At 42.8% G+C, this 1,059,900-nt stretch overlaps 7 protein-coding genes across 17 annotated transcripts in view; 3 read left to right on the top strand and 4 right to left on the bottom strand.

Moving 5' to 3' along the window:
* Positions 1-12,311, bottom strand: part of efcc1 (EF-hand and coiled-coil domain containing 1) — a 74,845-nt gene extending 62,534 nt beyond the window's left edge. The window contains exon 1 of the mRNA XM_078209684.1: positions 10,977-12,311. Within this exon, the coding sequence (XP_078065810.1) occupies positions 10,977-12,082 (1,106 nt within the window). The 5' untranslated portion in view covers positions 12,083-12,311. The remainder of the gene's footprint in view (positions 1-10,976) is intronic.
* A 9,481-nt stretch (positions 12,312-21,792) lies between these two features.
* Positions 21,793-49,999, top strand: LOC144491875 (uncharacterized). The gene is made up of 9 exons (XM_078210164.1): positions 21,793-22,022; positions 22,384-22,768; positions 24,126-24,304; positions 26,630-26,834; positions 27,452-27,571; positions 32,551-32,623; positions 38,357-38,475; positions 47,267-47,392; positions 49,944-49,999. Exons 1-9 carry the CDS (start codon positions 22,014-22,016, stop codon positions 49,997-49,999), a joined length of 1,272 nt encoding a protein of 423 aa, XP_078066290.1. The 5' UTR covers positions 21,793-22,013.
* Positions 50,000-87,179: 37,180 nt separating this feature from the next.
* On the top strand, positions 87,180-123,124 carry LOC144491874 (uncharacterized protein FLJ43738-like). The gene is made up of 10 exons (XM_078210163.1): positions 87,180-87,308; positions 90,657-91,561; positions 93,216-93,410; positions 98,065-98,335; positions 99,739-99,903; positions 102,815-103,027; positions 105,914-106,058; positions 114,341-114,540; positions 120,560-120,738; positions 122,737-123,124. Exons 1-10 carry the CDS (start codon positions 87,180-87,182, stop codon positions 122,849-122,851), a joined length of 2,517 nt encoding a protein of 838 aa, XP_078066289.1. The 3' UTR covers positions 122,852-123,124.
* Positions 123,039-178,518, bottom strand: acad9 (acyl-CoA dehydrogenase family, member 9). Of its 2 annotated transcripts, XM_078209682.1 has the most exons (18): positions 178,311-178,518; positions 171,264-171,357; positions 165,897-165,998; positions 165,624-165,730; positions 164,268-164,368; positions 155,466-155,544; positions 153,717-153,891; positions 150,846-150,919; positions 145,869-145,944; positions 144,057-144,127; positions 142,981-143,100; positions 141,788-141,916; positions 136,554-136,633; positions 134,922-135,048; positions 133,150-133,227; positions 127,910-128,038; positions 124,798-124,870; positions 123,039-123,326 (listed from the first exon to the last, which is right to left on the bottom strand). In XM_078209682.1, exons 1-18 carry the CDS (start codon positions 178,482-178,484, stop codon positions 123,226-123,228), a joined length of 1,890 nt encoding a protein of 629 aa, XP_078065808.1. In that variant the 5' UTR covers positions 178,485-178,518; the 3' UTR covers positions 123,039-123,225. The 2 variants fall into 2 exon arrangements, with proteins under 2 accessions (XP_078065808.1, XP_078065809.1); XM_078209683.1 differs by lacking the exons at positions 123,039-123,326; positions 124,798-124,870; positions 127,910-128,038 and adding an exon at positions 129,591-129,818.
* A 20,894-nt stretch (positions 178,519-199,412) lies between these two features.
* Positions 199,413-667,903, bottom strand: iqsec1a (IQ motif and Sec7 domain ArfGEF 1a). Of its 7 annotated transcripts, XM_078209674.1 has the most exons (15): positions 667,436-667,903; positions 548,411-548,440; positions 253,769-254,051; positions 242,515-243,797; positions 233,940-234,101; positions 230,179-230,301; positions 226,808-226,974; positions 221,865-222,004; positions 217,727-217,756; positions 214,910-215,035; positions 209,821-209,920; positions 209,509-209,670; positions 209,048-209,224; positions 206,867-206,916; positions 199,413-203,279 (listed from the first exon to the last, which is right to left on the bottom strand). In XM_078209674.1, the coding sequence occupies exons 1-15, from the start codon at positions 667,687-667,689 to the stop codon at positions 202,701-202,703; spliced, it is 3,666 nt and encodes a 1,221-aa protein (XP_078065800.1). In that variant the 5' UTR covers positions 667,690-667,903; the 3' UTR covers positions 199,413-202,700. The 7 variants fall into 7 exon arrangements, with proteins under 7 accessions (XP_078065800.1, XP_078065803.1, XP_078065801.1 ...); XM_078209677.1 differs by lacking the exons at positions 548,411-548,440; positions 667,436-667,903 and adding an exon at positions 351,085-351,169; XM_078209675.1 differs by lacking the exons at positions 548,411-548,440; positions 667,436-667,903 and adding an exon at positions 350,620-350,946.
* A 42,237-nt stretch (positions 667,904-710,140) lies between these two features.
* On the bottom strand, positions 710,141-846,777 carry nup210 (nucleoporin 210). The gene is made up of 40 exons (XM_078209673.1): positions 846,020-846,777; positions 830,176-830,312; positions 828,259-828,390; positions 814,829-814,925; positions 810,286-810,436; positions 803,263-803,395; positions 802,332-802,490; positions 796,560-796,628; positions 793,038-793,144; positions 790,201-790,341; positions 786,610-786,747; positions 784,287-784,442; positions 781,363-781,561; positions 774,575-774,720; positions 770,479-770,700; positions 766,226-766,399; positions 764,444-764,636; positions 764,247-764,353; positions 763,951-764,055; positions 763,755-763,856; positions 760,847-760,975; positions 758,215-758,342; positions 757,900-758,035; positions 757,628-757,690; positions 756,077-756,256; positions 749,410-749,490; positions 748,993-749,124; positions 748,569-748,727; positions 747,355-747,446; positions 737,605-737,779; positions 736,147-736,322; positions 733,056-733,276; positions 732,827-732,963; positions 725,842-725,968; positions 725,024-725,170; positions 724,513-724,763; positions 718,933-719,149; positions 713,248-713,367; positions 713,095-713,169; positions 710,141-711,750 (listed from the first exon to the last, which is right to left on the bottom strand). The coding sequence occupies exons 1-40, from the start codon at positions 846,175-846,177 to the stop codon at positions 711,629-711,631; spliced, it is 5,694 nt and encodes a 1,897-aa protein (XP_078065799.1). The 5' UTR covers positions 846,178-846,777; the 3' UTR covers positions 710,141-711,628.
* Positions 846,778-863,019: 16,242 nt separating this feature from the next.
* Positions 863,020-990,776, top strand: hdac11 (histone deacetylase 11). Of its 4 annotated transcripts, XM_078209669.1 has the most exons (12): positions 863,030-863,320; positions 878,653-878,721; positions 879,089-879,237; positions 879,861-879,961; positions 895,372-895,398; positions 901,410-901,526; positions 924,804-924,846; positions 927,816-927,892; positions 933,426-933,488; positions 963,243-963,339; positions 983,234-983,412; positions 984,713-990,776. In XM_078209669.1, the coding sequence occupies exons 2-12, from the start codon at positions 878,687-878,689 to the stop codon at positions 984,875-984,877; spliced, it is 1,053 nt and encodes a 350-aa protein (XP_078065795.1). In that variant the 5' UTR covers positions 863,030-863,320; positions 878,653-878,686; the 3' UTR covers positions 984,878-990,776. The 4 variants fall into 4 exon arrangements, with proteins under 4 accessions (XP_078065796.1, XP_078065795.1, XP_078065797.1 ...); XM_078209670.1 differs by lacking the exon at positions 895,372-895,398 and having other exon boundaries at positions 863,020-863,320; XM_078209671.1 differs by lacking the exon at positions 879,089-879,237 and having other exon boundaries at positions 863,038-863,320.
* The last annotated feature ends 69,124 nt before the right edge of the window (positions 990,777-1,059,900 follow it).

Genomic DNA, 1,059,900 nt, shown 5'->3' with positions numbered 1-1,059,900 from the left:
CCCCTTCATTCTGGCGGGGTCGCCTGCTAGTTCCCCGAATGTGGGGAGCTAGTCTGAACCCCGCCAGAATGAAGTACTCCTGGCTGGGTGGGAGATTCAATCGGGACCTGAAAGGTCCCGATAATTAACTAACATACAAATTTAAAACAGATTAAAAACAGATTTAAATAACTTACCTGCCTTCCCGCCGATTTCCAGCGTGGTCTGACAGGAAACTGTTTGCCGGCTCTGGGAGATGCACATGCGTTCCCAGCGCATGCGCAAATCCCTGTTCAAGGCCACAGATGCGCGTCTCCCACCGCAACCCGCCAGAAAAATTGCGGATCGCAATGGGAGAACCGCGGCCTATATTTCCCTAGCTTTCAGGAAGGCAATGGCCTTGTGGTAGTATCGCTGGACTATCAATTCAGAAACTCAACTAATGTTCTGGGGATCCTGGTTTGAATCCCTCCATGGCAGATGGTGGAATTTGAAGTCAATTTTTAAAAATCTGGATTTTAGAATCTACCAGTGACCATGAAACCATTGTCAATTGTTGGAAAAACCCATCTTGTTTACTCATGTCCTTTCGGGAAGGAAATATGCCATTCTTACCCGGTCTGGCCTACATGTGACTCCAGAGCCACAGCAATGTGGTTGACTCTCAACTGCCCTCCAAGGCAACTTAGGATGGACAACAAATGCTGGACAGCCAGCGACGCCCATGTCCCACAAATGAATGAAAAAAAATATTTCCTAACAATATTGCACAGTCACCAGTTTGATATCCTTTTTAAATCATCTGAATTAACAGTGCTGTTGAAGATTTTAAGTTAGATGCACAATTAGACTTTTTTACTCAATGTGATAAGAGAGTGGCTTATTAGATTTTATTACCATATACATTAACTATGTAGATACTGATCACTGATTATAGACAAGACAGTTTATAGCTAGTGTTCACAGCATTAAGAAAGGTAAAGTTGCTGAATTCATTAACCCCGTCAGTCAAGTTAAAATATTCACTTAAAAGATAGCTGCTACCTTTAGTTCCTACTAAAGTTCTGACCAGTCTGTTTCCTGAATGAGTCTGGTTCCCTCTTTGTGTCAAAGCTCGTTCGACTGCCCTGTTATTTTCTATGAAATGGTCATAGCAGTAAGATATTTGAAGCAACTTTCAATAAAAGTAAGCATTATAAGTGGTACAAAGCTATCATTATCCTTTAGTGCTGATGAATAACATGACATTGTTCCTTCACCCCAAGTTGAAGAACAGTTTGTTTTAATTAGTCATTGATGTGTAAAGATGTTGAGAATATCCTGACAGCATTGTGGACAGTAAATGACTGATGCCTTACAATAAGATACAAAACGGGCCATTTTAGGCAACAAAGAACAAAGCACCATGAAACATGCAATCAATCAGCAACCTAAAATATGAGTAAACATATTAAAATTTAAAAGTTTCCCACTGAGTGTCGCTGGATATCATCCATCTGGGAAAGAAGAACACCAAAAGACTGCAATATGGAAAAAAAAATTCAAAATGGAATAGGGGTAGGATCAGGCAAGTTGGTCCCTCAAGTCTACTCTGCCATTCAGATCAAGGCTGATCTGACTGTGGCCTCAACTTCATTTTCCTGTCTGTTCCACACTTCCCTCCTACCACCCCACACCCCCACCACACGCACACAAGCCCATAAACTATAAGATGTAGAAGCAGAAGTAGGCCATTTAGCCCATCAAGTCTTCTCCACCATTCAATGAGATCATGAATGTTCAGATATGACGATCCTCAATTCCATTTTCCCTCCCATCCCCATAACCCTTGATTTCCTTGTTGATTAAAAATCTATCTCAGCCTCGAACTTAACAGCCCAGCCTCTACAGTCCTCTGTGGTAAAGAATTCCTCATATTCACTACATTCTGAGAGAAGAAATTCCTCCTCATCTCTGTCCTAAATGGGTGACCCCTTACTCTGAGATCATGCCCTCTGGTCTTAGCCTTTCCCACAAAGAGAAATAACCTCTCAGCAGCTACCCTGTCAAGCCCTCGGAGAATCATATATGTCTCAATGAGATCACCTCTCATTCTTCTAAACTCCAATGAGTATAGGCCCAACCTACTCAACCTCTCCTTATAAGAAAATCCTTCCGTACTCAGGATCAACCTAGTGAACCTTCTCTGAACTGCCTCCAATGCCAGTATATCTTTCCTTCGATAAGGGAACCAAAACTGTTCACAGTATTCCAGGTGTGGTCTAACTTCACAGTAACTTCATTGCAGTGTTAATGTAAGCCTACTTGTGAGACTAATAAATAAACTTCAAACTTCAACTCATGCTTTGTATAGTCTTAGCAAGACTTCCCTATTTGATATTCCATTCCCTTTTGAAATAAAGGCCAGCATTCCATTTTCCTTCCCTATTATCTGTTGAATTTGCATACTAGCTTTTTGTGATTTATGCACGAGGACCCCCAAAATCCCTCTGTGCCGCAGCTTTCTGCATGCACTCTTTCTCAATTTAAATGATATTCAGCTCCTTTATTCTTCCTACCAAAGTGCTCAAACCTTGATTTTCTTGCAGAACACAAACTTGTCTAACTCTGCCTGGAATACATTCAATGACTTAGCCCTCACTGCTCTCTGGGGTAGAGAATTCTGAGAGATGAAATTCCCCTTCATCTCCATCTTGGAATGTTTAATCGGGCATGTGACATCGGACAGCATCCCTGACATCATGATGCCAATTTGGTCTAATACAGGAGGCAGGTGAGCTTAAAAGTCAGGCACGGTGGCACAGGGGTGGCACGGTAGCACAGTGGTTAGCACTGCTGCCTTACAACACTAGGGTCCCAGGTTTAGTTCCAGCCTCGGGTCACTGTCTGTGTGGAGTTTGTACATTCTCCCAGTGTTTGCGTGGGTTTCCTCCGGGTGCTCCGGTTTCCTCCCATAGTCTAAAGATGTGCGGGTTAGGTTGATTGGCCATGCTAAATTGGCCCTAGTGTCGGGGGATTAGCAGGGTAAATGCTTGGGGTTGCAGGAATAGGGCCTGGGTGGGATTGTGGTCGGCACAGACACGATGGGCCAAATGGCCTCCTTCTGTACTGTAGGGATTCTATGAACCCTGCCCATGTTGTGTAAACATCAATTAATAGTCTATTTAAGGTCATTAATGACCAATTGCCTGCTATAATATGGTGTGAACGCTATGATACATTTTCTGAGTCAAAATCCTCATTTGTGGTTTCTGTTTTTTTAAGGAGCAGTCTGATAGGGTGAGTTTAAAAGCTACAGCTGAACCCTCAGTTTAGCAGTTGGTAGATCTGTTACTGCTGGAAGTGCTTATTCAGATGACCAGCCAATACATTTTTAAGTCATATGAGTTAACGGCCTTTCCTCAGCGGCTGAATGCTGGATTTTGTTCCTGGCCATCTCGCAGGGCTGTAAAGTATCTAAGAGGGATGGGCACTGTGGTCTTGTTTCTCCCAAAAAGATATGTGAGGGTGCACTCTTTAGCAGTTTCAGATTATTTTATGCCACGCTGCCTACCCATTTTTAGCTAAATGCCTGGACCTTGTGGTCATCCGCCATATGCCCATTCTGCCAACCACCTGCCCTACAACTGGACGAAAACTTTAAATGCAAAATGAAATTGTTGAAGGCAGCTCTGTCCTTGTTGGATCATGCTGCCTTGGAGTCCAGCCCAACTTATTTTGCTTCTGAGAGCATGCCCTGTAAGTTTTAAGTTTATTCATTAGTGTCACAAGTAGGCTTATATTAACACTGCAATGAAGTTACTGTGAAAATCCCCTAGTCGCCACACTCCAGGGAGAATTTAGAATAGCCAATGCAACTAACCAACATGTCTTTCGGACTGCGGGAGGAAACCGGAGCACCCGGAGGAAACCCACGCAGACAGTGCAGACTCCGCACAAACTGTGACCCAAGCCGGGAATCGAACCTGGGTCCTTGGCGCTGTGAGGCAGCAGTGCTAACCACTGTGCCACTGTGTAGTACACTGGCACAAGAGTGCACATACTTAGGCCTTACTAGCCACTAGCCATTAGGTCATTGAGCCTTTTCTGGCATTGGGACCATTTCCTTCTGACCAGCAGAACACTGCTAACCTCCTCAGCCACCTCCTCCCAGGCTGCACAAGTCTGGTTTGGTTTAAAATGTGCACTGATTAACTGCGGGAGTTGCAATTTTTGATAGGTGCCCGGCGCACTGGGATATTTTCTTTCTTTAACCATGCACCTACACACATACCACCCTGACAAATTAGAATTCCTTCCACTAGTTCCACTGCATAACCCCGCCCCCACCCCTGCCCCCCAAAACTGTTTAAAATTCAACAATAACTTTGCAGCAACCAGACCTTAATGCTAATTAAAATCAGCATGGGAAATCAAATATAGAGGACCAATATATAAAATGCCTTTCTTAATGTTAGGTTGAGAATTGTTCAATGAGCAAAGCTTTTAGCGACATGAAGTAAATGGAAATATACAATGACTTATTTTGAATGCTTGTTGCTATGAGATAGCGGAGAAGTTCTTATCTGGTGGACACACCATATAATTACAGATAAAGGAATTGTCTGGTGATTGATGGCATTTCTTATTCTGTATAGAATCTTGTCTTCTGCACTGAATGGAAAGATCCTGCAATGTACCACAGCAATTGTGCTCCTGTGAATTTCCATGAACAAAGTGGATGCTTCCAAGCAAGACAATCATTTCAGAAGAATTTTAAGCCTTCCAAACACCAGAACCACTGAACTTAAAAAACAATCTCGATCTAAATACAATGTACAAAGAAGAAACGATCAAGCTTTGTCTGAATAATTATTTTCTGACGCATATCATGATTTTTAACAAATGTTTGTACATAAGCTACAGTGAACTGCCGATTTACAGCATATGCATGGAATAAGTAACAAAGCCACTCCTTAGAACTCAAACATATTAGGTGTTTTTCCATTCCTCACTGGTTTTTTTTATCCATACCACATATGTTTTTTAAGTTAATTAGATTACTTCATCTTTCTTGCTAAAATACAGCGTAATACTTCCTGTGGTACAGTGGATGCTGTCCTTTTTCCCAACCCTCAATGGCCAAACTACGTCATTGAAGACCTTGTGGTTTGCTTGCTTGCATTGTGGAAAGATGGTTTGGAAAGGGTACATGGAGAGCAGCCAAGTTTTAATAGATCAATTGTTACAGTTGTAAGTCTGTGATGGGATGCTTTCAACATATTTCACTGGTGTTGATGACCAAGATTATTTATGACACTTATGGTACACAAGAGTTAATGTTTAAATTTTTTTGTACTCTTTTGCACACAGGAGAGGAAATTACCTGGTGACATTGCTTTGTTGTGACATTAACAGTGGAAATATGTCTGTTGTATCCACTGGTGTTTCTTCACAAGTGAAACAGACTAAGGAAACTAAATTGATACTTCATGTTTCAAATCTCAATTTAGGACAAGTTATTAAAGCAGCTGTAAAGTATAGCTTGGCATATGTTTGGAGTTTGAGCACTACGTTCATGCAGCAACAGTGGCAGTCGAAATGGGAAGTAAGAGGACCAAGAATCAAATGGATTAAAAATGAACAGACTTCTCTTTAATTTAAAGGGTTGTCAAATCAATTTTACCGGGGTTTTGTAGACCTGTTACTAGAAGAAATTCATGAGCGCTACTAGATTGGCAGGAACTGGGTGCAGAGGAGTAATTTTAACTCTTATTGCCAGGCAAAAAGCAAATAATAGCAAACCTACATCCCATTTTACAGCTTGGCCAATGTACTTTTCCACAGAACCCTCACCACATATTAGCATATTCAAGGGGCCAAACTGTTTACACCCAAATAACGAAAGAGCCACCTTTACCAATATGGTGGCAGCCATTGCACAGATGCAGATTGGCCGCAGAATGTCGCAAGCTGTTTCTGTTCAGATACGCAGCTGGGAGTTGTTGGGACAGGACCCGATAATGATCCATTTATTCTACTGTATCTTGAAATCTCGGAAACCCTAACGTGCATTGAAAGTTCTGTCCCAGTTCAGCAGGTAACTCCAGTCCATAGAGGAAGTGAATAAGGTGCTGTGCCTTATATATACCACACCTGTCAGCTGCCTGGTCCATCTACGGAGTACAGAATGGCATTTTGGTAGATTTCCCCTACAGTGGCTTGATATAAAAAGTTAAAATATTACATAGGGGGAAGAACTATCAGGGCAGTAGAAGTTGTTTGTAGGAGTGATGGAGAGGATGATAGCATTCCCATACTGAAGCAGTGGCAGTGAAAACAAGTGTACTCCAACACACATTTAGGCATTTAATTGGCAGATGCCAACATAATGTATCAGGTGTAGCCGCATCTACATTTAATTTCAACTCAGAAATTAGCCTTCTGTTTTAAGGCTCAGACGCCTATGTGCAAGCTTGCATCAAATCCCATTCACCCATCACCAATTTGTGCAGCCAATTTGTTTCAGTGCCAGGCCATCTAATTCTTTTTGTACGTGGCAACTCCAAGATGCCAACGTCTGCACAGCTTTGGCTGGAACATTTGGGTTGTTGTGCGGCAGCACGACTTAGTGGGATGATTGCCCATCACCTCTGTGTTCATTGGCTCCCATTTAAGCAACAGATCTAGAATCATAGAATCCCTACAGTGCAGAAGGAGGCCATTCAGCCCATTGAGCCTGCACTGACCACAATCCCACCCAGCCCTATCCCCACGCATTTACCCTGCTAATCCCCCTAACCTACAAACCTTGGGACACTAAGGGGCAATTTAGCATGGCCAATCAACCTAACCCGCACATCTTTGGACCGTGGAAGGAAACCGGAGCACTCGGAGGAAACCCAGGCAGACATGGGCAGAATGTGCAAACTTCACACAGACAGTGACCTGAGGCTGGAATTGAACTTGGATCCCTGGCGCTGTGAGGCAGCAGCGCTAACCACTGTGCCGCCCCCAAATTTAAAATTCTCATTCTTGTTTCAAATTCCTCCAAGGTTTGCCCCTTCCTATCTCTGAAACTTCTTCCAGCCTCACAACCCTCAGAGATATCTGTGCTCCTTCAATTCTGGTCTCTTAAGCATAACCAATTTTAATTAGTGACAGCCATGCTCTCAGTTGCCCAGCACAGCTCTGGAATTAAAAGCAAATTACTGGAGGTCTGAAATAAAAGCAGAAAGTGCAGGAAAAACTCAGCCTGCCAGGCAGCATCTGTGGAGAGAGAAACAGAGGAGGAGCGGGGATGTGATGGGGTTTGTGCTGTTGGTAAAGGAGAGGGGCAGGTGTGACAAAAGTGAAGGTCAGGGAAAGGGCAGGGGAGATTCATTGACAAAGGTGTCGTGGAATGCTGGCACATGTTGGTGACAAGTGAATAGGATTTGAAGCGAGTTAGGACATGGACAGCTGAGTTTTATAAACGGAAAGCAAATTTATGAGTTGAAATCAAATACAGATGTGGCAAAACTTGATATGTTATGTTAACATCTGCCAATCATTGAACGGCCTGGTGTGTTGAAGGGCACTTGCCTTCACTGCCTCTGCTTCAGTATGGGAATGTAATCATCCTCACTCCTATAAACAACTTCTACTGCCATGACAGTTCTTCCTCTAGGTTATATTTTAACCATATATATATATATATATATATATATATATATATATATATATATATATGTGGAGCCTTGCAAGCCACTGCAGGAGAAAACTATTGAAACTGCCTTTCTGTCCTCCCTAGATTCAGGGCAAGGATAATATCAAAGACTCCAAGCATTGGTCCGGAAAAAACATTAACTCTATTTCTCTCTCCACAGATGCTGCCTGATTGCCTGAGTTTTCCAGCACTTTCTTTAAGCTCTGGGATTCCAACTCAAAAACTCTCTGCTCCTCTACCTTTTTCCCCTCCTTTGAGACAATCCTTAAGATCTACCTCTTTGACCAAGCTTTTGCTCATCTGCCTGAATATTCCTCATGTGACTTGATATCACATTTAGTTTGATAAATGCCTTGCAACGTTTTACAGTGTTAGAGGCACTATATAAAATACAAGTTGTTGTTATTATGCCCTGAGTGTTTTCCTTGCTGCCACTTCAACTGCAGCAACAATTAATATATTGAGACAAAAAGGTTATATGTAGAAACAATTCCCTCACAGCAACAGAAATCTCATGGGTGGAAAAAAATACGGTTAAACATCAATGCTTTTGATAAAATTTCACTGTGTAGAATTTTCACAGGTCTTGATCCAATCTCTCAGTGTAGTTTTGGTTAAAGGTTGATGGAAGTCCCTACGAAATTGCATAAAAACTGTTTACCAAAAGAGAAAATGCTGGAAAATCTCAGCAGGTCAGGCAGTATCTGTAAGGAGAGATAAGAGCCGAAGTTTTGAGTCCAGATAATGACCCTCTGTCTGACAACCTGGACTCAAAACGTCAGGTCTTTTCTCTCTTTACAGATGCTGCCAGACCTGCTGAGATTTTCCAGCATTTTCTCTTTTGGTTTCAGATTCCAGCATCCGCAGTAATTTGCTTTTATCCATTATTTAGAAAAACCATTTAGATCATTTTTCTTGGATTTTTACTGGCTTTCAGTCAAAGTCATGGCTAAAGGCCAGAAGAACTGCCACAGAAATTCTACTAATTGCATTTAAATAAAAAATAGGAGAGGGCCAAAGGTATGAGACTCCAGAGGTCACACCTGCAGAATAGGAAGAGAAGCCATTGCAGAAAATTCTCTGACGATAAGAGAATTTCATAGTCAGGGGCAGCATGGTGGTACAGTGGTTAGCACTGCTGCCTCACAGCTCCAGGGACCCGGGTTCAATTCCAGCCTTCGGTAACTGTCTGTGTGAAGTTTGCATATTCTCCCCGTGTCTGCATGGGTTTGCTCCGGTTTCTTCCCACAGTGCTAAGATGTGCAGGTTAGGAAGATTGGCCATGCTAAATTGCCCCTTAGTACCATGAGATGTGTGGGTTAAGGGGAATTAGTGGGGTAAAATATGCTGGGTTACAGGGATAGGGCCTGGGTGGGATGCTCTGTCAGAGAGTCGGTGCAGACTTGATGGGCTGAATGGCCTCTTTCTGCACTGTAGGAATTCTATGACTGAATAGATATTAGTGGGACCAGGCAAGCCCATCACAGGAGGATGGAATGATGAAATGCTGCAGAGAGGATGAAAAGGACCAGGAGGAAAAGTGCACCACAACCAATATCATATTGATTAGGGCCATTTCAGTGCTGTGGCAGGACAAAATTCTAATTGCAGGGGTTAAACATGAAGTTACAGAAAAGATGAGCTTGGACATATTGGTCAAAGGTATATATGAGGTGAGGTGAGGGGAGTGATGAAGACAGAGGAGGAAAGCAGTACCTGAGAAAATGTGCCCATGTGCACTACCAACCAGCGTGGGAGCCAGGAAGGTAGTTAATTACTCAACAATTTAGTGGGAACATCAAGTGATCAAGGGGTGAATGAGATTGAGCTCGGTGAGGGGAGTGAGGATAGAGAAAGATAAAAGCTCAGGGTTAAGGTTGGGGGAGGGGAGGGGGGGCATGCTTTGCTTGGTGGCCAATTGGATTGAGGAATGTAGCAGAGGCACCTGAATGCAGGTTTCAATATGAATACCAAACTGGCCCATGATCTCCTTACACTTGTTACTGGAAGTGGTGGTGAATGGGTTACGACAGCTTGAAGGGTAGTGGAAAAAATGATACAACTTACAGGATGTTTAATATTAAAGCATGTAAGCAATACAACCTGTGAGATGGCAGGTCTTAAAAAAGTACATTTTCCTGAGGAAGATGGCATTTGTTTTTTTTTTCATGAGATGTGAGCATCACTGACAAGGTCAGCATCTGTCGCCCACTCCGAATTTCCCTTGAACTGGGTGGCTTGCTGGGCCACTTCAGAGGGCAGTTAAAGGTCAAACCACACTGCTGTGGATCTGGAGTCACATGTAGGCCAGATAAAGAGGGCAGGTTTCCTTCCCTAAAGGGCATTCGTGAACCAGATGTTTCTTTTACAAAAATCGATGATAATTTCATGGTCACCATTACTGAGAGTAGCATTCAATACCAGCTGCCAGGGTGGGATTTGATATCCCGAAAGCATTAGCGTGGGCCTCTCGATTAATGGTCCAGTGATATTTTAAAATATACCACTGTTTCCCCGGAAAGTAGCTTCAAATATTTTGTTTTCAGTGTCTCAAAGTGTCAATGGGTTTGAACTTAAAATATAAATGAGAACATTTCAGAACTAATATTAATGCATTGTGGTACTAGCACATTTAGTATGAGAACGTTTAAACAATTTGTATAATCCATCGCTGGCATCTTACCCTTCCTTCAATTGCAGATTGGTTCAAATTGCTCACTAATGAATTTTAGACTGATTTGCGGTGGCACGGTGGTTAGCACCGCTGCCTCACAGCGGCAGGGACCCAGGTTCGATTCCTGGCTTGGGTCACTGCCTATGTGGAGTCTGCACATTCTCCCCCGCCCCATGTCTGCATGGATTTCTTCCAGGTGCTCCGGTTTCCTCCCACAGTCCGAAAGATGCGTTGATTAGGTGCTAAATTCTCCCTCAGTGTACCCGAAAAGGCGTCGGAGTGTGGCAGCTAGGGGACTTTCGCAGTAACTTCCTTGCAGTGTTGACGTGAGCCTACTTGCGACACTAACAAATAAACTTTTGAAACTTGTGTTGTAGAGGATAAATGAAAATGCCTTTGGGTTGTACAGGATAAATAAAAATGTCTTGTGTTGTACAGGATAAGTGAGAATGCCTTTACTTGTGTTGTACAGGATAAATGAGAATGCCTTGTGTTGTACAGGATAAGTGAGAATGTCTTGTGTTGTACAGGATAAGTGAGAATGCCTTTACTTGCGTTGTATAGGATACATGAAAATGCATTTCCTTGTGTTGTACAGGATAAGTGACAATGCCCAGTAGATGCTGTGTGTCCTACCTGTAGTATTGCAGCTCCGATTCCAGTTGTGCCACACTCCTCTGTAAGGAGGGCACTTGTTTAGCCCTGCTCTCCACTTCCTTGACTTTCTCCAGGCTGCCCACCAGTGCCCGGCGCGCCTCTTCCACTCTCTTGCTCATCCGCAATTGCTCCTTCTTCAGGCTCCGGTTGGAGTCCTCCAGCCTCAGCAGAGCCTCCTGCGCCCTGGCCAGCTCCCTCTCCCTCTCCTGGCTGAAGCGGATGGCCTCTTCCACCTGCCCGTCCCGGGAGCTGCGGAGTATCTCCACCTCCCGCAGGACGCTGCGGAGCCCCTGGCTCTGGCTGTGCTGTCCCGCGGCGCTGGCCAGCCGCCTCCCGGCCACGCAGCGCTGGGCTGCCCGGCTCTTCCGCAGCCCCACCTGCAGCGCCAGCGAGCGGGCGTCGCTGCTCTGCAGGGCGGCCCGCATGTCCTCCACCAGCTCCCGCAGGCTGCGGTTCTCCAGCTCCAGCTTGGCCAGCCTGTCCTCCGCCTCCTCCAACGCCACGATGTCCTCGTAGCACTCCCGGCTGCAGGGTGCCCGCTGCCGGCCGCTCGGCCCCTCCAGCGAGGATGGCCCCTTCTTCCTCCTCCTCTTCTCCCCTTCCTCCTCCTCCTCCCCGGGCAACGCTGCCACCCTCTCCCTCCGCTTCAGGGGGCTCCTCAGGCGGATCTGCGTCTCGATGTGCTCGCTCTCCCTGCCCACCAGCAGGCGGCCCGTCTCGTACCTGCAGCCGGCCCGGGTGCTGAAGTGCCCGCAGAGCTTGGCGTGAAACTGGCGGAAGCTCAACTCTTGGGGCAGCTGCTCCAGGATGCCCCCCTCTCCCTCCCCTTCCTCCTCCTGGCAGCCCCCATCCAGCCCCAGGATCTGGCACAGGGTCTGGAAGTCCTGCCCGGGGATCCTGCCTTCCCCCTGGCAGTCCAGGTGGTGGAAGATTTCCTGCAGGTACTGGTCCAGCCCGGTGGCCAGCACGATGATCTCGTTCTCCACCCCCCTGTCCAGCCCGTAGTGATAAGCCAGGGCGCTGACAATCCACTGGGTCCGGCGGGCTGGGCACCTGTACGGATCGCAGCTCTCTGACCCCTCCATCAGACAGCAGTCCTGACCACAGCTCCCGCTTCCCCCTCCAGATATCACTGCTGTAAACCGGAGCTGAGTTGCTGCATCAAAACCAGCCAGCTTCTCTCTCCCATGCTGGCTGGGCTTTTCTTTTCTCTGTGTGGGTGTGTGTTGCTGTTGCAAGTCTGGTGGGGTGCAGGGAAACTCACTGTAACTCGCTCCGCATCAATTCAGCCCGATGCTGTGAATTCTCTCTGCTGGAGTTAGAAGCGATTATCAAAATAAAAGTATGTGACGCCCCGGCAAGCAGGGGGAGGGCTGGGCTGGGGTGGTCCAAACGATTCAAGATGTCAGTTCGCCGTCACTTTCCTCCCCCCCCCCCCTCTTTAAAACAAAAAGGAAAGACTTTTCTTTGCCTTTCTTTGAAGCATCTCTTCTCACCTACTCGCAGTTTTATGTTAAAAAAAGAAAAATTCCAGTTAGGAACATAGGAATTAGGAACAGAAGCAGACAAATCCAGCCCTTTCAGCCTGCTCCGCCATTCAATCGGATCGTGGCTGATCTCTCCTTGGTCTCAAACTCACCTCCCCACTTGTTTTCCATGTCCCTTTATTCCTTTTTTAAATTTAGAAATATATCTATCTTCTTGAAACCATTTAATGATTCAGACTGCACCATGCTAAGGGACAGCAAGTTCCACAAATTCACCATACTCTGCGAGTAGTTCCTTCACATCTCAGTTTTAAATCTGCCGCCTTTTAACCTATACCTGTGACCTCTGGTTCAGTTGCTTTTTCAATGTCTGTGGAGTAGCACAGGTTGTAGATGCTTCTGAATCCAAACTGCCGCCTCTCTATTCCTCTGGACATTGTTTGATTTTGCTTTGATTTATTATTGTAAAATCATAGAAACTCTACAGTGCAGAAGGAGGCCATTCGGCCCATCGAGTCTGCACTGACAACAATCCCACCCCAAACCCTAACCCCACAACCCCACACATTTACCCCACTAATCCCGCTAACCTACACATCCCAGGACACTATGGGCAATTTAGCATGGCCAATCAACTTAATCCGCACATCTTTGGAGGTGTGGGAAGAAACCGGAGCACCCGGAGGAAACCCACACAGACACGGGGAGAACGAACAAACTCCACACAGTCACCCAAGCCAGGAATCGAACCCAGGTCCCTGGAGCTGTGAGGCAGCAGTGCTAACCACTGTACCACTGTGCATGTATTGGGACACATTGAAAAGTATTGTTTCTTACGCACTACACACGTACCATTCATAGAGTACACAGGAGAGAAGAAAAGGAGAGGGTGCAGAATGTAGTGTTACAGTCATAGCTAGGACATACTTTCTTTCACCTTCCATTGGGAAAAAGATACAAAAGTCTGAGGTCATGTACCAACCGACTCAAGAACAGCTTCTTCCCTCCTGCAATCAGACTTTTGAATGGACCTACTTTGCATTAAGTTAATCTTTCTCTGCACCCTACCTATGACTGCAACACTACATTCTGCACTCTCTCCTTTCCTTCTCTATGAATGGTATGCTTCGTCTGTATAGCACACAAGAAACAATACTTTTCACTGTATACTAAATACACGTGACAATAATAATAAATCAAATATAATCAAATTATGGTGTAGAGAAAGATCACCTTAATATAAGGTAGGTCCATTCCAAAAATCTGATGGCAGCAGGGAAGAAGCTGTTCTTGAGTCAGTTGGTACGTGTCCCTCAGACTTGTATTGTTTTCACGATGGAAGAAGGTGGAAGAGATTTTACACTTTTAGAATCGCAGAATGGTTACAGCACAGAATGAGACCACTCGGCCCGTCATGTCTGTGCTGGCCCTTTGTTAGCAGCAATTCATCTAGTGCCACTCGCCTGCCCCACCCCCACCCGAAGCCCTGCAATTTTTTCCCCTTTCAGATGATGATCCAATTCTCTTTTGAAAGCATCTCTTTGAGCCTGCCCCCACCACACTCTCAGGCAGTGCATTCCAGATCCTAAACCCTGGCTGTTTCTCATGACACCATTGCTTCTTTTGCCAATTATCTTAAATCTATGCCTCCTGGTTCTTGATCCTTCCACCACTGGGAATGATTTCTCCCTATCCAATATAGTAATTCCTCACTTAAAATTATGGTTGTGAAACTGCAACTTTAAATTAAACAACACTAAGTAAATCAGGTTGCCCCATTATAACCAAAGTAATAGCTGTACTTAGGTTCTATAGGACTGTTCCCATCAGAAACAAAATAAAAGATTATACCCTGTAAGTTGAAATAGTTTATATTGCTAAATGAATGTACTCATAAGCAAAATAACTTAATTTTAAAATATAAAATGATTGTGCCATATGCTTCTACTTAGCTCCTGCTTGCTTTCTCTTCTGCTTGCCTACTCTCCTGCTCCCTGATCCTTTAGTTAGCCACTGATCATGCTTCCTGACCCTCCCGCTGGCCAAATGCCCTACTCCCCAACCTGCCTGGTCGCCACAGAACCTCCCACTCGCCTTCGCTGTGAACAAGAGTTTGGAACTTGAGTGGTGAGAAGCAGTAAGCATCCTCCAGACTGAGAGCAGCTTCGAATTGCAGGGTCACAGAGGCAGAGCAGAAGCTGAGGATGTGTAAGATGAGAGGGCTGGCGAGCAGGAGAGGCCACTCCAAAATGGTGCCGATTGGGTCAAGCAAACCTACTCTGCGCGTAACAATGTTAAAACAAAACTCTCAATGCTAAATACAAGTACCTGTCCCAGGGCGGCACGGTGGCACAGTGGTTAAGCACTGCTGCCTCACAGCGCCAGGGACCCGGGTTCGATTTCCGGCTTGGGTCACTGACTGTGTGGAGTTTGCACGTTCTCCCTGTGCCCACGTGGGTTTCCTTCGGGTGCTCTGGTTTCCTCCCACAGTCCAAAGATGTGCGTGTTAGGTGGACTGGCCATGTTAAATTGCCCCTTAGAGTCAGGGAGATTAGCAAGGTAAATATATTGGGTTACGGGGATAGGGCCTGGGTGGGATTGTGGTCAGTGCAGACTCGATGGGCTGAATGGCCTCCTTCTGCACTGTTGGGATTCTATGATTCTATTCTATGATTAACTGACAAACATTTAGATCAAAATGACCTAAAATAGGGCTTTTTAAAGAGGGACTGGCAAGTAGTGGGAGGTTCAGTGAGAAAGTTGGCATTAAGAGGGAAGGTCTGCACTGAGAGGTAGGGTTGTCTGGGATCGGAAGGGTTGGTGAAAGGGAGGGTCAGGAAGCAGGATATGCAGTGAGTGGGAGGCTTGGTGAGAATGATCGGCAACAAACAAGACGGTTGGCAAACGAGACAGGGAACAAACTAGGGATTGGCGTACTGGAGAGACAGCAAGCAAAAATGGCAGTAAACCAGTTGAATGGAAAGTCAGTGAGCAAGAAAGGCAGCAAGACAGGGATTGGAGAGTTGGAGAGTCAGCGAACAGGAGTTAAGTCGAAAGAGTTAGAATATTTCTTTTATATTTTAAAATTTATTTTATATTAAATGTTACTTCATTTATAAATATAGGAATTTAACCTGTAAAGTGTTTCAACTTACAGTATAATTTAATGTCTTTTCTGACCAGAGAATCCTATAGAACATAGCTACATATTTTATTACTAGTGTCACAAGTAGACTTACATTAACACTGCAATGAAGTTACTGTGAAAAGCCCTTGTCATCACACTCGGGCGCCTGTCCAGGTACACTGAGGGAGAATTTAGCATGGCCAATGCACCTAACCAGCATGTCCTTTGGACTGTGGGAGGAAACCAGAGCACCCGGAGGAAACCCATACAGACAATGACCCAAACCGGCGCTATGAGGCAACAGTGCCACTGTGCCTGATTCTCTTAATGTTGTTTCATTTACAGTCATACTTTTCAGACAGCGAACTACAACATGAAGCAGGAATGACTTTTGCTTTAAATTGCCCAGTTTTAAGACATTTTGATTCAATGTTGGTTAATTTGAGTCATTTTTGGGAAGAGGGGGTCGATAGACGATGATTTACAATTATTAGAAACAGGCCTACTACAAGATTGACTTTGCACAGCAGTCTGACCCTCAGCCTGACAAAAATCAACCTTTTAACTTAGAAAGAGAGCCAATCACAAGTAGTAAGCAGTTTGTGAATCGCTGCTCTAACACACTGTCAGATATGTGTCCAATCAGTACTTCATGAATCAAATTGATTTTGGACTAGTCCAGACTGTTCTCATGATCTAATTTAAAATGTCCAAAATATCACACTTTACTGAATGTACAAATTGTGCCATATTTTTGAGGTTAGAGCTGTAACCTTATGTTAATAGTGTGAATTCTTTTCTATCAATATCCCATATTGCCACTTTTAAGTCAACCTACCAGAGATGTTCTGGAGTAAGGGGCAAGCAGTTAGATGCAGTCTGTTTGATAATCTCCCTGAAATTAAGTTATGAAACTAAGCAGCTTTGAAAAGTGTCAGACTGAATTTGTATTCCTTCTGAGCACATTCTTGTGCATCTATTATTTTATGAGTGAGGTTAGAACTATGAGTGTCTTTATTGTGTGCTTGTCAGTCCCACGGCTGGGGTTTGACAGGGGTGGAGGCAGGAGGGGCGAGGGGAGTGGTGTTGGTGGTGTGGTCCAGTGCCAATATCGTGGAGTATTTGAGTGGAATAAGAACTACTGTAAATGTCACCGAAAAGGAGCATTTGCTAAAGTAATGTGCTACACAGTTAAGAATTAACGCAACAGTGTCATTGTACTGTAGTTGTCAGATTACAGAATGTTCTAGAAACATCAGGATTTGTTGCAAAGTAGTCTTGCCATTTTTCAAGTTTATATTCCTAATTTCTTTTTTAAAAATTCATTTTGGGGATGTGGGCATTTCTAGCAAGACCAACAATTTTTGTCCATCAATAGTTGTCTTTTAGAAAATGACAGATCTTTGTCTTAAGTGTGCTCCCACAGCACTGTTAGGTAGGGAGTTACAGGATGTTTGTCCAGGAAGGATGATAAATGTGGTGATACGTGTATAAGGCAGAATGATGTGTGACTTGAAGAGAAACTTCAAGATGATAGTGTTGCCATACGTTTTGCCACTGTCTTTCCAGGTAGTGGATTTCACAGTCTTGGTGCAATCTGAGAAACCTTGGTGATTTGCTACACACTGCACACTCAGTACATTCTGCAGCAAAGGTGCGGGGGAGTGGATAGAATGTTGATCAATGGGCTGCTTTGTCCTGAATAGTGTTCCTGAGTGTTACAGGAGCTGCATCCATTCAGCCAAGTGGACCGTATTCTAGCACACTCGTAACTTGTGCCTTGTAGGTGGTGGAGAGGCTTTGTGGAGTGAGGAAGTGAGATAATGGCTGCAGGGTACTCAGCCTCTGGCCTACTCTAGCAGAAACAAAGGATGGCAAATAATGTAATTTTTCTTTGGAAATAAATTAAGATGAACAAACTGACCATTTAACCTAATGAATTTCATGTGAATTGGAATAACACAAGTAACTCCAACATCTGTTCATCTCTCAGTCTCTGCAAGTGTGGCAATTCTTCAATTTAAATGGAAAAACAATTGAAAGAAACGACAGCACCTGCCGCTGTACGAGCACATTGTGAAGGGCAGACTGGCCTCCCAAAGGTCGAGACAACATACAGCTCGACAGATTCATCTGTAAATGAATTTTTTTGGAAAACAGGCAACATTTAAAATGACAAGTAAATAAGGCCTAAAAGCCATAATGAAAGACCATACACACGCAGCTAAGCTCAGTGTGACCTGTAGCTTTCAAATTTTGCACTTATTGATTTTTTTTCTAGCAGTAATTGGAAGCTGTGCATTTGTCGATATGTCTCGTGATTAAACGTGGCTTGCGCTCCGATCCCCCTTTCCCCTTTGGCAGACATTGCAGCTTTTATTCATAAACTAGTTTTAAATGTGCAGGAAAACACTAAACACCTGCACAGAACGTTCAGCAGGCCCAGCGGCGTTTGAACTTTTTTAAAAAAATGGTCTTCTAGTAGATTCTGGGGATTCTAGTGGAGAATTCCTTTTGTAATTCATTCTGCTAATCAAAAAGCATATTTTAAAACAGTTTGTAAAAACCTATTTAGTGGAGCAGCTGGAGCACTAAGCTCCGACACTGGGTGAGAACCGCCCCCCCACCCTCCCACCTCACACCCATAGAGCAGGATGGAGCAGAGTTGTTCAGGCCCCTCTCTCACTTTGCCATAAACACGTCAGCATAAATTTCTCAGTAGCACCTGCAATTTCCACTGGAGTTGCATGGCAATAAAGCAGCAAGGCATTTAGAGAACATTTGGCCCTTTGTAGCTTTGTTTCACCAGCCATCTGTTTGTTTTTAAACATTGTTAAGTTCAATACATGGTGCAGTATATCCATCAGCTGGAATCACGATAAGACTTGAAGCCAATTTTGTGTATGTACAGCGCAACATGGAGCCTTAGGGGAAGAGAAATTGGCTGAGGCTGCTAGAGGTCTTATGGATTCAACAGGCTGACCATTCTGTGAACATTGACGGTCTTCTTGCTGCCACTTTAACAAGGGCTCATCACTAGTTGGTAAGCCCCATTAATATGCAAACCAGATCCTAGAATGTACATAAGACCCCTTTGCTATATAAGGTGGTTTGCCCTCTCTGACTAGTTTTACTAGCAAAAAAGATCACAAGGTTTCAATTATTTTGTGGGGAATGAGTGGCCTGCAAGCCAGGAAGTGGATAAGGAAAGCAATGAAGGGCAAGGCTGCGTTTGAGCTTTGCCGCAAATGACTCAAATGAGCATTTTTATGGGGCAACCTACAAGAGAACAGTGACAGGTATGCAAAGCGCGGTACTTGATGCAGTAGGAACTTACCAGAATGTTTGCATCAATGTTCACAGAGGAGAAAATACCAACTTGCCATTGGGCTGTGCACAAAGCTTGGATTCCATTAATTGCCATCACTGAATCCCCCACAATCAACATCCTGGGGGTTCCCATTGACCAGAAACTGAACTGGACTGGCCATATTAATACAGTGGCTACTAAAGCAGGTCAAAGGCTAAGAAGGTTACTCACCACCTGCCTCTCCAAAGCCTGTCCACAAGGCACAGGTCAGGAGTGTGATGGAGTATTCTCCACTTGACCTGGATGAGTGCAGCTCCAACAACACTCAGAAAGCTTGACATCATCCAGGACAAAGCAGCCTGCTTGATTGCTACCTCTTCCACAAACATTCAATCCCTTCACCTCTGACAAACAGTGGCAGCCGTGTGTACCATCGACAAGATGCACTGCAGGAACTCACTTAGGTTCCTTAGGCAGCACCTTCCAAACTCATGACCACTACCATCGAGAAGGACAAAAGCAGCAGATATCTGGGAACACCACCGTCTGGAGGTTGCCCTCCAAGTCACTCATCATCCTGACTTGGAAATATAATCGCTATTCTTTCACTGTCGCTGGGTCAAAATCCAGGAACTCCCTCCCTAGCAGCACTGTGGGTGTACCTGCACCTCAGGGATGGCAGCATTTCAAGAACGTGGCTCACCACCACCTTCTCAATGGCTGCCCTGCTAGATGGCAAGCTCTTAGAACCATATGGCAAGCTCTTAGAACCATATGGCAAGCTCTTAGAACCATATAGCACAGAAGAGGCCCCTCAGCCCATCGAGTCTGCACCATAGAGTCATAGAATCCCAAAAATGCATAAGAGGCTATACAGCCCATTGGGTCTGTGCTGACTCTCTGATAGTGTGTTACCCAGGCTCTCTCCCCAACCTATCCCTGTAATCCCACACATTTGCCATGGCCAATCCCACCTAACTTGCACATCTTTGGACTGTTGGAGGAAACCCATTCGGACACGGGGGGAACGTGCAAACTCCACACAGAAGGTCACCCAAGGCTGGAATCGAACCCAGGTCCCTGGAACTGTGAGGCAGCAATGCTAACTACTGTACCACCATGCCGCCCCCACCCTCACTCTTGCAACACCCAACTCTCCAAGGTACGGCAGGGCTCCACCAGAACAGTCAAGGTAGTGGAAGTGTATGCCGATGGTCTGGTCTGAGCTGTCACATTTCTTGTGGCAGCATGGCTTTCGCTGAATGCATTTTGTTCATGCGTGTGTGTGTGTGTGTGTGTGTGTGGGTGGCTTGTGCATCAGGGTTATCATCAGCCATGTGGTTAGTGACTAGCCCTTGCCTTTAAGAAGTTGATACTTTAATTGGGGTGTCTGTCCTATTGAACAGTGGCACTACAGACCTGAGTCTCATGCCAAAACTTTCAGGTTGATGGCGGGAGTGTAGAGTGAGTGTGATAGAGTGTGATAGTCTACAAAGGAGAAACAAGGGTAAGGGTGGGAGAAAAAATATAAAGAATGGCCTGTGACCAGGAGAGGGTGATACAGAGAATCATGGGTGGTACAGAGAATCATGGGTGGCACAGTGGTTAGCACTGCTGCTTCACAATGCCAGGGACCTGGGTTCAATTCCTGGCTTGGGTCACTGTCTGTGCGGAGTCTGCATGTTCTCCCCGTGTCTGTGTGGGTTTCCCCTGGGCGCACCAGTTTCCTCCCACCGTCCAAAAGGTGTGCTGGTTCATTGGCCATGCTAAATTCTTCCTCAGTGTACCCGAACAGGTGCTGGAGTGAGGTGACTAGGGGGTTTTCACAGAAACTTCATTGCAGTGTTAATGTAAGCCTACTTGTGACACTAATAAATAAACTTTAAACAATCTCCCTCCCCCCCCCGCCCCCCTCCCATCCAACTGCACAGACAGGCAAAATTTATAATGTAAATCTGAATGATAGCAGGAAGATATTTTACCAACACAGAGCTTATTGGACCAGTGAAACATTTAACAAAGTGACACAAAAGGGTCCAGAGGAGGTTCACAAGAATGATCCTGGAATGAAGAGCTTGTCATATGAGGAACGGTTGAAGATGCTGGGTCTGTACTCGTTGGAGTTTAGAAGGATGGGGGGGGGGGGTCTTATTGAAACATACAGGATACCGTGAGGCCTGGACAGAATGGACGTGGAGAGAATGTTTCCACAAGTAGGAAAAACTAGAACCAGAGGGCACAACATCAGGCTAAAGGGGCAATCCTTTAAAACAGAGATGAGGAGGAATTTCTTCAGCCAGGGAGTGGTGAATCTGTGGAAGTCTTTGCCGCAGAAAGCTGTGGAGGCCAGGTCATTGAGTGTCTTTAAGACAGAGATAGATAGGTTCTTGATTAATAAGGGGATCAGGGGTTATGGGGAAAAGGCAGGAGAATGGGGATGAGAAAAATATCAGCCATGATTGAATGGCAGAGCAGACTCGATGGGCCGAGTGGCCTAATTCTGCTCCTATGTCTAATGGTCTTGTGGTCTTAAAATGCTGGCAAATCTCAACAGGTCTGACGGCATCAGTGGAGAGAGAGAATGATGCTGTCAGACCTGCTGAGATTTTCCAGCATTTTCTGTTTCAGATTCCAGCATCCGCAGTATTTTTGCTTTGATTTAACAAAGGGGTGCATTCTGTCGCATCCTCCGAGTTGTAGAGTCTGGCCGCGCTCTACCACAGTAATAAGGGGACAGACGGTCTGTGTGTGGAGTTGGCAACGCGGAACTGTGAGTGATCTGCGGAGGGATACCCGGGTGCGCGGCGGCGCGGCGGAGGAGGGTGGTGCGGTCTGTTGCTATGCGACGGGAAGTTACAGTGACACTTTGGCAGGGAGAAGGTGGGAGAGACGTGGCCGCAGTGTCCGGAGCCCAAGGGGCAGCGCTGCCCAGGGGCAGTAACCATTAAGCTGCAGGGCCGAAATGCTGTCTGTGTTAGATTGACCTGTGTTGTTGTTCTTTGCAGTATTGGTTTATTTGACACCCCTTCCCCTGTGTCACCTTCATTTATTGACAAAACACAAAGGTCAATTATTTTTGTTCCATTTTCAGAATGGAAAGGGTGAGTCTGGATGGCGCACAGTGTGTAAACACTGAAAAAAAGTTTGTCTGAACTGAACTATTCTGCCTGTGACATTAATCATTGTAAAGAAAGTTTGAACTGAACTATTCTGCCTCTGACATTAACCATTGTAAAGAAAATTTGTCTGAACTGAACTAATCTGCCTCTGATATTAAGCTCTGTAAAGAAAGTTTGTCTGAACTACATTATTCTACCTGTGATATTAAGCATTGTAAAGAAAGTTTGCCTGAACTAAACTATTTTGCCTCTGATATTAAGCTCTGTAAAGAAAGTTTGTCTGAACTGCATCATTTTGCCTCCAGTGACAATTGCTATTTTCTCCCTGTTCTTCCTTCCCCAGGAGGATTCAACCCAAGGGGATGAGAGCGACGTCCCCGAAGACAAGGATGCAAGAGTCACTTTCGGTGACCTTGGGCAAAGGACACCGGAGCCGGGCGGTCAGACCGAAACGAGCGGCTCAGAGCTTAGCCAGTTCCCCCTGTCCAGCAGCTCGGTGTTCAGCCGGATTTCCCAGCCGGATGGCTCGACGCTCAGCTCGGGTTCTGTGACCAGGAACCCGAGCCTGAGCCTGAATGCACAGCCGAGGAGCCCGAGTCCCCAGTCCAGGAGCACAACTTCGAGTGTAGTCTTCCAGGACATCTCCGTCTCCTCTGACAAGAACCTCACTGCATCCCCTTCTCGCCAGGTCAAGTTCACTGTGACTCTAACACTGGCCATTCCGAACGGTATGTGATTAAAAGCATCCCTATCAGTTCCTGAAGAGGTTGAGTTTTCTGACTGCATTGTTCAAGGACTTCCCAGTTGCAATCTCTTGTGTCTCTTCACTTAAGGTTTATTTATTAGTCACAAGTAGGCTTACATTCACATTGCAATTAAGTTACTGTGAAAATCCTCTAGTTGCAACACTCAGGCACCTGTTCAGATACACTGAGGGAAAATTTAGCATGGCCAATTCACCCTACCTCCACATCTTTGGACTGTGGGAGGAAACCCACGCAGACACGGGGAGAATGTGCAAACTCCACACAGACAATGACCCAAGTCAGGAATCAAACCCAGGTTCCTGGCATGAGGCAGCAGTGCTAACCACTGTGCCAAACGTCCTTCTGGTTATCAGTTTCAGCCTTATTATGTCTTAAAGCAAATTATTCTAATAGTTTATTATTAAATTGCCTGGAAAGCCAATTATGGATCCTATTAATAGATATATGACACAATCACATAATTCATATAGAGTTGTTTTCTAAATGTTACTGCAAACACATCATGGCTAGCATATCATGTCACAGACCTTTCAAACATCTTCCTTTGTCAAAATGCCAGTTTCCTTGACCCAGTTGGATTTTTTAATCTTTAAGAGAGGCCACGTGGCTAATAATACAGGAATGATTAATAACATAAATTTGATATTAGCATAAAAAATATTTCACCCATTCATTTAAAAATCCTCTTTCTGCTATTTTAATGGAAGCATTAACACCACACGGTTAATTTGATGGAGGTTATTAATCCCACCTGGTTAATAATGGCAAACAAGATATTGCTAATAATATTGCCAACAATATTTTCCCTTGAGCACAAAATAAAGAGCAAATTAAAGGGATTCCAATTATATATAAAATATTATGGCCCAACTTATTGTGCAATAAACAGATGGGTTTTTGGTAACGCCAAGATTTGTAAAATTGAAAGGACCAAAAGTTCCACTGATTTAAGATGGCTCTTAAACTCGTGCAAGATTGGGGAGGGCGGGGGGAGGGGGGGAGATATTAGTCTTGGAAGTGGGATATTTCTCATGCACCTTTTAATTCCATTAATGATGATGTTCAAATTACAGTTTCTGTTCAGCCAATGACCTTTGTAAAAATATCCCCCAAAACTGAACACTTTTAAGTAGATTTGCTCCATAATCATGATCAGTGCATCTAAAGTTTCATGAATTAGCAGTTATATACATTGTTATGCTATATTGAGGTTTATCACTTGAGATGTATGTGGTGCAATGCATTTTGTGGTAGTATTTATTTTTGATAGAATAAGCACTTTATTTTATTAACTATGGAACATGCATTTATTTTTTAGGGCATGAAGGTGATAAAAGGAGACCTCTCAAGTCGAAATCAATTAGGACAATGGAAGCATCAAAACCCCAAAAGTATTATCACGTGGAATGGTCTCTTCTCCCAAATACTGAAACAACAAAACTTGATTTAGTGACCTTTGGATCAGCTGCTAAGACCTATATGGGAAATGACAGCCAGGTAGAATTTCTTTTTAGAAGTCATGCAACTATTATCAATTTGGGGATAAAGTAGGATACATATGAGTCAGTTAGCTCAGTTGGCTGGATGGCTAGTTTGTGACACAGAGTGATGCCAACAGTGCAGGTTCAATTCCTGTACTGCCTGGGGTTATTCATGAAGGCCCTGCTTTCTCAATTTTGCCCCTCGCCTGAGGTGATCCTTGGGTTGAATCACCACCAGTCAGCTCTCCCCCGCCTCAAAAGGGAGATCAGCCTATGGTCATCTGGGACTATGGCAACTTTATCTTTACGTACGAGTGAAAGATGGGATTTTGTGTTCATTTTATCTTCCTGAAGAAGATGTAAATGCATAGAAATAACCAAAACTCTATACAATTTGTAGCTGCTAGCTGCATGCTCATTGCCTCTGCCCCCCACTCCCAATATCGTTGTCTGAATCCGACCATTCGGTTCCTGCAGGCTGCTCCCAAATCAAAGGCTTTTCAATCTGTATCTCTGGCTCCTCAATCTCTTCTTTCCTACTATGTTGTCCTTGTTGGTGGTGCAGTCAATTCTCCCCTTTGCCGCTTGCCATTTGCCATCTTGTTATTGACTGCTCCAACTCTCGACACCAGCCGTTCAGTCCTTATCGGATTATATTTACAACTTTATAACCCTTCGGTAACAGCAGCCCAATTCCTATCAGTGTAGAAAGATACAGATACATTTGAATCCTAAGCCACTAAAAGTATTATTAAATGTTTCCAGCTAGGCCTCCCTTCCTTTGAACATTATTAATACAAGCCCCACTGAGTAGCATGTCCAGAATCCCTGTGCCTTTTTCTGTGTGCATACCTCTATGACTCTGATGATAATGACATACAATGTAACTATGCAAAGGGATATAGATAGTCTAAGTGAGTGGGTCTGGCAGATGGAGTACAATGTTGGTAAATGTGAGGTCATCCATTTTGGTAGGAATAACAGCAAAATGGACTATTATTTAAATGGTAAAAAATTACAGCATGCTGCTGTGCAGAGGGACCTGGGTGTCCTTGTGCAGAATCTCAAGGAGTTAGTTTGCAGATGCAGCAGGTAATTAAGAAGGCAAATGGAATTTTGTTCTTCATTGCCAGAGGGATGGAGTTTAAAAACAGCGAGGTTATGTTGCAGCTGTATAAGGTGCTGGTGAGGCCACACCTGGAGTACTGGGGCGGCATGGTGGCACAGTGGTTAGCACTGCTGCCTTACAGCACCACAGACCCGGGTTCGATTCCTGGCTTTGGGTCACTGTCTGTGTGGAGTTTGCACATTCTCCCCATGTCTGCGTGGGTTTTCTCCGAGTGCTCTGATTTCCGCCCACAGTCCAAAGGTGTGCAGGTTAGGTGAGTTAGCCGAACAGGCACCAGAATGTGGCGACTAGGAGATTTTCACAGTAACTTCATTGCAGTGTTAATGTAAGACTACTTGTGATAAAGACATAAAGGTGCTTCACAGAGGTGAAAAAAAATACAAAGACCAAGCCAAAGAAGACATTTTTGGAGGGAAAAGAGGTGGGTTTTAGGAAAGATTGTTAAGGAGGTAAGAGAGATGGAAAGGCAGAGGTTTAGGGAGGGAATCATGCGGTCTGGAGGCCTGGGTATCAATAATGGTGCAAAGGGAGGGGAAATGCACCAGAAACTGGAGTAACTTTTATGAGTAACATACAGGACTAGATGAAGTTACAGAGATAGCAAAGGACAAGGCTATGGTGTCACTTAATACAAGGAAGACGATTTTAATTTAGAGATGTTGAGGCACTGCGAGTCATTGTAGGCCAGTGATGATAGGAGTAAAAGGCAAATGAAAATTTGTATAGGATAGGACACAGCGTTTTGAATGAGCAGAAATTTCAAAGTTCAAAAATGGAAGCTCAGTCAGGAGAATACTAAAACAAACACGTGGAGCTGAAAAAGCCAAGAAGATGCCTTTTTAGCTCCGTCATCTTGCGAATCTCCCGAGATTCCATCCTCAACCACTCTCTGCGTAAAGAACCTAACTACATAATTGTAATAACACTGATTTAACACAACCTGTTGGAAGTATGTGCTCTATTGTGTACCCTCTTCACTATGTGGAGATGCTGGCATTGGACTGGGGGTGGGCGCAGTAAGAAGTCTCACAACACCAGGTTAAAGTCCAACAGGTTTATTTGGAATCGTGAGCTTTCGGAGTGCTGCTCCTTCATCAGGTGTGTTCCTTTGTCCTTAATTGTCATAAGAAAGTTATGAAAATGTACAGTTTTAATATGAGATAAATTTAAGGCATGTCTAAAATTATTTATTTTATTACATTACAATTGTAGATTCTAAGACCGTGGGATGATGGTGATCAGATGTGGTTGGTCTTCCGTCATAATGTGGATTTGCCTGTCACTAAAGAATTACTGTTAAAACTAGGCTCTCATCTAATGACACTTCAAATATGGGAGAGTAAGGACAAAGTGAGCTCCAAGGCTAAATTTGATCGGCCCAAGGGTTTGCGCCTTCTTGTGGAAAAGGAGAGTACAGGTGAGTAGGAGGCTGTTAAATCTTCTACTGTCTCAATAAATAATTTAGCAGCTTTTACAGAAGAGCACATTTGACAAGAAATTCAAGCCATTAAAGAAAATCATTTGTCATATGACATTAATAAAGCTACAATTGATATATATTGGAGACAGAAGCCTGTTTTAAGATCTAAGCACCTGAAGGCAAATTATGAAAATTAGATGGTTGGATTCAAGGAGAAGGAATCAACTGTATCTTAAAGCTATCAAAGATAAAATATATTACTTGTGACATATTGCTCCTTTGCTATTCATAAAATGCATGAAAAATGGCAGCATGGTGGGACAGTCGATTGATCTGGCAACACACTTTGCCTTAGAATCCAATATCCTTCTTAGCTGTGCATTCAAAGGTGAGATAAGCTAGATGACAAGGAACACACTGGAAAACAGATCAGTCAGATTTTCTTAATTTATTCTTTGAAAAAACCCTGCGTGACCTATAATTTAATAGTAAACTTGTCTGGAGAACTATTGTGTCTTTGGGAGCATTTTGTAAAGCAAACAAGGCATGTGTTATTGTCATTATTTTGACAGTGCACAAAGATCCATCTGACTGATTGACTTTCCTTTTGGCAGATGTGGAGAAGCTTTTGGTTCAGGAGCAGTTGAAACTGTTAGAAAACAGTCCCCTCGTGACAACCTATAAAGAACTTGATTATTTATACGTTGAAGATCTCTCAAACCTCCTTGGACACGGTAAGAATCTGAGGACACAAAATCTATTTGTCGTGCTTGACAGTATTTTTATTTAAGTGGTGCGTTAAGAAGAGATTTCTGAAAAGGAATTAGAAAGAAGTAGAGAAACTCAACATCTAGCAAGTTACTCCTTTATTCCGTGAACATCGCAACGCTTTTTTAAAAAAAATGATGTGCTTGGCAACCAATAGAATATTAAGCAGCATTTCATTTACTATTTCTGCATAAATAGATTTTCTTTTCAGAAAATATAATGGCTTGTGCCCTGAAAGTGAAGCAGCAGAACAATACATATGTGTTACATGGTATAAATGCTCCTGTTGCTAAAATGTAGCTTACAACCAATGAGCAATCTCGCTCTCTCTCCATGCTATCCTTATGGGCTAAGGCAAGGAGGTAGGGCCCAGGAACTACTTCAGCCACCACACGGATTGAACTCATGTTGCTGGTGTTATTCTGCAATACACTCTAGTCATCGAAATCAGGTGCTCCTGTTTTTGGGGGCATGGCGGGCACAGTGTTCGTGCTGGGGCCCAAGGTGCGCCTGATATCGAGCCTGTCACCTCTTTACACCCAGAATCAACTAGAGTTGGGAAGGAGACCAAGATCTGGCCATTGCTAGTAGAGAAAATGTTAGGAGGGCAATTTCAGCCAGCACAGGTAAGTCCATTGGGCAGGATAGGGGTTTAAGTGAGCAGAATGTGCAGGGGTCTGTGCTGGGACCTCAGATTTTTATAATTTACATCAATGACTTAGATGAGGAGAGCAAAGGCATGGTAACTAAATTTTCAGATGACACAAAGATAGATAGGAAAGTATGATGTGAAGCAGACATACGGACTTTGCAATGGATATAGATAAGTTGAGTGAGTGGGGGAAAATTGGCAGATTGATTATACTGTGGGAAAGTGTGGCATTGTTCACTTTGACAGGAAAAATAAAACAGAGTATTACTTAAATGGAGAACAACTGGGGAATGCTGAGGTGCAGAGGGATTTTGGTGTTTCTCATGCATGAGTCACGAAAAGTTTGTATGCCGGTGCAGCATGCAGTCAAGAAGGCTAATGGCATGCTATTCTTTATTGCAAGAGGAATTGAACATAAAAGTAAGGATGTTGTGCTTCAGTTATACAGGGCATTGGTGAGACTGCATTTCCAATACTGCGTGCAGTTTTGATCTCCTTATTTAAGGAAGGAGGTAAATGTATTGGAGGTGGTTCAGAGGAGGTTTACTAGATTGATACCTGGAATGAGTGGGTTGTCTTTTGAGGATAGGTTGGAAAGGCTGGGTTTGTTTGCACTGGAGTTTAGAAGAGTGAGGGGTGACTTGATTGAAATATATAAGATCCTGAATGGTCTTGACAAGATTGATGTTGAAAAGATGTTTTCCCTTGTGGGTGAGTCCAGAACTAGAGGGCATTGTTTTAAAAATAGGGGTCACCTTGTTGAACAGGGGTGAGGTGAAATGTTTTCTCTCAGAATGTTGTGCGGCTAGGAACTCTCTGGGTGAGGTTTTCTGTCTGCACTCGCCCCAAAACCGGAAAATTCTGCCCAAGATTAACGGACCTTTGCATGGTCCGCCCCCTGCCCGTTACGATTCCTGTGTCGGGTGGGACGGGAAAATTCCCCCCTCTGCCTCAGAAGGCGGTGGAAGCAGGATCACTGAAAATTTTAAGGCCGAGGTAAATAGGTTCTTGTTGGGCAAGGGAATTGAAGGTTATCGGAGGTGGATGGGGAGTGTGGGACTCAGCACAGGCAGATCTGCCGTGATCTTATTGAATGGTGGAGCAGTCTTGAGGGGCTGAATGGCCTACTTATGCTTCTATTTATATTGTAGGGCAGGGTGGGGAGAGTTATTGGGGGGAGCACATTTAGTGTGGGCTGCACCTGAAGCAGCTGGTAGCACATTGCATACCCCTAGGAGTGGGCAAGGTTTACACGGTGGAAACCAAATTCACGTGAGAGTTCTGAAAGGACTTCAAGCTGGTTCCTAATCACAACAGGAAGCTTGACTTTTTGACAATCAGGGTGGGATTTCTTGGGCTTTACCACACCAAGAACGTTAAGTGAATGAACTCTTATCAATGAGAGAAAAAAGATAAACCATTAAAATCACTTAAAATATTTGATGCGGTGGCTTGAGGTGGCACCTAATATTTTTCCATATGAAAATTTATTGGGAAAAACGTTTATAATACCAAGACTTATAATAAGTGTCTGAAGAAAAGACTTATTCATATTCATAGTTTTGCCTTTCTTGTGTTATAAATCACTGGAAAACATTTTCTTATCAAACTTTCTCTTGTAGGAGCTTTTGCCTCAGTTTAGAATACTTAACTTGAGATGTTATTCTAAACTTTCAACTTTGAACTTTTGCCTCAGTGAAAATGGGTTTTCAAGGTTCACCGCATTACTGTTGATATTATTTCCTCAACATTTGCTTTTATTGTCATAATGCAGACATTGTGCTCCTGTTGGGGCTTTCTGTGTCATTTGTCTGCCAACATTATTTCCACAGTGTTCCTGGTGTGGAGACAATTGCCGCTTTTATTCACAATGGATCTGCACTTAGTGTCTTTGGGTGCCCTTACTGAACTTTTAACTTCACTAGTACTCCCACATCCTAAGAACCCCCTACCAAACCCAGTGTTGTCAAATCCCAAAATCCCCTCAGTGGCGCTTTCCCAACAGCACAAAAATGCAGGACTCCCTGCGTTGCTTCCAATTTCCAGTTCCCCTTTGTTGCTAAACCTCAAGACTCCAACTTTTCTTCATCCTCTTTGAACATCCCTAAACCCTCAGCCATGCCCAAGTGCTTCCAAATGTCGGTAATTCCGAGTGCAACAGATCTATGCCCCTTGCAGAGAAGTGACAAACCCACATTACAGCTTCCTACAACTCCACCCATTAAGTGATACCAGACACGCGAGACCCAGCCTGACTGACTGCTCAACCTCAGACTTTTTCTTCCAAATTCCACCTTTAAGAGCATTCCCAGATGGCAGCTCTCTTTGCTAACTCCTGGTGTTCTGAAAGTACTGCCTCCCATCTGCCAACACCTCCATTCCCTGACTCACTGCTTGGCCTGTGTCCCCAGACCTAAATTGCCCTTTAGTGTCACAAGATATGTAGGTCAGGGGATTAGCAGGGTAAATGTGTGGAGTTATGGGGATTGGTTCTGGGTGGGATGCTCTATAAAGAGTCAGTGCAGACTTGATTGACCAAATGTCCTGCTTCTGCACTGTAGGGATTCTATGATTACACTTCGTCTGACCCTTCTTCGAAAGCCTGTCACTGGCTCGTACATACTGGTACCTTTTGCTTTGGACCCTGACCTTTAAACAAAGTAAGAGATAAAAATTGAATTTATATATAGCGGAATACATCTTAACAATCAAGGTTTGGATTTTCATAGAAAGATGCAGTTTGATCCCTTAAACATGAGTAAAGCCCCAGAACATTGTGTAATAAAAGTTGAATTAGTTAATATAGTCACTGGTAATACAGCATGCCTCACATGGCATAACACTTGCATGAGGAAATCTCACAGGTATATTTTGTAATATCGATCACTGCTTTCCTCCTTATACAATAAAATTGCATGATTACATCCTTTTTTATATTTACAGCACTTTTTAGGGACAATATTCTCACAGACCAGTGAGTACAGTTACATGGCTAGTAAGGACCAATGAATCATTGGTGTACAAATAGAAACTTGCAAAAGTTTTGACCATCCGTTGTGTTTTTATCATCAACATTGGCCAGAGTCATGCAAAATGTAGAACAAATAAATTAATCATATAATTAGCAGCACCCAATGAGATTGCTAGCAAGTGATATGAATACTATGGCTTGAATTTTACATTCTGGGGTTGCCCAACCTAAACTAACATAAAATTGCACCAAATGACGTCGGGCATGCATTCCAACGTTACCATGCAAGTGTGCAATATTGAGGTCGGCGAACTGGTGCATGTGTCAAATGTGCACCCAGCGACAAAGGCCATTAACGAGCCTATTGAACATTATGTTGTCCAAGCCATTTTACGCTCATTGAACGGACAAAACGGGTGGGCGGACAACATGCTTCCATGAGTTTGTCATCTAAGAGTAAGAAGTCTCACAACACCAGGTTAAAGTCCAACAGGTTTATTTGGTATCACGAGCTTTCGGAGCTCCTTCATCAGGTGAGTCATCTAAGAGTAGGATACGAGGCCCCTGGAGTAAAAGCGCATTCAGTTTCTTTGCGAGTTCTCTGCTGTCTCAGTTCAGACTTGTGCCAGATTGCCTTTTGATATCTGCAGCTTTTCAAGCCGGCCAGCTGTATTTAAGAGCCTCATTTTCCTTGGAAGGTTTGCTTGAGGATTGCAGCACAGTGTACCCTTAGTTGCAAGGCAGATGTCTTTGTGTGCCTCATCTAATGGGGATGGTTTGCTTAGCTGGTGGGGCCTTCTCTGAAGAGGGAGAGAGGGACCCGGTGGGAGAGGAGGCCAGGTGAGTCTGAGCAGGTCCTGGGAGAGACCTTTGAGAGGAGAGGCAAGGACTCAGTTGGTGCAGGGCCGGCAAGAGATCAAGGCGGTCAGTGGCACCAGTCTTTATGGTGGAAGATACTTCGAACATCCCATTAATAGTAAAGAATGGGGGGGAGGAATTACCATCACAATCACTAGAGAAGTAGTATTAGACAAACTAATAGGACTAAAGGGAGATAAGTGCGATAGCCCTGATGGCTTACATCATAGGATCCTAAAAAATGTAGCTTTGGAGATAGTGGATGTATTGGTTGCAATTTTCCAAAAGTCCTTGGAGTTTGGAAAAGTACTGGAGGATTGGAAAACTGCCAATGTGACAACCCTATTCAAAAATGGAAGGAGGCAAAACGCAGGTAACTATAGGGCGATTAGCCTAAGATCTATTGTTGGAAAAATGTTGGAATCGGTTATGAAGGCAATAATTCTTTCTGCAATGCTGCACAGGTGCCGTTCCCTCTTCAGACCAACCCAATCTTGGATGGACAGAAACTCTTGCAGATCTTCGGCAGCCACCGAGGTAAAATAGCCATTTATTCTTTGCAAAGAGCATTGTTGAAGCTGCACACGGCAATACAGTAAAAATACCAAAAGTAGATCTCCCTTATCACTGCAAAAAAATTAAGTGTTAAAATCTATGTTTGTCTTATAGGCAGTGTTGCACTAAGTGTTACACTCACAGGGGAGGCAGTGAAGTACTGGTATTGTCACTGGACTAGTACTCCAGAGACCCAGGGTAAGGCGCTAGTGACCTGGGTTTGGATCCCACCAGGGCAGATGGTGCTCTAATGTCTCTTTAGGGAAGGAAATCTGCCATCCTTACCTGAGCTGACCGACATGTGACCCCAGACTCACAGCAACCCTAAAGTGCCCTCTGAAATAGCCGAGCAAGCCACTCAGTTGCAGGGCAATCAGGGATGGGCAACAAATGCTGGCCCAGCCAGCGACACCCATATCCCATAAAATAAATAAATATATCGAGCTAACTTTAAGTGCATGTATACCCACAGGGTGGGATTTGATTGACCCAATGGGGGTTTTACACATGGGTCAGAAAACCAGTGAGGAACACCTCCCTGTCTTTTAGGCCCCTCCCCCCCCCCATTGGGCCTTTCCTGGGATTCAGCATCCTGGCAGCAGAAGTACTTCCTTCCCAGAGTGACCAATCAGAGGCTGACAGCTCCTTATTGACATCAGCGCCACCGGGAAGGGCAGCAGTTGCTGGAAATGCAGCCACCAGAAGCCCAGGATTGCTGAGAGGGACCCCAGGTGAAAGGTGAGTGAAGGTGGGATGAAGGTCACAGGGTGGGGTCGGGGGAGAGATGGTGACAGAGGGGTTGGAAACAAGGGCTCAAGGGGGGCTTTCAGCAGCCACCACCCCCCCCCCCCCCCCCCCCCCAACAGCCCATAATGCCAGGCCCCTCGATTGGACACAGAGTGCCTGATAATGAGTGATCCTGCCTGGAAGGCCACTGGCAAACCTTACAGGGTTTAGTAAGCGGCCAACAGGAGGCACGGTTCCCATTTAATCCCTACACCACTGCCTATCGGGAGTGGTTTTGCAGCCACTGGGTGACTGATGTAGGGCCTCTTCTGCGATTAAGTGGATCCAGATGAAAGGCTCCCACTTGCTGGACTAAATTTCAGTCACAAGAGTTAAGCAGTCAAAATGATTGGCTGAACAACTATTTATGACCAAGGAATATCACTTGTGAATTTAGGTCAGTGATCTTCCTGTTCATGAAGTAATATGATGAAACATTCAAACAGAGACAATTACTCAAAGTGACCCCAAAGCACAAACACTGCACATAAATTGTGACAGATGTGTCTCTGTACTGTAACTGGCATCTGGCTTAGTTAACACTTCCAGAGAACTGAAGGAAATATTTCCAAATTGATTGCATATTCGTTAGAATGATTATGACTTAATATGCCAAGCATGTTGCTTGAGAATATAATAAAGAACTTTTATGTCAAAGTTATATATATGATGCTAAGAGGTGTATACAGAAAAAATGTTTCTAACCCTCAATGAATTGGAAAATGAGCTTTGAAAAGACTATTTAACTGAGTATACCTCAGCAATCAAAGGCAACAGATCCCAAGGATACATATAAAGCATCCTACTTTACTTATTAATTTGGGGCGGCAACGGTAGCACAGTGGTTAGCACTGCTGCCTCACAGCGTCAGGGACCCAGGTTCAATTCCCGGCTTGGGTCACTGTCTGTGCGGAGTCTGCACGTTCTCCCTGTGTTTGCATGGGTTTCCTCCAGATGCTCTGGTTTTCTCCCACAGTCCAAAGAGTTAGGTTGATTGGACATGCTAAATTAACCCTTAGTGTCCCGGGATGTGATAGGTTAGAGGGATTAGCAGGGTAACTAAGCGGGGATAGGGCCTGGGTGGGATTGGTGTCGGTGCAGACTTGATGGGCTGAATGGCCTCCTTCTGCACTGTAGGGATTCTATGATTTAATTATTTGCTGATGTTACAAATGGGCAGAACGAACCGGTAAGATAGTGAGAGAGCCGAGAAATCAGGTTTGTGTGATTTCCCACCTCTCAATCTTACCGGCACCCATATGGTAAGATTCGACTTTTAAGCCTCCCAAAACTTGGCGCATATTTCTCCCATTTTCATTCTCGTTTGGCACTTAAGTTTTTTGGGGTGGACGGAACCATGCTGAAAATCAGCATTACCATGCATTTACATACCTTAGCATGTTATTAGCGGGTGTGCGACTAGAATCTCCGCCCCTGCTAGCATCTCTCCCCTCTCTGGCATGACATCTCTCTGGCATGACATCTCTCTGGCATGACATCACACTGGCGGGGTTTGCAACTGCTGTATAGAAGTCAGCAGTTGGCGCCGCAGCGTTGAACAGGAGTAAGGAGGAAAGTCTTATGAGGCTGCAGTGCCCGGAGTGCAGGGGAGGTTGGAGGCAGGGCCAGGGAACTTTCTGCCTGCTGTGCGGCACTTCCTGGAGAGCTGGAAGTGCTGTCCCCTGGCCCAGTGATGTTCCATGTCATCTCTGTGGGGGTGAGGTGTTGTCCTTCACTGACAGCTGTCTGCAGTCACTGGGCTGTTCCATTGGGGAGGGGCTGATTGGGGAGGGGGTCGCAGGGTTTGGAGGCAGTACTGGGGGAGGTGGGGGCATTGGTGGCTGCCCTTGAGGCGTTTGGGGATGTTTTGACATTGTAGGCACAGCACAAGTACAGGTTTTAGAATGGGATGCACATTCACCCTTGCAGCGCAAAGAAGGTTGTTCATTTTTTTGCGGGACTACCCTCCAGACCAAGAGGTCAGTGTCCTGGGGAGGCCAGGAGGCCAGCAATTATTTTGATGGTGGGAAGGGGATGAGCGGCCAGCAATGTCCGTGGGGGGAGTGAAAGGCCAGTGATGAGGGCAGCAATGTCTGTGGAGCATTGAGGCCAGCGATTTCAATGCTGGGAGGGTTTGTTTAGCAATCTCCCAGAGATGTGCCCCTGCGCAGGGGCCGCTAAATGTGCTGATTTCAGCCTCTTCAGCAGGAATGGGCCCTGCCCACAGCTGTCCAGAGGGATTCACGCCAGTGACCTCTGCAGTGCACAGAGTGTGAGCGATTCATTTTGAAAATCCTGCTGAAAAAAAACCCAGCGGTATTTACTCCAGTTTTCACGCGAATTCAACAATTAGAATTTTTTTAGGAGAATCGCCCGAAAGAGAGTTTACTTAAATGGTGAGAGGCTGGGAAGTGTTGAACTTCAAAGGGACTTGCGTGTCCTTGTTCATGAGTCACTGAAAGCTGACATTCAGTTACAGGAAACAAGAAGGCAAATGGTATGTTAGTCTATTTTACAAGAGGATTTTAGTGTAGGAGTAAAGATGTCTTTCTGCATTTCAATGGAGCCTTGATGAGACTGCATGTGCAGTATAGTGTGCAGTTTTGGTCTCTTTATCTAAGGAAAGATGTACTTGACATAGAGGGAGTGTGAAAAAGATTCACTAAATTAATTCCTGGGATTGTGCTTTGAGGAAAGATTAAATAGACTCAGCCTTTATTCTCTGGAGTTTTGGAAAATATCTCATTCAGATATATAAAATTATTACAGATCTCAGGAGGGTAGATGCAGGAAGGGTGTTTACCTTGGGTTGCGGGTGCAGAGGGATGCCAGGGTACACAGTCTCAGAGTAAGAGGTAGGCCATTTAGGACTGAGATTGAGATGAGGAGGAATTTCTTCATTCAAAGGGTGGTGGATCTTTGGAATTCTCTGTACCATGGGGCTGTGACTACTCAGTCTTTGAGTGCGTTCAAGACTGAGATTGATAGATTTCTGCATATTATAAACATAAAGGGCATGGTGCAGAAAAATGGTGTTGGTGTAGAAGATCGGCCATGATCTCATTGAATGGAGGAGCAGGCTTGAAGGGCTGAGTGGCCTACTCCTTTCTGATCCTATTTCTTATGTTATAATCCAGAACTCAACTTCCAGGAAATAATACCTACAGGAATCTCTCCTCGGATTTATAAATAGAACTTTGTCGGATGTGATTAGTTAAGAAAACAGCCTGAAAACCTTGACCTTTTAACAAAATTTGCATTGGTGTTACATGATACGAGGTGACGTCACTCCATCTGTGGATAATACTTCGTGTGCAGTTGGCCATTTTGACAGATTTATTTTGTAATAGAATGCAGCATCATAGGTTACAGCTGTCTTTGAGAAGGGACATGGGGAGGTCAGGTGTTAGCTGCATTTTGCACAGATAACATGAAACAGTTGTTGCCAATTCCTTCAAACAGAATACTGGCTTATTCCTTGAAATTTGGATTGATTGATTATCTGTCGGTGATAAAAATTAAACATTTAAAGATCAAGACATTGATGCTTTAAGTTTCTGAAATGAAGCAAATCATTGCTAATTTCACACTGCCCCTTTAATACGTTTATTGTGTTGCTGTATTTCTGAGAATTAATCTGCAATGTTATCCAGGTATTTCATGAGGCGAGGGCAGGCCAGGTTCCTAAAATAACATTTCACATCAGCTCTCATTATGTAGCAGCCCCTTGAATAAATGCACCACATGCATTTTTCCACTGCGATGCACACTATTTGGTTGCAAATACTAGATATGCACACGAGTTTAATTTTAATGTGGTTGTCACGGTTCCCTTTCAGCATTCATTCTACGAAGGAATTTGGATTCCAAAAACCAGTAACGCACACTATTTTGAGCATTTCAACGTTCAATAAATTGAGTCTTATCCCAGAAGAGTCCTGATATCCTCTATCCCGATGTCCTCTGGCTCCACCCATAAATTGTCCCCTTAGCCCCTAATGGACCCTAGCCTTTCCCTGGGTTATCCTCTTCCCATTGATATACTTGTAGAATATCATGGAATTTTCCCTACTTTTACCAGCCTGCACTTTCTCATTACCCCTCTTTGCTCTCCTAATTGCTAATTCACATTCTAATTCTAATTCTTGAAGAAACTAGTGTGATTATCAATGTTAGATATATGTGTAGATCTCATGGGGGATTGCTCACAATAAAATGTCCTATGACTGTTCGGTCATTTTTCTCTCTCTGTGTTGAAGACTGTCTCCTTTTTGTGCTTTGCTTTTTTATTTGCTCCCTGTGTATCTCATACATTTCTTTTATTATCTCTGTATGTGTTTCTTCTTGCACACTCAGGGTGGAACTTTATGGCCCCTCCCACCAACAGGATTCTCTGGTCCTGTTGAAGTCCATGGGCTTTTGAACGGCTCACCACATTTTCCAGCCCTACCCCCACTGCGACGGGGCCATAAAATCATGTCCTCGGTTTCTTCCTTTTGCTAATCAATCTTTTCCAGATTTTAGTAAAGTAAGGCAGGATCTGGCCAGGTTAAACTGGGAGCTGCTACTTCTGGGGCGTGTGTGAGTGCACGTGCATGTGTGTGCATGTGCGTGTGAGTGCGCGCGCGTGAGTGTGTGCACGCATGTGCGTACCGGTTGAAAGAAGAGTAGCTCCTTCTGTTAAAATCAATAAAAATTCCAATTAATTCCAGCCTTGATTTCTGATATTCTGGGATCGAGGTATGTCATCTTTGATATTTAACATAATTGTTTGTCACCAATTTGTTTCTACTTCCCACAGTGATGTGGAATAGTAAATTGTAGCCCGGACTATTTAACCAAAATGATATGCCTGCAAATGAACTTGCATTACTACCACATAGAGGAGTTCAGTAACTTTATCCGATTGTCATGTGATTGCTTATTCAGTGAGAATCAACTGTGTGCAGACCTTAACCAAAACAGACAAATGAAAGGACGCAAGAAAAAATTGGGTCCATCATCACGGACACGAATAAGGGAAGGTTCTCATAAAAAACTCAAAGAAGGTAAGTAAGTAAATGTAATTTCTTGTTACTTAAGTTAATAAGTGAAAGACTGGGGATAATTTTCACATCTCCCCGTAGGGAATGGGCAGGAGGTGATTGAGGTGACAGTGACGATTTCTCAGAGGAGTCACCAGAAGGCCAGTCTATGTTTCTGGGTCTCTCCACGTTTCCATGGTTCAGGCGAGCTACCAGCGTAAACTACGCTTCCTCTGTGCAGCTTGCCAATTAAGAGGTGGAAAACTTACACTGCAGTTGATTCCTTAGGGTCTGTAGCAGTTTAAAAATGAGTTTTGTTTTGTGGCTGAAGCAGGAAAGAAATACCATGGATCTGAAAGAAAAGGTCTCTGGTCAAATGTGTTTAAGGATGGCTCCAAGATTTTCAGATGCAGCCATGGGAACGGCAAGGTGGCACAGTGGTTAGCACTGCTGCCTCACAGCGCCAGGGACCCGGGTTCGATTCCTGGCTTAGGTCACTGTCTGTGCAGAGTCTGTGCGGGTTCTCCCTGTGTCTGCGTGGGTTTCCTCCACATGTTCTGGTTTCCTCCCACAGTCTGAAAGAGTTAGATGCATTGAACCCGAACAGGCGCTGGACTGTGGCGACTAGAGGAATTTCACAGTAACTTGATTGCATCGTTAATGTAAGCCTTACTTGTGACTAATAAATAAATTTAAATTTTAACTTTTGCTGACCAGAGACCTCTTCTTTCAGATCCACAGTATTGTTTATGAAGAAAGGCTAGCTTTGCACTCGTTGGAGTTTAAAAGAGTAGGAAGCAACTAGATTGAAATATATGAGATCCTGAGGGATCCTGACAGGGTGGAAGTGGAAAATCTGTTTCCTCTTGTAGGAGAATTTAGAACTAGGGATCACTGCTTAAAATACAGGGTTGCCCATTTAAGGCAGAGGTGAAGAAAAATTATTTCTCCCAAAGGGTTATGGGTCTTTGGAATTCTCTTCCTCAGAAGGGAGTGGAGGCAGAATCTTTGAATACTTTTAAGGCAGAGTTAGATAGAATCTTGTGATACCAAGATCTGCTGATCCTCTTAACTGCACCCTACTCCATATCCCTTTCCTTGTTTTCCAGGTCTTTTTTCTAGGGGCGGCATGGTGGCATAATGGTTAGCACTGCTGCCTCACAGCACCAGGGGCCCGGGTTCAATTCTGGCCTCGGGTCACTGTCTGTGTGGAGTTTGCACATTCTCCTCGTGTCTGTGTGGGTTTCCTCCAGGTGCTCCGGTTTCCTCCCATCTCATGGGCATGAGCCCCAGCGACTGCCCTCCTCCCATGTTGCTGCAACTGGAGGAGAATCTCTTTGAAGCACCAGCACTGAAATAGGTTAAAGAGCACTTGAATCAGGCTCTAGGGCCTTGCACTGAGATAAAGAATAGTTTCTACACATCAATTAAAGCAGGGATTGTGGTGCACAATTGACCCGCACTCATTCAAAGTGATACAGGCACCATGCAAATCCATGCTACCTGCATAGTATAACGATTGTGGCATGCAGCCCAGCACTAATTGCACAAGTAATTGAGTGGCTGCATGTCTTAGATGGGGCCCATTTGTGCAAAGTTAATATCACTTCGGGGTGTCCGCATTGAAAGCCAGACTGTACCTCTTAAAGGTGGTGTATTCTGGCTGTAGCAGGATCTGGAACTGGTTAAAGAAGCATTGAAGAACCTACAGAAATGGCACAACGAGCCAGAGTGCATTCTCCAAGGCCCTCTTGATGCAACATTGGAAGCTGTGGTGGCAGGAGGTGCACAGGCGAAGAACAGTGAATGCATCCTCACATGCATTTAGGTGCAATTAGCAGCATATCCTGCTAATTGTACCACTGGCCTCGCACAATGTCCCACACACCACAGCCCATTGACTCACTTCCTAACAACCTCTATCAACCGTGAAACCTCACATTCATGACCTAACCTCAATTTTATACACTTGACACTGCTGCAAGCGACACACCCACATCTCTCACATAATGCCAGCTATTCAACTGTAGCAGGCACATCACCCAAAAACATTGCACTCCACTCCCTTGCATGATGGTCCATAATAAACTGAAGAAGCAGCTGACTAGTCGGATTTTCAGACAGGATAGTAAAGTGGATCAAATAAAAAGGAGACAGTTTCAATATTAGTTAAATAAACAACCATAGTTGTGAGGAGGGATTTTGTGATTCTTCTGATAGCCAGTTGGTGAAGGAGGAAACTAGGGCCAGTCTTTAATTAGAATACATTTATTCAGAGTGAAAAATGACGGGTGCGATTCTCCCAAAAAAATTCGAAGTGTCGAATTTGCATACAAACTGGAGTAAATCATGCTGTTTTTTTCAGTGGGAGTTTCAAAATGAATCTCCCTCACTCTGTGCATTGCTGTGTACACTAGAGGGAATCAGTCCAAAAATCATTGGGCACGGCCTATTCCCGCTGGAGAGGTCGGCAGCATAGCGCTGAGTGGGCTACTGCGCATGTGTCGATCTGTCAGCGCCAAGATCAGCGCACGAGCAGTAGCCCCGCACTGTCGGCCTCCCGATCGCTGGCCAGTCCCACAACCCCGCATCACTGCCCGTCTGAACCCCCCAGGGCCTGGTCGCTGGCCCCCTGAATACACCCGGGCCAGTCTCGCCACCCCCCCCGCCCCTCCCGCCCCCTGCCCGTCTCGATTTCCACCCCCCTCTGCAGTTCCGGCACCCCCCCCCCCCCCCGGCAGCCCCAACATCCCAGCAGGCTGATCACTACCCCAGAATGGTCAGTCCTGATCACTGGCCTCCCTCACTCTGTCACCAAGCCCAAATGTAGAGTGGCAGTGAAGCCCCTCCCACCCCCACCGACTGCCCCCCCCCCCCCCCCCCCTCCGAGGCCCTGCCCCCATCAGGCTTGCCCGCCCATTAGGCCCCACCCCCTTGGTACTGCCTGATGCCCAGTGAGCACACCCAAGGTGTCATCTGCGCATTGGCACTTTGCCCCTTGGGCAGTGTCAGGGGACCCAGCGGGCACAGTCAAGATGGCAATGCCCAGGGGGCTCCCCCCACCATTGGCACCCAACCCTCTGAGGGGCCTTGATAGGCCCCCCCCTTCACTCCAGCTAGATTGGGTCGCCAGTTCCCCGCAAGTGGGGAACGATACTAAACCCCACTGGAGTGAACCACGTGAGCGGGCCCGGAGATTTCAGTCCCAGGCCCGCTAATGGGATTTAAATTGTATTCAAATTGTCTTTTGCGTGATTTATGCAGCTCTGCACCGAATTCTGGCATGGAACTGATGGCGCTGGAAATCCGGCGCTTGGAGACTTGCGGAGGCTATGGCGCCCAGCGGGAAGCTCCCGAAATAGCCTCTGCTCGAGTCTCCCGACCTGATGCACTACAAAAGCAGCGCAGCAGGATGTGAGAATCGCCCACAGCATCTCCTGACTCCATTCACTGGCTGTGTCAGTAAATGTGTTCGAATAACCATCAAATCAATGCCCTCCACCTGTAAATACTTAACTTAAATGATATTTAACAATTAACAGGGTGACTGCTGGAAGTAGCATCAATTGAGGTCATATGGGTTGAACTGAGGAACAAAAAAGGGGCAGTCATACTATTTTGAGCATATTACACCCCCCGAACACAAAGGGAGATAGAAGAGCAAATATATAGACAAATTGCAGAGAAATGCAGAAATGTTAGGGCAGTTCCAGTAGGGGATTTCTGCTACTGTAATATTAACTGGGATAAAACTCATGTAAAAGGTATAGAAGCTGCAGAATTCTTAAAATGTATTCAGGAGATTTTTTTAGCCAGGACAATACCGTGACACAGATGGTGATCCTTCAAGGCTACTGGCAAGTTGATGTACCAAATTATCTGTGTTTCCACAAGCTGTTGGCCATGGAGCCATCCATTTTAAAGGCAAGGAGCAAATGAGTGATAAAATACAGTATATTTATTAGGCACAAGTAGGCTTACATTATCACTGCAATGAAGTTACTGTGAAAATCCCCTGATCACCATGCTCCGATGCCTGTTAGGTACACTGAGGGAGAATTTAGTATGGCCAATGCACCTAACCAGCAGATCTTTTGGACTGTGGGGGGCAACAGGAGCACCTGAAGGAAACCCGCACAGATACAGGGAGAACATGCAGACTCCACACAGACAGTGAGCCAAGCCTGGAATCAAACCCAGGTCCCTGCTGCTGTGAGGCAGCAGCACTAACCACTGTGCCACGGTGCCACCCTTGGGCCAGACAGTCTTCTAAAGTCAATAGCATGAAGTACATTATAATAACGATATCCAAAGAATGACGGTAGAGTGAACTGCTGACTTTAAGGAGATGTTAATTGATTATCAAAATGCAAAGTAAAATGCAAGTTCCCAGTAAATGAATGTGAGGCAAGATTTTTTTTTAAATGCTTCAAAGGGAGGACATATTTCTTTCATTACTTTATTAAAATTTGGGATCCGAAAGGCTGGACGTTTTGCATTAGTTTGGATAAAGAAATCCCCACAGCGTTTGGGAATTGGCCGGCAGTAACAACTGAACTGTGCTGTTTAGCAGTGCACACATCCTCACTTTTATGTTAAACAAGCCACAGGACAATTGAAACATCCTGTTCAAAGGAGAAAAAAACAGTTGTTGTTGAAGCTTGGCTAATCCCCTGAAGGAAAGATTCCTCTTAGAAAACAACATGATCTCAACAAATGCAAAATACCCAATGAGACTCGATGTTGATCACAGTCTTTCTGCTTCTGAACGCAAAGTCATTCCCAGTTGTTTTTGTAAAGCTCGGCTTTAGCTGAAACTAAGTCTTTTTTTTGAAAAATGTAAATGGCTTTGACTAACAAATTTTACCGTGACAGGCAACAGTTTATCCAAAACTGCACTTCAAACTTAACAGATGCTAAAATAATTACCTTAGCGAGTTTAGACCTGTAGACAGTAAAGTGAATAACAGAGCAATTTTAAGTTAATAGAACAAGGGATTATAACGGTATTAACAATGACCATGGAACAACCAGTTTATGGAACAGTAAGAACACTAAGTTTGTGCTACGGCCCTCATCATACCTCCGGTGCACTTTGATATTTAAAAAAATATATACATTCAATTTCTTATCTTTAGATGCACAATATTTTTCAGGTTCATGTCTTTGCTTAAGATTTGATTTTGATTTATTATTGTCACATGTATTAACATACAGTGAAAAGTATTGTTTCTTGTGCGCTATACAGACAAAGCATACCGTTCATAGAGAAGGAAATGAGAGAGTGCAGAATGTAGTGTTACAGTCATAGCTAGGGTGTAGAGAAAGATCAACTTAATGCAAGGTAGGTCCATTCAAAAGTCTGACAGCAGCAGGGAAGAAGCTGTTCTTGAGTTGATGTGACCTCAGACTTTTGTATCTTTTTCCCGACGAAAGGAGGTGGAAGAGAGAATGTCGTGGGTCCTTAATTATGCTGGCTGCTTTGCCGAGGCAGCGGGAAGTGTAGACGGAGTCAATGGATGGGAGGTTGGTTTGCGTGATGGATTGGGCTACATTCACGACCTTTTGTAGTTCCTTGCGGCTATACCAAGCTGTGATACAACCAGAAAGAATGCTTTCTATGGTGCATCTGTAAAAGTTGATGAGAGTCGTAGCTGACATGCCAAATTTCCTTAGTCTTCTGAGAAAGTAGAGGCGTTGGTGGACTTTCTTAACTATAGTGTCGGCATGGGGGGGGGGGGACCAGGACAGTTTGTTGGTGATCTGGACACCTAACAACTTGAAGCTCTCGACCCTTTCTACTTCAGCCCCATTGATGTAGACAGGGGCATATTCCCCTTTACGCTTCCTAAAGTCAATGACAATTTCCTTCGTTTTGTTGACATTGAAGGAAAGATTATTGTTGCCGCACCAGTTAAGACTTCTTCCTTTGGCTGTATTCCATTCTGTAGCTGCTACAATTTTTGGTCTGACTTTATTTTTTTTTTACCTTGTGTATCTTTTGAACCTATTTACCCTTGTTGCTGTTCCCAAGGTAAGTGAAGAATAGTAAATTTAGCAAACTGAAGCTGGATTTTCAGCGCGAATCAGCAGTTGGGAGTTTTCTCGACATGGTGATCCCACCTCTGTCCTGGCAGTGCTGACTGGTGAGATGTTCATCTCCTGTAGGGCAGGATGGTCGAGAATTTGACCTGCCATCTCCCGCTACAGGAGTGCAGGATAAAAAGCTTGCCTCTGTTCACAGAGACATTGGCCCAGTTCTGCAGATCAAGAGCAAAGCCCCCCCCGCCCCCCCCGGCCCCCTTCATTCCCTCACCACCCCCTGTCACTGACCCCCTATCCCCACTGTCTTAGCTTATTATGGATTGTGAATTTTTTAATGTCCTTTGGATGAACAGTTGGAGGAAGAGGAGCGGCAGGTTGGGTTATTTGTAGAAGGCTTTACCCAGCCCATAAGACAAGAACAACTTTCTTGGGTACTTCTGTGGAGCAGTGCAGGAGAAGCTTGTGCTTCATCAGCCAGATGTTAAAATAATTACCTTTGCGCAGTGATACCTAAGCTAGTGAGTTTTTTTTAATTTTCATTCGTGGGACATGGGCATCGCTGGCTGGCCAGCATTTATTGCCCATCCCTAGTTGCCCTTGAGAAAGTGATGGTGAGCTACCTACACCAAATTTCCTACCTGCCTGTCTCGCTCGACTTTCCGACTCAGGTTGGGTGAAATCCAGGCAGTGCAGTTGTCTTGTCTAAAGCCCAGTGTCAAAGTCTAAGAGAGTCGGAGTAAAGGGAGAACATGACCCCTTCACTTGGGGGGAGGGGGCGGGTGGGGGGCAATGGTAATTGGAAGTCCAGGAAGGAGTGGGGAGGCTGAGATTCGGTGGGGGAGAGGAGAAATGGCTTTGGGGGGAGTGGGGATTGGGTCGGTTTGGAGGGGTCAGGTCGGGGATCAGGTTGTGTCATATCAGCGGGTGGAGCACAGCTGGGTCAAGGAGAAGTCCAGACAGGTCAGATTGGGGAGGAGGGCAGTTGAGTCCAGCCAGGGTTGAGAGCTGGGCCCACAGGTGGGAGGAGGTTGTCCTGTGTTGGGGGTTGGGGGGAGGGGGTTGAAGGTCAGGGTGTGGGGAAGTCCACTAGGGGGTCAAGGATGTGGGGGTAAGTCCTGTGAGGAGATCAATCTGGGTGTTTAAAATAGTTACCCAGAAGTTTCACGAGGTTTCAATTATTCTGATCCTTTAGGAGTAACTATTATTGCAACCCTGATTGAACCATCTAATATTAGCAATTTAGATTGCATCTTTAGATGGCTCACAGCATAGTGCAATTGTCCAGAGGAGTTTGGCCCTTCTGGCCAATTGCTGTGCAAATGTTTACCTGGGAAGCTCTGAGGGGGGAATTCCCTGGTGCACCTTTCAGCCGATGCTGGGGAGCCCAGAAGCTACAGCCATGGTGGTTTTCTTAAAAGGTTCATGAACTCACCTGCAAGTTGCTTCCCTGGCGCTTTTTGGCAGAGTTGGTGTTCTATTACCATTGTGGTGACCCTTACATTCTTCTAGCTGGGCCTTCAGAGGCTGCACATTGCAGCACCTCATTTGCTGCTGAGACAGTCTGACAAAGCTGGCTTTCTTACATCGTGTGGTATTGGTTGAGTCTGTGGTGAGGAAGTAGATGTGCTGCCCTCCTGATCGTGAGAGAGGGAAATGCACATGGTGTTCCCAACATCACTGTAGAGTGGGAATCGGCACTTTCAGACACTCACACTCTCCCTCCCTACAGGGAAGTACTTGGTAGTTTCCTCAGTTCTCAAACTTTTATGGAAATTCTGGAAAGAACCTTCCATTCTTATTACTTTATGGCACCGCAGCTTAGAGCGTTTATGCCAGTTTTTGCATTAATGGTTGAAGGATCATGCAGTTTCAAGGTAAAATAGTCCCAATATGATTTGGTGTAAAGTTGCTTAAAAAATACTTTCCTGGTGCTAAAGAGAAAGGTTTCTTTTCTCTTGTTCCTTTGTCGCTGGACTAGTAATCCAGAGACCCAGGATGATGCTCTGGGGACTTGGGTTCGAATCCCACCAAGGCAGATGGTGAAATTTCAATTCAGCAATAAAGAAATCTGGAATTAAAAGTCAAATGATGCCCACGAAACCATTGTCAATTGTCGTAAAACCCCACCTGGTTCACTCATGTCCTTTAGGGATGAAAATCTGCCGTCCTTATCCGGTCCGGCCTACACATGACTCCAGATCCACAGCAACTCTTAAATGCCCTCAGGGATGAGCAATAAATGCTGGCCCAGCCAGCGTCGCCCACATCCCATGAACAAATGAAAAAGAATATATTTTAAAACATTTGCCGGTGATCTGCCAGGTTGAGTCCAAAAGCTAAACAGCCCCTATCTGCTGCCATGTACCAGGTGCTCATAAGGATGTGGTTAAAATGGAGAGTGTCCTCAATAATACTATACGAGATTGGTGACAATTACATTGGTGGGACCAAGAAGCACCCTGACATTCAGCACTGTGCGAGCTGCTCAATAGGTCCCACCTCAGTTGAACAGCTTTTTCCTGCTTTGTAAGAAGCCAATGGGGCAGTTCCAGCAGGCTGCCGGTACAAAGATAAAACCAAGCCATTCACCGAGCAGGCAATCCTTTTTCTCCCCTGGTCTGTAAAGTGTTGGGGGATAGTTGGTATCAGAAGTATTGTTCCCTTTAATGCACAAATAAGGTTTAATTTCTGATTGTTCTTAAGTAGTATAGGTAAAGCGATGAATATTGTGACTCTAACTGAGTCTAACGATGCCCAGATTTCATTGCAGACAAAGCAACAGAAAAGGCCAAAGAGAAAACTCAACACAAAACAGAGCAGCAAAATCAGAAAAAGAAAGTGGTGGACAAATACATCTCAGGTGTGATAAAACTGGACACGAGGCTTCTTCTTGCAGGTGAGTGGATGCAGATGATCGTACAGTAATCTTAAATGGTACAGAATAGAATCATAGAACCCCTACAGTGCAGAAGGAGGCCATTTGGCCCATCGAGTCTGAACCGACAATAATCCCACCCAAGCCCTATCCTTGTAATCTCATATAAAGAACAAACAAAGAACAATACAGCACAGGAACAGGCCCTTCGGCCCTCCAAGCCCGCGCCGCTCCCCGGTCCAGGATTGAATCCTGAATCCAGGATCCCCGCCCAATTTTCCAGCCTATCTACATACCAATATCCTATCCACCGAGCTGTCCCTCACAGCTACGATGCTTTGTTCATTACAACCTATTAACTTACCCCCACCCCCCCATTCCAGACCATGTGTTCTCCAGGGAGAGGCGAAAACCCAGAGTGAAAAACCCCAGGGCCAATATGGGGAAAAAAAAATCTGGGAAATTCCTCTCCGACCCCCTGAGGCGATCGAAACGAGTCCTGGAGATCACAATGGCCCCGATCGGAAAATGCTTCCCAACCCTAGTCATTTCCACTTCCACGAACACCATATGAATCCCCTGCCCCCGAGACAGGTTCCCAACTATCCGCAGTGTACCCTGGTAATCCGCCTGACACTAAGGCACAATTTAGCATGGCCAATCAGCCTAACCTGCACATCTTTGGACTGTGGGAGGAAACCGGAACAACCGGAAGAAACCCACACAGACACGGAGAGAACATGCAAGCTCCACACAGTCTCTGGAATTGAACCTAGGTCCCTGGCACTGTGAGGCAGCAGTGCTAACCACTGTGCCACCGTGCTGCCCCGGGAAGAGGGAAGAGATGCAACATGTGTATTATTACAATTCCAGAATATGCTATATTCTATGTCTCCTTCATCCTCCTCTGCTTTATGTAATTGCTCTCCTTGTGAAGAAAAATATTTTATTTTAACGAACTGAAATGACTCTTAAAATACTTTTTAATGTGTTTATTTTTCCATGTGGGATTTGTGCACTAACTGGAATAATTCTTGTCTTTCTTCGTGGTTGATAGTCTGGTTATGATTTTGAGCTGAAGATGAGACAAATGAGATTGCAAAATTTTCCTTTGTTAGTTTTGGCACAATATTAATTCAGAGCTGTGTGACCTGTATTAATATAACGGCAAATTTAATTAAACCTTAGATCACTGACATCTTTAGGATAGTCCCTTGACTAGCCATTTTTGAAGAAATATGCTTTGATGCTGAAACAAATTGTAACATTGCAATAATATGCTACAAGTTGATAGGAGTAACTTTATTACTTTAATAAAAAATTAAGTAGGAATTACGGCTGTAATAACGCAACCTCGGTTCCGCTTTTTCAGTATTCACTCTGCTTTACTTGGACAGTTTCCTAGTTTCTCTATTTTATATTTGTTTTTTACTATATATTAATGTTCTCTATGTATCTTAATTTTTATTTTAACTTGTAATAGAAAGGGTTAAGACCATAAGAAGTAGGAGTAGGCAGTTCAGCCCCTCGAGCCTGCTCCGCCATTCAATAGGATCATGGCTGATTCGACCTTCCTCACATTCACTTTCCTGCCCTTTTCCCGTAACCCTTGTTTCCCTTACTGATCGAAAATCGATCCACCTCAGCCTTAAATATACACAAAACGCCCACAGCTCTCTGGCAAGGAGGTCCAAAGACTCAAAACCTTCAGAGATGAAATTCCTCCTCATCACAATCTTAAATTGATGCCCCTTTATTCTGAGACTCTACCCTCTGGTCCTAGACTCTCCCATGAGGGGAAACATTATCTCAGCATTTACCGTCTGATGTCCTTAAGAATTCTATATGTTTCAATACTCTCCTTAATTTCCTTCATTAGCCATGGTTGGTTCATTGCTCTCTTGGAATCTTTCTTCCTTACTGGGGTATCTTTTTGCTGAGAGTTATGAATTATTTCCTTAAATTTTTGCCACTACTTGCTTTACCATCTTTCCTGCTAATCTATCCGCCCAGTCCACTTTAGCTAACTCTATCCTTGTTTCATTGCAATTCCTTTTATTTAAGTTAAATACAATTCTTTCCAACCCAAGTTTCTCATGCTCCAACTGAATATTAATTCATGTTATGATCACTGCTTCCCAGGGGGTCTTTTACTCTGAGGTCATTTATTAAACCTGCCTCATTACCCATTACCAGATCCAGATGGCCTGTTTGCTGGCTGGCTCCATGACATATTGCTCCAGGAACCTATCCCTAGTGCACTCTATGAATTTGTTGTGGTTGCTACCCTTTCCAACTTGATTAACCCAATCAATATGAAGATTAAAGTCACCCATAATTATTGCTCTATTTTTTTACATGCTCCTATTATTTGCTGGTTTATACCTTTTCCAACTGTGTGGCCGCTGTTTGGGGGTCGATTCACTGCTCCTACCAACAGAAGGGATGTACTAATATATGATTCCAATGATGTTGTATCACCAACATCAATCAGTCATGTGCTAGACTTGATAGAGGAAGGTTGGAACACAGCTTGCTCAGGAGCAACATGACTATTCTGTTACCTGTTCAGGTGTAGTACTGATAAATAAGTGTTCAGCAAACACTGACTACGGTCTGTCCAGTTAACCAAGAACCACACCGAGAGTCCACAGATCAGAAGGACCATCTCAGAACAAACATTTCTTATTGTCTTAGTTTTAAGGCAATTCTGCCTCAATTCCTCAGCTGGAAAATTTGTTTGTAAAGCAACTAGATCAATCATCTCTTGCATTTTTGAGTGCAGCTTTGGCATTCCATTGAGATGATAAGATAACGCAAAAGAAGTTCATACAACAAATCCTGTTGAAATGAGTTATCTTGCAATTGCATCAATCAGAATCGGCAATGCTTATGTTAACTTAATAATATACCATTGATAACAACTTTAGACACAAAAACTAGTTTTGTATTTAAAATAATGGTCTCTTTAGCTTACATCTTAATGTGCTTTGATTATATAATGTAGTTCGCATAATTGTATGTATCACTGTTATGTTGCAGTTGATTTTGCCAAAATGAAATGCATTATATTTAAATATCTGTCATAGTGTCTGTGCTTCACTTTTTTAAGCATACATCGAAAATTGAGCAACTTTTACAGTTAGATTACAATTATTCAACTAAATACTAATGCACTGTATTTTCATCCTGGCATAGAAATTTTAGCAAAATTAGTAATGCAACTTTAAATTCTATAGCGGGGGAGCGAAAGACATTCTTTTTGTTCACTGGCATTAATTTCAGACGTATTAACGTCAAAATCCATCCTTTATAATCTGCTGGAGTTCTTCTCGTTGAACTGAAATAAAAATACAAACTTTTATCAAAGAGAATGCACAAGCATTATCCCACATCCTGCGACAAATTAGCAACACATGCCGCACTTCCTAAATTCTTCAGCCTTTCTTTAAAGATTTAATGATGCTTATTTTGAGGCTGTGTTTACTGCACGACTTTGAAGTCTTCTGCAGGAGGTAAGGTTGGAAAGTTTTAATAACTACTTGCAGACTGGTACCAGACCTGGCCCGTCTGCTTGACAGCTTTCTTTTGATGTGAACTTTTAGTTATTGCTAAAGCAGTTAACCTTGAGAAGAGTTCGCTTGTGAAAGCAATATTATATACCTAAAAGGAACCAGACTAATCTAAATGTGGTAACTATTTAACTGGCATAAAATAACTAGAAAGTATATCTAAGCAAGCATATATATATATATAAAATAGGGCTGAATTTTAGTCCCAGAGGGGAACACGGTAAAACATGTGGGCTGGGTAAGCAGATTTAGCTGATTTTAATGGCTGTATCTCATTAGTATACTGCTTCTGACTTTTGGACATATGGCTAGGCTGTCAGTGGCTGCCTGGCTGTTAACATCGGACAACATGAGCTTACCACTATGGACCCAACGTACTCTTAGCTGTGTAAGTGCTCTGGAATATGAATCCTAGGAGAGGGGCAAGAAGCTGGGGGCAGGTGAGCCCCAGTGTTTCCTTGTGGGGCCCAGGGGAGCTCAAAGATACTGCAACAAGAACATAAATACTTGTTTCACATTTCTCTTCTGACCATAGCTGCTGTTCTCATTGGGTTTTACCATCACTGCGCCTCTGTTCAAGCCTCTACTTAAAACAGCAGAGCATGACTTGATGACATAATTGGAGCTTCGTCCGCATATTTAAAAAGTAACCCGTCAGCTGGGGGTTGGTGTCCTTGTCACCTGTAATTTAAAATTGGAGTCGACCAGATCTGGGTAAACCCTCCACAAGCACTGTTCCCCAATTAACTAAAGATAGCAGGGTTTCTGCCACATAATCTTCTTGAGGTTTTAATAGATGGATGCCATGTGCTTGTGGTATAAGCTTAATAGTCTAACCCCTTCCACTGATTCCACCTTCTCCCAAAAAAAGATGCAATATCCATTCTAGTAAATTCAATACATCCTAGCTGAAAAGGTTGACTACCTTCTCCACCCGCATTGCCACTTACAGTGATCTGTGTACCTGTACACCCAGATCCCTTTGCTTATCAATACTCTTACGGGTTTTGCCATTTGCTGTATATTTCCTATCTGTATTAGACCTTCCAAAATGCATTACCTCACATTAGTCCGGATTAAACTTCATCTGCCATCTCTCTGCCCAAGTCTCCAACCGATCTATATCCGGCTGTATCCACTGATGGTCCTCATCGCTATCCGCAAATCCGCCAACCTTTGTGTCATCCGCAAACTTACTAATCAAACCAGTTACATTTTCCTCCAAATCATTTATATACATTACAAACAGCAAAGGTCCCAGCACTGATCCATACGGGATACAGTATGCTTGCCTTCATCGGCCAGGGCATTGAGTTTAAAAATTGGCAAGTCATGTTGCAGCTTTATAGAACCTTAGTTAGGCCGCACTTGGAATATAGTGTTCAATTCTGGTCGCCACACTACCAGAAGGATGTGGAGGCTCTGGAGAGGGTACAGAAAAGATTTACCAAAATGTTGCCTGATATGGAGGGCATTAACAATGAGGAGAGGTTGGAGAAACTTGATTTGTTCTCACTGGAACGACTGAGGTTGAGGGGCGACCTGATAGAAGTCTACAAGATTATGAGAGGCATGGGCAGAGTGGATAGTCAGAAGTTTTTTCCCAGGAAGAGTCAATTACCAGGGAGCATAGGTTCAAGGTTTGAACATAGAACATAGAACATTACAGCGCAGTACAGGCCCTTGCGCCGACCTGTGAAACCAATCTAAAGCCCATCTAACCTACACCATTCCAATATCATCCATATGTTTATCCAATGACCATTTAAATGCCCTTAATGTTGGCGAGTCCACTACTGTTGCAGGCAGGGCATTCCACGCCCTTACTACTCTCTGAGTAAAGAACCTACCTCTGACATCTGTCCTATATCTATCACCACACTTTGTACCTTGATGAGATGCATGAGGCAGATTTTTTACACAGAGGATGGTGGGTGCCTGGAACTCGTTGCCGGGGGAGGTAGTGGAAGCAGATGCGGTAGTGACTTTTAAGGGGCGTCTTGTCAAATACGTGAATAGGATGGGAGTAGAGGGATATGGTCCCCGGAAGGGTAAGGGGTTTTAGTTCGGTCGGGCAGCATGGTCGGTGCAGGCTTGGAGGGCCGAAGGGCCTGCTCCTGTGCTGTAATTTTCTTTGTTCTTTGTTCAATCTTGTTCTGTAAGGAGGTTAAAAATTGGTGAGATGGTAAAAACTTGAAGATTACAAACATTATCATTCAAATGCCCTACATCCAAATTAGCCTGTGAACCAATGACGTGGCCTTTCTTGTTCTCTTGCTGATGCTATTCCTCACGAATGCTTAGTGCTTATCCTGGGCATAACTTCTAAAACTTTCTGTTTGTTGCAAAGAATCCTACAGTGCAGAAGGAGGCCATTCAGCCCATTGAGTCTGCACCGACAACAATCTCATCCAGGCCCTATCCCCATAACCCCATGCATTTACCCTAGCTAGTCCCCTGACACTCAGGGGCCAATCCACCTAACCCGCACATCTTTGGACTGTGGGAGGAAACCGGAGCACCCGGAGGAAACTCACACAGACACGGGGAGAACATGCAAACTCCACACAGACAGTGACCCAAGCCGGGAATCGAACCCAGGTCCCTGGCGCTGTGAGGCAGCAGTGCTAACCACTGTGCCACCGTGCCACCCATCATGTTTCAGCATTAGCTAGAAAGTGTGTGCTGCATCAGCAAATATATACATAAAAGCGGTGAAAGGTTGCTTGTAGTTCATATGCATTCTTGGTCAAGTTGGATTGTACAAACATAATCAGTTTGTGACATGTACACTACGCGCATATACTAATGTCGGGAACTGATCGTTTTTCACCAGTTTTAAAAACTTCTGTATTTGCTTAATCAACTTTTGCACATGGGAGTTGGCATTTAGCCTTTCTGCTTACAGCCTTCCAAGTAGTGCAGGAAGCAACGAGTTGAGTAATGTGAGTTCTTGCCTTCCTTTACTCCACCTCCTCCAGAAGCAACTCCATGGCAGGTTCAGAACATTCCTTCTTCCATTTAGAATTTTAACTTTCCTCAATCATCCTACTCAGCTGGAACAAATGCCTTCTACAAAAATTTTAGGCTGTGGGAAATTCAGACAGTTTACCTTTTAAGCTTAATGGCAGGTTGTGCTCCCTGAAATCCTGTTCCCACCATCAGCAAACTTCCTCGTCAAGATCTAATTGGCTCTTGGAGCTATTGAAGAATTATTAAAATGAATTGACCATCGAAATTCTCACAAGTTGATCAATACATGCCTCTTACAAACTATTACCTATGGCTCAGTCAGACTTGTGAATGTGCTGTGGGTAGAAGCCATTGCTCCATTATAAATACACAGAATATTTCTGCCGATTTTTGACGCACCATTTATAACAATGGAACCATCTATACAAGTGACAGATAATTTCAATCATTGTCACTTCATTAACATCACAATCATTTCATTAAAACAGACTCTGGAAGGGTTGAAACCAGGATCATCGCTTCTCAGCCTTTTGGCTAAGTCAAGCGTCAGTCAGATGAAGCCCAAGATGGGGTGCAATGCCTTTTCTCATCAGCTTAGATGTTGTAGGGGACCAGGAATCGGATTCAATTTGAATTTGATTTTTGGAGCAAGTAAGAAGATGAATTCAGGTCTGCCCGATCCACTCTGCGCATTGGCTTTGTAACTTTAAGAAATGGAATAAGATTTTTTTTTAAATGCAGAGAGACTAGTAAGCATATGTAATTAATGAAACAACTATGTGCATGTTGACTTTCAACCATGACCTTTGCTTCTATGGTATTGCATTTGGTCCATACAGCTGGTTGTAGTACTTGTGTGGGAGGTTAATTCTCTGGAGATTTGGTAACCCATTGTTTATATCTCCAGTACTTCGAAAGATGCAACTGATTTTATTGCAATTACTTATCTAGTTGGTTAATTATTGTTGCCTCCAAATCCGGAAGAAAAGCCGATGATGCACCGAGTGGGGATTTAATTTTTAATCCATCATCTGTTAATTTAGTTGCCACTCAAGCTGATTTTTTTTTGTTTTACTTAATCTTTCCTCTCTCATCTGTGGAATCACATTTTTATTCCAAGGAGGCGACAGACAACCCCACGTTCTCTACAGTGCTGCACTCGAGCCAGTTATTGGAGTGTTGAAGCGTGACAACACATTGATGTTCCCTTCCTCCTTTGCCAAGGCATCTCATCTTCACTAAAGTGCTGCTTGACCCAACAGTAATTGGCAGACCTGCATCTAGGGAGGTCAGAGTACATATGCAAGCTATGAAAATTTGTTCCAATATTTTCACATATGGCTGCACTCTGTTCTGAAGAGTTACAAAACTGAACATGTTCTCTCTGAAAGCCCATTTAAATGAACCGACAAATGGATAATTTAATTTGGGTAAATGGGCAAAGAAGTAAAGGACCAAGTGCAAAATTTATAAACTTCGAGCAAGGTAAAAGGTTGGAAGTAATTGTTCTATCTACAACAGTAATGGATATCTGGGATACAACGCCAGTGCAATCAATTACTGCTCTATCTATTAAGCAGTTTAAAAGTTGGTTAAGTTTGTGGTCAGGAATGGCCTTGAGAACAAGAACACATAATGAGAGATAATCACAAAATCAACAGGAACAGACTGGTTCATGAAGTCAAAATGTTAACTCCCAGGCAGAAGACAGGTCGCCCCTCAATCTCCGTCGTTCCAAGTCTGGTCCATTTTAACAGCTGGGCCTCATTAACATTTTGACAGCCTGAAACTCAGCTAAAACCAGCATAAAGTGACAGATGACTGGCTGCAAACTGAATGTTGCATTTCCTACAACAGTGACTGCACTTAAAGTATTTCATTGGGTGTAAGGCACGTTGGGACATCCCTTAGTCGTGACAGGCATTACATAAATGCAAGTCTTTCTTGCTTGACCCAATCTGATTTGGTAGCTAGGAGATTTATTGAGTGTGCGCCATAGAAATTGATGTGTTGGTAGTGACCAAAGAAAGTGGCTTTGATTTTATTAGCATTGTGCTGGAACATATTTTTCCTCCAGGTTTTAATGGCAGCTGATAACCTTAGACTCTCGTTTGACAACGGAATCAATCTACCTCTGCCTTAAAAATATTCAGTGACCCCACTGTCTTCTGAGGCAGACAGTTCCAAAGTTGCACAACCCTCGGAGAGAAAAGGATGGGAAGGCATTGGAGAGAGTGCAGCAGAGGTTTACAGAAATGTTCCAGAGTTGAGAAACTTCAATTATGAAAATAGATTGGAGAAGTTGGGACTGTGCTCCTTGGAGAGGAGGAGGCTAAGAGGAGATTTGATAGAGATGTTCAAACTCATGAGGGGGCTGGACAGAGTATGGAGGGAGAAACTGTTACCACTTGTAAACGGATTGAGAAGAGAGGGCACAGATTTAAAGTGATTTGCAAAAGAAGCAAATGCAATGTGAGAAAAAACTTTTTCACACAGCGAACGGTTTGGATCTGGAATGTACTACGTGGAAGTGTTGTGGAGTTAGGTTTCATTGAGCCTTTCAAGATAATTATTTGAGTAGAAACAATGTGCAGGGTTAAGTGGAAAGGGTATGAGAATGGCATTAAGTCATTATGCTCATTTGGAGAGGTGAAACAATGGGTCAAATGGTTTCCTTCTGCACTGTAACAATTCTGTGATTCTCCTCATCTCTGTCCTATGAGGGTGACCCCTAATTTTAAAACAGTGCCCCCTAGTTCTGGTTTCACCCACAAGAGGAAACATCATTTCCACGTCCACCTTGTCAAGACCGTTCAGGGTCTTATATACTTCAATCAAGTCACCCCTCACTCTTCTAAACTCCAATGGAAACAAGCACAGCCTTTTAACCTATCCTCATAAGACAACCCACTCATTCCAGGTATCAAACTACTAAACCTCTTCTGAACTGTCTCCAACACATTTACATCCTTTCTTAAATAAGGAGACCAAAACTGCACACAATGTTCAAAATGCGGTCTCACCAATGCCCTGTATAACTGAAGCATAACATCATTACTTTTATGTTCAACTCCTCTCGTAATGGGAGATAGTATTCCACTAGCCTTCTTGATTACATGCTGTACCTGCATAATAACATTTTGTGATTCAGGCACAAGAATGTGCAGGTCCCTCTGCACCTCAGAATTCTGTTGCCATTCAGATTACCTTGAATTTTTCGAAATGCTGAGCTATAAATCTCCTTAATGATTGATTCTAACAACTTCCCCACAATGAACATCAAGATAACTGGCCTATAGCTTCCAGTTTTCTGCCTCCCTTCTTGAATAGAGGGGTTAAACTTGCTAGTTTCCAGTCTGATGGAACCTTTCCAGAATCTAGCAAATTTTGGAAAATTATCACCAGCACATCTACTATCTTGTTAGCCATCTCTTCTAAGACCCTAGGATGGAGTTCCTCAGGACCTGGTGCTCAGCACCACTTCCCTAGTCATTCACCAAGTTTCTCTCTCCCTGCTAAGTGATGTGTCAGAGGCAGAGCTGAGATTAAGTATAAATGGAAGACAATCCCCATATTTCCTGATTATTGTTGCAATGGCAAATAGATGGCAAAGAGGAGGGTGACTGTTCATGTTGAGTTGTTGTCCGTGGAGAGCTATCTGCAGATTTTTGTACATAACCAGGGAATGTTTATTGCTGACACCAAGTGGCAAGAAAAAAAAAAAATGCTTAAAAGCACTTGATGAGCAGAAAAATAATTCAGTTTACATAACAAAAGTCATACAATAATTTTGTATGTTTAAAAGTGATGGTTTTGTACTGTGTAAACAAGAAGAAATTGAGTAGAGATGCCTTTACAAAGAGTTATTGAAGTATTAAGATGAAAGCAAATTACTGCGGATGCTGGGATCTGAAACAAAAACAGAAAATGCTGGAAAATCTCAGCAGGTCTGACAGCGTCTGTAGAGAGAGAATAGAGCCAATGTTTTGAGTCTGGAGGACTCTTCATCAAAGCTCTGACATAAAATCACCCATACTTGAAACATTTGCTCTGTTCTTTCTCCACCGATGCTGTCAGACCTGCTGAAATTTTCCAGCATTTTCTGTTTTTGCTCTTGAAGTATGGTTTTGAGAATTCCAAGCATTCCAAAGATTAAATAAATCCTTAATATTTGAAGCAGATCAAGATACAGGATTATGAGAAGAAGTAAAAGCAATTACACGAGTCTTGGATTGCTCTAGCAAAGAATCAACCGAGATATAGGGCACTGGTGAGGCAAAACCTGGAGTATTTTATGCAGTTTTGGTGTCCTTACCTGAAGAAGGATGTCCTTGCTGTAAAGGGAGTACAGCAAAGGTTTACCAGGCTGATTCCTGGGATGGCAGATCTGTCATATGAGGAGAGAATAAGTCGGTTAGGATTGTACTCACTGTAGTTTAGAAGCGCGAGAGGAGATCTCGTAAAAACTTATAAAGTTTTAACAGGGTTAGACAGGGTAGATTCAGAAAGAATGTTCCCGATGATGGGCGAGTCCAGAACCAAGGGTCATAGTTTGAGGATGAGGGGTAAACCTTTAAGAACTGAGGTGAGGAGAAATTTCTTCACCCAGAGCGTGGTGAATGTGTGGAATTCGCTACCACAGAAAGTAGTTGAGGCCAAAACGTTGTCTGATTTCAAGAAGAAATTAGATATAGCTCTTGGGGCTAAAGGGATCACGGGATATGGGGGGAAGTGGGGATCAGGATATTGAATTCGATGATCAGCCATGATCATAATTAATTTGATGATCAGCCATGATAATAATGAATGGCGGAGCAGGCTCGAAAGGCCAAATGGCCTACTCCTGCTTCTAGTTTCTATATGATCGGTAAAAATGTCCTACTCCTATGCGGGAAGTGTCGATGATTTGCTCAAATAAAAGTATTTCTCACTATTCAGCAGTTCTATTGAAATTGCCAAGCTCTAAGTAACTCTGATTCACTGCTTATCCTTTTAGCTTACTTAATTTAAGTGGTTTTGGTAATGATTCTCTTCATTCCACCTCCAGGAGATAAATCAGTTACAAATAAAATGGATGACTCAGTCCCTGGAATATTGGATGCCATTTTCACTGTGTCAGTGGATAAATCACTCATGTCTGAGGAAATGGAGAGAGAATTGAATCCAATGGTCATTCGTATTATTTCAGCCAGTTCAATGCCATCAACACCTTTACCAATCCATGTGCTAGAGGTAAGCTTGACCCATTGAGATGGAAAACAATTTTGAAAAATAAATTTGAGCTACCAGTTAATAAGCTGAAAGAAAGACGCATCAGGGTTTCACATTTTAAGACCCTTACTGTAATAGATGACCAAAAACACTGGGCAGAATTTTTTCAAAAAAATTCTAAGTGTAAAATGGGTGAGAAAATGGGAGAACAACACTGAGCCTCTATGGTCAGGGTACAAGCCTCCTTGTAGGAGGCAGGTCACAGACAGATGAATGCAATAACATTTAATAGTGATTATCTACATTGCCAATTATTCTATCCCTAACTACAATGACTGTTTTCGCCTGCGGTCTCTTGCTGATCTACTTTTCAATCTTACGTTGCCTACTGCTATGTCTAGGTGACCCCCCAGGAGGCACATCACAGGTTGAGGTGGTCAGCTGTGTTCCACACCCCGTAGCCTGTGATGCCCTTGGTGGGCCGGGACCAGGGGTCCCCAGCAGGCTTTCGGGTGATATGGATGTAGCCATGCCACCCTATTCAGTCCGCTGCTACTGAGATGCACCAGTGTCAGGAAGGGAGATTTGGAAGGGCTGGAAACAGCCTGAATCTCCTGGTTGGAAGCCCCCAGCCTGGGCTCCAGCACTGCCTCCTCCCTCGGTGTTCGTTGGCCCCTGGGACACTCCATGGGAAAGAGCGGCAGCCGAGAAGCCCCTCCATCGCCTGGTCCAATAGTGTCTGCACCATGCTGTGCAAGTCCTCAACGATAGCCCTCTCAATCTTGACCGAGCTCTGGGGCCCCTCCGCAAATGCCTCCTAAGACTGGGCCATGCTCTTGAGACCCGCAGCCATGGTCCTCAGTGACTTAACCATATCTTGAACCCTTTGACCCATGACTACCATTTCCTGCCCCAGGCTTTCCACTGCGATCGCCATCCTTGCAGTGTTGGCCTGAGCGCCATCCAATGCCGGTACCACCACCTGCGATGGAAGGCTGTATAATTCTTCCAATGGCGTTGCAGTTCCTGGAATGTTGCTGACAGCCCCTCCTGCCATACCCCGCTCTGCTAATGCATATCCAGCAGCTTCTGGAGAATTGTCCTCAGCGGCCCGGCACCTGGCTGGGTGCCAGCTGTCTCTTTGGCTCCAGCAGACCTCCCCCTGCCCGATCCCTCGGACGCCTCCGCTTCTACCTGATGTGCAACAATAGCTGTGTGGTGCTCACCAGAAAGTGTCCCAGAAGCCTCACTGCTAACATAGCCCACCGAGCTGACTGTATCTACACTGGTGGATGGTGTGGGTGATGCCTCTGTCAAATAATCGATGCTTGGAGGTTTTCTCCGAGGTGTTGACGGGATTGCAGCAGGATGGACACTCATCCTTGCTGCCCGAACAAGGTCATTCATTTTCTTGTGGCACTGGCCACAGGTCCTCCGTGTCAGTGTGCGGGCACTGACTACCACAGCCACCGCTTCCCAGGCCACATTGCTATCCTGATTCCCGGCTCGTCTACCCTCTTGGGGGAACAAGATGACCTGCCTCTCCTCCACGGCATCCAGTAGCTGTCCTAACTCTCCCTCTGTAAAGTGTGGGGCTACTCTGCACACTGCCATCTTCCTGGTGTGACTGGCTGTGAGTATCTTGTTAGTGTTTAAGTGAAGCTCGCCCTGCTTAATGGTGCACAGCTATGGCCACTTGAGACAAGTCACATACCTGGAGCCTCCATAATGGCGTGTTCCAGTGACAGCTGTTTCAGTGCACTGAGTGTCGAAAGATCGCAATGCCAAACACGCCTGAGAGACCGGCGCAGAACACTCCATCATTCTCACAGTTTTGGCACTTTGGGCAGAATGTCTTACACAGATACATCACTAAATTAGTAGAGGAAGCATGACAGATCTCTTTAGCGTGGGCCTGTCTGACTATCAGCAGATAGGGATAACTCCGTGTCTTTATTATTTTGTTCATACAAGGTTGTAAGAGCAATTAGACTTTTACAATCTGTGATTGTTTAGGTGGATTCTCACGAAATGCTGCAGCTTACCCATCATGCCTGAATGTTGGCCACCTTTCCCATCTTGCCTGAAAGGCTTTCATAGCTGATTTCAAACTACATCTGCTCAAACTGAATTCGCCTATTTCCAATGCTGTAAAGTGCATATCTAAATATGAGTTTTAATATCAAATGGATTCACCCCACCCCCCTCCCCCCACCACATATCCGCTCACGAGGGTTTACTTCTGTTCTTTTCTCAGTCTGGTAACTTGCAATCTTAAAACTGTCTTTCAGAGTGAGGTTTGCTTCTTCTGGAGACTCTCCCTATAGCCCAAGCTAGATGATTCTTCCAGCATTGCCTCAACTCTCCACAAATTTTGTCTCTTCGATCCGACCATGAGCTTCCCACACATTTCTGCATCGCGAGTCATAGAGACTTTTTTTTGGCCTGTAGTTGCTCCCTCTCTCCTCAATCCAAACAGACTCAAAACACTGTCTGTGATATTCAGTGATAGTCTAGGGAAAGCCTGCAACCTGATCTCTCCAATGGCTTCCTCTGTGTTCTTCCCCATGGCAATGTGGGCCTTGTATCTAGGTAGAAATGATAACTAGCCATCCTCGAAAGCCCAACTCTCCTTCATCTTGGAACTAAGTGGACAGTTAAAAGTACAACTATTTACAATCAGTTATTCTTGATCCTTTTCTGGGACTTTGGAAACTCACAGCTTCCACTGTTAAGACACAGTGATTGCCATTATAAGCCTAAATACCTTGCACCTTCTTCCCAGTAAACCAATCGAAGCCTTCTTTTGATCTACAACAATAAACCACCAAGGCTTCCCGTCATGCAAACCTCAAAACATAACAATCTTATAAATCTCATAAATGTAATATTACATAACAAGCCAATTGAAAAATATCAAAAATTGATTTTAAAGATCTGAGTTGAAATCTAAGAATATATAACTTTGTAGTTAAAAATGAGATGGTTCAAATTGTATTAAATGTAGAATGGGTCGAATTTTCCTGCTGAAGCCCATTCATTTTCAAACAGTCTGAGTGCCAATGGGAAGGGAATGGTTCAGGAGGCCTATGATTGACTCGCTCCCTCAGAAAGTAGCAGGTAGATTGTCTTCTGACATCTGTCTCAGGCCTCCTCATTGGGAATGGCCTTATTTTTGCCACTGCATGAAAATAATGGCAGGTGAGGTTAACCACAGGGTGAATTCATAGATTGAAAAGTAAGGAAGTTCAATCGAATGTTTATGAAACTGTGGTTGGGGGTCAGCTGAAGCATTGTGTTCAATTCTGGGTGCCACACTTTAGAAAGGATGTGAAGGCTTAAGAGAGGGCGCAGAAAAGGTCTCCAAGAACAGTTACATGGATGGAGGACTTCAGACACATGGATTGATCGGGGAAATAAGGATTGTTCTCCTTGGGAAAGAGAAGATTGAGAGGAGATTTGTTAAAGATGTTCAAAATCCTGGGAAAAGCGAGACAGAGTAAATACTGTTCCCATTGGCAGAAGAGTGGAGATCGGAGGAGACTGATTTAAGGTGATTGGCAAAAGGAGCACCAGTAACATAAGGAAGAATAGCTTTGCACTGCGAATAGTTAGTCACTGGACAGCACCAAGAGGATGGCAGATTCAATCATTATTTTCAAAAGGGAATTGCATGAACACCTGAAGGGAAATACTTTACATTCCTACAGGGAAAGGGTGGGGGGGGGGAGTGGGACAAGCAGAGTTGTTGTTGCAGAGATGGCATAGACATGATGCGTACTTTGAATGGCCTCTTGCTGCGTTGTAACTCTTCTATGAATTAGCATTTGGATGAAGTGTTTGAACCAGTAGACGATGAAAGTTAATTTTAGAAATTCCACTGATAATTTGGGCATATGCTGGTTAAAGTGACATGCTTTGTTTGAGTTCAGGAAGGTTAGTTGCTAGAGCAGGTTGATGAGATTCCACTTCCTCAGGTCACAATTAACCAGAGAGGAAAACGCATATTCCGAAACACTCAGATGTGGAAATGGATGCCACCAGGTCAGGCTTTGGTCAGTCCATCCACACAGATTGTGGAGGGCAGTTACTAATTACTTTTTTTAAAGTCAGACTGCTTAAACCACCAATGGGGAAAGCTTAGAGTGTCAATTTGTATTATTACGGAAAGGTAAGTGATATGATTATAATTACTGCTTTATATGTACACTTGCTGTCTGTGAAGTAAAGCAGCTTAATGATTTGTACATGACTTGATTTGCTTGGCTAACTGTTGAAAGGATTGGAGGAGGACATAGTGAGGGCGTGTGCAGAAGATTAAGACCACAGAATTGGACAGGGCCCAAAAGCAGAGATGAGGACGTGAGATTATCCCACATCTATTGTTTCCGACATAGGCAACAAATAGGTTTGCAAGCTAATTTAAATGAATGTAGCATATAGCCTGTGCTAAGCTTACTGTTGAATAGCTGCACATCTAAGCAGGGGCTGCAAAATTGAGAGAGTTTAGCTTGAGTTCTAGCTAACTTGCCCTAGTTAAACCCAGTCTGTATCTCTTAAAGTATTATCACTGGGGCATGTGTTGAAAGTTGTTATAATGGTAATTTTGACACAGGAGACATAGGACACAACATACCAGGGAGTGGGCTCAAACATTTTCTAACAATGCATTGGAGGCCTCAATGCAGGAGATGGAACGGAGGAGAGACATTGGGAGGGACTCTCTGACCTCTCCGCGGTGTGTTTCTCGCAGTGGGAGGCGGCCCACCATTGACTCCACCTCATGCTGCTGGGAAACCCATGGCAGCGGTGCACCATCAACGGGACCAAAGGACCCCGCCGGCTTAAACAACTGGGAAGTTCTGGCCATCATCTATCTACATGAGGCCCTCCAGCCACACTTTGTGAAAGCAGTCAGTGCTAGGAGTCTAGCCCTGAGGACCTGGATGCAATGCTACAAACTGTTCAGTAACCTCTTGTGAGTGGTTCCGGCAGCAAATATGTCTTCACATGCCATATCCCACCAACCTCACCAGTAGCTTCACACACTGCTCAGTGCATTATTTCTCTATCACTATTTACCCAACAGTCTCTAACAATAAGGACTCATAATATTTATAGCTTCACCTCACCAGTACATAGTATAATTCTGAATTCACATTTTGCAGCTAGTACGCATTACCAGTTGGTCACGCATGACAACAAAATCACCCAACCATGTTGCATCACATTCACTGAAACACTTGCAAAGAGAAGCATGTAATCGGAGGCGGCAGCACCTTAACCATTGGAGAACCGTCACTGGAGCGGCCATATGTAAGGCTATGGCCAGTGACAGGTCTCTAACCATTGAGCCATCGAGGTGGTAGGCTTGTACCAGATCCTCATCCTCACATCCCACTTATTCCACAATCTCTTCTGGTTTACAAACTGCGGAAAGCGCACCTCTTGCTTTATCACCCTCACCACAACCCTACCACATGTCTTTTTCCTTTCAGATACCCAAGAACTGCCACCTGGCCAGGCAGCTGTGCCAGAGAAAGAAATGGAAGAGCATGTCATAGAACAATACAGCATGGAAAGAGGCCCAACTGGTCCATGCCAACCATGGAGCCCTCCCAGCTAGTCCCAATTGCCCACATTTGGCCCATATCCCTCTAATCCTTTTCCAGCCATGTACTTATCCAAATGCTTTTTAATATGTTGCTATTGAATCTGCCTCAACCATTTTCTCTGGCAGCTCATTCCATATGGCTCTGGGGGCTAAAGGGATCAAGGGATATGGGAGGGCAGGGGGGATTAGGAGAATGAATTCAATGATCAGCTATGATCAAAATGAATGGTTCAAAGGGCTGACTAGCCGGCTCCTACTTCTAGTTTCTATATTTCTAGCCCTCTGCATGAAGAATTTGCCCCTCAGGTCCCTTTTAAATCTTTCCCCTCTCACCTTAAACCTATTCCTTCTAGTTTTCAATTCTCCTACCCTGGGAAAAAGACGATGCGTGTTCATGCCCCTCATGATTTTATACATCTCAATAAGGTTACCTCTCATTCTCCTACGTTCCAAGGAATAAAGCCCTAGCCTGGCCAACCACTCCCTATAACTCAAGCCCACTAGCCCTGGCAACATCCTTGTAAATTTTCTCTGCACTCTTTACAGTTTATCAATGTCTCGACTGCAGTCATGCACAGTGAACTTGCTGCAATGCAAACTCAGACAGACAGCTAACGTCATGGCTTCAGATGCCAAAAGGGCTTTCAGGATATCACAGCAGCAGCACAGCAATCTGTCCTGCAATAGATTATCGGCATTGCTGATCGAGAGATTTATGTTGGAATGCATATTTGAAGGTCGTTTTTATTTTGCAAATGCAAATGAGCGGGTGCTGCAATGGTTAATAATAAAGGCGGTACGGTGGCACAGTGGTTAGCACTGATGCCTCACAGCACCAGGGAACCGGGTTCAATTCTGGTCTTTGGTAACTGTGTGAAGTTTGTATATTCTCCCCGTATCTGCATGGGTTTCCTCCAGGTGCTCCGGTTTCCTCCCACAGTCCAAAGATGTGCAGGTCAGGTGCTTTGGCCATGCAAAATTGTCTCTTTGTGTCTCAAGAAGTGTAGGTTAGATGGATTAGCTGTGGCAAATGTGTGGTGTTATGGTGATAGGGTGGGGGAGCGGGACTGGGTAATATGCCTGTCAGAGTTGGTGCAGACTCGATGGGCTGAATGGCCTTATACTGCACTGTAGGGATTCTATGAAGCTATAAAAGGGAAGGTAATGTGTGGCATTGTTAATAAAGAGGAAACAGCGTTGTGCACAGCTGTATCGTAGTTGGACAAGTTCTTCACAGACTGCCTGAACAGAAAGGGGTTGTGTTGGTTACCTCCATTTTTACTGTTTACTGAGCTAACTGACTCAGTTGGCAGGATGGCTGGTTCTTGATGCAGCGTGACACCAACAGCATGTGTTCAGTTTCCGTACCGGCTGAGGTTATTCATGCAAGGCCCTACTTCTCAACTTTGCCCCTTGTCTGAGGTGTGGTGATCCTCAGGTTAAATCACCGTCAGTCAGCCCTCCCCTTCAAGAGGCCTTATTTTCATCTGGGACTATGGCGACTTTACCTTGCCTCATGGAGTATAGACCCTCAATGACCTTCCTTATGCAACAGTGGGCAGCAAGCTGGGAGATGTTGCACATATCGCCTGCACCAGCCTGTGAGGAGCTGAATACCCAAAGGTTCATGGCCACAGGCACGTTCACAGACATTGTACGGTGTTACCAAGTTCTCTGAGGCTGCATTTTCAGGCAGTAGATTTCAGTGAGAATGCCCCGAAGGAAACTGAGGCATAATCCAGACTTTTCCTCACTGATGCTTAATTAGTAGAATTGCTCCCTGAATACACTACCATCCAGTGTTTATCAAACGTTTTTCCCAGGGATCCCATTTTTACCAAATGGCCGACCCAGACCATGTTCACTTACTTAATGTGACAGGTGAACCTGCTTGGTCCTCATGATCTCACTCCAATCAGGTCCACAGGATGAGAGGGCAACGCGCATATATCAGGTATAATAGAGTTCAGCCGGTTCCTTTGCACCGCCTTCACCTTTGTGTGAACGGTAAATTCCACCTCACACATGTAGGTCATGGTGAAGGCCAATAGCAACAAATGCTTGTTTTACTCAGCACTGGATACTCCCGGGAGATGCTAATCCAGAATGGTGATGACCTCATGGACTTGTGGTGTGTTTTTAACCCGCTGTCACAGGTCAGGGGCAGCAGCCCAGTCTCTTCCTTTGGAGTCAGCTGTAAGTTAATAACTGGCTCTGGGATCTCAAACTCAAAGGAATTTTTCACCCACCTCTTCTCTTTCACAATGTCAGACTTCCCCTCTGGAAAGTGCAAGGAAACTGTTGATCAGTGCAGCCAGATGAGACTGAAAAATTTTGTCCTTTTTAAAAATGTTTTACTCCGTTCTTAAAATTACAAAGCCAATGCTTCGAGTGGAAAGGGCAAACCCAAATCCATTCCTTGCTTGCTTCAAAAAACCAAATTCAAACTGAATCCAATTCAAAGTCTCCATAAGAGTGACAAATAAGATCCAAGCTGATAAGATAAGGCACTGGACCCCATCTTGAACTTGATCTGATGCTTGATCTTAGCCAGAAGCTCCATCCAAAAAACCCAATTCAAATTGAATCCAATTCATGGTCCCCACGAGAGGGACAAACAAGATCCAAGCTGACAAGATGAGGCATTGCACCCCATCTTGGGCTTGATCAAACAAGGCTTGTCAGTATATTGACAGTTTCCTTACTAACACTGTTTTTTTCTTATGTACCGTAGCAGTGTGCAGAACACATTGAGGCTTTTTACTCGCACTTGACAAACTTTCAATTACTTTTGGAAAGCATCTATTTGTTCCCAGTGCTGAGTGACTAGGCAGCTATAACCCCTCGCTGAATGCTCTACTCCTCTTCCAACTTCAAACAGCCTGTCCTACTCTTTGTCAAGTCTGTTCATTTCAGCGTATAGAGGATGCAAACTACTGCATCTATGGCCGGAATTCTCCCATGCCCCGCCACTGGGATTTTAGCAGGCAGGTTGCGGAGAATGTGTAACGCCATTGACGGTCGGGCAGGAATTTCCGGCTTTTAGACCAGTGCGGCTGGAGAATTCCGCCCTATGTCTTTGGGTAAGTGGTTTGTGCAAAAACTTTCAAGTAAGGACAGAGTGCTTCAGCACTTGCCATAGTACAGCCTGAGGACTTTCGGAACTTGAAATAACATTACAAACAACCAAACACTACAAATGCAGCAGCAGTCAATAGAAATCAATCAGCAATTAACCAGAAAGTAACTGATGGTAAATAGCGCTATGTGGGGTCCTTCCTACTGCTCAACACATGCATGAAAACACCCTCAGCAAAATGGTGTCTGGTGTCTCCCTAGAAGTTAGCACACACCATGGATGCTGGTTTGAAGGTGAAATGACCCTTGTAGCACTGAGAAACCAGGTGCGGTAAAGCCAAATTTCATGGCCCGAATATCTGTGTCAAAATGTTTGTATAGTTACAACTCCTGGCTTGTGATATCACATAGGTAGACAATGAGTAGTATGAGGCAACATTGGCAGGTAGGAAGTGTAAAGACTGGCTTACAGGAGCAACTTAATGCTATTGTCTGTGAATGTATCTATGACAGACTTCCATTCATAATGTAAGTATTGGGGCTTGTTTATGTAATAGCCACAAGGGACTACCTCTAAAGTGAGGAGCCACCAGAAACCAGAGTATCCTGCAAATGAATCTGTAGGTATTTATTTCACTGGAAATGTATTCAAAAGTTTTTAAAGCTTTTTAATTTAAGATTTATTTTATCTTGCATTTTTACATCATTCAAATATTTGTAAGTTTTATTATTTCTGACTGAGCCTGGGGAACCATTTAGTTACATCTCTGTGAGGAAAATGCAGCTTTTGAAAATATTACTGAGTGAATACATTGAAGTGGATATGGATGCCAGTGAGTAGGAGCCACAGGCTAACTACAGTGCTTCTCCAACTTGTGGTATCTCTGCATTGGTCCACCTAATCCTCCTCAGCCTCTTCAAAGTGCAGCTTCAGAGAGAAACACAAGAGAGGCTGGCTGATCCACTGGCTGCAGTTCTTTAAAACATTTGTGGTGATACTCACTTGTTTTGATTCACAAAACATATACTTATGTTAGTGTTTATTCCAGGAGACTGCGTCCCTCTGATAAAGTAGTGATTGAGTTGCGGCAACCGACAGACAGCAACGGGAGCAATCCTTCAGGGAGGTCTTCAGTTCAGTATGAACCGGGCACACTGCCAAATGAGCTTTGTCGGCCTGGTTCTCCACTGGTGATAAAGTCAATTCACTGTGAAGGACCAGAAGGAGGCCATTTCGCTCATTGTGTCTGCACTGGCTCTCCAAATGGGCATCGTGACTTACTGCCATTCCCCTGCCTTTTCCCCATACCCCTGCACATTGCTTCTATTCAAGTAATCATCCATTGCCCTCTTGAATGCCTTGATTGAACCTGCCTCCACCACACTTCCAGGTTGTGCATTCCAGACCCGAACCACCCGCTGTATGAAAAAGATTTTTAGTTTTTTAAACTCAGTCACTCACTAACATGTAGCGTCCATCTAGAGCTACTGTAGCCTCATTTGAAGGTGAAACAGGAGGGGGAGGCCATTTGAGCCTACATTTTTTGCATTTTCTTACATTGCTAAAATTATTAAGCTTCCCATTGGCAAAAGGAAAGTCACTGAAAACAAATGTCTTGCAGTTTAAAACCATTTTGCCTTCCCATTGCTGTGTGCTATTTTCAATCTTAGCCTCCAATTTCTCTTGTTGCAGCAGGGTTTTTTTGAAGTACCTGGTTGGTAATTTACTGCAGGCATCTTGAGGTGTGACCTGCTTGTTTTTGGTTGTGGTCCATTGCTCTTTGAGAAGAAAGTAAAGGGAATGAAGGCATACTGTGTGCCATCATATGGAAAGCAACCCATATTTTGGAAGACATTTTTTCATAGGAGTGAGAACAGGTGCTGGCAATGAAATACCTCCTTGAGCCTGCTGCTGCTTCTCAATTGCTTTGTTTTGAGTAAAGCAACACTTGGAGGGTGAAGAAACAAGTGCAGAAAACACTGGGGTCCCCTCCTTCATGTAAATGTTGCAGAACATGTCCACTGTAACAAAGGCAAAGTGCTACAACTGCAAAGCCTGCTTATTACAGTGTAGTTATCTCGTGTTGCTTTCACTGAATACTGGTCCCCTTACGTGCTGGTTTTGCCTGTCACTATCCATAACATATCTACGCAACATCACGGCGAACATTTTCTGGAATTGGTTTGGTTGTGTATTGGCTGCTGAAGGTGGCACTCGCTTCCAATTCCACCTCCTTCCACTGACCTTTTGTGAGCCTTCTTTCCCTTTTACATTCAGTAAAAGCGCAACTTGCAATTATCTGCGCAATTATATCTCTGAACCCACTTACTCTGGGATAAACATTTTAGTGTAATTACACTCAGATAACACAATTTACCTGGAAGCATATCCAAGTCATGTAGAATTGATCCATTTTCACAATAAACGTAGAGATCATTTATCTGCCCTTACAGTGAGTTGTTGAATATGAAGCCTGTAAACTATGAAAGGTGAAAGCTAGTTCATGGATGGAACACAGTTTTAAATTTCTGCAGCCAGGTTATAAGCACTGATACATTCAGATCTTATTAAAGTCAACTTTTATTGTCATTTACAAAAACCTGTAGAGTGAAAAAAATTACCAAGTACATTAATGCAATTATGCTCTCAAATAATAAGCCATTCATGAAAAGTATAAATAATAAGTGAAATATCTTGGAGAATCTGTATTGAAACGATTCATGTCTATTTGCAATGCAAAGAATGATCTTTTGGTGCCAAAAATCTCTGCAGTCCTGTTGTGGGTTCACTGAATAATGAAGATTATAGAAATGGAATTGGCTGAGATTTTCCAATCCCAACAGTGGTGGTTTAATGGCGGGGTGTCGGAGGGTGAGGTCAGTTCTGAGGAGGTGTTCAGGTGTGAATGGACTTGGGGGAGTCTACAGGTGTGAACAGGCCTGGGGGGTGTTCAGGAGAGAATGGGCTTGGGGGGAGTGTGCAGGCGTGAACAGGCTTGGGGGAGTCTACAGGTGTGAATGGGCTTGGGGAGTGTGCAGGTGTGAAGGGGCCTGTGGGAGTGTGCAGGTGTGAACGGGCCTGGGTGAGTGTGCATGTGTGAACGGGCCTGGGTGAGTGTGCATGTGTGAACAAACCGGGGGGTGGGGGAAGGAGGGAGGGGGGGTACAGATGTGAATGGGCCGGGAGGGATGTGCAGGTGTGAACAGGCCTGGGGGAGTATGCAAGTGTGAGCGGGCCTCGGGGGGACGTGTGCAGGTGTGAATGGGCCTGGGGGAGTGTGCAGGTATGAACGGGCCTGGGAGAGCGTGCAGGTATGAACGGGCCTGGGGATGTGTGCAGGTATGAACGGGCCTGGGAGAGTGTGCAGGTGTGAACGGGTCTTCAGGGAGTGTGCACGTATGAATGGGCCTGGGAGAGTGTGCAGGTGTGAGCAGGCCTGGGGGAGTGTGCAGGTGTGAGCAGGCCTGGGGGAGTGTGCAGGTGTGAACGGGCCTGGGAGTGTGTGCAGGTGTGAACAGGCCTGGGAGTGTGTGCAGGTGTGAACAGGCCTGGGAGTGTGTGCAGGTGTGAACGGGCCTGGGGGAGTGTGCAGAGGTGAGCCGGCCTCAGGAGGGAGTATGCAGGTGTGAACGGGCCTCAGGGAGTGTGCAGGTGTGAACGGGCCTCAGGGAGTGTACAGGTGTGAGCAGACAAGATTCTGCAGAGCCGCTACCTTGTATTGAGATTCTCGCGAGCGCTCACTAAGTTCTGTGCACCCCCTCTGAGTTCCCCTCGAGGTTCAGGCTGCCTGGTGCACACCTTTCAATGACATTTGTGAGTCACACCATTCTGCAGACAAGCCAATGTGGGAATTAAACTTGAGATGGGGGAATGATCCCAGTGTGTGGGTGCTCTAATGAGATGCAAATTTATACAATGATGTTCCCCACATTGGTCGTCAAGAAATGTGGCCCACCATTGATGGGGAGGGGAGGGATGATCATGCTCTGCATTTACGCCCCAGGGAAACATGTCTGGGGCCTTCTCGCAATGTTTTCTAATCATGCTGCCAAACTCTTCACTGCGAACTGGCGTGATAAATCCCGGTCCAGTAGGCCTTTGGTGTGTATGTGGAGTGATTCGTGATGTTTCTCATTGCTAAGAATATCCTCAAAGATCCTGATAATCTAGCTTCTCACCAGGTAGTGGGAAAATGAAAAAGGATAATATTGTTGACCAAAGCAGGCCTGGAAGTATCAGAAAAGCTCATGAATTTGCTCATCTCTACTAAGCCAAAAGACACACCCACTGTTGGACAATTTATGAAAGCTTGAGCAGCACAACAGTCCCAAGATTCAAGATTGCAGAAAGCAAGTGATTTTGAACAAGGAACCAGCTGCCTAGCAAGGACGTTGCAGAGTTTATCCTGGCTTTCAGAAAGCTGCCCATTGTAATTTTGGAGAAATTCCAGAGAGAGCTCTGTGGGACAGATTTGTGCGCATTTAAGAAAGTGAATGCGTTTGCAATAAGTGGCTGACATTGCCAAAGTTAACTTCCCACTTGCCAAAAGGCATAGTCCAAGGACATGGCAGAATGTGACTTGAGACAAGTCAATTAACAGCCACCCGTTGTCTGCTGAAAGTAAGCAGAGGGCCCTACGTCAGCAGTTACTAGTAGCAGTGGTAATACAAACTCCTGTTACTGGTACTTAGACCAATATTGATCACAGAATTGTCCATTTGTGAAGACAGAATGGCACAGCTTCAAGAAGAAAGGTCACCTTGCCCAAGGCACATTGAAAGAATGGAAACAGGGAAAACGCTGGCTGGAGGAAATATATAGTCAGTGCATACGGTTATCGAACAGCACCAGGTCACAGGGAGGTGGGGGGGGGGGGGGGGGGGGCGGCGGCGTCGGTTGAGACCCAAGGGATCCAAAGCACAAGGATGTCCAGTGGAAATTCACAGGGCATCGTAGTCCAATTAGCATTGGATGGAGCTCTGGTAAACATGGATGTCGACATGGGGGCATCAGGCAGTGATTCCTGAATCACTATATCCTGAAAAGTTGAGTCAACATCAACTGGAGAAATCACGTGTAGATTAGGAAGTCATGGAGGGGAGAAAATCCCCATGATGAGAAATGTGTCGGTTCCAGTTACATACAAGGAGCAGTGTGCAAAATTACCCATCATTGTCAAGAAGGGTGAAAAAACAGCCTTGTTAGAAAGGAACGACTTAATAGTGCTTAAATTAGACTGCATCAAACGTTTTTGCATAGAAGTAAAATTTATTTGGCCTCATCTTTACCAATCTGCCGGCTGCAGATGCATCTGTCCATGACAGTGTCGGTAAGAGTGACCACCGCACAATCCTTGTGGAGACGAATCCCGCCTTCACATTGAGAATAACCTCCATCGTGTTGTGTGGCACTATCACTGTGCTAAATGGGACAGACTTTGAACCGATCTAGCAACTCAAGACTGGGCATCTATGAGGTGCTGTGGGCCATCAACAGCAGCAGAATTGTACTCCAGCACAATCTGCTACCTCATGGCCTGGCAAATCCCCACTCAACCATTACCATCAAACGAGGGGATTAACCCTGGTTCAATGGAGAGTGCATGAGGGCATGCTAGGAGCAGCAACAGGCATACCTAAAAATGAGTCAACCTGGTGAAGCTACCAAACAGGACCACTTGCATGCCAAATATCACAAACAGTAAGTGATAGACAGAGCTAAGCGATCCCACAACCAACGGATCAGATCTAAGCTCTGCAGTCCTTCCCCATCCAGTCGTGAATGGTGGTGAACAATTAAACAACTCACTGGAGGAGGGGGCTCCACAAATATCCCCATCCTCAATGATGGAGGAGCCCAGCACATCATTGCAAAAGATAAGGCTGAAGCATTCGCAGCGATCTTCAATCAGAAGTGCTGAATTGGTGATCCATCTTGGCCTCTTCCAGTGGTCCCCAGCATCTCAGATGCCAGTTTTCAGTCAATTCGATTCAAATCCAATACCAGTGTCTTATGCTTAAACAAAGGAGACTACAATGGGATGAGGGAGGAGTTGGCTAAGGTAGACTGGGAGCAAAGACTTTATGGTGGGACAATTGAGGAACAGTGGAGGACTTTCAAAGCGATTTTTCACAGTGCTCAGTAGAAGTATATACCAGTTACATGGAGGGACTGTAGAAAAAGAGATAATCAGCCATGGATATCTAAGGAAATAAAGGAGGGTATCAAATTGAAAGAAAATTTTAAAAAGTGGCAAAGATTAGTGGGAAACTAGAGGATTGGGAAATCTTTAAAGGTCAACAGAAAGCCACAAAAAAAGCTATAAAGAAAAGTAAGATGGATTATGAGAGTAAACTAGCTCAGAATATAAAAACAGATAGTAAAAGTTTCTACAAATATATAAAATGAAAAAGAGTGGCTCAAATAAACATTGGTCCTTGGAGGATGAGAAGGGGGATGTAATAACTGGAAATGAGGAAATGGCTGAGACATTGAACAGGTATTTTGTGTCGGTCTTCACAGTGGAAGACACAAATAACATGCCAAAAACTGATGACAAGAAGGCTATGGCAGGTGAGAACCTAGAAACTATCATTATCACGAAAGAGGTAGTGTTGGGCAAGTTAATAGGGCTAAAGCTGGACAAGTCTCCTGGCCCTGATGGAATGCATCCCAGGGTACTAAAAGAGATGGCGTGGGAAATAGCAAATGCACTAGTGGTAATTTACCAAAATTCGCTGGACTCTGGGGTGGTTCCCACAGATTGGAAAACAGCAAATGTGACACCACTGTTTAAAAAGGGAGGTAGACAAAAGGCGGTTACCTATTGGCTGGTTAGCTTAACGTCTGTAATAGGGGAAATGCTTGAATCTATCATCAAGGAACAAATAGCGAAACATCTGGATATAAATTGTCCCATTGTTAAGACGCAGCGTGGGTTCATGAAGGGCAGGTCATGTTTGACTAATTTGGTGGAATTCTTTGAGAACATTACTTGCGCAGTGGACAATGGGGAACCTGTGGATGTGGTGTATCTGGATTTCTAGAAGGCATTTGACAAGGTGCCGCGCCAAAGACTGCTGCATAAGATAAATGTGCACAATGTTACGGGTAATGTATTAGCATGGATAGAGGATTGGCTAGCTAACAGAAAGCAAAGAATGGGGGTAAATGGGTGTTTTTCTGGTTGGCGATCAGTGACTAGTGGTGTGCCTCAGGGATCAGTGTTGGGACCGCAATGGTTTACGATTTACATAAATGATTTGGAGTTGGGGATCAAATGTAGCGTGTCAAAATGCGTAGGTGACACTAAGATGAGTGGCAGAGCAAAGTGTGCCGAGGACACTGAACGTCGGCAAAGGGATATAGATAGTCTAAGTGAGTGGGCCAGGGTCTGGCAGATGGAGTACAATGTTGGTGAATGTGAGGTCATCCATTTTGGTAGGAATAATAGCAAAATGGACTATTATTTAAATGGTAAAAAATTGCAGCATGCTGCTATGCAGAGGGACCTGGGTGTCCTTGTGCATGAATCACAAAAAGTTGGTTTGCAGGTGCAGCAGGTAATTAAGAAGGCAAATGGAATTTTGTCCTTCATTGCTCGAGGGATGGAGTTTAAAAACAGCGAGGTTATGTTGCAGCTGTATAAGGTGTTGGTGAGGCCACACCTGGACTACTGTGTACAGTTTTGGTCTCCTTACTTGAGAAAGGATATACTGGCACTGGAGGGGGTGCAGAGGAGATTCACTGGGTTGATTCCGGAGTTGAGAGAGTTGGCTTATGAGGAGAGACTGAGTAGACTGGGGCTATACTCATTGGAATTCAGAAGAATAAGGGAAGATCTTATAGAAACATATAAGATTATGAAGGGAATAGATACGATAGAAGCAGGGAAGTTGTTTCCACTGGCAGGTGAAACTAGAACTAGGGGGCATGGCCTCAAAATAAGGGGGAGCAGATTTAGGACTGAGTTGAGGAGAAACTTCTTCACACAAAGGGTTATGAATCTGTGGAATTCCCTGCCCAGTAAAGCAGTTGAGGCTACCTCATTGAATGTTTTTAAGGCAAGGATAGATAAATTTTTGAACAGTAAAGGAATTAAGGGTTATGGTGAGCGGGTGGGTAAGTGGAGCTGAATCCACGAAAAGATCAGCCATGATCTTATTGAATGGTGGAGCAGGCTCGAGAGGTCAGATGGCCAACTCCTGCTCCTAGTTCTTATGTTCTTACATCAAGAAACGGATGGAACAACTGGATACTGCAAAGGCAATGGGTTCTGATAACATTCCGGTAATAACACTGAAGACATGTGCTCTAGAACTTGCCACTCCCCTAGCCAAGCTCTTCCAGTACAGTTACAATACTGGCACCTACCTGACAATGTGGAAAATAGCCCAGGTATGTCCTGTACATAAAAAGCAGGACAAATCCAACCCGGCCAATTACCACCCAATCAGCCTACTTTCAATCATCAGTAAAGTGATGGAAGGGGTCATCAACAGTACTTTCAAGCAGCACCTGCTCAGCAATAACCTGCTCAGTGGCGCCCAGTTTGGGTTTCGCCAGGGTCACTCAGCTCCTGACCTCATTACAGCCTTGGTTCAAACATGGACAAAAGAGCTGAATTCCAGGGGTGAGGTGAGAGTGACAGCCCTTGACATCAAGGCTGCATTCGACCGAATGTGGCATCAAGGAACCCTAGCAAAACTGGAATGAATGGGTATCAGGGGGCAAACTCTCCGCTGGTTGGAGTCATACCTGGTACATAGGAAGATGGTTGTGGTTGTGGAAGACCAGTCATCTCAACTCCAGGACATCTCTGCAGGAGTCCCTCAGGGTAGTGTTCTAGGCCTAACCATTTTCAGCTGCTTCATCAATGACCTTCCCTCCATCATAAGGTCAGAAGTGGGAATTGCGCAATGTTCAGCACCATTCATGACCCCTCAGATACCGAAGCAGTCCATGTTCAAATGCAACAAGACCTGGACAATATCCAGTATTGGGCTGACAAGTGGCAAATAACATTTGCACCACACAAATGCCAGGCAATGACCATCACCAATAAGAGACACTCTAACTACAGCCTCTTGACATTCAACGGTGTAACCATCACTGAATCCCCCCACTGTCAACATCCTTGGAGCTACCACTGACACGAAACTCACCTGGACTCACCACATAAACACAGTGGCTACAAGAGCCGGTCAGAAGCTAGGAATACTGTGGCGAGTAACATCTCCTGACACCCCAAAATCTATCCAACATCTATAAGGCACAAGTTAGGAGGATGATGGAATACTCCCCACTGGATGGATGCCAATAACACGTAAGAAGCTTGACACCATCCAGGACAAAGCAGCCTGCTTGATTGGCACCACATCTATAAACACCCACCGATGCTCACAAGCAGCAGTGTGTACTATCTACAAGATGCACTGCAGCATTTCACCAAAGTTCCTTAGTCAGCACCTTCCAAACCCATGATCACTTCCATCTAGAAGGACAAGGGCAGCAGATACATGGGAACATCACCTCCTGCAAGTTCCCCTCCAAACCATTCCCCGTCCTACCTTGGAAATATATCGCCGTTCCTTCGCAGTCACTGGGTCAAATTCCTGGAATTCCCTCTCTAACGGCATTTTGGGTCAACCCACAGCACATGGACTGCAGTAATTCAAGAAAGCGGCTCACCACTACCTTCTCAAGGGTAATTAGGGTTGGACAATAAGTGCTGGCCAGCCAATGACGCCCATGTCCCACAAATGAATTTTTAAAAAATTTGCGACACAAGACATTGTGATCAGGAAGTACCCTCATTTTTTAAATGAAACTGGTGACCCAATTGAGGAATATAGGAGCAATGTAAGGATTCAGAGGAATGCAAGTTTATTACCGGTCATGTCCACTACCCTGAGCTTCAAGGAAGAAAGTCGAACAAGAACTGAAAAGACTCGAGACTGAGAACATTATCTCTAAAGTAGAAGAGAGTATTTGGTCTACTTCTATAGTGGTAGTACCAAAATCAAATGGTAATGTAAGAATATGTGGGCATTATAAGGTAAATTGGCTACTAGAATCTAATCCATTTTTCAAAATGTGTCAAATGTTGTCCAGATGTTTTTCAAAATTAGATTTGACAAATGCCTATTTGCATCAAAAACTTAGGTAATGGGTATAAATATATTTGATTATTAATACACGTCAATTTCATAGGCTGTCATTTGATATTCCTTTGGCCCTCAGAATTTTCCGAGGTGTAACGGAACAAATTTTGCAAGGAATTCAGGGAGTAGAGTGCTATTTGGATGAAGTAGTTATCACAGCTCCAAACAGCAGATCCATGATGACAGACTGAATAAGATGCTCCAACATTTTGGAAAAGCATGGAGTTCAGGAAAAGGCATATAAATGTTTCAAAACCCTTTCGAAAATTTAGGTCACAGGATAGACGAAGATGGGTTATGTCCTATCAAGAGTAAGGTTCAAGCAATAAGAAATGTACCGCACCCTGAGAATATCTCTGAACTGAGGTCATCTTTTGGCCTAGTTAATTACTGCGGCACATTCAAAACAAATTTGGCAACGTAATGCATCCATTGAATGAACTTTTGACAAAATGTGTTCTGTAGAATTGGACAAAGGAATGTGACAAAGCATTCCAATTGTGTAAAAAGTAAGTTTGTGGATGGTACAAAACTCTTACATTACAATGCATCCAAAAAGATTAAGCAAGCAGGTGATACCTCTCCATATGGAGTAGGTGCTCTGACCTCTCACATATTGATTAATGGTGAGCAGAGACTAGTTGCATTTGCCTCAATGCCAGTGAGTGAAATTATGCTCAGATAGAATGTGAAGCAATGTGAAAGTACGACCACTCATGAAATCTTCTTACTCCCGAAATCAAAGAAAATCAAAACTTATCATGAGCCACCACTGACTACTTTGCATCCAAAGTCTCCAATACCTACTTTAGCTACAGCCCAATTGGGGAGCTGGGCACTGATTTTATCCGCTTATCATTAAGTGCAGACGATCTGAAAATCATTGTATTGCCAATGTGTTGTCTAGATTAACATGCCCACCCAGGTAGAGCTCAACAAGGAAGATGTGTTTTCCTTCTCGCATAAGGATGAGTTGTCAATTACAGCTGATGACAATGGTAGAAGAAATCATTGGGACCCCTTATTGGCTAAGGGTATATGACTATATTGCAAATGAGTGGTTAACATCGGGTTTAGAAATCAAGCTATTTTTTATACATAAGAGTGAAGTGCCAGTTAAAGGTTGTTCCATAGAAACATAGAAGATAGGAGCAGGAGGAGGCCATTTGGCCCTTTGAGCCTGCTCCGCCATTCTTTACGATCATGGCTGATCGTCCAACTCAATAGCCTAATCCTGCTTTCTCCCCCATAACCTTTGATCCCATTTGCCCCAAGTGCTATATCCAGCTGCCTCTTGAATACATTCAATAGGTGGGGACTAGAATTGTAATTCCTGAAACATACAGATCGCAGTTGCTATGTGACCTTCATGATCAACACTTGGGGATGAGCTTGACAAAGAGTCTAAGGAGAAGTTATCTTGGTAGGCAGGGTTAGATAGAAACATAGAATGCATGGAGAAACAGTGTAGAGTATATTGTGATGATACTGTGCCTTTAAGAAATGTATTTGTCATGTTTCTTGGGCAGAATCTGTTTTAGCAGTTTTTTTATTAACAATGGTGCCACTGGGTCTATATCCGGCAACCCTGTATTGTTACTGCAGCAGCATAATTACTCTTAATTACGAATATGTTTGTTTTAATCTAGACTAATGCTGTTCTGCTGTTTTTAGTGTTTTCCCCTGGGGTTTGCAGAGTAGGGCTTGCTTAGATTGATTGACAGGTAATGTCATATGACTGGGTGGAGTAAGGCAGAAAATTCAAGTCAAATGCTGCTTGGAGTTGTTAGAGAGGAGTGCCTCTCTTTCCCCCTCTGATATTGGAGACTGGAATCTGCAGGAAATAAGTATTTTTCTTTGGGATTCTGCTGTTTGAAGTGGTTATTTCTCTGAGATTCTGCTGTATGAAGACAGACAGATGTCTGTCTGGAGCTCAGTCCAGAGGTATTAAAAGGCTGGAAATCTAGCATCCAAGCATCTAGCATCCAAGGGGGCGGCACGGTAGCACAGTGGTTAGCACTGCTGCTTCACAGCTCCAGCGACCTGGGTTCGATTCCCGGGTTGGGTCACTGTCTGTGTGGAGTTTGCACATTCTCCTCGTGTCTGCGTGGGTTTCCTCCGAGTGCTCCGGTTTCGTCCCACAGTCCAAAGATGTGCGGGTTAGGTTGATTGGCCATGCTAAAATTGCCCCTTAGTGTCCTGAGATGTGAAGGTTAGAGGGATTAGTGGGTAAAATATGTAGGGATATGGGGATAGGGCCTGGGTGGGATTGTGGTCGGTGCAGACTCGATGGGCTGAATGGCCTCTTTCTGTACTGTAGGGTTTCTATGATTCTATGAAGTTGCATACTTGTTTTTGGTGTTAACTGATTCTGAAGAAGGGATTTATATCTTTGGGATACTGCTAATTTAGAACAATAGAGATGTTAAGAATTATACGTTGTCATGTTTAAGTATTTTAATTGGTAAATGTTATGCTAATTCTTTTTGCTATATTCTAACTGTGTTCTGAAATATAGTTTGTTTTGATAAAAGCTTCCCGGTGGGTCATTGAATCATACCTGGAGTGAAATATCTTATGCTCACCCTAATGCCAAAATCAAAAGGAAAAGTTAGGGTATAGGCTAACTTCATAACATACCTTGGAGTTTCTGATCTTTGATTTGATTTATTATTGTCACATGTATTAGCATACAGTGAAAAGTATTGTTTCTTGCGCACTATACAGACAGATCGTACCGTTCATAAAGAAAACAAGAGAGCGCAGAATGTAGTGTTAAAGTCATAGCTAGGGTGTAGAGAAAGATCAATTTAATGCAAGGTGGTTCATTCAAAAGTCTGACAGCAGCAGGGAAGAAGCTGTTCTTCAGTCGGTTGGTACGTGACCTCAGACTTTTGTATCTTTTTCCCGACGGAAGAAAGTGGAAGAGAGAATGTCCGGGGTGTGTGGGGTCCTTAATTATGCTGGCTGCTTTGTCGAGGCAGCGGGAAGTGTAGACAGAGTCAGTGCTTGGGAGGCTGGTTTGCATAATGGATTGGGCTTCATTCACGACCTTTTGTAGTTCCTTGCAGTCTTGGGCACAACAGGAGCCATGCCAATCTGTGACGCAGCCAGAAAGAATGCATTCTGTGGTGCATCTGTAAACGTTGGTGAGAGTCGTAGCTGATATGCAAAATTTCCTTAGTCTTCTGAGAAAGTAGAGGAGTTGGTGGGCTTTCTTAACTATAGTGTCGGCATGGGGGGGACCAGGACAGATTGTTGGTGACCTGGACACCTAAAAACTTGAAGCTCTCGACCCTTTCCACTTCGTCCCTGTTGAGGTCGACGGGGCATGTTCTCCTTTACGCTTCCTGAAGTCGATGACAATTTCCTTCGTTTTGTTGACATTGAGGGAGAGATTATTGTTGCCGCACCAGTTCACCAGATTCTCTATCTCATTCCTGTAATCTGTCTCATCATTGTTTGAGATCCGACCCACTATGGTGGTGTCGTCAGCAAACTGGAAAATCGAATTGGAGAGGAATTTGGCCACACAATTATAGGTGTATAAGCAGTATAATAGGGGGCTGAGAACACAGCCTTGTGGGGCACCGGTGTTGAGGATGATTGTGGAGGAGGTGTTGTTGCCTATCCTTACTGATTGTGGTCTGTGAGTTAGGAAGTTCAGGATCCAGTCGCAGAGGGACGTATCAAGAAGTAGAAAAGAAGCCACCAACAATACTTTTGCAACCATGGAAATGGGCAGTGGAGAGTAGCAGAGGCTGCACATAGATTTTGTAGAATTTGTGAAAGCCGTTCAAAGCAGGTTGATGGGTTCCTGGGAAATCGAACAGTAACTAGCAAAACTCTCGATATTTTGAGTAGTTTTTCTTTTTGCTTACGGGTTCCTGGAGGAAATTATGTCTGACAGTAGACCTCAGTTTGGTTTAGAAGAATTTGTAAAATTCATGAGAATGAATGGGGGTGAAACAAATTAGAGTTCCGCCATATCCTCGTGCTTCAAATGGAGCAGCAATGCTCACAGTACAAATTGGTAAGTGTGTTCTTGTCAAACAAATGCTAGAAATAAGTGGGAGGAAATGTCATTGAATCACTTACTGGTGACAAATTTGTTTATTTATCATAACATACCTCGTACTGCTATTGGCAGAACGGCAGGCTAGAAGTTTCTCCGCCTGGAATGTGCTTTTCATTTCTGAAGCCACTTTTAATACGGTAGATAGAAATTAAGAAACCAGGCGGAAAGAATTGTAATTATAGATAGAAGCGTAGAATCCCTACAGTGCAGAAGGAGGCCATTCAGCCCATCAAGCCTGCACCGACCACAATCCCACCCAGGCCCTATCCCCGTAACCCCACGTATTTACCCTGCTAATTCCCCTGACACTAAGGGGCAATTTAGCGTGGCCAGTAAACCTAACCCGCACATCTTTGGACTGTCGGAGGAAACTGGAGCACCCGGAGGAAACCTACGCAGACAAGGGGAGAACGTGCAAACTCCACACAGAGAGTGACCCGAGGACGGAATTGAACCTGGGTCCCTGATGCTGTGAGGCAGCAGTGCTAACCACTGTGCCACCATGCTGCCCATATGTAACGAGTGAGAGAAAGAAGTCTGAAGTTGAATCAAAGGGTCAAGATGAAAGATCATCATTGTAAGTGATTGAAGTGGCTACCAGGAAAAGTGCTGAGAATACATGGCCCTCGCACATATTTAGTCAAGATCTTTGGTATGGAAGGGTGAAGTTTGTACATATAAATCACTTTTTAGCTTCAGTGGGTCACCAAGAAGCAGGGAGTTGGGAAGAATCAAGTGAGTTTGATGAATTGGACGGTTGGGGTATGCGTAGAGTACCAATAGTTATTCCAATGCATGCTGCTCCTGAGACCCGTTCTGAGCTGAGTCAGACAGACACATCGGATGAAGCGGAAAATTCAATTGAAGGTCAAGGACAAAATCAGTCTTTGTTGGAGAAAACCTCTCCACAGTTGGGTCAAGATCCTTCCCCAAGTTCTGACAGTTTGGGTCAAGGAAGCAGGTATTCACTTAGGGAATAGGAACCCAGTGGTTAAGTTGGATTTGTAAATAAATGAAAAACAAGGGGTGTGTATATCAGTTGCACGGAATATGAACTTTTTCATTAAGGAGGGAGGTGTGTAATAGCACCCTCTTGTGGCCATCTGGGTATGTCCCTGTAAGAAGTCTCACAACACCAGGTTAAAGTCCAACAGGTTTATTTGGTAGCACAAGCCACAAGCTTTCGGAGCGCTGTTCCTTCATCAGGTGAGTGGGAGTTGTGTTCACAAACAGGGCATATATAGATGCAAACTCAATTTACAAAATAATGGTTGGAATGCGAATCTTTACAGGTAACCAAGTCTTAAAGGTACAGACAATGTGAGTGGAGAGAGGGTTAAGCACAGGTTAAAGAGATGTGTATTGTCTCCAGCCAGGACAGTTAGTGAGATTTTGCAAGCCCAGGCAAGTCGTGGGGGTTACAGATAGTGTGATATGAACCCAAGATTCCAGTTGAGGCCGTCCTCATTTGTGCGGAACTTGGCTATCAGTTTCTGCTCAGCGACTCTGCGTTGTCGTGTGTTGTGAAGGCCGCCTTGGAGAATGCTTACCCGAAGATCAGAGGCTGAATGTCCGTGACTGCTGAAGTGTTCCCCAACAGGAAGAGGACACTCCTGCTTGGTGATTGTCGAGCGGTGTTCATTCATCCGTTGTCGCAGCGTCTGCATGGTCTCCCCAATGTACCATGCCTCGGGACATCCTTTCCTGCAGTGTATCAGGTAGACAACGTTGGTCGAATTGCAAGAGTATTTATCTCTTTAACCTGTGCTTAACCCTCTCTCCATTCACATTGTCTGTACCTTTAAGACTTGATTACCTGTAAAGACTCGCATTCCAACCGTTATTTTGTAAATTGAGTTTGTGTCTTTATATGTCCTGTTTGTGAACAGAACTCCCACTTACCCGATGAAGAAGCAGCGCTCTGAAAGCTTGTGGCTTGTGCTACCAAATAAACCTGTTGGATTTTAACCTGGTGTTGTGAGACTTCTTACTGTGCTTACCCCAATCCAACGCCCAATCATTCACGGTGCCAAGATAAAAACACTTGCACAGAAAGCATAAGAGAGCTTAAAATGACCGACCTGGCAGTTTATTGCACTCCTGCTTTCGTACTGCAAACATAGAAATGTGCAGGATCATAAAAGACTATGTAGAGATCCATATGGCCTGTGCCAATGTCTGGTATTATGTACGTGTGTGCATACATATATAAGCAGACTGGAGATCAATTAAACTGATATTAATAATGTTGATACAATATTACTGGTTGGCTTGGAACAGAAGCATGATTTTTAAATACATTTTAAACGTATTCTGATTAGAATTTTTGTATTACTTTATCATGGCTCTTTAGATTAACTCATGGGCACACATCTCAGTCATTTGGAAGGGCAAGATAGTTATTGCTCTAGACTTAGATATTTCCATGATCACTGCTAATCAGTAATGAGTCCTTCTAATCTTTTTACTCTTTCTCTTCTCCCCATTCCGCTAACCGGGCTGGTGCATTGCATATACTGTCCTATGAGATTCAGCATGTTTGGAATATCCGTCAAAAGCTGATGATTCCCTTAAAATTTTCAGCTGTGTATATTTTTTTCCTAAATCTTTGGAATTATGTTGATGTTTATATTGCTAGTAATTTACAGTGTTACGATAAACATCCCTCTTTACTCTTCCTCTGTACCTTCCTCCCTCTCGGTCATTAACAAACACACGTAGCCCACAGAAAATCTGTACGTTGAAATCGGAGATGGATGTTGCAACCAACAATCCATCTGAGAGATTAAAGGAAATGCTTCAATGCATACTCCATGTGATCCATGTTAAGTGCTAGAAGAAAGCATCCAAATCAAAAACCTCCCTAGTCAGGTTCCATAGATCACCAACACAACATGGCAAAAGATTATGTCATTCATGGTGCCAAGATAAAAACACTTGCACAGAAATCATAAGAGAGCTTAAAATGACCGACCTGGCAGTTTATTGCACTTCTGCTTTCGTACTGCAAACATAGAAATGTGCACGATCATAAAAGACCATGTAGAGATCCATATGGCCTGTGCCAATGTCTGGTAAATGTCACACCCCTTCTCAAACCCCTAATGTAAGCTTTTTTCAGGTACTTATCCAGTATTCTCTTGAAACGCCTGACCCCTCTTGTAATTCCATTCTAAACATTAACCACACTTCGCATGGGATAGTTTTAGTCTCAAAATAGTAAAAAAGCAATTTTGATCTCTATCCTCTCGTGATGAGTGTAATGTGATAAACATACTTATGTTTGTCTTGCCTGTGCCCTTTCAGACCTTGAAAACGCCAGCAAGATTACCCAAGGTCTTCTCTTCTCCAAAGTAAAACTTCCCAACTTCCGCAACCTCTCCTCATCAGTAATGTTTCTCAATTCAGCCGTCAATTTAGCTGTCCGCTCACAGTCATCCATGGCCAGAATTGACCCCAGGTTCCCGGCGCTGTGAGACAGCAGTACTAACCATTGTGCCACTGTAAACATAATAGTAATAATTCTATCCGAATTACTAATCTCTCCTCCCACAAACCATTTGGTATTGGTGCCATTATAATCATTACAGTGGACACTGTTCTGCTTCTTATCTTCCTCACAGGAAACCAATTCTTCAAACTAGTTAATGAAGGTGACCTATTTCAGGGTGTTCCTACTCTAGACCATCTTCCTTTTCACTTTTCTTAACAAGTGGCTGACTACCATATCTTCTCCACCTAGCTGCCAGCGTCCTACCTTCAGGTGGATGACAACCCACTGAAACTCTCAACCTCAGGAACCTCTTGTCATCCCCAGTGTTTCGGACTGTAGTGCCATCAACTCCACCTCAAATTCAGAGATATTGAGAAAACCATCCGAAGTGGAGACACTTTCTGCGATCAGCACGGTGACACAGTGGTTGGCACTGCTGCCTAACAGCGCCAGGGACCTGGGTACAATTCCGGCCTCGGGCCACTGTCTGTGTGGAGTTTGCACATTCTCCCTGTGTCATCGTGGGTTTCCTCTGGGCGCTCTGGTTTCCTCCCACAGTCCAAAGATATGCGGGTGAGGTTGATTGGCCATGCTAGATTGACCCTGGTGTCAGGGGATTAGCGGGGTAAATATGTGGGGTTACGGGAATAGGGCCTGGGTGGGATTGTTGTTGGTGTAGGCTTGATGGGCAGAGTCGATGGGCTGAATGGCCTCTTTCTGCACTGTATGGATTCAATGATTCTCAATTAACTTCTGCTGCTCCTCAGACATCCCATGTCCTACAGGAATCATGTATTACTGCCCATTTTTATTACCAGTTGCTTTGGTTAATCTGAATTCTCACTTGAGTCAAATTTCCACTTGTTAATGTTCTTTTCTCACCTCACTCCATTGGGCTGCCGGTCATTTTGTGCTTCCACCAAATTAGATCACAAACCAATTTCAGCTTCTTCATCAGTCCAGTTACATTGTAGTTGAGTTAACACCTAGTTAATGGACACCTGCTATCTGTTAATTACCAACTCACAAATTTAAATATAAAGGAATGGGAAAAAACACGCACAAAGGACAAGAGTACTGTGATTTCATCCTCTCTACCCACCATAAACTGGGTAGCTGACAATCTGCTGAAATCATTCACCTTGGAGTAAAAACATGTGATAAGGATTCCGATCCAAAGGTACCGTCTCCTTTATATACGTATGCCATGTCCTGGAGACTGAGTGCAATTATAATTCATTGGATTCAATTGGAAGCAGCAATAGATGGCGGGGTAGAAGCAGCCCAAGCATGCTTTTTTAAATAACTGTCATTGCAGAGCCAAAAGAAGCTTCGGCCTCCCATGCAGTGGACTTGCTCCACTTTAGCCTACAAGGTGGCCCCAGCTATTGATTTTGTTACTGCTCCTTTGTTGTCGGTTGCTTTCCTTACCTTGTGATTTTTCTGCCATTTTACGCCCCGAATGGGAGTGAAGTCAAGCTAACAGGATTTAAATGAGGTCCACTGGATCTCATTTCTGGCAGAATGGTTGAAGTTCTTACTCAGATGGTTATCCACCCACTCACAGGGAGTTAAAATTGTGTGTAGATTATTCGGTTCTTAACCCTACTCGCCATTGAATTCCCATGGCCAAACAGTTCCAGTACAATTACAACACTAGCATCTACTTGGCGATGTGGCAAATTGCTCAGGTACGCCCTGCCCACAAAAAACAGAATAAATCCAATACGACCATTGGTGAAGGAGTTCCTCAGGTAGTGTCCTAGACCCAACCTACTTCAGCTGCTTCATCAATGACCTTCCCTCCATCATAAGGTCAGAGGTGGGGATGTTTGCTGATGATTGCATAGTGTTCAGCATCATTTGCGACTCTTCGTGTTCTGAAGCAGTCCACGTCCATATGTAGCAAGACCTGGAAAAAATTCAGGCTTGGGTTGATAATGACTACTAACATTTCTGCCAGATAAGTGCCGCGCAGTGGCCATCTCTAACTAAGAGAAAATCTAACCCTATCCACTGAACATTCAATAGCATTCCCATTGCTGAACGACAAGGACAGCAGATATGCAAGGGAACAACACCACCTGCAAGTTCCTCTCTAAGCGACACACCACCCTGATTTGGAAATTTATTAACGTTCCTTCACTGTTGCTGGGTCAAAATCCTGGAACCCCCACCAGTCCTACCTACACTGCATGGACTACAGGAGTTTCAGAAAATGGCTCACCACCATCTTCTTAAGGACAATTAGGTCTGGGTAATAAATGCTGGCCGAGTCAGCAACACCCACATCCCATGAAAGAATGTATTAAGTTAATTTCAACATTATTTAGATAATATGCTGAAACTGAACACTCTGTGATCCAAATCAATGAACATCTTGGGCCCGATTTTACCATTTTGATTCTAAGTGCTGGATCAGATCCAACTTGGAAATCTGCTCTCAGGCGCCCCCATACGCACTTAGCGGGTCTGGACCGTACTGTGGATGGGGCGTATCACATCTGAAATGCTGCAGCTCCAATCGGAGCTTTGAACTGCACATGCACTGTGAGAAAAAAACTGAACAACGCGGCCCTGTCACATTGCTCCCGGGCCGCAAAAAGCGGATAAAACGGCTCGGGAGCAAAAACCGGGAGCGAAGATCCCCACAGACATCGCCCCCACCCCCACAACATAATTGTCCTCCTTATCCACCCACCCCGCCAATACCCAGATTGATTGCGACCCCTTGTCACCCTTCCCCCCCCCCCCCCCCCCCCACCGATCACCCACAGAGTGGCACAGACACACCCTGCCCCCGCAACCCCCACCAGGCAACGATCTGGCCCACCTCTCTTCTCCTCCTCCCCCCCCCCCTCCCCCCCACCAGAGAGCAATCTGGCCTCCTCCTCCCCGCCACCACCCCACCAGAGGACCATCTGGCCTCCCCCCCCCCCCCCCCCCCCCAAATCATCAGACAATGACCTGGCCCTCCTCCCCCCACCCACCAGAGAGCGATCAGGCCTCCCTCCTCCCTCCCTCTTCCCTCCCTCCCCACCAGAGAATGATCTGGCCTCCCTCCCCCCCCCTGCACCAGAGATACATCTGACCTGCCTCCTGTCCCCCTCTCCCCACACACCCCAACCACCGATCTGAGTTAGAGAGCCGCTGGAAGCTCTGAACTTACCTCTTCAGAAGCTGGAGCGCCCGAGACAGACCTTTGCCGAACATGTCTGTTTTGCGCCAAATCTGGATGGGCGAACACGATGGTAAAGTGGGAAATGCAGGTAAGATTGTGCGTCCAGCTCATTGAGTCAGGCGCGGTTTGGATCGCGGCCATTTTCGGCCCTTGGTAAAGTGGGCATCTGCGCGGATGTGGGCGCAGATCGCGCTGATCGCCTCGTGCCCGACTTTATCAAGTTTTCGCGCCCGTTAATGGGCACGACGCAATGGTAAAATCAGGCCCCATGTGTCAATTTGGTCGAAAAAAGCTGATCTCCAGGATGGTAAATTCCTGTCTCCTGTGTTCCATGTTACCATATGCGTAACAATGAGCTACAATTATTTTGTTTTGACTTCATAGCTCCTCCTCATTTGTGGAGAGGAAGGGAACTGAGTAGCTCCACTGAGAGTACAAAAATTGTTTGTCCTCTGAACTGTTTCTTTGGTCTGAAAGATTGACTAGCAGTACTTTCCATTGCGTTACAATGACTGCAATTTGTGACAGAGTTGTATGATTGGAGGATAAGTGCTGATCCAAAGCTCTTGCAGTTACATAGCTATTAATCCTTTTACTGAGTTTGCACAGCTCGGAATTTACCTGTTTACTGTATACAAAGTCCACTTTACGTCTTGGATGCTCTTCCAGCCACAAGCAATGAGCTTTTAAGAGAAGGGGACACGCTGTAAAAGGTCTGAGAAAACCTATACTTCTAACAATCCGATAAAATGCCAAAAACAGCAGTGTGTACTAAAACTTTACTGTATCTGAGGGAAATATGAATAATGGGCCTTGGACCATTTAAGAGCTTCACCACTTATGGGTATTCCCTCAGTCCCCATCTGGAAACATCAAGGCAATATGCAGTACAATTTTCTCCTACGCAGATGGAAAATTGTGCTCGGCTTTATGTTTAAGCATTTAAACTGTCTCATCTTCAGCGGGATCACTTACGGCCTGTTATGTAGCCTGCCAGAAGCCACGCAAGACTAGCTGTATTGGTCTGAGCCAGATCTTCTGTTTTCCTCACATCTGTTTTACTTCTGCCCACTGGCATTAATACAGGAAAATATACACTTTCAGCGGTTTAGCATGACCTTCCTCACCCCTTTGTATCATGTGCATTTGGGAGTGTTTCATTCTGATTTTCATTTTTGAACGCTACTCTCTAGATAGCAAGGATGGGGAAGACTAAATTCACGTAGATTGTGTACGCTTGTTTTATATATTGAGAACAAGTCAGATGGCTTGTAGAGGGTACACACTCTGAGAGGAACATAAACATTTGCAGACAGACAAGGATTTACAACTATAGACAAAATGGAAGCATCCCCAGAAGGCTAATACAACAGCATGAAATCAGATCATAAAGTCTGTATATAAAAGAAAATAAAAGCTATTCCTATGAGAAGGAGAGAGAAAAGTCAATACTCGCAATGTCCATTCATGCTAAATGGAATAGTCAAAGGTTGATTATTAAAAATCTAAAAGCAGATATTAGAATAGATTAATTTTAAAAATGGAAGGTTGCTAAGAATTTGAAAGGATATGATTTGGTATTTTTAATTTTTGTGATTAGACAGAATACCAGTTAGTTAAAACTCTTAAGGGCTTGCAACCCATTGCATCAAAATATATTGTAGTTAAAAAAAAATGTTTACAAAGCAAATTTTCCCAAATTAGCAAAGGCAAAGAAAATTTTTATTACACATTAAGTATATGCAATTTTTAAGGAATTATTTATGCTAACAATGCAGGTATTTTTAAAAAACCTATGTATATACCCTTAAGTACTTTATTGTACAGCATCTATATGTCTATAGTCGGGAGTTTTTAGTCTAACAATACGATGAGAAATAAAACGACTAACATTTTGTCCTAATTTTGTTTCTTCTCCAAGGAAAAATGTGGCCCTGTGTATTGTCAGTATCAGTTCTATAACCTGCCACATCATCAGACGAAAGGAAGAGGGCATGGGACAGAGATTACCTTCAGGGATGTGAATGTGATTCTAACAGGGACCTTCAATCCAGATAAACTCAGAGAGTATCTACTTGGGCCTCCACTAGAGATAGAGATTCATGACCGTGACAGGAAATTGGACGTCCAGCCCCAGCCGCCAGCATTGTTTGGTTCTGAGGCTGAAGATACTAAACTGAGCAACGTTAGCTATGCCAGTAATAAACGAACTATCCATGATCCCTTCACAAAAACAAAAAAATCTTGGGCTCCTTATGGCACTGCTAAGGTGGCTTTTTCTGACCTTCTATACGGTGAAAAGTGTTTGAATGTTTCTTTACCTATACAGAACAGCAGTTCACCAGATCCAACAGGTTGCCGAGTTGATGGCTTGGACAGACGTATTGTAGGTGTTTCAGGAGCTGTTGATGGTCCAGATGACCAGCCATTACCTGAAGGACATTACTTGGAATCAAATTCTGTGCTTAATATGAGAGTTGAATTGGCTTATCCTTTGACAATAAGCACAGATGTGACAGATGAAGTGCAGGAGTGCCAATTTGGTCGCATTATTTACATTTTTGACTATAAGAACAAAGACTTCCTTCAAGATTTGCTAGGAACAATTAGTTCAATTAATTATGCAGCATTTTGCCAGGAGTCTCTGTCAAATGATGAAAATGAAGCAGCTGATGCAGCCCTTATGATGGAAATTGAGCCACAGGATAGCTACAATATGAACATTTTGACAGGCTTTCACGTAATGGATGGAAAAATGCATCTCTTCATTTTGGAGGGAATGAAAAACGATGGGCTCAAGAAATTGTGGGAAAAGATGTCAGTCAGGTGAGATGATCAAATACAACGTACCACAAAACAATATTTGACAAAGTTACTCAAAATGTTTGCTTAAACTTTATATCCAGATAACAGAAAGGAAGGACTGCTGACAAAGAGGTAACCTGGCAGCACAATGGTTAGCACTGCTGCCCCGCAATGCCAGGGACCCGGGTTCAGTTCTGGCCTTGGGAGACTGTCTGTGTGGAGATTGCACATTCTCCCTCTGTCTGCATGGGTTTCCTTCGGGTGTTCCGGTTTCCTCCCACAGTCCAAAGATGTGCAGGTTTGGTGGATTACCCAAGGTAAATTGCCCTTTAGTGTCAGAGGATTAGCAGGATAAATACATGGGGTTATGGGAATAGGGCCTAGGTGGGAATGTTGTTGGTGAAGGCTCAATGGACCGAATGGCCTCCTTCTATAGGGATTCTATGATTCAAACTGAGAAAGACAAAAAGGATGAAATTAAGACATTTCATTATTGAGCGGCTTTTCAAAAAGTGACAAAATGCCCAAGTTAGTGGTACCCAGCAGGATGGACTTAAACAATAAATCAGCTGCAGAAGCTCGCACATGATCTGGCCCAACAAGCAATCTTCAACTTTCTATTGTTCATTGTCAGTGGACAACTAATGACCAGTAGGACATTTCACTCTGAAAGGATATTTTGCATGTTTCTATAGAAGGTCAAGCCATCATCCTTACCCATACCCAGAAGAGGAGGAAGGAGAGGTTGGCCACCTGCTTTGCATTTGGCTTATGGCCCAAGGAGATTGGCTGCTGGTGTAGAGAGGAAAAGGATACCTCACTAGATCCTCTGCATTTAGTCCCAGATAGAGATGGCCACAAACCAAGCTGTCCACAATCTTATCTTTTCACAATGTACACAAGAGTTTACTGTTTTCCCTGAGTGGGAAAATATATGATACCTGTAAAAGCAATAACACCTCGAATCTGACATTCAATTAAAGGAAATCTTCAACTATGAAAGTGAGCAAGTAAGGATGAATGAATATCAGAGAATTTAAAGAAATAGTTGCATTTTTACAAAACCCTTGGGATGCTAATTATTTGGATAAATTGGAGATAAAGTCTGCCTTTTCCAGTAGCACAATACATCCTCCTAGAAAATGAACATCCTGATTTATACCATGATTAATGGAAAAGAAAATGGGGCCCACTGTAAAACAGGATGCCAATTCATTCTTAGCACATTTTATCAGGATCATTTTCGCCCGTATTGTATTTTTACAACATATTAAATATTGTTTCATCGGAAATGATAGATTTATATATCAAATAAAATTCTGATAGTGCAAATGTTTTGGGTAGTGGGTGGTACAAAATTAAGATCATTCAGGGTTTGTATAAAATGAAATATTAAGAAATTTACATCAACACACATTTCCTGCCTGCAAAATATTATTTCCTGTTGTCACATTTTTGTCAACATTTTTTAATTGTATGACTAAATTTCCCATTGAATTTTCTACTATCATGGTTTTGTAAAGAACTAATCAAAATCATTCAAAATGCATTTTCAAAGAATTGATTTTCTTGTTCATTTTTCTCAGAAACTGTATGTTATACCAGTAAGAATTGGTTTGTGTTTGCCCTCTTCATAGGAATCCATTTGTTAAAAAAAACTTTATTTTTTTTTCAGTTCTGCGGTTCCTGAAGTCGAAAGGGTTAAGGTTCTGTACAATACTGATTTCAGTTTTCATAAGCGGTTGTATGCATACATGGATGATCTTCTTTACCATGTCCATCTCCGTGAGCCACTGCATAATATTGTAAAACAACCTTTGCTGTACGTCAGGGACATGACTCCACAGGACTGCTTTCAGGCATTATGTCGGTGAGATCTTCCTTTGCATGTATCATTAATTGAAATATTGCTGTTAGTGGGCAGTCTGACAGAGGTCATCAACAATTTCTCTCCTTCAGAAAAACCTTAATTTTTGTCCATTCTTAAAATAGTTCCATGCAAAGTAGCTGTTGCCATTCAGGAAGGAAATAAGTTATTGGAATTTTGTTACTTGACCCAGTTTGGATGGTGTGCAAGAATCAGCTAACTTTTACTCTCTTTGGAGGCGTGCCTCAGATAGTTAAAGCACAGACATTGCCATTTTGTTAAAGCATAGGTACAAATATGTACCAAATCCAATAGCTTGGGAAAGATAATTTATATAAATAATTAGATATATTCATTCTAATTGATACTCCAAATATAGAGTAGAAAATAATGTCAAAGAACAAAACTTCTAACAATTAAATTCATTTACAAAGCCAATCAACTGATTCACAGTATGTACATCGTGGGCAACTCTTCATATTACCTTAGCTGTCAGATGTATGTAAGATGTATGATAGAGGGTAAAGATACATTGAATATTAAATTGGGGTAAGGGGTTGCAATCAGAAGGAGGTGGGTACAAGTCACACTCCAGAGACCTGATTATAATTATATAATTATAATCCAGCCTGACACTTAATTCAATACAATACCAAGGGAGCTCTTACTAGAAGAGGTGACATCTTTTGGATGAGATGTTAGGTACAGACAATCTGCTATCATTTGGTGGATAAAGAAAATCTCAAGGGACTATTTGAGGAAGAGCAAGGAAACTCTCCAATATCCTATTCAACATTTATTCCTTGACCAAAATTGACTATCTGGTCACTTGTTTCATTGCTGTTTGTGGGATATTGCTGTGTTTGAACTTGATGTAGCATTTCCTCCAGGGAGCCCATTTCAGAAATTCTTCATTGTCTGTAAAGCAGTGTGGAACATCCTGAGTTTGTGAAAAGCACTACATAAATACAAGTTCTTGCATTCTATTGCCTCAAACCTTTAGATCCACACCATCCGGTTAAGAAGGAGAAAAAAATGTGAGCCATCCCAGTTTTTGAATAAACTCCAACGAAAAGGGGAAGGTGGTGGGGGTAGTGGTAATGCCATTTAACCCATAATCCAGAGTCTAGGCATAATGCGCTGCAGGCATAGGTTCAAATCCCATCACACCAGCTTGCGGAATTTCAACTCAATTATTAAAATCTGGGATAGAAAGCTAGTAATGGTGACAATGATAGTTATCACTGATTGTTGTAAAGACCTGTCATGTTCATTAATGGGTAGGATATGTGCCATGTGTCTGGTTTGGCCTATGTGTGACTCCAGGCCCACAGCAATCTGATCGAATCTTAATCACCCTCTGAAATGGCCCAGAAAGCCACTCTGTTCAAGGACAATTAGAGATGGGCAACACATGCTGGCTGATACCTATATCCCATGAAAGAATAAATAAAACTTCCTTGCCAAAATTTATGCACTTTTCTCAATATATTTATGAAACTTCTAACTAAGGAACATGCAGAAAGTCTGCCCGGATGATTTATTTCCATGAAACAGGCCATCAGGTCACACCTGAAGTTGTCCAGAATATGCTGTGTGCTTCCCCTTTATGACACAGCTGAGAGCAAAAAATTTGTCATGTAGAGAATTACAAGCTCACAAACAAAGAATGTGACATGCCTCATCACTAAAACTATTCAAAAGAAATGCTCATAAAATTTGGTGTTGTAGCTCCTGTATTTTTAGTGCAATGGGTGTAGTTTCAGGTCCAAATTGATGTTCGTGCCGCATGTAGATATTTCTGGGGGGTTGTGCAGGACACAGTTTAGGGTAGGTTGTTAATGTCAGTGTGGAAGTGTGCACTGGGAGTACACAAAATCGGTAGTTTGTGATGTCTGTCAGTGTGTAATATTGCTTTGATGACAGCAGTAGCAATGTCAATTCCAATCAATGCTCCAACTAATGCCCCCAATGTTGCCCAGCTGAGCATACATTCAGCAGCAGGAAAGACCCCCACTGGTGATATTTAAAGAGATCATTTATCTTCAGGGAACCTTCAGGTTAGTTGCTGTTTGCGTTTTACTGCCTTTTGACACATCTGTAGAAGTGCTATGTGTTTTCTCCTGTTACATGAAATTGCTGCAGTCTATATAGGGAGTGGCGTATGCTGAATGAAGACTTTTGCTCACTACAAAAGTTCTGCTCAGACTACTTGCTCCCAACCATGGTTGCTGTTGTTTCCATTCTCCTTGCCCTGTAGCATTATGGGGTGAATGAGTAGAGGTGACATGCAAGGAGCACCAGAGACTCAACTGCACATTCCTGTCTAACCCCAATAACCTTTCACCCCTTGTTTATCAAGATTCTATCTAGTTCTGCCTTAAAATATTGAAAGATTCTGCCTCCACTGCCTTCTGAGAAAGAATTCCAAAGACTTACAACCCTTAGAGAACATTTTTTTCTTCATCTCTGCTTTAAATGGGTGACCCTATATTTTTAATCAGTGACCTCGTGCTATATTCTCCCGCAACAGTAAACTTCCTCTCCACTTCCACCCTGTCAAGGCCCCTCAAGATCTTGTATATTTTAATCATGCCACCTTTGACTCTTCTAAACTCCAGCGAATACAAGCCTAATGTGATGATACTGTGCCTTTAAGAAATGTATTTATATCACGCTTCTTGTCAGGGATATGTTTAAAATTCAGCTCTGTTTTACATGGTGCTGATTTGTCTACAAAACAGGCAGCTCACATGCTGAGAATGCAGGCGAGTGATTGATTTTAGCTGGGGATGTGTTTGTTTTAATCTGAGTTGATGCACATGTGGTTTCAGAGTAGAATTTTGATTAGGTTGATTGACAAGAGTCATATGCTTAAGGGGAGGAGCTAAGCTTACAGGGAAAACCAAGCAGTTACAGCGGGTTCTGTGAGAAGCAAAAGATCTCTCTCACTCTTACTCTCTCTCTCCTCGCTCTCTGCAAAGGTATTCTGAGGACTGGAAGTCCAAGTACAAGCACGTAAGCCTGTGTGTTGTTAACTGATTTTGAAGAGGAGTTTAAGTCGATAAGAGGAATATTGCTTGAATTGGAACTAATAGTTATAGGTTAGAAGTTAAGCATTGTATCTTGTCATATTTAAGTAGTAAAATTGGTAAAAATTAAGCTAAATCACCTGCTATAGTTAAACTGTATTGTTAAATAATGTTAATTTTGATAAAAGCTTCCTAGTGTGACAAGAGACTCACACCTGGAATAAAACACCTTATCCAAATGGAAAAACTGTTGGGGTCTGGTCAGGCTTCGTAACATACTTTGGGGTTTGTGATGCATACTTAAAAAAATGGGGGCTCTTGCTGGATTAAAAGCTATAAGACAGTGGGTGTTGATGTCCGAATGTTTCTTTTTAAGTGTTGCATTTGGTTAGTTTAAATAGGGGGTGCCTTGTGGAATAATGACTCTTTCAGTGTGTACCAAGGCCCAAAATTGGCCGCGATCGGAACCGTGCCCAAATTGGGCGCGACGTCAATCTAAATGCATTTGCATGCATTTAAATTGACTTAATGAACTGGACGTCCAATCTTACCAGCATTTCCCCCTTTACCATTGCATTCGCCTGTCCAGATTCGGCGTGAAACAGACATGCTCGGTAAAGGTCTGTTCCGGGCGTTCCAGCTTCTGAAGAGGTAAGTTCAGAGCTTCCAATGGCTCTCTAACTCAGATCGGTGGTGGAGGGGGGGGGGGGGGCGGTGGTGGAGGGGGGGGTGGAAGGGGGGCGTTGGAGGCAGGCTAGATCATTCTCTGGTTGGGAGGGGGGAGGGAGGCCTGATTTTTCTCTGGTGGGGAGAGAGGAAGAGGCGGGTCAGATGTATCTCTGGTGGGGGGATGGGGGTGGGTGGGAGGGTGGCCTGATCATTCTCTGGTGGGGGGAAGAAGGGCAAAGGAGGGCCAGATCGCTCTCTGTAGGGGGGGGGGGGAAGAGGGAGGCCCGATTATTCTCTGGTGGGCAGAGGTGGGGAGGCCAGATGGTTCTCTGGTAGAGGGGGGAGGGGGAGGAGGAGAGCAGCAAGCCAGATGGATCTCGGTTGGGGTGGGGGGGGGAAGCTGGAGGGGCAGGGGGAGACCGCTGCCACTCTGCGGGCGATCGGTCTGGGTAGCGGGGCTGTGGGTGGATAAGAGGGACAGTTATGTTGTAGGGGGGGGGTGATATCTGTGGGGGCCATCACTCCCACTTTTTGCTCCCGGGCTGCTTTATCCGCTTTTTGCGGCCCGGGAGCGATGTGACAGGGGAGCGTTTTTCAATTTTTTTTTACTGTGCATGCGCAGTTGAAGGCTCCGATTGGAGCTGCAGCATTTCAGGCGCGATAAGCGCCCCCCGCAGCGCAATTCAGACTCGTGAATTTTTTTTCAGGCTGAGTGTGCATGGGGGCGCCTGAGAACAGGTTTCCAAGTCAGATCTGAATTGCGCCCAGATTCAGCACTTAGAATCAAAATGGTAAAATCGCCCCCAGAGAGTGCCACCCCGCATTCAAGAAAGCAGCAGAAAATTTTGATGCTCCCATGCAGAATGCAGGTTCATAAAAAGCCTCTAATGGGTTCCCTTGTGTGACGTACAGGCTGCACTGGGCAAGTTATCGTTAAACTTTTCTTTGTTTCGCAGACTTCAACACATACGCTCCACCACAAAGTTTAGAGAAGTAGTACAGTATGATCTCTTCCCATCAGCAGAAATGGCAAAGACCCTCAGTCGTGAGTTTGGAATCCCAGCCTCTGAAACCGGTCCACTTCACACCAAGAGCCTGGCACCCAGTACAGAGCAACCTGCTCCCCAACCTAAGCCACCAAAACGGATACATTATCCTGAACTGGACATTTTCAATGAAAGTTATATACGGAGGAAAACAAATCAAATCTTCACAGATCACGTTCAGGTATTGGTTAGTCAAAATCCAAAGTTTGCATAGTGGCTTAGATGAGTAGAATTATTCCAGAGGTAATTATTATTATTCCAGGGGGTGGTGGTGGTGTGGTGGCATCGTGGTAATGTCACTGGACAAGGAATCCAGAGGCCACGACTAATACTCTGGACTTTTTTTACATTTTCCATCATGGCAGCTGGTGAAATTTAAATCAAATGCATAAATTTGGAATTAAAAGCCAGTCTCGGTAATAGTGACCATGAAAACATTGTTGATTGTCATAAAAACCCATCTGTTTCACGGAGTCCTTTAAGGAAGAAAATCTGCCATCCTCATTTGGTCTGGCCTACATGTGACTCCAGAGCCACAACAATATGGTTGAATCTTAAATGCCCTCTGAAATGGTCTAGTAATTTCAGGGACGCAATGTCCTGGTGGTGCTATCACTGGACTATTAATCCAGAAACTCACCTAATGTTCTGGGGAACCAGGTTCGAATTCTGCCACGGCAGATGGTGGAATTTGAATTCAGTAAAAAGAAAATCTGAAATGAAGAATGCACTGCTGACCATGAAACCATTGTCAATTGTCGGAAAAACCCATCTGGTTCACTAATGTCCTTTAGGGAAGGAAATCTGCTGTCCTTACCCTGATCTGGCCGACATGTGACTCCAGAGCCACAGCATTGAGATTGACTCTCAACTGCTCTCCAAGGGCAACTAGGGATGGGCAATAAATGCTTACCAGCCAGCAACGCCCATGTTCCACGAATTAATTAAAAAATGTAAGCCACTCAGTTGTATGAAACCACTACAGAAGAGTCAGTAAGGAATGAAACCCAACAGACCACCCATCCCTTTGACTCTGCAATATCTTCCTTATTAATACCGGAGCGTTTGTGCCAAAATTGGGAACATTGTCTCAAAGACTAGTTCTAGTCAAGCAACATACTCATGCTCATGGAATTATACTTTCCAGACAACATCCCATACACCACCATCACCAACCATGGGTATGTTCCAAGGGCAAGGCAGACCCACCCATAGATGACAATGCAGTGGAATGCACTTCGAAGGGAATTGCCCTTGGAGTCCTCAACATTGACTCCAGACCCCATGAAATTTCATGGCATCAGGTAAAAATAGACAAGGAAATCTGCTGCTGATTACCACCTACACCACAGGGACTGCAGCAATTCTAGAGACGGTTCACCACCATCTTCTGAATCGCAATCAGGGATGATTTCAGGCTGAAGTAGCCTCAGAGGTCAGACATCATACGACATTCAGCTTCAGATGGGTCATAGGGTTAACATAGGAAGGTTAAATATTTTCAAATGCAAGTATTCCACCCTGGTGTCTTCCCCCTTTTTAAATGCAACAATCATTTGAGCACAAAATATTTTCATGTTTCAGGCTAATATTGACGCAGTTTACCAAGCTAACAAAAAACTGAAGAAAACCAAGCGAGGAACGATTGCAGCAGTGCCTCCTGAAGGAAAAGAAGTGTATATCTACTCCAATCAGACCTTAAACTCTGCTGAGCAAGCAAAGGAACTGCTGCGGCAGGAGATGGCTCTGGTAGGGACCAACTTATTAAACATATGTTTTACCCCGGTAATATTCTCATCCGTAAATTAACAATTCATTTCAGGCATGATGAATAATTTGTGACAACAAAGGAATTTGTATCAAAGATTGAAAACAAACAGCAATAAATGTTATCAATATCCTTAAACAAGGGAACAAGGCTAAAGGGACAAGCAATCAGGATGTATATCTCAAAACTATTTTTTGACCTCAATGACTCCATGGATGAATGCAACTTATGATGTGTGACAGAGCCACACAGACCAGGAAACGTTGGTCTAGGTTGATGCAGCAAGAGGGTGTTTCCTTAAATATTACTGCCCTTAATTGAGCAAGGATTCCTGATCACAGTTCCATGGACTTTGGAGCAAATTTAGCTGTGGTGACCCATACCGCACAAGAACTTGTCTCAGACATCTCAGACACTTTAATGAGTGCCAAAGGGCTGACAGAGGAATAATACAAAAATGCCTTATCGAGACTAAATGCTTTCTTCTGCATGTTCCAGACCTGAAATACTTCAGTCGATCCCACTTCTGCCCACGACAGGCACTGCACGTCTTTATCTTCAAGGTGTACAGCTGTGCTGTACTCTGAAGGTGGTCGACCACACGATGACCTAAAAGTCCCAAACAGGGCACATGCAAGTTGCCCTTTTAATTTATTGCTCATCTGTTGCCCCACACAAAACAAACAGGGACCAGACGCTTATATAAATTGTCTCTAGAGGGTACATTGTTGTACAGTACATTGAGGGACAGGAGATTGAACAAGGAGGAATTCCATAAGGTGCTGCAGTGGTCCCTTTTGCTACATCAGGCTGCAAGGGTACTGATTTTACCACCACCCAGTCCCAGCCTCACAGAAATCCTGGTGTCAATGACCTTATACCATTCTATTTGCCAACCGACCTTGATTGCATTAGCACTGCACACCAGTCACAGGGGAACATTCCAAGCATCAGAAAAAGAAAATCAGGTCGGGGAGCTTTATTGTGAATATATTTCAAGACCACTTTAAGTTTGAATGAGAGAGTGAGTTGAGTCGAATAAACTTTGTGCCAAGGTAAGAGGCTGGTGTTGTAAGCTCCATCACCCCAAAGAAAGAAGGAGCTCCTGCTATGTGCTGAACTTGAAGTTTTGGAAAACACTCCAAATATTCCATCTCTAGCTTACATCATAAAATATTTTCTTTGAAAGTCTTCATATAACTTCCCTAGCTTCTTTCACCGTAGAGTTTTTTTTCTGTAAAAACATTGATATTTATCTAACTCCCTGTGGAAAGAAATCTGATGGATTCCAAAGACTTGCAATTACATGCCAGGGCTCACCAGTATTGATTCAATAATCCAACCTAACTGAGTAAGAGTGTTAGATAAATATTACATCCAGTAGAAACAAATGCACACTATATTTATACTGTAAGTAATGGAGTTTTTCTTTCGTGTCTCTCCCTCCCAGAAAACATAAATTCCTGATTAACTGTATTCTGGCCACTATGTATGCCAGATAGTGGGAAATTGTGTATTGAACAATGTGTATTTTCCTGTGTGTACATTTTTCACTATTCTGTCACAGGTCACTTATTCTACGGCTCACTTGCATGCCCATATAGCAGAATTTGAAATGATTACAAAAGATGAATCAGTGGGGTGAGAAGCATGTTATGGTAATGTAGTTTATATTGTGGGTGATTTTCATCTTCCGGCCACCATACTTCAATGTAAATGTAGCAGTGGCAACTGAAATCATGTTAAAACAAACCTATCACTGACAACCAAGGTCTGCCCAATGCAATTTTTAAGTGGGCCTCAAATTATGTGACTAGCACTGCTGTCCAAAACAGGCAGAATCATTATAAAAGTTGATGCGCGATTAATTCACACGGGAGGCTAGAACGTACCCGGGAATAAAGGCTTTTATTCACGACAAATAGGAGCACACTACTTAACAATATTATCCCAGACTAAAGACTGCTAGGAAGTAGCAGTGACCTTTATACTCCTGTAAGAAGGCGGAGCCGAACGGAGTGTACCACATAAACAATAATAACAGGTGGAACACCCAAACCCTAACCCCAACAGTAACAAGAGTAACATATGTACAAGTACCCATAGTGGTAACCATCTATGGTTCACCACAAAGCTAATTAATTCATGGTCCAAATTCTGGTCTCATGCTGAGCCAACATTCACTATCCACATTCTGCATGGCCCTAAATGTTGAGCAGCCCAACCGGCAGTCATTGGAAAGGTTACTGGGGGGTCTCTCTGGCAAGATTGAGGTAAGGTTTTATAAATGACTTGAGTGCTGCTGCTGGGAATACAAAAATCTGTTCTAGGTCCCACAAAGAAAAATTATTTAGCCTGCGACCAGTTGCTCCTTTGCCAACTACTCACTACAGTTGCTTCCAGAGCAGTCATTGGATCTCCAAGCAATCAGTGATTGCTTAGCTTCCTGGTTTTATTTTTAAATGTCCTGATCATCAGCAACATGGGGTCATAGAGTTTTACAGCACAGAAAGAGGCCCTTTGGCCCATCAAGTCTGCATAGGCCAGCAAGCACCTATCTATTCCAATCCCATTTTCCAGCACTTGGTCCATGACATTGTATGCTACAGCCTTTCAAGTGCTCACCTAAATGCTTCTTAATGAGTGATGTGGTAGCCGTGCCCCCCACTTGTCCAATGTTCAGGCAAGACAGTTAAAATCACCCTCATTGTCTACAACCCTTCCATCAGGACAGACATCTACCAAAGCTGTAGAACATTTATACAGACATTAACAGCGTAAGAGTTAAACATTTCTATTTATTTACCATGTACAGACGTATATGAAAAATGCTTTTCAATATCCTGTACAAAATATTAATGTCCATTTGTGAATGGCCTTTCCCCCTCACAGAAGCCAAAGCGTTACTTCACATACAATCAGGATTTTTTGTCAGCAATGGTGGCTCCCGTGGATGTGGATAAAGAAAAAAAGAAAGTAAAGGAACGATCACGGGCAGCTTGGCTAACCTTTGAAGGATTCAGGTATCCAGGATTCAAGTCCAGCCTAGAGACCAATGAACATCCAAAAAAACCAGATGAAGCACGGATAAGCGAGCTTAAAAAGGTGCCACCCATGTCTCAAACTTTCAGTAAATGAATTCTCAGTTTCAGTGTTAAAGTAACTTGCTAATTGAAATGAACATTTACAAAGTATGAATTATCTATAATGTCAACTCCTAACATTTAGGAAAAGGTAGAACGAGTAATTTATATAGTTCTATAGGACACAGGAGAACAAAATCAACCAAGAACTAATTTATTGTTCGAAAGGTGAAGAGCATTAATGTTCAATGAATTAGAAAGATTTCTTTGAAATTTTGAGGAAAGCAATAAATCTGAACAAAACAGTTCATTTTCCCCTTGGTTTTCCATTATTTTAGCTAACATGCTTAACAGGAATTAAAGTAATTTATTTGGCCTTCAAAAGGATTTGATACATGACTATCATTTCAGAAGTAGGGAATATATAAGTTATTCCATAAAAGAGAAGTAAATTGTCATAGAATCCCTACAGTACAGAAGGAGGACACTTGGCTCATTGAGCCTGCATCAACAACAATCTGACCCAGGCCCTATCCCCTAAATTAAGGAGCAAAAGGAAACTGCGGAAAAAGTTAGGAGGGTGCATTCGGACATGACAGGTTAGAGGAATAGATAGACAACTGTCAGATGTAGATACAGACAAGAATACAGACCACTTATTGCATGAAAAAGATTTTCCTCATGTCACCAATGCTTCATTACCAATCACCTTAAATCTGTGCCTTCTGGTTCACGGTCCATTCACCAACAAGAACAATTTCTCCTTATCTATTCTGTCCAGACCCCTCATCTCTTACCAAATCTCTTCTTAACCTTCTTCAAGAACAGTCCCAACTTCTCCTTACTTTCCACATAACTGAAGTTCTTCATCCCGGGACCATTCTCTTCTGCAGCCTCTCCAGTGCTATCCCATTCTTGTTGAAGTGTGGTGCCCAGAACTGGACCCAGAACCAGGCGCTTATAAAGTTTTACATAATGTACAACAGCAAGAAAGTTGTGCCTATACATGGGAAAAGCCAAGGGAAGGAATATCAGATGGGAAGACATAATTATAATAAGGTGAAAAAACACCTTTTTTTCCCATTTAGATTAAGAGAAATCTAAAAGTAATATTTAGTGACTGAAGAGTTTAAGGGGATAAATATTGAAAGATTGTTTCCATTTGTTGGTAAACTAGTAATAAATCAAAGTCAGGATTAATAAAGGAATAAATTGGAATGCCATTTTTGAAGCTGGATTATTTTTAATGTGGGATATGTGATAACAAGTTATTGTTACAGTCTAGTCAATCATGGCACCTTGAGAAGAAATTAGGCAAACACCTGAAAAACAAAGACACTAAAGGTAGCAGTGATGGGGAGCTAACATAGGCACTACAGACCATTTGGCCTCCTGAAAAAAAATTGTCATTCTGTAACAAAGATTTAACTATGATATGCTGGCAATGCAAGCATACTGGAGTGCTATTAATAATACCAAAAAGGAAGTAACACACAGCAGTTGTTTAGACTGCTAAACACATTCATTTGACCCACACTAAATGTATACAACTGCCATTTAAATGAATAGAACACCATTTTCTCTTCAAGCTAAATAACCAGTACATCCACATGCACTCCCTCAGTGCATCCTCTTCAATCACCACATACAGTTAATGCTGCAGGTACTGTGTAGTTAAATATACTACAAAACAAGGTGGTGGAGATTTAAAAGGTATTCAAAATCATGCGGTATCTGGACAGGGTGGATAAGGGGAAACTGCTCCCATTGTTAGAAGGATTGAGAAGCAGAGGGCACAGATTTAAGGTAATTGGCAAAAGAAGCAATGGCAGCATAAGAAAACAACTGCTTTATGTCGCGAGTGGTTAGGATCTGGAATATACTGGGAGTGAGTGTGGTGGAGACAGGGTTAGACAAGGCTTTGAAAGGGAAATTGGATGATTATGTGAAAAGGAAAGATTTGCAGGGCTATGGAGAAGAGGCAGGCAAGTGGCACTAAGCAAATTGCTCCTCCTGAGTACCAGCACAGACACCATCTTAATGGCTAACAGGAGGTGCCCGATTAGTGCAGGTGTTTGAACATCAGTAAGTCTGTCAGCCCTTTTCTTTAGGTCATCCAGGCACATGCCTTGTTTCAATATTGTGCTCTTGCATTGTGCAAGCTCCCACTAGTCTTTTAAGCTCTACAGCAGCCTAATCTGTCTGGAGGCTGCCAAAGAATAAACATTTTTAAAAAACCTTCATGTGGAGCCACAAGGAAGAGAAGTGCTTCTTCTGCCCCCACATTAATACTGTAGGTTGCTGTCAGTCCACATTCATTCTCTACCCTGGACTTAACACGCAGGAAAGTTTGGCATCAGAAATGAAAATTGCCTGGACCATTGTGCTACTTCAGAATGTCTAATTTATGTCTGTAGCTCACTAAAGTTTTAAACTTCATTTTTTATTGTCACAAGGCTTAGGCTTACATTAACACTTCAATGGAGTTATGTGAGAATCCCCTAGTCGCCACATTCCAGCGCCAGTTCAGGTACACTGAAGGAGAATTTAGCACGGCCAATGCACCTAACCAGCACGTCTTTCGGACTGTGGTTGGAAACCAATGCACCCGGAGGAAACCCACGCAGACACCGGGAGAACATGCAGACTCCACACAGACAATGACCCAAGCCGGGATTCGATCCTGGGTCCCTGGTGCTGTGAGGCAGCAGTGCTAACCACTGTGCCACCAATGCCGCTCCTACTAGATTTACTCCAATGAAATCCAAAGATGACTTCAGGCTATCCTTGTTCATTTTTCTGGCAACAAATCATGTCCACCATGCATAACTCACTTGCACGTTGACTGCTTCGCTGTGTAGTCTTTTTGTTGCTGTTGATGGTGTGAATACTGTTTTTTTTTTCCTAGGCTTGGAAGGAACATATTTTGTATGGTAATCTATATGCACCAATCCTGCAACGTGGCAGATGGAAATGGAGTGAGAGGCATAAAGATTTTGACTTATACAAGAAGCTAACTTATTCATCGCCCCCAATCAGTGTTCATTTGGCAGGTATGTGCTTTAGTGATTAGTAATGTAAAAAAATACAGAACCTCATTGCAGAGGTTGCAAGGTGCGATACTGAATATTTACTAACTCTCAAGCAAAACAAAAGGAATATAGGAGAGAATAGTATTGCGGAGACCACGGGGGCGGTACACTCAAAAAAATTCTAAGTGTTGAATTTGCGTGAAAACTAGATTAAATCTTGCTGTTTTTTTTCAGTGGGAGTTCAGAGAAGATTTTCCCAAACTCTGTGCACTGCAGAGAGCCCAAGTGTGATTCATGTTGAAAAGCTGAGGGCAGGGTCTATTCCTGGCCGAGAGGCCAGCAGCAGAGCGCTAAGCGGGCCACTGCGCGTGCGCCGATCTGTCAGCATCAAGATCGCCCCGCATGCGCAGTGGCCCCTGTCTGCTGGCCTCTCGATCGCTGCCCCCCCCCCCCCCCCCCCAACTATATCCGGGCCCAGCCATGACTCCCCCACCAGGGAGGTTGTAGCATTAACTGTAGCATTACTCGCCCAGTAGGCTGCACCCCCCGCCCCCCCCCAATCGTTGGCCTGCCTCCCTCCCCTGCTGATCCCTATGCAGAGGGGCAGTGGGACCCCCCTATCGATTGCCCTGCCCCATTAGGCCCCACCTCCTTGGCAGTGCTAAGGTGCCCCCTGGGCATTGGCACTGTGCCAAGGCCCATTGCCCCCCCCCCCCCGTGCCCTACCCTCTGGGGGGGCCTCGATTGGCCCCCTCTTCACTCCAGCAGGGTCAGGCCGCTAGCTCCCCAAAAGTGGGGAGCTACTGTAAACCCCACTGGAGTGAAATACTTCTAGCGGGGTGGGAGGCTAGCAGGCCTGGAGACTTCCGTCCCAGGCCTGCTAATCATATTTAAATTATATTTAAATTGCCTTCTGCATATCCAGTACAGCTCCACGCCTATTTCCGGCACAGACCTGACGGTGTCGGAAATCCAACGCAGGGAGAGGCTGGACATTCACCATAGCTCGTGCTAATCCGATCCCTCTGAAATCTCCCGGAATGGGAGAATCACCCCCTCACATGCATGAAAATGTAATACTCATTTTTATTTTGAAATAGCCTTGAAATTGCTATGAAGGATTCCAGTGTACAAACGCTTAGTGCTTTACCCGAAATTCTCTCTCCACTAATTTGCTACAAATTAATCTATTTTAAATGTGTTAATGATTTTGCTACATTAGTCGTAATTGTTGACTGTCCCTCCATGCAATCAGGGTCATGAGATTTTAAAAATTGATTTGTGGGACATGGGCATCGCTGGCTGGCCAGCATTTATTGCCCATCCCTAGTTGCCCGAAGGCAGTTGAGAGTCAACCTCATTGCTGTGGCTCTGGAGTCACATGTAGACCAGACCAGGTAAGGACGGCAGATTTCCTTCCCTAAATGACTTTAGTGAATCAGATGGGTTTTTCTGACAATCGATAATGGTTTCATGGTCATCAGTAGATTCTTAATTTCAGATTTTTTTATTGAATTTAAATTCCATCAGCTGCCATGGTGGGACTTGAACCCAGTTCCCCAGAACATTAGCTGAGTTTCTGGATTAATAGTCTGGCGATAACATCACTAGGCCATCACCTCCCCTTAGGGTTTGTGGCATGGGGTCTTCATGTGAGTAAACTGCAGGTCTTGGAGCACTGATGGGGTAAAACATGGGCGGCACGTGGCATAGTGGTTAGCACTGCAGTCTCACAATGCCAGGGACCCGGGTTCGATTCCCAGCTTGGGTGACTGACTGTGTGGATTTTGCACGTTCTCCCTGTGTCTGCATGGGTTTCCTCCAGGTGCTCTGGTTTCTTCCCACAGTCCAAGGAAGTGCGGGTTAGGTGGATTGGCCATGTTAAATTGCCCCTCAGGTGGACTAGCAGGGTAAATACATGGTTTATGGGGAGGGGGCCTGGGTGGGATTGTTGTCAGTGCAGGCTTGATGGCTGAATGGCCTACTTCTGCACTGCAGGGATTCTATGATTCTCAGGAGATAGTGGGATCTAGAGTGCAGGATTTGCTTCCTTTCCTTCTCTGCTGCCGCTCTGCCTCATCAAGGCATGTGGACTCAAAAGTGTGACGTAGTTCGACGGACAAGTTGTCACCATTTTGAATGGCTGGTAGTAAACTGCTCCTACTCATTAATCTCAATGTTGCTTCACTTCTAGGGTCTTTGCAACATTTTCCTTGTCCTTCCCCGAGTCACTGGCCATTTGAAAGTTGAGAAAAAAGGACCTGGCAAGAAATGGTTTTCAGCTATCCAGGTTTCGTGTCTATCAAAGTTGATTTTGCAGGAATTTTGTCTGAATGTTTGTGCAGCTGGCTTCCAGAAAGACACCAAGGTTTGTTTGGTACGTCCATTGAATCTGGAGGATGCGGCAGAGACATTGCTGATGGAATTTCTTGAGCACCCTTATGGGCTGCCTATATACAATCCAAGTCTCATTGCAGTCCAGGAATCTGGTGATAACAACTGCTCTGTACACTTAGGACACTAGTTTGTTTATTTGTGGAAGTCTTTGTTGTCAAACGTTTACTGGCTCCGTTTGCAGAAGCTGATCTGGTGCTGGATCTCCTTGTCAATAGTGGCTCTTTGAGAGAAGTGGCTGCCAAGGTAAGGGCAGTAAGTCCATAAGAATTAGGAACAGGAATAGGCCGTTTGACCCCTTCACCATTGCTTCACCATTCAGTAGGATCATGGCTGATCCAAGATTCCTCATAGAACATTACAATACAGAAACAGGCCTTTTGGCCCTGCTTGGCTGTGCCGAACCATTTTTCTGTCTAGTCTCACTGACCTGCACCTGGACCATATCCCTCCACACCCCTCTCATCCATGTACCTGTCCAAGTTTTTCTTCATCTGGCAGCTCATTCCACACTCCCACCACTCTCTGTGTGAAGAAGCCTCCCCTAATATTCCCTTTAAACTTTTCCCCCTTCACCCTTAACCCATGTCCTCTAGTTTTTTTCTCCCCTAGCCTCAGTGGAAAAAGCCTGCTTGCATTCACTCTATCTATACCCATCATAATTTTATACACCTCTATCAAATCTCCCCTCATTCTTCGCTCCAGGGACTAAAGTCCTAACCTATTCAACCTTTCTCTGTAACTCAGTTTCTCAAGTCCCGGCAACATCCTTGTAAACCTTCTCTGCACTCTTTCAACCTTATTAATATCCTTCCTGTAATTAGATGACCAAAACTGCACACAATACTCTAAATTTGGCCTCACCAATGTCTTATACAACCTCACCATAACATTCCAGCTCTTATACTCAATACTTTGATTTATAAAGGCCAATGTACCAAAAGCACTCTTTACGACCCTATCTACCTGTGACGCCACTTTTAGGGAATTATGTATCTGTATTTCCAGATCCCTCTGTTCTACTACACTCTTCAGTGTCCTACCATTTACCTTGTATGTTCTACCTTGGTTTGTCCTTCCAAAGTGCAATACCTCACACTTGGCTGCATTAAATTCCATCTGCCATTTTTTAGCCCATTTTTCTAGCTGGTCCAAATCCCTCTGCAAGCTTTGAAAACCTTCCTCACTGTCCACTACACCTCCAATCTTTGTATCATCAGCAAATTTGCTGATCCAATTTACCACATTATCATCCAGATCATTGATATAGATGACAAACAACAATGGACCCAGCACTGGTCCCTGTGGCACACCACTAGTAAGGAGTCTAACAACACCAGGTTAAAGTCCAACAGGTTTATTTGGTAGCAAACGCCACTAGCTTTCGGAGCGCTGCTCCTTGGAACAGTGCTCCGAAAGCTAGTGGTGTTTGCTACCAAATAAATCTGTTGGACTTTAACCTGGTGTTGTTAGACTTCTTACTGTGTTTACCCCAGTCCAACGCCGGCATTTCCACATCATGCACACCACTAGTCACAGGCCTCCACTCAGAGAAGCAATCCTCCACTACCACTCTCTGGCTTCTTCCTTTGAGCCAATGTCTTATCCAATTTACTACCTCTCCATGTATACCTAGCGACTGAACCTTCCTAACTAACCTCCCATGCGGGACTTTGTCAAAGGCCTTACTGAAGTCCATGTAGACAACATCCACTGCCTTCCCTTCATCCACTTTCCTGGTAACCTCTTCGAAAAACTCTAACAGATTGGTTAAACATGACCTACCATGCACAAAGCCATGTTGACTCTCCCTAATAAGTCCCTGTCTAACTAAATATTTGTAGATCCTATCTCTTAGTACTCCTTCCAATAATTTACCTACTACTGACGTCAAACTTACCGGCCTATAATTTCCCGCATTACTTTTTGAGCCTTTTTTAAACAACGTAACAATGTGAGCTATCCTCCAATCATCCGGCACCTCACCCGTGGATACCGACATTTTAAATATATCTGCCAGGGCCCCTGCAATTTCAACACAAGTCTTCTTCAAGGTCCAAGGGAATAACCTGTCCAGTCCTGGGGATTTATCTCCTCTGATTTGCCTCAAGACAGCAAGCAGCTCCTCCCCTTTAACCTGTGTAGGTTCCATGACCTCCCTACTTGTTTGCCTTATTTCCATAGACTCCATGCCAGTTTCCTTAGTAAATATGGTTGCAAAAAACCCATTTAATATCTCCCCCATTTCTTTTGGTTCCATACATAGCCGACTACTCTGATCTTCAAGAGGACCAATTTTATCCCTTACTATCCTTTTGCTCTTAATATACCTGTAGAAGCTCTTAGGATTATCCTTCGCCTTGTCTGCCAAAGCAACCTTATGTCTTTTAGCCCTCCTGATTTCTTCCTCGAGTAGTTTCTTGCACTTTTTATACTCCTCAAGCATCTTATTTGCTCCCTGTTGCCTATACATGTCATGTATCTCATGTCCACTTTCCTGCCCTTTCCCATAACCCTTGATCAAGGGTCATGATCAAAACTGATCAAAAATCTATCTTAGCCTTGAATATACACAAGTACTCTGCCCCCAAAGCTTTGTGCCAAGGAGTTAGTTCCAAAGACTCCCAATCCTTTGAGAAAGGAAATCCCTCCTCATCTCAGTCTTAAATTGTTGCCCCTTTATTTCAATGCCTTTTGATCCTAGGCTCTGCTAGGAGGGGAAACATTCTCTCAGCTCCTTAAGAAAGCTCCTTAAGAATCCTATATGCAGTGTAAAGCTCCTTAAGAATCCTATATGCAGTGTCTCCTTCAGCATATCTATGAAGTGGAATAGAATCATAGAATCCTATAGTGCAGAAGGAGGCCATTTGGTTCATCAAGTCTGCATCGACCACAATCCCACCCAGGCCCTATCCCTACAATCCCATGCATTTACCCTAGCTAGTCCCCCTGACACTAGGGCAATTTAGCATGGCCAATCCACCTAACCCATACATCTTTGGACTGACCAGCTCTGGCTGAAAATATTTGACTGACCAGGTCTGGGTTGACCTATGAGTTTTGTTTTGGCAATGTTCAAGAACACGCCGAGTCCCTTGTATGCAGAATTGAAGATATCAAGAGTGGTTTGCAGATCTGATGCAAGAGGGGGCATCAAGACTGCAGTCATCCGCAAACTGTAGGCAATGGGTGGGATTTTACGGCCTCTTACAAAACCGTAAAATCCCGCTCAAGGTCAACGGACCTTCCTATGCTCTGCCCCTCGCCCACTCTGATCCCCTGGCGGGCAGGCCGGTAAAATTCTGGCTCATATTTTTTGGAACGGAGGTAACTGAGGTTAAAGGGTTTTCCATCTGGGCGACATTCATACTCGCACCAGAGGGAAGCTGATCTTTGATGAGGTGAATAGCCTCTATCAGGCAGATTGTAAATAATATGGGGACTGTCAAGACAGCCATGCTTGACACTGGTGGGAATTGAGAAAGGAGCTGCTTCAGATCTCCCATTCACGATAGTTAGAGCCATATGAGCATGAAGCAGTTGCAGAATTATAAAGAAGTTTCTTGGACATTTTTATCTAGACCCAACCATCCACAGCTGCCTCATCAATGACCTTCCATCATAAGTCAGAAGTGAGGAAGCAGTCCATGTCCAAATGCAGCAAGACCTGCACAATATTCAGGCTTGGGATGACTAGTGGCAAATAACATTTGAGTCACACAGATGCCATGCAATGATTATCTCCAATAGTAATCTAACCATAGCCCCTTGACATTCAATGGCATTACCTTTGCTGAATCCCCCTCTATCAACAACTTGGGCGTGTTACCATTGACCAGAAACTCATCTGGATTTGCCATATAAATACTGTGGCTTCAAGAGCAGGTCAGAGGCTAGAAATCCTGCAGCGAGCAACTCACCTCCCGACTCTCCAAAGCCTGTCCACGATCAACAAGGTACAAGTCAGGAGGATGATGGAATACTCTCCCCTTGCCTGGATGAGTGAAGCTCCAACAACACTCAAGAAGCTTGATGCAATCCAGGACTTAACAGCCCACTTGATTGGTATCCCTTCCACAAACATTCACTCCCTCCACCACTGATGCACAGTGGCACTAGTGTATACCATCTGCAAGATCTATTGAAGGAACTCACCAAGGCTCCTTAGACAGCACCTTCCAAACTAATGACACTACCATCTAGAAGGACAAGGGCAGCAGATACATCAGAAAAACACACCGGGATGTCCCCTTCCAAGCCACTCACTATCATAACCAGCAACCATATCACTGTTCCTTCAATGTTGCTGGGTCAAAATCCTGGAATTCCCTCCCAACCAGCACTGTGGGTGTACCTACACAACACGGACTGCAGCAGTTCAAGATCCGCCACCTTCTCAAGGACAGTTAGGGATGGGGAATAAATGTTGGCCTCGCCAGCAACGCCCACATCCCATAAATTAATTATTTTTTAAAAATCTCTGGAGCATACCTTTACTAAATTCGTGGAAGGGGAATTTTGGACAAATGCATTAAATGTTTATACACAACTGTTCCACAGCATTATTTCAAAGTTGAAACCAAAAGAGAAAATGCTGGAAAATCTCAGCAGGTCTGGCAGCATCTGTAAGGAGAGAAAAGAGCTGACGTTTGAGTCCAGAGGAACCTTTGTCACTTTCTTACAGATGCTGCCAGACCTGCGGAGATTTTCCAGCATTTTCTCTTTTGGTTTCAGATTCCAGCATCCGCAGTAATTTGCTTTTATCCATTATTTCAAAGTTAATGGGGTAGATTTTCAGTTTGCCACCTAGTGTTTGGGTTTGTGACTCGATGGACAAACCACGCACTTGTTATTCCCATTGATTATAGGAACAGGAGTGGGACATTCTGCTGCTAGAGTCTCTAATGTTAATCTGTATCGCTACTCCATCCGTCTGCCTTGATTCATATCCTTTACAAACCTTGTTTTTAAAAAAAACCTTGTTTTTAAAAAAACCTATCAGTTTCAGATTTAAGATTAATCGAGCATTTACTACTTTCTGCAGGAGAGACATCCACACTTACAGCATTGGTTGAACGATTCCCTAACTTTTCCCCTGAATGACCTGGCTCTGATCTTTCCCTGGACTTCTGGACAAGTACTTTGTTAATCATCTTTTTCCCTGTGCTATTGGCCAAATTTGACTCTAAAGTCTCCATGTTACTATCGCAAATGCTTGGGTTGCAGATTTTGACAATCATAACAAAAAATGGTACTTGGTATTTATTAAGATATGTGAATGCAGTTATAAAAATTTCACACACTAACAGCATTAAACTTTGCATTTGAGAATTAAAATTACTGGTATTTACAGAAAAATCGCTTTGACCCACCGGAACTTTAACTAATCTAACACTAATCCATTATATAGTTTTTGCAGCATAGTGTAGCTATGCCAATGTAAACCATTTAATGAATTATTGTTTAAGGAAAATTATAGCTGAAGAATGCCATAAAAGTAGTATACTGGAGTACACCAGAATCCTAATCAGTTCTCCATATGGGGTGTTCTCATATCAGATGGTACCGTAACTCTTGGGAAGAGTAATGCATTAAGCAGAATCATCTATGTGCAGTTTCTTTCACTGGATTGAATGGTTCTTTATTTTGGTATTCCTTTTAATGAGTTCTTGCCAATCTTGCAAATTTAACCATCTTCCATTCCACAATGTGTGAAAACTACAGTTTATTTTGCCTTTCCCAAGAGATGCCATGCATTCTCAGGGGACAGCAGTGTCCAATTGTGGAAGACATCATGATGATATGGGACAATCTGGATGGAATAGCAGTCTTTTCCTGTCTGAAATTTTCATATATAATGACAATTTAAAAAGAAAAATTAAAATATTGCATGGAATTTTGCATTTCAGGTGATACTTTAAGAGCGGAACAACTTGATGCTATTTACAAAGGTTATGAGGACTGGCGCTCAAAAATGATAGCAGACAATACCAAGGATAAATGTCCACGTAATGTAGCTTTTGAGTTACAGACAATGGAGCCGGAAGATTGCACACAGCTAGACAAGCCTGGGAGAGCCACACTCAAGCAGCCCTTCACTTTTCAAAAGGTACTGCATACACAGGTTATGTAGAAAACAATTTTTTGAAGGATCTGTAAGCTTGTTTCCTTTTAAGTCATTACAGAATACATGAACAGCAAAATCCACTTTGTATCTCACAACCTAGAGATGGTCAACTCAGAAAGGTCAACTAAAATCTTTCTCACGATGCTTTACTAAGTAAGCTGCAGTGACGTTGTATTGATTTTCAAGCTAACACCATACATGTTTTGCTCAACCTTTTTCCACAAAATGAAAAGCTCCCACCCACAGTTTTTGTAATTGCGAATCATCAAGTCACAGAGGAAGCAGATAATTCATCTGTGAATTGAAAGCTGCTGTAAATGTAATCCATAAATACGTGTGGATTTGGTAATGCACGCTCACAAACTCCAGTTCCTGAAATCGACCGTTGAGAAAATGTACATCAAATTGCAAACGTTTGCCACACAGAGGGGTCATTTTGGCTGTTTTTGCGAGATCAATCCAAAACTTAAACACATTGCCTGTGGCTATGCCATCTTCTGAAATATTTGTCCATATTTTTCCCTAAAAGGATGCAATGATCTCCATGTCAACCACTAATTAATTGTAGCTACTTAAAACAAATGAGTTGAGGAAAGAAAATGTCATCCGACAAAAATCTCAAAATAATCTTCAATTGGTGGAAAGTAGAGCTTGCTTTATTCTTAAACTTATTCAATTTAATATCAATGTGAGCAAGACAATCAGATAATTATAAATTGATTAGAGTGGTTCCTGGTGGAAAAGAAGAAATCGTACATGCGGCCAATGAAGATACCAGCCTTGGTTCAGTGGTAACGCTCTTGAATTTGGATTAGAAAATTGCAAATTCAAGCCCATCTCCAGGGCTTGAATCTAGGCTGACACTTCAATGCAGTACTGAAGGAGTGTTGCATTAACTGCATAGAATTGTAAAAGATTACAACAAAGGATGTAATTAATATTGCTCCACCTCCCCTCTCAGATGGGTGTAAAAAATTTCATGGCACTTTTTGAAGATCAGAGCAAAGCCCTCCTGCTGTTATCAACCATCTGCACCCCGAAACATGTAATGTAGTCAGTTTTTTGTGGACCTTGCTATTTGTAAATTGACCGGTGTTTCCCCACGTTATTGCAAGATCTTTCTTTTACACTTCTATCCAGATACTCTTAGAGATTGTTCACAAGATAAATGTAGATGATAGGTGCCTTTTGTCCCATATTTGGCCTGAGTTCACTCATTTAGAATGTATTCAATGTGCATCAAGTTGTTAGTTCTTTTTTTAAAAAAATCCTCAATTTGTTTCATGCTGATGTATTTGGGAATTTATTCCATGGATTATTTACTCTTTGTGCAAACAATGTTCTGACCTCAGTCCGAAATGTCTCTTTTACTAATTTGAACCTCTACCGCTTTTGTACTATTCTCATCGTTTTAAGCAATTTCCTGAATCTTTCTTTTCATAATATTTTCTCTCTGTCAATATGGTCAATTCCTTAAGTCTGGTATTACTCATCCCATAGCTTTTTATTCACTTCAGAATGTGGGCTTTACTGGCTAGGCCAGCATTTATTGCCCATCCTTAATTATCACTGAGGTGGTGGCGAGCTGCCGCCTTGAAACTCTGCAGTCCCAGTGGTATAGACACACCCACAGTGCTGTTGGAAAGGGTGTTCCGGGATTTTGATCCAGCAACAGCTGCTTTCAGTATGTTTATACTGAGGGTTTGCCTCAAGTTTGTTCTCTGAAATGCCTTCAGGGCTTAGACGTAGTCCTTGTCTCTCACAGTACTCAAAGTGTGGTCTGACGTGATACAATTTCCACCCGAGTTTTATATATATATTTCAATATTCCAATTACCCTGCTGATTTTGTATTCCTATGTGGACTTTACATTTGTTTGTTTTAGCCATTACTCCACTAATTCCACATAGTTTGCAAGCTGCCTCCTCAGAATCAATTGCCTCACTTAGATAGCAGAGTGCTTCTGAACCCAATTTGTTGATATAAATTTGTAACGTATGAAAACAATTCCTAAGACGCTCCATTAAACCAGAGCACAACTCTTCTAACAAATGTACCTTTGTCTTCTGCAAAATTCTAGTTCATTTGCAAATTGTAACTCTGAATCCTACCTCGAGTACATTACTCTCAGCCAAGTCTTTGTATAATATTTTGGTAGATTTTCTGTAGTCTTTTGGAGATTTTATTTCCTCAAAAGAAAGTCGACGCTGTTAAATCAATTCCTTAACTTTACCTAGCGTTGGTGGAAGATTAATGAATCTTTTTAGTTGCCTGTGTCTGCTTTGTCATCCTTTTTTTGGAAAATGTACAACACAGTCAGTTTCCAGTCTACCTGGAGCCTATCAGTGTTCATTCTGCCCTCTCATTATGACCACCACGATCTCATAAATCTCTTCTCATGTCTTCGTACTCTGGAATGAATAGCATCCATCCCTGGGGATCGATTAATATTGATCCCTCTTTGCCCAACTTCAATTCCAAATAATTTACATTGAAGCCATTAATTGCGGTTGGGTTAATGCAGTTTAGAATGTATGTTGCTCATGTCTTTGCTAGAAATATCCAGAGTAAATAATCATTTAGTTTAATAACTATCTTATGCTTATCCTTAGTTTCTGCTTCATGAGGACCTTTGAGAGTTTCTCAATTCTCCCCGACTGCAATTAGAGTTGAAAGCATTTCTTAGTTATATTTTACATTTGCAGCTGAGTTGTTTTCCAGACTTATTTGCCCATCTTAACAACCTGCTTCACATATTGTTGCTGATCCCTATATTCATCACAGTAACCTTTTTCACATTTCTGCATTCAGATTTATTTTGCTTATCCTCATTTTGCTTCTGAAAAACTTGGACAGTCCGTTGAGAATCAAATTCTTGGTTTGCCCTATTAATTGATCCTATCTATATGTATCTTGCAAGCTCAGCAATTATCCGGCATAAAATGTTAGAATCATAGAATCCCATCAGCACAAGAGGCCGCCATTTGGCCCATCGAGTCTACACCAACTCTCCGACTGAACATCTTATCCTGGCCCATTCTTGCCCTATCCCTGTAACTCCACATATTTACACCATTAATTCCCCTAACCTGCACATCTTGGCACGCTAAGGGGCAACTTAGCATGGCCAATCCACTTAACCTGTACATTTGTGGACAGTGGGAGGAAACTGGAGCACCCGGAGGAAACCCACGCAAACACGGGGAGAATGTGCAAACTCCACACATAGACAGTCACCCAAGGCCGAAATCGAACCCAGGTCCCTGGCACTGCGAGGCAGCAGTGCTAACCACTGTACTGAGCAAGTCCTTCCACCCAATTTATATAGTTTAATTCCTTAACGTTTTTTATATTTATATACACACACACAGACATATATACACACACACACTATATATATGTATGTGTTTTCCAATCTTCAGCATGTTAATTCCTAAGCTATTTAGAATGCGACCATTTTATGATCAATGACACTGATTGGTGCAATAATGTCTATCCGCTGTTTCCAAACTGAGTCATTCCTATTACCAAGCCAAGATGCATATCATCTCATGGCTTTTTAAATATACTTCACAAGACAGTTGTAATGCATTGCATTCAGCAAAGCAGACTCATTCGCTTGGGTGCTCCCATATATATTTAGTTATCACTTTAAAATATTGTTCTATTTACACAGCACATCTCATTTTTAATTGTTAAATATTTTCATGGGAGGCTGCAACATATTTCCAATGTAACCCGAACCCAATAAAATTGTCTAACCGCAGCAACTCATTTCCATCATCCACAGGATTAACTTCTTTCATTTTTAAGCGTGTTGGGTAATATAGGGCTGCAATTCCTCCTTCCCTGACTACGATCAGCTGAGGAATATTGTTTTCATTATCATTCTCTCCTCTCAGCTATATTATTTAGTGCCCTAAGCAGCCTCCATTTCAGCCATCTCATTCCTCCTACTTGATTCTCAACTGAGATTAGTTCAGATGTAAACATCAAAATAGCATATAATACATTGACAAAGGTATGTCTTTTTGCTGATTTTCTTTTTCAGCGCTTTTCAAAATGTTGTCTATTTAGAATATACAGTGCTTAAGTCAGTTCAATATAAGCTTCTGATGTAAGAATAAACCCATACAAATGTTTATTTTGAATCATCTAAGCCTTTTTGGGTACTTAAGAGTCACACAATCCACCCTGTGCTTGTGTCTAAATACCGTCTAAATCTACAATAGTCTTACCGCATCCATAATATACACTGGCTTAAGAACATCAGAAACTTGTCTACTTTTGCTTACCACAATGTATTTGAAAAAAAACCAGGATATAAAAAAGTTTTATTATGTGTTAATTGTAAACATGGTTCATAAACAGTAAACTTAATGACATTTTTGCAAACAGATGAAAAAAATATTTTCAATGAAAATTGAGTTATAATCACATTTCAAAACTTTTAAAAAGATCATAGCATTTGATTTTATGTATATATTATATATAGTTATTTATATTTTGGTGCACAACCTACACATGATTTTCAGAAGATCAGCAACCCAGTACTGACTGCATAGTAGGCAGTGTGCACAAAAGTGCAATAGGTGATGTTCTCTCTGACATTCTCTCTCCCTTTAGTAGTGCATGAGTTACCTCCTCAATTCAGAAATCTCTTGCACTGCATGTACTGACATTTAACTATTTGAAGTTGTCATAATACAAGACAGCAGCAGGCATTTTTTTTTCATTTGTATAGAGATGTGAAAAGCAGCTGCTAAATTCAGGCCAGTCTCAGTGACCTCTTTTTCTAAATTGCATAATAGCAACATGGACATTTTGTCATGCGATTGAGAATACTCTTCACCCTTCCCTGCCTTTTCCTTTGCCCATCAAACCAAACCATTCCCAGACTTCCCACACATCCCCCCATGCCCTAACCATGTACATGCATCTGTTTAGAGTATCTGTTGCCTCCCTTCATTCTCTCTCCAAGCTCATCTCATTCCTGGAGTCACTCCTTGCTCCCTAAATTCCATTTCCGTTAAACTGCTGACCAACTTTTCTTCCTGGCCTTCGATGTCAGCTGAAATTTTAAATGAATCCCCACTTCAAAGCCATCATCAATCTCCTGCAAAAAAAAAACTATTGATTCCTAATTCCATGCAAATTACAACCTCATCTCCAATCTCTCTTTGTTGTCCAAGATCTTGGAACATGGCGTGTACTCCCAAAAAAGGCACCCTCTTTCCATGCAGCACTCTTTGATTCTTTCCAATGAGATTCCTGCCACAGCGATAAAATGGCCCTAACCAAAGTCACAAATTATATTTTCTGTATCTGTGATGCATTAACATTCAATACGCTCTCTTTAACTTTGACAGTCCACTTCTCTATTGCTCACTTCTTTGCTAACCATTTTAATAAGATTGCCGTCACGTACCTATTCAATTGCACCCAGAGAATCTACAGCAACCTTTTCTCTTCCTACTCACAACTGGACCATCCCCAGCCCCAAGGATCGTTTCTTTCCTGCAAAGGCTGCTCCACGCTGTCGTCACTGCAAGCATCATCTGTTTCCAGATGTGAACTCACAACCCTGAACTCTATCTCTCCGCTGCAAGACTAATCCAACATCCAGTTTTAAGGCGAGTCACAATTTCCTCCAGATGAAACAGGAATTAGGCCGAAGATAGTTGGTGGAATTTAAGCCCCCCATTCCTGCCAAGAGAGAGTGTTTGTGGGACCTTTTTTCTTTGTTAAAGGTTATGCATAAAAGCAAGTTGTAGAGAGGTCCTCATTATTGTCAATAGTGAAGGGCTCAATCGTGACAAGTAATTATGTTGAATATAGAATTTGGAATGCGGAACACACACTTCCAGAAAAATCTCCCAATTTGCTCAAGGTTCCTCTTGTCTTAGAGCTGCTAGTAAATAGTATTTATTTTAGACAAGCTAAAGTCCTCAATTTTGTGATTAAACAGTTCAAAGTGAATGGTGTGTTATTTTTGCCTTAGCATACAACTTACTCAGATGCTGAAGATTTAAGATGCAAGTCCCCAGATCAGCGAGAAATCACCAAAGGATTTGCCCCAGGTTTAAATGATAAGCGTAGCTGGAAAATGAATTCTAACGTAATTCCTCGTTATAACATGGAGCACAAGAAGTTTGCTGATCTCAGAGGGAATGATTTCAAGTAAGAGAACCACTGATGTGTTGGTAAAATTGATTTGAAACGGTATTACTAAAAGTAATTGGTTCAGCCTTTTATTAATTTGTGCAACCTCTAACAGTACTGGTATTTAAAGACAAATTTATTAACTAAGTCAGTGAACCCACATTATGAAGGACGTAGACAGGACAGATAGGAAGGAACTTTTCCCCTCAGTAGAGGTCAATAACCAGTGGGCATAGATTTGAGGTAATGTGGAGATTTAGAGGGGATCTGAGGAAAAACCTTTTCACTCAGAGGGGTGGTGGGAATCTGGAACTCACTGCCTGAAAGGTTGGTAGATATGAGAACCCTCAACATTTAAGAACCATTTAGATGAGCACTTGAAACGCTTTGCCAAGTGCTGGAAAATGGGATAATAGATGAATGCTTGATGGCTGGCACAAACACCATGGGCTGAAGGGCCTTTTTCTGTGCTGCAAAACTCAATAACAATAATTATAATATTGCATTCTGATTTAAGTATTTTCACACAGCTTTCTTCAAGAATACAATGTCTATTTTTAAATTCATTCTTTCATGGATTGTAGCCAGCATTTTCTGCCAATCCTTTATTGCCCTCAAGAATGTGGTGGTGAGATGCCTTTTTAAGCCACTGCTGTCCACGTGCTGCAGGTACACTCAGTGCTAGAAGGAAGTTCCTGGTTTTTGACCCGACGACAGTGAAGAAACTTCACATTCTTCTAAACTGCATGGAATGAATTCTGGTGACAGTATTTTGCGTAGCAATCAAGTACATTATTTAGTTAACTAATCAAAGGATGCCACTAAATTGGTCTTAACACAAATACCAGCTGAGGCCAACAGTTTAAAATCACTGAACAAATCTTAAGATCTATACAACCAGAGTGCAGATAAATAAATGCATGTCAGACTAACAATGGTCTCAGATCAAGAGATACCATATTGTAGAAAATAGGAGGAGTAAACCATTTGGCTCTTTGAGCCTGTTCCACCATTCATTATGATCATGGCTGATCATCCAACTCGGTAACATGTTCCCGCTTTCCCCCCATATCCTTTGATCTCTTTAGGCCCAAGAGCTATATCAAACTTCTTGAAAACAAACAACGTTTTGACCTCAACTGCTCACCACTCTGGGTGAAGAAATTTCTCCTAATCTCAGTCTGAGGATACAGGGCAAACCATTTATGACTATGACCGTGGTTCGTATTTGCCCCGCCATTGGGAACATCCTTCCTGCATCGATCCTGTCTAGTCCTGTTAGAATTTCATAGGTTTCTAGGAGACCCCCCCCTTCCCCTCATTCTTTTAAACTCCAGCGGATATAATCCTAACACACTCAATCTCTCCTCATACATCAGTCCTGCCATATCAGGAATCAGTCTGGTAAACCTTTGTTGCACACCCTCCGTAGAAAGAACATCCTTCCTCAGATAAGGAGACAAAACTGCACACAGTATTTCAGGTATGGTCTAATCCAGGTCCTTAAACAGGTTATGCTACCTCATTTCCCATTCTCTTCCTACACCTAGTGGTGCACTAAGGAAGACTTTCATCCGTTTCCATATAGTAATTCCCAGAACAGGTGGTTAGTCTGTTGCCAGGCGCATGTAGCTTGAGGGGCATCACTCCACATCAAGTGTGGAGTCTCTCCCGCTCTTACCGCCAGCCATTTTTGGCTTGTTGGAAGGATTTTCAGGTTGACACACTCAACCCGTTTAACCTCATTATGAACATACCTTCCTTCGCCATCAGGTCCTGGGATGGGACTCAAACCCGGAGCTTCTGGCTCAGCTGCAGGGACACTGCCCACAGTGCCACATTAGTTCATATGCAGTTATTGTAGTTCAGCTTTCTACTATTCTATTATCCCAAGTCAGTGAACAATCTTAATCCTTAGGTCAAATCTGTAATGATTTCTCTTAACTTATATCAATACCGTGGCTTTATTCATTTTTATGAAATCCATATTAACTTATTTCCACACTTTTTCTTCAGCGTCTACTGCAATAAGCACTCACGTATTTACAATCGTAAACTCAATCCACTGAATGGGGAAATGGAGAAGAGCAACATCATAGAAACAACCAATCCTCTTACAGAAGTACTCTAATCAATACTGAAAACAGAAATGGACATACAATAACCTGATTGTTTGTGACTCGGTGCTTTTGTACATTGCGTTGATCAAACCGATATCTGATGCACTTGCACACTGGGCCATATGATGAGCTGAAGTAAATTAACTTCAGACAACAAAATTGCTCCAGACTTGCAAGCGGTGAATGGAGAGAGCCAAATGATGTTGTATTTCAAATACAAAACAGGCTTTATAAAATATTGCATAATGTTTTTACAATTAAATTCAGTAAATCAGCTTTAAATCATTATTCGAATCATACTTCTCAGTTTTATTGCCTGGTGTTAATATCCAGATTTAGATGCACACACTTCGAAAATTGTAGCCAGTTTATGGTCAAATATGCTCTAGAAAGTTCGGTCAAGTGGATGGGAGCAGATGTATGCTCTCTTTTCCAGCACCTGCTGCGCTATTTTCTTAATGTTGTCATCAAGGTTTTCAGAAGAATCTAAAGGACAAAAAGGAAAAATGTTTCAGAGAAAAACCCCCAGCTGATCCTGGCTTTTGACATAGTTGATTACAGCATTCTCTTCCAACAGCTCTCCACCATTCCACTTGACTGGTTCCTTCATTATCTAATTTTAGCCAGAAAATTGCCATAAATGGCTCATTCCCAATGACCACTGATGTCCCCCAACGATCTATCCTTGGACCCCTCCTATTTCTCAGCTACATCTTACCCCTTTGCCGCCATCATCTGAAAACATGTCGGTTTCCACATGTATACAGATGACACCCAGCTCTACCTCACCATCACCTCTCTCGACTCTTCCACTGTCCCTATACTGCCAAACTACTTGCGTGACATTCAGTGATGGATGTGCAGAACATTTCAATAATTAAATATTGGGAGGATTGAAATCATTCTCTTTGATCCACACCAGACACTCTGCGCCCTCGTCACCAATTCCATATCTCTCCCTAGCAACTGTTTGAGGTTGAACCAGACTGTTTGCAACCTGTGTCATAATAGAGGTCAAGATGAGTTTTCAACTACATATCTGCATCATGACTAAAGCCGCCTATTTTCAACTCCATACTATTGCCTTCCTCCACCCCTGCCTCAACTCTTCTACACTGAAATCTTCATTCATGCCATTCCTAACATCAGACCTGACTATTCTAATACACTCATGATGTACCCTCCTTAAATTGAGGTCATTCCAAACTCTGCTGCCCATGTCTTAACTCACACAAAGGGCGGGATTTTCCAGCCGCGCTCGCCCCAAAACCGGTAAATCACACCCAAGGTCAACGGTCCACGCCTCGCCCACTAATTTCTCCCCAAGTATTGTTCGCCAATCATTCTTCATTCATTCAGATATAATTCATCCAATGATGCCCAAAACAAGGACCAGTGTTGACTGGATGCACAACAGTACCCAGCTACATTTCCACAGTGCTGGTGTGTTTGAATTGGTATTTTTCTTCCATCTTGAATGAGGCTAGGCTCATAGTATTTTAGATCTTTGGTATAACATGCGACTATGAGAAGAAATAAGTCACTTAACACACACTCTACCCGGGGTAGTATTTAACTTTAATTAGGCAGAATAGGAAGGAAGGAAAAGAAGAGCAAGTAACTCTAACCTTTTCATCTTTATTCATAATGAAATAATTTGTTGAACCATTTTCCAGCTTATATAAGTAATGGGTACCAAGTAACTTACACTCGGATTCCCTGTCTCCTTGTAAACATTTAGTTCATTCATCTAGCACTGGGGACACGGGCACAAATCAGCCTATCAAAATTTATCGTATTTTTTGTTAAAAATAGATACAATTATTTACACTCTTTAGATTTTATTAAAAACTATCCCTCCCAAAATATATCACCAGAGATCACAGCAAAAGTAATACTTATGCATATAGCACTTAGTAACGACCGTTACTGTCACTGAATTCATGAAATAACTCACTTTTCTGTAGTTGAGCCAATAGGTAATTATTCTGGAAATAGGCCCCAGAGCAAAAGGTGTTGGCAAGTAAAACCTGGTGACAGAAATAGAGAACATCTGGAGAAGCTTTCAGGAAATCAAGTCAAACCAAAGAGGAAGCAGACGCGTCAGTCTGTCTCTCTTTTACTCTGGTAGAATGCATTAAATCATGCTTTAATAAATTAAAAAGTACACAGTTCAACAGAAATTCAGAATTTTACTCCTGGAGCCACGGCAAACTCAATTATAAACAACAGTCAAGAAATATTCTTATTGTGTTTAAATGTGTTACTGAAAAGTTTGTAACAATTTTGGAAAGAAGGTCAAAACACTTACTGGCTCTCAAATGAAACTGTGATAGATGGTCTGATGGTCTTAATGTTTATTCAAGAAAAATCCTGTTATGAAGATTACCTAATTTGTCTAAATTTACATAAACTTGTATTTCTTTGGAACAGAAAATATATTTATGACTGCTAAATTCATAAGTAATGAATGCAATTTTTTCCTTTAACTGATTCTTTAGAATTTTACACCCAGTTTCAATTTCCTGATAGCTAGGATGTGTTACTTTGGGGTTTCTGTCTTGCAACATACAGGTTTATTAAATAACATGCAAACAATGCCACATAACATGTAATTTTAGAAATGAGCATAGGCTTTAGTGAATTTGATTCACAAGTGCTGTCTGTAGGCATTGGAATGATAGATTAAATCATTATCTGGAACAGTCTTATCGTGAATTTTTATATGCACCATTCTTCAAATAGAGAAAGGGAACCAAGTATGATATCATTGATTCCTTTAGCTATCTGCTCGATAGGGAGCACTAGAACAAACTGGAAAAAAAAATTGCCCTCCATTTGGTTGACAGAAAACCAAACAAGTGGTTAAAACAATCTACCATTTTATAAAGGCAAAATGGGAACTTGGTGGTAGTAGCAAATATTCAAACGAGAACTTTGAAGGCCGAAGTGGAGAAGGGTTCCATGTGAACAGCAGTTGAACATGGGTCAGTCGGCCCTAAGAGTTAGGTGCCTCGTCCAGCCGCGGCACGTGCCCAGCCCCCTAAAGAGCTATCAATCTGTCAATCCTTTCCAGCAGATGCTGGAATCATAGAAACCCTACAGTACAGAAAGAGGCCATTCGGCCCATCGAGCCTGCACCGACCACAATCCCACCCAGGTCCTACCCCCATAGCCCTACATATTTTACCCACTAATCCCTCTAATCTATGCATCCCAGGACACTAAGGAGCAATTTTAGCATGGCCAATCAACCTAACCCGCACATCTTTGGACTGTGGGAGGAAACCGGAGCACCCAGAGGAAACCCACGCAGACACGAGGAGAATGTGCAAACTCCACACAGACAGTGACTCAAGCCAGGAATCAAACCCAGGTCCCTGGAGCTGTGAAGCAGCAGTGCTGACCACTGTGCTACCGTGCCGAATCTGAAACAGAAAGTGCTGGACAATCTCAGCAGGTCTGACAGCATCTGTGGAGAGAGAATAGAACCAACGTTTATGACGAAGGGTCAACTAGATTCAAAATATTGGCTCTATTCTCTCCCCACAGATGCTGACAGATCTGCTGAGATTTTCCAACATTTTCTGTTTTTGAATCTATCATTTTACTTCACGTAAGAATTACAAAATAATAGAGGGACATTATAAGCTCAACATAAAAATCATATATAATCAGCTCAATTATTTTAAGTAATTTTATGTACATGAAATGCACTTTCTGGTTTGTCTGTAACACTATTCTTTCGGAAGGCATCCATTTCTTCACTAAATATGACTTTGTAGTCCAATGGCATATGGCTATTATGTAAATTTGTATTAATGTATGCATTAAAGTCCATATCCTATTTATGAGCTGAACTTTGAAAAGCAACCTGCTGAACGACTACCAGTCTGGAGTTATCGTGGAATTGTTCTATCGCTGGCACATCGACCAGAAGACTCCTAATAATCAGCCATCTAAATCAATCACACATGATGCGATGTAGAGGAATCAAGTGGAAACTATCAGTTGCAAAACTGCAGAGGCTGCCAAGGTGGATAATAAAAGAGACTGCGATATAATAAACATTCCATTCCATAAAGGAAGAATTGTCAAATCATTACTGACTTATCAAGAAAAAATTCAAGATTGGACAAAGTAATAGTTTTCAAAAATGTGGAATGTTTTAAATCATATTTCATATGCAGCACACAGTTGAAGGAGATAATTGAAATAAGGTTGTCACGTGGAACATCATCAATTTTTCATCAGATTTATTTGGGTTACTGATCTAACACAAATATTGCAGCCGTGTTGGGATCCTGCTGTACTATGAAGTGTCAGGAAATTGTTTTGCATCTATAATTCCACCCCCACCACCACACAGAGCTGTAATCATTTGCTCATCCAGTTGGGGGGGGGGGGGAAGGCATTGAGCACACAAGGAAAGAATGAACAAATTATCCCAGGCGAGCTTCCTCGAGGCCATTTATAGAGCGAGGGAGACTTAAACAGCAGGAAATTCTTTGACAAGGGTTAACGCACAATCCAGTCAAATTAAGAATGGGTGAAAAGAAAATCAAATTGGGGCGACATAAAAAGGAAAACACTCTGAAGAATGACATTCATAAGCAACGCATTTCTCTTTAGCCAACAGATTCACACGGTCTCCCTTTTCTTCCTCTCCCTGATTGAATTCATTAATTTTCTTCCCTATTTTTAAATTAATTTTATGACCCATTCAATCTCAACCCCAGCCACAAAAAGATTTTTAACACCATCAGCAATGGTCAGATTCTATACAAGGTGTTTTGCTCCTTGAAAGATTTCATCTGGATTCATTAAGCCACTGTTAAAACAGAGAAAAGATTCATTTCTAACTCCAGCACTCAGAATTTATTTTCCTTTTGTTTTTGAAGACCCGTCTTGCAAAAGGTAAAACTCCCCATAATTAATTTCTATTGTAATTTTAAATATTTAACTCAATTATTGGAAATAAGGTTTTGGTCCTGAAATTTCAGAAGATCCAATACAATTGAGGTGGTCTAATTGAAGGTTTATGCATTGCATAGATAGTATCCACCTACCTCATGGTCATGATTGCGAAGACCAATGCTGATGGAGCGACTTGCTCTCGAGATAACTGCCGTCATGGCATATAGATTAATAAGAATGTCAGCCACTCTCTTCACTACCAGTTGCTCTTCTACTATTGTCTGAAGAGGAAAGTCACAATTATATTATAATAAGCTAAAAGTTTGATCATTTCAATATCTGACTCAGCCTAGTTAAAAGATTTCAAAAAATATGGTGGTGAATTTCTGTCTTGAAAAGCAAAGAATATCTTATTTTTCCCATTATTAATTACACATTATGCTTACGCGGTCTACATACATTCTGCGGGCGAGTGCATGTGGGATGCAGTTTCACTTCAGTGCTGATCAGGGAGCCCTTTGAAGATAGCGCCACCACCTCTGTGGAGCCGAGCTTGCCAGCTGCGTCAGGCCCTGCCCTGCCAGGGTGACGACATTAACCACGCCCAACTCTTTCTTTCAAACTCAGGTGCTCAAAATCTGGAGTGAAAACAGTTGGAGAGCAGCACACTGGTTTTCAGTCTGACACTAAATTAATAAGATTCCGCCCATTCTCTCTAACCCGTCTAATTAAATTTGTATACAGTCAAATTACTTTGTTAGTTTAAAAACCACAAACAAATTTCCTTGACAGCTACATTTCTGAGTAATGTGACCAAACTCTCGAAACCCACTGTGATACGAATCCAGTGATTCCCTTCTTAACCTTTTCTCATGCCTCTGTAATGCACACCATGTGAAGAGACCAAAACTCAACACAGTATTCTAGATAAGTACCATGCAAGCTAAGCAAAATCTTGGACAGGAACACTATTGTCTTCTTTGTGTCACATCAATCGGATCATCCTCGCTATGAAATCCAATCATCTATTTCCGCTATTGCTTTCTGGCAGTGTCGGTGAACCTGCAGCAACTTACGCAGTAAAACACTCATGATTCTTTCATGTTGAGAGTAATTAGTGCAGAGTTCTACACCATGCTAAACAACCAGGCATTAACCTCATTGCACTATAATATGTCCACTAAGAGTAATCTGTCAAAAGCAGGCCCATTCCTTCACCGCAACCTTGAGCTGATTTGTAGTATTTTTTTCTTCTCAGCCAAGGTATTTTTATAACACTAGGTACAAATTTTTATCATTCATAAATCTGCAGATGCCTGCCCTGATGCCAAGATCCAGATTATTACAGAGTGTAAAGATTGTTACCAGCCGTACTATGGTCTGTGACACACTGTTTCTAAAGAGTCTTGTTTATATAAACACATCTAGCCTCACTGTCAAATGCAGAAATGACGTATTGAAATATGAGCATTTCATAACATTATTTAATGCACAGCTAGTTTAATACACTGGCCAGGTTCATGTATCCCTGATTTATTGCCATCATTAAGTCCAATCTCTGCTCATTCTTTTTATGGTTGTGGCTCTCCTACTCGCTTTTGTTTCTCTCCTTGTCACTTACAAATAGACTGGTCTGAACTGGTCCCATTCAATTTTCCTATTCTTGCTGTCCTCTTCAGGATTCATTCTCCTAACAGAGATACAAGCAAACTAAGATTGAAGTCCCAATATTTCACTTGACTGAAATGGGCCTGATCCTTCATGCGCTGAAATCTGACCAGAAAATGCCAGTACTAAACAATGAAGCTCGGCATGCTGTAAAATCAAATGTACCTCAAAATAACAATTTTTTCTTCTGATTTATTGTCACATGTACTGGGATACAGTGAAAAGTATTGTTTACTGCGTGCTGTACAGACAAACACACAGTTCGAGTACAATTGTAAATGGTTTACAATTTGCATAGATGATTTGAAGTTGGGAACCAAGTGTAGTGTGTCAAAATTCGCAGATGGCACCAAGATGAGTGGTAGAGCAAAGTGTGCAGAGGACACTGAACGTCTGCAAAGGAATATAGATAGTTTAATAATTGAGCAAGTCTCTGGCAGATGGAGTACAATGTTGGTAAATGTGAGGGCATCCATTTTGGTAGGAATAACAGCAAAATGGACTGTTATTTAAATGGTTAACAAATTGCAGCATGCTGCTGTTTGGAGGGACCTGGGTGGCTTTATGCATTAATCACAAAATGTTGGTTTGCAGGTGCAGCAGGTTATTAAGAAGGCAAATGCAATTTTTTCCATCACTGCTAGAGGCGTGGAGTTTAAAAACACAGAAGATGCTGGTGAGGCCACACCTGGAGTACAGTGTACAGTTTTGGTCTCCTTACTTGAGAAAGGATATACTGGCACTGGAGGGGGTGCAGAGGAGATTCACTGGGTTGATTTCGGAGTTGTGAGGGTTGGCTAATGAGGAGAGACCAAGTAGACTGGGACTATCATCATTGGAATTTAGAAGAATGAGGGGAGATCTTATAGAAACATATAAAATTATGATGGGAATAGATAAGATAAAAGCAGGGAGGTTGTTTCCGCTGACGGGTGAAACCAGAACTTGGGGGCATGGCCTCAAAATAAGGGGAGCAGATTTAGGACTGAGATGAAGAGGAACTTCTTCACCCAGAGGGTTGTGAATCTGCGTAATTCCCTGTCCAGTGAAGCAGTTGAGGCTACCTCATTGAGTGTTTTTAAGGCAAGGATAGATACATTTTTGAACAGTAAAGGAATTAAGGGTTATGGTGAGCAGGCGGGTAAGTGGAGCTGAGTCCACAAAAAGATCAGCCACGATCTTATTGAATGGCTGAGCAGGCTCGAGGGGCCAAGTGGCCTACTCCTAGTTCTTATGAACAGGGGGGAGAAGGAAAGGAGAGAGTGCAGAATATTGTGTTGCAGTTACAGGTAGGGTGAAGAGAAAGATCCGCTTATCTATGGCAGGACCATTCAAAAGTCTGATAGTAAATAACTGACAAAGAGGCCCATTTCTCTTTTGCAATTCATTAATTAATTTCTAGGAGGCATGTTCTCCACTCTCTGTAAATGCATTTTCCCCTCGGTAGCATGTCCCTTTTACACTATTCCCAAAGCAAAAACACTTTATAAACATCCCACATGCATGCATCTCTATATCTTGGTAAGAAGTTTAACAACACCAGGTTAAAGTCCAACAGGTTTATTTGGTAGCAAAAGCCACACAAGCTTTCGAGGCTCTGAGCCCCTTCTTCAGGTGAGTGGGAATTCTGTTCACAAACAGAACTTATAAGACACAGACTCAATTTACATGAATAATGGTTGGAATGCGAATACTTACAACTAATCCAGTCTTTAAGAAACAAAACAATGGGAGTGGAGAGAGCATCAAGACAGGCTAAAAAGATGTGTATTGTCTCCAGACAAGACAGCCAGTGAAACTCTGCAGGTCCACGCAACTGTGGGAGTTACAAATAGTGTGACATAAATTCTGATTCTAGGATCGCATGATAAAGACTCAGGAGGAAAAAAGCAGAAATATTTATGTGAAATAGTGTGACATAAACCCAATATCCCGGTTGAGGCCGTCCTTGTGTGTGCGGAACCTGGCTATCAGTTTCTGCTCCAGAAACTGATAGCCAGGTTCCGCACACACAAGGACGGCCTCAACCGGGATATTGGGTTTATGTCACACTATTTCACATAAATATTTCTGCTTTTTTCCTCCTGAGTCTTTATCATGCGATCCTAGAATCAGAATTTATGTCACACTATTTGTAACTCCCACAGTTGCGTGGACCTGCAGAGTTTCACTGGCTGTCTTGTCTGGAGACAATACACATCTTTTTAGCCTGTCTTGATGCTCTCTCCACTCCCATTGTTTTGTTTCTTAAAGACTGGATTAGTTGTAAGTATTCGCATTCCAACCATTATTCATGTAAATTGAGTCTGTGTCTTATAAGTTCTGTTTGTGAACAGAATTCCCACTCACCTGAAGAAGGGGCTCAGAGCCTCGAAAGCTTGTGTGGCTTTTGCTACCAAATAAACCTGTTGGACTTTAACCTGGTGTTGTTAAACTTCTTACTGTGTTTACCCCAGTCCAACGCCGGCATCTCCACATCATCTCTATATCTTAACATTTTACATCCGAGTACACTTCCTGTCTATATAACCTTGGTTTACTTTCTTCATTATTGCACTCACGTTTTTTCAAATCAGCTCTATTATAAATTCTTACACCCATTTTTATGATGCATAATATGTAATTTTAGGCTATGGTCATTAGATGGCGCTGTATTACATACACTTGACAAATTGCTTTGAGACAGTTTATCTTCAGTTTTGTCCCACAACGACAAATTTCTAACGTCCAAGACAAACTTGTAAAATTTAAAACAGCAAAATTTTACTAATTTCACAATAAAGTGGTTACATTTATCCAACAAACTGTCTTTTGTCTCTTTTAGTAATGTTAACGTTAACCTTCACCTTCATTAACGTTTTACTCGATGGCCTCCCCCATAAGCCAAACATTGGTCTTAGTAGATTTCAACCTGTTAGTAGATTGTGAAGTCTGAGCACGTGCAGTGTACCTACCTCATTTCCCAGAAAGCCTATCTACCAGTGACCTGTGTTGATATGCTTTATTTGAAACTAGAAGCCAAATTTGAAAAGCTTTGTGCGGGTAATGTTTAAATGAAAGTTTTTTTAAAAAAAATACAAAACAGCTGCAAATGAATCATATGAGTGGGTCTTTTTCAGGGTAATTTAAATTGGCACTTTGTTGAAAAATTAATTGATTTTCAATCAACAAGGAACCTTTCTCATCATCCCACATGTTTGAAGACAGTAAATTAAACATTCTAATTGCTAACACTTTGAGATGGGGAGAGAAATGGTGCGTCTTTTCTTATTCTAATTTGATGTATTTTTAAACAAGAAAACAAGTCGTATTATGCAGCCAAGCTGAATTTCTGAGGGAGATGGACAAGGAGAAGAATATGAGGGGTAATGGAGAGGAGAGGAGGATAAGTGTGGATGGATAATCAAGAGTAAGAATAGTAACAGCAGAGTAATTGAAGTGGGGGGGGGGGGGGGGGGGGAACAGGGATTTTGTAGATAAAGGAAAAAAAAATAGGGGTTGAATGAGTAGTGATAGGAATAGGAGTACCAACGTATGGTGGAGAGAGAGAAAAACCCTGCCGCAGGTTACATTTATCCTGAAACACCCACCAAATATTTTCACTGCATCCTTTTCTCACTAGTCTGAAATTTACGTAATTAAGATGCTGCCAAAAGCAAACATCTGGCTTTTAAATACTCTCTTTCCACAAGTACATTCTTTGGAATAGCAATGTTCAAATTACCTTGCCATATCTGTATAGTATGTTTTCCACTGTGTTTCCCAAAAAATGCACGTTCTCCTCCATTTTCTTGGCACTCTCCTGTCGGAAACAAATTCACAGATTTCCTTTAATCAATGATTACTGCCTCTTTCCTATCATCCTTAATTACAAAAAGAAAGGACGTTAAGGCTAAACCTTTAGAAAGCACTAGTTAGGCCTCAGCTGGAGTAGTGTATTACATTCTGCACACCAGCACTCATTTGTTAAAGGCACATCACACTTGACTAACTTGAGCAAGCTCGTTGGTGGAGTAACGGTGCTGATTGAGAAGGGACGCGAGGTTGATGTTACATAAATAGACTTTCAAAAGGCATTTGACACATTATAGATTTCAGAAAAATTAAAGGGTATGGATTTAAAGAGACAATGTCAGCATGTGGATACTAAGTTGGCGAAGGGTCAGAAAGCAAGTGATGCATTGAATGTTTGTTTTCCACCTTGGAGGGAAATACACAGAGGTGCCCACAGAATTCAATAATACAGCGAGTGGTTAGGATCCGAGAGTGTGGGGGAGGCAGATCCAACCATGCCTTTCAAAATGGAATTGGATAAGCAACTGAACAGAAAAAAGTGGCATGGCAATGGGAAGAGGTTGGAGGAGTAGGATTAGCTGAATTGTTTTCATACAGAGCTGGCACAGCATGAAGGGCCGAAAGGTCTCCTTCTGTGCTATAACCATCCTGTGAAGTTCCAAGTCCAAGTTCAAATGACAGTCAGCTGAACATTAACTAGTTTATCTGCCTGTTCATATGAGAAATCTTTGACAGAGATCTGCCCTCTTCTCTCAGGATACTATATAGGAGTCAATATGGGCCAGAGTGCTTACTCCCTGCAAACATTTCTCCTTTTAATGACAATAATGACAATATTACTTCAAAATGCCTCCTTTATCGAACTCTGCTTCACCAGAAATCTACATTTAAATTTAATTGTCTAATGCCAGAAGAAAACAATAATTGTAATAAACCACGGATTTAAATTTTTAATGGAAAATGTATAAAATTGTAGACTTCAATCACCAATACATTGGTAACAAACCTAGAATACCACTCAATAGAACACAATTTGACCTACTCAGTATTCTAAATTAGCGAACCAAATACTGGGCTTGGCATTACATCTCACTCACTCCATAAATACACAAAGATATCTGCATACAAATTCTTTGGGCACAGAAACATTGAAGTCTTTAATTATGTAAAGTGGCTAATGACCTATTCTGCTTGTCCAATATTGGTTTCAGTAAATGATAATAAGGCTGGACAAACTAGGGTTGTTTTCTCTGGAACAGCAGAGGCGGAGGGGAGACCAGATAGAAGTCTATGAAATTATGAGGGGCATAGATAGGGTTGACAGTCAGAATCTTTTCCCCCACAGTTGAAATGTCTCATACTAGGGGGCATGCACTTATGGTGAGAGAGGGAAGATTCAAAGGAGATGTGAGGGGCACTTTTCTTTTTAAACAGAGTGTGGGGTAGGTGTCCGGAATGCGCTGTCAGGATGGTGGTGGAGGCAGATACGATAGGGGCATTTAAGGAACTTTTAGATGAGCACATGAATATGCAAGGAATAGAGGGATATGGAAGAAGGGATTAGTTTAATTTAGCATCCTATTTGGCACTACATTGCTGGAGGGCCTGTTCCTGTGCTGAACTGTTCTATGTCCCAAGTGCATCCCAAAAAAAATCCATCTTAAATAAAGACCAGAAATAGTGATTTATAGGAATAAGTACCTCCAAACTGGGGTGCGCAACACCACCTTTGCCTGTAAGGCCATAATCTACTCTTCTGTTAAAAGAATTTCCCAATCTTTTTCCTAAAATCTCCAACACAACTCCGATGTTTCCTTTCTTCATCTCTCTGAAAGCAAACAGAAAAACCTCATGATTTAAAAGTGAGGATCAGAAAGAAATTGCAAAGCCAAGAAATCGTAAAGGTATTGAATTTGACGTGTAGTTCCAGTGGTGACGTAACAGAGATTGTCAATAGTGCACAAGGACCCAGCAAACTGGAAATGAGATGGATGACCGGTAAATCCATTTTGTCTGGTGGCGCTGTTTGGGGAATAGTGTTAGCTAAGAGCACTCGTTTCTGCACAAAGTGCTTTTAAATTCTGCAGTATGGCTTCAACCAGAGCTTTCTGATTAGAAGCGAGGATGCTACCAAGTTACTGTGAATACCACTTGAAAAGCTGACAACTTTATTAAAAATTCTCAATGTGGTGTAGCAATTACTGGAATCCAAAGCCATTAACCAAGCAGGTCGGGGTATTAACCAACGGGAAAAAGTTGTGTGTATTATTTGGTTAAATTTTAGGTTTACGGTTTGCGTCTCATTTTAAGTTATCTAAAATAGAATATCAAGAGTTTCTATAATGAACCCACATGCCAGGAGAAAACTCATGAGAAGCAAACGTACCTAACCAGCAAAGCCTATATAAAACAGAAAAGGTCTCAAAATCAAGAAAATAGTTTTCACACTTCTCAGAAAAAAATCTTATTGAACATGTCCCGCTTTGCAGCCAGCATCTTCCTCCATCCCATTCCCCTGTGGCAGTGAGTCCAGTTTCAATAAAATTCAAGCACTTGGAAAAATTGGAATTTCTGAATTTATTCAAGCTGTGAATGTCCCAAAATTATCTGAATAACTCCAAGTATTTAATCTGTTTAGATGTCTCGAACTCTAAGAGGACTTCCTTACCATGTCCGCCTGATATTTTCATTTGATACAGCATTTCTTTCCCAACTTAGCTGGAAATATTGAACGATTGCTGAAAGAATTGCATCAAGCCTATTCAAACCCATTCTATTTAACTTTCGGCCTTTGTTACCCAATTATACCTCGCAACATAGTACTACAAAATCTCTATAGTTTTGTCGTCTATCCATGTTTCAGATTTTTGTCCTCACCTAAATGCTAACAGCTTTGTTTTATTAGTACAAATCCCAAATTGACTGTTCTCCAGGAGTTTTAATTTGTTCCACTACAAGGGTGGGCCCTCTGGATTTATACGACAGTTTTAGCTGTGCATCGATGTTGCAATTGTAGCACAATTACAGCCTTAAATCAGCTCCAATTTCCTTCAATTACAGAATATTGGGACAATTGATAAAACATTCAAGTTTAAAATGAGCATAATTAAGGCCACTAACTCTAGGGTCAGGGTTCAGTACTCTGATTACAATGAAACTGGAGTTAAAGTCTAAGTTACTTCATTCATGGTTGACTCAATAGAATAACAAACCAATTCTACACAGCTACCCCTCAGTAACTACACAAGCATGGATATTTTTTTTTGGGGGGGGGGATGTGGTTTGGAAGGAAGACCTTTCGAACAAAGTGAAAAATTGTTAGGACCTGCGTACTTTATTTTTCCGGTAAGGATTTTTCCTGCATGCTGCAAACCAGTCAAGGCCACGTACATCCGTAGAATTTCATTAGTCCCCTGCAAAACATGAAAAAAAATCAAATCAACAGATCAAAGCAATATGGAAGCAATCCAATAATTTTTATAAGTTGTAATTATGAGATACATTTGATATGTCAACTAGTAAAAAGACTTGATTCAAAATGTTATTTGTGTAGAACACACACCAAATTTCACAACCTATTACACTTGTTATTCGGTATAATCTCCCTCCGTCATACCCTGATAGGTCAGTATACAGCAATTTGATAGTGCTGCCAAACACCGCAGCCATACTATCGATCACACTGAGTGATGTTTATATTAATTTGTCGTGATTCATCGTGTACATCAGTGGCCATTCCAGAGATTTATGTTTTCATCAAGTCACTTCTTGAAATTGAGGTTTTGTAATCCACATTTAAAATATTAACCTCTCCTGACTGAACCAAAGCTGCAAAACTTGGCTCTGTCGTGCTACTGCCGCCAGTGCCATGGAAGTCCCAAAGTCTTTGACTGCAATGCGTTGCCGGCCATTGCCAATGAGGCCTGCGCAGTGCTCCAATGCTGAGCAGGGCACGAACACAGGTTGTCATGTCAGGAGTGGTCAGATCATGATGTCAAAAGGCCTTTCCAGTCAATTTGATGCACGTTGTGGAAATTTGGACCACAACAGGCCCAGTGTACGCATGTACTGATTCAGCACTCTCAGCTGAACATATGCACGAGGGACACCACACTAGTGCTATTCAGCCACTAAGGTTGCAATGAGATGCTTCGGACTTGCTTCTATTGGGGCAAAGTTTGTGCAAGTACTGTAGCTTGTTTGTAGAGGTCAATTCGTGAGTTAGTGCATCCATTCAGGGATGCTGATACTGGCAGTGCCATCCTGTGACTCAGCAGGTTGTGCCCGTCAGTACAAATGCCACTCCCCAGGGTGGCACCTCATCCAAGGAAAATGGAAGCTACCCAATAATTTTTTTAAAATTGTCATTGTGATATAAATTTGACATGCCAACTGGTACAAAACCCTAGTAATCTGCTGGAGCATAGATCTTTTAAAATTTCTTTATTCACAGGATGTGGGTGTCACTGGCTACACTAGTATCTATTGCCCATCCTGGATGCTACCTCCTTCAAAAGGACCTGCAGCCTCGCACCAGAGTGAGGATGGTACTGCCAGTGGCCATAAGGGTCACATTTACATTAAACCTTTATATGACTGGCTTATTCTCGGGTGGACGCGACGACAATGAGCATCTCTCAATTGAATGCGATATGGGAGGCTCTACATCTCTGGACGGGCAATAAATTGCCCATGAGAAGATAGTGAGCTGCATTCTTGAACTGCTGCAGTCCATGTGGTATAGGTACACCCACAGTTAAGTGCTGTTAAGAAGGGAGGTTCCAGGATTTTGATCCAGTGACAGTGAAGAAACGGCTACATAATTCCAAGTTATGCTGATGTGTAACTTGGAAGGAATCTTTCAGGTGCTGGTGTTCTCATGCGTCCGCTGCCTTTGTCCTTCCAAGTGGTAGAGGTCTCAGGTTTGGAAGGCGCTGTCGGAAAAGACTTGCTGAGTTTCTGCAGTGCATCATGTAGATGGCACACGCCGCTGCAACTTGTGAGTTGGTGATGGAGGGAATGAATGTTTAAGGTGGTGGATGGGATGCCAATCAAGTCAGCTGCTTTGTTCTGGTTGGTGTGAAGATTTTTGAGTTCTGTCGGAGCTGCACTTAGCCAAGCATGTGGCGAGTATGCCATCACACTCCTGACGTGTGACTTGTAAATAGTGAGTGGACAGGTTATGACGAGTCAGGAGGGCAGTTACTCGCCGCAGAATTCCCAGCCTCTGACCCGCTCTCAAGCCACAATAGTTACATGGCTGGTCCAATTCAGTTTCTCTGGCAACTCTCAGCATGTTCACAATGGAAGATTCAGCAATGGTAATGCTGTTGAATGTTAAGAGGAGATGGTTAGATTCTCTCTTGCTGGAGATGGTTATTGCCCGGCACTTGTGTGGCACGAATGTTATTTCTCAATTATCAGCTCAAGTCTGAATATTGTCTAGGTCTTGCTGCATACGGACAGGGACTGCCTCATTATCTGAGGAGTCACAAATGGTACTGAACATTGTGCAACAGCAAACATCTCCATTTCTGACCTAATGATAGAGGGAAGGTCGTGGATGAAGTAGCTGAAGGTGGTTGGGCCTTGGACATTACACAAGATGGTAATCAATAGGAGGTTTCCTTGTCCATGTTTGATCTGAGCATGTATAACTATATTAGGCTGTTGCTTGCCTGCTCTGTGGGACAGCATTCACAATCCAGATTGCTGAGCTGCTGTGGGAGTCTGCATGTCCCTTTAAACACAGAGACAGTGTCATAATGTCAGCAGTCGATGCCTGCATGGCAGGCTGTTTGCATCTCATGATCTCTGGTAGAGAGTTCACTGCAGCATTGAGATGTTGAGGGGCTTCCGCCTCTGCTGGAGTGAAAGCTGAGTCAATGACTAGGGCTGCAAGAGCTGCCTTGGAGGTGGCCTTCATTTCTACATTGGAAAGGATGAGCTCTTATTATTATGTGATGTTATGTGTCATGTTGAAACCAAACTCCTCCATGCTTCTCGACAGTGACACGAGGATGTCTTGGCAGGTCTGCCAGTGCACCAAGCATCCCGGTGTACCTCCTCCGATGTTCTTCTGTATGCCACTCCATCAAAATTCTTACTCAAGTTCCCCGTAGCAGAACTTGTCTGTTACCACAAACTCCAGGGAGTCATCTTGGCCTTGCTATAGTCTACTCATGTCCTGGTGACTCAAGGGTGCAGGTCCTGACTCTATATCATCCTCTAAGGTTTACACAATGCTAATATTTGAGTTCCAGGAATGTCAGATCAAGTGACTGTACATTTTCACCAGTAGTGTGGTGTTGTTCTCTCTCTGACTCCTGAGGCTATGGTTGGGCAGTTGGCAACACTAAAGTATCTGAAAGCAGAAAATCAGAAGGGAAGGGATGCATTGAGGGAAACACTGGGTGCGTACAGTAAAATGCAACAGGCCCATGGACACACCATATGCAGCTTGCACCCCATTTCAGATAGCAGGAAGACGGCAAGTTGGGAGCTGGCCCCATGATGTCCCCCACACAGAGTTTAGGTGCGCAGATGCACTGGTCCTCAATAGTTCTGCTCTGTTACCTTCGATTATGAGTCACTTTGCCTTACAACAGAAAAGGAAAAACGTCAGTGATCATGTTGCATTGTGTCTGGTGACGTGCCTGCTAAAGCTGCCTCACATCACCAGCGACCCAGGTTTGATACCCGGCTTGGGTCCCTGTCTGTGTGAAGTTTGCATATTCTCCCCATGTTTGTGTGGGTTCCTTCGGGTGCTCCAGTTTCTTCCCACAGTCCAAAGATGTGCGGGTTAGGTGGATTGGCCATGCTCAATTGCCCCTTCATGTCAGGGGGACTAGCTAGGGTGAATGCATGGTTATGGGGATAGGGCCTGGGTGGGATTGTGGTCGGTGCAGACTCGATGGGCCGAATGGCCTCCTTCGGCACTGTAGGATTCTATGATACTTGGAGGCAACAAGAGGAGGTGAGGCTGACATCATTGGAAGGTTTGAGAGTGTGAGACAGAGTATCTGAATGTCAGTGCTGACTGTTGGGGACAGCTGATGAGTGAGTGTTTAGAATGTGTCAAAGTGACCAGATTGTGGGTGGGAGGTGTCTTGTGAGCATACATTCAATGGCTGAGTCATTGAACAATTTGCAGCATTGCTGCCCGGGCCTGAAGGCCAGACTCCAGGAGTTAACCGCCTCATCTTTTCAGAAGGTGCTCTTTGATGGCCTCTTTCACTGAATTGTATACCTGAGCGCCTTCTCTCTGCCTAGTGCTCCAGTTTCTGTGTCTCAAATTGCAGACAGTTGCAATACTAGCAGTCAGCAACAGCTTCCTTTCAGCTTCCCTTTAAAATTCACTAATGTCCTTGAGGGAAAGAAATCTGCTGCCCTGGTCTGGCTAATGTGTGACTCTAGATCCACAACAACGTGGTTGACTCTTAACTGCCCTCTGAAATAACCCAGCAACTCACTCAGTTGTATTAAATCTCTGTAGAAAAACAATGAGGAATGAAACCAGACGGACCACCCAACATTGACCTAGGCACCAGATGCAATGGTACACCGAGCTCCGTGAGTGTAACTACAGCACATGGACTGCAAAAGTTCAAGAAAGTAGCTCACCACCACCTTGTCAAGGACAAATAGGGATGAGCAATAAATGCTAGGCTAGCCAGTGATGTCCACGTTCCATTAATGAATGAAAACAAAAGCTCAAGGCTAGCTCGAATGTGTTCTAGCCTTGGAGGCTGCATGTCTTCCTGCTGAACATTCAGCCATCCAGATACATGGGTTCTGCATGGCTGAATGTGACAATCAGACAGCATGATGCTTGCGTGCAGTTTGCCCGACAAAACTGCCCAAAACTGGGCAGACTGCAAATCATGACCTCGGTGTCTGAAAACAAGAGATGAAATTTTAGCCTTGTGTTTGCCTCTTGCCTGCTTGTTGCATTGATGCCATAACTCTTTCATCGCAGGTCAAAACTGTACAGCTCTACAGTACCCAAGTTTCTACCATCAGACTACAAGCCTGTTGAGTAAATGTTGGAAAAGTATTATGTTTCTCAGCAGGAGATATTTATTAATGACAATAGGGATCAATGACAGCAGGCTGCCCGTCCCTTTCAAAAACAAGTACAATTATGCTCGATCTTTGAGACAAGAGAAATTAGTTTTACATTTAAAAAAGCTGACAAAATGCAGGTTCTTTACTTAGTCGTTTAGCAGGTTCATCACAAGGCGGCTTTGGAAACATATCTTGAATCTATAAATCTAATTACTACTACATACTGTGATAAATTGATGTTAATATCTGAACAAACTGAAATTCATACTAAAAACCATTTTATTTAAAAATCTGAGGACGCACTCAAATCAGTGAATATGTTGGTAAAATCCACTAAAGTTACAACTCTTATTACCTTCTACTTGCTGAGAAGGTGTTTTTTTAAATTAGCTACACATAATCGCCTGGCTAAGTAACAGCTCTCCATTTTGCAACATATTCAACTGCCAATTATAATTACCATTAAATTTAGTGTCCAGATAACTGAGTTTTCAGCTTACCTCAAAAATCAGAAGTATTCTGCTGTCCCTGAGGAATCGTTCATAAGGATAATCTTTCATATAGCCAAGGCCTCCCAGGATCTGCAATGCTTCACTAATGCATACCCAGGCACCCTCAGAACTGTAAACCTGATCAAAAGGCCAAGTCAGTTAGTAATCACCAGGGTTGGCACACTGCACAAATAGAATCATCAGACGATCATAGAATCCCTACAGTGCAGGAGGAGGCCATTTTTTAAGTAAAGTTTATTTATTAGTCACAAATAAGGCTTACATTAACACTGCAATGAAGTTACCGTGAAATTCCCCAAGTCGCCACACTCCAGTACCTGTCCAGGCCAATCCACCTAACCAGTGCGTCTTTCAGACTGTGGGAGGAAAGCGGAGCACCCAGAGGAAACCCACGCAGACACGGGGAGAACATGCAAACTCCACACAAACAGTGACCCAAGACGGGAATCGAACCCAGGACCCTGGCACTGTGAGCCAGCAGTGCTAACCACTGTGCCACCCCTGCTAACGACTGTGCCACTGTGCCATAGAACGTATCCGTTACATAGAACAGCCAGGATATTTAAGAGCTTTTTTAAAAAAAAGTGATGATTGGAATTTAGTGGCATTTTGGAAAAATGGTGACTATAATAATTGAAGATTATAATCATAGTTCTTTATGACATTTGTTTTATTGAAAGAAAGATCGAATAGCAAGCCACTCTTAGCCCCATGTCACATACAGTAAGTAATACATACTCAATTGTGCAGGTACAAAGTTAGAGATGTGAACATTATAAAGCAGGAACACTGTAATTTAGTATTTAATTATCAATAGCTAAAAAAAGGTCACGTCCTGTCACCGGCTGCCAACAGGAAAATGGTAGGAAAACAATAACTCCCAACATTTGCTTGGGGCCTGGCGAGGAACTTTTTAATTAAACCCACAGTTGTTTAATCCAGTTATATAGTTCACATTTTGACACTACATAGGGTTGACATTTTACAAGTGTACACATTGTTTCTGGATATTGACGTGGTGAGTTTAATTACTCATGCTCACGCGTCTAAACTAATTCGCATGTAAAATGCAGCACATTTTTATATGAACACAGTTCCTCTTCCTGCTCAAATGTCACACATCACAAATGAAATCATCTTAACCAGTTTCATAAGAATAATTTTAAATTTCAGTTCACTACCTTCACCATGGCTGCTTCTACGGAACAATCTGGTTCTCCTGGCCGATCCATCATTCCTGCTGTCAAGTAAGCCATGCTCTCCATTACATATGCTTGCATTGCCATCAGCGTAAATTTCTCCTAGAAGAAACCTCAATGGTTAAGATACATGAAAATTGACCAGTAAATTAACTCCAATATTATCTTCAGGCACACCAAAACACTATTCCTACTGCTCACTGTTCGCAAAACAAGAACACTATATTCATTTTAAATAATGGGAGTCAAAAATTAGTTCCAAAATGATTCTGGGCTGACTGGCCCTGGCAGAACTCAAACTGAGAATCAGTGGGCAGGTTGTTGCTGAGCAGGTGCCATTTGGCAGCACTGTCAACAACACTTTCCTGATGATTGAGAGCAGGCTGGCGGGGCAGAAATCGGCCCGATTAGATTTGTCTTGCTTTCTGTGGGCAGAACATACCTAGACAATTTTCCACATTGTCGGGTAAATGCCAGTGTTACAGATTTTTCTGGAGCACAAGTCTTTACTGCTGCAGCTAAGATGCTGTCAGGGGGTCCACGATTTTTGCGGAGTTCACTACCAGCAACACCGTAAATCAGCAGATGCATCTGCAACAGGTAGATCGGTGAGGATGAAATCAAGCAGTTTTCCCTCTGCTTGGTGTTCTCGCCACCTGCTGCAAACCCAGCCGAGCAGTTGTGTTGTGCAGGGCTCCGCCAGCTCAGTCAATAATGGTATATCATCAATTTTCACTTTGCAAATTTGCAGAGCGAAAAACGAAGAAAGAAGCTCCTGTCTCTAGGACTTCAGCATATTGTCACTAAGGTTGACTATACAGGAAATATGCACCAATGTATCTCCACACATGAAAAGTTACTAAATAGTAAACAATGAAAGGAGAACACTTTCTGCAAATATTAAGAATTCACGGTTGCAAATGATAAGTAATGAAGATATTCAATTATCTCTATTCTGGGTACTAGTTTTAAAGGCCACTTCATTCTGTAATGACTCATTAAGCAGCTAATCATCAATAGCAATTATTCGCAAAAATAGTTCAAAAAAAAAGATGCACCTGAATCAGTCCAAACTCACTCAGCTTCCTGTCAAATTGTTTACGGGTACAAGCGTATTCTGCTGTCATCTCTACAAAAAGATAAAAGCAAAATGAAGATTTGAATTTTTAATCTCGCCTTATTCTAGCCCTCAGAAATATTGCCGTGTTTCACAATTAAATTAAGAATAGTTAGTGCCCTTTATGTACACAAGTGCATCTTGATCCCAATATTTTCAATGAGTCTGACTAGCTAATCTATTTTTGGGAAGAGTGCAGGCCAGGAAACTTGTTAAACTCACTACTCTTCTTTGGCTAGTACCAAGGGATTCCTAACATCTTCCCAAGCGATCAGAAAAGTGCTTCTAGTTTAATCCGGTTTTAGCTCAGAAGGGTTGCCTAGTTTTATGATAGGGTTAGATGGTCTTCTGTTTACACCATGAAACTAGAAATCTGAAGACTGCAAGTTCAATTTCTACCATGACAAATTATGAATTGTGGGCTGGGCATTAAAAGGCAGAATCGTAAAGATAATAATGTCTGGATTATTACCTGAGCCAAGTGCAAACTGACAGAGGGTACATAAAACTAGAGATGGCTCAAAGACTGGGATGGGAGAAGTGGGTTCCGGTTTGTGGGGCAGTGGCACCAATACTGGGCAAAGTGGGGGCTATTGTTGGGACAGTCTACCTGAACCATGCTAGGACTAGTGTTCCAGTGAACCACATAACTAGGAAAGTTAAGAGGGTTCAAAACAAAATAGTGGGGTAAGAGATCAAATTTGGGAAGATGTGGTAAATTAAAGAGTACAGAAAAAACAAGAGAGAAAGGTACTAATATGGGAAATGATAATCACACCATGGCAGAAAGGGACAGGATGTAGAGGGAGTAAAAATCTACGAGAAAATTAGCAGATAAGACGTTGCAAAAATAATCAAAGGATGAAACTAAAGGCTCTGTAGCTGAATGCACACAGAACTTGAAACAAAACAGATGAACTGAGAGCTCGATTAGAAATAAATATGACCTGATAGTCATTATAGAGACATGGCTGCAGGATGATAACAGATTGGGACCTGAATATTGACGGGTAGGTGACATTTAGAGTGGACACGAAGTTAGGAAAAGGTGAAGGGGAACCTCTGATAATTAATGGTGGTATTAGCACATTAGAAAGGGATGATCTAAGTTCAGGTAACCGGGATGTAGAAACGGTTTGGGTAGAGATGTGAAATAACGAAGGCAAGAAGTCAGTTGTGGGAATGGTGTATAAGCCCCCTAACAGTAGCAGTAGGAAAAGGTATAAAGGAAGAAATAATGGGAATTTATCAGAAGGTTATGGCGATAATTATGCAGATTTTAATCTGTATATACTGGGAAAATCAGATTAAATAAACATGGAACGTTTTCGGGATAATTTCTTGGAACAGCTTGTTCTGGCACCAACCACAGAGCTATATTAGACCTATAATTATGCAATAAGATGGAATTAATTATTGACCTCATAGTTAAGGCACTATGGTAGCAGCAATCATAAAATAACTGAATTTTCCATTCAGTAGAGGGAGAGGACAGTGGGCAGAGAAGGCTTGAGGGGCCAAATGGCTACTCCTGCTCCTAATTTACATGTTCACATGCACTAATCTTTCAGGTCAACTGGGGAAGGGCAATGTATGCAGTCTTGTTAAATCAGGCAGGTTTTTAAATATGATTTTCTTTTAACACTTCAACTGTGCAGTAGGACTGAGAGGTGAGAGCGTTACGTACAGGGTAAAGTTGATGTTTATTCAGTTTTTAGTTGGTCAGTGGAATATTCATTTTGTATAATCTCACCAATAAGCTTTTTGATCATTCCTGCAGATGCACTCCCCATGCTAAATCGTCCACTATTCAAGATCCTCATGGCCACCTGGAGGAGATAAGAAAGAATTAATATGATTTCTATCAAAATTACTATTGCATAAAAGCATAACACCTATCAGTCCAAAATTCAACACAAAAAAAACTTGATACAAAAATTGTTTTGGCGCAAACGAGGCAAGTTAAAGTGATCATGGTCCATATTATGTGCTGTTCCATGCCCCCTCTAAATAGCTGCATTTTAATGCAACAAATACAAGTTATTTTTCCCTTTTTCAGTACAAATCCTAACAGTACCACTTTTTAAACCATATATGATTCTCTCAACTAAGATACCCCTTATTATCAACCAGAAATAACAATTTTGGCAGGTCAAATGGGATGAAGGAGTATAATATCAAGGGTAAGACTCTTAGCAGTGTAGAGGATCAGAAGAACTTTGGGGTCCGGGTCCATAGGACTCTTAAATCGGCTTCGCAGGTAGAGGTGGTGGTTAAGAAGGTGTATGGTATGCTGGCCTTCATCAATCAAGGGATTGAGTTTAGGAGTCGGGAGATAATGATGCAGCTTTATAAGACCCTCGTCAGACCCCACTTAGAGTACTGTGCTCAGTTCTGGTCGCCTCATTACAGGAAGGATGTAGAAATTATTGAAAGGGTGCAGAGAAGATTTACAAGGATGATGCCAGGATTGGGTGGCATGCCTTATGAGGATAGGTTCTCCTATCTTTTCTCCTTGGAGAGACGAAGGATGAGAGGTGACCCGATAGAGGTGTACAAGATGTTGAGAGGTATAGATCGGTGGATTCTCAGAGGCTTTTTCCCAGGGCTGAAGTGGCTGCTACGAGAGGACACAGGTTTAAGGTGCTGGGGAGTAGGTACAGAGGACATGTCAGGGGTAAGTTTTTCACTCAGAGGGTGGTGGGTGAGTGGAATCGGCTGCCGTCAATGATGGTGGAGGCAAACTCGATCGGGTCTTTTAAGAGACTTCTGGATGAGTACATGGGACTTAATAGGATTGAGGGTTATAGCTAAGCCTATATATAGGCCTAGGTAGGTAGGGATATGACCGGCGCAACTTGTGGGCCGAAGGGCCTGTTTGTGCTGTAGTTTTCCTATGTTCTATGTTCTAACAAGTAGAGCAAGTGGACATTTACCAGAATGATACCAGGGATGAGGAGCTTAAGTTGTGAAGAGACTTCACAAGAAACATTACCAAACTCCCCCCATCCTTTTGACAGTAAAGAAGAAGAAATTTATTTCACTGGCAGGAAGGTCAGTAACCAGGAGGACATAGATTTAAGATCATTGGCAAAAGGATTCAGAATGTATAGCTTCAACTGCAACTTCCAAAAGGGAAGTGAAAAATTTGCTGGGTACTGGAGATTGGGCAGAGGTGTGGAACTAATTACACAGCTCTTTCAAAGAACAGGCCTGGGTATGATGGGTCAATTGGGCTTCTTCTATGCTGTATGATTTAATTAAATTAATTTTTCTACAGATAGCAGAAGCCCATAATAAAACAAACTCATTCATTCGTAACTAAGTTTTTAGGATAAGTGACGCTTTGTATCAGCAACAATGGTTATACCTGTAGGTATACTTGTGGAGTATCCAGTTCTCTAAATTGGTACCAACGCATGCACAGATACCTAGTTCTGTACATTTTCAGGCTGGCACAAGCTATAATCTTCTGTTCGGTTTGGCTGCACTTGTAGTGTGGTGCAGAGTCACATCACAACTGATCAGGCGCAGTACTATAATGGTGATTATTAATTACCATCCAATTAAGGCAATATTAGCATTTGTTTTAAGCAATTAATTCCTAATTGAACTCTATTATTTGGTTTGGGATGAATAATGTGCGCTGCGTAACCAACAGTTCCTAATATCCTGATATAAGTGGAGCCACCTGCGATCACACAAAGCACCACATATTCTATCATGGAGGCTGATATGACATTACCAATGAGAACAAAACTCCAGCAGTTTAATGTCAATTTAAGCTGAAAGTTTTTTTCCCAAATTGTCTTGTAATACACTATGGGGTCAAAATTCAATGACCTCCATTTTCAGACATGGGGCTGCGGTTTTCAGTATGCTCACACCTTTTTGCAAATACGGAGACTGAAAGAGAAAATTGATCTACTGACTTCATTCTCCATGATTGTGACGTGCATTTCTGTGCAAGTGTCTCCTATATAATTCAGGGGCCAAATACCATTTAGTACGTGCTCTAGCCAGCCTACCCTATTTAAAGACGCAGTCCCTATTAAAGGGATGTTGTAGCAATGCATTGGAAGCAGTTGCATATTTGTTACTGGCCATTTACAGCAAAGCCATGCCACAGCACGGGGAGCTTCCAGATTTAGCGACACACTCTGCTGGAAGTGCAAACCTGAAGGGCGGCCATGTTTCCAGCAAGAGTGCAAGAAGCCCACCAGAGCTACCTTGAAATGAGAGTACAGAATTGAACTAACTGGATTTCAATCTCATTAGTGAGTTTGCCCCCTCCCCTTGGAACGTTCCCTCTTCTCTGGGAGGAGGTCACATTGGTGCGAATCAGTACTAGTCTCCACTTGCGGTGATCCGGCATGATGGTCACGTCAGACAGGGGGGGGGGGATGCTTGGGGGCCACTGAAGCCCTGGGTGGTTGAGGGCATGCCCATGCAGTGCCCATCAGGCAGTGCCCACCTGGCACACCAGCAGTGGCCACTGGACATCGCAGCAACAGATGGATGCAAAATTGACTGAGTGACAGGAAGCAGAGAATAGTGGTTAATGGGTGTTTTTCAGACTGGAGGAAGGTTTGTAGTGGAGTTCTCCAGAAGTCAGTCTTGCTTTTCCTGATATGTATTAATGACCCAGAGCTTGGTGTAGAGAGCACAATTTCAAAATTTGCAGATGATACATAACTTGGAGGGACTGCAAACCATGCAGTGGATTGTGTAGAACTTCAAAAGCATGTAGACAAGTTGGAGGAATCAATGGACAGAAGCAGATGCAGTTCAATGCAGAGAAATGTGGTGTGATCCATCTTGGTAGGGAGAATGCAGAGACAATATAAGAAAAAGGGTACAGCTGGAGAAACGTGGGTGCATATGTGCATCAGTCATTTGAAGGTGGCAGGGCAGATTGAGAACCCTGGTTCTCAATCTGCCCTGTAAGTAAGTTCATTTATTAGTCACAAGTAAGCTTACATTAACACTGCAATGAAGTCACTGTGAAAATCCCCTAGTCACCGCACTCCGGTGCCTGTTCGGGTACAGAGGGAGATTTTAGCACGGCTAATCCACCTAATGTGCACATCTTTGGACTGTGGGAGGAAACCGAAGCACCCAGAGGAATCTCACACAGACATGGGGAGAATGTGCAGACTCCGCACAGACAGTGACCCAAGCCAGGAATTGGGTCCCTGGCGCTGTGTGGCAGCAGTGCTAACCACTGTGCCACCCACTAGTTCAGCCTCAGCTGGAGTACTGTGTTCTGGAATACTGCTTTTTAGGAATAATGTGAAGGCACTGGAGTGAATGCAGTAAAGATTCATGAGAATTGATTCTAGGTATGAGGAACTTCAGTTACAAAATTAGACTAGAGGAGCTGGGTCAGTTTCCTTCGGAGAAAAGAAAGCAGAGAGGAGACTTGATGGGGTAGGGTGTTAGCGTGGATTGGGGATTGGCTATCCGACAGGAAGCAGAGAGTCGGAATAAATGGGTGCTTTTCTGGTTGGCGGATGATAACTAGTGGCGTGCCGCAGGGATCGGTACTGGGGCCTCAACTATTTACCATTTATATAGACGATCTGGAGGAGGGGACTGAGTGTAGGGTAACAAAGTTTGCAGACGACACAAAGATAAGTGGAAAAGTGAATCGTGTGGAGGGCGTAGAAGGTCTGCAGAGAGATTTGGACAGGCTGAGTGAGTGGGCGAGGATCTGACAGATGGAGTATAACGTTGACAAAATGTGAGGTTATTCACTTTGGAAGAAATAATAGCAAATTGGATTATCTAAACTGAAAAAAATTACAACATGCTACTGTGCAGAGGGACCTGGGGGTCCTTGTGCATGAGATGCAAAAACCCAGTCTGCAGGTGCAACAGGTGATCAAGAAGGCAAATGGGATGTTGGCCTATATTGCGAGGGGGATAGAATATAAAAGCAGAGATGTCTTGCTGCATCTGTACAGGGCATTGGTGAGGCCGCAGCTGGAATACTGTGTGCAGTATTGGTCCCCTTATTTGCGGAAGGATATATTGGCCTTGGAGGGAGTGCAGAGAAGGTTCACCAGGTTGATACCAGAGATGAGGGGTGTTGATTATGAGGAGAGACTGAGCAGATTGGGTTTGTACTCGTTGGAATTTAGAAGGCTGAGGGGGAGATCTTGTAGAGACCTATAAGATAATGCGGGGGCTGGATAGGGTAGAGGTGGAGAGATTCTTTCCACTTAGAAAGGAAGCTAGAACTAGAGGGCACAGCCTCAAAATAAAGGGGGGTCAGTTTAGGAGAGTTGAGGAGGAACTTCTTCTCTCAGAGGGTGGTGAATCTCTGGAATTCTCTGCCCACTGAAGTGGTGGAGGCTACCTCGTTGAATATGTTTAAATCACGGATCGATGGATTCCTGATCGGTAAGGGAATTAGGGGTTATAGGGATCAGGCGGGTAAGTGGAACTGATCCACTTCAGATCAGCCATGATCTTATTGAATGGCGGGGCAGGCTCGAGAGGCTAGATGGCCGACTCCTGCTCCTATTTCTTATGTTCTTATTCAAAATTGAGGAGTCTGGGCGGAAAGAAAGGGAGAAGCAGTTCCCACTCATACAAGGATTGAGAACATGAGAGCACAGTTTTAAGGTAATTGGTAAAAGAAGCAAAAGTGACATGAGAAAAACTTATGTGGAGAGCGATTAAGGTCTGGAAAGCACTGCTTGCAACATGAATCCTTATTATTTACCTTAAATCCACCTCCTACTTCCCCTAGGACATTTGCTATTGGGACTTTGGTGTTTTCAAAATGAACTTCACATGCTGAAAAAAGAAAACCAACATTTTGCTGAGTACAGAACATAAATCTTAATATAACAAGCGGATTTCATCAAAATAACTACTAAAATTATCAAAGAACTTTTACCCATTTTTCCACCCTCAAAATCACAAATTGAGTATTGTCCTAAGCCCAACCATCTTCAGCAGTTTTATTGATGACCTTCTCTCCATCATTAGGTCAGGAGTGGGATGTTTACGGATCATTGTGCAATGTTCAGCACCAATCATGACTCCTCAGATACAGAACCTTCCATGTCCATACGCAATAAGACCTGGACAACACTTGGGCTTGGGTTGATAAGTGGCAAGTAACATTTGCCCTGCACAAGTGCTAAGCAATGACCATCTTCAACGGGAGAGAATCCAACCATCTCCCCTTAACATTCAAATGGTATTACTTTGCTGAATCCCCTACTGTCAACATTTTGGGAGCTTACTATTGACCACTTGCCTATAGCTCCAACAATTTTCATGAAAGTCAACACCATCCAGGACAAAGCAGCCTGCTTGATTGGCATTCCAACAACCACAATAAATATTCACTCCCTTCACCACTGATGCACAGTGGCAGCAGTTTGTACCATTTACATGATGCACTGCAGCAATGCACCAAAGCTCCTTCAAAAACATCTTTCACACCCACAACCTGCATCCAGGACAGGTGCAGCAGGTACCTGGGAACACCACCACCTGCAAGTTCCTTTCCAAGTCACACAACATCCAGACTTAGAACGACATCACCATTCTTTCACTGACGCTGGGCCACAATCCTGATACATCCTTCCTATCAGCACTGTGAGTGTACCTATGGCACATGGGTTGTCACGGGCATTCGGCTTCTGATATTCAGGCAAGTGTTCTCAAAGGCGGCCTTCACGACAGAGTCGCTGAGCAGAAACTGATAGCCAAGTTCCGCACACGAGGACGGCCTCAACTGGGATATTGGGTTCATGTCACACTATCTGTAATCCCCTCAGCTTGCCTGGACTTGCAGAATCTCACTGGCTGTCCTGTCTGGAGACAATACACATCTCTTTAACCTGTCTTAATGCTCTCTCCACTCACATTGTTTGTACCTTTAAGACTTGATTAGCTGTAAGTATTCGCATTCCAACCATTATTCTGTAAATTGAGTTTGTGTCTTTATATGCCCTGTTTGTGAACAGAATTCCCACTCACCTGAAGGAGGAGCTTAAGGCTCCGAAAGCTTGTGGCTTTTGCTACCAAATAAACCTGTTGGACTTTAACCTGGTGTTGTTAAACTTCTTACATGGGTTGAAGGCAGTGGCTCACCACCACCTTAAGTACAATTAGGGATGGCAATAAATGTTGGCCTAGCCAGCGACTCCCACTTCCTGTGAACAAGAAAGCGAAATGGCAACTTGCTCCTAATCTTTCTCCAGAATGCTTGAATGTTTGTTCTTATGTCTATGAGCTTGATGAGGAGCTATGGAATGTTCGAACCCAGAAAGCTAGTCGGTGAAGGATAATACCGGAGCCAATATTTACTCAGTCTTACATTTATTTACAGAGTGAAATATTAGAAGCTTACACCTTCTAACTCAACCACTCTACTGTTTAAATAAGTGTCTATGTTCAAGTGAAACCCTAAACTAACACCCACCCCTGCATGCAATTGAACAATTGTGACACACTTTTACAATTATGAAGTATCATTCCATTTGGTATTAATTATTGGTTGAGATTTAAAACAATTAAAACATTTCCTTTCTGTTTCCTTCCTCAGTCTAATTTTTATTTCCCTTTCTTTATTTCCCATTTCTGTACCCGATTTGACAGTGAATTCATCCACTTTAATTTCTACTTCCTGTTCAGTGTTGCACCGTTCAGTTCTCGATTCCTCAACTTAATTGGTTAAGGAGTTACCATGTTGATTGCCCTATTCACTCAGGTCCCAAGTGCATTGTTTTCTTGTTGCATTGCCATTAGCTCATACTTTCAGCAACTCACCGTAGGGAAATTGCAAAAATCCGACATATGCAGGACAAGTTTCACTAACAGATGTTGTAAGATGCCCTGCTGAAGCAATTTATGGCACATTGCAAGTACTGAACATTTTCTGCAGGTGGTTAAAATGCACATTCAGATATCTAAAGTGAATCCTTCTTTAGTTAAAAGTACATAAGCAGGTTAGACAAAACTTATTTCAAAGCAGAAATTATTTTAATGCACTACTTTTGCAGAAAAATTGTAGTAGTAAAATTAATCTGATACATCCGCAAGGATTAAAAATGGGAAATTGAGAGAAAATCTTCTGCTAAGTATATAATCTTTGCCAAAGCGCACCTTTTTAATTGCTGGATTTCTCTATCATGTTATTTTTAATTGTTAAATTTCTCTACCATGTGTTAAACATGTTTCCAGCTTTACACTTATAATTTCCCTGGGCAACTTGGGAGAGAAAAGGCTTTTCAACATTCATTCTCAGCATTCTGAACTACTCCTGTGGAAATAAAAGTTTTCAAAACGTACTGGTGAAGAAAAACTGGGTTAGAACAAATCAGTTTTAATAGCATTCTTATTCAAGCAATTTCCTCTCTGAAGATTAACAGCTGATAATCATTGCTCGAATTTATCAACTAAAGCAAATCTTCAACAATAAATGGGAAACGTGTTCTACAGGTATTATCAATTTAACTAAAGATAGCAGCATATTAATAAATTCTCAATAAATAGCAAGTCAAAACTCAAATTGACAAGTTCTTTATACAATAGCTAGAAAATTAATTTTTCGATGTCAGCATTACGAGCGTCTTACTATTGGATCCACGGATTCCCAGTTTGTCTTCTGGTTTTCCACTGGTTATGCCACCAAATTCTCTCTCCACCACAAAAGCCGTGATCTTGTCCTTGGTGTTACCGTCTTTGTCAACCACTTCCGTCCGTGCAAATACTGTAAAAATGTCTGCAATTCCACCATTTGATATCCAGATCTGCAGCAGGAAGCCAGTGGATAGCCATCAGGAACAAGAATAATGGTTGTTGCTTTCCCCGTTCCCCCCCGCCCATCCTCAGCTCAACTGATTCTACCAGCAGCAGATGTTACACTGCTAGCTTCGTTCGTTTAGTAGCACTCCTGTTTCGGGGTTGGGGTTTCTCCAGAAATTGAAAGCTGAACTCCAGCAATATAAAGTTTCAAGCTCTTTGGGTCAGGCATTATTTTAACTTCCCTTTTATATGCTGAATTCAGATATTATCCCCTGTGGCATCGCACTAAGACAGCAAATATTCTATTTGAACCAAGCCAGCATAGATTTTAATAATAAACAAACTTTAAACTTTTCTTCTTTTTTTCTTTCCTGCAGCCCAATACCTTCATTTCCAGGATACTTCTCCGATTCCACTCTTAGTTTCCCACTTCTGTGATTGCTTCTTGGATGTGTATCAATTTCCTGCCCTTCCATCTCTCAGACACTAATTAGAATTTTATAATTTTGTATTTTTTTAAATCTTGGGCAAGAATTCAAATTAGGAACTTTGTCTCAAAGACATAGGCAAATAGAAAGCTCATTTTCTACCAACAAACTACAATAATTAGAAGTTTATTAATTGTGTTTCTTTTTTTTATATAAAGAATCTCAAGTTTGAATGGAAATGGCTTATCATTCTCTCAGTTCCGTACACATTCTTAAATTTATACTACAAGTTCAAATTACAATTAATGTTGACAACTCTATCTTCACAGATTTACCCCTCAGAAGTTATTTTTGTTTCCACACATGCATCAATTGGAGCAACCTAGTGAGATCAGTTAAACCTGTACAGATCAGAGATCAAACCCAGGGACATCCATCTGGATGGTTCAGTTACTCATTGCTTAGAACTACTTGACTATCAGGAGGCTTTTTACCACTTATTCTTAGTGAAAATCAGTGCATTTAAAATTATGGTCAGACAGATAGAATGAAGGAGTCCACATTGTGCAATATTAGTACAAGTACACAAAATATAATGGATTAGCTAATGTGGTACAAAGGGCTATGTAGCAATAGGAATGGACTTTGTATATTAATTTTGAAGTAATGTGACTACAGAACATAGATCTGTACTTCAGTTCTTGATATTACTAAAGAATAACCATAATGGTGTAGAACACTATAGTACTTAGTATGCAATTAAGGGCAGTACAGTGGCGCTGCTGCCTCACTGCGCCAAGGGACCCGGGTTCGATTCCCGGCTTGGGTCACTGTCCGTGTGGAGTTTGCACATTCTCCCCATGTCTGCGTGGGTTTCCTCCGGGTGCTCCAGTTTCCTCCCACTGTCCAAAGATGTGCGGGTTAGGTGAACTGGCCATGCTAAATTGCCCCTTAGTGTCAGGAGGACTAGCAGGGTAAATGCATGGGGTTATGGGGGTAGGGTCTGAGTGGGATTGTGATCGGTGTAGGCTCGATTGGCCGAATGGCCTCCTTCTGCACTGTAGGATTCTATGATTATTCTTGAGTCCAAGAAAGAATGTTATAAACACAAACTTTTGGGATTATCAAAATTCTTTGCGCATTAAATTCACCTTTGAACCATTGAGTAAATAGTGCTGTCCGTCATCACTGAGAGTTGCCTTGGTTTGAATTGATGCTGCATCACTCCCACTGAAAACACATGAATGAACATTTGTGAGGGGGGTTCACAATTAGGCATCAACATTTTTTATGCAAAGGAAGTTTCAATCAGCAGGTGTATGCCTTTTCCAACTGCATGCATGAGTGTCACTGAAAAAAGGCACGTTGAAGCCTTTCATCTAACCCTAACCCATCAGAATATTCACAAGAATACTATTTGTAAATGGAACAACAATTTATACATGAGAAAAGAGTGCTGAATGGTTGCTAGGTTGTCTCTGATTGGTAGAAGTGCTGCCATGAAGAATTCACCAGTCAACTGGTGACTGACAGTTAACTATGAGTCCAACTGATAACTTGCTGTTACACACTGCTCCTCTGAGGTAGCAAAACAGTGTTAGTGTTTAAATTGGCTGTCTGCTTAATTCTTAGCACACTCAAGACTGTTCAGCAAATATTGTCCAATCGTGGAATTACATCTAATGCTGGACACTGTTTTGAGTTTTGCAAGCATGAGCTGATCAGATATGGTCAGTACCTTGCGTGCTGCGAACAGCTGAACGGACGTGCTGTTTGGTACAATCCGCCAGTCTTTGAGACATATGGCCTATGGCCTAGCATCACACCAGCACTGAAATTCATACATTACTCATTTGCGTGATACAGCTCCCTCTTAGCGGCGAACACTAACACTGTTTTGCTACCCACATAAGAACTGCGTGAAACAGCAAGTTCCACTCGTTGTTCAAAATTTTGAGATATTGCAATCTGGGGTAGAATGGATGGTTTTCAGAACCAAATGTGGCAGCCTTAAGCTCACTCATGAGTTTGACCGACACACTGGAGGCAATGATCTGATCAGGGTAGCCATTATCTCTCAGTATGGCTCTGATGCACCATATTTCATTAACAAGCTGCAATTCTTGCAAACGTCCTGCTGAGTGAAGACGAAAAATGTTCACAGCAATACTTAAGCTCTGTACTACCAAATAACTATATCGGAGTGAAGTGAGCAAGCCATACTTCTATAGCCGGGATATATACAGGAAGTACCAACGTGATACACCTGATTTCTGCATTTGGTGGATAGAAACCACATTGACAAACATTGTGAGCCTTTCACGCCACGTGCCCACTGCAGCAAGGTTGGAGAATTTGGCGGCCAGATAAATCTCCGTTAACTGCAGTGGGACGGGAAAATCCCGCTGGCGTGAGCAGTGATAAGGTTCCGGCCTTTGTCTCAAGGTGAAATTATTTAAACTTATTGAATGATGCAAAGTTTTACAAAGGCAAAATAAATCCAGATTAATGAGCAATCTAGTACTTTAATAAATAAAATATCACAAAACTAAATAAAACATTTGATTTTAATTTGATTTATTATTGTCACATATTAACATAGTGAAAAGTATTGTTCCTTGCGCAATATACAGACAAAACATACCGTTCATAGAGAAGTAGACGAGAGAGTACAGAATGTAGTGTTACAGTCACTGCTAGGGTGTAGAGAAAGATCAACTTAATGCAAGGTAAATCCATTCAAAAGTCTGCCAGCAGCAGGGAAGAAGCTATTCTTGAGACAGTTGGTACGTGACCTCAGACTTCTGTATCTTTTTCCCCGACGGAAGAAGGTGGAAGAGAGAATGTCCAGGGTGCGTGGGATCCTTAATTATGCTGGCTGCTTTGCCGAGGCAGCGGGAAGTGTAGGCAGAGCCAATGGATGGGAGGCTGGTTTGCGTGACGGATTGGGCTACATTCATGACCTTTTGTAGTTCCTGGCAGTCTTGGGCAGAGTAGGAGCCATACCAAGCTGTGATACAACCAGAAAGAATGCTTTCTATGGTGCATCTGTAAAAGTTGGAGAGTGTCGTGGCTGACATGCCAAATTTCCTTAGTCTTCTGAGAAAGTAGAGACATTGGTGGGCTTTCTTAACTATAGTGTCAGCATGGGAGGACCAGGACAGGTGTTGGTGATCCGGACACCTAAAAACTTGAATCTTTCAACCCTTTCTACTTCATCCCCATTGATGTAGTCAGGGGCATATTCTCCTTTACACTTCCTGAAGTCGATGACAACCTCCTTTGTTTTGTTGACATTGAGGGAGAGATTATTGTTGCCGCACCAGTTCACCAGATTCTCTATCTCATTCCTGTACTCTGTCTCGTCATTGTTTGAGATCCGACCCACTACGGTGGTGTCGTCAGCAAACTGGAGGGGAATCTGGCCACAAAGTCATAGGTTTCAAATAAACGTTTCAACATTTCAAATAAACAGAAAGATTACAAAGGTTTAAAAAAATGAAGGAAAATATATCAAGTCCCTCTAAAGGATGAAGAAAACTGTATTTCATACATAGCCTTTCATGTCCTTGGGATGTCTCAAAGAGCTTCATAGTCAATTAATATTGACATGTAGGAAAATATAGCAGCCAATGTGCTCTCAGCAAGATTCCCTAACAACAAATGAGGCAAGTGATCAGTTTGTAACTAGCTTTTAAGATGTCGATGGACAGTTGTAGGTCAGCCAGAACTGGAGAACTTCCTGCTTTTCTTTACGTAGTGGCAATTAATTTTGGTGTCTGAAGATGACTGCTCCACCAATGACATATTACTTCAGTACCACAGTGCAGTGCGGACCTTGGTTGTGTGCTCAAATTCTGCAGTGGAGCTCCTACTAAGCTATCACAAAAGGAACTAAAAAATCAGCTAACAAAGAACTCCAACAAAAAGACTACCTGAAAAATTAAGTGAGAGAGAATTATTTACCTCAAACGTGAACAAGTATGGCAGTGAAGTGGATATGTTAGTGCACCAATAATCCAGCAGGTTTGGACAAACCAATAACAGTTGGCAAGTTCACATGTTAGTTGAGAGTGGAAAATTTGGTTTTAATGAAACTGGCAATTAAATACTGAGTTTGACCATGACAGTGTCAGATTACCATATGTCCTTTAGGGAAGGGAACCTGCAACCCATGTTAGACTCCAGTCCTATAGCCAGCACAGTGGATTCTTGAACATTCTTTGAAATGGCCTTGCAAGCCACTCAGAAGCATCAACCTGCTCCAAAGATTACTGAACAAACTCCAACAAATGAAGACGCGACCCACCGCCAACTTTCCAATGACTGCTGCATCCAATGAATGTAAGAAATTGAAATTAAGGCTTACAATAAACATGACACCATCTCTCTCAATTTAGCTGCTTTAACATTCAGCCAACACCCTAACTTTTAATCTGAAACAAATACAGTATATATTTCAAATGCCAAATTCAAGGCTTCCATGAAACAGGACAATGCGTGCAATTTTGTAACATGGCATTCCACAGTGTGTCAATAAGCCAACAGACCTGGAGAGTCATACATCAAATCTTTGTTTTCTAACTTTATCAAAGTCTTTGCAGTAGGATCAAGATGGATAGGATCAATATTTAGGGTCAGAATGTCCTTCTAATTGCTATTCAGCAAATGTGCCAAATGCAGTTTTAGCAGCTCGTTTACAATACTGGCTGACCTCAGAATCAGCTTAGCTGTGAACATCCAATAGTAAACAGTTCCGACATACTATGAACAGCCATTTGGATTAAGCAGAAACTCAGGCACTATTGAAACTGCATCTTTACATCGCTGTTTTAGAGGAAAGCAGAAGAAAATGCTAACTTAACATAGTGATCATTAGCAGAAAGAATAATGATAGGTGGGAGCAAATGAGAAAGAAAATAACTTGCAATATTGAATATGATTGGGGATAAAAAAATTGTACAAATATAAAATTATACAAACATTATATTACAGTGGAAGTGATAAATTAGTGTTCATGAAGCTGTACATCTGATAAATAGCAAATAGAGAAAGTTCTGAAAGGATGTACATGCAGCTCTACAGAAATGTTTGTGACAGCAACCACTTTAGAGGAAAGATGCATCATAAAATGTGAAAAGAAAGATTCAGTCTATTATCCAATTAATACTGAAGTGTGTTGCTGCAAGCTGAAACCTAATGATACATATGCTGATGCTTTTAGAAAGTTCTGTTCAAGGAGGTTTTTGGGTATCAGCTAACAAAGCGATGAATAGAATGGTACGACTAAGTGGTCCAAATGTTGGTAAAGAGTGGCTTATAGCTGGATGATCATCACTGGTAGTGCACATGAATCATGTGGTTAAATAAGTACTGTTCAGTCAGAGCTGGGAAGACACCATAGATTGGTGCAGCACTGAAGAAATCGTCATGCCCTTGCCAGCTTTTGAAATAAATGTCCAATGAAGCCCACTCTCCTGTTCTTTTCCCACATCCTCATAAACCTTCTCCCTTCTAAGTATTTATCCAATTCCCTTTTGAAAGTTATTACCGAATCTGCTTCCATCACCCTTTCAGCCATTGCATTTTAAATCATAACTTATGAGAAAATTTCTTTCCGCATGTTGCCTCTGGTTCCTTTATCAATTAGAAGGCCAAAACAGAAGTGTCCAGTCCATGTGTGGAAATAGCTAGTTGGAGAAAGGTTGGCATGCTGTGGAAGCTGATACAACATTAGCCGGTGTGGTGCCTATCGCTGCCTGACTGTAACAACTGAGACACAATATAAAATCCTTCAATGATGGTCGTAATTTGCCCTTCTCCCTCTATTAAACAATGAAGTAAAATTCTTCTTGTTGGGCCCTGAAATTTATAAGGAGATCTAAAACTTCTTTACACCAGGCAGCGATAGGCACCACACCGGCTAATGTTGTATCAGCTTCCACAGCATGCCAACCTTTCTCCAACTAGCTGTTTCCACACCTAGACTGGACACTTCTGTTTTGGCCTTCTAATTGATAAAAGGAACCAGAGGCAACATGCGGAAAGAAATTTTCTCATAAGTTATGATTTAAAATGCAATGGCTGAAAGGGTGATGGAAGCAGATTCGGTAATAACTTTCAAAAGGGAATTGGATAAATACTTAGGAGGGAGAAGGTTTATGAGGATGTGGGAAAAGAACAGGAGTGTGGGCTTCATTGGACATTTATTTCAAAAGCTGGCAAGGGCATGACGATTTCTTCAGTGCTGCACCAATCTATGGTGTCTTCCCAGGGCAAGGCAATACAGCATGTCGGCAGCATGTAAGTGCAGACGCAATGGGCTGAATGACCTCCTTCTGCACTGTAGAGATTCTACGTTGGACTTTGTATTTGCACTTCATATATTCTTTAGAGAGAATGGGCATTACACTGCTGCAACAGCAATTCTCTAGATTTAACATGACCTGGAATTAGGGCATTCTCTGCTAGTTAATTGTATTTTTGCCTTGTGACAAACAATTAGCCTTTATGTAGGTTTGTCCAATTGTGGTTGAACAAAGGTTGAGGTGAATAGATGAATACATCAGAGCATGCAGCTGCTTTTAAACAATTACAACAAAAAAGTGCCCAAGTCTGAGCTTATGGAAACAGATACTAAAGGAGAAAAGGACTAATCTCAGCTGTAGGCTATCAGGACACAAATCTGATTATTGTAGCCATATTTCACAAAGCAGATTTTCAAACTGGGATTCCTTGACCACCCCCAAGGGGTCCACAAGGCCATCTCAGGGGCTCACTGAGGAACATCCGATTTCAGAATGTGCATTTCTTGTTATACAAACATACTGGGTTGAAATTTCATTTTCAGGGAGTGACCCCTGCGTTGGGCGCATTGCCAGGTTCTGACCCAGTTTCCCGTGCCTCACGCCCAATGCAATTTTCAGAATGGCCATTTCTTCTTCTTTGGCAGTGCCTCTGGGTTGAGGATGACTTGCTTCCACTCTGAGGAAATGGGTTCTGCGGTGGCTGTGTAGTCCAATCCTGGAGCCACAGACTCTGCCACAGGTTTGGCAGGTGGTGTTTGATGAGATGGGTGGGCTCTGGATTTAGAGCTCTCTTTCCGCTAGGCCTCCGCATGCTTCATTCGGTGATACTCGAGGTGATTGGCGCCTTCGCGTTTGCTTCTTCTCCAGTTGTGTGATCCAAGGCAAGTGATTCCACGTGTCAAGAATAAAATTAAAATAAAAGCAAATTACTGCAGACCTCACTCTTTCTCCCTCTTCCACGCTCACCATCCAAGGTCCAAAACACACATTCCAGGTTAAGCAGTGTTTCAATTGCACCTCTTTCAATTTGGTCTATTGCATTCGCTGCTCCCAATGTGGTCTCCTCCATATCAGAGAGACCAAGCGTAGACTGGGTGATCGCTTTGCTGAGCACCTTCGGTCCGTGCGCAATCAGGACCCTGACCTTCCCGTTGCTTGCCATTTTAACACACGATCCTGCTCCCATGCCCATGTTAGCTCTTGGCCTGCTGCAATGTTCCAGTGAAGCTCAACGCAAACTGGAGGAACAGCATCTCATCTTCCGGCTAGGCACTTTACAGCCTTACGGTCTCAACATCGAATTCAACAGCTTCAGATGATTATCTCTCGCCCATCTTGACCCCTTTGTTTTCATTTTATTTTACTGTTCTCTACCTTTTATTTCTTTATTGTCCTTCTTTATTTTTATTTCCCCCTATTTTATCCGGCCTTTTCTTACCTTTTCTCCCCCTTTGCTTCACTTTCCCCCCCTTTTCTCAACTACCTCTCTCCCACCCATCTCCCCCCACATCTTCCCCTCTGATTGCAGCATCTCTGCTGTTTGGCCATTTACACCTTTATTCTCTCTGTGGACTGCCATTAGCAGCTCTTAGCCTTTCCCCTTCTTTTTGTGGCTATGATTCATCTTTCATTCCCTCACCCTACAGTATAAATATCTCCCACTTTCTATCCCTTTTAGCTTTGACAAAGGGTCATCTGGACTCGGAATGTCAGCTCTTTTCTCTCCATACAGATGCTGCCAGACCTGAGATTTTCCAGCATTTGCTCTTTTGGTTTCAGATTCCATGTGTCGATGGGAATGGTCCATCGATTTAGGGGGGGGGGGGGCAGAATCTTGCGTCATGGTCTGCCTATCCTGCCAGTGGATTTGCAGGATTTTGACAGGCAACGTTGCTGATATTGAGGGATTTGAGGTGTCGGCTGCAAATTGTCCATGTTTCTGATGTATCCAGGAGTGTAGGGACCACGGCTATTCTGTAGACCATGAGCTTGGTGCTGAATTTGGGGTTTTGGGCTTTGAACACTTTGTCCCTCTGGTGCCAGGAGACTGCACTGGCACATTGGAGTCAATGCTGGATTTAATTGCCGATGTCTGCTCACCCCGAGGAGGCTCCAGAGGTATGGGAAATGATCCATCTTCTCCTGGGGCTCACCATGGATCTTGATGGTTGGGGGGCAATTGTGTGTGGCAGGAACAGGCTGGTTGGGAACCTTTGTTTTCCAGATGTCCCCAATTAGGCCCATTCTTTCATATGCCTCGGTGAATGCGTCGACGATGGGGTTGGTTTAGCTCAATTGGCCGGACAGCTGGTTCACGATGCACAGCAACGCCAACAGTGCAGTTCAATTCCTGTACAGACTGAGTATTTATGAAGGCCCTGCCTTTGCAACCTTGCCACTCGCCTGAGGTGTGATGATCCTCAGGTTAAATCACAACCAGTCAGTTCTTCCCCACAAAGCAGAGAGCAGCCAATGGTCATCTGGGATTGTTAACTTTACCTAAACTGGTCAATTAGTGGCCAGATGATTCATTCGCCTTCCAGTTGAGGATGCTGGGCCATCTCCTAAGCTTGGAGGACCAACAAGAGGCTCCCTGGCACTGAACGTTTGGTAGCCACACTGTCAGAGGTGGAGGCTGGACCTCCGGTATGTTTTCAACTTTATAAAAACAAGGAGGCCACAGCTGCCAGACTATTACTGTGGGAGGGGAGCCCCTCTACAGCATGACCACTGCAACTGCGAGTGAGGGGTGGTGCAAGCTTCAGTTTTAAGAGGGGGTTCTGGCCCTGAATCTGCGCCAGGGCTCCACCTCCCCAACAATAACCAGCCTCTTCCAAAAATGGCTAGAGGCTGGAACATGCCAATAAACCAGCAGGCCACTCTCTGACACCAAACTGCCTGCATGCCTTCCTCTGATCCCACCTCTTCACCCCAACAAAATTTGAGCTTTTTGTTTGTAACAATGCATATGAATCATAAAGCCTTCGCTTCTTTGGATGGCTGGCACTACATTGCAGAAGTTAGGATCAGATTCCTAACCCTTTGACTCTGTAAAGCATGCAAGGGTTCCCCCCATTTGGAAAAGTCTGTAAATCACTGTTTTACAAAACAATCTGGAAACAGGAAACAAAACTGTGACCATTAAAAATGCCACCTCGGTTTCCCTGCAAGCGGGAATAAATATGACATAGGTTGTCAATTTAAACAGTTGGCTGGAGAATAAAGACCTACCACAACAGCAGTGACAACTTCACACATCAATGTGTATCATGAAAAACCTGTAAAATGTATACCTTATTCTATGGTAACTATGCAGTGAAATTAAGTCTAATAAATATTGCCGCAGGTACTATTATTATATACACATTTTAAATCAAGCACTAGAAAGTTATTAAATTTGCATATTTAAAAATAAAAATTAATGTTTGTTACAAGGCACTGAGACATCTTTGGGGCTGAGATATTAACTAATTGATTTTAATTTTTCACAATTCATGTTATCGGAATTCTTCAAAATGTTACTTATTTTGTACAAAACTACAGATTACATATCTTAAATAGAAGATGGAAAAAATTGCTCTTTCCTTGGGGAGAATGAATCCAACTCATTTAATAATTAGTTGAATCAGTTAGTTCCCATCTTACCTTCCTGGTTCTGTGAGACAAAAAGCTGCAACATGTTCTCCTGTTGCCAGTTTAGGCAGATACTTGGCTTTCTGTTCATCAGTGCCAACAATTAGAATTCCCTAATCACACCCAAAATAAACAAGGATCAGTTTCTGATACATTTGTGCTGATTACTCAACTGCAACCACATTTGCTCAAAGGCTGCCCAGATTACTTATACAATTGTACGATGGCACACATCAGCTGTATCTCTGGGACAGAGCAATATTATTGTAAAGACAACAAATATACTTCCAAAATGGATCAGAGCGCAACAACACAAAGACACTAAAGCAAACTGGGCAATCAACAAACAAACATATAGTTCTGCCTTTCAAGTCTCTTCACTCCATCCCGTGGAGTTGCCAATTTCATTCATGACCACTCAGGAAAAAAAACATCTGTTTTACAAGTCTCATGCCATTTTAGCCCCTCCACCTATTTCAATTTCAGGTACGATATATAGCTATTTATTTTCAATAAGCAACCTTTATTCTCCAGAGACGCATGCACCCCCGCACAATCCAGGATCGTAGAATGTTATATAGAGAAAAACTCGATCAGTCTGCACGAGTACTCTCTCCATGAGCCAAGTTCAAAACCAACTGATCTGCTCATTGCCCACACTTTAAATAATCTGCTTTTTCTAAGTAATCTTTGATCCACTTTTTTCTCTAAACTCCTCCAAACATTGATCCATTCCTTCCCCTTTATTTGGACCAGTTGCAATTGTGATCTTGTCTGCTTCTGCTTTCCTGATATAGCAGCTGCCCAAGAATCTGTGCCTTTGCTCCTTTTCCTACTTCCTTCCAACCAAATGCAAAAACAAGACTGATAAGGGATCCCAAGAGAAAGTCGACTGGATTCTGCTGAGAAGCAGTCAGCTCAAGAAAAATTAGAAAGGGGACAAATTCCTGAGCCACTGCAAGCGCAAGACTTCCTTCTCCTGCATTACACAACCAAGGGCATGAAGGAAGCTGCCAGCAATATATATTGAAAAACATATCAGATTGGTCTCTGCTAACTACAATATTGGTGTATCACAGGAATAAATCAAGTTAAACTTATTAAGCAATGCCTAACTAGGGTTTCAAACACTGGCTGAAAGGAACTATTGAACCCAAGTGTGAAGGATCTGAATTAACCCTAATCTACACTATCAATTTCAATTTGCACATTAGTTCAACACCTGCAACAAGTCTAAACCAAAACGTCACAGGCACTTTAGAAGCTTTTCTTTCAGAGGAGGACAGTTATTGGTCTCTTTCTTCAATTCAAATCAAATCAACAGTTTGCAATCTACTTGGACAGAAGCATCACAAATATCTCAAATACCTTCAGTCCAATAGATTGATGAGCTGCCAGAGTAACAGCAATGGCTCCGTCCAATGAAGTGATCTCACCAATCCGTGCGTACATGGTGTTTGATAGGCCGAGGCCACCTGGAAAAAATATCCATAACACCATCACTGTATTCTGATACTAAAATTCAAACAAATCAGATAGTCTCAATAACTATGATGCTTTATTGCTATTTTGATGTAAAATGCTTGATACACACGGTTAGACATCAGCAGTAATTTTATTCTCCAATATTTACAAACTCACCATACTCGACAGGAACCTGCTGTCCAAACAGACCCAGCTCTTTGAGTCCTTTCATGGTTTCTGGTGGAATTTTTGCATCCAAATCAATCTTCCTTGAATCAACTGATTAAAAACAAACATTAGCTTAAAACACTCATCTAAATATCCACTAATGCACATAACATGCACGTGCCACTACTTATTAATCAGTTTTACCTCAAAATGAAAAGGTAAATGACAGATCATGTGATAGAGCTTCAATGCAGTCATGGAGATCTGCATTGCACTCTCTGGAGAAACCAGTGTTGTTCCCTGTAGGATTATACCATCTGGTACTCGGGCTCCTTTGTTCTGCAACCTTCTGGACTGACCCTGGGTGGCACAGTGGTTAGCACTGCTGCCTCTCAGTGCCAAGGACCTGGGTTCAATTCCCAACTTGAGCTACAGTCTGTGCGGAGTCTGCACATTCTCCCCCTGTCTGCGGGGGTTTCCTCCGGGTGCTCCGGTTTCCTCCCACAGTCAGAAAGATGTGCTGGTTAGGTGCATTGGCCATGCTAAATTCTCCCTCAGTGTGGCCAAAAAGGTGCCAGAGTGTGGAGACGAGGGTCTTTTCACAGTAACTTCATTGCAGTGTTAATGTAAGCCTACTTGTGACACTGATAAAATGAACGAACAAAAAATAAACTTTTAACGGCTGCAGTGGTTTCTTTTTGCAGTTGGTAAACCCACACAAAATATCGCAGAATTGAGAGCGCAAATTAAACCCAGTGCAAATCTACCTTGTGTTAGTTAAAAACAAACAGAAATCATGTTAAACTGTGGCCCAGTCCCAAGGGAAATGAATGCCCACTGGGGGTTTTCACAAATTGCATTTGTTTCCAGGCCTTCAGGGAAACTCTAAACATTTTGGCTGAAAGGACATTAATTTTTTTTTTTACAAGCCTTTGACTGCAATTTTGTATTTCATTTACTAATAAATTGACTCTTGTACCTGAACATAATCAGCAAATGTTTCAGTGTTATTAAAAAATCATTTTCAGTAATTTAAAACCAGGTTACACTCAGGTGATAGAATGACAGAGATTAAAGGTGCTTATTTTTGTGATAAGCTCATTTTTAGGTGTATTAATCAAATCATACCATTCATAAATAGATAAATAATATTCATAAATAGATCAAAGTATATATTTTAAAACAAGTTTTTTTAAAAACTGTATTTTAAGACACTGGTTCATGGCAGATTTTACATTTGGTGATATGAGCATAAGCTTGAGCAGGAATTTGAGAGAAAAAGAACTCTTCTCAAAACTGGTGCAATTAGCAACTTGTGCCCAACGCGGAAAGTCCACAACCAAACCTCAAATCTGACTTGTACATCACTGCTGCAATTTCTATGGATCAATCCAGAAGGTTGCGGAACAAAGGAGCCCGAGTACCAGATATTATAATTCTATAGGAAAAGTACTGGTTTCTCCTTTGTTTTACTGTTTTTGCTGACTTGTGGGCAATAGGACTATGTGACCTTGCTGCTGACTACAGCTGATCAGTATGTTTCAGCAGTCCTCACCTTCAATTTGTGTTTGCGCTCCTTAATTTTTAAGAAATACTGTTTTAACCAGTAATAAAGTTAAGCCTTTACAAGGTTCATATCATCAGCATTCTAATGAGATTCCTTTCTGGATATTGAGTGCTATCTGGCAACGCAGATCTCCATGACTACACACATTAAATGGTTTTACCTCTGCAGGATGGACCTGAAGGTCATTTAGAACAAGGAAATGGATTGATGTTGTAGGATATGATTTTACTACTGAAGGGGGCACTAAAACTTCTTATTCCAAGTATAACATGCATTTTTACAAACCAGAAATGGGAGGTGGAGATGATTGCATAATGCAACTGAACTAGTAATCCAGGGGCCCAGGCGAATGCTCTGGGGACAAGAGTTCAAATCCCACTACAGCAGCTGGTGGAATTTAAATGAAATGAATAAATCTGGAATTGGAAAGCTAGTCTCCGTGATGGTGGCCATGAAACCACTGTCGATTGTTGTAAAACCCTCGCTGCTTACGCTGACGTCTCTTGGGGAAGGAAATCTGCCCACCTTACTTGGTCTGACCTACATGTGACTCCAGACACACAGCAGTGTGGATGATGCTTAACTGTCTAGCAAGCCACTCTTGAAGCAATTAGGATGGGCAATAAATGCTGGCATTGCCAATGCTGCCCATATTCCATTAAAGAATATTTTTAAAAATACATAAAATTCCAGAGCCTTAGTTAGCACCTTAAAATTAACCTAGCTTAAGTGTGTGGTGAAGGTAGAGTCAACCGTGGCTTTCAAAAAGGGACTTGGATCATTAACTGAAGAGGAAAAATTTACAAGGCTACAGGGAAAAAGACAAGGGAATTTGTTACAATCAGGTTAGGGACCATTAATATTTAAATAGAAATCTGAACACTTCAACCAATAAAACTATGCCACAAGATTTCACTTTAAAGTTAAAGTTTATTTATTAGTCACAAGTAGGCTTACATTAACACTGCAATAAAGTTACTGTGAAAATCCCTTTTAAAACAAAACACAAACTTTTCTTGTCTATTAAACAAAACGAGCACCATCAACTCAACAACTTGGGTTATAACTATGTACTCAGGTTTGCTGCAAACTTCCCCAGGATTTCTCCTTTAGCACATATGAGGCGATTCTCCCAGCCTGCTACACTCCTTTTTGCAGCGCAGCAGGCCGCGAGACTCAAACGGAGGCTGTTTCACGGGCTCCCTGCTGGGTGCCACGGCCTCCTCGAGTCTCCAGAGTCGGATTTCCAGCGCTGTCAGCTACGTGCTGGAAATCAGCACGGAGCTGCATAATGTATGCAAATTCTAATTTAAATGTCTTTTAAAGATATCAAAGAGAATTACAGCGTGGAAACAGGCCTTTGGCCCAACCTGTCCATGTCACCCAGTTTTTAAACTGCTAAGCTAGTCCCAATTGCCCACATTAGCATTAGCGGACCCAGGACTGAAATCTCCGGGCCCACTATTCTCTCCCCACCCCGCAGGAGTGATTCACTCCAGCGAGGTTTAGTATTGCTCCCCACTTGCAGGGAGCTGGCGGCTCAACCCCACTTGAGTGTAGATGGGCCATTGAGGCCCTCCAAAGGGTAGGGGGCTGGGGGGGCTGCCCCCTGGGCATTGCCACCGTGGCAGTGCCAGCTTGCCCCCCTGGCAGTGCCCAAGGGACAAAGCCCAAGAGGGCACCTTCGCACTGCCCAATGGGCATCAGGCAGTATCAAAGGGGTGGGGCCATACGGAGGGGCCGGGTCTCTGGCAAGAGATCAATGGGGGCGAGGGGTCCCGTTGCCGCTCTGCATCAGAGCTGAGTGACAGAGGAAGGGGGACCAGCGAGGAATAGGCCCCATCCACTGATTTTCACCGTGATTCACGCTGAGGCACTCTGCAGTGCAGTGTGGGAGATTCATTTTAAAAAATCAGTAGGATTTACTCAGTTTTTACGTGAATTCGACACTTAGAATTTTTTTGGGAGACTCGCCCCCATAAATCTTAAAGTTATTTACTTCTGTAGGGGCCAGTCATAAAATGCCACAGTCCACTGCAGAATGCTCTCAGCCCAGCTATTCTTAGGAGCAAAGCTTTTCACTCTTGACTGTGGATGCCCAGGTCCCTTGTTCTGGTTACTTCTCCAATAATTATCAACTAATTCAACTAATTACTTTCTTTTACAGCAAGATGCTAAGAGACTCAATGTAGATTTTCCCATTAACTGTTAAACAAGGCAACCATCTGCATCCTGTTCTTTCCAACTTTAAACTGGGAATAAACCTCAACCACATTCTACACAATTATGATGTTACTCCTTACTCTGCTTAGTGCAGACCTTCTTTGATCTGAGGAAGTGAGTTTTTCCAATTTGTTAGTGTTTGCTGAGTGCTTTTAAGCTAATTTAGTTGTAACTCCCAAAACAAAAACATCTCTCTGGACTGCCATTACTGCAAGCTTTGCACGATATCACGGGGAGGGGGGAGGGGAATTTTCTTCTCCCACCTACCACGGGAATCATAGCTAGCGAGTGGCGGACCATGCAAAGGTCCATTGACCTCGAGCAGGATTTTTCAGTTTTGGGGCGAGCTCAGCCAAAACAACCCACCCCTTTAGCTAAGTAAGGCCATCTGCAGTTTTACAGTTTTATTTATCCTATTCTGACTTCAACTGCCATCTCAAGGTTTTCAGGTAACCTTTGAAACTGAGCATTTTAATACCCTTATCCTTACCTCTTAAGGCAACATGGCCCTCAACATTTTAAATGTAATATGCTCCAAGCTTGCTTGAGTTGCATTTATCCCAGATGTCTACAATTTAACTTTAATTCTTAAAACTACAAGTTATTTTCTAAAACTAAAAGGTATATTCTAAAACATATGACCATGCACTAGGTGAATTGCTCTTGCAGAGAGCTACCACACGCATACAAGAGGTTGAATGTCTTCCTTCTGTGCTGTAACCATACTATGAATCTAGTTTCCAATGCATGGATGATTATTTTCATTGCAATGCTAACTTTTCTCTCTCTAATTACAGATACTTTAGTCACTTAGTTTTTTCTTGTTTCACTACTACATGTTCAACTACTTGTGCCACCCGCATTAGGAGAATGTCTCCCACTTACAGGGAAAAGCATAACTTGCGTCAACTGGAATTTCTGGTTTAAAGCACCATTCCCCCTCCATGCATACAATACAATAATGCATTATCCTCATTTGCGTAAATGAAACTATTATAATTGGGGGAGATTTCAACAGAGACAGATGTGGTAACAGGTCACAGTGGTTTCCAAAGTGCTTGTATCCTTTTGGTCGGCTCCACAATCTTTACGACATTGCATTCTAAACCCCAAAATGTAATTATCAGACAAAAGAAATCCAAACAGTGTCCCTCTGACTGAGGCAGACTACACAATGGAAGTTATGACACAATTCCCTTCTGGAAAATCATAAAATTATACTGAATTGAAGGTGGCCATTTGGTCCATTCAGCCTGTGCCAACTCTTTGAAAAAGAGCTATCCAATTAGTCCCCATTGCCATGCAAATGTTTCCCAATTAAGTGTTTATCCAATTCCCTTTCAAAAGTTATTAATGAGTCTGTTTACACCAGCCTTTCAGGCAGCGTGTTCCAGATCATTACAATTCATTGTGTGAAGCCAAGTTTCCTCATTTCACCTCTGTTCTTTTGTCAGGGCCCAGACAATGCGATGTATATTAAATAGTTTTATCTCTATTGCATGTACTTGAAAGACACTTATCAATGGAATAAATGACAACCACATGGACAATTTACATAATCCACATGAGACAGAAAAAACACATACCATCTTCATTGAAAAATCTTTCCACAGGTGCAACAAGTTGACTAATCTCCTCCAACTCTCCTTTACTGATCTCTGGGTAGGGAAAAACTTCTTTCTAGAAAAGAAACAATATGAACTGAAATTGCTTACAACAGAAAATCATTTTATAACACAAACCTAGATCAGCCACTTCCCCCTGCTTAGTGGCAGCATTTTGTACCTCAGAGTCAGAAGGCAAGGCTCACTCCAAAGGATACATAATCCAGGCTGAGACTTCAGTGCAATGCTGTAATGGTCACAACCTCAGGGTTATATTTGATACCAAGATGCAGCCACATATCTAACCCACCAGGTGATTTCCACCTCCGCACTACTGTTCCTACCTCAGCTCATCCACTGCTGAAATTTTCCTCCATATCTTTGCTACCTCCAGACTTCAATATTCCAATGCACTCCTAGCTGGCCTCCCATCTTCCACCCTCCATACATTGAATCTCATCCAAACTGTATCATCCGTATCCTACTTCATATCACGTCCCCATTCACCCGTCACCTGTGCTCCATGACCTACACCGACTCCTGGAAAAGCAAAGCCTCAATTATAAAATTCTCATCCTTGTTTTCAAATCCCTCCATGATCTTACCCCATGCTATCTCTGTAATTTCCTCCAGCTTTCAATTCTGGCCTCTTGGAGACCTCAGATTTTAGTCTCAGCCTCAGTTGCCAAGTTCCCTCAGCGCAAGAAATTCACTCCATAGCCCTCCCTGACCTCCAACCTCTCTATCCTCCTTCAAGACATTCCTTAAACTACCTCATTGACCAAGCTTCTGACCAGATGCTCATTTATCTCATGTGGTTCAATGTCATATCTTGTCTGACAAAGCTTCTATGAAGCATTTTCAGGTGTTTTACTCTATTGAAAGTGCATATAAAGATGCAAGATCCCATGATACTAACTGAAGACCAGGAGAACTTTCCTGGTGTCCTGTCAATATTGCTCATATAATCAACATCACTGAAACAGATGATCTGGTCCTTATGTGAGTGATATTTGTAGGAGATTAATCTTGCAAATTGGCTGCCACATTTCTTACATCCCAAAAGTGACTGTTGCAAATCTACTTTATTGGCAGCAAAGAACTGAAGGTAAAAACTTTACAGGTATCGAAAGGCCATCTAGATTCCAGTAACTTCCTTGCATTAGGTTCTGGGGTTCTCTCCCCATCCCACCTCCTTAAATAATGGAGGGAAAATGATAATTATCCAATTCGAGCAGACAATTTGGAAATTAAGAGTTTTGGAAAAATATAACAAGTATCTGCATCATTCCCTCACTTCCTACCACCAGGTCCTGGAGATTTGCTCATCTTCCGTCTCATCACGATCTCCATTACCATTAACTTAAAACAAAAGAAACCAAAGGGAGGATCATACTAGATTTAAAGATAGGGATTCTCTGATCTGGTCTGTTTCCGCCCGCTGCCAGCGAGGATGGAGAATCTGGTTCTCAGCCAAAACTCCACGCACTGTAGCAGCACTGGAAAATCCTAACCGCAGATGAGGTCTTCGGCGAGTATGTTTCCTCCTCTCTCCTGCAGTTTGTTTACTTCGAAGCTCAAGTTCCACTCTGGGGTTTGAACACAAACAAAAACAAGGCTGCTACTCCAGTGCTGTACTGAGGAAACATTGAGCACTGCATTATCGGAAGTGTCAGCTTGCAGATAAGATGTTAAACTGAAGCCCCATCTGGCTGCTCAGGTGGATGGTAAAAATCCTATTGCATTATTCTGAAGAGCAGGGTAGTTATCCATGGTGTCCAGGCTAATATTTAATTCTCAACCAACATTACAAATAAAAACAGATTATCTGTGTTTTCTTTGTTAGGGAAGGCGAGGGCATAGTGATATTGTCACTGGACTAGTAATCCAGAGACCCAGGGTAATGCACTGGGGACCCGAGTTCAAATCCCACGACGGCAGATGGTGAAATTTGAATTCAATAAAAATCTGGAATTAAAAGTCTAACGATGACCATTGTTGATTGTTGTAAAAGCTCATCTGGTTCAGTAATGTCCTTCAGGGAAGGAAGTCTGTCATCCTTATCTGGTCTGGCCTACATGTGACTCTAGGTCCACAGCAATATGGTTGACTCTTAAACCCCATTGAAATGGTCTCACAAATCACTCAGTTCAAGAGCAATTAGACATGGGCAATAAATGCTGGTCCAGCCAGTATAGCACACAACAAACAATACCTTTCACTGTATACTAACACGTGACAATAATACATCAAATTCCCCATCACCACATCCTCTGAAGGAATAATTTTTTGAAAAAAATCATGATCACATTGCTGTTTGTGGGAATTTGATGTATACAAGTTAGCTGCCACGTTTTGTACACTTACAGCAGTAACTACTCTTCAAAAAAGGTAATTAATTAGCTCCAAACTGACATCTGATAGTCATGAGAAGCGCTATATAAATTTGTGTGAAGACCAATATAAAGCCATTATTTACTGGGACCGTCATTTCCTTATTTTCAAATACAGCTCACCTGCATCTGTCTTTAAGGGGCTCATGTTAACATTGGTCACTCTCCTCTGCCCACACTTCAAGCTTTCACACTTAACAGCTGTTATCTCATTGTAATTCAGATCATTTTTTGAGCCATTTGATTAACTGGTGTTTTAATCTTTCGTAGCAGTACAGAAAATAGCTTGCACAAGACAATAACAAAGACACATATGTCAGACTCCTATTTATTGACTACAGCTGAGCCTTCAACACCATTATCCCTATGAAACTTACTTCCAAACTCCATGGCCTGGAGCTCGGTTCGTCTCTCTGCAACTGGATCCTGAACTTCCTAACTCGCAGACCGCAATCAGCAAGGATATCTCCTCTACGATCATCCTCAACACCGGTGCCCCCCCAAGGTTCACTAATGTCCTTTAGGGAAGGAAATCTGCCGTCCTTAACCGGTCTGGCCTACATTTGACTCCAGAGCCATAGCAATGTGGTTGACTCTCAACTGCCCTCCAAGGGCAACTAGGGATGGGCAATAAATGCTGGCCAGCCAGCAACAGCCATGTCCCATGAATGAATTTTAAAAAGGCCGTGTCCTCAGGCCTACTATACTCCTTATACACTTATGACTATGTGGTCAAATTCACCTCCAACTCAATTTTCAAGTTTGCCAATGACACTACCGTCGTGGATCAGATCTCAAACAATGATGAGATGGAGTACAGGAAAGAGATAGAGAATCTGGTGAACTGATGCGGTGACAATAATCTCTCCCTCAACGTCAACAAAATGAAGGAGATAGTCATACTCTTCAGGAAGCGTAGTGGACAACATGTCCCTGTCTACATCAATGGGGACGAGGTAGAAATGGTCGAGAGTTTCAAGTTTTTAGGTGTCCAGATCACCAACAACCTGCCCTGGACCCCCCATGTCAACACTATAGTTAAGAAAGCCCACCAATGCCTCTATTTTCTCAGAAGACTAAAGACATTTGGTATATTTGCTCCAACTCTCACCAACCTTTAAACACACCATAGAAAGCATTCTTTCTGGTTGTATCACAGCTTGGTATGGCTCCTGCTCTGCCCAAGACTGCAAGGAACTACAAAGGGTCATGAATGAAGCCCAGTCCATCACGCAAACCAGCCTCCCATCCATTGGCTGTCTCCACTTCCTGCTGCCTTGGAAAAGCAGCCAGCATAATCAAGGATTCCACGTACCCCGGACATACTCTCTTCCACCTTCTTCCGTCGGGAAAAAGATACAAAAGTCTGAGGTCACGTATCAACCGACTCAAGAACAGCTTCTTCCCTGTTGCCAGCAGACTTTGGAAAGGACCTACCTAGCACTAAGTTGATCTTTCTCTACACCTTAGGTGTGACTGCAACACTACATTCCGCACTCTCTCCTTTCCTTCTCTATGAACAGTATGCCTTGTCTGTATAGCCTGTAAAAAACAATACTTTTCACTGTATACTAATACATGTGACAATAATAAATCAAATCAAAGAAAAAGCTCAACAGCTGACCATGACAAAGCATCTTTTATAATCTTGGTGTTGGCCACAAGTTATGTGTCTGATTCCATGTCCAAGCACTCACCCTTGGCATACAGGTGATAAAATATTACAACATGCATAATCTAACAATACGCAAGTACAATATTGACTCTCCCTGCTCCTACATTGTCCTCCCCTCTCTCCATTCCTCCAATGTTTAACAGACAGCAACAGTTCTTCTTACTTCATTTATTTTTAAGAATTGAAAATGTACAGTTTCTCAATGAAACACAGGCTCACTGATCAAGATTTACTGAAATTCACCAAAAAACATTTTCCACACATGGTGGACTTGTCAATGATGTGGAGATGCCGGCGTTGGACTGGGGTAAACACAGGAAGAGTTTTAACAACACCAGGTTAAAGTCCAACAGGTTTATTTAATGGCATTTGCTACCAAATAAACCTGTTGGACTTTAGCCTGGTGTTGTTAAAACTCTTACGGACTTGTCAATAGCATTGTTTAACAGACTGCCCAAATCGTTCCTAAAATATAAATTTGACCTCAAATGTCTAACATCCAATTAACGCACTGCAGCATCACACAACCTGAATTCAATGAAGAGTTAAGCTGCCCTTGAAATGCCACCATGTCATCTTTCTGAGCAAGCAGGCAGACAGGGCAGTTTAACATATCTCCAAAAGGATAGCACCTCAGTCACTGCAGCACTCACCCAAGTGTTATTAGGTTCTGTAGTAGAGCCCAAATCCACAACCTTCTGACCTGAGAGGTCAGAGTGCTACTAAATGAGCTAAGTCACATTTGAAAAATGTTACCAAGCACTATCCACTGGCAGTCAAAATTCTGCATAAAATGCATCCACATATGGAGTTTAATTATGCCTGACCAAGCAGCAATGTGGAGAATTACCATTTGCAGCAGGTACCTACAATACAACCAAGGGAGGAGGGTGGAATCCTCGTCCTCTCAAGTTCCATCAGATAACAAAGTGGTTTAATTTTGACAATTCTCAACCTCGAAGGTTGGAAATGGGGAATACGTGACAACTCTGACTCATCAGTTCAATGGAGCCACCTGACAGCGGCAAAACTGTTTCCCCCATCCCCGCAACCAGATCCAGATCAACAGCCTCTCCACTCCACCTCCACAACCTTCAACCACCACCATCCACCCCCTCCCAAGTGAACATCCACATTTCTCCCCACTTCACTACACACTAACACCCACTGTTCCCCATGACACCCACCTCATCCAGCACCCACTGTCCTTCCCCCACCCCCTTCACAACACCCACCTCACCCCACACCCCAACACCCACTGTTCCCCACGACACCCACCTCATCCAGCACCCACTGTCCTTCCCCCACCCCCTTCACAACACCCACACCCCAACAGCCACTGTCCCCCCCACCTCACCCACACTCCAACACCCACTGTCCCCCCCACCTCACCCACACTCCAACACCCATTGTCCCCTCCTCCTCACCCACACCCCAACACCCACTGTCCCCCCCTCCTCACCCACACCCTAACACCCACTGTCCCCCCCTCCTCACCCACACCCCAACACCCACTGCCCCCCCTCCTCACCCACACCCTAACACCCACTGTCCCCCCCCTCCTCACCCACACCCCAACACCCATTGCCCCCCCACCTCACCCACAACCCAACACCCACTGCCCCCTCTCCTCACCCACACCCCAACACCCACTGCCCCCCCTCCTCACCCACACCCCAACACCCACTGCCCCCCCTCCTCACCCACACCCCAACACCCACTGTCCCCCCCCTCCTCACCCACACCCCAACACCCACTGCCCCCCCCACCTCACCCACACCCCAACACCCACTGCCCCCCCTCCTCACCCACAACCCAACACCCACTGCCCCCCCTCCTCACCCACAACCCAACACCCACTGCCCCCCCTCCTCACCCACAACCCAACACCCACTGCCCCCCCTCCTCACCCACACCCCAGCACCCACTGCCCCCCTCCTCACCCTCACCCCAACACCCACTGCCCCCCCTCCTCACCCACACCCCAACACCCACTGCCCCCCCTCCTCACCCACACCCCAACACCCACTGCCCCCCCTCCTCACCCTCACACCCACTGCCCCCCCTCCTCACCCACACCCCAACACTCACTGCCCCCCCTCCTCACCCTCACCCTAACACCCACTGCCCCCCCTCCTCACCCACAACCCAACACCCACTGCCCCCCCTCCTCACCCACACCCCAACACCCACTGCCCCCCCTCCTCACCCTCACCCTAACACCCACTGCCCCCCTCCTCACCCACACCCCAACACCCACTGCCCCCCCTCCTCACCCTCACCCCAACACCCACTGCCCCCCCTCCTCACCCACACCCCAACACCCACTGCCCCCCCACCTCACCCACACCCCAACAGCCACTGCCCCCCCTCCTCACCCACAACCCAACACCCACTGCCCCCCCTCCTCACCCACAACCCAACACCCACTGCCCCCCTCCTCACCCACAACCCAACACCCACTGCCCCCCCTCCTCACCCACACCCCAGCACCCACTGCCCCCCTCCTCACCCTCACCCCAACACCCACTGCCCCCCTCCTCACCCACACCCCAACACCCACTGCCCCCCCTCCTCACCCACACCCCAACACCCACTGCCCCCCCTCCTCACCCTCACCCTAACACCCACTGCCCCCCCTCCTCACCCACACCCCAACACCCACTGCCCCCCCTCCTCACCCTCACCCTAACACCCACTGCCCCCCCTCCTCACCCACAACCCAACACCCACTGCCCCCCCTCCTCACCCACACCCCAACACCCACTGCCCCCCCTCCTCACCCACACCCTAACACCCACTGCCCCCCCTCCTCACCCTCACCCCAACACCCACTGCCCCCCTCCTCACCCACACCCCAACACCCACTGCCCCCCCTCCTCACCCACACCCCAACACCCACTGCCCCCCCTCCTCACCCTAACACTCACTGTCCCCCCACAACAATCCCACTCCACCCACCTGGTTAATTTTACCCAGCATCAAATCCTTGGCGTAAGCCAGACTCCGGCTGTCGGTGCTGAAGCCGTGGCGGTGACAGCAGGCGGTGGTGGCTCCGTGCTCCGGGAGGCGCCTCCCCGAGGCGGAGAGCAGCCGGCAGGCGGACACCCGGAGCCAGGCAGCGGCGGCCATCATCTCCCCGAGGCTGCTGCCCGCCCGCGACCTTTCACCCAGTGCCCGGCGCGCTCTGCTGACGTCACAAAGGCTGGGGCGATGCGGCTGGTCGCCGGCAGGGGGCAGTGCGGAGTCACCTTCCAAAAGGGCAACTTTCCTCACGCCCAGAGAGAAACATTGGGGTTAGCCCAGTGTCAGCAAGGGCACTCCCAAACTAAAACATCCAAACCTAACACCCAAACTAAAATATCCAAACACTACACCCAAATTAAAATATCCCACACCCAAACAAAAACATCCAAACCCCACACCCAAACTAAAACCTCCAAACTAAAATATCCAAACCCCACACCCAAATTAAAATATCCAAACTAAAATATCCAAACCCCATACCCAAACCCCACACCTAAATTAAAATATCCAAACCTCACACCCAAACTAAAACATCCAAACCCCACACCCAAATTAAAATATCCAAACCCCACACCCAAACTAAAACATCCAAACCCCACTCCCAAACTAAAATATTCAAACCCCACATCCAGACTAAAATATCCAAATCCCACAACCGAACTAAAATATCCGAACTAAATAATCCAAACCCCACATCCAGACTAAAATATCCAAACACCACTCCCAAACCAAACTATCCAAAGCCCACTCCCGAACCAAATTATCCAAACCCCACTCCCAAACTAAACTATCCAAACCCCACTCCCAAATCAAACTACCCAAAGTCCAGTCCCAAACTAAACTATCCAAACCCCACTCCCAAATTAAAATATCCAAATCCCACTCCCAAACTAAACTATCCAAACCCGACACCCAAACTAAACTATCCTACAGCCAAACTAAAATATCCCAAACCCCACAACCAAACTAAAATATCTAAACTAAAATATTCAAACCCCACATCCAGACTAACATATCCAAACTCCACTCCCAAATTAAAATATCCAAACCGCACACCCAAACTAAACTATTCAAACCCTATTCCCAAACTAAAATATCCAAACCCCAAACTAAACCATCCAAACCCGACACCCAAACTAAAAGTATCATTTTGTTTGAGGGATTCATCCAACAAAAATGGAACCATTAAAAGAAACATAGAAAATAATCATCATCACCCATGTCAGTGCCCACTAGTGATGAAAGGACTAAAACATTGAATAAAACATACAAAAACAGAAAATGCTGGAGAAACTCAGCAGGTCTGACGACATCTGTGGAGAGAGAATAGAGCCAAGGTTTTGAGTCCAGATGACCCTTCGGACAAGGGTCATCCAAACTTGAAACATTGGCTCGATTCTCTCTCCACAGATACAGTTTGAAGTGGGAAATTATTAACCAGTTAATAAGGTTTTAGATGGAATACATAAGGCACTGATAGGACTATTTGTAAAGAGATAAATGATTCTTGAAACAAAATTAATAAGCTAATGAAACAAATCGTCTGTAAGAGAATTAAACAAGTAATTATGATTTTAAAACATATATATTGATATTTCAAAGTATCTTAAGTAATGTATGAGTCATTGCTCATTTCAGCTGAAAGCAGGTTATTGCAAGGTATGATGGTAAAGGCAAATAGTTCAGAGCCAAAGGCCTGGGAACCCCATAGTTAGCGAAAAGTCATATCAGAAATTTTCTTATGAGGGAACACATCTTACAACTTTAATAAATAGGTTGATTCATTGCCTAGACTTAGGATAAGGACATGCCTGGACGCAGGATCACGTGTTTATCCAGTTTGGCAATGATCCGGTGGGAACATCCACTTTGACCCCTGTAGCAAGCATCTAGGGTAACTAGGCAACAAGGAAGTGGCTTTAGCCACGATGGGAGTTAGTGTCCGGATTAAATGGACGAATGAGATATCATTATACTGGATGGTAGAATGAAATTGGCTGAAGTGAATGTCTTGATGTGATTTGATTTATTATTGTCACATGTATTAGCATACATGTGAAAAGTATTGTTTCTTGCGCGCGAGACAGACAAAGCATACTATTCATAGAGAAGGAAATGAGAGAGTGCAGAATGTAATGTTACAGTTATAGCTAGGGTGTAGAGAAAGATCAACTTAATGCAGGGTAAGTCCATCAAAAGTCTGATGGCAGCAGGAAAGAAGTTGTTCTTGTGTCAGTTGGTATGTGACCTCAGACTTTTGTATCTTTTTCCTGGGAAAAAGGTGGAAGAGAGACTGTCCGGAGTGCGTGGGGTCCTTAATTATGCTGGCTGCTTTGCCAAGGCAGCGAAAAGTGTAGACAGAGTGAATGGAATGGGAGGGTGGTTTGCTCTGGGAGGCGTGGTCGGTGATTATTATTGATGCATGTAACTAAATGTAATTGATTTTAAACTGGTAGAAGGCAGGAATAATTGATAAGAAAAACTATATTGATCTGTTTTTGATTGTATACATCAGATTCATCGGAGAGGTTCTTTCGCTCTACCTCAGAGTTACTTAGCCCTTTTGGTGATCTCCTTGCAGCTGCTTGTTTTTGCTTTGAATAAATGTTATGTCTTTATACAGAGATATCTGCCTCATGAATTTTGTATTATCTATTGTTAAGACAGTATTGGTCATTTTGATTTACCCCACGACACCGTCAGACCTGCTGAGTTTCTCCAGCATTTTCTGTTTTTGTTTCAGATTCCAGCATCCGCAGTATTTTGTCTTTATCTTTTGATTAAAGCATACTCTACTGATCCATTGTTTCATCGGCAGGGACACCAAAGACAGAAAAAGACCACAGATGAAGGCTAAAAGCCAGAGCAACCACACCCATCACCCACCCACTCAGGGTTGTATTCAATCTGGACCTGCAAACTGACTTGTATGTACCATGCTTTTATATGGTAGCATAAATATATGTTTAAAAGCCAACCCCTCCATTTTAAAAAAATCTTGCTTTCCATCTTGTTCTCCCCCTCACCCCGCCATCCAATCCACTCGGGACATCTGTTACATGTCTCAGATTGTCCTTTGACACTCTGCTTACTTTTGATTTGATTTATTGTTACATAAACTAGTACACAGTTAAAAGTCTTGTTTCTTGTGCACTATACAGACAAAGCATACTGTTCATAGAGTACATAAGGGAGAAGGAAAGGAGAAGGTGCAGAATGTAGTGTTACAGTCATAACTAGAGTGTAGAGAAAGATCAACTTATTGCAAGGTAGGTCCATTCAAATGTCTGATGGCAGCAGGGAAGAAACTGTTCTTGAGTCAGTTGCACATGACCCCAGACTTTTGGATCTTTTTCCTGACAGAAGAAGGTGGAAGAGAGACTGTCTAGGATGCATGGGATCTTTGATTATGCTGGCTGCTTTTCCGAGGCAACAGGAGTGCAGATAGAGTCAATGGATGGGAGGCTGGTTTGCGTGATGGACTGGGCTTCATTCATGACCCTTTGTAGTTTATTGCGGTCTTGGACAGAGCAACAGCCATACCAAGCTGTGCTACAACCAGAAAGAATGCTTTCTATGGTGCATCCGTAAAAGTTGGTGAGAGCTGTAGCAGACATGCCAAATTTCCTTCACCTCCTGAGAAAGTAAAGACATTGGTGGGCTTTATTAACTATAGCGTCGGCGTGGAGGGACCAGGACAGGTTGTTGGTGAAAACTTGAAGCTCTCGACCATTTCTACTTCATCCCATTGATGTAGACAGGGGCATGTCCTCCACTACGCTTCCTGAAGTTGATGACATTGAGGGAGAGATTATTGTCGTCGCACCAGTTCACCAGATTCTCTATCTCCTTCTGGTATTCCTTCTCGTCATTGCTCGAGATCCAACCCACTACAGTGGTGCCATCAGCAAACTTGAAAATTGAGTTGGAGGGGAATTTGGCACACAGTATATAAGGAGTATAGTAGGGGGCTGAAGATACAGCCTTATGGGGGCACTGGTGTTGCGGATGATTGTGGAGATGTTGTTGCCTATTCTTACTGATTGCAGTCTGTGGGTTTGGAAGACTAGGATCCAGTCGCAGAGGGAGGAGCTGAGCCCCAGGCAATAGAGTTTGGAAATGAGTATCATAGAAATAATGGTGTTGAAAGCTGAGCTGTTGTCAATAAATAGGAGTCTGACATAGGTGTCTTTGCTATTTGGGTGTTCCAGGGTTGAGGGTAGGGCCAGGGAGATGGTGTCTGCTGTGGGCCTGTTGCAGCAGTTTGTTCTGCCATTTACACATTTTGATCTCTTAATGGCCGCTCTCAGTACCCTTCTTAGCCAGGATCATTGCCATTTACATTCCCTTTGTCTTTTTGTCTATGACATAGAATAATAGAAACTACAATTCGGCCCTTCGAGTCTGCTCCGTCATTCATTTTGATCATGGCGGACCATCAAATCCAATATCTTAATCCCCCTTTCCACCATATCCCTTGACCCCTTTAGCCCCAAGAGCTATATCTAATTTCTTCTTGAAATCAGACAACGTTTTGGCCTCAACTATATTCTGTGGTAGTGAATTCCACACATGTTCACCACCCTCTGGGTGAAGAAATTTCTCCTCACCTCAGTTCTAAAAGGTTTACCACTTATCCTCAAACAATGGTCCCTAGTTCTGGACTCCCCCACCATTGGGAACATGCTTTCCGAATCTACCCTGTCTAACCCTGTTAGAATTTTATAAGTTTCCATGAGATCACCTCTCACTCTTCTAAACTCCAGTGAATATAATCCTAACTGATTAGTCTCTCCTCATATTACAGACCTCCCAATTCCCTCACATCAACTAGCAGAAAGAATCATCATATTTCAGGGCACCCCCATTTGGAGGCCCCAGGTTGTTGAGACTTCCCACCTGTCCAGGCTTCTCCACTCTGAGGATGACATCACCGAGTGAGGGACTTCTCTAACAGTAGATGGCGATGTCATGAAGCAAGGGGAAGATTTTGTGTAAATGTGAACCGCCGGATCTCTCAGGCCACCAGAGGCTGTTAGGGAGGAACTCACGATTCCTGGAAACGTTCAGTCATTCCAGGAGGGGTGGAAATCCTACTCGACAGTCGGTGAGTGGAAAATAAAACAACGTTGGATTAAAACAGAGAATGTGAAGAAAAAAAGCAAACACAAACTACAAAACAGGAGTGTCCAAAATAACAATTAGAAAAGAGAATTAAAGCTTTGAGAACATGAGTAAACTGATCATAGAATCCTACAGTGCCATTGGGCCTGCACTGACCACAAGCCCACCCAGGCCCTATCCCCATAACCCAAAGCATTTACCCTAGCTAGTCCCCCTGATAAAAAGAGCCCATGGAGCATTGGTGAGTAAAGATTTATTTTTGCAACTTCTTTTTAACTGGAGTTGGAGTAAGCCATTAAGCTCCTCAAGTCTGTTGTGCCATTCAATGACTGACCTTCTACATCTCCACCTCACCACAATATATCCATGTCCCTTAATTCCCTGAGTATCCAAAAATCTATCACTCTCTGACTTGGATGTACTCAACGACTGAGCAAACTCACCTCTCTGGGGCAGAGAACTCCAAAGATTCACAAATCTCTGAGTGAAGAAATGTTGGGCGGGATTCTCCGGCCGTTCACGCCAACGGGATTCTCCCATCCCACTGCAGTGAACGGAAATTTGGCCGAGCAGCAGTGAACCGTGAACGGCTGGAGAATTCCAGCAGCCATTCTCTTCATCTCCGTCCTCTCGTCCTGAACCAATGATCTATTTTCCCAAAAATGTATAAAAATTTATTTAAAAAAAGTAAATTACATGACCAAAGTTGACATTTGGTATGGTGATACAGTGGTTATGTTACCGAGAATTAGTTCGAATTCCACCATGGCAGACCGAGTATCTGAAATCCATCTTTAAAAGGCTGGAAATAAATAGCTGGCATCAGTAAAAGCGATTAGATTACTGATAAAACAGCTCGTCTATTTAGGTGATTTTAAGGAAGACAATTGGTGGTGCTTATCCAGTATGACCGTGTGACTTCAGTCCCACTACAATGTGGTTGACTTTAAGCTATTCTCTAGAGTGACCTAGCAACCTCCTTACTGCCCTTTCCTTCAATGCCCACATTCTGAGAATCACTCTAGTAAGCTTCCACTAAAGCTGTTATATCCTTTCTTGGTTAAGAGGACCAAAATTATGCACGGTATTCCAAATGTGGTCTGACCAAAGCCCTGTATAATTGTAGCAAGACTTCCATACTCACGTACACCAAGACCATTGCCATAAATGCCAATATACCATTTTCCTTCTTATTACCTTGCTGTACCTTGCATGTTAACTTTGTGCTTCTTGTACAAGGACACCAGAATCCCTTTGAACACCAACATTCAAACAGTTTCTTACCATTAAAAGATACTGCATTTCTATCCTTCCTACCAAAGTGAATAATCTCACATTTTCTCATGTTATATACACCATGTTTTTACCATCTGCCACCTTTATGCCAATACACTAAAGCTACCCCTATCTTTCTGTCCCCCTCACAGCTCACCATCTAGTTTTGCATTGTCAGCAAAGTTGGATACATGGCATGCGGTCCCACTTCAGAACATGTTAATCAATGGACTCGAGAAAGGATTGAAGGAGTGATTTGGGGAAAAAAACGTTAGGTGCTAGAGATCAGGAGGTCAGGCCCCAAATTATGTTTTAGCACCTCTAGGAAGGAGTGATCATAATATGAATGCACAAGTCCAAAAGTGGATTATTGAACTTAAAGTTAATTTACCAAAGGTATGAGGGACACTTTGGCTAAAATAGAATTGGGAATTAGAGAAAAGGATTTGATGGCAGATGAACAATGAACCTACATTTGATTGAGAAACTTAAAGGAAGTATTAGATAAGAAGAGGCTTGTATTAGTGCCAAGAATAGTAATTCTGAGTGAAACCAGAAAATGCTGGAGAAACTCAGGAGCAGCATCTGTGGAGAAAGCATGTTTCAAGTCTGACTCAAAACATTAATCCTGTTTCACTCTCCACAGATGCTGCCAGCCATGTTGAGGTTTTTCAGCATTTTCTGGTTTTATTTCAGATTTCCAGCATCTGCAGTATCTTGCTTTTATTATAATCATTCTGGGGATTGGGAGCATTTGAGGTACCAGTAAAGGATGAACATAAAAAGAGTGATAAATAGAATATGGAATCATAGAATCCCTACAATGCAGAAAGAGGCCATTCGGCCCATCAAGCTTGCACTGACAACAATCCCACTCAGGGCCTATCCCTGTAACCTCACATATTTACCCTGCTAATCCCCTGATACTAAGGGGCCATTTAGCATGACCAATCAACCTAACTTGCACGCCTTAGGATGATGGGTGGAAACCGGAAAAAATCCACACAGACACACGGAGAATGCCTTTGCACAGCCACCCATTGGTGGAATTGAACCCGGGTCCCTGGCACTGTGAGGCAGCAGTGCTAATCACTGTGCCACCGTGCCATAAGTAACATAGTCAAAACTATATTTTTTAAATAAGGACGAACTCTACAAAAATATGTTAAAAGGAAGAGCAAAAGTAAACATGGAAGCTAAGACAGGAGAAATTATAATGGGGAATAAGGAAATGGCAGAGAGATGAAGCAAATATTTTGTGTCTGACTTCACAGCAGAAGACACAAAGCAAAAAACAGAAATAGTGGGAATTAAAAGTTAAATAAGGAACTTAAAATATCAGTAAAGCAAAAGTATGGAGAAATTAATGGGACTAAATGCCAACAAATCCCCTGGGTCTGATGTCTACTTTCTGGGATTGTTTGAAAGAAAAGGAGGCTGCAGAAATAGTAGATTCACTGTTTGCAATCTTCAAAGATTTCTCACATTCTGCAGCATTTGCAGTGGTTTGGAAAACAACACACTTGACACTGCTATTTGAGAAGGAGTCAGAGAGAAAATGGAGAACCAAAGGCTAGTTAGACTGATATCAATTGTCACAAAACCGTTGTGAAACAAGAAGGAAATCGTATCGTAGCCAGTTCAGTCAGTCTTCCCAAAAGTGGCTATCAAGTGGTTCTTAAATGTAATATTTCGCCACCCAGAGTTCAGTTTCCATTCATCCTGCTGAGTAAAACATCACCCTTTTTGTTTTGTTTTTTGAAATCATAGATTCATACAGCATAGAAGAGGCCCTTCGGTTCATCGAGTCCGCACTGATGCATTAGAAACACCTCCCACCTAATCCCATCTGCCAACACTTGGCCTAAAGCCTTGAATGTTATGATGTGCCAAGTGCTCATCCAGGTACTTTTTAAAGGATGTGAGGCAACCTGCCTCTACCACCCTCCCAGGCAGTGGGTTCCAGACCATCAGCCCCTCTGGGCAAAAAAGTTTTTCCTCACATCCCCCCTAAACCCCTCACCTTGAACCTAGAGGGCCGATTCTCCCAAAAGTGCTGAATTGGTGAGAAAACTGGTCTAGATCACGACTGTTTTTTCAGAGCAACTTCAGACCTGAATCTCCCCACTCGGTGCATAGCAGAGGTCAGAATCATGAATATCATTAAAAACCTGGGGGCGGGGCCTATTCACGCCGGAGTCTGACTGTTCTGGAACTCTGTGCACGTGCAGTAGCCCCGATCTGTCAGTCTCCCCATTTGCTGGCCAGCTTGATCGCTGGCCAGCCCGGGACCACCGCAATGCTGCCCCTCCAGCCCACCCCCACAGTCTGAACGCGGCCCCCATGACAATTTCCGGGCCAGGCCCACCTCCCCCCAACCCCTCACCCCAGCAGACCCCCCCTGCTGACTCACCTCAGGGTCAGACCCTCCCCCTGGGAGGCACCCCCCCCCCCCAACCCCCACAGCCAGCCTCAATCGCTGTCCTCCCCCCAGCCCAAATCGATCCCCATGCAGAATGGCAGCGGGATCCCCCACACCCACCAATCGCCCCTTAGGCCCTGCCCACAGTAGGCCCCACCCCTTGGCACAGCCCGATGCCCGCTGGGCAGTGCCAAGGTGTCCCCTGAGCATGGGTACTTTGCCCCTTGCGCAGTGCCAGTGTGCCCATGCCCAGAGGCACCACCCTCCCACTGCCCGACCCCTCTTGGGGGCCCTGATTTTCCCCCCCTTCATTCTGGCGGGGTCTCCCGCTAGTTCCCCGAACATGGGGAGCTACTCTAAACCCCGCCGGAATGAAGTATTCCTGGTGGGGTGGGAGATGCCTATGCAAAATAGATTTAAAATACATTAGAAAAAGATTTAAATCACTTACCTTTCTTCCCGTCGGTTTCCAGCGCGGTCCCGACTGCAACTGTTTTCCGGCTCTGGGAGACGCATGTGCAACAGGAACGCATGTGCGATTCCCACAAAATGGCCGACACACGATTTTCCTGACCGGACCCGCCAGAAAATTTGCAGGTCGCAATGGAAGAATCGCCCCCAATGTCTTCTTGTGACGGACCGTTCAACCAAATGCTTCATTACCAATCCTCACAGTTATCCCAATCTCTCATCATCGTGCTCTATTTTTTCTTTTTTTTCTCTGAATATTTCTGCATTTTTTGAGTAGGGATATAGCATTTGTAAAGTTGGCTATCAGGTAAAAGGTCATTTCCATTAATATTGATTTGGTCATTGATAAAGATGGAACATAATGAAATCAAGTATGTTTTCCTAAGGGGATTATGTTTGCAGCTGTTGATAAGAAGCCACATATCCATTTATCATAAGTAGATGTTCAAATCATGTGAGGAAGTAATTTATGACTTTAACCGCTCACAGTAACATTACACAAGAGGATAGCTTCTCAGTAAGACTAAGACCTGAAAAAAAAATCTAGAAATGTGGACAGTCATTGCTTTGCCCTTTGTGTAGGAATGAAGAGAATCGCTCCATCGGCGCTGGGAGATTGAGAATATGTCGAATTGTCTGCTTTACTCTGAAACCAAATTGGTAACCAGGTTGTGACTGCGATACTGCAATGGTTTCACGTTCATTATTGCTCACCCTGACCTTTAGCCTACTGAACGTATCGGTGTTTGTTCCCTGGGAACAAAGGTCTTTTGAACAGGATATTTGTCAATTATTGAAGACTTTGGATGAAGACAACTAACTGAATTACAATATGGACTTTATGCAGAAGGCAAACTGAAATTTGAATACCCAGAAGTACAGGAGATCAGAATCCCAACTTGTTTTGATGAGCTACCATACCCTGATCTGGCATCATACCGGTTGCTTTGATGCTCCCTGTTTGTGAAAATTGTGTTATACTTCAAATTGGAAACAAAATAAGATTATTTAACCCAAGGGAATGAGGGCGGCACGGTGGCATAGTGGTTAGTACTGCTGCCTCACAACACCAGGGACCTGGGTTCGATTCCCAGCTTGGGCCATAGTGTGGAGTTTGCACGTTCTCCCTGTGTCTGCGTGGGTTTCCTCCAGGTGCTCCGGTTTCTTCCCACAGTCCAAACGAATGTGCTGGTTAGGTGCATTGGCTATGCTAAAGTTTCCCTCAGTGTACCTGAATAGACGCCGGAGTGTGGCGACTGGGGGATTTTCACAGTAACTTCAGTGCAGTGTTAATGTAAGCCTACTTGTGACGAATAAATAAACTTTAATAAATAAATAAACTAAATTATTTCGAAAAGCTTTGTGATATGGATTCGGCAGGTTTTGGAGTCTAACTTAAATAAGATGATTAAGTGCATGACCAATCCTGACAGCTATCCCAATCTCTCATCATCTTGTTCTATTTTTTCTTTCTTTCTAAATATTTCTATATTTTTGAGTTGGGATATAGCAAAGTGTCGTTTCCTTACAAAAGGAAACCTTACCTTGAAGGGTGTGCAACAATAGTTCACCAGATTGATTCCTGAGATGAAGGAATTGTCCTATGAGGAGATATTGGGCAGATTAGATCTACTTTCCCTGGAAGGAGAGGTAATTTGATTGAAGTATATAACATTCTTATGGGGCTTGATGGGGTAGGTGCTGGGAGGATGTTTCCAGTAGCTAGGTGCTCTCAGGGCTCTTCCCTGGCTCACACACAGAGATGACCATCAACTGTGGCTGGAGGGCTATCAGTATCATAGTCTTCCAATGCAGAGCTGTCCACAACCAAGTGTTGCAGTCTGGCACATTCCAAGGTTCAGAACTACGTGCTGGGGGACACATTAAAGCTTGGGGCAGCCAGCACAACGGGGAGAGGCCACTGTCGAATGCCATTCCATCATAGTACTCTGAGGGACTGGGAACTTGAGTAAAATCCCTCTGGCTGTGTGTTTGACAGGTAATGAATCTTTTAAATATTAACTGTAATTGTAAGTGTCATGAGTAGCATACAATATTTCAGGAAACTAATTTGATTTGCACTTTATCAAATGGCAAGCATACTATTCTTTCATCAAAATGAGAAAGCTGTGCAGATTAACTCTCCTTTTGAAGTTTTGCCTTTCCTTTGACAAAGTGTCTTCAGAATGAGAAGAGACTTGCATCTTATTTTGAATCTTTGACTCAATTGTAAAATCATTAGACACTTGTACATAGTCATTTGGTAAAGGTTTTACTGTAGTTAATGCAATTTGCCTGCATGATTTACTGTCATATTCCTCTCATTTCAATTAATTAGAGATTTATTTCAACAAGGATTTTATTTTTAATTTGATCTTTTGGTTAATTCTCTATTTTCTTCCATTCCAGTTTTCATACATGTATAGTATACTGACACTTTAACGCCCAACGTCATTGGGCTGATGGTGGCATAGTGGTTAGCACTGCTGCCTTACAGCGCAAGGGATCTGGGTTCAATTTCAGCCTCAGGTCACTGTCTGTGTGAAGTTTGCATGTTCTTGCCGTATCTGCGTGGGTTTCCTCCGGGTGCTCCGGTTTCTTCCCACAGTCCAAAAATGTGCTGGTTAGGTGGATTGGCTATGCTAAATTGCCCCTTGGTGTCCCAAGATGTGTAGGTTAGGTGGATTTGCCATGGGAATTGTGTGGGGTTACGGGGATAGAGCGGGGGAGGGGGCCTGGGCAAGACGCTCCATCAGATAGTTGGTGCAGACTCAATGGGTCAAATGGCCTCTTGCACTGTAGGGATTCCATGATCACGTTTAAGAACAAGTTGATATGAGCAAATGCTTGGGTTAGAGATTGCCACACTTCTACCCATAATTGTTGCTTCAAGATTAGCAAAGCATTATTTTCCAAGTTTCAGACCAAATATTGGGGGGAAAAAAACCATAAAAGCCAAAAGTTTTCCTTCCAGATTACTGTATATTAAATATCTCTTTGATTGACAGCATGTATTAAAAATAGCACATTTGGTTTAGAATGTGTTACCTGCTTTCAGCCTGATCAATGATATTTGAATTGCACTGAGTTACTTCCCTCAAGATCAATTTAGACAATCAGGGACCAGTGCAAATCTAGAAAAAGGTCTGCTCGAAGGAGGAAGATCAACACATCAAATGGCCCTTTCTCATTCTGTTTTCTTACAATGTTCGATCTGCAAGAGAAAAGGATCGAAAATCTGCTACCCTGCCAACGTACTCCCGTCACAATTCTAGTAGGTGTGTCCCAAGGAGGGCCAGAGGTTAGCTCAGATCCCAGTCTTTGTGTGGTGGACAGCAACATCAACAGCAAGGTTGGACGGTGGGTCAACCAAAGGACGCAGTTCCCAAAGCCCTGGCCTTTAACCAGTTGGGCACGTCATCAATCACACCAGGGGACACATTTTCCCGTTCTGCTATGGGAATCATAGCCAGCGAGGGGCGGACCATGCAAAGGTCCGTTGACCTGGGGCGGAACTTTCCGGTTTTGGGGTGAGCATGGCTGGAAAATCCTGCCCCAGGTCATCGAATGGTGGATGGCAGCTCCACCAGGGATATGAGGCTGGGATTGTGCCCTGCTTCCTCAAAGTTCAATGGATGGCACTATCTTTGTTTGATCATTTTAAAAAGCGGTCGTCCCTCTTACAAAAACACCTGCAGTGTGAGCACTTTATCTGATTGGGCAGCTGGAGGTGGTCCCATAATGCCCCACTTGGGCCCAGTAGAGTACACCATTTCCCAGCTTCCAGGGGAAGCTGGATATCCATCATCACCACGGCAATTAGGAAAAGGTTAGGAAAATATCTCAAGCAACTGCCTGTCTTCCTGCTCCCTTGCAGTTCCCTCCAGAGGCAGCCAAAGATTTGTTCTTGCTCATTTCCCCCTCTTTATTTACAAGTTTACCCTCAGTACCATCTTCCACATGTATACTGACCCCCAAATCCACCCATCTGCTCGCTGTAAGACGACTTGCCAGGTATCCAGTTGGATAAGGCGCAATTTAATCCAGTTAAGATTAAAGCCATTAGAAATAGCAGGAGTGGGCATTTCAACCCCCTGAACCACTCTTTGGCTGGTATTTTCCGCTCCAGTTAGTGTCAAGCGGGTTCGGTGACAGGAACGGAAAATATCACGAGAAGTCCAAAGTTGCATTCTACGTCAGTATGAAAGCTTGCCCTGATCGCCTCCCCCCCTCTTCCCCACCCCACCCCCAGCCCCACGTCAATGGCGGGACACATTTCCCGCCATTCAATATTTGCATCTCATTATTGGGCCCAAATACCAGAATCATAACAACTCTCTCCTTCCCCTCCACCCCTCCCCCCCCCCCCCCCCAAACCAAAAATTCCATGCACAGCAGTCTGATGTCAGAACTGGCTTGAAAAGGCATTGTCGTCGATTCGGGTATTTCTTTTCATACCAACCAAATAAATGAACTCAAATTAACTTAGTTCCATACTGTTGATTGCCCTAAGAGGACTCAATCTTCCAAGCTTTATTACTTATGCACAAGGAGAACACACACACAGTGGGATACACTGCTAGGTGTTCTGTCGATTCATACAGATGATTTGCAGTTCTAATTCATTACAGCAAATGAGAAACGAGCAACATTCTAATCCTTAATTTACATATACAGCCCACCAATGATAGGACAAAAAGCTATGTTTTCTTAGCCAATAGAAAACTGTCTCCTTCTAATCTATTAGCATAATATGTTGCCCTATCTTGTTTTTAGTATGAGTTCCCGTACTTGTTTTTGGTTCATCCCCTGGCCACGGCCATGGCTGGAATACTGTGTTAAAGAAACTGACACAAGGTTAGATTAGTCACTTTTCTAAATAAGCAACCACTGACCTCACCCAGGCCTTGTCTGCATATAAGCACTTTCCATTAGTCTGCCATAATTGTTGTAACCTAATTTCCACAGCGTGCAACTGGTGAGCACCCCTTCGAGGGGAGCTCAGAGTTGAGCTTAGTGCTCGCAGAGTGGCTCTGTGTATAAAGGGGGCTGACTCAGGGGTACCAGCTCTGGCTGAGGGTGACCAGCCTTTGACTTGGTGGTGACCAACGTAGCTCTGGAAGGGTACCAGGGCCTAGTCAAGGAAGACCGGTTTGAGGGGGGGGATGGAGGCAGAGAAAGACTTTCAGATGTAAAAAGACGAAAAGCTACATTCCTGGGATAACCTTCTGCTGTTGGGGCATGGGCTTCTTAGAAGGGCCTCAGAGGGAAGAGAACCCTGGGGCAGTACATTGGGTGAGTGGGCAGTCATCGCAGGCTGATGGTTCTACTCAATTCTGGGGGAAGGTGGGAGCTTCTGGAGATGGGTTGCTGTCAAGGGCAACACTAATGGATAGATATGTTAGCGATCATTACCCCATTGCAGTTAAGCCTGTTCAATTATAACTCAATTGACATACCTTCAGTCAAATTAGCCATAATTATGCTCACTTAAGTGTTTGAGTGCCAGTGGTTAAGCTCAGCATTTAATCCATGGTGTACTGATTTCCAAAATCACTATTACGATTCCGGGTGCTATTATAACTGGACAGGAAGATCCCAGAATGGAACTCTGGCTCAAAAGACCATAACTTTTTTTTGAATCAAATGCTGGCGTAAATATTCGGAAAATTCTGGCCCTAGTTCTAGAGTTGCCTCAGGGTTACAATCCAGCGATCACACACACTTGGATGGACAGCAGACAGAGACAGGGATATCCCAGGATGCTGGCACTTAGAGGGTTACTGGAGGCCAGGAATCATGAGTCCCAGTTCGATGAACGCATCTCTGGGCTCGGTCATGCCTCAGTTGCTGGAGCTCCAAAGACAAATTCAGGAAAATCAGGAAGGGATGTCTATTACACTCCTCAGAGGTGTCTGAGATGATTGTTGTGTTGCAGTGTCAGCACAAAGACAACACGAGTGTTGGCCGCCATGGAAACCTGCTGCAGGACATCCATCAGTGCCAATGTCAGAGGATGGCAGGGCTTCTTAAGCTCACTCCAGCTGCCATTCTATCCCAAGGAGGAAGCCAGGGGACTGCAGCATCCATAGGGAGGAAGAGCAGCTGGTATACAGCCTACATCCATCTGAATCCCCGCTTCCTGTTATTAGGTAAAAGTTTTAATGCTGCTAATGCAATTTGCCTGCATGATTTACTGTCTTTCCCCTCATTTCAATTAGAGATTTATTTCAACAAGGATTTTATTTTTAATTTGATCTTTTGGTTAATTCTCTATTCTCTTCCATTCCAGTTCACACACAAGTATAGTATACTGACATAATATATTGACACTTTAACACCCAATATCACATTAGGTGTTATCACTTCAGCTCCAGCTCCACAGACCGAGTGTGGTGGCACTACCACACAGCAGGACCCCAAAAGAAGGCCAGGGCTGTCCAGATCTAGGCCTTCCAAAGGACACCAGCCGCAGACAACATGGTGTGGTAGCCAGCAAGCTGCCTCCACCTCCACTGTGGATCCTGGAGATACACCAAGACACAGTGGCAAGGTTAGCAAAGTTAAGAAGCTCTAGTTGCACAGCATGGGCACGGATGTTAAGCACTTGTACATAACATTCACCTCTGTAAATAAACTCTCATTAACTGCACCCTTTCTATGGCTCCTTATTCTGATGAGCTGTGATGCTCCAGTTCCGACCTGAAAACTGGCTTCCGACACCAGATGAAGGCAGGATGCTCTGTCCAGAGCTTCCTCCGTGTGCTTTGTGCAAAGTTGCCAGCACATTGATGGCGTCCCTTCAGTGACTGAACATCAGTTATGCCTGTATCTCATACAGAATAAGGATGTCTCCCACAATGTACAGTGCTAGCATCACTCATTCCTGCCATCGTCCATGTGCGCTCCCTGCACCTATTGAGTTGCCACTGCCCTCCAATGACACTGAACCTCAATGGTACAGCTCACCAAGCATGGCATAAGATCAGGAGAGGTGAAATGTTCCTCACTGCATTGCCATGATATGACCCTACTCTTTGAGAGCAAGCGAGCTGCCATCAGCCAGAGTCAAACATTCACAGAAGCTCTGTGAAGATCTGCGCACCGTCCCCACCATCATCATCCTCCTGCAATGTAGGGACTATGGGCAACCACTGTGTATGCATGACAGGAGACTTATCACAGAGACTGCGTGCTGCCATCAGTCAGATGAAAGAGCCATGTGAAGATAATGGGATGTCTTCACTGGATCTCCTCATCATCCTCCATGAATCTAGTGGCAATGAGAGTGACCCAAGCACATCTGTTTCATCTGGACATTGCTTAATGGCTGACATCCTTTCCCTTGAGGACCTCCTGAGCCTTGCCCCTTCAAAGCCCTCCTCATTGGAGGAAACGTGCTGCTCATCATGATCTGTGAATCCCTCCCCTGTGCTGATGTCAGGGTAGGAGTCAAGGTCTTGGCTGGTGGACTCTCTCGGCTGCTTCTCAGAAAGAGTGTTCTTTAGCGCATGGCAGGGAGCTGGAAAAGGGGACATGACTCTCAGCATTGTTGTCTGATGGAAGGTGCTGGATCCTCACTTTCTTTATCGTCACCAACCTCACCATCAGCACAGGAGAGGTCGATGTCTTCCCCAATCAGATGGATGCCTCTTCCCTCAAAGTCCAGAAGGACCTTGAGTTCTGACATCCCTCCACCAGCCTGGGATCTCTCCCTCTTGTTGAGAGCCAGCTTCTCCTACAAGAAAACAGATGGTGAGAATATAAGCAGGATGTGTGCCAGGACAGATGGTAAGGATGCCTGGCATGTGTGGATGGTGAGTGGGATCAGTGAGGCGATAAGGACACAACCCGCAGGAGAGATGAGAATGTGTGGGGGAGTGTATGGCAGTGTCCCTTGAGCTGGCATTGATGGAGATCTCTTTGGATTTGTAATGGGTCTGAGTTGAGAGTAAAGAGTGACTTACCCTGGTAACATTGGATGGCTGTCCTCTTCTGCAGGGTGTTGGTAATCACAACTGCTGCCATTGCCTGCCATGCTGGGTTGGTGACCTTACTGGCAGGTTTACTTTCTGAGCATGGGCAGAGGACATCACATTGGTCCTCTACTGCATTGAGCTCTCTATGCAGGCATCTGGAAACTTAGGCATGGATTTCTTGGCAGCCATCACTTCACGCTGACCTATGAAGTGCGGCTGGTGGCATTTAAACATGGCACCCTGATGATTGTAGTGCTGAGGTGATGGCAGGATGGGCAAATCAAAGACCCGCCCAAAAGGTGATATGGCATGGAGCCCAAGCACAGACATTTTTGGCACCCCGCACTATACTGCGGGAAAAACCGCCGTTGCTGTCGGCAGACTTAACACCGCTTTTCTCACCATCTGCCTTTTCCAATTTCCGAGAGAATCTCGCCCTTTGTTCCCTGCTACTATGTTTGAGCCCTCACCACCGATCCCAGCTACTGTCTCAGGCTGCACCAAACTGTTTGCAAATTCACCAGCCTATTGACCGATAACTTCTGTATCGTTGTCCCTATCTTAAATCTATTTGATACCAAAGTCCTCCTCTCCAATGTCATTTCTGGATTTCAATATTCCAAGGCACTGCTGGACAACCCCCCATAAACTGTAGCTTATCCGGGTTTCTACTGCCGTGTCCTGTCCTGCAGTGTCCTGCTTCCCCTGTCAGTCCTCTCCTTGCAGATTTATATAGGTGTCTCGGTTCCCCAAACTTCTCATCCTTGTGTTTAGATACCTTTATGTCCCTGCCCCTCCCCATCTCCAAACTCTCTCCGGTCCTACAACCCACGCATTTCACAGTTTCTCCAATTTTCTTCTAACATGCACATCCACTCTTTGTGTGCTACCATGTTTTTAGCCAGCTCCTTCCCTCACCATACCGCTTCTCCTTTAAGGTCCTCTTTAAAAACCCACCCGATTCGGCTTTTGGTCATCTCCTTAGATGTGCCGGTGTCCATTTTTGCCAGACTGCATCTCTCAAGCACCTTGCAACATTTTTTTCTACGTTGAAAACACTTCACAGGTAGCAAGTTGTACAAGTTCCAATAAGAAGATAGCTTTTCAGAAACAAAGATTTGGCACAAAAATAATATTAAATACATAAAAACAATTGTATTTGATAAACCATATGTACATACCCCTAAAATTATGAGCTACAAGGTGATTTTTTTGACTAGGAGTTTCCTTTCTGCTTCCAATTTCTCCTACCTCAGTTGTTTTGATTGGAATCTAAATCTGGATGTGGTCATAAAACTCCCTATTTAGCCATACTTTTTAGTTTTACTGAAACTTCTCAATGAAGTTTATGGGGGACTTTTCAAATTTGCCAGAAACTCAGCACAATAATACAGAATCACTGGTGAATTGATGATTAAATAAGAACAAAATATGAACTGATTTTTGTTTTTGTCAGCTGGATGATTGATGCACACGAGAACTCCATAACCATACTTGAGATTATCCGATCAAACTACTGAGTGTAACCCATTATTGCTATTTAACTTGCACTTAACATGGTTATAATGCATTGCACGAGATTCTAAACACAAAAAAAATTAGTGTGTCTGGAATTTGATTAGATTATCTTCTAGGTATGAGTGAAGAAAAGATTCATGGCATTTTCCCCCCAGGAATTTACTAAGTTAAAAGCAGGATCTATGGGCCCAATTTTCACCGAGAAGGTGGGTACCTCAAGTTGGGGAAATATCCTGGCTTGGTAGGCCCGTCTCAGTTCAAAGGGCCCTGTTAGGCCCAAATTCACTTCAAGGTCACATGGGCAGGATCCTGTCATATCGTCCACTCCTAAAAGCAGGTCCTGTATGGGCATGAGAATACCAAGGCAGGCGGGTTAGAAGGCCCGCCTCAGATTTCAGGGACTCTGACCTAGTCGCTAGCCCTCACCCCTCGCACTACTTCACCCTCCCACTTACCCCACATGCAACCTCCATATCAATTCTTTCCTCTACCCACTCCCATGTGCTCTCATATCTCCATGCCACTTCAATGCCCACTCATGCCACTACCCATCCCTATGTCACCTCAACATTCACTCACCCAGTATCCACCATGGCCAGACCTCAAGAGCCATGTGAAGTTAAAAAAGAACTTGCAACGATATAATACAGCTCTCATTTATACACACTTGATAATGAAAGATAAAAACATTCTTGAAAAACTCAAAGCTTTTAAATCTTAACTGGTTAATCTCTTATAAAAACAAAAATTTTCTGCCGCTTAAAGACAGTTAATCCTTTAATAACATGCTTAAACTATCTAACTGTGAATTCAAAGCTCCCCGATGAGATAATTGTAGTTTTTGAAACTCAGCCAAGCATTTGATGAGATAAAAATCTCGGGAAATGTCAGCAAAGAACTCTGCTGAAACTGCTTGAACAAATGTTTTTCTCCCAACCTAGACCAGATGGCCTGTGAATCAAAGCTGTCCAGCAGTTTTTTAAAAAGCTCTCACCGACAGTTTAAGACTGTCTCTTCATGTTTGAAGAACAGGAGATTTTTAAAAAAGTCTTCTGATCATGACATTTAAAAAGGGCCAATTCACCACTCAAGAGAATTTATGCCTATTCCATTAATTTGTGACTCCCACACATACAGGTTCTTGGACCAGCCAGAATGGGGCTTGTTTGATCTTGGCACTAATTTCAAATGGTCGTGCTGAGTTTGGGCTTCCTGCTTGTGAGCTTGAAGCCCCACCCCTTCCTCACAGGCAAAAAATTGGATCCGTTGGAAACTGGGACAGGAACTAGTGCATCCGCCAAAGGCCTGTGGAAATTCCTAACTCCATAAAGGTCTGGCCCTATGATCAAAGGGTTCCAGGAATCAGAAAGTTGAAACTAACCTGTTATCGAGAAGATCAAAACAAAGGCCAGGACTTTCTCCAACATCAGGAAAGGCCAATATTGGATGGGAAAAGTGGCACTGGGGCTGCCGACAGCAATGGTGGCTTTCTCCACCATAGAGTGCAGCACTTAGGAAATAAAAGATAAAGTCACAGGTCCCACAACATATCACTGGCCTGTCCTGCCACCAACCTAGACACTCGATGATCTGGGGTGCCTTTTTTAAAGACCACTCCAGCGAACAGTGTGCAAACCAGTTCACTCAGGTGCAACCGTCCCTGACATCAAGCTGGCACTACCTGGGCACTACACAGACTCTACCTGGATACGACTGTCTCTTTCATCTTTCCCCTCCCGCACCAAGCACTGCACTCACTGAGCATCCCTGGGAGGATTGCTCACCAGGTGCATGTCTTTTGGAGACTAGTCATGCTACATGCTGTCTGCCATCATGCCGCATGGATGCATTATTTGACATGGGGTGGGGAGGAGGGGGAACGATTCCAGTGTATTGGTTTGATAATGATACATTAATTTATTATAATGACATTCCCGATGTTTGATTTTGGGAAGTGCAACCCATCACTGAGGAGGGAAATCACATCATTCTTTTACACCAGGAAGAAACGCAACCTTGTGCTTCTCATGATATTTGTTGCCAAAGCCACCCGAAGCAACCAGGAGAGCGAAACCCTGGCCAAAGTATACAACACAGTGATAATTTTATAACAATTCCAGGTATCCAGAATAGTACATCATCTTTATAACATCGGGATGATGGTTTGAAAACAAGTGACTTAAAAAATTGTCATTTTCAAAATTCCAAGGAAGCCACTAAATAAAAAAAAGACAAAAAGTTGTAGTCTTGTATGGTTTATTTTGCGTTCTCCACATTATCACAGTCATAGTTTGACATGGATAGGGTTGTATACTACTTACAACTATAATGCATAATAAAATGAAAGCACTCCTCTCTCCCCATGTACATAAAAAAAGGATCATGAGCCTTGTAGAACAGTTGCAATGCATGAATAGTTGAAAGCAACTGAAAATGATCTAACAGTCTGTTTTCAAGAACTCATCACTTGCAATAAGCAAACAATTTGGCATGGGCTGCCACAGATGTACAATAGACCCAAGCATGATGGTATTTAAGAACAAAAGGAATGCAACCCCAAAGTGACTGGGCATATTTGTAGTACTAATTTACACGCTATTTACAAATTAAAGGATTGCCGACTCATTAGCCCCATCACCTATTTAATGTCCTACTCCCCTCCCCATCTCACCCTTAAGATATGGTATTCCATTCTTTGAGTATGTACACATTTACTTCTTTATATTTGCAGGCAGAAGTGGCATTGCCAAATGATATTGTACAATGAGTACAAACCTAAATGCATGCTGGACTGTAGCAACACACAGCTTTACATGAGACAGTAATCTAACATCAAGGGTTTCACTTTGTATTTGCTGACTTTCATTCAGTTTGTTGTTACAAGAGACAAGCAGCTACTGCGGCATGCAGTGCACGATGGGAGAAGATTTGACATCAGATGGTTGCAGTTTTTTTTCTTTTTTTAAAGCAATACAATACGCGTACACTGATATTAAAGTGTTCTTATCCAAAAAATACATCGTCATACATTTCATTCTTAACTTAAAAAACAAATACAAATACACATTATTCGGGTTATTCCAGAAAAGATCAGGTCTGCAAGATAAGGTGGGTGAATTACAGGTCACATAGTGTATTCGTCGTGATCTGGCATCATCTGGTAGAAATTATTTGCATAAGCCAAATATGTATGTTAAATACCCAACACATCTCCATGAAAGTACACAGTCTATTCTGATTTTTGACAAATCAAATATGCCATGTGTTTGAACTTGATAACACATCAGCACTCACAAAACGTGCACAGTTAAAACATTAGCTTGGACAAACTCATTATACAGGTGTTTAAGCAGTAGAAATAAAAAGAATCCACACTATTCCCAATTTAATACATTTTTTTTATTTACAATGAAAATTCATAATTTCAAACAATTTATGCACAGTATATGTAACAGACAAAAGTCTTCATATGAACGAGCTATTGTGCAATTTATCTAGGTTCTGGACCTTGAAGCTCACCCTTCCCACCACTATCATCTAGAATGGCAACCAGATCTTTTTTGGAACAGATTTTCGATTACAGTTAGACTATACTTTATAGATACAGAGGTATGAAGAAACAGTCTAAGTATTTTAATATGAGATCACCTTACCTCAACTATATTTAATGTTAACACTGAAATTTTGCAAATATACAGTATGTAGAGTGTAGCCTCACCATATTAACATTAAATGTCATGCAAGATAGCCGGTTTCATTGAGAGCTTATCGTTCTTTATACTGCAAGGAACAGAATCTCAGGAATCAGTCTGACTCCAAGAGATAAGACTTCACGATCCAAGATGTTTAAGAATGATTAAATTAACAAACCTGACATTTATTCTCACTTCTCAGTACATAATTATAAGAAAAATATTGCACATACAGGAAACAAAACTTCTTTAAAAAGGCTAAACACTATTCGCTGTATTTGCTCACTATGGCAGCTAACAAAGTGCTCAGTTCATACGTTTGCTGGTATTTATGTTTGGTGAATTTTGTTGTTGTCAGAATAAAAAATATTAGTCTGAGCTAGTCTTTTTTTTTTAAATCTTAGAATGGTCCAAACCAGAAATGTTCCTTCAGTTTTCAGCAGACCTCTCACTTTGTCACTGAATATATTATTTTGCGAGCTTACTTTGCTGTTCACTTAAACAGTGCGTCTGCTGCAATAGTTTGATATTAGATGGTATCACCAATCCATTTTTGAAATATAGGGACCACATTTTAAATTTCAAAAACAAGTATGATAGTGATGCGAGTGAGAGATGTACTCAGCCTGCTGAGTGCAATGTACTTTGAAGCAAAAAAATATATATATTTATCTTCTGAAAATTATCTTATAAGAAAAAAAGGAATTTTATCTTTTGAGAATTTTAAATGCTTTTTTTTCTGCAAATTTCTCCGAGTGGGGCTTCTGAATATTCATGAGTGCACATATGTACATGGGATTTTGTTTAAACTGGACTCTCGTGTGTGTAAACGGATGAAATAATTCTGGATCTATTCTAAATGCATTCCCTTCATTCTCCCCACCTGATAAGCTATTACTGTTGTAACAAAGGATGCAAAATCCAGATGACCAGATGTCATTTCAATAGCAAACTGCACTAAATTTCACAGTTAGCTCATTATACTAATTTCAATACTGATACGTCAAATAGGTTTTCTTTTTTTTTCTATTAAAATATGCATGTTATACACAAAGCAGATTTTGATTAAAATAGTATGTGATGATATAATTGGCACACTTAATAAAGATTACAATCTTGATGTATTTGTTAGTTACAGGGGGCTACAGTTGAATAAATACTGGAATTGTTTAACAGTGCTCAGAAATCCACAATTTTAGTTTAATTTTCTGTGCTAAAAGTAACTGAACCTATAACTTTTTAAAAAAAACTTGAGGCTTGTTTTTCAGGGTGCTAAGCATTACTTTCCATGCGCAATCAAATTATTTTATCACCAAAAACAGAATTCCAACAAAGCCACCAGAACAACCTTCTGTCTACAGAAAGGGTTTCATCAGCTGTGAGAAACCTAGAATCATAAACCAAGTGTAGAATCATTTGATCCATAATGTATTCTTTCGTTACAGGCTCTTAAATCCGAAATAACAAAAGAGCTATCAGGCAATACTCCAAGGAAAAGAGAATAATGCAGTAACATCTGCTGGAAGTGTAATAGCAAAAGCACTGTATGGTAAGCAGCACAGAAGGCTCCCATCTGCCTCGAGCAAGGCAAAAAAATGATACCAAGGAAAGCTTTCCCCTGAGCAGCCTAAAGGATGTAGCCAATGATTGTATTTTACTGACGTTACGCTGGGAATGTGAATTCTGTTACTCTGTTGGGATGCTATCTATAGCACACAGTAGTAATTTGACTGGTTAAAATTAGGAAGTCAGATTTACATATTGCTGCATTTAAGTGTCTTCACAACTATCAGTGCAGCTTCTGTGATATTAGTGTACAATGTACTCAGTTCTATCTTTTCGCCTAGACTATTGTGCTGATGCCACTTGTGTGTTTGGTCTTGCTACTGGCAGGAGCAGAAGGGGTTTGCTGGCCATGGAGGTGCTGCGGGTGCTGAGAGTGCGTAGGGTGCTGGGAATGGGAGGTGGGCACAGGGGGATGAGCTGCATGGGGGTGCTGTTGTACATAGGGAGCGTGTTGGGAATGTGATGTGTGCTGTATGTGCTGGTGATGCTGATGAGGGAGCTGTGCATGTTGAGGTGGGTGATAGTGGTGATGGTGGTGATAAGGAGGTGGGAGAGGCTGGGCCTGTTGCATGTGACAGAATTGCGAGTGAAGCGCATGCAGCTGCTGTGTCTGCACCTCCGCCTGGCCTGGGTGATGCACAGCTGAGGAATGTTGCTGATGTGGTGGATATTGAAGCTGCTGAGATGACCCTGGTACAGAATAACCCTGGGAAGAGGACTTCCCCCTTTTACTGCCAAACAAAGAACCCAGCAGTGATGATGAATTTGTCAACGTCTGGTGAGGACGGATTGGACACTCTCCTCGTGTAGATGTGGTGGCTCTTCGTCGTGCATGAGGGCTGTTAATGACTGACCCCTAGGAGGCAAAAGAAAAATATTTTATTTATTGAAGGTAGCTGCTGAAAGGTAATTCACGCAAAGTCTGGCATTAAATATTATATATTTTTATGGACCAAATAACAAAGACCCATAAATCATAACAATCAGATCCCTCCTTCTTTGAAATGTGAAAGATTATTTATGCATTGCATCAGAAGATTTTATGCGATTTCTTTGAAGCACACCAACGGGACGGGTTTTTGATTAAATAAAGAATTTCTCAGGAGTACTAAAATTCCCTAAACATTATGTTTAGTTAATTAATGCAGTTAATAGGTTAAACAAAAGATGTATAATCTTGTAACATAAATCTTTATGGACACAATTTACTTAATGGAAATTAACAAATTTTTGCACTTTTCCAGCCTAATCTTAACTTTCAATTAGTGTATTTTTAAAAGTAATTTGCAGAGGAAAAAAATAATCAAACAAAAAAATTTGAGTACTTTAGCATCTGAAGTGGCTGCCAGAAGTAGTTTACGTTCATCTCGAGGATACTATTTTTCTTACAGAAGGCACTTACAAGTAACATATAAGCCTGAGTAACCCAACAGTCAAATCCTGTTAAAATTACATGAGTGAAGACAAATTCTTAACTACGATTAGAGAAAATATTTTCATCATGATGTTGCCAGATTTCTTTGAATTAAACCGGAACGATTAACTGACTTTGATTTGAAGCTTTCATTTAAGTATCACACTCTTCCAATCTACAGTTGTAACTGTAACCCAGACTAGGAGGAATGATCCATAGCTAACCCTCAATTCTCACGGACCACATTTGTGGGCTTGTTGCACAGGGGTTTTGTAGTAACTGATTCGATTGGTGGATTTCTTAATAAATATAGAAGGAGGGAACTTAAACTGCAACACCTGAAAGTCAACCACACTTAATGCAATGACTAAAAGGCAATTGTGCTAGGCTCGTTTGAAAATTCATTGGGTGAAGGAATCCTCAACATCATGAGGACACTGTGATGGAGTGATAACTTAAAATGCAGCAGGATGGGGGAAAAACATGTTTGGTCTAACTAGTGTTTGCTTCAATTTATTTTAACGCTGGCCATTCATACAAGCTTCACCTTCCCCTTGGTGATAGGACCTTATCCTGCTCTCTGAATTTCCTCTCCCTCAATCTCTCCACCTTCAAAAATCTTCTCAGTATTTCTTTCAAGTAAGCTTTCAGTTATCATGGCTTTTCATTCATTCCCTTTACCCATTTTATTCTTGACTCAATTAAACACCTTTCTATGATAACCCGGATATAAGTGCAGGCTTTTAATTGTCTCATGCCTTGGTAGCATCTGGCAAAGTTCATTAATTAGAATTAACAACAAAGCATTCTGACTGTGCAGTACCTGATCAATAAATGGCCACAGATGTGTACAACCAGTGTTCAGTAATACTTTACCATCAATCTTAGAACCCCCTACAGTGCAGGAGGCGGCCATCCAGCCTGTCGAGTCTGCACCAAAAGAGCATCCCACCCAGGACACCCCCAATCTCCTGTAACCCTGTGCATTTACCATGGTTAATCCACCTAACCTACATATCCCTGGACACGAAGGGACAATTTAGTCAGTTAGCAATTCACCCAATCTGCACATCTTGCCAAACTATCTATTGAAAAATTAGTGACATGTGCACCTAACCCCAACTTGGTATGCAATATAATGCACAACCAAATGGAGTTTTTCAATTAAAAAAGTACTGGATTCTAAAATTCTGTATCAATTCATGACAATTGTGTCAGAGCACGCATACGTTGTGGCTTTGGTTGGATATAAATTTCTTCCAGATAAATATGCATAAACTTAACAAAAACTACAAAATATCAAATTTTCATGTTACGAAATCAAAATGGTCACCAAGGTATTAGGATTAGAACGTCAACAAAACCAAAATTTTAAGCCTACAATTGCTTTGTCCAGTAAGAGGAAGAAAGCAAAAGATATCATTTTCAGCATTCTTATCAGATTTGTAGTCTAAAATTCTTCATAATGAACACATTCGAGTTATTTTTCAATCAGCCTCCGTCCCCTCCCCCAAACAAAATTGTATACACTTATTCTGTGGTGATTCCCCATCTTTGTCGTCCAAGATTTCTTGCTTATCTTAATTCAGGAGAGCAGGATGATCTAACCAGTCACATTATCCACTGTTTTTTTCTGACCCTCCCAGGTGGAAGCAGAAGCAGTGCCTAAGAGACCAACCTATCCTCTGCCATCAACACTCGTTTAGTCTTTCCCTCCTTGCCTGTGTTTTGGACGAGGGTATTGGGCAGCTCCAGGTGACTGCCAAGTGTGAATGTCCATACTCTTAGTTTTGGAGTTATTAGCTACATGTTAAGGAAAGAGATAAATGCAACATTCTCAAACCTTTTCCTAATTTTTGATTAATGGATTGACCAAAGGGCGTACAGCTGCATGGTTCTGTGATGTTACACAGTGTCTTTATTTGCTCTGCTGAAATAGGTCCCTGGAATATAGCTGTGAAGTTTATAAGGGATGGTTCAGGTGTGCTACAGATTCATAGGGAGCAGAAATCTTGAGATTATCTCAAAAGTCAACAGTCATCGTGGTGAATTTGTTAGCATTTTTCTTCAACTCTTCCATAAACACAAACAGACATTTTAGATAAAACGAACCCCACCATGGCTTTTCTTCTGGCATCCTATTCATGCACACAGTCTAATTGTTCGCTTCTGAAGTTTAGTAGAAACAGGACCAATGGACTGGACATACTGTGCTACAAGCCATTTACAAATAGAAATGAATTTCAATATCACCTTTTGGAATGCACAAAACTATCACAACAAAGACACTTGCACAGACAATAATCAGTGAAGACATCAAGAAAAAAAAACAGGTTTTGAGAGAAATAAAAATTGTATACATAATCACTGACATTTTTGTGTTAAAGTAGCAAGTCTATTAATCTTAATGCCATTACATTGTAAACATGCATGGGCAATACATGAACTTGGAGCAGGGAGGTGTGGGTGAATGCTTGGATAATGAATGAATTTTCATGAAATCCACAATCAGTTCATCTACTCTATCCAGTTTTTCTACGCGTTTCCATACAATGCGTTCAACTAAAGTACAATGGTGCTTTAACAAAAAAAGGTTAACAACTTAAGAACTCAAAACCTTGACTGAGAATCTTAAGTGTTATTCTGCAAACTGATAGCCAATAAAACACAAAAGGAGAAAGTATAAGTGCAGCTTGTACAAAGCAAAATAATAAACCGAGTCCATGTTCCAATGTTTCAACATGGCACGTGTTAGTTTATTCAGCATTACACATGCTGATGATTTCAAAAGCTTCAGCCTCATTGCTGCCAACAGAACCACATTCAGCTTATTCCATCAACAATGGTGTGCCTTGTCAAGAAGCCTAACTATGCGCGCGAGCATTAGGTGCACATGGCAAGCAATTCACACATGCAGAGTCTAATGTGGCAGGCAGGTTACTTGTTGGAAGAAAGCAAAAGGATGCAAAACAAAGGCTTTAAAAATATACATTATACATCCAGCTACAGATCAATTACTTCCTACTTACTTCCATATTGCTGTCTAGCGATCCTGCACTGCTGCGGCGCCCACGCTTGCCTGCCCAGGACATGCAATACCAAAGATTAGAAACTGAGAATTAACCCAGGGGCCACATCTTTGTACCCAATGCATATGAAAGGGTCTCTGCACACAGTACAAGCTGAGCACATCTAATTGGGAACTAGCAGGCAAACTCGAAGGGAACTGAACAGCATATTATAGGGGATGGCTGCAGGGTATCTACATATTTAAAAAAAACCTAAAAGTAACAATGCATCATTGTTACATCTCATTGTTGATTGAGAAAACTTAGCATTTTAAATGAAATGATTCAAACAATTAATGCTATAGTTTTAAAAGTTGCTTTCTTTTCGTTTAGAATTCATACAAATACGGGTGTATATTGTATAGAAACATACTGCAGACGTAAAAAGAAAAAATAAATCAGCAACATGGGTAATGGCTACTTTATTTCCATGGAAGCTACATAAATGATGAGCTTTACCAGCATGTGTGGTTAAGTAGAGGCAACAGAATAAACACATCACTAAACCTTTCCTTAATGTAAACTTGCACTATATATATATTTTTTTAAAAGCAGCATCCATTGATCTGTGAAAAACTGGACCTCTAGTGGATTTCATTTTTCTACTCTGGGTGGGTTAAAAAAAAAAGTAGCTAATAAGAGTCCTGCGGAACCCAGGTCAAATGGTGAAAGATGACAAGAGTCTCTTCAAAAGAGGTGCAAATCCCATCTTGTAACCAGTGACCTTGCCTAAATATGGCATGTTTTACTGAAATGTGGGATGTGTAGAACTGAAACAGTCTGTGTTAATGTTTTGTTTAACATCAGAAATATTTGAATCTTTTCAGCGAAATGGAGGGATTTTTTTGGGGGGAAAAAGCAGAGATTAGAGATATCCCGGGCTAATTTGGGAGAGTAGTCATTTTGGAGTTTATTGAATCGACACCTTTAAGAGAATCAGTGTACATCACATGAGAAAATAACTGTGCAACATCCATAATTAAAATCAACTTTAAAAGAGAGGTAAACAAACAGACTCGAGACCAAACATTACTATGCAAGCGCAACAACTAAGCTGTTTTCCTGGAGCTCCCTTTGATTTTGGGCTGCCATTGCCATATCCCACATTAAACAGAAACAATACACTTGCAAATGGTCAAACATATACTTGATTCAAGCACATAAAACAGAATTTCCATTCAGATACATTGCACAGGACCTCTCTATCCTATTCCAAGGAGAACATTCCCCGACAGGCTAGATCACACAACTTGTTAATTTGACGACTGGGAAGTTGGAGTTTATATTTCTGACCATTTCGATGACTTAAAATGTGAATCATCAAATAACGTCACTTAAAATAGGCACATCCCAGTTGTCGGATTAAGATTCTGCAGAGTGTATTTCTGGATTCATCATCCGACAATATTTAATTTAAATGCTTTGCTCTGGTCAAAGATCATATTTTCAAATAAATACGTGCGTTCGAGATAAGCAGCCTTATATTTCCCATAACAAAATAACACAGCAGTACTGATTATGAACCACATTAGCAGAATTTATTTCACAATGTACAATATCAATTCTTTGATGTTGCTCAAAGCATCCGAGTACCAAATTTGCTGAAAGATCAAAAGAGTCTACAATGCAACATTAATAAAGTTAATACACAACTTCAAAGGCTGAAAGTTAGGAAATATATTTGGCCATTCTTGAAATAAACCTGGAACAGACTGCAAATATACATATGTTATATGTGACATTCTGCAGTGTCAAAAAAGTTTACTCAAAGACAGTACAAGAACAGAAAATGCTGGAAAATCTAAGATTTGACATCATCTGTGGAGAGAGAATAGAGCCAACGTTTCAAATCTGGATGACCCATCGTCAACTCTGACGACGGGTGATCCAGACTCGAAATGCTGTCTCTATTCTCTTTCCCACAGATGCTGTCAGACCTGCTGATATTTTCCGGCATTTTCTGTTTTTGTTTCAGATTCCAGCATCTGCAGTATTTTGCCTTTTACTCAAAGATGATGTTGGACCTTCAACACCTGTTTGACTGTAGAACAGTCCTCACGTTCACCTGGTCAAGCAACAGCAAACTTATATTTAGCTTCTTAGCACAATAACAAAATACACAGTAAAGAGCTAGCTTCTTACCTGCTTCTGAGAGATCCCTGAGGGAGCTACTTAGTGCAGTCCTCTTTAATCCCTCTCCAGTGGTATAACTGTCATCCAGACTGGTCCTGCTTAGTGTGCCAATTCCAGGTTCCTTTTTCAGGCCTGAACTCTGAGAGATACTAGGGCGTACAATTCCTTTCTGTTTTTCCAGTTCAGCTGAAGAGAAAACGTTGAGTTACATTTCCTTATAGTGCATGATGAGAATGGGCAACTGTGCCAGGTTACTACAAGAGGTGCCATTGAAGAGCATGATTCTTAATTTTTTTCCCCCAAAATTTCAGTAATTACATTTCAACAGACCTTTCAATATTAAAATACTTCAGCTAGCAAAACGATAGTCAAAGGCAGTTTTGTGATGTGAAGCCAAACCTGTTGGGGCTCACAACTGGAAATAGAAGCTGTACGTTGCCAAAGTTGATTTGATGCAATTTTGTACTTACATTCTATTCTGTACTTTTCCATCTCTTGAACCTCGGCAATGGACTCGCGGAGGTCATCGGTGAACTTCTTGCGATCCTGCGGGTTGGGGGCATTGAAATTGATCAGGACTTTGATGTCAGCACCGGAAATCGCTGAAGTCAGTCGGATTCCATTTGGGTAATCTACGAAAAACATAAAAGAAATACTTTGGAATTTTTATCTATTACAATACATAGACCGTCACTGGCAAAGATATAATGGCTTCCAGAATTTATTTTAGCTTAAGATATTTGGAAAAAAAAAAGCAGACCGAAAGGTGCTCGAGTCCTTACACTGATTTTCAAAAAGAAGGACTTGTATCCCATACAAGGAAAAGGATTGCCGGAAGCTGTAAGTCACTGAGTTTTTCTTCTTTTGAAATATCTTTGTAACCTAGACAGATAAAGTTTGAGATTATAAGATGATCTTGCAGAAATTAAATATCCGACATTATTTCAATGTGGGTGCAGCATACTGGCTACTGAATACGCAGTCTCAGATTCTCAACTCATTCTATGAAGCACAGATTTCAAAATTCAAATCTTTTATTATTTATGTCAACCTTTACAAGTCCTCCATTTGGGAACATATTAGTCAGTATTTTTAAATGATGCCCTTGCATGTCCTTACTTAATGTTTACATGCACTTGAACTGTGCTACTCGTCAAAAGTCCATTTACGGATTGGGTTTGCACAAACACGCACATTCCTGTTTTTTTCATGATGAAACTTCCCAACTGTCATCAAATAAAGAAGAAAACCAATATCAGAAATACAGTTATTCCTGTTCCTTCACTGATGGTCATCGGAATCCCTAGTGATCGAAGTATCAGTAGGAGGTGCAGGATTTTGGAAATCGTTGTAGATTGTTGCTAACTTTGGCCAGGATTCTCCAACCTCGTCAGCAGCTGGGATCCTCCGGTCCCGCTGCTGTGAATGGAGTTTTGGCTGAGAATCAAATTCTCCATTCTCACTGGCAATGGTGGCAGGATATAGAAACATGGAAGATAGGAGCTGGAGGAGGCCATTTGGCCCTTCGAGCCTGCTCCACCATTCATCACGATCATGGCTGATCGCCCAACTCAATAGCCTAATCCTGCTTTTTCCCCATAAACTTTGATCCCATTCACTCTAAGTGCTATATCTAGCTGCTTCTTGAATACAATCAATGTTTTGCAATCAACTACTTCCTGTAGTAATGAATTCCACAGGCTCACCATTCTTTGGGTGAAGAAATGTCTCCTCACCTCCATCCAAAATGGTCTACCCTGAATCCTCAGACTCTGACCCCTGGTTCTGGACTCCCCCACCATCGGGAACATCCTCCCTGCATCTACCCTGTCTAGCCCTGTTAGAATTTTATAAGCCTCTATAAGATCCCTCCTCATTCGTCTGAACTCCAGTGAAAACGATCCTAACCTAGTCAGTCTTTCCTCATACATCAGTCACACCATCCCCGGAATCAGCCTGGACATACGACACCAGAGAATTTCAGCCTTTATATCAGCAAATGTATTGCAAATTGCAATTCCTAAAGTTCAAAAACTACTCAAAGATTTATTTCCCATCAGCGGAACCCTCAAATATCGTCATTGCAAACCACGATCTTACTACTCAACTTTAGCAAATTATTTGCATTTTCAGATTTTAAAAAAAATTGATTTTTGGAAACGAAACAATTTTTTGTTATACAATTGTTTGTTAAAAATACTGTCAAATATGCTTTGAAAACTATCTTAATTATCAAACTAAAGAAAAAGTATAGTGGTCAGCTGGAAAGCAAATACACTAACTATCGCTTAGTGAAGTATACCCCAAAGAAGTTATCCTGAACCCAACATCACCATCATGTTTATAAACTAAAAACAAGCCAAATGAAAAGGAAACCAAAGCTTAAAGAGAGAAAGCTCTGAAAAACAACGTTTATCATAAATCACAGAATTCATAGAATCCCTACAGTCCCGAAAGAGACCATTCAGCCCATCGAGTCTGCACCAACCACAATCCCACCCAGGCCCTATTCCCATAACCCCACACATTTATTCTGCTAATCCCCCTGACACTAGGGTCAATTTAGCATGGTCAATCGACATCTTGGGACTGTGGGAGGAAACTGGAATACCCGGAGGAAACCCACGCAGACACGGGGAGAATGTGCAAACTCCACACAGTGACCCGAAGCTGGAATTGAACCTGGGTCCCTGGCGCTGTGAGGCAGCAGTGCTAACCACTGTGCCTTCTGTTTTTGCCATTATTTGTAGTAAACGCGTCTAACATCAGATAGGAAATCTTGGTTTAGAATTTCTTTCAGTTGTATAAAATGTAAATATTCATGATACAGGGATGATGATTTCAAGGATGAAAAGTTTTTATGTTCAGTGCTTTCAAAATAAACTTACACATAGCCCGATCACCAATGTTACTGCAGATGATACTCGAGCAAAGTAGTAATAAATAATTTTCTCATCAGTAAATTCCTCATAGTGAAGGGAGAATCAAAAATTTAAACAGAGTATATGACTCGGCCAATTCCTCTTCTTGAAACTGGATAATTACCTTCCGTCATACAAAGTGAGAAGCACTTCTCCAAAATAACAAATGTCACAAAAAATTACGGTCAACTGAAACATCCTTTGGTGGCTGATTTTTGATAAGCAGCATTTAAGCTATGTGGAATGATATTATGATGAAACTGACTTGTGGGTGTTTCTCAGCACTGCTGACACAAATAAAATTAAAATGATCAGAAGGCAGTGACACAAATCAAAAAGATATTAAGTATAACATGCTATAGAAATTTGAATTTCAATGTGATCCAGAGAGTGAAACCATTTAATAACTTTAATTTCAATGTCCTGATTCCATATAATTTAACGACCCTATAATTGCTTTAAATGCATTTAAATAACAGCACACAATTGGTGACCTTTACAAATAGATACAACACGCTGTGAATACCAAATTATGACACTGTTCTTCAAAATGGTTAACTGAAGATGGATTCAGTCTGGTATGAATATTAGGATGGTTTTAATTACTGTTTTCTAATAAAGCGATTAGTTAATTGTCACCAATTTTTGCTAAAGTCGAACATGCCAATAATTAATTGTTCAGTGGAAAGAATCTCAGGCAAAGCAGATTTTATTTCAAATTCGCCTGAGCATAAAAACATCTCTCAAACCGCTGCTCTGATCAACCAGAATTGTGAAAAGATATGGGCAGTGCAAGAAAAAAAAAGGCTTTTCTCTCTGTTGGAAGAATAATTTCAACACTAAAATGTTCCAGTACTGACTTCACTGGTCCCGTAAAAACATTGTCAATTTAAATAGTAGATAAATGTATTGTAAGGTTCCTCTCATGCCTTCTCATTCAACTGTTAGTTATTTGATATGTATAACAAAGCAGGGCTAATTAGTGATTTCATAGTGCAAGGATCCTTTGAGGAAGCGTGATCATAATATGTTGAATTTCGTATCAAGTTTGTGTGTGAAGTCATTAAATCTACAACTAGAATTTAAAATTAAAGAAAGCCAACTATGTAAGTATGAGTGATGAATTGGATACGTGGAACATACATTAAGTTGTGGAATTGTGGGGAACCAATGTCTAATGAAAGTGAGCAAATTAAAGCAATTAATATTAAAGAACTAGATATAGTAAATGGGATTAAATGGCTACTAAGTCCCTTAACTTAGCATCCTACAATATAGGGTTTTAATAGATTTGGCTGCAGAGATAGTTGGTTTTGATCTGCCAGAATATTCTGGATTTCATAACAGCCTCCATGCACTGGAAAGGAGAAAATGTAACCTCATTGTTCAAGAAAGGCAGGAGAGAGAAAAGAGAGAACTGTAGGTCAGTTAGCCAGGCATCAGTTGTAAAGAAAATGCTAGATTCTATTGTGGTATGGTAACAGGGCACTTAGAAAATCAGAAAATGATCAGGCAGAATCAACACATTTTTTGGAGAGGAAAATTGCATTTGACAGATCTATTAGTTTTTTGCGGGTGTAACTAGCAGGGTAAATAAGTGGGGGCTAGGGGAGTTGTGGTGGTGGCAGTGGAGGTAGTAAATGTGGATTTTCAGAAGGCATTAGATAAGGTGCTGCACAAGAGACTGCTGCACAAGGTTAGAACCCATGGGATTCGAGGTGACGTTTAAGCATGAATTGTGGATTAGTTAATGGACAGTGAACAGAGAGTAGGAATAAACAAATAATTTTTGAGTTGGTAGATTGTAACTAAGGAGCAATGTACGGATCTAAACATGGGCCTCAGCTATTTATGATCTCTGCCGATGAATTAGCAGGGGGAACCACAAGTAGTATATCCACGTTTGCTGAAGATACAAAGCTAGGTGAGAAAGTAAGCAGTGAGGATGACGAAGATTCTGCAGATGAATACAAGCAGCTTAAGCATGTGGGCAAGAACATGGTAGCATAATGTGAGGAACTGTGAAACTGTCCAGTTTGGTACTAGGAAAGGAAAATATATTTTTTTAAAAGATGAGGGACTGGTAAATCATCATAGAAACCCTACATTGCAGAAGGAGGCTGTTCCGCCTATCAAGTCTGCACCGACAACAATCCCACCCAGGCCTTATTCCCATAACCCCGCCAATCTCTGTAATTTATGCATCCCAGGAGACTAAGGGGCAATTTAGCATGGCCAATGTACTTAACCCGCACATCTTCGGAGTGTGGGAGGAAAACGGAGCACCTGGAGGAAACCCACGCAGGCACGAGGAGAATGTGCAAACTCCACACAGACTGTGACCCAAGCCGAGAATTGAATTCCAGGTCACTGGAATTGTGAGGCAGCAGTGCTAACCACTGTATGTTGAGATTCAGAGAGATTCGAGTACCTTTGTACTAAAACTATTACATGTTAACATGCTGGCACAGCAGCCATTAGGAAGACAAATGATGCATTAGCCTTTATTGCAAAGGGTCAAAAATGAAGGATGGGCCATTGCTGACAAATTTACTTTATTTTTCAATTATATATCGCAAGTCTTAAAATGTATAAAAATGCTCCGCTATATGTAGACAGTCAATTTGCAAAACTATCTGACAACCTTCAATGGTGGATCAATAGGCTTTCAACACAGAAAATTTAACTCAATTGCCACTCAAGATGGAATTTAATTTTATCCTAACATTTGAGTGTTGATTTATTCCAATACCAATCAAAGGAATGCCCTCATCAGAGGAATCAAGTGAATCAGTTCAAATTTGTCAGAATGAGGTCTCAGAATTATCTGAAGGGGAAAACGACATTATAAAGGACTGCACTAAGGAACAGTTTTACCATTAATAGGAGTGACACAGTGTTACAACAGCTTTAGCATCCAATTGAAGCTTTGAGTTAAAAAAGTACATACCACAAGGAGGTCATTAAATAAGAAGATTTCTCGCTGATGTAAGCCAAGTTTCTGTGGCTTGTTGGGATCTGGGACCTCAAATAATCGGCAGTAACAGACTAATCTTCGATGGGGTAGAGAAAGTACCTGAAATGGCAAAGATCAAAAGAAAATTTCAACACCATACTGTCAGAACAGATGTCATGCAGATGAACTTGAGGTTTATGTTGAGAAACTTATTGAGTTGCTATGAATATCATAGAATCAAATAATTCCTACAGTGCAGGAGGCAATTCGGCCCATCGAGTCTGCACTGACTCTCACCCAGGTTTAACCCGCAACCCCACGTAGTTACCCCGCTAAGCTATATATCTTGAGACACTAAGGGGCAACTTAGCATGGCCATTCAACTTAACCTGCACATCTTCAGACTGTGGGAAGAAACCAGAGTGCCAGAGGAAACCCACGCGCAGACAGGGGGAGAACATGCAAACTCCACAAAGACTCCACTCAGCTGAGGCCGGAATTGAACACCTGTCCTTGGAGCTGTGAGGTAACAGTGCTAACCACTGTGCCACCGTGCCGCTCAGTAAAGAAAAACTTTCTTAAAATCAATAAAAGTGCTCAACCAGAAAAAGCTGGTGATGCAACAATTAAAAAAAACCCTTTTCCTGTCTCTTATCTAGATCTGTTAAGCCCAACAATTTGATTGGGGAAGGAGATATACAGCTGGTTGCAACAGTAAATACTGGAAACAGCAGCAGAGGCAGCATCTCTGGAGAGAGTTAACATTTCAGATCTGATGAAAAGTCATTGATCTGAAATTTTAACTGTGTTTTTCTCTCCATAGGTGCAACCTAACCTGCTGATTATTCCCAGCATTTTCTATTTCAGATTTCCAGCGTCCGCGGTATTTTGTTTTTGTACACAGCCGCTTACTCTGTTCACATGTCCTAGATCCTCTGTATATGGTGTTGAACTAAACTGGCTTTCTTGTCACATCCAATTGCAGAGTAAACATCCAGAAGGCCATGGGCAAGTGCAAGTGTAATAAATGGCTCGTGCTGTTTGATGACCACTAACCACAAAAACTGGACTAATGTATTTTTAGCAAGGCTGACACTGTAGTGTCATACTGAGGAAGTACTGCACTGCTGGAAGTGCCATCTTTTGGATAAGATGAGGCCCCAACTGCTTGCTCAGATGGATGTATAAGAACTATAATAGTGGCACTATTTTCAGAAGAGCAGGAGTTATAGAACATAGAACAGTACAGCACAGAACAGGCCCTTCGGCCCACGATGTTGTGCCGAGCTTTATCTGAAACCAAGATCAAGCTATCCCACTCCCTATCATCCTGGTGTGCTCCATGTGCCTAACCAATAACCGCTTAAATGTTCCTAAAGTGTCTGACTCCACTATCACTGCAGGCAGCCCATTCCACACCCCAACCACTCTCTGCGTAAAGAACCTACCTCTGATATCCTTCCTGTATCTCCCACCACAAACCCTATAGTTATGCCCCCTTGTAATAGCTCCATCCACCCGAGGAAATAGTCTTTGAACGTTCACTCTATCTATCCCCTTCATCATTTTATAAACCTCTATTAAGTCTCCCCTCAGCCTCCTCCGCTCCAGAGAGAACAGCCCTAGCTCCCTCAACCTTTCCTCAAAAGACCTACCCTCCAAACCAGGCAGCATCCTGGTAAATCTCCTCTGCACTCTTTCCAGCGCTTCCACATCCTTCTTATAGTGAGGTGACCAGAACTGCACACAATATTCCAAATGTGGTCTCACCAAGGTCCTGTACAGTTGCAGCATAACCCCACGGCTCTTAAACTCCAACCCCCTGTTAACACCTTCTTCACAGATCTATCCACTTGAGTGGCAACCTTTAGAGATCTGTGGATATGGACCCCAAGATATCTCTGATCCTCCACAGTCTTCAGGACCCTACCTTTGACCAGTTATCCCCGATGTTCTGGACAAAATTCATCCCTTAATCAATATCACAATAATCGATAATTGGGCATTGTTACATCGCTCTGTGGGACATTTTAGCATTTTCTGCATTTCTTACATCACAAGTCTGACTACATTCAGAAGTACTTCATTAGCTCTAAGGGCAGCATGGTGGCACAAGGGGGACAAGGTGGCACAGTGGTTAACAGTGCTACCTCATAGTGCCAGGGACCCAGGTTCGATTCCCAGCTTGGGTCACTGTCTGTGCAGAGTCTGCACGTTCTCCCCGTGTTTGCATAGGTTTCCTCCGGGTGCTCAAGTTTCCTCCCAGAGTCCAAAAGCGCATACTAGTTGGTTGCATTGGCTATGCTAAATGTTCCCCCAGTGTACTCGAACAGGTGCCGGAGTGTGGTGACTAGGGGATTTTCACGTAACCTCATTGCGATGTAAATGTAAGCCTACTTGTGACACTAATAAATAAACTTTGAAACATTAAACTTTAAATGCTTTAGGATGTGGTGATGAAAATGCTATAAAAAATGCAAGGCTTTCTTTAAGACACTATTGCAGTAATTCAAGCGGGCAGACTAATATCACCTATTCAGTGAAACCCAGGGATGAGTGCTAAATATAGCCATGCCGCTATTACTCACAGCCCATGAACAAATTAGAAAACATGATCGGTTGCCAACTGCAAACATGTAACATTCCTAAAAATCAACATTGTGGTCATTGCATTGTCAGCAATGCAAGACCTAACTCTATTGTCTATTGTTCCTACAATGATATGTTACATTATTTTAAATGTAAATTTTCCGTGCTGTAGATAAAATTCAATGAAAATTATTAACAGTCAAAACGAAAAGAAATACCTACACAACCAAGTCCATGATGTAGAGATCCAATCTGTAGGGGAAGCACATATACAATAAATTAAACTTCAAAAGGGAAACAGGATTTCAAATCACAACACAGTCAGTATATTGTGCTTTAAAACTAATTTGGACTAAACAAAAATATCAAAACATGCCATTTTATAGATTTGTGCACTGGTTGCAAGTTAGTCCAACTACACTGAACATTTAAGGCAATTAAAAGTTGTTCCAAGCTTCCCAGAGCTACTTCTTAGTGTTTTGTCCAATTTCCAATCTTCCCTCCTGAAGAGGTTTAGAAAAGTGTTGTTTTCCCCACAACTTTCGTTCATTGTGTAAGAATCCTGGAAAAATCTCTGCATCCAGTTTGCCTGCTAATTAATGGCAACTAACAACTACTATTGCTGACTGTACACTTCTTTAATTTCATTATTATACCGAACTAGACTTCTAATGTTTTTATTTAATGTACCCTGGATAAGGGCAGTTGGGAGGTGACTTAGTAGGGAATTGTGGTTTGGGCCTTCATTGACCAAATTTTTTTTGATTTGAAAGTTGTAGAAAAGGTCAACTGATTAACAGAAAACCCCCCAAACATTATCAGTAGTCTGGTAAAGAGTGAGAACACGACAATTTGCTGTGTGGGAACAGGGAAGTAAACAGCCCCCAAAAGGACAAAGACAAAAAAAAATAGTGCCTTGAATCCTAGACAAGACATCTGGGTGTCAAGGTCACCATGTTCTCACTGTTTGGCATTGGAAGCCAGATCTTGAAGTTTGATGTGACCTGGGTGGGCACAGATAGTTCAATGACAGCCTTTGTAACTGGTCTATTCAAATGACAGCTGGGCAACGATTTGGTTAAGTCATTCTCCATAAGCTTTGCTGTGTAAAGAAAGCATAAGAAGGTATTCCTTGAACACAATGGTGTGTAGAGGTTTTTACATATGGCATTGACTAATGCCATGGTGTCTGGGAGCTTTTACATAGACATTGTGCCTCTACCTAAAGTGTAATAATAATACCGTTGTTCTTTGATATTCCTGTCTCAGACATTAGCATGTATCAAGGTTTTACCTACACTGAATAAAATAAAACCACTGTTACAAAGAAGTATCATTTTGAACCACCTCAGGGTTTGGAGAAAGGTTAATTGATTCCTTATAATAAGTGTTTTTTTACACTTGTTTCTCGGGAGGATTTTTAGGATATTACCTGGAGATCTGGTCTATAATGTTACCGTTTGCCCCTGTGAACCAAATAACCATATTCAAAAGTAGGAAATGCAACAGAAAGAGGGGACTAAAATGACATAGGTTTATTTAAATTACAGAAAAGTCCTATTCAGTTAACATTTAATCTGCAGTGTTGAGTGTTTCTTCAATGTATCCAGCTCCCTTGATTTCAGCAAAGCAGCATTACAAATTCATCATTAAGGGCCAGTTTTTCCCCTTCCAGCAGTTAAAATGGCAGGATTAGAACATTTTATCAGGCATGGGATTTTCCAAGATTGGATAGATGATGCAGGGGAGGGCAGGAACAGCTTGCAGCTGAATCTCTCCAAGAATGCAGCCACTATTGAAAGGACAAATTGCATTCTGCTGGACTGAAAACTGGAATTGGCTGATGAACAACATGGAACCTTTTTATTTTCAGATACTGTTTCAAAGGTGCTTCTAATAAATGTGCAGCAAAGGAGGATTTCCTTCTTGGGATCCTGGTACACGTGGAACAGAAGAATATAACTTGTGTTCTGGAGCAGGTATGGCAAACAGCCAAAGGACAAAATGGAGAAGAAAGGTTAGTAATTGCTAAGGAAGCTTAACTGGTATTTTACGATGCTAAGTAGATGGGAAAACTGGGCACATCCAAAAGGGTTTCAACTCACCCGATTTTGCCATGTTTGCAGCTGATTTCTAAGATCACAGTAAATGCCTCTAAGCTTTGCACAGTTGGAATGCCAGTTAACATGTCTCTTTCTTTTATATGCTCCTCAGCCTTCCAGGAACTCAACAAGGTGATGCACAACAAACGAAAGAAACCCAGTCGAGTCAAGGTGAACAGATCATGTTCAACACCCAGGTCTCGAGTATATAGCAGAGTGGAATCAGGAGAAGTCTCTGAAGTTCAGGGATTAAAATTTCACCCCTTTCCTCATCATTCTTCCTCTCCTTATTTATTCCCTTATAGACACAAGGACATCACCATGATTTACCTCATCAGCAATATAATCTCTGTCTGAAGGAGCGGCTTACAACCAGCATTCCAACACACATTCCTTTTCTATAACTTTCAATGAGCTCAAGAGGCAACTAGATCCCAGTAATGTTAAAGATGCCAGCAATCTCAGCCCCCTCCATTAATCATTCATTTTATTGTGATATTTAAGGAACTCAATGCCTTCTCTGCATCATGTACGTGGTCTTTGCTACCACCAAGACACATGCACAGTTGTACCCCTTCACAGAGATGTCATTGTGAGTGATGGAGATTATGGCTGATTTAAAACACCAATTAATCAACTTCTCAAGTTGCCCACAGCAACTCACGCATGCCCAGGTTTGAACAACTCGATTCATTCTTAATCTCGATTTATTCTTAATCTCATTTAACACAGTGGGAATGGAAGTTGTCCTTAGCACAAAGACAGGACTTGGTCTCCACAAGGAGGCCATTTCTACCAATGGTATCATGGACAGATGCATCTCCAACATGTCAATTAGTGATGAGATCAAGTAGGCAAGTTCACTTTGGCAGCCATGCCCTTGATGACCACTGAGCAAATGTGACAATTTACTTAAGGTGACTTTAATGACAGCCAGCGATATTGGTTAGAATAATAACACAGCAGAAACATTTTCCAGATGATCAGAGTCCTACTTTTCCCTGAACTGCAGGAGGAGGGTCATCATCTCATCCTATGCAACTCCAATGTTAAATGCTCCGAATGGCAACATAATGCACCATGCAGCAGGCTGCAGTAATCTTGACGTTCTTGGTGGGACTGTTATAAAGCAGCTCAAATCCGCTTCGGGATGTTGATAACATGTTGAATGCTGATCCCTATAATTGCTAGGGCTTGCTGCTGAAATGCGCCACTGTTGCAATCTTCCCTGTTCTTGGAATCAGATAATTACCGTACAAACAGATCACTTGGTCGATCAACACTGCGGCAGAGATTTTCTACACATAATTATATTGTTCATAATTTGCATATAATTTTGACTGATTTTATATCAAAGTGAGGCTCATGTCCATTTTTGTCAAGAACACTCCAGGCCATCTGAAAAGTAATGTAAAACGCACAATGGGTACACGGAGCAATTTCCATTCAATTTCCCAGCCCTAATTAAACGTTCCACTGCAGTGCCACCAGCCATGGTAACTGGGAAATCAGCTGTGTAGAATCCTGCACTTTAGCAGCATGTTTTTTCTCCGGTTTAATTCCCTTAATTTATGTGCCATTATAAATTTAATGAGAGAGTCATTCTTTTAAAGGTGTTAACAAGCAGAATACTGTGTAAAATGTAAATGATGCCAGGTCTGAATGACGTGTCATTTGTACAGCCCAGCTCCCTTGGAGAATTTTCCAACTTGACATTTCAGTAGGTTGCTAGGAAGATTCTCAGATCTTGGTTCCAAGAATCTGTTTGCATTTTCATCTGGATAATATCTGACCATTTCTTGCACTTTAAAGTCGTTTTTATGCATGTCCATGATTAAGCTCTTTTCTGCTGACTGAGTAATTTCGGGGTCAGTGAATTAACATTTTAAATATTTCATGCATGCTTCGTGCAACATAATTTTGAAACCACACACTCTTATGAGCAAACCATATTCATATTTAACTGATGACAGCTGTCTAAGTGCAGATGTAATCACCATTAATCCAGAAGGGAATTGGTTTTCGTGGAAAATAACTTTATGTCCAAAGACAGACCATTCGCAGAACAATGTGCTGATACAATGGAATATTTTTGGGTGAAAAGAACTATCATGATTCAGCCCTGCAATGAGAACATTTTCCATTCGTGCTACCTCTTCTTTTGAATAGTTTTATCTAAATTCTTGCCCCACGCGCTAAATTCACCATTACTCAAGTAGCATCATACTCTGCCATTGATTGAATGTATATGAACTTACTGGTTTCTTTCCCACAATCAATTTCTCAACCTTCTGAACCTGGGAGACATGGTCCTCGTTGGTCTTAAGTTCCCTTTTGCGGATTCGTTCATAAATTCCTGTAAGCATTTCTCGAGGGATATCTTCTCCATCATCCACCCCTGCAGGACACAACAATCCTGGTTAGTCCCCTATTTATCTATTCTCCTTTTTTATTCTTATAGCTAGTGAGTGGTCCTTGTAGTACAAGAGTCTGGCATTAAGAGGGTTAACATGAGTACAGTACTACCCGCGCAATAATGTAAGAGAACACGACCTGCATCTAGGAGCCAGTCTAGTGTTGGACAAAGCTGAGTGTACAAATAAGCACATATACAGCTCCTAGCTTGAACTCTTTACTCTGTACACAGTTCTTGTAGTTAACAAATACATACAGTGAACCAATTTAAGACCACGAAGACTTCATTATGCCAAATGATATCCAACACCCTACCACAATCCTTGCTTCAAAATAATAGAAGGTCCAGATCAAATTTTGCTGCGGCAATTTTGTGTATCTTAGAGTTGCAAAATTGCTTGTAAATGTCTCTATTTAATCAGACCTAAAGTTAAAGAAAATGGTTACATCGTGCCTGCGACTGGATTTTATTTTTGCAGATAAAATGCAACCAGAGTGTGAAGAGACATTTCCTGTAATCCAGACACCCATCAAAACTCGTAATCGTCTAAGAACTGGTTGTTGAAACAATGATTGCCACTGACAGGCACACCCAAAATCTCTTGGAAATACTCAATGGGTGCAATATTTCAAGGCAAGACTGCCAGCTACTAGAGAGAGATTGCAACTGACACAGGTGCATCAAGAAATTCTTCAGCAGAGTAAACAAGTTGTGTGCTCTCTCTCTTTCTCTCACTCGGAATAGAGAGAGAAACCCGGATTCAAGAAGCCAGCTCTACCAGAAACCCACCAGAAAACAGATTGTGTAATAATTGCCACATCTTCTACATTTGACTGCATCCAAGAAACCGGCTAACCTAAATCAACTGCAACGTTTAAAATCTACGTCTCAAGAACAATCAAAGCACACTTAACCGAATATTCTTCTACCTTTTTTTGATTGGACCCGAATGTCCCTTATTTCTGACACTTATGCATGTGCCCATCTGATTGTATGAGGGCCAAATGCTTGACATTGCATTTTGATTATTTTTCTCGCTCATAAATGACCTCTTTTTTTTTCGGTTCAGGAAACCTTGTTTGACTGTCTCCTTATTGTTCATCGCTCAAATAGTTAAATACATTCTGATTTGGAAAAGGCATACCCCGTGTAAAAAAGGAAACTTAAAACTTTGTGACCAACTGAGGAGGTTGAATGGAGGGGACCCAGTTCACCCCTTCTCACCTGATCATAATAATGCTCCTTCACTGTGTAGCATGCATGTTGGCGGCATGGTGGCACAGTGGTTAGCACTGATCCTTTACAACGCCAGAGACCCTGGTTCAATTACGGCCTTAGGTCACTGTCCATATGGAATTTGCACATTCTCCCTGTGTCTGCATGGGTTTCCTCCGGGTGCTCGGATTTCCTTCCCCAGTCCAAAATGTGTGGGTTAGGTTGATTAGCGATGCTAAATTGACCCTTAGTGTCAGGGGATTATCCGGGTTACAGAAATAGGACCTGCGTGGGATTGTGGTCAGTGCAGACTCGATGGGCTGAATGGCCTCCTTCTGCACTGCAGGGATTCTATGTTGTAGGCACCTCTATTTTAGGTAGGTCTGGTGCTGCTTCTCGCATATCCAATTTATCTACTTAATTGGAAATCAATCTTTTAGTGTGCATTTGCAAACAAACCCATTAGTTACAGACATACATTAAGACAGCCAAGTTATTGAGGACTTACTAAAATTCAGTGTTACGAGTTCCACAGCTAACACAAGCTAGTAGGATGAAGATTAATGGTGATTTATGCAAAATTCTTTTGCTCCTTTCTGCCTCATGATAGCATGTTTGAAAAATCACTATTATTTCAAAATGTCATTGTTTCATATATCGGAGTTCCATCAAAAAGAAACCATTTTAAAATGCAGCTACTTAGAAATCTTATATACTTTTCCCTCCTGAATTTCATAACGCAGAGATAAATGTTTGGGCTTGCAGCTGCCTATGCTGTCAGAGTGATTTGGGTTCTTCATCTGCGACAAGTTACTGCTATCTGCATCTGACAACACAGCCTCAATAAACACTTTCAATTTGATGCTTTTTATTCTCATTTCAGGCAATTTCCAGGTTTAATATATTCAGGAGATTAAACTATACAGGTAATCTTTCCAAGATGATGCCGGAACTTGGTGAATTCTTGCGAGCTGTGCCCAGCATACCATCTAATTATTTTATTCTTGTTCTATGCTTTTAAAACTCTGCTCTAACTCTTATAAACTCTATGGACCTGCCTCATATTAAGCTAATCTTTCACTGCACCCTAGCTATGACTGTAACACTACATGCTGCACCCTCTCCCTTCCTTCTCCATGAACAGTATGCTTTCTCTGTCCAACACGCAAGAAACAATACTGTTCACTGTAGACAAATACATGTGACAATAATTAATCAAATCAAATACCTATTTGAGCTAACTTTTCTATTTGCTGCTGCCTGCATTTCCTACCTGCTATCATTTGCTCTGTCTCTAACAGCTGATCACCAGTCCAGGCTTACTTCCCATCGCTGCTACCAGTCGTTCCATCATCTTTCTCCAGTAAGACGTCTCGCAACACCAGGTTAAAGTCCAACAGGTTTATTTGGTAGCACGAGCTTTCGGAGCACTGCCCCTTCATCATGTAGGATTGGGTTCACAAACAGGGCATGTATCGACGCAGACTCAATTTACAAGATAATGGTTGGAATGCGAGTCTTAACAGGTAATCAAGTCTTTACAGGTGCAGACAATGCGAGTGGAGAGAGGGTTAAGTACAGGTTAGAAAGAGGTGTGAATTGTCTTTCTCCATTTACCTGAACAAATTTGACTAACCCATGGCTGAAGGAGCTAGTGCTAACTTCTTCACCCCCAGTTTGTCTGCATGTTTTTCAATTATTTGTAGAATTCTGCAGCTCATCTCAATTATGTCAATATTTCCGCAATCCTTCTTACTACTTACACCTTAGCGGAGCTAAACATATATCCTTTCCCTCGAGTGTTTGAATTGTAGGGCTCTCAATTTATTTTTTACTTAATACACATACACAAACTCAACTGCAGCACAATGGTTTGTGGAAGCAGTTTGTATATAATAATGGTTTAACGCTTAACAAATAACATCACAATTAAAAAAGATAAACTAATTATTTTTAAGTGGAACAATTAGGGGGCCACGTGGTACAGAAGGTGAACACAATGCCATTTTAATCTGGCAAGTGGTTTTTTCAACACTTTCAATGTCTTGACTCAGTCTTTATCCACTGTGCTGGAAGTTATACACTATTTAATCTGCTTTTATATTGTTCTTTTAATTTGGATTCCAACAGATCACAGTCTGCATTTATACTGCTAAATCAATTTCCTGTAGCAGGATTATAAACCATGGTAATAATGCATTTGCAAGTCTGCGACTGGCATACAATCAATAGATTTGGCAGTGCATGTGTCAGCAACATAAATGTCAGCGGCCATTTTATAGACTTCCAGAATCTGAATTCAAACAATGGTTTAAAGGTTGCTTCAAGAGCAGATCAGAGGCTAGGAATCCAATGACAAGTAACCCACTTCCCGACTCCCAAAGCCTATCCATCATCTTACAAGGCACAATTCAGGAGTGTGATGTAATACTCTCCCATTGCCTGGATGAGTGCAGCTCCAACACTACTCAAGAAGCTTGACACCATCCAGGACGAAACAGCCCGCTTGATTGGCACCACATCGATTCCCTCCTCCACTGACATTCAGTAGCAGCGTGTGCGCTATCTACAAGATGCACTGCAGCAATTCAGCAAAGATCCTGAGACAGCACCTTCCAAACTCACGACCACTTCCATCTAGAAGGACAAGGGGGGCACCAGAAACGGGGAACGCCACCACCTGCAAGTTCCCCTCCAAGCCACTCACCATCCTGACTTGGAAATATATTGCCGTTCCTTTGCAGTCGCTGGGTCAAAATCGTGGAATTCCCTCCCTAACAGCATTGGGTCAACCCACAGCCCATGGACTACAGCGTTGCAAGGCGGCAGCTCACCACCACCTTCTCAAGGGCAACTAGGGATGGGCAATAAATGCTGGCCCACCAGTGACACCCATGTCCCACAAATGTATAAAATACCCTCCTGATTGATAAACAATCACTCCCTCCACCACTGACAAACAGTAGCAGCAGTGTGCGCCATCTACAAGATGCACTACAGGAACTCAGCAAGGGTCCTTAGGCAGCACCTTCCAATCTCACGACTGCTAACTGCTTGAATTTCCCCTGCAATTCACGCACCATCCTGACTTGGAAATATATTCCTGTTTCATCACTGTTACAGGGTCTAAATCCTGAAGCTTCCTAACTAACAGTACTCTGGGCGTACCTACACCACAGGGACTGCAGCAGTTCAAGAAGGAAGCTCACCACCACTTTTTCAAGGGCAATTAGGGATGGACAATAAATACTGGCCTATCCAGCAATGCTCACATCCCATAAATGAACAAAAAAAAGCTACTTATTGGTTTATCTACAATTATGTCTGTTAATACTGCATACGAAAATTTAACACCTATCCTATCGATTCCCTTCATTATTTGAAAAACTTGTTCTCAGACTTGCATATTATTTACACAGGTTTGAAATAAACAAATTTCTGTGCCAAACGACAGTTATCCGTTTCAATATATGATTTTTCATGGTAATGGATGGGAGCAGTTTATGAAATAATCACTGTGGCCTATTAAAGAAAGTGACACTTCAAAGCAAGTTCTGCGGTGCCACTAACCTCGCAAGTTCTTGACAAAATCCTCCAGTTTCATTTTGCGTTCCGGTTTCACATTGGGGCTGTACATGTCGGTGTTCAACAAAATAATTGCAAAGGCTAGGATGAAGATCGTATCAGGATTTCGGAACTGCCGCACAACCCCAGAGTTGCAGATACAGTATCGTTGGCTACAAGAGAAGGATAGAAGTTTTGCATGTTATGAACAGGGAAATGTTGTTAATTGAGAACTAGCTGTACTCCAAACTCTTCATAAATTAAAATGAAATGACACAAGTAATCACCTGCAAGGATGTGATTGGGTCAAAGAAAAAAACCTTGCGCAACAAGAGCACTCAAGAAGCTTGACACCATCCAGGACAAAGCAGCCCACTTGATTGGCACCACATTTACAAACATTCAATCCCTCCACCACCAACGCTCACTAGTAGCAGTGTGTACTATCTACAAGATGCACTGCAGCAATTCACCAAAGACCCTTAGACAGCACCTTCCAAACTCACGGCCACTTCCATCTAGAAGGACAAGGGCAGTAGATACTTGGGAAGACCACCACAAGTTCCCCTCCAAACCACTCACCATCCTGACTTGGAAATATATTGCCGTTCCTTCGCAGTCGCTGGGTTAAAATCCTGGCATTCCCTCTCTAACGGCATTGTGGGTCAACTCACAGCACATGGACTGCAGCGATTCAAGAAGGGAGCTTACCACCACCTTCTCAAGGGCAACTAGGGATGGACAATAAATGCTGGCCAGCCAGTGACATCATGTCCCACGCATGAATAAATAAAGGTGCGAGAAAACAGCTCACGTGGGAGACACGATTTATGACTGGAGGAGCAATTCCTTCCCTTCTGCATTGGCTGCTCCTCCAATCACAGCTCTGCAGGTAGTTCCCAGTCTCAGTCACTGATAGCAGAGTTGTAAATTTATTTAAGCCCTGTGCCAGCACTGAAGATTAAAACACAAGTCTAAAATGTGGGTCAACCCCAATGGCAGAAGTCTCCTGGCTCATGAATTAAAATGGGGTGCTGGGGGGGGGGGGGGGGGGGGGGGGGGGAGAGGGGGGGGGGGGGCGTGGCTGAATCCAGAAAACTGTTTACAAATACATAAGCCTTCGAGACAAAATAACAGGGAGCCGGAAAAATCACATCCCTGCATCCGAAAACCATTTCGTGCATACAGATTTTATTTTTAGTGTAAACCATATTTGCTAGCATAGGTTTACTTTCAAACTAGCAACTTGTGGTGCAATGATAAAGGTCAGTGAAACTATCAGAAAGATAATCAACAAACGGTTTTCAGTATTACAATCGTCGCACTAGAACAATTTACTTCATAATATATCTGTGATGGCCACAGTTGAAAAGAATTACTTCATTGCAGTTAAAAATCACAGTGTGCTATGTGTATATGTGTGTGTACTTCAGTGTGCGTGAAAAAAAATGAAAAGGGAAAAAATAGAAAAGAAACTTGCATTTATAGAGTAACTTCACAACAAGTTGAAGGAACATCCTTTTAATGCACAACGGAAGCCATTTGGAATCAATATAGCTGGGTTTTATCCACTCCTACCTGCTTCATTACCCCATGGTGCAAAAGCGCCTTTCCTCCGAGATCACTTCCACCCTCCCCCCGTCAACTGCACATTTGTGTGATCTTAACCCCAAGATCATCCTGCACTTTTGAAATCCGATAGTGTCCAGGTATCCAGCACAAGAGAGGTAAATGCTAAGAATATATCTGTCGTCTATATTTTGGTTTGTTTTTCCAGGACAGACAAAGATGAAGGCAACCCACTGTTTCGTGTTTACCCCGAAGAAATTTGTTATGATTGTTTAGCTTCTTTGCATTAGTTGGGAAATTCCTATCCCAAAGTGCATTTGCATGTTGAGTTTATTAGAAGCACTAAATCTAATCATTAAAGAACACTGATTTGGCCTCAATACTGTGTCCAATTCTGGCCACAGCCCATTAGAAAGGATGTGAAGGCACTGGAGTGGGGTTCAGGGTACACAAATGTTTCCAGAGTGAGGAATTTCAGTTACATCGATGGATTGGAGAAGTTGGTGCTGTCCTCCTTGGAGAATGGAAAGTCAAGAGGATATTTGATGCAGGTGTCCAAAGTCATGACGGGTCTGGACAGAGCAGGTAGGGAGAAATTGTACCCACTGGCAGAAGAAGCAAGAAGTAAGGGACACTAATTTAGGTGAATGGCAAAAGAACCAAGGGTATCATGAGGAAAAGCTTTTTCACGTAGTGAGTGATTCGGACCTGGAATGCACTGCCTGTGTGTTAATCGTAGCTTTCAAAAGGGAATCAGATAATTATCTAAAGCAAAAAAACAATGCAAGGCTACAGTGCTCTTGTAGAGCACTGGCATAGACAAGACAGGCAGAACAACCTCCTCCTGTGATATAAACATTCAATGATTCCAAGAATGAAAATGAAATGAAATAGTCAGCTAGCCATGGAAGGGATGAGAAAGAAAACAGAAGGCAGAGCATGCCCAGGTAAGAAAAACAAGCAGATATGTTCGATTACCCAGGCAGAAACTACGTGAGCAAGGGAATACTCCAGGAAAGGAACAGGCTGGGAACTGGGAAGCTGTTGTCAAATGGTTCTAAAATCTAAGTTTCCTAGGGAAACATGCTTTACCCAGAATACACTGCAGCCAGTGACATGTATACAAAGTACAAAACCAGATGTGATCTCTTCAGTGCTGTTAATGTCACGATAAAAGTTGAACATTTTGATAACATTTAAGGCGGCCTTCAACAAAAGGTGCACTTCTCTGGACTATTCACACACTGGATTAAAAAAAACCTGAAATTACCATTTTGACCATCACAACAAGCATCTATAACATATTGGATTTGCAATTTAAAAGTGATTAAATGATAAGTGCAGAAGTTCAGTTATTTGCAGTCAAATGTAGATATGAACTTGAGAATTTGTAACTGTAGAACGCAAAGACTCGTGGAAGTTGCATGCGTAATGGCTCAATCATATTAACAACCAATTGATCAATTTAATTTGATTGGAAGTCACAACTAGTATTTCAATAAGAAGTCTCTTTAAACAAGAATAAATGAGAACTGACAACGTTGCTTTCTATTCATATTGCACAAGAATGTCCGGAGACAAGGTGCAGTCCAACTTTAAGCTCTTGTGGCCGGAATCGGGGCAGGCGAGGCTCACAGAACAGAATTCTCCATTGGCCTAGGAGGGGACTTTACAAGTCTCACCCGAGTGAGGTCGTAAAATCCCAGCCTATTACTTAGTTACACAGAAAAAAAAAACCTTGCTTGTTTTTTTTTTAAACCTGTGGTCAGTACGCAAGTGTGATTTTGAAGAACCATGAATCACAATACCTGAAAGCCTCGATCAGACGTTCTACTTTCTGAGCTTCTCCTTGGACTCGGATGTGGGCCTGGAACTTTCTGAGAGCTTCGTCTAATTCCATTCCTGAAAAATCCATCTCATCGACAACACAGCTGAAATAAAACAAAAACCAGTGATTACTTGGCGTGATTTAAATATTTCGAAAAATACTTAAGAATTTGAGGTGCAACAAAAAAAAGACTTTTTGAAATGAGTATTTTTGTACAACTTATCTAATCCCCAGAGTGCGAAGTCATTCAAGGAGAATGTTACCTCTTGTACCCCTATTTTGGATGTCTGCTATTATTGTTCATTACTTATGAGGTTGGGGCCTTGGATTCAGCATTTCTGTGGCTACAGAAAAAGCCTTGGAATTTTGCCCACCAGGTTTTTCTTTCCGCAATGGCTTATACATCGTAACAAAGCCATCTAGATTCCACTCAATGGAATCAATTTCCTAAAATTATCTCGCTCCTCAGCCTTCACATCCCCTCTTAAAGCTGATCTCATTGATTAAGCTTTTGGTCACCCTTTTTCACCCCATAAGTGCATAAGGAGGCCATCCTGCCCATCGAGTCTGCACTGACCCTCCAAAAGAGCACTCTACCTAGGCCCACTCCCCCGCCCTATCCCTGCATATTGATCATGGCCAAACCACCTTACATGCACATATTTGGACACACAGGGGCAATTTGGCATGGCCAATCCATCTAACCTGCACATCTATGGGCTACTAATATGTCCTACTTCTCCTCAACATCTGTTTTCCTCATGTGAAGCACAGGCTATTAGGCTTCCAGGCCTGGAGCTAACAAAGGCATGGATGAGGGCAAGTGGAAGCTCTTACCTCACTGACATCCTTATAAGGAACTTTTATGCATCTATGTATTCAATCTGTTTAATATTTTGAGGAAGTAATATCCCAAGAAAATTGTGGAAAGCCTATAGTTGTAATATATCCAGTCTAATGGAAAGCCTTTGTTAAAGTTCCATAACAAATGCTCTATACGTTTAAAATAATGGAAAATCAATGTAAAACCATGAAATAATTGGCTAAAAATAGTGAACAGCATCGACTTGCTCAAGGAGTGGGGCGGGGTGGTTGCAGGAAATTGGGCATCTTCTGTGGATTGATGGAAACATGGAAGAATTATAGCACAACTAGAAAAGAACGATAATTCCAGGAAGCTACTGAACGTGACAAGTCATCTAAAAGAAAACAAAAAAAAAAAATCAACCAATGGACTCCGGTATCTAAGCAAAAAAGACTCGTGAAAAACAGACAAGAATAAAGATTCTTGGTGGCAAGTTAATGCTTTAACCACAATCCTGGTGCATGTGTGGTGCTGTGTTGTCTTGAATCATTTTTTGCTGAACTTGCAATTATTCCCATTTGTATCAACAAGCAGCATGGCAGGCTCAATGGAACTAGCTAGAAACTGCATTCCTTATGATGGTCTGGAAGCCGATATGATATAATTGAGTAAATACTCAACACAACCAAATGCACTGTCCTGCAAATACTCACTGGAGTCAAAAGGGAGTGTTGAAACAAGATGAAAAATTAAAAATGTCCAGAATATATCTAGTTGACACTCCAGGGACCAATCAACAGCCTCAGACCACGTGCGTGTTAGATTCTGCAGATGGCTGACAGTTTATTTCATTATGAAAAATACATATTGGCCTTTGTCCCACATTGTACTTTGAAAATTGGAAGGTTATGTCTCCATCAAGTTAATTGCAACTCAGTTCTTCTGGGCCGACTGAGATGGGCATACACAACAGGAAACTGCTAGGATATAGATTAATCCTAATGCACAAGTTATGCACGGGTCATTATGTTAAGAGAGACGATTAAGCGTTGTGTCCTTTTTAACCTGAGGAAGAAATGCAATTAGAAGTTCTGAAACAAAGTGAGCCATTGCTCAACTTCCATTTTTAGTAAATTAGTCTAATGGCTTATAGATAAATATGAATTTCTGTTTAACTCCTGGGCAACTGTGAATAGCAGGTACATATGAAAATATACATTTGTTCTAATGGAATAAAGACTAATACAGGACGGCATGGTGACACAGTGGTTAGCACTGCTGCCTCACAGCTCCAGGGACCCGGGTTCAAATCCGGCCTCGATGACTGTCTGCGTGGGTTTCTTCCAGGTGCTCCGGTGCTCCGGTTTCCTCCCACACACCAAAGATATGCACGTTAGGTTGATTGGCCATACAAAATTGCCCCTTAGTGTCAGGGGGGTTCGCAAGGTAGATATGTGGGGTTACAGGGATAGGGCCTTGTTGGGATTGTTGTCAGTGCAGACTCGGTGAGCCGAATGGTCTCCTTCTGCACCGTAGGGGTTTTATGATTCTTAGGTACTAATTATGAAAAATAATTTGTTCAAGTCTTAAAGATGAGACATGCACATCAGTAATATTCACGATAATACTTTATAGATACAGCCCTCATCAGCAGTAAGCAAAAGCCAAGTTAGAAGACAACTAAAATGAGTATTTCAAAAGCAAGGAAGGTAGATAACAGCAAGCAGCATCCAAAATACATTTTTAAAGCTATGTTTGCAGCTGACAGGGAGTAAAAGACTGGTTAAGCCTTTCAAAGAACAAGTGGAGTAGAAACATTAAAGCACCTAGAAATTGCAAAGTTGTCAAAACAAGTCACTTAGATCATTCTTCACAAATCAAAACAGTAGCCAAATTCCACATCCTGTCAATTTAGCTCAGGAATCTAATATATAGGATAAATTCAACCCCGGCCTGCACTCCATTATCAGCAAAATGATGGAAGAAGCTGTCAACGGTCCTATCCACCAGCACTTAGTCACCAATAATCTGTTCAATGCTCTCAGCTTGGGGTTCTGCAAGGACCACTCCGCTTCCGATCTCATTTCAGACTCAGTCCAAACATTGACAAGACAGCTGAATTCAAAAGGTGAGCTGAGTGCGACTGACCTTGACCTTAGGGCAGCACGCAACTGAAAATGACACTAAAGGAACTCAAGCAAAAACTGTAGTCGGTAAGAATAGGTAACGATGGGGGAGAAGAAGGGGTAGTCTTCAATGGCTGGAGTCTTATCCGAATGGAGGAAGATGGTGTGTTTACTGAAGGCCAATAATTTCAGCCTTCAGACATCACTGCAGGAATTCCTCAGGGCGCCCTTCTAGGCTCAATTATCTCAGCTACTTTATCAATAACCTTCCTTCTATCACTAGTGCAGCACTCATTAGCCCAGGCCTGGATGCTGTCCTGGACTGTTGCACATGAACATGGGCTGCTTCATTATCTGAGTCATTCCGTTTTGAATGGAGCTGAACTCTGCGATCAGTGACCATTCTATCCACTACCAACAAAACAGTGCTGCCCATGTGCACTGTCTGCAGGATACACTACAGCAGCTAAGCTTCTTCAGTCGCACCTTCCAAATCTTCAACCTCCATGACCTAAAAGGATAGGAGCAGCTGTGGGAATACCATGCCTCAACAATGTGATTAAATGCCTTCTGAAATGGCCACTCAGTTCAAAGGCAATTAGGGAATAAATGCTGGCATCCAATGAATAGAAAGAAAAAAGACCTGTATTCGTTCAGGTAGCTGTAATAATTCCAAAGCACTGTTCCATAGGAGTTGGGAGTTCTCTCAGTTAACGGTCAGCATTCCTTCCTCAACTACCAAAAGTAGACTACTTTATCGCCACCCTCTAATATAGAACATTTCAAACTGGTAAAAGTTACAATACTCACTCAAGTACATCTCGGTTGAACTGCTTCTGGCGATTGCCTAAAAACTCGCCAATCATCTGCCTGCTAAGGCCTTTCCTCTGCAGGAGGAAGTGAGCAATGCCAACAGGGGTGTCGGGGACAAATCCACGCTCAATCAGATACTGCACACCTTTCTCAGGTTTTCTATGCAAAGAAAATGAAAATTAGAGAGTTAGACATTTCCAGATAAGCAACGTTCTGAAATATATATTATATTGATTATTACGCAACACAATTGCACACCCATATTTTGAGACCAACATACAGTACTTAAACACCTTTATCTGTCCCTTTTCATTCACACATCTGGACTTGCGCATACGTGACACCATCACTGTGTAAAATTCTTGGAATTCTCTACTTCACATCGTTGTGAAAACACCATAAAAAGGAGTGCAGCAGTTGAAGGACTACACTTATCTTAGTCCAACCAAGGATAATAAATGTCAACATCACTTTCATTTAGAACAGTAATCTCAATCTAGAAACACTTGAATGAGGAAGAGCTGATACTGGCTTTATGTAGAATAGGATCTACCTGACATGCCTGCCAATTTAAATGCTGGTTCTCTTTATTCGTTTTTCACTTCCCCTCTGAACTTTCCATATTCAGCTTGGTTTTCACTTGTAATACCAACCTAACCATACACACCCTTTTTCAGCTTCATCTTTTGCCTATCTCATCCATCATCCAAGGAACTCTTGATGCTTTTCTTCTGATACATTGATAATACCAGCATCACTGATGTTCTCAACTCCAAAACGGGCCAACCTCTCAGGTGCAATAATTTGCTACAAGTTGTACATATAACCAGTTGTACATATAAGTTCTTGCTACAGGAATGAGACACAACCTAACTTCAATTGCCCCATCTGACTTATACTCCCAGTAGCAGTTTCTCAATAACAAGCAGAAGGTGTAGCCCCGGCCAATTTCACTGTCTCATATTCAAGGAGTACTGAACAAATTGTTCTGTTCCCAGTTGCCAGCCCCAAATGAGATCACCATAAGTGGGCACTGAACTCTAGACTCTGTTCATCTGCATGCAGACTAGGAAATGTTTCAGCCAGAGGAGATTAAATGATGAATTTTATTGAAAACTGAATTTCCATTTGATCAATTTCCTCATTTTTGTTTGAAAAATAGATGCATTAATGCATTCTATACAGGGTAAAGTATGCAACAGTTATCATAGATCAAATTCACTGGAAGCGTTATGCATGCTTATAGCAATGATCAGTAAGGAAAGAACAAATTAAGACATCTTAGACATTACAGGGAATCAATGCATCTGGTACATATGGATTTCAGAGGTGCTTCCTAGGTGCAACATGATTTGGTCTCCTAGTCTGAGGAAGGGCATTCTTGTTTTTGAGAGAGTCCAGCGAAGGTTCACCAGACTGATTCCTGGAATGGCAGGACTGACACATGGAGAGACTGGATTGACTGGGTTTGCTTGTACTCACTGGAATTTAGATGAATGAGAGGGGATCTCATAGAAACATATAAAATCCTGATGGGACTGGACAGGCTAGATGTGGGAAGAATGTTCCCGATGTTGGGGAAGTCCAGAACTAGGAGTCACAGTTCAAGTATCAGAGATAAGCCATTCAGGACTGAAATGAGGAAGAACTTCTTCACTCAGAGTTGTGAACCTGTGGAATTCTCTACCACAGAAAGCTGTTGGGGCCAGTTCGTTAGAGATGTTCAAGAGGGAACTGGACGTGGCCCTTGCGGGTAAAGGGATCAAGGGCTATGGAGAGAAAGCGGGAGTGGGATACTGAAAGTGCATGATCAGCCATGATCATATTGAATGGTGGGGGCAGGCTCGAAGGACTGAATGGCCTACTCCTGCACTTATTTTCTGTGTTTCTATAACACCACCTTTGATCCTTTTTTATGAAAATGAAGGCAGATGGTATTAAAAAGAACATAACCACACGTAGAAAGGTGGCTTCGATTAACGGATCAGATACCAAAGGTAGTAGCTGGACAGGTCTTTAAAAGCTAGAGTGCAGTTACAAAAGGTCGTAAAAAGACAAACTGAATTCTGCATACCATGGTCCAGAACGTCCGATGTCTGGGGGGCTCGTACCCCAGAGGTACCCAAGATGATGCACTTGGAGTGCTGGGGAAGAGCCTGGAAGTTGAAACCTACAATGGGCAATTGCCCTGCATCAGGAAATATCCAATAGTTACCCAGAAAAAGTTAGAAAAGAGTTAAAACCACTTCTAACTTTGGGTAACCCAACTACCAACTCCCCCAGATAACCTTGTTTGCCCCCCCCACTCCCCCAGCGCAGACCTGGGCAGCTGTCTTATGGTGATATAAATATTTAAGCCTAATGCTAGCCTAACATCTATTATGTTATTGCCCTCCTGAATCTATCTAATGTAGCCTTTCCAGTCACTTAATATTCCCAATCAAATAAAATGTTTAGAATTGAGCTTAAGTGCCTTAAGATTGGCAGTGGACCATATCTGTTCTGGCTTGCATCATTTGCTCAGATAAAATTGATCATATTATCATTTTCATTAGGTGGTTATGGATCCAGTGTGCTGAATTCTGGACCTGTCTGTAAGTACTTTTTCATCTAATAGCTATTTTGCTAAGGAACAATCTTTGGCAGTGTCATTCGAAGCCATCCTATTGTTTACTGTAGGATGACAAATGCACTCGAGTTCATGGAAATGTTGCAAACCTTTTCACTTTTAGTTCAAACCAGATTAAGCCAAGTGAATAATGGACTAATGGGATCAACAACAAGCTCTGGTAACTAATATCAAACCAAGCTAACCTAGTTACGAATGCCCTTTTTTACAATAATCTAAACAGTCAAAGTCTGCAATAACAGAACCGTGAATTAGGTTTCCACTGAATGTGTGGTGGTGTACTGATTCTGTGCTCAGGAATTAGAATAAATCATTTTTGAAAAAGTCCATATCATGCAACCTAACTGCATTCTGGAACTTTTTTAAAAATTCATTCATGGGACATGGGCGTCTCTGGCTGGCCAGCATTTATTGCCCATCCCTTAGATTCCTGAGGGCAGTTGAGAGTCAACCACAGTGCTGTGGCTCTGGAGTCACATGTAGGCCAGACCAGGTAAGGACGGCAAATTTCCTTCCCTAAAGGACGTGAGTGAACCAGATGGGTTTTTCCAACAATCCACAATGGCTTCCTGGTTATCAGTAGATTCTTAATTCCAGATTTTTTTAAAAATTGAATTTAAATTCCACCACCTGCTGTGGCGAGATTCGAACAGCTCACCAGAACATTGACCGAGTTTCTGGATTAATTGTCTAGCAATAATACCACGAGGCCATCGCCTCCCAATAATCTCCACTATTTATAAAGAATTTGCAAAAAAAAAGGCAAGATAAAATCAGAGGCTGGTAAATAAGGAAATCAGGTATGTCACACAAAGTAAGACAATGGCACAGCTAAATTTTAGATAAATGCATGTTATTGCTGATGATCTTGTAAATTGTGCGAGAGAATAGAGGCACAAGGTTTGGCATGGCTGGGCTTATGAACTTCAATGCATAAAAACAATATGGGTGGGATTTTTTCACCCTGCTGTTTGGTCGACTGGCGTAGCATGGCAGGAGATATGAGTGAGTGGTGGAAAATTGGGCTCGCTCCCAATTTATCACCTCTCCCGGTGTTGCCAGCCCCGTTCTGTGTTGCACAGAATGCCGTAAATTACCACCACTTATCTCCCATTTTCTCACCTGTAAGACACTCAGAATTTTTCAGAGAAAGATCCGCTCTACATCTATGAGGCAAAATGGCTCCACGTTTACAGAGCATTTTTTTCTTGCACCCAGCAATTGAAAACATTGCGTTTTACTGCCTTCTTTGAATGATCTAAGCTATGATGTGACAACTGCAGAACTGATTGAGTGACTGCCTGTTACATATGTGGCTCCTATTTTTCAAAGAACCCCCAATCACAAACAATAGTGTTGCCTCTTAAGCATAGGATGGATGTGCGGCTGGAAGCTGTTGGTTTGTAGCCCACTTTTCACATACAATCTTTACTGTAGTTTTATCAGACCCTATGAATACTTTTGCTCTATAGAAATTGGAAATATATGAACTGCTGATACAACTGAAACAAGAATAGCATATAGCTAATCAATAAGTTCATAGAATCATAGAATCCCTACAATGCAGAAAGAGGCCATTCGGCCCATCGAGTCTGCACCGACCACATTCCCACCCAGGCCCTATCCCCATAACCCCACGTATTTACCTTTCTAATCCCCTGAGGCTAAGGGTCAAGTTAGCACAGCCAATCCACCTAACCTGCACATCTTTGGACTGTGGGAGGAAACCAGAGTATCTGGAGGAAACCCACACCGACACGGGGGAAAACGTGCAAACTCCACATAGACAGTGACCTAAGGCCGGAATTGAACCCGGATCCCTGGCGCTGTGCGGCAGCAGTGCTAACCACTGAGCCACCGTGCTGCCCAGACAGAGGTTCCCAAACAAATGAGACAGAGTTCAGAATTCCAGCAGCACTCTTGCCATGTGAACTGAAGGAGCAGCAACTCTCCTCACATTAAAAATGAACAAAAGGTAAGACCTAAGAGCGTTTTTTTAAGAAGATAACTTAAAGTTAAGAAATAGAAAAGACTTCCATAAATTAGGTTTTTGTATGTTATAGAGTCATAGAGGTCTACAGCATAGAAAAGGACATTCGGCCCATCGAGCCTTCACTGGTCAAAACACTACCTAACTACTCTAATCCTATTTTCCAGCACTTGGCCCATAGCCTTGTATAATTTGGCATCACAAGTGCACGTCTAAATACTTCTTAAGTGTTTTGAGGGTCTCTGCCTCCACCACTATCAGGCAATGAGTTCCCATCCTCTTCCTCACATCCCCCCTAAACCTTTTGCTCCTTTATGCTCCCTGGTCATTGATCCCTTTACCAAGGGGGAAGGATTCTTCCTATCTACTCTATCTATGCCCCTCATAATTTTTTGTTTGTAACTCCCGTTTGTGCCCATCATGCGAAAACAATCATTTATTTGTGGTTTGGCTCTTCAACTCAATAATGTTTCTCAGGGGTTCCTTCAATCCTCTTGGGAGGTCAAAAGGGTTCCGCGGCTGGAAAAGTTTGGGAAACCCCGAGTTACGGCAACAAGCATCTCAATTCTGAAGGCATTTATAGTTTGTATACACTGCCCGAGATAATTCATTACCTCACTGGACAAATAAACCTTTTGTCTGCAGTGAAAGGAAAGTTTTAACTGAAGGGAAAAGGAGGACGTCCTTGGAACTGAATGATAAAAATAGATGTTTTAGCAGTCAGTAGGCAGAGCTGGTTGCTATGAATATGGGTTGTTGGTTGTCTCTTTAGAAATCTTGTTCATGGAAGTCTTTCCTCAGGTAATAGGACCTAATTACTTTGTGTTAAACAAACAAATGAGGTATTACGAATAATGCCTAACACCTTTTCTACTAAAAAAAATTGATCTCCCTTTTAGTCTGACCTTCCCTTATTCTCTTTGTATTCATCCATCTTCATCGGGCTTTTTTTGATTTTATATATTGACTGGATGGATGGATGGATGGGATGATTCTTTTGAACTTTGCCTCGTGTCCCCCACATATGCAGCACTCAATACTTTAACTCATTCTGTTCTAATAGCAGTCAACACAATCCCAGAATACACTCACTAAACTCTAACCACGACAAAAGTCATGGATTTCTTTAGTTGCTACATTTTGAACCTCCTAAAATATAATTCTTCGTGACCAATAGACCAAAAATTATCCAGCTCCCTTTTGTACAGCTTACAAGTAAAACAGAATGCACTTTGTATCACAACATGAGAACAGTAGATTACTTAGTAAAGCATTATGTATGCTTTTTAAATGATATGCTGGATTGTGTGTCCAACTGCTGGTGCATTGAAGTGAAGCAGTGAAGAGATATACTAAATGTTGTGACCACAGCTAGCAAGTAGCTGAGATAAAGATATGGAACTTGGTTCTTGCTTGGCTAAGTTTTCTGTTATATCAGTGCATTCAATTTTCTCATACTCACTTTTGTACGAGTTGGCACTAAAGTCCTAGATGGCTAGTTCCGACCTCGATCCACCACAATCAAATGAGCCAACCATAAATTGTGAACTACATTTACTTTGGGCCAAAATGACAAAAATAAATGCAATCATGTGGCGCTAATCAGACAGAGCGAGTAGAAGATCACAAAATCATCCCGTCTTCACACTGGACATTCTCTTCAACTATTTTACACAAAAATTTATTCCTTATTTAGCATAACAGACAAATTGCATACTGAAAATGCGTTCATACCATATATAAAAACACATACCTGACAATGGGTCACTTGAATAGAAAATGGAAAGGTTAATCATTTGCATAGGTCTATGGGGAAATTTGAGTAAAGAAAAGGGACGGCACAGTGGTTAGCACTGCTGCCTCACAGCGCCAGGGACCTGGGTTCGATTCCCAGCTTGGGTTACTGTGTGTGCGGAGTTTGCACATTCTCCCCATGTCTGCATGGGTTTCCTCCTGGTGCTCTGGTTTCCTCCCACGGTCCAAAGATGTGCAGGTTAGGTTGATTGGCCATGTTAAATTGCCAGGGGGACTAGCTAGGGTAAATGCATGGGGTTATGGGGATAGGACCTGGGTGTGATTGTGGTTGGTTTAGACTCGATGGGCTGAATGGCCTCCTTCTGCACTGTAGGATTCTATGAAAATTCTCCAAGGTAGATAAATAAAAATGACTTGCATGCAGAATATAATTTGTCCAAGATAAAGAGTGACATTTACAGCCTTCACTCAACAGGCGTACAAAGCTCTTCTTCCAACGTCAGTGACATCTGATTTTATGCTTGATCCAACAGGTTGGACTTCCCAATTTTAGAAAACAATTCACACCATGTGCAATGTAAAGATTTGTTCTTGAATTTCATTCACTTTGTATACAGGGAAGGCAGTGGTGGAGTGGTATTGTCACTGAATAGTAATCCAAAAGACCCAAAGTAACGCACTGGGGACCTAGGGTTTGAATCCCACCATGGCAGATGGTGAAATTTGAATTCCATAAAAATCTGGAATTAAGAATCTACTGATGACCATGAAACCATTGTCGATTGTCGTAAAAACCCATCTGCTTCATTAATGTCCTTTAGGGAAGGAAACCTATTGCCTTTACCTGGTCTAGCCTGCATGTGATTCCAGACCCACAGCAACGTGGTTGACTCTTAAATGCCCTCTGAAATTGCCTGGCAAGTCACTCAGTTCAAGGGCAATGAGGGAAGGGAAATAATTGCTGCCCCAGCCAGTGACACCCACATGAATGAATAAAAAAAAGCAGTGGCTAATCCTCAGATATTTAAAATTTTCATTTTCCAGTATTTTTTGAAAGAAATTAGCAGTTCTTCAGCATCCTATATACATATGTATTTTGATTTAATCACAATTTAAGAACCCCCTTGTGCTGTTGTCTATACCTTAATTATTAACTCAGCACCCACCGATCACTTCACTGGAAATATATGATTTCCAATTTAAAAAATTATGGAAATTCCATGCCTTCACTGAACACTAACAAAATACCTAAAACCTTGCATCTAAATAGTTAAGCAAAGGGCAACCACCTAATACCCTGCAAAGTTGCAACTCAAGAATTTGAGAAAGGAGGTGGAGGAAAATAGGGCCAAGTTGATATTGGCTACTCTCACACAGAAGTTGGGTAGCATGGTGTCACAAGATTTAGCATTGCTGCCTCACAGCGCCAGGGACCTGGGTTCAATTCCACCCTTGGGTGTCTGTCTGTGTGGCGTTTGCACATTCTCCCTGTGTCTGCGTGGGTTTACTCCGGGTGCTCTGGTTTCTTTCCACAGTCCAAAGATGTGCAGGTTAGGTGGATTGGCAATGGTAAATTGCCCTAGTGTCCCAAGGTGTGTGTAGGCTAGGAGGATTAGCCATGGGAATAGGGTGGGGGAAGAGGGTCTGGGCAAGATACACTGTCAGAGCATTGGTGCAGACTCGATGGGCCAAATGGCCTCCGTCTGCACAAGAGGGATTCTATGTTAGAGGGATTAGTGGGGTAAATATGTGGGGTTACAGGGAAAGGGCCTGGGTGGGATTGTTGTCGATGCAGATTTGATAGGCCAAATGACCTCCTTCTGCACTGGAACCCTGGTATTCTATGTATGCAACCCAGGCTGCATGATCATCCTCTTGCTATAGGATGCCTAAGAGAAGGTCTTGAACCATTTCAAGCAATTTTTGTTGATTTTCAATAAGGTAAATTAAAGGATGCTATCCTGGTGGGAGAATACTGACAACCTCCAAATTAATACCGTAATGTCCTCCTTCGCAGTCTGTTTTCTAAAATCAGCATTCCTCAAAATTGTGAAAACATGGGCCAGAGGGACATTGTCCTTGACAAATCGACAATAAATTACAGAGCAGCGCCTGAAGTCTACTTTAAAGTACACATCCCAACATTAGAATCTAAGCATAGTGTGCATGATAGAAAGAAGAATGGAATTGCCACATACTTATTGAAGAGGTTCAGGCCAATCCGGTAGTGACGTTTTCGGATGATATCATTGCTAAATGCAGGAGAATCCCAGCTGTTTCGAGTCTCCTTGTGATATGTTTGTTTGCTCAACGTTTGCTCTCGTAAACTGTCTCTGGAAGAGGACTCAGAGCTACAGTTTATCGTATCGTTGGAGTTTGAAGTGCTATTGATACTGTCATTGTCCCCATCAGAAAAATCTGACTCCGACTTGCTTTGCCGGTTTGCCGAGCCATTGATGGCCAGGTGGCTGTCAATCTGCCGTGGTCGGTGGCGAGCAGGTTCGTCATCACGGTGGAATACTCTCGTGGGTATCGAGTGCGGAATATGCTTGGGGCTTCCACGCTGGCTATTAGGGCCCTGCTCGTATGCGTTCTGTCGCTTTAGTGAGCCCCTGTCTGAACGGTCACTTAAATCAACTGAACTATCACTGGGCGGCTCGATAGTTAGTAAAGGGAGATGGTCAACACGGAGCCTCGACTCCTGACACTCCAAAGAAGGGGTACTCCTGCAGCTCGTGTCAGTGTCTGGCTTGTCATCCCTGTGGGTCATGGACCAGTATTCCTGGGCAGAATTGACAGACCGGAGGCGGAAGTCTGACTCTGTGCTGGATGGCCTGTCTACAGACTGTAGAGAGACGGGAAGTGGAGGGGAAAGTTCTTCCTCGTCTATATACAGGGTGACATCGCTATACGAAGCAGACATTTCATCCAATTTTCTGCGCTCAGCCTCACGTGCGGATTTAGCGTAAGATAGGCTCTCCATCTCCTCCTCTTTTTGTAAATTTTCTTTGTAACGTTTACCCTGTTCAGTAGGTTGTCCATCGTCCGTGTGCAAACTGCGACAATTCAGCGCATCGTCGATCGATTCTGCAAGCGACTTGACTTGCCTTGAGAAGGCATCTTCCAGCTCAGTTATTGCATCTGCAAAATCGTTGTTCGCAGCTGGAGACTTGATCACTGCTGAACCTCCGAGGTCCCCGCAATCCGACTGGACAATGGCTCCTACCTTTCCTGCATCGTCAGTCATGGACACCTGTTTTCCCTCAAAAAATGAGCTGTGGAGTTTCTCAGGTCCTTCAAAAGAAAACTGCATTCTCATATTGGACAGAACAATGCGCCTGGACATGCGGTTCTCTGACATAGAACTTCGAAGCCTTTCAAAGTTTTTGTTCATTTGATATTGGCGGAATGCTGTCTGAATGGTTCGAGCGGCATGCCTGCTTATGAAACGTCCTCCATATTTACGTTCAAGCATCTCCACCTGAAAGAAGACAAACATTTAATAATCCAATTCTTCACAGAAATTAGACCGAGCCAGAGAGTAATTTTGCGCTGTACGGGAGGATCCAATTCTGTATAGTCTGAAATGGCTTAATTTCTTCATTTACAATAAATTATTCGATTTTACCACAATGATCAGTTGCTAAATTGAATTTTAACTGGTGTTCAAATAAATAACAGGATAATTCATAATGGAATAAAATGATAACTACACAGTGATGGATCAGATCGATGAAACCTAATATTTCTTGTGAAGTAAGTAGGGCTATTTTAGTTTGAAGCTTGTTTGTTAGTGTCACAAGTAGACTTACATTAACACTGTAATGAAGTTACTGTGAAAATCCTCTAGTCGCCTCACTCCAACGTCTCTTCGGGTGCACTGAGGGGCAATTTAGCATGGCCAATGCACCTAACCAGCACATCTTTCGGACTGTAGGAGGAAACCCACGCAGGTGTAGGGAGAACATGCAAACTCAGACGGTGACCCAGGCTGGGAATCAAACCCAGGCCCCCGGTACTGAGAGTGCTAACCACTGTGCCATCGTGTCACCCCACGGTGTAGGCTATTCTAAAGCTAAGGTCGCCATAGTCCCAGATGACCATAGGCTGCTCTCCCCTTTGATGGGGAGAGCTGACTGGTGGTGATTTAACCGGAGGATCATCACACCTCAGGCCAGGGACGAAATTGAGAAGAGCTCATGAATAACCTCAGCCGGTATGGGAATTGAACCCGCACTGTTAGCGTCACTCTGCATCACTAACCAGCTGTCCAGCCAACTGAGCTAAATCAACCCCCCGTGTAGGTTATTCTATATATTTGCTCATATACAGTGGAACCCCGATTTTACGCACCCCGATTTAGCGTGAAATCGGATATGATGCGATAGACCCTTTTTTTTGCTATTTCCGGTTTAGCGCGACCCCGATAACATTCGCGTTAACATTTTATGGACCCCAACCATCGCGTTAAAACGGGACTCCACTGTACATCTTTTCTTTCTCGGCATGATGGAGTGTAAATGTATATTTTCTTCCAAGGATGGTACACCATGTGGAAATAATAGATTGGATATTGTTTCTGGGATGTCATAAAAATCTATCAATAACATTTGCAGATAATACAGAATCAGTATTCTGCCTAAACTCCAAGATCAGCTTTGTCCAACACATCCATTCCATTAACAAACTGTTTTCTTCCACCATGCAACACTTCTTATTTCTGCCCACATCACTTACTTACCAACTGATATTAAAATCCTGAATCATTTTTTCATTAACTCAATGCCTGACATCCAAAAGGTTTTCTGCCTGCTTCCTTGCACAATCTACAACTCATCCAAAATATTACTGCCCACTTCTTCATCTGCCCCAAGTCCCATCCTCTCACCATCCCACTTTCTGCAAAGCTTCATTATATTAGCACTTTTCGCCCCAACATATCAATTTTAAAATTCATAGTCAAATCCATCCACCTAGCTTAACTCAGTGTTTTAAGTTCAAGTCTATTTTTAAAGTTTATTTATTAGGGTCACAAGCAGGCTTATATTAGCTCTGCAACGGAGTTACTGTGAAAATCCCCTAGTCGCCACACTCTGGCACCTGTTCGGGTACACGGAGGGAGAATTTATCATGGCCAATGCACCTAACCAGCATGTCTTTTGGACTGTGGGAGGAAACCAGAGCACCCAGAGGAAACCCACGCAGACACGGGGAGAATGTGCAGACTCCACACAGACAGTGACCCAAGCTGGGAATCGAATCCAGGTCCCTGGCACTGTGAGGCAGCAGTGCTAACCACTGTGTCCAGCTAGGGTGGATTTACAATAAAAACACTTTGCCAAGGCACAGGGCCCCAACCAATGGGATGCCCTGCCGCCAGCCACCCTGTTGCACTGCCAGACCTGGTACCAGAACACTCAGTCATCTCAGCTGGAGTGCCCATCAACATGGCCAGAGTTAACAGGGCATCCAATCAGAAGGCGATTACTCCCCGCATTTGCTGCTGATCGACTCAGACTCTGATGGGATGCGAACCAAAGAGCAGAAAATAACGGTTGGTAGCTGGCACGCATGAGACCACGAGGCGAGGGAGGGCCAGAGAGGGGTGTCACGGGGAGGGAGGGAGGGCCAGTGAGGGGTGTCGCGGGGAGGAAGGGAGGGCCAGAGAGGGGTGTCGCGGGGAGGGAGGGCCAGAGAGAGGTGTCGCGGGGAGGGAGGGAGGGCCAGAGAGAGGTGTCGCGGGGAGGGAGGGAGGGCCAGAGAGGGGTGTCGCGGGGAGGGAGGGCCAGAAATGGGTGTTGTGGGGAGGGAGGGAGGGCCAGAGAGGGGTGTCGCGGGGAGGGAGGGAGGGCCAGAGAGGGGGTTGCGGGGAGAGAGGGCGAGAGAGGGGGTCGTGGGGTGGGAGGGAGAGAGAGGGGTGTCGTGGGGAGGGAGGGCCAGAGAGGCGTGTCGTGGGGAGAGAGGGCGAGAGAGGGGGTCGCGGGGTGGGAGGGCGAAAGGGGGCAATGGGCAGGGACAGAGCTTGCGAAGAAGGAATGGTTTGTGGTAGAGAACGAGTAGAGTGCATGTTGTTAGTAATCCATGATCAGAATCACAGCTTCACAGTTAAAAGATGAATCTTATTTTTGCAGAGCTCGAACCTGTGAGATTGACGGCCCTTTCAGATACACTATTAGCTGCCTAAAATCAAGATCAGTTTCTCCAGCAATATGAAGTGACACTATCAATCTGGCAACTAAAACTCATAAAATTGAAGGCGCGGCAAGAGGATGAAGCTGAGCAAAAAAACAGTTTGTCACTTTATTTTAAAAAGCTTGATGCATTGAAAAGTGGCGAATGGAATTCAATCCGAAGTGTGAGGTGACGCATTTGGGGAGGTCAAACAAGGCAAAAAATGCACAATTAAATGGTCGAACACTGAGAAGTGTAGAGGGAGCAAGGGACCTTGGAATGAACATTCACAGATCCCTGAAAGTAGCTGGACGGGTGGATAAGGTGGTTAAGAAAGTATTTTTTCAGCCAAGATAGAGAATCTAAGCAGAGAGGTTATGCTGGAACTGTAGAAACTCACAATGAAGCCACAAGCTGAGTAGTGTGTGCAGTTCTGGTCACTTCATTACAGGAAGGACATCATTGTACTAGAGAGGAAACAGAGGAGATTTCTGAGGAAGCTGCACTTTTCCAGTCCTGGTAGCTATGAGGAAAGATTGGCTAGGCTGGGATTGTTCACCTTCGATAGAGTGAATGGGAAGGGCCCATAACTGAGAGCTCAATGACTAGGAGGCATGGAGTTTTAGTGACTGATGGAAAGATTAGAGGGGAGATGAGGAATAAGTTTTTCACCCAGACAGTAGTAGGGGGTCCAGAACACTCAATCTGAAAGAGTACTAGAGGCAGAAACACTCAATTCATTTCAAGGTATGTTGTTATGTACCTCACATGCTGTAACCAAAGATGTACAGGTTAGGTGTATTGGCCGTGCTAAATTGCCCCTTAGTGTCCCGGGGTGTGTAGGTTAGAGGGATTAGCAGGGTAAATACGTGGGATTACAGAGATAGAGCCTGAGTGGGATTGTTGTCGGTGCAGAGTCGTTGGGCCGAATGGCCTCCTTCTGCACCGAAGGGGTTCTATGATTCTAACCCGCAGGGCTACAGACCAAATGCTGGGGTATTACGTTGGGTAGCTTGCTTCTCAGCTGGCACAGACACAGTGGGCCAAGTGGCCTCTTTCTGTACAATTCTATGATATTCTACAAAAATGCAAATTATACCCATGACCTACATGAGATGTGATGAGACATTTTTATTTGGAGGAAACAAATCGAGTCAAAGAAGCCAAGAACAAGTTCAATCTGATGGGAAAGAGCAGTGGTAGATAGGGGGACTGTTTGGGTCTCCATTGAAGGAAGAAGCAACAGGCTTGCAGACCACTTCATGGACTACTGAAGTGTTGAAGAATTGAATGCCCATGTGAAAAGGAGACAGGACCAGGTGGTTAAAATGGTGGAGTGTACTAGAAGAGTCATGAGGGTAGTTGTGGAATAGGCTTGACAAGAGAGATAAAAGAGGGTTATGATAGGAAGAAATAAGTTCTGCAATAGTCCTCCAAATCATCCTTAGTATTCCAGAGCAATCTCAAAACAATCCCTGTTTAGCATTTAGTAATGTAGCAATTGTTATTTTCCATTTCCAAATTTCTCTCTGTTGCAGGAACATACTGTGATTCTAATGGGGCTAAAAATATAAACTTATCATGCTAGGATTATACACGACAGGTTCACACAGCAGCTTGATGTGCCATTTTAGAGCTATAAAGTCCTCATTTCTCAGCGATCAAATATTGGTATGCATCCAGTTAATAAAAATAGCTCCTCTATTACACAAAAGCACTGCCACATTGTCAAAGAGAGATGAATATTGTGATTCAAAGTTGTGTTTACTTACCTTCAACCTTTGTGTAATAATTACCTGAAAAGTTATTAAATATCATAGTTTCTTGAAGATTGAGAAATATTACTGCATGTCACTCAGCGCGAACATCCATTGTTAATTTTGGTGTGACTCAAATGAGACTGAGTCAGATGACGGGCAGCACGTTGGCACAGTGGTTAGCACTGCTGCCTCTCAGCCGAGTTCAATTCCCGGCTTAGGTTACTGTCTGTGCGGAGTCCTCCTGGGTCTGTGTGCGTTTCCTCTGAGTGCTCCGGTTTCCTCCCACAGTCTGAAAGATGGTTAGGTGCACTGGCCGTGCTAAATTCTCCCTCAAGTGTACCCAAACAGGCATGGCAGTGTGGCAACTAGGGGATTTTCACGGTAACTTCATTGCATTGTTAATGTAAGTCTATTTGTGACACTATTTATTTTAAAGTTTATTTATTAAACTTTAAAATAAATAAACTTTAAAATCCTTATTGGAAACGCATGTTCCATTTTGAGAGAGTCTTAATTTTGGGTACAACTAGTATTGTAATCTCAGCATTGTCTAATACTAGGTTACCATGAAATACACACAAAGTGTCTTTATGGCACAGATAAAATTCTGTTTCATGTCTTCAGCTTTCAAAAAAGCAGTTTAGGATCACTGTGCAGCAGGCCAGGAGGAGGAGAGGGGGTCCAGACTTTTAGGGTGGGGGGGCAAGGGACCCCAGGCCTTGAAAGGGAACAAATTAATCTAATAGATAGATGAATGACAAGGCTGCACCGATCTCTAGAGTGCATATCGTGTGCTATGTGGGAACTCCAGGATGCTTCCTGTGTCCAAAATAATCATACGTGCAGGAACCATCATGAGGAATTCAAACTCCAAGTTTTGGACTTGAACAGCAGCTGGTATCGTTGCAGTGCATCCAAGTTTGAGAGCTTTGTGGATAGCAGATTTATAGAGGTGATCATGCTGCATTTTAAGAGTATGCAATGGAGGGAGGGAATGGTCAAGAAGAAACATGCAAATAGTGCAGGACTCCTCTGTGTGCAGCTCTGTCTCCACCAAGTAATCCTGCTGGAGGTTGCAGCCAGAGCCAAGTCAAAAGCACCAAGGGTGGCGCAGGTACAGGGCAGCACAAAGGCAGCTGGACGAACAATAGTGTTAAGAGATTTGATAGAGGAACAGACAGGCATTTCTGTGGCTGCAAACGTGAATCCAGAATGTTATGTTGCCTGCCTGCTGCCAGCATCAAAGATGCGACTGAGCAGTGAACAGCCAGCAGTGCTGGTCCAATGACATTCCTGCAGTCAGGATTTAGGCAGCGAGGGAGGACCTTAAAAGTAGGAACCTCTGGATTACTTGTCTCTTTGTATCCCGGGATGTGAAGGTTAGAGGGATGAGCGGTGTTAATATGTGGGGTTGTGGGGATAGGCCTGGGGTGGGATTGCTCTTGGTGCAAACTTGATGAGCCGAACGGCCTCCTTCTGCACTGTAGGGATTCTATGATACTTCCAGTATAGAATAAGGAGGGTAAAGCAGAAAATGTGGCTTGAAATACTGTGCAGGAGGATGGATGGAAGGGGTCATCATTTAAAGACACCAGAGATCATCTTTGCTCCCAGGTTGATCCTGGAGTAACATGCAGTTCTAGCAGAGAGTGACCTCTGATGTATTTCAACTGGATCTGGTGATAGATGGTTAAAGCAGTCGTGTACCAGATGTACTCAAATCAGTATTCGTAGAGCAAAGGTGGAGGTGAAACCAGGGAAAAAGAGCAGGACTGGAGAAAGGAAAGGTTTTACTAGGGACATGGGCATAAAAAGGTGAAGGTGAAACAAAAGGTGAAGGTGAAATAATGGTTGAGCAAGCCATTTATCGCAAAGGTTCCAGGATGAATGCAGGGAGAGAGGCTCGGCAACTGGAAACTTGAAAGTGCCAATTGTAATTTACCCGGTCGAGGGTGACTGGGGTGAGGTTGCTGGAGAAGGAATTGGAGTTGGAGGGTGAGTTATGGCGAGGGTTCTAAACGTGGTCAGAATGGTTTTATCCATAATGAAGAGCATTCAAGTAGAGAGACCACAAGAACTCAGCAATTTTGAGAAAATGGCTGTCAACCTCTGTAGGTGAGATAATATCGAGGAAGAGGTTATGGGAAAACAGCAGACAGTCTAATCAATGGAGATTGAGGAGAGTTAAAATGACTGCAGATGAGTTGGAGTGCAGAGACAAAGGCTGTACAGCAAGTCTCATTTCACCCCATTCCAAGTTGTTTCGCGTTAACATTGTTTATGGCTCAGGGTCATTTTATCCATTTATGTCGCCATTTTCAGCTCCCCACCCACCGCACTCTTGGCCAGTTGCTGCCTTGCTGTGATGCTGGGGCTGGCGCCGCAGTCACTAAAGGCCCAGGCTGCACAGAGACCAAGGCCTGAGTTCCAGAGGTCAGAGCAGAGGGGGGGGGGGGGGTTCGGGGGGGGAGGGAGGGGTTCGGGGGGGGGGAGGGAGGGGTTCGGGGGGGGGGAGGGAGGGGTTCGGGGGGGGAGGGAGGGGTTCGGGGGGGGGGAGGGAGGGGTTCGGGGGGGGGAGGGAGGTGTTCGGGGGGGGGAGGGAGGGGTTCGGGGGGGGAGGGAGGGGTTCGGGGGGGGGAGGGAGGGGTTCGGGGGGGGAGGGAGGGGTTCGGGGGGGGAGGGAGGGGTTCGGGGGGGGAGGGAGGGAGGTGTTCGGGGGGGGAGGGAGGGAGGTGTTCGGGGGGGGCGGGAGGTGTTCGGGGGGGGCGGGAGGTGTTCGGGGGGGGCGGGAGGTGTTCGGGGGGGGCGGGAGGTGTTCGGGGGGGGGGCGGGAGGTGTTCGGGGGGGGCGGGAGGTGTTCGGGGGGGAGGGAGGTGTTCGGGGGGGAGGGAGGTGTTCGGGGGGGGGAGGGAGGTGTTCGGGGGGAAGGGAGGTGTTCGGGGGGAAGGGAGGTGTTCGGGGGGGAGGGAGGTGTTCGGGGGGGAGGGAGGTGTTCGGGGGGGAGGGAGGTGTTCGGGGGGGAGGGAGGTGTTCGGGGGGGAGGGAGGTGTTCGGGGGGGAGGGAGGTGTTCGGGGGGGAGGGAGGTGTTCGGGGGGGAGGGAGGTGTTCGGGGGGGAGGGAGGTGTTCGGGGGGGAGGGAGGTGTTCGGGGGGGAGGGAGGTGTTCGGGGGGGAAGGAGGTGTTCGGGGGGGAGGGAGGTGTTCGGGGGGGAGGGAGGTGTTCGGGGGGGAGGGAGGTGTTCGGGGGGGAGGGAGGTGTTCGGGGGGGAGGGAGGTGTTCGGGGGGGAGGGAGGTGTTCGGGGGGGAGGGAGGTGTTCGGGGGGGAGGGAGGTGTTCGGGGGGGAGGGAGGTGTTCGGGGGGGAGGGAGGTGTTCGGGGGGGAGGGAGGTGTTCGGGGGGGAGGGAGGTGTTCGGGGGGGAGGGAGGTGTTCGGGGGGGAAGGAGGTGTTCGGGGGGGAGGGAGGTGTTCGGGGGGGAGGGAGGTGTTCGGGGGGGAGGGAGGTGTTCGGGGGGGAGGGAGGTGTTCGGGGGGGAGGGAGGTGTTCGGGGGGGAGGGAGGTGTTCGGGGGGGAGGGAGGTGTTCGGGGGGGAGGGAGGTGTTCGGGGGGGAGGGAGGTGTTCGGGGGGGAGGGAGGTGTTCGGGGGGGAGGGAGGTGTTCGGGGGGGAGGGAGGTGTTCGGGGGGGAGGGAGGTGTTCGGGGGGGAGGGAGGTGTTCGGGGGGGAGGGAGGTGTTCGGGGGGGAGGGAGGTGTTCGGGGGGGAGGGAGGTGTTCGGGGGGGAGGGAGGTGTTCGGGGGGGAGGGAGGTGTTCGGGGGGGAGGGAGGTGTTCGGGGGGGAGGGAGGTGTTCGGGGGGGAGGGAGGTGTTCGGGGGGGAGGGAGGTGTTCGGGGGGGAGGGAGGTGTTCGGGGGGGAGGGAGGTGTTCGGGGGGAAGGGAGGTGTTCGGGGGGGAGGGAGGTGTTCGGGGGGGAGGGAGGTGTTCGGGGGGGAAGGAGGTGTTCGGGGGGGAAGGAGGTGTTCGGGGGGGAAGGAGGTGTTCGGGGGGGGAGGGAGGTGTTCGGGGGGGAGGGAGGTGTTCGGGGGGGAGGGAGGTGTTCGGGGGGGAGGGAGGTGTTCGGGGGGGAGGGAGGTGTTCGGGGGGGAGGGAGGTGTTCGGGGGGGAGGGAGGTGTTCGGGGGGGAGGGAGGTGTTCGGGGGGGAGGGAGGTGTTCGGGGGGGAGGGAGGTGTTCGGGGGGGAGGGAGGGGTTCGGGGGGGAGGGAGGGGTTCGGGGGGGAGGGAGGGGTTCGGGGGGGAGGGAGGGGTTCGGGGGGGAGGGAGGGGTTCGGGGGGGAGGGAGGGGTTCGGGGGGGAGGGAGGGGTTCGGGGGGGAGGGAGGGCTTTGGGGGGGAGGGAGGGGTTCGGGGGGGAGGGAGGGGTTCGGGAGGGGGGAGGGGGGTGTTCGGGGGGAGGGAGGGGGGAGGTGGTGAGGGAGTGAGAGGGAGGGAGGGAGGGAAAGATGGAGGGAGAGAGGGAGGGAGCATAGGTTTAATTTGCACGGGACAAGGTTTAAAGGAAGTGTACGAGGCAAGCTTTTTTTTTTTTCACACAGAGGGTGATGGGTGCCTGGAACGCGCTGCCGGGGGAGGTAGTGAAAGCAGATACGATCGTGACTTTTAAGAGGTTTACATGGATAGGATGGGAATAGAGGGATATGGTCCCCAGAAGGGTATGGGGTTTTAGTTCAGACAGGCAGCATGATCGGTGCAGGCTTGGAGTGCCGAATTGGCTGTTCCTGTGCTTTATTTTCTTTGTTCTCGTCAATGGGAACATAGGAACAGATGTGGGCCATTCAGCCCTAAGCATGTTCTGCCATTCAATTTGATCATGATTGGTCTATGACTTAATTTACCTCAACACTCTTACCTAACAAAAGTCTATGATTTTTCGTTTGAAATTTTCAACTGACCTAGTCTCAATAGCTTTTTGGTGAAGAGCTTCAGATTTTTAATACCTTTTTATGACAAAGTGCTTCCTTACATCACCCTAATTGTTCTGGACTTTCCCACTAGAGTAAACACTTTCCTCTTGATCTGCCCTATCAAATTCTTTCATTAGCAAAAACACCTCAATCAGATCACCCTTCAATCTTCATAGTAAAGGGAATATATATGTGTATATATATATATATATATACATCAAAGCCAGGATGTCAAAGCATATGTTTACAATAAAGTTGTGGATGGCAAAGGCCTTCTTTACAAGTGAATGGACACTCTGAAGGTAATTGTGGAGGGGGAGGGAGGTTGTCATCATGCTCCAATAAATATTACAAGTTTGCCACAAGTGGAATCTAAACAAAATTATTTTAAAGAGATCAAGAGGAGTGTTGTTTGAAAGTTGCAACTCGTCTAGCTTCACTTGGGAACACGATATATACACAATTGTAGTACTTCTGGGCAATTCAGAATTTATTCATTTGCCTTATGCATTGGCGTATCGACGAACGTAAAAGCCAACAGTGTGTTTAGATGCTCGTTACCTGTTTATCCTGCAGATCCGAGGAGAGCTCATAGCTTTCTGACAGTGATCTGGAGCGCTTGATTGCGTCTTCCTCGGCTTGCTTTCGTAGAATGGAGGTGGAATGTTGAAGCTTCGGCCGCCTCGGACGCTGCTGACCAGGTGAGGCAGGAAATGATACCAAAGATGAACCATCAAACTGGTCAGGGCTGGCAGCAGCGCTGTGAGTTATTGGACCCTGGCTGTAGCTTGAAGGGCTGTCGAGAGAGGTGCCAGTCTCACTTCCTGGAGCATCACCCTCCACACTAAAAGGAAGGAAAACAATTCAGATCAGCAACAAGCAGAAAACTTGTTTTGTTTTACCCATTCACTCAAGATCTAAAGATTTGCTTGGGTCAGTGGCACATGATTGGAAAGACAGTTAATATAAAATTACCACGTGCATCAGTCTTGGGGTTTTCCGATTATAAAACAGTTCAAAGTACAGATCGGTGTGTGTGCAAAGCCACAGAATATTCAAATACTCGAAAAGGATCAAGGTAGTTATTTCAGTTGGATAGTTCTGGGAGAATACCTAACTTCAGCCAGCGGCAGCCAAACTTGCGTTCCTTCAGCTGAAAGCAAAGTTTAAAACAAACTTAAGTTCTGCCACAGTGATCCAACATTCTCTCCTTATCAACGCGAATCAACAAAAACACATTTTTAAAAAACACAACTACGTCCGCATACGCAGCATTCTTCTCTAATATCCTTCAAAAGGTAATTTGAAAGATAACATTACATGATTGTATCCTATCGTTTTACCCCTTTCTGACAACTGAAACAAGCCTGCGAAAAGAGGGTGGTGCTAATCTCATCCTGCAAGTACATTTCTTCCATTACTTTCCTGACCTTTGGAGCAATGGCAAAGCAATTATCTTTTATGGTATGCATGAAAGCATCCAGGATACAGTTCAAACAGATATCGGAGGTAATTCAGATTTCTCTTTTAAAAAATGAATATGTTGCAGATAGAATGCATTTTAAAGAAATTTAGAAAGCTAAAAAGCAAGGTGAAAATTTGTAAATAAGAAGGATAAAAACATTCTATGCCAACATTACATTAAGGCACGTATTTTTTCAAGAATCATTCTGCAAAAAAAAAATCAGCATGTAGCAGAAAAGTATTTGGATAAATTGCTCCCAAGAGTATTTTGCAACTTTTCATCTTTCAACGGCTTAACGGCAGGAGAAAAATGAAGAACTGCAGGAATAATAAATGAATGCACTTTTATATCCTCACTGAACAAGACTATCATTTGGTAGGATCTCCAGCAGAAACACTAATTGCAAACAAAATAAAAGCAATAGGTTTTTTCCTTTCGGACCAAATGAAAATTCACCAATGGACTCGAGTTTGCACCAACAGTTAACACGGTTTAGCAGCATAAAGCCCTTACTAATCTAAGCAGGAAACAAAAATAAGGTGGATCGTCAATGCCTTGTGCAAGCGTGGCAGAATTTGAATTTAAAATGATCCCCAGGTGGCACTGATCATGGGTAGCCCAGAACCTGGAGGAGTTTCTGATGTTGACCATTGCAGGGTGCAGACAACAACCGCTTGCCTCGACTTCACAAAACGTGCTTGATATTCTTCAGTTCTAAAATTTAGCTACCAAAAAGTTCCCTTTTGTCACAGTTATGCGCAGGATTACCAAATACATTATTTTTCTACCACCTATTTTACACTGCAGATTTGCAGCACGTTTTGAAATAATTGGTACTGCATTCGCTGAGGATTTCTTCCCTCCATCACTGAATTTCTAATAGCCATCGTTCACCACAGTTTGAAAACTGATTCCAATCGCAGTATCCGCTGTATCAGTATCACTGTATCTTAAATGTCTGGCCCTGGCGAGAGCGTCAGTCTAACTCTGCAAGACAAACTCTTGAATTCAAACAAACTTTTTAATTATTTGCTTCAACTACTCCTGTCTCAGAGAAGTGTTCTATAACCCTGCCATACTATGCTCTGAAAATTGTGACGTTGCAGGAGAATGGAAAATACAACTACAATGACGCAAATGCATAAGGGAAGAAAATACATCCTTTTATCTTAAATTAAATCTGCAGGAAGGACACAAATCACACATTTATGTGGAGCGTACTGGATATTTCGAAACTGTTCTGGGCAATATATGCGAAGGGAACACCCAAGATATTTTAATCCTATTCAGTGCGTGAGCTTATACCCAAAGTCATATCCTGATAACAATCCCAAATCATTTCATTCAGTGCTTGATAATGAATAAACCATGGGTTTACTTAGTCATTTAATATAAGAAATCAATTATTCAGTATAGAGTAGACAAGTTTCTCTTTGCACATCAAGCAATGGGATTAGCTGCCTCACAATGACCTCAGTTTCTGCGAAATGTTCTTTGGAGGAAGGGGAGTGGGACAAAAAAATAGAAAAAGAGGTAGAGGTAGAGACAGCAAACAAAAGGTGGAAAAAAACTTCATAGTTATTGGTGAGATTACATAGAGTTAGCAAACTCTTTCCTCGTAATAATTTTCTTGATAATAGATTAATTTTTTAAAATCCCAAATAAGGATCCCAAATCTGCATCTACTTTTGCTTGGCACCATATCACGCTTTTTAAGCGAACTATATCTACAAGAATCAGTAGAATAGAAGTTTCGGTCTACCTTTAGGAAAGTCTAGAATATATTTAAACAGCAGGGGTAGAATTTGAAGGACGGTGAGCGGTTGGCACTGCCATCCCGAGAGTCAGTGCCTAATGTGCAGACAATGACTCTCGAACGCCCATTGTTGTTTAACACTCACTTGAGCGTTGGTTGGCAGTGGGCAAGACTTCCATCTGCCCTCAGAAGGAAGTTCCACCCGTGAGTGCAAAATTGGCTGACAGCTCTTCAATACGGCCAGGCACAGCGCTGCAGTGGCCAGAACTGGTACTGCAGTGCTCTTCTCAAACTATGCCCTGGGGCCCTTGAAAAGGTAAGTCCTGGGGGGCAGGAGAGTTGGGGTCTCCCAGCGGGGTCGGGGTCGGGGCAATCGCAGCTTCAGAACTCCAGAACAACAGGTCCAGAGCTCCAACGTCCCATGGGGAAGGCAGCGCCCCAACTCTGGGGGGGCCTCAAGAATGAGGTATCCACCGCCCCCCCCCCCCCACCTTCCCACCAGAGATGGAGAAAAGTTTAAACATTTTTCTACCTTAACTGCACCCGCCAGCCTAAAAATGGAGGCAGGAAAAGGCCCTGAAGAGGCTGCTTCGGTGCCTTAGTAGGTGAATGGGCGGGCTTCCTGCCCAAGGCCCGGTCAGCCTAAGCGTGAAACTGTATCTGGGTTTGGGCAGGTGGGTTCCCGGGGGAATCCCATCTATTCAATTTTACCCACCCTCCCCCCCCCGCCCCCCCGCCAAAACTGCCTCAGAACCCAACTTGGGGTGGGGGAGGGGGAAAGAGGTAGAGTAAAATTTTGTCCTGCTGGTCCTTTAAATGGGTCAAGTGACTTTGGCCAGGAAAAGAGTCCAGACCAACTATCCAATGTTATAATGCACAACTGGCAGCAGCCACAGCAACAGGAAAAACTATGCTTCTGTTTGAAACAAAACAATACTCTGGAATGTTAAGCAGCATTGAAAGCTTTGTTGGACATTTGTTCACAATTTACTCTTGTGCAGTAAGATTCTGATTTTCTTCCCCCAACACATGGGTACAGCAGCACAGTAGTTTAATTACTGGACCAACAATAGAGGTCTAAACTAGTAAATCTAAGGTTCAAATCCAATCTTGGCAGCTGAAGACTTTAACATGGCAGAAACATTTTTTTAGAAATAAAGACAGGATATCAGTAAACATGATTATAATTGGCATTCCTTCAGGGAAGGAGCCCGAGTTGACCTGTTTTATTTGATTGCAGCCCCACGCCTGTGTAATTGTCATTTACTTGTCCTGTGAAGCTACAATTGAATGAAAACTGTTTGCAACAATTCAAGGCGAGCCCAGAACTTTCAGTTCAGGCTAACTGTGGATGAATAATAAATGCCAGCTTTTCTAATAAGTGGCTGACAGGTTAAGACAGTGATTCCAAAACATGGCTGAAATTCTCTGACTGTTCATGCCCCACCGTCGCTGCAAGCGTGGACAGCGAATTTGCCACTCAGCCAAATCTCCGTTCACTGCAGCGGGACCAGAGAACTCACCGGTGTGAACCGTTGGAAAATCCTGGCCCATATTATTGCTGACCCACTCATTCAGAGATTCCGGCCCCATGCTCAATCTCCTCACTTGAGGAAAAAAAAGGAAAAGGAAATTGGCCTTGGTGTAAAATAGGATGCTGCATTGCTATGCCTCCACTCTGCATTCTGGGCAAAGACTAACGCCACTCTACCCCTGCCCATCGTCTAGATTTTTCCCATTGAGAAAATATTATTTTCTCAGATAATGTAATAGTTTGAGATAAAAGGCAACATAAATAGTGGAGCACCACTACTACACAACTGAATAAACTTAGAAACATAATCAAACATTTGACGACTCATCCCTATGATTAGGAGGAGCCTACTTGCCAACACACAAATTATTTCAGGTTTGGGGAGTTTCAAATGCTGCAATAAACCAGGTTTGTTACAAAAGAACATGTGAAATAGGAGAAGAGTTTGTCCATAATTTCCCCACAAGCCTGCTCCAGTATTTAATGCTATGGCTGATCCTCGACTTCAACTATTCCACCTGACCCTTATACCCCTCGATGCCCTTTTAGTGCAAGAATCTATCAATTTTAGCCTTGAACCAAGCCACTTTTATATCCAACTTTCAATGTTCCCCTGGATCCCTAGGTTGATATTCTTTTAACCGGTATAGGCCATCAAATTGTGATGTTAGTGTACCTTTAAGGTTTTTTAAAAAAAAACATGATTTCTGTAGCTCACAGCTTCAGTGATGTCATTGTTGTGGGCTTGATGATGATGAGTCCTTTTATTACAACTTAAGTGGCTTAAATGGGGTTGTGTTAACTCTAGGATTAGTTTTATGATCCTGCATTGTTAGGACGGTGGTCATGTGTTTTTGGACAGTGTTTTTCTTTCCTTTTCAGTATGGAGCAACAGGTTTTTAGTTTTAGAAGGGACAGCAAGTTAAAAAGAAGTGTTTTCCCTCTCTCCCTGTTGTTTTGAAAATTCTGTTGGTTCGCTGAAAACAAAATCTTGTTTTTCTGAAGGGTGAAAATCTGCTGTTGTTGGGGGCTGGACCAGAGCCTCTCTGGTGTTTTGGGAAGCTGTCTTGTCTTCACACTGTTCGGCGTGAATCCAGAGAACTCCAGACTTCAACCAAAGGACTCAATTCCCATTATCACATGAGCAGTAGACTTTGCTGTATTGAACCTGTTTAAAGGGTTTTGTCTATGGCAAGGGCTTTGGTTTGATTGGAAAACATGATATATCTTTAAGGGTTATACATTATGGTGGTTGTTTTGCTTCTTGTTTGTAATTGTCTTACTATGGATGTTAACTATAGTCTTAAATAAACATTGTTCGATAAAAGCTCCCTAGTGGGTCACTTGAATCATACCTGAAGAGCAACATCTTATGCTTATAGTAGCCAAATTCAAGATGCAAAACTTGTGATCCAGGCAGGCTCCATAGAACATTTTGGAGTTTCTGACTGGAACCATAACAAAATGCAGTGGATTTGTCTTGCAGGGGTGGGGGGTAAAGAGGGTCCCATCACTTCTGGTAAGCCTTGTGTTTTATATAGTGAAGTTGGGTTCAAAATCATCTTCTCTACTGTAACTTTGCCCATCTCACTTTTGGTATGCTCTTTTTATATTCTTCTAGAAGCTCTTACAATCTTTTTTTATATTTTTAGCTAGTTTAATCTCCCATATTCTATTTTCTTCCTGTATCAATCTTCTGGCTATTCTTTTCTGTCATCTAAAACTTCCAATCTTCAGGTATACCACTCTTCTTGACAATATTGAGACTCGCCTTTTAATCCAACACTGAGCCTATTCATTTAGCCACAAATGGATGTATTTTTCTATGGATTTACTTCTCAATGGAACAGATTAAATTGAGAATAATGGAATATTTCTTCGAGTGTTCACCATTGCTCTTCTTCGGTCTTACCTTTTAATCAAATTTCCCAAACTATCTTAGCCAATAGGTCCCCAATAACTTTGTAACTGGCTTTATTCAAGTTCAATACTCTAGTATTACCCTTTTCCCCATAGCCCTGCAAATCTTTCCTTTTCAGATAATGATCTAATTTCATTTTGAAAGCCTCAGTTGACCCTGTCTCCATCAAATTCACAGTCGATGCATCCCAGATCCTAACCACCCACTATAAGAAAATACTTCATTTGCCTATCTCCTTAAATCTGTGCCCTCTGGTTCTCACTCTTTCAACCACTGGCAACAGTTCACTTTATATGTTTAAAATTGCCTTTTTAGAAGGTCCCCTCATTTATTAATGCACCATCCAACAGTATAGCATTCCACTAGGCAGTCCATCAACAACTCCCCCAATGTTTCCTTCCACTTGTTATTTCTTATCTCCACCCATACTGACTTTACTTCATGTTCTTCCGAGCCAAGAACTTTCTGCCCCTCTGTCATACTTCATTACCATGGCTATCCCACCCCTCCTTTTCCATTTCCTTTGTCTTTTTGAAATAAGTACCCTGATGTATTTATTTCCCAATGCTCTGAAGACTCTGTTCCACTCTCCACAAATGCTGCCAGGCCTGCTGAGTTTTTCCAGCATTCTTTGTTTTGATATATTTCCCTGAACTTGGTCACCATGCAACCAGTGTCTCTGAAATGGCTATTAGGACAAAACCATTTGATTTGTGTCATTCGTTTGTGTATCTTGTTATGAATCCTTCAGGTATTTAGATAAAGCACCTTTAGTTTTAACTTTTCACTACACTTCACTGATTCGTTCTTATTCAATGGCTTCCTAGCCCTTCCCGTCATTCTGTTTATCTTTACCTAAACTGTGACATAACTCAGCGGTCATGACTTTTCCCTTTGGATTTACAAGTTTTCCCTTATTTGAACCCTACCCAAATTATATATTAATTTTAAAACCTTATCTGCACATCTGTAATATTACAGTGGAAGTTAATTCATTGATATAAATGCAGATGCCACAAATGTAAAAGGAATTTTTATGAGGTGTTAAGGGAGGGTTCATTTTATCACTTCAACAGTTTTCCGCATCGTGTATTCACAAAATCCTTTTGCAGAATAGACCCTCCTCAACATGCCAACCTTTCAGATATGGTATTTTAGGTTCTTATAACTGATCTGTCAAGTTCCATAATTAGCAGTAGTCGGAATGAATGTCCCCAAGCAATGTCAGAATGAATCCAATGAGAAGTGAAGAAACAAATCCATCATTGCTAGTGTATTCTATTCCGAAGTGAATAAATCTGTTTTAGAATTATTTTTCCCCACATTCATCCCTCACTTTCTTGGAAGTGCCAATTCCTGCAGAACCAGATTTCGAATTCTATGTGTAACAGCAGCCCCCTCGTATTTTACCCACGTAGTCCCTTAGTGATCGAGTATATCAGACATTTGTCGCTAAATATCACAACCAAGTTAATCCTGTTCTCATGCTATGTCCAAAATGGACATTTTTGCAGAAGTGGTCACTGAAAGTCAACAGAAGTGGGGACAGACATCAGAATAAAAGGAAAGAAAAACAATTGTCAATGATGTTGCAGTCAGTTGAAGCAGACCAACTCCCTTCATTGCAGTGGTTAACTAATTTAGCATAGAACACAAGATCCTTCTAGTCTACATGACTCACTTTCACACTTGGATGATTTACCTACTTATGCATTACTTGAATACCTCTGGTAGTTAAACAACTGCCATTTATATAGTGCCTTTAGTAAAACATTGTGTGTTATGGTGAAAGTGGCAAAGGCAAAACATTCCTGTTTTTAAAAAATTCTGTAAGTTGAGTTGGTTACATGCTATGAATCTGCAAGATTCCCTTTTCAACAATGATTTTCATCATCCAAATCCCATGCCATCTTTTGGAAGGGTGGTTGGGATCACGGTTTCAAATCGAATAGATCAGTATATAAATCCATCAGTAGTGCATGACCTCCATTTAAAAGGTCATTTTGCACTAGCTCTGCAGAATTGCTAGATTTATACACAAGACATTCGAAAATCGAGAAATAGCAACTGTGATCAGTTTCCAAGCAACATAGGCTGGTCTGACTGTCAAATCGCATTGATCCAAAAATATATGACCCAGTGTTTTAATCATTCACAAGCTACCTTGTAAAAAATAATCAGCAATATTTAAAAATGTTGACATTAGAAAAGTAGCACCGTATAACAAAGTTCCTGCTCCAACGCATCAATGCACTGCGATCAAAACAAGGAGTAATGGAACACAATGCGGAGCAAGATGAGGAAGCGCTCTGACTTCTAAAACAGTATTAACAAAACCCATTCTCACCTGCTGAACCTGTGGGGTGTACTGAACATGGTGCAGATGAACACCTGGTTCACCTAGATGCACTAACAGTCAAATGATACTGCACTTGATAATCCAGAAAGCCAGGATGAAGCAGTGTCTGAGACTGTGCCAAAACTGAAAGCTTTTCCGACTCCATTCTGATATTTAAAATGCCAACCTGCCTCGGATCTTGTCAAAGCTGAGTGTACGAGCGCATTCCTGCTCAAACTGTTGTGAAGGGATTGATCTTCTCCACAGCTGAGGCAAGTGAATACAATACAGTAATTGTTCTAATGTTATTTCTTGCTGCTTCTTTCATCGCAAGCTCGAGTCTTCAGCTGCTCAGAACCACCAATCAGAAAGGAGTGCGACATAGGATGACATAGCCTGCAGATAAAATCCAGCTTTTTTTTTATGTTTATGCTTCGCAGGAAATCAAGCATATCCTGCTATTTCCATTTGCTATTTCCCTTATCATGGGTTTCATTTTCTGCTCGATTCATTTTACGTTCTGAACATATACAAAAATAGCTTAGACAAAAAGGAGCCTCTGTGGTAACAACATTTTAATCAGAGTAAATGCTGCCAAATGTATAAATAGTCAGTATGTCCATGGAATTTCAAAAATATTTCTGATGAGAGAACATTGATACGCCAACTTCAACATTATCGTTACTGAATTACGCTGGCTTTTGCATCTAAACATCAATTTGAGCTCATCAGACTCCACAACAGAGTCCGAAATGCCAGTTTTTCTCTGAAGTGTTGACTGAATGAATACGAGCCCCATTTTTCCTATAGTCCTCAAGCAGTACAGCACTGATGTATAATATTCCAGATTATTTCTGTAGTACAGATTTCTAAGAGATGTATTGCAATAATCTGGTTCTCGGCATTCACATGAGGCTTGCACTATTATAAAATCCTGTCTGCTGCTGTTAACAATCGAAAATCTGGGAGTGGGCTGTTTATTTTACAGCACGAGACGCCATACTGCTCTTCTGCAAGAGATAAATGTGCATGTGATTAGGAGGTTGGTCCTGCATGATCATTCAGTTGTAAATAATCAGAAGTGAAATTCAAACCCAAAGGAAAAACACGTGGAGGAAATGTAAGGGGAAACCTGGAAATGAACTGCAGGCCTCAGTACAGCACTGCTCCTGAAGCAATTCATTGAAATATGTGATTACATTTCTCCAAAAGCGTGGAATCCAGCATATCGGATTCACGCTTTGCTGAAGGTACCATGCAACAAAGCAAATTCAAATTTACAGCAGGGAAAAGCCTAATGAACAAAAGTATTACTAATAATGCTTACAAACAGTCCAAAACAAATACTTGTACAGCTGCACCAAGTCAAATATATGGACTTTATCAAATCAAATTACACTAGAGCTTAGAGAACCACAAGCAGCAAAAATAATCACATCTTATAAAGCAAACAAGCTTCTTCACTGGCAAGGAATAAGATGCGACCACTACATATATTAACTGCTGTGTTGCTGTCTCCACAGATATATCAACCTGCATAGCAGTCTCATTGCTGAACAAATGAAAGCAAACCATTAATAGTGAACACTGGAGTGAGACTTCTTAAATAGCAAAACATCATTCAGTTCCAACAACTCAGAATATAATTTTAAACCTTAATCTGATAAATATTTCCTTGTATCTGAACATAATCCTGTTTCCCTGAATGAATCAGAAGCATTTATTACCGCATTTATAGAATGCCTTTGACCGATTATGTACTCGAGAGCTCCTTCATAAAATCTGCAAATCAAATATACCACAAATCAGAAAAGCGCTTTAACGTAGAAATCCCCTAGGTGCTCTAAATGTAATTTATGCACATTTAGCTTTAACTGAAAAGGTCTTTCGAAGCCACAATTCATCTCATGGTGCTTTATCAGCCCAAGGTGCAAATGCTCAATCCAAATTGTCTTGAAAATTTATAAAGACGTATTTTTTCTGTGACATTCAAAAATCGTTCTGCATGCAGAAATAGTGCACAAAAAATATCCCGCAAACTATGCATGATCAGCGTCGATTTGCCAAAGGCCAATTAATTCCACTTCTTGTAGATTATAACCTGGGTTCTCGACAAAGTCAAATATGCCGCAAGAAAGTATGCACTGACAGGTTGAAAACTGTCCATTGCACAAAACGCTCCAGTGGTGCTTTCCCCACCTATTTGCCATACTGCAGACAACAAAATATCTGAAAGCTTACTATGGCCTTTACATTCAAACACATTTCAATTGGTATTACTGTACTGATAACTAAGCAGCAGTGCTCATCTTGTAGATGGCTGTAAAATGTATTCAAGTGTCCAGCTATTATTAAAATTAAATGCATCTTTTAACAATAATGCATCTACTTACAAGTACTTCTTCAGTAAAGGTTCAACTTTAAAAACAAAAGTTTTGCTGATCATTCTAATCCTAAAGGTGCAGTTTCATTCACAATAATGAAATAACAGACAATACATGCTTACCTCCTATCCAATTCAAGCTCCCGGAAAGACTGGGTTCTTTCCGACGTACAATGTAAACACCACATGGCTATAACAGTAAGTAGAAGGGGATGTCCAATGTCTTAGCAAAACACTAGTTCAGGTAAGCATTGTTTCACAATAAGGGTGTGAAGTGCAAAACAATGAGGGTGCATGTGGCAAAATCATGAGTGCTCCAACAGAACCCAGGAGACTCGAGCAGCTCAGTATACAATATCCTTTTGGCTTCAGGAGAAAATGAAATTCAACAGTGCACAGAGCAGGAAACGATTGGCCTGTTTGGGAGTGGTTGATTGATCCAGTTAATCAACCTGATTTGTTAAAAGCTTTTCCCAGGGAGGTATTTGCCACTGGAAGGCAATGCTGTAATCATATTTGATGCAGATTGTCAGTGCAAACAGCAATACAACTGGGAGTTGGTCCATGTGATGTTGTGTAGGCAGCTCTATTAATAGACGCTTTCAGACTGATAAATGTTAAAGTCTGTCTTTACCAATTTATTGATACCATTCAGCTTTGCGCAACTATAGTTGTCTGCAGCTGAAGGAGATAGGTTGCCTTATCCTCAAGGTTTGTTAACCCTTTCAGGAATGCACAAATTGTACTTGTAATCACATTTCGGAAGGTATAAATTGCTTGCTCTCCTGCATTTGCAATTCAATCCGACTTTAATTTTAAGGGAATAGAAAACATAATAGCTTTTCAAAGAGTCATTGCCTTCATGACAAAATTCAACAAACCACTTTCTGCTGGGTGAAGTTTCTACATAATATTGTGTTTTTAAAATTATTTTATGGGATGCCAGCGTCACTGGCTAGGCCAGCATTCATTGCCCATCGCTAATTGCCCTGGAGAAGGTGGTGGTGAGCTGTCTTCTCAAATCACTGTAGTCCACGTGGTGTAGGAACACAGACAGATGTTAGGGAGGAAGTTACAGGATTTTGACCCAGCGATAGTGAAAGAACGGCAGGCGATATATTTCCAAGTCAGGATGGAGATGCATTTTTAACCAATTCACTTGGTGATAGCGCTTTGTAAGGTTGTGCACCTCATTGGTTGGAGGTTTCCTAACAGGCACAATGGACAGCTGGATCGGAATTTTACCGCCCCGCCCGCCACAGAGCGGATGAGGGGCGAACAACGGGAAGGTCCATTGACCTCGGGCGGGATTTTACGGTTTCAGGACGAACGAGGCCATAAAATCCTGGTCATGATCTCTTTTTACACTCTATCATTCTCTGATTTAATGAAGCTGGTGCACTTTTTAAACTAAGCCCTCAAACATCTGTAGTACCATTTTGAGCATTGCATTTAGAACTGCTCAGTATACTCCAATCATTTCTAAATCAAAATACACAAATCAGCATTTTTGTTTAAAGGAACAACCAAATGACATCGAAAAAAATCCCTCACTGATTGTAGGCCTGCTAATTCTTGATTTCTGGGTCAGCTTGCTGTCTGAATCAAGCAAAAGCCCATCATGTTTAAGTCTCCATGCTAATGCGGAAAATTCGATCTGTAGGGTTTCAGCTCGTTTTGATGTGGAGTGCAAACTCTCTCCTTGTACAGTCTACCTACTGAGAGTCATTGCTTAGGGGCTCCCTCGTATATACAAGGGGACTATTAAAACTACACAGCTTACCAATGTAGTGCTGGCAAGCTTTCAACTGTCTGTTCAGCTAGGATGACTCCATCAATTATTGGCTTACAGCATCGCCAAAGTTGTTTTGGAAGAATCCTGGGATCTCTGGAATTCCCTCAATCTGCCTGGTTCAGGTATTAACTCACCAAATCTGCTCCACCAGGCAGCATTGGTTCTGAACCTTTCTCACCAGCTTGGGACCAACTCAATCCATTGACCTCCTATTCAAGATGCATAGTCATTAGATGACTGTAGAATACATGTTTGAGCCTTCAAAAGCTAGGCATTGGGTTGTAGGGGCTTCACATAAATGATGTGGTTAGAGCACCTCTAAGTTCGTTATGGAGACTATAACTGACCCAGATTTTATAGTAAAATGTGTCCACCATCACAAAATGGGTAATTTACAGTGGTGTTTTCAGGTAATATCTGAAACAAAGCATATTAGACTACCTCAAACTTTCCTGGTTGGCAAGCTACAAAATAAGTATGAAAAGCACTTGGGAAAAATGCAATAACTATTTCCAAAAGTGACAGAAGAAAGAGGGCACAACTATCAAGAGAGAGCGATGAGGCTGGGGTTCTTTTCTCGAGAAAACACCGAGAGGTAACCTGATAGAGGTCTTTAAAATGAAATGATATGACAGAGATAGAGGAGAAATTTCCACTTGTGGGAGAGTCCAAAATCAGTAGTCATAAATACAAGATAGTCACTATTAAATCCCCGTAAGTGATTCAGGAGAAACTACTTTACTCAGCATGGAGTTTACTATGACTGAGTGGTGAGACAAATAGCATAGATACATGCAAAGGGAAGCTAGATGAGAACATAAGGGTGAAACGAACAGAAGGCAAATGTTGACAGGGTGAGTGGGGGGAGGCTCATGTGCAGCACCCAGCACAGATATACTGGGCCAAGTTGTTTACTTCTGTGTTGCAGAATTCAATGCAGCTTCACATAAAATGGCTCCCACAGTATAGCGAATAATCAGCAGCTACATTTGATATACGAGTGAAGTGTACATCTTGGTAAATTACCTTATTTGACAGTGTAATTTTCTGGTCAATTACTCTGCAGTAACTATGCAAGATTCTGCAAATGCATCTTTTATTTTTAAAGGGTACAAATTTCATTTAACAAAAATTACATGTTACATTACTGGGCAGCACGGTGGCACAGTGGTAAGAATAGAATAGAAACCCTACAGTGCAGAAGGAGGCCATTCGGCCCATCGAGTCTGCACCGACCACAATCCCACCCAGGCCCTACCCCCACATATTTACCCACTAATCCCTCTAACCTACGCACCTCAGGACTCTAAGGGGCAATTTTTAACCTGGCCAATCAACCTAACCCGCACATCTTTGGACTGTGGGAGGAAACCGGAGCACCCGGAGGAAACCCACGCAAACACGAGGAGAATGTGCAAACTCCACACAGACAGTGACCCGAGCCGGGAATCGAACCCAGGACCCTGGAGCTGTGAAGCAGCAGTGCTAACCACTGTGCTACCGTGCCGCCCCCTGTAAGCTCTGCTGCCTCAGAGTGCCAGAGACCCGATTCGATTCCAGCCTTGGGTGACTGTATGGAGTTTGCACATTCTCCCCGTGTCTGTGTGGGTTTCCTCCGCTGCTCCTGTTTCCTTCCACTGTCCAAAGATGTGCATGTTAGATGGTTTGGCCACACTAAATGGCCATTAGTGTCAAAAAATGTGTAGGTTAGGTGGATTTGCCTAAGGATGGGGTTATGGGGAATTTGGGCGGGGAAAAAGAGGCTGGGCCTGGGGTATGATCTTTTGGAGAGTTGGTGCAGATTCGATGGGCTAAATGGCTTCCTTGTGCACTGTAGGAATTCTATGATATGTTGTAAGGGGAGTCAAAAAATCATGTGACTTTTCTCAGTCCAACACCAGGATTTAGAATTTCAGATAACGCTTTACTCGGAGTGCCTTGATGTGTAATTCATGGTGCCAAAACTGGGCTGAAGTTGGAGCAAGTACAAATTGTGTTTCCGGCATTTAGAGACAACAAACAACAATTTGGCATGTTAGTTATTCACAATCATTGCTTATATGACAATGTTATTCCTTTGGACTCAGTTATCAAGGTTGCTTGATTTTGTTCTGGAGGACATGGTCAGTTTTGATTAAAAGCTGACACGGAGAGAGAGAGAGACATAAATGATTGTGTATTAAGTAAAATCAGTTTCTTGCATGATTATGGGATTAAAATGTTATGAGGGGAGTTCTAAATTTCAACAACAAGGTTGTCAACAAGGTTGTACAGAACTAACTTTTCCTTGACATAGATAGAAAAGTAGGATTATTTGGCAGCATGGTGGCACAGTAGTTAGCACAGCTGCCTCTCAGCGCCAGGGCCCTGGGTTCAATTCCCGGCTTGGGTCACTGTCTGTGTGGAGTCTGTGTGTTCTCCCCATGTCTGCGTGGGTTTCCTCCGGGTGCAATGACTCGAACAGGCGCCGGAGTGTGGCGACTAGGGGGATTTCACAGTAACTTAATTGCAGTGTTAATGTAAGCCTTACTTGTGACTCAAATAAATTTTATTTTGCTTTATCAAATATCATTTCTGAAGGAGCAAAGGAAAACTCAAAATGTGCAATTCCATTTACTGAATAATAATTTTGTCTATAATACTATGGAAGTACTTTATCTCGGTGTAAAACATATATGGAATATTGCATTATTTTGACTTGTTCTTTTTTCCCTTATCCTCTTTTCATATGGAAGCAAAGGCAGGGGGGCAAGGGATCAAATGAGCCCAGACATTAGGTCAGGGCATTGGTCCGTGGTCCAAATGAAAGGAAGTTTATTTACACATGTGGGGAAATTATCAACAATCTTAAATACCCATATGATGACTGCCAATTGGTATTTGTCACCTCCCTCTTTTGAACAGGTTAAAGGATATCCGAGAACGCATAAAGATCCTCTTATGTTTGCCAACAATTATGTTTTGAGTATTTATAAGTACTTATGAGTACTTGGGCGGCACGGTAGCACAGTGGTTAGCACTGCTGCTTCACAGCTCCAGGGACCTGGGTTCGATTCCCGGCTTGGGTCACTGTCTGTGTGGAGTTTGCACATTCTCCTCACGTCTGCGTGGGCTTCCTCCGGGTGCTCTGGTTTCCTCCCACAGTCCAAAGATGTGCGGGTTAGGTTGATTGGCCATGCTAAAATTGCCCTTAGTGTCCCGGGATGCGTAGGTTAGAGGGATTAGTGGGTAAATATGTAAGGATATGGGGGTAGGGCCTGGGTGGGATTGTGGTCGGTGCAGACTCGATGGGCCGAATGGCCTCTTTCTGTGCTGTAGGGTTTATAAGTTTCTAAGTACTGTAGAGCATTCTTCATACCGAAACAAATTTTCTCATTCAGTTGATGGAAAGTATTTAGGATGAAATTACACATAGAATTAGCTAATTATTTTGACTTGTGCAAATTAAACTCTGAACACCCAGATATTTCTGCAAAACCTTTGCAGTACGCATGATTTGAGAAATTTCTCCAAAGACTCGAATCTAACACATCGGTCCTTGTGAAACTGCTGTTCAACGTAGATGCATCTCATGTATTTTTACAGGGCTTGAGAGGGCGAGGTAAAATAAATTTCTTAAATTGGTATCGAGTAACACTGGGATACGGTTTCCTAGATGAGAGTAACTCTTTGGTATCTTTGGTAATTCTTTCGGTACCTCAGTGACTATTCTTTACTTATCATGGTACGTAGAATGCATTATCAGGCTGTTCATAGTTGAGTATCAGCATGCTATCCGACAATAGTGGATGTCATAGCTGAGACCCATCATGTCCTTAATTGTCATTCCACTAAGGGGTTACAAACAGTGATCAGAAACACGAAAGCTGAATAGTTTATCCCTTTTCAGCCTCAAGATGCTGTTGCCAACTATATTGCCGCAACAATCACAATGTCTGAGATTAGTTAATTTGGCATCAACCGAGGATAACTGCGTTGGTGCAGTTACCCTGAAGTGGTACAAAAACGACATGGCACTATGTACGTGAAAACACAATTAAATTTGTGACTGAGTAGGATTGAAAAATCACTAGATTTGCAAGCTTAAGCGTAACTTGATGCCCTGAGAAAAATGAAAACATTTAAAAATGACAAAGCCTGTGAGACTGAATATACAATGGCTTTTTTAAAAAATCAGCTCTTTTTGTCATTTCAGAACACCATACACATTAGTTTACACTGGTATTGACCAGACTTATGAGCCTCAAGATTGCTTTGTTCTGGATCATCAAATAGCAACTTAAAATCTGTATTTTCTGGTGAACAGTTATAATGTACTCACCAGCTGTGAGTATAAGGAAGAGGCTGTGGAATGCTAACCAAGGTATTACAGAACAGAAGGCAAGTCATCAGGGTGGGCGGGACAGAAGAGCATAAAAATTGCAGTTTCTGAGGATTCAACACTTTCTGCCGCCCCAGAAGCTTTGACTCCCTTATAGATCAAACATTTGTCTAATTCAGCCTTGAATATATTAAGTGACCCCGCCTCCACTGCTCTCTGGGGTAATGAATCCTAATGATCAATGACACTCAGGAAATTCATCCTCATCTCTCCCTTAAATGAGCTACTTCTTATTTTTAAATGGTGCCCCCTAGTTCTAGATACCGGATGAGGAGAAACATCCTCTGAGCATCTATCCTGTCAAGTGCCCTCAGAATCTTGCATGTTTCAATCTGATCATCTTGGATTCTTCTAAACTCTGCTGAGTATAGGCCAAACCTGCTCAAACTTTCCTCACAAGACAAACTGTCAAACTAGGAATCAACCAAATGAACTTTCTCTGAACTATCTCCAATGCAAAACATATTCACGAGATCAAAACTGTCTATACCGCTCCAGGGAGGTCTCACCAATGCCCTGTATGGCTATAGAAAGACATCCCTACTTTTATGCTCTATCCCCCTTGCAATGAAGGCCAAACTTTCATTTGCCTTCCTAATTACCTGTTGTACCTGCATGCTACCTTTGTGATTTATTTACTAGGACACCCAGATCCTTCTGTACCACAGCATTTTGCAATCTTTCTCCATTTAATTAATATTGTGCTTTTCTATTCTTCTTGCAAATTCACATTTTCCCACATTACATTCCAGCTGCCAAATTTTTGCTCACCCATTTATCTTATCTATATCCCTTGTCGAACTATTTGCATCTTTCCTACAAAGTGCTTTCCTACCTACCTTTGTCGCATCAGAAAATCTGACCACAATACAGTCATTCTCTTCACCCAAGTAATTAATATAAATTGTAAATAGTTGAGGCCTTGTTGTAATTTCAGTGGCAATCCACTAGTCAACAGTTTGCCAACTTGTAAAAGACAGATTGATTCTGACTCTCTGTTAGTTAGCCAATCCTCTATCAAGGTAATATGTACCCCAACACCATTTCTTACCTTGCGCAGTAACATTTTACGTGGCTCCTTCTTCAATGTCTTGTGGAAATCCAAATACCATAGACTCAGGCATATAAATTGACCATCAAAGACTCAAAAAAATCCCTCCAAACAAAGGGGAACAACTTATACGGTGAGTACACAACTAAACCGCTGGTGGGTGTGGGTGGTCACCATTTTGAGATGTCATCAGCATCTGATGTAAAGAGTGGGTGTATCTTAAATTCCAGTGCATCCTGCAAGACAGCCCATTTCATCTTCTTGATGCTGTGTGCCTGGTTCTAAGGTATTGGTAAGTAAAACACCTTTGTGGAGTGAAAAACTGAGGCCGAATACTGATGCGAGCACAGCACATCGAGGCTGAAAGGGGGGGTGGTGGGATGGGGATGTCAACTACACACAAAACATGATGTTTGACGATGAAAAAAAAGGGCCATTTTATACACTAGGTCAACTTATGCACCATGATTTATAATACACTACATCTAATGGTTCCCTTTTCTCCAGCCTTTGTGTTACCTCCTGGGGAGGCAGTGGCATAGTTGCTGGACTGGTAATTCCAGGGCGCCACACTGATTCTCTGGGGACCCAGGTTCGAATCCCATCATTGCAAATTAAAATCTGGAATTAAAAATCTGGTAATGACCATTGTCGATTGTCATAAAAACCCATCTGGTTCACTAACGTCCTTCAGGGAAGGAAATCTGCCGTCCTTACCTGGTCTGCCCTATATGCGACTCCAGATCCATAGCAATGTGGTTGACTCCTAGTACCGTCCAGGATGGGCAATAAATGCAGGCCCAAGCCAGCCACGCCCACATCCCATAAAAATGAATTAAAAAAACTCGAACAGTTCCCTGATTGGCCCACATTTTTACTATTTGTACGCCTATAGAAGTCATGGGGGTGAAAACAGAAAATACTGAAATTACCTAGCAGGTCAGGCGGCATCTGTGGAGACAGAAACAGAACTAATGTTTCAGGTGGTGATCTTTCATCGGAAGGGATAAGGAAGGGGAGGGGGGGGAAGGAGGGAAAGAAAGCGGGGGAACATGAAAGAGAATGCAAGGGAAAAAAGAAATGTGGACGAAGGGTCCTGGAGCAGGGAGGTACTGAGAGTTAATGATTTCCTTTTCTGACAGAAAAAAAACATTAACAGGAAAAATCAATTGGCCTACAACAAACGGCTCTAAACTGGCAAGCTCAATATCTGTCTCAACAGTTAAAAATCAGAGCGGTAACCAAATTCCCATCTTTTATTACTAAATCAGTAGTTGTTGGCAAAGGAAACGACCACCTCAAAGTCAAAAAAAATGCTTTCAAGATGAAAACAATAAATAAAAAGGCCACCACGCTGCAAGGCTTTTAATCCCAAATCAATTCTTTTTCAATTCTACCTCCAGGAAAGGTCAGATATCACCTGAGCTGAAGGTTGCAGTTATGTGGCAGCCAAAAATGTTGGCTGAAATAGACATCAAGAAATTAAGCTTGAAAATGCACACAACCTGACCCTGGAATCGAACTCTGGAGCTATGAGGCAGCAGTGCAAACCACTGTGCCGTCCTTCTGACCCAAACTAACTCTTAGCAAGACCACAGGAAAGCCACCAGTTACTTACTGATTTACAGTCTTCTTGTTTACTGTTTCCAAATTTGGTGTCACGTACTCATAATCTTGTCCCTTTATTTTGAGGTTACTCAATGTAATGGATAGCCATTAATTCAAACATAATTTGGAATAAAAGTTAAAAACGATTCTCTCTGAGAAAATGGGAAAAAGAATGAACGGGGGAATCCTTCCATGTACGAGCATAATGACTCACTTTCATTTATTCGTTCAAGGTATGTGGGCTTTTGCTGGCTCAGCCAGCATTTACTGCCCATCCCTAATTGCCCTCAAGTAGATGGTGGTGAGCTGTCTTCTTGAACCATTGCAGTCCCTGAGGTGTAGGTACACCCACAGTGCTGTTAGGGAGGATGTTCCAGGATTTTCTCCCAGCAACAGTGAAAGAACTGTGATATAGTTCAAAGTCAAGATATTGAGTGGTTTGGAGGAGAACTTCCAGGTGGTGGTGTTGCCATGTATCTACTGTCCTTGTCCTTCTAGATGTAGTGGTCATGGGTTTGAAAGATGTTGCCTTGGGAGCCTTGGTAAGTTCCTGCAAAGTAAGTAGTACACACAACTGTTACTGTGTGTTGGTGCTGGAGGGAGTGAATGTTTGTGGAAAGGATGCCAATGAAGTGGACTGTTCTGTCCTGGATGGTGTCACACTTCCTGAGTGTTGTTGGTGCTGCACTCCTCCAGGCAAGGGGGGAGTACACTTGACTTGCGCCTCCTAGATTGTGGCAAGGCTTTAGGGAGTCAAGAGCTGAGTTACTCACTGCAAGATTCCTAGCCTCTGACCTGCTCTTGGAGCCACAGTATTTATACGGCTAGTCCAGATCAGTTTCTGGTCAATGGTAACTCCCACGATGTTGATAGTGGGGGATTCAATGAGGGCACTGCCAATGATTATCATGGGGCAATGCTTAAATGCTTTCCGGGACTTGTGTGGCACAACGTTACTTGCCACTTGTCAGTCCCAAGCCTGGGTATTATCCAAATCTTATTGCATTTAGACATAGACTGTATATGAAGTGGTGTGGTTGGTGCTGAACATTGTGCTGTCATCAGTGAATTTCTGACCTTACGGTGGAAGGAAGGTCATTGATGAAACAGTGAAAAGTGGTTGGGTCTAGGGCACTCCCCTGAGGAACTCCTGTTGTGATGTCCTGGAGCTGAGATGACTGACCTCCAACAACCACAATCTTCTTCCTTTGTGCTTGGTATGATGGAGCTTTTGTACCATGGACACTACAGTCAAACTCTACCTACTGAAGTCCATATCGCATTGACTAAATACCCTTTGAATACCCGGACAGCCTGTCTTTGTAATTAATTGATTTGTTTTGAAGCTCTAGTTAATGTCATTAAAAGTAGGCAATTTAAAAAACTGGGAGTAGGAAGAGCTATGTCAGTCCTGGAATACATTAATCAATTGACAGCATAAACTCCTCAGGAAATACATCGATTGGTTATAAATGCTATTAATTGCTATTAAAACAGGCAGTGTTCAGAGCCTGGTGCATAATGATGTGCTACAATACTTATACCCTTTAAAATGTCACATTTTCAATGATGGGTGCAGAGTAAAATCACGTCATTCTCTGAAAATAGTGAACTCCTCTCTGCATTTCTGAGCATTTCTCATGTTTTTAAGTCTTTACATTAATGTCTTCTCATAAGAGATTTCTTTATGACAGTAGTCTTGCTACAGTTCCAGTGCGAATGAGGAGAAACATTTCAGACAAGACTAAGGAAATTTGGCACGTCAGCTACGACTCTCACCAACTTTTACAGATGCCCCATAGAAAGCATTCTTTCTGATTGTATCACAGCTTGGTATGGTTCCTGCTCTGCCTAAGACCGCAAGGAACTACAAAAGGTCGCGAATGTAGCTCAATCCATCACGCAAACCAGCCTCCCATCCATTGACTCTGTCTACACTTGCCGCTGCCTTGGAAAAGCTGCCACCATAATTAAGGACCCCACGCACCCCGGACATTCTCTCTTCCAGCTTCTTCCTTCGCGAAAAAGGTACAAAAGTCTGAGGTCATGTACCAACCGACTCAAGAACAGCTTCTTCCCTGCTGCTGTCAGACTTTTGAATGGACTTACCTTGCATTAAGTTGATCTTTCTCTATACCCTAGCTATGACTGTAACACCACATTCTGCACTCTTTCGTTTCCTTCTCTATGAACAGTATGTTTTGTCTGTATAGCGTGCAAGAAACAATACTTTTCACTGTATGTTAATACATGTGACAATAATAAATCAAATCAAATCAATGCGAGTAAACTTCAGATTGGTCTACAGCACATTATCAAAGATGTTCATGACCTGCAAGGACTGTAGCAATGAAAGGCTGGAATCCTTACCTATGGAAATATACAGAAGTTAGCGCATGGCAGCAGACTATTTAAAAATTCAATTATGCTTTGTGGGTGTTGCTGACTAGACCAATATTTATTGCCCATCACTAGTTGTCCTCAAGGAGGTGGTGGTTCAACCTATTCCGTGTAATTGTTTACTGTCCTTGCAAACGAACAGTGCTAATCATCACCTTTTCTTCATTCATCCATCTATCCGGAACAAGAACAAAGAAAAGCACAGCACAGAAACAGGCCCTTTGGCCCTCCAAACCTGTGTTGATCACGATGTCCTAACTAAACAAAACCTTCTGCCCTTACTCGGTCCATATCCCTCCATTCCCTCCCTATTCATGTATCCATTCAGATGCCTATTAAGTGTTGCTAATGTGCCTGCTTCCACCACCTCCTCTGGCAACGCGTTCCAGGCACCTACCACTCTGTGAAAAACGTCCCCTGCACATCTACCTTAAACTTCCCCCCCTCACTGTGAACCTGTGGCCCCTTGTAACTGATACCTCCATACTTACACCAGATAGTCTGTCTATGCCTCTCAATGTTATAGACCTCTATCAGGTCTCCCCTCAGCCTCCATCTTCCCAGTGAAAACACTCCTAGTTTATTCAACCTCTCCTCATAGCCAAAGCCCTCGAGACCAGGCAACATCCTGGTGAACCTTCTTTGCAATCTCTCCAAACCTTCTACGTTCTTCTGGTAGTGTGGTGACCAGAACTTCATAAAATACTCCAAATGCTGCCTGACCAAGGTTTTATATAGCTGCAACATGATTTGCTAACTCTTGTACTTAATGCCCTGGCTGATGAAGGCAAGCATGCCATATGCCTTCTTAATCACCTTGGCTACCTGTGTTGCCACTTTTAGGGAATTGTGGACCTGCACGCCCAGATCCCTCTGAATGTTAATGCTCCTAAGGGTTCTGCCATTTACAGTCTAATTCACACCTAAATTTGATCCTCCAAAATGCATCACCTCGCATTTGTCCGGATTAAACTCCATCTGCAGTTTGTGTCCAGAACAAAGAAAATTACAGCACAGGAACAGGCCTTTTGGCCCTCTAAGCCTGAACCTACCATGCTGCCCGACTGAACTAAAACCCCCTACCTTTCCAGGGACTGTATCACTCTATTCCCATTTTATTCATGTATTTGTCAAGACGCCCCTTCAAAGTCACTATCGTATGTGCTTCCACTACCTCCCCCGGCAGCGAGTTCCAGACACCCACCATCCTCTGCAAAAAACTTGCCTTGTACATCTCCTTTAAACCTTGCCCCTCGCACCTTAAACCTATGCCCCCTTGTAATTTACTCTCCCACCCTGGGAAAAAGCTTCTGACTATCCACTCTGTCCACGCCCAATCTATCTGTATCCTGTTGTACCCTCTGACAATCCCCAGCACTATCAGCAACTCCACCAATCTTCTCGTCATCCGCAAACTTTACTAATCAGGCCACCCACATTTTCCTCCAGACCATTTATATATATTACAAACAACAGAGGTCCCAGCACTGATCCCTGCAGAACACCACTAGCTACAGGTCTCCATTCTGAAAAACACCCTTCCACCGCGACTCGCTGTCGTCTATAACCACGCCAGTTCTGTATCCATCGAGCCAGTCCACCCTGAATCCCATGTGATTTTAATTTTTGTACCAGTCTGCCATGTGGGACCTTGTCAAATGCCTTACTAAAGTCAATCTAATCTAAAATGTTGATGTAGTATCTACTGTAATCGTCAATCCTGGAAGCGAATTCAACAGCCTCTCTACTGTGTGTAATGAATTTTGCTTTTTTCTCTGTTCAACATTTCTTGCATTTGATCTTGCCTCTGTGGTCCCTTATCATTTTACATCCTTCAACGACTAGAAACTCTCTCTTCTAACAGGATTTCAAATACTTCAATCATATCTTCCCTCTGGTCATCTTGTTCTGATGAAAAGTGTCTCAGATTTTCATAGCTTTCTTCCCAGTTGTATTTTCTCATAACAGGCAGAATTGTAGTGAATCGGGGATGTACGCTCTTTATAATCCTTAAACCCCTCCCTCACAGTATGGCACACCATTACCTGACATCGGAACACAGAAAATAAGAGCAGTAGGTGGCCATTCAGCCTTTTGAGCCTGCTCTGCCATTCGTTATGATCATGGCTGATCATTCAGCTCAGTAACAGTTTCCCTCTTTTCTCCCATATCCTTTGATCCCTTTACCCAAGTGCTATATCTAATTCCTTTGTGAAAACATACAATGTTTTGGCCTCAACTGCTTTCTGTGGCAGAGAATTCCACAGGCTCACCACTCTCTGGTGAAGAAATAGCTCCTCATCTCAGTCCTAAATGGTCTACCCCGTATCCTCAGACTGTGACCCCTGGTTCTGGACATCCACACCATCCTTCCTGCATCTACCGTCTTGCCCTGGGAGAATTTTATAGGTTTCTATGAGATCCCCTCTCATCCTTCTAAATTCCAGCAAACGTAATCATAACTGACTCAACCTCTCCTCAGATGTCAGTGTAATCTTGAGGATTTATATAGCTTCATTGTTGTCATTCTTGGCATCTCTGTTCCATACCTCATAATAAAACTGAAGATTCCATTGGCTTTTTTTTTTCAACGAAAAGCTCATCAGTCCGTGATGCTTCCTTCAATATCCTCTAAACCTGTACCCTCAAATCCCTATGAAGGTTCACGGCACTAACATACTTGTATTCAGAGCATAATGACCGAAAGATACATCTTGAAGATGGATGATATTCTTTTCACAGACAGCAATATCTACAATACATACTCCTTCCAACAGTTGAATTTTGTGAAATATTTGGAGTCGACCAGAGTATCAGAGTGTACGGTACACAAAGAATTTTATATAATTATTGCAAAATTCAATGGTTTGTACTCAAATTTATTCCTAGTTATCTGCTGCATTTACCTGCTCATCAGTTCGCTTAATATGAGATTAGGGGTGGGATTCTGTGATCCGTGGCCACCCCGCTGTAAATGAGAACAGAGAATTTGGTGTTTCAGCCAAAACTTCATTCACTTTCAGTGGAATCAGAGAACCCCAGCCTCGAATGAGGACGGAGCTTTTAGTGTACATCTCATTCTTCGTGTGTAAATTGGTTTTTTTTCCCCCCAAGCAGAAAGGACAGTTCATGTGCAGCAGATAAAATTATATCACTTTATTACTGAGACAGAACTTCCTTAAATATTCAGAATAGCTAAATCATCAAATATCTGTACCATACTTGATCGAGTCCATCGCCCTTCCTGGCTGATTACTCAAGTTGAATCAGGCAGTGTACAATTTCTTTCTACTGTTGGGCCATTTTTGAATTCAACACTTCATGCCATCACCCGGTCACTTCCGCATCCACAATACCATTCTCCTGACTACCTCCGTTACTGAAACTCTGGTCCACAAATCTTTTGAATTACTTCCTCCAATACCCTGTTTGCTGCCCTGCCAGGGTCCAAACTAATGAGACTTCAATCGCTCCAAAAAGAAAATTCACTGTTCACAACCCGTCTTGCTTTCCTTTGCTAAAGGTGTCATATAAATGTTATGGTGGAGGGCAAAAATTCTGCACATTGTTTGAGAGTCTAAATTTAAACTGCATTTGGCACAGGATATCTTTAAAAGGAGGGAATCCATCACTGATCTGTTGCACCCAAATTCCTTAATACACAAGTATCATATGACCACGTGCTTTCAGAAATAGGGGCATTGACACTGAAAACATTGGCATGATGAATTGGCCTGTTACTGAGACAAAGATTCAGATTTTAATATTTATACCAGTTCCCTAATTGTACCTTACAGAAATGAGATGGTGCAAGTTTAAAATAATTACAATGCTGTCAGAATTTCTACATTTCTAATTAATTAAATATTTTTAATTTTCTGCTGCAGCGACAAACACAGCAAAGCCTACACTCAGATAATACCTTTACTAAAACGTCAGGCAAACATGGCATTATTTTGTTCAGTTAGTGTCGACAGGAAGTAAACTGCAGTGTAATTAATGTAATTAAAACAGATCCATGCTGGCAAAAATATAAAAGGAAGTAAAAGAACATTCCTTCTTATCCGCCTTTAAGGGAATAAAATCGGATTAACTCAGTGAATACAACTATTCCTTTCTGCCCTTCATAGTTTTGCTTTGCAGCTGTTAGACTGCCATTAACCTGTCACATAGAAACTGTTTTCCATAACGCATCTATCTTTTGCCTACTTTCAGATGATCTTTTAAGAGTATTTCACGATACAAAGAAATTTAAAAGCTTTAGCCCATTAGCAATTCCACACCAACAATCTTTAAATATGTGATCATAATGGAACTTTTCAATTCAACTATTAAGATTGCACCACACAGTTCACATCAGGAAAAGCAAAAACATTACGGACATTATGAGGCCGAGGACAGAGTAGGCATCTGTGCTTGACTGGATTTTACGAGACTGGCTATGTACCTCGGTTACATGGTTTCTTGAGGGAGGAGGAAAACATTCCATCCACCTCTCAAATTTGATAAATACCCCAGATTCATAGCACACATTTTGACATGGTTGTGCGGAACACTGCACCTTGTGAATGGTAAGGTTTGGATGCTTTTGCGGGTGGCACAGTGGTTAGCACTGCTGCCTCTCAGTGCCAGGGACCGGGGTTCAATTCCAGCCTCAGGTCAGTGTGCGGAGTTTGCATGTTCACCCCGTGTCTGAGTGCGTTTCCTCCCACAGTCCGAAAGACATGTTGATTAAGTTGATTGGCCATGCTAAATTGCCCTTAGCGTGAGTAGGATTAGCAGCGTAGATTTGTGAGGGAATGGGGTCTGGATGGGATTGCTGTTGGCGAGGGCTCAATGGGCTAAATGGCCTCCTGTTGCACTGGAGGGATTCTATGATTCTAAGCCATCAGCGTCCCAGGTATTTCGCTGCTCACTATGCAATTTTCCATACAAAACTTTTAATTCACAATGCCCGAGGATTAATTCCATTCATTGGTTAGCTTGTACTGTAGCCGATGCCAAAGCTCCAGAGTGCGGTTAAACAGGATATGCTCATAATAGGGGATTGCTGCCAAAAGCTGCTAAATGGTATATCAAAGATTTCATCAGGGATATAAATTATGTTCTAAAGCATTTTTTGTTCTATTTGAAATTAATTTTTAGATTTCTCAATAACAAGCTTCCCTGCAGTTCAATTCTTTTTTAATTATTAAAACAATGTTTTACCTCATGTAAATAATCTTAATGACTTGATGGGGGATCTTATTGAAACTGACAGGATACTGTGAGACCTGGAGAGTGTGGACGTGGAGAGGATATTTCCACTAGTAGGAAAAACTCGAACCAGAGGGCACAACCTCAGACTAAAGGGACGATCCTTTAAAACAGAGATGAGGAGGAATTTCTTCAGCCAGAGAATAGAACATAGAACAGTACAGCACAATACAGGCCCTTCGGCCCTCGATGTTGTGCCGAGCTTTGTCCGAAACCAAGATCAAGCTATCCCACTCCCTATCATTCTGGTGTGCTCCATGTGCCTATCTAATAACCGCTTGAAAGTTCCTAAAGTGTCCGACTCCACTATCACAGCAGGCAGTCCATTCCACACCCCAACCACTCTCTGAATAAAGAACCTACCTCGGACATCCCTCCTATATCTCCCATCATGAACAAAGAACAATACAGCACAGGAACAGGCCCTTCGGCCTTCCAAGCCTGCGCCGCTCATGTGCCCACTCGACCATTCTTTTGTAGCCCTCTATTCCCAGTCTGTTCATGTGGCTATCTAGATGAGTTTTAAACGATTCCAGCGTGCCCGCCTCAATCACCTTGCTTGGCAGTGCATTCCAGGCCCCCACCACCCTCTGTGTAAAATACGTCTCCCTGACATCTGTGTTGAACCTTGCCCCCCTCACCTTGAACCCGTGACCCCTTGTGTTCGTCACCTCTGACCTGGGAAAAAGCTTCCCACTGTTCACCCTATCTATGCCTTTCATAATTTTATACACCTCTATTAGGTCGCCCCTCATCCTCCCGTCTTTCCAGGGAGAACAACCCCAGTTTACCCAATCTCTCCTCATAGCTAAGACCCTCCATACCAGGCAACATCCTGGTAAACCTTCTCTGTACTCTCCAAAACCTCCACGTCCTTCTGGTAGTGTGGCGACCAGAACTGGATGCAGTATTCCAAATGTGGCCTAACCATCGTTCTATACAGCTGCAACATCATATGCCAACTTTTATATTCTATGCCCCGTCCAATAAAGGCAAGCATGCCATATGCCTTCTTCACCACCACCCTCTCCACCTGTGCTGCCACCTTTAAGGATCTGTGGACTTGTACACCCAGGTCCCTCTGTGTGTCTATTCTAATAGAACCTTATAGTTATGCCCCCTAGTAACAGCTACATCCACCCGAGGAAATAGTCTCTGAATGTCCACTCTATCTATCCCCCTCATCATCTTATAAACCTCTATTAAGTCGCCTCTCATCTTCCTCCGCTCTAAAGAAAAAAGCCCTAACTCCCTCAACCTTTCCTCATAAGACCTACCCTCCAAACCAGGCAGCATCCTGGTAAATCTCCTCTGCACTCTTTCCAATGCTTCCACATCCTTTTTATAGTGAGGTGACCAGGACTGCAGAGTGGTGAATCTGTGGAACTCTTTGCCACAGAGGGCTGTGGAGACCAGGTCATTGAGTGTCTTTAAGACAGAGATAGATAGGTTCTTGATTAATAAGGGGATCAGGGGTTATGGGGAAAAGGCAGGAGAATGGGGATGAGAAAAATATCAGCCATGATTGAATGGCGGAGCAGACTCGATGGGCCAAGTGGCCGAATTCTGCTCCTATGTCTTATGGCTTTATGTTAAAATTAGTTCAAAAAAAACTGAGAAAAAGCTATTTAGGTAAGAGAAGAGAAAAATTTAAAAATCCAATTTGAAATCCAACAATAGCACAATTTTCCACCTTAGGTTTTAGTTTATTTCATACATTCGTTAAAATGAGGCAACGTCAGTGCAGGGGCGGTTAGACTGGAAAGAGGGTTAGTGGGAAAAACTGGAACTGAACAATGGGCTAACTTCAAAACAGAAATGGTCCGGACACAGTCAAGGTATATTCCCTTAAAAGAGAAAGATAGGGCAAACAAATCCAGAGCTCCCCAGATGAAAAAAAGAGATAGAAATTAGGGTAAGGAAGAAAATATGTATTTATGACAGATGTCACGGAGAGAACCACAAGGAAAAATTCAGAGGGGAGGTGAAAAAGCGCATGAGAGAAGTGACAATGAATGAGAAAAGACAGGTAGCCAACATAAAAGGGAATCCCAAAGTCTTGTATAACCATACAAATAGTAAAAAGATGGAGAGAGGAGTAGAGCCGATTAGGGACCTAAAAAGGGAATTTACACATGGGAGATGGGGCGTGGGGGGGGGGGCATGGCAGAGTATTAAATTAATACTTTGCATCCATCTTTACCGAGGAGGTAAATGCTACCCAGGACATGGTGACAGACGAGGGAAATTGTCCCTCAAAGGTTTCAAAATTGATAAGGAGGAAGTATTGAATAGACAGTTGGTACTCAAAGTTGACACAGCACTGGGACCGGATGAGATGCATCCAAGGATATTGAAGGGAGTGAGTGTGGAAATTGCAGGATACTGGCCATTATCTTCCAGTCTTCTCAACACTCAGGGGAGGTGCTAGAGGACTGGAGAGTTACAAATGTTACACCCTTGTTCAAAAAAGGTTGTAAGCACAGTCCTAGCAATTACAGACCAGTCAGTTTAACATCAGTGGTGAGCAAGCTTCTAGAAACAATTATTCGGAATAATTAGCAGAATAGAAATTAAAATAGAATTAGTAGTCACATGGAAAAACTTGTGGGTTGGTTAGGAAGAGCCAACATGGATTTCTAAAGGGAAATTGAGTTTAACCTAGCCTGCTGGAGGTTTTTGAGAAGGTAACAGAAAGGGTCAATGGGGGTAATGCTGATTGTGTAGTGTGCGTGGACTTTCAGAAGGCATTCAGTACAGTGCCACACGATGGACTTCTGAGAAAAGTTATTGCTCATGGAATAAAAGGACAGTAGCAACATAGATGCAAAATTGGCTGAATAATAGGAAGAGGAGCGTAATGGTCAATGGATATTTTTCGGGCTGAAGGAAGACTTGTAGTGATGTTCCCCAGGGGTCAGTATTGGGACCCTTGCTTTTCCTGATATATATTGGTGATCTAGATCTTGGTGTACAGGGGTCTGTTGAAGCAGTTGGAGAAAGCATAATGTCAAGACGACGGCATACATTTGAAAATAATTGGCACCACTTAAAGCCAGTTTGATCATCAGATATTATACCAGGAAGACAAGGCTCCAAACGGTGTGCTAACACCTTGGCTAACAGCTTTACGTCTGCATCTAAAAGAGAGAAGGGCCGATGTGAGCCACATTCTACAGGGACCCTATCTTTTGAGAGTACAAGTGAGATGGAAGATTGAGTCAGTGAGGGGGGCAGAGAACCATGAGACAGTCATTAAACATTTCGAATAACAAGGTTGCAAGTTGAGTGGAGAACGCTTTTTTAAAAAGTCAATAGGAAAGCCATCAGGACCTGGGGCCTTGCCACTTTGCATTAACTTAATACAGTTTGTTATCTCATTTAAATTCAAAGGAACGTCCAAGTCTCTGCTCATATCCACGTCCACAGATGGAATATTCAAATTATTTGGAAAGTCATCCATTGCCAAGCTATCCGACAGGGGTTCCAATTTATAAAGGTTACAATAAAAAGCAGCAAAGGTTGAATTAATGTCACAGACGTCAGTATGGCAAGATTATGGAAGGAGTTGCAGACCTGGGAGATAAACCAAGAAGCAGACTGGCGGTGGGTTGGTGGGTCAGAAGGGAGCCATCCTTGTCCCTGTATTCATAAAGCCGCCATAGTTAGATTCATGTTAGACAAAAATGTTTGCATCTGGGGTTATGTTTCTGTTAAACTGTGGTTCTGTTGTGCTGAGAGAGATTTACAGTGTGATAAGACGACTAGCTTGGAGAAGGAAAGAGATGTTACTTAGCAACCAGGGGTACCTTCAGGTTATGAAAGCTGTTTTTCTTGATTGTGTTTAACTAAATTTATAGCAGTTGGTGACAGGAAGCTGGAGGGGGAGCAGCCCTTAGCTTTGCTGGAAGAAGAGCCATACAATGGGGTAATGGTTAAAAAAGCCAGTGCCAGAAATTGAAAGAATAGCTAGTTATGGAAACTAGAGAAATGAAGAGAAGTTTCTAGGAAGTCTGAGGTTAAAGGAATAGTGGAAACTGGAACTAGAACAGTTAATTCAAGTCACAGACAGAGCTAATAATGAGTTGGCATCTGAAGTGGTTCTAGGATTTGTGTTATCCAACTACAGTTTGTGAGACATTAGTTGAAATAATTGTGGTGCAATTGGTGGCTGGATTTTGAAGTTAGTGTCAAAGCATTCAAGACAGGGAATCCTGAAAGGAGAGTTGGAAAACCTGGAGGCGGATTCTGGATGAAAACAGCTGATGGAAAGCAAAGAAGATTGTAAAGCGCATCTTTTTGAGTGGAGTTTGGAAACACTCCCGTTCTTGGGGCAAAATTTGAGGAGAAATCCACGAAAGATCGATCGAATGCATCTGCTATTTATTTTCAGAGTGGGGGGTTATCCTTGAAATCTGTGTATATTTGTGAAGATAAGGGGGAGTGAAGGAGTAGTGCATTATGATCAAACTTTTCATGTTTAATGAATGTTTTTTTGGTAGTCCTGTGACTCTGTTCCTCCATGTTTTCTTAAAAAGAAGTAGAATGTTACAATCTTCTAAGCCAGGATTCCAATCTGGGACCTGCCCATCCAGAAGCAACACCAATGAGGATCATAGCATTATCCATACATGATAAATATTCAGCTCGATCACAGAATTGGTTTAGCACAGGAGGTGGCTATCAGGCCCATCATGTCTGCACCTGCTCTCCAAATGAGCAACTCTCTACAGCCATTCCCTTAACTTCTCCCATTGCCCTGTACCACCTTCCTGCTCAGACAACAGCCTAATCCCCTTTTGAAAGCCTTAATTGAACTTGGCTCCACTACAGTCTCAGGCAGTGCATTCCAGGCCCCAACCACCCGCTACACAGAGGAGTTTTTTTCAATGTCGCTTTTGCTTCTTTTTCCAATTATTCTAACTCCGTGCCCCCTCGTTTTGGATCCTCTCACAAGCGGGAACAGTTTTTTCCTATTATCCTGTTCAACCTACCTCGTGATTTTGAATACCTCCTCTCAGCGTTCTCTTGATGCAGAGGCAGAATTAATTTATAAAATGAAATTTAACAAAAAATTGCAATTGTATGCTAAATGCGATTAAAAGTATTGTATCATAACAACGTAACTTTATTGTAAATTGTAGATTTTCAAATGAGACTTTTGTTTTTCTCCTTGTCCTCCCCCACAATGTTTATCTTGGAGCCTTGATGCGGGTGGGGTGGGAGGGGGAAGTAGCCTACTCCTTGGCTGTGCTGCCCCACAACTGCCTGCTGAACAAATACAAGAGGCGCCTCAGGACAATTTCTACGTCACCATAAGGCCACGTAAGATCCACGCTCTGCTTTGCCCTAAACAATGACATCAGTATCAGCTGTCAGTCTCAGAGTGCAGCTGTTGCTCCGTTGGTAGTACTGTTGCCTTTCCAATCAGAAGGTTCCGGGTTCATGTCCCACTCCAGGGCTCGAGTACATAATCAAAGCAAACAATCGAGTACATCAATTTGTTAATGAGGAAACGCTGCACTGTCGAAGGGGACATCTTTCAGGTGAGACACTAAATCAAGATCTTGTCTGCCCTGCTTTGGGAGGATCACATGTCGCTCTTTTTAAAAAGGGCAGGGAATTTAACCCTGTGTACTGACCAATTTTTATCACTTAGTCAACATTATTAAAATCAGATTATCTAGTCATCATCACAGTGTTGTTTCCAGGGAATATTGCTGTTCGCATCCCAGCTCCACAACAGTTACTTCATGTGCTGTAAAGCACTTTGAGTCATCTGATAGTTACGAAAGGCCCTCTATGACAACACGTTTCATTTTCTTTTCAGTAACCCCACCCGCGTTGCTTCCTGTCACACAATTTTTGCAACTTGCAGGCTGCAACTTTTTACTGAAGCAAAAATTTTAAAAAAGGAAGCAATGGCACATTTACCAAGTGAGTAGAATGGTTCACTTGAAACATGTTTTAAAAAAGTTATTAAAGAACCCTAGCTGTTTGAAAGTCTCATATACTTACAAATCATTGAAAGTAAAAGCAAACTTGAGTGCGTGGTTAATAGAGGATATTGATTCTGAGCTTTCTAAACAGGGATAGAGAGTACAAGAGCACCAAAACCTGTATAAACTATTGATTTGATCTCAACTAGAGCATTGCGTCCAGTTCTGGCCATTACACTAAGGAAGGGCGTGAAGCTATTGCAGAGATTGCTGGAAAGAATTCATGAAAATGGTTCCAGGGATTGAGAAACTTCGGTTATGTAAATGGATTGGAAAAGTTGAGGCTGCTCTCCTTGAAGAGGAGAAGCTCGTGAGACAATTTGATAGAAGTATTTAAAATAATGAGCAGTATGATACTCCTTATGACTTTGTGGCCAAATTCCGCTCCAACTTAATTTTCAAGTTTGCTGATGACACTACCGTAGTGGGTCGGATCTCAAACAATGATAAGTTGGAGTACAGGAATGAGATAGAAAATCTGGTGAAATGGTATGACAATAATCTCTCCCTCAAATGTTAGTAGAGCAAAGGAGATAGTCATTGACTTCAGGAAGCGTAATGGAGGACATGCTTCTGTCTACATCAACAGGGATGAAGTAGAAATGGTCAAGAGCTTCAAGTTGCTAGGTGTCCAGATCGCCAACAACCTGTCCTGATCCCTCCATGCCGACGCTATAGTTAAGAAAGCCCACCAACGCCCCTATTTTCTCAGGAGGCTAAGGAAATTCAGCATGTCTGCTACAACTTTCACCAATTTTTACAGATGCACCATAGAAAGCATCCTTTCTGGGTGTATCATAGTTTGGTATGGCTCCTGCTCTGACCAAGACCGCAAGAAACTGCAAAGGGTTGTTGGACATAGCCCAGTCATGGTATGCTTAGTCCATATAGCGCGCAAGAAAGAATACTTTTCACGGTGTACCAATACATGTGACAATAATAAATCAAATCAAACAGGAAGTAGAAAGAAATTCTTGCCATTGGTGGAAGGATCGAGAACCAGAGAATTGATTTGTGATTGGCCAAAGAAGCAATGGCAACATGAGGAAAAACTTGCTGACACACCAACCGATTATGTTCTCCGATGTGCTGCCTGTGGGTGTGGTGGAGGCAGATTCAATCATAGTTTTCAGAAGAGAATTAGGTCATTGCTGAAGATGAAAAACTTGCAGGGTCACGGGGAAAAAGCAGGGCAGTGGGATTAGCTGAATTGTTCTTGCAAAGAGCTGGCACAGACATGACGGGCTGAATGGCCTCCTGTGCTATAACAATTCTATGGTGTTAATACTATATTAGATTTGACTGTGAAGTGCAATTATAAAGGTAACATTAAAATTCTAAAATGTTCATGTGCCATTTATTAATTGCTAGCCAAAATATTTCTACATTTTCACAAAACCAAAACCTTTACTATTGGCAACTTTGGTTTTTGTTACAAGTTTCAGTCTGCTGTACATGCTGTAGTATCAATTGGTCCTAGAAATAACTAACTAACCTCCCTCAGCCCTTGCACATCATTAACCAAAAATATACTCCTTAGATGCCAGGGTAAACTCACATTGATCAATATTTATTATGAATTGTAACACCAGATACCCATGTCTTTTGCACATGCCTCTATGTGCCTCGTCAATCTTTTCATAGGATCACTAACACTACAGAAGGAGGCCATTCAGCCCATCAAGTCTGTACCGACCACAATGCCACCCAGCCCTATTCCCGTAACCCCACACATTTGCCCCATTAATCCCCCTGACACGGCCAATCAACCCAACCCACACATCTTTGGAGTGTGGGAGGAAACTGGAGCACCCGGAGGAAACCGGAGCACCCGGAGGAATCCCACGCAGACATGGGGAGAATGTGCAAACTCCACCCAGACAGTAACCTGAGGCTAGAATTGAACCTGGGTCCCAGGCGCAGTGAGGCAGTAGTTCTAATCACTGTGCCACCGTGCCAAGGCACAAAGGTTAAATGAAAAAATGTTATGATCAAGGCCAGCTATAAATAATCACACTGCTTTGATTCATAGTGAGTGAAGATACTTATGTTTGCATAATAATGCAAAATAACAATCATGCAATTCATCTTCACATCAGGGGGTTATTTTGCTCAGAGTTAAACAAAATAACATTAACAAACCTCCCTCTCCGACTTTAAGATCCATTTCTTTGACCAACCTTTTGAAGAGCCCTACATTATCTTTAGATTTATGCTTCCCTGATTACACTTGCAAAACATCTTGGAATGAATTTTTATTTTAAAAGTTGCTATAAAAATGTGAATTGGTGCTGTTATGACTCCCTTCACATGCTGAACCAGACAGCGGCTTGCCCTCAAAAGCTATCAATTTTAAGAAGTTACCCATTTTGGTCACTGGTGTTTTTATCTATGTTCACAAAGTGAAGGTCCAGGTCTGACAATCCCTGCTTTTTGCCCAGGACCAGGGTCTTTATCAAGATGGCAGCACGGGTGGTACAGCGGTTAGCACTGCTGCCTCACTGTGCCAGAGACCCGGATTCAATTCCGGCTTTGGATCACTGCCTGTGTGGAGTTTGCACGTTCTCCCTGTGTCGGCGTGAGTCTCCTCCGGGTGCTCCGGTTTCTTCCCACACTCCAAAGATGTGCAAGTTAGGTTGATTGGCCATGCTTAATTGCCCCTTAATGTCAGGGGGATAAACACATGTGTTTACAGGGATAGGGATTGGGTGGGATTGTTGTAGATGCAGGCATGATGGACCAAATGTCTTCCTCCTGCATTGTTGGGATTTTATGATTCTATTCTATGATGAGTGAGGTGTTTATCGATTATTGGTAACCGAGGACCATTGTGCAATATACTCTTTAGGGGAAAGTAACATTTTATTTCTTTATTTCAGTAACTAGTCTTTTTTTTAAAAAAAAATGAATACACTTTGCTTCAACACAAAACCATTAAATGCAACTCTTTCCTGCCCCAAATGCTTTTTGAATACAAATGTGACGATGTATGTTATCACATTATACAAGTGCAACAGAAGCGTCTGGCTTCCATTTAGATACGGTTACAGTCCTGTAACCAGATGTGGTTTTCCCTCCCCTGTAGTCATTATTAAAAGTCCACTCCAGTTCATTAAGCGTCAGCATGTTCATCTGCTGATGAGACAATCTCTTGAAAAGCTGTAGCATCAGGTTTCTGTTTCACAGAAAACGCGGCCCAGATGAAGCAGGCAAATTTTCAACCTCAAATGATCAAAACTTAACAATACATTGTTCCCAGACTTCAATGGTGCTTTAATCCTGGTGGCTTAACTTTGGCAAATTTTAGGATTACGAATTGAACAAAAACAGTTTTGAATTTAAAACAAAGCTGCAAACCAATTAAAATTAATGTAGAGCAAGTACTATTTCAAATTCAACAACAGTAATATCTTTAATAAATGCAACAAGCTCTAAAGTAGCATTTTAATCTAATAAATTTGATCGTATCTTCAGATCCATTATTAAGCTATAACAGCATTTTGTGTGTGTGTGTTCATTACTTGATTCAATGAAAACGCTAACAGAATATAGTCTTGTGGGCACACAAGTTTAACTTCCATTTGGGATCATTTGAATATCCTATCTGTACAAAACAGATTTCGCTCTGGTTTTGCTTAGTCTTTGACAGCAGCTTGGTTGAGCATGCTGCTCTCTAGCAGAGTGGCCTGTAAGTACATTGATTGTGTCGATGGAGATCGCCACAGAGATGTCCTCAATCAGCGTTGTGCTGACTCAGAGATATTGTGAGTGTGAAAGAGAACATTAGGGTAAGTAGAAAAATAATGAGGATTTTTTTAATGGATAATGCAGAATGAGACATGTATCCTTTAAATCATAAAGGAGTTCTTCATCTCAACGTTTGACAATAAATCAGAATATTTGACTAAAAACTCCAAAAGCAATGATTTATTAATGCAGCTCTCACACTGTTCTACCGAGCCATAAATAACACATCTCTTAGCACATTCCCTCAGATCCATTCACATTCACACTCCCAGCATCATAGGTTGGACAAGTTTTCTGAACATCAAATGATAAATTATCACCCCATGCCATAATATCAGATTTTTATCTGGGTTACCTGAAACAATGTGCAGAATTTAATCCGTTGGGTGTGCTTGCGGGGTCCTACAAGAGGTCCGTTGTTGTCAGGCACTCAGTGCCTGATTGAGGGATCTGGCATTGGGAAGAAGGGACCTGCTAAGTCACGCCCTGTCCTTTGTTCTGACCCTCTGCACCCCCCACTCCGACTTATGACTCCCTTCCCGCAACAATCCTGCCCTCGCTAACTTGTGGCCTGGATCTCATGCTGATCTTGGGACTCTAGCTGGTGCATTGTTGGAAGCTCCCAGGTTCTCCAGGTGGCACTGATGGCCATGAGGAGTCGTCCACCTCTGATTGGTGGGCAGCTGTCACCGGGGGTGGGGGACAGGCAGGAGTTCTTGCTCCAGGGTTTCTTAATCTGCGATGGCTCCTCACTGGGCGGAAGTGTCTAATTTGGGAGGGATGAAAGGGAGAAGTGGGTCAGCCCCAAACGAGGCAATGGGAGCTCCTGGCAGCTCTCCCGTCAGTGGACAAGACCCACCAGCACTTAGGTCAATTTTTTTTCAGGCACTTTGGTACCATGAGTGATGAGACCATAAATGTTATGCAAATGCTAACACATTTCACAAGCAGCAACTTTGGAGAATCACAAATTGTCACCATTTTGATATTCAAAGACGGAAAAAACATTTTTCTTGAAAGGTTTGTTAAAATGTTTAGTTTTGGACCCTGGCACTGGTGCACATGCTGGTTAATAAATTAAAATAACATGGTTGCTGACTTGAATGACAAAAAATTTCCTTGGAACCCTGCCTGATATTCCCCTCTCTTGTCTGGGACTCAGACATTCTGCATTCATCCTCACCAAAACCACAACCAAAATTCATACTTTAAACAACTCATTTGGGAGTCACTTTTAACGCCTGACTGCAAAGAGGAAAATGCCTGCAACAAAAACAGCTCAGTCCTAGTAGCCACATTTTCCGTGTGGTCATTTAAGCCATGGAATTTCTTTTTATTTCATTACAATGCTAATAAAAAGGAGAAATATCCAAACTGAACAAATACAATGGGGCAATGAATAAAGATGCTATAATAGTAAGTGCTACCCAGGCATACAATGTCAGCAAATAGCCAACCAGGATCATAACAAGCACATTATTACAACTATGAGGTTTTTAAGGTTATGCTGTTTTGGTACGGTCTTTAATTTAGGGCAAAATGAAGTTGGTCATGTGACATGCTCTGATGTCTGCCTGACACATTCCCTCAGATCCATTCACACTCCCAGCATCATAGGTTGGACAAGTTATCTTATCAAATGCTAAATTATCACAACATGCCATCATTTTATCAGATTTTTATCTGGGTTACCCGGAACAATGTGCAGAATCTAAGCCATTCACCCCCACCTCCATCTCCATCTCCAAACTCACCTCATAGCAGGGCACTTAATCAGGCAGCAGTATGTGGGTTGAAGACTCCATCGTATTCCCTCAATTATATCTGAGGCAAGAAGGACTTGTTTACAGCCTTCCCACTCTGAGTTTAATCAATTATTAAACGGAGGGACAAAGTAAAAGCAAGCCTGGGTGGTTCGATTGTTAAAAATTATAGGGGCTCTGAATGCATTACGGGGCAAAAAGCACAAGAGGCGTATACTTAGAGACAATAGCAGCAGCCTGTGTGCTAACAATGGTTTGACCGAGTCTACAAAGTCCCAGAAAAGCGCCAAGAGTCTAAATAGTTGTGCTTTAAACTGCCCATTTAGTTCCAAGATGAGAGAGATTTGGACTCTCAGAGATGGCTAATTATCATTCCTACCTGGGGGGGAAAAAATCCATGTGATTCACATTGCTATGGAAATGGACCGCAAGTGGGCAACAATTTTAAAAATATCCCTGAAAACACAGCTAGTCTGCCAGATTCAGGAGAGAGAGAGAGACAGAGAGTGAGCGACAGCGACAGGGCAGCATGGTGGCACAGCAGTTAGCACTGCTGCCTCACAGCACCAGGGACCCGGATTTGATTCCCAGCTTGGGTCACTGTCTATGCGGAGTTTGCACGTTCTCCCCGTGTCTGCTTGGGTTTCCTCTGGGTGCTCTGGCTTCCTCACACAGTCTGAAAGATGTGCTTGTTAGGTGGCCATGCTAAATTCTCCATCAGTGCACCCGAATAGGCACTGTAGTTGGCGACTAGGGGACTTTCACAGTAACTTCACTGCGGTGTTAATGTAAGCCTACTTGTGACACTAATAAATAGATTTAAAACTTTAGGGCAGCTAGGATCAAACATTTCTATGGTTCATTGTACCGGAATGTAGCTGGAAGCTCATGCATGGGCTACACAAGAACATAAGAAATAGGAGCAGGAGTAGGCCATCTAGCCTACCTCGATCTGATAGTGGTTTAGTTCCACTTACCCACCCGCTCCCCATAACCCTCAATTCCCTTATTGATCAGAAATCTATCTACCTGTGACTTAAACATATTTAACGAGGTAGCCTCCACTGCTTCAATGGGCAGAGAATTCCTGAGATTCACTACCCTCTGAGAGAAGAAGTTCCTCCTCAACTCTGTTCTAAACTGACTCCCCCTTATTTTGAGGCTGTGTCCTCTAGTTCTAGTTACAAAGTCCAAATTCGTTACAAAAAGTCCAAATTCGTGGTGAGTTAAAATGAGGCAGGGATAAAAGGAGGGATACAAAAGAGTGGTCTAGTTTGGACCAGGGAGCGGCGCGGGCTAATTGTTCCTTGTTTCTCGTTTCAAGGCTTCATTCTATGATCATCTTGCTGGTGCCAGTACAGAGCAAGACTGCGGATAGTTGGGAACCTGTCTCGGGGGCAGGGAATTCATATGGTGTTCGTGGAAGTGGAAATGACTAGGGTTGGGAAGCATTTTCCGATCAGGGCCATTGTGATCTCCTGGACTCGTTTCGATCGCCTCAGGGGGTCGGAGAGGAATTTCCCAGATTTTTTTTCCCCATATTGGCCCTGGGGTTTTTCACTCTGGGTTTTCGCCTCTCCCTGGAGATCACATGGTCTGGAATGGGGGGGTGGGGGTGAGTTAATAGGTTGTAATGAACAAAGCATCGTAGCTGTGAGGGACAGCTCGGTGGATAGGATATTGGTATGTAGATAGGCTGGAAAATTGGGCGGGGATCCTGGATTCAGGATTCAATCCTGGACCGGGGAGCGGCGCGGGCTTGGAGGGCCGAAGGGCCTGTTCCTGTGCTGTATTGTTCTTTGAGGCTGGAAGATTTGTTTAGCTTCAGCTAAAGGAAGAAATCTCTAGAAAAACTCGCACCAAAGACAGTTTTGAAGTTAAAAGTTTCCAGGCTGAAGTTCTTGGGAGGCAAGAAATCTTTTGGACTGATCTCGGGAGAATTGAATGTCTAGTTAAAGGACAGTGTAACGTACACCTGTGAAGTGTATTTTTTCAGCTGTGCTAAAAATAAAAAAGCGGGATATTCGGTCCTGTTGTTTAAAATACAAGTCATCTAAAAGGTAGTGTTTAATTATGGCATTTACAGTCATTTGTCACAGTATATGAATAAAAACGGTGACATTCTGTCGTATCATTCTTTCAGCTATTAATTGGAAGTTCGAATTTCTTTTTATAAGTTATTGGTCTCTATGGAGATCATAACAATACGCTGTCAATAGAAGTGTATGACAAGGAAAGGGGGGGCTTCTTCACGCAGAGAGTGGTGGGAGTGTGGAATGAGCTGCCGGATAAAGTGGTAAATGCGGGGTCACTTTTAACATTTAAGAAAAACTTGGACGGGTTCATGGATGAGAGGGGTGTGGAGGGATATGGTCCAAGTGCAGGTCAGTGGGACTAGGCATAAAATGGTTCGGCACAGACAAGAAGGGCCAAAAGGCCTGTTTCTGAGCTGTAATTTTCTATGGTTCTATGGTTTCTATAGAAAAAAGGGAATACAAAATGTCTGATGAACAAAGTAAAACTAGAGAACTCTAGTCAAAAGATACACCTTTAATCATGACATCCTTTCTGAACCGTATATCAAGTAAATTTCTAGAGTTTGCTGCCATGATTTACTGACAATGTGTAGAAATATTATACTTTGGGTCTTGACATGCACCAGTGATGGTCAGCAAGTTAAATTAGGTTTTCAGGGTCCAAAAATCATCGAATCCCTACAGTGCAAAAGGAGGCTATTTGGCCCATTGTGTCTGCACCAACTCATACCCAGGCTTACCCTGTATATCCTGCTAATCCCGTAAACCTATAGATCTTGGGACACTAGGAGGCAATTTAGCATGGCCAATCCACCTAACCTGCACCCCTTTGGACTGTGGCAGGAAACCGGAGCATCTGGAGGAAACCCACGCAGACATAGGGAGAACGTACAAACTTTACTCCTGACAGTCCACCAAGGTCAGAATTGAACCTAGGTCCCTGGCGCTGTGAGGCGGCAAAGTGCTGGTGGTGATGCCGAGTTTCTCAAGTTTCCTGTTCTTGGTGTGCATGTAGATGGTGTAGTTCCTTTGTCTCGTCTGCTTGGCAGAGTTTCGCAGCTGGTCTGCATCCTGAGCGCAAGTTGAGAATATGGACTCTATCTTGGTTTCCAGGCTGCGGCGTTTGCTGTAGAGTTGGTGTATGAGGTGGTTGAGGAGGGTGAGAGAGGTGCGACGGCAAAGTGTGAGGCAGCAATGTCAACCACTGTGCCACCCATAATCCTTGATTCAGACTGTTGATATTTCAGAAAAAAGGATCCTCCCTCTTTTCAAAATATATCTGTCCAAAGAACTGGAAAGGAATAACTAAATATTGTATATATGGAACATTGATAGTATTATTAAAAAGTTTGTTGAGAGCAGTTTAGATGATTAGTTGTCAAATTTTGTTCGATAGCGCTCGTGAAGCACCTTGGGATATTTTACTCTGCTAAGGGCACTATACACAAATACAAATTTTTGTTATCAATTCCGGAGATAATTCATTTTCAGATGGAACATCATTATCAGTAAGCCTGGGCGTTGCAGTCTGCAGTAAAGCATCAAGGTTTGCCACTGGCCTTGTTAAAAAGCTGCACAAAAATGATCTACTGATCTTGGTGATGTGCTTTTTCCTTTTGCCGACAGTAGTTTAAATCTGATGCCAAGTTAAGGGGATGTCTTGGCGTGCAGCAGTAATGTCAGCAAGCAGGGAAACGGCATTCACACTAAGGCGTTCACACACAGCAAACCAGGATGTTAAAAAGCACTCGTCATCTTTGACATTTCTTTGTTTAAAAAAAGATAGGAGGGCGTCCGGCGACAATCAAACAGGCAATTCAACCGATTAACGGGCTAATTGGATGCAATTTTATGTGGGCCTTGTCTGCTTTTACAATCGGTGGGCGGGCCGACCGGTCAGGAGGCTCTCTGTTTTTGATCCTTCAGGGCCGGAATAAAATTAAAAATGGTGTCTGGGGACGGAGGTTTGTGTTTGGATATGCTGCCTAAACTCTCCTTGCAGCATTTTCCGTTGGAATTTTTTTTTTTAAAAACAGGTCTGCAGCTTCCTGAGGCAGCTCCACATCAACTGTCCCCCCTCTGAAGGAGCACAGTACAAGGGCCTGCCCGCACCCTTCTTTTTCTCCCTGCGTGCTCTCCTCCCGCCCTCCCCAGCAGTGCTGAACCTTTCCCAGCATCATCAGTTGGCCAGCCAGTGTGATATCGTGCTCTGGGGCTGATCACGACCCAGTATTTCATACCCGCTTTTGGGCCTGCCAAGTATGCGCACCCAACGAGCAAAACAGTTCAGTCCATGGAGAGTTAAGGTAGATAAATGAAATTGAGGTACACATCAGTCAAGACAAAATTCAATGGCCGAACATGGTGTTGAAATACCTACTTCTGCTCCTATGTATTGTCATGAGGCTTTATATTTGAAAATATAGTTAACTGCCTGCAAATTTTGCAATTTGAAATGAGATGGAACAAATTACTTAAAAATGCAAGGCCACTTCCAGAGTGAAGGTGAAAATCCGACAAATCACCCTCAGGGAATGTGGAGAGAGAGAGAGAGAGATGTTTTATAATTCAGAGGTCCAACAAACTTGACACTGTCTAAAGAAGAGACATTAAAATGCAAAGTTCTAAGAATTGAAACAATGGTCGTCGCAGGCAGATCCCCCCCCCCCCACAAAACCTCTTGGAAATACACAATGGGTGAAGTATTTCGGGGCAAGATTGCCCGCCACTGCAGAGAGATCGAGAGAAAGTGCTCAAAGGGGAAACAGACTAAAAGCTGGGTTCTCTCTCCCTCTCTCTTTTGGAACAAGTGTATTATCTGGTTCAGGAGCCAACTTTACTAGAAATTTACAAGTGAATTGAGATCTCATAAGTGCAACATTTTCCATACCTGACTGTATCCATGAAACCAATTAATCCAAATTGGCTGCTATGTTTAAAAATCTACACCTCAAGAACAAAGGACATTTAACCATATGGACTTTTATTTTACTGTACTCTAACTTACTGTGTGTTTGTGTGTGTGTACGCATCCTCCAATGGCTGCATGAGAACTGTCATTTTATTATTACTCCGAGTTTATTGGTTAATAAATTGATTCTTTCTTTCACTCAATGAAACCTTGTTTGATTGGTTCCTTATTGATTGCGGCTTAAATAGTTAAATACATTTGGATTTGAAAAGGCACATCCTCATGAAAAAGAAACTTAAAGCTTTGTTATGACCAGCTGAGGAGGTTGTAGAGAGGGGAGCCAGTTCATTCCTTGTCATCTGGTCGTAATAGTATGCAATAAAATAAATTGCATCATTGGCAGAGATAATTAGGTTTGCAGCAATGTTCTGGTCCATTTCTGTTTAGCGGAATAACTACTTTAGGATACAGATACACAATACATCAACAGGACAAATGATTGCTGTCTTGGTGGTAGGGAGGGGCCAGGAAATAAATCACCTTTACTTCATGATCCGAGGTTTTATACGGAGGGAGTATTTTCGATCAAATTCCAAATTAAGATTGAACAGAGGTATTGAGCACTTGCAAGAATCTATACAACAGAAAGACCTACAAATAACTCAATGATGGAACATTACAATGAAGCTCAGTCAAGCAGAGCCATATTTCAAGAAAAGGACCATCATTGATGAGTGACAGAAGTACAGCACTGCTATTCACTTTATGATTAAACCTAACGACTAGATTTGTCTGGCTGAGATTCGCCTGTAATTTCCCTCCAGTCTGAGCAATAATATTTGCAACTCCAGACATTTGTCTTTCTACTATTTTTGCTACAGCGGTGCTCACAATGTGGAGTACGCCCACATACCATTGAGGTGGTGGTGGTGGTGAACCACCTTCTTGTATCGCTGCAGTCCATGTGGTGTAGGTACACCCACGGTGTTGTTAGGAAGGGAGTACCAGATTTTGATCCAGTGACAGTTAAGGAACGGTGATATATTTCCAAGTCAGGATGGTGTGAGAGTTGGATGGGAATTTGGTGGTGGTATTCTCATGCATCTGCTGCCCTTGCCCTTCTAGGTGGCAGAGGTCATGGGTTTTGCAAAATCCTGCTGAGGGAGCATTGGTGAGTTGCTGCAGTGCATCTTGTAGATGGTGTACGCTGCTGCCACTGTGCATTAGTGGTGGAGGGAGTGGATGTTGAGCCAATTAAAGTGGGCTGCTTTGTCCTGGAAGGTGTCAAGCTTCTTGAGTGTTGTTGGAGCTCCACCCATCCAGACAAGTGGAGAGTATTCCATCACTCTCCTGACTTGTGCCTTGTAGATGATGCACAGGCTTTGGGGAATCAGGAGATAAGTTATTCACCACAAGATTTCTAGCCTCTGACCAGCACTTATAACTACAATATTTACATGGCTGGTCCAGTTCAGTCTCTGGTCAATGGTAACTCCAGGATGTTGACAGTGGGGGATTCAGCGATGTTAATGCCACTGAATGTCAAGGAGAGATGGTTGGATTCTGTCTGGTTGGAGTTGGACTTTGCCTGGCACTTGTGTGGCATGAATGTCACTTGGCCCAAGCCTGAATGCTGTCCAGGTTTTACACCATATGGACACAGACTGCTTCAGTATCTGAGTTGTCGCAATGATTCTGAACAAATCATCAGCAAACATCCCCACTTCTGACTTTATGATGGAGGAAAGATCATTGATCAAGCAGCTGAAGATGGTTGGGCCGAGGGCAATATCCTGAGGAACTCCTGCAGCAATGACCTGGAATTGAGATGATTGACCTCCAACCACCACAACCACCTTCCTTTGTGCGAGGTACGATTCTAACTAGTGGACAGGTTCCACCCCCCCAACCACCTCCCATCTCCCTCCCCCCCGATTCCTATTGACTCCAGTTTTGCTGGGAACCCTTGATGCTGCACTCATCAAATGCTGCCTTGGTGTCAAGAGCAGTCACTCTCACTTTACCAGCACAGTGGCATAGTGGTTAGCACTGCTGCCTCACAGCGTCAGGGACCCGGGTATGAATCCCAGCTTGGGCCACTGTCCGTGTCTGCACATTCTCCGTGTTTCCTCCGGGTGTTCCGGTTTCCTCCCACAGTCCAAAAGACATGCTGGTTAGGTGCAATGGCCATGCTAAATTCTCCTTCAGTGTACCCGGACAGGCGCTGGAGTGTGGCGACTCGGGGATTTTCACAGTAACTTCATTGCAGTGTTAATGTAAGCCTACTTATGACCCTAATAAATCAACTTTGAACTCCAATGGTTTGTCTGAAATGGTAGGGTCATGAGGTTGCAGATTGTGGTTGCATTCAGTTTTGCTGCTGCTGATGGCCCACAGCACCTAATGGATGTCCAGTTTTGAGTTGCCAGATCTGTCCAAAGTCCATCCCCTTGGAACAGTGGTAATGCCACACAACACAACAGTGGGTATCTTTAGTACGAAGACGGGACTTGGTCTACACAAGGACTGTGTGGCGGTCACTCACATCACAACTGCAAGTTTGGAATCATTGGCAAATTTGGACATTTTATTCTGTATTCCAGTATTCAAGTAACTGTGGGTCCTCGCACTGGCACTTGGGGCACATCATTGTCTACCATCCTCTGGTCTCAAAAACAACCACACACCATGATTTTTCCTTCGTAATCGTTTCTAAAATTTGCACATCACTAATGTTATTCTGACTATCCTGTCGTCACCAGAAATACCCTTGCACCCTTTCTTGAAGAAAGATTTGCTACTCTCCAATCCACTGCAAGAAGTCTCACAACACCAGGTTAAAGTCCAACAGGTTTATTTGGAATCACAAGCTTTCGGAGCGCTGCTCCTTCATCAGGTGAGTGATCCAATCCTCTGGCACCCCCCCCTTATCTAGGGAAGGCTGTAAGACAATGACAGGCTTTTCCACTATCTTTACTCCCACTTCCTTTAGCAACCTGGGATTCAAGCCATCTAGATCAGGCTAATTATCCACTCTTTCCAGGTCATCCATCCCATCAACTTTCTCTCCTTCTATTACTGCTACCATCCCCATTTGCACCAATATTGGCAACATTATTTTTCTTTGTAAACATTGATACTAAGCCTTTAAATATTCTGGTCTTCTTCTGTTCCTTTCTCCCCAACAGATCCCTCCACACCTCTTACAACCCACTTACCACTGTATTGACATACAAGATGATTTTTGGTTTCCCTTTTATGTGAATTGCCATCTTGTTCTCATATTCCCTTTACCAGCCGTATTTTCCTCTTCAATTCCTCTCTCAACTTCATTGTATTTGGCTCGTTCTCACTATAAAATTCAACTTGGGGGGAAAAGCAGCTTCTTCTGTTTCACTATATTTCCAGAGCCCTCATTCTCTAAAGGACCACTGGCTTTGGTTTACTTACCGTTCACCCTTGCTGGAATGTACCTAGCCTGAACCAGAAGCTTTTTAAAGATTGTTCCGTTAGAATCCCCCCATCAGCCTCTGGTCTCATTTTATCCGGCTTGTTTTCCTCTCATCCCGTTGAAATTAGACTTCTTCCAATTTAGAAATTCACTTCAGGTTGTTCCTTACTCTTCTGCATTACTCATCTGAAACTTAACAATTTTGAATCATCATTTTTATCCAAGTGTTGCCCCACAGGCTCTTGGGTCCACTTAGCCTAACTCATTTGCCAGCACCAGACCCTGCAAGGCATCTTTCCTAGTTGGACTGCAAACACACTGGTTAGGAAAATTCTCCTGAACATTTAAGAAATTCCTCCCCCTCCTTATCCTATACTCCAAAAGTAATTACCCAAATATCGATTGGGACAAAGTCCTCCAATATCAGTCTGTAGTTGTTTGTCAATTCTGCACGCTTATATGCAAATGTCACACTATAACAGCACTCCAAGGAATGCAAGTACTGAAACATTACCACTTGCTTCAAATGGGAAAGGGTTAACTGTTCTGTTGTGATGCCAAGATAGTAGATTATTCATGGTCTCTGCCAGGCTGAGCAATGGTCAGCTGACAGGTGAGCTCAAGATGTTTACAACATGCTATTTTACATGAACAGTTTCATTTTCAGACATGGCCATGGCAATTTGGAATGTTAATATAAAGGTACGTTTTAACTGGGGGCTGAATTAACTTGCACGACCTGATCCAACAACCCCTTAGCCTTGAAGACTGCACTTGGTCTTAAATCCCCATATGCAGCGCAATGGGAGACTGGTTAGTAACGTCCAATAGACTAAGTCCAGCAACCAATCCTCAAATTACTTAACTGCCTCTAACATCAGAGTGGTAGCCTTGCCCGCATTTATTCTGGCAAGGCCACTGGATGAAACACTTTCTGGTAAAGGGGATTTCTTCTGTTGCAAGATAGAGTTCAAATCACATCTGATGCTTCGCTGTCAGCTGGTCGCGGCTCAGCTCCATAGAGGTCTGGAACAATACTTGGCAGCAGAGGGAAGCAATGAAGGCCCCCAGAGGCAAGGTTATGTAATTAATTCAGGACAAAGATCCATGAAAAGAAAATAACCTTGAACCGAAGAACATTGGGAAGCAAATGACATTTTTATTCATCCAATTATTTGGTCACAGATTTCTGGAAAATATATTTGGGTACATGAACAATTAATACACATTGGGCAATGAGATGGGATTAATGAACGATCTCAGTGAAGGTGCCCCTAGGTGGCAGCGCCCATAATCCAAATGAATTTTACATTCTATTTGAAGAAGGGAAGGGAATGGATCCTAGACAATGTTTTTAAACTTAAACAAGGGCAATTATGAGGGCATGAAAGCAGAGCAAGGTAAAGTGAACTGGCAAATTAGGTTAAGGGATAGGTCAATAGAGATGCAATGGCAGACATTTAGAGGAGATATTTCAGAATACACAGAATAGAGACATTCTAACAAGCAAGAAAAATTCTATGGGCCATTTGCACCATCCATGGTTAACCAGAAAGGTTAAAGATAGCCTCAATATTAAAAGAAAAAGAATATAATTGGGCCAAGACCACTGGAAGGTCAGCAGATTGTTCAGAATATAAGGATCAGTAAAGGATGGTTAAACGATTAATGAGGAAAATTAAAGTATGAGAAAAAGTTATTCAGTAATTATAAAAACAGAGCACAGAATCCCTACAGTGCAGAAAGAGGCCAATTGGCCCATCGAGTCTGCACTGATCACAATCCCTCCCAGGCCATATTCCCATAACCCAATTTATTTACCCTGTAACCCCCTGCCACTGAGAGCAATTTAGCATAGTCAATCAACCTAACTCTCACATCTTTGGACTGTGGGAGGAAACCAGAGCAACCCGGAGGAAACCCACGCAGACACTGGGAGAATGTGCGAACACCACACAGACAGGCAGGGAATCAAACCCGGGTCCCTGGCGCTGTGAGGCAGCAGTGCTAACCACTGTGCCACCCCATACAATACATTTTCTATAAATATTTGTAAAATAAACAAGTTAATAAATTGAGTGTTGGTCAGAAAGAAAGCGAATCTGAAGAATTGATAATGGAAAACAAGGCAACGGCAAATGAATTTGAACAGGTATTTTGCATTAGTCTTCACTAGGGGTCACGGTTTAAAAATAAGGGGCTGCTTTAAAACAGAGATGAGGTGAATTTTGTTCTCAGTGGCTCCTGAGTCTTTGGAACTCTTCCTGAGAGGAGGATGGAAGTAGAGTTTCTGAATATGCTTAAGGCAGAGGGGTGGATAGTTAAGCAAGGGGGTTATAGGATATCAGGATTGGCCAGATGCAGATTCAAGATCACTGTCAAGATAGACCATGATCTTCTTAAATGGAAGAGCAGGCTCAAGGGGCTCTATGGCCTATTCCTGCCCCTTGTTCATAAGCTTGTATGAATAAGAAAGGAGTTGTCTTACACATAGCACGCACAATGACGATTATAAGCACTCTTCAATTATTTGGACAAAGATTAAAGTTTGTATTTCAAATTGCCGTACTTTTCTAATTGTAGTTTTGGTTTCAAATACTATCGTCATAAACAAGTACCCATCCATCTGAAAAACATGAAAACTAACAACGGCGCAACAGGAAACATCCTAAATCAACATGAAATTATGATTTAGTTTAAATTATCCTAAGGATGTGAACGTATTAAAAATAGCAGAATACAGACTCTTTCATTGTGCTCACTATCTTGTGATATAATACAGCCGTCCTTTAGCTGAGATTGTAACTGCAACACACATTCCTCAGAGTGCTCTGGTATTAATAAAAGTGTCTCTGCTGTGTAACAGCCCGAACAAGAACATTTGTTATTCCAATCCAAATGGAATTTATTCAAAACACCCAATAAATATACATTTACTGAAAACAAAACCGTGACACTCTTTTAAAAAGAGCAGATAATGTTTAGCTCATGCGGTTTGCCCTGCAGGATATAAAAGTTTCATTACGAAACATTGGAAAAATGTGTTTTGCTAAAAGGATGTTTAGCAAAGATTACTTCACAGGGAGTTACCAACAGCTCGAAGTACAATATGCACCAACAAGCAAGGCTGACTCAAATCAAAAATCCAACTTTGACTAAAAAAATTCAAACATTTTTAAAATAAGATCTGCAAGGACAGATGGTTGTTTTTAGAAAAGTGGGGGCGGTTTAACTAAATAGATACAATAGTAGGTACAAGAACATTTCAATGGTTGTGGAATAAAACTTAGACCTCACAAATACTGGCTCCAACATCAAAATTTGATTTAAAAAAAAAATCAAAAACTAAACAAAATTTGACTCATTAATTGTAGACCTAGCATTAGCCTCCACGTACAATTAAATGTCGCACACATCCTTTGTTCCAAGACAGTCCCTTGGGACCTAGAGTGACTTGCTTCCAATCCAATTGGACAAGTTCAGAAATGGCTGATACATCCAATGTGCCATCTGCAGACTCTGCCACATGCCAGGCAAGCTGGAGGGGTCAGGCAGGTGTGGCATTTGGAGGTTTGCATGCTCCGTCCAACAGCTCAATCTCTGCACCTTACCAGTTAAGTCTCTATGTGTTTGGTGCCTTCTCCATTTTAGTCAGTCACAAGCCAGGAATTCCCATGGGTCAGTGGATATGTTTGACCTCTTCAAGGATGCTAAAACATTCTTAGGGTACTGACATCTGTAAAGCATTTCCACTATCCTCCTGCGAGTTGCTGTCCATGACCAAGTTCCAAGTAGAGCCGTTGCTTTGGGAGTCTGGTGTCAGGTATATGAATGACATGTCCCACCTGGTGAAGCTGTTTTTGAGTGATTTGTGCCTTGATGCGAGGCAAGTTGCCTTTGGAGGGGAAGCAGCTGTTGAACTGCCGCTTTTGCCAATAGATTGGGAGGATCTTGTGAAGCCACCTCTGGTGATATATTTTAGTTGCTTTGAGGTTGTCCAAGTCTCTGAAACATTTTGGAGCATGGGGATCACTGCTGCCTGGTAAACAATGATTATAGCATTGGGTTTGAATTCCTGAGCCACAAATATTATTTTCCTCACTCGACCAAAGGCTGAGGCGGCATATTGGAGACGATGATGAATTTTATCATCCATATCTGTCTGTGTCAAAAGGACGCTTGAAAGCTCCTAAGATATGGAAATAATTTCTATGTACATATAGCATAATTACAACGAAGGACCTGTCACAGACTCATTATTGTTGGGATCAGATTGGGAAGGGAGTCCGTTTTAAAATCTCAGTTTCTCCTTTACAAGAACAAAACATTTGCATTTATCATCACTGTGAGACCACATTTGGAATATTGTGTGCAGTTCTGGTCACCTCACTATAAGAAGGATGTGGAAGCGCTGGAAAGAGTGCAGAGGAGATTTACCAGGATGCTGCCTGGTTTGGAGGGTAGGTCTTATGAGGAAAGGTCGAGGGAGCTAGGGCTGTTCTCTCTGGAGCGGAGGAGGCTGAGGGGAGACTTAATAGAGGTTTATAAAATGATGAAGGGGATAGATAGAGTGAACGTTCAAAGACTATTTCCTCGGGTGGATGGAGCTATTACAAGGGGGCATAACTATAGGGTTCGTGGTGGGAGATATAGGAAGGATATCAGAGGTAGGTTCTTTACGCAGAGAGTGGTTGGGGTGTGGAATGGACTGCCTGCAGTGATAGTGGAATCAGACACTTTATGAATATTTAAGCGGTTATTGGATAGGCACATGGAGCACACCAGGATGATAGGGAGTGGGATAGCTTGATCTTGGTTTCAGATAAAGCTTGGCACAACATCGTGGGCTGTAGGGCCTGTTCTGTGCTGTACTGTTCTACGTTCTACTGTATAATCTCTGTCGCCTCAACTCTCCTAAGATGCTGTTTGGAACCTACTCCTCTGATCAAGCATTTGGTCACCTGTCCTAATGACCCCTTTGGCTTGTTGTTAACCTTTATCTAATTATGCTCCTGCAGAGCACTTTTGGACATCTTAATATTTTAAAGCAGTAAATCTCAAAATATGGTCCACGAGGGTCCTCCAGGGAATCGGCAAACCGGTCCAAAATTCAAGGCACTAGTGTGCAACACCATGGCTGAGGCCATTTGAAAGAACAGGCCAAGGTGTCATACAACAAGGCTGCCTCCCATGTTTAAGGCACTAGTTGTCATATATGCAATCACCAGTGTCGTTTTATAAGTAAGGTTTATATCACCATTGATTTTGATTAATAGATATAAGACAAGTTTTAGTTTTTCAGAAGATTCTTGTGATTATTTTATTGATTCATTTATGGAATGTGGGCATCGCTGGCTCGGTCAGTATTTATTGCCCATCCCTAGTTGCCCTTCAGAAGGTGATGGTGAGCTGCCTTCTTGAACCACTGCAGCCGCAGACAAATTCCAGGAGTTTGACTGAGCGACAGTGAAGGAATGCAATATATCTCCAAGTCTGGATGGGGATGGGAACCTCCAGGTGGTGGTGTTCCCAGGCATCTACCGATGGTAGATAGGCTCTGTGGAGTCAGGGGGTGAGTTACTCACCACAGGATTCCTAGCCTTTAACCAACTCTGGTAGCCACAGTATTTTTATGGCTAGCCATTTCAGTCTCCAGTAACCCCCAGGATGTTGATAGTGGAGGATTCAGCGATGGTAATGCCATTGAATGTCAAAGGGTGATGGTTAGATGCTCTCCTGTTGGAGATGGTCATTGCCTGGCACTTGTGTGACACAAATGGCACTTGCCACTTGTCAGCCGAAGTCTGGATATTGTCCAGGTTTTGCTGCATTTGGACATGGACTATCTCTATTGGGATGATTTATATAAACACGCTTGTTTCCAGTATTAATGTATATGACATGAAATGTCTATAGTTTCTGGTATGTATAACTTAATTATATTCAATAAAAAAATCATGTATATAAAATGTGTTATGTGTAGTGATGAAACAGCAATATATATTCATTAGTTTCCCTAAATTCCCATCAGTCAGATTTTGGTTTGCAGGAGTGAGTGGAAGTGGGTGGCGTAGAACTGGTAAGTGGTCCATGGGGTCTTTGGTGCCACCGAAGTGGTTCGAGGACAACTGAATTAAAGGCAGTATAAAAATGCATGGCATTATTAATGACTAGACAAACCACGTCAACTGGCACTTGGCTTTGAGCAGAAGTTTAACCTGATCATTAACCCAGCACAGAAGGGCACATGCTAAAATTCTGAATCATTCTGTCATTATTGGAGACAACCGAGATATCCAAAATAACTGGACAAGATACAGTACTTTAACATTACAACTATGTAGGTCATATGGTGAAGGCCAGCATCTTTATCACCACAAAGGTCATCAGAAACAGATAACAGAGAATACATATTGCAAAATATTTCCTTTCAGATGCAGAGACACGCAACACATTTGCTGTTTAGTCAAAGATTTGAGCGCAAACTATTGTTTTCCAAGGGATTGTGTTCCTTTTTCAGCATAAGAGGGGAGATGAAACCAAAACAAAAATTTTAACCGTTCTAAAGTATTTTAAAACTAGGCGATACAGATGTGATGTCATTAAGTATTTTGTATACAGAGAGCAGTGGAGGTCTGAAACTCACCTCCCTAAAATGTTGTTCAGTTTGGGTTCATTGAAGATTTCAAAACTCATGATTGATAGATTTTTGTTAGTTAAGGGCAGCGGTTCCCAAAGGGTGCGGCGCGCCACACTGGTGCGGTGAGAGAGGATGGCAAGTGTGGCGGGAAGATTCAAGTACAATCAAAGAAACATTTAAACATGGATAGATATTTTTCCAAAGTGAGAGCAAGAGCATCAAGTGATGCATTGTTTTATACTTTCTGGATGTCCCATGATCATATTATAAAGTAGTTGTGTTCTATGTTATGAATCAAGCACTGCTAGGAGTTGTTTTTTTTTGTTTTTGAATGTATTTCTTATCAATAAAAAATTCGGTGTAGCGCGAGCAAATTTTCATTCCGAAAGTGCGGCCCAGTGAAAAAGGTTTGGGAACCACTGGTTAAGGGTATTGAGAGTTATACAACTAAGTGAAGTTACGGTACTGATCAGCTATGATCTGAATGATGGGACAAGCTCAAGGAGTTCAATGGTCTACTCATGTTCCGATAATTTTATTATAGATCTAACAAAGCTTGAGATGCTGTAAAGAAATTGATCACTGAAATCAAGCAGAGACACCCAAAATTAAACTATCCTCTTGGTCATGCTATTGAAAGTGCAAAAACGACCTTCTCACCTTTCAATTACCCATGATATTTGCATAGTTATTGTTTCCATCTGTATTCTAATCCTGTCAACAATCAGTACCCAAAAGAGGTCAAATAAAAACATAGAAAATAGAAGCAGGAGTAGGCCTTTGGGCCCTTCGAGCCTGCTCTACCATTCATTTTGATCGTGGCTGATCAAATTCCATATCCTGATCCCCCCTTCCCTTTGTATCCCTTGATATCTTTAGCCCCAAAAGCTATATCTAAGTTCTTCTTGAAATCACACAATGTTTTGGCCTCAATTCCACAGAATCACCACTCTCCGGATAAAAATCAGTGAAAGCTGCAATGCTTTTGACAGAATGGACATGGAGCAATAGCATCACTGCCAGTTTCCACTTGTATCATTATGGTTGTGCTACTGATACCAGCAAATTGATGGAGAGCTGGTTGGGTTGTTCCACTCAAACTTAGAGTGCAAGGTTTGGTGGACTGAAGCACATCTCTCCAGTTTCTAATTCTTCGGTGTGTATCCCTTCATCTCAGACCTGATGCACCATCAGTCGAGCAAAGACTAGTTTGTATGCAAGAACAAATAGGCTTTTATTAGCAAAATACTTGGAGCACACCCATGCCGATGAACTGGTCCAGACTGAGGCAGGGGGATGGGGAGCAGTCGCCTTTATACCTGGACCGGGGGGGGTGGGGGGTGAGGAGTCGTCGTCTCAGGTAGGGCTGGCAGGGATGTGTCCAGGCATGTCACATATACAGGTAATAAGCTAACAGTGGTTTAGCACAAGACCATTTGCCTCCTTCATCACTATCTTTGGATCTTCATGCTGCATTCCAGCCTTACTAACCCCCTCCCACCAGTTGAGCCCCATTACTGTCATTATCAAACATATATTATTCTTTCTCTTTAGGCATTACCATCTTGGTTTAACTTTAAATGCAGAGTTTGTGAAACTAATAATACAAATCAAAAGCTTAATTGTTTACATATGAATTGTACCATTTTTCCAACTTCATTTGTTTCTTTTAAAAAGACAAAAAAATTCCACACTCAAAAACAGAACACCCAATTGATATAGAGCAGGCTTGCTCTATGAGTTGGATGTGGCCCACAAAGCCCCTTGATGGAGCCGCCATGTCAAACAGGTGAGTTTCAATGGCAGATTATTCTTGTTGAGACCTGAGAGGCAGAAGCTTTGGTGGGCCTTGGGAAGGGATACTGCAATGGTGTGTGGTGCGATGTGTGGTGTATGTGGATGGAAAAGTGAGTGAGTGAGTGAGTGATTCAGAGCGAGCAACCAGGAGTGAGTGAATGAGCAAGCAGGAGTGAGGAAGCGAATGAGTGGAAGTGAGTGTGTGGATGAGAGTGTGTGTGTGGGTGGGTGAGTGTGTGGGAGTGAGTGTCTATGAGTGGGATTGAGCGAGTGAGTGAGTGTGAGTGGGTGGGATTGAGTGAGTGAATGTGGATGGGAGGGAGAGTGTATGGTGAGAGTGGGTTGGTGCAAGAGGGGAGGTGGGTAGGTGAGTGCGAGAGACTGAGGGGATGAGTGTGAGATACTGAGTCTGTGTAGGGGTAGGTGCCTTACGCCCAGTCTCAGGTTTCTCACTCACTCTACCCACCGTACAGCAGCACAGACCACTTACATTCATCCACATACGCTGACCCTCTCGCACACTGGTTATTTTAATTGAACTGAACAATTTATTGCTACGACATTGCTGTCCTATTGCCAAGCAATTGGTTCTTTCCTTAAAACCTCAAATCTTTTTTAAAAATTCAGTTTACTTTTGTGCCAAACCTGATCTATCTGAAATTTGCTCATTGGCCCTTGGGTGGAGAAAAATATGCAAGTGTAGCCCTCAAATGAAAAGGTTGAACAAGCCTCATACAGCAGACCATCAACACATCTGATATAGAAGAATATTAACTTATTGGTGGCTTATCTTTATACAAAACCTTCTGCTAAATGTTCCGCAAAAATCCATCTTTCAAAACGATGATTTATTTCCGTTGTGCATTTTGGTTAAGAAGGTTGCCCCATAGATGGACAATCATTTTGTACGTTATTAACCTAGTTATATCAAATCAATAATCATGTCTTGCCCTCATGATGATAATGTCAATCCTAAAACACAATTTACAATCTCTGTTTGCTTAGCTAATCGAATGTGGAATGCCTCTTGATCCCAGGAACTGCTGTTAACTCAGACGCTGAAATATCCACCCCAATTAGAATTACTGACACACCAGTTTTTAAAAAAATGCTTTCAGCTGATCGGATGTGCACAGGATTAACACTGAAAATGGATTCCTACTTCAAACAAAACTGATTTGAGTGAGTTCTAGATCAAAGCTTCATTGGGGGCTCTCACATATTCAAACTGTCCGTGCAGCCATAACAAGGTTTCAGGATGTGCTGAAGTCCATCAGCGTTACCACAACTTTAAATTGATACATCAAACACATCAATAGAATTAAAAATCATATTTTCTACTCAGCAAAAGGTGTTTGAAATAAAGAGCAAAGTTAAGATATCAGAAATAATTTGCAAAGCAATAATCTACAGAGCAAATAGAATGCTAAACTATATCACTGAAACAGTGTACAAGTTTGAATACACGCTGCTTTAACTATACACTAATTTGGCCAACTAAAGTGTACTGCTCATTGCTTTTGAGAGAGGAGGGAGATCTTCAAACCTTAGTCCAATCGCAGAGAAAAGGCAGAATATTAATAGCAGAGATCTGTGTTTAATGAAAATACCATCACTTTCCTGCCTTAAATTGAGGCAAGTAAGAGAGGTCCACATTGAGAAGTCCAAGATACTTAATGGTATAGTGGGTAAATCCTTCAAGTTAAACAATGATAATCAAAGGTATAAATCACATCTAATGAGAGCCAAATGAACGCAAAATCCTTTTCACATAAACTATGATCAACAAGTAGATTGGGACACTGGGTAAATTGGTGGGAGTGGAAAAACATATAATGATCAAAGAAAGCTGCGTATTAAAATAGGTGCTGAAGGTTCATTAAGGATGCATGAACTAAGGTAACATGAAAGTTATCTTCATCTGTATGACTTGCGCTGTTTTCTAAAGAGTGCTTTGCAATGAGGCCCATGTAACAGAACTGTTTTAGCAGAAAGTTGTGCCTAGCTTGGGAAGGTCACAGAGAAGTGAAGAATTAGAAAATAATGGTAAAGTACTATGAGAATTCAAAATTAACTAAGATTTTCATTTCCATGCAAGTCGTCAGCTTTTCGTTTTTCACACTTTTTTCATATTGAACAATTATTTCACCAAGTGAAATGTGCCATATCTTCAAATCCTGAAGTCTTTCAAAATCTGCAACGTACGACTGCCTCAATGTCCTAGTTATAAAAATCCTATTCCTCAAATTGAAACTTAAAAAAGGGAATTCTCTGCACTTGAGATGCAGAAAAATGCAAGTTACTCAAAAATATGCAGGCAACAATTGAGAGAATGCAATTCTATTATGTACCATCCTATAAAATTATCTGTCAGGGTAAACTGACTCCAATGGATCTTCTGTTGAAGGAGACACCTACAATATTCATTGAAAACATAACATCTTCTGCCCATAAGTTTTCAAGAAACTCCTCCACTTACTATTGAGGGGAACCAATACTAAATGCACCAAAGCACAGCTGACTACAGCGTACATCACCCCAGAGAGCCCTGATGTTAAAGAGGACAATTTCAAAGGTGCATAATGTTTAATCCATAATCCCTTCAGCAATCCCTTATCGCAAAAAGAAAGCATCCGAACGTTCCCACAATATAAACTTCAAAATATTTATTTTTTTACTGAAATGTTCAATAGTTTTAATTTCTGATAGGATGAAGTCTGAGAAATGATAACGGTTCTTTTCCTATACGTTTCACTTTTTGTGTTGAAGGAACCCCCCTACAAACGTGAATATATCCTTATAATTTCAAGTATTTATGCCTGCTTGAAGATTATCCATGTCACAACATTAAATGGACTAAAACTGCTACAAATGCTCAGTTTTACAACCATCAAAAAAACTGTAATGCTGATGAATTAATATTGAAATCCTCAGGTCAATTAACTATGACATTGGAATAAAATATTGTGGGTTTTCCTCTCTCCGCCATTAGCATAGTTAATCAAATCAATGGTGATTATAACTTGGCCGTACCGCCCAAAATAACCAGATCACCCTGTCGATCTCAATTTATTCAGATTATCCACTTTCAAAAACAGTAAATAATGACAACTCTCAGGATCAATTGAAAATTTATCAATATAAGCTAAGATTTATTCAGTTTGGCTACACATTATTGACAAGAAACAAATAAATGCATGACCTCAGCCACAATTGATGCTGGGTTTATTGAGCTTTATCATCACGCGTCAATTTCATTAAAAAGTGTGTGCTTCCTGCAGGGAAATATAGACAGTGCATTACATCAAGTTACTGAACTGAAGAACCAAAGAAAAGAAAAGTAACCACAATATCTCCAAGCTTCACTTCTTCTCCAAAGCAGAGTTCCAACTTACATCATCAAATCTGCCCTCTATCTGCTCCCTCCGTTTCATTCCTTCATTATATTACATTACGGATTCAAGAAAATCTACCAAGAACATGAAGGCCGCCCTACTGCCGTACAGCAAGTAAACACTAATAAAGTAGAAGCCTCTGTAGACTGTGCTTATTCATCACATTACTACTGTTACTGCAGTCACTTGCTGCACTGCATAATTCACCTACCTCTGACTTCATGCTTTTGCAGACCATGAATAAATAAAAAACACACAGCTGGAGCTGTCAAGCTTCCGGATGCAGTGCAATTGCAGTGACTGTGTGGCCCGGAGGAAGATGAAGCTATACAGTGCCTCGTTGTGGAGCGCAGGGCAGGCCCAAATCCAGTAATCAGGATTTACTGATCAGCAAAATCATATAACGTCGATGTGACGGGCTGTATTTTGTGGCTCTCTCTATTCAGCAGCTTTCATGATCTACTGTAACCTAATGCATGCTTCTCCGATAATTGCTTCTGTTAAACAATCAGGTTTCAAGGTCATTGCCGGCTAAGCTTCGGTATAAATCAGGAATAGGAATCAGGAACTGGCAAATACTTATTGAATTTGAATGTCACATGTGCTGGAGCAAAAAACCATAGCTATTGTAGCTCTAAATATACATCAGTGCCCTTCTATCCTTTAGACTGCAGGTGAAAGTAAGCAGTTACCAGGCTGCCGTGCCAATGCATGAAATAGGCATCAGTAAGGTCAGTTGCAATGACATTTTGCTCATCAAACTCACAAAGCGTGCACTGATAAATCAAGAAAGATTTTGTTTCATTTTCCTATTGCCAGGACGGTAGAGGCTGAATTACTCGTGTGCAGTCTCAGTCTGCACTTCAAAGCCAATGCAATTAAAATGTGGATCTCCTTTTATGACAAAAGTTTGGTTAAAGAATTTTCTTTCGCTTAACAACATTGCATCTATTTATAAGCCTCAAGAGGATCAAAATCACTTGCTCCAATTACACGCATAAAACAGGTAGTTCTGCAGTTACTGTTCCACAGCTCAGGAACACAATAACAAGGTGCAACAAAAAAGTAATATTCATTGCTCTCAAAGTGATCACTCTGGGCTGAAATTTCCTCTCCCAGCCTGGAGTGAGCCCGCATTGAGAAACTCAAAGTGGCGGCATGTGGGGCCATAATTTTAAATTTACCAGCCAATTTCCAACGGATGTTATTTTCCCCGGAATGGGAAATGTGGAGGATCGCAACCTGGCGCTCACCTAGTGATGGTGAGATTGCCTTTTAAATGCTGGCAGCAAATCTAATTTTCCCTGACAATGGTATTTTCATCGAGGTGGGTGGGTGTCAAGTGTGTGGGAACCATGTCAGGTAAGTCAATTCATGATGCCTGCTGTGGAATCAAAAACCTTTTGACAGTTAAGTTTAAAAGGTTTTGCCAACTTCAAATGTCAAAATGTAATGGTGTATGTTGATTTAAGTGTTGTCAACGCAGCGATTGATTGTAGGCCTCTGCCCCGAAAAGGTAGCCAACCAGTAATCACTCTGCATTGTGTAAGCGTTCACATGCATCAGAATATTTTACTCAGTGGATCAAGTGCTCTTCTGCATTCAACGGTATTGAAATTCTGGTCTACATACTTCATCTGAACACTGTGGTTTCAGTTGTACAATGATTTAAAGTCTGGACATCTTTTTGCACGTTGAAAAAATCGATTGCTAGACTTCTCTGATGGAAATTCTGTTGAGCTTCTGAGACATAATAGAGCAGATGGCTGTACATCTGGTTAGGCAACTTCAGAGTCTACTATATTAAGCTCTGTGGGTCTGTTTATTCAATTGTGTAATGCAATCCCATTATGAATGCACGGGTGAGTTCCAAACCCCACTAATAGGTCTGGCTCAGCAGGAATTGCTTACACAGCTGAAGGGGACTAGTATGCTCTATTTTGTTGACAGTTTTACCAGCAGATAACATGATTAAATGTTTTGAAGATATTTTTGAATGGTTATTTATTTTGACAGATTAATGAACATTTGAGATGAGACTATTTTCAAAGTAGAATTTCAGTGCTGCATGTGATTGACAGTTTTAAGAATACTCCATTCTGCAATCCACTGGCTGAGTTGAGTGTGGAGGACCTTTCCTTATTCACTTGCATTCGCAGTGCTCACAACTATATGACGGTCTTAAAATTTTAAAACACCTTCACTGGGTTATTACCCGGTGTACCAAATTAATTATGAAATGATAACCGTCCAATTAAAAATGTTTGAGAGAAAAATATATCCAAAAATATACAGACTTTAGATTGCGTAAAGTTTAGTTATTTGACCTGATGTGAAATTCTATTTCCCAAAGAGATCAGCAAGCATCCATCCACTGAGTCAACCTTCCTGAAATGTTTAACACTTGTACAATACTTCACCTGGCATCACACTTGGCATCAGAAGGTGTACCGATTTTCCATGCCACATGTAAGTCACTTCTGTTAAAGTTTACTTTATTAACCTGACAAAAATTTTATTCCATTAACTTCTCTATACAAAACTAGTCCATTAGTACAGTGGTCACAGACGAGCTTAACTTGTGTGTTTGACTCTCATTGTCAGCTGCTACTTAAACTCATGTAATGCATAAACAGGAGCTGGAAAGACGAACGCCAATCTCACTGTATTACGAGATGGAACTCTACAAATAGGAAGCAGAAGAAAGGGTATAATAAATCTGCCAATTGTGCTACTGGATCATCTAGCTAGGAGACAAGTTGAAATTCCACCTTAACAAACAATGAAATTGAAATCAGTTGGTTATATGCTGGCTGGCATTAGAAATGCACAACTGTGGATAACTGGAATGCCATAATAAGACAACTGGTTCACTAATGTCCTTCAATTAAGGGAATCTGTTACCTCGTCTTGCCCGTACAGAACTCTGTCAGGCACTAAGGGATTGATATTGATATAGTAATACATAAATTATGTTGCCATAGTCTCAGATGACCATATGTTGCTCTCCGCTTTGGGGTGGGGGGGTGGGGGGGGAGGGGCTGACTGGTGGTGATTTAACCTGAGGACCACCACACCTCAGGCAAGGGGCAAAGTTGAGAAGTCAGGGCATCATGAATAACCTCAGCCGATTTGGGAATTGAACCCGTGCAATTGGCATCACTCTGCATCACGAACCAACTGTCCAGCCACCCGAGCTAAACTGACTCCCCAATAATCCATGCCTTACCATCGACATTATCCCAGACATGGACAAAAAGAGAGCAATGAGAATAAGACCTTGCAGAAAGGCAGGATACGCAATCCATCACGGCTGCAGTAGAGTCAACCAATTTGGAATGCAATTACATATTATCCAAAGGAAGAAATTCATCCAGTGAGTGTGACTTGAACCTGTGGCCTCCTCAGAAGACGAAGGAAATTTGTCATGTCAGCTACGACTCTCACCAACTTTTACAGATGCACCATAAAAAGCATTCTTTCTGGTTGTATCACAGCTTGGTATGGCTCCTGTTCTGCCCAAGACCACAAGAAACTACAAAAGGTCATGAATGTAATCCAATCCATCACGCAAACCAGCCTCCCATCTATTGACTGTCTACGCTTCCTGCTGCCTCTGCAAAGCAGCCAGCATAATTAAGGACCCCACGCACCCCAGGCATTCTCTCTTCCACCTTCTTCCGTTGGGAAAAAGGCACAAAAGTCTGAGGTCACATACCAACCAACTCAAGAACAGCTTCTTCCCTGCTGCCGTCAGACTTTTGAATGGATCTACCTTGCACGAAGTTATCTTTCTCTACACCCCAGCTATGACTGTAACACTACATTCTGCGCACTCTCTCGTTTACTTCTCTATGAACGGTATTCTTTGTCTGTGTAGCGTGCAAGAAACCATACTTTTCACTGTATGCTAATACATGTGACAATAATAAGTCAAATAAATCAAATAAAAGAGGCAGGAATTCTGTCAACTGAGCTACACTGTTGTTTTCAATGCAGCATTCTAAACAAAACCATATGATAGTTAATTTTGATTCACTTTGGCAAAATAAGGATTGAACCTTTGAAAGTGTTAACTGTAATAAGACCTTAACTCTATGATGCCTTAATTAAAATTGCTATACATACCAGAAAGTGAAAACAATTGCCAACATGCCTCTTTACCTCCCCATTCTGCAACAAATACTAACATAAATACAAGTTGTTGTCATACCTACTCTCAATCAGAGAAAAATGATTGTGTTTGTAGTAGTGGCAAAAATGTCCACACCCCCCTACATTACTCTACGAAACTGAGAGCAGCTTCAGACGCCTGCAAACATACAACCAAATTCAAAAGTTGCTGTCAGTGATCCTCTGCTCCTCCACAGGATATGCTGATTAAAGCAAATCGAAATTATTTAAAAAATCAACAAACTGATGTGAACTTCCACTTCTTATATCATTATTCCAGCCGTAAAAATCTTTGAAAAGGTGATGCCTTTTTGAATGAGGCATAAGTAGTTGATGCCAAAACATTGAATGTATTCAAGAGGCGGCTGGATATAGCACTTGGGGCGAATGGGATCAAAGGTTATGGGGAAAAAGCAGGATTAGGTTATTGAGTTGGATGATCAGCCATGATTGTGATGAATGGCAGAGCAGGTTCGAAGGGCCAAATGGCCTCCTCCTGCTCCTATGTTTCTATAACTGGGGTTTTACTGAATTACCAGCTTGTAATTACTGGTGAACAACCTCTGTAGTCCTGAAAAACTACTTTTATTTGTGGAAAGTCAAATTTTGCCATTCCATGATATAAAAATTCCACAGATTTTTCAAATTAGTTAACTTTTTAAAAGATATCTCTATATTTCAGCTTCTAATTTAATTCTGTGTACATGTTTCAATCTTTCGGCTCAGTGGGCTGAATGGCCTCTTTCTGCACTGTCAGGACTCTATGGCTCAATGATTCTGTAAAATTCTAAGTAGTAAAGGATGAAACTTGCTTGTTAGTTTCTGATTTGCTATTTGAAAATTCATCAACACGATCGGCTTGATCACGTCACTGTTGCTGAACTCCCCTTGTAATTGCCGGCCGAACAAAATTAACTTCAGGAAAGATGAAACCCACATCACCGGGCTCGCTAAATGTTTGTGGGTGGCTTACTCCACCGTCCGTTCCGGATAGAGCATCATCCCTTTGCTGTCGACCACAAGATCCAGGTCCATAAGTTATTCATTGGAATTTTTAAAAGCATTTTGGCAACAAACTGTGGAATAATTGAATTAAGCAAGCCACTGGGAAGGCTAATTTATTCCAGCATCATTCCCAATGGCCCCCAAGTTTAATATTAAACTTCACAGTCAATTGCTACAGTTAGAACGTTCGCAAATTTAACAAGAGATTAGCAAAAGTATGAATGCTGAGAAGTTGAACTGAAGCAAAATCAGTTGCACGGTTGGGCGGCATGGTGGCACAGTGTTTTACACTGCTGGCTCACAGTGCCAGGGACCAGGGGTTCGATTCCAGCCTCGGGTCACTGCCTGTGTGGAGTTTGCACGTTCTCCCCGTGTCTGTGCAGGTTTTCTCCGCGTGCTCCGGTTTCTTCTCACTCCAAAGATGTTCAGGTTAGGTTGATTGACTGTAGTAAATTGCCCCATAAGTGTCAGGGATACTAACAGGGTTAATAAATGGGGTTATGGGGATAGGGCCTGGGTGGGATTGTGGTTGGTGCAGACTCGATGGGCCAAATGGCCTCCTTCAGCACTGTAGGGGTTTTATGAAAATGGAACATTTTGCAAACATAATTTGGCCAGCATTAAGAAATAACGGGCTAATGCTTTATTGGACATCTTTTTTCAACCTAATAATCAACTGCTCATCCTGTGATATATACAGGTAAAGTGGAGCAAACAACATACTCAAGCAAACAGTCTGTTATTTATTTAGCAAACATTGGCTAGCGTCAATGAACGGCAGACTACCACAACGAGTTTAGTGACATTATACAAGACTACCTTTTGGAGCATTAGCCAGTCTGCATATATTGGATTACTTCCAGTTTTAAAGAAAGTGTTAAGATTTCCTACAAATTGACAGGATCATAATCATCCACGCAGCTTTCATTCCACCTGCCCTTGGGAAAATAGGTGATCGCAAGTCTTTTTCTGTAACCACAAGTACATCTATAATTAGAATTTGTACGTTTGTCACAGTTCTATTGTGGCCTGTGATGCCCAGAGGCATTGAATGTATCAAGATGGTTTCCAGTGTTAATGTAACATTGGTGCTCTGAGACACCAAAATAGATGGAGAACCACAACACTTAGAACACTAAGTCTGCATGTAGTTGCGGACTCTGACCATAGTGACATTTCCCCACAAATTCCTCAAAATTCTTTAATTTCATTTTCCCAGTTTCATTTTTCCTTGGTAACGGAGATTCACAAAGTCCAAGATTAACATTTAAAACGATTGTAAAAATATCAAAATGTTATACATTTCATATTAATATGATCAAATATATTCAATGCATTGCCCTTTGCAGCTTTTAACCGTTCCATTAAAGTTTTTATTTGAAGGCTTCAGCCTTGCCCAAAAGCCTGGACTTGAAGTTGACAATTTTACCTACAGCTGAAATTAATTCAGAAACAGAAAATACTGGAAAATCTCTGCAGGTCTGACAGCATCTGTGGGGAGAGAATAGAGCCAACGTTTCGAGTCTAGAGAACCCTTTGTCAGAGATTCAGGTCATGCAGCACATCTACGAGCAGTCAGTAGTATGGGTGGAATTTGAATCCAGAGTATTTATTCCACTTTTCAAAATTATAAGTAAGCAAATTCTCAAAAGTTCACTTGGTAAAATTGGGAGAGATTTGTAAATTTCTCTCACTTTGGCGCGTGATGGAGAGAGAAAGGCAAAGGCTTTCCTCAGTTTTTTTTTAAGGAAAATAACAAAGAACAATACAGCACTGGAACAGGCCCTTTGGCTCTCCAAGCGTGCGTCGATCATCATGCCTGCCTAAACTAAAACCGTCTGCACTTACGGAGCCAATTTCCTTCTATTCATGTATTCATCTAGATGCCCCTTAATGCTGCTATTGTACTTGGTCCCTCCACCTCCCCAGGCAGCGCGTTCCAGACATTCACCACCAAAAATAATTTGAAATCTCTGAGGGAAATGGATTAGAAAGGACAAAATAAGAGAAATGGATTAAGACTGGTGCCTCTGATCTTACCATCAGTCTTTGAAAAGAGGAACTGGCAGTGGTTTAAGGAAGACTTAAAGGATGAACTTGGCAATGAAGCAGAATTTGGTTGAAATAGCAAATGAAGGATGGCTCACGTGCAGGTAAAGCTGATGTGGGGTTGACAGTCTGCTGAAGGAGTCCAAAAACAACTAGAACAAGGAACTGTTTTTCGTCCAAGGTCAACAAGAGTGCATGATGGTCTTCGCTGTCCATCAAAGATGTTGATGAGAAAAATATCAGATCCTTTATTATTGCTTCAAAGTTCCTTGGAAATACTGTGAGCAAGGACAAGGGACAGATAAGCAGCAAGTAAGGTCAGCTGCTCTGCTGAACTGTAAGTAAACCCATCATAAACACTTTCACTTTCTAAAAGAAAGACTTGCGTTTATATGGTGTCAATCACCACCTCAGGGCAGCCCAAAGCAGTTTACAACCTATGAAGTACTTTGAGTGTGGTCATTGTGATGTAGGAAATGCAGCAGTCAATTCACACATGGAAAGGTCCTACCAACAACAATGTGATAATACCCAAATAATATGTTTTATTTTAGTGATACTGATTGAGGAGCAAACATTGACTGAACACCAGGATAACTCCTCTAACCTTCAAAATGATTCCACCAGATGTTATACATCAATCTGCTTGTGCTGGCAGGGCCTTGATTTCACTCCTCAACCAGCAACAAGCATGGAAAAGATATAAATGGACATCAGCTCAACGATGTGTGTGTAAAACATTGGAGCAAAATGATGTCAGGCAGAATCTTTTCACCTCCCCAGAACAATGTCTGGGTGATCCTTCATTCTTGAATTGTGCCCACTAGAAAAGGTTGCAGATGAAGCCACTTCTTTATGGCTAAAAGAAAACTGTTGCTGCCACATAAAAGGTTTTTTTTAAAAAAGAGTGAGGGACTAACTCGTGGTTCACCTGATCCTTGACCTTCTGCATTCCACACACGAGAGGGATTAAATCCTTAAAGGTTGGTTATGGGTGGAGGTTTAAGGATGAGATAGTGATAGTAGCATGAGGGGAAGAGATAAATGTCGAAGCTGAGTGGATGGGACAAAGGAGAAAAGATGTGGATAAAGATGGGAGTGGAGAGGTGATTGAAAGTAGTAGTATCATGGTGAAGAGTGAAGGGACACTGTGGGGACCCGGAAGAAATAATATTTTTGAATAAGGCAATAATGATTCTTTACGTTGCAGGGTATTTCTAGATCTAATTGCAATGATTAAAAGAAAAACTACATTGTATTTATATTATTTATGATCAATTACTGAAACTGAATAAGCTGGTAGATGTTACCACGAACAGACTGAACATGAATGGTTCCAATTATTCACATCTTGGAAATCAATTTGGTTAACTGTTGCAATCAATGTTATTAAATTGGGCTTCGCAGCCAGTACCCAAAACGCAGAGGAATCAAACTGAAATAATAACATTTCTGTTTAAATACCCTGTTGCTGTGGCGTTGTCTGACACAGGGATCAGTTCCTGAGCTCCTGCTTATCCGCAAATGGCTGCTGGCAAAATTAAACATGAAATAAGGGAATGGATTACCATTAAAATGGTAAGCGATGAGAGTTTCATAGAAAATATTGCTCTGTGCTCAGTTAATGGTACCCATTAATTCTTCTCAAAGGGAACTTGGGACGACTGTAATTATATTTTGTTCAGATTAGTGATCTCATCCGTCGCACTTTATTTTCTTCCTATCAAAATTTGAAGCAGCAGAGCATCCAATTGGAATTCTTGTACCAATTATTTCGCAACGCAGAAGCAGGAGTGAGCCATTTAGACCCCTGAGCCTGTTTCACCGTTCAGTCAGATCATAATTAATCTGCATCTCGGTTGCATTTACCTGCCTTTGATCCAGATTCTTTGAACACCTCTCATTAACTTTCAGCTCTAAGGACCTTACCAAAAAAATTCAACTAGATTAGTCAGACATGATTTACCATTCACAAGTCCACATGGACTCTCTCTGATCAAATTGGGTTATATATCCCCTCGAATGCACAAAAAGGTACCACTGTGTTTGATAGAGTCAAAATAAAACATACAGTCTAATTGAGAAATATTAAGGCAGACAGTCAAAATTGGTAAGTTTTAAAGAGCGTCTTAAAAGAGGAAATTGAGACAGAGGCAGACAGGTTTAGGGAGGAAATTCAGCTAAAGGCAAGGCCACCAATTGTGCATCTAGGAAGCTCAAGTGGCCAGATTTAGAGGAGGATTGTGGGGCTGGAAGAGATTACACAGATAGAGAGGGGTAAGTCTGTGGAGGGAACTGAAAACAAGGATGAGAATTGTGAACAGTCTGATTCATTCTCAGATGAAATCCAGGGCCAGGAATGTAATCAGTGATGAGGGATTCTGGAATATCATCGGTTGCTGGTCCCCTGACCATTGCCGCCAAAAGAACTATCCTTGATGCTTCGGGGAAGGATACACTCCATGCTGGACAACCGAGACCCAGTGCTTGTTCAGGCAATGCAGTCTGGCAGCTCACAGGTTCCAAAGGCCTTGCTCGATCCTCTAGATTCAGCCATACGCCAGCGATGGATTGGGTGCATTAAAGGTCTGGACTTCACATAATCTGATCATTGTGCCTGGGCTGTCCTACATCATCTTGGAGCCGCTAACCCTATAGAATACCAGGGCTCAAAGGTCTGGACCAACTCCACACCTCCAATTAGTGCAGAACACAAAAGGACCTCTCGACATGAACACCAAGAGAGAAAAGTACATAGAACCATAGAAAATTACAACTCAGAAACAGGCCTTTTGGCCCCTCTTGTCTGTGCCGAACCATTTTATGCCTAGTCCCACTGACCTGCACTTGGACCATATCCCTCCACACCCCTCTCATCCATGAACCCGTCCAAGTTTTTCTTAAATGTTAAAAGGCATTTACCACTTTATCCGGCAGCTCATTCCACACTCCCACCACTCTCTATACCCATCACTCTATCTATACCCATCAAAATCTTATACACCTCTATCAAATCTCCCCTCAATCTTCTACGCTCCAGGGAATAAAGTCCCAACCTATTCAATCTCTCTCTGTAACTCAGCTTCTCAAGTCCTGGCAACATCCTTGTGAACCTTCTCTGCACTCTTTCAATCTTATTTGCATCCTTCCTGTAACTAGGTGACCAAAACTGTACACAATACTCCAAATTCGGCCTCACCAATGCCTTATATAACCTTACCATAACACTCCAACTTTTATACTCGATACTCCAATTTATAAAGGCCAATGTACCAAAGGCACTCTTTACGACCCTATCCACCTGTGACGTCACTTAGGGAATTCTGTACCTGTATTCCCAGATCCCTCTGTTCAACTGCACTCTTCAGAGTCCTACCATTTACCCTGTACGTTCTACTTTGGCTTGTCCTTCCAAAGTGCAATATCTCACACTTGTCTGCGTTAAATTCCATTTGCCATTTTTCAGCCCATTTTTCTAGTTGGTCCAAATCCCTCTGCAAGCTTTGAAAACCTTCTTCACTGTCCACTACACCTCCAATCTTTGTATCATCAGCAAACTTGCTGATCCAATTGACCACATTATCATCCAGATCATTGATATAGATGACAAACAACAATGGACCCAACACCAATCCCTGCGGCACACCACTAGTCACAGGCCTCCACTCAGAGAAGCAATCCTCCACAACCACTCTCTGGCTTCTTCCATTGAGCCAGTGTCTTATCCAATTTACTACCTCCCCATGTATACCTAGCGACTGAACCTTCCTAACTAACCTCCCATGAGGGACCTTGTCAAAGGCCTTGCTGAAATCCAGGCCGACAACATCCACCGCCTTCCCTTCATCCACTTTCCTGGTAACCTCCTCGAAAAACTCTAATAGATTGGTCAAACATGACCTACCACGCACAAAGCCATGTTGACTCTCCCTAATAAGTCCCTGTCTATCCAAATATTTGTAGATCCTATCCCTTATCACACCTTCCAATAACTTGCCCACCACCGACGTCAAACTTACTGGCCGATAATTTCCCGGATTTCTTTTGGAACCTTTTTTAAACAACGGAACAACATGAGCCACCCTCCAATCATCCGGCACCTCCCCCGTGAATACTGACATTTTAAATATGTCTGCCAGGGCCCCTGCAAGTTCAACACTAGCTTCCCTCAAGGTCCGTGGGAATACCCTGTCCGGTCCTGGGGATTTATCCACTCTGATTTGCCTCAAGACAGCGAGCACCTCCTCCCCTTTAATCTGTAAAGGTTCCATGGCCTCCCTACCAGTTTGCCCTATTTCCGTAGACTCCATGCCCGTTTCCTCAGTAAATACGGATGCAAAAAAAACCATTTAGTATCTCCCCCATCTCTTTTGGTTCCATACACAGTCTACCACTCTGGTCTTCAAGAGGACCAATTTTTTCCCTCACTATCCTTTTGCTCCTAACGTACCTATAGAAGCTCATCATCAACGTCATTGGATAATGACCATGACCCTCCGCTGTCAGCATAAATTAGGTGAAGGAAGGGTTAGTGGCAATGCCTTGTACGGAAGTAGCAAGACTTCCATGTGTTGATACTCCATCCTCCCAGAAACAACGATTGACATTCTTGCATTCCTAACTACTTGCTGTACCTACATGCTAACATTGAGTTTTATGTACAAGGACCCAGATCCTTCCATGCTGCAGAATTGTTTAATCACTCTATTTGATGAATGTTTTCCCTTCCTATTTTTCCCACCAAAGTTGATAACCTCACACTGTCCCACATTGAACTTCACCTGTCAAATGCTTGCCCACTCAATTAACTTATCTACATCCTTTTGTAAACCCTGTATCCTCCCCACAAACTGCTGTCCTACCTTTCTTTGCATCAGCAGCAAATTTGGCTATAATACAAACTGATCCCTATATATTACCCCCAACATTTTGTGCAGTTTGTCACCCCTATCAAATTCCATTAAGAAACACAAACATGCTATTGCGTTCAATTCTGGTTGCCACATTTTAACAAGGACGTGAAGGCTTTGAGAGCATGCAGAAGTGGTTTACCAGGATGCTGCCTGGATTAGAGGGTATGAAGCATAAGGAGAGCTGGACAAGCTAGGGTCATTTTCTCTGGAGCGGCAGAGGCTAAGGGGGAGGCCTGATAGAAGTCTATAAAATTATGAGAGGCATAGATAGGGCTGACAGTCAGAATCCTTTTCCCAGAGTTAAAATGAATAATACTAGGGGGCACGCATACTAGGTGAGAGGGGAAAATTCAAAGGAGATGTGAGGGGCATGGTTTTTTTTTTACACAGTGCAGTAGGTGTCTGGAATGTGCTGCCAGGGGTGATGGTGGAGGAGGATATGATAGGTGCTTTTAGATAAGCACACGAATATGCAAGGAATAGAAGGATATGGACCAAGGGCAGGCAGAAGGAATTAGTTTAATTTGGCATCATGCTCCTGTGCTATACTGTTCCATGTTCGAGATCTTCCATTTTAGCTTTTTAAACTTTCTGTCCAGTCTACTTTAATAACTTTGCCTTTATGTAATCAACTTTTAAAATTTTAGGACAAGTTTTAGATCCAAGTTTCTCACCTCAAATTGAATACAAAATCCCACAAGTTATGATCACTCTTCCCTGCAGGATCCTTTAATAGAGTTTATTGGTTAAAATCCTGTCTCTTTGTATGTTGCCAAATCTAAAATAACCTGTTCCTTGGTTAGTCCCACAAAATAGAGTTCTAAGAAACTGACCGGAATACACTCAACAAATATGGTCTAAAGGCCACCTTTGCCAAGGCGATTTGTCCAATCTATCGAATGATTAAAATCACCCACAATTATTACAGTGCCTTTCTTAGAAGCTCCCACTATTAGTTTATACAGTCTTACAGTTTAACTGCAGTTAGAGGGTCGATAAAGTACTCCCATCTTTGACTGCTTTCACTTGCTATTTCTTACCTCCACCCAAACTTATTCCATCCTATGAGCCAAGGTCATTCCTCACTACTGTACTCAACTCATCCTTTATTAACTGATCAACCCCACATTTTTTTCCTTTTCTTCAAAGTGTCAAATACCTTTGAATATCAAGTTGATGTTGTTGTTGCCAAGGTTGCAGCATATTCAGATGATGTTGCCACGGTTGCATCATGACAATCAGAAATAGGAGGCAGGCCAAGGTTAAACCCTTAGGGTGTACCAGAGGTAAATGTGCGGGAATAGGAAGAGAAGCCACTGATGGTGGTTCCCTGGCCACAATTAGAATGGAACTAACTGAGTGCAATCCTACCCAACTGGGCAATGGTGGGGAGTTACTGAATGAGGATGGTGTGATTAACTGTATCAAAGGCAAAAGGCAGGTTCAGAAGAGCGAGAAGTGATAGTTTGCCTCTGTCACAGTTACATAGATTGTAATTTGTAACTTTAATAAGCGCCATTTTGTGACTGGGGAGGAGCTGAAATGATTGAAAAAGTTATAATATGGAGTTTGGTGAAAGTTGACCATGAACATGGGATGAGACAACATATTCAAGGACTTGAGAGGGAAGGAAGTTTGAAGATTGGCAGTTTGTAAGATCCCAGGGGTTGAGGGATGATTTGTTTTATGGAGAGGGTGATGACAGCAGATTTTGAGATGGAGCAGAACTGAAGGAGAGAGGCCCATAAACAATATGGAAGTAGGAAAGGAGGTTGGGTGGTCATTAGTTTAATGGGAATAGGGTCAGAGAGATGAAGGATCTAGTGGGCAAGATGAGCTCAGAGACAGCATGAGGAAACTTAGGAGAGAAAGAGAAGGAAGCAAGTTCAGGGCTAGGATCCCTAGAAGAAATTTAACCTAGCAAGGCAAGAAAAGGGAGGAAAACAAGAGACAGCTGATTAGAAACTTGTGTTGTCCAGATTTGGAGGTGCTTAACATGTGAGACAGCTAGATCTATTAGACACATGGAAGTCACTGGCTGAAATTTGAAATATGAGCTCCCTTCTGGAAGAAGTTGGACATTAGCAATACAGTGATATAAATCTGATCCCTCCCTGCCTATACACATGAAATTTTTGGCTAACAATGGTACAAAGAGAATTATTTTGATCAATTCTAAGTCTGATCTATTCAATCAGTTTATTTTCAATTAATGTACCAAACAGATATTTATAAATAAAAACATTGCTGGGATGAAAAGGAAAATTGTTTCAGGCAAACTACCATTGGTAGTTAGACAGATGAAGCAGCCAGGTTAGTATGAAATGACCATTAAAAGTAACCTCCTGTTTGCATAAATGATATTCATTAACCATTTTAATGTCATCTAGTGATGAGGCAGTTAGCAATATCTCAGTCTTTTAGAAAACCATGCATTTTGACATGCATTGAAAAACAGGAGGAGGTTGGGAATGCTGTTGATTTCCAAGTGTCCAATGGGCCCAGTTGTCTCAAGTGTTAAGCACCTTCTGCAATACAAATCTGGACATGAACCCAAGTTTCCAAACAGCTACCTGCCATTTTCCTCCCTTCCCCCAACTCACTCGGCTAAATTTCTTCTAGAGTTCCATGCTGCCCTAACCTTAAATTTGTTTTCTTCTCTTTCTCGCCTTTTGTTCCTCATGCTGTCTCTGAGCTTATGGTGTGAAAGCTTCAAGGGGAGTAACTAATTTCTCAGTATTTTGCATTAAGGTTTGCACAATAATCCCTCCCACAGCACATGCTACAAGTCAACAAGGTGACAATTTTAAGAGGAAGCTATTGCCAAGGCAATGATAGTGAAATTGCTAGTGTTTATCATTACTCCATTGGAACAAACAACTCAGCCTGCATTTGTGCAGAATAATGCAAAAACTCAGAAGTTGCTGTCAGTGATGCTCTGCTTCTCCAGAAGAGGTGTACTTAATAATGTTGAAACGAGAGTCATGTTGCCAAAGCTTTTTGTTTTGCACTCACAAGAACCAACACAATAAAGCTAAATTTCATATGCTCACAACAATTCATACTATAGGAGAAAAGGATTCCGATTGTTTGGCAAGTCAACGCTAATTGGCATGGCACTGGAGAAAGTGACGAGGAACCACAGGCTCCCCAATCTCTTAGGTAATTCAAAAAAGTTGGAAGGCTTGAACATATTTCTTTTTTAACAAAGAATGGATTCCTTTGATGAATGTAGGTCTTTTCTAGCAAGCTCAAAAGAGCCAAGTGTTTAAATGATCATCTTAAATTGGTTGCTCGTGTAGCTATTAGCGTGCTCAGGAATGTTCAGGCAAGTGCTGCCCATTCACTAAATTACATTTAACAGAAGACATTTCATTTTGGGTTTTGCAAGCATGGGCTGGTCAAGTACTCTGTCCATTTTGAACAACCGAAGAAACATGCTGTTTGATTCATTTGGTCAATTGCTGGGACATATGGCCTATGTAGCTGGCACCACACCAGAAAATTCATACACAACATTGCTCAATTATGTGGTGGTAGAACATCTTTTTAGATTGATGGTAACATCCTATTAGTGGAAAGTACCACCTGTATTGGCCTTGCATAGCAGCACCATGAAATGGCTTGCAAAACACGTTGTTCAATTTTCTTTTAAGGATACTTTGCCTTTGACATGTAGCCACTAAATTCTTCCAAGCAAGTTGGGCTTATCCGGTCTAAGTAAATATTTAATGATGTCATATGACTTAAGTGATTAGCACGGTTGCCTCACAGTGCCAGGGACCTGGGTTTGGTTCCCAGCTTGGGTCACCGTCTGTGTGGAGTTTGCACCTTCTTCCCATGTCTGCATGGGTTTCCTCCGGGTGCTCTGGTTTCCTCCCGCAGTCCAAAGGTGTGCAGGTTAGATGGATTGGCCCTGGTATATTGCTCCTTAGTGTCAGGGGGACTAGCTAGGGCAAATGCATGGGATTATGGGGATAAGGCTGGGTGGGATTGTATTCGGTGCAGACACGATGGGCCAAATGGCCTCCTTCTGCACTGTAGGATTTCATGATTCTATGAACATCTCTGGCACTGAAAATTAACTTTTATAAGTCGAGTTAGTTAGTTAGTTACTGTTAGCTAATTCAAATGTTCTTCTTTTCCTTTCCCTCTCTTAAACTCTCTTAATACCATCTTAACTTTTCTTCCACTTCCTGGTTTAGGCTTTGTGCTGTTCAGTAACAAAACTTTCAATCTGATTGGTTGAGATGCAAAGTTGCTTGTCCTCATCACACATATCCCAGATCTCCTGCAGAGGGCATTACATCGAAATGGCATTCAAAGTTACAATGTAAAATTCTTTAAACAGTCCGTCAGCAAGTGCAAGTGTAATAAATGGCTGGTGTTGTTTATTCACCACTGAGAGCAGATTCAGCCCAACATAAATTATGTTGAGTCTCAGTTGCTTTCTGCAACCGTCATATTTTTCTGTCACGGCCATTCTAATGTCATGCTATTTCCGTGATGCCAAGAATCAATTTTAAGTTCACCGTACATTGACATTTCAATCCTTCAAACTATTGTTGTGTTAATGAGCTCCTTCTCCAAGGTTGACTCTAGTTGCTGCAACATAGCTTTATCAACAACTTTAAGTGCTCCCACCAGTGTGTCAGCGACTTCCCCACCTCTTGCCCTTGCCATTTCAGAGCTTTGGGAGTCAGGCTACCTGTCCTCCTCTGACCTGGCACCATATCCGCGGCCTCCTTGTAACGCTCGACCACTTTTGGTTTCCTCTGCACGACTTCACCACTTTCCCCTTTGGTCATGTGTGCCATCCTGAAATTACTAGCACCAACCAATCATCCTTTCTTTATGTTTCCCAGAATTAAGCCTAAAAAACCTGGCAATTTTTCCAAATGCTTGAAGTATTTCCAGTATACCTTTGCAAAATAAATTGCTGCTTTTCCATTTTACTATCAAGAAAATAGCTTTCAGGCCAGCCTGGTGGGGAACAGCTAAGGGAACAACAGGAAGGATATGCAAGGAGGGGACAGGAGGCAATGAGGACTGAAGGAGAATGCAAGGATAAATGGTGACAGATTGAGGAGTATCAGAGCGTAGAACGATTGAGAATGTCAGGAGTCTCCCCAGCAGATGTTGAGAATGGGAAGGGATGTGACAGACAGGGGAAGATACGAGGAGAGGTTGATTGTAAGGATGACAGACAGTTGGCAGTGGAGGAAATAGCTATTGGGACAAGTATGCAGAGGGAGGCAAGGAAAGGCAGAAGGAGGAGCTGGAAGAAATAGGGGAGAGGTAAAAATTGAGAATGAGAGAGAAATCAGTGCTGGAAAGAGTGAGGGGAGCAGACTATGAATGGGGAGGATATAGTGGGGATGGGAGTGAGAGGCGCATCATTCTAGGGAGTTGCATTTGTGTATCCATTTCATTTAGTTTTCTGCTGCTACCTGCAGCTCTCCCTGCACCCTCCCCACCCCACCTCCATTAAAGTCCAGTCTGCAACCTTGGATAGATGCCCCCTTCATCATCCAAGCTCAAAAGACGCTCTATAGCCCTCCACCCCAACTGACAATGCCTAGAACAGCACCAATTGGAAAATCCTTTGTTCAATTAGTGCTCTTCTAGGCAGCCAGGAATGAAAGCAGAACAAATGTTTAACTAAGTCTTCATCGTTGCTCTAAGTCATTGTAAGGTTATCTGGATAATGCTGATCAATTGAATCTTTTCAGGTGCTGTGCACTGAACCAGAGAAGTCAATGAGATGAATTTAGTGAGGTGTGGAAAATATCTTCCCTGCTATCATGCAACAATACGCAGGCCTTTCGCTGAAATCAGTTTCCTAATAACTCACTGCTGTTAAATGTTACTTTGCAGTCTGTTGAAATAAAACTCTGAATTATAGCACCATCTATGTGAACAAGAATTTTGATGTGAAACACGGCAGAGTGGGATGTACTGATTTTAGTTTTTTTGCCACAGAACATCGAAAGGTGTTAGCTTCAGGACACAGCAAACTCCAAAATGCACTTTGGCTTGTTCCATTCTTGGTTAACTAAAATATGAATTTCATCTCAAAGATTTGATTTGATTTATTATTGTCACGTGACAATTATTGTTTCTTGCACGCTATACAGACAAAACATACTGTTCATCGAGAAGGAGCGAGTGCAGAATGTAGTGTTGTAGTCATAGCTAGGGTGCAGACAAAGATCAACTTAGTGCGAGGTAGGTCCATTCAAAAGTCTGACGGCAGCAGGGAAGAAGCTATTCTTGAGTCGGTTGGTACGCGACCTCAGACTTTTGTATCTTTTCCCCCACGGAAGAAGGTGGAAGAGACAATGTCCGGGGTGCGTGGGGTCCTTGATTCTGCCGGCTGCTTTTCCGAGGCAGCGGGTAGTGTAGACAGAGTTAATGGATGGGAGGCTGGTTTGCATGATCGACTGGGCTTCATTTACGACCCTTTGTAGTTCCTTGCGGTCTTGGGCAGAGCAGGAGCTAAACTAAGCTGTGATACAACCGGAAAGAATGCTTTCTATGGCGCATCTGTAAAAGCTGGTGAGAGTCATAGCTTTCATGACAAATTTTCTTCGTCTTCTGAGAAAGTAGAATCAGATTTATCTGTTTTCAGTGGCTGGGTAGGACTGGAGCACTTGTGCATGTGCTGGAACTGTAGCAGTAAACTCAGCCTTTACATATTTTTAGGCCAGAGGGTGATTTGCTTCATTAAGCCAGCTATCATTATCAGCAACTACTTTTCATATGGCTTTAACTCTGCATTGCAAGGCCCCTTCTGTTCCAAAATGATAAAAAAAATCCAAACATTACTGCTATTTATTATTTGGCACTAATGCATTATGCATCAAGTTTCTCATGTGTTAAATAAGAAAACAGTCACCAATAAACAAGAGTAACAGTATCCATATAGTTATCAATGCAAATTTTGTGATCGCAATATACTTGCGAAAATAAAAATTGCAAATGTAAAGCATGGATGCCATTATTGATGTGATTTTACAACGCTAACAGTAAAATATTGAAGTCTTATTAATTCCCAGAGGAAATCCATTTCAAGTCAATATACAATCACGTTTTACCTAAACCTCAATTTATTTTAATTGCTAGAAACCAGTATATCTCTCCAAGTAGTTTTTCTGCACATCTTCCAAATGCAACACAAAATTTATGATTAAGTTGTCCTTTCAAGTATCCAGCGCAAGATCTTTGCAAAAGAAAGGCTGCATTATAAATTACTAAAATAAAATTGCAGATGATCATTCCCATGGAGGGAGAGCATCCGATTCATTAAGTACTTGGCTGGTAAATTTAATATATCCACAATATAAAGTATGGCACTTGGGCTCTATTTTGCTAGTTTCCTTGGTTCAGTGTGTTCTTTGTCCTGCATATTCTATGGCATCTTGTTAGATGGATGATCTCAAAGCAAAATTGCTTTTAATTTAGTCCTAAGGACAGATCGCCTTATGGAGATTAACAATCTACAGTGGTGCTCATGCTGAAAGGTGTAACAAAGGGAAAATCCACCAGCTGGCCCAGACACCCAGACAGCCCCTTCTGGAAAAGCCATCAGCAATGTAAAAACTAAATGTCTTTGTGAGTCTGCTCATTATTCTGAGGCTAAAGAATAGATGGAGCATCTGCAGACCCACACTCATCACATTTTGATTGATGATAATTAGGAAATAATAAATTGAGTAAATAAGATCATCTGCTAAATATGACACTTGCGTGCAACACAATTACTACAGGTCAGCCCGATGGAAAATATTCTACACAAAGATTGTATTTCAGTGTGCAAAAAATGTACTCCGCCTTTAAAACAACCATAGTCCCCTCAGCATCAGAGGACTCATCCTTGGCAAATGCTTTAAGCCACAGGACCAAATCAATGTTTTGTTTTATGAAATTGAAAAAGAAAATCAAAATCCAATAGATTTGAAATAAAAATAAAATGCTGGGTTATGATATTTTCAGTGTGTAGCCTTCACCAAAACCAGTTGTTCTGCAGCAAGGTACATGCCCAAAATATCATAACCTGCCTTTTCTCTTTACAGATACAGAATGATCTGCTGTGTGTTTCCAGCATATTCTAATTTTGGTTCTATACTACCACGGCGTGGGACTGATGCACTGTCCTTCACTCTTGGTCCTGCCTCCCCCCCCAAGAATCTAATTTCACTCAGGAGTCTTTTCTTAACCCCCTCACCCGCTTTCCCTCGCCCAATCAGCTTTGTTTCTTTACTCGATCCCTCAACAGAGGTGCAAAACTTTCACACTCCTTGTACTGCACCTTTGGCACTAAAATTTACACAGAGATGACCTTCCTTATTTTACATCAGGTGTATTAGAATAGACTAATCCTATTCTATCAAATGAAGTTACTGTCCCATCTATTTTCTTTTACAACACCATGTTAGAAGACCAACATGCATCTACGTGCATCCCATCCTTATTGCATCACCAGTTTACAGCACATTCAAGAAGACAGAGCATTGATGCATTCTGCGCTACAAAGTGGGCATCCATTCCAATACGGTGCCACGCACGATCATACCATGCTCTGTTCATTTGCGCCCTATGGTTTGGTTTTGTTCACATCAGTATGAATTTCCACTACCAAGAAGACCTGGATCCATTTCAAACACACATTTATCAGGGTGAAGTCATAATTACGGCATTGACATGTCAGTTACATGGAGGTGGTAGGGTCATCACGACATGGGTTGGAACAGCTACATTCATCATTCTTTTGAACAGAAAGGTGGTGTCGACCTGGAGGCAATGAGCACCATATGTTTCTTCCCAACCCTCGCGGCTATTATTAAAGACTAGGCAGAGTAACAGATGAGGAAACTGGGGAAAAAAATAAATCAAACTGGGACAGAGCCACAACACCAGGCTGAGGAGAGAAACTAAGCCAGGTAAAGAAAAAAAATTGCCATCTTGTACTAATCTTGAAGTACACAAAATGAATAAGTCATTATTTTTCTCTTTCTGAAGGGACATAAAACAAAAATTAAAACAATTACTTCTTCCCACACTTAAGTTCATGACTGATGAGAGTTGCGTTCATTGCATGGTGGCTTCCCTGTCACCTTAATGGACATGTTCCTGTGACCTTTCTACTCACCCCAATGGAGGCGCATCAATAACCTTCATCATCACTGGATAATTGGAACCAATATAATTATGGGACTGTCTGGTCATTTTGCAAACCACCTGGGTACAAATAACTACCTTCACCTTGGAGAGTGGCACTTTGGAACATGTGCATCGGATGTTTATAGAAACATAGATGATATTAAAAAAAGTAAGAAGTCTCACAACACCAGGTTAAAGTCCAACAGGTTTATTTGGTAGCAAAAGCCACACTAGCTTTCGGAGCGCTGCCCCTTTGTCAGGTGAGTGGGAGTTCTATTCACAAACAGGGCACACAGAGACACAAACTCAATTTACAAAATAATGATTGGAATGTGAGTCTTTACAGGTAATCAAGTCTTAAAGGTACAGACAATGTGAGTGGAGAGAGCATTAAGCACAGGTTACAGAGATGTGTATTGTCTCCAGACAGGACAGTGAGTGAGATTTTGCAAGCCCAGGCAAGTCGTGGGGGTTACAGATAGTGTGACATGAACCCAAGATCCCGGTTGAGGCCGTCCTCATGTGTGCGGAACTTGGCTATCAGTTTCTGCTCAGCGATTCAGCGCTGTCGTGTGTCGTGAAGGCCGCCTTGGAGAACGCTTACCCGAAGATCAGAGGCCGAATGCCCGTGACCACTGAAGTCACGGCTTCCATGACACATGACAGCACAGAGTCGCTGAGCAGAGAATGATAGCCAGGTTCCGCACACACAAGGACGGCCTCAACCGGGATCTTGGGTTCATGTCACACTATTTGTAACCCCCATGACTTGCCTGGGCTTGCAAAATCTCACTAACTGTCCTGTCTGGAGACAATGCACATCTCTTTAACCTGTGCTTAATGCTCGCTCCACTCACAATGTCTGTACCTTTAAGACTTGATTACCTGTAAAGACTCGCATTCCAATCATTATTCTGTAAATTGAGTTTGTGTCTTTATATGCCCTGTTTGTGAACAGAACTCCCACTTACCTGATGAAGGAGCAGCGCTCCGAAAGCTAGTGGCTTTTGCGACCAAATAAACCCGTTGGACTTTAACCTGGTGTCGTGAGACTTCTTACTGTGTTTACCCCAGTCCAACGCCGGCATCTCCACATCATAAAAATATAATCCAGGCCTCGAGAAATTACAATCCCTGTGGGAATGTTGTTCCACCTTGCCAGAACAAGATGCATTTTTCTGCCCTCTTGTGTCTCTTCGGAGTCAGTGACGGCACACGTACAGATACTGTACACAATTAGATTGTGCGCATTGGCATGTTCTCATGGGATTACATGTTTGTGTAAATCATGGAAATAAATGTGCATTAACAAAAAGAACTGTAAAGGTTACAAAAATGAATTAAATAGCTTTACTTGTTCAATTACGCTCTGAAGAGATCACATGGGTTTATGGTCCATTTATTGGTATCAAAAAGATTGATAGCAACCATTATATATTTGAAAGTCAGCACCTTATTCCTTGCTGGCCTAAAATAATAGTTTATAATGAGAACTAGCTGCAGCAATCCCAGGCTACAGAAGCCAAGTGAACAACAAAATTACCTCTCGTTTTCAGTTAAAATTAACAAGGCAAATTTGTACCAAATGTTCATACAGATGCCAAATGTCCTTTTGCACAATAGCTGAACTCAAAATCATCTGCTAACTCTTGGTCTTCACTAATAAACTTAACAGAAGCAGGGTGTTTAAGTCCTTTGTTTAAATGGAAAGTTGGATTGTTAGAGCATTACCAGACTTGTTTATGGGACAACCCTAAAGACAAGAGATTTACTGCTTGTAATTGCTGTATGTGACCAGGCAACCTATTCAGGGTGACTGCAAACATCCTTGCGGAACAGAGGACTAAAATGGCTACTGCAACATTGCGTAATTTAACACATTTTCAGGACAGTTATAGTCTCTTCGATCTATATTCCTAAGAAGGTGGAATTTAATCAATTTCATATTCTTGGTCAGGTTTCAATAGGCATTGTGGCTTACATGAGTTATTTGCAAAATAATGAGGTTAAAAAATAACTTGAGAAAGGTACCAGTCCTTAAAAAACATGGCAAGAGTAAGCCATTAGCTCAAAAATCTATAAAAGTTTGCGGCAAACGTTACAGCACTCAAGTGAAGTCTAGTAGCTCCCTTCAATAACATTAAATATTGTTGAGGCACCGTCTGGATCTCTGGAAGGAGAGTTTCTGGACCAACTCCAAGACTTTGTTGCTTCAGCTGAAGAAACATGTCCGTGAACCAGAGAGTGAAAATACAATTTGATGTAACATGTGGATCTGGATTTTTACTTCCTGGATCTACATGATGGAGACCAGACCACAAAGACACGTAGGTCTTTTGAGGAACTAAGTAACACAATATTTTCTAGTTTTCGTTCTGGTCCTTCAATTGGTGTCCTGCAGTATATAGCATGCAGGCTACCCTAAAACAGCTTTTAACATTTAGATCCAGATTGTTTCAGGTCTGGGGTGGTTTCAAACTTGCTACTTGTGCTGGTATATGTAGTAGCATAAGAGAACAAGCTTGCATTCATATGGTTACTATGAATCACTCGATGAACAGCATGAACAAATTAAACATTCTACATCAATAAATAGGTTAGTCATCGGCAAATCAGGAGAAGACAGGGTAGTTAGTTAAAGCAGTGCAAACATTTAATTTCAACAAATTACAGAGCTACAGCTCCAGAAATTGGCATGAAGTGAAATATATAATTCTGCAATCATCGACTAGATACAAAAAAAATGAAAGGTTTCCAAAATCTGGAGGGAGAATGTTTTTCAGAAATGTCCCTAGTGTAAATAGGACAATTGGCTGACATTGTTTCTGTAAAATAACTGCAACATGGAGCAGTGCCTTGTTTTATTGCAAACAGTGGATATGGAGTGCTAATTTCATATCATCCAAATCCACTGAAATAGTTTATCAATTTCATGTCGTACCAGTAGAAAGAGACAAAATGAGGACAATCTATCCTCCTCATTGGATTGAAGGGAGGCATTTATATCACAAAATCCATTCAGTGTAGAAGGAGGCCATTCGGTCCATCAAGCCTGCACTGACAACAATCCCACCCAGGCCCTGTAATCCCACGTATTTACTCTGCCCAAACATGCCTCGACCACCACTCCCCCCTCAGCTAGTTTGATGTCCCTCCCATGCCCTGAAGCCACGATCTCCTGAGTCCCTGCCCAGCAGCAGCCCTTCCCCGATGGCCAGCCCCGACCGCTGGCCTCCCTCTGTCACTCAGCCCAAATACAGAGCGGCAACAGGATCCCCCCAATCTCCACTGATCACTCCATCAGGCCCTGCCCCCTTGGCACTGCGTAAGGCTCAATGGGCAGTGTCAATGTGCCCCCTGGGCATTGGCACTTTGTCCCTTGGGCAGTCAGACGGCCCAGGCTGGCACTGCCATGGTGGCAATGTTCAGGGGGGCAGCCCCCCAGCACCCAACCCTCGGGGGGGGGGGGGGGGGGACCTTGATGCCCCTCCCCCCTCTCTCCAGTGGGATTGGGCCACCAGCTCCCCCCGCAAGTGGAGAGCTGTACTAAACCCCGCTAGAATGAAATATGCCTGGGTTGGGAGGAGGGGGGGGGAGAAGAGGGGAAGAGGCGGCTAGTGGGGGGCCCAGAGACTTCAGTCCCGGACCCGCTAATGATATTATTTTATGTAAATTCACATTCCGATTGCTGGCGCAGAGCTGACGGTGCCGGAAATCCAGCTGCCGGAGACTTGCGGAGGCCGTGGCGCCCCGAGCGGGGAGCCTGTGAAACGGCCTCCGCTAGAGTCTCCTGGCCCACTGCATTACAAAAGCAGTGCAGCGGCTTGGGAGAATCGGTCCCCAATGATTTTGATGAGGAGACAATATATTGGAGCTAAATCTGCCTATGACATCAAGAAAGGTAGGAAAGTGAATTGTCAAGAGAAGGTAGAGTCTGAAAAGGGATATAGACTGGTTAATTTTGTGGGCATAGCTTTGGCAGATGGAGTATGAACATGGGAAAATGTGAACCTGTCCATTTTGGCAGGCAGAATAGAAAAGCAGCATCCTATTTAAAGAGAGAGTGCAGAATGTGATAGCACAGAACCATCTGGGTGGCCTGGTTTGCAAATCACAAAATGTTAGTATGCAGGTGATTAGGAAGGCAAATGGAATGTTGGCATTTATTACAAGAGGAATAAAATATAGAAGTGGGGGAGTTTTACTGCAGCTGTACAGAGCCTTGTGAGAACGCATCTGAAATACTATATACAGTTTTGATCTCTGTGAAAAAAATATATAATTCTGTTAGCAGAAGCTAAGAGAAGGGTCAGCTCGACCTATCCCTGGGATGAGGGGCTTCTCTAATGAAGAAAGAATGGACAGGTTAGGCCCATACCCATTGGAATTTAGAAGAATGAGAGTTGATCTCACTGAAACATATCCCTAAGGGTGTTTGACTGGGTAAATACTGAGATGGTGCTTTCACTTATGGGAGAAACGAGAACCGGGGGCACAGTTTAAGAATCGGAGGTCTACTGTTTAAGATGGAGGTGAGGAAAAAGGGTTGTTAGAATGTGGAACTCTCTCCCCCATGAAAGCAGTGGAGACTAGGTCATTGAATTTATTCAAGACAGAGTTAGACAAATTTTTGATAGATAGATGCTACCAGGACTTGATGGTTTGAGTTTATAAGGAGAGGCTGGATAGACTGGGACTTTTTTCTCTGGAGCGTAGAAGGCTGAGGGGTGATCTTATAGAGGTCTATAAAATAATGAGGGGCATAGATCAGCTAGATAATCAATAGCTTTTCCCAAAGGTAGGGGAGTCTAAAACTAGAAGGCATAGGTTTAAGGTGAGAGGGGAGGGATACAAAAGGGTCCAGAGGGGCAATTTTGTCACATAGAGGGTGATGAGTGTCTGGAACAAGCTGCCAGAGGTAGTAGTAGAAGCGGGTACAATTTTGTCTTTTAAAAAGCATTCAGACAGTTACATGGGTACAATGGGTATAGAGGAATATGGGCCAAACGCGGGCAATTGGGATTAGTTTAGGGGTTTAAAAAAAAAGGGCGGCATGGACAAGTTGGGCTGAAGGGCCTGTTTCCATGCTGTAAACCTTTATGATTAGGGTGTCAATGGTTATGGGGCAAAAGGCAAAGTGGAACTGAGGCACAGCCAGATCGGTCACGATCTTATTGGATATCAAAGCAGGTTCAAAGTACTGAGTGGCTTCCACCTAAGTCCCACATTCCTGTGATTGTGCTTGGAAATTACTCCCAAATGTTGATTGCTTTCTGCATTTAGAGCATTGTGATAATATTAACTTCTGCCTTTAACTAGTTCAAACACATAACCTCAATGTCCAACTAGCAGTTTAATTTTTATTAACAGTACAGATTAATCTTTCTGCACCATGCACAGGTTTATGCAACTTAGAGAGATGAGCTCAATTCCTCCTTTCAAGGCTCAAAAGCACAAGGTCTTGCTTTATAACTCATTTCCCCACGAGGGTTCATCACGATGGCTTCTGCACTTGAATGTTTTCTCAATTTCTCAACAATCAGAACTATACATAATATTCAAAGTGTGGTCTGATCAGATCCAAATGCAGTTTGATCATAACTTCCGCTGGCCTTGTTCTATATTCTGCTTCACTGTAATGATCTGTTCTTTTTCAGATCTGTTTCAAAGGGAAACAACTGCACCTACTTCCGACATGGACTGCCACAGTGTGCATTAGTTTTCCCAGACATTTTAGGTATTGGAAACTGAAACAAGCACATTGCCGCACAACACATCACTCGGACAACAGCATTTTCACAAGTAACTAATCTCAAAATTGCTGCTTAAATTTACTTTCATATGTCTCTAAAATCCAAGCAACTTATTCCGTGAAGTACCCAATATAACCAGTGAGCTGCAGCTTTACATTGTTCTTTTCTCAGCAGATAGGAAATCTTTGACTAACAAACTCCTGCTACAGACCATTTTTGCAGGCGATCCAACAAAGGTCAGAGTAGTCTTATGTTCATAAAGTGAAAGCCCCATTCTAAACCAGAACCCAGTTGTTAGCAGTTGTCCTCCAGTAGTATTAGTTGAGTTTCATTATGAGTTAGCTATTGGCCCAAAGCACCTCATCTAGTACCACCTTATGAAATAGTTTAAGCCCAAATGGAAAAAATGAATTAAATAAAATTTGCCAATCTGTTCTGCCTGAAGGACGTGCTTACTACACTTGATGCTAGTCGTGCACATTCATGCACCAGAAATGCAGCACAACTGGAACCTACAGCAGAGTCTTTCAGTAAAAAGAATCTTTTTGGGCAGGAGTTTCTCAACGTAACATTTAATGAGGTAAGCATTCGGTTTTGAAAATCCTTTCCTTTACCCCAATAACTTTAAACAACAAAATACAAGACTTGTATTGCAATTGCCATGGTCAGAAGTACCTCAGGCTACTGAACACAGTGGCTAGCACTGCTGCCTCACCGTGTTGAGGACCTGGTATTGATTCCAGTCTAGGTGCCTGTGCAGAGTCTGCACATTCTCCTCGTATCTGCGTAGGTTTCGTCCGGGTGCTCCAGTTTCCTCCCACAGTCCAAAATGTGCAGGTTAGGTGGATTGGCTATGGCAAATGTGCCGGGGGTGGGGCAGGGGAGTTGATGCTCCTTTGGATAGTCAGTGCAGACTTGATGGGCTGAATGGCCTCCTATTGCACTGTATGAATTCTATTAGGTTTTGAGCCCCTTCAACAGCAGGACTTGTAAGTATTGAGGATGTTACCCTGATTGCTTCGTGATCAGTAAACTGCTCACATTTCAGGTTCCATCAGAGTCACTGGACACCAGTCCTCATCACACTGCAACTATTTTGAATAAGAGCACAGGTGTTGCTCATGGCATGCTGACCAATGTCTGCCCCTCAATCAACATCACAAAAATAGATTTTCTGATCGTTATCACATTGCTGTCTGTGGGATCTCAGATGCAAGAGTGCCATCACTGAACCAAACAGACTATTTTTATTATTCATTCAAGGGATATCAACTTCACTGTCCATTCCTAACTGTCCACGAGAAGCTGCCGTTGAGCTGCCTTCTCGAACCGCTGCAATCCTTATGGTGTCGGTACACCCACAATGCTGTTACAGAGGGAGTTCCAGGATTTCAACTCAGTGGCAGTGAAGGAACACTGATATAATTCTCTTCTGATATATAGTGCAAAGTGGCACAGTGGTTAGCACTGCTGCTTCACAGCACCAGGGACCTGGGTTCGATTCCTGGCTTGGGTCACTGTCTGTGCGGAGTTTGCACATTCTCCCCATGTCTGTATGGGTTTCCTCCGGGTGCTCCGGTTTCCTCCCACAGTCCAAAGATGTGCGGGTTAGGTTAATTGGCCATGCTAAATTGCCCCTTAGTGTCAGGGGGACTAGCTAGGGTAAATGCATTGGGTTATGGGGATAGGGCCTGGGTGGGATTGTGGTTGGAGCAGACTCGATGGGCTAAATGGCCTACTTATGCACTGCAGGATTCTATAATTCTGTTCTATATTTCCAGGTCTGGATGATGAGTGGCATGGAACAAAACTTCCAAGTGGCATTGTTCTCAGGCACCTGCTACCCTCGTTCTTCTAGATGGTGGTGGTCGTGGGATGGATTCTCCCGTCGCTTTGACAGATGAGTGCTCACCAAAAACCAAACAACCTGTTTACAATCTAGGTTCATGCTGTCCCATGTGTAATGTTAGACCAAATCTTGACTTATAAACATGAGTTAATTAGTAACAGACAGAATCTAGGGACTAAGTAAGTTATCCAAAGTGTTTCTCCCTCCAGTTAAGTTGCTCAATTTGACACCTGGAACCTTCTCAGAATATTGGAGTATAGTGCATTTCGAGCTACAGATATCATAGAATGCCTACAGTACAGGAGGCGGCCATTCAGCCCATCGAGTCTGCACCGACCACAATCCCACCCAGGCCCTATTCCCGTAACTCCACATATTTACCCTGCTAATCCCCTGACACTAGGGTCAATTTAGCATGGCCAATCAACCTAACCCGCACATCTTTGGACAGTAGGAGGAAACCGGAGATTAGCCTTCCTGCTCGTCAATTTTAATGAAACGCCATTTTGGAACTCCGACAACTTTCTTTTAGGAAGACTGGCCCCAGAAATGTGCTCAGTTACAGAATAGGTGGCTGGATTAAATTTAATGGCTTAATTTAACTCCTGCTGACTTTTGTTTGGCAGAAGTCTGATCTACACCTTTGCCTCACAATTACATCCAGCAACCATGACAATCGTACCTCTGCAGCAAAGTGGTCTGACTTGTTGTCAACACTCAAGCAGCTTGAACTTGAAGTCGAGGTCGACTGATATTGGAGTTGCTTTGCAAAATTGCAGTGCAATTGTATCCCAGCCTCAGCATTATGTCACATCAGATGTCCTAACGTTAACCCTGTAATGTTATTCAATAGCTGTCAAACACAAAGGCATCTTTCAACCCAGATGTACAGTCATCCTATTGTTGGTTTGAGATAATCTCATCAATGAATAAAATAAAGGGGAAACATGAAGGGAAATGAATAGAAAATATTTAAAAGACTGATTTTAAAACAAAGAAAATTGATAAGGGTAACTGAATAGATAGAGCTAAAACAAAATGCATCTGATCCATGTTTTTCTGAAATTTTAATTTTACAATTTCAGCAGCAGTATTTAAGCTGGCACGAAGGTTAACACTGCCGCCTCAGTGCCAGGGACCTGGGCTCGATTCTGGCCTGGATGTCTGTGTGGAGTTTGTATGTTTTCCCTGTGGGATTTTGCCAGGTGCTCAAGTTTCCTCTCTCGGTCCAAAGAGATGCAGGTTAGGTGGACTGTTGCCCTTTGTGTGTATGTTGTTTGTGGTGTGTCTGTGTGCATGAGCAAGAGGGAGAGTGATTATGCTTGATGTGGTGTAATGTCCCTCAACCTATAAGCCCCTGGTGACAGACTAGCTACCTGCTTCAGGAATAATTAGCTACAGAAACAGACAGAAGTGACCTATGGACTGTCAGGGTGTGGAAAGGTTGAGAGAGAGAGAGAGAGAGAGATTCTATGTAGTCACAAGGACTATTGACCTTGTGATTTCAGGGCAAGTAATACAATTCTGGAATAAAAAAAGAGTTAAAGCCACACAGTTTATAATCTCAACAATTTATTTTTATAAAACCCCTTTAATGAATGACCCATGGTGCTCGACAGATCTCAAGTTATTGCAAGGATAAACAGACAACCCTGCTGCCAAACTTACTTCTTGAAAAAAAAGTATCGCTGAGAAAAGGACATTTTGAAACTTTGTCTTTCACTCTCAGAATGTTCGCAAGAAAACCAAACGTAAAGTGAACAAGAATATATACTGCATGAGAAGTGAGTGCCAATTGGTTTTCAAGTAGATTCTGACTGGTAGAGGCATGCCAGGCAAAATAACTGACATCATCCGTATCCCTCATCTCAAACTATTAACATGAATATAACTGTGCTGATTGTAGTCACAATCCATTGTCCAATTAGCAAACTTTGACACATTTTGTGCAGGTACAATTGACCAAATGGCCTGCTTTGTGATGCAAGATTCTAGGAGTCTATGAAGCAGGTAGAAACCTTTTGAGACATTCATTTCACAATCATAGAATCATAGATTCTGCGAAACAGGTAGAAACCTTTTGAGGCATTAATTTGACAATATTGTACCAATTTCTGTGAGCATCCAATACAGAATGACAATTGCCCTAAATGCATCATCAGTATCCAATTTATTTTCAATTACCCAAACAAGGGCAAGTAGCATGGTTGCACAAAAAAGACAAAAATGCCAACTATATGTTCACATAAAATGCTTTTACAATAACTTAAATACAGTTAATAAATAAATCTATCCATATGAATGAGAGTGTGAGAGAATGGATAGATGGGGAGTATGGCAAGGTATATTTGTGCATGCAAGGTTAAAAAAGCACAAATGTATGGGAGAATACGCACAATTCTGAAATATGCCGAACGTACAATACACAAAAGGTACTGTAGTCCCAAAGAAAAAGGCTTACAATGGCTCAAAATTTGTTCTCAAAGTAGTAGTGAGACCAATGGAATTCGCCATTATTTAAGTGCAGATGGTACTGCAAATGAACGCGGCAGTAGATGCACAGGTATTGCTGTCTGAGCTGTGCTACTATATTTGCACGATAAATATTAACAAAATGCAAAATAGGTCAAGTCTTTGCTTTACAAGTGCAAGTAGCCTTTTAACAATGTGATAACTTATTTTCCAGAGGTTGATTAGCTGTAGTTAACTACTACAAATCTACTCTTACCGGTGGGGATATTAAAATTATTGAAAGTACTTCAAACTGTATTTTTCCTTTCTGACTTCACTCTCTCCAATTCAATTTTCCTTTTTCTCCTTGTCGTGTATCTGATTTGATACCCACTCTACACATTTTCACAATTCTTTGTCCATTGTTCCTCGGTTTATTTCCCAATCCTTACATCTGATAGGTTAGAGAGATGCACAGGTCCATCCGTTTCCCTCACCACAGTGCAATCAACTCTCACAATCACAAGAATGATTATGGCACAGGAGACGACCATTTGGCCCCTCGTGTCTGCACCAGCTCTCCAAGTGAGCATCATGACTTGGAGCCATTCCCCTGCCTTTCCCCCAAAACACTGCACATCGTTTCTCTTCAAATAATTGTCTAATGCCTTCTTGAAGGCTCTGCTTGAACCTGCCTCTACCACACTTCTAGGCAGTGCATTTCAGACCTGAACCACTCGCTATGTGAAAAAGTTCTTTCTCACATTACAATTCCTTCTTTTGCCGATCGCTTTAAATCTGTGTCCCCTCATTCTTGATCCTTTTGAGCAGGAATAGTTTCATCCAATTTATTCTGTTCAGTCCCCCCCTTCATAATTTTGAACATCTATATCAAATCGCCTCTTGGCCGCCTTCTGTCCAAGGAGAACAGTCCCAACCTCACCAATATATCCTCGTTACTGAAGTTTCTTATCCGTGCAAGCATTTTTGTAAACCTCTTCTGAACTCTCTCCAACGCATTCACATCCTTCCTAGTGTGGTGTTCAGAACTGTACACAATATTCCAGCCGAGGTCGAACTAGTGTTCTGTATGAGTTCAGCACAATCTCCTTGCTCTTGTACTCCATACCTCTATTAATAAAGCCCAGATACGATATGCTTTATTAACTGCTCACGCCATCTGTCCTGCCACCTTCAATGATTTATGTACATATACCTGCAGATCCTCCTGCTCCTGCACCCCCTTAAGAATTTTACCCTTATTTTATATTGCCTCTCCATGTTCTTCCCACCAAAATGCACCATTTCACACTTCTCCTCATTGAACGTCATCTGCTACCGATCTGCCCACGCCACCAACTTGCCTATGTCCTTTTGAAGTTCTACACTCTCTTCCTCACAGTTTACAATACTTCCAAGTTTCATATCATCCGCAAATTGTCCCCTACACACCAAGAACTAGATCATTAATACACCTCAGGAAAACAACTTCCAGCAACTTCGCGCTCAAAACAATTGAAAACTCAGTTGTGAGAGGGTAAATCTATGGTATAGATGCTATTACATCTGACCTACAGCAAAATGAACCATTATATATTAGTTAAAAAATAATTCTAATGCTGTGGAGTAAAATAGAAAAGCACAGGAAAATGGCAGCAGGGAATGAAACAAACAAAAATAAACCAATATTTTGTTTGTTTATATGGGAATAAACAATAGAAAATTAGCTTTAACCTAGCCTTAACACTCTACACGAGTCATAATGAATTCAGTTTTTCGCCTCTGCAACCACTGATGCATACCACATTCATAGCCATATTTTTACTGTGAATTATGATAGTTGCCTCCTACCTTCAGTTTAGGCAGACTCCAGAGTTTAGATTTGCATATTACTGCCTGTTAGGAACTTGAACATGTACAGAACTCACCAGCTTTGCTTTCCCCCCGCCCCCCCCAAAACCTCTGTTCTCCAAAATCCACAAACTATCCCTTGAAAACACGCGCCAGGCAGGTGTACTGCAGAACTAATGACAGACAAAAACAAACCAGAACCACACAATCAAGTAAACAAAAAAGGAACACAATGGCGTCCAATCAGAAACAGAAGGTCCCAGTTTCACCATTACCTCATTTGTTTTATACAGCCAGCCAAAAGTCAAAGTGATGGACTCGATCCAACTGTGGTTCAACATGCTAGCTGCACATTAATACTAGACACACACTAATAAAAGAAAACCGGGAGCAGTTCTGTTGTTTGGAATATGTACTCTGCACACTCTAGACATTCTTTCGTGAGGACATCATTGTAAAGCAGATTCATTTCCTTCTTACAGCAGACTGCATTTATTAGAGATAAACGTGGCGTCTATAAAAGGGAGGAGGAGGAGGAGGGGGGGTGGGGGGGGGAGGTTTGTTAATTACACTGATGACTGAAATAAAGTGAAATCCTGAAGTTTCAAAGTTAGAGCACTTTTTTGCAATTCATTCATGGGATGTGGGCATCGCTGGCCGGACCGGCATTCATTGCCCATCCCGGAGAGCATTTAAGAGTGAACCACATGGCTGTGGCTCTGGAGTCACATATAGACCAGAACAGGTAAGGACGGCAGATTTCTTTCCCTAAAGGACATTAGTGAACCAGATGGGTTTTTATGACAATCAGCAATGGTTTCATGGTCATCAGTAGACTTTTGATTCCAGATTTTTATTAAATTCAAATGTCACCATTTGCCACGGTGGGATTTTGAACTGGGGGTTCCCAGAGCATTACCCTGGGTCTCTGGATTACTAGCCCAGCGACAATACCACTACGCCACTGCCTCCCCTGGTCTGTCTTTCCTTTTGGGGAAGATTGCTCAAGTATCAGTCATGTCAAAATTCAGATATTCTGACGTCCCCCGTTCTGGTATGATTGCTGTTTGGTTGGTTCACGACCAGTTTATACTTCAGTATGTACTGTTCCTAAATCCAACCTAAGCCACTGAAATGAAATAATCTGCCATCAATGCAGAACAAACTTGACTGCCAGCGATTTACCCCATGAATATATATATTAAATATTAACCCAGTGTCAGAATCCTCAACAGCTGCTTTGAATGCACAATGTTAGAACCACACTTACTTTCTGCAAAACAAAGCTCAGCAACTCAACTGGTCCCTGCCAAATGTAACACTATCCTGGAGTTGCTTTACAATAGTGATCTTGAGGCCATCACATTTTTTCAAGTTTAATTTTATTCAGGATATTATAGCAGCACATAGTTCAGTATTGGCACAAATCGCCAATTTCATCACAAATCCTATGCTCGTTAGCTGTGGCTCTATTAGGAGCAGTCTCGCCTCAGCAGGGTATGGGTTCAACTCCACTCCGGGTCTTGAGCACAAAAATCACGGCCGAACTCCAGTGCAGTATTGAGGGAGTGCTGCATTGTCAGGGGTGTCATCTTTCACGTAAGGCGTTAAACTGAGGTCACACCCGTCCTCTCGGGTGGCAGTAAAAGACTTCATGGAACTGTTTCAAAAAAAGGAGTTTGCCCCAGTTTTCTGGACAATATCTTGACCAATATCACTAAAACAGTCACTCTGGTCATTATTGCATTGCTGTTTGTGGGAGCTTGCTGTGTGTGAATTGACTGCCGTGTTTCCTACATTACAACACTGATTACATGTCAAAAGTGCTTCACTGGTTGGAAAGTGTTTTGGAACATGCAGTCATTTGATTTGATTTATCAATGTCACCTATATTGGGATACAGTGAAAAGCATTGCTTCGTGTGCACTATATAGATAAAACATCCAATAAAGAATACAAGGAGAGGGTGCAAAATATAATGTTGAAGTCACAGGTACACAGGTAGGATGTAGAGAAAGATCAGCTTAATATATGGTAGACCGATTCAAAAGTCTGATGGCAGCACGGAAGAAGCTGTTCTTGAGTCAGTTGGTACATGATCACAGGCTTTTGTATCTTTTCCCGATGGAAGAAGGTGGAAGAGAGAATGCCCAGGGTGCGTGGGCTCCTTGATTATGCTGGCTGCTTTTCTGAGGCAGTGGGAAGTGTAGACCTAGTCAATGGATGGAAGGCTGGTTTGCGTGAAGGACTGGACTACGTTCACAACCCTCTGTAGTTTCTTGCAGTTTGGTCAGAGTATGAAAGGTGCTAATCAAAATAGTTTGCATATTTGGAAAGGCATAATCTTAGTGTTAGTTGAAAGTCTTTAGTTGAAACAAAATTATAGAGGACCAGTTTAATAGTCCCACGTTAACTTTCAAAAGAAAATAAAAAGTCTTAGCAGAGAAGGGAAAAAAAGTAATACCAGGTAAAATGACTCTGTACTGATCATTCCTCCTATTTAAACTGTTACATTTGTTGCTTCACTGTGATTCCCTCTATGTACCTATCTGAGAAGGGGGTTATTTTCCCTGACCACAAATAATATCCCGTACATTTAGTCCCAACTTTCATTTCTTTCCTCTTGTCTACATTCATTAGGCTGCTGCAGAAATTAGACTTCAAATTACATTGCAACAACTGCAGTAAAGTTGTTTAAAGAAACTAGCATTCAGAGCACGTGACACAGCATGGGGTAACATGATGGAAGAGATGCAGAGTGTACCGCAGACACTCTGCTGTCTCCAAGCTCTCAATAAACCAGGACTCTTTCCAAAAACACAAATATAACTGATAAATAGCTAAATAAACTAGATGCGTGCATTCCCAAAGCGGTCTACATCTTTTATTTCTCATGAGTCCAAATACCCTGTTGTGCTATTCAGACACCATAGGAGATCAAGTGGTTCCCCCAAAGACAAAGGGCTGCTAAAAAAAGTGTGCTATTGCCAACTGTTCAGGAATAGTTTGCCAATCTTTTCTCCTGCCATGTGGCACGAAAAAGAACTGGAATAAAGAAACAAACTGTGAATAACTTAACTCCTGAAGTATTATTAAACCCAAATCTTTAACTCTTGCGCACAGTCCTAATCTCACATGATTTCCTTTGGCTACATTATTCCAGACAGTGCAGATTCATAGTGTTGGAGATAATGCTCTATATTGCTAGTTGTGTTTACAAGCAGACCTCGTACCATAATAGAAAATCTAATGGCATCCAAATGCCAACTTCACAACAAACTTTTAAAAAAATGTCCTATTAGCATTTTCCCTGGGACAAGTCCATGGAGACCTTCTGATGACTCGAGCACAGCACTATTTCTAATGTCTCACATTTAAACACAAAAGGATTGACTCTTTCATGCTTTGAAAATATTCAGCAGTCTGGACACTCGTGGGGTCCCAATCTCACTCAGAGCAGCAGCGCACCTCCTGGGCTAATGTTACAGAGGCACAAAATTAAGAGGCCAAGTCTGGGGAACGCCATCCAATTAGGGACAGGTGACAAGAGGCCGAGATAGTGCATGAGACTGCAAGGCTGGTTGCAGCCCACGCATGCAGTCAGGGTGGAGCCCATGTGCAAGAAATGCAAGATGAATGCACAAAATGGAGTGAAACGGCTGGACCCAATGGACTCCACTTCCTCAAAGCCAGCACTATTTCTTACTGCAGTCTCCAGGAGATTGGAAAAAAATTTAAAATCTTGGCCTGCAGTGGATCTCAAGCTTGCCAATTCGCATCTTAAGTAGGTAGATTTAATTTATTTGCCTTAATGCTCCAACTTACCACCCTGCGTCTCTTGATACCCAACAAGCTCTGGAACACATTGGGGGTCTTATGCAACTTTAGCAGAAATCTCATTCATGCCAGAAAATTGCTGCTGATTGGTTGCTGGGGAGATTTAATTGATCCTCCAGCAAGTGGCCGTCACTGCACTCAAACCTCTGGGAAAAGCACGAGGAGGCAGAAACACGTTGGGGAACTGGCAAGGCTTCTTTCTCCATGACTTCCCTGGTCACCCAACCTCCAAATGCGTAGAGTACCTGGGAAAAAAATAATCCTCCCCCACCTCCTCCCCCTTCTAAAATCTTGTAAGTTTATTTTGACTGTGGAAGGCATCGAAGCATACCTTATCCCAGCACTCCAGAACCGTGGCAGGTTTATATCCTCTTACCAGGCCAGCTCGTGAAACCAATGGCAGTGGCCCAACTGATACCCTCATCATCAGAAAACAAGACTTAAATCTTGTTCTTCTCGACCTGTACAGCTCGGGACCAGTGAATTTACCAAAAGAAGCCGTAGGAACAACTCTACACATCTGGGCCAGGCACAAAATTACAAGCAGTCTGCTTCAAAAAGATTTTACATTAAACCTCAAAAGAATGTTATATTCGCCAGCAACCATTTAAACAGTGTCCACCCCATCTTTTAGACAAACTGTCTGTCTTTCCAAAACCTTCAAGAGATTTCAAATTGTCGAATGTGATACACATGCAATTCTGCCTCACCAAAAGAGAAATGAGCTGAAAGTATGTCCTACCTGATCGTCCTCACAGAGATGCAGTACTTCCACATTAGATTCCACATGGCATTGGCATCGCCAACTTGAGCATTTTATTCTTGTAAACGCTGGTGTTTTACGGTTGCAACAGAGAAAGGGGCTGCTTTCAACAGCAAGCAAATTATTTCCTGGTGCAGCCAGTATAATGACTCACAGACATGAAATAATTTCCACCACAGCTTATTTAAGGAAAACGTACATATCCTCAAACCTCGAGAAGACTGCGTTAAGTTTCTCCGTTTTGTTTCTCACTGCACTTTGCAGCATTGGTTGGTTTTCCCGATCCACATTTTGTTGATCGTTAAAGCAATGCTGAAACAGCAAATGTATGACGCTCACAATTTACCAAGTAAGGAAAAAGTCCAAACAGCCCTATGAGGTTTGACAGTCGAGTTCACCATTGGGTAAAGCTGGCTGTCTGTGGGGCCCCAGAATATCACTTACCAGAAGACAGCAAGCATTCAACAATACACCCTAAATCATCTGGTGGGGACTGTTTAACCTCGCAGCTGCCTGCATTTCATGTCTCATGTAATAAAACATTACATACGTAGTTAGTGATGAATAGAACTGTATTTTTCCATAAAACATTTGACAAGGAGCCGTAAATTGTGGTTCCATAAACTGTTTGCATCAGTGAAGTCACCACTTGAAGATTTTGCAATTTCCGAGCTCAGAAATTAAAACATTTAGAGCATTATGAAGGCAAATCTGGAAGCATTTTGCTCAACAAATCCTCTGGTAAAAGTTTAGGTAATAATATTGCAAAACGTGGACTGGATTTTAGGCTAGTGTAACTTGCAGCAAATTTATCAGAATAACTGCCAGAGCATCTATTCTTCAGCAGCTGTCAGATTTCACAAAAAGCTGCAATTCCAATGTTTCATCACACCCTTTCCAAAACATGGGGAATGTTTATGTAAATGGAAAAATTGAAGTGTTGTGTTTCTAACAATTTAGTAAGAGAGAAAATATTTTGTATACTTTTAAAGAGCTCTCCCAAGTATAAAACTATTCACGTTTTGCTTAAGTGAATAAATATATAAATCATTAAAATAAAATTGACTCCTGTTTCAATTTGTTCCTGATTAGCGGCCAAGATGGCAACCTTCTTGTGGATGCAGAGATTACCAACTACTTTTTAAAAAATTCTTCGGCTGTGGGTGTTGTTGGCTAGGCCAGTATTTATTGCCCATCTGTAATTGCCCTCGAAGGTGGTGGAGAACTGCTTTCTTGAACCACTGCAGTCCATATGGTGTAAGTAAACCCGCAATACTATTAAGGAGGGAGTTCCAGGATTTTAACCCAGCGGCAGTAAAAGAACAGCGATATATTTCCAAGTCAAGGCGGTGGGTGGCTTGGAGGGGAACTTCCAGGGTTTTTTTTATAGTTTATTTATTAGTGTTTATTTATTACATTAACACTGCAATGATGTTAGTGAAAACCCCCTTGTCGCCATACTCCAGTGCTTGTTCGGGTACACTGAGGGAGAATTTAGCATGACCAGTGCACCTAACCAGCTCATCTTTCGGACTGTGGGAGAAAACCGGAGCAAATCCACACAGACACAGGGAGGACGTGCAGACGCCGCACAGACAGTGACCCAAGCCTGGAATCGAACCTGGGTCCCTGGCACTGTGAGGCAGCAGTGCTAACCATTGTGCCACCGTCATGGGTTTGGAAGCTGTTATCTAAGGAGGTTTGGTGAGTTTGTGTAGTGCATCTTGTAGATGGTATACACTAGGGCTGCTGTTTGTCAGTGGTGGAGAGAGTGGATGTTGAAGGGGATGGATAGGGGACCAATCAAGTGGACTGCTTTGTTCTGGATGGCTTTGAGCGTTGTAGGGGCTGCACTCATCCAGGCAAGGGGAGAGTATTTCATCACACTGATGTTATACCTTGTAGATGGTAGTCAGGCTTAGGGAGTCAGATGGTGAGATTCTCATTGCAAGATTCCTAGCCTCTGACCTGCTTTAGTAGCCACAGTATTTACATGGCTAGTCCAGATCAGTTTCTGGTAAACTGTACTTCACAGGAGCATTATCAACAAAATTTAACACTGAGCTGCACAGGGAAACACAGGCACAGATGACCAAAAGCCAAGTTTAGTGGTGTAGGTCTTAAGGATCATCTTAGAGGAGAATAGACACACTATGGGAGGGTATTCCAGAGCCTTGGGCCAAGGCAACTGAAAATATGGTTAGCATCAGCCAGCAACTAATATCAGGTATGTGCCAGATGCCAAAGTTGGGCAGGGGGGAACATGGAGATCTCGAAAAGTATCAGAGCTGAGGACGATTATAGAGATAGGGATTACCAAGTGTGGAAAGGGATTGAAAATCAAGGGTGAGATTTTTTAAATGAAGGCATCTTTACAGCAGGAGCCAATGGAGGTCAACAAACGCTGGGCTGATGGTCAACAAGCTTGCAACTTGGCGCAAGTTTGGACACGGACATCAGACTTTTGGACGATCTCAAGTTCAGACAGTAGAATGTATAGGCTGGTTGGGAATACATTACAATAATCAAGTCCAATGGGAACAAAGGCACGAATGAGGGTTTCACCAGATGAGTTGAGTTAGGGCAGAAATGGACAGGGTTACTTCAATGGAAGTAGGCGGTCTTGGTTCCAATGTGAATATGTGGTCAGAAGCGCATCTTGAAGGTCAAATATGACTCCAAAATTGAGAATAGTCTGGTTCAGATAGTTACCAAGGAGGGGGATAGTGTCATTGGCTAAGGAAGCGTGTTTTGTGGTGGGGACTGCCAGCAACCTAGTCCCCCTGACACTAAGCGGTAATTTAGCAAGGCCAATCCACCTAACCCACACATCTTTGGATGTGGGAGGAAACCCACGCAGACACAGGGAGAATGTGCAAACTGCACACAGACAGTGACCCAAGCCGGGAATCGAACCCAGGTCCCTGGTGCTGTGAGGCAACAGTGCTAACCACTGTGCCACCGTGCCGCTTCACTTTCTCTTTAAAATGGTTATTACAGCAAAAGAAAATGGCAATGTTTACAGTAGACAATGCTACATTTGTTTGATGGTCAGTCCCATGCACCAGTCATTGCTTTCTGTTTCAAGGCACACATGTACGTCAGCCCTTTAATGCCGACTTGAGAAATCAGTCAGGATAAACAGCATAAATAATTCTGAGACTTTCATGCATAATTAAGTCCAGTTCATCTGTTCACGGCAATTGAAAGATAACAACACGCGTTTTAGAAATTGTTAGCCACAGGAATGTTAGTTACATTCACTTTTGAATGCATGAAGCCAAGGGGGATTTTAACATCTATTACTGAACGGAGTGCCCTAAAACAAAGATTCATGTTAGATGATCAAGACCAGTTCCTCATGATTCCATTGTTTATTATGGAAACAGATTACATTTTGTTTTGAGGTTGATTCTCCCCAACTTGTTGTATCCATTAAAGATAATATTGCAGTAGATTTCCAAAAGCATTTAGTTTATACATAATTCCTATAACCATTCTTTGCCATTGAATTCTAGCAATGACAACACAGTTCACAGTAAACTGCCAGTACACAAGTAGGACCTTTGGATTATTGACATGATGATAAAACATGAATGGCCTTGTGACGAATTCAGTTGCAAATACATGTTGTAGCACAGCAACTGGAGTGAATGTCTTCCTTAAATGCATCAGTGCTAGTCAACATCGAATTACCACTTGTACTCCAGCGTTCTGCTAGGTTTTTATCGTTGCAATGTTTTGTATCAATATTCCCAGGACAATGAGTATATTTTCCATGGCCGGATTCTAACAGTTAAGAGGTTGTCATTTTTATGCCTGCCAAAATCTTATTCCAGATAAAAATCACTCTTGATATTTCCAGAAATTAAAGTGGAGCGCACAATGGCAAAAGGTATTATAGGTAGCGGTTTGTTGCATTGCTTTTGCGATGTTTTGATGCCGATTGTAGTTAGGATTAAAAGGAAATGTTCATACATGGCATCTCATCATGTCCTTGGGATGTCCCAAAGCATTCATTTCTTCTGTATTCCCTCTCAGCAGCACTCATTGATATATAGGCAACCATGACCATAACCAACATGCACATAGCTAGGTCCCAAAAATCAGCAAATCGATCCATAACCAGGCAGACAGTGTGTGGGGTTTTCCGGCCCTTCCCAATGGCAAACTCTTCTGGTGCTGCTGAAGTTGACACCACCGCGTCGATTGGGCAAGCCATGCGAAAGCCCACAGACTTTGGAAGGACTGGAAGATCCCGCCTGTGGCAAGTGGCTCACCTCTTCCTCCACAGCAAAAACCCCAGCCAGTGTCTCTGATAGCCAAGGAAAGAATGTTGGCTAAGGCAGAGGGGTTCTAAACCTTTACATTTCATGTTATAAGAATTTTCGCGCAACCTTCTATTGGTGCCAAGATGTGGAGGTTATCTTCAATCAGCATATTTGCATGTCAAGTTCATCCTGGCTTATGTATACTTAAGTTGTGTCACACCGAGGTGGGTAGAATGTCATTGTATATGATGGAGTGCCGCTAAACGCAATAATTTTGCTGTCTATACCAGCTCTTATTTTCCCTTTGGTTCATTACCAAATGGGGCAGAATGCACCTGCTGAAACTGGATGCTGTCTCCCTGGCAAAATGGCACTGGCCAAAAACAGGAGTCCTGGGACCAAGCAAAGCTTTCCAGTTCGTCACAACCTTTGTGATCGTGGGGATGAAAATGAGACAATGCAGGTGTTGATACGTGATTCAAAGCAGGACGATTAAGAAGAAACAAGATAAAGCTAAAGAGATCAAGGATAAGGGGGGGGAAGGCAGGATCAGGATGCTGAATCTGATGATCAGCCATTATCAAAATGAATGGCAGAGCAGGCTTGAAGAGCCGAATGGCCTACTCCTGCTTCTATTTTCAATGTTACACTCCATGGCCTGGGTACTGTGATCTTTAGGGACCAGGATTAATTTTACTTAAACGCATTTGCACCAGTGAGTCCCTTGAAATCTTCAAGTGAACCCCTAAGGGACTACAGATTCCTGGCTGAGATCCCAGGATTAGGACACAAGAACTTGCTCCCAGTGCCATAGGATCGCGAGCAGAAAGGTTCTCGATTTCATGTTTCATCCAAAAGGTGGCACCTTAACACTGCAACACTCAATAGTGCAAATTAATTATCAGCCTAGCTTCTATGCTTGTGATCTGAAACTGGCTCTGTGACAGCACTGATGTTTTTCTCAACTGCTCTGACACACTGGGCAGGATTTTACCACCTCACTTGACCCAAGGCGAGAAGATCCCACCCGCGGCCAACAGACATTTCCATTGTCCACCCCTTGCCCGCTCCGATTCCGTGGCAGGCGGGGCAGTAGAATTCCAGCGATGATCTTAAATTAGTTTTAAAGTGAGTAGTTACTAAAGACCATTACACAATGCAGTGGGCAGTCCACAGCAACAATAAACTATAACTGTACCCTGATAATACTATTACTGTGTAATAATGATCACAGCACAACTATAATGTACCAAATAAAGCCAATGTTGTAGCTCACTAATTAATAGATAATATATAGCAATACTCAACTTGTGCTGCAATGCAAGGCCCAGCCTCATCTCCATTTACTTCCCAGCCTGAGACTCCACCTTGATCGTCTCTACCAATTTAAAGACTGGAAATCAATACCTTCACTTAAACATGAAAAGACAACAATCTCCTAACTGCAACTAAAAGGCAGAAAAATCAACAACTTCATCACTCACACATGGGAACATATTGGACAAGAAAATTTGCAAGAGTGTCAGTCTATTGGTCAGGTATGAACAATGATATTGAAGTCGTCATTGTCAAGATGTGAGAGGCATATCAAGAGCATATGCCAAGTCAGCACAAATAACCACCGATTCCACATGGTATGCCTACCCATCGATGGCCCAAAATCACATTCAACCTCTTCCATGTCCACGGCACTGATTTCATCACCATAACAATTACTTTATGACCATTGGTAAAGCTCATGTTTGGCAGACCAGTGCATACCAATTTACCTATTCTTATCAATTCTTCTCGCTCAGGAACTAGAGAGCAAGTTTTAAAATTGCAAATGATGACGACCAATGTGCACAATAAAAATGCAGGAACAGAATTGCTACCTTTACAGCTGGGTCAACCGGTTTGCATCCAAGGTCCCATAGAAGGTATGTGGCAAACAGCCAAGGTGACAAGGATTTGCTCTGAACCAAGGTCATACAAAGTCATTAGCCACAAAAGTGCAGTGGTGAAGCATACCAAAAGACACATCCGATCCATTCTAGCTTCTCAGCCATTATACAGTTCTATTGCATCTAAGACAAGGTCCCAAATGCAACCAAGAACAACATCTAAGAATAACAATCGCATAGATCACTGTGAGCAATTAAAAAGCAAGGGTACAAGATCTGGCTATACCAGTTGATTATCTCTATGCTCCAGAGATTCACAGCGTCATCAGTCTTGTACACTTTTGTAATGGTAACTAAACATGAACATGTACTGTAATTATACTCCCCCGCCGCTGATGTCTTCACGTTTTCTACCTTTATATACATAAATCACAATACATGAACACACGTTTACAGAATCCCTTGATGGCTTTATTTAATTACAGTAAGGAGTCTGACAATACCAGGTTAAAGTCCAACAGGTGAGACTCCCTTACTGTGCCCACCCCAGTCCAACGCCGGCATCTCCACATTATTTATTTGAGAGTGTTAGATCAGCCATGATTTTTTTCAAATGGAGGAGCAGGTTCGAAGGGCTGAATGGCCTACTCCTGTTCCAATTTCTTATGGTCTTGCATCATAAAAACACACCAAAAGTAATGATATAAAATGGAGTTAATACAAACAGAAATATACAGTTGATAAAAAATGTGCATGAGTGCGCGCCACATAATGGGATACAGTAACAGAAAAGGAATTCAGACACACTGCAGGCATTTGAGATAGTTACATCGAGAAACAAAATGTCATTTTATGCCCTTGAGCAAGTCTTAGGAGATAACTATAACATGGTTCATTTTTCTGCATTTAATTCCCCACCAGAGGTAAGCTCTCTCTTATTTCACGTGTATCCTAGTAACCTTTATGATGCTAACAGGTATTAACAATGAGTGTTCTAACCTAGCAGCAATAATCAGAAGCGGACTGGAAATTTATCCATTCCAGAGTCTGAACAATCATGGCATTGGTTAGAAGCTAATTGCAACTGGTCCCTCACAGTCACATAAAACAACCGTGGAAGCATTACAGCAAATTACACTTTTGTTCCTGCATACCTATCTATGATCAACATCCATCCCACAGCGGACAGTTTATGATTCAACTGAGTACCAAACTGGAGCCAACATCTCACAGTTAAGTCAAAGTTATTGTAGATATTTTTAAAAACTTACATTTCATGTCAGAGTTCCATCAAGATGATTGGAATCAAGTGTTTCTAGAACAATGTTCAAAACATTCGAGTTCTACTGATAGTTTTGTTTATTAGTGTCACAAGTAGGCTTATATCAACACTGCAATGAAGCTACTGTGAAAATTGCCTAGTCTCCATACTTGTGCCTGTTCAGGTGCACTGAGGGAGAATTGAGCATGGCCAATCCACCTAATCAGCACGTGTTTTGGACTGTGGGAGGAAACCGGAGCACCTGGAGGAAACCCACGCAGACACGGGGAGAACATGCAAACTCCGCACAGACAGTGACCCAAGCCGGGAATTGAACCCGGGTGTCTGGCACTGTGAGGCAGCAGTGCTAACCACTGTGCCACCCATGATAGGGTCATCGACCTGAAATGGTAACTCTTTCACTCACCACAGATGCTGCCAGATCTGGGTCTTTCCAGTGTTTCTGTTTTTATTTGCCTAAATACTAAATTTGTTCCAAATTAAAGCTAAATATAAAATGAGGATTAAATATAAGCTTTAGCAATGTCAGAGTCCACGTGAAGATTCCTCTAATTAACTGTTTAATCCCTTCCAGAAAACAGATCAAAGATTCTCAAGTCATTATTGCAGAGCCTGAAGAACATCTGCACCCTTAACATTTTACCTAATCCTCAGGTAGTCCTAATCCTCACAGGTCAGGAAGGCACTAGGTTTGCTTGCTGATTGTATGTTAAATGGCCTTCAAACTGAAGTCGTCGTGAGGTTTCAGTGCTTTAGTTGAGAAGTGCGCAGTGTCAGATTAGTACCATTGGTTCTAATATTTATCTTTATGGATGAACTAACGGAAAAGAGTCAGGCATTGTACGTGGCCTGGTATCAAAAGTAGCTCCAAAAAAAGTCATATGGACACAAAACATTATCTTTCTCTCTCCAGAGATGCTGCCAGACCTGCAGAGTTTTGTCCAGCATTTTCTGCTTTTATTTCAAAAGTAGTTGCTTCTTTACCAAATTGGTTGCGAGACAACCTCGTACGATTGGGTTTAATCTTTTCATCAGATCTGCCAGGGGTAAAGTAGTGCATTCTGAATACAAGGCTTTGCAAATTGGAAGGAATTTGGAGTACATCCCTAGTCTCACACTGAGTAGCACGTCTTTCCAAGCTAACATTGAGTGTTATTGAGAGCACAGTACAGCAACCTTATCATCATCCACAGTACCGCAGTCATGAAATCATCCACATGAGAACTGAGGAGGCTGGAATAATCTCTAGAGAGATTTATGAATGAAATTGGAAAGGAGAAAATTACAGTCATTTAATTCACATTATCCATTTATAGGCCAGAGCTTTCCAATTCTGTGCTTAGCAGTCCAGGATTTTCCCTCTATTTAATTGAATAGATGGAAAATTCCCAGGCTGGTAAGCACAGAAGCAGAAATTTCCTGACCATCATCTTCAGGAGTATTATTACTGTGCCTAACGTACAACTGCACCTAACATACAGCTACACCTAGGCACATTGGTATGCTAAATGTTATAATTTCATTGTGTCAACACTGCTTTTGTCAAAATCACAGCCTTTTAAAGGAAAGGGAACAAATGGAGCCATCAACAACTTATAATGTTTATATAGCACTTTAACAATGAAACATCCCAAGACACTTCACTGGAACATTAAAAGAGAAAGACACATAAGGAGCTACTAGGTCAGGGGGCCAAAAGCTGGGTCAAAGGGGTAGTTTTTAAGAATTGTGTTAAGAGAGGAAAGTGAAATAGTAAGGCAGAGAGGTATAGGGGTAGAATTTCAGAGCCTGACGCCCAGGCAACTGAAGTCACAGCCATCAACAGTGGAGCAATTATAACTAGGATTACACAAGGGGTCTGAATTAGAGGAGCACAGATACCTTGGAGGGTTGTGGGGCTGGAGGAGATTACAGAAATAGCAAAGTATAAGGTCACAAAGGGATTTGAAAACAAAGATGAGAATTTTAATGTTAATATATTGCCTGGCGGGGAGCCCATGTAAATCCATGAATAGGATTTGGTGCAAGTTTAAACTCAGGCAATGGAGTTTTAAATGACCTCAAGATTAGAGGGGGTAGAATGTGGGACACCAGTCAGGAGTGAGTTGAAATAGTCAAGTTTAGAGACAGCAAAAGCATGACTGAAGGTTTCGCCAGTAGATGAGCCGAGACAAGTGAATGTTATGGCAATGGAAATGGTCGGAAGCTCAATGTGGGATCATATGTGACACCAAAGTTGCAAACTGATGGTTTAATCTCAATGCTGCCTGGGACAGGGATGGAATCAATAGTAAGGGAACAAAATTCCATGTATTAAATTGGAGGAAGCTTCTGCTCATCCAGGACTGCATGTTGCATAAGCAGCCTGATAATTTGGCAGCAATAAAGGAGTCAAGAGAAGTGGTGGTGAGGTAGAGCTGAGTGACCAGCGTATATGTGAAAAGTAACTCTGTGCTCTCAGATGAGACCACCGAGGAACAATTTGTGGATGAGAAATGGGAGGGGGCCAAGGGGCAATCCTTGGGGAACACCCATAGAAACAGTGTAGGGCAGGAAGAGAAGCCATTGCATGTTGTTCTCTTAGACTACAATGAGATAGATAAGAATGGAACCAGTAAGAACAGTCCCAACTAATTAAACAACAGTGGAAAGGAGCCGAGCAGGATGATGGTGTAGTTAACTGTGTCAAAGGCTGCAGACAGGTAGAGAGAGACAAGGAGGGAAAGTTTCCCTTTGTCACTGTGGTGAACCATCGTTGGTTATCACTGTGGGGTTATTCCAATGTTGCTGTTGGGTTAGGGTGTTGACACTGTGGGGTTGTTATAATGTTGTTGTTGGGCTAGGGTGTTTACACTGTGGGATTAATATACCTGTGGTGGATGCTGTTGTGGCACATCCCGGTCGGGCCCCGCCTCCTGGGAGAGGTATAAGACCCTCTGCTCAGGCGGGACCCCTCCAGTCTGGAATGGTGTACTCGTGTTTAGATAGTTCCATTGTTTGTCAATAAAAGCCTTCAATCGCTGAAGCCTTGTACCTTGTGCTTGATTGTCGCGCATCAGTCACGGTCACATACGATGCCTTTTGTGACTTTGATAAGAGTTACTTCAGTACCGTGGCAGGGGCAGAAATCTGATTGGAGGGATTCAAAAATGGAGTTCCAGGAAAAAGAAGAATAAATTTGGGAGACAGCAAGTTCAAAAACTTAAGGGAAAGCAAGGCTGGAGATGGGGCAGGAGTTTGCAAGGACAATGGGGTCAAGGGTTTTTTTTTTGACGGGGGAGATGATGGCAGATTTAGAGAGGGACAACACGTGAAGAGAGAACCATTTACAATATTAGCTAACACAAGGACCAGGAGGGAAAGTTTAGTGATCAACGGTTTAGTGGGAACAACATCAAGGGAACATGGTGTGGGTCTAATGGACAAGATGAGCTCAAGAGGGCATGAAGGAGAGAAACTTAGAAAAACCCAAATGAAATGTCCACCATTGTTTCTGATTCACTTCTAAAAACTGTTCACACCACAAAATTTGTACCAGGCCGTCATTTAATCTCAGGATTCTTAGAATTTTACAGCACAGCAAGAGACCCTTCAGCCATCGCGTCTGTGCTGGCCATCAAATACCAATCTATTCTAATCTCATTTTCCAGCACTTGGATCCGTAGTCTTGCATGCAATGGCATTTCAAGTGCTCATCAAAATGTTTTTTAAATATTGAGGGTTCTCAACTGTATCCCCCTTTCAGGCAGCGAGTTCTAAATTCCCACCAACTTTGCCATATGGGATCATCACAATTCCCCATCAACAGACAGGATTCTCCAACATACGCCAAGAATACATTACTTGTGTTTTGAACATAGATCTCTGAATTCATCTCAATTCATAGGAAGATCGGCAGGCCAGGCATCAAGATATCCAATAGGGAATTCAGGGCAAAGTTCTTGACCAAAAGAGTGATAAGAATGTAGAACTTGCTACCACAGGGAGTGACTAAAGTGAATAATATAAATGCATTTAAGGGGGAGCTAGGCAAGCATATAAGGGAGTGAGAAATAGAGGATTAAGATAGAATTAGATAGCAGGAGGCTCAAGTGGGGGATCTAAACACATTTATCCCATTAATCCTGTGGCATTTATCCTACGTACAAAACCAGCATACAAGTCGGAATCTTACCACCATTCATGCCAGTGAGATTCTCCGATTCCACCACAGTTAACAGAGATTTGGTTGGCCGCCAAATTCTCCAGCTTCGCTGCAGCAGGAGCGTGGCATGAACGTCAGGTAAGATCGCGCTCAGTGTTTTAACGACTGCATAAAATATATCAGAAGTTCCTTACAGCAAACAGAGAGCACTTTCAGTCTTATTTGTCTAATAAGTAACCAATGCCAGAAATTAAAAACTAATCAAACTAAAAACTTTACTAGGAAGAGATTTTCAATTTATGATTATAAAGTCAATACTCTATCACTTCTACAAAAACATCAAACAACTCCAGAGGAAACCAAGCAGCTGCTGATAATGAGTCATGACAACGTTCTGGGGCCGAGAGATTTTAATGGTTCAGCTTCAAACAAGAGTAGCAAACCAAAAAGAACCCTTCCAGAGGGTCAAAGACTCGAGATTAAAGGTGTTATAAAAACAAACTGCTTTCAAATTTCCTCTTTCTTTTTAAATAATGCTTTATCTGATTTTTCTTTGGAAAGCATTGAAATATTAACATTAAAACAAATATAAAATGTCAAGTTATGAATATAATCATTCTTCAGAACAAAATTTAGAAAACAAGGAATGTTCATGACCGAAGAGATGGAATAGGATAATTTGAGGATAGCATAAAGCTGTGTTGAATTACTAAGAGGTTTACTATCCAATTGACAACTTGCACCAACACAGAGATTATAATAGAGAGAAAAAAAGATTTTTCACAGGACCATAAAGAAAATGAACAATGAGCTAAAAGAGGGGTGATAAAATCTTGGTCAAACTGCTGAGGTTCAAGGAGGGTGATCGACATGGAGAAGGAAGAGAATGAGGTGGAGGGGTCCAGGAAGGAAGTTATGGTTACTAATGGACTGAAGGTACAGCTGCCAATGGTGAGGCGATGGATGCATAAGAGGCTAAAGTCAGAGGAACGGAATGTTCATCGAGTTGATAGAAGGTTACAGAGATAGGAAGTGGCAAGGCTATCAATGGATTCTAAAACAAAGACGATTATTTTATATTTAAGGCATCAAGATACTGGAAGTCAATGTAGACCAGTACGGAGAGAGATAATAGGCAACTAGGATATAACGGCAGCAGAGTTTAGATTGAATTGCAGGTGACAGAGTGTGGAGGACAGAAGGCTGGCCAAAATGTTACTGGAATTGTTAAGTCGAGATACGAGAAGGCATAGATAGGAGTGATTCAGCAGCAGATGGGCTGAAGGAGTCTTTTTAGTATGTTGAAATCTTTCAAGAAATGTCAAAGATGCATAAGGAAATGACAACACATCAAGTTGCTCAACCAGAAATATACCCATTTAGAAATAATTCAAACAGGATCAGAACAGATGGTACTATTCATTTTGAACTGAAAAGTTACAAAATTGTAGATATTATTGAAATGCTGTTGAGTAATCATGCAATACCAGATCATTGAAGTTTTTAAAGTTTATTTATTAGTGTCACAAGTCGGCTTACATTAACATGACAATGGAGTTACTGTGAAAATCCCCTGGTCGCCACACTCCGGAACCTGCTCGGGTTCGCCGAGGGAGAATTTAGCATGGCCAATGCTCCTAACCAGGACATCTTTCATGACCCACATACCATGTATTAAATGTAGACGCTTACCATGAAGGCCATGTACTCGGCACCAAACACTTAAAACAATCCATTACTTTCCAATCAAGTTAAAATCATGCAGGTTTTGTACAGAAACACAACAACTATAATTAGGAAATACAGTTTGATGAGAAATTACAAAACCAACAATTACAAAAAGCAGCATTCACAATCTAATGTGGCATCCTAATTTCCTTAAAGTGACTACTTGTGGAAAAAAAAAATTCTAAACCAGACAGGTCAGCTCATTTTAATTCCAAATCCGTCTCCAGTGGCTTATTCAGGAAACGTCTACATGTAGTTTTCTCCCAGAAAGAGGGACGTGGCCATTAGCACAGTCTTTGTGCAGGATTTTGGCACAAGTCTAACATATCAAGATGCTTCATCAGAGTGACGACTGAGTGATTCATCAAAAAGAGTTACAAAGTGTTCAACTTCTTAGTACATTCATCTGGATGGCTTTCTAACAAGGTACCCAAAATAAATCTGTAAACAATTTTACCAAAGTTCATGTTGTACTGATGCTGCGAGACTGATGAAAGAATTATATTAAACATTTTAACAGCTGTTAGACAATGGCTGATGGCTTAAAGTATACTACTCAAGAAACAGCTAGACAAACTCTTTATCCTTAATTACCAGTGCGCTGATCAGATATCAATCTGAATTTTCCATTAGTCTCAAAGACACGGCAACAATAAATGTCGGTCATTATTCTATGCAAAACAGTGCACTGAATTGATCAGATATATTAATATTGAGCTTGCAGTTAGATTTACCTAAAAAATTTGAGGAACACCAGTTGTAAATACGTTTAGGTTGACTTCTCCATACCCCCTTGGATATACTTTCAAAACAGACCAAATCGATATCATTCAAAAAATTAGTGATGAGGACAGGTTGTAATGAATGTGGTGGAGATCAAGTTGTCAAATAAATCAATTTGTCCCATAGCAAAATACCGCAGATGTTATAAAAGCTGAACACAGTGGAAGTGATCGACATGTCTGGGAGCATCTATGTGGAGAAAAACAGAGTTAATCCACAGGGTTGTCTCCCCATGGGTTTCAAAACCCCATCAGGCTGAAAATGGGGATCACAAGCCTGTACTCTGGGAACATCCAGTGTTGGATTTTTCCCCAATTTGCTCAATTATGACTGAGGCAGGCTCGATGTCCAGCTAAGGACAAATGGGTAGGTTTTTGGACCTGTTGAGCCAGAGGCCTTCCAGCTTGAGGGCAGCAGCAAAGTGCGGGAGAGGGCACTCGAAAATGGAGGCACCTCCTTGTCAAGTTCTTAAAGCTGAAGATAAAAAGTGACCTATGTAGCCTGGTCTGCCACCCAGGCAGCTAAACTATCCCCACTGCCTCAGCACCTGCAGGGACCCGGAGGCCAGCTTGAAAATCTCAGACCATCTTAGTTAACAAGCCTGTAAAATGGCTTACTAGACTACCCGTTATTTGCAAAGAAATTGTGGGATGGGGGAGGGAGGGGAGGAGTGGGTGAAAAGGGGATGGAGCCAAGAACAGCATGTAGGCAGGTGGCACAAAATTCAGACCAATCCACCTCCAATTCACCCTGGCAGGGATAAAAATAGCCTGCCCAACGTCTTAGGTCATAGACCTCCAGTTGTGTTGAGCCCAATTTATTACCATTCATTCTTCGTAGAAGTTGCAGCTGAGAAGGGATTTATTTTGCTCTGTTGAAACTTGGCTCATTTCAAAAGGCTTATAGTTGGCAGTCAGTATTGGGAAGAGGAATTTAAATGAGTACTAGGTATGAGGAGATGCAACAGCGACAACATCAGAAACAGCCTGTAAAGGAGCTGCTGAAACACATGAAGCGGAGAGAGAAAATGGGGACCTTGGAAATGAGAGAGCAACAAATTGGAACCAAACGCTGGCTAGGTGATCCTGTTCCTGCTGGATTAAGATGCAGAGCCTAGCAGTGCTGCTGCACATAGGAGTTGTTGCAACATATGGAGAGGGGGTAACTGATGGCAGGGGATGTAATGTGAAGCTGGGAAGGACCAGAAGCTGAAGGGATCGTAGAAACAGCAGGGGCATAAGTAATGCCAAATGGCAGTCATCATCAGGATCAAGAAACCAGTGACCACGATCGGCATATAAACAAAGGTCAGGAACAGGAGCATCTAGGCTGGCTATACAGGACAAGCACAGTAAGAAGCCACTTGTGCTACCAAATAAACTTGTTGGACTTTAATCTGGTGTTGTGAGACTTCTTATTGTGCTTACCCCAGTCCAACGCCGGCACCTCCACATCATACAGGACATGGGCAGAGGTTAAGAGTTACTGATGAATATTGTAATTATTTGGGTCACTCATACCTTGTTACTAACAATGAGATTTTTGAAAACAAACAAAATAATTCTTGCTTAATGTAAAAATTGGAAATCTGTTTGGAACACTTTGCAGTGTGTGTCAATTTATTTCCCTTTAAAATGCTCTATGATTCCTTGTGTTGTGGGTTTTTGCCTATTTTAAAACATGCCATGCCATGGTCTCACAATTCAGCTTTGAGAGTTAATTGTTTCCGTGTTCCCGGTCATGTTCTCTTATTTTCAGGGGAGCTCACCAAATGCCTTTCTTACTCTTCATAGAATCCCTGCAGTATAGAAGGTGGCCATTTTGGCCCATTAAGCCTCCACCAACAACAATCCCATCCAGGCTCTACCCCCGTAACCCTACGTGTTCCCCCTGACACCAAGAGGCAATTTAGCATGGCCAATCAACCTAACCCACACATCTTTGGAGTGTGGAAGGAAAGCAGAGCACCTGGGGGAAACCCATGCAGACATGGGGAGAATGTGCAAACTCCACACAGACAGTCACCCAAGGCTGGAATTTAACCCAAGTCCCTGGTCTGTGAACTGTCAAGTTTTAGAAACATAGAAAGAAACATAGAAAAACTACAGCACAAAACAGGTCCTTCGGCCCCAAAGGTTGTGCCGAACATATCCCTACCTTCTCGGCCTACCTATAACCCTCCATCCTATTAAGTCCCATGTACTCATCCAGGAGTCTCTTAGAACCATAGAAAATTACAGCTCAGCAACAGGCCTTTTGGCCCTTCTTGTCTGTGCCGAACTATTTTTTGCCTAGTCCCACTGACCTGCACTTGGACCATATCCCTCCACACCCCTCTCATCCATGAACCCGTCCAAGTTTTTCTTAAATGTTAAAAGTGACCCCGCATTTACCACTTTATCCGGCAGCGCATTCCACACTCCCACCACTCTCTGCGTGAAGACCCTATTGAGTTTATAGAAACAAACATATTTTATTTGAAACAAATATATTTTATTGTCATGTTGCTCCCTCAGGAGAGCAGCTCCGAGCTTCTGTAACTGTGCACCATCGAAGCATGTCTTCCACCTCAAAGCAGTCTCATTTATTAATGACAGGGCTATTGGCTCCACTAGCCAATTGTATCCCAAGCACTCATACGAATGTATTAATTCTTAATCTGCGCCTGGAGTTCCAAAATTATTAATCTTATTTTCAAGTTGCACAAGACAAGCTGCTCGTTCTTACGCTGTCCTTATTGAGGCCATTGATTCCATCTTTTGGCGAAGATCAAGCCTCAGATCAAGGCCAAGATGGGGCACAATGCCTTATCTTGTCAGCTTGGATCTTGTTTTTCGCTCTTGTCGGGGCCATGAATTAAATTCAATTGCAATTTGAATTTGGTTTTTGCAGGAAGCAAGCAATGGATTTGGGTCTGCCTGGTCCATTCTGAGCATTGACTTTGTAACTTTTAGGATGGAGCAAACATTTTCTTAAAAACATAAAATGCAGCTCTGGCGATTGTTATATGGTCGCTATCTGGTATACATTGCTGGAAATACACTTATGTGGATCCTGAAGATAATTCTGAGGCCCCATCAATATCATGTCACCAGTTATGCTCATACATGGCTCAGTGGGAGAAAGAAGTCGAAGACTCCCAAAGTCAATCATTAACTTCAACAGTGGAGAGACAAGGGGAGAAGAGCAGAGGGAAGGAAAGTAGGGAAGAAAACAGAGTGTGAAAAGGGAAGCGAGAAGAAACAAGGCATTGTTGACTGACCCTGGAAAAGCAAGGATAATGCCAGGCTCAAAACCAGATAACAGTCGGTTTGATGTTGGCCACTACAGTTGTTTTTCTCCGCTCAGATCTGAAACTTATAGCATGATCCAGCGTCAGAACGCCAGCCATTTTAATCATTATCACAAAGCAAAATACTGTACTGGGTGGTCCATCTGCCCACTCCATGCTGACAACCACCAAGTAGTAGAAGTTGAATCATACAGATTGTTCAAGTCCAGAGAAGGGATACTTTTAGATCTTTATCCTATGATTTGGCGGGTAGGAGTGGCAGCGTCAGGGAGAAATATTTTTCAGTTGTTGTGGTCGCCAAAGTATTTACTGCTCAACGTTAAATGGAAATAGTAAACTTATGCTTCAATTTGCAGCTTGTACAATGCCAAAAGGAAAACACAAGTTGGCCCTCTCCTTTTCACGCTCTTATTCACTGCCCACCTTACAATTAGTAAATGCTCCTGAATCTCCCCAGAATTTTAATCTATCACAAAGGGCAATCCTTTCAATGTAACATATTCAGCTTTTTTTTTGGTAGCTATGATGTAAATAGCTACCATTGCAGCAGGCAACAAAGAACTTCATTGGCATTACCCTCACATTATAGCTGTTCTTTAGAAATCAGACTGCCAGACAAATGATGAAACTCCCCAGTTTGGAGTTGCTAAAGTATATTTGGGAGTTTTTCTTGCGGAATGATCTGTGCCTCAGCATACTGATGTCATTCATTTTGGTTTCTCAAATCTATATGTTTTCTAACAGGAGTGAAATCTTTACAAAAAGATGCATGCACAAAAACTTATGGCAAAATTAAATCCCATTCATTTCAATATCCTTTTCATTAAGATAGAACATAAATGACTTTCTGCTGAGCCTAAACTGTGTGCTAAGTTGAGCGAATGCCTGATGTCTTGTGCAGCTGCAAGAGCACATTGAATTAAATTAATTCAAGTGCAAAACAAGGTTAGTGTAACAGCGAAACAGATAATTATAAATTGCACTCTTTCACACGACGACGAAGATGCTTATGGATCATCTCCCTCAAAAGATACAATTTAAATCGTAACCTACCTTTTATAGAATCCATGAATTGGTTGCAGACACAAGAACTGCCAATAATCCAAACAGAAAGCTTTTAATTTCAACATTTTAAAATTGTCGAGTCCTTCCTCCAGTAAGTTGCTTTAAATAATTCACAGCTTTGGCTTCAGTATTAAGTTCACATCAGCATTTATGTTCACAAAGCAACTCTATAGAAATCTTGGAGCTCCATTCTTCAGAACACCAATATTTACAGGAGATGGTTACGGAGCTCTCATTCTCATTTAGCTTCCAGGGATAAAAACTTATGACAAGGACAACAGCACATGTCTACCTTAGTTGCTGGGCTTTTTAAAAATCGACTTGTGCTTGCAGAGCCTATTCAATATATTATGCGTGGTAATCAGTGCCTCTTTGTCATTTGAAACCTGCTTTTACCATGTGATTTTAATCCAGGCGTGAGAAACTTCAAGTGTTCATTGTTTCCTGGATTCCTAAAGATGCATCAAAAAAATACTGAGATCTGGAAATTGGCACGTTAATTTTCCAAAGAAGACCAGATAGCTCCAATTCAGATTGTTTTCCTTGCCAACGAATAAGAGGCCGGGCTGTAGTAAGTACAGTACGAACACAACTGCTTTCACCGGACACTTGAATTCAGAACTACAGCTGCTCCATTGTCTGCCACTTTCCGAGTATGAGAAATGTGGCTTTCCCAATAACCCAGAATGACAACGGAAACAATACCTCACTCAATCAGGGTGTTAATTATGCCTTATCTAATTCCCGGCACCCTTTGCCAATCAGCTCTGTGAGCGAAGAAGCTAATCATCTGTACCACATGGTGTTCGGTGGGCAATCTCCCAACCGGAGGAGGTTGCAGGCTAAAGCTGTATAGATAGGCTGATGATCGTTGCCTTGGCAACTGGATCACATTGATAAAATCCGGAGTGGAACATGGGTGGCGGTTCACTCACCAACCCTAAAATAAATGTGCTTATTATGGTAAAAATGCAGACATCGCAAGTAATTAGAAAAGAATGGCTACCTGAAGTCAAGTACAAATTGAGCTTTAACATTAATAAGTTCACAAAAGTATGCGTGTGTTTACATTCAGACATTTAATAGCCCCTTAACGCTTCACATATTTTTTCCTTGTACAACAAGGACAATCACAAAGCTTTTCACCACGTTCCATTGTTTACAAACACTTTTAAGAATGGCTTTATGACAATGCAAAAAATAATTTCCAATTGAGGGCTTTCAAGTTATTGAAGCGTCATTCAAAATATGAGCTTTTTTTTTCCCAAATAAAAGCTCTGGCCATTAGTATACAGTAATACATGCTTCTTCACATCAGTTGGAAAAGCTGGTCAAATGTCAAGTGGTCGTGGCTCTGCTCTTTTATGCTGGAAATCTAAGTTATGATAATGAATGATGTTAGAATCTGCAGCCAACACAGAAGAGCTCAGTTGGAATGCAGTACGATTGTCCGCAGCATAATATTACAAAGAGATCCTAAAACTGACCTGCCCCTAAAATACAAAAAAGGCAGACAAATGCCACTGGTTTTCTCAATTCCTCCCATGATATTTGCATTTATTTTAAGATTTCTTCATATGTTGCCATGGCGATTCGAAAAAGAGTGCTGCAAGTGGAATGAAGGCCTGGAATTTCATCCTTCAAGTGGGCAGGGAGTGTTGGGAAAATTCCTGGTTCAGCCCACCCACCTGGGCCGAAAGTGCCTGCAAAAGGCAGGATCACCATTGCTGGGGGGGGCAGGCCAGCTGACCTGGGAAGAAGTGCAGAGGGAGCCACAGGGGTTGCCGGGGACGGTGGTGGGCTGTTTAAAAGGATTGCCTCAGTGCTGTGGGACTTTATGCCCCCCCCACTTCCCCCCGTGAAAATAAAACACAAAAGCCCTCCAAGCTCTCAGCCCTCACACTCTCCCTCAACCAAGCCCCCTACGCCAACCATGTCACCTCATGCCTCTCATGCAGCCTGTCTCCTTGCACCCCCAATACCAAGCCCTGTCCTTCCACCCCACCCCCTCAGGCCCCTCACAACCTCTGCGTCAAGCTCTGGCACTTCCATGCCCACTGACCCACCGTACGTGTTCCAGAACCAATGAACCCCATAGGTGTAGAGTGATGTGTATAAAATAAATTTAAAAAGTAATCCACTGATAACTTTCTTCTGTGCTTGAAACAAAGTCTGGACTGCAAGCTTAATAAAAGTGTTAATCTTACAGATCCTTTGAAATCTCAAAAAGCACAAACCACAAGTGTTTGAAACCACTCAAGTGTCAACAAATAATGTCACATTGGCCATAAAGATCAGAAAGCTTGAGCTGTCGTCAAACAATGTTTTCTTTGGGGTGCCGGTGTTCTTCTATTACAATAGCTGTGGTGAACCACAGATGGTTACCACTATGGGTACTTGTACAGATGTTACTCTTGTTACTGTTGGGGTTAGGGTTTGGGTGTTCCACCTGTTATTATTGTTTATGTGGTACACTCCGTTCGGCTCCGCCTTCTTACAGGAGTATAAAGGTCACTGCTACTTCCTAGTAGCCCTTAGTCTGGGATAGTATTGTTAAGTAGTGTGCTCCAATCTTGTTGTGAATAAAAGCCTTTATTCCCGGGTACGTCCTAGCCTCCTGTGAGAATCAATCGCGCATCAATAGCTACTATCTGTGCTCTCAGTGTTTGGGGTTCATTGGTTCTACAAAGTGTACAGTGGGTCAATGGGCATGGAATTGCCATAATCTGGCACAGCAGATATGAGGAGCCTGATAGGATGGGTTGGAAGGGCTGAGCTTGACATAGGGGGCTTGTGGGATCCTTTCGAACTTTCCTTTATATTAGTGTTCATGACTCCTGCAGGGAACAGTGAAATACGATTCTTTAAAAACCTGGCCTGACTCCATAAAGATTGCGAAGGAAAACTACATGCCCCTCTCCATGATGGAGCCAGCTAGATCAGGAGTGCTGTATATGGGCTTTTGACAGGAACCAGCCTGCACCCTTTAAAGGCACAACTGAAATTTAGACAGCCCCGGAATCTCAGAATCTCATCCCACCACCACCACCACCCCCCCCCCCCCCCCCCGCCATTTTTAAAGGGCTCCAGAATCAACCTGACTCGGAAAGTCCAGGCCAAAGTGCACATTAAAGAATTCAACTGATCAGTCGATCTTCTGTGTCAGAGGAGATACTGTTTTATAACATGGGATCACTAAGGCCACAGCTTAGTGCCAGGAAAGCCAACTGCAACCATGTACCCAAATCCACCCTCCTCCCCTTTTCCCATGACAAAAACCATTTGTGTGTGCATCAATGTGTTCTCTTAGCAGTTTTCCCAAGTACATCTCCCATTCCCTTTCACCTCAAGATGATCTTAGTCAACAACAACATATGTTTATTTAGAGCTTTTAACATCAATTCCCAAACCACTTCAAGGAGAGTTATCATACAAAATTTGACACCAAGACATGTCAGGGGATATTAGGTCAGATGACCTGGGTGAATCGGATAGGTTCAAAGAAGTGAAGGGAGAGGGAGAGTGGTTTAGAAGGGCAATTCTGGAGTTTAAACTTGAGACAACTGAAGTCACAGCTGCTAATGGTGGAGTGATTAAAATCAAGGACACACAAGTGGCTCAAGTATCAGTGACCTCAGAAGGACTGGAGGATGTTCCCAAAGTAGGGAGGAGCCAGGCCATGGAGTAAATATTAAAATCGAAGCAATGTCAAATCAGCAGCCAATCATAGGTTAAAGAGCAGAGGATGAATAGTATTTGGTACGAGTTAGGTTACAGGTTTGCGATGAACTCAAATTTAGAGAGATTGCATCAAACCAAAATATCAAATTGGTTGAAAGGATGATAGTCTTTTGGGATCTGATTTGTCAAAATTCTGCAATGCAATAATTAAAGAAATAATGCCTCTTCCAGTAATCTGACTGGTTCGATATATTCAGTATTACTATAGTACAGCACCATGGTAGAACATAAACCAATATCATGCCTGTGGGTGAAAACTGCAACTGCGCGCAAAGCTGCAGTTTTGGAAGAGATTTAGGAAGCTCTCTTGATGGTTTAGGATGTTACTCCCTCCAGCAAAATTATCAAAATTAAGATTTATAGATTAATTTTATCTCAAAGGAGCTGCCATTCTATACGAACAATGTGACTGTGTTCGCCTACATAACAATGCAAATGTAATCGTTTGTGAAGCACTTGAGATTTTCAATGATGGGATACAACATGTTTTGCTACAATTTTATAGATTCAAAGCTTTTAATGCCATGAATGAGCCAAAATGGAGACACAAGGACTCAAATGCATTTGATGATTCATGCCATGATATGAGACAGATACAACCAATATTAATATGCTAAGTATTGTTTCTTTAAAGCACAACTAGCCAAAGCTTGCAACTTTCCAACGTTGTCCCAAGTTAAGCACACAACTAATATTTTCATCGTACCAGCATTCAGACTCAACATATACCCATGGTTACATGGATACAAACAGAAAATTATCTTTGCCAATGCCCCCAGCTTTATTCCACATTTTAGTCATGATAGGATCTTCAGTGAACATTTGCAGCCATTAATCATTTTGTAGCGACTTCCTTTTCATCTTGCACCTGGGCATTCATTTCTGTTCAACATTTCAAAGCTGATTTTCAAAATAAAGTGATTCTATTTCAAGATTTTTGACCATGCCACGATAAGAGGATCATAGAACATAGAACAGTACAGCACAGAACAGGCCCTTCGGCCCACGATGTTGTGCCGACCTTCATCTGAAACCAAGATCAAGCTATCCCACTCCCTACCATCCTGGTGTGCTCCATGTGCCTATCCAATAACCGCTTAAATGTTCCTAAAGTGTCTGACTCCACTATCACTGCAGGCAGTCCATTCCACACCCCAACCACTCTCTGCGTGAAGAACCTACCTCTGATATCCTTCCTATATCTCCCACCACGAACCCTATAGTTATGCCCCCTTGTAATAGCTCCATCCACCCGAGGAAATAGTCTTTGAACGTTCACTCGATCTATCCCCTTCATCATTTTATAAACCTCTATTAAGTCTCCCCTCAATCTCCTCCGCTCCAGAGAGAACAGCCCCAGCTCCCTCAACCTTTCCTCATAAGACCGACACTCCAAACCAGGCAGCATCCTGGTAAATCTCCTCTGCACTCTTTCCAGCGCTTCCACATCCTTCTTATAGTGAGGTGACCAGAACTGCACGCAATATTCCAAATGCGGTCTCACCAAGGTCCTGTACAGTTGCAGCATAACCCCACGGCTCTTAAACTCCAACCCCCTGTTAATAAAAGCTAACACACTATATGCCTTCTTCACAGCTCTATCCACTTGAGTGGCAACCTTTAGAGATCTGTGGATATGGACCCCAAGATCTCTCTGTTCCTCCACAGTCTTCAGAACCCTACCTTTGACCCTGTAATCCACATTTAAATTTGTCCTACCAAAATGAATCACCTCACATTTATCAGGGTTAAACTCCATTTGCCATTTTTCAGCCAAGCTTTGCATCCTATCTATGTCTCTTTGCAGCCTACAACAGCCCTCCACCTCATCCACTACTCCACCAATCTTGGTGTCATCAGCAAATTTACTGATCCACCCTTCAGCCCCCTCCTCTAAGTCATTAATAAAAATCACAAAGAGCAGAGGACCAAGCACCGATCCCTGCGGCACTCCGCTAGCAACCTGCCTCCAGTCCGAAAATTTTCCATCCACCACCACCCTCTGTCTTCGATCAGACAGCCAGTTACCTATCCAATCGGCCAACTTTCCCTCTATCCCACACCTCCTTACTTTCATCATAAGCCGACCATGGGGGACCTTATCAAACGCCTTACTAAAATCCATGTATATGACATCAACCGCCCTAGGATCATGGGTTATTTTTGCTAAAAAATATGACTGTTATATTAAAGAGTTCAATTGACAGAACAGCAGAAATGGGAAATATAACATTGCATTTAGATGAGTTTTAAGAAAGTAAGTTTTGGACATTGGAAATTTGTAGAGGTACACATTGCGTATTCACAATCATTGTGGTTTTTAGTTTTTTAATTGTCTGCTCAGAACGTACGTGCGAGAAGGGGGCAATTTGATTGACATAACTTTTGGGAAATTCTACAACGAAGGAGCCAGAGGCCCTATCCATCCAATTCCTGTGAACATCGGAACTGGAGTAGACCCTTTAGCCCCTCGAGCTTGATCCACGCCATTCAACCGATCATAGCTGATCGTATCCTAACTCTGTCCAAGTGCCTTGGTTTCATATCCCCTAATATGTTTACTTCACAAAAATCTATCAATTTCAGATATTCAGCCATTTTGTGGTAGTGTCACATTCTAACATCCTTGATGTGAAACAAAATGTTTCCCAATCCCCTACCTTGAGTGGCCTGGCTTTGACCTCCAGGTTATGTCACCCTATCCTGGCTTCCCCTCCAGCAGAAAAAGTTTCTCTTCAGCTACTTGATCAATTCCTTTAAAAATCCTAACAAAACCCACAAATCAAAACACTTCCGAACTTTCCCAGAGAATATGAGTCTAATTTACTAAATGTCTCCTCCTAATCCCATCCTTCAGCCCCAGTGCCACCTTGGTTTTTTCTTTATTATTCATTTACAGGATGCAGAGGTCACTGGCTGGCCAGAATTTATTGCCTGTCCATTTCAGAGTGCATTTGAGAGTCAACTACATTGCTGTGGGTCTGGAGTCACATGCAGACCAAATCAGATTTCCTTTCCGAAAGGACATTTGTGAACCAGATAAATTTTTCCGACAATCGACAGTGGTTTCATGGTCATTTCTAGACGTTTAATTCCGGATATTGATTGAATTCAAATTTCACCATCTGCCGTGGTGGGATTTGAACCCAGGTTTTCCCAGATCTTGTCCTGGGTCTCTGGATTACTAGTCCAGTGACAATACAACTCTGCTGCTGCCTTCCTTTGTGTTGCAATCCTTCCAAGACTAGCAGATCTGTTCTAAGGTGTTGTGTCTGGAACTGTACACAATACTTTAGATGTACTTCCTTAAAATAATTTAATTAGGTTTGTTAGACATGACATATGCACCTAACCAGCACGTCTTTCAGACTGTGGGAGGAAACCGAAGCACCAGGAGGAAACCCACGCAGACACGGGGAGAATGTGCAGACTCCGCACAGACAGTGACCCAAGCTGGGAATCGAACCTGGGTCCCTGGTGCTGTGAGGCAGCAGTGCTAGCCACTGTGCCACCGTGTTGCCCCTTGTTGGCTCTCTCGAGGCAGTTCATTTTTCTGTCAGGGCATTAGGCAAAATAGCCAGCCCGCCAGGTCTGACAAAAAAAAGCTGGCGTTGGAACAGGAAGTTCAGTCAACTCGAGCACATTTTCATAAGAATACTGACCACGGAAAGTTAAGTCAAACTACTAAAAAAAAATGTACTTGAAAGAAAAAATTGCCATTTCAAAAAGTTTTGTCGTAAATCGGATGAAGGGGAAAATCGGATTATGGCTTTCTCAACATATTCACTTGCTTCCTTGTTAAATAAAGCAGCTTAACAATTCTTATCTCCTTGTCTCATATTTTTCAGTCAAAATTCAGAAAGCTTGGCCAAGCACATGTGAAGACATGTGCAAATCAGTCACTGCAATTAAATTAATGAAACTCTTCAAGTTTTCACAAGCGAATGATGAATACAAGGATTATTGAAATCTAATATACTGGAAATTATTGATAAATCAATTAGTTTTTAAACTCCTCGAGAGCTCAAAAGAAAATGGTTTGGCATGGGTTGGCTATTTTCAGGTTTTGATGTCGGGAACCTATTTATTTGAAAAGTTGTAACAAGTCCATACAGAAACAATTGTTAAATATTTATTAATTATGTTAGCGCTTGATGACATGCAGCTCCAGTGAAATATAGTTGGTGCTTCTCAAATTTACCTAAATATTATATTTACTTATAGATCATTAGGTTGAAAAGTGGATTTAGCGCCATTGTGAAACGCAATATATAAAATATGAAGTTCGAGAGTCTTACAGGTTTACAGCATGGAAACCCAGGCCCTCCGGCCCAACTTGTCCATGCCGCCCTTTTTTTTAAAAAAACCACTAAGCTAGTCCCAATTGCCCACGTTTGGCCCATATCCCTCTATACCCAACTTACCCATGCAACTGTCTAAATGCTTTTTAAAATTGTACCCGCCTTGACTACTCCCTCTGGCAGCTTATTCCAGGCACTCACCACCCTCTGTGTGAAAAAATTGCTCTTCTGGACCCTTTTGTATCTCTCTCCTCTCACCTTAAACCTATGCCCTCTAATTTTAGACTCCCCTATCTTTGGAAAAGATATTGACTATCTAGCTGATCTGTGCCCCTCATTATTTTATAGACATCTATAAGATCACCCTAAGCCTCCTACGCTCCATGGAAAAAATGTCCCAGTCTATCCAGCCTTTCCTTATAACTCAAACCATCAAGTCCCAGCAGAATCCTAGTAAATCTTTTCATAGAATCATAAAAACCCTACAGTACAAAAGAGGCCATTCAGCCAATTTTCTAGTTTAATAATATCCTTTCTATAATAGGGTGACCAGAACTGTACACAGTATTCCAAGTGTGGCCGTACCAATGTCTTATACAACTTGAACAAGACGCCCCAACTCCTATATTCAATGTTCTGACCAATGAAGTTTGCCATTTTGTGGCCAATGTGTTCATGCCTGATAGCCATTTCTGAAATGACTCTTGCATGGTTCTGCCATTAGATTTGCAGAGTGTTCGAATTAGATTAAAGTATTTCTTGTTATCCATATTGCATATTTTCATCGCTCACATATCACTAGACCTCAAACAATACCATAAATCGTGGCATGCAAGTCACCCAGCAGACAAGACAACCCATATTTCCAGCCACGAAAATCATTTGTTTGCATGTACTCACATACAAGTCCACCCTGCTTTTCAGCCACAACGTGCTATAGTCACATTAGTAATCAGCTGCAATTTTTCCACCCACAAATGCACGTTGTACCTATTGGTCCTTATAACTGGATGCAAGGAATCCAGCAGGTGATACAGGCTGTGCATTTTTTTATTCATTCATGGGACATGGGCGTCACTGGCCGGCCAGCATTTTTTGCCCAAGGGCAGTTGCGAGTCAACTATATTGCCGTGGATCTGGAGTCACATGTAGGCCAGACCAGGTAAGGAGATTTCCTTCCCTAAAGGGCATTAGTGTTACAAAGGTGTGAGGGGGTTTACAACCAGCCAACTTTGTGTCAGGTGCCAATGACAATTAATTTCACAGTTTTTAAAAAATACTTCGATTGTCGTCAAAAGTATCTTTGCACGGTTCATTTACTCAACAATCCATGTCACATTAATTTAACATGAATTACCAGTATTTGTTTTCCACATTTCAAAGTGGCAATTACCCACATAGGCGGTAGGTACACTTTTACACTTAGTATGCAAGGCAAGCCCATTTATGGGGGGATTTTAAAGGTCAACTTGTACATTGACATCTATGGTAAGCAATCCTGTTTAAAAAAAAGGGGGGGTTGGATCAAGCCCCTCAGCTGCTGTTCTCACTTATAAATAAGGAACATCTGGTGTTCCTTTCAGCAATGATTTCATTGTCTCATCTAGGGGAGTTAACTAAATTTATATTTACTCTTGACATAATCCACACCCTGACTGTTCCAATAATTTGATTATTCTCCACCTTCAAATGCTGAAAACAGTTTGTTGAAACCAGGCTATTAGCCTAATGCAGAATATAAACATTACACTAAAAACCTCACACCCTTCCCCAGCAGTATTTTGACACATTTTATGCAGCTGGGTAATTGGTGTTATTATGCCGTCTTTGTCTCCAGCAGCTGAGCCTCCAATTTCCTCAGGCTTTGCTTTAGGTGATACCAGGATGACAATGTGCAAAGCCTACGGAAAATTTCCAACTGGACTAAGATTTTCAGTTACCACATCCACGCTCTCTCACTGGGGTAGAGATACACTACGAATAGCAAGATTGTCTATTGTGATGCAATAGAATAACGAGGCAGAATAATTCCGAAATGTTGCTTACACATGGCCAAAAATGATAGGGTAACCAAACATTATTTCAGAAGCCGAACAGGGCGACACGGTGGCACAGTGGTTAGCATTGCTGCCTCTCAGCGCCAGGGACTCAGGTTCGATTCCCAGCTTGGGTGACTGTCTGTGCGGAGTCTGCACTCTCTCACTGTGTCTGTGTGGGTTTCCCCCGGGAGCTCCAGTTTCCTCTTCGGTGTTAGGTGCGTTGGCCATGCTAAATTCCCCCTCCGTGTACCCGCAACAGGCACTGGAGTGTGGCGACTCGGGGTTTTTCACAGTACCTTCATTGCAGCGTTAATGTCAGTCCACTTGTGACACTAATAAATAAACAAACATAAACCCTTTCTCTAAGATGGCATAGCTAATGGGTTGGTTGCATATATTATTCGCACTAGTACACACAAGATGAATGGGTAATAGAAATAAAGCTCATAGTTTAAGTATAGTAGGCATGGAATTTCATAAAAGTTGTCTTTATCAGAAACACTTTCCCACATCAGTACAATCTACATTCAGACATCAGGTCTGTTAACCAGGAACAGCTAATGGCTTTGACTGATATAAGCAAGACATTTCAACATAAGAATAAATCTTGATAATGGCAACAAATCCCAATGTGGTTCCGTCATTTCAGACAATCAGACAAAGCTCAACATTATGGAAATCCACAATTCCACCCATTTTTAGTAACTTTTTAAAAATAAATCTTTAAATTGTGCAGTAAGATGCAATAAAGAAAGAAATTATGGTCAAGGAAAATATTCCATATGGAATCTTATCCAATTTGCGTATCTATCCTGCTAGAATGTCACCAGAATGTGACATTCTTGAAAGGTTAACTCTGTTTCTAATTTTACAGATTTTTTAAAAATTCATTCGCGGGACTTGGGCGTCGCTGGCTGGCCAGCATTTATTGCCCATCCCTAGTTACCCGAGGGCAGTTGAGAGTCGACCACATTGCAGTGGCTCTAAAATCACACGTAGGCCAGACCAGGCAAGAGCAGCAGATTTCCTTCCCTAAAGGAAACTGGTGAACCAGGATGGGTTTTTTCTGACAATTGACAATGGCTTCGTGGTCATCAATAGATTCTTAATTCCAGATATTTTTTATTGAATTGAAATTCCACCATCTGCCGTGGCAGGATTCAAACCCAGGTCCCCAGAACATTAGCTGAGTTTCTGGATTAATAGTCTAGTGATAATACCACTTGGCCATTGCCAGCCTGTTGACTATTTTGAGTTTTTATTTCAGATTTCCTGCGCTTACAGAATTCAGGAGTCCCTCATTTAACCTCCCTGGGAACATATTTGTTCTGAAGTCTCACCAGCTCTTCCTTGTACTTCTCCCCTTGAACACCACCTGCTGCTCTGACATTGATATACCATCAGGCAGCTATTTCCAGCTCACTTTTGCCAAATCACATCTCAGTTTAGTAAAATTAACCTTTCCTTAATTTGTCTTTGCCCTTTTCCTTAACTTCGTTAAATCTGACTAAATCACCACCAAAATGCTGTTCCACCTGCGTTACTTCATGCACTAATACCTTGTTGGGCTTGCTTCTTACTGAAGCAGTTCTGAATGCATTTTAGGAATTTTGCATCCTGCATGATTTTATCATGATTAATTCTAGGGAGTTGAAATCTTCTAGTATTGTCCGATTGTTTCCGCACTTCCCAATAATTTGTCTAGATAGGTGATCTTCTAACTCTCTCTGACTGTTTTGGGGTCTATGGTATATTCCAGTTGTGCGATTGGCCCTTTAAAGTTTCTCAGTTTAACCCATATGGCATAATTTGATGATCCTTTTGGCATACCATTCCTCCTTACAGTTATTAAATAATCAATATTGCACCACTTTTTAATCCCCCTTCTCAATCCCATTGGAAAAGCCTGTAACCAGGAATGTTGCGTTGCCTTTCTTAAGCCATTTTTTGCGAACAGCTACAATATGTTAAATGTGTGCATACAGACTACTCCTGATGATGGAGTTAAAAAAATTGAAGCAGAAAAAAATCAAGTTATCACAATTTGATTTACGCCGTATTAGGAAACGCTCCATTGCATTTAGGTACTGCAGAGCAGCTAGCCAAATAAAACAAGCACTTATTTTGCACAACAACTCCCTCTAGCTGTTGCACCTCATGTTTTCACCGCCTCCAGTAGCACTAAGCCATCTATTTAAAAGTACTCAGTACATGAATACAAACAGCAATGTCAAACAAGTAGGCACTTTGGTATATAAGCAGTTTAATCAATGCTCTGGAACACCCTCTTATTGACTGTTAAAATCAGAGTACTTCCCTGTCTATTCAGGTGATTTTCAGTACATCACAACTAATGCAGGATTTGGAATATTGTCAACAGTAAAATGTTTCCATTCCTCTATCGACTAATTGATCTGAATCCTTCGGAAGCTGATTGCAATATTAGTTCTGTTACATGAAACCATAGCATCTTCTGAAAATTTTGGGGAGATTTTTCTTTTGATAGCCTTTATCAATGTGGGGTGCTGAAACTAATCCCCATGGAATTCAAATTGCACTTTTCCCATTTATGGATCTATACCTTGAACCCATTTTCTACCTAGCAATCTCACAGAGATAGTCTAACAGTCTCGATCAGCCGTAGCTATTCATCTCCTAATATGCACTCCTATCAAATGCTTTTCAACAACTAAAATCCACTATAGCAGCAATATCTTCCAATGGTTAGTTATCATAGAGTGATCCAGTACAGAAGAGGCCCTTTGACCCATCGAGTCTGCACTGACAAAACCATACTAAGTCTACACTGATCCCTCTTTCCAGCACTTCGCCTATAGCCTTGAATGTTATGACATTTCAAGTGCTCATCCACGTACTTTTTAAAGATTGGGAGATTTCCCGACCCTATTACCCTCCCAGGCAATGCATTCCAGACTCCCATCACCCTTGGTGAAAACATTGTTTCCCTCAGATCCCTTCTAAATCTCCTGCCCCTCACTTTAACATTATGCCCCTCATTATTGACCCTTCAACTCAGGGGAACAGTTGCTTCCTATCCAACCTGTCTATACCACTCAATCTTTTATACACTTCAATCAGGTTCCACCCCCAGCCTTTTCTGCTCTGAAGAAAACAATTCAGGCCTATCCAGCTACTCTTCATAGTTCAAAAGCTCTATCTCAGTTAACGTCCTGGTGAATCTCCTCTGCACTCTCCAGTGAAAATCATATCCTTCCTATAGTGAGGTGACCAGAACGGCACACAGTACTTCAGCTATGGCCTAACCAGAGTTTTGTACAGCTCCAACATAACCTTCCTGCTCTTGCGCTATGATTGATAAAAACAAGTGTCCCGTATGCCTTCTTAGCCACTCTATTAACTTGTACTGCAGCCTTCAGGGATCTGTGGACAAGCACCCCAAGATCCCGCTGTTCCTCTGAGCTTTCTAGTGCCCTGCCATTTGTTGAGTACTCCCTTGTCTTGTTACTTCTTCCAAACTGTATCACCTGGCACTTTTCAGGGTTAAATTTCATCTGCCACTGATCTGCTCATCTGACCAACTTGTCTCTACCTTCTTGCGACCCAAGATCTTCTTCCTCACTATTAACTATCCTGCCAATAAACTGACTGGTCTGTGGTTCCCAAGTATATTGCCTAACTTTTATACTACGGAAATAGCTGGCTCAGAACTTCTCAGCACAGCAGAGAGTAGCGTAACACATTTCTTGTTGAAGATGTGTGTAACTGATTGATATAGATTAGAGTAGATTTAGTGTGGTTGTGTCTCCAGGGCATAAGCCTGGCTTTCTGGATTACTATTACAGTGCTATCACCACTATCACCATCTCCCAAGATGAGCAATGTCAAGCTTTAAAAAAATTAAAGGTCCCATGCACTTAAACAAATCAGCTGAACAGTGCAAAAATATATATAAAGCATCTTGTCCATGAGTCCTTTGCACTTAGTGTTGAAGTTCATCGCAGAGTTACAGAGGAAACATTGCGGAGTTTACATTTCTGTAATGACAGCAAGGAACTAAGCCCAAGTGAGTGGGCAATATAACTAGGTGACCGAGCTGATCTATGGGTGGACACTTGACCAGTTTAATGCAATGGACAGCCTACCTTACAGCCTGTGGATTTGAGGCCACCAACTGGGTCTGAGAGCCCTGGCAGCAATGATCAGAACAGCTGCAACAGAGAAATGAATGGGCAGTGGTGCAGATTAAAGAAAAATAAAAAATGATTTTTTTTTCTCCCATTGCAAGTCGCTCCCTGCAGGGTTTCACAACAAAGGAACTTTGTTGGAGGACTGGGGCAGCAGCATATCTCTGTCACCCTTCCATTAGGAGCCCCGCAATTGCCATTGCAACATCTTGGGGAACAGGGGAAGTTTTAAAATATTGCACTGCAATTCCACTCAAATTCCTAATTTGGGTTGGAAACAGTATATATAGTGGGAGGAGGAATCTTTCTACCATTTTGAAAATGGAGCGGTACTGTAGGCTGAACAGGCATCATCTTGCATCACCTAGCAAGATAACAAGGGATACCATCAAATCCACGTTTAATTCAAGCAAAAATCTTGCTAATACAATATTTTTTGAATTGAATTTGAAAATTTCCAACACACAAAAATAATTTGAAATTCCAAAACGATACCCAGTTTATCAAAGTACAAGTTTCTAGCAACCTGCACAAAGGTTATTAGTCTTGCAACACACTAGGGGAACAAGTGTTACTCAGGGGATATCAGTTGCGACACAGAAGGGCAATGATCTTTTGTTTTTCCACTTTCTGCTGATGAAAGCAATCCCCTAAATTGATGGCGAAATGTATATAAGATTAAAACCCAAAAATAGAATTGGTCTGAAAGTGACAAGGAATGAAAAGATTTATTCTTGCTGACTCAGTAAAAAATATTCATCTTTAACAAGTGTTCGCATAGGTTAATCTGAAGAATAGCACACTAAACATATATTATACACACACCAGTTTAAAAGTAAGCTGGTGGGTACTTACTGCAGAATGAAGCAACAATTTTATCACTGAATCCAAACAAATCATTTTAAACATTCTCGAAGCTTTAAGAATACGAACAAGCTCTGTGATCCTCTCCAGAACGTGTGCAGGAGATTGTGCTGACGCCACATCTGGAATAGGGGCAGCACAGTGGTGAGCACCGCTGCCTCACAGCGCCAGGGACTTGGGTTCGATTCCCGGCTTGGATGACTGTGCGGAGTTTGCACGTTCTCCCCGTGTTTGTGTGGGTTTCCTCTGGGTGCTCCGGTTTCCTCTCACAGTCCAAAAGATGTGCTGGTCAGGTGCATTGGCCATGTTAAATTCTCCCTCAGTGTACCTGAACAGACGCCGAAATGTGGCAACGAGGGGATTAACACTGCAATGAAGTTACTGTGTAAATGTAAGCCTACTTATGACACAAATAAATAAACTTAAATACTGTTCAACAGCATGATAGAATAAGAGCACCCAAAAAACATTTTTTTTCTCTTAAGGGCCAAGCTGTTCATTTGAAATTATATTCAATAAACATGCTTCAACTGGGGGAACATTTGTGACAGCTATGCAGAAGGCAGGATGTCAAATTGTTAAAAAAATCCTCAGGCTATTTGTGGTGAAAATCTTCAATCACATTATGCTTCCAGTAAAATACAAACATAACTTAACGGAAGGAATATGGGAGTGTGTGAAGTTGGAGGGTAGGGAAGGGGGGCAGAGGCAGGGCAAGTGGGGAGAGAGCATAGAAACATAGAAGATAGGAGCAGGAAGAGGCCATTTGGTCCATTGGGCCTGCTCCACCATTCATCACGATCATGGCCGATTGTCCAACTCAATAGCCTCATCCTGCTTTCTCCTCATAACCTTTGATCCCATTTGCCCCAAGTGCTATATCGAGCCGCCTCTTGAATACATTCAATGTTTTGACATCAACTACTTCCTGTGGTAATGAATTCCACAGGCTTACCACTCAGTGAAGAAATGTCTCCTCATCTCCGTCCTAAATGGACTACCCCGAATCCTCAGACTGTGACCCCTGGTTCTGGACACTCCCACCATTGGGAACATCCTCCCTGCATCTACCCTGTCTAGCTCTGTTAAAATTTATAATTTTATAAGAAAACAATCCTAACTTAGTCAATCTCTCCTCATACATCAGTCCTGCTATCCCCAGAATCAGCCTGGTAACCCTTTGCTGCACTCCCTCGAGAGCAAGAACATCCTTCCTCAGAAAAGGAGACCAAAACTGCACACAATATTCTAGGTGTGGCCTCACCAAGGGCCTGTATAATTGTAACAACACATCCCTGTTCCTGTACTCGAAACCTCTCGCAATGAAGGCCAACATACCATTTGCCTTCTTTACCGCCTGCTGCACCTGCATGTTTACCTTCAGCGACTGGTGCACAAGGACACCCATGTCCCGCTGCACACTCCCCTCTCCCAATTTACAGCCATTCAGGTAGTAATCTGCCTTCTTGTTTTTACTTCCAAAGTGAATAGCCTCACATTTATCCAAATTATACTGCATCTGCCATTGATTTGCCCACTCACCCAACCTGTCCAGATCATTCTGAAGGATCTCTGCATCCTTGTCATAGTTCACCCTCCCACCCAGCTTGGTATCATCTGCAAACTTTGACATTTTGCTCCCTCATCCAAATCGTTAATATATATTGTGAATAGTTGGGTTCCCTGCACCGATCCCTGTGGCACCCCACTAGTTACCGCCTGCCAATTTGAAAAGGACCCATTAATGGAAATTCTCCAGCTATTCATGCTGGTAGGTTCTTCTGGTTCTGCTGATGGTGGTACCCCCGCTGCAATTTTCCCGACAGTGTGGGGAAAATCCCATTGATGGTGACAGGGCCAAAATGTCCTGCTGCTGTCAAACAGTGTGCTGTCTCCCGTCAGGAGAAACACACTGCACAGAGGCCAGAGAATCATCCCCACCGGCCCCATGAGGTAGCCACCTTAACTTATTCTTCCCATAATACTTCAGATTCAAGTGGCTGTTTTGGAAAATAAATGTGGCAGCCAACAAGATCTCCAGTTAGCAATGATTCAGTGAGAAATGGTGACAAGGATACAGCCAGAATCCCAAGTTCTTCTTCCACTAAGTGCCATGGATACTTTTACTTCCACCTGAACAGGTAACTTCAGTTTAACTTACCTAAATAAAGAGTTTGTTATAAGTGCACCACACATTAAATACTCTATTGGTGTGACAATCTAAATTATGTATTTAAATCCTCGAGTGGGACTTCATTCGGGTTACATTTACTGATGGCATTTCTTCATTCAGGGTCATGATTTACAAATATGTATAATCTAATATCAGCCATTAAGGAGGCCGAATTTTAGTTTGCATTTCAATTATCCTAAAATTTAAAAGTGATTTGAATTAAATGAACACAGACCAAAAAAAAAGGACTACAGAACTGTGCTATAATTTAATAATTGAGGAAGTAATATTTAGTAGTTTACCAGCTTTCAAATGAAGGAACTACAATCTTGCATACTTTATATATTCTTCAGATTACATAGGCCATATGGCACAGAAACAGGCCATTCAGCCCAACCAGATGTTCAGCAAAAACATTTTGAATATAATTGGGTGCATCCATACATACTAACTAGAAGAAGGTCATTCAGCTCCATGAGCCTACTCCACCATTTTGTAAGTTCAAGGTTGATCTCTCTCGATAACCTGTAACCCTCTTGCTTACCAAGAATCTATTCATCTCTACTTTAAGAATATTCAAAAACTCTGCTTCCACCGTCTTTTCAGGAAAGGAGGTCCAAAGACACTCAAACTTCTGAGAAAAATATTTTGTCTAATCTCCATTTTAAAAGAGTGATCCCTTATTTTTAAACAGTGATGCCTAGATTCTCTCCATATCCACCCTGTCAATATTGTTTAGGATCTTGTATTTCAATCAACATCCTCCCTGCATCTTATTCATTTAAACTTCAGCAGATACAAGCATAGCCTGTCAAACCTTTACCTGCAAGGCAACACACTTTTTCCAGATATTAGTCTGGCAAACCTTCTTGAATACATTTGCATTATTCATTATATAAGGTACACGGTGCTCCAAATGTGGTCTCACTAGTACCTGTACAACTGAAGCATAAACTCCTTACTTTTGTATTCAATTCCCGTCTCAATAAACTATAATATTCCATTTGCTTTAAGTACAATACATTCACCAGTTTCCCTTTATTCACAGCACATATCACTTCCTCAAAGAACTCCAATAAGTTGGTAAAACATGATTTCCCTTCCAAAGAAATCCTGTTGACTCTGCCTGATTAACTTGAGTTTACCCAAGTGTCCTGCAGTAACGACTTTACTAATAGCTTCTAACAGTTTCTCTGCAACAGATGTTAAACTAACTGGCCTACAGCTTCTACTTTCTGTCTCCCTCCCTTTTGAATAATGGGGTTATATTGGTTATCTTCCAATCTAATGGGGCCTTCCCCAAATCTAGGGAGTATTGGAAAATTAAAACCAATGCATCAAGTTTCGCACGAGACACTTCTTTTAAGATCCTAGCATAGATGAAGACAATCAAGATCCAAGCTCGAGGAAGTCTGCAGCTCCAACAAATTACTTTTTACCACTTCACTGATGGCTGTAATTTTCCCCTGAGTTCCTCCCTCCCTCCATCCAATTTCTTGTTTTTTGTCTGTTTCTGAGATGTTACTTGTATCCTCTATAGTGAAGACTGATGCAAAATACCCATTCAATTCATCTGCCATCTCCTTGTTTACCAATTCGCCAGACTCACTTTCCATAGGACCAACACTCACTTTGTTAACTTTTCTTTTTTAAATATTTGTAAAAAGTTTTACTACCTGCTTTTATATTTCTGGCTGACTTTCTCTCGTACTCTTTTCGTCATCCTTTGCTGTTTCTTCTATTCCGTGCAATCTTCTGACCTGCCACCTGATTTTTCCTCACTTATATGCTTTTGCTTCAAGTCTGTCCCTCTCTTCAACCTTTCTAGTTTACCATTAATAGTGGGTCCTTTGCACTTTTTCTTGGAATGCATCTATTCTGTGCATTCTGAAATATCCCCTTAGATGTGGAGAAATGACTTTCCATTGCATATTCTCTGCTAACTTCCAGGAAATAGGTCCGCACAAAGACTTAGTGAACGCTGGTGTGGATTTTCCCTTTTCAGACAGGAATTTGATTTTTGGCATCAGCTCAAGGAGATTTCAAGTGTTCATCGATAGCAATGTCAGCAAGCAGGCTAACCTGCTGGTAATGGTTTGAGAGAGGTTGGATAGAGTGGGACTTTTTTTCTCTGGTGCGTTAGAGGCTTAGGGGTGATCTTAGAGGTCTATAAAATAATGAGGGGCATAGATCAGCTGGACAGTCAATATCTTTTCCCAAAGGTAGGGGAGTCTAAAACTAGAGGGCATAGGTTTAAGGTGAGAGGGGAGAGATACAAAAGGGTTCAGAGGGGCAATTCTTTCACACAGAGGGTGGTGAGTGTCTGGAACAAGCTGCCAGAGTAGAAGCGGGTGCAATTCTGTCTTTTAAAAAGCGTTTAGACAGTTACATGGGTAAGATGGCTCTTGAGGGATATGGGCCAAACGCGGGCAATTGGGACGAGCTTAGGGGTTTAAAAAAAGAGGCAGCATGGACAAGTTGGGCCGAAGGTCCTGTTTCCATGTTGTAAACCTCTATGAACAGCCAATCACACTGAACATTTTGCACTGAGAAAACCAGGAAGAAAGAGGCAAAGAGTGAAATAAATAATTGGAACATGAAAAAATGTGATGCGAGTAAAAACTGAAATATCAAATACATTGTATTTGTTTGTAAAGATAATCAAGGGTTCATTATAATGGCAAAATTTGACATTTCACAAACGTTGGATAATTTTTTCAGGGCCAGAGCGTTTGAACTTAGTTCACCATTAAAAACCCAGTTACTGTTCAATCAACCAGACAAGTCAAAACGTTACCACTTTCTCTTTCTATAGGTGCTGTCAGTCCTGCTGCATTTTTCCGGCGTTTAATGCTTTTATTTATTACTTTTTCATGCTTTTATTTTTACACTGAGACTATTAACTTATGCACGTGCAAGCTTACATCAATTCAAGTGAGTTCTGCAGATTTCTATCTGGAGGGATTGCAATAGCGGACTCTATGAAGAAGCAGGCAAAGCAAGTTCTGGATTCCTATATCGAACTGCATCTGCAGACATCAGAAGTTGCTGTCATTTTCACAGTTCCCATGACAGCAAATGCTGCCTCTTTTTGCCATGAATACATCTTCACATTGCTGGCTGGCAATTCACTTAGCAGATGCAAAGGTTGAAAAAAAACACTTCAATTTACCTTTCGGACCTCTGCTTCCCTGGGTGAAAAGATCAAGAAAAGGAGCAGAGAATAGTTTCTTAATCAGGTACCGGCTCCTAATGTTGTCCTAATATTTCCTGGAAACAGTGACAAGGCCTGTGCTAGCAATAATCACACACACCAATCTGCAAAATGCTGCACTATAAACAAGAAAGGCGAGGGTCATTTGCAGCTTATGCGTGCAACATAGGATTATATAGGATATATGACACAGAAAAAGGCCAACCAATTCAGTGTTTATGTTTCACTCGAGCCTCCTCCCATCTTTTCTCCTCGAGAACTATCATTGTCACCCTCTATTTTCCTTCTACATATGCTTGTCTGGTTTCCCCTTCAATGCATCTTTACTTCAATCTTGTGGCAGTGATTTGCACATTAAGTAAAGAGGTTTCTTCTGAATTCCCTGCTGCCTAACATATATTGATGGGACTCATCCCCAAAACGAAACACTCTCTCAATCGATTCCATTAAAACCATCCATAATTTCAGAGACCTCTATCAGGTCATCCCTCAGTCGTCTTTTTTTGAAGGGATGAGAAATCCAGTCTGATCAGTCCTTTCCTGACATGTATACTCACACATTTCTGGCATCATAGATCATAGAAACCCTACAGTACAGAAAGAGGCCATTCGGCCCATCGAGTCTGCACCGACCACAATCCCACCCAGGCCCTACCCCCATATCCCTACATATTTTACCCGCTAATCCCTCTAATCTACGCATCCCAGGACTCTAAGGGGCAATTTTAGCATGGCCAATCAACCTAACCCGCATATCTTTGGACTGTGGGAGGAAACCGGAGCACCCGGAGGAAACCCACGCAGACACGAGGAGAATGTGCAAACTCCACACAGTGACCCAAGCCGGGAATCGAACCCAGGTCCCTGGAGCTGTGAAGCAGCAGTGCTAACCACTGTGCTACCGTGCCGCCCTACCTACCTCTTTTTGCCATGAATACATCTTCACATTGCTGGCTGGCAATTCACTTAGCAGATGCAAAGGTTGAAAAAAAAAACACTTCAATTTACCTTTTGGACTTGTCTATTTTATCTGATCTCTCTCCATTGACTCTAAATTCTTATTATATTGTGGCAAACTGAACGGCACCTGTAGCCAAGGTTTGATGCAGGTTTAGCATAACTTCTTTACTCTTCAATTCGATCACTCTAGAATTACTACCTAGCAAACGGTTTGCGTTTCTCGTGGTCTTGCAAACCCATGACACAATTTTTAGTAACTGATGCATTTGTACTCCCAGATCCCTTTATTCCTCTATCTAGATACGCAACTTCCAAGTCACAAGTGGCCTTGTTATTCTTCCTACCAAAATGCTGAGAAATTATTCAATGCATTATATAAGTAACAGTTTTACAGTATGATACAAAGTGTAGTGAACTCCAATAGAATGATATACTGAATGATTGAGATGACTTCATAAACTAGACAAGTTTCCTTGTGACTCAGCAGAACTAAGAAATGTTGCTATCTCTGACCCAGTATTTAATATTATTCAATGCATACAGCTGTGGGCATGTATACACTGTTGGCTTTCGTTAAGAAAGAAGCTTGACGAACATGCTCTTGTCATCAAATTACATGCTTTGAAGCACTACTGGAACATGCAAAGGTAGATTTCATTTCACTGCATCTTGCAAGAAAACTAGCATATCCCTTACAGCCAAAACATCATTCCATGGCAATGAAGGACATTTAGGAAGACCATAAGACCATAAGACCATAAGACATAGGAGCGGAAGTAAGGCCATTCGGCCCATCGAGTCCACTCCACCATTCAATCATGGTTGATTTCAACTCCATTTACCCGCTCTCTCCCCATAGCCCTTAATTCCTCGAGAAATCAAGAATTTATCAATTTCTGTCTTGAAGACGCTCAACGTCTCGGCCTCCACAGCCCTCTGTGGCAATGAATTCCACAGACCCACCACTCTCTGGCTGAAGAAATTTCTCCTCATCTCTGTTCTAAAGTGACTCCCTTTTATTCTAAGGCTGTGCCCCCGCGTCCTAGTCTCCCCTGTTAATGGAAACAACTTCCCTACGTCCATCCTATCTAAGCCGTTCATTATCTTGTAAGTTTCTATCAGATCTCCCCTCAACCTCCTAAACTCCAATGAATATAATCCCACGATCCTCAGACGTTCATCGTATGTCAGGCCTACCATTCCTGGGATCATCCGTGTGAATCTCCGCTGGACCCGCTCCAGTGCCAGTATGTCCTTCCTGAGGTGTGGGGCCCAAAATTGCTCACAGTACTCCAAATGGGGCCTAACCAGTGCTTTATAAAGCCTCAGAAGTACATCCCTGCTTTTGTATTCCAAGCCTCTTGAGATAAATGACAACATTACATTTGCTTTCCTAATTACGGACTCAACCTGCAAGTTTACCTTTAGAGAATCCTGGACTAGGACTCCCAAGTCCCTTTGCACTTTAGCATTATGAATTTTGTCACCGTTTAGAAAATAGTCCATGCCTCTATTCTTTTTTCCAAAGTGTACGACCTCGCACTTGCCCACGTTGAATTTCATCAGCCACTTCTTGGACCACTCTCCTAAACTGTCTAAATCTTTCTGCAGCCTCCCCACCTCCTCAATACTACCTGCCCCTCCACCTATCTTTGTATCATCGGCAAACTTGGCCAGAATGCTCCCAGTCCCGTCATCTAGATCGTTAATATATAAAGAGAACAGCTGTGGCCCCAACACTGAACCCTGCGGGACACCACTTGTCACCGGTTGCCATTCTGAGAAAGAACCTTTTATCCCAACTCTCTGCCTTCTGTCTGACAGCCAGTCTGACAGACAATCTGAACTTTATGAATTCAATAGTTGCAAATTATTTTAAAAAAGTTATATCACCCAGAATTGAGTGATGAACAGATTCAGGAAAGTGTGCAGAAGGGTGAAGGTTACAATCTAAAAGGCAAAGATATGGAACCCCAAAATGAAACACAAATGCACCAAATAACTCTGCTGCATCAGTAATTTTTCTCCGCATCTGTTTACCAATTGTGACTGATTTGCAACAGATTTCTAAAGTCGCTGAGCATATTGACTCAGTCTCACAGATCAGCTTGTGCCTCAAAGAATGGCAAAGGTGAACAGCAATCTGCAAGTTCCAACGATTAATGATTGAAACATTATTTTTACAACTCGCTCAGATCAACTTATTAAGCTGAACATTAATCTAACAAACATCCTTCATTTGTAACTAAGATATGATCGTGTCATTTTCTGCAGGTTCATGTTAAAACCCATTTCCATATGATTTAATACACACACACGCTTAAAATGGGCATTGATGAGGATTGGGGGGTGGGGGGGGGGGGGCGGTGAAGAGGGGAGGAACTACTTCTTATTGGAAATTCTCTAAAATATAATTGGCCTGCATTTTGCAACAGGGACAATGGAAAGGCTATCAGAGCACAATGTTATGAGGAGCAACTTCCAGTGCCGGACAATTGCAGTTTAAAGCAGGTATCCAAATTGCCTGCTCCACAATCAGCCTCACCAAGAGACTTCACATTCAAAAACATGAAGGGCATGAAGTTGGAAATTCTGATACTTAGCCATGAGATATGTCGGAGAAAAAGGTTAGCACTTGTCCATTCATTTTAAATAAATGTTAACTTTGATACAACTTCCCTGGCACTAAAAATCTACTTTTACAAATGTGAAAACACATTCCTTTCGATGTCAATTATTGTTGCAGATTTTAAAATACATTTTTATTTTTTCATTGCATCATTCTCTCTCTCTCCACCTATCCCAACATTTTCTCTACCTTTATTTCACTTTATGACAATACATTAAGAACTAATTAAACTTGCCTTCTCAGTTCGGACTCTGGATACCTCACTGAGGACTCTCAAACTATGGGACAAATGTGCTTTTTCATGATGTGCGCAAGCAGCATTCTCATATTCGATGTGAAAATGGAAAATGCATGTTTCTGTGCTCTGAGAGCAGCAGAGACCTGTCATGGCCTTTGCAGCTATAGTCAGCCTCTGTGGCCCAGCACCCCCACCTGCGTTACCATGGGGCCCCACAGATGATCACCCCCCTCCCTGCTGCAGAACGATCGCAACCCTCCCTCCACCCAGCGATCACTGGGAGAATGCACTGCAGTCTCCCCCCACCGATCGCTGTCAAGTGCTCACGGTGGTTCCCCTCTCCCTCCCCCACCGATCACTGTGCAGATTGCACACTCACCTGAAGAAGGGGCTTAGAGCTTCGAAAGCTTGTGTGGCTTTTGCTACCAAATAAACCTGTTGGACTTTAACCTGATGTTGTTAAACTTCTTACACAGATTGTACAGCAGTGTCCCCCCTGCTCCCCCCACAATGAACAGCCTGTCCCTGGTCTGGCCCCACCCCACCAGAAGGCCTACCCCCCCTCTGACCCACCTCCTTGGCACTGCCCAGTGATCGCTGCTCAGGGGGCACCCCCCCCTTGTCCCTGACCTCCCGGGGGCGCCTCAATGGCGTCCGGTTCTACCGGTAAGGCCATCACATCTGATCCCCGTTGATGGGGGACCGCACATGATCCTTACCCGAGAGAACCTTCCTCGGCGAGGCCACACAGGGAAGTGAACCTGGGCAATTCCGTCCTGGCCTCGCTAATTCTATTTAAATTACAATTTCAATCAATTTAAATATTATAATCAGCTGTGTCTGCACCAGATATCCGGTGCCGGTAAGATCGTGAGAGGCGAGAAATCGGGGACTAACCTTATTTTTTGGCTCTCTCGCGATCACCCCTGTTGTTTTTGCTCACAAATGCCCTGTAGAGGGCAAAGTTCTGGATCAAACATTGCATTTAGACAAATCCCAGTTCAAAAGCGCACCAAAACTGTGGGCAGCTGTCAATGCAATGAATGCCAAAGATGATTCCTCCTTTGTTGATTGACCAATTTTGCAATGAAGAGCTGATGAAAAAAGGCCACAAATATGATAAAGCAACAAAGTTATTGAACAAGACAATGAATCAGCAGGGTAATAGAATGTTCAAACAGGAGACAGATAGGTGTACAAACTAATCACAACAGGTGTCATTATAAAGCAAACAGAAAGTGCAAAGAGGATCATGTTCCAGAACAAACTAACACTGAATTGAAACTCAAGAACCATATGGTGATGCAAGTGCCAACTAAAGGAGACCATGAGAATCACAGAAAAGTTTAGTTGGGAGGTGAAAGGGCTAAAAGTAAAATGACAAGAAAAAAAAGCAGATGAAAGCAAATAGCACGGGTTTTATAAATTGTAAAAAGCATAAGTATTCAGTGATGGGATGAAAGAGGAAAGATGAAAAGGGGAAAGATGAAGGCCTGGTGAGAATATTGATTTTGGTCCTTAATTTCTCTCATGTTTTCTCTTTTCAGACCAGTGTTTAATCCAATTTCTGTCTTCCTTATATCCCTTAATCTTCCAATATAATAATTATTCTGTTTGTAAGAAGAGTCAAATTCGATTTGAAATGTTAACTCTGTCTCTTCACAGATGCCGCCAGACCTGCGGAGTATTTCCAGCACTTTTGACTTTTATTTCAGATTGCCAGTATTTGCAGCATTTTGTTTTCACTGTGTGTTTCTTCTTTAATTTACAATGCTGCACCTCGTCAAACGTTTTTCGATAGTCCACATATATCCACTTTACCTCCCTCATCTATCAAATACCTGTTATGACCCTGGATACGACCTCCTAAGTTATTGTTCAAACCAGTTAGGGACCGGTAACCTTTTGTTTAAAGTAGACAAAGTTTGAGATCCAAATCACTTGCTAAGAGATTAAAGCCACAAGATTCCATGGTTTTGAACAAAATAACTTTACTATACAAGGTCAGAAAGATAAAACAATTTACAATATCTATCTTGTATTTGAACATTCAGGGTTCATATGAGGTACATGTGAATTAACAGACAAATTGTGTTTAACACACACTACATATTAAATAGCAAATGCAACCAAAACAGATCCCATGGATTTCTCAGCAGCCCACCCAGACATCAGTAAACACAGAGCCAACCAATCTCATTGAAACTTACACTCTCTGATGAGGAAGCCAAGTCTTCGCCTGCAAAGACCTTGCCCTGGAATTCTCTCCCAAAGTAGCACTGACTACCTTAATGACAGTTGACCTCCCAGGGTTTCAGTCTAGTCTCCGGAGACTCCATTCCTGAGTCTGCATTTCAGAACCAACAGGCAAACACAACTTGAGCTATGCTGAGCAGAGCACCACTGCTCTAAAAGATTACCTTCACCCCAACAGCCCACAATACGCCTCCACCAAGAATCCTATCTGGATTTTCAAACATGATTGTGCTTTTAGAAATCCATGTCAACTACTTCTCATTAGAGTCTCTCTACTTAGATATGTGACAATTTCATCCTTAAGATACTCAAAAATGGTCATCAAAGATTTTAAAGTAAATGCCGTGTAATTACTAACACTAGCTCAGTTTCCCCTTCTCAACTCTCTTCAGTCTCAAGAGCACTTCCACCCACAAGCATTAAGGCCCTGAAAATTAACTTTTAGAGCCTTGGTAATTTTCTCCCTGTTCTTTAGAATTGTACAATGTATCCCATTGAGATCCGGCACTTTTTCTTCCTGGTCTCCATCATCATATCACTCATCTTGCTCTCAACCACTTCAAATCGGAAGCACAATGGCACAATGGTTAGCACTACTACCTCTCAGCGCCAGGGTCCGGATTCAATTCCGGTTTTGGGAAATTATGTGGAGTTTGCATGTTCACCCCGTGTCTGCATGGGTTTCTTCCAGGTGCTCCGGTTTCCTCCCACAGTCCAAAGATGTGCAGGCTAGGTGCAATGACCATGCTAATTTGCCCCTTCGTGTTCCAATGTGTAGGTTAGGGATTAGCAGGGTAAATACATGGGGTTACAGAGATAGGGCAGGGAATGGCCCTGGGTGGGATGCTGGGTCAGTGCAGACTCGATAGGCTCAATGGCCTCCTTCTGCACCGTAGGGATTCTATGAATTTTATGAATGCACCTTTCCCCTCAAATATTCATCTCTCTGTAATAAAAGCAAAATACTGCGGATGCTGGAAATTTGAATGACAAAGGCAGAAAATGCTGAAAAACTCAGGAGGTCGTAATATGGACTTGAAAAGTTAACTCTTTCTCTCTCCACAGATGCTGCCAGACCTGCTGAGTTTTTCCAGTATTGTCCGAGTTGATTTTATCTCTCTCCAAGTGCCATATTCCTTTGGCATTTTTGATTATCACCTACAAACTGTCAATCAGTTTTCCTTTAGATTCCTTTAAGCAATATGGTTCTAAAATGTTTGACTATTCCTTCCGGTTTTTAGTGGAGTTTCAACACATTCCCTCTTATATTTATTGATGCTACTCAACACATTTTCTGGCTCCCCTTCAGTTTTTCAATTATTCTAATCCTTATAAGCTCTCTTTTTCAATTTTAATTGGTTTCTAACCTGTTTATTTATCCGTAACATCCTAAAACCATCAGCAATTTTACTGTTTTAAATTGTTGCTGGATTTCTGTTAATGCTATTAATTCTAAATCTTCTGTAAAATAAGCGCTTCCAGTTTTCCTAGTTTATTTCCCACATGATTTGCATTTCATGCTTTTTATCCTTCTTGAGCTATCCTCCTCCCATCTTTAACTTAATATTTTCTCATTTACAACTTGACTTTTGAATTTTCATATTTGATCAAAGCCTTTCAGAATTCAGAAAAGTTCCAGGATAACTGACTCTTAGCCTTCACTGTTCTAACAAAATGAGTATAAGTTGGTCCAGTCTCCATTGAAAACCAAAATTATCCTGGTAGTAGTCACCTTCTTCATCCTTGCTAAACAGTGCATCACCCTTCCTCTACAAATATCAATAAACCAGATTAACTGGACCAGAATTCTCCAACCTGACCTGTGTCTGGGATTCTCCGGTCCTGCTGCAGTGAATGGGGATTTGGCTGAGCACCAAATTTTCCGTTCTCGCTGACACAAGACCAGATAATTCTGGCCTTGGTCATTCCATAAGACATAGGAGCAGAATTAGGCCACTCGGCCCATCGAGTCTGCTCCGCCATTCAATCATGGCTGATATTTTTCTCATCCCCATTCTCCAGCCTTTTCCCCATAACCCCTGACCCCCTCATTAATCAAGAACCTATCTACCTGTCTTAAAGACACCCAATGACCTGGCCTCCACAGCCTTCTGCAACAAAGAGTTCCCCAGATTCAGCACTCTGGCTGAAGAAATTTCTCCTCATCTCTGTTGTAAGGGATCGTCCTTTTAGCCGGAGATTGTGCCCTCTGGTTCTAGTGGAAACATCCTCCCCACGTCCATCTCTGCTTTTGTAGGACCTTGCTGGTGCAGAATGGCCAAACTTATCTATGTAATCAGCACTGCTCAAAAATAATTTAACATGGGGAGTGCTTTGATCAGCTGTTTTGTGTACATGTACAATTGCAAAAGGAACGCAACAATAATCCCACTGTCAATTAGTATCACTGATCATTAATAGAAATTTTGAATACATTTTTACTTTGACCATCCTACAATAATTCCTTGCTCAACACTGTACTGAAAAGTACAACATTAAGTGCATCAGATTTTCCCATTATAACCAACGTAAAAGCTGTAGGATCTTTCTCATCAGAAAAACATTAAAACATTACACCCTACAATTTGAACTAATTTACATTTCTAAATTTCTATATTGGTAAATGAAATAATTTTTGAAGTAAAATAAACTTTAAAACAAAGTGAGTATAGTAAATGAATGTAGCACAATCCATCACGCAAACCAGCCTCCCATCCACCGATTCTGTCTACACTCCCCGCTGCCTCGGCAAAGCAGCCAGCATAATTAAGGACCCCACGCACCCCGGACATTCTCTCTTCCATCGGGAAAAAGATACAAAAGTCTGAGGTCATGTACCAACCGACTCAAGAACAGCCTCTTCCCTGCTGCCATCAGTCTTTTGAATGGACTTACCTTGCATTAAGTTGATCTTTCTCTACACCCTAGCTATAACTGTAACACTACATTGTGCACTCTCTCGTTTCCTTCTCTATGAATGGTATGCTTTGTCTATATAGCGCGCAAGAAACCATACTTTTCACTGTATGTTAATACCTGTGACGATAATAAATCAAATCAAATATGCTCACTCACTGTCCAGTTCACTGCTTCCTCCAATTCTCCAACCTTCTGACTCTGTCTTACCTGCCTCCCTCTCGCAAATCTCACTGTGAGCAAGGACTCACGAGATAAATGACAAGAGACAGGAGGGACAACTGTGAGTTGCAGGATTGCAGATGTAAGCCACGAGCTGGGGAGGCAGCAAGAGGGAAGGTCAGCAACAACTGAGAGGGCTGGCGAGAGGGAAGGTCAGCAGCAAGGGGGAAGATCAACAGCAACTGAGAGAAACATAGAAAACAGGAGTAGGTCATTCGGCCCTTGGAGCCTGCTCCGCCATTCATTTTGATATAGAAAATTATTTAGAGACATGGAAAATTATATAGAAACAGAATGTATGGGAGAGAGAGAGGCTGCTCCAACATGGCACTGATTGGGTCACATGGCCCTATGTCAGACCCAGCATGAAATGGTAAAACAAAACTTGCAATGCTAAACATGAAAAAGGGATCCTATTAACTGATCAACATTGAAGTGAAACAACTGGGATTACTGTATATACAGAATTTAAAATGTGTACCCAGCAATTATAATTACAAAATCAATAACTACAGAACTAAAATTTATTAGCCAAATCAGTAATTACGTAACTAAATAGCTAAATCAGTAATTACAGAACTATAATTTTTAGCAATCTCTTATTTCCCCACCATGTAATGCATCAGGATATACTGGCCATGGGGGATTGGGTGGGGGGAGTTAAGTGTAAATTACAAAGGGGGTTGTACAAACAAAGATTGCTTTCCCTAGAATTTAGAATTCAAGGGGTCTTTTGATCAAGGTTTGCGAGATATAAAAGCAATGCATAGGGTAATAGAAACTATTTCTGCTGGTTATGGAGTCTCAGACTAGGGGGCATAATCTAACAAAAAACCGAACTTTCAGGAGGGAAATGAGGAAACATTCCTACACAGAGGGTGATAGAAGTTTGGAACTCTCTTCTGCCAGTGACAATTGATGCCAGATCAATTGTTAATATTAAATCTGAGATTTTTGTTAACCGAAGATGTGAGAGGCAAGGTTTAAAGGAGACGTACAAGACAAGATTTCTTTTTACACAGAGGGTGGTGGGTGCCTGGAACTCGTTGCCGGGGGAGGTAGTGAAAGCAGGTAGAATAGTGACTTTTAAGGGGCGTCTTGACAAATACATGAGTAGGATGGGAATAGAGGGATATGGTCACCGAAGGGTAGGGGGTATTAGTTCAGACTGGCAGCACAGTCGGTGCAGGCTTGGAGGGCCAAAGGGCCTGTTCCTGTGTTGTAATTTTCTTTGTTCATTAAGGGTTCTGGGGAAAAGGTGGATATGTGGAGTTAGGTCACAAATCAGGACCATATCAATGAATGCTAGAAGAAGCTTGAAGGGCTCAATGACAAACTCATGTTCCTATAATGGTTCAGAACTCCAAAACAATACATTTATTTCCATTGTCAAATAAATCACATCATCTCCATAAATCTATGGCTAGGAATAAGATGGAGGTCAATTTAGAATACAATAGTAGATGAATGGCATACTTCATTGTGTGTTATTCATTATATGAATTTCTGTTTGAGAAATGTTTATTCAGAAGTGGCAGATGGGCTTCAACCCGGATAAATGTGTAATGGTCCATTTTGGCAGGTCAAATGGGATGAAGGAGTATAATATCAAGGGTAAGACTCTTGGCAGTGTAGAGGATCAGAAGGACCTTGGGGTCTGGGTCCATAGGACTCTTAAATCGGCCTCGCAGGTAGAGGAGGTGGTTAAGAAGGCGTATGGTGTGCTGGCCTTCATCAATCGAGGGATTGAGTTTAGGAGTCGGGAGATAATGATGCAGCTTTATAGGACCCTCGTCAGACCCCACTTAGAGTACTGTGCTCAGTTCTGGTCGCCTCATTACAGGAGGGATGTGGAAATTATTGAAAGGGTGCAGAGAAGATTTACAAGGATGTTGCCTGGATTGGTTGCATGCCTTATGAGGATAGGTTGAGGGAGCTCGGTCTTTTCTCCTTGGAGAGACGAAGGATGAGAGGTGACCTGATAGAGGTGTACAAGATGTTGAGAGGTATAGATCGGGTGGATTCTCGGAGGCTTTTTCCCAGGGCTGAAATGGCTGCTACGAGAGGACACAGGTTTAAGGTGCTGGGGAGTAGGTACAGAGGAGATGTCAGGGGTAAGTTTTTCACTCAGAGGGTGGTGGGTGAGTGGAATTGGCTGCCGTCAGTGGTGGTGGAAGCAAACTCGATAGGGTCTTTTAAGAGACTTCTGGATGAGTACATGGAACTTAATAGGATTGAGGGTTATAGGTAAGCCTATATATAAGCCTAGGTAGGTAGGGACATGACATGACCGGCACAACTTGTGGGCTGAAGGGCCTGTTTGTGCTGTATTTTTTCTATGTTCTATCTCAAATGGCACAAAAAGTTTTAATTTCAGAGCAGGATTATTACTTAAAATGATTATGAATCTATTGTTTACTGTTAAATCTATTGTTTATTACTGCACCGAAATAAAAGATTTCTCCAAGGCATCTTTCATTCAATTTCAAAACACGCAGCCAATAACTTGACAGATATTTTGAGATAAATGTCTTGCATGTGCCAGTGTTGTTTCACCAGAGAGTAACCAAAATAACAGTCACACATAATTTAAAAGCCTCAAGGCAAAGCATCTAAATTTTCAGCTCTGCACGATTAGGTTTTGGTTTGGTTCAGCACTTCAGCCCACTCCCATCGAAAAACTCTCACTTTCAATGATCTGCAGAGTGTTCTTACTTGATTAAAAATGAAGGGAATTTGCAGCATGCCCAGAGATTGAACAAAAACAAACATTACTGTATTTCAGGTTACAAATTTGGTTCCAGGTTACATTATGTGCACTCGCACGATTATCTTACTAGGCTGTGGTCAGGCAGTGGATGGTTTAATTGTGTTGGTACTGCAGATTTTAGTTAGAAACTTAACTTTGATTGATTACAGCAATTGCATCAGGTGTTTCAACAGACTAATGGACTTCTGGACTCTCAACCAAGTCCCATTTTGTATTCTTGACTGAGAGCTTAGACATTCATTAAAGTACTAAAACAGCTGAGCCTCAGATACAGCAGAGCTCAATTGACAGCTCTGGTTCTCTGATCTTTGCTGTCAATTGCACAATGTTTATTTACACAAGAGGGGTTTCAAATGCTTGCAGTTTCAGATTTTCAAACCTTAAAGGGTCAGGGTGATTGACATTTCTATTGCTCTACAGAAAAAGTACTTATTTTTTAAAATGCAAAGTTACGAAAGACTACTTTTTAAAGCTTCATTTACACAACCTACGTCAATAACAGGTTTACTGACCAACTTTGCACTGTGTAGAACCATTGGGTATTGTGCTACAGCTTGGCATAGTTGGCATGTGGCATTATGGGGGTGGCTGGAAAGGCATTGCTTGGCATGGGGGCATGAGGGGCCATGGATCTGAGTGGCGAGGCATGGCTTGCGACATGGAGATGGTGGAAGCACAGCCTGGCAGAGGGTGGCACAGGGACCACCATCGGAACACGCGTTCCAAAGGGTTTCCTCATACAGATCATGGTTCACGGCACCTCTGAAATGAACCACAACTCTTTAAATTTCTGGCTTAACTCTATGGAAATTGCGGAGGAGTTGGTCACAAATATCCCTGCAATGGAGCCGGCCAGGTCAGGAGTGCAGGGTGCAGGCTTTTGATCCAAACCAGCCAGCCTTGAAATTGGGTCAGGAATTTCAGATTCGGGTCCCAGACACCAGTTTTAAAAGGCTCCCAAATCATCCCGATTCAGTGAAAATCTAGCCTTAGCTACAATCCAAAAAGAATCTGTATGAAATTCTATTCATCAGGTCTCAACCTGTGCCCCGAGGGGCTCAAATAGGCTCAACATGTTACAGGCTTTAGACTTTTATATCCAGTTTTATAAGAATTAGTAAGAATGAGAAGGACAACAGTTAGTATCCTTAATATGACCAGATTCAACTCAATAAACTGAAGCACAGGAACTAGTCCAATTAGGCAACTCTACTGAATAAAAGTGATGTTTAAAAAATCCTTCTGGTTTTACTTGTGTTGAAGAAAATAACATTTTTAAAAACACTGACACCTAGAGCAAGTCATCAATCTCAAATACTAACTCTGCTTCTCTCTGTTTATGTTGCCTGTCCCGCTGAGTATTTCCAACATCTTTTATTTCAGATTTCCAGCATCCACAGTATTTTGCTTTTCTATTACACATTATGTGGGCATGACATGGGATTTACTTTATTTCAAATATCTTACCAGGAAACATTACACAGTTAACTCAACTGGTCCCCAAAACATTCTAGTGGCTCCCTCAAATATCTATCCAATTTTTCAATAGCATGTGCTTCCCTGGACTGTTCATATGCATTCATCATCCTCTGCATTAAGTAACTCAATCTGAACTGCTCACCTTCCCTCTCCCCACCTTCCTTCATTCTAGATTTGATGAGATTTTCAAAACATATTACCAGGTTTAAATTTATCCATTGCTCCCGGATCTCCAGTGTTTTCTCAGAGTCGTCTCTTTTCCAGAGTTAAGAATTCTTGGCTCCTTAACCTCTTTGTACCTCAAGTTGCCTTGGTTACCCTTTTCTGCATGGCCTCCAGCAGCTGGTTTTCCTTGCTGGAGCATGCATCCACAATCCTATCTAGTACTGCAGGTATTGGTGTAAAAGGTGCACTGCCTATTATTCACATTGTACATCGACAGGTCGTAAGTCAGGCATAATTGTTTCATGTCTCATTATCCACAGGACTCAAAACTTCTTGTGCTATGTTTACATTGGCCCTAACGTGCCTCCTCAAACTTTGCAGGCTGCATCAATGGCTTATGGGAGTGGATTCTGAGCATTCCAGACTCGAGATAGTTCTGCTGTCAGCGGGAGCCTGTTACATCAGTTGGCACCATATGATTGAGCCATACCAGAAAGCATTAGTCATGCCATCAAAGTTGCAGATTCATCCATCTTCCAAAACAATCAAATCAGTTCTGCATGATCTTACTCCGCACTGCATCTCAGCTGCAATGCACTTTCTGGGACCCATGAAACTGATAATGATCCATTCTGTAAAACTGAACCCAGCTTAGGCTATGATACAACAATTATCAAATGAGTTTCACAAGAACAAGGGTCAGTCATTCAACCCATTATCCCTGGTCCAGCCATACCATTAGATCTTGACTGATCTGAGCCAAAGTCCACCTGCTCATCCTCACCCCAGTACCTGGGCAATAAGAAAGAAAGGGTTGATCAAAACAGATCGGTGGGACTTCTCATGTCCTGGGCTGCTCTGGTTACCATGGAGGACTGTTAGGAACTATAGAAATGCTCAGCAGATGAGGGTCTGATAGACAAGTTTTCAAAAGCCGAACAGATGGAAGACGACGCACTATCTGGAATATTTCAATGGCCAAGTTAAAATTCTAAATTGGGGCAAGGCCAATTTTGATGGCATCAGGCAAGAACTGTCAAAAGTTAATTGGGGAGTCTGTGGGTAGGCAAAGGGACATCTGGTAAGTGGCAGGCTTTCAAAAGTGTGTTAACCAGGGTTCAGGGTAAGTACATTCCTCTTAGAGTGAAGTACAAGGCTGGTAGAAGTAGGGAACCCTGGATGACTCAGGATATTGAGGTCCTGGTCAAGAAGAAGGAGGAGGCCCATGACATGCATAGGCATTTGGGATCAAGTGAATCCCTTGAAGAGTATAGGGGGTGTAGGAGTAGAGTTAAGAGAGAAATCAGGAGGGCAAAAAGATTGTTTTGGCAGATAAGGCAAAGGAGAATGCAAAGAGCTTCTACAAATACATAAAGGGCAAAAGAGTAACAAGGGAGAGAGTAGGGCCTCTTAAGGAGCAACAAGGTCATCTATGTGCGAATCCACAAGAGATAGGGGAGATCCTAAATGAATATTTCTCATCAATATTTACTGTTGAGAAAAGCACGGATGTTAGGGAACTTGGGGACATAAATAGCGATGTCTTGAGGAGTGTACATGTTACAGAGAAGGAGGTGCTGGATGTCTTAAAGCGCATCAAGGTAGATAGATCCCCGGGACCTGAAGAAGTGTATCCCAGGACATTGTGGGACGCTAGGGAGAAAATTGCGGGTCCTCGAGCAGAGATATTTGAATCATCGAAAGTCACAGGTGAGGTGCCTAAAGATTGGAGGGTGGCAAATGTTGTGCCTTTGTTTAATAAGGTCTGCAGGGAAAAACCTGGGAACTATAGGCCAGTGAGCCTCACATCAGTGGTGGGTAAGTTGTTGGAAGGTATTTTGAGAGACAGGATCTACAGGCATTTAGAGATGCAAGGACTGATTAGGGACAGTCAGCATGGCTTTGAGTGGAAAACCATGTCTCACAAATTTGATTGAGGTTTTTGAAGGGGTAACCAAGAAGGTAGATGAGGGCAGTGCAGTTGATGTTGTCTACATGGACTTTAGCAAGGCCTTTGACAAGGTGCCGCATGGTAGGTTGTTGCATAAGGTTAAATCTCATGGGATCCAGGGTGAGGTAGCTAAATGGATTTAAAAAACTAGCTTGATGACAGAAGCCAGAGGGTGGTTGTCCAAACTGGAGACCTGTGACCAGCGGTATGCCTCAGAGATCGGTGCTGGGTCCACTGTTATTTGTCATTTATATTAATGATTTGGATGGGAATATAGGAGGCATGGTTAGTAAGTTTGCATATGACACCAAGATTGGTGGCATAGTGGACAGTGAAGAAAGTTATCTCGGATTGCAATGGGATCTTGATCAACTGGACAGTGGGCTGACAAATGGCAGATGGAGTTTAATTTAGATAAATGTGAGGTGATGCATTTTAGTAGATTGAACCAGAGAAGGACTTACTCAGTTAATGGTAATGCGTTGGGGAGAGTTACAGAACAAAGAGATCGAGGGGTACATGTTCATAGCTCCTTGAAAGTGGAGTCACAGGTGGACAGAGTGGTGTAAAAGGCATTTGGCATGCTTGGTTTCATCGGTCAGAACATTGAATACAGGAGTTGGGATGTCTTGTTGAAGTTGTACAAGACATTGATAAGACCACATTTGGAATACTGTGTGCAGTTCTGGTCACCCTATTATAGAAAGAATATTAAACTAGAAAGAGTGCAAAAGAGATTTATTAGGATGCTACCTGGTCTTGATAGACTGGGACTTTTTTCTCTGGAGTGTAGAAGGCTGAGGGGTGATCTTATAGAGGTCTTTAAAATATTGAGGAGCATAGATCAGCTAGATAGTCAATACCTTTTCCCAAAGGTAGGGGAGTCTAAAACTAGAGGGCATAGGTTTAAGGTGAGAGGGGAGAGAAGAGTGTCCAGAAGGGCAATTTTTTCCACAGAGGGTGGTGAGTATCTGGAACAAGCTGCCAGAGCTAGTAGTAGAGGCGGGTACAATTTTGTCTTTTAAAAAAAGTGTTTAGACATGGGTAAGATGGGTATAGAGGGATATGGGCCAAATGCGGGCAATTGGGACTAGCTTGGGGGTTTTAAAAAAAAGGGTGGCATGGACAAGTTGGGCCAAAGGGCCCGTTTCCATGCTGTAAACCTCTGACTCTCTGGCTATTCTGGTGGACAAAGGCTGCAGCATAATAAAAATCTCCCATCATCTTGGTTTGCTTCCCATTGGATCAAGGTTTTGTTGTGTCAAAACCACATGGAAGCTGTGCATGCACCTGTGCGTTTATTTTCAAGCACATTTCCCAAGCCCTTTGGTAACCAGAAAATGACAACAGGAGCAAGATCATGGCATCTGAAAGTTTCTAGAGTAATACACAGTGATCTCACATGACAACAAATGCCCTCTGTGTATCAAATCTGCAGATCCCAAATTGGCTGCTTTAATCTCATGGAAAACAAATACCCTTGCTTGCTAGGGATGTTCCTTTAAACTGTCTTTACTCAATATCCTTATCCAGCAAAATTCTATCCATTGTAGTCATGGCTAACTCAATTGAATCAGCATCCACAGTTTGGTTGGGACGGCAGGGTTGGAGTGGGTGGGGGGGGGGGGGGGGGTTCGGTGGTTGGAAGAATCTTAACCGATCACAACCGAAGAATTTCTATTTGGACACTGAACTATTTTCTTGGTGTCTCTGGGGGGATTCACACTTAGTAGAAATAATCATCAGAGGAACCAAGCACAGAGCTGATAATGGCATGGCTAGGTCCTTGACATCTAGAATCCCTACAGTGCAGAAGGAGGCCATTTGGCCCATCGCGCCTGCACCGACAACTATCCCACCCAGACCTTATCCCCGTAACCCTGTATTTACGCTAATTCCCCTGATACTAAGAGCCAATTGATCACAGTTAATCAACCTAACCCACACATCTTTGGAGTGTGGGAGGAAACCAGAGCACTCGGAGGAAACCCATGCAGACACAGGGAGAATGTGCAAACTCCGCACAGACAGTGACCCAAGCCGGGAATCGAACCCAGGTTCCTGGCGCTGTGAGGCAGCAGTGCTAACCACTGTGCCACCTATCAGTTGCTTCATGCAAGATGAGTAAAAAAAAAAGAACAGCATCTGAACACCTTACTAAACATCTGGCATCACAAAAAATCTCTAGATACAAGCTCAATCCGTTATTCCTACAGCTTTGTTCCTGACAGAAAGATAACAAATCATAAATTATCTTGCTACTGTTAAGTGCTTTCATTGTCCCAAACAAACCAAAGGATTTATGGCATTTTCACCATAAAAGCAAGATATAGTTGCCTCTTCAATGATCATCACAAAACTGGAATATCTGCTACACTTTTCATAAGCCACACTTGAATAGTGTTGTAATGTTCTATTTCTTCAAAGGGTTAAAAAATAGGTACACTGCTATACAAGGTGATATTTTTTACATTTTAAGAAAATGGTGATGTCTGCTAAAAAGAAGCGCTTGAAAATAATCCACATACATGATCAGGTACATTCAGATATTAATTGAAAAGAGTTTTATTATTGTGCCATAAACACTTCAGTTATATCAATGATTTGGAGTAGTCATGATGTGTGAAGCAAACATTTCCAATGTTCCATTAAAATTTAAGAATGCCCATGTAGATTTGCAAAACAACAAGATGCATTTTGATAAAATTACAAAAAAAAACTTACCTTTGCAAGATCACCAAATGAAGGGTCAGAAAAGAAGCAGCCACAAGACAAACAGATCCTTTCAACAAGAACTGCATCGAGTGCTTACCATGCACGCCAATCACACATGAAAAATTTACAATGGAGGTCATTTAAATATTTTATAAGTAACATGATTCACGAAGCACAGTCCTGATTAAGTTTCAGGCTTAATCTAGTTAATAGCACTAGTTGTACAAACGTTAAGGAAAGTATAGCATCAACACATCAAGAGCTGCTCACTTCAATGCTCGTTTGAGGATGCTTCCCTTTAATGGAAAGGTTTTAAAATGGCACTGCTAAATACTGCAGCATAATGGTGGAATTGGCATCGCAAATGATTTAATTTCAGACTGAAATCTTAAAATATTGTTAAAGCATCACGGTATCACTTTGCACAGTATATTGGAGGACATTAAACACTTCTGTTCCTTTGGGAAACAGCAACAAACCTTTCAATCAATCCCGCTAAACAATTGATTAAGAAACTGCTCAGGCAGCACAGGGAATCTTTATATTGATGGAAAATTAGAAGATGTAGGATGCAAGATTTATGCTCTAGTATTTGCAAGGTCTGGATTTTTTTTTTGAGTCCAGCCCAATGGAAGAAAGTGCACGCTATCAACTGACTATAAAAAAATTACAAGCACCATATAAATCCAAAGTCATGCAGGCATTTTTCTGCAGCACAGTTTATAGTGAAGCACTAATTTGTAACCTTGTTCAGAAAACAAACTACATTAGATTTCACCCCCCCTCCCCCTCCCCTGACTACCTCTACAAATGCTAATCTGGATGAACTTCACATCAACTCCCCGGTAGAAGTGTGAAGTATTAATTCCTCTCTCGCTTTATTTACAGGTGTTACCATTTAGGATCTGACTCAAAGGTCTTATGACCTTCAGAATGATCAAGGCTGACACCTTCAGTACTGCTGGAGATGAACATCTTTTGGATCATAAACCAAGGCTCTCCATCCTCTTAATTTTCAACAGTATTCTTGGGCAGCCTCAGAGGTATCGTAGCCTGAACCTTGGCAGTTCCAGAAAACCCATGATTGAGATTGGTAACCGTCTCCTTCCTTCCACCAACTTACCCTCATACATATCTAGAAATGGGACATTTATACAACTTTAATATTGTAAAACATTGCTGGGGACTTCAAAAAGACACAAAAGCGCACACAAAAGTTTGATGCGAGACTTAGGAAAGGCACCCACAAACTTAGCCGAAGAGGTGAATTTTGCAAATGCTGTAAGAGTTTGGGAGGGGGTTCTGGTACCTAGGGCCATAACGGCTGAAGGTTTTGTCATCAATGACACGGCTGCGAAGTGGATATGGAGAGGCCCAGAAGAGCTGCAGTTACGACTTAACTGTGGAGGAAGAAGGTTTTAATTATGATGCATAGGACCACAAGATGGGGCAAGTGAGCTTTCGTGCAGAACAGAAATCAAGCACTGGAATTTTTGATGTTGGGTATGGAGACTTGGGAAGACAAGGAGAGAATTGGAAAAAAACCGAGGCGACACAGGCGTAGATAAAGATTTTGACTCCTTGTTCCACCTGCTTTCCTTAATTGGATGGTGCTCTTGAAGGCAACTTCATGGGCTACTTCCAGTAAGATCATGCAGGCAGGTGGACTGGCTGTTGTTCCCGATCTGATATGGGCGGCACAGTGGTTACCGCTGCTGCCTCACAGCACCAGGGACCCAGGTTCAATTCTGGCCTCGAGTGACTGTCTGTGTGGAGTTTGCACATTCTCCCCATGTCTGCGTGGGTTTTCCTCCAGGTGCTCCAGTTCCCTCCCACAGACCAAAGATGTAGGTTAGGTGGATTGGACATGCTAAATTGTTCTTTAGTGTCCCAAGATGTATAGGTTAGATGGGCTAGGTATGGTAAAAGTATGGGGTTGCAGGGATAGGGCAGGGGTGATGGCCTGGCTAAGATACTCTGTCAGAGAATCAGTGCAGACTCGATGGGCCGAATGGCCTCCTTCTGTACCGTAGGGATTCTAAGATTCTATGTCAGAAGTCTACTTTATCATATGCCGAGTCAGATCTTGATTTCACTTACTGCACTACTCTGCTAGGAACAGGAACCCTGACTAGCTTTTCCCCTTGCCAGACAGTGACACTAATAAGAATGATGGCATCGGATTGCTGCTCTACCTCCGATCAAATAACACCTCACAAACTGCAATCCTCTGCAACATGTAAATTAGTGCTACATTAGGGGAGCCTTACTTGTGGGTTGTCATTTGAAGTTGAAGACATATGGGTCCACTGTGGCATTTTTAATGCATGCTGCATTCTAGTACTTTTGGTTCCTTCATTTTGGGGCGGAGGGAGTAAGTTTCTGTATTTTATTATTTTGTATCTTTTATCTAATGAACTGCCTCAGTTTTATGAGAAGATTATAAATATCTGAAATCTACAATCAAGGTGAATTACAACCTGAGTTGATTGTCAACTATATGCTTTCAGTTGAAATTAAGTAATGCATAAAATTTCGCCACATTGTTTAGTGGTGGCTGCAGAAATTTGAATCTGAAAATCAGAAGAAAATATCTAAATTCCTATTTGACTGTCAGATAGCTTAAATGATTAGAACACAGTACCAGATAAATTGCTTTGTTGACTTTTGATCTGTGGTATTTGATGTACTAAGTCATAGAACAATTCCTTTAAAGGTCAAAAGAAAATTGATTACTGAACATAAATGATTGCATAGAAAAACAGAAATTGCTGGAAAAACTCAGCAGGTCTGCAAGCATCTATGGAGAGAAAAACAGAGTTGGGGTCCATTATGACTTCTTTGGAATAAATAATTGCATCTTAGCTGGGTAATAACGCTACTTTTGTAAAATGGCACAGTCCTTGAGCCACACATTTATTTTCCATTCTTAATGATCAAAAAGTCTTTGAAGCTCTCAATGTATTTCAGTTGCTTTGCTCTCAGTAGGTCGCCCATCATCACCATCTGTGCAGCTCGCAAAAATGTATTTGTTATTGCGACAATTCAAAGAATATCTTGCTGGAAGATTTACAGTTCTGCATGAACATAATTTTCATGGCCTTTATACACACCTGGTGCACCCACTTTGTTTGGAGATATTGAATCATTTTCAAATGAAGCACAGTTTAAAGCATAACGGATTTAGGTCCGAATTCTCCAGTCTCGCACACCTCGTTGCCAGTGAGAAGGGAGAATTTGGTGCTCAGCCAAATCTCCATTCACTGCAGCAGGGCCGGAGAATCCCAACTGCAGGCGAGGGCGGAGAATTCCGGCCATTGGCTATCAATTGTATACAAGCACGCTGTTTGTTATGGCTATAGGAAGAGAAGCTCAGTCTTACCTTGAAGTTTGACCATCAATATGGTCTTCTAGGTTCCTGCTTATTCTGATAGTTTGAAACAGATTAGATTGGGCTGTGTGCCAAGGACTGGCATGGATTGCTTTTATATTCCCTCAGAGAATTTGCGGTAGTACATTTAAACTTTGGAGCATCAGGAGAAGCCAACGCTGAAGTTGCCCTCGCTCGGATTGGAGAGAGCGCAATAAAAGTGACAGTAGTCTCACCAAACTGAAGAACAAATATATGGAAGTGGATAGTGTGATCAATCACATAAAAGCTACAAAGTGGCTGAGGATGATGGTGAATGTGATTCATGATCGCTCTCAACCACAGAATTGCATTTGTTATTTGGTCAGGGACAAATGAGGTTATGGCAGAAATCAACACAAATTTGAGGGGCAACAAGACATTTAAGAGTGGTGGTGCAGGCAGATACGATAAGGGTATTTAGATAGGCACATGAATATGCAAGGAATAGAGGGATATGGACCAAGGGCAGGCAAAAGGGATTAGTTTAATTTATCATGTTCGGCACAACATTGTGGGCTGAGGGGCCTGTTTCTGTGCTGTACTGTTCTATATTCAGACAGGAATATAGGAGGTTCTATCACATAAGTGGGGAAGTGGAGTTGAGTTTTAACAATGCTCTTTCATTGTCGAATATTGTATTACAAAAGGGGAATATGTATAGTGACTAAAAGTGAAATTTGTACCAATCTATTTATTGCACCACAGATCTTCGCCACTGAATTGCCACATGTCTCAAGAGCATTTGCTCTTTCTATCTCTCCATGCCTTCAAACACATCCAAAGAAGCTAATGTCTTCAATAATGCCTTCAGTCTTATACCAAAAAGTCCTTTATTCTCTGCTGAGTACCTGTCTCTTTCCTTCCCCTCCATTCCAATAAAACACTCTCAGAACATTCCCAGACATTAAGATTGCTATAATGTATAATGTAAGCTATTGCTGCATCCCCAGAACCAGATAATACCCTTCTTTCATTAGGCGTTGAAACTACTAATGAGGAATTTTTGGAAAGTCATAGAATCCCTACAGTGCAGAAGGAGGCCATTTGGCCCAGTGAGTCTCCCCCGACTCTCTCTGATAGAGCACCTTATCCAGGCCGTAATCGTCACCCTATCCCCATAACCCACACATTTGCATGGTTAATCCATCTAACCTACACATCTTGAGACACTAAGGGGCAATTAAACATGGCCAATCCACCTAAGTGGACAGGATCAGTGACATCCTGATTGAAAAGTAACTTCCAGTGATAATAATTAGCTTATACTTTCACAGCGTTGCAGCTCCCTATCCCTAACTTCTCCCCCTGAGCTTGTCTCACCTCTACATTTTTCCCAACATTCTCCTTGTGCTATAAATCAGGTGATATTGCAGAAATGATAAAGCTTGATCTTTGAGGTGATGCAAACGTGGGGTTGGCAGCTCATCTCGAGGTCAAATATGAGACAAGATTGAGAAGAGACTGGCTTAGTCTCTGATTGCTGCCAGAGAGAGATGGAGTTTTGGCAGATGGAGAGATGGCAGATGGAGAGATGACAAATTTTTTTACACAGAGTAGTGGGTGCCTGGAATTCGTTGCCGGGGGAGATGGTGGAAGCGGATACGGTAGTGACTTTTAAGAAGCGTCTTGACAAATACATGAATAGGATGGGAAGAGAGGGATACGGTCCCTGGAAGGAAAAGGGGTTTTAGTTAAGTCGGGCAGCATGGTCAGTGCAGGCTTGGAGGGCCGAAGGGCCTGTTCCTGTGTTGTAATTTTCTTTGTTGTGTGTGTTGCTGGCTAGGGAATGGAGTTTGGAGTGTAGACCGAAAACAATGGCTTTGGTCTGCCCAGTAATTAATTGGAGGACACTTCTGCTCATCGGATGGTGGATGAGCAATTTGATGGTTTAACAATGGAGGAATCAAAAGAGTTGGTTGTTAGGTTCAGCTGGGTGTCATCAGCATACATGTGAAAACCAATGTGCTTTAAGATAATGTTTTTATGGGGCGCATGTAGCTGAGAAGAGTGGAAGGGCATTAGAGGTAGCAATGTAAGAGTGGGAAGAGAAACCATCACAAATGATACCCTCACTGTGACAGCTAGAGAAGAATTGGACAAGTGAGAGCCATCCAGCTAGATGAGGGTAAGAACAAAGAACAAAGAACAGTACAGCACAGGAAACAGGCCCTTCGGCCCTCCAAGCCTGTGCCGCTCATTGGTCCAACTAGACCATTCGTTTGTATCCCTCCATTCCCAGACTGCTCATGTGACTATCCAGGTAAGTCTTAAACGATGCCAGCGTGTCTGCCTCCACCACCCTACTTGGCAGCGCATTCCAGGCCCCCACCACTTTGTGTAAAAAACGTCCCTCTGATATCTGAGTTATACCTCGCCCCTCTCACCTTGAGCCCGTGACCCCTCGTGATCGTCACCTCTGACCTGGGAAAAAGCTTCCCACTGTTCACCCTATCTATACCCTTCATAATTTTGTACACCTCTATTAGGTCTCCCCTTATTCTCCGTCTTTCCAGTGAGAACAACCCCAGTTTACCCAATCTCACCTCATAGCCAAGACCCTCTATACCAGGCAACATCCTGGTAAACCTTCTCTGCACTCTCTCTAAAGCCTCCACGTCCTTCTGGTAGTGCAGCGACCAGAACTGGACGCAGTATTCCAAATGTGGCCTAACCAGCGTTCTATACAGCTGCAACATCAGACTCCAGCTTTTATACTCTATACCCTGTCCTATAAAGGCAAGCATACCATATGCCTTCTTCACCAACTTCTCCACCTGTGCTGCCAAGGATTTGTGGACTTGCGCACCTAGATCCCTCTGTGTTTCTATACTCTTGATGGCTCTGCCATTTATTGTACAACTCCCCCCTACATTAGTTCTTCCAAAATGCATCACTTTGCATTTATCTGGATTAAATTCCATCTGCCATTTCTCCGCCCAATTTTCCAGCCTATCTATATCCTGCGGTATTGTCTGACAATGTTCATCGCTATCCGCAAGTTGGAGGAAGAAGGTGGGGTCAGCCTATTCACAGTCAAATAAAATATAATTTTTGAACCTGAAAGAGCTTTTTGGTTACTGTGGCAGATTAAATAGATTCAAACCTCCAGTTCTGGGTTAGATGGGAAATGGCAATAAATTCAAAGAGAAAAGGGAGGTTTTATATTGGATGTCGAAGTTTGCAAGAATAGTGCGGTCAAGGGTTGCCTTTTTTTGAGGAGATGTGTGATTACGGCAGGAGAGAGGGACAACACCTGAAGAAAGAGAACCATTAACCATGTTGGCCAACATGCGAATCCGTAGGGGAACGCGAAAAAGATAATGAAACAAAAATTCTGGATTTTAAGTGCAATTTTATATGCATTAATATTTATGCAGCTTTTCTCAAACAGTTCAAAAGAAAAAATATATAAACAATGGCACAAACTATTATAATCTGTAATCAGTGCAAAAAACAAATTGCACAAATGAATGGTATTGCAATATCTAAAATAAACACTTCATAGAATCATACAATCCCTACAATGCAGAAAGAGGCCATTTGGCCCATCAAACCTGCACTGACAACAATCCCAACCAGGCCTTATCCCAGTAACCCCGTGTATTTTACACTGCTAATCCTCTTGAGACTAACACTCAATTTAGCATGGCCAATCCAAGAGAAGAAATTCCTCCACATTTCCACTTTAAATGAGACCTAACTGCATCCCCTAGTTCTAAATTCTACCACAAGATAAAGCATCCTCTCAGTATCTATCCTGTCAAGCCCCCTCAGAATTTTCTACATCTCAATAAGATCATTTTTAATTATTTTAAATGCCAGTGAGTATAGGCCCAGCCTACTCAATCTTTTCCTCATAAGACAACCCCTTCATTCCAGGAATCGGCGTCATGAACCTTCTCTATTTCCCATTCAATTATGTCATTCCATAATAAAGACCAAAACTGTATACAGCATTCCAAGTGTACTCTCAATGTCCTGTGTGGCGGCAGCAAGACTTCTCTGCTTTTGTACTCCATCAAGTGTTGATTTAAAAAATAAATTGATGGTTTAAGTGGAGTCGTATATAAAAAAGTCAATTTAGAAAGAATTATTAACTCAAGTCTTTTTTTAAAAATGTTGTTCCTAACATATATTAATAGTTTATGTGGTCAAGGGGCCAAAAGACAATGCAGCTGAAAGGGGTTAATAATAAACTTGTACTTGGATTTTTTTTAAAAAAACAGTACAATTCAAGGAGAAGGAGGTATACGTCTATATGTGCTCAGGTAGATCAACAATACTTCAATTCAGGAGCTTTAGATTTCTTGGAACTGGACAAGCTTGCATTAATGTAATAATGTAGATCGTCAGCAATATTGGCTCCAAACTGCAGCTACAAAATTCTGTGTGACCTTTCACAATTGCAATGTAGTAACGACGACACTGTTTCACGACTTTGCTCTGCATAAGCCGAACATCCACATTTTATTTGCAAATGTCACCATCAAATACCTCATCAACAGGTATGCAGTCATTCCTCTCTGACCTTGGATAAAACATCAATCTGTGTGTGCATGGAAATAATCAACTTAAATAGCAGATGCACCTTTTATTGAATCCCTGTATGATTCCTCATTCATTACACAAAACGTTTGGTGTTCCTCCTCTCCATATTTGATACTAAATATAGACCAAATACCACCATACGCACAGGAACATCAATGGCTCACAAATCAACAAGACGACAGTGAAAGGAAAGATTTGTCAAGCTTGCTAGTCAACAATAAATCATTTTTTGATTTGAAGCCATTCAATATCTGTGAAGCTGAGATTCAAATTCTTAGATGTACATTACATTTCCCATTGCTCTTAGTGAGTTTGTCCATGCTTTTTAGCGTGATGTGTTTTTCATCACATCACGCTAAAAATGCACGACAGCTCCTTGATTAACGATTCCCCTCCAGGTGATCAAGACTATCTGACCCCTCTGGTTAGTGATTTTTTTTAAAAATCAGTCCAGCACCCTTTCAAAATTTACGAGATTATTTGATGTCAAGATATATTATGCTAATTGTCAGCCTTACCCTTGGCCTTATGTTTATGCATTGACCACAACGTTTCGCAATGAGCCACTAAGTTAGACAGAACCTTATAAGCTTTAAAATTTTGCTTTGATGTCTAATCACATTGTTACAGCATACCTGGCTGCGACCATCTTATACCGTTCACCTTGCACATTAAATTATTTGCAAGCATTTCTAGCACAAGTGGAAAACAAAATGTCCATCACAGCACTAACTGGAGAGGCCAGTTGCTACAACTGTTTAAATCACTGAAAAGGGCTTCCAGTCAATAGATGACCTTATGTTCATCTCTTAATGCTATTATCCACTAACTATTCAAGACGTAACCTGTTATACGCTGCAGAAATACATGGGGTATCTTGTGTACTTACAAATGACAATGTCTACGGGCCATTTTGAAGCTGTGTCACCTTGATAATCAAATAAAAAGCAGTGCTGGTTGATTGGGTTATTTCCAAAAACTAATCACTGGACTTCCACATTTCTTCCAGCTCAATTAAAAGGGTGAACCTGACAGAGGGGCTTGATGCAAGCAGAGATCAACTGCATCAGCTGAATACAGCACTGGGTAAGATATGAAGGGGTTACAATATTTCATCAAGGGATTGCTATTCTGCCATCCACTTCAAGTCATTTAAAATAATTTTTTGCCAAATTAAACAAGGTAATCATTTAATTTACACTGATCAAATATTGAAGAAAATGCAGTCACGTATTAAGCTATTTTTTCCACCTCTCTGTGACCAAAGTAGTTCAGTCCAAAACAGTGACTGTCGATTGGTGTTTCATCACCATGGAAACCACAGTTATCTGTTGAGGCAAATCATAGTCCCTTTGACACTGGCAAATCAATTTATAGGCATCCACTACGTAACAAGTGGTGATATATTTTGGTTTGATGAACAATTGGATAATTAGCAAGGCTAAGATTAATTTTAAAATCCTTGAGATTTCAATTACAGCAATTATTTCAATTATTTAGAAAAGCTTTCCAATTTACAGTGCGAAAAGACAATATGTTCGAACGCATTATATTTACAGGTATTCAGCAGTTTTCAAAATTTGTGCTCATTTTAATTCCACACATTTTTTAAACTTAATGCATGAACAGTTCTTTCCTCTATTATCACAGCTGCTGTAATTCCCCGTAGCTCGTAAAACCAAATACGATATTTCACAGTTCATCTAGTGATTGACAAAACCATGTGACAGAAAATGTGTGTTTTTACGGTGTATAATAAAACACGGCGTCTCTTTATATATAATCAAATCATAAGTATTTTTAAACTCCCCCAATCGACTGTCCATTTTCCAACACAGAATGGAGCCGTAATAGTAATGTCACAGATTCAGGCCCCATTTTGTACAGATCTGCTTGATCTTGGTCAGGGTAATAGAAAGGGCACCACATCTAATCTTGGCGTGAGGAACAGAAAAATTAAATCAGCCATAAATCAGCATAAATATTTCTGCAGATCAAAGAGGCATACAAGAAGCCTAGAACATTGAAAATTAGGGATTTCAATTACCTCAGATATTGACTGGGGAAAGAAGAAAAATCTAATGAGGGCAGCATATTTTGGGAGGTGGTAGCCTGGTAGTTCCTTCCTCAGTTTATTGAAGGATCAACTAAGGGTAAATGCTCATCTGGATGCAATTTAATAAAGATCCAGTTATGGCACACATGCAGAAGTCCAGGAGCTTTGAGAATCCCGTTATATCAATAAAATGAAAATGCTTATTAGTGTGTGTGCAAAAGGAGTGAAACAAGAAAATTAGACTGGGAGCACGTTTTGGGGGAATATGGTCTTTGAGCTGGAAAAAAAAAAGATTGGAACCAAACAGTAATTGGAGAACAGAAGTAGAAAAGCATTAAGGAAAATTTGCTGAAGCTCCAACTGAAATTTATTTCATGCAAATTAAAACAGGCTTAAAAGCACAAAATTGTCTATGTATTTAATAGAGTGTTAGAATTCAAGCCATCTCACCACAAGCCTAATATAATCGTTTTCTTCAATAGGTACTAGGTCATGATGTATAAGTCGACCCAGCATACAAGTTCACCTGGCATAAGATACCAACTCAGTGCCAAAAGCCATACTTTTGTGTATACTTGGCATAAGTTGACTCTTCATCTCATCATCATCAACTCCCCCCACCCCCGCCATGATTTTAGCTACAAAATGCTGTATTCGCATTAATAGTTGGACTCCGTTTTCCACCCCAGAAGTGGATAATTTAATTATGTTATACTGTTAAGTTGGCACACGGAATCAAGCAGGCGATACAGGTTGCGATGTGATCATGCACAGGAGTTAAAGACACGGCCACACTGAACGGACACGGCATGGCAACCAGAATCGCAAACAGAACCGGGTCCTCCAGCAAGACAAATGAAATACCAAGTGGCTATCAAGCTTAAAAAGTCATAACATTTGCTAACTCCTCAAACAACTGTGTTGCTGTGAGGAAATTTGGTGTTACTGAAAAAACCTGATGTGAGGAAAGGAAGAGGAATCCACCCTTGAAGGAGATGCCAAAGACCAAATGTACCATCAGAGCAGGACCAGCTATCACCCCTGATCTTGAGAAACAGGCATCAGAAGGGGACCTTGAAAATCGTCTGAATGCTTACATTGCCAGAAATGTGGGCCAAATGAAACCACCCCCCGTCCCCGAGTCCAGGCAAGATTTCAGATCAACATCTATTGGCTGCTTTAAGTAACAAAACAGTCTGTTGTTGTGGCAGAAGATCTCTCGGAGCCTACCAAAAACCTTGATGCCAAAATTACCGCTTTCCAGTGATTCATCATCAAACAACGACAAAAACATGAATACCCATCAAGTCACATCGGAAACACTGATGAAATACCCATCAATTTTGATATGCATAGCAGCCAAACTGAAGTGGAAAGTTTCTGAAAACCATTCCAGACAAAAAAAAAACAGGATATGAAAAGATAAATCATGGCCTGCAAGGCAGCAGAACAAAATTAAAGTATTTTTCAAGTGCAAAACCACACTGAACATCAAGTTCCCTGCAGGAGCTTTGTGCACATCCACGACAATGGTTGGATGGATCAGGATGAAGTCAGTCATGGGTCAGTAACACACGGAATAGGCATAGAATCTACAGTGCACAAAGAGGCCATTTGGCCCATCGAGCCTGCTCCGACAACAATCCCACCCAGGTCCTATCCTCATAATCCCACATATTTACCATGCTAGTTCCCCTGACAATAAGGGGCAATTTATCATGGCCAATCAACCTAACCCACACATCTTTAGAGCATGGGAGGAAACCGGAGCACCTGGAGGAAACCCACGCAGACACGGGGAGAACATGCAAACTCCACACAGACCGTGACCCCGAGGCCAGAATTGAACCTGGGTCCGTGGCGCTGTGAGGCAGCAGTGTTAATCACTTTGCCACCATGCCGCCCAAAGACCTACGTAAGAATGCAGTTTGTGGAGCACATTCCTGATATCAATGAGATCAAGAGGTGCGTGTGAAGAAATAACACCCAAGCTGCAGTTATACCAGATGGTCTAATGTCCATGGATCATCTTTGGATGCGTTCCTCAACAAGCCATTCAAGGATCATGTTTGTATTGAATTAAATAGGTGGATGGTTGACAGAGGAAAAAATCTTCACAAATAGTGGAAACACACATGCTGCCTTGCTTGATATTTTGTGTGGCTTGACCATCAAGTCATGGAATGCTATTATGCATCAAGTGTCATCAGATCACTCAAAAGACATGAAATACCCAATTCAAAGGATGGAAAGGAAGATTATTTGTTGTGGATGGATGATTTGGAAACTGAAAACACCATGTCTGAACCAGAGTGGGACCATTACAACTATGCCATGGCCAAAGTGACTCAGAACACATTCGACGAACTCTGCCAAATGCTGAAGATAATGAATCTGATTATTTTTAAATGTTCGGTTTGTGGTTAAAGGCATCAATGTACAATTCATTAATTCAATAAACCATACCACCTGAGTGTGGGTGGCACAGTGGTTAGCACTGCTGCCTCACAGCGCCAGGGACCTGGGTTCGATTCTCGGCTTGGGTCACTGTCTGTGTGGAGTTTGCACGTTTTCCTCGTGTCTGCGTGGGTTTCCTCCGGGTGCTCCGGTTTCCTCCCATAGTCCAAAGATGTGCAGGTTAGGTGGATTGTCCATGCCAAATTGCCCCTTAGTGTCCCAAGACATGTAGGATAGGGGGATTAGCAGGGTAAATACATAGGATTACAGGGCAAGTCTGGTTAAGAGTTGGTGCAGACTTGGTGAGTTGAATGGCCTCCTTCTGCACTGTTCATAGAATTATTGGTGTTATGTTTTTGTTCATATTTCAAAATGGCAGCCATGCATATCTACACTGATAGTTCACATTTTGATAAGTGTATAAGCTGGCTTGTGTTTTTAGAAGGATTTTGAAGCTTCAAAAGGTCAACTTATACACTGATTATAGAGTCATAGAGGTTTACATACAGAATGGAAACAGGCCCTTCGGCCTAACTTGTCATGCAACACAGTTTTTACCATTAAGCTCGTCCCAATTGCCCGCATTTGGCCCATATACTTCTATACAAATCTTACCCATGTAACTTGTCGAAATTCTTTTTAAAAGACAAAATTGTACCCGCCTCTACTACTACCTCTGACAACTCGTTCCACTCACCACCCTCTGAAAAAGTTGCCCCTCTGGACCCTTTTGTTTCTCTCCCCTCTCATCTTGCATCTATGCCCTCGAGTTTTAGACTCCCCTACCTTTGGGACCCCTAAGTCTCCTACACTCCATGGAAAATAGTCCCAGTCTATCCAGCCTCTCCTTATAACTCAAACCATCAAGTCCTGGTAGCATCTTGTAAATCTTTTCTGCGCTCTTTCTAGTTTAATAATATCCTTTCTATAACAGGGTGACCAGAACTGTACACAGTATTCCAAGTGTGGCATTACCAATGTCTTGTACAACTTCAACAAGACATCCCAACTCCTGTATTCAATGTTCTGGCCAATGAAACCAAGCATGCCAAATGCTTTCTTCACCGCCCTGTCCACCTGTGACTCCACTTTCAAGGGGCTATGAACATGTATCCCTCGATCTCTTTGTTCTATAACTCTATTCTATGATTATGGTAAGCCCTTTCTCCCTGTGACCAAAATTCAACCTTACACACAAGGCAATTGAAATAACAGGCCATAAATAATGGAGTCCTTTAATAGCTAAGCTTGCAAATAATATGGGACATCAACATGCACGCTTAATCTCTCGGATTTACGGAATGAACCTCAATAGACCAGCTGGTTAGGCTGAAAACTACAATCCAAGTTTAGAGCAACAGAAGCAAGATAAAGAATAAGCAATAAAAAACAGAAAATTCTGGAAAGACGCAGCAGGTCTGGGAGTATCTACAGAGAAACAGTCAACATTTTGAGTCTGTATGACTTCTTCAGAGCTTTGATTCCAACATCGCTAGAACATATTTGGCAATTTATCTCAAAGCTGCTTGGAGGATCATGAAGTGCACGAATGGACTGCCACACATCCCTGCTTTGACAAAGGGTCATCTGGACTCAAAATGTCAGCTCTCTTCTCTCCTTACAGATGCCGCCAGACCTGCTGAGATTTTCCAGCATTTTCTCTTTTTGGTTTCAGATTCCAGCATCTGTAGTAATTTGCTTTAACGCCACTTATCCCCCTTTTGCAACTGTGATAGATTTCAAGAATTGCTTTGCTGGTTGTAAAGTTCTTTGAGGTGTTCGGAAATCATGAAAATCTCAAAATGCAGCAAGTTCTTTCCTTACATCTGTGTACGGAGGATCAGAGCGCTGTCTTGTTTCTAGCTAAAGTAGTTTCAATTTGAAGTTTTACATAAACCTTTTTGATGTCGGTCCAGAGTATGTGCTGAAATTTCTGGGGTCATGATTCTGACTCAGTAGAAATTATTTTAAAATGCGATACAAGGTGTTGCTTTCACAAATATAGCTGTAATAGATGTATGAACAGAACAGAAATATCACCCCTTACTTGGTGTAAATTTCACAAACATATCTAACAGAAATTGAAGTACTAAAAATATCAGCTACCTATTTGCAGTTAGTTATCATAGTGTGCCCATGGGAGTTTATCAAGTGTGGAGACAATCTGATTTTCAATTTAAAATTGCTCCTTTACGCTAAGCTTAACTTCTTATTTTTCTAATTTCTTCTCTTGAACCCCATAGACTTATTGTGAAAAGTAGACTTGAATCTGTATACCATACAGGACAAAGCTGAAGATGAAAATTCTTCAATGAGGCAAGTGAATATCACACAAAAATGTGTCCACTCTCAAACAAGGGAATTCAAATGGTCAGTGCAGATGAATCACTGCTGCAATTTAAATGATTCACAAATGGGAACAAATGTTGTAAATGCCAAAATATCCAAAAATTGCTGAAACACATCATAGAATCCCTACAGTGCAGAAAGGAGGCCATTTGGCCCATCGAGCCTGCACCGACAACAATCCCCCCCAAACCCTATTCCCGTAACCTCACGTATTTACCCTGCTAATCTCCCTGTCACTAAGGGGCAATTAAATATGGTCAATCAACCTAACCCGCACATCTTGGGAGGAAACCAGAACATCCAGAGGAAACCCATGCAGACATGGGGAGAATGTGCAAACTCCACACAGACAGTCACCCAAGACCGGAAGTGAGCCCAGGTCCCTGGTGCTGTGAGGTAGCAGTGCCACCAAAAAAAAATCGTTCAGGTAAAAATAATCTTGAATACTTCTTTGCAAGTGTTGAAAGTACCAACAAGCAGACAACTTGCAAGCTATATTAGTATTGTTGCGAAGTTCTAAGATTCTGTAGCACAATGGGAGACATAGAATGTTCAGTGGCATGACTATATTAAATTGCTAACTTGTCAGATAGGTAGAAACTTGTGTTTTCTACGTTGCATTGGGATATTAAAGCAGTGAAAGATTCTTTTCTCAGGAGTTGAGGTAGTGATAGCCCACTCCTGTGAGAATAGACTACACAGTTAAGTAGTCCGAAATAAAAATTAGAGTTGGCAAAGAGAAATATGAGCAAACTGTATGTGAAGTACTGCAGAATGATTTTACTACACCAGTTTCAATTTTTGATTTGGCTGTGACATTGTACTTCCGTAAGGGACAAGTAGGCAAGATGACATTATGGGGTTCAAACCAACCACACTAACATGCAGTGCTTATATTTCATAGAGATTTGACTTTAAGTATGAGATAAGTGAAAATGAATTAGGGGTACAAGGACATTATTTAAACATGTTGGCATGCTTCCTGAAATCCATATGGGCCAAAGTGTATCAAGTGGTGTGCTTGTGAGAGCTTGGCTCAGTTTGGAGCACTCAGTCAGAATGTTGCAGGTTCAAGTTGCATTTCAAACCTGACTGTCTAATCTATACAAATGTCAATCCAGTGCTGAAGTAGTGCTGCTGCATTAGTCGTTTCACCTTTAGAAGAGGCATGAAATAGAAACCCCCACCTGGCTATCTGCCCCTCCCCCCCTGCCCCCATACACAACCCAAAGAAGAGCAGGAAGCTCTTCTGCCCCACTGGTCAACATTCTCCTTCAGAGAACAAGATTGTTCTGCATCATAACAATGACTGGCATTCAAAAGTAATGCTTTTATCAAATTCTGAAGAAAACCTGGGTCTTCAGCAAACAAAGCAGATGCAAACACTATGTTCTGAAGGAGCCTTGAATGCTTTCAGCCAAAGCTTTTTGTAACACACATTAAAGGAAGTCATGGAAAACACTGGTTCATTTAAAATCAATTCTGTACAAGAGCAAATGACATATTGTGCTGGCAACTGGTGCATATATGGATTATCACTGATAGTTTTTAACATAAGCCATTTACCAAGTCAACGGGGGTACCAGACATTCCAGTATCTCACCATGCAAATCAATAGCTGATGCATCTGAATGGCAAAGCCGAGGAGATTCTGAAATCTGGCTTTTGCATAATATTCTACAGTACCTGAAACTAGCTTTACTTTAATTTTTTATTTAAATGATTAAATTATGCTTATTCGTTTTACTTTTAACATCACAATTTGGCACTTACCACCATGATGATTTTCCAATAAATAAATTATCTATCTACTAGTGCCTTTGCCTCAACAATGCCGAGACAGAGGATGCCAACTTCAGGATGAATGGACCAATACATCACAATACATTATGCAGCTTCTATCACAGGCACTAACTAATAGCCTGTGTGAATGTTGTCTTTTATGTACAAGATGAGAGAATGGAGGGATTCCTTCAGGAGCAATGCCATTGCTTTTCTGAGTTTACCTGGTTTAGGTAGAGTGGAAAATTGGGCATGAATCCACCAAGTTGAATCCAACTCACTTATCTTTGAACTGATTTTCAGATTTTCAGTTTTCAATACAAGTAACATCATGCATCACATTTTCTTGTTGTTGCAACACTGGTTCCAAGGAATGCGTAACAATCTTTGGAATCCCTTTGTTTTTCTTGCATTAATTTAGTACCAACGCACATGTAGCAACAATTATATGTTTCCAAATAATTTGATCACAATACTTTTCCAAGTGACAAACAAATAATGAACATGTTAAATTTAGGATTCCATCAGCTGCACACAACAATTACAGCTAGAATTATTGCATTGCTCCAGAAAGACAATCTTTCAAAGATTTTAGTTTTGCACTCATCAGGGCATTCCAAGAATACCAATGTCAGGGGACACAACTTCATACTGTATGAGAGCAGGGTACTAATTGGTTGGCAAGAGGACTCCGATTGGTAGAGACTTTGCCAAGGAGAATGCAGCAGTTGATCGTGACTTACAGTTAACTGCTAAGCATTGTTTGAAATTTAAACCAGACAGCTCAACTCTTATTGGTCTTGTGGAATGCACCAACAAATGGCTATCGCTCAGTTGGTTTGGCTGAAATAGGCACAATGTGTACACTTGATCTTTCTGTCTGCAAAGACCAGGGTCTTTGTAAAGACAGGGTCCTGTGTATATATAATTGCCAGTACATGTAAATATGCCCACTCTGAGCCCGAATGAACCTCACTTATTGCGAACAGTGAAAGGGACATGCTGCTTGATTTGATCTACCAGCCATTGGGACACCATGCTTGCAAAATGCAAAGTAAAACATTAGATGTGATTCCGCAATTGGACAACATTTGCTAAATAATCCTCAGTTGTGCTAAAAATTACACAGACAAGCAATCTAAGATAGTCGGGCTTGTAGTGTGGTACATTTGCATAAGGCCTGTTCTGTGCAGATGGAAAGAACAGGTAGACACATTTCACCAGCTTCAGCTAAAAATAAAAATGTTAACTATTCACTGGTTCATTCCACAGGGCAATGCCTTGACCAGAGTTAAGCTGTCTGGTTTAAATTTCAAACAATGTTTGGCTGTTAACCGTTAGTCACCATCAACTGCTGCATTTTCCCATAACAACACCTCTGCCATTCAGAGACCAATTGTCAACCAATCAGCACCCTCTTCTAAAACAGTATAAAGTTGTTTCCCCAGACACTGGTATTCTTGCAATTATCCTGTTGAGTGCAAGACAAAAAGCTTTGACAAAATGTCTTCTTCCAGCAATACTCAAGTTCCGTACTAACAAATTACAATTAGTATTACTGTACTGTACATCTAAAATCAGTCATGCTTTGATATCTGAAGTCATGTTTTAGGATTGTTTAAGTTCAGTTATCTCAAATTATAAAGTGTAGAATTATATTTTTCATCCCTTTTCTTGGTATCATATTTTGCATATTTTTTTCATAGTTTGACTGCCTTCAAAAGACGAAGTAAAAATCCCTCTATGTTTTGATCACTAACATCTGGGAATGCGTCAAAATTGGGAACGATGTCCCACAAAACAGTCAAGCAATTATCCGACAGTCATACTTACCAAATCACAAGGCCAATATCCCAGTCTCCTCCAATATAATCCCTAGGTGTGCTCTGTCCACAATCAGGGAATACACACCAGAGCAGGCCATCTGGATAAGAATGGTTCGATTAAGCAGACGCAGCATGGATTCATGAGGGGAAAGTCGTGCTTGACGAACTTGTTGGATTTTTATGAAGATGTGACTAGTGCGGTTGACAGAGGGGAACCGGTGGATGCAGTGTTTTTGGATTTCTAAAAGGTGTTTGATAAGGTGCCTCACAAAAGGTTGCTGAAGATTGGGTCACACGGAATTGGGGGTGGGGTGTTAGCGTGGATTGGGGATTGGCTATCCGACAGGAAGCAGAGAGTCGGAATAAATGGGTGCTTTTCTGGTTGGCAGATGGTAACTAGTGGCGTGTCGCAGGGTTCGGTACTGGGGCCTCAACTATTTACCATTTATATAGACGATCTGGAGGAGGGGACTGAGTGTAGGGTAACAAAGTTTGCAGACGACACAAAGATAAGTGGAAAAGTGCATCGTGTGGAGGGCGTAGAAGGTCTGCAGAGAGATTTGGACAGGTTGAGTGAGTGGGCGAGGATCTGGCAGATGGAGTATAACGTCAACAAATGCGAGGTTATTCACTTTGGAGGAAATAATAGGAAATTGGATTATCTAAATGGAAAAAAATTACAACATGCTACTGTGCAAAGGGACCTGGGGGTCCTTTTGCATGAGACGCAAAAACCCAGTCTGCAGGTGCAACAGGTGATCAAGAAGGCAAATGGGATGTTGGCCTATATTGCAAGAGGGATAGAATATAAAAGCAGAGATGTCTTGCTGCATCTGTACAGGGCATTGGTGAGGCCGCAGCTGGAATACTGTGTGCAGTATTGGTCCCCTTATTTGTGGAAGGATATATTGGCCTTGGAGGGAGTGCAGAGAAGGTTCACCAGGTTGATACCAGAGATGAGGGGTGTTGATTATAAGGAGAGACTGAGCAGATTGGGTTTGTACTCGTTGGAACTTAGAAGGCTGAGGGGGGATCTTATAGAGACCTATAAGATAATGAAGGGGCTGGATAGGGTAGAGGTGGAGAGATTCTTTCCACTTAGAAAGGAAGCTAGAACTAGAGGACACAGCCTCAAAATAAAGGGGGGTCAGTTTAGGACAGAGTTGAGGAGGAACTTCTTCTCTGAGGTGGTGAATCTCTGGAATTCTCTGCCCACTGAAGTGGTGGAGGCTACCTCGTTGAATATGTTTAAATCACGGATAGATGGATTCCTGATCGGTAAGGGAATTAGGGGTTATGGGGATCAGGCGGGTAAGTAGAACTGATCCATTTCAGATCAGCCATGATCTTATTGAATGGCGGGGCAGGCTCGAGGGGCTAGATGGCCTACTCCTGCTCCTATTTCTTATGTTCTTACAGCGTTTTAAAGTTTATTTATTAGTGTCACAAGTAGGCTTACATTGACATTACAATGAAGTTACTGTGAAAATCCCCTAGTCACCACACTCCAGGGCCTGTTTGGGTACACTGAGGGAGAACTTAGCATGGCCAGTGCACCTAACCAGCACGTTTTTCAAACTGTGGGAGGAAACCCACGCAGACACGGGGAGAATGTGCAAACTCCACACAAACAGTGACCCAAGCTGGGAATTGAACCCAGGTCCCTGGTGCTGTGAGGTGGCAGTGGTATACAGCTGGAAGGGAGTAGCCCTCTGAGTCCTCAACATTGGCTCTGGACTATGCAACGTCTCACAGCATCAGGTCAAGTTTAGGTAAGTAGGCATCCCAAACCAGAAACATGAATGTCATTTTCTCTCTCCCAAAGATACGCTCCATGGGAAGATGGCCTGTGCCAATAGACAAGTAGGATGCTCAAAGCTCCAATTCAACGATGCTATCAAAAGAGACATGAAAACCCTCAATCAGGATGGGTGGGAAACTCTAGCTGACGATCGACACAAACGGCAACACCAGCTGTGGGGAGGAGTTTGTCACCATGATGACGTATAGCCTCAGAATCTCCAAAGCAGACACCAGCCCTGAAAAGCAGGCCTCAGCCGAGATCATCCTGCACAACTGGCAAGGGCCATGTTCATGTGTGGCGGTACTTGTGGCTGATCTTGTCTTTCCAGAATTGGCTTGTTCAACCATCCGAGCAAGTGCAGCTGATGATCTCATCCGATCTCAAAGTTCTGAGGCAGCATTCCCATCATTTCTCGCAGATGGAAGGATACCAATCAATCAGTAATTAGGCAGAGATCGCCATCCCAACAATCTGGAACAGATTTGAACTTTCACTACCCCAAAAAAATAGTTGGATAGATTTTCATCACTTTGTCAGTAATCTGGGTGGCACAGTGACAAGCACTGCTGCCTCACAGCATCAGGGACCCGGGTTCAGTTCCGGCCTCCGGCGACTGTGTGGAGTTTGCACATTCTCCCCGTATCTGCGTGGGTTTCCTCCGGATGCTCCAATTTCCTCCCACACTCCACAGATGTGCAGGTTAGGTGGATTGGCCATGGTAAACTGCCCCTTAGTGTCAGGGGGATTAGCAGGGTAAATACATGGGGTTACAGGGATAGGGCCTGGGTGGGATTGTTGTCAGCGTAGGCTCGATGGGCCGAATGGCCTCCTTCTGTACCGTAGGGATTCTATGACTCTATGCATGAATTTGACTACCCTTCATTGATCTCACTGGACTTTTGAACAAGTGCAGGAGAGTTCTATATTTGTATTTAATTGTATGTATATGATGGACCTTAACAAGGGATCTACTTATGCTCCGGTAAATAGGAACAGACTGAAACTGTGGTGGTTGGATTAGAAAGCACATGTTTGCAATGTGCATCTCATGTAAATAAATGCTTATAAAAATGTGTAAAGATGGGCCCCCATTCTATTCTTCACCACCTTTCTGGAATTGAATGCAGGGCCCTGGCTAACAATTATCCCTCAAAACCGCGTAATTAAAAAGATTGTCTACTGACATTGCAGTTTCTGGAATCTTCCATTTTACAAATTGGCTGCTGCCTTTCTTACATTACAACACTTCCACAATACTTCATTGGCTGCAAAGAGCTTTCAGGTAACCTGAAGTCGTGACGGTGCTATAGAAATTCAAACTTCTTTATTTTCTGTCTGCAAGACCAGTGGTGATTAGTTTGACAAGACTAGTATGTCTCATGATAAAGCTAAATCAGCCATGATTGCCTCATTGGAAACACGAAACTTGAAAAAAGAGCCTCTAATGAGGCAGAATAATGTCATTGCACTAATTTTGATGAAATGATGTTATATTTAGTATTCATTGTCAAAACTCCCCAGCACTGTCAAAAGAAACATTTCTGGCAGACTGCCAATAAGTCAAATGTCTCAGAAGAAACTTTCCAACACAAGGAGGAATAAATATAACAAATATTCAAACCTCCAGACTTGACTCATCGGTGAGCAGGAGCCAGAGGCTACAATTCCCAGCATGCCCTGGGTGTTTTCACACGTGTGGATTGGGAGAGGGTATGGGAGTTCACAGGGTGCTTGCGTGAAGAGGGGAAAACAATGATGTGGAAACCAGGCCCTGTGACCCAGGAGTGGGGCACAACAACAGAGAGGATTCCCAGGGCGGAGATACAGAGGGCCCTATTTTACCATTTTGATTCTACGTGCTGGGCGGATTTGAAACTGGGAGTGTTTCAGATCTGACCCTTCGATCCGTTCTCCAGTGCCCCCATATGCACTCTGCCTGCAAAAATATCAGCGATTCCGAATTGTGCTGCAGAAGCCTGCTTAATGCGCCCGAAACCCTGCAGCTCCGATCGGCACCTCCGACTACACATGCGCAGAAAACAAAGATTAAATGCTGCTCCCCTGCCACATTCTTCCCGGGCCGGTTAATGCCTCCCCCTGGGCCCCACAGACAATGCCCCATCCCCACAACATTACTGACCCCCTTGTCCCCCCACCCTCCTCCACATAGACCGATCATGAGTGCCTCCCACCCCTTCCCCCCACCTATCTCAGGCAGAGTGGCAGCAGACCCCCCCTTCCCTCCACTGATCTCAGGCAAAGTGGTAGCAGACCGACTCCCCCCCCCACCCGATCTCAAACAGAGAGCCTTCAGATGCTTGGCACTTACCTCCTCACTAACTAAAGCACCCAAATCGGACTTACATGGAGCATGCTTGTTTTGCGCCGATTCTGGATGGACGAATGCAGTGGTAAACGGGGAAGTGCCAGTGAAGTTGGGCGTGCAGCCCATTAATTCAATATAAATGCATTTAAATGGCCTTCACGCCCGTTTCAGGCGCGGTCCCGATCGCGGCCTTTTTTGGGCCTTGGTAAAGGGGGAACTGGCGCGGAGGCGGACGTGGATCACGCTACTCGCCTCATGGTCGACTTTACTACGTTTTCACCTCTATTTCCTGCTTGACAGACAAATAAGCAAAGAAAAGTTGCCCAGTTATTAGGAAGAGTGACCAAGAGCTTGAACAGAGATGGATTCTGAAGAGGGTCTTAATAGGAGGCAAAGGAGTTGAAAATCTCTCAGGGTTTTTGAAAGATGTTCAGAGTGGAGCTGAGTAACAACGAATAACAACGTGACAAATGGGAAAGAAGCCAGAGCGGAGGAGCCAATGACTCCTCTGACCCGGGACCCTGGAGCTGATAGCTCCAGGGTCCCGGGTTCACAGCTCCAGGGTCCCGGGTTCGATTCCCGGCTCGGGTCACTGTCTGTGTGGAGTTTGCACATTCTCCTCGTGTCTGCGTGGGTTTCCTCCGGGTGCTCCGGTTTCCTCCCACAGTCCAAAGATGTGCGGGTTAGGTTGATTGGCCAGGTTAAAAAATTGCCCCTTAGAGTTCTGGGATGTGTAGGTTAGAGGAATTAGCGGGTAAAATATGTGGGGGTAGGGCCTGGGTGGGTTTGTTGTCGGTGCAGACTCGATGGGCCGAATGGCCTCCTTCTGCACTGTAGGGTTTCTATGATTTCTATGACTCTAGTGGGGATAGGGATGTGACTCATTGGGTGTGCCAGGAAGGGGCAAAGTCCCAAGGATGACAACTTTAAATCCAAAACATTGGAGAATCAAGCCAATGTCGGTAAGTAAGGATGATGAGCAGATGCGATGAGGAGCAGCAGAGTTTTTACATGCTCAAGTCTTTCAAAAATGGAGCTCGAGAGGCCACCCAGGAGAGCATTTGTGATTGAATCCAGTAGTACCAAAGGCACGAATGAGGACATGGTGATAGTTGAGCATGGGTCGGGAGAGGGGCAGGCAATGTTATAGGTGGGAAAAAGCAGTCTGTGATGGAAGGGTACGAGGTTGGAAGTTCAGTTGCGGATTGAGCAGCACACACTGTTGTGAGGAGATAGATAGACTTAGTGGCAAGGGTAAAGAGAGGAGTCAAAGACAATGGTTTTGGTCTTCCACTACTTAGAGAGTTAATTATAGTTCACCTGAGACTGAATACTGACAAGCTGTCTGAAAATGATCAAAGTAGTAGAAAGGTGGAACTGGATGTAATCAGCATGCTTGTGGAAGCTGAACCCATGTCTGCTGATAATGTTGCTCAGGGACAACGAAGAAAACTTGTTTTCTGCAGGCATAGATAACAAGCCATTATAAATACTGATATTCAAGAATAAATGTGTTGGAGCAATTAAAGTGACAACTTGTTCCATCTAGGGATTCAAATGATTAACTGCAGAAACGTTGCTCTCAAGTATCATGGTGCCCTCCAAACTCAAGTACTTTGAGGTATTCACTCTCAGCTAAAATTCTTCATATAACTTGCCGTAAAATTTGTCAACAAACTCTCCTGGTCTACTGCTTCATTACAACTGCATTTTTCGGTACAAATTTTAGTTCAGAATAGCCATGTAATTGTGGTGGTGTTCTCAAATGTGCATAAGCAAACAGTTTATCTTAATAAAAAGGAACTGATCTAAATTTGCAACAATTAACTTTAATCTGAGCAACGGTGCATTTCATTAATATTAGATTACAATACATTAGGAAGAAATTACATTCAATATTTGGATAACCTCCCAAATTAACAAAATGATTTGGTTATTTCTAACACACCATTTTTCTTTCCTGCAATTTGTGCATGACATCAAGTTGCAATGGAGATGCAAAGAAATGAAAATCCTCCCATGTTACCTCAGACACTCCAGTAGTGGGCGGCTCTTTGGAACAGTGGCACTACTGCCTCTGAGAGCCAGGGACCCAGCTTCAGTTCAGTGGAATTTGCACATTTTCCCAGTGTCTGCATCGGTTTCCTCCGGGTGCTCCAGTTTCCTCCCACAGCCCAAAGATGTTCAGGTTAGTGGAATTGCCATGCTAATTCACCAAAGATGTGTACGTTAGATAGATTAGCCATGGTGAATGTGTGGAGTTATGGGAATATGGCGGAAGAGAGTCTGTCAAAGAGTCGGTGCAGACTTGATGGATCAAATGGCCTCCTTCTGCACTGTATTCTATGATCTATGAACCCTTTTCTTTTATTTTAAGGAAAAGGTTGTCTTGACAGGTGAAATAATACTTGCACTATCCCTTGAATGATGAAAGTTGCATGCTTACTTAGAAATGTAAAAAGGTTCAAAAGTATCAGAAGCACATTGACTGAAAACATTTCCATTTGAATGAATCTTTCCAAATGAAAGATTCATTTATTGGTGCCTCCCATCTGTAGGTATGAAAGTCAAGGGATGCATGGGGATTATATTATTTAAGTTGTTACTGAGAATTTTCATACACTGTACTCCACTTTAAGTGAAAAACTAATTTTCATGAAGAATTCTTGTAAATGAATAGAAGAAGAGGTATGAATGTCTTTGATGTTTCCATAATTACCCATCCCGTTTCTTATTCATGTATTTGTGACTACCAACAGCAACAGGGACACGAGAGCGAACAAGTCAAGTCAGGAACAACTGAACTGTCGCAAAATTACAGTCAGTATATTCCCAGTTCCATGCAAGTGCTTTTTGAGGCTGGGGGAGGAAATTTAGAAAGGCACTATTTGTCAGGTCAGCTCCCTGGTGTGTTAAGACCATAAGATATGGGAGCAGAATTAAGCCATTCGGCCCATCGAGTCTGCTCCACCATTCAATCATGGCTGGTATGATTCTTATTCCCCTACAAGATGTTCCCACTGTTATGATCCTTGAAGACTTCAAACCAAAATAATCAAATTTACCAAATGATGTCAACAAGTAAACGCCATTGGACAGGATTTCATTTCTATAATTTTCACTAACTATTAAACCAAAATCAACATGAATTGACAGGCTAATTGTGGTCAATATAATCTATAAATCACATTGAACAGCAGATAGAGATATTGGTTTGGTGTTGGTTACTGAATGTGTCTGTTGAAGAAATTTTCTTCGACTTCTGTATATTAACAGCAAGTCTTTATGAGCTACTTGTAACTATATACAAATGCCTCATGAGGCTAGGAAACTGGGTTCAATTCTACCTTGAGACTGTGCAAACTCTGCACATACATTCTCCCCATATCTGCGTGGGTTTCCTCCACGTACTCCCGTTTCCTTCCACAGTCCAAAGATATGTGGGTTAGGTTGATTGGCTATGCTAAATTGCCCTTTGGGTCAGGAGGACGAGCAGGATAAATACGTGCAGTTGTGAGGATAGGGTTTGGGTGAGGTTGTTGTTGGTGCAGGTTCAATGAGCCGAATGGCCTCCTTCTGCACCATAGGGATTCTACGATCCCATACACAAATATATAGGGTACAGGTATGATCTAGGTCTTAACATGCCTCTGGCCAACAACAACACTCAACCCGAGAACATGTGCCTTCTTGCATCACTGAGGGCAGGACTGCACTCAGCCCCACATTAACCTTGTATATACCAGACTCTTCTACTACAACAAAGATAGATCTCATGGATTTTCTGGGCGGTCTACTCAGCATATATGGCACTAATTTCAGGCTTGTGACCAGCGGTGTGCCTCAGGGATCAGTGCTGGGTCCACTGTTATTTGTCATTTATATTAATGATTTGGATGAGAATATAGGAGGCATGGTTAGTAAGTTTGCAGATGACACCAAGATTGGCGGCATAGTGGACAGTGAAGAAAGTGATCTCCGATTGCAACGGGATCTTGATCAATTGGGCCAGCGGGCTGACAAATGGCAGATGGAGTTTAATTGAGACAACTGCCAGATGATGCATTTTGGTAGATTGAACCAGGGCAGGACTTACTCAGTTAATGCTAGGGCATTGGGGAGAGTTACAGAACAAAGATTTAGGGGTACATGTTCAGAGCTCCTTGAAAGTGGAGTCACTGGTGGACAGAGTGGTGAAGAAGGCATTTGGCATGCTTGGTTTCATTGGTCAGAACATTGAATACAGGAGTTGGGACGTCTTGTTGAAGTTGTACAAGACATTGGTAAGGCCACACTTCTGGTCACCCTATTATAGAAAGGATATTATTAAACTAGAAAGAGTGTAGAAAAGATTTACAAGATGCTACCGGGACTTGATGGTTTGAGTTATAAGGAGAGGCCGGATAGACTGGGACTTTTTTCTCTGGAGTGTAGGAGGCTGAGGGGTGAACTTATAGAAGTCTATAAAATAATGAGGGGCATAGACAAGGTAGATAGTCAATATCTTTTCCCAAAGGTAGGGGAGTCTAAAACTAGAGGGCATAGGTTTAAGGTGAGAGGGAAGAGATACAAAAGAGTCCAGAGGGGCAATTTTTTCACACAGTGGGTGGTGAGTGTCTGGAACAAGCTGCCACAGGTAGCAGTAGAGGCGGGTACAATTTTGTCTTTTAAAAAGCAATTAGATAGTTACATGGATAAGATGGGTATAGAGGGATAGCGGCCAAATGAGGGCAATTGGGATTAGTTTCGGGGTTTAAAAAAAAGGGCGGCATGGACAAGTTGGGCCGAAGGGCCTGTTTCCATGCTGTAAACCACGATGACTCTAATAATTCCTCTGAACCACATCAGGTAGAATTCCTCTTCTTGAATCACCAATTCTGATCTAACTGCTGCTCTCAACCAATCCACGTCCAACAGGCAGAGTCTTCAGCAAAATGGCTCACAACAGTCTGGATCCAACAGAATCATCTTTGTCCAAACCCTGAGTATGGTCCTGTGTTACATAGGGCCTGTTCTAGTCAATCAGTTCATTTAAATTAATTGAAGTAGGGGTGGTAACATTTTTTTTTTCTAATTTCCTCTCCAGAATCCAGCCTTCCTCAACAACGGTGTCACCACTGTCTCCTCTCTCACAAAGAACCTGCCAAGTACGACCCCTTTTCGCACTGGCTGGTGTCACATGGGCCTGTTTTGTGTCCTACCCTTGATCACAGGACCGTGAATTTCCATGTCCCCATGGAGATTAGACCAATGCGGGAAACAAAAGATGCCGGAAGCATCCTTAGCACAGGGAACAGTGTCGCAGGATCGCATGCATGCTCCTGGGGCAATCTACACAATCAGACACAATTAGACCCTTAAATGCCACTGGAGTTGCAGAGCACAAGCACAAAGCACACGTACTCCTGAAGCTTTCAGCCATTCAGCTGGTGCCAACTTTGCATACGATAGTAACTGACGCCATCACACCGCCTTGGGGTGAATTCCCCTGTAGCAGGCTGTGCATAGAATTGGCTGCAGCTACTAAATTAAGAGCTTAGGTAGAAACCAGTTTCACACAGGAAGGCAAGTTTCCCAACTGTGTCAGGAGACCAGCAATGCATTGAGGGCAGCTTCATACAAGATCCAATCTGCGTAACAATGAGGCCTGCAATCGTTTTCCAACAACAGTACTCACGTATCCTTGACCAGAAGGAAATCTCACCACAGCCATTTCAGATGCTGGTATCTCGGCTAATGCTGCACTTGATGCAATGTGGCCACTCCCTTCTGAAAGTGATACCACTGGGCCACTGCCGTTCCTGCTGCAAGTCCCTCACAATGCAAAGGTGATCGGCAGCCACATCGACAGACCACACTGAACGCTGCTCCTGACTCTGGAAGCCGGCTGCCTTCCCTAATTGGAGGGGGCTCCTGGAGTCAGCCTGTTAACTGGGGTGTGGACGCCAGACACTAGCAGGGTGGGGGTTTGGAAATGGTCCCAAGACCCAAGGTTTTCACAAGGTTGGAAGATTGCAGCCAATGTGCCCAATTGACAAAATAAAATCATAAAATGTACCGGAAATGCAAGATTTTGGATTTGTACTGTAGAATGGGTGCATAAGTCAGTACCTGCTTTTTTGTTTCTTCACTCCAGAGTAGCTCACACATTCAACTTGTGGCATCATAAAACTATTTTATCATTAATCTATTTTAGACTGCGTAAAGCTGCAAATTAGTAACACCGTCTTCTCTGAATATCCAGGAATAACTCACTTTGCAGTTCAGAATGTACACTTTTACCATCAAGTACTTTGAAATCCCTGGGGTAAGGAGAGCTTCGGGAAAACGTTCATCAGCTCCTGAATATCAGGCAGAAGTAGGAGCTTTAGTAGGCGGCACGTTGGCACAGTAGTTAGCACTGCTACCTCACAGCACCAGGGACCCGGGTTCGATTCCCGGCTTGGGTCACTGTGTGTGGAGTTTGCACATTCTCCCCGTGTCTGCATGGGTTTCCTCTGGGTGCTCCGGTTTCCTCCCATAGTCCAAAGATATGCAGGTTAGGTGGATTGGCCATTCTAAATTACCCCTTAGTATCGGCGGGCGGGGGGGGGAGACCAGCTAGGGTAAATGCATGGGGTTATGGGGATAGGGCTAGGGTGGGATTGTGGTTGGTGCAGATTCAATGGGCTGAATGGCCTCCTTCTGCACTGTAGGGATTCTATGATTCTAGGAGCTGTAACTTAATTGCAACTGGAGTAAACTGAAGAGTCTAAATGTAGCTAAGAAATAACAGATTAGCTGATTAGGAAGCTGCAGACAGTGCAGGCATGATTTCATTTATTCTTGTTTGGTGGCTGGTTTCTTTGTATTTTAATTGTCTATTTTCTTTGATAATCCAAGTTTAGATGTGGCTTGGTCTCACAGCATGCAACATTTCCAAATATTGGCATTACATAAAATGATAGTCAGTGCAAAGATAAGAATAATGCTGCTGTGGACTCAAGTCACTGTTCTGCAATTTTACCAAAAATCAAGCTCGACCTTCAAGGTAATCAGAATTAGAAAAGGTATTTATTCTAGTTGCAAATGTTTTGGCGTCTTGTCGTACTTAAATTCAATTGGAGAATATGTTCTTTCCTCCACTCAACACTTCCTTGATTATCACTGGTGTTGAACATATAGATAGATACAGGCAAATAATGTGTAAACATCAGCATGGGTAATGCCCAAAAAAACACACCTCAAAAAAACACACCTCAGAGAAACCACCAAAACAAAGAACAAAGAACAGTACAGCACAGGAAAACAGGCCCTTCGGCCCTCCAAGCCTGTGCCGCTCCTTGGTCCAACTAGACCAATCGTTTGTATCCCTCCATTCCCAGGCTGCTCATGTGACTATCCAGGTAAGTCTTAAACGATGTCAGCGTGCCTGCCTCCACCACACTACTTGGCAGCGCATTCCAGGCCCCCACCACCCTCTGTGTAAAAAACGTCCCTCTGATGTCTGAGTTATACTTCGCCCCTCTCATAAAGTATTATGGTTCAGACTTAGAAACAAGGAATTAGCTGGATTCACCTATCTAATACTTACCTCACCCCCACCATTGGCACTATGCCTTCATTTATCCAGGAATTCCTCTATCTCTCCCTTTTAAAATGTTCCCTAAATCCTACCACTTTGACACAGCTTTTGATGACCTGTCCTAGTATCTCCTGATGTGTCAGATATTACCTGTTAACACTCATGACTTTGGATGTTTAATCATGTTAAAGTTGCTGCATAAATGCAAATCGTTCTCCATTGAGGACAAGTCAATTAGTCTTTTGTTATAGGGTATTATAGTAAGCATCTTCCTATTTGAATATATATACTGGTGTCTTTAGTGGGCATGAGCATGTGCGAGTGATGTCTTTGGTAGCATGAGTTTTCATGGGTTTAGCTTTATCACGAGGGACCTGTGTAACGAGCTGCCTCCAGTTCTGAGTCTATGCTGTACTATATTTTGATATTTCTATTTGCAAAGATTAAATATTACAATGCGTTCGACTACCTTTTTGCGCCTGTTACTACATCATCTTGGCAATTCGGAGAAAATGGCAAAATAAAAGAAAAATCAGCATGGTGCCTAGAATATTTGCATGGTGAGTAGCTGGTTTGCGGTATGAGCGGAGATTGAGGGCATCAGCAGGTTTGAGAGTTCACCGATGAATAACAGGTTAGCAACACCATGACTATCAGTAATATTGCGAAAGAGAACGGGGAGTGCACTGAGTACGTGGAAAGGTTGGATCACTTTCTTGGCAAATGGAATTGCAGAGGAGGCTAAAAAGCACTCAATTCTCCTGACTGTGTAGGGTGAAGACTTGCAAGGTAGTGAGGAATTTAGCAACACCACAGAAACTGGAGGGTACATTTCATTTCTATAGCTCCACAGGATGAAACATGCTCATAAAAAAAAAATGACAGGAACAACAGTAAGATGGTCCATGTGAAACTTCACTAATGCCAGAGAATTAAAAGTGGATGTATCTGAAAGACGTATGGACAACTATTTTTGCTTAGATTAATAGGGTATTTGAAGGTCAAATAAAAATTTCAATTTTTCAGAGTCCTTTCAATTACCAAGCGTAATGAGTCATGCAGAATCCTGACTATGGCGCAGGGCTGGACACCAGACTCCACCTTCTGCAGGGCACTCACTGTGGGACTATTGTTTGGTGTCCGGACTGTCAGACCACCGTTGTCCATTTTAAAATGGTCATGGCCCAGATCTTCCGGTCCCTGGATGGTCATACCCCAGAGGTACCTTGGAAGATGTGCTGGGGGACCACTCGGAGATCCCAACCCAAGGACTTTGCGGGAATTCCAACTTCGATTGAGCCATTACTCCTTGTCTGGAACCCTCTGAAAATCTGATTTAAGTTTGGAGACTTCAGATGGTTCTGATTTGCAGAGCATGATAGTCACACAGGAAAAGTTGAATGGATTAAAACTAGTCCTAACTCCTACGACTGACAACGCCCTCCACAACTATACACCCCCCACCTCCCCTCAACTACTTGCCTTCTACACATTTACTTTCCGTTCTTAGTTGGTCAAAGTGGCTTTGGAACATTTAAACTGTCAGCTAATGTCGTAAAAAAGATGGCATAGCTTGGCTTCCCCTGATAGTCCTGCACTGTGAAGGAAGGACTCCGGAACCAATACACTTCATTGGTCAGGGCGTTGAGTATAGGAATTGGAAAATCATGTTGCAGCTGTATAAGACTTTGGTTAGGTTGCATTTAGAGTATTGTGTACAATTCTGGTCGCCACACTTACCGGAAGGATGTTGATGCATTGGAAAGGGTGCAGAAGAGATTTACCAAGATGTTGCCTGTTTTAGAGGATATGGACTATGAAGAAAGGCTGAACAAACTTGGATTGTTTTCATTGGCACGTCGGAGGATGAGGGGGGGGGGACCTGATAGATGTTTACAAGATTATGAAAGGCTTGAATAGAGTGGATAGTCAGAGTCTTTTTCCCAGGGTCGGAGGGTCAATTAATCAAGGTCATAAGTTGAAAGAGAGGGGGAGAAAGTTTGAGAGAGATGCAAGGGGCAAGTTTTTCACACAGAGGATGGTGAATGCCTGGAACGCACTGCCAGAGGTGGTGGTGGAAGCAGATTCTATAACAACAGTCAAGAGGTATCTGGATAGATACATGAATAGGCAGGGAATAGAGGGATAGGGACCACGTAGAGGCAAGAAAATATCGGATGAGAGAGGCATCTGTGTCAACACAGCACTTGGTAGGCCGAAGGGCCTATTCCTGTGCTGTACTGTTCTTTGTTCCACATTTCTCAGGAGGGCAGCTTCAGAAATCTGGGGAGAAATATGGAGCTCTGGTAAATAAATAGGAGCAGAGCAGCTATCTGTCACTCCTCAGAAAATTCATTCCCATTTCTTCTGATTTAAGCTTGTGCATGGATGTATTTATAGGTTCGAAGCAAGGTGGAATAAGGGATCACTGTGCTGCAACTTTTGTGCATTCCATCCTGCATTACGCAATGTCAGCGGGCATTCTCTTATTGATTTCTCCTCTAGTCTAGATTGAAATGAATTCTGATGCAGCTTAGCAACCGGCTCTGGATTAAGATAACGCAGAAAAGGCAAAATAGCCGAAACATTGCTACACACTCATGAATAACAGCGGGAAAACAAGGCAAAGAGCAAACACAATGAAGGTTACAAAACACAGAGCAAAACGTGCAACAAAATCTGAAAATACAGTAAAAGCTGATCGAGTTCGGCTGATCATGCATGCAGAGTTTTTCCATTGTTGAGACAGTCAGCTTTTTTTCCCCACTGTAAAATTACAAATTGTTGTACGGGGTGAGAAAGGTGGGGAGCGGAGCAGAGTTTGAAATAGAGGAGGAAACCTCAGCGCGAATCAAGAGAAAGGTAGGAAAGGCAGGTTGGAATTTGAATAGAAAGGGAAGCAATGTGCCTCTGGCAGTCAGAAATAATTCCAAAACAGTATCAGATTTAGCAAGTAAACATCAATGCATATCCACCATAGTCTGCAAGAAATCAAGGGAAAATGCAGTATTTTGCAACAATCTTGTACTAAGTAAATGGTGGAAAAACCTGTAATTTAAAGTTTTAACAAGTCCTTACCTCATTACATTTTGAGCAAAACTTCATGTCACAATAGGTGGTCTAGATTAACAGGGAGGTGATAACCTAGTGCAGTGGTTCCCAAACTTTTTTCACTGGGCAGCACTTTCGGAATAAAAATTTGCTCACACCACCACACCGAATTTTTTATTGATAAGAAATACATTCAAAAACAAAAAAAAAACTCCTAGCAGTGCTTGATTCATAACATAGAACACAACTACTTTATAATATCATGAGACATCCAGAAAGTATAAAACAATGCTAGTTTAAAACATGCTTAAATGTTTCTTTGATTGTCCTTGAATCTTCCCGCCACACTTGCCATTCTCTCTCGACGCACCCTTTGACAACCACTGGCCTAGTGGTATTATCCCTCCACTAGTAATCCAGAAAAGTCAGCTCATATTCTGGGGACCGGGGTTCGAATCCCACCATGGCAAAAGGTGAAATTTGACTTCAATTAAAAAAATCTGGAATTAGGAATCTAAAGATTGGCCATGAAATCATTGTCGATTGTCAAAAAAAACCTATCTGGTTCACTAATGTCCTTTAGGGAAGGAAATCTGGCGCCCTTACCTGGTCTGGCCTACATGTGACTCTCAACTGCCCTCTGAAATGACCATTCAATTCAAAGGCAACTAGGGATGGGCAATAAACACTGATGTGGAGATGCCGGCGTTGGACTGGGGTAAACACAGTAAGAAGTTTAACAACAGCAGGTTAAAGTCCAACGGGTTTATTTGGTAGCAAAAGCCACAAGCTTTCGGAGCCTTTTTCAGGTGAGTGGGAATTCCCACTGAAAGAAGGAGCTTAAGGCTCCAAAAGCTTGTGGCTTTTGCTACCAAATAAACCTGTTGGACTTTAACCTGGTGTTGTTAAACTTCTTACAATAAATACCGACCAGCCAGTGTCCCACGAATGAATAAAAAAATATTCCCAGTAACTTTGAACGGTTTTTTTAAAGCTGCTGATCAACTTCTGATTTTTGCAGACGAGTGCACATGCAGGAAGGCAGGTAACACAACTTTCATAATGCACCTTTCTTTAGAATTGGTCAGGTTACTAACATGTTTAACAGTTTTGTCATGATGCACCATAACATGACAAGGCAAACCACTGCATCTCCCGTGGAGCAACACACAATCCCATCATCAGTAGCTGGAAATTTCCCAACATCCAAATTCCCAGCTTAATTTCCAACTCAAACCCCTGGCAGAAAATCACATCATCTGGAGTGGAAAAATTAGTTGCTGGCATTTTTTCTTTCAAAAACAATGAATAACCAATAATAGAATTGGGTTTAACAAATTGCTTTTCATAATTTTACTAGTTTCATTTGTTGCATTTTAAATATCCAAAGAAGTGCGGCTTAGATGGATTGGTCACGCTAAATTGCTCCTTAAGTGTCAGGGGGACTAGCTAGGGGAAATGCATGGGGGTTATGGGGATAGGGCCTGGATGGGATTGTTGTCGGTGCAGACTTGATAGGCCGAATGGCCTCCTCCTGCACTGTAGGATTCTATAATTTTATGAAATATCTTTAAGCAGCTTCTGCAGAATGAAGAAAGAAAATGGCAGCTGCAAATAGCATGATGTATTTGACTGATTCAATGTATTTTACACTCGTCACAGGTTTCACATTGCTGCGTTTGAAAATTTATTTGGGGTTTCTGGTGCTCAACGATTAAGAGTTGGAAGCGTTCTTCCCAGCGAAGTGGATTCCCTCCCCCTGCAATTGCTTTGCATTTGAGCCAATAATTATAGCTTGCCTACGGATGCGTGTATTTGAGTGATCTCACACTATGCTGCACGCCGGGACACAACTTGTAATGCGATTGAGCGATTGCTGAGGTGAATAATCTCGAAGGAACCCGTCACTGCCTTTCTACAAATCAACCTGCAGATGGAGCTACACAAAAGAAATTGGTGTTTGAGAAGTTGAAAAAATGAAAATGGAAGTTGAGAAATTTAAGTGCCGCAACACAGATGCCTCTCAGATATTCTAACTAAGGCATGTTAATTATTTCTTGGCTGCAATGAATTTTTCGCACTTGGCACCGGCTGATATGATGAGCACACTCTAAAATACAAAATAATTTGTTGCACTGACTTAACCAATGTTCTGTTGAAAAATACCCAGTACATATGGCAATAAAATCTAATTCTGTTCATCACTCAAATGCATTTATTGTATTAGCCTATGACCATATATGCTCATTCTGTTGCACTAAAATAAGTCACTCATTTCAGCCTTCATTTCGGTGGCACAGTGGTTCGCACTGCTGCCTCACAGATGGAGGTGCCGGCGTTGGACTGGGGTGGGGACAGTAAGAAGTCTCACAACACCAGGTTAAAGTCCAACAGGTTTATTTGGCAGCACAAGCTTTCAGAGTGCTGCTCCTTCATCAGGTGAGTGAGCCTCACAGGAGCCAGGGACCCGGGTTCGATTCTTGGGTCACTGTCTGTGTGGAGTCTGCACATTCCCCCCGTGTCTGCATGGGTTTCCTCCGGTTTCCTCCCACAGTCCAAAAGACATGCTGGTTAGGTACATTGGCCATGCTAAATTCGCCCTCAGTGTACCCAAACAGGCGCCGGAGTGTGGCAACGAGGGGATTTTCACAGTAACTTCATTGCAGTATTGTTAATGTAAGCCTACGTGCGATGCTAATAAGCAAACTTTAACTTTAAAAAAACCTCATTTCTTAAATCCGGCAATTGCATATTTTGAAGGCAAGTAACCATTGCACTTAGCTGCAGAATCAAATCAAACCATTGTGCCTGAATAATGAAATCTATGAAAACAATTAACAAAACATCTCATGTGGTCAATGCAAGCAAATGCACTAAAGAATTCAGTCAATTTACAGATCTGCAACACAATGCCTACAACAATACAAACAGTCAATTTGTAAGACAGTGAGATTGATCAATCAGCTGGAAGCTTGGGATGTGGGTGTCTCTGGCTAGGTCAACATTTATTGCCCATCCCCAATTGCCCTTGAAGGTGGTGGTGAATTAGCTTCTTGTACTGCTGCAGTTCTAGTGGTATAGGCACACCCATCGTGCTGTTAGGGTTTCACCATTAATGAGTAATTGATAATCTTGTAGTTTAGACAACGCCAGAATTTTACTTGTCTGGACAGGGTGAGTGCCTGATCCGGGAGAGCTCAAAATCCTCTGAGATTGATGTTGAGAGCATTTCCCCACATCATCGTGCACACATGCGACTGAGATCAGCGAGCGTGCACGTGAATTGGATGTGCGCCTGCCAACAATTAAAGCCCCAATTGACCATTAAAAGTTCAATTGACAGCAATTTGACGCTGCCCATGTAATTATCTCATCTCATGGGCAAAACAAGTGGGCACCCTTTACCTTTTTAGCACTTCCTCATCCAAACCTGGGATGATAGGCCCCCAGAGCACTGGCAGTTTCTCTGTGATAGAGTTTGTACCTGTAGGAGTACAGAGTTTGAGTTTCTTAGTTATGATTTAGCAGTTGAGGCAGGACTTTCAGCATTTTGGGACTACCCTGGAAGGCTTTGCTGAGGATTGGAAGACCGTGTTCTATAATTTGTAAAGGCACTGTTTCCTCTGCATCTGATCCAATGGGAATAGTGTTTTCAATTGGTGTGATCTCCTCCGAAGAGGGGCATCAGAGAGAGGAGGCCAGGCGAGTGCAGGCAGCATCCCAGGACAAGGAGAGGTACAGGCTCAGTTGCTGCAAGGCCAGCAGAGGGGCCAAGATGGGAGGGGATGCCGAAGACACCACTACCCAACAGCTAAAGTATACGTGCAGCACACCAATTACCTCCAGATGTCTGATGTCCAGTGCCGCAAGAGGCTATGCCTTACTAGGGATAGAGTGACATCAATTTGTGACTTGATAGATCCCAAAATCGCCTCAACTGCATGGGACAGGGGGTTCCACCCCAGATCAGTTGTGTTGAAGGTCATTGAAAGTTTATTTATTAGTCACAAGTAAGGCTTACATCAACACTGCAATCAAATTACTGTGTAATTCCGCTAGTCGCCACACTCCGGCACCTGTTCCGGTCAATGCACCTAACAGCACGTCTTTCAGAATATGGGAGGAAACCAGAGCACCCGGAGGAAACCCATGCAGACATAGGGAGAAGGTGTAAGCTCCACACAAACAGTGACCCAAGCTGGGAATCAAACCCGGGTCCCTGGCGCTGTGAGGCAGCAGTGCTAACCACTGGGCCACTGTGCCGCCCCAACTTCTACACCTCCAGTTCATTTCAGGACTCAGTGGGGGATCTGTGTGCCATCTCACAATCAGCTGTGCACAGTTGTGTCAAGCTAGTGACAGATGTCTTCTTTATACACCTCCACACTTTCATCTACTACCAGACAGATGAGGGCAGCCAGGCAGAGAGAGCACAAAGGTTCCCCCACATCCAAGGTGCAACAGACTGCATGCACATGGCCATCGGGCAGCCAGCAGGAGAGCCGGGAGCTTTCATTGACAGGAAGGGATACCACTCGATGAATGTGTAGATTCAGGACACAGATTCTCGAAGTACGTCCCAGTGATCCAGGGAGCTCACATGATGCTTACATTTTGCAGCACTTCCAGGTAACCGACTGTTTGTGGCTCCTGTAAGATCGGATGGGTGGTGCCTGGGTGACAAGGCTATCCCTTGATGAGGTGGCTGATACCCCACTCCGTCACCCAAGAGTTTAGGCAGAGGCAAGACATAATAGGAGTCACGTACGCAGATTGGGCTACTCAACATGTGCTTCAGATGCTTTGACTGATCTGGGTGATCACTGCAATATCCACCAGAGTGCGTCTCCCTTGTAGCTGTTGCATGCTGTGCCCTGCACCATCTAGTTCTGATAAAGAGGAGACTCAGTGGAGGTGGAGGAGAGCAAGGCAGGACTACAAGCCGGGGAGCATGACTCCAGTGATGGGTCTGAGGATTCGTCTGGGTTGCACAGGTGAGGACTTTGAGGTGGACAACTTTGAGGCAGATGACATGAACATTCAGGGGGCAGGGATACGAGGGATGCATTGATCCAATGAACCTTCAGGTAGGCATCCGAGACAAGGAGGCTGACTCAATCCAATGCCTATATCTCACTCATAATAAAACTTTCCTTCAGAGCTCACAGAATTCCTGCACCACACATAGCCCTGAGATTACAAAGGCAGTGCAACATCTGGCCAATGTTCAAAACATGCAGCTAACTCAGCTCATTGAACTGAGGAGGAACATGCTTACGTGATTTAACATAAGGACAGAATACAAATGTGCCAAAGCTAACAGAAAACTCAAAGTAATGAACCCAAATAACGGCACCCGGGACATTTCTCTGTTGTGCTTAAGATGCCTTAAACTTACACCTGTGAGCGCTGGTTCCTGGTGCCCTCCCTCACTGGCAATGGCGTTGGAGGGACACTGCTGACCTGGTGGTCATGGTGACCTAGGCAGACAGCCTCTGGCCACTGGAGCTGGTGTTGTTTCCGGCTGGGAAGGAGCATCCAGCCCCATGGCTGGGCACTCGGATGTTGTGGCATTGTCAGATGCAATGGCCACTGGCAGAGGGGTGGTGGAGCTGCTGCCCTCGCCCTCATCCATAGTGCGGCAGGCCACCCAACATAATATCAGGGTGAAAACACTATTTCAGTTGGGAGCAGGTTTCACCTCTACTTCTAGCTGTTTTGACCTTGGGCGCGTGCCGAGGGGAAATTTCAGGCAAGTATTGATACCCATTGTCTACGACAATAACAATTATTCTGAATTACATTTTGTAAAATCTCAATTGAGTGCACCATCCTCTTATCACCAGGAGAGGGAAGATAGATCCTAATTTTCAGAGCAGGCAGAAATCAGTAAAAGAATTGCTCTGAATGCTTAATGACTGAAGGGCAGTCATAAAATGTTTCACAACACATTTCACCCGGTGTAAGTGTAGAGAAATGATGTGATAAATAGACATTTTGCACTACAACCTTCCAAAAGTTAAAATTCCAGTAATTAAACAATGTTTGCAGGTAAGGCTGTTTTCTGATTTTTTGGGAATGGAACTTTCAATTGGTACCTTACACAAACCTCCAAAATACAAGTTCATAACAAGTGAGAAATAGTTGAGACTGGTATCAATACATTTTGTACCAAGGAATGCCTTTGTTAAGTGGTTTGCACAAAAGCAGGACTTGGGTGGGGGGGTGGTGGGTAGAGAGAATCACACACCCACCACCAGTAGACCATTTTGTCCTATTTATTTCCATTTATTGCAAGTTTGCTCTACACACGAAAAGATGGTCTAGAATACAGTTAGAGCCACATTTTTGTGCGTTTGAAAACATACAAATTAATGGATTATGTAAACTAAAAATCTCACAACCCCCAGAACTAGGGGTCATAGTTTGAGAATAAGGGGCAAACCTTTTAGGACTGAGGTGAGTGGTGAATGTGTGGAATTCACTACCACAGAAAGTAGTTGAGGCCAAACTACTTTGAGGGAGATGTGGGGGGGGGGAGGGATTAGGATATTGAATCTGATGATCAGCCATGGTCAAAATGAATAGTGAAGCAAGCTCGAAAGACCAAATGGCCTACTTCTGCTCCCATTTTCTATGTTTCTGAATTGCATGAAATGAACTACTGTAAGCTCAGCACAATTTTCACTTCCCCCAGCATTGGCAATAGCCTTGCTGAGAAATTCTGATTATGCCAGAGAATTGACGTAGTTTCAAATGTAAATAAAATTTATCCAGTAATTGCTCAACGGACTTCAGCAGTTGGTTGTTCACCAGTGGACAGGTGATCCTGTCAGCGATTTCAACTTCACTGAACTGTATACTTCACATGCTCTGCACTGAACCCTAAAGAGGAATGGAGTGATAACTAGACAACTGGAATGCACTGATGGACAACACAACATTGACATTTTAATGTTATTTAAATGAAGTAAAAAAAAAGCAAAGGAGAGGTGACAGGTAGTGAAATCATTTTTGTTTGCATTGTGACAAAGTGAAATGAAATCTCCTGCGTCATCACCATTAATTTAGTTTATTAAGCTTAATGTTCTTTTATTAACAAACTGCATTAACTAAGGTTTACAAAGCATGAAGTTAACTTTTTTCATCTATTGAAAACCATGCCAGCCGTTGAAGATTTTAAATCTGTTTTAATCAAACATTAATTTAAAACATAGCAACTCAATTATCTTTCTGCTACTCCACTAATATATATATGGTGTATAATATTAATCCAAGTGCAAGAATTCAAAAGTGAGGAACTAGAAACCTGCTGCTTATTTATTTGTGTCAAAAGTAGGCTTACGTGAACACTGCAATGAAGTTACTGTAAAAATCCCATAGTTGTCACACTCCGGCGCCTGTTTGGGTACACTGAGGGAGAATTTAGCATGGCCAATGCACCTAACCAGCACGTCTTTTGGAATGTGGGAGGAAACTGGAGCACCTGGAGGAAACCCACGCAGACACGGGGAGAACGTGGCAGACTCCACACGGACAGTGGCCCAAGCCAGGAGTCGAATCCGGGTCCCTGGCACTATGAGGCAACAGGGTTAACTTCACATATCAACTTTTTCTAGGGTGTAAACTTAACATTCAATTTTAAGGTATTGAACAGTTTCAATCTGTTACATACTAGTGTGTTCCACAATGCTGTTCAATTACACTTAGACAATGAAAGCTGTACCATTCAATATCAAATATAGATCAGAAGCATGCCAAGGTTAGTAAAGAATAGGAGCAGTAGTGCCTCTGTACCACCATTCCAAATTCCTTTACACCACTTAACCTGGAATACATCATTGCTAATTCATCATTGTTGGTCTAAATGTAAGAATTTCTTCTGAAACAAGGTCAGAATGAAAACAATGGTACCAAAACAGCCTAGACTATGAAAAATTGTGTTCCATCACAATGAAAGCAAGAAACAATTAACAGGAGTTATGAAAAATTCTACAGTGTGATCTTTCATCATGACTGTGTACAATATACTGTATACAATTGTGAATTGGGTAATCAGAGATTTACAGAAAGAAGCCTCAGTATTTTTGCCTCTCCGAGCAAAACGTTGCACGGTTTTTTTTTTAATCACTGAACTGCAAATTACAACAGCTGTGCATTTTGTTTTAAAATTCAGTCGAACTTCCACTTAATTTCTTAGCACACTCACCATATGTTAAGTCGTTGGGTGATTTGATGCTGTAACTGTCAATGGCAACATCAGTGGGGAAAATTAATAGGCTGTGTTAGCTTTTCTGTCGCACTATTCCATTGAAACATAGGACTTGGAAGCAGGAGTGGGCTATTCACTCCTTCAAGCCTGCTCTGCCATTCAATAAAATCATGGCTGATTTGGCTGTGGTCTCAATTCCATTTTGCCACCTGCACCCCCCCCCCCCCCCCCCCCCGACCCCCAACTCCTCCCATGACTCCCTTGTCCATCAAAAAGCTGTTCAACTTGACCTTCAATAAAATGACCCAACCTCCACTGCTTTCTGGGAATGAAAATCCCACACACTAATAACACTGAGCAGAAAAAAAAATCTCATCTCTATCTTAAACGGTAAACCTCTTTTTCTAAAAATTGTCCCCCCTGGTTCTAGTTTCTCCCACAAGTGGAAACTTCCTCCTCGTATCAATCCTAGCAAAGCTGTTCAGGATCGTTTATGTTTCAAAACGATCACCTCCCATTCTTCCAAACTCCAATGAGTATTGGCCCAATCTGTCCAACCTTTCTTCATAAGGCAAGACCCACATCCCAGGAATGAGTTGAGTGAACTTTCTCTGAATTGGGCTTCTAATGTATTTGGATATTTTTTTCAAATAAGAAAACCAAAATTTTGCACAGTATTCAAGTTTAAAGTTTATTTATTAGGGTCACAAATAGGCTCACATTAACACTGCAAATGAAGTTACTGTGAGAATCCCCTAGTCGCCACACTCTGGTGCCTGTTCGGGTACACTGAGGGAGAATTTAGCATGGCTAATGCACGTCTTTCGGACTATGGGAGGAAACTGGAGTATCCGGAGGAAACCCACACAGACACGGGGAGAACATGCAAACTCCACACTCACTGTCACCCATGCCAGGAATTGAACCCATGTCCTTGGTGCTCTGAGGCAGCTGTGCTAACCACTGTGCCACCCCTATCCCAGATGTGGTCTCAACATAAGGTCTTGCACAGCTGCAGTAAAATGTCCCTACTTTTATATTCCATTCTCCTTGCCAGAAATACTAACATTCCATTTGCGTTCCTCATCACTTGCTGTACCTGCACACTAATTTTAAAATGATCTGTCTCAGGCATTCTCGCCACAACAATGATCTTGCCAACAATTAAACAAACTTCTCACTAGGTAAATAAAAGGTTCAAATTAATACTTTAAGCCAGCGAAGTACGTCTGGAATGGAAGCACATTTAGTTATTTTATCAAGCCACCCATTAGCGTACATGTAGAATGAGTGTGCATGACAATATGACACCATAGGTGATTCACATACCACGTGCTTGCCCTCCAGATGAACTTGGCTATTTGGTTGTTTCATCCTGTCTCACACTGGCATATGTAGAATGCATGTGCGTAACTGTATGGCACCCACAGAAAGGAAACATTAGTTAATTAGCTTGTTTTATAAGCAGGAAGATACTTAATTAAAATGAAAGCAAAATACCACGGATGCTGGAAAATATGATACTTAATGATTATCTCATTCTAAGTGCTTGAAAGTTTCCTTCACTGTTTGTAATAGGATATTTTCCTATTTTTAAACATTTCAGAGATTCAAATTACATTTCCTAAATGCATACAATGCAAGGTAAATTTATTGATTAAAATCCAGTTATTCATTAAATTTATTCAAACAACTGTTTTGGAGAAGAGCATTGTTGCTCATATCTTTGCTTGTGAATTCTTGAAGGTAGTAATCAGATTTTTTAAATCTAATCCATACTTAGCCTATATTTAAACTGTAAGCATCTTAATCGGTAGTACCAGCTCACTGACTGCCCTATTACTGTTAAAATACTGAAATAAGTTTTCTTTTTATTTCTATAATAGAGGGCAGGATTTTGCCCACTTGGACATTGGCACTTTGCCCCTTGGGCAGCACCAGGGAGCACAGGCTGGCACTGCCAGGGTGCACCACCACCCCTGCTGCTCAACCCCGAGGGCCCCCCTTCGGATTGCTCCCCCCTTCACTCCAACGGGGTCAGGCCGCTAACTCCCCAAAAGTGGGGAGCTAATGTAATCCACTGGAGTGAACTCTGGCGGGGTGGGAGACACTAGCTCCGGGCCCGCTAATCACGTTCAAATAATATTGAAATGATAATTTAAATGGTCTGTGCATCTCCCAGCCGATTTCCAACGTAGAGCGGATGCGGTTGGAAATCCGTCACTGGGAGATGCAAGCGGGGCACAACGCCCGTGCAAACCCCGCGAATCGGCCGCCACGGGATTCTCCCGGCCTGCTGCACTAAAAAATTAGTGCAGCGGGTTGGGAGAATCACGACCATAATATTTTTATACCAGTAGTTCCTGATAAGTGATTGATAACGCAATAAAACTGCTCTTGATATGTTTCAATTAATCATGCAAATTGTAGGATGCCACTCAACTGACTATGTAAGCCAAGCTTGCAGGTTGTAACAGAACTCTTATTCTGAAGCTTGTTCTCGGCTTCCTCTCTTGGTATCCTTTAATATTATTCTTTCTGCTTTACAGCAGTATTTGGTTCCCTGTTTAGTATCATTTACACATCTTAAAAAGCTAGTTGTAGCAGTATATTTTAAAAATCAACTTAACCTTATAATATCTCCTTTGCATTTAATAGTTCTTAACTTGTGCCCCTTGTTACTGATGCACCAATCAGTGCAAATAACCCTTTACTCTATTTACTGTCTCAAAGTTTAAGCCACTTCTGTTAAAGTAATCCATACCTTCTCTGGTCCAATGAACACAATCCTTATTTGCACAACTCGACTGAAAACACTTTCTCTATTAGTTCAATAGCCACAACGTCCCAATACAGTTTGTGGTGGATCAGCTTTGTATTCAAATTTTTCCTCATTATTTAAAGGCTGTAGAAAGAGAATAGATTGTTTACCTCTGGCCTTCATGCAAGATCCAGGAAGGAGTTGGAAAGAGAGAGAGAGAGAGAGAGGAAGGCTCCAGGCCTAATTGAACTGTATCTGGGCACTTTGGAGGGGCTGCTAACCTTACAACAGACACATCAAAGCTAAAGCCCCTTGCACGAACAATTGAATTAAGTAGCTGGGTGAGTGAGCTGCAGCATTCAACTTGGGCATCAAGGTGACTGGCACCACATGTGCTACTTTGTCCACTATGTTGAAGCTTTAGCTAATGAGGAAATGAAAATTTGAGACAGTTGAGTGGCATTACTTGAAGGCTAGCTATGGGATCAGGCACTTCTACATTCAGAACCTAGTCAACATCATGATTACGTTTCAGTGAGGGAACTGCTGCCGATGTAATATATTGGGTGGAATATAATGCATGTCCATGCTGTTTTCAGCACAGTGGCAAGAGTTTACTGTGAATTGCACTGCTCAGTGTTCTCAGAAACCCAAGAATATAAGAAATAGGACCATCAACAATGCACCATCATTGATCCTTGCAGCACTGCACTAGTTGCAGGACTACACTAGTTGCAGGTTGCTGCCAACTTGAAAATGAACATTTATCCCTACTCTTTGCTTCCTGTCCATTAACTAACCTTGTATCCATATTACCTTCCACTCCACAAGCCCTTAAGATGGTGTGTATTTTTTTTCATGCGTCATCTTACTGAATACCTTTTGGAAATCCAAGTTTTCAACATCTACTGGCTCCCCTTCATTCATCTACTCCACTAGTTGCATCTCCAAAATACTAATAGATTTGTCAAACATTATTTTCTTTTTGTAACACTTTATGTCTGATCACGCTATGATTTTCAAAGTACTTTTTAAGACTTATTGCTAATAGATCCCAACTCTTTCCTGACAACTGATGTCAAGTTAACTAGCCTGTGATTCCATCCTGTGATTCGCCCTCCTTTCTTGAAAAGTGGTGTTACATTTGCTAACTTCCAATCCACTGGGACCTTTCTAGAATCGAGTGAATTTTGGAAAATCATAACCAAAGCATCTACCATCTCGGCAGCTCTCTCTTTCAGAACCCGGAGATGTAGACCATCAGGTCCCGGGGATTTGTTGGATTTTGGTCCCTTGTGTTTCTCCAGTTCTACCTCACCAACAATGCTAATTTATTCTAATTTCCTCTAATTAGCCCCCAGGATACATAACCACTATTTCTGGCATGCACCACTTACAAGTAGTTATTTTTACCAGTTAAACGTGCACTTACTTAACTTGTGACTATCCTTCCTTTTGGATATTGATCAGATCATTTTGGCTTCAAATGGCTTCAAGCCAGCATAACTAGCAATTGAGGTTTGGAGTGAAGTTGACTTGAGGTCTATTGTACTCCAGGGCTCTGCAATATTCAACTAAGTCAGTCTGTCTTGATAACGAAGTCTGCAGGGTCGACCTACTCCCAAAGACCAGCATTTTTCCCACTTGGCTCAAGGTATCCGTGCAGCCCAAGGACCCATTTCATCAGGGGCAGCGCTCCGAAAGCTAGTGGCTTGTGCTACCAAATAAACCTGTTGGACTTTAACCTGGTATTGTGAGACTTCTTACTCTATGAACAGAGTCAGAGTACAAAAACAAGGGAATTGCAAAGAATCTTTGTAAAACACTGATTCGGCCTCAACTGGAGCATCATGTCTAATTACGAGCACCGGACTTCATGAAGGGGGAAGATGAAATTCCTGGAAATGTTCCAGGGATGAGGCAATACATAGGACAGTTTTATAAAAGCTATAGTTGTTCTTTTTAAAAGAAAGTTGAGAGATTTGATAGAAGCACTCAAAATGATGAGGGGTTGGGACAGCGTACATGCCAACTCTGCATGTTGGAGGACACACAGTTTGAGAGGTTGAGCAAAATTGACCAAAAAAACCCCCTCTCTTTTGCAGCAGGTTATGATCCGGAAAGCATTGGCTGTAAGGGTGGCAGAGACAGATTTAAATGTAGTTTTCAAAAAGGGGATTAGAGAACTACATGAAGGTGGGAGAGGAGAGGCAGGGTTACAGGGAAAGTACAAGGGACTGGAACTAACTGGATTGCTCCAGCAAAGGACTGACCTGGTCATGACGGGATGAATGGCCTCCTTCTGTTCTATAACAATTCTATGATTCTGTAAGGACACAGCTAGGGAAATTCATATGCATTGCACACCTGTGACAACTTGGACATAGATATTTTTGGTAATAAAGTGGTTATATTCTGAAAGAGATAGTATGCAATGCATGGACAAACAGAAGATCTCTAGGGTGCATCAGTAGCTTAGGAGACTCCTGAGCAAGGTGGTGAATTTCCATACATTGTTCATATCGTTGCTCTCCAAAATATTCTGTACTTTTTTCTCAAAATGTACCAATTCATTTGTATCTACAATAAACTGCATTTCCCACAATTCTGTCCACGAAAAATTTGTACATCTCCACTTACAATTTCCTTTATTTCCCCCAACAGTTTGCTATCCCCTTGGCTACTTACAACAACATTTTGATATTACTTCCTTTGTCTAAATCATTTTCATTTATGAAGACTGCGAGCTCACAGGGCCTTGAACCACATCATGAGCCACATTAGCTGCTGCGTACTGTTAATATTTTTTCTTTTTTTTGCAAATCTAATTTGCCAACCCAAAGTGTTGTGTAGTAGCATTGCACAAGACTGTATCTAATCCAGTAAGCAAGTAGAATAATTGCTGATCTTCAGGGAAAGAGACTTCTGCAAGAGCAGATTACTGAAAAAGTAAAGCATCTAAATCATAAGAGACAAGGTCTCCTTACAGACACAGCAGTGAAACCATCAGGATAAAATAACTACAAAAACAATCTTTTTTTGTCAGAATTAAATTAAATGCTTGAAGGTATAATTACAGGTGGAGTAACTTCAAAAGACACAGAAAGCTCAAGTGAGGACCAGGACAAATACAATAATAAACTGAGGGGGGGGGGGGGGCGCAGAAGAGGAAAAGACTGGTAAAAACACAGAATATGGAGCAAAGAATGGCTATTACAAAATAGCATATTAAATATCCATGTGCAGCACACACACACACACACACACAGAGTACCTCACATCAGTGTTTACTAATAGGAAAGAGGATGCTAACAAAGTATCAGTTGAAGCAGAGATGGCAGAACTAGTTGTTGGGGTGAAAATTAATACAAAGCATGTACTGAAAAGACTGACCGTGTTTAAGAGTGGATAAGTTGCCTGGATGGCTTGCATTCCAGGTTGCTAATGGAAGCTGGAGTGGAGATAGAAGACATAATCATAATTTTCACTAGCTATGGAGGCGCCAGAGGATTGAAGAGTGGCCCTTATTCAAGGGTGCAAGACAATCTACTAACTATTGTTAGTTACTAGCTGGTCAGTTTAATATCAGTGGTGGGCAAGGTTTCAGAAATAAAATTCAAAAGGTACTTGGAGATATGTTTCAGTTAATTAAGGATTTGTAAAAGGGAGATCATACTTGACTAGGCTAAGTGACCAGTGTAATGAAGTAACAGAGAAATAAGAAGAAGAAAATGTTGTAGATGTGATCAAATACCTTCTTAAAATCCATAGACAACATGGTTAACAAAATTGAATAGCAGGATAGCCCTGACTGTGGTTTCTAAAAATTGGCTTGCAGACAGAAAACAATGAGCAGTGGTAAATGGTTGTTTTTCAGACTGGAGGATGGTGGACAGTGGTGTTTCTCCAAGTGCTAGGAGCAAATATGGAGGTGTAGCAAATAGGGAGGATAATTTCAATTGACTGCAACAGGAGGTTGATGAGCCATCAGAATGGACAGACAGATAAGGGAGGTAGCGTATTTAGGCAGAATGAATAGGAAGAGGCAATAAGGATATAATGGTACAGCTCTAAAGAGTGTGTAAGGAGATTGAGAAGAGATTTGATGGTGTACCAGATTATGACTGATTTAATAGACAAAGAAAAGCTGCTCTCATTAGCTGATGGTACAAAACGGAGGCGATGGCCGAGTGGTATTATCGCTAGACTATTAATCCAAAAGGTTAATAGTTCCAAATGTTCCAGGGACGTGGGTCCGAATCCTGCCATGGCAGAATTCAACATAAAATATCTACAATTAAGCATCTACTGATGACCATGAAACCATTGTCGATTGTCAAAAAAACCCCACATCTGGTTCACTAATTTGATTTATTATTGTCACATATATTAACATACAGTGAAAAGTATTGTTTCTTGCACTCTATACAGACAAAACATACCATTCATAGAGAAGGAAACTAGAGAGTGCAGAATGTAATGTTAGAGTCATAGCTAGTATGTAGAGAAAGATCAACTTAATGCAAGGCAAGTCCATTCAAAAGTCTGACAGCAGCAGGGAAGAAGCTGTTCTTGAGTCGGTTGATACGTGACCTCAGACTTTTGTAACTTTTTCCCGACAGAAGGTGGAAAAGAGAATGTCCAGGGTGCGTGGGGTCCTTAATTATGCTGGCTGCTTTGCCGAGGCAGGGGGAAGTATAGACAGAGTCAACGGATGTAAGGCTGGTTTCCATGATGGATTGGACTACATTCCCGACGTTTTGTAGTTCCTTGCGGTCTTGGACATACCAAGCTATGATACAACCAGAAAGAATGCTTTCTATGGTGCATCCGTAAAAGTTGGAGTTGTAACTGACACGCCAAATTTCCTTAATCTTCTGAGAAACTTGGGGCATTGGTGGGTTTTCTTAACTATAGTGTCGGCATGGGGGGACCAGGACAGGTTGTTGGTGATCTGGACCTAAAAACTTGAAGCTCTTGACCCTTTCAACTTCGTCCTTTAGGAAAGGAAATCTGCCATCCTGAGCTGGTCTGGCCTACACGTGACTCCAGAGCCACAGCAATGTGGTTGACTCTCAACTGCCCTCTGAAATAGCTTAGCAAGCCACTCAGTTCAAGGGCAACTAGGGCTGGGCAATAAATGCTAGCCAGCGAGAGACACCCATGACCCATGAATGAATTGTAAAAAGACTTACGATTTAAGGTTTTGAGCAAGAGGTGTAGGCAGGATGGAAGGAGGAAATGTTTTATGCAGCAAATGGTCATGACCTGGAACTCGGTGCCTACAAAGGGTGGAAGAGTGTAAGTGATGATGATGAATGATTTCAAAAGGAAATTGATGGATGCCCGAGGGTAAAAGACTTACTGAGCTACAAAGACGTGTAATGGGACTGACTGGATTAGAATTATAGAATCCTACAGTGTGGGAGCCCATTCGGCCCATCCAGTCTGCACCAACCACAATCCCACCCCAGGTCCTATCCCCATAACCCCATGCATTTATCCTAGATAGTGACAGGGGGGGGCTAAGGGGCAATTTAGCACGGCCAATTCACCTAACCTGCACATCTTTGGGAGGAAACCCACGCAGACACGGGGAAAATGTGCAAACTCCACACAGACAGTGACCCAACCCGGGATTCGAACCTGGAATCCTGGCGCTGAGAGTCAGCAGTGCTAACCATTGTGTCACCGTGCCACCCATTGTTCTACAAAGAGCTGGCAGAACCGAGAGGTGGGCTGATTGGACTCCTCCTGTACTGTAATGACTCCATGACAAAGAAGAAAGAAAATATAGCTCAGAGCTTACAGCTGGAGAGTCACTGACTGTTACATAAAGTGAGAATATTTGATCTTCCAATTTGTGTCTGATAGTATGAAGTTCTGTTGCTTTGACATATTGCACTACTAGCTCAGGCAACATTTGATTAGAATTATCTGTTCATGAAAAATACCAGAAACGTTTAAAAAATTAACATGTTCTATCTTTTAATAAAGGAAGCATTGCCTTGCCACCATCAAGGCTGCTTCTGGCTTAGCACTAGCTGTCAAGAATATCCAATGTGGTTTTCAGTGTGCAGTATTTCAATGCTGGCAAGATCACGAACTCACACTGGATTTGAATCTGGATCACTCTAAGTGATGGTTGGTTTAAAAAGTAATCTTTAGATTTTACTGCCAAAATCAGTTGTAGTGTTAATTAGATAACAGAGACAGTATAATGTTACTAATGCTGCAAATAAAGCAAATTGAGGCAGCACGGTGGCACAGTGGTTAGCACTGCTGCCTCAAAGCGCCAGGGATCTGCAATTCCAGCCTCGGATCACTGTCTGTGCAGAGTTTGCACATTCTCCCCCTGTCTGTGTGGGTTTCCTCCGGGAGCGCTGGTTTCCTCCCACAGTCCAAAGGTGTGCGGGTTAGGTGGATTGGCCATGCTAAATTGACCCTAGTGTCAGGGGGATTAGCAAGATAAATATGTGAGGTTACGGGAATAGGGCCTGAGTGGGATTGTGGTTGATGCAGACTCGATGGGCCAAACGGCCTCATTCTGTAGGGATTCTATGAAATACACAATTTTCACTGCCTTCCCTGGATCTATGGGTGGGTTAAAGGCCTTTTCTTGTTGGGATCAGTCCAAAATTTTATTATTTTTCCTAACTTATTTTAAAAGATCAAAATGACAGACCATCAATTTTTTGCCCTTTTTATTCCCCACAAGAAAACTGTTTGAATCTACTTTCCGTGCGATGGTGATTAAAGCTTAATAGTTTCTTGCACAATCTTAAACGAAGGGCTCCAATGTGTCTTTTGAAATGTAACTTTTTTTTCTATATAGATAGATGAAGTACAGCAGACTAAACAGCCAGATGCTTAAAGAACCGGCTGAATTAAGACTTGCAGAAAAAGCAGAAATACTCTGCTGAATAAAATGTTACGCTTTCAGAGTTGACACCGATCTGGGTCAAATTGTTTGGGATGCAATAAGGAAGAATTACAAAATCATGAGGCACTGTTCGGCTGAGATCCATAAGTCTTGTTTATCGTGGTCGCATGTAATGCAGTCGTACCTCAGGTCGGAAAACAAAATTCAGCTCTTAAAAGGTTAATTGCCAAAAGATGTGCATCATTGGGTACACGTACGGTATAAGTAATCGACATTCTACTTTCCAACACATTTCATTCATCTGTATTTATTTTTAATTAGAAATTAGCGCCGAGTGGTATTAAGGAGTTGTAATCATGCTCTGCAAACGTTTGGAGAAAGTAGTAAAATAGTCACATGACCTTCATCAGCTAACAGGAAGCTTCTTAAAAAAAATCCTTATTTAACTCATTTATATTCCTTCGGCAGGCCGTGCCTTGCATACAAATGTTGTATTTTCCTCATCATCTTTGTTAATGCCTTTCCTTGGAGGCTGAATCTGTCAATCAGCTGGTATCATGCAAGGTTCCTGCTTGTACAATACGGAAGTCAAAAATCAGCATTCTGTTTCAGCTCATTTATTTCTCCAATTAAATTAGTTTGACCAGTCTTGTCAAAGCAAAATCAAATGCATTCTACTGGGCCTTAAATTTCTAGCGCCACATGTTCAGCTGCTATCTCAGTGTTATAGCATTATGTAAAGTATCTACACAATGCAAAGTAAATATTGTAAATAAATCCTGTACCCAGGGTGAAAATTACGATTTAAGCCAGAGCCTTATTTTTATTTTAATATTCTGTGTTAGTTGAAAGTCTCAATTCCATCAGCTGTTTTGTGTAATATTTTGCTTTCAATGTCTGCACCATTAAAAGAAGCATTGCCTTGCCACCATCAAGGCTGCTTCTGGCTTAGCACTAGCTGTCCAGGATATCCAATGTGGTTTTTGGTGTGGGGTATTTCAGTGCTGGCAAGATCAAGAACTCACATTGGACTGGATCACTCTAAGTGGAACGAATCTCTTGTGCTGGCCATTCTAGTTTCAGAGATTGATTTTTAAAAATATATTCTTTCGTGGAATGTGGATACCATTGGCAAGGCCAACATTTGTTGCCCATCCCTAATTGCCCTTGAACTGAGTGGCTTGCTTGGCCAGTCAAGAGGGCAGTTGAGAATCAGCCCCACTACTGTGGATCACGAGTCTCCTGTAGGCCAGACCAGCTAAGGATGGCAGATTTCCTTTCCCCTAAAAGATATCAGTGAAACAGATGGGCTTTTATGACAATCATGGTCACCATTATTGATTTTATCAAATGAATTTAAGTTCCGTCAGCTGCCATGCTGGGATTTGAACCCATGTCCTCAGAGCATTAACCTGGGCCTCTGGAGTATTAGTCCAGAGATTTTACCACTACGTCAACATTTTCGCCCAGTTTCCTGGGATATTCGACAAATTTCAAGCCAAAGGGTCAAAACTGTGGAGATTCAAAGTAAATCTTAGTTGGGAATAAGAAACTGGCTCATGGATCAAAATGATAGGCATTTGTTGGAGTTAACTGGAGGTTGAAGACGACTGAAAGGGCTGCCCCAGGGATCAGTGTTCGGCTCATTGCTTCTACTTTAAGATCGACAAATCACACTCTACCCCCATGCAAACTGGCGACACCAAACTGGGGAGTGCAGTGGAGCCTGGCAAGCCAACTTAAAATGCAGAAACAAGTTGAACAGCATATTCATGTGGACAAAACGATGGGGATATTTATTTTCTAATCTCCTTGCGTGCACTCAGATCACAATTTTAAATCAAGTTGCCAGCTGATCCAAGATATAAGAATGCACTGTTTATTTCAATGCACCACTTGAGCTGGGAATAAAAAGCCACTTTAGCTGTTGAATACTTTCCATTCTTGGAGCTCTGCTGAATAGAAGTGGAGCATTATACACATTTGTAATGAAAGTGCCCAGTAAGGGTTTCATGTCCATATAATCATGCTCAAGGTACTTTCCTCCCACCATGTTTTGATTTTTTCCTGCATTTTATCCTATTTGTTCCTAATGGGTGTACAGGTTTTGATGATAATGCTTTGACCTTGCTCCTGAAAGTTATGTATCATGTCTGCCCCCTGTATTTTTGTACCATGGCTGAAGTCTTCACGTTCTGTTTGATTCCAAGCTAAGAATCCTTCCCCAGATTTGTTGGTATGCTAACAACGAAACATTTTTTCACTTTTAACATGAGCTGCTCATGGCCCCCTCTCTTTTCCCAATCTTGCCGAAATCGTCATCAGTAATCTTTCCGAACTTGAAGCATGAATTCTTCAATCCTCTCCTTTCTGCCCTAATGGGCTAGAGTACAAGTTACTGTGACTTGCATCCTACACCATCTCATCATTGCCCAGTTTCAATGGCTACCTGTGCCAAAACAACAGAGACTTTTGGTCATATTAACCCCCCCCCCCCACTCTTAGCTGCCCCCTCCATCCTCCCCATGTGACTTCAATCTCCTCAGGTGTTTATCCCTGCTCCGCCCAACAAAAGGTTTCTTCTATCCTTACATCACCAGTGGCCACTCACTCAGTCAACAGGTCATTGCCCCCTCAATCTCTCCCCAAACACTACTCCCTAGCCTCTTCCCTTCTACTTTCAAAAGACTCCCAAAACAGGGAGGGGAACAGGGAGAGGTCCAGAAGGTAGTCCAGGGTAAGTGAAGAAGACAGGGATCTCAAATAGGTCCAGTTAAATAAAATCATCAGAAAGGAGAAGAGGGTAATAGGCTCCAAATTTGAGAAAAAGCCGCAAGGAGCAGAGCTTAAGCTAAGTAGGCATGAGAGGAGCCCCGAAGATCTGAGAAGGCAGCCACAGAGTGTGCGCGCAGTGGGAATTTGGAGAGAGAGCCCATAAAGTAGGAGTTCAGAGAGAGACCATGAACCAGCAGGAGTTTGGATAGAATATGCACTTTAAGCAGTGGGAGTTCAGAGAGGGAGAGAGAGCCCATAAAGCAGCTGAAGTGGAGTGCAAGAGGGGGAGCCCATATAAGCAATGGGAATTGAGAGAGAGAGCGCGCCCATAAAGCAGCTGGAGTTTGGAAACAGTGAACCCACAATACCCTTAAGAATTGGATGAGACCCTGTTCCACTTTTCCAACACCTCATCCATTAAAAAGGCACAGTTCAAAATACGGGACAACTCACCCTCAAAATCTCAAAAATAATGCACATAAAAGACAAAAGTGCAAAATTCAAAAAGGTCAGAGCCATGCATTTTGGTTGGAGGAGTATCGAGCACGAGGAAGACAGAAACTGTGAGGATCTGCTCCTCCAGATTCTGTCTCCCCCATGCTCGCTGCTCGAGCTCCTCCAATGACAAGTTCTCTGCCTCCCACTTCTGTTGGTCCTCCAAGCAGCAGCAAGCCTGGAAACTGTGATCGGAGATCAAGGAGCAGTTATTTTGGCTGGTCCCACTTCTGCCATGCAGGGGACTTTCACCTGTGCTGTCACTAATTGCTTCGACCATCTGTTGGATGAGGAGAGGAAGGAGATGGCGGGCAACTGAGTAACGAGGTGCTGGGTACAGATCAGGTCAGGTTATGTTTTCCAGATCGTGACAGCTTGATCAAAAATTCCTCAGAAAACCTTCCTCTGTGAACCCAATTCTTACCTTCCTGTCACTAAGAAACAAAAGCTCCCCAAAAGACATGGCTAACTTCACAAGTTTCATCTGAAGAGAAATTTCCCAAGAAAATTTCTAATGCTTCATCATGATGTTATTTTCAATCAAAGCGGACAGTGTCACTGTTGAAGGATTCAAACATGTCCTTATACAAGGCTGACATCAAGATCAGGTGTAAACTCCATCCATTCCGTCTCAAATGAGGATAGCTATCTATTGGCACAACGTGACCTTTCCATTTTGCACATCAGCCATTCACGTGGCCTGTCAGATTGAGGTTGGTAATCTGGGGTTGTATTTATAGGTCTGATGGACCCTAAGGCCAATTAGGACTGGGTGCAATGCTGTTCAAATATTGAGCCACAACTTCCAATTGAGCCAAATTGCTACTTTGCTCAAAATTACTTACTTGGAAATTGAGGCAATTTGTGGTGGGTCTGTGCTATAGCTAACCCAGAAGCAGACATGGTTTTAAATCTTCTAATGTTTTCTGGGTAACTACTGATGTGACAAAGTTGGAACCATCCAAAGTTTGCAATTTAAATCAGATTTTCAGATGGCTCCCAATGCAGGACAATTGTTCATTGGAAGTTTGAAGTTCTCATAAAATTGCTGTGCAAACCTTACCTGGGAAATTAAGGGGGTGTTCCCCAGAAGATCATTGGGGTACCTCCCAGATACACTGCCCTGGAGCTCAGACATTACAACGCATTGTTCCATGCAATATCCTTCAAGACAGCGGAGAAAAAGCAGCTCCCTGTAAGTTAGGGCTAGGTTTAAACATAGGTCATGAGGTGCTCTGGGGACCTGGATTGTTAGGTGGGCATAAAAGAGCAAACTTGGGTGTGCATAATCACTTAACCAACACATCTGTGTCAGTGGTTTTGATCTTTTGCACTGAGTATTTGCTTTATGCCCCAGTGATGTGCCTCTTGCCACAAATAAACAGCAAATCACACTCTTCTGAAATAATGCTGTATTAAGTTAAGTGGGCAGGTTCAAATGTGTGTTGGAACCTGGTTCCTCTTTCTTTAAAAAGATGTTCTGAACTTCTAACCAGGGTGCCTATCACTTTTCACTCCAATGTTGCTGGCAATAGTCATTCCCACCAGTTTTGTCTTAGTTGTGCCACGGGATAATGTTCCTACATGAAACCACACAAAGAGAGAGTCAGTGCACTGGAAGCTTTCAACCAAATTAACATTTTTTTCCCCTACTTAACTCTTTGATTGGAACAGTTCCCCATACTATTGAGTACAACACGGTTCTTTTCCAATACTCAAGGCCTGCAGGGAATACTTTAAATGGTGCAGACACCTGCATCTTTATGCAAGTGGCATTGCTCCTTGTATGGATACAAGATCAATCATGGAGCAGACTGATGGCTGGATTTTTCATCTTACTGCACATCTCGTGATAGGACATTTCAGCTGTATAACACCCAAATTTTCGGCTTGTTGCCCATGTATAAAGTTGGCATTGCATGTAGATCAGCTTGCCATTATAGAAAGTATGTAATCAGTGCAATTACTGGAGTCCATTGCCAAAGTGGTAAAGATGACAATTACCAATATTTGCTCTTGCTGGTCTATACTCATCAGAGCCAGGGAATTATATTGCGTGACAGAATAACCATGTCTCAAAGTTTGAATTTAAATATAGTGGGATCTCATCCAACCAAATTTCAGGAATAACTGTATTTCCGAAGTCCAGGCACTCTTAAATGTTGTTTCATTAGTGGTAGATCAGAGCATATCTATCAGCTGCAAAGACAATCGGCTATTGCAACAACTTTCAGAATTAACAAATACTCTGCTCCATTTACTTATAATTGAACTCAGATTCTACTACTTTTTGAACAACATCAGTAAGCAAAAAATAGAACAAATTGATTGCAGGAGCAGCTAGTTACCGTACCACCTGGTAACTTCCTTCATGGAGAGGCTGATAGAGAACCAATACTTCAAAACACACTCCTCATTAAAAGTACCAGTGACTGGAACAACCTGCTGAGAGAATGTTTCAAAATCGTGACTTAGGAGGGAGCCATTACCGAATGTACCATCAGCATCAATAATTGATACCAGCCAAGGCAATTTCACACAATCTGAAATATCACTAATCATTCAGAAGTCAGAAGTTAGAAGTTATTCTAATGGTAACTACTTAAGCTCAAGTTCTTAAAGTTGAACAAACAATCATCGGAAAGTCTACAAGTGCCTCCGCAGAGAGAAACCGGGGAGCCGATGGCCTAGTGGTATTATTGCTAGGTTGTTATTCCAGAAACTCAGCTAATGTTCTGGGTTCAAATCCCGCCGTGGCAGATGGTGGAATTTGATTTCAATTTTTTAAAAATCTAGAATTAAGAATCCACTGATGCTCCTGAAATGATTGTCAATTGTCAGAAAAATAAACCCATCTGGTTCACTAATGGCCTTTAGGGGGAAAAAAATCTGCTGTCTTTACCTGGTCTGGCCTACATGCGACTCCAGAGCCACAGCAATCTGGTTGACTCTCAATTGCCCTCCGAAATGGTCTCGCAAGCCACTCAGTTCTATCAGCTTTTCAAGAAGGCAGCTCACCACCACCTTCTCAAGGGCAACAAGCATGGGCAATAAATGCTGGCCAACCAGTGGTGCCCATGTCCCACAAATGAATAAATAGCAGCCTGGGCAATTTCTCTGATTAATGAGAGACCAACTAGTGAGGAGTTAGCACTAGCAATCATGGCTTACTATATTACAACCTTTAAAAAAATTATTGGAGCAATACCAATAGAGATTAGACACAAATGTACATACAGGTTGTAGAGAATAAAATTTGCATATCTTCATTAATGAGATAGTCATCAAATTCACAATATAGGTTGTGTGCTTGGAAATCAGAATGAATGTTTAATTGAAGTAAAAAGCAATTAATTCAATCAATTCTAAGTTAGAACACATCAGTAACAGCCCCACAAATACTGACACACAGTTTCAGCCTAGAACAATAAGCTATGTTATATACCACCAAAACCTGACATGTAGGAATGACCAATTTACAGTGAATAATTTTGAAAATGCTTCTAAAAGCTGACTAAATGATGCACCAGCTGTCCAATATTTTACACATGAACATCTATTTTTCACATGCTGCGTGATTAAAAAAACATGATACGTCACACATTCTGCAATGTAGACAGGAGACTTCACAAAAAGAGAAGTTGTATTTTGAAGTTAAAAGAAATGTCTCAGTGCTGGATCATGTTCATAGTGGGACCTGGATGCAAAACTTTATTATTTGGTACGATAACTGCAATGGGAAGATGTCGTTTCACCTACTACCTATCTTTTTCACAAAGTTCCATTTCTCCGATCGTAAACTTATGCCGGCAGTTTCCAAATACCAATACATCTGCTGGACAGCTCCTCGGATGAATCAAACATGCAAATCAACGAACAAGGTTCCCAACCAGTGGTGAAATACAATGTAAACAGTACTTCAGAGGGGTTGATTCATGAGACTGTCCCATCATCTTGGCTCCAAAATCACCAACATTGCGAAATGGTAAAAAGAAGAAATTATGGCAGCGGCATGGTGGCACAGTGGTTAGCACTGCTGCCTCTCAGTGCCAGGGACCCGGGTTCAATTCCAGCCTCGGGTCAGTGTCTGTGTGGAGTTTGCACATTCTCCCCGTGTCTGCATGGGTTTCCTCCGGGTGCTCCGGTTTCCTCCCACAGTCCAAAGATGCGCGGGTTAGGTTGATTGGCCATGCTAAAATTGACCCGAGTGTCAGGGGGATTAGCTGGGTAAATGAGGGTTACAGGAATAGGACCTGGGTGGGATTGTGGTCGGTACAAACTCAATGGGCCAAATGGCCTCCTTCTGTGTTGTAGGGATTCTATGGACCCAAGTTTCCTCCCCACTTCCATCATTCCATCACAGGTAGAATAGAATAGAAAAGAATAGAAACCCTACAGTGCAGAAGGAGGCCATTCGGCCCATCGAGTCTGCACCGACCACAATCCCACCGAGGCCCTACCCCGACATATTTACCCGCTAATCCCTCTAACCTACGCATTTTAGGATTCTATGGGGCAATTTTTTTTTAACCTGGCCAATCGACCTAACCCGCACATCTTTGGACTGTGGGAGGAAACCCACGCAGACACGAGGAGAATGTGCAAACTCCACACAGACAGTGACCGGAGCCGGGAATTGAACCCAGGACCCTCGAGCTGTGAAGCAGCAGTGCTAACCACTGCGCTACCGTGCCGCCCGGTACTCAAATAAAATTGCATTAAAAAAAATATGGCTTGCTAGTTTGTTACAAAGAACTGTTCTAACAACAATTTATCATCTCAATACAAAATGGGATTTCACCTCCTGAGTTTGAGGAAGGAAACAGCTGCAGATCAAAAATCTTCAACCTGGAGACTTCAGACAGCAAAAGGCTAAATTTGACAAGTGAATGGGAGTAAGAAATGTCTTTGAAGACATAGACTGCAGTGGTTCAAGAAGTTAGCTCACCAGCGCCTTCTACGGAACAATTGGGGATGAACAACAAATGTTGGTCTAGCCAGTGATAGCTACATCCCCATGCATGAGTAAAAAAACTAACCATGATAATTTAGTTGAAAGAATAAGTTATTAAATACACATGAACTCTCCTGATTGGATAATTTTTAAGAATATATATTTCAGAGGAGGAAGTGTCGGTAAGCACAATGCAAGTGAAAGAAAACATCTCTGGAATTTAGCAACAACTGTACCGTTAATCAGATAATTGGCACAGGAACTTATCTAATTTAGACTCAGTACATAAGTGCAACCAATTGTATCTGAAAAGCCAGAGTTTGAGGGGGTTGAGTGCAGGAAAGTAGCAGCAGTCACAATTCAATCTTCAAACCAGAATCTGCTTCAATTAAAGAGAACAAATAAATAACAAAATAGTTTGAGAGAGGAGGAAATTGTCATGAATTAAATCACAATTTTATTCAGAGCTTTACATGAAGAAGAGTCCAAGTAAAAGCAATTGTGATGACTTTGGGGCAAGATATCTCTACTGCACAGATGCCCATCACAGTAACACTATTCCGCAAGCTTTTGTTAGCCAAGCGTGTTGGCATATGCTAAGAATTTAGTACAATTGAATGACTCACCTCAAGGCACCAACAAGAATGTTTGACTAATCTTGACTCACCCCTTCCTGCCAAAATTCACATTAACGTTATTTTTCTTATTCATTCTGAATTTAACCACACGTTAGTAACTAAAGCATCTGCAATAATTGACGCAATCTGGCTGAACAGTTCCAATTGGCCAGTTCAAGAGACACATCTGTTGGAGTGTGGCGCCTAGCGCAAAAGACTGGAGCATGTGACACACAGATGGCTGCCAATATTAGGGATGGTGGTGCAGTGGGGTAAGAGGAAGGGTTGTCAGAGGAGAACAAAAATAAAAAGTAAGGGAGCCCAACAACAGCTATCCTGGCTGGAGCGAATGTTTCTGTGAGGAATGGAATCAGGGACAAGGATGAAAAAAACAAGATAGAAATGACCGTCTAAAGATGTGCAGGTTAGGTTGATTGGCCATGCTAAATTGCTCCTAGTGTGTAGGTTAGGTGGATTAGTGATGACAGATGTGCAAGGTTGTGGCGATGGGGCAGGGGGTGGGCCTGGGCTGGGATGCTCTTCACAGGGCTAGTGCAGGCTTGATGGGCCAAATGGCCTCCTTCTGCAGTGGAGGGAGTCTATAATTCTTTGATATTGGAATGAATGGAAGGAGATGAGATGATGGACTTGGTTAATTGTGACAGACTAGCAGGGACAGTTATTTGATGCCATTTGTTCAAAAGTCATCCTTTGTGCTAAAAATAAAAATTCACTAGATTTGAATAGAAAACTTTATAGAAATCATGACAATATAGACACACCACCACTTTCTGAATCTGTATTCCTTAAACTTATGAACTTAGCAAATCGTTCAGTCAAGTTCAATTTTAATGACACCATTTATGCCCAAATAGATGGTGTGGCCATAGATTCCCTCTTATATCCAACGCTCAAACATTTCCGTTGGTTTCCGCAAGAAATGTGTATTTATGGAATGAGTCCTAATCTTCTACTTTATGTATATTTCAAGTGATATGTAAATGAAGCATTTGTGGTCTTCGAGTATGCAGCAGTGAGCAAGGATTCCTCACTTGCTCCATCCCCTGCTCAAATTCACTTTTGAAATGGTGCAGTCCAACATGCTCCCATTCCTCAGCATGCCGGTCTAGAAATCCACTAATGTTTATCCACTGCCTACTGCAAGCCTGCATTGGCCAGAACTTATCAGCATTTTCTCACCTTGCAAGCTTTACACAGAAATAGCGCACATCAAAGCTATCCTCTGGAACAACAGCTATCCTGATCAGATGACGACACAGAGGATTTTCACAATAACTTCATTGCAGTGTTAATATAAGCCTACCTATGACTAATCAATAAACTTTCATTGGGCATCGCGCAGACTCTGAAATGGGTCAAAGGTCACCACCTTCAGACATGAAAAGTGGCCAGTCTAACTCAAATTATTCTGGAACGGCAAAGTATCTCATAAATTTGAACAAAAGGTTAAGGAAGTTGTTCACGCTGCTAATATGCAGTGGCTATGCAAGAGGCATTTTCCATTAACAAGATGTTGTGTCAGTCCAAAAAGATGCTCTGCCTCCCATACAATTGAGTAACATGGTGTATGAATTTCAGTGCCAATGCAAAGCCAGTTACATACATCGCAACGACTGGCAGAGTGGATCAAACAGCATATTGCTTTGTTTTTTTTTGCGATTCACAGAATACAAGCTGCAGTCAACGAGTTACCACTTGCAAAACCCAAAACAAAACATCGACTGGTAGCTGGGATTCCATGATTGGGCAGCACTTGCTGAACAATCCGGAGTGTGCTAAGAACTACACAACGATCAACTTAAATTAATCAATCCAGCTCATAATGTGGCTCATTTATACTTGCTAGACGTGGCATACATCCATTGGCAAGAATGTTCTCACCAAAAAGAAACGTGTCCAAGCCTTGCACGTTTTTGGAATTACCGAGAAGCTTGGGGAGACTCTATTACCCCATTCCTTTTGCTATTGCAATGCCTCGGCCAGAGGCAACTTGCCAACCAATCTGCATCACCTTTTCTGCTGGAGTATAAACTACTGTAATTGTTTGAAATTTGGCATTCATGCATTTGCCCTGATGAGTGCAAGATGAAAAGCTTCAGCAACATGTTTCTCTTTTCAACTATATTCAAGTTCTGTACTTGTAAATGACTGATATCATAAACTTGGTGGGGACTGGGAGAATATTCAATGAATGAGATTTGAAAGAATTAGGATGACAGTTAAAAAAAATCCAATTTCCACATGTGGAAACTTGCGTACACGTGGGATGTCATTGCTGCTGTAGCATGGTGGCACAGTGGTTAGCACTGCTGCCTCACAGCGCCAGGGACCCGGGGTTCAATTCCAGCCTTGGGTAACTGTGTGTGTGGAGTTTGCACTTCTCCCCAAGTCTGCGTGGGTTAGGTGCATTGGCTATGCTAAATTGACCCTAGTGTCAGATGGACTAGCAGGGTAAATATATGGGGTTACAGGGATAGGGCCTGGGTGGGATTGTTGTCAGTACAGGCTCGATGGGCCGAAGGACCTCCTTCTTCACTGTAGGGATTCTATAATTCTAAGTTAGAGATGATGGACAAATCGACACCAGTATGTCACTTTATCCAATATGATCCACTAACCTCCTGAAATTGCAGAGTGGATTGATCAAAACTGTTAAAAATGAAAACAAGAAGCCAAAAAGAATTGCACAGAAGGTGACAACCACTCAAAAGCTTTTGTAGGCAACTACTTTACAAGCAAGTTGCGATTACAGTTCTAGAACAATGCTGTAGTTTCAATACTGCTTTCAAAATATATCACCCACTGAATACATGTTTTTCTTCTTACAGAAAGAAAACTTGCAACAGAAGGCACAAAGCACAGATGGACAAATAGGACTCAGCAGGTCAAGCCCCCTTTGTAAGGTTGGTAATGAAAGTCAATAGCTGGAAGGCAGTACACAGCATGGGTAACAAAAGCTTAGACAAGGACGTGTTCTTCGTACAAAAGTGCTTCAGCAGGTGTATAACTATGACTCTGAGGGAGTATAATACATCTATGCAGTGAAGTGCTTAACTGTACATATCTATAACATGGAATAAAGAGTAAATATGTCAGGCCACAGGACCATCATTGTGAGCTATGCCAACAACAAATCTCAGCACACCATCCAGCAGCATCACAATTTAAAGCAAGTGACAGATAATATAAAGACAAGCTTTTTTTTCTGAATTTTACTGATTTAGAGAAAAACAGGAAAAGACAAGTCATAGAATTCTACAAATTACAACCAAGGCAAAGGTTGCACAGCACACTGCTTCCATGCCAGTGCTAAACTAACCGGAAGAGTTGACTCAAATTCCATTTCTTTGCCTTTTGTCCATTTCCTTTCATATTTTTCCTTTCAAAATACTTAATAAAGGCCTTTACTATCTCGTCTTCACAGTCACTCGTGGCAAGGCATTCCTTGTTCCAAAAATTCTCCATGAAAAACATTAGAACGATTCTAAGATAAAAGCAAAGTTCTGCGGATGCTGGAATCGAAAACAAAAAAGTGCTGAAAAATCTCAGCAGGTTTGGCAGCATCTGTGGCGAGAAAAAAGCAAATGTTGCGAGTGACTTGAAACTCCACAGACGCTGTCAGTCCTGCTGTGACTTTCCAGCATTTTCTGTTTTTGTATTAAAAATTCTCTCCTCATTCTTCGACCCAAATTCCCAAGTTTATGGCCTCTTGATGCCAACTCATTTATTTGTAGGGAAAAAAGCCTGTATTTACTTCTCAAAATGTTCAACAATTTTGAAGAACTTTATTTGGTCTCCCTGTTGAGAACATCTTCTTCACAATAACCTCTTTTTTTGTATCACTCATGAATCCATAATGTATATTTTCCATAGCAAATGTTACAAATAGGCTGCCAAGAACTTTATGCAATGCCCAGTGGCCGGAACATGGTCCTATGCAAATTTCACATTAGTTCCTTGCTTTTGCATTCTGTGCGTTTTTACACAAAATACAGAATCCCATCCCTTCATGAAAAATAAGTGGATTTCTCTACTTACAGTCACAGCTTTGCAGACCTGCAAAACCCGATCTCTGACATATACTGCTTCAAGAAATTCACTGATGCATTGTAAGATTTCTTCTCATATCAATCACAAACTTCCATTTGATCTCAGTCCAGCAAAGCTAAAATTCTCCATGATTATAACTATTACTATTACAAATTTCTGTAAGTGGCCTGCACATCTGATCCCCCACTTCCTTCCTGATATACAACTGTTTATAAAATAGGATTAATATGATACATCCTCCTTAATTCTGATGACCATAAATAGAAAATTGCCTTTTTAATGGCTGCAATTGTGTTTTGAATTAACAAGACAACCTCTCCCATTGCTCTTTCTTCAACTCGCTTGAAAATGTAATGGACAGGGGCATCATCCCCAACATCACCTCAGCTGAGGTTAAGTTCCATTCAGTTTTATATAATACAACTCCCTTCCAAATAATCAGAATCCTACAGTGCAGAAGGAGGCCATTCGGCCCATCGAGTCTGCACCCACCACAAAGAACAAAGAACAATACAGCACAGGAACAGTCCCTTCGGCCCTCCAAGCCCGTGCCGCTCCCTGGTCCAAACTAGACCATTCTTTTGTATCCCTCCATTCCCACTCCGTTCATATGGCTATCTAGATAAGTCTTAAACATTCCCAGTGTGTCCGCCTCCACCACCTTGCCTGGCAGCGCATTCCAGGCCCCCACCACCCTCTATGTAAAATATGTCCTTCTGATATCTGTGTTAAACCTCCCCCCCTTCACCTTGAACCTATGACCCCTCGTGAACGTCACCACCGACCTGGGGAAAAGCTTCCCACCGCTCACCCTATCTATATCTTTCATAATTTTATACACCTCTATTAAGTCTCCCCTCATCCTCCGTCTTTCCAGGGAGAACAACCCCAGTTTACCCAATCTCTCCTCATAACTAAGCCCCTCCATACCAGGCAACATCCTGGTAAACCTCCTCTGTACTCTCTCCAAAGCCTCCACGTCCTTCTGGTAGTGTGGCGACCAGAACTGGACACAGTATTCCAAATGCGGTCGAACCAACATTCTGTACATCTGCAACATCAGACCCCAACTTTTATACTCTATGCCCCGTCCTATAAAGGCAAGCATGCCATATGCCTTCTTCACCACCTTCTCCACCTGTGACGTCACCTTCAAGGATCTGTGGACTTGCACACCCAGGTCTCTCTGCGTACCTACACCCTTTATGGTTCTGCAATTTATCATATAGCTCCTCCCTACATTATTTCTACCAAAATGCATCACTTCGCATTTATCAGGATTGAACTCCATCTGCCATTTCTTTGCCCAAATTTCCACAATCCCACCCAGGCCCTATCCCCATAACCCCATGCACTTACCCTAGCTAGTCCCCCTGACTAATGCCTGTAGTTTCTCAAAATTCTTTCTAATGCCTTGTTCTTTTGGAAATTATAGATGTCAGCCCATAAGTTGATCGTTGAAGTCTCGAAAAATCCCTCCAAAAAAAAAACAGATGTCAAATTATACAGAGTAGAAAAATGAACCACTGGTGTGGGTGGTCACCATTTTGAAATGTCATCAGCATCCAATGCAGAGTGGTGATGCCTTAAACTCCTTCACATCTTCACAGCACAGCTTGACCCCTTGCACCCAGTTATGAGGTACCAGCAACCAAAACATGTATTTGTGTGATGAAAATTGGAGATTGATGAACTCCAATTAAAGTATTGAATTAAAGTAAATTAAAATACTGCATGTCATAGCTGAAAAGACAGGGTTGAATTATATCCTGAAAATTTGCAAAAAGAAAATGACTGTGCGGCTGGAAAAATAGGGTCGGCTTCTATGTCACAATTGACAGTACAAACTCATTTATGGTACTGCATGTGTATGTCCTTTTCTCTTCACTTATCTTTCGTCACTTCAGTCTATCATAGGAACAAAACCAAACCATTCAGCCCTCAAGCCCTTTTCATGATTGAATGAGATCAGGTCGGTCTGTATCTTAACTCTATGTACCCACCTTGGCTCAATAGCCCCTCATACCCTTGGTTAGCTATGTTCTTTCAATCTCAGATTTTAAATTATTAATTGAGCCAAAATCGACAGCAGGCTTTTTTTCCCCCAACCTGTGGCTCACTGACCAGAAAGGGCTCACAAAGCCCTTCGATCGAGGACCCCCACGCCGGTTTCCAAAATGCTGGGAAGACAGGCAAATGGAGTGCAAGATTCTGACAAGAACTGCTCCTCCAATCAAAAACCACTCCTCTCCCATGTTTGCTGTTGATAGACTAGATCAGCAACACCAGCAGCAGCGAGTGTGCTCAGAACAGGAGAGGCTTTGCGAGGTGCGGGAAGGAAAGACAGACACAGAGGGGGAGCGAGAGCGGTGCTGCAGGGTCCATAGTGGGGGAGGGTGTGGACAGGAGAGATAGCTTGGATGGGCAGGGACAGAGTGTGCAAATGAGGGGGGAGGGAGAGCGTGGGTGAAACACAGCTCATGCAAGCGCAGGTACACATCTGCCTCACTCTCGGTCTCAGGGTTCTCATTCACCCTCACCCCTACACACCAACATGCACACTCACCCAGTCACACAGTGGGCGAGTCTGAGTATACAGACTGCAAGTGAGCTTGACACACCACACACACACCGACTTTCTCACACTCTAATGGTCATGGTTATTAATTACATTTTTAAATTTATCGATGTATTGCTTTATTGTTGCTCAACAAGTTTTTTTTTCTTCAAACTTTTTTTGAAATTCATGTTTAATGTTGTGTCAAACTTACCTTCCAGAGATTTGCCCCTTGACCCCTCACCACACCCCCCCACTCCCCGAAGTATAATTGGAAATGTAGCCATTGCCCCATCTCAGTGGAAAGGTTGCACAAGCTTGATCTTTTGTGGCAGAGTTCTGTACTTCTACTATCCTTTGCATGAAGCATATCCTAACTTCTTTACTGAATGGCCTGGCTCTGTGATGCGCGATATAACACACGAGAGGCTGGATGTACTCGGGAAATAAAGGCTTTTATTGCCAACAATAACAGAGCTACCATATACAGTATACGATCCCAGACTAAAGGGTCACCAGGCAGAGCAGTGACCTTTATACCTCTCCCAGGAGGCGGAGCCGACTGGGGTGTACCATAACGACTATATTAACAGGTAGAACAGCCCAACCCTAACCCCAACAGTAACATATCTACAGACTCATAGTACTGGCCAGACCATGGCTCAGCACTACCTGGTGGGAACCAACAATGGTTCACCACACTCTGATTAAAATTATCTCCTTACCCCAGGTTTCTTCTTCAACCAGTCATCATAATAATAAGTAGAAAACCTATGACTCTCACTTACTGTGGATATTCTTTGGAACTGCATATATCTGCAAGAATTGTTGACACCAACTTACTTTGAGACCCGTTTAGTTAATTGAATGGTTAAGTTTGGGGAGGAACATTTTCAGGTGAATACAATGAGCTTAAAGGCCAGCTTCAATGTACCTCATGACCTCTGCTTTTGGCACATATTATGATTGTACCTCACTTTCACAATTTGAAGCATTGGATCGATGTTGCACTTGAAATTTTTAAAACCAGAAATAAATGTTTCTTTCTTATGCATTTAGCCACTGAAATGTTTGAACATGCTCTCTGACACCATCATCATTGTGAGTAACTCGATACTTTATGCATACAAACTGCAGATCAGTGCAGGTTACAATTAAATAGCAATCCTCCACCTTGATCAAAATTATACAACGCAGCATTAAAATGCTGGATTAAAACATTTCTTTCCTTCATGAGCTTGTATTTTCATTACAGCGATAGAAGGAAGAAAAAAAAAGAATCACGTACTAATGAAATATAGAGAAGGAACAGATTGCTGAATTATATTAAAGATGCCTTGAGGCAAAAAACATTGTTTTTTAAAAGTCCCAGACAGGAGAGAAATGTGATGAAACTGTTGAGTATGTAGGCTCCCAGCACCAGTCCATGGCTGATGCCAGAATCAAATCTATCACGTTATTATCTGAAATTGCTAATACCATAATCAGATGTATATAGACCATCCCCACCCAGAAAAACAGCAACTCCCTTATAGTCTGCACACCAACCTCAAGAGCTTGCTTAGTAAAAGACTAGGTACAAGTAAACATGGCAATCTTTGAACACAACATGGATAACACCATAGGAGTATATGAATTAGGAGTAGCAGGAGACCATTTGGCCCCTCAAGCCTGTTCCACCATTCAAGATCATGGCTGCTCCAATTGTTACTCAACACTTTTTTGCCTACCCTTTGTCTTTCTTAGTCAAGAATCCAATTACCTCTACCTTAAGAATATTCAACGACCCTGACTTCACAGCTTTCTGGGAAGAATGTCCCAGAGACTTACGAGTCTCATTTGGTAGCTCTGTACAGTTAGGGCTCATAAGCAGTACTGGAACCTGACATGGTAACAGGATGTCACTGGCTTCCTGCTGGAAAAGAATTAAGGCTCAGAAGCAACCTTGGGAGCCATTTGTAGTGTGGTCTAGCTGGGGTGATTGGAGCTTGGTGAAATCAAGGAGCAATGGTCAGTCTAACAGCTAGCCAGCTATAAACAGAGCTAGAATTATGCCAATAAGCAAAGGCTGAAGTGCAGACTTGGCAATCCGGGGAAGAAAGTCTCGGGAGACGCAAGTGAAACTGTGGGAGGAGTGCAGGCATTGAGGCAGTCAGAGTTGGAGCGGCTTGGAGGGAATTGAGTGGCTTGATCTTCAAAAGTAAAACACTTGCAGTCCCTCATGAAGGAGGCAGAGTTTCAATGAGAATTGTTGATTCAGCTGACCTCGTAGGGATGCGCCTTGGTTGGATTTGCTATTTACTGTACAGTGTGGAGTCTTCAATCCTGTCTGTTAATTCACATGTACCTCATATTTACTCTAAATGTTAGAGTATACGATAGATATTGTAAATTATTTTATCTGCTGGTTTAAAACCCATAGAATTTTGCTGTTTTATTCTCTTAGCAAGTGCCTTGAATCTCAGACTTTGTTTACTTTAAATGTTATTGGTCCCTAAACAGATCTCACCAAAAACCTGGCATCTGGTCCAGGATCATAAACAGGCTCATTTGCACCCATCCCAGAGCTCATCTACTTTTCAGCCTACGTATAATCATGGGCCTGACAGCAACTTTTGGTTTTGCTCTACATTATGCCAGGAGCAATGTAGCCAATGGCAAAATTGTAACAACAGCAGAGAAGTAACAATCATTAATTCAGGAAATATATCTCCTCCATAACAGATTGTACCTTATCTAGTCTGAAGTCTATCCCAAAATAAATGGTGCCCTCAAACAAAGTTACCCAATTCTAAGCCCATCTAAAACACAAGAGTAGTAAAAGAACTGAGACAATGAAACATTAGCAAGAAATCTTGCAATAAAATGATACAACAAATAATTATGGGGTTTGTGGAAAGGAATGTTGGAAAAGGTGGTGATGAAGTTACTTCAGTGAATCACTCCTTGTTTCAATAGTCTGATAAGGGTATAGACCAGTTCGTCTGGACAGCCATTATGAACGGATTAACAGGCCTTATACACAGCACTGATCATAAACAACTGGTAACAGGCAAATATGAACAACCAACTCCGTGAAAGTAGGCTTAAAGACCAAAAAGGTATTTGAGGGAGTTTTGGAACTGGTCAAGTGGAGGAAAAGAGAGTTAAGGATAGCGGTCCAGAGCACACTGTACATGCAAAGGTTACTGTACGTGATGGAAGGTAAAAGGCAACCTAATGGTGGGCGTTAACCCCAATGTTTAAACAAAGAGCTTGATGCATCATTGCATATTTCATATTAAGAACTTATACAGGATCAGTCTATCAGTAAACTCAATTAGTTTTTCATCTGTGTACAAGTTTAAAAAATGGCATAAAGAATACATTTTTGAAGAAAGCTGATGCAGTAGGGAGAACGTCTCAAAGGCTGATTTGGGTAGTTCAAGGCTTCATGAAGTTGAGAGAGAGAAAAGGAAACAGGGCTGTTCGTGCATGCCAGCCATCCTGATCTGTCAGGAACAGCACTCCCTACCTCTCGTGGTCGTATGTTTCTGCAAAATTAATACGTTCTATTCGCAACTCCGATTAAACTCAACATCTTCACCTTCCTGGTTGCAGTCAATCCTGATTTAATTTGAGCACAATTTACTATCAATTAAAATCACAAGGTTAGATGCTGAGAGAAAGAAGGGATCACAGCCTTGGGATAATAGTTAGGACTGAGATGAGGAGAATTTTCTTCACTCAAAGGCTGTGAATCGTTTAAATTCTCTATCCCCAAAAGGCAATGGATGTCCAGTCATTGAAAATATTCAAAACTGAAACTGATAGGTCTTTGGACATGAAGGGAATCAAGCGAAGGACAAATAAAGTGAAACTGATTTTGTTGATTAACCATGATTTAACTAAATGGTGGACCAGGCCTGATTGGGTAATTATGGCCTCATTCTATTTGTAATGTTTTATGTCCAGTGAAGAATTCTTGATAGCACTGAGGAAAACAAATTAAAACCATGTTTTTAAAACAATATTCAGATTTTTTGGACACCTCCCTTCTTCCCTCACCTAAGCTACAGGAAACTCAGTACCTGTGAGATGGAAAAATAAGGTGGGTTAACTTTGAAATCACAGCAGCAACCAAACATAAAGACAACTAGCTAATGGTCAATTAAATATTAAATGAAGCATTATCTATCCAATTGCATGTTGGTTCAGGGAAAAAAACCCAGCTCCCCCGTATTCAAATTGTCTTTAATTAGGTTACAATTCAGAGTCTGCAACTAAGCATTTTGACCCGAATTCATAAAATGCAGTTACGGCCAATTGACAGGGATTAAAAGCTTAGGACATGGCCATCTGTGGCAGAGGGAAGCCTCCTTAAATAATTTGAAAAACTTGCACAAACCTGAAGTCACGGTTGCACGCAGCACTGAATTTATTTCAAGGTTTTAACTGGGATTATTAAAGTTGTAGCTAATTCTAATGGGAATCTGGTCTGAAAACCTCTCTTTTGATTTTCAGTAGAGTGACATGAACAGTTTCTGGCTGGCAGAACAAGTCTGGTCATTTGGCTACGTGATCCGTCAATCATTAGACAAAATCGGATATCTTTAAAAATCATCATTATATAGGACATTAGTGATCAGCACTGCTGCCTTAAAGCGGCAGGGACCTGGGTTCGATACTCAGCCTGGGTCACTGTCTGTGCGGAGTCTGCATGTTATTCCCGTGCCCACGTGGGTTTCCTCTGGGTGCTCCGGTTTCCTCCCACAGTCCGGAAGACGTGCTGGTTAGGTGCACTGGCCATGCTAAATTATCCCTCAGTTTGCCTGAACAGGCGCTGGTGTGTGGTGTGACTAGGGGATTTTCATAGTAACTTCATTGCAGTGTTAATGCAAGTCTACTTCTGACTAATAAATTTAAAAAAATACAGATGCCTTGTGAAAAAATTAAATAATTCCTCTTTATAATTTTACAAAGTAAAATGAGCTGATCAAAGAATTCTGGGTGGAACCAATCCACTTCTAAAACTAAAATGACTATGATACATACTGTATCCAGATGGACTAAACATGTTCTTTTGCAGATTTTAGAGTAACAGATATTGTAATTCCTTGATTCATGTTTTAGAATTCCTTATGGAATTCTTAATAACCTTTCTCATTTGTTAGGAGATCAGAGTATACTTCCCACTTTATCCAGAGGCAAACATTTAGTTCGCACTGCTGCCTCACAGCGCCAGGGACCCAGGTTCAATTCTGGCCTTGGGTGACTGTCTGTATGGTGGTTGCCCATTCTCCCCGCGTCTGTGCGTTCCCTCCTGTGCTCCTGTTTCCTCCCATTAAAAGATGTGCAGATTCGGTGTTAGGTGGATTGGTCTTGCTAAATTGTCTCTTAGTGACCCAAGTTGTGAAGGTAAGATGCTGAGTTGATGCAGTCTCGATGGGCCAAATGGCCTCTTTTTGCACTGTAGGGATTAAAATGCATCATAGAATCCCTAAAAAGGTATAGGGGGCCATTTGGCCCATCGAGTCTGTATCAACCACAATCCCACCCAGGTCCTATTCCCCTAACCCCACATATTTACCCTGCTAATCCCCTGACACTTGGGTCAATTTAACATGGCCAATCAACCTAACCCGCACATTTTTGGACTGTGGGAGGAAGCCGGAGCACCCGGAGGAAACCCACACAGACATGGGGAAAACGTGCAAACTCCATACAGACAGTGACCCGAGGCCAGAATTGAACCCGGGTCCCTAGCACTGTGAGGCAGCAATGCTAACCACTGTGCTATCGTGCCGCCCTACGATTCTAAAATTTAATGACTTAACTTACCTCATTGCTGATTTTATAAATTTCAGTGTGTAATTAACAGTTGTGAATAAATACTTCTTGTGCTGACAGTAAAAAAAGTTACAACATGCTAACATTTCCAAATGTGCACATGGAAGTATATACCGGATTTTTCTATTTGGACAACAGCTTCTGCTGAACCCTAACAGAAAGGAACAGGCAATGCAAATTCACATAAAATGAAGATCAGCATTTCCGGGATGAACTTTCCAATTCTTAGGACAATTATTGAATCGTTGGTAGCATAGATTTTCCAAAACAAATCTCAGTTCTCAGCTTCATATTTCTAAAGCTTCCCCATGTGTTCAATGTTGACATTTTCTGCTTCAATCATGACCTGTTTGCACCGAGATACAACTTTCTCCTGAGTCAGTTATTTAAAACATCCGATACAGTTTTCAGGGTGCTGTTTGTTTGACATGAAAGCACTCACACATTATCAGATACGTTAGTTAATGAATGAGCATTCTTAAAAAAAACTTACCAGTACTTTAAATGTTGACAGATTTGATTACCTAAATATTAAAGCATTTTCAATATACCAAAGAAAATGCATAAATTTTACCCAGTTACATTAGTTCCCAAATGGTAATACAGTCTCCTTATTTTCCACTGATTGTTGCGGGACTCGAGAGAACCCTGGGAAATACAAGTTGGCAAGTCAATTAATGTCATTGTAAGCCTATTAGATTTTCAAATAACTGGTCATTAACAAAACTGAGTGAAGGGAAAAGGAAAGATTAGTTATTTTATAGAGCTCAGCTTTCTCAGATAGACATGAAATGGATACGGTTGGTATTTTTCGCCTAATACCCTCTGAATTGCTGTAATACAAAGTGCTACAGCATGGTTAAAAACGCCCACGATTCACCACACAACTGAGACATTTCAGCCATTTTCTTAAGGTGACTTTTTCCCCCCATCTCCCACCCACAGAGAACAAAAATACTTTGTTTCAGTGAACAAAATTGGTGGACAAGCCACCCGGGCTGCCTTTTGGTACCTCCTGCCCATTAGTTGAATAATGGCCTTGCTGAAGGTCACATCTACCCATTTTCCTGGTCATTGAACAGTAGGGGAAGGGAAGACCAGAAAGTGTCAAAATGGGATAGAGTCTCTTATTATCAATAACTAGCGTCCAAGTACGCATAAAATAACAAACTTGTAGTTGCACAATAAGTGTCCCGGGGTGGCTTGTCATTCAGATATTGTCATTCCCGGCCTCTTATCGATTTACTGTGTTGTATGACATTCATGACTAATATGAAGCATTAGATATTTCAGACCAAGAGAAAACAAATCTCTACACCTGCACTACTGTCATGCCTTGTTCCTCCACTTGCTTTAGATTATTGTCCAGTGGTAGAGAAGTTCACAATGAATACTGGAGAGACAGTCTCTCCTAATTCCAAAAAACAATTTACAAGAATGACACCAAAAATGCATGGGTACAAGGTCAGGAAGGCATTGACCAACTGGCTCCCTTTTCTTTTGATAAAAGGGACTGAGGTCATTAGGTGACCTATCTCTACAGTACAGGAGGCGGCCTTTTGGCCCATCAAAACTGCACCAACAACAATCCCACCCAGACCTTATTCCCGTAACCCCACCTCACTAATCTTCCTGACACCAAGGGGCAATTTTGCATGGCCAATCCACCTAACCAGCACAGCTTTGGAGTATGGGACGAAACCGGAGCATCTGGAGGAAACCCACGCAGACACTGGGAGAACATGCAAACTCCACATAGACAGTCACCAGAGGCCGGAATTGAACCCGTGTCCCTGATGCTGTGAGGCAACGTTGCTAACTGCTGTGCCACCGTGCCGCCACAAAGGTAGTCACCAAGAAATCCAAAAGGGAATTCAGAAGAAACTTCCTCACCCAAAGAATGTGGAACTCTACTACAGGAATGGCTGGATCAAACAGCTGCATTTCAAGAGGAAATTAGACACGTATAAAAGGAAGAAGGGGACTGATGAATACAATGGCAGATTTAGATGAGGAAAAATGGAAAGTGGCCTAAGAGGCACATAAAAATTGACATGGATAGATTGGTCAAATGTCTTGTTTCTTTGCCATTCACCCCATCAATCCTACAGAAGCAGCTCCATTACCTGCAACATGGGAGTGTGGGGGGGGCGGAGGGGGGCTTGCAGCAGAAGAGGGAACAACATGCAGACCTCGAGTCTCAAATTGTGTGTGCGTGTGGGGGGGGGGGGGGGGGGGGGGGGGGGGGGGGCGCCTTGCTCCGCACTTTCACTGCTGTTTGTGGTGCACGCAAGCTAAATTTGTGGGGAGCACCAAATATTCAATCTGCAAACCCAACATCTTCCAATCTTGCTGCCTGGGTCTCAAATTATAACCTGGACCCAACCTCAAGTTTCCAACCATTACTTTCTATTACATCTCAAAGTGTATTAGATATCGTTTTGCCTATGCAAATCAACACTTCTGACCACGTATCTAGTTGCTAAACACTTGATTTATATATTCAATAATGAAAAGATATGCAAAATCCAGAGCACAGTTCCATTTGTAAAGAGGGTGTTACTTTTCGATTAAGAGGATTCTAATTTGCATCTAATATAGTTTTAAATCCTAGCATCAGCTACACCAGAGTTCCAACAATGCAATAAGGATTGCCTGGTAACTGGCAGTGACTAGTGAGGAAATTGATTTCTACTTGAATTGTCTCCAAGCCAAGAACAGGATTTGCAGTTCACCATGAGCACACAATATACATAGGGCAGTTAGGAAGGCACACGGGACGCTTGGTTTTATCAGTTTGGCATAAGAGCATAAGAACACAGAATGTACAGCTCCAACATAATCTCAGCATGCAGGTCCACAGTTCCCTAAAAGTGGCAACACAGATGGCCAAGGTGATTAAGAAAGCATATGGCATGCTTGCCTTCATCGGCTGGGGCATTGAGTACAAAAGTTGGCAAATCATGTTGGCTATAAAAAACCTTGATTAGATCGCATTTGGAGCATTGCGTGCAGTTCTGATTGCCACACTACCAGAAGGACCTGGAAGCTTTGGAAAGAGCGCAAAGGCGGTTCATCAGGATGTTGCCTGGTTTCGAAGACATTGGCTATGAGGAGAGGTTGAATAAACTAGGATTGTTTTCACTGGAAAGACGGAGGCTGAGGGAAGACCTGATAGAGGTCTACAACATTCTGAGAAGCCTAGACATCCAGGGTGGATGTCAGAGGCTTTTTCCCAGGGTGGAAGTGTCAATTATTAGGGGGTGCAGGTTCAAGGTGAGAGGGGAAAAGCTCAAGGAAAATGTGCGGGGGAAGATTTTCATGCAGAGTGGTGGGTGCCTGGAACGTGCTGCCAGAAGAGGTGATGGAAGCATGCACATTAGCAACATTTGAGGGGCATCTGGATGGGTACATGAATAGGGAGGAAATAGAGGGATATGGTCCAAGTAAGGGCAGACGGTTTTAAAAAAAATTTAGTTGGGGCATCATGATCGGCACAGGCTTGGAGGGCTGAAAGGCATGTTCCCGTGCTATACTTTTCTTTGTTCTTTTATAAAGGGACCCTTCTTAGCCACATTCACCACCATTTACATTCCCTTTGCCTTTTTGTCCATGACATGTTTGTCAATCTGCTGGCCCCCCACCCAAACAGCATAAATATCATCCTATATACTATTGTCTTGAGCTCTGATGAAGGGCCATCCAGACTCGAAACTTCAGCTCTAGTCTCTTCTCACAGATGCTGGCAGACCTGCTGAGGTTCTCCAGCATTTCCGGTTTTTGTTTCGGATTCCTGCATCCACAATAATTTGCCTGTAACTTCACAATGTACTTCAGTGAGTGTAAGCACTTTGAGATAAGGCAGAAAATGCTGGAAATATTCCAGTCTGGCAGCATCTGTGCAGATAGAAAAAGAGTTAATGTTTCAAATCGAATATGACTCATCTTCAGGACTTCAGGGAGAGAGAAATGTGATGGGTTTTATTCTGTGGAAAGGGGAGGGGAAGAGAACAAAAGGAAAGGTCCACAATAGGGCAGAGTTTGAGAGATTAAATGACAAAATACATCATGCAAAAAAAGGCGAAGGAGCAGTAATGGTTGTAGCAAAGAGACAAAGCATTTGTCCAGAGTGAGTGTGAATGGCAGAATAATGAACAGCTCTGTCCAAAAGCTAAAACATGAAAAACAAGATCCAAACTGCTAGCACATGGCGAAAAAGGACAGAGTTCCTTTTCTGAAATTGTTCAGCTCAATATAAAATGCCTAATCTGAAGATGAGGTGCTGTTCCCCAAGCTTGTGTCAAGCTTTACTGTCGCAGTGCAACATGCAGAAGACACAAATGTGAGCTTGAGAACTTGGGGGCAAATTAAAATGGCAAAGTTACCAAAAGCTCAGGGTCATGCTTACAGACCGACTGGAGGCGTTCCCCCAAAGTGTCACCCAATCTGTGTTTGGTCTCTTCAATGTCGAGCAAACTGCAGCGTGAGCAGCAAGGTTGTTGACTCTGTGAAACCATGGATTCAATGGCATTTTAGAGCGAGAGGAAATGAGGGACAATAGAGCAAGACATGAGAGACAAAAGGATTTGCATCAACAGGGGAACATATCCCTGTATTATAGTTATGAGACCCCTATGGAAGGTGATGTCCACCACATAATGGCCAGCCATCAACACATCAATCTACCATAAACTTGTACTTCCTTCATTGTCACCATCATAGGGCAGCATGGTGGCAAATTGGTTAGCATTGCTACCTTACAATGCCAGGGACCCGCGTTCAATTCCGACCTTGGATGACTATGTAGAGTTTGCATCTTCTCCCAGTGTGTGTGGGTTTCCTCCGGCTGCTCTGATTTCCTCCCACAGTCCAAAGATGTACAGGTTAGGTTAATTGCCCCTTTAGTGTCCCAAGATATATAGGTTAGGGGGATTAGCTGGGGTAAATGCGTGGGATAAGTGTCAGTATTGATTTGAGGGACCAAATGGCCTCCTTCCACACTGTTGGGATTTTATGATTATCTTCAAGTGTAAGGAACACACTGCTCCTCCTACTGCTATTAATAAACTTCATACCAACCAGTTAGGTTGCGTCATTTTTAATTGATTAGAAGACGACATTAGATTTGGAATTTGAAAATGCTGGGGTTTGTTGCTCTATGATGCTTGGTTTGAAAAGTAAAATCGCCTTCTATTCATAATGTTGAAAAGGAATACATTTGTCTCCTGGAATCGTCAGTACATTGGGCACATCATAGCAATAACCTGCTGATAGGGGTCAGAATATTCTCTCAACTGTTCCTGGGGCATGTACTATCAAGAAAATCAAACAATCAAAAGGCCTTGTCCTTTGCAGAACACTAGAAGAAAATATATATCTTAAGCTTCTAATGTACATAGGAATTTCTGATGATTTGAAAGCCGCTATTGCAAAAAATCCTTCTATGGAACGGGCAAAACATATAGCTCATTGAGAGTTTGAATTAATTGAGTAAATAACATTAGCTTGTTCCAGTATCACACTTACCTCCAAATTAAAAAATTATAGATTAAAGCCCCATTGCAGACTTAGCATGAAATGTAGGCGGACACTGCGGTGTAACATTGAGGGGAGTACTGCGTTGATGGAGGTGCCATCTGATATGATAGTAAACCACTCCAAAAAGGTTCCTTGAGAACCAGATAGTTAACCCTGCCAGCACTGCTTCCACAATCAAAGTATGGATTCTCTCATCATTCATTTTCCGTTTGTGGGATTTTTGCAATGAAAAGATGAATACAAGTCCTTTCTTTTTGAAAACTTGCAGTTTAACGTTCTCACTTTAACACTTGAACCTCGTGCCTTTTTCCCCAATGGTTAGTTACAAAATTGCTGGATAATGTTTCTAACCGAAGTACTTGGGGTAACAACCACTGATCATTTAGAAGATGATACTGATTCAGATGAGCAAAGACTTTGCAGAAGTGACAATGATATTTACTTCCCGTGTAAATTTGAGAGCCAATAGTGATATTATATTTAATTCGGCTCATTGATTGACCTAGTGAAGATCGTCAAAAATACAAAGAAAAACAACTTACAAACGCAGGACTGAAAGGAAGAGATCCTAACTTCGTGCTAACTACCAAAGAGAAAGAGCAACTAATGTCAATTGCTAATTGGTTGGAACTGGAACTTGCTAACCCCATTGTTCCTGTAGAACAGTCTAAATGATATTCTGAAGATACAAATACAATGTTGGAGGCAGTGGCGTAGTGGTATTTTCAATAGGCTAGTAATCTAGAAACCCAACGCAAGGCACTGGAGACCCAGGTTTGAATCCCAGCAAGGCAGATGGTGAAATTTGAATTCAATAAAAATCTAGAATTAGAAGTCTAATGATGACCTGGAATTAAAATTAATGACCTTTTTGATTTGATTTATTATTGTCACATGTACTAACATACAGCGAAAAGTATTGTTTCTTGCGCGCTATACAGACAAAACACACCGTTCATAGAGAAGGAAACGAGTGAGTGCAGAATGCAGTGTTACAGTCTGCTAGGGTGTAGAGAAAGATCAACTTAATGCAAACTAAGTCCATTCAAAAGTCTGACAACAGCAGGGAAGAAGCTGTTCTTGAGTCGGCTGGTACGCGACCTCAGACCTTGGAATATAAAGCTCGTCTCAGAAACGGCGATCATGAAAAAATTAGCAATCGTCATAAAAACCCATCTGATTCACTAATGTCAGTTTGGTTATGTGCAACTCCAGATCCACAACAATGTGGTTGACTCTTAAATACCCTCAGGGATAGGCAATAAATACTGGCCCAGCCCATGTCCACATCTCACGCACAAATTTTAAAAATGCAAGTAATGCAGTAAAAATCATGACTGCTTGTTTGTAATACTTGCACTGTTTTATATTCAAGAATTCAACTGGTACTTCATTTCGGAACATTCATCTTCCCCAAATAGGATGGGTGGAAATAAACGGAATCAAATCTTTGCTTACACCTGTCATTTACCCATACCCCACTCCACCCCTGAAAACTGGGATTCATCATTCCAGTTTCTGTACTTCTAATCGCCATAGCAACCCTTCCACAAGCATGTTCAATATTCATTTTTCAATAATGCACACACATGTCAACACCCATGCATTGGAGGTTTCACAACGTTTGCCATGTTGTGTGCCATATTTGACATCCCAGCAGTCAACTTCCCTTTTATTTTAAACAAATTTGCACCTTAAAAGGTGTATAATATTATTAAGACATTTAAATGAGCAATCTGGGTAAACGTGACCATAAGGGAAAATAATCGCTTTAAGATTTTTCAAAATCTACAATTTGTATGAGTGTGGCTGTGGCGGTTATGTCACTAGTATGAATTTATGTTGTTGCACTAACATGCCCTAAACATGGAAATTAGGTTTCCCAAAAATTATCTGCTCCTTTACAAAGTAAAAGAAATGCTACCAAAGTATCATGTCAATGAGGAAATGAGAAACACTACATACATTACATTCTGAAGTCTTTTGGTGCTGCAAAGCAATTTTAAAAAACTATTTCAAATCCAAACTAAACTAGGTATTGATCTAACAGTAATATAACTCTACTCGAGATAAGAAATTAAAGCCATATCTGATTGGTGTGATGCAACAAACAAATCAACTCATTGTTCAATACATGAGCAAGATTCAAAACTTGAGAATTTTGCAACGATATCCCATTCATTTAACGTTAACTTTATCCTACATCCAACACCAGATGAAGTAAGTGGGCCATTAAACAATACACACTCATGCTTAGAACTGTTATTTGCTTTATAAACTGGAAAATTTACTCCAATAAAAAGGAGGATATTAACTTTTAAATCATTAAGTAAACCACTGAAGACCCATAAAAGCAGCATTAACCATCCTAAGAGTTACAACATAGTATTCAATTTTGAAGTAACGCAGAAGAAATTCAACATCTATAAAACTTAACGCAGCAATTGAGGTTCCTGCTAATTAGAATTAATATGTTAACTGCTCCACAAAATAGCTAACAAGTGATATTTTTCTCCTTTCTATGGAACATGTAGATTATGTGGCGCTCAACAGAAAAGTTGGATGCATTCATGTTTTCTCCTCAGTTTTTGGTGAATTATAGCAATGTGATTGGTTACAGTTGATACTTACAAAATATATAATGTACCATAGTAGAAAATAAAACTCTCATTGTAATACTTGAAAATTTCAGAATTTCGAAGTGCAATGATACTGTGTCTTTAAGAAATGTATGGTAATCATGTTTCCCTGCAGGATCTTTTGTCGACACCATGTTGTCTGTAGCCAGTGTCCTTTATTGCTACTGAAGCAATACAACTGATGTCATGTTGATTTTAATCTGAACTAATACAGTGTTCTTTGGATTTAATAGTCCCTAAGGATTGCTGAGTTGAGCTTGATTTGGGGATGATTGATGATTTAGGTCATATGGCTAGGGGCAGTTATTTTTCCACAGAGTATTTCAGTTTTAATTTCATTTTCAGAAGCAGCTTGAAGTTAAAAGAAACAGCAATGTTTTGTCCCTCTCTCTGGAGTTGGAGATTTTGCTGTTTAAGCGTCACTGAGTTGGAACCTGCCAGAGATGGTGATTTATCTCTCTGAAGTTGAGCTGTTTTGAGGATATATCCTTCTTTGCAAACAGCTGGCTTGGATTTCTGTCCATGGGTGTTACAAAGCTGAAATTCCAGCATTACACGAGCACACTTGTTTTTGTGCTAAGTCTGAAGAAGGATGTGTGTCTGTGGGATGGTGTTTAACTTGGAACAACAGAGATAGCTAGCTGTTAGGAATTATACGTTGAAGTCTTGTAATTGGCAAACGTTATGCAAATTCTTTTTGTTATATTTTAACTATGTTCTTAAATAAACTTTGATAAAGGCTTCCCAGCGGGTCACTTGAATCATACCTGGAGTGAAACACCTTATGCTCACCAATGCCAAAATCAATTATAAAACATAGTATCCAGGCTAACTCAGAAAACACTTTGGAGTCTTTGGCCTGGGTCTTGCCATAAGCTACAGAGCAGTACGGTAAAAGCAGTCTCTAAGTTAGTCCAGCCACTCATCACCCAGATCAGCATTACCACAGGGATTCAAAAATATTAATATGTCCAAAGGGAGAAAGGATTACCTCCGTATGTGTTCAAGTTATGCTAAATTTTAACATAGCAACTGGGTCAACTGGATTTGGCATTATTCTATCTGGTGTCTATTCACAAGCTGCAATAATTACTGGCTGAACTTTCAATACTTAATTATGTACAAGCTCAAATCTATTCTACTTATAACTTAGGCAGCTGGTTCCAAGATGCTTTGTATGTTGCATCTCATTTATTTATAACATCCAAGCTCCCAGCTCTCCTATTCTAATCAAATATGACCTCCAATGACCATCATCTCCTTTATTGCCTACAAGTTACAGTATTCAAAATTAAATTAACAATGCTAGTTGCTCAAATGTTGAAATTATCCTTACTCCTAAACAATCTTACAATGTCAACCTTGTGTAAATCTTCTGTCACCACTCATACCCTTCATGTACAATGTCGACAAATGGGTGTCAGAAGGAACTTAAAAAGGTAGAAAGTATGTATGTTGTCTGAAAGGGTACAGTCTTAACACTGTTTACCACTTCACCATCAAATCAGATTACACACACGTCTAGGGCTATGAGCAACTTATCACTTGTACATTTTCTTTTGAAGTTTTCAACAGCAGGCACCAAGAGGCCTTCAATTTGTGTTCCAAGGCTGACAGCAATTAAGATGAAACTTTTGACGGTTTGCTCTCTGCATTTTCAATATATTCAACCAGATTATACAAGTAGCAAATTCACCTCAAAAGGGACCCAGTCAAATCATTTTGAATTTATTTGTAAAGACCGACATTAAGTTCCATCGAAGGAATATTGGGGTCAACTCAGTCAGTGCAGCTTGCACAGTAATGGACTTTTTCCAGTTGTGTATGGTTTCATCAACATCCTGGGAACTGAACTGGACTAGCCAGAAAAATACTGTGGCTACAAGAGCAGGTCGGAGACTAGGAATCCTGCAGCAAAGCCTGTTCACTATCTATCAACCGGGATCTTGGGTTCATGTCACACTATCTGTAACCCCCATGACTTGCCTGGGCTTGCAAAATCTCATTAACTGTCCTGGCTGGAGACATAAGAACATAAGAAATAGGAGCAGGAGTAGGCCAGCTAGCCCCTCGAGCCTGCCCCGCCATTCAGTAAGATCATGGCTGATCTGAAGTGAATCAGTTCCACTTACCCACTTGCTCCCCATAACCCTTAATTCCCCTACCGATCAGAAATCCATCTATCCGTGACTTAAACATATTCAACGAGGTAGTCTCCACCACTTCAGTGGGCAGAGAATTCCAGAGATTCACCACCCTCTGAGAGAAGAAGTTCCTCCTCAACTCTGTCCTAAACTGACCCCCCTTTATTTTGAGGCTGTGCCCTCTAGTTCTGGTTTCCTTTCCAAGTGGAAAGAATCTCTCCACTTCTACCCTATCCAGCCCCTTCATTATCTTATAGGTCTCTATAAGATCCCCCCTCAGCCTTCTAAACTCCAATGAGTACAAACCTAATCTGCTCAATCTCTCTTCATAATCTACACCCCTCATCTCCGGTATCAACCTGGTGAACCTTCTCTGCACTCCCTCCAAGGCCAATATATCCTTTCGCAAGTAAGGGGACCAAAACTGCACACAGTATTCCAGCTGCGGCCTCACCAATGCCTTGTACAGATGCAGCAAGACAATACACATCTCTTTAAACTGTGCTTAATCCTCTCTCCACTCACATTGTCTGTACCTTTAAGACTTGGTTACCTGTAAAGACTCGCATTCCAACCATTATTTTGTAAATTGAGTTTGTGTCTATATATGCCCTGTTTGTGAACACAACTCCCACTCACCTGATGAAAGGGCAGTGCTCCGAAAGCTTGTGCTACCAAATAAACCTGTTGGACTTCAACCTGGTGTTGAGAGACTTCTTACTGTGCTTACCCCAGTCCAACGCCGGCACCTCCACATCATCACTATCCACAAGACACAGGTCAGGAATGGGATGGAATACTTTCCCCCTTAGTGCAGCTTCAACAACACTCAAGAAGCTCGACACCACCCAGGAAGCAGCCTGCGTGATTGGCACCCAATCCACAAACATTCAATCCCTCCATCGAGGCACAAGTGGCAGCAATGTGTACTACCTATGAAATGCACTGCATTTCACTGAGCCTCACCAAGGCTCCCCGAGACAGCACCTTCCAAATCCACAAACACCACTATCTAGGAGGACAAGAGCAGCAGATATCTGGGAACACCACCACCTGGAGGTTCCCCTCCAAATCACTCACTGCCCTGACTTGGAAATATTTCACTATTCCTTCACTGTTGCTGGGTCAAAAACCTGCAGCTCCCTTCCCAACAGCTCTGTAAGTGTACGTGTACCATGTGGACTGCAGCGATTCAAGAAAGCAGCTCACCACCAAGGGAAATTAGGGATGAGCAATAAATGACCTGGCCAGCGATACCCATGTCTCATGATTGAAAGAAAATGAGAAAAAACATTGGATCTGAAGGATCAACATTAAGGGGTTGTCACTCATTTATAGCTGTGGCACAAGACCAGTGATAACAGATTGCTGGGCCATCGTACACAGTCTCTGGTAATCTGTTCCATCAACTACAATGGAACTGAATGTTAGGTGCTGCGTAAAACTTGTGGCCGATCTGATATCATCCATTTTGCCTCGTGGACCGAGATGAATCTCCATCTCCAAGTGTCCTCTTCACACAGCAATAGATTTCTACAGAGGTCAGTGTAGCAGAGTGGTGCAGTGGAAGTGTGCTAGGCCAATAATCCAGAGGTCGATGGATCCAAACCCTTCTCTGCTATTAACGCTTGGGTGGCACAGTGGCAAGCACTGCTGCCTCACAGCGCCAGGGATCTGGGTTTGTATCACTGTTTGTGCCGAGTCTGCACGTTCTCCCCGTGCCTGCGTGGGTTTCCTCCGTGCGCTCCAGTTTCCTTCCACAGCCTGAAAGATATGCTGGTTAGGTGCATTGGCCATACTAAATTCCTCCCAGTGTACCCGAACAGGCGCTAAAGTGTGGCGACTTGGGGATTTTCACAGTAATTTCATTGCAGTGTTAATGCAAGCCTACCTGTGACACCAATAAATAAACTTTTTTAAAAATTCAAGAAGAAGATTGTAAAGAAAGCTGAATTGGCATCAAGTGAATTATATGAATGTATCCATAAATAACTTTTATACTGTCGTCATATACATTTTATTTTCAATTTCTCCTATTTATCGCGCTACCATAATGTTTCACAAACAGAACATGCAAGTGGCAGTCATTTAGTTCTCAAAGGCTTAATGTAATCTGAATTTACCCAAGCACCACTTCCACTCTGGTTAGGTTAATCATTGCACCTTGCTGACGAGATCTAAAATAACAGCGGAGGTTTGTGATTCAGTTCGAGTGTTCATTCTCGATAAACAAACTATCCAGCACAGGAACACAAATTGGATCCATTGTAATAATTTTTGCATTATCATCTTTGTAAGCTGGAGAGACATATTTGAGTCGCATTGCAATATTTCGTGGCTTACAGTCTTGTATCCTAATACTCTTTTTCCATCTTCTATAATATCTGAATTTCAGTGGTGATCTTACAAGCAAGGCACAACATCACAATGTTCCAGTAACCAATGTTTCATATTTCTTGCCATTTAAACTAAGATCTCCCTTCTTCTCTCCTGCCAGCACAATATTTCAACCACACTCAAACAGCAGGAACAAAAAAAATCTTGATCACTGACATCTTTTCCAAAGAATCAGCCGACAGAATACCGTGTACAGTTTTGATCTCCTTATTTAAGGAAGGATATAAACACATTAGAAGCAGTTTAAAGAAGGTTCACGACACCTGGGATGGGTGGACTTATCTTAAGAGGAAAGATTGAGCAGGCTTGGGCCTGTACCCACTGAAGTTTAGAAGATTGATAGGTGATTTTCTTTTTACTCATTTAAAGGGATGTGGGCTTCTCTGGATAGGTCAGCATTCATTGCCCATCCCTAGCTTCCCTTGAGAAGGTGCTGGTGAGCTGCTTTCTTGAAAGGCTACAGTCCAAGTGATACAGGTACACCCAGTATTGTTAGGGGGGGAATTCCAGGATCTTGAAGGAACAGCAATATAGCTTTAAGTCAAGATTGTGAGTGACTTGTAGGGAAAATTGCAAGTGGTGGTGTTTCCCATGCATCTGCTGCCCTTATCCTGCAGGTTGTCATGGGTTTGGAAGGTGCTGATTAAGGAATCTTGGTGGGTTCCTGCAATGCATCACAACTGCTACTGTGCATCAGTGGAGGGAGTGACTGTTTGTGGAAGGGGGATTGAGTGGCAATGTCCTCGATGGTGTCAAGCATTCTATCAGAGTCCTGATTTGTGCCTTGTGGGCAGGCTTTGGGGAATCAGGAGGGGAGCTGCTTTCCACAGGATTCTTAGCCCTTGACCTGCTCTGGTAGCCATAGAATTTATACAGCTTATTCAGTTTCTGATTAATGGCAACCCCCAGGATATCACGTTGTCAAATCTGGTCTTGATATCAAAGGCAGTCACTTTCATCTCTTTTGTCCATGTTTAAATCAAGATTGTAATGAAGTCAGGAGCTGAGTGGTTCTGATGGAACCCAAACTGAGTGTCAGTGAGTAGCTTATTGCTAAGCAAGTTACTCTTGATTACACCGTTGGTGACCCCTTCGATCACTTTACTGATAATCAAGAGTTAGGGGCATGTGGTGACCCACTAATTACATGTTGTATGCCTGGACACACCCATGCTGCACCTGGCCCGAGACTCCTCCCTTTCCACCTGAGACTCCTCCCTTTCCACCTGAGCGAGGTATAAAGGTGATGGTTCCTCCTCCTCGCCTCAGTCTGGGCCAGGTTAGCTACAAGGGTGTGCTCCAGTTCTTTGCGAATAAAAGCCTGTTATTTCACTCACTCGCTGGAGTCCTCATATCGTAATTGATAGTGCATCAGGGCAGTAATTGGCTGGATTGAATTTGTCCTGTTTCTTGTGTACACAACCTATCTGGGCAATTTCCCACATTGCTAGATAGGTGCGAGTGTTGTAGCTGTATGGGACCAGCTTGGCTAGGGGCATGGCAAGTTCTGGAGCACAAATACTATTACCGGACTATTGTCAGGGCCCATTCTCTTGGCAGTATCCAGTGCATTCAGCCTTTCCTTGATAACACATGAAGTGAATAGAATTGGATGAAGACTGACATCTGTGATGCTGCAGACCTCCGGAGGAGACAGAGATGGATCATCCACTTGGCATCTTTGGCTAAAGATTAAAGCAAATGTCTCAGCCTTGTCTTTTGCAAAATCTTATTGAAACATTTAAGATCCTGAGGGGACTTGACAGGGTGGATACTGAAAGGATGTTTCCCCTTTGGAAGAGAGAAGAACTAGGGAACACAGTTTAAAAATAAGGGGGCTCCCATTTAAGATGGAGATGAGATTTCCTTTCGTTCAGAGGTTCATGAATCTTTGAGAATACTCTTCCCCGGAGAGTGGTGGAGGCACGATGAATGAATATTTTTAAGGCAGAGGTAGATGGATTCTTGGCCAACAAGGGAATCAGAAGTTACCTGGGGTAGGCAGGAACGTGGAGTTACGGCCATAATCAGATCAGCCATGATCTTATTGAATGGCCTACTTCTCTTAATTTGTATGTTGACTCACCTTCTGGTTTTCTCTTGTCAGAGGGCAACTGGTTAGGAGTACGTCCAGAATCTTTTCGTTGAGATCATGTTCAAAATTAGAAATTCAACAATTGGAGGTAAACGGATATCACATCACTGTCTATGCACCAGAGATATTTTTTGTCAATCATGGACCCTTCCCATCACTATCAATAGGGCAATATTGCAAAGCTGCTTCCAGTCTTACACACTATAACCAGCTGTTGTGGAGATGCGTGATCATGCTCAGAATGATTTAGTATTTAATTTTGGAAACCCAGCCAGAAATTCTGACCTCAGGATTCACAGAAGAATTTGCCCAAGTATTGTATTTTATACCATATTATCTGGATCAGTAAGTACAATGGGTTGGGTCATTTTCGCTATAAAAAGCATAAAATACAATTGACAGCTGGACATCCGATAAATGAGTATAAGTGATTTCCATGCCAGCACAAGTATTGTGTTATGCAATGTGTTTCACTCAGGTGGTGGACAGGAATAATGTTTGCTCAAAAGTGAAATGGTTTTTCTATCTGTAAATTATACAGAGTCAAAAGCCCATCAATCTATAAATTGCAGGATTTATCGCATTTACATCTGCTGACTATGCTTTTGCTGCGTCATGCTTATGTACCCATCTCACTCCTTTCTACATTTATTACAGAGGACCATCTGTGTTATGTCAACAAGTGCACTCAAAATAGCAGTTGGCTTGACGAGGGCTGCAAGGCAGTTATATAATGAAGAGCATTCTGTCAAAGGCTAAATCTGAGAAAATTCAATGAAGCTCTCACACACTGCAACTTGAGCATTAATTTCACAGTACACCAGTTGTCATTGATCTGACCTTATATAGAATATACAAATGGTTACAGCATAGAAGGCCATTCAGCCAGCTGAATCTGTGTTGGCCCTCTGAAGGAGCAGTTCACCAAATACCACTACCCTTTTTCCCTGTAGCCTCGCAATTGATTTGCTTTTCAGATGATGATCCAGTTCCCCATTGAAACCTTATTGATCCTGCCTCCAGCACACTCAGGTAAAGTGTTCCACATTCTAACCACTTGGTGTGTAAAAGAGCTCTTCCTCATGTCGCCATTGTTTCTTCTGCCAATTACTTTGAACCTGAGCCCTCTGGAAACAGTTTCCTCCCTAATTATTCTGTCCAGACCCCTCATGACTTTGAACACCCCTATTAAATCCTATTAGGGTTAGCACTGCTGCCTCTCAGTGCCAGGGACCCAGGTTCAATTCTAGGCTCAGGTGACTGTGTGGAGTTTGCACATTCTCCCAGTGTTTGCATGGGTTTCCTCCGGGTGCTCCGGTTTCCTCCCATACTCCAAAGATGTGCGGGTTAGGTGGATTGGCCATGCTAAGTTGCCCTTTAGTGTCAGGGAGCTAGCTAAGGTAAATACATGGGGTTATGGGGATAGGACCTGGGTGTGATCGTGGTCGGTGGAGATTCGATGGGCTGAATGGCCTCCTTCTGCACTGGAGGATTCTATTCTATAAATCACCTCAGCCTTCTCTCCTGCAACATCTCCAATCTATCTACGCAACTGAAGTTCCTCATCTCTCAAACCATTCTCGTGAATCTTTTCTGCATCCTCTCTAATGCCTTCACAGCCGTCCTAAAGTGTGGTGCCAAGAACTGGGCACATTATTCTATTCGAGGCCAAACTAGTCTTTTATACAAGTTCAACATAACTTCTTTCCTTTTGCGTTCTATGCTCCCTTTGATAAAGCCCATGATGCCATTTGCTTTATTAACTACTCTCTCAACCTGTCTTGCCACATTTAATGATTTATACACATATACACCCATGTCCCTCTGCTCCTGCAACCCCTTTAGATTGTACTCCTTATTTTGTACAACTCTTTGCATTATTCCTATCAAAATGAATCACTTCACACTGTTCTGCGTTAAAATCCAGTTGTCTGTCCATTCCACCACTATAGTCCTTTTAAGCTCTACACTATCCTCCTCATGGTTACCAATACTTCCAATTTCTGTTTCAACCATAAATTCCCAAAGTGCAGGCTGTACACCAGGGCTTAGGTCACTGATATATATCAGGAAGATGGGGGTCCTAACTGAACCCTGGAGAACGCCACTAAAAACTTCCTCCAGTCTGAAAAACAACCATTCACCATTACGCTTTATTTCATGTCACGCAACCAATTGTCCCTTTTATTCTATGAGCTCTTAACTTTTCCCACATGTCTGTTGTATGGCACTTCGTCAAATGCCTTTTGGAAGCCCACGTACACCACATCAATAGCATTGCTCTCATCAACCCCATTACCTCAAAAAACCTCATACAGGTTAGTTAAATGCCATTTTCCCTCAACAAATCCATGCTAGCTTTCCTTAATCAACTCTCATTTACCCAAATGATTATTCATTTTGCCCCAAATTATTGCTTTTGGGCAGAGAATCCTGCCCAATATTTATATGCCTATAGAAGATGTTTTGATTGCTTTTTGTGTTAGCTGCCCATTTCTTCTCAAACTCTCTCTTTGCTTCTCTTATTTGCTTTTTCAATTTCCCGCTGAACCTTCTATGGTCAGCTCCGTTCTTGCTTGACATCTGTCAAAAGCATACTTTTGCTGCTTCATCTTAATCTCCTTCTATAATCACCCAACAGTTTTAAGTAGATTTTCACAGAGAAAGGCATCATTAGCTACAAATAGACCGAACCAGCAAAACCAAATGCATTAAAAACTCTAATGAACAGAGGAAACCTGCAAAATAACTGAAAAGAAACAATTAAAATTTAATTTGTATATAAATGCAGCATAAAAGGGCAGCACGGTGGCACAGCGGTTACCACTGTTGCCTCACAGCGCCGGGGACTGGGTTCAATTCCTGCCTCGGGTGACTGTCTGAGTGGAGTTTGCACATTCCTCCCCTACGTCTGTGCGTGTTTCTCTGGGTGCTCTGGTTTCCTCCCTCAGTCCAAAGATGTGTAGGTTAGGTGAATTGGCCATGCTAAATTAACCCCAGTGTTAGGGGGATTAGCAGGGAAAATACGTGGGGTTACGGGGATAGGGTCTGGGTGGGATTGCTGGTGTCAACTGGATGGACTGAATGTAGGGATTCTATGATCCAAAATAGAGTCATATTTATCAAGCTGTTACAAATTCACAGTTGATTGAATTTCATGCAATTGGCAAAACTATATTTGCTCTACAAAACCGTGATAAAGGACATACCCAATCCTTTCTAAACAGGTATTTCAACAGTTAATCTACAAATGTTCTTTTGCAGGATAAACCGACAGCTGTAATTCTATGATGAACTGGACAAGTTTAATGGTTGTCATCACTCTGAAATTTTTCTGGGGTTTCCAAAATTATTTTGGCAAACTCTTCACGCTCTCACATGTGCTCTATTCTGATAGATCTTTGTTACAAAGCTGAAAGAATGTCCCATCTGAAATAGGACACTCAGATTTATCCAATTATTTGTAAGTTTTGAGCAACCTCTATTCTGCCTTCAAGTTTAAGCGCTGCTGTATTGGTCAATGTGAGAAATTTGAATGGAGTTGGTGCTGAATCTGTAGCAGTAACCACAAAAACAACGCCTCTACTTTCTCAGAAGATGCAGGAAATTTGGCATGTCCGCTACGACTCTCTCCAACTTTTACAGGTGCACCATAGAAAGCATTCTTTCTGGTTGTATCACAGCTTGGTAGGGCTCCTGCTCTGCCCAAGGCCACAAGAAACTACCAAAGGTCGTGAATGCAGCCCAATCCATCACGCAAACCATCCATTGACTGTCTACATTTCCCGCTGCCTCGGAAAAGCAGCCTGCATAATTAAGGACCCCACGCACCCCGGACATTCTCTCTTCCACCTTCTTCAGTCGGGAAAAAGATACAAAAGTCTGAGGTCACGTACCAACCGACTCAAGAACAGCTCCTTCCCTGCTGTTCTCTGACTTTTGAATGGACCTACCTTGGGCTAAGTTGATCTTTCTCTACACTCTAGCTATGACTGTAACACTGCATTCTGCACTCTCTCCTTTCCTTCTCGATGAATGGTATGTGTTGTCTGTATAGAATGCAAGAAACAATACTGTTCACTGTATACTAATACATGTGACAATAATAAATCAAATCAAATAAAGAAATGTTTATCCACAGAATGAGATGACATCTGGATGTATACCTGTTTACCATAGTGATTACTTCTCGGAAACAATCAGCTGACAACATAGAAAAACAAATACGCCCACGGATTTTAAAAACTTTTTAAATGAAAGTTTCAATTTACTGACAGGGAAAGCATTCTCAAAACGTTTGCTAAACTTTTGAGAATTTCTACCACTCAAAAATATGTCAATGCAATATTAGAAATACTTGTTCCATCAGAATTTGTTTTAAAAACAAACTAATATACCCTCAAGTGGAGCCTATTTGTGCTTACAATATGAATTGGTTACCTTTGGAGAATGATTTGCAAAAAACTATGAAATGAACTGTTGTTCATGTCATTGGTTTGATCAAATGGATGACTGAATAATTGACTTCGAGTTACAGCTCCTTGGGTTACCATAAATAGGTGAGCTCAAAATTACATTGGTGGGATTTTCTCAATCCATATTCTTTATGAAGTGCAGTAATTAAAAAATCTACTAAATACACAGCAGATTAAGAGAAATCTTAAGGGAAATGCTTAGCTTAGACTATCAAGGACCTAATGTTTTGAAATAATGCACAACTTTCAGTTATCAAACTTTAGCTGGAACTATTATAAATGTTTTACTAGCATACTGCTGTCAACTGCTCAGTACAGGTAGCTAGGTTAGTGCAAGAAAAACGTAATATTTTCAAAAAGTCTTAACATTTGCAGTATTTTGTGTAGCTATTTTGTCTATGCAAGACTTTCTTTGCTGATACAACAGTTCTGGCAAATTGGAGAAAATTACACAGTCTCACTGATTTGATGGGGAGGCTGTCTTAAATTCAGTATTTTGTACTCTATTGTCAGGAGCTGTGCAATAATTCCTCCCCTTCCATCAATTTATTTCAGTCTGTTCCTATTTCACTCATGCAGCAAGTAATCCTCTTATTCCCTCAGTTTATAATTGCTTTAAAACTACTCACGGTCACTCCAAAATCAACTGAACGTACACATTTTCAACATTATTCATGTCATCATTTGTAGCAATCGGCACCAATGAAATTGCACCCTAACAATAGTCAACACATTCCGGAAATAACGGAAGGGAAAAGAAAAGCAAGAAACCAAAGAAAATTGCAGGAGTTTTGTTGCAAAACGGACTCCTGGAAATTCCTTTCCAAAATTGTAAAACTCACAAAACAATGCAAACATGGCCAGTAGGGGAACCAATTTATTCAAGGCTCCAGATGTAACAAACATGAAAAATCACGGTGCTGAAAGTACATAGAACAAAATTCAGAGTGAGAAATAATTTATGCTGCATGCTCACAGTGCAGATCAAGGCCAAAGCAGCATTGCCAAGAGGACGAGTTGGATCTCCATGCATGAAACCAGTTTAAAAACAGCTTAATCCCACATATCCATTAGTGCCCTGCAGGCACATACGGTTCTGTGCTGGTCACAGTCACCTTTCCTCCAGCACATTTAACTGTCTATCATTCACTACTGCATGGTGTCTACCCAAAGAGAATCAGACATGGACAGAGCTAGGCAGGGACAGAGTGAGCCCCAAAGAAATTTCCCACATCACATCACAGAATTTAGGAGGTACCTACTGAGCTTAATCTCATTGGTAAGGCCACAACATTAAAAGAAAACCTTAAAATATGTACAGTTCTAATTATGAGCTATGAGTTGAATCCAGCATGGTGATAAATTATTCCAGCAGAGTTCTTCCAGTTATGAGTTTGAGAACAGAGACAGAATGGTGGGAAGAAGTTCTAACTAAGTAAATAAAAGTCAACAAAATAAATAGCTTGTACACCAAAACCACATACAGAAATAAATTAGGGAAGTGTATTCTGACAGTATTCCCACATGCATATTTTATTTACTTTCCTATCAGATTGTGTACATATTTTTGGCTAAGGCCACGGTAAAATGGCCCAGATTTTGTGTTGGTAACAACAGTAAAATTGTTCACAATCGCTATTGTTACTCCTCTGAAACCGACAGCAATTTCTGATGTCCGTGCCCATGCCACTAAACGCAGAAGTCATGAAGATGCTCTCAGTAATTCTGTGCTTCCCTATGGGGTGTGCAGTTGAAAACCCCCTGCAGTAATGCAACAAAGTAGAAACCACCAAGCCGACAAACTTGACCTTTTACGTAATTAGTCACGTTGTATAAACCCTTGAAAAAACTCCACCTTCTTGCATCTAGTCTAACTAGATTTTTAATGATTTACTAATTCAAATTACTGAACATCTGTTCCCAAAGATCTAATTTGATATTTGTGGAATGTCAAATGTTTCCACGATGATAAAAAAGTGTGAATGTTTTGACCGTGAAATTTCAGCTTCTACTTCTGCACATTTCCTTGTTTGCTGGCTGAGAATACTTCACTGTGATTGGTTGCAATCCCTGCTGGATAACATCACCATTGTTGGAGGCCTGGGAATTGGCGTCAGGTTTAAACGGATGTCAGGAAAGGGGAATCCCATGCCAGGGACTGCGTGATCCTCATGGGTGGCTATGAGGGATGGCAGCGAGTGCCATTGTTTCATTGCAGTTTGCAAAATCTGGCCAACATTCATCTTCAGCTTATTTATATATTCATAAGTTCATAATATATAGGAGCAGAATTAGGCCATTTGGCCCATCGAGTCTGCTCCGCCATTCGATCATGGCTGATATGCTCCTCTTCCCCATTTTCCTGCCTTCTTCCCATAACCCTTCAACTCATTACCAATTAAAAATCTGTAACTCTTCCTTAAATTTACTCACTGTCCCAACATCCACTGCACTTTGGGGTAGCGAATTCCACAGATTCACAACCCTTTGGGAGAAGTAGTTTCTCCTCAACTCTGTTTTAAATTTGCTATCCCTTATCCTAAGTCTATGACCTCTCTTCCTAGAATGCCCCACAAGAGGATGCATCCGCTCCACATCTACTTTATCCATACTTTTATCATCTTGTATACCTCAATTTGATCTCCCCTCATTCTTCTAAATTCCAGAGAGCATAGGCCTAAAATTTACAGCTAATTCAGAAAGTTATTGCTTAACTTCTATTTGTTAGAAGGTAACCACACCAATTCCGCAAGTTCAAACAATGAACCTCTTTCCCTCAAGTTTTTACAAACTTAACCCAATTGATTCATCCTTCATATTCATTATCTCAAATTAAAAAAGACACAAATTTTTCAGCATGATCTGTACTTGTCAATGATGTGGTCCATATGTTCCACAAGTTCAATCCACTCATGTTTTATTTTCTGCTTTACTTTTCATGGCTGCTCCATACCACTCCAGCCAGTCCTTGATCCTCCTGCTCAGAATTGCTGCCTAACACAAACATCTCCTCTAACTGTGTTAAATCCCCATATGCGGCCTGGGGCATCATCGATTGCCCATCCCTAGTTGCCAAGAAGGGGCTGGTGGCCCATCTTCTTGAACCACTGTTGTAAGCGTAACTTCACATGGACGGCAATGTTCGATAGGGAATGGATATGTTTTCAAGTCAGGATGAAGGTGACTTAGAGGGACACTTAGAAATGATAGTGTTCCCGTGAGTTTGCTGCTCATACTGCTATGCAAAGCTTGTTGATTTAGAAGGTACTGGAGAAGAAACCTTGGTGACTTGGTGCAGGTACAGCAAATAATTAAGATGGCAAATGTTGGTCTTTATTGCAAAGGGACATGAAGTTTAAAAGTAGGCAGGTCCTGCTGCAATTGTACAGGGCATTGGTGAGACCACAGCAAGAGTACTGTGTGCAACTTTGTTCACCTTACTTAAGGAAAGATGAACGTATTGGAGGCAGTTCAGAGAGAGAAGGCCAATTTTTGGGGTGAAGAGTTTGTCTTATGAAGAAAGGTTGAGCAGACTGCGCCAATACTCATTAGAATTTAGATAAACGAGGGGTGAAGTGATTAAAATTGTAGTAAATTGAGGACAACTCGATGAGACTCAAGTTAAAAAAAGCTTTATTGCCAATTAAGTATTTATTCAGATGGTCAGACAGAATAACCATGCGACTGGTCAACACTCCTCCCTGCCTCCAACTGAAGATCTTCCACGGGATACGCCTTGCACTCGATTTGCTCAGCTTCCCACCCCTCAACACTCCATAGGGTCTGGCCCAATCATGTGGTCCTCAGGAACGCTCCCTTAAAGGAGCCACACTACCACAGAAACATAAAAGATTCTGTCAGGGCTTGACAGGGTACTTGCTGAGAGGATGTTTCCCCTCCTAGGGGAAGCCAGAACTAGAGGGCATAATTTCAAAATAGGGTGTCTCCCATTTTGGACTGAGATGAGTGCGCATTTCATTGAAGGCCGTTTGTGACTGGAAATGTCGTCCCCACCCCTACCCAGTGGGCAGGGAAGGTTGGATCATTGCGTATATTTGAGACTGAATGAGACAGATTTCTGATTGACAAGGGAGTCAAGGGTTATGGGGGGGGGACAGGCAGGAAAGTAGACTTTAGACCGCGTCAGATCAACTATGACTCTATTGACTGGCAGGGTAGGTTTGAGGGGCCAATTGGCCTACTCAGACTATTGCTTATGTGCAACCTGTACATGGTACACAATGCAGCCACAATATAATGCAAGATATGATGGATGGAGTAGCGATTTAAGGTGGTTGATGGGAGTTGATATAGCCAATTGCTGGTGTGGATGGCGTTCAACTTCTTTTCAGGTCAGTTCCTGCACTAAACTTTATGATGTTTAGCAACCTGCCTTACATAATCCAAGACCACAACCCAATCTGAAGGCTTGAAACATGAGATCCACCAGACCCCTATCAAGTACAGATTTCCTGTCCTGCACTCGACCAGCCAGCCCATTTGTATTTCATCTATATACCCCGCTGTCCAAGTATTCCACAAGTTGTGTCTTTTCCTTACCCCCATCGCTAGGTCAATGCCAGACTGAACTAACTCCTCTTTGTCCACCTGCTCGTGCCCCTTTCTTCCCCTGCACGAAGAGCAAGCCTCAACATTCTGCTTAACTTCCTTTCTCAATGGGTGTTACACCAATTTCTATCATTTATTTTGACTCATTTCCTCCTGCTTTCCTGCATATAACAGGCAAAACCAAAATACAACTTCAGTGCAATGTCAAATTGGATTTAAAAAGTGCCCAAATAGTCCTCAGTACTCCCTGGATATTTTAGCAACTAAAACACAACTGATTGAAATTGATTTGACAACGAAGGACTCCTACTGATCATTCCAATATGTTTAAAATATACTGGCTGGGAAGAGTTTTGAAGATCAGTATAATCAAGGTCCTTCTGCCATTCCTATATGGGATTGGCTAGTAACAAAACTGCAGGCAAAACTCCACTTAGGTGTTCCAGCTCCTTAGTGCTGCTTTCAGTAAGTTTGCATATTTGCAAAGGAGTGGACAGTTTGCATCCGACAGGACATTGAAAATTGTGCACTGCATCTTTTCCAGTCAATGTGGTTGACTCTTAACCAGCTTCTAAAATGATCTGGCAAGCCATTCAGTTGAATCAAATCACTGCAGCAAAATTGGAAGAATAAAACCAAATCAACCACTTGGCATCAACCTAGGCCCCAGAAACAGTATCTGTACACATCCTGCTTAATCAACTCAGTGAAATCCTAATCACGAACATCTGGGGACTTGCACCAAAAATAGGGAGAGGTGTCTCACCGTCAAGCAACAGTGCAGCATTGCCATACTCACCAAATCATACCTTAGAGCCAACGTCTCAGACACCTCCACTACCATCTCAGGGTGTATCCAACCCCACCAACAGGACAGACCTGCCAGAGGTGGCATCAGAGTGGTACAGTATGCAATTGGGAAGTAGCAGTCCTGGCATAAGGGCAGCACGGTGGCACAGTGATTAGCATCACTGCCCCACAGCACTAGGGACCCAGGTTCTAATCCAGCCTTGGGTGACTGTGTGGAGTTTGTACATTCTCCCTGTGTCTGCATGGATTTCCTCCAGGTACTCCAGTTTCCTCCCAAAGTCCAAAGATGTGCAGGTTATGTTGATTGGCCATGCTAAATTGCCCTTAGATGTGTAGGCTAGGGGGATTAAATACATGGGGTTACGAGGATAGGATCTGGGCAAGATGATCTATTGGAAAGTTAGTGCACACTTGAAGGACCAAATGGCCTGCTTCTGCACTGTAGGGAGTCTATGATTCTATGGCCTCAACATTGGCTCAAGAACTTGTGAGGTTTCATGGTATCAGGTCAAACATGGGCAAGGAACCTTCCTGCTGTTGCCACCTCCTCCCTTCCCTCTAATTGATGAATCAGAGCTCCATGTTGAACACCACTTGGAGGAATCACTGTAGATAGAAATATCCTTCACCAATAGCAGTAAGCAGCACTACTACTGACTGAGCAGGCCTGAAGGACATCAGACTGAACTAGCAAAAAAGGTGAGAGAAGCAACATGAGAGGAAAACCTAATTGACCTACCCTCACCAATCTACTTGCCACAGATGCATTGGGGACAACATTGGTAGAAATGATCCAACTTTCGAACAAGGAGCAGGAGCAGCCACTTGAGCCTGCTCTGTTATTTAATAAGATCTGGGTGATCCAATTGTAGCCTCAACTCCACATTTCCACCTATGCCTATAACCTATCAATCACCCCTTTGCTTATCAAGGATCTATCTACCTCTACCTTAAAAATATTCAAAGCCTCTGCTTCCACCGCCTTTTGAGGAATAGTGAGCCAAAGACCTCGGAACTCAGAAAATAGCTTCTCATCTGCCTTAAATGGATGACCCTTTATTTTTAAACGGTGATCCTAGTTCTAGATTCTCCCACAAGAGGGAACATCCACCTCATCAATGTCCCTCAGGATCTTTTATATTTCAATCAAGTCATCTCTTACTCTTCTAAACTCCAGTACATGGAAGCCTAACCTGTCTAAACTTTCCTCACTAGACAACCTGCCCATTCCAGGTATTAGCCTAGAAAACCTTCTCTGAACTGCTTCCATTGTAATTCAATTATTACCATATAGATCTTGCAGAAGCAGCTTATGATATTCAGAGTGAAGTGTTCCAACAACCAATGGATCAGATCAAGGCTCTGCAGTTTATCCACATCCAGACTTGTGTGCTGGTGGACAATTGAACAGCTAACCCAAGGCAGCAGCTCCCAGCCCAGATGGAGGAGTCCGGCATGTCAGTGCATAAGACAAGGCTGAAACATTTGAGAAGATCTTCATCTCAAATTGCCAGGTAGACAATTGTTCGTAGCCTCCTCCTCAGATTCCCGCCATCTTAGATAGTCTTTGACTAATCAAATTGAATTTTTTGATGAAACATGGAAAGATAATGATAGAAATGCCACAGATGTTGTCTACATGGATTTTAAGAAAACATTTGACAAAGTACCACATAAAAGGCTGATTAATAAAATTGAGGTTCACTGAGGAGGGGTGGGGGGAAAGAGTTAAAAAATTAAACACAAAACATCAAGTTATGGTAAATAGTTCCATTTCAGACCAGTAGATGGTTTCCCAAATGTCAATGTTGGGACCTCTGCATCAGAGATAAATGACAGATATTGGAATACAAAAACAGTAACATTTCAAATCTTTCCAGTGATACCAAACTTAGAGGTGTGGTAAATAGTGAGAATGATACCAATCAAATGCAATGAGGCACAGATAGCCTAGCAGAATGGGCAAACTAGTGGTAGATGGAATTCAATACAGAGAAGTACATGGTGATGCACTTTTGGCAATATAGTCATCACGGTACATTTCTAAAGAGTGCATAGGAACAGAAAGATCTGGGATTCATACACATGGATCTTTGAAGATGGCAGAAGACATTGAGGGAGTAGCTAGCAAAGCATATGGGGCTTCATTAAAAGTGTGTTACGATATGCAGAGAGACCAATAACTTATGCAACAAATCTCAAACTTTCAGCAAATAGCTGGAAGAATGAGACAAGATTTCATGTTTTAAGAGTTTTGCTATAACAAAACACAAAGCGCTAATGACTAAACACTGTCTTCGTAGGAAACCTTAATTTAAACTAAGTAGAGAAGTCCCCTTGATCTTTTGGCATAAACAAAAACACGCTTCACATATATACTTTACATTGTTCTTTAAGCAGATATTGAGTTCCCCTGGAACCAGTCCAAGGAGATTCTTAGCCCGAGAGTTTAATTTTGTTCATTTCCTTTTTCAGCTTGGGAACTTTTAATCTCAGAATGATCTTTCAGAGCGTGTGATTTTATACCCTTCCTCTCGTGCAAGCTAGGTGAGTCTTTCAGACTAGTTTTAACGCCTCATAAATTTGATCTTTTCAATCCAAGAATAAGTTTCCAGTCACATTGTGATGTGTGATGAACCACAGTGTCATGCTACCTATAGCTGCTCTCTCTCCCCCAGATCCTGGCAGACTAACCTTCTGAGAGTTTTCAAGGATACCTTTGAGACCTTCCAGTCTCAAAATCCAACTCCTTAGCAATGTGAATCTCATGGGCCTTGGCTATGATTGCTGATCAGCTATCCTTCAGTCAACAGTTCTCTTTTATCTTGGAAGTAAATGGGCAGGCAAAAGTGGACAGCACAAAAGTAGGGAAGTAATGCTAAATCTGTGTAAAACAAAACTCTGGTGAGGCCACAAATAGACTACTGCATCAAGTTCTGGTCAGACTTTCAGAAGGATGTGACGGTTGTCAAGAGGCTGGAGAGGAGATTTACTAGAATCATAGAATCCCCATAATTCAGAAGGAGGCCATTCGGCCCATAGAGCCTGCATGGACAACAATCCCACCCAGGCCCTATCCCCGTAACCCCACCCTGCTAATCTCCCATCCCCAGGGGACAATCTAGTATGGCCAATCCACATAACCTGCACATCTTTGGACTGTGGGAGGAGACCCACGCACACACAGGGAGAATATGCAAAATCCACACAGACAGTCACCTGAGGCCGGAATTGGTGCAGTGAGGCAGCAGTGCTCACCACTGTGCGACCATGCCACACCATTCTAGATTTACAAGAACGGTTCCATGGACGAGACATTTTAGCTACAAGGTTAGTTGACAAAACTGGGATTGTTCTCTTTGCAGCAAGGGAAATGGGGGGTGGAATCTGATAGAAGTGTACAAAATTATGACTGGCTTGCATAAGATTGACAAAGAAATGCTGTTCACATAAGTTAATTGTACAAAGTCTAAGGGACATAGTTTTAAGATTGTGGATGAGAGATGCAGGGGTATTTGAGGAAAAACGTTTTTTTCAAACAAAGTGGTAATAACCTGGAACTGGCTGCTTGTGAGGATGGTGGAAGTAGAGACAAAGCTGAGATTTTCTGCCTTCATTGCTATGAATTGCTATTGGTTCAATTAAATTGTGCTGATCTGCTGCAGGACTAGCCATTGACAATTACCTGGTTATCCCAATCCTTTTCTTTTAAATTGTCATTGATGTGCAAATTTCCAGTGTATTTAAACCTTTTATCATGATCAATTGTATTAGTGATTCCTTCTTTCACTTGCTTAAAATAGAAGATTCACTGGCCTCAAAATTATGAGCTATTGATAAGAAATGATTGAGTGAACAATGAAAGTTATTATAGAAAGGGTCACTTGCATGGTTCCTCAATTTCTGCCTTGACTGATGCAAGAATGCAATGTTCTATAGGGGGTGTCAAACTGTACTTGTGAAATGTATCATCTCCATAATTACCAGACTTTAATCTTGTGCGCCCCTGTCAGGGAACCGCTTTATCAAGATACTGCACCTGATAAGTCACATTTCAGGACCTCACATCCGTGGGCCCAACTTTATTAAAATAAGCACCTTTCAAAGTCAACCAATTAAATACTCAATTCACGAAAGGTAAATAAGTCAAACTTAATCAGCATTCTTGAATCAGTCAGAATCAAAAACCGAGGCATTAAAATTTCTCAAGAAAGTAACGATCCAGCTTAAACTGCGTTGCAACAGAAGCTATTCAATTAAAACACTCAGTGTCACAAGCAGGCTTACGTTAACACTGCAATGAAGTTACTGTGAAAATCCCCTAGTCGTTACACTCCAGCGCCTCTTTGGGCATGGCCAATGCACCTAAGCATCTTTCGGACTGTGGGAGAAAACCAGAGCACCCCCAGAGGAAACCCACACAGTCACGGGGAGAATGTGCAGACTCCGCACAGACAGTGACCCAAGCTGGGAATCGAACACGTGTCCCTGCAGCTGTGAGGCAGCAGTGCTAACCACTGTGCCACCGTGTCACCCTTTGGTATGGCTTATCATTTGTTTGTTTTTTTAAAAAAATCTGCCTGCAAATTCATGAATAGATCCATTGAAGGGTCAATTTTGCAAAAAAGTTGGGGTTTGCCTGGAGGTGGAATTTGAATTTTTACCTATTTGCTCTTCTAATTGGCTGCAGCTCATGCCAGTCATGAAGCTTCCCCATTTTTCATCAAACAAAAGCAAAATACTGCAGCTGCTGGAGATCTGAAATCAAAAATAGAAAGTTCTGGAAAAACTCAGGTCTGGCAGCATCTGTAGAGAGAGAAACCGAGTTAACGCAACTGTTCCTCCCTCCACAGCTGCTGCTATTCCCCTTTATGATCTTGACTTTAAAATATAATGCAAGGAAGCTTCCCTTTTGGGTACTCTTATAAATGTTGCTCTTCCTTTAGCTCGAATGCTTACTTACCCAGAATATGACTGACTATTCACAGTAGAACAGGTGTTGCAGTTTGGAGGCCTTGATCCCCATCTGTGTCTCCCTGAAAATCCTGCCCTTGATGGAAGGCGAGTGACAACCCTTCCAGGCAGACCATAATATGGAGCAATTGGTGTAGCTTTATAAAACAATGTTTCTCGTTCGTTCATGGGACGTGAGCGTCTCTGGCAAGGCCCATCCCAAATTGCCCTTCAGACTTAATAAAAATAATACACAGGCTATTTCAGCCTGAGATGTGTGCCATCGCTTAACCCCTGCAGTTTGCTGTTAAGGAAGGTCCTGGATTTTCCCCGAGCAATAATAAAGGAACGGCCATTAAATTCCGATTCAGAGTGGTGGGGAGTTGTGGAACTTGCAGGTGGCAATGTTTCCACACGTCTGCTGCCCTTATCCTTTTCAGTATTAGGGGTCGTGGTTTTGGTAGGGACTGTGGAAGGGACCTTGATGACTTGCTGCCATGCATCTTTGAGATGGTACACTGTCACCATGGTGCAGCAGCGGTGAAAAAAGTTAATGCTTAAGGCAACAGATGGGCGCCAATTGAGCAGTTGATAGTGAAGCTTTAAGTGTTGATCCAACTACGCTCGTCCCAGCAAATAGGGACTGGAGTCAAGATGGTGGGTAGGCTTTGGGGCGTCATGGAGGTGAGTTACTCACTGAAGAATGTTTGGTCAGTGGTTACCCCCCAGGATGCCGATGATGGGGGCAATTAGACAGCTTGTTGCATATCGAGGAGAGGCTGTCAGATGTTCTAGTTACAGATAGTTATTCCCTGGTGCTTGCATGGCCTGAATATTAGCCACAGGCATGGGGTTACAAAACTTATGCATGGGGCTACACAATTTATACAATGAGGCTTTTAATTCAATTCATCCTTGACAAAAGCACAAATTATTGACTTAATTTTAGGAAGGAGAGTTAATACATACAAATAAAAGGAAGCAAATCAGCTTTTATTGTTCAAGGATCTCCCAGAGCTCAGGAGTGAGAAAGGAAATAGGGTCATTCAGCGGTTCTGTTTGATGGTCAGTTTGTGATAAATCAATCATCCTGACGAGGTCACTGCAGGAAACATTTTTTAAATTTCACCTGCATATCACGTCATTACATTTAACACCTTGAAGCGATGAAGACAAGGCAGCAATGATCATGGCAGCTCCATAAAAATGGTTAAAATCTGTGCATGTTTTGTTCTAAAAAAATAATTTCTCCTGAACTGGGAAAGATGGGAGAAGCTGGGTATCATTTATATCAGCGTGGGTTACGAGTACTAAATATGCACATTAACCACACCTTTCAAATCATTACATTTCTGAAACCTGTACTTTATGACCCCATTAAAGATCTTGCTCCTAAACAAAAACAAAGCAAGGTCTTGCCACTAAAACTTAGCTACGCTGAACAACATAATAGATTAAGGGCTTTTAAAAAATATATTTAAAGCATACAAATTTCTCTTAAAAATTCACATTCATTGCTTAAAAACCACAAAAATCAAGCCCAAAGTGACAAGGATAAGTGTAAGTTTCACAAATTGTGAAATTTTTATGAATAAAGTAGATGCAAGTGCAGTTATTGGTATTTTTGTACCGCATTTACTTTTGAATCATCTACAACAGGCAATAAAGTGCATTCCAGTTACTTGGCAATTTTAAATTAGATATTATTTATTAAATGCTAACAACCAGGTGTTAGGGACCAGATCAGAAATTCCATATTATATTATCAAGATAGCCTGGACCCCAGCGTTTTTTGATTTCGACATTAGTACAAGCATACGGTGTTTTGCTTCAGGTGTCATTCTATTGACCCACTAGGAAACTTCTTTTAAAACAATTTTTTTTAACAACACAGTTAAAATATAACAAAAAGAATTAGTGTAACTTTTGCCAATTGAAATACTTAAACATGACAAAGTATAATTCTTAACAGCTAGCTATCTCTATAGTTCTAATTTAAGCGATATTCCCATAGACATAAATCATTCTACTGAATCAGTTAGCACAAAAAAAAGGCTCATGTGGATGCTAGATTTAAAGCCTTTTAACCCTTCTGGACAGAGATACAGGAAGGCACCTGCCTTCTGACTCTCATACTGCAGCCTCCAGAAAAAAAAAACCTTTCTTCAACAGCAGAATCTCAGAGAAAGAGACTTATTTTCTGGGCAATCCCAGTCTCCAAATCAAGAGAGAGAGAGACAAGGAACTATTACTTCTCTGAAGATCCCAAGCAACAACTGAGCTTGTCTCATTCTGATCCTAGCGCTACTCAGTCGCATGATTTTTCTGTCAATCAACCTAATCAAGCCCCACTCTGAAAAAACCCAGAAAAAACATTAAAATAATACACTGACATTGACCCAGATTAAACTGAACACTCCAGCAATTAGGATCGATTATACTTCTGCAGAATCAGTATGTAGGCTGCCAGTTACAGACAAAGCGGCACCGGTAAAATAGAACTGACTGCTAAAATAAAATCCTGCGCAAGAAACATGACACAAATACATTTCTCAAAGATACAGTATTCTCACACCAAGGAACCTACTGGGGTTTTATGGCTAGAAGTAAATTTATAACTGTATGTAAACCGAAATGCTGCATCCCAATTACTTCTGATTGTTCATCAAAATACAGGTACTTTGAGAACCAGTTTGTACTTTACAATGTAACCAATCGTGCATTACAATTCATAGCTATTACACCTGGAATGATTCTGTCAAGAGGCAGCACGGTGGCACAGTGGTTAGCACTGCTGCCTCACAGCGCCAGAGACCCAGGTTGGGTCATTATCTGGGCGGAGTCTGCACTTTCTCCCCGTGCTTGTGTGTGTTTCCTCCGGGTGCTCCAGTTTCCTCCCACAGTCCAAAGGTGTGCTGGTTAGGTGCATTGGCCACGTTAAATTCTCCCTCAGCGTACCCGAACTGGCGCCGGAGTGTGGTGACTAGGGGATTTTCACAGTAACTTCAGTGCAGTGTTAATGTAAGCCTACTTGTGACTAGTAAATAAACTTAAAAACTTTAAAGTACAGCCGCATCTAGAATTTGCACCTACACCATGTTAACACAGATTAGCTGCTAACCAATGTCACAGGCACTATCATTGGATAGATATGCATCAACTCCATCACTGGTCTGCCGGATGCGCTGCAGTAAAATACAATCTGAAAGGATAACAGCAGCAGCAAGGGGAAGTGCCTTTCCAAGTCATGTATTATCCTAATTTGGAAAAAAGAAATCACTGTTCCTTCATCATTATTGGGTTAAATTCTTGCAAGTCCCAATCGAACAAGGACTTACCCAATGTCTTTAATGTGAGGAAATGGTCCATGATGCTTCACAGGAGCATTATAAAACAAAGTACATCAATAAGCAAATGAGGAAATATTAGGTTAGATAACCAAATACTTGAACAAAGTGGGGGGGGGGGGGTGGTGTTTAGGGAGTGTCTTGAAGGAGGGAAGTGAGGTAGAGAGATGTAAGAAACTCCAAAGTGTGGGGCCATGACAACTGAAGGCACAGCCATTATTGGAGGAGTAATTATGATTGGGAATGGAAGCCAGAATTAGAAGAGCAAGCTACCTTGGAGGGTTTTGGGGCTGGAGGAGTTTTCAGAGATAGAAGGGCATGGAGGGATATGAAAATAGAAATGAGAGTTTTGAAGTGAAAACCTTGCTTCACCTAGAGCTGACATAAGCCAGCAAAGCACAGGGACAATAGGAGACTACAACCTGCTGATAGTCACAACATGGGCAACAGAGTTTTGGATGACCTCAAGTTTACAGAGGATAGAACGTGGAAGCCAGCCAAGAATACCTTGGAACAGTCAAATCTCGAGGTAACAACTGTAAGAATCCAACACCAATATGTGAACATTATTGAAAACACCACAGTGGAAGAAAGGTCAGTGTTGCCTTCAGGGCAATTACAGGTGGATAATAAGACAGGCGTTGCAAGTGTCACTCATGTATCATGAACAATTTTAAAATACCCAAAACGCCTTTACAGGATCAGAATTTTTCAGAACTGTGTCGAACCTAGGCCTCGAGCCTAACATACCAGCCAGCATTTGAACGACTGAACCTAGACATCAGTCAAGGACCCCCAAAACAATGGCAACAGACTTTCCTCCCAGTTACATTGCAAACATCAACTATTTCAGTAGATCAGCAAATCAACCTCTTGACAATTTCATATGGAACAATGAATGCTATTAGAAAAATCTGCCTCACATTCAATTGTTATGGACGAGGGAGGGAAATATAATGAAACCCTCATTTCCTTTTCTTCCAAATCAGTGTTGTTTAATTTTCATTACACTCTTGTATTTTTCCTGTTCTTAGCGCCACCCCAGCACGGGCCGTTAAGAGTAATGTCAATTCAACAGTTAGCAGCAGACTTTAATGGATTTAAACATGGAGTATTATTTATTCACACACTCATCCTGGAAAGGTCTATCGCTATCTCAATCACACAACATGCATCCAACATAGATACTATTGAAGACAGTCGAACACTTCAATAAATATTAAATCCAAATAGAATAGTTAGTAGTCAATGTGTCTTTCTTTGAGAGCCCAGTGAAAGAGGAAGCTTTTCCTGATCTCTAATTGAAGTTCGGGTGGCTGGGGTCAAACCCAGATTAACCAGAGTGTTCCTTTGCAATAAAGGCTGTTCAGATGGTCATGTAGACGGATCCTGATGGCTGTTATAACCCGAGTCCAATTTCTTACAGGTAAACTTGGAGCTATTCAAAACAGGTTGGAGGAGGCTTTCAAAAGATTTTAAGCCTCACAGGTTTTGAAGAGGCAAGATGACCCAGTCCTTCTTTACAGCTGTGATGTAATTCCTAGTGTTCCATTTTGGATAGAAAGATTTCAAAATCAGAGAGCAACTTCGGTCACATGATGAATGGCCATTGATACATGATGGAAGGCAAATTATGGTCTTTCACAGTGAAGCTGGAGTTTCAGTCTCATTGTCAAAAGGTTGATAGTGGTCTGAAATATTTCATTGTGGATACTGAGTCTTGATAGTCTTCCTTTTGTTACATGGCAGACCTGGAGTAGGAGAATCTGAGATTTTATTCTCCCTGCCTTTTAGAGTAAGCCTTGATAATAGCTGTTCTGAAATTCCAGAGACAAATGCTGTATAGTGTTCATTCAAAGGAGACCCCTGCCCATTATAATCCAAAATGTAACTTTCCAGAAACCTTGCTAGGCTGCTCGAGTTACATAAACTGAGTGACCGCCTCAGCAGCCTTCAGATAGTTTGTCAGGTCCATTTTAAAACAAATACAGTTTTTTTTTTAATTCTAATATCTTCATGCCTACGCTAGCCTGACAATATTAACACTGAAAAATCATTGTTATTTACCCTTCCCCCAAACTCATTTATAATGAAAATATCTATGTGAAGAACTTGAAAAAAATTAAATGGTTACAAGGGTGGCACGGTGGCACAGCGGCTAGCACTGCTGCCTCATAGCACCAGGGTCCTGGGTTCAATTCCAGCCTCTGATCACTGCGTGGAGTTTGTGTCTGTGTGGGTTTCCTCCGGGTGCTCTGGTTTCCTCCCACTGTGCAAAGATGCGCAGGTTAGGTTGATTGGCCATGCTAAATTGCCCCTTAGGTTCAGGGGGACTAGCAGGGTAAATATGTAGGGTTATGGGGATAGGGTCTGGGTGGGATTGTTGTCGGTGCAGGCTCGATGGGGCTGAAGGCCTCCTTCTGTAGGGATTCTATGACTCTAAGAGAATAATAATCCAAGTCAAAAATGCAACAGGCCCATGTATGTGGCTGATGATGGCGTCAAGCTCATTGCTGTTCCACTGAGAAATTTCCATTGGTTCTGGCTCATTGTTCTTCTGTCCATTTAAATTGCTGCACATCAGTTTTGCCACAAGGAGGATTTCGAGAGCTACAGCATCCGAGCTTTTCAGGTGTCCTGCCTTGTCTTTGTGGTAACAGCAGGATCTCTGCCCTTGAAGCGATAATTAAGATGCTCATTACAAAGCACAGCATTTGTTAAATGTTCCTAGTCAAACCTCCCACAGCTAATCACTTTCGAGTAGGTATCACCAAATGGCAGTGTATTACTTCTTTGTGCAATCTATTTTGTGAGGAATAAATTCCGCACTGCCCCCAATTATTCTGCATTTCTCCAGCTACTTAATTGTTGCAGAGTCCTTTTCCACCATAAGCAGGTGGCAACTCTTGATGCTTATGCTTTGACAGCCGAAAGGCTATTCAATTATAAAAGCTGTCCCTGTTGAGCCCAATACCACATCCCCCCAGATGCACATTCTTCTAGCAGGGGTCAACGGACAGTGAGCTGGATTTGAAATACAGGCTACTGTAATTTTCCCTCCCTTGTGGTCAGGGACTCATAGGCCACCGCAGTCCCCCAGCAGTCAAACCCTGCTGAGCTCAACTATTGCAGCACTGACTAGCAATGAGTCACGTAACCTTTGCAAATGATCTGGGAAATTCAATAACACGTTCGAAACATTTGCTCACTTCAAAGCTATTTTTCCCCCCACAAAGCATAATTCCAACAATAACTGGCAACATTATACACAGGAAACAATCTCAACACATTGCACTTGGATTTGCTTCAGGGGCACTTGAATGTTAATGATCATCTAGTTTTCTAAATTGTTCTACCTCTTCAAATAAACATATCCTTCCTACCACCACCAATGTGAAACTGCTCAAATTATCCGGTGTTCGTTTACATAAAGGCAGCACAAGGATAGGAGGAACCAAGCTCGTTCTGTAAATACGGAAGCCTGAATTCTCTGCAGCCCACAGATGACAGATCAGAGCAGCCAAGAAAGTGTTAATGAGACTCGAATTGAGCAAGTCTTAGTGTCAATGACCTCATTATAACAAATGAGGTCCACAGAATACATCAGATTCATCTCAATTAAAAACAACTTAAGTCCATTAAAACCTGCATTAACATTTAAACTTTACGTTTGAATTATTACACAACAAATCACCCCACCCCAGAATCTAGAGTCAGCACAGCACAGCATGCAGGTGACCAGGAATACAAACATACTGACTGCCAGCAAATCCAGAGTTATTACAGGTTGGGAGAAAGTTCAAAACCACTAAAGCCTCATGCATGTTCAACATAATCTTGGCTAAATTAGTGGTTTCTGCTTTGTTAACTTAGACTTAATGTCGCAATATAGTTACATCTTTTTATATTAACGGAAGTAAACTGTGTAGTTGCTGGAAGGGAAAGTATCATGGAATCCCTACAGTGCAGAAGGAGGCCATTCAGCCCATCAAGTCTGCGGCGACCACAATCCCACCTAGGCCCTATTCCTATAACCTCACATATTTACCCCGCCAATCCCCCCGACACTCAGGGGCAATTTAGCATGGCCAATAACTGAGCCCGCACATGTTTGGACTGTGGGAGGAAACCGGAGCACCCAGAGGAAACCCACGCAGACACGGGGAGAATGTGCAAACTCCACACGACAGAGACCTGAGGCTGGAATTGAACCCGGGTCCCTGGCGCTGAGAGACAGCAGCGCTAACCACTGTGCCACTGCGCCGGTGACGGTGACAGTGCCTCCAATTAATTATATGGTTTGCAGATAATTTGTTGTGCAGTCAGAACTGTAAAGGCTTTTTTGTTACAAAATATAGACATTACGATAAATTAATAGTAAAAGCAAAACGCTGCAGCTGCTGGAAATGTGAAATAAAAACAAAAAAATGCTGGATATGTGGGCATGAGAGCAAGATGCTGAGATGAAATAACAAGCAACAGAAAGGTTGGAATCATGGCTTGCAGGCTAAGCGAAGGTGTTCTGCAAAGTGGTCTTCCAGTGTGCGTTTAGTCTCCCGAGATCTCATAGGAAGGTGCAAACAATAATTCTTTTTTAAATATCAAGAACTTTTCATCTGGGATTTTAATATATGTTATTACTGCATCAAAAAACTCAATTTAGATACAATTGGTAAGCATTTATGACAGGGTAACCATACTGTTTTTGTTATAATCCAAAGCAATGAGGTTGAATGTAAGAAATTCAAAGTTTTACATGAAACAACTCTGATATTGAAATCAAAACTGTCAGTACTGTCTTTGCAGGACAAAGAGAGATTGATGCATATGCATGGAGTTCATGTGCCCAAAAACTGGTTTATTCCAACTTTGATTTATATACATACATCCACTATCAGAAGGATGTGGAGGCTTTGGAGAGGATGCAGAAAAGATTTACCAGGATGTTGCCTGGTATGGAGGGCATTAGCTATGAGGAAAGGTTGGAGAAACTGGATTGTTCTCACTGGAACGACAGAGGTTGAGGGGGTGACCTGATAGAAGTCTACAAGGTTATGACGGGCATGGACAGAGTGGATAGTCAGAAGCTTTTTCCCAGTGTGGAAGAGTCAATTACTAGGGGGCACAGGTTTAAGGTGTGAGGGGCAAGGTTTAAAGGAGATGTACAAGGCAGAGGGTGGTGGGTGCCTGGAACATGTTGCCAGGGAAGGTAGTGGAAGCGGATACGGTAGTGATTTGTCTTGACAAATACATGAATGGGGTGGGAATAGAGGAATATGGTCCCCGGAAGGGAAGGGGGTTTTAGTTAAATCAGGTAGCATGGTCAGTGCAGGCTTGGAGGGCCGAAGGGCCTGTTTCTGTGCTGTAATTTTCTTTGTACACAGCGGATGCCATTACAAGAACTGACATTATAAAATTAGTACATTCTGCATGAATAAGCTACCTCTTAGGGAAAGGAGTTGCCTCATTTGCTGTGCCATGCTGGTGAATCCACAAATGTACTCATTCCAAGGCCAATGCATCATTCCTCAGATTCAGTACCCAAAACTGAATGCAGTACTCTAGACGGGGTTTTTACAACTGAAGCATCACTTTCTCACTTTTGAATACCAAACTCCTTTAGGTAAAGGCTAAAATTTCAGAAGTCTAACTGATCAGCTTTTGTATCTATGCACTCACTTATAGTGAGTCAGGGGAAGGCCGTGGCATATTGTCACTGGACTCAGGCTAATGTTCTGGGAACCTGGATACAAATCCCACAATGACATTTGAATTCAATAAACATCTGGAATTAAAAGTCTAATGGTGACCATGAAGCTTGGATTGTTGTAAAAATCCATCTGGTTCATTAATGCCCTTTAGGGAAAGGAAATCTGCCATTCTGGTCTAGTCTGCATGTGACTCCAGACCCACAGCACTGTGATTGACTCTGAAATGGTGTAGTAAGCCATTAGTGTAGTTCAAGGGCAATTGGGGATGGGCAGCCAGCAATGCTCACATCTCATGAATGAATAATAGTCTGTGTACGATTCCTAATTTCTCACCATTAAGGAAATAGTTATTTGTCTTTCTTTGACCCATCTGCACATCAAACTCTATCTACCAGGTATGTACTTAAACTTCAACTGTTATTTCTAGATGTAGGTGTCCATCATTGCGTATTTCCAATAGAATCATCATCACCTTCCTTTCTGATACTCGCCTGTAACTTCAGACCTCAGGAAGAGCAACATGGCCTACAACAAGGGAAAGCAGCATAATATACATTATAAAGTATAAATGACCCCTAAAAGGCTCTCTATTGCTCCATTGAGTGCATCTGATACAGTTTATTTTCCAGTCAAATGGGACACCAAAATCAATTTTCTCCAAGCCTAATACCAGCAACAGTCCGAAGTTGAACCAAGCCTCTATCATAGAAACATAGAACAGTACAGCACAGAACAGGCCCTTCAGCCCACGATGTTGTGCCGAGCTTTATCTGAAACCAAGATCAAGCTATCCCACTCCCTATCATCCTGGTGTGCTCCATGTGCCTATCCAATAACCGCTTAAATGTTCCTAAAGTGTCTGACTCCACTATCACTGCAGGCAGTCCATTCCACCCCCCAACCACTCTCTGCGTAAAGAACCTACCTCCGATATCCTTCCTATATCTCCCACCACGAACCCTATAGTTATGCCCCCTTGTAATAGCTCCATCCACCCGAGGAAATCCTACCCTTATCTGGGAAATCCATTCAGTGCGTCAAGCTGGAACAATGCTAATGGAGAATTCACAACAGCAAGTCCGGAGAGCAGGAAGAGAGAATCTGAGCATAGAGATAAAGTTTCAATAGAACGATGACAAAGCAGGCAAACAGATCACCAACTGGGTGATCACTTTGTGGAACATCTCTGTTTGATCCAAAAGCATGATCCCAAACTTCTAGTCACCTGCTACTGCAATTCCCCACCTTGCTCCCACCCTGGCCTCCATAGAATCCCTACAGTGCAGAAGGAGGCTGTTCAGCCCATCTAGTCTGCACCAACTCCCCGAAAGAGCATCTTACCCAGCCCCCACCAAAGCCTGTAACCCTGTGTATTTACACCACAGCGAATCTGCGCATGTTTGGACTATGGGAGGAAACCTGAGCATCCAGAAGGAAAACCATGCAGACATGAGGAAAATGTGCAAACTCCACACAGTCACTCAAGGCCAGAATCAAACCCAGGTTCCTGGCATTGTGAGGCAGCAGTGCAACCAGTGTGCCACCATGTCTTCCCTGATCTGTTACTTCAATTCTCCACCTTGCTCCCACCCTGACTTTACTATCCTTGGCCTGCTGCAGTGTTCCATCTAGGCTCAAGGTTCAACTCAAGGCACCTTACAAGGCACTTTTGGCCAGGCACTTTACAGCCTTGACACTCAGAGTTCAACAATCTTGGATGGCACCATATTTTTGCTGGTTTGGCTTCACTTTCATTTCCTGTACTTTTCTTTAAGGTGACAGATTTTCTGGATCCTGCCATTCATACCTCCTTCAGGCACATCTTTTGTTTCTTGTCCCATTTCTACTCTCTTTGGCCTTTCCCCATAAGACCTTCCGTCCTGCCCTCTGTCCTATCACACATCTTCCACTATCCCCATCCCCCTCCCCCTTCACTTGCTCAAAACCTATTTCTAACTTCTCCCAGTTCTGATCAAAGACCCGAAACTCTTTCTCTCCACAGATGCTGCCAGACCTCCAAAGTAGTTTCAGCATTTTCTGTCCTTATCTCAGATTTCGAGCACCCAGAGTATTGCATTTTTGTAAAAAGCAAGCAACTGCATTAATGGGAAGTTAATCTGGGAGCACAGGGCAATAAGCATGAAAAATAAAGCGGATAGCTTTTCCCAACTCTTGAGAAATCAAAAGGCATAGCTCGAAAAAAAAGGTAGTTTTATAGGAACTGTTTTTGCAAGATTTACAAAAAGGATGAAAACTAGGATAGCCACTTCAAGGTCAATTGGTAATAGAACAGAGAAATAAAAAACGTGTCTGCAGGAGGTGTGAATGGCAGAACAGCTGCCATCCGAATGCAAAGAGAGAAAAACTAAAGCTATCAAAACAAAAGGAATCAAAATGGGCAGAGGTTACAATCTGAAATCATTGAACTCAATAATGAATTCAAACGGCCATAAACTACATAAATCAAAAATATGAGGTACTGTTCCTCTTTTTTTGCTATCATTACTTCGGAATGAGCTTCATTTAAAAAAAATACACAGGTTCAATTCTTCATAAAGACTACCTATAAGCAGATTGTGTATAATGTGCTTTGATCAGAATGTGTAAGTAACTGCTTATGCAGTGCGATTATAAGGAAGTCAGACCGGCTTTCTTGAGTTTAACAAAGAAAGAGCTTAGTTTATTTATATTTAAACCGATTTTAAGTAAATTACTAAAAATACACTGCAACGCCTGTGCACGCAGGCACACAAATACAGATTGCAGCGAGGGATTGGCTTGTCACGTCATTTCTCTCTCTCCGACTGCCAGTAATCCAACAATAATTGTTTTTTCCAATTATAACTCGATTAGCCATTTTGAAAATCAAGGTCTTTTGTCCAAGCAATTAAACTTTGAATGGTCCGCCTTCAGATGTTGAATGCTTTAGGCGATTTCCATGGATACTTCGTCAATGGGACAGGAAGGGAAGTCTTTCACAGCCGCCAGTGGGTGAGACATTTTCCTTGGTGAGTTTATAGATTTGCCATTGCCTCTCCATAGGTTGAAATGTATATTACAATGTAAATTAGCATCACCATCTTGATGTAGGTTGAAGTCACTTTAGCCTTTTTTTTCGTAAAGAACAATTCCGTTTTCCAGCGGATGAATTAAAAATCAATATTTGACATAAGCATGTTTTCATAGTACAAGGAAGCATGTTTACGCCAACACTATGCATAACAATTTTCTTCTTTTAGTGCATTAATTTGATCCTTCCAATGGTCTTTTAGTCCCAGAGTGGCACAGTGGTTAGCTCTGCTGCCTCACAACGCCAGACACTTGGGTTCAATTCCTGGCTTGGGCACCTGTCTGTTCTCCCTGTATCTGTGGGGGTTTCCTCCCACAGTCCAAAAGACATGCTGGTTAGGTGCTTTTGCCATGCTAAATTTGCCCTCAGTGTACCCGAATAGATGCCGGAGTGTATGACTAGGAGATTTTCACTAATTCCATTGCAGCATTAATGTAAACCTACTTGTGACACTAATAAATGAAACTTTAAATAGAAACGTAGCTCTTCAGGCATGATGTGGGAGCCCAGAACATCAGTGCAGGAACCAAAGCTGCAGCATCTGTAATAGAACATTGAGAGTAGAACATTCCAACGCCGGCATCTCCGCATCTGTAACCAACAGTGCCGAGTGAATGATCCATCCTTCTGAAGCTCAGTTTCAACAGATGCAAGCCTTCAGCCACTTCTATTCACACCACATGATATCAACAACCAGCTGAATGCATTTGATATAGCAAAGGCTACAAGTCCTGCCAATATCCTCACTCCAGTTCTAGCTGCATCCCTAGCCAAGCCTTTGCAAGTGCAACATGGAAAATTCCCCAGGTACATCCTGGGGAAATCAGATCAATTCCAAATCTAACCAAATACCACCCTGTTGGACTGTTCTTAATTATCAACCAAGTGATAAAAAAATCAGCAGCAGTGTCTCGGAGGGGAGTGTTGACCCGTTAGCGAAAATCTCCATTACAAGGGAGGAAGTGTTAGGTTTTTTAGGGAATATAAAGACTGACAAATCCCCAGGGCCTGATGGAATCTATCCAAGGCTGCTCAGGGAGACGAGAGATGAAATCGCTGGGCCTCTGACGCAAATCTTTGTCTCGTCACTGGACACAGGTGAGGTCCCAGAGGATTGGAGGATAGTTAATATGGTCCCGTTATTTAAGAAGGGTAGGAAGGATAACCCGGGAAATTATAGGCCGGTGAGCTTGACGTCCGTGGTAGGGAAGTTGTTGGAGAGGATTCTTAGAGATAGGATGTATGCGCATTTAGAAAGGAATAAACTCATTAACGATAGTCAGCATGGTTTTGAGAGGGAGGTCATGCCTCACTAACCTGGTGGAGTTTTTTGAAGAAGTGACTAGAATGGTTGACGAGGGAAGGGCCATGGATGTCATCTATATGGACTTTAGTAAAGCGTTTGACAAAGTCCCTCATGGTAGGTTGGTGCAAAAGGTTGGATCTCATGGGATAAATGGTGGCTAGATGGGTAGAGAACTGGCTTGGTCACAGAAGACAGAGGGTGGTAGTGGAAAGGTCTTTTTCCGGCTGGATGCCTGTGACTAGTGGTGTTCCGCAGGGCTCTGTATTTGGACGTCTGCTGTTTGTGATTTATATAAACGATCTGGAAGGTGTAACTGGGGTGATCAGTAAGTTTGTGGATGACACGAAAATGGCTGGATTTGCAGATAGTGAGGAACATTGTCAGAGGCTACAGAAGGATATAGATAGGCTGGAAATTTGGGCAAAGAAATGGCAGATGGAGTTCAATCTTGATAAATGCGAAGTGATGCATTTTGGTAGAAATAATGTAGGGGGGAGCTATACGACAAATGGCAGAACCATCAAGGGTGTAGATACGCAGAGGGACCTGGGTGTGCAAGTCCACAGATCCTTGAAGGTGACGTCACAGGTGGAGAAGGTAGTGAATAAGGCATATGGGCATGCTTGCCTTTATAGGATGGGGCATAGAGTATAAAAGTTGGGATCTGATGTTGCAGTTGTATAGAACGTTGGTTCGGCTGCATTTGGAATACTGCGTCCAGTTCTGGTCGCCACACTACCAGGACGTGGAGGCTTTAGAGAGAGTGCAGAGGAGGTTTACCAGGATGTTGCCTGGTATGGAAGGGCTTAGTTATGAGGAGAGATTGGGTAAACTGTGGTTGTTCTCACTGGAAAGACGGAGGATGAGGGTGACCTAATAGAGGTGTATAAAATTATGAAAGGCATAGATAGGGTCAACGGTGGGAAGCTTTTTCCCAGGTCGGTGGTGACGTTCACGAGGGGTCATAGGTTCAAGGTGAGGGCGGGGGTGGGGGGGGGGGGGGGGGGGGGGGGAGGAGGTTTAACACGGATATCAGAAGGACGTATTTTACACAGAGGGTGGTGGGGGCCCGAAATGTGCTGCTGGGCAAGGTGGTGGAGGCGGACACACTGGGAACATTTAAGACTTATCTAGATAGCCACATGAACGGAGTGGGAATGGAGGGATACAAAAGAATGGTCTAGTTTGGACCAGGGAGCGGCGTGGGCTTGGAGGGCCGAAGGGCCTGTTCCTGTGCTGTACTGTTCTTCATTCTCTTTGTTCTTTGTTCAATCAAGCGGCACTTACTCAGCAATAGCTTGCTCACCTGATGCTCAGTTTGCATTCACTCAGCTCCAGACCTCATTACAACCTTAGACCCAATAACGAAAAGACCTGATTTCCATGGGTAAGGGCGATTGCCCTTGATATCAGGCCACCATTTGACTGCATGTGGGTCATAGAGACCCAGCAAAGTTGGTGTCAACGGGCAGCAGAGGGATAGCTTTCCACCGGTTGGAATCGTATCCAACACAAAGGAAGACAGTTCAGGTTGTTGGAGGTCAATCATCTCAGTCCCAGGACATCACTGCTGAGGAGTTCCTCAGGATAGTGTTCTAGGCTTAACCATCTTTAGCTGCGCCATCAATGATCTTCCCTCCATCATAACATTAGAAGTGCGATGATTGCACTACTCTCAGTACTGTTTTCAAATATTGAAGCAGTCCATGTCTGGATGCAGCAAGATCAGAACAACATTCAGGCTAGGGCCACTAAGTAACAGGTAACATTTATGCCACACAAATGCAAAGGCATGATCATATCTAATGCTAGAACCCAATCATCTCTCCTTTTCATTCAATGGGATTACCATTGTCAAATCCCCAACAATTGACAACCTGACTGTTGCCATTGACTGGAAACCGAACTGGACAAGTCACAGAACTACTGTAGCATCAAGAGCAGGTCCAAGCTGGAAATTCTGTCATGTCTAACTCACCTCCTTACTCCCAAAGATGATCACCATCTAAGGCACAATTCAAGAGTGTGATGGAAAACGCTCTATTTGGATGAGTGCAGCTCCAACAACACTCAAGAAGCTCGACATCATCCAGAGCAGTACAACCTGCTTGAACAGTATCCCATTCACCACCTCAAACATTCACTCCCTCCACCACTAATGCACAGTGGCAGCAGTGTACACCATCCACAGATGCACTGCAGCAATTTGACAACCTGCCTTTGACAGCATCTTCATAACCTAGAAGAGCAAGGACAGCAGAAAATGGTACCTATAAACACACAACCAACTTGGAACTATACCTCTCCTCCTTCGTGGTCTGTGTGTCAATATGCTCGAACATCCTCCCTAAAAACATTGCAACTGTATCTCCAGCAAATGGACTGCAGTGGTTAAAGGCAGCAGATCACTACCACCTTTGTAAGGGCAATCAGAGACTGGCAATAAATGCTGGCCTTGATGAAACCCACATCCCATGGTCAAATTTTTAAAAAAGACAAATCTTAATTTTTTGCATGACTGCGACATGCTTAAACTATACCCCATGCCTGTATATAAAGGCTTATCAATTTAAAATGAAACTTGATGTATAATTTATTTCATATATTAAAGACGTGGCCAATCTAATTAATAGGCATTTGGAATGCAGAATATTTGGAGTAACATGGAAAGTAGACCAATACTTTCCATATATCATGGCATTTCTGCTTAGTGCAATGAGTAACACAAAAATTGGATAGAGATTTGTTTCAAGAAGGGTGGCATGTTTATGCACTGAAAAGTTGTTCTGTAATAAAATAGTTACAGGAAGCTGTGTTGTCTTTGATAGCATGAGGGTCGAAGGTTCATATGGAAGAATAGGCTAAGGGTAGGCAGAAATCTGTATGCAAAGTTGAGAAAGATGGTAGAATGAGGAGTTGTTCAGTGCAGAGCCGTGAGGGATGGAAGGAAAGAACATTAATGAGAAGCTTTGGAGCATGAGACAGCAAAATGTGAGAGGAGTAGAAAAGTGAGGTGCTTGAAGAAGAGGAGAGTGCCAGATTAATTGGGGTTGGGGGAAGTTCCTTCTTGTATCACTTTTACTTTGCTCATTTTTGCACCATTCACCAATGTTGATCCCTGTGGACACTGATGAGTTTAGGCTGTATGAGCAAAAACAGAAAGTGAAACAAATACTGACACAACCCTTAATATAGTCAGACATCACAAGGAAATTCACAGGAGCATGGACAAAATCAGAAATCTGTTCCGAATTCTGCCCAACAACAAGCCTGGCCTGGGTGCTGTGGAAACGAGAGGCTTGTTGAAAAAGGTGCAAAGTTCTCACATCTGGGAACAAAGGTCTGGGCAGAGTAACATGCATTCGAGGAGGACAGAGTGCGCTGAAGACAGCTCGAGAAGGATGAGGAGGCATCATTTATCTTTGTCACAGCCACATCAGATGTCATTTGTGATTTTAGTAAGAGGCGTTTTTCTACCATGGCGAGGTGGAAGCTTGATTGAAGTGATTCCGTTACAGCGTTCCAGAAAAAATAAGCACAGATGTGGGAGGCCGTTAAGGATTTTGGAGAGGAAAGGGGGTTGGAGATGGGGCAGTAGTTTGCAAAGATACATAGGTCTTGCCAACCTGGCAAGAGTGAAACAAGTGTCTGCCTTTTCCTTAGAGGTTTGTGTCCCTTGGAAAAGAGGAGTGTGAATCATGTTGGGGGAGGGGGGGGGGGGGGCAGTGGGTGAGAGTGAAAAATAAAAAACAAAAAACGAGTAGAGTACAGGGACCCAGAGCTGTTGGATCAAATGAAGCAAAATTTAAATTGCATCACATTTTTATTATTCTCATATAAAAATAACTTCTCCAAAACTGCCTTCCTTATTTTAAGTAATCAAATTGAATGGAACAAGTACTGATCATTTCTCTAGCGTTTGATTTGCGGGTTAGGGGCAGCACGGTGGCACAGTGGTTAGCACTACTGCCTCACAGCGCCAGAGACCCAAGTTCCTGCCTTGGATGACTGTGTGGAGTTTGCACGTGTCTGCGTGCGTTTCCTCTGGGTGCTCCGGTTTCCTCCCACACTCCAAAGATGTGCGGGTTAGGTGGACTGGCCATGATAAATTCCCCCTTGGTGTCAGGGGAATTAGCAGGGTAAATATGTGGGGTAAGGCCTGGGTGGGACTGTTGTCAGTTCAAGCTCGATAGATCCAATGATTTGGAGCTTAACAAATAGAGAAAATACTTCCAAGATAACTTGGCACTTGATAAAAACAAAAATCAAGCAAAATATAGGGATTTTCTTAATTCACTGCCTGTCTGAAACCCTGAAACGCAGGATTCAAAAACCGTGTCAGCCAAACATGTTGCTACTTAAGCAAATCAGTAGATTGATTGCAGCACAGAATTTAAAGGGAGCAAACATTTTTAGATCAGTCACACCCCGGGGAAACACAACTTCTGTTGAGTGATCATTCAGCAACATTTTGAGTGCAGTTTGCAATACAGACTGTTCAATTTTTCCCCAACTTAAAATACATGGCAACAATTATGAAGATATTAACAAGTTAGATATCACATTAAACTGCAATAATTTTTGATTGCGAAAACAGCAGAGACAATCACAGTAATGGAAGGATTAAAACCGATATGGAAATTCAATAATTTAATAGTTATGTTACACTATTGATGAAGCAATTACTTGGGAAGATTACTTCTTTGAAACGGTTTGGACTAATGCTCATCTGGCATCAGCACCTGTTTAACTCATCTGTTTAAGTGCAATTTAATGAGCGCATGCTAGTGAAGTAATTTTGCAACAAAACTTTGGTTACATTACACCAAAAATACTAGGAAGTGTATTAGGATTTACCATGCAAAATATTTACTTTTTTTTTTGCAGGAGACACAAATCTTTGTGCTGGGGGTTTATCCAACCCCATTTAACCAATGTATTTGGATTCTACTATGTGTTAACTTGTGTAGTCGTAGAGTCTGGTATATGAAGGGTTAATATCGGTTGGAGTACAGTACCACCCACAGTGATGGAAGGCGGCACATAGAATCATAGAATTCCTGCAGCGCAGAAGGCGGCCATTCGGCCCATCGAGTCTGCACCGACCACAATCCCACCCAGGCCCTATTCCTATAACCCCTCATTTTTACCCTGCTAATCCCCCGACACTAGGGTTAATTTACCATGGCCAATGAATTTGACCCGCACACCTCTGGACTGTGGGAGGAAACCGGAGCACCCGGAGGAAACCCACACAGACAGAGACAGTGTCACCCGAGACAGTCACAGACACACAGACAGACAGTCACCAGAGGCCGGAATTGAACCCGGGTCCCTGGCGCTGTGAGGCAGCAGTGACCCAAAGCCAGAGTCAGTCTCGAGTTGGGTAAAGCCCTAGACTGAAGTCAGGTGCATATTTGCACCCTCTACTCTAAGTCTGTACAGAGCTAGGAGTTGTTGATAAATACTTGCTGTTAAAATATTCTAGACCAGGAAAACTAATTCATGGTATCCAAAGCAGGATTGCGTCATGGTAACAGCAACAGGATTAAGACCCTCATTCCTCACAAGAATGTTGAGAAAAATGAGACCTTTGACAGATACTACACTGAACCTAACTCCCAACTGAAGCAACAGATGCTGAAAAACTCAGCAGAAATTAAATACAGAGAAAGCTCCAGAGATTGAAGAGCCTGGAAGCAAACAAGTATCACTACAGCAGAAGACTCCACTGCATCCTTCTTTGAAGTACAGTTGCAGCAAGCAGAGCTCGCAGCCTGCGAAGAGGAGATAACATTTTGAACTTCCAGGCCTGCTAGCCCGGTTGGTGGGTCAGTCGTGACATTTGAAACCAACCATCGCCAAACCTGATCCCAGACGAGAGTCTCAAATTTTGACTGCTTAAAAAAAAATTAATAGTTGATTTTGTCCATTCCGGGTACCTCACAACCGTCCAAGTTCAGAAACAGCAAGCCAACAGCTCTTTTCCAAGTGTCCCGACTCTCAATGCAAAACCACTGATTGAATGAAGTCAGCAGCCAGCCAAACTACAGCATCATTGTAGTCCCTTCTGTAGGCAGAAGCATGTCAACTGCATTTTGAAAAGCCCACCAAAAACCGGCGAGCGCAGGCAGATCCTTTGTTCAGCAGTAAGCAGTGAAGATATCTTGGAAGCCTGTAAGAAGCCACACTTCTTAAAATCAAAAATTGATTGTAATTCTATACTTCCAACTCCACTGGGATTCACCCATGACCCAAGTCAATCACACAACTGGAGAAGATTTTTAAGATAGAGTTTTGCTTCAGGTCTAAAAAAAGCAGAATAAGTTAGCAGAATAAGCTCTGACTGATGAATCATCTGCCAAATTTGATGATGTTTTGAAATCTTTTGACATCTATTTTAACTTCAGATCCAATAAAATACTGGAGAGCTAAATTTAATAAAAATAGAGTTCAGCTCCCTGGTGAACCTGTCGATTCTTTCATTAATGATCTCTATAGGATGGTAGAAGGATGTGAATATGGCAATTTAAAGTCTGAGCTTATCCAAGACAGAATCATGGTGGGTGTTACAGATGATTCTCTTTCTGACCGCCTACAAGCTAAAAGTGATCTTACCCTCAACAAGGCCATCCAATAAGCTAGACGGTCCGAGTTATATGAACAACTTACTTGTGGTGTTCTTTTTGGGAAGTCTGCTTTTTGCGGCTTCCTTATCATGTTTGACAGTGCCGAGAGAGCTGTTCTAGGTCTAGTTTCCTAGCTCAATTTGCTCTGGATCCAGTTAAACACCAAAACAAAAAAAGATCATCGCCCTCAATGTGGCACCTGGTTGCTCAGCAACAATTCATTTTTTCTCCAAAGACAAAGAAAGCACCAGCTTGAAGAGCAACTCAAAAAATTACCAAAATCTATGAGAGAGATACAAATCAAAGCAGCTGAAGGGCTTCTAGAGGCACATGAATAACCAGTACACCTAAATGGAATTAAACAGAGTCCCCTATGCATGATTTGGCTGCAAGCCAATATCAGAGCATTTGCTACACTCTTTAATTCTCTCAGTTCTGCTGAGTCCTTCTACTCTTCCTAGACAATCCATCTCCAAAAGACTCCTGTGGCGACCCAAGGTCCTGTTTTGGTACACACCTTTATGAGACCTTTTGGTGTAACTTTTTAACAAGGGGCCTCCAAGCTTTATATAGCTTAGGGCCTCACCAAGTCTAAATCCGGCACTGCACCGTAGTTAGCACTGCTGCCTCATAGCGCCAGGGACCCAGGTTGATTTCCGGCCTTGGGTCACTGTGTGGAATTTTAACATTCTCCCTTCCTCTGGCTGCTCCAGTTTCCTCCCATAGTCCAAAGATGTGCAGCTTAGGTTGATTGGCCAAGCTAACTTTCCCTTTTGTGTCAGGGGGATCAGCAGGGTAAATACGTGGGGTTACAGGGATATCGCCTGGGTGGGATTCTGGGTGATGCAGGCTCGATGGGCCGAATGGCCTGCTTCTGCACTGTAGGGATTCTATGATACATGCAACTAAAATTACCTACAATCCAACATCTCAATTATTCACTTTGGGGCATTTTTGCAACATGTTAAAATGCTACATAAGTGCTCTTTCATTTTTCCCTTTTGAGTTGGAACATTTCTTCCATGCTCTCACTTCCCTCAATTGAGTTGCCATTGCTTTTCGCAACATGCAGGATTGGTTGAACTTTCTAGGAGCTAATGAGGGAGCGCGGAAGGAGAACACAAGAAACGATGGAGAGAAAGAGCTGGAGCAGTTCTAACTTCCAACTGAAGAAAATGCATTGAAAATGCATGACTCATAAGACACAGTCAAAGGTATGCTAACCACAACGTAGCAGGAAAAATAGCAAATTGAGAAAGCAGTCAACACGATACAAATCAAAGCAGCTGAAGGGCTTCGAGAGGCGCATGAATAACCAGTATACCTAAATGGAATTAAACAGAGTCCCCTATGCATGATTTGGCTGCAAGCCAATCAGAGCATTTGCTACACTCTTTAATTCTCCCAGTTCTGCTGAATCCTTCTTCTCTTCCTAGTCTCTGACAATCCATCTCCAAAAGACTCCTGTAAATGTAGCATTGATTGTCTACCCAATGCCTTAATTTTCTCCTTGGTGTTCACATCTCCCCCCATTGCTTTTCCTACATATAATTCAAGAGTTTCCAATGCAGCAAGTAACCAAGTCCATTGCTTTGTCTTTTAGTAATATTGGGTAAATTTTCCTGGTCCCACCCACCACAAGAACTGTCACAAGACGGAAAATTTGACTGACCATTTAAAGGTCCATTGACCTCAGGTGGGAATTTCTAGTCTTGTGGCTGACGTGACCGGAAAATCCTGCCCATTGTTGAAGAATATAAATTCAATTGCCAATTTAAAACTAACAATAATCAAACACTCAGAATACATTATTGCATTTTTTGTACATGGCACCAAAACAAATACACACTTCTGCTTTTTTTCTTCATAAATGCTTCTCTGCAAAGGCTTCAAAAGCTTCAGTAGAACTGAAAACACAATTCTATATTGAGGCGGCACAGTGGCTAGCACTACTGCCTCTCAGCCCCAGGGACCAGGGTTCGATTCCAGCCAAAACAGGTCACTGTCTGTGTGGAGTTTGTACATTCTCCCCGATTGGGTGGGTTTCCTTGGGGTGCTCTGGTTTCCTCCCACAGTCCAAAGTTGTGTGGGTTAGATGGATTGGCCATGCTAAATTGCCCCTTCATGTCAAGGAGATTAGCAGGGTAAATATATGGGGTTACAGGGATAGGACCTGGGCGGGATTGTTGTTAGTGCAGGTTCAATGGGCTAAATGGCCTCCTTCTGCACTGTTGGTTCCATGATTCTATTCTATGATTCTATATTCAGGTAATAAGGCTTCCTTACAAATTCTGAATATAATCTTTCATAAAATACAGCTAAATTATGACTAGTACATGCATATACACGCACACATCAAAAAGGCCTTTCCAAATTACATGGTCACTTTGGCTTAAACATACGTTCTAGTCAGGTGAAAGTACCAGCAAAGATGAAAGGCAACATATGATCAAATAATAAGTATGATGTCTTGTTTTCCCTATGATATCTACTAGATACATCAAAGAATTTATATCCGTCTGTTTGACAACCACAAAATAAACTGGGGTTTAGTCATAGTGAGCAGCTATCTTTTATTCATTCAATTCAAAAGGAGTTATGCCAATTTTGATGAGAATCACGAAGTCGGAATTGAAAAGTTTCAGATCTCCTCCATCCAAAGGGAAAATGTAGATCTCAAAACCAATAGGTCTCGAATGAGTTGTGTGTCTAAAAATGATCCTCATTTTCCTTTCCAAATCTACGGCTGTGCTAAAGAGGCCAATTTGAGAATAATACTTGTTCAAAGAGAAGAACAGTATAGCACAGGAACAGGCCTTTCAACCCACCAAGTCTGTGCCGACACAGATGCCTCTCTAATCTAATATTTTCTTATCTCTACATGGTCCGTATCCCTCTATTCTCTGCCTGTTCATGTATCTATCAAGATGCCTCTTGAGCATTGAATAGAATCTGCTTCCACCATCTCCTCCGGCCATGCGTTCTAAGCATTTGCCACCTTGTGTGTGAAAAACTTGCTCCTTACAACTCTTTTAAACTTTCCTCCTTTCACTTTCAACCTATGCCCCCGAGTAACTGACCCTTCGACCCTGGGAAAATGACTGATTATCCACTCTATCCAAGCCTATCATAAATCTTGCAAACATCTATCAGGTCCCCCCCCCCCCCCTCATCCTCCAATGCTCTAATGAAAACAATCCAAGTTTGTATTTTATAAAAATTTATGCTCAGAATTTGTAAGGAAGCCTTATTAATTGAATATAGATTTGTTCATATAACAGAGGGCCAGCAGACTAGAGTTAAAGAACAAGATTTCCTCCCCTTTCACATCTATTCTGCAGTAAACTGCAGGGGAAAATTGATGCCTTACCTCGATTCACTATTAATCTAAATCTCTACAGGAGAAGCTTATAGTACTTCAAACTCCATCCTCTGAGCACCCAGTCTACATGTCAGACAATTCTCAATTTATCTCAAAACAAAATAAATATGCAAAAGAACTTTAAAAACTAAAAATGATTTTATTAAAATATGAAATTGGCTTTGATCATTCTGGTTTTTTCTACTCTAGTGCAAGGAGACAATCCATCATTATGAAGTGCTTCGAAAGGTTAGTCATGGCACAATTCAATTCCTGCCTACCAGACTGCCTGGATCCACTACAGTTCGCCTATCGCCGCAACAGGTCCCCAGCAGACGCCATCTCCCTGGCCCTACACTCAACCCTGGAACACCTAGATAATAAAGACACCTATGTCAGACTCGTATTCATAGACTACAGCTCAGCCTTCAACACCATTATTCCTACGAGACTCATCTCCAAACTTCGTGGCCTGGGGCTCGGTTCCTCCCTCTGCAACGGGATCTTAGACTTCCTAATCCACAAACCCCAGTCAGTAAGGATGGGCAATACCTCCTCAACGTTCATCCTCAATACCGGTGCTCCGCAAGGCTGTGTCCTCAGCCCCTTACTATACTCATTATGCACCTTTGACTGTATGGCCAAATTCCCCTCCAACTCAATTTTCAAGTTTGCTGATGAGACCACCATTGTGGGTCTGATCTCAAACAATGACGAGACAGAGTACAGGAAAGAGATAGAGAATCTGGTGAACTGGTACGGTGACAATAATCTCTCCCTCAATGTCAACAAAATGAAGGAGATAGTCATAGACTTCAGGAAACATAGTGGAGGATATGCTCCTGTCTACATCAATGGGGACAAAGTAGAAATGGTCGAGAGCTTCATGTTTTTAAGTGTCCAGATCACCAACAGCCTGTCCTGAGCCTCCCCATGCCGACACTATAGTGAAGAAAGCCCCCTAATGCCTCTACTTTCTCAGGAGACTAAGGAAATTTGGCATGTCCACTACAACTCTCACCAATTTCTACAGATGCACCATAGAAAGCATTCTCTCTGGTTGTATCGCAGCTTGCTATGGCCCCTGCTCTGTTCAAGACCACAAGAAACTACAAAAGGTTGTAAATGTAGCCCAATCCATCACACAAACCAGCCTCCCATCCATTGACACTGTCTACACTTCCCACTGCTTCGGAAAAGTAGTCAGCAAAATGAAGGACCCCACACACCCCGGACATACTCTCTTCCACCACCTTCTGCTGGGAAAAAGTCTGAGATCACATACCAACTGACTCAAAAACAGCTTCTTCCCTGCTGCCATCAGACTTTTGAATGGACCTACCTTGCATTAAGTTGATTTTTCTCTGCACCCTAGCTATGACTAACATTCTGCACTCTCTCCTTTCCTTCTCCATGTATGGTATGGTCTGTCTGTATAGCGTGCAAAAAGCAATACTTTTCACTGTATACCAATACGTATGACAAGAACAAATCAAATAATATCTGTATTGGTACACATTTCCTCAGTTAATAATCAGCCATGCTGCAATTCAAAGACATCTAAATTTTACCTCAGTGCAGACCTTTTTGCTCAAATAGGATTTTATAAAGCAGATCCTGAAAAAAGTTTTATTTTCATCACTGCAGCTGTATTAACAAATTCTTGTGTAAACTAGTTTGATTTGTATCTGTAAATGAAATAGGACCTTGTTCAAACTCAATTTCTAAGTGAAAAATTAACAGCTTTAATTTGCAACTAGCAGAAATCTGGTTAAATGCATCCTCCAGTTTGCATTCAAATAAAAATCAAATACAATCATGCTGTACATTGGCATGATGTTACTTATTCCTTGATGAAAAAATTGTTTTGGTATTTTGAGCAGAATAAAAATATAGTACAACAGCCTTTCAAGTTTGGAGAGATTTATTTTTCCTTCACACAATAATTGTTTTCTAAAAAAAAACCTCAAGATTGACCTGAATGAAGCATTTTAAATTCATTTCGTAAAATTGTTCAAGGAACATAATTATTAAATTCACACACGCACACTGAAGAAATAGTCCAGTGTAGAATGGCAAAATCCTACCGAAACGTACCTAATAATCGTGAATGCTTCACATGCTCAAACTGGATATTCTGCTTTCAGCTAAAGCATCAATCTGTACAGGTAAAACTTATCCATGTGCAAAGCACTTTGTGTACAAGCAAAACGTGAAAAGAAACTGGGCCAGAAATTACTCTAAAAAAAATAAAATGAAGCTAACAGCACTCGCCATTATTTATACACAAATTAGACAGCAAATTTGGGCAAACGCAAATGGATAGTTAAACATGAAAAGTACTCAGTCAACATAGCATTTTAATGAAGGGTCTGCACACTAGCTAGGACTGTAACACTACATTCTGCACCCTCTCCTTTCCTTCTCCCCTATGTACTATATGAATGGGATGCTTTTTCTGTATGGCATGCAAAAAACAATACTTTTCACGTGGAAATAATGAATCAAAAGTCTTATTTACTTGCCAAACCAACCTTCTGGCACAGAGTTATAAAAAGTGTGGAGTCTCATTCCTTCAGTTTTTAATTCTTGGAGATTAAAAACTTCTTCTTAAAACTTGTATTTTTTTTTTAACTCCTCTGAATCCAAGCTTACTTTTCTGTTCCTTAATTCACTTTGTGGAGCTGGTTTAACATTGAATTCACTATTCTAACTCACTTCCAATTCATTAACAATGGTCCAGATTTTGTGGTCAGCAGCAAAGGAACAACGGCGCCATTAATTTCACTTATCCAGAGACTTTCCATAGGTTTTTGTACCAGAGGTTGCAGTAATTGCAAATCTATTTTCGTGCAGCATCCTCTACGGGGATCTGAATAAAGCCGACCACAGTGCAGCTCAACCAAACTAAAGAATTCTGAATCAACGGCAAAATCTAAACCAGGAAGAGCAATATTTAATTCAATGCCAAGTGATTTACAGAAAGCAAAACGGAGCAGGAAAGAAAGAGGAGAGCGAGAGAGATGGAGATCAATGATAAAAGGAAAAAAAAACATCTCGTGAATGAGAAACCTATCCCCACACTACTTGTTTACTGATGTAGCCTGAAGGCATCAGAGCAAAGCATGTAATAAAGTTTAAGCATAACTGTTGTGTTGCTCTAAAAAGCACAGACTTTGATTATATTTCGAGTAGCTCTCCCATGATGCTCACAACCTGTCAGAAAATATTTTGATAACAGTAGGAAATGTTATTAGGAGTTTAGGGAAAGCATTAGAACAATTAAGTGTTGTATCCATGGGACATGTATGCTAAATGTGCAGATATTTTACATATTTGTTCATAGTATGTGGGTGTGGCTGACAGCACACATTACCCATCTTAAACCGCCCTTGATATTTGCTGATGACTCCGCAGTCTTCAGGTACTGAAGCAGTCTGTATCCGCATGAGCAAGGCCTGAACAATGTGCAGGCTTGGGCTAATAAATGGCAAGTAACATATGCACTACTCAAGTGCCAGGTAATGACCATCTCCAGCAAGAGAAAGTAACCATATTCTTTTGACATTCAATGGCATTACCATTGCTGGATTTCCCACCATCACCACCCTGGCGGTTACCATTGACCAGAAATTAAACTGGACTAGCCATATAAACGTTGTGAAGACAATAGGTCAGTGGCTGGGATAACTCGCCTCATGACTCTGCAAAGCCTGCCACCCTTAAAAGGTATAAATCAGGGGTGTGATGGAATATTCTCCTCTTGCCTGGATGAGTGCAGCTTCAACCACGCTCAAGAAGCTTGACACTTTCCAGGACAAAGGAACCCGCTTGATTAGCACCCCATCCACCACCTTAAATATTAATTCCCTCCACCACCAGCTCATAATGGCAGAGGTATAGCATATACATTGCAATACATCACCGAAGTTCCTTCAACAGACTGCACGGTGGCACAGTGGTTAGCACTGCTGGCTCAAAGCGCTAGGGTTCGATTCCCGGCTTGGGTCACTGTGTGTGGGGAATCTACACGTTCTTCCTGTGTCTGCGTAGGTTTCTTCCAGGTGCTCCAGTTTCCTCCCACAGTCCACAAATGTGCTGGTTAGATGGGTTGGCCATGCTAAATTCTCCCTCAGTGTACCCAAACAGGCGCCGGAGCGTGGCGACTAGGGGATTTTCACAGTGATTTCATTGCAGTGTTAATGTAAGTCTATTTGTGACAATAATAAATCAACTTAAACATCCAAACTCACGATCTTGACCAGCTAAAAGGGCACAGACAGACTGATCAGATCACCACCCGCAAGTTCCCCTCCAAGTTGCAGACCATCCTAACTAGGAAATATATCGCCATTCCTCCACTGTCACTGGGTCACAATCTGAGAACTCGCTTCCTAACAGCACTGTGGGTGTATCTACACTGCATGCAGCAGATTTAGAGGGCAGCTCACCCACTACCTACACAAGGCCAATTAGATAAACAATAAATACTGGTCTTGCCAACAGTAAGAAGTTTAACAACACCAGGTTAAAGTCCAACAGGTTTATTTAACCTGGTGTTGTTAAACTTCTTACTGTGTTTACCCCAGTCCAACGCCGGCATCTCCACATCATGATTGCCAACAGTACGCAGATCTCATGGGCAAATATATAAACAATTGTGTATTTAGCATTCACATTCCATAAATGCCACAAACCATTAGCAACATTTCCTATCATCATCAAAATATCCCCTGACAAATTTTGAGCATCATAAGAGAGCGATTAGAAATATAATCCAAGTTTCATAAAGTGCATGCTTCGATTAAGTGCAACATTTCAGTTATGCTTAATGCATGTTAAATACTTTGCTCTGACGCCTTGAGGCTTCATTAGTGAACAAATAGTGGTTTAAGAAAATGTTATATTTTGACTAAAATGGAATTGTCTGAAGGCTGGCAACTGCATCCAGGAAATCCTGACAGCTTGAAAGAAATGCGAGGTATTAACAGCCAGCTGGACTCAAGGCAACTTCCCTTGGTTTCGCTGCCCCTCAATCAATGTAGATTGTTCCCCCCCCCCCTCCCCCACCACAAATAGACCATTCACTAGCTGGTTTTCTGAATTCCAGATGTTCTTTTCCCCCGCACTGTTCACAGAGCAAGACTCATGCTCTCCACTGGTTCCACACTTCAAGCTCATGTGCCTCCTAGCTAAGTGTTGTATTTGCACAATGCTGATGCATTATGGATTTGATGCTTTAAACTCAATCAACTTCGGTAAGGAAGGATTGGCATGCATATGAGGAACTATGGATAGAACTGCAGCCACAGTAGTTACGCAATAGTGTAAAGAGTGCGGAAGCCATTTATTAATGCCAGTCTTTTGATGATTGTATATATCTGGGAAACAACAAAATTTGATATCATTCATGTCTGGGCAACCAGCACTCCCCAATCGATCATACAGAAAATATAGAACATCCCTTCTCCTCTCTCCCCCGCCCAATCAGGAACAGAAAAACCCCATGCTGCTGATAGAATACTAGGCTCAGAAGAGAAAAGTTAATGAATTCGCTTCAGAATGCTCATGGCAAAAGTTATAAAATTTGAACATCTTGGTGCACCTTATAAAAGCTCATTGTGAACAGGAGAGAAACTAATGCCAATGTAAAAATAGCAGAGAAATCAAATAAATAATCTCTTTTTAGAGCATTGGTTAAATAAACCCTTGCAGATTCATAATAAATATTTGAGAGAATAACAGAGGAAGAAATTTCATAAAACCCAATGAAATGAAAGAACATTTGAATGCATCATACATCTGTATGATTTGGAGAAACTTGCTTGCTGGCAGTAGGGTCAGAGTAGACATTAACTTTGTACTGGAAATGGATCAATTGGTACAAGCAGTAACCTCAAGTACCAAATCACCACCCAAATGCCCCACAAAGGGATAATAACCTCATCAATTTTCTTGCCATCCCATTGAACTGGCCCGCCTCCAATCCCTGGGCTCTGCCAGAGTAAAGCTCACCACCACTTTAGTATTTCTCTTCAGAATGTCCATTCAATTATTTTTTGAAACCCTCGCTATCCACGACCTTATTATGAATAAGCAGGCATCCTTCCTATGAATCAGAGTTGCTTCATGGGTGGTGACACAGCATTTCTTACTGAGGCTTCCGCACCTGGCTACATTTTCTACCAAACTGTCGCTGCTTAGCATTTAATGTTGCAAACATGAGTCTTTAATCAGTATGGAAAATATCTGTCAGTCTAATCTGTTACAGTTTGGGTTGAATAATTTGCATGCATTCATTGGATAGATTTGTACATCTAAGTAACAGCACAGCACCACCTTCAGGAGAGGAAGGGTAAAGTACCCAATTTAAGTTGTAAAACGGAATGTAAATTCCCCGTTAGTAACTTCTTTCTTCCCCAATCCTATTCTCCGCCTTTAATAGGTACATTCTATCACAATTATTGCATATCACTAACCACAATTAACCAACTGAATTACAATATTACATATAGGAGGAACATAATATGGCTGAAGGCCAGTAGGTAACCCAAGAATATTTTAAACTTATTTCTATATATACTAATTGCACAACCACAACATTTATATTTTTACTACCTGTGTTAACTCAAAGTTTCTCCTCCATATAATATCTTTAGATTCCATCATTAAGCTAGGTAGCGGATAGTGTAGAGGATAGCTATAATCTACAAAACGATATCGATGGGTTAGAACATCAGCATCATAAGGATGATTGCACAATGCTCAGCACCATTTGCGACTCCTCAGATACTGAAACAGTCCATGTCCAAACGCAACAAGACTGGACAATTTCCAGACTTGGGCTGACAAGTTGCCAGTAACATTCGCACCACTTAAGTGCCAGGCAATGACCATCTCCAACAAGAGAGAATCTAACCATAGCCCTTGACATTCAATTACATTACCATTGGTGAATTCATAAAACCACAGAATCATTGAAAAGTTACAGCGCAGAAGGGGGCCATTCAGCCCATCTTGTCCATGCCAGCCCGAGGACACCCAGATGCCCTTTTTAATCCCACCTTCCCGCACCCAGCCCTCGCCCTGTAGCTGGCAGATACAGGTATTTTTTAAAGAGAGTTTAGGGTCACTGCCTCCACCACCAACTCAGGCAGCAAATTCCAGACACCCACCGTGCTTTGTGTAAGGAAGTATTTCCTCACGTCCCCTTTTGTTACCTGGTTCTAGAATTCTCCACCAAGGGAAACAATTTTGTACGCCTCTATCAAGGCACCCTCAGCCTTCTTTGTTCCAAGGAAAATAACCCCAATCTATCCTCCTATCAACACTTTTCTGACCCTGGCAATATTCTTGTAAACCTCCTCTGTAACGTGGTGACCAGAACTGCACACAACACTCCAGTTGTGGCCTCACCAGTGTTTTATACAATTCCAACATTATATCCTTGCTTTTATTTTCCATACCTCTGCCAATGAAGGAGAGCATTCCGTATGCCTTCTTTGCAACCCTAAACTGCTGCCTTTAGGGACCTGTGTACTTGTATGCCAAGATCTCTCACTTCATCTACACGTCTGAGTATATTCCCATTTATTGTGTATTCCCTATAACTGTTTGACCTCCCTAAATGCATACTAAGCTCCAAATACATTCATTAATGTTCAAAACACTCTGCCAGTATCTATACAAGTACCAGCTAATTCTCTATATTAAAATCCATCTGCCACTTAACCACCCACTCCACTGACTCATCGATATCGTTTTCTAAATTATAGCTATACTCTACACTCTCCACTACTTGGCCAATCTTTGCATCATCTGTAAATTTTCCAATTGTGCCCCCCATGTTCTTAATTTTTCATACACAACAGAAACAGCAAAGGTCCTAACACCGTACCCTGTGGAACACCACTTGAAACAACTTTCCATTTGCAAGGAGCATCTAGCGACCACTACCCTTTGTTTCCTGTTATTTAGCCAAACCTTGGTACAGTTTTGTTAAGATAGTTAGAAGTCAAAATATGTTGTCCAACACGAGTCACGAGATAGGCCAGATAGAGTATAGGCAGATTTCTTTCCCCAGAGACTGTCAGTGAACCAGCTGGATTTTCTGACAATCCGTCAGCTTCACAACTTTTACTGATAGCAGCTTTTTATTTCAGAATTCTCAACCTGCCACAATGAAATTTGAGTTTGTGTTTTCTGGATTATTAAGCTAGACGCCTGTACTACAAAGCGTGTTAACAACTGCAACACTACTGCAGCTTTATGTTACTACCCTTTTCAGTATCTTGTCCTCAAGTTAAATGATAAAAACAAAATATTGGACAAAAGATTTTTCAAAAATATTTCAAATACTTTAATTACTACTTCTTCCCCACCTTGCTATAAAAAACCATCTGGAATTAAGAATCTACTGATGACCATGAAACCATTGTCGATTGTCGGAAAAAACGCCGTCTGGTTCACTAATGTCCTTTCGGGAAGGAAATCTGGTGTCCTTACTGGTCTGGCCTTCATATGAATCCAGAGCCGCAGCAATGTGGTTGATTCTCAACTGCCCTCGGGGAACTAGGGATGGGCAATAAATGCTGGCCAGCCAGCGATGTTCATGTCCCACAAATTAATTTTATTTTAGAAACCTGGCCTCGTTAGTAACAGAATGTTGATTCCTGATTGGGAGTTTTCACTCCCGATTTCATGAACTGCGGATTTGACACACACTTTCCATGTGCAACACTTTCCAGGGCGACGTATATATACTTGCCGGAAGGCTTCAATTCTGGATTAGAGTGATTTCTTCCCCTTTCAGTTCGTCAGCCAATCTCCTAACTTTCCATGCAATTTAAGTTTGCATCAGATTGCATATCTGAATATTGTGAAGCATCCATCTCATCAATAGTCGCTGTCAGAAATGGAACATTTTATCATGCAGATAAGTGAGAAGGAATAATGATTTATGCATCAGACAAAAGTCCTTGGAACTTGGATCTCTTGATTAATTACAGGTAACAAACAAAGCTTCAGCTTTAAGCAACTCAGTAATTACAGGAAGGATGTGGAGGCTTTGGAGAGGGTGCAGAGGAGGTTTACCAGGATGTTGCCTGGTATGGAGGGGAGATCCTATGAGGAGAGGCTGAGGGATTTGGGATTGTTTTCGCTGGAAAGGCGGCGGCTAAGAGGGGATCTTATTGAAACATATAAGATGATTAGAGGTTTAGATAGGGTGGATAGTGATAGCCTTTTTCCTCTGATGGAGAAATCCAGCACGAGGGGGCATGGCTTTAAATTAAGGGGGGGTAGTTATAGAACCGATGTCAGGGGTAGGTTCTTTACCCAGAGGGTGGTGAGGGATTGGAATGCCCTGCCAGCATCAGTTGTAAATGCGCCTAGTTTGGGGGCGTTTAAGAGATCCGTAGATAGGTTCATGGACGAAAAGAAATTGGTTTAGGTTGGAGGGTCACAGTTTTTTTTTTTAACTGGTCGGTGCAACATCGTGGGCCGAAGGGCCTGTTCTGCGCTGTAATGTTCTATGTTCTATGTTCTATGTAATGCAAAGTCTTCCATATCATTGTTTTGAAATGCCAGAAGAAAATTTATGTTTTTCACCTATTTCAAATCAGTTTCAATTGAAAATGCATAACTTATGTATGTATATAGGTGCTTATGTTCATTTCAGTCTCATTTCCACCTCCATAACATCACCCATCTGATCTTAACTTTGTTGCTGCTGAAACCCTCAGCCAGGCTTAGGCCAGGTTGGACCAGGCAATCCTTGCTGGCCTCCCACACTAACCCTCCATAAACCTTAGAGCACCCAAACTCTGCTGTCCATGTCCTAACTTTAGGGCGGCACGGTGGCACAGTGGTTAGCACTGCTGCCTCACAGGGCCAGGGATCTGGGTTCAATTCCAGTCTCGGGTCACTGACTGTGTGGAGTTTGCATGTTCTCCCCGTGTCTGCGTGGGTTTCCTCCAGGTTCCTTCCACAGTCCAAAGATGTGCAGGTTAGGTTGATTGGCCATGCTAAATTAACTAGCGTCAGGGGGATTAGCAGAGTAAAAATGAGGAGTTACGGGAATAGAGCCTGGGTGGGATTGTGGTTGGTGCAGACTCGATGGGCTGAATGGCTTCCTTCTGCACTGTAGGGATTCTATGAGATCATTCACTCATTGCCCATGCATTTGGTGAACCTACATTTGCTGCTGGCTAAACAACACTTCCACTTTAAAATTCTCGGCCTTGTTTTCAAATCCCTCCATGGTTGCATGTCTTCTCTCGCCCCATAACCCTTTTAAGATATTTGTGCTCCTCTAATTCTGGTCTCTTGGACAATCCTGATTTCAGTTGCTCCATGGTTGGTGGCCATGCCTTCAGCTGCATAGGTCCCAAGTTCAGCAGTACCTCTCTACCTCACATTCTTCTTTTAAGACTCTCCTTATAAGCCACCATTTTGACAATCTGCCCTAACATTTTCCTTATGTGGCTTTGTGCCTAATTCTGTTTATGCCTCGGTGAATTGCTTTTGGATGTTTTATTACCTGTAAGGTGCTATACAAGTACAAGCTGTTGTTGATTTAGAAATGAATACAATTCGTCAGTCCATAATAAATTAGGACAAAATTTTCATGTTTGCACAATGTAATTATTCCAACACACTACAATTAGCAATCTATTATCTTAATTTGCAAAATAACAAGATTTCCTGATTTACTATACAGCCATAAACCCAGACAGAATCCATTAAACACGTTTAATTTTGGCACTTCCTCCACACACCATAATGCATATGTTGCCCTTACAGGACAATCAACAGACGAATTCTGTGATTCAATTCAAATTTAAAGTAACAATTAAAAGGTAACCAGAAACTCTTGTTTCTCCCTCCACAGATGCTGCCTGACCCGCCAAGTATTTCCACCATTGTGTGTTTTATTTCAATTCTTGATTCAGCTGCTCCAAGCACAACTAACCAAGGATTTTTGACTCCCAAAAACCTGTTGCTGCATGACATGGACAAAAAAATTGTCCATGTCGTGCATGGAGGACAAGCGTTGGGGGACAAGCGTAACATAGAAAGTGGTTTCAAAGTTGCATCAAAAATGGCTCGACACTGAAGCATCATGAAAGCCATGAAAATATAGCATCAAAAAGACCACACTCAAGGGACAGGGGAACTAGAGTGGGAGGAATGAGCCTGAGAAAGATAGCATGAAAGCAGGAATGAGAGTATAATCATTGTGCAGTTGGAGAGGAGGCCTGCTGGACTGTCAGAGGACTCCAGTAATTTGCTTCTCAGACTGCAAAAGACATTGTGCAGCAGTTCAATGTCCAAGCGGCCTTAATCGTCAACATGGAGAAATGTCAGGAGTTAGATTCCCCTCGTGCATGGAGCTATCTTTTTAAATCTTTAAGCCAAAATTAATGTCACACTAAACAAGCAGGACTTCATTGGCCAACTTCAAGCAAATGTTCTTTACTACACACCCACTGCATATATTTAATGGATTGATAGATTTCATAGGATCCCTATGGTGCAGGAGGAGGCCATTCAACCCAAGAAGTCTGCACTGACTCTCGAAAGAGCATCTGACCCAGGCCCTATCCCATAACCCCACATATTGACCCCCCCCCAATCCATACATCTTTGGACACTAAGGGGCAATTTAGAATGGTCAATCTACGTAACCTGCACATCCTTGAACTGAGGGGGGAAAACAGGAGCACCCGAATGAAACCCATGGCGACATGTGCAAACTCCACACAGACAGACAGACACCCAAGGCTGGAATTGAACCCGGGACCCTGGCGCTGTGAGGCAGCAGTGCTAACCACTGTGCCGTGTCAGTTCAGTGCTTTTTTTGCTATCAGGATTGAGCCTTGTGAAGCCCACTTCAGTAAAGGCTATCAAAACCATCATTTTGTGGTATTGGCACATCTCAGTACCACAAGTAGAGCCGCATGACTGCTAGCAAGGCCATATTTAAAGAATGAGATTGGTGGTATTATTTCAAAACTGGTCCCCCAATGAACTCAACGTGCTGTGCTAATTAAAAACAGCACAATGAAAGAAATACAAAACATTGGGTGTGGATTCATGCCTACGACTCCTCACAGACAGGAAGTTCCACTCCGCTCTACTATCACAGAGAAACAGAACAGCAAGCCTATGTTTTTCCACTGGAAAGGTGGAGAGGCAATGAAAACATAACACAACTCCAGCCCACTCAATCTTGCAGTCACTGATACCACAAAATGGTTTGCCCACTCCTGCACAAGCCAAAACTTTGAGTTTAATTTAACAGAATTAACAGGGAGGTGCAAACACTGAGAAACGCTGTGACAAAATGCCTTGGTAAATCACTTGGGGGAAAATCCAATGAATTTTCACAGTTACTTCATTGCAGTGTAAATGTAAGCCTACTTGTGACACTAATAAACAAATTTTAAATGGGTTATTTAAAATAGATGTTCTTACATGTGTTTACAATTATATTTTCAACTTAATGCATACTTCTTCAATCTCAGTTTATCAAATATTTTCCTTCAATGCTGACTGTCTCTATACATGCACAAGAAATGGCCATGTTCCTTGAAGCTTCCAGCAACGTGAACGCCCAGCATTTACATGAGAAAGTAATAAGATCACATCACTTATTTGCAATGCATGGATTCTCAACAATCGCAAATCTGGAAACATTTCACAAAAGTTAACCAAAGAGGTAAAGAATAGCTGATTAGGACGATTGCCATATTTCTTTTGTTGCATATTTACTTTGTTCGAGTCCAGAATGCTTTCAACCCACCCAGCGGCACCCTTGGGAAACACAAGTGGCCAGTTATCTGCTTAACAGATTCAGCCCGCTAGATGACCTGTTGGTTTTGTCTTCCTGAACAGAAAAGGACACTTTCAATTTAAACAGTTTTTCTTCATTTGCTCCGAGTACTTCCCTCCACAATTAACTATTCCCAAACAAAGGGGCAGGGAAATGAATGGTCTGCCCTGACAACTAGCTGTCAAGAGGTACACAAGTAAAGCACAATTTGAAGTTTCCCTTCTGGAATAAGGTCGTTAACTCAACTTGCCACTATTCAGGTCAGCTCAGAAAGTGGTGGGGAGAACTCCCAATGAGTGCTGTCAATCCAGCTTCCAGGGAACATCACATCATAAATGCTGTCAAAACAGATGTGTTTGGTTTTAAACCCAAGCAGCTAAGAAATAAGCTGTTTCCAGGGAAATAGCTGGACTTGAATCCCATGTTGTACAGAATGAGCTCATTATTTCTCTACCTATTGAATTGTAGAATTCCTGGGGGTTGATAGGAAATGCACAGATTTCTAATCTCCAGAAAATTCTGACTATTTTCCTCCACTGCTACCTTCTTGCTTTATTACTGTGCATCACATTTCCTGTCAAATGTTCGCATCGCTGGACCACAGGCTTTCTCTGCAATCTGTTCCACGATTGAAGTAGATTTGTGGCTGGATGTTGGCATTGAAGTAAATGCTTACAAAGGCCTACTGCAAATTGATGTTAACAAACTACAAGATCGTAGTGGCACAAAAAAATGTTCAAAGCACCACACCCAAGAACTTGCTTTCTTTAGCAGAAAAAATACAAATGTGTTTGCAGAACTTATATGTTCAAATGGTTAAGGGATGTCTTACTTGGGTGTCAGTAACACATACAAATCAATTACTATTGTACAGATTCACGCAGTAGGACTGGAACTAGAATCTGGCACAGTCAATGAATATTCCGACAGAGGGGGAAGGTAGGACAAACAAATCCAGAGCTCCCTGGTTGAAGAAGGAGATCGAGTTTAAGAAAAAGCACATCTCTGACAGATGTCAAGTGCATAATACAACCAAGAACCAAACTGAATTTTCTATTTTCAGAGAAGAATTGAAAAATCTAATGAGAGAAGCAAAAGGAGAGCATGAGAAGATTTTGGCAGCCAACACAAGGAAACTTCTGTCTTCTGTAGCATTTAATAGTAAAATGATGGTAAAAAGAATAGGGGCCAAAAAGGGAATTAACACATGGAGGAGGTCTGGACAAAGTAAATAGGGAGAATCTGTTCCTAGTGGCTGATGAATCATGAACCAGAATGCACAGATTTAAGTTGAGGCTACCTCGTTGAATGTTTTTAAGGCAAAGATAGATAGATTTGAGAACAGTAAAAGAATTAAGGGTTATGGTGAGTGGGCTGGTAAGCAGAGCTGAGTCCATGAAAAGATCAGCCATGATCTTATTGGATGACTGAGCAAGCTCAAGGTGCCAAGTGGCCTACTCCTGCTCCAAGTGCTTATGTTCTTATAATTGGCAAAAGCAGCAATGACAACATGAGGTAAAACTTCTCAATGCAGCGAATGTTTAGGAGCTGGAACACACTGCGCAGGAGTGTGGTGGAGGAAAGGTTCAACTGAGGTCCTCAAAAGAGGATTGGATCATAATCTGAAAAGAATGTGCAGGGCCTTGGGACGAAGGTGGGGAGTGGCACTAGATGAACTGCTCCATTTGAGGGCCAGCATACACATGATGGGTCAAATTGCCTCCTCTGTTGCTGTAACCATTCTATGATTCTGCTGAGTGACTACATGGATACAACCAACAATTAGAATATGCTGTGGTATAAAAATCAGCATTTGAGGTAAACAAATGGTGGAATACTTTGCCTGACACAACACAAAAGAAAGCAATTTTAATTGTTCCTGCATTGAATATAGACAATAGATGTAAATTAGTTAATTTCTCCATTTCTAATTAAAGCCACCACAGCAGAAATTTCTTCAACAAATAAATATTTCCATTAAAGCATCTGCAAAGCCATAGCATGAAGCTTAACCATCTAACAATTCACGGCATTGTAACAGAACTTAACTAATTTACCAAAAGAATAAAAGATTATTGCACGAATGAGCAGTACAGATTAAATAAGCTTCATTACAGACTGTACTGAGGCGTGAAAAAAAAAGAACCATTAATGAATCCATTTTTTTTGCATTCAAAGCACAAGTGCCACTGAATCCAGATTTCAGTGCAATCAGTCAGCCCATAAAGAGTAGAACATCAAAGAGCACAATTTCATTTAAATACTGCACTCCAATGGGAATACATTGATATGAAGAGTGGTAACTGAACACAAACCTGACACTCCGTGAGCTCTCTCCTTCGTACCTATGAAGTAAAAAGCAAATAATTAGTCCAAAAGTAAAATATGAAAAGGGATTTTAAGCAGCTTTGCATTTAATTTGATGCTTTCAAAACTAACTACCAAAAAATGGTTTGAAGTAACGAATACCCCGAATCGGTTTAAAATCCAATTGCATTGTCACAAGATATTTTATTCAACATTATTATAATTGAGGAGGCAGAACAAACAAAGAAAAGTACAGCACAGGAACAGGCCTTTCGGCCCTCCAAGCCTGTGCCGATCATGATGCCCTAACTGAACTAAAAAAAAAATTTCTGTCCTTACTCGGATCACATCCCTCTATTCCCTCCCTATTCATGTACCCATCCGGATGCCTCTTAAATGTTGCTAATGTGCCTGCTTCCACCACCACCACCGCCAGCGCTTTCCAGGCACCCGCCACCCTCTGCGTGAAAAAATTCCCCCGCACATCTCCCTTAAACTTTTCCCCTCTTACCTTGAACCTGTGCTCCCTTGTAATTGACACCTGCACCCTGGGAAAAAGCCTCTGTCTATCTACCCTGTCTTTGCCTCCTATAATTTTGTAGATCTCTATCTCCCCTCAGCCTTAGAACACAATTAACAATTTATCACAAAGAAGCACCAAACATCAGAATGAAAGGCTAAATCCAAACCAAAGAATACAGAGTAAAAACTGTGCTTCAAGTTTCATTTTTTAATTGAATAATTAGGGGCCGACGTTTAGGTTGTTTGTTCGGGTGGCATGGTGGCACAGTGCTGCCTCACAATGCCAGGGATCCAGGTTCGTTTCCGGCCTCGGGTCACTGTGTGTGGAGAGTGTGCACGTTCTCTTCGTGTCTGCGTGGGTTTCCTCCAGGTGCTCTGGTTTCCTCCTACGCTCCAAAGGTGTGTGGGTTAGGTTGATTGGCCGTGCTAAATTGATCCTAGTGTCAGGGGGATTAACGGGGCAAATATGTGGGGTTACGGAAATAGGGCCAGAGTGGGATTGTGGTCAGTGCAGACTCGGTGGGCCGAATGGCCTCCTCCTGTATTGTAGGGATTCTGCGATTCCCCTAAATTTGGATCAAAAGGTACATGCAATTCCGCTGCACACTCTTTGGGGCTAAAATAAAATCATGGTTTTAAATTGAGAGTAACGAATAAGATGATTTTTGAAGGGAATTCAATTCTTCAATAATAAATGCACACACCCACTGAAGTGCAACGTCAAAAAGAATTGATATGCACATTAACTGCATCCTTAGCATAATCTTCCTCATGGAATTTCAGGCGGCACGACCCTGCTGACTCCCTTTTAAAAAAGGTAAAAACGTACGAGCTACTGACTTGACAACCAGCAACAAACAATCAAGCATTGCCTTTATAAAGAGGACATGCAATGGGTTGCAGAAATGCAATCCCAACAAGAACTACACATATAAATGGTCATCCTACCCTAAAAACTTAAATGTAAATTATCAATAGAAGCACAAGCATAACGCAACATTTGCATATTATGACAAAATAAATTTAAATGTTTAAAAGGTACTTTTGTGTTGACGGCAGCTATATTTTGTTTGCAGCTGCTAAACAGAGGGTTTACAAATGCCCTCTTGCACAATAAAATTTCTACGTACAGCAAAATGATTTTTTTGGGAAACATTTTGCTGTAAGCCTTCGCTGTTTTGTACATTATGCCCCAACCTGGATCTTAGAATTGAAAGTGAATTTAAATCTACTGGGATCCATTTATCCTTCCTATCCAAAATGGAAATGGTGGTTTAGGCTGAAAACTTATCAGCAGGCCAAACACTGCTGTTATTTATGGATTCAATCTTCTCACTGACATTAGAGATCGTGGGCAAATGCCTGTTCAGAGTTAAACCGCACCTGTTGGATTACCTCCCTTACTAACTTTGTTACAAACATGCAGGTGTTCCTTGCAGGGGTAAGTAATTATCTACATCCAGAACCATTTTAAGTGTTCATTTATTGCAATCCTGTAGAATGCCTTTAGGCCTTTTTTTTCCCCAAGAATACTTAGCTTATAATTACTAGACTTGGGCCACGTTCTTTTTTTGAAAACTGTAACTCTATTTGTTTCATATCTACAGTAGTTGTGGAGCCCTGAAAAATATCAAAGCATCACAAATTTTCTCATTTTGCCATTTTTAAAAAAAAGATATAACCATACAACATATTTTGCTGGTATGGTACAGATGTACTCAAATCAAGAAAATCTAATTATGGTTGAAGTGGAGTAGAGTGAATAGAGAAATTATGAGCCAAATTAATAGCAGATTGCTGTTAGCAAACATTGCAAATTGGCACAATTCTAAATTTAATTAGGCAGTGTGATGCGGGTGGGAACCTGACACCTTCGCCCCAATTAAGTCTTTGGCGACAAGGTTCAGGGACTACCTTCCCAACCTGCCGTGAACAGACGCTCTTAGAATCATACAGTGCAGCAGAGGCCCTTCGGCCCATCAAGTCTGCACCGACACACTTGACCTCCCACCTAATCCCATCTACCAGTTCTCGGCCCATAGCCTTGAATGTTGTGTTGTGACATGCCAAGAGAGTCCCTTGTTCAAAGGCACTTGGTGTCTGATCAATCCCACCATCACTCAACTTGGCCTGGGTTCCATGGCAATTCTGGCCCTTGTGTACTTTATTGGCATCAAACCACCCCAAACACCAAATTCCACAGGTCATGGAATTTAACCCTTGAAGTTTCATGGAGTTCATTCCTGCATCTAATTTAGCATTTCTCACATTGTGATTGGTTAGGACAATTCCCCAGTGGTAATATCAAGCAATGATGAGCTATCAACATCTGATTGGCTCTCAATGAGTGTGACTTCTGGCTTTCAGGATCCTTGACCCTGGGGAAGGCCTGATGCTGCCCAGTTGAGTGAGTGATTAGCACTGAATGTGGCAGCCCTCCCAAAAAGAGGAAACAGAGCCGGAGAGGTCACCAGCTAGAGAGGCTGCATCACCGGTCATGGCAACTATCATTGATTGCTGTAAAAGTCCACCCAGTCACTAATGTCCTTAGAGAGGCCTGCATCACCCCCACATTAAATTCCACCCCGAGGGAAAGGCATTTAGAACTATCAAGATCACAGGTCATCAGTGCATTCACTAACATTCCTCATTCTTGGTTGATGCGCGATTAATTCACTTGGGAGGCTGGATCATACCCAGGAAATAAAGGCTTTTATTAGCAACAAGAATGGAGCACACTATATACAATACAATCCCAGACTAAAGGGTCACTAGGAAGTGCAGTGATCTTTATACTCCTATAGGTAGGCGGAGCCAACCGGAGTGTACCACAGAACAATACCAACAGGTGGAACACCCCAACCCTAACCCCAAGAGTAACATATGTACAAGTACCCATAGTGATAACCATCTATGGTTCAGTACCCATAGTGGTAACCATCTATGGTTCACCACATTGGTACCATGTGATAATCTACACAAATAAATCATAAAACAATTTCTGAGGCATGGAAACTACATGCCAATACTTTTTTAATACATCATTGTACAGTCAACATTCCAAAAATGACATTAGTAATTTAACTATCTACTGTATTATCTGTCAAAAATGTATTGCTTCTTAAAAGCAGCATTGTTTCCTTGCCAACACCTACCCCAAGCTTACACAAAGTGATAGCCACAGCAATTTCTACAATGACATCTAGTTTTAATCAAGTTTTCAAGAGCACCCTACATTTCAGAGAGCTGTGGGCCGAGAACCAGATTGGGTAAGGATAGCAGATTTCCTTCTCTCAAAAGGACATTAGTGACTGGGTGGACTTTTATAGCAATCGATGACAGTTGCCACAACCGGTGAATCCACCATCACCGCCACACAGAAATCAGCCTTATTTAAATTCCAATCAGCTGCCCTAGCAGAACTTGCACCCAGGCCCGCAAAGCACTAGCCTGAGCCTCCGTATTAAGATATCATCACTACGCCACCATCTCCCTAGTGGTAAAACCACCTCGAAAGATGCACAGTGCAAAATACAAATTAAAGAAAAATTAAACTAGACTTTTTTTGGATTTCTCAACTTAAAAAGAAAAGCCAAAAAGAGGCAGATCAGCACATCTAAAAACTTCAGATTTTTGGAAAAGCAACTCAAAGTTATGTTCAGTTCCTTCACACTGTTTCAATCTATTATTCGAGCTAGTACCCCTGATGGTATCACTATGAAGATTTGTTATTGAAGCATTATTTATAAATTCACTTTTGGAAAATGGATATTGATGTCAAGAATCCCTTTTAGGCCTGACTTCAGACTTGCCCATTTAAATTCCGTTGCATGTACTGTCAGATTTTGGAATTTTTCACTATGTTTCCACAGGAAGAATTTGGAAGAAAGAGTTATAGTTAAGTAATGTGCTTTAACTTAAATCAGGATCCCTGCTCTTTATAGCCCTGGGCTATCTTCAGAACAAGAACGGTTAAGTTGTTCATAAGTCAGGCATTGATTTTAGTGAAGGGAATTTGCCAGATTTGTAGGACTTTGTTCTCATATAGGCTACTAAGACTGATTTGACTTATGTCAGCCCCCTAAACAGAGTAATTTTTCCCTCCAAAATGGATGGAGTCATACGAGCGAAGGAGAAAAATGCAAACAATATATAGGCATAGTCAATCTTATTTGACGGGATACTCTGTTCTCCTCCATGACAGGACCTGTTGCGACTTTGGCGCTGCAGCCAAAATTCCATTAACTTTCAGCAGCACCAGAAGATCCCAGCCATGAACCAAGGATGGAAGATTTCGACCATTCGGTCTGGAGAGGGCAGGCAAACTTGCTCATGCTTATCAGCACAACACAGATCCGAAAGGCCAACCAGAACAACAAAGGCCAAGTCAACAGATGAATACAGCACAGTGCAGCACACTGTGTTCCTGTTGAGGTGACCAACTGAATAAATTGAATTCTGCATGGAATATTACCATTACTCCATAAATTCGAACAAAGAACAATACAGCACAGGAACAGGCCCTTCGGCCCTCCAAGCCCGTGCCGCTCCCTGGTCCAAACTAGACCATTCTTTTGTATCCCTCCATTCATGTGGCTGTCTAGATAAGTCTTAAACGTTCCCAGTGTGTCCGCCTCCACCACCTTGCCTGGCAGCGCATTCCAGGCCCCCACCACCCTCTGTGTAAAATATGTCCTTCTGATATCTGTGTTAAACCTCCCCCCCTTCACCTTGAACCTATGACCCCTCGTGAACGTCACCACCGACCTGGGGAAAAGCTTCTCACCTTCCCAAGCGAATCAATAATAGATTCACTTGCTGCTAAGCAGTTTATGAAATTCAAATCCATCCTGGTCTCAGTTTTCAATTTTCCCTTAGAAAAATTGGAGAATACTACACAGAGGAGTGCCTGAAAGACAATAAGAGTACTTCAAATAATTAAAAAATACCATTAAGATCCAGTCTACCCAAATTGCATTGTTAGCTAATGGTCTTAAAACTCCAAACAGCATGACGTTTGGGAAATGTATAGGAGGGACTAGTGCAAGGTGTGTGGTGGTCAGGTTGGCTGTAAATGTTATCAAAAATATGCAATGTTAAAACTTCAGGTAACACGTGGTAAATTGATACCGCATGTGACCTCAACACTGTCTGCTGTTAAAACAAAAATATCTTACAACAGTGTTGACTAATTCGATGCGAGTGAGAACTGACATAATAAGATGGGAAGCTGTGAGCTGTTTAGCAAAAGTTGAACATAAGCCACCAAGATCGTGGGTCAGAGCAAGATGAGCTATATATCAGAACCAAGGTCAGCCATAATAAGGCCATTAAAATGCTGAGAGAGGTAGGGTGGGCAGAGAAAAGGGAAATGGTATCTCTGCTCCAGTCTAAGATAATTAAGCGTCATAACGGCAAGAAAGCTGGAATGATCTGTGCCAGTCTGTTCGGTATGGACCAGACAGGACCACAAATCATCCCACACTTGATCATTCTTTGGGGGAGTGCTGAGTTGTGTGCAGTTCGGGGGGAGGAGGGGAGGCGCCTAAATGTGCCAGAAAGCCCGGCTACAAAGCGATCAAGCGGTGTTTTGAAAGGGTGTCTCAGTGCACTGGGAGATTTCTGCCCTCCCCCCATGGACATCTGGACCCCCCCCCCCCCCCCCAGGCCCCATCCCAACAGCACTGGCACACTGGCAGTGCCTACCTCGCAGTGCCCAATTGACATGGTCAATATGCTAGGTGGGCACTGCCCAGCCATGTCCATGATTACCCAGGGGCTTCAATGACCTCCAAGCCCCCCAGTGTGACCATCACATCTTGTCTCTGCTAATGGGTCGGAAGATCTCTGGAGCTGGGAGAATCCAGCATCGAACAAGCCAAAGATATTCAAATACTACTTTAAATATGCTATTCAGCCTTGCACCCTTTTTGGGCGAGATTCAGCTTACGCCAGTAGCAAGGGACTGGAACAGTTGCCAACTGTTTGGCACTGGGCACAAAATCCATTATTAGACTGGCTCACAATTTTCTGGGATCGGATGATCTGCGTGGTGAGAATAGAAAACCATCCCTTTGATGTCTCACCATTAACTATCAAGGACGCCATAGCTGGAATCTTAGTGCCCCTCTCACCACAGGAATCTGAGCAGGCGAGGGGCGAGCGATGGAAAGGTCCATTGACCTCAGGTAGGATTTTACAGTTTTGGGTTGAGCATGGCTGTAAAATCCCGCCCCATATGTCTCCTGTGCATTGTAACAGCTGTGCCAATAGATGTCCTAAATAAAAACCTAAGATGTAAGCAGGTATCAGAAAATCAAAACCAGAGCAAGCAGGGACATGGTGTGCCATACATCATCTCTGTAATAGCATAAAGGGATTTTGGGTGTTACCCAGAAACAAAAGGAGTCCCAATGAACAAAAAGGACTGGAAAACTTCAGGAGAATTCAAGAGAAACCTTGGAGACTGACCAGACAAAAGAAACTAGAACACAGCTGCAGATTCTGTCCAGGGTTCAACAGGATAATGAAAGAAAGAAACACTCAATTATAAGCTGATAACTACCGCCCAATTAGTACAATTTAATAAGTTTGATGCATACGAATAAAATAGGAAGAAGGCATTGCTGAATCGGGTGCCGGGAATGAGGTGGGTCAAGTGGATCAAGAGTCTTCGGAGAACTCTCGTGAAAGAGTGTTCATCATGGTTTAGATGAGTAAGATGGCAAATAGCAAGAAATCTAAAGTAACTTCAAGAAGGCCAACTTCAATGGAATGAGGGGGAATCTAGCCAGGGCAAAATGGAACAAAAGATTGAGAAAATTAATGGGGGGGGATGTGGGGGCCAGAGAGAGAGAAAGAGGGCAAGGTGGAGATGTATCAAGAACATTTCAAAGAGAGGGGAAGGCAGGCGAACCAATCCCAGAGCTGATTGGATGGCATATGATAGAGACTGTATGACTAAAAACAAAACAAATGATTGTATAGTCAGGTAAGATCTTCAGGATAAACCATGTTTGGGGGGGGGGGGGGGGGGGGGGAGTGAAAAACTACGACTGGCAAGGAGAGAATGAGGATAGAATCATAATTAACATAAAGAGGCCAAAAAACTTCCATCAGCATGTAGATAATAAGTGAATATTAAGAGGTGAGGTGGGTCCTATAGAACCAAAGAAGATGGCATGTGCTCAAAATAAGATGTTTAACAACACCAGGTTAAAGTCCAACAGGTATATTTGGTAGCAAAAGCCACACAAGCTTTCGGAGCCCCAAGCCCCTTCTTCAGGTGAGTGGAACCAAATTTTGCTACCAAATAAACCTGTTGGACTTTAACCTGGTGTTGTTAAACTTCTTACTGTGTTTACCCCAGTCCAACGCCAGCATCTCCACATCATGTGCTCAAAACACAGGGCAAGACTACAGCACTTCACAACTACCTTCCATCATTGTTTATAGGAGGATGCAGACAAAATATCAATAGAAGCAGAGGTGGTAGAGGTAATGAACAGGATGAAAAGAGTCAGGCAGGATGTACTGGAAAATCTGGCTGTGCTTACAGTGGATAGACCTGAACTTAACAGCTTGCATTCCACATTGCGAAAGGAAGTGGGGGCGGAAGGACTTGCCATAATCTTCCAGCCTCCCCTTGATATGGGGGAGATGCCAAAGGATTGGAAAGTGGAAAATGTGACTCTTATCCCCCAAAGTGTGCAACAACATTCCTAGCAACTGCAAACCAGTCAGTTCATCAGCGATGGATAAGGTTTTAAAAACAATAATCAGGGGAAAAAAAAAAATCAGACATTTGGAGATGTTTGATCCAGCTGGCAGCTCCATCACTTCCAGCAGCACCAGAGCTTAGTAGTGGCCACTGCTGGGAATACAAAGCGGCGGCCGGGGTGAGGGGGATGGCGGCTCTGAGAAGCTATATCCCAGGTTTTACAGCAGGGGGTTGGGGGGGTGGGGGGGCAAGAATTAACATTTGGGGTGGGGGATGGGGGTGCCTTTGATGCGAGAAAGCCCCCACTAAATGAGGTGCCCCACCTCTTCTTTCCTACCTTTTTTCCATGCTAGCCTTTGAAAATGGCCTGCCCATTCCCACCCGACTGCCCGTATCATCTGTATAATGTCATGGGCAGCAGAATCCTTGGGTCAATAGCCCAGTTATTGATTAATTGTTTGTTTACATATGGTGGACAAGCTGCCAATTTCAGCACCTGCCCACCCCAGTGTATTACAGGGATGATCGGGAAGGTGATGGACTTCCCACACGTCTTATTTTACATGCGTGTAACCCCCCACCCCCCAACTGCAGAAAACACCCCCAGCAGCGGCAAGTAAAATTCTGCTCTTTATTTCCTTTAGATTCAGATATTTCAAATAAACCCTCGTCAAAATCATCCCCAAAACGTCCTTAAAAAAAATCCAAATCTAATCCACTGTGTATTGCTCAACCACACCTAAAGACCAATTAGTGTATAAACAACAGGTTAAAAAAAAAGGAAAAGACGACAACAAATCCCTTTTTTTAAAACAAAACAGCCACCATTTTCTCCTCCCAGTGTCACTGCTTAGAAATTGTATTTTTTTTTGTCTCCCTGCTAGTTTATCGTTATTTCCAAAGAATTTACTCCTCAAGAGCCCGGGGGGGGGGGGTTTGACAATATCATTGTGCCTTCATATGTCATCATATGTAGCTATAGGAGGATTTAAAAACACGTGTTTGCATATGATTCTTCACCTGGAAGGTAATAAATACCCCTTCAAATTTACCACAATTCCAAAGGAGAAATGAGATAACATGCTTTAAAAACGCTACGCACGCAGAAGTGGATATTTAAAACATATTGCTGATTATTTGCGATTTCCAGCTGAACCAACATTTTCTGGAATGATGGACAGACGGAAAATAAGTTGCAGTAATTTCCTATTTCGATCTTCATGTTCAGAAAGCCAGAGGTCTTCCCATAGCCTACGCACAAAACTTGCACATAATTGCCTTTAAATCACAAGACGACCAGCAACAAAACCTAAAAATACAGGGAAATGCATACAAATCCAGAAACAGATCCAACATGTCATTTCCAGGACTGAAAAAAAAAATGCTGACTCCTTCGCTGGAAATATTTGCCTAAAGCAAAAATGATATTCTCTCAAAGGCTGGTCAGACAGAAATACAAAACGTCTATTCCAGTTCCTGTCATTATCACAAGCAGAACAACAGGATAAAAATGGTGCATCCTTTGATAGTAAACAGCAGGCAGAGTTCTAAATTGCCAGGAGACATCTTATTGCATCTACAACAAAAGACTTTTTGCAGTGCATACACGTCCTGTGACTAGACATTAGAAATAAACCAGTGTCTACTTCTGGACGCTCTCACCAGAATGGTGAGCTGTCACATAAAAAATATTAGGAGTTCTTAAATTGCGAGAAATACCAGATAAAAATATTTTCTGAAGGCTTCAGAATTCATGGCCATTTCCAAAGTCTTGTGTTTTTATTGTTCCTCCCCTTCTCACTGTTTTGCCTCTCCTAGTTGCTCAAATCCTCTGTACAGCAAAACATTTTCAGAGAGAAAGGGCAAGCAATCTACACCCAGCACTCAATCAATAATATTGTATAACTGGTAGCGTTACAATCATAAACTTTCCCTGTAAGTATCTCTTCTGTGGAGCAAATGCTGAATCGAGTAATCAGTTTGGGCTAATTGCAGTTTTCATAGCTGCCCAATTTGAATAAGATTAGGATATGGGAGCCAAGCATGTATATGGGAATAACACTGCTACTTATGTAGAATTTCAGCACATGATGTGGAGATGCCGGCGTTGGACTGGGGTAAACACAGTAAGAAGTCTCACAACACCAGGTTAAAGTCCAACAGGTTTATTTGGTAGCACAAGCCACTAGCTTTCAGAGCGTTGCTCCTTCATCAGGTAAGTGGGAGTTCTGTTCACAAACAGGGCATATAAAGACAAACTCAATTTACAAAATAATGGTTGGAATGCTAGTCTTTACAGGTAATCAAGTCTTAAAAGGTACAGACAATGTGAGTGGAGAGAGTGTTAAGCACAGGTTAAAGAGATGTGTATTGTCTCCAGCCAGGACAGTTAGTGAGATTTTGCAAGCCCAGGCAAGTCGTGGGGGTTACAGATAGTGTGGCATGAGCCCAAGATCTCAGTTGAGTCCGTCCTCATGTGTGCGGAACTTGGCTATCAGTCTCTGCTCAGCGACTCTGCGTTGTCGTGAAGGCCGCCTTGGAGAACGCTTACCCGAAGATGAGAGGCTGAATGCCCATGACCGCTGAAGTGTTCCCCAACAGGAAGGGACCACTCTTGCCTAGTGATTGTCGAGCAGTGTTCATTCAGCACCACAGTGATTGGGATATATACACTGTTGCCATTTTCTATGCAATTCAAATTATTCTCTTCCTTGTGATATAACATGAAACACTAATCTCTTATAAGCTGCTTGTTTGTTGAGTTAGAAATTTGGTGAGGAAGTTACTTTTAAAAAGGCATGGGAAGCACCTGATAAGTGGCATTGGGCGGAAGCAACAATGCCACTTAGAGTCATAGAGTCAGAAGTTTACAGCATGGAAACAGGTCCTTCGACCCAACTTGTCCATGCCACCCAGTTTTTAACCACCAAGCTAGTCCCAATTGCCCGCATTTGGCCCACATCCCTCTATACCCATCTTACACATGTAACTGTCTAAATCCTTTTTAAAAGACAAAATTGTAGCCACAGCCTCTGGCAGCTCGTTTCAGATACTCACCACCCTCTGAGAAAAAAACTGCCCCTCTGGACCCTCTTGTATCCCCCCCCCCCCCCCCCCCCTCACCTTAAACCTATGCCCTCTAGTTTTAGACTCCCCTACCTTTGGGAAAAGATGTTAACTTATCTATGCCCCTCATTATTTTATAGACCTATAAACTTCCATCAAGCCTCTAGAAGTTCTCTGATGGAGCAGTGGAATTGGGACAGAAAGAAGAGTCACTGTCAGGAAGGAGAATCCCTTATAGATGTCAAGACATAACAGTTCATGTATTTTTGGAGAAGTGACACAAAATGTGACCAGCGCCTTGGAAAGCAGATAAAACAAATGATAAATTGGTTTAGGGCTGCAAAGGCAATCCTCAATTTTATTCACCTTTCACCCCATGTAACAGAACTATTACCATAGACTTTTGAAACAAGCAGGGTGGATAAAGGGGAATGTCTGGGTGTGCTGTACTTAGATTTGCAGAAAGCATTTGACAAGTTGCCACATCAAAAGTTATTGTACAAAATCAGAGCTCATAGTGTCGGGATAATATATTAGCATGGATAGAGGATTGGTTAGCCAACCGAAAACAGAATAGGTACAAATCGGTCATTTTTGGTTGTCAAGATGCAATGAGTGGACAGCCACAGGGATAAGTGTCGGGGACTCAAACAACTTACAATCTATATTAATGACTTGGATGGCAGGATCAAATATATGGTTGCTAAATCTGCTGATGATATGAAATAAATTTGCTGATGATATGAAACAAAGTAGGAAAGTAAGTTGTGAAGTGGACATAGCTTTGCAGACTCCTTAAGTTGGTGAGCAAAACTTTGGCAATGGGGTATAATGTAGGAAACGGTGAACTTGTCCACTTTAGCAAGAAGAATAGGAAAGCAATAAACTATTTAAATTGAGAGCGACTGCAAAACTTGATGGTACAGATGGATCTGGGTGTCCTGGTATGCAAAATCACAGAATGTTAGTATGCGGGTACAAGTAATTAGGAAGGTAAATAGAATGTTTGTCGTTTATTGCAAGAGGAATGGAATATTAAAGTAGGGATGTTTTGCTACAGTTGTACAGGGTAGTGGTGAGTCCATATATACTGTGAACAGTTTTAGTTTCCTTATTTAAGAAGAGCTATAATAGCATTAGAAGTAGCTGAGAGAAGGCTCATTTGGCAGATTCCTGAAATGAGGGAGATAGCCTGCGCGGAATGGTTGGGCCTGTATCCATTAGAGTTTGGAAGAATGAGAGGTGATCTTATAGAAACATACAAGATCCTTAGGGGACTTGACTGGGTGGATACTGAAAAGATGTTTCCCCTTGTGGGAGTGACCAGAACTAGGGAACACAGTTTAAAGTTAAGGCATATCCCATTTAAAATGGTGATGAGAATTTTTTTTTTCCTCTGAGACTCTCAAGTCTGTGGAACGTTATTCCTCAGAATGGTGGAGGCAGGGGTATTGAATATTTTTAAGGCTGGAAATGGGAGAGTCAAAGATTGCTAGGGTAGGCAGGAATGTGGAGTTGATGCCACAATCAGATCAGCCGTGATCTTATTGAATGGTGGAACTGGCTCAAGAGGCCACATGGCCTACTCCTGTTTCCAATTCACAAGTTTGTATGCAAATACTTTCCTGCTTTCCATAGCACTCAAATCAGCAGGAAATACTTAACTGCACCTCCTTTCTGCATTCACACACTCACAAACTGCTGCTAGCACAACTACTTCTCCCTATTGTCCACATTGGCTAGATTATTTATTTCATCATTCAGGCTACATGAGAAACCTTTATCTGGTGCACATAACCAACTTCCACTCTTCTTGTAAAAGAAGCTGAACACTCGGGATAGGAGGCAGGAGCAGACACCAGATCAGGAGCAAGTCCCATTAATCTACAGATATTGAAAGAAGCTATTAGCATTATTGGAAATGACTGGGCAACCAGGGGTGAATGACAGCTGCGGCCAATGAAATGTTTGTGGTTGGTCACAGACCTGTTCAGAAATTAGAATCAGAGTATCTTGATGGTGTCTCAGGGCACCTGCTGACCCACTGTACTCACATTCAGCAACATCTCTGTTATGTTACTATGAATTGAAACCCCACCCACATTAGCTGGGAGACTTAAATTTAATTCAACAAATCTGAATTTTTTTTTAAGAAAGCTAGCAGCATGAAACTTTCAGACAGTCATTAAGAACCTCTCAGCAATAAATACTGACCTTGCCACCAATATCCACATCTATGAATGTGTTTAAAATGGATCAGACTGTAACCAAAAGAGAAAACGCTGGAAAATCTCAGCAGGTCTGGCAGCATCTGTGAGGAGAGAAAAGAGCTGACGTTTCTAGTCCAGATGACCCTCACAGATGCTGCCAGACCTGCTGAGATTTTCCAGCATTTTCTCTTTTGGTTTCAGATTCCAGCATCCACAGTAATTTGCTTTTATCCAGTGGATCAGACTGTAACCTGTTTCAGCCAGAGTGCAGCTGCCCAAGAGGTGTCAATAAACTAAGTGTGTGGAGAATAGCCTCTGTCCTCAGTCAGCCTCTCACTTGGTGCACAGAGTATTGGAAATGTTGCCACATAAATCAGATATGGCAGCTGCCAGAAGAGCAGGATCAGCCCTATGTGGTGCTGCTGATCACAGAGTATTTTTGGAGTAGAAACCGGAGTTGCACCTAGCGGCAGTGGCAATGTTAGTGCAGTCAACGACATCTTGGCCTTGGCAGGGGGAAAAAAAAGAGGAGAAATGCTGTACAAACTGTGGAACCCCATTGTGCTACTGGACATGCATTGCAAAGGTGATGAAAGAGTTTGCTCCCAAAAACAAAGCATTGGTCGGCTGTTAAATGCAAGCGGCAGACTGGCTGATGTGAACAATTTCCCCTGTAGCTTATTATGGACAGGGAGAGGCGATGGAATCATTTTTTCCCTTCCTGCCTCTTAGTTTCATGCAACAAGATGCATTTCACACAGAGCGTTTGAAACCTTTTTGCGTTGTGACTTTCACACAAAGCAGGTTTTGAGGCAAGTCAAAACTCAAAGGAAAAAGGATAATGCGTACCCACACAACATCCGCAATGCAAAATAACAAAGCACACATCCTTCATACACAAAGGCATACACACAAATAAAAATGGATTCCAGAGACGAAACACGTCTAAGAATTTCATTTGCTAATAACCAAGTAGTAAGTCACATGTCCAGAATTCAGGCCTTTAAAAATGGAAATGTAGCAGGCATGGGTGAATTCTCTTGTGGTTCTATGGATGAATGAAAGTTGAAGGCTTCTGTATCTCCAGACAAAGTCATGACTAAGTTTGGAAGAGGGGAAGCTTCAGATGAAAACAAATTAGCACCGCCCCATCCCCCCCGCTGCCTAGGTTGACTGGTTGTTAGGCAGGGTTCTGTTCTTCTTGGTGGAGGTTGGTTCCTCTTGTCCTGTTGATTTGCAGACTGATCTCGCCCCTTTGAGGTCATTTTGGTCATGTGAACTCCCAGCTCCTAAATGGTTAATATCTCCATTGCTTACATAGTGGCTTCAAAGTTAGAAGCCACTGGTATACAATGGGGTTTTAATGGTGGATGTTCACATTGGCTTGTGGTAACTGGTTTCTCTGCACCTTTCTTTGTCAAGGGTCAAGCTCGCAGGCAGTGTCCAGGCAGCTACTGACCTGTTGTTTCAGCAAATATCCAACCAGTTGGTATGCAAGTTCACAAATGGTTTTGCATTGTGAATGTCAATGTCACATGACTGAAATGACCTCAAAGGGGCACGATCAGTCTGCAAACCAACAGGACAACAGGAACCACCAACCTCCAAGAAGAACAGAAACCTGCCGAACGACCAGTCAACCCAGGCAGTGACGGGGGGACGGGGCGGTGCTAATTTGCTTTCATCGGAAGCTTCCCCTCTTCAAAACTTGGTCATGATTTTGTCTGGAGATACAGAGGCCTCCAACTTTCAGTCATCCATAGAACCACAAGAGAAAATCCACCACGATCATTTACATTTGAGGAACTTTCCAGAAGCAGTTTCAGTCGTGAATTAATCTTTTGTCTATGCAGAACTCATGAGGTCACCTAGCCCTTGGCAGCCATCTTGAGGCAGCATTTTGGCCACGTTTCAAAGTCAGTTTTCAAACATCCACATTGCCTGAAGGCTGTATCTTGCAGATTAGGAATATAATATCCTTGCAGGCATCACATGACTGTCACAGGTGCCCTGGTTCAAACCGGAAGAATAATGATTCAGCAATGCAAGAATGATGCACTGCTATGCAAGTTATGGCAACGGCTTGTAGGTCTTGCTGCCAAGAAAGGAAACTGCTCTGTGGCAGACTCTCTTGAGAAACAAAGCTTCCTTATGCACTCTTCAGAACTGCAAATCACGTTGACCTGGACTAACAAAATCTTTTGGGAGGATAAAAGATTCCTGTGAGTAGTTCATCTCCCTGCAACTGCACTTCCATTTTCCCCTACCATGTTTGATTTGATTTATTGTCACATGTATTAGTATACAGTGAAAAGTATTGCTTCTTGCACACTATACAGACAAAGCATACTGTTCATAGAGAAGGAAATGAGAGTGTGCAGAATGTATTGTTACATTTATAGCTAGGGTGTAGAGAAAGATCAACTTAATGCAAGATAGGTCTATTTAAAAGTCTGATGGCAGCAGGGAAGAAGCTGCTCGAGTCAGTTGGTACGTGACCTCAGACTTTTGCATCTTTTTCCCACTGGAAGAAGGTGGAAGAGAGAATGTCCGGGTTGCATGGGGTCCTTAATTATGCACAGTGGTTAGCACTGCTGCCTCACAGCGCCAGGGGCCCAGGTTCGATTCCCGGTTTGGGTCACTACACGTCCTCCCAGTGTCTGTGTGGGCTTCCTCCGGGCGCTCCAGTTTGCTCCCACAGTCTGAGAGATAGAACATAAAACATAGAACAGTACAGCACAGAACAGGCCCTTCGGCCCACGATGTTGTGCCAAGCTTTGTCTGAAACCCAGATCAAGCTATTTCCTCCCTATCATCCCGAAGTACTCCATGTGCCTATCCAATAGCTTCTTAAATGTTCCTAAAGTTTCTGACTCCACTATCCCTGCAGGCAGTCCATTCCATACCCCAACCACTCTCTGAGTAAAGAACCTACCTCGGACATCCTTCCTATATCTCCCACCATGAACCCTATAGTTATTCACCCGAGGAAATAGTCTTTGAATGTTCACTCTATCTATCCCCCTCATCATCTTATAAACCTCTATCAAGTCTCCTCTCAACCTCCTCCGCTCCAAAGAGATGTGCTGGTTAGATGCACTGGCCATGTTAAATTCTCCCTCAGTGTACCCAAATAGGTGCTGGAGTGTGGCGACTAGGGGATTTTCACAGTAACTTCATTGCAGTGTTAATGTAAGCCTACTTGTGACAGTAATAAAAGTTAAAACTTAAACTTTAAACTGCTGTTGCTCATGTTCCAGATCAACATCCTCTTCCCAAAAGGACAATCACAAAACTCGAAGCCCCTCAACAACACAAAACATTTTACAGTTACTTTACAAGCATTTTAGAAAGGAGTTTGATCAGATGCAATATTATTCTATTTCAGTGAATTTACAGGCAGCCTGTTTAGTCAGTCACGCTAAGGACCACTCATACTATGATTCAGCTCAAATTTCATATTCCAAAACAGCAAAATAAATTACAACCTTAAAGGATCAGGAGTTTTTAATCAAAGCTTACATCCTTACATTTCCTATGAAATTTTACTAAAAGGTGGTTAAAACACCAATAAGTCGTCAGGAAAAAATGTTCTTGAAAAATGTTCTGCTGTATAACATTAAGCAGATTTCATGTCTTCAGATAGAGGAGAAAGCAGTGAAACTTGGTGTATTTGAGGGCACTGAAATAGTGACCAAATTGCTAACATAGGCTCGAATCACAAGGAAAGAAATGGGAAAGTGGATTAAATTTATTGGGGGAAATGAACTTTACAATCTGATTCAGCTCGGGGTGGGGGGCACACCTCAGTTTGTGATTTCTCACACACTGCGGAGCTTTATCGCTGCACCATGTGATGTAACAGATGCCCAATTCAGAAGTCTGCCCGATTGACAGGCTGGGCTTCCATAGATCACTGGGGAGCAGGCCAATGGACCAGGTAATTCTGAGCTTTGGGGCATGAGTAGGATGCATCAGAGATCAGTGACACGAGGAATTGGAGATGGGGTTGGGGGCAGTGAGGGAAAAGATCGGAAGGTTTTTGGACCTGGTGGAATGGGGGTTTGTCTAATCGCAGGTGAGTTTAAAGTTTATTTTATTAATGTCTCAAGTAGCCTTGCATTAACACTGCAATGAGGTTACTGTGAAAATCCCCTAGTTGCCACACTCCAGCACCTTTTAGGGTACACAGAGGGAGAATTTAGCATGGCCAATGCACCTAACTAGCACATCTTTCAGACTGCGGGAGGAAACTGGAGCACCCGGAGGAAACCCACACAGACACGGGGCAAACATGCAAACTCCACAGTGACCCAAACCGGGAATTGAACTCGGGTCCCTAGTGCTGAGGCAGCAGTGCTAACTACTGCGCCACTGGAGTCATGCTAGACCCAACAGGTAATGTAAGGGTACTTCCACCCCCCCCCCCGGATCTGACAATCTTCACAAATCGTTTGGTAGCCAGGTTTCCTGAAGCACAGGAAACATAATTTTCTTCCGCCATTGAGGTGCAGTGCTGCAAAAGGCACCATTTTTTAGTTGTCATACTTGTGATGGTGTCCCATACAGAAGGCCTTCAGCGCTCTGTTTGCTCCCCATCCTCAACATATTCAAGTCCCTTTAAAGTCTCACTCTGCCTTCACAGCGCGATGTCCTATAGCCATATGTCACAGCCAAAACACATTTTCTTTAACAATAGGTTAGTGCTTTTTGTCAACTCCATTGTTGGAAGCAGACACTTGTCACTACACCCTGTCACCACAGCCCTGCCCTTAAATCCCAAAATTACAGCCTGGCCATAAGCACAGACCCATGACCTCTTCATTCTTGCTTTCTCTTCCATCTTCTGCTCATCAGCCTTCTTCATTTGTAAAACAGCCATTCTTCGACTGATGACTGCTGTACAAAAAAAAAGCTTAATTCTTCTTGATGTCTAAATCATCAGAGTACTTGCTACCAGTTAGACTTGATGCAATTAATTCTACAAAACAGGTCCCTACAGTACAATACTTTGCAAATAATTTATAACAAATATTTTTTTCAATGGTCAAGCTTGGGCACGAAGGATGACCTAAAATTAACACCTAAAGCTGAAACAATGGAACAGCAATACATCAGACAGTGATTAACAAATTTGTATTTACATAATGACTGATCTAGGCTCAAAAATGCTTCACAAATCTTTTAAGCTTTTAAATAGAAAGTTTTTTTTCCAAGTGTCCGATATGCATAGAAATCTCACTATATTCAAGGGCCACTAAACCAAGCCACCTCTGCAACTGCAGACCACTTATTTGCCAAGTATAAAGTGAACGCTTTCTTTATTGAGACACACACACTTCATATCCATAAAGTAAAGGTTGTGCAGCCAAGATGTAGGGATCACAGTCTTCACACAGAGCAGGTTAATTCGCTTAAACTACAGAGCCCAATTACAAAGAATATAAACAGAATACGGAAGATGCTGCAAATCCAAACTAAAAACAGAGTGCTGCAAATACTGGGCAGGTCTGGCAGCATCTGTGGAGAGGGAAGTAGATTTCATGTCAATTATGACTCTTCTTCACACATTGAGTGGTTACTTTGCTGAACACCTCTTGTTCAGTCTGCAAGGATGACCACGAGGTTCCAGCCGTCTTTGCTCTCCTTTGTTGTCCTCTTCCAGCTACAGTGAAGCTCAATGCAGGCTCGAGGTACAATCCCTCATCTTCCACTTAGGTATTTTGCAACCTTCTGGACTCAATACCGATCAACAATTTCAGTCCATGAATTCATATTCAACGTGAAACGTTAACTCGGTTTCTCTCGACACAGATGTTGCCAGGTCTGCTGAACATTTCCATCAAAGAACATTGGTACACTTCCCTATTGTGCAATTAGTTGTACTCAGGTTATTTGGAGCCAAGTGGATATTTGCCCTGGGTAAATATTTAATCTCTCCTGTTTGGGTTATTCAACCAGTTTGCCTAAGTCAATTAACAGTGTCCTGACATTTTCAAGACTTGTTTTGTTTACATATCAGAATTATAAGTCTGATGTCATTCCCAATCCTCATTGTTGGATGGAATTAGCTCAACTGTGGATCCCACTTACCAACTTCCCAGAGCAGCCGTTACCAGCTGGTAAGAAGTGTCAAGCCATTGTTGGAAGAACAAAGAATGCCTGCATTCCTAAAGAGGAATAAAATGTGTGAGGACACCAATGTCATCTTGCTTGACTAGAGTAGGGATATGCATCATATCATGTGAAACAATGGTCCCACTAATTGCTGGTAAGGAGCTACAGCAACTCTTTAGTTTGGCAAGTCAATAGCTTACTTTGTAGACAAAATAATAGGTTTAAACTCATTTATAGTACACTCAATAGATGGGTTTTAAAATGTGAAGAATTTTATTAAAAACATAGCCAGTAATGTCATTCGGCTAAAATTTGTAAGCAAAACAAATTAGGAATTTGCTTCAATAAGCTGTCACTAACATTTGGAGGCTTATAATGTTCATGGAATGTGGGTAAATAGCAATCATTTTAATCATCCTAAAGATGTTATCATTTTCTCTAAATAAATTATTCCATGCCAATCATCTCTACATCAATGAAGTAATTAATGTCACCGCCTGTAAAGATGTGCGGGTTAGGCAAGTTGGCCATGTTAAATTGCCCTTTAGTGTCAGGGGAACTAGCTAGGGTAAATGCATGGGGTTATGGGGATAGGGCCTGGGTGGGACTGTGGTTGATGCAGACCCAATGGACTGAATGGCCTCCTTCCGCATTGTAGGGATTCTATGAAGGACCAGATGACAATTCAACAATTGTCAGTTGAGATGTTTCTTCAGTTTCACAGTGTCTAATTGTTTGGAGCTGATGTTTTGAGTCCAGATGGCCCTTTGTCAAAGCTTTGACAAAGGGTCATCTGGACTTAAAACGTCAGCTCTTTTCTCTCCTTACAGATGCTGCCAGGCCTGCTGAGATTTTCCAGTATTTTCTCTTTTGGTTTCAGATTCCAGCATCCGCAGTGATTTGCTCTTATCTAATTGTTTGGGACTCATCTTACTGATGCTCAGTAGTACTGCTTATCCAGCCCTGGATTGCCTTCATCAGAACAGAAATTGCCCTCACCCATTTGTTAACAAAGAAGAAAGTGAGCAGCTAGTACCAAATTCTGACCATGTTCACATCAGGGTTGCATATAGCAACCCCTCCAAAATAGCTATATATTATTCTGTAAGCTTGTCATTCTGTCAACTCTACTTCAGCACAGCACCTCTGCAAAGTTGAGCTTGATTGGTATTCCTTCAGATATGAATTCAATTGGAGCCAATCAGCAAGTAGCAAGCAGGAACGAAAACCATAAATGAAGTTTTTCCAAAAAAATTACAAAATGAAAATTGGATGGTCAGCCTGATGAATGAAAAAAAAACCAAATTAAATAATTTAAAAAGCTGCGACCTACAGCTAGAAATCTGGTTTACTACTTTAAAAAGAAACATTTTCAATTTACAAGGAGACAAAGGCAGAGATTTAAGACTTGCATTTACATAGCACCTTTCACAACTTCAAGATGTCCCCAAGCATTTTACTTGAGGTGTAGTCACCATTGTAATGTAGCAGGCAATCTTCATACAGCAACATCTCACAAAACAGTTATGCAATAATGACCAGATAATCAGCCGACTTCTCATTATGTTAATTGATGGGTAAGATATTAACTAAGCAATTGCCCAAGGCACATCTCAGAAACATTAGTAACAATAACTGACCTCATACGCAAGGAAGAAATATTAGCAGAGAATTTAAGATGGGAGCCTAATGCCTGCCAAGAAAGGAAGGCATATGTGTAGCCAGAGCTACATGTGTAACCTTATCAAAAGGTTACAGGTTACAGAAATGAGAACGGGTGAGGTTTAGATGGGATTTGAACAAAATGAAGTTTTAAACTCGTCACGCTAGCAAGGAAAGGCCAAGTAAGCCGTTTGTGATCTATTTCCTTCCCCATCCACCCATGGCAGGGGTATTTGCAGAATACAACAACAAAAAGCCAGGTCAGTGACTTGATTTTTAAGTGTAAAATATCAGAAGCATGCAATGCATGAATTTCAAATACTGACATGAGTAAGTTCCAATAAATACTTGGATAATGGAGCTATAGCCATTATCTTCACTTCTCTGATGTGCGACAGGAGAAAAAGGTCATAAATCTGCAGCGTTTACTATTTTGAGGAAACATAAACCAATAGCTCATCACAAATTATTGGTATGTGCCCCCTGCCCTAGAACTCTCCTTGCAAGAGTTAACCACCATAAGCAATACCAGAAGAACTGCTGATCAAAGTAAAAAGGATGCAGAACATATTAAACCCACACATTTTAAAATTCATCTTGGAGAATACATAGCAGTAGCTCATTACAAAAATTTAGGAAAATCTAGGTGTAGTACCAGAAAAATGGTCAATAGTTAATGTTATACCTATATTTAAAAAGGATGGTAGCACATAGCCATGAGTAGTCAGCTCATCAACCATTAGAAAAAGCATGAGAATTTTTATAAAGGAGAAGGGATAAAAGTATCTAGAAATCCAAAATGTAATAATGAACAGTCAGCATGGAATTTAAAGGGAAAAGGCCTTGCTTGGTCAACCTTACTGACGGTTCGTCAGGGGTAATCAGTACCTGTAGATAGATGCAATTCATCTAGATTTCCGAAAAGGCCTTTGATAAGCTGCCACATAATAGACTAATTAATTAGGTTAGTGCATGTACAGTGTTGCAAAGTTGGGTAGAGTAATTATAAATTGGGACGTAGGAAGTTAGAATTTGGCAATTGTAAAATGCTGGGGGGCAGTGGGAGGAGGAAGCATTGCATGGTCCCGTTAAAAGGTGGTACTTTTTCTGTGCTTAGAGATTTTAAAATGCAAATACAGAGAGAGCCAAAAATGAAACATTAGTATCAAAAAGGCCAAGCAACAGTCTTTTGAATTTAGCCAATCAATTTGAATCAGGCACTTAGATACCAAAAACCTATTAAATTTAAATCTGATGGTTTTGACAACCTGAAACCAATCCTATTGTGGGAAATATTGATATGTGATCACAGGTATAAAAGGGAGCAGTGGGACAAAGAGAAGAGCAACTGCCACCTGCCAGAACAATCAGCTCTCAACTCTCAAGATAGAGAGAATTGTTGGCTCTCATAGCTCCATCTACGTTTTAGAGAAAGCATCATCTAGATAGCAAAGGTACCAAAGAAGAAAGACGTTCCAGACAGAAGAATTGACAGTGGAAGTTCAGAATATTCTGGAAGACAAAATCTGGTTATAGTTTAGAGAGTGACTAAATTCTATTTTTGTTAATGAGTAGGACTTGTATTTATTTGAACAGCATACCATTAGAATCTTGTTTAATTCAGGAATAGTTGATAGAAGGGATTTATTCAGTTTGTTAATAGTTTAGTTAATTTGTTCACTGTTAGATAAATAAATTGTTACATATTGATTTTGAGTGTGTCAGGGATTTATTTTGTATTTAATGACGAGAAGTTGCTTAAGAGCAGGTCACACCACTTCTCACACACTTTTTACGGATTATAGGGCGAGGTACTCCTCTTTGGGTGTTTCGGTGTTAGTTCTCAGAGGCGGGGGGGGGGGGGCGGTGGAGATCAACCTCTGCTTCATAAACATGAGACTAGACAGTGAACTGGTGGTAAGACAGTGGAGGGTTGAAGAAAAGCTATCCATGGTGACAAAAGGTGCAGCTATTACATACACTTATTTGATGGGTGACAGAAACAAAATGTGTAGAACAGTATCGATGATTGAAACCTGTTCATAATTCATATCAACCATTTAGACTTTGCAATCAGAAACAGTTTCTAAATTTACCGAAGGCACTAAATCTAGGTGGATAACAGAGTTTTTAGGTTTATTAGTGTCAAAAGTAGATTTACGTTAACACTGCAATTAAGTTACTGTGAAAATCCCTGAGTCACCACCCAAATTACAACATTAAAAGGGACCAAAGTACAAAGACACAAAATCACAAAGCAGCAACACAAGTTAGTAAGGCTACCAAAAAAAAAGCAAACCAAGAATTAAGGTTTATTTTCAGTTGGACAGAATTGAAAACTAGAGAAGTTGAGCTGAACTTGCAGACAACATTGATCACACCAGTGTACCATTCTGGTTGCCATGTTATGAAAAGGATATAGAGGCACTGAAGGTGCAAAGATGATTTCTAAGGATGATAACAGAAATGCAAGATTATACCCATCAGGAAATGAACAGGTTGTCTCTTTTCTCTTGATAACAGAGGCTGAGGGGCAATCTAAATGAGGTCAATACAAAGGGATCTGGATGTCCTCGTTCATGAGTCACAGAAAACTAGCATGCAGGTACAGCAGATAATAAAGAAAGCAAATAGAATGTTGGCATTTTTAGCTAAAGGAATAGAATATAAAGATAAGGAAGTACTGTTGCAACTATACAAGACATTGGTGAAGCCGCACCTGGAGTATTGTGCACAGTTTTGGTCCCCTTATTCAAAGAAAGATGGAGTGGCATTGGAGGCAGTTCAGAGGAGATTCACTAGATTGAATCCAGAGATGAGGGGTTTGTCGTATGAAGAAAGATTGAACAGTTTAGGCCTATACTGTCTGGAATTTAGAAGAATGAGGGAAGATCAAATTGAGGTATATAAAATGATAAAAGGTATGGATAAAGTAGACGTGGAGCAGATACTTCCTCTTGTGGGGCATTCTAGGATAAGGGGTAGTAAATTTAAAACAGAGTTGAGGAGAAACTATTTCTCCCAAAGGGTTGTGAATCTGTGGAATTTGTTACCCCAAAGTGCAGTGGATGCTGGGACAATGAGTACATTTGAGGAGTTAAGACAGATTTTTAATAGATAATGGGTTGAAGGGTTATGGGGAGAAGGCAGGAAAATGGGTATGAGGAGCATATCAGCCATGATCAAATGGCGAAGCAGACTTGATGGGCCGAATGGCCTAATTCTGCTCCTATAGCATATTATAATTCTGTAGATTTTTCCAATTGTGGGGAACAGCAAAACTCGAGGAAATTGATATAGCAAGAAATCAAATAGGGAATTCCAAAGAAAACTTTTTTTTAACCCAGATAGAGATGGAAATGTGAAACTTGTTACAGGTTGAAACAAACATTGTTTGAGGCAATTAGTGTACTACATGCATGCATTTATAAGGAAAGCCAGATAAGCATATGAAGGAGAGGGAATGGAAACTTACGCCAACAGAGTTAGATGACAAAGAATGCCAGCTGGCTCGAGTAGAGCGTAAACGTGAACATGGCCTAGTTGGACCAAATGGTGTGTTTCTGGGCTGTATGTTCAAGTAATTCCATGTAATATCAGCTTCAGCTGCTTGGATTAGGACAATAGGACACAGCGCTTCCTTAAACTAGAATATCATCAAGTAGCCAATTACTTTCAGAAGTAAGACTGAAAGTCTTAGAAATTAAAGGTTGATCATAGAGGAATTTCATTGATTTGAGTCCACAACACGTTCTTCTTTATGATTCAATTTCACAACTGCATAATCCCTCATCAAAATTACTCACTATTTATGAATATATCCCATTCAAATAGATGTTTCAGAATCGACTGATTTAGAAGGGAAAACAGAGATAGCCGCAGAAAGACAAGGATAAAGGATCAGTGCTTCAAGTGCGCCGTGCCAGAGTTTGTTAAACAATTTGCAATTCCCCACCCAGTTTATAGTTTTGGTCAAGGTGTTTAGTCAGACGCTTTTCAACAAGGTATGCATGTATCCCCCTAAATGGTCTGGTGGATTCAGACGGGTACATTAATTTTTTTTTTAATGAAATTATTTGAACCATGGGATTGTCAAAGAAAATTGGCAGTCCAACAAAACCCTTAAAACAGCATCATTTTATGACTGGGTGAAGGTAAAATACTTCAGAAAATACGTATGAGCTCTCCAGCTTATTTAGAAAAAACAAGCAAAGAGAGTGTCCATTTCGTCAACAATTTAATAGACACATTAATAGCCATTTTAAGAGGGCTGGCAAGATTTTGTCACTTTCATTATGTCCAAAATAACTTGCAGTGAGATTAGCCCTTGTTGTCGTAATTTAAGGAGCAATTAATTACCTCACAGATGACTAATTGTTTTTTTAGCCTGATGAATTTGATTAGTTAAAATACATTTTAAAACAATCACTTCCCATCAAGTTGAGTTGAAGGAATTGGCTGATGGATTACATGACTGTAGGACCACAACATGGACGTTCACAGCCAACAGTTCACATGCCTCATTTATAATTGCGCTCAGGTAAAATTGTGTTAACTTGGGTTGGACAGACAGATAACACAGATAACAAGGAGTAAGTTCAGTTGAAACCATCATTAACTGGTGTAATATAATAAAACTGGCAGTGTGCTTATACAATTTTCAGTATTTTTTCCTGTGTCAAGAAATTTTGCAACTGAAAATCCACTACAGGTCGACTTTACATCACAGGTAAGTAAATACCATTTCGCGGAAAACTGCATATTCAGTGAAGAGGAACGGCACGGTGGCACAATGGTTAGCACTGCTGCCTCTCAGGGACCTGGGTTCAATTCCAACCTTGGGTGACTGTGTGGAGTTCGCACATTCTCCCAGTGTTTGCATGGGTTTTCAACCAATGCTTGTACAGGTTTCCTCCGATATTCCACAGATACGTGGGTCAGGTGGATTGGCCATGGTAAATGCACGGAGTTACGAGGTGGGGCTGGGTAAAATTCTCTTTTGGAGAGTCAGTGCAGACTCAATGGGCCAAATGACCTCTTTCTGCACTGTGGGGATTCCATGATTTTATGTTTGCAAGTGCGAGGGGACGGAGCTTAAAGAGATAGATTAAATCCATCGCCCTGCTGCAGCATGCAAAGACAAACTGATAATTTGTCTGACACATCATCATGGCACCACGCCCACACATGTTCATAAGGTGATTTAGAGCTTTTCATATGGACTAAGTGCACAATAGGATTAAACTCGACAGCAGCCACAACACAAATATGAGAATGGAACCCCCAACGGCACCCAATAAAAGTAATGATACATTTTTGGGCAATCTGAGAATGTGACAGAACAGCAAGTGGGTACAAAATATACAATTATAAACCATGGCTTTAAAGTTTTAATAACCTTGACAAAGGGGGGGGGGGGAAAAAACAATTGCAGCAGAGATAAATTTTGCTGAGGTCCTCAATTAGTTATTCAAATAAAAATCACCAAGATTAAGAATGAAATATATTTTCAGGAATGCAATTAAAGGTAAGGCAATCTTTATTTCTAAAGTTAACAGCCCAGATCCATTCATTCAGCTAAGAAAATCAAGCGGGAAGGAGAGAAGCTAGGAGGAGCTAAGCATATCTGACTCAAATTTCTGATTTTGGGCCAGAAGCCTCACTTCTCAAAAGTAGAAGAAAACTGTTACCCAAAAGGAAAAGCATTGTTCAGAAAACACCATGTGGTCAATTCTGGGTTCTGCTAAAATTGCAGTTTATATCTGAAGTGCAGAGAGGAATGAATAACCAAGATACAATATTAATATCTTCAGTACCAATTTTTGCGTTTTGGAAGAATCCCAAGTATTTTACTCACATTGTTAAATCTGTAGATCTAAAGGGATACATTTTGATGATGTTGAAGCACTATGCATTTTAACCAATTTTTACAGATGCACCATAGAAAGCATCCGTTCAGGTTGTATCACAGCTCGCTATGGCTCCTGCTCTGTCCAAGACCGCAAAAAACTACAAAGGGTCATGAACAAAGTCCAGTCCATCATGCAATCCAGCCCCCCCCCCCCCCATCCATTGACTCCATCTACACTTCCCGCTGCCTCGGAAAAGCAGCCAGCATAATCAAGGATCCCACGCACCCAGGACATACTCTCTTCCACCTTCTTCATCAGGAAAAAGATACAAAAGTCTGAGGACGTGTACCAACCGACTCAAAAACAGCTTCTTCGCTGCTGCTATCAAACTTTTGAATGGACCTACTTTATATATTAAGCTGATCTTTCTCTACACCCTAGCTATGACTAACACTACATTGTGCACTCTCTCCTTTTCTATGTATGAACATAAGAAATAGGAGCAGGAGTAGGCCATCTAGCCCCTCGAGCCTGCCCCGCCATTCAATAAGATCATGGCTGATCTGACGTGGATCAGTACCACTTACCCGCCTGATCCCCATAACCCTTAATTCCCTTACCGCTCAGGAATCCATCCATCCGCGCTTTAAACATATTCAGCGAGGTAGCCTCCACCACCTCAGTGGGCAGAGAATTCCAGAGATTCACCACCCTCTGGGAGAAGAAGTTCCTCCTCAACTCTGTCTTAAACCGACCCCCCTTTATTTTGAGGCTGTGTCCTCTAGTTTTAACTTCCTTACGAAGTGGAAAGAATCTCTCCGCCTCCACCCTATCCAGCCCCCGCATTATCTTATAAGTCTCCATAAGATCCCCCCTCATCCTTCTAAACTCCAACGAGTACAAACCCAATCTCCTCAGCCTCTCCTCATAATCCAAACCCCTCATCTCCGGTATCAACCTGGTGAACCTTCTCTGCACTCCCTCCAATGCCAATATATCCTTCCTCATATAAGGGGACCAATACTGCACACAGTATTCCAGCTGCGGCCTCACCAATGCCCTGTACAGGTGCATCAAGACATCCCTGCTTTTATATTCTATCCCCCTCGCAATATAGGCCAACATCCCATTTGCCTTCTTGATCACCTGTTGTACCTGCAGACTGGGCTTTTGCGTCTCATGCACAAGGACCCCCAGGTCCCTTTGCACGGTAGCATGTTTTAATTTGTTTCCATTGAGATAGTAATCCCATTTGTCATTATTTCCTCCAAAGTGTATAACCTCGCATTTCTCAACGTTATACTCCATTTGCCATATCCTCGCCCACTCACTCAGCCTGTCCAAATCTCTCTGCAGATCTTCTCCGTCCTCCACACGATTCACTTTTCCACTTATCTTTGTGTCGTCTGCAAACTTCGTTACCCTACACTCCGTCCCCTCCTCCAGATCATCTATATAAATGGTAAACAGTTGCGGCCCGAGTACCGATCCCTGCGGCACGCCACTAGTTACCTTCCTCCAACCGGAAAAACACCCATTTATTCTGACTCTTTGCTTCCTGTCGGATAGCCAGTCCCCAATCCACTTTAACACACTACCCCCAACTCCGTGTGCCCTAATCTTCTTCAGCAGCCTTTTATGGGGCACCTTATCAAACGCCTTTTGGAAATCCAAAAACACCGCATCCACCGGTTCTCCTCCATCAACCGCCCTAGTCACATCTTCATAAAAATCCAACATGTTCGTCAAGCACGACTTTCCCCTCATGAATCCATGCTGCGTCTGATTGATCGAACCATTTCTATCCAGATGCCCTGCTATCTCCTCTTTAATAATGGATTCCAGCATTTTCCCTACTACAGACGTTAAGCTGACCGGCCTATAGTTACCCACCTTTTGTCTCCTTCCTTTTTTAAACAGCGGCGTAACATTAGCCGTTTTCCAATCAACCGACACTACCCCAGAATGCAACGAGTTTTGATAAATAATCACTAACGCATCCACTATTACCTCTGACATTTCTTTCAATACCCTGGGATGCATTCCATCCGGACCCGGGGACTTGTCCACCTTCAGTCCCATTAGTCTACCCAGCACTGCCTCTCTGGTAACATTAATTGTATTAAGTATTTCTCCTGCTGCCAACCCTCTATCGTTAATATTTGGCAAACTATTTGTGTCCTCCACCGTGAAGACCGACACAAAAAACTTACTTAAAGACTCAGCCATATCCTCATTTCCCACTATTAACTCCCCCCTCTCGTCCTCCAAGGGTCCAACATTCACTCTAGCCACTCTATTCCTTTTTATATATTTATAAAAACTTTTACTATCATTTTTTATATTAATTGCTAGCCTAGCTTCATAGTCTATCCTTCCTTTCTTTATCGCTTTCTTAGTCTCTCTTTGTTGTTTCTTAAATTTTTCCCAATCACTTGTTTCTCCACTATTTTTGGCCACTCTGTACGCAGCTGTTTTTATTTTAATACTCTCCTTTATTTCCTTCGTTATCCACGGCTGGTTCTCCCTTTTCTTACAATCCTTGTTTTTTGCTGGAATATATTTTTGCTGAGAACTGAAAAGGATCTCCTTAAAAATCCTCCACTGTTCCTCAGCTATCCTACCTGCCAGCCTGCTCTCCCAGTCTACCTTAGCTGGATGAGGGATGAATTGGCTATCTAAACTCTCAAACATATCTAACTTCACCTTAAAAGCATCTATGATACGCAGCTCATTGTCTTCCAGCAGAAATTTCTTCATCCAGACCATTTTCTGGAAAATTCTCAATAAAGCTGGACGAAGTTCGAGAAATGGTGGGGGCCAGATCACCGAATTTAAAACGCAAGGATGAGAATTTTATTTGAAGCTTTGGGAAGCAAAATTGTTTATCAAGAACGAGGCAAATATGGGTGGACAGGACACGGTGAGGTACAAGATACTGACAGCAGAGTTTTGGATGAGCTCGAATGTGGAGGATGGGAAGTAAGTCAGACTCGTATACCTATTTCCAAAGGTGACAAAAGCATCAATAATTTGTTAAGAAAGAGATAGGTTGAGGCAGGGGCAAAAGTAAGTGACAATACAGATGGAAGTATACAAACTTTGTGATGGAGGATATGAGAGTCAAAAACTTTACCTTGGGATCTAATAGGATGCTAAGACAGAGAAAGTCATATTCCGCGATAGGCTGTGGTTAGCAAGGATGGTAGAATTTGTGACAAGCGTATCTAATTCGTGACGGGGGCTGAAAATTAACTAGCAAAAAAATGCTTGTCTAATATCCACCCTTGGAGTGTGCAAGCTGACAGAGGCAGTGAAAGGGTTGAGAGGGATGGTGAAGAGATGGAGCATGGAATTGGACTTCATATGGGTGGATGATGTCATCAAGCAGCAGCACGTAGAAGAAGAAGACAAGGAGAGTTAATTGAGGAACTTTAGGAGGTAAAAGAGGTGGGAAGAGAAGCCACTGATGAAACTGACCAGGCTAAGATGGATAAAACGACAAGAATTAAGAGCAGGATTGTTGCTATTTGGTCTGCCTTTCAAGAAGATCATGGCTGATCTGGTTGTGGCTTTAATTCCACTTTCCTGCCTGTCCCACCAACACTAACCCTTCACACCCCCACCCCACAACCATCCACTCCCTTGTATATCAAAACTGTGCAAAACCTGACCTTGAATATATTCAATGACCAGAGTCTAAAGCGCTGATAACTACCAGCCATTTCAGTAAATATAAATTCAAGCTGTGGTAAAGACAGATCTTTGTAGCAGTACAATTCTGACATTATGACTGGAAATAGCCAATTTGTCTAGGTTAACAAAGTCTTAGTAAAACAAAATTCAGTTGCAAAACATAGGCTTGATATCAGGTTTTCCTGCCCCCATTCCCAGAGAGATATTAATGTAAAATTTAAACAATTACATATTGTATGCTACTGGACAAATTACATCTAATTTCAAAACTTTCAAATTCTATGCATCTAGTTACAACAAAATACAGCAGAAAAATTAATGTGCTCAGTGGTGCAATACCCTAAAAATGATGCTAATGCTGAAAGTCTGAAATAGATCAGTCAACACATCAGGCAGCATCTGTGGAGAGAAACTGATTTAATGTTTCAGACACATCCACTTTCAACAGAATTCAATGAAGTAATTGATCTGAAACATTCATTTTCAACTTGAAAATGTCGTTTTGACTTCCAGCATTTCCTGCTAATAATATTCCTACCCCAAATTTAAATTAAACAGAGTCACTCTGATGCTTGGTGGGTACAAGTCAGCAATGCAAGTGGTCATTTGGCATAAATCTAGCAACATCACTGATGGTATGTTCATACAAACTACTCCAACGTTGTAGGAGACTAGAGCTGGCATCCTTTGAAAGAGGTAGTCTTGCATGGCCGGGGTTTGATAATGTGTGGTACAACTTCATCACCATATTCTGGCTGATGTGAGGAATGATGTGGAGATGCCGGCGTTGGACTGGGGTAAGCACAGTAAGAAGTCGATATGCGCGATCTTGGAGATCCTCTCCACTTGGAGCTGGCAGTTTGCGATGTCGATGGTAGTCATGATGTGGAGATAGCCAATTTGTCTAGGTTAACAAAGTCTTAGTAAAACAAAATTCAGTTGCAAAACATAGGCTTGATATCAGGTTTTCCTGCTCCCATTCCCAGAGAGATACTAATGTAAAACTTCTTACTGATGTGAGGAAAACAGGGATTTATCATTTAAAGTGCTTGGGAGAAACCCATATTAAAACAAAAATGGCAGAAACCAGCTGTGCTTCCAGGGTATCCACTGAATGACCTTCCTTTTGTGGATGAGAGTCCACTTTTAATTCAGTGCGAATGCCTGTTTGAAAAATATATTTCTGCTATTGTTTCACATTCATGTTGGCAGCCCTAAAACACAACCCATTGTCAAGTTTTATCTTGATGACAGAAATCTGAAAACATATTCAACTGATGCCGTATGTTAAAGCCAAGTTAGGGGAAGAGCAGTGAATGTCAGAGAGATATGCTTTTCTGAGCCACCGAGGTATTGTTGACTTATGAAAGTCCATTCAGACCTCAATCTAGGAACTTTGATCTTCCAAGAGGTAAGTATTCAGTATTCTGCTTAATTTCGCTCATGAAGGAGGTAATTAAGATTCTCCTTAAACTCATGGTGAGAATCATGCAAACCGTAAGATCCTGTATTTTCAGCCAACCCAGTTTACAACAACAAAGCTTGCCTTGTATTCAGCGTTTACAATCTTGGCTTCCATTTCTGTACGTCATAGAATCCCTATAGTGCAGAAGCAGGCCATTCGGTGCACCTTAACCAGGCCCTCACCCTGCCCTATCCCTGTAACCCCATTCAACTGCCGTGGCTAATCCACCTAACTTGCACATCTTTGGACTGTGGGAGGTAACTGGAACACCCAGAGGAAACCCACACAGACGCAGGGAGAACGTGCGAACTCTACACAGTCACCCACGGCCAGAATTGAATCCGGGTCTCTGGTGTTGAGAAGCACTGTGCCACCATGCCACACATATGCGAATAAATCTATATACAAAGAGAAAAAGACTGCCATTTATTTACAACTTCATTTCATGACCTCAGGATCATCCCAAAGCAATTTACAGCCAATCAAGAACTGTTGAAGTGTAGTCATTGTTGCAACGTCCCTCACAGCAGCAGCTAATATAATCACAGCAAATTCCCACAAAAAGCTATGTGATAACGACCAGATTAAACTATTTTTGTGGTGCTGATTAAGGGAAAAAAAATTGACCAAAACACAGCGTTAACTCCCTTGCTCCTCTTTGAAATAAATGATAGCTTGTGTTGTGTTTTTTAAATTCTTTCATGGGATGTGGGTTTTGCTGCCAGGAACAGCAATGTTTATCCATCCCTAATTGCCCATGAGAAGGTGATGGTGAGCTGGTTTCTTGAACCATCACAGTCTATCTGGTCAAACATTTCTGTAGACTTGCTAGGCTATTTCAGAGGGCAGTTAAGAGTCAGTCACATTGCTGTGGATCTGGAGTCACATCTAAGTTAAGGATGGCAGATTTCCTTCCCTGAACCAGATGGGTTTTTACAACAATCACTAAGAGTTTCATAGCGCCTTTATTATGGAGACTAGCTTTCATTGCCAAATTTATTAATTGAATTTAAATTCCACAAAGCATCGTGGTGGCATTTGAACCCATTGGCAATCACCTAGGATTCTAGTTGCAAGATTGGCATATATAATTAAGTACGCTTTGCAGTGTGGAGCTTCAGAAACACCAGTTCACCTTTCTATAGCAGTGTGTTACTAAACGCAGTAATCCATTATAGAAGATGCATTCAAGCAGTTCTAGTTTAATTTTAAAAGTTCCTTTGAACCCAATGGAAGGGCTTCTTTCAGCCAAAATAAAGGATGTAGGCTAAAAGCCAATCACTGCAGATGCTGGAATCTGAAACAAAGAAAATGCTGGAAAATCTCAGCAGATCTGACAGCTGAGATCGCAGTGACATTACTGCTACCTCACCACTTCTTCTGAAACTGAAACCCAGCTTCCAAGTAACAAGCTTCAGTAACTCTCATCCCAAAACTCAGTTTCAGTGTACCCGAACAGGCGCCGGAGTGTGGCGACTAGGGGATTTTCACAGTAACTTCATTGCAGTGTTAATGTCAACCTACTTGTGACTAATAAATAAACTTTAACTTTTCCTCATCAAGTATGAGAGCATCAGTCTTCACCAAGGGGAAAGGCTCATGAAGACAGTTCATGGTGTATCAATCATCCCGATAGTGTGGTTCAGGTCTGGAATGCTCTGCCTGGAAATGTGGTGGAGGCAGTTCAATCGAGGCATTCAAGAGGACAGCAAATGACTATCTGAACAGAAGCAATGTGCAGGGAAAAGGCAGGGAAATGGCGTTCAGTCATGATGCTCGTTTGGCGAGCTGGTGCAGACACAATGGGCCAAATGGCTTAATCTGCACCGTGGCAAATCTGTGATACAGTGAAAAGGACATTGGCTACTTTGTAGAGTAACCAGTGGCATAGGACTCAAGTCAGGAAGTCATTCCATCCACAAACTCTATTCTCTCCCTTTGTCAAAAACCTACTACTTAGCCTTGCATTCTTTGATGAAGAATTGGCCTGATGAAGAGTCAGCCCAATGAAGAGTCATCAGACTGGAAACGTTAGCTCTGTTCTCTCTCCACAGATGCTGTCAGGCCTGAGAATTTCTGTTTGTGTTTCAGATTCCAGCATTTGCTTTTAACCTGCATCCTTTATGTCAGCTGGAAGTCGTCCTTCCATTGGATTCAAAGGAACTTTAAAATTAAACAGGAACTGCTTGAACGCATCTTCTTTAATGGTTTATTGCCTACAGTAACACACCACTATAGAAAGGCCAACCGGTGTTACTGAAGCTTTGCATTACAAAATGTACTTAATTATATATGCTGATCTTGCAATAAAAAGAATGGTGGTCACATCCTTGCATATTTTAATACTGATGTCTATACACCATCCTGCTCATGAGAAGTTGTTGGCACTTGCTATTTGCCCAAGAATTTCAATCTACATCTACAAAATCAAAATTCTTTGAAGATGAAACTTGAACTGGAAACAGAAAATGCTGGAAAAACACAGCAAGTCAAGCAGCGTCTACGAGGGGAGAAACAGAGGTAACATGTCAGTTAAATTACTTTATATCAGAACAGTGAATAGTTCAACCAGACAACTCATTCACTCCTTTTGCTTTCCACAGATGTTGAGTGCTTTCATTAACTTTTGTTTTTAAAAATTGATAGAATTCATTGTTCAATGTCTCCTATTTGAACATGCACACAAGCTAAGAGCAGGATTAGACCACTTGGCCTCTTGAGCCTGCTCCGCCATTCAGTAAGATCGTGGTTGATTGGTTTGTAACTTTAACCCCACATTCCTGCCTACCCCCCAATTACCTTTAAGTTTATTTATTAATGTCACAAGTAAGCTTACATTCACACTGCAATGAAGTTACTGTGAAAATCCCCTAGTCACCACACTCCGCACTTGTTCAGGTACACGGAGGGAGGATTTAGCACAGCCAATGCACTCAACCAGCATGTCTTTCGGACTGTGGGAGGAAACCAGAGCACCCGGCCAAAAGCCACGAAGACACAGGGAGAACGTACAGATTCTGCACAGACAGTGACTCAAGCCAGCAATCGAACCCACGTCCCTGGCGTTGAGAGGCAGCAGTGCTAATCACCATGCCACCCAACATTTCACATCCCCCCTCCCCACTCTTGATTAACAAGGGTCTATTCAGCTCTGTCTTTTAAAAAAATTCAAAGACTTTGCTTCCACTGCCTTTTGAGGAAGAGTCCAGAGACTCTCAACCCTTAGAGAAAAAGAAATCTCATAATCTCGGTCATAAACGAGTGGCCCCCCTTATTTTTAGAAAATATTCATTGGCAACTTTGCAGCCAACAAGATGGTTATTCTATCTGTAGCACACATTACAATTCCTCGGTGAGGGCATTAATGTACTTATCATACACACGTATCATTAAAAGTTTGGCATAGAGTAATCTTCCAAAGGTAGCATACCGGAGAAGTAATGCCTCAGGCATCACATCCTCAAAACATTACACAGCTGGAGGTCTCAGATAGCTAGTTACCGGAAACAGGTTTGCTGAAAATTTGCTAAAAGCAGACTTGTCAAAAAGGTAGCATAAAACACATGTGTAGACCAAATAACTAGCAGAAAATAGAGCAATCAAATCCTATTCACAACTTTGCAAGTAGCACAAAACCAACCAAAATTGCTCAGAAGGTGATGACTGGAGAGCTCTGGCATCTGTTGTGAAAGTAAGCCAATCATTGAAGCTGTAGTTTCCTGCTTCTCTAAGAACTGTGATATGCGACAACTTAGCACAGATAAAGTATACAATTATTGTGAAAGGGGTGATGGAATAATTTGAGGTGGCTGTAAAATAAAAATTAAACAGCATTGTTTGCAATTAATTTATTGTGTTACTGAAAGACGACTTGCATTGACGTTGTACCTCACAACCACCAGATGTAGCCAAGTGCTTTACAGCCAATGAAGTACTTTTGAAGTGTGGTCAGCAGATGTAGGAAACGCAGCAGCCAATTTGTGCACAGCAAGCTCCCACAAACTGCTGAGTTATAATGACCCAATAAACTGCTTTGTGATGCCGATGGGGGGTAAATATTGGCCAGGACTTCAGGGATAATGCCCCTGCTCTTCTTCAGCATACTGTCATAGAATCTTTCATGCCTACCTAAAATGGAATGTTTAATGCTTTTTCTGATAAGAAAGTTACACAGAACCTAACTACAGCTCGTCCACTATATAATGGGAAAAGCGGATTCATTTAACATGGTTTCACTTAAAGGAATGAAACTGCAACAATAATAAGCGAAGGTTTATTGTTCTGAAAATTCTGGGAGCCAACTTGATGACCAAGATAGAATGTTATGGGGGGGGGATGAAGCTGATCAGAGAGAACAGCGTGAGATGTGATTGAGTGTTACTGATCAATGCAAGAAGGAACATGCAAAGGCTCAAGAAGCCAATGGCAAGTGAATGGCACTGAAGGTGGAACTTTCAATACAAGGTTCAGACAAAAACATGATGCTTCAGGCTATTTTGGAATAAAGAAAATCTTTATAGTGTCTTAAAAGCTTTGATCATAATCCAATCAGATCCATCTCTTGGGAATGAATCCATGCAGGAAGTGGTGGAAAAGAACTTTGGTGGAAGACTTGGGTCCAACGCTGATGAGCAGTTTGAGAAGCCAAAGTCACATGGGGCACTAAGAAAAGTAGAAGAAAAAGTGAGCTGTTTTCACATGCCCTAGGCTATCCTACCTAATCCAGATTGGTTTTTGGTACCTGTCACAGTCATATGTTTTTGCTGTGAAACCAGCATGTTATATTTCATCTTAAACTCTTATTAAACGTAACATACCAACACATTGGTTGCGGTTGATCCTGCCAGATTAGATCATGATAATGAGTTCATTAGATAATGATATCAATTATAATGGGGCAGCCCAATGGCACAGTGGTTAGCACTGCTGCCTCACAGCGCTAGGGACCCGGGTTTGATTCCCGGCTTGGGTCACTGTCTGTGTGGAGTTTGCACGGTCTCCCCATGTGTGCGTGGGTTTCCTCCGGGTGCTCCGGTTTCCTCCTGCAGCCTGAAAGACATGCTGGTTAGGTGCATTGACCCGAACAGGCGCCAGAGTGTGGTAACTAGGGGGATTTCACAGTAACTTCATTGCAGTGTTAATGTAAGCCTACTCATGACTAATACATAAATAAACTAACTATCCTTTGACTGAAAAATTAAAATCAGTATCTAGATGCCATTTTGGTGAAATGGCATCTAGATACTGATGAAGAAGGCATTTGCCTGTACAGGAAGTGTTCAAAGGAACCAGATTGCAGCTTCAGTGCGTCATGCTAATTGGACAGCTCAATGAATGCCCAGCTCTCATCTGTTAAATATGCACAGCTGAAAGTGCATTCAGCAGTACGAAAGAACACCACCAATGCTAGTTAAAGGGATCATCAACTACTTTAGTTGCTGACTGATTTGAGGTGCTATGATTCAATGATTTCAACAAAGCCAGAGCAAGGGGGGCGGGGGCGGGGGAAAGAGAGAGTGAGAAAAAAGGAAGGAAGAGAGATACCAGCAAATACAACAGGTTGTGAAAAATCACTTTGAGATATGAATTTCCCAGTGTTCAGCTCAAAATGATCATATGACAAGATTTCACATTCCAAGACTTTTGCTGCAACAAACTAAAATCAACATCAACTAATCATTACTAAGGTAACTAATACACAACGGCAATATGCAAAAATGGAAAACCCCACAGTGCACTTTCCATTCCAAAAGACACTCAGTCTTTTGTTTGAAGTCTAACTCCTTCCAGCATTAACAAAATCCCATCTCCCTGCTACGCCAAGATCAATCTTCCAATGTTCTTTTAAATCTTCACTCAACTTTCTCAGCATAATCAAATGGACGCCACTTGCAAGATTCCATGGTTTCTAACTTTTTGCAAACCTTGTTTGTTCGAACATGGATTCAGTCCTCGGCAATCCTTCGCTAGGTAGTTAGCCCAACAGCGGTTCTTCTCTTCAGCTTGGTTTAGCAGCACGTACTGGTTCTCTTTTCTCAACTCCTTCACTCCGATTGACTAGAGCAGTGAACTCAGCTATCATTTCTTTTATATCCAGGTGTTAAGACTCTCATAAACCTTTGAATAAAGGTTTGATCTGGTCTCCTGTCCATATGGCAACTCGATTGCATGGCTTATCACCATGCACAGATCAGAACACCCCCCCCATTCCAGGACACTTGGTTTTATCTCAAAGTAAAAGCGATAGTTCAAAACGTAAGTGGCTTGTAAAGTCTAGTGGTCATAATTAAACACCAATTTTCCATTCACCAAAGATCCCACACCTTACCTTCCCTCATAACTGACCATCACAGCATCAACTTGGCTACAAAAACAAAAAGCCAGCATAAAATATACATTCCAAATTGAATTAATACCATGTTGCTTTCAAGCATCAACTAAGCTGCCTTATGCGCAGTGTCTTTGTTTGCCCTAGTGCTCCTACACACTGGTAGCCCAGTGGCTGCAACATGGCTGGTGAAGTTGCTGAACTCCAATGGAACAGCCTAAAAATGGCCTTGCAGGATGACCTAAAGTCATTAACTTTAACATCAACTCCAAAACAAGTCTTCACCTTTACAATTTTGTGGAGATGCCGATGTTGGACTGGGGTGGGCACAGTAAGAAGTCTCAACACCCAGGCTAAAATCCAACAGGCTTATTTGGAACCATGAGCGTGATTCCAAATAAACCTGCAGGACTTTACGATTTTAACAGCAATTTTAGATGTTGACAATCTCCTCCATCTTCTTGATACAACAGCAAAAATACTGCCCATGTTAGAAATCTGAAAAACAAACAGAAAATGCTATAAATACTCCAGAGGTCTGATAGCATCTGTGGAGAGAATTCAGACAAAAATGTTGCTGACCTGAAACATTGACTGTTCCCCTCTCTCCCCACAGATACTGTCAGACCTGCTGAGCATTGAGCTTTTTCTTGTTTTTTCCCCTTCCCGCCCCTCTATATTCCTGGCAGATTTCCCAAGGTGTCATTTGCGAAAAGTGCTCGATTCACCCTTTGACTTCCGAATACTTTCACTTCTGTGTCTCTGCACATCTAATCCTTGCGAGGGGTTGATATAATGCACAATTCTTCACAACTTCACCACCAATTCCATTAGCTGCCTCTCCATTAATGCTGGCAGCGTAACCCTTAAACTATTGTTCCCTGCCCTGTACTTATCTTGGTTTGTTCACATCAATCCAACAGAAAGGTAACTGTGAATAAAGTCCTCCAAATGTCAATTCTGATGACAGGTTACAGCTAAAATGAGAGCTCGACTCTGCTCCTTCCAACTATAAATCAACATGTTCCGTCCTGATTAGGAAATCAACAGAACAGCATTCAGAAAGTGAGATAATTTTTGGTATAAACATGAACAAAACTTTTTCGGGTTTCCTCTCCAAATGTTCAAAATTCTTGAACTGATTCATATTCCAGCATTGCTTATTGTGTCACAATGTACCAAATATCCAGATTTAAAATCTGGATTTTACTTTCCTATAAGATGAGTAGGAGATGGTTTGCACAAAGAAATTTGGTTGCAAATAAATGGTGTCTTCTGCATTTGGTAATAAATTGTATAGGCTGTAACCTTTCCATGTCTCTAATTTCCAAACCTTGCACTCAATTACTGACCTTGCCAAAACATAACTGTTTATGTTTCCCAACTGACAGGAAAAGCATGTGGTGTGGCAGCTTCCTGTCACTTAGCTGTATTTTTTTCGCCTTTTTTTTTCTCCAAAAGAAAAAGGTTGGTGTTCCTGTCATTTTCCCCCCTTAAAGTACACAGAGCAGCATTTGACAGCTTTCTTCCAAACATCCTTTCCAGTCATGTTGCCAGAACTGTTCAACTCTGCAGGTATGAAGTACACAGGTTTAATTATTTCTGGGGAAAAGCAAAAAGAAAAAGAGGTATGTACACCCCTTACGATAAACTGCCAAGCCTTTGTACTAGTCATATTATGGAAATAATACAGGCCCCAGTACAAATTCAAATCCATTGGTCTCATTTGCTTATAAATATACAGATTTCACAGCTTTAAAGCACAAGTTTAATTATAATTTTTGTTCTTCAAAACTGACGAATACATTCAAGCCAATCACAATTGAGCCAAGTGCCTTCATAATTTTATTTTCTGTAGCTGGACAAATTGAACCATAGCACATGATTGCTGCATTCAAATAGTACTGATGTGGAGATGCCAGCGTCTTGCATGTTTGTAGAAACTTGATGTCTGTGTCGATATGTGCGATCTTCTTGGAGATCCTCTCCACTTGGAGCCGGCAGTTTGCGGTGTCGATGGTAGTCATGATGTGGAGATGATGGCAAGACTGTTCTCTTCCTGTGGGGGAGCACTTCAGCAGTCACGGGCATTCAGCCTTGGATCTTCAGGCAAGCGTTCTCCAAGGCGGCCTTCACGACACACGACAGCGCAGAGTCGCTGAGCAGAAACTGATAGCCAAGTTCCGCACACATGAGGACGGCCTAAACCGGGATGTTGGATTTATGTCACATTATCAGTAACCCCCACAGCTTGCCTCCTGGGCTTGCAGAATCTCACTAGCTGTTCTGTCTGGAGACAACACACATCTCTTTAACCTGTGTTTAATGTTCCCTCCACCCACATTGTCTGTACCTTTAAGACCTGGCTGGCTGTAGGATTCGCATTCTAATCAGTATTCTGCAACTTGAGTTTGTGTCTGTTTGCACTATTTGAGAGCACATTTCCATTCCATCTGACGAAGGAGCAGTGCTCCGAAAGCTTATGGTATTTGCTACCAAATAAACCTGACTTTAACCTGGTGTTGTGAAACTTCTTACTGTGTTCAAATAGTACAGCAGTTTTGCTCAAGACAGCACAAAGAGAGGCAGAAAAAGAGAGTGAGGAATTATACTTCAAACAATTTGTGGAGTTTAAAACTAGAACAGACGGTGATAGGAACAGGAGTAGACCATTCAGCCTTTTGAACCATATCCTTTGACACACTTGGTGCCAATCTATGGTAGTCAGCTTGAAAGTTTTAATTGATCCAGCAACCACAGCCTTCTTGAACAAAGAATCCTGACCTACTCTGAAAAAAAAGTGCTTGCAAATTTCATTCCAATTGCTATAGCTCTTATTTGAAGATTATGCCCTGTGATTTTGGATTCTTCCATTAGAAGAAATAGTTTCTCGATCTACGCTATGAAATATTTTATCATTTCAAAACATCAAGATGACATCTCAACCTTGTAAACAAGCAAAACAAACCGTGTTTATGCAAGCGGTTCTTAAATTAAGCCCCATTATCTTTGTGAGTTCCTCAGGGTAGTGTCCTTGGCCCAAACATCTTCAGCTGCTTCAGTGAATTTCACATCATCAACAGGTCATAAGTCTGATGAATACACAACGCTTAGCAGCATTGGCAATTCCTCAGATACATAAATAGTCCATGCCCAAATGCAGCAAGAGCTGGACAACATTCATGGCGGCAGCACAGAGGTTAGCACTGCTGCCTCACAGCGTCAGGGAGCCAGGTACAATTCCAGCCTGGGGTGACTGTGTGGAATCTGCACGTTCTCCCCGTGTCTGTGTGGTTTCCTCCCACAGTCCAAAGATGTTCAGGTTAGGTTGATTGGCCATGCTAAATTGTCCCTAGTATCAGGAGATTAGCAGGTTAAACATGTGGGGTTACAGGAATAGGACCTGGGTGGGATTGTGGTCGGTGCAGACTCGATGGGCCAAATGGTCTCCTTCTGCACTGTAGGGATTCTATGGATTCCATGATTCTTGGACTGATAAGTGACAAGTAATATTCACACCACACAAGTGCCAAGCAATGGTCATCTGCAACAAGAGAGAATCTAACCATCTCCCCTTGATATTCAGTGGCATTATCATTGCCGAATCCTCCACTAACAATCTCCTGGAGGATTAACATTGACCAGAAACAGAACTGGACTAGCCATATAAATACTGTGACTACAAGAGCAGGTGAGAGGCTGGGAATTTTTGTGGAAAGTAACTCTCCTCCAGGCTCCCTGAAGCCCGCCCACCATCTTACAAGGCACAAGTCAGGCACATGATAAATGCTCTCCACATGGCTGGATGAGACCACTATTCAAAAAGCTTGACACTATCCAGGACAAATCTGCCCACTTGATTGGAACACCATCTACACCATACAACCATTCTCTCCCTACCCCTCCAGTGCGCAGCAGCAGTATGTATTACCTACAAGGTGTACTGCAGCAACTCACCAAGGCTCCAAACCCACGAGTGCAAGCACATTAGATGCAAAGGAAGACCACCATTTGCAAGTCCCCCTCCAAGCCCCACACCATCCTGATTTGGAACAATATCGATGTTTCTTTGCTGTCATGGGATTAAAATCCTGGAGCTTCCTTCCCAGCAGCACTTTAGGTATACCTGCATCAGATGGACTACAGCGATTCAAGATAGTTCGAACGCTATCAAGGATGGGCAATAAATGCTGGCCTTGCCAACACTACCCACAACAAAAGATCAAATAATTCTGAATTTGTACCCTATGAACACAAGTCCAGGTAATTAATATATAACCAGACACGCAGCAGTCCAAATACTGGCCCTAGGAAACCCAACCATGTACAAGCCTCGAGTCTGACTAACAATCACTCATCGCCACTGTCTGCTCCAGTCACTCAGGCAATTTCATAACCATACTGTCACAGCTCTTTTTATTCCATGGGCTTCAATTTTACTGACAAGCCTATGATGAGGCACTTTATCAAATGTCTTTTGAAAGCCCTGATACACCGCTTCAACCACACTACGTTCATCAACCCTCTGCTCTCTCAACAAAAACATAATGGAGTTAAACGCGTTTCGCCCTGGCAACTCAAAGTAGGTTTTTATAAATTAACCCACACTTGAGCCCGTTAATTTTGTCTGAAACTAACATTTTTAAAAAATCTTGCTCATTACCAAGTTAAACCTGACTGGCTTACAGTGACTGGTGGCACAGTGGTAGCACTGCTGTCTCAACGCCAGCAACCCAGGTTTGATTCCCGGCTTGGGTCACTATCTGTGCGAAGTCTGCACGCTCTCCCTGTGTTTCCTCCGGCTGCTCTGGTTTCCTCCCACATTCTGAAAGACGTGCTGGTTAGGTGCATTGACCCAAACAGGCGCCAGACTGTGTCTGTGTGGGTTTCCTCCGGGTGCTCTGGTTTCCTCCCACAGTCCGAAAGACGTGCTGGTTAGGTGGATTGGCCATGCTAAATTCTCCCTCTGCGTACCTGAACAAGCATCAGAATGTGGTGATTTTCACAGTAACTTCACTGCAGTGAAGCACTAAGCAGTAAGCCTACTTGTGGCACGAGTAAAAAACTCTAGGGAGGGTATATGCACCTTCTACATATTAGCTAAATTCATAGCATACCCAGAGAATGAACTGAGCCCCTTTCTTCACTTTATTTCAACTACTGTTTTTAATCATCGGATCCTCGTTTTTTTTTAAAAAGGCAGAGTCCACATCAGGTTTGGACTTAAATCTGAAATACCAGTGGCCTATATGGAGTTAAAGAATTCCTTACTAAATAAAACCTCCAAACCACAAATCTTTAAGTAAACCTGGATAGAATCAAATTACAAAACAAGCAGTCCTACGTTTTATGACTTGACATTTAATTAAGTTGCAACATCTTTCAATGCATGTAACAAAGAACAATATTGCAGGGAAAAGGAGGAATCTTGCAGCATAAAGCTTACAAATCAGAATGTACATCTGCACAATTCGACAGCCAGTTAGTACAATTGGTTCCAACATGTTTATTCAAAAACAATGCTATTTACTAAAAATGAATCTTCCACTAATGGTATAATCACCAAGTCAGTATTATGAATACAACTGCCAGAGTTGCTTTCCGAGAAGCACTTACCACCTCAGTAACTACCAGAATAAAACAACACGATTGGTATAGAAACTAGAAGCAGGAATAGGCCATTTAGCCCTTCAAGACTGCTCCACCATTCATGATAATGGCTGATCAAATTCAATATCCTGATTCCCCCCCCCCCAATATCCCTTGATCTCTTTAGTCCCCAGAGCTATATCTAATTTCTTCTTGAATTCAGACAACGTTTTGGCTTCAACTACTTTGTGGTAGCGAATTCCACAGATTCACCACTCTCTGGGTGAAGAAATTTCTCCTCACCTCAGTTCTAAATGGTTTACCCCATATCCTCAAACCATGACCCCTGGTTCTGGAGTTTTCTAGTAGTTTTCCATGTTCTCTGATTCTGAAGAAAATGAAAAGGGTTAATTTAACATTTCTACTTCAAGTCTTGTTTTAGGCCATCCAAATGAAAAAAAATACAATAAAATCATCAAGCTTTGGAAATCCGATTCAAAACCTAAGATCCTGAAGCCAATATGGAACGTTCTTCAAATAGAAACCATTGACATTCAGTCAGGCTATGCTCAACAAATCACTACGGCTACTACCATAAAATTACTGCATAATGTTAGAGTATGTTGCTTGCTACTTAATAGTGACTCTGCCAGAATTGGGCAAGGAAAAGGAATGAAGGAGGAAGCTGGGACAAATGAGTGTCTGGCTCACGCCAAGCTGCATAAATATATAACTAATTCCAACATTTTCATTGTAGATTATAAATACTGGAACAAGCGTCTGACCACTGTATTGTTTGAGCTTGCAGATGTGTAAATTTACTCTAGGTCAGGGTTATCCACACTGGGTTTCGCAGACTGCATGAGTCACCCACGTGTTCCTCAGTCGGCCCAGCAGTTTTAAATTTGAAAAAAAAAAGGTTGTCCTTCCAGCTCATCCAGCGGTGGTTTTCACACAGAAGCATTGGCTTCTGATAGTCAAGGCTCAGAGATCGGCCTCTGATTGGACAAGCCGGAAATACCGGCAAAATCAATTTAAACATTCAAACAAGGTGCAGACTAAAGGTGACGGATGGTGGAGCAGGGTAGGTCACATCCAGAGCAGGAGAGGCGAGTGTGTGCGCCTGTGGGAGAGAGAGAGTAAGAAGTTTAACAACACCAGGTTAACACCAGGAGAGAGAGAGCGCCAGTGTGTGTCTGAGAGGGAGAGAGAGAGAGAGAGTGCGCGTGTGTGTCCATGTTCCAATAACAAATTGTGTGAATAATCCAATCTGGAAGTTCCACATCCAGCCTAACGTTAATATTCTTGCTAGGACTGAATTAATAGTGCTAAATTTCTATTTGTTAATCACTATTATAACTTGAACATTTGGGAGTTATCAGAGGAAAACTAACTTGAAACAAAAATAAGCATCTTTGAACAAATCACACCAAGATCATTATTTTTGGACACCCACTTAATATTAACCTGAATATACAATCAGGGATTATTCAAGAGATCTCATCATACTGTTAATTACTGCATTCAGACAGACATTGAAATATTCTTGACTGACACCTCTAATGGTTGAGTGAGTAGCTGATTTATACAGACAGGGAAGGTGGCAAGATCTTTGGTTTGTGCTGATTTAACCAATCTCACTGCTGGAGTTATTCACTTCTGAGCTCACCAGGAAAAGAGGCTGCCAAATTCAGTTGCACCTCAGTCAGTTGACTCCTGATTGCTGCTCAACATTTTATGCTAGAATAAATGCTAGGATCAGGTTTGACCACAATGCCCTTCATGATCAAAGAGCTTCACAACTTTGCTAATTGGCCCTAATGCCTGTGAGAATATTGACATTTTAATGGAAGGTAAATGACTTCTGTGGAAACTTACCTCACTGACAAGTTAGCTTTCCTTTCGGAAAGGAGGGACAATACAAAGCAATTTCTTTCAAAAGAGAAAATTTACTAATTTCAAGAGTGAAGATTGTTTAGGATTACGGATATGCACAAAATGATTAAATGTTCCACAACTGGTCCCAGCATCTGGATACCTTGAATATATGGGTATCAGAAATAAATTTTGCAGAACTATCAAGGGATTAGACAAATAGATGGGGTAGATCATGACTGTCCTTTCGAGACTAAGCTTTGGTGGATCTAACTCAGTGGTTCCCAAACTTTTTTCACTGGGCCACACTTTCGGAATAAAAATTTGCTCGCGCCACATCAAATTTTTTATTGATAAGAAATGCATTCAAAAACAAAAAAAAAACAACTCCTAGCAGTGCTTGATTCATAACATAGAACACAACTACTTTATAATATCATGGGACATCCAGAAAGTATAAAACAATGCATCACTTGATGCTCTTGCTCTCACTTTGGAAAAATATCTATCCATGTTTAAATGTTTCTTTGATTGTCCTTGAATCTTCCCGCCACACGCTCTCGCCGCACCAGTGTGGCGCGCCGCACCCTTTGGGAACCACTGGTCTAACTCTTTGTTTTCATTAATTGTCACACAGAGAGGGAAATAAACAGAAAGAAAATATACAAATGCATATACATGCCCCAAAGTTAATCCTCAAAATTGATTTTACAGGCACGTATATAACACACCTCTACATAAATTTACCAGTCTCATGCCAACAACCATCATGTAACTGAAACAAGTGGAATAGCAGAGGTAGCAATTCAATAGGTTTCCAAAAGTGAGTGTTAAGACACTCTAACCTAGTTTTATTTGAGGTTACATTTTGAATACTTTTTATTACGGTGTTTTGAATAACGATAGGCCTTCATGTTCAATAGAACTCATCGAATGTGCAATTATGTTCATGCTTAAAGGTATATTGTACATAACATTCATGTTACGAGCCATAACTGTACATCACTAGCATCTGATCTGTATTTAAATAGATAATTTTGTGAGTCAAGTTCACTATTTTTGGTATACAAACAACCTTGCTTTGTGTGTCAACGAATTAACAAGAGATCCAATTACACTTAACTATGTAGTTTTAGAAATATCTGAGGACACTTGATACAGTGGTACTTAAAGGCGGCTGCAATCCCAAACACTACCTGCACTCCAACTGCTGTAGTTAATATTGATTCTTTTGAGGGGGGGGGGGGGGGGGGCGGGGGGTAGAGAGAGAGAGAGAAAGCAGGAAGTAGCACAGCAAGCATCTGAACAGCTGGAATGCCCTTTCAGGAAGCAGATGCAACATCAGATTAGTGCCACCAATTACTAAATATCGGCAGGAGGCCCACTTGCTGCTGTGCGTGAATACAACTGTAGGATTACAAAGAATCCAAAAAAACCCATGAACAGTTATATCTGGAAAAGCATTAATTCCTATTTCAATGCGTCCACAATGTATAACATGAAAAGCAACAAACACACACAAACAACATACGATTCATGTAGTACATTTTCACTAAAATCTACAGACATCATGCATATCTGCAAACTCTGTGTGCTTCTTTATAAGACAACTAGCTGTTAGGACAGTTTACTGGCCTTACACCTCAGGTTCAAGTAAGCTTGTTCTCTCTCGACTGAGTATCCTAGTGAAACCATTTGCGCAATATGATTTTTAAATTTGCAGCAAATTAGTCAGAGGAAGACTGATGTCAGAAAACAGGAAAATGGCAAAGTGCTCTTCTGAAGTGGAGACTGAAACATTGTTAGAACTGAGGGAGCTCCTAATCACAAACATGCCAACCTAGAAAATTACCAATAGCTGATCAGTAGCTTCAAAACAGTCTACAGTTCTCAAAGCTCGCAACTTGAGAACGCTTCTCATTACAATCCTACAGCACATGCAAAAGCAGGAGTTATGTGGACTTGCAATGTGCAGGAAGGGAAAACAAATGAAACTAGGTATGGTAATGTAGTGATTATACCAGAATCCAGTAGCCTGAACTAATAACCAGAATGGTGATGGTGATTTATAGCTCATTCTGAGTTTGAGTTATTGTGGCAACATGCACTTTTACAACATGCAGTTGCAGTCTGGCGCTATGGATAGTGACGACAGAGACCCCAACCTTCTTTCCATCCATCACATGGCTGACCTGGAATTTCTCCCAATCTTACCGCCTGCCATTGTTGTGTTGGAAGGATTTGCGGGTTAATCATCAATCTCTTTGGCTGCATTATTAATGCAACTTCCTTACTCATCATGTTCTGAGATGGGGCTCAAACCCAAAGCTTCTCAGAGGCTCAGTGGCAGTAATGTTAACTTACTGTGTCACATGACCTCCAAGAATTACAGTACAAGTTCAAAAACCCACTGTAACAATAAGAATTTGAATTCTGCCAAATAAACTTGGAAATAAAAATACATCAGAAAGAGTGACCGTAAAACCATCAGATTGCTGTAAAAGCCCAACTTTCCCAATAATGTCTTTTAAGGGAACGCAAATAACCATCCTTGCCAGCTCTGAACTATGCAACTTACGTTCCACAACAAAATGGTTGACTCTTAACTGCTCTTTGAAGTGGGCTTACAAGCCACTCAGTTCTGTCAATCAACTATAAAAGGATTAGCAGCATTGTTGGAGTGTGCTCACGATGTAGACTGCAGCAGTTCAAGGCGGCACTCACCACCACTTTCTCAAGGTGCAAAAAAAATGGTGTCAACATCCAGGGAATGAATTTAAGCAAGACTAAAGTAGCACAAATGTTGAAGACCATTCAATGCAAAAAGAGGACGAAAACGTATTCAAAAGTAAATTGAGCCATTACAGAAACTCAGCAAGTTTTCAGGTTTTATGATTTTGGGTGTCAAATTATAATTAAAAGCAAAGCAAAATCTAAACAGCAATATTATTTTACACTTTTAACCAAGACTTCCAAATTGATCCCCTTCACCCCAAGAGCAATATCTAACTGCTTCTTGAAAACATTCAATGTTGTGGCCTCAACTATTTTGTGTGGTAGTTTATTCCACAGGCTGACCAATCTGAGTGAAGAAATTTCTCCTCATCTCTGACCTAAACAGTTCGCCCTGTATCCTCAGATTTTGACTCCAGGTTCATGATACCCCCACCGTCGGGAACATCCTTCTTACATCTACCCTGTCTAGTCCTGCTAGAACTTCATAGGTTTCTATGAAATTCCCCCCCCCCCTCCCTCATTCTTCTAAACTCCAGCAAATATAATCCTAACCGACTCAATCTATCATCATACGTCAGTCCTGCTATCCCAGGACTCTGTCAGGTAAACCTTCTCTGCACTCCCTCCAGAGAAGGAACATCCTTCCTCAGATAAGGAGACCAAAACTGCACACAATATTCCAGGTGCGGCCTCACCAAGGCCCTGTATACTTGCAGCAAGACATCCCTGCTCCTGTACTCAAATCAAATTTAAACAAGTTCTGGGAAAGATGGGCATAAGTTTTGGGAGGTGACAACACACTCAGACTTTTGAGAGGAAAGAGAGGTGAGCTATGGGGCAGTCGTTAGAAACTATAATGGCATTAAGATTGTTTTTTTCTGAAGAGCAGGAGATGGTGGTAGGAGACGGACAACACCAGAAGAGAAAGAACCATTAAACAATATGGGTTAACAAGGGGACAAGGAGAGAGAGGTTGGGTGATCAGTAAGTTAGTAGAAATGAGGTAGAGGGCGCAGGATGGACAACAAGGAATTAGGGTAACTGTGTGTTGCTCAGATTGCAGAAACTTCAGGAGTAGTCCTAGAGATTAGTATTGGTTCCACGCTCAATAAACAATGATTTGGGAGTTGAACATAGGAACACAAATCTCAAAATTACTAATGATGCAAGAAATTTGGCAAAAAGCAAGATGACCGTCAGAGTCTGGAAGACAGAAAGAGCAGCAGTGTGGTTTGATAGGTGTCTGAAAAATTGAATGCAACTTAAAAGAGGTAATACCTGATGGAAGGGGGAAAATAGTGAACAGAAAGCCAGTAATGGGTATGGAGGAACAGAAGGGTTCAAATCCAAAACAGATAATTAAAAGTCATAGAAAGGCCAGGGACATTTCAGCTTTTATCAACAGCTGCTTGGAGTTCAAGATGCAATTATAAATATATGATAACATTACTGAAGCCATACTTATGTACTCTATGCAGTTTTAAGTAAAGCCACTATAAAAGGGACATTGAAGCCAGACAGCATTCAGAGTAGGTTTACCGGAGATTAAAAATCATAATTATATAGAGAAGGAGACTTAAAAATAACTTCTCTGGTTGGAATAATCCCATTATTAGGTTTAATAAAATGCTTTTAAAATCAACAGTTCAGACAGAGTGAATAAGGAACCATTATTTTCGCTGAGAAATTACTATGGAGAGGTCATCAATTTAAAGTTTCACAAAGTGAGAGAGGACAGAGGTTAGGAGAAATATATTTAGAGTGTGTGGAATGCTTTTCCACAGGGAGTGTTTGAGCCAGAGATCATTGCCTCTGATAAATGTTCAGAAGCAGAGTAAGAAGCAACACGATGGGTATGGGGCGGGGGAAGAGATGCAGACGGGATTGTGGGATTAGTTTTGGGATTTCTCTTGCATACACAGTCAGAACGGACATGATCAGCAGAAAGAAAGAACAGAAAATTCTTGAAATATTCAGTAGGTCAGGCAGTGTCTATGAAAAGAGAAAGAGAGTTAACCTTTCAAGTCAGTGATCTTTCATCACAACTGGGAAAAGTTAAAAATGTAACAAACGTGGATCCGGTAGGAAGAGAGAGTGGACAAGTGATCTAAAAGGAAGGTCTGCGACATGGAAGAAGATAGGACAGATTAAATGGCAAAAAGGTTTGGTGGTGTAAGGCCAAAGGGAGGGGTAATGAGACACAAAAAGGTGCGTCTGAAGGAGGCATGAATGGCAGAATGATGAACAGCTATTTTCCAAAAGCAAAAATGAGAGAAAAAAAATGACACAAAATAACCCCTGTATAGAGAAAGGAAACACAAACAGATGCAGAGATTATGATCTGAAATTGCTGAACTTAATGTTGAGTCCGCAAGGTTGTAAAGGTGCACAAAAAGGGGCGCCACTCCAAGCTTGCATTGGGCTTCACTGGAACACTGCAAGAGGTCAACATGAGGGAAAAGTGGAGAATTAAAATGACAGACAACTGGAAAGACCAGAGACTCGCTAATGGACTGAAAGGAGATGTTCTATGAAGCGGTGACCCGAACTGTGTTGTATCCCAATGACCACATTGTGAGCAGCAAATAAAAGATATTATAATAAATCACTGTTCCTCCTGGAATGAGTGGTTGGGTCCTTGGACAGTGAAGGGGGGGGGGCGTAAAAGGGCAAGTTATCCATCTCTTGTGCAGTTATGGGAAGAGGGTTGGCATTGGAGATAGTGGATCACTTTGGAATGCTGAAAGGGGTGAACATGGTGCGTTTGGTAGTTACATCACACTGGAGGTGGCAGAAATGTGGCGGATGATCCATGAGTACAGCGGCTGGTGTGGTGAAAGGGGAGGACAAAGGGAAACCCATCATGATTCTAGGAGAGAGGCTAAGGGGAGATAGAAGTAGGGGAATGGGATGGACGTGGATGAGGACCCTACCAACCAAGATGAGAGGGAATCATCAGTTCAAGAAAAAGGAAGACGTATCAGGAGTGCTAGCACAAAAAGTTGCATCAGTATAGCAGATGTGACGGAGAATGAAATAGATTCTTACAGGAAGCGGAGTACAAACAAGTGCAGTCGAGGCAGCTGCAGGTTTATGGTGAATATTTGTTGATGGCCTAGCCCAGAAATGGGAGACAAAAATAAGTAGATCTAACATGTTTACCGTTTTCCTCTCCGCGGATGCTGTCTGACCAGCTGAACTTAATGTGCATCTTAATGTGAACTTAATGTGACCTCCACATCAGCTGAATATTGCCAGTGTTTTGCTTTTGTATTGTTAATAAGCAGAAAGGCCTCTTTACTATGCTATAAACTTCAGTTCTATTTAAGCATCTATTCAAATGAAAAGGGCAGTATCTTTCTTCGGATTCTCATTTGGCTAACTGGTATGTTCAACAGAATAAAAACAATGAAAATCAATTCACTGGAAAGCAATATGTCAAACCTGCACATGTGATCTTCCTCACAGATAATCTTCATTGCAGATCATGTGATCAACTTGCACCAAATCATGTAACTTCAGTTCCATACCAGAAGAATACATTAAACATTTATCAATATTTCTCTGGTAAACCCATTTATAAAATAAAAGCAAGTAAGGCAAATGCTAGGAAAACAGCTCCAAATATATTTTCAAAAATCAAGCTGAAATTTCCCCAATATAGGTGTGAAACAAAACTTTAAAGATTCAAATGCAAAAATCAGTATTTCAACTTAAACATTCTCCAATTCAAGCTGACTATTGCTATTTTAATTAGATTCCCACCTTACATCCCTCAAAAATAATTTAAGGATCTGTTTTATTAACCCACACTTTCATTAATGATGGCATCTTGAGCTGGAGGGAATAGAAGATATTAAGTTTCTTTTGCACATTATATCCTCGTTCACAAAACTACTCACCAATTCCCATGAACATAACAAAACAGGGCGCCAAAGTCAGCCACATCATCAGCTTGCCATACAAATGCATGCTGCATTAAATACATCATTTCTAAGCCCAAACATTTTGCATGAAGTACTAAGGTGCAAATTTGCATCTACAAAAAAATCTGCAAATGTCAATTTCCCATATTAATCCATTCTTCTTCAAAGCAAGTGCTGCAAGGAGGCCAGATATTTTGCACCAGGGATTAAAAGAGGGAATTCACTCAGACTGTCATGTACATGCATCTCATAACTGGGGTAAGTGTTTATTAGGGCAATACCTAGGCAGAAGGTAGGAAGGATGCCAAATGTCTGTACATGTCATAAACTCTTCAAACACAAAAGGCATTTTGTCCATCATGCCTTTTTTTAACTCTGACAGTGATCCACTTTGTTTTATTCCTCCACCCTTTCTCCACAACCCTGTAAACTTTCCTTCCAGACATCACTGAAATGCCACCAAAACGTGAAATCCTTCCCCTTGCAATCTGTTGACCTAAACGATCTTTCTTCCCCAAACTCATGCAGCACATGACATGGAAAGTAAAGCAAACATCATTCAAGCTTTGTTTTGCAATCTAATGAACAATACTCCAGCTAATTAAGTAATGACTCGCATAACCACCAGTAAAATCCACTGCAAATAATAAAACCAGGGACTTGGGTTCCATTCACGGTCACTGTCTGTGTGCTGTCTGCACATTCTTCCCGTGTCTGCAGGTTTCCTCCAGATGCTCCGGTTTCCTCCCACACTCCGAAAGACATGCTGGTTAGGTGCATTGGCCGTGCTAAATTCTCCCTGAACAGGCGCCGGAGTATGGTGACTAGGGAATTTTCACAGTAATTTCATTGCAGTGTTAATGTAAGCCTACTTGTGACACTAATAAACTTAACAGGAAACAAAACTAGCAGATGAGATTGCAATGGGTTTGTGGAGCTAGGACAATACCAATAATTTCTAACGTAACAAAATACACAGTGCATGCATTCTCCTTTCAAGTTCCACTTCCAGTCCACTTCAGTATCCAAATCTAATATATGCAGAGCTTGCGAATCTGCTCAAGCTATTAGCCAAATGTGATGTACTTGGTCTTATTTTAACACGAATATTAGCTTATTTATTTTAAATGGTTTAAATATTTTGGTTCAAATAGACAAAGCGGTGTCCTATCAATGTGTTAATCCATCTACATCAAGGCAGCATGTGACCGAGTGTGGCATCAAGGAGTCCCAGCAAAATTGGAGTCATTGGGAACGAGGAAGAAAAGTCTCCACTGGTTGGAATCACACCTAGCACAAAATGAGAATGGTTGTGTTTAAGTCCAATCATCTCAGTCCTAGGATGTTGCTACAAGATTTCCTCAGGGTAGTGTCTTCGGCCAGCCATCATCAGCTGCTTCACAAGGTCAGACATATGGATATTTGCTGATGATTGTACAATGTTCAGTACCATTCACAACAGAAACTTAAGCAATCTGTCTGTGCCAACACGTAGCAAATTTGGGCAACATTCAGGGTTGGCTAACAAACAGCAAGTAACATTTGCACCACACAATCGTCAGGCAATGATCATCTCCAACAAGAGAGAATCTAACAATTTCTATTTGACATTCAATGATATTACCACTGTTGAATGCCCCGCTATCAACAGCCTGAAGGCTACAATTGACCAGAAACTGAACTCGGCTAGCCATATAAATACTGCGGTTGCATGAGCAAGTCAGAGGTTGGGAATTCTGTGGAGAGTACCTCACCTCCTGAGCCCCCAAAGACTGTCCACCATTAACAAGACACAAGTCAGGAGTGTGATGGAATACTCTCCCTTGCCTGCATGATTGCAACTCCAACACCACCTTAAACATGCATTCCCTCCACCACCAGCACACAATCCCAGCACAGTATACCATCTACAAGATGCACTGCAGCAACCTGCCAAGTCTCCTTCAACTGCACCTTCCAAACCTGAAATCTCTACCACCTAGATATGACAAGGGTAGCATGCGAACACCACCCAACTACAAGTTCCCTCCCAGGCCACTCACCATCCTGACTTGGAACAATTTTGGTATTCTTTCACTGGCATTGGGTCAAAATCCGAGAACTCCCTGCTTGACAGCACGGAGTGTAATCTGCACCACATGGACTGTAGCAATTCAAGCAAGCACCTCACCATCACCTTCTGAAGAGTAATTAGAGATGGGCAATAAACACTGGCCTGGCCAACTACAACTATATCCCAGGAAAGAAGAAAAAAATGTAACGGAACCATCTAATATGGAACAGATCAAAGGTCGACATAATTTAATTCGTAGCCTTCAATCTATCTTTCGAGGGATGTTTGTGATTAGTAAAATGGAAGACGGGGGAAAAATATACTCAACCTTTTAAACATATAGGATTAAATTAATTTATTAATAGTACAGCCACAGAAATCAGTAATTTTACAGACACGTTGCATTGTAATGAAGGCAACTTTACCTATCACTCAGGGTATCATACTAATAGAAGTTATCAAAGTCTGTCACTGGGCAGGTCAAGTCTGTGCCATCCGCTAATTTTGGTCACACAATGCCCATTAAATACTAAAACAGCTAGTGGATTTTTCTTCCTGTGGTGATGGTATCAATTTGTAGATAACCTGATAAAACATTATGATCAGTGCCTTTACATTGAAGGTCAGCTGGTGGGGTGGGAAGGAGTCTGCTCCTCCTTCATCATCCTGTTAGTAATAGGATCGGCTAAAGGCTGGAAACACTTAGCAGCTCAAATTCCACTACCGTTGAGTCTTTGGCAGGCGCTGAACTTTTAACTAAAACAAAAGCATTTTCTAACCAATACCCAATCTTTGAGATTTTAGCTGAAGGACCAGGATCATGCCCCTTCTCCAGCTGTCAACCAAGCTTTAAAGTTAATTTATCAATGTCACAAGTAGGCCTACATTGACATTGCAATGAAGTTACTGTGAAAATCCCCTAGTTGCTACACTCTGGGTCTGTTCGGGTACATGGGAGGGAGAATTTATCATGGCCAGTGCACCCAATCAGCATGTCTTTCGGGCTGTGGGAGAAACACACGCAGACATGGGGAGAACATGCAGATTGCGCACGAGCTGGGAATTGAACCCAGGTTCCTGGGGCTGTGAGGCAGCAGTGCTAAGCACTGGTAGCACTCTTAATTGGCTCAGAAGGTTAAGGATTCAACTCCCATTCCAAGGACTTGAGCGCACTAGGCCAACAATCCAGCGTTTACAAAGTGTTGAGATGCCTTTTAAATTAGACATGTTAAATCTAGACTCTTGGTGCTTTCTTAGGTGGAAGTACAAGATCTTGCATGTCAAAGAAGAGCTGCTCCCTTGTCCAATATATATTCTTCAAACAACACCTAAATCAGATTTTTTCATCATTATTCAACTGCTGTTTAGAATGTGTACACATATTGGCTGTTGTGTCTCCTATAGACATCCTGGAAAATTTTGAAATCTAACTCAAGGTTATTCCTTTCAGAAAATTTCCCATCTAAGTTTCAAATTCAAATTAGCAGGACTCCCAGATCCTGCATTCGCCTCTTCCAAAGTTTTTGAACACTTACTCTGTTGACTGTGAGGAAGACAATGTAGAGCTCCAAAATTATATAGACAAATCGGGCAGATAGGTTGCAGCTGAAGTTCCATGCAAAGAAATCTGAAGCGATTCATTTTAGATATATAAAATAAAGGGTACAGCTCTAAAGCAGGTGAAGGAGCAGAGGAAGCAGGGTGTACGTCGTTGAAGGTGGCAGGACAGCTTGAAAAATGTGGTTAAAAGCATACAGTATCCCAGCCTTTATTAATAGGGGCATAAAGTACAAGAGCAAAGAGGTTATGCTGAATTTATACAAGTCACTAGTTCAGCTTCAGCTAGAGCAGTGTGTCCAGTTCTGGAGGCTGCACTTTAGGGAGGATGTGAAGGCATTGGAGAAAGTGCTGAAAAGATTGGATGAAAATGGTTCCTGGGATGAGGAATTTCAGTTAGGACTGTTTTCCTTAGAGAATAGAGGGAGATTTAACAGATATTCAAAATCATGAGGGATCTGGACAGAGTAGATAGGGAGAAACTTCACCCATTCACGAAAGGAGCTAAAATGTGAGGGCACAGATTTAATGTGGCCTCCTCCTGCTCCATAACATTTGTGATTTCTCCGCCAAGTCTCTTGCATCACTCTGCCACTGTAGTTTCTTTGATAAAACCCATTCTCTCTCAACCTTCACAATTTAACCTTATCCCATCATCTTCCACTACGCTGCTCTTTTGTCCTTCCTTATTCTTTACTTAACTCATTAACCTCTTGCATTTGCCATCTACCTCTTCACATTGCCACCTCAAATTTCAATTATGGATTAAGCCATCCTCAATGGTATCTTTAGCTCCTTCAGACGCGTCAACATTGAAGATTAGGTTGGATAACTGCATGAAAGAAAAGGAGTTGAATGGACACAGGGAAAAAAATGGGTAAACAAAATTCGAACAACTTTCCACATGCAAGATAAATATCAACACGGATTGACCTGTTTTTGTGTGAAAGCTTCTATGCATTTGTATGACCATTCAATTCTGTGGGGTGTTGACAATTCAACAATATTCCCCATGTAAGCCTGCACAAAGACAAAATGCATAAAGACCTAATGAACAAGATCAGCAGTCAAGAACTGCTGTAATTTCATCCCAAATAGATTTCCTAAAGATAATAGTCTGGGGAAGCAGTGCTGTAGTGGTATTGTCACTACAGTAATCCAGAGACTAGGACACGATCTAGGCACCCAGATTCAAACCTTGCCATGGCAGATGGTAAAATTTGAATTCCATAAAAACCTGGAATTAAAAGTCTAATGATGAAACAATTGCCAATTGGCGTAAAAACCAATCTGGTTCAGTTTTGTCTTTTAGGCCCTTTCCTTCCTTCAGGGAAGGAAATCTGGCTGACATGTGAGCCCAGTTCCACAGCAATGTGGTTAACTCTCAAATGGAGGGCACAGTGACGCCCCTCATCCTGTAAATGAACAAAAAACTGTTTGCAAACATATTAAAAAGGAAGAAAATAAGTTATTAACGTACTAAACGATCAAATGGGGCAGAAAGATCTTAAATGGTTGTGGTCCAATTTAAACCATCAATGGGACAGATAGGGCTGCAGGGGCGGTGGGAAACCAATAATAGAAAAGAAAAATAAGTTTAGCTTACTGGTAGTAATTATTCATAAAAACAATGTATCCCTTTACGAAAGATGGGTAATAAATAGTTGCAGACTTAATGGATATGCGAGTAAACCTTTGACTAATTTTCAAGGAATAGCTTTTATGTTGTACACCCCTCCCCCAATCAATTATTCTTGGTTATAACAAAGTAATATACAACATATGGCATTTATTTGTCTTGTTTTCACATTGCAACTGTTCCTTTAACTTAGCTGGAAAGCGCAAGGACTTTAAAATGCAACTGCAATTAAAATCCACATGACAACCAAGAACAAGGTTGCAAGGACAGGCCAAAGCAATTTTCTGACTGAAAAAGGTTGGAGAGAGGAGCCGAGCCACATTCAAATACACCAAGATTCACTGAGATACATGTATGACAGCCAGTTATTGTAAAAATAGGTGACAGTTATGAAAATCAAAGAAGCTCCAGCAACTGCTTTCAGACGTGACTAATGAGCTGAAAGCTGTTCAGAAAGCCAAGACTGAGCGAGAGGAGAATCAGATCAGTTGAAACCTTCAGAGAAAAGGAGGTTCAACGACGTGCCAAGCTAGAGAAGAGAATAAAAAGAGAAACCTCTTCATAAAATCTTATGTGCAAAGGAATAGATTAACATACAGATGTGACTTTGTTTCCTGAGGAATGGTTACAGAGAATGCGTATATTTATTTATCCAACTTTCGTTCGACAAACAGACAATAAAACCATTCAGTAGTGAAATTAGGAAAGACTTCTTCAAGCAAAAGGGTGGTAGAAGTTTGGAACATTCTTCTACAAATAACAATTGATGCCAGATCAACTGCAAATTTTAAAAAACAAAGATTAGCTAACAAACCTCCATCAAAGGTATCAAGGGTTATGGAGCAAAGGCGGGTATATAGAGCTCTGTCAGGATTTGCCATGATCTCATTGAATGACAGAACAGGCTGAAGGCGCTCAATGGCATAACTCCCATTCCTATGCTGTGCCACGATTAGAAGGTGGGCGGACACTTCTGTGGAAGCACAGGATAGAACTAGCCAGAAACCTATTTAACAAAGCACCTGTGAGCGTTACCGAAAATTATCGGACTTGTTGTAGCCAATGTAAGAGTGGCTAAAAAGAACAAAACCACACCAACAGAATGCTGGGAAATTAACTTTCCGCAATGCCATAATTATAAAGACTTAGCTGCATTTAGGAAATTATTTTTTAAAAATATGATCCTAAATGGAATATGGTTGATTGTGAAAGGCTTGTGTGTCAACAAGCTAGAATTCTGTGCAAAGTATGAAGCCATACTTTCGAATTAAGAATCGGGAAAGGAAATACCCTTTAAATAGAACAGAGAAACACTAGTGTGGTCATTAAAGCATGCAGAAAGCTGTAAATATAATTACGCAACATAATGTACAGAACAAAAGCAACCTTGAATTTTTACAAGGCCTTGGTTAGGCTGAGGTTGTATTCAGGTTTAATCTTTAAGTAAGCCACAAAAATAAACTGAAAGGACAAGCACAAATTCCTTAACATGTTGCAAGGAATGAGTAGTAACAGTTAGGAAGAGACCCTTGAGAAGCTGGAGCTTTTCTCAATAGAGCTCTGGAAGTTAATGGCTGATCAGATGATGGCCTTGAAAATACCGCGATATTGCTTCTATTTGCTAGCAGGGCAGTCTCAAGGGACACAAATTTAAGATTTTTTTTAAAAATCACAAAAACGACGAGGGAAGACTAGAAAAAAATATTTTTACACAATTTGTAACTCTGTAGAAACTGGACTTTGAAGTACATTTTGAAACAAACGCGTATCTATTTTCTTAAAGGGAAAATGAATTTTAGGTGTTGGGAGCACTTGATGGAAAAGGATTATGTCACTCACCTCGACAGCAACTGGTATAGACTTGGAGGGGTCTAGTTTATTTCTGTCCTAGAACATTCTATGATTCTAAGAAGTGCCATTTTTTTCTCTTGGTGGCTCACCATGACTTTCTCTGAAGGCAATTAGGGCGAGGATTAGGGAATACTCACCTCCCATGTAAATAATGTTTTTAAAAATGCTCTAAAATGCATGCATTGCTGTTGATTGGTTATAGCAAAGCTTTGTGGCCCATCACAGGCAGAGCAGCTCATAGAATCATAGAAACCCTACAGTGCAGAAGGAGGCCATTTGGCCCATCGAGTCTGCACCGACCACAATCCCACCCAGGCCCTACCCCCACATATTTACCCGCTAATCCCTCTAACCTACACATCTCAGGACTCTAAGGGGCAATTTTTAACCTGGCCAATCAACCTAACCCGCACATCTTTGGACTGTGGGAGGAAACCGGAGCACCCGGAGGAAACCCACGCAGACACGAGGAGAATGTGCAAACTCCACACAGACAGTGACCCGAGCCGGGAATTGAACCCAGGACCCTGGAGCTGTGAAGCAGCAGTGCTAACCACTGTGCTACCGTGCCGCCCATGCAGGTGACTTTTGTTCAATACTGAATTATATCAGAGATGGAAGTACTCAGCAGGTCTGGCTGCATCTGTGGAGAAAGAAACATTTCTGGCGGTCAATGACCTTTAGCTCGATCTTTGTGATCATTAATTCCAATTTGTTGTCAGTTGAACAAGTGCTGCCTTTTGCAAATGCATTCACAAATCAGATAAGGATTCAATCAGGATCCGCCTCAGAATATCGTTACTATAATAGTAACACATTTAGCTAAGACTTTATTGGAATAAACAGGGCAGTTCAAATCTCTCTGGCTCTGACAATTTAAAAAGCACTCAATCTGTAGCTATCACAAGGTGCCTTTTTGTTTTCTTGGAGGGGATCAGGAGATTTAATTGCTTCACGGTAAACAATTTACATTCGCTGGAAGCCCTTCAATGTGTCACACTTCAAACGCTCAATTGTAGCCCAAGTTGGAAAGCACTTAGTGATTCTCAGAACATTCCATGGAAAAAAATGAAACGGGCGTCCTGGACCTTTTCTGTAATTTGAGCAAATGAGATGATGGGTTCAGGTGGCTCAGGAAAACTCGTCCATACAATGTTAATAATGGGATACGTTAGCAGTCATTTTTCAGTAAATTGCAGACCCACAAGATAACCTGTTGAGATATACAGGTATGAGAACTGTACAGACTGGGGCACAGCGACAATATAATATGAGTTTAGAAGGCGAAGCCATTCTCCACTTTCTGTTGAGTTGTATTTTGTGTCATAGTCACAGCTGGTTTTCGTACTGGCAACAGAAGTTCCATTATCAAGCCTCAAAAGCAGGGATCAAACCCGATTCGTTAGTGGGGCCTGGGGCTGCATCAAGTCAGTGGCAACCATTTAAAATGGCTGCCACTGGGGATGTTGCCCATAGTAAGGACGGTTTCCCACTCCCAAGAGCGGCTTGTCCTCAGCAACATTGCCGGAAGCAGTGGTCACTGCCGAGTCTCCACCTCGAGGAACAGCACACATTGAAGAACATGCTCACAACCAGGTAAGTGGGGTTGGTGACAGCAGGCACAGTTGCCACAGAGCCCCCTTTCGGTCAGCCAAAGGAGGTTCCCCTCCACTGCCCAGGAGGTCTTCAAATTATTACAGACAAAAAAACAAGATCAAAGCTCAAAGACAGTTTTCCCATGTGTTTTCATGAGGGAAGAAGTCTTTAATTGGTCCCTGGGCAGGAAGCTGTCTGCCACCTTCCCTGCAGTTGGCAAGGTGTCAGGAAGATAGATGCTCCACATGCCTTCTTCCTGTACGATGTTATAGAACATCCCCAAGAACTAGGAGAGAGAGAGAAGGGAGAGATGGAGTAAATCAGCAATAAGAGGCTGCCATTCATCCCCTAGTGTCCATGCCAGCTCTTTGCAGAGCACTCTGACTGGTCCCATTCACACATTCTATTCCTGTAGTATGGTGTGCTTATTTCCTTCAAGTGCTTATTCAGTTTCTTTTTGAAATCATGGATCTTCTGCACTTCCACCACCCTTGTAGGCTGCAAGTTCCAGGTCATTACCACCCACTACGTACAAAAGCTTTTCCTTGTGCCCCGAGCACCTCTTGCCCAAAACCTTAAATTTACATCCCCTAGCCTTCGGAATGTATATCGTTTTGCACTTTGTACTATGAATTATTTTTGTGTATTTTGTATAAGCTCCTGGAAGATAAAGGGTTAATTTTAAATGCATGCTTAGGACATATGGCCTTAAGTGACTGGAGTCAAATCAAACTTGTACTGGAACAGGAATCGATGGTGCAGTGTGAATAGCAGAAGGGAAGTAGGAACAGATGTCCAAACTGTGTTACCAGTTGCAATCAAAGGACATGTTTGAAATGTATAGATCAATGGACTTTGGAACTCTCAAGCAAATGAGTGCAAGGATTATTAAGTCTGCTAGTCAGCAAGAAAAGTTAATGATAGGTTGTTTAGGTGACAAGACAAGATGTACTGTTCACTCGTCTGTGACCATTGACAAATGACATAACAAGATCAAAGAACAATGGCAACATCAGTACACAGGAAGGCCCCTGGCTGCAGAGAATAAGAGAGAGGAGTTCTGTTGCAGATTTGAAGACAACATTGGCAGAGAAAAGAGGGAAGAATCACAAGCTGTCTACAGCCGCTAGAATCAGTGAGAAGCAAAAACAATTTCAAATAAGATGTAATTTTTTTTGGAAAGACAAGAGTCAGTGTAACTGTGACTTATTTTTAAACGTGAATCACTTGCTGCTTGTGTTGTAGTGTACACTTTGATATAGGATATCAATTTTCTTCAGATGCTTAATAAATCGTCCGAATACCAAATATCCCCCCCGTTTGAAATACACTGGGTGGAATCTTCTGGCCATTCGTGCCAGTGCGATTTTCTGGTCCCGTTGCAGTGAATGGAATTTTGGCTAAACGCCAAAATTCTTTCTCCTCGCTTGCAGTGGCAGTGGGGCGCAAACGGCCAGCAAGATCTCACCCACTGTCTGGTCTCGAAACCTCTTACACCGAGACAATGTCACATCAGCTAGTGGGAATACCATCCCTTCATCGATCCTATTTAAACCTGTCAATCTTGTACACCTCTATTAAATCTCTCCTCTATTTCCTTTGCTCCAAGGGGAGCATCCTCAGATTCTCCAACTTGTAATTAAAATTCCCCCATCACTGAAAGCATTCTGGTAAATCTCCTCTGCACTCTCTCGAGGGCCCTCACATTCTCACAGAAGCGCAATGACTAGAACTGGATGCAATCCTCGTGGCCTAACCAGACTTTTATGAAGTTCAACAAAACTTCCATTAGATCAGATAAATTTACAGCATGGAAGGCGGGCGGCCACTCAGCCCAATGTGTTCATCCCAGCTCACCAGGAATCATCCAGCCTATTCCCACTTCTCTAGCACACACTACTGCCACTGTGGATAGGTGGGAGAGAATTAATCTATGTTGGTGGATGCGGTGCTGATCAAGCAGGCTGCTTTGTCTCAATGAGTGTCTTCAGTGTTGCGAAGCTTCTCTCATCCAGGCAAGTGAAGAGTATTCCATCACACTCCTGACTTGAGAGGGCGGCACGGTAGCACAGTGGTTAGCACTGCTGCTTCACAGCTCCAGGGACCTGGGTTCAATTCCCGGCTTGGGTCACTGTCTGTGTGGAGTTTGCACATTCTCCTCGTGTCTGCATGGGTTTCCTCCGGGTGCTCCAGTTTCCTCCCACAGTCCAAAGATGTGCGGATTAGGTTAATTGGCCATGCTAAAATTGCCCCTTAGTGTCCTGGGATGCGTAGATTAGAGGGATTAGCGGTTAAAATATGTAGAGATATCTGGGTGGAATTGTGGTCGGTGCAGACTCGATGGGCCGAATGGCCTCTTTCTGTACTGTAGGGTTTCTATGATTTCTATGAGAGATGGTGGACAAGCTTTGGGGAGTCAGGAGAGTTACTCACCACAGGATTCCTAACCTTTTACCTGCTCTTGTACCCTTGGTATGTACATGGCTGGTCCAGTTCAGTTTCTGGTCAACAGGATGTTGACAGAGGAGGATTCAGTGAATGTCAAAGGGAGATAGTTAGATTTTTTCTTGTTGGAGATGGCCATTACCTGGCACTTGTAATACATGTTACTGCCATTTATTAGGCAAAACCTGAACACTGTCCGGGTCTTTCTGCACACTGAGTACAGTTCTGGTCACCCTATTATAGAAAGGATATTATTAAACTAGAAAGAGTGCAGAAAAGGGTTACTAGGATGCTACCAGGACTTGATGGCTTGAGTTATGAGAGGCTGGACAGACTGGGACTTTTTTCTCTGGAGCGTAGAAGGTTGAGGGGTGATCTTATAAAGGTTTATAAAATAATGAGGGGCATAGATCTGCTAGATAGTAAAGATCTTTCCCCAAAGGTAGGGGAGTCTAAAACTAGAGGGCATAGGTTTAAGCTGAGAGGGGAGATACACAAATGGGTCCAGAGGGGCAATTTTGTCACAGAGGGTGGTGAGTGTCTGGAACAAGCTGCCAGAGATAGTAGTAGAGGTGGGTACAATTTTGTCTTTTAAAAAGCATTTAGAAAAGTTACATGGGTAAGATGGGTAAAGAAGGATATGGGCCAAACACGGGCAATTGGGACTAGCTTAGGGGCTAAAACAAAAGGGCAGCATGGACGAGCTGGGCCAAAGGGCCTGTTTCCATGCTGCAAACCTCTATGACTATGAGTCTACTGACATGGACTGCTTCAGTACCTAAGGAGTTGTGAATGGTACCCAACATGTACAATCACCAGAAAACATTCCCACTTTGGGCAGTGTGATGGAATGAAGGTCATTGATGAAGCAGCTGAAGATGGTTGAGCCTGGGACACTACACTGAGGAACTCCTGCTGTGATGTCATGAGATTGAGATGATTGGCCTCTAACAACCATCTTCCTTTGTTCTAAGTAGGACTTCAATCCATGGAGAGTTTTACCCCGATTGCCATGGTCTTCAATTTTGCCAGGGTTTTGGGATACCATACTTAGTCAAATACTGCCCAGATGTCCCCCTTGCAAATTGCAAACACATGCATGCACACACAGACATTTTCCTGAAGAGATTTCAGAAATTCCTCTCTCCCCTTTTCATCTGACAGTATTCTCAATTGATATTTGTGTCATTAAAGTCCTTGAATATCACCACTCTTGTTCTTGCACAGTCCTTTGATTTCCATGCTCCTCTCTCTCACTATACAAAGGTTTACAGACTATCCTTGAATATTACGTCTGCAGTCATATCATTTTTAGGACAGGTTTTCATTATTGCCACTTCATTGCTCCTACTTGCAGCTTACGAATCTTAGTCACCACACTTAGTGTTTACATAGATGCATTATAAACTCATTTTTGTATTCCTTGTAGTTCTTCTTGGTCTGCTTGTACCCAATAAGGCACTACCTCCTTCTCTGATACTATCCAACACTGCCACTTTATACAACTTATTCCTCTTTTCTACTTCTATAAGCTGGTGCCCATCACCCTGCCAATTTAGTTTAAACCCTCCCCAACCACACTAGTGCACCTCCCCATTAGGACACTGGTTGCCAGGCCTGTCCAGGTACAACCTAAATATGTGACTCCTACTCCAGAACTGGCTCCAGTGCCCCATTAATCTGAAGTCCTTTCTCCTGCAACCATGCCTCAAACCACACCTTAATCATTGCCAACTTTCTATTTCTACTCTCGCTAGCATGTGAGCACTGGGAGTAATCCAGAGATTACAACCTTCAAAGTCCTACTTCTCAAGAACTTCCTCGTGGTCTTGAATATTTGACTACTGCACCTCAATACCTGCCCTCCCTACATCTTTAGTATTGACATGCATCACAACTTCAGACTCATCCCTTCCCTCTGCAGAATATTCTCATCATTTCCAAGATGTCCCTCACACAAACGCCAGGGAGGCAACACACGACAAGAGACTCGGACAACAAGTTATTAAAAATACTTGTCTGCCCCCTATAGAATCGGATTTAATGTTTGCATTGCTTTTAAAATTAACAGCACTTTGCCAATTTTGTATGAACCTAGTCTTATGTTTGATACATCTGTCTAGATTGGGAAAGATTGGTTGGAGGATCTTGGAACATTTGGCAATGTTCCAAGAGTAGGGGTTGGATGCTCAAGTTAAAAGAAAGCTCAGACAGGTAGTGAAATTGATTAGTATCTAGATCCTGGTTTCCCAGTTTTCTGCATTTTTTGGGAAGTTAATTCACAGAGCCTGCAGTTATGGACCATTAACATCCCAGGTCCCTTGAGCTCTATTGTCCACTTTTTAAAAAAGAAACATTTTGTTGGCCAGGTGACACATCACATCGCTGCTGAACCTGAAGGTGAAACTAATGGTTAAACCACTTCTTGATAACATGGATGATGTCTAAGCCAATTAATAAAGACTTCCTTAAAACTAATTCTCTTGGGCACGTTATAAAATCCATTCCACTCAACACTTTCTCAATTTGCAGTAGGTTACAAGTGAGGATGTGGCGAATATAAAGTTACAGATATTGTCAACCAAGTGCCTTGTGCAAGCAAAGCTCTCTTGTATTGTGTACCAGATTAAGGCAATGGTGGCGGGTAGGGAGAAAGAGAGAGAGAACTTGAGAAATCAACTTGTTTACACCAAAGCTATGATTGTGCTTTGTACAGCAGTGTCACAGTTTAATAGGGGTATGGGCCTGCAACAAGTGTAACTCAATAGAATGTTGCTCCTCTGTACAAGGTCTTTGCTTCACATTACATGCTTGGAAATATAGCAGCATTGATCACATTTACTACAAAATAGTCTTGACTCAGTTCTTTTACCGTTAGCTTATCCAGAACACGGCAGTTTTCTGGATGAGCCAACAGTGAAAGGACTGAGCCAAGACTGCTTTATTTTCTTTGCTGAGAAAAGCAAGAAGCTAGAAAACTTGGCTATCCCAGTCTTGTGTTTAGCAACATTTAAATGGATCTCTTCCATCTCTCTATACAATGGTTTGTCCTTACGAGGAACAGGACTTCCAATTATTCTTCACAGTGGAGTACATGGAAGACTACGCCACTCACATCCTAAAAGTGGCTACAAAATTTTGAGTTTGAACCAAACTACCACAATTACATCCAAAATGTAATTTGTTACTAATATTTCAATTCTACAGTGACGTTGTGTTATCATGGAACAATCCAAAACAGAAGGCAGCCATTTGGCCTCCCATCGGTTGAGTTATTAGATTGTTGCACTCCCCTACTCTTTCTGTATAGCCCTGTAAATTGTTTTGCTTTCAATTATTTATCCAATTCTTTTTTGGATGTTACTGCAGAATCTGCATTCATTCAGCTTTCAGGCAATGCATTCCAGATTACCACAACTTGCTGCGGAAAAAAGAGTTTATTCATACTGCCTTTGGTCCTTTTCTCAAATCTCTTGTCCTCAAGGTACCAACAATCTCCCCTTAATTATCAAACACTAAGGTGTTGGAATTCTCCCACTTGTCTCAGCTGCAAGGAGGATGTTGCCAGCTTCGAGTCTCGCCACGTAATTGAATTCCTCATGCCTTGTACAATTCTAGTAACTCCCCTCTGCCCTCTCCAATGCTTTAACATCCTTCCTTCTATGAGATAACACCAGCTGAAGGTTAAGCAGTAGTTATGAAAGCTTACTTCCTTCCTTTCATATCCTTTGCCTCAAAGTCAAGGATTCCATATTTTTTAAAGTATTCATAATTACAGAAAGTTAATGCTCAGTGGCAAGAATATTTGCATCGGAGTAGACTTGCAAAGTCACCAGAAGTACAAGATGTGTTCATTAATCATTCAGAGCACTTTTAGAATTGATTCTCCTTTTCAAATATGTAGAATTATAAAAACACCATCGGAGGAAATTGAGATTAATGTTTAGGAACTGGGGAATTTAAATTAAAGTATAAATAGCTTGTCAACAGAAATGGAACTGCTGTGTATCTCATTTTAGGTACATCTATATAATTTCAAAAAAGCTAATTGGTGACAATATTCTAAGGTGATTTCACTTGTAGGTGGTGCTCTGTACGTAATATTTCTTCAGTGAGGCTAAATTAATACTGTGACAGTCCTACTGTACTGACCCAGCATATAGTGTTACAACCTCCAATTGCCTGCCAGCCAGACTGCTCCCGTTTTCCTCTCTTTTCCCCTGATGATTAGCTCCCAAATCCACACTCCATTGTTGCAATCACTGATAGAGTTCCAAGGTGCTGCTTATGCAAGCTAATGCTATGCACACCCATCACAATTGTAGGCAACACAGTTACCACTCTCAGTTTAAGCAGTTTCATTGTCCTTCTCAGTCTTTGTAACACCTGCCACAGATTCTACTGTAAAGTGTGCAGTTTTGTTTTAAAGAAGTCAACCACAATTCAGTTCTGTGCAAGAGTGACATGGAAGTGAAACGTTAACTGTTTCGCTCTCCACAGACGCTGTCGCACCTGCTGAGTTTATCCAGCACTTTGTTTTCATTAATCACAATTCATATTGAGCTCATGAGCTGGACTACTCTAGTTGCCTTACGTTCTTGTACGTGTCTGCAATTGTCTTCTTGTCCCTTTCCTTATTCTCCTCTTGCACAGCACCCCACCCCCAACCTCCCCAACAGAAAACCTCCAAGCACCAATCTAGTACAGGAAAAGTATTAGGAGACATTTTGTATTCCTGTCCGCCTCCTTTACTGTTCCACCATCTTCATGAGGCTCAAATTCACAGCCAGATGCTACCATTCCCCAGAAGACCTTTCATAGCATTCTTCTTAGTCAATACCTTGTTCAAGGCCCTTTTCCCCACCAACGCTCTTGTATTCTGTATAGCTCATTGAGCCGTATAACATTTTCTAGTCAAAGTCTAGTGGCCGCTTTTCCCTCCAGCTTCAAACACCATCTTCCATTAAACACTTTGTCCATCGAGAAAAACAACTGCGCAACCACTTTCCGTTTGTTTAATCATAATCTTTTAAAATTTCGGGATCGCTTTCACTCCGCTTTCAGGCAATGTATTCCAGATTAACACAACTTGCTGTGAAAAAGAAAGTTTACTCAAACTGCCTTTGGCCCTTTTCTCAAATCATCTTAAGTCTCTGTCCTCCAGGTTATCAGCAGTCTCCACTTAATTATCAAACATTAAGGCAGCTGGAATTCTCTCCTTAATCTGCTCAGCTGCAAGGAGAACCTTTCCAGCTTCTCTAGTCTCACCATGTAATTGAATTCCTCATACTTTGTACAATTTGAAAGGGCAACAATAAAACAAAAGAAATAATTCACTCACAAGATGGCAGCATCGTAGGCAATGCCAGTATGTATTGCCCACCTCTAATTGCCATGGGAAGGTGGTGGTGAGCCACTTTCTTGAACCATGTGGTGCCTATTTGACTTTTCTGTGGTTTGATACAACTGAATGGCTTGTTTGGAGGGCAGCTAGGAGTCAACTACATTACTGGTCGTACATAGGTCAGATTAGGTAAGTAAGCAAAGATTTTCTTCCCCAAAGGACAAGAGCAAACTAGATTGGTGTTTTGCAACAATCATGGTATTACTAACACTAGCTTTATTCCAGATTCATTAATTGAATTTAAACTTCCCCAGCTGCTGTGATGGATTTGAACCTGTGTCTTCAAATCATTAGTTCAAGCATCTGGATTACGAGGTGGGCAACATTGCCACTATGATATCGTCCTCCCAACAATGGTCTTGAAATAAAACTGCTGCAATGTCTGCAGATTCTGTTTTTAAACAAATTCAACCCAACCTTCGGGATGTTATTATTTAATGTGTTTCAAACCCATTTCATTTAGAACTCCTATTTAATTTATAAAATTTGGCAGAGCTTCTGTTGACTAAAAATAGTGCAAACACCTTTTAGGGATTTTCCAGTTCTCCAACTTTTCATTAAGAACACAACAGTCAAGCTGCTGGGCCTGGATTATTTATGATGTAGCTGTTTAGCAGGCTTTCATCAATCAGTCTCCATTTACCAGACAGCATAGGTGTCACTGCTGAATTGGCATTGATTGATCCATCCCCTCACTCATGCTCCTCTTCTTTTCCCCTCACCCCACAAAGATATTTTACTGGGATTAATGGACTAGAAAACTTAGAAGCCATTAGTATTTCTAATTAAATTTTTTAAAGCCGAGGTCAAGAAATTTATTTTGATTTGAGAGCATGCAAGTGTTGTGTATTTTATATATTTGAAGTAGCCTCAAAGCAATGCAGAAATGACACCAGGTTTCAAGTGCGCAGGAACTTTATTCAAAGTTTTATACAACGCTTTAAAATGTTTATACCATGCTTCTCGCATCTTCTGTTGTCCGTTTACTTATCTCTTGAGTCAATACCCAAGCTTAACCAATCAAGCAGTGAACATAGATCAGTAACCAGATTGTCAAACAGAACAACCAAACCACTGAATGTGATAACAAGTTGTTGTTTATAAAGTGAATGTGTTTTAACAACAGAGAGAAAATGCCTTCATCATTTTTAAATGGCATCTTTTCTACTTCAACTAATACTGTTCCAAATGCCAGGGGATACGATTTCAAGAGCACTGGCGCAAACACACAGATTGCTGCTTCATACATTAGCATGCTGTTTTGACAGCAAAGGGCATTACAGATAAGCCTTGATCCTGTCCTTGGCCAACATCGATACGTATGCATTTTCCAGAATAGATAACTGAATAGTGGACTGACTTCCTTTCGCCAAAGTGCTGAAAGCAATTTTAACTCAGGCTAGCACCCCGGTTGGGATTAGCTCTGCCTCAGTCCAAATGGTCACAGAAGTGTCACATTTTTCCCAATCCAGTTCAAAATGAGACCAAAAAAAAACACGAGGAGAGTGAGAACATGAATGAAAACACATAGATAAACTGAGAAACTAGAAGTCTTAAATCTGTAAAGAGGTTTTGTGTGTACATTAGAATTAGACTGACAAAGTCTTGAAGATTCTACCTTAGAGAATCAAGAGACTAGGTCCTAAGGACCAAGACCACAAAAAAAATCCCAAGAGAAGATCCCTGAATTCCTGGGATACACAGGAAAGATAGCATATCATAATGGAATGCCAAGTAGCAATGTGTGTTATCCAATAAATTTGGTTAGTTTTCCTTCTAAATTAGTGATTGTTCTTTTTGCCAATAAAGTTATTCCCCAACAATAATTTTCTAACTCTGGGGTTTAGTGTAGAGTTCAAATCGCAGTAACATGTTCATAAGCGTTTTACAAGGATGCATAGAACCAAATGATTAAAATGGTATTTTGTATCAATTCGCTAGACTGTTGCAGATTTTTTCTTCTAAACTTGTTTTCTCAACGAAGTAAGAAAGATATATCGGTGTGTGAAGAGGCAACATAGAAAATGAGAAAGGTTTGATTTGTTCTTCAAGTACATCTCAAAATATTCAACCTAATTCACAAGAGTAACTTGTTTAAACAACTAGTTCACAATAGTCTGGTGCAGGGGCACCAAACCTGTGCAATAATATAATTTTATCTGGCCCCGAGTCCTTTCTTGATACCACACGAAGAAGTGAATCAAATTGATTGAAGATTGGCATCCCTGTTGAATATCTCAGGATGTGGCAAAGAGAGATTATTTATTTGACACTTGTGGTTGAAAATGGTTATAAATGCTTCAGCATTTCCTTTTGAACTTCCATCATGATTCATAGAACTCGTTCCTCCTGTTTGTTGTCCATCACCATTCGGTGAGGCAGGACGACAAGCCTTGACCTGATTTATTGCTTTGTAGCATGCAGCTTCTGCTGTGTAGTATACACATCATAGCTTCAGCAGGTTGGCATCTCTTTCGTGCAAGCCTGGTGCTGCCCCTGGCACATTCTACACAGTGTGAAAGGCTGGACTTCGTTTCTCCAAGGGCTGTGCAGTAGGTCACTCATATCACTGCTATCATGGACATCAGTGACAGGCAAGATTGGGAAGGGTGAAGTCAAGTTGGTTTTTCCCTTCTTGTTTCTCTCACCGTTTGCTAAAAATCCAATCTGGCAGCCCTGTCTTTCAAGACTCAGCTAGTAATAGTGATAGTAAGGCACTCTACACGATGCATGTTGACATTCCTCACACAGATTCTGTGCTCTTGTTGCATTCCAGTTCTTCTCCATGTTGAATATCACTAGGAAGAAGCATGGATTAAATCAGCTGAAGGTTGAATGACTCCCCATACACGGGGAGAATGTACAAACTCCACACAGACAGTGACCCAAGCCAGGAATTGAACCCGGGTCCCTGGCGTTGTGAGGCAGCAGTGCTAACACCGTGCCACCCCAAGGGCACAAGGAATGCAACCACAGGTTGCCCATTATACATCAGAAAAAACAGAACTGCTAATGGATGTCATTTTTAACTTCGATTGGAGTGGTCTTGATGAGAAAGTGCTGATGTACATAAATAAATGGATATAGGTCAACAGGTTTACATATGCAAGACTTGACTTGGGTTTGGATGAATTTCCTGTCAACTCCTCTCCCCCCTCTATGTGCTTGAAAAGTTACTACAAAGTGGCATTCTGAGGTGCAATATTTACATTTTCCATACTGTACAATTTTGTGTCACCAATGTATATTGCTTATCCTCTAACTCTTCTCTCTCAAAATTCAGTGCCACAGAGCTAACTCCTGCATTCCATGTTGCACCCAATATTCAAATAAGCAACATTTTCTTCCCAAAAGTAAATGAAGCACAGCATTGTGCGCCTTCCTCAGTGGCAGCTTGGTGGTAGGGAGGGGAAGCATATGGTCAGGCACCCTGCCACCTTCTCACCTCCACCCCAATTAAGTCTGTGACAGGGAGGCACGTGGATCTCCTTCCTGCCCCACTAAGGCCTTCATGTGGGAAATTAGACAATAAAAGCCTAAAACACAGGAGCAGAAGGAGACATTCAGCCCAGCAAGTCTGCTCCGCCATTCAACAAAATCATGGCCAATCTGATATCATCAGCTCCACTTGCCCACTTCATCGCCATAACCAACATACTTAACGACGCAGCCTCCACAGCTCTGTGGTAAAGAATTCCACAGATTCAATACCTTCAAAAAGAGATTCTTCTTCATCTCTGTCTTAAATGGGTGACCCCATAATTAGATGCCTCATCCTATTGCTGTTATCAACCCAACAGCAGGCATGGGGTGCACTGTGCAGGGAGCACAATGAGCAAACCCTGGAGCGTGTTTGCTTGTGGGGGAATGCAAGTTGGGGTAGGGGGTCCAAAGACTCGCTGCTTGACTGAGAGATCTGATATCAGTAGAGGCCACCCATGCCAATGCTGCTGACCCCCTGCTCCCACAAACCCCCCCCAGCTACACCCTTTCCACCATCACTCACTTGTGCTTGTATCCCTCTTCAATCAAAGGCCTTAGCTGGGTGTATCAGCAACAGCCACTGTCTACCCGGTGGCACTGCTGAGTAGCAAAGAGCTGTTGACCTTCTCGGCCTTTTGGCTAAGATCAAGTGTAGTATGGATAGGATGCTGCACTCGGTTGAGATCGTTAGGTTACACTGAAGCTTCATATGTTTCATATGAAGCAATTTTTAAAAGCAGCATCTCGGCCTTTTGGCTAAGATGCAAATGAGCTCAAGTCTTGGAGGAGGTATTACTTTCCCTTCTCCAATCAGCTTGGCTCATGTAGATCAGGCCCAGGACAGGGTGATTTGGTCGCTCGCCCTGTCTTGTCAGCCTGGATCGGAAATGTCTCAACTTGTTGAGACTCTGAATTGGATTTGATTTGATTGAATTGGAAAAGTTTTTTTTTTAAAAAGAGCTGTTGACCTTTGATTGACTAGCAGCTCTCAAATGGGCAGAGCTTTCACCTGAGGTCCTTGATTCTAAGGGGGGAATGCTGGCCTGCAGTGCCCAAGTGGCATAAGGTGTGGTTGGGGCTTTCCCCGAAGAGAGGTGAAACAGGAATACAGTTGGGAAGTCTGCTGGATTGATCCCCAGGGCCAAACCAAGGTGTGTCACAACTTTCAGAAACTCACTGATTCTTCTCATACGGTTAAAGATTTCTTGGGGTCCTTCTACTAACAACTAGCCAGGCAATCTTACAACTGTCCTTGAACATCTCACGATTGCTGCCTTCCCATCTCACCATGGGCTTCTCTCCCTCTTGCTTCGAAATCAGTAAACACCCTTGGCTTCTTATAGCCCTCTGCCGCTAATCTATAGCTCCGAGCAGGATCGCTCTCTGCTCATCTCAAAGCTGCTTCCAGACTGACTTCAACTTCCTGTTGAGAAATCACACAAAAGCAACAAAAAAAACCTCCCACCAAACTATCCCCGCAGCAACGTGGCACACCTGGGATACCCCAGATAGAGATTTGAAATTGCCTCCAATTCCCAAACTTCCCCTGGGGGAAACCAGCAAAATAATTTATTGAGACAACTGAAGACATCCTGTCACTACCAAGAAAATTGGGTCACCATCCTTTAATATTTACCCACTTCCAAATCTGGCCCTATGAAATAAACATAAGCCATCCTTTCAGTTGCAATTACTCCAATTTGTTCACCAGCTGCTCAATCGGGGAGTTATCTTTCAATCCCCAAACTAAACAACATATTGCAAAACATACAAATCATGAAATTACATATTTGTCACAAAAGTATGATACTTGCTCAAATGGAGAGAGATTAGGAAATGTACAGGAGCAAAGTAATTTGCTCAGGGTGTACATACCAATGAAAACTAGTACACAGGTGAAAGAAATGAAGGTGGTAATGAAATGTTGGCTATTTTCAAGAGATTGAACAAACATGAACACGCTATGCTCCAACTCAATAGAGCCTTGGTCTGAACCTATCGGGAGTACTGTGCCCAACTGGGCACAGCATATCAAAACAGTGATATTGGCTTTAAGGAGAGGAACAGTCACCAGAGCTAAACTCAGAGTTAAATTACAAAGGCAGGTTGTGTAAACTTGGCTTGTTTTCTGGAGTACAGATGATCTAATTGAAATGTATGGAGGATTGAACAAGGTAGTCAGGAAAATTATTTTGTCGAATGTGGAAATCCAGAATATGATGAATAGTCTTTAGATTATAAGAGAGCCTAAAACTAGAGGGCATAGGTTTACGGTGAGAGGGGAGTGATACAGGAGTGTCCAGAGGGGCAATTTTTTATCAGAGGGTGGCGAGTGTCTGGAACAAGCTGCCAGAGGTAGTAGTAGAGGCGGGTACAATTTTATCTTTTAAAAAGCATTTAGATAGTTACATGGGTATAGAGGGATATGGGCCAAATGTGGGCGATTGGGGTTCGCTTAGGGGTTTAAAAAAAATAAAGGGCGGCATGGACAAGTTGGACCGAAGGGCGTGTTTCCATGCTGTAAACCTCTGACTCTATAGCTGGGCAATCAATGCCCATGGGGCCATATTCCTCATAAGGCTGGATCAAGGAGGAAACATTTGGTTAAAAACAAGTGAACACAGCATTCTCCGATTAACACACTGCAACATCTAATATGGCACTATGAGCATTACACATCAGGGAATTTCCAGAGCTGATCACTTACAAACAGGAATAGTACCACTAAAATTGACTTGAAGAAAAACTGAAGATTATTCTGCAGGTCCCCACTTCCCATTGCTATTTCTGCCATAAGTAACAGAATTTTTAATCTTCCCAGGCCAAATAGTCTATTTATACACATGACTTCGGAAGAGTCATCATTTTAGACAATAAATGTTTGTTCCTCTCTCCACAAACGTTTCCAGTTTTTCCGGCATTTTCTGTTTTTATTTATTCTCAATGTTTGATTAGATAGGGATAGCTAGTTGTTACTGGAGTGCTTCAGGAAATGGTGACACTGTATCAATCACAAGGCAGCAAGTTGAGAAAAGGAATAAAGTTGGAAGAACGGATACAACAGAGTGAGGCCATACTTGGGGCAGTGCATGCAGCTTGGGTCTCCTTACCCAAGCGGGAATGAGTGGATTGTCCTACGAGAGGTTCAGGTAAACTAGGTCTATATTCTCTCGGGTTAAGATGAGGGGCGATCACATTCAAACATAAAATTGTTAAGGGACTTAACAGAGTAGATACTGGCTGATGGTTCCCGTGATTGGGGAATCTAGAGCACAGGTTCAGTGTCTCAGATTAAGAGGTTGGACAATTAGCGAGAGTGAAACCAAAGCCTGCAAAGAAAATGGAAATGTGATAGGAGTGAGTGGTTACAATCTGAAATTGAATTCAATGTTGAGTTCAGAAGGCTGTCAAGTGCCTAGAAGATGAGACACTGTGCATCCCAAGCTTACACTGAGCTCCAGTGAAACACTTCAGGAGGATGAGAACAGAGGTCAGTATGAGAGCAAGATTTTTTTTAAAATCAACATACCAAACAAATACTAAGATGCAGCACTTGGAACTACAGCAGAAGCATTTACTTCATGAGGGAAGAAATGGGTATAAATTATTGTTCTTTGGCGACGCAATATCATGCATTAAAGCAAAATACTGCAGGTGCTGGAATCTGAAACAAAAACAGAAAATGCTGGAAAATCTCAGCAGGTCTGACAGCATCTGTGAGGAGAGAGCAGAGCCAACATTTCGAGTCTAGATGACCCTTTGTCAGAGCAGCTTTGATGAAGGGTCATCTAGACTCGAAACGTTGGCTCTATTCTCTCCCCCCATAGTTGTCAGACCTGCTGAGATTTTCCAGCATTTTCTGTTTTTATTGTGTTGATCATGCACTAAATGTTGTTCTCCTCCACTCCCACTTTACGCTCCTCGCCACAGATCTTAGTTAATCACCTGGGAGTTTCCAGCATTTTTGTCAGGGCACCTAGTTATTGCCTGTTCTACTACAGCAAACCTGCCATTTCACTATCACTTAAAAAAATACTCATTACATTGGGATTTAATCAAGGCTTTGTGCCATAATTGAAATAATTTTTTACTTTCCTATTAGGAGATTAGAAGCCTGATCATAATTTTCATAAATGCTTTATAGTGATATCACTTAAAAATCAATCAAGATGAATTTTCGGCTGCAGTGATAACTTCACCATCTATAATTAGCCATAAAATACTACAAGCTTGATTTTTTTTCTCCCCCCCCCCCCCCCCCAGTGGATTTGTCTCAGCATTTCTGACAATTCTCAACAGAATTCAATCCTGTTTCTTCAGAAGGACCTCTTCAAATGCAGGCAATAAAAATATAACAAAACTTACTCCAACTTATCAAAGAAGGGGTTTAATAAAGAAACTTCATTACGCAAACTTGGAGCCTCGCCCTGGGTCACTCCAAGCTCCCCACAATTCCAAACACGTTCTTATTTATAGTGAGTCAGCTGACTATTACATCATTCTGTAATTGGTTCCATGGTTTACTGGGTCAGTTGACTATTACAGCTTGTTGTCATTGTATTGGATGTAACGTGACCGAAGTTGTCACCGGTTACATTCTAACATCCTTCACCTAAGGCGTAGCTTGGAATGTCCAAATTATTAACTTGGTCAAAGCTCTGCTTCAGAAATCTTCCATCTTACAACCATAAATCTTGCTTCTCTTGAGCAAACTTAACTAAACATTGTTTGCTAATAAATTGCCATGCAACTTTAAACAATACTACATTATTAATTTGGTTGCTATCACTCATTTTCTGGAATAAAAGGAATTCAATTCATTGTAACTGGTAATGATAATGGAACAAGCCAGTCATAAATTATTAAAGATAGCTTTGCCAGAATTAATCCATTTTGGCTTCAATGTCAGGTTTGCATTATAAAAGCTGGGGGTAAAATCCTAATGTGGAGATGCCGGCGTTGGACTGGGGTGAACACAGTAAGAAGTCTCACAACATCAGGTTAAAGTCCAACAGGTTTATTTGGTAGCAAATACCATAAGCTTTTGGAGCCCTGCTCCTTCGTCAGGAGCAGTGCTCCAAAAACTTATGGTATTTGCTACCAAATAAACCTGTTGGACTTTAACCTGGTGTTGCGAGACTTCTTACTGGGTAAAATCCTATCCATTGTCCTTAAATGTGTGCTCCATTTCAGCATCTGCAACTCTTACCCATGTTTCCTGGGGTCATGCAATCAATGCCAAAGACTCGACGTTTAATCTGAAGACCACGTTTTTCCACTAACCAAACAGATGGCAAACATTTTAGCTTCACATTTAGTATTTGAAATTCCATGTTTTGGTTAACGTTTCTTACCCACTTCAGTTACACTGCCAGGTAACTAAATAGATTTATTCTTTATGCAGTAAAATGGAAGATTATCCAATGTACAAAGCATATGCAAAATATCTTTGATTTGAGATTTTGCTTTCATACACTTTAGGATAAGTTTATGAAACTAAATGTGGAGGGCAACGAATTGAAGAGGGAGATAAAAGGATAAGGGTGTCCAAAATGTTATGATTCATAATTCCTTTACGTTACACTCCAGATTATTCAACTGATCACAAACAAGGCACATTGTACAAGTATTTCCACAAACTAGTCCTCAGGACCAGAGCAAATTACTGCAGATGCTGGAATCTGAAACAAAAACAGAAAATGCTGGAAAATCTCAGCAGGTCCGACAGCATTTGTGGAGGGAGAAAATAGAGCTAACATTTTGAATCTGAATGACCCTTGTCAGAGTCGAAGATAAAGAAAACAGGACAAGATTTATACTGTTAGGGTGAGGGGGGATTGACAAAGACAAAAAGACACAAGCAGTGCAAATGGTGGTGATCATGGCTGAGAAGGGTGCTAACAGTGGCACATTACAAGATCAGAAATGTGTAAATAGCAAAACAAAAGGTAGGCTGCTCGTCAAAGGACAATTTGAGACATGTAACAGATGGCCCTAATGGGGTGTGGAATAACAAGATGGAAATAAATATTTTTTAAAATGGACAAATAAAATGACGGAAGAAATTAAAACGGAAAAATAAAAAAAAGGAAGATAAAATGAAATAAAACAACAAATATAAATGGAGCAGAGGTGGAGGTGAGAGTTCATGATCTGAAGTTGTTGAACTCAATGTCAAGTCTTGAATGCTGTAAAGCGCTTATTCAGAAGATCAGGTGCAGCTCCTCCAGTTCGCTTACTCAGGGCAGATTGCAGGGTGACTAATACCCCTCAGGGCTTGGTTTGGTGCACGATTGTTTTTGCAGCCAGCTTTGTACCACATCCAGAGTAGGTCAATAAATAAAGAAAATATATCATATTGCACTGATCTACAGTGAAATCTCCTTTATCAGCACCCCAAACTGGAATATTTGTGGGAAAGACATTGAGATTGGACTTCATGACACATCCAATCTTGTTTACTTCATTGTTGTCAGATTTGCCTTTCAGGTGTCATTTGCTTCATTGTTAAGGCGCATCAGGAATACTAGGCTGGTCAGAGAATGTATTTACACAAATGGTAACAATATTGACAATTTCAATAGCCTGAGGTATTTAACCAAACCTAATTTGATTTGGATTACAAGGAGACTTATTAACTGAAGCATTTCCTCCCATCGCAAAACTAAGATCTTATCTTCAAACTGTTGTGTGCATCTGCTGTACTTCCATGCAAAATGCAGAATTCCTTTTGATAGGCAGCAAAAATACCGTTTACCTAAAATTTCATACAAAAGGTATAAAAAAAGCTTTTAAGATAGAACTCCGAATCAGTAACATGCACTGCCCTATTTCTGTACAATGTCAAAACTTTACACATTTAACAATACACAATTGAACATTTTTACCACATTACTGGTTCAACACTTCATTTCTGATAACCGTATTATATAACATATACCACCCCCCCCAGAAGGATGAATGACTTGAGGCCATGGACCACAAAATATAAAAATCAGTCACGATAATATTGATAGCTCATGTGTATGAAGCAGATTTCACACAATTGATCTGTAGATTGCTTTACACCTAATTTACTGTACATCTCACATAACCATGCCTTTCGGCACTAGATCAAAGATAAAATCAATCAGAAACAAATATTTAGCACAGATTCAATGGGTTTCCGATTTGGACTTCAGTGGCCATGTACGACTTCCAACCAGCCTCTGTTTTCTTTCCATAATTTTCCAGATTTATTGTGTACACCCAATAGAAGGTTTATTTGAAAGTTATTCACACATTTTGGTGGCTTGATTCATTATTAAAGCAACACTGTCACAGTTAAGATGTTCAAGGCAGTTGTTTTAAATTATACAATAGGAGGGACTACAGAATCTCAAGAGTGGACATTTTATACATGAATCCTTACATGCGTTGCTAAAATGTAAAGCCACATCAAAGCAATCTACTGGAAAATATCTTGCTTCCCTGCCTGTGATTAAGTCTGACACTTGAAGGTTTTAACTTTGAGGGCAATGTCTCCCAATATGACTTTAATATTTAATCATATGCTGGCTGCACTGCAAATCTGCAAAAATCAACTTCCTGGCCAAAAGTTCTTCAGACTTTCCTTGGCGATGATTTAATAGCAATAGTTAACAGCCCAGAATGTTGTTCAACCAAATGATAGGTTTGTTAAAAAGAGAGAGTATTTCTACCTCTGCTCAAGTGAAAAGCAAGCCACTGCTTACATCAGGAGAGAAAAATTATCTGCAATCACGTTATGGAAATTCCTATTCTAGAAGGGATAATACAATACAAGTTGATGTCCTGTTGCAATGCTCAGATTTTAAAAAAACTATTCCCTCTCACCCTGCAAATGCCCCTGCTTCGTAATATTTATTTTGCCTCTTGCATTCATCTAATGGATTCAACTGCTACTCAAAAGAAAAAAAAAAGTACTAGCAACTTCTCTGGCTTACAGCTTAGAATCCTTCATCAGCTACAGAGCTAGTGAGGACTTGGAAAATTTGTCTTGGGAAAAATGAGCATATAAGTTACGAATGGGAAGGTGGTAACATTTCATACTAGAGATTATGGGAATTAATATACTTGGAATTCAAGTCAATCCCATGGCATGGATAGGAAAGAGAGTTTTAGGCTAAGAGGGACATTCTTAAATTGATCAGAAGTGACAATTGGTTTGTCCCAGAGAGCTACTTTGGACCCTCAGCATTTTACCCGTTCAAATGGGAATAGTAAGGAAAATATCAAAGTGTATAGTGTTATGAATACATATTTCAAACAAATGTGCCTCACAGCAGCAGGGACCGGGTTAGATTCCGGCCTTGTGTGACTGTGTAGTTTGCTTGTTCTCCCAGTGTCTTTGTGGGTTTCCTCTCAGTCCAAAGATGTGCAGATTAGATAGATTGGCCGTGATCAATGCGCGGGGGTTACAGATATAGGGCCTAGGTGAAGTGTTCTTTCGAAGGTTCAGTGCTGACTCGATGGGTCGAATGGCCTCCTTTGGCACTCGAGGGATTCTGTGGAAAATTATGCTTTTTTAAAAAGTTGAATGTCATCAAATTATTTGGACTGTTTTTAGGAACGGACCTGTGATTTTCTTTTAGAAAAAGGTTATAAGTTCACTTTGGACTGTGAGCAAACACATGACTTCAACTAAATGACCTCAACTAAATGACCAGCAGGGCACCCAAGGAGATAAGAACTATTTGTTTACTTGAACATGCCGGGAGAGAAAAATTGTTATTTTCATGCTGGTGATTTTCTGGAAACCACTTGACAGAGTATCTGTTCAGATCTTCCTTTTGGGGCTCAGTTTTGAGAATAAACCAACAAGAAGTTTGCCCAACTCGCTCTCTCCCTACCTCAAACTGAAATTTGGTATAGTTATCAGTATCCAGTGAGAAATCCTCATCTCAGTATAATTTGTCTGTATTTGGAAACCTGAGAAGCTGAAACAAAAGAGATGTTCCAAGAATGTCGATTCCACTGTCCTTCTCCACACCAAATCTCTATAATAAAGAACTTCAAGACAAATGGGAAGTGATCTATCTTCACACCCAAGAACACCAGATCAACAATGTCAAAACCTTTTGAACCTTATCCTTTTTCATAAAAGTTTTCCTATTGGCCAGTCGGTGTTTTTTCCCCCCTTAAATGCCAACCTCTGCAGAGATCTTACTTGTTTTGTCTTTGGTACGTGCTTATGTGCACAGAATGTGGGTGTTGGGATTGCAAATTGTATGCTGACCAGTTTTTGCAACTTTCTTTTAAGAAAGATGTTTTGCTTCATAATAAATCAATTACTGAGTTAATTGAAAAGAAGCTTCATTCAGGGTCTAACAACGGTGAAAGTAAACAATTGGTCATTTTGGTGAGCGAGTTAAACATTTAGAGTCAATGTGCATCCTGTGGAATAATGGGGCTACAGAAACTGTGCACTTTTCCTGGTCATAACAATAGATACTAAAGAAGGATACACGTTTATTGTAAGAGCAGCTCATCTCTATTCAGGAACGGAAAACAACACTGCAGGTTTAGAGTTCTGGTTAGGACTAACTTAGAGTTTTAGGTTCAACGTCATGAATCCCATTTTAGAAAGAATATAGTAACCATGCAGCGAGTACTGGAATAATTCATTAGATTGCTCCCACATTGAAGCAATTTGCCATCAAACCAAGGCAAGTGTTGAGCGGAGACTCGATACTAGTAAATCTTTTTTCAATGGGAAGAATGTTGGCTAGGGCATCAATAAAACTCGGTGTTCTCCTTTGAAAAGGCTCAGAGGTCTTCAACATTCTCCTGTACAGACCGAGTCTATCATCCAGGATAAAACATTTACCAATGCAGCACTCCTTTAGTACTGTTCGGGAGCATCAGTCCAAATTAATTGCTCAGCCTTCAGAATAGGGCTTCAAGCCAACAACCTTTTGGCTTAAGATCAGTGTACAGAAAACAGACGCAAGCTGGCACAATATCCTTTACTGCCAGAGAGGATAGAGTTTGGAATCACTTACATATAATCATTGATGCGGAGTTGCACAGGTCCACAGGATACTGGTTTAAGTTTTTAACGTTTGTGTCACAAGTAGGCTTACATTAACACTGCAATGAAGTTGCTGTGGAAATCCCCTAGTCGCCACACTCCGGTGTCTGTTCAGGTCCACTGAGGGAGAATTTAGCATCGCCAATGCACCTAACCATCACAACTTTCGGACAGCAGGAGGAAACCGGAGAACACGGAGGAAACCCATACAGACACGAGGAGAACATAAACTCCACATAGACAATGAACCAAGTTGGAAATTGAACCCAGGTCCCTGGCGCTGTGAGGTAGCAGTGCTAACCACTGTGCTGTCCATGGTTACTGGACTGGGTGCAGATATTGGAATCGATGCCCATTAGAGGCCAGGGTATGGAACTTGCCAGTTGACACAAAGCAGGCACAGGAAACAATCTCTGCACCAGAATTAGGATCTTCCATCCTTATCCAAAACCTTTAGGGCAAGCTGCTCCCACCTCCATGGGCAGTTCTCCAGATAGAAGCATTCCATTTCAGGTCCCAGCTTCCAGGGTTGGAACAGAGCAGACAGCGGGAGGGGGGGGGGGGGGGGGGGGAGGAGGAGGAGGGGGAGTGTGTTTTACAGGGGGCAGTGGAAGTACTGCAGAGCAAGGAATGCCACTCCCCTGCCTCATCGCTCCAACCATTTAGAAAAAATGTTTTTACTTACTATTACCGTGGCTGTTGCTGGTGAGGCTACAGGTTCATCCTAAAGCAGAAGTGAAGCTGGTCTGAGATGGACTTTGCTCTAGGGGATATGCGTGGGAAAGCGGTTATAAAGACATACCATCCGTACTGGCATGAAAGCCGAGTTTCTAAGACTACATTTTTAGCCAAAACGTAGTATTGGAGGGGTTGGAATCCATTCCCTCCCATTTAGAGTTGCCAGGTCAGAGATGTTCCTCACCAACTCCACCCCCAGAAGTATTTTCAAATTGCTATTTCTAAATAAATAAGCTCTATGGAGCCAGAGTTTCTGGACATCAAATTCAAAAGCTAAAATCAAATATCCAATTTCATTCCTTTTTTTTCATGGTAAAGAAGATTGCCACTTCGCAGCAGAGCAAGCACTGATTGCGTATTAGCCTACATAAAAATCACACTCCTCGCCAAACAATGTCTTCCAATCTGCTTCTTGAAAGGTGTCACCATACGGATCAACGTCTTCATCAGTAATCATATCGTCATCAGCCCCATCTTTCCACAAATAATAACTGTGCCATCAAATCAATTGGATATCCCAGAAGTGACAGGAAAAAAAACTTATTTTCTTTATGCTGTTAAGTGGGTTAGGACATGGTATGCACTGCCCAAGTGTGTGGTGGAGGCAGACAAAAAATGGCAAGATCATGGGGAAGAAGGCAAGGGAATGAAACTGGCAGAGTTACTCTTACTCTAGGGGAATTTCACAGTAACTTCATTGCAGTGTTAATGTAAGCCTTACTTATGACTAATAAATAAACTTTAACTACAGAGAGCCAGGAGGGACACAATGTGCTGAATGGCCTTTTTTACTGAAACCATGCTATGATTGCTGCTCTAAACTAGGAACCAACGATACGTATATTATAATGAAGAATGAGGTTTTGTTGAGAGCATTTGAGGAGCTAGGGTTAAAATTAGAATGCAAAATCTCTCAGGCAATCGTTGGATTGTTACCTGAGCCAGAGGAAAATTGGCATGGGGCAAACAGATTAGGTGGTTAAGTTCATGGTTGGAAGTAGTGTATGAGACAGGGCTTTTCATTCATGGGGTACTGGCACCAGGGAGCTGATCTCTTAGCCTAGTTTAAGGGGAACCTGTGCCAAGACCTTGCAACGGGAATAATTAAAGCTTTAAACTAATAAGGAAGAGGCAGAAGAAAATGAAGAGAACTCAGAAGTGAGCAACTTTGAAAGCAATAAGAGAAATGACAAGGCTGTCAAGCAGAGCAGTGATTTGGATTAAAAAATAAGCAGAGTGGGTCAGAAAGCTTAACAAAGGTAATGAGGCATGAGCAACTAAGGTTACAAGAAAAAAATAGAACAAGTTAAAGCTAAAGCATATTTGAATGTGTTAAGCATTCACAACTAAATAGATGAATTAATAGTACAGATAATTAATGGTTGGATCTAATACCTGTCACGGAGACCTGGATTTGAAGTGATCACGATTGGGAATTCAAAATTCCAGGTACAGTTAAGCCAAATGGGAAAAAGGAGGGGGTTATCCTGTTAAAGGATGGGATAAAGACAGTAGAAAGAAAGGATCTTAACTTAGGAAATCAAGATGCAGAATCTATTTAGGTGAAGTGAAGAAACACAGGACAGAAATCACTGGTGGGATTAGTTTATAAGCCTCCAGTGGTAGCTTAACATGGACTGAGTACCAATTAGGTAATTAATGGTACATATAAGGAGGGCAATACAGTAATCATAGGGAACTTTTTATTGCAACTGGGCAACCAAGTTTGTTGTATTAGGTGTAGTGGATGAATTTATGGAATGCATTCAAAATTGTTTAAGATCAGCATGCCAAGGAACTAATTAAGGAACAGGCCATTTTATATCTAGTCTTGGTTATTAATTAACCTTGTCTCAATAAGCTTGTCATAAAGGAATTCTGAGGAAGTGGTTACAGTAAGAGAGGTCCAAAATGAGGGTCTTAAACCTGAACAAAGCAATGTGATGAATAAAGTAATGTGACAATATTGTGCCTTTAAGGAATGTATTCATGTCATGTTTCTTGTGAGGAGTACATTCAGTGCCAATTTATCTAGGTATCAGACAGGGGCAGCACGGTGGCACAGTGGTTAGCACTGCTGCCTCAGCACCAGGGACACAGGTTCAATTCCTGGCTTAGATCACTGTCTGTGCAGAGTCTGCACTTCCTTCACATGTCTGAGAGAGTTTCCTCTGGGTGCTCCGGTCTCCATCCACAGTCCAAAAGACATGCTCGCATTCGGTGCATTGGCCATGCTAAATTCTTCCTCAGAGTGTACCCGAATAGGCGCCGGAGTGTGGGGATTTAATTGCAGTGTTAATGTAAGTCTACTTGTGACACTAATAAATAAATAATCAATACGCTCACATGCTGAGAATGCAGTCTAAATAATCGATTTTAGCGAGGGATGTGTGCGCTTTAATTTGAGTTCATACATTTTTGTTTATTTGGTTTTTCCCCAGGTGTTTCAGAGTAGGATTTGATCAAGTTGATTGACAGAGTCATGTGCTTAAGGGAGGAAACTAATTTTACAGGAAAAAGCAGGCAGTTCCTGCCAGGTTCTGAAAATAGCCAGAGGTCTCTCTCTGGAGGCTGCTGTATGGGATTTGCTAGGAGAAATAGGTCTCTCTCTTTAGAGGTGTTCTGGAAGCTCAATGACTGTCAGCCCAAGTACAAGCACGTAAGCCTGTGTTGCTAACTGATTTGGAAGAGGAGTTGAAGTCTACAAGAGGAATATTGCTTGAATCGGAACTAGAGATAGATTAGCAGTTAAGAATTGTGATCTTGTCATGTTAACGTTTCAATTGTTAAAATTAAGCTAATTCATTCATTATAGTTAAAATGTATTGTTAAACAGTTCATTTTGATAAAAAGCTTCCTAGTGTGTCAATAGAATCACACTGGGGTGAAATACCTTATCCTCACACTAATGCCAAAGTAGAAAAAACTGTTGGAGTCTAGTCAGGTTTCATAACATACTTTGGGGCTTCTGATTGGTACCTTAACAGTAAACTATACAGTATGAAGGCCAAGAATTACAAAACTAGATTTTAAAAGATTACAGTAGAGGGGGGATTGGGAAGCATGAGAAACATTTAGAAAAATGATTTATAATTTGCAAATCTACACGCCTTTAATAAAAGCCCTATGGGAAAAGTAGTCCAACTGTGGCTAACAAATATTTTTAAGATTTAAGCATAAAATTGAAGGTTGACATTTTTTTTAAATTCCCAAAAAGAATAGTAAGACAGAGGATTCGGGGCATTTTAAAATTCCACCGAGGATAAGCAAGTAATGAAGGCAAATAGGGTACAACAGTAAACGAGAGAGAGAGAGACTCAAAGTTTCTACAAGATTACCAAAAGGTCAATATGGGTCCATTGGAGACAAAGATTGGGGAAATTATAAAGGGGGAATAAGGAAATGACAGACACTTTAAACAAATACTTTGTATTTGTCCCGTGAAGACAGCTTGGATTTATATCACAACTTTAACATAATTACACATCCCAAGAGGCTTCATATCAGCATTATAAAACAAAATATTACATCAAGCCACAGAGATTAAGTCATAAGACCAAAAGCTTAATCCGTGCGGTAGTTTTAAAGAATGATTTAAAGGGCAAGGTAGTGGGGCAGAGAGGAATAGGGACTTGGGGCCTAGACAACTAATAGGATGCTGCCATCAAGCCAAATGATGTTCTGTCATCATACAAATGAGTAATGTAGTAAATGAATTTCAGTGCCAGTGTAATGCCAAGTACGTAGGCTGTACATCCCAATGACTGGCAATTGCATCAAACAGGATACCTTCAGTTGTTCACAGCAGGAAAAGTACTGACCAGACCCAGTCAGCTTGTGCTTGCAAACTCAAAACATACTATCCAACATTAAATCTGATTTCGCTCTCGGACATGTAATAAAGGATTGTTTAGCAGGTGCGAAGAATTGCACTGAAAACCAATTTAAGATTGTCAGGTTCGCAGTGTGGCTCACTTGTGTGTGCCAGAAGCTACGCATATTCACACACAGAGCCCCGTCCTACCAAAAGCTTACTGTTCCCCAGTGCATTCAGCATGGCAACATCTCTACTCGAATCCACTTGCCAACTAATCAGCACTCTTTTCATGCAATACGAATTGTTGCTCCCTTTATAATTGGTATTCTTGCGCATCTCTCCTGATGAGTGCAAGACAGAAAATTTGGACAGCATGTCTCTTTTTCAGCAACACTCAAGGTCCGCACTTCCAAACAACTAATTACTAGAGCTTACTCGAACCAGAGCTAAATACAACAAATCCCTTGGAACCAACAGTCTACATCATAAGAATTTTAAAAGAGGTGGCTCCAAAAATAGTTGATGCATTGGTTTTGATCTTCCAGAATTTGCTAGATTCTAAAATGTTCCCCATGGGTTAAAAAGTAATAAAAACTTGCATTTCAAGAAAGGAAGGAGAGAACAAGTAGGGGAATATTGGCCAATTAATCTCATATCAGTACTAGCACAAATGCAAGAATCAGTAAGGGATATAGAACATAGAACATAGAACAGTACAGCACAGAACAGGCCCTTCGGCCCACGATGTTGTGCCGAGCTTTATCTGAAACCAAGATCAAGCTATCCCACTCCCTATCATCCTGGTGTGCTCCATGTGCCTATCCAATAACCGCTTAAATGTTTCTAAAGTGTCTGACTCCACTATCACTGCAGGCAGTCCATTCCACACCCCAACCACTCTCTGCGTAAAGAACCTACCTCTGATATCCGTCCTGTATCTCCCACCACGAACCCTATAGTTATGCCCCCTTGTAATAGCTCCATCCACCCGAGGAAATAGTCTTTGAACGTTCACTCTATCTATCCCCTTCATCATTTTATACACCTCTATTAAGTCTCCCCTCAGTCTCCTCCGCTCCAGAGAGAACAGCCCTAGCTCCCTCAACCTTTCCTCATATGACCTACCCTCCAAACCAGGCAGCATCCTGGTAAATCTCCTCTGCACTCTTTCCAGCGCTTCCACATCCTTCTTATAGTGAGGTGACCAGAACTGCACACAATATTCCAAATGTGGTCTCACCAAGGTCCTGTACAGTTGCAGCATAACCCCACGGCTCTTAAACTCCAACCCCCTGTTAATAAAAGCTAACACACTATAGGCCTTCTTCACAGCTCTATCCACTTGACTGGCAACCTTTAGAGATCTGTGGATATGGACCCCAAGATCTCTCTGTTCCTCCACAGTCTTCAGAACCCTACCTTTGACCCTGTAATCCACATTTAAATTTGTCCTACCAAAATGAATCACCTCACATTTATCAGGGTTAAACTCCATTTGCCATTTTTCAGCCCAGCTTTGCATCCTATCTATGTCTCTTTGCAGCCTACAACAGCCCTCCACCTCATCCACTACTCCACCAATCTTGGTGTCATCAGCAAATTTACTGATCCACCCTTCAGCCCCCTCCTCTAAGTCATTAATAAAAATCACAAAGAGCAGAGGACCAAGCACCGATCCCTGCGGCACACCGCTAGCAACCTGCCTCCAATCCGAAAATTTTCCATCGACCACCACCCTCTGTCTTCGGTCAGACAGCCAGTTACCTATCCAATCGGCCAACTTTCCCTCTATCCCACACCTCCTCACTTTCATCATAAGCCGACCATGGGGGACCTTATCAAACGCCTTACTAAAATCCATGTATATGACATCAACTGCCCTACCTTCATCAACACACTTAGTTACCTCCTCAAAAAATTCTATCAAATTTGTGAGGCACGACTTGCCCTTCACGAATCCGTGCTGACTATCTCGGATTAATCCGCATCTTTCTAAATGGTTGTAAATCCCATCCCCAAGGACCCTTTCCATCAATTTACCAACCACCGAAGTAAGACTAACCGGTCTATAATTACCAGGGTCATTTCTATTCCCTTTCTTAAACAGAGGAACAACATTCGCCATTCTCCAGTCCTCTGGCACCATCCCCGTGGACAGCGAGGACCCAAAGATCAACGCCAAAGGCTCTGCAATCTCATCCCTTGCCTCCCAAAGAATCCTAGGATACATTTCATCAGGCCCAGGGGACTTATCGACCTTCAGTTTATTCAAAACTGCCAAGACATCCTCCCTCCGAACATCTATTTCCTCCAGCCTATTAGCCTGTAACACCTTCTCTTCCTCAAAAACATGGCCCCTCTCCTTGGTGAACACTGAAGAAAAGTATTCATTCATCACCTCGCCTATCTCTACTGACTCCATACACAAGTTCCCACTACTGTCCTTGACCGGCCCTAACCTCACCCTGGTCATTCTTTTATTCCTCACATAAGAGTAAAAAGCCTTGGGGTTATCCTTGATCCGACCCGCCAAGGACTTCTCATGTCCCCTCCTAGCTCTCCTAAGCCCCTTTTTCAGCTCATTCCTTGCTAACTTGTAACCCTCAATCGAGCCATCTGAACCTTGTTTCCTCATCCCTACATAAGCTTCCCTCTTCCTTTTCACAAGACATTCCACCTCTTTTGTGAACCATGGTTCCCTCACTCGGCCATTTCCTCCCTGCCTGACAGGAACATACCTATCAAGGACATCCAGTATTTGTTCCTTGAAAAAGTTCCACTTTTCATTAGTTCCTTTCTCTGACAGTTTCTGTTCCCAACTTATGCCCCCTAATTCTTGCCTAATCGCATCATAATTACCCCTCCCCCAATTGTAAACCTTGCCCTGCCGTACGGCCCTATCCCTCTCCATTGCAATAACAAAAGACACCGAATTGTGGTCACTATCTCCAAATTGCTCTCCCACAACCAAATCTAACACTTGGCCCAGTTCATTTCCCAGTACCAAATCCAATGTGGCCTCACCTCTAGTCGGCCCATCCACATATTGTGTCAGGAAACCCTCCCGCACACACTGCACAAAAACTGCCCCATCCAAACTATTTGACCTACAAAGGTTCCAATCAATATTTGGAAAGTTAAAGTCCCCCATGACAACTACCCTGTGACCCCCACACATATCCATAATCTGCTTAGCAATTTCTTCCTCCACATCTCTATTACTATTTGGGGGCCTATAGTAAACTCCTAGCAACGTGACCGCTCCTTTCCTATTTCTAACTTCAGCCCATATTACCTCAGTGTGCAGATCCCCCACGAAGTGCCTTTCCGCAGCCGTTAAACTATCCTTGATTAACAATGCCACTCCTCCACCTCTTTTACCAGCTTCCCTACACTTAGTGAAACATCTATACCCCGGAACGTCCAACAACCATTCCTGTCCTTGTTCTACCCACGTCTCCGTAATGGCCACAACATCGTAGTCCCAAGTACCAATCCACGCCCCAAGTTCATCTACCTTGTTCCGGATGCTCCTTGCATTGAAGTAGACACACTTCAACCCACCTTCCTGTCTACCAGTACCCACCCTTGACCCTGATACCTTCCCCAATATCTCACCACCCTCACTGACTTCTGGACTACAACTCCCTTTCCCACTCCCCTGACAAATTAGTTTAAACCCCCCTGAAGAGCCGTAACAAATTTCCCTCCGAGGGTATTGGTGCCCCTCTGGTTCAGGTGCACCCCGTCCTGTTTGTACAGGTCCCACCTTCCCCAGAACGTGTTCCAATTATCCACGTATCTGAAACCCTCCCTCCTACACCATCCCTGCAACCACATATTTAACTGCACTCTCTCCCTGTTCCTCAACTCGCTATCACGTGGTACCGGCAACGTACCAGAGATGACCACATGTTTCGTCTTGGCTCTCAGCTTCCAGCCCAGCTCCAGAAATTCCTGCTTTAAATCCCCGTCCCTTCTCTTACCTATGTCATTGGTACCAATGTGCACCACGACTTGTGACTATTTCCCCTCCCCCTTCAGAATCTGGAAAACACGGTCTGAGACATCACGGACCTTGGCATCCGGTAGGCAACATACCATCCGTGAGTCTCTTTTGCTGCCACAGAACCTCCTATCTATCCCTCTAACTAACGAGTCCCCAATAACTAGCGCCCTCCCGCTCTCCCCCTTTCCCTCCCGAGCCACCGAGACGGACACAGTGCTGGAGATCCTCTCACTGCGGCTCCCCACTGGTATGTCATCCCCCTCAACCGTATCCAAAGCGGAATACTTGTTGCTAAGGGGAACGACCACCGGGGATCCCTGCACGGACTGCTTCCTCCCAGCCCCTCTCACCGTCACCCATCTGTTTTCAATCCTCGGAGTAACTGTATTCCTAAAGCTTGTGTCTATGGCCATCTCTGCGTCCCTGATGATCCTAAGTTCATCCAACTCCAGCTCCAGTTCCCTAACACGGTTTTGGAGGAGCTGCAGATGGGTGCACTTCCCACAGGTGTAATCAGTAGGGACACTGTCGTCGTCCCTCACCTCAAACATAGTGCAAGAGGAACATTGCACTGCCTGCACACCCATCCCCTCTAGATACCTTGCCAGTACCAGGTAGAAAGTGCAAAAATGAATTCAACTCACCCCTACTCGCCCTTTCAGCCTAAGCCCTGTGAGCCAAAGTCTTATAGCTCACACTCTGCTTCCCACACACTCCACTGCCCGCTCCCGACGCTGCCCGCCGTATACTGCAGCCTACCTTTTATACTTCACGCGCTTAAAAAACCCTTCCCAGACTCCTTTGCTGCCCACTTCTAGTTTTCACTTTAAACTTGAAAAACTGCTGTTAAAGTAAAGGCCAAAAAAATACACACACTAGCTGACTAATTAAATAAATAAACAATTCAATTCAATATGATAGGGCATTTATAATTATAGCATGATGGGTAAAGAGGATGGTGTGTATTTGTATTTTTTTGAAATCAATGAGGTGCCACAACTTAGTTTTCAATGAATTAAAAATTGATCAATGAACAAAAAGGAATAAATGGGTAATTTGAAGCACCAAGCTATAATAGTGGTATAGCGCAAGAATCAGTGTTTGCACCTCAGCTAATTTTATCTTTCATGGGTTGTGGGCATCGCTGGCTGAGCCAGTAGTTATTGCCCATCCCCAATTGCCCTTGAACACAATGCCATTTCAGAGGGCAGTTAAAAGTCAACATCATTGCGGTGGATCAGATGTAGGCCGGACCTGGTAAGGATGGCAGATTTCCTTCCCCAAAAGGCATTAATGAACCAAATGAATTTTAAACAACTGATGATTGTTTCCTGGTCACCATTACTGAAACTAGCTAATAATTCCATCAGCTGCTGTGGTAGGATTTGAACCCATAATCAACATAAGAGCATAATCAAGTACCCCACACACCCTGGACATTCACTCTTCCATCGTCTTCCGTCGAGAAAAAGATACAAAGGTCTGAGGACACGCACCAACCGACTCAAAACAACTTCTTCCCTGCTGCTATCAGGCTTTTGAATGGATCTGCCTCGCATTAAGTTGATCTTTCTCTACACCCTAGCTGAGACTGTAATACCACATTGTCCACTCTCTCCTTTCCTTCTCTATGTATGGTTTGCTTTGTCTGTATAGTGTGCACGAAACAATACTTTTCACTGTATAGTAATACATGCGACAATAATAAATCAAATCAAAATCATACTTTTTTAAAAAAATTCGGTCATGGGATACAGCTGTCACTGGTTAGTCAAGTATTTATTGCCCTTCCCAAATTGATGCTGAGAATGTGGTGATGAGTTGCCTTCTTGAACTACTATGGTCCATACCTTGTCAGAACACTCTTATTGCTGTTCCCAGGCCCAGCCATGTTCCACCACTCGCGCCAAACGGGCGCAAAAATCGCAGCATCAGTCTCAAAATAACCAGTCAACCATTTAGGACTGAGATGAGAAGAAATTTCTTCACCCAAAAGGTTGTGAACCTTTGAAATTCTCAACCCCCGAGAGTTGCAGGTGCTGTTGTTGAGTATATTCAAGTCAGAGTGATGAATTGCTTTGAAATGCTAAGTGCATCAAGGGACATGGGGATTATGCACAAAAGTGGCCGAGGTAGAAAAGCAGCCACGATCTTACCAAATGGCCAAGCAGGCTTAAAGAACCAAATGGGCTACTCCTATTAACATAATGACTTTACCATGGTAAGAAAAATATCCTACATTAGAATAGACTTTCTAATGAAACTATAGTATTCTGCAGGATTATTTCTTGAATAAATTTCAAATTAAGCATAAAAATACACTTCAAGTGGAGTGCTCGCCATTTTTGATCATCGCTCACCGCACTTGTAGATTGCGTGTTGAGTATCACACTGGCTTTTGATCTGTAATAAAATTTTAGTAGCCAGATCTGTAATGTAGCTTTTTGATTGAATAACAATGAGTTGGGGGGCGGCGCAGTAGCACAGTGGTTAGCACTGCTGCCTCACAGCCCCAGGGACCCGGGTTTGATTCCTGGCTTGGGTCACTGTCCATGTGGCGTTTGCACATTCTCCCCGTGTCTGCGTGGGTTTCCTCCGGGTGCGACAGTTTCCTCCCACATTCTGAAAGATGTGCTGGTTAGGTGCATTGACCCGGACAGGCGCCGGACTGTGACGACTAGGGGAATTTCACGTAACTTCATGGCAGTGTTAATAAAAGCCTTACCCGTGACCAATAAATAAACTTTACTTTACTATTTATCACATTGTTTGACATTATTTCATAGCAAGGAGTGCAATCCCAATTTAGATAGGCACTTTCTTACAGATTACTTTTCTCCAGTTGAATCACTGAAAAGAGAATGACTGAGAACCACCTTTTTAGTTTCAGTATCTCAGGCTGCTTTTGATCAAGTTTTAACGCATCATGTCCAAAGATTAATTCTGATAGCCACAGATCTGGTAACTCCAAGTCAACAGGAACATCTTGTGCCTCCAGATCCTATGGTGCTGATAACACAGTAAAGCTTGTATTAATGTTGTTCATTTACTTCTGCACCTAGCCAAGGCTCAAGTGGACAAGAGTGTGACAAAGTCTTAAGACATCTTTTTTTTCCTTTGAAGCTCTTCAGCTGCTGGGTTTCCTTGCATTCCCTCTCCTGTCCCCCATTCTTCTATCTAAACATCATCGTCTCTACAGCACAAATGGTGCTATACAAATAAAGTTGTCATAGTTGGTGTGACGTTAGTGGGCCTTTAAGAGTTTTTTTCATTCATGCTCACGGCCTTAGGAAAAAACAAACTGTGGGCAGGTCAGGTGACAGGGATTTCATTTTCAGTTTGGAGCTACAGGTTTGAGTTTTTAGAAGGGATAGCAAGCCATAAATAAGTGTTTTCCCTCTCTCCCTGTTGTTTGGAAAATTCTGTTGCTTCACTGAGAACAATAATTTGTTTTCCTGAAGGGTGAAGGTCTTCTGTTGTTGGGGGCGGGACCAGAGTCTCTCTGGCATTTTGGGTAACTGTCTCGTCTTCAAACTGTTCTGAGTCAAGAGCATTTGACTGCAGAATTCAACTAACAGCCTCAATCCCAGTATCATGTAAACCTTAATCTGTGCTGTGTTGAACCTGTTTAAAGGGTTGTTTATGGAGATTGGTTTGATTGGGACAGCTTATATATATTCATTAAGGGTTATACATTATTGTGGTTGTTTTGTTTGTAATTGTTAGAAGTTGCCTATTTTCTTTCCATACATGTTAATTATATTCTTAAATAAACATTGTTTGATAAAAGCTCCCTAGTGGGTCACTTGAATCATACTTGAAGTGAAACATCTCATGCTTATCCTAGATTCAAGATGCAAAAATTATGATCCAGGGCTCCATAGAATACTTTGGAGTTTCTGACCCGAACCATAACAGTTGGGCAGTTTAAACAAAATAATGTTGACAAAAAGTCATCTGTTCAGAGATTAGTAGCTGCAACCTAAAATAATTTAGAAGCTACATATCTAAATTACAAGGCATCAATTTAATTACTGGGAGTTAAAAAAGTTCCATATAGTCAAATTAAATGATACATTGGCTTTTATTGTGATTTTTGATGTAACATACCATTTAGAGGATAGCAGCATGATATCACCAGAAGGGGGTGTGTGTCATGTGATCTAACCTTAATTTCACTCTGGCCTGTGAGCAGAACACAGCACATACAGCTCTGATGTCAAGTTTTCTACTTTTGTATAACTGTTCTCTTGTGCCTAATTGTGGGTTCTAATTAATGAACCCACAATGTGTTGAGGCAATCCCTAATGAGCAATTGGTGCCTTTTTACCATTCTAAAAATGAGAGTTCATAGAATCATAGAAACCCTACATTACAGAAGGAGGCCATTCGGCCCATCGAGTCTGCACCGACCACAATCCCACCCAGGCTCTACCCCCATATCCCTACATATTTACCCGCTAATCCCTCTAACCTACGCGTCTCACGACACTAAGGGCAATTTTTAGCATGGCCAATCAACCTAACTCGCACATCTTTGGACTGTGGGAGGAAACCGGAGTACCCGGAGAAAACCCACGCAGACACGAGGAGAATGTGCAAACTCCACACAGACAGTGACCCAAGCTGGGAATCGAACCCAGGTCCCTGGAGCTGTGAAGCAGCAGTGCTAACCACTGTGCTACCGTGCCGCCCTGAGTTCTCAGTGGACAAATTAAAGTACATATCAGGGAGGCAATGATGTAGTGGTAATTTCATTGGACTAATAATCCAGAGCCCAGGAAACTGCTCTGGAGACCCGGGTTCGATTTTCACCATGACAGATGTTGAAATTTGAAATCAATAAAAATGTGGAATTAAAAGTCCAATGATGACCATAAAACCATTGTCGATTGTCAGAAAACCACATCTCCTTTAGTGAAGGAAATTTGCCATCTTTACCTGGTGGTCTGGTCTACATGCGACCACAGATCCTCAGCAATGTGGTTGTCTCTAAACTGTCCTCTGAAAAGCCCAGCAAGCCACTCAGTTCAAGGATGATGAGAGATGGGCAATAAATGCTGGCCTTGGCAGCAATGCCCACATTTCATGAAAAAAAATTACATAAATTTCATGTGAAACATGGAAAATTTACAATGCTCAAATCCCGATATTTAGCACATTTCAAATATCTGTAATTCAGGTGCTGCGCCACTTGAAAGCAATGTTTTCAAATCGTTATCCAATAAAGACTTCTACAAGATTCACAATTAACTTTCGATGACTGGCATTCATCTGCCACCTTTTCACAACTTCAGAACATCTCAAAGCATTTGTCAGCCAATTGCGCACTTTTGAAGTGTAGTCACTGTTATATGTGTTTTGTTTTCACACAGCAACCAATTTGCATTCGAGCTTGTACAAACAATGTGATAATAAACACAAAACCTGTTTTTGTGATGCAGGTTGAGAAATAAATATTGGCCAAGACACCAGGGATCACTAAGATGACGGCAAAATACTACAGATGGTGGAATCTTAAACAAAAACAGAAAATGCTGGAGAAACTCAGCAGGCCTCGAGTTCTTTAATAGTCACCCGAGATGACAGAAAGGGTCTTGGTTTAAAGTCATTGAAAGACAGCACATGTTATAGAACAGCACGCACACACGGGCGAATTTTACTGCCCTGCCCGCCACGGGAATCAGAGCGGGCGAGGGGCGGACCATGGAATGGCCCGTTGACCTCGGGTGAGATATTCCGGTTTTGGGGCGAGTGCAGCCAGAAAACCCCACTCCAAGTGTCAATCTTGAATCCTCTTCATAACAGCGCAACCACTGAAGAATCCAGGAGATGAAAGAATACCAATTAGATGTTTAAAGTGCAGTAAATGAAATGCTACTTGTACGTAATTTTTAAAAAGTCTGTAAATAACTCCAGTCTATGAAACATTAGTCAGTTTCCAAATGATATCTTGCTTTGGATAAAAGGTAGCATATATTAACTTTACTCAGACTATATAATCATCTTGCAACCACTTGATTATACAAATACTAAAAACAGTCCTACGATTTGCAATGAAAAATCAAAGCCACGATAGAAGGATCAAAATCTCAGCATTCAAAAATCTTGTCAAAACTAGATGCTTGTAAACAAAATAATTAGAAGGCAAAGATAAAAATTGAAACTGAGCCAAGTTGCATGTCAATAGTTACTGACCAGAGTACAAATGAAGAAAGAGGTTTACAAACTGTAAACTATAGATAAGGTGACATCCAAATATTGTTGAGGCCTGTTGAAAAGCAGTGGCTTTAAACATTGTAATTGTTGAAAAACAATACTACCCTATTGCTGGTGATATTTCACTAATGGGAAATTAATGTACTAAATTAAATTCCACAATGTTAGCTAATTATCTGTGTAACAAAAATTATAAAATATTACAATGGGGTATAGAAATTGTTGTTTACTTTTGCAACAATTTTCTAACCCTCGCATCATACACACTGCTGAAGGTTTTGTGCAGACTATTGCATCACATTGGATTCAATGGCGCCGGATCGCGGAGATTTCTTGTGAGCCGTGCCCTCTAATTCTATCTTTTGCTTTTAAAACTCTAAGTTGATCTTTCTCTACACCTTAACTACGACTGCAACACTACATTCTGCACCCTATCCTTTCCTTCTCTATGAACGGAGTGCAGAGTCTGCATGTTCTCTCCGTGTCTGTGTGGGTTTCCTCCGGGTGCTCCAGTTTCCTCCAAGTCCGAAAGACGTGCTGGTTAGGTACATTGGCCATGCCAAATTCTCCCTCAGGTGTACCCGGACAGGCGCCGAAGTGTGGTGACTGGGGGATTTTCACAGTAACTTCATTGCAGTGTTAATGTAAGCCTATTTGTGATGCTAATAAATATATAATGAATGGTATGCTTTATCTGTATAGCGTGCAAGAAACAATACTTTTCACTGTATCCTAATACATGTGACAATAAATCAAATCAAACATTGCAGGTCAGGAGCATTCTTTAAAAAAAATGTATTGCATCTTCATTTTATATCCACATTTCCAACAACAGTCACTGATTAGTGGATCAGAAGCAGGAACTATTGACAATGATTCCCCCCTCTCATCCAAAGATGTCAGGGCTGGTTATTTGCGCCCCTAGTCAACCTTCTTAAACACTTCAGCCCATGTGATGAATGTACTCCAAAAGTGTTGTTTGGTAGAATCAATGTCATGCAGCACATGGTTATTCGGTCCATTGAGCCCGTGGCAGCTCTCAGAGTTATCCAATTAGTCCCAATCCCCCCACATTTTCCCAGCAATTTTCTCAAAAAGCAATCCAATTCCACTTTGAAATTTTCAGTATCGCTGAATCAGATTTTGGGCAGTGCATTCCAGTTCAAAACTGCCTGCATGAAAATTGATTCGCCTCACCAGACTCCTTTGTCAATTACTTTAAATCATTGTCCTTTGGTTACCAAGCCTCAAACCACTGGAAAAGGTTTCTCAGTATTTACTGTATCAAAACCCTTCATGTACTGTTTGCTTTTAAACTGCAAGGAGTTCCAGGATTCTGGCCCAGTGGTAATGGTAGAATGGCAATACAGGATCAGGATTAAAAATCAGGATGATGTGCGACTTGGGAGGGGAATTGCAATTGGTGCTGTTCCAATGCACCTGCTTTCCTTGTCCTTCTAAGTAGTAGAGGTCATGGAATTAGCCCGTCAAAGAAATCTGGGGAAGCTGCTGCAACACATCTTGTAGATGATACACACTACAGCCGCAATGCACCTGTGGGGAAGGAAGGGAATGTTTAAAGGAGTGGATAGGATAACAATCCTATCCTGACCATCCTTTATCCTGGATAGTGCCCAGCATCTTCAACATTGTTGAAAGTGCACCCATCTAGATCAAGTGGAAAGTTTTCGATTACACACCAGATTGATACTTTGTAGGTGGTGGAAAGACTTGGGGAGTTTCACGCCATAGAATACTCAGCCTCTGGCTTAGTTGTGTAGCCACAGTATTCATGTGGTTGACACAGTTGGGTTTCTGATCAATGGTCATCTTTAGAACAGTGCTTCCGCAACCATCTCCCAGTGCGAATTCTTTTTAATGCCCCAGGCTTCACGTGACCCCTTAATTTTGGGGGGGGAGGGGGGGAATAATGTTTTGACTTCAGATATTGAACATGATGGGAAGTGTTTAGACTGCAGAGTTTTTCAAATTCCTATCTTTTCACAGCTTTCTTTGCAACAGCAGCAATCAGGCCCCAATTAGGCAAATGCCTCCATTTGTAAAAAAACACAAGGATTAAAAGGGGCCTTGTAGCTGTTAGTATTCAGTCAAGAGCTGCACAAAAGCCATTGCTGCCTCAGGAGCTTGCAACCCCAAAATCTCATCTCGTGACCGCACTGGGGGTAATGATCTAAAGTTAGTAAGCCCTGTTCAAGGATAACGTGTGGGGAAATCCAACAACAAAAATGTCATTGGCTGCCAAAGGCAAGTGGTTAGATTATATTTTGGAAATGGTCGCTGCCTAGCATCTGTGAGGCATGAATGTTATTTGCCAATCAATAGTCAAAGCATGGAATTGTTCTAGGTCTTTGACACGGACTGCTTCAGTATCTCACGAGTTCCAAATGCAACTGAACACCAAGCAACCATCCTGACTTTAGACTTTAAAAGGGAAGGTCATATTGTTAAGATACAAAACAATTTCACGTGGCTATATACTTTTGAGCAGAAGCTTAAAACTGAGACATGACCAAATAAACTCGGAATGAATTGAAGCAGCGTCTAAAATTCAACCACAGCCCTAACACAGCTCTACTTCAGCAGCAAGTGATTATCTTGTGCGTTACATGGTTCAGCATTCCTGTTCTAATAAAACAGCTCATCTTTTAACTTACTGCAAGTTAAAAATGCCATTGATGTTACCTGCAAGTGTCTCTCAAAACCCTGAAGGATAACTTGAAACATTAGTTCTTAGTGGGTGTGTATTTGTTTGGAACAACATGGGGAACAATATACAACCCAGTGAGGAAACTAGCCCAGTCTGTTTGCAAAGAATTAATAGTATTTATCAAAGTAAAAGCAAAAACACAGGACAAGAAAGACTAAATTACACCATGACACTGTTTAAACACATGGTTTTACCAGAAATTATCTCTTGTTCCCAAAATATTCCCACATTCTTTGAACTCACCAAGACACCCCTTTTCCCAAACAACTTCCATTTTAGTAACTCCACAAGTCAAATCCAGTTCATAGTTACTACATTACACAGCTTAGATGACCAAGTCTTGGAAAATGACTTTTGCTGGTTCAGCGAAGGTCAAAAAACTGTCTTTTTTTAAGCGGCAAATATCTGCAATCTGCTGTGGCTCTAAATGTTAGATGGAACAGACCTCCGTGGCTCGGATCACAAATGGAACTGGCCTCTCTGAAGGTTTTGGTTTGTCTGGCTGTTGGATGGAGAACTATCCCCTTTTCCCAATGAGGGTGCTAGCAGTTATACTGTTCAGCCACTTTGACATCCACCCTATGGATTCAGTTGTCTCTCTCCCAAATTCCTTGCCTTTAAAAGTTATCAATTTTGTATAGCCCCATTAAGCTCTGGCAAACAATGTTTCTGATATGGCAATTTGCATCTCAATTTCTCTAGATGCCTGCTAATTTTGTTACTGAGCAAATCACATCTCAGTATTCCTATAGATGCCTGCTAATCCTGTTACTTGTCTGATTTTTCACAGAATCATAGAATCCTACAGTGCAGAAGGAGGCCATTCAGCCCATCGAGTCTGCATCAATCATAATCCCATCCAGGCCCCATCCCTACAACCCCATGCATTTACCCTAGTTAGTCCCCCCAATACTAAGGGGCAATTTAGCATGGCCAATCCACCTAACCCGCACATCTTTGGACTGTGGGAGGAAACCGAAGCACCCAGAGGAAACCCACACACACACAGGGAGAACATGCAAACTCTGCACAGGCTGCGACCCAAGCCGGGAATCGAACCCAGGTCCCTCGCGTTGTGAGGCAACAGTGCTAACCACTGTTCACTGTTAACCTCATTAACTTCCAGATCCCTGAAAAAGTAAGTTCACGGGAGAATTCTGGTATATAAAGTAATATTCATGCACATTGATGTAGATCAAGAAAAAAAAAAATCTGATTTTGGATTCCAAGTTAGAGCCTGAAATTATCAAGCAGAATGCTGACTTGCAACTCCTTGGTAATTTAGGAGCTATAATTTTCTGGGTTCCCGCAGGGAATTGAGCAGCAGTCTTAAGAACCAGGCTAGCAGCTTTAAAACACCACTATATCCCAGGCTATTCACGCCACGGCTAATGCCATGAGCATCTGCATATCCACGAATAAGCAAACAACAGTCTTGCCTCTAATATCCTACCATTCAGGAGGTACATTTTTGATTTCTTCATCTCAATAAGCGTTCCGAGAAGGAAAGCACTTTCTTTAGCAAGAGAAATTGCGGTTGTGGGAATTAGGGAGATAATTTCAACTCACTTTTGAGGTAAGTTTGAGCTTTTATTCTGTTTCCCCACTTCCTCTTCTGGGTTGCTGAAGCAAAGATATACTGATTGGATGAGGCATTGCCATGGACATGAAAAGAAAAGGCACAATGGTTGGGCATGTTCCTTTTGCCTGCAAAGGACAGATCTCCCGCATAATATGAAAGCAAAAATACTGCGGATGCTGGAATCTGAAACAAAAACAGAAAATGCTGGAAAATCTCAGCAGGTCTGACAGCGCGTGTGGCGAGAGAATAGAGCCAACGTTTCGAGTCTGGATGACCCTACGTCAGAGCTCTCTCATAACCCTTCTTTTGCTCCTTCCTTAGGGCTGCAGGATGACAACAGAATGACAATGTCATGTGCAGCAAAAAAAAGGAAGGGAAAGTCAACTGCATGAAATACACATGTTTAAAGTTACTTTGTGCAGTGGATAGTCAGAAGCTTTGTGCCAGGGTGGAAGAGTCAATTACGAGGGGGCATAAATTTAAGGTGCAAGGGGCAAGGTTTAAAGGAGATGTGCAAGGCACAGTTTCACTCTCACACACACGACTTTTAAGGAGCATCTTGACAATTACACGAAGAGGATGGGAGTAGAGAGATATGGTCCCCAGAAGGGTAGGGGGCTTTAGTTCAAATGGGCAGCATGGTCAGTGCAGGCTAGGAGAGCCAAAGGGCCTGTTCCTGTGCTGCAATTTTCTTTGTTCTTGGAGTTCAAGAAAGAAAAAGACAATTTTTCACTTGTTTTTAGTACAAAAGTTGCTTCTCTCCTGCAGATTTTGTCTTTTGTGAAGCAGATGAAAGATGTGAAGGATTTACAGGATTTATGAATTCCCGGGCAATCAGTAGTCATGTCTTTGTCCTCTGATCCGTCCAACATGTACACTGCACTCAATTGCATTGCGTGGTCACTTTGCCCAACAGATCCTCAATCCCCAATGACCTTGACAGTTTTCAACTGGCAGTAGCTCATCTGATACTTTTTATTGAGCCAGCTAAGTGAGAATACAAGACAATATTCAGCAAAAAACAGTCAAGGCAAACAAAATAAGGCAGCATCTCCCGGTTACAGATGCATCATAGAAAGCATCCTTTCTGGATGCATCACAATTTGGCATGGCTGTGCAAGAAACTACAAAGGGTCATGAACAAAGTCCAGTCCATCACGCAAACCAGCCTCCCATCCACTGACCCTGTCTACACTTCCCACTGCCTCGGAAAAGCATCCAGCATAATCAAGGACCCCACGCACCCAGTTAAACTCTGTTCCACCGGGAAAAAGATACAAAAGCCTGAGTCACGTAACAACCGACTGAAGAACAGCTTCTTCCCTGCTGCCATCAGACTTTTGAATGGACCTACCTTATATCAAGCTGATTTTTTTTTACACCCTATGACTGTGAGACTGCATTCTGCACCCCCTCCTTCTCTATGAATGGCATGCTTTGCATAGCGCACAAGAAGCAATACTTTTCACTATACTAATACGTGATAATAATAAATCAAATCAAAACTTCATACCGCACAATAGCAGCATGTTGCACAAGATGTGATCTTTTTTGTTGCAGAGCAGTCGTGTATTTTCATAGCAAGAGGAGAGCAAAGGAACACTCATTGCTATATATGTTTGAAATATCACAGATACTGATGTTTCCTCAAGAGAAACTATAATCCGATTAATAGCTAAAAGGATAAAAGTTAGAGGGTCAGAGGTGAGAAGCAGGGTGTCCCAAATGAATTACTGAAGCATCTTTGCACAAATAAAAACTAAGGATTGATGACAATTGGAGAAACATTTTTCATATCAGTAAAGCTCTTCCCAAGGAATGAATGGGATTCATTTGAAATGTTAGAATCAGAGAGATTGGCCAGAAGTGTAAAGGAGCATTGGGAGGTCTTAAAATAATTGGGACCGAGACTGTTCTGGTCGTCTTTTGACTGCAGATTCTTCAGGACAAGGAAACAGAGTAAAGATGTTGCCAATTATAAATGACAATTGGGGGCTGTCTTTGACTGCAGGTCCTTTAGGATAAGGAGCCACAGTAAAGATGTTGCCAATTATAAAGGACAATTTGGATTAGATCATTGGAATCAGGATAATTCCAGCATGACTGATTCACAAGCAACAATTATTCCCTTAAAATACTTCCATGCCAATGCGAGACAAATTAGAAATGAAATCACATTCATATGCAGCAATGGGAGAAATAGGCATTCAAAAAATAATCAGTATCTCCTGATGGTGAAACGTAAATCATAGAATCCTACAGTGCAGAAGGCGGCCATTCGGCCCATTGAGTCTGCACCGACCACAATCCCACCCAGACCCTACCCCCATTATCCCACATATTTACCCTAGCTAGTCCCCCTGACACTAAGTGGCAATTTAGTATGGCCAATCCATCTAACTCGCACATCTTTGGACTGTGGGAGGACATCGGAGCACCCGGATCACACAGACACAGAGAGAATGTGCAAACCCCACACAGACAGTGACCCAAGCCGGGAATCAAACCCAGGTCCCTGGTTGTGAGGCAGCAGTGTTAATCACTGTGCCACCCTAAATCAGGTGCCTCAATTTTAATTGAAGGACAATACCAGCTATTGAAAGGACAGAATAGAATAGCATGCTGAGGAATACAGCTCTAATTGTTAGGAAGGATTTGATTCTTTAAAATATTGGTCTGCAAGGAGTAGCTAAAACAAATGGAGTGAAGTCAGCCTGAAATTGGTTATCCATCCAAGGAGAGGGCACTGGTTCAATGAGGAGTGTCAGGGAACATGCCAGGAGCAGGCACCAGGCCTACCTAAAAATAAATCTTGTGAAGCCATACAGAATTCATGTACGTTAGTCAGAACTAAGTGATCCCCCCACAACCAGCAGTCAGGTCAAAGTTCTGCACATCCAGTTGTGAATGAATGATGCTGAACAACTAACTGGAGTTGAAGGCTCCACAAACATCCCCACCCTCACCAATGGGGGAAGACAGCACACCATTACAAATGGCAAGACAGAAGCACTTAAGCCAAAGGTGCAGAGTGGATGAACCCTGCTGAAGCCCCACCATTATGGAGGCCAGCCTTTAGACAATCAATTCATCGCCTCTGTCCATGTTCCCATGCAGCAAGACTTGGACATCAGCTCAAGTTGGAATGTTACATAGCAAATAACATTTGTGCCACACAAGTGGAAGATAATCTCCAATGAGAGAATCTAACCATCTTGTTTGACATTCAATTCAATTGTATTACCATCACTGAATCAACCATTGACCAGAAACCGAACTGGACTAGCCATATAAATAATGCTGCTACAAGAGCAAGTGAGGTGCTTGGAATTCCACAGTGCGTATCTCACCTCCTGACTTCCCAAAGTCTGTCCACCATCTACAAGGCACAAGTCAACAATGTGATGGGAATGCTCTCCACTTGCCTGGACAAGTACAGCTTCAGCAACAGTCAAGAAGCTTGACACCATCCAGGAGAAAGCAGCCTACTTGACTGGCACTCCATCTATCACCTACACATTCACTCCCTTCATTACCAGTGAACAGTGGCAGTACGTACCATTCACAAGATGTACATATTAACTAACAAAGATTCCTTTGACAGCACTTTCCAAATCCATGATCTCTACCACCTAGAAGGACAAAGGCAGCAGGTCGAAGACAGCAGAAAAACCATCACCGTAGTCAGTTTCCCCCACCTCACTTCAGATTCCAGGCTGTGGGCAACAGCTTTTTTAAAAATTTAAACCATGATAAAGCAGTCACTTGGTTCCATTCTCGTCTACCTAATCGTAGCCAGAGAACTGGCTTCACTTCCCAAACTGGTACCTCTGGTGTATCCCAAACATCTATCCTTTCCCCACTCATATTTCTTATCTATTGCTTTACCTTGGTGACATTATCTGAAAGCACAGCATTAGTTTTCACAAGTTAAATCAATGACACACAGATTGCCTCACCATCAGTGCGCTGGATGACGACACTACTGGTGGTAAAAGTATGCAACATCCAATAGTGGATGAGCACACATTTCTTGCAATTTAATATTTGAAAGACTGAAGCTACTGTCTTTGGTCCCCATTCCAAACTTAGTTTCCTAGCTACTGACTCCATCCCCCTCCCTGGCAACCACCTGAACCAGACTGTCTGCAACTTTGGTGTATTATTGAGCTAGAGTTAAGCTTCTGACCATATCTGCGAGATTACTGAAACTGCTTGTTCCTATCTCCACAATATCATCTCCACTTCAGTGCGACAGCAACCCTCATCCATACCTTAGTTAACTTTAGACGACTATTTCAACGTACTCCTAGCTAGCCTCCCACATTCTACACTCTGTAAATTTGGACATCATCCAAAACTCTGTTACTCACACCATCCTATTCACCTATATCCTGTGTACTACTTGACCTGCACTGGATCCCAGTCACACATGACCTGGATGAGGGAGTGGAGGGATGGGTTGGTAAGTTTGCTGACGACACCAAGGTAGGTGGTGTTGTGGATAGTTTGGAGGGATGTCAGAAGTTGCAGCGAGACATAGATAGAATGCAAAACTGGGCGGAGAAGTGGCAGATGGACTTCAACCCGGATAAGTGTGTAGTGATCCATTTTGGCAGATCCAATGGGATGAAGCAGCAGTATAATATGAAGGGTACCATTCTTAGCAGTGTAGAGGATCAGAAGGACCTTGGGGTCCGGGTCCATAGGACTCTTAAATCGGCCTCGCAGGTGGAGGATGCGGTCAAGAAGACGTACGGCGTACTAGCCTTCATTAATCGAGGGATTGAGTTTAGGAGTCGGGAGATAATGCTGCAGCTTTATAGGACCCTGGTTAGACCCCGGTTAGACCCCACTTGGAGTACTGCGCGCAGTTCTGGTCACCTCATTACAGGAAAGATGTTGAAGCCATTGAAAGGGTGCTGAGGAGATTTACAAGGATGTTGCCTGGATTGGGGGGCATGTCTTATGAGGATAGGTTGAGGGAGCTTGGTCTCTTCTCCCTGGAGAGACGAAGGATGAGAGGTGACCTGATAGAGGTTTACAAGATGTTGAGAGATCTGGATAGGGTAGACTCTCAGAGGCTATTTCCAAGGGCTGAAATGGTTGCTACGAGAGGACACAGGTTTAAGGTGCTGGGGGGTAGGTACAGAGGAGATGTCAGGGGTAAGTTTTTCACTCAGAGGGTGGTGGGTGAGTGGAATCGGCTGACGTCGGTGGTGGTGGAGGCAAACTCGTTGGGGTCTTTTAAGAGACTTCTGGATGAGTACATGGGATTTAATGGGATTGAGGGCTATAGATAGGCCTAGAGGTAGGGATATGATCGGCGCAACTTGTGGGCCGAAGGGCCTGTTTGTGCTGTGGCTTTCTATGTTCTATAACACAACTGCTGATTTCAGGAGAATTTTCAACCTGGTTTTTAAATCCTGTGACTTCACACTCCCCCCTTCTCTCCTCCAGGCAACAACCCTCCAAGCTACCCGAGCTTATCTTATTCTGGCCACTTTGAGACAAACCAATTTTAGTTGATCTATGATTCGTGATCAGGCCTTTTAACATGAAGCTCGGGAATTCTCTCCCTACACCACTCAGCCTCTCTTCCTTCATGATGCTCCTCAAAACCTACTTCTCGGACCCAGCTTTTAGCAACTGTCCTCACATGGCTCAGTATCTAATTTAACTCCAAGATACTAAATAGTGTCAACAACTAAAACCAAGTTGCTGCGTTGCTCAGTTTTAGTTGGTGTAATTAGGACAAAATTATTTCAAATATAGTACTACAAATCACAAAAATCAATCCTGCACTTAAATTTTGTTTCATACAATACAGCATTAGAATTCCAAACCCGATTACCTAATCTCACAACCTTGTGGAGCCAAACAATAAAAGTGAACTGAGTATTTTTATTCAGGATCCTATTCACGCTCATGAGCAGCAGGGTTGACAGTTATGAAAGCAGTTTACTTGTCATTTTTACTCATCTTTTTACCATCATAAAGCCATTTTTTATTTCATTTAATGCCTACAGTTCAGCACGTTTGATTTTATCAAGTTTTTCGAACGATTCATTTCTGCTTGTGAGCGCTTGATGCTATTCTCCATTTAAGATGCCCGATTTGATATTGACTCCAAAACAAGACTCAAACAATCTTCAGTTCACCAACCATCAACACTGCTGTCATTTCCAGGAAGGCACAGTTCCCCACTGAGAGAATTGAACCATGCCATGATCTGGGTTATTAAGCAAACTAGAAACACGGTATCACCCATCAAAACTTGAGATTTAGTGACACTCTTATTTTAGAAAGATCTCGAGAGAAAAAGTAAAAATTGGTTGTCACATATAACCCTCAAGTACTCGAAGTAGGAGGAGATTACATTAACAACAAACCAAAACCATTTAAAAATTATATCCATGTACTAATGCAGCTGGTTTGTAATCATTTTGTAGAATGTACAGACTGCTGATAAAACCCAATGCAACAGTGATTTATAATTTAAACAATCAATCTCAGTGTCCATCAACTCAGGAAAATTATTTTCTACTATATACATTTTAGATTTTTCAGTCTTTTCTCCTCTCAAGGAAAACAAAAATTGGGGAACAAAGTTATATCTAAGGCTTGTAGCTTGATGAAATGTGTGCTCACGCAAGTTTTATAAAACATGCCAACACCAAAGGTAGTTCAATGCTAATGAACAAGTTTTGGTATTCCCTGAAACCTGCAAACAATTAACCCCATTAACCCATCTAAGTAATGACTGAGCATTTGTTTGGGGAGTGGGGGGGTTCTTTGCCCAGCATCATCAGAAAAGGTCCTGCCTTGAGCTGTGCACATGGAGATAAAGAGGCAAAGACAATAAATCCAGTTAAAAAAGCTGCAAGGACAGTCTGGTCCATAGACTATAAGATGGTTTAAATAGCCACAGGAATCCACCCCAATATGCGGAAGTGCAACATGTTATTATTTTGCCTCATAATGCACATCAAATGCTGTACTGTGGAATTCAAACACAACCATTTCTCTATGTGTGTTTGCTGTTCTCAAAATGACATAGGTGTTTTTGTCATTTCATGTACTTTCTCAGACTGCTTTCAAAAAGACTGAAGCAACAAACTGGAGGGCACATGTGAAAGATGTGTCAGGGACTTGCATGTCAAGATGAATGCGTTGTTACATCATTTGATTTACACCATGATACAAGCAGATACAGGACAACAATCAATTCCGGAATGTGCAAAAAGTGTTTGTCATGAAGATATTAGAATAGGTGACCAAAACTTGGTTAAAGGTACAGATTTTAAAGAGGAGTCTTAAAAATGTTGGTGACAGAGGTGAAGAAGCAGAGGTTTAGAGAGAGATCTATGCTGCTAAAGGCACAGCTGCCACTGATGAAGGGAAAGAGGTGGATGATGCGCGAGAAATCAGTCGGAAGAATGTAGATTTCTTAAATGGTTGTAAGGGATGACATAGATAGCAAGGAATGAGACAATGCAAGAATCTGAACACAAGGATGAAAACTTCAAAATGAAGGGGCTGGTGGGCAGAAGCCAACTTAAGTCCATGAGCAGGACATAATGTGGTACTTGATCAAACAGATCAGTTTTCCCCAGACAGTGGCGTGGCTACTCAACCAAGGTTGATCCAACAACATTTTAAAAAAATCTCCCTTGCAGTTTGTTCTTCCAGGGACTTACCCTGCCCCCTCCAGCGACTGTAGTCAGATTTATTCTCACCACCAGCGTTATAGTGCAAGGTATCACGTCGAGGAAGCCTTGAATCACAACAGCGATTTATTGAAGGAAAGATAAAACTATATACACAACAAAGCTCAATGTAGGTACAGGTCTAGTTCCACTGACTCCCTGTCTCACGCTATAGGTCCCTTCCTGACAAGACCCATGCCCTAACAACCGATATGTGCCAGTTCAATTGCTTCCTCCTGATAGACCCCAGGAGGGTCCCGAGACCCACAGACCACACTTGAAGAGGTCAAGCTACCACAGATATGGACAGATATTTGAATGAGCTTGACTTTAATGAGGATGAAAGAATTTGGGGGTGGGGATGTAGCCAGGAGAACACTGGAATAGTCATGCATTATGGAAAGCATAGATTAATGTTTTCAGCAGAAGTAGAAGCAGACAGTCTTTGTGATGGAGGGGGATTGGCTGCAGAGGTTTAGCTTGGTCAAGTAATAAGCCATAGTTGCGATAGTCACTAATAAATCTAATAAAGATGACAAAGATCTTCAAACACCATAAATAGGCCCAATGTTACTGAGATGAGGATTCTTGGGAGCTTTGAATGAGTTCCAGATTACTGCAGAGAGAGGCATTTAAGTAACAATGGAGCATATCCCAAGATATGGAACAAGAGAACGGTGTTGGAATCCGTAGCCATTACAAACCGAGACCTGTACAAGGGAACATGGTGAAAGCATGGGGTAGGAGCCAAGTATAAATCAATCTGTATTTACAAACTCCAACCATGGATTGCCCTTCAAAGTTTACAAACCATATAAACACAAAAGTTGAGCTTCACAAAAATTAAAGATCCAATGCTTGACCTGGATTTGGCAGCTAAAAGGTCATTAACCCATATTTGAAAAAAGTCTCAACTAAGCATGGTTCTAAAGAAATAAAAGGTGGAGGTAATGAGATTAGACAAGAGGGGAAAACATACTTGATCGAATCCTAACCAACTTTCCTGCCACAGGTACAGATGCATCTGCCCATCACAGTATTGGTAGGTGTGACCACCATGCTCGGCGAGATAAATTTCAAACAGATCTAGCAACTCAAGGCTGGGCAACCACGAGGTGCTGTGGGCCCTCGGCAGCAGTAGAATTGTACTCAACCACAACTTTATCATGGCGTGGCATATTCCCCACCCTCCCATTACCGCCAAGCCAGAGTATCAGCCCCAAGTCAACGAGTGCAGAAGAGGGCATGCCAGGAGCAGCACCAGGCATAACTAAAAATAGGGTGCCAATCTGGTGAAACCACAACACAAAACTACTTGTGTGCCAAGCAGCAAGTGATAGAGTTAAGCAATTGCACAACTAACAAATCAGATCTAAGCTCTGTCGTCCTGCCACATCCAGTCATGAATGGCAGTGGACAATTAAACAACCCACTGGAGGAGGCTGCTCCACAAACATCCCCATCTGCAATGATGGGACAGCCCAGCAAAATTGTTGCAAACGCAATGTTAAATGAACCCTCCAGGGTTCAGGTGCCAGTGTTCAGCCAATTTGATTCACTCCATGTGATATTAAAGGCTGAAGGCACTGGACACTGCAAAGGCTTTGAGCCCTGACAACATTCCTGCAAAAGTACTGAAGACGTGCTTCAGAACTTGCCATGTCCCTAGCCAAGCTGTTGCAGCTTATCTACAACACTGGCATTTACCCAGCAATGTGGAAAATCATCCAGGTATGTCCTGTATTAAAAAAGCAGGAAAAAGCAGGACAAATCCAACCTAGCTAATTACTGCTCCATTAGTCTACTCTCAATCATCAGTAAAGTGATGGAAGGCGTCATCAACAATGCTATTTTTTTAAAAAGTGCTATCAAGCAACAAATGCTTTGCAATAGCCTACTTGCTGATATTCAGTTTGGGTTCCACCAGGGTCATTCAGCTCTTGACCTCATTACAGCTTTGGTTTAAACATGGACAAAAAAGAGCTGAACTCCAGAGGTGAGGTGAGAGTGATAGCCCTTGATGTCAAGGCAGCATTTTACCAAGTGTGGCATCAAGGAGCCCTAGCAAAACTAGAGCCAACGAGAATCAGGGGGAAACTGTCTGCTGATTCAAGTCAGACCTGGCACAAAGGAAGATAGTTGTAGTTTTTGGGAGGTCAATCATTATCTCAGCTCCAGGACATCACTGCAGAGGTTCCTCAGAATAGTGTCCTAGGTCCAACCATTTTCAACTGTGTCTTCCATCATAAGTCAGAAATGGGGATGTTTGCACAATGTTTAGTATTATTCGCAACTCCTCAAATTCTGACGCAGTCCATGCCCAAACGCAGCAAGACCTGGACACTATCCAGACTTGAGCTGACAAATAGCAAGTAACATGTACGCCACACAAATGCCACGCAATGACCATCTCCAACAAGATAATCTAACCATCGCCTTTTAACATTAAATAGGATTACTGTTGCTGAATCCCCACCATCAACATCCTGTGGGCTACTATTGACTAGAAACTGATCTGGACTAGCCACATAATTACTCTGGCTACAAGAACAGGTTAAAGGCTAGGAATCGTTCTGACTCCCTAAAGCCTGTCCACTACAAGGCACAAGTCAGGAGTGTGATGGAATACTCTCCACTTGCCTGGATGAATGCAGTTTCAACAACACTCAAGAAAATTGGCACCATCTAGGACAAAGCAGCCTGCTTGAATTGCACCCCATCCACAAACATTCACTTCCTCCACCATTGATAAACATTGGCAACATGATGTACCATCCAGTGGATGCACTGCAGAAATTCACCAAGTCTTCTTAGACAACACCTTCCAAACTGCCTAAGGCAGCAGACACATGGGAACAGCGCCACCTGGAAGTTTGTCTCCAAGCTACTCACCATCCTGACTTGAAAACATATCACTGTTCCTTCACTTGTCGCTGGGTCAAAATCCTGCCCTAACAGCACTAAGGGTATACCTACACCACATGGCCTGCAATGGTTCAAGAAAGCAGCTCATCACCAAGGATAATTAGGAGATGGGCAATAAATGTTGACCTGGCCTATGATACCTACGTCCTATAAAGGATTTTTAAATAAAGCAACACCAGACCAAAGGCAACCTGACTTCCCATGAAACTAAACGCTATCTCCCTGCACCTTATGTATTGACTTTCTCCTCAACAAAAAAGCAAAAGATTTAATATCTCAGATCGCAACTTACATGAGTCAGACATATTCAAGGAAATACAATACAGAAATTATCTTAGTTAAGGATTACTTTTCAGTTGCTTATCTTCCCTTCTTTTAAAACATGCTGGCTCTTCTCAAAGTCATCTTTCAAAACTCAAGCGTTCCAACGAAAGCTACAAAAGATGCAGTTGATAAATGGTATGTCTTTATTAGTTCCCAAAATCTGATTTAAGAATCAGTAATATAACAAAACCTTGTGTTCAGTTCGCTCTCCCAGTCATTTAACACTTATAAAGGATTGCTTAGCTTTGTGATATTCTTTTCCCCTCAGCAAAGGTCAAAATGTGCTTCCACGATATTAACTGGCATCACATCCCAACACATGCAGTTTCAGATACCAAAGAGTATAAACTCAATCTGTTTTCCTTTTAGTTAGTTTCATTCCTCCCCCTTACCTTGACTGGATATAGTACCGAAACAAATGTTTCACTGCAGAAGATATACAGCAAGCTACTACCAAAATATGGGTGCGTGAAGGACGCAGGTAAAAGGCAAAGCATGCATGACTCGTGTTCAATCTTAATCAGAAGGTCTCGTGTAGTAAGCCAGCCAGAAAATTGCCTGGGATTGTACTGAACACCACAATGTTTTTCTGGGCCAAGACGATTGAGTGGAGAAATGGGACAGCCTGGGCCGATTTAAATAACAGGAAAGGTCTCGTACCTGATCACGTTAACTGTTTCACCCTCCTCTCCACAGATGCTGAAAATCCTGAAATGTCCAGCACCTGCAGTATTTTAGCTTTTACTGAGCTGGTTAAAGCGCTGGCTGATTGGACCAAATGGAAAGGTTAACTCTGCTTTCTCTCCCTACCGAAGCTGCCAGACCTGCTGAGATTTCCAGCATTCTCTGTTCTTGTTTTAGATTCCAGCATCCGCAGCTTATTGGAGGGATTTTTGGATGAGAAAAAAAGGACCATGTTACTGTATTTACAATACCACTTTAAGGCAGCACATTAGCACAATGGTTAGCACTACTGCCTCAGTGCCAGGGACCCGGGTTCAATTCTGGCCTTGGGTGACTTGTCTGTGTGGAGTTTGCATGTTCTCCCCGTGTCTGCATGGGTTTCCTCTGGGTTCTCCGGTTTCCTCCCACAGTCCAAAGATGTGCAGGTTAGGTTGATTGGCAATGCCAAATTGCTCCTTAGTGGCAGGGGAATCAGCAAGGTAAATACGTGGGGTAATAAGTGGGATTGTTGTCGGTACAGTCTCGATGGGCTGAAAGGCCTCCTCCTCAGTGTAGGGATTCAATGAAGTTTACTTATTAGTGTCACAAGTAGGCTTACATTAACACTGTAATGAATTTACTGTCGAAGTCCTCTAGTCGCCACACTCCGGCGCCTGTTTGGGTACAATGAAGGAGAATTTAGCATGGCCATACACGTCTTTGGTGGAGTTTGGTGGAGATTTTTGAGGAAGTGACAAAAACGGTTGACGAAGGAAGGGCCGTGGATGTCGTCTATATGGATTTCAGTAAGGCATTTGACAAAGTCCCACATGGCAGGTTGGTTAAGAAGGTTAAGGCTCATGGGATACAAGGAGAAGTGGCTAGATGGGTGGAGAACTGGCTAGGCCATAGGAGAGACAGAGGGTAGTGGTTGAAGGGTCTTTTTCCGGCTGGAGGTCTGTGACCAGTGGTGTTCCGCAGGGCTCTGTTCTGGGACCTCTGCTATTTGTGATATATATAAATGATTTGGAAGAAGGTGTAACTGGTGTTATCAGCAAGTTTGCGGATGACACAAAGATGGCTGGACTTGCAGATAGCGATGAGCATTGTCGGGCAATACAGCAGGATATAGATAGGCTGGAAAATTGGGCGGAGAGGCGGCAGATGGAATTTAATCTGGATAAATGCGAAGTGATGCATTTTGGAAGAAATAATGTAGGGAGGAGTTATACAATAAATGACAGAGCCATTAAGAGTATAGAAACACAGAGGGACCGAGGTGTGCAAGTCCACAATTCCTTGAAGGTGGCAACACAGGTGGAGAAGGTGGTGAAGAAGGCATATGGTATGCTTGCCTTTATAGGACGGGGTATAGAGTATAAAAGCTGGAGTCTGATGATTCAGCTGTATAGAATGCTGGTTAGGCCACATTTGGAGTACTGCGTCCAGTTCTGGTCGCCGCACTACCAGAAGGATGTGGAGGTGTTAGAGAGAGTGCAGAGAAGGTTTACCAGGATGTTGCCTGGTATGGAGGGTCTTAGCTACGAAGAGAGATTGGGTAAACTGGGCTTATTCTCCCTGGAAAGACAGAGAATGAGGGGGGATCTAATAGAGGTGTACAAGATTATGAAGGGCATAGAAAGGGTGAACGGTGGGAAGCTTTTTCCCAGATCAGAAGTGACGATCACGTGGGGTCACAGGCTCAAGGTGAGAGGGGCGAAGTATAACTCAGATATCAGAGGGATGTTTTTTTACACAAAGGGTGGTGGGGGCCTGGAATGTGCTGCCAAGTAGGGTGGTGGAGGCAGACACGCTGACATCGTTTAAGACTTACCTGGATAGTCACATGAGCAGCCTGGGAATGGAGGGATACAAACAATTGGTCTAGTTGGACCAAGGAGTGGCACAGGCTTGGAGGGCCGAAGGGCCTGTTTCCTGTGCTGTACTGTTCTTTGTCTTTGGCTTTCGGACTGTGGGAGGAAACCAGAGAACCCGGAGGAAACCCACGCAGACACGGGGGAGACCATGCAGACTCCGCACAGACAGTGACCCAAGCCGGGAATTGAACCTGGATCCCTGACGCTGTGAGGCAGCAGAGCTTAACCACTGTGCCATCTTGCCAATGTCTGAAAAACTAATTGTATCTCCACACAATCCATCCAAACTAATGGCACCTCCACACAATCCAATCTCTGTTAGGTATTGAAGATGAGGTGGAGATGCCGGCATTGGACTGGGGTAAACACAGTAAGAAGTTTAACAACACCAGGTTAAGGTCCAACAGGTTTATTTGGTAGCAAATGCCACTAGCTTTCGGAGCGCTGCCCCTTCATCAGGTGGAGTGGAGAAATGCTCACAAACAGGGCATACAGAGACACAAACTCAATTTATAGAATAATGATTGGAATGCAGTCTTTACAGATAATCAAGTCTTCAAGGTACGAACAATGTGAGTGGAGAGAGCATTAAGCACAGGTTAAAAGATGTGTATTGTCTCCAGACAGGACAGCCAGTGAGATTCTGCAAGTCCAGGCAAGCTGTGGGGGTTACAGATAGTGTGACATGAACCCAAGATCCCGGTTGAGGCCGTCCTCATGTGTGCGGAACCCGGCTATCAGTTTCTGCTCAGCGACTCTGCGCTGTCGTGAAGGCCGCCTTGGAGAACGCTTACCCGAAGATCAGAGGCCGAATGCCCGTGACCGCTGAAGTGTTCCCCAACAGGAAGAGAACAACAGTCTTTACTCTGCATTCCAATCATTATTCTGTAAATTGAGTTTGTGTCTCTGTGTGCCCCGTTTGTGAGCATTTCTCCACTCCACCTGACGAAGGTATTGAAGAGTCAGACAACCGGCAATCTCCTGCTCCAAAGAAAACCACTGGGGGGATGCACAAGCAGCACTGGTGCCAAGCTGAGGGGAAAGGCCAGCAGGAAGACAAGCAGAGGCCGCCTCACGCTGGCCAGCAACGCGCCTGAGCAGCCGCGACACCTTCCCACTCGCTGCCCGAGGGCGGAAAAGAACCCCAGCGGGCAGCGAGCGGGGGAGGGGGGGGGGGGAAGAGTCTCAAAACCAGACCCTGTGACATTAATAATCATGGGGGAGGGGGGGTGGAGAGAGACAATACCAAAAAAGAAAATTAACATCTCCAGCGAATGAAGATCCAATCAATATCAAATCACACTGAAAAATGCAACACTGTAACTCGATACCACAGCAAGACAAGTGATACAATGCATCCAGCCTCTTTCTGCACGAATCAACTCCTTGATGGGAGGGGATATTAAAGCTAACCTTTGCCACAAAGCTGAAGGGATTTTTTTTAAAGTTGAAGATGCCATCATCTCTGCATTGAGGAATCCTGATCCTAACTACTTGGAGTCGGTATATTTTGTCCCCTTTCGTGTCAGCATTTTGCAATGCTCGCTTCAACTTGGCACTCGTGTTACAGTTTAACTGGCGTTTCTCCCCGCTGTCATGTATAGATCTGGCTCTCAGTGCACCAGCGCATGGATGTTTTCCCTCTTGTGCTTATTATACATGTAAAAGCTACCTTTCCTTTCGATTCTGCACACTTGATAAGGCAACCAGCGTTAACATTTTCCCATTTTATTTAATTAAAAGGTTTAGAAGACCAGGCTCACTTTAAAGCAATACAAAGGGCTTTAAAGAGAAATAGGTGTCATTGGGAAATAAGATTCTGAAACAAGGGCTAAAAAAAAACTTCTATTTGCAACATTTGACCATTCAATAAGAGAGTCTAGGTGTGTTTAAACGGGGCAGGGACAGAGACTAAAATCATTCATTCCACTGTAAACCTCCAGCAGTTCTGAGGTCACTGACACCTTGTTATGTTATTCGCCCAAACACAAGCGCAATTCAATCGTGTTATTTACATTTTTTAAAATACGTAAACCTCGAAAGTATTTCATACAAAAATATACAAGGGCACCCTCAACGTCCGGGGGGGGGAGGCAGGCGAGCAAAAGTGTCGGAAAAAAAAGTCAAGGCCATTGTTCCATTTCTGGGAGTTTAGATACTAAATATATCCTGGATTTACGGATTAAGCAAATCGACTTATCGGAATGCCAAAACACCACAGATGTTGCCGGATATCATAACGGTTTCACTGAGGCAGTGTGTTTTTTTTTATTACTTCGCTACTGACAACCTGCATTATTATTCACCCAGGAAAAGTCCACTTAAGAGCCTTAATAAAAGCAAACGAGCAGGGGGACGGAATAGGTTGCACTGATTCAAGTTGTGCTTGGAGACAGATGTACAAGATAGTGGGATAAATAAGGGAGGTCTCGAGAGAGACCGTTTTGGTTCATTTCAGTTTTTTTGGGTGAGGGGGAAGAGAAATGTTTCCCAAACTAGTGGCGACTCTACCCTCCCGACAGAACCTAGACTTTATGGCGTGTCGCATGTGCAAAGCTTATTCCTCTAAATACGCGTTATAGGCTAAAGCAGCCGGGGTAGGAAACGCCGGAGATCTGTCGCTGTTAATGCTGAAGTTAACATCTTATTTTCCCTCTTTAGTCTGCTGTCAGGGGTGGGGGAAAAAGAGTAGGTTGGGTCGCCAAGATTGGACATATCTTAAACGTCAAGTAGAATTTTGACCAGAGTATGTTGAGGGGAGGGAAAGAGGTGGTTATTTTTTGGGAGAAAATATGAATTCCACTTTTCAAAAAAAAACTTCAATTGACATCCAGGAAGTCAAAACCTATGCTGGTCTCCCCTCACATCATAAATCACCATTTAAAAAAGAAGTTTTCCTTGGTGGCAATGATTAAAAGGTCCTGCTTTTTGCGGGCGGGCGGGGGGGGGGGGGGTGTCTCCGGGTGGATGTCTCTGGGTGGACATTACTACCGCGCTGGAGACGCCAGTAAAAAAAATGAATGAAAAACAGCAGCCCTGTAACAAAACGCAGCAGCCTCACTTTCTGCAGCTGCCTCCAAAAATGATAATGAGAGTCAGGAGCAGTAGGCAGTCATATGATTAGCCAGTTCCTGAAATTACTAGAAATGCATCAAAATTACCCCGTTATAGACATATAAAAACCAAAAGAGACTCATCTCTCTCTGGAGACCTTCCTTATTTATCCCACTATCTTGTACATCTGTTCCTAGCACAACTCCAATCAGTGCAACCTATTCCATCCCTGTTCGTTTGCTTTTCCACCCGCTTTGGAATATATTCTTTAAAAAAAACACACAGTTCGCCTTTTTTGCTAACTATTCCTGCAGCATATTAATAGACCCCCCCCCCCCCAAAAAAAACACTTCTTGTTCGTACATCACGAGATGCCTGTACTTCTGGATATACAACTTGTAATCTTAAAACAGCCCCGTTAAAGATGCGCAAAATGTAATCTCAGGTTGGGGATAACGGGTATCTCTCCCCCCCCCCCCCCCCAAAAACACCAGCACTTGGCTAATTCTTTTGGATACACAATCCGGAGTACCGGCGGTTCTTACTTTTCTTGCTTCAAGTCCTCTTTAATTGATGCCAGAGGCGTGTAGTTGGTGCTCTGCAAACGGCAAGTGGCCAAATGCCGCTGGTGTTCCTCTGTGAGAGAGGCATTCTCCTTCCACAGCTCGGCCACTTGCTGCTCCAGCTCACCGATGCGCCTCTTCTGATTTTCCAGCAACTCTTGCTGGGTCTCGATGATTTTATTCAGCTCTTTCAGATATTCCACGGCTCGGTTCGGGTTCTCCGCCGCCCCTTCCATGGCCAGGGCGCGTTTAAAGTCCTTTCTCACTTGTCCGCGGGAAATCACATCAGATCACTCACTCCCTCCCTCCCTCTCCCCCTGCACACTGAGGGTGAAAGCCAAGCTCCCTTTTTCCCCCAGCTGCTTTCCGCCATTGTTTGTTTTTTTTTTGCACTGAGTGAATGAGTGAGTGGCTGGAGATTTGGCCACAGCCGCATGCCGTCCGGCTAAGCTGAATGTTCATCACACGTACCGCCTTCAACGTGCCTTTCACCAGCAAGCTACACTTCATTGAGGGAAACACATTTAAAAGGGCAATCTCCCAGTCTCGCCTCGCATCTTTCAGCCTGTGTGTGTGTGTTGCCACGTCGCTTGTAGAAGGCATAATGTGAGGGCAAGCCAAAGGTGACTGACTGCCATGGGCTAAATCAAACTTCAACGTCGCTCTTAAGTGGGTCCCACCAACTGGTGGGGTTAAGAGCCGAACGGGTTAACCCAGGCGGTTGTGCTGGGTAATGCAATTGCACGGGTGGCAGAGTTGCTGCAAGCTTAAAATAATCGCTTCGCAAACTTTGCCCAGCAAATTGTTCACCAACAAAAACAGAGTTTCTCCAGCATTTTCTGTTTTTGTTTCAGATTCCAGCATCCGCTGTATTTTACCTTTATTGACAACTCCGTTTGATAATACGCAACGCAAAACATACCTTTTTTTACACACCACATGCTTCCAAAATCGGAGTTAAAGGGTAAACCAGACAACCCTTCATTTCTCCAAAATCTCCACATCCAAAATACTTCACAGCCAATGGATTGATTTTGAAGTTAATTTGATTTATTGTCACGTGTGTTAGCATACAGTGAAAAGTATTGTTTCTTGCACGCTATACAGACATAGCATACCGTACATAGAGAAGGAAAGGAGAGTGCAGAATGTAGTGTTACAGTTATAGCTAGGGTGTAGAGAGTGTACAGCAAGATCCCATTATCAACGTTATGATGAATGACCAAATAATCATTTTTTTATTAAAGGTGGTTGGTTGAGGAATTACTATTTGCTAGGACAGTGAGGAGAACAGTGGCACAGTGGTTAGCACTGCTGCCTCACAATGCCAGGGACCTGGGTTTGATTCCCGGCTTGGGTCACTGTCTGTGTGGGATCTGCATGTTCTCCCTGTGTCTGCGTGGGTTTCCTCCCACAGTCCAAAGATGTGCTGGTTAGGTGGATTGGCCATGCTAATTTGCCCCTCAGCATCAGGGGGACTATCTAGGGTAAATGCATGGGGTTATGGGGATAGGGCCTGTGTGGGAATGTGGTCCCCTTTAATCACATTTTGATTTGATGTTTTAAGTTTCCTTTCCACTTTGTCTTTTGTTACAGGCACTTCCCTTCCTTTTTGGGAGCTGCCCCTTTTAATTTATCCCCTCATTAATTTGAATTAGATTACTTGGTTTGCCAAAAAGATTGGTGGTAATGTGGTTGGTGCAGACTCAATGGGCTGGTTAGCCTCCTTCTGCACTGTAGGATTCTATGAGTCCATAACACCCCAGCTTTTCCAACAAGTTTTGTGGGATCTCACATGCCTGTCTGAAAGTGCAATCAAGGCTTCAGCTTAATGTCATATCCAATAAAATGAAGTGTCTCCTGGAGTGCAGCACTCCCCCACTGCTGCACTGAAGTGTCAGGAGGCCAGTTTGAACCTTCAAATAGTGAGATCATGTTATTTTTTTGGTGACTAAAACAGAAAATGCTGGAAAATTTCAGCAGGTTGACAGCATCTGTGGAGAGGGAATAGAACCAACATTTCGAGTCTGGATGATCCTTCGTCAGGGGAGACAATGGCTTAGTGGTATTATCGCTAGACTATTAATCCCGACACTCAGCTAATGTTCTGGGGACCCGGGTTTGAATCCTGCCACGGCAGATGGTGAAATTTGAATTCAATAAAAAATATCTGGAATTAAGAGTCAATTAAGAAACCATTGTTGATTGTCGGAAAAAACTCATCTGGTTCACTAGCGTTCTTTAGGGAAGGAAATCTGCCTTCCTTATCTGGTCTGGCCCAGATGTGGCTCCAGATCCACAGCAATGCGGTTGACTCTCAACTGCCCTCAGGCAACTAGGGATGGGCAATATATGCTGGACAGCCAGCAATGCCCATGTCTTAGGAATGAATAAAAAAAAATAGGGCTTTGGTCCAATATCTTATCTTAAAGTGCAGCAGTGGCGTACTGGAGTACCAGCCCTAGATGTACTCAAGTCTTCACAGTGGGATTTGAAGCTGCAACAACTCAAAGGGAAATGTGCTACCACTGCTTTGATAATTGATTGTTTGGGCGGAGAGTGGGTGTTGTGGGGAGACCAGCCAAGTGCTTTTCACAATGAAGATGGAAATGCTTTACTGCACGGTGGCCATTGAGACAAAAGGGATTGGATTAATACTTGAAAAGGAAATATATAAAGTAGGTTATGAGGAAGAGCAGAAAAATGGGATTAAACAGAATCATTTGGTTGAAGACTTGGCACTGGCCACTGAATCATATGACCTCTTTTTATGCTGTTGTTTTGATAATTCTATAAAAGACAAACATCAATTTTGCCATTACTTCACCTCCATTGGGAAAAGGAAGTCTGAAAACACATACCAGCCGATTCAAGAACAGCTTCTTCCCTGCAGCCATCAGACTTTTGAATGGTCCTATCACACATTAAGCTGATCTTCTCTTCACCTTATTGGTAACTGCAACATTATATTCTGCACCATATTCTTCCCTTCTTCCCTGTGTACTCTATGAACGGTATGTTTTTGTCTGGAACAGCTCATATGAAACAATACTTTTCACTGTATCCCAATATATGTGACAATCATAATCAAATATATGTGACAATAATAAATCAATCAACTGATACCTTGAGCATTGATATGATTTACATTATGTTTTAATAAACAGTTTGACAAATAATTTTCACCAAACTGGTGCCTGTTAAATTTAGTTGGGTTTTTTTGTGTCTTGATCTGAAAATCACTGAAAATGTAAAGGTATTCCCTGCTTTGACCAAGATCTTGCATATCAACATTATTCCACCATCAGAAACTCCCTGTAAGGAAGCTGAGGAAGTGGAAAGTGGTTTACTACATTGGAATTGGGGCTAAATTGGAAATGATTCAGTTCACTGAAATCCTGTGTTTTGATGCACATTCTGCTTGGATTAGGCATCCATTTGTTTGAAACCGACTACGTAAGTGAAAGTTAAAAATAGAATGTATAAGAGTGCTCTTCCAAACATCTGGATCACTTGCTCACCCCCTAAAAATACATTTAAAATAATGCTCCAGAAAAAAGCCTTTGATCATGGCATTGTCTACAAATCAATCCCACTTCAAATCATTAAGCTGTTTTCAGTTAAAAGCAAAATAGTGTGGTTGCTGGAAATGTGAAATATAAACAGATAACATTGGAAATACTCAGCAGGTCAGTCAGCATTTGTGAAGAGAGAAGCAGAGTTAATTCCCCGCCTACCTCCTCCCAGCCCCTTTTCCCTGCTTCTTTACTTGTTTAAACACCATTAGATCTGAAACATTTTCCAGCTCTGACTAAAAGTCTGTTTCATTCTCCATTGATGCTGCCTGTTCTGCTGAGTATTTCCAGTGTTACCTGTTTTTATTTCATAATCGTTCTAATGGACTCTTATCTTTATATTCATGCGGCATCTTGGCCTTGTAAGTCGCAATATAATTTGTGAGTCTAGCGTTTAAACGGTCTTCAAAGGGGAAAGCAGTGTTAAATCCTCAAGACAAAACTGGCTCACACCATATGGGTTCAACATCAAATGAAGTGTAGTATCAAAACATAGTTTTAAAAAGCGTTAAAGTAATCTATAGGACTCTCAACACTTCTTAAACTTACTTGGTGTTTGTTTAAGTGCTTAGAAAGTGCAGATATTACTAATCACACTGAATAAAGAGTTACCTTTTAAACAATGGGAGGGTGTACTAAACATACATGTACATGTGAACTTGATCTCCTGTAAATATTACAATCCAAGTCAAAAAACATAAACAAGGTGCCAGCCCCAATATTGATTCTAGGTCAGTTACAGAGAAATGGGTTTTTATTTCGGAGGAAGAATTATAGAGAGGACCACCTACCCACCAGCATGATTCCTCTGTCCAAGCTGGAGCAGTAAGCTGTGGAAAGTATGTGTGCTGTGAACCTAAGCCTTCTCGAGGCTGGAACAACCTCTGACAATTACTTGCACCTTTTTATTAAGCACCGGAAAAACATGCATTCAGCTAGCTTGACATATCAAATTACATCATGAAATACGTCTCCTACAGCTGAGTCGGCTCCCAGTGCCATTGCAACTCTATTCTATTTCCTCTAGAACATTCTTAGCAACCAGGGCCACCCTGAACACCTCAGAGTCCTTCTGAGGATATACCCACGCATGCCACATCACTCACAAACACCAGCAAACAAGATTAGCTTGCAGCCGGGTTAGAGCTAAGGAGAATCTGCATGTGAAGATGCACAGACCACACCTGTGCAGGAACAGTCAGAGATAACAGTGGTTTTAGCTGGGGGAAGGGTAATTATGAGGCTATTAGGAGAGAATTAGGAAACATAGGTTGGACTAGGAGATTACAGGGACTGGGAACGTCCGACATGTGGAGTTTTTTCAAGGAGCAGCTACTGCGAGTCTGTGATAGGTATGTCCCTGTCAGGCAAGGAGGAATTGGTAGGGCTAGGGAACCGTGGTGCACCAAAAAAGTTTCTTTGTTGGTTAAAAAGAAAAAGGAGGCTTATGTTCGGATGAGACGTGAGCACTCGGGTAGTGCACTAGAAAGCTTTAGATTGGCTAAGAGGGAGTTGAAGAGCGAGCTTAGAAGGGCTAAAAGGGGACATGAGAAGACTTTGGCGGATAGGGTTAAAGAGAATCCTAAGGCGTTCTATAGGTATGTCAAGAACAGAAGGTTGGTTAGGGCAAGTTTAGGGCCAGTTATAGATGGCAGAGGGAAGTTATGTGTGGAACCGGAGGAGATTGGTGAAGCATTGAACCAATATTTCTCTTCGGTGTTCACGCAAGGGGACATGAATATAGCTGAGGAGGACACTGGGTTGCAAGGGAGTAGAATAGACAGTATTACAGTTGATAAGGAGGATGTGCAGGATATTCTGGAGGGTCTGAAAATAGATAAATCCCCTGGTCCGGATGGGATTTATCCAAGGATTCTCTGGGAGGCAAGAGAAGTGATTGCAGAGCCTCTGGCTCTGATCTTCAGGTCGTCGTTGGCCTCTGGTATAGTACCAGAAGATTGGAGGTTAGCGAATGTTGTCCCATTGTTTAAGAAGGGGAACAGAGACTTCCCCGGGAATTATAGACCGGTGAGTCTCACTTCTGTTGTCGGCAAGATGTTGGAAAAAATTATAAGGGATAGGATTTATAGTTATTTGGAGAGTAATGAATTGATAGGTGATAGTCAGCATGGTTTTGTGGCAGGTAGGTCGTGCCTTACTAACCTTATTGAGTTTTTTGAGAAAGTGACCAAGGAGGTGGATGGGGGCAAGGCAGTGGACGTGGTATATATGGATTTTAGTAAGGCGTTTGATAAGGTTCACCATGGTAGGCTTCTGCAGAAAATGCAGATGTATGGGATTGGGGGTGATCTAGGAAATTGGATCAGGAATTGGCTAGCGGATAGGAAACAGAGGGTGGTGGTTGATAGTAAATATTCATCATGGAGTGCGGTTACAAGTGGTGTACCTCAGGGATCTGTTTTGGGGCCACTGCTGTTTGTAATATTTATTAATGATCTGGATGAGGGTATAGTTGGGTGGATTAGCAAATTTGCTGATGACACCAAAGTCGGTGGTGTGGTAGACAGTGAGGAAGGGTGTCGTAGTTTGCAGGAAGACTTAGACAGGTTGCAAAGTTGGGCCGAGAGGTGGCGGATGGAGTTTAATGCGGAGAAGTGTGAGGTAATTCACTTTGGTAGGAATAACAGATGTGTTGAGTATAGGGCTAACGGGAGGACTTTGAATAGTGTGGAGGAGCAGAGGGATCTAGGTGTATGTGTGCATAGATCCCTGAAAGTTGGGAATCAAGTAGATAAGGTTGTTAAGAAGGCATATGGTGTCTTGGCGTTTATTGGTAGGGGGATTGAATTTAGGAGTCGTAGCGTTATGTTGCAACTGTACACAACTCTGGTGCGGCCGCACTTGGAGTACTGTGTGCAGTTCTGGTCCCCACATTACAGGAAGGATGTGGAGGCTTTGGAGAGGGTGCAGAGGAGGTTTACCAGGATGTTGCCTGGTATGGAGGGGAGATCCTATGAGGAGAGGCTGAGGGATTTGGGATTGTTTTCGCTGGAAAGGCGGCGGCTAAGAGGGGATCTTATTGAAACATATAAGATGATTAGAGGTTTAGATAGGGTGGATAGTGATAGCCTTTTTCCTCTGATGGAGAAATCCAGCACGAGGGGGCATGGCTTTAAATTGAGGGGGGGTAGTTATAGAACCGATGTCAGGGGTAGGTTCTTTACCCAGAGGGTGGTGAGGGATTGGAATGCCCTGCCAGCATCAGTAGTAAATGCGCCTAGTTTGGGGGCGTTTAAGAGATCCGTAGATAGGTTCATGGACGAAAAGAAATTGGTTTAGGTTGGAGGGTCACAGTTTTTTTTTTTAACTGGTCGGTGCAACATCGTGGGCCGAAGGGCCTGTTCTGCGCTGTAATGTTCTATGTTCTATGTTCTATAACAGAGATGGCCCAGGAAGCAGCTCAGTAGACCATGAGGTCCTCACCCACAAACACTGAGGAGGACAGAGATAAGGACCACAGGTACCGAGCAATGAGAAGAAAACTGCTTGTATACAGCTGCTCATACAAGCAGCTGCACAAAGTTATTGGAAATTTTGTCTCAGCATTTTACCACCACTGCTGAAAGTGTGGAGGAGTCTGCTTGTAGTTTAATAGTGTCAGCTTGCATGGCATCAGCAGTCTGCAGCCAACCTTAGATCAGTGCGGCCTCCTTCATCTTGGACTAATTCGTGGAGCAAGTAATTGATGAAGTCTACAAGGAGAATCACAGAATCTTTACAGCGCAGAAGGACGCCATTTGGCCCATCGAGTCTGCACTGGCTCTCTGAAAGAGCATTCTATCCAGTTCCACTCCCCTGCCTTATCCCTATAACCTTGCACATTCTTTCTTTTCAGATAGCAGTCCAATTTCCTTTTGAATACCTCAATCGAACCTACCTCCACAACCCTCTCAGGAAGTTCATTCCAGACTCCAATCACTCTCTGGATGAAAAAAAATCTTTTCTCGTACCACTTTTCCACCTTTTGCCAGTTATTTTGAATCTGTGCTCTCTAGTTCTTGATGCTCTCCTGAGTGGAAACACTTTCTCACTATTTACCCTGTCTTTACCTCTCAGGGTCTTAAATACCTCTATCAAGTCTCCTCGCAGCATTTGTTTCTCCAAGGAAAGCATTCCCAATCTCTCCAGTCTATTCTCATAGATACATTTGTTTATCCCTGGAAGCATTCTTGTGAATCTCCTCTGTACTCTCTCCAATTCCTTCATATCCTTCCTCAAGTATGGCACCCATAGCTGGACGCAGTACTTCAGATAAGGCCTCACTATTGTCTTTTCCAAGCTCAACTTGACCTCCTTACTCTTGTACTCAATGTCCCGATGAATAAAGCTGAAGAGACTGTGTGTGGAATTTTTTCCCAAGTGCCCAGCTAGTCTGAAAATGGATCCATTTTTTGGGCGAGTTTTCACACCCAATCTTATGCACTCTGTCTCTGAAAAGATGGGCTAGTCAGATTCTAGCCAGAGAGGTTGTTGGCGGGGCTTAACTTGACAGCCAGCCTGTAGAGGGAGGTATTACGCATATGCTGCACAAGCGCATTAATAGTAAGAGGGGTCTGACAGACAGAGAGAGAGTTGTCAGTCTCCTGCTACTGCAGATAGCCTCAACTAGCTAACCCCTCCTGCAAACGCAGGGGCCCGTGGCCTGAGATGCAGCCCTCACCGCCCCCTGCCACGCCACCCCCGCCCCCGCCGTCCAGACCGATCATGGCCCCCTTGCCCTCCCCCATTGATTGGAGGCAGAGTGGCAGTAAGTCCCCCAGCCCCTTGCTACCCCACTAATCGCATGCAGATGGCCCGCCCCCATTTGCCCTGTCCCCATTGGCCCCGTTCCCCAGTGGCTTCATCCCCTGGTATTGCCCGCACAGGCCCCACCCCTGGCATTGCCCAGTGGGGCATTACCCAGGAGCACAATGGGCATTGCCCAGGTGCCAGGCTGACATTGCCCAGGTGCCAGGGTGGCACTGCCAGTCTGGCACTGCCTAAGGGGCACCCGCGCCTTGCAATCAGCCTCCCGGGGGGTCTCAATGGCTTCCACTTCCACTGGCGAGGCCAACACAACTTTTCCCCATTCATGGGGAGCAGGTGTTTTCCTCTCTCGGGAGAGCCTCTCCCAGTGAGGCCATAAAGGCATGTGAGCCTGGATGAGTGAGTGCTGGGCTCGCTAAACACATTGAAATCAACATTGAAATAAATTTAAATAAATTAATCAGCCTCTCGCTCATTTCCAGCGAGAGGCTGACCGTGCCAGAAATCTGGGTGTCATAAAATCAAGACAGGCATGAAAACGGGTACCGTTCATGCTAGCCGCTTTACACCCGATTTTACGACATTTTCCTTCCGCAAAACAGGCATTAAAGAGGTCATAAAATTCTACCCTATATGCTTTATTAACTGCTCTCTCAACTTGCTCTGCCATCTTTAATGATTGATGTACAAATGCTCTGAGCTCCATCTGTTCCTGTACCTCCTTCAGAGTTTCTCCCTTTATTTTATGCTATCTCTCCATATTTTTCCTGCCAAAATGAATTGCCTCACACTTCCCTGCACTTAACTTCATCTGCCAGTTGCCTGCGCAATCCACCAATATGTCTATGTCCTTCTGAAGTTCAAGACAAACTCATCACAGTTGAGCACATTTCCAATTTTCATATCATCTGCAAATTTCGAAATCATACCCTAAACCCCACAGTCTAGGTCATTAGTCTTCTCTCCAACAGAACCACGGACATGATGAGCCATATAGGAGTGGCAGTGACTGACCAGAATGCAAGAATTAGGAACAGGAGTCGCGCTGCTCCACTCTTTGATGAGATCATGGCTTACCTGATTGAAGCCACAACTCCACTTTCCTGTCTCCCCCTCATAAGAATCTCGTTGCATGTCTTGATCTTTCTTAGGATGTCAATACTTTGCTCCATTGTTTATTTATTAGCATCACAAGTAGGCTTACATTAACACTGCAATGAAGTTACTGTGAAAATCCCCTCGTCGCCACATTCCAGTGCCTGTTCAGGTACACTGAGGGAGAATTTAGCATGGTCAATACATCTAACCAGCACGTCTTTCAGACTCTGGGAGGAAACCGGAGCACCCAGAGGAAATCCATGCAGGCACGGGGAGAATGTGAAGAATCCACACAGAGAGTGACCCAAGCCGGGTATCGAACCCGGGTCCCTGGCGCTGTGAGACAGCAGTGCTAACCACTGTGCCACCGTGCCTCACCCCAAGCCACTCCTCAATCAATTTCTATAATGGTGCCAGTAATCCGGCTGTGTCACTCTGCCCTAGAAGAAGCCAAGCAGCTGCCATCTGCAATCTCTCCTTCTCATGTTCGTGAATCCAGGTGTTGCTCTCGAAAAGTCTCCACTTGAGCAACATGAACTTCAATTGTCTCTGCAGCCGCCACTGGGACTGGTAAAGTGAGGTGTTATGAAAAGAACAATGGGCTGGTTTAATGCAGCCTGTCACAGTGAGAAACATGGCCGCTGGGCCCACTTCATCATGGGAGAGACCCAACAGCAGTCTCCAGGTGGTAGCAAAACCTTCCTGATTAAGTGGGAGGGGCTGACATGGGAATCCCAGCTGCCGGCAGCAAGCTTTTTTTAAAATGGGGTGTGGGAGTCGCTGGCAAGGCCAACATTTGTTGCCGATCCCGAACTGCCCTTGAACTGAGTGGCTCACCACAACATTTCAGAGGACATTTAAGAGTCAACCACAATGCTGTGTTTCTGGAGTCACTTGGAGGCCAGACCAGGTAAGGACAGCAGATTTCCTTCCCTAAAGGACATTCGTGAACCAGATGGGTTTTTCCGACAATTGACAATGGTTTCATGGTCATCAGTAGATTCTGAATTCCAGATATTTTATATTATCGACAATGATTTCATTGTCAATGCTCGTGAAATTTTTGTGAAGCAGGTTGTTAGTTCAAGCTTTCAACTCTAGATTTATCAATTGAATTTAAATTCCACCAGTTGCCATGGTGGGATTTTGAAATCTTGTCCCCAGAGCATTAACCTGGGCCTCTGGATTACTAATCCAGTTTAATTGCCCTATTTTGAGGCAAATCAAACAACCAATTAAAATAAATCAAATAAACTGATCCATTATGCCACTATGCCACCATCACCCCATCAATTAGGATAACTAATGGGCAATTGACACTCATCTGAGCCCGCCACAATTGACTAGTCACTCAGGATGAATTCATGTCTGCACAGCTCTCCTGCACCTTCAAAGGGCTGTCCAAAAAAATCCTATATAGTTTGACAGTTGAACTCTGGGAAGGGTAGGGATGGCATGAGGAAGAGGAAAGGCTGCTGAAAGCCAGGCCTTCAGTCTCTGCCCCCTGCCCCTTGTCCTGCAACCCCCACTCTGTGATCCCCAACCCACCTTAACTCACCTTTGGCCTGCGGTCCCATGGTGATTCTGGGTCTCAATGGGTGCATTTTTCAAATATTCTTTTCACAGGGATGCGGGTGTCTCTGGCTAGCTCAGCATTTATTGCCCATCCCTTATTACCTTTGACAAGGTGATGGCAAGCTGCCTTGTTAAACCACCGGAGTCCATGCGATGTAGGTACACTCACAGTGCTGTTAAGGAGGGAGTTCCAGGATTTTGACCCAGCCACAGTGAAGGAATGGTGAGGTAGTTCCGAGTCTGATTGCTGTGTGGCTTGGAGCGAAACTTGCAGCTGATGGTGTTCCCATGCAATAGCTGTCCTGTCCTTCTAGCTGGTAGAGGTTGTAGGGTTAGAAGGTGCTGGTGAAAGAGCATTGCTGAGTTTTTGCAGTGGATCTTGTATACAACATCTTGACACACTGCTGCCACTGTGCATAGGTGGTGGAGGGAATGAATGTTTAAATTCATGGATGGAATGCCAATCAAATGGGCAGTTTTGTCCTGGATGGTGTTGAGCTTCTTGTACCTCCTTGCAGCTCCTGCCATGATGCTTCTGGATAGCTGGCCGTCTCTGGCCAGCAACTCTCACAGTAGGCAGGACTTTCACCATTGGGCATGTCAATCACAGGGATGGCCTGTGGTGGCCACTTAAGTGCCTTTTCGACCTCCCCCACAGAAGACACAAGGGTTCCCGCCAGTTCTCCGACTGGGCTGAGGGGATAGCCTCCTGTTGGCCAGAGAGAACCTGGCCAATTATGGGTTGATTAATTTGGTGTCAAAATGATAGTGAAGTTTACTGATGGAAATAAAATTAATCTCCTTTGCACATTTGAGAGCTTGGTGCATGTTCTTTTCCATTAAAACTTGTTATCCACACCATCAAAATGTCTCTGATATAGACTTTTGCTGAAAGTGAGTAACAAGTTGTTCTTATTATCACTTGTAATGTAAATGAACTGAGAAAATCAATGAAAGTATTCCCTGTTTTATCGGGCTGTTGGGAATTGTGCTGTTTTCCTCCTTTCTGTTCTCCCTGCCCTTTACCCAATCTTTCCTCATCAGATTCTATTGTCGCTCTGGTTCTTCCAACTCCAATGGTTGCGTAATCATGCTGTGCAGAATGCAGCACACCACTGTGATGTGACCCATTTTATCTGGGGCATGTTGCAGCAAGGCCCTGGAGTAATCAAGTCACTTTAGTTTCAAGATGGCAATGTGTGCTTAATGATGTTGCTGGTGGTCACAAAGCTATCATTGTGTCTGTGCTGCTCAAGCATAGTGGAGTCAAGGAGGGGTGTCATCAGCCAGGTGTAGAGCAGATATCACAGCCATTCCCTGACATTCCTGGAGGGGGGGGGGGGGAACACTGGTCGATATGTCGCAGGATTAAAGCATTGTGGCAGTTGGCAGCAAACCACAACAAATTTGCATGATTCTTTGGCGGTGATCACACATCAGTTGGACATTGATGGATGACAGCCTTTCTGTTGAGGGAAGCTCCTGGCTCATCCTCAGGTCCCCTGATAGCTATACGTGGGCAGTAAATGATGCCCTGTCCAACCAGTGCTGAAAGTCCCAGAGCTCTTTCATTCTGGATGCTTCGAGAGTAATGTACTGATTGGTGCTGTTAAAGAAGGGCTTCAGTTACCTACTTAAACTGCACACCGGGAGATGCAGGTGATATCACCTGTGACAGCCAGGGTGTAGCCTGAGGTGGAAAGTTCAGGGCAATGCTGATTTCCACAGCCACCAGCAAAGCATAGTAGCGGGTCCTGATGCAAGAAGCTGATCAGGTCTAAAGCACCAGGGCTGATGAAGCTAAGCCTCCTGATACACTGTTCTACTCAGATGTCCAGAACAGTAAATCCTGGGTATTATTCTATGGGTCGGGTGAAGGCTTCTACAGGCAGATACCTCACCCACTGAAGGCTAACAAGCTCATCTGCTGTTCATCTTGGTTGCAAACGCTGCTGTTTCTTTAGCTGCCATTGTTATTCTTCCACCATTCATCCAGAATGAGAAAAAAAACATTAAAGGCACCCATGATAAGCTGAAAATGTTTATTTTAGGTGAATAAGGCAACAAGTGAAAAAGAAGCAAGTTCCAAACTCTGAAATGAATCGATATTAATGGAAAGCCATACCTCTTTAAATTTTCCTGCCAGTTTCTGCTGATTAGTTACTGATGGGGAGGCCTTGATTTTAACTGTGGCAGCAGGTAAACACCAATGGAGATCTCAACCTGAGGTCCCATGCCACTTTAATTCCTGGACCTCATTTAACCAATCCAACAGTCTCCCATCCTCAACCAGCATTTCAGACATTTTTTAAGCTTATCTTCACACATACACACACAGATGCACACACACACACGCACACACTATTTTCTCTGTGGGGAATAATGGGGGGGAAGTAGTGAAAGTGTGTCCAAGTTGATTATCAGCCCGTTGAACCGTGTCATGGAGCACTCCTCCTGTGGTCATTAAGTCCTGGCGTTGAACTCAAACCCGGAGCTTCTTGTCTGGTGGCAGGGACACTACCACTGCACCATGAGGACTCTCTGTTCTGACATTAGGGCTGGTGATCAGGAATGGAAATCTTCCCCGTGAACCTTAGGAAGCCAGGAACACAAGAAAGTGATCCTCACCATTAAGTTAATGCTGGGCAAGAACTCAAGCAGTTAACGTGATGGTGAGAGTTAAAAGGCAAGATTAGGGGTGGGGAAGCCCAAGACCCAAGATGGGGTGCAATGCTTTATCTTGGGGAGGTGATGGTCTACTGGTATTGTCACTAGACTATTAAACCAGAAACTCAGTGAACGTCCTGGGGACCCGGGTTCAAATCCTGCCACGGCAGCTGGTGGAATTTGAATTCAATAAAAAATATCTGGAATTATTCTACTGATGACCATGAAATCATTGTCGATTGTCGGTAAAACCTATCTGGTTCACTAATGTCCTTTAGGGAAGGAGATCTGCCGTCCTTACCTGGTCTGACCTACATGTGACTCCAGAGCTACAACATTGTGGTTCACTCTCAACTGCCCTCCAAGAGCAACTAGGGATGGGCAATAAATACTAGCCAGCCAGCGACACCCATGCCCCACGAATGAATCAAAAAATCTTGTCAGCTTGGATCTTGTTTGTCTCTCTTGAGGGAACCATGAATTGGATTCAGCTGGATTTTGAATTTGGTTTTTGGACCAAGCAAGGAATGGATTTGGGTTTGCCTAGTCCATTCTGAGTATTGGCTTTGTAACTTTAAGGATGGAGTAAAAAATGTTTTTTAAAAACTTACAGAGGGGTTAGAAACTGTGCAGAACCCCTCAGGCTGTATGCCTGACATTGAATGTACATTGCAAATAAAAAGAGTATTGAAATGGTATGGAGGCACCTCAAAGGGGAACATGCAGTATAGAGAAAGGTTGAATTCTATTGCACTTTCTGTAATTTTCTATTTAAAACGTATTTGCCCTCAAACTGCATGTCTAACATGGAATCTATGTTGCAAATCTCAAGAGTATTACAATTGAGTTGAGGTATCTGAGATAACAGTATGGTGCGAGTTGAATTTTATTGGACTTTCTGCAATTTTTCAAGTCAGAATGTTTTGTAATGTGTGTTTTTACAAATTTTATGAATAAAGTATATTTTTGGGGGAAAATGGCAACAGTTTGGATGGAGCGTGCCAGCTCTTCCTAGCCTACGAGGATTTTTCAGAAACGTAATATTCTAAAGATTAAATTGACTATTTTTGGACTTCAAGTAACTCTCTCACCTGGTTTCTCTCACAGGCTGGACACCAGGTTTGCCTGTGCTTCCCCCTGAGATATCCTGAAAATCATATTGCAGGACTGATGAATATCATTGTCAGAGGATACAGCAAGATATAGACCGGTTGGAGACTTGGGTGGAAAAATGGCAGATGGAGTTTAATCTGGACAAATGTGTGGTAGTGCATTTTGAAAGGTCCAATGCATGTAGGAATTATACACTAAATGGTAGAACTCTTAGGAGTATCGACAGGCAGAGAAATCTGGGTGTACAATCACTGAAAGTGGCAACGCAGGTGGATAAGGTAGTGAAGATAAGGTTAGGAGCAAGGCATAAGGCATGCTTGCCTTCATCGGTTGGGGCATTGAGTATAAAAATTGGCAGGTCAGGCTGCAGCTGTCCAGAACCTTAGTTAGGCCTCATTTGGAATATTGTGTACAATTCTGGTCGCCACACTACTAGAAGGATGTGGATGCTTTGGAGAAGGCAATGGACCAGTTAAAAAAATTGTGTTACTGTTCATGCCATTAGCAACGCATCATCTTTAAATGCACTCTTTTTGAGTTTTGCTGACTTCACTGATTCCTAAATACTAATTTGCCTAAATTTTAATGAACAAAATGCGAGTATCAGTACACACGGTGGCACAGTGGTTAACATTGCTGCCTCACAGCACCAGGGACCCGGGTTCAATTCTGGCCCTGGGTGACTGTTTGTGTGGAGTTTGCACATTTTCTCTGTGCATTCCCTCCGGGTGCTCTGGTTTCCTCCCACATGCCAAAGATGTGCAGGTTAGATGGACTGGCCATGCTATATTGTCCCAATGTGTAGGTTAGATAGATGGGTTAGCCATGGTAAATGTGTGGAGCTACAGGGATAGGACGGGTAGAGGGCCTGCATAAGATACTCTGTCAGAGAGTCTAGCAGACTCGATGGGCCAGATGGCCTCTACTGCACTGTAGGGATTCTATGTCTCCGCATGTCTTTTAACCAATTGCAAGAGATGCGGACTGCCATGAGTTGATTTTGGTGTTCTTCCAACCGCTTGCCCCCCCAGGGAAGAATAAAGCAAACCAGGACTGGTCTAATCTTTATTTAGTTACGATAGATATTACAATCCAGAAAGGGTAGGGGAAATAGTGGAGGAGCACGTGAGTTACTTTGGAAATCAGCGCTTGCACTCTGTCCCATCACTGAGATTGAGAACTTACTGTATGGGGAAACAGACTGATATTTCTTTATCGATATTTATCCTTGGGGCTATAATGCTTTCCAAGTCAACCAAGGTCCAATCTCCAGTCATGATGTGAGTTTACCAAATTGGTCCAAAGCACAACAAACAAAAAGTAGCCTAACACCTCGATTTTGCTGTTGGCTTTGTGCAATCTAGTCTAAGTGCAATCTAGTTCGCTTTGCATTTTGCACACACAGGTCCTCAAAAATGCATTATACAGTGGCCACAACTTGCTTTTGGTGTAGCGGTAAACTGCAATTCTTCACTGGGTTTGTAGCCTGTGTAACCATGAGCTCTGAGTAATATCCGACACACACCCTATCCAGCAGGTCGCTACTTTAGATGAGGAGCAACAACAATCAAATGATGACGCATGGTTCCAACGCTGGGGAGAAAGGATTACATCTCCTTGTAGTTGTTTAAAAAAACACATTGAAAACAGCACATGTTGCGTGGCTTTCCTCACCCAGATGGATTGTGGAATGAGGGAAATGGTTTATGGCAGTTCTGGCATCTTCACAAAAATGTACAATTATAATGTTAAACAGAACATTCTTTCAGTTATCATCTAATACAGGACCATCCCAAACCCCGTGGGGGGTGCAGAACTCTACAAATAGGGGGGTTGCAAAATGCATTCCCCTATTTTACTCATTTTTACCATTATTTCCATATGTGGGGAGCATTCCCGGGATCATTTAAGCTATTTCCCTAGCAATAAGTCACTCGAAATTAGATCATCATTAGCTATTATAAATCAATTCTAAAACTGATACAATATGCACCATTATTAAACTGTCACTCCTCGGTTTAAGCATTGTACGTCCTAAGCAGTTCAGATCAGGAAGGGACGAAATGCCATGTGAGATAAGCAAAGTTTCCCAAATTACTTTCAAAGTTCCTTTGCCTTCAACTATTTCGAGGCATATAATATGACATTCTTGAAGTTATCGGCAAATGAAGTGGAAATTATGTCTGGAGCTTAATTAGCCCAACTGTTGTTGTGATGCCAGTAGGTAATTAAGCAGAACACCTCCTGTTGGGGGTATCACACATCCTTCCTGCCAGCCACTCCAACACACAAACTCATCCACATTACTCCTCCCTTCTGCTGTTCCTCGCCGCTCTCGTGTGGGTTTTCCTTCAGCAGCCTCGGTGTGTTCCTTCTCGACCGGATGCTCCTTTAGTCGGCTGTAGTGTCAAAACAATAGACGGAAGGCTGGAGTTATTGGAGCTCAAACGGAAACCCTGACGAGGAGCATTTTTGAGCACTCACTCCAGAGATGCCAAATATTGGAAAAGTGCTGACGGTTGAAGGGCAAAACCACAGGCGGACCCGCTCCAACTGTCCTACTCGGGAATTCATGGAAATTGTCCCGTTAAAAAAAATTCAATAAAATTGATATTTTAAAATGAATATTTTATTTAAAACGAAAGGTCAGCTGCTGGAGTAACATAAGTTTAAGTTTTCAATATTCAATAAAATTAATATTTTTAAATTTAAAATTAATATTTTATTTGAAATGAATGGTCGGCTGCTGGAATAACAGAAGTTTAAAATTTCAATATTCAATACAATTAATATTTTTTATTTAAAATGAATATTTTATTTGAAATGAATGGTCGGCTGCTGGAATAACAGAAGTTTACAATTTCAATATTCAATAAAATTGATATTTTTTCCACGCTTTAGATATTTGATAATTAGGTAAGCCATTATCATTATATTGGGAAGCTATCTCATCACAGAATGGGGTTTGGCGACATAAAGGATATGTACGCAGAAATCTGCTTCCTTTTTGATGACCCTTCAGTGTCCTCTCCCCACTGTCACTGGCTGGGGGAAGCTGAAAGGACTGGTGGCCAACTATTCTCAACATTTTAAAGCGCCTTGCGATACCGTGCAGTCGTGAAAGGGCGCTGGGTGGATGCAAGTCTCACTTGTCCATTGGAATGCTTCGATTTGTACAGGTTCACTTTCTTCTCACCATAGAAGATATTCTTCTGCCGTTTATAGCCATAGGGACTAGGAAGCGACAACGCTCCACCTGCCTTGTGCGATGCTTACATCTTCGTATGATTTGATTTTAAAATCTGCCCTCTTTCCCAGATTCTGCGATTTTGTGTTACATCGGTGTTGCCAAATGATTCAGGAAACCTATTCTGATTCATAGCTTCGATAGCATTGAATGATCCGCCCTTGGTTCTATTTCAATGTTTTAGAGTCAGTCTTATTCAAACACGGATTTCTCGATGAACATTGCATCACGTATTTAAACAACAGATTTCAGCAATGTACGCTTTATAGCGTAAGGTTTCTTCCAAGTTGAATCAATGTACTGTATACAATGCAGTTATGTTTCAAATTCACTGCCCACCTGTTCATTGTGAACAATTGTTTTTAAAAGTAGCACGCAAATTTTTATTGTTGTGCCAAATGTAGTTTCCATAGCATCAGGTTAAGCCCTGCGTATTCTCACTGACGTTTGTGATCAAGGGAGTTCACAGATTTGATTTACTGTTTCCGATGTTACAACAGTGACTTCTACAAAGATGCGCTATTTTAAAGCGCCTGGGGATACTTAGGGCCCGATTTGACCATTGTGTTGCTCCCGAAACTTGGTAAAGGCGATTAGCGCGATTCGCGCCCACGTCCGCGCAGATCTACCAAAGCCCGAAAATGGCAGCGATCTGATTCGCACCTTAAATGCGCTCAATGGCGATTTAAATGCATTTGCATGCATTTAAATTGAATTAATGGGCTGCCCGCCCAACTTTACCTGCATTTCCCCTTTTACCATCGCGTTTGCGCGTCCAGATTCAGCGCAAAACAGACATGCTCGGTAAAGGTCTGTTCCGGGCATTCCAGCTTCTGAAGAGGTAAGTTCAGAGCTTCCAATGGCTCTCTAACTCAGATCCGTGGTGGGGGGTGAGGGGGGGGGGGTGGGGGGGGGGGGGGAGGCAGGCCAGATCATTCTCTGGTGTGGGCGAGGGAGGAGGGAGACCAGATCGTTCTCTGATAGGGGGGAGGGAGGAGGGAGGCGGGTCAGATGTATCTATGGTGGGGAGGGGAGGAGGCAAGCCCGATCATTCTCTGGTGGGGGGAATGGAGGAGGGAGGCCCGGTCAAAATCTGGTGGTGGGGGGAGGAGGGAGGCCAGATCATTTTCTGGTGGGAGGAGGAGGGAGGCCTGATCATTCTCTGGTGGGAGGAGGAGGGAGGCCTGATCATTCTCTGGTGGGAGGAGGAGGGAGGCCTGATCATTCTCTGGTGGGGTGGAAGCCCAATTATTCTCTGGTGGGGGGGGGGGGGGGGCGGGTGGCAGGAGGGAGGCCAGATCGTTCTCTGGTGGGGAGGGGAGGGGGGGGCGGGGGGCCGCTGCCACTCTGCGGGCAATCGGTGGGGGGAAGGGGGAAGAGGGTCGCGATCGGTCTGGGTAGCGAGGGCATGGGTGGATAAGGGGGACAGTTATGTTGTGGGGGTGAGGCGATGTCTGTGGGGGCCATTGCTCCCACTTTTTGCTCCCGGGCCACTTTATCCACTTTTTGCGGCCTGGGAACGATGTGACAGGGGCCCGTTTTTCAATTTTTTTTCACTGCGCATGCGCAGTTCAAAGCTCCAAACAGAGCTGCAGGTTTCCAAGCCGGGTCTGAATTGCGCCCAGATTCAGTGCTTAGAATCTAAATGGTAAAATTGGGCCCTTAGAGTCGTGAAAGGCGCTAGATGACGCAAGTTTTACTTGTTTTCTTTACACCAGATAGGCATATTAGCATAAAAGCAAATTACTGGAATCTGAAACCAAAAGAGAAAATGCTGGAAAATCCCTGCAGGCCTGGCAGCATCTGTAAGGAGAGAAAAGAGCTGACGGTTCAAGTCCCGATGACCCTTTGTCAAAGCTGAAAGGCATAGAAAGTGGGAGATATTTATACTGTAGGGTGAGGGAATGAAAGATGAGTCATAGCCACAGAAACCGGGGAAAAAGCTGCTAAAACAGTCCATAGAGAGAATAAAAGGTGCGAATGACTGAACAGCAGAGAAGCTGAAATCAGAGGGTAAGCTGTGACTGATGAAGATGTGGGGGGAGGGGGAGAATGGGCAGAAAAGAGCTAAAAATTAGAAAAAGGGGAAGGGGAAACAAAGAGGGAGAAAAAGTAAGTAAAGAGGGGATAAAGTAGGGGGAAAGAGTGGGGGGAAGAAAAATGAAGAAAGACAATAAATAAATAAAAGGTAGAGAACAGTTTTTTTAAAAATGAAAACAAAGGGGTTGAGGTGAACTAATTATCTGAAGTTATCGAATTCGATGTTGAGACTGGAAGGCTGTGAAGTGCCTAGCTGGCACATCAGTGTCCAGTCAAAAACAGAAACATGCTGGAAAATCCCAGCAGGTCTGACAGCATCTGTGGAGAGAGAATAGAGCCAACATTTCAAGTCCAGATAACCCTAGTTAGACCTGCTGAGATTTTCCAGCATTTTTCTGTTTTTGTTTCAGATTTCAGCATCTGCAATATTTTGCCTTTGTCTTAGTGTCTGGTCAGTTTGTTTTTGAAGGCGATAAGGCAGCAGTGAGCAGGGTAGGTTCAGCGTGGCCATTTTAAGGGAATGTTTGGCGATTCCACCTCCAGTTTACACTCATTTCTCAGCTTCTGTGGAATGGGATCACCAGCCTTGTTCTAATCAGGGTTAGGAGTGTTTCGTTTCATGTAGGAGGAAGTACGTCATCATGATGGAGACTATTTATTTCCATTACAAAAGATGCAAGGCACATAGGAAATCAGAGCAGTCGACCCTTTGGTCCCTCTACACTGTTTCACCACTCCTCAAGATCATGGCTGATCATCTATGTCAATGCCCTATTTTCATTTTCTCTTTAGTATCTAGAGAAATTATAACATGTGCTACCCATGCCAGTGGTTCTGTTCCAGTGGAGCCAGTGTTTCTGTTCCAGAGGATCCAGTGTTTCTGCTCCAGAGGAGCCAGTGATTCTGCTCCAGAGGAGCCAGTGATTCTGTTCCAGAGGAACCAGTGTTTATGCTCCAGAGGAACCAGTGTTTATGTTCTAGAAGTGCCAATGTTTCTGTTCAGAGGAGCCAGTGTTTATGTTCCAGAGGAGCCCATGTTTCTGTTCCAGAGGAGCCAGTGTTTATGTTCTAAATGAGCCATGTTCCAGGGGAGCCAGTGTTTCTGTTCCAGAGGATCCAGTGTTTCTGCTCCAGAGGAGCCAGTGATTCTGCTCCAGAGGAGCCAGTGATTCTGTTCCAGAGGAACCAGTGTTTATGCTCCAGAGGAACCAGTGTTTATGTTCTAGAAGTGCCAATGTTTCTGTTCAGAGGAGCCAGTGTTTATATTCCAGATGAGCCAGCATTTCTGTTCCAGAGGAACCAATGTTTATGTTCCAGAGGAGCCTGTGTTTCTTTTCCAGAGGAGCCAGTACTTATGTTCCAGAGAGCCAGTGTTTATGTTCTAGAGGAGCCAGTGTTTATGTTTCAGAGGAGCCAGAGTTTCTATCCCAGGAGAGACAGTGTTTCTGTTCCAGAGGAGCCAGTGTTTCTTCTCCAGAGGAGCCAGTGTTTCTGCTCCAGAAGAGCCAGTGTTTCTGTTCCAGAGGAGCCAGTGCTTCTGTTCCAGAGGAACCAGTGTTTATGCTCCAGAGGAGCCAGTGTTTATGTTCAAGAAGTGCCAATGTTCCTGTTCAGAGGAGCCAGTGTTTATATTCCAGAGGAGCCAGCATTTCTGTTCCAGAGGAGCCAGTGTTTATGTTCCAGAGAAGCCTGTGTTTCTTTTCCACAGGAGCCAGTATTTATGTTCCAGAAGAGCCAGTGTTCCTGTTCCAGAGGAGCCTGTATTTCTGTTCCAGAGAAGCCAGTGTTTCTGTTCCAGAGAAGCCTGTGTTTCTGTTCCAGAGAAGCCAATGTTTCCATTTCAGAGGAGCTAGTATTTCTGTTCCAGAGAAGCCAGTGTTTCTGTTCCAGAGAAGACAGTGTTTCTGTTCCAGAGGAGCCAGTGTTTCTGTTCCAGAGGAGCCAATGTTTCTGTTTCAGAGGAGCCAGTGTTTCTGTTCCAGAGAAGCCAGTGTTTCTGTTCCAGAGGAGCCAGTGTTTCTGTTCCAGAGGAGCCAGTGTTTCTGTTCCAGAGAAGCCAGTGTTTCTGTCCCAGAGGAGCCAGTGTTTCTGTTCCAGAGGAGCCAGTGTTTCTGTTCCAGAGGAGCAGCAGCGAAACACCAGGTTGTGTTTGGAGCAGCAGCAAGGATCTGAGTGATGGTGCGAGGGCAGCAGGAGCTGCTGAGAACATTGTCCACGTGTGAGACGCTGCTGGGTGGACCGGCTCTCTCCATCAAATCCATCACCTTGGAAGATCAGTCTCACAAAGGAGTGAGTAGGGGACGGATATGAGAAGAGGGGCTGAGTGAATGAGTGGAGGGGAGCTGGGAAGAGGGATTGCTGTGATTGGGGAGGGGGTTTGGGGCACAGAGGCTGCTGAGTGAGTGAGTGGGAAGAGAGGTTCATTGATATACCTAGTAGCTAACATTTTTCACAACATACTCTTCACAATTCTGGATTCATTGTATTGTTTAAATATGTAACACTCATCCAGGCAAGTGGAGCAATATTCCCTCACACTGCTGACTTGTGCCTGGTGGACAGGCTTTGGTGAGTCAGGATGTGAGTTATTTGTTGCAGAATTCCCAGGTTCTGATCTGCTGTTGCAGCCATCGTATTTATTTGATTGGTCCAGTTCAGTTTCTTGTCAGTGGATAGTCAGGAATTCAACAATGTTAATGCTATTGAATGTCAATGGGTGATCATTAGATTCTCCCTTGCTGGAGATAGTCATTTCCTGGCACTTGTGTGGCGCAAAAGTTATTTATTAGTTTTCAGCCCAAGCCTGAATGTTGTCCAGGTCTTGCTGCAAATGGACGTGGACTGCTTCAGTTTCTGAGGAGTTGCAAACGGTGCTGAACATAAGTGAACATCCCCACTTCTGACCTTATGATGGATGGAAGGTAATTAATGAAGCAGCTGAAGATGGTTGTGGCGAGGATTTCCTGAGAATTAAGACATGGGCAGCAGAGTTTTCGATGGCCTCAAGTTCACGGAGGATAAAATGTGGGAAACCAGTCAGGAGTGCCTCGGAATAGTCAAGTCACGAGGTAACAAAAACATGAATGAGGGCTTCAGCAACAGATGAGCTTAGACTGGGGAAAAGTTGGGCGATGTTACGGAGGTGGAAATAGGTGGTTTTAGTCTTGGCATGACTGTGAGGTTAGAGGCTCACCGTGAGATGAAATATGACACCAAGGTTGTTTAATTTCAGACTGTTGCCAGGGAGACAGATGCAGTCAGTAGTTAGGGAATTGAATTTCGAGCAGGGACCAAAAACAATAGCATCAGTCTTTCCGATATTGAATGTGAAAACTTTCTGCTCATTCAGTGCTAGGTGTCAGAGAAGCAATCTGATAATTTTGTCACTGTACAGGGTATGAGAGAGCTGGTGGTGAGATTGAGCTGCGTGTCATCGACATGCCTGAGAAAATTAATGCTATGCCTTCAGATGATGTCACCAAGGGTATGTAGGTGAGAAGTAAGAGAAGGCCTAGGATTGCTCCTTAGGGGACACCAGAGGTAACAGTGCAGGAGCAGGAAGAGAAGCTATTGCAAGTATTTCTCTGGCTCTGATTAGATAGATAAGAAAGGAAGCACATCAGAACAGTTCTATCCAACTGGGACAGTGGAGATGCATTGGAGGAGATTGCTGTGGTCAATCATGTCAACAGCTGGAGACAGGTCGGGAAGAATGAGGAGGGAAAGATTACCGTTGTCACAGTTACATTGGCTGTCATTTGAGACTTTGATGAGAGGTGTTTTAGTATTGCGGCTGTGGCAGAGACCTAATTGGAGGGATTCAAACCTCGAGCTCTGGGAAAGATGGGTGGCGATAACACAAACCAGGACTTTGGAAAAGAGAGGTTGGAGATGGGGTGGTAGCTTGCAAGGACAAAAGGGACAAGGGTTGGTTTTTTGAGGAGACAGGTGACGCAGGCAGATTTAAAGGGCAGAAGGATCGCAATTGAAGAAAGAATCATAGAATCCCTAAAGTACAGGAGGCCATTCGGCCCATCGAGTCTGCATTGACTCTCCAACAGAGCAACTCAGGTCCCATCTCCATAACCCCACATATTTATCTCGTAATTCCCCTAACCTATACATCTTGGGACACTAAGAGGCAATTTCGCATGGCCAATCCACCTAACTGGCACATCTTTGGAGAACCATTTATGGGTCTCAGGAGAGGAAGGTGGATGATTGGCAGTTTGGTGAGGATGAGATCAAGGGAGCAGGAAAGGGTTTCATGGACAACATGAGCTCAGAGAGGGGAGATGGGCGAGAAACTCTAGAAAAATGCAAGTTCAGGGCAAGGGCAAGATGGGGGTGTTCATGGAAGCTTGGTCAGACATGCTAAGTGGAAGGCAGGCACATGGCAAATTGTCTCAATCTTAGTGACAGACTAGCTCTCTGCACTGATTGTTGGAGGTGAGGGTGGACGGTCAGGGGAAAAAAATGTGTTTTCTCAAGGTCTGTTTTTTAAACGGAAAGCCAATGGAACCCTTACAACCTTAAAAAAAATATTTAGATGAGCACTTGAAATATAATATTCAAGGATATGGGACAAGTGCAGGAAAATGAGATTAGCGTGCCTTTAGTGGTAGATATTGTCATTGCAGACTCGATGGGCCAAAGAGCCTTTTCTGCACTCTCTGACTGTAATTGCATGGACTTGATTGTCTACTTTCAACAAAGTATCCTCTAATCCCACCTGAGTGTAATCCCTTATTTCATATAATTTTTTCTATTTATAAGAAAATCTATTCTATTTTTAAGCATGTGTAAAGGTCTAATCAAGTACTTGTTGCACATGAATCACACCTCCTCCAAGAACATTGATATTATCACCCAATTGACGTCAGTGCAGACACTGGGAACATTTCTGAAACCAGACTGGGGATTAGAAAGATCACTCCAAATCCATATTGCCCTTTTAGATTGTGATTCCAAACAATGAAGTGCTGTAATAACTGCAACTTTTTAAGAAACAAATTACAGCTGTGACTTTTCACAAATTATACCTTCATAGGTATATGTATCCGAATCGGATTCTCATGTTTCACTTCCTGAATAGAATGGACACGTTTAACAAACCTCAGTAATAATTAGGAAGCAGGATCATACCTGCAAGTACAGTTAAGCTAAGGCTCACACTCACAAAGAGCTTCCTTGTCACAGTAACGATGGGTTTTTTTGGAATTTGCATGTGAAGGGTCAAATACACATGAAGGTCTGTTTGGGGGTGGGTGGGAGGTGGGGGGGTTCCACACTAATTGTCCCTTTCTGAGAGCAGTGAGAACACACACAATTCGAGACCAGAGGTTCTGGTTTCAATGCCAAAACCATCCTGTTGGTATACAAAATCAATGTTCATCTGACAACCTCAAAGCAACTAATGATCACTGTTAAAATATATACCATTATTTGTTTGAAAATTGATTTCCTGCCCCCCACAGTCATGGTGTTGCCAGATCTACATTGAGTAATTTTGCTGCTGCTTCTTAGTGGTGTGAACCCACAAAATTCCCTCACAAATTTAGTATATAATTATTCATTGCACTGTAATATTCTTGTAAGTCTGGAAACAGTATCAGTACACAAAATGTGCAAAAATAACATGTGTTCACAATATGAGCCAATTCACCCAAAAGGCTATAATATTCCTAATATGTTCATTTGTTGGCAGTAGGCTCCAGATAACACATATTGTTTAAGTTTAAGATGTCCCATTTGTGTATGTGGTTCATGATCTCTACAATAACCTTTGTTTAAGTGTAACAGGCACAAAATCTAGAGAGCTGTGGTGTGGACTTCACCTTTCCCAATGTTAATTTCATTCTGCCCAATTCTCGGGGATCACTAGAAAGTCAAAGACGACATGACGAAGAAGCCAACCATGAAGCCAAGAGAGAGAGAATTCATTACCACAGGAAGTAGTTGATGCCAAAACATTGAATGTATTCAAGAGGCGGCTGGATATAGCACTTGGAGCGAATGAGATTGAAGGTTCGATCGAAGGATCGAAGCAGGATTAGGCTATTGAGTTGGATGATCAGCCATGAACGTAATGAATGGTGGAGCAGGCTTGAAGGGCCAAATGGCCTCTTCCTGCTCCTATCTTCGATGTTTCTATGTTTCTCACATTCAGCAAACCAGGAAGTAAACAAGCAGGCTCTATCACATTCTTTATAAGTTTACAAAAAGTGAAATAAAGATTACAGCATATATATTGGATTAAGATGGCTGAAATATAAATAAACTTTCAAATATTATTATTTTAACTATGGCATGTTTATCATTGAAAGGAGAAATTTGACATTGTAAAAAATAAAAAAGATTTTCAAGGCCAGAGAGGCTGTTCATCAATAATTATTACATCATTAAAACACAATTACACCTTATTCAAACAAAGCTCATATCCTCAAGGAGGATACAAAACATGATCAAAGGTGTGAGCCATGATTTGATAATAAATTTTACAGTGACTTCAAGGAGTAAGGAAAGACATTCATTTTCCTGTCTTCATGACTAATCCAGGATCGGTGTGCACATCCCATTGTTTTGGGACGGTGGTCGTTGGTCTCCTCCTGGAATTGCAATAGTTCTTCTTTTCATGATGTTCCCACAAAATGACTCAGCTACTTCCAGATTTTTATACAGCAATGAAGAAGGAATGCCACAAGGTCATAGTATCCCTACAATCATCCTGCACTTTTCCGACTTAGTGGTAGACTTTCAAGTTTCAAGTACAAGGTTATTCTTTTTCATCAACACAAGATCATATTATTAGAAAATATTGAACTTGTTTAGATGGGACCAATAATAAATCAATATGAATATTTATAATTTCCAACTGAAATTAATTCTAATTGTTTTATGCTTTGCGAGCACATTGTCCCCCAGTTAGAAAGGAGCAGCTCCAATCAATGACAAATGCCACATTTTTGGCTGGAACCCAAATCAATCCTTAAACACAGCTAGGTCCCTCTAAACTGGAGCAAAGTGCTGAGTTGCAAATGTCCACAGAATCCAGAGGTCATCTGTGAATTTTTAAAAGAAATATCTTTCACTTATGATATGATTCCTACAATATGGTTTGATGAATTTATATGCAGATTTTGCTTAGAAACACAGACATAGAAAATAGGAGTAGGAGGAGGCCATTCACCCTTTGAGCCAGCTCCACCATTCATTATGGTCATGGCTGATCATTCAACCCAATATCCTGATCCTGCCTTCCCCCCATGTCCTTTGATTCGCTTCGCCTCAAGCGCTATATCCCACTCCTTCCTGAAGATTTTAAAATAGTATCAAATCTATTTCTCTAATAAATTGAAGTTGTGACTCATTCTGGTTTTTCAGATATGCAACAAAGCTTTGAAGAATATTTAGTCAGGAAAAAAGTGGAAACTATAAATTGCAAAGAATCAGAAACTGTCATGCCTGGTTTTAATATTTTTCCAGCACTTTCTGTACAAAATATAACATTGAAAATGAATTAAATTCTATGAACGTATTACTAAACTGTTAATTTTGGAATTAGGCATGACTACTAAAGAATCTCAAAGATATTTATTTGTTAAAAGTCAACTCCTGTGGTGTTGCATGTTGTAAGTTGGAGAACATGGCCACTCCTTTAGCCATCTGTGTTGTCTTCGTGTTTTCTAGTCATTGCTCTGTCTTTTCCCTTCCTCTTTCCTTAACTTTTCTTTTTGCCTCTTGAACAAAGGAGGCCAATGGTTTACAGCTGTATGTAGAGGTTGTCGGTCAGTCATCAGTGGTTTCCTTCCCATCCCTCCACCCATCCCTTTGATATCAAACCCCCTATCCTTTACTTTTCCCCTCCTCCTTTCCAGTCCTTCCACACCCTACATACCACTATTTATTCCTCTTTAAATGACAACCCTTGTATTCTGCCCTCTTCCTTACTTCACTCACTTACATCACTCTCAAACCTTTACCTATATTTTCACTTGTTCCCTCCAAGGATACATACAAGGTCAGAAGTCCTTTCAGCCTCAACCAGTTTCCATCTCTTCCTACCTGTTTCTCCTTATTTACTTTCAGAATTCTTTTGCAGTTTGTTTAAAGAATCATTTAGCCTTTTTCTCCCTCTCTCCATATTTCTCTGTTTATTTTCACTTCTTTACCATTGGTCTTTGAAATTAAAATGCTTGCCTCATAGGTGGAACCCACTCTAACCATCAACAAAACACAATGTTGGTGAGACCATTAGTTTGCTTCAAAATACTGCTGGTGTGGTTTTGTTTGCAAATTCAATTGACATGAAAAGTCTCTCACCGTCTCCACTCACCTCACCCCACCCAGTTTAATACAGCACCATATTTATCATTAATATAGAATCAAATCCGTTTTACAAAACCATGTCAGATGAAAATGAATGCTAAATCTAAGATATATTAGGATGGAACACAGAGGGAGGAGTTTTCCCATCTCGCCCACCATGGGAATTGTAGTGGGGGCGGACCATGCAAAGGTCTGTTGACCTCGGGTGGGAATTTCCGGCCTTCGGATGAGCGCAGGTGGAAAATCTCACCCAATGTCTGAGAAAAGTGGTAAGTTTTAAGGAGGACCATCGAGAAGGAGAGGGAGCCACACATACTTTGGGTAGGAAGTCCAGCGTTTGGGGCCCTGACAACTGAAGGAGTAACCACCTTATTGTGGTACTAAAGGAGTTGGGAGGTACAACACGGTTGCAGAAACACAAGGGTTTCTTGAGCTTTATGGGGTTGGAGAAATTTACAGAGTTAGAGAAGGTTGAGAGTTTGCTGGGATTTAAGCACAGGGATGAGAATTTTATATTGGAGCCAACGTAGCTCAGTAAGAATTGGGATGAGGCTAAGTGTAGTTAGTGTTAGATAGGATATGACAGCAGAGTTTTGGATGAGCTAAACTTTATGGAGGGTGGAGGATGGCGGGGAGAGACAGCAGAGCAATGAAATAATTGAGTCTGGAGGTGACAAAGACATTGGTGAGGGTTTTGGCACAAAATGAACTGAAGCAACGGTAACAATGGAGGTGGAAGTAGGCAGTTATTTTGATACAGAGGGTATGGGATTTGGAAGCTCATCCAGTGGTCACAAAGAATGCCAACGTTGCTAACAAAGTTGCTTGGACAGTGACCACGGAATTGATGGTGACAATGTCGAGCTTGTGGTAGAGGCCAGCAATAATGAATTTGTTCTTCCCAATATCTTAACTGAAGGAAATTGCAACTTGTCCAGGATTGGATACTAGGCAAATCGTCTGACAAGAGAGAAGCCGTTGAAAGGTTGTGGAGATGGCAGGCTGGATGTTATCAACATATATATGGAATCAGATCCAATGTCTTCAGATGATATCACTGAGAAGCAGCATATGGATGAGGAAGAGGAAAGGGCCTACGGTAGATCCAGAAATTCTGAGACCACTCATCCTTTTAAGTATATAATACATACATTTAGATTGAACAGCTGTTTTCCCTGAATGTGAAGAAAAAATATTATAGCTGCAAGATTTCTAAAAGAATATTAAATATTTCCAAAATAGAACAGGAATGAATGAGTTCCAATTCTGAACTAGATCCTGTTCTGGGAAGTTTAGTTTGCGAACATGAAAATATTAGAACATCAAACTTCTTAAAGAGAGAAATTATATCTGTTTCAGAACTTCAGGTCAATCCTGTATCAGAGACATAGAAACTAGAAGCAAGAGTAAGCCATTCGGCCCTTCAAGCCTGCTCTGCTATTCATTATGATCATGGCTGATCATCAAAATCAATATCCTGATCCCCCCTTCCCTCATACCTCTTGATCCCTTTAGCCTCAAGAGCTATATTTAATGTCTTCTTGAAGTCACACAGTGTTTTGGCCTCAACTACTTTCTGTGGTAGCGAATTCTACACATCACTACTCTCTGGGTGAAGAAATTTCTCTTCACCCCAGTCCTAAAAGGTTTACCCTTATCATCAAATTCTGACCCGCAGTTCTGGACCGACCACCCCCCCCCCCCCCGCCCCCACATTGGGAACATTCTTTTGAATCTACCCTGTCTAATCCTAAAGTTTCTATGTGATCCCCTCTCATTCTTCTAAATTTCAGTGAATATAATCCAAACGGACTCAGTCTCTCCTCATATGACAGACCTGCCATTCCAAGAATCAGCCTGGTAAACCTTCGCTGTACTCCCTCTATAAGAAGGACATCCTTCCTTAGATAAGGACATCAAGACTGCAAACAATACTCCATGTTTGGCCTTACCAATGGTCTATTGCAGTAAAACATCTCTATTCCTATACACAAATCCTCTTGCTATGAAGGCCAACATACCATTTACCTTCTTTACTGCCTGCTGTACCTGTGTGCTTACTCTCAGTGAATGATGCACGAGGACACCAAGGTCTCGCTGAATGTTCACCTTTCTCAACTTACACCCATTCAAATAATGATCTGCCTTCCTATTTATGCTACCAAAGTGGAAAAGCTCACATTTATCCACATTATATTGCATCTGCCATGCAGATGCCCACGCACTCAGCATGTCCAAATCAGGCTGAAGTGTTTCTGCACCCTCCTCAAAGCTCACTCTCACACTCAACTTTGTATCATTTGCAAATTTGGAAATAAAACATTCAGTTCCCTCTTCCAAATTATTAATATATAATGAGAACAGTTGGGATCCTAGCACAGATCTCTGCTGTACCCCCCTAGTTGCTGCCCGTCAATTGAAAAAACATCCATTCATGCCAACTCTTTGCTTCCTATCTGTTAACCAGCTTTCGATTCATCTCAAGACACTACCCGCAATCTCATGCGCTTTAACTTTACATAGTAATCTGTTATGCGAGACCTTGCTGAACGCCTTCTGAAAGTCCAAATAAACCATATCCACCAATTCTCCTTGGTCAATTCTCCTAGTTACATCCTCAAAGAATTCCAATAGAATTGTCAAGCATGATTTCCCTTTCGTAAATCAATGCTGACTTTGTCTGATAATACCACTGTTGTCCAAATGCTGAGCTATGAAATCCTTGGTAATAGATTCTAGCAACTTCCCCAGTACTGACGTTAGGCTCACTGGTCTATAGTTCCCTGTTTTCTCTCTACCTCCCTTTTTGAATAGCGGGCTTGCATTAGCTACTCTCCAATCTGCAAAAACCAGTCCGGAGTCCAAAAAATCCATAAGGTTTGATGTTGTAATTGGGGAAGGGTTGGGGGATCTATCCTTGGTCTTCTTCTCTTTCTCATCTATATGCTGCGTCATGGTGGCATCCTGTGAAAGGGAACGGTAGAGGGAAAATTAGAGATGTTCAGTTATTGGCTAGGATTTCACTGGATCTGCTGTGGAAGATTGGGCAGCCCAGCTAAAGGTCCGCTGACTTTCGGTGGGCCCAGACAATCTCCGTGGCGGGTGAGGCCATTGAACAGGTTCGTTAGTAAAACTGCATAAACTACAGTATTCCTTAGGCTATGTCTCTTCCATCTTCAAGATGACATTTGGCAAAGCAAATAATTAGCACATTTGTAGCATCTTTCATGGCTTTAGAAACTGCCACAGCCAATGAAGTATAGCTACTGTTGTAATGTCAGCAAATGTGGCAACCAGATTGCACACAGCAGACTCCCACAAACAGCAATTAAATAAATATCTAGACAAACTATGTTTGGCACTTGTGGTACAAATGTACAGGAACTCCCTGACTTCTTCAAACAGTGTCCCGAGGTGTTTTATATCTATTTGAGCAAACAAATGACTCAATTCAGCATCTCATCTGAAAAGCTGATACCTGATAATTCAGGACTTCACTTGTAGAGTCAGCTCAGGTGCTTACTTGAATCTCCAGATTGATTTTGATTTGATTTATTATTGTCACATGTATTGGGATACAGTGAAAAGTATTGTTTCTTGCACGCTCTACAGACAAAGCATACTGTTCATACAGAAGGAAAGGAGATAGTGCAGAATGTAATGTTACAGTCATAGCTAGGGTGTAGAGAAAGATCAACTTAATGCGAGGTAAGTCCATTAAAAGTCTGATGGCAGCAGGGAAGAAGCTGTTTTTGAATTGATTGGTACGTGTCGTCAGACTTTTGTATCTTTTTCCTGATGGAAGAAGGTGGAAGAAAGAATGTCCGGGGTGTGTGGGGGTCCTTAATTATGCTGGCTGCTTTTCTGAGGCAGTAGAGAGTGTCAATGGGCAGGAGGCTGGTTTGAGTGATGGACTGAGCTTCGTTCATAACCCTTTGTTGTTTCTTGTGGTCTTGGATTGAGCAGGAGCCATACCAAGCTGTGATACAACCAGAAAGAATGCTTTCTATGGAGGCTTGAACCCACAATGTTCTGACTGAAATGTGAAAGTGTTTCCACTGAGCCAAGGCTCAGTATCATTTATTTAAAAAGGTTGAAGAAGTTTATTTATTAGTGTCACAAGTAGGCTCACATTAACACCTGCAACGAAGTGACTGTGGAAATCCCCTAGCCACCACACTCCGGCGCCTGTTCGGGTACACTGAGGGAGAATTTAGTATGGCCAGTGCACCTAACCAACATGTCTTTCAGACTGTGGGAGGAAACCAGGGCACCCGGAGGAAACCCACACAGACACGGGGAGAATGTGTGAACTCCACACAGACAGTGACCCAAGCCGGGAATTGAACCCAGGTCCCTGAAGCTGTGGGGCAGCAGTGCTAAATTGTTTGAATGTTAAAATTGTTGTAACAATGGCAAACTAACAGAAACTTGCTCACTAGCTGAGGGGGAAAAAAAATCTTCATTTTTGTGATAGAGAACTTCCAGTTAGGATGGTAATGATAATTTGACTCAATGGTGTATAAAAAGGGATGAGATGGTTCCCATGCTCAATAGTAATCACAATGCTATTTAGCTTGTCATGATCTGTGATTTAACAAGTTTGAGAATTAACACCGGGGAGCACAATTTTAGAAAAAGCCAACTTGAAGGAATCAAGGCAAAAATTGAAAGAGATTAATTTGGAAAATCATTTGCTTCCTCAGTTAAGGATGAAAGGAATACCTTCAAAGGTGTATTGATGAGCATGTAGGATAAATAATTAACAAGATCACTAAACACAGACTTAAAAAAAAGCTAAACCTAAATGGATTACCAACAAAATCTGGAGTGAAATTAAAAGGATTAAAGGGAAAAGGACCCACAGGGAAAATGCAGGAAGTTTTCGATGCACATTAAATGGGTTGTGAGAGGAGTGGAAAAAAAAGCCTTGAGATGGGCAGAGCTGTGCATGTTCCAAACAGTAAGAATATCTTCCTGTGCTTATAATGAGGGACGGTTAAGGAGGAGATGTGAACTGTAAATGTGTCAAAAGTTGAAATTGAGGAAGAATGAAGAATAGCTAATATATTAACGATTTGCTTCTTGAATTATTCATTAGCATGTGCTGTTATCTTATTCAAACAGTGGCCCAGATTGTTCTCCTGTATTGGGTGCACAAAGGCAGGAGGGTTCCTGCCTTTATGAACCAGACCTTTAAAAGATTGGCAGCATGGTGGCACAGAAGTTAGCACTGTTTCCTCACAGCACCAGGGACCTGGGTTCGATTCCTGGCTTGGGTCACTGTCTGTGTGAACTTTGCACATTCTCCCTGTGTTTCCTCCAGGTGCTCTGTTTTCCTTCCACAGTCCAAAGATGTGTGGGTTAGGTTGATTGACTATGCTAAATTGCCCCTTAGTGTCAGGGGGACTAGCTAGGATAAATGTATGGGGATAGGGATTGTTGTCAGTGCAGGCTCGATGGGCCGAATGGCTTCCTCCTGCACTGTAGGATTCTATGATTCTATTCTATTGTGACATGCCTTCCATTAATCAGTGATATTGCAACTCAATTTTCCAACTTTTGACATCAGCAGGATGGAGGTGCCCACAGAGTCAAAACAAATCCAGGTGCAGGTACGAGAGAGAGCCAGGATGAGACTTGTGAAATACTGACAATTGCAGAGTTCTTGCTACATTGGAAATAAGTTGGTGCAGTACACATATTCAAAAAAGGCAATAAAGCTACTCTGGGTAATTATAAGTCAATTATGATTAACATAATGAAAGATTAAACTGTTAACTTTGGGGACAGGGGTGTACGAGGGCAGTATGGGCTTGTGGGCAATTGAGTTAGAGGGAATAACTGGGACCGACAGATCCGTAAATCAGATGGCAGATGTTATTTAATACAGATAAATGTAAGTTACTGCACATTGTCATGTATAATGGATGGTGCAAAACTGGCTAAATGCAAAATTGAAGAGCACATGGGGTAAGAGTATGCTTGACACTCAATTTGTCAAGTCACCGTGAAACAATAATGTAGAATGCTGCACTATATTGCTACATCAGTAGAGCATAAATCTGAAGGTGCCATATTACAATTATCCCGGTGAGATCCCATCTTGCATATTGTATCTCATTTTGATGAGCAAAACTATCAAAGAATATATTTGATTCCACTGTTGCTGATCCAGATGTGGAGTGACTAAGCAGCAGTCAAAGCCAATGTGTGCAAATAAGCATATCCAATGACAGTTATCCGTATGACCACAGAAAAGTTACTCCTGGGGACTGAGTTGGCTAAGCTAAAATAAAAACAGTAAAACCTGTGCCTTAGAAACAGTGAACAAATTGCACTTGTAAACATGTTCCAAGACACAATAGAGATAAGTGAGTAAAACTGATACAGAGCCAAGAAAGGGGTGATCACAAGTTTAGTCAAAGATTTGAGCTTTAAGAGAGATATTAAAAGTATTAAAGGAGTGGAGAAGCAGTTTAATTCAGGGAGAGAATTCCAAAGTCATGAGATCCACGCAATTGCATGGGACCAAGTGGCACGGTGGCACAGTGGTTAGCACTACTGCCTCACAGTGCTAAGGACCTGGGTTCAATTCCAGCTTTGGGTCACTATCTGTGTGGAGTCTGCACGTTCTCCCCATATCTATGTGAGTTTCCTACAGGTGCTCCGGTTTCCCCCCCACAGCCCAAAGATGTGCGAGTTAGGTTGATTGTCCATGCTAAATTTTCTTTTATAGTTTCAGGGGGATTATCAGGGTAAATACGTGGGGTTACAGGGATGGGACCTGTGTGGGATTGTTGTCAGTGCAGGCTCACTGGGCCGAATGGCCTCTTCTGCACTGTATGGATTCTATGATTCTATAATGTTGAATGACAATGGTGGAGAAAAAGGATAATTTTCTTTTCGTTCATGGGAATGTGGGCATCACTGGCTGGGCCAGCATTTATTACACATCCCTAATTACCCTAGGAATGAATAGGCCATTTTAGAGGGCACTTAAGAGTCAACCACATTGCTGTGGATATGGAGTCATATGTAGGCCAGACCAGGTAAGGAGGGCAGATTTCCTTCCCTAAAGAACATGAGTGAACGAGATGGGTTTTTATGACAATGGTTTCATGGTCATTAGTAGACTTTTAATTTCAAATTTTTATTGAATCCAAATTTCACCATCTGCTGTGGTGGGTTTGGAGCCTGGGTCCCCAGAGCATTTCCCTTGGCCCACTGATTACTAGTCTAGCCACTGTATTTGTGTCAGAAGAATATAATTCATGGAAAAAATGTGGGTTTGAAAATGCATGTGGAGATAGGTAGGGGTAAGATGTTGGGATTTAAATAGTGTCAGCAATGCTGAGGGAGAAAGTAGGAACGTTCTTACTGAGAAGTCAATTCCATCCATAATCACTGAGGAGTCTTGCATTTGGTGCCAAATAATGTCGAGGCTAATTTGTCACGATCAAAGATGATGAGAAGAAAATATTCCCAGGGCCTCGGAAAAGCACTTGGAAATGGGGAGGGGAGAAGGAGCTCATGCTGTTTTCCTAAAACATTACCACCTCCTTGTGCTTTTCAGAGGGTTACTTTGTTGCAGTGATGGCAACTTGCCCAGCAGCAGTGGGAAGCCAATTAAGGCTCATCATCAACCAATTTGTCATTTTCTCGTATAAATGATATTTTACCTGGATCACACTGGACTCACACAATGGCTGAACCATGTCAGGTTACATGAGGGAAAGAAGGTCCGAGTGAGCATCATGTCAAGAATTAAATCTGCCACCATAAGATGTGAATCAACAAACCCATGGTCCTCTGCAGGCAGAGGTTTGTAATTTTCTTCCAGTCTCTTGGAGATTGCAGTAAACAATAGCACTGGTGATGCTTCACTCCTCCATTTTGACCAGCTTTCCTGTACCTGGAGCACATCAGCAGCACCCTCACTGTGGACATTGCCCTCATGGATCCACAGCCTGCTTAGAATCATAGAATCCCTATAGTGAAGAAAGAGGCCATTTGGCCCATCGAACCTGCCCGACAACAATCCCACCCAGGCCCTATCCCCATAACCCCACGTATTTACCTAGCTAATCCCCTTGACACGAAGGGTCAATTTAACATGACCAATCAACCTAACCCACACATATTTGGAAGGTGGAAGGAAATCAGAGCACCCAGAGGAAACCCATGCAGACATGGGGGGGAACATGCAAACTCCACACAATCATCTGAGGCCGGAATTGAACCTGGGTCCCTGGTGCTGTGAGGCAGTGGTGCTAACCACTGTGCCATCTTTTTTTTGACAACAATCCCACCCAGACCCTATCCCTGTAACCCCACGTATTTACATTAGGGGCAATTTAACATGGTCAATCAACCTAACTCGCACACCTTTGGACTGTGGGAAGAAACCCATGCAGACACGGGGAGAAGGTGCAAACTCCACACAGACAGTGACCCGAGGTGGGAATTGAACCCGGGTCCCTGGCGCTGTGAGGCAGCAGTGCTAACTACTGTGCCACTATGCTGCTCTACTTGCCACTCCTTATTGAATGATGGTCTCGGAGGTGGCCTTTTAATTGGGCACCTGACATAAAACTACCCTGGGAGATGTGCTTCTGTTGCGAATGTGGTTGGGACCCAAAAATAACACTGTGTGCCAAAGATTTTCTACAATTGGAAGATCAAGGCCACCAGTTTCAAGGGAGCACAAGACTTTGAAGATCTGAACCTCAAACCTTTATTGAGGATCTGCTCAAGGTGATGTGGAGAAAAGCCAAGGTTTTTGCAGCCTTGTCGAGTTTGAGATACCTGTGCTTCAAAAGTGAGTTGACCTCGCTTATGGAGGGAGGTAGATTTGACAACATTCTTTTACAGATATTCAAGGGTCCTTTTCAGAAATAAAGGCTTGGGCATATTCCCATTAAACGTGAGTCACTAAATGAATGAACATTTGAAAACAAAAGTTTCAGAATACACAAGAGAAAGTCAAGAAAGAACAATCCATTCACAAGGGCCTATTTCTTACCCTCCCGCTTGAACTAGCATCTTACCATAGAACAATTCCCGAGTTGGTGAACAGTCCAGAGAAAGGGCTCTCTCATTAAGACACACACTGGATCCACGCATGCATGTATGTCGGCTGTCGCATGTAACAGTTGTGAGATTGACTGCTTCAGGGGCAGTTATTGGCGCAAGTGATGGATCTCCGTTCCTGTCGGATGGAACTGCTTCCTGCTTGTGGGCTGAATTTATGATTGATAGTAATCCTATGTCACAGGAAACTTTTCTGCCTTGAACTGTTGTGCTCAAGTTCAAATGATGCAACCCCTGTTGCCAGTGTTTTTTTGAAAATTGTTTTTGTCGGTTAGAAGTAATGACTGGAAACATAAGATGGAGGCTGTTGTTTAGCAGCATGTAATTTCTTTATTTTTTACAAATGAGATCCCATGCCATGTTGTTATTTTATAGATTTTCTAATTCCAGTTCCTCCAGTGTCTACTCACGCTTTACAGAACCCTACAGTGCAGAAGGAGGCCATTTGACCCATCGAGTCTGCACCGACCACAATCCCACCCAGGCCCTATCCCCATGCATTTACCCTAGCCAGCCCCCCTGACACTAAGGGGCAATTTTAGCATGGCCAATTCACCTAATCCACACATCTTTGGAGCGTGGGAGGAAACCGGAGCACCCGGAGGAAACTCACGCAGACACGGAGTGAATGTGCAAACCCCACGCAGACAATGACCCAAGCTGGGAATTGAACCTGGGTCCCTGGCGCTGTGAAGCAGCAATGCTAACCACTGTGCCACCCAACATGCATGCACATGAAAGATATATTTAATTTGCTATTGGTTGGCCCAGTTACATAGTTGTTCTGAACTTTTCTTCACATTTCTTTTGTTTCAGCTGCTTTCTCTATCTTAGTACCCAGCAAACTGAACAGGCTTGCACTGGGCTTGATAATTTAAGATATTCATGTTCAGAAGAAACCATACTGGACTTCAGGGTGCTTAGTTCAACACTTTCTTTCTTCCCCTCTCCCCCGTCTTCTTGTTGGACATTTATTTTTATTCCTTCATGAGTGTCGCTGGCAAGGCCAGAATCAATTGCCCTCACGGTGGTAGTAATAAGCCAACTTCTTGTACAGTGGTGTGGGTACACCACTGTTGGGGAGGAAGTTCCAGGATTTTGACCCAGTGACATTGAAGGAACGGTTATACAGTTCCAAGTCAGGACTGAAAGAGACTTGGAGGATAAATTGCAGGTGATGGAAGTCTCAGGTGTCTGCTTCCCTTGTTCTTCTCAGTGGTAGAGGTCACAGGTTTGGAAGGATCTTGGGCAAGTTGCTGCAACGTATCTCGCAGATGGTACACACTGCAGCCATGGTGGGCTTGTGGTGAAGGAAGTAAAGGTTTAAGGCGGTGTTGTACCAATCAAGTTGGCTACTTTGCCTGCATTCATTCAGGCAATTGGGAAATATTCCATCACACTGCTGACTTGTGCATCTTAGATGGTGGGCAGGTTTTGGAGAGCCAGGAGGTGAAATACTGTACTTGATGCAAAATATCTAACCTGCTCTTGTAGCCACATTATTTTACATGGTTGGCCCAGTTAAGGTTTGGGTTAACTCTGAACCCTGGAGTGTGAATAGTGGGGGAATTCAGTGATAATGCCATTGAATTTCAAAGGGAATAGCCATTTCCTGGTAGTTGAATGTCATGTTACAGTATTCGCCACTTGGCACCCCAAGCCTGAAGGTGTCCAGATCTTTCTGCACGTAGCCATGGATAGCTTCATTATCTGAGAAGTAGTGAATGGACAATTTATATTTATTCCTGAAAGTGTCGCTTCACAGTGCTTTAGATGACACTGTCCAAAATTCTGCTGATGATTGAATGCAGACTAATGAGTGGCAAGTGGCCAAATTTGCCCTGCTTTTGATGGACACAACAATTCTCTTTGCGGGCACTCAAAATTCCTGTTTTAATAATTTTCTTATCCTGCCCCAACAGCTTTTAGTTTTTCCACATCTTTCACTTTGGATTTTAAAGCCCTTTCAAAGCCGCATAATTTAAGACAGAAGGTGACAATTTGACACATTCCGCCCACTACGACTCAAGCCATCCCATTGTTTCCATTTTCCTGCTCAGCAAATTCTTCTCTCAAGTATTTACCATTTCCCTTTTAAAAATAGCCACTGAATCGGCTTTCATCACCATTTCAGTCAGTATATTCCCGATTATAACTACTTGCTGAATAAAAAAAAACTTATCTTGTTTCCAGCTCTTTGTCAATCACCTTAAATCTCTTCTGGTTACTGACCCCTTTGTCACTGGAAATGCTTTTTCCTTATGGACAGTCCAAAGATGTGCGGGCACTGGGCACAGTATCCAGCTGGGGCCTGACCAATGAGGCGGCACGGGGGCACAATGGTTAGCACAGCTGCCTCACAGCACCAGGGATTCGGCTTCTACTCCCAGCTTGGGTCACTGTCTGTGCGGAGTTTGCACGTTCTCCCCGTGTCTGCGTGGGTTTTCCTCCGCGTGCTCTGGTTTCCTCCCTCAGTCCAAAATGCAGGTTAGATGGATTGGCCATGCTAAATTGCCCCATAGTATCGGGGGGACTAGGTAGGTTGTGGGGATGGGGCCTGGGTGGGATTGTGGTTGGTGTGGACTCACAGGGCCAAATGGCCTCCTTCTGCACTGTAGGATTCTATGACTTATAAAGGGCTAGCAGAGCTACGTTGCTTTGGTCATTTAAAAAAAATAAAGCTAAGGATCTGAGGTTTGCTTTTAAATAATTGGCTTTCTCAATATGTCCTGCCACCCATAAATATTTGTGTACGTGTACCCCCAGGTCTCACTTCTCCTACAGTCCCTTTAAAACTGCCAGTTTATATTGCCAGCAGTGCAGTTATTTTGAACACCAAGTTGAAAGTGGTGAAACCAGGAACCTCACTTTCTAAATCCATACCGTTTGTTTCAACAAATTACCGTTTTATTAAAACTGCCCAAGCTTATCCCTTAAAATTACTTCAATTATTTTACTCATTTACAAAAAATGGAAGCATTATGCCAATTCCTTCCAATACTAATTAGTGGTTAGTACTGCTGCCTCACAGTGCCAGGGACCCGGGTTCGATTCCCAGCTTGGGTCACTGTCTGTGCGGAGTCTGCATGTTCTCCCCATGTCTGCGTAGATTTCTTCCAGGTGCTCCGGTTTCCTCCCACAGTCCGAAAGACAAAGAACAATACAGCACAGGAACAGGCCCTTCGGCCCTCCAAGCCCGTGCCGCTCCCTGGTCCAACTAGACCATTCTTTTGTATCCCTCCATTCCCACTCCATTCATATGGCTATCTAGATGAGTCTGAAACGTTCCCAGTGTGTTCGCCTCCACCACCTTGCCTGGCAGCACATTCCGGCCCCCACCACCCTCTGTGTAAAATATGTCCTTCTGATATCTGTGTTAAACCTCCCTCCCTTCACCTTGAACCTATGACCCCTCGTGAATGTCACCACCGCCTGGGGAAAAGCTTCCCACCGTTCACCCTATCTATGCCTTTCATAATTTTATACACCTCTATTAAGTCTCCCCTCATCCTCCGTCTTTCCAGGGAGAACAACCCCAGTTTACCCAATCTCTCCTCATAACTAAGCCCCTCCATACCAGGCAACATCCTGGTAAACCTCCTCTGTACTCTCTCCAAAGCCTCCACGTCCTTCTGGTAGTGTGGCGACCAGAACTGGACGCAGTATTCCAAATGCAGCCGAACCAACGTTCTATACATCTGCAACATCAGACCCCAACTTTTATACTCTATGCCCCGTCCTATAAAGGCAAGCATGCCATATGCCTTCTTCACCACCTTCTCCACCTGTGACGTCACCTTCAAGGATCTGTGGACTTGCACACCCAGGTCCCTCTGCGTATCTACACCCTTTATGGTCCTGCCATTTATCGTATAGCTCCTCCCTACATTATTTCTACCAAAATGCATCACTTCGCATTTATCAGGATTGAACTCCATCTGCCATTTCTTTGCCCAAATTTCCAGCCTATCTATATCCTTCTGTAGCTTCTGACAATGCTCCTCACTATCTGCAAGTCCTGCCAATTTTGTGTCATCCGCAAACTTACTGATCACCCCAGTTACATCTTCTTCCAGGTCGTTTATATAAATCACAAACAGCAGAGGTCCCAATACAGAGCCCTGCGGAACACCACTAGTCACAGGTCTCCAGCCGGAAAAAGACCCTTCCACTCCCACCCTCTGTCTTCTGTGACCAAGCCAGTTCTCCACTCATCTAGCCACCTCCCCCTTTATCCCATGAGATCCAACCTTTTTCACCAGCCTACCATGAGGGACTTTGTCCAACGCTTTACTAAAGTCCATATAGACGACATCCACGGCCCTTCCCTCGTCAACCATTCTGGTCACTTCTTCAAAAAACTCCACCAGGTTAGTGAGGCATGACCTCCCTCTCACAAAACCATGCTGACTATCGTTAATGAGTTTATTCCTTTCTAAATGCGCATACGTGCTGGTTAGGTGCACTGGCCATGCTAAATTCTCCCTAGTGTACCCGAACAGGTGCCGGAGTGTGGCAACTAGGGGATTTTCACACTAACTTCAGTGCAGTGTTAATGTAAGCCTACTTGTGACTAATGAATAAACTTTGAACTTACAGATTTGCACCATTTTTCAATGAGATTGCGCCCCATAAATTTCCCTTCTAATCTCTTTCAATATTACAGGGTAAAGACCAGCTGGCCTATTTCAGGTCTTTAAAGACCAACACTAAAACAAATTCAGAATCCTCCAAGATATGTTGCTCAATAATTTGAGAGTTTGCATTCCTAACTCTCCCCATCCTCTTACGAAAAATCACCCCAAAATCTTCAATTTTGTTCTTCAGAAATTTAACTTCCTTTCCAGATATCGCTTAGTATATTAAAAACATGTTTTATTGTGGTCAGTATTCTTTGTCCTACTTTTCTCTCTCATCCTACAATAATCTCTTTAACCTGGTTTAGCACATGCTACATTTGGCCTAAAGTGCATCCTTCATCTATATACAGCCCAAAAGGGAATATAAATGTCTCGTTGGATTCTTATTTTATTGTTTAGCAGAGCTACGTTTGACAACTAAACTTTAATGCTTTCAGCAGAGTTTCCAATGAAAGGCTCACTATGAATATTTAATACTTGCATGGTGTCCCAAGAGCAAGCAATCTAAAAATGATTGATAAGCAAATGTTCGACTCAACAAATTACTGAACAAAGACATCAATAAGGAATTATGTCTTTGGTGACATTTATTATTTGACAAACAAAAAAAAACAGTACAGTGCATCACTTTGAAAATAAACTGAAGAACTCTGGTAGTTTCACTACACTTCATAGTCTTATCATTCATTAGTTACAGTGGTTTTTAAGGCAGATCAGTGAGAAAGCTTCAAGATTCAACACAAGTCAGATTCACATGAACAGGTAACTTAAATGATCACATGATGCTAAGCATTTGGTCTGTTCAAGTAAACTTAGCATTGAAGATATGCTGTGTAACCTTCACATTAAAAAAAAAATCACATTACAATCACAAGCACAATCTTGGTTCGGTTACTGTACGGAGGTATTATGTCAGTCGTTGAAAAGCAAAAAGAGATAAGTTTTTTTTGCACAGAAGGACTATTACTAAATGCCTGAAAAAAATGAACTGGTACATTGGATTTACAATGGTTGCATATTTCTCGAATTATACTTGATGCGCTGTTAAAAAGCTTCAATTTACTGAAGTTGAACCTCTTCTCTGTAATAATCCGGTGTAAAGATTAATACTATAAATTTCTTAATTAAGAAACATAGCAGATGCTTAATTTTAAACATTACCATATAAATCTTACCATTTTTTGCTCATACAATTTCACAGAAAAATGCAGTTGTCTCCTAGTTGTTCAAAACTAGATTAAAATATTACAAAATATGCACGTACTTTTCTTTTTGCAAATAAGCACAGCTTCAGAACAGCCAGTCAAATAAAAGAAAAGCTTCAGATACTTCCACAAACAGTAAAAAAATAATTTCACACAGCAACATTACAAAAACCATTAACTGCAAAACACAATTTAAATTCCACTGTTTACTACAAAAAGTAAACTAGTCTGGATCACAGCAAACGCATTCATCTACCACAGGGTTCATTTTTCCATGTGGATGCTCACATTTCATTTTGTAGCAATTGTTCGATTCAATGTTCTAGAGACACACACACACACACACACACACACACACTGGAGAGTTTCCAAATGGCTCAGAAACTTTTCAGAGAGATACCGGAGCCATTTGAGACCTGAGCTTAATTATTAATCTGTTCTGTGTTACCTGTCTTAGCTGGAATGATACTCAGGTACTGTGATTGGCCTCAATTCTCCTGAGTTGAGGAGAAAGAAAATGACTGGCATTCCTGGACACTGTACGACCATCCTGCTGCAGCTGCTTCTGCAGGAGAGCCAGGTCAGGACAACACAGCGTACAGCTTTCATGTCCTTATTTTTGAACAGCCTGCTGACACTAACCATCCAAGCATCACTAGCCATGCAGGATACTTAAGACTTAAGTGCTTGTGCAAACGTACACCAACAAGGAGGGGATGTGTGTCTTCAAGAGAGGTAAGGGTTAAAAGGTAAAAATAAAAACAGAAAATAAGGCACCATAATTCAGACAGATGACCCTCGATTGTACTAGGCATTCCTTTTTCATATCAACTGTTTCCCGGCGAAGATCCGTTGGAATGGTAACCTGTACTCCACAATCGGGACCGTGGACTGCTTTTAGTACTGGACTGCGTGCTTGTATTGAAATGAATAGGAGGTGGAGAAAACCCTAAAAAGAATCAATAGCAATGAAATTTTAATACTGTTATGTTCCAATTTATTACTTTTCTGAAGTGAATAGCTAATTTTGTATGCATTTATCAAGCCTTTTTATTCAAATTGACTCTTAATCCATGCAGTGCATATTTAAAACAACGTATAACCCACCATGATGGCTTATGAATTGCCAGACAAAAACTGGGTGGTTTAGTAGATTAACATATTTGTCTTAAGGAAAGAAAAGTTTCCAATACAGCCCAGACTGAGTCACAGAATCTACAGTGCAGAAGAAGGCCCTTTGGCCCATCAAGCCTGCACTGCCAACAATCCCACCCAGGTCCTGTCCTATCCCTGTAACCCCACATATTTACCCTGCTAGTCCCCCTGACATTAAGGGGCAATTTATCACAGCTAATCAACCTAACTCGCACATCTTTGGACTGTGGGAGGAAACCGGAGCACCCGGAGGAAACCCACGCAGACACGGGGAGAATGTACTAACTCCACACAGACAGTCACCCGAGGCTAGAAGTGAACCTGGGTCCCTGGTGCTGTGAGGCAGCAGTGCTAACCACTGTGCCACCGTGCTGCTCACCGAAGTGATACAAATCGGTGCCTTCTGGCAGCTTTTAAGGCTGGCATGTAAAAATAAAGTTTGAATGCAATGATGCAGAGGCACAACAAAAACTCATCAACAATTTGAAGTAAATTAATATCAGAATGCAAGGATTCACATTGTTCTACCAAAAGGGAAGAGCAAGTGAATAATGCACCTGAGGCTGAGGCTAGTCTGGGACAAAATGGAAGTAGCTTTTCTCTCTCGCTGCGCTGTTTTATGAATGAGATCCACACCGAATTCAAGCAAGCATGGAATGGGATGGGTTTGTTTCCACCCTGCGATAATTTACTTCAAATTATTCTACCAAAGTTCCTTTCTTGGAGGGCTAATTTACTTTTGGCTCAGGCTACTTATAACATCACTGTGATTTACTTCAAATTGCACTTAGCTGTTTAGTGGAATTCTACATACTTCAATATATTTCTATTAATAAAACCCCAAATTAACTTCATATGGAGCCCTGAGGGTGCTCAGAATGCAAAATATGAAAATGTATTCGCTCAGGAAATATTAGTGTGCTGGGATGCGTAGGTTAGAGGGGCAAATATGTGGGGTTATTGGGATAGGGCCTGGGTGGGATTGTTGTTGGTGCAGATTTGATGGGCTGAATGGCCTCCTTCTGCACTCTAGGATTCAAATCGACAAACTAAATTATTATACGGCATCAATTTCTAAAATTGAGCAGAAACCTTTGATAAACATCTTGTTCATAATAAGCATATTGGCAATGTTTACCTCCTCGAGGCGGGGTGTGAACAATAAATGCTGGGTGATAATTCAGCTCCCTCGGTGAGAAGAATGCATGATATGCTGAAAATGAAAAGAAAAAATATTTAAGAACAGTGAAATCATAGCAGTTAAACTTCTCTTCAAACTAGTAGGGCTTACCAATGATCATAATCGCAGTTGCAGCAAGTAGCGCAAAGATTGTGAAGAACATGACTTGGTAAGACTGAATGAATTGCTGGAAGAAACCAACACCTTCCCAGTGAGTTGCCTTGACACCAGCTGAGAAAAGACAAACGGAAACAGTTAAAACACCTCGTAACATTGCGTGGCACACACTCACAGGTTTCAAAACATCTTGCAACAGCTTTAATTAGAGTAGTACAAAGAACAGTACAGCACAGGAACAGGCCCTTCAGCCCTCCAAGCCTGTGCCGATCACATTTACCTATCTAACCAACCGCTTATATCCCTCTATTCCCCGTTTGTTCATATGCCTATCAAGATAAGTCTTAAATGTGGCTAACGCAACTGCCTCAACCACCTCACTTGGCAGTGCATTCCATAGCGTACTCATGAAGGCCCCGCTGTTGAAAGCGCTATAATCGGGAACTCAATCAAATGCATGCAGAAGGTCCCAGCTTCATTGCCAACTTTGTACTGAGTCAGCAGATTGCCAATGAGGACGAGATGCTGCAATTGGGTTAATGGCCCTGGACAAACCTTTCAGGCTGATCTCCAGTCATCTACAACAGAAAATCATAGAATCCCTGCAGTGCAGATGGAGGCCATTCGGCCCATCGAGTCAGCACTGACCACAATCCCCACCCAGGTCCCATCCCCACAACCCCATGCATTTACCGTAGCTAATCCCCCTGACACTAAGGGGCAATTTAGCATGGCCAATCCATCTAACCCGCACACCTTTGGACTGTGGGAGGAAACTGGAGCACCCAGCGGAAACCCACACAGACACGGGGAGAACGTGCAAACTCCGCACAGACAATGACCCAAGCCGGGAATCGAACTCAGGTCCCTGGTGCTGTGAGGCAGCAGTGCTAACCACTATGCCAGTGTGCCACCCTACTACTAGTATAAAATATTAGTTATGTATACAAGGGTGAACTGGATGAGCCTTGACTGTAGCTCTGTCCTCAGTTAAAATTGCCCAGCACACACTGACTAGGCACAGACATGCAAAGTAGATGAGATGGCAGAGTGGCTGGCACCCATGGAGGAGAAAGATTGGTTGAAATAATGTCACCAAAATGACTTTTCTCTCTCCTTCCCCCATTTTGTGGAGCATCATATGGCTCAAGCAGAAACCTGGCAATCTAGGTTCCGAAAACTTATGAACAAATCCCATTCCTTGGCAACAACTCCTCAAAAACTAACATGTGGACTACTAAATGAAAGGTCTGGTTGTGGTATCTGGATCCTGTTTCTACCCCAGTTGTAAGATGCCCTGTAATAGTCCCGAGAATCTGTGAAGAAGGAAGGGTGGTGAGTGAGGCACTCATATTAATAACGGTGTCATGACAAAAGGAGAAAGAAGTTCTTCAGTATTACGCCTTCTATCTTACTGATTTATTGAGTATGTCACCATGGGAAAACCTGAGCCAGCCACAGAATTAACCAAAACTATCAGGTCAAGACATATGAGGGGGTCCTTATTGCCTAAAGATTGGTACATCAAAATGTAAATGAAAATGAAATAAGAGAACAATAAATGGCAGCTAAATTTGACAGCTGCAGTTATATTGCAACATTTGCTCAACAGCATCACCGCAAGATGATGGCTGCCTCTTGATTCATATCAATTTTTAAAGACAATAGTGTGCACTTCTATAAGGCTAACATGCATGGCTCAGTTGCATCTCTAATAAGATGCAAGTCAGATATCAAATAGTCAAACTTCAAGATTAGCACATTGCCATGTATGATTCTTGCTTCCCAATTGGAAGAAAGTGGTATTCAAGCTGCTTGGTAAGCTTAAGGTTAGGGTTGGGTTAAATGTCAATGCAATATGTTGAAAGGAAATCTGTCAAACCAACTGCTTAGATAAGAACGAATATAAAAAGCACCAAAGACTGAATGTCAATATAAAAATCTGATTCCAATTCATTGCCTCTATATTGAATCTTGAGTACACAGATTCTTTACTCTCCTGGTTCAATTACACATGCTTGACACCCACAGCCGCAAACCAATCTTCTAGATGCACAGTTTGAAGTAACTGCACGCTTGCCACGAGTTGAACAGATCCTTCTGGCTTGTTAGGGAGCTACTAACTCATTAGCTTTCGCGATTCCTGCAAAAGGCAAATTCTTCCCTATAACATACAAAAGTAGAAGGTTCCTTTGTAGGAACGTTGACCATGACTTAAAGAGCTTCCATCTCTGGAAAATCCTGGTGAGAACGTAAGAAGCCATCGGTGCCTCGCTCCACCAATTCAGGAAGACAAGGTCCCACTTGTCTGATAAAAAAAATATCAGATTGAATCTCCTACTGACAACCCACTGATACCCAGCAAAACGGTGAAAAGGAGTTATTGTTGGGGCAGGCAGCTGCAAAGTGGTTCATTTTACAGTCCCTACTGCCCTCTCCTGAACCCAAGTATGAAGTTCATCACTTCAGACGACTGAACAGCTGAATATACAGTTTGATCAAATTGGCTACTTCAACATATAGCAGAACTTCCCTTGCTGCTGGAGATAAAACAGTAACTTTTCACTACTTATTCCACCACAACATCAGTGGTTGAGAAAGGAACTTCCATTAATTCAACCTGCAGATCAGGAATGTTGAAAACGATCAGATCAGACCATAAAGCAGAAAATAATCCAACATCTATCTCTACAAGGGTGTCAATAGTAGGCGAAAGGAATTGGTTGGTAATCTATATATATTTAGGGAATAGGTACAAAGGTTAAAACGAGAAGTGATAATCAAAAACATCTAAATGTTCTAAGAGAATAGGCCAAATAATGACAAACGTCATTCAACCTAAATAAATAATAATTTATTGTGTCATGCCTCTCACCTGACGAAGGAGCAGCGAGCGCTCCGGAAGCGAGTGGCTTTTGCTACCAAATAAATCTGTTGGACTTTAACCTGGTGTTGTGAGACTTCTTACTGTATTTACCCTAGTCCAATGCCGGCATCTCCACATCATGTATAAGACTGACACAGAGCTATCATTTTCTGGTAACTATATGATTGAGTAAGAAAATAATCTATATGATATTATAAACAGTTCAAGCAAGATTTACAACCAATGCAGAGAAGACATAACCAAAGCAAGCATGGTATTGGGCTGTATTAACAGAGCCATTCAAAGGATGCAATGTCATTCTACAGGTTGATCTTGAGGTAATATAGGGTACAATGCCCAGTTTTGGCCCATTAACATGGTGCGAGATACTCTGGTCTTGGTAAAGGTCACAGGAGAGTTAAAAGAATGATACCTAACCTAAAGAGCCAGAGTGACTCATAGGATTTAAATAACTGGCTCTTTCAAAGCAGCATAGACTTGGAAGTGACTTGATAGAGGTATAGAAATCAATAGCACGTTAGCTTGCATTTGCCTAGTGATTGATTTCTCAGCTTGGCAGATTGTGGAGGACCAAGAGACAGGTATTTAAAATATGTAGAAGTAGGAATAGGATGGACGTTGGACGTTCTTCTGCACCCAGAGCTGTGAGTCTCTGAAATGCTTTATGAGCTTGCCTATTGACTCTTTGCGTGTCTTCAAGAGAACAGCACTCGGTCTTGGCTGGGGCAGAGGTCACATTTATCCAGCTAACAGGGACTAGAGAACCTATGGCCAATCAAAATAGCTGGCAGCTGTCCAAGGCAGAGGTTCCTCCTGAGTAGGGGGAGAGGGAGGAAGGTGGGGGGGTGCGGATGTCTCGGCTGTAGCCGATTAATGCTCGCCGGAGCTTGAAATTGCTACGGGGTAAAATGATGGGGGCATGTTCTCTGCCAACTCTACTAATGATGTGGAGATGCCGGCGTTGGACTGGGGTGAACACAGTAAGAAGTCTCACAACACCAGGTTAAAGTCCAGCAGGTTTATTTGGTAGCAAATACTATTAGCTTTCGGAGCGCTGCTCCTTCGTCAGATGGAGTGGAAATGTGCTCTCAAACAGTGCACAGAGACACATAAATCAAGTTACAGAATACTGATTAGAATGCGAATCCCTACAACCAGCCAGGTCTTAAAGGTACAGACAATGTGGGTGGAGGGAGCATTAAACACAGGTTAAAGAGATGTGTATTGTCTCCAGACAGAACAGCGAGTGAGATTCTGCAAGTCCAGGAGGCAAGCTGTGGGGGTTACTGATAATGTGACATAAATCCAACATCCTGGTTTAGGCTGTCCTCATGTGTGCGGAACTTGGCTATCAGTTTCTGCTCAGCGACTCTGCGCTGTCGTGTGTCGTGAAGGCCGCGTTCTCCAAGGCGGCCTTCACGACACACGACAGCGCAGAGTCGCTGAGCAGAAACTGATAGCCAAGTTCCGCACACGAGGACAGCCTAAACCGGGATGTTGGATTTATGTCACATTATCAGTAACCCCCACAGCTTGCCTCCTGGACTTGCAGAATCTCACTCGCTGTTCTGTCTGGAGACAATACACATCTCTTTAACCTGTGTTGAATGCTCCCTCCACCCACATTGTCTGTACCTTTAAGACCTGGCTGGTTGTAGGGATTCGCATTCTAATCAGTATTCTATAACTTGATTTTGTGTGTCTGTGCACTGTTTGAGAGCACATTTCCACTCCATCTGACGAAGGAGCAGCGCTCCGAAAGCTTATGGTATTTGCTACCAAATAAACCTGTTGGACTTTAACCTGGTGTTGTGAGACTTCTTACTGAACTCTACTAATGGCAGGACAGGAAACCCTGCCATCTTAAAAATCCTGGTCACTGTCACTAAGATCTCCTGACTGCTTTTAATAGATCGAGGGGGTCAGGCAGGAATTTTAAAGATCGCCCCAATTTCCTGCCTCTGTTTTTAGAATGTTTTTGCCTCTCCCAGTGACTAGGTTACCAAGGGGAAATAATGGGGAAGGAAGTGCCTATGCAGATGCCTCAGATATCAAGGCTTGATGGAGCAGCCGGTCTAATCCGGCCAGTCATTTATCACCAGGATAACGCTGCCCTTCTTCTTGCTCATGAACAAAGGAGTTAGCATGTTGCAAATCTCTTCAGTTGAGTGCTGTGTTCTTATTTTCCCAGAATTGTCTTAGCTATCTGTCTTTTTAAAACAAAGCATGCATTTAGAGATATGACAGAATAGATCAGGGCAAGTTGTTGAGTACTTCACCTCAACCATCCTTCTGAAAAGCTGTCTGGCTTGCCGGATATATCTCTGAATGCATGCTTGGTTTAAAAAAAAGACATATAGCTAAGACAATTGCCAGTACTACAAGACATAGGTGCAGAATTAGGCCACTTGGCCCATCGAGTCTGCTCCGCCATTCAATCATGGCTGATATTTTTCTCATCCCCATTCTCCTGCCTTTTCCCCATAACCCCTGATCCCCTTATTAATCAAGAACCAATCTACCTTTGTCTTAAAGACACTCAATGACCTGGCCTCCACAGCCTTCTGCGGCAAAGAGTTCCACAGATTCACCACTCTCTGGCTGAAGAAATTCCTCCTCATCTCTGTTTTAAAGGATCATCCCTTTAGCCTGAGGTTGTGCCCTCTGGTTCTAGCTTTTCCTACTAGTGGAAACATCCTCTCCACGTCCACATCTGTAGATCAGCCTATGCTCGATTACGGAGTTGCTAGAATTGCTACTTATTGTATAGAAAAAAATATATAAAAACTTACGTTGTGCTTCTGTACTTTTATCAGAAACATGCAGGACTTTCACTGGAATGGAGACTGACTGGTCTGTCATTGCATTGGAAATGACAAGAGTTGTTGACATTGGTCCCTGGCTTATTAGCCTCGTGTCAGACAAGGTGACTGTAAACTTCACGTAGCTTTGTAGTCCATAGAATTTTTCCTTTTCTTGAATAATTATCAATGGTGACCCTGGTTTAACCTAAGAGGGAAGAGAATACTCCTTACACTACCATAATACATAGATTACACATTCTATAGGCTAGGAACAGTGGCAAAGTCTATACGGTGATACACTTTGTACGAGTATGATATTGAAAAGCAACCTATTTACAGTGCTAACTACATGATAGCATTACTTATTCAACAATCGGGGAGAAATTTTTGCACAAACTGATGGATTTCCAGCCTCTCGGTTCATTTCCTTGGTCAAATACTTTCTAGATACCCCAGCAGAGGGGCAGCCAGGGTGCTGTATCCTGTCCTGGAATACTTGGCTGCAAGTGTTTTGGGCAGGGGTTGGCAATAATGCATATGATTTAATCCAGTACAGACAAACAGACAGGAATGCTGCCAATACAGGAAAAGGGGCAAGGATGTGATTCATTTGAGAAATTTCATACAGCCACATGGAGAATCGTGGCCTGGCCATGTGTAGTAGGAATTTTATAATTGTACATCCATAAGCACATGCATTTCAATCCCACCGCTCAAAATTATGATGATGGGTAAATGAAAAAGATTGGTTTCCACTTCACCAATTTCAATTTTGCTCCCATTATGATGAAGATAAATGGGACAAGATTGCTTCAGTAGTGTAAAGGAAGTTCAAAATTTAGCAGTTCAGAAAAACACAGTTTAAATATATGTATGCATGAACGTATGCACGTGTAATATATGAATGTATATATGTGTAATATATGTATATACATGTAATATATGAATGTATATATGTGTAATATATGTATATACATGTAATATATGAATGTATATAGTGGAGCCCCGATTTAACGTGAATTCGCATAGAACGCGATGGTGTCATTGGACCCTTCTCTTCCCGCTAATAATTGGCAAATTTAGCGCGACCCCGATTTAGCGCGACCCCGCTTTTTTTGCGACCCCGCTTTTATGGACCCCAACCGTCGTGTTATAACGGGGCTCCACTGTACATGTAATATATGTATAATATCGGCAAGTCCAGAGAAAAGATATGTAGTTTCAGGTATGCTCATTTTCATCTGAAAAAAATACTTAACTTCATACAATTTTATGGATCAAATCACTAAATTCAAAAATATAAAGCTTAACATGCCGAGATGATTTTCAACGGTTAGCTAAATGACTCATAAAACAATTATGTCACAAAAAAATATTGTGTGTTCTCATTTCTTTCAAACTTTGCATCTGTTTTGTGTCCAGATATCTGTGCAATATATTGCAAATAGATGCTTGGGCATATCTAATCGCTCTCAACTTTAGCGTGCCAACATGTGTACAACAATGCAAATCAGTCAACAAACAAATTATTGAATGGTGCAAGTTAATCAGTCCAAAAATGTCAGTGCAGGGGAGTTTCAATGATTATTCTAAAGTTACACATCAGCTCCAGTTCAAATATGTTCACTCCAGCACCAAACAAGTGCCTTGCCAATGCTTGGTGGAAATAGTGCAAGCAAAGCTGAAGGAAATTCTCTGGTTCCACATACCAATGACAGATGTTTAACATAAGAACATAGAACAGTACAGCACAGTACAGGCCCTTCGGCCCTCGATGTTGTGCCGAGCTTTGTCCGAAACCAAGATCAAGCTATCCCACTCCCTATCATTCTGGTGTGCTCCATGTGCCTATCCAATAACCGCTTGAAAGTTCCTAAAGTGTCCAACTCCACTATCAAAGCAGGCAGTCCATTCCACACCCCAACCACTCTCTGCATAAAGAACCTACCTCGGACATCCCTCCTATATCTCCCACCTTGAACCTTATAGTTATGCCCCCTAGTAACAGCTACATCCACTCGAGGAAATAGTCTCTTAACGTCCACTCTATCTATCCCCCCCATCATCTTATAAACCTCTATTAAGTCGTCTCTCATCCTCCTCTGCTCTAAAGAGAAAAGCCCTAGCTCCCTCAACCTTTCCTCATAAGACCTACCCTCCAAACCAGGCAGCATCCTGGTAAATCTCCTTTGCACTCTTTCCAGTGCTTCCACATCCTTCTTATAGTGAGGTGACCAGAACTGCACACAATATTCCAAATGTGGTCTCACCAAGGCCCTGTACAGTTGCAGCATAACCCCACGGCTCTTAAACTCAAACCCCCTGTTAATAAACGCTAACACACTATAGGCCTTCTTCACGGCTCTATCCACTTGAGTGGCTACCTTCAGAGATCTGTGGATATGAACTCCGAGATCTCTCTGTTCCTCCACATTCCTCAGAACCCTGCCGTTGACCCTGTAATCCGCATTCAAATTTGTCCTACCAAAATGAATCACCTCGCACTTATCAGGGTTAAACTCCATCTGCCATTTTTCGGCCCAGCTCTGCATCCTATCAATGTCTCTTTGCAGCCTACAACAGCCCTCCACCTCACCTACTACTCCACCAATCTTGGTGTCATCAGCAAATTTACTGACCCACCCTTCAGCCCCCTCCTCCAAGTCATTGATAAAAATCACAAATAGCAGAGGACCCAGCACTGATCCCTGTGGTACACCACTGGTAACTGGTCTCCAGTCTGAAAATTTTCCATCCACCACCACCCTCTGTCTTCTATGAGATGGCCAGTTACTTATCCAATCGGCAAATTTCCCTCCATCCCACACCTCCTTACTTTCTTCATGAGCCGACTATGGGGAACCTTATCAAATGCCTTACTAAAATCCATGTGTACGACATCAACTGCTCTACCTTCATCTACACACTTAGTTACCTCCTCAAAGAATTCAATCAAATTTGTGAGGCAAGACGTACCCTTCACGAATCCATGTTGACTATCCCGGATTAAGCTGCATCTTTCCAAATGGTCATAAATCCTATCCCTCAGGACCTTTTCCATTAACTTACCGACCACTGAAGTAAGACTAACTGGCCTATAATTACCAGGGTCATTCCTACTTCCTTTCTTGAACAGAGGAATAACATTCGCCACTCTCCAGTCCTCCGGCACTGTCCCCGTGGACAGTGAGGACCCAAAGATCAACGCGAAAGGCTCTGCAATCTCACCCCTTGCCTCCCAAAGAATCCTAGGATATATCCTATCTGGCCCAGGGGACTTATCGACGTTTTTCAAAATTGCTAATACATCTTCCCTCTGAACATCTACCTCCTCCAGCCTATCAGCCTGTATCACACTCTCATCCTCAAAAACATGGCCCCTCTCCTTAGAACATAGAACATTACAGCGCAGAACAGGCCCTTCGGCCCACGATGTTGCACCGACCAGTTAAAAAAAAAAACTGTGACCCTCCAACCTAAACCAATTTCTTTTCGTCCATGAACCTATCTACGGATCTCTTAAACGCCCCCAAACTAGGCGCATTTACTACTGATGCTGGCAGGGCATTCCAATCCCTCACCACCCTCTGGGTAAAGAACCTACCCCTGACATCGGTTCTATAACTACCCCCCCTCAATTTAAAGCCATGCCCCCTCGTGCTGGATTTCTCCATCAGAGGAAAAAGGCTATCACTATCCACCCTATCTAAACCTCTAATCATCTTATATGTTTCAATAAGATCCCCTCTTAGCCGCCGCCTTTCCAGCGAAAACAATCCCAAATCCCTCAGCCTCTCCTCATAGGATCTCCCCTCCATACCAGGCAACATCCTGGTAAACCTCCTCTGCACCCTCTCCAAAGCCTCCACATCCTTCCTGTAATGTGGGGACCAGAACTGCACACAGTACTCCAAGTGCGGCCGCACCAGAGTTGTGTACAGTTGCAACATAACGCTACGACTCCTAAATTCAATCCCCCTACCAATAAACGCCAAGACACCATATGCCTTCTTAACAACCTTATCTACTTGATTCCCAACTTTCAGGGATCTATGCACACATACACCTAGATCCCTCTGCTCCTCCACACTATTCAAAGTCCTCCCGTTAGCCCTATACTCAACACATCTGTTATTCCTACCAAAGTGAATTACCTCACACTTCTCCGCATTAAACTCCATCCGCCACCTCTCGGCCCAACTTTGCAACCTGTCTAAGTCTTCCTGCAAACTACGACACCCTTCCTCACTGTCTACCACACCACCGACTTTGGTGTCATCAGCAAATTTGCTAATCCACCCAACTATACCCTCATCCAGATCATTAATAAATATTACAAACAGCAGTGGCCCCAAAACAGATCCCTGAGGTACACCACTTGTAACCGCACTCCATGATGAATATTTACTATCAACCACCACCCTCTGTTTCCTATCCGCTAGCCAATTCCTGATCCAATTTCCTAGATCACCCCCAATCCCATACATCTGCATTTTCTGCAGAAGCCTACCATGGTGAACCTTATCAAACGCCTTACTAAAATCCATATATACCACGTCCACTGCCTTGCCCCCATCCACCTCCTTGGTCACTTTCTCAAAAAACTCAATAAGGTTAGTAAGGCACGACCTACCTGCCACAAAACCATGCTGACTATCACCTATCAATTCATTACTCTCCAAATAACTATAAATCCTATCCCTTATAATTTTTTCCAACATCTTGCCGACAACAGAAGTGAGACTCACCGGTCTATAATTCCCGGGGAAGTCTCTGTTCCCCTTCTTAAACAATGGGACAACATTCGCTAACCTCCAATCTTCTGGTACTATACCAGAGGCCAACGACGACCTGAAGATCAGAGCCAGAGGCTCTGCAATCACTTCTCTTGCCTCCCAGAGAATCCTTGGATAAATCCCATCCGGACCAGGGGATTTATCTATTTTCAGACCCTCCAGAATATCCTGCACATCCTCCTTATCAACTGTAATACTGTCTATTCTACTCCCTTGCAACCCAGTGTCCTCCTCAGCTATATTCATGTCCCCTTGCGTGAACACCGAAGAGAAATATTGGTTCAATGCTTCACCAATCTCCTCCGGTTCCACACATAACTTCCCACTGCCATCTATAACTGGCCCTAAACTTGCCCTAACCAACCTTCTGTTCTTGACATACCTATAGAACGCCTTAGGATTCTCTTTAACCCTATCCGCCAAAGTCTTCTCATGTCCCCTTTTAGCCCTTCTAAGCTTGGTGAACATTGAAGAAAAGTATTCATTCATCGAATCTCCTATCTCTTCTGACTCCATGCACAAGTTCCCACTACTATCCTTGACCAGCCCTAACCTCACACTGGTCATTCTTTTATTCCTCACATAAGAGTAAAAAGCCTTGGGGTTTTCCTTGATCCGACCCACCAAGGACTTCTCATGTCCCCTCCTAGCTCCCCTAAGCCCTTTTTTTTAGCTCATTCCTTGCTACCTTGTAACCCTCAAGCGACCCAACTGAAAATCACAATTAACAATGAAATACATATGTTAAGACATATGCCAGTTGGTCCCTTACCTCCAGATTCCCAAGAATTTCAGAAGTTCCAAACACAGTAACTTCAGTCGTTGTATATACGTTGCTCAAAAGGATCTCAGACTGGTCAGTGTAAAAACCAGGTACAAATGGAATGCTAACACCAATTTGTTCTCCAGTGAAATGTGAACCGAGTATCGAAGCTTTCACATTGACAGATGTTTTGGCTTTACTGAGCACCTTGAGTTGATGATCAGTCAATTTCTGCATTGTAATAGAACAAGTATAATGCCCTAACAAGAAAGAAAAACAATTATTCAAGCAAAACTATTTAAATAAAGAACAAATGTCTTGTTTTGTTTCAAGCACCAAAGAAAGAAAAACATAGAAGGCAGCAAATCAGTGCCAAGGCTGTCTGACAACAAGTGCTAAATTAAATATTATTCCATACAGTGATCAAACACCTTTCCTTCCACAAAATGAATTTTAATGTATTATAAATCCTATATCACTAATAAGCTACTTCTGTCGAAACTACTAATAAATTAAATACCTGTATGTGTATCAAAACCCGTTTGAACATGAAACAAATCTTCAGGTGGGATTTCTATTGCACCATTATTAAAATACAGATTGCAAGTGACACTGGATTCAGGGTGTATTTTAGAAACTGCTTCAATGTGTGCAGCCGTACAGTCACCTGAAAGAGAATAAAAATAAATTGATAATGATACAGACTAGAGATGACCAGGTTTGTTTCAATCACAATATTTGGTAACTAATTCCCAATTGCGAAAAATCTTAATATTCTGGCTAATTTCTCAGTCTCAAACTGAAGAAAATTTTAAACTCAAATAAGAAACATGACGTTTGCTATTTAAGAACATAAGGACTAGGAGCAGGAGTAGGCCATCTGGCCCCTCAAGCCTGCTCCGCCATTCAATAAGATCATGGCTGATCTTTTCGTGGACTCAGCTCCACTTACCCACCCGTTCATCACAACCCTTAATTCCTTTACTGTTCAAAAATGTATCTATCCTTGCCTTAAAAACATTCAATGAGGTAGCCTCAACTGCTTCACTGGGCAGGGAATTCCACAGATTCACAACCCTTTGGTGAAGAAGTTCCTCCTCAACTCAGCCCTAAATCTGCTCCCTCTTATTTTGAGGCCATGCCCCCTAGTTCTAGTTTCACCTGCCAGTGGAAACAACCGTCCACAGGAGAGGGGCAATATTCTTACTTTAATCTATGATTTCAGGTCAACCCTAATCAATACAATATACATGTGTTCATTTTTGTGAAACAGTTAACCAGAGAAGGCAGTCTGATTTACAATCCAAGGGTTCACACCTCGTCCAGAAAAACAAATACCTTTTAAATTATTGCTGTTCTCTCCAATGATAACAGACACCTTAAATGGTGTAGTATCAGGCAGGCTTGTTAGAAGTGCACCATTCTGCACTTGTGTAACAGTCTTCCAAGCACTCTTAACCACCAGCTGCAAAACAGATTAAGACTTAGTTAAAGAAATGTTTCTAAGAAATAGAAGTAAGTTATTTGATCCTTTAAGTCTGTACAACCATTCAACACCATCATGGCTGATCTTCAATCTCAATTTCACCTTCCCTCACCATCTCCCCCCCGTCCATATTTAAAAATCTACTGTCTTCCGTCTTGAATGTACTCAATGACTGAGAAGCTACCAGCCTCTGGGATAGAGAATTCCAAAGGTTCACAGCTCGGAGTGAAGAAATGTTTCCCCCATTTCAGTCCTAAATGTCCGAATTCCTTTTCTGAAGACTGTGACTCCTAGTTCTAGACTTCCCAGCTGGGGAAACATGCTCCCAGCATCTACCCTACCAAACCCTTGAGAATTTTACTATGTCTTTATGAAATCACCCTAAATTCAAGAGTTAACCCTAATGGGATAATACCTTCACCCAAGGAATCAGTTCCGGAATGAGCTTTTGCTGTACCCCCTCAAAAGGCAGCATATCCTTCCTTGGGTAAGGAAATCAAAATTTTACACAGTACTCCAGATGTAGTGTCACCAAGAACCTATCATTGGAGTAAAACGTCTTTATACTTCAATCGCTTTGTAATAATGCTCCAATACCATTTGCTTTCCAACTGCTTACTATACCTCATTCTCTTGTTCATGTACAATTACACTCAGGTCCCTCTGAATACCAACATTTCCTACTCTCTGTACCTATTTCCCTTCTAAAGTGGATAACTTTGCATGTTGTTTTTTATTCATTTGTTGGACATAAGGTTGCCAGCATTTATTGCCCATCCCCAGTTGCCCGTGGGCAGTCAAGGGTCAACCGCATTGCTGTGGCTCCGAAGTCACACATAGACCAGACCAGGTAAGGAGGGCAGATTTCCTTCCGTTAAGGACATTAGTGAACCAGATGGGTTTTTCTGACAAAGGGCAATGGTTTCATGGACATCAGTAGATTCTTAATTCCAGATTTTTAAAATTGAATTCAAATTCCACCATCTGCCGTGTTGGGATTTGAACCCAGGTCATTCAAACATTAGCTGAGTTTCTGGATTAATAGTCTAGCGATAATACCACTAGCTATCACCTCCCAATGTTGCTACACTATATCCCATTTGCCACTCATTCATTTAGCCTATTTCCCTTTGCAGTTTCATTATTGTTTGCTTCACCCACCTAGCGTTACATGGTGAACATTGTACGTGGTCCCTTCATCATTGAAAAAGATCATACATTGCTGACACCCAAGCACTGATCCTTGCAGCACTCAACTAGTTACAGCCTGCCACCCAAAAAATGACTTGTTCAATCTTTTTTGTATTCATTCGTGGGACATGGGTGTCGCTGGCCAGCATTTATTGCCCATCCCTAGTTGCCCTTGAGAAGGTGGTGGTGAGCTGCCTTCTTGAATCGCTGCAGTCCATGTTCTGTGGGTTGACCCACAATGCCATTAGGGAGGGAATTCCAGGATTTTGACCCAGCAACTGCAAAGGAATGGCCACGTCAGGATGGTGAGTGGCTTGGAGGGGAACTTGCAGGTGATGGTATTCCCATGTATCTGCTGCCCTTGTCCTTCTAGATGGAAGTGGTCGAGGGTTTGGAAGGTGCTGTCTAAGGATCTTTGGTGAATTGCTGCAGTGCATCGTGTAGATGGTACACACTGCTGCTACTGAGGGTCAGTGGAGGGGGGAGTGGATGTTTATCATTTTCTGTCTATTAATCAATCCATACTAATATATTATCCCCAATCTCATGTGGCTTACTTTTGTGTAATAATCTCCAGTGGCACCTTATTCAATACTTTTTGTAGTATATTGGAAACCACAGGAATGAAGAGTGAGATAGATTTGCAGCCAGTAATTTAATTGATAGAGTGATAAATTAACTATGTACATATTTTACAGCAATGGTACAAGTATATCCAGTAAGAGTTTTAACAACACCAGGTTAAAGTCCAACAGGTTTATTTGGTAGCAAATAAATGATCTTTTAAAATAAATGGCATTTGCTACCAAATAAACCTGTTGGACTTTAACCTGGTGTTGTTAAAACTCTTACTGTGTTTACCCCAGTCCAACGCCGGCATCTCCACATCACAAGTATATCCAGCAGTCATGTAGTAGAAGGATGTTTTTTGTCAGGAGAAAACTATTTGAAATTACATTATATTAACAAAGAATAATTTAGCTGGGTGAGCCACTGAGGAAATTAGTAATGCAGGTTGGAGACCGTGAGCATTTAACGCCATCTTCATGTACATAAAGGGCCTGTATTTTAATGGCAGTCTCTTCATACAATTTGATGACTCAGTTATCGTCTGCTTTCTTTCTGCTCTATTATTGCAAGGATTTTAAAAAAGAATAGATTGCCAGCAGTGCTGCTCACATGGGCCAAGTGACTAGTTCCAGGGTTGGGAACAGGTGTGAGGGACAAGTCTGGAGAGCAGAACTTCAAGACATATTATTTATGATTTTGTGATCCAATGTATTACAATCAAACATCAGAAGGTAGGAGATAGTCAATACTGATTTCAGACAACTTTACCTTTTAATGCATCTAATTAAGATTTTGGCATTGCTATCAAACTGAACATGCTTTGAAGGAAAGTGGAATGGGCGGCACGGTGGCTAGCACTGCTGCCTCATGGCATCAGGGACCCAGGTTCAATTCCGGCCTTGGGTGACTGTGTGGAGTTTGCACATTCGCCCTGTGGATTTCCTCCCATAGTCCAAAGACGTGCAGGTTAGGTGGATTGGCCATGTTAAGTTGCTCCTTAGTGTCCAAAGATGTATAGGTTAGGTGGATTAGCCATGGTAAATGTGTGGGGTTACACAGACATGGCAGGGGAGGGGGGCCTGGCTAAGATACTGTCAGAGAGTTGGTGCAGACTGGATGGGCTGAATGGCTTACTTCTGCACTGCAGGGATTTGATAATTCTAATTTTTATTTCTGTAGTGGATAATTTGAAGGTAGCATTTGTAAGTCAAGTTATTTCCAAATGAGTATTCAGCTCCAATAAGAAATTATTTAAACATATGTGCACATATACAAGATAAAAACTGGTTGGTGTGAAGGTTACAAGGCAGTAATCTACATTATGCTTTGAAGGATATAAAATCCCAAATGCAACTTTGAATTGTGTGCCACTAGTCTGAAAGCAAGCTGCAATTCAGTCAAAAGTGCATAAAATGGATGCCACAATATGTAAAAAATTACTACTTCAAGTTGCTACATTATTTTTAAGCACCAGGAAACATCTTGCCGATTTTAAATATTCTGCATTTGTTGTAACAATCCAATTCAAAATAAATTTAAACTCCCGTATCAGTCTTTGTCCATACAAAAATTCTAAATTCAGAACCAACGTACCTACAATACCAGTTACATCTGTAGGTAGCAGTGCGAATGGGCTTCCCAATATAATCAACAAATCAGTCAAGCAATGTCACTAAAAATAGCAGATGGTGACAAGCAAGTGGCGGAAAAAAATGCAAAAGACTGCCCAAATCCATTGCAGCATTAAATTAATTGGCACCATGCCAACACATAACGAAGCCTTAATAAATCCAAAATGGCGAGAGGAGGCAAGGTGGAGTATTCAAGATAGAAGTCGGGGAGGGGGTCAACGGAGATGTTTAAATCGGCCAACAATTACTTCAAGAGTTGAAGGTTAGTCCACCCAAATTAATGCAAGCAATTGACATGAAAAGGAATCTCGTTAGTGCTCAAAAGGAAAGCCCATTTGGGAATGATTATTTATTATATTCCAAACATATCTTGTGCCATTTTATTTTATATCTAGAACTAGGATACAGGTTACAAATAAGGGATCTCCAATTTAAGACGGGGATGAGAAGAATTTTTTTTCTCAGAAAGTTGCGAATCGCTGAACTCTCTTCCCCAGAGAGCGCTGGAGGCAGGGTCAATAAATATCGTAATATTTAATATAAATACTTAAGACAGGAGATAAATAGATTCCTGACTAACAAGGGAGTCAAAGATTATAGGGGGTAGGTGGAATGTGGAGATGAAACCACAATCAGATCAGCCATGCTTGTATTGAATGGTGAAGCAGACTCGAGGGGCTGAATGGCCTAACCCCTGCTCCTAATTTGTATGGCCGTCAGTTTGAGGCAGTTATTAAAAAGGAAAACTCAGTATCTGGAGGATTTAAAATTGCAAGGAAAAATAAATTGCACCGGCATTAAACATTACTGGTGAGGCCCATTGAGAGTACAACACGTATGCCTGAACTTTGCTGTGGTGATGGTGGTGAAACAGTCAGCATTTGCCATCAGTACTGCACCAAAATTGATAGCAACTCCTGGAATCCACACATGCACATAATTACGTGGAAATCCAAAAGGTTGCTGCCAATGATTCTAGGCTTCTCCACAGTGTAGACAGGCCTCCATCCACCCACAATAGGGTGCAATCAATTGGAATAAACTGATTGATGAGAACTTCCACTTTTCCAATGCTGGACTGACTGTAAAAGCCTTTGCAAAAGCTTCATCTTGTTGAATAATGTGTAACCGGGTGTTAAGTGCATACTAACTCCATAATTACTGTTAAACACCCTCTGGGATCTTGAAAAGCTAATTTCATACATCTGTGGTGACAAGTTTCTCCATAATGATAAAAAGCCCACATATCTTTAAAATATTTTTTTCTTTTTTGAAGTTTATTTTAACTTTTGCGTCAATCCAATAATTTAATTCACTTTCTGAACATATCCTTCACTTCTAATTGAAGTGTTTTTAACTGCCTTGACTTGCTGTATGCAAAATACTTTTAACATGATTAGCTCCTTATCTGCTTGCTGACAGCCGCCAACATATCCCCTCATTTTTGCACGATTGAAACTGCCATTGGGAAAGAGGACTGCCATGCCACAGAGATCGCCAGATTTCCGTGCACAGCTTTCTCTGACGTCCATGGCAAGTGCCTTTGCTTTGCTGCAGACCACAAAATCCACACTGTAGTTTTAGAAAAAAGAATACAGCACAGAAACGGGGCCTTCAGCCCTTCAAGCCTGCGCCGATCACGTTTACCTATCTAAACCAACCATTTATATCCCTCTATTTCCCGTTTGTTCATATGTCTATCCAGATAAGTCTTAAATGTGGCTAACGTAACTGCCTCAACCACCTCACTTGGCAGTGCATTCCAGGCCCCCACCACTCTCTGTGTAAAAGACTTCCCCCCCCACTTCTCCACTGAACCTTTCCCCCCTTATCTTGAACCTGTGCCTCCTTGTAATTGTCATTTCTTCCCTGGGAAAAAGCTTCCAACTGTTCACCCTATCTATACTTCTCATAATTTTATAAACTTCAATCAGGTCGCCCCCCTCAGCCTCCATCTTTCCAGGGAGAACAATCCCAGTTTATTCAATCTCTCCTCATAGCTAATACCCTCCATACCAGGCAACATCCTGGTAAACCTTTCCTGCACTCTCTCCAAAGCCTCCATGTCCTTCTGGTAGTGTGGCGACCAGAATTGGACACAGTATTCCAAATGTGGCCTAACCAACGTTTTATGCAACTGTAACATAATTTGCCAAATTTTATACTCTATGCCCCATCCGATGAAGGAAATCTTACCACCAAAAGGAATTAAAGGCATTAAAATGGATACATGGAAGAATGATCAGGACGTTCAGGGTCTGAGATCACTAATTTACGATGACAGGATCAAACAAATTATGTGTTGGGAATCGGACCGAAGGGGGAAACATCACATTGGACTTCAAAAAAAGGTATACTTTAGGTGAAATAAGCTACTTACGTTGAGTAAAGAGTAAAATGGCATAATGGTAATACAAAATCCCCAAGTCTCAGACAAATTTAGAGATGAGAAACACTCTTTCCTTGCAGGTTAGTCATTACATAGAACAAACCCCTGGATTAAGTAATTGATTTGGAATCAATTTGCACCTTTAAAATTATGTGAATAAGGAAAATTAAGGATTACTGAAACATTTATACTGTTTCAATCGACAGGGGAGGGAATAAGAAAAAAAAATGCTTTGCAAAGTAAGGGGCTAAAAATTGGGAGTGCATAACAGAAACAGACTTGCATTTATATAGCGCCTTCTATGATTTCAGGATAAAGCACTTCACAATCATTGAGGTTCTTTTGAAGTGTGGCCAATGTTGTAGGGGTCTCATATGGATGTTGGAGGGAATATATGCTTTAAGCCCTGACTTGATTTTTATTCAATTTGATTAAATTCATGTATGTTATGTAAACTGTCTCAGCTCGAGCTGTTTGTGACCGAATCTCACTACGTTATCTATTATTTTATGGAAACGCCCCACTTCCCCTCAACAGGCAAATAGCTTATATTATAAACATATTTTTATATTACAAACAGTGTTAGAATGTCTTGAGCACAGTATTGAAATACATTCCCAGCCTAAAACTAGAGGGCATAGGTTTAAGGTGAGAGGGGAGAGATACAAAAATGTCCAGAGGGGCAATTTTTTCACAAAGGGTGAGAGTGTCTGGAACAAGCTGCCAGAGGTAGTAGTAGAGGCGGGTACAATTTTGTCTTTTAAAAAGCCATTTAGATATTTACATGGGTAAGATGGATATAGAGGGATATGGGCCAAATGTGGGCAATTGGGACTAGCTTAGGGGTTTAAAAAAAAAAGGGCAGTGAGGACAGGTTAGGCCGAAGGGCCTGTTTCCATGCTGTAAACCTCTATGACTCTATTTGATAGGAAAAGTATCTGTTTTATTAAGCAAGTGCAATTGTTTCAACAAAAAAAACAAGCAATCTATAAAAATTTAGTCACAAACAAATATCAGTCTCAAAATTTGTTCCCCGTTATCAAATGGGTCGCTTACCTCTTTGTAGGTTTTGAGATGTCCTGGTACTTCATAATATACAGTGACAGACCCAGAATCTCGTGCAACTGCAGTGCCAGTCTTTGGGTTAATCTGAAGAATATTACTGGAAGATGAACTCCAAACTCCTAATTGCGCTGTAGGAACACAGATGAAGTTCTGGTTTTGGTCTCGTATTTGAGAATTTGCATGATCTCAAACTGGTGCCAATGACATTTTGTGTACCTACCTTCCTGATTAACTAGATTACTGCTGAAACAGATGACATCACCAACCACAGTTTCTCCCAGTAAATCGGGGTAAATGAATTGTTCAACAGGCAAGGGAATATAATCCGCTATTCCAGTATGCTCCGTGTCCCAGACTCTCAACAAAGTCAGTCCCACATTCACAGCCCTTATTATAAAGGTATTATTGCTGGGTCCTTTGCCAATCTGCAACAGGTCATCCCTTCAAAAGTAAAAGAACAGTTAAGAAATAATGTGTCATTAAATGAACCCAAAAGACCACAAGATACAGGAACAGAATTAAGCCATTCGGCCCATTGAGCCTGCTCCGCCATTCAATCATGGCTGATATGACTCTCATCCCCATTCTCCTGCTTTCTCCCCGCAACCCTTGATCCCCTTATTGATCAAGAACCTATCTATCTCTGATAGATATACCCTTGGTATATATATGTTGTGCCTTTGCTTTCAAGAACGCCAGAAAAATGGATACACTTCCTACAATCTCATCAGCTTTAGGATGCATGTTCAAAAGAGTCCTCAGACTAAACATATTTGTGGGAAAAGAGTTGAGGTACACTCACTGAGCCAATGTCTGGCAATATTGGGAGAGTTGAGTCCAACAGACTTAAGGGAGAGGGGACAGAGAAAATTAAGTTCAGACTGGACTTGATCTCCAAGATCATTGGTTAACACCACCTACTTACAGCACTTGATGAGTTTCTTGGCTCACAATCTTTATTAGACAGTCATAGAATCCCTGCAGTGCAGAAGGAGGCCATTCAGCCCATCGAGCCTGCACCGACAACAATCCCACCCAGTAACCCCACATATTTACCCTGCTAATTTCCCTGACATGAACAGCAATTTAGCATGGCCAATCAACCTTACCCGCACATCTTTGGACGGTGGGAGGAAACCGGAGCACCCGGAGGAAACTCACGTCGACACTGGGAGATCGTGCAGAATCCACACGGTCACCCGAGGCCGGAATCGAACCCGGGTCCCAGGCGCTGTGAGACAGTAGTGCTAAACACTGTGCTGCGCATTTCCATACATAATGAAAATTACATTAGAAATGCTAAAAGCTAATCATTGACGCAAGTTCTAAGCTTCTGTACAAAACAAAACTTTTTAAAAAATAGTTCTGAAGTCCGAGGGACAAGGATTTAACTAAATTTGGAGCTAAATAGAGAGAGGAGGGGCTTGCCAATGATCAACATGATCAGCCAATCAAGGGCAATTCAATAATTCAAATCACAAGTTTGAAGCAGGTTTAAAAAAAATCACAATAAAAATATTACTATCTGGAAAAAATATATCCATCTTGGACATGAGAAAGTTTGTTAATGGAGAAAAAATGGCAGGTAAATCACAAGAGACTTGAAATAAATACCTGCTTTATTTTTCTTTTTGTGACTGAAATACCTAAACTAAATTGTGTACTTTACAAATAACGGGGGAGATTCTCCCATCCCGCTGTACTAATTCACGGGATTTGCACATCCGTTCCCACTGTGCGCGCATCTCCGAATGCCGGATATCTGGCACGGTCGGGATCACACTGGAAACCGGCGGGAGCAGCAGGTAAGTAATTTTAATCTTATTTCAATGTTATTTAAATGTGATTAGGGGGCCCGGGACTGAAGTCTCCGGGCTCGCTAGCACCTCCCACCCCGCCAGTACAATTTCACTCCGATGGGGTTCAGACTAGCTCTCCACTTTCGGGGAACTAGCGGGAGACCCTGTTGGAGTGAAGGGGAACAATCGGGGGCCTCCCAGGGGGTCAGGCACTGGGGTTGGTGCCCCCTGGGCATAGGCACCCTGGCAGTGTCAGCCTGTGCCCCCTGCACTGCCCAAGGAGCAAAGTGCCCATGCCTAGGGGCACACCTTGGCACCCAAGGAGGTGGGGCCCGCTAGGGACGGGGCCTAGGGAGTGATTGGTGGGGGATGTCGAGCTGGCCAGCAAATTGCAGGTTGACAGTTTGGGGCCACTGCGCAAGTGCGGAGTTCCGGAAATGTCAGACTCTGGAGAGAATAGGCCCCACCCCGAGCTGTTAATTATATTCACGATTGTGACCTCTGTGTTGCACAGAGTGTGGGAGATTCGAGTGTGAACCCCCACAGAAAAAACAATCGTGATTTACATCATTTTCCTGCAAATTCAGGACTTTTTTGGGAGAATCGCCCCCAACATGACTAAACATAGTCACTAAATTGCTGACCAGTCAGAAAGAAAGAAAGGCTGATGGTGAGGAACATGGTCAGTTGGTTGTGGTCTAATAGTTCATAACTGGCCAATGACAAGTTATGCACCATTCTTGTAGACTGCTCTTCCTTCCAGAGAGGCAAGACTCTGGCTGCTCCAACACTACTCACTCCTAGTGCCCCAAAATCACCTCTAGTGCAGCTGGAATTGAAGAACTCTGAGCACCTCATCCTGACCCACCCCATCCATGTTCAAAGAACTAAATTCCAGCTCTATCTTAGTGCTCTCAAATCTACAGAACACATTTCTAATACACTCTCGCACCCCCCCAAAAAAAATTACTTCACATCTTCTAGACCCTTAAGAGATTGGGGGGGGGATCATTCCCAGTGATAACAGATCTCATTATCCCAGATGCTACATTACTCAGAATTACCTCCTCTGAATCCTGGAATTCATAGCACGAGATACCAATTCTTCATCTCAGTAGGGTGATTCAAATGGGACCCACTTCCCATTACGCCCAGGGTCAAACCCAATACTGTTAGTGTCCATGGTAATATTATTTACCATAACATCTCTGTTCTTATTAAACCCCTCTTTACATGAGCAACACCATTGGAGAGTCACACCTCGCCCCACCCCCTTAATATATTTAAAATACACACAAAGTATGAATCAACACAATTTTACAAAGGAGACACAAATAGACGAGTACATACCAACTACTAATCCTCTGATTAATACTGGATTGATGCGTGACTCTATTAAGCCCTGAGGTAACAGTTACTTTATAAATCCATGGGCAGCACATATATTAACTCGTAACATGTCTTAAGTTTCATTTCAATATGGACAAACAATAGCTACCATCATTGGTTTACCTGTTCATAGCAAAGCTTATTATTGTATTCTGAGCATGGAAGGTGTCTCCAGAATGGTCGTGGAAATGAACAGTCAAAGTTAAAGTTATCCCCACTGGAATGGCTGATGGAGACTCCTTGTTAAGTGTATACATGACTGGACTGGTGCTGATTCTCAAGTAAGAGACAGGTGCAACCTAAAAAGTATGGAAACCACAAAAGAGAGCACGGTGCATTCATAATACCATAATTTCCTTTGCAAAGATTTTGAAAATAAAACAAAATTAAGATCAGCATAAAGGAGTTCAGCTGTTTTAAAAAACCTATTGGTCCAAACTCTACCACATTTTTCTTTTCTTCAAAAGCTGTCTAAACACTCCCCTCCGCAGTTTAAAGTCAAAATGTTTAAGTTTATTTATTACTATCACAAGTAGGCTTACATTAACACTGCAATGAAGTTACTGTGAAAATCCCCTAGTCACCACACTCCAGCACCTGTTCAGGTACACTGAGGGAGAATTTAGCCAATGCACCTAACCAGCACATCTTTCGGACTGTGGGAGGAAACCGGAGCACCTGGAGGAAACCCACGCAGAGACAGGGAGAACGTGCAGACTCCACACAGAGAGTGACCCAAGCTGGGAATCGAACCCAGGTCCCTGACGCTGTGAGGCAGCAGTACTAACCACTGTGCCACAGTGGTGCCATTAACATGAATCATGGCATTATTCTGAAACCACTTTAAAGCAAGGTATAATTATTTTACTATCCAAGGGATGTTTGGATCATCCTGAAATTCAAAACACTGATTGTGTTTGTGGAAAGGTCAATTAGTTTCAAATATTCTGGATGAATCGAATGTGAAACAGAAACTTTTATTGGAAGTACGGAATATTGGAATGTGATATTATTAAATATATTACCAGCAGGTCTTGCAAGGCATTGCACGGAGTTAGAAGATGCACCATTTTATGATGTATTTTATGAAGATACACCAATTTGACACATGATATAACTGTCCCATTATTCTCTGTACAAGCCTTTTATTATTTATAACAGAAGAATGGTGTATTTCACAACCTGAGGGGTCCAAAAGCCAAATCAGTATTGTTGGAATGTAGAAAAATGCCACAGCCAAATTGTGGACAGCAATTTTTGCACGAATAGCAATGAACTAAATGACCACCAGATAATCTATTTCAATGATGTTGATTGAGGGAACAATGTCAGCTTGGACACGAGAACACCCTACTCTGCAAATAGTGCCACAGGTTATGTCAATGAGGGAGAATATAGTAACAGATAACACCAATTTGAAGAGGCACTTTCTCTCTGCCCCAGTACAGCTATTGAAACTTTTCTCCCTCTCAAATAGTCCGAAAAATTTGATACTATAGGGATATTTCTCAAAATAAAAAAAAACTAATTGAGTTATTAAAAGACAAATCAATTAATGAACTTAATCATGGTTATTCTTACCTTAACTGCAACTGTGATTGTCTGGTTTATACCAAACTGTTCTTCAGAGATCACTTCAATTGTTGAAGATCCAGTAATGGGACCAGATGTCAGAAGCCCATTTTCATCCACTTGTATGACAGGAGTTTTGTCAGCAGAGTCTTGCACACGATAACTGAGAGAAGCCACACCATCTCTGCCAATCAAGCAAGAATCACTGTGATTAACTAAGATTAATTTCTAAATGATGGTGCTATTTTTCAAGAGTGAACACAGATATCCCCATCAAACATTCGCAGTGTTTCATCAGCCCTATCTGTTCACCTGTCAATTGTGATGGTATATAGCCATGCACAATTTCTTAAATACAATCAGATACAGACCAAAGAGTTGAGAAGGGCAGAAAGATTTTGCAAGTCAGTGATCTGATTAGTTTGGAGCCAAATCTCTAATCCAAACCAAGGGATTCATTTTTAAACACTCTCAACATTGCACTGAAGTAACAGATCCATGCCCAGTCCTTCACTGGACCCAGAAGTAACCTAAAAATCTCCTCCCAAAGACAAATAAGTACAGAAACATAAAAAATAGCAGCAGGAGTAGGCCATTCAGCCCTTCATGCCTGCTCCTCCATTCATTATGATCATGGCTGATCATCCATCTCAGTAACCTGTTCCTGCTTTCCCCCCATATCTTTGCACGCAAACAGCTATATCTAACTCCTCCTTGAAAACATACAACGTTTTGGCCTCAATTGCTTTCTGTGCTCACGAATTTCACAGGCTAACCACTCTCTGGGTGAAGAAATTTCTCCTCATTTCAGTCCTCCATGGACTACCCCATATCCTTAGACTGTGACCACTGGTTCTGGACACCCTGTCCAGTCCTGTTAGAATTTTACAGGTTACTATAAGAATCCGCCCCCCCCCCCCCCCCCCCCCAACCCCATTCTTCTAAATTCCAGCGAATATCATCCTAACCGAATCATACGTCAGTCCCACCATCCCAGAAATCAGTCTGATAAACCTTTGCTGCACTCCCTCCATATCAAGAATATTCTTCCTCAGATAGGGAGACCAAAACTGCATACAATATTCCAGGTGCGATCTCACCAAGGCCCTGTATAAGTGGCGAAGACATTCCTGCTCCTGTATTCAAATCCTCTCGCTACAAAGGCCAACATATAATTTGCCTTCTTTACCACCTGTTGCACCTGCATGCTTAAGTTCAGTGATTGGTGTACAAGGGCACCCAGGTCTCGTTGCATATTCCCCTTTCTCAATCTATAGCCATTCAGATAATAATCTGCCTTCTTGTTTTTGCTACCAAAGTGGATAACCTCACATTTATCTACAATATATTGCATCTACCATGCACTTGCCCACTCACTCAACTTGTTCAAATTACACTGAAGCATCTCTGCATCCTCCTCACAGCTCACCCCCACATCCAGCTTTCTGTTATCCGCAAATTTGGAGATATTACATTTAGTTCCCTCATCAAAATCATTAATATACATTGTGAATAGCTGCGGTCCTCGTACTTATCCCCGGAATACCCCATTAGTCACTGCCTGCCATTCAGAAAAAGATTGTTTATTCCTACTCTTTTCCTGTGTGCCAGCCAGTTTTCTATCCATCTCAATAGACTACCCCCAATCCCATGCGCTTTAATTTTACATGCTAATTTCTTATGTGGGATCTTGCAAAAGCCTGCGGAAAGTCCAAATAAACCACATTCACTAGTCCCCTGTCATCAATTCTACGAGTTACATCCTTGAAGAATTCCAGCAGATTTGCCAAGCATGATTTCCGTATTGTAAATATGTGCTAACTCTGTCTGATCCTACTCCTGTTTTCCAAGTGCACTGCCATTAAATCTTTTATAATGGATCCTCACAACTTCCCCACTACCGATGTCAGTTTGACTGTTCAATAATCCCCATTTTTCCTCTACTCCCTTTTTAAATAGTGAGGTTACATTAGCTCGCTTCCAATCAGTAGGAAATGCTCCAGAGTGCTTGGAATCTTGGAAGATGACCATCAATGCACCTGCTATTCTCACAGACACTTTTTTCAGTACTCTGGGATGTGGACTATCAGTCTCTGGGGTTTTATCGGCCTTCAATCCTGTCACTTCCCCAACACCATTTCCCTACTAATACAGATTTCCTTCAGTTCCTCCCTCTCACTAAACCCTGTGTTCCCAACATTTCTGTCCTCCTTTGTGAAGATAGAACCAAAATATGTGTTTAGTTGGTCAGCTATTTCTTTGTTTCCCATTATAAATTATCCTGTTTCTGACTGTAAGGGACCTACATTTGTCTTCACCAATTTGTTTCTCTACATATACCTATAGAATCTTTTAGTCAGTTTTTATATTCCCTGCAAGCTTACTCCTGCATTCTATTTTCCCCTTCTTAATCAATCCCTTTGTCCTGCTTTGCTGAATTCTAAACTGGTCACAATCCTCAGGTCTATTTTTTTTTCAGGCTAATTTGTTTGCCTCTTCCTTGAATCTCATACTATCTCTAATTTCCCTTGTAAGCCATGGTTTGGCCATCTTTCCCGATTCATTTTTGCGCCCAATAGGAATGAACAGTTGTTGCAGGACACCCATGCATTTTTGAATATTTGCCATTGCCTATCCACCATCATCCCTTGAAGTAACATTCCCAATCCATTATAGCCAACTCACGCCTCATACCATCATAGTTTCCTTTATTAAGATTCAAGACCCTTGTCTCAGAATCAACTATGTCACTCTCCATCTTGATAAAGAATTCTACCATGTTATGTTCACTCATCTCCAAGGGACCTCACACATCTAGATTGCCAATTATTCCTTTCTCGTCACACAATACCCAGCCTAGGATGGCCTGTTTTCTAATTGGTTCCTCAATTTACTGGTTCAGAAAACCATCTTGTACACAGTCCAGGAATTCCTCCTCTATGGTATTGTTACTAATTTGATTTCCCCAATCTATATACAGTTAAAGTCGTTCACAATTACAGATGTCCCTTTATAGCGTGACACTCCCTCTAACAAATGGGGAGGGTGTTATCGGCTGTAACGAGTAATAATTGCGAGTGCAGTTCACCTTTCTGGTCTTGGCCCTCCTCACCAGCTCGCCTCCCCTTCCTGTTTATATTCAATTTCAAAACCTCTGATGTGGAGTTTGCCAATGTTATTTCATATTGGTGTCGGAAACAGTTCTTTGACTGCGAGTTAGCAGCCACAACCAAATCCCTTTCACAGCGAGCATGGGTAAAACGCAACACGTTGCTCTTGGGGTAGTGCAGGCGCTGCACATACAAATGTTGGGAGATTGAGACATGCGATTTCTTCCTGTAGGAGCTCCCTTCATCCAAAAGCTGAAGATGATCGATTTCAACAAGTTCATGCCTTACCCAATAGCCTGCTGCAATTCCAAACATCAGCAGCAACTGTGCCAGTATACATTTAAGCCACATGGGATGGCATGGGTGGCACAATGGTTAGCACTGCTGCCTCACAGCGCCAGGGACCCAGGTTCGATCCCCAGCTTGGGTCACTGTCTGTGTGGAGTTTGTGCGTTCCCCCGTGTCTGCATGGGTTTCCGCCAGGTGCTCCAGTTTCCTCCCACAGTCTGAAAGACGCGCTGGTTAGGTGCATTGACCCGAACAGGCGCCTGAGTGTGGCGACTAGGGGAATTTCACAGTAACTTCATTGCAGTGTTGATTGTAAGCCTTACTTGTGACGAATAAATAAACTTTTACCTACAAGGTCAATCAAGCCTTCAGCAATCAGAGTCGTCAGTCAACTTGCTACCCCAGCCTTATTAGGATACATCTGGAAATATTAACTGAAGGACCAATGTAGGTATTCATAAGCCTTGTAACAAATACTGTTCCTATTTGGCGTTTTTAAAAATGTTTTTCTTTGGGCAACTCTTACAAAAACGTGCTCCATTTTCTACTTTGTCACTGCAATGCCTTTGTTTCCCATTCACGTCGCTCTGGCATTGCCTTTTAATGTGGCCAATTTATATTTTTTGAGTTTATCTTTGTACTTGTCAGAAATGAATGAGTGTTCTCTTATTGGCTTTGTTCTGCTGCGCAGGGAATGGATGTCTCCCTTAATGTCTCTGTACAGTTGCATCACTAGCTTAGACTTTGACTTGCTGTCAAGCACCGGCTTGATCTCTGGTAACGAATAACAATCCCTGCCTAACAGCACTGCAGGGTATCTACACCACACAGACTGCAGCAGTTCAAGAAGTGACACAACATCACTTTCTCAACAGCGATCAGGGCTGGGTAACAGACGCTAGACCTTTCGGTTACGCCTAGACCCCATGAATAAATGCAGAAAAACATTCACACTGGTAAATGATTTCTTGCAATTAGGAAAATGAATGAGCAAACTTAAACAATTTAGGCAAGTTGCATAACTCTTGCAAGTTGGTGTCAACTGACTCTTCATTATGTTCTGCTGACCAAGTTTAAGTGCCTCATGTATAATGCATTGCCAGATATTAGCATACTGCCATATTTCAGAATATCGACTAAAAAAAAAATGCCTCCACAGTATTTGTCAATTTTCATCTGGTCTTTTTTAAAAATGGAATACTGCGATGAATGCTTATCTATCATGCGAGCATGGGGTTTATAGTGGAAACATTCATTCGAGTGAGGTTCCAGTGCAAATTCAGCTGCTGCCGTCTTGAGCTAGGCTCAAGAAAACATTCAGACCATTTTGTTTGGAGGATAACTAATGAAAACACCGCAATTTTAATATAAATTGTCAAGCATCTAAACTGTGACATCACTGAAGTTCCAATTCTGATGAACGGTTATGACCTGACATGTTGACACTGTTTCTCTCCACAGATGCTGACTGACCCACGTCCAGTATTTTAAATTTATTTTTAATTTTTATTTCAGATTTTTAGCACTCGGTATTTTGCTTTTGTGACCCAAGTAGTTGTTGTGGCTCTTCGAAAATTAGTTTTCTTTTCGTTATGTTGCTCTTATTTTGTTTTTAATTGTTGGTTAGGTTTTTGCACTATTTAGAGCCAGGTTTCGGAAAGTCAGTAACATGGAGATGATGGACAATGATTTGACATCAACAATCCCTTTTGGTCAGATAAAGCTGATTCAAATGGTGACCTTTAGCATAGAGATCAAATTGAATCTATAAATATTTCTTAAAGGCCATCACTGATCAGCATTAATTGTAAGATTTGGAAAAGTTGGGCACGTTTTTTGGCCCTTTGTGTTGGGAGAATTGCGTATCGGACATTTCGCGGGATTGGCGCATGCGTTCCCAATGCATGGCGTCTCCCACAGCCGGAGAACAGGCGTAGTCGGGACCGCGCTGGAAACCGGCAGGAAGAAAGGTAAGTCATTTAAATCTGTTTTTCATGTATTTTAAATCTCATTATCGTGGCCGGCACGGAATTCTCCGGGCCCGATAGCATCTGCCACCTTGCCAGGAGTATTTCACTCCAGCGGGGTTTAGAGTAGCTCCCCATTTGCGGGGAACCAGTGGGAGACCATGCCAGAGTGAAGGGGGAGGGTGTGGAGAGAGGCAGTTGGGGGCTCCCCAGGGGGTTGGGCAGCAGGGTGGTGGTGCCTCCTGGGCATGGGCACTCTGGCAGTGCCAGCCTGTGTCCCCGACACTGCCCAAGGGGCAAAGTGCCCATACCCAGGGGCACATTGGCACTGCCCAGCGGGAATCGGTCAGTGGTAAGGGAGCAGGTCCTGGGGGCGATTGGCCCCACTGCCACTCTGCGTTGGGATCGGTCTGGGCTGGAGGGAGGCCAGCGATCGGGGCGGGGAGGGAGTGGTGGGTGGAGATTGCGTTGCTCCGGGGGTGGGGAAGAGTTGGCCCGGGAATGCTTGTGCGGGCCGCGATCGTAGCCACGGGGGTGGAGGGGCAGCGCTGCGGGGGTCCCGGGCTGGCCAGCGATCTGCAGTCTGACAGTCCGGGGCCTCTGCGCAGGCGCAGACACCTGGAACTGTCAGACTCTGGCATGAATAGGCCCCGCCCTGAGCTTTTAATGATAGTCCTGATTGTGACCTCAGCATTGCACAAAGTGTGGGAGATTCGAGTCTGAACACCTACTGAAAAAACAATTGTGAATTACACTAGTTTTCCCGCCAATTCAGCACTTTTGGAAGAATCAGGCCTGCAGTTAGTGTATTTTAAAGGCATAGTGAATTACTGCAAGTTTAAAAACAAGCACGCAGGTCCAGCAGGCAGTAAAGAATGCAAGTGGTATGTTGGCCTTCATAGTGAGAGGATTTGAGTATAGGGATAGGGATGTTTTACTGCAATTGTATAGGGTGTTGGTGAGGCCACACCTGGAGTAGTGTGTGTAGTTTTGGTGTCCTTATCCGAGGACGGATGTCCTTGCAATAATGGGAGTACAGCGAAGGTTTACCAGGCTGCTTCCTGGGATGGCAGGTCTGTCATATGAGAAGAGACCAAGTCAGTTAGGATTGCATTCTTTGAAGTTTAGAAGAGTGAGGGGGGATCTCATAGAGACTTATAAAATTTTAACAGGATTAGACAGGGTAGATTCAGAAAGAATGTTCCCAACGGTGGGGGAGTCCGGAACTAGGGGTATAGTTTGAGGATAAGGTGTAAACCTTTTAGAACTGAGGTGAGGAGAAATTTCTTCATCCAGAGGCTGGTGAATGTGTGGAATTCACCACCACAGAAAGTAGTTGAGGCCAAAACGTGTGATTTCAAGGGAAATTTGATTTAACTCTTGGGGCCAAAGGGATCAAGAGATATGGGATGGGGTGGGGGGAATCAGGATATTGAATTTGATGATCAGTCATTATCAAAATGAATAGTGGGGTGCAGGCTCAAAGGGCCAAATGGCCTACTCCTGCTCCTAATTTCTATGCTTCTAAGTTCAGTCTGAAAGCAGGTTGTTAAGGTACAAATGATCCAGCCTTGTTGCAGTTTTCTCAAGGGCTACATAATAAATTTAGCGGCCTGTCTCTGTAATTGATACGCACATCACTACTATTGCGTGGAACAGTTTAGGTTTTTTTTTGACCATGATCAGAATTAAAGCAGAACATCAGGCACTCGACATGAAGGTTGGCGTTTGCAGTAGATGCTTGACGCAGGCAGAGAAGCCCAAAAAAGGCAAGCTCATAAAAGGAAGAATGGTCCCCGCTTGTCAACCTGCTTAAAAGGGGTCGCATATTGTGAAAATCATTTTTGGGTTCGCAGTTGAAGATAAATTGCATCAACTGCACTAAATTAACCTGGATCTAAATTATAGCTTTGTTTTTACCTTAATATATAAAAAAAGCTCAATAATCGTGTGAATTAGGTGGATTGGCCATGATAAATTGTCCATTAGCGTCAGGGGGATTAGCAGGGTAAATATATGGGGTTACAGGGATAGGGGCTGGGTGGGATCATTGTAGGTGCAGGCTCGATGGGCCGAATGACCTCCTTCTGCACTGTGGGGATTCTATGATTTGATGAATTTGAAAGAAGGCTCACCTTGTCTCATATGAACTTGGTCTGCTACAACAAACTCCAATACTTACCTTAATCAGTATTCGGAGATTGAGGGCTCAGAAGCTTGGAATTACAGGCCTCACGTCTCTCGCGCACACACTGGCCGGGATGCATTTGCGCAGTCAGTGGCTTTCTTGTCTTCAGGTCGGGAACCGGCCCTGAGCACATGCACACAAGGAAATAAAAATGCAAAATGGCACAAAAAGCAGGTCAGGTGACCTGTATCAGGGTGCCATTGCAGAGGTTCCATCCCAGGGAGCAGGACACTTGGAGGGGGGGACAGCGAGAAGATCCCAAACAAGGGAACGGACAGAAACCGAGATTGCAACCCGAGGGTGAATCTTGTTGAAGCCATCTGAGTAAAAGCAGCGTGTGGGAGAGAATTCCCAGGCAGGTTTCAAACATGGAGATTGGAAAGCTTTGTGAGAGACACACAGAGTGGGAATTTCTGGACTTTCCCACCGGCAGAATCTTCCAGTCCCACCAAAGGTGACCTCTGCGGTGGGTTTCCCAGTAGTAAGACGGGGAGCCACACAAAATGCCATGGATATTGGCGGAACCGGAAGACCATGCCAGCAACAGAGCTCCCTCCGCCAGCAGAAAACCCTGCCCAGAATTTCAGTGGGATTTGTTGCTTCACAGTGTGACAGATGTCTGAGTGGGTTGTTGAGAAATCCAAAGAATCTGCTTTGGTCGCATGTCATCTGCTTTGGAGTGTCTGACCACAGTTTCCTTGTTAATTTATATACCGCATACTTACTCTGAACATTAGAGCACAAGATAGATATGGTAAATTATTTTATCTTTACAAATTTATACGTGCCTGTAAAGAGATAGCTGCGGTGAAGGAATAGTGTAGTCATTTTCTTGTATTTGTATCAGGATCTTTACAACATTTTCTAGTGTAACATGGTTCATTTTTCTTGTTTAAGAAATGGTTTTTTTTGTTAGCAGACTGTGCATTTGTTCAGTAACTTACAAAGAACAGTACAGCACAGGAACAGGCCCTTCGGCCCTCCAAGCTTGCGCTGATAATGATGCCTGCCTAAACTAAAACTGTATGCACTTACAGAGTCCGTACCCTTCCATTCCCATCCTATTCATGTATTCATCTAGTTGCCCCTTAAATGCCACTATCATACCTGCTCCCATGACCTCCTCGGGCAGGGTGTTCCAGACATTCGCCACCCTCTGTGTAAAAAACTTGCCTCGCACGTCTCCTCTGAACTTTTCCCCATGCACCTTAAACCTATGTCCCTTAGTACTTGACTTTTCTACCCTAGGAAAGAGCATCTGACTATCCACTTTGTCCATGCCACTCATAATCTTGTAAACCTCTATCAGGTCACCCCTCAACCTCCGTCATTCCAGTGAGAACAAACTGAGTTTATCCAACCTTTCCTCATAATTAATACCCTCCAGACCAGCCAACATCCTGGTAAACGTCTTCTGTACCCTCTCCAAAGCACCCGCATCCTTCTGGTCGTGTGGCGACCAGAAAGATTAACTGCAAGATTTCTTTAAAAAAATAAGAGTTAGGATCTATCAAGCAAAGTTTCATTCTGGGATCTACTTTTTGAAGTTTATTTATCAGTTCAACAAGGCGGCTCACATTGACACTGCAATGAAATAACTGTGACAATCCCCTGGTCACCACATTCCAGTGCCTGTTCGGGTAAACTGAGGGAGAATTTAGCACGGCCAATGCACCTAGCCTGCATGTCTTTCAGACTGTGGGAGGAAACTGGAACACCCGGAGGAAACCCACACAGATACGGGGAGAATGTGCAGACTCCACACAGACAGTGACCCAAGCCGGGTCCCTAGCATTGTGAGGCACCAGTGCTAACCACTGTGCCACCATTGTGCTTGACCAATAGGGAGATCAGCTGGGATCATAACACTGCTTTCAAGAAAGAAAACCATGTTCAAAGACAAAGATATCTGGTTCAGGTTAAAGGGGATTTCCACTGTTATTGCCTGGGTCCTTCCTGCTATCACGCAAAGCGTATACGAGGCAATGTGAAACAATCCCCATACAACCAAGAGTCTCAGACTGCTTAATGCAGCAACTGGTGTCAATGCAGAACCAAGTAAATACTGATGAAAACATCTTTTAAGTCATCTTTTCAAAATGAAGAATGGGATTGCTGCTCTAATTTTGTATTCCCCCCCCCGCAGACTGTTACACACTTAGATCATACAGAAATAATGGCTAATTTGTTTGTTCTTAAACCTTACCGGTTTGTTTGCAGTTTCAGGAAGGAGTTTGGTGACATTAGCACCTGCTCTGCTTCAACTTCCGGATTGAGCAAATGTAATTTTTCAAACACCTAAAAGGAAAAGCAATTTGTTATTGATGTCTAAAACCACAAGTAGGCTAATAGCTATAAGGACACAGCGAACGGGAGAATTTGGGGAGAGAATAGCAGTGCAGAGAGATAAAAAGACAAAGAGAATGGAGACAGAATGAGCGATGTTGAGACAGACAGATAAGACACTGTTTGGTATATCCTGCAATATTCCAGTGAAAAATTGTGTAGCCTTTTTCTTTGATGCCTGGATGCAATGCTGGCTTAATGGGACTGTTTAATATTGATCTGACAACTGCAGTTCCATGTCTGGCCACCAAGTGGGTCTCTGGAGCACAATTTAGGGTTTCAACCTCACTTGCGTCAGCCAACTTGGAAACGAATCAGTTTAATATTTGTTTTTTCAATCTTTGCAGATTCTTCACCTGCTTTGCCAGTTAAAGAGCCTGCTCTTTGCTCCTGGCCACCTAATACATTATCTGAAAGATTCATGGCAGACTCACTCTTGCTCCCCAAAGTTTGGTCAACTGTGGCAAAAAGACATTGCATTAAACAAGAGCACAATATCTATGCTTATTAATCCTCTTGGTTACTTCCTTAAAACATTCCATCAAATTAGGCAGACACAACCTTTCCTTACAAATCCATGCCGACTGTCCATCCCTAAGTGACAGTATCCCTCTGAACCGACTGTCCATTACAAAGGTCAGACCAACTGGCTCCCTTTTTAAACAAAGGTACAATGTTGACAGGCCTCCAATCCTCTGGCAGCTTCCTCTCCGACTTCTTTAACAGCCTGGGGTACATTTCATCCGACCCTGGCGATTTACCCCCTTTATAGTTCTTCCCTCCCTATGTTTATCGCATCCAATCCTTCACATTCTTCCTCAACCACAATGTCTGCATCATCACCCGCTCTTTTGTGAAAATGGACACAAAAATGTTCATTAAGGACCATACCCACCTCCTCTGCCACCCAAATCCGCAGTGCACGAGTTTAGTTTAGAATCTGCAGCGCTACACTTGGCAAAATAAAACTCCAGTCCAGTTATCATTTGCTTTCTATTTCTGCTCAGTCTGAGGAACGTTCTTTGTCTCGTGAACAGTAATGTCAAAAAAGCGACAAGGAGATGGCAGCAGTACCTGAATCTGCATTTCATCCGACAACTCTCTGGCTTTATTTTCAAACTGACCAGCTGATGGATCTGTAGTCCTCACAACAACTTTCAAGCCGGTCCTGCCTTTCACTCGACTATACACGTACATTGCAAAGTTGTTACTCGCTGGAAGTTGAAAAGATGCCTAAAACACAAAACACATTCAAAAAATGATGTGAAATTCTGCAAACCACAACAAGAAAACAAGAAAATACTTTCAATATGTGGGAATATATTTCTTGAAGAATATATGCACAGTCATCATTTTTATAAAAAATACACAGGTTTTTTTTAAGTTACATCCAATCAAAAACTAAATTAGTCCAATCAAAGTCCCTACAAAAGAGACATTTCAGATCACAGGTAATGGATGTGAGCAAATATTAATGAGCCTCAACAGCTCAGTTTACCTCAGAATGCCTTGTGCCAAGGTCAATAATGTCCCTTTTAGTGACAGTCCAATGAAATGTCAGCCCTGGTATTGCATTACCAAATGTAAATGGTGTCTGGTTGCTTGTAATTCCCATTACATAGACAGGCATCTGTGAACGAAGAAAATTCATTAAAACCAGTGTGACATCAATCACATTTACCAAATTCAAAATGTTGCATTTGTAGAAGGCAGTATGCAGGTTATTGAATCAACATTTTTATCCTGAACTTATGAACCTGTAAATAAATACATGTCTGATGGTTCAGTGTTATCAGAGAATGAATCATTAATAAATGGAGGCAAAATAGCTTCCTGGTGTGCTGCAATGACTACAACAAACGTGTACATGAATCCAGGAGATTTTTTGGGGGTATTTAAATTAATATAAAGTTACCAGAGTTCCAGTCTTCATTCTCGTAATGGGCGCATGTATTCTCACAGCTTTAAGTTGAACCACTTCCACTTCCACTTCATCCTTGAAAGAAAATAAAAACAGTTTATAGCTATCGAACTACTTGAGTGGTGGAACAACCATTTTCATCCTTCAGTTGATACAATAGCTTACGGCTTTGTGCTCAGAAAGTTAAGCTGGCAAAATCATTTTCTTAAAAACTACACTAATAGACAAAGCCAAAAACAACACATGGCCCATTGCAAAGAATTGATCCATGTGACTAACTTCAGTTAAAAATAGACACGCCAGTACCAACGTAATATAACAAATTACCATATATCCAAGGTCGGAAATATAACAAGAAACAATATTGGCAAATATAAACTTTGGCTGTATGTCATATTCCATGGTTTTATTTATATATATATATATTACAGCAGTGCCCCAATCATAATTGCTAAAGCCACTGTTAATACAATGAGGAGGAGGAGGAATCTGGAGCCCGTCTTTCCTTAATCCAAGACCACAGAATACAGGCGCAGACTCCCTTGTTACTCCCCTACAGTTAGTGTAAGCTGGTTTCGATACACTTGGAATAATTTCTGAATCTTTGCCCAATAAAAGGCAACTACTCTCAATTACAAACTGAAGTACACACTCCATTGTAACACGATCTAACTAGTTAATGCAAGGGTCAAACAAAAATTGCATGTTTCCTAATGAAAAATAAATTGGAACAGTTCATACCACATTACTATTTTTGATGAGAGCCTTTTCTTGGTGGGGATAAAAGGAGAAATTGGTCTTAGATAGATAGATAGATACCCTACAGTGCAGAAAGAGGCCCTTCGGCCCATCGAGTCTGCACCGACCACAATCCCACCCAGGCCCTATCCCCATATCCCACCCACTAATCCCTCTAACATAGGCATCTCAGGACTCGAAGGGGCAATTTTAGCATGGCCAATCAACCTAACCTGCACATCTTTGGACGGTGGGAGGAAACCGGAGCACCCGGAGGAAACCCACGCAGACACGAGGAGAATGTGCAAACTCCACACAGACAGTGACCCAAGCCAGGAATCGAACCCAGGTCCCTGGAGCTGTGAAGCAGCAGTGCTAACCACTGTGCTATCGTGCCGTCTTGTCTCTCTGACTTATACTTGCATCTATTTCATTGTCTGACTACAGTGAAACAGTAGACAGATTTACAGGAACTGTTTGAATGTAATCTTAAATCCTTATTCAGAATATGTTCCATGTGCCTAATTTAGGAAAGGTGCTGGTGCCTGATGATTCTACTGGGGTTAGGAAAGCAATTTTAACCTAAAGCGATAACCCAGATCTGAGGCAATTAGCTTCCATTTAAATTGGGTTTTCCTGCAGTCATTGCAGGAATGGCCCAATGCTGGAACGCAGGCAGCAAACATGAGTATTGAATGGGCTCCAGAATGGCTCACGGGTGGTAGAATAAATGGGGCACCACAAGGAGAGTCAAAATGTATCTACCCATGCACCTTTATTAAATGGGTTCTAATGCCAGTAGATTAGGGCACAAGTCTACATTAAATGGGTTTTGATAAAAGTGGTTTTAATTTGTATGTAGCCAAAGGTAACAGGCAACTTACATATACTATCAACAATATGACAAATATATGTCAGCTAGAACACTGGTTGAACACTGAGCTCTTTCTCAAACACGCTCAAAGGATCTTTTGTAAACATCCAAGCATGAAGGCCTCAATTTAACATCTCGTATAAAAAGCCAGCACCTCTGATAATGCAGTACTCCCTCACCACTGCACTGCAAGCTTTGCCCCATGGTGGGGCTTGAACTCAACCTTGTGACTCAGCAGCAAGTGCGCCATCGTTTGAGCATTTGACAACTGCATCTTAAGACACAAGGTCAACATTAACAATAATGCCAATCTAATTGATTTCATAGTAAAAATCGTCATTAGGTGGGTGTTGTTGCAAATTAAATTAACAGTACTAACTGGGGAGTTCTAATGTCGTCCATTATTTTTAACTTTAGCGGTTAAATCTTGGATGAACTCCAAGCATAATTGTAAATCAAGTTGATCAGGATTCACAATCAGAATGGATGCCTATTCTCAAAACGGTCAGCTTATTTAAATATATTATTCTTGGGGTAAGAGTTGGGAAGATGAAAGAAAGCAGTACTATTCCATTCTGTTTCAGAAACATCCCAGCAGTTTGCATTAAGGACAAGAGGCTCAAAGTCAAGAAAACAAGCCCTGGAGGTACGCAGAGAAAGCAATTGCCAGTTAATGGCTCAGTTTGGTGAATTTGTTTTGAGTGAGTAAATGCAAAGGGAGGTTGAGGGAATCCAAGCAGTCAAGTCCCTGATTCAGACCTTCCATGGCAACAGAGTGAGGAAAGGTTAAAAAAAAAAACAGGTAAAAAGCCAGGTCTCAGGCAACAAGGGGGTGTCCTTGACGCTAGTGCTTCTCTAAATTTAAATATAGAAAAAAAGTTAATTTAAAAAACACCGAGGTCAGGTGTTTTGCAGGATTTCCCAAGTGTTGAGTTGGCTGTTTCATTCAGAGAGACCAAATGGCAGCACATTAAAGGATGGCCAGGACAGAATTACGACACCTGAAGGCAAAGTAACATGAGGGCATGTGGAATCGCTCATGCATCATGCACCTTGTCAAGCAGAACAAAGAACTATTATCCTAAGTAGTGTAATAAGAGACATTTCAGAAGTTCCAATAGTATACATACAAGAAAATCTAGACTGCAGAAGGTGCGGTATGTTTTCTTTTTGGTACAGCAATGGATTTATTTAGAACAAAATTGGACATAAAATAAAGCAATATTTATAGCCCTGTTGAGACTATGTTTTCCCTGTTGTGTTTTTGCAAAGTACAAGGAGTAAAGGTTGATATACTGCAGTAAAAGGATTCCAACCGTTCAGTACAAATAACCCTCAAGGTACACTGAAGGAAGTTGATCTTGGCCTGGTTTCACTTTCAATTCAGGAAGTATAGGTACATACAGCACTGAATACAAGTGTAGCAGTCCCTAGCCGGTCACATCCCTGCCCATTTCAAGGTGAGGAGAAATTTCTCCGCTCAAGAGTTGTGAATCTTTGGAATTTTCTACCTCAGAAGGCTTTAACATCTCAGTCAATTAATGTATTCGAGATGGAGGTCAATAGATTTTTGAAAGTTAAAGGAAATCGTCAAGTATGGGGACAGGGCGGCAAAGTAGAGCTGAGAAGTTTAGCCATGATAAAAGCAGATGCTGGAATTTTAAACAAAAACCGAAAATGCTGGAAAATCTCAGCATCAGTGGAGAGAGAATAGAGCCAATGTTGCGAGTCTGGATGACCCTTCGTCAAAGCTGACGAAGGGTCATCAATCTGTTGACTCTATTCTCCACAGAAGTTTAGCCATGATCTTATTGACATGCTGTACAGCCCACTCCTGCTTACGTATTAAACATTAGTTACAGAAACGGCCATGATATGTGAATCATAGAATCATGAATCATAGAAACCCCATAGTGCGGAAGGCGGCCATTCGGCCCATTGAGCCTGCACCAACAACAATCCCACCCTATCCCATAACCCCACATATTTACCCTCCTAATCCCCCCAAAACTAGGGTCAATTTAGCAAGACCAATCAACCTAACCCACACATTTTTGGACAGTGAGAGGAAACCAGATCACCCAGAGGAAACCCACGCAGACACGTGTAGAAAGTGCAAACTCCACACAGACTGCAACCCAAGCCAGGAATTAAATCCGGGTCCCTGGTGCTGAGACAGCAATGCTAACCACTGTGCCACCATGCCGCCCTATTTCCTTATTTGTTTCCTTACTTGTTCTGGGATCATTCCCTTTTGTCTTATACCATTATAATTTTTGCCATTTAACCTTGCCTGTCTTCCACCCTCTCAGAGACCTTCACTCGTTCTTTCCTCCCACCCTACCGTTTCCCTCCCTCTCTATGTGCGATGAAAACTTGGCTCTAACCTTTTCCAGTTCTCCTGAAAGGTCATCCAATTGAAACATTAACTCTGTATCTCCTTCCACAGCTGCTGCCTGTGAGGGTTCGCCAGCATTTTCTGTTTATATTTTAAACTCTCAGCATCTGCAATATATTGATTTTTGAGAGGGTTAGGAGGTGGGTGGACTGTGATTGATTAAAGTTTAGGGAAAACTATGCCTCCACATGTCGAAGCCTGCGATGAAAGTCCTGAAAACAGACAAGTACCACTACATAACGGATGATGTGGAAACCATTGTGAATTGCATCAGTTCTTTTAGCCAGTCTATCTTTACGAAAGAGCTAGAATCATATTTTGGAATATGGCGCATAACTTCATTAACTACTATAATGAATCATGTTCCTCCAGTAACTAACACAAATTGGTAAATGTATATATTTTTTCATGATCAGGTCCTACAATGCAAAAGCTTAGATAATCAGAAAGAAAAACAACCCTAATGTGGATTATGAAGATTCATTGCGGTCAAACACGTGATGAGAAGCCACATGGCCTGACTTATGTTTCAATGATGCAAAGCTTTGACAAACTACAAAATCACGAGGGAATTATAAATCATGACAAGTGCAATGAGAATTACACTCCACCAAATTGTTAAATATATATTCAGTCTAGAATATCATTTTAACAGATATTGATGCACCAAATGCAGACTGGGTTGAGAAAGTGAACACTGAACTGCGGAGTGCCTATATTGCCAAAAAGGCATTTGCCAAGATCCATATGAAAAGTTAATTAACCCCAAAGCCGTAGGGAACCAGGAAATTATCTGGAGCATAGTAAACAAGAGACTTGGAGTAGGACTTATTAAGGGGTTGCAACGTGAGGGGAGTTGGGCACTCCAGGACTCATTCAGCCATAAGGAGGCCAGTCAGCCCATCGAGTCTGCACTGACCACAATCCCACCCAGGCCTTTTCCCCATAACCCCATATATTTACCCAAGCTCGTCTCCCTGACAGTAAGGGGCAATTTAGCATGGCTAATCCACCCAACCCACAAATCTAAGTAACTGATTCTCAATCATATTAATGATGAATTCAAAAACGCCCAAGTAAATCAGCCACATTTACAGTTGATAATTAAATGAACAATGGTGGAATCTAAAAAGGTTGCTCATAAAACATAGCATGGCTTTGGTAAATAAATAAGTGGGCAGACAAATGGCAAATGCAACTTAAATGTTGTACAGAAAGAAACGAGGTTGATATACATTCAATAAATGAAGCTGAAATCACCAAGAATTATATTGAAAAGAATCCAAAGGTTCTAATGTGCATATCATATCAATAAGTCAGAAGTGCTTTTTATTTGAACAATATCGTGATCTGGTCTTTACATGTGAAGTACTGCCCATTTCTAGCTGCTGAGAAACAGGGAAGCCATTTGACCATTGATGCATTGCAGAGAAGAGCCATAAAGCTGATATCTAGTGTAAAAGAATCTGATCTATGAGGAAAGATTGTAGAAACACTTCATCTTCGAAAGGCAACATTTACAAAAGCAAGGCAATCATGCTGGAGTTGTATCGAACTTTGGTGAGGGCATAGCTGGAGTACTGTGTGCAGTTCTGGTCGCCACATTATAGGAAGGGTGTGTTTGCATAGGAAAGGATGCAGAAGAGATTCACCTGGATGCTGTTTTGGATGGAATGTTTAAGTTATGAAGAGAGGTAGGAAGATGTGGGTCGTTTCCATTGGAGCAGAGAAGACTGAGGGGTGACCTGATTGAGATGTACAAGATTATGAGGAACATGGACAGAGTGGATAAGGAGCTGCTGTTCCCCTTAGTTGAAGGGTCAGTCACAAGGGGACACAAGTTCAAGATGAGGGGCAGGAGATTTGGGGGGGGGGGGGGGAAATGTGAGGAAAAACCTGATTAGGTGGGAGTTCAGGTGTTTCTCGCCTATCAGTGCAGACTCGATGGGCCAAAGGGCTTCCTCTGCACTGTACGATTCTATGATTTATGATATGGTCTCGTAGAATAATACAAAAGAGGGTAAGAGCTTCAAATGAAAAGTAAACTTCAGAACGATATCACCAAACTTTTCTTCAAACTAAGTCTTCAAACTGAGTAATCCACACACGGAATGGACTTCCAAGATAGAATAGCGGAGGCGAAAACCGTTGAAGAGACAAGCAGATGTTGAAACATCATTATATCTTTGCAGATGAATGAATCAAGATTGGCCTTATGGCTATCCTTTTGATAAATTTCTTGTGATATAATCGTGAACTGTTTTGAGCAAAAAGTTAAAACTTTGTTTTGAATAATGATCTAACCATGACAAAATAGAAAAATTATTTCATGGCTGTTACAAGCGACCAGATAAAATTGATAGAAAACCTGCAAGTGTAAATCCATTCAACAATTCATAGCAATAAGGGTATCCAACTGTTGGTTCACAATTAAGGAAACTAAACCTCAGTAATCATTCCTGGATTAACCTGCTATGAATTGGTGCAAACGTTTTACATAGATTCTCCTGTTGGGGTAAAACGCATTTCAGATGCAGATTTACAGTGTTTTTTTTTACATTAGCTGATATTTTTCTTGCAGGACAAAAAGTCCATCAAATTTAAGTGAAGTGCACTCATGGCACATGGGATTTCAGTTTCCCATCTCTTACCTGAGAGATCACCACTACTTTGCCACTTTCAGCATCAACAGCTTGAACCACGCCAGTCACTCTACCATTTCCAATCGCCAGTCCTTTGACATGCCCGATGTTATTTACTGTGGCAAGGTTTCCATCATTTATAGAGAACAGGATGTTGGACTGTGGCTGTGGACCTCCTTCGGAAGTAATCTGTAACATGGTGATGGATTACGATTAGCACCTTCGAACATTCAGATTTTGAATTGTAAAATGGTTTTTGAACGTTCAACATTTTGTGCCTCAAACCAAAGTAAAAATATTCAACAGGCTTTTGCTCTCGGGACTTGGATACAATAAAAAAATCTCTGGGAGTAACAGTAACCGGAGCCATTTCTTCATCTTGATAATTGGGCGGCATGGTAGCACAGTGGTTAGCACTGCTGCTTCACAGCTCCAGGGACCTGGGTTCGATTCTCGGCTTGGATCAATGTCTGTGTGGAGTTTGCGCATTCTCCTCGTGTCTGCGTGGGTTTTCTCCGGGTGCTCCAGTTTCCTCCCACAGTCCGAAGATGTGCGGGTTAGGTTGATTGGCCATGCTAAAATTGCCCCTTAGTGTTCTGGGATGTGTAGGTTCGAGGGATTAACGGGTAAAATATGTAGGGATATGGGGGTAGGGCCTGAGTGGGGTTGTGGTCAGTGCAGACTCGATGGGCCAAATGGCTTCTTTATGCACTGTAGGGTTTCTATGATTTCTATGAATTGGGCGTTTTGTAATGCAAGAATGATTCTAAGAATCCTGGAAAGAGGTAGTTTATTTATTGGTGTCACACTATTATTGTGAAAATCCCCGAGTCGCCACACTCCGGTACCTGTTCGGGTACACTGAGGGAGAATTTAGCATGGTCAACCAGCACATCTTTCAAACTGAGGGGGGAAACCAGAGCACTGGAGGAGGAAACCCACGCAGACACGGGGAGAATGTGCAGACTCCGCGCAGACATTGACCCCCCAAGCCGGGAATCGAACCCAGGTCCCTGGCGCTGTGAGGCAGCAGTGCTCACCATTGTGCCTACCCCTACAGCTATTTAATATTTGCAATGAGGTTGTGAAAATCTTCTGCAAGTCAAGTGCCAATAATTCTGTCCTTTGACTGCAGAATCGAGGACCAATCTGCATATTGGCTCTGGGCATTCACTGATTTTTTTTTTAATATATCCAATAGGTAGAACAATAATGCAGGAGGTTTAACGGGTAGTTGTTTTCTGGTCATTTGTGTGAGCAATGAAGTATTATAACTAACATGGACACATTCCAGTTTAGAGACCACCAAACATTTATACAACTTAAGAAAAATTGCAATGAAACCACCTTCGGTTGTCATTTTTGACAAGTGGTTGGTCTATATTAAAATTAATGTTCTTTAATCCAAAACAAGAAAAGCGAGGCATCATAGTTGACACCGTATTGTGAACATAAGAGCTGAATTTGGGGGATTGAATTAAGTATCTTTCAGCAGATGGATAATTAATATATCGGCCGGGTTTGGATGTTAGAAACAGTCACATCCTGGATATCACGTACCTGCATCATGGCACCCACAATGAGGGTCACTTTTCTTGGAATCAATCGGAAGGGATGAAATACCTACAGAACAGGAAGAAATTGATTTAAGATTCAAATGACATTGATCTTAAGACTGAGCTGACAACCAGAAATCCATCCCTCATTATTAACATTTACAACATCAGCTTTGGATGATTTCGCTGTCTAATATCTTGTTGCCTTTTAACAACATGGATAACTGGGCATTTTGAATTAATTGTATTACTGGTGGAAATATACTCAAAACTTACTTCCACTTGCTGAGGCGCAGAACTTAGCTTTTTGCCATCTTTGCTTGTTACAGTCGCCGTCAAGCTGGTCTGTCCTATTCCTTTACCCTGAACTCTAAAGCTTGCCGTGTAATCGTCAAGGATTTCATCAAGTGGCCTAAAACAGGAAATGTATGTTCAAGAAACAAACACCAACAAATCAAGCGTTTATTTGGTGAAGAACGAAAAACGTCTCAGCAACCAGACAGTGACATCAGTAGAGCCCTGGATGGAATCTAAGAAGGTTCCAGGGATTCAGCTAGTCATTCTTGCAAAACTGAAAAAAAAGTCACTTACTCTAAAGAAAGTATTTGAGAAGCTGCTTTCAGTTTTAAATTCATGAACTGGAAGTATTTAGAAAAGAAAGGTTTTTTGGAATAGTCCAGCACTCGCACGTAGGCCTTAACCGTGTTACCAATCTCCACCTGTGGAAGAAAACAATTATGAAAACACTTTACATTAAAGATTTAGAGATACACCAAGTATAATTGAAGCTACGCATGCCATTAGAAGCGATGGGTTTTTCCTGCGCAAGCCTATTAAACAGTGTGTAAAACCAAGCTCAGTAAGATTAATTTTATCTCATAACTTCTGATTCCTGGGTTTTTCTCAAGAGCAATAATATTCTTACAAGTTGATCACAAAGGCACAACACAGAATATTCAGGGAGAGAAAAGAAAAATACTGTGGCTGCTGCTAGAGATCTGAAACAAATGCAGAAAGTGCTGGAAATGCTCAGCAGGCCTGGCAGCATCTGTGGAGAGAGGAATGGGGGCAACAGTTCAGACGGATAACCTTCCCACTGAAACTTAGTGACCATAAACGTTAACCATGTTTCTCTCTTCCTCTCTGGATGCTGCCAGCCTTGCTGAGAAGCTTCAGCATTTTGTTCTAATGCTTGAGGTGGGGCCTGACTGATGACTTGATGCAGCAACATAACCTTCTCGGATTTATACTTTTTCTCTCACAGATAAAGCCTGTATGTGCTGTTCCATTGCAGCCTGGCATTGGGTTGACTTTCGTAGTTAGAACAAGCCCTGTATCCCTTTGCTTAACAACCTGTCACACTTCACACAATCGCTCTTTTGGTTTTTTGCTCTATATTTATCGCAAACTTCTTGTTTTTTGTTTGAAAAGCTGCTCATCAGTATGATTTCAGTTTTGAAAGCAAGAGGGAGAGAACTGTGCTTTAATTAAAGTTTAGGTAATGTGCTTAGATCAGCCAGAAAATTGCACTTTAAAAAAGATGTTAAATTCTATAGAGATAAATGCAACTATCATGACGTTTGGAAAAGGTAGTCAAAATATATCCATTATAATTTTGCAAAACACATTCACACACTAAGTGCAAAAATGGGTCTTAGAGGAGACCATTTGGTCCGTTGCTACCTCTATTTGCTGGAGCAATCCATTAACCTTACTATAACAGTAGCAGGGCTGTGCAGCAAAAGCAGAAAGTGCTGGAAAATCTCAACAGGTCTGACAGCATCTGTGGAGAGTGAATAGAGCCAACCTTTTGAGTTTGGAGCACCTTTAGCCAGAGTTACTGAAGGGTCATCCTGACTCGAAACATTGACTCTATTCTCTCTCCACAGATGCTGTCAGACCTGCTGACACTTACTGTTTTTGTTTCAGATTCCAGCATCCGCAGTATTTTGCTTTTACCTGAGGGTTATGCAGCCTTTGTAGAGAGGATAACAGTTAACACTACAGATCGCTGACCTTTCCAATTCTGCTATTCCCTTTACACTTCCTCCAGACCCATCCTTTGTTTCTTCTTCCTGTTCCCATTACAATCTCCATTTGCTTTGCACCTTCATCTCTCCTATCTTCCATACTGTCAAAGGCCTTCTCTTTTATTCCTTCTCCCCTCTCCTTTCCCCGCCTTTGCACTTATTAAAACCTGTTACATCTACAACTTTTTCCAGTCTTTTCCTGAACCGAGTATTTTCAATATTTTGCCTCTAATTTCAGATTTCTAGCATTTGCAATATTAATTTTCAATTAATACTAAAACCCTGTTCCCTCCCCATAATCTTCGATGCACCCCCATTTTAAGCATGAATCTAATGTTCCCACACAAGAGGCAATGACTCCTGTCTCAGCTATTCGCTGCGCTAAAACATTCATGCCCAAACGCGACATCCTTTTTATTCATTCGTGGGCGTCACTGGCTGGCCAGCATTTATTGCCCATCCCTTGTTGCTCAAGGGCAGTTGAGAGTCAACCACATTGCTGTGGCTCTGGAGTCACATGGAGGTCAGACCAGGTAAGGAAGGCAGATTTCCTTCCCTAAAGGACATTCGTGAACCAGATGGGTTTTTCCAACAATTGACAACATTGGATTCTTAATTCCAGATTTTTTTTGTTGAATTCAAATTCTACAATCTGCTGCGGTGGGATTTGAACCCGGGTCCGCAGAACATTAGTGGAGTTTCTGGATTAACAGTCTGGCGATAATACCACAAGGCCATCATTTTCCCTAAACGTTTCTCCTGATGGCCTTCCTCACCTGCTGAAAACTGATAACCTATTACTGTCTCCACAAGCAGATCAAAATTTCTGAATGGGCCCCATCAAAATCTTTGAAAATTCACAATTCTTTAGAAAGTCTCCAGTAGAGCTAATCTTTGCATCATATATTTCTTCTCATAACTATAGCTATTCTTCTCTGTCATCTTGTTGAATCTAAGCTTTACAATCTCTGTGACTTTAATGATGTGACTTTTATCTATAATGCGCCACCCAAGCTTTTACCCTGACTTGTGGTCTATCACCTTGTTCAAGTTGAAGTTTATATGCTTTTACGTTTATTATCTTCCTTTTAAAAATTTAATGCGCAATTGACCAATGGTTCGTCTATCAGCGCTTTCAAGAAAAATAGAAACAAAAATAAATTTAACTATTAAGCTAATGAGGTTCAACTAACCTTATCCACAACTCGCACGTATACTTCCAGTATATCAGACACATGTACCTCGGCTTGAGCAGGTCCCAAAAATGCAAGACACAAATCATGGACTAAAACGGTTAAAATTCCTGGATGCATTGGCTGCACCTGTACAATAGAAAAACAAAATGGTTTAGGGGATTGTATAACAGAAACTTACATCAACCTGAAGCTACGTGGGGCATGATTCCACCAGTTACACTGGGATTGCAAATACCAGCGGTCTATATCGCCAATTTTGCCAGGAAATATAGGATCATTTCCAATATTGTTTTTTGTGCGCTATACAGACAAAACATACTGTTCATAGAGCACACAGGGGAGAAGGAAAGGAAAGGGTGCAGAATGTAATGTTACAGACATAGCTAAGATGTACAGAAAGATAAACTTAATATATGGTAAGTCAATTCAAAAGTTTGATGGCAGCAGGGAAGAAGCTGTTCTTGAGTCTTCAGTCTTGGGTCTTGCGTCTTGGGGATGTTTGCTGAAGATTGCACAATGTTCAGCACCATTTGTCCTCAGATGCTGAAGCAGTCGATGTCCAAATGCAGCAAGACCTGGTCAACATTCATCCTTGGTCTGATATGTGGCACAAATGTCACTTGCCATATAAGTACCAGGCAATGACCATCTCCAACACAAGGTAATCTAACCATCTCTTCATGACATTCAAAGGCAAAACCATCACTGATTCCCCCACCACCAATGTCCTGGGGTTACCACTGATCAGAAATTGAACTGGACCAGCCATATAAGTACTAAGGCTTCAAGAGCAGGTCAGAGGCTGGGAATACTGCGGCAAGTCACTCGCCTCCTGACTTCCAAAGCCTGTCTACTATCTACAAGGCACATCAGGAGGTGATGGATTGTTCTCCACTTGCCTGGATGAGGGCAGCTCCAATAACACAAGAAGCTTGACACCATACAGGATAAAGCAGCCCACTTCATTGGCCCACCATTCACCACTATAAACATTCAGTCCCTCCACCACCAATATAGTGGCCGCAGCGTGAATTATATTCACGAGGCATTGCGGCAACTCACCAAGGCTCCTTCAACAGCACTTTCCGAACCCACAAAATCTGCCACCTAGAAGGACAAGGGAACAACACCTCCTGCAAGTTCCCCGCCAAGCCACAGGCCATTCGGAATTGAACACTGCCATTCCTTCACCGTCACTGGGCCAACATCTTGGAACTCCCATCCTAACAGCACCGTGGGTTTACCTACACCACATGCACTGCAAGAGGATAGCTCATTACCATTTTCTCATGGGCAATAAATGCTGGCCTAGACAGCAACAGCCACACCCACCGAAAGAACAAAGAAAAATAACCACAGATGTTATTCTGTAACATAATATTGTGATAACATTTCCTCAGTCCACTTCCCAAGTATATTTGGAAACATTACAGAATTTTGCAACGTCATTCTGCAATATCCCCTTCCCAGTCCACTTCCCAAGTATATTTGGAAATATTACAGAATTTTGCAACGTCATTCTGCAATATCCCCCTCGCAGTAATTTGAGTTATAATTTTGCTCAGCTTCATGTTACTCGATGCTGTGTGTGATGCTGGCACAAAATTAAAGGTGTTTCTGATGTGACAATATTTTACAGGTCCACAGAGCTTTAACAATCTAGACCACCTTTCAATAGTTACATGTTTGCAGTTTGCCTTGTGTTGCTTGAGCTCAAAGTCAGGCTTGCAGATTAACTACCACTCAGCTAGCACCTCATCAGACAGGAACAAAGAAAAAGTGGCAATTCCTATTGTGTTAAATTCGGAGACTGGCTGGCAGAACCATGTGCCTCAGTCGTCAAGCTAAATTACTAGAGGCCTTGGAAATGCAACAGTGGAGCAATTGCACATTTTGTTTGGGCGGTACGGTGGCAAGCACTGCTACCTCTCAGGGACTTGGGTTTGATTCCCAACTTGGGTCACTGTCTGTGTGGAGTCTGCACGTTCTCCCCGTGTCTGCATGGGTTCCCTCCGGGTGCTCCAGTTTCCTCCCGGAGTCCGAAAGACGTGCTGGTTAAGTGCATTGACCATGCTAAATTCTCCCTCAGTGTACGGAACAGGCGCCGGAGTGTCGCGACTAGGGGATTTTCACAGTACCTTCATTGCAATGTTAATGCAAGTCTACTTGTGACACTAATAAATAAACTTTTCAAAGGTAAGTAGCTTTTATTCATGGGATGTGGGCGCTACTGGCTGGGCCAGCACTTATTGTCCATCCTTAATTGCCCTGGAACTGAATGGCTGGAGCTGAAGGGCATTTAAGAGTCAACCACCTTGCTGTGGATCTGGAGTCACATGTAGGCCAGACCAGATAAGAATGGCAGATTTCCTTCCCGAAAGGACATTAGTGAATCAGATTTTTTTTTAATGCCAATTAACAATGGCTTAATCGACAACAGTTTCATGGTCACAATCCAGATTTTTATTAAATTCTAATTTCACCATCTGCCGTGGTGAGATTGGAATCCGGGTCCCCAGGGCATTATTCTGGGTCTCTGGACCAGCGACAATACCATTACGCCACCACTCCCCACCTCCCTCTCCATTAATTTTGTACATAAAAGGATACATTTATTTGGCTTTTTTCAAATGTGCTTCGAACTCGGTTTTTGCATGAGCTTTATAATTGCCAGAATGCTATCTTTGAAAAACCAGTGTGTTTAGCTCATAGGCAACGCAATAATTTTCTGAAATTAACCATCCAAACATGCAAAACATTTTACCCAACTTTGACCCACTGTATTCCAGCCACCCAGTGCTTCTAGACTACAGATTCATTCTACTGCAATTGAAGAGCCAAGAACATTCGGGAACTTCCCACTTCCCCCAGCCCCGACACTACTGTACAGAAATGATTCACTCACCTGAGCAATGGCCTGGGCCTCCTGATAATTGACCTTTGCTAGATTTGTTGCACTTGTATTAATGAAAAAGTATCCTGATCCCTCCTTGAGTGAAAGCTCTGCCTTTTAGACGGAAAGATTGAAAGCTATTAATAGTAAGCAAAATGTTGCAAAACGTATTCTTATTTGACCATGCATTCCAAAATAAGATTTTCACCTTGACTTTAGGATGGTTGTAAATGGTGATATTATCCGGGATGACTTTAACATCTTCCACAAGCAACAATTCAATTGTAGCAGATACAGGTATTAATGGATCATACTGTCACAAAGGAATGCCAAAAGGTTAGAATACGTAGTATACATTTTTAACTATATTCTTACCCAGTCAGTAGTTAAAACTATCACAATACGGTAATTAGCATTTAAACAGTTTCTTTTAAAAAATGTAATTGAACAAATTCAGTTACCCAAGTCTGCACTAACTCTTTTTGCTTTAAGAAGTTGACATACCCTCGTTTTAACTTTAGCTGCATTGAGATGCCCCTGCTGATAGCCTGTTGCAGTTGCTGTGATAGAAGCGGTCCCTGACTCGTGGTGAACCAGCACAGTCTGCAAGCCTAATTTAAAATAAAAACGCACAGTCCAAAATAAGCAAGTTATTCAACTTTCTGCAAGAGATACCAACTGATTTTTAAACCTGTCAATACCATGCTGCTTCTTTTGTCCATTCCCGTGATCTTTTTCATTCATTTGCATAGGCACACTGAGCTCGATGCTGGCGAGGGAAAGTTTTGATGATTCCCAGATAATACTAAGGGAAGAAAAGTTGTCAAATCTACGTCCTTGCTGGTCGTACGCTTCCAGGTCAAGGACTGGGTTACGATAGTTGGACACAGGAACCTAGAAGAGAAGCGGTACCGTTAGAAGAAGTAAAACTTCTTTTTAGACAAATGAAAACCATTGAAATCACACGTCAAAAGAAAAACAAAACTCAATTAAGATCTGTAGTGAGTAAGTTGTTAGAAGGTATTCTGAGAGACAGGATCTACAGGCATTTAGAGAGGCAAGGACTGATTAGGGACAGTCAGCATGGCTTTGTGAGTGGAAAATCTTGTCTCACGAACTGGATTGAGTTTTTTGAAGAGGTAACCAAGAAGGTAGATGAGGGCAGAGCAGTCGACGTTATCTATATGGACTTTAGCAAAGCCATTGACAAGGTACCGCATGGTAGGTTATTGTATAAGGTTAAATCTCACGGGATCCAGGTGAGGTAGCCAATTGGATACAAAATTGGCCTGACGACAGAAGACAGAGGGTGGTGTAGAGGGTTGTTTTTCAAACTGGAGGCCTGTGACCAGCGATGTGCCTCAGGGATCGGTGCTGGGTCCACTGTTATTTGTTATTTATATCAATGATTTGGATGAGAAGTTAGGAGGCATGGTTAGTAAGTTTGCAGATGACACCAAGACTGGTGGCATAATGGACAGGGAAGAAAGTTATCTCGGATTGCAATGGGATCCTGATCAATTGGGCCAGTGGGCTGATGAATGGCAGATGGAGTTTAATTTAGATAAATTAGATCCATTTTGGTAGATCGAACCAGGGCAGGACTTACTCAGTTAATGGTAGGGCTTTGGGGAGAGTTATAGAACAAAGAGATCTAGGGGTACAGGTTTATAGTTCCTTGAAAGTGGAGTCACAGGTGGACAGAGTGGTGAACAAGTCATTTGGCATGCTTGGTTTCATTGGTCAGAACATTGAATACAGGAGTTGGGATGTCTTGTTGAAGTTATACATGACATTGGTATGGCCACACTTGAAGTACTGTGTACAGTTCTGGTCACCCTATTATAGAAAGGATATTATCAAACTAGAATGAGTGCAGAAAAGATTTACTAGGATGCTACCAGGACTTGATGGTTTGAGTTATAAGGAGAGGCTGGATAGATTGGGATTTTTTCTTCTGGACAGTAGGAGGCTTAGGGGTGATCTTATAGAGATCTACAAAATAATGAGGGGCATAGATGAGGTAGGTAATCAACATCTTTTCCCAAAGGTAGGGGAGTCTAAAACTAGAGGGCATAGTTTAAGGTGAGAGCGGAGACATATAAAAGGGTACAGAGGGGCAATTTCTTCACACAGAGGGTGGAGAGTGTCTGGAATGAGCTGCTAGAGGTTGTAGTAGAGGCTTTAAAAAAGCATTGAGACAGTTACATGGGTAAGATGAGTATAGAGGGATGTGGGCCAAACACAGGAAATTGGGACTAGCTTAGTAGTAAAAACTGGGCAGCATGGACAAGTTGGGCCGAAGGGCCTGTTTTCATGCTGTAAACCTCCATGACTCTAAGAGCAATTGGCTTGAAATATGTGAAGCAACTATGTCAAAAAAGTCTGATCTGAACATGGGAATAATTTTAGAAATAAGGAGCAAAGAAGTGTGTTTGGGCCTGTGATTTTTCAAGATCAGAATACATTAAATGGAGGCTTACCACTTGTTTGTTTTGTTGAAGCAAAGGACACGATAGGTCCAGTTGTGGATTCAGGTACACTGGAACCAACGTCAGCCTGGATGGAGGAGTGCAAATAAACTTGACAACAGCTGGTTCCACTGCAGGGTAGGTATTTTTTAAACTAGGTTTGTTCCCCACTGTCAAAGCCAAAACCTAAAGAAGAAAAAATACATCCATTACATAGTTTAAATAAGGAATAAATCTGTGCTATTACAACATCTGAAAAAAGTCCACTAAACACCACTCACAAGGAAAACAATAAATAAGTTCTCTTAACCCCAGTACCTGAAAACTTCTTGAAATACACGGCCAAACTCGGCAATTAGGAACAGCTTAGTGGTTAAAAAAAAGGGCGGCATGGATAAGTTGAGCCGAAAGGCTTGTTTCCATGCTGGAAACTTCTATGACTCTAAAACAGGAATTACAGATCTGTTGAATTAATTAAAATTTCTTAAATTTGAATGTACTGGGTTTTTTTTTCTTATATTCATTCATGCAAACGCGAACATCTCTGGTGAAGACAGCATTTAATACCCATTTCTCATTGCTCTTGAGAAGGTGGGGATGAGCTGAACCACTGCATGTCCATGTGGTGTAGATACAACCAGTGTAAGGAAGGGAGTTCCAGGATTTTGACCCAGCCATAGTGAAAGCAGCAGTGATATATCTCCAAATCAGGATGACGCATCATGTGACTTGCAGGGGAAATGCAGGTGGTTTGTGCAAGATTACACAGAATATATAGCACAGAAACAGGGCATTCAGCCTAACATGTCCAAACGGGTGTTTTTGCTCCACATCAACTCTCCTTTTCCTTCATTTAAATCGACCATTGGAACTCCTTATACACTTGGGCTGAAAATGATTTAACTGATGGCACTGCCTTTGTTCTTCTAGGTTTCAAGTTTTATTTATTAGTGTCATAAGTAGGCTTACATTAACACTGCAATGAAATTACTGTGAAAATCCCCTAGTCGCCGCACTACAGTGCCTGTTTGGGTACACCGAGGGAGAATGGCCAATGCACCCAACCAGCACGTTTTTTGGACTGTGAGGGGAAACTGGAGCATTCGGAGGAAACCCACGCAGACACGGGGAGAATGTGCAGACTCTGCACAGACAGTGACCCAAGCCGGGAATCGAACCCGGGTCCCTGGTGCTGTGAGGCAGCAATGCTAACCACTATGCCACCGTGCCGCACAGGTGATAGACTGTGGGTTTTGAAGCTGCTGTCAAAGGAACCTCTAGAAGTTGAAGTACATTCTGTATATGGTACACACGCTGCAAAAATACACTTGTGGTGCAAATGAATGTTTAGTTGGTAGACAGGTGCCAATTAAGCAGGCTGCTTTATCATGAATTGTGTCGAGCTGCACTCATCCAGGGTAAGTACGGAATATCATATCACTCTCCTGAGTTGTACCTTGTAGATAGAGAACATCCTTTGGAAATTCAGGAATGGACCAATTCAGAATCCCAGTACAGGAGGCGGCCATTTGGCCCATCGAGTCTGCACCGACTACAATCCCACCCAGATCCTACCCCTATAACCCGATGCATTTACCCTAACTGGTCCCCCTGACACTAAGTGGCAATTTAGCACGGCCAATCAACCTAACCCGCACATCTTTGGACTGCGGGAGGAAACCGGAGCACCCAGAGGAAACCCATGCAGACACGTGCAAACTCCACACAGACAGTGAGCTGAGCCAGGAATCGAACCTGGGTCGCTGGCACTGTGAAGCAGCAGTGCTAACCACTGAGCCATCATGCCGCCCCACACCTCAGAATTTGCAGCATCTGATATGCTCGTGTAGCCACAGTATTACTGCTGTGGGCAAGTTTCTGGCCAACAGTAAATTGCAAGATATTGATGGTGGCGATTCAGTGATGGTAATTACTGTCTAACTCAAGGGGAGATGGTTAGATTGGGGGGGGGGGGGGGGGGGGTGGTCAATTCCACTGCTATCGCTGGCTGTTCCTCGATTCTACTTTGGGTCGGGAGCTTCTGCCATGGGTTTTCGTGTGACAAAACGGGCCAATTCTTGAGCAGCAGATCTTTGGACGCATGGGGCAGGATATCCCGTGAGGTAGGGAGATCTGGATCTTTCCTTCTCCGCTCGTCTGCCTCATCAGTAAGTGTTTGAAGTGTGGTGCAGCTTGATGGACAAGTTGCTTCCATTTTGAAAGATTGATAACTAACTCCTCCCACACAGAGTTCATTGCCGTTACACTTCAAGAGAGCTTCAGCGTGTCTTTGATGCATTTTCTCTGTCCTCCCCAGCACACTGGCCATTTGAGAGTTGAGAAAACAGGACATGGTAGGGAAACACATTTTGGCCATTCTGACAAAGTGTCCAGTCCATTATAGTTGGTTTTGCAGGGGTTCAGCCTGGTTGCTTGTGGAGTTGGCTTCAAGGACGACACTAGTATTTGACTGATAGTGCTCCGAGCAAATTGGGAGGCTGCAGAGGAGGCATTGCTGATGCAATTTCTGGTGCTCTAATGTGTCATTGATACGCAGTCCAGGTTTTACTACAATACAGGAGTGTGGTGATGATAACTGCTCTGTACACTCGGACACTCTCACCACAGTCAATGTTATTTGCCATTTATCCAAGATGGAACACTATCCAGGTCTTGCTGCATGTGGACATGGACTGCTTCAGTTTGAGATGTTCTGATCAGTACTTATTAATGTGCAATCATCAGCCAACATCTCCATATCTGACCCTATGACACAGGGTAGGTCATAAAATCATAGAATCCCTATGAAAGAGGCCATTCAGCCCATCATGCCTGCACCAACAACAATTCCACCCAGGCGATATTCCCGTAACCTGACATATTTACCCTGCTAATCTCCCTGACACTAAAGGGCAATTGAGCATGGCCAATCAATATAACCCACACATCCTTGGACTGTGGGAGGAAACTGGAGCACCCGGAGAAAACCCACGTAGACACAGGGAGAACGTGCAAATTCCACACAGTTACCCGAGGCCGAAATTGAACCCGGGTCCCTGGCGCTGTGAGCAGCAGTGCTAACCACTGTGCCATCCTCATTGATGAAGCAGCTGAAAATGGTTGTGCCGAGGACACAACCCCGAGGAACTCCTGCAAAATTGAACTGGGGCTGAGATGATTGTGTCTCAGAACCACAACCATCTGCTTTCGTACTAGGTTTGACACCAATAAGTGGAGAGTTTTCCCCATATTCTCATTGATTTCAATTTTACTAGGGTTCCTTGATGCCACATTCGGTTAAATGCTGCCTCAATGTCAAGGGCAGTCACTCTCAAATCATCTCTGGAATTCAACTCTTTTGTCCATGTTTGGTTCAGGCTGTAATGAGGTCTGGAATGGAGTAGCCCTAATGGAAACCAATCTGAGCACTAGCGAGCAGGTCGTTGTTGGGTAAATACCACTTGATAGCGCTGTCATTGGTTTCTTCCACCACTTCATTGATGACAGAGTAGATTGATGGAGAAGTAATTAACCAGGTTGGATTTGTCCTTCTTTGGGATCGGGGCATGTCTGGGCAATTTTCTACATTATCAGGTTGATGCCAGCATTGCAGCTGAACTGGAATATTATAGTTAGAGGCATGGCGAGTTCTGAAGCACAAATCCAAAATATTGCAGCAGAGGTGTTGCAAAGGTCCATGACCTTTGTTGTGTCCAATGTCTTCATCTGTTTCTTGATATCACATTGAGTTAATCGAATTGGCTGAAGACTGGCATTTGCAATAGTGGGACCTCAGAGGGAGGCTGAGACAGATCACCTACTCGGCACTACTGATTGAAAACATCATTTACTGTACGTAAGAGTTGATAGGGTGGCACGGTGGCACAGTGGTTAGCACTGCTGCCTCACAGTGCCAGAAACCGGGGTTCAATTCCGGCCTCGGGTCACTCTGTGTGGAGTCTGCACGTCCTCCCAGTGTCTGCGTGGGTTTCCTCCCACATTCCACAGATGTGTGGGTTAGGTTGATGGCATGCTGAATTGCCCCCGAGTGTCAGAGGGCCTAGCAGGGTAAATATGTGGGGTTACGGGGATAGGGCCTGGGTGGTATTGTGGTTGTTGCAGACTTGATGGACCAAATGGTCTCCTTTTGCACTGCAGCGATTCTATGATAATGGCGCAATGTCACAGCATGTATACCAGGAAACGGCTGTATAGAAACTTAGTTTAGTAGTACAAAATATAGAGAAAAGATTGTTGTTTCTCACCTGCTCTCCTAGTGCTGTACAGGTAGCTCTCACCACATGCTTAGGCTGATTTCTAAATGCTGGGGAACTAACCACATGAAGAATAATACTTCCTTCATTTTCCGCTGTAAGATCTGTGAAGAACTTTGAGGGCTCCAAGACCCATGGCCTGGGTCCCCCCTCAAACAGCATATCCTTAGAGGATCCCAAAGTTACCAAAGCAACAGATACTGGATCAATAGCCTGAAATATAAAAGAGATTGATAAAAATGTTATGGGTTACCACTGCTTCAGGACTATGACATGCATTATCTGCAAAGTAGTAACACTAACTCAAATGCTAAATTGCTTCTCTGTAACTTCACCTTGTTGGATTTTTAAAACTATGGTTTTGCCCTTAGCTAGACTCTGTATAAATTTACCGACAAAGAATTTGGTGTCATGTTTGTTAAAAATAGAAGAAAAAACACATGAACCTGATCTTTAAAAAGGCAATGGGCCAGTTTTTAAAATTTGTGTTATTGCTGTTGGCAATGCATCATCATTAATTGCACTCTTTTGGTGTTTTACTGCCTTCACTCTGATTCCTAAATACTAATTTGCCTCATATGAACAAAATGCGAGTATCAATACATGGGTGGCACAGTGGATAGCTGTCTCACAGCTCCAGGGACCCGAGTTCAATTCCAGCCTTGGGTGATTGTCTATGTGGAGTTTGCACGTTCTCCCTGTGTCTGCATGGGTTTCTTCCGGGTCTTCTGGCTTCCTCCCATGGTCCAGAGATATGCGGGTTAGGTGGACTGGCCATGCTAAATTGTCCCTTAGTGTCCCAAGATGTGGAGGTTAGATGGATTAGCCATGGTAAGTGTGTGGGGTTACATGGATAGGGCTTGAGTGGGAGACTCTGTCAGAGAGTTGGTGCAGACTCAATGGGCCAGATGGCCTCTTTCTGCACTGTAGGGATTCTAATGACAGGTAGCCTTCAGGAGAGCGTATTGCAGAAATACAAGGCTGCTTTGTTTCAGGTAATTTATTTGTATATGCATGGAACCACAACACATCAAGTATTGAGGTAAGATTCACGGTAAAATATTGCAGAGCGGCTTCTAAATATGACAATGACCAAAGTCTGTCCAAATCAAGGAGGAGAACAAGGCATTAATCTTCCAGAATGATAGAGTACATTTCATATTACAGTGTGTGGGAAATGGCTTGACAATCACTTGTAAATGTATGTTAGGACGTTGCAGTTTCTGAGGTGAATTTTTATGGGAAAGGGGGAAAAACAATGCTATGAATTTCAAGTCATGCGGTCACAGGAATAAAAGGAACAGGAGGAGGTTCGACCGCCTCTCCAACTTGTTGTACCATTTAAGTGCAATTTTCCTGTATCTCAGTCCCATGTTTCTATAAATATAGCTCATGGGGCAAAAGGGATCAGGATATTGAACTTGATGATCAGCCATGATCAAAATGAATGGAGGAGAAGGCTTGTAGAGTCGAATGGCTTACTCCTGCTGTTATTTTCTATCATAGAATCATAGAAACACTACAGTGCAGAAGGAGGCCATTCGGCCCATCGAGTCTGCACCGACCACAATCCCACCCAGGCCCTACCCCCATATCCCTACATATTTACCCGCTAATCCCTCTAATCTACGCATCTCAGGACTCTAAGGGGCCATCTTTAGCATGGCCAATCAACCTAACCCGCACATCTTTTGGACTGTGGGAGGAAACCGGAGCACCCGGAGGAAACCCACGCAGACACGAGGAGAATGTGCAAACTCCACACTTCTATCCTGTTAATATACAGTTATCAATAACTGACAAGTTCTAACGTTTTCACTTTTTACTTGTTGAGTGAATTCATAAAACAAGAATGTGTTGCTATTTAATGAAATTAGAAACACAATTGAGTAATATTTCTCCTCATTCATCGCACCAATTTCAACAGGGCAAGCAATACATTGCCAAATTTTACCCGGCAAAGTTTGCACCAAATTATCCTGTAGTGATTCTGCCGGTCAATCTTGGATCTCCTTGAAACTTTCCTGTGCCAACTCATTGTTGCACACGGTCAAATTTCTGAATTTTAAATTTAGAACCGTTGATTCTAATCAATAAGGATATTGTATCATATAAAGTTACCAAAAAATCCCCATCCTTTCTCTCGATTTTTATTGATGCCTAAGTTCCTATTTTGTAACTGTTGCTCTTCTGTCCCCTCCAATGCTTTTAGACAATCCAAAAATTATCCCAAAACACTCGCTTAAATTGTTAATCAAAGTATGTGCATGCAGTCACGATCAACACCTCATCACTCAGTTGTTTTGACATGAAGAGGATTCAAGTGTTTTGAAGTGTACAATTTATAGAACTGTATTAACACAGACCACTTAACACTCGCCAACCTGATCAATTGTGTTACAATTTTCAACTATTTCAATACATTTGTAATACCTAGAGAAAGCTGAGTTTCATGAGTTCATAGCTTCAAATAAATCATTAATGTTCAGTAATCGAGAATATATTCCTCTCAATGTAACAATGCATCCTCTTGCTGACATGATAGCATAAGTATCTTTTTTTATCCACGTTAAAAGTGAGCTAAAGCCAAATATCTACCACAAATTCAACAAAATAAATTTCACAAAGCAAACAGATGTTGGCTATAAAAGCTATTTTTAATAGAACTTTCTCATTTGTGCTCTAGGTGTTGGAGTAGAACCATGTATGCAGTATTCCGTTCCCTTTATTTTCTGAAAATGAAAACAGCAGATGCTATTTGAAATGCTTAATATTACTTCTTTCAATAAATCCCCTTACAACTTCAAAGGCTGTACTATTAACTAATCAGTCTATCACAACTGTGTAACTCATGATAACCAAGGAGTGATCCTTACAAAGCAACGGTACGTCAGAGTGCAGAATGAAAATCCTTCTCTTTAACAATAAAGATGTCATTCAAATGCACGTTGCCAGTAAAGGAAACACTAAGGCACTTCACAGAGCTGCACGTGGTGATTTTGAAAGCATTCTTATGATAAGATGGGTTGGAAAGCTACTTGAAACTCTGCTGATTCTTTTTAAAAATGCAGAAACCATGAATTTTTTCACCAACTTCAACCCCCCAATTTGATCACCATCTCAAGCTGAACTGTTCAGAAGCTTGGTGACCTGCTTATTGACAACCCAAGTTTCCAATTCCATATCTGCACCCTCCGCAAAGCCTGCCAACTTCCAGCTCCATAACAATGGTGGGTCCCTGCCTCACTTTAACCCATTTGTCTCCAAAAATCCCCCACACAAGTTTGGCCACCTCCAGACGCAATGGCTGGAATTTTACCGGCATGCCCGCCCGAGGCTCGTAAGATTGCGCCCGAGGCCAATGGAGAATGCCGTTCTGCGAGCCACGCCCACCTCGATTTCGGGGTGGGTGTGCTGGTAAAATCAGGGTTAATTAGCCCAATGGCCTCTTAAGCAGGCTTCCACCCTCCACCATTTATAAACTTCAGCTCACCCCAAACTCTGCTGTCCAAAAACCCTTTTGTACCAATACCAATGTGTCCAACACCTTGCTTTGACTTCCTGTTGCTTCAAATCACAGGCATAAAATCTGCCTTTTTCCATGGCCTCACTTTTCCCATCTCCAACTTGCTCCAGCTCCATTGTCCCTCCAGAATGTAGTGTGCCTGACCATAGCTTCATGCCAATCTCCGCTGCTGGCAGCCATACCCTGAGCCGTGTAGCCTCCATACTTTGGAGTTCCCTCCCTAAATTCCAGTGGCCCTTCACCTCCTTTCCTCTTCCACAGCCCCCCTCAAAAACAAACCTTTTAAATTTTCATATGATCGCTCCTAATCCCTTTTTGGCTGGATGAGTTTTTTTTCTTGCACCTTTGAATTATCTAGGGGGGATGTGTTGTGCATATTAAAGGAGGGTAAACAAAGGCAAATTGTGCAATTTTACACAAATAGCAACACTAAAATGCATGCACACTGTGGGGAGACCCCAACATTAAATTATGATGATTGATACATACTGGAAACAGGTGCGAGACGTGGGAGGAAAAAAAACAAGCCTTAATACAAACCTTTTCACTGTTAATACTTACTTTGAGTGGCACATACGCAACAATAGTGATGGTGGCAGTAAGGTACACATGGCCATGACTATAACTAACCACAAGAGTGGTATAACCCTGAGCCTCAGCCTGAACTCTTATTCCACTGCAGTGCTTCGGACCTGGTTCCAATCTCCCTGTTAACAAACAGCATGGATAAGTAAAATTAATTTTTAACAGTAAATTCTTTTCATATGCTGTATTATAACACTACATCCCATCATTTGTTCCCTTAATTGAGTTTGAGATGCTGAACAGGCAGAATCCATTTCCTTCTGGCTCCCAGGTAAATTCTCCCCCTTTAAGAACATAAGCAGCATGGAATACAAGTTTAAATTTATTTTACTAGTGTCACAAGCAGGCTTACATTAACATTGCAATGACATTGTGAAAATCCCCTAGTTGTCACACTCCGGCACCTATTCGGGTACACCGAGGGAGAATTCTAGCATGGCCAATGCACCTAACCAGCATATCTTTCAGACTGTGGGAGGAAACAGGAGCACCCGGAGGAAACGCATACAGACACGGGAAAAATGTGCAGACTCCTCACAGATCGCGACCCAAGCCGGGGATCGAATCCGGGTCCCTGGCACTGTGAGGCAACAGTGTTAACCACTGTGCCACCCTGAATACAAAAAGTTCCTCAAGTTATCAAGCCTCTCCTCTCCAGAGTATGCATGAGTCACTTCATCATAGACTATATCAGCATAATTGAAATGGTAGAATACTTTAATGGGAGTGTTTCTATCCTGCCATAAATTTCCTACAAAGCAAAAAAAATTTAACAAGCATGTACATTTATCCTGATTGAAAACTGGCCAAAATGGTCATATTGTATTAATCAATCTTAATTAAGCAGGCAAGCAAGAGTAAAACTGAAATGAGCTCCAGGATTCAATCTACTGGATGTTAATAGCAGAGGTCATCAACACATTCATAGTAGATTTCACATCGGGAATGATGCGACCATAAACTTAGTTATAAACTTTACGATGTATTGTTCCCAGTACAAAATGTGCTGTCCAACCTCACTCCACCCATTTCTCTCCTCTATGCTGATGCCATTAAGCTCCTGGGCAGGATATTAATCTACAGACATGGGTACCACCCCTTTACCTGAACAAAAATTCATTTGTCCAGGTTGACAATGTGTCTGTTTGATACTCTCAACTGTACGGTTGGTTAGGGAGAAAGAAAGGGCGGTGAACCCAATGCTGACGGTGGCACAGTGGTTAGCACTGCTGCCTCACAGCACCATGGACCTGGGTTCAATTCTGGCCTCTGGTGACTGTGTGGAGTTTGCACGTTCTCCCCATGTCTGCATGAGTTTCCTCTGGGTGCTCCGGTTTCCTCCCACAGTCCAAAGATGTTAGGTGCATTGGCCATGCTAAATTGCCCCTTCGTGTCGGGGGACTAGCTTGGGTAAATGCATGAGGTTAAGGGGACAGGGCCTGGGTGGGATTGTTGTCAGTGCAGGCTTGAAGGGCTGAATGGCTTCCTTCTGCACTGTAGGGATTCTATGATTGACTGCACCCAAAGTCCATACACATTAATGACCATCAGAATTGTGGCTAACCACCCCCCTCCCAAACCAGGACTGCCGAGGTCAACAGTTACTTCGTGCTGGTTGCAATCAGTCAGTCAGTAGTGACTAGAAAATGAAGCAGGAACCTTTCTGGTATGCAAGATTCAGCTGTGTGCTCGCTAAACTTCCAGTTCCGCCAAAATGGCTTCAATTGAAGACACCTGTCACTTTGTTGGCATCAATAAGAAGTCATTTGTTTTGTCATCAAGAAAAGGATGGCGATAGAAATTACACCAAAAAACAAACCTGCAATACAAGTTTAAGCACCCCATCGCATGGTGGGTTACACAGTAGAAATAGAAAAGACCCAGACAAGAGCCACAAGAATGGTTCCTTGATAACGAACCTCAGTCACTCAGAAAGACTCAAGGTCCTGGGTCTGTTTACTTCAGAGTAAATACAAAGAAATGGAGAAAATCACACCCTCTTTTTCTTAGCTGGTTTCAGAAAGCCATAGTCGGCTCACGCCCCACAATTACCCAACCTTACATTTACCAGTTCAGGGCAGACCAGCCAGATTTGACTTGGTGACGGCCTGATAAATGTCTATAAAAATAATTTGAAGGGCTGTCGAGCATTCCTATCGACAGACTGTTTTCAGTTTGCAAATTGGGAGGACTGGAGACACAAAACTAAACAATATGAAGAGGATTGGATTGGGTGTTAAGTCACTCTGCTCTGTCAATGAGCAGTGAACCTCAGGACTACACTGCCAGCTGGCATGGTGAGTGCTGGCTTTACCTTCAAGAGGGAGTTGGTCTGGTTCTCAAATGGGACAAAGCTCGTCATCAATAATGCTAGATCACAGGACGACCTGTTCTTGTTTTGATTACCTGAAGGAGTTGAAAGGAATTCTCCCCACCTACTGGGCGGCATGGTTGCACAGTGGTTAGCACTGCTGCCTGACAGCACCAGGGACCCGGGTTCAATTCCCAGCTTGGGTCACTGTCTGTGTGGAGTTTGCACATTCTCCCCGTGTCTGCGTGGGTTTTCTCCGGGTGCTCTGGTTTCCTCCCACAGTCCAAAGATGTGCGGGTCAGGTTGATTGGCCATGCTAAAATGCCACTTAGTGTCAGGGGGGCTAGCAGGTTACATACGTGGGGCTATGGGGATAGGGGCTGGGTGGGATTGTGGTCGGTGCAGACTCGATGGGCCTGTACTGTAGGGTTTCTATTATACCAGCCCTGAATTTTCTACCTTTTCAAGTTGATTATGTGTCTGCAAGACAATGGTGGGAAATATTTAGTCATGATGCTCCATTCATTGGGGTGGCTTATTAGTAAGGAGTCTAACAATACCAGGTTAAAGTCCAACAGGTTTGTGGCATTTGCTACCAAATAAACCTGTTGGACTTTAACCTGGTGTTGTTAGACTCCTTACTGTGTTTACCCCAGTCCAACGCCGGCATCTCCACATCGTGGCTTATTAGACCAGCATTTTTTTTCATGACTTGCCATTTCATCTTTGCAAGTCAATTCAGTGGCAAATAAAGAGAAATTTAAAATTAGAAATCCCTAATTCTGCTTTGTTAACAGTAAATCTTCCACAGCAGTGATACTGTTCCTTCCTACCAGTTAACCACTATACTGACAAATTAATCACAGCAAATTTCCACTGCAAACATTTCTATCGCTCTCCATTTGCACAAAAATGCAATTTCTTATATACAGGAGATCGACTGGAGATTCAAATCAGATTTGTGGATCAATTATACCCACGTAGGTTTCTTTCTGAATATTTTGAAAGGCGAGCACTTCAGATATTTAAAGATACAAGGAATAAATGAAATGACAAGGAATTAATTAAACTGAAATATGTTGCCCTCGAGGTGTGGCAGCATGTGACAAATACTAAAATTCACTATCAGTTTACAATACTGTGAGGAAGAAAATAATGATGTGGAGATGCCAGCGTTGGACTGGGGTAAACACAGTAAGAAGTTTAACAACACCAGGTTAAAGTCCAACAGATATATTTGGTAGCAAAAGCCACACAAGCTTTCGGAGCTCCGAAAGCTTGTGTGGCTTTTGCTACCAAATATACCTGTTGGACTTTAACCTGGTGTTGTTAAACTTCTTACAGGAAGAAAATACCCAGACCAAAGTAACTTGAGCTTTCCCAGTCCATTTGTGTGTATTTTGACTTAACATGAGAACAGCAATACTTTTCCCACTCCTTCCTTTTTAATTTTGCTCCACTCTCAGAATTCCCTATCCCAATGCTCGGTGCTCCTCAACCTTCCTGTTGCCCCAGGCTTGACTGCCACTTAGATAAGCCCATGGCTCCTCTCGAGTTCATCAAGGCACTGGGTGCTGGCTTATGAGTAGCAACACCATTTGCCCCACCACCTCAACAACCGCTTCGCCCAGTGCACCCACTTGAGGACTAATCTTGCCAATCTCCTTTCCTATTGCTAACTATATATACTCTGCCAATGCACCCGCTCTCACCGCCCCTCTGTGCATCTCTGTCCAGAATATCTATCAACCTGTGAAGGCTCTCGCATCAATATCATGACCTTGATGGAAACCCAGCTATGGGGTGATGACACCTCTCCCCCAGTGAAACCTGCTCACATGTCTATATCTTCCATCAATTGACCAGGCATGGTGGCAGTGTGGCACTCATCACCAGCTCACACACTGGCCTGACCTCTACTCCCTTAGCACTTTATCTTGTTCCAACCCTCTCTCATTCACCGTTAATGTTCTCAATCGCCCTACAAAGGAGGATAAAAGCTTCCCTGAGGTGATTTTCTCCCTCAACCTCTGAACTCAATATTTTCATATCCTCCGTCATTTTAACCTCCATCTCAACTCATTGTGCTCTCACCAGAATTCACTGCCCTCTTCTCCCCAAATCTTTCCCTCCATGAAAACGCCCTTATCGATATTCACAGTCACCCTCTTGACTATCATACATGGTCTGCTCATCCCTTAGTATCAATCACAGAGAAGGCCACATCTCAGATCACTCCCATGCATCATTTTCCACCCTCATTCCCCCTCCACACCCTAACCTTACCTCTGTACCTGCCCCTGAAAAGATTTATTCCCCCATTCACTCACACCTACACTTTCAGCTGCCTTCGCCTTTTGATCCTCTGTTCGCCATAATATTCCTGCAGCTATTGATTTGCTCATCTGAATCCTCGTTTCCACCTTTGATGCCCTAGTCCCCAATAAAACCTCTACTCATTCTCATCCTGCCCAGTCCGGCCCTCATCTCTACTCCCTCAGGACAAGGCGTGCAAGCTCATCCTGTTCATGAGATTCACCTCTTGCTCCCCTTGACCTTATCCCCATTAAACTACTGAATAGCCAGCTTTCCTTCCTGGTCATCCTGTTGACCACTATTGCAAATGGTTTCCCATCAGGAGTTTTCCCACTCTCCTTTAAATCCTCCATCACCCCTCTCCTCAAAAATAAATCATTGACCCCAACCATCCTTGCAAATTATGGTGACATCTCCAACCTTCCATTCCATTCCAAAGTCTTTGAATGTGTTTTGCCTCCAAAATCCATGCCCACCTTTCCCAGAATCTATGCAATCGTGTTTCTGCCTCATCACAGTACTGAAACAATTCTTATCAAAGTCATAAATTACACCCTGTGTTACTGTCACAAAGATAAATATTTCCTCCTCATTCACTGCAGCCTTTAACATGGTTGATCACATTCCCCTCTCCCCACACCTCTGCACTGTCTTCCAGTTTGTCGGCACTGCTCTCATCTGGTTCGATTCTCATCTACCATAGCCAAAAATCACTTATAATGGCTTCACTTCCAGTTCCTTCACTGTTACTCCTGACATCCCTCAAGGATCTAAACTTTGGCTCCCTATTTCTACATTCTGCGCCTTATCGACGTTGTTCAAAAGCAGTGTTAATTTTCACATGAATGCTAATGACACCCTGCTCTACCTCACCACCACCTCGCTCAACTCCTCTACTGTGCGAGGTTATCGGACTGCTTATCTGGCATCCAGCACATGATGGGCAGAAATGCCCTCCAAACAAACAGTGGGAAGATGGAAGCCTCAGTTTTCAGTCCCTGCTCCAAACTCTGTTCCCTTACTACTGATTCCACCCCTATCCCAAGCAAGAGTCTGAGGCTAAGCCAGTCTCTTCACAACTTTAATGTCACAACTGACCCATATATGAGCTTCCAGCCTCACATTCGTGCAATCACTAAGACTGCCTATTTCCATCTTTGTAAGTCTCAGCTTCCCTGTTGCTGAAACGCTCATTCATGCCTTTGCTGCTACCTCTACACTCAACTATTCCAAAGTACTCCTGATAGTCTCCCAAGTTCTACTCTCTGTAAATTTGAGATTATCGAATACTCTGCTTCCCAGATATTAATTCCACTGAAGTCCTGTTCATCTATCACCCTTGAGCTCGCTGATCCACATTAGTCTCCAGTCAAGCAAAGTCTTGATTTTAAAATCCTCATCCTCATTTTGAAATTCCTTCATGGCCTCACCCATGCTCCCCTATCTCTAACTTTCTCCAGAGCCACAACCCACAGAGATACCTGCAGTCATCTCATTCTGGCCTTTTAAGCACCTCTGACTTCAATCGCTCCATCACTGGTGGCCATATCTTCAATTGCCTGGATGTTAAACTGTGGAATTTCCTCCTTGTAGCTTTCTGTCTCACTACCATTGCGTCCTCCTTTAACATTCTCCTTAAAACCAGTCTTATGAACCAGGTTTTTGGCCATCAGCCCTAATATCCCCTTGCATTGCTGGGTGTCGTATTGTATAAGTTCATAAGATATGGGAGCAGAATTAGGCCATTCGGCCCATCGGGTCTGCTCTGCCATTTAATCATGGCTGATATGCTCCTCATCCCCATTTTCCTGCCTTCTCCCCATAACCCTTTAACCCATTACCAATTAAAAATCTGTCTAACTTCTCCTTAAATTTACTCACTGTGCCAGCATCCACTGCACTTTGGGGTATTTTGTTTTATAATGCACCTTTGATGCCTTGGGATGCTTTATTACATTAAAGGTGCTATATAAAAGCAAGATGTTAGATGCTTCCCAGCCCAATCGTTTGGCTCCAGTGAAGATGCATGCTATTTACATGCTCAAACAAGAAATCACACAAACAGGAATTATTGGTTGTTTCATCTCTTTCTGCTTTTAGTCAGATTATAAACGCGGTTAGGTGTATTCCACATTACCTTCTATAGTTTTGAAAACACCACGGTTTTCAATCTCCACCACAAGATCAAAATGCGAGCAATCCGTTAACATAACTTTTTCTTTTGTTTCCGCGTCCATGAGGCCATAGATTTTGAGCGGCAAATCCAGTGTTTGTCCAACTCGAGCTTCTACCTGGCAAGGTGTAAACTCCATTTGGATTGGCTCTATTACATAAACCTTCACGTGAGAAAAAAAATATTGAAACAGTATTATAAGTTATCAAAACATCACAACTACACACTAGCCAACTTACTAGCCATTGTTACACTGAAGACATAGGGTTTGACAGCGGAAGATTAGTTATTGATTTTAAGTGTGCTAACTGGGCAACTGGCAGAAGCTGTCCTTTCTGAACAGCACCCTGGAAGTTTGTCCAACCACCAAGCAAGTGGACAAGCTTCTGTTTCAACACGTCATCCTAAGAATGGCACATCTAGTGTAGCATTCCCCCAGTGTTACAATCAAGTATTTACAAGACTTTGTTCTCGAGTCTGAAGTGGGTCCTGGACCCAATTCCTTCTGACCCAGGAGACAATATGACCAATGATGTAGAACAAAGAAAATTACAGCACAGGAACAGGCCCTTCGGCCCTCCAAGCCTGTAGCGACATATGAAATGAAAGTTTTTCTGATATATTGGCAAAACAACATTGCGATCAGCTATCGACACTTCAGCACAAAGCAGTACTCAGTTTCAATTTTATTGTAATTTCTGGTGCCACTATCACTCCTTGATAAAAATAATAAAACAAAAAAAGATATGGAGAAGTCGGACACCCAATTTAAAATAAGGGCCAAAGAACGTGAAAACCTTAATAATATGCTTAATTTTTCCATGTTTGGATTGTTGTAAATCAATGTTTTCAATCTGGTGTCATGATGAAATCGTATACCTTGTTCACTTAAAGGCAAGCTTGTTTTTTTGGAAAAGGAACCAAACAATTTAATTTATCGGATTGATATTTTGATAAACAATGTCTTGTTAATCAAATCTTCCTGGATACATATAAAGAATACACTGAGAGCCACATACACTGCTGGCTAACTTTGCAATGTTTATTACATGGAGAGAAACTTGGATAAGAGAGTTTTGCTTGAAAAAATAATTATCTGGCGATGAAACATTTGAGGTAAAGTTTTAGGCTCTCTTTAAAAGGGTCTGCACAAACCTGGGAAAAATATTAGGACGCATAGCATTTCATAGGACTGTACACATCTTGATCTGAACGCCTACTTTTAAAAAAAATTCATTTGTGGGACATGGGCGCCACTGGCTGGCCAGCATTTATTGCCCATCAGTTGCCCTTGGAGAGCAATGGAGAATCAGCCACATTGCTGTGGATCTGGAGTCACATATAGGCCAGAGCAGGTAAGGATGGCAGATTTCCTTCCCTAAAGGACATTAATGAACCAGATGGGTTTTTGTGATAATCGACAATGGTTTCATGGTCATCAGTAGATTCTTAATTCCAGATTTTTTAAAATTGAATTCAAATTCTACCATCTGCCGTAGCGGGATTCAAACCCGGGTCCCCAGAACATTAGCTGAGTTTCTGGATTAATAGGCCAACGATAATACCACCAGGCCATCGTCTCCCCCATTACTCTACAGTAGGCATTAAATTGAAGGTATAATGATGGTCATAACTATTAATGACCCAATCCTGTCACCTGTTTATTATATTTCAACTTATTCAGACTGATAGTGTGTGCTAGAATTTACTGTAAATTACGAGTAAAAACAGCACATGTCCCCCTAAAACAGTTCTGGGAAGTGAGAGGACTGCATCTTTTTGATCAAAGTGGAGAAACTTTGCTGAGCCATAGGGCGGGATTTTCTGGCTGCACTTGTCCTGAAACCGGAAAATCCCGCCCGAGGTCGAAGCACCTTTCCATGGTCCAGCCCTCGCCCGCTCTGACTCCCGTGGCAGGCAGAACGGGAAAATTCACCCCATAGAGTCTGAACCAAGAGTCAGTATAATTAATTTGACACCATGTAAGGCACAGCAAATACAACTGAGAGAAGGAAACAAAGCTGGGAGACATACATTTATATTTTTGGTTAAGATTTCAAACAATAATTAAAATCTGAGGGAATGAGATTTCACACTTCGAAAAATATTGTCAGTACCAGAGGGGTAGTTTGAGTGCAATTATCACATCTTTAAGAATTACACTTGAATCTAACTTATCCCATCAAGCTTGGTGGTATCTATCATGCAAGTGTCACAACTCAACATCCTTCCAGATGTTTCAATGCCGAATCTCTCGGTAAGATATTGTTAAACTATAGCTACTGGAGGAGCAAAGCAATTTGGACAGCAACTTTCTGCTTTTCATGCTGAACTGTACATTCTATCAGGAGATGTCATAGAGGTTTACAGCATGGAAATAAGCCCTTCGGCCCAACTTGCCCATGCTGCTTTTTTTAAAAAAATCACTAAGCTGGTCCCAATTGCCCGTGTTTGGCCCATATCATTCTATACCCATCTTAGCCATGTAACTGTCTAAATGCTTTTTAAAAGACAAAATTGTACCCGCCTCGACTACTTCCTCTGGCAGCTTGTTCCAGACACACACCACCCTCTGTGTGAAATAATTGCCCCTCTAGACCCTTTTGTATCTCTCCCCTCTCACCTTAAACCTATGCCCTCTAGTTTTAGACTCCCTACCTTTGGGAAAAGATGTTGACTATCTAGCTGATCTATGTCCCTCATTATTTTATATGTTATTGCCTAATTTGCACTTCAATAACATTAAACTCTCACTTGGTTTTACTGCAAAATCAGGGCCAATTTCATAAAATGTGAGTGCACACTTTTATTCCAAATGTATACATTTCACCTTTGTATTTCCCAAAAAATTCATTAAGTCAAGATAACAATTTGAAAAATCATTTTACCATCATTTGTCCATAGTGTAATGGATTCTGAACATCATGTGCTTGTATTACGCTTAATCCTATATCGCTCGCTGTTGTCATAATCCCTTTAACTGTCACTGTTGCCACAGCCTGGTTGGATGATGACCAGGTAAAATTTCCACTCCCACCTTCTGCCTGAGTAATAAGTAAACGTATTAAAGGAAAAAATAGTAAATGTTAGTCATTTAAAAATACTGTAAATGTGATCACATTCAACAAAATCATATTCTAACGCATTTGGAAATGTGGATTCAATATTCTGGAGAATTACCGGGATATTGTATCATACAACTTGGCAAAACAAACTATTATGCCCCTATCGCCTTGGCCCAAACATGGACAGAATTGCTGAATCCCAGTGGTGGCGTAAAGGTGACTTCCCTTCACAACAAGATAGCAATCAGCCAACTGTGGCACCAAAGCGTTCTGTAAAATTGAAGTCAGTGGGGATTGGGGTGAAACTCCCCAGTATTGGGAGTCATACCCAACAGAAAGACAAATGGTTTAGATGTTGGAGGCTAGTCATCACTTTAGAATTCATTAGAGCAGAGTCCAACCTATCTTCAGCTGCTTCAGTAACTTCTCTCCATCGTAGTGTCAGAAATGAGGTTGTTCGTCCATAATTGCAGCGTTCATCGCCATTCAGAATGGCGCAGCTCACACCTGCATGCAGGTTTGGCTGATGAATGGCAAGTAGGATTTGCATCTCAAGTCCCAGACCAACTCCAAGGTGAGAGCATCTCAAGGGCTCCTTGAAGGTGATCATCAAGAAATGGTTGGTTTCAGATAAAGCTCGGCACAACATCGTGGGCCGAAGGGCCTGTTCTGTGCTGTACTGATCTATGTTCTAAATGTGGCATTTCCACCATAGACTGGGGACAAGACAAACTATTCAGGAAGCAAACTCAAGCAGCGATGTTGTTAGGCAGCCATGGATGAAAGGCAAGCTAAAAAGAGCAGCACTCTCAGCAAATCAGCCAATTCATCTTTGACCACACATTGGAGTCAAACAGGAATATAGGAGGGTGTTGCTACAGCTTTGTATTTAGCAGTTTGCAAGTTAGGCATTTTGTTTCCTCCACACCTTTCTGCCTCCTCCAGACGTTCAATGGCATTGTCATCCAAGTCGTCAACAACATCCTAGTGTCACCACTGACCAGAAACTCAACTAGACCAGTCACATCATGCAATGGCTTCTACAGCAGGTAAGAGTCCAAACAAGGGCATAAATATGAATACAAGCTTCTGCACTGAAATATATACAGTAAGAAGTTTAACAACACCAGGTTAAAGTCCAACAGGTTTATTTGTCCAACAGGACTTTAACCTGGTGTTGTTAAACTTCTTACTGTGTTTACCCCAGTCCAACGCCGGCATCTCCACATCCTGAAATATATAAGCAATGGATTAAAGAGCAGCTTTGCACGAAGATAATTTTCACCATTTATTAACAAGTTAACTGCCAGCTAACACTGCTTTTCAATATACAGACTATAGTCTTCACAAAACCAGTGAGTAAATTTTATGCCCTCATTCTCTGAATGTCGCCACCCATCTGCACTGTGCTATTCAACCTATTTTAAATCATAAGGTGAGATGCCAGTGTTGGACTGGGATGGGCACAGTAAAAAGTCTCACAACACCAGGTTAAAGTCCAACAGGTTTATTTGAAATCACGAGTTTTCGGAGCGCTGCTCCTTCGTCAGGTGAGTGGACATCTGGTCAGGTGTCCACTCACCTGATGAAGGAGCAACGCTCCGAAAGCTTGTGATTTCAAATAAACCTGCTGGTTTTATGAGACTTCTTACTGTTTTAAATCATTCATTGGAGATATTATTAATAATTGGTACAACAGTGAAAAGTTGAAAAGAAACAGGGACAAAGTAGAAGGAGAATCATCATCACTGGTTTCCATTAGTTATTGAGCATGGCTGCTTCTTGCATGTAGGCTCATTTGTTTGGCGTTCTAACATGACTGTGGTGCAAGTCTGCAGACCTCCATGGCTTTCCAAAGTAAGGTCCAAGGAAGAATTGTCTGGTTTTTCATGACAGTTGGTCTTTCTAGCTTGCCATTTATTCTTTGCTGCTTGAAGGACAACACTACCATTCGAGATTGCCCCCAAATAGTTTTTCCTTGTTCTATTTCTCTGTGTGTGGTGGGCATGATACATTTCCTTTAACGTGATAAAGGAAATAAACTAATGCTGATATCTACCTGCAGCATGGGGCTTGTCATTGCGAGAAACTTTATGCATGTAATGAATATCAAAAATATACATTATGTTAACAGAATGAAATGCACCTTTATTGCATACTGATAAGTTCCAGCCACCTGCTGCCAAGGAAACGTCAAAATACTTGGTGTAAGAACTATTGGATTGTAAATTTCTACTTCCTGTTGATTTCGCACAGGGACCGACAGGGAATGCACAACTCCATTCTGAAAGTCAAACAAACAAAAAATTGCAAACGTATTAGTACAATTATGAACTATACTCCAAGAACCATAATAAAGACTTTCTCCAGGAACCTAGGCAAAGAGAAGGTGATGCACATTTTAAACACTTAAACCACTTGAGTTAATAAAACCAAAAACTTCAGAGTTTGCTATTTGCAGTTTACCACAACAGCATATAGCCATGTTTTCATTCATCGAATTTGGTAACTTATAGAAAAGCTACCAAATACAGGAAGAGGCAGTGGCGCAAGTCATATTGTCACTGGACTAGTAATCTAGAGAACCAGAGTAATGCCAGGGGGACCAGGGTTCAAACCCCACCGCGGCAGATAGACGGCAGGGGTTCAAGGTGGCGGTTTAACACCACATTCTCAAGGGTAATTAGGGATGGGCAATAAATGCTGACCTAGACACATTCATGAAATGAATTTTAAAAAGCCTCACTACAGCCACAGCACTAATTCTAAACTTGGTGGATTCATTCCTTACAACAACTCTTGGAATTTCAGTCTTCAGTCAGTTTTCTTTTTAAAAACAAAATATTTCCAATTTCTCACCCATTGACTTGGATATGTGGGTAAATTTAACAACAATGCGCTCCTTCACATATATAAAATGTTCAAAGAAATAACTTAACCTGCTTTTTAAAAAAAAATATATTTTATAGATGTATTTAATAGGACTGTGTGGAATCAAAAATGTCATATAACAATGCGAACAATGGTCAAAGCAAGATGTGAAATGAACTGGTTAGTATGAAACAGGGTAAATTTCCTAATAATTTCACTTTGCTGCTACAATAAAGGGAAGTTCAATCAATATATTTGCACGCAGGCATGTGCAAGTATGAAGAACTTCTCTCTTTCTAATTCAAATCAACTTTGATACAAATCAGCATTCCATCATGTAATCAGAGGACACGGAAACTAGAAACATGATCTAATAGTCATACTAAGACAGACAGAGCATATAGTGTGCCTTTCAAAATTCCCATAAAAAGCAATGATATAATGGCCACATATCTGCTGTAGTGATGTTGGTTGAGGGATACAGATTGACAAGGACACCATGCAGAACGCACTGCTTTTCTTTGAGTAATGAAGTGGGCAGCTTTTATATCGTGCCTTTCACCACTTCAGGACATCACAAATTTCTTTACATACAATGTGCAGTTCTAGTATTTTACTCCACGATGTCATTGCACACAACAGAGTAGACAGCAGCCAGGAGCACATCATATCATCAGAACTGTGTTTTAGGCGGCACCCTTTAATTCCTAACTAAAGTGGATTGGCCAGAGTGCCTGTCACTCAGAGTGGGAGTCAGTTTTCTGGGCCGGGGCCGTAGTCAGATTTGGGCCTCGGGCAGTCAGCTTGGTCAACAGTCAGATGGGGCAGGGGAGCTCAGAGAAAGAAGCGGAAATAGGGATGAAGAGTGGGAATGATTGGGGAGGTCGAGGAAGAGGAGGAATGGGGGGGGGGGCAATGGAAGCAAGGAGGAGGAGCAGGGAGATGGAGGGGGAGGAGCAGGAGAATGGAGGTGAGGGGAATGTGGAAAATGGGGGTGAGGTGGTGTTGTGGGGGGCAATGGTGGGGGGGGGGGGAAGAGGAGGAGTGGGCATGATGGGAAGGAGCGGGAGGGAGAGGCGCGGGAGAGGGAGGCGTGGGAGGTTGATGGGATGGAGCAGGAGACGATTGGGGTGAGGGGGAGGAGTGGGGACGATGGGGTGAGGGGGAGAATGATGGAGTGAGGGGGTGGAGCACGGGGGGATGGAAGTGAGGGGAGGATTGAGGATGGGGGTGAGAGGAGGATGGCATACATGTGATGATGCTGGCAGGCTGGTGCAGTGAAGTGATGTTACTGGATTTCTGCGCCAACACAGATCAGTGTGCACGTGCAGACTGGCATCAGCAGCATTGCTGCGATACCATCTTGCATTGACAACAGACAGTGCTAACTAAATTACTAGATTGTCTGTTTCCTTCCCTGTTGATATGGGGGAGGGGTGCGGGGTGGGGGGCAGAGAACAGGAGTAATTAGGTCTCAGCTTAACCTTTAACCCAAAAAATGGCACCTCCAACAATTTGGAACTCTCTCAGTACCACACCGAAATACCAGTCTAAATGATGTACTCCTCACCTTGAGTGGGACTTCAACGCTGTAATAGAACCAACATTGAGCCAAGGCTGACAACCACAAGAGAGGGATAAATTGCTCGCAAACCCATAAAATAATTCTTCAATAAACAACATTATTTTTTTAATTCACAATATAGAATCCTATAACGTATAAAACAATGCCATATTCTGAACTTGAGCGAAACATAGGATTTGAAAGTTTTTTTTCCTCAGAATGGATCAGGTCATTATTAAGAAGTTTATTACTCCTCATTAGTATGACAAATGTCATATTTTCTGATGCATATATCTCTCGCATTCAATTTCACCACACATTGCATTCTGCACATTCACTCTATATAGGTGCACAAAATTCTGAGTTCTAAATTGGATAATGGGTTAGGTGTTTTTGCTTAGAAACACTGAATAGTTTTGTTTCAATATATATTAAATACTATTCCTGTAAATTAGATACAATTTTGTTCAGAAACAAAGGGTGCAAAACAGAATTCAAGTTTGAAACTTCAGTTAAGACCAGTTTAATATGGAGTCATAGAATCACTACAACAGTTCAGAAGGAGGCCATTCGACCCATTGATTCTTCACCAACTCGCCAACAGAGGATCCCACCCAGGCCCACCACCACCACCCCTCCCCATTTCCTTAATCTCACATACTTACCCCACTAATGCCCTTAACCTACACATCTTGAGACACTAAGGGTCAATTTAGCATGGCCAAATAACCTAACCCACACATCTTTGGAATGTGAGAGGAAACCGGAGCACCCGGAGGAAACCCATGCAGACACGGGGAGAACATGCAGACTTCACACAGTCACTCAAGTCTGGAGTCGAACCTGTGTCCCTGGCGCTGTGAAGCAGCAGTGCTAACCACTGTGCCACTCTCAAAAATATGCACGGGCTCAGCCTGGATTTGAACCCGATATCTCTCGCATACTCAATTCAATAAAATTCTCGGCACTCATACCCCCAGACTAACGAGCCAACTAAGATAATGTATGCAACCTAAGTTAAGGTCTCAACTTTCCAATTATTAAACCCACTCCAAAGCAAAATCAATGTCTGCTGCCCAATCTTATTAAAGAAGTTACTTTCAAGTGCTGTCTGGTGGATCTAGAGAGTCAGAAAATGAGAAAGGATGCAGATGTTTCACCTATTCATTGAAGGGAAAACCTTCGAACTTTAACCAGCCAAGGTTCAGTATTTTGTGCACCATTGGTTTCAACATGTTTCGTCATTGCTAAATGAAGGTCTGGCATTAAATGGGAAGGGATTACAAGACAAAAACAACTGACCTGAGAAACTACATTGGTTAATGACGCATCAATTATTGTTTGACCTTTCTTCAGAGCTTTGACACGATGGTACGATCCATTCACAGAGGTCTCCAATATTTCAAAATACTCCTTTGGAATTTCAGTATTGATTCGGATATCCTAGGTTGCCATAAAGAAATGGTTTTGTACAAAATATTAAGTGCAAACACAAATAATTGTATTTCAACATAAAAATACCACATCAAAATAACTATAACCTGCGTTAGCAGATAAAAAACATGATTTCAAAAAGAAGGCCTCAACTGTCATAGAATCAAAGAACAAAGAACAAAACAGCACAGGAACAGGCCCTTTGGCCCTACAAGCCTGCGCCGCTCCCTGGTCCAAACTAGACCATTCTTTTGTATCCCTCCATTCCCACTCCGTTCATATGGCTATCTAGATAAGTCTTAAACGTTCCCAGTGTGTCCGCCTCCACCACCTTGCCTGGCAGCGCATTCCAGGCCCCCACCACCCTCTGTGTAAAATATGTCCGTCTGATATCTGTGTTAAACCTCCCCCCCTTCACCTTGAACCGATGACCCCTCGTGAACGTCACCACCGACCTGGGGAAAAGCTTCCCACCGTTCACCCTATCTATACCTTTCATAATTTTGTACACCTCTATTAAGTCTCCCCTCATCCTCCGTCTTTCCAGGGAGAACAACCCCAGTTTACCCAATCTCTCCTCATAACTAAGCCCCTCCATACCAGGTAACATCCTGGTAAACCTCCTCTGTACTCTCTCCAAAGCCTCCACGTCCTTCTGGTAGTGTGGCGACCAGAACTGGACGCAGTATTCCAGATGCGGCCGAACCAACGTTCTATACATCTGCAACATCAGACCCCAACTTTTATACTCTATGCCCCGTCCTATAAAGGCAAGCATGCCATATGCCTTCTTCACCACCTTCTCCACCTGTGACGTCACTTTCAAGGATCTGTGGACTTGCACACCCAGGTCCCTCTGCGTATCTACACCCTTTATGGTTCTGCCATTTATCATATAGCTCCTCCCTACATTATTTCTACCAAAATGCATCACTTCGCATTTATCAGGATTGAACTCCATCTGCCATTTCTTTGCCCAAATTTCCAGCCTATCTATATCCTTCTGTAGCTTCTGACAATGCTCCTCACTATCTGCAAGTCCTGCCAATTTTGTGTCGTCCGCAAACTTACTGATCACCCCAGTTACACCTTCTTCCAGATCATTTATATAAATCACAAACAGCAGAGGTCCCAATACAGTGCAGGAGGTGGTCATTCAGCCCATCGAGTCTGCACCGACAACAGTCCCACCCCAGGACCCGTAACCCATGAATTTACCCTTCCAGTCCCCCTGGCACTTAGGGTCAACTTATCATGGCCAATCCACCTAACCTGCACATCTTTGGACTGTGGGAGGAAACCGGAGCACCCGGAGGAAATCCACGCAGACAAAGGGAGAATGTGCAAACTCCACACAGACAGTGACCCTAGATCTATTGTATTTCTTTAGTGACTCCACCAAGACAATATTCCTAACAAAGTTAATTCTCATTACTTGAATAATAAATATTGAACAGAAAAAAAACAAGATTCCAAATAAATGGCTATTCTATCAATGGAAACCTAAGGAAACCTGGTCTTCAGATTGTTCAAATGAAAATATATGTCTCTCTTAAAAGCAAGGCGCAACATTCTTCTGGGAGGATGCACATTGTTTAGGAGGGAGTGTGAAAATACTGTGCTGCCACTTTCCCAATGTCCAACAGGTCACAATGCTTAGAATGACAGCGCTTCAAAAGCAACTCCTTTAAAAAATAAAATTTGGTAAAGAGATTATTTAGTCAAAACTAACTTAGTTTTAAAGCTTATTTCAGAATATAGAAAAATAGTTTGTATTGGGCCAGCAGGCCAACATTAGTTGAACCAATGGCCTGAATGACACTTGCAGCTGTTAACATACAATTCAATCAGCAACTGGATGTGAAGAGATGCCCCATGAATTGAAAATCCAAACCTGGGAGGACAATTTCAAGCCAGCTTCCTGAAAATGGCATCTTGCCCTTAACTCCTTGTTCATTTCGTGAAATTGCTGCATTTATAAATTAACTACCCATTTAAAGTTCAGTCTAGTAATGAATAGTGCAAGTACCCTTTTATTACATGATAGCCTTAATGACCACCAATTAAACACTCTGGCTCTGAAATTAAGTAAAGGAATAGAGCCTCATCCTTTTAGAATTTAATGACTTAAATTTAAATTTACAAAATATTCTTAATTTGCCTCTATCTCAATCGAATGTATCTTTCCCTCTATTACTCTCCATTCCTGACTCGACATTGAATCTACCCATTGTAATTCAATGTTCTGCCAGCTCTTCCTTGCTTTATTTCTCAATCTTTATATTTCACCGGCCAAGTTCCCAGATGCCCCATTCTCTTTGCTGCGCCATTACCAGCTCACAATTCCAGGACAAAAGGTTTGAGCTGAAGAGTGCAGGGGGGACAGCTACTCTAACCAGGCCTGCTGCAAGATGCCCTGACTGCGACAAACTCTGACCCCGTACAGTCCATAAAAACCTACACATACTTCTGAGAATGTATACTTTGAATTGTCAGTTTACCAATTTCCAAGAGGGCTGCGAAGAGTAAATTAGTTGCTACTTCACTCTGGAATGTCATCAGTCACAAAGAATAGTGGAAAAATGTGTAGCAATTTACACAAGTGTTTTGGTCTGAAGATCACTACAGTCAACATCAAACAATTGTTGACAAATTTGATAGCACAGGTTTTTCAGTGATCTAAGGATGCATAATTTGTTACTTACGTCAGAGAGATAAAGCTTATTACTTTCTTTGTCATACACTTCGATAGTTAGTCCATAGACTTTGCCAGTTTCCAAAGTCCATCTGTCTCCAGGGTGAACTGTAAAACCTATGCAGAGATACATTTAAAAAAGTATAAAGATCCTTTGCCTTCAACATCATAATTTTCTCACCTCCCTGTCTAAATGAATTGCCTTTTGTACAAAGGGAAGTTGACAAGATACTTTTCCCTTAAAGTTTTGCACCTTTAAACATCAACATGGGATGCTATCATAAGCTTGAGTCAAATTCCTTTGACTGAGCCACAGGAGATCAAGATGAAAATAGCACTCAAGCCAAAAAGGCGTGAATCTGAGAGGTGCGTGTGCGTCAGTATGTATCTTTGTCTTCCTCACTGAAGGATGAACTTAAATGAAGCATTGTTATTTCCCTTCGTTGTGCGACATGGAATAATAGGCATAGTGTTGGGAATCTGAAACAAAAACAAAGCACTGGAAGAATTCAGCAGGTCTGACAGCATCTATGGAGGAAGAAAACTACAATTCAAATTATTCTTCCATTTGACGCCTATTGGCCATGTCCCACGAACGTATTAAAAAAATGTACAAAATTGTGTCAGGGCTTGACAGGGTAGATGCTTCCCCTGGTTGGGGGTGGAGGGTCTAGAGCCAGGGGGCACGGTCTTAAGGTAAGAGGTAGACAATTTAGGACTGAGATGAGGAGGAATTTCTTCAGTCAGAGGGTGATGAATCTTTGAAATCCTCTATCCCAGAGACTGTTGAGGTTCAGTCAGTCATTATGTTCAAAGCACAGGGCGATGGATTTCTGGATAACAATGACATCAAGAGGTATGGGACAGCGCTGCCATTTAACTAGATCATGGCTGATGTTCTACTTCATGTCATGAGGTAGAACGCCAGCCATGATCTAGTTAAATGGCAGACCAGGCGCGAGGAACTGAATGGCCTACTCCTGCTCCTATGAAACAGGGTTAATGTTTTGAATCGAATACGACACTTCTTCAGAACTGAAGAGAGGTAGAAATGAGGGCGCTGCTGTCTGGATGGCTGCTCAGCATTGCAGGAAGCCTTTACAAATGGAGAACATTGATATCATGCCCAATTAAGTTCCCAGATTGGATCACGGAAGATTTCCCCCACAAACCACCAGAATACTGTGTTACCAGAGAGCTATTTTGTTGCCAATATTTAGTGCTGATATCCCTGAAACGAAATCTATCTGTGATAAGTGAATGATTGCACAGTACCAGTATATTAACTTGAGAATTTAACTCCTATAAAATAATTTTCTAAATGAGAGTAACATTTATTTACTGAAATTAGTCCTGGTTATGTTGGTGGAAATGCCAGGTTATTAGGGCAGACACTTGTGTTACCACGATGCAGCCTTACTTACCCAGTAAGTATTTTTTTACGATGGTGCCGGAGCAAGGTGACTTCTTGCAAGCTGTGCCCAGCATATCTTCTAATTCTATCTTTTATTCTCATTCTATGCTTCTAAAACTTCATTCTAACTCTTTTAAACTATGACTATAACACTAACGCACTCTCTCGTTTCCTTCTCTATGAATGGTATGCTTTGTCTGTATAGCGCGCAAGAAATAATGCTTTTCACTGTATGTTAATACATGTGACAATAATAAATCAAATCAAATCAGTAGACGGGGGTGGGGTGGGAGTGTCTTCTCAGTCACAACTGAAATAGGATTCAGGTAACTTTCTCGAGACGGATGTTGTACACACAATTCTCAGAATTAAGAAATGGATAGAACATAAATAGAATCTTCCATCTTCTAAAGGGTTGATCAATTGTCCTCAACAACCTATTGACTCTTGACAACTGCATGCAAAAACCTCAGCAACTATTTGTTCCAGAAGGTAGCCATGAAATCTTTGGATAGACCCATCTATCAATGACGTGCATTATTTTATGCTGGAGCATCCAGTCGCGGACACATTTCTGGTCCATTTCCAAAGCAGCTTGAAGCAAGCAGTCCAAGTACATAAAAATATTATACTATGCAGAAAGAAAAATCTATTAGCTGAATGGCAAAAGCTATTTAAACAATCAAATGGCCAAATAAACACATTTATGTTTGGTTTTTCTTGTTGAGTGGCTACTTGAACCAAATTGCTATGAATTGGAGAATACAAACAAGATTATGATTCCACAGTCAGGCCTTATGTGGCTTTCCTGGTTGCTGGGATAATGTAAAGGAACAGGCTATCTGGACGATGAACTATTCATTTATATGCTACCTTATTCTTCAATTTATTTAAAAGCTACTAATTCAATGTTAGCATAAAGGATGGCTTTACCAAATTACTTTTCAGCCCTTCCAGGCTGTGACTTGAAAGGATAAAAACAATTAATGTATGAACTCCAAAGATGTGCGAGTTAGGTTGATTGGCCGTGCTAAGTTGCCATTAGTGTCAGGGACACTAGCTAGGGAAATACATGGGGTTATGGTGATGGGGTCTGGTTGGGATTGTGGTCGGTGTAGACTCAAAGGGCCTAATGGCTTCCTTCTGCACTGTTGAGATTCTGTGATACTGAACTGTGGTAGATTGGAATATTCGGAAAGCAAGGAAGAAGCTCTTCAGCTCTCCAATGAAACGAAAGTGATACTGATGTTGATAATTTGTCTCAATATTGGGTGGCACAATGGCGCAGTGGTTAGCACAGCGGCCTCACAGCGCCAGGGACCCGGGTTCGATTCATGGCTTGGGTCATTGTCTGTGCAGAGTCTGCATGTTCTCTCTGTGTCCGCATGGGTTTCCTCCGGGCGCTCCGGTTTCCTCCCACGGTACGAAAGACATGCTGGTTAGGTGAATTGGCCATGCTAAATTCTCCCTCAGTGTACCCGAACAGGCGCCAGAGTGTGGCGACTAGGGGATTTTCACAGTAACTACATTGCAGTGTTAACGTAAGCCTACCTGTGATGAATAAATAAACCTTTCTATTTTCTTTTCTATCTGTAGCATCACTTGGCCAAACGGAAATGGGCAGAAAAATCAAGTTCACTATTAGTTATAGACCAGTTATAGTTTTAAGAGGTCTATAAAATAATGAGGGGCACAGATCAGCGAGATAGTCAATATCTTTTCCCAAAGGTAGGGGAGTCTAAAACTAGAGGGCATAGGTTTAAGGTAAGAGGCGAGGGATACAAAAGTGTCCAGAGGGGCAATTTTTTCACACAGAGGATGGCGAGTGTCTGGAACAAGCTGCCAGAAGCAGTAGTAGAGGCGGGTACAATTTTGTCTTTTAAAAAGCATTTAGACAGTTACATGGGTAAGATGGGTATCGAGGGATATGGGCCAAATGTGGGCAATTGGGATTAGCTTAGGGGTTTAAAAAAAAGGAGGCAGCATGGACAAGTTAGGCCCAAAGGCCTGTTTCCATGCTGTAAACCTCTATGACTCTAGTTTATCCGATTGCAAGTATAAAATGAAGACCATTTACTGCAGTTTCTCCCGCCACCCCCCCACAGTTTAAATACTAACCTAGGTAACGTGGCTCAACGACATAAATTGTGCAGTTTGGTAACCGGGAGACTCCTTGCATTCGAATACCTAAAGCCATTTGTTAAGGTCATGCAAGATTTTCTCAAATAAAAGTGAAGATTTCTCCGGATTTCAAAACACTCAGAGGTAATTCATATCGTACAATATCCATAAAGCCAAGGGTTAATTTCTTATAGAACTATTTTGCTGACCAGTTCCAAAGCTCAATCCAAATTTTTAGTACCGTTTGATTACTGTTTATGTTTCATGTAAACATATCAATGCTGTTTCCGGTTCACATGCTTGCAGTTAAGACATCCAAACGTCATTCTACAATCCAGGAAATTACGAAATTCGGAAATGACTTGGTTGCAAGCAACCTCGACTAGACAGGCTACAGTGTGATAAACAATTTCAAAATCTGCAGATGACACAAAACTTCAAAGTACTGTGAACCGTGAGAATGTTAGCGATAAACTTCGAAAGGACACAGAAAGGCTGGTGAAAAGGCTGGATAAGTGGCAGATAAAATTTAATGCAGAGAAGTTTGAAGTTATTCATTTTGGTAGGAATAACAAAGGAGGCAATATAAAATAGAAGATACAGTTCCAAAGCATGAGCAGAGGGATCTGGGTGCGTGTGTGCACAAATCAGTGAAGATGATTGAGAGTGAACTTGTTAATAAAGCATGTGGATCCTGGGCTCTTTACTTAGGGGCATAAGAGTACAAAAGAAAGAAAGTTACGATGAAACTGTATACAACACTGGTTTGGTTTCAATGTGTACATCCCATTTTGGGCATCACACTTTAGGGAGGATGTGCAAGCAATAGAGAGGTTGCAGAAAAGATTCATGAGAATAGTTCCAGGGATGAGGAAGATTGGAGAAACTGGGACTGTTCTTGGAGAACAGGGGATTCAGAAGAGATTCGACCGACGTGTTGAAAATCACTAGGGGTGGGATAGGGTAGAGAAGGAGAAACTGTTCTCATTGGTCTATAAAATAATGAGGGGCATAGATAAGATAGATAGTCAACATATTTTCCCAAAGGTAGGGGAGTCTAAAACTAGAGGGCATAGGCTTAAAGTGAAGTTTCGCAGTAACTTCATTGCAGTGTTAATGTAAACCTACTTGTGACACCAGTGAATAAACTTAAAAAGGGGAGAGATACAAAAGGGGGGCATTAAATAACAGTCCATTTTGCTGTTATTCCTGCCAAAATGGATGACCTCACATTTGCCATTTTTTCTGGAACAAGCTGCCAGAGGTAATAGTAGAGACGGTACAATTTTGTCTTTTAAAAAGCATTTAGATAGTTACATGGGTAAGATGGGTATAGAGGAATTGGGCCAAACACGGGCAATTGGGACTAGCTTGGTGGTAAAAACTGGGTGGCATGGACAAGTTGGGCCGAAGGGTCTGTTTTCATGCTGTAAACCTCTATAATGGAAAGGTGGAGAGCCAGAGGGCACTGACTAAACATGTGTGGCAAAAGAAGCAAATCTAACACAAGGACCATGTTATACAGCAAGTGGGAGTCCACTGCCCAAGTGGAGGCAGATTCAATACTGGCTTTCAAAATAGAATTGAATAATTACCCAAAGTGGAAAAACGTGCAGACCTATGAGGAGAGAGAGAGTCGGGCAGTGGGACTAACTGATTTGCTCTTGCAGAGAGCTGGCGGGGGCACAATGGGCTGAATGGCTTTCTTCTGTGCTTGACCATTCTAAGATACAAACTTGCTGAAAAAACAAAAACGTATTGAAGCACAAGTCGCTGTTAGAGTTTAAGTTGCAAATCCAAGGCTATTTTCAAACTCCGTTGGGGTTCCAATTACTAATGCTGCCTCATGGTCTATCAAAAAAAATAGGTGCAGATGCAATCCTGGACCTTAATAGCCCCAATAAATAGATGGTCTGGATTTTGTGGTCAGTGGTGAAGCAATGATCTTGATTGCTGACCAGGAAAAATAAGGACGTAAGAACTAGGAGCAGGAGTAGGCCATCTGGCCCCTCAAGCCTGCTCCATCATTCAATAAGATCATGGCTGATCTTTTCGTGGACTCAGCTCCACTCACCATAACCCTTGATTCCTTTACTGTTCAAAAATCTGTCGTTGCCTGAAAAGCATTCAATGAGGTAGCCTCAACTGCTTCACTGGGCTGGGAATTCCATAGAATCACAACCCTTTGGGTGAAGAACTTCCTCCTCAACTTAGTCCTAAATCTGCTCCCCCTTATTTTGAGGCTATGCCCCCTAATTCTGGTTTCACTCGCCAGTGGAAACAACTTCCCTGCTTCTATCTTATCTATTCCCTTCATAATCTTATATGTTTCTATAAGATCTCCCTCATTCTACGGAATTCCAATGAGTATAGCACCAGTCTACTCACAGTCTCTCCTCATAAGCCAACCCTCTCAACTCCAGAATCAACCTAGTGACTCTCCTCTGCACCCCTTCCAGTGCCAGTATATCCTTTCTCAAGTACGGAGGCTAAAACTGGACACAGTACTCCAGGTGTGGCCTCACCAGCATCTTATACAAATGCAACATAACCTCCCTGTCTTTAAACTCCATCCTTCTAGCAATGAGGGACAAAATTCCATTTGCCTTCTTAATTACCTGCTGCACCTGCAAACCAACTTTTTGCGATTCATGCACAGGTCCCTCTGCACAGCAGCATGCTGCGATTTTTTTACCATTTACATAATAGTCCATTTTGCTGTTTTTCCTGCCAAAATGGCTGACCTCATATTAACTAACATTGTACTCCATCTGCCAGACCCTAGCCCACTCAAACTATCTATATTCCTTTGCAGACATTCAGTGTCCTCTGCACACTTGGCTCTGCCACTCATCTTAGTGTCAGCTGCAAACTTTGACACACTACACTTGGTCCCCAACTACAAATCATCTATGTAAATTGCAAACAATTGCAGTCCCAACACTGATCCCAGAGGCACACCACTAGTCATGTTATCTCCACTCTGCTTTCAATCAGTTAACCAATCCTCTATCCATGTTAATACATTACCCGTAACACCGTGCACATTTATCTTATGCAGTAATCTTCTGTACGGTACCTTGTTAAATGCCTTCTGGAAATCCATATACACCACATCCACCGGTTTCCCCATTGTCCACCGTGCTCGTAATGTCCTCAAAGAATTCCAGTAAATTAGTTAAACATGACCTGCCTTTCATGAATCTATGCTGTGTCTGCCCAATGGGACAATTTCTATCCAGATGTCTTGCTATTTCTTCTTTGATGATGGATTCAAGCACTACAGGAGTTAAGCTAAACGGCCTATAGTTACCCACCTTTTGTCTACCTCCTATTTTAAACAGTGACGTCACATAAAGTCTGCACACAAAGATCATCAATGTAATGCTGACCTCCATTTTCCTGAGCTTCTGCCATCCCATGTCAAGGGCATTGCCAGATGTCCATCAGCTTGGATGCTCGCAAACAGGGTTGTTTTCCCATGGATAGAAACCCCAAAACTTAGAAATATTTTTGCTTCTAATTTGAATTTTCAGATAGGGAAATAAATGTCGACTGGATCAGGATGGGAGTGAAGATAAATTTTTTAAAAATATTAATTTTAAATATGGACTTTTTAAACTATAATGGAGAAATTTGACACTTTACAAATACAAAATTAGCTCCTCAGGGCCAGTGAGTGGTCAGCAGTAATTATTAAGTTTGTACACTACAAAACAAACCTCTTTAATACCCATTCAAAAACATGCAATTTTCCTTTTTTTTTTAAGCAGCGAGATTCAATGCAAGAGTGGAAGTTCCTATTAATCCATAGGTTGCCCATAGACTGCACTCAGTGGGGGTCCTAAGCACATCCTCTAAAGAATCACTGCTAGCAACTTCTGGATCTCGACATAACTATGCAGATGTGTGGACTCCAGCAGTTGCTGCTAGCTCCAGTGACATCATAAAAAGAAAAAATGCTGGAAAATCTCCGCAAGTCTAACAGCATCTGTGGAGAGAGAAAAGAGTCAATGTTTCAAGTCTGGATGACCCTTCATCAGAGCTGAGAGCAAAGAATATCAGACGACATTTATACCAAGGGTGGGAGGGCTGTAATTGGACAAAGGAAATGTAAATGATGATGATGTACTCATCATAATTTCTTCTGATTTTCTTTGCTCTTGGCTCTGGCGAAGGGTCATCCAGACTCGAAACATTGGGTCTCTTCTCTTTCCACAGATGCTGTCAGACCAGCTGAGATTTTCCAGCATTTTCTGTTTCAGATTCCAGCATCCGCAGTATTTTGCCTTAATCCAGTAAAGTAATGATGTCCAAGAGGCGTGGGCATTTAACATTGCTGGCTACGAGAACTGGGCTCAAATTCTTGTGATGTTAAAGGTCCTCACCAAAGCAGCCAACATCCTTGTCAAAGTAGCCAACATCATACTGCTCTGGGAAACTCCAGGTTGGATAGCTGTGCATCAACCATGCATCATCCAAGGATAAGGGGCAACAGAATTTGATGGCAATTGACTGGCTTAGAGTGGAGCGCATGTGCACTCCAGCACTGCACCCACACCTACCTTTTGATGGGCCTTAAGGTGGCCAAACTGGCAGACATCAGAGGAAAGCAAAAGCCACTTTAAACACATTTCACATTGTAATTGGAAGAGGAGAGGGAAAAAATACATCTATTTCCCTCTTCGTAGGCTCCCAAATTTGGCATCGACCAAACTTGGTGGAACCAACTGGAGCAGTGTTATGCTCCAACATCTGGTCTCCTGCTTTTCAGATCCTACAATTTCAACCAATGGAGGAATTTATGGGTTAATTTTTTTCATTTTAAATAAAGATAATGAAGAGATTCTTGATGGTGTTGTTAAATCAGAAGTTAGAACCACAGAAGTTTAGTTAAGAGTTGGGGGGCAGGGGTTCAACTTAAACATCAGAAAGAATATTTGAAGAAGAGTGGGATGTTAGGATAGTTGGAAACTCAGGAGTAATCTCGATAGAGATTTTCAAAAATGAAAACACATGTAAGGTGTTAGTTAAAGTTAGCAGAGGAAGAGTGTGGATGAAGGAGACCCCTGGAAAGTGGCTGAGGATCAGACTCAGAGATAGCTGGAATTATCACATAACACTTAAACACTCAGAGGTCTCTCTTTTTTACAAGAATGCATTCAAGAAATAGTTAAGCAATATTAATATCATTGTTAATACCTGCTTGGCTATTTAACCTAACAAAACTTTCATGCATACAAATGCTTATTACAAAGTACGTAGGTGGACCCTGCTGATCTTCAAAATTATGTTCAAGTCTACTGCAAACAGTTATAACATCGTACATTCATGGCGTTTAATTTGTTTTGCAATTTCTAAAATCAAGTTACTGTTCCAAGTTATTTTTGAAAATGCTACTCTGTGACACAAATTTAGATTAGATTTGCAAGAATCAGTGTGGCAGCTGCACAAAATGCGTGGACTTTGACCTGCTGTCCACGAAGGATGGGAGCATTCTGCACCCAGGACACACAAATAGCTGCCTGCGCATATCATTTATGCAGAATAAGCAACGAGCGAAGATCCATTAGCTGCAAACATGCCAAAGTTGGAGAAGCACCGCGATTGTTGCTGTATAAATAGCTGACTCTTCTCAAATTTTAACCATGCCATGCAGGTGTATTCAGTGCGAGCTTGTATGGGACAGGGATTAAACCATTAGCATTATTTCACTTCTGAACATGCTTTATCATTTAGCAAGGCGCGAATCAAAACGGCAAAGGATACTTTTATGCATCAGCACCAGGTTTGTTTGCCCTTGCTGCAGTGCGGTTACTGTTGACGTGGCTTGCTTTAGTTTGCCCACTGGTTGATTTGCATCTCCCCCTGGACTTACTATGCTATTTTGCAGCTCTAATTCATACTGATCAGAAGGCATCATTAGTCCTGGAAAACAAAAAAAAAACAAAAGCAACTTTAGTCGACAAATTTTAAATTGCTAAGCTTACAAACCAAACATGCAATGGAAGTTAACTGAAATTACTGTCAGCTGAAGTGACATTTCCACAATCTTTGAATTCACTTCAAATAATTGAAGCCTTCTTGCTGAGCTAATAGAAAAGACCACTGTAAAGTAGGAGGAGGGGCCGGAGCCAGAAAATACATGTTTCATTCCACAAATTAGCCTGGCCCTAAAACTTCAAATGATAAAGCCGAACAGAACTGTGATTCAAAGGCAAGGAGCAGAATGCTTCTGTGCAGGTCACAGTAAATTTAGTTTTGCAAGGGGTAAATGAAATCTCTCTCCTGCATAGATACAAAAATAAAAGATGGTAATTGGTGTCAAGAAGAGATATGGGGATCTAACTGAATGGTGGAGCAGGTTCGAGGGGCCGAATGGCCTACTCTTGTTGCTATGTTCCCAAAACTCCAGCTGGATGAGAGGAAGATTCTCCAAGTACCTCCTTGCTTATTGAGCTGCGAGCAATTTCTCGGCCTGGAAGACGTTTCTGGATCCTAGAAATTTTTGTCACGTAGAGGAAAGTAGTGACAGGTAGAAACAACGCAACGTTGGGACAGAGATTATTTTGTCATCTTATGGGTAGAGCGTGACAGGCTGTAGATGTCTTGCATGCAGATTTTTCTTATTTCCACACCACCCCCCCCCCCCCCCCCCCCATAGGTTTCAATAAATACACAAGAAAAAAAATAGACAAACCTGTGATCTTCCCTTGTCTTATCTTTTGGACCCGATAATGAATAGAGGTGCCCACCATCAAGTAAATATCATGCGCTGGATTCAGCATAATGTTTTCCAGGATAAGAAGTCGTACCTCTGCAGCCGGCACATTCTTGTCAATAAAAAAATGACAGATTTGAGTGTTTTAAAATTGAATGTTAAAGAAAAATTCAAAACTCTTGATTCAATATTGGGTGTACAATTTTTACAATTGTTTGACTCGGTCACTGAAATCACATTGTTTTAGAAAATGTAAAAATAGTTCCCACTGTGAAAACATATTTTACAAAACTTTCAGCTACACTTTAGGGTGTAGGCACGACCCATGAGGAATACCTACAACTTTACTAAGGGTTATCATAGCAAATGAGATACTCAAGGAGAGTATTCAAACTGAAAAAGACAATTTCTTTGCACTGAGTTGCAGCATTAAGCGGCCTGTTCTTGATACCTGCGCTGCAACTGTACAAAACATTTCAAGAGTTCAGGCTTGCATTCATTTAAAAATAGCAACTGTAATTTACTCTCTGGTTTAGCACCTTCTCCAACAGTGAACACCAATAAAAAATCTGTACTTCCCAACGCCACAAATAACACACTGCTGGCCTGCACAGGTAGACTGAGCACGCAGAATTGTAGAATCCCTACAGTACAGAAGGAGGCCATTTGGCCCATCGAGTCTGCACCGACTCTCTGACAGAGCATCTTCCCCAGGTCCTTTCCCCCACTCTATCCCTGTAACCCCGCACATTTCCCATGGCTAATCCATCTAACCTACACATCTTGGGACAGCACGGGGTAATTTAGCATGGCCCATCCATCTAATCTGCACACCTTTGGAGTGTGGGAGGAAACCGGAGCACCCGGAAGAAACCCACACAGACACAGGGAAGAATGTGCAAACTCCACATGGACATAGTCACCCAAGGCCAGAATCAAACCCGGGTCCCTGGAGCTGTGGGGCGGCAGTGTTAACTACTGTGCCACCGTGCCACCCAATTTGTCTGCATCCAGAAAAATGGTAACTTCCAACATCATTCTTCCAGAGGTGCCATTATGTTTGCTGCTGAGCTCACTGCCACATGGGTAGAACGCTTGTGAAAATTCATTTATACTGTAAGAATTAAACACAAGTTTGAAGTGCCAACTACAGTTGTAAATCATAGAATAGAATCATAGAATTCCTACGGTGCAGAAGGAGGCCATTTGGCCCATCAAGTCTGCATCAAAGACAATCCCACCCAGGCCGTATCCCTGTACACCTATGTATTTACCCAGCTACTCCCCCTGACAATCAACCTAACCTCCACATCTTTAGACTACGGGAGGAAACTGGAGCACCCGGAGGAAACTCACGCAGACACGGGGAGAACGTGCAAACTCCACACAGACAGTTACCCGAGGCTGGAATTGAACCTGGATCCCTGGTGCTGTGAGGCAGCAGTGCTAACCACTGTGCCACCGTGCCGTCCACTGAATACAGCATCAAATTTTGCTGCACCATTTCTCCAATCAGAAAAGTTGTTTATCCGTAGATTTGCCAACTAGATTTAATCTATACCAAAATAAATCATTGTACGTGAATTTCCTGTGGCGTTTCAATTGCTCAAGAATTATTATCCTGAAACAGTCAGCCATTTAATGAGGACAACGAATGACTGCATTTTTTTTTACTAAGCTGTAATTAGGGAAAGGCGGTTTTCAAACTCCAAACTGAAACACTTCCACCTTTACATTTTTAGATAACTGAACATTCATATCCAGAGTGTTTTCCTCCCCAATAAAGATTGTTTCAATTGGCCATACGAGTCAGAACCATTTCTCCAAATTTGCCCCTCTCAGTTTATAATGGATAGGGCACATCTAGTCAACACGTTTCAAGCACTGTGACAGCGCAAAAAACCTTCAGAGACCTGACTGATTGATTATTGTCACATGTACTGGGGTACAGTGAAAAATCATAGAAATCATAGAAACCCTACAGTGCAGAAGGAGGCCATTCGGCCCATCGAGTCTGCACCGACCACAATCCCACCCAGGCCCTACCCCCACATATTTTACCCACTAATCCCTCTAACCTACGCTTCCCGGGACTCTAAGGGGCAATTTTTTTTAACCTGGCCAATCAACCTAACCTGCACATCTTTGGACTGTGGGAGGAAACCGGAGCACCCGGAGGAAACCCACGCAGACACGAGGAGAATGTGCAAACTCCACACAGACAGTGACCCGAGCCAGGAATCGAACCCGGGACCCTGGAGCTGTGAAGCAGCAGTGCTAACCACTGTGCTACCGTGCCGCCCCTTTTCTTGTTTCTATTGTTTCTTACGCACTATACCGACAAAACATACTGTTCATACAGTAGATAGAGGAGAAAGAAAGGAGAGGGTGCAGAATGCAGTGTTACAGTCACAGCTAGGGTGTAGAGAAAGATCAGCTTAATAGAAGGAGGTCCATTCAAAAGTCTGGCGGCAGCAGGGAAGAAGCTGTTCTCGATTCGGTTGGTATGTGTTCACAGACTTTTGTGTCTTTTTCCACCCGACGGAAGAATGTTATTGAGTGCAATTTAGCCAATGTGGGACATTGTGAAACCCTTGTAAGGTTTAATATTCATCTAAGATAAGTCATTAATCCCAATTACATACATTCTTTATTGTGTGTGCATAAAAGTCGTCGTGCAATGAAAGAACAGAACAGAAAAGGTGAGGGAGGAGATTGGTGAAATTCAGGACTTAGAGATACTAACTCTTCAGCAATTATCTCATCCAAGCGAGCATAGCAAGATTTAACAATTGCCTTAAGTAATATTAACGTGCTACATAGTACAGAATGTGAACTTTTCCCTATTAAACACCCAAACATTTTGTTCACATTTTAAGTAGGGGCAGATGGATTAAATGCATCTCCCTTACCTCCTGCAAGGAGACATCAGCAGAAAGGAAGGATTGTTGCCATCGTTATTGTCCCTTATAACCAAATCAACATGAAACAAAACCACGGACCATCATTTAGTTCATTAAACCTGCTCCCTTGTACAACATACAAACCACAACAAAACACCATCCACAACAAAACATACTGTAAATGGTTGCCTTACCCCCTTCCCCAAAAGCCCAGCACCAGATTTCAAATAAATCTAAGTAGGGCCGAGATTTCTTGCGGATTAGCCTCCTCTGGTCACAATCACAGACCTTTGTAGATAGCCATCTTATCCATTCTTTAAAAAAAAAACTTATTCGTAGGTACCTTCCAAAACCATGACCTAAAAGGACAAGGGCAAGAGGCACACGGAAGCACAACCTGCAAATTCCCCTCCAAGTCATGCACCATCTGACTGGGAAACAGAATGGCCTTTCCTTCATCATCGCTGAATCAAAATCCTGGGACACCCTACTCAATAGCACTGCGGCAGTACGGACACGATACAGCAGTTCTAGAACCTTCTCAAAGGCAACCCAAGATGGGTAATATATGCAAGGTTGTTTCCTGTTAATTCAGTTTTCAACCTAATTTACCAATCAGCCTTGCTTGAAAAACATTCCACTTACAGTACAGGATAGTGCCACTGTATAGGGAGAAAACAGCACCCACAAAAACCAAGTCACCTGCAGCTACAGGTGATTCTATCACGACTTGCTAAAACAGTATTTCCTTCACCTTAAAACCTTTGGGACAAAAACACTAAAAAGATCTCAGATGTATAAACATTGGCACTTTCAACATCCATAGTTTTAATGTAACCCAACCATTCTCAGCTTACTTTTAAGTTAGTTTAATTGTAATGAAAGATTAAAATGCCATTTTGTGCCAACATTGAGATAAGGCGTCATTTTTAAAACTAGTTCCTACATTACTGGAAACCAGCCAGATCAGTCAAGTAAAATAAAAGGCCTTAATTGTGAGGCAATTAAAGAATAAGTAATTAATCAACAGATGAATTAATAAGGCTGGTAATATAACCTGTAACAAAGTTTCTAATGTTTCATAATTAACATTTATTTATAAGTACACTAGTCATAAATCACAAGAATTGTAAAATGGAGATAAGATGGGAATTCCCAAGACCTTTCATGGCCTTGACTGACTGAATGGGGTTTTATTCAGACTGCCGCAATTCTAAATCGACAAACAGTTAAGTTAACCAATTATTGTTCGATACTTAAGCTATATCTCTTATATTTGATTTGATTTATTATCGTCACATATATTAGCACATTGTGAAAAGTATTGTTTCTTGCCCGCTATACAGACGAAGCATACTGTTCATAGAGAAGGAAATGAGAGAGTGCAGAATGTAGTGTTACAGACATAGCTAGGGTGTAGAGAAAGACCAATTTAATGCAAGGGAAGTCCATTCAAAAGTCTGACAGCAGCAGAGAAGAAGCTGTTCTTGAGTCGGTTGGTACGTGACCTCATACTTTTGCATCTTTTTCCCGACGGAAGAAGGTGGAAGAGAGTATGTCTGGGGTGCGTGGGGTCCTTAATTATGCTGACTGTTTTGCCGAGGCAGCGATAAGTGTAGACAGAATCAATGGATGGGAGGCTGGTTTGCGTGATGGACTGGGCTACATTCACGACCTTTTGTAGTTCCTTGCGGTCTTGGGCAGAGCAGGAGCCATACCAAGCTGTGATACAACCAGGAAGAATGCTTTCTATGGTGCATCTGTAAAGGTTGGTGAGAGTCGGAGCTGACATGCCAAATTTTCTTCATCTTCTGAGAAAGTAGAGGCGTTGGTGGGCTTTCTGAACTATAGTGTCGGCATGGGGGGACCAGGACAGGTTTCTACTTCATCCCTGTTGATTTAGACAGGATGTGGAGATGCCAGCGTTAGACTGGGGTAAACACAGTAAGAAGTTTAACAACACCAGGTTAAAGTTCAACAGGTTTATTTGGTAGCAAAAGCCACACAAGCTTTCGGAGTGAGAAGGGGCTTGGAGCTCCGAAAGCTTGTGTGGCTTTTGCTACCAAATAAACCTGTTGGACTTTAACCTGGTGTTGTTAAACTTCTTACTGGATTTAGACAGGGGCATGTTCTCCTTTACGCTTCCTGAAGGTGATGACAATCTCCTTCGTTTCGTTGACATTGAGGGAGAGATTATTGTTGTTACACCAGTTCACCAGATTCTCTATCTTAACTGAGCCTAAGAGAAGCCATTGTCTGAAGGCTAAGATAACGCCTGTAATTAACTAAAACCAATGGGGTTATTGGCCATTTCCAACAACCTGGCTATGATGGGCTGGGTATGAAACAAAAAGTGAGAAACCTGGGGTGAATTTTCCCATTCCCTCTGCCACAGGAATCAGAGTGGGCGGAAGACGGACCACGTGCAGGTCAATTGACCTCGGGTGGGATTTTCCAGTTTTGGGGCGAGCGCGGCCAGAAATTCCCACCCCACGTTTGCTATCCACATTTTGGGGTTATCACTTTATATTTTTCAGCCTGATCAACCGAAGAGGTTCTGTGATGCCTGTTGTAATTGTTAGAGTTAAGCTTTCTCCTCTTGCTGTTAATTACTGATAATTGACAGCTGGCTTTTTATCTTTTTGACATGTTACTTTTGAATGGTTAATAGACCTTTTGAATTCACCAGTTGAAGTGTTCATTCTTGCCAGATGGTTAAGTCTTGCAGAATTTGATTTGATTTACAACTGGGGAGTTATTGCAAATGACCCGAACCCCACAAATCAAACTTAAAGTCTATGCACTGAATTATATGTTTTCTTTAAAAAAGTTTCCCTCTCCACACTCAATCAATAGAAAGGTTAAACCTTTGGCATAGGAAAGAACATGAAAACGTGCAAAAACAAGCTGGGATTACCTTTGCTTTATAGTTAACAAATGGACTAATTTAATGCTGAAAAATGTGAACTTTAAAGCTTCGACAGATGCTTGAGGCTCACGTACCCGCTGAAAAACTGGATGATGATCAAGACATTGGCTGTGACTTCCTCAGAGTGGAAATCAGGGGCAGACTGCCACTCTGCACCGATTTAGCTGCACTTGAATTCTAAAGCGCCATCCCGCCCAACCTTCTTGATTCAGGTCGGGTGAGACTCACTGTTGCAAAGCAAGTGAGTTTGAAGATCCCATCGAAAGGGAGAAGTTTTTATGGTGAGTGAATGGAATGTGGGGGGTGGGGTTTGGGCACTGGCGGTGGGGTTGGCGGCATGGGGCTGGGTTGGTGAGGTGCTAAGTTGAGGAAGGTGTAGGGGAATCCCCAGGAGTGTGTCCCATGCAGGGCTCGGTCTGGGTCTTTAGAATAGTTACTGAGGTTAGATGTGGGGTTTTTTTCTGCCTTTTAACTCATTCAGATTAGTTTGGAGGGTAAAACCAGCAGAACCATCTGAATTGGTGATTTGAATCACTTTGTTGGACGGTTCCCAATGTAGTACAATTGTAGGGCATAGGTTTAAGGTGCGAGGGGCAAGTTTTAAAAGAGATGTACGAGGCAGATTTTTTACAGAGAGTGGTGGGTGCCTGGAACTCGTTGCCGGGGAGGTAATGGAAGCGGATACAGTAGTGACTTTTAAGGGGCGCCTTGACAAGTACATGAATGAGATGGGAATAGAGGGATATGGTCCCCGGAAGCGTAGGGGGTTTTAGTTAAGTCGGGCAGCATGGTCGGTGCAGGCTTGGAGGGCCGAAGGGCCTGTTCCTGTGCTGTAATTTCCTTTGTTCTTTCTTTGTCCTCAGGGAAAGTTAGCCCTTCTGGACAAGCGCTGCGTAAACTCTTACTTGGGAACTTCCAAGAGGGATTCTCCAATGGGGCAGTCTCCAAATCTGACACTGGGGAGCCAGGAAGTTGTGGGCCATTAATAAAAATAACACTTATTAGGGACAACGTTATGGCTTAGAATCCATTGGCAACAATGAATGGTCTATAATAGCGAGTTCAACAAAAGGAAAGAAAGCTCCAGGAGTAGGTTGCCTGCCCATTTCCTTGCATCGAGCACAAAACGTGAAAGAAAGGCAATTTATAAATTCATCAATATTAAATTACCTTGTAAATTGCTTCCTGTATTTTCCCTTTCAATTTTGAATTTCCAGTTTTCATTCCTGACACCAAGACTGTATCCCCTTGTTTGCCATGTTTCTCCATTTCAGATATGTAGGTAGGTGGAGTGTAGGTAGATTCAGAAAACTTGAGTATCCTGCAACAAACGTTTGTGTTGTTTACAAAACATTAGTTCTTTATTGCGGAGAAACGAAGGCGGACAAATTATCCAGAAATGTTCAAATCAGCTGACTCATCTGTACAAAATATTTAGTTCACAATGGCTGCCTCCTATCACCTTGGTGCTATTTATAATACAAGATCGGAAACCGAATGCTCAGTTCCAAATGCCCAAATCTGCTATTCCGTTAGTGGTTTGGTGCTTCACAGCTTTCAGTGGATTAGGGAGAAGGAAGGAAAAAAATGTGTTTGAAGAGGACTTACATCATCAGATGTTTAAAATAAACAAACAAATCATTTTCAGGAACTAAAACATTTGTAAATGCTGTTTAAAGTATTATACATGAAAACATCACCATGGCATACTGTATAATCTTTTTTGAAAGCAAAGATTAAATCTACATTATGTACAAAGTGCTAAGCAAATTTACAAATATTAAAACCAAAATATGTAAAGGAAATTACTGATCATTCATCTCCAAGAAGTCAATGGCATCTAAAACGATGCATTCTTATAGTTTACACTGAACAGAATAACAATTCTTAAAAACAGGCTCAAATAGGAACAAATAGTGATTTGTATAAATCTAAGCTCCACTTAACAGTTATATGATCATAGAATCTTTGCAGTGCAGGAGGCTATTTGGCCCATCACTTCCACACCGACAACAATCTCAAACAAGCCCTTTCCCTGTAAACCCACATATTTACCCCGCTAATCTCCCCACCCATCCCCGCCCCCCCCCCACCCCCTGAGACTAAGGGGCAATTTAGCACGGTCAATCATCCTAACCCACACATCTTTGGACTGTGGGAGGAAACCAGTGCACCTGGAGGAAACCCACGCAGACACGGGGAGAACGTGCAAATCACACAGGCAGTCACCCGAGACAGGAATTCAACCCGGGTCCCTGGCGCTGTGAGGCAGCAGTGCGAACCAATGTGCCACCATGCCGCCCGCACGGTGACCTCACACACAATAGCAACAGTCATTGCACTTTCAGGGGAACAAAAATCCAGGGCAGCTCTACAAAGCGCATTTTTAAAAAATGTGTGGGGCAGGATAAATTTCAGGATGCATTCAGTCGAGGAGGGAAAAAAAAATCAACATCTAAAAATTATGGCCGACAACAACCTGACAGCTCCAAGGCCTTTTCTCTTCCTCATTGAGATTTAACTGATTGCATGGTGGCACGGTATTAGCACTGCTGCCTCACAACGCCAGGGATCCAGGTTCAATTCCCGGCTTGGGTCACTGTCTGTGTGGAGTTTGCACATTCTCCTTGTGTCTGCATGGGTTTCCTCCGGGTGCTCCAGTTTCATAGAACATAGAACATTACAGCGCAGAACAGGCCCTTCGGCCCACGATGTTGCACCGACCAGTTAAAAAAAAAAAAACTGTGACCCTCCAACCTAAACCAATTTCTTTTCGTCCATGAACCTATCTACGGATCTCTTAAACGCCCCCAAACTAGGCGCATTTACTACTGATGCTGGCAGGGCATTCCAATCCCTCACCACCCTCTGGGTAAAGAACCTACCCCTGACATCGGTTCTATAACTACCCCCCCTCAATTTAAAGCCATGCCCCCTCGTGCTGGATTTCTCCATCAGAGGAAAAAGGCTATCACTATCCACCCTATCTAAACCTCTAATCATCTTATATGTTTCAATAAGATCCCCTCTTAGCCGCCGCCGCCTTTCCAGCGAAAACAATCCCAAATCCCTCAGCCTCTCCTCATAGGATCTCCCCTCCATACCAGGCAACATCCTGGTAAACCTCCTCTGCACCCTCTCCAAAGCCTCCACATCCTTCCTGTAATGTGGGGACCAGAACTGCACACAGTACTCCAAGTGCGGCCGCACCAGAGTTGTGTACAGTTGCAACATAACGCTACAACTCCTAAATTCAATCCCCCTACCAATAAACGCCAAGACACCATATGCCTTCTTAACAACCTTATCTACTTGATTCCCAACTTTCAGGGATCTATGCACACATACACCTAGATCCCTCTGCTCCTCCACACTATTCAAAGTCCTCCCGTTAGCCCTATACTCAACACATCTGTTATTCCTACCAAAGTGAATTACCTCACACTTCTCCGCATTAAACTCCATCCGCCACCTCTCGGCCCAACTTTGCAACCTGTCTAAGTCTTCCTGCAAACTACGACACCCTTCCTCACTGTCTACCACACCACCGACTTTGGTGTCATCAGCAAATTTGCTAATCCACCCAACTATACCCTCATCCAGATCATTAATAAATATTACAAACACATATTACAAAAATATTACAAAAATATTCCTCCCACAGTCTGAAAGACATGCTGGTTAGGTGCATTGGCCATGCTAAATTCACCCTCCGTGTACCCGAACAGGCACCGGAGTGTGGCGACTAGGGGATTTTCACAGTAACTTCACTGCAGTGTTAATGTAAGCCTTACTTGTGACAATAATAAATAAACTTAAACTTTAAAAAAAACTTCTGTTCGCAAGTATCTCTTTCGCAAACATTCAGAAGTGTGGGTTAAAAACTATTCTTAATTTTTAAAAGATGTGTAACAGGATAACCCTGCTTTGTGTACAACCCACAAGCATACCCATTTGAAACTGGGGGAGTGCAGTGGTTATTCCCCTAGGACAAGACTCCTGATTTAATGGGGAACCATAGTTTATACGTGAATAGCAGAAATAAGGGACTCAAGACAGCACTGATTTGATGTAGAAGGGGAGGCGGACACTTAAAATCTACCTAGCACCTGCCCTGATGATAACTGCAATATCAGATGAAAAGCAGCATCGGCTTATGAAAGTGCCTCATGCATCAATTGCACTTTAAACAGCATGAGCCAGTCGCCTATGCTGATAAGAGGCTGAGGAAGTGGTTGCCTGAAGGATGGAATTATTCTTTACGCAATGTTATCAGAGTGTAGGTGGAACGCACTCAGGGATGCTAGGGATATGAACACTTTCGCAATGTTTCCTTTGTAATCCGCCACGGGCAAATCGTTCAGAGACTGTGTTCTGACTGCTTCCTTTGCACTATCTTCTTAAAAAGCAAAGCCAATTCCCTCATTCCAGCCTGGATAATCTTGGCAAGGAGATGCAATCTTAAGTCATTTCACCCTTCCTCATGCTCGCTGAATGAATCTGTATGAGGCAAGGCTTGTCAAATCAAATAGAAACACCAGATGTGACAGTCTGATAGTGGAGAGTTCCGTTCCACATTAGAGCCTATATGACAAGGCCTCTTGATACAGAAAGTCTGCTGGAACAGGAAATGTAAATAACCAATGCAGACAAATATCAACTGCTCAATGGCAGACATGGTTGGCAGGAGAAAAATAACTAAATGTGGCAGACAACACTTGCGTGAAGACACAAGATGAAAATCCTCATACTTGAGTTACTCTTCCAGATGCTCTAAATTGATTAATGCCAGTATAATTTTTCTTGAACGCTCATTAGAACTCCACACAACTTCTTAAGAGCCGATTTAAAAAATATCACAATTCCATGTAACATTCTCTCTAATTTGAAACTCGTATGAAGCTATTATTGGCAGATCAACTGCTTTAAGGGAAGGTTTTCTATTTTCTTCCACTAGTTACGGATACGTTGAAACACAGGCATGTTCTATTTGCTCTTCTGTAAAGATGCCACTGATGAATCATAGAATCCCTGCAGTGCAGGAGGCCATTCAGTCCATCCTCCTAATCTCCATGAAATTAAGGGGCAATTTAGTGTAGCCAATGTGTGACGTTTAAGGGGTGCCAGGACACAAATACTGGGTCCTCCGGTTTCCTCCCACAGTCTGAAAGACGTGCTGGTTAGGTGAATTGGCCATGCTAAATTCTCCCTCAGTGTACCCGAACAGGTGCCGGAGTGTGGCGTCTAGGGGATTTTCACAGTAACTTCATTGCAATGTTAATGTAAGCCTACTTGTGACACTAATAAACAAATTTTTAAACTTGAATATTCAGAATTCTCAAGACAGGGATGTCAGGATGGGATCAGAATAGGATGGGAATGGAGGGATAAGGTCCCCGGAAGGTTTAGGGCTTTTAGTTCAGATGGGCAGCGTGGTCGGTGCAGGCTTGGAGGACTGAAGGGCCTGTTCCGATGCTGTAATTTTCTTTGTTCTAATCCACCTAACCTGCACATTTTTGGACTGTGGGAGGAAACCTACGCAGACATGGGGAGAAGGTGCAAACTCTACACGGACAGTCACCCGAGGACAGAATCGAACCCGGGCCCCTGACACTGCGAGGCAGCAATGCTAACCAGTGTGCCACATGTTCTGCCCCTGAAGGAGCAACATAATGATTTTAACCTTAATGTCTGGTAAACCCAGTCCACCTACCGCAGTGCATTGTGAGAGTCTGAATATCCGGCAGCCTCTGTATCTTTCACTATGTTCCATTCAAAAACTAATCCTGCCAATGTGCTGAACGTGTTGCCTAGGAAAGAAAGAGAGGGCATGTCAGTGTTTCCAGCACAAATTAATTTGCAACAGTAGCTGTAAAAAGCTGACAGGCAATGGTGACCGCGATCCATTTCATGACACTCAAAAAGCAAACTGTTGACAGGTGCTTGAAAGGTAAATGAAAGCCGGTGTAAAATAATTATTTTTTCCCCCACCCAAATGGAATAATGTATCTTGTCAAAACACCGCTGCAACATCTTGCCTCGTGATATGAGAAGCAGTGTTTAATGAAAAGCAGAGCAATATGCAAAATTCCTGGTAATATTTCTATAAATTAAAGTTTGCAATAGAGGACATTGTGCCTGTCAAATAAGTGATATCCTTGTCTTTCGAATCCTGAATATTCAAGTTAAAAAGTTTATTTATTAGTGTCACAAGTAGGTTTACATTAAAACTGCAATGAAGTTACTGTGGAAATCCCCTAGTCGCCACACTCCGGCACCTGTTCGAGTACACTGGGGGAGAATTTAGCATGGCCAATTCACCTAACCAGCACATCTTTTGGCCTGTGGGAGGAAACCGGAGCACCCGGAGGAAACCCATGCAGACACAGGGAGAACGTGCGAACTTCACACAGACAATGTTCCAAGCTGGGAATTGAACCTGGGTCCCTGGCGCTGTGAGGCAGCAGTGCTGACCACTGTGCCACCGTGCCTCCCCATGAGCTAAACTAATTTTCTAACTGTATAAATATTCTTGGATAATCCATGACTACACTGCAGATTAAATTGCACCCCTTTGAAAATATACATCTTAATGTGCAGGACTTTTATAGAAACCAGTCACAAATTATTGATAACACGTGTTTCAATCTCCTGAACTTGGGCCTTGATGATGTGTTACTGGAACATGTGCAAATGTAAATTGCAATTATGACGACTGCAATGATTGTATAATCCAGAGAAACAGGGCTAACTTTATTCTTTGATTCCGATGAGACTCCTGAAACAGACCTGCTGAGTTTTTCCAGCACTTTCTGTTTATATTTCAAATCTCCAGTATTTTGCTTTTATGACTACAGAAAGATCCACTATCCAGATGTGTTCCTTAAAGTGCGTTCTCAAATTACACAGACTGAAATTACAATGCACAGTATGGCAACAATGTACTGAAATGGTTGTTACCAATATTATATAGCAGGATTTCAATTGTTAAAAACACTGTTTTGCAACAGGGCACTGGAGGTAAAAATACATTAGTTTTGTTTCAAATTGTTACAAATTCTTTAAGATCTGGAACCTACAGGAAGATTTTTCGCAATGGAAAGAATACCCGTCTTGCCACTTTCTTTCTCCTGGACTGTTTCAGTTGTTTTCACTTCCTTCATCGAGCAGCGTGGTGGCACCTTGCTTCCCATCCCCCGCTAACCACCTTTCAGAAGTACTCTTTATATCTTCCTCTTTCCTCCCAATTTATAGAACATAGAACATTACAGCGCAGTACAGGCCCTTCGGCCCTCGATGTTGCGCCGACCAGTGAAACCAATCTAAAGCCCCTCTAATCTACACTATTCCAATATCATCCATATATTTATCCAATAACCATTTGAATGCTCTCAATGTTGACAATTTATGAAAGCAACCTTCCTTCCAGGATGTACTACTTACTCCTGATTCATAGAGTCATAGAGATACACAGCATGGAAACAGGCCCTTCGGCCCAACTCGGCCATGACGACCAGGTTTCCTAAACTGAACTCAAGCCATTTGCCTGCGTTTGGCCTATATCCCTCTAAACCTTTTCTATCCATGTACCTGTCCAAATGTCTTTTAAATGTTGTAATTGTACCCATCTCTACCACCTCCTCATTCCATATATGCAACACCCTCTGCGTGCAAATGTTGCCCCTCAGGTTCCTTTTAAATCTTTCCCCTCTCACCTTAAACCTTTGCCCTCTGGTTTTGGACTCCCCTCCCCTGGGGAAAAGACCAAGGCTATTCCTTTTTGTTGCTCCTTCACTCAGGAATCCAGTTTTGCTGCATTGCCATGGGAACACTTTTGCATCTCACGGAGTGACCTGCCGAGCAAAGATTTCCTAGTAACCAAAGTATTCCTGTGGCTCATTAGGTGCTTTCAGTGTGACAATGTGTCAAATAGCTTCCACACTGGTCTGTTCAGAGTTAGGTTTTTTAAGTTCAAGTTTATTTATTAGTGTCAGAAGTTGGCTTACATTAACACTGCAATGAAGTTACTGTGAAAATCCCCTAGTTGCCACACTCCGGCACCTGTTCGGATGAGGGAGAATTTAGCACGGCGAAAGCACCTAACCAGCACGTCTTTCGGACTGTGCGAGGAAACCGGAGCACCCGAAGGAAACCCACGCAGCCACGGGGAGAATGTGCAGACTCCGCACGGTCACCCAAGCTGGGAATCGAACCTGGGTCCCTGGTGCTGTGAGGCAGCAGTGCTAACCACTGTGCCACCGTGCAATCAGTTAAATTTCTATGAGGAAGAGCAGAAGACCTTGGAGCTGTCAGGTTGTCGGCGGCCGCAATTTTTAGACGCTGATTTTTTTTTCCCTCCTCGATGGAATCCATCCTGAAATTTGTCCTGCCCCACAAAATTTAGCATGGCCAATTCATCTAACCAGCACGCCTTTTGTTCTGTGGGAGGAAACCTGATTCCCCCGGAGGAAACTCACGCAGACATGGGGAGAACGTGTAGACTCTGCACAGACAGTGATGCAAGCCGGAAATCAAACCCGGGTTCTTGGCGCTGTGAGAAAGCAGCGCTAATCACTGTTCTGCCGTGCTGCCAGAGGATTAACAGCGTCAATACATGGGGTTACGGGGGGGGGGGGGGGTAGGGCCTGCATGGAATTGTTGTTGGTACAGGCTTAATGGGCCAATTGGCTTCCTTCTGCACTGTAAGGATTCTATGATTCTACCTTATCTCAACCAGGGCTGCAGGAGGGCAGCAACTATAATTAATCTAAATGATTTGAGATTAACAAAGTGAAGGAGGGGGAGGAAGAATGCTCATAAGCCAGCTAGTAGAGTGCCACCAGGGAAACAAAATTAAATGAGCGTTGTTACAAGACTACAAAAAGAGTAATGGTCAAGATTTGTAAACTCTGCACCATTTTGATCAAATCTCCACGCACAGATAAAAAACCTCATGCTTTTTCGAAAAGGTAACAAATAGCAGATTTAAAAAAAACAGCTTTCAATCTCTAAATAGATTAACCATACAAGGAACAGAAGGATCTCTGGTTTATTTCACCTAAGCAAATCCATTAAAGCTCAAATCTTTATTGGGATCAATAGTAAATCAGTTTGCTCAGTGTCTAGAAAATGCTTACCTTTACATTAGTGCCATTCCAATACAAATCTAAAGGGTGACAATCAGATACTGTGAACCAGATTTTCCTGCAACCTTGAGATCGGCAACTTAAGACTGTAAATTCAGGCATCCAGTGGGTTGCTCATCTTCAATAAATTCCTTTATACTTATAAGTTGAATATTCCACTCCAGTAAATTAAGAGTACAGTGCATCTATAACACTGGCATCTACTTGGCACTGTAGAAAATTGCCCAGGTATGCCCTGTCCACAAAAAGCAGGCAAATCAAACCCAGCCAATTACTGCCCCATCAATCTTTTCTTGATCATAAGCCAAGTGATTTAGCACTGACAGTGCTATCAAGCAGCGTATAGTCAGCAATAGCCTGCTTACTGATACTCAGTTTGAGTTTTGCCAAAGGATACACAATTCCTGAACTTATTACAGCTTTGGTCCAAACATGGACAACATGCTGGACTTCAGGTGAAGTGACAGTGACTGCCCTTGACATCAAGACAACATTTGACCGAGTGTGGCATCAAGGAGCGCGAGCAAAGCTGGAGTCAATGGGAATCATGAGGGGAAATTTTCCACTGGAGGCAGCCATTAGCACAAAAGGAAGACAGGTGGTTCCTGGAAGTCAATCATTTCAGTCCCAGGACTTCACTGCAGGAGTTCCTCAGGGTAGCGGCCTCAGCACAACCATCTTCAGCTACTTCATCTCCATCGTAAGGTCAGAGGTTGAGATAGTTGCTGAGTGAATGGGCAAATACGTGACAAGGCAATACAATGTGGATAAATGTAAAAGCAAAAAGAGGAAGCAGATTATCTGAATGGCTATAAATTAAGAGAGGGGAATGTACAATGAGACCTGGACATCCTTGTACACCAGTTGCTGAGGGTAATTATTGGGTGGTAAAGGCGGCAAATGATATGTTGGCCTTCGTAGCAAGAGGATTCAGGTATAGGAGTAGGGATACCTTGCTGCAATTATACAGGGCATTGGTGAGGACACACCTGGAATATTGTGTGCAGTTTTGGTCACTTTATCCGGGGAAGGATGTTCTTGCTATAGAGGGAGTGCAAAGGAAGATTACCGACTCATTATTGGGATGGCGGACTGATGTACGAGGAAAGATTGAGTTGGTTAGGGTCATATTCACTGGAGTTCGGTACAAAGGAGGGGAGATATCATAGAAACCTATAAAATTCTAACAGTACTAGAGAGAGTAGATTCAGGAAAGATATTCCTGATCGTGGGGGTGTCCAGAACCAGGGGTCATAGTCTAAGGATACGGGGTAAACCTTTTAGGATTGAGATGTGGAGAAATTTGGTCACCCAGAGTGTGGCAAGTCTGTGGAATTTGCTACTACACAACGCAGTTGGGACTAAAACATTTTTTGTTTTCAAGGAGTTAGATATAGCTCTTAGGGTGGAAGGGATCAAAGGATATGGGGGAGAAGGCAGGATCAGGCTATTGAGTTGGATGGTCAGCCATGATCATAATGAATGTTGGAGCAGGCTCGAAGGGCCAAATGGCCTCCTCCTGCTAGAATTTTCTATGTTTGTATAATAATTGCACAATGTTCAACACTATTTGTGACTCCTCAGATGCTAAAGCAGTCCATGTCCATATGCAGAAAGATTTGGACAACATTCAGGCTTGCACTGATAAGGGGTCTGAATGTTACTTGCCGCATGTGCCAGGCAATGATCATCTCTAACAGGAGAGGGTCTAATCACCGACACTTGACATTCAATGGCATTACCATCACCAAATCCCCCTCTGTTAACCTCCTTTTGTTTACTGAATTGAACCAGTCATATCAATACTGTGGGTACAAGAGCAGGTCAGAGGCTGGGAATACTGCAGTCTGTAACTCACCTCCTGGTTTCCCAAAGCCTGCCCACCATCTACAGGGCACAATTCAGCAGTGTGATGGAATGCTTTCCACTTGCCTGCATGAGTGCAGCTCCAACAACACTCAGGTAGCTTGAAACTATCCAAAGCAACCTGCTTGTTTGGCACCCCATCCACCACTTAAACATTTACTCCCTCCACCACTGACGCACAATGGCAGCAGTTTGTACCACCTACAAGATACACTGCAGCAACTCACCAAGGATCTTTTGACAGCACCTTGCAAACCCATGACCTTGACCACCTCAAAGGGCAAGAGCAGCAGACACATGGGAAGACCACCCCATGCAGCTCCACAGCATCCTGATTTGGAACTATATCATCATTCCTTCACTGTCACGGGATCAAAATCCTGGAACTCCCTTCCTAACAGCACTGTGGGTACACCTACATCCCATGGACTGCAGCAGTTCAAGAAAATAGCTCACCACCACCACCACCTTCTCAAGGGCAATTGGGAACCGGGATGTTAGTTGTATCTTCCGCAGTGAAGACAGATGTAAAATATCTGTTCAATTCGTCCACCATTTCCTTATTTTCCATTATTAATGTCCCTGCTTGCTCGAGGATCACTTACTTTCCTTTCTCTTTTCCTATTTAAGTATCAGTAAAAAAAAACTAACGCTAACTGCCTTTATATTTCTTGCTAGCTTTCTGGGTAGCATGGTGGCACAGTGGTTAGCACTGTTCCCTCAGTGCCAGGGACCCAGGTTCGATTCCCGACTTGGGTGACTGTCTGTGCGGAGTCTGCACGTTCTACCCGTGTCTCCATGGGTTTCCGCCCACAGCCTGAAAGACATGCTGGTTAGGTGCATTGGCCATGCTAAATTCTCCCTCGGTGTACCCGAACAGGCGCCGGAGTGTGGCGACTAGGGGATTTTCACAGTAACTTCATTGCAGTGTAAATGTCAGCCTACTTGTAACTAAGAAATAAACTTTTAATAAATAAACTTTAATACTTTTTCCATCCTTATTAGTTTTTTCAGTCATTATTTGCTGGCCTTTATATTCTGTCTAATCTTTTGATCTACCATTCATTTTTGCAAAATTATGCACTTATCATTCCAATGCCGTCTTTAACTTCCTTAGTTAGCCACAGATTGCATCTCCGTTCCTTAGAGTCCCTCTTTCTCAATTTTAATTGTCTAATCAAACTTGCTTAATATAGACACATATTCAAATGACCCAAGTTTTCTTGCAGTCTTGCACTTCTTTCATGGCACATCCACATCACTGTGACACTTGAATGGTGCAAAAGGAAGAGGAAATTCTGCAATAAGTGATAAATATTACATGCTGGAGGCCATGGCCGGACTTTTCCGGGTGTTCCCGCCGGCAGGATTCTCCGGTCCCACCAGCAGCGCACCCCTGCGGTTTCCCGCCGGCGTGGTATTCCCATTGACAGCGACAGGACCAGAGAATCCCACCACTAGCAAGCAACGCGGCAACTCCAGCTGGCGGGAAACACCCGGCTGGGAGGTTGGACAATCTCGGTCCATATTTTCCTGCAACTACTGAGCTCCACAATAATAATCACAGCCCCGTCCCCTCACTGACAACAGCAGCGTAAAAAGCATTGAATGGTGAATCTAGAGAGGAAAATTCATTCAAATATATTCCTGCATGAGGGGCCAGCAAAAATGTTACTGACAGCTACTAACTGTCAGTAGAATAAAAGCTGTATTTTCTTAATATACAATATACCGTCAGCACAGTCTAGTCATTCTTTAACTTTTTGAATGTGAAATCAGTTTTCAGAATTTACCAAAGGTTCCCATTCAACTTTCTAAAAAAATACAGGTTTTGAGAATTGCTGATGTAAATGTTCCACATGAATGTTGTTTACTTATGATATTTAGTGTTCACACAATACCAAATATCTCATTTCTTATCCTGATCATATCTTACTGCATTGAACATTTGTAACATTTTAATGAAAGCTCGTCAGAACTCATACAAGCGCTTTAATTTCATACATTTTGTTTTATTCATTTCATAGAAACACAGAAGATAGGAGCAGAAGGAGGCCATTTGGCCCTTCGAGCCTACTCTGCCAATCACGATCATGGCTGATCATCTAACTCAATAGCCTAATCCTGCTTTTTCCCCCCATAACCTTTGATCCCATTCACCCCAAGTGCTATATCCAGCCGCCTCTTGAATCCATCCAATGTTTTGGCATCAACTACTTCCTGTGGTAATGAATTCAATAGACTCACGACTCTTTGGGTGAAGAAATGTCTCCTCATCTCCGTCCTAAATGGTCTACCCTGAATCCGCAGACTGTGATCCCTGGTTCTGGAGACACGCACCCCAGACATACATTTCGTGGACATAGGTGTTGCTGGCTGGCTAACATTTATTTCCCATCCCAAGTTGCCTTTTAATTGAGTGTCTCGCTTGGGCATTTCAGAGGGCAGTTGGGAGTTAACCACACAGCTGTGGGTCTGGAGTCACATGTAGGCCAGACCAGTTAAGGACGGCAGATTTCCTTCCCTGAAGGACGTTAGTGAACCAGATGAGTTTTTCCGACAATCGACAATGGTTTCATGGTCATCAGTAGATTCTGAATTCCGGATTTTTAAAAATTGAATTCAAATTCCACCATCTGCCATTTAGCTGAGTTTCTAGATTAATAGTCTGGCAATAATACCACTAGGTCATCACCTCCCATATTTATGAGGAGACAGCAGTATTGGAGGTCCTGTACATGGCTTTGGTGATCAGCAATGCATCTATTCAATTTGAAGGCTATGCACTTTGCATATATAAACTTGCAAAGCTTGGAAAATCTACACCACACTCCTCAGATTCCAGCATCCACTATATTTTGCTTTTATTTATACTACACTCCATTTTCTCCTGAATGAAGTCCATTCCCCCTAGTTAGATGGCATTGGAAAAACAAATGTTTAGCACCAGCTCTTTTCCGCAGTCTCAGCTTCTCAGAAGCTTGGAGGTTCAAGACCCACTCCAGAGACTCGAGCACACAAATACCGACTGGCATTCGAGGGAGTGCTGCACTGTTGCAGGTACCATCATCCAGATAATCAGATGGCTGGAAAATATCTCTTACTATTATGAAGAGCTGGGACATCTCCCTGCTGTTCCAGACAACAGCCATCCCCTAAACTAATATCACAAAGAAAACCCAGATGATCCGGTTGTCAGGTTGCTGCTTGTGGAACTGAACTTGCTATTCGTCAATTGAGTTTCGTGTTTCCTCCATCTCACAACAGCTTTTCAAAAGAATTTACTTTGCTGCACAGCACTTTGGGGTATCTTGACATTGTGAAAGGTATTACATAGATTAAAGTTCTTGCCCTCTTCCTTCTCTCTGATAGCTTCCCTTGCTGAGCAAATAAAACACTTAACTAAATGGACCAAACAAAGACCAAATGGAAGCCAGCATATCAATGACTCTTGAGGTTAAAAATGTAAAGCTCAATTGCTGACAGTTAACTTGCTAAACACACACACAGGCCTTCACCAATTGTGTGTCTCTGTGTATGTGTTTATGCCTCTCCGTCTGCATGCCCCTCTATGCATGGAGGGAGCTCTGATCCACATCTCCTATTCTCATGTATACGCTCTGTCTACATTTCCCGCTGCCTCGGAAAAGCAGCCACCACAATTAAGGACCCCACGCACCCCAGACATAATCTCTACCACCTTCTTCCATCAGGAAAAAGATACAAAAGTCTGAGGTCATGTACCAACCAACTCAAGAACAGCTTCTTCCCTGCTGCAATCAGACTTTTGAATGGACCTATCTCACATCAAGTTGATCTTTCTCTACACCTTAGCTATGACTGTGACACTACATTCTGCACTCTCTCCTTTCCTTCTCAATGAACGGTATGTTTTGTCTGTATAGCACGCAAGAAACAATACTTTTTATTGTATGCTAATACATGTGACAATAATAAATCAAATATTATACAAAAGATTGTAGATAAATTTAATAGCATGGTGTTTAATGTAATTTCAATTTACAAATTGAAGAGATTAGATCCAAAGTCAGCCAAGTCATGGATTATGTTGTCTAACTACGGGTTCAGAATTTCCTGAGATTGGTGGCATATGCATAAAAATTACAAATCTGAATGTTGCCAACTTGCTCCAACATTTTTCTTGTTTTTTCACTTGTATAGTGGTGTATTGATTGATGGTGTCTCGGAGGGGTGTGTAAACCCTTTAGAGTAAGTCATCATTATGAGGGAGGAAGTGTTAGGTGTATTAGAAAGCATTGAGGTAGACAGATCCCCAGGACCAAATGGCATCTTTCCCAGATTACTGAGGGAGACAAGAGAGGAAATTGCTGGGTCTCTGACAGAAATCTTTGTTTCCTCGTTGGCCAAGGTGAGGTCCCAAAGGATTGGAGGATAGCCAATGTTGTCCCGTTATTTAAAAAGAGTAGCAAGGATAACCCGGGTAATTATAGGCCAGTGAGCTTGACATCAGTGATAGTGAAATTGTTGAGGATTCTTTGGGATAGGATCGATACACGTTTGGAACAAAATGTCTTATTAGTGACAGACAGCATTGTTTTGTACAAGGGAGGTCATGTCTCACTAATTCGATTGAGTTTTTTGAGGAGGTGACAAAAATGGTTGACGAGGGAAGGGCTGTGGATGTTGTGTACATGGACTTTAGTAAAACATTTGATATGGCAAGCTGGTGCAAAAAGGTTAACTCACACGGGATCAGGGGTGAACTAACTAGATGGATTTAGAACTGGCTTGGCCATAAAAGTCATGATGTGGAGATGCCGGCGTTGGACTGGGGTAAACACAGTACTTTGGTGTGGCTTTTGCTACCAAATAAACCTGTTGGACTTTAACCTGGTGTTGTTAAACTTCTTACTGTGTTGGCCATAAAAGACAGAGGGTAGCAGTGGAAGGATGTTTTTCTGAATGGAGGTCTGTAACTATTGGTGTTGCACAGGGATCAGTGCTGGAACCTCTATATATAAATGACTTGGAAGAACGTAGCTGGTCTGATTAGGAAATTTGCGGATGATTCTAAGATAGCTGGAGTTGCGGATAGTGATGAAGATTGTCAGAGAATACAGCAGTGTAGGCTGGAAAATTGGGTGGAGAAATGGCAGATGGAATTTAATGCAGACAAATGCGAGGTGATGCATTTTGGTAGATCCAATTCAGGGGGGAGCTATAAAGTAAATGGCAGAACCATAGACACACAGAGATCTGGGCGTGTAGGTCCACAGATCCTTAAAGGTGGCAGAACCATAGACACACAGAGATCTGGGCGTGTAGGTCCACAGATCCTTAAAGGTGGCAGAACCATAGACACACAGAGATCTGGGCGTGCAGGTCCATAGATCCTTAAAGGTGGCAGCACAGGTGAAAAAGGTGAAAGAAAGCATATGGCATGCTTGCCTTTATCGGCCGGGGCATCGAATGTAAAAGTTGACAAATTATTTTAGTTTTTTAAAACATTGGTTAGGCCACATTTGGAATACTGTGTCCAATTCTGGTCACCACACTACCAGAAGGACATGGAGCCTTGGGACGGAGTACAGAAAAGGTTTGCCAGGATGTTGCCTAGTATGGAGGGTATTAGCTATGAGGAGAGATTGAATAGACTGGGATTGTTCTCCTGGAAAGACGGAGGCTGAGGGGCGAACTGATAGAAGTTTATAAAATTATGAGGGGCATAGATGAGGTGAATATTTGGAAACTTGGGTGGAAATGACAATTACAGGAAATGACAAGTTCAAGGTAAGGGGTGGGGGGGGGGGGGGTGGAGAGAAGGTTCCGAGAGATGTGCGGGGGAAGTTTGTTGTACACAGAGGGTGGTGATGGCCTGGAATGCACTGCCAAGTGAGGTGGTTGAGGCAGGCACGTTAGCGACATTTAAGACTTATCAGGATAGGCACATGAACAGGTGGGGAATAGATGGATACGGGTGGTTGGTCGAGATAGGATAACGTGATCGGCGCAGGCTTGGTGGGCCGAAGAGCCTGTTCCTGTGCTGTACTTCTATTTGTTCTTTGTTATTGGGCATCTTGTGCCAAACAAAGAGCTGAAGTGACAACGCACTGATCAGCCATGGTTGAGGGAGGGTTCAAGTGAATTGAAGTGTAACTTCTTAAAAACTTAAATCTATAATTAAGCTTCACATTAAACACTACCTTACTAAGATATATACATTCCCATAATAGCAAGATTAAGGAACAGGGCCGACTTGGCTAAATCAACGATTGGTGAACAATCCTTGGTTAAGTTGTGATTTGAGACAGGAGAAACGCAGGAAATTCACAGTCACAAAACTATAGCAACAAATTTCAAAGTAACCATAAATGACACCGTGCAGTATTAATTGAATTTTGACAGAAGGGAGAGGAGGGGGGATTGGGCTAGCAGAAGTGAAGAGGAACACTCGCACAAGAGAAGACATAATGAAATAGAGCACTGGGAGCACAAGATCAGAACTGGAGAAACATAAGTTAAGGCAGAGAACAGTAGAAAAAATAAAGAGGGTCAAAAGCAGCAACAACATGAGAATAACCAAGATGTATAATAAGAAGACTTGACTGCGACCTATGCCTCGGAATATTTACTTGTAAAATATTGGAAGTTGTGTGAATAGGTGCTCTTCATGTCCCTATCATACTTACTCAACGTGAAAGTTGTGGCCATCGCCATTGTGTACCATGCTGGAACTGCCTAATAATTTTTATTACCTTTGCTCAAGCCCTCCACCTTTTGTCTAGTAGGTAGGAAAAATGGTACAGGGGTAATGCGAGATCTTGCTTCCCCAAACCGGGTGACATTCATTGAATGAATCATAGAATCCGTCCAGTGCAGAAAGAGGCCATTCGGCCCATTTTGCATGCACCGACAACAATCCCACCCAGGCCCTATCCCTGTAACTCCATGCATTAACCCCACTAAGGGGCAATTTTAACATAGCCAATCAATCTAACCTGCACACCTTTGGACTGTGGGGGGAAACCGGGGTGTCCAGAGGAAACCGATGCAGACCCGGGGAGAATGTGCAAACTCGACACAAACAGTGACCCGACTCTGGAAATGAACCCAGATCCCTGGCACTGTGAGGCAGCAGTGTTAATCACTGTGCCACCGTGCCACCCTATTGTGGTTCTCTCTCTTAAAAAAAACAGGACGATCTTACTGGCTCACCCCGCCAGTCGATTGTGTACGCAGTGCATTGGGAGGTCAGGACCTGGCACAATGGCGCCCCGAGAGCTCAACAGCCGGCTTCCCAGTGACAATAGGCTCCACTCCCTCCCCCTACTGCTGAGAATCCCATCTGAGCTTTTTTTAATCTAAGTGCTGTACATCGAATTGAATTGCTCGTCCAAATCACTCATTAAGCACTTCAAATGTTTTTGGTAAGATTACCCCCATCTATTTTTTTGGCCTTTCAGTTTCCTTGCTCTAGTAGTGTTTAGCTGCAGGGAACAGGTGCAGTCTCTCAGGCTCAATAAAGTATTTTGAGTGCTTGAAGTTAGAGTCGCTGCAAGGCTGGCATACATTGCCCAGTCCTAATTGCCCTCAAGTTAAAGTTGCCTCATTCAGTGAGTTCAATGGATTGAAGAAAAAAAAAGTGAACACGGTGAAATAAAATAGGAGATCCACTATATGCAGAATGAGTGGCTTGAACCAATGTAGAAGTAAAACTATTGGCCACTTATTTGCATGTGTCAACATGTGCTTAAATGTGCAAAGATACATTGACATCATAAATGAAACAAATGGTTTTAAAGTGCTTGAAATCTAGTTTTTGCAGAGACCATTATTTTATACTCAGTACTTAAACCCACTGTAATGGTTGTACCATCACATCTTAGCGCAAATGGATTAATTTTTAAAGTGGCATTTTCTCCTGCCATTACACTGGTCAAGATTGCTACTTTTATTTTAAAAAGCCTCTTCTTTGACAACTCACCACTCGGTGAAAAGCAACATGAAACATTTAACAGCTCAGCCTCTTCAGGTCCGGCTAACATGGCTGTGTAGCAAATACTCCAACAAGATTTAAAATAGCTGAGGGACCGAGAATTTAAAATCATACCAAATTTCAAAGCCAGTTAGTCAGTAATTAATTATGTACCTTCTGCATCCAAAGCTCGAATTCTCAATTTCAGTGGAGAATCTTCCAAATAAAGCTCACGGGTCGTGGAGACAATTTCAATCTCACTGATGACATCAACTATTGCATCACACCGCAACAGTCGTCCAATTGCTATCGAACGAGAAAAAAATTGGAAATTTAGACACGTGCAGGGAATTAAGAGCAAGAAAATGTTCTAAAAAGCAATTGATGATCAACCCATCACAAACTAAAAATCACCAGAAAGTACAAATCCTTTTGTCCATGCAAGATCTTCCAATTAGGAACAAGCATTTTTTTAAAAACATTCTGAATCTATTTTAAAAATAGATTAGCTTAAGATATTATATGAAATAGCTAATATTCACTTCTGGCCAATTTTGGCCAAAAGATCGTGAGGGGGAATGTTCCCATCCTGCTTGCCACAGGAATCATAGCGGGGTGCGTGCGTGCGATGACTCGTTGATCTCGGGCGAGATCTTCTGGTTTTGGGGTGAGTGCGGCTGGAAAATACCGCCCCAAATCTTTAACTGCTTTTTTAAAAAGTGTTCATCAGGATTCAATCATTTCTCATCCTTGAAGTTAAGGTTCGATTGGATGTTCCCCCAGTTTATCAAGTGATGGAGGCAGATAAAGAACCTAGTGGAATGAGTTTAAGTTTATTTATTAGTGCCATAAGTAGGCTTACATTAACACTGTAATGAAGTTATTGTGAAAATCCCCAAGTCTCCACACTCCGGCGCCTGTTAGGGTACACTGAGGGAGAATTTAGCATGGTCAATGCATCTAACCAGCAGGCCTTTCGGACTGTGGGAGTAAACCAGAGTACCCAGAAGAAACCCACGCTGACACAGGGAGAAAATGCAGACTCCGCGCAGACAGTGACCCAAGCCGGAAATTGAACCCAGATCCCTGGCGCTGCGAGGCAGCAGGTAACCACTGTGCCACCATGCCCCTGAATGAGGGGATGCACATATCAAAAGAAAGATAAAGAAGTGAGGAAGCAGCTCAATGGGACGTGAAGCAATCATAGCAAAGTCATATGTAGTTTGATGTCTATTTGCGGAGTGTAATGAATCAAAAATATTCAAGTTATTAACAGATACAACTTAAAACAATTCACAAACTAAACATTGAAAGAATAGAAATTGAAAAGCACTGACAGAGGCAGGATGGAGCAGCAGTGACACAGGTCTAACAAATCTTAAAATGCCAACTGTGCTTTCAGGAGAGAGCATCGAGATGTGAAAGCACAGGGATGATACACAACACCCAGGACAGCTCGAAGACAATGGCTTTCATCTTGTTACAGGGAAATCCTGAGTAGTTTGAAAGGCAGCCACTTACCTACTAAGCAAGAAACTTCAATGAGAAAACAAGAGAACATTTAAAATGACAAAGAAAGTCTAATTTGCAACATTGGCTATGCTTAGTTATGTTACTGGGTGGCATGGCATGGTGGCACAGTGGTTAGCACTGCTGCCTCACAGTGCCGGGGACCTAGATTTGATTCCCAGCTTGGGTGACTGTGCGGAGTCTGCACATTCTCCCTGTGTCTGTGTGGGTTTCCTTCGGGCGCTCCGGTTTCCTCCCATGTGCTGGTTAGGTGCATTGGCCATGCTAAATTCTCCCTCAGTGAACCGGAACAGGCGCCAGAGTGTGGCGACTGGGGGGGATTTTCACAGTAGCTTTATTGCAGTGTTAATGAACGCCTACTAATAAATAAACCTAACTTTTAAAAGCTTATATTTTGAGCGGGAAATTTAAAGGGTTTTCAGATCATCTCAGTTTCTATAGCCAAAGTCTATTCACTAACATAAATCAAGTGATTGAAAACAAAAAGACAACTTTATCTAATATACAGAACTGCTTTGATTATGGTTTTTGGAATATCAGTATTTTGCAGAAATACTGTACCTATTTCTTCGGCGAAAATAATACTGGTGAGGCGTGCTGGTTGGGAAGCGTGTGCCACAACAACCGCTCTTTGCGAACACTGCCGATCACTTGGGTCTATGGGCTCAATACTCGCAACCTCTGGTCTTGTTGACCACCTACCAAAAAAAAAACAAATCAAGATTATTCTTTGATAGATAATTAAAATGACATTGGGAATAGGCTCACAGCAGCTAATAACCATCAATTCACATCTATCAGGTTATGAGATTGCATAACTTTGCCCATCTGTATTCAGCTTCATCAAGGACTGAACCCGCAAAGAGGGTGGTGTATAATTTGACTTGGCATAAAAGATGGCCCCTGCTTTTGGATGGCAAAACATGTCAACCCCACATTCTTCAGTGAATAGCTACATATTTAGGGCTAACCTCGCATTAGGGGTCAACATCAATTTTTCAGCTCGTAAATCAGCGCATGGGATCAAGTAGGCAATATGGGCCTTGCTGCCAATAAGGTGCACAGAGTTTAAAACATACCCACAAAGAGCAGACCACACATGGCAAAAGAGCCACACTTTTTTCACATTACAAAATGGTGACTACCTACGCAACATTGGTTCACATTTTATACTCAGCCTATCGGCTGATCCCTGCCTTTGAAAGTTTCTTCAGGCCTTCAAAGGTCAACTTATACGCCACGACCGGCAGTAACAATTTATACTGTCCCACAGAATTTTTTTCAATCATTTGCCCACTCACAAGGTTAGGCTGACTAACTTTTAATGATTTGGTCTATTACTCACTCTCTTATTAAATAGTACAAGTTTAGCAGTCCTCCAATACTCCAGCAGAAGCGGCACAGTCATACAGTGGTTAGCACTGCTGCCTCACAGTGCCAGGGACTCAGGTTCAATTCCCGGCTTGGGTGACTGTCTGTGTGGAGTCTGCGTATTCTCCCCGTGTCCATGTGGGTTTCCTCTGGGTGCTCTGGTTTCCTCCTACAGTCCGAAAGATGTGCTGGTTAGGTACATTGGCCATGCTAAATTCTCCCTCAATGTACCCGAACAGGCGACGGACTGTGGCGACTGGGGGATTTTCACGGTAACTTCATTTCAGTGTTAATGTAAGCCTACTTGTGACTAATAAATAAACATTAGACACCATTCTTGTAGCCGGAGGATTGGAAAACGACTGTCAGAGCCTTCGTCATTCCTCCCTTGCTTTAGCTGTCTGGGATAAATCGCCTGGCCCAGATGCAATGTATTTATTTTTAAAGAAGGTGAAACCCTTAATATTTCTTCTATCACTATGGTTACAGCAATCCAATATTTTGCACTCCTCCTCAATCGGGTCTGCAACATCTCCCTCCTTCATGAAGCCAGAGGCAAAACAATCATAAAGAACCAAGTTCTTGTCTCCTGACTCTGCACTCAAGCTCTCTCTGCCCACCTCATTATCATGAATCCCCATATTCCTTCACATTTCCTGCTCCTCCAACTTCACTAATCCCACTACTAGCCAAAGCTAAAAATAAATCCAGTTCCTGATACTATTCAGAAACACCCACTTCCCCCTTATCCCCCCCACCGGTCACAACATTTCTGGTATTGCTGATCTTCTGAACTGCTCCTTATTGCTACCAAATCATTCAACATCCCTTATCATTGGCTTCATCTTCATTCTCTTAGATCTCAGATGTAACCTTAGAAGGGACTGGCACTCTCTCTTCAGCATGGCCTTGAACCACCAAGTGGGCATTTTATCTTCCGAAATATCCTGTGCGAACTATAGTAACATTTTGGAACTAAATACAAACCAGAATGGTCGTGACTGCAGCAGAATTGAAAGTGCTGCATTAAGTACACTTTGCAAATCAGCTATGGGCTTCAGGCATTGCCATTTACAACAGCAATCTCATTAAATTGTCAGTAAGCAACTGCAGATCATTTTTCTACAAACAATTCTTCTGAAAATGTCCTCCCTGATGAATTGTGAGCACGCAATTAGTTCACATCCACACTGACACCCATTACTGATCTAAGCATAGAGACTTAATTAAAATAACCCGAGAAGATATACAGATTAATTGTGTTCAAAGCCAATAATTCACAAATGTAGGACAGTTAAATGATGTTTAAATGTGAAAGTGTGGGATACAGGTCTGGAGATCTATGAATATATTTTCTGTTTCACTGTGATAATTATCAGAACTTGTAGCATTTAAATTTGTTTGTTTATCATTTTGTGAAGTTGATGCAACTCAGTTTACTTCAATGCTGAAAAAAAAGCAAAGAACTGGGGACTGTGGAAGGGGATTCCTAGCCAACTAATAAGATTTATAGGCAAAATGCAGTCTTTCAGAGGACAAGAAATCAGTAAGGAGTTAAATGATTCTTAAGACAGCTAACACTGACAGAGTAGAGTGGGACTATACTCATTGGAATTCAGAAGAATGAGGGGAGATCTTACAAAAACATAAGATTATGAAGGGAATAGATAAGCTAGATGCAGGGAGGTTGTTTCCACTGGGCAGGTGAAACTAGAACTAAGGGGCATGGCCTCAAAATAAGGGGGAGCAGATTTAGGACTGAGTTGAGGAGGAACGTCTTCACCCAAAGGGTTGTGAATCTGTGGAATTCCCTGCCCAGTGAAGCAGTTGAGGCTACCTCATTGAATGTTTTTAAGGCAAGGATAGATAAATTTGTGAACAGTAAAAGAATCAAGGGTTATGGTGAGCGGACAGATAAGTGGAGCTGAATCCACGAAAAGATCAGCCATGATCTTATTGAATGGCGGAGCAGGCTCAAGGGGCCAAATGGCCTACTCCTGCTCCTAGTTCTTAAGTTCTTAACACAGTTTACACATGTGCGAATGCAGTAAGACAATCAAAACAAGTAGTTATGATTTTAAAACATGTATGCTGACATTTTCTGGTATTCTATGGTACTTTAAAAGTAATGTTAACTTTAACCAAGCAAGGTTACCGAAAGACATGATGGGAAATATCGTTAGTTTAAAGGCAAAGGTCTGGGAACTGGTTAGTCAGCAGCAGTCTTATCGGAAGGATTCCTATAAGGGAACGCATGTTGCAACAATAATGAATAGATCCATTCACTGCCCAGACACAAGGATAGATAAGTCCCTGGTCGCAGGAACACATGTCTATTCAACTTAGCAGTGAGCCAGTGGGAACGTCCACTTTGACCTGATTGTAGCGTTCGCCGTTACCAGGCAACGGGGAAATAGAGCCAAAAAGAGAGACACGTTCGGACTAAGTTGGACGAATAAGAGATCACCATGCTATTAAGTATCGTATGGTTGGCTGAGGTACTTGACAGAGGTTTGTATAGATGTATAACTGTTAAATGGAATTGATTTTAACCTAATGAAAGGCGGAATTATTAATTAGAAAAAGCTATAATTGATCTGCATTTGACTATGTACTTCAGATCTTTGGGAGAGGTTCTGTTGCTCTATTCCCAGAGCTATTTAATCCTTCACACGTCTCCAGTCAGCTGTCCATTTGTTTGTTTGTTCTATGATTTATTTGTTATATAAATTTTGTTATGTCTTTGCACAGATATTTGCCTTGCAAGCTTTGAATTGTCTTAGTTTAGTTGTCTTGACCACCTTTTAAAATTTCCCTACAACAGGGATATTTCCCAAAACATCCGCATGTGAACAGACTTGAAAAGTATCAGGATAATGGACGGTTACAACTCAGGAGGCCATGGAACCATAGAATCCCTGCAGTACAGAAGAGGTCATTCAGCCCACTGAGTTTGTACTGACTCTTGGACAGAGTATCTTACCCAAGCCCTCTCCCCCACCCTATCCCTGTAACCCCACACATTAACAATACCTAATCCATCTAACCTACACATCTCGGGACACTAAGAGGCACTTTAACATGGCCAATCCACCTAACCCGCACATCTTTGGAGTGTGGGAAGAAACTGGAGCACCCGGAGGAAACCCACACAGAAGCAGGGAGAATGTGCAAACTCCACACAGTCACCCAAGACTGGAATTGAACCTGGGTCCCTGGAGCTGTGAAGCAGCAGTGCTAACCGCTGTGCCACCATTCGACCCACCACATCTCAACTCTCTGCCAAACCAACTCGACTAAATCACATGCCCCCTGCCTTTTGTCAGATTGCAGGGAAACTTTTTTTGCCTCAAATGAATATCCAATTTCTTTTTGAATGTGCCACCATCCCACACTCTGGTAGTAAATTCCAGATCCTAGCCACTTGCTGTACAAAAAGGTTTTGCCTCATGTGGCCTCTGATTCGTTTATCAATCACCTTAAACCGATGTCCTCTAGTTCCTGACCATTCTGCCGAAGGGAACAGATTCTCTCTACCTATCTCTGTCCAGATCCCTCAAGATTTTGAGCACTTCAATCAAATCAAACCTCCTCTCAAGGTTGCAGCCCTGAGGACTCAACGTTGAGTTTGGCAACTTTAGATTGTGACCTTTCTCCTCCATCTTACGCCCCCTTTTTGAAATATCCCACACATGTATTAACCCCCCCCTCCCCCCCACCAGCTGTCTTTTATACTTACAGTTGCTACTTAATCTCTTACAGCTAACACATTCTCCCTCCCTTCAGTTCTGACGAAGAGTCAAAGGACTCAAAATGTTAACTTTCTCTCCCAATAGATGCTGCCAGGCCGGTTGAGGATTTTCCAGCATCCTCTGTTCTTGCTTCGGATTCCAGCATCTGCGGTATTTTGCTTATCCTCCTTACAACCTTCCCTTTGCTAAGGAAAACAGCCCCAGCTTCTCCAATCTATCCAAGTTACTGAAATCTCATCTTCAAAAGCATTCTCTTCAATCAATACTGTTTCACAAATTTAATAGGAAGCTTTGAGGAAGTGACAATTTCTGAGAAAGTGTGGTCCATTGAATCTTCTTGGAATTTTTCTTTTTGAAAAAGTGAACTCAAAGTATTAATAGTGTCTCCCCTCCCCGACCCTTAAATTTTCTACATGTATCCCCGACTTGTGAGTTCAGCCCAAGTCCATAGATGCGGAAGAAGGTCTGAGAAATCTAGATTTTAAAAAACGAATGCCTCCAGATTTATGTTAGCTCACTACAACCTTTTTCATTCATTTGTGGGACATTGGTGTCACTGCCTGGCCAGCACTTATTGCTCATCCCTAGTTGTCCTTGAAGGGCAGTTGAGTCAACCACATTGCTGTGATTCTGGAGTCAGATGTAGCCAGACCAGGCAAGGACGGCAGATTTCCTTCCCTAAAGGACATTCGTGAACCAGATGGGTTTTTCCGACAATCGGCAATGATTTCATGGTCATCAGTAGATTCTTAATTCCAGATATTTTTTATTGAATTCAAATTCCACCAGCTGTCGTGGCGGGATTCAAAACCAGGTCCCCACAACATTAACTGAGTTCCTGGATTAATAGACTGTGATAATACCACTAGGCCATCACCTCCCATGGGACATGCTGGAAGTACTCAACTTGCCAGGCAGCTATGTTTTAAAAAAGCTGCTTTTCAGTACTATTACTTGCAGTGAAACAAAACTAGCTCCTGGTATTCCTTTTCAGATATAAAATACACCGAAAATTCTTAAAGACTTTGGGGTTAGTTGCCAGGTGGATGTTTCCCAAGAGTGGGAAACTAGAACTGGGGCCACAGCCTCAGAATACAGGAGTAGTCATTCTGGATCAAATTGAAAAATATAAACATATGAAATAGGAGAAGTCGGCCATTCGCGCCTGCTCCATCATTCAAAAAGATCATGGTTGATCGTTGAGTTTCCAATTCCACATTCCCATGTACCCCAATAACCTTTGATTCCCTTGCCTTACAAGAATGCATCTCTGCCTTAGAAACATTCAGTGACTCTACTTCCACTGCCTTCTCAGGCAGAGAGTTCCAAAGACTCACAACCCTAAGAAAGAAATTCTCCTCAGCTCCCTCCTGAAGGTGTGATACCAAATTTTAAAACAGTGCCCCGTAGTTCTCGACTCACCCACAAGAGGAAACATCCTTTCGACAACCACTTTGGCAAAACCATTCAGATCTTATATACTTACATCAAGTCACCTCTCACTCTTAATTCCAGTGGAAATCAGCCCAATGTGACAAACCCTTCATCATAAGACAACACTCATTCCACATATCAATTCAGTAAATGTCCTTTGAACTGCCTCCAACACATATATATTGTTCTTTAAATAAGGAGACCAAAGCGGCACACAGTATTTGAGATGTGGTCTCACCAATGCCCTGTATAACCTCATTGCAAGGAGTCTAACAACACCAGGTTAAAGTCCAACAGGTTTATTTGGTAGCAAACGCCACTAGCTTTCGGAGCGCTGCTCCTTTGTCAGATGGAGTGGAGATTTCCACCCCATCTGACGAAGGAGCAGCACTCCGAAAGCGAGTGGCGTTTGCTACCAAATAAACCTGTTGGATTTTAACCTGGTGTTGTTAGACTCCTTACTGTGTTTACCCCAGTCCAACGCCAGCATTTCCACATCATAACCTCATTGTTCCAGAGGAGCAACTAGGTGGTTCAAGTGAGGAGAGCTAGTAGGTAAGAGGTATTTTTAACTTACTCTTTTTTTCAGAGTTTTTTTTTCTCTAAGTCAGCCGGGAGTGTAAAACCAGAAGTAGGCCCCAGTGAATGTTTTGAGTCGGAGCAAGGGAGGCAGCGAGTGGAACGCGAGACTGCACAGGTGCCTGATGTCAGCCAGTAGCGTGTGGAAGGTTTGAAAAGCAGGCCACTCTATCCAGCAGGCAGCATTGTGAGCGGGCAACGGAGTGAGAGGGAGCAGAGTGGGACGGCTTTGGCTCAACCAGGCTTCGGCGTGAACAGGCAGAGGCGAGGGTAGGTTCCGGTAAGTTGTTTTTGTTTCTTCAGAGTAGAAAGAATGCCAGGCAGGATGTTGGAATGCTTCTCTTGCAGGATGTGGGAAGTCAGGGAGACCTCCGGTGTCCCTGACAACGACACCTGCAGGAGGAGCATCCAGCTGCAGCTCCTAACAAACCACGTTAGGGAACTGGACAACCTCCGGATCATTCGGGAGAATGAGGAGTTTATAGATGGTAGCTTCAGGGAGGCAGATACGCCAAAGGCACAGAGCACAGGTAATTGGATTACCGTCAAGCGAGGGAAAGGGAAAGGGCAGGCAGAGCAGGGTTCCCCTGTGGCCATTCCCCTCCACAACAGGTATACCGATTTGGATACTGTTGTGGGGGATGCCTTACCTGGGGCAAGCTGCGGCACCTTGATCTCTGGCACTGAGTCTGGTTCTGCAGCGCAGAAGGGAGGGTGGAAGAGGAGGAGAGCGGTAGTGATAGGGGACTCGATAGTCAGAGGTACAGACAGGAGGTTCTGTAGTCGTGACAGAGACTCCCGGATGGTTTGTTGCCTCCCGGGTGTCAGGGTCAGGGATGTCCCTGATCGCAAGCACAGCATTCTGAAGTGGGAGGGTGATCAGCCAGATGTCATGGTACACATCGGTACCAATGACGTAGGAAGGAAGAGTGAGGAGATCCTGAAGAGTGAGTATAGAGAGCTTGGTAGGAAGCTAAAAAGCAGGACCCCGAGGGTAGTAATCTCAGGATTGCTACCTGTGCCACGTGCCAGTGAGGGTAAGAGTAGGATGCTCGGGCGGATGAACACGTGGCTGAGGAGCTGGTGTAGGGGGCAGGGTTTCAGATTTCTAGATCATTGGGACCTCTTCTGGGGCAGGTGGGATCTGTACAAGAGAGATGGGTTACACCTGAACTACAAGGGGACCAATATACTTGCAGGGAGGTTTGCTAGTGTTATGGGAAGGGTTTAAACGAGATTTGCAGGGGGATGGGAACCAGAGTGCCAGAGCAGATAGTGGAGCGGGGGTGAAAATAAACGATGTTAATAGTTCATGCAAAATCACAAATAGAAGGGTTGTGTGTGGTGGTAATAATCTTCTGAGGTGTGTCTATTTCAATGCCAGGAGTATTGTGGGGAAGGCAGACGAGCTGAGGGTGTGGATTGACACGTGGAATTATGACATTATAGCCATTAGTGAAACTTGGCAACAGGAGGGGCAGGACTGGCAGCTCAATGCTCCAGGGTTCCGATGTTTCAGACTTGATAGAGGCAGAAGGGTGAAGGGTTGGGGGGGTTTGTGTGTGTGTGTGTGTGTGTGGCGGCGTTGCTAGTCAGAGAAAATGATACAGCAGTGCTCAGGCAGGACAGATTAGAGGGCTTGTCGACCGAGGCCATATGGGTGGAGCTGAGAAGCAGGAAAGGTCTGACCACATTAATGGGGGTGTATTATAGACCAATAGTCAGCGAGAATTGGAGGAGCAAATCTGCAGAGAAATGGCAGACAACTGCAGGAAACAAAGTTGTGACAGTAGGGGATTTTAATTTTCCACATATAGATTGGGACTCCAATACTGTTAAAGGTCTAGACGGGTTAGAGTTTGTAAAATGTGTTCAGGAAAATTTTCTAAATCAATATATAGAGGTACCAACTAGAGAGGATGCAATATTAGATCTCCTATTCGGAAACGAGTTAGGACAAGTGACGGAAGTGTGTGTAGGGGAACGCTTTGGTTCCAGTGATCATAATGCCATTAGTTTCAACTTGATCATGGATAAAGATAGATCTGGTCCTCGGGTTGAGGTTCTAAACTGGAAAAAGGCCAAATTTGAAGAAATGAGAAAGGATCTAAAAAGCGTTGATTGGGACAGGCTGTTCTCTGGCAAGGATGTGATTGGTAAGTGGGAGGCCTTCAAAGGAGAAATTTTGAGAGTGCAGAGTTTGTACGTTCCTGTCAGGATTAAAGGCAAAGTGAATAAGAATAAGGAACCTTGGTTCTCGAGGGATATTGGAACTCTGATAAAGAAGAAGAGAGAGACGTATGACATGTATAGGCAACAGGGATCAAATAAGATGCTTGAGTATAAAAAGTGCAAGAAACTACTGAAGAAAGAAATCTGGAGGGCTAAAAGAAGACATGAGGTTGCTTTGGCAGACAAGGTGAAGGAGAATCCTAAGAGCTTCTGCAAGTATATTAAGAGCAAAAGGATAGTAAGGGATAAAATTGGTCCTCTTGAAGATCAGAGTGGTCGGCTATGTATGGAACCAAAAGAAATGGGGGAGATATTAAATGAGTTTTTTTGCATCCGTATTTACTAAGGAAACTGGCATGGAGGTCTATGGAAATAAGGCAAACAAGTAGGGAGGTCATGGAACCTATACAGATTAAAGGGGAGGAGGTGCTTGCTGTCTTGAGGCAAATCAGAGTAGATAAATCCCCAGGACCGGACAGGGTATTCCCTCGGACCTTGAAGGAGACTAGTGTTGAAATTGCAGGGGCCCTGGCAGATATATTTAAAATGTCGGTATCCACGGGTGAGGTGCCGTATGATTGGAGGATAGCTCATGTTGTTCTATTGTTTAAAAAAGGCTCAAAAAGTAATGCGGGAACATAGAACATAGAACATAGAAAGCCACAGCACAAACAGGCCCTTCGGCCCACAAGTTGCGCCGATCACATCCCCACCTCTAGGCCTATCTATAGCCCTCAATCCCATTAAATCCCATGTACTCATCCAGAAGTCTCTTAAAAGACCCCAACGAGTTTGCCTCCACCACCACCGACGTCAGCCGATTCCACTCACCCACCACCCTCTGAGTGAAAAACTTACCCCTGACATCTCCTCTGTACCTACCCCCCAGCACCTTAAACCTGTGTCCTCTCGTAGCAACCATTTCAGCCCTTGGAAATAGCCTCTGAGAGTCTACCCTATCCAGACCTCTCAACATCTTGTAAACCTCTATCAGGTCACCTCTCATCCTTCGTCTCTCCAGGGAGAAGAGACCAAGCTCCCTCAACCTATCCTCATAAGGCATGCCCCCCAATCCAGGCAACATCCTTGTAAATCTCCTCTGCACCCTTTCAATGGCTTCAACATCTTTCCTGTAATGAGGTGACCAGAACTGCGCGCAGTACTCCAAGTGGGGTCTAACCAGGGTCCTATAAAGCTGCAGCATTATCTCCCGACTCCTAAACTCAATCCCTCGATTAATGAAGGCCAGTACGCCTTCTTGACCGCATCCTCCACCTGCGAGGCCGATTTAAGAGTCCTATGGACCCGGACCCCAAGGTCCTTCTGATCCTCTACACTGCTAAGAATGGTACCCTTCATATTATACTGCTGCTTCATCCCATTGGATCTGCCAAAATGGATCACTACACACTTATCCGGGTTGAAGTCCATCTGCCACTTCTCCGCCCAGTCTTGCATTCTATCTATGTCTCGCTGCAACTTCTGACATCCCTCCAAACTATCCACAACACCACCTACCTTGGTGTCGTCAGCAAACTTACCAACCCATCCCTCCACTTCCTCATCCAGGTCATTTATGAAAATGACAAACAGCAAGGGTCCCAGAACAGATCCCTGGGGCACTCCACTGGTCACTGACCTCCATGCAGAGAAAGACCCCTCCACAGCCACTCTCTGCCTTCTGCAGGCAAGCCAGTTCTGGATCCACAAGGCAACAGCCCCTTGGATCCCATGCCCTCTCACTTTCTCAAGAAGTCTTGCATGGGGGACCTTATCGAACGCCTTGCTGAAGTCCATATAGACCACATCCACCGCTCTTCCTTCGTCAATGTGTTTGGTCACATTTTCAAAGAACTCAACCAGGCTCGTAAGGCACGACCTGCCCTTGACAAAGCCGTGCTGACTACTTTTGATCATACTAAACTTCTCTAGATGATCATAAATCCTGTCTCTCAGGATCCTCTCCATCAACTTACCAACCACTGAGGTTAGACTCACCGGTCGGTAATTTCCCGGGCTGTCCCTGTTCCCTTTCTTGAATATAGGGACCACATCTGCAATCCTCCAATCCTCCGGAAATTATAGGCCGGTAAGTTTGACGTCAGTAGTAGGTAAATTATTGGAAGGAATACTAAGAGATAGGATCTACAAATATTTGGATAGACAGGGACTTATTAGGGAGAGTCAACATGGCTTTGTGCGTGGTTGGTCATGTTTAACCTATCTATTAGAGTTTTTCGAGGAGATTACCAGGAAAGTGGATGAAGGGAAGGCAGTGGATGTTGTCTACATGGACTTCAGTAAGGCCTTTGACAAGGTCCCGCATGGGAGGGTAGTTAGGAAGGTTCAGTCGCTAGATATACATGGAGATGTAGTAAATTGGATTAGACATTGGCTCAATGGAAGAAGCCAGAGAGTGGTTGTGGAGGATTGCTTCTCTGAGTGGAGGCCTGTGACTAGCAGTGTGCCACAAGGATCAGTGCTGGGTCCATTGTTGTTTGTCACCTATATCAATGATCTGGATGATAATGTGGTAAATTGGATCAGCAAATTTGCTGATGATACAAAGATTGGAGGTGTACTGGACAGTGAGGAAGGTTTTCAAAGCTTGCAGAGGGATTTGGACCAGCTAGAAATATGGGCTGAAAAATGGCAGATGGAGTTTAATGCAGACAAGTGTGAGGTATTGCACTTTGGAAGGACAAACTAAGGTAGAATTATACAAGGTAAATGGTAGGACACTGAAGAGTGCAGTAGAACAGAGGGATCTGGGAATACAGATACGTAATTCCCGAAAAGTGGCGTCTCAGGTAGATAGGGTCGTAAAGAGTGCTTTTGGTACATTGGCCTTTATAAATCAAAGTATTGAGTATAAGAGTTGGAATGTTATGGTGAGGTTGTATAAGACATTGGTGAGGCCAAATTTAGAGTATTGTGTGCAGTTTTGGTCACCTAATTACAGGAAGGATATTAATAAGGTTGAAAGAGTGCAGAGAAGGTTTACAAGGATGCTGCCGGGACTTGAGAAACTGAGTTACAGAGAAAGGTTGAATAGGTTAGGACTTTATTCCCTGGAGCGAAGAAGAATGAGGGGAGATTTGATAGAGGTGTATAAAATTATGATGGGTATAGATAGAGTGAATGCAAGCAGGCTTTTTCCACTGAGGCTAGGGGAGAAAAAAAGCTAGAGGACATGGGTTAAGGGTGAAGGGGGAAAAGTGTAAAGGGAATATGAGGCGGGGGGAGGGGCTTCTTCACACAGAGAATGGTGGGAGTGTGGAATGAGCTGCCAGATGAAGTGGTGAATGCGGGCTCACTTTTAACATTTAAGAAAAACTTGGACAGGTACATGGATGAGAGGGGTGTGGAGGGATATGGTCCAGGTGCAGGTCAGTGGAACTAGGCAGAAAAATGGTTTGGCACAGCCAAGAAGGGCCAAAAGGCCTGTTTCTGTGCTGTAATGTTCTATGGTTCTATGGTTCTAACTGTGGCATAACATCCTAACTTTTATGTTCAAATCCTCTGGCAATAAAGGATAGCATTCCATTAGCATTCTTAATTACGATCTGTACCTCCATACCAACTTTTTGTGACTTGTGCAGTGAAACACCTAGATCCCTCTGCACCTCAGAATTCTGCAGCCAATCTCAATTTAAATAAAATACTCCTTTTTTATTTTTCCAGTCAATGTTAATGACTTTATATTTTCCCACATTATACTCCATCTGCCAGATTTTCACCCACCCACTCAACCTATCTAGGAGGAGGTCTGCAACCTCCTGGCCTCTTCACAACATACGTTCCTACCCATCATTGTGTCATCTGCAAATTTAGCTACGTTGCCTTCACTCTCCTCATCTAAGTCATTGATATAAATTGTAAAAAGTTGAGGCCCCAGCACCGACAGCTGCAGGACTCCACTCGTCACATCCTGCCAATCAGGAAAATAACCCTTCAAGCCAACTCTGTTTGCTACCAGCCAGCCAATCTTCTAACCAGGCTAATATGTTACATCCTACATCATGAGCTTTTAGTTTCCACAATAACCTCCGATATGGCATCTTCTCAAATGCCTTCTGGAAATCCAAGTACAGTACGTCTAGAGGCTCCTCATTATCCACAGCACATCTTACTCCTTCAAAGAACTCCAATCAATTGATTAAACATGATTTTCCTTTCACAAAACCATGCTGACTCTTACCGATTACCTTGAGTTTTTCTAAGAGCCCAGCTATGACCTCCTTAATGATCGATTTGAACACCTTCCCCATGACAGATGTCAAGTTTACTGGTTTAGTTTCCTGTTTTCTGCCCCTCTCTCCCTTTTTATATTTGCTACCTTCCAGTCGGACGGAACATTCTGGAATCTAGCGAATTTTGGAAAATTAATACCAGCGCATCTATTGCTTCATTAACCACCTCTTTTATGACCCTCGGCTAAAGTCCATCAAGACCGTGAGATTTATCAGCCCACAGCTGTCAGTTTATTCAATATCACTTCCCAAGTGATTCACCAAGGTCCTCTCTCCCTTTCACTTTCTAATTTACAGCTATTCCTGGAATGTTTTTGCATCCTCTATAGTGAAGACAGAAGCAAAATATTTGCTCATTTCATCTGCCATTCCCTTATTTATTGTTAACTCCCCCCATTGTCACTCTCTGGAGGACCAACACTCACTTTGCTTACTCTTTTCCTTTTTTTAAAATACCTGTAGAAATTCTTGCTATCCATTTTTACATCTCCAGAATTCTTTATACACAGGAGACTGGGAATCATTGGAATTCTCTCCTCCACAAAGCAGTGAATGTTCAGTCATTAAGTATATTGAAGACAGAAATCGAAAGGTTTTTGGGGTACAATAGCAATTAAGAGATATGGATGTAGTGCAAGCCAGTGGATTAAAGTAACTTGGCCATAATCATATTGAACAGGGGAGAATGCTCAAAGGGCCAAAAGGCCTATTCTTGATCCTATTTCCTATCTTCAGATGTGTTTTCTGGTGTCTTAAAATATTTCTGCTTCAATTATCACAATGTTTTCCACTTAATATGACCTGAAAGTCTAGTTCTGATCATGTTTCACTCCCCTCTCAATGACAGTTCATTTCCATATTCTTAATGTACTTACACTACAGTTTTACACCAGGATCAGTAAAAGTTAGTTATTTAGGCTTTGCACACACACCAACTTGAGTGCAAATTTTGTCATCTAGGCCTAAGTTTTGTGCCTCTTTCAGGAAGCATCACAACTTTGCACAGACACGCAAGTGGATTTGAGCTGCTCCTATAGTGACTGCAGCATCACTGCCGAGCAAAAGCACATCACTCTGATGCCAGATAGCATCAGAAGGAGCCTTCAAATATACATTTTTGGCCCCACGTGTATTTTATATACACTCATGATATGAAGCAAATTTTAAAAAATTCATTTCATGAGACATGGACGTCGCTGGCTAGGCAGTATTTATTGCCCACCCTTAGTTGCCCGAGGGCAGTTGAGAGTCAGCCACATTGCTGTGGGTCTGGAGTCACGTGCAGGCCAGACCAGCTAAGGATGGAAGATTTCCTTCCCTAAAGGAAGGGCCAGATGGGTTTTTTCGACAATGGCTTCATGGTCTACATGAAAATTTTAATTTGAATTTTAAAAAAAATCTGGAATTAAGAATCTACTGAATCCCATCAGTAGATTCTTAATTCCAGATTTTTTTTAAAATTCAAATTTCACCATCTGCTGTGGCGTGATTCTAACCTGGGTTCCCAGAATATTAGCTGAGTTTCTGGATTAATAGTCTCGCGATAATACCACTGGGCCATCACCTCCCAATCGTTGAGTAGTAACTTTAAGAACACCCTCTGTCGGTTTTCGACCTCCTTAGAAACATTTTTAAGTTAAATTTATTTCTTAGTGTCACAAGTAGGTTTACATTAACACTGCAATGAAGTTATTGTGAAAATCACCTCATCGCCACTCTCCATCACCTGTTCGGGTACACCGAGGGAGAATTTAGCATGACCAATGCTCCTAACCAGTATGTCTTCGGACTGTAGGAGGAAACTGGAACACCTGGAGGAAACCCACACAGACACGGGGAGAATGTGCAGATTCCACACACATGCAGTGACCCAAGCCGGGAATCAAACCTGGCGCTGTGTGAGGCAGCAGTGCTAACCATTGTGCCACTGTGCCACTCTACATAACAGAGGCCCTAATACTTGTTCGGACAGTTAGATCTACCCACTATACAATCATCATCCTTTATACCTTTACATGACAAAAATCTATCAACCTGTTTTGAAATATTTAACTCATCTCAAACCACATAAAAGGTGCTTCAAGGGGAGTGGGGTATGTGAAAATTTGCTTTTTGATATCACCCCGGAATTGCCTGAACTCTGCTCAGTTTCTGTATTGTGTTCTTCTATTGGACCAAGTTTTGGCAGTAAACAGGTAATGAATAGAAGTATGTTTCCTGTTTTAAAATAATTCTTGAAAACCATACAATGCTGAGACACTATTTAGCAGCAAATAAATAGGTGTATATAACAATTTGTGTATGTATCTAAAAAAAAACAGGTGGCTATGGATCATTCAAAATGACAGGGTGAAACTTGAGATTAACTTGTAGACGGTGCCACTCAAGTTGGTCAAAAGTTAGGCGCTATATTAGTCCACGAGAAGGTCACAGCATGAGAATTTGCACCTCTCTCACTAGACAAAACACTTGCAGTCAGTCCTTGGTTAGCAGTGCATACTGTACACGGTTCAGTGAAAGGACACTCGGCGGATCCTTTAATATTAATGCCGTGCAAGCCTCTGTGCTCAGAAATGGCGTATGGACCTTACAGCAAAGCTCCCACACGTGTAATCACTGAAAGACAGCATTCAGCCAGCCAACTGCATGCTAATACATGTGACAGTAATAAATCACATCAAACTGCTGTATTTACACATTGCTGCAAATCGAAAGGGCAACAATAAACAAATAGATGAACACACTTTTTAAAAAAAATAAATAAGATTGTTCGGTCACTCTTACCATTTATAACAGCCTTCCGCCGCTTCTAAGGTAAAGTTGACAGTTGTGCTCCTGGCGTAGGGCAGTAAAACTTTGGGAATGTTCAGTTTTGAGGCTTCAGAATAAAACTGCAAGCAGCTCGCCAGGATCAGAATCCAGTTGTGAGAGAGGAGACCCATATTCTTGCTTCGTCACAGTCCAGAAGTAATAATGTTGAGTCCAGAATGAAAGCTTGATAACCAGACCCGAATAAAATAAACGGGGGGGATTTTTTTTTGCAACAAACAGGGGAATGAATGGTTTCACTCAGCGAGGACCCAGACAGTGGCAACGTGTGTGTGTGACCCCACTCATGGAGAATTGAAAAGACAGGCGGACATGTTGCAGTTAAAGGATACAAAATAGCTGTGTGTGTGTGTATCTAACCAGCAGGGTTACCCTGAGCAAAGGGTTCCTCTGCCAGGCAACTTTCACTGAGTAGCTGGAAAGCGTGGGGAGCAGATGGTGATTTTTTGCTTTACAAAAAGGGGCAAGGACAAAGCCCAGTGATAGCCCAGCTCCTCCTGAAACCCACTGCACAGCTCCTGCCCTGTCCCCACAGTGTCTAAAACAGCAGCCCTCCAGGCAGCACCCACTCTCACCCTTTGTATGTACTTGCAACATATATTAAAAAAAGCAGCATCAAGCCGGCATTGCCTCTGTCCTCCACACAAGAACTACCCGCCTTTTCCTACCATTTGATCAACGTCTCTCCACCCTCAAAACTGCAGCTTCAACCCAACGCATGCGCTGGGAAAGGACAGATCTGTTAACTCACTCACTGCTGGACTGATACATCCATCTCCGCTTTCACCCAGTCTATCCCCCACCTTCCTGTCTGCCTCTTACTCTGGTTTTTTTGCTGGGGCAGAAATAATATCATCCAGATGAGAAGGAAAACCCCCCCCCCCAAAGGGAGTTTAACAAGTAAATATCATGACATTGTTCCCTCTAACCTGCTTCTCTCATCTCGAATGTTACACCTGTTTATTTCAGTGGGTGGGAAATTGCACATTACCGAACACAAAATAGCAGAAACAACACCATTCAATCTGTTTAAAAAGGGTTGTTCTCCAAGCCATCATTTACCCAGTGTCTCTTAGCGACCCAAACCTTGAACTTCCTGGTGAAACTGTACAATAATTAAACAGGGAATAATCTCAGCTTGTTCATGTTTACAATGGTCACACCGTGTGCGGGGAAATTTTTGGTTCCTGCGCTAGGTAAAGGGCAATTTCCCAGCCATTGAAATAAATAGGTGTAACATTCAAGATGATTTGATTTGATTTTTATTGTCACATGTATTAGTATACAGTGAAAAGTATTGTTTTGCTCTACCACATATCGTTCATAGAGAAGATGTGGAGATGCCAGTGTTGGACTGAGGTGGGCACAGTAAGAAGACCAGAGGCTGAATGCCCTTTACTGCGGATGTGTTCCCCAACAGAAAGGGAACACTCCTGCCTGGTGATTGTCGCATGGTGTCCGTTCATCTGTTGTCATAGCGTCCGCATGATCTCGCCGATGTACCACACCTCAGGACACCCTTTCCTGCAGACGACAACAGATGAATGGACATCGCTCGACAATCACCAGGCCAGGAGTGTTCCCTTCCTGTCAGGGAATACGTCAGCAGTCAAGGGCATTCAGCCTCCTATCTTCAGGTAAGCGTTCTCCAAGGTGGTCTTCAAGACACACGACAGCGCGGAATCGTCGAGCAGAAACTGATAGCCAAGTTCTGCACACATGAGGATGGCCTCAACCGGGATCTTGGGTTCATGTCACACTACATGTAGCCCTGACCATTTGGCCTGGACTTGCAGAATCCTACTAACTGTCCTGGTTTGAGACAATTCACACCTCTTTAACCTGTGATTATCCCTCTCTCCACTCGCATTGTCTGTACCTGTAAAGACTTGATTACCTGTAAAGACTCGCATTCCAACCATTACTTTGCAATTGATTCTTTGTCTATATATGCCATGCTTGTGAACCCACCTCCCCACTCACCTGATGAAGGGACAGCACTCCGAAAGCTCATCATTCCAAATAAACCTATTGGACTTTAACCCGGTGTGGTGAGAGTTCATAGAGAAGGAAAGGAGAGGGTGCAGAATGTATTGTTACAGTCATAGCTAGGGTGTAGGGAAAGATCAGCTTAGTATAAGGTAGGTCCATTCAAAAGTCTGATGGCAGCAGGGAAGAAGCTGTTCGTGAGTCAGTTGAAATGTGATCTCAGACTTTTGTTTCTTTTTCCCGATGGATGAATGTGGAAGAGAGTATGTCCAGGGTGCTTGGGGTCCTTGGAATCAAAGAATCTTAGAATCCCCACAGTGCAGAAGGAGGCTATTCGGCCCATTGAGCCTGCACCGACAACAATCCCACCAGACCCTATCCCCCCAACCCCACGCATTTACCCTGCTAGTCCCCCTGACAGTAAGGGGCAATTTAGCATGGCCAATCCACCTAACCTGCACATCTTTGGACTGTGGGAGGAAACTGGAGCACCCAGAGGAAACCCACGCACACATAGGGAGAACATGCAAACTCCACACAGACAGTCACCCGAGGCCAGAATTGAACTCAGGTCCCTGGTGCTGTGAGGCAGCAGTGCTAACCACTGTGCCACCACACTGCCCTATTATCCTCGATTATGCTGGCTGCTTTTCCAAGGCAGCGGGAAGTATAGACAGAGTCAATAAATGAAACAAGCAGGTGAAGGGAACAATGTCATGATATTTACTTATTAAGCTCCCTTTGGGGTTTCCTTCTCCCTTGGACGATATGCTTTGTGCCCCAGCAAAAAAAGGGGGGCATTTTTGTCAAATTGGATACCTGGGTCATCAAGGTTGACCAGAGTAACGGGCAGAAATTAAAACTGAAAACGCAGGGAACACTGAACAGACCAGGAAACTTGTAGAGTGTGCATTCAAAGCATTAGTATTTATATTGTTTTATGAATGTGGTTTTATTTGTGCTCCCCTTGTTCGGGGTATTTTTTAATGACATTGAGGCAGCCCAATGCCGTCTTATTTAATTAAAAGGGGACGTCTGTGCGGAGAGAAACTAAGTTCACAGTTCAGCTGGGTGATCCATCAGAACGTATTGAATTTTGTGTTAAGTGGTGAAGTAACAGCGCTTGCTGCTGAACTTAAGGAAAGTTACCAAAGAAGATCTATGTCTTCATCTTCCACTTCCTGGCAGCAATTTAAATCTGGTGCAAAACAAAGGGAATCTCTTGGTGTGCAACGAAACATTGTTGTTGATTATGTTCATGTGACGCACATTGGGAGATTTCCCCAGATTAGAAGTGCTGTATAAGCACACATTGTTGTTAACAAAACAAATAATTGACATTTAGCCACATGAGGGGATATTAGGACATGTTACTAAAAGCTTGGTCAAAGAGGTGGATTCCCAGGAGCATTTTCAAGGGAGAAAGGGAGATTTAGGAAGAAAATTCCATTGTTTGGGGCCTGGGCAGCAACAGGTGAGGTGAGAGTGACTGCCCTTGGCAACAAGGCCGCTTCTGACTGAGTGTGGCCTAAAGGAGCCTTCGCAAAACTGGAATCAATGGGAAGCAGGGTGTAAACTCTCCACTGGCTGGACTCATACCTTGCACAAAGGAGATGGGTTGTGATTGGTGGAGTTCAATCACCTCAGCCCCAGGTCATCGCTGCAACAGTTCGCCTATCCTAGATCCAACCATCTTCAACTGTTTCATTAATGATCTTTTGATTTGATTTTTTAAAATTTGATTTATTATTGTCACATATTGTACACAGTGAGAAGTATTGTTTCTTGCGCACTATACAGACAAAGGATACCATTCATAGAGTGCATAGGGGAGAAGAAAAGGAGAGGGTGCAGAATGTAGTGTTACAGTCATAGCAAAGGTGTAGAGAAAGAGCAACTTAATATAAAATCTGATGGCAGCAGGGAAGAAGGGGGGATGTTCACCAACAATTGCACGAAGTCCAGCACCATTCACAACTCGGCAGATACTGAGGTAGTCCATGAACATGCAGTAAAATGTTCTGTCCTTGGTCTGCTGCAATGTTCCAATGAAGACCAATACAAACTAGACAAACAACACCTCATCTTCTGATTAGGCACTTTACAGCCTTCTGGATTTAAAATTGAGTTCAACAGCTTCACCCCATGAACTCTGTCATCCATTTTAATTCCCCCCTGTCCCGCTTAAGTCTGTAACTTGTTCTCATGGTTTTGCTTTTATAATGTGCTGACCCTTGTTCTGTTAACTGACCTTTATGCCACTATTAACACCTGCCTTAGTCTTTAACACCATCATTACCATTTCTGCTGTCTTGTATCTATGTGGGGAGGTAGTGATGTAGTGGTATTGTCACTGGACTAGTAATCCATAGACCCAGGACAAGATCTGGGTTCAAATCTCACCACGTTAGATGGTGAAATTTGAATTCAATAAAAAAGTCTGGAATTAAAAGTCTAATGACAACAATGAAACCATTGTTGTAAAAACTCGTCGAATTCACTCATGTCCTTTCGGGAAAGAAAATCGGTCATCCTTACCTGGTCTGGCCTACATGTGACTCCAATCCACAGCAATGTGGTTGACTCTTAAATGCCCTCTGAAATGGAGGGCAGTTAGGGATGGGCAACAAATTCTAGGCCCAGCGAGTGATGCTCACATCGTGTAAGCGACTTAATCTCCCCGACCTTTTATGTTGCCCCACCCCTAGCTTCAAAGGGCAGTTCTGAAAAATGTCATATGGACCTGAAACATTGGCCAGAAGTTTACCACCCCGCTCACCACGGGAATCGGAGCGGGCGAGGGGCGGACAATGGAAAGGTCCATTGACCTCGGGCGGGATTTTATGGTTTCGGGACGAGCAAGGCCACAAAATCCTGCTCATTAACTCTGTTTCTCTCTCCACAGATGCTGCCAAACCTGCTGCGTTAATCCAACATTTCTTGTTCTTATGACCAAATCTACTAATTTGTCGCATCAGGAGGAAAAAAAAGGTGCTAGATTGTTGTAAATACTGGAGCACTTCACTAATATCCTTCGGGGAAGGAAACACACCACCCTCATCAGCCCTGTGTGTGATTCCATCAAATACTATTGAATTGACTCTGAAAGCTTGCCAGTGACATCCACACCCCAGCAAGAACAACAAAAAAGCAGCTTGAAGAACACCTGCTACTCCGAGTCTTGGGGAGTTGGTGGGGCAGAGGGGTGGGGGGCAGTTGCGTGAGAAGTAGCAATCCATTATATTCTTACTGATTATTAATGTCTCTTCTCATATTTCCCTTTTGGATGCTTCCTGCTCAAATGGTTGTGGGATCTCTTCCTCGTTATTCAAAGGGTCCTCAACCATGTATGTTATGTGCGTTGTGTGTAAACAAACTGACAGGCACTGAAATGTACCCATAAATAAGCCAACTAAACACAGCATGTATCACAGCAGTGCACTCTGCTAAGGTCCTAAATATGGAAATCTTTGCACAATTTGTTTAAATTAAGTGAATCTAATTGTCATCTCGCCATCACTTTTTATTTTCAAATGTTGGTACTTGTATCAGTACACAGGCATAAAAGATCAATAAAGCCACTTAATGCATTCACTCCTGGAAACATCTTCAATATCTCAAATTTGTCATGAAGAAGATACAGTGATGTATATGACAAAAGCTAAATACGGGCTCAAACTGTGTACAATTCTGGTCACCCTATTATAGAAAGGATATTATTAAGCTAGAAAGACTGCAGAAAAGATTTACTAGGATGCTACTGGGACTTGATGGTTTAAATTATAAGGAGAGGCTGGATAGACTGGGACTTCTGTTCCTGGAGCGTAGGAGACTTAGGGGTGATCTTATAGAGGTCTATAAAATAATGAGGGACATCGAACAGTTAGATAGTCAACATCTTTTCCAAAAGGTAGGGGATTCTAAAACTAGAGGAAATAGGTTTAAGGTAGCCATGATGTCGAGATGCCGGCATTGGACTGGGATGGGCACAAGTAAGAAATCTCACAACACCAGGGGAAAGATACAAAAGGATTCAGAGGGGCAATTTTTTCACACAGAGGGTGGTGAGTGTCTGGAACAAGCTGCCAGAGGTAGTATTAGAGGCAGGTACAATTTTGACTTTCAAAAAGCATTTAGACAGTTACATGGGTAAGATGGGTATAGAGGGATATGGGCCAAACATGGGCAATTGTGACTAACTTAATGGTTAAAAAAAAGGACAAATTGGGCCAAAGGGCCTATTACCATGCTGTAAACCTCTATGACTCCCTTTGAGGAATTTTAAGCTATTAACACTATGGAGGAGATTTTCCCACCCTGCCACCTCGGGAATTGTAGTGGGTCGGGAGTGGGGGGTGGTGGGGGGGGGGGCATCGAACGGTCCACCACGGGAATCGGAGTGGGTGAGGGGCGGTCAATGGAAAGGTCCATTGACCTCGGGCAGGATTTTCCGGTTTCGGGGTGAGCGTGGCTGGAAAATCTCGCCCTTAATCTTAATGTCTTATTTATGTCATAAAACCTCCTGGGGGAGCAACACTAAATTATAACATCTGTAACAGTGAATAATGGAAACCTTCATCTCATCTCAAAGCTTCTTACCTCAAGAGTTGAGGTCAGTGATGGGCTAGTGGTATTATTGCTGGACCATTAATTCAGAAACTCAGCTAATGTTCTGGGGACCCGGGTTCAAATCATGCCATGGCAGATGACGGAATTTGAATTCAATAAAAAAAATCTGGAATGAAGAATCTACTGATGACCATAAAACGATTGTCAGAAAAAACTCATCTAGTTCACTTTTTCTTCCTTTGGGGAAGGAAATCTGCCATCCTTACCTGGTCTGGCCTACATGTGACTCCAAGGTGGTTGATTCTTAACTGCACACGGGCAACTAGAGATGGGCAATAAATGCTGGCCAGCCAGCGGTGCCCATGTCCCACAACTGAATTAAAAAATGGTTTCCGCAATCAACAACTGGAGAAAACAAACGCTCTTGCAAACTTCAGTTTGCCTCCAACTGATCTGATTGATTCTGCCAGCCTCTAGTTGTATCTTCTGATTAATTCGCAACTACAATCTCCAATGTCAGTGAAAAAAACATCTTTATTCCTGTGAAACGGTGACAAGCTGACACCTTGGTTGAAAAGTTTACATTTGGTATGGATGGCATATCCGAACAAAAGTCCTAAAGTACATTTTTAAAAATTCAAATTGCAATTGTCAAATCTGTCTTTTTTAATTAATTTTAATATATAAGGTTGAGAAGTGACATTAAATACATCACAGCAATAAGAATCTCTATTACCTGCACACACAGGCAGAACTGATCCACAGGAAACTGGTACTATGCAGCAAGGGCCGCACAGTGGCACAGTGGTTAGGGCGGCACGGTGGCACAGTGGTCAGCACTGCTGCCTCACAGTGCCAGGGACCCAGGTTCAATTCTGGCCTCAGGTGACTATCCGTGTAGAGTTTACATGTCCTCCCAGTGTCTGCGTGGGTTTCCTCTGGGTGCTCCGGTTTCCTCCCTCAGTCCAAAGATATGCAGGTTAGGTGGATTGGTCATGCTAAATGCCCAACGTGTCAAGATTAAAGGGGATTAGCAGGGTAAATACATGGAGTTACGGGGATAGGGCCTGGGTATGAGTCAGTGCCTACCAGATGGGTTGAATGGTCTCCTTCTGCACTGTAGGGATTCTATGATTCTAAGTACATCCTAAGATGACTGTTTTTTGACAAATTTCCCATACATAAGATATGGAGACTGGAAATTATTCTGGCAGGTAGCACAGTCCATTCTTAAACCCATTGCTGCATCAAAAGTAATAGGCCAACTGCACCACTTAAACATTATGGCAGAAAATACAATTCCTAAGCCAAAGCCAACACCTAATTTCACCAGTGTGTCTGCCGGGCATGCTCTGCCTTCTTAGCCATTTCAGTCTCCACCATCTTAGACAACCAATCCACTGGTTGTGGAAGACATTTGGCGAACTAGTGGGGACTGCATGCCTGTGCTCCAGGGTGTACTGGTTGCATACCTAAACTCAGTTACAAAGTACAAATAAGCATCACCAGTGACTCTGATTTAACAACAAATCAACAGAAGTGAATTGACACTACTTGTTGCGATCTAAAAAGTATTCTTTACATCACTACTCTTATATATGTATATGCACTTAAAGATTATTGTTGCCCTCTATGGGGTAAAAACCAAAAATGATTTATAGACAATTAATCTGTATAGCTGCATCATTATTGGCAGGCTTTATTCATCACTAGCTAAATCCTTATTCTCTCAAACATTTCCACATCAGTATAAAGGAGGGTGAACATTTTGGATGACTGAAAATTATGCAACAATGTCTTCATACAACCTTATTTTATAAGAACATAAGAACTAGGAGCAGGAGCAAGCCATCTGGCCCCTCGAGCCTGCTCCACTATTCAATAAGATCATGGCTGATCTTTACGTGGACTCAGCTCCATTTACCCGCCTGTTCACCATAACCCTTAATTCCTTTACTGTATAAAAATTTATCTATCCTTGCCTTAAAAACATTCATTGAGATAGCCTCAATTGCTTCACTGGACAAGGGAATTCCACAGACAAACTTTGGGTGAAGAAGTTCCTCCTCAACTCAGTCCTAAATCTACTTTGCTATGCCCCCAAGTTCTAGTTTCACCTGCCAGTGGAAACAACTTCCCTGTTTCTATCTTATCTATTCCCTTCATGATCTTATATGTTTCTACAAGATCTTCCCTCATTTTTCTAAATTCCAATGAGTATAGTCCCAGTCTACTCAGTCTCCCCTTATAAGCCAACCCCTCAATTCCAGAATCAACCTAGTGAATCTCCTCTGTACCCCCTCTAGTGCCAGTATATCCTTGCTCAAGTAAGGAGACCAAAATTGTACACAGTACTTCAGATGTGGCCTCACCAGCACCTTATACAGCTGCAACACAACATTGCTGCTTTTAAACTCCATCCCTCTAGCAATGAAGGACAAAATTCCATTTGCCTTCTTAACTACCTGCTGCACTTGCATACCAACTTTTTGTGATTCATGCACAAGGACACTCAGGTCCGTCTGCACAGCAGCATGCTGCAATTTTTTACCATTTAAATAATTGTTCATTTTGCTGTTATTCCTACCAAAATGGATGACCTCACATTTACCAACATTGTACTCCATCTGCCAGACCCTTGCCCACTCACTTAGACTATCTATATCCCTTTGCAGACTTTCAGATCCTCTGCACACTTTGCTCTGCCACTCATCTTAGTGTCACCTGCAAATTTTGACACGCTACACTTGGTCTGCAACTCCAAATCATCTATGTAAATCGTAAACAATTGTGGTCCCAACACTGATCCCTGAGGCACATCACTAGTCACTGATCGCCAGCCAGAAAAATGCCCATTTACCCCCACTCTTTGCTTTCTGTTAGTTAACCAATCCTCTATCCATGCTAATACATTACCCGGAACACTGTGCACCTTTATCTTATGCAGCAGCATCAAGAGGGATGTGACATATATTAAAATTCACATACCCCTTCAACCCAAAATAACCAAAACCTTGCTGCTAGTATATGTCTTATCTCACAACAAATCATTTGGAAAATTTTCTAAGCTGTCATTGAGATTTAGCAGAAATGTTAGAGTGTTTAAAAGTTTATTTTGTTAGTGTCATAAGTAGGCTTACGTTAACACTGTGAAAATCCTCTAGTCGCCACACTCCAGCACCTGTTTGGGTACGCTGAGGGAGAATGCACCTAACCAGCATGTCTTCCGGACTGTGGAAGGAAACTGGAGCACCCAGAGGAAACCCACGCAGACAACATGCAGAGTCCACACAGTCAGTGATTCAAGCCAGGAATTGAACCCAGGTCCCTAGTGCTGTGAGGCAGCAGTGCTAACCACTGTGCCACTGTGGATGTATCCACCAAAGAGAAGTTTGTCTTCTCAGAAGTCAGATTCCAGGATTTAATTTAAGGAATCTATGAACTTCTAATAACAGATAAGCTACTTCTCCTGGTCACTGTTCACTAAGTACATCCATGATATGCTTTCAGATACATGTGGGGGGGGGGGGGGGATTTTGCTGTCTTTAATTAAATTGTTTATTTTCCACCTTAGTGGTGGCATCCAAGAACTTTCAATGCCATTTTTTTTGCTGTTAAATGGTTAGACTTTTAAGAACATTTTTATAAATTTATAATGATAACAGTATATTAAACTATTGTAACTTTAAAATTACTTCTTGTAAATATTTCCATGCATGGTTTTTAAGATGTTACAAATGTATGGCACTTGATTACACCAATCAGATAATACTCTAAACTAACCTGGCTGCGATTATCTCTGCAGACTGAACGTTAAAATTGGTCAGGAATGGAAACTGAGTTCATTTTGTTGTGTGCTTTGACATTACAGGCCTGCATAACTCAGGAAGTGACTAAATCGTTTGCTTTTATAACTCACCACATCCTGTCATATCACATTGAACTAGTCAAAGGAATCTCTGCCCCATTGCTACTTTACAATGTTTGACTTCTTTAATCAACTCTGAAGATGTATTTTTAAGAAGTGTTTGCACTACTTGAGTAATTAAATTTTCCAGATGTTTGTTACAATTCACTTATTTTAGAGAAAGTTTAATATAGAGTAATGAGATAGGAGAGAGAAGTGGCAGACCTGAAAAATGAAGAATACACCCATGAAATAACAAGCTAAGAGTGACCGCAGGAAAGTGAGTCCTTGTCAGCTTAGAAAGAGATATAGTATAACTCATTTAAAAATAGTTTCAGCAAGATTCCTCCGAATCATTTTTGGCAAACATGGCAGAATTTGCACAACATAATGCATTACCAATGGTTCATAGTTACTTAAATAAAATATTGATATTATTTATGTGTGTATTGTATACAATGAATGGAGAATTGATTACATGTGGTATTGTATTTGGAAAAAAGCTTTGCACTTTACATGCTTGCCTCTAACATGTTGGTATTTTCAAGTTATGATACATCCTATGAGTTTCATTAACTGTTCCACTGTTTGCATACATAAAAAAGACTCTTGTAGTTTGGCAGAAGATTGCGAGTTCAAATGCCATTTCAGAACTCAGGTACCTAATTTAGGGTGATACTCCAGTGCCTTACAGGGAGAGTTGTCCATTGCCAGATGTGCTGCCTTCTAGATGAGATGTCAAACAATGATCCTGTCTTGGTGGATATTTTAAAATATAGCTGTAATGAGGGGAAAGCAGAGCTGAAAAATTAATTTGAACCCACAAAACCCAAAAATGCTTCCCAAAATTCCCTTGAACAAAGAAGGCTCCCTCCTTAAGTGTGCTTTCGGAGAAACATTCAGGAAAACAAAAAGAAAATTGTTCCTCTTCCACGTCAATAAGTGCAAATAGGAAAAGCTAATTTCAGTAATGGTGACCATGAAACCAGCACTGATTGTTGTAAACACCCACCTGGTTCTCTAATGTCCTTTAGAGAAAGAAATCTGCCATCATTACCTGGTCTGGGCTACATATTGCTCCAGACTCACTGTTATGTGGTTGACTCTTAACTGCCCTCTGAAATGGGCTAGTAAGACACTCAGTTCCAGAGCAGTTAGAACCAAGAACAAAGAAAAGTACAGGACAGGGACAGGCCCTTCAGACCTCCAAGCCCGTGCCGATCATGATGCCCTAACTAAATTTAAAAAAACCTTCTGCCCTTCCTCAGTCCATATTCCTCTATTCCCTCCCTTTTCATGTACCCGTCCAGATGCCTCTTAAATGTTGCTAATCTGCCTGTTTCCACCATCTCCTCTGGCAGTGCGTTCCAGGCACCCATCACTATCTGCATGAAAAACTTCCCCACACATCTCCCTTAAACTTTCACCTTGAACCTGTGCCCCCCTGTAATTGACACTTCCATCCTCAGAAAAAGCCTCTGACTATCCACCCTGTCTATGCCTCTCATAATGTTATAGACCTCTATCAGATCTCTCCTCAGCCTCATCTTTCCAGTGAAAACAGCCCTAGTTTATTCAACCTCTCCTCATAGCCAACACCCTCAAGACCAGGCAACATCCTGGTGAACCTTATTTGCATTTTCTCCAAAGCTTCCACATCCTCTGGTGGTGTGGTGACCAAAACTGCATGCAATACTCCAAATGCGGCCTAACCATGGTTTTATATAGCTGCAACATGGTTTGCCAACTCTCGTACTCAATGCCCTGGTCAATGTAGGCAAGCATGCCATATGCCTTCTTAATTACCTTGGCCACTTGTGCTACCACTTTCAGGGAACTGTGGACCTGTGCGCCCAGGTCCCTCAGAAGGAAAAAGAAAACTGGTCCAAAGTGGTCTTGTATACCTTGAAATGGAATACCAGTAAAAAACTGGGAAATAAAAATGCTGGTACGAACTGTTTTTTTCTTCTGAGTAGGGATGGACAACAGATGCTGGCCTCGCCAGCGATACCCACATCCCATAAATGGATAAAGAAAAATACAGATCCTGCTTATTAATCTCTCTCTAGCTCCCTAAAACCTGCCAACAGGATCTCATTCCTCTTTCTACCTCAGTCATTAGTACCGATGAGGACCATGACAGCTGGCTGTTCACTATCCCCCTCACATAATGGCATCCTGAATCCTGGCACCAAAGAAGCAACGTGTGACCCTGGAATCACATCTGCAGCCACAGAAATTCCTGTTGGTTCGCCTAATGATGCCCGCTGTTCAAGCTCCGAAATCCAGATCTCAAGCTCCACCAGCTGACTACAAGTCCTTGCACATGTGATGATCCAGGGTTCAAGATTTGGACAACACCTCAAAAATCACACAATATATCCATCACACAACACGTTAAAATGCACATTAGCAAATACAATTGCATACTCAAATTGATTATGTAATACTTTCGCTCATAAAAATTGTTTCCTTAAATGTTAGAGATGCTTCCAATATTTCTCTTATGTTGTCCTGCCTTTCCATCAGGGGCATGAGTTAGTAATTTCGTTTGAATGTGAAGAATTTTCGGCTGGAGAACGTCCTCTGGGTTGAATTTTGTGGTGGTAGTGACGATCAAACTGTCAGCTTTCGCTACCATGACTCCACTGAAACTGATGGCAATTTGGGAGTCCGCCCATGAACAGACTAATGTGGAAATATAGAAGCTATTGTCAGTGATTCTATGCTTCTCCAGAGAGTGAGTGCATTGTTGAAGTAGCCCTCCCCCCCTCGCAGTGCGCTCTCTAAGCAATCAGGGAATCAGGGAACTTCCACTTTTATGTTGTTACTTTCACTATTAAAACCATTGTGTAACTGGGCTTTTAATGGAAAACTAACTTCATCATTTCTACCAAATACCTTTACTGGCTCACCAAAGCTAATTTTATATTGATATTTTTCCATAATGATAAAAATCCACAAATTTTATTTTAACATCAATCTTAATATGTAACCTTGATCATTTGTTTCACTAACTGGAAATATAAATTAAAATTGAAGGCATTTAGTGCTTTTAACTTCCTGCTTTGATATTTCTGAGAATATTTCGCTGTAATTAGCTGCATACCCTGCTTGCTAGCTATGACAGCTGGACAGTTCCATGAGTTTGTGCATTAAAAGTGCATAATCAAGCACACTTTTAACTATCCCATATGTTACCGTACTTCTCCCAAAGGGGTCCCAGGAGCCTCTCTGAAGGGGTACTTTACCTCTCCAAAGGGGTACCTGCCTATCCAAATGACTCCACCAGGTTCAGACCTCCTCTTACCTCTTCTGATCAGCATCCTCCCATTTCACATTCCCGGCCTATCAAAATCTCACTTCAGTAGGTGGCACAGTGGTTAGCACTGCTACCTCACAGCGTCAGGGTCCTGAGTTCAATTCTTGGCTTGGGTCACTGTCTGTGCAGACATGTTCTCCCTATGTCTGCGTGGGTATCCTCCGGGTGCTCTGGTTTCCTTCTACAGTTCGAAAGATGTGCTGGTTAGATGCATCGTCTATGCTAAATTCTCCCTCAATGTACCCGAACGGGCGCCAGAGTTTGGCAACTAGGGAATTTTCACAGTAACTTCTTTGCAGTGTCAACGTAAGCCTACTTGTGACACTAATAAATAAACTTTAAACTTTAGAGGGAACAGTTGAGCCAGCTGCCTCTGTGAATTGTGCAAGTGTGAACCCTGACTCAACTCCACTCTAATCTCTGCCAAGATGGGAAATGCTGGGTTCGGGGGCAGGACCTAGAGATTTTGGCCATTTCTGGGATTTTTGGTATGACAGAGAGCCTCTTGGTTGTGGAGAAAATCTGGGCCTTTCTTTGAGATCAACTCGAGTGTTGTTTCAATGCTGATTGCAAAATCTAGGCGTGTTTGAAAGAAAGGTTCATCGAGTTCACTGGAAAATACATCAGTATCACATGACAACCAGGCTCTAAAAAGGACAGAGGACTTCTGGATTCTAACGCAAAATTCTAAGTGAGCGAGCGATGCGGGTTCCACTTGCTCCTGTGGAATTACAATATTCATAATGCGACATGCCAAATTATTCAAAATGATTATAAAATCAGAAGTAAAGTGTGTGTGACAATCACAGCGTTCCATCATTAAATTAGAATCAGGGCAAACAGTCTTGTCTGGATTGAGATGCTTTTATATTGCTGAATGGTCAAGATTTTGCGGGAGCGAAGGAATTGTTGCGATGCGGAATTTGAATTGAGTCAGCCCATCGGCCCAGTCCAGAAGATGGTGAATTATTATTTGAGGTATAGATCACTGGTTGTAAAAACTTGGCAATGCCAGGACAATATTGGCTTCAGTAAAAATTACACATCCATTCCGGGGCGGGGGAGAGGTTAGGCAGGCGGGGACTGAAAGCAGAAAAAAATATTCTAATCATATAGCAGCACAGTTTAATACAAAGAGCTGGGAATTAGGCATATGGGGTGGGGGGGAGGGGGGAGGGTGGGGAGGGGAGTGGGGGTGGGCATGAACTGACTTGCACATTAAGCACATTTTGAAAAGCAATGGATGAATGTATCTTTGAGCTATGTATCAATTAATTTAAAACAGTTATATGCTATCAGCCATCTGATGCATTGTTTCAGGATGTTAGTTTGCTGTATTAAGCTATTAGGAGACCTAATATCTTATTTAGGCTGCTAAGTCATTAAAGCAGCAAGGAGGTCTTGTGGTGTGTAGTGTCCCGCCTCTGAGCCAGAAGCTCTGGGTTCGAGTCCCACTCCAGGACCTGATGGTCAAGGACAATGAATTCTTAACACAACCAAACAGGTTGAGTATCTACCTGCAAATTCCTTCCAACACCCATTCAATGACAGCCAGTAAGAGGGGGAGAGACTCCTGATCAGATGTGCTTGATGTGGCCCTCAAGATATAAGCCTCTGGTGACAGACTAGTGACCTGTGCCAGGAAGAACTAGCTATGGGCACAGATGTCAGTCAGTCTTAACGCACCACTAGGTGCGAGAATCATAGAATCCCTACAGTGCAGAAGGAGGCCATTTGGCCCATCAAGCCTGCACCGACAACAATCCCACCCAGGCCCTACCCCCCATGTACTTACCCTGTTAATCCTCCTGACACCAAGGGGCAATTTAGCATGGCCAATCAACCTAACCCACACATCTTTGAAGAGAAACAACAAAACATTAAAGCGGCAACACACAACTGGGAACCAAAAGGGAACCAGTAGATGTAGTGCATTTAGATTTCCAAAAGACGTGCAGCCTGTGTGGCAGCCGCTGGTCCATCTGAGATGGTGGCAAAATACTGCAGATGCTGGAATCTGAAACAAAAACAGAAACGGGGGAGGCAATGGCCTAGTGGTATTATCGCTAGACTATTAATCCAGAATCTCAGCTAATGTTCTGGGGACCTGGGATTGAATCCCGCCACGGCAGATGGTGGAATTTGAATCCAATAAAAAATATCTGGAATTGAGAATCTGCTGATGACCATGAAACCATTGTCGATTGTAGGAAAAACCCATCTGGTTCACGAATGTCCCTTAGGGAAGGAAATCTGCTGTCCTTACCTGGTCTGGCCTACATGTGACTCCAGAGACACAGCAATGTGCTTCTGAACAAGGGCAACTAGGAATGGGCAATAAATATTGGCCAGCCAGTGACACCCATGTCCCACGAATGAATAAAAAAATGCTGGAAAATCTCAGCAGGTCTGACAGCATCTGTGGAGAGAGAATAGAGTAAGAAGTCTCACAACACCAGGTTAAAGTCCAACAGGTTTATTTGGTAGCAAATACCATAAGCTTTCGGAGTGCTGCTCCTTCGTCAGATGGAGTCTGACGAAGAGAAACATCTGACGAAGGAGCAGCGCTCCGAAAGCTTATGGTATTTGCTACCAAATAAACCTGTTGGACTTTAACCTGGTGTTGTGAGACTTCTTACTGTGTTCACCCCAGTCCAACGCCGGCATCTCCACATCGAGAGAGAATAGAGCCAACATTTTGAATCTAGATGACCCTGCGCCAGAACTGTGACTCAAAACGTAGGGTGGAACTTTCCCGTCCCGCCTGCCACGGGAATCGGAGCGGGCGAGGGGCGAACCATAGAAAGGTCTGTTGACCCCGGGCGAGATTATCCGGTCTCAGGGGCGAGCGTGGCCGGAAAACCTTGGCCACGCTGGATTCTCTCTGCGCAGCTGCTGTCAGACCTGTTGAGATTTTCCAGCATTTTTTTCTGGGGCTTTTTATTTTGCATCTGAGATTGTGGCTATTTCTGGGGTGATCAGAAAGAAGCATGAGGGGCACACACACACACAGCAAGCTGACTGCTCCATGCCATGACACAGAGTGTTTGCTGCCATGGGGCGTGGAGGCAGCAAGAGCCCCATTGGAATGGGGGGGAAGAGGAGGCAGAAGCGGCGGAAACTCCGGCGTTAATCCCCCTCCCCTCCCTCCCACTGACGTGCGGCTCTGCGCACAATCGGCGTGAGTCGGTGCGTGATGAGGGAGCGGCAGCTTCTGGACAGCAGCGGGGGCCGCTCCGTTCACCTTTAGGGCAGGAGCGCCCGGGATGACCGCTCGAAGGCGATCGTGCGGCGAGCGGCGAGTGTGAAGGGCGCGGGATCCTCGGCGCTGGCCCCCGGCACGGAGGAAGCTGCGGCGGGGGGACTGGCGAGCCCCCTCTGTCCGCTGCCATCTCCGCAGCGCCAGGCCCCGAGCTGACTGGGTGTCCTTGTGGAGGCTTGCGTGACTGTCAGCGCACACTGTTGACAGGTACGTGCTGCTCGCTATTGTGCCAATCCTCCCCCTGTGTTATATTTAGATGCTGGGCTGTTGCATTCAACTTGCAGCTCGGGGCTGTGTCTACAATTCAGTTTGGGACTTGTAGTTTGTTGTGTTTGTTTTTATTTGTTTGGGGGGGGGGGAGGGAACTTGTAGCACTGAAATAATAACCTTTATCAACTTCTATACCTTAGGATATAAGGACATTAACAAAAAAGAGCAGGAGTCTCTCAGAGGGTGGTGAATCTCTGGAATTCTCTGCCCACTGAAGTGGTTGAGGCTACCTCGTTGAATATGTTTAAATCACGGATAGATGGATTCCTGATCGGTAAGGGAATTAGGGGTTATAGAGATCAGGCAGGTAAGTGGAACTGATCCACTTCAGATCAGCCATGATCTTATTGAATGGCGGGGCAGGCTCTAGGGGCTAGATGGCCTACGCCTGCTCCTATTTCTTATGTTCTTATGAGTAGGGATACCTTGCCTTGCCCCAGAGTCTGGTCTGCTATTCAGTAATATCTTGGCCTCGCCTCCACTTTCCTACCTGTTCCCCAGAATGTGATCTGATCTTTGCCTCAGCTCCACTTTCCTATCTGTTCCCCATAACTCAAAACATCTATCTGTCATAGCCTTGAATCTATTCAGCCTCCGCAGCTCTCTGGAAGTAGAGAATTACAAAGACCGTAAGAAATAAGAACGGGAGTAAGCCTTTGCCCCCCCCCTCAAAACTGCTCCGCCATTCAATCGGGTCATGGCTGACCTGGCATTCCTCACGTCCATTTTCCTGCGGCACAGTGGTTAGCACTGCTGTCTTACAGCGTCAGGGATCCGGGTTCGATTCCAGCCCTGGGTGACTGTCTGTGAGGAGTTTGCATGTTTTCCCCATGCGTGCATTGGTTTCCTCCGGGTGCTCCAATTTCCTCCCACAGTCCAAAAATGGGCAGGTTAGGTGGATTGACCATGCTAAATTGCCACTTGGTGTCCCAAGATATGTAGCTTGGGCGATTATCAGGGTAAATACATGGGGTAACAGGGATAAGGTGGGGGAGAGGGTCTGAGTAAGGTGCTCAGTCAGAGGGTGCCAAACTCAATGGGCCAAATGGCCACCTCCTGCACTGTCGGATTCTATGATTCCCTGTAATCCTTTATTCCCTTACTGATCAAAATCTATTTCTGCCTTAAATATACGCAAGGACTCTGCCCCACAGCTCTCTGTGGCAAGGAGTTCCAAGTACTCAAAACCCCTTGAAAGAAGAAATTCCTCCTCATCTCAGTCTTAAATTGACATCTCATTATTCTGACACTATGTCCTTTGGTTCTAGACCCTCCCATGAGGGGAAACATTCTCTCAGCATTTACCCTGTCAAGACCCTTAAGAATCCTATATGTTTCAATGAGATCACTTCTCATTCTTCTAAATTCCAATGAGTAGAGTCCCAACCTGTTTAACCTTTCCTCATAAGACAACACCCCCATACCGGGGATCATCCTAGTGAACCTTCTCTGAACTGTCTCCAATGAAATAACATCTTTCCTTAAATGGCGGCACGGTAGCACAGTGGTTAGCACTGTTGCTTTACAGCTCCAGGGTCCCGGGTTCGATTCCCGGCTTGGGTCACTGTCTGTGTGGAGTTTGCACATTCTCCTCGTGTCTGCGTGGGTTTCCTCCGGGTGCTCCGGTTTCCTCCCACAGTCCAAAGATGTGTGGGTTAGGTTGATTGGCCAGGTTAAAAATTGCCCCTTAAGAGTCCTGGGATGCGTAGGTTAGAGGGATTAGCGGGTAAATATGTGGGGTGGGATTGTGGTCGGTGCAGACTCGATGGGCCGAATGGCCTCCTTCTGCACTGTAGGGTTTCTATAATTCTATGATTTAAAAAAGGGGACCAAAACTGCTCACAGTGCTCCAGATGTGGCCTCACCAATACGTTGTACAGTTGCAGCAAGACTTCCCTACTCTTAAACTCCCACTGCCTTGAAATAAGGGTCAACATTCCATTAGCCTCGCTGATCACCTGCTCCCCCCACCCCCCTTACACATACACAAGGGGAAATATTCTCTCAACGGTCAACCCCCTCAGAATCTTAGATGTTTCAAGATCATCACTGTTTTACCCTTTAACCAATTTTCCCAGTCCACTTTAGCCGACTCTTTTCTTGCCTTAATAATTGCTCTTATTTAAGTTGAATACACTAGTTTCAGCCTAAATTTGTGACCCTCAAACTGTGAAATCTGATCATGGTATAGTCATTCTTCTCTAGAGGATGGTTAACCAATTAATTCATCGTGTCTCATTACACATTACAAGATCCAAAATAGCTTGTACTCTAGTTTGGTTCCACACATTTTGTTCTAAGAATATACACCAGGAACATATCCGCAAGGCAACCTTTCTTTGCCAATTTGATTTGTCCCAACTACTTGAATACTAGTGGCCTACAATTCCTGCAATACCTTTATTACAAGCTCCTATTATTTCTTGATTTATACTCTGTCCTGCAGTGTAAGGGGGCCTGTAGACTATTCCACTAATGACTCCTTGCTCTTGTTCTTATCTTCACACAGACTCACTTTATATGATGATCTTTTGAGCCAAGACCATTTTGCATTCCTATACTGATCTCATTATTTCTTAGCAGAGCAACCCCAATTCCATTTCCTTTCCACCCACCCTTCCAAAATAACAAATATTACTGAATATTCAGTGCCCAGCTTTGGTCAACTTGCAATCAAATGTCTGTAATGGCTTTCAGATCATACCCATTTATTTCTATATGTGCCAGTGATTAATCTATTTTGTTACAAATGCTGCATGTATTCAAATTAAGAACCTTTAATTTTTCCCATTTTTTTTCCTTACTCTGACCCTATCTGCTGGTACACGGTCATGTTTGTACACTCTGTTCTTTACTGTCAGACTCTGGATGTTATTACCCACATCACTGTCCTGTACTATTGCCTTGACCTTTGTCCTTAAATTTTACAATTAACCATCTCCTGGACTCCCACTCTGGTACCCCTCTACATTATGCCTTCTAGAGTCTGTTATTATCCTGCTTATAATTTATGGGGGAGCAAACGGATCAATATTCCACTCCCACACCAGAAGCTAAATTGGGATGGAGCCACACCGCTTCATGGAGCCTCGCTCCGTGCCAGCCCACCCATAGTCACAATATGCCTCAGGTGGCCGAATTGGGACAGTGTAGCACTTCCGCCCCTTACTGGGGAGGAAGTCTGGCCCTTGTGAACTAAAGGCCAATCTGGTTGGCCAGCAGTTCCAGCAGTGCCAACAGCACATTTGTGGGTTCTGCTTGTACTGCATCCAGGTTCAAGAAGGTGGCTCATAGATCAAGGTAAATCCAGAGTCTTGGGCAGTGACAGGCTGTACAGTTTGGGGGTGGTTTATTTTATAGAACAGGTGGCTAGGAAGAAAGGGATGCTATCTTAGGGGGCTCCCCCCCCCTCAATATGCAAAAGGCCCAAGACAGGACCCCTTCCCCCCCACTTTGCAAAGGCCCCAATCAAAAGCAAAACCTCTTGGTTCCTTCCTGCCCTTTAGAAAGTAAATTAACTCCCCATTGGCCAGTATCCCTTCACAAGATTCCCTTTATTTAAAAACTTATCTCCACTCCCAAGAGTACTTCAGGTCCAAAGTCAGAATGCAGAGTGTCAGTAGCCCTGACACTCCTCAATATAGATACGGATGAGATTCCCTGAATGGGCAGGCAATCATTACCAATCTTTTTGGCCAACCAAGTAAACTAAATCAAATTAATGAGGGGGACAAATTAAAAGGGGCACCACCCAAAACAAAAGACAAAGTAGAAAGCAAACTTAAAACATCAAATCAAAATGTGATTAAAGGGGTCAATAATGCACCCCAGACCCTGTGGTGCCCAGTGGGCATGGAAGGCATCAACGGCAATCATTACCTTAATCAGGGAGCTCGTACACCAGGAGGCCGGGCTCATTGAGGTCATTATACAACGTGCTTTTAAAAAGTGGCCTGCCCCACTTCCCACTCCAACACTTTTATGGCATGGGCAGCATATTATCAGGATTGGAACAGGCTCAATTGATCCCTAATTATTTATATAAATAAGTTGAGCGGGCTGCCGATTTTGGCTCCCAGACACTCCCCTTGTTCCCGATTATTATGGGGGTGAGTTTGGGTGGGAGGGAAGGTTTGTGGGATTTGGGGTGGGCATCCTACCTATAGTGGTTTTTCTCTTCTCCTAATGTGTTAGTTACCTCTTGTAAATTTGGTAAATTCACATGATGTTTGCGTGTTATGTGAGATGATGCTGGTAGCAGTCCTGGGACTGGCAGCAGCCTAAACCTATTGGAGAGCCCAGACATGGCTGTAAATCATTTTGAACCAACGAGGGAGAACAAGGTGTAGGTGTGGAGAGTGAGTTTGGTAGAAGTAAGAGAAAATATGAGATGATGGCAGTGTTCAAATTATAAGTGAAATTACTATGGGTGGAATTTTACCGGCACGTCTGCCCGAGGTGTGTACGATCCCACCCGAGGCCAATGGAGAATGCTGTTCTCTGAGCCTCGCCCGCCGCTGGAATCGGAGAGGGCGTGACAGTAAAATTCCGGCCTATATTATCAATAGTCTGTATAGAAGAGATTATAGACAATAAGAATAAAACACTGAATCAAAGTAAAACAAGAGTGATGAAAAATAAGGACAGATTACATTCATAGAATCATAGAAACCCTACAGTGCAGAAGGAGGCCATTCGGCCCATCGAGTCTGCACCGACCACAATCCCACCCAGGCCCTACCCCCACATATTTACCCGCTAATCCCTCTAACCTACGCATTTTAGGATTCTAAGGGGCAATTTTTAACCTGGCCAATCAACCTAACCCGCACATCTTTGGACTGTGGGAGGAAACCGGAGCACCCGGAGGAAACCCACGCGGACACGAGAAGAACATGCAAACTCCACACAGACAGTGACTGTGAAATTCCCCTTGCCGCCACAGTCTGACACCTGTTCGGGTCAATGCACCCAACCAGCACGTCTTTCAGACTGTGGGAGGAAACCGGAGCACCCGGAGGAAACCCACGCAGATATGGGGAGAATGTGTAAACTCCACACAGACAGTGACCCAGGCCGGGAATCGAACCTGGGTCCCTGGTGCTGTGAGGCAGCAGTGCTAAGCACTGTGCCACCGTGCCGCCCACAGATATTTTACAAGTAAAGTATATTTTTGCAATTTAAAAAAAAGGCTGAAGTCATTGGGTACTGGAAAGGCTATGTATCCTGACAGCATTCCGGCTATGGTACTGAAGATGTGCTCCAGAACTAGCCGCACCCCAAAGCAAGGAACACTGGCAGCTACCAGGCAATGTGGAAAATTGTCCAAATCGTCCTGCCCACAAAAAGCAGGATATATCCAACCGGACCAATTACTGCTTTATCCCACTTCCGAATCGGTTTTCTGTTTTGGAAACCAATGAGGGTGATGGCTCCTTAGCGAATGCAGCCAGAGCCAAGCCTGTGGGCACCACAGGCAGCTTGGCTGTAAGGTAAAGGTAAAGTCACCAGAGTCCCAGATGACCATAGGCTGCTCTCCCCTTTGCAGGGGAGAGCTGACTGGTGGTGGTTTAACCTGAGGGTCACCACACCTCAGGTGAGGGGCAAGGCTGAGAAGGCGGGACGTTCGTGAATAACCTCAGCTGGTATGGAAATTGAACCCACGCTGTTGGCGTCACTCTGCATCACCCGAACCAACTGTCCAGTCAACTTAGCTGATTCACTCCCCAAGGCTCGGCTGTACAGGAGAAGAAGGAAAGGCAATAGTGATGGACTCCATAGTCAGGATCAGACAGGCATTTCTGTGGCAGTAGAACTCCAGCATGGTGTGTTGCCTCCCTGTTGTTAGGGATATCATGGGGCGGCTGTAGAACATTCATCGGGTGGAGGGTGATCAGTCAGAAGTCATGGTCCATATTCGTACCAAAGATATAGGTAGGAAAGAGGATGAGGTTCTGAAAGCAGATTTCAGGAAGTTAGGAAGGAAATTAAAAAGCAGGACCCAAAGAGCAATAATCTTAGGATTACTTCCAGCGCCACCTGCCAGTGAGCATAAGAATAGGAGGATTGATTGATCAAATACGTGACTACAGAAATGGTGTAGGAGGGAGGGCATCAGATTTCTGAGGCATTGGGACTGATTCTGGGACAGGTGGGACCTGTACAAGATGGGCGGGGTACATCTTAATAGGACTGACGCTGATTTGTTTGCAGGGAGATTTGCTCTAAGGATGGTTTTAAATGAGCATGTTGGGGGATAGGAACTTGAAGGGTGGCCCAAATTGGAAGGAATTAATGTTGGTAACAGGAAGTAGCATGGACGAGAAGGCAGGAGCACAAAGTATTGAGTATGCATCAAAAATGTGGAATGATGACAAAAGGACAAAGTTAAGGGCACTCTTCCTGAGTGTGTGCAGCATTCGTAACAAGGTAGATGGTCTAAAGGCACAAATAGAGATAAATGGGTATGACATAATTGGCATAATGGAAACGTGGCTACATGGCAACCAAGACCGGGAACTGACTATTCATGGACATTCATTGTTAAGGAAGGACAAGCAAGGAAAGAAAGAAGGTGGAGTTGTGCTCATAATAAGGGGTGGGATCAGTGCAGCAGTAAGGGAGGATCTCAGATTCAGAAGGACAATGTGTGGAATCTGAAACAAAAGCAGAAAATGCCGGAAAATCTCAGCAGGTCTGACAGCATCTGTGGAGAGACAATAGAGCCAACGTTTGGAGTCTGGATGACCCTTCGTCAGAGGTGGAATCTGTTGGGCGGAGCTAAGGAACAGCAAAGGGCAGCAGACCTTCGTTGGAGTTGTTTATAGGCCACCAAATAGTAATGGTAATGTGGGGCATAGTATTAATCAGGGGATAAGAGAAGCATGTAACATGGGCCATACTGTGATCATGGGTGACTTCAATCTGCACATAGACTGGTTAAACCAAGTGAGCACGAATGCTGAGGAAGACGAGTTTTTGAGTGTGTTAGGAATGGTTTTATAGAGCAATATGTTGAGGAGCTAACTAGAGGACAGGCTATTCTAGATCCAGTATTAAGCAATGAAAAAGGGCTAGTTGTAAAATAACTTCTAGGGATGAGTGATCACTATATGATAGAATTTTACATTATGCCTGAGAGTGAGGAAGTTCAATCTGAAGCCAGGGTATTAAAGTTGAATAAAGGAAATTCTGAAGGCATGAGGGACAAATTGGCTGATGTGGATTGGGAAAATACATGAAAAGGTATGACTGTGCATCGACAATGGATAGTCTTCAAAGAATTATTACATAGCGCACAGCACCTATACATTCCTTCAAGGTGCAAAAACCCCCAAAAAAGCCAGCCAATTGTGGCTGACAAAGGAAGTCAAGGATTGTCTAAGATTAAAAGAAAAGCCTCATAAAATTGCCAGAACCTGAGGAATGGGAAGTTTTATAGAATACATAATAAAGGACGTGATAAATAGACACTTAGACCATAGACACTCAGGCATAGTCAGCATAGATTTATGAATGGGAAGTCATGTTTGACAAACTTGTCGGAGTTTTTTGAGATGTTACTAACAAAATTGATGAAGGAGAGTCGATGAATGTAGTATATTTGGACTTTCAGGAGGCTTTTGATAAAGTCCCTCATAGGAGGTTAATTAGCAAAATAAAAGCACATGAGATAGAAGGCAATATACTGTCAGGAATTGATGGCAGCAAACAGTGAGTAGGAATAAATGGGTCGTTCTTGCAATGGCAGGCTGTAGCTAGTGGGGTACCACAAGGATCTGTATTTGGGCCTCAGCCTGTTCACAATATTTATCAATGCTTTGGAAGTGGGGACCAAATGTAATATTTTCAAGTTCGCAGGTGTCACAAAGCGAGGTGGGAATGTGTGTTGTGAGGAAGATGTAAAGTGGCTACAGGAGGATTTGGACAGACTTAGTGATTGGGCAAGAGCATGGTAGATGGTATATAATATGGAAAAATGTGAAGTAATCCATTTTGGCAGAAGGAACATATGTGCAGAATGTTTCCTAAGTAATTAGAAAGTGCAGATATACATATAGATGGGTGTCCTTGACCATAAGTCACTAAAGGCTTGCATGCAGATGCAGCAAGCTATTAGGAAGACTAATGGAATGTTAGCTTTTATTACAAGAAGATTTGAGTACAGGTGTAGTGAGGTCTTGCCTCAATTGTATAGAAGCTTGGTTAGATCACACCTCGAGTAATGTGTGTAGTTTTGGTCCCTTCACCTCAGAAAGGACATTATTGCCATAGAGGGAGTGCAACAAATGTTCATCAGACTTGTTCTGGGGATGGTGGGACCATCTTCTGAAAAGAGATTGGGCAAACTGGGCCTGAATTCTTTGGAGGTTTGAAGAATGAGAGGTGATCTCATTGAAATCTAGAAAATACTTAAAGGAGTAGACAGGGTAAGTGTAGGTAAGATATTTCCCTTGGTTGGAGATTCTAGAACCAAAGGCACAATTTCAAAATAAGGGGGAAGCTACTAAGGACTGAAATGAGAAATTTCTTTACACAGAGGGTTTTGAATCTTTGGAATTCTTTACTCCAGAAGGCTGTAGGAGCTCAGTTATTGAACAGTTTTAAGGTAGAGATTGATAAATTTCTGATAAACAATAAAGTAAAGGGTTATGGGGATAGTGGATCTGAAAGGTGTTGAAATGTCTGATCAGCCATGATCATATTGAATGATAGATCAAGCCCAATAGTCTGAATGGCCTACTCTGATTCCTATATTCCTATCAGTCTATTCTTAATTATCAAGAAAGTGATGGAAAGTGTCATCGACAGTGCTATCAAGCAGCAATTACTCAGCAATAATCTTCTCACTGATGCTTAGTTTAGGTTCCGTGTTGGTCCAAGGCTGTATTCCAGAGGTAAAGTGAGAATGATTGTCCTTGACATCAAACTGACATTTGACCTAGTGTTGCATCAAGGAGCCCTAGCAAAAGCAGGAATCAGGGGGAAAGCTGGTTGTGTCATACCGAGCTCAAAGGAATATGGTTGCGGAGATCAATTATCTCAGTTCTGGAATGTCAGCACAGGAGTCCCTGGGGTAGTGCCCTAGGTTCAACCATCTTCAGCTGCTTCAATTATCTTCCTTCCATCATAAGGTCAGAGGTGTGGATGTTTGCTGATGATTACACAATGCTCAGCACTATTCTTGACTTCTCAGATACTGAAGCAGTCCATGTCCACATGCAGCAAGACCCAGACAACATTCAGCCTTGGGCATACACATGGCAAGTAACATTCATGCCACACAAATGCCAGGCAATGACCATCTTCAACAAGACAGAATTTAACCATCCCACCTTGATATTCAATGGCATTACCATTTCTGAATCCCTGACTATCAACATCCTGGGGGTTACCATTGACAAGAAACTGAACTGAACAAACTATATAAATGTGGAAACAAGAGCAGGACAGAGGCTAGGAATCATGTGGTGAGTAACACACCTCCTGACTCCCCCCCCCCCCCGCCCCCAAAGCTTGTTCACCATCTACAAGAAACAAGTCAGGAATGTGATGGAATACCATCCACTTGCCTGGATGAGTGCAGCTCCAACAACACTCAAGAAGGTCAATACAGCCAGGACAAAGGAGTCCACTTGATGGGCACCTCAACCACCACAGTAGACATTCACTCACTCCACCAGTGATGCAGAGTGGCAGAAGTATACCATCTACAAGATGTACCTCAGCAACTCACCAAGACTCCTCTGACAGCTCCTCCCAAACTTGTGACCTTTACCACTTAAATGGACAAGTGCAGTAGATGTTTGGGCATAGCATCCACCTGTGTTTTCTTGCAAGTCACACATCATCCTGACTTGGAACTATGGGGGGGGGGATCTTCAGCCCATGTTCGCTGTCAGAGAGAACAACGACGAGGGTGGAAAATATGGTGAGAATTGGGAAACATGATTCGCGTTTCCTGATTCTCCGTGACCTTCGCCGGTGACGTCATGAGGTTCACGCCCACAGACAGCGAGAACCTCATTTTAATGTTTCTGCATACATTTCAATGAAATTACCCAACCCCTGATCTCCCCCCCCCTCCCTCTCACTGAATATTCAAACCTTGCTGACGTGACGTCACATCGGCGAGCGTTACAACAGCTCAGTTGAGGGGATCCTCCTGGGGACGCAAAGGTACAGCCCTTGGGGGGGGGGCGGGGGGAAGGGGGACATGCCTGGGCACTGGCCTGGCATTGCTCCCTAGCACAGGTTGGCACAATGTCAACATGGTGGTGCCAACATGTGCCAAGGGGCAGTGCCGGGTCAGGCTTGGGAGCCCCATTGTGGGGGATGGGGGTGCGAGGGCGTGCCAAGACCATTGAGGTGGGAATCTTGCAGGCATGGGGTGGGGGGAGCGGACAGTAAGGGGGTTGGGGGGGTGGAGGCTGTGGGGATTGCCAGTGATATTTCCACGGTGGTTATTGATGGAGTGGGGAGAGTCCCCAATGATTTAAGCTGGGTGGTGGAGGGAGGGAGGGGGGGGGGGGCTGTGGTGAGCACGATATTTCCGTGGAGGGAGTTCAATATTAGTGCTGATCGATAATAGCGCTCCTGAGATCTGTGGAGCCGGCTTTTCCAGTTTTATCAGGCCCCGTTGTGCCAGACTGATGGTGAAAACCCCAATTTTTTCTCTCTCAGAGCCTGAAAACCTGGATTAAAAACTCAGCAGTGCAACTGGAGAGCTCCATTGCCAGTTTTATGTCAGAGCCTGACACTTTGAAAAAATATGGCAAATTTCCTCCCCCCATCACCGTTCTCTCACTGTCACTGGTTCAAAATCCTGGAACTCCCTCGCCAGCAACACTGTGGGTGTTCCTGCAACACTTCCTGAAAGCAGCTCACCACCACCTTCTCGAGGGCTTGTAGGGATGGGCAATGATTGCTGGCCTAGCCAGTGATGAACAAATCCCATGAACGAATTTAAAAAAAAATTGATGTCACCAATAACTTACTAGGTCCCATCCCCATGCTGAATAAACTACACATGTCTTTTGCTACCCATCTTATTTATTTTATTTGTTAGTGTCAGCTCTAGTCTTACATTAACACTACAATGAAGTTACTGTGAAAATCCCTTAGTCGCCACACTCCGGCGCTTGTTTGAGTACACTGAGGGAGAATTTAGCATGGCCGATGCACCTAACCAGCACGTCTTTCGGACTGTGGGAGAAAACCGGAGCACCTGGAGAAAACCCACGCAGTTATGGGGAGAATGTGCAGACTCCGCGCAGACAGTGACCCAAGCCAAGGATTGAACCCATGTCCCTGGCGCTGTGAGGCAGCAGTGCTAACCACTGTGCCACCAGTCAAGCATGTCAATTCATTTATGGATTTCACAGAATGATGGACACAATCATGGATAACTCTAATGTTGCCACAATAATTTGATAGCTGTAGATCATTGACCTTGATGTATGACACGTGAGATAGAACTGCATATTGTCTAACTCTTTAGAAACAATACAACAGGAAGTTGTTTCATAAGCATGGCCTCTATAATGCATGCTCCCACTTTGTTCATGTGGCTCGTTTGTGTAACACTTCATATCATGTCTCTCTATTCTTAAAGACAAATTTAGTCTAATTCAGCCCTGACTTACATTTTCTTTGGCGTTTTCATGTAAGTTAAAACAAATCACACAATTGATGAAAACCGATCAAGCTGTAAATGTAGAAAAGCTAAATCTTTTAAGGATTTTTCCCCGTCCCCACACTAGGTTCCAGACTGTCCAGCTAATATGAAAGCAAAATACTGCGGATGCTAGAAATCTGAAATCAAAACAGAAAATGCTGGAAAAATTCAGCAGGTCTGGCAGCATCTGTGGGGAGAGCAGCAGAATTAGTGTTTCAAGTGCCTCTGACATCGTCAGAGCAGAAGTGTTATACGGACTCTCTCCACAGATGCTGCCAGACCTGCTGAGTTTATTCAGCATTTTCTGTTTTTATTCTCTGTAACTGATAATTGGTCAGTCAAAACAAAGCCAGGGTTTTATTTCCCCACCTGACCTTCAAGTGGAATTGTTAATCATTTCAATTATGCATAGCCAAAATACTTTCTGGCCTTTTATCATAGAAACCCTACAGTACAGAAAGAGGCCATTCGGCCCATCGAGTCTGCACCGACCACAATCCCACCCAGGCCCTACCCCCATATATTTTACCCACTAATCCCTCTAATCTACGCATCCCAGGACACTAAGGGGCAATTTTACCATGGCCAATGAACCTAACCCGCACATCTTTGGACTGTGGGAGGAAACTGGAGCACCCGGAGGAAACCCACGCAGACACGAGGAGAATGTGCAAACTCCACACAGACAGTGACCCAAGCCGGGAGTCGAACCCAGGTCCCTGGAGCTGTGAAGCAGCAGTGCTAACCACTGTGCTACCGTGCCGCCCAGGGTATTAACAGGGTATTGGCCAATATTCAGCATAGAATCCCTACAGTACAGAAGGAGGCCATTTGGCCCATCAAGTCTGTACCGACCACAATCCCACCCAGGCCCTATTCCCATAACTCCACATATTTACCCTGCTAATCCCCTGACTCGAGGGTCAATTTAGCATGGCCAATCAACCTAACCTGCACATCTTTGGACTGTGGGAGGAATCTGGAGCACCCGGAGAAAATGCATGCAGACACCGGGGAGAATGTGCAAACTCCACACAGACAGTGACCCGAGGCCGGAATTGAACCCGGGTCCCTGGCGCTGTGAGGCTGCCACTGTGCCGCCCTATTGTAGTTGATTGGTGTAATGTACCTGTTCTGACACTGTCTCCTCATTGGTAATTGGTAAACAGAATGGTTATGCAGTTGAGTTTGGCATTAATAAGCAGCCAGTGAGTTACAGAAAGTGATTAAGACTCTGTTAAGCAGTGGCTAAGAGAGGGAGATTTCTTACTGCATGGAGTGAGAAAGGAGAAACTTGTCGGGAGATTGAGGTTAGGGGATCCAGGAGAAAAAGATTATTAGAAATTGTTCCTAAGAAAAGGCACCCGTGACACTGCAAGGAAAAGGAAGGACTCTTGCCTGGCTGTACATAGTGAGGGATAGGAAGACCTGAGAAAGATGATGATTTAGTGAAATGACAGATGTACAGATATAACCACGGAGGTTTGAGAGCTGGAGGAGTGTCTGTATTATACAAACACAAAGACAAACTGAACAATGACCTTGCATTTTCACAGCCTTTAATAACCTCAGGAGATCCCCAAGCACTTCATAGTCACTGATTTGCTTCTGAAGTCTCATCACTGTGGACAAATACGAGAGCCAATTTTCTGTTTTCGTTATTCCTTGGGGATCATGTTGGGAAGAGGTGCTGGGGAGAAGAGGAAAGAGGAGGTCTAAAGTTTAAAATTTATTTATTAGTGTCACAAGTAGGTTTACATTAACACTGCAATGAAATTACTATGAAAATCCCCTAGTTGCCACACTCCGGCGCCTGTTTTGGTACAGGGAGATTTTATCATGGCCAATGCACGTCTTTCGGACTGTGGGAGGAAACCCGGAGGAAACCCACGCAGACACGGGGAGAACGTGCAGACTCTGCACAGACAGTGACCCAAGCCGGGAATCGAACCTGCGTTCCTGGTGCTGTCACACAGCAGTGCTAACCACCGCGCCACTGTCAGGGGAGAAATCCTAATAGGTTAGTAAAGATGTTTAAACCATTAGATGTTAAGACACTGACAGAACTACCAGCATTAAGTTAATAACTTTAAAACAGACTTATAAGCTAACAAGAAAGCAGTTTACACACATATGAAATGCAGTAAGAAATTTAAACAAGTGATTATGATTTAAAAACACATATGCTGATATTTTGAATGTATTAGTGTATTTTTAAGAATCAGGTTGCAGCAAAGCTTCATGGTAAAGGGTATTAGGACAGAGCCATATTCTAAGAGAATATTGAAACCTTGGGAATATGCAAGTTTTATCAACAGAGTTTCTAACGGTTAGAACATTCAGAACACTTACTCAAACTTCATGAATAGGGTTTATTCACTGTCCAGATAAGATGGATGTATGTCCAGATGTGGAGTCATGTGATAATTTGGTTTGGTAATGACCTGCAGGGGAACTTATGGGAACGTGCACTTTGAACTCTGTGGCTAGCCTCTGAGATTACTAGGCAACAGAGGAAGCTGGGTTAGCGAAAAGGGTAGGAAGCATCTGGATTCTAAGGACTAATGAAATGCCATTATGCCAGAGGGTAAGATGCAATTGGCTAAAGTATATGACAGGTATTATTGTTGATTTATGTATATTGAAGATGATGGATTTAAAGCTAAATGAAAGGCGGGAGTAATTGATAAGTGTATAATTGAACTGTATATGTCAGAACTTATTGGAGAGGTCCGGCTGCTCTACGCCTGAAGGGGCCTAGGGCTCTTCGATGATTTCTCCTCGTGGCTGCTGGTCAAAAATAAAGGTTACACCTTTAAACTGAGACACTGGCTTCGTGAGTCTTGAATTGTCTGAAATGTCAGACGGTACCCGGCCACCTCAAAAACCCCAACAACAGTCACAGTGCTGGTCTGTTTAGCTGTTTTATCTCAGTGACCAAACCATCACAGGGAGTGGCATGGTGGCACAGTGGTTAGCACTGCTGCCACACAGCGCCGGGGACACGAAATATGTGCTGGTTAGATGCATTGGCCATACTAAATTCTCCCTCAGTGTGCTCAAACAGGCGCCGGAGTGTGGTGACTAGGGGATTTTCACAGTAACTTCATTGCAGTGTTAACGTAAGCCTACTTGTGACAGCAATAAATAAACTTTAAACTTAAACTTTAAACATCACGTTAGCTAGGCTTGACGGACCAGCTTGTCTTTTCCTGCCTGTCATTTTTGTATGTTTGTATTTGTACGCAGTAAGGTCCCACACATACCACTAATATGGTGAGTGACTAGTCTTTCTGTTTTTTGGTTTTGTGAAGGGTGAATGTATGCAAGAACATTGGGAAAGCTACCTTGCCCCTCTTTGAAAGAGGTAATTGGATCTTTTACCCATGTGAGAGGGCACACTGTTTTTGTTTAAAATCTTGTCAAAAATGAAGTATTACAGTGGGAGAGAAACAGGGAGGCATGATGCTTATTTCTGCTGTGAACAATGCAACAAAAGATCACTTTTGAAAGGTCACTTGACACAATTTTATTCAATTGAGAAAAGATCGTGGGAATTTTGAGGAAATGTTAATTGTTATGTCTTCTCCAGGACTGATAGTCTAAAAGAACATGTAAGAAAGAAGATGTCAGAGCAAGAAAGCAGAAGGAAAAATGACCTGTAAGTTGAAGATGCTATCTTAGTGTCTTGAGGTTGTATCTGTTATTATATTGTACTGCAGTAGAATAAATGTGATATTAATAACTTCACATTTCTTTACTACATTGTCCTAAATAGCAACACCAGTGCCTATACAGCATATCTTTGCTATGGTGTGCTGCAGTGGCCTGGGCACAATATTTGACCTCTGTGCCTCCAGACTTGATTTGAAGGAGGGGAGGGTTAGTCTTAGGTTTGTACTTCTTTTTCTTGCTGTTCAGTAACTTCTGAATGTCTGTGGCTAGCAGGTCAGAATAGGAGGGCATTTGTTGACATAATAAGAATGCGCCCTTTTAAAATTCTTTCAATGTTTGTTGCACATTTAAAGGCTACACAACACCAACCTATACGTTGATCTTCTATCAACGCAATGGCCTATAGTGTACTCACCTGACTATAATATCTCATTCCTGGGCCTGGAAAAGCTTCATCCTTTTGATTCGGGCAAGTGGGGGAAAATTGTCCACTTTTTAAAAGGTATGTCTTTCTTGAAATTTTTTTTTGAATATTTGACTGTTTCACAGGCCAAAGGAGTTTTAATTAGCCACTTTTGCTCATGAATGGTATTTTGCTTGCCTGATTGTTTTGCAGAAATGTTGCTTATCTGTTCCGAGTGCAGGGAATTCAATGTTCAGAAGCTTGAGTATCCATTGTTCTGAAACCCTGGAGGGAAAAAAGTGCAATGTTCAACATCTTAGAATCATAGAATCCCTACAGTACAGAAGGAGGCCATACGGCCCATCGAGTCTGTACCGATCGCAATCCCACCCAGGATTGGGTTCCCGTAACCCCACATATATATCCTGCTAATCCCCCTGACATTAGGGTCAACTTAGCATGGCCAATCAACCTAACCCGCACATCTTTTGGACTGTGGGAGAAACCGGAGCACCCGGAGGAAACCCACGCAGACACGGGGAGGCCGTGGCTGGAGGTTGGAATTGAACCTGGGTCCCTGATGCTGTGAGGCAGCAGTGCTAACCACTGTGCCACCATTCCTCTTGCCAGGGACAATTTGAAAAAAAGTTTTGGTAAAAACAGTAGTTTGAAAACGGCATGTGAATCATGACCTTTATTTCTCTTGTCCTTGCTTACTTTAGAAGAGAAGATGATAAATGATGAGAACATTGTTAAAGCTCGAGAAGCCCAGGAAGATGACTTGTTGGTGGTGCACTCAAAACGGTACCTCAATAAACTCAAGGTGATTCCCTTTCAGTGCTTTCTTCCTGATTCTCGATGCACATCTATCCACTGAGTTCATCTGAAACAATCAATAACAGGCTCATATGCTTATCATGTACCAAAATCTTAAAACAACTGGAAAAATCGTTAGTTCATGTCATAAATATTTATGCAGATGTCTTTTTTTGCAAAGGTGTCCTTTTGTGTTCAGTTTTATTCTGCTTTAATGTTTATAGGATACCAGAAGGGGATGCAGTGGCGTAGTGGTATTGTCACTCGACTAGTAATCCAGAGACCTAGGATATTGCTCTGGGGACCAGGATTCAAATCCCACCACGGCAGATAGTGAAATTTGAATTCAAGAAAAATCTAATGATGTTGATTGTCGTAAAAACCCATCTGGTTCACTAATGTTCTTTAGGGAAGGAAATCTGCTGTCCTTATCTGGTCTGGTCTACATGTGATTCCAGAGTCATAGCAATGTGGTTTACTCTTAAAATACTCTCAAGGGGTGGGCAATAAATGCTGGCCCAGCCAGCGACGCCCGCATCCTATAGATGAATGAAAAAAAGAGCCTCGACTCTGAAAAATAAAAACCACTGTAGCAAAACTCTTACTGTTGGTCAGTATTGTCTTTAATCCAGAAACACAATCAATTTTGTATTTTTGTGTAATATAATAGAAGCTTTGCAGAAGCTTGAATTTTCCTGAAAAGAAGTAGTTCGCATTAATTGCTCGGTTTTGCATTGTGAAACCTTTTCAAATAACTATAAATCCACCATTTTCACCATCAGATTTTAATTACTACCTTCCACTTGCCTTTTCTTGAGTCATAAATCAAGTACTCTGAGGCCTGAACGAACAACAAAGTTGCATTTGAATCAGTCTGTGCTATATTTTGAATATAATTGCCTTGTATTAAGTAAAAAGAGCAAATATAAAATACAAATGATATCATGTGGATTGTGGATTCATTCTGGTGAATCTTTAAAATCTTCGTGCTGCTTTTTTTCATCTTTTTGAAAAAGTGGTTTGTGAAGATTGTGCAGTATGAATACATTTTCTGTTCTGAAAACAGAAGTTCTATTTTAAACTTGATGGTGTAAATCACATTTGGCATACAACTAATCAGTGGGCTGGTGCTTAAATTTTAAGCTACATCTTGTGTGACCCACCCCAGGTAGGAGCATTCTGAGAGACTCAATCAGTTGTCTGTTGCTGCTTTCTGGCCATCTATCTCTTCTGATGCAAACTGTGACTCTATCTGCTGCTAATACTTCTGTCATTGGTTCCCCCTCCCCACCCAAACTCCACTTCATCTCAATTTCTTTCCACATGCCATGAACTGTGCAATAAATTTGTGAGGGGGAGGGGAAAGGAAGAGCGATGGCCTAATGGTATTATTGCCAGACTATTAATCCATAAACTCAGCTAATGTTCTGGGCACCTGGGCTCGAATCCCGCCATGGCAGATGGTGGTATTTGAATTCAGTAAAATGTATCTGGAAGTAAGAATCTACTGATGACCATGAAACCATCGTCACTTGTCAGAAAAACCCATCTGGTTCACTAATGTACTTTAGGGAAGGAAATCTGCAGTCTTTACCTGGTCTGGCCTACATGTGACTCTAGAGCCACAGCAATGTGATTGACTCTCAACTGTCCTCAGACAATTAGGGATCGACAATAAATGCTGGCCAGCCAATGACGCCCATGTCCTACAAATGAATTTTAAAAAAGAGCATTGCTGAGACAGAGGTCAAAGTAAAATAATGGAGGCGCATAGAAGATTAAAATAGTGGAGAGAGCAATAAAAGGAAAGTAAGTTAGAGAGAGAAAGGAGAGAGCGTGAAGCCAAGGTAAACAGAAGGATTGGAAAGGATAAGCAAAAACAAAAGTTGGAAAGAGACCATTGAGGAAACATGGAGACAAAGACAGAATGAAAGGCAGAGAAGCAAAAGGAGAGCATTTTAAATTTGCAGATTTGCTTGTAGTATTGACGGCACATGGGGGCTAAAACACTTCTTTGCCTGGTGGGAAACAGTTTCAGAACCATTGAACGATGGAATAGTCAGTTAACTGCTATGTATTCTGGCACAAGACCATTCAGTTATGTCCCATTGTCCTTAAACTCGATTTCAGAGTCTTAATCGGTGCTTGAAGATGTCCCATTTTCATCACTGGCAATTCCATGGCTCTAAGTTAATTTACTATCTTGGGGCAAATACACTATACCCTGCAGCTTGCAGAGTGCATGTGTGTGAGTTGCACTGTGTTAGTGATACATGGCCCACAAAATGGGGCGGTCACACTGCTTGTTTCTACCAGTGCAAGTGTCTCCCACAGCTCAGTTGCTTTTAACTATTCTTCGATTCTTAGGCTGATGGACAACCTTTATTGTTTCTTTCTACTAAAAATATAATTAATCCTGGTGTTTTCAAACAACTATTGGGATGTTTAGTGTGTGAGGCATCACTAAAAGCTACTAATTTCATCCCTTCAGCATCACCCAGGTCTAGAAATCTGAGCATACATTCTTCTAAACTTAATTTCTTCAATGTCTTATTTTCTTTTTAACACTTCATAGAAATCATAGAAACCCTACAGTGCAGAAGGAGGCCATTCGGCCCATCGAGTCTGCACCGACCACAATCCCACCCAGGCCTTAGCCCCACATATTTACCCACTAATCCCTCTAACCTACACATCTCAGGACTCTAAGGGGCAATTTTTAACCTGGCCAATCAACCTAACCCGCACATCTTTGGACTGTGGGAGGAAACCGGAGCACCCGGAGGAAACCCACGCAGACACGAGGAGAATGTGCAAACTCCACACAGACAGTGACCCGAGCCGGGAATCAAACCCGGGACCCTGGAGCTGTGAAGCAGCAGGGCTAACCACTGTGCTACCGTGCCGCCCACTTGCCCAACAGTAGCACATTTCAGCATGGTGCTCAATTCTAATACATCATGTCACCCATCTGGTCTACTTTGTGTGCATAACCAGTTTAATTGTCCAATTAAACTTTTTAATTGATCTGCTCCTTCCTTTCGTGAGGATTAATCAGGATCCAATTAACATTCTCTCGGTAGAACTGTTGAATTAGGATTATTCCCAATTTAGTCTGCCTAATGTCCAACCCTGGGTTGGATTCTCCGACCTCGCCCGCAGCTGGGATCCGGTCCCACTGCAGTGAATGAAAATTTGGCTGGGTGCCAAAATAAGACCGGTTTACCTTGATTTAAAACCGGTTTTCACAGCATATCTTTTAGTCAGTTTACCTTGATGGTGGGAGGTCCACTTTAGTCAGGTTGCAATTGCTTTAATTGTGAATTAAATTGGCCGCTGATACAATCCATTGTTGATTTACTGGAGAAAAATGAAATGGACATATGGGTGGGACGCACCCGGCCTGAGACTGGAAGATCCCGCCTGAGGTAAACAAACATTTAAACGGCCCATCAAAATGTCTGTCCTGCCCGCAATGCTTCTCATGGTGGAGGGACTGGAATATTTACCCCATTGTATTCAACAATAATTTTGTAGTGTTTACATATTTTAGCACAGTAAGAAGTCTCACAACACCAGGTTAAAGTCCAACAGGTTTATTTGGTAGCAAATACCATTTTTAGGCCAGCATAGTTGCAAAATGTAAAATTGACCATAAAACTGGAAAATATAAAGTTGCTCTATTAAAATAAGATGGGAGCCGTAATTTCCCTCCCTTTTAAAAAAGAAATCTCTGCATCCCATCCTCTCCTGAAGGTGTTGATTCAAGTAATATGGTCCTTCGTGCTCAAGTGTCAAATTCATGTTTGTGAAGACAAATGATGACGGGACACTGGCTATTTGATGACTTGGCCTTTTGGCTAAGATCAAGTGTAGTATGGATTGGATGCGGCACTTGGTTGAGGTCATTTGGTTACAATTAAGCTTCATTTTCATATGAAGCAATTTTTAAAAGCGGCATCCCGGCCTTTTGGCTAAGATGCAAATGAGATCAAGCCTTGGAGGAGGAAACCTCCTCCTCCTCCAATCAGCTTGGCTCGTGTAGATCAGGCCCAAGACAGGCGTGAAGGCCCTGTCTTGTCAGCTTGGATCGGAAATGTCTCAACTTGTTGAGACTCTGAATTGGCCTTGATTTGATTGAATTGGAAAAGTATTTTTAAAAATTTGATTATTGGGGTAACACAGCCTTCTCTGTCTCTGCTTGATATCTACTTATTGTTTCTGCGGCAGATTTTATGGGCTATATAGCTTGCATGTCTCAAGACTGAGACTCCTGTGCAGTACCAACAATAAAAGCTGGAGAATCACTTGCAAAGGCTTCTCTTCCAGCTCCTGCACCATAACTTCTGGCATCCCCCAAGAATACAGCCTTGGTCTGTGCTATTTCTTCACTATATGCTGTCCCGGCAACATCCAAACGCACAGCATTAATTTCCACATGTACACTAACGACACCTCACTATCAGCTTCCTTGACTCTTCACTGTCGCTACATTATCAGACTGCTTATCCAACAGCCAATACTGGATGAGTAGAAATTTCCTCCAAATACATATTTGGAAGACGGAAGCCATTATTTTGATTTGATTTATTATTGTCACATGTATTAAACATATAGTGAAAAGTATTGTTTCTTGCATGCTACGCAGACAAAACATACCGTTCATAGAGAAGGAAATCATAGAAACCCTACAGCACAGAAAGAGGCCATTCGGCCCATCGAATCTGCACCGACCACAATCCCACTCAGACCCTACCCCCATATCCCTACACATTTACCCACTCATCCATATAACCTACGCATCTCAGGACACTAAGGGCAATTTTAGCATGGCCAATCAACCTAACCCGCACATCTTTGGACTGTGGGAGGAAACTGGAGCACCCGGAGGAAACCCACGCAGACACGAGGAGAATGTGCAAACTCCACACAGACAGTGACCCAAGCCGGGAATCGAACCCAGGTCCCTGGAGCTGTGAAGCAGCAGTGCTAACCACTGTGCTACCATGCCGCCCATTGAAATGGGAGAGTTCAGAATGTAGTGTTACCGTCATAGCTAGGGTACAGAGAAAGATCAACTTAATGCAAAGTAAGTCCATTCAAAAGTCTGACAGCAGCAGGTAAGAAGCTGTTCTTGAGTCGGTTGTTACGTGACCCTCAGACTTTTGTATCTTTTTCCTGAAGGAAGAAGGTGGAAGAGAGAATGTCCGGGGTGCGCGGAGTCCTTAATTATGCTGGCTACTTTGCCGAGGCAGTGGGAAGTGTAGACAGAGTCAATGGATGGGAGGCTGGTTTGCGTGATGGATTGGGCTGCATTCACGACCTTTTGTAGTTCCTGGCCGTCTTATTTTTGGTCCTTGTTCCAAATTCTAATTTCTAACTACTGACTCCATCCCTCTCCCTGGCAACAGTCTGAGATCAAGCCAGCTTGTTTGCAACCTTGGTGTCTCATTTGGTCCTGAGGTGGCACAAATGTGATCAGAGGCTGATCACTAAGACCACTTATTTCCATCGCCAGTATCTTGCCTGTCTCGGGTCATCTGCTGTTGAAACCCTTATTCATTTACGCCTTTGTTACCTCTAGATTTGACAATTACAATGAATTCCTGGCCTATCTTCCACATTCGATCCTTCATAAACTTGAGATTATCCAAAACCGCAGCCCCTGTCTTAACACACGGCAAGTCCTGTTCCTCTATTTTGCCTGTGCTCACTGACCTACATTTGTTCCTGGTCAAGTGACGCCTCGATTTTAAAATTCTTACCCTTGTTTTCAAATCCCTCCTTAGCCTTGCCCCTCCCTATCTCTACAATCTCCTCCAGGACTCTTCCAATTCTGCCCTTTTTTGCATCTTTTGTAATTATAATTGTTCTACCATTAGTGGTCATGCTTTCAGTTGCCTCAGCTCCATGTTGTCGAATACTCTCCCTTTACCTCTCCACTCTCTGCTTCACATTCCTCCTTTAAGAGTCTTCTTAAATTATTTCTCTTTGCCCAAGCTTTTGGCCATTTAACCCAATATCTCCTGATGTAGCTGGCAAGTGTCATACTTTGTTCTGTAATGTTCCTGTGAAGTGCCTTGAGATCTTCCATTCTGTTAAAGGTGTGAAATACCGGTAAATACAATTTGTTCTATATAGTTCATTTGTTAAATGTTCAGTCCTCTTGATTGTTGTTTAGATGAACTTTAAAGTTCCTTGCGTGCGCAGGGGAGTCTTTCAGTGTCCTGACCAATATTGCTCTCCCAATCACTATAATAATCATAGAATAAAATCCCTACAGTGCAGAAGGAGGCCATTCAGCTCATCAAGTCGGCACCAACAACAATCCCATCCAGGCCCTATCCCTGTAACCACACTTACTTATCCTCCTAGTCCCCCTGACACTAAGGGGCAATTTAGCATGGCCAGTCAACCTAACCCGCAGATCTTTGGAGTGTGGGAGGAAACTGGAGCACCTGGAGGAAACCCACGCAGACTGGGGGAGAATATGCAAACTCCACACAGGCGATCACCCATTAGGAAGCTTTTATTGAAACAAATTTTACTTAACAACACAGTTAAGATATAACAAAAAGAATGAGCATAGCTTTTGACCATTGAAATACTTAAACATGACAACGTATAATTCTTAACTGCTAACTGTCTCTATAGTTCCACTGTAAGCAATATTCGTACAAGCATAAATCCCTCTTCAGATTATGTTAGCACAAACAAAAACATATTGGCTCACGTGGATGGTAGATTTCCAGCTTTTTAACTCCTCTGGCCATATATAGAAGGATTCCTGTCTTCTGACTGCCATACTGCAGCCCCCAGAGAAATAGGCGTATTTGAAACAGCAGAACTTCAGAGGAAGAGACTTATTTTCTGGCAGGTCCCAGTTTCCAAATCCAGAGAGAGAAAGACAGACACTACTTCTCTCTAAAGATCCCAAGTTGTAACTGAGTGTGTTTCTGTGTAAGCCTAGTCCCGCCCAGACACATTACTTTCTTATCAATCAACCTAATCAAACCCCATTCTGAAAAACCCCAGGGGAAAACACTAAAATAACAACACTGCATTAGCCATTAAAACAAACATTCTAACAATTAGGAGCAATTATGCACCTGCAATATTAACATGGGCTGCCGGTTATGGACAAAGCGGCACTGATAAATAGAATTGACTGCTAAAAACACCTGCACAAGAAACATGACACACAGACTTTTCTTAAAGACACAGTATTGTCACACTTTGGGTTTCTATTTTGAAAAGGTGTAAATTGCACTCAAGGTTTTGCAGGTTTTTGAAATGTTTATTTCCTAATCCTTCTGCTCAGTTATTTGCATAATACCAAACTTAAAATTTGCCATGACGATTGCAATCAGCTCCGCATCAGAAATCAGCATGGAGCTGCATAATATATTCACAAAGTAATTTCAATCTAATTTAAATATCATTAACGGGCCCAGCACTGAAGTCTCTGGACCCACTAGCCTCACCCCCTCTGCCAGGAATAATTCACTCCAACGGGGTTTAGTATAGCTCCCCACTTGAGGGGAGCTGGCAGCCAATCCCACCGGAGTGAAGGGGGGGCAATCGAGGCCCCGCAGAGTGTTGGGCATGGGGGGCTGCCCCTTAGCCATTTTCACCTTGGCAGTGCCAGCCTGGGCCCCTGGACCTGCCCAAGGGGTAAAGTGTCAATGCCTAGGGGGCATCTTGGCACTGCCCACCGGGCATGGGGCAGTGCCAAGGGGACAGGGCCTAATGGGGGCAGTGTCTGACAGGGCATGGCCTCGAGATGGATTGGTGGGGGAGGGGGCTCCCACTGCCCCTCTGCATTTGGGGCTGAGTGACAGAGGGAGTGAGGCCAGCGATCGGAGGTGGCCATCGGGGGGGGGGGGGGGGGGGGGGGGGGTCAGCCTGCTGGGGGGTTGGGGCTTTGCGGGGGGTAGGGGGGGGGTGCTCAGGATGGGATCGGGGGGGGGGGGGAGGTGGGGGGGGGGAGAGGGTCGAGTCTGGCCTGAACATGTTTGGGCAGCCAGCAATCGGGCCATGGGGGAATCACACGATCTGTGATGCAGGGGTCGCGGGGCTGGCCAGTGATCGGGACGCCGGCAGACAGAGGCCACTACGCATGTGCTGATCTGAGTGCTGACAGATCGGTGAGTGTGCAGTGGCCCGCTCTGTGCCATGCTGCCGGCCTCTCCAGCGGGAATAGGCCCTGCGCACTGATCTTTTGCGTGAATCACGCTAGTGCACTCTGCAGTGCACAGAGTGCGGGAGATTCATTTTGAAAATCCGCTGAAAAAACAGCAGGATTTACTCCAGTTTTTACACAAATTCGACACTTAGAATTTTTTTGGGGAGAATCGTCCCCGTTTTGTTTTCAAAATATTTCTTGATAAATTTAGGGGTGAGGACATGGTGTGTGATTAATGCTGCAGTAAATGGGATTATCGCACAGAAATAAGCATCTAACTAGTGTTGAGTCCAGCACCTGTGAATAACCTGTTTTTAAATGATGTGTTCACTTGAACCCTCTTTCATACTTACTGACTGAATGAAATGTCTGTGGGTTCTAGTTAGTATGATTGTATTTTGCTTCATTCTTGAATTCCCATTCTATTTTTATGGACTGTCTGATGTGATTTGTGCTGCAGGAATGAAATTTCAAAAGGCCAGTAGCTGATAGATTTTTACTGATTAGTTTAATTGAAAGCTGGCTTGGCAATGGGAAAGGGAAATGATGATTGATAAATGGAAAATAACTTGTCTGGCAGAGACCAGCAGAGTTATGCATAAATCACATGAAGTGAAGGACAGCATTTCTACTGGCGTTGTGAAATCTGTTAAAATCACCAAGTAATCAGCTAATTTTAGAATTATCTTTTAAAGAGATTTGAACCTTGGGATAATTTTTTAAATACTAGCTGCTGTAGTGCGGTCTAACTCTTAAGATGCTTCTCGCTTCAGACTTTTCTTCATGGTGGTCCTTCTGTGGATCGTACTCTGGCAGGAGTAGAAACCGCAAGTAGTTGAACCAAGGATAAAAGAAAGTAAAGGCAAATTTCTCTCCTTACAGATACTGCCAGACCTACTGAGATTTTCCAGTATTTTTTTTTGTTATTAGTTGAACCAAACTGATGTTTTTAAACTGCAGCTCCAAAGGAGTGAAGCGTGCTCCAAGATTTCTTGTCATGGGGACAGAGTTGTCTTTTCTAGCAGTAAAACCTGCAATCAGTTGTTATTTTTGTCATTTCATGTTGCAGTTAAGATCACTGACACTTTTGACTCCCTGTCTCTGGCCCTTTCAAGGTCTCCATAGGGTATATCAAAATCAGTAATGTCCTTGCTTGTGCTAAGCAAGTGCTTAATGCCTTACTTGCCGGATGACGAAGTTAATCACTTTTAAAGATGTGCGGGTTAGGATGATTGGCCATGCTAAATTGACCCTAGTGTCAGGGGGATTAGCAGGGTAAATGCATGGGGTTGCGGGAATAGGGCCTGGATGGGATTGTGGTCGGTACAGACTCGATGGGCTGAATGGCCTCCTTCTGTACTGTCGGGATTCTATAACATGGACATCCAGAAGTAGCAGGATTGGGCTTGAAGGGTTTTGAGCAAATTGCTGGAATTCCCAAATGATAAGTGTTATTAGTTGCACCCTGGTCACCCCATGACCACAGAATGTAGTGGTCACTGTGTGCAACTGGTGTGTGATTCCTGATCAGTGGATCCTGCAGGTCTGTGCCTTGACTCTTGGGGCAGAATTTTCTCATTTTATGACTACATGTGGGATTTTCCTCCCCCTTCGTGGTGTGTTTCACAATGGCAGGAGGCAGTGTACCAATCACTGGTGGCAGAATCTTGTGGTCCTGCTGTTGTCGTGTGGAGGGCGTAGAAGGTCTGCAGAGAGATTTGGACAGGCTGAGTGAGTGGGCGAGGATCTAGCAGATGGAGTATAACGTTAACAAATGCGAGGTTATTCACTTTGGAAGAAATAATAGCAAACTGGATTATTATCTAAATGGAAAGAAATTACAACATGCTGCTGTGCAGAGGGGCCTGGGGGTCCTTGTGCATGAAACGCAAAAACCCAGTCTGCAGGTGCAACAGGTGATCAAGAAGGCAAATGGGATGTTGGCCTATATCGCAAGGGGGATAGAATATAAAAGCAGAGATGTCTTGCTGCATCTGTACAGGGCATTGGTGAGGCCGCAGCTGGAATACTGTGTGCAGTATTGGTCCCCTTATTTGCGGAAGGATATATTGGCCTTGGAGGGAGTGCAGAGAAGCTTCACCAGGTTGATACCAGAGATGAGGGGTGTTGATTATGAGGAGAGACTGAGCAGATTGGGTTTGTATTCATTGGAATTTAGAAGGCTGAGGGGGGATCTTATAGAGACCTATAAGATAATGAAGGGGCTGGATAGGGTAGAGATGGAGAGATTCTTTCCACTTAGAAAGGAAGCTAGAACTAGAGGGCTCAGCCTCAAAATAAAGGGGGGTCAGTTTAGGACAGAGTTGAGGAGGAACTTCTTCTCTCAGAGGGTGGTGAATCTCTGGAATTCTCTGCCCACTGAAGTGGTGGAGGCTACCTCGTTGAATATGTTTAAATCACGGATAGATGGATTCCTGATCGGTAAGGGAATTAGGGGTTATGGGGATCAGGTGGGTAAGTGGAACTGATTCACTTCAGATCAGCCATGATCTTATTGAATGGCGGGGCAGGCTCGAGGGGCTAGATGGCCTACTCCTGCTCCTATTTCTTATGTTCTTATTGTCAACAGGACCTCTTGTTGAACGCTCCCCTTGTCGTGGGAAAGCCCAATGGTGGGGGTGTGCTGTCAGCAGGACCAGAAGGTTCCGCTGGTGCAAACGCCAGCAAGATTTTACCGTATATGTCAACCTGGGTAGGAAAAGTGGTGTGTAGTCCAGAGGCTGCACTGTGGACTTTTCCCACCATATCTTTTCATGCATAGTCAAAAATGGTGGCACGGTGGCACCGTGGTTAGCACTGCTGCCTCACAGTGCCAGAGACCTGGGTTCAATTCTGGCCTCGGGTCACTGTCTGTGTGGAGTTTGCATGTTTTCCCTGTGTCTGCGTGGGTTTCCTCCGGGTGCTCCGGTTTCCTCCAAAGATATGCAGGTTAGGTGGATTGGCCATGATAAATTGACCCTTAATGTCGGGGGACTAGCAGGGTAAACACGTAGGGTCAGGGGGACTAGCAGTGTAAATACGTGGGGTTACGGGGATAGGGCCTGGGTGGGACTATTGTTGGTGCAGGCTTGAGGGGCCGAATGGCCGCTTTCTCCACTGATGGGATTCTATGAAGGAGGCTGGTCCCACGATGTCACACTGATGGGTAGGTTCTGAATGAACCTCCCCATCAACATACACTTTCTAAAGTTTGGGGCGCTGTTTCTAAAGGACGTCCCATCTGGAACAAATAAAAATAGAAAAAAACACTGGACTTCATGGAGGCAGCTCCCCCCCCCCCCCCCCCCCCCCCAACCCAACCCCCCCACCCACCCACTCCTTGTGAATCATCTAGTGCAGACCTCTGTGACATGTTACTGCACAAGTTTCTGTGTTTAGATTTGAAAAGATTATAGTGAGCGACAGAATATCTCTTGAAGGACGATTCTAGACAGCCTCTATGATTGGAATCCTTGTGTTTCTGGGCCTTCAAAAAGGAAGAGAAAGGAAAGTTTGCACCTGGTTGGAAGAGTAAGCAGTTGCAGGTGAGTAAGTTGTCGTGCTGAATGTGGGTGAGGTTGTTAAGTAGCAAGAGAAGAGGAAGCAAAGGTTCCTATACACTCTGCTGTGCATCTTTGACGCTGTGTTCCTTGTCTCCCAGTCGTGTCGATTGCAACCTTTTCTTTTGGTGTCAGTATCTGTAGAATGGCTGAACATTCTCCTGACTGCTAGGATCATAACCTGCTCTGGTTAGCTCCCTCTCAATATGTGCCAGCTCTGTGTGCAGTAAGAGTGTAAGTGTGCTACTAAACACCCTTGTCAATGGCTTTCAACATACGTTTGTGCACGATGACATGAAGAAACAGTAAGTGTAGCCAGTGAGGCGATGGTAAGATCCTGCAGGACCTTGCTGAGTGAGTGAGAGGTGGGCACAGTAAGAAGTTTCGCCTCACCAGGTTAAAGTCCAACAGGTTATTTGGAATCACGAGCTTTCGGAGAGTTGCCCTTTGGAAGATAATGGTTGGAATGCAAGTCTTTACAGGTACAGGTAGGCAGTGGGTAGCGGGTAAGTTACAGCCAGAAGTCAGCTTGTGTCCCTGTGAAATGTTGAAGGTTGGCCTCAGATGGTCAGCGAGTTGCCAACACAAAAAGGTCCCCAGTAGGCAGCTTGCCAATTAAGAGATGGGAAATCCAGCAGCGATGTGGACCTTTACAGGTACAGACAGTGCGAAGGGAGAGAGGGATAATCACAAGTTAAAGAGGTGTGAATTGTCTCAAGCCAGGACAGTTAGTGGAGGTTACACGTAGTGTGACATGAACCCAAGATCCCAGTTGAGGCCACCTCCACAACATGAGTGAGAGATTTAAAGGCGAGGCTTGCCTTTGCAAATCAGTAACTTTCTTTCTGCCGTGTAGTTGGTTTCCATGGTTGACATTTTCTATCACCTCATTCCATAACCATGCACTAACTTGCATGGTACCCCTCAGCTATGTGTGAGGAAGGAGACCTCTTTCCTGATGGTCACTTGCTGTGATAATATTCTCATCACTGCATCAGAAAACGTTGGAGTTCTTGTTGGAACTCGTAGTCTTGCTTGTCTCTGTTTTCGACAGAGAACCCACCTACTCTGAGGTGCTGCTACAGGCTTAAAACTATCACATCGCTGCTAGATTTCCCATCTTTTAATTGGCAAGCTGTCCACTGGGGACCTTTTTGTGTTGGCAACTCGCTGACCATCTGGGGCCAACCTTCAGCATTCCACAGGGACACACGCTGACTTCTGGCTGTAACTTACCCGCTACCCCTTGCCTGCCTGATCTTCTGCCATGAAATTCTCCCTGAAGCCTTTGATTTGACCATGAGACATATTACTTTAATGTGTGTTACATTAAACGTGTGGAATATCGTCTGAAGTTTAAAACATTTTTCTCCTTTAAAAAAAAAACTGATTATTAGAAACAAAAGCGTGAGACTCAGCTGAACTAGTCTGTTTTTTGAGGAATAAAGAAGAGACTGGAAAAATGTTGATTCGAAAGGAAATGAAATTCTGGATGAATTTAAGAATATTGCTTAAATATAAAACTAATCAAAGATAATCATACTGTGCAGAGTATTATGGTACCTGTGATTCTCGAACCATTTTCAGTTGGTAGTTGAGATAAATGTAATACTAGTTGTAGAAGAGGCTTATTGATGAGAAGCTGGCACTTAACAGGATGGTCAGCTTTTTAGGTTCTTAGGCTTAGGCAGTTAAGTAATTTCTGGAACATAATTACCCAATTTTGCAGGTTAGGGGGGATTAGTGGGGTAAATGCATGGGGTTACGGGGATAGCACAGTAAGAAGTCTCACAACACCAGGTTAAAGTCCAACAGGTTTATTTGGTAGCAAATACCATAAGCTTTCGGAGCGCTGCCCCTTCGTCAGATGGAGTGGTCTCTGTTCTCAAACAGTGCAAACAGACACAGAAATCAAATTACAGAATACTGATTAGAATGCAAATCTCTACAGCCAGCCAGGTCTTAAATGTACAGACAATGTGGGTGGAGGGAGCATTCAACACAGGTTAAAGAGATGTGTATTGTCTCCAGACAGAACAGCACTGTGGCATCCATTTTAAGCTATCCTCCATTATGCCAAAGCTTTCGAACTGTTAACATTTTTTAAACCACAGTGCCGACATCTGGATCAGTCATGGCACAGTGATTAGCACTGCTGCCTCACAGTGCCAGAGACCCGGGTTCGATTCCAGCCTCAGGTGACTGTCTGTGGAGTGTGTACGTTCTCCCCGTGTCTGCGTGTGATTCCTCCGGGTGTTCCAGTTTCCCACTACAGCCCAAAGATGTGCGGGTTAGGTGGATTGGCCATGCTACATTGCCCCTTAGTACCCAAAGATGTGTAGGTTGAGGGGATTAGCCATGGGTAAATGTGTGGGTTTATGATAATAGGCCTGGGTAAGATGCTCTGTTGGAGAGTCGGTGCAGACCTGATGGGCCGAATGACCTTCTTCTGCAATGTAGGAATTCCATGATTCTTGTGTCGTATAAATTCCACTTTTTTTTTCCAAATTACCTCACAATGTCCAGACGATCAATTTGATCTTGCCACCTGTCACTTAAGTGCAATAAGAAGTCTCACAACACCAGATTAAAGTCCAACAGGTTTATTTGGGACTAGCTTTCGGAGTCTCAGGCTCCTTCATCAGGTGAGTGAGGACTTGTGTTCACAAACAGGTCATATACAGACACAAACTCAATTTACAAGATAATGGTTGGAATGCGAGTCTTTACAGATATTCAAGTCTTAAAGGTACAGACAGTGTGAGTGGAGAGAGGGTTAAGCACAGGTTAAAGAGATGCGTACTGTCTCCAGCCAGGACAGTTAGTGAGATTTTGCAAGCCTAGGCAAATCGTGGGGGTTACAGATAGTGTGACATGAACCCAAGATCCCAGTTGAGGCCGTCCTCATGTGTGCGGATCTTGGTTATCTCCACATCATGACTTAAGTGCAAGGCACAGCTCTTTGTCATTGAGCACACCTTGGAATTCAAGTAGCTATAAATGCCCACAAATTAAAGTCCTGCTTTTGTAATTTGGTGAAGAAACCTCTCATATTCACTGTGAAATACGTCAGTTAAATGACAGGCCCCTAATTTAAAAAAACAAATAATTTAACTCTTAATATTTTGCATGCCTTGGGTGTGTGGATGTACATTTATTATTACAATTAATTTTGTGTAAGCTATCAATTCTCGTACCTCTTGCGTTCAATGATGGTAATTCCCTGTGACTTGTGGGCATGTATGTTTGCACTTCACAGCTGATTTTCTTTTTACAAAATGCCCTCATGCAAGCTGTACTGTGAATGTGTTGTGATATCTTGTTTCCTTTTAATTCCACGTGACTGCATTTTATTAATATAACTTAGTAATTCAATCTAACTTTTGTAATTTATGATGAAGTATAATGCGTAATCCTTTCAACGTAATGTGCACGTTTTCACAGATGCTTCCAAAACCATTTCACTCTTGAGTTATGGGTGTCAAATGCCACCCTGGTTTAATCACTGGGAATGCATCATCTAATATCTCTCGTTGTGGTCTTTGCTTGATGGCAGTATCCTCCATCATGTGCGATTTGTTTAAAGTACTGACCTGGCACCTAAAATGAATTTCTTCATTGTTGCATCCGTTTATATTCTGTGAATATATTTTCTTTTCTTCCTGCAAACAGAACCATTTCTTGGAAGGCTTACAAGAGGTATCCGAGTAAATCTTCTTGTGCTTCTGCTGTGTACATGCTTGCGAAAATGAATTAACTCAAAGGCTAGCCCAAGATTTTGATCTTGAGCTAACATATTTCTTTTGCCTGCAATGATCAGTAGTGGTTGAAGTGAAATTGTTTTGCGCAAGTGTTTTATTTTGTGTTTCAATGTTAAACAAAAATGGAACCACCTTCTTAGTCGAGATGAAATTTATTGATTCTGTGTTTTAAATAGAATGGGCCCAGTTCTCCACCCTTACACTGGAAGTGCAAAACTGACCTTTTACATCCATGAAAGAATGTTTTGTATTCTACCTGTTCTTGTCCTAAGTGTCCAATGTCTGATTTTTGGATTTAATTAACGTACAAAAGCACATCCTGAAGGGCATTTGGAAGCTCCAGGAAGGGACTGATCATTGTTGGCAATCTTCAGTAAACCATTCCAATTACTCCAGAATTGTATCATTCCTCCAATTCAAAATTCCTAGGTTGTTTGTTGAATTTTTGTCCCACGTGTGATGGGCAACTCAAAATATTTGGGGGGGGAAGAATGATTTTGTTCTACCGCCGATTAATTTTATTTATACACAAATTTAGGAGTTACTGCTCAAAAAAAAGAGCATATGCAGGATGCGGCAACGTGTTCTGTTTACAACTGGCTCGAGAGTCTTCAAGTATCTGTGCTTACTTCCGAGTGCAGGCATTGCAAGCTCGTTGCCAGTTTTGTTTTGCAATTGCAATATGTTCAGGTCTAATGAGCAAATGGTATCCCTTCCTTGCATGTGAAAGGGGGAGGGTAATTTGGCCCTTTGTGTTGTATTCCAGTGTGTGTGTGTTGATTATTTGGCTTGCTGTCTGTGCTTACAGAATGCTTACTGTTTGCGTATATGTTTTCTGTTCACAAACATTAAAGGCAGAATTTTTTAGTTGAATGTTTTGTGTATGAAAATGATGTTTCCAACACTCTGTACGTACTCTGCATAATGTGAAAATATGCAGATGGTATTACGGAAGCAGATCACATACTTTGGTATAATGACTATGATGAACTCATTGCATTGGAATCTAGGGCATGGAGTATGCAAGAAAGGAGCGAATGTAATATCTTTATTTTCGGGGAGGGAAGGAAAAGGAGTTGACGGGGATTTTGAATTAATTTAATTAAATGATTTAATTCTGGCAGTTTTCACCCCTCAAAAGAAATCCAGGATGTTTATCCTGTTCTCAAATGCCTTGCATAGATTGTACAGATGTTATCTCCACTGATGTTGCTAAGAAAGAAAGTATTATTTTGGTCTAGGCTGGAATAAGTCCTTTTCATTTTACTGGAGAGTTGAACACACACACCAATAGTGACCTGAAATTTGCTGGAATGGCACATTTGGCCATTAGCACCATAGGTTAGACTGCTGTACTCCTGACCCTCCAGTGGCTTCACGCCAAAATTGCCTGGAACATTATCGGTAGATGGCATTTCTGAAGTGATGCACTGGCCAATGTATTGATCCCTTTAATGTTCACGGCTAAGAAGATGCTGCAATCTGCCAGCTAAGACACCATGCTGAGTTAAACTCATAATTTGGATGTTTGATCAAAATTAAATGTTAAAGCATAAGTGATTAAAGAGACGGTGTATCCGCTCTGAAATGCAAAAGTCTGACCAGGGACAACAACCGGGAGGTATCCAGGAAATAGCTGGAGAAATACTACCGACACATTTCAAATTTGTGTTCCTGGATACTGTGAACGAACCATTTACCTAAAACAGCTATAGTTGTCTTTTTTAAAAGGTTATTGCTAAAGGCCTTGGTATTTGTAAAAGGTCAAATTCTGCTTTGATTCAGCCAGTATCTTCAACTGCAGAGTGTTTTGAGTGGCTTTGCTATCTGCACATGCATAAACATAATTGCCATTTAGTTAGCTAGCACCTATGAAGCGAGTATCTTTTCCAGCTCATTGAAATTCTCCAATTAATTGAGGTTTTTGTTAACTTCTCTTCTTGCAATATCACTTGTGTTGCTTCCAGGTCTCAATCATTCTGGTTTAATCTGACTGGCAGGATTGTTCATAGCAGCATTAACGCAACAAATTTGGATATCACCATTGATTTTATAGCGAGATGGAGCATGGCAGATGCAGTTTCATGTGGATAAATGTGAGGTTATCCACTTTGGCAGCAATAATAGGAAGACAGATTATTCCTTGAATGGGTGTGAACTGAGAGAGGTGGATACTCAACGAGACCTTGGAGTCCTTGTGCATCAGTCGCGGAAACTAAGTGCACAGGTACAGCAGGCAGTAAAGAAGGCAAATGGTATGTTGGCCTTCATAGTGAGAGAATTTGAGTATAGGGCTAGGGATGTTTTGCTGCAATTGTGTAGGATGTTGGTGAGGCCACACCTGGGGTATTGTGTGCAGTTTTGGGTAATGATGTCCTTGCCATAGAGGGAGTACAGCGAAGGTTTACCAGGCTGATTCCTGGGATAGCAGGTCTGTCATATGAGGAGAGACTAAGTGGGCTAGGATTACATTCGTTGGAGTTTAGAAGAGTGAGAGGGGATCTCATAGAAACTAATAAAATAAGGGTAGATTCAGAAAGAATGTTCCCAGTGGTGGGGTAGTCCAGAACTAGGGGTCATAGTTTGAGGATAAGGGATAGCCTTTTAGGACTGAGGTGAGGAGAAATTTCTTCACTCAGAGGGTGGTGAATGTGTGGAATTCACTACCACAGAATGTAGTTGAGGCCAAAACGTCTGACGTCAAGAAGAAATTAGATATAGCTCTTGGGCCTAAAAGGATCAAGGGATATGGGAGGAAGTGGGGAGATTAGGATGTTGAAGTCTATGATCAGCCATGATCAAAATGAATGGCAGAGCATCCTCGAAGGGCCAAATGGTCTACTCCTGGTTCTAGTTTCTATGTTTCTATGATTTTGGCATTCATAGCTTTAGTCAGGGCCATGGCAGAGGAGCTCAGAGGGTCCAGGAAATTTTTGAGTGGCACAAATCATAGCTTGTCACCTATGTTACCATTTCCTAGAATATAATGTTATGTAATGAGAGGAGGTGATGGCCTAGTGGTATTATCGCTAGACAGAAACTCAGCTCATGTTCTGAGGAGCCGCCACGGCAGACGGTGGAATTTGAATGCAAAAAAAAAAATCTGGAATTAAGATTCTACTGATGACCTTGAAACCATTGTCAATTGTCAGAAAAACCTATCTGGTTCACTAACGTCCTTTCAGGAAGGAAATCTGCTATCCTTATCTGGTCTGGCCTACATGTGACACTAGAGCCACAGCAATGTGGTTGACTCTCAACTGCCCTCGGGCAACTAGGGATGAGCAATAAATGCTGGCCAGCCAGTGACCCCCATGTCCCATGAATGAACAATAAAAAATAGTGGGGTAACTGAAGATGCATCTTTACTGTGGCATAAATTTCCTGCAAATTTTGTCCCAAGGCTTGCAGTGTCCTTTTATGGCATATTCTTCTGATACGGTTCAACCAAGATTTCTATAATGTCAGCAGTTAAGCTTATACTTCAATACACTTTTACTTATTTTGAGAGCAAGTAACATTTAGCATTGACAACTAATGTCTGCAAATAGTCTATCAGCAGTGAAGATTGAGGAATGAATCGCAGAGCCTTTTCTTTGCAGTACCAGAAAAGAAAAGGCATTCCTTAGCTTGGCTGTGACAAATAACCTAATCTCTGTCTTGTAATAACTGTGTAGTATAGATTAACACTGCAGTTCTTTTTTGTAAGCAAAACTGTTTGGAGTTTTGTTTCTTGACGTACTAGGCATGTAACCCATGTGTTCAGGGCAAGGGCATTTCAGACTGTTCGCGGCTCGCCCTTACCAACAGACTTAAAGTACTACTGAGATCAGGCAACATAGAGGGGCAGTGGGAAATCTTCAAAAAATAGGTTAAGGAGAGTCCAGAAGTCAGAGGAGAAGAGGCAACAAAGAATGATGGGTCACTGACCCAATATAGAAGTTGATTGTTGAAAGAAAGCTGGTGAAGAATAAGTGGGACCAGGAAAATAACATTGAGTGTGTATAATTTACAGCCAACTTGATAAAGAGCTGCAGAAGAGACAAATGCAAAAGGATAGGGTTAAAAGGTAGGGAGGCATGAGAAGCAGACAATCGGATTGTCTCCAAAACGCTGTGCAGGATCATACAAGAACAGACTGGTGCAAGAAGCAACACCATCGTATCAGTCAAGGGCAAAGATGGCAGAACATTATTGACAGATGAGGAGCAAGAAACAAGGGTGGTGGAACACTTTTGGAAGAACATCAACCAACCCAACACCAGCGTCACGTTTGAGCCCGATGACAGCACCATAACTCAGCACCTGAGCATCAACCTGGAAGAAGTTGCTAGATCAGAGGTCCAACGACCCATTGAGAGCCTGAAGAATAACAAGGCACTGGGATTGATGAGATACCAGCAGAACTATTGAAACATTGCAAGAACGCCATCATACCAGAACTGATGGACCAGAGATTACCCCGATGACTGGAGGTGAGGAATAATCATCAAGCTAGCAAATGTAGGCCACTGCGACAACTGGAGAGGCATAACATTTGGCAAGGCCTTCAGCATGGTGCTACTCAACAGATTGAAAGCAAAAGTAGACAATATCCTTTGTGAAGAACAAGCAAGTTTCTGGGGTGGCAGCTGCGAACAGACCGTTATGCTGAGGAACATCATTTCGCAGAGACGAGAGTGTTGGAATCTGCTTGTTATTAACCTCATTGATTTCAGGAAGGCTTTGATGGCATCCATCAGCAGTCACTACCATACACCTCAAGACGATACAGCATTCCAGAATGGTATATTAATACCTTACACCATGACTCCAGCTGCTGTGTTAAGGCTAGCAGGTGCACCACGGGCTCCTTCAGCATCATCAGAGGAGGACAGCATGGCTGCATACTCTCCCCAATCTTTTTACTTTTGGTTATTGATTTCATCTTACTGAAGGCAATGGTGAGTGCGGACTTTGGCATCCCATGACAATGCCACTGGGTGATGAACCTGGATTTCATAGATGATGACCGAAGAATTGCACACACCCTCGAAGACCTTACCACCAGGTTTGAGAGTAGCTATGCCAAGGTTGGTGAGAAGATCAAGACAGTGATGGCTGGGCAGCAACAGGGTCCTCCCATCACCATCGGGTAGCAGAACATTGAGGATCGCAACCATTTTGTCTACCTAGGGAGCAACATTTCCAGGTAGGGTGCTGTAGAGATCAGTGTCTACACAAGAATTGGAAAAGCAGCATTGCTCTTCAGCAGTTTCATATTTATCTGGGCATTGAACATCATCTACACACCATGAAGCTGCGATTCTACATGTCAATAGTCATACCAACTATCCCAGGAAGACATGTAAGGAAAGAGCAAAGGTGTCACATAAATTGGACAGCTTTCACCTGCGCTGCTTGGACATCACAAAGAGAGATGACGTCACCAACAAGGAAGTGCTACAGAGGATTGCGCAGAGGTGCCAGTGGGACATGGTGATGGAGGGACAACTGAGGCTGGTAGGACATGTATTTCGTCTGCCAGACATACTGTTCAGAGTGCCAATAGAATGGACACCACCAGGTGGGAGAAGATGATGGAGCTGGTCAAAGAAGACCGAGTGAAACACATAAAGGAGGACCTCCAAGAGCCACCCGGACTGGAGTGAAAGAGATTTGACTGGGGGCCACTGGTGAAGTCTTAGTGCCCATTGCCACGCATGGGACTGGAGGAATAAAGTCTAAATCTTATTAACTTATCCTCATCAACATTTTCTCACTGAACTATGTTTTTACAATTTTAAATTAATGAAGTTTGAGAAAACTAATTATACCATTTCAAGCATTGGTTTCTAAAATTCAGAATTATGTTTCATCCATTTTGACTTCTGTGTCAAAGTTTTATCTTCATGATATAAAATTAGTTGTAACACAGCACCTAATCGCCCATGTATCTTTCTTTCACAGTGGTCATTTATTGTTGCTACTATTACTGAGATACTACCCGTGGCATTTCTGCCTAACTTTATCATCCAGAGAAAAGTACTAAGACCCTTCAGGACACAGACTGGAGGAACTATTATGGTAAGGAAATTGTTTTATATTAAAATTATCTTGCATTGTGAATTACCAGTTTTTTTTAATAACTGAGTTGTCCACAGACAAAGCTGTGCTTGTCTGTCTGATCTACATACACAAGTGACTGAATATCCTGAACTTAATCTCTAGTGTACCATTTTCAATGAGCGATTCTTCAAATATTAGGCAGCATTTAAATTTTACAATGCACACAGCTGCCAATTGTTTAAATGATGCATTGTCCCTATGTAGTGAAAGATTAATTCCTGTAGAATAGGTGGTGATGAATTATTAAAAGCCTTAAATACAGTTTTGTTGTGGAAAATCCATGTAATTATGCTTGGTTCTTAAGAAATGCTGCATAATTACATTGCAGCATTGGTCTTCCAGTGGCTCCACATTTGCCTGGGCAAAGACATTAAAACAAAATGACATTAAGTTGCCCACTTACATAACCTGTTTACATGTTTTTGCAGATTCTTTGTGTTCCCTTCCAATGTTTACGTTCCCACCTAACTTTGCACAGCACGCCCTCAAGTTGGCCCACTTAATGTCATTTTGTTTTAACATCATTCCTTCTTTAGGGCCTTTTTCCAATTGGTATTGCCATTTTTGGTTTTAATTTGTCTGCACTTTGGGCTCCACCCCCGCCCCTCATGCACTGCTCTCTGGGACAGTTGCTGGGGGTAGAGGGCATGGAGCAGGAGCCCTGCCTCCATCCACGGCCCCCCGCCCCGTCTTTCATTTGTGGCCCGGGACAAGGGATCATCCTACCATCAGTCAGACTAGATGGTAAGAACTCCCTTCGTAAGCCCAGTACTACTCAGTTTCAGAGAATTGCAATTAAGAATGAATTTAGCCTATTAATAGGGATAGTATAATGCTCTTCTTACTTTTTATCTTTTAAGGAGAATTCCACAATAGATTCAGGTTCATATCAGTAAAATAAATCAGCTTGTTGGCTTAAACTTTACACTAGAGTCCATGGCTGGGATTCTCCAGCCGTTCACGCCAGCGGGATTCGCTGGTCCCGCTGCAGTGAACAGAGATTTGGCTGAGTGCCAAGTTCTCAATCCTCGCTGGCAGCGGTGGAGAGGCGTGAACGACCAGATAATTCTGGCCCGTAAGTCTGCCTTTCCAAAAATAGAAGTGCTGGAAAAGGCATGTATGAGATTGCAGCATTAAACTCATAGAACAAGAGTTTCAGCATTACGGGGCGGCACAGAGCGTAGCACTGTTGCCTCACAGCTCCAGGGACCTGAGTTTGATTCCCGGCTTGGGTCACTGTCTGTGTGGAGTTTGCATGTTCGCCCAGTGTCTGCGTGGGTTTCCTCTGGGTGCTCCAGTTTCTTCCCAGAGTCCAAACATGTGCGGGTTAGGTGTATTGGCCGTGCTAAATTGCCCCTTAGTGTCTCGGGATGCATAGGTTAGAGGGATTAGTGGTGTAAATATGTGGGGTTACGGGGATAGGGACTAGGTGGGGTTGTTGTCAATGCAGACTTGATGGGCTGAATGGCCTCCTTCTGCACTGTAGGGTTTCTATGATTTTTCTATGACAATCCCTGACGAATATCGTTGATAGACCTGGATATTTCGCAGTCGAGTTAAAATCGTGATCCTACTCCACTGACAGGAAAGAGCAGTGATGTTGAACTCAGACAAATATCCAGTGTGAACCTTTATATTTATAACACCCTCTTCTACCCTTGGTATTGAATATTAAGAAGGATCAGTGTGGAACTTTTGAGTCCTTATATTGCCTGTTATTTAGTTGGTTGTCTCTTCTCAGCATAAACAAGCTCAGGATCCTCTTTATCATTTGCCATATATAATGCTCAGTAAGAAGTCTCTCAACACCAGATTAAAGTCCAACAGGTTTATTTGGTAGCACAAGCTTTCGAAGTGTTGTCCTTCTTCAGGTGAGTGAAGAGTTGTGTTCACAAACAGGGCATACATAGGCACAGACTCAATTTACAAGATAATGTTGGAAGGCGAGTCTTTACAGGTAGTCAAGTCTTTACAGGGAGAGACAATGTGAGTGGAGAGAGGGTTGAACAGAGGTTAAGGAGGTGTGAATTGTCTCCAGCCAGGACAGTTTGTGAGATTTTGTAAGCCCAGGCAAGTCGTGGGGGTTACAGATAGTGTGACATGAACCCAAGATCCCGGTTGAGGCCATCCTCATGTATGCGGAACTTGGCTATCAGTTTTTGCTCAGCGATTCTGCGTTGTCGTGTGTCATGAAGGCCGCTTGGAGAACGCTTACCTGCATCCTTTCCTGCAGCGTATCTGGTAGACAACATTGGCCGAAAACAGTGACCACGACACCACACAACCCTGCCACAGCAACCTCTGCAAGACGTGCCGGATCTTCGACACAGGTGCCATCATCTCACGTGAGAACACCATCCACCAGGTACACGGTACATACTCTTACGACTCGGCTAACATTGTCTACCGGATATGCTGCAGGAAAGGATGTCCCGAGGCATGGTACATTGGCTAGACCATGAGACGCTACGACAACGGATGAATGAACGCCACTCGACAGTCACCAGGCAGGAGTGTTCTCTTCCTGTCGGGGAACACTTCAGCAGTTACAGGCATTTAGCCTCTGATCTTCGGGTAAGCATTCTCCAAGGCGGCCTTCACGACACACGATAAAGCAGAATCGCCGGGCAAAAACTGATAGCCAAGTTCCGCACACATGAGACGGCCTCAACCGGGATCTTGGATTCATGTCACACTATCTGTAACCCCCACGACTTGCCTGGGTTTGCAAAATCTCACTAACTGTCCTGGCTGGAGACAATACACACCTCTTCAACTTGTGCTTAACCCTCTCTTCACTCGCATTGTCTCTCCCTGTAAAGACTTGATTACCTGTCAAGACTCGCATTCCAACCATTATCTTGTAAATTGAGTCTGTGTCTATGGATGCCCTGTTTGTGAACACAACTCTTCACTCACCTGAAGAAGGAGCAATGCTCCGAAAGCTTGGGCTACCAAATAAACCTGTTGGACTTTAACCTGGTGTTGTGAGACTTCTTACTGTGCCTACTCCAGTCCAACGCTGGCATCTCCACATCATAAATTATGCTAACAGCACAGAGAATCTGTCTCAAGTGACCAGAGGTTCAAGATGTTTCCTGTCTCAAAATTGCTTAAATTGCGGAAATATTTAAGGAAATAATTGGCTGTTGTTTGAGATTGAAGTTTCAGCTTGTTTGTCTGTGAATAACTGCTCAGCCATGGAATTGCAGTTCTGTAAAATGTGAGACTACATTACAAAACAGCAGTTACCTTCCTCAAATAAATGTAATTAAATCTATAATGGGGTACTGCACAAGAAGTGCTTCACGCAGCGTGCATTCTCAGGATCCATAATACTATAGCTACTCAATTTAAAAAGGAAATATATTCTATTGGACTGCTAAATATTCTAAAACATATACATGTAGTATTGTGCCTGTCATATCTTGTCGTCCCGTTCATATTTGACTGTTGGTTAGAATCAACCTGGGAACGAACACTGTGTTAGCTGATACTTTGCATGTAACAACAAAACTCTGGTCTGGTGGCATAATCATAGAATCATAGAAACCCTACAGTGCAGAAAGAGGTCATTGGGCCCATCGAGTCTGCACCGACCACAATCCCACCCAGGCCCTACCCCCATATCCCTACATATTTACCCACTAATCCCTCTAACATACGCATCTCAGGACATAAGGGGCAATTTTAGTATGGCCAATCGACCTAACCCGCACATCTTTGGACTGTGGGAGGAAACCGGAGCACCCGGAGGAAACTCACGCAGACACGAGGAGAATGTGCAAACTCCACACGGGCAGTGACTCAAGCCGGGAATCGAACCCAGATCCCTGGAGCTGTGAAGCAGCAGTGCTAACCACTGTGCTACCGTGCCGCCCATCATGGGAAGGAGTAAATAATTGGTCCATCTAGTCTAACCATCCAACTTCCAATAGGATAAACAATGGGATACTGTTTTGAATCTAATAATTTTGAATGCCATTTACCAACAGAAACGTGCCCAATGACTTGTTGAACTCATGCGGCAGAACTTTATCAGTGGCGCACCAATCCAGTGGCAGAACCGGAAATGTGTGCCACCTCCACACTCTTACTTTTACCCATTTCCCATCTAATTCTAATTAAAATTTCAAGTATGCATGGGAGACACCATGCGATTCCATGGCGGGGGAGGCTTTTCTTGCTGCAACTTGCCATTAGTCGACAATGCTGGTGCTTAGGGCAGCTTATAAAAGACCGCCTGGTCAAATAGGGAGGCTCTGCATCACAGCCTAAGCTTTCCTGCCCAATTTCATTGACCGTAACGTAAGACTTATTTGTGAGCACAAAGGCAGCATGGATCTTTTTTTCCAGTTTAAATTGCGCTTGTAAATATTTATTACAACATTGATTTGATTTTATTCATGTGTGCACCATTGTTGAGACTAGCCTAGTCCGAGAGCTAACTATACTGGCACACGTGTCTATTGGCATGCATTGGTGGTTACAGAGATTTAAGGATATTTCCTTTATTGTGGAGCAAACAATGTTGGGTTTTTTTGTTCACTCTTTATTGAATATTCATGTTAGTGTCCATTCTTGCTATTGAGGGAGTCCAGCGAAGGTTCACCAGACTGATTCCTGGAATGGCAGGACTGAAGAGAGACTGGGCTTGTACTCAATGGAATTTAGACGAATGAGAGGGGATCTCATAGAAACATACAAAATCCTGGACAAGTTAGATGCAGGAAGAATGCTCCCGATGTTGGGGAAATCCAGAATTAGGGGTCACGGTATAAGAATAAGGGGTAAGCCATTCAGGACTGAGGTGAGGAAGCACTTCTTCACTCAGAGAGTTGTGAACCTGTGAAATTCTCTATAAGAACATAAGAACATAAGAAATAGGAGCAGGAGTAGGCCATCTAGCCCCTCGAGCCTGCCCCGCTATTCAATAAGATCATGGCTGATCTGATAGTGGTTTAGTTCCACTTACCCGCCCGCTCCCCATAACCCTTAATTCCCTTATTGATCAGAAATCTATCTACCAGTGACTTAAACATATTTAACGAGGTAGCCTCCACTGCTTCAATGGGCAGAGAATTCCAGAGATTCACTACCCTCTGAGAGAAGTTCCTCCTCAACTCTGTCCTAAACTGACTCCCCCTTATTTTGAGGCTGTGTCCTCTAGTTCTTGCCTCCTTTCTAAGTGGAAAGAATCTCTCTGCCTCTACCCTGTCTAGCCCCTTCATTATCTTATATGTCTCTATAAGATCTCCCCTCAGCCTTCTAAACTCCAACAAGTACAGGCCCAATCTATCTCTCCTCATAAGCTAACCCCCTCATCGCCGGTATCAACCTGGTGAACCTTGTCTGTACTCCCTCCAAGGCCAATACATCCTTCTGCAAATAAGGGAACCGAAATTGCACACAGTACTCCAGTTGCGGCCTCACCAGCACCTTGTACAATTGCAGCATGACCTCCCTGCTTTTATACTCCATCCCGTTCGTGATAAAGGCCAACATTCCATTTGCCTTCTTGATCACCTGCTGCACCTGCAAACTGAGTTTTTGCGATTCATGCACAAGGATCCCCAGGTCCCTCTGCACAGTAGCATGTTGTAATTTTTCACCATTTAAATAATAGTCCATTTTACTATTATTCCTTCCAAAGTGGATAACCTCACACTTGTCAACGTTATACTCTATCTGCCAGATCCTCGCCCACTCACTTAGCCTATCCAAATCTCTCTGCAGACTTTCCGCATCCTCCACGCAATTCGCTTTCCCACTCATCTTTGTATCATCCGCAATCTATCACAGAAAGCTGCTGGAGCCAATTCATTAGATACGTTCAAGAGGGAGCTGGACGTGGCCCTTGTGGCTAAAGGGATCAAAGGCTATGGAGAGAAAACAGGAGTGGGATGTTGAAAGTGTATGATCAGCCATGATGATATTGAATTGAGGTGCAGGCACGAAGGGCCGAATGGCCTACTCCTGCACCTATATGCTATGTTTCTATGTTTCAGTGTTGTACTCGCCACTCTGTGCGACATGGCTGAAATTGCAGCCTCAGCTGGCCCTCCCTTCCATGGATTGTAAAGGAAATTGTCTGAGGTCACGCTCAGCATGCGCACGTGCGTGCACACACACACACACACACAGTACCTATGTACATACATAGAGTACATAACTGGGGTTAAGAATCTAATGTCCTATATAATGAAGGCCCCACATTAATAAAGCTACTGAAATTTCTTCTTTTACTGCAGTACTATTAATCCTCTATTGCAAAAAATGGTTAAACTGGAGCTGTGGTGTTAATATTGAGGGACATAGTTCTTCATCACTCGGAAATCCATTGACGTAGCAGATGCAACCAGATTCTATGCGCCACTATGACATTCACACAATGTATGTGTGCTGCATATGAAGCTGCATTGACTTTTTTTTGAAAGGGCATACATCACGTTGCACAACATGGCCTGAAATCAGTCACCGCACCAATCAATTCTGAGTCCATTGCTTAGCAAGAAAAGCTATGCATAGTGCAGACATCTAAAGGCATTCAGTGTCTCTTGCATGATTCAAAAATATTATTCTGATAATGGTGACCTTTAGATCACTGATCTTTAACCTTTTTCGATTGGTGGTGCATTTCAACTCAAAACATCAAGGGCATTTTAATCTAAAAGCTTTAGAAGTAGCCTTTCCAATGTCTATTATTGGAATATAGAGGATCCAAATTTATCCTTTTTCCTGTACTCTTACATCTAGCGATCTCGAATTTATAGTGACCCGAAGCATATTATAATATTAAAATTAATTGCTGTCAGTGACTTATCTGTGACCGATGATGTTGACTTCCGTGAACCGTGGCAATCTTGCACTAATTGTTAAAAGACCTAGATAAATTTCAGATTCAGTCTCAACCTGGGTCTATGTTTTATCTCATTTTTCGACACTGGAAAAGTCTAAATCACATTTAACCGATAGAACAAGAACCTTCGTTCCTTCCTCTGGTGACATTATAGACGTCATGTGAAGCAGAATTGGAGAGTGGTGCAGAATTGGATCAGAGCAGATGTAGATTGTTACCATTCTGCAACTTCGATTATGCCATTACTTTTACTTTAAATTATAAATTGCTATGAGCACGTTTAGAATGGGAAATGAGTGCATATAGTGACACCACTCTACCAGGCCAGAATGGAGATGATTGTGTTATTATCCCAGCTGATGTTACTCCTGGATAAGTCAGAACCCAGGGTGTAATCTGACTCAGAATCTGAATTCGTAAGGATAACACAAGTTACAAAATCTATCTTGTACTCTAACATTCACAGTAAGCATGCAATCCATGTAAACTAATCAGTGAACTGTGGTCGGACAAACCATACTCTGAAACCAAGTGACAAATGCCCCAAAGCAGATTCTATGGATTCTGGATCACTCATCAAACCCATCCTCACCAAAAGCCTGTCACACCATGAGCCAACCAGTTTCACTGAAATTCTGGCTTTCACTGAAATTCTGGCTTTCACAAGAGGGTTTCCAATCTCCATGCTTAAAGGACTCACCTTGGAATTCTCCTCAAGATAACTCCTTTCTCTTGGATGTTTTCAACAATGATCCTTCTCCAGGATTTCATGTTCTCCTTCTGATGTTCCTTCTCCTGGATCTCTTTGTACATGCATGTTCCACCTTCCACATGAACTCTCTCACATTTCAGCTGTGCAAAGCAGAACACCATTAATTCCAAAGGCTTGTAGTAAGGAGTCACAGAATTTTGGCTGTGTCCTTAGCTTCTCTCAAGCCCACTTTACTTTAAGTCTGCTCTCTGCAGCTCTGCTCTTTAATTTAGAATCTTCTGTTCTGCTCATCATTTTCAATTTCACTTAACAGAGTCTGTTTCCAATTTCCTGTTCTTGTCCCTTGAACTTGATTGTCTTCCGGGGACCTCTTCTGTCCAACTCACTGGTTTTAAGACTTTTTCTTCTTCATTCTGGAACCTACTCCCTGAAGCTCCCATCCTGCTTCTTCTGGCACTTTCTGCAGAACAGTGCTCCTCTGTGGAGATATAGAAGGTCATTTGACAATCTTTTCGTGCTGTTTCACTTTTAGGATCTTCTTTTCCTTCTGTGCAGACACGCAGAAACAGTTTCCAGTTGGAATAAATAAACTGTGGATGTGCACAAGGCTATTTACCTGCCTGACAATGAGAAAATGGACTGACTGTGCATGTGCGGCTATTATCTGCATGGCCTATGTGCTGAACTTGAAGGTTGTAAAAAGGAGGAACTGTGCATGTGGCAATCATGCCAAGGCTGGTATATGCACAATAACTATCAGTGCCAGCTGAGAACTGTAGTTCCTGAATTTTGAGGGCCTGATCTCCGACTTGAAGGGTAAGTTTTTTTTCTCCTTGGGTCTGTAACAATTGGATAATTCTCTTATCAACCAGGCCCGGAGACTGCACATGGGATAAGTGGCCCTGGGAATGTTCAACATTAGCTCTTGACCTCATCAATAGAATCATAGAATCTACAGTGCAGAAGGAGGCCATTTGGCCTATCCAACCTGCCCCAACAATCTCACCCAGGTCCTATCCCTGTAACCCCACCTATTTACCCTCCTAATCCCCCTGACAATAAGGGGCAATTTATCATGGCCAATCAACCTAATCCGCACATCTTTGGATTTTGAGAGGAAACCGGAGCATCCGGAGGAAACCCATGCAGACACGGGGAGAATGTGCAAACGCCACACAGACAGTGAACTGAGGCTGGAATTGAACCCGGGTCTGCGGCGCTGTGAGGCAGCAGTGCTGACCACTGTCACACCATGCTGTCCCATGTCTCGTGGCATCAGGTCACACATGGACAAGGGACCCTCCTGCTGATTATCACTTACTGGTCTCCCATAGTAGATGAACCTCTGTGTTGAACACCAAGAAGATGTGCTTCTTGGTGTACTGGGTGGGGGATTTCAGTGTCCATCTCTATTATGATATGACAGGTGGTAATTGCTGGGCAGCCCAACTCCCATTGGACAAGCTATCACAATGATTTGCAATTTGTATTTTATTAGAAGAAGGAATGTGCATCAAAGTCAGGGGCAAGAATTCCAATACCAACTTTGGAAATCTTACTTATTGAATTAAAACATTTATTAACAAAAAGAAAAACTACTTAAGGACACAACATTATACTTACATAGTTAAAAGTAGTCCTACAACCATTTCCCAAAGGGTTTCTGCTTAGTTAAACTCATAACTAAAAACAACCCTTTTCAGTCCCTATAGATTCTTAATCTTTACAAAATCCAGCAATATTACCACAGGACATCCACTGTTGCCATAGGGAGGTATTTCACAAGACTTCTCACTCTCTTCAATAAGGCAAAGGCTTGTACCAAACTTTGCTTTCTGGAACAGGCAAACACTTTTCTGAGGGTGATTAGAACTTACTTTGTTTCTTTCACAACTCTCTCTTCCATCTTGTTAAATATGTTTTCCCTCCATCTTTAAATCCTTTATTCTTCAGTTTCTATGGAAGTTATCTTTCCCAGAATATCAAAATCTTTTATGTTGTTATTATGGCTACTACTTTTGGGCAAAAATAAACTTAATACTTTGTTTTAATAATTTATGAGATTTGCCAGCTCAACATCGTCCAAGTCAAAGCAGCCACCTGTTTGATGAATCGTGTACTTTGGGAAATGCATGTATTTTCTTTTTGTTTGATGTGTCTTTTAAGACCATAGTTAACTTCCAAGTACTCCAAAAGAGGATTAATTACATTGCTAATTATGATATCATTAGGGTGTAAGAAAAACCCATGTGACTCTAGGCTGCCATAGGGATGAACAGCCCTATGAAGCAAATGATAAACAGAAAGCTAATTGCAGTGGGGTTGGGTCAGCCTGTGTTTGCTACTGAACAATTCAGAACACAGAGAATTTGTGCAAAGAGGAAATGAGCAAGATTCTTCTGGATGGAACAGTCTCTTCTGAATGGAAGATTCTTCTGAATGCAACAGGACAGCATGGTGGCACAGTGGTTAGCATTGCTGCTTCACAACGCCAGGGACCCGGGTTTGATTCCTGGCTGGGTCACTGTCTGTACAGAGTCTACACGTTCTCCCCGTGGCTGCGTGGGTTTCCCCCGGGTGCTCCGATTTCCCCCCACAGTCTGAAAGACATGCTGGTTAGGTGCATTGGCTATGCTAAAATTCTCCCTCAGTGTGCCTGAACGGGCACTGGAGTGTGGTGACTCGGGCATTTTCACAGCAACTTCACTGTAGTGTTAATGTAAGCCTACTTGTGGCAATAATAAATAAACTTTAACTTTCTGTTTGGTAGCCTTGGAACAGGCCCTGGTGTTGAAGCGGGCCTCTGAGAATGGAGCACAGACAGTTACTGTGTTTTGCAGTTGAAAAGAGCAAAGAACTGCATATGGCAACGTATTGTGGATTGGACGAGACCCATTGTTGCTATTTCAGTGTTGCCAGAGGCCAGCAGACTGTTTAAAGGGATTGGAGAAGGGAATCTCTGGAGATACAGTGCTATCAGGACTATTGTGACCCTCATGAGAGAGTGTTCATAGGTATGTTAGTGGTAACTGTATCCAGGGACTCTGTATGGAATATGTTTGCTGATGACTCGAGGACTGAAACGATTGAGTGAGCAGTGAGGGATGCTACAATGTTAGAAAATACTTGATCTATGAAAATTTTAACATGGATTTGGGTGGCGGGAGATGTGGAACTTTCCATATTTGAAAAAAAATCCTACGGCTTCTATCAAAGCAAGTGAAAAATTAACTACTAGCAATGTACATATTTAAAGAAACGGGTGTCAAATTAATGTTACAACAACGGCATGTGAAATTGCACATGGTGCCACATTTTTGCGGGAAGGAATGTAAGCGTTTGTAACCATGTGAGGTGGATATTTGCTTTATTGAAGTGAAATTCCCTCTTTGTTTGAAATATCCTTCACCTGGTAACTAGTGTTTGAATTATCTTAATTTTAGTTGGTTTGTACAGCAAAAGCTTTAAAAAGTGAAATATTTTCCCTTGGTTTTCTTTCCATTGGTGTTGTGGGAATCCATTGTTTTAAAAAAAAAAGTTAACAGTCGACAGGAACATAACCAAAAGAAAAAATGCTGGAAAATCTCAACAGGTCTGCCAGCATCTGTAAGAAGAGAAAAGAGCTGATGTTTCAATTACAGGTGACCCTTTGTCAAAGCTGAAAGGCATAGAAAGTGGGAGATATTTATACTGTAGGGTGAGGGAATGAAAGATGAGTCACAGAAACAAGGGGAAAGGCTGCTAATGGCAGTCCATAGAGAGAATAAAAGGTGTGAATGGCCAAACGGCAGAGAAGTTGAAATCAGAAGGTAAGCGGTGACAGATGAAGATGTGGGGGAAGGGGGGGAATTAGTGGGAGAGAGGTAAAATTGAGAAAAAGGGGAAGCAAAGGGGGAGAAAAGGTAAGAAAAGGGGGGATAAAATGGGGGAAAGAGTGGGAGGGAAGAAAAATGAAGAAAGATAATAAAGAGATGAAAGGTAGAGAACAGTTAAAAATTAAATAAAATGAAAACAAAGGTGGGGTAGAACTAATCACCTGAAGCTGTTGAATTCAATGTTGAGACCGGAAGGCTGTAAAGTGCCTAGCCGGAAGGTGAGATGCTGTTCCTCCAGTTTGAGTTGAGCTTCACTAGAACATTGCAGCAGGCCAAGGACAGACATGTGGGCATGGGAGCAGGATTCTGTGTTAAAATGGCAAAGCAACTGGAAGGTCAGGGTCCTGATTGCGCACAGACCGAAGGTGCTCAGCAAAGCGATCACCCATCACATTCCAGCATCCGCAGTAATTTGCTTTTATACAGGAACATAACAATTGGCACCCCATTAACTACCATAAGTATTTACTCCCTCCACCACTGGTGTGAGCTGGCTGCAGTCTGTACCATCTGGAAGAAACATTGCAGCAACAGCATGTTTACTGACGCTATTGTATCAGCCAATAAGTTAGAGGCAGGGTCTCCAGGACTCACAGCAAACAAAGCAAACACAGTATGTTAAAACAACAAGCCCATACAGCTGATTCAAAAAGAATCCCTATGAACTATAGCAACTCGTGACCAAAACTAAATCTCCCAATAAAGACAAAGTGATTGATTTCTCCAACATAACTGAGGGAGTAGAGAATAGTTATGTACAAAGTATGTGTGTAAGATCAATCCTGATCACTCGCAGATTTCAAATTCAGACGATTTTGTCCAAGGAACCTTGGCGAGTTGATGCAAAGAGTGTGGTGTTTGGAAAAGGCTTTCAAGCAAAGATATTTCCAGAGATCTCAGTGTGCGTGCTGCTATCCCTCTTTGCATCAGCTCTTGTCCATCGAGTCTGTGTAACTACGTGTCACTGCTCCCGGATAGAATGGAGATGATTGGGTAAGTAGGCCTGTGTAATGATCTCAATGAAGCCCATGAGGTTGGCCTCGAGGAGAATGAGCTCCCTGATTGAGGTAATTATTGCCTGCGACCTGGCAAAGCTTGCCCATCTACAGGTTCAGGCAGCGCGCGACCAAGGGGGTCATCTGACCCGACTGCCTGCCCCTCTACAGCAGCTATATTCGTGGCCGGGTGTCCTTGGAGAGGGAGCATGCGGTGTCCGAGGGCATCCGTGCCCGTTCGGCACCACAGGGACTGGGGTGCATTATTGACCCCATTAATTACATTTTGATTTGGTGTTTTAAGTTTCCTTTCCACTTTGTCCTTTGTTTTGGGCGGTTCCCCTCCTTTTAGGGAGTCGCTTCTTTTAATTTGTCCCCTCGTTAATTTGAGTTAGTTTATTTGGTTGGCCAAAAAGATTGGTAATGATTGCCTGCCCAATCAGGGAGTCTCACCTGTGTATGTACATTGAGGAATGTCAGGGCTACTGACACTCTGGATTCTGACTTTGTACATGAAGCACTCTTGGAGTGGAATTGAGTTTGCAAATACAGGGAATCTGGTGAAGAGACACTGGCCTCTGAGGAGTTATTTCAGCGTGGAGACTACACTTAATTGTGATCCGTCAGTACCTCCACTGATGAAAGGATGTAATTACAACATGATAAATTTATAAGTGCAGTTCCCATTTTCGATGCAGACAGAGGAATTGATATTGGAATAGTTACAAGGAGGCACACCCAAACATAAGATGTTTAATATTCCAGATAGATTGTTGCCTTGCTTTAGTTTATAATCTTGCAATCTCCTCAAGCTTTTAAATGATGACAAGGAGAAGTGAAGCTTGTCATCTGAACTATAAATTGAGTGATAGAAGAAAATAACTCCCACATACCTGTCATATTTTATAATGTACTGGGTGATCTACTACGCACATGCTGAGTTGGAGGATAGAGCCTGTCAGGAATGTATAACTGATGGCCTGGTGGAGTTGCTGAGAGTGATGTTGTCCACTTGGATTGTGTGCTGCGTGATTGGATTATGGTGCTACTCACCCACAGCTGGGTCTTAACATTGCACATGCTAATATCCTATTTAGTATCAGGGTTGTAAAATGAACAGTGAAAGGTGTCATGTAGGTAAAATAATACATGAAAAGCCAAGCGTGTGATGCAGCTGAACCTCTGGGTGCAAAACAAAATCCCGAACAGAGCCAGGCCACATGGCCCAATGCACCTATGTCGGCATTTGAATCTCTGTCTGTCTTTCCTCATCTAACTCAATCAACATAGCCTTCTATTCCCTTCTCCCTCATATGCTTATTTAGTCACCCCTTTTGTATCTTCTAATGTTCCTGTGAAGTGCCTTGGGAGGATATGTTTTGTATCTATCCAATTGCCTTTTGCCCATGATGCTCGTTGGCAACTAGGGTGGCACAGTGGTTAGCACTCCTGCCTCACTGCGCCAGGGATCCAGGTTCAATTCCAGCCTTGGGTGACTGACTGTGTGGAGTCTGCATATTCTCCCGATTTCTGCATGGGATTCCTCCAGGGACTCTGGTTTCCTCCAACAATCCAAAGATGTGCAGGTAAGAGGATTAGCCATGTGTGGGGTTGTGGGGATATGGTGGGGAAGAGGGCCTGGGTAAGATGCTCTGTCAGAGAATTGGTTCAGTCTTGATGGGCCAAATGGCCTTGTTCTGCACTGTAGGAATCCTACCTTTGCCTTCAGCCCATTTAACCTGACTTGTCGCACACCTACATTCAATGCCATGCTAGTCTGGTCTGTTATTTTTCCCCCTGCTGCTCCTTCTATACTTCTATCTCCTGTTTTTCTGTGCACCATGTTTCTCTTCTCTACTGCTATGTCATGGTTCCTCTTCCCTCCCATGCCAAATTAGTTTAAATCCTTCTCCCCACAGCTTCAGTTAACCCCACTGTGAGGACAATGTCCCCAGCCCTGGTCCGATGCAACTTGTTTGACTTATACAGGTCCCAAATACCCAGGAATTTGATGCTCTTGCTCCTGCACAAAATGAAATACTCTTTGATGGCATTTAATGGAATTAAGTACAAACACATTGATTAATCAAATGGAGCTGTTGTAAATGTTAAATTTTAATTTTAAATCTGAATGGAAGTGAGCAGAAAAAAAACACAAATTTAGAACAATTGTCTGGATTTTACTGGTGGTGGCCTGTGAGATATGTTGGGTGGCTAGCCTACCATCTTCCTGCCCACCCCTGCTGTTGGGGAAGGCACCTACTAGCCTGTCCATGCAGTAGGTGACCAAATATTGCTGACTTAAGGTCCTCAATCTGTGTCCACTGCCATAAACCACTGGGGAATATGTGGCATGTGGAAAGGTTGCTTTTTTTAGAAAAAGAATTTTGTTGAAAAGATGGGAAGGGGGCCACATCATGTCTTGCACTTATTAGAGGCATAATATTCCCTGCCCGCGCCCCCAAGATATTACTCCTCCTGACCTCCAAAACTGAACCCCCCCCCCCTCCCTCCCTCCCTCACCCACTCCAACCCCTAGTTCTGCTGTTTAAACTACCTGATCCCTCCCTGACCACCTCTCTTTGGTGGTCATGTCCTCTCCACCCTGGGAACGCCTAGCAGTCCCAGCAGTGCCCAATACCGAGATCTGGTGCTGCTGGAACTGCTGACCAATCAGAGGGCACGACTTCTTCCCACTGAGAGACAAAATTTAGGCCCTCGGCTTGTTCCGGCTGCCGGCAGTGTGTTATTGTTGCTGGGTGGCCGGGCTGTTTGGAACCGACTTCTGTGGGGGGCAAGCTGTAGACTTCCCCGTAAAATCCAGCCCAATATGCTGAAGTTATTTAATTTTATTTGTTTCACAAGTTGGTTTGCATTAACACTGCAGTGAAGTTACTGTGAAAATCCCCTAGTCGCCACACTCTGGCGCCTGTTCGAGTAAACTGTGAGAATTTGGTATGGCCAGTGTGCCTAACCGGCAGGTCTTTCGGACATTGGGAGGAAACCAGAGCATCCGGAGGAAACCCATGCAGACATGGGGAGAACGTGCAGAGTTCGTACAGACAGTGATCTGGGTCCCTGGCGTTGTGAGCCAGCAGTGCTAACCACTGTGCTACTGCAGTATGATTGATGCCATAAGAAATGGTTAAATTTGTTTAGTTAATTGGCCAGGGCCTTATTTAAAGCTGAACACTGATATAACGAGAAATGAAAGAAGTAGCTCCAGGGATGCTTTTGAGGCCCGCCATTGTGGTTTCATTTAGTCAGGAGTCAGAGACGGCTGGTGTTTACATGGAATTGGAGCACAGGGCGGGATGTACTTGAAAGTCAGGGAAATTGTGTACAGCCAAAGGACAGGAGAGCAGAAAAAAGGAACAAAAAACAGTATTTTCAAAAATTATAAAATTCCATTTTGACTTTTCATTTCAACATACTCTGAATTTGACAGTTTCCAATTGCTTCACAAGCTGAAATCACACTTCGTGTTAGCCAGACTGGGTACAGGTGGCAGTTCTTTCCCTGGAGGATATTCCAGTTGGGTCTTGACAACAATACAACAGCTTCATGCTCACTATCACTTTTACTCATGTCCGATTTTTTTTAATTTCCAGATCTTTAATAAATGGAGTTCAAGTCTCAAAATTGTTATGCTGTAATATTAATTGCATTTGTTTCTGAGGCTTGAGATGACTGTTACTGTCTCTGTTTTTCATAGTCTACTGGCACCAATGTTAACATGGCATTTGTTCGAGAGTGTGTTTGAATGTAATTTTCCTCCTTCTTTAATAAAAAATGCTATTTTTTATGAGATATTAAACATGCAGAAGAATAATCTATATATGTTTCATTGTGAAAGGGCAAGACAATATTTGACAAGTCTTACTATGACATGCTACCTGTTTTCAGATTGTTTAACCTGAATGTTGTGGTCTTTATTTTTGTGCCGACCGAATGCATTAGTCTTACCTTAATTTTGCATGGTGTTATCAGAGGCTATTCATGTGGACTCTTCTTCTTAGGCAGTCCCTCGGGTTGAGGATGTCTCATTTCCACACTAAAAATGAGTTCTCTGGTTCACTGAGGCGTCTAATGCGTGACCTACAGTCTCTATCACAGGTGGGGCAGACAATGGTTGGAGGAGCAGGTGGGTGGGGTGCCCGGGTTGCCACACGCTCCTTTTGGCTTGTTCTCTTGGTGATGAAACTTGAGTTGTTCAGCTCCTTCCCGGATGCTTTTCCTCCACTTCAGGCACTCTTGGGCCAGGGATTCTCAGGTGTCGATGGGGAAGTTCAACTTTTTGAAGGAGACTTTGAGGGCATTCTTGAAGTGTTTCCTTGGCCCTCCTGGGGCTTGCTTGCTGTAGCTCTGAGCACTCGGTAGACAATTATTACTGGTCTCTTAGTGGGTCTTCCTTTTTATCCCCTGATCAGGGTGGTAATGGCATATTGGTTGGATGGCGGTGGGTAGCTGCGGGCTGGGGGTGAAGTGGTGTGGTTGATCAGATATTTTATTGGGCAGGGAGAATCTTGTACATGTCAGGAAGGCAATCGTACATTGCTGCTGATAAACTGTTGACAAGCCCACCAGCTGCGCCTCTTGGTCTGGCTCATTTGCATTTACCTCAACAACAACAACTTGCATTTATTAAACTACCTTTAACATGTTGTAGATCATGACATATAAGTCTACATGCCGTATAAGATGTCGCCATTATATTCATCACCAAAAGTCATGCTTATACATACACTTAGTGTATACGTCAATTCCCCCTTTTCTACTTTGAAGTACTATACTTGCATTAGAATTTGGCCTCAATTTTTCACCCCAAAAATATATATTTTACCTACTTCATACTGTACATTGGTGCATGGGATCAAGCAGGCATTCCAGGCTGTGTTGCGAAGATGCGTGGGTGTTTAAAACATGTCCACAAACAGCAGATGGTGCATGGTGAGTGACAAACAGAAATGGGCCCTCCAGCAAAAATAATAAAGAACTAACTTGCTCTCAAGCCACAAGCAATATTTCTAAGTCTTAATTTTGTTCTGTAGTCATCAAAAGATCTGGAATGAATGTTTTCCCAGGAGACAAAACTGAAGGTGCTTTATGTGGAAGCAAATCAAGTACTTGTGCAGGAAAAACCACTACTGGTCCAAAGGAAAATACTGCAAATGCTCAAAATCTGAAAGAAAATGCCGGAAGAATTCAGCAGGCCAGGCAACATCCGTGGAGAGAAAGAGACAGTTAATGGGTGGCAATTTCTGGTCACGCCCAACCCAACCGCAGAAATTCTCACCTGAGGTCAACAGACCTTTAAATGGTCCATCCTGCCCACGACAATTTCCGTGGTGGGCGGGTCTGGAAAATTTACCCCTATGTTTCCGATTGATGACTTTGCATCAGAGCAGCTGATCAAACTCACTGCTGCTGTTTGGTTACAGACTTAATAACTGTATGGAATTTCCTGGAATGGGTAAACTATTGTCCAATAGAATTTCAGTGTTTGACAATCCGTCGAGGTCGTCAGGTCACCATATTTGCCACATGATGCCAAATATATGCAACATTTAATTTTAAAACATACACAATCCTTTGGGGATAGGTTTGAAGTTTTAAACCATCAGCAAATAACACTGATACACAGTAAAACATGCTGGATTGAAATATCCTATCCTCACACTAACGCCAGAATAGAAAATTGTTGGGGTCTAGTTTGGCTTCATAATATATCTTGGGGTTTCTGATCTGGTACTCCAACAATTTACAGAGCTGGTGGTAGTCGTGATGAGGAGGTGCCGGCGTTGGACTGGGGTTGGCAGCGTAAGTAGCCTCACAACACCAGGTTAAAGTCCAGCGGGTTTATTTGGTAGCACGAGCTTTCGGAGCGTTGCTCCTTCATCAGGTGACTCATCTGATGAAGGAGCAGTGCTCCGAAAGCTCGTGCTACCAAATAAACCTGTTGGACTTTAACCTGGTGTTGTGAGACGACTTACTGAATTTACAGAGCCACATTGAGCCAAATATTGAATACAGCTGTGAAATGCCTGAGTGGCGAACCATGCACTCATTTTCCTTTATGAGCTGATTGCATCGAGACAGATGCATCTTTTGTTGATGATTTATCTAGCTTTGAGATGAAGGCAAATCCACTTTATTATGTCCAGGGAGAGTATACTACAAGGGGGCCTGGAGCTAGTCGAGAACTATAGATGTCAAAGTGAAAGAAATCTCATATGAACTGAAAAGGCCAGCCTGAAACTTTCAAAACCTGAGGAGCGCTTGTCAGATTTGCTGGGCGGATTCCCCCAGCACTTTGTCTCGTGCTGCTGGTCAGAATCAGCACCTGCCATACCTTGCTACAGATCTGGAAAATGTGTGAAATGCTGACTCCTCGCGTACACCGCTAAAAGTGTTTTGGTTTTGAATGAAATGCTCGCACAGTCTATACCAAATTGCACATCAATTTTCCCTGTCCCTGAAGTTTTGGGTTCAGTTCATTCAAGTAAGCTGTGATGTGGGTCAGAAAACACACGTCACATCGCCACGCCTCAACAGGCGAAATCATCAACATTCCTATTTTTGGCAAAGAAAATCTCAGGTTGGAGAGAGCAAGGTCACAAGATCTTTCATTCCAAGATTTTGGTGCAATCTGACTTCACTTCTTCCAACAACTCCACCAAAATGGCAGTGATTCGGAGTGCAGCTGCAAACAGAAGTTGACAGTTTTCACAACTATGCCCGTCAAATCCTTTTCTTGCATCAAATATTTCTTGGTGCAAGATACAGTGAAACGAGGCCAGACCATTGCAATCAAGGCCATTTGCAGTCAAATGCTCTTCAGCAGACTGACATATCCCAGATTTTCGTCCGATCAGCCCAGATGCGCCAGCCTTTGTGATTGAAGCTAACCTCTTCAAATGCAATCCAAACTCTTCCATGCCACCTTTGACAAGACCAAGAATGACAGTGTTACAAGTACAGTTCTTCAGCCCAGAAATTGCCAGCAGTTCTTTGTGAATCTCCAAATCTTCAAATAAGAAACAAATCCAGAAAATGAACTGCGCAGCTTCTCACATGTCGCCTGACTTGCCCAATGCTGCTGAAAATGACACAGTTCCCCAACTGAACTGGTGGATCTCAGGATTTTGCAACAAATCCTGCAATTGAAGAGCAAATAGTCTGGTCACTCAGCCGCAAATTTCAAACCTCTTTCACACTGTTGTGTTTTTACCTTTGGTTCATAATTTCCAAGCAAAGTTTGCCACGGTTGTCAAGATGATTTATTTCACCAATTCTCCACCTGAAAACATTTTTTTTTTGCAAGCCAGAGTCCATGCCGCTTTGGAGCTACAGCCAAAGTCACCAGCTCAGAGCAATTGTTTCAAATTCTGCTGCTGATGATTAAGTTTAAAGTTTATTTATTATTGTCACAAGTACGCTTACATTAACACTACAATGAAGTTACTGTGAAAATCCCCTAGTCGCCACACTCCGGTGCCTGTTCAAGAACACTGAGGGAGGATTTAGCATGGCTAATGCACCTCACCAGCATGTCTTTCGGACTGTGGGAGGAAACCGGAGCACCTGGAGGAAACCCACACAGACTCGGGGAGAATGTGCAGTCTCTGCACTGACAGTGACCCAAGCCGGGAATCATACTGTGGTCCTTGGTGCTGTGAGGCAGCAGTGTTAACCACTGTGCCACCTGGTTGGGTTGAAGATTATCATTGGCTGAAGACCTGTGCCAGCAGCTGCTCTCTATCTGGCTGACGTCAAAGCTGTCAGTGTGGAATCTTCTGACGGCCACCACTTATCAGTCCACGAACATGTCCTTTGGTTCCCGGACGCATCTAGTGCACCAGGTTCAGTTGAGCACTTTCTATAGGGTGAAATTGGGCAGTTCCAAGTGTAACACTTCAATCTTTTGCATTTTATAGGGGGTGTGTTGCAGGGCGTTTCTGCCCCCTGACCTTCCAGGTGCACAAAGATAACTTTCAGTGCCTCCATTATCCGCTACACAAGCTGGGAAACTGGGTACTCAATTATATCCTCTTTGTGCTCCATTTGCTGTTGTGTGGTAAATGCTGTCAGCCATGGTTTCAGGGTGTGGGCCATGTGCCCCAAGATCCATCCACCTCCTTGTCCCTTGTGGCTGAACAATTAATTGATGGCAGCACAGCAAATCACAAAGGGGGCACGTCACTTTCCCTCAGGGTGGCATGGTGCCACAGTGGTTAGCACTGCTACCTCACAGCGTCAGGGACCTGTGTTCGATTCCCGGCTTGGGCCACTGTCTGTGCGGAGTCTGCACATTCTCCCTGTGCCTGTGTGGGTTTCTCCTGGGTGCTCCGGTTTCCTCCCACAGTCCAAAAGACGGGCTGGTTAGATGCATTGGCCATGCTAAATTCTCCCTCAGTGTACCTGAACAGGCGCCGGAGTGTGGCGACTAGGGGATTTTCACAATAACTTCATTGCAGTGTTAATGTAAGCCTACTTGTGACACTAATAAATAAACTTAAACCTAAACTGATGCTTAGCAATTGCATGCAGGATCTTTTGCACAACTTGCAAATATACCCCTTCCTGTTGCTATGTCTTGGCACTTGTGGAGACCTCACTGTTTGTGGGCATTCATTGATAGCCTGTTGCACCCTGTGGAAGCCAATGCGTGGAATTTTCTAAGTGTCCAGCTAGCGTGAAAACAGGAGAGTTGCTAATCCATTTTTCAGGTGAGTTTTCACTCCCAATTTTATGCACTCAGTCTTTGAAAATATGGGCCTTGCTATTTCTAGCCATTAAAGACAGTAGGCGGGGCCTAACTCTCCAGACAGCCAGCAGCTCAGATCGGAGTCACAAACTGCACATGCGCAAGAAAACTGAAAAAAAACTCTGCTGACAGAACCTCCCCCCCCCCCCCCCTCCCCTCCCCCGGGCCAGATACAGCCTCCCCCTCCCCACCACAGTCATTGGAGAACCCCTCCCAGCATTATTGACATCCTTATCCACCCCACCCCCTCCCGGACCCCCTGCAGAAAGGGCCCCTCACTTCTCCCTGGCTGTTATGGTGCAGATTTCTAGTGATGAGTGGAAGAAATCAGAGCTGTAGAAATTAAATGGCCTGATTGCCTTCATTCTGACTTATCAGTAGTAAAATTGTGTCTTCATGCCTTCATTTCACAGAGTCTCTGGTGAAGCACAGGCTGCCATGATGCTGTGATAGCTTGTGGTATAACATTCTTTCCCAGGGCTGGAGGTTAGTAGTGGTGCATTCTCTGACCAAATTGCCTCACGGTTCATGCCTTCCTTGATGATCATGCAGATTAGAGGACGTTGCAGTGGATGGACCATTGCAATCCTTTGAATGTGTTGAGAGGGTGAGAGACCCTGAAACGATTATGTTGGACACTCGGGACTCTAGATGACAAAACTGCAGATCCCCGTATGAAAGAATCAGGGAGAAAAATCTGAGAGATCAACTGCAGACTGGAGAGTTGAAGTTCCCCAGCGTTAATGGGTAACCACGGCAACTATCCATCCACCGACGCAGTTATATTTTAGTTTAAGTGGCTGCAGTGAGGTGAATTTATGAATGTCGTTTATGAATTAGTTACTCAAGATATCTTTATTTTTTTGTTTGTCATTCATATGTGCCAGGACTGTCATGTTTTATAATGATGTAGAGACCATATAGAGCTCATAAAGGATTTTGTAAACATGTTGTGGGTTCATTTGTTGAGACCAGGCACATGAGAATATGTATTCAAAGGTAGAAAGCTTGAAGACATAAGCAGCAAAGCTGTGTGTGCTGTGTTCTGCTCATAGGTCACAGTGAAACCAAGACTGGACCACATTTCCCTTCCAGTGATGGCATGCTGCTATCACTTAAATGGCATATTACAACAAAGCGCATCATGAATTTTCTTTTTCACTGCAGAATATTTATAATGGTCTTATTTACTTCTACTGGGTAATCACTCGTATGCAAGACATTTTGCCCTGATTTTAGTTTTCCTGCAGTATTCTGGCAAAAAGCACCATCATGTTCCAATCACTTAAAGGAAAAGAAAATTTTCCCAAATAGGGTTACTGTGACAGTCCTCATCGAGGCTCAGATTGAGAAGAAAGTTTTTATTACCTCTCCCTGACTGGGTGGTGGAAGCTGATTTTAAAAGGGAATTGGACAGGTACTTGAGGACGAGGAGCTTACAGGGTTACTGACAAAAAGTGGGAATGTGTGCCTCAGCATAGATTCATGGAATCATAGAATCCCTACAGTGCAGAAGGAGGCCATTCAGCCCATCGAGCCTGCAACGACAACAAAACCAACCAAGGCCGTATCCACATAACCCCAAGTATTTACCCTGCTAAACCTCTGACACTAAGGAACAATTCAGCATGGCCATTCAACTTAAACAGTTCGTCTTTCGGACTGTGGGAGGAAACTCGAACACCCGGAGGAATCCCACGTGGGCACGGGGAGAATGTGCAAATGCCACGTAGTGACCTAAGGCCAGAATTGAACCCTGGCGCTTTGAGGCAGCAATGCTAACCACTGTACCACTGTGCTGCTCCATCAGTGCTCTTGCAATGACCTAGCACAAGCCTAATGGGCTGAATGGCCTCCTTCTGTTGAATGCACGTCTGAAACTATGTTGTACGTTTATTTAGCTGTTTATTTCTACAGTATACATCGTATCAAGCACACTGCAAGTACAGTTGTTTTATAAACTGGCGGCTGTGCAAAGCTTCTGTTGCAGTAATAATTTGTTTCCTTCATGTGTTTTTAATGTTTAGGCTGGGAAGCTTGCTCTCGACCGGGGATGGGCAATCAATATTGGTAGGTAGCCGAAACTTAATTACTGAAAATATTTGTAGGCCATATACATGCCATTTAGATTTGAGTTTTAATTTACCTTAGAACAAATAATCTGCACTGCTAATGTGACAGTGAGTTGCGTTTATGGTTCATCAGTCAGCTGGCTGAATATAAAGGCAAGGAAAATGCTTGGGATTTATTGCAACATCAGAACTTTTAATATCAGGTAACACTGTGCAACATGAAATTAGAAGCTTTGTTATTGCAAATAAATTTCACCAGACTTTACCGCTGTTCTCGTATGTCAGTTTGCTGAGCTATGAAAACAGCTGTCTTTGTCCCCTTGACAGCTCTGATTATTTGTTTTGCAGTACATCCAGGCAAACGATGAAAATTACTAATGTCACGGCTATTACAGGTTTATAATAATGGCCGGTGTTTTGAAATAATTCCGAGAAGGCTTGTCAAGCCAGATTTGTATGACTTGCTCAATTATTTCATTTATTTCTTGAGATTAAATGTTAAATTTAAATGTGTCTGTTGTGTTTGTTAATCAGGTTTATTTGGTAGCAAAAGCCACTAGTTTTCGGAACAGGCTGTCCCTTCGTCAGGTGGGACCCACCTGACGAAGGGACAGCCTGTTCTGAAAGCTAGTGGCTTTTGCTACCAAATAAACCTGTTGGACTTTAACCTGGTGTTGTTAGACTTCTTACTGTGTTTACCCCAGTCCAACGCCGGCATCTCCACATCGTGTTTGTTAATACCAGGTGAACAAACCCCCTTTTCAGTTTGAGATGGAAACGAATCTAGTTTTCTTTTCAAGCACATTTGGATTGTGTAAAGATCATCAGGTTCAGAGGCAGTTTATTGACATCGTAAAGTTTTTGGTTAATCTCGAAGACTAGTTTTGATGTGCTATATTTGAAGCCCAGCACCTTCGCAACATCATACATTTAAAAGCGCCACAGCAGTCTAGAGAGGTCCACAGTAGTGTGGCCTGTTTATCATAGAATCCTACAGTGCAGAAGGAGGCTATTCGGCCCGTCGAGTCTGCACCGACCACAATCCCACACAGGCCCTATCGCCATAACCCCTCGCTAGTCCCCCTGACACTTAGGGCCAATTTAGCATGGCCAATCCACATAACCCGCACATCTTTGGACTATGAATGGAAACCGTAGCTCCCAGTATACCTTTTTATGACGGGAGCGTCACTGGCTGGGCCAGCATTTATAGCTCGTCCCTAACTGCCCTCCATTTCAGAGGGCATTTGAGAGTCAATCACATTGCTGTGGGTTTGGAGTCACATGTAGGCCAGACCGGGTAAGGACAGCAGATTTCCTTCCCGTAAAGGACATTAAGTGAACCAGATGGGTTTTTACGACAATCGACAATGGTTCCATGGTTATCATTAAATTTTTAATTCCAGATTTTTTTAATTGAATTCATACTTCGCCATCAGCCTTGGTGGGATTTGAACGCTGCTCCCCAGATCTTGTATTTACTGAAGGATTTTTTTGGGAAACATGTTCAAAATGCTTCTTAAATTCTTCAAGTTGCCATATTCCAAGTTAAGGCGCAGAAATATACGGTGGAATTTTACAGCCCCGTCGTGGGGCTGGAAAATGCAGCGGGCTATTCAGAAGTCCATTGACTTCAGCAGGACTAGGAAATCCTGCCAGTGGGAGGGGCCATAAAATCCCCCCTTCCCTTCTAATTTTAGTCAGCCTTCTTGGGGCGGCACGGTGGCACAGTGGTTAGCACTGTTGCCCCACAGCGCCAGGGACCTGGGTTCAATTCCCGGCTTGGATCACTGTCTGTGTGGAGTCTGCACGTTCACCCCATGTCTGCATGGGTATCCTCCGGGTGCTCTGCTTTCCTCCCACAGTCCAAAGATGTGTGGGTTAGGTGGATTAGCAATGCTAAATTGACCCTAGTGTCAGGGGGACTAGTGGGGTAAATAGGGCCTGGGTGGATTGTGGTTGGTGCAGACTCGATGGGCCGAATGGCTTCCTTCTGCACTGCAGGGATTCTATGATTCTTTTGAACATTCTTTTAATAAACACATTTTCACAAGGTAGGAACAGAATATTCAATGGACCTTTTTTGAAATACTAAAAGAAGGGAGAGCCTGTATTTATAACGGTATTCTCTATGTCTCAATGTGCTGCACCGCCATTGTATTACTTTGCAACTGCAGCCACTCTTGCAGTAAGAGAAATGTCGTAAATAATTTGCAGACAGTGAGGGCCCATGGAAAGCAGCGAGATAAATAACTAGGTAATCTGCCTTTAATGATGTTGGCTGAGTTCCATGGGATCCTTTCCCTCCGACAGGGCCTCAGTTTAAATTCTCCTCTGTAAGACACATCTCCTGATGTGGAGATGCCGGCGTTGGACTGGGGTAAACACAGTAAGAAGTCTAACAACACCAGGTTAAAGTCCAACAGGTCTGCCAGACCTCCCACTCCACCTGATGAAGGAGCAGCATGCTCCGAAAGCTAGTGGCGTTTGCTACCAAATAAACCTGTTGGACTTTAACCTGGTATCGCTAGACTTCTTACTAGACATATCTCCAACAGTGCTGCCCTCCCTCAGTTAGGAACTGCAGAGCCAAAACTGATGTACTCAAGTTTTTAGAGTGAGCTTCCGAGTCAAGTTGACACCTTGCTAAATTTAAATAGTTGCTAATATTTCATGATCACCTGTGACTTCACCATGATGAGGTTAATTATGTGGTCATCTTTACTCCATGCATAAAAGCCATGTTCCATATGGCTATCCACTTAATCCTTGTTTTTGATACTTCAAAAAAAAAGTTTATGACATTAAATTATTCCTAAGCTCTAAATTTTACAGTAAGTCATCTCAGTTGATATTAATTATTTTATGCTAATTATTAGCTTGTGCACGGAGTACTTACTTTTTAACTATTTATTACCAAGTGCAACTTTATAAGCTTTGTAATAATCATCACTTTCCTGCTGTTAGGTGGCGGCTTTCATCATTGCTCAAGTGAACAAGGAGGAGGATTCTGTGCTTATGCTGACATAACCTTGGCAATTAAGGTGAGAATGTTGAGTAAATATTTGTTTCAAAGAATTGAAGTTTTGTAGAATCCCAACAGGGCAGAAGGAGGCCATTCGGCCCATTGAGTTGCACCGACTTTCCGAAAGAGCATACTACCCAGGTTCTATCCCTGTAACCCCAAACATTTACACCGCTAATCCCCCTAACCTATACATCCTTAGACGCTGAAGGACAATTTAACACGGCCAGTCCACCTAACTCGCATATCGTTGGACTGTGGGAGGCAACTGGAGGCATACACAGGGAGAACGTGCAAACTCCACTCACACGGCCACCAAGGCCGTATTTGAACCCGGGTCCCTGGCGCTTTGAAGCAGCAGTGCTAACCACTGTGCCATGAAATTTTGTATCTTGCTTTTTATGAAGCAAAATGGGAAAAAAATAATTACATTTATAAGGTGCAACTCGTTACTTACATTTAGCTGTGACTCTATAATGCACTTCACTGATTATTGCTATATATATGTTGTTGATCATCTTTAAGTGTAACCTCCTCAATCTGGCAACAACCTAAGGGGAAAGTATGTTTTCCTGGATTGTATTTCTTTTAACTCTGCTTTGTTGAAATAAAATTAATATTAAGGTGTGAGAAATATATCAATTAGTTCATTGCTGCAACACTAAACAACCCAACTATTGAAGAAAACATTTACAAACCTTTTGTTTTTAATGTAAACCTTTAAAAGCTTGCATTCTGCATATTTTGCCAAGCCCATTTCTCTCTAATAAGCTGTTTATCACAGCAAAGCAAATGTTTAGGGGGGAAATTTTCACTCAAAAATGATGCAGGTTCCAAATGTTATCATTTTGCTCTAAGGTAAAGTTAAATTGCCCTTGCTTTTCAATGCAGATATGACATTTTCAGAATGTATTGGCCTGGACATTACTGTGAGTGATGTTATCACGCCTGCATAATCTGTTTGTATTGAATTCCTCTCCACTATATTAATAGAAGTATTGAAATATTCAAAATGAATAACTGTATGGCGCCGTTAAAACCGTGAAGTGAGGAATGAGATTCATGTCCATACAATAACATTGCTTCAAATTATTTCCAGACTTTTTAAAAATTGTGCCCTCATTATTCATATGTCCACTTCTTTTCTTTTAGTCTGTGTATAATGAGCAATGATCTGAATCTTGCAGACCTTATTGAATGATTGCCAATTTAAGACTCCATTTCATCTTATTGTAACACCTTTTTTACATTCCATACTTACATTTGACTGAGGCCACTCTGTACCATTTTCTTGGCTATCTTCAGTGGTTGTTTGTCATTGCATTCCACTGGGCTGTTGGTTTAGTTGCTGAGAACACCACCATTGTGATAGATAGTGTACTGAGGTTATGGTGATACCAGTAGCAGACCTGAGGTTGCGCTCAGCAAGGGAGGAAGTGAGACCCAGTTCACCATCCAGACAAATTATTACCTAAATGGAAAGCAGATTCAAACTGCGTCTGTACAGAGGGATCTGGGTGTCTGTGTTCATGAATCATAGAAAGTTGGTATGCGATTGCAGCATGTAATAAAAAAGGCAAATGGGATGTTGGCATTTATTGCAAAGGAACTGGTGTATAAAAGTAGAGAAGTGTTGCAATTTTATAGGGTGTTGGTGAGACCACATCTGGAGTATTGTGTCCAATTTTTAGTCTCCTTATTTGAGGGAGGATGTGGTGGCATTGGAGGCCGAGGCAGTTCAGAGGAGGTTTACCAGATTGATTCTGGGGATGAAAGGGTTAACGTACGAGGAGCAATTAAACAGTTTGGGCTTATATTCGCTGGAGTTTAGAAGGATAAGAGGGGATCTGATCGAGGTATATAAAATGTTAAAAGAGATCGATAAAGTAAATGTAGACCAAATGTTTCCTCTTGGGGGGCAACCTGGAACAAGAGGTCACAGGTATAGGTTGAGAGGCAGTAGATTTAAAACTGAGATGAGGAGGAACTACTTCTTGCAGGGGGTGGTGAATTTGTGGAACTTGCTGCCTCTTAACGCAGTTGAATCTGAATTGTTAAATGGTTTCAAGAAGGAGATGGATATGTTTCTAATAAAGAAGGGATAAAGGGATATGGGGAACAGGTGGGGAGGTGGATTTGAGGTCAGGGAGAGATCAGCCATGATCTGATTGAATGGCGGAGCAGGCTGGCTGAATTTGCCTACTTCTGCTCCTAATTCCTATGTTCTGATATTCCTATCCTCACATATACATATTTGGCAACATTAAAAAATAGGAATGTGGAATGTATGGACAATGACCAGGAAAGGAAAGCTGGAGAACCTAAAGCAAGAAATGGAAAAGGAGAGCTGAAGCATCTTAGGGTTATGTGAAGTACAACAATAGGGGGATTCACATGTGATGGAGTGAGAGTGATTATACTCAGGAGGAGATGAAAGATATGAGGAATAACAGTAATGCTAGACAGGGAAGCTGCCAAATGTGTGAGAGAAGTGAGTTGCGAATCATATAGATGCAAGTGAAACTTAAGGGGCACCATTGGACATTACTATCATTCAAGTATATGTATGCCCATAAGCGAACATCCAGATGATGAGGTTAATAAAATACACAATAGAATTGAAAAGCTAATGGAGCAAGGCAGTGGGAAGAGCTATGTTATTGTTATGAGAGATTGGAGCAGTGTTATTGCAGAAGGAAGTGACAGTGAAGTAGGACCATATGTTCTTGGAAAGAGAAATGTGCGAGGCTGAAAACTGGTAGATTTTTGTATAAGAAATATTTTGTCACGCTGGCACAGTGGCTAGCACTGCTGCCTCACAATGCCAGGGATCCAGGGTCACTGTCTGTGAGGAGTTTGCACATTCTCCCCGTGTCTGCGTGCATTTCCTCCAGGTGCTCCAAAGATGTGCGGGTTAGGTTGATTGGCTGTGCTAAATTGACCCTAGTGTCAGGGGGAATAGTGGGGTAAAAATGCGGGGTTATGGTGACAGGGGCTGGGAGGGATTGTTGTCAATGCAGGCTCGATGGGCCGAATGGCCTCCTTCTGCACTGTAGGGATTCTATGATTCTATGAACAGGACTCATGGTAACAAGTACATGATTTAGGCATTAAAGAAGACAATATACACGAAAAATGTTTGGCAAAACAAGAAGATTTCAACTAGACTATCTACTGATAAAACAAAGACCCAGGAATAGTGTTAAGAACTCAAAAGTCCAGCTGGCAGTCAATGCACACTCAGACCAGAATCTTGTGAAAGTGGAAAGCGTACTCATGATGAAGATGCTGGTTTACATTTCGTTCACACCTGTGTGCAATTTTTGCTGATCATTCCACTCTATGTTCATCAGTTTCCTGCAGAGCAAATGCCTGTAATATAAAAGATCAGTCTGAAGGTTGGGCAGATTTTAGAAACCAGCAAAGAATAACTAAAAAAAAGAGAGAAATTAGAGTATGAGAGAAAACTAGCTAGAAGTGTAAAAACAGGTAAGGGTTTCTGTAAGTACTTAAAAAGGAAAAGAGTAGCTGCAGTGAGTATTAGTCCCTTAGAAGGTGAGGTTGGGGAATTAGTAATGGGAAACAAGGAAAAAGTGGAAGCGTTGAACAGGTATTTTGTGTCTAGCTTCACTGTATAGAACACAAAAAATTCCCAAGAATACTTGCAAATCAAATTAACTTAAAGCAATCACAATCATGGGGTAAAGGTACTGGTCAAACTATCAAAACGAATGGCTTCACGTCCCTGGACTTGATGGCCTGCAACCTAGCGTCTTAAAATATTGATTGCAGAGATAGTCGGTTGCTATCTTCCAAAATTCCCTGGAAAGATCCCAGTGAACTGGAAAACCGCAATTGTGACACCACTAGGAGGGAGACAAAAAGCAGGAAAATGTAGGCTTGTTAGCCTACCATCTGTCACAGGGAAAATGCATCATTAAGGCGATAACAGCAGGACTTTTTGAAAGTCATCATGCAAGCAGAAAGTCAATGCAGTTTTGTGAAAGAAAAATAATGTTTAATTAATTTATTGGAGTTCTTTGAAGAAGCAATAATAAAAGGGGAATATGTAGATGTGCTGTCCTTGGATTTCCAAAAGGCATTTGATAAGGTACCTAAGTACCCTATGTTTTAGTGACAGGAGCCCACACATATGGTCAGTGTAGAGCATTATATCATTTAAATATAGTCTCTTCCTTGGTGTCCACCACAGGTCTGTTATTGGCCGATATTCTTTTTGTTTTTATGAATGCTGTTTGCACTACCATTACATCCATGTAACCCATATCAGCTGTTTGTAAATCAAAATTCATTTTCAGCATTTTATCCATTCAAGCACATTATAGAGTCAACATAAATAACTCCGTTTAGCCAGATGAAACAATCTGGTAAAATCTTTTGTACCAGTTGATCAGCCCCCGTTACTTGAGTAATTTTGTATACAATAAGGCTGAATCTATCCTGATTTGACTCCTATTTCACTCTCATTGTTGGGTCGGTACAAAGGAAACCTGTGCAGTAGCCAAGATTAAAAATATTATCCTGGGAATGGCTGGTTAGTGCTGATATCCAAACTGCACAGAAATAACTGGAAGTTATTTTTTGCAGGGTGATCTCAATAAAATAATTTTATTTCATTAAAATTAGAATTATTATTCTCAAACCTAGCATTTCAATAATGTGCACCTTGTTGAAATGAACTAATGAGGTAAGGCTGGACAAGAAGAAATCTCATGATGGAATAAGAGGCAAGTGTCAAATATCCAAAGATGTACTAGTTAGGTGGATTGGCCATGCTAAATTGCCCCTTAGTGTCAGGGGGACTAGCTAGCATGGAATTATGGGGATAGGGCCTGGGTGGGACTGTGGTTGGTGCAAACTCAATGGGCCGAATGACCTCCATCTGCACAGTAGGATTCTTATGATCCTATGATCCACATTTTTGGGAGAATGCGATCCATCTTGTTTATGGTTTGTAATGCCAGTGGTATGTACATTTATGCTGTTAAACAGTAACCCAGGCCACCAGTATTATACCTGAGACAGCACAGCAGTGAGCACTTGCTGTGTGTAATAAAGGCCTCATGATACAACATGGAATGGGGAATAATCCTGGTGCTCTTTTTAGTGGACATTTTCACAGTATTCATTTCTCTGTAAATGTTCCAAGGTAGTCAGATATTTTAACCATTTTTGAAATTGTTTGTGTGGAAACACACATTTACATTTCTACTTCTATAAAGCACCCTTCTTTCTTCTCCAAGTTTTTGTTATTCCTTTTGTGTGCACCTCATACAAATATATATCCTTGTTTCAAATCCAAGTGATCATTTGTGTTTCAAAGTATGTGGCAAATATAAGAGTATTACTTATTAATTAGTATCAATATCCTATTTCCCAGCACCTTTTGTTTATGTGTTCTTTGTACTTCCTTGATGAACAGTTTCCTAATTCTTTCAAGTTTTTAATGTTATGCGTGGTAATTCTAAGTGTGTAATTTGCAGCTACTCTTGTTTGCCTTGAGCATCACTATGATTGCGGTTTTGTTGCAGTTTTTGTTCGAGAGAGTGGAAGCAGTGTCTAAGGCTATGATCATTGATTTGGATGCACATCAGGTAATTACCCGCAATCATTTTTATATTGAAGTGAAAAATGTCTTCTCTCTTTCTTCCTCCTGTTTTATGAGGAAAAGTGTGTAATTGACTTGCTGATATAATTATGTTGTAAACATTCAAGTCAGAAATGGGCTGATAGGAAGCCAAATGATTTGTATTGTCACGAATGGTGTAGATAACTTGAATATTCTTCAGTCGGAGTGTAAAGTAAATACCCTATGGAATGATATAAGAAAATAAATGTTTCTCATTCAGTGCCACATGCTATTGTCAAACCGAGTGATTGTCCACTCTCCAACATTAAGGATATTATTGAACTAGAAACAGTGCAGAAAAGATTTGCTACGATGCTCCCGGGACTTGATGGCTTGAGTTATAAGGAGAGGCTGGATAGACTGGGACATTTTTCCCTGGAGTTTGAGAGGCTTAGAGGTGATCTTATAGAGGTCTATAAAATAATGAGAGGCATAGATGAGGTAGATAGTCAACATCTTTTCCCAAAGGTAGGGGAGTCTAAAACTATAGGGCATGGGTTTAAGGTGAGAGGAGAGAGATACAAATGGGTCCAGAGGAGCAATTTTTTCACACAGAGGGTGATGAGTATCTGGAATGAGCTGCCAGAGGCAGTAGTAGAGGCGGGTACAATTTTATCTTTTAAAAAGCATTTAGACAGTTACATGGGTATATAGTGGTAAAAACTGGGCGACATGGACTGGTTGGGCCGAAAGGCCTGTTTACATGCTGTAAACGTTTATTAGGCTCCCCATGCCAAAAAGAGCACTGGTATACTTTGTGCTTCATTTTTTTCTGGCAGTGACTATGTTGATTACTCACTGGGACGCATACAGTGGGAGCTTCGATTGGACTTGTTGATGGAGAAATTTGATGGGGCCTCCAAAATGGACACAAAGTCAGTAGGCCGACCACTCTGGCTTCCGACCCCATTCTAATGCAAGCAATTAGGGATGGTAAACTGCTCGGCAACTCGCTTGTTGAAGAAGGCAGGTAATTGGCTGGCTGAGCACTCAGCTGGGTGGCAGGCCGGGTCTGTGGAGGATGGGAGTAGCAATCCAGAAGGTGTAGGAAGGGCTTAGAATTTACATGTGGGGTCAGAAGGGGCTTTGCTGCTTTTCCTAGGCCCACAAAAATAAAAAAAAGACTAAGTTACATGGTGTTGTTTTGAAATGACTCCAGCAATCACTTTAGGTTTTGCTGGTGAGGCCGCTTGATGTTTGATATAATTAGGTGGACAACAGGGCCTTATGATCAGCAGAGAAATTACATTTGAATTTTTAAGAACTTTCACGACAGGAGAGGGGGTGGCAGGAGGGATGTATTTAATTCCCACAAATATTCCTACAGCATCTCCGCTCTGTAATTGCCTGAGAGGAGGTGCTGGGTTGAGGAAGCTCCTTTGTAGGGAAAACAAAATACCATCGACGCTGGAAATCTGAAATAAAACCAAAAAATGTTGGAAATACTCAGCATCTGAGAGGCGAGAAACTGAGATAATGGGGAGGATTTTCTGTGCAACCTGCTGCGGCGTTTCGCATTGGCTGGCCGTGGGATCTTCTGGTCCCGTCATTGTCAACGGGGGTTTCCTGTTGAATGCTCCCCTTGCTGCTGGGAAATCCGCGGTATGGGTGCGTCATCAACGGTGCTGGAAGATCCAGCTGGCGGGAACTGTCGGAAGATTCTGGCCAACAAGTAGATGATGATGATGAAAAGTCAAAGGCAAGTTACTGCGGATGCTGGAATCTGAAACCAAAAGAGAAAATGCTGGAAAATCTCAGCAGGTCTGGCAGCATCTGTAAGGAGAGAAAAGAGCTGACGTTTCGAGTCCAGGTCATCTTGCCAAACTGGCTGAATATTTTAAGCATTTTCCGTTTTCACTTTAGCAAATTGTGCTCACAAATTATCCTCATTTTAACCCAGTCACAGTAGGTTGTGGAATGACATGTTGTTTAATTTCGATTATAGTTCACTTTTTTTTCTTTAATTTAACTAAAGCTCAAATTGCAACTTTCCATATATCATAGAATCTTTACAAGGAGGCCATTCGGCCCATTGAGTCTGGACCGATTACAACCCCACCCAGCGTCTATCCCCTAGCCCCACATATTTACCTGAGCTAGTCCCCCTGATACTAAGGGTCACCTTAGCATGGCCTTTCAATCTGACCCTCACATCTTTGGACTGTGGGAGGAAACCGGAGCACCCGGAGGAAACCCACGCAGACATGGGGAAAATGTGCAAACTCTATACAGACAGTGACCCGAGCCGAGAATCGAACCGGTGTTCCTGGCGCTGAGGAGCAGTACTAAGCACTGTGCCACCAGGCCGCCCCATTATTTATATCAAATATTGTTCATAAAAATAATGTTAAGCAGCAACCCATATTGGGAACATAATGTTGAACTACAAGTATAAGGAAGGCCACACTAAAATTATACGGTGATGTGACCATGCAGCTTTGGTAAACTCTATTCAGAGGCAATATTCTAGTCATGGAGACAATTCAGAGAAAAGTTGCAAAGGCGATTCACAGTTTCATGAGGATTGAACGAGAGAAACTGAGGTTTTAGTCTTGGGAGCAGATGGTAAATCCTGGTGTGCTCTTCAAGATGAACCACAGCATGGGTTGGCATTGATGAAAGAAGAATTTAGTGAGATGTTGAGAAATGCTACTTATAATTAATTAGTAATAATTTAAAGGATAGTGGGAATTCAAGGTTTAGTTGTTTTTCTTTCCTGCTGAAGGTCTTGGCTAAAATTTATCCAGGGATTTATTCAAAATTATAAGAACCAATTCCATCTTGATCTTGATTTTCATGTATACAAGAAGCTTTATCATTCGATCAAAGATCAAAGAGGGGCACATGGTGGCACAGTGGTTAGCACTGCTGCCTCATAGTGCCAGGGAACTGGGTTCGATTCCTGGCTTGGATCACTGTCTGTGTGGAGTTTGCACATTCTCCCTGTGTCTGCGGGGGTTTCCTCCGGGTGCTCCGGTTTCGTCCCACAGTCCAAAGATGTATGGGTTAGGTGGATTGGCCATGCTAAGTTGCCCCTTAGTGCTAGGTTAAATGCATAGGGTTGTGGGGACAGGGCCTGGGTGGGATTGTGGTCGGACAGACTCGATGGCCGAATGGCCTCCTTCTGCACTGTAGGATTCTATGATTCCATGATCCTATAACTTGATTTGTCTCTTTTTAATGTTTGTGTCTGTTTTCAGTTAAGTCCCACCTTATTTAGGTAGTATCTCTGGGTATATTTCTTCCATGGCATCCCTATAGGGAACAGAGGCCTTGTTTTTTGGGGGGCAGTAGGCCCCAGGATGATACTTTGGACTTGATGTATTTTGGTTGGGCCCCAATATGAAATTATTTCTAAGCACAAAATCACTGGGTGAAATTCCCCCATCCTGGGACTTAGTCCCATGTCTGGGTGGGAACATGGACTGTTTCCTGCTGTGAAGGCAGCGGGAAAATGGACTGTTTCCTGCTGTGAAGGCCAGCAGGAAAACACGCCCAGTCTTACGGCCCCGACCTCATTAATTATGCAGCCAGGTGTTTTGCGTTGTAATCTGTGGCTGGGCAGGCCCGCTGGCCCATAGTCCCCACCATCCTATCTGGGTGCCATATTGAAAAGGTCCCCTACATCACTGGCCCACAATTGAAGAAAGAAGTTAGACCTCCTGAAAATGAAGTCTAATATCTCCAGAAGCACCCAGAGGCTGGAAGATGAATCTCCTTAGAATGTAGAAGGAATACCCGGAATATTCTGAGGCTGGAAGATGGACCCCCTCCAGGACACCGAATCTAGGATGTCCAATTGCTGATGCTATCCCCACCTACTGCTGTGGTGTTCAGGGGTCCAAGGCTGGTGTCAGCCTCTATCCTGATCTCTATAAGCAGCCCCAGGCATTGTTTAAGGTGAGTCCTGATATCTGCACACCACCTTATTCTAAGCGCGTTTCACACCAACGTGTTTTACCACTGGCGCCGTGGAGAACCGGGCATGGTTGATCAGGCCTTCACCTGCATCTCATTAGTGGGATGCAAATGAGGTTCACTCTGGCCTCCAGCGGCTTTCCCGATATGCCATGACGGGCAACAACAGAAGATCCTGCCAGAAATTCACCCCGGCGTAAAAAACGATTTTGGGCCTCTTGCTGAATTCTGCCCCCCTCTCCCCCACTCACCATTAAATTTACTGGCAGGGGAATTCCACCCATTGTCGTTGCATTTGCTTTCAAAATGCAGTTTTTCAAATTACAAAGTAACACCACGGGTGTCTGTGCCTTTAGCTGCAAGATTTATTTGAACCTCGATTTATGGGGTTCATTTGTTTGCAATAACTTGCTGATTGTAAATCATACCATGTTCTGCAGACTTAACCACATAGCAAGAAAGAACATTTAAATAACGAATTCAGAAAGTTTATTAACCATTAAAAGGTAACAAGGCCAGGTCATCTTGCCAAACTGGCTGAATATTTTAAGCATTTTCCGTTTTCACTTTAGCAAATTGTGCTCACAAATTATCCTCATTTTAACCCAGTCACAGTAGGTTGTGGAATGACATGTTGTTTAATTTCGATTATAGTTCACTTTTTTTTCTTTAATTTAACTAAAGCTCAAATTGCAACTTTCCATATATCATAGAATCTTTACAAGGAGGCCATTCGGCCCATTGAGTCTGGACCGATTACAACCCCACCCAGCGTCTATCCCCTAGCCCCACATATTTACCTGAGCTAGTCCCCCTGATACTAAGGGTCACCTTAGCATGGCCTTTCAATCTGACCCTCACATCTTTGGACTGTGGGAGGAAACCGGAGCACCCGGAGGAAACCCACGCAGACATGGGGAAAATGTGCAAACTCTATACAGACAGTGACCCGAGCCGAGAATCGAACCGGTGTTCCTGGCGCTGAGGAGCAGTACTAAGCACTGTGCCACCAGGCCGCCCCATTATTTATATCAAATATTGTTCATAAAAATAATGTTAAGCAGCAACCCATATTGGGAACATAATGTTGAACTACAAGTATAAGGAAGGCCACACTAAAATTATACGGTGATGTGACCATGCAGCTTTGGTAAACTCTATTCAGAGGCAATATTCTAGTCATGGAGACAATTCAGAGAAAAGTTGCAAAGGCGATTCACAGTTTCATGAGGATTGAACGAGAGAAACTGAGGTTTTAGTCTTGGGAGCAGATGGTAAATCCTGGTGTGCTCTTCAAGATGAACCACAGCATGGGTTGGCATTGATGAAAGAAGAATTTAGTGAGATGTTGAGAAATGCTACTTATAATTAATTAGTAATAATTTAAAGGATAGTGGGAATTCAAGGTTTAGTTGTTTTTCTTTCCTGCTGAAGGTCTTGGCTAAAATTTATCCAGGGATTTATTCAAAATTATAAGAACCAATTCCATCTTGATCTTGATTTTCATGTATACAAGAAGCTTTATCATTCGATCAAAGATCAAAGAGGGGCACATGGTGGCACAGTGGTTAGCACTGCTGCCTCATAGTGCCAGGGAACTGGGTTCGATTCCTGGCTTGGATCACTGTCTGTGTGGAGTTTGCACATTCTCCCTGTGTCTGCGGGGGTTTCCTCCGGGTGCTCCGGTTTCGTCCCACAGTCCAAAGATGTATGGGTTAGGTGGATTGGCCATGCTAAGTTGCCCCTTAGTGCTAGGTTAAATGCATAGGGTTGTGGGGACAGGGCCTGGGTGGGATTGTGGTCGGACAGACTCGATGGCCGAATGGCCTCCTTCTGCACTGTAGGATTCTATGATTCCATGATCCTATAACTTGATTTGTCTCTTTTTAATGTTTGTGTCTGTTTTCAGTTAAGTCCCACCTTATTTAGGTAGTATCTCTGGGTATATTTCTTCCATGGCATCCCTATAGGGAACAGAGGCCTTGTTTTTTGGGGGGCAGTAGGCCCCAGGATGATACTTTGGACTTGATGTATTTTGGTTGGGCCCCAATATGAAATTATTTCTAAGCACAAAATCACTGGGTGAAATTCCCCCATCCTGGGACTTAGTCCCATGTCTGGGTGGGAACATGGACTGTTTCCTGCTGTGAAGGCAGCGGGAAAATGGACTGTTTCCTGCTGTGAAGGCCAGCAGGAAAACACGCCCAGTCTTACGGCCCCGACCTCATTAATTATGCAGCCAGGTGTTTTGCGTTGTAATCTGTGGCTGGGCAGGCCCGCTGGCCCATAGTCCCCACCATCCTATCTGGGTGCCATATTGAAAAGGTCCCCTACATCACTGGCCCACAATTGAAGAAAGAAGTTAGACCTCCTGAAAATGAAGTCTAATATCTCCAGAAGCACCCAGAGGCTGGAAGATGAATCTCCTTAGAATGTAGAAGGAATACCCGGAATATTCTGAGGCTGGAAGATGGACCCCCTCCAGGACACCGAATCTAGGATGTCCAATTGCTGATGCTATCCCCACCTACTGCTGTGGTGTTCAGGGGTCCAAGGCTGGTGTCAGCCTCTATCCTGATCTCTATAAGCAGCCCCAGGCATTGTTTAAGGTGAGTCCTGATATCTGCACACCACCTTATTCTAAGCGCGTTTCACACCAACGTGTTTTACCACTGGCGCCGTGGAGAACCGGGCATGGTTGATCAGGCCTTCACCTGCATCTCATTAGTGGGATGCAAATGAGGTTCACTCTGGCCTCCAGCGGCTTTCCCGATATGCCATGACGGGCAACAACAGAAGATCCTGCCAGAAATTCACCCCGGCGTAAAAAACGATTTTGGGCCTCTTGCTGAATTCTGCCCCCCTCTCCCCCACTCACCATTAAATTTACTGGCAGGGGAATTCCACCCATTGTCGTTGCATTTGCTTTCAAAATGCAGTTTTTCAAATTACAAAGTAACACCACGGGTGTCTGTGCCTTTAGCTGCAAGATTTATTTGAACCTCGATTTATGGGGTTCATTTGTTTGCAATAACTTGCTGATTGTAAATCATACCATGTTCTGCAGACTTAACCACATAGCAAGAAAGAACATTTAAATAACGAATTCAGAAAGTTTATTAACCATTAAAAGGTAACAAGGCAGAAAGATTAAAAAAAAATGAAGTGTCAATTAGCGGTAATTAACTGTAGGAGGAGAAAGGTTAACTTTAACAATTGAACAGGCTCCTCACCATCCTCTGAGGCTGGGGCGTGAAGGCTCCAAAAACGTGGAAACCATGTATAAGCAACACTCCTCAACCCCTCTTCACACCTCTCAATATGGCTTCTCGAGATCCTTTTTTTATACCTTAAAGCCCACCTTGGTCAATTGTTGGAAAATAGGCAATTAGTTTATAATTTGTCAATAATGAAATAAGAGTTGGCCCTTTTTTTTTAGTTAATTACGCGTATTGTCTCAACTTTAAGACACTGGCTTCTCTTAAATGATATTTCTTATCTTGAGTTTGCCTGAGTGTCACTCAATAATTCGTTAGCATAACTGTCTGTCACTTAAAGTTGAGACATCTTGAATAGAAGCCTTTTCATTCCTTCAGTCAGGATTAACGAAAGATCTGACAAGTTCATGTTTTTTTGGCTTGCCTGAGAAGGGAGCATCTTACAGTTCTTGCGGCATTTTAAGAATCAGTATTAATAATCAAATGTTAATTATACAGTATGTTTATAATTATAAAAGTTATAAACTTTTTTGTGTTATCGGTTACATTACCATACCAGCCTTAATAACACAAGCATTAATAAATTACTTATTCTTCAATTGTCTCACAATTAAGGCCGTCTATTTAGTTTATGTTTAAATTTATTTATTAGTGTCACAAGTAGGCTTACATTAACACTGCAACAAAGTTACTGTGAAAATCCCCTAGTCGTCAGACTCCGGCGCCTGTTCGGGTACACCGGGGGAAACTTTAGCACAGCAAATCCACCTAACCAGCTGTGGGAGGAAACCGGAGCACCCGGAGGAAACCCTCACAGACAGGGGGAGAATGTGCAGACTCCACACAGACAGTGACCCAAGCCGGGAATCGAACCCGGGTCCCTGGCGCTGTGAGGCAGCAGTGCTAACCACTGTGCCACAGTAGTCCATAATGCAGGTTTTTTTTTAATGGCTTTTATCCATTTAGCACAAAATGCTCAGTAACATATTAAGTTAGACTACAAAAATTATCACACTAAAACTATTGATTTTGAAACTACCAACATGAGGCTCGCAATCTAGAATTCCACATCTTCCTCCTTTAAGGCCTTTGTTAAATCCTACCCGTTTGACCAAGTCTTTGGTCAACCCCCTTGATGTCTCTTTCTCTAACTTGGTGTTAATCCCCACTCCTCCCTTTGTCTCCTGTGCAATATGATGGGATATTTGTCCTTTGCTTTGCTGAGTGATCAATGAGAAAAAAGATGTGGAGAGTTCAAATCTTGGGTATTAGCATAAACGTGGATTATTTCCAGTTATTTGCTGATACAGTATGCGCAAATATTTAAAGAGGGAGATGAGAGGAACCTTGTTTGTTCAAAGCTGATTGAAATGTGGAGTGTTCTGCCTTTCTGATTGCTGTGATTGACTTAACACTGATTGATGATGATCCTACATTGATTGAAGCATTGAAAAGATACTAGGTAACGACAGAATAATACCATAGTTTATCGGGAGAATGTTGGATAATTTGAGAGAAGTCGAAGTTCAGTGCAGGCAAGATAGGCTGAAGGGTCTTTTGATAAAATTTCAGGTTCTGTTGGAGCAATCAGAAATAACTTCCTAGTGAAAAAAAATGACATTGAACAATCTTTGCCTTGAGTTAAACAATATCAGTCATTAAATTTCATTTCAAAGTTATGATGCATTTATATTGTTTACTCTTCGGGAAAGCATTAACTGTGCTCCTAAATAATGTTTGTTTGTTTTTTTTGTTCAGGTTACATTATTGAAATATATTTTAATACAAATTTAAATCATGGGTGCAGCAGTTGCTGAGTTTATACATAATTTGACCATACATTATGACATGATGACAGATTTAAGTGATAAAAGTGAAATTATTGATGTTTTGCCATGTCAATTTTACATTGTGGATAGTGGAACACCAACAATCAATCATCCAAAAGAATTTTGAGCAATAATATCACATCAAATTATCATTTAATCATTTGCTTTAGCTTTTATACAGTGCAGAACACTTATTGCCTTGGATAGAGGTCCAGAATAGATCTTTTTTGTAGGTTGCATTATTGTTGCCTTTGTTTTTCTCCCCCCTTTAAATTGGGTTGTTCATTTGTTTAATGTGGCCCCAAATGAGACTTAAAAGAACTAATGAAATCTTTTGCAGAGTAGTTTGCTTATGTTCTTGTGAGCAGCCACGAGAGTGAAAGAGAAGTGTATATATCTTGACATCCCAAGCTGCAGTTCAGTAAATTGTTTCTGAACCAGTCAGTTGGGGGAGATGGTGGCATTAGTGATATTGTCATTGGATTAGTAATGTAGAGATGCAGGGTAAGGCTGCGTGGACCTGGGTTTACATCCCACAATGGCAGACGGTGAAATTTGAATTCCATAAAAACTCAGAATTAAAAAAGTCTGATGAAACCATTGTCAATTGTCATAAAAACCCATCTGATTCACTAATGTACTTTAGGGAAGGAAATTTGGCATGCGACTCCAGATTCATAGCACTGCGGTTGGGTCTTAACTGCCCTCTGAAATGGCCTGGCAGCTATTAGCAACTAGCAAGCCACTAGTTTGAGGGCAATTAGGTATGGGCAATAAATTCAGGCCCAGCCAATGGCACCCACACCCAATGAATAAAAAGAAGCTTTTTTTTTGCTTGTGTATTGTATTGATTTTGGGTGCTAAAAATGTGAGACTTGATGGCAATCAAGAACTATCAGGCACTAAGATTGTTCACCCATTGCATATGGTATGTCATAATGTTGTAGGGAAACATTTGTAATATTAAAGGGTTGTACATGACCTTATTAGGACTGAAAATAATATTATTGATCCCTTTCCCCCCTTTTGCAGCCATCCTTAGCCGGAAGTGCTGAGTAGATAATGTATCTCTTTCTCCTCCTGTGATCCCCAGCATCACTGATGCCAGACTTCAGCTAATTTGGTTCACTCCACATGGCTGAGCAGAAGTTACGGGAACCAACAACATCCTGGCTGTCATGCCATAACTAAGCTGTTCCAGTATAGCTACAACATTGGCATCTGATTGGCAATGTGAAAAATTACCCAGTATGTCCTGCCCACAAAAAGCAGGACCAATCCATTCAGGCCTAGTATCATCATATCAGCCTACTCTTAGTCACCATGGTAATGGAAGAGGTCAACAGCAGTGCTGTAAAGTGGCATTTAACTGCTCTCTGGTGCTCAGTTTAAGTTCTGCCAAGGCCATTCAACTCCAGATCACATTACTGCCTTTTGTCCAAATAGGGACAATGAGGGTTGAATGCCTGAGGCGTGAAGGTGACTGCCCTTAATATCATGGCAGCATTGGACTTAGTGTGACATCAAGGAGACCCAACAGAACTGAGGTCAGTAGAGTTCAGGGGAAAATGCTTACACTGGTTGAATTCATGCCTCACAGAAAAGTGGATGGTTGTGATTGTTGAAGGCCAATTATCCCAGCCCCTGGACATCCTGTAGGAGTTCCTTAGGGATGCGTGTTAGGCCAAACTATTTTATCTGCTTTATCGATAACCTTCCCTTCATCATAGAGTCAGAGTGGGACTGTCCATAGATTTTTGCACAGTATTCAGCTCCATTTGGAATTCCGTAGACATTGAAGCAGTCTATACCAGCATAAAGCAATACTGAACAATATCCATGCTTGGGCTGCTAAATGACATTTGACATTTGGTATCAGAAAATGACCTTACTCAGCAAGAGACAGCATAACCACTTCTCTAACTTTTAATGAGAATATCGTGATTGAGTCTTCCAATGTAAACAATGAGGGCACCATTGGGAGCTCACCTGGAATAGTTACGTGAATGTCATGGTTATGAGAGTAGATTAGAAGCTGAGTATTTTATGGTGAGTGGCTCAGCCTCTGGTACCTGAATGCCTTTCACCTACATGCTCTCTACTTTTCTGGATAGGCCTAAATACAACATTCAAGGAGCATGACACCATTCACAACAAATTGGTCTACTTTATTATCATTTCATCTATGAGTTGAAACCTTCATCAGCCCCTGCAAAGCCTGCATATCCATGCCCATGGGATGGCTGCATACTCACTCCCTTCTGCAACACCTGCATATCCACTACCACCTGCATATTCACTACCACCTGCATATCCACTGCCACCTGCATATCCACCGACTCATTAACACCTGCATATCCACTGTCACCTGCATATCCACTGTCTCATTAACACCTGCATATCCACTGTCACCTGCATATCCACTGTCTCATTAACACCTGCATATCCATTGTCACCTGCATATCCACTGTCTCATTAACACCTGCATATCCACTGTCACCTGCATATCCACTGTCTCATTAACACCTGCATATCCACTGTCACATTAACACTTGCATAGCTACTGTCACCTGAAACACGTGCATTACTCATTCCCCTCTGCAACACCTGCATATCCACTATCTCATTAACACCTGCATATCCACTATGACATTAACACCTGCATATTCACTGTCTCATTAATAACTGCAAAGAACAAAGAACAATACAGCACAGGAACAGGCCCTTCGGCCCTCCAAGCCCGCGCCGCTCCCCGGTCCAGGATTGAATCCTGAATCCAGGATCCCCGCCCAATTTTCCAGCCTATCTACATACTAATATCCTATCCACCGAGCTGTCCCTCACAGCTACGATGCTTTGTTCATCACAACCTATTAGCTCACCCCCACCCCCCCATTCCAGACCATGTGATCTCCAGGGAGAGGCGAAAACCCAGAGTGAAAAACCCAGGGCCAATATGGGGAAAAAAAATCTGGGAAATTCCTCTCCGACCCCCTGAGGCGATCGAAACGAGTCCAGGAGATCACACTGGCCCTGATCGGAAAATGCTTCCCAACCCTATTCATTTCCACTTCCACGAACACCATATGAATTCCCTGCCCCCGAGACAGGTTCCCAACTATCCGCAGTCTCGCTCTGTACTGGCACCAGCAAGTTGATCATAGAATGAAGCCTTGAAACGAGAAACAAAGAACAATTAGCCCGCGCCGCTCCCTGGTCCAAACTAAACCACTCTTTTGTATCCCTCCATTCCCACTCCGTTCATATAGCTGTCTAGATAAGTCTTAAACGTTCCCAGTGTGTCCGCCTCCACCACCTTGCCCGGCAACACATTCCAGGCCCTCACGACCCTCTGTGTAAAATATGTCCTTCTGATATCTGTGTTAAACCTCCCCCCCCTTCACCTTGAACCTATGACCCCTCGTGAACGTCACCACCGACCCAGGGAAAAGCTTCCCACCGTTCACCCTATCTATGCCTTTCATAATTTTATACACCTCTATTAAGTCTCCCCTCATCCTCCGTCTTTCCAAGGAGAACAACCCCAGTTTCCCCAATCTCTCCTCATAACCAAGCTCCTCCATACCAGGCAACATCCTGGTAAACCTCCTCTGTACTCTCTCCAAAGCCTCCACGTCCTTCTGGTAGTGTGGCGACCAGAACTGGACGCAGTATTCCAAATGCGGCCGAACCAACGTTCTATACATCTGCAACATCAGACCCCAACTTTTATACTCTATGCCCCGTCCTATAAAGGCAAGCATGCCATATGCCTTCTTCACCACCTTCTCCACCTGTGACGTCACCTTCAAAGATCTGTGGACTTGCACACCCAGGTCCCTCTGCGTCTCTACACCCGTTATGGTTCTTCCATTTATCGTGTAGCTCCTCCCTACATTATTCCCACCAAAATGCATCACTTCGCATTTATCAGGATTGAACTCCATCTGCCATTTCCTTGCCCAAATTTCCAGCCTATCTATATCCTTCTGTAGCCTCTGACAATGTTCCTCACTATCTGCAAGTCCTGCCAGTTTTGTGTCGTCCGCAAACTTACTGATCACCCCAGTTACTCCTTCTTCCAGATCATTTATATAAATCACAAACAGCAGAGGTCCCAATACAGAGCCCTGCGGTACACCACTAGTCACAGGCCTCCAGCCGGAAAAAGACCCTTCCACTACCACCCTCTGTCTTCTATGACCAAGCCAGTTCTCCACCCATCTAGCCACCTCCCCCTTTATCCCATGAGATCCAACCTTTTTCACTAGCCTACCATGAGGGACTTTGTCAAACGCTTTACTAAAGTCCATATAGACAACATCCACGGCCCTTCCTTCGTCAACCATTTTGGTCACTTCTTCAAAAAACACCACCAGGTTAGTGAGGCATGACCTCCCTCTCACAAAACCATGCTGACTGCATATCCACAGTACCCACCACACCTACATATCCACTGCCCAGTTCCCACTTGCATATCCACTACCCACTGCAACAATTGTATATCCACTACACCCTGTAACAACTGCATATCCACTCCCCTCTGCAACATTTACATATCCACTGCCCTCTGCAACACCTCATCCATTCTTTCCTCCAACAACTGCATATCCGCTGCCCCTGCAATATCCGCATATCCACTCCCCTGCAACATCTGCAAATCAACACTCTGCAACACCTGCATATCCACTGCCCATTAACACCTGCACATCCACTGCCTCATCAACACCTGCACATCCACTGCCCCATCAACACCTGCGTATCCACTGTCTCATTAACACCTGCGTATCCACTGTCTCATTAACACTTGCATATCCACTGTCTTATTAACACCTGCATATCCACTGTCTCATTAACACCTGTGTATCCACTGTCTCATTAACACCTGTGTATCCACTGTCTCATTAACACCTATGTATCCACTGTCTTATTAACGCCTGTATATCCACTGTCTCATTAACACCTGTGTATCCACTGTCTCATTAACACCTACTCATTAACACTTGCATATCCACTGTCTCACTAACACCTGCATATCCACTGTCCCATTAATAACTGCATATCCACAGCACCAGTAACACCTACATAACCACTGCCCAATTCCCACTTGCACATCCACTACCCTCTGCAACACTTGTATGTCCACTACACTCCCCTCTTTAACACCTGATCCATTCCTTCCTCCAACAACTGCATATCCACTGCCCCTGCAATATCCGCATATCCACTCCCCCGCAACATCTGCAAATCAACTACACTCTGCAACACCTGCATATCCACTGCCCCATTAACACTTGCATATCCACTGTCCCATTAACACTTGCATATCCACTGCCCCATTAACACTTGCATATCCACTGCCTCATTAACACTTGCATATCCACTGCCCCATTAACACCTACATCTCCACTCTCCTTTCAAGACCTGTATATCCACTGACCCCTGCAACACCTGCATATCCACTACACCCTGTAACAACTGCATATCCACTCCCCTCTGCAACATCTGCAAATCCACTCCCCTCTGCAACACCTGATCCATTCCTTCCTCTAACAACTGCATATCCACTGCCCCTGCAATATCTGCATATCCACTCTCCCGCAACATCTGTATACCTACTACACTCTGCAACATCTGCATATCCATTGTCCTATTCAGTGCTGCATATCCACTCTTCTCTGAAAAACCTTCATATTCACCCCTGTGCAACACCTGTGTATCCACTCTCCTCTGTAATACCTGCAGTTCCACTGCTCTCCGCAATACCGGCATATTCACTACCCCTGGAATACCTGCATATCGACTCCCCACTGCAAAATCCACATACCCAATGCCCCATGCAACACCTGCATATCCACTGCTCCTGCAACACATATATTTTTACTCCTCCTGCAACAACTGCATAGCCACTCCCCTTGCAACATCTGCATATCCACTCCCCTCTGCAACTCCTGCATATCCACTCTCCCTGCAACATCTGCATATCCACTCCCCTCTGCAACTCCTACATATCCACTCTCCCTGCAACATCTGCATATCCACTCCCCCTGCAACATCTGCATATCCATTCCCCTCTGAAACTCCTGCATATCCACTGCCCTAGAAATGTTCATCCGATAGTAGGGATACTTCAATTGCAAGCAATAGAAGAGCTAACTTCAGAAAGTAAATCAAAGAAAAAGGTTTAATAAAGAAACTTCATTACTCCAACACTTGGGGCCACATCCTGGGCCATACAAGCTTTCCACAATTCACATCTGCTTTTTATTTATACTGGGTCAGCTGGTCAGCTGACCACCACATCATTTTGCCATTAGTTATATTGTCTACCGGATCAGCTGGTCAGCTGACCCTCACAGCATGTTACCATTGGTTACATTATAACCGATCCAATGTTATCATTGGTAACATTATAACAAGCAACATCTGCATATCCACTCCCTTCTACAATACCTGCATATCCAATGCCCCCTCTAATAACTGCATATCCACTGCCCCCTGCAACACCTGCATATCCACAGACCCCTGCAACGCCCTGAATATCCATTGTCTTCTGTGTTTTTAGTTCAAATGTTTTAGTCGAAGTAGGGAAGGAGGTAGAAGAGGGGGAGGGGTAGCATTATTGGTCAGAGATTGTATCACAGTGTCAGAGAGGAGGTTTGATGAGGACTTATCTGTTGAGGTAGTATGGGCGGAGATTAGAAATAGGAGAGGAGAGGTCACCCTGTTGGGAGTCTTTTATAGACCTCCTAAAAGTTCTAGAGAGGTTGAGGAAAGGATTGCGGAGTCAATCCTGCTTAGGAGTGAAAGTAATAGGGCAATTGTTATGGGGGATTTTAACTTGACTAATATTGACTGGAATTGTTATAGCTCTAGCTCGTTAGAGGGGTCAGTTTTTGTTCAAAGCGTGCAGGAAGGTTTTTTGACTCAGTATGTAGACAGGCCAACTAGAGGTGAGGCTATATTGGATCTGGTGCTGGGAAATGAGCCAGACCAGGTGCTAGACTTGGAAGTTGGTGTGCATTTTGGTGATAGTGACCACAATTCGGTTACGTTCACCTTAGTGATGGAAAGGGATAGGCATGAACCTCGGGCCAGTGGTTTTAGCTGGGGGAAGGGTAATTATGAGGCTATTAGGAGAGAATTAGGAAACATAGGTTGGACTAGGAGATTACAGGGACTGGGAACGTCCGACATGTGGAGTTTTTTCAAGGAGCAGCTACTGCGAGTCTGTGATAGGTATGTCCCTGTCAGGCAAGGAGGAATTGGTAGGGCTAGGGAACCGTGGTGCACCAAAAAAGTTTCTTTGTTGGTTAAAAAGAAAAAGGAGGCTTATGTTCGGATGAGACGTGAGCACTCGGGTAGTGCACTAGAAAGCTTTAGATTGGCTAAGAGGGAGTTGAAGAGCGAGCTTAGAAGGGCTAAAAGGGGACATGAGAAGACTTTGGCGGATAGGGTTAAAGAGAATCCTAAGGCGTTCTATAGGTATGTCAAGAACAGAAGGTTGGTTAGGGCAAGTTTAGGGCCAGTTATAGATGGCAGAGGGAAGTTATGTGTGGAACCGGAGGAGATTGGTGAAGCATTGAACCAATATTTCTCTTCGGTGTTCACGCAAGGGGACATGAATATAGCTGAGGAGGACACTGGGTTGCAAGGGAGTAGAATAGACAGTATTACAGTTGATAAGGAGGATGTGCAGGATATTCTGGAGGGTCTGAAAATAGATAAATCCCCTGGTCCGGATGGGATTTATCCAAGGATTCTCTGGGAGGCAAGAGAAGTGATTGCAGAGCCTCTGGCTCTGATCTTCAGGTCGTCGTTGGCCTCTGGTATAGTACCAGAAGATTGGAGGTTAGCGAATGTTGTCCCATTGTTTAAGAAGGGGAACAGAGACTTCCCCGGGAATTATAGACCGGTGAGTCTCACTTCTGTTGTCGGCAAGATGTTGGAAAAAATTATAAGGGATAGGATTTATAGTTATTTGGAGAGTAATGAATTGATAGGTGATAGTCAGCATGGTTTTGTGGCAGGTAGGTCGTGCCTTACTAACCTTATTGAGTTTTTTGAGAAAGTGACCAAGGAGGTGGATGGGGGCAAGGCAGTGGACGTGGTATATATGGATTTTAGTAAGGCGTTTGATAAGGTTCACCATGGTAGGCTTCTGCAGAAAATGCAGATGTATGGGATTGGGGGTGATCTAGGAAATTGGATCAGGAATTGGCTAGCGGATAGGAAACAGAGGGTGGTGGTTGATAGTAAATATTCATCATGGAGTGCGGTTACAAGTGGTGTACCTCAGGGATCTGTTTTGGGGCCACTGCTGTTTGTAATATTTATTAATGATCTGGATGAGGGTATAGTTGGGTGGATTAGCAAATTTGCTGATGACACCAAAGTCGGTGGTGTGGTAGACAGTGAGGAAGGGTGTCGTAGTTTGCAGGAAGACTTAGACAGGTTGCAAAGTTGGGCCGAGAGGTGGCGGATGGAGTTTAATGCGGAGAAGTGTGAGGTAATTCACTTTGGTAGGAATAACAGATGTGTTGAGTATAGGGCTAACGGGAGGACTTTGAGTAGTGTGGAGGAGCAGAGGGATCTAGGTGTATGTGTGCATAGATCCCTGAAGGTTGGGAATCAAGTAGATAGGGTTGTTAAGAAGGCATATGGTGTCTTGGCGTTTATTGGTAGGGGGATTGAATTTAGGAGTCGTGGCGTTATGTTGCAACTGTACACAACTCTGGTGCGGCCGCACTTGGAGTACTGTGTGCAGTTCTGGTCCCCACATTACAGGAAGGATGTGGAGGCTTTGGAGAGGGTGCAGAGGAGGTTTACCAGGATGTTGCCTGGTATGGAGGGGAGATCCTATGAGGAGAGGCTGAGGGATTTGGGATTGTTTTCGCTGGAAAGGCGGCGGCTAAGAGGGGATCTTATTGAAACATATAAGATGATTAGAGGTTTAGATAGGGTGGATAGTGATAGCCTTTTTCCTCTGATGGAGAAATCCAGCACGAGGGGGCATGGCTTTAAATTGAGGGGGGGTAGTTATAGAACCGATGTCAGGGGTAGGTTCTTTACCCAGAGGGTGGTGAGGGATTGGAATGCCCTGCCAGCATCAGTAGTAAATGCGCCTAGTTTGGGGGCGTTTAAGAGATCCGTAGATAGGTTCATGGACGAAAAGAAATTGGTTTAGGTTGGAGGGTCACAGTTTTTTTTTTAACTGGTCGGTGCAACATCGTGGGCCGAAGGGCCTGTTCTGCGCTGTAATGTTCTATGTTCTATGTTCTATGTTCTGCGACAACTGCATATTCACTTCTCCTGGAATATCTGCATATGCACAGCCCCCTGCAACTCTAAAGATGTGTGGTTAGGTTGATTGACCATGCTAAATTGCTCCTTAGTATCAGGGGGATTGGCAGGGCAAATACGTGAGGTTACGGAGTAGGGCCTGGGTGGGATTGTTGCCAGTGCAGGCTCGAATGGCCGAATGGCTTCCTCCTGCACTGTAGGGATTCGATGATCCCTACAGTACAGTGGGGCGGCACGGTAGCACAGTGGTTAGCACTGCTGCTTCACAGCTCCAGGGTCCCGGGTTCGATTCCCGGCTCGGGTCACTGTCTGTGTGGAGTTTGCACATTCGCCTCGTGTCTGCATGGGTTTCCTCCGGGTGCTCCGGTTTCCTCCCACAGTCCAAAGATGTGCGGGTTAGGTTGATTGGCCAGGTTAAAAAAAAAAAATTGCCCCTTAGAGTCCTGAGATGTGTAGATTAGTGGGTAAATATGTGGGGGTGGGGCCTGGGTGGGATTGTGGTCGGTGCAGACTCGATGGGCCAAATGGCTTCCTCCTGCACTGTAGGGATTCGATGATTCCTGCATATTCACTCCCCTTGCAACATCTGCATGTTCACTCCACTCTGTACCAATTGCAGATCTACTGCCCCATGCAAGAACTGCTTATCTATTGCCCCCTGCAACACCTGCATATCCACTCCCCTGTACACCACCTGCATATCCACTGCCTCCTCCAACAACCACATATCTTTAAGCCCCCTTTATAAAACACCTGCCTATTCACTCCCCTCTGCATATCCTGTATTTCTGCTGCCGTCTACAACATCTGCATATCTGCTCCCCCTGCAACTCCTGTGCATCTGCTCCCCTCCGTAATTCCTGCATTTCCACTCCCCTCTACCACCCCTACATATCCACTTGCCTCTGCAACACGTACATATCCGCTGCCATCTGAAAGATGTGCAGGTTAGGTGGATTAGCCATGGTAAATGTATGGAATAATGGGGATAGGGCAGGGGTGGGTAAGATAGTGAGTCGGTGCAGACTCGATGGGCTGAATGGGCTCCTCTGTACTGTAGGAATTCTATGATAACTGCATATCCACTCCCCTGCAATATTTGCATATCCTCTCCCCCCTGCAATACTTGGGTCAAAATAGTAGAACTCATTGCTGAACAGAATTATGAGAACAATTTGAGTACATGGGCTGCAGTGATTCAAGGAGAATCATCGCTATCTTTTGAAGGACAACTCGGGAGGAGTTATAATGTGAGTGATTCAGATTCCAAAAAGAAACATTAAAAAAAGGAAGAATGTAAAACACCCTGGCTAAAGTGGCCACAATTATTGTTGTCTTTTCTGGGTTTTAAAGTAAAAGGCCTTATCATGTAGCAGGCAGAAGGCAGACAGCAGGAACCAGTGGCAGAACATTAGCCTGACCAGACGAAAAGGACATTTGTTTCCGCAAGGAACCAGTCACTCAGCAGGGGTTAGAAGGGAAACTATAATATATGACACATTTAGTTAATTGCTTGAAATACACAAAGCACAACATGTGCCCAATTCCCTTGCCAAGTAAACCCTTTATCAAGTAACTGTGTGTCAAAAACTTTGAACACAATGCCAGACAAACCAACCTTGAAAACCTGCAAAAGCTGATGAACAACTTTGAAAAGCTGACAATGCAAAAACTGAGCAACAACTTAAACAACCCTGAATATAAACCTGTAACTTAGGTCACTGCTTTAGGGCGAGCAAATATGTTAAAAACTACATTGTGATGCTGTAGGATTCGAAGATTGTTGCCACTGTTTGGGGATCCAATTTTATTAATTATCCCTTTCTTCCTGTGAAAACCAAAACCCAAACTTCTTGCCAACAGCACAAAAAGGAGCCTGTTGTCATCTGCTGGCATGCCTACCCAATATTCCATTTCTTGTAGTGCAGGGAAAACCGGAGTGCTTTTTCGTGGTGGAGAGTTAGAAATCTCTGAAGGGGAAATGTGAGCCCTGAAGTCGTGTGACTTATTTTCTCAGGAAATTTAGACTTCTTAAAAAAAATACTTTTTTTCTCAGCGTTTCAGCGTCCACCAAAATTCTGACTGTGAAGTCAGTCTGGTGGCTTACAGGCTTTCAAATACTAAAATAAACATCCCTGGTAGCTTTCCTTCCTCTTTGCTGCTGTGGAATGCAGTAGTGAACAGCCCAAACTCAAGGAGGGAATGGACAATATAGTGGCCTCCTCTGCCTCCAAATTACTAGCCTTGGTCTTTGTCAGAGGTTGTGTAAAAGGTTTATTCACTTAACAAGAATGTTTCCAGCTGCCCGTCAGGTAAATATTGCTGTTCTAATGTCTGCACGCTTGATATTGCCATCTCTCCCCCTCTTCAAGGGTAGTATAACTTTAAGGGTGACCGGGATCTCTTTAAGGGCTGTTGATAACAAATATCTGACCTTTTGAACCTGTTGTGCTTCTAGTGCCACTGAATTATTTAAGTGAGCTGAGCTTGCACTTTCATGCAGTCAGCTCCCTGCACTGCAGGTTTGTGTGGTGCCCAAGGTCCAATAATGACCTCCTGGTGTCAACCTATGCTCAGTACTGGATTTCAGTGATTATGTGCAGTAACATTATTTACTCTGCTGGTTCTCGGTAACTGGGCTCTGATTGTTGATTTTTAAAAACAATTTGTGACCACAGCCTTAAAGAAACCTGAGTGCATTCGAGCACAGCTAAAAATACTGGTTTGAGTATTGGCTTCGGTTGCAATCAGTGAAACAAGTGCAAATTACATCCAAAACTGGGCCCATTTTGAATTTACAGGGCTCCACATGTGACATATGTGACGTTTCGCGGGTTGCATCAAAGAGGTGACCAGTGACCCCCTCCTCCCTGGGGGATGTACTCACCTGCGTGTCTCTGGTGGGCACTGCTCACCTGGTGCATGTCGGTGGGCATCTGTTGGGATTAACCACGCTGAGGTAATTGGACAATCTCCCGGGGGCGTAAAGGCCTGATGAATATATTTAAATGTATTCAAATGAGGATCATGACGTTGAACTTCTGGATTCCCCTTAGGTCATTGGCAGGGGGCTGGGGACAATGGGAATGGGAAATCCCCGGTGTAAACTGCGTTTTGGGGCTCACACGGGATTTCCCAACCCCGAAAACGGGAAAGCTCAATCTCCCCCAATGCCTTTGAACATTATGCAAGAGATCTAGAAACTTGGTTTGTGCTTAATTTGTGCGTAATGTCTCATGATATTTTGTGCTGTTACCATTGATTTTGGGTGACATATGTAAGAACAAAAGCACAGCTGAGCCGAAACTCCAGGTATGTTCAATTTTAACAATGCAAGGTGGGAGATGTAGCTAAAACAGTTTGGATGTGGGAGGTAGGGAGACAACAGTCTCAAAGGGCCAAATGGCCTCCTGTGTTGTACTATTTACTCTATGATTCTATAACTGTGAATCTACTGACAATGTTTCTATCTTTAACGTTGCCCTGGTGTAAAATATACCCTGAGATATATTTCACTTTACATCAAGATTGAATTTGGTCAGTTTATACTGTTAATACCCAATAAGATTTGAGCAGATGCTATACTTCATCTAAACCTAGTTGTTTTGTAAACAGGGTAGAATACAAACTCCTGCATCATTAAAAAAATGCTTTGTGCATAACATCAATGAACCAGAGAATCTATATCTGTAAGTATTTTGTAAATATGTTGCAGGATGTTCAGGGGGAGATGGGTTTAGCCACAAGGTTTGCATTGTAAAATATTTCTGTGGTTGTGTGACATAAGTACAGAGATTAGTTTCTTTAAATATAATGAAAAAATGCTCACTATGTTAGTTCAAGATGTGATTTGCAAATCATCAGTCTGTTTGTGATGTTACAGCTCCATCATGTGGTTGTACTTGTCTCAAATTGCTAAATGTTTCTATTTGCAAAACCTCCTCAAGATGCCGATTGATTTAGCATTGGTTGGGATTGAATAACACGAAAAGAAAATTGCTAAAATAGTACGTTATTGGGTGTGATACTTTGCAAAGTTTAGTTTCAAAAGTACATGGAAATCAAAATCAAACAGAGTCTTTAAAGTCTGTTGTTAAGTGCTGAAGATGTCTGAATGTCTCGATGTATTATATATGCATGGTAAAAAATAAAATGTATTTTTTATGTATGTGAACAAGGAGGCACACATACTTCATGCAGATAAACTATTTTTAAATTAAGATTCAAGAAACCCAAATGTGTTTTGATTATAACTGCACAGATGTTACTATAACATCAGAATTATGCCATTCAAAAACTATACTTAGAGATTCCTGTTTTGGTTTGCCGCATTTCTTGGTGTATTTCTGAAACTGAATAATTTTATCACCAGCACAAAATTGGGATTTTCTTTTTAAATGTGTTCTGGTTATTAAATGAATCCGACGTTAATATTAATTCCTCAGAACCAGTGGGAGGAGATAGCAAAGAAGGATAAGATCTCCGAGGAATTGCAAAAACAAAAATCAGATCTTGACCAGTTTAGTTTAAATTAATACACAGGAGCTTAGCTGACTTCTACTGCAAAGAGGAGATAATAAAATACAGGGAAAATGCTTGAGGTGCCCTTGTTGTCCTGGCATTATATCAGATGTTGTGTGATTTTTGCTGTGGCATCTATAACCCACTAGTGGGATGTGATTAATGAGTATTCTGAAATACCTTGCACAGCACTTCATACTGTGGTAAACACAACAAGGTTTGGAATTTAAAGAAACGGTTTATTATAGTGTAAATAATGAAGTTTTATTATGTAATAGTGTGGAAAGTAAAGTACACATCTCACTGTTAAATGGATTAGGGAGACAGACTTCTTAAGCATTAAAGGTCAAGAGAAACTAATCCATATCCTCTTCATCAGGAACACCTAATCCCACTTATCTTATTGTCTACGTCTGTCTATTCTCTATAAGCCATAAGAAGGAGGAGCAGAAGTAGGCTGCAAGGCCCCTTGAGGCACCATTCAGTAAGAGCATGACTGATCTTCTACCCAAATCCACGTTCCTATCCTATATCTCTTAACTCAGTCCTGAATGGACTCGATAACTGAACATGCTCTGGGATTGAGAATGCTTGGTCAGGTTCCTGTTGAACCTCGTATCTCCAAATTTGTCTGTTTCAGTGCTGTCCTGACCAGTTCCCCTATGTTGCACGTAGACGTCAGTTCTTTCTGTCTTCTACCTGTATCCTTTCCTGTACCATGTTTGGCGCACCCATTGTACCTGTCCTTGCTGACCTCCATTAGTTCACACTCAAATCTAATATTTATATCCACTTGGTTAAATCCATCCATGGCTGTATTCTCCCTTCTTCCTTGACCTACACCTTACACTCCATCATCCACCACCCACACCAACCAGGGAACTCACCAATTTTCTGATTCTAGCCTATTGTGTGTCCCCCTCCCTTTGCCTCACAATTTAAAGATGGCTGTGCTTTCTGTCACTTAGGCCCTACGGCTTGTCACTTCCCTCCATTAGCACTCTCCACCCCTCTACAATCCTCTTCTTTTAAAAACTCCCTTCAAACCTAGACCTAAGCCAATTCTTTGGTCTCTTTCTAATCATGTTCCTTGCAAAACTTTTGAGATTTTAAAGTTTAAGTTTATTTATTAGTGTCACAAGTAGGCTTACATTATCCCTGTAATGAAGTTACCGTGAAAATCCCCCAGTCGCCACACACCGGTGGCACCTGTTCAGGTACACTGAGGGAGAATTTAGCATGGCCAATGCACCTAACCATCACATCTTTCAGACTGTAGGAGGAAATAGGAGCACCCAGAGGAAACCCATGCAGACACGGGGAGAATGTGCAGACTCCGCACAGACAGTGACCCAAGCCGGGAATCAAACCTGGATCCCTGGCGCTGTGAGGCAGCAGTGCTAACCACTGTGCCACCGTGCCTATCTTTAGAACTGTAAAGGCGCTATATAAATTCAAGTTGTTGAATAAGTAGGGCAAAAAAATTACATAAACATACATACTGTTCATGGTGAAATACTCATTTGTGTCCACATATAGATTAAATTGGATTTTGAATACTGACTATGGAAACTGGGTGGACATTTAAAATCAGCCAGGAGTCTTACTCATTGCCATCCTGCTCCGTTCTCCCAGCCTGGAATTAAACCTGCTTTTCTGAGAAGGTGGCAAGAATTCCTGCCTGACACGGGTATGGCCATTCATTGATCAAAACAGAAAATACTGGAAGTACTCAGCAGATCAGGCAGCATATGCACTGGGAGCAACAAAGTTAACATTTAAGATCAGTGACCTTTGATCACACCTGGTCATTCTTTAAATATGGCTCTGTGACATCATTGAGGCCCAACTACTATTAACTCGAGACCCAAGTCGGGAAACTATTGCAACTTACCCACCAGATGATGCCAGTGGGGACAGGGGCCAGGACTTGTAACAGGTCAAAGAGGTTTTTTACTCTCCTCATAGCACTGCGCAGAGTAGATTTAGTAAGAAGTTTAACAACACCAGGTTAAAGTCCAACAGGTTTATTTGGTAGCAAAAGCCACACAAGCTTTCGAGGCTCTGAGCCCCTTCTTCAGGTGAGTGGGAATTCTGTTCACAAACAGAACTTATAAGACACAGACTCAATTTACATGAATAATGGTTGGAATGCGAATACTTACAACTAATCCAGTCTTTAAGAAACAAAACAATGGGAGTGGAGAGAGCATCAAGACAGGCTAAAAAGATGTGTATTGTCTCCAGACAAGACAGCCAGTGAAACTCTGCAGGTCCACGCAACTGTGGGAGTTACAAATAGTGTGACACTCACGATGCTCCACTTCTCCAGCTTCCACCCTAAACACGTTAAAGAAGCCATCCCCTACGGACAAGCCCTCCGTATACACAGGATCTGCTCGGATGAGGAGGATCGCAACAGACACCTCCAGACGCTGAAAGATGCCCTCATAAGAACAGGATATGGCGCTAGACTCATTGATCAACAGTTCCAACGCGCCACAGCGAAAAACCGCACCGACCTCCTCAGAAGACAAACACGGGACGCAGTGGACAGAGTACCCTTCGTTGTCCAGTACTTCCCCGGAGCGGAGAAGCTACGGCATCTCCTCCGGAGCCTTCAACATGTCATTGATGAAGACGAACATCTCGCCAAGGCCATCCCCACACCCCCACTTCTTGCCTTCAAACAACCGCACAACCTCAAACAGACCATTGTCCGCAGCAAACTACCCAGCCTTCAGGAGAACAGTGACCAAGACACCACACAACCCTGCCACAGCAACCTCTGCAAGACGTGCCGGATCATCGACACAGATGCCATCATCTCACGTGAGAACACCATCCACCAGGTACACGGTACATACTCTTGCAACTCGGCCAACGTTGTCTACCTGATACGCTGCAAGAAAGGATGTCCCGAGGCATGGTACATTGGGGAAACTATGCAGACGCTGCGACAACGGATGAATGAACACCGCTCGACAATCACCAGGCAAGACTGTTCTCTTCCTGTTGGGGAGCACTTCAGCGGTCACGGGCATTCGGCCTCTGATATTCGGGTAAGCGTTCTCCAAGGCGGCCTTCGCGACACACGACAGCGCAGAGTCGCGGAGCAGAAACTGATAGCCAGGTTCCGCACACACAAGGACGGCCTCAACCGGGATATTGGGTTTATGTCACACTATTTCACATAAATATTTCTGCTTTTTTCCTCCTGAGTCTTTATCATGCGATCCTAGAATCAGAATTTATGTCACACTATTTGTAACTCCCACAGTTGCGTGGACCTGCAGAGTTTCACTGGCTGTCTTGTCTGGAGACAATACACATCTTTTTAGCCTGTCTTGATGCTCTCTCCACTCCCATTGTTTTGTTTCTTAAAGACTGGATTAGTTGTAAGTATTCGCATTCCAACCATTATTCATGTAAATTGAGTCTGTGTCTTATAAGTTCTGTTTGTGAACAGAATTCCCACTCACCTGAAGAAGGGGCTCAGAGCCTCGAAAGCTTGTGTGGCTTTTGCTACCAAATAAACCTGTTGGACTTTAACCTGGTGTTGTTAAACTTCTTACTGTGTTTACCCCAGTCCAACGCCGGCATCTCCACATCAGAGTAGATTTACCAGGATGTTGCTTGGGCTGGAGAGTTTTAGTTATGAAGAGAGATTGGATAGACAGGGGTTGTTTTCCTTGGAGCAGAGGAGACAGAGGAGGAACATGATTGAGATGTATAAAACTATGTGGGGCATAAATAGAGTAGACCGGAAGAAATCTTTCCCCTTAGTGGAGGGATCAATGACTAGGGGGCATAGATTTAATTTAAGGGACAGGAAATTTATAACCATAAGACCATAAGATATAAGAGCAGAAATAGACCATTTGGCCCATCGAGTCTGTCCCACCATTCAATCATGGCTGATATGATTCTCATCCCAATTCTCCTGCCTTCCCCCCCGTAACCCTTGATCCCCTTATTGATCAAGAACCTATCTATCTCTGTCTTAAAGACACTCAATGACCTGGCCTCCACAGCCCTCTGTGGCAATGAGTTCCACAGATTCACCACCCTCTGGCTGAAGAAATTCCTCCTTATCTCAGTTTTAAAGGAGTGTCCCTTCACTCTGAGGTTGTGCCCTTGAGTTCTAATCTCTCCCACTAGTGGAAGCATCCTGTCCACATCCACTCTATCTAGGCCTGTCAGTATTCTGTACGTTTCAGTTAGATCCCCCCCCTCAAAGAGGAGATGTGAGGAAAAGTTTTTTCACCCAAAGGGTGGTGGGAGTCTGGAACTCAGTGCCTGAAATTCAGAGACCCTCATAATATTTAAGAAGTATTTAGATGTACACTTGTGATGCCAAGGTAAACAAGGCTGTGGGCCAAATGCTGGAAAATGGAATTATAATAATTGGGTGCTTTACCTGGGCCGAAAGACCTGTTTCTGTGTTGTATACCTCTATGACTCTACGCGATCAGAAGGTGTGGGAGTATGACTTAGGCCTCACTTGTCCCGTGTTCCTGCCTTCCCTTTTGTGATGCCGTCCCAAAACACCCTCCTTATGACTTACCTGAATACAATAAAATCCCAATGAGTCCAATTCCAGGGGAGCATCCCACGAATTTGTGTTAAGTGGAGCTTTGTAGTAACTGAGGAGGCCCAATTCCCACGTTGACGCATCTCCATGTAACCCGGTACGCCAATAAAGTGCGGCCTGTGTCAAAATCGACAGGTTCAAATGCCAATTAATGAAACACAGTAAAGCAAGAAATGTGTGAAAATTGTTATTTAATTTGATCACACCTTACCACATGACCTGACCTTTCAAAAGACCAAGAGTTGATTCCAGAAAAAATTGGTAATCCTTCTCTGCTTGGCGTGCTGTTTTTGGATGTGTGTGACATAGTCCGCCGTGTTTTCAATGTAGTCAAGCATGCTTTCAGTTTTTTCACACTGCAGTGCAAAATCCCAGAGCATCTCGACAGCCTTTGCAGCATTAGCTGGGGAAGTGAGCGGCTGAACGAGTGGAGCATTCATCATTCTCTTCAGGATCATCTTCCCCAGTTGAAGAACATAGGTTACATCATCTGTCAGTTCCATCATGCAGCATGCGGCATCAGCCACCGCCTCATAAGTCTCCCATGTTTGCATCTGTCGGACTTTTCGTGCTGGCTTCTCTCAGCTGAGCGAAAACTTAAGTATCTCATCATTGGGTTGTTTGGCCTCGTCCTGTTTCTCCTTGTTTTTGATGTCTTACGCTATTGTAACCTGTTTGCATCAAGCATGGAGGAAGCAGTTGTCAATTGTGGCTTCTGTTACCATCTTCCAAGTACTTTTCATTATTAACAAGGCCTCTGGTATAGCTGGATTATACTCCTGCTTCTTACTGATGGCCTTGATAACATAAGTGATCATCTGCTGATGGTAATGGACTTTCAGTTTCCAAATCAGCCCCTAATCCATTGGCTGGGACTTGGCTGAGGTGTTGGGAGGCAACAACAACAGTTTGATCCTCTTCATGCCAGCAATGTTGGGGTGCGCATGCTGGTTGTCTGTAATGATGACAATCTTCATTTTCTTTTGTTAATTTATGTCCACTTTCCTGATCCAGGCCTTAAAAATGTTGGTGGTTTTGTTAGCCTCCTACTGCATGGGTGTTATCTTGATATTCATGAAGCAACTTGGCTTCTTGGATTTTCCTGTCACAGGAAGTGGCAGCTTTTCACGCCATCCATGTTGGCGCAGACCATCGCAGTTCCTTGCTCTACATTCCTCCTCTCCGATAGACAATGTTTTTTACTTTCTCACAGGTTGAGCCAGACTCGCAGGCTTTGCACATCCTTTCCCAGGGGGAGCTCATCAATATCAAACGATGGCTTGTCCAGCGCTCCATGATTTAGTGCTTTTTTGGTCCAACTGCGCGCCAATTGGTTAGCACAGTCATGTGACAAGCTTAAGACAAATTCAGCTAATCCGGAGTTATTGATGTGGAATTTTGGCTTATCACGGGCGTCGCTTTGTGGGATTTGCTGGTCTGTTGGTGGGACTGATTGATGACTTTGATGTAATCGGAATTTTGTGTCACCTGTGTTTGACTCGCAATGATTTCACTGTCACCACCACCACTATGGGTACAAGTTAGCAGGTGGTGTTGGTAAAATTTATCCTAAAGTATCAGATTTGGCGACACTTTTAGGGCCATTGTAATTGTTGCTTATATTAAATATACTGTACTTGCCACATGCCATTTTGTATTGTCTACTTATGTTTATAGATAAATACAGTCAAGTAATTTTTTTATTATTCATTCGTGGGACATGGGTGTCGCTGGCTGGCCAGCATTTATTGCCCTTGAACCAAGTGAGTGGCTTGCTAGGCCACTTCAGAGGACATCTGAGAGTCAACCGCATTGCTGTGGCTCTGGAGTCACATGTAGGCCAGACCAGGTAAGGATGGCAGATTTCCTTCCCTAAAGGACATTAGTGAACCAGATGGTTTTTTCCGACAATCGACAATGGTTTCATGGTCATCAGTGGATTTTTAATTCCAGATATTCTTTATTGAATTCAAATGCCATGGTGGGATTCGAACTGGGTCCTCAGAACATTAGCTGAGATTAATAGTCTAGCAATAATACCACTAGGCCATCACCTCCCCTTGGCTTAATTGATAGAGTGATAATATTAGGATATCTAAGCAATGTTGAAAAAGCACAACACCTATTCCAGTCAAATGTAATTTTAAAGCAGTAAGCTAAACACCCTGATTGTCTCGGGAAGCTTCAACAAATCAGAATGCAATCAAGGGTGTTCTATGCTTCAAACGTACTTCACCGTTAAGCTAGCAAAAAAACAACTTAATCAGCAATGTTTTTATGAGTCCTGCAAAGAACAATTTTCTGTTTAAAATACCCATCAATCTTTTCACTCTTAGGGGAACGGACATGAGAGAGATTTTATGGATGACAACAGAGTCTATATTATGGATGTTTTTAATAGATACATCTACCCAGGCGATGGATTTGCAAAGCGTAAGTCAAGTTTTCACTGTTAAATTTCAAATGTAATTAGTGCCGCATGCAACTTTATAAGCATGGGATATTTTCTTAACCAGTGTAACAAGATATAAAAAAATAAATTGCAAGCGCCTTTGAAATTGATCTAGGATGTGTGACATATGAATGATTACTGTTGCATGGAGTCTGAAAGACCGATTCATTCTGCAAGCTTTCACGTACCTGCTTGGATTCTGGAGAAACTATGTACTGAGGAGACACATGAAAAATGTCATAACATCGCCTCACTTCCCAGACCATATAAAACATGCACTGTAGTTAATGCTTTTTATCAGATGCCATGGTGGCACAGTGGTTAGCACTGCTGCCTCACAGCGCCAGGGACCCAGGTTCAATTCCCGGCTTGAGTCACTGTCTGCGTGGAATCTGCACGTTCTCCCCGTGTCTGCGTGGGTTTCCTCCGGTTTCCTCCTACAGTCTGAAAGATATGCATTGGCCATGCTAAACTCTCCCTCAGTGTAGCCAAACAGGTGCCGGAGTGTGGCGACTAGGGGATTTTCACAGTAACTTCATTGCAGAGTTAATGTAAGCCTACTTTGACACTAATAAATAAACTTTAGACTTAAACTTAATGAACATACTGATCAAACCAGGCAGCTAGTTTGTTTTTGATGCAGGCAACGCATTCCACGGGTCAGTTTTAAAGGAGACCTATTCAAATCAGATGACCAAACTAGGATATTTCCAGTCTGAGCCTTGTCCCATTACACACTAATCATTAAATCAGGAATTTATTACTTCATAGCAATGATTCCCCTCCAATTGGAAGAGCAGTTGTTCTTCCTGTGTCAAAGTTCAAATTGCATGTGCTTGGCGTTTGAAGCTTCACAGTCCATGCTTCATGTGATCTTCTCGAAGGCCTGAATTTAAAGATAACTCCAGGAGCAGGAAGTGCGACAGGTGGGGTCAATTAATCATGCAGGAGCCAAAACTTTGAAACTGCGACAGCGGGTTCAGACTGAAAAATTAAGTCAGTGGCAAGGCAGAGGTGAGCCATGCCTTAGGCCTTCCTTTGCAGGTTCTTACTTGTAACACATTTGCATGTCATGAGTACTCATAGAATCATAGAATCCCTACAGTGCAGAAGGAGGCCTATCAGCCCATCGAGTTTGCACCGACTCTCTGAAAATGCTAACTACTGTGCCACCGGGCTGCCCCAAATCGTTCAAATTTCCCCGATGGGGAATTGAACCCCAGCCTCCTGAGGCACAACCTCAGGCTAAAGGGACGATCCTTTAAAACAGAGATGAGGAGGAATTTCTTCAGCCAGAGAGTGGTGAATCTGTGGATCTCTTCGCTGCAGAAGGCTGTGGAGGCCAGGTCATTGAGTGTCTTTAAGGCAGATATAGATAGGTTCTTGATTAATAAGGGGATCAGGGGTTATGGGGGAAAGGCAGGAGAATGGGGATGAGAAAAATACCAGCCATGATTGAATGGCAGAGCAGACTCGATGGGCCGAGTGGCCTAATTCTGCTCCTATGTCTTACGGTCTTATGGTGATAGGCGAGAATACTAACCACAATAGCAACAAGGAATCCACCCATTGTCTTAAAACCTTTTGAAATTAAGTCTTCAGCATGATTATCCCAATTTAAATAGTTCCAGCAGCAAGCTTTGTCTGAGTTTTTAAATGAAGAAAGTTATTTATTTTCACACACTCATCCTGGATGTTAAAAAAAGCGACATCGCACTCAGCCATCCCACATATACTACCTCACACGTAACAATCAAATACAGATGAAGGTAAAGCATTGAGGAAAGGATGGCACAAAGGGGGGCTGTCACTGGGAAACAACTGAAGCCCCAAGGCCAGCAGCAGGCAACACCAGAGGGGTAGCATGGTCAGGGGAAAGCTGTCTGGGGAGGCGTCAGAGAATAAGACCACTGGCATGTATGTGTATCTTCAAGATGTGGGCAATCTACCTCAAGATGTGCGAGAGGCAATGCCAGAGGTGCCGGAGGACTTCCTGGGAAGTGGTCACTGGAATTTTTGCCAGATCCTGCAGTAAGACTTGCGGCCAAGTGGATTTGACAGCAACCTGATGCCAGTGGCCCTCAGAGTGACTACAACCCTTCACATTTTCACCACTGTTTGGTTCCAGGACTCCACAGACGACGTGTGACATTTCACAGGCTGCAGCTCACAGTAGCATCAAAGAGGTGACCAGTATCCCCTTCCATCGGGCTAGTGTGCTCAACAGGTTCATCACAGATGGTGATCACCAGACGGCCAGGGCAATGGGCTCTGCAGCTATTCCTTGTTCCCCTAGAGTGCAATTGATGACACTCATGTTGCCAGTTTAACTTCCTCAGAACAGACAACATATGTGAATCACAAGAGATTTCATTTTCTTAACTTCCAATTGGTCTTATGCAGGTTGTGCTTGCTTTTCGGATAGTTCTCATGACTCATATATGTATCTTGCTGAACTCGTAGCTTTTCATGGCTCCGCTCAGCATGTTTATCTGCTCAGGATATTTATCAAATCCCTGTTGGTATTCTCTCCCCCCAAGAGCTACCTCTGAATCTGCAGCCTCTGCCACCTGGAATAACAATGGGTTTCTGTTGCACACACTTGCCACTGAAGACTGTTACCCTGGGGAACTGATGCACCAGTGGGTATACATCAAGCAGCCTATCATAACCAAGATCTCTGAACCTTCTCCATTGTTACAGGTCCTTCATTCACATCAGGCAGTTCAAAGTGGAACATAATCTCAGACAATCTCCATATCAGTGTTTGCGGATCTGCGTGCTCCTTTCTGTCCCACAGCCTGGTGAACATCACAAAGGACACACACATGAACATTAAAGAAAGACTGACCACAAACACACACCATTGTCACCTATACAATAAAGGACATGTCTCATATTCCTCAAAGCTTCCAATGAGTGCCAACCGTGAGGCATGGCAGGGCTGGCAGGTTTCTGACTGAGCAAATCCCCAAAAAGCATGATGCTGCACATGGTACTGAAGTCAAAACAATATATTCCACGGTATTTACATGTGACAAAGTGAATTTTCTAATAATGCCTGTGCTACCTTTCTGCTCTCCTCAATTGTTGTGTTTTAATTTCCCATTGCTGTGTCTTAGTGTGATGCCAACTTCAACAGCTGAGGTAGAGGCAGGTTGCTGAGTGTGATGCCCCATTGCCTGCAGTGACTTTGGGTCTCCTCTGGAGATTCAGGGCCTTGAGGGCTCTGTCCTATTAGGAGTGTCCTGCATGGGTACGGGGGTAACCTCCTTGCTATGTCTACTGGATGCAATGAGGATAGTGGCAGGGGGAAGAGGACAGGCTGCACTGCTGGAGGATGCCCTGACAGGAAGCTCCCAAGGCAGTCAGTATGCACTCCTTCTCCACCTGAGTGTGGATTGGCATCTCCCTGAGGAGAAGAGGCAAGTAGAAGGATGTCCAGGTGCCTAGACCCCTTTTGTCTAGCCACTGTATGGAGCCCCTGCTTAGAGTGACGGAGTGCAGGGAGTGTGCATGGGTCGAGTGCTCATGCACTCTCTGACCTGGCTCTCCATGGCATTCTTTAACTTCTCCACGGAGGAAGCCATGCTCTCTTATGTCTGAGACATGGCAGAACTCATGGCAAGCACACCCATGCATAATCCCTGACATCTCCGCCATATGTTCTCCAAATCTCTGTGGCACTTCCAGCAGGCTACTGGTGTCCACGGCCAGAGGGTTATCATCAGTGTGGGGCTCAGTGTCCCCGAGTGTTTATTTATTAGTGTGACAGGTAGGCTACATTAACACTGCAGTGAAGTTACTGTGAAGATCCCAAAGTTGCCACACTCCAGTACCTGTTTGGGAGTGTCCAAGTTCTCGAAGGTTCCCTGGCTGTCATAGCCTCCCTCAGCTGCTGGGATGTTGTGTGTGCCGTGCTCACAAGGATGTGGACCTGTTTCTAAATTTGCCCTCTCTGTAGCCCGGGTGAGTGTTTCTGGGCTGGTGGAAGCTGTGGAAGGAGCAGGTGAAGCTGCATCCTTTGGTGTCATCGCCCCAAGAGGTGGAGTCTTTGGTCTCCTGGAGTGGCTGAGAGCTGGTTGGCGGGGACCTGTAAAGAAGAACAACAAGAAACACATTAAAGTTCCACAGAGTCAACGAGCACAGCACATAGTCATGGTCCAGAGCACATGTTTGGCAGCCCCAGGTTTGATACATTCTCACTCCGATACCTTACCACCATTCCCAAAACAATAAAGATTAATACTGGAGGGAAAAGTTTGAGGATGCCTAAGAGATGCACACAACAAATGGCTCAGGCTTCTGACAAAAAAGAGGTGGATGCATCTGCTTTGATGCAGAGCCTCCTTGCTTGGCAAGGCAGCTCCTGGCTATCCTGTTGAGATCTGCTGAGCTGTCACCTGACGGTAAGATCTACCAATGGAAATCCACCCCACCGCGTAACTGCAGGTGTTTCACGTGCCTGCTGTCAACCCTTTACACCTTCATTCAAATAGTATGGGCAGCGGTTCCTAACACAAAGGTGGAAATTGTGCGCACTTTCGGTTCTGTCATCATGCACGATTCACCACAGATTAAATTCCACCCATAGTCTGTACCCTTGCCTTCAAAGGTAGATCAGATTGGTCAGATGTAAGAGTTTCAAGAATTCTCTTGTCTGAAGTGGCAAATCCAGATTTTTATTTTTATTTCCCATTATAAAAGAGTCTTTGGCTGGTTGGCAGGGCCAGCGAGAGAAATCATGGCCTCTGATGTTTCTCCTGGTGTGCCTACCCAGCAGAATGTTTAAGAGGCCAGATGACTGAGACTGAATGGTTCATATTTGTATCTGTTTTGTGATCAGCAAGGCTGAAGATTCTGCTGTTTCTCACTACAATATATTTTCAATATCTACTGTGCAACACAATTTTATCATGATGTTTCGACATCTCAAAAAACTCAAAAAGAAGTCACCAAAATAGAGTAGAATAATAGGTAAGCAGACAAAAGGACAAGATTGAAGTGAATGGAAAAGATTCTTGAGAATCATGTCGAGGATAAAACAGGTTACTGATTCATTCTGAGCTCATTATCCACTCCTACCCTGACAATCTCACCCCACAAAGCCTGCTTCCATTATCAACAAAATAAACAGAAATCCTGCTCTGATTCCACCCTCTGTTCCCGACGTATTTGTAGATGACAAAGACCATCAAGCCCAGCTCATCCCATCCATCCCTAAGTGACATAAGGGGCAGGATTTTCTGGCCGCGCTCGCCCCGAAACCGGGAAATCCGGCTCGAGGTCAACGAGCCTTTCCATTGTCCACCTCTCGCCCGCTACAATTCACGTGACGGGTGGGACGGGAAAATTTTCCCCATGAACGTACACATTAGGAGTGAGAGTCGACAATTTGGCCCCTCGAGCCTGATCTACCATTTGATAATATTGCCCACATTATACCAGTGACTACAACTCACAAGTAGTTGGTTGTCTGTGAATCAATTTGGGACATAGTGAAGGGTTTTGTCTTTCTTTCATTACACCTGCATGGAGATGACAGAGTGGCCGTAGCTATGGTGAGGTAGGAGACACAATGCTGATTCTCTGAGGATAATTAATCACAGAGCAATCAACCAATGTTAGCAAAGTGGCTGAGGAATCAATACATTTCCAAATACAATTCACATCTGTAGCTAATCTCCCCTCCAATGCTCCCCTCTAACCTCCCCCCTACCCCCGCAACCCCACGCCAACTTTCCTCCAACTTTCCCACAGCCTCCTCCATACTTTCCATGTCTGACTTCACCCAAGGAACCAGCTATCATAAAATTGGCCGTAATGTTTAAAAATCAACACCTCAAGGACAAGCAAAAGATATCTAACCATATGCTCTTTTAACTTTTATTTGGACTCCAAGTGTCCTTACTCCTGATACCTGTGTGCCTGTGACATTGCGTCTTTCAACATTTTCCTTGGGTTTAGTGGCTAATAAACACGGGGCGGGCGGGGTTCTCTGGCCGCACGAGACCTACTCCAAAAATATTGGAACTCTCAGCCTGACAAATACGTCTTTTAAAGCCAGTCTTCCAGGTCTGCAGCTCCAGCTCCTCAGAGTGGATGAGGAGAAACTGTTTGAAACATTGTGCCCATCCCCCCAGCCCCAGTGTTTGGCTCTGTCTGCTGCCCCATCCCTGGGCCCGCGTTGGTTGGTATTGGTGGTGAGCCTCCAAAAATAATATTATTATGTTATAACATTATGCTGGGCTGTCCCTTTCAAGATCATATTACGACCAGTTGAGGAGGAATAAACAAGCTCTCCTCTGGTCACCCTCCTCAGTTGATCCCAACAAAGGTTTTTTTAGAAGTTTTTTTCCGCGTGGATACCTTTTCCAAATCCCATTGTATTTTTACTCAGTGAACAATCAGGAACCAATCAAACGAGGTTTTTTTTAAAAGAGCATGGCTGAAATTTTCCTGTCTCGCCCACTGCGGGAATTGTTGTGGGCAATACAGAAAATTCAGTGGACCATTTAAAGGTCCATCGAACCCGGGCAGGAATTTCCAGTATTGGGGCATGTGCAGCCAGAGAACCCCACCCGCCCCGTGTTTATTAGCCACTAAACCCAAGGAAAATGTTGAAAGGCGCAATGTCACAGGCACACAGGTACCAGGAGTAAGGACACTTGGAGTCCAAATAAAAGTTAAAAGAGCATATGATTAGATATCTTTTGCTTGTCCTTGAGGTGTTGATTTTTAAACATTACGGCCAATTTTATGATAGCTGGTTCCTTGGGTGAAGTCAGACATGGAAAGTATTGCAAGTCTTACGAGATCTTGCCTCGTTAGTAGATTTTGGTATGTTGATGCCTTTAACTAGGTATTTATTACATTCATTCTCAGAAAGAGAGAGAGAGAGATCTCTTCGGCCTATTACTCTACTAAAGTATGTTTCCAAAATCTGTTTGATGGTGACCTGCTGGCTGTATATTCCAGAGAAATTCAATTACCATGTCTGCTGTAGTCATGGTAATCTTTTTGAAACAATGGGGAACTGTTAGCCGGTCATATACAACTTGCACTCCATCCAAGTGGGAACAGACATTTAACCCACCCCATGGAATGTGAAAGATCCCCATTACTGTTGGGTTTTACAATCTTAAAATGCTACAAAAGGCTGCAAAACGCCGGCATCTCCACATCGTAGTCATGGTAGAACAGATGATCACGTTTTTTGATTCTTCATCTCATAAATGGGCGGCACGATGGTTAGCACTGCTGCCTCACAGCGTCAGTGATCCTGATTCAATTCCGGCCTTGCATTACTGTGTGTGGAGCTTGCACATTCTCCCCGTGTCTGCATGGGTTTCCTCCGGGTGCTCCGGTTTCCTCCCACAGTCCAAAGATGGCAGGTTAGATGGATTGGCTATGCTATGTTGACCCTTAGTGTCAGGGGATTAGCAAGAGAAATATGCGGGGTTACAGGATCGGATTGTCTGTGCAGGCTCGATGGCCGAATGGCCTCCTTCTGCACTGTAGGGATTCTATGATTCTAAACCTTTTGTAGCATTTTAAGATTGTAAAACCCAACAGTAATGGGGATCTTTCACATTCCATGCGGTGGGTTAAGTGTCTGTTCCCACTTGGATGGAGTGCAAGTTGTATATGGCCGGCTAACAGTTCCCCATTGTTTCAAAAAGATTACAGTTGAATAAAATCCAGCACTTTGCATTTTTTTATATCCTCCTTAGATAGTGTTGAGTTTCAATGTCTGTAGATTATGAGAAATGTCTCTCTCCTCAAACTCCCTTGAGGAAGGGAGGTCAGGGGGGCGTTTTGTTTGCTTTTCTCATCTTCACCTTGGAAGGTGGCCTCGCATTTTAAAGTAGTTTGTTCTGTCTCACTTCGGATTACAGAATTTCCAGTTGTTTGAAGGTTTTAAAAACCATTTTTCAAAAATAAAGAGCTGGAATTTCATGACAATAAACATTAAAATGGAGAAAAGCTGTGGCCTTTAGATTATATGATTACCAGCGAGCAATTAACATGCTCTCTCGATTTTAAAAAGCAAATAATAGAGCATTAGAGTGCAAAGGAAAAAAGCTCCTGAAATCAGGATACTTTTTAAAGAGTGTTTCCTGTCATTTAGCAAAGTTTGGCTGAGATACAATCATATTGTGGCACCTTCCAATGATCACGTGTATTATACTCAAGATACCTTATCAATTTCAGGGAATATACATCGTCCATAGTTTCTGTTGACGATTCGCTCCTGAATCCAGACTTCACTTAACCACTTACTCCACTTCAGGGTCAGGGGGAGTCGGAGCCTATCCCGACAGATACTGGGCGCTCGGCAGGTTACATCCAGGGTAGGACACCAATCCATCACAGGACACACGCAGACAGACTAAGGAGCAATTTACCATGGCCAGTCCACCTAACCTGCACACCTTTGGACAGTGGGAGGAAACCGAAGCCCCCGGGGGAAACCCACACAGACATGAGGAGAACGTGCAAACTCCACACAGTCAGTCTTCTGGGGCCGGAATCGAACCCGGGTCCGTGGAGCTGGGAGGCAGCAGCACTAACCGCTGCATTGTACTGTTTTATTCTAGACGTAATTGTACATGCTGGAATGGACAATGATCAACAGAGATACTTCCTGAACAGCTATCAAAGCCAGTGATTAAAAGCATCTCACCTCTCCGAAAAGCGGGGAATGGAGCCAGGGATCAGGATAGGAAGGAAGGAAAGGCTTCTGATCCACACGGTGATGACCATAATCCCAAATTTAAAAACCTTCATAGCCCACCTTTAGAGCTCCCACCGGGGCTTCTTCTGATTGGATCTCATTCGGATCCTAAAAATTTTCACCCAGTTTCTGAGCCCTTTCTTAACCCTCTGCCAGTGGAAACTCTTGCTCCTTATTTACTCTGTCAAACCTCTTCATGATTTTGAATATGTCTTTTAAATAATCTGTTTCTATGCTGTAAATTCTATGCTAATGGTATTCTCTGAAATCAGTTAGTCCCATCTTGTGCAACGTTCTGTGTACTTGGAATAAGTCCAATGTCAATTTATTGTTCATTTAAAACTTAGTACTAATCAGGTGCAATTGGGGATAATTCAGTCTTTCACAAACAGTTTGCAGCTGGGAATCATCTGGTTGATTTATCCAATTTGGAAATTGTACCCTCTGCTTTTCAGTTGTGACTTTAATTTAATTCTTCACCAATTGGTGATCACACCATACAATTCCTTTCAATAAATCAGTTTAATTTTCTTGCATGAAAGAGTGCGCTGGTAGAGTTAGAGCTTTTGGATCAGAGATTTTGTGTCCTCGTCTGTCGAGAGTTATGAATGATAAGATAAGATGAACATTCTTCATCCGGGTAGTCCATTTCATCTGTGGATTTCTGCTTATTGGCTGTATACACTAGAGGGATGAGGAACTTCTAGTTCTGGCAGTGTTCTATCCACAGCGGTTATCTTATTGCCATGATATTGCATAACGTGCATTCAACAAGGACTGTTGCTGCACTGCCTTCATTTTGACACCATCCTGTAATCTCTGTGGGGGTTGGAGTGCTGTTTGCTCTGCAAGGCTGGGATAATGTTGTGGGTGGTTTACTTAAAAGGTTGCAGATGCTGACTCTCACTAAATTCACTTCTACCACTTTCTTTAGTTGTTTGCAGCTTAGAAGTTCTATATTACATTTTGTCTCTGCTGCCCTTTCACAAATCCAAATGGGCAAACATCAGATATCGGGTTTTAATTTATGATATCCTGTTAAATTAAACTTTCATTTAAAAAGGCTGAAGTTTTAAAAAGAAATTCATTCACTGGATGTGAGTGTCGCTAGCTGGCTAGCATTTATTGCCTATCCCAAGTTGTCCTTGAGAAGGTGGGGTGAGCTGTCTTCTTCAATCGTTGCAGTCTGCGTACTGCAGGTACACCCACAGTGCTGTTGGGGAGGGAATTCCAGGATTTTGACCCAGCGGCAATGAAGGAATGGCGATATATTTCCAAGTCAGGATGGTGAGTGAGATGGAGGGGATCTTCCAGACAGTAGTGTTTCCAGATATCTGCTGCTCTTGTCCTTCTAGATGGTAATGGTTGTGGATTTGGAAGGTGCTGCCTAAGAAACATTGGTGAGTTCCTGCAGTGCATCTTGTAGATGGTACACCCGGCTGCCACTGTTCATCGGTGGTGGAGGGATTCAATCTTTGTGGAAGGGGTATCAATCAAGCGGTGTGCTTTGTCCTGGATGGTGTTAATTCTTGAGTGTTGTTGGAGCTGCACTCATCCAGATAAGTGGAGAGTATTCTATCACACTCCTGACTTCTACCTTTTAGATGTTGGACTGGCTTTGGGGAGTCAGAAGGTGAGTTACTAGCTGCAGGAATCCTTGCCTTTGGCCTGCTCTTGTAGCCAGCCCAGTATTTATACAGCTAGGCCAGATCTGTTTCTGGTCAATGGTAGCCCCCAGGATGTTGATAGTGGGGGTGGGGGGTTGGGTTGGGCGATGGTAATGCCATTGAGTGTCAAGGGCAATGGTTAAATCCTCTTTTGTTGGAGTTGGTAATTGCCTGGCATTTGTGTGGTGTGCGAATGTTAACTGCCACTTGAGCCCAAGCCTGGATATTGTGCAGGTCTTGCTGCATTTGGACATGGACTGCTTCAGCATTTGAGGAGTCACGAATGGTGCTGAACATTGTGCAAAATCATCAGCGAACATATCCACTTCTGATGGAGGAAGGGTCATTGATGAAGCAGCTGACAACGGTTGGATCTAGTACACTAGTCCTGCAGTGATATCCTGGAGCTGGGATGATTGACCTCCAACCATCATAACCGCCTTCCTTTGTGCCAGGTATAACTCCATCCAGTGCAGGGTTTTCTCCCTGCTTCCCATTGACTCCAGCTTTGCGAGGGCTCCTTGATGCCACACTCGGTCAAATGTTGCCTTAATGTAAAGGGCAGTCACTCTAACCGCACCTCTGGCATTCAACTCTTTTGTCCATGTTTGAACCAAGGCTGTAATGAGGTCAAGTGCTGAGTGGCCCTGACGGAAGCTAAGCTGAGCATCATTGAACAGGCTATTGACTGGGTTGGATTTGTTCTGTTTCTTGTGTACAAGACATATCTGTGCAATGTTCCACATTGCTGGGTAAATATCAGTATTGTAGCTGTACTGGAGCAGTTTGGCCAGGGGCACAGCACGTTCTGGAGCAGAAATCTTGAGTATTGTTGCCGGAATATTATCAGAGTCCTTTCAGTGTCCTGTGCCTTCAGCCGTTTGTTGATTATCATGTGGAGTGAATCCATGTGGCTGAAGGTAGACAACTGTGATGATGGGGACCTCCGGAGGAGGCCGAGGTGGATCATCCACTCAAAACAGAAATAAAAATGGACTGTACGTGTTTCTATATCTTCAGCTATTATCCATTGAATTGTGGAAAACTTCACATGGCCAGTTGGCTGATGAATGGCAGATGGAGTTTACTTCAGATAAATCTGAGGTGATGCATTTTGGTAGATCAAATCGGGGCAAAAGTTACTCAGTTAATGGTAGGGCGTTGGGGAGAGTTATAGAACAAAGAGATCTAGGGGTACATGTTCATAGCTCCTTGAAAGTGGAATCACAGGTGGACAGGGTGGTGAAGAAGGCATTCAGCATGCTTGGTTTCATTGGTCAGAACATTGAATACAGGGGTTGGGACGTCTTGTTGAAGTTGTACAAGATATTGGTATGGCCACACTTGGAATACTGTGTATAATTCTGGTCAACCTATTATAAAAAGGATATTATTAAAAGAGAAAGAGTGCAGAAAAGATTTACTAGGATGCTACCGGTACTTGATAGTTTGAGTTATAAGGAGCGGCTGGATAGACTGGGACTTTTTTTCCCCTGGAGCGTAGGAGGCTTAGGCGTGATATAGAGGTCTATAAAATAAGATAAGGTAGATGGTCAACATCTTTTTCTAAAGGTAAGGGAGTCTAAAACTAGAGGGCATAGGTTTAAGGTGAGGGGGGAGAGATACAAAAGGGTCCAGAGGGGCAATTTTTTCACTCAGCGGGTGGTGAGTGTCTGGAACGAGCTGCCGGAGGTAGTAGTAGAGGCGGGTACAATTTTGTTTTTTCAAAAGCATTTACACAGTTACATGGGTAAAATGGCTACAGAGGGATATGGGCCAAAATGCAGGCAATTGGGACTAGCTTGGTGGTTAAAAACTGGGCAGCATGGACACGTTGGTCCGAAGGGCCTGTTTCCATGCTGTAAACCTTTGTGACTCTGTGACTGTATGAAGAAGAGTTTTCGACATGGGCACAAAGCTATTTATTTTCTACTTCTTGATGAAATTTGTCCTTTCCTGTACTTTAGAATAAAGAGATTATTATTGCATTCTCAACAAATTGAAGCAGACAACACCAGTGCTTTTTACATTTGTGTATTGGAATCTGCTCTGTGTACTCAATAGCAGCGGCTTAGTCTGCATTAGTTGAGCAGCACTTCAATGGAGTGAGAATCAGCTGATTTCTGTAACTGGCTTTGATCCGCAGTGCTGATGTTACATCCAGGCGGCAAACTGAAAACCTACCTCTGAGCCTTCTACTCCATGTCAAAACAAATGCTTTGAATGCTGCACACTCTAAACCCAAAGATGTTTACGTTGCTGCAGCCTACGAACCAATCCTTTAATCATTTGCACACCGCGGAAATAGTCAAAGTGACATCTGTGATCAAATAGTGGGAGACAGTTGAAAACCCCTTTAAACACATGAAGTCATGCTAATTTTCAGCATGAAGGACATCACACTAAAACTAATGACTCTTGCTCTAGACAAGCGTGTATTCTTAACACAACTATAACTGCATACCTCAATGATAATCAATTTCAGCTTAAAAGGGTCAGCAAAGGCCAAAGTGAAAATTCCACAATGTATTGGAACATGACACACATTATATACTGTTATCATAGAATCCCTCCAGTGCAGAAGGAGACCATTTGGCTCATCATGTTTGCACTGACAACAATCCCACCCAGGTCCTTTTCCCGGAACCCCACATATTTACCCTGCTAATCCCCCGACACAAATGGACAATTTAGCATAGCCAATCAACCGAACCCGCACATCTTTTAAATGTGGGAGGAAACTGGAGCACCCGGAGGAAACCCACGCAGACATGGGGAAAACGTGCAAACTCCAAGGCTGGAATTGAATCCGGGTCCCTGGCACTTTGAGGCAGCAGTGCTAATCACTGTGCCACCATGCCGCCATCTGCCTGCATAATGTTGCATAATCATTAACATGTTCATAGCCTTTCTTACTATCAAGTACAATTTAAAAGTTATTGAAAACCAATCGATTCATCTGTCTTTAAAAGAAAGAGCTTTAATTTGCATTGGGCCTTTCAGGTCCTCGGGATATCTTAAAGTACTTAACTATCAATTAAGGTACTTTTTTAAGTGTGGTTGCTGTTGTAAAATAGGCATGATGTGGAGATGCCGGCGTTGGACTGGGGTGAACACAGTAAGAGTTTTAACAACACCAGGTTAAAGTCCAACAGGTTTATTTGGTAGCAAATACCATTAGCTTTCGGAGCGCTGCTCCTTCGTCAGATGGAGTGGAATTTCCACTCCATCTGACGAAGGAGCAGCGCTCCGAAAGCTAATGGTATTTGCTACCAAATAAACCTGTTGGACTTTAACCTGGTGTTGTTAAAACTCTTACTGTAAAATAGGCAAACATGGCAGCCAATTTGCAAATACTAAGGTCTCCAAATAGCATTTGGACTGTAGGTACAGGAGTACGCCATTCAGCCTCTCAAACCTGTCGGCATTCAATCAGATCCTGACTGATCTGTATCCTAACTTCATTCAGCCACCCAGGCTTCATCTCCCTTTATTCATTTGAATAGCAAAAAATCTATCAATCTCTGATTTAGAATTATTAATTGAATTAACGCGTGTGCTTTCTGTGGGAGAGGGTTCCACAATTCTACCAGCCTTTGTGTGAAGAAGCAATTATTGGCCATTCAAGAGAGAGGTAAATGAGCTGAATGAGTCCAAAGATGTGCAGGTTAGGTGGATTGTCCATGCTAAAATGCCCCTTAGTGTACAGAGATGTGCAGGTTAGGTGGATTGGCCATGCTAAAATGCCCCTTAGTGTGCAAAGATGTGCAGATTAGGTGGATTAGCCATGATAAATGCGTGAGGTTAAGAGGATAGGGCAGAGGGGAGGGCCTGGGTGTGATGCTCTTTTGGAGAGTCGATACAGACACAATGGGCCTCAGGAGATGGCCTCATTCTGCACTGTAGGGATTCTATGAATGACCAGATAACCTGTTTTTAATGACATAGATGAAGGAATAAATGGTGATCAGGACATCAAGGGAACTTCAATGCTCTTCTTCAAGTAGTATCATCAGAACTTTTATGCCACCAGAACAGGCAGACAGGCTGCAGACTGATGTCTTATCAGAAAGACAGTAGCTGCAATTTTCTTCCCCTGCATTAGGCATGGAAGGAGGTACACAGCCTTGAAAATCTGGGTGTCAGGACCGATATCCAATGCCTTCCCATCTTCACTGGAAGTAAGTTCTGGCCGGGAAGGCACATGGCTAACATACCATTTTTTTTTAAGGCTGCCGTTTTCCCCCCCCCCACTCGACTTGTGTCCCTTAAGAAGCGAATTAATGATTGAAAGATGTGCTGGTTATGTGTATCGGTCATGCTAAATTTTCCCTCAGTGTACCTGAACAGACGCCAGAGTGTGGCGACTAGGGGATTTTCACAGTAACTTCATTGTAGTAGACCTACTTGTGACACTAATAAAACAACTTGAAACTGATGGATATAAGATATGGTGGCTCTTTCTCCTCAGAGCTGCTCTGAGGATAAAGAGCAGGAAAGAGGAGAAAGATTCAATATCCTGATCCCATCTTCTCCATATCCCTTAATCCCTTTAGCCCCAAGAGCTATAGCTAATTTCTTCTTGAAATCTCTCAATGTTTTGGCCTCAACTACTTTCTGTGGTCGTGAATTCCATATACCTACCACTCCTCACCTCAGTTCTAAAAGGTTTACCCCTTATCCTCAAATTATGACCCCTAGTTCTGGACTCCCCCACCATTGGGAACATTCTTTCTGAATCTACCCTTTCTAACCCTGTTAGAATTTTATAAATTTCTATGAGATCCCCTCCCACTCTTCAGATTCCAATGAATGTAATCCTAAGTGACTTAATCTATCCTCATATGACAGATCTGCCATCCATCCCAGGAATCAGCCTGGTAAATCTTGGCTGCACTCTCTGTATCACAAGAACACCCTTTCTCAGATAAGGACACCAAAACTGCAAAACTACACACAATACTCCGAGAGCGGTGTATTTCAATGCTTAAGTCCTCTCGCTATGAAGGCCGACATACCATTTGCTTTCTTTATTACCTGCTGTAGCTGTGCGCTTACTTTCAGCAACTGATGCATGAGAACACCCAGGTCTCGCAGAGTATCCACCTCTCTCAATTTACACCTATTCAAATAATAATCTGCCTCCTATTATTGCTACCAAAATGGATAACCTCACATTTATCCACAATATACTGCACCTGCCATGCAGAGGTTACGACGCAGAGGTGATCTTTCCCTCTGCGTGATTTTGGAACCACCTAAAGGGATATACCTCGCCTCATAATCTTGTACGGGCATGCGTGAAGAAATAGGAAGTTATTGATTTTGGTAAATTAATGCAGGATCTGCCTCTCTATCATGAACCATTAACAGGCCTTTATTTTTAAAACTGGTGACAGCCTTATTAAATAATTAACAAACTAACTAAAGTCCCAATAGAATGCTGTCCAAATATTACAAGACTCATCAGGAATAATGAAATAAATCCTTATAGAATACAGTCACTCTCAGAGAGTATACAACCAGATGTCTTTTGGAAGTATGAACATTCTTCGGTTATTCCCTTGTCTGCAATACTTTCTGAGCTGGTATCTCCTTCAATTTAGATGGTGATTTTCTGAAGACATATGTATATTACTGCAGGTTTCTATATGAGAGCCAGGCCTCCCCTCCTTCCGACTAAAGAGGTGGCAAGCTTACTCTAACAGTTATTCCCTCTTGTCTGGGTTTATATACCTGGAATTACCTCAGTAATCCTGCGATCTGAGTGGCTTGAGGCTGTCAACAACACTCACATTTGAATTCCATTGGTCTTGTGTCTCTCCGTACTTGCTTTAAACTCATTGGTCCAAGTCAAAAGCCTGTTTTGCTATGCTGGAACACTGGCTGCGAAGTTTTGACACAAATGTTGCAAAACCTGCTTCTGCAGCCCCCTCTCTCAGCAATTTAAAAATCCAAACACAAAGACACCTGCTTTTTTTAAAGAGACAATGCTATATGATTTCTTCTTTTTTCCTCAGCATTTCTTTTCACTATTTACATTTGTCAAACATCACATTTTTAACCTTCCATATGCAACTTCAAAACAATATGTCCACTCATTCAGCCTGTCCAAATCACGCTGAAGCATTTCTGCATCCTCCTCACAGCTCACCCTCCTACCCAACTTCATTTCATCTGCAAATCTGTAGGGACATGGGCAGCGCGGTGGCACAGTGGTTAGCACTGCTGCCTCACAGCACCAGAGACCTGGGTTCGATTCCCGGCTTAGGTCACTGTCTGTGCAGAGTCTGCACATTCTCCCTGTGTCTGTGTGGGTTTCCTCCGCGCACTCCGGTTCCCTCCCATAGTCCAAAAGATGTGCTGGTTAGGTGCACTGGCTATGTTAAATTCTCCCTCAGTGTACCTGAACAGGCGCCGGAGTGCGGCGATTAGGGGATTTTCACAGTAACTTCATTGCAATGTAAGACTACTTGTGACAATAAATAAACTTTAAAAACTTAAATCTGGTGATAATGCATTTAGTTCCCTCTTCCAAATCATTAATATATAATGTGAACAGTTGGGGCCCTAGCAGAGATCCCTGCGGTATTCCACTAGTCACTGCTTGCCAATTGGAAAAAGACCCATTTATGCAAACTTTTTGCTTTCTGTCTGCTAAGCAGCTTTCTATCCATCTCAAGACACCATCCGCAATCCCATGTGCTTTAGCTTTACATATCTGTTGATGTTGTATTAGATGTTTGAAAGTCATTATGCAAGTAGAATAATAAAATGCAGTACATGACCGCAGCAGCTACCGACAGTGAAATACTAAAAGATAAGGCAGAGGAAAAGCAGGAGTCATTTTGGGTTTCTTATAAATTATTTAAATCAACAAATCAACCACTTGAAGCAATTTGGTGCACTAGTCAGCGTTACACAAACTATCTGTGATCAGGCCTCGGATTTCCTTCAACTGTCGCGCACAAAAATAATTTTCAGCCCTGCTTTCTTGTCACCTGAAGGCATCATTGTGGCCTCATTGCTCCCATTCTACACTGATGGAGTTGTCACTGGATAATGTGATGGTTTCTAATGACTGTCGTTAAGGAACACTGAGAGTTTACCACACAGCCTGTCAGAATAACTCTTAGCTGACAACAACTTTAACAACAACTTGTATCCATGTAGCACTTTTCAAGTGATAAAGCACCCTCAGGTGCTTCATAGAGGCATTTTAAAATATGACCTTGAATCACATGAGGTGATATTAGGTTAGATGCTTCAAAACTTGATCATTTTAAAGCTTATTTATCAGTGTCACAAGTAGGCTTACATTAACAATGCAATGCAGTTGCTGTGAAAATCCCCTAATCGCCACACTCCAGCATCTGTTCGGGTACACTGAGGGAGAATTTAGCATGGCCAATGCACCTAACAGTGTGTCTTTCAGACTGTGGGAGGAAACTGGAGCACCCAAAGGAAACCCCACGCAGACATGGGGAGAACGTGCAGACTCCCCACATATAGTGATCCAAGCCGGGAACCGAACCCGGGTCCCTAGTGCTGTGAGGCAGCGGCGCTAACCACTGTGCACCATGATCATGGAGTGGATTCTAAAGAATGTCTTAAAGGGGGATATTGAGTTAGGGGGAGAGAGGGACAGTTTATGGAGGGAATTCCAGAGTTTAGGGTCTTGGCAGCTAAGGCATAGCCACCAATGGTGGGGCGATTAAAATCAGTGCTGTTCTGGAACTGAAATTAGGGGAGGGAAGATATCAAGAGGGTTTTTCAAACTGCAGGAGATTGCAACGCTAGTGTGGCACCAGGACATGGAGGATTGAAAACCAGGATGAGAATTTTAAAACTCAGGCATTGTTTAAGCGGGAATCTGTGTAAGTCAGCAAGCAGCAGAGTGGGATAGGAGTTAGGGCACGGGCAGCAAGCAGAGTGTTGGAAGAGCTCAAGTTTACAGGAGGCGGAATGTGCGAGGCTGATCAGGATTGCAGCTGAATTGTTGAATAAAGGTGTAAATGAGTGTCTCAAAATTCAGCAGCCGGAAAGCTGAGGCAGTGGCAGAGAGTGGCAATGCTCACTCGTGGAAGCAGGAGGTCTCGGGTGACGGTGCGGATATGTGATTAGGTGCCAATCGTAGCAGCAAAGTTCTGAATAGCCTGGCTCAGTCTTAGGTAGTTGCAAAAGGCAAAGGATGGAATCAGTGGCAAGGGGGCAGAGTTCGTGGCAGGTTCGAGGTCAGGTCTTTCCAATATTTATTTGAAGGAAATTGCTGCACATCTGGTACTGCATGTCAGAAAAGCAATCTGGCAAGTTAGGAAGAGTGGAGAGGTTGAGAGAGGTATTAGCAAAGTAGCATACACTTGGAGGCTGACTTGATGTCTTCGGATGCTGTTGCTGAAGGGCAGCATGTAGATGAGAAATAGGAGGGAGCCAAGGACAGATTTCTGGGAGACACCAGAAGTAGTAGTGCAGGAGCAGGAAGAGAAGCCTTGATGGCGATACTCTGACTATGATTAGATAGATAAGAATGGAACCAGGTGAGCAGTTAGACCCAGCTTGGTGATGGTGGAAAGATGTTGTGATCAAAGGCAGCAGACAGGTCGAGGACGGATGGTTTACATTTGTCACAATCAAATGGGATGTAATATGTGACTTTGCTAAGAGCTGTTTTGGTACCGTGGCTGGAGTGGAAATTTGATTGGAGGGAATCCAATAGGTACCTATTGACTCAACTTTGTATCTGTGTTCTTTGTATTGCAGTAGTCAAGTTCATCACTTCACTGTTTTAAGATAAACTTCGGTGTAACAATTATATTTCTCACCTGACATTATGACGGTGATTTTCCCACCTTGCTTCACCTGGTGCAGATCGGGCCAATCCCCTGTGCCGGCCAAAGAACTGGTTTCGTGCCTGACTCCAAACAGTTTGAGGGGGGCAGGTTTCAACGTCCGTTGGGGGAGGGAGGTGGTCTTCAAGTTCACTGTAAGATTGAAGCGCTCTGCAGCTGGGCTCACTAGGATGTTTAGCACACACACACACACACACCCCCCCCCCCCCCCCCCCCCCACCTGTACCGTACCCAAAAAATGACTGAATGTGGGATGAATGCGGTCTAGAGTGCATCTGACAGACTGTCACAGATCACTCCTGTATTATCGCCGTTATGACACTTAGTTTTTGGGGGCAAATTCCGCCCCATGTTTCTCATGAACAGTTTTTGAAATCCAGGTGCGATCTTCTGCGCTCTACTGTTCCTTAGCAACAGCAATTTGTCATTGAAGTATCTGCATTTTCTGTCGAATAATCTGGATAGAAAAGATATTTGTTTACACACTATTTGACTACATAACTGTGGGCTGGATTTTGATTCATTGTGTTTGCCTCACGGTGCTTAAAGATTTATTTCCTGTGGCGTTAACTGTGTGAAATGATTGATTGCTTTAAATAGTTTATTCATGAATTGTTACCAGGAGCCATCAAGTGGAAAATTGAGCTGGACTGGGACACAGAGGATTCGGAGTATCTGCAGAAAGTGGAAACACAAATGTCAAAAGCATTGCAGCAAGTCACTCCAGACATCATCGTGTACAATGCAGGCACCGACATCTTAGATGGTGATCAACTGGGAGGTTTGGCGATTTCACCTCAGGTTCGTGCTACAAACTCCGGGGTCGGCCAGATGTTTGCACTTTGCATGTGTGTTAGTGAAGCACTTCAAAAGTAAGCTGTGCCTCAAATTTTAAATATGCAGCATGTTTGAATGCATGTAAACTTAATTAAGCAATGGAAAATGCATGTATTTCACCTTGTGGAAGGTTTGGAGAAATGTTTTGCTACACTTGCTTGTCCAAAAGTTTCACTTCTATTCAGGTCTGTTCCAGAAATCTCATTAGTTTGATCAAATGGTGTATATAATTCCTATTTCATTATCGTGCAACATTTAACTCACTATAATTTCTGCAACGTTTGACTTTTTAATGACAAGTCAAACATTTCTAGTTAGGTTTATTCAGATAAGTTACTGTAGCAAAACAACTCTTTGCACTCTCATAATTAGTAAGTACATTACATGCGAGAGGAAAATTGCAATTACCATTTGAAAAGTACCAGTTTACATGTGCAACAGTCTTTACTACGAGTTTAGATGCACAGATTTTGAAACATTTTAGTCTCAGATATGCTTTTATATGACTTTCATATAAAGAATAAATTAGAAAAATATCTATCGTTTCAATATTCCGTTGTATTTACTAAAGACCTCACGGTCATTGAATTTAATTCTGGCAATTTTAACACTGCACTTCACTTAACTTTCTGAAATAATATGATTCAAAGTTAAAAGTTAAAGTTTATTTATTAGTCACAAGTAAGGCTTACATTAACGCTGCAATGAAGCTACTGTGAAATTCTCCTAGCCGCCACAGTCTGGCGCCTGTTCGGGTCAATGCACCCTAACCAGCACATCTTTCAGAATGTGGGAGGAAACCGGAGCACCCGGAGGAAACCCACGCAGACACGGGGAGAATGTGCAAACCTCCACACAGACAGTGACCTAAGCCGGGAATTGAACCCAGGTCCCTGGCGCTGTGAAGCAGCAGTGCTAACTACTGTGCTACCGTGCAATTCATAATTACACATAAGCTGTATCATTAAGTTTATTACATAAAAAGGAAATTACTGCTGAAAACATCAACTTATGCTTTTTGTTTTTTTTAACCATCTTTTGATAGTTTTCTTGGAAACTCATGGTAAATATTAACCATGTTAAAATTAAGTTGTGGGATAAAGTGTAATTATTCAATATTTTAATCTTATTGCCCTTTTTTTTAGGGGGGTTGGGGGTTGGGGACTGATTAACATGTTTTGTTGAAATATAGCAATGATAGAAAAGCAAATGTTTGTCTGTCCTTATGACATCCATCTCCTAACTTATTTTTGTTTCAAAATAGGGAATCATTAAAAGGGATCAAGTAGTCTTTGAGATCGCCCGCAAGCATAAGATCCCCATCCTGATGGTGACATCTGGAGGCTACCAAAGGTCCACAGCTCGGATCATAGCTGATTCCATTCTCAACCTGCACCGTTTGCAACTAATAGACCAGCAGGTGCTTTAAGTGCAATGGATGACTCTTAATGTAACACTTCTAATACACCAATCTGTATTAGCTGCAACGCTACCACTATCAATGCAAAGAACTTCCATTAGTCTGGAGAAAAATGTAATTTAAATGCTAAAGTAACAATATTCTATAATCTGACTAAAGAAAAGTATAAATGTAGATAGGTGAAGAAACAATAGGTTTACAATACTATTAATGTCTTAAAGGAACATTCCTCTCTGGTGCAATAAAGACCGTGGGATTTTAAAATTAATAATACATATCCACATGGCTGTGTGAAGAATCTAAAAGAAATATAAATTTTCAAATGAACTATTTAGCTCGGCACACCCCAATTCTTGAATGATTTACGTGTAAAAATTTGAACGTCTTTTCCACTCCAATACCAGAGATTAGTCATACAACAGTTGAAACACAAAAGTGAGATCATTTAAAAACAATCGCTATTCTCATTCTATTGGACTGAAAATAGAAGAGACGATGACGGCAGCCGAGAAGAATGTAACTCAGATTGTTTTGTGAAAAATATAGTTGCAGTTATCAGAGACAATAGTAAACTGCTGAAATATCCTGGAAAATTGGATCACATTACTGTAAAAAAATTTATTTTATTGCCCAGCATCCATTTGTTAAGGAATGTGCCTTTAGATAGAAGGTGTCTGGCTTTCTGTTCTCAATTCCTGGCTGGAAAAGTTCTTGTATTCTTGTACGATTGTGTTATTCATAATGAAAATCTTTCTGTTACAGCCTACAGAAAGTATTTGGAACTGTAGATTAATGTGGAATTTAAATAGCTACATGCACCGCTTACGTTTTAAGTAATTTAAATACTAAGTAGGACTCTGATATTTTCTGATGTTTATTCACCATAGCTGACAATAAGGGCCGGATTTTCACCTGTCTGTGGAGGAACATTATGATGTGCGAATGGCCAGGGTGATGTTTTTGGAGGCCATTTTTTCCCCCCTTGGCCTTTTTGCCAGTTGGGAGGAACTTGCTAAGCTTGGCTTCCCCCAGTAGGGAGGAGAATTGGATTTCCCTCTCACACACTGGGTGAAAATGGCAGAGTGTTATTTCCGGGGAAAAAACTGGTATGTTTCTCTCCAGAGAAACCGGTCGGTTTTCTCTCCAGATTCAACCACACTCTGCCAAGGAGAATCAAGGGGGCATGGTTCACACCGTATTTGAGGGAGGGGGGGGGGGGGGAGGGGGGGCAGGGCTTAAACACACTGGCAAAACCTGACTCCTCAGAGATCGGAACTCCAATAAACCTCCCCCTACCTAAGTACTGAGGCCCCAACCCCGATCAGAGCAAGCATTCACTCTGACCCACCCCCCCCCACCCTACCGCCATAATCATCGACCCCTTCTCTCTCCCCTGCCATGATCATCAGCCCTTTCTCTCCCCCCCCCCCCCCCCCACCGTGATCATCAGATCATCAGCCCCATCTCCCTCTCCCCACCCCTCCGGCGACCATTGGCTCCTTCCACCCCACAGTTGGGACTGGCACCTCCCCCATTTCCCGCAATGGCGATTGCCAGCATCCCCTGCTCGTCAGACTGCTCCCATCCCGCTAGGCATAGCAGCATTAACCCCCGCCCGCCTCATGAGGCTCCCACTGCGGTCCGTTCCTTGGCAGAGGTTGGTACTTCCAGAGTGGCAATGTCAGACTGGAACTGTCAGGGTGGCATGGTGCCAACCTGTGCCAAGGGGCATTGCCAGGGCACTGCCTGGTCACGTCCTTCACCGCCCCCCCCCCCCCGCCCAGGGAATATATTTAACTTTCCACCCCACCATGGAGACCCCCACAACAACATCTGCATGAACCTGTTGTGAACATTGGCGCAGTGTCAATATATTGCAGGGGTGTGGATTAATAGTATTTAAATGCATGCAAAACAGGTTTACACCCGCTATGGGCACAAACCTGATGACGTTGCTGGCGAGGATGGGGAGGTTCTGAAATCGTATTCTCTCTGGCAAGATCTGCGACTTCTGGATCTTCACAGGCACTGAACATGGGCTCAAAATTTGACCCAGTATTTTCATCTGGGATGGTACAGGGTTGTGGAAGCCCATTAAAAATATTTGAAGGGGATGGAAAGCCTGCTCAGGAGTCAAGAATATTCTGAAAGTTAAGTGTAAAATGTTGTGCCACCTTCAAATGTCACTATCAGTTGAGGCATTGTAATGTCAATGTATTTTTAATGCAGTGATTCATCATAGGGATCTGTCCCGCAGAGGTAGTTTGACCCTTACATTGACCAGCATTGTGCAATTTTTCACATGCAATACAGTACTTTTCCAATGGAAGAAGTACCATAAGGTATTAAAAAATGTGAAACAAAATGACCTCTGCTGCCATGTTTTTTGTGCTCTCATTTAATTAGACTGGTAGATGTGAACAAAATTGCTTCTGAAGGTAGAAAAAAGGTCTGCACAGCTGCCTCCCCTCCATTGATGGATAGGCATTCTGATTTGAAAGGGAAATGGATACTTGTTCTGTCTGTGGGACCTTCAGTTCAGCAAGTGATCATATTGTTCTAAGAACTATTGAAACTTTTACATGCCTATAATAACTGGATATATTTTTGGTATGGTTTCCTTGTTTAAAAATCTTAAATTTAATTTTTTCTGTTGAGTTTTTTGGTCCAGCATCAATGATTATGGATTTGAATTCAGGGATTCATTAAATTATTGGCTTTTCAATCATTTTAAAATAAGTCTGATTGTCATTGCAATGCCCCTGTCCATACATAGTCCATACTAGGTGAGTGGTGATGGCATAGGGAATATGTGTGGCATAGGGGGGCATGGAGGAAGGATAGTGGAATTTTGAGGTGGTATGAGGTAATGTGAGGGGGCATGGATTGACATTGGAGGAACATGAGGTGGCATGGGGGATGGGTGGGTGAGGGGTCAGGTTTAAACAATGCTGGTAGCTGGGCTGTTTTGTTGAAGAAAGAAGAGGGCCTTCTAATCTGCCCATCTCCATACCCACACTCCTCACGCATTCCTTCTCTGCTCCTTGTGAAGTCACAAGTAGGTTGAGTGGGCATTTTGTGAGCTGCAAAAAAGCACAAGTCAGTTTTCCTGAGCCTTGGTGAAAATTCAGCCCGAATTGTGTCTTGCATTTTATCGCTAAATGATCTAAACTCTGAGGACTTTTGTCCTGTTTTGTGAAATTGCTCTGATTCAAACCTATTACTAAAGCAGCAGTCAGCAAAGCAATGGTGAGAAAAAATGGGGAAGTGGGTGACCAGTCTGCGGTGCCAGTTTTTTGGTGAAAGGTCACATCTACTCTTTCAAGTTGTAGGAAGTCATGCTTAAACTGTACCGTTCTCTTGAATAATGTACCCAAGTCTGGTCATCAGAACAAAAATGTCTGCAGATGATATAGGGAAGGACCTCAAGAGAAAATAAGACCTAGTTATGAGGAATATATATGAGGAAGTTTTGAGATGGAATGATTGAAAGGGGACAGCTTTCAGGCATCTAAGCTAGTAAGTGATATAGAAAAGGGAAATGTGCAATAGTCGCTTTGAATTAAACTTTGATAAAGAGGTAAAGAAAGGTTTGTTCTAATGAAGAAAAACTTTGGATTGAAAAAATGACATATTTTAATAGACTTTCATGACCTCGGGACATCGCAAGGCACTTGTCAATAAAGTCATGTTGCAATTTAAGAAAAAAATTGGACTACTGGCAGGAAGTTTTTCTTTACATACGGACTGATGAACATATAGAGTAGACTTCTGGTTTGGACAGTGGAGGAAATAAAGCCGGAAAGCTTTTAAGGAAATGTCCAAGTGCTGTGATATTGACATGACAGAGTGTTAGAGAGAGACTGAAGTCTGCTTCTGAATAGATGTTCCGGGATTGACTAACTGCTCTGCTCAACTCATTTTGTGTTGTATATAGAAGCAATATGTAAAATGTAGGATTATAATTTAGGAGTTCATTTCCAACATTATCCTTCTGGTGCGGAAACTCACACATTAATAATGCCAAGTGGAAATTCGGACAGAAAAAACTGTCCAAAAAGCAGTTCAGTTAAGTTTGGCAAACATTTTAAGGTTTTCAGTTGCCCCCATTTGATACCCGAGTGTGAAGTCGATTATTGACTGACATTCACGGCCTGGCTTCTATGGCCAGTATTTTACGATCTCGCTCGGGTGAGGCTCGTAAAATCCTGCCCGAGGCCAACGGAGAATTCCGTTCTGCGAGCCGCGTGGGTGGCAGTAAATAAGCTTACCTGGTCTTGGTGTAGTTATCTAAACATAGAAGGGAATTGTTTTTTTTTACACAAGTGAGAAAATGCATCTCGATGCATTTTACGGAAAGTTAGTACTCGAGGGAGAAAGGAATGGAAGGACGCGTTGATAGGGTGAGATTAAGGAAATGGAGTGGGAGGAGGCACAAGATTAATGACACGTTTCTGTTCTGTAAATTCTATGTAATATTTTGATGATTGTGGCAATGTCCAAGGGCGAGAATAAATAACCTATTTTGATTGAGGAGGACATTTGGGTGCCACATGCTGATTGAAAATGCCATGAAAATAGGACAAAAATGACAAGATAACAAGTTTTTACAGTACTAATTAATTTTCTTTTAATTTAAACCTGATTAATGTGATCTCAGTTTCCATTAGAATACTAGGCATGTGGATTGAAGCCATTTGAAGAATATTGAAATCTAATGAAAATAAACTGGTATCATTATATTTTTCTTCAAAAAAACATAAACTTGTAATGTAGAAGAGAGATGCTAAATAAAATATATATATTTGATTTATTACTGGGGTTTTGGTTTTGAAAGTTACAGATGTAGTTCTGTCACATGAAGTTGTTATCAGTTGAATGTTGGGCTGGATTTTGTGATTGCAGTGATGACCGAAACGCCAATGTTTGCCATCAGTGCAACTATGAAACTGACAGCAACATCTGGAACCTACATGCGCACAGTTACATGCAGAGATGTGAAGTTGCTGTCAGTGATTTCCCACTTCCCCACAGGGTGCAGTGGGAAATCCCCACAAATAGAAATCATTAGAAATCACAGAATTGATGTGAATGTCCTCTTTTTATGCTATTATTCTTGCTGTATAAATGCTCAAACAGTTATGACTTGTTGAATGAGATGTAACTGAGTTTTTAACGATGTACTAAGTCACAAGTAATGTTGAACAGCCTCTCTGGTCCTGAAAGAAAAAACTAATTTTATATTTGCGGAATGTCAAATCTCTCCACTCCATTAGAAAAATCCGGAGATTTTTAAGTAATAAACAAACCTTTTTAAATGAGTAATTTCTATGGTATTTCAGCTTCTACCTTAATATCATGTATAGGTCTAAATCTTTTTTTGCTCTCTGTGAAAGTGTAATAAGTAGTTGATTGTTACTTCCTGGTTTGCTGTCTGTGGGAATTATTCAGGGCGACTGGCTGCATAGTCTACTTGATAACATCACTGTTGCTTGATGCCCTAACTGGAATGAAATTAATTGCAGGCAAGGTGAAATCTAGGCCACAAAGCTCATTAGATCCTGATGGCCCACTTTTAGATTTGTATTGAGTGCTGCCACTTCACCTCTGACCGTGAAATCCAATGTTTAATTCTGCATATCCTCCATAGTCTCTATTATTGTTGACTAACAATCATTTCTGAATGTATTTTTCTACTACTGCAAAAAGTCAAACAACTTAGCATTAAAATTGAAGCAAATGAGGCTGAGTTGCAGTATTGTTTTGACGACTTTCATTGTATTACATTGACAGATTTTAAAGGTGTGGTTGCCTGTTGATGAATGCTCTGTAAATTAACAATGTGATATTATTATGAATTCTGCTCCATTTATCATAAAGCTGTTTATTTTTCTGGTGGATTCACTCATTTTGGTAGCTGCAGTCATTTAATTGCCCACAGTGTACATTCTTAAAGTTTATTTATTAGTATCACAAGTAGGCTTACATTAACACTGCAACAAAGTTACTATGAAAATCCCCTATGTCACCACACTCTGATGCCAGTTCGGCTATATTGAGGGAGAATTTAGCTTGGTCAACGCGTCTAACCAGCATGTCTTTCGGACTGTGGGAGGAAACCAGAGCACCTGGAGGAAACCCACGTAGACACGGGGAGAATGTGCAGACTCCGCACAGATAGTGACCCAAGCCAGGAATTGAATCTGGGTCCCTGGCACTGTGAGGTAGCAGTGCTAACCACTGTGACACTGCTGTTAAAGTCTCAAGTTTAGCTATGTGGCATTTAATCCCCATCTTTCAGAACGCATCACTTTTTACAGCTGGTGATATATTTGGTTTGTAGACGTCACTTACTCTAAAGATTTGTAGTTGACATTTACTCATTTGTTTAATTGTTTACCAAGGGTTTTACAGATTGGAAGTTATGATTTGTCAAATTGGAACTTTCCACTGCCAACCTTTCTGTAAATATGATCCTGGATTTAACACCGTTTATTAACCAATGAATAACCAAACAATCCACAGTGAAAAACAGAATAATATACTTTGAATAATCTGAATCATACATTTGATATTTAGATGATAATCTCACTATTTGTTTCACAAAATCCAAGTTCCAAGCACTAATTAATGGCAATCATGGTAAGCATTATATCAAATATTTTGCATTGGAAATATCTCATCAAAATTTTGAACTCACCTGAATGTAACATTGCTTTACCTTAGTTCAGGCTCACCAAAAGTAAAGCTTTATCTTGATAAGGAATGGGATTATTTTATTCATTTTTGGGATGTGAGCACCGCTGGCAAAGGCCAGGGTTTATTACCCATTATTAGGGACCAGATCAGAAACTCCAAGGTATATTATGAAATTAGAATAGACCCCAACTATTTTGGCATTAGCGTGAGGATAAAGTGTTTCACTGCGGGTGTGATTCTACTGACCCACTAGGAAACGTTTATCAAAACAAATTTTATTTAACAATACATTTTAACTATAACAAAAAGAATTAGCGTAATCTTTACCAATTGAAATACTTAAACGTGATAAGATATAGTTCTTAACTGCTAGCCTATCTCTATTAGTTCCAATTTAAGCAATATTCCTCATAGATGTAAACCCTTCTTCAAAATCAGTTAGCAAACAACAGGCTTACGTGCTGGTACACGGGCTGATAGTCCTCAAGCCTGCAGAACATCTCTGGAGAGAGATACCTATTTTCTAGCAGGTCCCAAACTATGGTCTCCCAAAGGAGAGAGAGAGAGAGAAATACAAAAGAACTCCTGCTCCTTGCAGATCCAAGCAGAAACTGCCTGCTTGCCTCTGCAAGCTTATCCCCACCCATTCACATGACTCTCTCTTGTCAATCAACCTAATTAAATCCTACTCTGAAACCCCAGGGGACAACCCAAAAAATAAACAAAACTGCATTAGCTCAGATTAAAACAAACACCCCAATATTTAGGATCAATTATGCTTCTGCATTCTCAGCATGTGGGCTGCCTGAAGCGCACAGAGTGGCACCAATTAAACAGAGTGGGCTTTTAAACTTATCCTTCACATCAAACGTGACACAAATACATTTCTTAAAGGCACAGTATCTATCGTCACACCATCCATAATGCTCTTGAGCAGGTGATGGTGAGCCACATGCAACTGAGTGACTTAATAGGCTATTTCAGAGGGCAGTTAAGAGTTAATCACATTGGTGTGGGTCTGGGATCACATGGAAGCCGGACTGAGTAAGGACAACAAATTTCTTACCTTGAAGAAAATTGGTGAACCAGATGGGCTTTTATGACAGTCTGGTGGTTTCACGATCATTATCAATGAGACTAACATTCTGACTTATTAATTAAATTTAAATTCCTCCAGCCACCATGGTGGGATTTGGGCTCATCCAGAGCATTAGTCTGGGCTTCTGCATTACTGGTCCAATTCGTCACAACATTGCTACCATACCAAGCATTTTTCTATTTGCATTTTGCTTTATCAGTACTTAATATCTCTCAGTTTTGCTGCTCATGTTTCGGAGGAGGGGATTTAAACACTTGACATGGCCCTAATAAAGGCATAAAACATTATCCAGCTTAACCCTGAACCAAGTTTTTGGGACGCAATCTAGATTTTTCTTTCTGTATCAGATGTACTGAGAAGTGAATTTCCAGTTAATCTATTCTAAAACATAAATTAGATATTAGCGCTTAGCAATCAAATCAGCTGACCTCTATCATTTTGTATTTTGGCATCACAACATTATTATACCCGATTAAATTAAACAAGCATATTTTAGCTGTCGTTAATGCACCTGAGGTGGTGTGGGTTTGAACCTTGTTTCAAATTGATCAGATAATCGAGACAAAAATTTCAATACATTACTAAATTAGTGCTGCCCATTTGCAGGTATTTTAGCTCTGCAACATTAAACTGAACTGTTTGTTCCAATGATTTGGGTCAATATTAAAGATCTTGGGTGGGATTTTCCGGCTGCGCTCGCCCCAAAACTGGAAAATCCCGCCCGAGGCCAATGGGCCTTCACATGCCTGCCCCTCAACCAAACTACCAAAATCTGATTAATTGTTCATTGATCTAATTTCTAGTTGTGGGATCGTGCTGTGCCATGGTGCAAATGCATTTATTATCACTGAATAGAATTCTGTTATTGCATTAAAAAGCACGATACAGCAAATCTGTTGGTGATGCCATTGCAGTGGAGAATTAATGGCGTTACTCATTTCATGCATGCAATGAAATTTATTCAGATGTCTATTCTGAAGTGAATTCCTCCAAAACCATGCTATCTGGCAAATATCAAATACTTAGGATACTGTTGATGGATGTCATTTACAATTGATTTTCAAATTCTGTCGGTGTGGAGTTTGCACGTTCTCCCTATGTCTGCATGGGTTTCCTCCCACAGTCCAAAGATGTGCGGGTTAGGTGGATTGGCCATGCTAAATTGCCCCTTAGTGTCAGGGGAACTAGTTAGAATAAAAGCATGGGATTATGAGAATGGGGCCTGGGTGGGACTGTGGTCGGTGCAGACTCGATGGGCCGAATGGTCTCCAGGACTGTAGGATTCTATGATTCTATGTAATTCGTAAGCTGCTTCATGATATTTTGCTGAATTAGCTTGACAATGTTGAAAGATTAACGGCCTCCATTTGTTCTGAAGATTCCCACCCAATGTGTCAACACAACCATAAACAAAAAACTGGTAAGTTTTTCTGAACACAAAGCTACCAAAAGCTATTCTCAGCCAAACCAGGCCAACCTGAGGAGGAATAACACAGTCAACATTCCAAATTAATTACAGCTCAGTTGAAGGTTTATTCATTCTTTGTTTTGTCCTGCGATTGCAGGTAGGTTTGAATAATTAATATTCAGTAGCTGATGATGAATGGCTGCAGCTTATGTTTAACATTTGACCCTACCTCACCTTCATGCTAAACTGAAGTGAATCATCATGTAAATCTGCAGAAAATAGTGTGTGCAGCTTTTGATAATCATAGAACCCCTACAGTGCAGAGGGAGGCCATTCAGCCCTTCGAACTTGCACTGACAACAATCCCACCCAGGCCTTAACCCCGTAGCCCCACATATTTACCCTGCTAATCCCCTTGACACTAAGGGGCAATTTAGCATGGTCAATCCACCAAAGTTGCACATCTTTGGACTGTGGGAAGAAACAGGAATACCTGAGGGAAACCCATGGAGACATGGGGAGAACGTGCAAACTCCACACAGACAGTCATCTGAGGCTGGAATTGAACCCGGGTCCCTGGTGCTGGGAAGCGGCAGTGCTAAACACTGCCACTGTGCCACCCCCTAATCAGGACAGTTTCTCTATGGTCATTTTTTAAGTTATGAATCATATACATCTCTTCTGATTAACAAAGTGCATATTAGTGGTAATCACAAGATTACATTTTTCAACCAGCAACACCTGGAAACAGGCTGGTGGCTGCAATTTGGATTCCAAGAAGTACTCATTAACTATGAGGAGGGGTTGGAGAAACTTGGTCTTTAGCTATGAGAGCTTGGAGAAACTTGGTTTGTACTCACTGGAACAATGGAGTTTGAGGGGCGACCTGAAAGAAGTCTACAAGATTATGAGGGGCATGGACAGAGTGGATAGTCAGAAGCTTTTTCCCAGGGTGGAAGAGTCAATTACTAGGGGGCATAGGTTTAAAGGAGATACACGAGGCAAGTTTTTTACACAGAGTGGTGGGTGCCTGGAACTTGCTGCCGGGGGAGGTAGTGGAAGCAGATATGACAGAGACTTTTAAATACATGAATAGGATGGGAATGGAGGGATACGGTCCCAGGAAGGGTAGGGATTTTATTTCAGTCGGGCAGCATGGTCGGTACAGGCTTGAAGGGTCGAAAGGCCTGTTCCTGTGCTGTAATTTTCTTTGTTCTACTTTATTTCCTCTGACTGGCTCAAAATGGTATTCATCTGACCAGGAGAAACATCTGCCCAATGTGTGGTTGGACACAACACAGCAAAATCAACAGTCAAAATGTGTAATCCCAGATAGATATCAAAGTGATCAGAAGTCTTGGGAACCTTGAACACTTCAGAACTAATTTGATACCAGGCTGGAATTGTACTCTGTACAGTGTGAGGCAGCTTCCACCAATTCTGCATTTATATGACAATTTTCGTATCACTGCAAAAGAGGAAGCCAATGCTAAAATTGAAATATGATGTGGAGGTGCCAGCGTTGGACTGGGGTGGGCACAGTAAAAAGTCTCACAACACCAGGTTAAAGTCCAATAGGTTTATTGGTATCACAAGCTTTCGGAGCGCTGCTCCTTCATCAGATGAGTCACTCACCTGATGAAGGACCATAACAGTTTGATACCAAATAAACCTGTTGGACTTTAACCTGGTGCTGTGAGACTTCTTAAAATTGAAATATATTAGATTCTTGCATGCATTTGTAGATATGTGCTGCCTTTTCATGTTATGTATTTTCTTTTACATTTGAAAATACCGTGCTTATTTATTTGAATAGGATGCATTGAAAACTCAAATGTACAAAATTCCACAAATTATTTGAGAATTCTGCACACACTGAATTTTACTGACAATTTTCATTTTCTACTTCCCAGATTAAAAATTAATGAATGAATTAATTTACTGAGGGAGCGCTGTGCTGGTGTAGGTGCTGTCCTTTGGATGAGGCATTAAACTGAGGCCCTATCAACTTGTGCAGGTGGATGTAAAAGGCATGAAGAAGAGCAGAATCTATCCAATATTTATCCTTCACCAAGGCAGACTGTCTGATCAGTATCACATCTCTGTTTTTGAAAGTTTACTGTGAACGAATTGGCTGCTGCATTTCCTGCATTGAACAATAACTACCTTCAAAGTACCTGACTACTTTTGGGCCAAGTGCTGGCCAGTGGGATTAGGTGGGCAGGTCAGGGCCTTTCATGCATCGGTGCAGACTCAATGGGCCGAAGGGCCTCTTCTGCACTGTAGTATTCTGTGATTCTGTGGTACTTTGGAACAACCCAAGTCTTGAAAAGCATTACACAGATGTGTGTTTTTCTTTCCTTTATCTCTGCTAATGGTTTCACTATAGACAGCAAGTCTGTCTCATTATATCCCCAAGTAGTGGATAATACTTTGCAAAGGTCTTTTTGAAGGCATGCTGTTTGAAAATGTCCTTTAATTCTTTGCTGTGTGATTGCTTAGCTCTGTCTATCGCATGCTATTTGCCATGAAAGTAGCCTGTGTTATAGCTTCATCACATTGACACCTCATTTTTAGGTATGTCTGGTTTTGCTCCTGGCATGTCCTCCTGAAGTCCTAATTGAATGCGAGTTGGTCGCCTGGCTTGATGGTAATGGTAGAGTGGGAGATCAGAACGCCCCCACGGAGATTGGGACCCCCCACAGATATCGGGACCCCTGATCAGGACCCAACAACGGACAATGGGAGCAACTCCAACCCCTACATGCAGAAGGGGAACAACCCCCACCCCATATCCCACAACACAAAGATTGAGGCACCCCCTTCCCTCACCATGCAATTATTGGGGTGACCTGACACCTCCCCCCCCCCACCACCGCTGGCATTGGGATGGCTCATCCTATCACAGGCTCTGCCCCCCCACAATCCAATGCTTGCACAACCCCTCCTAACAACCACTGACCTCCCAACCCCAAAGCATGAACTAGCCTCCCAACAACAATTGCCCCTCCACCCCACATATAAGGGAACCCTCCCCCCGCCTCATGGAGTTAGCCAGAGGAACTGCCCTTGGAGCTGCCATTTTTCATTTTTGAAAACCCAGTAGTGATTCACACTGGTGTGACATCATGCCACTGGGGGGGTGGGGGGGATTACATCATGGGCAGATGCTATGGCATCAAGCCCGGTAATTATATGATAATATTAAAATTAATGGAAATTGGATTCACAAACCTGAGATCTCGCTGGTGTAAATCCCGTTTTTGGCTGCTTGTGAGATTTAGCAGACATTTCGGGATTTGCGCCTGCAGTTAACAGGTCCATTAGATTACAGCAAATATGTTTTGATGTTACCTTTGGAATTGTGCAATGTGTCACTTCTATATATTGCCCCTCATGGCAACAAAACATATATAACTATTCATTCAAACATAGGAACAAGCAGTACTTTTTCATGCTTGATGTTTTTCATTCAATGGCAATGAGTCATACTCTATGTTCAAGATAACACTATGCTTCTATTGATGATGGGATTTCAAAATGGCAACAATTTTAATTAAATAAAGGAAATGAAAGTTTTTCAGAAAGGTTGCAGAATGCTCTAACAACAGCTAGAGCACAGATAAAATGAGATGGGTGATGAGGGATTTGTGAATGAGCAAAAGGAACTTGCAAGCATCCAGATAATAGTGTCTGTTATCCAGTCTAACTGGGAAAGAGGATTGTAACAGTGATGATCAAGTAACCGATGCGAGAACTTGAACAATTGAGAATGAGTCAAACATCAATGCTGACAAAGTAGAAATGGTCGGGAGCTTCATGTTTCTAGGTGTTCAGATCACCAACAACCTGAACTGCTCCCCCCATGCCAATGCTATAGTTAAGAAAGCTCACCAACACCTCTACTTTCTCAAAAGACTAAGGAAATTTGGCATGTCAGCTACGACTTTCACCAACTTTTACAGATGCACCATGGAAAGCATTCTTTCTGTATCACAACTTGGTATAGCTCCTGCTCTGCTCGAGACCACAAGAAACTACAATGGGTTGTGAATGAACCCCAGTCCATCACTCAAACCAGCCTCCCATCCAATGACTCTGTCTACACTTCCTGCTACCTCAGAAAAGCAGCCAGCATAATTAGGGACCCCATGCACCCCAGACATTTTTTCTTCACCTTCTTATGTCGGGAAGAAGATATAAAAGTCTGAAGTTATGTCCCAACTGAGTCAAGAACAGCTTCTTCCCTGCTGCCATTGGTTTATTGAATGGACCTACCTCGCACTAGGTTGATCTTTCTCTACACCCTAGCTACGACTGTAACACTACATTCGACACTCTCTCGGTATGAACGGTATGCTTTGTATAGTATGCAAGAAACAATACTTTTCACTGTATATTAATACATGTGACAATAATAAATCAAATCAAATCAGAAGGTGGAATTCTGGTTATAGAGGATAAAGGTACGATGGGATAATGTATAAAGGGATAATGGTCCGAATTTTACAGTTGTAATATTGGAAACTTGCAGTTAAACATGGAAATCCAAACTTTACTGCCCCTTATTCCCCAGTGTTCCACATTGTTTGCGCTGTTGAAGTCCCCTAATGCAAATTATTAGAAATCACTGAATTGATGTGAACTTCCACTTATAAAAAGAAAGATTTGCATTCATGTTGCATCCTTCATGACTGCTAGATGCCCAAAAGGGTTTCACAGCCAATGGAGTACTTTTGGAGTGTAGTCACTGTTGTAATATAGAAAAAAATAAAAAGTGGTAGTCAATTTGTGTGCAGAAAGCTCTCAAAACATTAGTGTGATAATGAGCAGATAAACAATTTTAACGTTGGTGGGGTATAATTGGGGCAGCTCCCTTGTTCTTCTTTGAAATAGTGCTGTGGGAAGGCAGATGGAGCCTCAGTTTAATATCTCATCTGGAAAATGGCAATGGGAACAGGTGACTAGGAAAGATCAACTTCCAGATTCTGTGCCCTAGGACCTGGCAGTGGTGTCAAAAGAGGTCTATTGACCTCACATGAGTAGTCAACGCCAGTGAATACAATGTCACATGACATCCCTTGTCTGCCTCAACATCAGCCCTTCACAATGCTCAATGAATCACAGACTCTTCACTCACCCAGCAGCACCCTCTGGCACTCAGGACACAAATCTAATACCCAGATGTTATACTTCACCCTCACGCACTGAACAATGTAATCAGCTTTACTCAGTTCCTCCACATACTTCCACCAATTCAGCTAGGGCAGGATCATCATTTAAACACATTGCTACACAGCCAGGGACATTGCTCCCTCTCGCTTCTGCAGGCACAGGCCACCGACTGCACCGGCCCCCACCATGAGAAGTGGAAATACTCTTTGACAAATCTAGGAACTCAACAACAACATCTGTGCCACTGTGCCGGGCATGGTAGCACAGTGGTTAGCACTGCTGCCTCATAGTGCCAGGGACCCGGGTTCGATTCCCGGCTTGGGTCACTGTCTGTGTGGAGTTTGCACATTCTCCCCGTGTCTGTGTGGGTTTCCTCCGGGTACTCCGGTTTCCTCCCAGTCCAAAGATGTGTGGGTTAGGTGGATTGGCCATGCTAAATTGCCCTTAGTGTCAGGGGGACTAGCTAGGGTAAATGCATGGGGATAGGGCCTGGGTGGGATTGTGGTCAGTGCAGACCTGATGGGCCGAATGGCCTCCTTCTGCACTGTGGATTTCTATGATCTCCAAAAACAGTCCAGAGTATTTCCAAATGCTGCATTAGAAAAAGTTCCAAAAATTGAACATGCCTGGCTCTTTACGTAACGCTCCTCCAGTGCTCACCTTGCAGTTTCACACTTGTTTTCGCTTGAGTGAATTATGCCTTGGACGTTCATTGCCTAAATTTGGGATTTTGATATCACACCAGCTGGTTGGGCTGTGTGATTTCATGACAACACTGAAACACACTCTCCCAGCATAGACAAGGGGCGCGTCTGTGTGTGCCCTTGGCAGAACACCATGCAAGAACTGGCTGATGGTAAGGAGAGATACTGGTGGAATGGTGCAAGGCCTGTGTAACGCTGCTCCAACTGCACTACACAAGACAATTCCTTTCTTCCAGTTTCAGGACCAGAATTGGAGCACGGTGGCACAGTGTCAGCACTGCTGCCTCACAGCACCGGGGACCTGGGTTCGATTCCCAGCTTGGGTCACTGTCTGTGCAGAATCTGCACATTCTCCCCGTATCTGCGTGGGTTTCCTCCAAGTGCTCTGGTTTCAACCCACAGTCCAATAGACGTGCTGGTTAGGTGCATTGGCCATGATAAATTCTCCCTCAGTGTACCCAAACAGGCACCGGAGTGTGGTGACTAAGGGATTTTCATAGTAACTTCAGTGCAGTGTTAATGTAACACTTTTGACACTAATAAATAAACTTAAAACTTATATCAAAGATGAACCTTGCCAGACATAGGAAGCATGAAAAGAATGAAAGCGAGAGATCTGTGATGGGATGGAGGCAGAAGTGATTACAAAACAAAATTAAGATAAAAGAAGGTGATAATGAGGTAAGTATTGAAACAAAAGTTGGGTGCAGAGGAGGTGTGAATGGTTATAGCAGATGAGCAGGTGGGGAAGATAGTCTGCAAGATCTACAAACAGAAAGACTCGTGTGACTGAGGAATAGGAGTCTTCATTCCTGAAAATGAAGATATGATGAAAAACCTGAGGTACTGGGGTTATTTCAACTGGAGCAGGAACTCACTTGATGAAGGAGCAGCGCTCCAAAAGCTTGTGATACCAAATACACCTGTTGGACTTTAACCTGATGTTGTGAGACTTCTTACTGTGTCAACTGGAGCAGACAGAGATGGCTAGCAAAAAAAATTGATTAGATATTTTAATAACTCTGCATTTTAATAGCATGACATAGAGAATACTATTTCTTTTTAATTAGGGACACAGTGGTGAGGGGTCATCAAGTTAAAACACTCGAGTGGGCAGAGAAGCTTAGAGTCGTTGAATATCTGCAGTGTTTTGATTTTGTGATAAATTTATTGCTAGTTTTGGAGTTTATGACACAAGTATCAAAAGCAATGTCCATCCATGCTATTTATCTTATAGTAAGAAGTCTCACAACACCAGGTTAAAGTCCACCAGGTTTATTTGGTAGCACAAGGCACTAGCTTTCGGAGCGCTGCTCCTTCATCAGGTAAGTGGGAGTTCTGTTCACAAACAGGGCATATAAAGACACAAACTCAATTTACAAACTAATGGTTGGAATGCGAGTCTTTACAGGTAATCAAGTCTTAAAGGTACAGACAATGTGAGTGGAGAGAGGGTGAAGCACAGGTTAAAGACATGTGTATTGTCTCCAGCCAGGACAGTTAGTGAGATTTTGCAAACCCAGGCAAGTCGTGGGGGTTACAGATAGTGTGACATGAACCCAAGACCCCGGTTGAGGCTGTCCTCATGTGTGCGGAACTTGGCTATCAGTCTCTGCTCAGCGACTCTGCATTGACGTGTCATGAAGGCCACCTTGGAGAACGCTTACCCAAAGATCAGAGGGCGAATGCTCGTGACCGCTGAAGTGTTCCCCAACAGAGAGAGAACAATCTTGCCTGGTGATTGTCGAGCGGTGTTCATTCATGCGTTGTTGTAGCGTCTGCATGGTCTCCCCATAGTACCATGCCTCAGGACATCCTTTCCTGCAGCGTATCAGGTATACAACGTTGGCTGAGTTGCAAGAGTATGTACCGTGTACCTGGTAGATGGTGTTCTCACGTGAGATGATGGCATCCGTGTCGATGATCTGGCACGTCTTGCAGAGGTTCCTGTGGCAGGGTTGTGTGATGTCGTGGTCACTGTTCTCCTGAAGGCTGGGTAGTTTGCTGCGGACAATGGTCTGTTTGAGGTTGTGCGGTTGTTTGAAGGCAAGAAGTGGGGGTGTGGGGATGGCCCCGGCGAGATGTACATCTTCATCAATGACATGTTGAAGGCTGCGGAGAAGATGCCGTAGCTTCTTTGCTCCGGGAAAGTACTGGACGATGAAAGGTACTTTGTCCGCCATGTCCCATCTTTGTCTTCTGAGGAGGTCGGTGCAGTTTTTCGCTGTGGCGCGTCGGAATTGTCGATCAATGAGTCGAGCGCCATATCCTGTTCTTATGAGGGCATCTTTCAGCGTCTGGAGGTGTCTGTTGCGATCCTCCTCATCTGAGCAGATCCTGTGTATACGGGGGCTTGTCCGTAGGGGATGGCTTCTTTAACGTGTTTAGGGTGGAAGCTGGAGAAGTGGAGCATCGTGAGGTTATCCGTGGACTTGGGGAACAGTGAAGTGCTGAGGTGACTGTCCTTGACGGAGATGCGTGTGTCCAAGAATGCAACCGATTCCGGAGAGTAGCCCATGGTGAGTCTGATGGTGGGATGGAACTTGTTGATGTCATCATATAGTTGTTTCAGTGATTGTTCACCATGAGTCCAAAGGAAGAAAATGTCATCGATGTATCGCACACATAAGGACGGCCTCAACCAGGATCTTGGGTTCATGTCACACTATCTGTAACCCCCACGACTTGCCTGGGCTTGCAAAATCTCACTAACTGTCCTGGCTGGAGACAATACACATCTCTTTAACCTGTGCTTCATCCTCTCTCCACTCACATTGTCTGTACCTTTAAGACTTGATTACCTGTAAAGACTAGCATTCCAACCATTATTTTGTAAATTGAGTTTGTGTCTTTATATGCCCTGTTTGTGAACAGAACTCCCACTTACCTGATGAAGGAGCAGCGCTCCGAAAGCTAGAGACTTGTGCTACCAAATAAACCTGTTGGACTTTAACCTGGTGTTGTGAGACTTCTTACTGTGTTTACCCGAGTCCAATGCCGGCATCTCCACATCATATTTACCTTAAAGAACAGACTAAGCAACTGATTCAAAACTCTGATGAGGTAGGTGAGAGTTTTACGTTCTGTTAACTGTTATCTCACTAGTTGACACTCTGATAACTTTCTTGAGTTAAATTGATGAAAGTTCATTTTTCTTTATCCAATTACATCCTATATTCACATAAGGGAAGCTTGGAAACTGTTCAGCTTTTCCAGCCACATGATCTTCCCCTCGATGATTTTCATTTCTCCACGTTTTCTTCATTTCATTTTTTCCTTTGATTTGCAGGGTTCATAGTAACAGAAGTAAGCACCGCAACGATATTAGAGATGACCTAACTTAAGAACATTGCCACGACTAAAGAAGCATGAAAAGCCTCAGCTTTTAGAGTTGGGAGTATCACGGGTCAAATTTTCAGGTCTCCAGATCATCGTATACCAGATGTGCAATCCAAGATGCATGTCGGGATCATATGGGAGTCCAGATGTGAAGAACTCTGTGGGATTTGCCTGGAAAGTTTCAACTTCCAATGAGCAATCCCTCTGCTTGGTGGCACTGTGGTTAGCACTGCTGCCTCAAGCGCCAGTGATCCAGGTTTGATTCCAGCCTGGGCTCATGCAAGCGTATTCCACATTTTGTCAATCTATTCCTCATTTCTTTCCAGTGCACGCCAAGACCTTTCACAACCATATTGCTCTTGTGATGCTTTTCTTGCTATTCTTCAACAGGACACGTTCAAACTACCGCCACGTGACAGCTTCACATGGTCCAAGGAGATTCCAATACAACCTGCATGATAAACACTAATAAGTGGCTGGTTGGGTTGTCAGTTGTGTAGTTACCCAAATGTTAGAGCAGGTTCTAATTTGTCTAACATTTCCTGGATAACTACCCAGGTAAGTACTGTGGAAATCTCTGAAGTCTCTGGTTCTAACTCCAAATCAGAGACATTTGCAGAGGGTCTTGGGAAGCATTGAATCATAGAATCTCTACAGCGCAGAAGGAGGCCATTTGATCCATTGGGTCTGCACCGATTCTCCGACGAGCATCTCACTCAGACGCACTCCCTGCCCTATCTCCATAACCTCATGCATTTACCCCGCTAATCCTGCTAACCTCCACATCTTGGGATACCAAGGGGCAATTTAGCATGACCAATCCACCTAACCTGCATATTTTTGGACTGTGGGAAGAAACCAGAGCACCCGGAGGAAACACACGCAGACACGGGGAGAACGTACAAACTCCACACAGACAATCACCCAAGCTGGAATTGAACCCAAGCCCCTGGTGCTGTGAGGCAGCAATGATAACCACTGTGCCACTGTGCCATCCATTATGCCACCATGCCACCCATCATGCTGGCCTAGGAATGGATTGCTGCCACACCTCCTGAATGGTTGGCAGCTTCATTATGGGATTGAAGCATACTGCCTGCCATATTGGTATAGGCAAAAAATAGATATCTAGCATCCATGCCTGAAACAAGCATGAGGTCCTTTGCACATTCAAACAAAAACTCATGATCAAAGATCTTATTGCAATCATTCTCCAGCTTAATTCACTCTGTCTAAGCTGGCTCAAGCCTTTAAAGCACAGATATGCTTCTGACTAGAAAATTCTAGACTACTTCTGTAAATGAGCTATTAAAATTAACCTGCAGGTTAAAATTTCTGTCTCCAAAACCATCAATCACAGAGGTTCGATGCATCTGAAACATCAATTCCTCATTTGTTTTGATTTGCCATAAAGCTAACATTCCATTACAAACCAAAAACAGAAAATGCTGGAAAGTCTCAGCAGGTCTGACAGCATCTGTGGGGAGAGAATAGAGCCAATGTTTCGAGTCTAGATGACACTTCGTCAGAGCCACGTCAGAGGGATTGTACTCAATCTCTTTATATCTGTAAAGCTCCAATCACAAATGTTTTGCTGAGCTCACTTTGAAAGACCTATGCACATGCACGCCCAGGTACCTCTCACCCTGCACACTCCTCTGGAACTAGGCATTAGTCTATATTAAATGCAAAATACTGCAGATGATAGAATCTGAGACAAAAACAGAAAAATGTTGGAAAATCTCAGCAGTTCTAAGAGCATCTGTGGAGAGAGAATAGAGCCAACATTTCGAGCTGACAAAGAGTCATCTAGACTCGAAACATTGGCTCTACTCTCTCTCCATTAGTCTAAATTGCCTTTCCACATCCTTCCTGAAAAATGTATCACCTCTGTATTAAATTGTATCACCTTCTCTGTTTAAATTCCATTCAGCCCTCTCTGAGCCCATCCATGTTTTGTGGCAGTGGTGATCAAGGATGCTTTCCAAAACATCTCCTCACTCCATTAGGTACAAAGTAGACAATGTACATCTGGTTATTTTAAACATTGCTTGATATCAGCTTTACTTCAGTTACTTAATTATGTGCTTGCGTCACATTTTAAAACATCAGACACACAGTAAAAAATGTAAATGACGATCAAACTGTTTCTCGTTCTGCCATTATGCTGCACAATGTGGTAATCTTTAGGTTAATGCAGCTAATCTTTAAAGATGTCGGAACTATTTTACAACTATTATTATAGGAATGCCTCCAACAATAAAATATTTTTTCAGAAGAGAACATTAGCATTGGAGCAGCAATGGTAATTCACTGATAACAGGAATTGAAACTGAGTGAACTGTCCCAGCTGCCCATGCAAGATATTTGTTGACTTAAATTTAGCAGCAAAATGCAGATTTCTGAGCTTATCTTTATTTTCAACTTTCAACCTTTTAAAAACAACGCTTGGAACAAAAATGAGAGTGATTCTTCATTGTCTAAAAAAAGGAATGTAATCAACTAATCCTGTAATTAAAAATTACAGCTTCACTGTAGATGCATCTTTAAAGTGCTCCAACATCTTTCATCTTTACTTAATTAATGACCATATCACGTGGTTTATACTACTCCAATGATATGCCTGCAGGCAACTAATGAAGAGATCAGTAAAAACACTTAAGTGTAGCGATCTTGCCCACATACTTAATGGCACTATTAACATATCTTGGACCATTAATCATAATTAGGAAAGTAAGGCACCGATTTGGGATAATTCTCTGCAAATGCGGAGACGTGGTGACTAATTATTTTCTGATGTGACTGTTTAAAGCAGTGAGGATGGATATACTTCCTCCAGCTTCTCTTATGAAGATCAAATAATTCAGCAGTGTCTTGAAAGTGTGAAGGGCAAGTGCAGAAATCAAAGACAGCTCTCTCCCCTTGTCCTTGAAGAAGGATACTGTCCGAAACATTGCAAAGCTTTAGACAGCAGAATGTCCCAGGTCTTATTCTTTGTTTGTGCTGTATGAGCTGATTAAAATTATTATTCTCAATTAGACAGGAAACCAATTCCCATATTCTAACCAATAGTCCACACATTATCTAATTGTTTGTTACAGATTTTAACAGCAGATTAAAAACAATGAGTCTACATTCTATGGAACCACTACGTCAGTAATTTTACCATTTAGTTCTTGCCAAGCAAAATATGGTTATCAGAACCTTCTTTGTACTTTGCACTATGTTGAATTCATTCCCCGCAGCCTAACTGGGTTTTACCATCGCAGTAAGTGATTATAACGGGCGAACAAAAAAAGCACTAATTTCGAAAGTGTTGATAAATCCAATTATGTTGAATGACAGTATATTTCTATTTAAATAGACTGGCGAATGGCATTTAGACCAGAATTTACTTTTTTCAATGGTTTATTATTGGGCAGATTCAGGGACCTTATGTTCCAAGATAGCAGATGTGCAAACAGCAGAGGGAGAGCAGAATTATGCCAATTTCCTATTGCGCTGCAACTCAGCATACCTCAGCATTTAACGCATGTGCCAATATTATACCTTAGCTCCATTAGGTCACAGTTTGGTGCAAAAATTTGAATGAGCACCTTGTACAATTTATGCAAACATACAGACAAGGCGCAGGTGGCACAGTACTTAGCACTGCTGCCTCACAGTGCCAGGGACCTGGATTCGATTCCCGGTTTGGGTCACTGTCTGTGCAGAGTCTGCATGTTCTCCTTCTGTCTGCATGGGTTTCCTCCGGGTGCTCCGGTTTCCTCCCACAGTCCAAAAAACATGCTGGTTAGGTGCATTGGCCATGCTAAATTCTCCCTCAGTGTGACTCGAACAGGCGTCAGAGTGTGACGACTAGGGGATTTTCACAGTAACTTCATTGCAGTGTTAATGTAAGCCTACTTGTGACTAATAAATTAACTTTAACTACTTTAGGAGTAGGCCACGTGGGCCCCTCCAGCCTGATCCACCATTCAATGAGATCATGGCTGGTCTGCTGTAATTGTTGCTGTTTTGCCTTTTGTTTTGTGTGTGTATTGGTTTGCAATAGGAGCAGTGAAATTGTAAAATCTGCCATGGTCACAGATTTTTGTTGTCATATTTCTGCTACTTTTTAGCACTCTGTTTTGCTTGCTTTTTATTCCATATTAGTGAATTTTTATTAAGATCTATTTTTGTGATAACCAGCAGAGGCCAAATATTCTCCCCATTAAGGTTGCTTGTTTTTTTCCTGTTTAAGGTGGTACAGAATGAAATAAAAGATGTCTGGGAGATAAGCAGGCAACAAGCCAATTCTATAGACCTTGACACTCTTGTTGCTGATGAGCAAGGACAATGGTTTCAATTTGCTCTGAAGCTGCCCGGAAGAAGTTAGCCAACCACAGTAAAAATATGTGTAGTCAACTTGCAACATTGAGATGGGCCCTGGTAGAAATGTGAGTCAACGTCCTAAACCATTAACTGAGCTCATTCCAGTAAGTGCTGTAATGTTAGGTGATGCACTACCCACAAATCCATCAAACGTGTAATACTGTGAGGAAAACAAAGGTAGTTTTAAGGGATTTATATTTGTATTGGGAAACATTAGAAATAAGGTATAGTTTTGAGTGAGTTTAATTTAATGTTGCTGTGCCTGGAAGAATAAAACCTTCCAGTTAGATTCATGCTGGACAAAGGTGTTGGTATCCTCATAGAATCCCGACAGTGCAGAAGGAGGGCATTTAGCCCATCGAGCCTGCACCGACAACCATCCCACCCAGGCCCTATCGCCGTAACCCCACTCGTCCTCCTGACACTAAGGGGCAATTTCATATGGCCAATCAACCTAACCCGCACATCTTTAAAGTGTGGGAGGAAACTGGAGCACCCGAAGAAAACCCACACAGACACAGGGAGAATGTGCAAACTCCACACAGACAGTCACCCGAGACTGGAATTGAACCCGGGCCCCTGGCGCTGTGAGGCAGCTGTGCTAACAACTGTGCCACCGTGCTGCCCATATGTGTATGGTCAAGTTCCAAGTGTGATTCTATTGTGCTTAGAGAGAGTTACAGCATGAAGAGTAAATAGAAGCATAGAGAAGATTGAAACATTGGTTTGCAAAAGAGGCTCACTTTCCAGAGGGAGGGGATTTCCTTTGTTCTTAGTTTTTTAGCTGATTTTGTTGGCAGTTGGAGACAGACTTTCAGGAAAGATCTCTCATTCTGCCAGAAGAAAGATTGGATAGAACAGGAACTGCAAAGAGGCAGGATTCCTAAAGTACAAGTTACAGTCCAGATAACCAGAGAATTAAGACAGAAAGAATATTTAGGATGACTGGAGTTAAATCAACATAGACCAAGGCATTGTTCAGAAGAATTCAAGGAAAAGTAAACAAAGTGTTCTGAGTTGAAGAGACAATTGCAGTAACCAGATTCAAAGTAGGACAGCAGATTAAAAGGTAAATCAAACATCTAATGCCATTTTAATATTTTCTGGGAATTGAGAATCAAAGCCATTGTGAGCAGTTTGCATAGCAGTCAAGATAAAGAAATCCTAAAGAGATTGGTGTAAAATCCTGGACTGGATTCGCTGTTAACAGTGAAGTGGAAACTTTGTTTAAAAGAGTCATTTGGAAAACATGGACCTCATTTTGGAATGCAAACCACTAACGGAAAGAATTATTGTGAAAGAAGATTTTAAAGCATGTTTTTGGGAGTGGAGTTTTGAAACTCTCAAATGATAAGTATCTGGGGGGATACTGAGGAAACATCGGCGCAAAATCGCGGTAAAGTTGGGCATCAGGCCTATACCGCGATCTGCACCTGATTCCGAGCAGATCGCGGCTTTACCGACACCCGATTCGGATTACACTTCCCTGCAGGGGCAAGAGAGCGGGAGAGATGGCTGTGGCTGGTAGTGTACCCGTGATGGTGTATCCCTTTACAGGCCCAGCTTGGTCCTTCTCCAGTGTCTCCTCTTGGACTTGTACATGTGGATCCACGGTGGAATCGGCCGGTTCTGCTTCATCTTCTTAGCGAGGAATCGCTTCATCCTGAAGGTTTTGTGGGATGGCATGGCCGCACGTCCACTCCGGTAGGAGGGATTCGTTCCTCCGGTGGTGAGGAGGGATTGGCCGCAGATTGGCAGCGGACCCCCGCCCCCGACCAGAGGATGACCTGGGTCCACCCCCCCCCCCCACCCCCGCCGACCAGAGGATGACCATCAGAGAGCCGCTCTCTCCGCTTTCTGCTTTTTTTTTGCGCCTGGGCGCACTCTGTCAGATTTTTTTCAAACTGCGCATGTGCAGTTCAGAGCTCCGATTGGTCCACCAGCGCTAAGCCCCGCCCACAGCGCGAATCGGAGCGGAGCCGGCAAAACGAGTATGGGCGCGCTGGAAAGAGGATTCCAGGCGTGGATCTATTTGACGCCAAGATTCGGCACTTAGACTCAAAATGGTAAAATCAGGCCCATTGACTTGATTTGATTTGATTTGATTTATTATTGTCACATGTATTGGTACACAGTGAAAAGTATTGTATCTTTCGCAGTATAACATACCATTCATAAAGAAGGAAACAAGAGAGTGCAGAATGTAGGGTTACAGTCATAGCTAGGGTGTAGAGAAAGATCAACTTAATGCAAGGTAAGTCCATTCAAAAGTCTGACAGCAGCAGGGAAGAAGCTGTCCTTGAGTCGGTTGGCACGTGACCTCAGACTTTTGTATCTTTTTCCCAAAGGAAGAAGGTGGAAGAGAGAATGTCCGGGATGCGTGGGGTCCTTAATTATGCTGGCTGCTTTGCCGAGGCAACAGAGTCAATGGATGGGAGGCTGGTTTGCATGATGGATTGGTCCTTTTGTAGTTTCTTGCAGTTTTGGGCAGAGCAGGAGCCATACCAAGCTGTGATACAACCAGAAAGAATGCTTTCTATGGTGCATCTGTAAAAGTTGGTGAGAGTCGTAGCTGACATGCCAAATTTCCTTAGTTTTCTGAGGAAGTACAGGCGTTGGTGGGCTTTCTTAACTATAGTGTCAGAATGGGGGGACCAGGACGGCACGGTAGCACAGTGGTTAGCACTGCTGCTTCACAGCTCCAGGGACCTGGGTTCAATTCCCGGCTTGGGTTACTGTCTGTGTGGAGTTTGCACATTCTCCTCGTGTCTGCGTGGGTTTCCTCCGGGTGCTCCGGTTTCCTCCCACAGTCCAAAGATCTGCGGTTTAGGTTGATTGGCCATGCTAAAATTGTCCTTAGTGTCCTGGGATGCGTAGGTTAGAGGGATTAGTGGGTAATATGTAGGGATATGGGGGTAGGACCTGGGTGGGATTGTGGTCGGTGCAGACTCGATGGGCCAAATGGCCTCTTTCTGTGTTGTAGGGTTTTTAAGATTCTAAGACAGGTTGTTGGTGATCTGGACACCTAAAAACTTGAAACTCTCGACCCTTTCTACTTCGTCCCTGTTGATGTAGACAGGGGCATGTTCTTCTTTACGCTTCCTGAAGTCGATGACAATCTCCTTCATTTTGTTGCCACTGAGGGAGAGATTATTGTTGCCGCACCAGTTCACCAGATTCTCTATCTCATTCCTGTACTGTGTCTCGTCATTGTTTGAGATCCAACCCACTAAGGTGGTGTTGTCAGCAAACTTGAAAATCGAATTGGAGGGGAATTTGGCCACACAGTCATAGGTGTATAAGGAGTATAGTAGGGGGCTGAGAACACAGCCTTGTGGGGCACTGGTGTTGAGGATGATTGAGGAGGAGGTGTTGAGGATGATTGAGGAGGAGGTGTTGTTGCCTATCCTTACTAATTGTGGTCTGTGAGTTAGGAAGTTCAAGATCGCAGAGGGAGGTGCCTAGGCCCAGGCCAGGCCACGGAGTTTGGAGATGAGTTTCGTGATGTCGAAGGCTGAGCTATAGTCAATAAATAGGAGTCTGACATAGGTGTCCTTGTTATCTAGGTGTTCCAGGGTTGAGTGCAGGGCCAGGGAAATGGCATCTGCTGTGGACCTGTTGCAGCAGTAGGCAAACTGTAGTGGATCCAGGTAGTCCGGGAGGCTGGAATTGATTCGTGCCATGACTAACCTTTCGAAGCACTTCATAATGATGGATGTCAGAGCCACCGGCCGATAGTTATTAAGGCACTCTGCTTTGTTTTTCTTAGGTACCGGGATGATGGTTGTCTTCTTGAAGCAGATAGGGACCTCGCATTGTTGTAAAGAGAGGCTGATCCGCGCAAGATCTGAGTCCTCATCGGGGTACTCCATCCGGACCAGTTGCTTTCCGTGGAAAGCTGCTTCAAGAAAGCTGCTCTGACATCTGCAGTAGTGACCCCAGATACAGGTTCATCCAGGGCTTCCAGAGCAGAGGGCATGCTCTCGCTGACCTCTTGCTCAAAACGGGTGTAGAATGCATTGAGCTGATAAGGGAGGGGCACGTTGGAGCTGGCGATTTTACACGCCTTCATCTTGTAGCCTGTTATGTCTTGCAGACCTTGCCATAGTCGGCGGGTGTCGGGGGAACTTGACGTTCAAAGTGAAGTGGGTGTATTAGCCCACAGTTATCCTGTAAGCTTAAAAGAGACTTTGTGTTACTGAGACAATTGTAGATTAAGATGTACTTTGTAATCTATATTAATCCTAAAACCTGTGTGTAATTGTTAAACTGGTGGTGGGGGGGTGGAGGGAGAGTAAAAGTGTATTCTATTATAATCCAATTTTTTCATGTTTAATTAATGTTTTTTCTTGTTGTTAAAACTAATTAGCAGTCCTGTGACTCTGTTCCTCCACATTTTATGCAAAAAACTTAAGGTTTGTTAAGCCAGGGTTCCATTCTAGGATCTCCCTGTCTGGTTATAACATCAACTGGGATTGTAACAATACATCAATCAGCACTGAAAAGCGCCTTCATCTTTCACACTGGATAGAATGATCAAATTGTTCAATGTCAACACACTTGTATAGTCTCAAGGTCAGGAGGTTTGAGCCTGAGTGCCACTTTTTGCTGTCTTGTGGGGTTGTTGCTCTGAAGCTTCCACATCACAAGAATCCCTACCTATCCAATGTAGTAGACTTAATTATTATCATTCTCCAATCTCAGATGTAATGATTCATTATGACGCATTATGAAGTGAGCAAATCGTTTTCCTCACAACATAATACCAATGATCAGCATAAGCAGCCAATCATATTGAAATATTTTCACGGCCAGCAACTCAAGAAGCAAAATGTATTGATTGTCTTTGCTTTTATTAAAATGTTGTAAAAAGCAAAATAAATGATGGGGCAGGCCCATGCAATGAAGGTAGAAGTTGAAATATAACATACGAACAAATGAAATACAGGCAGGAATAGGCCATTTGGCTCCTCAGACCTGTTCCACCATTCAATAAAAACATGGCTAATCTGTTTATATTTCGAACTTCACATTCCCCTCTACCTCCTGACAACATTTTATTCCCTTGCCTCACAAAATTCTATCTACCCCCCCCCTTAAATATATTCAGTGACCCCCACCTCCCCTGCCTCCTGAGGCAGAGAGTTCCAAAGTTGCACAGCCCTCTGAGAGAAAAAAGTCTCCTCATCTCTATCCTAAAAGGGCAACACCTAATTTTAAAATGATGTCTCCTAGTTCTGGACTCATCTAAAGATGGAACATCCTATCAAAGCCCACCTTGTTGTGTCTCTTCAGGATCTTATATAATTCACTCAAGTCACCCCTCGCTCTTCCAAACCTCTGTGGAAGAAGTCTATTCTGTCCAATGTTTTCTCATAAGACAAACCACTTATTCCAGGTATTAATCCAGTAAACCTCCTTTAAACTGTCTGCAACACATTTATCTTGTTCCTTAAATAAGGAGGCCAAGACTACACACAGCATTGAGATGTGGTCTCAACTATGCCCTCTCTAACGGATGCATAACATCCTTACTTTTATGTTCAATTCCTCTTCTAATAAAGGATAGCATTCCATCATCCTTCTTAATTATGTGCTGCACCTGTACACTAATTTTTTGTGACTCAAGCACTAGAACACCCAGATCCCTCTGCACCTCGCCATTCTCCATTTAAGTAATATTCTGCTTTTTTTATTCTTCCTGCCAAAGTAAACAATGTCGTATTTTCCCACATTATAATCCAGAGTTTAGAGTGTGGTTTTTGGGGATCTTGGGCAGAGACAAGTTGGGTGAAAAGAATCGAGTGAATGCTCAGGAACTCACTGGAAGAAAATAATTCACAACAGTGCCAGTCCCAAGGTAGAGACTTTTATGTCAAACTAGTGGTAACTCTTCACTGGTTTATTTGTCTGTAAAGATATTGCTGGGGTAAAGGAATAGTTTGAATTTGAATTGTCTTCTTGAGTTTGCATGAGATTTTTCTAACCTTTTTGTCTGGTGTAATATGGTTCATTGTTTTCTTGTTCAATAAATATTTTATTCTTTGCGTTGAACGTTCATCAGCAGACTCCTGTGAACTTGTTCAGTAACTTTCCTCCATGATTTCTAAAAGCAAGGCGAGGATCTATCAAGCCAGGGTTCACTCTGGGTCTGATTTGCCCAGTATTAACACCAGCTGGGATCTGAATAATATTAACAATGTGGCCACAGAAACCAGGCACAATCTATGATGGAAGCTCAATTCCAGATCTTTCAAAGTCTCTCCAACCTCTGTAAAGCTGTCATATGTGTGATGGAATCCTCAGCACTCACCTGGATGAGTGTAATTGTAGCAATGCCCAAGAAACTCAGTATCTTCCAGGATAGAATCATCTATTTGATTAAGCCTTCGCAATTGAAGTCAGTATGATTGACTGCAATTGTATAGGGCATTGGTGAGGCCACACCTGGAGTATTGTGTACAGTTTTGGTGTCCTTATCTGAGGAAAGATGTCCTTGCTATAGAGGGAGTGCAGCGAAGGTTTAACAGGCTGATGCCCAACATGGCACGTCGGTCGTATGAGGAGAGACTGAGTCAGTTAGGATTGCATTCATTGAAATTTAGAAGAGTGAGAGGGGACCTCAGAGAGACTTACAAAGTTCTAACAGGATTAGACAGGGTAGATTCAGAAAGAATATTCCTGATGGTGGAGATGTCCAGAATAACGGGTCATAGTTTGAGGATAAGGGGTAAATCTTTCAGGACTGAGGTGAGGAGAAATTTCTTTAACCAAAGGGTGGTAAATGTGTGGCATTCGCTACCACAGAAAGTAGTTGAGGCCAAAACAATATGTGATTTCAAGAAGAAATTAGATGTAGCTCTTGGGGGTAAAGGGATCAAGGGATACGGGGGGAAGGAGGGATCAGGATATTGAATTCGATGATCAGCCATGATCATAATCAATGGCGGAGCAGGCTTGCAGGGCCAAATGGCCTTTTCCTGCTTCTAGTTTCTATGTTTCTAGGTTTTTATGTCCAATTGCTCCACGCATGGCCTGTGCATTGTGGCGGCACTATACAACCACCTATAGGACACAGCGAAACAACTGACCAATCTTAATTCAGCAGCACACCTGATGATCTCCGATGCTACTAAACTCAAGAACAGAAAGATCAGGGGAATGCCTCAACGCCAACACTTGTTTCAAGTTGTGCACCATTCTGACTCAGGCATATGGTACGATTGCTTCATTATTGTTAGGTCATGTGTCAATATTGTGAGAACTTCATTATTGCGAGGACAGGAAGTAAACTGCAGCTTTTCCAATATTGCCCATATCCTGGAAACAATAAGCAAGATGGCAGATTTAAAACAAGGCAGGAATGAATAAATGGAATACGTGACATGGAGGCAGAAGATAAAATCTGGACAAGTGGTAGAGTGGTGCTATATCCAATCCCCTACTCAGTGGTTGGTGATCTAAGTGGGTGGAATAGAGAAAGGTCAGCTTTTTGGTAGTCTGCAGTGTTGGGTTTCCCAAAGCACCACAATGCTCAGTAGGAACCTGTGCTACAGGCTGTTATCCTTCAATTTAGATTCGCAGTTGAAAACAATATTAAAAATACATTGACAGTGGGGAAAAGCAACAAATTAGGACATGCTTTTAGTTTTGTTTTCAAAATAGCTTGCTTTCTGTCTGAAAATATCATTCTAACTGTGTAGGATTGTCTTCTGCATTAGTAATGTATCCATGTTCGACATTTCAAAGTTCACTTGAGCTTCGACAGGTCAGTGGTTTTCAGAGATGTATTACAATGGCGGTTGGCTAATCACAGAATCTCATAGATCCCTACAGTGCAGAAGAAGGCCATTTGGCCCATCGAATCTGCACCGCCCACAATCCCACCGAGGCCCCATTTCCGCAACCCCACACATATATCCTGCCAATCCCCCCGACACTGGGGTCAATTGACCATTGTCAATCAACCTAACCCACACATCTTTGGAATGTGGGAGGAAACCAGAGCACCCGGAGGAAACCCACGCAGACACGGGGAGAATGTGCAAACTCCACACAGACAGTGACCCAAGGCCAGAATTGAACCCAGGTCTCTAGTGCTGTGCGGCAGTGGTGCTAACCATTGTGCCACTGTGGAAAATGCTGGAATTGCTCAAAAGGCTTAGCATCATCGGTTGTAAAATGGTCTGTGGGTGTGGTTAGACCTGTTGAATATTTCCAGTATTTTCTGTTTTTATTTCAGATTTCAGCACCTGCAGGATTTTGCTTTGCTATTTGTACAACTGCCGTATGTTAGGGATCAGAAACTCCGAGGTATGTTATGAAGTTAGACTAGACCCCAACTATTTTTGGTTTTGGGATTATGGCGAGCGTAAAATGTTTCGCTCCAGGTATGATTTGATCAATCCACTAGGAAACTTTTATTTAAACAAACTTTATTTAACAACACAGTTAAATAAAACAAAAAGAACCAGCATAACTTTTATCAATTGAAATATTTAAACATGATAAGGAATAGTTCTTAACAGTTAGCTATCTCTATAGTTCCAATGTAAGCATTATTGCCACAGACATAAATCCCTCTTCAAAATAAGTTAGCACAAAAAAAATCAGCCCATGTGGATGCTCGATTACCAGCCTTTTAACCCCTCGAGATAGATACAGTAATACAGCTGTCTTCTGACTCCCAGACAGCAGCCTCCAGAGAAAGGGACTTATTTTCTGGCAGATCCCAGTCTCCAATTCCAGAGAGAGAAAGTAACAGAGAGCAAGCTACCTCTCTCTAAAGATTGCCACAGAGAAACTAGCAGGGAGCTATAGCTTACCCAGAAACTCAGGAGCCAACAATTTATACTATGGGAGAACGGGATGCAAGTTGGTTGGCAAGTTGAACCTGATTGGCCTAGGCGTTCCCATGGAGAAAGCAATAGGAATATTTAGGCCTCTAATTGCCCGGATAAGCCTATAGCTCCCTGTTACTTTCTCTGTGGCAGTGCCAATGCCAATCAGAATTGATTTTTCAACTAATGAAAGCTGACAGAGTTGAATTTTGGCATTCTTGTGTTTATCCTGATGAGTGCAAGATGGAAAGATTTGGCAATACGACTCTCTTTACACCCATATTCAAGCGCTTTACTAACCAATAATGGTAGTCGTGCGTGGGGAACTATGTGATAACCATTCAAAATGGTTTTAACAGAACAGATTGGTTTACTGATATGACATGACATAATAATTACCTTAGTTGAATGAGAGAAATATAAATATACCAATGAGATATAAATCGATCCTAGATTAGAATACCTGACTAATTCCCAAAAAGCAGACTGGCAAAGAATGTCTTGTCAGCTTGTTTGGATCATCTTGATTTCACCAGTTGGAACATTAGTGGAAGTGATTTGATGTAGCGCACTGTTGGGCTGGGTTCTTGCACCTACTTAGTGCCAAGATCATACAGGCTGTGTGTTTTTATGATCAGATGAGATTTGCTCCTGCTTCATGTTCCCAATTGCAGCACAGCATAAACTGATTTGAAGCTCTGGGTCTCTGTTGTTGGGATTGGGGCTTCCTGCCCTTTGTTATTGTGGTTAGTCCTAGAGAATTCCCAGAATTTCTGCAGCAAAACAGGAGGAGCTCCAAGGGAATTCTGAATCATAACATTGTGCTGGACAAGAAGATACTCAAACATTTAGCTTTATTGCTGCTTTTTGGGAATAACTGATTTTAAGGAACAAGGGAATGTTTTTGGTTAGCTTTTAGTTCGCTGCAATTTCTTCATTTTCAATTTTCTCCTTTATGCGCTTTTTATATTTTTAATTTCAACTACAGGTAGTTTAGTTCTATTGATGAAGCTACTCGCTACACTCGGTTCATCTTAAACTGGTAGATGGTCATTCTTCTGGTAATCTCTCTGTACTCCAATAATCTGCAGGGTGAAAGGAACTCTACAGGAATATAATGCAATGACTTTAATGAGGTCCATAAGACCATAAGACCATAAGTTATAGGAGCAGAATTAGGCCGTTTGGCCCATCGAGTCTGCTCTGCCATTCAATCATGGCTGATGATTCTAATCCCCATTCTCCTGCCTTCTCCCCATAACCCTTGATCCCCCTACTGATCAAGAACCTAACTTTCTCTGTCTTAAAGACACTCAATGACCTGGCCTCTACAGCCCTCTGTGGCAATGAGTTCCACAGATTCACCACCCTCTGGCTGAAGAAATTCCTCCCCATCTCAGTTTTAAAGAAGCGTCTCTTCACTCTGTGGTTGTGCCCTCGAGTTCTAGTCTCTCCCACTAGTGGAAACATCCTCTCCACGTTCACTCTGTCTAGGCCTCTCAGTATTCTGCAAGTTTCAATTAGATCCCTCCTCGTCCTTCTAAACTCCATCGAGTACAGGCCCAGATTCCTCAACTGCTTCTCATATGACAAACCCTTCATTCCTGGGATCATTCTTGTGAAGTTGTGGAGTTGGACCTGCTGGAAGATGGGCTTCCTGTTAAGGCTGCCCAATCAGGGAGCTCGATAGAGACATATAGGGTGGGATTTTCCAGCTGCATTCACCCCAGACCAGAAAATCCCACCTGAGGTCAGTGGACATTTGCATGGTCCGTGTCCCACCCGCTATGATACTGGCACTCGGTGTGAATATTCTACACTGGGAAGTACCTGCCTGAGTATTGCAAATCATTGTAAGTAAATGTGTTTTGGTGAAGGCACACCAGCCTCTCCAAAGTTATTTCATTTATAGAGGCAGATCTACTCCCAGCTAGCATTACCCAACCCGTAGATCCCACCATCATTACTTCAGCTTACCTGGTGATCTACCTCTCTTTCATCAGGACAATGGGCACAAATTGGCCATTTTCCTGGCGCTGGTTTGGCAATTCCACCCAAGACAGTGACAGGGCTGTGAAAGTCATCATTATTGTGAACCGTTTTGGGGCGGCACAGTGGTTAGCACAGCTGCTCACAGCACCAGGGACCTGGGTTCATTTCCTGGCTTGGGTCACTGTCATTCTCCCCATGTCTGCGTGGGTTTCCTCTGGTTGCTCCGGTTTCCTCCCGCAGTCCAAAGATGTGCGGGTTAGGTGGATTGGCCATGCTAAATTGCCCCTTAGTGTCAGGAGGACTAGCTGGGTGAATGCATGGGGTTATTGGGATAGGGCCTGGATGGGATTGTGGTCAGTGCTCGATGGGCCGAATGGCCTCCTTCTGCACTGTAGGATTCTATGATACTATGGTTCTACAACTGGTTCCTTTCACACTTCAGTACCTCAAAGGATATATGCCAGGTTAGCTAGTCTGCAGTGATCCACAGTGGTGGTTGGTTAATACAGCAGAAACTACTGGAATTGCTCAAAAGATCTTGCAGCATCTGTTGAGAAATGCCCTCCAGATGCTGTTGGACCTACTGAGTATTCTAGCATTTTCTGTTTTTATTTTAGATTAGCAGCATCTGCAGGATGTTGCTTTGGTATTTGTCCTCTGTTAATACTGTGTGTATAATTGTCCTAGCACAACCTGCATAATGTCAGGCCACTGTCAATTTTTTTTTTCCCAGGGATAATTAGTAAAATTCCCAATGGAAACCTGGAGCAGCAGCTTTGTCTTCACATCCAGATTTCCAACATGAGTGGGATGATTTGACTGTAGTGTGAATGATCATGAGAGGGTAGGCGACAGAGGACCGGGAACCAATGTAGGTCAGCAAGGACAAAGGCGATGGGCGAGTTTGCTACTGGCTGCAATGATTTTGATGAACTGAAGCTTATCGCAAGCAGAAGATAGCAGGCCGATCAGGAGGACTTTCGAGTAATTAATTCTGGAGCCACCAAAAGCAGATTTTGTATGGCAGATTGGCTGAAGTGAATGATATTATGGTGGGAAAATAGGCACTAATTGTGACAAAGAAGTTACGCGTTTGGAAGCACAGCTCAAGGTGGCAGAGGATCCCAAGATTTTCAACAGGCCGAGAGAGTGAGTTGGGAAGGAGGAATGAAGTTAATAATGACTACAAAATGACATCAACAAGTTCCTTCCCACCATCAGACTCACCATGGACTACTCTCCAGAATCGGTTGCATTCTTGGACACACGCATCTCCATCAAGGATGGTCACCTCAGCACTTCACTCTATCACAAGCCCACGGATAACCTCACGGAATTTGGCCTGGGCTTGCAAAATCCTACTAACTGTCGTGGCTTGAGACAATTCACACCTCTTTAAGCTGTGATTATCCCTCTCTCCACTCGCATTGTCTGTACCTGTAAAAACTTGATTACACTGGCATCGTTTAAGACTTACCTGGATAGTCACATGAGCAGTCTGGGAATGGAGGGATACAAACGAATGGTCTCGTTGGACCAAGGAGCGGCACAGGCCTGGAGGGCCGAAGGGCCTGTTTCCTGTGCTGTTCTTTGTTCTTTGTTTGTTCTTTGTACCTGAAAAGACTCGCATTCCAACCATTCTCTTGCAATTGTGTCTCTGTCTATATATGCCGTGTTTGTGAACCCACCTCTCCACTCACCTGATGAAGGGGCAGCTCTCTGAAAGTTTATGATTCCAAATAAACCTGTTGGACTTTAACCTGATGTGTGAGACTTCTTACTGTGCCCACCCCAGTCCAACGCCGGCATCTCCCCATTGTTAATAATGATGGTGTGGGTTGCGGCCTTTTAATCCAATTCCCTATGCTTTTTGCTGCAACCTTATTTTCCAATAAAGTATCAATTGCCCTTCTAAAGAACTCAATTGACCTTGTATCTATGGTGCTTTGAGGTGGTGCATCCTTTGTGTGAAAAGGTTTTGCTTTCAGGGTTCATTTTTAAAATGAGTTAATGAGATTATAACTCTTCATTCTGGAGACTACTTAGAGAAAAAACGCAAACATTTAATTATTGGGTAAGGCGATGAGTACAGTAATTAAAGTTTTGTTTACTATGATATGTTCAACTTATAATTATTATATATTACCCAGTTGTGGTTTTGATGCCTTCCCTACAGAGAAGCATTCAGTCTAAGGTTGCGCCCAGAATAAGGACAATGGAGTAACTATTCCCTCCTTTCTCTGATGGTTTAACAAATTCAGCGCTGAATCTGAGCCCAACATTAGTTTGTGCATCTCTTCCAAAATTCTCAGCAATTTCAGTGTGATTAGCTTTTTCAGTTATTTCTGAAAAATGTCGAAATATGCATTCGGAAAGCACATACGGAATTCTCCCATGCTATTCTCCCATCATTATTAACAATGGGGAGATGCTGGCGTTGGACTGGGGTGGGCACAATAAGAAGTCTCACAACATCAGGTTAAAGTCCAACAGGTTTATTTGGAATCACAAACTTTCAGAGAGCTGCCCCTTCATCAGGTGAGTGGAGAGGTGGGTTCACAAACACGGCATATATAGACAGAGACACAATTGCAAGAGAATGGTTGGAATGCGAGTTTTTTCAGGTACAAAGAACAAACAAAGAACAAAGAACAGTACAGCACAGGAAACAAGCCCTTCGGCCCTCCAGGCCTGTGCCGCTCCTTGGTCCAACTAGACCATTCGTTTGTATCCCTCCATTCCCAGACTGCTCATGTGACTATCCAGGTAAGACTAAGTGTCTCGGCGGGGCAGGAACAGGGAGCGTTTCCTGGTGCAGAGGACAGCGGGAATAAACGCCAAGTCTTCAGGCCCCAACCTCATTATTTATGCAACTGGGGGTTTTGCACTATTTTCTGTGGCGGGGCAGGCTTGGTGGTGTGTTCTATCCGAGTGCCATATTGAATAGGCTCCTAACATCACTGGCCCACTACTAAAGAAAGAAGGCGGACCTCCTGGAAATGAAGTTGGATCTATGGAAGCACTCTGAGGCTGGAAGATGGACCCCCTGCCAAAGAAGAAGCAATACCAGGAACATTCCAAGGCTGGAAGATGGACCCCCTCCAGGACACCGAATCTGGAAGGTCCATCTATAGATGTTCCTCCCACCCACTGCTGGGGTGCTTCGGGGTCCAGGGTTGGCAGTGGCCTCCATCCTGCACTCCGCAGGCAGCCCCAAGCATTTTACCTGGTGAGGGTACCGACATGCGCATGTCATGTTTTCCAAACATGTTTGGCACTGGCGTGTTTTGCCCCCAGCACCGTGGAGAATCGGGTGGGGGCGGTTGGACTTTCATTTACTTCCCATTAGCGCGATTCAAACGCTGATCTCCAGCGGGTTTCCTGAACCGCCATGGCGGGCACTAGTGGAAGATCCTGCTGGAAATTCACGGTGAATTAAAACTGATTTTTTTGCCGCCTGCTGAATTCACCCCCTCCCCCCCCACCCCCCACACCCCCTGCATCACCCCCCCGCATCAACCCCAGTCATTGAACCCACCTGCAGAGGCATGGCAGAATTTCACTGCATGTCTCTACCCCTCCAAAGAGACTAAAAAGGTGATTGGGAAAAATTCTGAATGGTGTGCTACCTAGCGGGTGGTTTAATTTTCTGCCCAGGCTTGTGGAGCATTTCCGACCTAGAATGCAAATTGGTCAGTTTTTAAAAGCCTGTTTTCAGAATGTCAACAGGGGATGTGAAGGCCTACTAGTATTATCGCTAGACTATTAATCCAGAAACTCAGCTAATGTTGGCGGGACGGCACGGTGGCACAGTGGTTAGCACTGCTGCCTCACAGTGCCAGGGACCCAGGTTCAATTCCTGGCTTGGGTCACCGTCTGTGCGGAGTCTGCACATTCTCTCCATGTCTGCGCGGGTTTCCTCCAGGTGCTCCGGTTTCTTCCCACAGTCTGAAAGACATGCTGGTTCGGTGCATTGGTCATGCTAAATTCTCCCTCAGTGTCCCCGAACAGGCGCCAGAGTGTGGTGACTAGGGGATTTTCACAGTAATTTCATTGCAGTGTTAATGTAAGCCTATCTGTGACAATAATAAATAAACTAATGTCTGGGAACACGGGTTCAAATCCCACCAGAGCAGATGATGGAATTTGAATTCAACAAAATACATCTGGAATGAATGACCATGAAACCATTGTTGATTGTCGGAAAAACCCCTCTGGTTCACTAATGTCCTTTAGGGAAGGAAATCTGCCATCCTTATCTGGTCTGGCTTACATGTGACTTCATTAATCTGGATTCAATGCCCAGACTCCTGGGCAGAAATCATGTCCCATTCACTCTGCAGCAGCCTTCTGCATCATCTGCATTTGAACCACAACAAGAAACCAGAGACTGACTACTGAGCGCCGAGGATTAGCCTTTCACAACATGTTTCTTGACTCTATTTCCATACACGGACAACATGCATATAATGAAAGCCATGCCATTACTTAAAATGTGACAGAGTGGACAATTATCATATTGTTGTGCAGGATAGTATAATGATAAGATTGTTAGATTTGGGGACTGTGGCTTTAATTTGAGATAAAATGAAGGGGGCCATGTGACCAATTCTAAACTCTGCCTGGGTGGTTTGATTGTTAGAGTTAAAGGCGGCCCAGATTGTGTTACTGGCAGAAGGTGCAATGTGAACACTTGAGACAGAATGTTGTGCCTTCCTCCTTGGCGATTTTGGTGGCGGAGGGAATTTGATCAGACATGATTCACTCCCCTGCCCTTGCTGTTGACCCCTCTCCACCATGACTGCTATCCTGTGACAACACACTTGCCCCTCTCTCCCCACCCCTCACCTGCTGCGATCACTCATTTTTAGTCTAGGTTCCAGCGATAATAGCAGGCCTTGGGTAGATGATGTACTGGCAGCGGCTATCATCTCCTTGATGGCGCTGCTGTCCAATAGGGCTGCGAATCTTGAATTGGCCATCAGCTCTTGGCGGGCAAGACCTCTGCCCCTCCCCCCCTCATGTCCTTGACCCTGTCAAGTGCCTGAGTGGAAGAAAATGCAGTGGGCCTTCCCAAAAAGAACCAATGTGGGGCTCTTGCCATCTCTGCACCTGGCAGTTGAGACCCCCATTGCTTCCACTAGGTTTTGCCCTTGAAGGTGATAGTAGCAGCTTGTGTGCTAACAGTGGATAGACTGGGAGTCTCCAAAGTCCCAAAAAATGTTGAGGATATTGGATAGTAAACAAGTGTGCTTTAAAATGTCCATTCAGTTTAAAGTTGAAAGAGAGTTGGTCTCTGAAGAATAGTTAATCAGCATCTCTATCTGAATACATGGCCCATGCGAGTCATGTAACCATTTAACCTTCAGAGGAAGCCATTTTAAAGAGCGGCTTAAAGGCTTTCTTAAAATATCACTCAATATCACAGACAGGTGGGTTAGTCTACCAGGGTCCAGGAGTGTGAACACAGTTACAGGCTGAAGGTCTCAATCGTTTAGTCACTGGAATGCTCGTGGAAGCTCACACTTGGAGACCAAATTCCTGAGGAATTAAATTGGAGCTGGAAGATTCATCTAGATTGCACTATTGATGGCAGAACTCCAGAAATATTCTCACCATGAAGGACAGTTCCGGGTTTAGAAGTTACCAGGCTGAGAAAGGAAAGGGACAGATGAAAGTTTTTGTGAACTAAGAATCACTTTGGACAAATTCTTGGAGAACTGAGTATATACTTAAAGGAAGTGTAATGTATGCCTATGCAATGTGTTTTTTCAGTTGTGCTAAAATGAAAAAGGGAGGCATCCCATTCTGTGGTTTAAAGCATAAGTTGCTGAGAAAGATAGTGTTTGGTCAATAGAGTCTTGTCTTTTGTTACAGTAAACATCTTACAATGTGAAATCTTGTCATGTCATTCTTTCAACTATTACCTGGAACTTTGAGTTGCTTTTTAAAAGTTATTAGTCTCCATGGGGAACATAAGAACATAAGAAATAGGAGCAGGAGTAGGCCACCTAGCCCCTCGAGCCTGTCCCACCATTCAATAAGATCATGGCTGATCTGAAGTGGATCAGTTCCACTTACCCGCCTGATCCCTATAACCCCTAATTCCCTTACCGATCAGGAATCCATCTATCCGTGATTTAAACTAAACTTAACAACAATAATACCACTAAGTGAATCCAATATCCCCATTCATTAAAAGTCTAACACCTCACCTTCCCTCTCTTACTGGTTGTCCCAGTGTTAGTTTGGTCACAATACTAAAGTAAAAAACACATCAAAGTAAGCATTTTAAAACAAATTTATAAATCAAACCATGCCATATAGTCTACAATTGTGAGCCGATCACCTTTATGCATTCCCTTGGTGCCTGTCTTCCATGTGCTATCCTAGTGTTCCTCCTCAGTGCTACCACAGTGACTGCACCATAGTTGATGGAAAGGTTTTGTTGTTCACTGGGGAGACCGCAATTGGCTTTGCAGGAGGGCCTAAGGCTCCAGTTTCAGACTGTATCACCATATCATGGGCAGTAGCAATCAACAGCAAGAGCACTGGCTAAGTGGCAATGGTGAGAGAACGAATATTATCATCCTGGAGAAGACAGTTTTTATAACCACCATTTACATTCCCTTTGTCTATGATATCTTAGTCAATTACCCAACTCCCCCATCACCCTTACAGTATAAATCCTGCTCTATTTTCTTCATCCTCAGCTCTGATGAAGGGTCATCCAGACTCAAAACTTTGGCTCCATTCCCTCTCCACAGATGCTGTCAGACCTGCTGAGATTTTCCAGCATTTTTTGCTTTTGTAACATTCTCCTGACCTATCAAAATGTTCATCTCATGTTCTGCAGGGTACAACCTCGTCCTCCAGCCGGTAGCTGGAATACTCTTCCCCCTGTCCGGGCTGTAGGTCCCTAGTGCCTGATATCTCAGCATGTGTAGCTCCCATCTTTAAGAAAAACATAGTGTCAGTATCTGAACTCCTGGCTGCAAGTGTGAGAGAAAGTGATAGGGTTTCCTTCTGGTCGGTATCTTCCTGCCGTTCCACCTCTTGTTCTTATTCTGCTGTCTGGCCAGATTGCAGTTCCTGGGTATTATTAGTTTGGTAATCTCTCGCTAGCGAGGATGGTTATCTTCCATGTGTCTAAAGATGGCTGATGAGGCTGAATCAGGATCTGCGGACTTTATGGCACATGGGGCATTTATTGTCATGGGGAATGGCTTGCCATACATGGTTATTAGTTTTGGTCATTCATTTTTGGGTATCTGAAAGGAGGTTGTCATGGGGCCGGGGTTGGGGGGAGGAGGGGTGGAAACAAGAAGCACATGATCACGCCATCTGCAGCTTTAAAAACTGAAGAGATTGTGGGGTGTGGGCAGAGCTGGATGTGAGAAGGAGGATTAGATATAAGTGTGCTATTATCTTCGATGGCTTCAGCCCCATTGCAGGTCATAGCCTCAGTCATGGCCACATCAATGATGGCAATCACTGTTTCCTGTATGGGGTTAAAGACAGATAGCCAGGCCTGTTCCCTACCATGGCTGTTATGCTGCTGTGTCTGGTTATGTACCTTGTCCTGTGAGTGAGAGGGAATTGTGTCTGAACACCCTCCCAACTGTCTAACCATGGCACCTAAGCACATTCACGAACTGTGGGCTATGTGTGAGAGGTTTGCAATGTGTGAGGGTGAGGTGAAACTACGAATGTTACATATGAGACATGATTGATTGAGATCATTGGCAGCTGAGTGATGGGGATAGGACAAAGAACAAAGAACAAATAACAAAGAAAAGTACAGCATAGGAACAGGCCCTTTGGCCCTTCAAACCCATGTCAATCATGATGCCCTAACTAAGCTAAAACAAAAACCCTTCTGACCTTACTCGGTCCGTATTCCTCTATTCTCTCCCTCTTCAAGTACCCATCCAGATGCCTCTTAAATGTTGCTAATGTGCCTGCTTCCATCACCTCCTCTAGCAGTGTGTTCCAGGCACCCACCACTCTGCGTGAAAAACTTCCCCCGCACATCTCCCTTAAACCTTCCCCCTCTCACCTTGGTTCACGGAGCAGTGAGTGAGGCCAGTGACACAGTGGGCCTAGTGTTTGAAGATACGTTCCCTTGTGTGAGTTCACTGAATTCATTGTGCCACTGCATCCCTGACATTAATCACCATGGATATCTGCGCTGGAATTCTCCTGCCCTGCCCACCATGGAATCAGGGCGGACAACGGAATTGTCTGTTGACCTCAGGCGTGAATTTCCGGTCTCGCTCGATGGTCTCACTGCCTTTTGTCTGGAGGACCTCCTGTCTCCCTATGGATCGATGACATGTTTCCCGCTCTCTACTTTCTGCACCGGCGCCCCCACCAGGGAGCCGTTAGCTCAGCAGCCTCAGCAGTGCCGTCAGGAGCAGTGGCTATTGCTGAGGGAGGCAGGGACCCTGCTGCATTCAGCAGGAAGGCCAAAGATGTAGAGATGTTGAAGTGATGGAGGGAAACCCCTCTGAGGAAATCACAGGGGCTGAATTCCTGTCTGACTCTTTCCATGTTTTAAAAATCTTCCCATTGGCCCCACCACCAGCCACCCCCGACCTCCCCAGGGGGCTCAGTCTCTGTGGACACTTTCATTCAGCTCGCGGCCTCCTCCTGTGCCGGAATGGGTTGGGATGTCAATCCGGCTCTGGCAAAATGTCAATGGTAACTATGACCCTTGTTAAGAGGGTCTTTTGTGTTTAAATTAGCTTCCTTGCTCCTTGCAGAAGGAAGCCTGCTCTATCCAGTTCCCCGAGGGCAGGACATGGACGTGGAGTCGATCACCGTAGCTGCCCACAATTTTAGCAGCCCCCCTGCTGCCCCCAGCTTGTTCTTGATTAATAAGGGGATCAGGGGTTACGGGGAAAAGGCAGGAGAATGGGGATGAGAAAAATACCAGCCATGATTAAATGGCAGAGTGGACTCGATGGGCCGAGTGGCCTAATTCTGTTCTTATGTCTTATGATGTTATGTTCCTGCCCAGCGCATGCCAGTAAAATTCTGCCCCTTGCTCCTGCACCCCATCAAAATGATATTACCTTTCCTCATTCTCATACGATGGCAAGTGGTTAGCACTGCCGCCTCACAGCGCCAAAGACCCAGGTTCAATTCCAGACTCGGATGACTGTCTGTGTGGAGTTTGCACGTTCTCCCCGTGTCTGCGTGGGTTTCCTCTGGGTGCTCCGGTTTCCTCCCACACTCCAAAGATGTGTAGGTTAAGTGGATTGGCCATGCTAAATTGCCCCTTATTGTCCCAAGATGTGCAGATTAGGTGGATTGGCCATGGTAAATGTGTGGAGTTACAGGGTTAGGATGGGGGAGAGGCCCTGAAAGGTACTCTTCCAGAGAGTCAGTGTAGACTCAATGGGCTGAATGGCCTCCTTCTGCACTGTATCAAAATGTCATAATTCGCTGCATTAAATTTTATCAGCCATGTATCTGTCCATTCCATCAGCCCCTGTCCTACTGTAGTCCAACCAGAGATGTAAATAGCTTCAACCTTTTGTATTTCAGTCCCTTGAGATCAAGGCTAAAGTTCCACTAGCCTTTGATTTGTTTTTGTGATTTCTGTACTTTGGTCCTCCAAATATCCCTGCTCTCCTACAGTCCCGAGTTTCTCTCATTTAGAAAATACTCGCACCTCTCTGCCTTGGTGGATGACGTCACACTTTCCAGCAATGAGCTCCATCTATCACAGTTTTGTCAAATCTACCAATATCCCTTTACAACTTCCTGCTCCCAACACTCAGCACTGTCAGAAAACATAGATGTATGGCTCTCTAATGTCTCACTGATAAATATAGTAAAAGGCTGAGGCCCCAGCACAGATTCCTGAGGGGCATCACTGGTCACATTCTATAACCCAATCGGGAAACTTCGGATTCCTGAGAGCATGCCTCATTTTATTCGTGGTCCCTGCACTTGGGAGTTCTGTTTTCTCCATTCTGCTGCCGCTGCTCCTCTTTGCATTGCAAAATTGCCAGAAGAATATAGAAAAAGGTTAGGAGTCCAACACAGAGTTCGAAATGTTCTGCAGTCACCTGAGCATTTAAAGTAGTCTATATAGTCAGCATGTAAGACAAGCGGCTGCAGTTCTAACCGCTCAATCATTTAAATGTCCCGCGATTTGAGGAACCACCAACAGAAACATCAATTGTCAGTTCTGTTGTATGTTTCAGTGAGATACAGGAAGAGTGAGTTTGGTTATGATGGAAGTGGAGAACTTTGATGGTATGCTGGTTGTAGCTTTGGTCATGGTTAAATTGGAATCAGAATAGAATCCCTACAGTGCAGAAGGAGGCCGTTCGGTCCATCGAGCCTGCACCGACAACAATCCCACCCAGGCCCTATCCCCATGACCCCACATATTTGCCCTGCTAATCCCCCTGACACTAAGGGGCAATTTAGCATGGCCAATCAACCTAACCCGCACGTCTTTCAGACTGTGGGAGGAAACCGGAACACCTGGAGGAAACCCACACAGACACAGGGAGAACGTGCAGACTCCACACAGACAGTGACCCAAGCCGGGAATTGAACCCGGGTCCCTGGTGCTGTGAGGCAGCAGTGCTGACCACTGTGCGATTGTGCCACCCAAGATTGCACTTTAGTTTATTCATCCAAAGTGAAGAACTCGGCAGAGAGATACAATCGGGCGGTGGGGCAGCGTTTCTGGTGAGGGCCAAAGCTGCCAAGGCCTGAATTTTATGTTGCTGGGCTGGGTGCGTGTCCGACCAGAAAGTGTGTGAAATCACATGGGAGGCCACTTTCCGATGTCATTGCGTGTAGTTGGAGGGAGTAGGCGCTAATCAGATCTGCACCTTCTGATATTTAAAGAACCAATTAAAGCCATTAAAAGTCCAATTGACTGTGATTTCAGATTTCCCCTCTGATTTGCATTTCATCACATGGGCAAAACAGAAAGACGTCCATCACATTTTTGTGCATTTCCTCATCCATGGGCAAGATAAAAGGCTCCAGAACCATAGAGAGTGCAGAGTTTTCCTTGAGTTTTCTAGTTATTCTCAAGCATTTGAAACCAGCCTTTCAGCATTTCAGGCCTCCTCTGGAAGGTTTCCCTGAGGATTGGAGTACAGTGATCCCTCATGTGCATAGCCCTGGTCCTCTGCATCTGATCCAGTGGGGATAGTGTTTGCTGCTGGAGGGAGCTCCTCTGAAGAGGAAGATGAGGTAGAAGGAACAGGTCAGGGAGTGCAGGCAGCATCCCAGGCAGAAACCTGTAAGAAGGGAGGTACAGGCTCAGTTGGTGCAGCTCCCAGCAGGGAGATCAAGGTGGGAGGGGACGCCAAAGACACCACGGCACGGTGGCACAGTGGTTAGCACTGCTGCCTCACAACGCCAGGGACTTGGGTTCAATTCTGGCCTCGGATGACTGTCTATGTGGAGTTTTTCATGTTCTCCCCATGTCTGCGTGGGATTCCTCCGGGTGCTCCGGTTTCCTTCCACAGTCCAAAGATGTGTAGGTTAGGTTGACTGGCCTTGGCAAATTGCCCCTTAGTGTCAGGGAGATTAGCAGGGCAAATACATGGGGTTACGGGGATAGGGCCTGGGTGGGATTGGTGCCGGCTAGATGGGCCGAATGGCCTCCTTCTGCACTGCATGATTCTATGATTCTATAACCCAGTGGCTAGAGTATACAGGCAGTGCACCATACCTCCAGATGTCTGAGATTCAGTGCTGTAGGAGGCTCCGCCTGTCCAAGGACACAGTGACATCAATTTGTAACAGGATAGAGTCCCCAAATTGCCTCCAAATGCATGGGAGTGGGGGGAGGGGAGGGTCATTCCATGCCAGTGGGGTAGAAGGTCACCATGGCCCTCACATTCTGGGCCTCCGGTTCATTTCAGGGCTCAGTGGAGGATTCGAGCCGCATCTCTCAATCAGACACACAGATAGTGACTGATGCCATCTTTAAACCCTCCCTCAGACTCATCAATTACCAGACAGATGGGGCCAGTCAGGCGGAGAGAGCGCGAGGGTTCATGGCGATGGCTGGGTTTCCCCACATCCAGGGTGCTATAGACTGTATGCATGTGGCTATAAGACCATAAGACATAGGAGCAGAATTAGGCCACTCGGCCCATCGAGCTTGCTCCGCCATTCAATCATGGCTGATATTTTTCTCATTCCCATTCTCCATAACCCCTACAAGGCCATATGTCATAGGAGCAGAATTAGGTCACCTTAGGCCATTAAGGTGCTCGCTGGTGAGTCAGGAGCTTTCATCAACATCCACGAGAGTCGCCACTCTCTCGATGGAGGAGGACGTGTGCTCGGTGCTCAGGATCAACACAGAGCTCACGTTCCTGGGCATGAGACCTTCCTGCATTAGGATAACCAGGCACACATCAGGGAAACCAGGGGCACTTGACCCACACAACTTGCCGACCCACATTCCATGACCTCCTGGTGCCGATGCCATTGCTGGGCAACAGGAATCATAGAATCTCTACAGTGCAGAAAAGGCCATTCAGCCCATCAAGTCTGCACCGACTCTTTTACAGAGTATCTCACCCAGGCACTCTCCCTGCGCCCCTCCCCATAACCCCACACATCTCCCATGGCTAATCCATCTAACCTACACATCTTGGGACACTAAGAGGTAAGTTCGAATGGCCAATCCACCCAACCCGCACATCTTTGGAAGGTTATTATTATCCCACACAGCTCTTTCAGCCTCCTCCACAATTCCTGGCCACCTTCAGGGAGCTGCCCCCCACAGCTTTTAAACCCCCCTCACTGCGTCCCCGGCACCTGACTCGTTCACGCCCCCTCTCAGCGCGTGCCCAACCGGCAGACACGTTAAGCAATGGGTGGGCTTTAATCGACCACCCAGCCTGATACCGCGTTAACTACACAATCGCGGGTGGGAATGGGTTTCACATCCGCTTCCACCCACGCTGAAGATATAATTCAGGCCCACGATTTGCTACTGAGAAGTTGGAAAAAATTCTAGCTTATTGATGACTTTGTGTTCTACAAACTGTCAGCATCATCCCCCAGCTCATAAACCCTGCAATGTTGCACCGTACAACATTACCACTATATCATTGCCTGAGCTGTCAAAGAACAAAAAACAAAGAAAATTACAGCGCAGGAACAGGTCCTTCGGCCCTCCAAGCCTGCACCGACCATGTCACCCGACTGAACTAAAACCCCCTACCCTTCCGGGGACCATATCCCTCTATTCCCATCCTATGCATGTATTTGTCAAGATGCCCCTTAAAAGTCACTATTGTATCTGCTTCCACTACCTCCCCCCGGCAACGAGTTCCAGGCACCCACCACCCTCTGTGTAAAAAATCTGCCTCATATATCTCCTTTAAACCTTGCCCCTCGCATCTTAAACTTATGCCCCCCAGTAATTGACTCTTCCACCCTGGGAAAAAGCTTCTGACTATCCACTCTGTCCATGCCTCTCATAATCTTGTAGACTCCTATCAGGTCACCCCTCAACCTCCGTCGTTCCAATGAGAACAAACCAAGTTTCTCCAACCTCTCCTCATAGCTGATGCCCTCCATACCAGGCAACATCCTGGTAAATCTTTTCTGTACTCTCTCCAGAGCCTCCCCATCCTTCTGGTAGTGTGGCGACCAGAATTGAACACTATATTCCAAGTGCGGCCTAACTAAGGTTCTATAAAGCTGCAACATGATTTGCCAATTTTTAAACTCAATACCCCGGCCGATGAAGGCAAGCATGCCGTATGCTTTCTTGACTTTCTTCTCCACCTGCATTGCCACTTTCAGTGACCTGTGTACCTGTACACCCAGGTCCCTTTGCCTATCAATACTCTTAAGTGTTCTGCCGTTTACTGTATATTTCCTATCTGTATCAGACCTTCCAAAACGCATTACCTCACATTTGTCTGGATTAAACTCCATCTGCCACCTCTCCGCCCAAGTCTCCAACTGATCTATATCCTGCTGTATCCTCTGATGGTCCTCATCGCTATCCGCAAATCCACCAACCTTTGTGTCGTCCACAAACGTACTAATCAATCCAGTTACATTTTCCTCCAAATCATTTATATATATTACAAACAGCAAAGGTCCCAGCACTGATCCCTGAGGAACGCCACTTGTCACAGCCCTCCATTCAGAAACACACCCTTCCACTGCTACCCTCTGTCTTCTTTGACCGAGCCACTTTTGTATCAATGGAGCCAGCTCACCTCTGATCCCATGCGACTTCACTTTCTGCACTAGAAATGTCATTGAAACACAGGAGAAATAGATGCTCGCAAACCTGTATTTTCAGTTATATTTATAATATAATTTTTATCATTCAAAAATTGTGATTACTGTGATTTGATCCCTGAGTATCAGGGAAAATGTAACCCTAAAAAGCTGATATAAAAGCAAAATACTTCAGATGCTGGAGTTTACCTGAGTTCAGATCATAGAAACCCTACAGTGCAGAAGGAGGCCATTTGGTCCATTGACAACAATCCCACCCTAGGCTCTATCTCCACAACCCCACACATTTACCCCACTAATCCCTCTAACCTACACATCCTGGGACACTAAGGGGCAATTTAGCATGGCCAATCAACGTAACCCACACATCTTTGGACTGTGGGAGGAAACCGGAGATCCGGAGGAAATCCACACAGACACGGAGAGAACATGCAAACTCCACACGGTTACCCGAGCCGGGAATCGAACCCGAGTCCCTGGGGCTGTGAGGTAGCAGTGCTAACCATTGTGCCACCATGCTGTGCTATCATTCATCTTCAACAGAAACCACTTGTACTTATTATTTAAAGCGTTCAATGGACCTCTAAGATTCCTGAATTATATACAGTTTACAGAATAAACGTTGACGACAGCTTTGACTTCTTTTGGATTAATATACCTTCAGGAAGCACCACACATCTGGGGTCAATGTAAAGGATTACACATTTCTGAAACCTTGTCACATCGAAGGAAGTAAAATATCTCCTGGAGCTTAATCACCCGAAACAAACTATTTGCTTCAGAATCTGACACAAAATGATGTAATGGAACATAAATAGTTCGAAAATAAAATCTTTCAGCAGGCACATCTATCAAACCCAAATCCTTCAGTCAAGTAAACGTGTTGATGCAATTGTAAAATAAACATTAGACGGAATGACGCACGGGCAAGCTTCATTTTCTTTCATGATTCTGCATTAGAACCATAGAATCCCTACACTGCAGAAGGAGGCCGTTTGGCCCATCGAGTCTGCACCAACTCTCTGAAAGAACATTTTACCCAGCTCCCCAGAAACCCTGTGCATTTACCATGGCCACTCCATCTGACGAAGGAGCAGCGCTCCGAAAGCTTATGGTATTTGCTACCAAATAAACCTGTTGGACTTTAACCTGGTGTTGTGAGACTTCTTACCTAATCCACCTAATCCATAAATCTTTGGAGTGTGGGAGGAAACCGGAGTACCCAGAGGAAACCCACGCAGACACGAGGAGAACGTGCAAACTCCACACAGACAGTCACCCTCGGCTGGAATTGAACCCGAGCCCCTGGCGCTGTGAGGCAACAGTGCTAACCACTGTGCCACCGTGCCACGTATTTAAAAGAAAATCTGAGAATTCTGTGTAACGTATTTATTTATTTTTGGCCATTATTTGCCGAGAAAAGCTTTTGAATCTAATGACAACATTACATTGAGTCATAGGACATCGAAATATAGAAACTAGAAGCAGGAGGAGACCACTTGGCCCTTTGAGCCTGCTCCGCCATTCATTTTGATCGTGGCTGATCATCAAATTCAGTATCTTGATCCCACCTTCCCCCCCATATCCCTTGATTCCCTTGAAATCATGCGACATTTTGGGTTCTGTGGAAGTGAATCCACACATTCACCACTCTATGAGTGAATAAGTCTTTCCTCACCTCAGTCCTAAAAGGTTTACCCCGTACCCTCACATGCTGATTCTGGCCTCGGGTGACTGTCTGCGTGGAGTTTACACGTTCTCCCTGCGTCAGTGTGGGTTTCCTCCAGGTGCTCTGGTTTCCTCCCACAGTCCAGAGATGTGCGGGTTAGGTTGAATGGCTACGCTAAATTGCCCCTTAACGTCAGGGGAATAGCAAGGTAAATACGTGAGGTTACGGAGATAGGGCCTGGATGGGATTCTTGTTGGTGCAGGCTCGATGGGCTGAATGGCCTCCTTCTGCACTGTGGGGATTCTATGATTCTATGTATGTAGGACTCCTAGCATTGTATCATCATTGCTGTGGGAGTTGCAGATTCACATGGTGGGATGTAGAGGGTTGCTCGCAGCGGGGTTTGAGGGCGGGCTTCTGAGGGGCGGACGGTGGTGGTGGGAATGGAAGTTGTCCATCTGCACAATATCCAGATGCAATACAATGTTTTTTTTAACAAATTCTTTCATTTACAGTTCTACAGTTTACAGGCCTGGGGAAAGGAAATCACAAATTGGCATTTTAAAAGCACACGGAGAATATTCTGTTTTACAAGCACCATTTATTGGAATAACAGACAGCTGTTATGTTTTCTGTTTGCAAGAGATAGGTTTACAATCATATCTGAGAGGTTATGATGGAAAGGTTTGATCCTATCTCGAAATGGTTTCTAAAATATTTGATAGTCAAACAATTCAAGCCGAACATAGAAACAGTTTTTAAGATATGAGAGTTTGAATTTTATTCTCAGGTTCGTGGGACAGGAGGCTTCATTGAGCTGTTGATGACCCTTTAGAACTGAGATGAGGAGGAATTTCTTTGGCAGAGGGGTGGTGAATTGCCACAGAAGGTTGTGGAGGCTAAGTCATTGAGGGGGCAATTTTCCCATTCCATCCGTCATGGGGATCGTAGTGAGTGGGGAGGGGGGGGTTGGTGGTGGTCGGACCATGCTAAGGTCCGTTGACCTCAATGGGGGGGGGGGGGGGGGAATTTTCTAGTTTAAGGGCGAGGGTGGCTGAAAAATCCCGCCCTGAGTTTATTTAAGACAGAAACCAATCATGTTCTTGATTGGTCAGGGGATCAAAGGTTATAGGGAAAAGGTGGGAGAATGGGATTGAGAAACTTATCAGCCATGATTGAATGGCAAAGCAGACTGGATGGGACAAATGGCCTAATTCTGCTCCTTTCCTTTATGGTCTTATTGTATGCTGTCCATTCATTGTAATGGATGACAAATCATCAACAGCTCATGCCCCATTTTACCCTAGAATGTACTCACATCCTGCTCATAGAATCATAGAATGTCTACAGTGCAGAAGGAGGACATTCGGCCCATTGAGTCGGCACCAATCACAATCCCACCCAGACCCTATTCCCGTGACCCCACATATTTCCTCTGCCAATCTCCCTGACCCGAGGGGTAATTTGGCCAATCAATCTAACCTGCACATTTTTGGACTGTGGGAGGCAACCGGAGCACCCGGAGGAAACCCATGCAGACACGGGGAGAACGTGCAGACTCCGCAGGACGGTGATCCAAGCCGGGAATCAAACCCGGGTCGCTGGTGCACTGTGAGGCAGCAGTGCTAACCACTGAGCCACCGTGCCGCCCCCACTGATACAATGGAGGAAAATCTACACAATCCATTCAAACTGTGTCAGGTGCATATAGTGCTAAGTTACTTGGCATGCATTGTTTTTATTTTAAATTTAAGATATTTAAAAGAATCTGCAATTATTTTGCTCCTTCAGAAGTCGCAAAAGAAAAATAATCAAATATTCCACAAGGGATCCTGTGAGGCAGCAGATGCCGCGAGTGGAGAATGGGCATTGAGGGTTGGAAGAGAAGGTGTTGTTTATGAAGGGCAGCGGGCCAGGACTGTGCAGCGAAGATGTGAGGAATGAGGATGGATAAATATTCTGCTTCATTGCCTTTGGGATCAGAAAGTGTTAGCAGACATTCCATCTGGAGCATGTCTGCTTGTTCAACTGGGTGTAAAAGAGGCAGTGTTCGATGAAAAGCAGAGAGCTCTCTTGGTATCTTGAACAGCTTACCCCACCCCCGGCCCCTCCAGCCCCCTTCAGTTACCAACACTATCACTAACAGTTAAAGTATTCACTATCTCATTTGCTATTTCCAAGCCCTTGCTGTGCATAGAGTCGGCTGCTGCATCTGCCCAGATGATAAGAGTTACTGCACTTTGAAGAGTCGTACCAAGGAAGTGAAGTACTTTAGGATCCACCTTTCCCACTGCCACTGAGGCCATTAGAAACTGGCCAATTTTATCCCATAACCAACATGTGTTTTCTAAAAAAAAATGATCTAATTATTACATTGCTCTTTGTGTGATGATGCTATTCACAAATTGGCTAGTCCGCAGTGACTACACCTCAAAATTACTGAATTTGTTGTAAAACACACTTTGCAATGTCCTGATGTTGTGAAAGGCACTTTATAAATCCAGGTCTTTATTTTAATATAAAGGCAATATAATAGAAAAGAGGTGGTAGATTTAAAACTGAGATGAGGAGGAACTACAGTGGCACAGTGGTTAGCACTGTTGCCTCACAGCGCCAGGGATCCGGATTTGATTCCCGGCTGGGTCACTGTCTGTGTGGAGTCTGCACGTTCTCCCCGTGTCGGTTTCCTCCGGGTGCTCTGGTTTCCTCCCACAGTCTAAAAGACGTGCTGGTTAGGTGCATGGGCCATGCTAAAGTCTCCCTCAGTGTACCTGAACAGGCGCCGGAGTGTAGCGACTAGGGAATTTTCAGTCACTTCATTGTAGTGTTAATGTAAGCCTACTTGTGACACTAATAAGTGGTTTAGTTTGAAGTTTAAATGTAAAAAACTTTAAACTAAACTACTTCTCTTAGAGGCTGGTGAATTTGTGGAACTCGCTGCTTCAGAGCGCGGTGGGGTCTGAATCATTACATGGTTTCAGGAAGGAGATAGATACATTTCTGATAAAATAAGGGCTAAAGGGATTAGGGGAACAATTAGGGAGGTGAATTTGAGACCAGGAAGAGATCCGCCATGACCTGATTGACTGGCGGAGCAGGCTCTAAGGGCGGAATTGCCTATTTTTCTACTCCTAATTCCTATGTTCACATTGTTTCTTTCTATAAGGAGAGTTCAGCTGTAATTTGACCATGGCCACCAGCACCAAGTTCTCATGACATGCTTGATGAGGAATAGGAATTTATCGATCTGTTGGAATCACACAAACCTCTCCCTACCCTTGGCCACCAAATGTACCAACCTGTGATCAACTCTTTGGGACCCACTGGAGCAACACCTGTAGCAGGCTGAGACTAAATGGGGAGGTTGTCACTGGTATATCCCAACTATAACAGCTGGTCTGAAGACTCTGTGAACTGCTCCCACACTGACAGTTAAACATTAATACAGTGTCAAATGTCTACACAGTGAGATCTTTCCAATACCTATGAAGAAACATGTTTGGTTTTGAACATTTTATCATCCAGAGTGTCTTCAGGAATTCAGTGAGGAGGTGCTGAATCAACAGGAAGATGGAGGATGCATGGGTCAACCAACATCTCAACAAATACTACATGAAAGACTGGTGTCAGTTTTTTTATTTGTGGGACATGGGCGTCCCTGGCTGGCCAGCATTTATTGCCCATCCCAAGTTTCCCGTGGGCAGTTGAGAGTCAACCACATTGCTGTGGCTCTGGCATCACATGTAGGCCAGACCGGCAAAATTGGTAGATTTCCTTCCCTAAAGGAAATTAGTGAGTCAGATGGGTTTTTCCGACAATCGACAATGGTTTCATGGTCATCAGTAGAAACATAGAAAAACTACAGCACAATACAGGCCCTTCAGCCCACATCCTACCTTAGCGATTACTAGGGTTACCTATAACCCTCTATCTTACTAAGTTCCATGTACTTATCTAAAAGTCTCTTAAAAGACCCTATCGAATCCGCCTCCACCACCGTTGCTGGCAGCCCATTCCACGCACCCACACCCTCTGAGTGAAAAACTTACCCCGACATCTCCTCTGTACCTACTCCCCAGCACCTTAAACCTGTGTCCTCTTGTGGCAACCATTTCAGCCCTGGGAAAAAGCCTCTGTCTATCCACTCAATCAATACCTCTCAATGTCTTATACACCTCTATCGTCACCCCTCATCCTTCGTCTCTCCAAGGAGAAAAGGCCGAGCTCACTCAACCTATCCTCATAAGGCATGCTCCCCAACCCAGGCAACATCCTTGTAAATCTCCTCTGTACCCTTTCTATGGCTTCCACATCCTTCCTGTAATGAGGCGACCAGAACTGAGCACAGTACTCCAAGTGTGGTCTGACCAGGGTCTTATATAGCTGCAACATTATCTCATGACTCCTGAACTCAATTCCTCGATTGATGAAGGCCAGTACACCATACGCCTTCTTAACCACGGCCTCAACCTGCACAGCTGCTTTGAGCGTCCTATGAACTTGGACCCCAAGATCCTTCTGATCTTCCACTTTGCCAAGAGTCCTACCATTAATATTATATTCTGCCATCCTATTTGACTTGCCAAAATGAACCACCTCACACTTATCTAGGTTGAACTCCATCTGCCACTTTTCCGCCCAGTCTTGCATCCTATCAATGTCTCGCTGCAACTTCTGACATCCCTCCACACTATCCACAACACCTCCAACCTTTGTGTCATCAGCAAACTTACCAATTTCCTGCCTGATCACCTCATAATTCCCCTTACTCCAATTAAACACTTTTCTAACTTGTCTGATCCTATCTCTCACCAATGTTATTGTAAAGGAGATAGAATTATGATCACTATTTCCAAAATGCTCTCCCACTGAGAGATCTGATACCTGACTAGGTTCATTTCCCAATACCAAATCAAGTACAGCCTCTCCTCTTGTAGGCTTATCTACATACTGTGTCAAGAAACCCTCCTGAACACACCTAACAAACTCCTCCCCATCTACACCCCTTACTCTAGGGAGATTCCAATCAATATTTGGGAAATTAAAATCTCCCATCACGACAAATCTGTTATTATTACACCTTTCCAGGATCTGTTTCCCTACCTGCTCCTCAACATCCCTGTTACTATTGGGCGGCCTATAGAAAACACTTAGTAAAGTTATTGACCCCTTCCTGTTCCTAACCTCCACCCACAGAGACTCCGTGGACAATCCCTCCATGGTGTCCATCTTTTCTGCAGCCATGACACTATCTCTGATCAACAGTGCCACTCCCCCACCTCTTTTGCCTCCCTCCCTGTCCCTTCTGAAACATCTGAAACCCAGCACTTGAAGTAACCAGTCCTGTCCCTGAGTCATCCAAGTCACTGTAATGGCCACCACATCATATTTCCAAGTAGTGATCCACGCTCTAAGCACATCCACTTTGTTCACAACACTCCTTGCGTTAAAATAGACACATCTCAAACCTTCGGTCAGAGTGCTCCCCTTCTCTATCACCTGCCTATCCTCCCTCTCACACTGTCGACAAGCTTTCTCAATCAGTAGATTCTTAGTTTCAGATTTTTTTCTTATTGAATTCAAATTCCACCATCTGCCGTGGCGGGATTTGAATCCAGGTCCCCAGAACATCAGCTAAGTTTCTGGATTAATAGTCTAGCGACAATAGCACTCGGGCATTGCTTGTTTTCAGTAAACAGCAGCCTCTCTCCCCAATGGTAAGCTTGCATTAGAAGGATTGAGCTGCGATGAACAGTAGTTCTGTCATAGTTCAAAGCAGAGGGAAGTTTATGCATGTTAATAAAGTTTGCGTCACTGGCAGTTCTCTGTTCCCCTAAGCGAGGCAGAATCCATAGTTTCTAGGTATGAGGATGCTTTAAGTTTTGATCCACTTTCCTCCTTCTTGCCACACATTTCAATACCAAAAGAATATCATATTCATACACGACATAGTGACAAATGACTGCTTTGGTACTACATGGTCTTGACGTGTTAATACTATTCAATTGGGATGGTGGTGGGAGGGTTGTGACTGCTGAGGTGAATTTATAGCAGTGATCCTGATTATTATTGTGGAGCCCAGCAGAGTATTTCTGATGTCCCAGGCTCCACAACAAATAATTCCAAACTTACCTTTGCATAGAATCCCTACAGTGCAGAAGGAGGCCATTCGGCCCATTGAGACTGCAGCAACAACAATCCCATCCAGGCCCGTAATTTACCCTGTTAATCCCTCAGGCATCAAGGGGAAATTTAACATGGCCAATCAACCTAACCTGCACATCTTTGGAGTATGGGAAAAAACCCATACAGACAGGGGGAGAACATGCAAACTCCAACAGTCTCTCGAGACTGGAATTGAAGCCGGGTCCTTGGTGCCATGAAGCAGCAGTGCTAACCACCGTACCACCGTGTTGCCTGTTTTCAGTTGTCAACTTTTTAAAAGATGGAGCTGGTGCATCACCTAGCTTTTATTTTATAATGGGAGGCTACCAATTATAATATAATATAATGGGAGCCTTTACTGCTTCGATAATGCCAAATCAAATCACATAAATATCAACCCTATTTATCTGATTATATAGGTTAAAAGGTTAACGGAGCACATGTGTAATATACATTTCCTAAATACCCCCTCCTAATTGACGGAACTGACTTACCTCAATGGTTTTCTTCCTGGAGATGGGGTGTGCGCAGGGGTGAGGGCTGTTTTCAGTTATATTCTTTTTGTTAGGAGCACTGGACACCAAGGTGGGCTTTCATATCCAGCCCGCCTTCACACCTGGCAGCCCCTAAGCTGCCTCTGAACAATTCCCAGGGCCAATGAGCACAACTCCCGTTTCACCTTGTCTGCCCAGAACCAAAAGATGAACTTCTGGGACACTTTTTCACAGGCCAGGTTTCTGGAATTGTCTTGACTCTGGGCTCCTTATTCGGGAGTGAAAATTCATGTCTTCTTGTCTACAGTGTAAGTATATTGTTTTTTTATGTCTGTTATTTTTGGCACTACTTTGTAATTATTAACTTTGTGGTAAAGTTTTGGCACTGTTTTTTGATAGGCTATTTCACCTGACAGCACTGATGTCCTATTGTGAATCCTGCTATATTTAAAGCTGTTTGGAAGAAGAGGACAGAGGAAACTTGTGTTTATGTATTGAATCCTCAAAGATGTCCCAATTTACTTGGCAACCAATAGATTTTTGAGGCCATCACTGGGGAAATGGTAGGATGTCCAGCAGGTAAGGTTGCTTCAGGGCTTACTGATGCGCATCAATTGAACACGAGGCACGAAGCTTCGGTAACAGAAGGCTTTTATTGTCTAACAATGGAACTTAATAGAACGTTAACACACTATCCCAGACTGACGAGGTCCCGCCCGAGCAGGGGGTCTTATACCTCTCCCAGGAGGCGGAGCCCGACTGGGATGTGCCACAACAGTAACAACCACAGGTGTATCAATCCCACCCTAGCCCAACAACAACATTAGAACAATCCCACAGTGGGAACACCCTAGCCCAACAACAACATTAGAACAATCCCACAGTGGGAACCAACGATGGTTCACCACACTTACTTATTGTATTCACATTACACTTCAACCTGTAGCTATCAACAGAACATTTACCTGGATTTGCAGGATAAACTCTTCATATGTTGTGTTTCATATGAGAGGCAATATCGATTTGTGTCACTGCAAACTGAACTCCAGACAAACTCAACCAGAAGTATGGTGCTGGCACTAGGAGCGGGATTTTATGGCCTTGCTCGAGCGAGACCAGAAATTCCCGCCCGAGGTCAACGGACATTTCCATTGTCTGCCCCTCGTCTGCTCCGATTCTGTGGAGGGTGGGGAGGTAGAATTCTGGCGTAGCTGTCAATATAAAACAGCCACCAGTTTCTATATCTCTGGATAATTTCAGGAAAGCACAGAGAACATCAGACACATAAGGCAGACAGCAGTGGTCAGGTATATAAAAAACTGGATATAAGCAAGAGCAACCCAGTTCATGACATTCCTTGTAGACAATTAGCAACAGCATGAGATAGTTGGGAAATGTTTCCATATGGTAAAGTTGCCTAGCATTCAGTATGATTCAATAAGCCCCTGTACACAATTTGAGAACTTTAAGGGCTGCTGCTCCATGAATATGCAGCTTGTAATGTCCTAACTCTGTTAGGTGTTGTGGGTTTCAGCACAAAATGAAAATATGAGGTTTGCTGTCACAGGTAAATGATCTACTTGCAGAAAATAAAGAATGTGAACAAAACTCGTTGGTGGCAACTGCTCAATAGGTAAAGGTAAGCGTGATAGTGTATCAGCATTAGCATGGTACTCTGATTGACAGTACTTTACATCGTAAGACTGTGCAGATAAGATCAGTGACCATCTTTACAATTGGCTAGCAGTTAATGGCAGTATGCCTTTATAGGGCCCAAAAATGGGAGCTTAGGGTTGATGATCAGTTAATAATGTGGAGTGACAAAAATACAAATAATGGATAAAATCCTTGTACACCAAAAATTATACTCAATGCTTCTTTATCTAGATGAACATAGTTAAATGTAGCACTAGACAGAGCATGCAAAGCAAAAGCTATTGGTCGTTCCTCTCCCAAAGGCATAATATGTGAAGCAACTGCCCCTATTCCATAAGATGAAGCATTGCAAGCAAGCACCAATGGTAGCTTTGGATTAAAGTGAACCAATACTTCAGAATTCTGCAAAGCATCTTTGACATCCAGTATGCTTTCTCACAGTCTGTTGTCCAATCCCATGACTGTTTCACACATAGTAAATTATGCAATGGCTTCAATAATGTAGCTAAGTTAGGAACACCCTTGTCATAATAATTTGCTAATCCTAGATACAACATCAATTGTGTCACATTTGTCAGATGTGGTGCTTCTAAATTAGTGTTCATCTTTTTAGGTGCTTTATGTCGGACTTCACTGTCAATAACATGACCCAAATATTGGACTGTATCTGGTAAAAAGTCACACTTTTCTTTTTTGATATGCAAACTATGTGCTTGAAAACATTCCAATGTTGCTTCTAAATTATTGAAGTCCTCTTGTTCATTCATCCCGTAATCAGAATATCATCCAGGTAACATTGTACACCAGAGAGACCACTTAAAATCTGATCCATTGACCTTTGGATTAGGTGCAGATGTTGTTCCAAATGGCAATCTGTTATAATGAAAAAAACCTTTATGAGTAACAATGCTAAGTAATAGTTGAGATTCAGCAGCTACATTCATCTGTAAAGATGCTTGTGAAAGATCAATTTTACTGAATTTCTGTTCATCTGATAACTCAGCGAACAAATCTTCAATTAAAGGAAGCAGATATTGATCAGCACACAACAGTGGATTTATGGTTATTTTAAAACCACCACAAATACGAACTGAAGCATCTGGTTTCATGACAGATACGATGGGAGTAGCCCAGTTACTCATTGTAATTGGCTCTAACATACCAGTGTTAACAAGTCATGCTCAATATTCTTTGAGTTTGGGAAGAATTGCATATGGCACCACTCTTGCTTTGAGGCTTCTTCATTGTTTACTAGGCTTTATCCTGAGTTTCACTTGAACTCCCTTCATTGAACCAAGTGTCTCTTTGAATACCCTCTTGTATTTATCCGGAAGGTGCTGTCAGTCTGTTTTAGCATCAGCCAATCTGTTGACAGCACTCCAGTTAAAGCTTTATCTTCTCCAACTATGATCTCCCAAATAGTGCTGGAAAATTGCCATGGACCATATGGAGAGGCAACTCCGCTGTTTGTCCACTTAACTTTACGTTGACCATGATGTAACCTTTTAACAGCATATTCTCTTCCATGTATATCCTTAAAATCCTATCAGCTGGTTTTAATGGAAGATGCTTTAGCTTTTGTTGATAAGTAGTCTCAGGAATTAAAGATACAGCAGCACCTGTATCAACCTCCATCTTAATAGATTGGTCACTTAACTTCGGAATTACCCAGAATCTATGTGATTCACGCTTTAGGGAGAAGATATTCAGCTGGAGTTCCTGATCATATTTCTGGACATTCTCTTCCTCACAATTGTAATTCTTTTCTTCCATTTTGTAAATTCCTTTTGTACAATGCAACTTTTTCTTCTTCTTGAAGGTATCCAGATTCTCCCTTTGAATGTTCTTCTCAGAGAAAGCTAGTCTAGCCCAACAAGCCCAACAGATGACCCATTTTGTCACAATTCTTGCATTGACTATCCTTGCTCCAACATTCACTCATTGAATGGCCCATTTTGGCACATCTGTGAAATGCTTGTTGCTGTTTTGACTTTTTATGAGCAGTTCCCAACTTCATCTTCATTCTTGCATTAAATTATGAAGTCTCTTTAGCAGCCAGTTCCATCGACACTGCAGTTTCTACCGCTGTCTTTAAAGTCAAAGCACATTCAGTAAACAATCTTCTTTGTACAGCCTCATTGTGGAGACCACAAACTAGACAATCTCAAAATAATTATGAGTCATTCTTGTGAAGCTAATTTGTGTTTGTCTTGAAAGCTTATTTCCCTATCTGAGTCCGCCTATGAAGTTTTCCTCCAGTGAATAATGTTTGGGCAATAGATGGTTGTTGATTTTCTATTAAAAACATTTCAGATGGCCATAGTGGGTGACCCGGCACAGCTGTGGACGTTCTTAGGCTGGATACAATCCACCGTTTCTACAGCTTGGCTGCAGCAGTCTGGCCCAGCTAACTGTGTGGTATTGAAAAGGACACCAATGGAGTGGGTGATGGTGGAGCAAGTAACTCTAGTCCTGAGAGGGATTTTAGAGTGTAGAGCTGATCTAATGCTTTGGAGGCCCCTGTTAACACTGACCCTTAAAACCAAGATGGCTGGCATCCAGCTGACCCTCCATGGCAATAGTATGAGTTGTCAAAATAGGTTGTATGATAGTGGACACCACTGTAGTATTCAGGGAGCTGACTATTTGGTTCATGTTGAACACCCAATAGTCCCAGTGTATCTGAACAGGGTATCTGAGTGTGGCGACTAGGGGATTTTCACAGTAACTTCAGTGCAGTGTCAATGTAAGCCTACTTGTGACACCAATAAATAAACTTTAAAACTTAACCTTTAAGATTGTTTTTCTTTAAATTAATTTTTGCCATTGTGAAGTGAAGGGAATGTTGGTGGAATCAGATGGAAATGTTTCTCTTCCTGATTTGCTTCTGAGATGTTTTGATTGCTGGTATAGGTTTAGTCAACGTCTCCCTCTGCCAAATGGTACTCAGCCTGTTACAACTCTGTTTGGAATTGTACCGGTTTTGATCTGAATGAGCCTCTTTTTATTTTTCTGTAGCTTGTGAAATCACTTCATCACACTACACAAGTGTTAATGTTGTCCAACAGCAGGAGGCGACCTCTTTAATTAGATCATTTTTCTTTGAAAGGACTAGTTCCTATCAATAAAAGTTCAAATCTTGAATAGGATGGAATGAAGAGCTTGTCGTATGAGGAACTGTTGAGGGCTCTGGGTCTGTACTTGTTGGAGTTTAGAAGGATGAGGTGGAATCTTATTGAAACTTATAGGATACCGTAAGGCCTGGATAAAGTGGATGTGGAGAGGATGTTTCCACTAGTAGGAAAACTTAGACACAGAGGACACAACCTCAGGCTAAAGGGACGATCCTTTAAAACAGAGATGAGGAGGAATTTCTTCAGCCAGGGAGTGGTGAATCTGTGGAACTATTTGCCGCAAAGGCTGTGGAGGCCAGGTCATTGAGTGTCTTTAAGACAGAGATGGGTAGATTCTTGATTAATAAGGGGATCAGGGGTTATGGGGAAAAGGCAGGAGAATGAGGATGAGAAAAATATCAGCCATGATTGAATGGCGGAGCAGACGTGATGGACCGAGTGGCCTAATTCTGCTCCTATGTCTTATGGTCTTATGATGCCTGCCGATTTATTGGAAACATTTTAGTTTGAGCTACTGAAAAGGCTGAATAAATAAATAATTGAACTGAAAGAAAGGACGTTGATGAGATAGATTCTGAATGATGAAGGACTCTCCAGTGACTTCTGACTAAGGCTTGAATATTGAACTGTTTTGTCACAGTGAAGGACTACCAGAATTAAATGGTATAAATTGTATGGAAAGAAAACATTTGCATTTATATAGTGCCTTTCATGACCTCCGGGAGTCCCAAAGCATCTTGCAGTATTTTTGAATTGCAATCACTGTTGCGGTGTACAAGTCACAAACTTCAAGAAAAAAACACAAGGGGAATCAATCCAGTTAAAGTTTGAATAGCACTACTGCAGCCTCTAAAGAATAGCAGATAAAACTGTGGATAGCATGGTGGGCAGTAAACCATACAGACCTGAATGACCCAGGCTTGATCAGCTTATCTCAGCCTGGCATGAGTGCGAAAACCAGCCTCAATTCCCAATCCTCGGAAAGGCGATGTTCCTGCCTCTGATTGCTGTTCAGATGTAATCACGTTAGTGTAAAGTGAATGAAGGTAATTTCAGGTTTGACCGTGACATCCTTTATAGTGACATTCGCCGTCCAGACTCATACATGGAATCATAGAATCCCTACAGTGCAGAATGAAGCCATTCGGCCCATCAATCCTGCACCAACAACAATCCCACCCAGGCCCTATCCCTGTAACCCCACATATTTACCCTGCTAACCTCCTGACACCAAGGGCGGAATTTTCCTGTGCCGTCTGCCGCAGGGACACGGACCATGCAAAGGTCTGGGATGAGTGTGGCTGGAAGGGTCAATTTATCATGGCCAGTCAACCTAACCCGCAGATCTTTGGACTGTGGGAGGAAACCGGAACACCCGGAGGAAACCCACACAGACACAGGGAGACCGTGCAAACTCCACACAGACAGTCACCCGAAACCAGAATTGAACCCAGATCCCTGGTGCTGTGAGGCAGCAGTGCTAACCGCTGTGCCACCCAATGCAGAACACATATTTGGACAGCATACTCGAGAGTCCCTGTGATCCTTAAACTATATTAAAGTTAAAGTTTTATTTATTAGAGTCACAAGTAGGCTTACATTAACACTGCAATGAAGTTACTGTGAAAATCCCCTAGTCGCCACACTTCTGCGCCTCTTAGGTACACTGAGGGTCAACTTAGCATGGCCAATGCACCTAACCAGCACATCTTTCGGACTGTGGGAGGAAACCAGAGCACCCGGAGGAAACCACACAGACACAAAGAGAACGTGCAAACTCCGCACAGACAGCATGCAAACTCCGCACAGACAGTGACCCAAGCCGGGAATCGAACCCAGTTCCCTGGCACTGTGAGGTAGCAATGCTAACCACTGTGTCACTGTGCTGCCCTTCTTCTTCCTCCTCTTAGATTGCCAAATGAGGGAAGATTGAACAGGTTGGGTCTGTACTCCTTGCAGTTTTATGGTGTTTTTCACAGGAATAAATACCCATGGATACAGCATGTAGCCCAATTCACCGAATACTCTTCCTCCTTCAAATAATGCAGGCATTGTAGCCTGCCATGCAATAAGGGTATTTGGGTGAGTCCCTGGATAATGGCCACTGAAGGGAACATTCTTGTTTTTGCAATCACGTACTGTTTGAGCAGTACAGGTACAGTGCCTCAAATCTGGCTATCTGAAAACTGGCGATGTCCACAAATTGGACATTTTTGAAATGGCGCACTGGTCTCGCTCCAAGGTTCTGCTTTAGGTTCAGATTATTATAGGTTTACCGATTCTTTCACTTCTGCCGTGTCCAGATTGTCTCTCTCGGCAAGAGGAGCTTCCACTTCTTGTTTCTGTTGTGGGATAAAATTCTTCTCTCATTATTCCAGGGGAAACTTTCCCTCAGGCTCTCCTTGGTCTTAGTTCTTCTCTACCAGACCATTCATAGAGAAGGAAAAGAGAGGATGTAGAATATTGTGCTACAATCATAGGTAGGGTGTAGAGAAAGATCAACGTAACACGAGGTAGGTCCATTCAAGAGTCTGATGGTGGCAGGGAAGAAGCTGTTCTTGAGTCAGTTGGTACGTGGCCTCAGACTTTTGTATCTTTTTCCCAATGGAAGGAAGTGAAGGAGTGTATGATCGGGGTGCGTTGGGTCCTTGATAATGCTGGCTGCTTTTCCGAGGCAGCGGAAAGTGTAGACAGAGTCAATGGATGGGAGGATGGTTTTCTTTGTCTGTGCAGCGCGCAAGAAACAATATTTTTCACTGTATAATAATGTGTGACAATAATAAATCAAATCAAATCAGGCACCAGTCAAATCAGTGCAGAATGTGATGCGGCACCACCAGCCTCAGAGGCACTGGCAGCATCTGTGGAACTGCTCAGGGAGGGCGTTGGGGTCCTGGGAGTGCTGTTTCCTTTACAGTTCATGCTTCTGATGAGGAAGGGAGGGGCATTGAATGAAGCATGAACATTCCAACCATTTTAGTATTTGCTTCATGGTTTTCTATTCTAGCCACGATCTTTGTTAACTTCAGTCACTGTAGAGGTTGATGTCCTCAGGCTGGGAAAATCTGAAATCTGGCATTGTCCCGGTCCTGAGGCTGCCAGATTTGGGACATTGTGTTTGTAATTGAATGCATGTTTGTTCATGAAAGTTATATATGAGGTTGATATAAAGGGCCCTGGCGCCCACAATAATGCTACTAATGAAAGTTGCACATAATGGGCCTGATTTTACCATTTTCATTCTGAGTGCTGAATCTGGGCGCAATTCAGATCCGACTTGGAAATCTGCTTTCAGGCATCCCCATTAGAACTTAGCCTGAAAAAAAAATTTGTGAGTCCCATTCGCGCTGTGGGCGAGGCTTATCGCGCCCGAAATGATCGGAGCTTTGAACTGCGCATGCGCAGTTAGGAAGAAATTTGAAAAAGCGGGTCCGCGTTAGATTGCTTCCGGGCAGAAAGCGGAGAAAGCAGCCCCGGAGCGAAAAGCTGGAGCGATGGTCCCCACAGACATCACTGTCCCCCTTATCTACCCCCCCCCCCGCTACCCAGACCGATCGCGACCCCCTGCCCCATTCCCCCCCCACCGATCGCCCGCAGAGTGGCAGCGGACCCCTCTGCCCCCCTATCACCCCCCCTCCTACCAGAGATACATGTTACCCACCTCTCTCCTCCCCCCTCCCAGAGAATGACCTGGCCTCACTCCCCTCCACCCCCTGAGAATGATCTGGCCTCACTCCCCCTCCCCCCCAGAGAATGATCTGGCCTCACATCCCCCCCCCCCCCCCCGATCTTCCCCAGAGAACGATCTACCCTCACTCCCCCCCCCCCAGAGAATGATCTGGTCTCACTTCCCCCCCCAGAGGAACATCTGACCTGCCTCCTCCTCCCTCCCCACCCCCTCACCAGAGAATGATCTGGCCCGCCTCCCTCCCCCCCTCAACCAGACAACGATCTGCCTCTCCTCCCCAACCAGACAACGATGGCTCCCCCCCCACCACCACCAGACAATGATCGGCCCTCCCCCCATGGCTCCTTAGTTACGTGTTGCACTCCATCCATGCTGGAGCAGATGACATTTGTAACATCTCTCATGTTACAAAGCCACTGTTGCATAACATCTTGTCATTCACTGTTAACCATAATCCTGTGCCTGTTTTCAGTGGCTTTCAAATTTTGCCCCCAAAGAAATTCCCATGATAATGTTTCTGTTCCTTTGTAAATTATAGAACAACAGTTCCCAACCTGTGACCAGCGATGTGCCGCAGGGATCGGTACTGGGTCCACTGTTATTTGTCATTTATATTAATGATTTGGATGAGAATATAAGAGGCATGGTTAGTAAGTTTGCAGATGACATCAAGACTGGGGGCATAGTGGACAGTGAAGAAGGTTATCTTGGATTGCAATGGGATCTTGATCAATTGGGCCAGTGGGCTGAAGAATGGCAGATGGAGTTTAATTGAGATAAATGTGAGGTCATGCATTTTGGTAGATCATACCAGGGCAGGATTTACTCAGTTAATGGTAGGGCGTTCGGGAGTGTTATAGAACAAAGAGATCTCGGGGTACAGGTTCGTAAGACCATAAGACTATAAGACATAGGAGCAGAATTAGGCCACTTGGCTCATCGAGTCTGCTCCGCCATTCAACCATGGCTGATTTTTTTCTCATCCTCATTCTCCTGCCTTTTCCCAAAAACCCCTGACCAATCAATCAAGAACCTATCTATCTCTGTTTTAAAGATCAATGACCTGGCCTCCACAGCCTTCTGCGGCAAAGAGTTCCACAGATTCACTACTCTCTGGCTGAAGAAATTCCTCCTCATCTCTGTTTTAAAGGATCGTTCCTTTAGCCTGAGGTTGTGCCCTCTGGTTCTAGTTTTTCCTACTAGTGGAAACATCCTCTCCACGTCCACTCTATCCAGGCCTCGCAGTATCCTGTAAGTTTCAATAAGATCCCCCCTCATCCTTCTAAACTCCAACGAGTACAGACCCAGAGTCCTGAACAGTTCCTCATATGACAAGCTCTTCATTCCAGGGATCATTCTTATGAACCTCCTCTGGACCCTTTCCAAGGCCAGAACATCCTTCCTGAGATATGGGGTCCAAAACTGCCCACAATACTCCAAATGGGGTCTGACCAGAGCCTTATACGGCCTCAGAAATACATCCCTGCTCTTGAATTCTAGCCCTCTCGACATGAATGCTAACATTACATTTGCCTTCCTAACTGCCGACTGAACCTGCACGTTAACCTTAAGAGAATCTTGAACAATGACTCCCAAGTCCCTTTGTGTTTCTGATTTCCGAAGCATTTTCCCATTTAGAAAATAGTCTATGCCTCCATTCCTCCTTCCAAAGTGCATAACCTCACACTTTTCCACATTGTATTCCATCTGCCACTTCCTTGCCCACTCTCCTAACCTGTCCAAGTCCCTCTGCAGCCCCCCTGCTTCCTCAATACTATCTGTCCCTCTACATACCCTTTGTATCATCTGCAAACTTAGCAACAGTGCCTTCAGTTCCTCCTTCCAAATCGTTAATGTATAGTGTGAAAAGTTGTGGTCCCAGCACTGACCCCTGAGGCACACCACTAGTCACCAGCTGCCATCCTGAAAAATACCTCTTTATCCCCACTCTCTGCCTTCTGCCAGTCAACCAATCCTCTATCCATGCCAGGATCTTACCCTTAACACCATGGGCGCTTAACTTATTTAACAGTCTCCTATGGGGCACCTTGTCAAAGGCCTTCTGGAAATCTAAATAAATCACGTCCACTGGCTCACCTTTATCTAACTTCCTTGTTACTTCCTCAAAGAACTCTAACAGATTTGTCAGACATGACCTCCTCTTGACAAAGCCGTGCTGACTCAGTCCTACTTTATCATGCACTTCCAAGTACTCTAGGATCTCATCTTTAATAATAGACTCTAAAATCTTGCCAATGATCAAAGTCAGGCTAACCGGCCTATAATTTCCCGTCTGCTGCCTCCCTCCCTTCTTAAACAGCGGTGTTACATTCGCTACTTTCCAGTCCTCTGGTACCCTCCCTGCTTCCAGTGATTCCTGAAAATCACCACCAATGCCTCCACAATTTCCTCAGCCATCTCTTTTAGAACCCTAGGGTTAGTCCATCCGGTCCAGGTGATTTATCCACCTTCAGACCTTTCAGTTTCCCCAGAACCTTCTCCTTAGTGATGTCCACTACACTCACCTGTGCCCCTTGACTCTCCTGGAGCTCTGGCATCCCACTGGTGTCTTCCACCGTGAAGACTAATGCAAAGTAACTATTCAGTTCCTCTGCCATTGCTTTCTTTCCTATTATTACTTCTCCAACCTCATTTTCCAGTTGTCCAATCGCTACTTTTGCCTCTCTCTTACCTTTTATATATTGAAAAAAACTCTTCCGATCTTCTTTTATATTACTAGCTAGCTTACACTCATATTTCATCTTCTCCCCCCTTATTGCTTTTTTAGGTGTCCTCTGCTCGCTTTTAAAGGCTTCCCAATCCTCTGGCTTCCCACTAATCCTTGCCACTATGTATGCTTTTTCTTTTGCTTTTATGCTGTCCTTGACTTCATAGCTCCTTGAAAGTGGAGTCACAAGTGGACAGGATGGTGAAGAAGGATCCAGAGGGGCATTTTTTTCACATAGAGGGTGCTGAGTGTCTGGAAAAAGCTGCCAGAGGTAGTAATAAAGGTGGGTACAATTTTGTCTTTTAAAAAGCTTTTAGACAATTACATGGGTAAAAGCAAACTACCGCAGATGCTGGAATCTGAAACCAAAGGAGAAAATGCTGGAAAATCTCAGCAGGTCTGGCAGAATCTGTAAGGAGAGAAAAGAGCTGATGTTTTGAGTTCAGATGACCCTTTGTCAAAACTGAGTTACATGGTTAAGATGGGTTTAAAGGGATATGGGCCAAATGCAGGCAATTGGGACTAGTCTAGTGGTTAAAAAAAAGGGCGGCATGGACAAGTTGGGCTGAAGGGCCTGCTTCCATGCTGTAAACCTCTATGACTCTATCTATGACTCTTTTCCTTTCTGCAGACTACTGGAACGTCATCAAAAGTTCTTGCGGACCACATTTTAACCATTTTATTCATATAGTCGATGGCTGACGGGAATCAAACTTATATATCAACGGGTATTAAAAACGCAGCAACTTCTAATCGGTTATTATGCACACTCACAAATACATTGCAGTATTTGCCTGCAATAGGCCTACCAGTGGACGCAGATAACGCTTACCTAATGAGAAGGCTGTTGTTGTTTCGCAGATATCAAGCGCTGCAGGTCAGGTTCCAGGCATGACGGTCTCAATCGGAGATTCAATGGTTCAATGTTAAGTTTATTCCGACATTTGGTCTTCAATGGGTCAGGCCCTGAAAATCCAGTTTCGCAAAGGCAGGTTGTAGGAAAAAGCATCAGAAACTTTCCTGCCTTGTGTCAGGTAGTTCTAGGTATTCCCAAGCAACTTTAAGCCAAATGTCAGTCAGGTAGTTCTGAGAACAATCCAGCTTTAAGCACTGTCACAGGACAGTCCCACAAGATTGTCTCCCTCTCTCTCTTGAGGTCAGACTTGCGAGGATGTCATCATCAAGGCTCGCAAAGGGATTTTGTATCCAGTTGAACTTTGCGTCGGGAACAGGGAAGTACTCACGTAGCTGTGTTTTTGAACTTTAAGGTTGCTCTCTGATGTTCTTTGAATTTGGCAAAAACTAAGTGCCCAACGGGCAGGAAAACAGGAGAATTTCCCACCTGTTTTTTGGGCACATTTACCTGAATGAATTTCAGATGCTCTGTGCATCGCAGAGTGCCTCAGACTGATTCACGCTGAAAAGTGGGTGGTGGAGCCTCATCCTGCCCGAGAAGCTGGCAGCATAATGCTCAGCGGGCCACTGTGTCGATCTGTCAGTGGGAATTGAACCTAGGTCCCTGCTTCTGTAAGGCAGCAGTGCTAACAGCACCACTGTCCCTCCCCCGCCCCCCACCCCCGACATTGCCAATTTCCAGCATGGAATGATTGCGCTTAAAAAAAGCACTTGGGAGAATTGCGAAAGGCCCCCTGTTGTTGTCTCCTGACCCACTGCACTGCCACGAGAGCGCAGCAGACTGAGAGAATCCCGGCTGTCATGTTTCACACTGTTTGGAAGCTGCAATCTTGCCGTGGCCAAACGATCTGACAGATTTGCAAACAAGTCATAATTTGACTGCTCAAGTCATTTGGCCCACATCTCTATGTTCTTGATCAGTGCTTCTTTTTTGTCCTGCACATGAAAAACTATCACTGATTTTCACTGATGACTCAGATTGAGACCATTTAAGTGATCGAAAATCTCCACCATCTATGCCAATTTGGCAAACCCACTGAAAATCACTGAAGTATGGTGAGTGTTCAAACTTTAGAATAGAATTCCTACAGGAGGCTATTCGGCCCATCGAGCCTGCATCAACAAACATCCCACCCAGGCCCTTTCCCTGTAACCCCACATATTTATACTGTTAGTCCCCTGACACTAAGGACAATTTAGCATAGCCAATCAACCTAACCCACACATCTCTGAACACCTGGAGAAAACCCATGCAGACACGAGGAGAATGTGCAAACTCCACACAGACAGTCATCCGAGACCGGAATTGAACCCAGATCCTGGTGCAGTAAGGCAGCAGTGCTAACCACTGTGCCACCGTGCTGTCCCACTTTGAGCCAAGTAAAAAAATTCTCACTTCATCATGCAATTCGAAAAGACATGTGTACCTTTCCTTGAGAGAGCCAGTGCAGCTCGGTGTGCAGAAGTAGTTGATGGTGATCACTGCCCATCTCATCACATAGAGCCGTAAATATTTGTGAATTCAGTGGACAGGCCTTGATAAAATTAACTGTTTTAACCACTTCCTCCAAAATAATCATGAGATCAGCAGGCATTTCTTTTGCAGCTAATGTCTCCCTATGGAGGCAGCAGTGAATGGATGATGTTAGGCCTTCACAGTAACTTCATTGCAGTGTTAATGTATGCCTAATAAATAAACTTTAAAACTTTAACTTTAAAACTAGCGGAGCCACTACTCTACATGCATGACAACCCCACTGTGTTGGTTTAACATCACATGGGTCCCATCTGTGCTAACTGCTACACGTTTTGACTAATCCCATTGTGAATAATAATGTAACATTGATTATGGTACATACAAGAAACATGTACAAAGAGATCAAAGAAAACTACATCACAGGAACAGGCCATTCAGCCCTCCAAATCCGTGCCGATCATGATGCCCTAACTAAACTAAAAAAAACTTCTGCTCTTCCTCGGTCTGTATCCCTCTATTCCCTCCCTATTCATGTACCCATCCAGATGCCTCTTGAATGTTGCTAATATGCCTGCTTCCACCTCTGCTGGATGACCTTCCTCCTGTTTGTCACTGGACAGGTTCTTCGGCTACCCCCGTACAGTTGAGCTGACTGAGTTGACTTCACCCAGAATCCTCCTCTGCCGCCTCTGCTGGATGATCTTCCTCCTGTTTGTTGTATCTTTTTTCTGCGGACCACCTGCAGTACCCTTGCAGACCACCAGTGACCTGTGGACCACAGGTCTAGAATCATATCAACTATTTTCTAATATGATTGAATGCACAAGTTAAATTTTTAAAAATTCTGCTAGAATTTACCTTACTGTGTCTTGAGTACATTCCATTTGAGCTTGGTAATTTATTTATTTTTACTTAATCATGGGGCATTGGTGTCGCTGGCTGGCCAGCATTTATTGCCCATCCCTTGAGAAGGTGACGGTGAGCTGTCTTCTTGAAACGTTGCAGTCCATGTTATGTGGGTTTACCAACAATGCTGTTAGGGTGGGAATTCCAGGATTTTGACCCAGCAACTGTGAAGGAATGGCGATATATTTCCAAGTCAGGATGGTGAGTGGCTTGGAGGGGAACTTGCAGGTGGTGGTGTTCCCGTGTATCTGCTGCCCTTGTCCTTCTAGATGGAAGTGGTCGTGGGTTTGGAAGGTGCTGTCTAAGGATCTTTGGTGAATTGCTGCAGTGCATCTTGTAGATAGTGAACACTGCTGCTACTGAGCGTCGGTGGTGGAGGGATTAAATGTTTGTAGATGTGGTGCCAATCAAACGGGCTGCTTTGTCCTGGATGGTGTCAACGTCTTGAGTGTTGTTGGAGCTGATCCATCCAGTGGGGATATTCCATCATACTCCTAACTTGTGTCTTGTAGATGGTGGATAGGCTTTGGGGCATCAGGAAGTGAGTTACGCGCTGCAGTATTCCGAGCCTTTGACCTGCTCTTGTAGCCACTGTGTTTATGTGGTGAGTCCAGGTGAGTTTCTGGTCAATGGTAACCCCAAGGATGTTAACAGTGGGGGAATTCAGTGATGGTTGCACCATTGAATGTCAAGGGGCAGTGATCGAGTGTCTCTTATTGGTGATGGTCATTGCTTGGCATTTGTGGAGCACGAATGTTACTTGCCACTTGTCAGCCCAAATCTGGATATTGTCCAGATCTTGTTGCATTTGAACATGGACTGCTTCAGTATCTGAGGAGTCAAGAATTGTGCTGAACATTGTGCAATCATTGGCATACATCCCAACTTCTGACCTTATGATGAAGGGAAGGTCATTGATGAAGAGATTGTTGGGCCCTAAATTAAGCAACTTATTTAGTTAAAGATCCTTAATTAATGACTGCCATGTTAAAACTCAGATAGGCAGATGATGGAAGAAAATACCATTGGAATATAATTTATGCACACACTTTTATTTGCAGTGACAGATAGCATATCATGCAACTGCAATGAACAACCCCTTTTTCAGTCTGCTCTTGTTTATATGAGTGCAGGTCAGTCCCCAATTAACACCTAACATCTGAATGCAATTAACCAACTAGTTTACAATTAACAGACTCCCTTCTCTCTATGTATAAATAAAACAAACTATTTACAACCAAAACTTTGACAGAAAGTTATAAATTTCCATTCTCTGTACAAAGCATTACATTGTAGGATTACCCTCCTGTAACTTGTAACAATATTTTCACATGTACACTTCTTTTAGTAAAACAATCCAACAGTTGATAGTTTGAAATATGCCCATTTAATTCCAGACATTTACTTTCTCTCCAGTATTTATTTCAAGCTGCCAAGGTTGATCCATTGCCCTTTCTCACGTTTTGCGTGGTATACAAAGTCCCGCAATGAACTGTTACAGACGGGGAAGGGGAAGGGACTTCTTTAGTTTTTCGCTGTCTGTCCATCAGCAGAGATGTTTTAGTTTTTGAACTAGGCTGTTGCGTGTCTCTCCAAACCCTCTGCTTGTGAGGACAATCTGTAAAGCGACTCACACCAAACTCTCTTACGGGTTAAAGCATAGATATTATTCACACACAAACCCAAGGCAACTTCATTCACACACACAAGCACGTAATGAAAAAGATAGGAAAGAGGAGTTTTTTTAAGGATGACTATGAATAACTTATAAGAAAAAGAACCACAGATATAGATATCAGTTCATGTGATTGCCAGAGTCCAGAAAGTCGGAGTCCAGTGAGGGTCCCTTCACGGAGGAACTACAGTTCTGGCAGGTTCATCTAACTGAAGTAAGATTTGCAAAATTCCTTTAAAGTTGATGGTAATGCAGTGAGGTGAGGTTGGGATGTAGAAACCTGTTCTGTTTATCAGGTTATGGCAGGAATCTTCTGAGAAACAGGCTCTTTGGAGGCTTAGATACGATGCAGGCTATTTGTCAGCCTGGAGTCAAGCTTTGATGCTTGGAACAAAAACAGAAAATGCTGGAAAATCTCATCAGGCCTGATGAAGGGTCATCTAGACTCGAAACATTGGCTCCATTCTCTCCTCACAGATGCTGTCGGATCTGCTGAGATTTTCCAGCATTTTCTGTTTTTGTTTCAGATTCCAGCATCTGCAGTAATTTGCTTTTCTCTTTGATTGCTTGGAGGCTGGAGTTTGAACAGTAGACTGAATGGTGAGATTAGAAATTTAACATTAAAGCTTTCCAAAGGCCCAGAGCTTAGGTCATGTGATGTTACCCATTAATGAATCATTTGCAGGCTATTGAGCAATTTCTGCGCCTCTGGTCAAAATCCATTGTTCACCTTAGGTGGCAAATAGCACCTCAACAGGTATAATGCATTTTGATTGTTCTCCCTTCATTATAGGACCAGACTGGGGAGGCATATTGTCTGCTGGTACCTGGTTTCATTGTTTGCGATGTGTCTTCACAATGAGTGCTGTGAGATTACACAAGGATGAGCGTTGATCTTTTGTCCTACAACTGCTGTTGTAAATTTGCAGAAACTTGTGAATCATGTGATCTTGTAGCAGCCATAGTTTGTTTCAGCAAGGCCTACTTTTTAAATAAGAGAAAAAGTAAGATGTAATTTAAAGTTTATGATCTCTTTCATGTCTTAGGAACATATCAGAATAATTATCTTCATAACATTTGATGGGTATAGAGTCTTCTGCATTTACAAAATGTCACTTAAAATGTTTGCCAAATAGAACTCTTTATCTGTCCACTCCACAACAGCTAGTGTTTCAGCAGCCGGCGTACTTTTAACAAAACTCTTTCTATTTTCTCTTTTGCAAAGCTAAAGAACATTTTCCACTCTCAGTTGTGTGAAACCAGCTGCGCTAGAATAAAAAAAATCAAGAAGATTAGCATCAGTAAAGATAATTAGCTTCATGTTTTATGAGTTGCCCAAGGATGGGAACTTGAGTGCACATTTTTCTGGATTTAATTTTTGCCGTGTTTCACTTGCCTTCAAGATATCCTCTACTTTGGGGTGTTTCATCAAAGTACTTAATTCTGACACATCTGGGGGGAATTTTCCTGTCCCATCCGCCATGGGAATCAAAGCTGGGGACAGACCGTGAAAAGATCCGCTGACCTCGAGCGGGATTTTCCGGTTTTGGGGCAAATGTGGCTGGAAAATCCCACTCAGTAAAACTAGCACTTGGCCTAGTCTGAGCACACAACCAGTTTAATGCTTCAGATAGGAGGGCACTTTTTGCGATGGCCTGGAATAATTAATTGGGATGGGAGTAACGCAGTGGAAATAGGATCGTTGATTTAAAGTTACACCAGAGCTACTTTGCTTCATACCAGAACTAATATTGCCCCACAATCCGTGACTATCAATTTTAAATTCTACTCCAGTTTTATGAATAACACATTTCTCAAATTCTGCAGGACCACCTCGTAAGAAATCGGCAACATGCATCTTGAAGATATCTAAAGGCTTTCCTTTATAGTACCAAGAAAAGATTGAAGGATCTGCTTTCAATTGAACACAATTTATATTCAGCAAAACATTAATCTCACCGAAAAAATGCTACACATTGGAAACATCGTTCAGGCCATGGGCGCATTTGTTTAGTTTTCATAGTATTCTTTTGCATTTGCTGCTGCACCTCTCTTCGTTTCTACACTTCCTTGATAATGCGGTTGTAAGAGACAAAATAAAAACTAAGGGCTGAATTCCCCCCCCCCCCCCCCCCCCCCCCCCCCCACCCCTTCGGCCATAGAAGATCTCACCAGGGGCCAATGACAAACTGCCTCTGTCACTGGAAAATACACTTTTTTCCCTGCACTGGGAGAATCCACTCTAACAGCTCTGTCACCCTATTGCTCATCAAGGCCCTCAGCTATATCCTCCAACCATCTGAAAAGAGTTATTGGCATGAACGTCCCCTGCAGCATGGGCACGGTGGCGCAGTGGTTAGCACTGCTGCCTCACAACTCCACCAGGGATGCGGGTTCGATTCCCGGCTCGGGTCACTGTCTGTGTGGAGTTTGCACATTCTCCCCATGTCTGCGTGGGTTTCCTCCGGGTGCTCCGGTTTCTTCCCACAGTCCGAAAGTTGTGCTGGTTACGTGCATTAACCATGCCAAATTCTCCCTCAGTGCATCTGATCAGGCGCCAGAATGTGGCGACGAGGGAATTTTCACAGTAACTTCATTGCAATGTTAATGGAAGTCTATTTGGGACACTAATAAAT

The sequence above is a fragment of the Mustelus asterias genome, chromosome 3 (genome assembly GCF_964213995.1).
Source record: "Mustelus asterias chromosome 3, sMusAst1.hap1.1, whole genome shotgun sequence".
Classification (NCBI taxonomy): Eukaryota; Metazoa; Chordata; class Chondrichthyes; order Carcharhiniformes; family Triakidae; genus Mustelus; species Mustelus asterias.
This window is presented reverse-complemented; position numbering and strand designations above follow the sequence as displayed.

Coding starts and splice junctions, on each gene's coding strand:
- LOC144491875 (XM_078210164.1), top strand. Junction 22,769..24,125: donor AACACTGGCCATTCCGAACG/GTATGTGATTAA, acceptor TTTATTTTTTAG/GGCATGAAGGTGATAAAAGG. Junction 32,624..38,356: donor GATCTTCGGCAGCCACCGAG/GTAAAATAGCCA, acceptor TTGCTTATTCAG/TGAGAATCAACTGTGTGCAG.
- LOC144491874 (XM_078210163.1), top strand. CDS start 87,180: ATGGCCAAACAGTTCCAGTACAATTACAACACTAGCATCTACTTGGCG. Junction 91,562..93,215: donor TGGGAAAAGATGTCAGTCAG/GTGAGATGATCA, acceptor TTTTTTTTTCAG/TTCTGCGGTTCCTGAAGTCG. Junction 120,739..122,736: donor CTCAGAGGGAATGATTTCAA/GTAAGAGAACCA, acceptor CTTTTTCTTCAG/CGTCTACTGCAATAAGCACT.
- acad9 (XM_078209682.1), bottom strand. CDS start 178,484: ATGATGGCCGCCGCTGCCTGGCTCCGGGTGTCCGCCTGCCGGCTGCTC. Junction 135,049..136,553: donor ATCCTTACCGGAAAAATAAA/GTACGCAGGTCC, acceptor GTTTGCTTTCAG/AGAGATGAAGAAAGGAAACA. Junction 133,228..134,921: donor TTGCGCACCCCAGTTTGGAG/GTACTTATTCCT, acceptor TGTTTCCGACAG/GAGAGTGCCAAGAAAATGGA.
- iqsec1a (XM_078209674.1), bottom strand. CDS start 667,689: ATGGAAGGGGCGGCGGAGAACCCGAACCGAGCCGTGGAATATCTGAAA. Junction 548,441..667,435: donor GAGGACTTGAAGCAAGAAAA/GTAAGAACCGCC, acceptor TTTACTTCATAG/GTACGAAGGAGAGAGCTCAC. Junction 222,005..226,807: donor TTTTGTCAAGAACTTGCGAG/GTTAGTGGCACC, acceptor TGTGTCCTGCAG/GGGTGGATGATGGAGAAGAT.
- nup210 (XM_078209673.1), bottom strand. CDS start 846,177: ATGGGTCTCCTCTCTCACAACTGGATTCTGATCCTGGCGAGCTGCTTG. Junction 749,125..749,409: donor GAATGAAGACTGGAACTCTG/GTAACTTTATAT, acceptor CTTCGTTCACAG/ATGCCTGTCTATGTAATGGG. Junction 736,323..737,604: donor CAATCACAGTTGCAGTTAAG/GTAAGAATAACC, acceptor CATACTTTTTAG/GTTGCACCTGTCTCTTACTT.
- hdac11 (XM_078209669.1), top strand. CDS start 878,687: ATGTCAGAGCAAGAAAGCAGAAGGAAAAATGACCT. Junction 879,238..879,860: donor AATTGTCCACTTTTTAAAAG/GTATGTCTTTCT, acceptor TGCTTACTTTAG/AAGAGAAGATGATAAATGAT. Junction 895,399..901,409: donor TCTTGGAAGGCTTACAAGAG/GTATCCGAGTAA, acceptor TTTCTTTCACAG/TGGTCATTTATTGTTGCTAC.